Raw genomic sequence first — 1,055,782 nt, 5'->3', positions numbered from 1 at the left:
TGGCCCTTTACACATATGTTGCACATTATTAATGCATTTTTACATGACACACATAATGCTCCTTACACATATTCTGAACACTACTGCACAACCAACCCACTCACATGCACACATCACTCACACTTCCACTAACACTGTGACCTCTGCCTCTGCTTGGATACAGATGTGTCCTCGCAAATCTTGCATCAATGCTAACGTCGGGCACCTTTTTTTAATGAAAATGCATCCTATTTGCATTGCTATGCGGCTAGGATGCACAAGCAGCTTCTGCTGATTAAACTGATATGCAGCATGCCTATATTCTGTGTGTGACTGTGGCTGTATCTGCATATGAAATGCTACATACAGAATATAGGCATGCCGCATATCATTTTAATCAGCAGAAGCTGCTGATGCCCCTAGGCATATCAAATGCCCCAGGCAATTGCCTAGTATGCCTATGCCTATGACTGGCTCTGGATCCACGTAGATACTTAAGGCACGGACTATGTCCAACGATGCATCTCCCACAGAAAGGTCCGGCCCCTGGAAGGCCGGGACTACAATTTCTTCGTTAAGGTGGAATTTAGACACCACTTTAGGAAGATACCCAGATTTGGTTCTGAGAACCACACTATCTGGATATAAAATCTGAAATTGAGGGTGACATAACAATGCCCCTAAATCTGAAACTCTTCTAGCTGAAGCAATAGCTAGCAGAAAGAGAACTTTAGCTGTTAACTATTTAAGATCCACTCTTTTAGTGGTTCAAATGGGACAACTTGAAGGGCCTTTATGACTAGCCTTAAGTCCCAAGGCACTGTAGGAGGAACAAAAGGAGGTTGAATCTGCAGCATTCCCTGGAAAAAAAAGTGCGCACATCCCATAGGTTAGCAATTTTCCTTTTAGAACCATACAGTCAATGCTGACACTTGTACTCACAAGGAGCCATCCGCATACCTTAGCCTAAAGAAATGCTAAGACTCTGAAAATTTTGAAACCTAAGATCAAATTTCCAGTTACTGCACCATTGAATATAGGTTTGCTATATTCGGTGATAATGCGAATTAAGGAAGACTTCCTTACTCTTGAGCATTTTTTTTAATTACCTGTTGTGAGATCCTCTTGCTTTCAGGATGGAAGTCTCAAGAGCCGTGCCATCAAAGACAGTTGATCCAAGTGCTAGTAATAGCAAGGACCCCGAGCCAGTAGATCTGAATGTTGAGGGAGTATGAATGGAGCATCCATCGACATCCTCTGCAGATATGTGTAACACTGCCTTCTGGACCAAACCGGAGTTATTAGTATCACGGCACCCTAACCTTGTCTTACCTTTCGCATCACCCTGGTTTACAGGGCGATTGGTGGAAACACATGAGCCAGATGAAAGTTCCATCTCATTGATAGGTCATCCACAAAGGTGATCCTTTGTTCTTGACCTGTATCCGGAAACTTTTTTTTTCTGACGGGACGCCATGAGATCCATCTCCGGTAACCCCCATTGTCTACCAGAGTTTGAAAGACTTTGGAGTATAAAGCCTATTCGTGCATGAATGGCGTGTCTACTGAGAAACTCCGCTTCCCAGTTTAGGACTCCCGGAATGAATACTGCGGACAAGGCTGGATAATGAGGTTCTGCCCACCTTAACGTGTGACTTACCTTCTTCATTGTGTTTTTGCTGTGAGTTCCTCCCTGATAGTTGAGGTACGCTACTGCCATTGCAATGTCCGAGCGGATTTTAACTGGTTTTCCCCTGAAGGATGTTCTTTGCCTGAATAAATGCCATATATATATTTCTGATATCATACAGCTTAGCATATAATAAACAGTGGAGTTTAGTAATGTATTGATCAATGCATGTAGCCACAGCCCCACAGCAAGGGACTCCACTCTGCTGCGTACCGCACTAAAGGGGTTCAAACCTAGGGCACGGGACCCCCCAAACCACCACAGCCAAGCGACCCCAGGGCATCACAAGGAATGATTATGTGTAGTGAGAAGGATTAAGGAATAGATGAGAAAAAAGGTGTTATGGGGTGAATTAATATACGTGAAAGCATTACATTTAATTTGGCACTTTCACTGTTTGTTTATTATACATGTCACACCTTTTTCACGTATATTAATTCACCCCAAATGATAGAGACAGTGCACCTACAACACCCCCTTTTTTCGTAGAATTATAGTAAAGTCAGCATTCACACTAGAAATCGGTCACAGGTTATACATTAGAATAATTAGCAATATGAGCACATAATCAACTACAAATACATTTCAAGTATATAGGAGAAACATATTACTGCATTACCTTATATAGGAGTTAACCGTATTCAGTCGCACAGTGAAAGAAAACAACAGCAATAGTTATCAGACTCATATGCATCAGGCACTTTTCCAACTATTCGTACTCAAAGGTAGATAGAGACTTAGGCCCTCATTCCGAGTTGATCGTACGTAGCAACTTTTTGCTGCTCGTGCGATCAACTTGACGCAGCCTATGGGGGAGTGTATTTTAGCATAGCAGGGCTGCGATCGCTTGTGCAACCCTGCTATGCCTAAAAAGTTTCCTGCAAAACAGGACCAGGGTAAGAGTTACTTACCCTGTGCGACGGATCCAGCGACGAAGGTCCCAGGATTGACGTCAGACATCTGCCCTCCAAATGCCTGTATCCGCCTGTGTTCGCCTCACCACGCCTGGAAAACGGTCAGTTGATGCCCCGGAATGCCTCCCGCCTGTCAAGTCTTCATGCGATCGCCGCTGCGATCACTTTCTGTGTCAGCGGTGTCGCTGTCACAACTGAGGGCTGGTGTTGACCTGGAAGGGCTTCAGTTGTAGGGGCTGGTGTAAATGTAAATCTGGGTGGTAGAACAGGACTCCTAGACATATAACTTGTACCACCAATGCCCGAAGGTGTGACCACGACAACAAGGATAAAATGAATGTTTGTTTATTGAACACAGTTCTAATGGTACATCAGCAGTTGCAAAGATATGATATGAGAAATGATTAAAAACAGTACACAGTTCCACAAAAAATGGCAAAAGCTGATATTCCCTTAGGTGTGGTATCCGCACAAGGTTACCTTGGGAGATTAGGAGATGAGGAGTCCTTTTACCATCACCCAGGTGCTGTATGGTAGATGAAAGCTGGAACTGGTCAGCAGATGTTGTACAGAGGCTGAACGTGCTGTAGAGTGAGTAATACACAGAGACTGCTGGTTTTGCCGGATGGAACCGGTAAAACAAAGAACTGTGGATGAAGTGCAGATGAACCAGTGTTAGCAAAGGAGTTGAATGACACTGGTGACGCTAGAGATCGATGAATTTGAAGAACAGATGACTTGAGCACTGATGACATCAGGAATCTGAACACCGCTGGGAGCCAAATGCTGGAAGCCGGTGTTTTAGAGCACTGCCAATAGCAGAAGGCAATGAGTATACTATGGAGTCAGGCAGGCACCGCAGGGTGGTGATTGGTGCGGGTCTCTGAAGAACTGAAGACACAGGAGCTGGTATACCTGGAAACAGTTAGTAATCACAGAGAGCAGAGACAGGATACACTGGTAATGATAACAAAAGCACTGACAACTTCCTGGTTCAGGATCAGTCCTTTTATACCCTTGTAGTAATGGCGGCTGCGGCCGCAGGGGACAGTGGACGCCAAGCTGCACAGCAAACCCACAGAGCCGGCGGCAGAGGCCACAGCGGGCGAGAGGCACCGTACAGACCTGTAGTGCTTTGAACTTGTAATAATAGCGGCAAAGGCCGCAGCTGACAGTGGACGCTATGCAGATCCATCCAGGCGCTGAGAGCGCAGCAATGGCGGCGGAAGCCCCGACTGACAGGAGACGCTATGCAGAGCCGTCCAAGTGATGAGAGTGCAGTAATGGCGGCGGAGGCCGCGATCGACTAGAAACGCCATTCCACTTATAAGAGTTCCTTGTGACAGCATCTGCGGCCTGGCAGAGAGGAGATATGAAGTAAAGATGTTTAGCAGCATGATTGAGACCTGGCCCTGGAACGCTGAGCCAGCCTCAGGAGACACCTGAAAGGTAAATAATGGTGTCCTATAACCCGGATCGTGACAGTTGCCGCCCACTGGGGAGTGTATTTTCGCTTTGCAGAAGTGCGAACGCCTGTGCAGCAGAGCGCCTGCAAAAACATTTTGTGCAAAACAAGACCAGCCCTGGACTTACTCTTCGTGTGTGTTGATTCTAACGTTGGAGGGATGGCTTTTGACATCACACACCCGCCCAGCGTTCGCCCAGTCACGCCTGCGTTTTCCCCGGCACGCCTGCATTTTTCAAAACTCCCTGAAAACGGTCAGTTGCCACCCAGAAACGCCCCCTTCCTGTCAATCTTCTTGCGTTGTGCCGTGTGATTGAAAGCTTAGCTAGAACCTGTGCAAAACCACAAAAGACTTTGTACTCGTACGTTGCGTGTGTGCATTGCGGTGCATACGCATGCGCAGAAATGCCGATTTTTAGCCTGATCGCTGCGCTGCAAACAACGACAGTTAGCAATCAACTTCGAAATGACCCCCCATGGGCCTAACTCAGAGTTGATCGAAGCAGCAAATTTGTTAGCAGTTGGGCAAAACCAAGGGGGTCATTCCGAGTTGTTCGCTCGTTGCCGATTTTCGCAACGGAGCGATTAAGGCAAAAATGCGCATGCGCATGGTACGCAGCGCGCATGCGCTAAGTATTTTAGCACAAAACTTAGTAGATTTACTCACGCCCGAACTAAGAATTTTCATCGTTGAAGTGATCGGAGAGTGATTGTCAGGAAGTGGGTGTTTCTGGGCGGAAACTGACCGTTTTCTGGGAGTGTGCGGAAAAACGCAGGCGTGCCAGGATAAAACGAGGGAGTGTCTGGAGAAACGGGGGAGTGGCTGGCCGAACGCTGGGTGTGTTTGTGACGTCAAACCAGGAACGAAACGGGCTGAGCTGATCGCAGTGTAGGAGTAAGTCTCGAGCTACTCAGAAACTGCTAAGAATTATTTATTCGCAATTCTGCTACTCTTTCGTTCGCAATTCTGCTAAGCTAAGATACACTCCCAGAGGGCGGCGGCCTAGCGTGCGCAATGCTGCTAAAATCAGCTAGAGAGCGAACAACTCGGAATGAGGGCCCATGTGCACTGCAGGGGGGGGCAGATATAACATGTGCAGAGAGAGTTAGATTTGGGTGGGGTGTGTTCAATCTGCAATCTAATTTGCAGTGTAAAAATAAAGCAGCCAGTATTTACCCCTGCACAGAAATAAAATAACCCACCCAAATCTAACTCTTTCTGCACATGTTATATCTGCCTCCCCTGCAGTGCACATGGTTTTGCCCAATTGCTATCAAAAATCCTGCTGCGATCAACTCGGAATTACCCCCATAGTTTTGCCCAACTGCTAACAAATTTGCTGCTGCGATCAACTCTGATTAACCCCTGAGTGCTGTATTACCTGGCTCAGTCGAGTGGGATACAGGGAGACTCACCCCGCTTCCAGGACCGATCAATACGTTTGCGAACGCTGAGTGGATCCAGATGCTAATAGTGTACACACTTGCCCTGTGAACCTACAGTGAACACAGACGCCTAAATGAACACTGACGCACCAGTCACACAGCCGCCTATGCTGCGACTGGGTCCCTTAGATACACAGCGTCTCAGACGGAAGCGGGAAATCAGATCATGGCGGGAGATTCGGAGGAAACTGGTCATGAACTGGGGGGAGGGACGACCAAGGGAGCGTCTAACTCCCCACTGCTGACATCAAACCTAGGGATTACGGCCTCATACTACCCCTGGAGTCTATAGAGTTGATCGTAGCAGCAAATTTGTTAGCAGTTCGGCAAAACCATGTGCACTGCAGGTGTGGCAGATATAACATTTGCAGAGAGAGTTAGATTTGGGTGGGTTATTTTGTTTCTCTGCAGGGTAAATACTGGCTGCTTTATTTTTACACTGCAATTTAGATTTCAGTTTGAACACACACCACCCAAATCTAACTCTCTCTGCACATGTTATATCTGCCCCCCTGCAGTGCACATGGTTTTGCCCAACTGCTAACAAAATTCCTGCTGCGATCAACTTGGAATTACCCCCATGGTTTTACCCAACTGCTAACAAATTTGCTGTTGCGGTCAGCTCTGAATTAGGTCCTATGATCACTAGGGCCTAGCGCTGGTGCACCCTAGGTGGCATCCGCGTTTGCGAACGTTTGTTAGTCGCCTCCCAAAACAGTGTGGCTGTGTCGGTGTTCCCCCTCTAAGCGGAACCAATGCCTTCCCTTCTCCCCATGCTCCGGCCACAGCCTGGTAACGTCTGCTGGACTTGCTAGTACATCCGACACAGACGCCTGCCGAAACAGCACTGTTCTCATGGGTAAGCGTTCTCGCGACCCGGCGGGGAGTTGTTGGAGCGACTCTTTCTAAGGTACGTATGACACTTTTTAGAAAGATCGCTCAAAAAAATAGTAAGACTATAAAAATAAAATAAAAAAGCTTATGGCTGCTAGAAAACCAGCAGCCCTATTGACCATGGTCCGGCTCCTATATGGATGGGCCCATTGCATGCTGGGAGGCTGAAAGCTTTGACCGATTGGTGCAAATCCGCTGTTGCGTCATCATATCCCAATGTTATCCTGTGATAAACAAAATTAAATTGTAACAGAACACATTCTCAGAACATTAATGATAGAATCTGATTCCAGGGATTTAATAATATGTGAGTGAAAGTTGTTCTGTTATGAGTCCCTTCTTTTGGCAGCTTTCAGTTATAAGTTATGTGATCTGCCCATGGTAGCTTGTTCTCATATTAGACTGTAGGTGTTATGAGCCACAGCAGTGGCTCATTCCTGTCTTGCATTTGCATTTTGGTTATGTATTTTATGTTATACTTCTGTTTCTGTTCCCCTTGGCTTTTATGGGGTGTCCGGAGTCCACCCTTAAGGAGGGGGTACTGTTATGAACCACAAACAGTGGTTCATTCCTGTTTGCTTTCTGTTTATTAATTTCATGTTATAGTTCTGTTTGCATGCCAGGATTTCTATGGTACTGGTTTAGAAGACTCTTGTTGGCCGCCGGTGGTGAGTCTGTGTAACTGCAGCCTGTTTCTATGTGTTAAGCCTCACCTGTCAGATATTTGGTCATTATGTGGTGAGTCTCTGTACTGCAGTCTGGCTCTTGTCTGTGTTACTCTCACCTGCAGATATTTGGGCATTACCTGGTGCCTGTCTTCCAGCCATCCTGATTGGGGCGTGTTCTCTTATTACCCAGCTAGCTCTGCAGTCTAGGGCTGGTGATAGAAATTTGTTAGGATACCTGTATGTTCCTGTGAGAATCTGTCAAGCTTCTTGTGGAGCTGCTTCCTGCCCTGGAGTGTCTTTATCCTGTGATCCAGTAGTCCTGAGTCCTGGTGTCCGGAGCCTGTTCATTGGAATCTGTCCAGCTTTCCAGTCCTGTGTGCCAGTGTCTGCGGCCTTGGGGTTCCTGTTCGCCTGCGTGCACCTTTACCGGTGTTGTGAGTAGCGGCTTTGCCGCACTGTTTGGCTGAGGCCGTATCATTCTCTTTGTTTTGCTTTGGTGTTTTCTGCAGAAGTTTCCGCTATAGCTGTCCTCGCCGAAATACGACGGTGTCGTATTTGGCGTCTGGACAGCATTGCTTTTGTTACCCTTTGTCTTGGCGGCTGCGCCGCACATACTTTTGTTGGTGGTGTTCAGTAGCTGCCCCTAGCTCTGTGTTTCTGTTTTAGTTAGAGGTTTCCCTTGTTCTCGCCCCGTCTCGGTTTACGCCTTGTCTCCAACTAAGTTCGGGGGGCATCGGAGTTGGGCAGACCTAATCCGCCCTGCAAACGCGGCTGCCATGGGCCCAAGCAAACATAGTCTTGCAGGCGTAGACTGACCATGTGGGTGAGACAACGGAGTCAGGTTTTCCATAGGGGTTGTTGCTGAACTCCGTTCCAACTGCAGCATTACGTTCCTGTACTCAGAGCTTGTCCACCCTGTTCCTTGAGTACCGAGTACAGTGAACATAACATTATCACCAGCAATACAATAAAAAAGAAACAAGGCTAAAGTAGTTGTTTTTTTTTTCTTTGTTGGTTCTGTCCAGAGTCCAGTGGCGTAACTACTGCCCCCGCAGTCCTCGCGGTGGCTTGGGGGCGATGGGCTGCGGGGGCGCCACTGACGAGCGTCCGCATGTCAGTCTGCAGTCTCCTTCCCTCCGTCGCTTTTTGGAGGGACACGGAGGGCACACAGCGCGCCTCCCTGTGTCCCTCCTGCTGCATCATCTCCGGCGGCCGCGGGTCTAATAGGGGGAAGTGCCGTCCGTGAGCTCTAATTGGCTCACGAACCGGCACTTCTCCCTATTAGACCCGCGGCTGCCGGAGATGATGCAGCAGGAGGGACACAGGAGAGACGAGCTGTGCCCTCCGTGTCCCTCCAAAAAGCGACCGGGGGGGGGGGTAAATATCTGGCACTGGGGGCATATATGGCATGGGGGGAGGGAGGAATATCTGGCACTGGGGCATTTCTGGCACTGGGGGGGGAATATCTGGCACTGGGGGGGGATATCTGGCACTGGGGCATATATGGCACTGGGGGGGAATATCTGGCACTGGGGGCATATATGGCACTGGGGGGGGGGATATCTGGCACTGGGGGCATATATGGCACTGGGGGGAATATCTGGCACTGGGGGGGATATCTGGCACTGGGGGGGATATCTGGCACTGGGGCATATATGGCACTGGGGGGAATATCTGGCACTGGGGGGAATATCTGGCACTGGGGGGGGGGGATATCTGGCACTGGGGCATATAGGCACTGGGGGGGAATATCTGGCACTGGGGGCATATATGGCACTGGGGGGGAATATCTGGCACTGGGGGGGAATATCTGGCACTGGGGGGGAATATCTGGCACTGGGGGAATATCTGGTACTGGGGGGGGGATATCTGGCACTGGGGCATATATGGCACTGGGGGGGAATATCTGGCACTGGGGGCATATATGGCACTGGGGGGGGATATCTGGCACTGGGGGGGCATATATGGCACTGGGGGGGAATATCTGGCACTGGGGGCATATATGGCACTGGGGGGGGGATATCTGGCACTGGGGCATATATGGCACTGGGGGGAATATCTGGCACTGGGGGGAATATCTGGCGCTGGGGGGGGATATCTGGCACTGGGGCATATCTGGCACTGGGGGGGAATATCTGGCACTGGGGGGGAATATCTGGCACTGGGGGCATATCTGGCACTGGGGGCATATCTGGCACTGGGGGCATATATGGCACGGGGGGAATATCTGGCACTGGGGGGGAATATCTGGCACTGGGGGCATATATGGCACGGGGGGAATATCTGGCACTGGGGGGAATATCTGGCACGGGGGGCATATATGGCACTGGGGGCATATTTGGCACTGGGGGGGAATATATGGCACTGGGGGCATATCTGGCACTGGGGGCATATGTGGCACTGGGGGGGAATATCTGGCACTGGGGGCATATGTGGCACTGGGGGGGTATATGTGTACCTGGCACATGGGGGACGACGACTATATTTGGCACTGGGGCATGTAAGTACCTGGCACCGTGGGGGAATATCTGGCACTGGGGACATATGTGGCACTGGGAGCACAGCCCTAGCAACAAGGACTACCTCCTAGCAACGAGCATGACACCCAGTGCATGAAACACCTGGCAACGAGCATGACACCCAGTGCATGAAACACCTGGCAACGAGCATGACAGCCAGTGCATGAAACCCCTGGCAACGAGCATGACACCCTGAGCATGAAAACCCCTGGCACCGTGCATGGAACCAAGAGCATGAAACCCCTGGCAACGAGCATGACACCCTGAGCATGAAAACCCCTGGCACCGTGCATGGAACCAAGAGCATGAAACCCCTGGCAACGAGCATGACACCCAGTGCATGAAACCCCTGACAACGAGCAGGTAATTGAAAAGTAATTAGAAGCCTTACTGTAGGACTTAATGTGTAATGGGCATTACGGTGTGTGGCATAATGTATCACGGACATTGCGGTGTGTGTCATAATGTGTCAGGCATTACGGTGTATGGTATACTATATCGCGGGCATTGTGATATGTGGTATAATGTCTCAGGGTCATTGCAGTGTGTGGCATAATGTATCACGGACATTGCGGTGTGTGTCATAATGTGTCAGGCATTACGGTGTGTGGTATACTATATCACGGGCATTGTGGTGTGTGGTATAATGTCTCAGGGTCATTGCAGTGTGGCATAATACATAACGGGCATTGCGATGTGTGGCATAGGGTATAACGGGCAGGGCATTGCGGTATGTGTCACAGGCATTACGGTGTATGGTATACTATATCACGGGCATTGTGGTATAATGTCTCAAGGTCATTGAAGTTTGTGGCATAATGTGTCACAGGCATTGTATGTGCTATAATGTATCGGGCATTGCAGTGTGTGGCATAATGTATCACGGACATTGCGGTGTGTGTCATAATGTGTCACAGACATTGTATGTGCTATAATGTATCAGGGGCATTGCAGTGTGTAGCATAATGTATAACGGGCATTGCGATTCCTGTCATAATGTCACAGGCATTACGGTGTGTGGCATAATGTGTCACAGACATTACGGTGTGTGGCATAATGTGTCGGGGGCATTACAGTGTGTGCATATTGTGTTGTGCATTATTGTGTGCGGCATAATGTCTAAGGGCCATTGCAGTATGTGGCATAATGTATACTGGGCATTACTATAAGGAGGAAAAATGACAAATAATGTAAGGGGCATGAATCAGGATTATTTTTCTTTCCTGTGGTGGCCAACGTATGGGCGTGCAGGTTGCAAAACTGGGGTATAAGGTAGTCTTTTCCTGCAATGCCACGCCCCTTTATGCGAAACCACGCCCACTCCAACAAAACCACGCACCTTTTTTGGCGCGCACGCCTTCGGCGCGCGCATATTTATCCCTTTCTTGCTCCCAATTATGGAGCATGAAGGGGGGGGGGTGGGGGGCGCCAAAGAATTTTTTGGCTTGGGCGAGAAAAATTTCTAGTTACGCCACTGCCAGAGTCCAGTCTTGTCCAGTCTGGAATCCTTCTGTGCCTACTATGCAAGCCCTGCAGGCGTCTCTCTCAGCCCTGAACTCTGCTTTCAGTGCCTTGAAACCTGAGCGGATGGACGTTTTGCAGCAATCCTTAAAGCAACTGCAAAACCTTCTGAACAAAATTTTGCTTATCTTGCCTGAATTTGTTGAGAGTTCTATCTCTGAAGAGACTCTTGCTCACAGTGTTGTGATAAGAGAATCTTCAGATTTGGTTATAGAGAAAAGGTTTAAAAGTTTCCTGCGGCCCAGGCTCTCAGAGGAGGAGCATCAGCGGCGCAGAAACTTGAATTTGTGCCTATATTGTGGGGGTTTAGGCCACTACCTGCAGACCTGTGAGTTGCGCAAGCCAAAATGTGGTGACAAGTCCTGTCCTCTGGCCAAGTTGAATCAGGATTCAAGACCTACTCCTGTCTCTACTGTGGCAGAGGTACTTGTCACAAAACCCACACTAAAAAGCACTCTGTCCTATAATTGGAGCCCTTGGGCTAGGGAGCCCCATTATAGATTCAGGAACCAAAGGAGAATTTCTCTCATCTCTTGACTTTCCTGTTGAATCAGAGTTGCAAACCCCGGTAGTGGAATCTCTGAGTCCTGGAGCGGTACCCGATGCCCAGGGTCCTGGAGCGATGCCCGGGGTCCTGGAGCGATGCCCGGGGTCCTGGAGCGGTGCCCGATGCCCGGGGTCCTGGAGCAGTGCCCGATGCCCGGGGTCCTGGAGCAGTGCCCGATGCCCGGGGTCCTGGAGCAGTGCCCGATGCCCCTGGTCCTGGAGCGGTGCCCGATGCTCAGGGTCTAGGAGCGGTGACCGATGCTCAGGGTTGAAAAGGGGCAACGGATATAATAGCTCAGGTGTCAATCCCAGAAGGGGTCTCTGAAGCTGTTACCCCAGGTAGGGACTCGAAGGGCACAATCCTTGATTGGGTATCTGAAATCATGGCTCATAGAGGGTATTCGAGAAGCACAGCCCCAGAAGGGATCTTTGAAGCAGTGTCCCCTGGTGGGGTCTCAAGAGGCACAGCCCCAGAGAAGGGTCTAGAAGTCGCTTCCCCAGGAAAGGTCTCAAGAGGCATAGCTTTAGTGGAGGTTCTGAAGGTCATAGCTTCAGCAAAAGTCCCGGAGTTTATAATCCCGGGAGAAGTCTCGATAATTATTGACTCAGAGAGGGAGTCCGATGGTCCGGTCCCAGAGAGGGAGTCCGATGGTCCGGTCCCAGAGAGGGAGTCCGATGGTCCGGTCCCAGAGAGGGAGTCCGATGGTCCGGTCCCAGAGAGGGAGTCCGATGGTCCGGTCCCAGAGAGGGAGTCCAAGGTACCGACCCCACTGAGAGACTCTAAGGCCACTGCCCCAGAGGGGGTTCCGAAGGCCACTGCCCCTGGTGGGGTTCAGAAAGTCACAGCCTCGAGTAAGGTCTTTAGTGACTTTGTCACAGTGAAGCACTCCAGCCAGTCAGCACAAAAATCACAGCCTATTGCCATTGCTCCTGGATGTGCTTTTCTGCCTTCTCCCTACAGGAAATCTCCTTAAGTTTCATTACCTAGGGGAATGGAACCAATCTATGGTCTGTTCTCAGATTCTGAAACTGATGAGGTTTCTTATATGCCTGGGCACTCTAGTAGGAAAGGGAAGAATCAGCTGAGTGCTCGACCTATATATCTTGAAGACTTTTTTGAGTCAGAGATGTCTTCTTTTCCTGGTGTCTCCAAGCAAGCACAGGGGAAAAAGAATAAAAGTAAAAATAAATATTGCTGACTCTTGCCTTGTTCAAAAAAATAAAAAAAAATCTTGTCTTGTGTACAGTTGCCACCGTCAAGGGAGGGGGAGGGGGGGGGGGGGGGGCACTGTTACAAGCTGTTGCCACAGCTTGTTTCTGCTTTCTTGCTATTGTCTGTTTTTTTTCCAGTGTCAGGTTTTTTTTAGTGTATCCCTTGTTTTGGGAAACCTGTATTCCTGTCTTGCATTTTGGTTATGTATTTTATGTTATACTTCTGTTATACTTCTGTTTCTGTTCCCCTTGGCTTTTATGGGGTGTCCGGAGTCCACCCTTAAGGAGTAGGTACTGTTATGAACCACAAGCAGTGGTTCATTCCTGTTTGCTTTCTGTTTATTAATTTCATGTTATAGTTCTGTTTACATGCCAGGATTTCTATGGTACTGGTTTAGAAGACTCTTGTTGGCCACCGGTGGTGAGTCTGTGTAACTGCAGCCTGTTTCTATGTGTTAAGCCTCACCTGTCAGATATTTGGTCATTATTGTCACGATCTGGGTACTGAGACATCGTTTTCTACCTGTCAGATGTCTCCTGAGGTTGGCTCAGCGAGCCAGGGCAGGGCTTTAACTATGGTTATGGTTACTGCCTACAGCGCTGGTATCAGCGGCCTCCTCAGTAAGTGTACTCATGGTGGTGTGGCGCTCTCAGCCCTGTCGCGGACGTCATTGCCGCGCCTGTGGTCCTCTGCGGAATGCGCGTCCTTGGTGTGTCCCAGCCGCCACTTCCATCTCTGTGGCCGCAGTGTGCGTCTGGGCGCGTGGAGTCCGGCTGCTGCGGCCTCCGCAGCCATTGTTGTTTGTATCCATGCTTCACAGTACTTAGTTCCCCTTCTAGTTCCGTTAATGGGTGCAGCCATCTTGGACTTTAACACATGATATCCATTTACCTATCCTCAGTGCTACTGGAGCCGTGTCATCATTGCTAGACCAATCCCTGTCCCAGCTCCCAGAAGATTGTCAGTGCTTCAGTTGTCTCCTGTGATTCCAGTGTGCAGTTCTCTGTGGACTCTCTCTGCATTAGCCTGACTCCCTGGTGGATTTCCTCTCCGGTGATATTCCAGCTCCCTGTGTTCCTGCCCTGTGGTGCACCCTGTCACTATTGCTCCTGCAACCAGTGCTAACAGCGTTTCATGCTCCGGCTTCCCAGTAGCCACTTCCCAGTGTTTTCCAGTTTTCCAGTGAACCCCAGCTTCACTTATAGTTTTCCAGCGAACCCCAGCTCCATCTACAGTTTCCCTGCGACCCCCAACTCCATTTATAATTTATTCACGAACTCTAGTTTTATTTACAGCTTCACCTACTTTTCCCAGCATCACATTATTGCCTCACGTGGGTCCCCAGGCTTTATACTAAACTCTCCTTCACATCCCGGATTACTGGTCCCAACCAGTTGTGCTTTAAGTAACCACTTGTGATGTTTGATGTTCTTTTTTCACCTTATATGACTTTTTATTTAATAAAATCCCTGAAAGATAACTTCAGTTGTCGTGGTCATGCCTTCAGGCATTCATTGCTACTGTCTTAGTGCACGTCTAGGAGTCTACTCACACCACCCAAATTCCGGTATCCATCAGCCCCTACAACTGAGGCTTCCAGATACCTTCATCAGCCCTCAGTTGTGACAATTATGTGGTGAGTCTCTGTACTGCAGTCTGGCTCTTGTCTGTGTTACTCTCACCTGCAGATATTTGGCCATTACCTGGTGCCTGGCTTCCAGCCATCCTGATTGGGGCATGTTCCCTTATTACCCAGCTAGCTCTGCAGTCTAGGGCTGGTGATAGAAGTTTGTTAGGATACCTGTATGTTCCTGTGAGAATCTGTCAAGCTTCTTGTGGAGCTGCTTCTTGCTCTGGAGTGTCTTTATCCTGTGATCCAGGAGTCCTGAGTCCTGGTGTCCGGAGCCTGTTCATTGGAATCTGTCCAGCTTTCCAGTCCTGTGTGCCAGTGTCTGCGGCCTTGGGGTTCCTGTTTGCCTGCGTGCACCTTTACCGGTGTTGTGAGTAGCGGCTTTGCCGCACTGTTTGGCTGAGGCTGTATCATTCTCTTTGTTTTGCTTTGGTGTTTTCTGCGGAGGTTTCTGCTATAGCTGTCCTTGCCGAAATACGACGGTGTCGTGTTTGGCGTCTGGACAGCGTTGCTTTTGTTACCCTTTGTCTTGGCAACCGCACTTACTTTTGTTGTTAGTGTTCAGTAGCTGCCCCTAGCTCTGTGTTTCTGTTTTAGTTAGAGGTTTCCCTTGTTCTCGCCCGTCTCGGTTTATGACTTGTCTCCAACTAAGACCGGGGGCATCGGAGTTGGGCAGACCTAATCCGCCCTTCAAACGCGGCTGCCGTGGGCCCAAGCAAACATAGTCTCGCAGGCGTAGACTGACCATGTGGGTGAGACAACGTAGTCAGGTTTTCCATAGGTGTTGCTGCTGGACTCAGTTCTAACTGCAGAATCACGTTCCTGTACTCGGAGCTTGTCCACCCTGTTCCTTGAGTACCGAGTACAGTGAACATAACAGTAGGTGCACGTGAGGATTACAGTGCGGCATAAATAGGAGATTTATGGTAGACTTACCATTGTTAAATCTATTTCTGCGCAGTACATTGGTTCCACAGGGAAACATCGGGGTGTAGAGATGGATCTTGATCCAGGCACCAACAGACTAAAGCTTTAGACTGTCCTAGGATGCATTGGGGACTCCTCTATAACCCCGCCTCCAGGCACTGTGAGCTCAGATTCGTTAACCAGTCCAATGCAGGAGCAGGTAAAAGAGAAACTAGATGTTAGTCACATAGAACCACATTCTCATGACAGGAGAAGGAACTAGCGGCTAATGCCATACAAATCCATAGAATCTAGGTGCGTCACGGTGGGCGCCCTGTGGAACCAATGTACCTCACAGAAATAGATTTAACAATGGTAAGTCTACCATAAATCTTTTCTGCAGTGGGTTACATTGGTTTCCACAGGGAAACATCGGGGATGTCCTAAGCAGTTCCTCATGGGAGGTTCACGCCGTAGCAGGTATGAGAGCCCGGTGTCAAAAGGAAGCATCCTGGGAGGCAGAAGTATTGAAGGCATAAAACCTAATGAACATGTTCACTGAAGACCACGTAGCTGCCTTGCACAATTGTTCTGCGGACGCGCCTCGGCGGGCCACCCGAGAAAGTCCGACAGACCGAGTAGAATGGACTTTAATAGCAGCAGGAGCTGGGAGTCCAGCCTGTGCATAGGCTTGTGCAATCACAATTCTAATCCATCTGGCCAAGGTTTGCTTATTTGCAGGCCAGCCACGTTTGTGAAAACCAAAAAGTACGAAAAGTGTATCTGAGCTCCTGATAGAGGCAGTCCTCTCCACGTATATACGGAGAGCCCGTACCACATCCAAAGACTGCTCTTTGCAGGACAAACCAGAAGAGATGAAAGCCAGAACCACATGTCTCTTGGTTAAGGTGAAAAGATGACACCACCTTAGGTAAATAATCTGGGCGAGTTCTAAGAACTGCCCGGTCACGGTGAAATATCAGGAAGGGTTGACGACAGGATAAAGTGCCTAAGTCTGACACCCTCGTAGCAGAGGCGATAGCCAGTAGGAACAGGACTTTGATCATAAGCCATTTAAGGTCCACTGACTCAAGAGGTTCAAATGGAGACTCTTACAGAGCATTCAGGACAACAGACAGATCCCATGGATCCACAGGAGGGACATAGGGAGGCTGAATCCGTAACACACCCTGAGTGAAAGTATGAAAGTCAGGAATAGACGCAATTTTCCTCTGAAACCACACCTACAAGGCAGAAATATGAACTTTGAGGGAGGCCAGACAAAGGCCTAAGTCCAGGCCTTTCTGCAGAAAAGCCAGAAGTCTGGAAGGTCTGAATGTGTATGCATCATAATTCTTAGCAGCACACCAGGTAAAGTAAGAGTGCCAGACCCTATAATAAATCGGCGCAGATGCCGGTTTGCAGGCCTTCAGCATAGTTTGCATAACCACCTCGGAGAATCCTTTTGCCCTCAGGAGTATTGCTTCAAGAGCCACGCCGTCAAAGCCAGTCTGGCCAGGTCTGGGTAGACACAAGGGCCCTGAACTAAGAGGTCTGAGCGTTGTGGAAGTAGAATGTCACGATCCGGGTATCTGGACGCCATTTCTTACCCATCAGATGCCTCCTAAGGCTGGCTCAGCGCTCCAGGACCGGATCCCATCTGTTATCCTAATGTTCACATTCCTGCATCCTCTCCTGTCTCTCTGAGACGCTGTCACAGTAACGCCTTATTACATCTGGCATGGCGTCTCCCGCGGCCTCCGCCGCCGTCCCTGAGCTTCTGCATGCAGAGTGTCAGAGTGGCGATTACGTCAGCCGCGGCCTCCGCTGTGTCCGCGTGGTTGGATGTGCACTTGTCAGCCTGGCGTCTCCTGTCTCCAGTGGCCGGCGCCGCCATTACTGTTTTCATTACCACATGGATTACAAACCAAACTTCCCTCCAAGTGTCTGCATGGGCGCAGCCATCTTGGATTCTGTCAGCTGATCATTTCCTCCAATCTGTTGTCCGTATTGTTAATCTGCATAATTGCCTAGCCAATCCCTTCCTTGCTGCAGGTATAAATACACTGTGCCTGAGCAAGGAAGACGTCAGTGCTTTGGTTGTCAAACCTAGTTCCTGTTTGTCTCTCTCCTGTGATTGTCTTCCAGGTTCCAGCTCCTGTCTCAAGACTTCCACCATAGAGATCCGCACCAGCATTCCACCTGCGGTGTAGCCTGACTCTCCAATCCATTGTGGATTCATCTGTTTCCAGCTACAACATTACCTGCTTCCAGCTCAGCTTCCAGCAGAGTACAGCTTCCCTTAAAGGGCCGGTGTCCTTTCTACACTTTACCACTCTCCACCGGTATTATTATTTCTCCGCTCTCAAGTTCTACATTTCAGTTCATATTTCATCGCTCCCAAGTTCATTTATTATTTAACTGGTTCCAGCCAGTATCCACTCCGTGCTAACAACAGTCTGGTTCCAGCCAGTATCCACAGCAGCTGTTTTATCTTCAGCAACCCAGCTTTTCCTGGAACACCAGCTGGCACAATCCTGGGTTATCTCCATTGCTACAGTCGGGCCTGGTAAGGACTTTCCATCTAGAAGATCATAAGAACTATCTCACACTACCAGTGCCCTGTGTCTCCTGCCATCCTGTAGTACCCAGGAACTGTATTTATTCTTTGCTGACTTTTTACGTTTTCTTTTACTGCTGCTGTGTTGCGGAGTTGTCATAATAAACATCATTGACTTTTATCCAAGTTGTCGTGGTCACGCCTTTGGGCAGTTATTATTCATGTTACTTACATGTCCAGGGGTCTGATACAACCTCCCAGGTTCCGGTACATATCAGCCCCTACAACTGAGGCTGCCTCCCGTCAGCTCAGGCCCTCAGTTGTGACATAGAAGAAGATGCTCTATCGATAGACCCTGCAGGTCTGAGAACCAATGCCTTCTGGGCCACGCTGGAGCGACTAGTAGTAGAATTCCTTCTTGTTTGAACTTCCGCAGTACCCTGGGCTGAAGTGACACTGGAGGGAACATGTAGGGTAGCCGAAAGTTCCATGGAATTGCTAGTGCATCCACGAACGCTGCTTGAGGATCCCTGGTTCTTGATCCGAAGACCGGAACTTTGTGATTGTGTCGAGACGCCATCAGGTCTACATCTGATAGGCCCCACTTGTCCACTAGGAGTTGAAAGACTTCCTGATGAAGACTCCACTCTCTGGCATGCATGTAATGACGACTGAGGAAATCTGCTTCCCAGTTGAGAACTCCCAGAATGAACATTGCTGATATTGCTGGCAGGTGGCGTTCCACCCAACAAATAATTTTTGATGCTCCCATCATTGCCATGCTGCTTCAAGTGCCTCCTTGATGATTTATGTATGGCACTGTGGTGGCATTTTCTGACTGTACTTGAACAGCATCTGTTCTGTAACAGAGGCAGGGTGAGAGACAAAGCATTGAACACCGCCCACAATTCCAGAATGTTTATCGGGAGGAGCGACTCCTCCTTGGTCCACCGACCCTGGAAGGAGTGTTGCTCCAACACCGCGCCCCAACCCATCAGGCTGGCATCCGTCGTCAGTAGGACCCAGTTGGGGATGGCCCATGCAAAACTGCTCGTCCTGTAGCCAACAGGTCAGTGACAGACGAACCTCCGGAATTAAGGAGATCATATGAGACCTGATCCGATGAGGTATGCTGTCCCACTTGGAAAGGATTAACCTCTGCAGTACGCGGGAATGAAATTGAGCATACTCCACCATGTTGAAAGCCGACACCATAAGGACTCCGCCTACAACACCGCTAACAGGCTCAGATGAACCATCTCAGATACCAGCCCCACCGTGTCTATACCACCGCTCAAGCCGCCCAAGCATTGCACGGGAGACGGGAGGCAAATTCCCCCTCCAGCTTATACATCTGATGGCAAGAACTTGGTCCATTCCTGGGTGAGCATCTCATACAAGTGCTGCGCTGTGGAAATACAGCATACAGACCGCTACAGGTATACGGGAGGACGGAGAGATAGCTTCCCGTCAAATTGCACCCAGGACTACAAATCTTTCAATCACTACGGGACCTGCGCTACACTGACACATTCAGCGGCCTTATCCATCTGATAGCAGGTACAGTCCCTACATGGTTTGGATCAGCGGCACTGAACCTCTGAGTCGGCTGTCTGTAGCACAACATGGGCCCTCATTCTGAGTTGTTCGCTCGCAAGGCGATTTTAGCAGTATTGCACACGCTAAGCCGCCGCCTACTGGGAGTGAATCTTAGCTTCTTAAAATTGCGAACGAAAGATTCGCAATATTGCGATTACACATCTCGTAGCAGTTTTAGAGTAGCTTCAGACTTACTCGGCATCTGCGATCAGATCAGTGCTAATCATTCCTGGTTTGACGTCACAAACACACCCAGCGTTCGCCCAGACACTCCTCCGTTTCTCCAGCCACTCCCGCGTTTTTTCCGGAAACTGTAGCGTTTTTTCCCACACGCCCATAAAACGGCCTGTTTCCGCCCAGTAACACCCATTTCCTGTCAATCACATTACGATCGCCTGAGCGATGAAAAAGCCGTGAGTAAAAATACTATCTTCATAGCAAATTTACTTGGCGCAGTCGCAGTGCGGACATTGCGCATGCGCACTAAGCGGAAAATTGCTGCGATGCGAAGAAATTTACAGAGCGAACAACTCGGAATGAGGGCCATTGTTCTCACCTGTAGGGAGCCTTAGATCAAGCTGACTACGGCCCTACAAATAACATAACAAATGGTCTAACATCTACAGCACAATGCCGGCATCCACCTGAATCCAGTAATTTTAAACCACTAATGACAGAGAACAATAACAATTGTTTTATCACTAGCAGCTAACAAAGCCAAACAGAATAAAACTCTGGGGACGCCCGGTAAGGTTTAATAGTCCTATTGTTATTGAACAATATATTGACATATGGACTTGGTTTTTTAGCTGTTTTTTATTTCTTTTGGTATATATATCATTTAATTAAATTGAGTGTTGAAGTTTACAATATCATATATTCATATAAAAACTTTGATATATACAGAGTTTAATTAAAACAAGCAAGAGCTTGGTATAATAAAGCATATTTTAATTAATAATCAGACTCCTTGGCTGTTGTGTCTGAGATACAGTACATATGATTGCAGAGCGCCTCTATTCTCTTCGTTTAGACACCATGAGGCCTAGTACTTGCATCGCTGAGTGTATCGACACTCTTGGGAGAGAGAGGAAGTATCTGATTTTGTCCTGAAGTTTCAGGACCTTCTCTGGAGACAGAAACAGCAGTTGACTGTGTGTGTCCAGAAGTGCCCCCAGGTGAACCATGCTCCGAGCAGGGGCTAGCAAGGACTTCTTCTAGTTGATTAGCCACCCGTGGGCTTGTAGGAAGTTTATCATCAGTTGTAGATGACTGAAGAGGACATCTTGGGAGTTTGCCAGGATCAGCAAGTCGTCCAGATATGGCAGGATTCTGACTCCCTGGCGGACGACGTGATGACGGCTCATCTCCCTGGCGACGGAGATGAGCCGTTATCACGGCCATAACATTGGTGAAGATCCGAGGGGCCATTGGCAGTCCAAACGGCAGAGCCTGCAATTGATAGTGGAGATTGCCAATAGCACACCGCAGATATTGCTGATGCGATATAGAAATAGGAATATGCAGGTAAGCATCTTGTATATCCAGGGATACCATATAGTCTCCGGGTTCCATGGCCAGAACAATTGAGCTCAGTGTTTCCATACGGTACTTGAACACTCTCACAAATTTGTTCAGTGATTTCAGGTTGAGTATAGGCTGGAAAGACCCATTGGGTTTCGGGACTAGAAACAGGGTCAAGTAGTATCCTCTGCCTCTCTGGGACAGAGGTACCGGCACTACCACTCTTGTATCCAGGAGGGAACGCACAACCAGTTGTAGAGCTTGCGCCTTTAACAGATCTGATGGGATAACTGTTGTGCAGAAGTGGTGAGGGGGATGTCTCTTTAAAGAGACTGCGTACCCGTGAGAGACAACTTCTCGCACCCATGCGTCTGAAGTGGTCTTTAACCAGACCCGGGTGAATCGCAGAAGTCTGCCTCCCACCCTGGGGTCCCCCAGGGGGAGGCCCCCCTGTCATGCAGCAGGCTTGTCGTGTTTAGAAGCAGGCTGACGGGCGGCCCAGAATTGTTTTGCCTTGGGCTTGGTGGTTTTGGGAGCACGAGATTGTCTCGGGAATGCCTGACCTTTTGCTTTCCCTTGAGGCCAAAAGGAGCGAAAAGTGGTACCTTTTGCCTTCGGTGCAGAAGGATTAGTATTCGAGAGAAATGCAGTCTTAGCAGCCGCTAAGTCAGTCACAATCGTATTAAGATCTTTCCCAAATAGGATGTCTCCCTTAAAAGGGAGTACCTCCAAGGTATTTTTGGAGTCAAAGTCCACCTTCCACGACCTCAACCACAGAATACGGCGAGTCAGGATGGACGTAGTCGATGCCTTGGTCGCCAACACTCTTGCCTCAGAGGACGCCTCCTGAATGTAATAGGCGGCAGTGGTAATGTGAGACAGGTACTGTCTGGCAATGTCAGATATATCCAGAGGCCTCTAATGCCTGAACCCATGATTAAATTCCTTTTGCAGCGGCTGCTATAGTGGGTCTATGTACAGCACTTGTAAGAGAGTAAATAGAATTCAGGCATCCCTCCACACGCTTATCTGTCGGTTCCTTCAGTGAGGTGACAGCGGTAACAGGCAGAGTAGATGACACCATGAGACGGGTGACATGGGAATCCACAGGTGGTCAATTTTCCCACTTGTTACACAATTTAGAAGGGAGAGGAGAACGAGGTACCATCTTGTTAGATAGGGAGATGTCACGATCCGGGTATCTGGACGCCATTACTTACCCTTCAGATGCCTCCTAAGGCTGGCTCAGCGTTCCAGGACCGGATCCCGCTGTTCCTGAGTTTCCACATGCAGAATGTCAGAGTGGTGATTTCATCAGCCGCGGCCTCCGCTGTGCCCGCGTGGTTAAATGTGCGCTTGTCAGTCTGGCGTCTCCTGTCTCCTGTGGCCGGCGTCGCCATTACTGTTTCAATTCTCACATGGATTACAAACCAAACTTCCCTCCAAGTGTCTGCATGGGCGCAGCCATCTTGGATTTTGTCATCTGAGCATTTCCACCAATCTGCTGTCTGTATTGTTGATTTGCATAATTGCCTAGCCAACCCCTTCCTTGCTGCAGGTATAAGTAAGCTGTGCCTGAGCAAGGAAGGCGTCAGTGCTTTGGTTGTCTAACCTAGTTCCAGTTTGTCTCTCTCCTGTGGTTGTCTTCCAGGTTCCAGCTCCTGTCTCCAGACTTCTGCTATAGAGACCCGCACCAGCATTCCATCTGCGGTGTAGCCTGACTCTCCGATCCATTCTGGACTCACCTGTTTCCAGTTACAACAATCACCTGCTTCCAGCCCAGCTTCCAGCAGTGTACAGCTTCTCTTAAAGGGCCGGTGTCCTTTCTGCAGTTTACCACTCTCCACCGGTATTATTATTTCACCGCTCTAAAACTCCAAACTTCATTATTATTTCATCGCTCTCAAGTTCGTTTATTATTTAACTGGTTCCAGCCAGTATCCACTCCGTACCAACAACAGTCTGGTTCCAGCCAGTATCCACAGCAGCCGTTTTATCTTCAGCAACCCAGCCTTTCCTGGAACACCAGCTGGTACGATCCTGGGTTCTCTCCATTGCTACAGTCAGGTCTGGTAAGGACTTTCCAACTAGAAGATTATAAGAACTGTCTCACCCTACCAGTGCCTGTGGCCCTTGCCACCCTGTAGTACCCAGGAATTGTATTTATCCTCTGTTGACTTTTATGTTTCCTTTACTGCTGCTGTGTTACGGAGTTTGTCATAATAAACATCATTGACTTTTATCCTGGTTGTCGTGGTCACGCCTTCGGGCAGTTATTCTACATGTTACTTACATGTCTAGGGGTCTGATACAACCTCCCAGGTTCCGTTACATCTCAGCCCCTACAACTGAGGCTGCCTCCCGTCAGCTCAGGCCCTCAGTTGTGACAGTAAGCACTGAAAAAATGAATCCAGCCGGAGACCAGGATCAAGCGGCCAGGCCAATGCAAGAACTGGCAGCCCGACTTGAACATCAGGAGGCTGCACAGGGCCACATCATCCGCTGTCTCCAGGATCTCTCTACACGGCTGGATGGGATTCAAACGACCCTCCGTGGACCTGGCACGTCCGGTGCGTCCACTACAGTGACACCAGCTGTAACCCCACCCACCTTACCCATTTCCAGTCCACATCTTCATCTTCCAACGCCAGCAAAATTTGATGGATCTCCAAGGTTCTGCAGGGGATTTCTCAATCAATGTGAAATCCACTTTGAGCTTCTACCTGGCAATTTCTTCAGTGACCGTACCAAAATTGCCTATATCATCTCCCTTCTCAGTGGCTCAGCCCTTGACTGGGCATCACCTTTATGGGAGAAGTCTGATCCCCTGCTATCCTCCTATACTGACTTTGTAGCTAAATTCAGGCGCATCTTCGACGAGCCAGGCCGGATAACATCTGCTTCATCTGAGATTCTCCGTTTACGCCAGGGAACACGTACTGTGGGACAGTATCTTATACAGTTTAAAATCCTGGCATCCGAACTGGCATGGAACGACGAGGCCCTGTATGCTGCATTCTGGCATGGCTTATCAGAACGCATCAAGGATGAGTTAGCTACCAGAGACTTGCCCTCTAAGTTGGATGAGCTAATTTCTCTTTGCACGAAGGTTGATCTACGTTTCAGAGAGAGAGCAACTGAGCGAGGAAGATCATCTACTCCTAAATCTTCTGCTCCTCCTCCTCGTCAGCCATCTCCATCCAAGGATGAGCCTATGCAAATTAGTCGTTCTCGTCTATCTCCCGCTGAGCGCCGAAGACGTCTCTCTGAGTCTCTCTGTCTCTACTGTGCAGCTCCGTCGCACACTATCAATGCCTGTCGTTTGGGACACTCCAGATCCTAGCTCGCCAAGGAGAGGGCCGGCTAGGAGTAATGATCTCCTCTCCATCTCCTCATGAGTGTAACCTCCCAGTGTCGCTCCAAATTGCTCAACGTTACAGGAACGTCATTGCCCTCCTTGATTCCGGAGCAGCTGGGAATTTCATAACCGAAGCTTATGTTAAACGGTGGTCCCTACCCACCGAGAGACTGTCCTCGTCCATCTCTTTGACTGCCGTGGATGGCAGCAAGATTTTTGACGCAGTCATTTCCTTAAGGACTCTTCCAGTTCGTCTGAGAGTGGGAGTTCTTCATTCTGAGTATATTTCTTTTTTAGTGATTCCAAGAGCCACACATCCAGTGGTTTTAGGCCTTCCATGGCTCCGTCTCCACAACCCATCAATTGACTGGACGACTACGCAAATACTGGCATGGGGTCCCTCCTGTGCTGAGACTTGTTTAGCCAAAGTTCTTCCTGTTTGTTCTTCCTTCCCCAGGTCATCTGATGTTCCGCCTCCTCCATATCAAGACTTCACGGACGTGTTCAGTAAAGCCTCTGCTGATATCCTTCCTCCTCATAGAGAATGGGACTGCCCAATCGACCTCATTCCAGGGAAGGTTCCACCGCGAGGCCGAACTTATCCGTTGTCTCTGCCTGAGACACACTCCATGGAAGAGTACATCAAAGAGAACCTGGCGAAGGGTTTCATCCGACCATCTTCTTCTCCAGCCGGCGCAGGCTTCTTCTTCGTTAAGAAGAAAGACGGTGGTCTGCGTCCGTGCATCGACTACAGAGGTCTGAACGACATTACCGTCAAGAACCGATACCCTTTACCCCTGATTACCGAGCTCTTTGATAGAGTTAGTGGTGCAACTATTTTCACAAAGCTGGACTTGAGGGGTGCCTACAATCTCATCCGAATCCGTGAGGGTGACGAGTGGAAGACCGCCTTTAACACCCGTGACGGACATTATGAGTACCTCGTCATGCCCTTCGGATTGAGCAATGCTCCAGCAGTCTTCCAGCACTTCGTGAATGAGATTTTCAGGGACATCTTGTACCGCCATGTCGTGGTTTATCTAGACGACATCCTCATCTTTGCTAATAATCTCGAAGATCATCGTTTCTGGGTAAAAGAGGTTCTTTCCCGTCTCCGTGTCAATCACCTCTATTGTAAATTGGAGAAGTGTGTGTTTGAAGTTAAAACCATTCCGTTTCTAGGTTACATTGTGTCCGGTTCCGGACTAGAGATGGATCCTGAGAAACTCCAAGCAATCCAGAATTGGCCTATACCCTTAAGCCTCAAAGGGGTCCAGAGGTTCTTAGGGTTCGCCAATTATTATAGAAAATTTATACGAGACTTTTCCACCATTGTGGCGCCTATCACTGCATTAACCAAGAAAGGTGCTAATCCGTCCAAGTGGTCCGAGGAAGCTACACAGGCCTTTCACCTTCTGAAGCAACGGTTCATCTCTGCACCAGTTCTGAAACAGCCCGACACCGACTCTCCTTTTATCTTAGAGGTAGATGCCTCCTCCGTTGGAGTAGGAGCAGTGTTATCCCAGAGGGCCAAAGATGGACATCTACATCCTTGCAGTTTCTTCTCCCGGAAGTTCTCCCCAGCTGAGCGCAACTATGCCATTGGCGATCAGGAGTTGCTAGCCATCAAGCTCGCTCTGGAGGAGTGGAGATACCTGTTGGAGGGAGCTTCCCACTCAATCACCATACTTACCGACCACAAAAATCTTTTATATCTCAAAGGCGCACAATGTCTGAATCCTCGTCAGGACAGATGGGCACTTTTCTTCTCTAGGTTTGACTTTAAACTCCAGTTCTGTCCGGGTTCTCAGAATCGTAAGGCCGATGCCCTTTCCCGCTCATGGGAGCAAGAAAATGAGTCCGAGTCTGCAGACAAGCATCCTATTATTAATCCGTTGGCATTCTCCACGGTAGGGATGGACTCTACGCCTCCACCAGGGAAAAGTTTTGTTAAGCCAGTTCTAAGGAAGAAGCTCATGCATTGGGCCCATGCTTCCCGTTTTTCTGGACATACAGGCATTCAGAAAACCCTTGAATTTATTTCTAGGTCCTACTGGTGGCCAACTCTGAAGAAGGATGTTATGGAATTTATTGCCTCCTGCCCAAAGTGTGCCCAACACAAAGTCTCCCGCCAGTCGCCTGCGGGGCAACTGGTTCCATTATCTGTTCCCCGTCGACCTTGGACCCATTTGTCGATGGACTTTGTTTCCGATCTACCTATCTGCAACAAGTTTAATACCATCTGGGTGGTAGTTGACCGGTTCACCAAGATGGCACATTTCATCCCTCTCACCGGTCTTCCGTCAGCTTCCAAGTTGGCTCAAGTGTTTATACAAGAGATCTTCCGACTTCACGGTCTTCCTGAAGAGATCATCTCGGATCGTGGAGTACAATTTGTAGCCAAATTTTGGCGAAGTTTGTGTCAAGCCCTCCAAGTCAAGTTAAAGTTTTCCACGGCTTACCATCCTCAGACCAATGGTCAAACCGAGAGGGTGAATCAGGACTTGGAGGCCTTCCTCCGTATATATGTGTCTTCCTCTCAAGATGACTGGGTTCAACTCCTTCGAGTTCAGCCACAACAATCAATACCATTCCTCATCTTCTTCTACACCATTCTTCATTAATTATGGATTCCACCCTAAAGTCCCAGAATTCCAACCGCTTCCCGCAACTTCTGTTCCAGCAGTGGATGTCACCTTGCGTCAGTTTTCAAATAACTGGAGGAACGTCCGCGCAGCCCTGCTTAAAGCCTCATTCAGGTATAAGAAGTTTGCCGATAGAAAGCGTAGAGCGGTACCTGCCCTCAAGGTGGGTGATCGTGTGTGGCTGTCCACGAAGAATTTGAGGTTGAGAGTTCCCAGCATGAAATTTGCACCTCGCTACATCGGACCCTTCAAGATTGAACAAGTCATCAATCCTGTTGCCTACAGGTTACAGTTACCATCCTTCTTGAAAATACCCAGGACATTTCATGTTTCTTTGTTGAAACCGCTGATCCTGAATCGGTTTCATTCCGCACTTCCTCCAGCTCCCAAAGTTCAGACTCAACGGGGAGTCGAGTACGAGGTGGCCAAGATTTTGGACTCACGTTTCCGTTACGGTCAGTTACAATACCTCATTGACTGGAAGGGCTATGGTCCTGAAGAACGCTCTTGGACCAATGCCTCAGACGTCCATGCTCCTGCCTTGGTCCGAAATTTCTACGCAAAGTTTCCTTTAAAGCCTAAGAAGTGTCCTGGAGCCACTCCTAAAGGGGGGGGTGCTGTCACGATCCGGGTATCTGGACGCCATTACTTACCCTTCAGATGCCTCCTAAGGCTGGCTCAGCGTTCCAGGACCGGATCCCGCTGTTCCTGAGTTTCCACATGCAGAATGTCAGAGTGGTGATTTCATCAGCCGCGGCCTCCGCTGTGCCCGCGTGGTTAAATGTGCGCTTGTCAGTCTGGCGTCTCCTGTCTCCTGTGGCCGGCGTCGCCATTACTGTTTCAATTCTCACATGGATTACAAACCAAACTTCCCTCCAAGTGTCTGCATGGGCGCAGCCATCTTGGATTTTGTCATCTGAGCATTTCCACCAATCTGCTGTCTGTATTGTTGATTTGCATAATTGCCTAGCCAACCCCTTCCTTGCTGCAGGTATAAGTAAGCTGTGCCTGAGCAAGGAAGGCGTCAGTGCTTTGGTTGTCTAACCTAGTTCCAGTTTGTCTCTCTCCTGTGGTTGTCTTCCAGGTTCCAGCTCCTGTCTCCAGACTTCTGCTATAGAGACCTGCACCAGCATTCCATCTGCGGTGTAGCCTGACTCTCCGATCCATTCTGGACTCACCTGTTTCCAGTTACAACAATCACCTGCTTCCAGCCCAGCTTCCAGCAGTGTACAGCTTCTCTTAAAGGGCCGGTGTCCTTTCTGCAGTTTACCACTCTCCACCGGTATTATTATTTCACCGCTCTCAAACTCCAAACTTCATCAATCACCTGCTTCCAGCCCAGCTTCCAGCAGTGTACAGCTTCTCTTAAAGGGCCGGTGTCCTTTCTGCAGTTTACCACTCTCCACCGGTATTATTATTTCACCGCTCTCAAACTCCAAACTTCATTATTATTTCATCGCTCTCAAGTTCGTTTATTTAACTGGTTCCAGCCAGTATCCACTCCGTACCAACAACAGTCTGGTTCCAGCCAGTATCCACAGCAGCCGTTTTATCTTCAGCAACCCAGCCTTTCCTGGAACACCAGCTGGTACGATCCTGGGTTCTCTCCATTGCTACAGTCAGGTCTGGTAAGGACTTTCCAACTAGAAGATTATAAGAACTGTCTCACCCTACCAGTGCCTGTGGCCCTTGCCACCCTGTAGTACCCAGGAATTGTATTTATCCTCTGTTGACTTTTATGTTTCCTTTACTGCTGCTGTGTTACGGAGTTTGTCATAATAAACATCATTGACTTTTATCCTGGTTGTCGTGGTCACGCCTTCGGGCAGTTATTCTACATGTTACTTACATGTCTAGGGGTCTGATACAACCTCCCAGGTTCCGTTACATCTCAGCCCCTACAACTGAGGCTGCCTCCCGTCAGCTCAGGCCCTCAGTTGTGACAGGAGAATTTCTTTCCTGGCGAAGACCAGGGTTCTTGACATATGTCTACTAAATGGTCAGAATGCAGTAATAATGTTTTAGATACCTTCTGATGTTTAAACTTATCAGGTTTCTTAGAAACTGTAGTGGAATCCTCCTCATCATAAGTGATCTGTAGGATCTGCTTAATAGCAACAACTAAATCGTGGACATTAACTTGAATAGTAGATTCCTCGTCAGAAGCAGCTGTATTAGTGTCTGATGGGTCAGTATACTCCCCATCCTCATCAGAAGAATCTTCCGAGAGATTAGTGGATTGCAAGGAGGAAGTGGCCCGCTTAGATGACCCCTTGACACGAGAGTGAGTTGGGGTAGGTTTATGTCTAACCAAAGATTGATTCAATTGCTGCAACTGGGTAGACAAATTATCCGCCCAAGGTGGATTTACCATAGAGACAACATGTGGTTGCAATGGCACAGGAGGTCCCATAGGGAGCGTAAGGCGTGTCACAAGCGTATTGTGCATAGTGCACAATAGGTGGCTCCTGGTTGGTTACAGGAGCTGCGGACTGACTGGGAGATGTATGGCACACAGTACACAGACCGTCATACAAAGCTTCCCCCCTCAAGCAAATCCCTTGCGCATGCGCTGCATAATACAGGAGCGTCCGTGGCTTTCCCACCCTTTGTGTTAAACATTTTAGTGAATGTAACTGCAGAGCGTATGAGTATGATACAGCCAGAGTACAATACCAGCGAATAAATCCCCTAGTATGTGATAGCGTACACACTACACAACACCAGCGTCTAAATCCGGCACTATGTGATTGCGTACACAGCACACAACACCAGCAAATAAATCTGGTATTATGTGACTGAGTACACAGTAGAATACACTTGATGGTAAATACTGTGAAGTACTATATATGTGACCCAGACGCACCTAGTCCCTTAGGGTACAGAATACAGCAGGCATGTCAAACTCGTGGTCCTCCAGCTGTTGTGAAACTACAAGTCCCAGCATGCTTTGCCAGCATACCTCACACTGATCAGCTGATAAGGCATGCTGGGACTTGTAGTTTCACAACAGCTGGATGACCATGAGTTTGACATGCCTGGAATACAGTGATAGCTAAAGCTGGGATACACTGAAAGTGAAATCCACACAGCAGATACAGGCACACAGTCACAGTGACAATGCAGATAATTATTTTAGTAAGACAATAGGGCTAGGGAGCACAATATGCACTTGGGTCAGTAATTGGTTAGAATAGATAATAGGGAGCAGCGCGTTGTGGTCAATGGATCATTTTCAAATTGGACTAAAGTACTAAGTGGTGTGCCACAAGGGTCTGTACTTGGACCACTTTTGTTCAATATTTTCATCAATGACCTAACAGTAGGTCTAGAGAGCATGGTGTCAATTTTCGCAGACGATACCAAAAATGTGTAAGGTTATAAATACGGAGGGGGATGCTGAGTCTCTTCAGAACAACTTAATAAAACTGGAAGCATGGGCAGCAAAATGGAGAATGAGATACAACACAGACAAGTGTAAGGTAATACACTATGGGGGCAAGACCAGAAATTACACCTACATACTAAATGGGGTAATACTAGGGGATTCTGTACTGGAAAAAGACAAATTAAGCAGCAGTACCCAAAGTAGGAGTGCAGCAAAGAAGGCTAATAAGATATTAGCATGCATAAAACGGGGAATTGGTGCAAGGGACGAGAGTATTATACTCCCATTATATAAATCACTAGTGAGGCCACATCTTGAATACTGTGTGCAATTTTGGTCACCATATTACAAAAAGGATATCCTGGAGCTAGAAAAGGTTCAGAGGTGGGCGACCAAACTAATCAAGGGCATGGAGACGCTGGAATACAAGGAAAGGCTTGCAAGGCTAGACATGTTTACATTGGAAAAGAGGAGACTTACAGGGCACATGATCAACATCTACAAATATATAAGGGGTCAATACACAGAGCTCGGGAGGGACCTGTTTTCTGTAAGATCAGCACAGAGGACACCTTTCCCGCACATTAAGGCAAAAAGGTTTTTTCACAGTAAGGACAGTACGTGTTTGGAATTCCCTGCCTGAGAGAGTAGTAACAGCGGACTCAGTCAACACCTTTAAGAATGGGTTAGATAAATTCCTATTGGATAAAGATATTCAAGGTTATGGTGCGTAGGCACGCATTATAGTTAATATAACTAGTCCTAACATAAAAATAACTAGTCCTATAATAAGACTGCATAGGAGACCACAAATAGGTTGAACTCGATGGACAATTGTCTTTTTTCAACCTTAGTTACTATGTTACTATAGTTACTATGTTACTATAGAAATAAAACTACACTGGACTAGTATATTAATATATATAACAATGGGTGTGATTCCGAGTTGTTCGCTCACTAGCAGATTTTAGCAGCATTGCACACGCTAAGCCGCCGCCCTCTGGGAGTGTATCTTAGCTTAGCAGAATTGCGAACGAAAGATTAGCAGAATTGTGAATAGAAATTTCTTAGCAGTTTCTGAGTAGCTCCAGACCTACTCACAGATTGCGATCAGCTCAGGCCGTTTCGTTCCTGGTTTGACGTCACACACATGCCCAGCGTTCGGCCAGCCACTCCCCCGTTTCTCCAGACTCTCTCGCGTTTTTCCCTGACACACCTGCGTTTTTCCGCACACTCCCAGAAAACGGACAGTTTCCGCCCAGAAACACCCACTTCCTGTCAATCACACTACGATCACTTCAACGATGAAATTTCTTTGTTCGGACGTGAGTAAATCTACTAAGTTTTGTGCTAAAATACTTACCGCATGCGCACTGCGAACCATGCGCATGCGCATTTTTGCCTTAATCGCTCCGTTGCGAAAATCAGCAACGAGCAAACGACTCAGAATCACCCCCAATGCGCGGTCCGAGACCAGATGTATATATCAGAATACTCATACAATATATTCTGGCACAGGTACATTTGTTCTTAACTAACGCTGTCTTAATAATGACATGTAGAATACTTTAGTGTCTGTAAAATCACGGCGCTGATGTACAGGCGGATTTACAGAGGAGACCATGCCCTGCAGTCCCGGAGACCAGTCACAGCTAATCATAAAAGATGGCACCCAGCGTCTCAGTCAGTGAGTGAGGGAGAGTATGAGGCAGCTCCAGGGCGGGAATACCAGCAGTAGATGGCACCTTGTGCTGGGGGAGGGGCTACAGGTCAAGCATCTTCTCCCCTATGCTGGTCCTCACCACCTGATACTATGGAGTCTTAATAAAGAGCATATTTATATATCCAACCTGTACTCCTATGCCCTGGTGGATATAGTGGGGTCCCTGCTCTGTTACAGTGTCCACACCAGCATCACAGTCCATCTCCTTAGACTGCAACCGGAACGCGATTTAATGACGGATCCCGCCTGGGGATCCTCTTACCTCCTCCATTCAGTAGTAGCCACATGAACCAGGAGAGCATTTGCGACTGTGTGCCTAGAGCTGGAGCATCTCCGCCGCAAGTACCCGGGAACAGAGCCAGCGGGAGTATGCGACGCCGCTGGGGAGGTGACGGAGCCGCAGCACAGAATGTCACCCTGATATGTAAGTGCTGTGGCCCTTGAAGTCTTCTAAAAGCTTTTTCAGGGCTGCCCAGTGAAGCCCCCCTGTTAAGTGACCTGCTTCTGCAGGCACCAACTCGAAATTGAGCTCACAGTGCCTGGAGGCGGGGTTATAGAGGAGGCCCCAATGCATCCTGGGACAGTCTAAAGCTTTAGCCTGTTGGTGCCTGGATCAAGATCCATCTCTACACCCTGATGTTTCCCTGTGGAAACCAAAGTACCCCGCTGCAGAAATATAAAAACTTCTGCATACCTCCCAAGCTGTCTCTCTCCAGGAGGGACATAATGCTCAGCTCCTGGCCTTCCCTCATAATTTGTGATTGCTGGAACCTGTTTTGAACAGGTTAATGGAAAAGAAAGGTGTTTCAGCACAGGTGCTGGCAATCATACATTAAGAGGGAAGTCCAGAGCATTGTGTCCCTCCTGGAGAGGGTCATGTTGGGAGGTATGCTTCTGGCAATAACCTTGTGACTATGGGCCTTATTCAGCTGCGGCAGCATTCGCATGCTGATGGCCAGTGCAGAATGTCACAACTGAGGGCCTGAGCTGACGGGAGGCAGCCTCAGTTGTAGGGGCTGAGATGTACCGGAACCTGGGAGGTTGTATCAGACCCCTGGACATGTAAGTAACATGAATAATAACTGCCCGAAGGCGTGACCACGACAACTTGGATAAAAGTCAATGATGTTTATTATGACAACTCCGCAACACAGCAGCAGTAAAAGAAAACATAAAAGTCAGCAAAGAATAAATACAGTTCCTGGGTACTACAGGGTGGCAGGAGCCACAGGGCACTGGTAGTGTGAGATAGTTCTTATAATCTTCTAGATGGAAAGTCCTTACCAGGCCCGACTGTAGCAATGGAGATAACCCAGGATTGTACCAGCTGGTGTTCCAGGAAAAGCTGGGTTGCTGAAGATAAAACGGCTGCTGTGGATACTGGCTGGAACCAGACTGTTAGCACGGAGTGGATACTGGCTGGAACCAGTTAAATAATAAATGAAGCTTGAGAGCGATGCAATATGAATGAAATGTAGAACTTGAGAGCGGAGAAATAATAATACCGGTGGAGAGTGGTAAAGTGTAGAAAGGACACCGGCCCTTTAAGAGAAGCTGTACTCTGCTGGAAGCTGGGCTGGAAGCAGGTAATGTTGTAGCTGGAAACAGATGAATCCACAATGGATCGGAGAGTCAGGCTACACCGCAGGTGGAATGCTGGTGCGGGTCTCTATGGTGGAAGTCTTGAGACAGGAGCTGGAACCTGGAAGACAATCACAGGAGAGAGACAAACAGGAACTAGGTTTGACAACCAAAGCACTGACGCCTTCCTTGCTCAGGCACAGTGTATTTATACCTGCAGCAAGGAAGGGATTGGCTAGGCAATTATGCAGATTAACAATACTGACAACAGATTGGAGTAAATGATCAGCTGACAGAATCCAAGATGGCTGCGCCCATGCAGACACTTGGAGGGAAGTTTGGTTTGTAATCCATGTGGTAATGAAAACGGTAATGGCGGCGCCGGCCACTGGAGACAGGAGGCGCCAGGCTGACAGATGCACATCCAACCACGCGGACACAGCGGAGGCCGCGGCCGACGCAATCGCCACTCAGACACTCTGCATGCAGAAGTTCAGGGACGGCGGCGGAGGCCGCGGGAGACGCCATGCCAGGTGTAATATGGCGTTCACTGTGGCAGCGTCCCAGAGTGACAGGAGAGGATACAGGAATGTACACATCAGGATAACAGATGGGATCCGGTCCTGGAGCGCTGAGCCAGCCTTAGGAGGCATCTGATGGGTAAGAAATGGCGTCCAGATACCCGGATCGTGACACAGAAGCCACACTGCACGTGGGCACACAGTGAGATGCGATGGCATCTCATGTGCGAACGCCTCAGCCTAATTGACAGGTAGAGGTGTTTTAGGGGCATCGTGTCGGAATTGGGGGCGCGGTCCGGACAATGCATGTGTGTCCAGACCATTTGCCTGGTGGGCCGCGGCAGCTGTGTGACACAGCCGCTGCGACCCAAAAGAAGGCCGGTTTCTGTCTGCCTTAGCAGCTAGGCTGCATAGGCAGAGGGCAACCCTATACATGCAAAAACATCACCGTTGTGTGATGCTTTCGCATTTTTGCGGGGGGCGGGGTATCAAAGTCAAAATATTACATTCACACAACATGTAAACTCCAAACACTGGCCTCTGTGCGTGCGCATTACCGCCGTGCATATGCATACACGCAAGTTACGTACACAGGTTCGCCATGCATTTTAACGCATGGCAAGAGTATATACGGTAGCATACGCATTCGCACAGAAAAGCCACAAAGACATATTCAATACTCTATTCACATAGTGCATAATTTACACATAGGGGTATATTTACTAAGATTCGTATTTTTCAGAATCATGTTCAAGTTCAATCACGACTGACATCGACAGTGTAAATCTGCAACTTTTTGAATTGATTACGACTCATTTACTAAGCAGTCGTATTCGTATTTTCCGTATCTTCCGATGTCGATGTCATTCGTGTTTTTTTGCTGCTGAATGCGGCCGCGTTTGCTATTTTGCGGCCGCGTTGTTGCGTTTTTTTTACGACTGCGTCACAAGTCTGTTACGGCAGTGATTTGGAATTTGCGGCCGCGTTTTTACTCCTAAGTTTCGTTTACGTCACGCGGCCGTGATTGGTTGTATTCGTGAAGGAGGAGTGTCTGTGCATGTTACTATAAAAACGCCCCAAACACTCCGCACCTCGTGGGTTTAGCTAGTGGAGAGGAGAGAGGAAGGTGTATTTGGAGTTGGTGAGTTTGGTGGAGTTTTTGGTGGATTTGGAGAGGAGTTTGGTGATTGTTGAGTGCTGTACTGTGTGTGTTAGTAGTCTTGTGATCTTTGTAGTATTGTTTTTTCCCAGTTTGTAAACTTTTTTGTCCTTGTTTTTTTTTTTCAGTCTTTTGTCATTGTTTGTGAGTGAGTGAGCGTGTGTGTTGGCTGTGTGGTGTGTAGTAGGAGTAGTGGAGGAGTGTGTTTTGTGTTTTCATTTTTGTGTGTTTTATGTTGTTTGTCATGTCCGACTCAGAGGTCAGTGTGGTGGCGGAGGTTAGTGAGGTGGAGGCTGGTAGTGAGGTGGAGGCTGGTAGTGAGGTGGAGGCTGGTAGTGAGGTGGAGGGGGGTAGTGAGAGGGAGGAGGTTAGTGAGGAGGAGGAGGAGGGGGTGCCTGTTGCTGGATTTTCCAGTGATAGTGATGGTGTTGTGGCACCGCAGCCACGCACCACTACCAAGACTGGTAGGAACATAAAGTTCAGCTATGCTGAAAACATGGCGTTGGTGCGTGAGCTGATGAAGCACCATCGCCAATTGTTTGGTCAGGATGCTGCCAGGGTGTCCTCCCGCAGGAAGTCTGCCCTGTGGGGGCAAGTCATACTTGCTGTGAATAGTGAGGGTGTGGTGAGGCGGACAGAGGACACGTGCCGCAAGCGATTCTATGATATTAAGCGGCGTGTCAAGGCCAAGATGGCCAAAGAGTCCAAATCTGCACGGAGAACCGGAGGTGGGCCACCTTTACGTGTAAGCTATCGGGACTGGGAGGAGCCTGTGCGGGCATTGATTCCTGGCGAAGTGGTGTCTGCTACTCATGTCCGGGATTCGGACCGACCCACGCAGGATGGTAAGTTTGTTTTGTAATATTGTTCTTAAAATGTCTGTAAAATTTAGTTATTTTCATTTTTAAAGTTTAAAGGATGATTTTTTTCTCACAAAACAGATTGCATGCCTATGCTCCCTTAAGGTGTGTTTGTGTTTTGAATGTTTTTTTTTCTTTTTTTGTTGCAATTTTTGGCGATAATGCTTGAACATGTGTGTTTGTTTAAAATCCACAAAAGGTTTTTGTTTTTTTAACAAACAGAAAAGCGGGGAAATTTTTAAAACATTACATTTTAAAAATATTTGCAAGTACTCAATCTCTGCAATATCTGAGACCAAAAACTTATTTTAAATAAATTTATTGTGTGCCACATCAAGTACATTTTGATATTCAACTCAAAATCATGAATGTAGAAGCTCTTAAGCTTAAAAATTTGTTTTAAACAAAACCATATAGATGCTTACAGTACATTAATGGTTTTCAGTGGGTCATTTTTCCAAAAACATGGTAATAATGTTGGGGTCACTTTTTCCACAGTCACACAGACCAGCCGCCCAGACAGGCCTCACACAAGTCAGGATGATGCCGGTATTGCAGGTAAGTCTTCACTGTAGTCACATATTCTGAAAACACATAGAAGTACAAAATATTAAGTTTAAATTTTGCACCTAGGTTCTGCTTCTGGAAGCCGACCTCCTGTAAGCCGCCCATCACAGGGCTTGGGCCACTTACCCAGGAGGCCAACTAAGACACGGCGTCTTGGCTCTGATTCCGCACCTCCATCATCCCCACCCAGGCGAAGACTTTCGGCAGTGTCACCCCAGCCACCACTGGCACTATTGTCGAGTTCGCAGAGTGATGAGGCCAGATCACCTCAGTTATCTGGTGAGTAAAAACATAAATTAAACACATAAGCAATAATATACACAGTACACTTAAGATGTTGTTAGTTGGTTTGGAGTTTACATGTTTTCCTCAACAATCAATGTGATGTAACGTCTTCAATTGCTCAAGGTGCTTTAATAAAATTAGATAAGGTCTTAGTGGATGGTCTAGACAACCTATTTGTATGAAAACAACAGATTTGAGGATACATTAAGCACACACACGTTCACATTTTTAAAAAAATATGAATAAAATTAAATGTTGGACCGAAATAAAAAAACCATTAGAGTGTTCACACATCGCCCCTGTCCAGTATGTAGATGGCTTACTTGCTCCGCTCCTCTGGACTATACAGGTAAGTAGTCTATATCGTGGTGAGGGGAGGGAATCTAACAGTGTAATGGTGTGGAGGGAAGTTAGTTAAGTGAGGAATATGCAAATTTGGCAATGTTTGCGCCTGTGTTGGTTTTTTAAAATATAAAAATTATAAATTGGTAACGTTGAGAAAAACAAGTGCTAATAATGCAAAAATGTAGTATTAGGAATGTATTAATGTGTTGCATTAGCCAGGCCAAATTAAAAAAAATTACAACATTGCATGTTGCCTACCCCATACAGAGCACAACTTGATGTCCGCCGAGGACCAGCAGGGACCAGAACAAGAGCCATCCTTCACACTGCAACTTACAGCTGTTGATCCAAGCATGCCAATACAGTTGCAGGATATACCCCAACCATCCATCAGTCCCCAACTGGCACAAGCTCCGCCCCCAAGCCAAATTCCTGGCGATTTTTGGGCCAGTTGGACAAGCCAACAGGCCCAAAGCAATGCCACCCTGACCCAACATACACAACACCTTGCCAGTCTGCCCCATCATCTACCGCGTATTAGTCGCAACTCGGGCAGACTGATAGTACAAGTAGGGAGAATGGCTACCTCAATGGAGCAAATTAGGGCTGAAAACAGCCAAATGAATGCACATTTATCCCGCATTATAGATGAGCAACAGCGACATCAGCAGGCACTCGTTCAGATCATTCAACACAATCAAGTGGTGAATGAGGCCTTATCCAGGATTGTAGCCAGCCACACTGCTACAAACACTCAGCTGATTGCCAGTTTAAATAATTTGAGCAGCAATATTGCTATGATGGGAGCTCAGCAAGTTACCTCCAGCTCGGGGACCACGACCCCTGTTCAAACGCCAGTAACCTCCCCTGTCCGGCGTTCCTCAAGAGCACGTGCCAGTGAGCCAGCACCCAGCACACACAAGCGAAAAAAATAACACCAATCTTTTTGTGCAAATAAATACAAAAATTTGTTTAAAAAAAACATTCCTGTGTCCGTCTCCAAAATTTTTTAAGCTGGTCTGTATGTATGTAGTTATGTTTTTCAAGGGTAATGACTGTAAATGTTTTGTTAGCATCAACTAAGCACAATGGACACACCACTATAAACAACAAACAGTAAGTAACAGAACACACAATAGAAAGTAGAGCAAAGTGTTTAGTGAAGGATAATTACAGCATAATAAAACTTACCTGTAAAATATCGCAGGATCACTTCTTGACGTACCTGCCTCCCTACAATTGTACTCACACTGTCACCAGATGTATCTAACTCCTCTGCTTGCTGACTGCTTTCTCCCTCACCATGTGCCAGATGTTGACTTAAACACAGATTATGGAGAAAACAGCAGCAGAACACAATCCGAGTCACCTTTGAGGGACTATACAACAAAAGGCCACCAGATTTATCCAGACACCGAAAACGTGACTTCAGCACCCCAAAACATCTTTCTATCACATTCCGCGTAGCCTTATGTGCATGATTATAACTGTGTTCAGCAGGAGAATCAGGTTGGGACAATGGAGTAAGGAGCCAAGAGTAGCAGCCGTAACCCCCATCACCTGAAAAACATATATAGTCAACATTAGGACATATGTTAGATTATTCTATCACCTCCTCCAAAATCTAGGCTGTGGTTAAAAGACATACACACATAACATTTTCAACATACCCAACAGCCAGCCATCAGGCATTTGTCCCTCCTCAAATTTATCGAAGAGCGATGACTGACTGAGGATGAAGGAGTCATGGCAGGCACCAGGGTAACCTGCAACAACACTCATAATTTTAAAATTTGCATCACAGACCACCTGGACATTAGTTGATTGATCCATATGCCTATTAGTATATATATACTGGCGGCCCTTAGGTGATCTCAGCTGAACGTGTGTGCAATCTATGGCCCCCAGCACATTGGGCATGCCTGCAAGCTCATAGAAAGCTACCCTGACAGCACTCCACTCCGACTCCTCAGTAGGGAAGCAGATTGAGGCTTTAATGTGTGGCTCCAACACATCCAAAACCTGAGTGGACATTAAATAAGCTAAGGTGAGTGTCATGTTAGGTATTCTCTACAATACTGTGGTGTTTCAACTTACACAAGCAACACTTAGCCATAACCGCATATGTATTTTTAGACTCACCTGCATCAAAAATCTTGAAAAGGTGGGCTGTGAGATCCCAATGACGTCGCCTGCCACAGCCTGGAAGCTCCCAGTAGCCATAAAGTGTAACACAGCCAGGAGTTTGTGTAGGCCTGAGACAGAGCGAGAGCGTGCTGTCTCAGGGTCTATGCCCAGTTTGACAAGGTCATACAGGTGGAAAATGTTGTTTCTATTTAGGCGGAACATCTGTATGACCCTATCATCGGACAATGCATTTAAGTTTAAACGCCCTCTAAAAAAACGAGGCTGGCGCAGCCTCCGCGGTACCTGGACAACCTGTTGGCCATGTTCACTTACCTGGTCCTGATTCCTGGAAGCCTCATGGAGCAGTCTAACGTATCCCACAGCCAACAAAAAACCATTGCCACACACTACAGCCGCCATTTCAGAGTGAGAGTAGTTCAGAATGTGCCTGAAACACTTTTATAGGCCCAAAAAAACAGGTGTGAGTAATGGATAATTAAGTTCACATGTAAACGCGGTTTTCAAAGGCTGGCGCGTTTTTTTTTAGGAAAAAAATGCGAATCGTAATTTTTCGCGGCCGCGAAATCATTTTCGCGGCAGCAAATGCAATTACGAATGGTTAGTAAATGACCGAGATTCATATCTAAACAGGCGTAATTTGACCGATGGTGTATTCATTCGTAATTTTGAACTTGGACTAGCAAAAAAATACGAATGACCTCATCACTGCCGTGATTAGTGTTTAGTAAATGACCGAGATGACACTTTGAAGAAAAAACGCCATCTCGGTCAAAATCGGGAGCTTAGTAAATATACCCCATAGTCTCCATACACTTTGTCAGCAACTTGCATACACTTAAAAGGTAAAACAACAGAGATATTCAGCTTTACATGATGTGAGGGGATGGAGCAATGTTAGGACTTAAGGGCCCTACTCACTGGCCGACCCGCCGCCGAGCTGCCCGACGGCGGATACGGCCGACGAGCGACCCGGGGGCAGGGGGGCAGTGACGGGGGGAGTGAAGTTTCTTCACTCCCCCCGTCACGCGGCTGCATTGAAGTGCAGGCAAATATGGACGAGATCGTCCATATTGGCCTGCATGCACAGCCGACGGGAGACCAGCGATGAACGAGCGCGGGACCGCGCATCGTTCATCGCTGGAGCCTCCACACTGAACGAGATCGTTCATATCTTTCAAAAAATCGGCCAGTGTGTAGGGCCTATTAGTGTTTGGTATCCAGATGTGCAGTATTTTGAGATCTACATTCTGGTTGCTATTTACAGTTTATCCCATGTTTCTGCATGTAGATATTCGCAGAATTGTAATATTCGCACACTGCTATGATACTGTACTCAGGATATTCGGCGGGAAACCAGAGGCGAACACCTGCAAGTGCACCCTGGACCAAGCATCGCCCACTGGTTCAAACCAGCCTATGACCCCTCATGTACTGTAAATAACTTGCCCTCTGACTTATGAAAGAAGAGCTTACATTTCCCATTGTACTGTATTTGGACACTTTGTATAAAAGAGGTCTCCTGATCCAGGCTTCAGTCCCTATTTCTCTGAGGTCATCTTGCCAAGACTGAGACTTTGATCCAGGAGCACTCGCATTTAAATGTATGTATTATTGGTTGTAGCTCTTCTCTGTATATTGTTGTACCCTTTTTACCTGTGTGTGTGTGTGTGTGTGTGTGTGTTTGTGTGTATGTATGTATGTGTATATATGTATGTATGTCTATGTATATATATATATATATATATATTCAAGTAAATACTGTTGATGCGTTGGACCACAACATTACATTTAACTACTGGTATTGCATTCCATTCTTGGGTAAGGTGTATTCAGCCACACGTGTTGCTATATTGTGCACATAACGTGTTGGCGTGTATATGCAACGTATATACACATTTTAGCGGTTATATTTATATGCAGCGGCTCAAACCACAGTGTAATAATGTACTGCTTTTCCTTGTAATTTAATCAAACTTAACAGTTGGGGGCTCTGTCCGGTTCACCTCACACTCGCGGACATGCAGGGCCTTTTCAGACTTTGGTCTAACAACAAAGGGTGGAGGACGCGTCTAAAGTAAAACAATTTTTTTGTTGTTGTTAAAACTACCTAATGTTATTAAACCATGTCTGTCTTGTATAGTCTCAGAGGTGCTGGTGCGAACCGAGGGACAACAAAGAAAAAAACATTTTTTCTTTGTGTCTGTTGGTGCGAAAATAAACGCACAAGAGTACAGATAAATTGTGTACGTTCTCATACATTGTTGCCATAGGTTGTAATAGTCATTATAGATCTGCATAGAATCAAATAAATTATTTGTTATACATTTGTTATATTTGTTTAGTGGTTACTTGTACAGCACATACAAGACTCGGTTCACACCCAAAAGTTTGGGCAGCACTCAACGGAAGTTATCCACGTGGGTGACTTTCAGTGAGTGCGGGGAACAAAGGAAGTATTGTGTATTAATCAAAAGCAATTGAAGCACAAAGTTTTGTTCTATTGCTTACAGTGATTGAGATAAGTGTGGTTGCTGCGCATATTTATACGCAGGAATACGTACTTGTGAACGCATGGTACACACGTGGCACAATACACAGGTACGTAAAGCGTGCATACGGGAATGTGCACGTGTGCACGATTACGCGTACGGGTGCGTAATTACGCAAACTTGCGTAAACTAGCGAGAGCAAATTTGCCACAATAGAAGTTAATTATAAAGTGGGATAAAAGACTTATAGTTTTACCTTAACAAATAACTATCCGATTTTAGACAAATTACTGAAAATCTTATTATAAGTGTACTACCTCTGGGGCAAGTTATCAGTCAAAGGGAGTGATTTTTATTCTGTACAGAAATTATAAGTGAGCAATAATCTTGATCAAGGAAAAGCAGTGGATGTGGTCTTCCTAGATTTTGCAAAAGCCTTCGATACAGTTCCTCACAGGAGACTGATGATTAAATTAAAGGAGATTGGCCTAGGAAAAACTATTTGCACATGGATAAGCAACTGGTTGGATAGCAGGGTACAGCGAGTAGTGGTCAAGGGGAAGTCCTCAACCTGGTCCCCAGTAGTCAGCAGAAAACCACAAGGGTCCGTACTCGGACCACTACTGTTCAACATATTTATCAATGACCTAGAAATAGGCCTGGAAAGCACAGTGTCAATCTTTGCAGATGATACTAAACTGTGTAAGGTAATTAATTCAGAATTGGATGTGGAGTCCTTGCAGAATGATCTATCTAAACTTGAACTCTGGGCGTCTAAATGGAAAATGAGGTTCAATACAGACAAATGCGAGGTTATGCATTTTGGGACTAAAAACAAACTTGCATCCTACATATTAAACGGGGAACGCCTCGGGGAAACAGAGTTGGATAAAGATTTGGGGGTATTCATTGATAATAGGCTTAATAACCGTACACAATGTCAAAACACAGTAAAGAAGGCAAGTAAGGTGCTAGCGTGCATAAAAAGGGGAATTGAGACAAAGGACTCGAATGTAATCATGCCGCTGTATAAGGCATTGGTACGTCCGCACCTGGAATATTGTGTTCAGGTTTGGGCACCATTGTATAAAAAAGACATCAGTGAACTCGAAAGTGTTCAAAGGCGAGCTACTAAATTGATTAAAGGCCTAGAAGGACTGGACTATAAGGAAAGACTTACTAGGCTGAATATGTATACACTAGAAAAGAGGCGCCAAAGAGGAGATATTATTAATATCTTCAAATATGTAAAGGGACATCACAAAGAGTTATCAGAGGAATTATTTATTAAAAGAACACAGTTTAGGACACGAGGGCACTCGCTGTGACTGGAGGAGAGAAAGTTCCGAACGCAACGGGGGAAAGGGTTCTTCACTGTTAGGGCAACCAGGATGTGGATTTTCCTGCCAGGGAAGGTGGTGTAATTGGATTTAAAAAAGGAATGGATACATTTCTGAATGAAAAAGCTATACAAGGTTATAATACTTAAAATATCAACGTGGTTAGTCCGGGGGTAACATGAGTTATAGTAGCTAACTAGTCATAAAACATTATTTAGCAAGTATGTAGAATCATCACAACTTAAAACAGGTTGAACACGATGGGCAATTTGCCTCTATTTAACCTCAAATACTATGTTACTATAAAAGTGTGGGTTGTTGAAAAGGAAGTGTGAGTGGATTGAACCCCGGAATTCGGGATCCCGTAGGTTGACACTCAGCTGGGAGACGCTGCGGTGGCATGGTGGCTCGCAACCACACGTTAGTATAGACAGGTGTGGAGTTAGCCCATTTATAAAACACTCCAGGTGACGGAGACATAGGGGGTCATTCCGAGTTGATCGCTAGCTGAAAATGTTCGCTAAGCTGCGATTAGGTAAAAAACGGCACTTCTGCGCATGCAGCACAGTGCGCACGCGCAAAGTACTTTCACAATGGCCGATGTATTTTCACACAAGGTCTAGTGAAGATTTTCAGTCGCAATGGCCGCCGCAGAGTGATTGACATGAAGTGGGCGTTTCTGGGTGTCAACTGACCATTTTCAGGGAGTACTCAAAAAAAATGCAGGTGTGGTTGGCCGAACGCAGGGCGTGCTTGTGACATCAAATCCGGATCTGAATGGTCTGAAGTGATCGCAAGCGCTGAGTAGGTCTGAAGTAGGGAGGCCAATCCCGGGATTTGGGCCCAAAAATGCCGGGATTTGAATCCTGGGATTGGAGCATCCAATCCCGGGATTCACAGGATTATACTGCGCATGCGCGGGAGGGTGGGCGTAAGTAATATTACTTACTATTATTAGGCGGGCGGCAGCCATGAACAAGTTGAATGCAGCGGCACTTCAAATGTAGCGCTGGCCGCCAGCCAATCAGAGCTGGCGGACCGGCAGCCAATCAGGGAAGCTGCCACAGCAGCGGCAGCCAATCAGGAGAGACTGCTGCGGCCCCTTCCCTGATTGGCTGCCGGTCCGCCAGCTCTGGTTGGCTGGCGGCCGGCGCTTCATTTGAAATGCCGCTGCGTTCAGTGTGTCTATGGTTGCCGCCCGCCTAATAGTAAGTAGTTACTTACACCCACCCTCTCTCCCTCCGTGCAGTCAGTGGTGCTCCTTCAGCCTCCCTCCCTCCCGTGCCGCTACCAACCCTCCCTGCCGCGACCTACACCCTCCCTCCTGAGTCCCGCACCGCTACCAAAACTATTCCTTCCTCCAGCACCGCTACCTACCCCTCCCTACCTCCCGCACCGCTACCTACACCCTCCCTACCTCCCGCACCGCTACCTACACTCTCCCTCCAGCACTGCTCCCTACAACTTTCACTGATCCCTACTGCAATCCTGGGATCCCGGGAATCCCGGGATTGACCGTTTTTCAATCCCGAATTCCGGGATTGAAAAAACGGCCCGGGATTGGCCTCCCTAGTCTGAAGCTACTCAGAAACTGCACAATTCTTTTTTTGTAACCGTTCTGCGATGCAATCATTCACACTTCTTCTAAGCTAATATACACTCCCAGAGGGCGGCGGCTTAGTGTTTGCACGGCTGCTAAAAACTGCTAGCGAGCGATCAACTCGGAATGACCCCCATAGCCTACTGTAAAAAGTCAAATTGTCTTCATAATCGTAAGGCACACAAATAACAAGTATTTGTGAGTCGTGCGATTTGACCGCATCTCTGCTTATGTGATACGCATCGCAACGTGATACTGTTTTTGCATCATTTTGCGCAAATAGCGTCATCATACGCGCTGTGTTAGCATACGCAGAGGTGATTGAGTAAAGAGTTAAGAACTTCACTGTTCTCCAAGGAAGATTCTTGGTGGACATTCACTGGGTGGGGTGATCGATAAGTTGTTTCTCATCCAGAATTCCAGTGGATAGAAACCCAAAAGTAGCAGGTCTGTAACCTCCACTGGAAAGGCGTGGTATTACTCTGTTAATACATTTCGTTCTCCCAGTGCCTGAGGGGTCTGATAGGGTCCTCTCTGATATACGCGTGTCGTCAGTTGGTGGGGCGTTGTATACTCGGTTGAGAAGGAGTTGGTGAAAGAACTCGGAGGACTTTCACCATCTGCTCATTTTGTCCATTTAGTGATCGTGTTAAAAGGCCCACGATGGGAGCTAAATGCACAAGTGAGAGACGTTCGGCAGCTAGGGTTCAGGCTGAAGATAAGGGACCGAAAGGGTCTGCTGGTTATATTATGTGTAGGAAGTATGGACCTTACACAGAGGCTTTTTGTGATGAATGGGTACGTATGACTGTTGAAGATAGGCCATCATTTCCTAGGGTTGGTAGTTTCGACCCAGAGGTGCTGCAAAATGTTAGAAATAGAATATGTCTGATCAAATCCAGGAAACGGAGGATCAGACTTAACGACTGTTTAAACATATGGCAACAGGAAGTAGAAACGCAAAGGGAACTTGCTCGCGCAGCGAGGTCAAAACCAGACAGGAATGTGAATGCGAGCGCACCACCACCGCCATATGTCAATGGAGAGAAGGCCGCTACAACCAATAACATACCAGGAAATGATAGAAATGCACTTATAAAATGTATTAACCCTAACCCTTGCAACTTGTACCCTGTCCTAAGTTCTTTCAAGGATCATAGTTCAGAGGAGGATGACGAACCTAGCCTTATCTCAGCCCTCTCTCAGGCAGTAACCATGCAGGAAACCCAGGTGGGGCAAGCCCAACCGGTAAGAGCAACAACTGCTTCTTCTTCAGGTGAGACGGCCGGGATCAGAGCTACCGGTAAGTATGGGACCATCCATTATGAAGAGACAGTGTATCCCCATGTTAATTCAGAAAGGAGTGATATAGCTGGGCTACACCCCGTCCGCATAATAGCTGTCCCCAGTGGGAGAACTGAAAGGGACTGGGTCACCCCCATGAGGAATGTTGCAATGTATTGCCCGTGGACCAGGTCTGAACTGCTGTTAATCATTACAGAATTCCCTGATCCCAGAAAGGACTTAGCCAAATGTCAAAAATTCATTAGGGATCTGGGTAATGCCCATGAACCCACAAACAAAGATTGGTGAACTGTGTTGCAAGTGTGCCTTCCCTCAAATATTGACCACCAAAAATGTATAAATGATGGCAAAATAGAAAAAGACGAACCACTAACTGATGAATATAACCAAGAGAACGCTAAACAAATTAACGTTCAATTGGGATTATATTTTCTAGTAGTGATGAATTGGGGTAAAATATTTACCATCAAACAAAAGGAGAGTGAAGTGGCAGCAGACTATTTCCACAGGGCAATAGCAGAAATTGCTAAGTACACTGGGATCAAGAATATCAAAAAACGAGGTGAATCATAGGGAGGTGGCTGTCTCGGTGTTAATGCCCTTAGGGAATCCGCAGTGGAACATAACAAAAACACTCTGAGACGGAAGGAGGCACAGGGGGAGATGATGGTGGTGAGTATACAGGCACTCGAAGGGATGACCAACCAACCGAAACCCCAGACATTTTAAGAAAACAGGAGAAGGTCAATGAAATGTTATATTTGCCAGATGGAGGGACATTTTGCTAGACAGTGTAGGAACACAGGGACACATAGTAAGTATAGACACCCTAGACAATAACACGAGCCATCAGAGGCATAACTAAGGGGGGTCGAGCAGGGCACATGCCCTGGGTGCCGTAGCAGGTCCAGCAGAGGGGGGGCTGCCGGCCAGGGCATCATGCCCGCCTGCCCCCGCTATTGCCGCCCGTTACCATTGCGCCGCACTGCAGTATGCAGCTCCCTGCCTCCCTCCTACATGTTGCTGCTGGGAGCCGGGAGCGTGACCGCAGTGACAGCATCACGCTCCCTGAGCTGGACAGGCAAGGGGGCTCGGCTCCTCTTCACTTCACGGGGATAGGCAGAGTCTGGGCCATTTCTAGGGCAGTGCGAGCCATGCAGCTGCACGGGCCGCCTGCAGACTCGGCCAGTGTGGGTTCATTGAGCTGCTGAAACAGCGTTAAGCCACACCCTCTTGTGACGATCCCGGAAGTTCCCCCAGGAACAATGACTGAATCTGCACAGGAGCCTGGGTGTCCACAGGGAGCTACAAGCATGCCATAAGTGCCAGGAAACCCTGAAAAAAAAAAGGAATGAGTGGTTTAAGGTCAGGTCACTCTCCTCTGTTATCTCCCTGCCAGTATATCATCCCAGCACCAGGGTACAGTGTGAGTACAAATGCTGACAGCAGACACTGTTAACTGTTTCCTGCCTTACTGCAATCCATATTGGCAGGTCACTCCACACTACTGTATTTCCCGTGCTTAAAGTGGTCCTAGAGAGCTGGCTGAACTCACCTCCCCATGGATGCCACACCCCTAGCCACTCCCACCTAACGTGCACTGATATCATTTGTCCCGCATAATCTTACATCTACCCCCATCTCTCCCTATCTACCCCTCTCCATGTCCTGTCTCTCTCCCCCTTCTGTTTCTCCCCATGCCCCCCTCTCACTCATGCCTCTTACTCTCTCTATCCCCATGCCCCCCCCTCGCTATCCCTTCCCATGCCCTCCCTCTCTCTCTCCATTCCTCTCTTTCTCTCTCTGTCCCTATCCATGTTTTCAACAGCTCTGTATGTGGCTCTCACACGGGGATATATATATATATATGTATATATATCTCATACGTCCTAGAGGATGCTGGGGACACTTCAAGAACCATGGGGTATAGACGGGATCCGCAGGAGACATGGGCACTTTAAGACTTTCAAAGTGGTGTGACCTGGCTCCTCCCTCTATGCCCCTCCTCCAGACTCCAGTTTAGATTCTGTGCCCAGTGAGACTGGGTGCACTCTGAGGAGCTCTACTGAGTTTCTCTGAAAAGACTTTGTTAGGTTTATTATTTTCAGGGAGAACTGCTGGCAACAGTCTCCCTGCTTCGTGGGACTTAGGGGAGAGAAGCAGACCTACTTCTGTGAGTTTCAAGGCTCTGCTTCTTTGGCTACAGGACACCGTTAGCTCCTGAGGGTGTGATCGCTAGGTACGCCTAGATGCTCGTTCCCAGAGCCCGCCGCCACCCCCCTTGCAGAGCCAGAACTCAGAAGACAGGTGAGTAGAAGAAGATCAGAAGACTTCAGTGACGGCTTTGAGGTACCGCACAGCGGCCGTGCTGCGCGCCATTCTCCCACACACACAGGCACTGTAGGGTGCAGGGCGTGGGGCGGGGGGGGGGGGCGCCCTGGGCAGCATATAAATCCTCAATAGAGACTGGCAAAAGATAATATAAGTGCCTAGGCACTATATCCAACCCCCGCCAGTATAAATATATTGAAGAAATAGCGGGGCTGAAGCGCGCCATTAAGGGGGCGGGGCTTACCCCTCACAGCTCACATCAGCTCCATTTTCTCTTCACAGAGACGCTGGCCCTTCCAAAAGCACACTACTGTACAGAACAGAGTGAAATACGAGGGGGGGGCACTGTTGATGGGTGCAATATATGTTAATAAAAAGCACAATAAATAATGAGCGCTGGGCGATGAGCTGGAAAATTCCTTCTGTGTTTCCCTGACAGGATGTACGGGGGTCTATCCCTTATAGCCAGTGTAATGTCGGTGGGTGTTTGGTACACATGTGTCAGCATGTCTGAGGCTGAATGCTCTGCCACAAACGACTGTGGGAATGACCCTGTCGGCACCGCCGACTCCTGTTGGTACTTGGTACATGTGAAAATTGTGTCAATATGTCGATAGATGTATGTTTTTCCTAAGAGAAAACTATATGGGAGACACAGACGTGTGTGGGTGACCCTGTCGGCACCAACAATATCTAACTGGGTAAAAATGTGATGCATACCAGAAGGGACTATACCTATATGTATATATGTCTAGTAGGGTTGCATAATTCTGTGACACAGATGTAGTAATGTTTATGGAGTGTGTCATATTCATAGAATATACTTCCCTCGGACCCCTCGGGGTCACAAAAATGGTTTGTATGCCCAGTTACTACTCCCTGACGTCAACGCGAATACTGTTTCTTATGTCGACCGTAATGTTTCCTGATTAGATCCACAAAATATTATTCAGCATTCAGTACATGTTTCATACACATTAAAAACGTATTAACATCTCTAGGGACCCTGCTGTTCCTGACAAAAGGATATATATATGAGATTGGTATATATGTGTCTATATGTGTATTTAGATATATGTATTTATATATATTTATTATGAATGCCGAGGCAAAGTTCCTCCTTCTCATGTGCTGACCGCTCTGTTGAAAAAACTGTGTGAAAAGACTTTATGTTAGGTTTATTATTTTCAGGGAGAACTGCTGGCAACAGTCTCCCTGCTTCGTGGGACTTAGGGGAGAGAAGCAGACCTACTTCTGTGAGTTTCAAGGCTCTGCTTCTTTGGCTAATTCCGCAAGAGGATTCCGAGTGTTTATTTTTTTCCTGCCGCGGAGAGGATAAAGTGAGAGTTACCCCCTGTTCTGCACGGGGCCCTGTCACAAAGGATCGTATGCAGGAAGCTACATTATGTTCTAGTTATGTGTCCACGTGTGCGTTGATTATACTAACCATTACATGCGCATGGGGGAGTAGTAGTACTCAGACATGGTCGGTTACCTTGTCATCCGATTATAGTTACCCTGGGGAGAGATGGGATACTCCTTAACTAGGGTTGTATCTAGGAATTTGCAGCATACTGCCGTGCGACTAGTACAAGGGATATAGGACTCTTGGGTTCGCGGGCCTATTCCATAGTGGATTCACCAATGGAACGCTGATGCTGTCTCCGAGAAGAAATGGAGTCTCTTCCCTATGAAGGTGAAGCCTGGTTTGGGGACGGCCTTGTTAATTTGTTCTCGTCAGATGCAGCTGGTAAGTCTACCTTCTTGCCCTATGTTCCCTCATAACGGATGATGACGCATTATTGTCGGATGCAGTCATTTCAACCGAATAGATACGAATTCCCCTTTTCTAGGTAGAGGAAGGTGAAAAGGGAAGAGGTCAGCAGCCTTTTCAAGTTCACGGGAGCAGATATCATCCTCTGTTCTGCCACATCCACCGCATGACGCTGGGTCTATCTTGCGGGAGCCCACATCGGTGGGACCTCGTCTAAAACTCTTCAGTCAGTCCTGATACGGACATGTACCAGGGGGTTTTAAGAATAGGGTCCCAAGGGGGACATACTGGAGTTTCCAGGCGTTTCCCCTCACCGATTGTTCAAATCGACCTTACCGATTCGCCTCCGGACGGAGGGGTGGTATGAGAAACAATACAAGAGTTGTGTCAGGATCAGGTCATTGTCCTGGTGTCCAGATCACACACAAAAAAAAAGAAAAAAAAGAAAGCTGATATTCAGGCTTCCAAGGCCGGACGGCTCGGTCAAACCAATCCTATATCTGAAATCCCTAAATTTCTACTTAAAGAAATTAAAAAACAAGATGGAATCTCTAATGGCAGGGATCTCCAATCTGAAAAAGGAGAAAGAAGGTCTAATTACGGTTTTCTTCCGCATTAAGCTTACCTGAGGTTTGCAATTCAGGATTGTCATTACCATTTTCATGAAGGCGGTACGATGTTTCTCCCTCGATAGTAAGGAGTCATAATTATTCTGTACTGGGATGCTCTCCTGATTACGGCGAGGTCAAGTAACCAAGTCGTGCAAAACGTTGCATTCTCCCTGACAGTTCTTCAACAACATGGTTGGATCTTGAGGTTACCAGAATCACTGTTGGTCCCAACGACGCGGTGGTCGGCTTTGGGAATAATACTAGATACAGAACTGATAAGAGTTTATTTTCTCCCAGTGGAAAGGGATCTGAAGATCCAGAGTCTGGTCAAACCTGCAACAGTGTCATTCCATCAATACATTCAGTTGCTGAAAAAGATGGTTGCGGCCTACAAGGCCATTCAGTGGGTAGGTTACATGCCAGGGTGTTTTTAGCAGGACCAGTTAGACAAGTGGTCCGGGTTCCACCTGGGTTAATCCGGTCTTTCGAGACCAGAATCTCACTCCTGTGGTGGCTGCGCAGTTCTCATTTCCTAAAGGGGCGCAGGTTCGGTTTCCAGGACTGGATCCTGGTGACCACGGATGCATGCCTCCGAGGCAGGGGAGCTGTCACACAGGAGGAAAAATTTTCAAGGCAGAGGGTCAAGTTAGGATACTTGTCACCACATTAATGGTCTAGAGTTAAGGGCCGTTTACAACGGTTTTCTACAAACGAAAAATGGAACAGAAATGGCAGAAGCCAGAAAGATTTTCCGCTGGGCGATGAAACATATAAGCGCTCTGTCAGCAATGTTCGTTCCAAGAGTGGTCAATTGGGTAGCAGACTTCCTTGGCAGTCACGTTCTCCATCCAGGAGAGAGGAGACTTCCTCAAAAGATCTTCACAGAGTTGACAAATCTTTGGGGAATTCCTCAAATAGACATGTTGGCGTCTCGCCTCAACAAGAAACGTCAGAGATATGGTTCCAGGTCAAGGGACCCTCAAGCAATATTAGTGGAAACGCCAGGGGTGTTTCAGTCGGTTCTTTCAGCTCCCACTCTGTCCGAAGATGCTGAAGATCATAAGAAGAACAAAGGTTCAGGTGATCCTCATTGTTCCAGACTGGCCATAGAGGGCTGGGTATCCAGATATTCCGGAATTACTCATGGCAGATCCCGGGCCTCTTCAGCTGCGAGAGGATCGGTTACAGCAGGGGCTGTGCGTGTATCAAGATTCACCGCGGCTACGTTGGAAGGCTTGGCGGCTAAATGCCGGAGCATAATCCGAAAGGGTTTTTCCCAGTGAAGTCATCCCCACACGTCTTCAGACTAGGAAAAGAGTAATGTCTAAACATTTCCGCCGTGTTTGGAGGAAATATGTGTCTGGGTGTGAATCCAAGAAGACTTCTACGGAAGAATTTCAGTTAAGACGTTTTCTCCAATTTTCTACAAGCTGGTGTGGATGCGGGCTGAAAGTTGGTCTACATTAAAGTACAAGTTTCAGCCTTATCGGTTTTTCTTCAAAAACAATTGGCCTCCCTTACAGAAGTTCAGACTTTCGTGAAGGGCGAATTGCACATCCAACCTCCATTTGTGTCCCCAGTGGCACCATGGGATATTAAAGTGGTGTTGCAGTTCCTTCAATCACGTTGGTTTGAACCTTTCAGAAGGTGGAGTTGACATTCATCACTTGGAAAGTGGTCATCAGGTTGTCCTTGACAGATGCAAGGTGAGTGTCTGACTTAGCGACCTGGGCTCACAGCAGACCTTGTTTGATCTTCCGTGAAGATGGAGCAGAGTTGGTAACTCATCAACAATTCCTACGAAGGTGTTCTTTCTTGCAGATGTACCAACCGGTGGTGGTGCCGGTGGCTACTAACGCCTTCGCTGAGTCAAAAGCCTCTGCATGTGGTCAGAGTTTTGGAAATTTATGTCGCCAGGATGGCTCCGTTTTAGAACGCAGGCTCTGTGGGCCTGTTTGCTCCTAACATAATTGGGTGTCCTGCTTACGAGCAGACCATTGCGTGCTGGATCTATGGTATGATTTAGCATACTTATCCACGGCAAGATTGCCGTTATCGAATTATGTGAAGGCCCATTTTACTAGAAATGTGGGCTCATTCGGACCGGTGGACCGGGGGATATCGGCATTGCAACTTTGCCAAGCAGTTTCTAAAAAACTGTTTGCATAAATTTTTGATACGGTTTTGATACCGTGGCCGATATGGACCTCAAGTTGGTCATTAGGTGCTGCAGAGTCGTCCGCACTCTCCCGCCCGGTTTTAGAGCTTTGGTATAACCCCATGGTTCTTGAAGTGTCCCCAGCATCCTCTAGGACGTATGAGAAAATAGGATTTTAATACCTACGGGTAAATCCTTTTCTCTTAGTCCGTAGAGGATGCTGGGTGCCCGTCCCAGTGCGTACTGTATCTGCAGTTATTGGTTGTAGTTACACACAGGTTGTGTTACGGTTTCTGTCAGCATATTGCTGCATATTCTTCTTGCCGTTGGCTGGTGTTCTATGGAATGCCACGTTCGGCGGCATGTTTGAGGTGTGAGCTGGTAAGATGCTCACCGTGATTTAACATTAAATTCTTTCCTCGAAATGTCCGTCTCCCTGGGCACAGTTCCCTAAACTGGAGTCTGGAGGAGGGCATAGAGGGAGGAGCCAGGTCACACCACTTTGAAAGTCTTAAAGTGCCCATGTCTCCTGCGGGATGTCTATACCCCATGGTTCTTGAAGTGTCCCCAGCATCCTCTACGGACTAAGAGAAAAGGATTTACCGGTAGGTATTAAAATCCTATTTTATAGCATACCGACACTTCTTCCACTGACCTGGGAGTCTTTTTTTTTTTTTTTTTATTAAATGAAAGAGTGTCCTAGAATACTGTGTCCTAGAATGTGAATTTCGGCTCATACCGTGTGCTATAATGTGGATTTCGGCTCATACTGTGTGCAGGGCCGGTTCTGTCGCTCTGTGCGCCCCGGGTGGCAATAGGGGGCGTGGCTTCGTACAGGGGGCGTGGTCATTTACGTCCCCTGTACAGACTGAAATGATGTGCGGTGCGCGATGACTTCATCGCGCACCGCACAGTAAAGGTCCTCTCCACGAAGGGAAACTAGACGCGTAGTGTCTAGTTCCCTTCGTGGAGAGGACCTTTGCTGTGCGGTGCGCGATGACGTCATCACGCACCGTACAGTAAAGGACCTCTCCACGAAGGGAAACTAGACGCGTATGCGTCTAGTTTCCCTTCACAGCGGCAGCGGGGGGGGGGGGGCAGCGGCCAGCGGCAGCAGGGGGGCAGTGGGGGGCACACAGCAGCAATGGATCTTGCCCTGGTGCGGCGCCCTCTGGATGGCGCCCTGCGCCCTCCGGAAGGCGGTGCCCCGGGCAAAAGTCCTGCTTGCCCGTGGCAAGATCCGCTACTGACTGTGTGCTATAATGTGAATTTTGGCTCATTCAGTATACTATAATGTGAATTTCGGCTCATTCAGTTTGCTATAATGTGCATTTTGCCTCATACTGTGTGCTATAATGTGCATTTTGGCTCATACCAGTGGTCATTCCGAGTTGTTCGCTCGCTAGCTACTTTTAGCAGAAATGCAAACACAAAGCCCCGTCAGTGGCGCGCAGTCTTCCCGCTTTTTTTATACTGGCTGAGGTAACAGGGCCGAAACTAGGATTTTTGTCACCCGGGGCAAGGTAGTCATTTGACACCCCCTCCCACCCCCTCCCCCCCGCAAAAAAATAAATAAATATTTTACAATAAATAAATAAAAATAATAAAAAAAAACCAATTTAAAATAAATAAATAAATGAATAAAAATATTATTTATATATATATATATATATATATATCTCTTTCAGAACTTTTTTACCTGAAAAATTGCCTTTTCTAACATACATTTCATATCCAGGAAAAAGTGTCCCCATTTTACACAGTACGACAGGCAAGTGTCCCCATTCCCCATTTTACACATTGCGGCAGACAGGTGTCCCCATTTTACACATTGCGGCAGGAAAAAGTGTCCCCATTTTACACATTGCGGCAGGAAAGTGTCCCCATTTTACACATTGCGGCAGACACGTGTCCCCATTTTACACAGTACGCTGGCAAGTGTCCCCATTTTACACATTGCGGCAGGAAAAAGTGTCCCCATTTTACACATTGCGGCAGGAAAAAGTGTCCCCATTTTACACATTGCGGCAGGCACAGGTCGCCATTTTACACAGTACGCTGGCAAGTGTCCCCATTTTACACATTGCGGCAGGAAACAGTGTCCCCATTTTACACGTTGCGGCAGGAAAAAGTGTCCCCATTTTACACATTGCGGCAGGCACAGGTCGCCATTTTACACAGTACGATGGCAAGTGTCCCCATTTTACACATTGTGGCAGGAAACAGTGTCCCCATTTTACACATTGCGGCAGGAAAAAGTGTCCCCATTTTACACATTGCGGCAGGCACAGGTCGCCATTTTACACAGTACGCTGGCAAGTGTCCCCATTTTACACATTGCGGCAGGAAAAAGTGTCCCCATTTTACACATTGCGGCAGGCACAGGTCCCCATTTTACACAGTACGCTGGCAAGTGTCCCCATTTTACACACTGCGGCAGGAAAAAGTGTCCCCATTTTACAGATTGCGGCAGGTGTTTGTGTAATACATCTGAAACAGCAGGCACAGGTCCCCATTTTACACATTGCGGCAGGTGGTGGAGGGAGGGAGAGAGAGAGAGAGAGAGAGAGAGAGGAAGGGAGAGGGGCTGACTTACATTTGAAGCGGTTCTCGCCGCTCTTCAGCCGCCTCTCCTTCCTTGTCTGCGCGGCTCCCCCTTCTCCCTCCTCCGGCGGGGTTTCGTGGAATGACGCGTTTGCGCCGTGATGTCACGACGCAATCGCGTCATTCCGCGAAACCCCGCCCCCCGAGCTGGGCACTCGGGAGAAGGGGGTTTCAAGGTCTAAAAGTGCCGCGGCGGGTGTTAGGGGGTCTCGGCGCCCCCTCCAATCCGGCGCCCAGGTCGCCTGTCCCCCTAGCCCCCCCCTAGTTTCGGCCCTGGAGGTAATTTTGTGCTTAAAATGGAGACAGATCCGTTTTAAGGCTTTGATTGCCAGTCTGGGTACTGTGTACAGTGTACTGAGACGCAGTTGTGTACTGAATCTGGAGACGCAATCCGCCCCGGTTAGAAGCTGTGCATCTCCCATACCCTCATGCAACCATAATGGCCGGCGATCCGCTAACTGGTACACCAGCTTAGTACTCACCACTCTTCTTTCTTCTGGCTCTATTAGGGGTGGCGGCGTGCTGCGGGAATGTACGCTCGCCGTGGTGGTGCTTGCAAATAGTTCCGTCAGGAGCTAGTGTCCTGTCAGCAGGGAACGGGACCATTAACCCTTGAAGAGGTTGGGCCGTTTCCCCCCCATGTCCCCTAAGTCCCACGAAGCAGGCAGGCTGGTGCCATCCAGTCCTGCCTGAAAATAACAAACAAAAAAATAAATGCAGAAAACTCTTCAGGAGCTACCATAAGCGTGACCGGCTCCTTCGGGCACATTTTCTAAACTGAGTCTGGTAGGAGGGGTATAGAGGGAGGAGTCATCCCACACTATTAAATTCTTAAAATGCTCATGGCTCCTAGTGGACCCGTCAATACCCCCATGGTACTAATTGAATCCCCAGTATCCTCTAGGACGTTAGAGGAACAAGATGTTTGAACTCTAAGGGGATGATTCAATTGTTATTATCGCAGCCGCAATTAGAGGGAGCACAATGGCAGCAATTCAATTGTTCTGCCATTTGGGCGCCCAGTGGCCGCGGACGACACATTTTTTCTCATAGCCTCCTGAGGTGCGAGAAAAAATGTGTTGAAACTGGGCACTGTGGGCTTCCAAACAGGAGTTTGGACGCCCAAAAGCAGGGAGTTTAGATGGGTTTAGCTGCTTTAGATGGTTACACCCAGTCTATTTGGGCACGACAGTTGAATTGTGACAAATGTTTGGTCATCTAAAAAGTCCCATTCGCACTGGATTTTTAGCCGCCCAAAACAATTGATTCATCCCCCATATGTCTATATATTGCACTGAAACCTGTTCTTACACTCACCTGCTCTAGGCTCTGGAATATTACTGTCACAACTGAGGGCCTGAGCTGACGGGAGGCAGCCTCAGTTGTAGGGGCTGAGATGTAACGGAACCTGGGAGGTTGTATCAGACCCCTAGACATGTAAGTAACATGTAGAATAACTGCCCGAAGGCGTGACCACGACAACCAGGATAAAAGTCAATGATGTTTATTATGACAAACTCCGTAACACAGCAGCAGTAAAGGAAACATAAAAGTCAACAGAGGATAAATACAATTCCTGGGTACTACAGGGTGGCAAGGGCCACAGGCACTGGTAGTGTGAGACAGTTCTTATAATCTTCTAGTTGGAAAGTCCTTACCAGGCCTGACTGTAGCAATGGAGAGAACCCAGGATCGTACCAGCTGGTGTTCCAGGAAAGGCTGGGCTGCTGAAGATAAAACGGCTGCTGTGGATACTGGCTGGAACCAGACTGTTGTTGGTACGGAGTGGATACTGGCTGGAACCAGTTAAATAATAAACAAACTTGAGAGCGATGAAATAATAATGAAGTTTGGAGTTTGAGAGCGGTGAAATAATAATACCGGTGGAGAGTGGTAAACTGCAGAAAGGACACCGGCCCTTTAAGAGAAGCTGTACACTGCTGGAAGCTGGGCTGGAAGCAGGTGATTGTTGTAACTGGAAACAGGTGAGTCCAGAATGGATCGGAGAGTCAGGCTACACCGCAGATGGAATGCTGGTGCGGGTCTCTATAGCAGAAGTCTGGAGACAGGAGCTGGAACCTGGAAGACAACCACAGGAGAGAGACAAACTGGAACTAGGTTAGACAACCAAAGCACTGACGCCTTCCTTGCTCAGGCACAGCTTACTTATACCTGCAGCAAGGAAGGGGTTGGCTAGGCAATTATGCAAATCAACAATACAGACAGCAGATTGGTGGAAATGATCAGATGACAAAATCCAAGATGGCTGCGCCCATGCAGACACTTGGAGGGAAGTTTGGTTTGTAATCCATGTGAGAATTGAAACAGTAATGGCGACGCCGGCCACAGGAGACAGGAGACGCCAGACTGACAAGCGCACATTTAACCACGCGGGCACAGCGGAGGCCGCGGCTGATGAAATCACCACTCTGACATTCTGCAGGTGGAAACTCAGGAACAGCGGGATCCGGTCCTGGAACGCTGAGCCAGCCTTAGGAGGCATCTGAAGGGTAAGTAATGGCGTCCAGATACCCGGATCGTGACAATTACATAGTCACAAGGTTATAGCCTATAAGTATTTATATTTCATGCCACACTGTAATCCTCACATGCACCTACAGTCTAATTTACAATATAATTTTGTGTATATAAAGAAATTCTTCGGGACATGCTGACTGTATGTTGAATGATAACTATTTGTATCAACCTGCCTAACGTGCTCAGCCAGAAATCAAAGGACACGTGAAACACATAGTATCCTATGTGTACTAATTATTATTAAGTTACATTTTTGACAAGCAGCAGTAAGCAATACAGAGCACTTGATAGTTATAATTATTAACAGATGTGGCATTTTTTTAGTGTATCACCATACATATAGCAGATATATAAGGATAATTAGGCATTATATGTCCTAGTCTATATAGTATGATATGAAGGGTAAGCAGTTACAATACCGACTAGCGATGAAATGCTGACTCCGGAATCCCATCGACACAGGCTGTTCTCTCTCTATGGGTGTCCACGACACCCATAGAGAGAGAATATAACCTGTGGCGAGCATAGAGAGCCCGCAATGGGTTTGCTAGCGCTCGCTCCGCTGCCGGCATCACTGACGCACGGGATCCCGGCTGCCGGCATCACTGCCCGATATGAAGGTACTTAAAAATAGGATTTTGGTACTTACCAGGTAAATCCTTTTCTTTGAATCCATAGGGGTCACTGGAGTACTCTTGAGATATTGACGGTGCATTAGCAGGGATAGGCACATTTAAATATTTAAATGTGTAACCTCCTTCCCCCTCCATACTCCAAAGTACCTCAGTGTTTTTTACTGAGCCGAATAGGAGCGACAGAGATGATGAACAATGGAGAATTACATATAACATTATAACATTATAACATAATGGACAACAATAAAGTTGACACATAACATAACGGACAACTAGAAAGTTGACACGACAATAGGTAACAATCACCTTAACATCAGAATTAGTTGGTGATAACGTGTTACCATAAGGTTTACTGAACTTACCACAAGCTAGTGAAAAACTGCTCTGGGTGGGCGTCCAGCAGGGATGTGCGGTGAGGTAAATGGCTCAGGAAGCACTGTCTAGCCCCAAAGCCAGATTTACATGCAATATATGAGCCAAAGGGTACATCTGAGCATTATACATAGGTGCAGCAGTATAAACTCCTGGAAATTCAGTGAGTTTTGATCAGAGATGTGCTGAAAAGATAGACAGGTGAGGCACTGCCTCACCTGCCATAGACTTTTTACTCCAGAGTTTTGGCTATGAAAATGATTAGAATAATGCAAGGAGATATTTCAAACAAATTATTTGTATTTTTCATATACTTTATACAGTCAAATCTCTGGCACAAACGTTAGTATGACAGGAAAGGCTCTGCCTCACCTGCCTCACCCCACCGCATGTCACTGGCGTCCAGTGACCCCTATGGATTCAAAGAAAAGGATTTACCTGGTAAGTACCAAAATCTTATTTTCTTTTTCATCCACTAGGGGTCACTGGAGTACTCTTGGGACGTACCAATGGGACAGTTTGTGCAGGTGTGGATCATCAAAACGACTGTGTCTAGGTCGACAATGTTTAGGTCAACCACTATAGGTCGACAGTTACTAGGTCGACAGGGTTTCTAGGTCGACATGTGCTAGGTCGACAGGTCAAAAGGTCGACATGAGTTTTTTTTTGGGGTGTCGTTTTCTGCGTACAGTGACCGAGAAGCCGAATTAGTGCACTGTGTCCCCTCGCATGGCTCGCTTCACTCGCCGTGCTTCGGGAAAGGTGCCTCGCTCCGCTACCGCTTCGCTCGGCACAGATTACCGTTCCAATCGTAGTCCACATGGATCGTTAAGTATGAAAAAGTTAAAAAAAGGAAAAAAAGTGAAAAACTCATGTCGACCTTTTGACATGTCGACCTAGCACATGTCGACCTAGAAACCCTGTCGGCCTTCCAAACCTGTCGACCTAGTGACTGTCGGCCTATAGTGGTTGACCTAAACATTGTCGACCTAGACAGTGTCGATCTTCAGACCGGATCCCAGTTTGTGCATATACCATATTGCTAAGTAGAAGCACATTAAAGAATGAACATCTACAGCACGTATAAATGACAGCATGCAGCAATTGATTTTAATATTCTTTATTCACCTTTTCTGACTCTGTATATCTCACTTTACTATCCTTTTGATAAACTTTGTTTCTATATTTTGCTTTATATAGCCCTATTATAGGGCGCATGTTTATTAGAATAAAGGATCGACACATGCTTTATATAACCTTTACTATTTGAGATATATTTTATAGAATAAGATAATAAAATATATACTTTTTACTCATTTCATTTTGTGGAAGGGAGGAGTGCACCCTTTTTCTATCCGATTCCTTTTCTCTTCTTTATACAGTAGTTCATTAGGCTCCCACACCACCGGAGACCTTACCGGATACTATGGCACCAGGCACCGCAGCTCCCGTCAGCAAGCAATAACTTCACTAATTTACCTTTCCTTACTCTCATACCTACAGCAAATTTCTACCCTCCTTTACCCTCCCTTTTCTTTACCTATAGTGTTCCAAAGCAAATCCCAATAATTGCACCCCAAGGAAAAACATTATGGTGCAAGATTTTTTTGTTCCCAAATGAATATGCCCGATAGTGTATTCACCAACGCAGATCAACACTTCAACCGTGGCATTCCAAATTCACCAGATATCTAAAAAAAAAAGAAGTTCCAGTACCGCCAAGAGACTGTAGAGGGATCAAGCTCTAGAGCAGATTTTCTCCATTTCAAATTTATGCTTTTGCTACAGTGCTGAATAAAAATAAACCAAGCAGCGCTCAACAATTAGAAAATAGAAACATTTATTTAAAAAATTACAGCAACAAACCTCCCAGGGGTATGATACATAAACATGCAATTAAAACTATTGAATACATTGTTGCCAAGCATCCAATGTAAGCTTTTAGCACCATGTAAAGCAAATGCTAGGTGGGAGATCTTAGTGCATGAAAGAGTCACTCACTTAATAGATGCAGATCTGGGGCAATCCTTAGTCCATTTAAAAGTGTGTCGGGTCCGGTACTCCTATAGGAAAAAGATCCCTTATGGTCTGCAATGCTGTATTCAAATGTACCTAAATAAAAACGTTACGAGTCAAGGTAGCCAATGCTCTATTCCTAGCCACTAGATGTTTAGTGCACATCCCCTCTTCCCTTCACTTTTTCACAATGTTTATTTGTCAGCACATCACACCTTATTCATGTTCATTCTTCATTTATTTAATCCTTCAATTCACACTCACAATCCGCATCTATCTCCCACTCTCTCTCTTTTTTTCTTTTTCTTTTTCTCTTTTTTCCCTTCTCCCTCTTTTTCTTAATTTTTCCATTTCTCAGTGCACCGCATGCTAATCCATCCACACACTTAATCATCACCCCCACCCATTGCCATTTTCTCCCTCTTTTCTCTGACGTCCTAGTGGATGCTGGGAACTCCGTAAGGACCATGGGGAATAGACGGGCTCCGCAGGAGACTGGGCACTCTAAGAAAGAATTAGGACTACTGGTGTGCACTGGCTCCTCCCTCTATGACCCTCCTCCAGACCTCAGTTAGAATCTGTACCCGGCTCGAGCTGGTTGCACACTAGGGGCTCTCCTGAGCTTCTAGTAAAGAAAGTATTTATTAGGTTTTTTATTTTCAGTGAGATCTGCTGGCAACAGACTCACTGCTACGAGGGCCTTAGGGGAGAGAAGCGAACCTACCTGCTTGCAGCTAGCTTGGGCTTCTAGTAGTGATGAGCGAGGTTCGGTTTTACTCGGTTTTACTCGGTTCTCAAAACGGCATCTTATTGGCTATCCAAAACATGTGACATCCGTGAGCCAATAAGATGCCGTTTTGAGAACCGAGTAAAACCGAGTAAAACCGAGTAAAACCGAATCCGCTCATCACTAGCTTCTAGGCTACTGGACACCATTAGCTCCAGAGGGATCGAACACAGGCCCAGCCTCAGTCGTCCGGTCCCGAAGCCGCGCCGCCGTCCCCCTTGCAGAGCCAGAAGCAAGAAGAACGTCCAGGAAATCGGCGGCTGAAGACTCCGGTCTTCATTAAGGTAGCGCACAGCACTGCAGCTGTGCGCCATTGCTCCCTATGCACACCACATACTCCGGTCACTGATAAGTGCAGGGCGCTGGGGGGGGGGGCGCCCTGGGCTGCAATTAGAGTACCTTAAAATGGCAAAAACACACATAATATAGTCTAATAAACTATATATGTGTAAAAATCCCCTGCCATAATATTAATAAAAGAGCGGGAGAAGCCCGCCAAAAAAGGGGCGGGGCTATCTCCCTCAGCACACTGGCGCCATTTCCTCTTCACAGCTCCGCTGGAAGGACGCTCCCCAGGCTCTCCTCTGCAGTTTCCAGGCTCAATAGGGTAAAAAAGAGAGGGGGGGCACTAAATTTAGGCGCAAAACTGTATATTATAGCTGCTATAGGGAAAATCACTCTGTGTAGTGTAAATCCCTGTTTATATAGCGCTGTGGTGTGTGCTGGCATACTCTCTCTCTGTCTCCCCAAAGGACTTTGTGGGGTCCTGTCCTCAGTAAGAGCATTCCCTGTGTGTGTGCGGTGTGTCGGTACGGCTGTGTCGACATGTTTGATGAGGAGGCTTATGTGGAGGCGGAGCAGGTGCCGATAAATGTGATGTCACCCCCTGCGGGGTCGACACCAGAGTGGATGGATATGTGGAAGGTATTAACCGACAGTGTCAACTCCTTACATAAAAGGTTCGATGACATAACAGCTGTAGGACAGCCGGCTTCTCAGCCAGTGCCTGCCCAGGCGTCTCAAAGGCCATCAGGGGCTCAAAAACGCCCGCTACCTCAGATGGCAGACACAGATGTCGACACGGAGTCTGACTCCATTGTCGACGACGACGAGACTAATGTACATTCCACTAGGGCCATCCGTTGCATGTTTACGGCAATGAAAAATGTGTTGCACATTTCTGACATTAACCCAGGTACCACTAAAAAGGGTATTATGTTTGGGGAGAAAAAGCAACCAGTGGTTTTTCCCCCTTCAGATGAGTTAGATGAAGTGTGTGAAGAAGCGTGGGCTTCCCCTGATAAAAAACTAGTGATTTCTAAAAAGTTACTAATGGCGTACCCTTTCCCGCCAGAGGACAGGGTACGTTGGGAGACTTCCCCGAGGGTGGATAAAGTGCTCACACGCTTGTCAAAAAAGGTGGCACTACCGTCTCAGGATACGGCCGCCTTAAAGGAGCCTGCGGATAGAAAGCAGGAGGCTATCCTGAAGTCTGTATATACATTGCTTCAGCATGGATGTGCAGTGCTGCAGCAGCGTGGTCTGATTCCCTGTCTGATAACATTGATTGACAGGGACACTATATTGCTAACCATAGAGCATATTAAAGACGTAGTCTTATACATGAGAGATGCACAGAGGGATATTTGCCGGCTGGCATCTAGAATAAATGCAATGTCCATTTCTGCCAGGAGAGTATTATGGACTCGGCAGTGGACAGGTGATGCGGATTCTAAAAGGCACATGGAGGTTTTGCCTTACAAGGGTGAGGAATTGTTTGGGGATGGTCTCTCGGACCTCGTTTCCACAGCGACAGCTGGGAAGTCGACATTTTTACCCCAGGTTCCCTCACAGCCAAAGAAAGCACCGTATTATCAGGTACAGTCCTTTCGGCCCCAGAAAGGCAAGCGGGTTAAAGGCGCGTCCTTTCTGCCCAGAGGCAGGGGTAGAGGGAAAAAGCTGCACCATACAGCCAGTTCCCAAGAACAGAAATCCTCCCCTGCTTCCACTAAATCCACCGCATGACGCTGGGGCTCCACTGGTGGAGCCAGGTGCGGTGGGGGCCCGTCTCCGTAACTTCAGCGACCGGTGGGTTCGCTCACAGGTGGATCCCTGGGTTCTACAAGTGGTATCTCAGGGATACAAGCTGGAATTCGAGACGTCTCCCCCTCGCCGTTACCTCAAATTAGCCTTGCCAGCTACTCCCCCGGACAGGGAGGTAGTGCTGGCGGCAATTCACAAGCTGTACCTCCAGCAGGTGATAATAAAAGTTCCCCTCCTTCAACAGGGACGGGGTTACTATTCCACAATGTTTGTGGTACCGAAACCAGACGGTTCGGTGAGACCCATTCTAAATTTGAAATCCTTGAACACTTATATAAGAAGGTTCAAGTTCAAAATGGAATCGCTCAGGGCGGTTATTGCAAGCCTGGAAGAAGGGGATTACATGGTATCACTGGACATCAAGGATGCTTACCTGCATGTCCCCATTTACCCACCTCACCAGGTGTACCTCCATTTTGTGGTACAAGACTGCCATTACCAATTCCAGACGTTGCCGTTTGGTCTGTCCACGGCACCGAGGGTATTTACCAAGGTAATGGCCGAAATGATGATACTCCTTCGAAAAAAGGGAGTTATAATTATCCCATACTTGGACGATCTCCTTATAAAGGCGAGGTCCAGGGAGCAGTTGTTGGTCGGAGTAGCACTATCTCAGGAAGTGCTACAACAGCACGGCTGGATTCTGAATATTCCAAAGTCGCAGCTGGTTCCTACGATGCGTCTGCTGTTCCTGGGTATGATTCTGGACACAGAACAGAAGAAGGTGTTTCTCCCGGAGGAGAAGGCCAAGGAGTTGTTATCTCTGGTCAGAGACCTCCTGAAACCAAAACAGGTGTCGGTGCATCACTGCACGCGAGTCCTGGGAAAGATGGTAGCTTCTTACAAAGCAATTCCATTCGGCAGGTTCCATGCAAGGATCTTTCAGTGGGATCTGTTAGACAAGTGGTCCGGATCGCATCTTCAGATGCATCGGCTGATCACCCTGTCCCCGAGGGCCAGAGTGTCTCTGCTGTGGTGGCTGCAGAGTGCTCATCTTCTGGAGGGCCGCAGATTCGGCATACAGGACTGGGTCCTGGTGACCACGGATGCAAGCCTCCGAGGTTGGGGGGCAGTCACGCAGGGAAGAAACTTCCAAGGACAATGGTCGAGTCAGGAGGCTTCCCTACACATAAATATTCTGGAACTAAGGGCCATTTACAATGCCCTAAGTCAGGCAAGACCCCTGCTTCAAAACCAGCCGGTGCTGATTCAGTCAGACAACATCACGGCGGTCGCCCATGTAAACCGACAGGGCGGCACAAGAAGCAGGATGGCGATGGCAGAAGCCACAAGGATTCTCCGATGGGCGGAAAATCACGTGATAGCACTGTCAGCAGTGTTCATTCCGGGAGTGGACAACTGGGAAGCAGACTTCCTCAGCAGGCACGACTTCCACCCGGGAGAGTGGGGACTTCATCCAGAAGTCTTCCAACTGATTGTAAACCGTTGGGAAAGGCCACAGGTGGACATGATGGCGTCCCGCCTAAACAAAAAGCTAAAAAGATATTGCGCCAGGTCAAGGGACCCTCAGGCGATAGCTGTGGACGCTCTAGTGACACCGTAGGTGTACCAGTCGGTTTATGTGTTCCCTCCTCTTCCTCTCATACCAAAGGTGCTGAGGATAATAAGAAAGAGAGGAGTAAGAACTATACTCATCGTTCCGGATTGGCCAAGAAGGACTTGGTACCCGGAACTACAAGAAATGATCTCAGAGGACCCTTGGCCTCTGCCTCACAGACTGGACCTGCTACAGCAGGGGCCCTGTCTGTTCCAAGACTTACCGCGGCTGCGTTTGACGGCATGGCGGTTGAACGCCGGATCCTGATGGAAAAGGGCATTCTGGTTGAAGTAATTCCTACGCTGATAAAAGCTAGGAAAGTTGTGACAGCAAAGCATTATCACCACATATGGCGAAAATATGTTGCTTGGTGTGAGGCTATGAAGGCCCCCACAGAAGAATTTCAGCTGGGTCGATTTCTGCACTTCCTACAGTCAGGAGTGACTATGGGCCTAAAATTGGGATCCATTAAAGTCCAGATTTCAGCCCTGTCTATTTTCTTTCAGAAAGAACTGGCTTCACTGCCTGAAGTTCAGACGTTTGTTAAGGGAGTGCTGCATATTCAGCCCCCTTTTGTGCCCCCAGTGGCACCTTGGGATCTCAACGTTGTGTTGGATTTCCTAAAATCACATTGGTTTTGTCACGATCCAGGTAATTCTTTATCAGTATTTACCTTCCAAATGTCTCCTGAGACTGTCCCAGTGTTCCAAGCCTGGATTCCATCTGCACTGTCTGTGTGCATCTCATTGCCTCTAATCTCCTTACTGTGATTCTGGCAGCATCAGGGTTAAGTTTCACATGCAAGTTACAAACAATCTTTCCCTCCAAAAGCTAACATGGGCGCAGCCATGTTTTCCTAATCACATGATACCTTTCAGCCTATCAGCTGCACTCTGCTCTCAGCCTGATTACCCAGCAGCTGCACTCTGGTCTCTGGTTAATCAGCCAGCCAATCCCTGTTTCCCAGCTGGTATAAATATCTTGTTCCTGGGCTGGAAAGATTTGTCAGTGCTTCAATTGTCTACAGTGATTCCAGTGTGCAGTTCTTCCATGGACTTTCTCTGCAGTACAGCCTGACTCTGCAGTGTCTACATTGCTCCCTGTGACTGGCAGTTACCTGAGACCGGCTTCCAGCTTCTAGCTTCCAGCGGTGCTCTGCCCTGCCAGTAACCATCGGTGTTCCGCCATCGATCCCAAATCTCCATCGGTGTTCCGCCATCGATCCCAAGTCTCCATCGGTGTTCCGCCATCGATCCCAAGTCTCCATCGGTGTTCCGCCATCGATCCCAAGTCTCCATCGGTGTTCCACCATCGATCCCAAGTCTCCATCGGTGTTCCGCCATCGATCCCAAGTCTCCATCGGTGTTCCGCCATCGATCCCCAGTAACCATCTGTGTTCCGCCATCGATCCCCAGTAACCATCGGTGTTCCATCATCGATTCAAAGTCACCATCGGTGTTCCGTCATCGATCCCAAGTATTTCTCTGAACTGTGTTTCCTATTACCGGTACCAAGTCATCAGTATTTCTCTGAACTGTGTTTAATAAAACCTTTGAACTTTCCCTTGTTGTCGTGGTCACGCCTTCGGGCATTTGTTCTAAAGGTTCCCTGCATGTCCAAGAACCCTGTACTGCCTCCCAAGTACACATATACCTCAGCCCCTACAACTGAGGCTTCCCCCTGGTCAGCACCAGCCCTCGGTTGTGACAGTAAGCACTGACCACATGGATCCGTCCGGAGACCAGGTCCAAGCGACCAAGCCGATGCAAGAACTTGCAGCCTGCCTTGAACGTCAGGAGACTGCACAGGGCCATGTGATTCACTGTCTCCAGGACCTCTCCTCTCGGCTGGATGGAATACAAGTAACCCTCCGTGGTTCAGGGGCGTCCAGTGTGCCGACTGCAGTACCTTTGGTGGTATCCCCACCCACCATTCCTGTTTCTGCTCCTTGTCTCCATTTACCGACACCTGCCAAGTTTGATGGTTCCCCAAAAGCCTGTCGGGGTTTCCTAAAGCAGTGTGAGATATATTTCGAGTTACAACCTGGCTGTTTCCCAACTGACCGCACCAAGGTTGCTTACATCATCTCCCTCCTCAGTGGCTCCGTCCTCGATTGGGCATCACCTCTATGGGAGAAGTCTGATGCCCTGCTCTCTTCATATGCAGACTTCGTGGCAACCTTCAGGTGCATCTTTGATGAACCAGGTCGTGTGACCTCAGCCTCCTCTGATATCCTCCGGCTACGTCAGGGGACACAAACAGTCGGTAAATATCTGGTACAGTACCAGATCCTAGTGTCCGAACTTTCCTCAGCCCAAGGAAGGGCGTCTGTGTCTACAGCCCAAGGAAGGGCGTCTGTGTCTACAGCCCAAGGAAGGGCGTCTGTGTCTACAGCCCAAGAAGGGGCGTCTGTGTCTACAGCCCAAGAAGGGGCGTCTGTGTCTACAACCCCAGGAGGGGTATCCAATGTTCAAGCTCTAGTAGGGGCATATGAGTCTTCTCAAAAAGGAGTTTCTGATCTGTCAACCCCAGGAGGGGTGCTGGAGAAAACAACCCTGAGAGAGGTGTCTGATTCGTCAACCCCAGGAGGGGTCACCAAAGTTTCAGCCCCAAGGGAAGTATCCAGAGCCAAGTTCCCAGATGGAAATTTTTGTGCTACAGATGCAGTTATGAACTCATGTTTGCCGTCTTCAGAGAGCACCACCCTGTTGGCATCCAGCATGGACCATGTCCAGGATGGTCTAACTGAACACTCAGATACCACTCATTCCGGTTCTAACCGGATTCAGACTTCTTCAGTTCCAGCTGATTCGAATGTCAATCCAAAGACTCCTCCGGTCCCAGCCGGTTCAAGCTTTTCTGGACCCAATCCGGTTCCATCCGTAGGTCCAAAGACTACTTCAGTTCCAGCTGATTCAACGCTCTCCAAACTCAATCCTGTCCTATCCGTCGGCCCAAAGTCTCCGCCGGTCTCAGCCGGTTCAAGTTTGTCTGGACTCAATCTGGTCTCGTCCATAGGTCCAGTACAGTCTCATCTGGTTCCAGCCAGTTCAAGTTCATCAGGATTCAATCTAGATCCTTCCGTTTGTTCAGGTAAAGAATTTATAAGAAGTGTCCTGGGGCCACTCCTAAAGGAGGGGGTGCTGTCACGATCCAGGTAATTCTTTATCAGTATTTACCTTCCAAATGTCTCCTGAGACTGTCCCAGTGTTCCAAGCCTGGATTCCATCTGCACTGTCTGTGTGCAGGACGCTGCATCTCATTGTCTCTAATCTCCTTACTGTGATTCTGGCAGCATCAGGGTTAAGTTTCACATGCAAGTTACAAACAATCTTTCCCTCCAAAAGCTAACATGGGCGCAGCCATGTTTTCCTAATCACATGATACCTTTCAGCCTATCAGCTGCACTCTGCTCTCAGACTGATTACCCAGCAGCTGCACTCTGGTCTCTGGTTAATCAGCCAGCCAATCCCTGTTTCCCAGCTGGTATAAATATCTTGTTCCTGGGCTGGAAAGATTTGTCAGTGCTTCAATTGTCTACAGTGATTCCAGTGTGCAGTTCTTCCATGGACTTTCTCTGCAGTACAGCCTGACTCTGCAGTGTCTACATTGCTCCCTGTGACTGGCAGTTACCTGAGACCGGCTTCCAGCTTCTAGCTTCCAGCGGTGCTCTGCCCTGCCAGTAACCATCGGTGTTCCGCCATCGATCCCAAATCTCCATCGGTGTTCCGCCATCGATCCCAAGTCTCCATCGGTGTTCCGCCATCGATCCCAAGTCTCCATCGGTGTTCCGCCATCGATCCCAAGTCTCCATCGGTGTTCCGCCATCGATCCCAAGTCTCCATCGGTGTTCCGCCATCGATCCCAAGTCTCCATCGGTGTTCCGCCATCGATCCCAAGTCTCCATCGGTGTTCCGCCATCGATCCCCAGTAACCATCTGTGTTCCGCCATCGATCCCCAGTAACCATCGGTGTTCCATCATCGATTCAAAGTCACCATCGGTGTTCCGTCATCGATCCCAAGTATTTATCTGAACTGTGTTTCCTATTACCGGTACCAAGTCATCAGTATTTCTCTGAACTGTGTTTAATAAAACCTTTGAACTTTCCCTTGTTGTCGTGGTCACGCCTTCGGGCATTTGTTCTAAAGGTTCCCTGCATGTCCAAGAACCCTGTACTGCCTCCCAAGTACACATATACCTCAGCCCCTACAACTGAGGCTTCCCCCTGGTCAGCACCAGCCCTCAGTTTGTGACAGGTTTGAGCCACTTCAGACCGTGGAATTAAAATATCTCACGTGGAAAGTGGTCATGCTTTTGGCCTTGGCTTCGGCTAGGCGTGTGTCAGAATTGGCGGCTTTGTCCTGTAAAAGCCCCTATCTGATCTTCCATATGGACAGAGCAGAATTGAGGACGCGTCCCCAATTCCTCCCTAAGGTGGTATCAGCGTTTCATTTGAACCAACCTATTGTGGTGCCTGCGGCTACTCGGGACTTGGAGGCTTCCAAGTTGCTGGACGTAGTCCGGGCCCTGAAAATCTATGTTTCCAGGACGGCTAGAGTCAGAAAGACTGACTCACTGTTTATCCTGCATGCACCCAACAAGTTGGGTGCTCCTGCTTCTAAGCAGACTATTGCTCGCTGGATCTGCTCCACGATTCAACTTGCACATTCTGCGGCTGGACTGCCGCATCCTAAATCAGTAAAAGCCCATTCCACAAGGTGGGCTCTTCTTGGGCGGCTGCCCGAGGGGTCTCGGCTTTACAACTTTGCCGAGCTGCTACCTGGTCGGGATCAAACACGTTTGCAAAATTCTACAAGTTTGATACCCTGGCTGAGGAAGACCTTGAGTTTGCTCATTCGGTGCTGCAGAGTCATCCGCACTCTCCCGCCCGTTTGGGAGCTTTGGTATAATCCCCATGGTCCTTACGGAGTTCCCAGCATCCACTAGGACGTCAGAGAAAATAAGACTTTACTCACCGGTAATTCTATTTCTCGTAGTCCGTAGTGGATGCTGGGCGCCAATCCCAAGTGTGGATTGTCTGCAATACTTGTATATAGTTATTGCCTAACTAAAGGGTTATTGTTATGAGCCATCTGTTCGTGAGGCTCAGTTGTTATTCATACTGTTAACTGGGTATAGTATCACGAGTTGTACGGTGTGATTGGTGTGGCTGGTATGAGTCTTACCCGGGATTCCAAATCCTTTCCTTATTGTGTCAGCTCTTCCGGGCACAGTTTCCCTAACTGAGGTCTGGAGGAGGGGCATAGAGGGAGGAGCCAGTGCACACCAGTAGTCCTAATTCTTTCTTAGAGTGCCCAGTCTCCTGCGGAGCCCGTCTATTCCCCATGGTCCTTACGGAGTTCCCAGCATCCACTACGGACTACGAGAAATAGAATTACCGGTGAGTAAATTCTTATTTTTTCACATCTCCGTAAACACATCGATTCATCTGCCTTTCCATTCTTGTCATATGTCATTAACCCATATTTTCATAGAATCACGTTTTCACTATGTATCCAATGGTATCATTATTCTTCATAGGGTTTTTTTATGTTTCTGTTTTTTTGTCTCCCCTTTTCTTCTCATGTCCGTTTTCACCCCACATACTTAGGTTCTAATGTATTATTCCAAAGGTCTCTACTCAGTTCCAGGATAATGCTGATTTGATTACCTTATAACCTTCACAATAATGGGTAAGAGACACAGTACGCAATTGGCGTATGGGGTACCGTAAGGGTACGCACTTAGCGTAGCATACACTCGGCCGTGATCGAGACGCACATGCGGCACGCTCGCTCACAGCTTAATGCGTGGTGTCGAGCACGCTATAGGCGAGCGAATACCGTAATGCTACGCTACCAGCGTAGCGGACGCTCGAGACCACGAGGAGATCACGAGCGGCTCAGACGCTTACAAGATGACAATCAGTAAACCTTGAATGTAACACACAGAAAGGATACTCTTATACTATAAACCTTTGTACTGAAACACTGTAGCGATATAACGCTGCTTAACCTGATTAACACTAAAGCTGTTTGAGCGATCGAGACGCTCCTATTACCCTCTGCAATGTAATGAACACACGATACCGTGCTAAGGTTCCAACACCTTTACTAACAAGCTTTTAGTTATATCGAAAAAGGTAAACAGTTCACAAGTCATACACTACAGACTAACATATAATTCTAACAGAATATCTAGACAGAAAATATACAATAGCGTCACAAACTTATACTATAACAGAGAGAAAGGGAATGGCCAATACACACAGAGAATAATTTGGTTTGCAGAGAATTACTTACACACACTGGGAATGATCGCTGCGCAGCCTGGTACCAGCTCCGAGTTAGTCAATATGAAAACCGTTTTTGGAGTGAGAGCGAGCTGCCCAGGCTGGCTGATCTTATATACACTGAGTACAGTATACTACAAAGGGACCTATAATCTCATTGTTCATTGGACACAGGAATGTCTCCTCGCATCATAACAAAAGGTCATAGGTTAGTTTGAACAGGTGGGCTGTGACTATATCAAACTGCTCAGGTGGGAGGGAATCTGAAGATTCCCGCCGCATGGGTAATGAATCGCAAATATATGAAATGTCCAGAATCTACTAATGGCCATAACTATACGCAGGAGCGATTAATCTTTACCTAACCAACACCGGATTGTTGCTATTAAAATGTTCTTTAGTTAGGTACCAGACACAGCTGATCAAACCCTGTCTGACCCTTCGTACCATACAAAGAGGAATTCCTCTGTCCAGCGACCATTTACATTAACCAAACTTACAGTCATTATTAAGAGGAACATTATCTATAAAACATACTATTTGGTTTTATTATTAAACGATTGAGTCGCCCGCTAGACGCACACAAACTCTACTGTAAATGCACATACCACGCGCTCGAGCGCATGGCCGAGGCGCCATCACGCGGCTGCGTATATCCGCACGCACGGGAGAGAATGTGCATGTGCAGCAGGCACGTGCATGAGGTGAATATATGGCAACGTGTAGCATGATATTTTTCTGACTTTGACAGTCCACCCTTTGGCAGTCATCAATAACTGCCACTTCCTAAAACAGTTCAAAAAGAGAAAAATATATGTCATGTATAAATACATTTCTATGATTGGGTAAGGGAGAAGAGAGGAAGGTGGGAAAAAGGTATGACCTAGTGAGATAGTAGAAGCATGTGTGTATGAGTCCATGTTTGAGATGTCATGTATCATCGTGCCGTACGTGTTTTAAATCAAGCTTCGAGGTATTGCGAAGTATACATTTGAATTCCTTCTTATCCCGTATTACGGGCCTGTGGATGGGCTGTCAAACTTTACCGAGCTCGTTTCGGCTTTTGGTTGCAACAAAATGGGGGAGCACATTTTAGTTGATGATACATGAATGGGGGGATATGTGAGTGCTGATATCTGTGCCTATATTCCCTATCGACTATGTGTGTCATTACCTGAAGGTTGTAGAAATGAAGATAAGAAGCAATTATGGTAAATGCAGTCATAAACTATGTGAGTTTAATATACATTTGTTGATTGAGGTCTTGTCTTGTGTCTTGTCTCGATGTACATGTTGACTGTAGTCTCTTTGGGCTTTTGCTATAATGCGAGCAAAGCCGTTTCAATGTCCATAAAATTTTAAATCACTAAAGTTCTGGGCTAGCGTTTTCATTACAGTCACTAGGGATATTGGGGCCCGGCAACATAGTCCATAAAAAAATCTTTGTATAAATGTGGTCTTCAAATCCTTCTTCCAAGCGAGTCTTTGTACCTTGGAGAAAAACGAAGGGGAAACAGGTGAAAGAAACGGACCGTGGAATCACATTTTCATCACAACATTGTCTCTATCGTTGGGTCATACATCAAATTTGTTGTTGTTAGTACAGTGTCCTCGTTCCTTAGACTCATCACCCTGGTATTACTTTTACACTTCGCTAAAACCCGAACGCATCTAAATATCAGACCGACCATTATGATGACACCCAGAATACACAAGAGAAATTTCCCTACATCAATAATAATACCTTGGGCCCATTCTCCTAAACCAGAGAACCAATTTCGTGGGTTCAACCAAGACACCCAACTGGTCAGCTCATTACCCACAGCAGCGAGTGTGAGATTGTGCTTCCTTCGAAACTCCCACTTTAATTGTAAAATGTCATCCATCTTTTGGTCTATGACCTCGGCTGGGTCCTCCGTGCTGTTTGTAATGTACGTTCAGCACTTGATTCCATATTGAGTTGCCAGGGTAACACAATACCCGCCTGTCACAGCTGTGAGGTAATTGAGAGTCATCCTATGCTGAACCAGTTCTGTTTTGTAGGCTTGTAACTCTTTCCCAGTGTACCTGAAGGTGTCGTCATACATTTCGGTGATATTGTCTAATAAATTTGCAAGCGCAGATATATATTTGTAATTTATCACTCCTCTGGCGGTACGAGTGATATCTAACGCGATTAGGAATTGAATCCCGGTGGATTCATGGATCAGGTCAGAGGCCGGATGCTCTGTTCTCTCTATCAGGTGCCGTTTAACGATGTGCTCGTAATGAGTGTGAGTATAAGGAGCTTGGGCACTGCGGTGAATATCTTTCATTTTAGTGTGGGATACAGTCATTACCTCAGGCAGTACTTTTCCAATATAACATAACCCTTCTGAGTTTGGGGCAAGCCACTTATACGTCTTCCTCCCGCATATGAAATATGCATCATCGGGGAGAACATATGGGACGGAGTGTGACATAACCATATTACAAATTTTCCATGTGAACTCTCCTAACCCTAATTCTCCCATCTGTTTAGTACACATATCAGTTTGTACGATCTGTGCACAGTATCCTGGTGACACTTCTCCAACTCGCATGATCCTACTTCCTAAGGTGTACCTATACCGAAAGAATTTCCTATGGTCGGCTATCTGGCGTATAAGTTCTGTGTCTATGGGCAATCTGTCGGCTCTATGTGAGAATGTCATGGTTTGATTACTCCATGACACTTTTTCCCGGCTTTCGGGGATTGGAAATGTTAAAGCACACTAAGGACCTATCCACATGATATTGGTGGAGCTTCAAACTAAGAGGACTAGAAATATTAAACTTCTTGTCCACCGGCCTCCCACCACTTAGCTCAAGTACCTCTCCTACAGTTAAAGGGAATGGTACTAATCCTGATTTACTATGGCCTTGAGGTACTTGAGAGCATACCCAACAGTCTGTCTGATTTAACACTTTACCCACTAAGGAGTGATAGTCACTCAATGGATGCCGGTCCATGTGGACATTAAAACTGGACTGACATTTCTTTATGCACCCATCCTCAACTATATTGTCACAATGCCTACAGATGCAGTTCTCTTCAGCTAACAATCCTTCACAATTCCTTCTATTGTCAATGCTACCAGATCATTTTCTGATACTCGCCTTTACTCGGAGATTGTGTTGTTCTTGGAAATCTACGCCTGCATCCTGGTCATCAGAACCCATTCCCGATCCTTTCTCGACCTCCATGGTACTCTCACCGAAACAGACTGCTCTGGTCAACATCATGGTCAACAGGAAAATCCGGATCACAGTCTCTTGGGGCAAGTCCATCTTAGAGGAGTAAAAGGAGAAAACTAAGAAGGGGGAAAGGAAATAGGAGGGAGGTGGGAGCTGGAGAAAATAACAAATGGGAAAAAGAAATCTGGCTCGACAAGCTTCCGGTCTTGTTATTCTCAGCGCTCAGGTGTTGTCTCAATCCTCCCTGAACAGACACTCTAGTGATACAACCTCTACCGTCTGTTCTTTATCACGGGACCTCTCTGGGTCAGTGACCTTTTTACAATGAGACGAATGGACCCAAGTCTCTCTCTCGGCAACCTTCAAAGCAGTTGTGCTGGTCAATAAGACTTGATATGGTCCTTCCCATCTGTCAATAAGGCAACCTGAGCGTAGAAAATTCCGTATCATTACATAATCCCCAGGTTCAATGTCATGACAATTACTGTCTGGCAAATCAGGAATCATCAACTTTAAATTATCATTCTGATTCCTCAATTGCTTAATCATCTTAACCAAGTACTTTACGGTTACTTCATTGTTACATTTCAAATCATCCTGGGGGTTAATCATAACATGGGGTTGTCGACCAAACAGAATTTCAAAAGGAGACAGATTAAGAGGGGACCTGGGGGTGGTTCTGATGCTGTATAGTACAATTGGCAAAGCTTCAGGCCATAACAGTCCTGTTTCAGTCATTACCTTGCTCAATTTATTTTTAATAGTGCTGTTTACTCTTTCCACCTTCGCGCTCGCCTGGGGGCGGTACGGAGTATGCAGCTTATTATTAATTCCCATCAACTTACACATTGTTTGAAAGACTTCACCTGTGAAATGGGTACCCCTATCACTTTCAATTATTCTAGGGATACCGTACCTACACACAAATTCCTGCACAATTTTCTTTGCAGTAAATACAGCGGTATTTGTGGCCGCAGGAAATGCTTCAACCCAATTTGAAAACACATCTATACAGACCAAAACATACTTTAAATTTCTACAAGGTGGCAATTGTATGAAATCAATCTGTATTACCTGGAAAGGACCATCTGTCGGAGGGACATGGGATGGCTCTGTCGGTATTGCCTAGCTTACACATCCCTTCTTTGCCTAGATGAGTCAGCCCGTGTGCTGCTTCCGCTAGACTTGGAAGGTATGCTCTGGGTGCCACTGGTTTACCATGTCCATCTGTTCAGAGTCCTGAGGACTCCTGGCCATATCCTTTTGACCTCCAGACTGCCTTTTCCTGTGGGGAACACAAATTTTGCATTTCACACAATTTCTGTGTGTTTACAGTATTAAATACCATCAGTCGTGTACTATCTGTTTGTATGGGGTTACCAGCTGCTGATTTAGCAGCTTCGTCTGCTCGGCTGTTACCAAGTGATACCGGGTCTTGGCTATATGTGTGAGCTTTACACTTGATAACAGCCACTCTGTCGGGTTCCTGTATCGCTGTTAGAAGTCTTTTGATGTGGGCTGCATGCGCTACGGGTGTGCCAGCTGCCGTCATGAAATTTCTGAGGCGCCATAGGGCTCCGAAATCATGGACTACTCCGAATGCGTACCTAGAATCTGTGTAAATATTGGCTGACTTGCCCTTAGCCAATTCACATGCTCTGGTTAGGGCAACCAGTTCAGCAACTTGTGCTGAGTGAGGTGGGCCTAGCGGTTCTGCTTCTATGGTACCTTGGTCATCTACGACTGCGTATCCAGTACACAAGTCTCCCGAGTCCGTCTGTCTGTGACAACTACCGTCAGTGTAGAAAGTAAAATCTACATCTTCCAGTGGGTTGTCACTGATGTCAGGCCTTGCCGTGAAATTTTGGGTCAAATATTCCATACAATCATGCATGTCATCTGTCAAAGTCAGAAAAATATCATGCTACACATTGCCATATTTGCACCTCATGCGTGTCCCCGCTGCGAGTGCATGGGCTCTCCCGTGCGTGCGCATACTCGCTGTTGCGTGCACCCGCAGGCGCACGGTATGCGCATTTACGGTAAAGTTTATGTGCGTCTAGCGGGCGACTCAACCGTTACATATTTTAACCATATAATGTATTTTGTAGATTATGGTCCCTTTGATAGAATCTGAAAGTTTAGTTAATGTAGCATGTTCATAGACAAAGAGATCCCTCTTTGTTTGATACGAAGGGTCAGACAGGGGTTATACAGTGGTGTTTAGTATCCATCGGAAGAGTATTTAATTAGCAATATTCCGGTGTTGGTTTGAAGCAGATTAATCGCTCGTGCGAATAGTTATGGACATAAGAAGTTTATGGACATTTACTAATATTTGCACTTTATTATCCATGCGGCGGGAAACCTAGTTTCCCACCCACCTGAGCAGTTGGAAATAGTCACAGCCCACCTGTATGAATCAACCTATGACCTTTTGTTATAATGCGAAGACGAATTCCTGTGTCCAATGAACAATAAGAATATAGGGACCATTGTACTGTATTGTGTGTAGTGTATAAAAGGACAAGCCGATCTGGGCCAGCTCTCTATTCTCTTCAACGGTTCTCATCACTGATAATCGGGAGCTGGATATCCAGAAGGCGCATGCGATTGTTTCCCTTTGTGCGTAAGTTTCTCTGCAACCATATTGCCTTTATTGTTATTGTGAGCCATATCTCTCTCTCTCTCTTCTCCTCTTTCTCTCTCTTTCTCTTAAGTGTTATTGTACTGCTATTGTATTTCATGTGTAGTTTTCTGGTTAGGTAGTCAATGTTATTTTGGTAGTGTATGACTTGTATTGTATTATTCTTTTGCAAATAGAACGTTCATATAAGGTGTTAGAACCTAATACCGGTATCTGTGTATTTATTATATTTCTAAGTATTCTCAGAGCAAGGTTTATTGCATAAATACATTGTTTATGGTATAATTATAAAGGTTTAACATTGTGAACATCAGCGCCGCTTGTGATCTCCTCGTGGTCCCAAGCGTCCGCTACGCTAGTAGCATATCATTACGTTAGTCGGCAGCCTATAGCGTGCCTGCCTGTGATCTCTTGGCCGTGAGCGAACGTGACGCTCGAGCGTCTCGACTACGGCTAAGCAATTGTTACGCAACGTGCGTACCCTTACGGTATACCATACGCCAATAGCGTACTGTGGTCTTTCACCTTTTAGAGGGTTTTAAGTAAGATAAAAATTAGGTTTTATCAATTGGTGGCTCGTCCGTCCTTCACATATCTGCACTAGGTAATTTCAGCAGACATTATCCATCAGCAAAGGGCGGGAGGTAATATTCCTCGTCGTGCTGACCGGATAAGTGTCTGCTTCGCTTAGTAAAGGGTGCTGAAGGAATCCGGAACCGGAGGTAAGAACAATACGCTAGTGTCTTTTAAAACTGTTTATTTCTGTCTTGCGTACGCACGCACGCATATATCTGCATTTTTTTTCATTCGTGTATTTTCACATATCACTCTCCTGTTTGCCATTTCACAATTGATAACGTGCTAAGAAAGATTTGTTGCTATTAGTAGTTAAAGAGTAAAAGTAATACATTAAGGGGTAATTTGTAAAGCACGCACACAGCTTTGCCTAAGATACAAGGAGAGATCTGTGTGGTGCTCGGTAGATGATTGAAGACCATCTACATTGATAAACGTGTTAATTGTATTTCTGTGGACATATCTGGCTGGCATACACGTGTTTCTAACAAAAGGGTTAGACTAGTGTACGCAACGTAAAGGCCGACGCACGCAGCGTATATTACGCAACGGAGCGTCTGGGTACGCCCACGTAACTCAAATCACACTATAGTATTATTTTAACAGGCGAAAAGGTGGCAACGCGATAAATAGCGCAAGTCAATTTTAGTGTCCGAAATTTAAACTAATAGATCCTTCTCTAAATTTACGACTCATCTGGTCTAAAGGAAAGAAATTTCTGCGCAGAAATAGAAACAAAAGTAAAGTGTACATGTGGTGAGTGAGTGTTTGTATATATATGTTTTTACAATTTTTGGGTTGAACCACAAGAAGTCGAGTTCTCGTGAGGTACATACGTGTAAGTGACGTGCATGGTGGCTGGGGAGGCATCCCTTGTTAAACATAAATTTGAGCATTAGAGTATAGCAGAACAGGAGGTCTACTGTAACACAGACCAGGAGGTCCGGAACAGACCAGGAGGTCCAGGTACAGCAGACTAAGAAGTCCGCTATAGAGAAAAGAGCACAACCCAGGGGGTTGGTGCAGAACCCATATAGGCCATTAAAGCTCTGGCTGAAGGAATTCGCAGCCGCAATTTTCGATTCCACTGGTCGCTCCGCACATAAGATTAGTTGCTTATGTGCCGAACGATTGTACCGCACGTAATTGTGTGCATTAGTTAGTAATTTGACCCAGTACCATTTGCGTACGAGAGGGGTCATAAACGCTATTTGTACATTTTAACGTGATTTGTGAAAAATTTTTTATTTTAAGGGAGGTTCGCTGGTCACTCGGGAACTATCCAACAACCGATACTTGCTGGGGACTGGTAGGTCCAACACGCCCCAGTAAGTAAAGGTTCATAGGGGCCCTAGGTTGGGTACAACAGCTCTGGATACAGTGATTGCAGTACTGGCCAACGTGGGCGAGGAGTGAGTGGAGTACTCGGTAAACTTCGCCGCCGGCCTGCCCCGGACATCTTGGTTTTTGTAAGGGTTCGCTGAAGACCCTGATTTGAAGGTCAGAGGTAGTGAAAGCAACACCTGCAAGTTATGGGGGCCAGTTGTTCAGGTAGGGGGCGATCAACCTCGGTTCGGGTTGACTCAGTAAACCGGCCAATCGGGTCGGCAAGGTACGGTTCACACACACAGGTTTTATGTGATGAATGGGAAAGAATGACTGTGCATGACGGGGAGAAGTTTCCCCGGGTAGGTAGCTTTAGCCCAGATGTGTTACAAAATCTAAGGAGAAGGATAGGTCTCATTAAATCAGCAAAGAGACGGATCAAACATTGACTATTTAAAATTGTGGCAACAGGAAAGTGAAATGCAAAGAAGTTTAACTGACATATCTGACTCTCATCTTGGGAGGAGAGACATGGCAATGGAGAGGATTATGGTTGCGGAGAAAGGCACAATGTTGTACGATAAAAATGCACTTAGTAACTGTATTAAGAATGAAAGTGTAAAATGTAATAATGTTTATGAAAATGAAAGTGTAAAAATTACAAATGTTAACCCGTGCAAGTCGCACCCCATGTCAAACTTCCCTCAGGACTACAAGCAAGAACGTGAGCCCAGCACGATGTCGGCACCTCTTCCAGCAGCCATCACACAAGACATCCAGGTGTACGCGACCAAATCGGTAAAGGCAATAATCAAACCCCCTAACGGAGGGTCAGGTGAGGTCGTGTCCACAGGTACGTACAATGTTTTATGTCACGCACAAACAAATGTACCCCATATTGTAAGACCAACACAAGATGATGTAGTTGAATTTGATCCTGTCAGGGTGATCACAGTCCCCAATGGGAAGACTGACGATCAGGGAATCATTCCCGTCGGGGACAGTGCAATGCGCTGTCTCTGGTCCCGGACCAAATTGAGATCAATTATGTCTGAATTTCCTGATCCTAGGAAAAATCTAGTCGCATGTCAAAGGTTTATTAAAGAACTAGGAAACGCCACAGAACCCACCAACAAAGATTGGCGGACAGTGCTGAGGGCATGTTTGCCCTCCAGTGTTGACCTTGCGAAATTTATTACTGATTGTCAATTAGACACAGAAGTACCTCAAACGGAGGAACACAATCAGGAATGTATTAAGCAGATTAACCGACAGTTAGAAGTATATTTCCCTGCCGTTGTCAAGTGGAATGAAATTTTCTCCATAAGACAAAACGAAGGGGAAAGTATTTCTAATTATTTCAATCGAGCACTGCAAGTAATGGCTAGAAACACTGGGATCACAGACATCAAAACTAATGCACAGCATAGAGAAATAGCGGTTAAGGTATTAATGAATGGTTTAAAGGAGGTATTGAGAACTAGGATACAGACCACCAACCCAAACTGGAGAAATATCTCGGTGGCCGCATTAAGAGAGGCCGCTATTGATCATGATCAGAATATCACCAGATACAGGGAGTCACAAAGTGATAAGTTAATGGCCGCAAGTATACAGGCCCTAACCACAAGACCACTCCAGCATAAGCCCCACACCACTGCGAGAAATTCAAATGTGGAAGTCTGTTACAATTGTCATAAAGAGGGACACTTTGCAAGAGATTGTAGATCAAGAAAAATACAAAAATCATATCAACCCCCTAGACAACAACATAACCATGATATCCAAGGAATCAGGGAGGTACAGGGAAAGCGGTTGATGGTGATGAGCATCCAAGCGTTTGAGGAGGCATCAAATCAACCAAAACCTCAGGTCACTGACACTTGGAAGAAGCCCAGCGTTTGTTATCTTTGTAAAAGAGAAGGGCATTATGCCAGTAACTGTAACAGCCCACATAAAGTCAGACCCCCTAGACAAGAACATGAGCAGAGTTATGATACACAAAATCGTAATCAGATACCACATATGTAAAAAAAAATTTTTTTTGAGTTACACCTATAAGTTGCAATCAGGAAAGGTGATCATTAAGACTGATGGTAAGCCTGAGGTTATTGTTAACAAGTTGGGAGGTCATTCCCTAAAGACACAGGAATGACCGGGAAAAATTTGTAATGTATCTGTGAAATGTTTTCTTTTTCCCCATCTCTGACGGTCATCAGCAGGACTCAAACATTGCATAGCTACTTGGTCTTTGCAGAAGTCTACCAAACCCCAGCATGACCTACCCACATCAATGTATCCTGGCCAGATACAAAGGGTGGTGTATGGAGGTGCTGGTGGGAGGGACTGCGCAAGGATACCATTGGACATGTAGATATGACAGCCTGATGAACAATGTTTTAAAATGTTTGAAAAATGTTTTTTTTTCTGTTGTTGTTTATTGTTGGTTTATGTAATATATATGTATATGAATTGTTCTCTCTCTCTCTTGGTTTTTTCTTGTTTTCTCTCTTCTCACTCATGTTTTCATGTTTTAAAGATGGTATGTCACACATCAGTTAGACAAATGGTAATGCAAGATTTTTGCTCCTTACAGAGAGATCGCTGATTTGGAAGGAATATTGCATCACCGGAGTGATCGTTTGGAAGACTGAGAGACAGCACCTTTGAGATGACAGCAGAACAAGAAGAACGACAAGACTAGAGAACTAATTATCGTAACAAGTTTCTCTCCCCCTCAAACTGTTTTCCTGTACCCCCATTACAAATTTCTCCTTTCTCCTCCTGTAAGATGGACTCGCCTCGAGAGACTGTGAGCCGTGTTTTCATGTTGACCCTGATGTTGACCAGAGCAGTCTGTTTCGGTGAGAGTACCAGTGAGGTCGAGAAAGGATCCAGAATGGATTTCTGATGACTGAGACGGAGGTGTAAATTTCCAATAGCAACACAACCACCGAGAAAAGGCGAGTACCGGAAACGATCTAGCAGCCATGTTATTTGTAACCATTGTGAAAACCTGTTAGCTGAAGAAAATTGTATCTGTAGGCATTGTGACAATGTAGTTGAGGATGGGTGCATCAAGAAATGCCAATCCAGTTTTAATAGCCACATGGACCGGCATCCATTGAGTGAATATCACTCCTTAGTGGGTAAAGTGTTAAATCAGACAGATTGTTGGGTATGCTCTCAAGTACCTCAAGGCCATAGCAAATCAGGATTAGTGCCCTTCCCTTTAACTATAGGGGAGGTACTTGAGCTAAGTGGTGGGAGGCCGGTGGACAGGAGGTTTAATATCTCCAGTCCTCCTAGTTTGAAGCTCCACCAATATCATGTGGATAGATCCCTAGTATGTTTTAACATTTCCAATCCCCGAAAGCCGGGAAATTGGGAAGTGTCATGGAATAACCAAACCATGACCTTTTCATACAGAGCCGATGGAATGCCAACAGATACAGAACTTATACGCCACATAGCTGGTAGTGGAAAATATTTCCGATATAGGTATACCCTAGGAAGTAGGACCATGAGAGTTGGAGAGGTATCACCAGGATACTGTGCACACATCGTACAAACCAATACGTGTACTAAACAGATGGGAGAATTAGGGTTAGGAAATTTCATATGGAAAATGTGTAATATGGTTATGTCCTACTCCGTCCCATATGTTCTCCCCGATGATGCATATTTCATATGCGGGAGGAAGGCGTATAAGTGGCTTGCCCCAAACTCAGAAGGGTTATGTTATATTGGAAAAGTATTGCCTGAAGTAATGACTGTATCACATACTAAAATGAAAGATATTCACCGCAGTGCCCAAGCTCCTTATACTCACACTCATTACGAGCACATCGTTAAACGGCACCTGATAGAGAGAACAGAGCATCCGGCCTCTGACCTGATCAGTGAATCCACCGGGATTCAATTCCTAATCGCGTTAGATATCACCCGTACCGCCAGAGGAGTGATAAATTATAAATATATATCTGCGCTTGCAAATTTATTAGACAATATCACTGAAATGTATGATGACACATTCAGGTATACTGGAAGGGAGCTCCAAGCTTATAAAACAGAACTGGTTCAGCATAGCATGATTCTCAATTATCTCACAGCTGTGACGGGTGGGTATTGTGTCACCCTAGCAACTCAGTACGGCGTAAAGTGCTGCACGTATATCACAAACAGCACCGAGGACCCGGTCGAGGTCATAGACAAAAATATGGACGACATTCTCCAATTAAAATGGGAGTTCCGAAGGAAACACAATCTCACCCTTGCCGCTGTGGGTAATGAGCTGACCAGTTGGGTGTCATGGTTGAACCCGCGAAATTGGTTCTCTGGTTTAGGAGAATGGGCTCAAGGAATTATCATGGATGTAGGAAAATTCCTTTTGTGTGTTCTGGGTGTCATCATATTGGTCGGTCTGATATTTAGATGCGTTCGGGTTTTAACAAAGTGTAAACGTAGCGCCTGAGTGATGAGTTTAAGGAGTGAAGATACTGTAATAACAACGACTGATGTGATTTATGACCCATCGATAGAGACAATGTTGTGGTGAAAATGTGATTCCACGGTCCGTTTCTTTCACCCGTTTCTCCTTTGTTTTTCTCCAAGGTAAAAAGACCCGCTTGGAAGAGGATTTTGACGACCTTGTATGCAGACAACAGATGGACTAAAGAAGAATTTGACAACCTTTTACACAGACAACTGATGGACTATGCCATAGACCCCCATATCCCTAGTACTTTTAATTTTACGCTAGCCCAACACTTTTTGTAAGTCTATGGACATTGATAAAGCTTTGCTTACGTTTATTAGCAAAAGCACAAAGAGACTACAGTCAACATGTACATCAAGACAAGACAAGACAAGACAAGACCTCAATCGGCAAATGTATATTAAACTCACATAGTTTATCAATGCATTTACCATAAGTGTTCTTTATCTTCATCTCTACAACCTTCAGGTAATAACACACATAGTCGATAGGGAATACAGGCACAGATATCAGCATTCACATATTCCCCCATTCATGTATCATCAACTAAAATATGCTCCCCCATTTTGTTGCAACCAAAAGCCGAAGAGAGCTCGGTAAAGTTTGACAGCCCATCCACAGACCCGTACCACGGGATAAGAAGAATTCAAATGTATACTTCGCAATACCTCGAAGCTTGATTTAAAACACGTACAAAAAAACATGATACATGACCCTCCAAACATGGATTCATACACACATGCTTCTGCTATCTCACTAGGTCATACCCGTTTCCTACCTTCTCCTCTCCTCCCCTACCCAATCATAGAAATGTATTTACACATGACATATATTTTTCTCTTTTTGAAATGTTTTAGAAAGTGGCAGTTATTGGTGACTGCCAAAGGGTGGACTGTCAAAGTCAGAAAAATATCATGCTACACATTGCCATATTTGCACCTCATGCGTGTCCCCGCTGCGAGTGCATGGGCTCTCCCGTGCGTGCGCATACTCGCTGTTGCGTGCACCCGCAGGCGCACGGTATGCGCATTTACGGTAAAGTTTATGTGCGTCTAGCGGGCGACTCAACCGTTACATATTTTAACCATATAATGTATTTTGTAGATTATGGTCCCTTTGATAGAATCTGAAAGTTTAGTTAATGTAGCATGTTCATAGACAAAGAGATCCCTCTTTGTTTGATACGAAGGGTCAGACAGGGGTTATACAGTGGTGTTTAGTATCCATCGGAAGAGTATTTAATTAGCAATATTCCGGTGTTGGTTTGAAGCAGATTAATCGCTCGTGCGAATAGTTATGGACATAAGAAGTTTATGGACATTTACTATTATTTGCACTTTATTATCCATGCGGCGGGAAACCTAGTTTCCCACCCACCTGAGCAGTTGGAAATAGTCACAGCCCACCTGTATGAATCAACCTATGACCTTTTGTTATAATGCGAAGACGAATTCCTGTGTCCAATGAACAATAAGAATATAGGGACCATTGTACTGTATTGTGTGTAGTGTATAAAAGGACAAGCCGATCTGGGCCAGCTCTCTATTCTCTTCAACGGTTCTCATCACTGATAATCGGGAGCTGGATATCCAGAAGGCGCATGCGATTGTTTCCCTTTGTGCGTAAGTTTCTCTGCAACCATATTGCCTTTATTGTTATTGTGAGCCATATCTCTCTCTCTCTCTTCTCCTCTTTCTCTCTCTTTCTCTTAAGTGTTATTGTACTGCTATTGTATTTCATGTGTAGTTTTCTGGTTAGGTAGTCAATGTTATTTTGGTAGTGTATGACTTGTATTGTATTATTCTTTTGCAAATAGAACGTTCATATAAGGTGTTAGAACCTAATACCGGTATCTGTGTATTTATTATATTTCTAAGTATTCTCAGAGCGTCGGAGACGCTCGTACAGCTTTCAAGTTAATAAGGTTACACTGTGTTACATTTACACCCTATCACTGCACCAAGGTTTATTGCATAAATACATTGTTTATGGTATAATTATAAAGGTTTAACATTGTGAGCATCAGCGCTGATTGTGATCTCCTCGTGGTCCCAAGCGTCCGCTACGCTAGTAGCATATCATTACGTTAGTCGGCAGCCTATAGCGTGCCTGCCTGTGATCTCTTGGCCGTGAGCGAATGTGACGCTCGAGCGTCTCGACTACGGCTAAGCGATTGTTACGCAACGTGCGTACCCTTACGGTATACCATACGCCAATAGCGTACTGTGTTCTTTCACCTTTTAGAGGGTTTCAAGTAAGATAAAAATTAGGCTTTATCACATCCCCTGTATTAAATCCTCCTTCACCATCACTCTCATCCTCCACCCTTTGTGCCTGTCTAGGCACACCTAGGAGATACGTTGCAGGATTTAATGCGCTGCATCTCCTTATGATGATGTTTACGGGGGCCATCAATGCCAATTCCCATCTTGTAAACCGCGCTGATGAGACGTGTCTGGTTTGGGCAGAATTCAGTAAGGCTGACACTGCATGTGGTGTATGAATTGTGAGGTTGTGTCCTAGCACTACATCTTCGCTTTTTGTGACTAGCAATGCTATTGCTGCAACACTTTGCAAGCATGTGGGGAGGGATCGCGCTACCGTATCTAGCTGAGCGCTGTAGTAAGCTACCGGCCTGCTGGCATCACCATGCTTCTGGGTTAAGACACCTGCTGCGCACCCAGCACTCTCTGTTCCATACAGCTCAAAGGGTTTCCCATAGTCTGGCATACCTAATGCTGGTGCCTGCGTTAGGCACTGTTTAAGTCTCTCAAATGCCATCTCAGATTCGTCTGTGTGCGAAATCCGATCAGGTTTGCTTGATGAGACCATCTCCTGCAAAGGTAAGGCCAGTATGGAAAAACCTGGGATCCAGTTACGGCAATACCCACACATTCCTAAGAACGTTCTAATCTGTTGCTGGGTTTGTGGCAGGGTCATGTCACGAATTGCTTGAATTCTATCAGCGGTAAGGTGTCTCAGTCCTTGTGTTAGACAGTGTCCCAAATACTTCACACGGGTCTGGCATAATTGTAACTTGTCTTTGGAAACCTTGTGTCCTGTGTCTGAAAGATGAAACAGGAGCTGTTTCGTATCTCTCAGGGACGCTTCCAGTGAATCTGAACACAGTAGTAAATCATCCACGTACTGGATCAATACTGATCCACTCTCTGGTTGGAAAGACTGTAAACAATCATGCAGAGCTTGTGAGAAAATACTTGGACTGTCTATGAAACCTTGTGGTAGGCGAGTCCATGTATATTGAACTCCTCTGTATGTGAATGCAAATAAGTATTGACTGTCAGGGTGCAGAGGTACAGAGAAGAAAGCGGAGCAGAGGTCAATCACAGTGAAAAATTTGGCAGTGGGAGGGATTTGCATAAGAATGACAGCTGGATTTGGCACTACGGGGAATTGACTCTCAATTATTTTGTTGATCCCTCTTAGATCCTGCACTAATCGGTAACCCCTCCCCCCACTTTTTTTAACAGGGAAGATGGGACTATTTGTAGTGCTGAACGTCCTTACCAGAATGCCCTGTTGTAGCAAGCGCTCTATTACAGGGAAAACTCCTAACTCCACCTCTGGCTTCAGAGGATATTGTGGGATTTTTGGAGCTATCCTACTATCTTTTACTTGCACAACTACTGGGGCTACGTTTGCCATCAATCCAGTGTCTTGTCCATCCTTGGTCCAAAGTGATTCCGGTATCTGGGAAATCATTTCCTCTACCTTGGACGGACACCTATTTACAACAACAGTGTGTGACATTAATCTTGTTGTGGAGTCTAGCATATCCTGCGCTTCCTGAGCGTGGTTTTCAGGTATATCCAAGAACACACCTTCAGGAGTACAGTATATGACGCATCCCATTTTGCACAGTAAATCTCTCCCTAAGAGATTAGTCGGAGCCGATGCAGCCAGCAGGAAAGAATGCTTGGTATGCAAAGGCCCTATCGTAATCTCTGCAGGTTTGCTTAAAGGGTAGTGCTGTACTACTACTGTTACTCCCATGGCTGGAATTGTTTTACCAGTGGTTCTCATGCCCACGGTCGAATTTATCACTGACTTGGCCGCCCCCGTATCTACAAGGAAATTTAGAGATTTACCAGCTACATCAATTGTGACCTCGGGTTCACTTCCAAGGTTCGCAATTAATTTCACTGGCTGCAGATTACAGGTGTGGCCTCGCCCCTATGGTGCGTGGTGGCCTCCCTGCATTGCGCTGGCAGCTATTACCTGTGAAGGGGGTAAATGGGATCTATCAGTGACTTGCCAGTCTCTTTTTGGGGGATACCTTTTTGTTTCCCCTGCGTGTGGCTCATAACTCTGCGGTCCTTGATCCCAATTTCGTGTGTCATGTCGTTGTCTAGGGGGTTGATATGATTTTTGTGCATTCTTTGATCTACAGTCTCGTGCATAGTGTCCCTCTTTATGACAGTAATAACAAGTTACCACATTTGACTTACCCACAGGGGTCGGAGATTTATACAGAGGTTGCCTGGTAGTCAGGGCCTGTATATTTACGGCCATTAACTTATCACTCTGCAACTCCCTGTGTCTGGTGATATTACGATCATGATCAAGAGCGGCCTCTCTCAAAGTAGCCACCGACAGACCTCGCCAACATGGTTGGGTGGTCTGTACCCTTGTCCTCAATACTTCCTTTAAACCATCCATTAACACAGATACTGCTACTTCTCTATGATTCACATTTGTCTTAATGTCTTCTATGCCTGTATACTTAGCCATATCCTGTAGTGCCCGATGAAAATAATCAGCTGCTGTTTCTCCCTCTTTCTGTTTGATGGAGAAAATTTTGTTCCATCTGACAACAGCTGGAAAAATACTCTTTTAACTGTAAATTTATTCTCTTTACATTATCTTGGTTGTACACATCCGTAAGGGGTACGTCCTCATCTAATTTACAGTCAGCTAAAAATTTTGCTGAGTCGACATTGGAGGGTAAACATGCCCTCAGCAATATCTGCCAGTCTTTGTTATTGGGCTCTACAGTATTTCCTAGCTCTCTAATGTATTCCTGGCTTGCAACTAGATCTTTCCTAGGATCAGGGAATTCAGACACCATTGTTCTTAATTCCATTCGGGTAAAGGGGCAGTGCATGGCAATGTGTCTGAGAGGAGTGACTCCTGAAGTGTCAGTTTTCCCATTTGCCACTGCAATTACCCTAACGGGATTAAGTCCAATAACATCATTCTGAGTAGATTCTACAGCATGTGGTGAAATGGTTTCAGTATATTGTATGGTGCCGTACTTACCAGCTGATACGATCTCACCTGTCCCTCCACTAGGGGCCTTTGATACTAATCTTACGGGTTGGGCCGTGCCCACTGTTGTTTCTGCTATGGTGGCTGCTAGAGAGAGTGCCGATATTGTTGTTGGTTCATCCTCTTGGTCACAATCCTGGGGAAAGTTTAAAACAGGGTACAGCTTGCACGGGTTAACATTAGCATCAACAATCTTGGTTACATTAGGCTTAACATTTATACAATTACTAAGTGCATGTTTATCATTCACCAGTGTGCCATTCTCAGCCACCGCGCCACCACCACCATACATAACGGGAGAGAGGGTGGTTGCAATCAGTTTTCTGATAGGCTTAGATCCACCCGCTTGAGCCAATCCTCTTTGTATTTCACCTTCCTGTTGCCATAACTGTAAATAATCATAATGTTTGATCCGTCTCTTTGCAGATTTAATGAGACATATCCTTCTCCTTAGATTCTGTAACACCTCGGGACTAAAACTGCCTACCCGTGGGAACTTTTCCCCATCGTGCACAGTCATTCTTTCCCATTCATCGCACAAAACTTCTGTGTGTGAACCGTATTTCTCACACATTACATACCTTGCCGACCCGATTGGTCGGTTTACTGAATCAACCCGAACCGAGGTTGATCGCCCCCTACCTGAACAACTGGCCTCCATCTTTGCAGGTGTTGCTTTCACTACCTCTGACCTTCAAATCAGGGTCTTCAGCGAACCCTTACAAAAACCAAGATGTCCGGGGTAGGCCGGCGGTGGCAGTTTACCGAGTACTCCACTCACTCGCCCACGTCGACCAATACGCCCACACACTGCACTAGCGCTGGCGTACTCGACCTAGGGCCCCTGCGACCTGAACCTCTATTTACTGGAACATGTGGGTGCGATCCGAAGAGCACTTAACCCTTACCAGTAACTATTGGTTGTTGGATAGTTCCCAAGTGACTAGCGAACTTCCCTTAAAATAAAAAAAATTACACAAATTACGTTAGAATGTACAAATAGCGTTTATGACCCCTCTCGTACGCAAATGGTACTGGGTGAAGTTACTAACTAATGCACACAATTACGTGCGGTACAATCGTTCTGCACATAAGCAACTAATCTTATGTGCGGAGCGACCAGTGGAATCGAAAATTGTGGCTGCGAATTCCTTCAGCCTGAGCTTAATGGCCTAGATGGGTACAGCACCAACCCTTCCTGGTGTTGTGCTCCTTTACTTTTTATCTATAGCGGACTTCTTAGTCTGCTGTACCTGGACCTCCTGGTCTGTCTGGACCTCCTGGTCTGTGCTACAGTAGACCTCCTGGTCTGCTATACTCTAATGCTCTTTTTTAAATGTTTAACAAGGGATGCCTCCCAAGCCACCATGCAGTCACTTACACGTATGTACCTTCACGAGAACTCGATGATTTCCTTGGTTCAAACCCCAAAAATTAGAAACTTATATATATGTATACACACTCTTTCACCTCATATACTCTTTACTTTCGTTTCTGCGCAGAAATCCCTTTCATTCAGTATCGCAGGCTAATCCCGAGGAGTTACAACTAGAGAAGGATCTATTAGCTTAAAATTTTGGACACTGAGATCGATTTGCGCTATTTTCGCGTTGCCTCCTTATCGCCTAATTAAAACAATACTATCGTGTGATTTGTATTATGTGGGCGTACCCAGACGCTCCGTTGCGTAATATACGCTCCATGCGTCGGCCCTTGCGTCGCGTACCCTAGTCCCGCCCTTTGTTAGAGACACGTGTACGCCAGCCAGGTATATCCACAGAAATACAATTTAACACGTTTATATCAATGTAGATGATCTTTAACTGTAATCATCTACTGAACACCACACCAAACTTCCTTGTATCTTAGGCAAGCCGTGCGCGTGTATTACAAATTACTCCTTAACGTATTATTTTTACTCTTTAATTACCAATAGCAACAAATCTTTCTCAGCACGTATTCAATTGTGAAATGGCAACCAGGAAAGTGATATGTGAAAATACACAAGTGAAAAGAAATACAGGTGTGTGCGTGCGTGTGTACGCAAAACAGAAATAAACAGTTTTAAAAGACACTAGCGTATTGTTCTTACCTCCGGTTCCGGATTCCACCAGCACTCCTTCACGTAGCGAAACAGACGCTTATCTAGCCAGCACTACTGTATCCCGATACGAAGGGATACTGCCTTCCCACCCTTGCTGACAGATAATGTTTGTTTTCGGTAGTGCGGATATGTGGAGGACGGACGAGCCGCCAATTGATAATGCTGATTTGATTACCTTATAACCTTCACAATAATGGGTAAGAGACACAGTACGCAATTGGCGTATGGGGTACCGTAAGGGTACGCACTTAGCGTAGCATACGCTCGGCCGTGATCGAGACGCACATGCGGCACGCTCGCTCACAGCTTAATGCGTGGTGTCGAGCACGCTATAGGCGAGCGACTACCGTAATGCTACGCTACCAGCGTAGCGGACGCTCGAGACCACGAGGAGATCACGAGCGGCTCAGACGCTTACAAGCAGACAATCAGTAAACCTTGAATGTAACACACAGAAAGGATACTCTTATACTATAAACCTTTGTACTGAAACACTGTAGCGATATAACGCTGCTTAACCTGATTAACACTAAAGCTGTTTGAGCGATCGAGACGCTCCTATTACCCTCTGCAATGTAATGAACACACAATACCGTGCTAAGGTTCCAACACCTTTACTAACAAGCTTTTAGTTATATCGAAAAAGGTAAACAGTTCACAAGTCATACACTACAGACTAACATATAATTCTAACAGAATATCTAGACAGAAAATATACAATAGCGTCACAAACTTATACTATAACAGAGAGAAAGGGAATGGCCAATACACACAGAGAATAAGTTGGTTTGCAGAGAATTACTTACACACACTGGGAATGATCGCTGCGCAGCCTGGTACCAGCTCCGAGTTAGTCAATATGAAAACCGTTTTTGGAGTGAGAGCGAGCTGCCCAGGCTGGCTGATCTTATATACACTGAGTACAGTATACTACAAAGGGACCTATAATCTCATTGTTCATTGGACACAGGAATGTCTCCTCGCATCATAACAAAAGGTCATAGGTTAGTTTGAACAGGTGGGCTGTGACTATATCAAACTGCTCAGGTGGGAGGGAATCTGAAGATTCCCGCCGCATGGGTAATGAATCGCAAATATATGAAATGTCCAGAATCTACTAATGGCCATAACTATACGCAGGAGCGATTAATCTTTACCTAACCAACACCGGATTGTTGCTATTAAAATGTTCTTTAGTTAGGTACCAAACACCACTGCTCAAACCCTGTCTGACCCTTCGTACCATACAAAGAGGAATTCCTCTGTCCAGCGACCATTTACATTAACCAAACTTACAGTCATTATTAAGGGGAACATTATCTATAAAACATACTATTTGGTTTTATTATTAAACGATTGAGTCGCCCGCTAGACGCACACAAACTCTACCGTAAATGCACATACCACGCACTCGAGCGCATGGCCGAGGCGCCATCACGCGACTGCGTATATCCGCACGCACGGGAGAGAATGTGCACGTGCAGCAGGCACGTGCATGAGGTGAATATATGGCAACGTGTAGCATGATATTTTTCTGACTTTGACATCCCCATTCTAGTCCATCCACTCTTCATTACGATTAAACTGGGCAAACTTGCCCTTTACCAATATGGCCCCTTCTAATCCGTGCATATTATACTCCCATTCTCCGCACTCAAGCCTGGTCTCTCAATAAGCCGTTGGGTACAGCGGCCGGATCATTGTCACCCCTAGTCTGTGTACTAAGGGGCATAGACCCAGATATGCTATATTTATCCAGTCACGCTCGCTGCCATTCTGTAATAAGGGCAAATTGCCCCTCTCTAACATGGCCACTCCACCTCCAGCGTCACTTTACCTAATGGTCCCGCCTGAGTACACTCCCACCCTATAGCCGCTCAGATCAGCGGCCCAATTACGGAGTTGACAGCCGCGGATGCATGCGGCCGGGACCTATTGGCGGCACCGTTATGAACGTCCTCCCCGCCCCTATCATAGACGCGCCGGCGCTGATTGGCATGCGGCTGGGACCTATCGGCGGCGCCATTACGCACGTCCTCCCCGCCCCTAATCGTGACGCGCCGGCGCTGATTGGCCAGCGCCGCACTGCTAGACACATTTATACTACCCGGATTCTCCTACCCGCACCTCCAGGAAGTGAACAAGCCCTGCGGGGTGAAACGCGTTTTCCGAGCCAGCGGGTCCACCAGCACCAACCACGCCACCTGAGGGCATTTTTGCTACGGTCCCAACACAGGTCATGTACACAGGCAGCGCCTGTGTTGGTAATTTTGAGCATATATCACTTGTTGATTAGTATATGCACCAGTGTTCCATTTCCACTGGTGTATTCCTTTTTACTGACAAATGTGATAAGATATGTTTAATTAATTGGTATATATATGCCATTCACTGCTCCTCCTGTGTCAGCAGCATCACCTTGTATGCATATAATTAATTAGGGATATCTCAACCAGCTCTCTTGGTTATCATTATTATTGTTATATAATTTAGGACCATGGTATAATCCTTTATCATTTTTATTTTTTGAGTTACATTGAGTCATTTCATTTGTCCGACATCTAAGCCGTATTATCAATGCTTCTTTTCAACATGCATTATTCTGTGCTTCTATTTTTGATGTCAGTAAATGGTTGCTAGCAGGGTACCTTGCATATAATTACCGTTGCCCTCTGCTTCCATCCTTGACTCTTTTTCTTCTTTCCGTGGACTCTCATCTATGATCCTGGATGCGTAATACCACCTAGTGGGACCTACTGCATCCAGCCTAACGTAGAAAGCAGATCCACACCTTTGTGTGACCGTTTGTCACATCTTCCTTTTATATAGGTGCACTCTCATTGGCGTCTAACCCACCCATCTGTCTACTACCATACCACACTGCCAGTGCCCGATCTCGTCCGATCTTGGAAGCTATACAGTGTTGGGCTGGGTCAGTACCTGAGGAGGAGACTCACAGGGAATACCCAGTGTAGTAGACTTTTTATCCTTGTGATGTGCGTTATCTGACACCAACAGCAGTATCACCACTTGTTTTCATTCTTCTCTAAAATATCCCTACCCTTTGTATGCATACTCTGTGTATACCAGTATCAATCACCAACATGGCCTCAAAGCAGTCAAATACTTCTTGGACCAGGGAGGGGAGAGTGAGTTTTCAACTTTTCTATTGAATCTGCTCAATTTTGTTCTTGCAAAAAATTATTTTGTCTTTCAGGATCATTTTTTTTTCTGCAAGTCAGGGGGACAGCAATGGGGGCAGCTTGCGCGCCCACATACGCAAATCTGTTTCCAGGATGGTGGGAGCATTTCTTTGTCTTCAATACCACCAATTAAAAGTATACCACACATGTTACCCTGTGGCTCAGATATATCGACGATATATTTATCATTTGGAACGGGAACAAAGAACTCCTTCTGGACTTTATCAGGATTCTGAATACCAATGATCTTAATATCTTGCTCACCCATACCATCGGTTCAGAAAAAGTTCCCTTTCTTGATCTCAACATCTACAAATCAGACACAGGGTATTTGGCTACCGAACTGTACCGTAAGGAGACAGCGACGAATAGTGTCCTTTTCCAGACTTGCTCACACTTCCCACCAACCATCGAAAACATCCCAAAAGGGGAATATTTAAGGTTGAGAAGAAACTGCTCTGAAGACCACATTTTCAACAAGAAGAGTTGGGAATTGACCAATCGTCTCCAAGCGAGGGGGTACAGCAAACGCTCATTGAAACGAGCCTATGCAGCAACTAAAGTGGTCCCAAGGGACAAACTAATTTTTGGAAAGAAAAAGGCTACTTCCAAACAGGAGGACAGCATCAGATTTATTGGCACCTTCTGCCCAGAATGGAAATTGTTGAAGGACGCTATATCCAAACATTTACCGATATTACAACTTGATCCTGATCTACTTCCATTCGTCAATACCCCTGTTCAGATGAGTTGGCGCAGATCTAAAAATATTAAAGATCAATTGGTCCGTAGCCATCTCTTGACCTCACCTCCGAAGAAACCCTTGACAACCGGCTCTTTCCCATGTGGCCACTGTAAGTCATGCCCACAGATGGTACAAAACCAGATGGTTATCGACAGATATGGACAAACGATAAGAATACAACATTTTTTCAATTGCAACACACAGGCAGTTATTTACTGCATAACCTGTAGCTGCGAGTTGAAATACATTGGCATGACCACTTGTAAATTGAAGGAAAGAGTTCTGGAACACATGGGCAATATTCGGAATGCCCAGCAAGATCTTTTGTGAATGAAACAACTTACCTCAGTTGCCAGACACTTTCATCTTGCCCATAAAGGATCAACAAAGGAACTAAAAGTGTTTGGTATTGATCGTATCCATCTGGGGGTTCGAGGTGGTGATATCACCAAAGAATTGTTGAAAAGGGAGAGTGAGTGGATCTTCCGACTGGGTAGCCTCAAACCATCCGGACTCAACGAAAACATCAACTATGGTGTATTTTTATGAGCTTGCCTTATTTGCCTACTACATGCATTGTAACTTTACTTCAATTTAACTTTTTTTTTCTCCCCTTGCTCCCGATCCCCCATTATCTTTTCATTTCTTCCACACTTTTCTCTTTCACCCCCCATTCCCTCACCCCCTTTCTCTCCCCACTGCCCTTTCTTCCTCCCCTTTTTTCTTTCTCCTTCTCTCTCTCTCTCTCTTTTCCCTTTCCCCCTTCCTTCCCCCCCCCCTTTACCCCCCCTCACTCAATATCATAATCATGCCTCATTTCCTCCTCTCTATCCTTCACCCTAGTTACGTGCTATACACTGTCTTCTGTCACCTTTATCAGCATCTGTCCCATCATTAGTTCATCACCCTCACCCACTATTCACACTTTTCCCCACCCTTTTTTCTTTTCCCATTTTAACACAATCAATCTTTCCTAGTCCATCTCCCATACATGGATCCAGGGTTACACTCATGCGGTTTAAGTGCAGGTGTGTGTACATGGATTCAGTATAACTACACACTGCTGCAGGCGATTACATTGTAACGCATGCACATCCCCTCTTCCCTTCACTTTTTCACAATGTTTATTTGTCAGCACATCACACCTTATTCATGTTCATTCGTCATTTATTTAATCCTTCAATTCACACTCACAATCCGCATCTATCTCCCACTCTCTCTCTCTTTTTTTTCTTTTTCTTTTTCTCTTTTTTCCCTTCTCCCTCTTTTTCTTCATTTTTCCATTTCTCAGTGCACCGCATGCTAATCCATCCACACACTTAACCATCACCCCCACCCATTGCCATTTTCTCCCTCTTTTTTCACATCTCCATAAACACATCGATTCATCTGCCTTTCCATTCTTGTCATATGTCATTAACCCATATTTTCATAGAATCACGTTTTCACTATGTATCCAATGGTATCATTATTCTTCATAGGGTTTTTTTATGTTTTCGTTTTTTTATGTCTCCCCTTTTCTTCTCATGTCCGTTTTCACCCCACATACTTAGGTTCTAATGTCTTATTCCAAAGGTCTCTACTCAGTTCCCCATTCCAGTCCATCCCCTCTTCATTACGATTAAACTGGGCAAACTTGCCCTTTACAAATATGGCCCCTTCTAATCCATGCATATTATACTCCCATTCTCCACACTCCAGACTGGTCTCTCAATAAGCCGTTGGGTACAGCGGCCGGGTCATTGTCACCCCTAGTCTGTGTACTAAGGGGCATAGACCCAGATATGCTATATTTATCCAGTCACGCTCGCTGCCATTCTGTAATAAGGGCAAATTGCCCCTCTCTAACATGGCCACTCCACCTCCAGCGTCACTTTACCTAATGGTCCCGCCTGAGTACACTCCCACCCTATAGCCGCTCAGATCAGCGGCCCAATTACGGAGTTGACAGCCGCGGATGCATGCGGCCGGGACCTATTGGCGGCACCGTTATGAACGTCCTCTCCGCCCCTATCATAGACGCGCCGGCGCTGTTTGGCATGCGGCTGGGACCTATCGGTAGCGCTGTTACGCACGTCCTCCCCGCCCCTAATCGTGACGCGCCGGCGCTGATTGACCAGCGCCGCACTGCTAGACACATTTATACTACCCGGATTCTCCTACCCGCACCTCCAGGAAGTGAACAAGCCCTGCGGGGTGAAACGCGTTTTCCGAGCCAGCGGGTCCACCAGCACCAACCACGCCACCTGAGGGCATTTTTGCTATGGTCCCAACACAGGTCATGTACACAGGCAGCGCCTGTGTTGGTAATTTTGAGCATATATCACTTGTTGATTAGTATATGCACCAGTGTTCCATTTCCACTGGTGTATTCCTTTTTACTGACAAATGTGATAAGATATGTTTAATTAATTGGTATATATATGCCATTCACTGCTCCTCCTGTGTCAGCAGCATCACCTTGTATGCATATAATTATTTAGGGATATCTCAACCAGCTCTCTTGGTTATCATTATTATTGTTATATAATTTAGGACCATGGTATAATCCTTTATCATTTTTATTTTTTGAGTTACATTGAGTCATTTCATTTGTCCGACATCTAAGCCGTATTATCAATGCTTCTTTTCAACATGCATTATTCTGTGCTTCTATTTTTGATGTCAGTAAATGGTTGCTGTGCTTCTATTTTTGATGTCAGTAAATGGTTGCTTGCATATAATTACCGTTGCCCTCTGCTTCCATCCTTGACTCTTTTTTTCTTCTTTCCGTGGACTCTCATCTATGATCCTGGATGCGTAATACCACCTAGTGGGACCTACTGCATCCAGCCTAACGTAGAAAGCAGATCCACACCTTTGTGTGACCGTTTATCACATCTTCCTTTTATATAGGTGCACTCTCATTGGCGTCTAACCCACCCATCTGTCTACTACCATACCACACTGCCAGTGCCCGATCTCGTCCGATCTTGGAAGCTATACAGTGTTGGGCTGGGTCAGTACCTGAGGGGGAGACTCACAGGGAATACCCAGTGTAGTAGACTTTTTATCCTTGTGATGTGCGTTATCTGACACCAACAGCAGTATCACCACTTGTTTTCATTCTTCTCTAAAATATCCCTACCCTTTGTATGCATACTCTGTTTATACAAGTACTCAAGACCCTCTGAGCAATAAATTATACAGTACATTTGGTTGGTGACTGGTGGGAAGTGGGTAATGTCTCACTATACATTACCGGACTTGTCCAGCTCTCTCATATTTGACAATTGACCATATTTGGGTCCTAACAATACAGATTTTCTGTACTGGTCGGGCTGAAATGGATGTAGAACAGCAAAGTATCTACAGCCTTTCTCATCACATCCTGTGAGACAGGACCAGAACATTCCATTATTTTATAAAACAATTTAAAAAAAAAAAATTAAATTTAATATTCATTTTAAATCACATTTATTTTTTGGATCCTATGTTGCTTAATGGGTAATCATTAGATATTCTTTATAATGTATATCCATTAAAAGTTACATTTCACTAACTATCATGTACAACTAAAACTTTATTTCAATTATTTAAGAATGTGCCCACACAAGAGCCTTCCTTTTCTCTCCCTTTGCTGACATATGTTCCTTCTGGCTCTGGGCGCACCACCATACTGGACAGAGACTTGATAATCTTGTAATTATATCTTAATTGTCCTATTTTTGGTTTATTTATCATCTGTTATTTCATTTACATTGAGACCAGTGCCGGGTCGCCCCTTTTCTTTTCTGTATTATATAGCACCAATTTACTGTGCCCCCCCCCCCCCCCCCCGTTTTGCTCCCAGTACTTGTAAGGAGAGTGGAGGTCCGGGCCAGCATCTCTGCATGCACTGTGAAGAGAGAAAATGGCGCTGGTAAGCTGTGCGGATAAGCCCCGCCTCTTCCCGGCGCTGTAGTCCCGCTTAAATTTAAAATTTTATACTGGCGGGGGTTCATACATAGTGCCCAGGCACCTCTAATATGCTGTTTTGCCAGTTAAAAAACCTCAGTAACTTGCTGCCAGGGCACTCTTCCCCCAGCGCCCTGCACCCTGTGAGTGCCGTTGGTGTGTGGGAGCATGGAGCACAGCGCGACCGCTGCGCTGTACCTCCGTTACTGAAGTCTTCTGCCGTCACTGAAGTCTTCTGCCTTCTGCATACTCACCCGGCTTCTCTCTTCTGGCTTCTGTGAGGGGGTTGACGGCGCAGCTCCGGGAACAAGCAGCTAGGCGCACCAAGTGATCGAAGCCTCTGGAGCTAATGGTGTCCAGTAGCCTAAGAAGCAAAGCCCTTAACTCAGCAGAAGTAGGTCTGACTTCTCTCCCCTCAGTCCCCCGACGCAGAGAGCCTGTAGCCAGCAGGACTCTCTGAAAATAAAAAAACCTAACATAAAGTCTTTTCCAGAGAAACTTGGTAGAGCTCCCCTAGTGTGTGTCCAGTCTCTCCTGGGCACATAATCTAACTAAGGTCTGAAGGAGGGGCATAGAGGGAGGAGCCAGTTCACACCCAGTAAAAGTCTTATAGTGTGCCCATGTCTCCTGCGGATCCCGTCTATACCCCATGGTCCTTTTGGAGTCCCCAGCATCCTCTAGGACGTAAGAGAAAATCAGATGCAAGTCCCATGGCGCTGTAGGTGGTATAAATGGAGGTTGTACTCTGAGGACACCATGTAGAAAGGTGTGTACTGTAGGCAAAAGAGCCAAACGTCTTTGAAAGTAAATTGACAAGGCCGAGAGCTACAACTTTAGTGTAGATAAACGTAGTCCTCCATATAATCCAGTCTGTAAAAATAGCAAAAGACGGGATAACTTGAAAGATGATGTTGGAAACTTCTGAGCTTCACACCAACCTATATAGGCACGCCAAATCCTGTGATAATGAGCTGCCGTAACTGACTTCCTAGCATGTAACATGGTTGGTATAACAGAATCCGGAATGCCCTCTCTTCTTAAGAGGGCGATTTCAACAGCCACCCCGTCAAATGCAGCCGTGCTAAATCGGGGTAAAGGAACGGACCCTGTTGTAACAGGTCCGGACGTAGCGGGAGCGGCCAAGGATCGTCTGCGTGTAGTCCACGGAGATCGGAGAACCATGCTCTCTGAGGCCAGTGAGGCGCCACTAGTATGACTGTGGTTGACTCTCGTTTGATCCACTTAAGCAACAGAGGAAACAGCAGAAACGGTGGAAACAGATACACGAGATTGTCCGGCCACGCGATCGCGAGAGCATCCACTGCCACTGCCTTTGGATCTCGTGTTCTGGACACATACTGGGGTGTTTGATGATTTTGTCGAGATGCCATCAGATCCACTTGTGGGTAACCCACTGCTGGACCAACATGTGAAACACTTCTGGATTTAATGCCCATTCTCCTGGATGAAAATCCTGACGGCTGAGATAATCAGCTTCCCAGTTGTCCACTCCCGGAATGAACACTGCCGACAATATCAACTAGTGATACTCGGCCGAATTGAGGATTCAAGCAACTTTCCGCATGGCCATGCGGCTTCGAGTTCCTCCTTGTTTGTTGGAACTCAGGGGGTGATTCCGAGTTGATCGCTATTTTTTAGTTCGCACAACATATTCACAATATTGCGAACACGTTGCACAATAGCGAATAATCGCCCCAATGTATTTTTGCTATTTCGTACGCAGTATTACACAAAGTAGGCGTATGCCAAATGACATCGCACTAATGCAAACCCATCGCATTTCCACAAACCTCATCGTAAAAATCCTAACTTCTCGTAGATTTACACATTCCTCTTAAAATTGCACACACTTTTGCTAAAATCCGCACAGCGGGGGTCATTCCGAGTTGTTCGCTCGCAAGCTGCTTTTAGCAGCTTTGCGCACGCTAAGCCGCCGCCTACTGGGAGTGAATCTTAGCTTATCAAAATTGCGAACGAAAGATTCGCAATATTGCGAAAAGACTTCTCTGTGCAGTTTCTGAGTAGCTCGAGACTTACTCTGCCAGTGCGATCAGTTCAGTGCTTGTCGTTCCTGGTTTGACGTCACAAACGCACCCAGCGTTCGCCCAGACACTCCTCCGTTTCTCCAGCCACTCCCGTTTTTCCCAGAAACGGTAGCGTTTTTTCACACACTCCCATAAAACAGCCAGTTTCCGCCCAGAAACACCCACTTCCTGTCAATCACACTCCGATCACCAGAACAAAGAAAAATCCTCGTAATGCCGTGAGTAAAATACCAAACTTCTTAGCAAATTTACTTGGCGCAGCCGCAGTGTGAACATTGCGCATGCGCAGTTTGCGGAAAATCGCTGCGATGCGATGAAAAATAACGAGCGAACAACTCGGAATGAGGGCCCTTACCTATTATACAAGCAAGGCACAAAGCACACTGTAATGCAGGCATGTCCAAACTGCGGCCCTCCAGCTGTTGTGAAACTACATATACCAGCATGCCTTGACCCAGTTTTGCCGACAGAGAATGCTAAAGCTGTGTCAGGGTATGCTGGGATGTGTAGTTTCTCAACAGCTGGAGGGCCGCAGTTTGGACATGCCTGCTTTAATGGCAAAGTGACTACATCATGGATGTTTTAATGAGAAAACAGTAGCAGAACAACACACAAGCCTGCTCAGCAATGTTTGTTATTGTTTTTTTTTTTTAAAGTGTACCACACCATGGGGTACATTTACTAATATGGACGTTCTCTTTAAGATGGGTCGTTGCCCATAGCAACCAATCAGATTCCACATATTATCTTGTAGAAGGTGCAACATAAATGTGAATTAGAATCAGATTGGTTGCTATGGGCAACATCCCATCTTAAATAGAACTACCATCTTAGTAAATGTAACACCATGCTGGGATTCATTCACATCTGGAGTGAAGCAGAGTTATCTTTTTTTGGGTTGGCCCTGCATCATCACACTGCATATCAACATCTTCAGAAGGACAACATATCCTAGCATGCCCACACTCCCTGAAAGCCTGCCAAACTACATAAGGTCAAACGTATTTTATTTTGAAATATTTTTTTTGGGGAGTGTAACTTTCACAACACAAATCACTGTGTCCTTAGCCTGCCTAACAAAGTCAAAACAATATTACAGGAATTTACACCTGGCGCTGTCACCTTACAAGGTGAAAGCAGCTAGTCTCGGGGGACTGATCCCAGTTCTCCCAAAGATATATAGAAAGGAATCAAAGAAATGAGACAGCGCTATTCACTTTGTATAGAACCTTTTTGTTCACTTTTTTATATATATATGTAAAAATACAACATAAAAATATATACAATATCTAAATCTATAGTGCAAATTTTATGCAATAGCACCGGCCGGTACTGGTATTAATATATTCAAAAATTAGTAATTATTAAAAACATCTGCTATACCAAAGCTAGATATTTCCACAATGAAGCAGCTTTTTTAACACCTGTGATAAAGGACTCTGTCCCTTTAAAGAGAATTCTTTTATAGAGTCTCTGTATCACAGTGGCTAATCAAAAGAACAGATAAATCAATTTCTCAATCTAATATCAACACGATATCAATCCGCTATAGCAATTTATCAGTATTGTTGCCGTAGCAATAAACATTGATTAATCCTAGCAGGCAATATGTTAAACCATTTAAAAATATAATCAACGACACAATGTTAATTTGTAGTCAGCTGTTTTGCGATCTATCCAGCAAGATGTAATTATCAAATGTGTCACCTCCTTTATAATAGTTAGAGTCCGTATAATTCAACACAGTCACCTGTTATAGATTAATATGGTTAAACCCACTTGATGGATATCTTTTATGATGATTACCGTCCATACATATTAATCAATTTTGGTTGTTACAATCTGTAAGGTGGTTGATAATTCCGTTGTTAAATATTTGATTAAATGAAAAAATTTAAAAAACGGCTCCTTGATATATAAATGAAAGTTAATACTTGATCAGTATTGGTTAGAGATTCAGCTGCTATTTTGGATATAATTACAGCTATTTATATTCAGAGGGTCCCAAATTTCACCTAGAGTGCCGTGTATTGAGCACTCAGATATGTACCTTTCCTCAAAATGCTGTAGGCATGGCAGCCGCTCCAACGAGGATTAGTGGTGATAGGGATCCACGCAGCACTCTCCGGTATTATGCTTCTCTCCTTAGTACTACTACTAAGGTTCTATACAAAGTGAATAGCGCTGTCTCATTTCTTTGATGCCTAACAAAGTGAAGCATGCGAGTTCAATGTGCCAATATTGGAATACCCAGGCACAAGTGTAAAAGTCCAACAACATACTAAACTCCACTCAGGTCTAACTGATTTGCAGATAATGTCGCACATATAAACCCTGTTGTGCAGGCAACCCTGTAGACATAATGAGTGTCGATATAGAGTGGGCAGCCTAAACATTGCAGACGTAGACACTGTACATCTAATGATCCTCACACAAATGTAAATGCAACATCCATACTATGATGAAGAAGACAAACATTTTACCTTGGCACAAGATTGGCCCCAGTACAACACTGCATTTATTAGAATGTGAAGTTAAATTAGGTAACAAATTAAATATCAAATGTTAAATGTCAATGTGTGTGAACTTACTATCCTCTGGCACTTGATCACCTCCCTCAAGTGCCTCCGGGGAGGCAGATATAACATGTGCAGAGAGAGTTAGATTTGGAGGGTTATATTGTTTCTGTGTAGGGTAAACACTGGCTGCTTTATTTTTACACTGCAATTTAGATTGCAGATTGAACACATCACGACCAAATCTAACTCTCTCTGCACATGTTATATCTGCCTCCCCTGCAGTGCACATGGTTTTTCCCAACTGCTAACAAAGTTCCTGCTGCGATCAACTCAGAATTACCCCCATTGTACGTTAGTAAGGCATTTTGCAGGAATAAGTGTTGAGACGGAGCTTTGATGAGCAGATCCCCAAAGTACGTAACTGTTATCACTCCCAGGGATCTGATATGAGCTATCATGACAGACATTACTTTGTGACTACCTGAGGAGCCGATAAGAAGCCAAATGGTAGCGCTTGAAATTGATGTTTTTTACTGCAAAACATAAGTAGGCCTGATGCGTCTAAGTACGCATTCTTGAGATCCATCGAAATTCTGAATTACTGTGGATCCCAACCTGCAGTCACTAACTGCAGGGATTCCATCTTGAATCTGTAGTAAGCGACTTACTGATTAAGCTCCTTTAGGGTCAATATCGGACTGACAGAATCATCCTGCTTTGGAACTACCAAAAACTAGAATAATAACCGTGACTCGGTTGGTGACTGGAACCAAACTGCTGAATCTACTAGAGACTGTATCGCGGTCTGCAGAACCGCCGTTCTGTCTTCTGACCCAGGCAGACCTGTCTTGCCAAATCGCAATGGTGGAATACAATTGAACCGTATCCTTGAACACAAAATTGTGGATCCACCCGTCTGTTGATGGCAACTGATGATCCGAGATGGGCTGGAACCCCCTAATGCCACTGGCTTGTCAGTGGTCTTAGCCTCCTGTAAAGGCCACTGAAAAACTTGGTTAGAAATGCCACTAAGTAGGTGGCAGTGCCTTAACGGTATATGTGTTGACAACAATTAGTGGTTGGCTTGCTGACGCTATTGAAACCACGTCCTCTACCACATCTCCTGTGTGTGGTTGTGCCTCGAAAGGACTGAGGTGTAAAGGTTATGAACTCTGTCCTGAGTATTTCCGTTTAGGAATTTGTGTAGGCAATAGTAGGAAACCAGATTTTCCCCCCTCGTGGCCTGCGAAATGCATTTGTCCAATTCAGGACCAAACCTCTTAGCCAGCGTAAGGTAACACTTCTATTCGACGTTTAGACACTGACTCCGCCTGTTAAGAACGTAGGCAAAGTGCACGTCGTGCCACAACTAGTGAAGCTGAAAGGCAAGAACTAAACTGGCCGACGCCCATAGAAGCCGTACCTAGATATTGAGCAGATTCACAAATGTGATCAGCGAGAAGTCCTCTTGTAGGCCAAACTGGAACTGTATTGCCCCTGCAACTACAGCCTTGTTAACCCAAACTCCCACCAAAGCAGGTCTAAGCAACACCCCTACTGCTGTATACTCTAGGGTATGCTCCGACGGCTATTTAAACGTCGTAGCAGCTGGAGTCTTGATATGCATTAGCTGGTTATGAAGGAAACACACCGGAGATCCCTGTTTAGCAACAATACTTCATCACTGAAAAAAAATGTTTGTCAGTCTTCGTAAACTTTAGAACCTGACATACTGCCCTGATGAGATTATCAATGGCCGGGCTATCAGTAACCTCACTAGCTGACTCCTGGCCCAATGCCCTCTCCTCATGTTCCTTTTGTGATACGAGGTCTGGCATTGAATCGTCAGAAAGCATCGTATAAGAAGGTTCAGGGAAGGGTCCGAATTTGTAATCGTATTTGCCAGACATACTGCCTGACAGACATTGCAGCGAAGCCGCTTGTTTTGCATTAGGCTACTCTTATGTACACAGACACAGGGCCGGATTAACAATGGGGCGGATGGAGCTGCAGCTCCAGGCCCACACTTCAAATAGGCCTACAGCATCTCTTCTGCTTTATGCTGCTGTAGACAGGAAAACAATTTTTTCCTTCTACTGCAGCATTCTAACATCACGCTGCCCGCCCCCTCCTACCTATCATCCGCCACCGAGTTTATTTAAATGCTGCCAAAGGAATACAGGTTTTCAATACAATGGCGGTGCAGTGAAAGGCTTTCCAAGCCCTCACTGCACCGCGTTCTTACAGAGACCCGGCGCCTCCTCCACGTCGGAACGTCACGACGCGTGACGTCACAAAGGCACCGCCCCGCCGCCGCCGCACCCAGTCTCCAGTCCAGCTACGCAGCGCACAGGCAGAGCGCTCACACTGTGACTGGCCATGACCGCCTGACTGGAAGCCCCTGGCCGTGATGGAAGCCCTGGCTGCCTGCAGTTCTGTGCTGCATTAGTGCCTGTCTGACGCCGTCGATCCTCACGGTGAGATGGCAGATGTTTCATGGGCAGCCTGTAATTTTACTGTACAATGTGCGTATACAGACAGTGGAACCCAGCACACCACCGGTGGCCAGACATTTTGCGAACTGTGGTCACAAAATAAGGGACTTTAAATTCATGCCTCTTGATCATGTGCCGCCACTCAGGAGAGGTGGTGATCGCAATAAGCAGTTATTAAAGCAAGAAAGTCGGTGGATATATTTACTTAATGCTATGGCCCCATCTGGGCTCAATGAGGAATTAGTCCTGTCTTGTTTTCTATAGTAGGTTTTGAGGCCAGGTCTGCTGTTCACAATTTAGTGTAGTCTTTTAGCGGATACCTTCTCCAGACAGATACTCCCGTTCGTGTTTAATGTTATCTGTATGTGATTTTTTTGTTTTAGATTGGTTTATATGTGTATACATTTATTGCACGTGAGACTTGCTAGCAAATGGCAGCATTTCGATATATGGCTAGCCCTGACGTTATGTCTATCTTGATTAAAACTAGTAGTATAAGTGAAGTGACTAATATAGTTAGGGGGATGCTATGGGCAATAATGGCCATTCAGACAAGTAGGATTAACAAGTCCCTAATTTGTATTGTGCTGCAATGCATATGCATAGATGTCAGTAAATGTTAATGCGGTTAGTGTTATTTTGGTTTGTGTTCAACAGTTTGATACACGTTTTGTTGTCCCGATTGTTCCGTTATAGGTGAGTGGGGTGACGCGGCCGGGTTGCTAGGATACAGGGAGGCCACTGGCTGTACGTCATGTTAGGAGGGCGGTTCGCTAGGACGAGTAGGCCAATGGGTGAACCGCTGTATGCCTGAAGGATGTGTGACACGTTCACACGTCGCGGTCACGTGACGTGAGTGGGTGGAACAGACGCTGCCATGGCAGCGGACGGGACACCGGGAGACGCTTGTGTAGAGTGTGGCGCGACCGGATGACGTCACAGGCTGGCGTCCAGGTATCCTGGGAGCCCCCGCACAACACCTGGCGGTACTCGGGAAAACGATGAGGACAGGTGAGCACAGTTTGTTCATTTAGTGGGTATAAATAGAAGGTGCTTGGTGTAACAGTCTGAATTACTCCCCTGAAGACGGCGGTAGCCGAAACAGCTGTAGGGAGACCCAGCTGGGTCCGATGTGTATCCCCAGCATGACTCAGGATATGTAAGACATGTACTATTGATGGAACTGTATTTCCAAGTTGCTGCTTTGCATCAAAAGTTTGTCATATCATTTGAAATGGCATAAAAACGTCTTTTGGATATTGAAGGAGTGCTGGTTTCTTCTACAACATAAGCCCCAGTTGGAGCCTCATGGTGTGGTAGTATCTAATTTGAATGACCCCAAACCGGGCACCCTGCATGAGATGTGGACAGTGTTGTGCGGACCATGACATACACTACTATATATATATATATATATATATATATATATATATATATCCTGTGCAGAATATATATATATATATATATATATTAAAAAATGAAGTAGAAAAAGTGCCTAATAGTGTCGGTGAATCACTCTTCGTGAATATAAACGTGGTGGTAAAACAGACAAAGTATTGCAACTTAGCTGCGGATATTTCTGGTAGATGACTCTTAGAAGCCGGACATGTAAAAGAGAGATTAATTCGACATAGTGTGTACTGTTTTAAAATTTTTACAAGTGTTTAAAAAACCAATTTAGGAACTGTGCTGGTTCCAAATTTTTGGTAAGAAAACTATATTAGTTAAAAACAGTAACAATTTATTAAACACACTCCTGCCATACATGCAGGTTACATATATAGACAAAAAACAGTAAAAAAGGGCATAAGGACGTATATAGCAGCTCGTTCAGTTATAAATGTAGGTATTAACCGTACAAGATTATGAAGTATAGCAGGCTTATCTGTCCACATATAGAAATTTTGGGATAAAATTAATCCGTAAATGCAAGTATCAAACGTACAAGATATAATATAAAAACATGGCTTATCTGTCCACGAATGGGAAGTCGGAGGGGTGAGCATCCAGTCCCTGTCCCAACGCGTTTCGTCCTGATGTGAGGACTTCTTCAAGGGGATAACACACTGTGAGAGTTGCAGGATTTTTATACTAAAATAGATGGTCACATGTAAGGAAGTGACCTCACTTCCTGTGCAACCTTCTGAATATAACTAGAGTATAGAAAATTGTAACTATGTATCTATATTATCTGTATTGTACACATAGCGAGGATATAGTGAAAGTAACTCATATATCTTTAAAATAAGTTCATAGAGAGAACAAGTATTAGGAAGTAGTGTAAAACGATGTTGGAACGCAAAAGACGTCACTTCCGTTTACCGCGGTGGAACGCATTGCGTCACTTCCGCCAGCGGCAAAAACCAGTTCAAGCATAAAGGCAGGGGAAACGACACATTTTTTGGTAGGGGCGGGTGAGGCATTCATCGCGGCTCAATGTTCAGTATGATTGTAAGTGTATTCTCCCACAAATGCCGCCGTGGCGCGACGTCATTTCCGGCCTGGATAATGAATGGAAAACGAACAGTCCATTTCCGCCGACATCATATCCGGTTATTGGAACGCACGGCCATCTTGGCCCAATAAGTTTAGTCTGTGAATGTTGGAACGCAAAAGTCTTATGTTCATAGACACTTAATATAACATATAAAATTTATAAAATGTATATATATTAAATGATTATTAGTAAAAAGGTGAAAGTACCTTAAAGTGACTAGTGATAAAGTGAATCGGAAACAGTGTTATGTGTACAGTAATAAGTGTTATCTTTAATAATTTAAGCTTATAAAAGTGAGCACTGAGAGCATACAAGGTGATATAATTCGGAATAATAAATTGTGCCAATATTTATTTTAAAGAAGGGGGGGGGGGGGGGGGAAGGAGGAAGAGATCATAAAAAAGGAGCAATTTCAAATCCCTCGTTGAATCCTAGGGGTGCCATAGTTCTCAGCTCAAAAATCCAGAACATTTCTCTTTGCGACAATTTGTTCAAAATATCTCCGCCCCTTTCGCCCAAGGTCACACTTTCTATACCTTTGAAGGTGAGGTTTTCGGGGTTGGAGTTGTGTACTTCATGAAAGTGTCTGTAAATTACGTGCGTTTAAATTTTATTTTTTATATTTCTTACGTGTTCTTGAATGCGTATTTTTAGACATTTCTTGGTCTTTCCGACATATTTTTGGCCGCACGTACATTCCAACAGATAAATCACCATGGTGGAGTTGCAATTGATGAAAGTTTTGATGGTGTATTCTCGTGAATTGTCGTTATTAGAGAACGTTTTTCGGTTCCTATGAACTAGTTTACAAATTATGCAGTTACCACATTTGTAGCTTCCTTGACATTTCAATGTTGAAGTAGGTGTTTTGGATTTCAGTAGGCTTGGTGCTAGGATTTATTTCAGGTTATTGCTTTTTCTATATACAATCTGTGGTTGAGGAGGGAGAATGTCCTTAAGGATAGGGTCCATCATAAGGATATTCCAATGTTTATTTAGTGATTGTTTGATGATGGTTTCATGGCAACTATAGGTTGTGACAAAAGGGATGGAGAACCGTGAAGGAGCCCGGGTATTAGTGGTTTGTTCGTTTTGTGATGAGTTGTTCCTAATTTTCTCCAGAGCTTTTGAAATAGTCTCTTCCGGATAGTCCCTTTCCTTAAATCTACTGGCATACATCTGTAGTTGGCGATCCTGGTCTTCTTTTAGGCTGCAATTTCTTTTTATCCGATGGAATTGTGAATATGGGATGTTTTGCTTCCAATTCTTTTGATGACAGCTTTTATAGTGCAGGTAGCTGTTTGTGTCGACCTTTTTCACAAAATTGCAAGTGATGATTTCCGTTTCTTTTGATGAAAGTACTAGATCCAGAAATTCAATCCTGTCTTTGTTATGCTTCTCTGTGAATTTCAGATTGTATTCGTTTGTGGATATCTTCTGAAAGAAGTCAAGGAATGAGGATTCTGTCCCTTCCCAAATGATCAGTATATCATCAGTATACCTTTTATAAATAACCAATTGGTCGGCAAATGTATTGTTAGAAAAAATATTTTCTTCTTCCCAACTACCCATTAAAAGGTTAGCAAAGCTAGGGGCAAAGATAGTCCCCATAGTTGTTCCGCATGTCTGTAGATAAAAAGACTCTTTGAATTTAAAATAATTGTGACTCAGAATGAATCTGATAAAGTCACAGATAGCTTTTTTATGTACAACAGTTAGACCAGTGTCCCCATCAAGGAATTTTTTACAGGCAGTAATTCCAGTTTCGTGTATAATGCACGTGTACAGACTTTCTACATCGATAGTGACCCATAGATAGGTTTCTTTCCAGGTTGTATTTCTCACAATTTCCAGTACACTGTTTGTGTCCTTCAGGTAGGATGGTAATTCCGTCACATACTTTCTCAAGAAGAGGTCGATGTATTCAGATAGATGTGAGGTTAGGGAATCGATACCCGCAATGATTGGTCTACCTGGGGGGTTTGTCATATTTTTATGTATCTTTGGGAGAAAATAAAAAATTGGTCGAATTTATCTCTCTTTTACATGTCCGGCTTCTAAGAGTCATCTACCAGAAATATCCGCAGCTAAGTTGCAATACTTTGTCTGTTTTACCACCACGTTTATATTCACGAAGAGTGATTCACCGACACTATTAGGCGCTTTTTCTACTTCATTTTTTAATATTTATCTTTATATTGTTTAAGAGCTGCCACTCACTTACTTGTGAGGAGTGTTAGGTCTGGCTAAAGAGTCATTATTTATCCTCTATCCTAAGGGGTCTTATTGAATTTACCTAGGCGCTATTCTCTATTGTTTTATTTAAATCTCCTATTACTGTATAGCTGCCGGTTATTCTCTAGACGCTCCCTGCCATGTTGAAACACAGAGGCCTAGATAAAAGAAAGGACTTGTGTCAAAGAGTCTTCAATGAAGATAATCAGACAGCCCAACAGACGGCTTCACAAGTAGATGACATAGACGAATTATTTTGGGAAACAGAGAGACTACTAACAAAAGAAATTAAAACCTGGTGGGAAATCAAAGGACTGGAACACTATATTGCAGCCAACAGAGTCCCTAGGGGTCTCCGGATACTAAAAAACCCCACCTTCGGTATTGAAGATCAGGATTTTATATCCAGTTGGGATAAAATCCTACATGAGTGTTCTACCAACTTAATGAAATTAATCATTATTGAAAAATCTAAGACACTCCAGAAATTGGAAGAAGAATTACTACTGAAAGAAACACTCTTGGTACCCCATAAAGATAAAAAAATCTTCAAGGCTAATGATCTGACCCTCACCAATAAACTTTAAAGAATTGAAGAAGTAGTCATAAAAGGGAAAGAGAAAAAGTTCCAACGAGATAAACAGGATTATTTAAATAATAGAGTAAAAAATTGGAGTAGATTTAATATTAATAGAACGGAAAAAATTCCGATTTACCAAGATCCAAGAAAACGAGGCTGGAAAATTACACCCCGCCAACCCAGAATGAGACACAATCTGGGAATACAGAGAACATATACACCACAACAAAGGAAACTCACCATGACTAACAGATTCACTGCACTCCGACGACAGGACTCAAACAGTGACTCGGATTTTTTATCCCCCGATCCGCACACCACCAACCTAGTGTCACGATCCGGGTATCTGGACGCCATTTCTTACCCATCAGATGCCTCCTAAGGCTGGCTCAGCGCTCCAGGACCGGATCCCATCTGTTATCCTGAAGTTTACATTCCTGTATCCTCTCCTGTCACTCTGAGACGTTGTCACAGTAAACGCCATATTACACCTGGCATGGCGTCTCCCGCGGCCTCCGCCGCCGTCCCTGAACTTCTGCATGCAGAGTGTCTGAGTGGCGATTACGTCAGCCGCGGCCTCCGCTGTGTCCGCGTGGTTGGATGTGCATCTGTCAGCCTGGCGCCTCCTGTCTCCGGTGGCCGGCGTCGCCATTACTGTTTTCATTACCACATGGATTACAAACCAAACTTCCCTCCAAGTGTCTGCATGGGCGCAGCCATCTTGGATTCTGTCAGCTGATCATTTACTCCAATCTGTTGTCAGTATTGTTAATCTGCATAATTGCCTAGCCAATCCCTTCCTTGCTGCAGGTATAAATACACTGTGCCTGAGCAAGGAAGGCGTCAGTGCTTTGGTTGTCAAACCTAGTTCCTGTTTGTCCCTCTCCTGTGATTGTCTTCCAGGTTCCAGCTCCTGTCTCAAGACTTCCACCATAGAGACCCGCACCAGCATTCCACCTGCGGTGTAGCCTGACTCTCCAATCCATTGTGGATTCATCTGTTTCCAGCTACAACATTACCTGCTTCCAGCTCAGCTTCCAGCAGAGTACAGCTTCCCTTAAAGGGCCGGTGTCCTTTCTACACTTTACCACTCTCCACCGGTATTATTATTTCTCCGCTCTCAAGTTCTACATTTCAGTTCATATTTCATCGCTCCCAAGTTCATTTATTATTTAACTGGTTCCAGCCAGTATCCACTCCGTGCTAACAACAATCTGGTTCCAGCCAGTATCCACAGCAGCTGTTTTATCTTCAGCAACCCAGCTTTTCCTGGAACACCAGCTGGCACAATCCTGGGTTATCTCCATTGCTACAGTCGGGCCTGGTAAGGACTTTCCATCTAGAAGATCATAAGAACTATCTCACACTACCAGTGCCCTGTGGCTCCTGCCATCCTGTAGTACCCAGGAACTGTATTTATTCTTTGCTGACTTTTACGTTTTCTTTTACTGCTGCTGTGTTGCGGAGTTGTCATAATAAACATCATTGACTTTTATCCAAGTTGTCGTGGTCACGCCTTCGGGCAGTTATTATTCATGTTACTTACATGTCCAGGGGTCTGATACAAACCTCCCAGGTTCCGGTACATCTCAGCCCCTACAACTGAGGCTGCCTCCCGTCAGCTCAGGCCCTCAGTTGTGACAGTAAGCACTGACCTAATGAATCCAGCCGGAGACCAGGATCAAGCGGCCAGGCCGATGCAAGAACTGGCAGCCCGACTAGAACATCAGGAGGCTGCACAGGGCCACATCATCCGCTGTCTCCAGAATCTCTCTACTCGGCTGGATGGGATTCAGACAACTCTCCGTGGATCAGGCGCGTCTGGTGCGTCAACCACAGTGACTCCAGCTATAACCCCACCCACCTTACCCATTTCTGCTCCACGTCTTCATCTTCCAACGCCAGCAAAATTTGACGGATCTCCAATATTCTGCAGGGGATTTCTCAACCAGTGTGAGATTCAGTTTGAGCTACAACCTGGCAATTTTCCCAGTGACCGTACAAAAATTGCCTACATTATTTCTCTTCTCAGTGGCTCAGCCCTTGATTGGGCATCACCGTTATGGGAGAGGTCCGACACCCTGCTATCTTCCTACACTGCCTTCGTGTCAACATTCAGGCGCATCTTCGACGAGCCAGGCCGGGTAACCTCAGCTTCATCCGAGATTCTCCGTTTACGCCAGGGGTCACGTACTGTAGGACAATATCTGATACAGTTCCAGATCCTGGCATCCGAACTGGCATGGAACGACGAGGCCCTGTATGCTGCATTCTGGCATGGCTTATCTGAGCGTATTAAAGATGAGTTAGCTACCAGAGACTTACCTTCTAAGTTAGATGAGCTAATCTCACTCTGCACGAAAGTTGATTTACGTTTCAGAGAGAGAGCAACTGAGCGTGGAAGATCATCTGCTCCAAAATCTTCTGCTCCTCCTCCTCGTCAACTGTCACCATCTAAAGATGAGCCCATGCAACTTGGCCGTTCCCGTTTAACTCCTGCTGAGCGCCGAAGACGTCTCTCCGAGTTTCTCTGTCTCTATTGTGCAGCTCCGTCTCACACCATTAATGCCTGTCCCAAACGTCCGGGAAACTCCAAATCCTAGCTCGCCAAGGAGAGGGCCGGCTAGGAGTAATGATCTCCTCTCCATCTCCTCAAGATTGTAATCTCCCAGTCTCGCTTCAAGTTGCTCAACGTTATCGGAACGTCATTGCCCTCCTTGATTCCGGAGCAGCTGGGAACTTTATTACCGAAGCCTATGTTAAACGGTGGTCCCTACCCACCGAGAGACTTCCTTCGTCCATTTCTTTAACTGCCGTGGATGGCAGCAAAATTTTTGATGCAGTTATTTCTTTAAGGACTCTACCAGTTCGTCTGAGAGTGGGAGTTCTTCATTCCGAACTTATTTCTTTTTTAGTGATTCCAAGAGCCACACATCCTGTGGTCCTGGGCCTTCCATGGCTCCGTCTTCACAATCCTACAATTGATTGGACGACTACGCAAATCCTGGCATGGGGTTCCTCCTGTGCTGAGACATGTTTGTTTAAAGTATTGCCTGTCTGTTCTTCCTCCCCCAGGTCGTCTGATGTTCCACCTCCTCCATATCAAGATTTCACGGATGTGTTCAGTAAAGCTTCTGCTGATATCCTTCCTCCTCATAGAGAATGGGACTGTCCGATTGATCTCGTTCCAGGGAAGGTTCCACCTCGAGGCCGAACTTATCCGTTGTCTCTGCCTGAGACGCATTCTATGGAGGAATATATTAAAGAGAACCTAGCAAAGGGGTTCATTCGACCTTCTTCTTCTCCAGCCGGCGCAGGCTTCTTTTTTGTAAAAAAGAAAGATGGTGGTCTGCGGCCGTGCATCGACTACAGAGGTTTGAACGACATTACCATCAAGAACCGTTATCCTTTACCCCTGATTACTGAGCTCTTTGACAGAGTTAGCGGAGCTACCATCTTTACAAAGCTGGACTTGCGAGGTGCATACAATCTCATCCGGATCCGTGAGGGTGACGAGTGGAAGACCGCCTTTAACACCCGTGACGGACATTATGAGTACCTCGTCATGCCCTTCGGATTGAGCAATGCTCCAGCTGTCTTCCAGCATTTTGTCAATGAGATCTTCAGAGACATTCTATACCGTCATGTCGTGGTCTATCTAGACGATATCCTCATTTTTGCCAACGATTTAGAGGAACATCGTTTTTGGGTTAAAGAGGTTCTGTCCCGTCTCCGTGTCAATCATCTCTATTGCAAATTAGAAAAATGCGTCTTTGAAGTCAAGTCCATTCCGTTTCTAGGGTACATTGTGTCCGGTTCCGGACTAGAGATGGATCCTGAGAAACTACAAGCAATCCAAAATTGGCCGGTACCCTTAACCCTCAAAGGGGTCCAGAGGTTCTTAGGGTTCGCCAACTATTACCGAAAGTTTATACGAGACTTTTCCACCATTGTGGCGCCTATTACTGCTTTCACTAAGAAGGGTGCTAACCCGTCCAAGTGGTCTGAAGAAGCCATGCAAGCATTTCATCTTTTAAAACAAAGGTTCATCTCTGCGCCTGTTCTGAAACAGCCTGACATCGACTCTCCTTTCATCTTAGAGGTGGATGCCTCCTCCGTTGGAGTAGGAGCGGTGTTATCTCAGAGGGCTAAAGATGGCCATTTACACCCTTGCAGTTTCTTCTCCCGGAAGTTCTCCCCAGCTGAGCGCAACTATGCCATTGGCGACCAGGAGTTGCTAGCCATCAAGCTCGCTCTAGAAGAGTGGAGGTATCTGTTGGAGGGAGCTTCTCATTCAATCACCATACTTACAGACCACAAGAACCTTTTATACCTGAAGGGCGCACAATGTCTCAACCCTCGTCAGGCCAGATGGGCACTTTTCTTTTCCAGGTTCGACTTTAAACTCCAGTTCTGTCCGGGCTCTCAAAATCGCAAGGCAGATGCCCTTTCCCGCTCATGGGAGCAAGAAAATGAGTCAGAGTCTTCAGACAAGCATCCTATTATAAATCCGTTGGCATTCTCCACGGTAGGGATGGACTCTACGCCCCCATCAGGGAAAAGTTTTGTGAAGCCGATGCTAAGGAAGAAGCTCATGCATTGGGCCCATGCTTCCCGTTTTGCCGGACATACAGGTATCCAAAAAACCCTGGAGTTTATCTCTAGGTCCTATTGGTGGCCAACTCTGAAAAAGGACGTCTTGGAGTTTATTGCATCTTGCCCAAAGTGTGCCCAACATAAAGTATCCCGCCAGTCGCCTGCGGGGCAACTGGTTCCACTATCTGTTCCCCGTCGACCATGGACCCACTTGTCGATGGATTTCATTACAGACTTACCCATGTGCAACAAGTTCAATACCATCTGGGTGGTAGTTGACCGGTTCACCAAGATGGCACACTTCATTCCTCTCACCGGTCTTCCGTCAGCTTCCAAGTTGGCTCAAGTATTCATACAAGAGATCTTCCGACTCCACGGTCTTCCTGAAGAAATTATCTCAGATCGAGGAGTTCAATTCACAGCCAAATTCTGGTGAAGTTTATGTCAAGTCCTCCAAGTCAAGCTAAAGTTTTCCACGGCTTACCATCCTCAGACCAATGGTCAAACCGAGAGGGTGAATCAGGACTTGGAGGCCTTCCTCCACATCTATGTGTCCTCCTCTCAAGATGACTGGGTTCAATTACTTCCCTGGGCCGAATTCTGTCATAACAACCAGTATCATTCTTCATCTGCTTCAACACCATTCTTCACTAACTTTGGATTCCACCCTAAAGTCCCTGAGTTCCAACCGCTTCCAGCAACTTCTGTTCCCGCAGTGGATATCACCTTGCATCAGTTTGCCAATATCTGGAAGAGCGTACGATCAGCTCTGCTCAAGGCATCGTTCAGGTACAAGAAGTTTGCGGATAAGAAGCGTCGAGCAGTTCCTGCTCTCAAGGTGGGTGATCGGGTATGGTTATCCACGAAGAATTTGAGGTTAAGAGTTCCCAGTATGAAGTTTGCACCTCGCTATATCGGTCCTTTCAAGATTGAACAAGTCATCAATCCTGTTGCTTACAGACTCCAGTTGCCTCCCTTCTTAAAAAAACCCAGGACATTCCATGTTTCCCTGTTGAAACCGCTGATCTTGAATCGGTTTCATTCCTCACTTCCTCCAACTCTGAAAGTCCAAACTCAACGAGGCGTTGAGTATGAAGTGGCCAAGATCCTGGACTCACGTCACCGTTACGGTCAACTACAATATCTTATTGACTGGAAGGGTTATGGTCCTGAGGAACGTTCATGGACCAATGCTTCTGATGTCCATGCTCCTGCCTTGGTCCGGAGATTCCATTCCAAGTTTCCTCAAAAGCCAAAGAAGTGTCCTGGGGCCACTCCTAAAGGGGGGGGTGCTGTCACGATCCGGGTATCTGGACGCCATTTCTTACCCATCAGATGCCTCCTAAGGCTGGCTCAGCGCTCCAGGACCGGATCCCATCTGTTATCCTGAAGTTTACATTCCTGTATCCTCTCCTGTCACTCTGAGACGTTGTCACAGTAAACGCCATATTACACCTGGCATGGCGTCTCCCGCGGCCTCCGCCGCCGTCCCTGAACTTCTGCATGCAGAGTGTCTGAGTGGCGATTACGTCAGCCGCGGCCTCCGCTGTGTCCGCGTGGTTGGATGTGCATCTGTCAGCCTGGCGCCTCCTGTCTCCGGTGGCCGGCGTCGCCATTACTGTTTTCATTACCACATGGATTACAAACCAAACTTCCCTCCAAGTGTCTGCATGGGCGCAGCCATCTTGGATTCTGTCAGCTGATCATTTACTCCAATCTGTTGTCAGTATTGTTAATCTGCATAATTGCCTAGCCAACCCCTTCCTTGCTGCAGGTATAAATACACTGTGCCTGAGCAAGGAAGGCGTCAGTGCTTTGGTTGTCAAACCTAGTTCCTGTTTGTCTCTCTCCTGTGATTGTCTTCCAGGTTCCAGCTCCTGTCTCAAGACTTCCACCACAGAGACCCGCACCAGCATTCCACCTGCGGTGTAGCCTGACTCTCCAATCCATTGTGGATTCATCTGTTTCCAGCTACAACATTACCTGCTTCCAGCTCAGCTTCCAGCAGAGTACAGCTTCCCTTAAAGGGCCGGTGTCCTTTCTACACTTTACCACTCTCCACCGGTATTATTATTTCTCCGCTCTCAAGTTCTACATTTCAGTTCATATTTCATCGCTCCCAAGTTCATTTATTATTTAACTGGTTCCAGCCAGTATCCACTCCGTGCTAACAACAATCTGGTTCCAGCCAGTATCCACAGCAGCTGTTTTATCTTCAGCAACCCAGCTTTTCCTGGAACACCAGCTGGCACAATCCTGGGTTATCTCCATTGCTACAGTCGGGCCTGGTAAGGACTTTCCATCTAGAAGATCATAAGAACTATCTCACACTACCAGTGCCCTGTGGCTCCTGCCATCCTGTAGTACCCAGGAACTGTATTTATTCTTTGCTGACTTTTACGTTTTCTTTTACTGCTGCTGTGTTGCAGAGTTGTCATAATAAACATCATTGACTTTTATCCAAGTTGTCGTGGTCACGCCTTCGGGCAGTTATTATTCATGTTACTTACATGTCCAGGGGTCTGATACAAACCTCCCAGGTTCCGGTACATCTCAGCCCCTACAACTGAGGCTGCCTCCCGTCAGCTCAGGCCCTCAGTTGTGACACCTAGAGTCACAGAAGAAAACGTTCTTCAGGGAACGGTTCAAGAAACCATTACCAATAAAAAGGACCTTCTAAGAAGAAGAGGTACCCGAGGCAGCGGGCGGACAAAACGCGAAAAGGAAATACCAACAGACCTAGAAAATACGTCTAATGGTATCTTCAACCTTTCGCAATACAAACTCAACGAATCCGAAATTTCACTACTGAGCAAAGGACTAAAATTCGCACCATCAAATCAGATGAACAAGTTCAACACCTTCATAGACCTTCATAAATTCACTAGGAACCTCACATTGAAAAGACATTTCGCGAAAAAGGAAACTGATAAGAACCCTATTCCTGAATCGAAATCAGGCTTAAAAAGAAAATCGAAATATTATCCGTTGGAATCTAAAGGACACTATATCACCATATTCCAAGACTTAGTTAAGAAAGATCTGTGTGAACAAGACCTTCCACCCATAAAGCAGAACAACTTGAAGAACCATGAAAAGCAAGCTCTTAAAAACCTCAAGACCAACCCTGAAATTGTAATTAAGCAGGCCGATAAAGTAGGAGGAGTAGTTATTCTAGACAGATCAGCTTATGAGAAAGAAGCTACCCGCCTCCTAAGCGACATTAATTCCTATAAAAAATTGTCTCAAGATCCCACACAACAATACACTGAAGACCTGAGAACCTTGCTGATACATTACCTACACAGTTATGTCCTGGAGAAAGAAGAATACCAGTTCCTGATGACAACATCTCCAATTATTCCAATGTTTTATTTTCTCCCAGAGATACATAAAAATATGACAAACGCCCCAGGTAGACCAATCATTGCGGGTATCGATTCCCTAACCTCACATCTATCTGAATACATCGACCTCTTCTTGAGAAAGTATGTGACGGAATTACCATCCTACCTGAAGGACACAAACAGTGTACTGGAAATTGTGAGAAATACAACCTGGAAAGAAACCTATCTATGGGTCACTATCGATGTAGAAAGTCTGTACACGTGCATTATACACGAAACTGGAATTACTGCCTGTAAAAAATTCCTTGATAGGGATACTGGTCTAACTGTTGTACATAAAAAAGCTATCTGTGACTTTATCAGATTCATTCTGAGTCACAATTATTTTAAATTCAAAGAGTCTTTTTATCTACAGACATGCGGAACAACTATGGGGACTATCTTTGCCCCTAGCTTTGCTAACCTTTTAATGGGTAGTTGGGAAGAAGAAAATATTTTTTCTAACAATACATTTGCCGACCAATTGGTTATTTATAAAAGATATATTGATGATATACTGATCATTTGGGAAGGGACAGAATCCTCATTCCTTGACTTCTTTCAGAAGATATCCACAAACGAATACAATCTGAAATTCACAGAGAAGCATAACAAAGACAGGATTGAATTTCTGGATCTAGTACTTTCATCAAAAGAAACGGAAATCATCACTTGCAATTTTGTGAAAAAGGTCGACACAAACAGCTACCTGCACTATAAAAGCTGTCATCAAAAGAATTGGAAGCAAAACATCCCATATTCACAATTCCATCGGATAAAAAGAAATTGCAGCCTAAAAGAAGACCAGGATCGCCAACTACAGATGTATGCCAGTAGATTTAAGGAAAGGGACTATCCGGAAGATACTATTTCAAAAGCTCTGGAGAAAATTAGGAACAACTCATCACAAAACGAACAAACCACTAATACCCGGGCTCCTTCACGGTTCTCCATCCCTTTTGTCACAACCTATAGTTGCCATGAAACCATCATCAAACAATCACTAAATAAACATTGGAATATCCTTATGATGGACCCTATCCTTAAGGACATTCTCCCTCCTCAACCACAGATTGTATATAGAAAAAGCAATAACCTGAAAGAAATCCTAGCACCAAGCCTACTGAAATCCAAAACACCTACTTCAACATTGAAATGTCAAGGAAGCTACAAATGCGGTAACTGCATAATTTGTAAACTAGTTCATAGGAACCGAAAAACGTTCTCTAATAACGACAATTCACGAGAATACACCATCAAAACTTTCATCAATTGCAACTCGACCATGGTGATTTATCTGTTGGAATGTACGTGCGGCCAAAAATATGTCGGAAAGACCAAGAGATGTCTAAAAATACGCATTCAAGAACACGTAAGAAATATAAAAAATAAAATTTCAACGCACGTAATTTACAGACACTTTCATGAAGTACACAACTCCAACCCCGAAAACCTCACCTTCAAAGGTATAGAAAGTGTGACCTTGGGCGAAAGGGGCGGAGATATTTTGAACAAATTGTCGCAAAGAGAAATGTTCTGGATTTTTGAGCTGAGAACTATGGCACCCCTAGGATTCAACTAGGGATTTGAAATTGCTCCTTTTTTATGATCTCTTCCTCCTCCCCCCCCCTTCTTTAAAATAAATATTGGCACAATTTATTATTCCGAATTATATCACCTTGTATGCTCTCAGTGCTCACTTTTATAAGCTTAAATTATTAAAGATAACACTTATTACTGTACACATAACACTGTTTCCGATTCACTTTATCACTAGTCACTTTAAGGTACTTTCACCTTTTTACTAATAATCATTTAATATATATAAATTTTATAAATTTTATATGTTATATTAAGTGTCTACGAACATAAGACTTTTGCGTTCCAACATTCACAGACTAAACTTATTGGGCAAAGATGGCCGTGCGTTCCAATAACCGGATATGATGTCGGCGGAAATGGACTGTTCGTTTTCCATTTAATATCCAGGCCGGAAATGACGTCGCGCCACGGCGGCATTTGTGGGAGAATACACTTACAATCATACTGAACATTGAGCCGCGATGAATGCCTCACCCGCCCCTACCAAAAAATGTGTCGTTTCCCCTGCCTTTATGCTTGAACTGGTTTTTGCCGCTGGCGGAAGTGACGCAATGCGTTCCACCGCGGTAAACGGAAGTGATGTCTTTTGCGTTCCAACATCGTTTTACACTACTTCCTAATACTTGTTCTCTCTATGAACTTATTTTAAAGATATATGAGTTACTTTCACTATATCCTCGCTATGTGTACAATACAGATAATATAGATACATAGTTACAATTTTCTATACTCTAGTTATATTCAGAAGGTTGCACAGGAAGTGAGGTCACTTCCTTACATGTGACCATCTATTTTAGTATAAAAATCCTGCAACTCTCACAGTGTGTTATCCCCTTGAAGAAGTCCTCACAGGACGAAACGCGTTGGGACAGGGACTGGATGCTCACCCCTCCGACTTCCCATTCGTGGACAGATAAGCCATGTTTTTATATTATATCTTGTACGTTTGATACTTGCATTTACGGATTAATTTTATCCCAAAATTTCTATATGTGGACAGATAAGCCTGCTATACTTCATAATCTTGTACGGTTAATACCTACATTTATAACTGAACGAGCTGCTATATACGTCCTTATGCCCTTTTTTACTGATTTTTGTCTATATATGTAACCTGCATGTATGGCAGGAGTGTGTTTAATAAATTGTTACTGTTTTTAACTAATATAGTTTTCTTACCAAAAATTTGGAACCAGCACAGTTCCTAAATTGGTTTTTTAAACACTTGTAAAAATTTTAAAACAGTACACACTATGGGGTAAATTTACTAACATTCGTAATTTTCGGAAAAAGGTCAAAGTTCAATCACGAATGACATCGAAAGTGTAAAACTGCAACTTTTTGAATTGATTACGACTAATTTACTAAGCTGTCGCATTCGGGTTTTTCTTTTGTTCCGATGTCGATGTCATTCGTGTGTTTTTTTCTATTTTTACGGCAGTGATTAGCAAAACACTGCCGACTTTTTAAAAATGAATCTCGGCCGGATCTGTGTGATCCGTGCTGGGGTTCATTTTTTTTTTTTTTAAATTAAACAGTGTAAAATAAAATAAAAAATTGCGTGGGGTCCCCCCTCCTAAGCATAACCAGCCTCGGGCTCTTTGAGCCGATCCTGGTTGCAGAAATATGGGGAAAAAAATGACAGGGGTTCCCCCATATTTAAGCAACCAGCATCGGGCTCTGCGCCTGGTCCTGGTTCCAAAAATACGGGGGACAAAAAGAGTAGGGGTCCCCCGTATTTTTAAAACCAGCACCGGGCTCCACTAGCTGGACAGATAATGCCACAGCCGGGGGTCACTTTTATATAGTGCCCTGCGGCCGTGGCATCAAAAATCCAACTAGTCACCCCTGGCCGGGGTACCCTGGGGGAGTGGGGACCCCTTCAATCAAGGGGTCCCCCCCCCCCCAGCCACCCAAGGGCCAGGGGTGAAGCCCGAGGCTGTCCGCCCCCATCCAATGGGCTGCGGATGGGGGGGCTGATAGCCTTTGTTGTAAATGAAAAGATATTGTTTTTAGTAGCAGTACTACAAGTCCCAGCAAGCCTCCCCCGCATGCTGGTACTTGGAAAACCACAAGTACCAGCATGCGGCGGAAAAACGGGCCCGCTGGTACCTGTAGTACTATTACTAAAAAAATACCCAAATAAACACAAGACACACACACCTTGAAAGTAAAGATTTATTACATACATGCACACAAACATACATACATACTTACCTTATGTTCACACGCAGGTCGGTCCTCTTGTCCAGTAGAATCCATGGGGTACCTGTAGAAAAAATTATACTCACAAAATCCAGTGTAGATCGGTCCTCTTCAAATCCATTTGTAATCCAGGTACTTGATTAAAATAAAAAAACGGACACACGAGCCACGAACTGAAAGGGACCCCATGTTTTCACATGGGACTCCTTTCCCCGAATGCCAGAAACCCACTCTGACTTCTGTCTAAGTGGGTTTCCTCAGCCAATCAGGGAGCGCCACGTTGTAGCACTCTCCTGATCGGCTGTGTGCTCCTGTCCTGAATGACAGGCGGCACACGGCAGTGTTACAATGTAGCGCCTATGCGCTCCATTGTAACCAATGCTGGTAACTTTCTGCTCAGCGGTGACGTCACTTTAGGTCAACCGCAGGGCAGAAAGTTCCCACCATTGGTTACAATGGAGCGCATAGGCGCTACATTGTAACACAGCCGTGTGCCGTCTGTCACTCAGTACAGGAGCACACAGCCGATCAGGAGAGTGCTACAACGTGGCGCTCCCTGATTGGCTGAGGAAACCCACTTAGACAGAAGTCAGAGTGGGTTTCTGGCATTCGGGGAAAGGAGTCCCATGTGAAAACATGGGGCCCCTTTCAGTTCGTGGCTCGTGTGTCCGTTTTTTTATTTTAATCAAGTACCTGGATTACAAATGGATTTGAAGAGGACCGATCTACACTGGATTTTGTGAGTATAATTTTTTCTACAGGTACCCCATGGATTCTACTGGACAAGAGGACCGACCTGCGTGTGAACATAAGGTAAGTATGTATGTATGTTTGTGTGCATGTATGTAATAAATCTTTACTTTCAAGGTGTGTGTGTCTTGTGTTTATTTGGGTATTTTTTTAGTAATAGTACTACAGGTACCAGCGGGCCCATTTTTCCGCCGCATGCTGGTACTTGTGGTTCTCCAAGTACCAGCATGCGGGGGAGGCTTGCTGGGACTTGTAGTACTGCTACTAAAAACAATATTTTTTCATTTACAACAAAGGCTATCAGCCCCCCCATCCGCAGCCCATTGGATGGGGGGGGACAGCCTCGGGCTTCACCCCTGGCCCTTGGGTGGCTGGGGGGGGGACCCCTTGATTGAAGGGGTCCCCACTCCCCCAGGGTACCCCGGCCAGGGGTGACTAGTTGGATTTTTGATGCCACGGCCGCAGGGCACTATATAAAAGTGACCCCCGGCTGTGGCATTATCTGTCCAGCTAGTGGAGCCCGGTGCTGGTTTTAAAAATACGGGGGACCCCTACTATTTTTGTCCCCCGTATTTTTGGAACCAGGACCAGGCGCAGAGCCCGATGCTGGTTGCTTAAATATGGGGGAACCCCTGTCATTTTTCCCCCCATATTTCTGCAACCAGGATCGGCTCAAAGAGCCCGAGGCTGGTTATGCTTAGGAGGGGGGACCCCACGCAATTTTTTTTTTGGAAAAAAACCACTTTCCCACCCCTTCCCACTGATAGACATGCACGGATCTCATGGATCCCTGCATGCCTATGCAATCACGAATATAAAAAGCAGGTCTGCTTTTTTTTAGCACTTTTTTGCGATTTGTAATTTTTCACGGCAGTGTTTTCCTCTTTGGAGATTTGCACTTTTTAGTAAATGACCGAGTTCTACTAATTTGCTGGTGTATTTTGACCGATGGTGTATTCATTCGTATTTTTTTACAACTACTTCCAAAAAAATACGAATGCCCTCATCTCTGCCGTGATTTGAGTTTAGTAAATTACCGAGATGACACTTTGAAGAAAAAACGGCATCTCGGTCAAAATCGGGACCTTAGTAAATTTACCCCAATGTCGAATTTATCTCTCTTTTACATGTCCGGCTTCTAAGAGTCATCTACCAGAAATATCCGCAGCTAAGTTGCAATACTTTGTCTGTTTTACCACCACGTTTATATTCACGAAGAGTGATTCACCGACACTATTAGGCGCTTTTTCTACTTCATTTTTTAATATTTATCTTTATATTGTTTAAGAGCTGCCACTCACTTACTTGTGAGGAGTGTTAGGTCTGGCTAAAGAGTCATTATTTATTCTCTATCCTAAGAGGTCTTATTGAATTTACCTAGGCGCTATTCTCTATTGTTATATATATATATATATATATATATATATATATATATATATATATATATGTGTGGGAAAAAAAATATTATATGTGTGAAAAAATATAATACATATATATATATATATAAACATACCTATATATATATATATATATATATATATATATATATAGTATCTATATGGTCATACTGTATTTTATATATATATATATATATATATATAAAACGGTGGCGGCGGCACTCGAACAGTAATGCAGACAGAATGCAGGTAATAAGCAACTTACCTTATTACCTGCATTCTGTCTGCATTACTGTTCGAGTGCCGCCGCTACCGTTGTTTATATTGGACCTAGGAGGGCACCGGCAAAGTTATGGTATTATTGGGAGTGCTGCCATTAGCATCTTTATATATATATATATATATTACTGCGACTCGGCGCTCAATTCCTCTATGGTGAATGCCCGAGTGCCCGCCCAACCTTGCGGTATTTGTATAGAGGATAATTGGCGGCACTCACATGGGACTTTACATTAATAACGAATAAACAGCTGCCTGTCTCTATTCGTTATTAATGTAAAGTCCTGTGTGAGTGCCGCCAATTATCCTCTCTCTATATATATATCTCCACAACAGTTGCACTCAAGGGCTAAAGTCCACAGTACACTAGGCAGTGTTATGCTATCTTTTCAAAGCAATAGGGATACAGAGTAAAACTCCACCTGTCGCTTCCGCATCCCCTCCTCTGGACCTGTCACTACCCCATCTCATCCTCCTTCCCCCGACCTGTTACTACCCCACCTCCTTCTCCTCCAGACCTGTCGCTTTCCCCATCTCCTCCTCTGGACCTGTCGCTTCTATATCTTCTCCACCCCACCTGTCGCTTCCCCATCTCCTCCTCTGGACTTGTCGCTTTAATATCTCCTCCCCACCTGTCGCTTTCCCATCTCCTGCTCCTCCCGACCTGTCACTACCCCATCTCCTCCACCTCCTCCTGACCTCTCGCTTCCCCATCTCCTCCTCCTCCCCACCTGATACTTCATCATCTCCCTCTCCTTCCGGCCTCTCGCTATCCAATTTCCCCCTCTTCCCGACCTGTCGCTACCTTATCTCCTCTCGCTTCCCCATAATTTCCTCCAAACTTCATTACACACACACACACACACACACACACACACACACACACACACACACACACACACACACACACACACCTAGTTACGGCCCTGCGTTGCTAGAAGGATGATGACCCATTTATTTATCTCATTAGTCCTAGTGCTGCTAGTGCCGCTTGCTGACTATATATCTTGCATACTCGTTCTTAAGATGGCACTGGGCAGTTAGGGGACCCTATCGCTGTCCCAGAGCCTAGAGCACATGCTCAGATCTCTGGAAAAATGGTGCGGCAGCCATTTTCCCAGTGATTTTCCTACTGTGCATGCGTGAAACACCTTCCACGGGACTCTGGAGGGCAAGTATTAAAAATAATGAGTGCAGGGTGTGCTATGTGGCCCCTCCTGGACACCCTCACAACATCAACCACATCCACCACATCACTAGTCACACCCCACATAATTTTTCCCCTACAGTGGCATAAAATAGGCCCTTCATAAATTTCAGCTCCAGGCCCATGTGGAACTTAATCTGGCACTGCACAGACAAGTAGAGAAGGACAGGTCAGTACAGTGACTTATTACCCTGTAAGTAAAGTGTATAAATCCACAGTGCAGTGCACGTGGGTTAAACTTCAAAAGTGAAACCTGTGCTGTACAAGAAAAAAATCCTAATAACACCCCTGCTCCTCTTGTTGCTGAGTGATGTAGGGCAGCAAACTTCCTGGGAGAAGAACCAGGAAGTAATGTTAAAATTGCATCCAGCCATGTGCTTGCTATTGCAAGATAAGACTGTACAATGGTAGCTGATACACGATTATATATATGTATACATATATACAGACCCACATACATTCATATATCCATACATATATAAATACAGATATACACACACACACACATATATATATATATACACACACACACACACACACACACACACACACACACACACACACACACACACACACACACACATGTACACCCACATCACAGGCTTAAGAGCCCTATAGTGCCCAGCAGTCAATTAAAAACCTGGACCCCCTTCAACAGGCTTAATAACCTGAACTGTTGCTGCATTAAAACACAGCTTAGTTATGGGGCCTCTCTGCGGGCATCCCCCCCCCTCTCCCCTCTCCCCGTGATCTTCCTTCTCTCTGACGGACCGTGGCAGCAGTGAGAGCTGTCCGCGGTCAGCCTCCCACATCTCCCCCCTCTGCAGACAAAGCCGCTGGAGCCGCCGTTTGCGGCTCCAGAGCTCTCGAGGGTAGCGGCTAGCATAAGCTAACCGCGGGAGGGAGGAGGGAAGTGGTGGCACACGGAGCCAGGGACTGGGGTGCGCGGCTAGGGGAGCAGGCGGCCGGGGAGGGGCGGCGGCTGCTGCAGTCCGTGGCTGGGCAGGCAGGAGGGGGACAATAATAATACATGCAGTCCCCACCAATCACCCCCACAATACAGCCAGTGAGCGGAGGCTTGGCGCCCAGCGGCGGCTGCAGTGCAGTCCGCGGCTGGGAAGGGCAGGATGGAGCAGTAACAAATAAAACATGCAGTCCCCCCACATGTCCCTCAATAGCCAGAGAACGGTGTTGGCGCCCAGCGGCAGCCGCTGTGCAGTCCGTGGCTGAGCAGGGCGACATTATAAAAATTAAAACAAACAGTCCCCACCTAGCACTCCTCACCCCCAGCAATATAAAGCAAGGGAGCGGCGGCAGTGTGAGCTGCCTAACCGCTCATTACCTGACCATCCATGGAGGCTATTACAGGGCTTCTCTCCTAAGCTATGTCCAGCTCCCTTGTGCAGTCTGAGGCTGCCCTGATCAGCTCTGCTGCTTGTGGTCTATGGTGGGGCTCCTCTCATGAGCACCGACAAGCCATCTGCTGCACTTCTGCAGCACCAACATCCCGGACCCAAGCTTCTTTTATAAGCTGGGAAGGGATTGAGGAGAAAAAATTTAAAATAAAATCTTAAAATTTAAGATCTGTGGAACTCTCGTCCACTGTACCTTCCTGACTGAGGCACAGAAAAAAATAGTCTTTTAATTACCTGAAACGGTAAATCCTTTTCATATTATTATTATTAGTACCATGGGGTATAGACGGGTCCACCAGGAGCCATTGGCACTTTAAGAGTTTAATAGTGTGGTCTGGCTCCTCCCTTTATGCCCCTCCTACCAGACTCAGTCTAGAAACTGTGCCCAAGGAGACGACATACTTCGAGAGAAGGAATTACACAGATAGTGGCGAGATTCATACCAGCTCACACAAACATGAAAATCCGGCCAACATGCTGGAACAACTCAGCAACAGCTGAAACAGTAAATAATGCAGAACTTACCTAGGAACCAGGTAACACTGAACCATAACCAATGCAGGAAAACAAAGCGCTGGGCGAGCGACCAGCATCCTCTACGGACTACGAGAAAAGGATTTACCATTTCAGGTAATTAAAATCCTATTTTCTCTTATGTCCTAGAGGATGCTTGGGCCCATATTAGTACCATGGGGATGTACCAAAGCTCCCAGTACGGGAGGGAGAGCGCGGAGGCTCCTGCAACACTGCTTGACCAAACTGGAGGTCATCAGAGGCCAAAGTATCGAACTTGTAAAACTTGGCAAACGTGTTCGACCCAGACCAAGTAGCTGCTCGGCAGAGTTGTATCGCCGAGACACCCTGGGCAGCCGCCCAGGAAGAGCCCACTTTACGGATTTCGGACATGGCAATTCTGCCGTGGAATAAGCATGCTGGATCGTGAACCTGATCCACCATAAAATCGACTGCTTAGAAGCAGGACATCCAATTTTATTTGGATCATAGAGGACAGAGAGTCACTTTTCCTATGACGAGCCGTCCTCTTCAGGTAAATATTAAAAGTCCTCACTACATCCAAGGCCTTTGAAGTAATTGAGGAGTCAGTAGCCACTGGCACCACAATAGGTTGGTTGATGTGGAAAGCCAACACAACCTTAGGTAGGAACTGTGGACGAGTCCTAAATTCCGCCCTGTCTTCATGGAAGATCAGATAGGGGCTTTTACAAGATAAAGCCCCCAATTCCGACACGCGTCGTGCAGAAGCCAAGGCCAACAAGGTGACCGCCTTCCACGTGAAAAACTTGAGATCAGCCTCCTATAGATGCTCAAACCAAGCAGATTGCAGGAACTGCAACACCACATCAAGATCCCATGGAGCCGTAGGCGCCACAAAGGGAGGATGGATGTGCAGAACCCCTTTCAAAAAGGTCTGAACCTCAGGAAGAACAGCCAATTATTTTTGGAAGAAGATGGACAAAGCAGAGATCTGGACCTTGATGGAGCCCAGTCTCAGTCCCATATCCACCCCTTCTTGCAGGAAAAGGAGAAAACGGCTAAGTTGAAACTCCACCGCTAGAAACTTCTTGGCCTTACACCAAGAAACATATTTCTTCCAAATGCAATGGTAATGCTTAGACGTTACCCCTTTCCTGGCTTGTATCAAGGTAGGAATGACCTCACTTGGGATACCCTTCCGAGCTAAGATCTGGTGTTCAACCGCCATGCCGTCAAACGAAGCCGCGGTAAGTCTTGATAAGCGAACGGCCCCTGCAGAAGCAGATCCTGCCGAAGAGGCAAAGGCCGTGGATCTTCCAGAAGATCCAGCAGATCCGCGTACCAAGCCCTCCTTGGCCAGTCCGGAGCAATGAGGATTGCCAGAACCTTTGTTCTTCTCACGAGTTGAAGAACCTTTGGTATCAGAGGAAGTAGAGGGAACACATACACTGACTTGAACACCCAAGGTGTTACCAGTGCGTCCACCGCCACTGCCTGTGGGTCTCTTGACCTGGAACAGTACCTCCGTAGCTTCTTGTTGAGGCGGGAGGCCATCATGTCTATGTGAGGAACCCCCCCCAACCAGTTACCTCCTCGAACACCTCCGGATGGAGACCCCACTCCCCTGGATGGAGATCGTGTCTGCTGAGGAAGTCTGCTTCCCAGTTGTCTACGCCCGGAATGAAGATCGCCGACATCGCCACCGCATGCCTTTCTGCCCAGATGAGGATTTTTGACACCTCTGCCATGGCAGCTCTGCTCTTCGTTCCGCCTTGTCGGTTTATGTAGGCCACTGTGGTCACGTTGTCCGACTGCACTTGAACAGCCCGCTCCTGTAGAAGGTGTGCTGCTTGCAGGAGGGCGTTGTAAATGGCCCTGAGTTCCAGGATGTTTATTGGGAGAAGTGACTCTTGATCCAACCATTGTCCTTGAAAGGTTTCCCCCAGAGCGACCGCTCCCCAACCTCGTAGACTTGCATCTGTGGTCAGAAGGATCCAGTCTTGTATTCCGAACCTTCGCCCTTCCAGAAGGTGTGGAAGTTGCAGCCACCAGAGGAGTGAAATCCTGGCTTTTGGAGACAGGCGTATCCTCTTGTGCATGTGTAGGTGAGAGCCCGACCACTGGTTTAAGAGGTCCAGTTGAAAAGGTCGAGCATGAAACCTGCCGTACTGCAGAGCCTCATAGGCGGCAACCATCTTCCCCAGAAGGCGTATGCATTGATGAACCGATACCCGGGTAGGCCATAGGACATCCCGGACCATTGTTTGAATCACCAACGCTTTCTCTGCCGGGAGAAATACCCTCTGCACTTCCGTGTCGAGGATAATTCCTAGGAAAGACAGCCGCCTTGTCGGCTCCAGATGAGACTTCGGAAGGTTCAGGATCCAACCGTGCTTCCTGAGCAGCTGTGTCGTGAGCGCGATGGACTGCAACAACCTCTCCCTGGATGACGCCTTGATCAGGAGATCATCCAGATATGGAATTATGTTTACCCCATGTTTGCGGAGGAGAACCATCATCACCTTGGTAAAGATCCTTGGTGCTGTTGAGAGGCCAAACGGCAGCGCCTGGAACTGATAGTGATCGTCCATCAGCGCAAACCTGAGAGAAGCTTGATGCGGCGCCCAAATAGGAATGTGGAAGTAAGCATCCTTGATGTCTAGGGACACCAGGAACTCCCCCTCTGACAGCCCTGAAATGACAGCTCTCGGAGATTCCATCTTGAATTTGAACTCCTTGAGATAAAGGTTCAAAGACTTTAAATTTAGAATAGGCCTTACCGAACCATTCGGTTTCGGTACCACAAAAAGGTTCGAATAATACCCCTTGTTCCATTACTGAAGAGGGACCTGAACAATGACCTCTGACACCAATTTCCTGATGGCTTCCAGAAGAATTGTCCTGTCCGCCAGCAGCGCTTGTAAGCCTGACTTGAAGAAACGGTGAGGCAGGGGCTCTTCAAACTCCAGTCTGTACCCCCTGGACACTATATCCAGAACCCAGGGGTCCAGACCCGACGACACCCAGACGTGGCTGAACTGCTGGAGTCTCGCCCCCACCTGACCTTCCTCCAGGCCTAGCTGTCCACCGTCATGCGGAGGACTTAGGGGTATCAGAAGCGGGCTTCTGAGTCTGGGAACCTGCGGGAGTGGGTTTCTTTCTTTTGGCACGACCACCTCTGAAGAAGGTGTTCGAAGGCTTATTCTTTCTAGGCCTTGCGGGCCGAAAGGACTGTGATGTGGTAGAGGAAAAAGGCTTCTTCGTAGCCGGTGCAGCTGAGGGGAGAAAAGGAGACTTACGGCGGTAGCCGTGGCAATCCACGCATCCAGTGCCTCTCCAAATAGAGCCTGACCTTTGTACGGAAGGCCCTCCACACACTTCCTGAATTCTGCATCCGCAGACCAGTTGCGCAGCCAGAGACCTCTTCGAACCGAGACAGACATGGAGGAGATTCCCGCAGCCATGGAACCCAGGTTCTTCATGGAATCCACCAGGAACCCTGCAGAATCCTGAATATTACGCAAAAACAAATCGTCACCTTTGTCCAGCGTAGACTATTCCTCCTGCAGAGTGATCGACCACCTGGCAATAGCTTTAGCAATCCAAGCACAGGCTATAGTGGGCCGCAATATAGCCCCCGAAGCCGTGTAAATGGATTTCAGCGTAGCATCCACCTTGCGATCTGCCGGGTCCTTTAACGCGGTAGATCCCAGGACCGGTAAAACTACCTGCTTGGACAGCCTGGATACAGAGGCGTCGACTATTGGCGGGGATTCCCACCTCTTCCTATCTTCTAGGGAAAAGCAACCAAGACTCTCTTGGGAATCTGGAATTTCTTTTCCGGAGTTTCCCATGCCTTTTCAAAGATAGCATTCAATTCCTTGGATGCTGGGAAAGTGAGGAAGGGCTTCTTATTATCTGTGAAGAAGGCCTCCTCCACCTGTTCCGGAGCCGTGTCTGAAATGTGTAAAACATCCCTAACAGCCTCAATCATCAACTGCACCCCTCTGGCAAGCGATGCCGTCCCCTGCAACACATCCCCATCACCGTCTGCAGTGTCAGTGCCCGTGTCATCCTGCATAATTGCAAGTGCACACTTATTAGAAAGTACCGCAGGGGACTCCGAGGAGGCAGGATCAGAACATACCACCATAGAGGACTGGAGGACCTGAGTGGCATGCTCAGTCCTAGCCACCTTATCAGAAATCTGAGAAATAGTCCCCCTCAGAGAGACTAACCATTCTGGCACTCTAGCTGGGATCTGGGCTAAAACAGTGCAATCCTGATTACATGGAATGGAGTCTTCCTGGGAAGACAAATCCTCAGCAGCATATGAAAGCATCCCTAGACATGTTGCACACACACACACAAACACACAGGGTATTTTGAGGACAGTTTCCCCCCCCAAGAATGGCAGAGAGACACAGAGATTGGAGCCAACCCACACACAGCGCTTTTCAGGCAAAGGGAGTCCCTTCCCAGCGCTGACTGTGTCCCTTAATAGGTGACACAGCCTTTAAGCAGCCTCACCCCCCCCCCCCACCTTCTACAGCCCCCTGGTACCGCACAGACTGCTGGAGAAAGACTAGAGGCACCTGGATCCAGTGAACCGTGGCTGCAGGCAGGAAAAATGGCGCTGAACGCTGCTGGGTCCGCCGAAGCTCCACCCCCTTCAATGGCGCTGTCTTCTCGCTCACAAGATGATTATACTGGCCGAAGGAATATGCTGATCTGGGTCCGCAGACCCAGAAACGCTGAAGAAAAGCAGTGCAGGGTCCGGAGCTGGCCCAGGGCGCTCCCTCCCAAGCGCAGCACCAAGGTACCGCTGAGCCTTCCAGGAGCGCGGGAACAACCGCGCTCCTGACCCGTAGCCACCCTCTTCACACTGTCCCCCCGCTTGCAAAGGGGGACAGTGACTGACTCGCCACACTTCAGCTTCTGAGGGGGTGGCGGCCTGCTGCCGGGGCGAGCGTTCCCCTGCGGTGGGGTGCAATCAGACCCCTCTGGAGCCACCACCCAGTCAGCAGGAGCAGTGGCTCAAGACCCCGCGGGGCGGACACTGCTCCCCCCTCCCCCAGTCCCACGCTGCAGGGAGGCTGTCGCCAACAGGCTCCCTGTAAAATAAAAAGACCTGAAAGAAAAAATGACTCTTTACCAGAAGAACTCTGTAGAGCTCCCCTAGCTGTGACCGGCTACTCCGGGCACATTTTCTAAACTGAGTCTGGTAGGAGGGGCATAGAGGGAGGAGCCAGCCCACAATGGCTCCTGGTGGACCCATCTATGCCCCATGGTACTAATATGGACCCCAGCATCCTCTAGGACGCAAGAGAAATACTGAAGTCTCTATGAGAGTATAGCGGGGGTGGAGAGTTACTAATTTAAATATTTAAATATGTGCCTATCCATATCCCAAGAGTACTCCAGTGAACCCTAGTGGATGAAAAAGAAATCTTGTTTATTAATGAACGAGATCGTTCAAACTACCGCCCTATCTCTCAGCTCCCTTATCTCTCTAAGCTACTTGAGGGAATTGCCTACACTCGACTCACACTTTATTGAGCCCACTTCCGCCAGGCTTCCGTTCCCAACACTCCACAGAGACAGCACTGACTAAAGTGGTTAATGATTTGGTCACTATGAAGTCTACAGGCCATTATTCATTATTCTAGATCTATTTGCTGCCTTTGACACTGTTGACCACTCTCTTCTCATACAAACACTACAATCCCTAAGTCTTAAAGACACAGGGGTAAATTTACTAACATTCGTATTTTCCCGTTTCAGGTCAAAGTTCAATCACGAATGACATTGAAAGTGTAAAACTGCAACTTTTTGAATTTATTACGACTAATTTACTAAGCTGTCGTATTCGGGTTTTTCTTTTGTTCCGATGTCGATGTCATTCGTGTTTTTTTTTTTTTTTTTTTTTTAACGGCAGTGATTAGCAAAACACTGCCGACTTTTTAAAAATGAATCTCGGCCGGATCTGTGTGATCCGTGCTGGGGTTCATTTTTTTTTTTATTATTTTAAATTAAACAGTGTAAAATTAAAAAAAAAATTGCGTGGGGTCCCCCCTCCTAAGCATAACCAGCCTCGGGCTCTTTGAGCCGATCCTGGTTGCAGAAATATGGGGAAAAAAATGACAGGGGTTCCCCCATATTTAAGCAACCAGCATCGGGCTCTGCGCCTGGTCCTGGTTCCAAAAATACGGGGGACAAAAAGAGTAGGGGTCCCCCGTATTTTTAAAACCAGCACCGGGCTCCACTAGCTGGACAGATAATGCCACAGCCGGAGGTCACTTTTATATAGTGCCCTGCGGCCGTGGCATCAAAAATCCAACTAGTCACCCCTGGCCGGGGTACCCTGGGGGAGCGGGGACCCCTTCAATCAAGGGGTCCCCCCCCCCAGCCACCCAAGGGCCAGGGGTGAAGCCCGAGGCTGTCCCCCCCCATCCAATGGGCTGCGGATGGGGGGGCTGATAGCCTTTTGTGATAATGAAAAGATATTGTTTTTAGTAGCAGTACTACAAGGCCCAGCAAGCCTCCCCCGCATGCTGGTACTTGGAGAACCACAAGTACCAGCATGCGGCGGAAGAACGGGCCCGCTGGTACCTGTAGTACTATTACTAAAAAAATACCCAAAAAAAGACAAGACACACACACCGTGAAAGTAAAGATTTATTACATACATGCACACAAACATACATACATACTTACCTTATGTTCACACGCAGGTCGGTCCTCTTCTCCAGTAGAATCCAAGGGGTACCTGTTGAATAAATTACACTCACCAGATCCAGGGTCCCAGGCTCCTCGTCGCATCCATGTGTAATCCACGTACTTGAATAAAATAACAAAACGGATACCCGAGCCACGAACTGAAAGGGGCCCCATGTTTTCACATGGGACTCCTTTCCCCGAATGCCAGAAACCCACTCTGACTTCTGTCTAAGTGGGCTTCTTCAGCCAATCAGGGAGCGCCACGTTGTAGCACTCTCCTGATCGGCTGTGTGCTCCTGTCCTGACTGACAGGCGGCACACGGCAGTGTTACAATGTAGCGCCTATGCGCTCCATTGTAACCAATGGTGGGAACTTTCTGCCCTGCGGTTGACCTAAAGTGACGTCACCGCTGAGCAGAAAGTTGGGGGGGGACAGCCTCGGGCTTCACCCCTGGCCCTTGGGTGGCTGGGGGGGGGGACCCCTTGATTGAAGGGGTCCCCACTCCCCCAGGGTACCCCGGCCAGGGGTGACTAGTTGGATTTTTGATGCCACGGCCGCAGGGCACTATATAAAAGTGACCCCCGGCTGTGGCATTATCTGTCCAGCTAGTGGAGCCCGGTGCTGGTTTTAAAAATACGGGGGACCCCTACTCTTTTTGTCCCCCGTATATTTGGAACCAGGACCAGGCGCAGAGCCCGATGCTGGTTGCTTAAATATGGGGGAACCCCTGTCAATTTCCCCCCCCATATTTCTGCAACCAGGATCGGCTCAAAGAGCCCGAGGCTGGTTATGCTTAGGAGGGGGGACCCCACGCAATTTTTAAAAAAAAAATAATCACTTTCCCACCCCTTCCCACTGATATACATGTACGGATCTCATGGATCCGTGCATGCCTATCCAATCACGAATAAAAAAAGCAGGTCTGTTTTTTTTAAGCACTTTTTTCCGAGTTGTAATTTTTCACGGCAGTGTTTTTTTTTTTTTTGCTTTGCATTTCTTAGTAAATGACAGAGATTCATACTTAAACAGCCGCGTTTTGACCGATGGTGTATTCATTCGTGATTTTTTTCCTAGGACTTCCAAATATTACGAATGCCCTCATCACTGCCGTGATTTGAGTTTAGTAAATTACCGAGATGACACTTTGATGAAAAAACGGCATCTCGGTCAAAATCGGGACCTTAGTAAATTTACCCCACAGTGTCACGGGGACTGGGTTTTTTGAATCCGGAATTGTGGCGTGCGGTTTGGTATCGGTGACTTTAGGCAGGATTAGCCGAGCAGGTTGAATGAAAGTCTTTTCATAGAGCTTTAAAGGAGGTTCCACAGGTGCCCTAGCTGTTTACTTGTTAGAGCGGTTGCGTCGGCAGGACCTGTACGTCTGTGGACGAACGTCTGGCGGAAACCCGGATAGGAAGACTGTAGACTGGGGTAACTGAGACTCGCTGAGAGGGATGGTGACTCGGAGAGGTCAGCATACGAGGAGAAATAACCGGGTGTAGATCCAGCAATCCAGGTGAGAACTCAGGGAACAGGGTGCTTTAGAAGCAATGCTGTGGAGCACAGGGAACTAGCACACACAAGGCTGTGTGAGAGACGTTGCACTGGCAATTTGCTTACCCAGAAATCCCTAGATTTATACCTGCAGACTGTTTCCCATTGGTTTTGCAAACCTTGCAGGTGACTGAGTGTTTTAGATTAGCTGACCCTTCCAAGGCGGCGCCGCCCATCCCGGACCTCTGCAGCTCGAAGCTGCACAAATGTTTGCTGCTGCCTCTGAGCCCTCTCCTCCCAGACATGCCTGCAAGTTGTGCCCCTAGCCAGCAGCCCGCACCCCCACCGGAGGGACCGCGCCAGAGCATCCGGACAGGTAAGTACCGCTGGTCCCGGAACCCGATCCGCCGGACCGTGACATTACCCCTCCTTTTAGGGATGGCCACTGGACAGCCACCAGGTTTGCTGGGATTTTCTTCATGTAACTTGTGAAGTAAAGCGGGAGCATGAACATCCAAAGAATCCTCCCAGGAACGCTCCTCAGGACCGTAGCCCTTCCAATCCAGAAGATATTGTAGACGTCCATGTCTTACTCGGGAGTCCAGGATCTTCTTGATCTCGAATTCAATACCACGATCCGTGACAACCTTTGGAGAGCGAGGAAGGATCTTACAAAACTTGTAATAACACTAAAGGCTTCAAAAGAGAAACATGAAAGGCTGGGAAGACTTTCAGGTACGGGGTGTCACGATCCGGGTATCTGGACGCCATTTCTTACCCATCAGATGCCTCCTAAGGCTGGCTCAGCGCTCCAGGACCGGATCCCATCTGTTATCCTGATGTTTACATTCCTGTATCCTCTCCTGTCACTCTGAGACGCGGTCACAGTAAACGCCATATTACACCTGGCATGGCGTCTCCGGCGGCCTCCGCCGCCGTCCCTGAGCTTCTGCATGCAGAGTGTCTGAGTGGCGATTACGTCAGCCGCGGCCTCCGCTGTGTCCGCGTGGTTGGATGTGCACCTGTCAGCTTGGCGCCTCCTGTCTCCGGTGGCCGGCGCCACCATTACTGTTTTCATTACCACATGGATTACAAACCAAACTTCCCTCCAAGTGTCTGCATGGGCGCAGCCATCTTGGATTTTGTCAGCTGATCATTTTCACCAATCTGTTCTCAGTATTGATAATCTGCATAATTGCCTAGCCAATCCCTTCCTTGCTGCAGGTATAAATACACTGTGCCTGAGCAAGGAAGGCGTCAGTGCTTTGGTTGTCAAACCTAGTTCCTGTTTGTCTCTCTCCTGTGATTGTCTTCCAGGTTCCAGCTCCTGTCTCAAGACTTCCACCATAGAGACCCGCACCAGCATTCCACCTGCGGTGTAGCCTGACTCTCCGATCCATTGTGGATTCATCTGTTTCCAGCTACAACATTACCTGCTTCCAGCCCAGCTTCCAGCAGAGTACAGCTTCTCTTAAAGGGCCGGTGTCCTTTCTACACTTTACCACTCTCCACCGGTATTATTATTTCTCCGCTCTCAAGTTCTACATTTCATTCATATTGCATCGCTCTCAAGCTTCATTTATTATTTAACTGGTTCCAGCCAGTATCCACTCCGTGCTAACAACAGTCTGGTTCCAGCCAGTATCCACAGCAGCCGTTTTATCTTCAGCAACCCAGCTTTTCCTGGAACACCAGCTGGTACAATCCTGGGTTATCTCCATTGCTACAGTCGGGCCTGGTAAGGACTTTCCATCTAGAAGATAAGAACTATCTCACACTACCAGTGCCCTGTGGCTCCTGCCACCCTGTAGTACCCAGGAACTGTATTTATTCTTTGCTGACTTTTATGTTTTCTTTTACTGCTGCTGTGTTGCGGAGTTGTCATAATAAACATCATTGACTTTTATCCAAGTTGTCGTGGTCACGCCTTCGGGCAGTTATTATTCATGTTACTTACATGTCCAGGGGTCTGATACAACCTCCCAGGTTCCGGTACATCTCAGCCCCTACAACTGAGGCTGCCTCCCGTCAGCTCAGGCCCTCAGTTGTGACAGTAAGCACTGACCTAATGAATCCAGCCGGAGACCAGGATCAAGCGGCCAGGCCGATGCAAGAACTGGCAGCCCGACTAGAACATCAGGAGGCTGCACAGGGCCACATCATCCGCTGTCTCCAGGATTTCTCTACTCGGCTGGATGGGATTCAGACAACTCTCCGTGGATCAGGCGCGTCTGGTGCGTCAACCACAGTGACTCCAGCTATAACCCCACCCACCTTACCCATTTCTGCTCCACGTCTTCATCTTCCAACGCCAGCAAAATTTGACGGATCTCCAAGATTCTGCAGGGGATTTCTCAACCAGTGTGAGATTCAGTTTGAGCTACAACCTGGCAATTTTCCCAGTGACCGTACAAAAATTGCCTACATTATTTCTCTTCTCAGTGGCTCAGCCCTTGATTGGGCATCACCGTTATGGGAGAGGTCCGACACCCTGCTATCTTCCTACACTGCCTTCGTGTCAACATTCAGGCGCATCTTCGACGAGCCAGGCCGGGTAACCTCAGCTTCATCCGAGATTCTCCGTTTACGCCAGGGGTCACGTACTGTAGGACAATATCTGATACAGTTCCAGATCCTGGCATCCGAACTGGCATGGAACGACGAGGCCCTGTATGCTGCATTCTGGCATGGCTTATCTGAGCGTATTAAAGATGAGTTAGCTACCAGAGACTTACCCTCTAAGTTAGATGAGCTAATCTCACTCTGCACGAAAGTTGATTTACGTTTCAGAGAGAGAGCAACTGAGCGTGGAAGATCATCTGCTCCAAAATCTTCTGCTCCTCCTCCTCGCCAACTGTCACCAACTAAAGATGAGCCCATGCAAATTGGCCGTTCCCGTTTAACTCCTGCTGAGCGCCGAAGACGTCTCTCCGAGTCTCTCTGTCTTTATTGTGCAGCTCCGTCTCACACCATTAATGCCTGTCCCAAACGTCCGGGAAACTCCAAATCCTAGCTCGCCAAGGAGAGGGCCGGCTAGGAGTAATGATCTCCTCAAGATTGTAATCTCCCAGTCTCGCTTCAAGTTGCTCAACGTTATCGGAACGTCATTGCCCTCCTTGATTCCGGAGCAGCTGGGAACTTTATTACCGAAGCCTATGTTAAACGGTGGTCCCTACCCACCGAGAGACTTCCTTCGTCCATTTCTTTAACTGCCGTGGATGGCAGCAAAATTTTTGATGCAGTTATTTCTTTAAGGACTCTACCAGTTCGTCTGAGAGTGGGAGTTCTTCATTCCGAACTTATTTCTTTTTTAGTGATTCCAAGAGCCACACATCCTGTGGTCCTGGGCCTTCCATGGCTCCGTCTTCACAATCCTACAATTGATTGGACGACTACGCAAATCCTGGCATGGGGTTCCTCCTGTGCTGAGACATGTTTGTTTAAAGTATTGCCTGTCTGTTCTTCCTCCCCCAGGTCGTCTGATGTTCCACCTCCTCCATATCAAGATTTCACGGATGTGTTCAGTAAAGCTTCTGCTGATATCCTTCCTCCTCATAGAGAATGGGACTGCCCGATTGATCTCGTTCCAGGGAAGGTTCCACCTCGAGGCCGAACTTATCCGTTGTCTCTGCCTGAGACGCATTCTATGGAGGAATACATTAAAGAGAACCTAGCAAAGGGGTTCATTCGACCTTCTTCTTCCCCAGTCGGCGCAGGCTTCTTTTTTGTAAAAAAGAAAGATGGTGGTCTGCGGCCGTGCATCGACTACAGAGGTTTGAACGACATTACCATCAAGAACCGTTATCCTTTACCCCTGATTACTGAGCTCTTTGACAGAGTTAGCGGAGCTACCATCTTTACAAAGCTGGACTTGAGAGGTGCATACAATCTCATCCGGATCCGTGAGGGTGACGAGTGGAAAACCGCCTTTAACACCCGTGACGGACATTATGAGTACCTCGTCATGCCCTTCGGATTGAGCAATGCTCCAGCTGTCTTCCAGCATTTTGTCAATGAGATCTTCAGAGACATTCTATACCGTCATGTCGTGGTCTATCTAGACGATATCCTCATTTTTGCCAACGATTTAGAGGAACATCGTTTTTGGGTTAAAGAGGTTCTGTCCCGTCTCCGTGTCAATCATCTCTATTGCAAATTAGAGAAATGCGTCTTTGAAGTCAAGTCCATTCCGTTTCTAGGGTACATTGTGTCCGGTTCCGGACTAGAGATGGCTCCTGAGAAACTACAAGCAATCCAAAATTGGCCGGTACCCTTAACCCTCAAAGGGGTCCAGAGGTTCTTAGGGTTCGCCAACTATTACCGAAAGTTTATACGAGACTTTTCCACCATTGTGGCGCCTATTACTGCTTTCACTAAGAAGGGTGCTAACCCGTCCAAGTGGTCTGAAGAAGCCATGCAAGCATTTCATCTTTTAAAACAAAGGTTCATCTCTGCGCCTGTTCTGAAACAGCCTGACATCGACTCTCCTTTCATCTTAGAGGTGGATGCCTCCTCCGTTGGAGTAGGAGCGGTGTTATCTCAGAGGGCTAAAGATGGCCATTTACACCCTTGCAGTTTCTTCTCCCGGAAGTTCTCCCCAGCTGAGCGCAACTATGCCATTGGCGACCAGGAGTTGCTAGCCATCAAGCTCGCTCTAGAAGAGTGGAGGTATCTGTTGGAGGGAGCTTCTCATTCAATCACCATACTTACAGACCACAAGAACCTTTTATATCTGAAAGGCGCACAATGTCTCAACCCTCGTCAGGCCAGATGGGCACTTTTCTTTTCCAGGTTCGACTTTAAACTCCAGTTCTGTCCGGGCTCTCAGAATCGCAAGGCCGATGCCCTTTCCCGCTCATGGGAGCAAGAAAATGAGTCAGAGTCTTCAGACAAGCATCCTATTATAAATCCGTTGGCATTCTCCACGGTAGGAATGGACTCTACGCCCCCATCAGGGAAAAGTTTTGTGAAACCGATGCTAAGGAAGAAGCTCATGCATTGGGCCCATGCTTCCCGTTTTGCCGGACATACAGGTATCCAAAAAACCCTGGAGTTTATCTCTAGGTCCTATTGGTGGCCAACTCTGAAAAAGGACGTCTTGGAGTTTATTGCATCTTGCCCAAAGTGTGCTCAACATAAGGTATCCCGCCAGTCGCCTGCGGGGCAACTGGTTCCACTATCTGTTCCCCGTCGACCTTGGACCCATTTGTCGATGGATTTTATTACAGATTTACCCATGTGCAACAAGTTCAATACCATCTGGGTGGTAGTTGACCGGTTCACCAAGATGGCACACTTCATTCCTCTCACCGGTCTTCCGTCAGCTTCCAAGTTGGCTCAAGTATTCATACAAGAGATCTTCCGACTCCACGGTCTTCCTGAAGAAATTATCTCAGATCGAGGAGTTCAATTCACAGCCAAATTCTGGCGAAGTTTATGTCAAGTCCTCCAAGTCAAGCTAAAGTTTTCCACGGCTTACCATCCTCAGACCAATGGTCAAACCGAGAGGGTGAATCAGGACTTGGAGGCCTTCCTCCGCATCTATGTGTCCTCCTCTCAAGATGACTGGGTTCAATTACTTCCCTGGGCCGAGTTCTGTCATAACAACCAGTATCATTCTTCATCTGCTTCAACACCATTCTTCACTAACTTTGGATTCCACCCTAAAGTCCCTGAGTTCCAAACGCTTCCAGCAACTTCTGTTCCCGCAGTGGATATCACCTTGCATCAGTTTGCCAATATCTGGAAGAGCGTACGATCAGCTCTGCTCAAGGCATCGTTCAGGTACAAGAAGTTTGCGGATAAGAAGCGTCGAGCAGTTCCTGCTCTCAAGGTGGGTGATCGGGTATGGTTATCCACGAAGAATTTGAGGTTAAGAGTTCCCAGTATGAAGTTTGCACCTCGCTATATCGGTCCTTTCAAGATTGAACAAGTCATCAATCCTGTTGCTTACAGACTCCAGTTGCCTCCCTTCTTAAAAATACCCAGGACATTCCATGTTTCCCTGTTGAAACCGCTGATCTTGAATCGGTTTCATTCCTCACTTCCTCCAACTCCGAAAGTCCAAACTCAACGAGGCGTTGAGTATGAAGTAGCCAAGATCCTGGACTCACGTCACCGTTACGGTCAACTACAATATCTTATTGACTGGAAGGGTTATGGCCCTGAGGAACGTTCATGGACCAATGCTTCTGATGTCCATGCTCCTGCCTTGGCCCGGAGATTCCATTCCAAGTTTCCTCAAAAGCCAAAGAAGTGTCCTGGGGCCACTCCTAAAGGGGGGGGGGGGGTGCTGTCACGATCCGGGTATCTGGACGCCATTTCTTACCCATCAGATGCCTCCTAAGGCTGGCTCAGCGCTCCAGGACCGGATCCCATCTGTTATCCTGATGTTTACATTCCTGTATCCTCTCCTGTCACTCTGAGACGCGGTCACAGTAAACGCCATATTACACCTGGCATGGCGTCTCCCGCGGCCTCCGCCGCCGTCCCTGAGCTTCTGCATGCAGAGTGTCTGAGTGGCGATTACGTCAGCCGCGGCCTCCGCTGTGTCCGCGTGGTTGGATGTGCACCTGTCAGCTTGGCGCCTCCTGTCTCCGGTGGCCGGCGCCGCCATTACTGTTTTCATTACCACATGGATTACAAACCAAACTTCCCTCCAAGTGTCTGCATGGGCGCAGCCATCTTGGATTTTGTCAGCTGATCATTTTCACCAATCTGTTCTCAGTATTGATAATCTGCATAATTGCCTAGCCAATCCCTTCCTTGCTGCAGGTATAAATACACTGTGCCTGAGCAAGGAAGGCGTCAGTGCTTTGGTTGTCAAACCTAGTTCCTGTTTGTCTCTCTCCTGTGATTGTCTTCCAGGTTCCAGCTCCTGTCTCAAGACTTCCACCATAGAGACCCGCACCAGCATTCCACCTGCGGTGTAGCCTGACTCTCCGATCCATTGTGGATTCATCTGTTTCCAGCTACAACATTACCTGCTTCCAGCCCAGCTTCCAGCAGAGTACAGCTTCTCTTAAAGGGCCGGTGTCCTTTCTACACTTTACCACTCTCCACCGGTATTATTATTTCTCCGCTCTCAAGTTCTACATTTCATTCATATTGCATCGCTCTCAAGCTTCATTTATTATTTAACTGGTTCCAGCCAGTATCCACTCCGTGCTAACAACAGTCTGGTTCCAGCCAGTATCCACAGCAGCCGTTTTATCTTCAGCAACCCAGCTTTTCCTGGAACACCAGCTGGTACAATCCTGGGTTATCTCCATTGCTACAGTCGGGCCTGGTAAGGACTTTCCATCTAGAAGATTATAAGAACTATCTCACACTACCAGTGCCCTGTGGCTCCTGCCACCCTGTAGTACCCAGGAACTGTATTTATTCTTTGCTGACTTTTATGTTTTCTTTTACTGCTGCTGTGTTGCGGAGTTGTCATAATAAACATCATTGACTTTTATCCAAGTTGTCGTGGTCACGCCTTCAGGCAGTTATTATTCATGTTACTTACATGTCCAGGGGTCTGATACAACCTCCCAGGTTCCGGTACATCTCAGCCCCTACAACTGAGGCTGCCTCCCGTCAGCTCAGGCCCTCAGTTGTGACACGGGGGTAACTTAAGCCTATAAGTTACGGAATTGATGATTTGTTCCACTGGGAAGGGCCCAATGTAGCGAGGAGCAAACTTCATAGATGGAACACGTAACCTTAAATTGCGCGTAGAGAGCCAGACCTGATCTCCAACTACCAATTTAGGTACCACCCTTCTCTTCTTATCAGCCCAGAACTTATAGCGAGCGGAGGCTTTTTGTAGATTTTGGTGAACTTTTCGCCAAACTCCAGAAATTCTCTTGAGAGATTCCTGAACCGCAGGAAGATCTAGAGCTGGTAAAGCCATGAACTGAGGAACTCGAGGATGGAAGCCATATACTGTATAGAAAGGGGTATGACCTGTAGAAGAGTGGTAGGAGTTGTTGTGAGCAAACTCTGCCCATGGTAGTAGTTCTAGCCAGTCGTCTTGAGAAGAAGAGACATGAATTCTGAGGAACATCTCCAAGTCTTGATTGACTCTCTCTGTACTTCCATTGGTTTGAGGATGATATGCCGTTGAGAATTTTAACTGTACCCATAGGGCGGCACAGAGAGCCCTCCAGAATCTAGCCACGAAATGGACTTCCCGGTCAGAAACAATTTCGGTCGGAAGACCGTGGGACTTGAAGATCTCTGCAATGAAAAGCTGAGCTAACTCGGGTGCGGTGGGAAGACCCTTAAGAGGTACGAAATGAGCCATCTTAGAGTAGCGGTCTATGATTACCCAAATAGTAGTAAATCCTTTACAAGAGGGTAAATCCGTGATGAAGTCCATAGAAAGGTGGGTCCATGGCATCTTAGGAATAGTTAGGGGTATTAGCTCTCCCGCTGGCCGAAGACGAGGGATCTTATGCTGTGCACACTTGGTGCAGGAGGCGATATAAGAGGAAACATCAGACTTCAGTGCAGGCCACCAATACGAGCGTTGGATAAGGTCGGTTGTCTTATGGACTCCAGCATGACCGGAAAACCGAGAGGTATGGGCCCAGGTCAGTAATTTCTTCCGAAGGTGAGGAGGTACGAACACTTTTCCCAATGGAGGCTGTAGTTTAGTGGAGGTGAAGTTCCGAGACTCCAATACAGGCTGAGGAGAAGGAGAGTCGTTGGAATCCTCAGAGGAGTAGGATCGGGAGAGAGCATTTGCCTTCTGGTTTTGAGAACCAGGTCGAAAGGTTAGGGAGAAATTAAATCTTGAGAAGAACATTGCCCATCGGGCTAGACGAGGATTCAAACACTGAATATTCCTGAGAAAGATTAAATTCTTGTGATCAGTGAAAATAGTGATAGGAAACTTAGCCCCCTCCAAGAGATACCGCCACTCTTCCAATGCTAACTTAACAGCCAGTAGTTCTTGCTCTCCTATCGTATAGTTCCTTTCTGCTGGTAAGAACTTCTTGGAAAAGAACCCGCAAGGATGAAGTTTGTTGTCATTCAGACGTTGAGAGAGAACTGCTCCCACAGCATCGGCCGAAGCATCTACTTCTAAAACAAAGGCTTTATTGACATCGGGTTGCCTCAACACTGGAGCTGTAGTAAAAGCCTGTTTTAATCGTTGGAAAGCTTCGTCTGCAGATGTTGACCATTCTCTGGGATTAGCCTCCTTTCGAGTGAGAGCGGTGATAGGTGCCACTATAGAGGAGAATCCTTTGATAAATCTCCGGTAGAAATTTGCAAAACCCAAAAAGCGTTGGATTGCTTTAAGGGTGGTGGGTTTGGACCAATTTAGAACCGCTTGTACCTTGGCTGGATCCATCTCTAATCCTGAACCAGATATTATGTAGCCCAGGAAGGGCATGGAGGATTGTTCGAAAAGACATTTTTCCAATTTGCAGTACAAATGATGTTGGTGAAGCCTCTGCAGCACCTCTTGGACTTGAGAACGGTGATCTTTCAGGTTGGTCGAGAAAATTAGTATGCCATCTAAATAGACTACTACAGAACTATAGAGTAAATCACTGAAAATTTCATTTACAAAATTTTGGAAAACTGCTGGTGCATTGCTAAGCCCGAAGGGCATGACTAAATACTCAAAGTGCCCATCACGAGTGTTGAACGCCGTTTTCCATTCGTCACCCGCTCTGATCCGGATCAGGTTGTATGCTCCCCTGAGGTCCAACTTGATGAAGACAGAGGCACCCTTAACCCGGTCAAATAGCTCTGAGATCAAGGGCAACGGGTAACGATTTTTCATTATGTCGTTCAGACCCCGGTAGTCGATGCAGGGACGAAGACCACCATCCTTCTTTTGGATGAAAAAGAACCCTGCACCGGCTGGAGAGGTAGAAGGCCGAATAAATCCTCTAGCTATATTTTCCTTGATGTATTGCGACATGGAGTCGGTCTCAGGGGCCGATAGAGGATATATTCGCCCTCTAGGAGGAATCTTTCCCGGAATCAGGTCAATAGGGCAGTCCCAGGGTCTGTGGGGTGGTAAGACTTCTGCTGCCTGTTTGCTGAAGACATCAGAAAAGGAGGAATACTGAGACGGAATTTGTATATTCACCCAATCGATTCTTGGGTTGTGCTTCTGGAGCCAAGGAAGTCCCAAAACAATTTCATGAGTAGCTATTGGAATGACTAAGAAATTAAGTAACTCCTTATGGAGAGCTCCTACACATAGCTGAAGGGGAAGAGTTTGGTGGGTAACTACTCCACTGCAGATTCGACTTCCATCTACAGCGGAAATGGCAATTGGTCGGGAAAGCTCAACTGTAGGAATCCGTAGTCGCTGTACCACATCTGCCATGATAAAGTTTTCAGCAGCTCCCGAATCTAGGAGATAGAAAAACCCTTTAGAACCCTGCGGCAGGCCCAAAGAAACCTCTAGGACAGGCTCAGAACGAGATGGGGACAATGTCACCACTCCTAACCTAATGTCTCCTCTTCTGGTTAGGAGCGCTAGTTTTCCGGACGCTGGGTGCAAGAGGCTACCAAATGTCCTGAACCTCCGCAGTATAGGCACAAGTTCTCCCTGCGCCTTCTCTGACGCTCCTCTGGCGAGAGACGAACCCTATTGATCTGCATAGACTCATCCTGGGACGCTTCAGCTGACACACTCGAGGAAGAAGGCGGAGGACGACGGAACCTTGGGCGCTCCCCACGATTCCTCTCTAACTGGCGCTCTCTAAAACGAAGGTCAATCTTGGTACAAAGGGAAATCAAGTCGTCTAATTTGGGCGGAAGGTCCCGGGTAGCCAACTCGTCCTTGATTTTGTCAGACAGACCTTTCCAGAAGGCCGATACTAGTGCCTCCTCATTCCACCGTAATTCTGAAGCATAGGTCTGGAATTGTACTACATACTGTCCCACAGACCGGTCTCCCTGCCGGAGGCGCATTATCTCGATTGATGCCGACGTGGTTCTTCCGGGCTCATTGAAAATTTTTCGGAAGGTAGCGATGAATTCATCATATTTGTTAAGTAGAGAATCAGCTCTCTCCCACAGGGGTGACACCCAATCCAGGGCTGGACCGGCCAGGAGGGAGACGATATATGCTACCTTTGCCTTCTGTGATGGGAAGTTAAAGGGCTGTAAAGAGAAATTAATCTCACACTGGTTTAAGAACCCGCGGCACATCTTCGGGTTCCCGTCGAATTTGGTGGGCGTCGGTAGTCACAGGGATGAAGGGGAAGCTACCATAGGAACTGGGGCGGTCGGCACTTGCGGAGTCTCCGGGCGTCGACCAGTGGCGACATGAGCAATGTCGGCTTGCAAGGAATCTAAATTGAGCTAATTGGCGCTGGGATTCCTCTAGACTCTCCAGACGAGCTGCTATGCCCTGCAGAAGATCCATACCGGAACCATGAGCACCCTCCGGATCCATATGGCCAGTGCAAACTGTCACGGGGACTGGGTTTTGTGAATCCGGAATTGTGGCATGCGGTTTGGTATCGGTGACTTTAGGCAGGATTAGCCGAGCAGGTTGAATGAGTCTTTTCATAGAGCTTTAAAGGAGGTTCCACAGGTGCCCTAGCTTCTCCCTCAGCACTCACCAGCGCCATTTTTTCTCCACAGAACCGCTGAGAGGAAGCTCCCCGGACTCTCCCCTGCTTGACACGGTGAAAGAGGGTTTTAAAGTAAAGGGGAAGGGGGGGGGCACATAATTGGCACGCATATATATACTATAACAGCGCTACTGGGTAAACATTCTGTGTTTTTCTGGGTCATATAGCGCTGGGATGTGTGCTGGCATACTCTCTCTCTCTCCAAAAGGGCCTAAAAGGGGAAACTGTCTTCAGAAAAGAGATTCCCTGTGTGTGTGGAGTGTGTCGGTAGGCGTGTGTCGACATGTTTGACGATGAAGGCTCACCTGAGGAGGGGGGGTGCATGATTGTCAGGTCGCCGTCGGCAACGCCGACACCGAACTGGATGGATATGTGGAATGTCTTGAATGCTAATGTAAATTTATTACATAAGAAATAAGACAAAGCTGAGGCTAGGGAACAGTCAGGTAGTCAGACCGTGGCACCGGGACCTTCCGGGTCTCAAAAGCGCACATTATCCCAGATCACTGACACAGATACCGACACGGATTCAGATTCCAGTGTCGACTATGAGGATGCAAAGTTACAGCCAAAAGTGGCTAAGGGTATTCGTTACATGATTATTGCTATTAAAGAGGTTTTGCATATCACGGAGGAACCCCCTGTCCCTGACACGAGGGTACACATGTATAAAGAGAAAAAACCTGAGGTCACCTTTCCGTCCTCATATGAGCTAAGCGAATTGTGCGAAAAGGCTTGGGAATCTCCAGACAGGAGATTACAAGTTTCCAAGAGGATTCTTATGGCGTATCCCTTCCCACAAAAGGACAGGATACGATGGGAATCTTCGCCTAAAGTAGACAAGGCGTTGACACACTTATGAAAGAAGGTAGCACTGCCATCCCAGGATACGGCTACCCTCAAGGATCCTGCTGATCATAAGCAGGAAGTTACCATGAAGTACATTTACACACATTCTGGTACTATTATTAGACCGGCTATGGCATCGGCATGGGTTTGTAGTGCTGTCGCAGCATGGACAGATTCCTTATCTACGGAGATTGAGACCCTAGATAAGGATACCATTTTAATGACCCTAGGGCATATCAAGGATGCTGCGTTATATATGAGGGATGCTCAGAGACATTTGTTTACTAAGCTCCAGAATAAATGCTATGTCTATTTCTGCTAGGCGACTCTTGTGGACCCGCCAGTGGACGGGGGATGCCGACTCAAAGCGGCATATGGAGTCGTTGCCTTACAAGGGGGAGGAGTTGTTTGGTGAAGGCCTCTCGGACCTTGTCTCTACTGCTACAGCAGGTAAATCGAATTTTTTTGCCTTATGTTCCCCCGGAACCTAAGGTGCCGCATTACCAAATGCAGTCCTTTCGTTCCCCCCCCCAAAAAAAGGTACGGGGTTCGTCCTTTCTTGCCAGAGGTAAAGGCAGGGGGAAAAAAGCTGCACACAGCTAGTTCCCAGGGGCAGAAGTCCTCCCCTGCGTCTGCAAAATCCACCGCATGACGCTTGGGCTTCCCTGGGTGAGTCAGCTCAAGTGGGGGCACGTCTTCGATTTTTCAGCCACATCTGGGTCCACTCACAGGTGGATCCCTGGGCAATAGAGATTGTTTCCCGGGGATACAACCTGGAATTCGAAGAGGTGCCTCCTCGCCGGTTTTTCAAATCGGCCCTACCAGCTTCTCCTTCAGAGAGGGAGTTAGTGTTAAATGCAATTCAAAAATTGTGTCTTCAGCAGGTGATAATCAAGGTTCCCCTTCTTCAACAAGGGAAGGGGTATTACTCAACCCTGTTTGTGGTCCCGAAACCGGACGGTTCGGTCAGACCCATTTTGAATTTAAAATCCCTGAACCTGTACTTAAAAAGGTTCAAGTCAAGATGGAATCGCTCAGAGCGGTCATCGCCAGCCTGGAGGGGGGGGGGGATTGGATGGTTTCCCTGGACATAAAGGATGCATACCTTCATGTTCCGATATTCCCTCCTCATCAGGCGTTCCTGAGATTTGCGGTACAGGACTGTCATTACCAATTTCAGACATTGCCGTTTGGTCTTTCCATGGCCCCGAGGATTTTTACCAAGGTAATGGCGGAGATGATGGTGCTCCTACGCAAGCAGGGTGTCACAATTATCCCATACTTGGACGATCTCCTCATAAAGACGAGATCTCGAGAGAAGTTACTGGACAGCGTTTCACTGTCTGTGAGGACGTTACAGCAACACGGCTGGATTCTAAATATTCCGAAGTCGCAGCTGGTTCCTACAACGCGTCTGACCTTTTTGGGCCTGATTCTGGACACAGACCAGAAAAAGGTTATTCTTCCGGTGGAAAAGGCTCAGGAGCTCATGGCTCTGGTCAAGAACCTATTAAAGCCAAAGATGGTTTCAGTGCATCACTGTACACGTGTCCTGGGGAAGATGGTGGCGTCTTACGAGGCCATCCCCTTCGGCAGGTTCCATGCGAGGACGTTTCAATGGGACCTACTGGACAAGTGGTCCGGGTCTCATCTACAAATGCATCAAAGGATCGTTCTGTCTCCCAGAGCCAGGGTATCTCTCCTGTGGTGGCTGCACAGTGCTCACCTCCTAGAGGGCCGCAGGTTCGGCATTCAGGACTGGATCCTGGTGACCACGGACGCAAGCCTCCGAGGTTGGGGAGCAGTCACACTGGGAAGACATTTTCAAGGTCTCTGGTCAAGTCTAGAGACTTGTCTTCACATCAACGTCCTGGAATTGAGGGCCATATACAACGCCCTACGTCAAGCAGAGGCATTGCTTCGCGACAAGCCAGTCCTGATTCAGTCGGACAATGTCACAGCAGTAGCTCATGTAAACTGCCAAGGCGGCACAAGGAGCAGGGTGGCAATGGCAGAAGCCACCAGAATTCTTCGCTGGGCGGAAGGTCATGTAAGCGCACTGTCAGCAGTGTTCATTCGGGAGTGGACAACAGGGAAGCGGATTTCCTCAGCAGACACGACCTGCATCCGGGAGAGTGGGGACTTCATCAGGAAGTCTTCGCACAGATCGTGGGTCAGTGGGGACTGCCCCAAATAGACATTATGGCGTCCCGTCTCAACAAAAAGTTAAAGCGGTATTGCGCCAGATCAAGAGACCCTCAGGCGGTAGCGGTAGACACCCTGGTGACACCTTGGGTGTTCAGGTCGGTCTATGTGTTTCCTCCTCTTCCTCTCATACCCAAGGTGTTGAGAATAATAAGACAAAGAGGAGTGAAAGCAATCTCCTCGTGGCTCCGGATTGGCCACGAAGGACTTGGTATCCAGATCTGCAGGAGTTGCTCACAGAAGATCCGTAGCCTCTTCCTCTACGGCAGGACCTGCTGCAACAGGGGCCCTGTCTGTTCCAAGACTTACCGCGGCTACGTTTGACGGCATGGCGGTTGAACGCCGGATCCTAGCGGAAAAAACTATTCCGGATGAGGTCATTCCTACCCTGATCAAGGCTAGGAAGGACGTGACATCGAAACATTATCACCGCATATGGAGAAAATATGTTTCTTGGTGTGAGGCCAGGAATTCTCCTACGGAGGAGTTCCATTTGGGCCGTCTCCTTCACTTCCTTCAGACTGGAGTGAATTTGGGCCTAAAATTAGGGTCCATAGGGGTTCAAATTTCGGCCTTATCCATTTTCTTTCAAAAAGAATTGGCTTCTCTTCCTGAAGTACAGACTTTTGTGAAGGGAGTACTGCATATTCAGCCCCCGTTTGTGCCTCCGGTGGCGCCTTGGGACCTTAATGTGGTGTTAAGTTTCCTTAAGTCACATTGGTTTGAACTTCTCAACACGGTGGAGTTGAAGTACCTCACTTGGAAGGTGGTCATGTTGTTAGCCTTAGCTTCAGCAAGGCGAGTTTCGGCACTAGCGGCTTTGTCACATAAAAGCCCCCATCTGGTTTTTCATGTGGATAGGGCGGAATTGAGGACTCGTCCTCAGTTCCTTCCTAAGGTGGTCTCATCTTTTCATATGAACCAACCTATTGTTGTGCCTGTGGCTACGCGTGACTTGGAGGATTCAGAGTCCTTGGATGTGGTCAGGGCTTTGAAGATTTATGTGGCCAGAACAGCTAGGGTCAGGAAGACAGAAGCACTGTTTGTCCTGTATGCAACCAACAAGGTTGGCGCTCCGGCTTCTAAGCAGACTATTGCTCCCTGGATCTGTAACACGATTCAGCAGGCGCATTCTACGGCAGGATTGCCGTTACCAAAATCGGTTAAGGCCCATTCCACTAGGCAGGTGGGCTCTTCTTGGGCGGCTGCCCGAGGGGTCTCGGCTTAACAGTTGTGCCGAGCAGCGACTTGGTCGATTTCAAACACCTTTGCAAAGTTCTATAAGTTTGATACCCTGACGGAGGAGGACCTCCTGTTTGCTCAATCAGTGCTGCAGAGTCATCTGCACTCTGCCGCCCGTTTGGGAGCTTTGGTATAATCCCCATGGTCCTTACGGAGTCCCAGCATCCTCTAGGACATTAGAGAAAATAAGATTTTACACCTACCGGTAAATCTATTTCTCGTAGTCCGTAGAGGATGCTGGGCGCCCATCCCAAGTGCAGACTTCTCCTGCAAGACTTGTATATAGTTATTGCTTTAATAAGGGTTATGTTATAGTTTCATCGGTTTGGACTGGGACTATGTTGTTTGTTCATACTGTTAACTGGGTAGTTTATCACAAGTTATACGGTGTGATTGGTGTGGCTGGTATGAATCTTGCCCTTGGATTAACTAGAATCCTTTCCTCGTACTGTCCATCTCCTCTGGGCACAGTTTCTCTGAGGTCTGGAGGAGGGGCATAGAGGGAGGAGCCAGGGCACACCCAGAGTTAAAGTCTTTCTTAAAGTGCCCATGTCTCCTGCGGAGCCAGTCTATACCCCATGGTCCTTACGGAGTCCGAGCATCCTCTACGGCAGGCATTCCCAACCACGGTCCTCAAGGCACACCAACAGTGCAGGTTTTAGTGATATCCAGGCTTCAGCACAGGTGACTTAATTAGTAGCTCTGTTATTTTGATTTAACCATCTGTGCTGCAGCCTGGATATCACTAAAACCTGCACTGTTGGTGTGCCTTGAGGACCGTGGTTGGGAATGCCTGCTCTACGGACTACGAGAAATAGATTTACTGGTAGGTGTAAAATCTTATTTACTCTATCTAATTTACCAAGAGATGAGGTATAATCAGCTCTTTTGGATTTCAGTATTATCTGTACGCAGATGATACTCAAATCTACCTATCCTCCCCTGATTTTTCCCTATCCGTACTGGGCCGTGTAACTGAATGCCTATCTGCCATTTCATCTTGGATGACATCTCGCCACCTCAAACTTAATATTTCAGAGTTAATTATATTTCCACCGGCCAATAGTAGGTACCAACCTGATATCTCTCACTGTTGAAAACTCAACAATCTACCCTACCCCACAACTATGCAATAGATAGCACCTATACTTGTGTATCCATGCCTATTTCCCTATAGATTGTAAGCTTGCGAGCAGGGCCTTCTACCTCTATGACTTTATTACCCAGTTTTGTTATATCATTGTTATTTCCAATTGTAAAGTGCAACGGAATTTGCTGCACTATATAAGAAACTGTTAATAAATAAATAAAAAGAATTTACTTACCGATAATTCTATTTCTCGTAGTCCGTAGTGGATGCTGGGAACTCCGTAAGGACCATGGGGGATAGCGGCTCCGCAGGAGACTGGGCACAAAAGTAAAAGCTTTCCGACTAGCTGGTGTGCACTGGCTCCTCCCCCTATGACCCTCCTCCAAGCCTCAGTTAGGATACTGTGCCCGGACGAGCGTACATAATAAGGAAGGATCTTGAATCCCGGGTAAGACTCATACCAGCCACACCAATCACACCGTACAACTTGTGATCTGAACCCAGTTAACAGTATGATAAACGTAGGAGCCTCTGAACAGATGGCTCACAACAATAACAACCCGATTTTTTTGTAACAATAACTATATACAAGTATTGCAGACAATCCGCACTTGGGATGGGCGCCCAGCATCCACTACGGACTACGAGAAATAGAATTATCGGTAAGTAAATTCTTATTTTCTCTGACGTCCGAGTGGATGCTGGGAACTCCGTAAGGACCATGGGGATTATACCAAAGCTCCCAAACGGGCGGGAGAGTGCAGATGACTCTGCAGCACCGAATGAGAGAACTCCAGGTCCTCCTCAGCCAGGGTATCAAATTTGTAGAATTTAGCAAACGTGTTTGCCCCTGACCAAGTAGCTGCTCGGCAAAGTTGTAAAGCCGAGACACCTCGGGCAGCCGCCCAAGATGAGCCCACTTTCCTTGTGGAATGGGCTTTAACAGATTTTGGCTGTGGCAGGCCTGCCACAGAATGTGCAAGCTGAATTGTACTACAAATCCAACGAGCAATCGTCTGCTTAGAAGCAGGAGCACCCAGCTTGTTGGGTGCATACAGGATAAACAGCGAGTCAGATTTTCTGACTCCAGCCGTCCTGGAAACATATATTTTCAGGGCCCTGACTACGTCAAGCAACTTGGAGTCCTCCAAGTCCCTAGTAGCCGCAGGTACCACAATAGGCTGGTTCATGTGAAAAGCTGAAACCACCTTAGGGAGAAATTGAGGACGAGTCCTCAATTCTGCCCTGTCTGAATGAAAAATTAGGTAAGGGCTTTTATATGATAAAGCCGCCAATTCTGAGACACGCCTGGCTGAAGCCAGGGCTAACAGCATGACCACCTTCCATGTGAGATATCTTAATTCCACAGTGGTGAGTGGTTCAAACCAATGTGATTTTAGGAACCCCAAAACTACATTGAGATCCCAAGGTGCCACTGGAGGCACAAAAGGAGGCTGTATATGCAGTACCCCTTTGACAAACGTCTGAACTTCAGGCACTGAAGCCAGTTCTTTCTGGAAGAAGATCGACAGGGCCGAAATTTGAACCTTAATGGACCCTAATTTTAGGCCCATAGACAGTCCTGTTTGCAGGAAATGCAGGAAACGACCCAGTTGAAATTCCTCTGTAGGGGCCTTCTTGGCCTCACACCACGCAACATATTTCCGCCAAATGCGGTGATAATGTTTTGCGGTTACATCCTTCCTGGCCTTGATCAGGGTAGGGATGACTTCATCTGGAATGCCTTTTTCCTTCAGGATCCGGCGTTCAACCGCCATGCCGTCAAACGCAGCCGCGGTAAGTCTTGGAACAGACAAGGTCCCTGCTGGAGCAGGTCCTTTCTTAGAGGTAGAGGCCACGGGTCCTCCGTGAGCATCTCTTGAAGTTCCGGGTACCAAGTCCTTCTTGGCCAATCCGGAGCCACGAGTATAGTTCTTACGCCTCTCCTTCTTATGATTCTCAGTACCTTGGGTATGAAAGGCAGAGGAGGGAACACATACACCGACTGGTACACCCACGGTGTTACCAGAGCGTCCACCGCTATTGCCTGAGGGTCCCTTGACCTGGTACAATATCTGTCTAGTTTTTTGTTGAGACGGGACGCCATCATGTCCACCTTTGGTTTTTCCCAACGGTTTACAATCACGTGGAAGACTTCTGGGTGAAGTCCCCACTCCCCCGGGTGGAGGTCGTGTCTGCTGAGGAAGTCTGCTTCCCAGTTGTCCACTCCCGGAATGAACACTGCTGACAGTGCTATCACATGATTTTCCGCCCAGCGAAGAATCCTTGCAGCTTCTGCCATTGCCCTCCTGCTTCTTGTGCCGCCCTGTCTGTTTACGTGGGCGACTGCCGTGATGTTGTCCGATTGGATCAATACCGACTGACCCTGAAGCAGAGGCCTTGCTTGACTTAGGGCATTGTAAATTGCCCTTAGTTCCAGGATATTTATGTGAAGAGACGTTTCCATGCTTGACCACAAGCCCTGGAAATTTCCTCCCTGTGTGACTGCTCCCCAGCCTCTCAGGCTGGCATCCGTGGTCACCAGAATCCAGTCCTGAATGCCGAATCTGCGGCCCTCTAGAAGATGAGCACTCTGCAACCACCACAGGAGAGACACCCTTGTCCTTGGAGATAGGGTTATCCGCTGATGCATCTGAAGATGCGATCCGGACCATTTGTCCAGCAGATCCCACTGAAAAGTTGTTGGAATCAGCTGCGATTTTGGAATATTTAGAATCCACCCGTGCTGACGTAGCACTACCTGAGATAGTGCTACTCCGACTTCTAACTGTTCCCTGGACCTTGCCCTTATCAGGAGATCGTCCAAGTAAGGGATAATTAAGACGCCTTTTCTTCGAAGAAGAATCATCATTTCGGCCATTACCTTGGTAAAGACCCGTGGTGCCGTGGACAATCCAAACGGCAGCGTCTGAAACTGATAATGACAGTTCTGTACCACAAACCTGAGGTACCCTTGGTGAGAAGGGTAGATTGGGACATGGAGATAGGCATCTTTGATGTCCAGAGACACCATATAGTCCCCTTCTTCCAGGTTCGCTATCACTGCTCTGAGTGATTCCATCTTGAATTTGAACCTTTTTATGTAAGTGTTCAAGGATTTTAGATTTAAAATTGGTCTCACCGAACCGTCCGGCTTCGGTACCACAAACAGCGTGGAATAATACCCCTTTCCCTGTTGTAGGAGGGGTACCTTGATTATCACCTGCTGGGAATACAGCTTGTGAATAGCTTCCAATACTGCCTCCCTGTCGGAGGGAGACGTTGGTAGAGCAGACTTCAGGAACCGGCGAGGGGGAGACGTCTCGAATTCCCATTTGTACCCCTGTGATACTACCTGCAGGATCCAGGGGTCCACTTGCGAGTGAGCCCACTGCGCGTTGAAATTTTTGAGACGGGCCCCCACCGTGCCTGAGTCCGCTTGTAAAGCCCCAGCGTCATGCTGAAGACTTGGCAGAAGCGGGGGAGGGCTTCTGTTCCTGGGAAGAGGCTGCCTGGTGCAGTCTTTTTCCTCTTCCTCTGCCCCGGGGCAGAAATGAGTGGCCTTTTGCCCGCTTGTTCTTATGGGAACGAAAGGACTGAGTTTGAAAAGACGGTGTCTTTTTCTGCTGAGAGGTGACCTGGGGTAAAAAAGGTTGACTTTCCAGCCGTTGCCACCAGGTCCGATAGACCGACCCCAAATAACTCCTCCCCTTTATACGGCAATACTTCCATATGTCGTTTGGAATCCGCATCACCTGACCACTGTCGCGTTCATAACACCCTTCTGGCAGAAATGGACATCGCACTCACTCTTGATGCCAGGGTGCAAATATCCCTCTGTGCATCTCGCATATATAGTAATGCATCCTTTAAATGCTCTATAGTTAATAATATACTGTCCCTATCCAGGGTATCAATATTTTCAGTCAGGGAATCCGACCAAGCCACTCCAGCGCTGCACATCCAGGCTGAGGCGATTGCTGGTCGCAGTATAACACCAGTATGTGTGTATATACCTTTTAGGATATTTTCCAGCCTTCTATCAGCTGGTTCCTTGAGGGCGGCCGTATCAGGAGACGGTAACGCCACTTGTTTTGATAAGCGTGTGAGCGCCTTATCTACCCTAGGGGGTGTTTCCCAACGTGCCCTAACCTCTGGCGGGAAAGGGTATAGTGCCAATAATTTATTAGAAATCAGCAGTTTTTTATCGGGGGAAACCCACGCTTTATCACACACCTCATTTAATTCATCTGATTCAGGAAAAACTACTGGTAGTTTTTTCACACCCCACATAATACCCTTTTTTGTGGTACTTGTAGTGTCAGAAATGTTCAATGCCTCCTTCATTGCCGTGATCATGTAACGTGTGGCCCTACTGGACATTACGTTTGTCTCCTCACCGTCGACACTGGATTCAGTATCCGTGTCTGGGTCGACCATCTGAGGTAACGGGCGTTTTAGCGCCCCTGACGGTGTCTGAGACGCCTGAACAGGCACTAATTGATTTGCCGGCTGTCTCATGTCGTCAACAGTTTTTTGCAAAGTGCTGACATTGTCACGTAATTCTTTAAATACGACCATCCAGTCAGGTGTCGACTCCCTAGGGGGTGACATCACTAACACAGGCAATTGCTCTGCTTCCACATCATTTTCCTCCTCATACATGTCGACACAATCGTACCGACACCCAGTACACACACAGGGAATGCTCTGATAGAGGACAGGACCCCACTAGCCCTTTGGGGAGACAGAAGGAGAGTTTGCCAGCACACACCAGAGCGCTATATATGTATAGGGATAACCTTATATAAGTGTTTCTCCCTTTTATAGCTGCTGTTATATATTAGCTGCCAATAGTGCCCCCCCTCTCTTGCTTTACCCTGTTTCTGTAGTGCAGGACTGCAGGGGAGAGTCAGGGAGCCGTCCTTCCAGCGGAGCTGTGAGGGAAAATGGCGCTTGTGTGCTGAGGAGATAGGCTCCGCCCCCTTCACGGCGGCCTTTTCTCCCGCTTTTTTTCGGAAAACTGGCAGGGGTTAAATGCATTCATATAGCCCAGGAGCTATATGTGATGCATTTCTTTAGCCATATAAGGTGTAAACAGTGTTTTATTGCGTCTCAGGGCGCTCCCCCCCAGCGCCCTGCACCCTCAGTGACCGGAGTGTGAAGTGTGCTGAGAGCAATGGCGCACAGCTGCGGTGCTGTGCGCTACCTTATTTGAAGACAGGAACGTCTTCTGCCGCCGCTTTCTCCGGACCTCTTCGCTCTTCTGGCTCTGTAAGGGGGCCGGCGGCGCGGCTCCGGGACCCATCCAGGCTGAACCTGTGATCGTCCCTCTGGAGCTAATGTCCAGTAGCCAAGAAGCCCAATCCACTCTGCATGCAGGTGAGTTCGCTTCTTCTCCCCTTAGTCCCACGATGCAGTGAGCCTGTTGCCAGCAGGTCTCACTGAAAATAAAAAACCTATTTAAAACTTTTACTCTAAGCAGCTCTGGAGAGCTACCTAGCATGCACCCTTCTCGGCCGGGCACAAAAATCTAACTGAGGCTTGGAGGAGGGTCATAGGGGGAGGAGCCAGTGCACACCAGCTAGTCAGAAAGCTTTTACTTTTGTGCCCAGTCTCCTGCGGAGCCGCTATCCCCCATGGTCCTTACGGAGTTCCCAGCATCCACTAGGACGTCAGAGAAATAAACAATATCTTTCAGTGTTATCGGCCAGTGTGTAGGACCCATTAGTTACAGGCACAAATAATTCAAATCTATTTGCACGTGTGCCTGCTGTGCTAGTGTCATGAAAGGTCACATCAGTTATAAGTGGACAGAAACAAATGTGGCAACAATATGTTCTAGTTGTATTTGTTTATTCTACAACACTCTGCTTTTTGCTTGGCCACAGAGTCAAATATACAAGCAATAAATGCATGGACAATAACCCTGTACAATTACTGACAATGCACCTTAGCCAACCAGATTTGTTAACTTAACCAAATTAACGTTATCACAAATAAGAGGTTATAAAGGATGTAGTTTTTTATAAAAAGACCACAACTGATATGAAGCATTTTTGTTTTTCTTCTAAGTTTACAGTGTTTAGAACAAACAAAAGTATATTCAAACATTTATGTGCTATTTGACAAGAAATCTAAACAAAAACGTAAACTTACCTAAAATACATTAACAAACATTTTATGAACATCCGATACTGGAGCAATTTTTGTTTGTGGCAAATGTAACATTTTTAGGTTTAGCAATGATATCAGACCTGCTTAATTAGGTATGACCAGAAGTTTTGATGAACACATATCAGTGCTCATTTATATGTCCAAATATAAACTTTAAAAACTAAAACAGCTTGTATTGTCATTTATTGAAAATTTACATAATCTGATAAACATCACTAACACCAGTATCACTGATATATTTACAAAATGATTTTGTTTTAATAAGTTAAAGTCAATGCAACATCCATGCAAGCTAGAACTCTAGCTTTTTGGTTACAAGAACATGAAGTATTGACAAGTTCCAAGTGGTAGAATTGAATGCTCCCCTTCCTTATTTTTCAGACCATGTCCATTCCTCGCATTGATGATGTAAAACCCAAGCCCATTCCTCTTTGGGTATGGGTCTGTGATCTTGCCATTTCATATTGAGCATCTAGGTTTCTGAAAACCTCTTCTTGCTGCTTTAGGGTTCTGAAACTTTCAGCATCTACTGCACTAGTTCCTGCTTCTTCCTCATTCTAAAACAAGAAAATATTATCAAGACATAGCAAAGAAACAACTCCATCCCCGTTTTACAAGGACATATAGTACCTCCCCATGCTGCAGTCATACTGTAGTTCCTATGAGAAAGCCAACAGTACATATCAGCTACACCAAGCACGGTTGGACCTGGAGTGGGGGATGGAGTGTAGCATATTACCCAGTCATGTCCTTGTTTATTAAATGATTGCACAACATTACACATAATACCTACGCACAAAGCTGATAACCTGCCTTTAATCAGGTCTCATTTATGTCCAGTGCTTAAAGAGTACCGTATTATACTGCCCAATGTTATTTTGGAGTGTGTTAATAATGGGACAACTGTTCAGAACTTGTACTTCTGATTATCCACTTGCCTGGCTTAGTTGCAGGTGATGTTACTGCAGCAAGGAGTACGTTACCAGGCCAGGTCACATCACATGTGACGCGTTGCTCGCTGTATCCACCGTTGTGGATTTTTTTTTAATAATATATATATATATATATATATATATATATATATATATATATATATATATATATATATAAAAGTTTTTTTTTATATTGCAGGTTTTTTTTTTGCTAAGGGGGTACTACAGTATCAGATTTTAAGACCACTGGGGGTCTATTGCCAATGGGGAGGGGTCGGGGTGAGAAGTTATTTTATAAGGGGGGCCTATGGACACAGGGGTGGGTGCAAAACACCAATATTTTGTTAAAAAAAAATATTTTATTAAGAATACTTTGTAAAATTAATTAAAAAAACCTATTGCTGAGCAGTTAGGTGAGGGAAAGATAGTTAATTGGTTAAACGTAGTAAGAACCGATAATCATATTTTAGCTAATAGCTAGCATAATACCCCTTTTTGCACCACCAGCTTTGAACACGGGTTATTGAACATCAGCGCAGATAGCCAGTGTTGCTGTGCGGTGTAAAAGGGCTTAGTTGTAATAAATCGGGTTGAGCAACCCAGTATTCCAACTCGGGTAACAAGCAGGCTTGCTGCGCTTTGTAAACAGAAAGCCGGGTCGATGCAACCCGTTTCTAGTTCTCTGCCTGAAGAACGGGCGGTACTTGGAGATTACTTGACCTCTAAGTGCCCCCCCCCCCCCGCCGCGTCACCAACCCAGCAATATGCCGGGTTGGAAAAAGCGTCGGCGAGGGGCCTAAGGTGAGTAGCAGGGGTATTAGTGACTTGGGCCAGACTAATACCCCTTTCATATTGCCAAAATAACTAGAGTTATTGCCGGGTCGAGGTGAAGTGTGAAAGCGCAAAAGTGAATAACCTGGGTCAAATGAAGGGTTAAACACAGGACGGACCCAGGTTGTTGTGCAGTGTGAAAGCCTCTGACCCGGGATATTAAATTCTGGTCTCAAAAAAAGCTGCTGATTGGCTGTTTGTGTCTGCTCAGTCCCCAGCCCCTCCTTTTTTTAAAAAATTTCCTTTGAAACCTCAAAGTGAGCCAGAAAAGTCTATTTTAAATCACATCACAGTGTTTAACATGGGTGACCCCGGTTAAGGCATCAACCCGGGCATAACCTGAGTCGAAACTGCAATGTGAAAGGGTTCAAAAGCCGGGTCCGGCCTGGGTTTGCGGTCTAAATGGAATTAGGAATTAATACACAGCCAAAGATGCAGCTGTACTTTTGACACAAAACAATGAAATAGCTGTTAAAACTCAAAAAATATATTTTAGAAATCAATGTTGATAATAAAAATGAGTTTATTCGTGAATATTTTGGTCAATTGTGTATGCCCAAATACCACGAGAAAGGTGATGTATTTGGAAATGAAGGTGTGCAGGTTATGCTGCTTAAAATAACGAAGAAGAAATTATAGACCCCTCAGCTGAAAGTACACCATAACATGCATTTAAAGGTGAAGTGTACTATTGGGGCTAACAATTTTTTTTTTTTTTTTTACAATTAAGTAAAAAACAGTAATGTGTTACACCCAACCACTGTACAAACAATGCAACTCACCTTTATACCCATCAATTTCCTAAATTTGACGTTTTGATCCTTGTTCCCAAAATTGAGTTTTTCCCATATTTCTGCAGATTGAGATTTATCCTAAAATGACAGAATTAACGATTTCATAAAGCAATGTTTTTGCTTTTAAAATACTTCTAGTATTGTTCATCATATATTGTCATAGGTACAGTGTAGACTGTTCACACAATTTTCTTTACACAATAGAAATAGGCAGCGGTCCAGTTAACAAATTAGTCAGTGAAAGTTTAATAAGGTGTTGCATATTTGTAGAAAGCAATAATCGAGATGAAAAAGTAAAAAGTAACCCAGGTGAGCAGCCCCTCTCAAGTGGTGCCTGCTTCTGCCGACACCAAAGAGACGGGCCCAGGCCGGGGTGGGTGGGGTATGTAAGGTCGACAATGTTTAGGTCGACCATTATTGGTCGACAGTAAGTAGGTCAACAGGGATGCTAGGTCGACATGAGTTTGTTTTGTGTGTCGTTTTCTCCATACAGTGACTAGGAACCCCAATCAGGGCACCATGTCCCCTTGCATTGGGCAGGTTATTATTCCCAATCGTAGTCCACGTGCATCATTAAGAAAAAAAGAAAACAAATGTGAAAAACTCATGTCGACCTAAAGACCCTGTCGACCAATAGTGGTCGACCTACTTACTGTCGTCCTAGAGACAGGATCCAGCCGAGGTATAGGGGAGAGGCCGAGCAAGCTGGGAACAAAAAATAAGATTTTACTCACCGGTAAATTATTTCTCGTAGTCCGTAGTGGATGCTGGGAACTCCGTAAGGACCATGGGGAATAGACGGGCTCCGCAGGAGACATGGCACTCTAAAAGAAAGATTAGGTACTATCTGGTGTGCATTGGCTCCTCCCTCTATGCCCCTCCTCCAGACCTCAGTTAGGATACTGTGCCCGGAAGAGCTGACACAATAAGGAAGGATTTTGAATCCCGGGTAAGACTCATACCAGCCACACCAATCACACCGTTTCTCTGACGTCCTAGTGGATGCTGGGAACTCCGTAAGGACCATGGGGATTATACCAAAGCTCCCAAACGGGCGGGAGAGTGCGGATGACTCTGCAGCACCGAATGAGAGAACTCAAGGTCCTCTTCAGCCAGGGTATCAAATTTGTAGAATTTAGCAAACGTATTTGCCCCTGACCAAGTTGCAGCTCAGCAAAGTTGTAAAGCCGAGACCCCTCGGGCAGCCGCCCAAGATGAGCCCCTTTCCTTGTGGAATGGGCTTTTACTGATTTAGGATGCGGCAATCCAGCCGCAGAATGCGCCAGCTGAATTGTGCTACAAATCCAGCGAGCAATAGTCTGCTCAGAAGCAGGAGTACCTAGTTTGTTGGGTGCATACAGGATAAAAAGCGAGTCAGTTTTCCTGACTACAGCCGTCCTGGAACATAAATTTTCAAGGCCCTGACTACGTCCAGTAACTTGGAATCTTCCAAGCCCCTAGTAGCCACAGGCACTACAATAGGTTGGTTCAAGTGAAAAGCTGATACCACCTTAGGGAGAAACTAGGTCCTCAATTCTGCCCTATCCATATGGAAAATCAGATAAGGCTTTTACATGACAAAGCCGCCAATTCTGACACACGCCTGGCCGAAGCCAAGGCCAATAACATGACCACTTTCCACGTGAGATATTTCAGATCCACAGTTTTAAGTGGCTCAAACCAATGTGATTTCAGGAAACTCAACACCACGTTGAGATCCCACGGTGCCACAGGAGGCACAAAAAGGGTCTGAATATGTAGCACTCCCTTTACAAAATGTCTGAACTTCAGGCAGTGAAGCCAGTTCTTTCTGAAAGAAAATCGACAGAGCCGAAATCTGGACCTTAATGGAACCCAATTTTAGGCCCATAGTCACTCCCGACCGTAGGAAATGCAGAAAACGACCCACCCTCTGTAGGGGCCTTCCTGGCCTCACACCACGCAACATATTTTCGCCAAATACGGTGATAATGGTTTGCGGTTACTTCTTTCCTGGCTTTTATCAGCGTAGGAATGACTTCCTCCGGAATGCCCTTTTCCTTTAGGATCCGGAATTTAACCGCCATGTCGTCAAACGCAGCCGCGGTAAGTCTTGGAACAGACAGGGCCCCTGCTGTAGCAGATCCTGTCTGAGCGGTAGAGGCCATGGGTCCTCTGATATCATTTCTTGAAGTTCTGGGTACCAAGCTCTTCTTGGCCAATCCGGAACCACGAGTATCGTTCTTACTCCTCGCCTTCTTATTATTCTCAGTACCTTTGGTATGAGAGGCAGAGGAGGGAACACATAAACCGACTGGTACACCCACGGTGTCACTAGAGCGTCCACAGCTATCGCCTGAGGGTCCCTTGACCTGGCGCAATATCTCTTTAGCTTTTTGTTGAGGCGGGACGCCATCATGTCCACCTGTGGCCTTTCCCAACGGTTTACCAACAGTTTGAAGACTTCTGGATGAAGTCCCCACTCTCCCGGGTGTAGGTCGTGTCTGCTGAGGAAGTCTGCTTCCCAGTTGTCCACTCCCGGAATGAACACTGCTGACAGTGCTAAGACGTGATTTTCCGCCCATCGGAGAATCCTTGTGGCTTCTGCCACGCCATCCTGCTTCTTGTGCCGCCCTGTCTGTTTACATGGGCGACTGCCGTGATGTTGTCTGATTGGATCAGTACCGGCTGGTTTTGAAGCAGGGGTCTTGCCTGACTTAGGGCATTGTAAATGGCCCTCAGTTCCAGAATATTTATGTGTAGGGACGACTCCTGACTTGACCAAAGTCCTTGGAAATTTCTTCCCTGTGTGACTGCCCCCCAGCCTCGAAGGCTGGCATCCGTGGTCACCAGGACCCAGTCCTGTATGCCGAATCTGCGCCACCACAGCAGAGACACCCTGGTCCTTGGAGACAGGGTTATCAGCCGATGCATCTGAAGATGCGATCCCGACCCCTTGTCCAAGAGGTCCCACTGAAAAGTTCTTGTATGGAACCTGCCGAATGGAATTGCTTCATAGGAAGCTACCATTTTTCCCAGGACTCGCGTGCAGTGATGCACCGACACCTGTTTTGGTTTCAGGAGGCCTCTGACTAGAGATGACAGCTCCTTGGCTTTCTCCTGCGGGAGAAACCCTTTTTTCTGTTCTGTGTCCAGAACCATCCCCAGGAACAGTAGATGCGTCGTAGGAACCAGCTGCGACTTTGGAATATTCAGAATCCAGCCGTGCTGTTGTAGCACTTCCCGAGATAGTGCTACTCTGACAAACAACTGCTCCCTGGACCTCGCCTTTATAAGGAGATTGTCCAAGTACTGGATAATTCTTTCGGCCATTACCTTGGTAAATACCCTCGGTGCCGGGGACAGACCAACGGCAACGTTTGGAATTGGTAATGACAATCCTGTACCACAATTTTGAGGTACTCCTGGTAAGGGGGGTAAATAGGGACATGCAGGTAAGCATCCTTGATGTCCAGTGATACCCTGAAATTCTCCAGGCTTGCAATAATCGCCCTGAGCGATTCCATTTTGAACTTGAACCTTCGTATATAAGTGTTCAAGGATTTCAATTTTAGAATGGGTCTCACCGAACAGTCTGGTTTTGGTACCACAACATTTTTGGAATAGTAACCCCGGCCTTGTTGAAGGAGGGGTACCTTGATTTCACCTGCTGGAAGTACAGCTTGTGAATTGCCGCCATTACTAACTCCCTATCTCCGAGGGCAGCAGGCAAGGCTGATGTGAGGTAACGGCGAGGGGGAGTCGCCTCGAACTTCAGCTTGTATCCCTGTGATACTACTTGCAGAACCCAGTGATTCACCTGTGGGCAAGCCCACTGGTCCCTGAAGTTCCCGAGACGCGCCCCCACCGCACCTGTCTGTGGAGCCCCAGCGTCATGCGGTGGACTCAGAGGAAGCGGGGGAAGATTTTTGATCCTGGGAACTGGCTGTCTGTGCAGCTTTTTCCTTCTTCCCTTGTGCAGTAAGGAAGCGCCTTTGGCCCCCTTGCTTTTCTGAAGCCGAAAGGACTGTACCTGATAATACAGTGCTTTCTTAGGGTGTGAGGAAACCTGAGGTAGAAATTTTTCTTCCCAGCTGTTGCTGTGGATACGAGGTCCCAGAGACCATCCCCAAACAATTCCTCACCCTTATATCCATGTGCCTTTTAAAGTCAGCATCACCTGTCCACTGCCGGGTCTCTAATACCCTCCTGGCAGAATGGACCTTGCATTAATTCTGGACGCCAGCCGGCAAATATCCCTCTGTGCATCCCTCATATATAAGACGACGTCTTTAATATGCTCTATGTTAGCACAATATTCTCCCTGTCTAGGGTATTAATATTATCTGACAGGGTATCAGACCCTGCTGCAGCAGCACTATTCATGCTGAGGCAATTGCAGGTCTCAGTATAATACCTGAGTGTGTATATACAGACTTCAGGATAGCCTCCTGCTTTTTATCAGCAGGCTCCTTCAAAGTGGCCGTATCCTAAGACGGCAGTGCCACCTTTTATGACAAACGTGTGAGCGCCTTATCCACCCTAGGGGATATCTCCCAACGTGACCTATCCTCTGGCGGGAAAAGGTACGCCAGCAGTAATTTTTTTTAGAAATTACCAGTTTCTTATCAGGGGAACCCACGCTTCTTCACACACTTCATTCACTCATCTGATGGGGGAACAAAACACCGGCTGCTTTTTCTCCCCAAACATAAAACCCCTTTTATGTGGTACTTGGGTTAATGTCAGAAATGTGTAACACATTTTTTATTGCCGAGATCAAGCAACGGATGTTCCTAGTGGATTGTGTATATGTCTCAACCTCGTCGACACTGGAGCCAGACTCCGTGTCGACATCTGTGTCTGCCATCTGAGGTAACGGGCGTTTTTTGAGCCCCTGATGGCCTTTGAGACGCCTGGGCAGGCGCGGGCTGAGAAGCCGGCTGTCCCACAGCTGTTACGTCATCCAGCCTTTTATGTAAGGAGTTGACACTGTCGGTTAATACCTTCCACCTATCCATCCACTCTGGTGTCGGCCCCACAGGGGGCGACATCACATTTATCGGCATCTGCTCCGCCTCCACATAAGCCTCCTCATCAAACATGTCGACACAGCCGTACCGACACACCGCACACACACAGGGAATGCTCTGACTGAGGACAGGACCCCACAAAAGCCCTTTGGGGAGACAGAGAGAGAGTATGCCAGCACACACCAGAGCGCTATATAATGTAGGGATTAACACTATCACTGAGTGAATTTTCCCCAATAGCTGCTTGTATAAACAATATTGCGCCTAAATTTAGTGCCCCCCCCTCTCTTTTTAACCATTTGAGCCTGAAAACTACAGGGGAGAGCCTGGGGAGCTGTCTTCCAGCTGCACTGTGAAGAGAAAATGGCGCCAGTGTGCCGAGGGAGATAGCTCCGCCCCTTTTTCGCAGACTTTTCTCCAGCTTTTTTATGGATTCTGGCAGGGGTATTTATCACATATATATAGCCTCTGGGGCTATATATTGTGATTATTTTGCCAGCCAAGGTCTTAATATTGCTGCTCAGGGCGCCCCCCCCCAGCGCCCTGCACCCATCAGTGACCGGAGTGTGAGGTGTACATGAGGAGCAATGGCGAACAGCTGCAGTGCTGTGCGCTACCGTGGTGAAGACTGAAGTCTTCTGCCGCCGATTTTTCCGGACCTCTTCTAGCTTCTGGCTCTGTAAGGGGGACGGCAGCGCGGCTCCGGGAACGAACACCAAGGACGGGTCCTGCGGTCGATCCCTCTGGAGCTAATGGTGTCCAGTAGCCTAAGAAGCCCAAGCTAGCTGCAAGCAGGTAGGTTCGCTTCTTCTCCCCTTAGTCCCTCGGGTCTCACTGTAAAATAAAAAATCTAAAATATACTTTTTCTAGGAGCTCAGGAGAGCCCCTAGTGTGCATCCAGCTCGGCCGGGCACAGATTCTAACTGAGGTCTGGAGGAGGGGCATAGAGGGAGGAGCCAGTGCACACCAGATAGTACCTAATCTTTCTTTTAGAGTGCCCAGTCTCCTGCGGAGCCCGTCTATTCCCCATGGTCCTTACAGAGTTCCCAGCATCCACTAGGACGTCAGAGAAATAGGATTTTGGTACTTACCAGATAAATCCTCTCTCTAACGTCCTAGAGGATGCTGGGGACTCCGTAAGGACCATAGGGATAGACAGGCTCCGCAGGAGACATGGGCACTTTAAGAAAGACTTTAGATCTGGTGTGCACTGGCTCCTCCCTCTACGCCCCTCCTCTAGACCTCAGTTTGATACTGTGCCCAGAGGAGATGGGTGCATTCCAGGGAGCTCTCCTGAGCTTCCTGACAGAAAGTATATTTGTTAGGTTTTTTATTTTCAGGGAGCCTGCTGGCAACAGACTCCCTGCATCGAGGGACTGAGGGAAGAGAAGCAGACCTACTTCTGTGAGTTTCAAGGCTCTGCTTCTAAGGCAACTGGACACCATTCGCTCCAGAGGGATCGGTACGCAGGTCTCACCCTCGCCGTCCGTCCCAGAGCCGCGCAGCCGTCCCCCTCGCAGAGCCGGAAGATAGAAGCCGGGTGAGTATGAGAAGTAAAGAAGACTTCAGAGGCGGCAGAAGACTTCATGATCTTCACTGAGGTAACGCACAGCAGTAAAGCTGTGTGCCATTGCTCCCATACACCTCACACACGGCAGTCACTGTAAGGGGCTGTAAGAGCCCCCGCCAAATTTTGATGTTTTAAGCGGGACAGAAGCCTGCCGCCGAGGGGGCGGGGCTTCTCCCTCAGCACTCACCAGCGCCATTTTTCTCCACAGCACCGCTGAGAGGAAGCTCCCCAGACTCTCCCCTGCTTATACCACGGTAGACAGAGGGTTTTAAAGAAGAGGGGGGGCACAAAATTAAGCCCACATTGTATATGTAAACAGCGCTATCTGGGTAAACATAAAATTATTGTGTTTTTTTTCCTGGGTCATATAGCGCTGGGGTGTGTGCTGGCATACTCTCTCTCTGTCTCTCCAAAGGGCCTGGTGGGGAAACTGTATTCAGATAAGAGGTTCCCTGTGTGTGTGGTGTGTCGGTACGCGTGTGTCAACATGTCTGAGGTAGAAGGCTCAACTAGGGAGGAGGGGGAGCGTATGAATGTGAGGTCTTCGTCGGCGGTGCCGACACCTGACTGGATGGATATGTGGAATGTTTTAAGTGCTAGTGTGAACTTATTGCACAAGAGATTAGACAAAGCTGAAGCTAAGGAACAGTCAGGGAGTGAACCCACGTCTGTCCCTATGTCGCCGGGACCTTCAGGGTCTCAGAAGCGCCCACTATCCCAAATAGCAGACACTGATACCGACACGGATTCGGACTCCAGTGTCGACTACGATGATGCAAAGTTACAGCCAAAAGTGGTTAAATGTATTCGATATATGATTATTGCATTAAAAGTGTTGCATATCACAGAGGAACCCCCTGTCCCTGACACGAGGGTACACATGTATAAGGGAAAGAAGCCTGAGGTAACTTTTCCCTCCTCACGAGTTGAACGAATTATGTGAAAAAGCGTGGGAATCTCCAGACAAAAAACTGCAGATTCCCAAAAGAATTCTTATGGCGTATCCTTTCCCGCCAACGGACAGGATACGGTGGGAACCCTCCCCTAAGGTGGACAAAGCGTTGACACGCTTGTCAAAAAAGATAGTGCTGCCATCACAAGATACGGCTACCCTCAAGGATCCTGCTGACCGTAAGCAGGAGATGACCTTGAAATCCATTTACACACATTCTGGTACATTACTCAGACCGGCAATTGCGTCGGCCTGGGTTTGTAGCGCGGTAGCAGCATGGACAGATTCCTTATCGGCGGGGATTGAGACCCTAGATAAGGATACCATTTTATTGACCCTAGGCCATATAAAGGATGCTGTCTTATATATGAGAAATGGTCAAAGAGACATTAGTTTACTGGGTTCCAGAATAAACGCTATGTCAATCTCTGCTAGACGAGTCCTCTGGACCCGGCAGCGGGCAGGTGATGCCGACTCAAAAAGACATATCGAGGTTTTACCTTACAAGGGTGAGGAATTGTTTGGGGAAGGTCTCTCGGACCTGGTCTCCACAGCTACGGCAGGTAAATCGAATTTTTTGCCTTAGGTTCCCTCACAACCTAAGAAAGCGCCACATTATCAAATGCAGTCCTTTCGTTCAAATAAAAGCAAAAGAGTGCGTGGATCGTCCTTTCTTGCCAGAGGTAAGGGCAGAGGTAAAAAGCTGCACAGCTCAGCTAGTTCCCAGGAACAGAAATCCTCCCCGGCCTCTGCAAAATCCACCGCATGATGCTGGGGCTCCGCTGAGGGAGTCCGCCCCAGTGGCGGCACGTCTTCGACTTTTCAGCCACATCTGGGTTCACTCACAGGTGGATCCCTGGGCAATAGAAATTGTTTCTCAGGGATACAAGCTGGAATTCGAAGAGGTGCCTCCTCGACGGTTTTTCAAATCGGCTCTACCGACTTCTCCCCTAAAAAGGGAGATTGTGTTAAATGCTATTCACAAATTGTGTCTTCAACAAGTGGTGGTCGAAGTTCCCCTGTTTCAGAGAGGGAAGGGATACTACTCCACTCTGTCTGTAGTTCCGAAACCGGGTGGTTCGGTCAGACCCATATTGAATTTAAAATCCCTGAACCTATACTTAAAACGGTTCAAGTTCAAGATGGAATCGCTCAGAGCGGTCATCGCCAGCCTGGAAGGGGGGGATTTTACGGTATCCCTAGACATAAAGGATGCATACCTTTATGTTCCCATATATACACCTCATCAGGCGTACCTGAGATTTGCGGTACAGGATTGTCATTACCAATTTCAGACGTTGCCGTTTGGGCTTTCCACGGCCCCGAGGATTTTCACCAAGGTAATGGCGGAAATGATGGTGCTCCTGCGCAAGCAGGGTGTCACAATTATCCCGTACTTGGACGATCTCCTCATAAAAGCGAGATCACGAGAGAAGTTACTGGGCAGCGTGTCACTTTCATTGAAGGTGTTACAGCAACACGGCTGGATTCTCAATATCCCGAAGTCACAGCTGGTTCCTACGACTCGTCTGACCTTCTTGGGCATGATTCTGGACACAGACCAGAAAAAGGTTTTTCTCCCGATAGAAAAAGCTCAGGAACTCATGACTCTAGTCAAGAACCTATTGAAGCCAAAACAAGTGTCTGTGCATCATTGCACTCAAGTCCTGGGAAAAATGGTGGCAACATACGAGGCCATTCCCTTCGGCAGGTTCCATGCAAGGACTTTCCAATGGGACCTATTGGACAAGTGATCCAGGTCACATCTACAAATTCATCAGCGGATCACCCTGTCCCCCAGGGCCAGGGTATCTCTCCTGTGGTGGCTGCAGAGTGCTCACCTTTTGGAAGGACGCAGGTTCGGCATTCAGGATTGGATCCTGGTGACAACGGACGCGAGCCTCAGAGGGTGGGGAGCAGTCACACTGGGAAGAAACTTCCAAGGGCTTTGGACAAGTCAAGAGACTTGTCTTTACATCAACATCCTGGAACTAAGGGCTATATACAACGCCCTACGTCAAGCGGAGAACTTGCTTCGCAACCAACCAGTTCGGATCCAGTCAGACAACATCACCCCAGTGGCTCATGTAAACCGCCAAGGCGGCACAAGGAGCAGGGTGGCAATGGCGGAAGCCACCAAGATTCTTCGCTGGGCGGAAAATCATGTAAGCGCACTATCAGCAGTGTTCATTCCGGGAGTGGACAACTGGGAAGCAGACTTCCTCAGCAGGCACGACCTGCATCCAGGAGAGTGGGGACTTCATCGGGAAGTCTTCGCACAGATTGCAAGTCAGTGGGGACTGCCCCAGACAGACATGATGGTATCCCGCCTCAACAAAAAGCTACAGAGGTATTGCGCCAGATCAAAAGATCCTCAGGCGGTAGCAGTAGACGCCCTAGTGACACCGTGGGTGTTCCAGTCGGTCTATGTGTTTCCTCCTCTTCCTCTCATATCCAAGGTGTTGAGAATAATAAGAAAAAGAGGAGTGAGAACAATTCTCATTGTTCCAGATTGGCCACGAAGGACCTGGTATCCGGATCTGCTGGAAATGCTCACAGAAGATCCGTGGCCACTTCCTCTACGACAGGACCTGTTACAACAGGGGCCATGTCTGTTCCAAGACTTACCGCGGCTGCGTTTGACGGCATGGCGGTTGAACGCCGGATCCTAGTGGAAAAGGGAATTCCGGATGAGGTCATTCCTACTCTGATAAAGGCTAGGAAGGACGTGACGGCTAAACATTACCACCGTATATGGCGAAAATATGTTTGTTTCTTGGTGTGAGGTCAGGAATGCTCCTACGGAAGAATTCCATCTGGGCAGTTTCCTTCACTTCCTACAGACTGGAGTGAATTTGGGCCTAAAGTTAGGATCCATTAAGGTTCAGATTTTGGCCTTATCCATTTTCTGTCAAAAAGAATTGGCTTCTCTCTGCATATTCAGCCTCCTTTTATACCTCCGGTGGCGCCTTGGGACCATAACGTGGTGTTAAGTTTCCTTAAGTCGCACTGGTTTGAACCACTTCAAACGGTGGAGTTAAAATATCTCACTTGGAAGGTGGTCATGTTATTAGCCTGGGCTTCGGCTAGGCGAGTGTCGGAATTGGTGGCGTTGTCTCAAAAGCCTTTATCTGGTTTTCCATATGGATAGGGCGGAATTGCGGACTCGCCCTCAATTCTTGCATAAGGTGGTGTCATCTTTTCATATGAACCATCCTATTGTGGTGCCTGTGGCTACACGAGATTTGGAGGATTCTGAGTCCCTTGATGTAGTCAGGGCTTTAAAAATTTATGTGGCCAGAACGGCTCGAGTCAGGAAAACGGAAGCACTGTTTGTCCTATATGCAGCCAACAAGGTTGGCGCCCCTGCTTCGAAGCAGACTATTGCTCGCTGGATCTGTAATAGGATTCAGCAGGCGCATTCTACGGCTGGATTGCCGTTACCAAAATCGGTCAAGGCCCATTCCACTAGGAAGGTGGGCTCGTCTTGGGCAGCTGCCCGAGGGGTCTCGGCACTACAACTGTGCCGAGCTGCTACTTGGTCGGGTTCAAACACCTTTGCAAAGTTCCATAAGTTTGATACCCTGGCTGAGGAGGACCTAATGTTTGCTCATTCGGTGCTGCAGAGTCATCCGCACTCTCCCGCCCGTTTGGGAGCTTTGGTATAATCCCCATGGTCCTTACGGAGTCCCCAGCATCCTCTAGGACGTTAGAGAGGATTTATCTGGTAAGTACCAAACTCCTATTTTTGTTCCCAGCTTGCTCGGCCCCCCTATACCTAGGCTGGATCCTGTCTCTAGGACGACAGTAAGTAGGTCGACCACTATTGGTCGACAGGGTCTTTAGGTCGACATGAGTTTTTCACATTTGTTTTCTTTTTTTCTTAATGATGCACGCGGACTACGATTGGGAATAATAACCTGCCCAATGCAAGGGGACATGGTGCACTAATTGGGGTTCCTAGTCACTGTATGGAGAAAACGACACACACAAAACAAACTCATGTCGACCTAGCATCCCTGTTGACCTACTTACTGTCGACCAATAGTGGTCGACCTAAACATTGTCGACCTTACATACCCCACCCACCCCGGCCTGGGCCCGTCTGTCTTTGGTGCCGGCAGAAGCGGGCACCACTTGAGAGGGGCTGCTCACCTGGGTTACTTTTTCCCAGCATCCTCTAGGACGTTAGAGAAAATAAGATTTTAAACCTACCGGTAAATCTTTTTCTCGTAGTCCGTAGAGGATGCTGGGCGCCCGTCCCAAGTGCGGACAACTTCTGCGAGACTTGTATATAGTTTTGCTTACACAAGGGTTATGTTATATTTCCATCAGGTTGGACTGATGCTACGTTATTTTTTCATACTGTTAACTGTTTAATTGATACACAAGTTATACGGTGTGATTGGTGTGGCTGGTATGAATCTTGCCCTTGGATTAACAAAAATCCTTTCCTCGTACTGTCCATCTCCTCTGGGCACAGTTTCTCTAACTGAGGTCTAGAGGAGGGGCATAGAGGGAGGAGCCAGTGCACACCCAGACCTAAAGTCTTTCTTAAAGTGCCCAAGTCTCCTGCGGAGCCCGTCTATCCCCATGGTCCTTACGGAGTCCCCAGCATCCTCTACGGACTACGAGAAAAAGATTTATCGGTAGGTTTAAAATCTTATTTTTCTTTGAATCCATAGGGGGCACTGGAGTACTCTTGGGATATGGACCGGGCGTAGCCGGGAATGGCACATTTAAATATTTAAATTAGTAACTTGTCACCCCTCCATACTCCCATAGAGCCTTCAGTATTTTTACGGAGCCGAACAGGAGCGATAGAGAGGAGGAACCATAGAGAATTACATATAACATAATAACGGTCAACAGTAAAGTTGACACATAACGTAACAACTAAGCAGTTGACACCGTAATAGATATCACCGTAACACCATATATACATCGGTGATAATGTGTTACCGTAAAATCCACTGAACTTACCACAAGCCAGGTAAACTACTCTGAGTGGGCGTCCAGTGCCCCCTACGGATTCAAAGAAAAGGATTCATCTGGTAAGTACCAAAATCCTATTTTCTTTTTCATCCACTAGGGGTCACTGGAGTACTCTTGGGACGTACCAAAGTTTCCCCCTTGGGCGGGAGAGCTGTTTGGCACCTGTAACACTAGACGGCCAAAGCTAAATGCTGATGCCGTAAACGTAGCAAACTTGTAAAAGCGCACCAACATGTGCACTGATGGTCATGCAATGATGACCATGTAGCAGCTCGTCTAAGTTGTTTCTTAGAAGGTCCATGACCTGCTGTCCATGACGTTCCCAAAGAACGTGTAGAATGGTCTGACACTGATGTAGGCGGTTGTAGCCTATGATGAAGCTAAGCCTGAAGTATGGTATAAGATCTGGTTGGAAGCTGGCCAAGCCATCTTAACTACATTATAGAGAACAAACAATGTGTCTGTTTTACTTAATTGATGTTTGGGCTACATAAACGCGTAGTGCGCGTACCATATCTAAAGTAACAGAAGTTCCTGAACCTACTGATAACACAGGAACTACGATTAAGTGATGCGTAACATCTTTGGTAAGAAAAAGGAATTCGTGCGAAGTTCCGCTCTATGAGCATAAAACACCAGATACGGTGGCTTGCATGACAAGGCACCAAATGTTAAAACACGCCTTGCTGAGGCTAAGAGAAACTGTTTTTCAAGTGAGAAACTTAACATCCACTTGTTGTAAGGGTTCAAAATATGAAGACTAAAAAAAAAATAAAAAAAATAAGATTTTACTTACCGATAAATCTATTTCTCGTAGTCCGTAGTGGATGCTGGGGACTCCGTCAGGACCATGGGGAATAGCGGCTCCGCAGGAGACAGGGCACAAAAGTAAAAGCTTTAGGAACAGGTGGTGTGCACTGGCTCCTCCCCCTATGACCCTCCTCCAAGCCTCAGTTAGGATACAGTGCCCGGACGAGCGTACACAATAAGGAAGGATTTTGAATCCCGGGTAAGACTCCTACCAGCCACACCAATCACACTGTAAACCTGTGATCTGAACCCAGTTAACAGCATGATAACAGCGGAGCCTCTGAAAAGATGGCTCACAACAATAATAACCCGATTTTTGTAACAATAACTATGTACAAGTATTGCAGACAATCCGCACTTGGGATGGGCGCCCAGCATCCACTACGGACTACGAGAAATAGATTTATCGGTAAGTAAAATCTTATTTTCTCTGACGTCCTAGTGGATGCTGGGGACTCCGTCAGGACCATGGGGATTATACCAAAGCTCCCAAACGGGCGGGAGAGTGCGGATGACTCTGCAGCACCGAATGAGAGAACTCCAGGTCCTCTTTAGCCAGGGTATCAAATTTGTAGAATTTTACAAACGTGTTCTCCCCCGACCACGTAGCTGCTCGGCAGAGTTGTAATGCCGAGACCCCTCGGGCAGCCGCCCAGGATGAGCCCACCTTCCTTGTGGTGGAATGGGCCTTGACAGATTTAGGCTGTGGCAGGCCTGCCACAGAATGTGCAAGTTGAAATGTGCTACAAATCCAACGAGCAATCGTCTGCTTAGAAGCAAGAGCACCCAGTTTGTTGGGTGCATACAGGATAACAGCGAGTCAGTTTTCCTGACTCCAGCCGTCCTGGAAACCTATATTTTCAGGGCCCTGACAACATCTAGCAACTTGGAGTCCTCCAAGTCCCTAGTAGCCGCAGGTACCACAATAAGCTGGTTCAGGTGAAACGCTGACACCACCTTAGGAAGAAACTGGGGACGAGTCCGCAGTTCTGCCCTGTCCGAATGGACAATCAGATATGGCTTTTGTGAGACAAAGCCGCCAATTCTGACACTCGCCTGGCCGAGGCCAGGGCCAACAGCATGGTCACTTTCCATGTGAGATATTTCAAATCCACAGATTTGAGCGGTTTAAAATGTGATTTGAGGAATCCCAGAACTACGTTGAGATCCCACAGTGCCACTGGAGGCACAAAAAGGGGGTTGTATATGCAATACTCCCTTGACAAACTTCTGGACTTCAGGAACTGAAGCCAATTCTTTCTGGAAGAAAATTTACAGGGCCGAAATTTGAACCTTAATGGACCCCAATTTGAGGCCCATAGACACTCCTGTTTGCAGGAAATGCAGGATTCGTCCGAGTTGAAATTTCTTCGTGGGGCCTTCCTGGCCTCACACCACGCAACATATATTCGCCACATGTGGTGATAATGTTTTGCGGTCACCTCCTTCCTGGCTTTGACCAGGGTAGGAATGACCTCTTCCGGAATGCCTTTTTCCCTTAGGATCTGGCGTTCCACCGCCATGCCGTCAAACGCAGCCGCGGTAAGTCTTGGAACAGACCTGGTACTTGCTGAAGCAAGTCCCTTCTTAGCGGCAGAGGCCATGAGTCCTCTGTGAGCATTTCTTGAAGTTCCGGGTGCCACGTCCTTCTTGGCCAATCCGGAGCCACGAGTATAGTTCTTACTCCTCTACGTCTTATAATTCTCAGTACCTTGGTTATGAGAAGCAGAGGAGGGAACACATACACCGACTGGTACACCCACGGTGTTACCAGAACGTCCACAGATATTGCTTGAGGGTCTCTTGACCTGGCGCAATACCTGTCCAGTTTTTTGTTCAGGCGGGACGCCATCATGTCCACCTTTGGTCTTTCCCAACGGTTCACAATCATGTGGAATACTTCCCGATGAAGTCCCCACTCTCCCGGGTGGAGGTCGTGCCTGCTGAGGAAGTCTGCTTCCCAGTTGTCCACTCCCGGAATGAACACTGCTGACAGTGCTATCACATGATTTTTCGCCCAGCGAAGAATCCTTGCAGTTTCTGCCATTGCCCTCCTGCTTCTTGTGCCGCCCTGTCTGTTTACGTGGGCGACTGCCGTGATGTTGTCCCACTGGATCAATACCGGCTGACCTTGAAGCAGAGGTCTTGCTAAGCTTAGAACATTGTAAATTGCCCTTAGCTCCAGTATATTTATGTGGAGAGAAGTCTCCAGACTTGATCACACTCCCTGGAAATTTTTTCCCTGTGTGACTGCTCCCCAGCCTCTCAGGCTGGCATCCGTGGTCACCAGGACCCAGTCCTGAATGCCGAGTCTGCGGCCCTTTAGTAGATGAGCTCTCTGCAGCCACCGCAGAAGAAACACCCTTGTCCTTGGAGACAGGGTTATCCGCTGATGCATCTGAAGATGCGATCCGGACCATTTTTCCAGCAGATCCCACTGAAAAGTTCTTGCGTGAAATCTACCGAATGGAATCGCTTCGTAAGAAGCCACCATTTTTCCCAGGACCCTTGTGCAATGATGCACTGACACTTTTCCTGGTTTTAGGAGGTTCCTGACTAGCTCGGATAACTCCCTGGCTTTCTTCTCCGGGAGAAACACCTTTTTCTGGACTGTGTCCAGAATCATCCCTAGGAACAGCAGACGTGTCGTCGGAAACAGCTGCGGTTTTGGAATATTTAGAATCCACCCGTGCTGTCGTAGAACTACTTGAGATAGTGCTACTCCGACCTCCAACTGTTCTCTGGACCTTGCCCCTATCAGGAGATCGTCCATTTTCTTTGAAGAAGAATCATCATTTCGGCCATTACCTTGGTAAGGACCCGGGGTGCCGTGGACAATCCAACCGGCAGCGTCTGAAACTGATAGTGACAGTTCTGTACCACGAACCTGAGGTACCCTTGGTGAGAAGGGCAAATTGGGACATGGAGGTAAGCATCCCTGATGTCCCGGGACACCATATAGTCCCCTTCTTCCCGGTTCGCTATCACTGCTCTGAGTGACTCCATCTTGATTTGAACCTTTGTATGTAAGTGTTCAACTATTTCAGATTTAGAATAGGTCTCACCGAGCCGTCTGGCTTCAGTACCACAATATAGTGTGGAATAATACCCCTTTCCTTGTTGTAGGAGGGGTACTTTGATTATCACCTGCTGGGAATACAGCTTGTGAATTGTTTCCACTACTGCCTCCCTGTCGGAGGGAGACGTTGGTAAAGCAGACTTCAGGAACCTGCGAGGGGGAGACGTCTCGAATTTCCAATCTGTACCCCCTGGGATACTACTTGTAGGATCCAGGGGTCCACTTGCGAGTGAGCCCACTGCGTGCTGAAACTCTTGAGACGACCCCCCCCACCGCACCCGAGTCCGCTTGTACGGCCCCAGCGTCATGCTGAGGACTTGGCAGAAGCGGTGGAGGGCTTCTGTTTCTGGGAATGGGCTGCCTGCAGCAGTCTTCTTCCCTTTCCTCTATCCCATGGCAGATATGACTGGCCTTTTGCCCGCTTGCCCTTATGGGGACGAAAGGACTGAGGCTGAAAAGACGTTGTCTTTTTCTCCTTTATACGGCAATACTTCCATGTGCCGTTTGGAATCTGCATCACCTGACCACTGTCGTGTCCATAAACAACTTCTGGCAGATATGGACATCGCACTTACTCTTGATGCCAGAGTGCAAATATCCCTCTGTGCATCTCGCATATATAGAAATGCATCCTTTAAATGCTCTATAGTCAATAAAATACTGTCCCTGTCAAGGGTATCAATATTTTCAGTCAGGGAATCCGACCAAGCCACCCCAGCGCTGCACATCCAGGCTGAGGCGATCGCTGGTCGCAGTATAACACCAGTATGTGTGTATATACTTTTTAGGATATTTTCCAGCCTCCTATCAGCTGGCTCCTTGAGTGCGGCCCTATCTGGAGACGGTACCGCCACTTGTTTTGATAAGCGTGTGAGCGCCTTATCCACCCTAAGGGGTGTTTCCCAACGCGCCCTAACTTCTGGCGGGAAAGGGTATACCGCCAATAATTTTCTATCGGGGGAAACCCACGCATCATCACACACTTCATTTAATTTATCTGATTCAGGAAAAACTACAGGTAGTTTTTTCACACTCCACATAATACCCTTTTTTGTGGTACATGTAGTATCAGAAATATGTAACACCTCCTTCATTGCCCTTAACAAGTAACGTGTGGCCCTAAAGGAAAATACGTTTGTTTCTTCACCGTCGACACTGGAGTCAGTGTCCGTGTCTGTGTCGACCGACTGAGGTAAAAGGACGTTTTAATGCCCCTGACAGTGTTTGAGACGCCTGGACAGGTACTAATTGGTTTGCCGGCCGTCTCATGTCGTCAACCGACCTTGCAGCGTGTTGACATTATCACGTAATTCCTTAAATAAGCCATCCATTCCGGTGTCGACTCCCTAGAGAGTGACATCACCATTACAGGCAATTGCTCCGCCTCCTCACCAACATCGTCCTCATACATGTCGACACACACGTACCGACACACAGCACACACACAGGGAATGCTCTGATAGAGGACAGGACCCCACTAGCCCTTTGGGGAGACAGAGGGAGAGTTTGCCAGCACACACCAAAAACGCTATAATTATACAGGGACAACCTTTATATAAGTGTTTTTCCCTTATAGCATTTTAATATATATAGTCATATCGCCAAATAAGTGCCCCCCCTCTCTGTTTTAACCCTGTTTCTGTAGTGCAGTGCAGGGGAGAGCCTGGGAGCCTTCCCACCAGCATTTCTGTGAGGGAAAATGGCGCTGTGTGCTGAGGAGAATAGGCCCCGCCCCCTTTTCGGCGGGCTTCTTCTCCCGTTTTTCTGAGACCTGGCAGGGGTTAAATACATCCATATAGCCCCCAGGGGCTATATGTGATGTATTTTTAGCCAGAATAAGGTACTATCATTGCTGCCCAGGGCGCCCCCCCCCCAGCGCCCTGCACCCTCAGTGACCGCTGCTATGAAGTGTGCTAACAATGGCGCACAGCTGCAGTGCTGTGCGCTACCTTATGAAGACTGAAAAGTCTTCTGCCGCCGGTTTCTGGACCTCTTCACTTTTCGGCATCTGCAAGGGGGTCGGCGGCGCGGCTCCGGGACGAACCCCAGGGTGAGACCTGTGTTCCGACTCCCTCTGGAGCTAATGGTGTCCAGTAGCCTAAGAAGCCAATCCATCCTGCACGCAGGTGAGTTCACTTCTCTCCCCTAAGTCCCTCGATGCAGTGAGCCTGTTGCCAGCAGGACTCACTGAAAATAAAAAACCTAACAAAACTTTTACTCTAAGCAGCTCTTTAGGAGAGCCACCTAGATTGCACCCTTCTCGGCCGGGCACAAAAATCTGAGGCTTGGAGGAGGGTCATAGGGGGAGGAGCCAGTGCACACCACCTGATCCTAAAGCTTTTACTTTTGTGCCCTGTCTCCTGCGGAGCCGCTATTCCCCATGGTCCTGACGGAGTCCCCAGCATCCACTAGGACGTCAGAGAAATAAAAAATTAAAATCTAAACCCAGATTCAAGTCCCATGGCGCTGTAGGTGGTATAAATGGAGGTTGTACTCTGAGGACCCCTTGCAGGAAGGAGTGTACAGTCGGCAAAAGAGCCAAACGCCTTTGAAGATAAATTGACAAGGCAAAGCCCTGCACCTCGAGTGTAGAAACGTAGTCCTCCACCTTACCCAGTCTGTAAAAATATTAAAAGACGGGATAACTTGAAAGATGATGTTGGAAACTTCCGAGCTTCCCACCAACCTATATAGGCACGCTATATAAATAATGTGATACCGAGCTGCCGTAACTGGCTTCCTAGCACGTAACATGGTTGGTAGAACAGATTCTGGAACGCCCTCCCTTCTATAGAGGGCAGTTTCAACAGCCACCCCGTCAAACGCAGTTGCGCTAAATCGGGGTAAAGGAACGGACCCTGTTGTAACAGGTCCGGACTTGGCGGAAGCGTTCAAGGATCGGCTGCGAGTAGATTGCGGGGATCCAAAAACCATGCTCTCTGAGGCCGCTTTAGCAACCGAGGGAGCAACGGAAATAGATTCAAAGCTGTACGGCCACGCGATCGTGAGAGAATCCACTGCCTTTGGAGCTCTTGCTCTGGACACATACTGGGATGTTTGATGATTTTTGGTGAGATGCCACTAGATCCCCCTGTGGGTAACCCCACCTCTGGACCAACATCTGGAACGTTTCTGAATGCAATGCCCAGTTTCCTGGATGAAAATCCTGACAGCTGGGATAATCTGCCTCCCAGTTGTCCACTCCAGAACAAACACTGCCGACAATATCACCTGGTGACGCTCGGCCCAACTGAGGATTCAAGCAACTTCCCGCATGCCATGCGACCTCGAATTCCTCCTTGTTCTGTATGCGACCGCCGTGGCGTTGTTTGACTGCACCTGGACAGTCTGAGACCGGAGCATGTGCACTGGTTGTTGCAGCGCGTCGGAAATTGCCCTGAGTTCCAGGTCATTTAATTGACAGCAATCTTCCGTGATCTGACCAGAGACCCTGAAGTTGACAATTTTGGACCACAGCTCCCCAACCTCTGAGACTCGCGTCCGTTGTAAGAATTATCCAATTCCAGACGCCGAACATTCTCCCTGCGGTGAGATTGTGTACTTAAGAGCCACCAGGGTAGTGATACTCTGGCCCTTGGAGACAACCGCAATTCCTGATGAATGCGCAATAACATTCAGGTGAAAATGACCTGAGTGAACTCCTGCAACCTGGAGTACGTCAAAAGACGCCACCCTCCTTCCTAATAGTCGAATGCCCAAAAGCACCGAGACAGTCCGTGGATTGCGTACTAACTGTACGCGATGACGAACACTTTGTGTTGTGTTCAGGCAGGGAACTCCGTTTATCCACGGAATCATTCCTATGTGACGGAATGAGGGTTGATTTCTTGAGGTTGACAATCCAACCGCATTGAACGATGCCATTGTACGTTAGTAAGGCACGTTGCAGGAATAAGCGTTGATGAGCAGATCTTTAAAGTACGGAACGGTTATCACTCTCAGGGATCTGAGATGAACTATCATGACAGCCTTTACTTGTGACTACCCGAAGCGCCGATAAGAAGCCAAACGGAAGCATTTGAACGTAAGAATGGATTTTATAGCAAACCATAAGTAGGCCCGATTCGTCGAAATACGAGATCCATCGTAATCCGGTATTACTGCGGATCCCACCTGCAGTCACCGACTCAAAGTATTCCATGTTGAATCTATAGCAAGCGACGTACTGTCTGCAGGATCAGTATCGGACTGACAGAGTCATCCAGTTTTGGAACTATCCCAAACCGAAATATAACCGCGACTCGGGTGTTGCCTGCGGTATCAAACTACTGAGACTCATGTGTCACTGTCTGCAGAACCGCCGTCTTGTCCTCTGGCCCAGGCAGACCTGTCTTGCAAATAGCAATGATGGGAAAACATCGACTGTATTTTCATAATCTGTGAATCCAAATTTGCGGATCCACCCAACTGTGGATGTCCACAACTGATGAGCAGAGATGCTGGAAACCCATTATGGCACTGGCTGGTCAGTGGGCTTAGGTGTAAAGGCCACTGAAACTTATAGATATCTCGAAGTAGGTGGCAATACCAGAACCATAGTCTACCACATGTTCTGTGTATGTCTGCTCCTGTAGCATGGCGCCGAATGGACTGAAGCGTAAAGACAATATCCTGAGTAGTTCCCTTCAGGAATTCGCGTAGACAATGGTAGGAAATCAGATTTTCCCCCTCGTGGTCTGCGAAAGGCAGGTGTCCAAGACAGGTGGAATCAGACTCCGCCTGTTAAGAACGTAGCCAAAGTGGACGTCGTGCCGCAACTAGCGAAGCTGAAAGGCGAGAACAAAACTGGCTGAAGTCCATAGAAGTTGTATCAGTGAGAAGTGTAAAAAGTGTTCTTCTTGTAGGGCAAACATGAACTGGAGTGCCATGCCACTACAGCCTTGTTAACCCAAAACCCCCACCAAAGCAGGGGGATGCAACACCCCTACTGCTGTATACTGTAGGGTACGCTCCGACGGTAGTTAAACGTCGTCGGCTGAAACGGACAAGGGATAACAGCAATAATTCCAATTGTCTCTCATTAGAAATTGTTCAGCCTTCGTTAAGAACCTGACGTACTGGCCTATTACTATGAGGGCTGGCGGCGAATCGACTGCAAACAATCTAACTGAAACAGTCAATTTATAAGACAAATAAACACAATTTGTCCCCCCTGGGCAGTACATGTGCCCGCATTCCCCCCAAAGAGGATCGGCACGGGTCCGTCTGTGCAGTCGTATTTGTCCAACATACTGTCTGACCGACTCTGCAGCGAAGCTGCTTGTTTGACTTTGCATTAGACTTACTGATTATGTACACAGACAAGCCAGTACACCACAGAAGTAAAGTGTGTATAAATCCGCATTACAGTGCACACGTTTAACTGCAATAGCGAAAAATGTGCTGTACAAAAACAAATAAAATAAAATTCCTAACACCCCGGCTCCTCTAGTGGCTGAGTGTTGTAGGGCAGAAACTTCCTGGGAAGAACCAGGAAGTAATGTTAAAGTGGTGTCCAGCCATGTGCTAGCTTATTGCAAGAATAGACTTTTAATGTTAGCTGATACACCAATCTCTCTCTCATATATATGTGTATTATATATATATATATATATGTATGTATATATATATATATATATATATACATACATATATACATAGAGATAGACATATATATATATATATATATATATATATATATATATATATATATATATATATATATATATATATATATAAAAAAGCAGTCAAGCGGCACTCCTTCCCAAGTGAAATAAGCATTAACAGCCGGTGCCTTCCATAAAGAACCTGCACGGTTCTTCTCAGTTGCCCGTGTGGTTTGCACTACGTGGGCAAAACTGAGAGTACATTTAAGGAACGCATGGCGAACCACCGTTCATCGATAAGGGCCGCATTATTGTCAGGGAAAAGTGATCTACCGGTCCCCAGACACTTTGTTGAAGCCCGCCATTCTCTAGCGACTTTACGCCACCGTATAATAGATCACATCCCCCCGCCAAAACGGGGGGGGGGTGTGTGTGTGTGTGTGTGTGTGTGTGTGTGTGTGTGTGTGTGAGACCGGGGTCTTCGTTTATTACAAGCAGAATCCAAGTGGATTTTTCTACTGGATACACTGTCCCCCCGTGGGTTAAACGATCAGTTAGGATTATCATGCTTTCTATAAAAAATTAGGATCATGCCTATGATGCTAAGGGATATGTATTTTGGCGTTATTTGTATCAATTGGACATCGTTTTTATGACACAATCTCGATTGTGCAATTATGTATGAAAGCTCTTTTGATAGTATGCACATATTATGTCAGTGTTATAATATAGCATAGGCAGGCTGCTACAGTGTAACTTGGTGAATGTGTGTAATATTACTGTTTGTCTTGTTTGTGTTTTTTCATTCAGCACTTTGCACTCTGTATAATTATGGTGCTCTGGTCCCTCCGTACCACTTGGTGTCCGGGCGCACCGTGATGACGTCATTTTATCGAGCGTGGCGCGCGGACGGCGGGAGGAATGGACGGATCAGAGGAGGTATAAAGGTATGTGATGTCTGTTATTGTATTATGCCCTGAGGAAAATGTTGAACAAATAACATTGAAACGTTGGCTGATTGGAGCTGCCTTTTGTCTTTATTGCCGTGAGTGCCGCCAGACTATTCCTATACATGTGTTGGGAACCGTGCAGGTTCTTTATGGAAGGCACCGGCTGTTAATGTTTATTTCACTTGGGAAGGAGTGCCGCTTGACTGCTTTACTATTTTAACGATTGATCTTTGGATGAACCGTTTTTTGAAGGCACCCTCCGCGGTATTTTACCTGCATCAGGTTGTATTGGGTGCTTGCTGCAGCATCTATTTTCACACACTGGGATAACATATTGGGTGTGCACGTGTGTCTTCTGTCACATATTCCAGTACTGTGGGTTGCTTTGCTCCTGTCAGGAATGTCGACAGCTGCCGACACCGATGCAGATGCACTATTGGCAAGGTTTAACTTGACCCCGGGAGAGACTTTCAGCTATTCGGATAATGATGCTATCAATATTCGTTTTAAAGATAATTTATCAGCAACTGGGGGTAACATTGAGAATATAAATTTATACAGAGAGCTATTGAAGCTCAAAAAGCGTGAACAAGATTATTATTATCATGGGGTGACATTGTCTGATTACCACCGGGAGGGTAAAATACCACGTGGTTTCAGGATAAGGAACATTCCAACTATTGGCAGGCTTAATGCCACTTTCTGTAAGAAATGGATAGCCATTTTAAATAAGTGTTCCTATGATCTCATCTTGTTGGTGATAGAGGAGGTTACGAAGGAGTTAATGACTATCAGGTCCCAAATAGATGAGTTTGAAACCACCCATAAACCAACGTTATTGGCTGATACTACCTCCAATTGGCTAGAACAGTTATCGACACAGGTCGACAAATATCGTAAAGACCTAGTGCAATACAAACGCCTGAAATTGGAGAAAGTCAATCAAGATTATGCCAAGAAACAGGTATATCCCTGGATATCAGGCACCACCCCTTATTCAAGAGCCCCAAGGAAACGGATGTCCAATCGGTATAATAGGGGCCAATTTGATACAGATACATCTACAGATGGTACAGCTTCGGCCAGTGAAAATGAGCGTGGCAATATCTCTGGTCGTCACCCTTTAGAGGGGTTCGGACAAGAGCCCAAATTTCCGACCCAAACGGAGGTACACGAGGAGGGGGGGGGGGGGCGCAAAACCAAAGGTCGTGGCGGAGGACGTCCTCCAGTACAGAAGAGAAGCTGATCATTAACATTTCGGATCGAGTTCTCACTCCTAATGAAAACAAGGTACTGTCTAGAGGTTTGAACTTTGTCCCTACACAGCGGTTTGAACCGTTTGAATGGAAGATTGAACGTTATAAATTAAGTAGACAATTGCGTCTCAAAGAATATTTCAATTCACCTGAAAAAGTGACTGACTAGTGACCCATTACCCAGCTTCTTGCATAAGAAATCAGTTTTTGATCCATGTTCAACGAATGCAGCCATTAAGTCCTTCTGTCGCACGATTGACATGAGTATTGCTAGCATGTCGACTTCTCCTAAGGATCAGTTTAGTAATTTATCCAAGGAGGAATGGCAGGCATTAATGTCTCTCAGCAAATATGATGACGTGGTGTTCAGACCGGCGGACAAGGGCGGAGCCATAGTCGTGCAAAATACAGCAGACTATGTATCTGAACTGAATCGTCAACTTAGCGACCGCTCCACCTATGTTGTCTTGAAGTCTGATCCCACGTCATCATATAAGAAAGAGTTAGATACTATTCTGCATAAAGCTGTTCTTGATGGTGATATTTTGGTTGATGTGTGTGATGCTCTAATGGTTACTTATCCGATTGTACCACTATTGTACTCAATTCCCAAGATTCATAAAGATAGATATGCTCCTCCAGCACGTCCCATCATATCTGCGAGGGGATCATTATTTCAAAAAATCTCTATGTATCTTGACTTTTTCCTACAACCATGTGTTCAGACTCATGATTACTATTTAAAGGATACTACTTCACTCTTGACTAGATTGGCAGAGATTCAGACAGTTCCTCTGGGTTGTTTTTTTAGTGACCATAGATGTTAAGAGCCTCTACACGTGTATTCCCCATGGTGCTGGCCTGACTGCTGTACAAACGGTGATTGACAATCATCCCCTATATAAAGGGCCTTGTGTTGAACCGATTATTCGGTTATTGCGTCTCACGTTAGAACGCAATTACTTCATGTTCAACAATGCGTATTATGTGCAGCGACAGGGCTGCGCCATGGGGAGTAATGTGTCTCCATCTCTGGCCAACTGTTTTATGTTTGGCGTAAAGGAAGAATTATTTTTTTCAAAAGATGAGGTTAAGTCGAATGTATTGCTGTATCTTAGATACATTGATGACTTGTTGCTCTTGTGGACGGGTCCAGGGGAGCAACTAGAGTCTTTGATTAAAACACATAATGAAACTGATTCGCCAGTGAAATTCACTTATACCATGAGTACATCTAGTGTGAATTTTTTAGATGTTAATATCAGCCTCATTGATAATAAAATTCAAACTCAGCTATTTTGTAAACCTACAGATAGGAATAATATACTGTTAGCCAGTAGTCATCATCCAGAACCCCTAAAGAGAGGTCTCCCTTTTTCCCAGATGCTCCGAGTTCGTAGAATTATCAATGATGAGACACAGCTTGAAAGGGCTCTGGATGAGATGCTCAATAAGTTTAAGAACAGGGGATACTGTCCTAGAGAGTTGGCACGCACCAAGAATCGGGTCCTTAATATTTCTAGATCTGACTCTCTGATCAGGGCCGAAACTAGGGGGGGGGCTAGGGGGGCAGGTGACCTGGGCGCCGGATTGGAGGGGGCGCCGAGACCCCCAAACACCGCCGCGGCACTTTTAAACCCCCTTCTCCCGAGTGCCCAGCTCGGGGGCGGGGTTTCGCGGAATGACGCGATTGCGTCGTGACGTCACGGCGCAAACGCGTCATTCAACGAAACCCCGCCGGAGGAGGGAGAACTGAAGGGGGAGCCCGGAGCCGCGCAAACGAGGAGGGAGAGGCGGCTGAAGAGCGGCGAGAACCGCTTCAAATGTAAGTCAGCCCCTCTCCCTTCCTCTCTCTCTCTCTCCCTCCCTCCCTCTCCCCACCACCTGCCGTAATGTTTAAAATGGGGACCTGTGCCTGCGTACTGTGTAAAATGGGGACCTGTGCCTGCGTACTGTGTAAAATGGGGACCTGTGCCAGCGTACTGTGTAAAATGGGGACCTGTGCCAGCGTACTGTGTAAAATGGGGACCTGTGCCAGCGTACTGTGTAAAATGGGGACCTGTGCCAGCGTACTGTGTAAAATGGGGACCTGTGCCAGCATACTGTGTAAAATGGGGACCTGTGCCAGCGTACTGTGTAAAATGGGGACCTGTGCCTGCCGCAATGTGTAAAATGGGGACACTTGCCAGCGTACTGTGTAAAAATAGGATTTTGGTACTTACCAGGTAAATCCTTTTCTTTGAATCCATAGGGGGCACTGGAGTACTCTTGGGATATGGACGGGCGTAGCCGAACAAAGGCACTGAATATTCAAATTTAGGACTCTCCCCCCCTCCATATCCCCAAGTACCTCAGTGTACTGTAGAAAAAAACCTAAGCGCTTGGGTGAAAAACACTGCACTGAGATTGTCAGCAGCCTCCTGATAAAGGGAATTGCCAATCCCTTGCATTAACCACTGACCAACAGAATAACAGGTGGCGCTTGACAATCAAATGAATTTAAAAAACATTTATTTATATACAATAATTAAAGTTACAACACACTCCCGGGAGAAATAAAATAATAAGACAATTTCACAATAATAAAAACTTCACAATAGTAAAAAACTGTGCACTGTAAAGAAGCTTCTTGTTCAATTCCTCAGGGAGCTATTTATGATCTATGAGCTTAAATGCACGTGTTTATAAAAATATATAACTGTACCTGAAGGATTAACACTATGTTTGATACACTGTAATACAAAACACATTTAAAGTATAGAATTTATATCTGTGAATGATATGTGTATTAATATGGTATCATATCATAAGTCACTCACGTCTTGGTGTGCCATAAGGTGCTGAATACGTCACAGATCCATAAAAAATGGATAATTTCTTATGAAGGTGAATAGGTATGTTTCCTCCGCTGGGCAGGAGCCTGTGATTTCCTTGCTCCCTGGTGTCGTCCCGCTATACTGACAGAGACCCACACCAGTGCCACAGCGTGTGAGGTGATGCTGCGCCGTTGAGTGTGCCTGGACAGGCCGTGCAGGTAGATCTGTAAACCTCCGGTACCTCCGCCCTTGCAGACAGGAGGCTGTGGTTCTGGTTTTTCCGGAGTGCACCGGTCTGCACTGGGCAGGAGCCTGTATTGACCTTGTTCCCTGGTGTCGTCTCGCTGTTCTATTAGAGACGCGTACCAGAGCCTAGGCAGGTGTGATGATGCTGCACCGTGGTGTGTGCCTGAAATGGCCGTGCAGGTGGATTGTACTGCCTCCGATACCTCCGCACTTGCAGATAGGAGGCTGTGTAAGCTGGTTTTCCGGAGGTCACCGGTCTGCGCCGGACTGCAAGGGAACAACACCCGTCAATACTTCTTCCCCAGATGGCGTGGTCAGCCGTGGCAACGGGGATTTGAGAAGGGGTGCAGATGCAAATGCTCCCGATAATGGCACTGTGAATGTGAGCTTCTCTGCACAAGTGTTGCGTGGGTGCAGCAGCTGATGAAAATGTGGGTCCTTGTAAGAACAACATGTATCCTAACGCGTTTCAACGCCAGCAGGGCGTCTTTTTCTTACCTTACCAGGTAAATCCTTTTCTTTGAATCCATAGGGGGCACTGGAGTACTCTTGGGATATGGACGGGCGTAGCCGAACAAAGGCACTGAATATTCAAATTTAGGACTCTCCCCCCCTCCATATCCCCAAGTACCTCAGTGTACTGTGCCAGTGTTTTTTACTGAGCGAACAGGATATAGAGAGGATTGACAATGGAGAATTCCTATAACATAACAGACAACCACAAAGTTGACCTGTAACCTTATTGTCAACTAAACAGTTGACACCTTAACCGATAGAACTTTATAATTTGAACCAATCGGTGAAAATGTGTTACCATAAGCTCCTTTGAGCTTAACACCACCCAAGTAAAATTTGTTTACTAAGCTCCCTTGAGCTTAAAACAACCCAGGTAAAACTGCTCTGGGTGGGCGTCCAGTGCCCCCTATGGATTCAAAGAAAAGGATTTACCTGGTAAGTACCAAAATCCTATTTTCTTTATCATCCACTAGGGGTCACTGGAGTACTCTTGGGACGTACCAAAGCTTCCCTCGTGGGCGGGAGAGCTGTTTGATACTTGTAACAGTAGGCAGGCCAAAGCTGAATGCTGATGGCGCCACCATTCATAACGTGTAAACGTGCACAAACGTGGTGCACTGAAGGCTATGTATCCGCGTCATAGACGCTCCACGACCCGCTGGGTCTGACATTCCCACAGAACCTGTGGGATGAACTATTACTGACGTAGGCGATTGTAACTTAGCCTTAAAGTAAGCCTGACTTGTAGTCATTATTATCCAACTGGATAATGTCTGCTGAGAAACTGGCTAACCCCAGTTTGCAGTATTATATAGAACAAACAACGTATTTATATCACGTAATGTAGACGTTCGGAACATATATAAACGCGTAATGCGTGTACCACATTCAGAATTCTAGAATGTGCTGTCCCCACAGGAACCACTATTGGTATATTGATGTGAAGAATACGAAAGCGGATTTCGTCCGAAGATCTGCTTTGTCATGAGAAAACTTAAATACGGTGGCTTGGAATACAAGGCACCCAAATATGAAAACAAAACCCTTGCCGAAGCACCCTTGCCGAAGGCAAGGCTAGAAGAAAAATGTTTTCCAAAGTAAGAAACTTAATTCTCATTTGTTGTAAAGGTTCAAAAAATATGAAACTTAATTCCCCTTTGTTGAAAGGGTTCCAAAATATGAAAACTGTAATAAATCTGAACCCAACCTCAAATCGCCTGGCGCTGTAGGTGGGATAAATAGAGTCTGAACTTTGGTGACACCTTGTAGAAAGATGTTTACAGACGCAAATAGAGGCAAACGTCTTTGAAAATACGTTTACCACACAGATACCTGCACTGTTAGTGCAGATGAACGCAGTTTTCCATCCCATCCCGTTTAACCGAATACGGGTACTTGAAGTATGATGTTGGAAACTTCCGAGGTTTACAACCTATGTAAGCACACGAAATTTTTTTAATAATGAGCTGCCTTAAGCGGCTTACTATTTCGTTACATGGTTGGTATAACCGATACTGTAATGCTCTATTTTCTAAGAGGGCGGTTTGAACCCTCACCCCGTCAACCGCAGCTGCGGTACACAGATAATAGGTATACAGATAATAGGTATATAGGTAACTATGGATAAAAGAACGTTCCCTGATGTAACAGGTTGGACGTATTATGAGAGGGCTAAGATCGTGTGCAAGTATTCCTTGAAAATTCGAGAAGCAAACTTCTCCGAAACCCATGAGCTACCACCAGTATGACTGTGACGAACTGTCTTCTGATCCGTTTTGGCAACGGAGAGAGAAGCGGAAAATGGTGGAGCCAGATACACGATGCTGAATGACCCCATGAATGTGAGAGATTTCACCGCCACTGCCCTTGTGAACTGTTTTGTACACCTACTGAGCTTTTGTAATTGTGGCGAGATGCCATCATGTATACTTGAGGACAACCCCCTTCTGTGGACTCACATATGAAACACCTCTGGATTTAATGTCCAGTTTTCAAGATCCAAATCCTGACGGGTGAGATCATCTGTCTAACAGATGTCCACTCACTGATTGATCTCTTGACATTTTCACCTAATGGCGTTCTGAGCCATTGAAGATTTGAGTGACCTGCTGCATTGCCATGCGGCTTCTTGGTTCTCACTGGTTGTTGTGTATACAACTGGCGTTGCTTTGTTTGACTGCTTAAGGCCAGCGTGATCTAGGCATGAAAAAACAAAATTACATGAAACTCACGGTTGTTTCTCTCCACGGAAATCTTTAGTAAAAAGCGAAAGATGTATTCGTTCTGAAGAGAAACCAGAGTCTATGCCTGGTCAGACTGAAAGCGAATCATTTATTGCATTGTAAAATGCACAGAGTTCTAGGACATTTATCGACCGCAATCTGTCGTGTTTTAGAACCTTTGAGTTGATTTTAACTACAAATCCTGACTCTCTGTGACTGTCGTCCAGAGTATAAGCACCCTTGTCCCTCTGTGGAAAACGCGAGTGAATGGTGGCGAACTAAATTGAAAACACATCTTTATTCTTAATAGATGAATACACCAATGTACCGCTAGAGTGCGTGTACTTTTGTTCTTGCTGGTGTAGTAGGTAAAAGTCTTTGACTTACCATATTTATAATCTTACCTAGGAATTGACATCGTTTAGACAGACTTAGATGCGATTGTTTTCGAACTTGATCTGCTACCGCAGTATACTTTAGTAGCGCAAGTTAGAAGAACTTTGTTGATACATAGTTCTTATGTGAGATGAGCTATGATCCCAACATCACTTTGGTAAATACCGGAAGCGATAAGCAACGGTAGAAATGAAATGGGTAATGGTTGTGGCGATTTGCAAACGCTAGAACCTGTGATGAAGAAACCGGACTGGGTAAATACGCATTGTGAATTTCAAATGCAATTATGCAATTTTGTGGCTGCAAAAAGCAAATACTAACTACAGAAAATCCATTTTCTAACTGTAGTAAATGACTTGCTGATTGATACTGCAACGGAGCTGTTTGGTTTTGCTCAAACAGAGGGGAATAAGTAACTCTGACTCTGTTGGCGTACTATTGGCTGGTTTATAAACCAGCAAAGACTAAATGACATATTGCCAAACCGTTCGACAGAATCAGTTTTGTACTTTAAGCTGTAAATAGGGATTTTTGTTTACTTACCGTAAAATCTCTTTCTCTGATTCCATCTGGGGGACGCTGCGCCATTACTTGTGGGTTAGAGGTGTGTGGTTGTGGAGTTTGGCACAGAACTATTAAAACCTGACTCCTCCCCCCTCTAACCCCTCCCATCTCCTTCCTGCCTAGCCAGCACCTCAGTTAACGTTTAGCCAAGCCAAAGGAGATAGACCGAAAACAATTAACTGGTTAAACCAGACAACATATGGGAGGGATCGCAGCGTCCCCCAGATGGAATCAGAGAAAGAGATTTTACGGTAAGTAAACAAAAATCCCTATTTCTCTTTCATCCATCTGGGGGACGCTGCGCCATTACTTGTGGGATTTCCCAAAGCAAGCAAATGAGAGGAGGGAGACATAGACGGCATAGCCGTCCGCCAAATTTGACGCCCAACAGGGGCAGTCTCCAAACCGAAAGTGTGAGAACGGTAAAACCTTTTTAAAACGTATGCACAGACGACCAGGTCGCCGCCCTACACGACTGCTCAATAGACGCAGCCCCGCGAACATCTCAAGAAGCTCCAATAGCTGGAGTCGAAGGAGCTTGAATCGAGTCAGGAACTGAAACATTAGAAGACTCTGTGATGGTCGTAGTTACCCAACGAGTCACTGTGTACTTGGAATCCGGCCAATCTCATTTGGACGCAGCCATTAAAAACCAACAATGCATTCGTACGACGGATAGAATTCGTACGAGATAAATAAATCCGTAAGGCCCTAAGCACATCTAAGAGAGCCAATGGGAATCCTCCCCGGAAGGAGGAGGAGTAAACGCTGGAAGGACAATGTCCTAATTTAGATGAAACGCTGACACAACCTTCGGAGGAAGGAAGGTTTTGTTCGCAGAACCACCCGATCATCATGAAAATCCAACAAGGGTGGTCTGCAAGAAAGAGCTGCCAATTTAGATGCTCATCTTTTGGAGGAAATTGTCAATCGGAAGACATTGAACGTTATATACCGCAATTGTACAGATTCCAAAGGTTGAAATGGAGGTTTCTAAAAAAAAACCGTAAGGACTAAGTTAAAGTCCCAGGGAGGAACAAAAAAAGGTGACTGAATCCGAAGAACTCCCTGAAGGAACGTCTGAACTTCTGGAGTGATAGCCAGTCTCCTATGAAGAAGAGTCGACCAAGTAGAAACTTGACCCCATTAGTGAAGAAGTCTGAGATCCTCATTGAGATCCTCCTGAATGCAGGATAACAGACGAGGAAACTCTAAACACATCCGGTGTTAAACCACGCTTTTCACACCAAGCAATGTAAATTCCAGAAGCCACCGGTTATCTTTACTCAACAGGACGAGAAAAAAACCTTTTTCCCCTTAAAATATTGGATTCAAGAACCAAGCCGTCAAAGTCAGCCGACCAAACCTGTGTGGTGACATGGTCCTTGAATCATAAGATCTAGAGCAGAGAGGGTCGGGATGGTTCCTCGACGACCCTATTGTGCAGAAGAGTGTACCACTGTCATCGTGGCCAATCTGGGTCCACCAGAATGATTGGAAGACCTTCTCTCTGAACGCGTTGAAGCCGACGTGGAATCGGTGGAAATGGTGGAAACACATATCCCAGTTGAAAGTGCCACAGCGCCGTCAGTTCATTGATTAGAATTGCTTAAGGGTCCTGAGTACGCGACCCTTAGAGAGGAGGTTTATTGTTGAGACAAGACGCCGTTAGATCTACATCGGGCATCCCCCACCGGGCTACTAGAGTCAGAAACACCTCCTGGTGAAGCCCCCTCTCTCCCTTATGCACCGTGTGACGGCTTAAGAAAACCGCTTCCCAGGTCTCGACTCCTGGAATGTGAATCACGGGTATAATCTGAACCCAATGTTTTGCCTAAGTGAGAATCTGAGCGACTGCCTTCCTGGCGGTCCAGTTTTGAGTTCCTTTATTTAAGTAACTGCCGTGGCGTCGTCGGGTTGAACCCGTACTGGATTACCCTTTACCATGGTTTGAATCCGAAGGATGCCTACCGGACTGCCCTCAACTCCAAGATGTTGATCTGTAACTTAGACTCGACTGTTTCAGAACGTCTGAAAGTAAGGAGTCTGAAACACCGCCCCTCAACCTCTGAGGCTTGCGTCTGTGGTGACCATCCCTCAAGAGCAAATCGTGAACGGTACCCTTTTTGGTCAAATTGGGCTGTGAAGCCACCAGCGAAGCGACCGACGAGTCTTTACAGACAAGCGGATTAGCTGTAATTCGAGATGAGGTCCTGTCCGTGAGGAAGAAACGCTTTCTGGTTGGTAGCGTCGAATAAGAATCCCAGAAATATCATTTTCTGGGAAGGAAGTAAAGATGACTGTGGAAAAGTTATTATCCATCTGAATGACTATAGAGTCTCTATCGTGAGACGCAAGTTCTGGTGAAGGATTCACTCTGACAGTCCTGATGAAAAGATCATCTAAAAACGGAGTAATGCTGACACCCTGTGAATACCTGAGGAGCCGTGGATAGACCAAAGGGAAGAGAAACTGAAAATGGCAAGGACCGACTGCGTATCTCAGACAAGATTGACGACCTGTCCAAATAGGAACATGCAGGTAGACGTCCTCTACGTCCACTGAAGCCAAATATTCCCCTGGTTTTATGTAGCGATAATCGAATGGATGGATTCCATTCTGAACTTTTGGGTTGAGAGATATGGATTCAAACCCTTTTGGCCGAAACGGTTTGTCCACAAGAAAAAGACCTGAGTAAAATCCCGACCTCTCTACTGAGAGGGAACTAGAAGAATCACTCCATTTAGTAAGAGAGTGGCTGTTGCATAAAGAAGAGCTCAACGTCTGGAGGGAGCGTTTTTGGAGAGGAGTGACGAACACACGATATGGGATTGGTTCCTCGAGATGTAACATATAATCTCTGGATATGACCTCCGTCACCCACAGATCTGGTTTTGACAGGAGCCACACTTCCTTGAACTGCCGTAACCGAGCCCGAATCGTCATTGATCCCTCCAGAGATCGTTAACCGTCATGCAGTAGGTATGTCGGCAGGTTTACTGGCTGGTCTAAGAGCCGCCTGTGTTCCTCTACCTCTGAATGCCTCTCTTCGTGGGAACCTGGAGAAAGAACGAAAGGGATGGAAACTACCTCTGTCCTGTGTACGAAAGGACCGAAACCTCGTGGTCTTCGGTCTCTGAGGAGCAAATGGAAGAAAAGGGCTCTTGCCCCCTGTAGTCTCTTCTGTAATTCCGACCCAAAAAGAACTCACCTTCAAAGGGTATCGCCGTCAAGCTCTGTTCCGAGTCAGAAACGGCATTCCCAAACCCGAAATCAAAGAGACCGTCTTGCTGTCATGGTCAAGGCAGAAATACAGGATTGTAGCGCAGTAGACTCTAACAAGGTCTCATTTTTCTAATTGAATGACTTCCGATGGATCGTGGGACTGCATTCAAGATACAACCTGTGCCAGCCAGTCATCCGCGGCCATGAAGACCCAAGTGCTAGCTAGAATTGGGAGTAGAAAATTCCTGATAAAGATAACATAGATTTAATCATTGTTTCAATCTTCCTATCTGTAGGATCTTTCAACTAAAACGTACAAACCTCACAGTTTGGGCCATGGTGGGAATTGAACCCACGACCTCAGCGCCCTAAGGCAGCAATGCCAAGCATCACACCAGCAGCACTGCCCATGTACAAAAAGAATAACCGTAGCTTTTGTTAAATGTGAATAGGAGCGTCTACCTTTTGGGTCTGTTTCTCAACATCTTGTATCCCCCTTATATAAATTAAAATTTATTTTGGGGCTGGGACAGGAGAATCCGACTTAAGTCAGGGCTCTTTCAAATATCCGCAAAGTGTGAATAAGGGGGAAAGACAGTAACTTGTCTTTTTTTTTTTTTTTTTTTTGTGTTTTGAAAAAGGCAGAGGAAGAACCCGCCACCTCCGAACTCTGAATATTAAGAGTTTGACGGATGGCTTATATCAGAATCTAACACCTGAGCTAGTAGAAAAACTCCTCATCCTATTATCCCACTCTGGGTCTACTTCCCCATCCTCCAGTGGGAATGTTTCCAACTACTCCTCCGGAAAAGTTATAGCGGGCAACGGCTGCGGCCGTTTTGTAGCAGAAGAACTGCCGGCAGAGTTAACAAATTTGTTTAGAGACTGAGCCCATATTTCGAGCCCATAGAGCTTCCACTGTAGCCATAGAGGCATAGACTGATCCGCGGAACTTTCCTGCTGGTCCGCCACAGATGCCCCAGAGCATGAAACACAGAGTACCTGCGTCCGGGCTTCCCTTTGCTAGCTATGATCCCCATAGTGAGCAGGAAAAAATAAACCACCGAGGCGGTCTTACCCTTTGTAGATTTCATAAGTAATTAATTCATTTATTCTCTTTTCCAATACTTTGACATATTGTTGTATATTGTAATATACTATGAATCATACTGTGTTCAATGCATATTATATATTGCAAAAATTACCTCCCCTAAAAGTATAGCATGACACAATGTAAATCTACAGTGAATTTATACTGTGTCCCAAAATATACTTGCTGTTAGGTGATCAGCCTTTGTTGTGAGCGCTGCACAGTGTCCCCCGTACTGCCTCTGGAGAAGATGGCGGCCGGAGCCCTGCATACCTGGACGAGAGTGCGCGCGTGGTAGTGGAGGGCGGGAGTCCGCCCCTTCTTGAACAATGAAGCGCCTGTCAGCTTCAGTAGGCGCGCTGCAGCCGAAAGTCTGCGGCTCTCGCGTGCCGCCACCCCAAGTTGTTCTGTTCAGGTAGCGAGCACAGCGTCCCCCTGTCACTGTAGATGGTATCATGACGTGCGCGCGGGCAGAACAGAGCGGGAAGCCGTCCCTGCTCTCCTCTCGCGACCAACCGGAAGTTCGGGCCGCCGCGCGTTGCTAAGTATAGCGACTGTTGCGGCGGCTTCTCCGGGATCCCCGTCCCGTCCCCACAGCCCTTCAGACAGTACTGCGGCTGTATGGGTACAGGTCTCCGGCACAGCTCCCGCTGGCGGGCTTGCGCCGGGGGTGGGGGGGGGGGGGGGGGGGGGGGATGTGGGGAAGGGAGATAAAGTAAAAATAATACTAAAATTAGTAAAATAAATAAATATTAATAAATAATAAATAATAAAAACCGTTAGGGACAGCCCAATACTGCCAGTGACAGATTGTGGCTGTCCAGTACCTCTTTGATCTGTCGTGTGAATCAAAAGGCCCCAGTGACCAAGGTATGGTGGCCCTTTCTGACAGCATCCTTGTTCCATTTATACCTGTCACCTGTAAACAGGGACTAGGTATAGAAAAATAAAGAAAAATAAAGAAAAAATAAAGAAAAATTAGGAGAAATAAAAACTGTGTCTGTACTCCACAGGCACAAAACTAAAACTGAGGTGCTGGCTAGGCAGGAAGGAGATGGGAGGGGTTAGAGGGGGGAGGAGTCAGGTTTTAATAGTTCTGTGCCAAACTCCACAACCACACACCTCTAACCCACAAGTAATGGCGCAGCGTCCCCCAGATGGATGAAAGAGAAATAGCTGAGACATATATGAGTTGAAGTCATGAAATCTCGCAAAAGTAACATGTAAAGACGCGCTTCCACAATTATAAAAGAGGTCATCAAACCACTGGCTTGCTGACTGTGACGTCCCTTCGTTACAAAGCGTGACTGTTTGTTATAAAGGGTTAAAATGCCGTTACAAGTATATTATTTTAGGAGCAAACAAGCTCTGGCCTTGTCGCGCTTAACTAGCGACAATGAAAATAACCGGCGTTAGCAGAAGCTTAACAGATATACTCTGCAGCTTCTTTTAACAGTGATCGTCATGGTTTCATACATAGATTCTAGTGACCCAACTGTATCTTGGGTTTTTGTAATGTTTGACAGAAACGCATCTTCCAATGGTGGATCGCGTCCTTTTGGAAACGATTATGTATGGTTGTCCAAAACCCCGCACTATTCGGTGTGAGATTTGACATAGAATCGTGCATTAAATTATAAGACCAGTGACATAAACCCTTTGGTATCCAAAGGGAAATTGGCCCTTTGTAAAGACTGTCTTTTGTTAGAGCTGGCAGAGTCATTTCGAGACTCCGATTACCGCTCTTTTAATTTGAAATGCCAATGTTAACATAGCTTTCTTAAAAAAAAAAATTAAATATTTTTAGTCTGCACTAGAGCCTTATTCGCTATGTAGACAGACATCATAATCGGCAACAGACAGACACTTGCACGACTTAATGAAGTTATTATATGGCATATATATATATATATATATATATATATATATATATATATATATATATATATATATATATATATATATATATATATAAATAAATATGTTATTGCTGAACAGCATATTTATCTCTACGGAAATCTTTAGGAAACTAAAGTGTTCTTTATGTGAAAAGTAGTTCACATGGCATATGAAACCCGAACCAAATTCCTACTAACACCCCAGCGCCTTCTGGTGGCTTAAAGATGTAGGGCAGGAATGTTCTAGCATTATCCTGAACTAAAAATTCCCACTAACACCCCTGCGCCTCCTTGTGGAGTAGAGGTGTATGGCCGGAATGTTCTGGAATTATAACTGGAAACACAGCAATGATTAAAATGGCCGCCATGCCATGTTTTCACATAAAATCACCGTACAGGTTATTTGCTGCAGTTTTAATATATAGGCTTAATAGCCTATTATACAGATTATACAATGATAACACAGGTGTAGGATACAGTAAAAATACATGAATTTAGTTATCCATTACACTGCCTGCAGTTAATGTTATTATCTTGCAGCCTTAACAGAAAATAACAGAAAACATGGTTAAACGTGGAATAGATTATGCCACTGATAGCCTATTGCAAACCAAAGCCTCATATATATATTATATATATAAATTGCTTAAACATATAATCACAGTTTATACTGATATCAGACACAGTTCTGGCAGCAAAAATCTTCATTATATATTATATATATAACATGTATAATCACAGTTCTGTGATATTATAGCCCCTGACACTGTATAAAAATCGCTTTGCTGCTTGTGTCTATTTTTAACCCATGCAGCCTTTGCTGCTGCTATGGGCATTACTTCCCCTCCCCCATCCCCATGTTACCTGCAGCGTACGGGTATCGGGTGCAGGGAGAGGAGGAGAACGCTGTATATAGCGCCGGGGAGCCGTCCGGAAGAGCGGGCGGCGGCGGGCCTTCCAACAATAGTACCCAGTTTCTGTGTCCGGCATCAGCATGCGGTGACTGGAAGAGCGGCCGGCGTCCGTGAGTGACGTGCGGCCGCTCGTTAACACACGGGAGACTCTCGGCGGCGCCTCTGTATTGGTGCCGGTCCATCAGCGCAGTGAGAGCGGCCGGCGTCTGAGTGACGTGCGGCCGCTCTTTAGCACACGGTAAAGTCTCGGCAGCGTGCACAGTGAGAGCGGCCGGCGTCTGAGTGACGTGCGGCCGCTCTGTAGGGTAGTTAAGCAGGAACCCTTCAGCGGCGTGCTTAGCGGCGGGTACAGTGAGAGCGGCCGGCGGCTGAGTGACGTGCGGCCGCTCTGTAGGGTAGTTAAGCAGGAACCCTTCAGCGGCGTGCTTAGCGGCGGGTACAGTGAGAGCGGCCGGCGGCTGAGTGACGTGCGGCCGCTCTGTAGGGTAGTTAAGCAGGACCCCTTCAGCGGCGTTACAGTATAACATCACACACAGTAGGGCGGCAGCGTGCGCTGACCGCCCTGACACCCATACCTTGTGCCGTTTTCATCCTGGCTGTGACGAGCTTCTCTCTGCAAGCTCTGTTTTAGCCTCCAGCTTCTCTTGTGACGGGCTTTCTGTAAGCTCCTTGCAGCTGTAGCTCTTCCAGCTCTTTGTCTCATCCTGGCTGTGCCGGAGCTTCTTTCTGTAAGCTCCGTTCAGCTTGCAGGAGACAGTGGCTGCCTGTGGCTGTGAGGGTGCTCTTTGTGAGGACCGACACGCCATGCGCTCCTCTTATAGCGCCTGTGGCTGTGAGGGTGCTCTTTGTGAGGACCGACACGCCATTCGCTGCCCGTGCAGCGGCACTATCCCGGACCCATGTTTTTCCAGAAACTGGGAAGGGATGTGCTAAGTGTAAAAATAAAAATTAAAAATAAAAATTAAAAAATAAAAATAGGATTTTGGTACTTACCAGGTAAATCCTTTTCTTTGAATCCATAGGGGGCACTGGAGTACTCTTGGGATATGGACGGGCGTAGCCGAACAAAGGCACTGAATATTCAAATTTAGGACTCTCCCCCCCTCCATATCCCCAAGTACCTCAGTGTACTTTGCCAGTGTTTTTTACTGAGCGAACAGGATATAAAGAGGTTGACAATGGAGAATACCTATAACATAACGGACAACAACAATGTTGACCCATAACCATATTGTCAACTAAACAGTTGACACCATAACCGATAGCCCTTTATAATTTGAACCCATCGGTGAAAATGTGTTACCATAAGCTCCTCTGAGCTTAATATCAATTACGTAAAATTTGTTACCCTAAGCTCCCTTGAGCTTAAAACAACCCAGGTAAAACTGCTCTGGGTGGGCGTCCAGTGCCCCCTATGGATTCAAAGAAAAGGATTTACCTGGTAAGTACCAAAATCCTATTTTCTTTATCATCCACTAGGGGTCACTGGAGTACTCTTGGGACGTACCAAAGCTTCCCTCGTGGCGGGAGAGCTGTTTGATACTTGTAACAGTAGGCAGCCAAAGCTAGATGCTGATGGCTTCACCATTCATATGTAAAAGTGCACAAACGTGGTGCACTGAAGGCTATGTAGCCGCGTAGTAGACGCTCCACGACCCGCTGGGTCTGACATTCCCACAGAACCTGTGGGATGAACTATTACTGACGTAGGCGATTGTAACTTAGCCGTAACGTAAGCCTGACTTGTAGTCATTATTATTATCCAACTGGATAATGTCTGCTGAGAAACTGGCTAACCCCAGTTTGCAGTATCATATAGAACAAACAACGTATTCATATCACGTACTGTAGTCGTTTGGTACATATATAAACGCGTAACGCTTGTACCACATTCAGAATTTTAGAATGTGCTGTCCCCACAGGAACCACTATTGGTATATTGATGTGAAGAATACGAAAGCGGTTTTCGTCCGAAGATCTGCTTTGTCATGAGAAAACTCAAATACGGTGGCTTGGAATACAAGGCACCCAAATATGAAAACAAAATCCTTGCCGAAGCACCCTTGCCGAAGCCAAGGCTAGAAGAAAAATGTTTTCCAAAGTGAGAAACTTAATCCCCATTTGTTGAAAGGGTTCCAAAATATGAAACTGTAAGAAAATCTGAACCCAACCTGAAATCGCCTGGCGCTGTAGGTGGGATAAATAGAGTCTGAGCTTTGGTGACACCTTGTAGAAAGATGTTTACAGACGCAACTAGAGGCAAACGCTTTGAAAATAAGTTTACCACACAGATACCTGCACTCTTAGTGCAGATGAACGCAGTTTTCCATCCCATCCCGTTTAACAGAATACGGGTAACTTGAAGGATGATGTTGGAAACTTCCAAAGTTTACAACTTATGTAAGCACACGAAAAATTTTAAAATTTTTAATAATGAGCTGCCTTAAGCGGCTTACTATTTCGTAACATGGTTGGTATAACCGATACTGTAATGCTCTATTTTTTTTTTTTTTTTTTTTTTTTTTTTAAGAGGGCGGTCTGAACCCTCACCCCGTCAACCGCAGCTGCGGTACATAGATAATAGGTACCTAGGTAACTATGGGTAAAAGAACGTTCCCTGATGTAACAGGTTGGACGTATTATGAGCGGGCCAAGATCGTGTGCAAGTATTCCTTGAAAATTCGAGAAGCAAACTTCTCTGAAACCCATGAGATACCACCAGTATGACTGTGACGAACTGTCTTCTGATCCGTTTTGGCAACGAAGAAAGAAGCGGAAAATGGTGGAGCCAAATACACGATGCTGAATAACCCCATGAATGTGATGTACACATACTGAGCTTTTGTAATTGTGGCGAGATGCCCTCATGTATACTTGAGGGTAACCCCCTTCTGTGGACTTACATCTGAAACACCTGTGGATTTAATGTCCAGTTTTTAAGATCCAAACCCTGACGGGTGAGATCGTCTGTCTAACAGATGTCCACTCACGGATTGATCTTTTGACATTTTCACATAATGGCGTTCTGAGCCATTGAAGATTTGAGTTACCTACCGCCTTGCCATGCGGCTTATTGGTTCTCACTGGTTGTTGAGTATGCAACTGCCGTTGCTTTGTTTGACTGCTTAAGGGCAGCGTGAGCCAGGCATGAAAAAACAAAAACAAAATTAAATTACATGAAACTTACGGTTGTTCCTCTCCACGGAAATCTTTAGTAAAAAGTGAAAGATTTATTCGTTCTGAAGAGAAAACCAGAGTCTATCCTTGGTCAGACTGAAAGCGAATTATTTATTGCATTGTAAAATGTTCTAGGACATTTATCTCTTGCATTGTAAAATGCACAGAGTTCTAGTACATTTATCGACAGCAATCTGTCGTGTTTTAGAACCTTTGCGTTGATTTTAACTACAAATCCTGACTCTCTGTGACTGTCGTCTAGAGTATACGCACCCTTGTCCCTCTGTGGGACACGCGAGTGAAGGGTGGCGAACTAAATTGAAAACACATCTTATTCTTAATAAGTAAATACACTAATGTACCGCTAGTGTGCGTGTACTTTTGTTCTTGCTGGTGTAGTAGGTAAAAGTCGTTGATTTACCGTATTTATAATCTTACCTAGGAATTGACATCGTTTAGACAGACTTAGATGTGATTGTTTTCAAACTTAATCTGCTACTGTAGTATACCTTAGTAGCGCAAGTTAGAGGAACTTTGTTAATACATAGTTCTTATGTGAGATGAGCTATCATTCCAACATCACTGTAGCAAATACCGGAAGCGATAAGCAACGGTAGAAATGAAATGTTAATGGTTGTGGCGATTTGCAAACGCTAGAACCTGTGATGAAGAAACCGGACTGGGTAAATACGCATTGTGAAGATCAAATGCAATTATACAATTTTGTGGCTTCAATAAGCAAAAACTAACTGCAGAAAATCCATTTTCTAACTGTAGTAAATGACTTGCTGATTGATATTGCAACGGAGCTGTTTGATTTTGCTCAAACAGAGGGGAATAAGTAACTGTGACTCTGTTGGCGTACTATTGCCTGGTTTATAAACCAGCAAAGACTAAATGACAACCTGCCAAACCGTTCAACAGAGGCAGTTTTGTCTTTAAGCTGTAAACAGCTGAGACATATATAAGTTGAAGTCATGAAACCTCGCAAATGTAACATGTAAAGACGCGCTTCCACAATTGTAAAAGAGGTCATCAAACCACTGGCTTGCTGACTGTAACGTCCTGTCGTTACAAGGCGTGACTGTTTTTGTATAAAGGGATAAAACGCCGTAACAAGTATACTGTATGCGGTAATGGCTGAATATCATAAAGGAATAAAAATGCCGTTACAAGTATATCAAATTTAGGAGCAAACAAGCTCTGGCCTTGTCGCGCTTAACTAGCGACAATGAAAATAACCGGCGTTATCAGAAGCTTTTCAGCTATACTCTGCCGCTTCTTTTAACAGTGATCGGCATGGTTTCATACATAGATTCTAGTGACCAAAATATATCCTGGGTTTTTATAATGTTTGACAGAAACTCATCAACCCATGACGGATCGCGTCCTTTTGGCAACGAATATGTATGGTTATCCAAAACCCCGCACTATCTGAGTGCTGGACTACTGTACCGTTCTCACTCGTATTTATCGGTGTGAGATTGACATAGAATCGTGCATTAAATTATAAGACCAGTGAAATAAACACTCTGGTAGCCAAAGGAAAATTAGCCCTTTGGAAAGACTGTCTTTTGTTAGAGCTGGCGGAGTAATTCCGAGACTCCGATTACTGCTCTTTTAATTTGAATTGCCAATTTTATAAAAGTATTTTTAGTCTGCACTACAGCCTTACTTGCTATGTAGACAGACACCATAATAGGCAACAGACAGACACTTGCACGACTTAATGAAATTATTATATGGCATATATATATATATATATATATATATATATATATATATATGTTATTGCTGAACTGCATATTTATATGAATGTACGGAAATCCTTAGGAACCTAAAGTATTCTTTATGTGAAAAACAGTTCATATTGGCATATGAAACCCGAAGCAAATTCCTACTAACACCCCTGCGCCTTCTGGTGGCTTAGAGATGTAGGGCAGGAATGTTCTAGAATTATCTTGAACTAAAAATTCCCACCAACACCCCTGCGCCTCCTTGTGGAGTAAAGGTGTATGGCCGGAATGTTCAGGAATTATAAGCTGGAAAAACAGCAATAATTAAAATGGCCGTTTTGCTTTCACTGAAATTCACAGTACAGGCAATTTATAGCCTTAATAGCCTTTTATACCGTTAATATATATAGCGTATATGTTATTACAGATCTATTATACAGTAAACACATACACTTAGTTAACCATACACTTAGTTAACCTCCAGTTACTATAAATCCAGCCTGCAGTGAATGTATTATATTGCAGTCTTAACAGAAACCCTTAGGTTATGATAGGCTATTAACTGCTTAACAAACTTTTGTTAACTCCTTGCAGCCTTTCATATCTGCTGCTATGGCCATATACTCCCCCCTCACCCCCCCTTGCAGCTGCGCTGCTTGTAAGGTAACTTCCACCCCATGTTACCTGCAGCGGTGCCGGGAGAGCAGGAGAGCGCAGAGTATAGCTGCGGCGACTTCAGACCTCAGTGACCGGATATGATACGGCGTCGCTGGCTGTCTGCCGAGTAGCTGGCTCGGGCGGCGCTGTGTACAGCGGTGGCCGGGTACCAGCGTTGGGAGAGCGGCCGGCGTCTGATTGACGTGCGGCCGCTCTGAGCTGTGCTCCGGAGTAGCTGGCTCGGCCGGCGCTGTGTACAGGAGAGCGGCCGGCGTCTGTGATTGACGTGCGGCCGCTCTGAGCTGTGCTTCCGGTCTTAGCGATGGGAGAGCGGCCGCCGTCTGTGATTGACGTGCGGCCGCTCTGAGCAGTGCTCCGGAGTTCTGCCGAGTAGCTGGCTCGGGCGGCGCTGTGTACAGCGGTGGCCGGGTTGGGAGAGCGGCCGGCGTCTGATTGACGTGCGGCCGCTCTGAGCTGTATTAGTGCTGGGAGAGCGGCCGGCGTCTGTGATTGACGTGCGGCCGCTCTGCTGCTAGGTAGTGCGGCGGCTGGAGCGGGTGCAGGGAGATATTCAGCGGTATGAGCGGCGGCTGTAATCGCTGTGGCCAACATAAAATAAACACTTTCCCCACACTGCAGGGCGGCAGCGTGAGCTGACCGCCCTGACCCACCATACCTTGTGCTGCAAGCTCCGTCCAGCTTGTGACGACTTCTCATGCTGGCTGTGACGGGGCTTCTGTATGTAAGCTCTGTCCAGTTTGTCAGTCATCTTGGCTGTGACGGAGCTTCTTTCTGTAAGCTCCGTCCAGTTGTTTTCCGTGCAGCTTGCATTAACCAGCTGCCTGTGGCTGTGAGGGTGCTCTTTGTGAGGACCGACACGCCATGCGCTGCCTTATAGCGCCTGTGGCTGTGAGGGTGCTCTTTGTGAGGACCGACACGCCATACGCTGCCTTGCAGCGGCACCATCCCGGACCCAAGTTTTTCCAGAAACTGGGACGGGAAGTGTAAAAATAAAAAATAAAAATAAAAATCTTCTGAAAAGTGGCCATTGCCACAAGCCGATGATCATGCTGTGAGCACCGAAAAAACACTGGCAAAGTACACTGAGGTACTTGGGGATATGGAGGGGGGGGAGTCCTAAATTTGAATATTCAGTGCCTTTGTTCGGCTACGCCCGTCCATATCCCAAGAGTACTCCAGTGACCCCTAGTGGATGATAAAGAAAATCCAAGTGTGGTTATACCACAAGCCTATGTTCGTGCTGTGAGCACCGAAAAAACACTGGCACAGTACACTGAGGTACTTGGGGATATGGAGGGGGGGAGAGTCCTAAATTTGAATATTCAGTGCCTTTGTTCGGCTACGCCCGTCCATATCCCAAGAGTACTCCAGTGACCCCTAGTGGATGATAAAGAAATGGGGACACTTGCCAGCTTACTGTGTAAAATGGGGACACTTTTTCCTGCCGCAATGTGTAAAATGGGGACACTTTTTCCTGCCGCAATGTGTAAAATGGGGACACTTTTTCCTGGATATGAAATTTATGTTAGAAAAGGCAGTTTTTCAGGTTAAAAAGTTCTGAAAGAGATATAAATATATATATATATATATATATATATATATATAGATATAATATTTTTATTTATTTATTTATTTATTATGTTATTATTTTTATTCATTTATTGTAAAAATTTTTTTTTTTTTTTTGCGGGGGGGGGGGGGGGTGTCAAATGACTACCTTGCCCCGGGTGACAGAAATCCTAGTTTCGCCCCTGCTCTGATGCCTGTGGCTAGGGAAAGTCATTCGAAGTTTGTTTGGGTTAACAAATTTAACACTGCAAGTATCAAAATCAATAGGGTGACTAAAGCATTCTGGCCGGTCATTCAATCTGACCCCGCTCTTTCCAATTTACGTGATCAAAGAGTAATGCCAGCCTATAAGAGGGGTAGAAATATTCGTGATTATGTGGTAAAATAGGACATTCAATTTCCATCTCCTGTAGATACACAAAACAAGTCATTTTTGAATCAGCAGCGTAAAGGCTGCTTCAAATGCCTGGGCTGCACTACGTGCAGCCATATGATAGCAGGCGATTCATTCCATCACCCCTATACCGGAAAAAAGTTTAACATTCGACACTTGTAGTACGAAGTTTGTCATTTATCTTCTCAGTTGCCCGTGTGGTTTGCACTACGTGGGCAAAACTGAGAGTACATTTAAGGAACGCATGGCAAACCACCGTTCATCGATAAGGGCCGCATTATTGTCAAGGAAAAGTGATCTACCGGTCCCCAGACACTTTGTTGAAGCCCGCCATTCTCTAGCGACTTTACGCCACCGTATAATAGATCACATCCCCCTGCTAAAACGGGGGGGTGACCGGGGTCTTCGTTTATTACAAGCAGAATCCAAGTGGATTTTTCTACTGGATACACTGTCCCCCCGTGGGTTAAATGAACAGTTAGGATTATCATGCTTTCTATAAAAAATTATGATCATGCCTATGATGCTAAGGGATATGTATTTTGGCGTTATTTGTATCAATTGGACATTGTTTTTATGACACAATTGTGCAATTATGTATGAAAGCTCTTTTGATAGTATGCACATATTATGTCAGTGTTATAATATACCATAAGCAGGCTGCTACAGTGTAACTTGGTGAATATGTGTAATATTACTGTTTTTGTATAATTATGGTGCTCTGGTCCCTCCGTACCACTTGGTGTCCGGGCGCACCGTGATGACGTCATTTTATCGAGCGTGGCGCGCGGACGGCAGGAGGAATGGACGGATCAGAGGAGGTATAAAGGTATGTGATGTCTGTTATTGTATTATGCCCTGAGGAAAATGTTGAACAAATAACATTGAAACGTTGGCTGATTGGAGCTGCCTTTTGTCTTTATTGCCGTGAGTGCCGCCGGAATATATATATATATATATATATATATATTATATATATATTAATATATATATATATATATATATATATTAATATATATATATATATATTTATATTAATATATATATATTTATATTAATATATATATATATTAATATATATATATATTAATATATATATATATATTAATATATATATATATATTAATATATATATATATATTAATATATATATATATATATATATATTAATATATATATATATATATATATATTAATATATATATATATATATATATATATATATTAATATATATATATATATATTAATATATATATATATATATTAATATATATATATATATATTAATATATATATATATATATATATATATATATATATATATATATATATATATATATATATATATATATATTCCGTAGTGGATGCTGGGACTCCGTAAGGACCGTGGGGATTAGTGGCTCCGCAGGAGACTGGGCACAACTAAAGAAAGCTTTAGGACTACCTGGTGTGCACTGGCTCCTCCCACTAAGACCCTCCTCCAGACCTCAGTTAGGATACTGTGCCCGGAAGAGCTGACACAATAAGGAAGGATTTTGAATCCCGGGTAAGACTCATACCAACCACACCAATCACACCGTATAACTCGTGATACTATACCCAGTTAACAGTATGATAACAACTGAGCCTCTCAACAGATGGCTCAACAATAACCCTTTAGTTAGGCAATAACTATATACAAGTATTGCAGACAATCCGCACTTGGGATGGGCGCCCAGCATCCATTACGGACTACGAGAAATAGATTTACCGGTGAGCAAAAACTTATTTTCTCTAACGTCCTAAGTGGATGCTGGGACTCCGTAAGGACCATGGGGATTATACCAAAGCTCCCAAACGGGCGGGAGAGTGCGGATGACTCTGCAGCACCGAATGAGCAAACTCTAGGTCCTCCTCAGCCAGGGTATCAAACTTGTAGACTCTTGCAAGAGTGTTTTAACCCGACCAAGTAACAGCTCGGCAAATTTGTAAAGCCGAGACCCCTCGGGCAGCCGCCCAAGAAGAGCCCACCTTCCTCGTGGAATGGGCTTTCACAGATTTAGGGTGCGGCATTCCAGCCGCAGAATGTGCAAGTTGAATCGTGCTACAGATCCAGCGAGCAATAGTCTGCTTAGAAGCAGGAGCACCCAGCTTGTTGGGTGCATACAGGATAAATAGCGAGTCAGTTTTCCTGACTCCAGCCGTCCTGGAAACATACTTTTCAGGGCCCTGACTACGTCCAGAAAACTTGGAATCCTCCAAGTCCCAAGTAGCCGCAGGCACCACCATAGGTTGGTTCACATGAAAAACTGATACCACCTTAGGAAGGAATTGGGAACGAGTCCTCAATTCCGCCTTATCCATATAGAATACAGATAAGGGCATTTGTATGACAAAGCCGCCAATTCTGATACACGCCTGGCCGACGCCACGGCCCACAGCATGACCACTTTCCACGTGAGGTATTGTAGCTCCACGGATTTAAGTGGCTCAACTCAATGCGACTTCAGGAAATCCAACACCACGTTGAGATCCCACGGTGCCACTGGAGGCACAAACGGGGGTTGACTATGCAGCACTCCCGTAACAAAAGTCTGAACTTCAGGCAGTGAAGCCAGTTCTATTTTGGAAGAAAATCGATAGAGCCGAAATCTGGACCTTAATGGAACCCAATTTTAGGCCCATAGTCACCTCTGACTTGTAGGAAGTGCAGAAAACGACCTAGCTGAAATTCCTCCTTTGGGGCCTTACTGGCCTCACAGCACGCAACATATTTCCGCCATATGCGGTGATAATGGTTTGCGTTCACTTCTTTCCTAGCTTTAAATAGCGTAGGGATAACTTCCTCCGGAATGCCCTTTTCCTTCAGGATCCGGCGTTCAACCGCCATGCCGTCAAACGCAGCCGCGGTACGTCTTGGAACAGACAGGCCCCCTGCTGCAGCAGGTCCTGTCAGTCTGAGATCATTTCTTGGAGTTCTGGGTACCAAGCTCTTCTTGGCCACCCGGAACAATGAGTATAGTTCTTACTCCTCTCCTTCTTATTACTCTCATTACCCTGGGTATGAGAGGCAGAGAAGGAACACATACACCGACTGGTACACCCACGGTGTTACCAGAGCGTCCACAGCTATCGCCTGAGGGTCCCTTGACCTGGCGCAATATCTTTGTAGCTTTTTGTTGAGGCGGGACGCCATCCTGTCCACCTGTGGCCTTTCCCCACGGTGTACAATCATTTGGAAGACTTCTGGATGAAGTCCCCACTCTCTCGGGTGGAGGTCGTGTCTGCTGAGAAAGTCTGCTTCTCAGTTGTCCACTCCGGGAATGAACACTGCTGACAGTGCTAACACATGATTTTCAGCCCATCGGAGAATCCTTGTGGCTTCTGCCATCGCCATCCTGCTTCTTGTGCCGCCCTGTCGGTTTACATGAGCGACCGCCGTGATGTTGTCTGACTGGATCAGCACCGGCCGGTGTTGAAGCAGGGGTCTAGCCTGACTTAGGGCATTGTAAATGGCCCAAAGTTCCAGAACATTTATGTGTAGGGAAGTCTCCTGACTTTTCCATAGGCCTTGGAAGTTTCTTCCCTGTGTGACTGCCCCCCAGCCTTGAAGGCTGGCATCCGTGGTCACCAGGACCCAGTCCTGTATGCCGAATCTGCGGCCCCCTAGAAGATGTGCAGTCACCACCACAGCGACACCCTGGCCCTTGGAGACAGGGTTATCCGCCGATGCATCTGAGAATGCGACCCGGACCACTTGTCCAACAGATCCCACTGGGAGATCCTTGCATGGGACTTGGCGAATGGAAATTCTTCGTAAGAAGCTACCAGCTTTCCCAAGGCTCGCGTGCATAGATGCACAGATACCTGTATTTGTATTAGGAGGTCTCCGTCTAGAGACGCCAACTCCTTGGACTTCTCCTCCGGGAGAAACCCTTTTTATCCTGTTCTGTGTCCAGAACCATACCCAGGAACAGTAGACGCGTCGTAGGAACCAGCTGTGACTTTGGAATATTCAGAATCCAGCCGTGCTGTTGTAGCACTTCCCGAGATAGTGCTACTCCGACGAACAACTGCTCCCTGGACCTCGCCTTTATAAGGAGATCGTCCAAGTACGGGATAAGTACTTCGGCCATTACCTTGTTAAATACCCTCGGTGCCGGGGACAGACCAACGGCAACGTCTGGAATTGGTAATGACAATCCTGTACCACAATTTTGAGGTACACCTGGTAAGGAGGGTAAATAGGGACATGCAGGTAAGTATCCTTGATGTCCAGTGATACCCTGAAATTTTCCAGGCTTGCAATAATCGCCCTGAGCGATTCCATTTTGAGCTTGAACCTTCGTATATAAGTGTTCAAGGATTTCAATTTTAGAATGGGTCTCACCGAACCGTCTGGTTTCGGTACCACAACATTTTGGAATAGTAACCCCGGCCTTGTTGAAAGAGGGGTACCTTGATTTCACCTGCTGGAAGTACAGCTTGTGAATTGCCGCCAGTACTACCTTTCTCCGAGGGCAGCAGGCAAGGCTGATGTGAGGCAACGGCGAGGGGGAGTCGTCTCGAACTCCAGCCTCTATCCCTGTGATACTACTTGCAGAACCTAGGGATCCACCTGTGGGCAAGCCCACTGATCCCTGCAGTTCCCGAGACGCGCCCCCACCGCACCTGTCTCCACCTGTGGAGCCCCAGCGTCATGCGGTGGACTCAGAGGAAGCGAGGGAAGATATTTGATCCTGGAACTGGCTGACTGGTGCAGCTTTTTCCTTCTTCCCTTGTCTCTGTGCAGAAAGGAAGCGACTTTGACCCGCTTGCTTTTCTGAAGCCGAAAGGACTGTACCTGAATATACGGTGCTTTCTTTTAGGCTTTTGTGAGGAAACCTGAGGTAAAAATTTTTCTTCCCAGCTGTTGCTGTGGATACGAGGTCCCAGAGACCATCCCCAAACAATTCCTCACCCTTATAAGGCAGAATCTCCATGTGCCTTTTAATGCAGCATCACCTGTCCACTGCCGGGTTTCTACTACCCTCCTGGCAGAATGGACATTGCATTAATTCTGGATGCCAGCCGGCAAATATCCCTCTGTGCATCCATTATATATAAGACAACGTCTTAAATATGCTCAATGTTAGCAAATATTATTATCCCTGTCTTAGCGTATTAATATTATCTGACAGGGTGTTTCAGACCACGCTGCAGCAGCACTATTTATGCTGAGGCAATTGCAGGTTTCAGTATATAACCTGAGTGTGTAAATACAGACTTCTGGATCGCCTCCTGCTTTTTATCAGCAGGTTCCTTCAAGGTGGCCGTATCCTAAGACGGCAGTGCCACCTTTTGACAAACGTGTGAGCGCCTTATCCACCCTAAGGGATATCTCCCAACGTGACCTATCCTCTGGCGGGAAAGGGTACGCCATCATTAACTTTTTAGAAATAACCAGTTTCTTATCGGGGGAGACCACGCTTCTTTACACACTTCATTCATTCATCTGATGGGGGAACCAAACAGTGGCTGTTTTTTCTCCCCAAAAATAAAAGCCCTTTTATGTGGTACTGGGGTTTATGTCAGAAAATGCGTAACACATTTTTTATTGCCGAGATCATGTAACGGATGTTCCTAGTGGATTGTGTATATGTCTCAACCTCGTCGACACTGGAGTCAGACTCCGTGTCGACATCTGTGTCTGCCATCTGAGGTAACGGGCGTTTTTTGAGCCCCTGATGGCCTTTGAGACGCCTGGGCAGACGCGGGCTGAGAAGCCGGCTGTCCCACAGCTGTTACGTCATCCAGCCTTTTATGTAAGGAGTTGACACTGTCGGTTAATACCTTCCACCTATCCATCCACTCTGGTGTCGGCCCCACAGGGGGCGACATCCGATTTATCGGCCTCTGCTCCGCCTCCACGTAACCTTCCTCATCCAACATGTCGACACAGCCGTACCGACACACCGCACACACACAGGGAATGCTCTGACTGAGGACAGGACCCCACAAAGTCCTTTGGGGAGACCGAGAGAGAGTATGCCAGCACACACCAGAGCGCTATATAATGCAGGGATTAACACTATAACTGAGTGATTTTTCCCCAAATAGCTGCTTGTATACATATATTGCGCCTAAATTTAGTGCCCCCCCCTCTCTTTTTAACCCTTTGAGCCTGAAAACTACAGGGGAGAGCCTGGGGAGCAGTCTTCCAGCTGCACTGTGAAGAGAAAATGGCGCCAGTGTGCTGAGGGAGAAGCCCCGCCCCCTTTTCGGCGGACTTTCTCCCGCTTTTTCTGTGATACTGGCAGGGGTAATTTTACATCTATATAGCCTCTGGGACTATATATGATGTATATTTTGCCAGCCAAGGTGTTATTTATTGCCCTCAGGGCGCCTCCCCCCAGCGCCCTGCACCCATCAGTGACCGAAGTGTGAGGTGTACATGAGGAGCAATGGCGCACAGCTGCAGTGCTGTGCGCTACCTTGGTGAAGACCGAAGTCTTCTGCCGCCGATTTTCCGGACCTTCTTAGTGCTTCTGGCTCTGTAAGGGGGACGGCGGCGCGGCTCCGGGAACGAACACCAAGGTCGGGTCCTGCGGTCGATCCCTCTGGAGCTAATGGTGTCCAGTAGCCTAAGAAGCCCAAACTACCACCTGTTAGTTAGGTTCGCTTCTTCTCCCCTTAGTCCCTCGCTGCAGTGAGTCTGTTGCCAGCAGATCTCACTGAAAATAAAAAACCTAAATATACTTTCTTTCTAGGAGCTCAGGAGAGCCCCTAGTGTGCATCCAGCTCAGCCGGGCACAGAAATCTAACTGAGGTCTGGAGGAGGGTCTTAGTGGGAGGAGCCAGTGCACACCAGGTAGTCCTAAAGCTTTCTTTAGTTGTGCCCAGTCTCCTGCGGAGCCGCTAATCCCCATGGTCCTTACGGAGTCCCAGCATCCACTTAGGACGTTAGAGAAATAGAGATCGATAGAGATAGATAGATATATTAGATAGATAGATAGATATATATATATATATATCTATATTATATATAAAAAAAAAAAACTATATAAAACTATATACATAAATCTATAGGTAACTGAGGCTCTTATATTGCCCAGCAGTCATGAAACTGACCCCCTCACAGGCTTAAAAGCCTGAGCTGTTTGCTGCCTAACCGCAGCTTAGTCATGGGGCCTCCCTGCGGGCATTCTTCCCCCCCTCTCTCTCCTGTAGCGCGGACCGCGGCAGCAATGAGAGCTGTCCGCGGTCATCTAATCGACAGACTACCCCCCGAGCTCCGTCGGAGCCGCGAAGAGCCGGGGCGCCGATTGGCGGGAGCAGGGACCGGCGGGTGCACGGAGGGGCTCGGCGCCGTTCTTACAGTGGCCGGGCTAGGGAGCGTCCTCCCCCCTGCAAGCCGGAGACTGGGGAGCGGATTAAAGAGTTTGCCGCGGCAGCAGGGAGAGCTGTCCGTGGCTAGCTCTCCCCTCCAGAGCCGCTTGTGCCCAGTGAACCGTGGGAGGGCAGCATGCGGCCACCGGAGAGGCGGGGAGCGGCAGTGCCAGGGACTGCTCGCTGGCTCCCCCTGCAAGCGCCCAGCGGCGCTATGTTACAGTGGCCGGCGGCAGGGAGCGGACGGTTCTCACCCCCTGGGGATGTGGCAGGCAGCATAAATCTATACATACATATTGTTAATAAATAAAGACATACATCTTCACATTGTGGCTGACCGTCCAAAAAATATTAGTAAAGTAAGTGAGTGAGCGGTGGCAGTGAGAGCTGCCTAACCACTCAGTACCTGCACCACCCGTGGAGGCCATGACGGGCTTCTCTGCTAAGCTCCATTCTGCTTCCTTGTGCAGCCGGAGGCTGCAATCAGCTCGGCTGATTGTGGTCAATGGCGGGGCTCCTCTTATGAGCACCGACAGCCCAACTGCTGCACCAACATATTGTGGAGAAAACCCCCTTAAAAACCTTGAAGTTTCTGTGGACTTCGTCCACTGTACGTTCCCGACTGGAGGCACAGAAAAATACTGAAGGCTCTATTGGAGTATGGAGGGGGTGACCAGTTACTAATTTAAATGTGCCATTCCCGGATATGCCCCCTCCATATCCCAAGAGTACTCCAGTGACCCCTAGTGGATGAAAAAGAACCCTTTAGTGCCTACTCGTTCCCTCACCACCTATTAACCCAGTGTAAGCTCTACTGTGCCCGTAAGTGGATGGTAAGGAAAGATACATTTTTATACACCAATGATATCACAAAATTTGTTCTACCATACATACAGTGAATTCCATAGTCATACAAATAATCATTCTTATGAAATAATGAATGAAAACACCCTAAGCTACTTACATTAGAAGAGCCCTTTCTTACCCCTTCCTTCTTCCCTTGCCAAAGCATCTTCCGCTTCTTCTCTTGCTCTGCAAACCGCATTGGGTTAACGGCTGCTGGATTATAATAGCTAGGAACGGATATGCCGGTCTCTGCTAATGCCTTGGCCTGTAAAGCAGCCATCTGTGCGGCCATTGCAATCTGAGGAGTCACTTGCGTCCCTGACGCCAACAAAGCCGCTACATTGATCACAGATCCACCACCGCCTGCAGCAACTAAGAAAATGAACAAGATACAACCTTTACATAATATCCAAAGCATTAAAGACAGTCTACATTATTTACTGTATACCCATAGCATTTTTATTCCTAGCATAGATCAAGGTTGCTTAAATAGGGATCGTTATTAGTGTTCACGCTAGGCTGTTTTAGCAGGGAGCCATGCCCAATTCTTTCCAAGGGCAAAATGTGCCCTTCCACTTTCATATGGCCCTGCTAAAACAATCTTCCTGCTGCCACCGCATGAACAGATTCCGTGTGCACAGCATCTATTCACCTTAAATGGAGAGCATGGGGGAAGCCAAGCACCTCAGTAAGTGCTGGGCACGCCCCCTTTAATGACGCAGACAGCTGGGCACGGCTCCATTAGTGATGTTGACTGGGCTGCACTGCCTCCAATAGTGACGCCGGCAGGGCCGCACCCCTCCTCCGGCCCTGCCCGAAACCTAGCTGGAACACTAGTGAATAGGTTTTCTTTTAAAATTTAAATAGTGCATTATAAATATATTTATTACATCAACCAGCACATAACAGCCATGTGTAGTACTTATAAATTTTAACACGACAAACAGATCGGTAAACACGAAGAAGCCACCAGATTGGACAGAAATATTTAGACCTATAACCCAGCATACAGTCTCTCCTGTGCCCACTAGTGGACGACTAGGAAAGACTTTCTATCCAGGTGGTAACACTTTCGGATGAGCGCATTAGAAAGTACATATGGCTCAAATTACCGTCTTTATTCATATAGAAGAATATAGGAGTTTAAGTCTGATATTTAGGACTGGACTGAAACTAGATATTGCGACTTATGTCTTGTACATTGTTAAGTCTAAAAACATTTACAATGTCAAATCAACAGGGCAACAATATTTCATCTTACCTGCCACTATTTCTTGCTGCTTCTGCTTTTCAACCATTTCTTTTTCACGCTGCTCCTGCAGCTTTTTTGCTCTTTCCAACCTGAAAGACAAGATACCTGGCTGTATTACAACGTTAACATCACATTTTTCATAAAGAAAGAAATCCGCAAACAGGGAAGATGAAAAATGAATGATCATTTATTACATTACACTAGCAATAATGTCCTGCAGAACCAGAATACAGTCTATAAACCTACCCTAACTATGCCTGTTAGGTACAGCGTTCTCACTACATCCAAAGAAGGTGTCCCAGAATCCTCCTGCAAGGACGGTATCACAATAGGCTGATTGATATGAAAAGCCGACATGAACTTGGGAAGAAAAGCAGCATGTGTTCTCAACTCTGCCCTATCAGGATGGAAAATCAAGTAGGGAGGCTTACAAGACAAGGCACTTAATTCAGATATTCTCCGGGCTGAAGCTATGGCCAGTAGAACAACAGTCGGTCTTCCAAGATATTTAAGGTCTGCTTCTTCCAAGGGTTCAAAACAGGCTGACTGTAGATAATCAAACACTAGATTTAAATCCCGAGGAGTTGGAGGAGGAACAAATGGGGGTTGTACACGTAAGACTCCTTGTAGGAAAGTCTGCACATTCGGTAGGAGCGCAAGGCGTCTCTGAAGAAAATAAAATAAAAATGACCACCAGATGAGATGGTAATGAGCTGCCGTAACATGTTTTCGTGCCAGCAACATCGTGGGAATCACACCTTCCGGAATCCCTTTGCGTTTTAGGATGTCTGCCTCAAAAGTAGCCGTGGTAAACCTGGATGCACAAAGGGCCCTTGTTGGAGTAGCTCCGGACGCAGAGGGAGAGGCCAAGGATCGTCCGCTAGCAGAAGGCATAGGTCTGAAAACCAAGCTCTCCGAGGCCAATCTGGTGCCACCAAAATCACAGTGATTGACTCCCATTTGATTTTCTTGAGAATACGAGACAATAGAGGAAATGGAGTAAACATGTATACTAAGTCGTACAGCCAAGGCACAGCCGGAGTGTCTACAGCTTCTGCTTGAGGATCCTGAGTTCTGAAGATGTATTGAGAAAGCTGATGATTGAGGCGGGACACCATGAGATCCACCTCTGGACACCCCAACCGTTGTGTTAGGGAGCGTCGAACACCGCTGGGTGAAGTGATCATTCTCCCGGATGTAGATCCTGACAGCTGAAGTAGTCAGCTTCCCAATTGTCCACACCTGTAATGAATACCGCCGAGAAAATAAGAATTTACTTACCGATAATTCTATTTCTCGGAGTCCGTAGTGGATGCTGGGGTTCCTGAAAGGACCATGGGGAATAGCGGCTCCGCAGGAGACAGGGCACAAAAAGTAAAGCTTTACGATCAGGTGGTGTGTACTGGCTCCTCCCCCTATGACCCTCCTCCAAGCCTCAGTTAGGTACTGTGCCCGGACGAGCGTACACAATAAGGAAGGATTTATGAATCCCGGGTAAGACTCATACCAGCCACACCAATCACACCGTACAACCTGTGATCTAAACCCAGTTAACAGTATGATAACAGCGGAGCCTCTGAAAAGATGGCTCACAACAATAATAACCCGATTTTTGTAACTATGTACAAGTAATGCAGATAATCCGCACTTGGGATGGGCGCCCAGCATCCACTACGGACTCCGAGAAATAGAATTATCGGTAAGTAAATTCTTATTTTCTCTATCGTCCTAGTGGATGCTGGGGTTCCTGAAAGGACCATGGGGATTATACCAAAGCTCCCAAACGGGCGGGAGAGTGCGGATGACTCTGCAGCACCGAATGAGAGAACTCCAGGTCCTCCTTAGCCAGGGTATCAAATTTGTAGAATTTTACAAACGTGTTCTCCCCCGACCACGTAGCCGCTCGGCAGAGTTGTAATGCCGAGACCCCTCGGGCAGCCGCCCAAGAAGAACCCACCTTCCTTGTGGAGTGGGCTTTTACCGATTTTGGCTGTGGCAGGCCTGCCACAGAATGTGCAAGCTGAATCGTACTACAAATCCAGCGAGCAATAGTCTGCTTAGACGCAGGAGCGCCCAACTTGTTGGGAGCATATAGTATAAACAGCGAGTCAGATTTCCTGACTCCAGCTGTCCTTGAAATGTATATTTTTAAAGCTCTGACAACGTCCAACAACTTGGAGTCCTCCAAGTCGCTTGTAGCCGCAGGCACTACAATAGGTTGGTTCAGATGAAATGCTGACACCACCTTAGGGAGAAAATGCGGACGAGTCCGCAGTTCTGCCCTGTCCGAATGGAAAATCAGATATGGGCTTTTGTAAGATAAAGCTGCCAGTTCTGACACTCTCCTGGCCGAAGCCAGGGCTAGTAGCATGGTCACTTTCCATGTGAGATATTTCAAATCCACAGTTTTTAGTGGTTCAAACCAATGAGATTTGAGAAAGTCCAAAACAACATTGAGATCCCACGGTGCCACTGGAGGCACCACAGGGGGCTGTATATGCAGCACTCCCTTAACAAAAGTCTGGACTTCAGGAACTGAAGCCAATTCTTTTTGGAAGAAAATCGACAGGGCCGAAATTTGAACCTTAATAGATCCCAATTTGAGACCCATAGACAATCCTGATTGCAGGAAATGTAGGAATCGACCCAGTTGAAATTCCTCCGTCGGAGCACTCCGATCCTCGCACCACGCAACATATTTTCGCCAAATGCGGTGATAATGTTGCGCGGTTACTTCCTTCCTTGCTTTAATCAAAGTAGGAATGACTTCTTCCGGCATGCCTTTTTCCTTTAGGATCCGGCGTTCAACCGCCATGCCGTCAAACGTAGCCGCGGTAAGTCTTGAAACAGACAGGGACCCTGCTGAAGCAAGTCCCTTCTCAGAGGTAGAGGCCACGGATCTTCCGTGATCATCTCTTGAAGTTCCGGGTACCAAGTCCTTCTTGGCCAATCCGGAACCACTAGTATCGTTCTTACGCCTCTTTGCCGTATAATTCTCAATACTTTTGGTATGAGAGGCAGAGGAGGAAACACATACACCGACTGGTACACCCAAGGTGTTACCAGCGCGTCCACAGCTATTGCCTGCGGATCTCTTGACCTGGCGCAATACCTGTCCAGTTTTTTGTTGAGGCGAGACGCCATCATGTCCACCATTGGTCTTTCCCAACGGGTTACCAGCATGTGGAAAACTTCTGGATGAAGTCCCCACTCTCCCGGGTGAAGGTCGTGTCTGCTGAGGAAGTCTGCTTCCCAGTTGTCCACTCCCGGGATGAACACTGTTGACAGTGCTATCACATGATTCTCTGCCCAGCGAAGAATCCTTGCAGCTTCTGCCATTGCACTCCTGCTTCTTGTGCCGCCCTGTCTGTTCACATGGGCGACTGCCGTGATGTTGTCCGACTGGATCAACACCGGTTTTCCTTGAAGCAGAGGTTCTGCCTGGCTTAGAGCATTGTAGATTGCTCTTAGTTCCAGAATGTTTATGTGAAGAGACGTTTCCAGGCTCGACCACACGCCCTGGAAGTTTCTTCCTTGTGTGACTGCTCCCCAGCCTCTCAGGCTGGCGTCCGTGGTCACCAGGATCCAATCCTGTATGCCGAATCTGCGGCCCTCCAATAGATGAGCACTCTGCAACCACCACAGAAGAGATACCCTTGTCCTTGGAGACAGGGTTATCCGCTGGTGCATCTGAAGATGCGACCCTGACCATTTGTCCAACAGATCCCTCTGGAAAATTCTTGCGTGGAATCTGCCGAATGGAATTGCTTCGTAAGAAGCCACCATTTTTCCCAGGACTCTTGTGCATTGATGTACAGACACCTTTCCTGGTTTTAGGAGGTTCCTGACAAGCTCGGATAACTCCTTGGCTTTTTCCTCCGGGAGAAAAACCTTTTTCTGAACCGTGTCCAGAATCATCCCTAGGAACAGCAGACGTGTTGTCGGAATTAACTGGGATTTTGGAATATTCAGAATCCACCCGTGCTGTTTTAGCACTTCTTGAGACAGTGCTAATCCCATCTCTAGCTGTTCTCTGGACCTTGCCCTTATTAGGAGATCGTCCAAGTATGGGATAATTAATACGCCTTTTCTTCGAAGAAGAATCATCATCTCGGCCATTACCTTGGTAAAGACCCGAGGTGCCGTGGACAATCCGAACGGCAGCGTCTGAAACTGATAGTGACAGTTCTGTACGACGAACCTGAGGTACCCCTGGTGTGAGGGGTAAATTGGAACGTGGAGATACGCATCCTTGATGTCCAAGGATACCATAAAATCCCCTTCTTCCAGGTTCGCTATCACTGCTCTGAGTGACTCCATCTTGAACTTGAACTTCTTTATGTACAGGTTCAAGGATTTCAGATTTAGAATAGGTCTTACCGAGCCATCCGGCTTCGGTACCACAAATAGAGTGGAATAATACCCCTTTCCTTGTTGTAAAAGGGGTACCTTGACTATCGCCTGCTGAGAGTACAGCTTGTGAATGGCTTCCAAGACCGTCACCCTGTCGGAGGGGGACGTTGGTAAAGCAGACTTCAGGAAACGGCGAGGTGGATCCGTCTCTAGTTCCAACCTGTACCCCTGAGATATTATCTGCAGGATCCAGGGATCTACCTGCGAGTGAGCCCACTGCGCGCTGAAATTCTTGAGACGACCCCCCACCGCCCCCGAGTCCGCTTGAGAAGCCCCAGCGTCATGCTGAGGCTTTTGTAGAAGCGGGGGAGGGCTTCTGTTCCTGGGAAGGAGCTGCCTGTTGCTGTCTCTTCCCCCTTCCTCTGCCTCGTGGCAGATATGAATATCCCTTTGCTCTCTTGTTTTTAAAGGAACGAAAGGGCTGCGGTTGAAAAGTCGGTGTCTTTTTCTGTTGGGGAGTGACTTGAGGTAAAAAGGTGGATTTCCCGGCTGTAGCCGTGGCCACCAAATCAGATAGACCGACACCAAATAACTCCTCCCCTTTATACGGCAAAACTTCCATATGCCGTTTTGAGTCCGCATCGCCTGACCACTGTCGCGTCCATAAACTTCTTCTGGCCGAAATGGACATAGCACTTACCCGTGATGCCAGTGTGCAGATATCCCTCTGTGCATCACGCATATAAAGAAATGCATCCTTTATTTGCTCTAAAGACAGTAAAACATTGTCCCTATCCAGGGTATCAATATTTTCAATCAGGGACTCTGACCAAGCTACCCCAGCACTGCACATCCAGGCTGTCGCTATAGCTGGTCGTAGTATAACACCTGTATGTGTGTATATACTTTTTTGGATATTTTCCATCCTCCTATCTGCTGGATCTTTAAGTGCGGCCGTCTCAGGAGAGGGTAACGCCACTTGTTTTGATAAGCGTGTGAGCGCCTTGTCCACCCTAGGAGGTGTTTCCCAGCGCGCCCTAACCTCTGGCGGGAAAGGGTATAAAGCCAATAACTTCTTTGAAATTAGCATTTTTTTTATCGGGGGCAACCCACGCTTCATCACACACCTCATTTAATTCATCTGATTCAGGAAAAACTATAGGTAGTTTTTTCACACCCCACATGATACCCTGTTTTGTGGTACCTGTAGTATCAGCAATATGTAACGCCTCCTTCATTGCCAAAATCATATAACGTGTGGCCCTACTAGAAAATACGGTTGATTCGTCACCGTCGCCACTGGAATCAGTGCCTGTGTCTGGGTCTGTGTCGACCGACTGAGGCAAGGGGCGTTTTACAGCCCCTGACGGTGTTTGAGGCGCCTGGACAGGCACTAATTGATTGTCCGGCCGTCTCATGTCGTCAAACGACTGCTTTAGCGTGTTGACACTATCCCGTAATTCCATAAATAAAGGCATCCATTCTGGTGTCGACCCCCTAGGAGGTGACATCCCCATATTTGGCAATTGCTCCGCCTCCACACCAATATCGTCCTCATACATGTCGACACACACGTACCGACACACAGCAGACACACAGGGAATGCTCTTAACGAAGACAGGACCCCACTAGCCCTTTGGGGAGACAGAGGGAGAGTTTGCCAGCACACACCAAAAGCGCTATATATGACAGGGATAGCCTTATAATAAGTGCTCCCTGTATAGCTGCTTTAATAATATAGTTTTGCCACAATTTTGCCCCCCCTCTCTTGTTTTACCCTGTTTCTGTAGTGCAGTGCAGGGGAGAGCCTGGGAGCCTTCCTGACCAGCGGAGCTGTGTGAGGAAAATGGCGCTGTGTGCTGAGGAGATAGGCCCCGCCCCTTTTTCGGCGGGCTCGTCTCCCGCTCTTTAGTGGATTCTGGCAGGGGTTAAATATCTCCATATAGCCCCCGGAGGCTATATGTGAGGTATTTTTAGCCAAAAAAGGTTTTCATTTGCCTCCCAGGGCGCCCCCCTCCCAGCGCCCTGCACCCTCAGTGACTGCCGTGTGAAGTGTGCTGAGAGGAAAATGGCGCACAGCTGCAGTGCTGTGCGCTACCTTAAGAAGACTGAGGAGTCTTCTGCCGCCGATTCTGGACCTCTTCTCGTTTCAGCATCTGCAAGGGGGCCGGCGGCGAGGCTCCGGTGACCATCCAGGCTGTACCTGTGATCGTCCCTCTGGAGCTAATGTCCAGTAGCCAAGAAGCCAATCCATCCTGCACGCAGGTGAGTTCACTTCTTCTCCCCTAAGTCCCTCGTTGCAGTGATCCTGTTGCCAGCAGGACTCACTGTAAAATAAAAAACCTAAGCTAAACTTTTCTAAGCAGCTCTTTAGGAGAGCCACCTAGATTGCACCCTTCTCGGCCGGGCACAAAAATCTAACTGAGGCTTGGAGGAGGGTCATAGGGGGAGGAGCCAGTACACACCACCTGATCGTAAAGCTTTACTTTTTGTGCCCTGTCTCCTGCGGAGCCGCTATTCCCCATGGTCCTTTCAGGAACCCCAGCATCCACTAGGACGATAGAGAAAATAAGAATTTACTCACCGGTAATTCTATTTCTCGTAGTCCGTAGTGGATGCTGGGGACTCCGTAAGGACCATGGGGAATTGACGGGCTCCGCAGGAGACTGGGCACTCTAAAGAAAGATTCAGGACTATCTGGTGTGCACTGGCTCCTCCCCCTATGACCCTCCTCCAAGCCTCAGTTAGGAACTATGCCCGGAAGAGCTGACACAATAAGGAAGGATTTTTTTGAATCCCGGGTAAGACTCATACCAGCCACACCATATAACTCGTGATAGGAACCCCGGTTAACAGTATGATAACAATGGAGCCTCTGAACAGATGGCTCGCAATAACAACCCGATTATAGTAACAATAACTATTTACAAGTATTGCAGACAATCCGCACTTGGGATGGGCGCCCAGCATCCACTACGGACTACGAGAAATAGAATTACCGGTGAGTAAATTCTTATTTTCTCTGACGTCCTAGTGGATGCTGGGGACTCCGTAAGGACCATGGGGATTATACCAAAGCTTCCAAACGGGCGGGAGAGTGCGGATGACTCTGCAGCACCGAATGAGAGAACTCCAGGTCCTCCTCAGCCAGGGTATCAAATTTGTAGAATTTTGCAAACGTGTTTGCCCCTGACCAAGTAGCAGCTCGGCAAAGTTGTAAAGCAGAGACCCCTCGGGCAGCCGCCCAAGATGAGCCCACCTTCCTTGTGGAATGGGGCTTTTACTGATTTAGGCTGCGGTAATCCCACCGCAGAATGCGCCAGCTGAATAGTGCTACAAATCCAGCGCGCGATAGACTGCTTAGAAGCAGGAGCACCCAGCTTGTTGGGTGCATACAGGATAAACAGCGAGTCAGTCTTCCTGACTCCAGCCGTCCTGGAAACATACATTTTCAGGGCCCTGACTAAGTCCAGTAACTTGGAATCCTCCAAGTCCCTAGTAGCCGCAGGCACCACAATAGGTTGGTTTAAATGAAAAGCTGAGACCACCTTCGGGAGAAACTGAGGACGAGTCCTCAACTCTGCCCTATCCATATGGAAAATCAGATAAGGACTTTTACAAGACAAAGCCGCCAATTCTGATACTCGCCTGGCCGAAGCCAGGGCCAACAACATGACCACTTTCCACGTGAGATATTTCAAATCCACAGTCTTAAGTGGCTCGAACCAATGTGATTTCAGGAATTCCAAAACCACATTGAGATCCCAAGGTGCCACTGAGGGCACAAAAGGAGGCTGAATATGCAGAACTCCTTTGACAAACGTCTGAACTTCAGGCAGTGAAGCCAGTTATTTTTGGAAGAAAATCGACAGAGCTGAAATCTGTACCTTAATGGACCCCAATTTGAGGCCCAACGTCACCCCTGCTTGCAGGAAATGCAGGAATCGACCCAGCTGAAATTCCTCCGTCGGGGCCTTCCTGGCCTCACACCACGCAACATATTTTCGCCAAATGCGGTGATAATGTTTTGCGGTGACATCCTTCCTGGCTTTGATCAGGGTAGGGATGACTTCCTCCAGAATGCCCTTTTCCTTTAGGATCCGGTGTTCAACCGCCATGCCGTCAAACGTAGCCGCGGTAAGTCTTGGAACAGACAGGGTCCCTGCTGCAGCAGGTCTTGTCTGAGCGGCAGAGGCCAAGGGTCCTCTGCAAGCATCTCTTGAAGTTCCGGGTACCAAGCTCTTCTTGGCCAATCCGGAACCACGAGTATAGTTTTCACTCCTCGCTTTCTTATTATTCTCAGTACCTTGGGAATGAGAGGCAGAGGAGGAAACACAAACCGACTGGTACACCCACGGTGTCACTAGAGCGTCCACAGCGATCGCCTGAGGGTCCCTTGACCAGGCGCAATATCTTTTCAACTTTTTGTTGAGGCGGGACGCCATCATGTCCACCTGTGGTCTTTCCCAACGGTCTACCAGCATTTGGAAGACTTCTGGATGAAGTCCCCATTCTCCCGGGTGGAGGTCGTGCCTGCTGAGGAAGTCTGCTTCCCAGTTGTCCACTCCCGGAATGAACACTGCTGTCAGTGCCAACACATGATTCTCTGCCCATCGGAGAATCCTTGTGGCTTCTGCCATCGCCATCCTGCTTCTAGTGCCGCCCTGTCTGTTTACATGGGCGACCGCCGTGATGTTGTCTCATTGGATCAGTACCGGCTGGTTCTGAAGCAGGGGCCTTGCTTGGCTTAGGGCATTGTAAATGGCCCTTAGCTCCAGAATTATTATGTGAAGCGAAATCTCCTTGGAAATTTCTTCCCTGTGTGACTGCACCCCAGGTCCGAAGGCTGGCCTCCGTGGTCACCAGGACCCAGTCCTGTATTCCGAATCTGCGGCCCTCTAGTAGATGAGCCCTCTGCAGCCACCACAGCAGCGACACCCTGGTCCTTGCCGACAGGGTTATCCGCTGTTGCATCTGGAGATGGGACCCGGACCATTTGTCCAACAGGTCCCACTGGAACGTCCTTGCGTGGAACCTTCCGAATGGGATTGCTTCGTACGAAGCTACCATTTTTCCCAGGACTCGTGTGCATTGATGTACCGACACCTGTCCTGGTTTTAGGATGTCTCTGACTAGAGATGACAACTCCTCGGCTTTTTCCACTGGAAGAAACCCTATTTTCTGGTCTGTGTCCAGAATCATTCCCAGGAACAGAAGACGTGTCGTTGGGACCAGCTGTGACTTTGGAATATTGAGAATCCAGCCGTGCTGTTGTAGCACTTCCCGAGAAAGTGCTACCCCCACTACCAACTGTTCTTTGGACCTCGCCTTTATCAGGAGATCGTGGGATAATTAAAACGCCCTTCTTGCGAAGGAGTATCATCATTTTGGCCATTACCTTGGTAAAGACCCTCGGTGCCGTGGATAACCCAAACGGCAGCGTCTGGAACTGATATTGACAGTCCTGTACCACAAATCTGAGGTACTCCTGGTGCGGAGGGTAAATAGGGACATGCAGGTACGCATCCTTGATGTCCAGGGAGACCATGTAATCCCCCTCGTCGAGGCTCGCAATAACCGCCCTGAGCGATTCCATCTTGAACCTTTTGATATAAGTGTTCAAGGCTTTTAAATTTAAGATGGGTCTCACCGAACCGTCCGGTTTCGGTACCACAAACATTGTGGAATAGTAACCCTTTCCCTGTTGAAGGAGGGGTACCTTGACAATCACTTGCTGTGAATATAGTTTTTGAATAGCCACCAACACGGCCTCCCTGGCAGAGGGAGTTGCCGGCAAGGCAGATTTTAGGAAACGGCAGGGGGGAAGACGTCTCGAATTCCAGCCTGTACCATGGAGACACTACTTGAAGGACCAGGGATCCACCTGTGAGAGAGCCCACTGTGTGCTGAAATTCCTGAGACGGGCCCCCACCGTACCCGGGTCCGCCTGAGCAGCGGCAGCGTCATGCTGTGGACTTACCGGACGCAGGGGAGGACTTCTGCTCTTGGGAACTAGCTGTGTGCTGCAGCTTTTTCCCCCTACCTCTGCCCCTCGGCAGAAAGGATGAGCCTCTAGCCCTCTTATTTTTCTGGGGCCGAAAGGACTGTACCTGATAATACGGTGCTTTCTTTTGCTGTGGGGTAGCCTGTGGCAAAAAGGTCGATTTCCCAGCAGTAGCTGTGGAAACGAGGTCTGACAGACCATCCCCAAAAAGTTCCACCCCTCTATAGGGCAAAACTTCCATGTGCCGCTTCGAGTCGGCATCGCCTGACCATTGCAGAGTCCATAACCCCCTTCTGGCGGCAATGGACATAGCGCTTATTTTTGATGCCAGCCGGCAAATATCCCTCTGTGCATCACGCATGTATAAGACGGCGTCTTTTATATGCTCTATCGTCAGCAAAATATTGTCGCTATCCATGGTATCAATGTTAACCGACAGGGAATCTGACCACGCAGCTGCAGTACTGCACATCCAAGCCGATGCAATAGCGGGTCTCAATATAATGCCGGTGTGTGTGTATATAGCTTTAAGGGTATTTTCCTGCTTTCTATCAGCAGGTTCCTTTAGGGCGGCCGTATCCGGAGACGTTAGTGCCACCTTTTTTGATAAGCGTGTCAGCGCTTTATCTACCCTAGGGGGTGTTTCCCAACGTGACCTATCCTCTGGCGGGAAAGGGTACGCTGCCAATAACCGTTTAGAAACTATTAATTTCTTATCTGGGGAAGACCACGCTTCCTCACACACCTCATTTAATTCCTCAGATGCAGGAAAAAATAAGAATTAACTTACCGATAATTCTATTTCTCATAGTCCATAGTGGATGCTGGGGACTCCGAAAGGACCATGGGGAATAGCGGCTCCGCAGGAGACTGGGCACAAAAGTAAAAAGCTTTAGGACTACCTGGTGTGCACTGGCTCCTCCCCCTATGACCCTCCTCCAAGCCTCAGTTAGGATACTGTGCCCGGACGAGCGTACACAATAAGGAAGGATTTTGAATCCCGGGTAAGACTCTTACCAGCCACACCAATCACACCGTACAACTTGTGATCTAAACCCAGTTAACAGCATGATAACAGAAGGAGCCTCTGAAAAGATGGCTCACAACAACAATTACCCGATTTTTGTTACAATAACTATGTACAAGTAATGCAGACAATCCGCACTTGGGATGGGCGCCCAGCATCCACTACGGACTATGAGAAATAGAATTATCGGTAAGTAAATTCTTATTTTCTCTAACGTCCTAGTGGATGCTGGGGACTCCGAAAGGACCATGGGGATTATACCAAAGCTCCCAAACGGGCGGGAGAGTGCGGATGACTCTGCAGCACCGAATGAGAGAACTCCAGGTCCTCCTCAGCCAGGGTATCAAATTTGTAGAATTTAGCAAACGTGTTTGCCCCTGATCAAGTAGCTGCTCGGCAAAGTTGTAAAGCCGAGACCCCTCGGGCAGCCGCCCAAGATGAGCCCACTTTCCTTGTGGAATGGGCTTTTACAGATTTTGGCTGTGGCAGGCCTGCCACAGAATGTGCAAGCTGAATTGTACTACAAATCCAACGAGCAATAGTCTGCTTAGAAGCAGGAGCACCCAGCTTGTTGGGTGCATACAGGATAAACAGCGATTCAGATTTTCTGACTCCAGCCGTCCTGGAAACATATTTTCAGGGCCCTGACTACGTCCAGTAACTTGGAATCCTCCAAGTCCCTAGTAGCCGCAGGCACCACAATAGGCTGGTTTAAGTGAAATGCTGAAACCACCTTAGGGAGAAATTGAGGACGAGTCCTCAATTCTGCCCTGTCCGTATGAAAAATTAGGTAAGGGCTTTTATAGGATAAAGCCGCCAATTCTGAAAACACGCCTGGCTGAAGCCAGGGCTAACAGCATTACCACTTTCCATGTGAGATATTTTAAGTCCACAGTGGTGAGTGGTTCAAACCAATGTGATTTTAGGAACCCCAAAACTACATTGAGATCCCAAGGTGCCACTGGAGGCACAAAAGGAGGCTGTATATGCAGTACTCCCTTGACAAACGTCTGAACTTCAGGAACAGAAGCTAGTTCTTTTTGGAAGAATATTGACAGGGCCGAAATTTGAACCTTAATGGACCCTAATTTTAGGCCCATAGACAGTCCTGTTTGCAGGAAATGCAGGAATCGACCCAGTTGAAATTCCTCTGTAGGGGCCTTCCTGGCCTCGCACCACGCAACATATTTTCGCCAATACGGTGATAATGTTGTACGGTCACATCCTTCCTGGCTTTGATCAGGGTAGGGATGACTTCATCCGGAATGCCTTTTTCCTTCAGGATCCGGCGTTCAACCGCCATGCCATCAAACGCAGCCGCGGTAAGTCTTGGAACAGACATGGTCCCTGCTGGAGCAGGTCCTTTCTTAGAGGTAGAGGCCACGGGTCTTCCGTGAGCATCTCTTGAATTTCCGGGTACCAAGTCCTTCTTGGCCAATCCGGAGCCACGAGTATAGTCTTTACTCCTCTCCTTCTTATGATTCTCAGTACTTTTGGTATGAGAGGAAGAGGAGGGAACACATACACTGACTGGTACACCCACGGTGTTACCAGAGCGTCCACAGCTATTGCCTGAGGGTCCCTTGACCTGGCGCAATATCTGTCCAGTTTTTTGTTGAGGCGGGACGCCATCATGTCCACCTTTGGTTTTTCCCAACGGTTCACAATCATGTGGAAGACTTCTGGGTGAAGTCCCCACTCCCCCGGGTGAAGATCGTGTCTGCTGAGGAAGTCTGCTTCCCAGTTGTCCACTCCCGGAATGAACACTGCTGACAGTGCTATCACATGATTTTCCGCCCAGCGAAGAATCCTTGCCACTTCCGTCATTGCCCTCCTGCTTCTTGTGCCGCCCTGTCTGTTTACGTGGGCGACTGCCGTGATGTTGTCCGACTGGATCAACACCGGCTGACCCTGAAGCAGAGGTCTTGCCTGACTTAGGGCATTGTAAATGGCCCTGAGTTCCAGGATATTTATGTGAAGTGACGTTTCCATGCTTGACCACAAGCCCTGGAAATATCTTCCCTGTGTGACTGCTCCCCAGCCCCTCAGGCTGGCATCCGTGGTCACCAGGACCCAATCCTGAATGCCGAATCTGCGGCCCTCTAGGAGATGAGCACTCTGTAACCACCACAGGAGAGACACCCTTGTCCTTGGAGACAGGGTTATCCGCTGATGCATTTGAAGATGCGATCCGGACCATTTGTCCAGCAGATCCCACTGAAAAGTTCTTGCGTGGAATCTGCCGAATGGAATCGCTTCGTAAGAAGCCACCATCTTTCCCAGGACCCTTGTGCATTGATGTACTGACACTTGGCCTGGTCTTAGGAGGTTCCTGACTAGGTCGGATAACTCCCTGGATTTCTCTTCCGGGAGAAACACCTTTTTCTGTACTGTGTCCAGAATCATTCCTAGGAACAGCAGACGTGTCGTCGGAATCAGCTGCGATTTTGGAATATTTAGAATCCATCCGTGCTGTCGTAGTACTACTTGAGATAATGCTACTCCGACCTCTAACTGTTCTCTGGACCTTGCCCTTATCAGGAGATCGTCCAAGTAAGGGATAATTAAGACGCCTTTTCTTCGAAGAAGAATCATCATTTCGGCCATTACCTTGGTAAAGACCCGGGGTGCCGTGGACAATCCAAACGGCAGCGTCTGAAACTGATAGTGACAGTTCTGTACCACAAACCTGAGGTACCCTTGGTGAGAAGGGCAAATTGGGACATGGAGGTAAGCATCCTTGATGTCCAGAGACACCATATAGTCCCCTTCTTCCAGGTTCGCTATCAGTGCTCTGAGTGACTCCATCTTGAACTTGAACCTTTTTATGTAAGTGTTCAAGGATTTCAGATTTAAAATGGGTCTCACCGAGCCGTCCGGCTTCGGTACCACAAACAGCGTGGAATAATACCCCTTTCCCTGTTGTAGGAGGGGTACCTTGATTATCACTTGCTGGGAATACAGCTTGTGAATGGCTTCCAATACCGCCTCCCTGTCGGGGGGAGATGTTGGTAAAGCAGACTTCAGGAACCGGCGAGGGGGAGACGTCTCGAATTCCAATTTGTACCCCTGAGATACTACCTGCAGGATCCAGGGGTCCACTTGCGAGTGAGCCCACTGCGCGCTGAAATTCTTGAGACGGGCCCCCACCGTCTTGCCTGAGTCCGCTTGTAAGGCCCCAGCGTCATGCTGAGGACTTGGCAGAAGCGGGGGAGGGTTTCTGTTCGTGGGAAGAGGCTGTCTGCTGCAGTCTTTTTCCCCTTCCTCTGCCCCAAGGCAGATATGAGTGGCCTTTTGCCCGCTTGCCCTTATGGGGACGAAAGGACTGAGCCTGAAAAGACGGTATCTTTTTCTGCTGTGAGGTGACTTGGGGTAAGAAGGTGGATTTCCCAGCCGTTGCCGTGGCCACCAGGTCCGATAGACCGACCCCAAATAACTCCTCCCCTTTATACGGCAATACTTCCATATGCCGTTTGGAATCCGCATCACCTGACCACTGTCGCGTCCATAACCCTCTTCTGGCAGAAATGGACAGCGCACTTACTCTTGATGCCAGAGTGCAAATATCCCTCTGTGCATCACGCATATATAGAAATGCATCCTTTAAATGCTCTATAGTCAATAATATATTGTCCCTGTCCAGGGTATCAATATTTTCAGTCAGGGAATCCGACCAAGCCACCCCAGCACTGCACATCCAGGCTGAGGCGATTGCTGGTCGCAGTATAATACCAGTATGTGTGTATATACTTTTTAGGATATTTTCCAGCTTCCTATCAGCTGGTTCCTTGAGGGCGGCCGTATCAGGAGACGGTAACGCCACTTGTTTTGATAAGCGTGTGAGCGCCTTATCCACTCTAGGGGGTGTTTCCCAACGCGCCCTAACCTCTGGCGGGAAAGGGTATAATGCCAATAAGTTTTTAGAAATTAGCAGTTTTTTATCGGGGGAAACCCACGCTTCATCACACACCTCATTTAATTCATCCGATTCAGGAAAAACTACGGGTAGTTTTTTCACACCCCATATAATACCCTTTTTTGTGGTACTTGTAGTATCAGAAATGTTCAAAACCTCCTTCATTGCCGTGATCATGTAACGTGTGGCCCTACTGGAAAATACGTTTGTTTCCTCACCGTCGACACTGGAGTCAGTGTCCGTGTCTGTGTCTGTATCGACCTGAGGTAACGGGCGTTTTATAGCCCCTGACGGTGTTTGAGACGCCTGTACAGGTATTAACTGATTTGCCGGCTGTCTCATGTCGTCAACAGTCTTTTGTAAAGTGCCGACACTATCACGTAATTCTTTCCATAAGACCATCCAGTCATGGGTCGACTCCCTAGGGGGTGACATCACTAACACAGGCAATTGCTCCGCCTCCACACCATTTTCCTCCTCATACATGTCGACACAGCGTACCGACACACAGCACACACACAGGGAATGCTCTGATAGAGGACAGGACCCCACTAGCCCTTTGGGGAGACAGAGGGAGAGTTTGCCAGCACACACCAGAGCGCTATATATATACAGGGATAACCTTATATAAGTGTTTTTCCCTAATATAGCTGCTGTATATATTAATATGCCAATTTAGTGCCCCCCCTCTCTTGTTTTACCGTTTCTGTAGTGCAGGACTGCAGGGGAGAGTCAGGGAGCCTTCCTCCAACGGAGCTGTGAGGAAAAAATGGCGCCAGTGTGCTGAGGAGATAGGCTCCGCCCCCTTCACGGCGGCCTTTCTCCCGCTTTTTAATGGAAAAATTGGCAGGGGTTAAATGCATCCATATAGCCCAGGAGCTATATGTGATGTATTTTTTGCAAAAAAAAAAAGGTTTTTTTATTGCGTCTCAGGGCGCCCCCCCCCAGCGCCCTGCACCCTCAGTGACCGGAGTGTGAAGTGTGCTGAGAGCAATGGCGCACAGCTGCGGTGCTGTGCGCTACCTTATTGAAGACAGGACGTCTTCTGCCGCCGATTTACCGGACCTCTTCACTCTTCTGGCTCTGTAAGGGGGCCGGCGGCGCGGCTCCGGGACCCATCCATGGCTGGGCCTGTGATCGTCCCTCTGGAGCTAATGTCCAGTAGCCTAAGAAGCCCAATCCACTCTGCACGCAGGTGAGTTCGCTTCTTCTCCCCTTAGTCCCTCGGTGCAGTGAGCCTGTTGCCAGCAGGTCTCACTGAAAATAAAAAACCTACTTTAAACTTTTACACTAAGCAGCTCAGGAGAGCCCCTTAGCCTGCACCCGTCTCGTTCGGGCACAAAAATCTAACTGAGGCTTGGAGGAGGGTCATAGGGGGAGGAGCCAGTGCACACCAGATAGTCCTGAATCTTTCTTTAGAGTGCCCAGTCTCCTGCGGAGCCCGTCTATTCCCCATGGTCTTTACGGAGTCCCCAGCATCCACTAGGACGTCAGAGAAAATTACAGCGCTGCGTTCTGCCCACTGGAGGACGCGTGTCAACTCACATCGCCTGGAGACTGCGAGTTCCTCCCTGTGTGTTTACGTACACTACAGCAGTCACGTTGTCCAATTAAACCTTTATCGCCTTGGATCGAAGAATGTGGGCAGCTTGTACCAACACACTGTAGATCGCTCTCAGTTCCAACACATTTATTGGCAACAGTAATACCTGTGGAGACCAATGGACCTGAAGATGGAAGTCTAACACAACAGCGCCACATCTCCTGAGTCTGTCATACATCATTAGGAGCATCCAGTTCCTTATTCTGAAGACACCTGCCCACAGTGGATTGTGCAGCTGGAGCCACCAAAGAAGCGAAATTCGTGTGTCTGGAGTCAGACGAACCAACTGCTGAAGGTGTAGATTGCGACCCTGACCATTGATGTAACAGGTCCAGCTGGAAAGGACGTGAATGAAAACAGCCGAATTCCAGAGTTTAAAGGCAGCTACCATTATTCAAAGCAAACGAATGCATAACTGGACAGACACCAGTCGTGGTTTGAGAACAGCTTCGGACCAGTTTCCTTTTACTCAGAGCTTTGTCTTGTGGCAGAAAAACTTAGTGTGTTGATGTCCAAGATCACACCAAGAAACTGGATACGTTGTGACAGTTGAAGGTTGAAATGTCAAAAATTGATTATCCATCCGTGTTCCACTAACACATTGTATGTTAATAGAGCATGCTCCTGGAGAATGAGATCGGATGGAGCTTGGAGGAGGTCGTCTAGGTATGGTATTATTGTGAGGTGAGCAATCACCACTGACATGACCTTGGTAAACACCCTGGGTGCAGTGGGCAGTCCGAATGACAAGGCTCTGAACTGAAAATGATCCTGTTGAATAGCGAATCTGAGAAACACTTGGTAAGGTTCCCAGATAGAGATGTGGAGATACACATCCTTGATATCATAAACTCCTTGGGTTCCAGGCTCGAAATCACAGATTTTAGGTTCAGGATAGGTCTTACAGTTCCATCCGGTTTTGGAACTACAAAAAGATTGGATATCTCTAGCCGCTTCCACTAAATATACGGCCGACTACTTAATGTGTTCCGCTAGGGTAACTACTACTTCAATCGGAACTCCATTTTGTAAATCCGTAATTAACTTAGTGACCCAATGCTCCACTGCTTTGTTCACCCAAGAGCTCACCAAGGTTGGTCGAAGGGGTACACCTGCGGCCGAATAAATGGATTTCGGCATGGTGTCCAGTTTCCGTTCAGACGGGTCTTTCAAAAAAGTTGCGGAGAGAGAAGAGAGAGAGAGAGAGAGAGAGAGAGAGAGAGAGAGAGAGAGAGAGAGAGAGAGAGAGAGAGAGAGAGAGAGAGAGAGAGAGAGAGAGAGAGAGAGAGAGAGAGAGACGAACAAACTGCCTGGCTGAGAAAAGGTCCTTTTTGTGAATGACAGGTTCAAACCACCCTCCCCAGGCATCCATCTCAACCAGGTCTAACGCCATTTTGAATGGGTGCCTGACCAAATTAACAGGTCTTTGTTGCAGTTAAATAGGATTTTAAATACCTACTGGTAAATCCTTTTCTCGTAGTCCATAGGTAAAAATGTGCCCGAAGGAGAAAGAATATATATGAGAGAAGGAAATAGGATAACAGAGTGGTGAGATTTACAAAGTAGCACACCACTAACATACAACAAGCAACGGCTGGCAACAGCTGAACAGGTAACTACATAACAAGAACCTGCAGAAAAGTTAACACACTGAGGCGGGCACCCAAAATCCCTTATGGACTACGAGAAAAGGATTTGCCGGTAAATATTAAAATATTTTCTCTAGCATCCATAAGGGATATTGTGTTAATCTAGTATGATGGGGACGTCCCAAAGCTTCCAGAATGGGCAGGAATGTGTGGAGACTGCTGCAGCACCGCCTGCCCAAACTGGGTATCCTCTTGGGCCAGGGTATCAAATTTGTAGAACTTTGCAAAAAAAAAAAAAAAAAAAAAAAAAAAAAAAAAAAAGTGTTCTTCCCCGACCAGGCAGCAGCTTGGCAAAGTTGAAAGGCCGAGACTCCCTGGGCAGCCGCCCAGGAAGAACCCAACGATCTCGTAGAGTGGGCCTTCAGAGACTTAGGAACAGTCAACAGACACACAGGCCTGTTGAATGGTAAGCCTAATCAAACGTGCAATGGACTGCTTTGAAGCAGGACAATCCTTTTTCTGTGCATTACAGAGCACGAACAAATCAGTCTTTCTGATCCAAGCAGTTCTCTTGACATAAATTTTCAAGGCTCGCACATCATCCAATGCCTCCGGAGGAGTAGAAGCACCAGAACTGGACGGAATCAAAACAGGCAGATTCAAGTGAAACGCAGAGACAAACTTCGTCAGGAACGGTTGTCTAGTCCAGAGCTCTGCTCTGTCCTCGCAAAGACCAAGTATGGACTTTTAAACGACAAGGCCCCCAATTCTGAGACACGGCGAGCAGAAGCCAGGGCCAGTAACATCACCGCCTTTCACGTGAGGTACTTGTCTTCTACAGTCAGAGGTTCAAACCAAGAGGACTGCAGGAAAGCCAATACCACATTCATATCCCAGGGTGCCAAAGGCTGCACAAAACAGAGGTTGGATGTGGAGCACCCCTTGCAAGAAGGTCTGAACTTCAGGCAACAGCGCCAATGTCTTCTGGAAGAAAATGGAGGGCTGAAATCTGGATCTTAGTGGAACCCACAAGTGAAACTCAGCAGGCGGATACGTGCGTTCCTCGCACCAAGAGACCTATCTCCTGAAGATAGGATAGTGTTTTGACGTCACAGGTTTCCTGGCCTGAACCATGGTAGCAATAACCTTTTTGGACAGGCCCTTGTGAGCTATGATGTTCCGCTCAACCTCCACGCCGTCAAACGAAGACGCAGTAAGTCCAGGTAGACGAACGGTCCTTGTTGAAGAAGATCCCTTCTGAAAAGTAGAGGCCAAGGGTCTTGGACGGACGTGTCCAGAAGATCCGCGTACCACGCCCTCTGAGGCCAAACCGGGGTAATCAGAATTGCCTGGACTCTGATTACTTATTTGCTTGAGCACCCTTGGGAGCAATGGAATCGGAGGAAACAGGTAGACCAGCCTGTAAGGCCAAGGCGACACCAGTGCACCCACTGCCCTCGACCGTGGGTCCCTGGTCTGTGAGCAATACCAGGGAAGTTTCTTGTTGAGACGAGAAACCATCATGTCTATTTGTGAACCACCCCACCAATCGATGATATGCTGAAACACCAGATGGTGGAGTCCCCACTCCCCCGGGTGGAGATCGTGACTACTCCGGAAGTCCGCTTCCCAGTTGCCCACACCTGGAATGAAGATTGCTGACATTGCTTTTGCATTTCTTTCCACCCAGAGGAGTATTTTTGACACCTCTCGCATGCAGGCTCTGCTTTTGGTCCCTCCTTGACTATTGATATACGCCACCACCGTGGCGTTGTCCGACTGTACCTGGATCGCATGATATCTGTGAGCAGAGGAGAGGCCTGAAGTAGAGCATCGTAGATCGCCCAAAGTTCCAGAATGTTAATTGGAAGGAGGGCTTCGTGGGCTGACCACCTGCCCTTATCCCCGTAGACCCGCATCCGTCGTGAGGAGGGTTCAATCCTGAATCCCGAAACTCTGGCCTTCCAGTAGTTTGGAGGACTGTAACCACTATAGGAGAGAAATCCTGGCCTGATGTGACAGCCAAATTATCCAGTGCATCTGTAGATGTGATCCGGACCACTTGCTCAAGAGATCCAACAGAAATGTTCTGGCATGGGTCTTTCCCAACAATCTTATGCAAAGATGGACGGACACTCGAGTAGGTCAGGGCACCATGATGACCATCTCCTGAAGTGTTTTTGTCTTGTTCTCTGGTAGAAACACATTATGTGCCACAGTGTCGAGCAACATCCCCAGGAACAGGAGCCTCTGAGTTGGCTCCAGGTGGGACTTCTGTAAGTTGAGGATCCACCCATGATCTGACAGAAGATGGATAGTGCGATCGATATGGAGCAACAAAAGCTCCCTGGATCATGCCTTAATCAGAAGATCGTCCAAGTAAGGGACCACATTGACCCCCTGGACCCGGAATTGGATCATCATCTTCGCCATCACCTTTGTGAATACCCTCGGGGCTGTGGACATACCGAAGGGTAGTGCCTGGAATTGGAAGAGATTGTCCAGTAGGGCAAACCGCAGGTACATCTGATGAGGCGGCCAAATCGGAATATAGCAATAGGCATCCTCGATATCCAAGGAGACCATAAATTCCCGTTCTTCCATGCTCACAATCCCTGCTCGCAGGGATTCCATCTGGAACACCTTCAAGTAAGGGTTCAAGGATTTGAGATTCAACATGGGTCTGACCGAACAGTCCGGTTTGGGCACCACAAACAGGTTTGAGTAAAACTCCTTGCCGCGTTGCGGTAGTGGTACTGGAACAAAGAGGCGGGACTGTACCAACTTTCGGATTGCCTGTTTCAACGCAACTTGCATATCCTCCAAAGCTGGCATGGGGTGCGTACTGTAGAACTCCAGCTTGTAGCCCTGATAGACGAGATCTCTAACCCAGGTATCCTGGCAGGAAGTCTCCTAGCCGCGGCTGAAAAATCCCCTCGGGGTGGGTGGGCACAGTCATGCTGAGGCCTTAGTGGAAGCAGAACCGGTGGACTGTTCCTAAGAACTGGTGCTTGCAGGTCTTCTGGACTTACCTCTGGTGCCTCTAGTTGCATTGGAATCACCTCTGGCCTTAGATCGAAATCTGGACAGATGGCCCCTGATACGAGCATCGCGCCGGCGGGGCACCCAGAGGGGAGAAACGTGGATTTCTCAGCCGTAACTTTGGAAATCCAGGTATCCAATTCAACCCCAAAAACCCATTCCCCAGAAAAGGGGAGGGATTCCACACTACGTTCAGATTCTGCGTCCGCAATCCACTGACATAACCACAAGGCCCTGTGCGACGACACTGCCTTCGCAGAAGTCCGAGCATTAATGTTCTCCATCTCCTTAAGTGAAATCACAAAGAACACATGTAATGTCCTGAATGTGTTTTAGGAGAGTCAACATAGTAACTAAGAGCATATCTCCCGAGAGGCCCCCCTGAATCTGAATGGCCCAGGAATGAATGGCATGGGTCATTCAGCAACCCGCAATGACCGGTCTTAGTGATATACCGGCTGCCGTGTATACAGACTTTAGGGTAGTTTCTATCTTCCTATCCCCAGGATCCTTCATGGTAAAGGAGCCCGGGGTAGGCAGAACCGCCTTTTTAGACAGACGAGAGACAGATAATCCACCCCAGGGGGTTCCTCACAAAATTTTCTACCTTCAGGAGCAAATGAGAAAGTGCACAAAAACTTTTTTTGACTGGATATTTCCAGGCTTGTTTGACTAGATCATCTAACTCTGTAGAGTCAACGAAAGTGACATCAGGCTTGTTTTGTATAAAGAAAAACGACTGCTGTGACGCAGCGTCCTCTAGAGGGAGCTTTAACACGTCCCGTATAGCCAGAATTAGGGGTTCAATACCCTGAGCAGAATCAGGATCCCCACTAACGGGATCCAGGTCATCCCCATCCTCCTGTATATTATCATCTGTATCAGAGAGTAGAGCAGGTAAACCACATGAGAGGGAGGGGGTGGGGGGGTGGGGGGTGGGGGGAGGGGGTTTGCACCGGGGATACCTAATAGTACTATACTGGCAAAGTCTCAGTTGTTGCTCATAACCTCACAAGTGCTTAATCAAGCATTTTTGCCAGTTTCCACACGGGGGATCTTAGGGGTGCCCCCCCTCCACCCGGGAAGGGTCCCGAACGCCGCGCCCATGGTCAGCCGCACTGTGAACCAGGGGACCCCCCTAGCGGGGCACCCGAATTGTACTCACCACCGATGTCACCTTCAGGCAGCATTAGGGGTGTGTGGTGTGCTGCGGCTGTGACAGCTAAGGCGCAGTGCCCCGCTGAAAAACCACTGTCCTGCAGCGGGGGAAGCGGCTCTGCACCACGGAAGGCCAGTGAACGCCCCCCCCCCCCTCCCCACGGTGCAGGTAAGCTGCTGCCCAAACAGCATACAGACAAAAACAAAAGAAATTGAAGAAACTCTGGAGCTCAGAGATGTGTATCCTCTACTGAGGGCACTTTTTTCTAAACCGCCTGTGGGAGGGGTCATAGAGGGGAGGAGCCAGCACACCCCAGTTGTGCTCTGTTATGAACCCTGGTGTCACACCGCAGTATTCTGGCTGCAAGTCCCCAATTCCCTGCAGTGCATATCTAGTGGGCAAGTTTGCACGCTGTAGCTAGATCACGCTGCCACGTTGTGTGCGGTCAGCGCATCAGTGAAGTGGAAACCTCGCCGCTACCTGTGATGCCAGGAAACTTGTCTCCGTTAGCGCTGTGAAGGAGGAGAAAGGTTACCTCTAACTCCAGGGACCTTGCGCTGGTGGAGGATGCGGCCGCAGCATATCTGTATAGGGAGGATGTACTCAACAGACCGTTTCAGCCTCAGGCTGGTGAGGCTTTTGTTTTAGGGACAACAGTGCTTCTCAGTTAAGCTCTGTTCTCCCTTGTGCAGCTAGTGTCTTGCCCGGACCCCACTTCTGTAGTTAAGTGGCGACGGGTTCCTGAGGCCAAGGGACTAAGTCCCAAGAACTATAAGATTAAAAATAAAATATGATATAACAGAGCAGGAGCTCAGTCAGCAGTGACCGGCTCCCTCGGCACAAACTTAAAACTGAGGGATGGTGGGGGATAGACGGGGAGGCACCTGTTTTATTTCTTAGATTTAAAATGCCAGCTCCCTGTAAGCCACCATCATCACCCCCCCACAGTCTTGAAGTTGTGCCAGTGTCCCCTAGTGGCTGACAGAAAAACGTGAATTAGAATAATGAGGTTAGTACAAGAGTCTACCTTCGAGCCAAAGCCTCTTGTGCATCCATAGCGGTATTTCTCCCCCGAAAAGCTGGAGGACTTGGTGGGGTCCGACTCGGGCTCCTACTGTGTCTTCTAGGTTTTTCAATTCTCTTCTTTTTTTCACTAGACAGAAAGAGGATATCACTTGAGTTTCTTACTATAAAGTGTAACTATGAAGGTGAAAGATTTTCATGAATTATGGTTCTTACCGACTCCTGCTTCTGCTCTTACTCCTATGCCGGTGCCTGGATCTGGAACGGGGGCGCCTTTTTCTCTCTCTGCTCTTGGAGCGGGATTTTTTCCTGTCACGGCTTTTACTACGATGACGTCTGTAACATTGGACAACCCTTAAAACTAGAATTCTAAACTTTGGGGGAGGATAAACCAATATTTGCTAGTTTAGTGGTGTCATCAGGTACGACATCATATTAGGCTTAATGCAGAGGTATAACAATGTTAAAAAAAACCTTAAAACAAAGTTTGCTTTACAAATTTTAGTCTTATTCTTCACCACGACACATTCTCTGTATAGAGAAACTTCAGATTTATTCTAGCTTGGTTGACTTCAGAAGGCAGATGTGGAGCAAACAGGAAAACAATCTCAATTTACAACCAAATCCTCCGAGGATTGCTCTTACCTACTTCCCCAGGGACTACACAACTTTACTACTTTGGACATGCACATGTCACACCAAACAAAATCGTTAGAAAAACAGTTTTGCAACATCTACAAAGCAAAACACAAAATACACACAACTTACCTTTCACGTGACCGAGACCTGGAATGACTCCTCCCTCTAGATGACCTCCGTTCTTTCCGCCGATGTCTTTCCTCCCCATTTTCTGATGAACTAAGTCTCTCTCTCACTTTGTCAGAATGATCTTTGTCAATATTATCATGTAAATGGTATTTCTTTGAGGATTTGTCTTTGGACTCATGTCTTCTTACCTGTTTTAAGAAGAAGTTGGTTCTTTCAGGAAAATAGTGCAACAAAGAGAGTTAGTATGAGTGTCAAATGATTGACATATGTTGTGATGTAATTTTTGCAACCTTAGTAAACTTAAACTAAGGTTTCAAAATTTGGAACTGCTAAGTAGCACCTACTCCGTATGTTTGTCTGGTATTAAGAAATATCATGTACATATGCCAGAAGCACTGAAATATCATAAGGGACCATAGGTTTTTTTGTGTTGAGTATGGGATCCCGGCGGTTAGAATGCCGTGGGGGAAGGGGGAGCGCAACAAAGCCCCTTGCGGGCTAGCTGCGCTCGATGCGCTGCGGGCTCAGTCTCTCGCTGCGCTCGCCATTGGTTCTATTCCCGCTCTATGGGGTTAGCCGGGATTTCGGCTGGCGGCATTGTCAGTGGTCGGGATTCCGGCTTTGGTATCCACACCGCCTGGATTCCGACTGCCAGCAGTGTAACTACATCAGGCAAAACACATGAATAGATTTTAGAAATTTAAATTAAGCATTATGATCCTAAAACTTAAAGGGCGGTATTTGAATGATATATCACGCCCAATCTTTCTAAAATGATCCCAGTTATCGTGCATACTGCGCCCATAGTAATCAGGTTCAGCCGTGTAAACGGTTGGGTGCCTCGCTACTCCGGGGGTATCGAGCTTAAATAATGCTACCACGTCCCCGAGGGCAGAAACAGAGCGGGTGTGGAAAGGGGTGTAAAGAATTAAATACCGCCCATAGTGTTACTACACAACTGCTTTAGGAATGAGAGATTTAAAATCAGAGCACCATTGGTCTGTGGATCCGACCATTTCAATGTAATGCAAAATATTCAGCTTTCAAAATATTAGGAGTAATAAGAATTTACTTACCGATAATTCTATTTCTCATAGTCCGTAGTGGATGCTGGGACTTCCGTAAGGACCATGGGGAATAGTGGCTCCGCAGGAGACTGGGCACAAAAAGTAAAAGCTTTAGACTAGCTGGTGTGCACTGGCTCCTCCCCCTATGACCCTCCTCCAAGCCTCAGTTAGGATACTGTGCCCGGACGAGCGTAGATAATAAGGAAGGATTTTGAATCCCGGGTAAGACTCATACCAGCCACACCAATCACACTGTACAACCTGTGATCTGAACCCAGTTAACAGTATGATAAACGTAGGAGCCTCTGAAAAGATGGCTCACAACAATAAACAACCCGATTTTTTTGTAACAATAACTATATACAAGTATTGCAGACAATCCGCACTTGGGATGGGCGCCCAGCATCCACTACGGACTATGAGAAATAGAATTATCGGTAAGTAAATTCTTATTTTCTCTGACGTCCTAGTGGATGCTGGGACTTCCGTAAGGACCATGGGGATTATACCAAAGCTCCCAAACGGGCGGGAGAGTGCGGATGACTCTGCAGCACCGAATGAGAGAACTCCAGGTCCTCCTCAGCCAGGGTATCGAATTTGTAAAAATTTGCAAACGTGTTTGCCCCTGACCAAGTAGCTGCTCGGCAACGTTGTAAAGCCGAGACCCCTCGGGCAGCCGCCCAAGATGAGCCCACTTTTCTTGTGGAATGGGCTTTAACAGATTTTGGCTGTGGCAGTCCTGCCACAGAATGTGCAAGCTGAATTGTACTACAAATCCAACGAGCAATCGTCTGCTTAGAAGCAGGAGCACCCAGCTTGTTGGGTGCATACAGGATAAACAGCGAGTCAGATTTTCTGACTCCAGCCGTCCTGGAAACATATTTTCAGGGCCCTGACTACGTCCAACAACTTGGAGTCCTCCAAGTCCCTAGTAGCCGCAGGCACCACAATAGGTTGGTTTATGTGAAACGCTGAAACCACCTTAGGGAGAAATTGAGGACGAGTCCTCAATTCTGCCCTGTCTGAATGAAAAATTAGGTAAGGGCTTTTATATGACAAAGCCGCCATTTCTGAGACACGCCTGGCTGACAGCCAGAGCTAACAGCATGACCACCTTCCATGTGAGATATTTTAATTCCACAGTGGTGAGTGGTTCAAACCAATGTGATTTTAGGAACCCTAAAACTACATTGAGATCCCAAGGTGCCACTGGTGGCACAAAAGGAGGTTGTATATGCAGTACCCCCCTTGACAAACGTCTGAACTTCAGGCAATGAAGCCAGTTCTTTCTGGAAGAAGATCGACAGGGACGAAATTTGAACCTTAATGGATCCTAATTTTAGGCCCATAGACAGTCCTGCTTGCAGGAAATGCAGGAAACGACCCAGTTGAAATTCCTCTGTGGGGGCCTTCTTAGCCTCACACCAGGAAACATTTTCGCCAAATGCGGTGATAATGTTTCGCAGTTACATCCTTCCTGGCTTTGATCAGGGTAGGGATGACTTCATCTGGAATGCCTTTTTCCATCAGGATCCGGCGTTCAACCGCCATGCCGTCAAACGCAGCCGCGGTAAGTCTTGGAACAGACAAGGTCCCTGCTGGAGCAGGTCCTTTCTGAGAGGTAGAGGCCACGGGTCCTCCGTGAGCATCTCTGGAAGTTCCGGGTACCAAGTCCTTCTTGGCCAATCCGGAGCCACGAGTATAGTTCTTACTCCTCTCCTTCTTATGATTCTCAGTACTTTGGGTATGAGAGGCAGAGGAGGGAACACATACACTGACTGGTACACCCACGGTGTTACCAGAGCGTCCACCGCTATTGCCTGAGGGTCCCTTGACCTGGCGCAATATCTGTCCAGTTTTTTGTTGAGACGGGACGCCATCATGTCCACCTTTGGTTTTTCCCAACGGTTTACAATCACTTGAAAGACTTCTGGGTGAAGTCCCCACTCCGCCGGGTGGAGGTCGTGTCTGCTGAGGAAGTCTGCTTCCCAGTTGTCCACTCCCGGAATGAACACTGCTGACAGTGCCACCACATGATTTTCCACCCAGCGAAGAATCCTTGCAGCTTCTGCCATTGCCCTCCTGCTTCTTGTGCCGCCCTGTCTGTTGACGTGGGCAACTGCCGTGATGTTGTCCGATTGGATCAATACCGACTGACCCTGAAGCAGAGGCCTTGCTTGACTTAGGGCATTGTAAATGGCCCTCAGTTCCAGGATATTTATGTGAAGAGACGTTTCCATGCTTGACCACAAGCCCTGGAAATTTCTTCCCTGTGTGACTGCTCCCCAGCCTCTCAGGCTGGCATCGGTGGTCACCAGCATCCAATCCTGAATGCCGAATCTGCGGCCCTCTAGAAGATGAGCACTCTGTAACCACCACAGGAGAGACACCCTTGTCCTTGGAGATAGGGTTATCCGCTGATGCATCTGAAGATGCGATCCGGACCATTTGTCCAGCAGATCCCACTGAAAAGTTCTTGCATGGAATCTTCCGAATGGAATCGCTTCGTAAGAAGCCACCATTTTTTCCAGGACTCTCGTGCATTGATGCACTGACACTTGGCCTGGTTTTAGGAGTTTCCTGACTAGCTCGGATAACTCCCTGGCCTTCTCCTCCGGGAGAAACACCTTTTTCTGGACTGTGTCCAGAATCATCCCCAGGAACAGTAGACGTGTTGTTGGAATCAGCTGTGATTTTGGGATATTTAGGATCCACCCGTGCTGACGTAGCACTACCTGAGATAGTGCTACTCCGACCTCTAACTGTTCCCTGGACCTTGCCCTTATCAGGAGATCGTCCAAGTAAGGGATAATTAAGACGCCTTTTCTTCGAAGAAGAATCATCATTTCGGCCATTACCTTGGTAAAGACCCGTGGTGCCGTGGACAAACCAAACGGCAGCGTCTGAAACTGATAATGACAGTTTTGTTCCACAAACCTGAGGTACCCTTGGTGAGAAGGGTAGATTGGGACATGGAGATAAGCATCTTTGATGTCCAGAGACACCATATAGTCCCCTTCTTCCAGGTTCGCTATCACTGCTCTGAGTGACTCCATCTTGAATTTGAACCTTTTTATGTAAGTGTTCAAGGATTTTAGATTTAAAATTGGTCTCACCGAGCCGTCCGGCTTCGGTACCACAAACAGCGTGGAATAATACCCCTTTCCCTGTTGTAGGAGGGGTACCTTGATTATCACCTGCTGGGAATACAGCTTGTGAATAGCTTCCACTACCGCCTCCCTGTCGGAGGGAGACGTTGGTAGAGCAGACTTCAGGAACCGGCGAGGGGGAGACGTCTCGAATTCCAATTTGTACCCCTGTGATACTACCTGCAGGATCCAGGGGTCCACTTGCGAGTGAGTCCACTGCGCGCTGAAATTCTTGAGACGGCCCCCCACCGTGCCTGAGTCCGCTTGTAAGGCCCCAGCGTCATGCTGAAGACTTGGCAGAAGCGGGGGAGGGCTTCTGCTCCTGGGAAGAGGCTGCCTGGTGCAGTCTTTTTCCCCTTCCTCTGCCCCGGGGCAGAAATGAGTGGCCTTTTGCCCGCTTGCCCTTATGGGAACGAAAGGACTGAGTTTGAAAAGACGGTGTCTTTTTCTGCCGAGAGGTGACCTGGGGTAAAAAGGTGGATTTTCCAGCCGTTGCTGTGGCCACCAGGTCCGATAGACCGACCCCAAATAACTCCTCCCCTTTATACGGCAATACTTCCATATGTCGTTTGGAATCCGCATCACCTGACCACTGTCGCGTCCATAACGCTCTTCTGGCAGAAATGGACATCGCACTCACTCTAGATGCCAGGGTGCAAATATCCCTCTGTGCATCTCGCATATATAGTAATGCATCCTTTAAATGCTCTATAGTTAATAATATACTGTCCCTATCCAGGGTATCAATATTTTCAGTCAGGGAATCCAACCAAGCCACTCCAGCACTGCACATCCAGGCTGAGGCGATTGCTGGTCGCAGTATAACACCAGTATGTGTGTATATACCTTTTAGGATATTTTCCAGCCTTCTAACAGCTGGTTCCTTAAGGGCGGCCGTATCGGGAGACGGTAACGCCACTTGTTTTGATAAGCGTGTGAGCGCCTTATCTACCCTAGGGGGTGTTTCCCAACGCGCCCTAACCTCTGGCGGGAAAGGGTATAGTGCCAATAATTTATTAGAAATCAGCAGTTTTTTATCGGGGGAAAACCACGCTTTATCACACACCTCATTTAATTCATCTGATTCAGGAAAAACTACTGGTAGTTTTTTCACACCCCACATAATACCCTTTTTTGTGGTACTTGTAGTGTCAGAAATATTCAATGCCTCCTTCATTGCCGTGATCATGTAACGCGTGGCCCTACTGGACATTACGGTTTGTCTCCTCACCGTCGACACTGGATTCAGTATCCGTGTCGACCATCTGAGGTAACGGGCGTTTTAGCGCCCCCGACGGTGTCTGAGACGCCTGAACAGGCACTAATTGATTTGCCGGCTGTCTCATGTCGTCAACAGTTTTTTGCAAAGTGCTGACACGGTCACGTAATTCTTTAAATACGACCATCCAGTCAGGTGTCGACTCCCTAGGGGGTGACATCACTAACACAGGCAATTGCTCTGCTTCCACATCATTTTCCTCCTCATACATGTCGACACAATCGTACCGACACCCAGCACACACACAGGGAATGCTCTGAAAGAGGACAGGACCCCACGAGCCCTTTGGGGAGACAGAGGGAGAGTTTGCCAGCACACACCAGAGCGCTATATATATACAGGGATAACCTTATGTAAGTGTTACTCCCTTTATAGCTGCTGTTTTATATTAGCTGCCAATAGTGCCCCCCCTCTCTTGTTTTACCCTGATTCTGTAGCAGGACTGCAGAGGAGAGTCTGGGAGCCTTCCTTCCAGCGGAACTGTTAGGGAAAATGGCGCTTGTGTGCTGAGGAGATAGGCTCCGCCCCCTTCACGGCGGCCTTTTCTCCAGCTTTTTTTAGGAAAACTGGCAGGGGTGAAATGCATCCATATAGCCCAGGAGCTATATGTGATGTATTTCTTTAGCCATATAAGGTTTAAACAGGTTTTATTGCGTCTCAGGGCGCTCCCCCCCAGCGCCCTGCACCCTCAGTGACCGGAGTGTGAAGTGTGCTGAGAGCAATGGCGCACAGCTGCAGTGCTGTGCGCTACCTTATCTGAAGACAGGAACGTCTTCTGCTGCCGATTTCTCCGGACCTCTTCGCTCTTCTGGCTCTGTAAGGGGGCCGGCGGCGCGGCTCCGGGACCCATCCAGGCTGAACCTGTGATCGTCCCTCTGGAGCTAATGTCCAGTAGCCAAGAAGCCCAATCCACTCTGCACGCAGGTGAGTTCACTTCTTCTCCCCTTAGTCCCACGATGCAGTGAGCCTGTTGCCAGCAGGACTCACTGAAAATAAAAAACCTATTTAAACTTTTACTTCTAAGCAGCTCAGGAGAGCCACCTAGCATGCACCCTTCTCGTTCGGGCACAAAAATCTAACTGAGGCTTGGAGGAGGGTCACAGGGGGAGGAGCTAGTGCACACCAGCTAGTCTAAAGCTTTTACTTTTTGTGCCCAGTCTCCTGCGGAGCCGCTATTCCCCATGGTCCTTACGGAAGTCCCAGCATCCACTAGGACGTCAGAGAAAGATAAGCGCAGTAATTGCATGTCAACATTTAGAGAACTATAACCAGATTGTTACAGGGCCACTAAACCAAACAGTTTGTGTAAGTACATTGTGAAAGTTTCATAAAGATACATGTCAAAGTGCTCCTGCAAGTGATCACTTGTATTTACACTTGCAGTAAAATTAACATTGTATGACAGACCAGTGATTGGCACTACTAGTTTGCAATACTAGAGCTATGGGTTACATTAAGAACAGGGAGCTGTGATCATTTTGTATTTTTTCCTCCTTGTTTGTATGGGTGTCATTCCACAAGCCAAAATCACACCGGTTGCTTAAATAGTTAGTGAAAAAAATAATAATAATAATAGAAAAAAAAAAAATATATATAATATATATATATATATATATATATATATATATATATATATATATATATATATATATATATATATATATATATATATATATATCTCTCTCTCTCTCTCCGTGTGGGTATAATAGAAAAAGTAAACTATTCACTCATGTGGACTAATGCTAAATAAATGATAATGTGGATATAGATTTGTGCTTCCGCACAGAATATGCTGACTGGGCAGGAAGCAAGAGAAGAAACACTGCACAGTGTGCACCACAGAACAAATCTCTGCGTGTTGCGCTTATTCTCTGGTGTGCAAATAGACCCCAAATCAGATATTTTTGCTTAATAACGTAAAAGACTAAAAAGCTCCAAAACAGCTTTTTCCCCACAGATTTGTGAAGGCAATTTTAATCATTGTTGTTATTTGAAGCAGCTTTTATAAGCTACTTTTATGTTAAATTTACAGTAGAGGACAAGACAATTTTAATAGATTTCCTGTAAAAACCCAAATACAACTTTTTACTGTATTCTGGAACTATGCTATTGGATAAGAAACCATACTACCCAACTAAAGACTTCTAGCTCTCAAAGTACAACTCATGTCACAATAAATCAAGCAGCAGCAGCAATAACCAGAGTTCTACAGACCCTACACACCTAAAGGCATGAAAAATCATTCTTCCATAGCAACAGCATATTACTGTGTAGTTCTAAAACAAAACATCAAATGTGCATTCAGGTGCTTTAGGTTTTAAGTGGTTCTACAAAGCAAACTATGTAGGGTGAACACGAATATAGATTTCATGCGCAAAGCTTTTCTACAGAAACGGATATCTAAAAAGGACATGTACGTAAGAAATATTTTTCAGCTCTTCAAAATCTTAAGAAAAAAACCCCACAATTATAATATTGATAAGTTTCCCTCATTCAAAAAAAAAAAAAAAAAAAAAAAAACAACTTGACCAAGATCAATACTTTCTAAAATAAAATACCGCACATTCAGTCGTTTTCCCCATTAAATAAGAGGATATAGGAGTTTTTTTTTTTTAGGTAATTGGAAAAAACAAAAAGTCAGTAATTAAGACAATAAAGGGGAAGTATCACTTTGTACCAATATATTGTTGATTTAAAGACATTTTACTGAAAATATATTGGATTACCCTTTTCTCCGATGATAGGCTCTCAGTTCTAGAGTTACTTTAACTGGTTATCCACTTTTAACAACCCCTTATTAACCAAACCATGTTTTTAAAGAAATACCTCTCCGAAATGGAGAATTGGCTCTTAGTGCTGGATTGATGCAATTTGAATATATTGCTTCAAACAGAGCCATAGCTATAGACACCCGTTGAGGTGTGCAAATAGTGTGTTGGCTCTTGATTTCAGGCAAGTGTGGCAATACAAAGCCATATTTGCCTTATGTACTGGAAAGCCCACTTAAGGGGATTTGCAAAGGTGGAAAAGGATTCTAAATTAATGCAAGAATTCTTCATTTTAATATAATACAGGTTGAGTATCCCATATCCAAATATTCCGAAATACGGAATATTCCGAAATACGGACTTTTTTGAGTGAGACTGAGATAGTGAAACCTTTGTTTTTTGATGGCTCAATGTACACAAACTTTGTTTAATACACAAAGTTATTAAAAAAATAAGATTTTACTCACCGGTAAATCTATTTCTCGTAGTCCGTAGTGGATGCTGGGCACTCCGAAAGGACCATGGGGAATAGCGGCTCCGCAGGAGACTGGGCACAACTAAAGAAAGCTTTTAGGTCACCTGGTGTGCACTGGCTCCTCCCACTATGACCCTCCTCCAAGCCTCAGTTAGGACACTGTGCCCGGACGAGCTGACATAATAAGGAAGGATTTTGAATCCCGGGTAAGACTCTTACCAGCCACACCAATCACACCGTATAACTCGTGATACTATACCCAGTTTAACAGTATGAAAACAACTGAGCCTCTCAACAGATGGCCCAACAATAACCCTTTAGTCAACAATAACTATGTACAAGTATTGCAGACAATCCGCACTTGGGATGGGCGCCCAGCATCCACTACGGACTACGAGAAATAGATTTACCGGTGAGTAAAATCTTATTTTCTCTGACGTCCTAGTGGATGCTGGGAACTCCGAAAGGACCATGGGGATTATACCAAAGCTCCCAAACGGGCGGGAGAGTGCGGATGACTCTGCAGCACCGAATGAGAGAACTCCAGGTCCTCCTCAGCCAGGGTATCAAATTTGTAGAATTTTGCAAACGTGTTTGCCCCTGACCAAGTAGCAGCTCGGCAAAGTTGTAAAGCCGAGACCCCTCGGGCAGCCGCCCAAGATGAGCCCACCTTCCTTGTGGAATGGGCTTTTACTGATTTAGGATGCGGCAGTCCAGCTGCAGAATGCGCCAGCTGAATTGTGCTACAAATCCAGCGAGCAATAGTCTGCTCAGAAGCAGGAGCACCCAGTTTGTTGGGTGCATACAGGATAAATAGCGAGTCAGTTTTCCTGACTCTAGCCGTCCTGGAAACATAAATTTTCAAGGCCCTGACTACGTCCAGTAACTTGGAATCCTCCAAGTCCCTAGTAGCCGCAGGCACCACAATAGGCTGGTTCAAGTGAAAAGCTGATACCACCTTAGGGAGAAACTGGGGACGAGTCCTCAATTCCGCCCTATCCATATGGAAAATCAGATAAGGGCTTTTACATGACAAAGCTGCCAATTCTGACACACGCCTGGCTGAAGCCAAGGCCAATAACATGACCACTTTCCACGTGAGATATTTTAGATCCACGGTTTTAAGTGGTTCAAACCAATGTGATTTTAAGAAACTCAACACCACGTTGAGATCCCAAGGTGCCACTGGAGGCACAAACGGGGGCTGAATATGCAGCACTCCTTTCACAAACGTCTGAACTTCAGGTAGTGAAGCTAGTTCTTTCTGGAAGAAAATCGACAGAGCCGAGATCTGTACCTTAATGGAGCCTAATTTCAGGCCCATAGTCACTCCTGCTTGTAGGAAATGCAGAAATCGACCCAGTTGAAATTCCTCTGTTGGGGCCCTTTTGGCCTCACACCAAGCAACATATTTCCGCCATATGCGGTGATAATGCTTTGCAGTTACATCTTTCCTGGCTTTAATCAGCGTAGGAATGACTTCCTCCGGAATGCCCTTTTCCTTCAGGATCCGGCGTTCAACCGCCATGCCGTCAAACGCAGCCGCGGTAAGTCTTGGAACAGACAGGGCCCCTGCTGCAGCAGGTCCTGTGAGCGGCAGAGGCCATGGGTCCTCTGAGATCATCTCTTGAAGTTCCGGGTACCACGCTCGTCTTGGCCAATCCGGAACCACGAGTATTGTTCTTACTCCTCGTTTTCTTATTATTCTCAGTACCCTTGGTATGAGAGGCAGAGGAGGGAACACATAAACTGACTGGTACACCGACGGTGTCACTAGAGCGTCCACAGCTATCGCCTGAGGGTCCCTTGACCTGGCGCAATATCTCTCTAGTTTTTTGTTTAGGCGGGACGCCATCATGTCCACCTGTGGCCGTTCCCATCGATTTACAATCAGCGTGAAGACTTCTGGATGAAGTCCCCACTCTCCCGGGTGGAGGTCGTGCCTGCTGAGAAAGTCTGCTTCCCAGTTGTCCACTCCCGGAATGAACACTGCTGACAGTGCTAGTACGTGATTTTCCGCCCATCGGAGAATCCTTGTGGCTTCTGCCATTGCCATCCTGCCTCTCGTGCCGCCCTGTCGATTTACATGGGCGACTGCCGTGATGTTGTCTGACTGGATCAGTACCGGCTGGTGTAGAAGCAGTGATTTTGCCTGACTTAGGGCATTGTAAATGGCCCTTAGTTCCAGAATATTTATGTGTAGGGAAGTCTCCTGACTCGACCATAGTCCTTGGAAGTTTCTTCCCTGTGTGACTGCCCCCCAGCCTCGAAGCCTGGCATCCGTGGTCACTAGGACCCAGTCCTGTATGCCGAATCTGCGGCCCTCTACAAGATGAGCACTCTGCAGCCACCACAGCAGAGACACCCTGGTTCTTGGAGACAGGGTTATTAGGCGATGCATCTGAAGATGCGATCCGGACCATTGGTCCAACAGGTCCCACTGAAAGATTCTGGCATGGAACCTGTTCAGAATCCAACCGTGCTGGTGTAGCACCTCCTGAGATAGTGCTACTCCCACCAACAACTGCTCCTTGGACCTCGCCTTTATTAGGAGATCGTCCAAGTACGGGATAATTAAAACTCCCTTTCTTCGAAGGAGTATCATCATTTCCGCCATTACCTTGGTAAACACCCTCGGTGCCGTGGAGAGTCCAAACGGCAGCGTCTGGAATTGGTAATGGCAATCCTGTACCACAAATCTGAGGTACTCCTGGTGAGGATAGTAAATGGGGACATGCAGGTAAGCATCCTTGATGTCCAGGGATACCATGTAATCCCCCTCGTCCAGGCTTGCAATAACCGCCCTGAGCGATTCCATCTTGAACTTGAATCTTTTTATGTATGTGTTCAAGGATTTCAAATTTAAAATGGGTCTCACAGAACCGTCCGGTTTCGGTACCACAAACAGTGTGGAATAGTAACCCCGTCCTTGTTGAAGTAGGGGCACCTTGATTATCACCTGCTGGGAATACAGCTTGTGAATTGCCGCTAGCACAGCCTCCCTGACTGAAGGAGTAATCGGCAAGGCAGATTTTAGGAACCGGTGGGGTGGAGACGCCTCGAATTCCAGTTTGTACCCTTGAGATACTATTTGCAGGATCCAGGGATCCACCTGTGAGCGAGCCTACTGATCGCTGAAATTTTTGAGGCGGCCCCCCACCGTACCTGGCTCCGCCTGTGGAGCCCCACCGTCATGCGGCGGACTTGGAAGAAGCGGGGGAGGACTTTTGCTCCTGGGAACCTGCTGTTTATTGCAGCCTTTTTCCCCTACCTCTGCCTCTGGACAGAAAGGACCCGCCTTTTCCACGCCTGTTTTTCTGAGTCCGAAAGCACTGTACCTGATAAAACGGCGCCTTTTTAGGCTGTGAGGGAACATGGGGTAAAAATGCTGACTTCCCAGCAGTTGCTGTGGAAACTAGGTCCGAGAGACCATCCCCAAATAACTCCTCACCCTTATAAGGCAAAACTTCCATGTGCCTTTTTGAATCTGCATCCCCTGTCCACTGGCGAGTCCATAAGCCTCTCCTAGCAGAAATGGACAATGCACTTATTTTAGATGCCAGCCGGCAGATCTCCCTCTGTGCATCTCTCATGTATAAGACTGAGTCTTTTATATGCTCTATGGTTAGCAGAATAGTGTCCCTGTCTAGGGTGTCAATATTTTCTGACAGGGAATCTGACCACGCAGCGGCAGCACTGCACATCCATGCTGACGCAATAGCTGGTCTAAGTATAATGCCTGAGTGTGTATATACAGACTTCAGGATCGCCTCCTGCTTTCTATCAGCAGGTTCCTTGAGGGCGGCCGTATCCGGAGACGGTAGTGCCACCTTTTTAGACAAACGTGTGAGCGCTTTATCCACCCTAGGGGGTGTCTCCCCTACGTGACCTATCCTCTGGCGGGAAAGGGAACGCCATTAGTAACTTCTTAGAGATTACCAATCTTTTATCAGGGAAAGCCCACGCTTCATCACACACTTCATTTAATTCTTCTGATGGGGGAAAAACTACGGGTAGTTTTTTCTCCCCAAACATAAAACCCTTTTTAGTGGTACCTGGGTTTATATCAGAAATTTGTAACACCTCTTTCATTGCTTCAATCATGCAACGAATGGCCTTAGTGGACATTAGACTAGACTCATCGTCGTCGACACTGGTGTCAGTATCCGTGTCGACATCCGCGTCTGCCATCTGAGGTAGCGGGCGTTTTAGAGCCCCCGATGGCCTTTGAGACGCCTGGACAGGCACGAGCTGAGAAGCCGGCTGTCCCGCATTTGGCATGACGTCAAATTTTTTGTGTAAGGAGTCGACACGTGCACGCAATTCCTTCCATAAGTCCATCCACTCAGGTGTCTGCCCCGCAGGGGGTGACATCCCTTCTATAGGCAGCTGCTCCGCCTCCACATCATTATCCTCAAACATGTCGACACAGCCATACCGACACACTGCACACACACAGGGAATGCTCTAACAGAGGACAGGACCCACAAAAGCCCTTTGGGGAGACAGAGTGAGAGTATGCCAGCACACACCAGAGCGCTATATAATGCAGGGACTAACTGAATTATGTCTCCTATAGCTGCTGTTATATATACTGCGCCTAAATTTAGTGCCCCCCCTCTCTTTTTTACCCTTTTCTGTAGTGTAGACTGCAGGGGAGAGCCAGGGAGCTTCCTTCCAGCGGAGCTGTGAGGGAGAAATGGCGCCAGTGTGCTGAGGGAGATAGCCCCGCCCCTTTTTCGCGGACTTTTCTCCCGCTTTTTTATGGATTCTGGCAGGGGTAATTATCACATATATAGCCTCTGGGGCTATATATTGTGGTATTTTTGCCAGCCAAGGTGTTTTTATTGCTGCTCAGGGCGCCCCCCCCCTAGCGCCCTGCACCCTCAGTGACCGGAGTGTGAAGTGTGTATGAGGAGCAATGGCGCACAGCTGCAGTGCTGTGCGCTACCTTGGTGAAGACTGATGTCTTCTGCCGCCGATTTTCCGGACCTCTTCTTGCTTCTGGCTCTGTAAGGGGGACGGCGGCGCGGCTCCGGGACCGAACACCAAGGCCAGTTCCATGCGGTCGATCCCTCTGGAGCTAATGGTGTCCAGTAGCCTAAGAAGCCCAAGCTAGCTGCAAGCAGGTAGGTTCGCTTCTTCTCCCCTTAGTCCCTCGCTGCAGTGAGCCTGTTGCCAGCAGGTCTCACTGTAAAATAAAAAACCTAATTATATACTTTCTTTTTAGAAGCTCAGGAGAGCCCCTAGTGTGCATCCAACCTCGGCCGGGCACAAAATCTAACTGAGGCTTGGAGGAGGGTCATAGTGGGAGGAGCCAGTGCACACCAGGTGACCTAAAAGCTTTCTTTAGTTGTGCCCAGGCTCCTGCGGAGCCGCTATTTCCCATGGTCCTTTCGGAGTTCCCAGCATCCACTAGGACGTCAGAGAAATATTGTATTAAATGACCTTCAGGCTGTGTGTATAAGGTGTTTATGAAACATAAATGAATTGTGTGAATGTAGACACGCTTTGTTTAATGCACAAAGTTATAAAAAATATTGGCTAAAATTACCTTCAGGCAGTGTGTATAAGGTGTATATGAAACATAAATGTATTCTGTGCTTAGATTTAGGTCCCATCACCATGATCTCTCATTATGGTATGCAATTATTCCAAAATACGGAAAAATCCCATATCCAAAATACCTCTGGTCCCAAGCATTTTGGATAAGGGATACTCAACCTGTAATAACTTATGCAATAATTCTATTCATGTAAATTGAAGTTCCTGTTCTAAAATTTGCTCAGACAGAATACTTGAATTGATATTCTAGAGATTTTGAGCATGTATTACAAGTATTAAACAAAATATAATGCAATGGAGGATTAATTTCATAGTTTGTGAAGGCTTTCCCCATATAAGATGGTTTAAAAACATTGTATAATGGATCACGTTTACAGATCAGCATGCATTGTATTAAGATTCTTAATTATAATGCTGTGTGGTGATACTTACTGAATCGAGGGGTGTGCAATAAGTTTCTGGATGTAAAGAGCATAGGTAGGGTAGACACAATCCGGCACTCTGTTTGTGAACTGTAATCTCAGACTAAAGATTGTGAAATGTCAATGCACAGAACCATAAGCATCACTGCACAACGAAGTCAGCATGTTAATTTCCTTCATGAACTCATTATGGAGCTTAACAGAGGCCACTGGGGAGCCATGATCTTCCACAATTACAAGAGTGGTCTGCGACAGGAGAGATTTGACCAAACGCAAGCTACTTTGTGGGAGGAAGCACCGTCCTGAAACATGTTTGAGTAGTTTGTAGAATTTTGAGTGTTGGGGACTGTCTTGGTATCCGGATGATAGCTTGACATGCAATAGGCTGAAACAAAATGATCGACGTTGCCAAAAAGTCAATACATGAATTTTCGGGAATTTTTTTAGTTATTTTTTAACAGTTTCTTTTATTGCGCATCAAATTTCGTTGCGCTTTACAATTGGAAACAATGATAACAATAGTGGGTAATAACAGTCACAGAGTTATGAGGGCCAGGCTCGCAAGCTCACAATCTATATGAAAATAGGCAATGATACAAAAGAATAGGTGCTATCTATTGCATAGCTGTCAACCAGATTGCAAAAGTTTCAACGGTGGGCTGCATGATATGGTCACACAGCAATGATGAACAGAGGTCAGGAGGAATGGAAAGTGAAGATATGAGAGTATGTGTGGACTGTACAGCGGTGATATAATTAGATAGAAATGCTTATGTAAGTGGTTCTGGAATTTGATAAGCCTGCCTGAATAGGCGAGTTTTCGGGAAATGCTTGAAGACTATAGGAGAGTCTTATTGTGCGTGGTAGGGCATTCCACAGAGTGGGTGCAGCCCGAAAAAAGTCCTGCAATCAGGCATGGGAGTGAGTAATGAGTGTGGATGAGTCTGGATTTTTATTTTTAATTTTAAAGGACTTTTTACCATCCGGTGGACTATAATTGGTAATAGTAACCTGTGCCGAGCTAAGCAATGCACCTTGCCCAAAGCATGGTGAGCGAAGTAGTGCACTAATTGGGGGTCCAGGTGCTGAAAGGAACATTTTGACACATTAAAAACCCAAGTCTACCATTTCCATGTCGACCCATTGAGCCATAGCCCACTATCCCTGTAAGACGAGGAGCACTGCAGCCGAATTGTGTCTGCCATCAATGAGGACAACTTTGCGTCATTGCGGGCCATAGCAGAGGTGAATGCCAGGGTGACTGTGGGCCAGATAGGCATCTCATCGGGATCAATCCGCTTAATACTCCACGAAAAACTTGGCCTGAGCAAGATTCCTGCACACTGGGTGCCCCATCAGCTGACTTGAGAGAAGGAGGCTCAGTTGACTTGGTGCCAAAACATGCTAGCCAGGTTTTGATGGCGTCAGCTCAAACTGTCAATGAATACCGGATCTACAGTTCAGATCCAGAAACCAAACAGTAAGCCCAATGGATACCAGTTGGAGGTGCACCAAGACAGCACATGCCGAGTGGCCAAGCAGATGGTGGCTGTTTATGAGACCAAGACTGGTCATGTAGCTATCGTGCCACACGTGCAGCAGCAGCACACTTCACTGGGTACTGGTACGCGAACCGGCGCCTGCTGCAAGAGCTGGAAGACATTTTCAGGCGCCGTCCAAGAACTAGTGCTCATGGTGCTCTTCTACATCACAACAATGCACCTGCCCACAAGTGATGGATTCTCTGGCCCATGAGCACATCCAGTAGCTTTGTCGTATGCCGCACAGTCCAGACCTGGCTCCCAGCGACTTCTGTGTGTTCCCACAAACCAAGTGCAAGATGCGTGGGATTAATTTTGAGTCACCAAAAGCTGGAGTGAAAACCTTCATCTTGAATGTATAAGACCTCTCTGCTTAGGGATGGTCCAGCTGCAGTTTGAGCAACTTTGTACAGACTCCTCTGGTGACTACTTTGAAAAAACTTAATGTTCACTTGGTTTGTAAATAAAATGCATTTTGTGCATCCAGAAACTTATTGCACACCTTTTGTATATATGAAATAAAATGATGAAATGTAGCCCTAGGGTGAAAATGATCTCTAAATTCATATTTTTTTTAAATAAAATCTCTGGAATATCACAGCATCATTTTGGCACTGTCCGTTACAAAAAAATATCTGGGGAAAATAAAGTGATACTTCCTCTTCATGTGTAACCAATAATGAAATTCTCACACATTGTATACATATATACCAAAGCAAATATAATACAGGATAGACCTTACTGGAAATATTTGTTTTAAAAGAGAACTCCCCCTTCAGGCAAGGTTATCAACAAGTAAGATTTGCTTATGTTCATTGTCCTTGGACACAACAGATAAATGAACCTATTTACATACATCTGTTACATCCAGGCAAAAGACACATTTCTGCTAGGAGACAGTTTTGTCTAAAGGTGGAGTTCCCCTTTCAACAGTTCACTTGAGTTATTTTATAAGGCAAGTAGGAGGTTGAATGACTGATAGTTACCTTATCATGAAGTAGGCTTATTATTTTGCTATCTGAGTCTGCAGCGTCTTCAGTTCAGTCTCTTCGTGCTTTAGCACGCTGAGTATGATTTATTATAGAAATGTTATCATGTGGTCGAAGCACAATCATCATTTTATATAAACGCTTCCTATTACAAGCGATCACATAAGTTCTATTATTCCAGCTTGCAGTATCATCCTTCCACCACTGTCCAGAAATATATTTGTTATAGGGAGAGGAGCATCCACGTTACAAATGGGGAAATATAAAAATGGCGTGAGCTTGCAACCCAGCTACCATCAAATGTTCTGTACCTAGTTTTTTGCCTTCTACTCAAACTGAGGAAAAGGTAAAATGTTTACCAAATATCAGATCTGCAGCTAGATGAAGATAAAAATTAATTACTCATTCATCTGCTGCTTACGAAATTGATGTTCTACCAACAGCACACAGTTCAAAATTAACATTTAGATACTGCTCAAGCTGTGAAATGCAATAGTAGCATTTTGAATAATAAGAGTGCACCATATATATGGTGAAGTGTCAAGTAAACTTCATACATTTTAGCCATGTACTTACCATTAGTAAAAATAATTCCTATAACATACACAAAAACAGTTATGTTACACTACAAAATATTAATTACCTCTTTGCTTCTGCTCCTACTCTTGTGTTTCTTTCCATCATTATCTGTGGAAATATAATGAACATAGTAAGTTACAAACTCTAGATCATAGGTTCTCATACTTGTTCCTCAGGACCTCAAACAGGTCATTCAAATTGTAAAGCGCAACGGAATTTGCTGCGCTGTATAAGAAACTGTTAATAAATAAATAAAATAAATAATGTTTCAAGGTCTGCTCACAGAATCAAAAGTTAAATAATTACCTCCAACTGTGGAAACTTAAAGTGTGTCAGTAATCAATGAATACACCTGCTAGGTGACCTGGAAAACGTGAACTGTTTGGGGTACAGAGTTTGAGAACCACTACTCTAGATGTATGACGTCGCAAGTTATATTAGCCATTTTTAAGGCCCATACACACTCAGATTTTGAGCTGAAAACAGCTCACTTTTGGTGTTTTGACCTGCTTTCAGCTGAAAACCGCCCAGTGTGTATGCTCCGGCGATAATGCGCGCTCCTGCTTCATCGCCGGTGGCCGCCGTTCATCTGCTATCACCAGCAGATGAACGGCTTTCCATAATGTCCTGCTATGGAAAGCCATTCACCACCGCTGACACCGCTGGGCAGGGGGGGAAACAGCTCAGAGTGTATGCACTGAGTGATTTTCAGCCCAGCGATGTCAACAATCATCGCTGTGTATACACACTGGGCAAAACGCCCACTGTGTATGCACCTTTACAGTTTTGTGATTAAATAATAAAAAAAATAACTACAGCAAAGAAAACAGCTGAAGATAAATATTATGAAAAATTAATTGCAAAACCACCACAGTGGACCACCATACCAGCTTTCCGTTTATGCTCCCTTGAACGTGAACGGGATCGTGAATAATGCTTATAAGTCCTTGGGGACTTTGAAGGGTCACACTGTTCCATTCGCTTTTCTAGGGTTGGTGATAAACTCTCAGGAGAGCCTCCATCTCGCTCTGGATCACTAGACTAAAGACATAAAAAATAAAGTTATTGTCACATACAATGCCCTCTCAGTATCCGATCCCTTGTTTAATGCCATATATGCAAGGTTGTAGCGTTATGGTCATACTAATACATAAAAGGGGCAATATTCAATTGTGTGACGGGTGATTTTTGGTGGAGGAACGGAGGACGGGGGAGAGGTGGCTGCGGCCAGAGAAGTGCCTAAAATGCTGGCAGCTGATCGCGCCCGAACGGAGCTACAATTGAATGGCTCCGTTTGGCGCCATCTACTGGTTGCCACTTCAAATATTTGAATACAAAACTTGGCATTAATTGCATGGATATTTTGGATCTATTTGATCTATTCTGGGGAAGTGTTTTTATTGTGCACGGAGATGAAACCAAAGACATGTTCCTATTTATTAACCTGAGCAGAGGGCTTGCCTTTTTTTTTTTTTTTATTGCTTTGCTTGGGAAATTCTAGAGCTACACTGAAGATCTGCATTTTATTTATATACTGATTAGCTGATATACTGTATCTTGTGTGTCTACCCTTTTCAAACCATTTAAACACAATGGGGGAGATTCAAATGTTTGAAAAGTCAGTTGGTTGTCTGTTTTTCTCTTTCATCCACTAGGGGACACTGGAGTCCTATACAGTAGGGATGTGAAGCTTGCAACCGGAGGTGTGGCAAAATCTAAAATTAGCACTGTCTGCACAGCCGGCTCCTCCCCCTTCTCACATCCCTCATCCTCCAGTTTGAAAAATTGTGCTGGAGGTACAGCACGTGGAGCACTTAGCTCCCGACTGAAATTTCAGGATCGCATCGCGCATCTCCTAGACGGATTCTATGGCTCAGAGATTGGCAAGGAGACTCCGACACCAAGAAGGCGGTAGAATCCACCCCCTTTGGGGGAGAGATGCTTTTCGGTCCTGAGTTGGATAAGTGGATTGCGCAAGCTACGGCAGGGAAGTCTACCTTTCTGCCTACTCCTTATACGAGAGCCACTCCACAGAGTAGGAGATGTTATTCAGGACCAGCTTTTAATTTGTTCAGATCACAGTCCTTTTGAGCCCGAGGAAGAGGTTTCGGTACACAAGTACGTGGGGGCAGAGGTAGAGGCCGCTCACAGGCAGCAACCAGAAAGCAGAATAAACCTGCTGACAAAACCGTGGCATGACGGCATACCAAACTCACCTGGGGTCCCCCTTGGTGGGCGCATGGCTGGAAGGTGTTCGGGACATCTGGGCCAAAACCTCACCAAAACTTTGGATAAACAACTTAATCTCCCAGGGGTACAAATTGGATTTTCAACAGAGGCCTCACAGTCAATTTTCTACAACATGTTTGCCTCGGTGCCCTCAGAAAGCAAAAGCACTACTGACAGCAATTCAAAAATTGCTACGGTCAGAGGTCATTATTCCAGTTCCCGCCTCTCAGAGAGGAACGGGTTTCTATTCCAGTCTTTTTGTCGTGCCAAAGCCAGACGGGACGATCAGACCGATACTCAATTTAAAAACTTTAAACCAGTTTCTAAGGGTCTACAAATTCAAGATGGAATCAATCCAGTCGGTCACTGCAGGCATAGAACAAGGCGAGTTCATGGTATCCATGGACATAAAGGATGCGTATCTGCATATCCCAATCTGGACTCACCAGGCTTACTTAAGGTTCGCACTGGTGACAGATCACTACCAATTCAGGGCCTTGCCATACTGTCTATCATCAGCCCCAAGAATCTTTACGAAGATCATGGCAATAATGGTTGCAGAATTGAGACTGTTGAGGGTTACGATTATACCTTATCTAGACGATCTCCTGATCAAGGCATCCTCTTGGGAACAGTTGATCAAAGATGTTCAGAAATCTCATCAATTTCTCATTCAACATGGGTGGATTGTAAATTTCCAGAAATCCAACCTCATGCTGACTCAACGGATTCAATTCCTCGGTCTCATCTTGGACACGGTACAATTGAGAGTATTCCTACCAGAGAACAAGGTCCAGGACCTACAGAGATTAGTGGCTCAGTTACTGAGGACACAAACGGTTTCTCTGCACCTCTGGGTGCAGCTTCTTGGGAAGATGGTGGCATCGTTCGAAGCTCTCCAATACAGCAGACTTCATTCCCGACCATTCCAGATGAACCTCATTGCTCAGGGTCATACTGGCTCCTGCATCGAAGAATCGGACTTCCATCAGAGATACGGATCTCCTTAATTTGGTGGTCGCTACACAAAAACCTTGCAGCAGGAAAGAGATTCGGTATTTGGGATTGGAGGATCCTGACAACGGATGCCAGTCTCAGAGGTTGGGGCATCGTCTTAGAGGAACATCAGTTTCAGGGCAGATGGACGTTACTGAGCAGCCTACCAATAAACATTCTCGAACAGAGCAGTTTACAATGCGCTGCTCTCAGCCAAAGACCTAGTCATGGATCAACACGTAAAGATACAGTCGGAACAATGTCACGACGACGGTTTACATAAACCGTCAAGGAGGAACAAAGAGCAGGATGGCATTAAAGGAAGCCACAAAGATCTTGTTGTGGGCAGAAAGGCGAAACATCATCCTCTCGGCAGTGTTCATTCCAGGTGTGGAGAACTGGGAAGCACAGGACAAGAGATCCAGCAGCAGAAGGAGTGGACGCATTAACACTTCCTTGGAGTTACAGGAGGGTTTACATCTTCCCACCTTTCCCACTCATACCCAGGGTTCTGAAAAGGTTGAAACGAGAATGAGTGTGGGCAATTCTAATCGCACCAGATTGGCCCCGCAGGAGTTGGTACTCAGACCTGCGAGGGTTACTAGCAGAAGATCCTTGGCGGTTACCTCAGAGAGAGGACCTGCTATCTCAGGGACCGTTTCTACACCCAGATCAGAACAGGCTGCGTTTAACGGCATTTCTATTGAAACCCGGATCTTAAGAAACAGAGGGATACCAAGAATGGCCATTCCTACGATGATTGCCGGTAGGAAGCCGGTCACAGCCATACACTACTACAGGATTTGGAAGAGGTACATGGACTGGTGTCAAGAACGTGGGTGGAACTGGATGAACTTCCACTTATCCAGACTTCTACTTTTCCTTCAGGCCGATCTAGAAGTAGGACTGAGGCTGGGCTCTTTCTAAGTTCAAATTTCGGCTCTCTCCATCCTATTTCAACAGCGGTTGGCATTCTTGCCAGAGGTCTGAACCTTTTTACAGGGGGTTCTGAGGATACAACCCCCTTTTCTTCCTCCCACTGCATGGGACTTAAATTTGGTGTTGGAATTTTTGAGATCACCAACTTTTGAGTCGTTAACAAGATCATACCTGAAATATCTCTCTTGGAAGTTCACATTATTGCTTGCCTTGGCTTTGGCCAGGCGGGTTTCTGAGCTGGGAGCCTTATCGTGTAAGAGTCCTTTTTACATTTTTCAGGACGATAGGGCAAAACTCCATACAAGAGCATATTTCCTTCCTAAGGTTGTTTCGGGGTTTCACGTAAACCAGCCAATTGTGATCCCATCTTTCCAGGGACTCGCAGATGGGGACGTGTCCTTGGATGTTGTCCGAGCTTTATGGGTATACGTACACGTTACGTCGTACTTCAGGAAGTCGGACCATTTGTTTGTTCTTTATGATGGACCAAAGAAGGGTTGGCCAGCATCTAAGCAGTCTTTGTCTCGATGGATTAGACTTGCCATTCGGCAAGCTTATATTTCCTGTGGCAAGCAGGTTTCGGTTCTGACGGGTGCTCATACCACCAGATCAGTGGGTGACTATGGGCGGCTGCCAGAGGTGCTTCCACTACTCAACTTTGCAGAGCGGAGACGTGGTCCTCCACGTTCGCAAAATTTTACAAGTTTGATACCTTTGTGTCCGGAGACTAAGTTTGGACGTTTAGTTTTGCAGGCCACCGACAGCACTCCATCCCTGGGGGATAACTTTGGGACGCCCCCTACTGTATAGGACTCCAGTGTCCCCTAGTGGATGAAAAAGAGAGGAGAGGATTTTGGTACTTACCGATAAATCCATTTCTCTGAATCCTCTAGGGGACACTGGACGCTGTCAACCTGCTGTGTTCAAAGTTCCTGTTCAAACAGTTCGTACAAACAGCATTAGTTTTGGTTAAGAGTTTCTTGGATGATGTTTGATATGTTGTACGGTTCGGTTCCTCGCCATGTGCTATAGTATCATGTCCTATTCTCTCAGTCAAATTTTCCAAACTGGAGGATGAGGGATGTGAAGGGGGAGGAGCCAGCTGTGCAGACAATGCTAATTTTAGATTGTGCCACACCTCCGGTTGCAAGCTTCACACCCCTACTGTATAGGACTCCAGTGTCCCCTAGAGGATTCAGAGAAATTGACTTATCGGTATGTAACAAAATCCTCTTTTTCCTGTCTATTAGATAGGGGAAAAAAAAAAAACAGACTCCCAACTGACTTTTCAAACATTTGAATCTCCCCCAATGAATGCAAGAAATGAAAGTCATACGATTCTATACAAGCAAGTGCACATCAATCAACACTCAGGACAAAAGCAGGTTATTAAACTCCATTAAAAAATAAATAAATAACAAACCTGAAGCTGGGTACACAAGAAACGATATGTAGTCCGATCCAGCGAATCGGACCGACATATTGGGTACAGGCTAGTCTGTACCCACTATGTTGCTGACGATGAGCAGGCCGACGGAAGATATCATTAGTGATGGACATGCTACCGAATGCAGCATGGCCGCCACCATCAGCAGGTGTTTATGCAGATGCTGGCCTGTAGCCTGTGATGTCGCCAAGTACACACATTGGACGAGATTCAGTTCTTTTTGCGGGTCCCCGCACCTATTCAAATGCTGCTGCCGACGAGTGCGTGAACTTCATTTCAGCTCGCTACGCTTGGGAAACACACGAAGTGACCCGTTTCAGTACTCAAACAGGACATTTCGCGCCACGCCCATTCCTTTAGTCGGGCTTTGTGCGGCTAAACCCGACTTATTTGGATGTGATCAGTGTGAAAACAGGGGACAACTGAATATCACCCCATGGGAGATTGGGCGTGATTAAACAATTGAATTTCCCCCATTGTGTAGTGTGTAAATTTAAAATAAAGATTTGTGCAACAAATACACCAAACAGCATAATTTATCCATATAGCTCAATAAAAATGTTTATAAAGTACCTAGTCTGTCTGAAATGGTGAGGTTTTGTCTGCAACAAGGCTTAGAGGGGCACAATTATTATTAGATCTTGTACCCGCTAAATTTTAAGTTTCTTATCACCACTATTCACTGCAATAAGTCTACCGGCATTAAAGAACACATGCAGGAGCACTGATATGAGCCCATTTCTGCTATGTGTAAAAGTAAAGCGATTGCACCAGCGACCACTTTTTGCACTGCTGTGCACGTGCAGTATTCTGCCTGTGAGAGGAGAGTCCCAGTAGACTTTACGCTATTGGCTACAATAAGTAACATCATCTTCACATCGCGTTAGCTATCAGGGCCAAGCTCTTAGTAAATTTGGCAAGTAAGCAGCCCCCATAGGTTTCAATAGCGGCTGCTTCTGAGGTTAAAAGCAGGTCCCTTTAAAAACATATTTGCTTGTACCCCTCACCTAAAACTGGTGTTCTTTGGGGGTATATTCCACAAATATGAATGAATAAATAGGGTCCACTGACAATTCAAACTCAGGAAATTTTTACTTTTAGATACAACTTGACCTGCACAGTAGCCTGTTATATCGCCTTATAATCAACATGGTTCAGATGCTTATATAGGGCAGATTCGTTAAAAACAGATGTACACTTAAGACAACCATTAGTCTGGCACCACAGTAGTCCCGTGTGGTCATCCTCAAATATATCAGGTTGGTTTGTGACCACAGTACAGACAAGTCAGAAGTTTGTTTCAGCATCATGTTTTTAAAGGACAGCTCACTGCATCTGGAACAACTGCAGTTACCGAAGCTGCTGCCAAAACTGGATTTGTAGCATTTAAAGTGAGGAGAAGCTATTATATAATTTTAATCTTAACTAAAACTCTATAATGCCAAATATCTACATCCTATTAGGGTTACTCTATAAACCGAGGATGCACTTGTTCCGCTGTTGTTGCTCATAAGCAGCGATGACAGGCCCAGTGTATGCTCGGCACTGTTTAGTCAGTGGCTGCCCCCGCTGTACAGCTACAGGCAGGAAGGGAGCAGCCAGACTAGTAGGGGCAAAGGCCGCACCCGTACACACACAGGCCGCGGTTACACGCTAGCCGCTGCGGGATCCTGGGGGAAAGCCGATGGGCTGCAGGACACCGCAACAACTCGCAATGCGGGATACAGAGACACAGGCCGCAGGACACACACCTATATACACACACAGGCCGCAGCGGTCATGGCGGGGACGCGGCGCCATTTTTTCCGTATCCGGAGGCAGCCGCTGGTGGTGTCCTTTTTCTCTGCCTCTATGTACTTACCGCCATCTCCGCGGCGAAGACGACGCGTCCGGCTTGACTCCCCCGATTGGCTATATAACGCAGGGCCCGACCGACACTCAGCAATGGCCGACTACTAACAACAAGACAGGCGGGGCTCAGATACCCGTATGAGGAGACACAAAGAAAGTAGCCGAAGCGCATGCCGGGAAAACAACATGACGTCAGGAAGCATCCACGGTGACGACAGCACGTCACTGCTCCCGTCCCGCCAAATTCAAGTGCAACGCGATCTGTCTTCCTTGCTACGAACTGTTGCTGGGGTGACCCGGGTGAGTAGGGAGGAAGACAAGGGCGGGTGTGTGGCGGTGGCAGCAGCTGATCTCTGTGGTTTCTTATCTGTGTGATGCTTCTTGTTACATGTATTATCCGGTACTATATGTACTAACAGCTTATCACTGGAGAATACCGGCCAGCGGCGGGCACCGTACTGCCTGTGTGCTAATACCCGGGGGCGGAGGTGTGGGGCATGAGACAGTAGATAAGTGTCACTTGCGCTGGGTTCCATGGCTCATGTCATGTGTTTCAAGCCGTATGATAGCAGTCACTCACTGATTGAAACAATTTCTTCTGTCACTGTGGTCTGTGCCTACACTGCTGTCACCATACAGCCACAGTATTGAAAGCAAAAACAAAAAAAACCTAATAAGCGTCGTTTGTAGTTATTTCTTTCATATGGACAGGATTACCTGCTGGTATATGTAGTGTGTCTAGCAGCGGCTGGGTTGGAAGGCAGACTGTTACACATGAGTTTAAGTGAAATCTGCATGGTATTGGGGCCAGCAAGGAGGTAAGACGAAGCTGAGCTGGATTGGTCTAGGGGGTACTATGGGGGTGCCCAGGGTACTAAAGACAAGGGAGGGCCTACAGAGTAACGCAGGGATTGAGTTCTTGTGGCTGTCCCCTGCGTTGTGCGCGCATAGCAGACGAGCATATACAAGGGCCGGGTCCAGACCTGCTGGCACCCTGTGCAAGCATTTAGAGTGCTCCCTCATCACACCCCCCCATTATGTGTCTGTAGATGGAGGGGTGGGTCCTGAACAATATGACAGGGGGGTGTAACCTTGACCGGGGTTGTGTCTGTTTTCCCTTGTCGGACAGAACCATGATGTGACAGCACGAGAGGGCAGAAGAGAACTTCGCCCTTACAGCACGTTAATATTTTATCCGTTCTGCGTTTGTTTTAGGGAATTTATTTTTTTGCAGCGGGGTACACTGGTATTCCACAGGTAATAACATCGGGGGTGTAGAGTTGGATCTTGATCCGAGGCACCAACAGGCTAAAGCTTTTGGTGTGTACACACGGTGAGATATTTTCTTACGGTTTTGACTATATAGTCAAAATCGTAAGAAAAGTTAATGCAGATCGCAAGGTGAAAGTCACCTTGCGATCCCGTTTTGATGCCGATGCGCGGTCGGCATCGCAAGGCTAGATAGTCAAAATTGACTTGCCTGCACAGTCTATCTCTATAGAAGAGATAGTCAAAATTGACACTTATTGGAAAAGATATAATAGTTTTCTGCGCTTGTGGTGAGCTGCTCAGTTTATGGATCGAGAGATCAATATTTGAAAAAAGTGTAACTGAGCGCTGTGTTCATGTGTGCAATATGAAGGAAAAAAGGGAGGAAATATAGTAGAAGTGAAGAGAGAAGCTGGAGAGTGCAGTGGGTGCAGTAAAAGAAATGAGAAAGGGTTAAGAATGGACACTAGAAATGGTTGAATTTAAAAAAACAAAAAACATTTGAAACACATGTATGACATAAAAAGACATTGGCCTAGTGACCCAATGTTTACAGCCCCTTCTGGGTGTTTGGTGTGGAGCTGGTTGGAGAAACAAATAGTCATGCTTCAAGTGCTGTCACTGGCTTACTCTAAGACAGGTCCCGCTGTGTGCGCTATGCGCTCTGGCCGGAAGTTCGGGTCTTTGGCTTCCGGTGACGTCAGACGCTGGTGGCGGTGCTTTCTCCTTCTCTTGTGTCAGCTCCCACACTGTAACCAACGCGTTTCGAATCCTGTTGGATTCTTTCTCAGGGATGAAGTGTGATTGTCTGTTTAGCTTCTTTTATTGATAAAACTTTAATTAAAAAACCCCGGAAGTAGCCGGAACCGGTAGTGACGTTTCCGGCGGTGGCCGGGACCGGAAGTGACGTTTCCGGCGGCAACCATATGGTAAAAAACTACTCCTAAGTTGTCCTTATAGATGGGAAATAGAAAAAGGAAGAATAAGAAAGGAGTAAGTTTGAGTAATATATGTGGTGAGAAAAAATAATAATAAATGAAAATAAACTAAATTAATATAAAAATAAATAAATAAAAATAAATATAAATAGTAAAATAGTAATAGAGTAAAATAAAAATGAAAATGAATGAAATTAAAAAAATATTAAAATAAAAATAAATATAAAATTGAATAATAAAACAAAAAAATGCATAATGTGATGAAGTGTTTGTGATGGTAATTTTTTAGAGGAACACCTTAAGTTCAATATCAATGTTCAGACAATGAGGTTCCAATGTGTTTATCTTGTAGATGCATTCTGTTTCTTTTTTCTTTAAGGAATCAACTATGTTTTCGCCCCTCCAGTGGGCACTGATGTTCTGAATGCCAATAAATTTTAGGCCTGTGGGGTCTTTGTGTTTGGTCAAGAAATGTGCAGATACGCTGTGTTTTCATGCCTCGTTTTATATTGTAGATGTGCTCTGCAATTCTGGTTTTTATTTCTCTTACGTCCTAGAGGATGCTGGGGACTCCGTAAGGACCATGGGGATAGACGGGCTCCGCAGGAGACATGGGCACTTTTAGAAAGACTTTAGATCTGGTGTGCACTGGCTCCTCCCTCTATGCCCCTCCTCCAGACCTCAGTTTGATACTGTGCCCAGAGGAGATGGGTGCACTTCAGGGAGCTCTCCTGAGATTCCTGACAGAAAGTATATTTGTTAGGTTTTTTTATTTTCAGGGAGCCTGCTGGCAACAGACTCCCTGCATCGAGGGACTGAGGGGAGAGAAGCAGACCTACTTCTGTGAGTTTCAAGGCTCTCCTTCTTAGGCTACTGGACACCATTAGCTCCAGAGGGAGTCAGAACACAGGTCTCACCCTAGAGTTCGTCCCGGAGCCGCGCCGCCGTCCTCCTCACAGAGCCGGAAGATAGAAGCCGTGTGAGTATGAGAAGAAAAGAAGACTTCAGAGGCGGCAGAAGACTTCATGATCTTCACTGAGGTAACGCACAGCAGTGCAGCTGTGCGCCATTGCTCCCACACACCTCACACACGGCAGTCACTGTAAGGGTGCAGGGCGCAGGGGGGGCGCCCTGGGCAGCAATATAAACCTCATTTCTGGCAAAAGAGATGTATATACAGCTAGGCACTGTATATATAAAGAGCCCCCGCCAGTTTTTATTATATTTAAGCAGGACAGAAGCCCGCCGTTGAGGGGGCGGGGCTTCTCCCTCAGCACTCACCAGCGCCATTTTCTCCACCGCACAGCTGAGAGGAAGTTCCCCGGACTCTCCCCTGCTTATCCACGGTGAAAGGGGGTTTCAGAGAAGAGGGGGGGGGGGGCACATAATTGGCCGCAAATAATAGTATTACAGTGCTACTGGGTAAACACATTGTTTTTTTTTCTGGGGTATTAGCGCTGGGTGTGTGCTGGCATACTCTCTCTCTGTCTCTCCAAAGGGCCTTGTGGGGGAACTGTCTAAAGATAAGAGGATTCCCTGAGTGTGTGGTGTATCGGTACGTGTGTGTCGACATGTCTGAGGTAAAAGGCTCTTCTAAGGAGGAGATGGAGCAAATGTGTGTGTGTGTGGTGTCTCCGTCGACAACGCCGACACCTGTTTGGATATGTGTAATTAAGTGCTGAGGTAAATTTATTGCACAAAAGATTAGAGAACAGACAGGGAATCTACCCATGTCTGTCCCTATGTCGCAGGGACCTTCAGAGTCTCAAAACGCCCACTATCCAAAATAATAGACACTGATACCGACACGGAGTCCGACTCCAGTGTCGACTACGTTAATGCAAAGTACAACCAAGACTGGCAGAAAAGTATTCAATATGAGTATTGTAATAAAAGATGATTTGCATATCACTGATGACCCATCTGTCCCTGACACGAGGGTACACATGTTTAAGGGGAAGAAAGCTGAGATAACATTTCCCCCCTCTCATGAACCAAATGAATTGTGTGAAAAAGAGCGGGAGTCTCCAGACAAGAAACTGCAGTTTCCCGAAAGAATTCTCCTGGCATACCCTTTCCCTGCTAGGGCCAGGATACGATGGGAATCTTCCCCTAGGGTGGACAAGGCGTTGACACGTTTACCCAAAAGGTAGCGCTGACATACCAAGATACAGCTACCCTCAGGGATCCTGCAGATAGCATGCAGAAAAGTACTTTGAAGTCCATTTACACACATTCTGGTACACTACTCAGACCGGCGATTGTGTCGGCAGGGGTTTATAGCGATGTAGCAGCGTGGACAGATACCTTATCAGCGGTGATTGAAACCCTAGATAAGGATACCATGTTATTGACCCTAGGATATATAAAAGATGCTGTCTTATATATAAGACATGCTCAAAGAGACATTGGTCTACTGGGTTCTAGAGTCAACGCAATGTTGATTTCTGCTAGACGTGTCCTGTGGAACATGCAATGGACAGGTGATGCCGACTAAAAGGCATATGGAGGTTTTACCTTACAAGGGTGAGGATTTGTGTGGAGAAGGGCTCTCGGACCTGGTGTCCACAGCTATAGCTGGTAAATCTAATCTTTTGCCTTATATTCCCTCACAGCCTAAGAAAGCACGACATTATCAAATGCAGTCCTTTCGGTCGCAGAAAAACAAGAACGTACGAGGAGCGTCCTTTCTTACCAGAGGTAAGGGCGCAGGGTACAGCTAGTTCCCAGGAACAGAAGTCCTCCCCGGCCTCTATTAAATTCACTGCATGACGCTGGGGCTCCGCTAAGGGAGTCCGTCCCAGTGGGAGCACGTCTTCGACTCTTCAGCCACATCTGAGTTCACTCACAGGTTGATCCCTGGGCAATAGAAATTGTTTCTCAGGGTTAGAAGCTGGAATTCGAAGAGGTGCCTCCTCGCCGGTTTTCCTTATCGGCCCTACCGGCTTCTCCCCCAGAAAGGGAGATAATATTAAATACAATTCACACATTGTATCTCCAACAGGTGGTGCTCAAGGTTCCCCTCCTTCAACATGGAAGGGGATATTACTCAACCTTGGCTGTAGTCCCGAAACCGGATGGTTCGGTCAGACCTATTTTAAAATTAAAATCTCTTAACCTATACTTGAAAAGGTTCAAATTCAAGGTGGAATCGCTCAGAGCGATCATTGCCAGCCTGGAAGGGGGGGATTTTGTGGTGTATCTAGACATAAAGGCTGCATACCTTTATGTTCCCATTTATCCACCTCATCAGGCGTACCTGAGAATTACGGTACAGTATTGTCATTACCAATTTCAGGGTAATTGGCAGAAATGATGGTGCTCCTACGCAAGCAAGGAGTCACAATTATCCCATACTTGGACGATCTCCTAATAAGGGCGAGATCAAAAGAGCAGTTGTTGAACAGCGTGTCACTTTCGCTGAAGGTGTAACAGCAACTCGGCTGGATTCTCAATATCCCGAAGTCACAGTTGGTTCCTATGACTCATCTGCCCTTCTTGGGTATGATTCTGAATACGGACCAGAAATGGGTTTATCTTCCGATAGAGAAGGCCCAGGAACTAATGACTCTGGTAAAAAACCTATTAAAGCCAAAACAGGTGTCAGTGCATCACTGCACTCGGGTCCTGGGAAAGATGGTGGCATCTTACGGGGCCATTCCCTTTGGCAGGTTCCATGCGAGGACTTTCCAATGGGATCTACGGAACAAGTGGTCCGGATCACATCTACAGATGCATCAGTTAATCACCCTGTCCCCTAGGGCCAGGGTGTCTCTCCTATGGTGGCTGCAGAGTGCTCACCTTCTGCAGGGTCGCAGGTTCGCCATCCAGGACTGGATTCTGGTAGCCACGGACGCGAGCCTCCGAGGTGGGGGAGCAGTCACACAGGGAAGAAACTTCAAAGGTCTTTGGGTCAAGTCAAAAAACTTGTATTCAAATCAACATCCTGGAGCTGAGGGCCATATACAACGCCCTTCGGCAAGCGGAAACATTGTTTCGCGACCTACCGGTTCTATTCCAGTCAGACAACATCACCGCAGTGGCTCATGTAAACCGCCAAGGCGGCACAAGGAGCAGAGTGGAAATGGCAGAAGTCACCAGGATTCTCCGCTGGGCGGAAATCATGTAAGCGCATTTTCAGCAGTTCATTCCGGGAGTGGACAACTGAGAAGCAGACTTCCTCAGCAAACACGACCTGCATCCAAGAGAGGACTTCTTTAGGAAGCCTTCGCACAGATTGCAAGTCAGTGGGAACTGCCACAGATAGACATGATGGCGTACCGCCTCAACAAGAAGCTACAGAGGTATTGCACCAGGTCAAGAGACCCTCAGGCAGTAGCTGTAGATGCCCTAGTGACACCGTGGGTGTTCCAGTCGGTCTATGTATTTCCCCCTCTTCCTCTCATACCCAAGGTGTGGAGAATTGTTCCAGATTGGCCACGAAGGACCTGGTATCCGGATCTGCAGGAAACGCTCAAAGAAGATCCGTGGCCTCTTCCTCTAAGACAGGACTGGTTGCAACAGGGGCCATGTCTATTCCAAGACTTACTGCGGCTGCGTTGGACGGCATGGCGGTTGAATGCCGGATCCTAGCGGATAAGGGTATTCCGGATGAGATCATTCCTACGCTAATAAAGGCTAGGAAGGACATGACATCTAAACATTATCACCGTATATGGCGAAAATATGTTTCTTGGTGTGAGGCCAGGAATGCTCCTACGGAAGAATTCCATCTGGGCCGTTTCCTTCACTTCCTGCAAACTGGAGTGAATTTCGGCCTAAAATTAGGATCTATTAAGGTTCAGATTTCGGCCTTATCCATTTTTTTCAAAAGGAATTGGCCTCTCTTCCTGAAGTACAAACTTTTGTGAAGGGAGTACTTCATATTCAGCCTCCTTGTGTACCTCCGGTGACGCCTTGGGACCTTAACGTGGTGTTAAGTTTCATTAAGTCACACTGGTTTGAACCACTTAAAATGGTGGAGTTGAAAAATCTCACTTGGAAGGTGGTCGAGTCCCTTGATGTGGTCAGGGCTTTGAAAATTTACGTGGCCAGATCGGCTACAGTCAGAAAAACAGAAGCACTGTTTGTCATGTATGCAACCAACAAGATTGGTGCCCCTGCTTCAAAGTAGACTATTGCTCGCTGGATCTGTAACACGATTCAGCAGGCGCATTCTACGGCGGGATTGCTGTTACCTAAATCGGTCAAGGCCCATTCCACTAGGAAGGTGGGCTCTTCTTGGGCGGCTGCCAGAGGGGTCTCGGCGCTACAGCTGTGCTGAGCTACTACTTGGTCGGGTTCAAACTCCTTAGCAAAGTTCTATAAGTTTGATACCCTGGCTGAGGAGGACCTCCTGTTTGCTAAATCGGTGCTGCAGAGTCATCCGCACTCTCCCGCCCGTTTGGGAGCTTTGGTATAATCCCCATGGTCCTTACGGAGTCCCCAGCATCCTCTAGGACGTAAGAGAAAATAAGATTTTAAACCTACCGGTAAATCTTTTTCTCGTAGTCCGTGGAGGATGCTGGGCGCCCGTCCCAAGTGCGGACTACTTCTGCAAGACTTGTATATAGTTATTGCTTAAATAAGGGTTATGTTATAGTCTCATCGGTCTTGGACTGATGTTATGTCGTTTTCATACTGTTAACTTGATAGTATATGACAAGTTATACGGTGTGATTGGTGTGGCTGGTATGAATCTTGCCCTTGGATTAACAAAAATCCTTTCCTCGTACTGTCCGTCTCCTCTGGGCACAGTTTCTCTAACTGAGGTCTGGAGGAGGGGCATAGAGGGAGGAGCCAGTGCACACCCAGACCTAAAGTCTTTCTTAAAGTGCCCATGTCTCCTGCGGAGCCCGTCTATCCCCATGGTCCTTACAGAGTCCCCAGCATCCTCTACGGACTACGAGAAAAAGATTTACCGGTAGGTTTAAAATCTTATTTTTCACATCCAACCTCCATTTTTGCACCCAGTGGCACCATGGGATCTTAATGTGGTGTTGCAGTTCCTTCTATCTCATTGGTTTGAACCTTTACAGAAGGTAGAGTTGAAATTTCTCATTGGAAAGGGGTCATGTTATTGGCCTTAGCTTCCGCAAGACAAGTGTCCTAGATGGCGCCTTTGTCTCACAAGAGTCCGTATTTATTCTTCCATGAAGATAGAGCAGGGTCAACAATTTCTGGCGAAGGTGGTTTCATCGTTTCACATGAACCAGCCTATTGTGGTGCCAGTGACTACTGACGTTTTTACTGAATCAAAATCTCTCGATGTGGTCAGGGCTTTAAAGATTTATGTCACCAGAACGGCTCCACTTAAGAAAACTGAAGCTTTGTTTGTCCTATATGCTGCCAACAAGATTGGAAATCCTGCTTCTAAGCAGACTATTGCGCGCTGGATCTGTAATATGATTCAGCATGCTCATTCTACGGCTGGATTGCCGTTACCGAAATCAGTGAAGGCCCATTCTACCAGAAAGGTGGGCTCATCCTGGGCGGCTGCCCGAGGGGTCTTTGCTTTGCAACTCTGCCGAGCAGCTACGTGGTCGGGTTCAAACACTTTTGCGAAATTTTACAAGTTTGATACCCTGGCTGAGGAGGACCTCATGTTTGGTCAATCGGTGCTGCAGAGTCATCCGCACTCTCCCACCCATTCTAGAGCTTTGGTATAAACCCCATGGTTCTTGAAGTGTCCCCAGCATCCTCTAGGACGTATGAGAAAATAGGATTTTAATACCTACCGGTAAATCCTTTTCTCTTAGTCCGTAGAGGATGCTGGGCGCCCGTCCCAGTGCGGACTCTATCTGCAGTTCTTACTTACTAAGTTTTGGTTATGTTACACACAGGTTGTGTTTCTGTTGTAGTCAGCCTATTGCTGACATTTGTTCATGCCGTTGACTGGATTTCTGTTAAATGCCATGTTGTATGGCGTGTTTGTGGTGTGAGCTGGTATGTATCCCACCTCAGTTTAACAATAAATCCTTTTCCTTGAAATGTCCGTCTCCCTGGGCACAGTTCCTATAACTGGAGTCTGGAGGAGGGGCATAGAGGGAGGAGCCAGTTCACGCCCATTCAAAGTCTTAAAGTGCCCATGTCTCCTGCGGATCCCGTCTATACCCCATGGTTCTTGAAGTATCCCCAGCATCCTCTACGGACTAAGAGAAAAGGATTTACCGGTAGGTATTAAAATCCTATTTCTCTAACGTCCTAAGTGGATGCTGGGGACTCCGTCAGGACCATGGGGAATAGCGGCTCCGCAGGAGACAGGGCACAAAAATAAAGCTTTAGGATTAGGTGGTGTGTACTGGCTCCTCCCCCCATGACCCTCCTCCAAGCCTCAGTTAGGTTTTTGTGCCCGTCCGAGCAGGGTGCAATCTAGGTGGCTCTCCTAAAGAGCTGCTTAGAAAAAGTTTTTAGGTTTTTTATTTTCAGTGAGTCCTGCTGGCAACAGGCTCACTGCATCGAGGGACTTAGGGGAGAGAATTTCAACTCACTTGCGTGCAGGATGGATTGGATTCTTAGGCTACTGGACACCATTAGCTCCAGAGGGAGTCGGAACACAGGTCTCACCCTGGGGTTCGTCCCGGAGCCGCGCCGCCGACCCCCCTTACAGATGCTGAAGATTGAAGGTCCGGAAACAGGCGGCAGAAGGCTCTTAAGTCTTCATGAAGGTAGCGCACAGCACTGCAGCTGTGCGCCATTGTTGTCACACACTTCACACCAAGCGGTCACGGAGGGTGCAGGGCGCTGCTGGGGGCGCCCTGGGCAGCAATATTTAATACCTTTATGGCAAAATAATACATCACATATAGCCATTGAGGCTATATGTATGTATTTAACCCATGCCAGATATCTAAAACTCCGGGAGAAAAGCCCGCCGAAATAGGGGGCGGGGCTTATTCTCCTCAGCACACAGCGCCATTTTCCTGCTCAGCTCCGCTGTGAGGAAGGCTCCCAGGACTCTCCCCTGCACTGCACTACAGAAACGGGGTAAAACAGAGAGGGGGGGCATTTTTTGGCGATATTTTGATATATTTAAGCTGCTATAAGGAACAACACTTATATAAGGTTGTTCCCATATATATTATAGCGCTTGGGTGTGTGCTGGCAAACTCTCCCTCTCTCTCCCCAAAGGGCTAGTGGGGTCCTGTCTTCGATAAGAGCATTCCCTGTGTGTCTGCTGTGTGTCGGTACGTGTGTGTCGACATGTATGAGGACGATGTTGGTGTGGAGGCAGAGCAATTGCCGATAATGGTGATGTCACCCCCCAGGGAGTCGACACCGGAATGGATGGCTTTGTTTATGGAATTACGTGATAATGTCAGCACATTACAAAAATCAGTTGACGACATGAGACGGCCGGCAAACCAGTTAGTACCTGCCCAGGCGTCTCAGACACCGTCAGGGGCTGTAAAGCGCCCTTTACCTCAGTCGGTCGACACAGACCCAGACACAGACACTGAATCTAGTGTCGACGGTGATGAAACAAACGTATTTTCAAGTAGGGCCACACGTTATATGATCACGGCAATGAAGGAGGCTTTGCATATCTCTGATACTGCAAGTACCACAAAAAGGGGTATTATGTGGGGGGTGAAAAAACTACCTGTAGTTTTTCCTGAATCAGAGGAATTAAATGATGTATGTGATGAAGCGTGGGTTAACCCAGATAGAAAAGTGCTAATTTCAAAAAAGTTATTAGCATTATACCCTTTCCCGCCAGAGCTTAGGGCGCGCTGGGAAACACCCCCTAGGGTGGATAAGGCGCTCACTTGCTTATCAAAACAAGTGGCGTTACCGTCTCCTGATACGGCCGCCCTCAGGGATCCAGCTGATAGGAGACTGGAAACTACCCTAAAAAGTATATACACACATACTGGTGTTATGCTGCGACCAGCCATCGCCTCAGCCTGGATGTGCAGTGCTGGGGTCGTCTGGTTGGATTCCCTGACTGAAAATATTGATACCCTGGATAGGGACAGTATTTTATTGACTATAGAGCAATTAAAGGATGCTTTCCTTTATATGCGAGATGCTCAGAGAGATATTTGCACTCTGGCATCGAGAGTAAATGCGATGTCCATATCTGCCAGAAGGAGTTTATGGACGCGACAGTGGTCAGGTGATGCGGATTCCAAACGACATATGGAAGTATTGCCGTATAAAGGGGAGGAATTATTTGGCGTCGGTCTATCGGATCTGGTGGCCACGGCAACTGCCGGAAAATCCACCTTTTTACCTCAGACCCCCTCCCAACAGAAAAAGACACCGTCTTTTCAGCCGCAGTCCTTTCGGTCCTATAAGAACAAGCGGACAAAAGGACAGTCATATCTGCCTCGGGGCAGAGGAAGGGGTAAGAGAGGGCAGCAAGCAGCCCCTGCCCAGGAACAGAAGCCCTCTCAGGGTTCTGCAAAGCCCTCAGCATGACGCTGGGGCCTTACAAGCGGACTCAGGAGCGGTGGGGGGTCGACTCAAGAATTTCAGCGCACAGTGGGCTTGCTCACAGGTGGACCCCTGGATCCTGCAGGTAGTATCTCAGGGTTACAGGTTGGAATTCGAGAAGTCTCCCCCTCGCAGGTTCCTAAAGTCTGCTTTGCCAACGTCTCCCTCAGACAGGGCGACGGTATTGGAAGCCATTCACAAGCTGTTTTCTCAGCAGGTGATAGTCAAGGTACCCCTCCTACAACAGGGAAAGGGGTATTACTCCACGCTATTTGTGGTACCGAAGCCGGACGGCTCAGTAAGACCTATTCTAAATCTGAAATCTTTGAACCTGTACATACAAAAATTCAAGTTCAAGATGGAGTCACTCAGAGCAGTGATAGCGAATCTGGAAGAAGGGGACTTTATGGTGTCCCTGGACATAAAGGATGCTTACCTGCATGTCCCAATTTGCCCTTCACATCAAGGGTACCTCAGGTTCGTGGTGCAAAACTGTCATTATCAGTTTCAGACGCTGCCGTTTGGATTGTCCACGGCACCTCGGGTCTTTACCAAGGTAATGGCCGAAATGATGATTCTTCTGCGAAGAAGAGGCGTATTAATTATCCCTTACTTGGACGATCTCCTGATAAGGGCAAGGTCCAGAGAACAGCTGGAGGACGGAGTAGCACTAACCCGACTAGTGCTGCAACAACACGGGTGGATTCTGAATTTTCCAAAATCTCAGTTGACCCCGACGACACGTCTGCTGTTCCTGGGAATGATTCTGGACACGGTTCAGAAAAAGGTGTTTCTTCCGGAGGAGAAAGCCAGGGAGTTATCCGAACTTGTCAGGAACCTCCTAAAACCAGGGAAAGTGTCTGTGCATCAATGCACGAGTCCTGGGAAAGATGGTGGCTTCTTACGAAGCGATTCCATTCGGCAGATTCCACGCACGAACTTTTCAGTGGGATCTGCTGGACAAATGGTCCGGATCACATCTGCAGATGCATCAGCGGATAACCTTATCGCCACGGACAAGGGTGTCTCTTCTGTGGTGGTTGCAGAGTGCTCATCTGTTAGAGGGCCGCAGATTCGGCATACAGGACTGGGTCCTGGTGACCACGGATGCCAGTCTGAGAGGCTGGGGAGCGGTCACACAGGGAAGAAACTTCCAGGGAGTATGGTCAAGCCTGGAGATGTCTCTTCACATAAATATACTGGAGCTAAGAGCGATTTACAATGCTCTAAGCCTGGCAAAACCCCTGCTTCAGGGTCAGCCGGTGTTGATCCAGTCGGACAACATCACGGCAGTCGCCCACGTAAACAGGGCGGCACAAGAAGCAGGACAGCAATGGCAGAAGCCGCAAGGATTCTTCGCTGGGCGGAAGATCATGTGATAGCACTGTCAGCAGTATTCATTCCGGGAGTGGACAACTGGGAAGCAGACTTCCTCAGCAGACACGATCTACACCCGGGAGAGTGAGGACTTCATCCAGAAGTCTTCCACATGATTGTGAACCGTTGGGAAAAACCAATGGTGGATATGATGGCGTCCCGCCTCAACAAGAAACTGGACAGGTATTGCGCCAGGTCAAGAGACCCTCAGGCAATAGCTGTGGACGCTCTGGTAACACCGTGGGTGTTCCAGTCAGTGTATGTGTTCCCTCCTCTGCCTCTCATACCAAAAGTACTGAGAATTATACGGCAAAAGGGAGTAAGAACGATACTAGTGGCTCCGGATTGGCCAAGAAGAACTTGGTACCCGGAACTTCAAGAGATGCTCACGGAGGATCCGTGGCTTCTACCTCTAAGACGGGACCTGCTTCAGCAGGGACCGTGTCTATTCCAAGACTTACCGCGGCTGCGTTTGACGGCATGGCGGTTGAACGCCGAATTCTAAGGGAAAAAGGCATTCCGGAAGAGGTCATTCCTACACTGGTAAAAGCCAGGAAGGAGGTGACTGCACAACATTATCACCGCATTTGGAGGAAATATGTTGCGTGGTGTGAGGCCAGGAAGGCCCCACGGAGGAATTTCAACTGGGTCGATTCCTACATTTCCTGCAAACAGGATTATCTATGGGCCTCAAATTGGGGTCCATTAAGGTTCAAATTTCGGCCCTGTCGATTTTCTTCCAGAAAGAATTGGCTTCAGTTCCTGAAGTCCAGACTTTTGTAAAAGGAGTACTACATATACAGCCCCCGGTTGTGCCCCCAGTGGCACCGTGGGATCTTAATGTAGTCTTGGATTTTCTCAAATCCCATTGGTTTGAGCCGCTCAAATCGGTGGAGTTGAAGTATCTTACATGGAAAGTAACCATGCTACTGGCCCTGGCTTCAGCCAGGAGAGTATCAGAATTGGCGGCTTTATCATATAAGAGCCCATATCTGATTTTCCATACGGACAGGGCAGAACTGCGGACGCGTCCTCATTTTCTGCCTAAGGTGGTGTCAGCGTTTCACCTGAACCAGCCTATTGTGGTGCCTGCGGCTACTAACGATTTGGAGGATTCCAAGTTGTTGGACGTGGTCCGGGCATTGAAAATATATATTTCAAGAACGGCGGGAGTCAGAAAGTCTGACTCACTGTTTTTATATTGTATGCACCCAACAAGATGGGTGCTCCTGCTTCTAAGCAGACGATTGCTCGTTGGATTTGTAGCACAATTCAACTTGCACATTCTGTGGCAGGCTTGCCACAACCTAAATCTGTCAAGGCCCATTCCACAAGGAAAGTGGGCTCATCCTGGGCGGCTGCCCGGGGGGTCTCGGCATTACAACTCTGCCGAGCTGCTACTTGGTCAAGGGCAAACACGTTTGCAAAATTCTACAAATTTGATACCCTGGCTGAGGAGGACCTGGAGTTCTCTCATTCGGTGCTGCAGAGTCATCCGCTCTCTCCCGCCCGTTTGGGAGCTTTGGTATAATCCCCATGGTCCTGACGGAGTCCCCAGCATCCACTTAGGACGTTAGAGAAAATAAGAATTTACTTACCGATAATTCTATTTCTCGTAGTCCGTAGTGGATGCTGGGCGCCCATCCCAAGTGCGGATTGTCTGCAATACTTGTACATAGTTATTGTTACAAACAAATTCGGGTTGTTATTGTTGTGAGCCGTCTGTTCAGAGGCTCCTACGTTTGTCATACTGTTAACTGGGTTCAGATCACAAGTTATACGGTGTGATTGGTGTGGCTGGTATGAGTCTTACCCGGGATTCAATATCCTTCCTTATTGTGTACGCTCGTCCGGGCACAGTATCCTAACTGAGGCTTGGAGGAGGGTCATAGGGGGAGGAGCCAGTACACACCACCTAATCCTAAAGCTTTATTTTTGTGCCCTGTCTCCTGCGGAGCCGCTATTCCCCATGGTCCTGACGGAGTCCCCAGCATCCACTACGGACTACGAGAAATAGAATTATCGGTAAGTAAATTCTTATTTTTTTTCTGACACTGCCAGACAATATCTACTGTATATTACCACAGCCTCTCACTATATTCATAAGGCGGCCTCAGATGCAGGCGTATTGGCTTCCAATACGTCTATCCTGGCTCGCCGGATTTTTTGGTTATGGTCCTGGAAAGTGGACCTGGACTTCAAAAAGACCTTGGAGGTACTAGAGACATACTATTTGGGGAGGATCTGAACAAGATCGTGACTGACTTGGCAACAGCTAAGACTGCATTTCTCCCAAGTACTAATCCTGCTCCGAAGGCTAAGAGTACCACTTTTCGTTCATTTTGACCTCCAGGTAAAGCAAAGGGTCAGGCGTACCCGAGACAGGCTAGTACTTCCAAAACCACCAAGCCCAAGTCTAAACAATCTTGGGCCACCCGTCAGCCTGCTTCCAATCAGGACAAGCCTGCTGCATGATGGGGCGGGCCTCCTCCTGGGGGACCCCAGGATGGAAGGCCGACTTCTGCAGTTCGCCCAAGCCTGGTTAAAGACCACTTCAGACGCCTGGGTGCGGGAAGTTGTCTCTCACGGGTACGCAACCTCCTTAAAGAGACGTCCCCCTCACCAGTTCTGCTCGACGGTTATCCCTTCGGATCCGCTGAAAGCACAGACTTTACACTTGGTTGTACAATCTCTCCTAGATACTGGAGTGATTGTGCTGGTACCTCTGTCTCAAAGAGGCAGGGGCTACTATTCGACCCTGTTTCTAGTCCCAAAACCAAATGGGTCCTCCTGACCTATACGCAGTCTCAAATCTTTGAACAAATTTGTGAGGGTATCCAAATTCCGTATGGAAATTCTGCGTTCCATTGTGCTGGCCATGGAACTCAAGGACTGACTATATGGTATCCCTGGACATTCAGGATGCTTACCTGCATTTTCTTATTGCCATGTCGCATCAGCAATATCTGCGGTTTGCTATTGGCAACCTACATTATCAATTCCAGGCCTTGCCTTTTGGACTGCCACGGCTCCGCAAATCTTCACCAAGGTCATGACGGCCCTTCTACGCCGTCAGGGTATCGGGATCATGCCGTATCTGGACGACTTGTTGATCCTGGCGAACTCCCCAGAGGTTCTCCTCCGTCATCTGGAACTGACGGTCCAATTCCTGCAAACCAACGGGTGGCTCATCAACTGGAAGAAATTCCTTGCTGGTCTCTGCTCAGAGCATGGTGCACCTGAGGGCGTTACTGGACATACACACAACGAACGGTTGTTTTTGTCTCTGGAGAAGGTCCTGAAACTTCAGGACAGGATAAGATGCTTCCTCTCTTGCCCACATGTGTCGATACACTCGGCGATGCAAGTACTATGCCTCATGGTGTCTACTTTCGACATGGTAGAGTATTCTCAATTTAATTTGCGCCCTGTGCAGCAGTTGATCCTTTCCAAGTGGAACGACCTACCTCACCGGATCAGGTCTCACATGATTTCCTTGACTCCGGAAGTTCGTCTGTCTCTGAGCTGGTGGCTACAGGACCAACGATTGAGCAGGGGTCGTCCCTTCTGGATCTCCAACTGAGTCCTCCTAACGACGGATGCCAGTCTGCGGGGTTGGGGTGCGGTGTTGGAGAATGCCTATAACATGTTCCTGCCACACATAAACCTGCAGCACCAGCAATCTAATGATGCTCAGCAAGACACCCCCAAAAGGTTTTATTATAGTAAAAATATTTGTGGAATTTAGATCAATGCTTTCAATACACCTACTTGGTCATGCCATGGCAGCTAGATTAGTGTGGGTGAGGGAAGTATTTACTAAAACTATGCTGCCATAACTGGGGCTTCAAGTGCGCTGGTAACAATTGCTACTGTCTGTCTAAGGAACAGCTTACATTATTAAACATTTTTATTAATTGGCAAGGGCTGTACAGAGGAATCTATTTAAATGTTATGTGACAATTATAATAAACAAATGTCTCCCCCTTCACGAAATATTACTATCACACTATAAACACCCCAATATCACAATTCCCTCTACCCCAGTTACACTATATACACCCAAATATCACAGTACTCCATACCCCAAATATTACTCACACTATATACACCCAAATAATAAGAATTTACTCACCGGTAATTCTATTTCTCTGACGTCCTAGTGGATGCTGGGACTCCGTCAGGACCATGGGGAATAGCGGCTCCGCAGGAGACAGGGCACAAAATTTAAAAGTTTGACCACTAGGTGGTGTGTACTGGCTCCTCCCCCTATGACCCTCCTCCAAGCCTCAGTTAGGTTTTTGTGCCCGTCCGAGCAGGGTGCAATCTAGGTGGCTCTCCTAAAGAGCTGCTTAGAAAAAGTTTGTTAGGTTTTTTATTTTCAGTGAGTCCTGCTGGCAACAGGCTCACTGCAACGAGGGACTTAGGGGAGAAGAAGTGAACTCACCTGCGTGCAGGATGGATTTGCTTCTTAGGCTACTGGACACTAGCTCCAGAGAGACGATCACAGGTACAGCCTGGATGGGTCACCGGAGCCGCGCCGCCGACCCCCTTGCAGATGCCGAATAGAGAAGAGGTCCAGAAACCGGCGGCAGAAGACGTCTCAGTCTTCATGAGGTAGCGCACAGCACTGCAGCTGTGCGCCATTGCTCTCCGCACACTTCACACCAGCGGTCACTGAGGGTGCAGGGCGCTGGGGGGGGGCTGGGCAGCAATGTAATATACCTATTCTGGCTAAAATATATCACATATAGCCCCTGGGGCATTATGGATGTATTTAACCCCTGCCAGGTTCCAAAAAAACCGGTAGAAGAAGCCCGCCAAAAAGGGGGCGGGGCCTATTCTCCTCAGCACACAGCGCCATTTTCCTGCCCAGCTCCGCTGCGAGGAAGGCTCCCAGGACTCTCCCCTGCACTGCACTACAGAAACAGGGTAAAAACAGAGAGGGGGGGGCACTTATTGGCGATATTTATAATATTTGAGCTGCTATAAAGGGAACACACTTATTAAGGTTGTCCCTATATATATTTATAGCGCTTGGGTGTGTGCTGGCAAACTCTCCCTCTGTCTCCCCGAAGGGCTAGTGGGGTCCTGTCTTCTATCAGAGCATTCCCTGTGTGTCTGCTGTGTGTCGGTACGTGTGTGTCGACATGTATGAGGACGATGTTGGCGTGGAGGCGGAGCAATTGCCTGTAATGGTGATGTCACCCCCTAGGGAGTCGACACCAGAATGGATGGCTTTGTTTATGGAATTACGGGATAGTGTCAGCACGCTACAAAAGTCGGTTGACGACATGAGACAGCCGGCAAACCAGTTAGTACCTGTCCAGGCGTCTCAGACACCGTCAGGGGCTGTAAAACGCCCTTTACCTCAGTCGGTCGACACAGACACTGACACTGAATCCAGTGTCGACGGTGAAGAAACAAACGTATTTTCCAGTAGGGCCACACGTTATATGATCACGGCAATGAAGGAGGCTTTGCATATCTCTGATACTGCAAGTACCACAAAAAGGGGTATTATGTGGGGTGTGAAAAAACTACCGATAGTTTTTCCTGAATCAGAGGAACTGAATGAAGTGTGTGATGAGGCGTGGGTTACCCCAGATAGAAAACTGCTAATTTCAAAGAAGTTATTGGCATTATACCCTTTCCCGCCAGAGGTTAGGGCGCGCTGGGAAACACCTCCTAGGGTGGATAAGGCGCTCACACGCTTATCAAGTTAAAGGATGCATTTCTTTATATGCGAGATGCACAGAGAGATATTTGCACTCTGGCATCAAGAGCAAGTGCGATGTCCATATCTGCCAGAAGAAGTTTATGGACGCGCCAGTGGTCAGGTGATGCGGATTCCAAACGACATATGGAAGTATTGCCGTATAAGGGGGAGGAATTATTTGGGGTCGGTCTATCGGATCTGGTGGCCATGGCAACGGCCGGAAAATCCACCTTTTTACCCCAGGTCACCTCCCAGCAGAAAAAGCCGCAGGCTTTTCAGCCGCAGTCCTTTCGTTCCTATAAGAACAAACGAGCAAAAGGACATTCCTATTTGCCCCGAGGCAAAGGAAAGGGTAAGAGACTGCAACAAGCAGCTCCTTCCCAGGAGCAGAAGCCCTCCCCGGCTTCTACAAAGGCGTCAGCATGACGCTGGGACCTTACAAGCAGACTCAGGGGCGGTGGGGGGTCGCCTCAAACATTTCAGCGCACAGTGGGCTCACTCGCAGGTGGACCCCTGGATCCTGCAGGTAGTATCTCAGGGTTACAGGTTGGAATTCGAGAAGTCCCCTCCTCGCCGTTTCCTAAAGTCTGCTTTGCCAACGTCTCCCTCCGACAGGGCGACGGTATTGGAGGCCATTCACAAGCTGTATTCTCAGCAGGTGATAGTCAAGGTACCCCTCCTACAACAGGGACAGGGGTATTACTCCACGCTATTTGTGGTACCAAAGCCGGACGGCTCGGTAAGACCGATTCTAAATCTAAAATCTCTGAACCTGTACATACAAAAATTCAAGTTCAAGATGGAGTCACTCAGAGCAGTGATAGCGAATCTGGAAGAAGGGGATTTTATGGTGTCCTTGGACATCAAGGATGCTTACCTTCATGTTCCAATTTGTCCTTCACACCAAGGGTACCTCAGGTTTGTGGTCCAAAACTGTCATTATCAGTTTCAGACGCTGCCGTTTGGATTGTCCACGGCACCCCGGGTCTTTACCAAGGTAATGGCCGAAATGATGATCCTTCTTCGAAGAGAAGGTGTCTTAATTATCCCTTACTTGGACGATCTCCTGATAAGGGCAAGATCCAGAGAACAGCTGGAGGTCGGAGTAGCACTAACCCAAGTAGTGCTCCAACAACACGGGTGGATTCTGAATTTTCCAAAATCCCAACTGATCCCGACGACACGTCTGTTGTTCCTAGGGATGATTCTGGACACTGTTCAGAAAAAGGTATTTCTTCCGGAGGAAAAAGCCAGGGAGTTATCCGATCTAGTCAGGAACCTCCTAAAACCAGGAAAAGTATCTGTGCATCAATGCACAAGAGTCCTGGGAAAAATGGTAGCTTCTTACGAAGCGATTCCATTCGGCAGATTCCATGCACGAACTTTTCAGTGGGATCTGCTGGACAAATGGTCCGGATCGCATCTGCAGATGCATCAGCGGATAAAATTGTCCACAAGGACAAGAGTGTCTCTGCTATGGTGGTTGCAGAGTGCTCATCTGTTAGAGGGCCGCAGATTCGGCATACAGAACTGGGTCCTAGTGACCACGGATGCCAGCCTGAGAGGCTGGGGAGCGGTCACACAGGGAAGAAACTTCCAGGGCGTGTGGTCAAGCCTGGAGACGTCTCTTCACATAAATATACTGGAGCTAAGAGCAATCTACAATGCTCTAAGCCTGGCAAAACCTCTGCTTCAGGGTCAGCCGGTGTTGATTCAGTCGGACAACATCACGGCAGTCGCCCACGTAAACAGACAGGGCGGCACAAGAAGCAGGAGGGCAATGGCAGAAGCTGCAAGGATTCTCCGCTGGGCAGAAAATCATGTGTTAGCACTGTCAGCTGTGTTCATCCCGGGAGTGGACAACTGGGAAGCAGACTTCCTCAGCAGACACGATCTGCACCCGGGAGAGTGGGGACTTCATCCAGAAGTCTTCCACATGATTGTGGTCCATTGGGAAAGACCAATGGTGGACATGATGGCGTCCCGCCTCAACAAAAAACTGGACAGGTATTGCGCCAGGTCAAGAGACCCTCAGGCAATAGCTGTAGACTCTCTGGTAACACCATGGGTGTACCAGTCAGTGTATGTGTTTCCTCCTCTGCCTCTCATACCAAAAGTACTGAGAATTATACGGCAAAGGGGAGTAAGAACGATACTCGTGGCTCCGGATTGGCCAAGAAGAACTTGGTACCCGGAACTTCAGGAGATGCTCACGGAAGATCCGTGGCCTCTACCTCTAAGACGGGACCTGCTTCAGCAGGGACCGTGTCTATTCCAAGACTTACCGCGGCTGCGTTTGACGGCATGGCGGTTGAACGCCGAATCCTAAGGGAAAAAGGCATTCCGGAAGAGGTCATCCCTACCCTGGTAAAAGCCAGGAAGGAGGTGACTGCACAACATTATCACCGCATTTGGAGAAAATATGTTGCGTGGTGTGAGGCCAGGAAGGCCCCGACGGAGGAATTTCAACTGGGTCGATTCCTACATTTCCTGCAAACAGGATTGTCTATGGGCCTCAAATTAGGGTCCATTAAGGTTCAAATTTCGGCCCTGTCGATTTTCTTCCAGAAAGAATTGGCTTCAGTTCCTGAAGTCCAGACTTTTGTAAAAGGAGTACTACATATACAGCCCCCGGTTGTGCCCCCAGTGGCACCGTGGGATCTTAATGTAGTTTTGGATTTTCTCAAATCCCATTGGTTTGAGCCACTCAAATCGGTGGATTTGAAATATCTTACATGGAAAGTAACCATGCTACTGGCCCTGGCTTCAGCCAGGAGAGTGTCAGAATTGGCAGGTTTATCGTATAGAAGCCCATATCTGATTTTCCATTCGGACAGGGCAGAACTGCGGACACGTCCTCACTTTCTGCCTAAGGTGGTTTCAGCGTTTCACCTGAACCAGCCTATTGTGGTGCCTGCGGCTACTAGCGATTTGGAGGATTCCAAGTTGCTGGACGTTGTCAGAGCATTGAAAATATATATTTCAAGGACGGCTGGAGTCAGAAAATCTGACTCGCTGTTTATACTGTATGCACCCAACAAGCTGGGTGCTCCTGCTTCTAAGCAGACGATTGCTCGTTGGATTTGTAGCACAATTCAACTTGCACATTCTGTGGCAGGCCTGCCACAGCCTAAATCTGTCAAGGCCCATTCCACAAGGAAGGTGGGCTCATCTTGGGCGGCTGCCCGAGGGGTCTCGGCATTACAACTCTGCCGAGCAGCTACGTGGTCAGGGGAGAACACGTTTGTAAAATTCTACAAATTTGATACCCTGGCTAAGGAGGACCTGGAGTTCTCTCATTCGGTGCTGCAGAGTCATCCGCACTCTCCCGCCCGTTTGGGAGCTTTGGTATAATCCCCATGGTCCTGACGGAGTCCCAGCATCCACTAGGACGTCAGAGAAAATAAGATTTTACTTACCGATAAATCTATTTCTCGTAGTCCGTAGTGGATGCTGGGCGCCCATCCCAAGTGCGGATGGTCTGCAATACTTGTATATAGTTATTGCTTAACTAAAGGGTTATTGTTGAGCCATCTGTTGAGAGGCTCAGTTGTTATCATACTGTTAACTGGGTATTGTACCTCTTGGGGGTCCACGACCTCCCTAGAGGGAGAATAGATAGCGTGGCGCGTGTAGCGTGCCACCATGCCCGCAGCGTGGCGAGCGCAGCGTTCCCGCAAGGGGCTCATTTGCGATTGCCCAGCTGTCGGTATGTCGGCGGTCGGGATTCCAGTGCCGGTATGCTGACCGCCAGGAGCCCGACCGCCGGCATAACATACTATGCCCCTGAATTAGGCCCTATGGCTATTAGGGCCCCCAGGCCTGAATTAGGCTGGGCAGAGTCGATCACTTTTGCTGCTCATGTGCCCGCATCTTTTTTGTAATTTTTGTGGTTGGATCGCGTTCTGCGATCCAACCTCAATCAGCCCATATATCCACACCAAATTTACACAAAACCACCTGTATCCACACTAAGCAAATATCATAACCCGAATCCTTACTAGACTTCCCCAAATGCCTGATCCACACTAAATACACACACATTGATTTAGCTGAACTTTTACTAAAATCAGGAAAAAAGCAATAGCTATTCCTCTCTATTCTGTTCCAGTTTGCCTTTTATTCATGAGGCCATGTACGTGCATAAAACTTCATTATGGGAGGAAAGGGAGACAATGAAGAAGGTATTTTAAGAGCTGCTCCCATAAGCAAAACAGTGTCATTTTTGGATGATATTTGAGACTAGTTCCAAATAGCTGAGCTTATTAAGTGGCACCCTTTTGACATCCCATCCCTCTGGGTAGGAGAGGGAAAGACTTTGTGGCTGCAGTGCTTGCTTCCAGTGCTAGTTGGGCCAGGGACCAAGGCAGAGTGTAGGAAGAGCCCCTCCCACATGGGATTCTTCTTCCGGTGGTGGTGGCGGCTCTGGGCAATGAGCACTTTTGATGCTCAAGGTGCCCTCTGCTGGCTGATGCTCTATACCCCAGAGCATTCTTGTTAAGGCTGGTCTACATGTGATGCTGTGACTTCTCAGGCACTTTGGAATGGAATGACAGCTTGGCAGTTTGGGAAAATTGCTGGGTGGTGAGCCCATGATAAATGGGGGGAACATTACAAGTCCTCTAAGCTTCCTTGCATCATAATGTGTTATGTAGTAACTTAATACGTGCTCCCATAGGACTCCATTGTATTCTGCTGAGTGTTAACCCTTACAAACATTACATGAATTATTGCGGTTGACTCAAATGTTTGGCAGAATTTTTGTGTATATACAAAGGTCCCTTAGGTTGCATTATTTGTATTGTCTGTCAGCCTAAAACACATCTTATATACGCTTCAAGAATGTATTTAACCCATAGAATTGCCACCTGTGTGTATGAGGCCTCTTGTTTTTTTTGTTTTTTTTTGTTCTACGTACAGTATTATTGATACATAAATATATATTAATTATAACTTTACAGATCAACAGTCCATCAACATGTGGAATGATATTGAGCTCTTAGCAAATGATGATACCGGGAGTTGCCGTTTGAACATTGATTCGCGGCAGGAAAGTGGGACAGCCTTATACCAAGTGGACACACTACTTAAAATCTCCTCAACTGAAAAAGTAAGACTTCTCTTGCAGTCATCTCGATAGAAAATGTGATAGACTAAACAATGTCTTTTTTTTTTTTTTTGGTGGGAGGAGGAATAGACGATAATAAATATAGTGGAATATACTGTAATAATGTAGACACTAATATTTGAATGTCAAGAAGATAACACAGGTATCTCTGCAATGCTGTACGCTTTTACAGGATTTAACAAACGGGCATTGATTCAATGACCTGCCAACAATGGCGCATTAACTTGCCTCATTGCGTGCTGATTTCGCTCAAGTAGTGCAGATTTATGTATGCAGCCCTATGGGGCTGTTAATGAAAATCTACAATCTCAGGGCTACCTTAAGTACGCCATATGCAAACTTACCTGAGGTGTGAGCTGGCTCCCTGCTAATTGAATTAACCCCATGGAGTATTAATTGAAAGTTTCAGTTGATACAATACTTTGTAGGGTGGATTACAAATGCTTGAGGCTCCCTACACCCGACAGACCAATTCAATGTTTGCTCCGTTCGAGAGTGAATATTGCAGATAACCATTATTTCTGCTCAGCTCTCTCCTGAAGCAGAGAGCGTAAATTTGCAAAAAGTACAGCTTTTCACACATTTTCCTTGTTGCGCCCAATCCTATAGACAGGTTTACCCACTTTACTTAGCTAAGCTCTGTTTATTTGGTCACAGTCAGCACCAGATCAACAATTGAACATCGCCCCATCCAAAGTGACGGGCACACTAAAACAATAAAATTACCCCCATTTACTGGTCAAGTCCTGTGAATACTGCCAATGTTCCATTATTATTATTATTATTATTATTTTTTTTGCATGTTATATTATGTGTGATGGAGAATTAGTAAACTGATGGTTTTGGTGTTTCTGCAGCTAAAATTGACTCAGCTGCATAAACTTTTGTTCTACGGCTTCATCAGGGGTAGACGCCAGGACGATGCATCTGATATAGACTGAACAGCTAATGTTATGTAGATAAGCAAAATTTTAATTTTGTTTTATTTAATAAGTAGGATTGCTGTGCCCAAGGGGATTAAGTGTAGGCACTGTGTGCAAGTTGTGGATATATAGTTTTAAGGTATTGATATATAAGGTTTTATCAATTGATTACTACATTGTTTGTGACATTGGGGGTTATTCCAAGTTGATCGCAGCAGGAATTTTGTTAGCAGTTGGGCAAAACCATGTGCACTGCAGGGCAGGCAGATTTAACATGTGCAGAGAGAGTTAGATTTGGGTGTGGTGTGTTCAATCTGCAATCTAATTTGCAGTGTAAAATAAAGCAGCCAGTATTTACCCTGCACAGAAACAAAATAACCCACCCAAATCTAACTCTTTATGCACATATTATATCTGCCTCCTCTGCAGTGCACATGGTTTTGCCCAACTGCTAACAAAATTCCTGCTGCGATCGACTTGGAATTACCCCCATTGTCATGGGAAGTCAAATGTTAATTACCCTGCCTTCTGCAAAAGACTTTTAGGGTAGTATATAATAGTCTGTGATGCGCAGGCTGTGCGAGAAGTTCTGTGAGTCTGCCCATACTTATAAAGTGGCAATCATTTACAAGGTAAAACCAGTTTGCTTTTGCCTTGTAAATGATTGCTGCTTTAAAAATACGGGCATACTTGCAGAACTTTCCGCCCAGCCTTATTTGACCAGACACATTTCTTAGCTTTAATGCTCACTAGATGGTATCTTGTGTGACTACGTTAAAGTGGAAATATCCCATTGATGAAGTTACTTATTCCTTTCACACATTATTTGCTTCTGCATACACAAGTGTTTTAACACGTTCGTTTGCGTCTGAATAAACTTTTTTTTTTTTTTTTACTCTCTGACCATTGGTCACCATCTGTGTGTACACTATGCAGTACAGGACTGTATATTAACATTACAGTCGTCACTGACCATTTGCCAGAGCTTGTACTGTAGATCAATCCGCCGCTATTCAAACTAAAGTATTGGATTAGTGGAGCATTAGCCACCCAGTGGTGGAGATGTGTATTGCATGCTGAGTATCTACTCACGCCTCAACGCGCCTGTGCGTGATTAAACTCAGCAGCCTAAGCTATCACCTAGGCGTGACTAAACCTCCGTCAAGGTGCAGAAACAGTCAAGATAACGGAGGACCCATCCGTATTCTAATGATATGAAATTTAGTAAAAAAAAAAAAAGATAATTTGACTCTGGAACTATTGAGGAAAAACTCAGTTGACTGGGTCAACTGACGTTATATTTAATTTTTGTAGAAAAAAAAAAGCTAAATTAGCAGTGGCTAATCCAGAAAGTATTTCCTATTTGGGGCCCTTTTAAAAATGATCCGTTAAATGTAATGATTGTAACGTTAAAACTTATGCTTTATTTCATATTCATTAAAATAAGAGTGTCATTGACTTAAGGTGCATACACACTGTGAGATTCGGGCTAACCCCGATTCTCACTATGCGAAAGGGGCTAGGTAGACATCGCAAGCATATAATGATTGTGCTTGCGATACTGACTAAAGGTGCATACACACGGAGAGATTTTGACTGAGAGATTTTGACTGAGAGATTTCCCTTGAACTGGCAGTAGGAGATTTTGACTAACTTTTCCAGTGATTTTGACTATGAGCGATTTTGGCTAACTCATTTAAGCAAAGGGATGCTTTTTCTTTTCCAGCGACCTAGCCAAAATTGACTTGCCTGCACATGTCTATTTTTTTAGCAGCGATAGCGATCTGGCGGGGACGCGCATCGCTATCGCTGGCTGTGTACACATGGAGAGAGATGCACTAACTTTCTGAGCAATTTTGACTATATAGTCAAAATCGCTCAGTTATATCGCTCCGTCTGTATGCACCTTTAGTGCGATTTTGGCTAAGTGTCAATTTTGACTATCTTTTCTACGAGATAGTCAAAATTGACTTGCCTGCACAGTCTATCTAGGCTTGCGATACCGACCGCGCACCGGCATCGCATCAGGATCGCAAGGTGACTTTCACCTTGCGATCTGCACTAACTTTTCTTATGATTTTATAGTCAAAATCGTAAGAAAATATCTCGGTGTGTACACACTAATAGTCATCCATTTGTTATACCCTCTAAAGCTTAAAAAACCCATCTGAACAACCATTTTTGTTAGTTTATTTTACAGATAATTGTGTAGTGCACCTATCTTTAGTCTGCTGGTGACAATAATTGAAGTCCTAATATTTTGACACTTCTATAATGGTATCCGTAATTGGAGAGACAATATCTAAAACTATCAACATATAATCACTAATAAATATCCCTTTACGGGGTGTGCACTGACTTTACCCATAATAAACGTGTAGTGACTTGCATACAACTGAATAGAGTACAATGCTTTATTGCTACTGGCTGAGGAACAGAGGTCTTAAACATGTAATAGGGTGGGTATGCACCTCTGAAGGAGATCAACAATATTGACAGGTTATCAAGCCCACGTTGGTGAAACGATCATTCTGTCCACTCCCAGGGGCTTTACTTACTGGTGTAGTACTGCCTGCTGGCAACAGCGACCTCACTGATCTACAGTACAGTAGGTATAATTTCCTTCCTTTCAGAAGGCAGTACAGGTCGAGTATCCCATATCCAAATATTCCGAAATACGGACTTTTTTGATTGAGAGTGAGCTAGTGAAACCTTTGTTTTTTGATGGCTCAATGTACACAAACTTTGTTTCTCTGACGTCCTAGTGGATGATGGGAACTCCGTAAGGACCATGGGAATAGACGGGCTCCGCAGGAGACTGGGCACTCTAAGAAAGAATTAGGACTACTGGTGTGCACTGGCTCCTCCCTCTATGCCCCTCCTCCAGACCTCAGTTAGAATCTGTGCCCGGCTCGAGCTGGTTGCACACTAGGGGCTCTCCTGAGCTTCTAGTAAAGAAAGTATTTATTAGGTTTTTTATTTTCAGTGAGATCTGCTGGCAACAGACTCACTGCTACGAGGGACTTAGGGGAGAGAAGCGAACCTACCTGCTTGCAGCTAGCTTGGGCTTCTAGGCTACTGGACACCATTAGCTCCAGAGGGATCGAACACAGGCCCAGCCTCGGTCGTCCGGTCCCGGAGCCGCGCCGCCGTCCCCCTTGCAGAGCCAGAAGCAAGAAGAACGTCCTGGAAATCGGCGGCTGAAGACTCCGGTCTTCATTAAGGTAGCGCACAGCACTGCAGCTGTGCGCCATTGCTCCCTATGCACACCACATACTCCAGTCACTGATGGGTGCAGGGCGCTGGGGGGGCGCCCTGGGCTGCAATTAGAGTACCTTAAAATGGCAAAAAAACACATAATATAGTCTAATAAACTATATATGTGTAAAAATCCCCTGCCATAATATTAATAAAAGAGCGGGAGAAGCCCGATGAAAAAGGGGCGGGGCTATCTCCCTCAGCACACTGGCGCCATTTCCTCTTCACAGCTCCGCTGGAAGGACGCTCCCCAGGCTCTCCCCTGCAGTTTCCAGGCTCAATAGGGTAAAAAAGAGAGGGGGGGCACTAAATTTAGGCACAAAACTGTATATTATAGCTGCTATAGGGAAAATCACTTTGTGTAGTGTAAATCCCTGTTTATATAGCGCTGTGGTGTGTGCTTGCATACTCTCTCTCTGTCTCCCCAAAGGACTTTGTGGGGTCCTGTCCTCAGTCAGAGCATTCCCTGTGTGTGTGCGGTGTGTCGGTACGGCTGTGTCGACATGTTTGATGAGGAGGCTTATGTGGAGGCGGAGCAGGTGCCGATAAATGTGATGTCACCCCCTTCGGGGTCGACACCAGAGTGGATGGATATGTGGAAGGTATTAACCGACAGTGTCAACTCCTTACATAAAAGGTTCGATGACATAACAGCTGTGGGACAGCCGGCTTCTCAGCCAGTGCCTGCCCAGGCGTCTCAAAGGCCATCAGGGGCTCAAAAACGCCCGCTACCTCAGATGGCAGACACAGATGTCGACACGGAGTCCGACTCCAGTGTCGACGACGACGAGACTAATGTGCATTCCACTAGGGCCATCCGTTGCATGATTACGGCAATGAAAAATGTGTTGCACATTTCTGACATTAACCCAGGTACCACTAAAAAGGGTATTATGTTTGGGGAGAAAAAGCAACCAGTGGTTTTTCCCCCTTCAGATGAGTTAAATGAAGTGTGTGAAGAAGCGTGGGCTTCCCCTGATAAAAAACTAGTGATTTCGAAAAAGTTACTAATGGCGTACCCTTTCCCGCCAGAGGACAGGGTACGTTGGGAGACATCCCCGAGGGTGGATAAAGCGCTCACACGCTTGTCAAAAAAGGTGGCACTACCGTCTCAGGTTACGGCCGCCTTAAAGGAGCCTGCGGATAGAAAGCAGGAGGCTATCCTGAAGTCTGTATATACACACTCAGGTACTATACTGAGACCTGCTATTGCTTCAGCATGGATGTGCAGTGCTGCAGCAGCGTGGTCTGATTCCCTGTCTGATAACATTAATTCACTTGACAGGGACACTATATTGCTAACCATAGAGCATATTAAAGACGTAGTCTTATACATGAGAGATGCACAGAGGGATATTTGCCGGCTGGCATCTAGAATAAATGCAATGTCCATTTCTGCCAGGAGAGTATTATGGACTCGGCAGTGGACAGGTGATGCGGATTCTAAAAGGCATATGGAGGTTTTGCCTTACAAGGGTGAGGAATTGTTTCCACAGCGACAGCTGGGAAGTCGACATTTTTACCCCAGGTTCCCTCACAGCCAAAGAAAGCACCGTATTATCAGGTACAGTCCTTTCGGCCCCAGAAAGGCAAGCGAGTTAAAGGCGCGTCCTTTCTGCCCAGAGGCAGGGGTAGAGGGAAAAAGCTGCACCATACAGCCAGTTCCCAAGAACAGAAATCCTCCCCTGCTTCCACTAAATCCACCGCATGACGCTGGGGCTCCAGGGCTGGAGCCAGGTGCGGTGGGGGCCCGTCTCCGGAACTTCAGCGACCGGTGGGTTCGCTCACAGGTGGATCCCTGGGTTCTACAAGTGGTATCTCAGGGATACAAGCTGGAATTCGAGACGTCTCCCCCTCGCCGTTACCTCAAATCAGCCTTGCCAGCTACTCCCCCGGACAGGGAGGTAGTGCTGGCGGCAATTCACAAGCTGTACCTCCAGCAGGTGATAATAAAAGTTCCCCTCCTTCAACAGGGACGGGGTTACTATTCCACAATGTTTGTGGTACCGAAACCAGACGGTTCGGTGAGACCCATTCTAAATTTGAAATCCTTGAACACTTATATAAGAAGGTTCAAGTTCAAAATGGAATCGCTCAGGGCGGTTATTGCAAGCCTGGAAGAAGGGGATTACATGGTATCACTGGACATCAAGGATGCTTACCTGCATGTCCCCATTTACCCACCTCACCAGGTGTACCTCCGTTTTGTGGTACAAGACTGCCATTACCAATTCCAGACGTTGCCGTTTGGTCTGTCCACGGCACCGAGGGTATTTACCAAGGTAATGGCCGAAATGATGATACTCCTTCGAAAGAAGGGAGTTATAATTATCCCATACTTGGACGATCTCCTTATAAAGGCGAGGTCCAGGGAGCAGTTGTTGGTCGGAGTAGCACTATCTCAGGAAGTGCTACAACAGCACGGCTGGATTCTGAATATTCCAAAGTCGCAGCTGGTTCCTACGACGCGTCTGCTGTTCCTGGGTATGATTCTGGACACAGAACAGAAGAAGGTGTTTCTCCCGGAGGAGAAGGCCAAGGAGTTGTCATCTCTGGTCAGAGACCTCCTGAAACCAAAACAGGTGTCGGTGCATCACTGCACGCGAGTCCTGGGAAAGATGGTAGCTTCTTACGAAGCAATTCCATTCGGCAGGTTCCATGCAAGGATCTTTCAGTGGGATCTGTTAGACAAGTGGTCCGGATCGCATCTTCAGATGCATCGGCTGATCACCCTGTCCCCGAGGGCCAGGGTGTCTCTGCTGTGGTGGCTAGAGAGTGCTCATCTTCTGGAGGGCCGCAGATTCGGCATACAGGACTGGGTTCTGGTGACCACGGATGCAAGCCTCCGAGGTTGGGGGGCAGTCACGCAGGGAAGAAACTTCCAAGGACAATGGTCGAGTCAGGAGGCTTCCCTACACATAAATATTCTGGAACTAAGGGCCATTTACAATGCCCTAAGTCAGGCAAGACCCCTGCTTCAAAACCAGCCGGTGCTGATTCAGTCAGACAACATCACGGCGGTCGCCCATGTAAACCGACAGGGCGGCACAAGAAGCGCGATGGCAGAAGCCACAAGGATTCTCCGATGGGCGGAAAATCACGTGATAGCACTGTCAGCAGTGTTCATTCCGGGAGTGGACAACTGGGAAACAGACTTCCTCAGCAGGCACGACCTCCACCCGGGAGAGTGGGGACTTCATCCAGAAGTCTTCCAACTGATTGTAAACCGTTGGGAAAGGCCACAGGTGGACATGATGGCGTCCCGCCTAAACAAAAAGCTAAAAAGATATTGCGCCAGGTCAAGGGACCCTCAGGCGATAGCTGTGGACGTTCTAGTGACACCGTGGGTGTACCAGTCGGTTTATGTGTTCCCTCCTCTTCCTCTCATACCAAAGGTGCTGAGGATAATAAGAAAGAGAGGAGTAAGAACTATACTCATCGTTCCGGATTGGCCAAGAAGGACTTGGTACCCGGAACTACAAGAAATGATCTCAGAGGACCCTTGGCCTCTGCCTCTCAGACTGGACCTGCTACAGCAGGGGCCCTGTCTGTTCCAAGACTTACCGCGGCTGCGTTTGACGGCATGGCGGTTGAACGCCGGATCCTGAAGGAAAAGGGCATTCCGGTTGAAGTCATTCCTACGCTGATAAAAGCTAGGAAAGATGTGACAGCAAAGCATTATCACCGCATATGGCGAAAATATGTTGCTTGGTGTGAGGCTATGAAGGCCCCCACAGAAGAATTTCAGCTGGGTCGATTTCTGCACTTCCTACAGTCAGGAGTGACTATGGGCCTAAAATTGGGATCCATTAAAGTCCAGATTTCAGCCCTGTCTATTTTCTTTCAAAAAGAACTGGCTTCACTGCCTGAAGTTCAGACGTTTGTTAAGGGAGTGCTGCATATTCAGCCCCCTTTTGTGCCCCCAGTGGCACCTTGGGATCTCAACGTTGTGTTGAATTTCTTAAAATCACATTGGTTTGAGCCACTTCAGACCGTGGAATTAAAATATCTCACGTGGAAAGTGGTCATGCTTTTGGCTTCGGCTAGGCGGGTGTCAGAATTGGCGGCTTTGTCCTGTAAAAGCCCCTATCTGATCTTCCATATGGACAGAGCAGAATTGAGGACGCGTCCCCAATTCCTCCCTAAGGTGGTATCAGCGTTTCATTTGAACCAACCTATTGTGGTGCCTACGGCTACTCGGGACTTGGAGGCTTCCAAGTTGCTGGACGTAGTCCGGGCCCTGAAAATCTATGTTTCCAGGGCGGCTAGAGTCAGAAAGACTGACTCGCTGTTTATCCTGCATGCACCCAACAAGTTGGGTGCTCCTGCTTCTAAGCAGACTATTGCTCGCTGGATCTGCTCCACGATTCAACTTGCACATTCTGCGGCTGGACTGCCGCATCCTAAATCGGTCAAAGCCCATTCCACGAGGAAGGTGGGCTCTTCTTGGGCGGCTGCCCGAGGGGTCTCGGCTTTACAACTTTGCCGAGCTGTTACCTGGTCGGGATCAAACACGTTTGCAAAATTCTACAAGTTTGATACCCTGGCTGAGGAGGACCTTGAGTTTGCTCATTCGGTGCTGCAGAGTCATCCGCACTCTCCCGCCCGTTTGGGAGCTTTGGTATAATCCCCATGGTCCTTACGGAGTTCCCAGCATCCACTAGGACGTCAGAGAAAATAAGAATTTACTCACCGGTAATTCTATTTCTCGTAGTCCGTAGTGGATGCTGGGCGCCCATCCCAAGTGCGGCTTGTCTGCAATGCTTGTATATAGTTATTGCCTATCTAAAGGGTTATTGATATGAGCCATCTGTTCGTGAGGCTCAGTTGTTATTCATACTGTTAACTGGGTATAGTATCACGAGTTGTACGGTGTGATTGGTGTGGCTGGTATGAGTCTTACCCGGGATTCCAAATCCTTTCCTTATTGTCAGCTCTTTCGGGCACAGTTTCCCTAACTGAGGTCTGGAGGAGGGGCATAGAGGGATGAGACAGTGCACACCAGTAGTCCTAATTCTTTCTTAGAGTGCCCAGTCTCCTGCGGAGCCCGTCTATTCCCATGGTCCTTACGGAGTTCCCAGCATCCACTACGGACTACGAGAAATAGAATTACCGGTGAGTAAATTCTTATTTTAATACACAAAGTTATTAAAAATATTGTATTAAATGACCTTCAGTCTGTGTGTATAATGTGTATATGAAACATAAATGAATTGTGTGAATGTAGGCACACTTTGTTTAATGCACAAAGTTATAAAAAATATTGGCTAAAATTACCTTCAGTAATAAGTAATAAGTTGTATATGAAACATAAATGTATTCTGTGCTTAGACTTGGGTCCCATCACCATGATATCTCATTATGGTATGCAATTATTCCAAAATACGGAAAAATCCCATATCCAAAATACCTCTGCTCCCAAGCATTTTGGATAAGGGATACTCAACCTGTATTTCAAGGCGGGTCTGGGACTCCAGGTCGACACACCTTAGGTCGACGCCAATTGGTCGACACACCTTAGGTTGACATGGACAAAAGGTCGACAGGAACAAGGTCGACATGAGTTTTTTAATGTTTTTTTTTGGTGTCGTTTTCTTTCCTAGAGTGACCGGGAATCCCAATTAGTGCACCGCATCCCCTCGCATGGCTCGCTTCGCTCGCCATGCTTCAGCATGGTGCCTTCGCTCCGCTCCGCTTCGCTCGGCACAGATTACCGTTCCAATCGTAGTCCACGTGGATCGTTAAGTATGAAAAGGTTCCAAAAAAAGAAAAAAATTGTGAAAAACTCATGTCGACATTTGTCCATGTCGACCTTGTTCCTGTCGACCTTTTGTCCATGTCGACCTTGTTCCTGTCGACCTTTTGTCCATGTCGACCTAAGGTGTGTCGACCTTTTTGTTGTCGACCTGGAGTCCGGATACCTTTCAAGGCGCACCTTTTCCCTTGCACTGCACCGCTTCATTGCAACGGTCTGCTTTGAAGCATTAATTATGATATCCTAATGCAAGATGTTTTTTTAGTAGTTTTCAGGGCCTATAAAATAGACACAAAATCTATCTCTAATACATTTTAAACTATGAAACTAATATGGCTCTGTGCTTCAAAGGAGGTGGTGTCTCGCTTGGTCTTCCTCTGCGACGTTTCTCCATAGAGCCGGTATTGATCAATACTTGATCAATGGATGCTTTGAAATCCAACTGATATGAGGAAAATACTTAGATCAGACATACATGCCAGGATAAGCCTTGCGTACAGTATGGATCCTAGTATTGCATAATGTAAGTTGTGACAAAATAAATAGTGTTTGATCAAAACATCTACCATATTATGCCTAAACGTTAATTTTCTTGAACCTTGCTTTTTTTTTTTTTGTCCTGCTCTGCTGACTGAGTAAAAATATTTTACAGAAATCCCTTAAGTGCTCGCTGCTGGTGAAACTTTCTCAACTATTTTATTTTAAGCTTTTTGTAGGAATTAAAAGCAGCCACTAGGTGGCATACCTTGTAAGTTTGGTAGAGGTCCAGAGAAGAGGACACAATGTATTAGTGATGTCAAAAGAGAGTTTCTATAGGAGATAATGACTTAAGCCTGCATGAAAGGGTTAAATCAAAATCTTCAACCAGATATTATTTTGGAATCATCAAAGTATGCATATATTTCTTACAAGAGTCTCCTCTCCTGTTCCATGGATGCTTTACATTACTGCGCGTACACAGCAGATGCCAAAGCAACCCCAATCTCACACCCACATTTGGGGCAGACCATGCTGTTGTTTCTCTCAGACTCATGTAAATTGAGGGATTGTGAGGTATACTCTGCAAATTGTGCAGCTGTATTTGCTGTTTCCTATCACGGGTGATAGCATGCATATCCCAACATATATTCCCAACCAATCATCCCTCATTTAATATCACTGCATTGCTTCAAGGCCCTCTAGTGATATCTGAAATAGGGATGTGTTTAGCATCTCGACAGACTGGATGCTGGCGGTCATGTGACACCACTCGGGAGACCAGCGCCAGAACACGACAGCTGACATACCGAAGGTAAGTATTGCAGTAACTGTTAGGACTAGGGCCCAGGGGTTAGGGTTAGGCAATAGGGGTGGTGGTGGGCAGGTGTTAGCCCTAGAGGCCAACCCCCCCTCCCCCCCCAAAGGGTGAGGGTGGGGGGGGGTAAAAATACTTAACCCCACTGACGTTGGTATCTTCAATGTCGTGATGCCGGTGTCGGTCATGTGGCCTCCTGTATCCCAACAAACAGGATTTCATACCAAACCCCTGAAATATTATGTGAGCATGTAGGGTGGAACTAATTTCTTCAGTCCTTGTTACTGAAGGATATTTGCAATAGGGCATTGTTAAGCACTAGTACTTCACACCCAAAGCAAGGCACAAATAATGGAGAAACGTTCGAACCCTAATTGTTGCATGGTGCATCTGGGAGCGCTATTGGACACTCACAACCAGAGGTTGTTCTTGTGTCAGGAGAAAGTTCTGAAGCTTCAGGACAGAATTCGTTGCTTCCTTTCTCGTCCGCAAGTGTCGATACATTCGGCGATGCAGGTGCTGGGCCTCATGGTATCAGCATTCGACATGGTGGAGTATGCTCAATTCCATTCTCGCCCCCTCCAGAGGCTGATTCTAGCCAAATGGGACGGCCTGCCTCACCGGATCAGGTCTCAAATGATCTCATTGACTCCGGAGGTCCGTCTGTCGCTGCTCTGGTGGCTCCAGGACCAACAATTGTCCAGAGGCCGTCCCTTCTGGATATCCAACTGGGTCCTGTTGACGACAGATGCCAGTCTAAGAGGTTGGGGCGTGGTGCTGGAGCAACACTCCCTTCAGGGTCGGTGGACCAAGGAGGAGTCCCTCCTCTCAATCAGCATTCTGGAATTGCGGGCGGTCTTCAATGCACTAGCCCAGCCTTTAATTCAGAACCGTCCTGTTCAAGTGCAGTCAGGCAACGCCACCACAGTGGCTTACATAAATCATCAAGGCGGCACTCGAAGCCGTCTGGCAATCAAGGAAGTCTCACGGATTCTACATTGCGCAGAACGCCATCTACCGGCCATATCGGCAAGCTTCATTCCGGGAGTCCTGAATTGGGAAGCGGACTTTCTCAGTCGTCAGGACGTACATGCCGGCGAGTGGGGCCTCCATCCAGAAGTTTCAAAACTCCTAGTGGAAAAGTGGGGCCTTCCAGACGTAGATCTGATGGCGTCTCGACACAATCACAAGGTTCCGGTCTTCGGAGCAAGGACAAGGGATCCTCAAGCAGCATTCGTGGATGCGCTGGCGGTGCCGTGGAGGTTTCGGCTGCCGTACGTGTTCCCTCCGGTGTCACTCCTGCCCAGGGTAATTCGGAAGTTCAAGCAAGAAAAAGGAATTCTGCTCCAGCGTGGCCCAGACGGCACTGGTTCGCAGACCTGCAAGGCCTATCGTCAGAGCGTCCAATTCTACTTCCACAACGCCCAGACTTCCTCGTTCAGGGCCCCTGTGTCTACCAGGACCTAGCCCTTTTGTCTTTGACGGTGTGGCTCTTGAAGCTTCCGTCTTAAGCGCTAAAGGGTTTTCTGAGGCGGTCATTCAAACTATGTTGCGGGCCCGGAAACCGGCTTCTGCTCGGATTTACTATAGGGTCTGGCATTCTTACTTTGTTTGGTGCGCATCTAACGATTATGATTCTTCCAAGTTTAGTATAGCCAAGTTGTTGGCTTTTTTTCAGCAGGGCCTGGACTTAGGCCTGCGTCTGGCCTCCCTCAAGGTTCATATTTCTGCCTCGTCTGTGTGGTTTCAGAGAAAAATTGCGACCTTACCTGATGTGCATACCTTTACTCAGGGTGTGTTGCGTATCCAACCTCCCTATGTCCCGCCTGTGGCTCCTTGGGACTTGTCGGTGGTTTTGGAGGCGTTACAAGGGTCTCCGTTTGAACCTCTTGGTTCAGCTGATCTTAAGTGTCTTTCCCTTAAGGTGGTGTTTCTGCTGGCTATTGATTCAGCTAGAAGAGTGTCGGATTCCAGTGCCTTGTCCTGTAGCTCCCCATATCTGATATTTCACCGTGACCGGGCGGTTCTTAGGACTCGTCCCAGATATTTACCTAAGGTGGTTTCCTCGTTCCACCTTAACCAGGAGATTGTGGTTCCGGCACTTGTTTCTCCTGATCGGTCTCCCAAAGAGATGTCTTTGGATGTGGTACGGGCTCTCCGTATCTATGTGAAGAGAACTGATTCAATTAGGAAATCTGATTCTCTCTTTGTACTTTTTGGATTTCACAAACGGGGCTGGCTTGCTCACAAGCAAACTTTGGCCAGATGGATTAGAATGGTGATTGCACATGCTTATGTGAGGGCTGGTCTGTCGGCTCCTGCTCACATTACGGCCCATTCTTTCGGTCTGTTGGACCTTCTTGGGCGGCCCGCTGTGGTGCGACCCTTGAACAATTGTGCAAGGCGACTACGTGGTCCTCAGTGAACACGTTGATAAGGTTCTATGCCTTCAATACTGCCGCTTCCCAGGTTCTTGTGTCCGCTACAGTGCGTCCCCTCCCATAAGGAACTGCTTTAGGACATGCCCTATGTCTATCCTTGTGGAGCCCAGTGTACCCCGCAGCAGAAAATGAGATTTATGGTAAGAACTTACCTTTGTTAAATCTCTTTCTGCGAGGTACACTGGGCTCCACAAGGTGCCTACCCTGACGCACTTAGCTTCTTTGGGTTGGTATGGCATTAGCCGCTGACACTTCTCTTGTCGTGAGAGTTTGGTGTATGTGGCTACTAACCGTTGTCGTCTCTTTTCCTGCTACTGCATTGGGCTGGTTAACTAAAAACTGAGCTCCTGTGCAGGGAGGCGGGGTTATAGAGGAGGCGGCGCTGTGCATTCTGGGAACGGTCAAAGCTTTGAGCCTGTTGGTGCCTCGGATCAAGATCCTACTCTACACCCCAATGTCGATCCTTGTGGAGCCCAGTGTGCCTCGCAGAAAGAGATTTAACAAAGGTAAGTTCTTACCATAAATCTCATTTTCTGCAGCGGGGTACACGGTATTCCACAGGGAATAACACTGGGTGTAGAGTTGGATCTTGAGCCGAGGCACCAACAGGCTAAAGCTTGGACTGTTACCAGGATGCATTGCACCGCCTCTTTAACCCAGCCTCCAGGCACTGGAGCTCAGTATGTAAGTTGGTGCCTGCAGAGCAGGCAGCTAACAGGTGGGGCTGCGCTAGGCAGCCCCGAAAAGAGCTTTTTTTAGAAGACTTCAAGTGCCGCAGCACTGTTTGTCAGTCTGACATTCTGTGCTGTGGCTCCATCACCTCCCCCAGCGTCGCTGCATACTCCAGCGGCCTGGTTCCCGGGTACTTGCAGCAGAGGCGCATCGGACTTCAGGCACACACCGCTGACGCTCTCCTGGATCGCGTGGCTGCACATCAGGGAGGAGGTAAGAGGGTCCCCCCGGTGGGCCCCGCCGGTAAATCGCGGTCCCAGGAGACGGACCGCGCTGCTGGTGTGGACACTGTACTGCACAGGGACCCCACTATATCCACCAGGACAGGGAGCACAGGTCGGATTTACTAAAATTCGTTTACAATAGGTTCCGTAGTACCCAGTGGTGAAGTCCAGCAGAGGGGATAAAGGGCTGACCTGTAGCCCCACTCCCAGCTCCAGGCGCCAACTACTGCTGGTGTTCCCGCCCTGGAGCTGCATCTCTCTGTCCCTCACTCCCTGACGGAGATTTTGGCGCCATCTTCACTACTAGCTGGGCTGATCTTCGGGACTGCTGGGCAAAGTCTCCTCTGTAAAGCCGCCTGTCTCATCAGGGCTGTGCTTTTACAGACACTTAAGTATTCTACATGTTGTCACGCTCGGCGTAAGTTGGGGTTCAGACAACCGAGTTTTGGCTGAAGGGACAGCTACCTGTGAGGAGAGTAAACGAGGTGGCTGAATGTAATTCCTCCTCATGGGGTGGAAGCCAGACTAAGTGTTAACGTTGGCCGGAGGGCGTAAAGAAAAGGAGGACTTCGTAGGAAGATAACTGTAGTTTTAATGAATAATTAGGCTGTACATGAATATTGGAGAAATAGAAGAAACTGGAAGAATTAGAGGCTATGGTTAAATGACTTGAAGAGTGAAGCTGAATAACTCCGGTAAAGAAGAACTGAAGACTGTGTTTTATGATTAAAAGACGAGGCTGAAGTACTTGGACTTTGAAGAAATGAAAACTGTGGTTTGTGATTGAAAGACGAGGCTGAAGAACTTGTACTTTGAAGAAATGAAGACGTCTGCAGGAACCGCTGTTAGCACCTGGAGCTCCTCTACGACCTGGGACCCCGTGAGCACTTCCACGAGTGGCAACGGACTTAGACAGCAGGACTGCAGCAGCGTTTATTTAACCGATGGATGAGAGCAACCAGGACCAGGGAACCAGAAGTAACCTGGGAGCACAGAGCTGGAGAACCTTTCACAAGGAGGTAACTTGAAGCACTGGCACTCTCTCTCTGAGCCAGCCCCCTTTTGTAAGGGGAGAACACGCAGGATTGGCTGGACACAGATTGGGAACTTCATTGGTAATACTCTAGTCTCCAACATGGCTGCCCCCAGCACAGGAGGCATACTTAGCTGTTAGCACACAGCTTTAGCCAGCTTCTGTCTCTGACACACTATACTGTGTCACCACTAGAGTACCTTACCGCAGCGATCCCTGCCGCAGTGCCCGGCTCTCCAGGCCCCTGGCCGTTGGCAGCCGCACATCCGTCCAAGAGGACCCGCCGCCAGCAGCTCCCTGCAGCCGCGCCAACCAACAGGACGGTATCCCGCGGGAGCACTTGCCGGAGATAAGGCTCCGGAGCCTGACACATGTCATTTTAGGCAGTGTTAGTTAAGAACAAAGTGTACTGCTAGCTGAATATTTGGTACAATTATTCTGTGACATACATCCAGTATCTACTGTGCATTGTTATATCTATGACCATACATAGTTATATGTAATTTACTAGTCCAGTGCAGTATTATTGTTTATATGTAATAACTTCTGCATTGTACCTGTGACTGAGTGTGCCTGTAGGTGATGTGTGGGATTCCATTCTCCTATATCACACAATGGGGGTCATTCCGAGTTGTTCGCTTGCTAGCAGATTTTAGCAGCATTGCACATTCTAGGCCGCCGCCCTCTGGGAGTGTATCTTAGCAGAATTGCGAACGAAAGATTAGCAGAATTGCGATTAGAAAATTCGTAGCAGTTTCTGAGTAGCTCGAGACTTACTCCTACACTGCGATCAGCTCAGCCCGTTTCGTTCCTGGTTTGACGTCACAAACACGCCCTGCGTTCGGCCAGCTACTCCCCCGTTTCTCCAGACACTCCCGCGTTTATCCTGGCACGCCTGCGTTTTTCCGCACACTCCCAGAAAACGGCCAGTTTCCGCCCAGAAACACCCACTTCCTGTCGATCACACTCCGATCACTTCAACGATGGAAATTCTTCGGTCGGACGTGAGTAAATCTACTAAGTTTTGAGCTAAAATACTTAGCACATGCTGTCAAAGTCAGAAAAATGTCTCTATGCACGTTGCCATATTTGCACCGCACACTGGTCCGTGCTGCGCATGCGTACGCTCTCCCGTGAAGGCGCATACCCGCAATAGCGTGCACTCGCAGGCGCGGTATGCGTATTTACGGTAGAGTTTATGTAGTCGTAGCGTGCGACTCATTCGTTACATATTTTCACAATTAATGTAATTTATAGATCATGGTCCCTTTGATAGTTTCTGAAAGTTTGGTTAATATAGAAGGTCCCTGAGCTAAGGAATCCCTCTTTGTATCGTACGAAGGGTCTAACAGGAATCATACAGCAGTGTTTGGTACCCATCGGAAGAGTATTTAATTAGCAATATTCCGGTGTTGGTTTGGAGCGTATTAATCGCTCGTGCGAATAGTTATGGACATAAGAAGTTTATGTCCATTTCTACTATTTACTCATACTCAGGTATGCGGCGGGAAACCTAGTTCCCCACCCACCTGAGCTGTTTGAAATCGTCACAGCCCACCTGTATGAATCAACCTATGACCTTTTGTTGTGATACAGGGTCGAATTCCTTCATCCAATAGACAATGGGATTGTAGGGACTATGAGATTGCATTGTGTGTGGGGCATAAATAGGCAGGCCGACCACATCCAGCTCTCACTCTTCAACGGTTCTCATTGCTGAAAATCGGGTGCTGGATGTCCAGGCGCATGCGATCGTTTACCCTTGTGCGTAAGTTTCTCTCCGTTATCATTGTCTTTCTGTGAGCCAATTTCTCTCATCTCTCTCCGTCTCTCTCTCTCTCTTTCCCTTCTCTTTCTCTCGTATCTCCCCTAGACTAGTATTGTATTGTATTAGATAGTATTGTATTTTGGTTAGGAAGTCTTTGTTATATTGTAGTGTATCATTTGTACTGTTATCCCCTTTTTACAAGTATACTAGATATAATACAGTTAATAGGCTTTGGACCCTAAACCAGTATCTGTGTATTTCCTATAGTGTTAAGTGTTCACTTGAGCGTCGGTGACGCTCAAGCAGCTTTGTAGTTAGTCAGGTTACACAAGGTTGCACTTACACCCTGTATTCACATTAAGGTATTCCGTGTATTTCATTGGTATAAGGTTTAGACATAAAGGTATAGCGTTGTGAGCGTCTGCGCCGCTGGTGATCTCCTCGTGGTCTCGAGCGTCCGCTACGCCATAGCGAATCATTACTCTAGTCATAGCCAATAACGTGTCCTGTGATCGCTGGGCCGTGAGCGAACGTGACGCTTGAGCGTCTCGCCTACGGCTGAGCGATCGTTACGCAACTAGCGTACCATTACGGTACTTCTTAAGTAAACAGCGTACAGTGTTCTTAGCTTCATAAAGGGTTGTTTATACGACAAGGGAATTTAGCATTGTCAATTGGGGACTCGTCCTATCCTTCTCATATCTGCACTAGGTAGATCAGCAGACATTATCCCCCCAGCAAAGGGTGGGAGGTTGTCTCGCAGTGCTGACGGGATAAGCGTCTGCTTCGCTTAGATAAAGAGTGCTGAAGGAATCCGGGAACCGGAAGTAAGAACAAAACGCTTGTGTCTTTTAAAACTGTTTTATTTCTCTTCTGTCTTGCGTATACACGCACGCATACATTTATCTGCATTTCTTTTTCAAATTTCGTATATCACTATTCCTGTTTGCCAAGTTTTATAGTTGATTAGAAAGTGCAAAAAGAGATTTGCTGTTATTTCATAGTAGAGGTAATAGTTAAAGTATAGACCAACACACGGCTTGTCTGGGAGATAAGACAGTCAGTGTGGTGTGCGGTAGATGATCAGGGATCACCTACATTGATAAAGGTAGAAATTGTGTTACGGTGGATCTTTGTTTTGCGTACACGTGTCCCTAACAAAAGACTTGCGTACGCAATCCAAACGGCAGACGCACGCAGCGTACATTACGCAACGTAGCGTCTGGTTACGCCCACGTAGCTCAAGTCACGAAAAGTTGAATTAGCGCAAAGCGATAATTAGCGCAAAGGCGGTAAGTAACGCGACGCGGTAAATAACGCGACGCGGTAAATAACGCAAATCTATTTTTGGAAAATCTGAAATTTAGTTTAACAGATCCTGCTCCTAATTAGTAACACTGTTGGACTGAAGACAATTTCTGCGCAGAAATAGATATAGAAACAAAAGTGTACATGTGTTGAGTGAGTGTGGTTTTGTATACAAAAGTTTATATAACTTTAAGGTGGAACCAAAAGGAAAGTCGGGTACTCGTCAAGGGACACACGTGTAAGTGACATATACGGTGGCTAGGGAGGCATCCCTGGTTAAATAATATTTGAGCATTAGAGTATAGCGGACCATAAGGTAACAGACCAGGAGGTCATTAACAGAAGGTAACAAGACCAGGAGGTCGTAAGGTACTAAGAGGTCCGCTATAAAAGTCCAGTGGCACAACGCCTGGGGTGTTGGTGCAGAACCCATATAGGCCATAAGCTCTTGCTGAAGGAATCGCGGCCGGAAACATCGATTCCATTGATCTTTCAGTACATGACAAGTAGTGCTTGTGTACTGAACGATTGGACCACACGTAATTGTGTGCAGTAGTTAGTAATCTGACCTAATACCATTAGAGTAAAGTGGTCACAAACGCTATCTGTACATTCTGACGTGATTTGTGTAATTTTTTATTTTTGGAAGGGAAGTTCGCTGGTCACTCAGGAACTATCTAACAACCCCACCTTTACTGGAAAGAGTAAGTGTCCTGCGGGTAACCCTCATATGTTCCAGTAAACTGAAGGTTCCATAGGGGCCCTGTATCGAGTACGCCAGCACCATATCGGTGTGATCAGGTCGTATTGGTCGAGGTGGGCGAGTGAGTGGGGTACTCGGTAAACCGCCACCGCCGGCCTACTGTGGAGTAATTTGGTTGTCTGTAAAGGCTTGCTGAAAACCTTGATACAGAAATCCAAGGAGGACTAAGCAACACCTGCAGACTATGGGGGCCAGTTGCTCAGGTAGGGGGCGATCAACCCTGGTTCAGGTTGATTCTGTGAACCGACCAGTTGGGTCGGCACGATATGTAATGTGTGAAAAATACGGAAGTCACACAGAATCTTTATGTGATGAATGGGAGAGAATGACTGTACAAGACAGGGACAAATTCCCAAGAATAGGTAGCTTCAGTCCAGACGTGTTACAAAATTTAAGGAGGAGGATATGTCTCGTAAAATCATCAAAGAGACGAATTCAGCATCATGATTACTTACAGTTATGGCACCAGGAAGGTGAGATACAGAGAGGTTTGGCTCTGGCGGCGGGATCTGGGGCAGTCAGGAAGCTGATAGCCACAGCTCCACCTCCACCATACATTGCAGGAGAGAAGTTGATTACGGAGAGAAACGCACTGGGTTGTAAAACACAAACTCTTAGTAACCCTGTAAATGTTAATGATGTTAACCAAATAACTCATGCAAGTATTAACCCGTGCAAGATGTACCCTGTTTTGAACCTTCCTCAGGAGTGTGATCAAGAAGAAGATTCGGCAACAATTTCAGCGCTCTCTCTAGCGGCCACCATATCAGAAACCACAGTAGGAACTGCACCACCCACGAGATTAGTTAAGGCCCCTAGCGGAGGGATAGGTGAGGTCGTGTCAACGGGTAAGTACGGCACCATGCACTACACTGAAACAATTGTACCACAAGTTGTAGAATCTACGCAGAATGAGGCTGTTAGAATTGCTCCTGTAAAGGTGATAGTAGTACCCAATGGGAAAACAGATGCATCAGGAGCCACACCCGTCAGGAACATTGCCATGTATTGCCCGTTCACTAGAATGGAATTGAGGACCATAGTGTCTGAATTCCCAGACCCCAGAAAAGATTTAGTGGCAAGCCAAAAATACATCAGGGATCTAGGAAACACTTTAGAGCCCAATAATAAGGATTGGCAGATAGTGCTAAGAGCTTGCTTACCTTCCAATGTCGACTCAGTTAAATTCTTGGCTGATTGTGGACTAGATAAAGATGTACCGCTTACAGATGTGTACGACCAGGATAATGTAAAAAGGATAAATTTACAGCTAAAGGAGTATTTCCCAGCCGTTGTTAAATGGAATAAAATATTTTCCATTAAGCAAAAGGAGTCCGAAACGGCAGCAGAATATTTCCACCGGGCACTATCAGAAATGGCAAAATACACTGGTATAGAAGACATTAAGACCAACCCAAACCATCGAGAAGTAGCAGTATCTGTACTGATGGATGGTTTGAAAGAAACATTAAAAGCTAGGGTACAGACCACACAACCATGTTGGCGAGGTCTGTCAGTGTCCACCTTGAGAGAGGCTGCTGTTGATCACGACAAAAACATCACTAGACACAGGGAGTCGCAAAGTGATAAGTTGATGTCCGTAAGTATACAGGCGCTGACCACAAGGCAGCCTGCGTATGTACCACCGAATCCTGTGGGTAAGGCAAGTGTAATAACATGTTTTTCTTGTAACAGACCGGGACACTTTGCACGAGAATGTAGAACAAAGAATGTACAAAGATCTTTTCAACCCCCTAGACAACAACACAACACACGACATTGGGAGCAGGGTCCACAGAGGCGGAGTTTTGAGCCACATACAGGGGAAACAAAAAGATATCCCCCGAACAGAGACTGGCAGGCCTCTGGTAGTTCCCAGCTAACTCCCCCACAAGTAGTTGCTGCCAATGGGATTCAGGGAGGTCAGCATACCCAATAGGGGTGTGGCCACACCTGTAATCTGCAGCCAGTTAAATTGATTGCCAGTCTTGGAAGCGAACCAGAGATTGCAATCAATGTAGCTGGTAAAACTTTAAACTTTCTTGTAGACACAGGGGCGGCCAAGTCAGTGATAAATTCGACAGTGGGCATGAGAACCACTGGTAGGACAATTCCAGCCATGGGAGTAACAGGAGTAGTCCAGCACTACCCTGTTAGCAAACCAGCCGAGATTACAATAGGGCCTTTGCATACCAAGCATTCCTTTTTGCTGGCTGCATCGGCACCAACTAATCTCCTGGGGAGAGACCTACTATGTAAAATGGGTTGCGTCATTTATTGTACTCCTGAAGGTGTATTCTTGGACATTCCTGAGAATCACGCTCAGGAGGTACGAGACATGTTAGACTCCCCATCAAAATTAATGTCACATTCCATTATGACAAATAGGAACCCATCCCAAGTAGAAGAGATGACATCTCAGATACCAGAGTCACTTTGGACAAAAGATGGACAGGACACTGGATTAATGGCAAACGTAGCTCCAGTAGTTGTACAAGTAAAAGATGGTAGGATAGCTCCAAAAATCCCACAGTATCCTCTGAAGCCAGAGGTGGAGTTAGGAGTTTTCCCAGTAATAGAACGCTTGCTGCAACAGGGCATTCTGGTAAGAACGTCCAGCACAGCCAATAGTCCCATCTTCCCTGTTAAAAAGAGTGGGGGGAGGGGTTACAGGCTAGTGCAGGATCTAAGGGGGATTAACAAAATAGTTGAGAGTCAGTTCCCCGTAGTGCCTAATCCAGCTGTCATCCTAATGCAAATTCCTCCCACTGCCAAATTTTTCACTGTTATTGACCTCTGCTCCGCTTTCTTTTCGGTACCTCTGCACCCTGACAGCCAATATTTGTTTGCATTCACATACAGAGGAGTCCAATACACGTGGACTCGGTTACCCCAAGGTTTCATAGATAGTCCAAGTATATTTTCTCAGGCTTTGCATGATTGTTTACAGTCTTTCCAACCAGACAGTGGATCAGTATTGATACAGTATGTGGACGATTTATTACTGTGTTCAGATTCACTGGAAGCATCTCTGAAGGATACGAAACAGCTCCTGTTTCATCTTTCAGACACAGGTCACAAGGTTTCCAAAGACAAGTTACAATTATGCCAAACTAAGGTAAAATATTTGGGACACTGTCTAACACAAGGACTGAGACACCTGACCGCTGATAGAATCCAAGCCATTAGAGACATGACACTGCCACAAACCCAGCAACAGATCAGGACGTTTTTAGGAATGTGTGGGTATTGCCGTAATTGGATCCCAGGGTTTTCCATATTGGCGTTACCTTTGCAGGAAATGGTCTCCTCAAACAAACCTGATCGGATTTCGCATACAGACGAATCCGAAACAGCATTTGAGAGACTCAAACAGTGCCTAACGCAGGCACCAGCACTAGGTATGCCAGACTATGGGAAACCCTTTGAACTATACGGAACAGAAAGTGCTGGGTGCGCAGCAGGTGTACTAACCCAAAAACACGGTGACGCCAGCAGGCCAGTCGCATACTACAGCGCCCAGCTAGACACGGTAGCGCGATCCCTCCCCACATGCTTGCGTAGCGTTGCGGCGATAGCATTGCTAGTGACGAAAAGCGAAGATGTCGTGCTAGGCCACAACCTCACAATCCATACACCGCATGCGGTATCTGCCTTATTGAATTCTGCCCAAACCAGACACGTCTCATCAGCAAGGTTTACAAGATGGGAATTGGCATTAATGGCCCCAGTAAACATCACCATAAGGAGATGCAGCGCATTAAATCCTGCAACATTTCTCCCAGGTGTGCCTGGTCAGACACAAAGGGTGGAAGGTGAGAGTGATGGGGAAGGAGGATTTAATGCAAAGGGGGATACACATGATTGTATGGAATATTTGACCCAAAATTTTACCGCAAGGCCTGACATCAGTGACAACCCACTGGAAGATGCAGAACTCACGTTCTACACGGACGGTAGTTGTCATAGACAGTCAGACTCGGGAGACTTGTGTACTGGATACGCAGTCGTAGATGACCAAGACACCATAGAAGCGGAACCGCTAGGCCCACCTCACTCAGCCCAGGTTGCTGAACTGGTCGCCCTAACCAGAGCATGTGAATTGGCTAAGGGTAAGTCAGCCAATATCTACACCGATTCTAGATACGCCTTCGGGGTAGTCCATGATTTCGGAGCCCTATGGCGGCTCAGAAATTTCATGACGGCGGCTGGTACACCGATAGCGCATGCAGCTCACATAAAAAGGCTTCTAACAGCGATACAGGAACCCGACAGAGTGGCTGTTATCAAATGTAAAGCACATACATATAGCCAAGACCCAGTATCCCTTGGTAACAGCCGAGCAGACGAAGCCGCAAAGCTTGCAGCTGCTACCCCCATACAGACAGACACCACACAACTGATGGTATTTAATACCATCAACACACAAAAGTTGTGTGAGATGCAGAATTTGTGTTCCACACAGGAAAGAGCAGTCTGGAAGGCAAAGGGATATGGCCAGGAGTCCTCAGGGCTCTGGACGGATGGACATGGTAAACCAGTGGCCCCCAGGGCATACCTTCCATGTCTGGCTGAAGCAGCTCACGGGCTGACTCATCTAGGCAAGGAGGGGATGTGCAAATTGGTAAGAGCATACTGGTGCGCCCCAGGATTCTCCTCTCATGCGAGTAAGAGAGCAATGTCATGCCTTACCTGTCTGAGAAAGAATATTGGAAAAGCAATACCTACAGAACCATCCCATATCCCACCTGCCGGCGGCCCTTTCCAGGTAATACAAATCGACTTCATTCAATTACCCCCATGTCGAAATTTGAAATATGTACTTGTTTGTATAGATGTTTTCTCGAATTGGGTCGAAGCTTTCCCAGCAGCTACAAATACCGCTATGTTTACCGCTAAGAAAATTGTGCAGGAATTTGTATGTAGATATGGTATCCCTAGAATCATTGAAAGTGATAGGGGTACCCATTTTACAGGTGATGTCTTTCAAGGAATGTGTAAGTTGATGGGAATTGATAGCAAGCTGCACACTCCGTACCGTCCACAGGCGAGCGCGAAGGTCGAAAGAGTGAACAGCACTATTAAAAATAAATTGAGTAAAGTAATGGCAGAGACAGGATTGACGTGGCCAGAAGCTTTACCCATTGTTTTGTATAGCATCAGAACCACTCCCAGGTCCCCTCTTAATCTGTCTCCTTTTGAAATCTTGTTTGGTCGACAACCGCATGTCATGATTAACCCTCAGGATGATTTGAAATGTAACAATGAAGTAACTGTAAAGTACTTGATTAACATGAGTAAGCAGTTGAGGAATCAAAATGATAATCTGAAGTTGATGATTCCTGATCTACCAGATAGTAATTGTCATGACATTGAACCTGGGGATTATGTAATGATACGAAATTTTCTACGCTCAGTTTGTCTTATTGATAGATGGGAAGGACCATACCAGGTCTTATTGACTAGCACCACAGCATTGAAGGTGGCTGAGAGAGAGACTTGGGTCCATTCATCCCACTGCAAAAAGGTTGCTGATCCAGAGAAGTCCCGTGATAAGGAACAGACGGTAGAGGTTGTATCACTGGAGTGTCTGTTCCAGGAGGACTGAGGCGGCACCTGAGCCTTGAAGACCGAAAGCAGTTGTCGACTCCCTTCTCCCTTTTATTGTTTTTCTCCACTTCCCATCCCCTCTTCCTTGAAATTTCTTTTTTCCCCCTTCTCATTCTTCTCTATTTCCTCCTCAAAGATGGACTTGCCCCAAGAGACTGTGATCCAGATTTTGATGTTGACCAGAGCAGTCTGTTCCGGCGAGAGTACCATAGAGGTCGAGAGAGGTTCTGGAATGGGTTCCGACTATGATGATGGAGGCGTAGTTTTCCAAGATCAACCAAACCAACAAGCAAAGGCGAGTATCAGAAAACGATCCGATAGAAGAAATTGTGATGGATTGTTAGCTGAAGAAAATTGTATCTGTAGGCTCTGTGATAATCTGGTTGAAGATGGATGCATAAAGAAATGCCAATCCAGTTTTAATATCCATATAGACCGGCATCCATTTAATGACTATCACTCTTTAGTGGGTAATGTGTTAAACCAAACAGATTGTTGGGTATGCTCTCAAGTACCTCAGGGTCACAGCAAATCAGGGCTAGTACCATTTCCTTTAACGTTAGGGGAGGTACTTGAGCTAAATGGTGGGAGACCGGTGGACCGGAGGTTTAATATCTCCAGCCCTCCTAGTTTGAAGCTCCACCAATACCATGTGGATAGGTCCCTCTTATGTTTCAACATCTCCAATCCCAGAAAACCGGGAAATTGGGAAGTGTCATGGAGCAACCATACCATGACCTTTTCACACAGAGCAGATAGAATGCCTACAGATACAGAGCTGGTACGCCACATAGCCAGTAGAGGAAAATCTTTCCGGTATCGATATACCTTAGGAAATAGGATTACTAGAGTTGGAGAGGTATCACCAGGATACTGTGCACATATCGTACAAACTGATACGTGCATTAGGCAGATGGAAGAATTAGGGTCAGGAGATTTCACCTGGAAGGTTTGTAACATGGTCATGTCCTTCTCCGTCCCATATGTTCTCCCCGATGATGCATATTTCATATGCGGGAGAAAGGCGTACAAGTGGCTTGCCCCAAACTCTGAAGGATTGTGTTATATTGGAAAAGTATTGCCTGAAGTGATGACTGTTACACATGACAAAATGAAGGACATACACCGTGGTGCCCAAGCTCCTTATACTCACACTCATTACGAGCACCGAGTTAAAAGACAACTGTCAGAAAGGTTAGAGCATCCGGCCTCTGATCTTATCCATGAATCCACCGGGATTCAGGTCCTGGTCGCGTTAGATTTCACTCGCACCGCTCGGGGAGTGATGAATTATAGATACATTTCCGCACTCGCCAATTTGTTAGATAATATCACTGAAATGTATGATGACACGTTTAGATACACTGGAAGAGAACTTCAAGCGTACAAAACAGAACTAGTTCAGCATAGGATGGTTCTTAATTATCTTACAGCAGTAACAGGCGGATATTGTGTTACATTGGCAACACAGTACGGCATAAAGTGTTGCACGTATATCACCAATAGCACCGAGGATCCGGTAGAGGTCATAGACCAAAAGATGGACGATATTCTCCAATTAAAGTGGGAATTTCGTCGAAAACACAATCTCACCCTTGCTGCTGTAGGTAATGAGCTGACTGGTTGGGTGTCATGGTTGAACCCGCGAAATTGGTTCTCCGGTTTGGGGGACTGGGCTCAAGGAGTCATAATGGATGTTGGAAAGTTTCTACTATGTATCTTGGGTGTCGTTATATCGATTGGATTGATATTTAGATGCGGGCAGGCTTTAATGAGGTGCAAACAAAGTACAAGAGTGATGAGCTTGAGGAGTGAGGAAACCGTAATTAACCTGGATTTGATTTATGACCCAATGATAGAAACCAGGATGTGATGAAAATGCGATTATACGGTCCGTTTCTTTCACCTGTTTTTCTGCTTTTCTCCAAGATACAAAGACCCCCTTGGACGAGGAAGTTGACGAGACGCTATACAGACAACAGACAAGCACCAAAGATGAAGTTTTGACCACTTGAGAAATGGACACTTGATGAACTTTGCCATGGATCCCCAGTTTCCCTAGTACTTTTAAACTCACGCTAGCCCAACATTTTTTGTAAATCTGATGGCTCAGACAAAGCTATTTGCTCATGCCCAAGGAGCAATACAGCGCAAAGAAGACGACTCTCAACAGATACCGAACACAACTTCGACGACAGATGTACATTTCCCTGACATAGAATATCATTGCATTTTCCATAAGTGTTCTTTATCTTCATCTCTACAACCCTCAGGTAATGACACACATAGACGATAGGGAATACAGGCACAGATATCAGCAACCACATACCTCCCCCATTCATGTATCATCAACTAAAATGTGCTCCCCATTTTGTTCAAAATCCGAAAAGAGCTCGGTAAAGTTTGACAGCCCATCCACAGACCTGTACCACAGGATAAGAAGGAATTCAAATGTATACTTCGCAATACCTCGAAGCTTGATTTACAACACGTACGGCACGATGATACATGACCCTCCAAACATGGACTCATACACACATGCTTCTACTTTCTCACTAGGTCATACCCTCTTCACACCTACTCCTCTCTTCTTCCTTACCCCACCATGGAAATCAACTAACCCCTGACTTGCATTTTTCTCCTTAAATGTTTTGTGGCAGTTATTATTGACTGCCAAAGGGTGGACTGTCAAAGTCAGAAAAATGTCTCTATGCACGTTGCCATATTTGCACCGCACACTGGTCCGTGCTGCGCATGCGTACGCTCTCCCGTGAAGGCGCATACCCGCAATAGCGTGCACTCGCAGGCGCGGTATGCGTATTTACGGTAGAGTTTATGTAGTCGTAGCGTGCGACTCATTCGTTACATATTTTCACAATTAATGTAGTTTATAGATCATGGTCCCTTTGATAGTTTCTGAAAGTTTGGTTAATATAGAAGGTCCCTGAGCTAAGGAATCCCTCTTTGTATCGTACGAAGGGTCTAACAGGAATCATACAGCAGTGTTTGGTACCCATCGGAAGAGTATTTAATTAGCAATATTCCGGTGTTGGTTTGGAGCGTATTAATCGCTCGTGCGAATAGTTATGGACATAAGAAGTTTATGTCCATTTCTACTATTTACTCATACTCAGGTATGCGGCGGGAAACCTAGTTCCCCACCCACCTGAGCTGTTTGAAATCGTCACAGCCCACCTGTATGAATCAACCTATGACCTTTTGTTGTGATACAGGGTCGAATTCCTTCATCCAATAGACAATGGGATTGTAGGGACTATGAGATTGCATTGTGTGTGGGGCATAAATAGGCAGGCCGACCACATCCAGCTCTCACTCTTCAACGGTTCTCATTGCTGAAAATCGGGTGCTGGATGTCCAGGCGCATGCGATCGTTTACCCTTGTGCGTAAGTTTCTCTCCGTTATCATTGTCTTTCTGTGAGCCAATTTCTCTCATCTCTCTCCGTCTCTCTCTCTCTCTTTCCCTTCTCTTTCTCTCGTATCTCCCCTAGACTAGTATTGTATTGTATTAGATAGTATTGTATTTTGGTTAGGAAGTCTTTGTTATATTGTAGTGTATCATTTGTACTGTTATCCCCTTTTTACAAGTATACTAGATATAATACAGTTAATAGGCTTTGGACCCTAAACCAGTATCTGTGTATTTCCTATAGTGTTAAGTGTTCACTTGAGCGTCGGTGACGCTCAAGCAGCTTTGTAGTTAGTCAGGTTACACAAGGTTGCACTTACACCCTGTATTCACATTAAGGTATTCCGTGTATTTCATTGGTATAAGGTTTAGACATAAAGGTATAGCGTTGTGAGCGTCTGCGCCGCTGGTGATCTCCTCGTGGTCTCGAGCGTCCGCTACGCCATAGCGAATCATTACTCTAGTCATAGCCAATAACGTGTCCTGTGATCGCTGGGCCGTGAGCGAACGTGACGCTTGAGCGTCTCGCCTACGGCTGAGCGATCGTTACGCAACTAGCGTACCATTACGGTACTTCTTAAGTAAACAGCGTACAGTGTTCTTAGCTTCATAAAGGGTTGTTTATACGACAAGGGAATTTAGCATTGTCAATGCGCACTGCGTACCATGCGCATGCGCTTTTTCGCCTTAATCGCTCCGTTGCCAAAATCGGCAACGAGCGAACAACTCAGAATGACCCCCCATTGCGATCACTATATTCTGACCCTGAGGAGCTAGGTGCGCCATGGATATATATATATAATATATGTATTTTTTTTTAATTATAATTAATAAATATATATATAAACAAAGTCCAAAACCCGGCACTCACCCAGGGCAGCGCAATCCCACAATTTGATCTTGCTGGTGTGCCTTCCTACGGACTTGCAAATCCCATAAATACCATGTAACAAAAGAGGCGGCACTACCAGATTCATAAAGTGCAGAAATCTTTATCAACGTTTCGGGGGTCTCACCCCGTCATCAGGAGATAGAGATATATCAGACTATTAACCGGCATTCTCAATTCATAATGTCATGCCGCGGTGCACATTGAAGAGTGTATGCAGATTATCCAAGGTACGGCACTAAGCGGTCTTTTCATAAAAATTACAATTACAGCAACAGCTTGCAGAGCAACGTTTCGGCTTTATTCAGCCTTTTTCAAGCAGCATAATCATAATGAAATCGTGATACATCTAAATGTTAAATACCCTTACCTCCACACATCGCGTCTCAGACTCCCTCCTGCATCCGGCACGCGTCATTTCCGGCTTCCGGGTGCATCGCTATTCTCCTACCGCCCACCGATCACCGTGCGTTACCATAGCAACCTGCAGTTGTTTAAAACAGCTCAGGTCGCCCTGTCCTCTCAACAGTGATCGCATGTAGGGATCCTAGCAAATCCCCGGAGGCAGTGTACACAACAGCCTGCTGTCAGCGGGATCAGGAGTATTTGGACACCTATTGTGGAGATCAAAACACCATGTGAGAAAACAGTACATTTATAAACAAACATAAACATTAAAAACAAATTGAGTACAAGCTGAGTATCTATCATAGAGGTAAGACAGATTATGAAGATGAACCATAATGTACACTGGCAATCACTCAGACTACATCATCATGAAAACTAATCTTGTGTATGACCATTTATAGAAATATACTCAAATTCAAATGATCATTCAACCCTTTAGGTTTCACTGTATCCAACAAGTGGATCCACTTTGCTTCACATTGTAGAAGCTTCTTGTGTCGATCTCCCTGTCTGCCGTCATCAGGAATATGATCAATAATCATGACGTAAATTGGCCATATTATGTCTGGCCTCTTTGAAATGTCTGGCAATAGGTTGATCAGACCCTTTGCCACTCAGTGCTGCTCTAATTGCGGATCTGTGTAGGGCCATCCGTTCCCGACAGGTACGGATGGTTTTTCCCACATAGCAGAGTCCACACGGGCATTTTATCAAGTAAACGATGTAAGAGCTGGTACACGTTACAGAATGTCTAATTTCATATCTGCGGCCTGTGGGAGGATGGAAAAAATATTTACCAGTTGTCATATGGCTGCAGGTAGTGCACCCTGTACATTTATGGCAGCCATTGCTGCGTCTGGTTATACCGTCCCTAGATTGTATTTGTTTGGTGATGTCAGCATGTACGATCCAGTCCCGAATATTTTTTCCTCTCTGGTAGCAATGTCTAATTTTGGTGTGTTTCAAACTTTTGATGTCATTCTGTATCATGGGCCATAAATTAGCACTACACTCTCTGATTATTTTTTTGTTCTACAGTGTATCTGTGAACCCAATTTAAAGCATTGGCAGCATCATCCCTCTTGCTTTTTAAGAGGGTACTCTGTCTAGATCCTAAGGAGACTTTGTTTCTAGCAGCCTTTATTGTCCCGTCCTTTATAACCTCGTGCTCTAAATTTATTGGACATGATATCAAGGTTGCTTTCCAGCGTGTTCATCACTAGTGATCCTCTTGACTCTCAAAAATTGAGAGTACGGAAGGCTATTAATGGTTGCCTGGGGGTGAAAGCTGTCTGCCCTCAAAGTATTTCTATCTGTATTTTTTGAAAAGATACTGATGTGAATTTTATTTTCTCCCATCAAGTTTAATTTTTACATCTAGATATGTAATTTCCTCTCGACTGATGGTATGTGTAAATTTAATTGGACAGTCTAGACCATTGATCTGCTCAATAAGGTTCACTAATTCCAAATATGTCCCATTCCAAAACAGTATGACATCTATATAGCGTTTATAAAACACTATATAGTCTCGCACATCCCGGTTAAAGAAGAGTTGTTTTTCTAACACTGACATGTAAGTATTGGCATATACAGGTGCCACGGGAGAACCTATGGCACAACCAGAGCACTGTTTGTAATATCTGCCATTAAATTAGAAATAATTAAGTTTTAAGACCAGTTCAAGTAACACCAATAAGAATTTCAAATCAGGACCATTTATATAAAGGATGATCACTAAGGGTTATCTTAACCGCCTCTAATCCCTCATCATGTGGGATATTGGTATATAAACTACCAATATCCAAGGTGCACATCCACGTGTTTTGAGGTAACTCCCCTAAATCCTCCAACTTTAGTAACAAATCAGTGGTATCCTTTAAGTATGTGCTTCCCGCCTGTAAATAATCCAGAAACTGAGATATGTTGTTATATAAGGAATCTCTGACTGAAACAATAGGGTGTCCAGGCGGGTTGCACATACTTTTGTGGATCTTAGGAAGAGTGTACAACAGGGGCACCCTTGGTGCATCAACCTTCAGAAAATTATGTACATCAACATTGATAATGCGCTCTTTCATGGCTTCATCTAGAATCATATCTATTTCAGCTTTATATGAATCCGTCGGATCACTAGGCAACAGATCATAAACATTTCTCACTGATAGTTGTCTGTAGATCTCAGCACAATACACGTATGTGTGTGTGTGTGTGTATATATGTGTGTGTGTATATATGTGTGTGTGTGTATGTATATATATATATATATATATATATATATATATATATATATATATATATATATACACACACACACACACACAATTTGGGATTTTTACTGTGTGTTTCAGTCACCTCATACCTGTTAAATCCTCTATTTTGTGTCCTGTGTTTACTGTCACATAACATAGTTTTTTTTTTTTTTGCAGATATTGTGTTTGTCTGGTTATATTGTACCGTTACGCCTTACGGCTACATTCCCTATGTCTGCTACACAGGGCGGGATATCCGCGGACGCTTCTGCATCCTGCAGTACTGACGCCACGTATTTACCTCAGGGGGAAGTTTTAGCTGCTGGTTCAGGCGCTTAGTGCCATACACCCAGTCTCCCCGTGGTACCTGTGGCCAACCAAGACCCACCTTGGGCAGCGTTCTCAAGTATGTTGAGTACACTTATGACACGTCTTGCGCCCCCTGTGGGACCTCTTGTGCCATTGCAGCCACATATTGTCCCTGTGGTTAATTTGCCCTGGGCGGATACTCTGTCTACCCAGTTACAACAATTAAATCAAACCTTGGTTAGACAAAAGTCTACCCCCTGCCCATCTGGGGCCAAGGGATTATCTAAAAGGGCCATTTCTTCCTCACAATCCACTAATATTTCGGATAATTCTTCTTATGAGGACGGGGAATACACTGATCCGTCAGACACTGATATAGTTGCTTCTGATGAGGAATCTACAACCCAGGTTGATGTTCCTGACCTAGTGGAGGCTATTAAGTTAATTCTTCAAATAGATGATGACATTGAGCCTACTACTGTGTCTAAGAAACCTGACGAGTTCAAATGTCAGAAGGTTGCTAAGGTAGTCTTACCACATTCTGACCACTTAATTGACATACGTCAGGACTCCTGGGCGTTGCCAGGAAATACATTTTCCCTGTCTAAAAGGATGCTAGCTCTTTATACTATCTCTGCGGAGTTCAGTAACAAGTGGGAAACTCCACCGCCGGTGTACTCTCATGTCACCCGTCTTGTGGTGTCATCTACTCTGCCTGTCATCACTGTCACCTCACTGAAGGAACCGACAGATAAGCGTGTGGAGGGATGCCTGAAGTCTATTTTCTCTGACGTCCTAGTGGATGCTGGGACTCCGTAAGGACCATGGGGAATAGCGGCTCCGCAGGAGACAGGGCACAAGAATAAAAGCTTTAGGATCAGGTGGTGTGCACTGGCTCCTCCCCCTATGACCCTCCTCCAAGCCTCAGTTAGATTTTTGTGCCCGAACGAGAAGGGTGCAGGCTAGGTGGCTCTCCTGAGCTGCTTAGAATAAAAGTTTATTTTAGGTTTTTTATTTTCAGTGAGTCCTGCTGGCAACAGGCTCACTGCATCGTGGGACTAAGGGGAGAAGAAACGAACTCACCTGCGTGCAGAGTGGATTGGGTTTCTTAGGCTACTGGACATTAGCTCCAGAGGGATGATCACAGGTTCAGCCTGGATGGGTCCCGGAGCCGCGCCGCCGGCCCCCTTACAGAGCCAGAAGAGCGAAGAGGTCCGGTGAAATCGGCGGCAGAAGACGGTCCTGTCTTCAACTAAGGTAGCGCACAGCACTGCAGCTGTGCGCCATTGCTCTCAGCACACTTCACACTCCGGTCACTGAGGGTGCAGGGCGCTGGGGGGGGGAGCGCCCTGAGACGCAATATAACAGATATACCTTAGGTTGGCAAAAAGAAATACATCACATATAGCTCCTGGGCTATATGGATGTATTTAACCCCTGCCATTTTTCCAGAAAAGAGCGGGAGATAAGGACGTCGTGAAGGGGCGGAGCCTATCTCCTCAGCACACAAGCGCCATTTTCCCTCACAGCTTCGCTGGACGGACGGCTCCCTGACTCTCCCCTGCAGACCTGCTACAGAATCAGGGTAAAAAAGAGAAGGGGGGGCACTATTGGCAGCTAATAATAAAAACAGCAGCTATAAAAGGGAGTAACACTTATATAAGGTTATCCCTGTGTGTGTGTGTGTATATATATATATATATATATATATATATATATATATATATATATATAGCGCTTGGTGTGTGCTGGCAAACTCTCCCTCTGTCTCTACAAAGGGCTGGTGGGGTCCTGTCCTCTATCAGAGCATTCCCGGTGTGTGTGCTGTGTGTCGGTACGTGTGTGTCGACATGTATGAGGAGGAAAATGATGTGGAGGCGGAGCAATTGCCTGGGTTAGTGATGTCACCCCCTAGGGAGTCGACACCTGACTGGATGATCGTATTTAAAGAATTACGTGACAATGTCAGCACTTTGCAAAAAACTGTTGACGACATGAGACAGCCGGCAAATCAATTAGTGCCTGTCCAGGCGTCTCAGACACCGTCAGGGGCCCTAAAACGCCCGTTACCTCAGTGGGTCGACACAGACCCAGACACAGATACTGAGTCTAGTGTCGACGGTGAGGAGACAAACGTAATGTCCAGTAGAGCCACACGTTACATGATCACGGCAATGAAGGAGGCATTGAACATTTCTGACACTACAAGTACCACAAAGAAGGGTATTATGTGGGGTGTGAAAAAACTACCAATAGTTTTTCCTGAGTCAGATGAATTAAATGGGAAACACCCCCTAGGGTAGATAAAGCGCTCACACGTTTATCTAAACAAGTAGCGTTACCGTCTCCTGATACGGCCACCCTCAAAGAACCAGCTGATAGAAGGCTGGAAAATATCCTAAAAAGTATATAAACACATACTGGTGTTATACTGCGACCAGCTATCGCTTCAGCCTGGATGTGCAGTGCTGGAGTCGCGTGGTCGGATTCCCTGACTGAAAATATTGATACCCTGGACAGGGACAATATATTGTTAACTATAGAGCATTTGAAGGATGCATTACTATATATGCGTGATGCACAGAGGGATATTTGCACCCTGGCATCAAGAGTAAGTGCTGTGTCCATTTCTGCCAGAAGAGCATTATGGACGCGACAGTGGTCAGGGGATGCGGATTCCAAACGACATATGGAAGTATTGCCGTATAAAGGGGAGGAGTTATTTGGGGCTGGTCTATCGGACCTGGTGGCCACGGCAACGGCTGGAAAGTCCACCTTTTTACCCCAGGTCACCTCACATCAGCAGAAAAAGACACCGTCTTTTCAAACTCAGTCCTTTCGTTCCCATAAGTACAAGCGAGCAAAAGGCCACTCATTTCTGCCCCGGGGCAGAGGAAGAGGAAAAAGACTGCACCATGCAGCCGCTTCCCAGGAGCAGAAGCCCTCCCCTGCTTCTGCCAAGTCTTCAGCATGACGCTGGGGCTTTACAAGCAGACTCAGAGACGGTGGGGGCCCGTCTCAAGAATTTCAACGCGCAGTGGGCTCACTCGCAAGTGGACCCCTGGATTCTACAGGTAGTATCTGTCAAAGTCAGAAAAATATCCCCATACACACTGCCATATTTGCACCGCACACTGGTCCGCGCTACGCATGCGTACGCTCTCCCGTGAAGGCGCATACCCGCAATAGCGTGCACCCGCGGGCGCACGGTATGCGTATTTACGGTAGAGTTTATGTAGTCGTAGCGTGCGACTCATTCGTTACATATTTTCACAATTAATGTAGTTTGTAGATCATGATCCCTTTGATAGTTTCTGAAAGTTTGGTTAATATAGAATGTCCCTGAGCTGAGGAATCCCTCTTTGTATCGTAGGAAGGGTCTAACAGGAGTCATGCAGTAGTGTTTGGTACCCATCGGAAGAGTATTTAAATAGCAATATTCCGGTGTTGGTTTGGAGCGTATTAATCGCTCGTGCGAATAGTTATGGACATAAGAAGTTTATGTCCATTTCTACTATTTACTCATACTCAGGTATGCGGCGGGAAACCTAGTTCCCCACCCACCTGAGCTGTTTGAAATCGTCACAGCCCACCTGTATGAATCAACCTATGACCTTTTGTTATGATGCAGGGCCGAATTCCGACGTCCAATGGACAATGGGATTGTAGGGACTGTAGGATTGCATTGTGTGTGGGGCATAAATAGGCAGGCCGACCACATCCAGCTCTCACTCTTCAACGGTTCTCATTGCTGAAAATCGGGTGCTGGATGTCCAGGCGCATGCGATCGTTTCCCCTTGTGCGTAAGTTTTCTCTCCGTAATCATTGTCTTACTGTGAGCCAATTTCTCTCATCTCTCTCCATTTCTCTCTCTCTCTCTCTCCTTTCTCTTTTCTCTCACATCTCCCCTAGACTAGTATCGTATTGTATTAGATAGTATTGTATTTTGGTTAGGAAGTCTCTGTTATATTGTAGTGTATCATTTGTACTGTTATCCCCTTTTACAAGTATATTAGATATAATACAGTTAATAGGCTTTGGACCCTAAACCAGTATCTGTGTATTTTCTATAGTGTTAAGTGTTCACTTGAGCGTCGGTGACGCTCAAGCAGCTTTGTAGTTAGTTAGGTTACACAAGGTTGCACTTACACCCTGTACTCACATTAAGGTATTCTGTGCATTTCATTGGTATAAGGTTTAGACATAAAGGTATAGCGTTGTGAGCGTCTCCGCCGCTGGTGATCTCCTCGTGGTCTCGAGCGTCCGCTACGCCATAGCGAATCATTACTCTAGTCATAACCAATAACGTGCTGTCCTGTGATCGCTGGGCCGTGAGCGAACGTGACGCTTGAGCGTCTCGCCTACGGCGGAGCGATCGTTACGCAACCAGCGTACCCGTACGGTACTTCTTAAGTAAACAGCGTACAGTGTTCTTAGACTTCATAAAGGGTTGTTTATACGACAAAAGGAATTTAGCATTGTCATATCGCAGGGGTACAAACTGGAATTCGAGGCGTTTCCCCCTCGCCGGTTCCTGAAGTCTGCTCTACCAAAGTCTCCCTCCGACAGGGAGGCAGTTTTGGAAGCCATTCACAAGCTGTATTCCCAGCAGGTGATAATCAAGGTACCCCTCCTACAACAAGGAAAGGGGTATTATTCCACGCTGTTTGTGGTACCGAAGCCGGACGGCTCGGTGAGACCAATTTTAAATCTGAAATCCTTGAACACTTACATAAAAAGGTTCAAATTCAAGATGGAGTCACTCAGAGCAGTGATAGCGAACCTGGAAGAAGGGGACTATATGGTGTCTCTGGACATCAAAGATGCTTATCTCCACGTCCCAATCTACCCTTCTCACCAAGGGTACCTCAGGTTTGTAGTACAAAACTGTCATTATCAGTTTCAGACGCTGCCGTTTGGGTTGTCCACGGCACCTCGGGTCTTTACCAGGGTAATGGCCGAAATGATGATTCTTCTTCGAAGAAAAGGCATCTTAATTATCCCTTACTTGGACGATCTCCTGATAAGGGCAAGGTCCAGTGAACAGTTAGAAGTCGGAGTAGCACTATCTCAGGTAGTGTTACGTCAGCACGGGTGGATCCTAAATATTCCAAAATCGCAGCTGATTCCAACGACACGTCTACTGTTCCTAGGAATGATTCTGGAAACAGTCCAGAAGAAGGTGTTTCTCCCGGAGGAGAAGGCCAGGGAGTTATCCGAGCTAGTCAGGAACCTCCTAAAACCAGGCCAGGTGTCAGTGCATCAGTGCACGAGGGTCCTGGGAAAAATGGTGGCTTCTTACGAAGCGATTCCATTCGGAAGATTCCATGCAAGAACGTTTCAGTGGGATCTACTGGACAAATGGTCCGGATCGCATCTTCAGATGCATCAGCGGATAACCCTGTCGCCAAGGACAAGGGTGTCTCTTCTGTGGTGGCTGCAGAGTGCTCATCTACTAGAGGGCCGCAGATTTGGCATTCAGGAATGGATCCTGGTGACCACGGATGCCAGCCTGAGAGGCTGGGGAGCAGTCACACAGGGAAGAAATTTCCAGGGCTTGTGGTCAAGCATGGAAACATCTCTTCATATAAACATTCTGGAACTAAGGGCCATTTACAATGCCCTAAGTCAAGCGAAACCCCTGCTTCAGGGTCAGGCGGTATTGATCCAATCGGACAACATCACGTCAGTCGCCCACGTAAACAGACAGGGCGACACGAGAAGCAGGAGGGCAATGGCAGAAGCTGCAAGGATTCTTCGCTGGGCGGAAAATCATGTGATAGCACTGTCAGCAGTGTTCATGTTGGCGTCCCGTCTAAACAAAAAACTAGACCGGTATTGCGCCAGGTCAAGGGACCCTCAGGCAATAGCGGTGGACGCTCTGGTAACACCGTGGGTGTACCAGTCAGTGTATGTGTTCCCTCCTCTGCCTCTCATACCAAAAGTACTGAGAATCATAAGAAGGAGAGGAGTAAGAACTATACTCGTGGTTCCGGATTGGCCAAGAAGGACTTGGTACCCGGAACTTCAAGAGATGCTCTCGGAAGACCCGTGGCCTCTACCTCTAAGAAAGGACCTGCTCCAGCAGGGGCCTTGTCTGTTCCAAGACTTACCGCGGCTGCGTTTGACGGCATGGCGGTTGAACGCCGGATCCTGAAGGAAAAAGGCATTCCAGATGAAGTCATCCCTACCCTGATCAAAGCCAGGAAGGATGTAACCGCAAAACATTATCACCGCATTTGGCGAAAATATGTTGCGTGGTGTGAGGCCAAGAAGGCCCCTACAGAGGAATTTCAACTGGGTCGTTACCTCCATTTCCTGCAAACAGGACTGTCTATGGGCCTAAAATTAGGGTCCATTAAGGTTCAAATTTCGGCCCTGTCGATTTTCTTCCAGAAAGAACTGGCTTCCGTGCCTGAAGTTCAGACATTTGTAAAAGGGGTACTGCATATACAGCCTCCTTTTGTGCCTCCAGTGGCACCTTGGGATCTCAATGTTGTTTTGAGTTTCCTAAAGTCACATTGGTTTGAACCACTCACCACTGTGGACTTAAAATATCTCACATGGAAGGTGTCGATGCTGTTAGCCCTGGCTTCAGCCAGGCGTGTCTCAGAATTGGCGGCTTTATCATATAAAAGCCCTTACTTAATTTTTCATTCTGACAGGGCAGAATTGAGGACTCGTCCTCAATTTCTCCCTAAGGTGGTTTCTGCATTTCACATGAACCAACCTATGGTGGTACCTGCGGCTACTAGGGACTTGGAGGACTCCAAGTTGCTTGACGTTGTCAGGGCCCTGAAAATATATGTTTCCAGGACGGCTGGAGTCAGAAAATCTGACTCGCTGTTTATCCTGTATGCACCCAACAAGCTGGGTGCTCCTGCTTCTAAGCAGACGATTGCTCGTTGGATTTGTAGTACAATTCAGCTTGCACATTCTGTGGCAGGCCTGCCACAGCCAAAATCTGTAAAAGCCCATTCCACAAGGAAAGTGGGCTCATCTTGGGCGGCTGCCCGAGGGGTCTCGGCTTTACAACTTTGCCGAGCAGCTACTTGGTCAGGGGCAAACACGTTTGCTAAATTCTACAAATTTGATACCCTGGCTGAGGAGGACCTTGAGTTCTCTCATTCGGTGCTGCAGAGTCATCCGCACTCTCCCGCCCGTTTGGGAGCTTTGGTATAATCCCCATGGTCCTTACGGAGTCCCAGCATCCACTAGGACGTCAGAGAAAATAAGATTTTACTCACCGATAAATCTATTTCTCGTAGTCCGTAGTGGATGCTGGGCGCCCATCCCAAGTGCGGATTGTCTGCAATACTTGTATATAGTTATTGTTACAAAATTCGGGTTATTATTGTTGTGAGCCATCTTTTCAGAGGCTCCTTTCGTTTATCATACTGTTAACTGGGTTCAGATCACGAGTTGTACGGTGTGATTGGTGTGGCTGGTATGAGTCTTACCCGGGATTCAATATCCTTCCTTATTATGTACGCTCGTCCGGGCACAGTATCCTAACTGAGGCTTGGAGGAGGGTCATAGGGGGAGGAGCCAGTGCACACCACCTGATCCTTAAGCTTTTATTCTTGTGCCCTGTCTCCTGCGGAGCCGCTATTCCTCATGGTCCTTACGGAGTCCCAGCATCCACTACGGACTACGAGAAATAGATTTATCGGTGAGTAAAATCTTATTTACTCCCTCACTGGCGCTATACATAGACCCACTATGGCATTCTCCTGGGCTTCAAAAGCTATTGAAGCATGGGTTCAGGCAATTGAGGATGAGCTGCCTCATGATTTTTCTTACACTGCCAGACAATATCTGTATTTTATATTACCACAGCCTTCCACTATATTCCGGAGGCGGCCTCTGATCCAGGTGTAATGGCGGCCAAGGCATCTACTACGTCCATCCTGGCTTGTCGAATTATGTGGTTGAGGTCCTGAAAGGTGGACCTGGACTCCAAAAAGACCTTGGAGGTGCTCCCTTTTAATGGCGACATCCTATTTGGGGAGGATCTGAACAAGATCGTAACTGACTTGGCTACTGCCAAGACTGCGTGTCTCCCAAATACTAATGCTTCTGTTCCGAAGGCTAAGAATACCACCTTTCGTTCCTTTCGACCTCCAGGAAAAGCAAAGGGTCAGGCTTATCCGCGACAGGCTCGTGCTTCCAAAACCACTAAACCTAAATCTAAACAATCCTGGGCCGCCCATCACCCTGCTTCCAAACAAGACAAGCCTGCTGCATGACGAGGCGGGCCTCCCCCTGGGGGACCCCAGGGTGGGAGGCAGACTTCTGCAGTTCGCCCTGGCATGGTTAGAGACCACTTTGGACGCCTGGGTGCGGGAAGTTGTCTCTCACGGGTACGTAATCTCTTTCAAGAGACGTCCCCCTCGCCAGTTTTGCACAACGGTTACCCCTGAGGATCCGTTAAGATCGCAAGCTCTATACTTTGTACAATCCCTCCTGGATACAGGAGTGGTAGTGCCGGTACCTCTGTCTCAGAGCGGTAATTCGACCCTGTTTCTAGTTCCGAAGCCGAATGGGTCCTTCCGGCCTATACTCAACCTCAAATCATTGAACAAATTTGTGAGTGTCCAAATTTCGTATGGAAACTCTTCAATCTATTTTACTGTCCATTTAACCCGAAGACTATATGGTATCCCTGGACATACAGGATGCTTATCTGCACATTCCTATTGCCATGTCGCATCAGAAATATCTGCGGTTTGCTATTAGCAACCTACATTATCAATTCCAGGGACTGCCTTTTGGATTGGCCACGGCCCCGCTGATCTTCACCAAGGTAATGGCCATGATGACGGCTCTTCTCCGCCGTCAGGGAATCGGGATCCTGCCGTATCTGGACGACTTGCTGATCCTGGCGAACTATCAAGATGTTCTCCTCCGTCATCTGTAACGGACAGTCCAATTCCTACAAGCCCACGGGTGGCTCATCAACTGGAGAAAGTCCTCGCTGGTCCCTGCTTGGAGCATAGTGCACCTGGGGGCACTACTGGACACACACAACCAACGATTGTTTTTGTCTCCAGAGAAAGTCCTGAAACTTCAGGACAGGATCAGATATTTCCTCTCTCGCCCAAGAGTGTCGATACACTCAGCGATGCAAGTACTAGACCTCATGGTGTCTGCGTTCGACATGGTACAGTACGCTCAATTTCATTCCCGCCCTCTGCAGAGGTTAATCCTTTCCAAATGGGACAGTCTGCCTCATCGGATCAGGTCTCAAATGATCTCTCTGACTCTGAAGGTTCGTCTGTCACTGAGCTGGTGGCTACAGGACCAACAGTTGAGCAGGGGCCGTCCCTTCTGGATCTCCAACTGGGTTCTTCTAACGACAGATGCCAGTCTGAGGGGTTGGGGCGCGGTGTTGGAGCAACACTCTCTTCATGGTCGGTGTACCAGGGACGAGTCTCTCCTCCCGATAACCATTCTAGAATTGCGGGCAGTGTTCAATGCTCTGAAACTGGCCCGGCATCTGGTACAGAACAGATCTGTTAAAGTACAGACAGACAAAGCCACCACGGTGGCGTACATAAATCATCAAGGCGACACTAGAATTCGAATGGCAATGATGGACGTGTCAAAGATTCTTCAATGGGCGGAACGCCATCTGACAGCCATATTGGCAGTGTTCATTCTGGGGGTCTCCAACTGGGAAGCGGACTTCCTCAGTTGTCTGGACGTACACGCCGGAGAGTGGAGCCTTCATCCAGAAGTATTTCAACTCCTAGTGGACAAGTGAGGCCTACCAGATGTAGACCGGATGGCGTCTCGGCACATTCACAAAGTTCCGGTCTTCGGAGCAAGAACAAGGGATCCTCAAGCGGCGTTCGTGGATGCACTGGCAATTCCATGGAACTTTTGGCTGCTGTTCGTGTTCCCTTCGGTGTCACTCCTGCCCAGAGTAGTGAAGAAGTTCAATCAAGAATGAAGAATCCTTCTTCCAATAGCTCCAGCGTGGCCCAGACGGCATTGGTTCTCAGACCTACAGGGTTTCTCGCTAGAGCATCCTCTTCTGCTTCCGCAACGACCAGACCTCCTCGTTCAGGGCCCTTGTGTTTACCAGGATTTGGCCCAACTGGCTTTGAAGGCGTGGCTCTTGAAGCTTTCGTACTGAGGGCCAAAGGATTTTCTTAGGCGGTCATTCAAATTATGTTGAAAGCCCGTAAGCCGGCTTCTGCTCGGATTACTATAGGGTCAGGAATTCTTACTTTGCTTGGTGTGCATCCAACAATCATGACGTTTATAAGTTTAGTACGGCCAAACTTTTGGCCTTCCTATAACAGGGCCTGGACTTGGGCCTTCGGCTGGCCTCCCTCAAGGTTCATATTTCTGCCTTTTCTGTATGGTTTCAGAGAAAAATTGCGACTCTGCCTGATGTTCATATATTCACTCAGGGGGTGTTACGGATTCAACCTGCCTATGTCCTTCCTGTGGCTCCTTGGGATTTGTTGGTGGTTCTGGAGGCTTTGTAAGAGTCCCCGTTTGAACCTCATGAATCTGCGGACCTTAAGTGGCTTTCCCTCAAGGTCTTTCTGCTGGCTATTGCCTCTGCTAGACGGGTATCCGATTTGGGTGCCTTGTCTTGTAGGTCCCCTTATCTGTTTTTTCACCGTTCTTTGAACGCGCCCTGGTTATCTACCTAAGGTGCTTTCTTCTTTCCACCTTAAACAGGAGATTGTGGTTCCGGCCTTTGTCTCTCTGGATTTATCCTCCAAAGAGCGGTCTTTGGATGTGGTACGGGCTCTCCGTATCTATGTAAGAGGACAGCCTCCGTTATTAAGTCTGATTCTCTCTTTGTACTGTTTGGTTTTCACAAACGTGGCTGGCCTGCTAACAAGCAGACCTTGGCCAGATGGATTAGAATGGTGATTGCACATGCTTATGTACAGGCTGGCCTTCCAGCTCCTTCTACATCAAAGCCCATTCTACTCGGTCTATTGGACCTTCTTGGGCAGCCCATCATGGTGCAACCCTTGAACAATTGTGCAAGGCGGCTACGTGGTCCTCCAGTGAACACGTTCATAAGGTTCTATGCTTTCGATACTTCTGCCTCCCAGGATGCTTCCTTTGGACGCCGGGTTCTTGTGCCCGCTACAGTGCGTCCCCTCCAATAAGGAACTTCTTTAGGACATCCCCGATGTCATTCCCTGTGGAATACCAGTGTACCCCGCCGCAGAAAAGGAGGTTTATGGTAAGAACTTACCTTTGTTAAATCTCTTTCTGCGAGGTACACTGGATTCCACAGGGCGCCCACCCTGATGCACTTAGCTTCTTTGGGTTTGTATGGCATTAGCCATTGATACCTTCTCCTTTCGCGAGAATGTGGTGTCTATGGCTACTAACTGTTGTCGTCTTTTACCTGCTACTGCATTGAACTGGTTAACAAAACTAAGTTCCTGTGCACGGAGGCGGCGTTATAGAGGAGGCGGCTCTGAGCATCTTGGGAACAGTTAAAGCTTTTAGCCTGTTGGTGCTTCAGATCAAGATCCTACTCTACACCCCGATGTTATTCCCTGTGTAATCCAGTGTACCTCGCAGAAAAAGATTTAACAAAGGTAAGTTCTTACCATAAATCTCCTTTTTACTGCAAATTGTGAAAGACCCCTATTCAATTAGCCGCAATAATTTATCATCAATAATTTAACCAGGAATTTCACTTCACCTACTCTGAGCAGGTGCAAAGTTGTTGAAAATCTCTATTTTAAGGTAAAAATGCCAGGATTTGGCTCACAAGCTCTTGGTACGCAACCCTCTATCCCCCTAATGATTAAGTATGCACTTTGAATTTTTAACTGGCCAACAATGTAATTTTTGAGATGAAAAGTGCAAAGTGATAGAATTTGGGGTTCAAGGTATGGGACTGATTATATTGGGGTGTTTTATGAGTGGGACAAATGTTTTTAGGCTTGCAGGTTGGAGTAGTCAGTCTTTTTCCCCTTTTTGCTTTCTTTTTCTTTTTTTTTTTTCCCCCCCACGTTCCTGAAGTGACTCAAATATATACTTATACCCATTTTTATGTACCCCTAATTTAATGAGAGCACATTTCTCTTACGTCTTAGAGGATACTTGGGTCCACATTAGTACCATGGGGTATAGACTGGTCCACTAGGAGCCTTGGGCACTTTAAGAAATCAATAGTGTGCACTGACTCCTCCCTCTATACCCCTCCTACCAGACTCAGTTCGAAAATGTGCCCGGAGGAACCGGTCACGCTTAGGGAAGCTCCTGAAGAGTTTTCAACATTTATTTCTCTGACGTCCTAGTGGATGCTGGGAACTCCGTAAGGACCATGGGGAATAGCGGCTCCGCAGGAGACTGGGCACAAAAGTAAAGCTTTAGGACTACCTGGTGTGCACTGGCTCCTCCCCCTATGACCCTCCTCCAAGCCTCAGTTAGATTTTTGTGCCCGGCCGAGAAGGGTGCACACTAGGGGCTCTCCTGAGCTTCTTAGTGAAAGTTTAGTTTTAGGTTTTTTATTTTCAGTGAGACCTGCTGGCAACAGGCTCACTGCATCGAGGGACTAAGGGGAGAAGAAGCGAACCTGCCTGCTTGCAGCCAGCTTGGGCTTCTTGGCTACTTGACACCATTAGCTCCAGAGGGACCGAACACAGGCCCAGCCTCGGAGTCCGGTCCCAGAGCCGCGCCGCCGGCCCCCTTACAGAGCCAGAAGCAAGAAGAGGTCCGGAAAATCGGCATCAGAAGACATTAGTCTTCACCAAGGTAGCGCACAGCACTGCAGCTGTGCGCCATTGCTCCTCATACACACCTCACACTGCGGTCACTGAGGGTGCAGGGCGCTGGGGGGGGGGTGCCCTGAGCAGCAATAAAAACACCTTGGCTGGCAAACATACATCACATATAACCCCCAGGGCTATATGGATGTATTTTAACCCCTGCCAGAATCCATAAAAATGAGGGAGAAAAGTCCGCGAAAAAGGGGCGGAGCCTATCTCCTCAGCACACTGGCGCCATTTTCTCTCACAGCTCCGTTGGAGGGAAGCTCCCTGGCTCTCCCCTGCAGTTACTACACTACAGAAAGGGGTTAAAAAAGAGAGGGGGGCACTAATTAGGCGCAGTATTAATAAAACAGCAGCTATAAGGGGAAAAACACTTCTATAAGGTTATCCCTGTGTATGTGTATGTATATATATGTATATATATATATATATATATATATATATATATATATATATATATATATATATAGTGCTCTGGTGTGTGCTGGCATACTCTCCCTCTGTCTCCCCAAAGGGCTAGTGGGGTCCTGTCCTCTATCAGAGCATTCCCTGTGTGTGTGCTGTGTGTCGGTACGATTGTGTCGACATGTATGAGGAGGAAAATGGTGTGGAGGCGGAGCAATTGCCTGTAATGGAGATGTCACCCCCTAGGGAGTCGACACCTGAGTGGCTGAGCTTATGGAAGGATTTACGTGACAGTGTCAGCTCTTTACAAAAGATTGATGACATGAGACAGCCGGCTACTCAGCCTGTGCCTGTCCAGGTGTCTCAAAAGCCATCAGGGGCTCTAAAACGCCCGTTACCTCAGATGGCAGATACAGACGCCGACACGGATACTGACTCCAGTGTCGACGATTAAGAGACGAATGTGACTTCCAGTAGGGCCACACGTTACATGATTGAGGCTATGGAAAATGTTTTACATATTTCTGATAATACCAGTACCACTAAAAAGGGTATTATGTTGGGTGAGAAAAAACTGCCTGTAGTTTTTCCTGCATCTGAGGAATTAAAGGATAGGGCACGTTGGGAAACACCCCCTAGGGTGGATAAAGCTCTCACACGCTTGTCTAAACAGGTGGCACTACCGTCCCCGGATACGGCCGCCCTTAAGGAACCAGCTGACAGAAAGCAGGAAAATATCCTAAAATGTATATACACTCAGACGGGTGTGATACTGCGACCAGCAATCACCTCAGCCTGGATGTGCAGTGCTGGGGTGGCTTGGTCGGATTCCCTGACTGACAATATTGATACCCTAGATAGGGACAGTATATTACTGACTATAGAGCATTTAAAAGATGCATTTCTATATATGCGTGATGCACAGAGGGATATTTGCCGACTGGCATCAAGAGTAAGTGTGCTGTCCATTTCTGCCAGAAGAGGGTTATGGACAAGACAGTGGTCAGGTGATGCTGATTCCAAAAGGCATATGGAAGTATCGCCTTATAAAAGGGAGGAGTTATTTGGGGTAGGTCTAACAGACCTGGTGGCCACGGCAACGGCTGGGAAATCCACATTTTTACCCCAGGTAGCCTCTCAACATAAGAAGACGCCGTATTATCAGGCGCAATCCTTTAGGCCCCATAAGGGCAAGCGGTCAAAAGGCTCCTCATTTCTGCCCCGTGGCAGAGGGAGAGGAAAAAGGCTGCAGCAAACAGTCAGTTCCCAGGAACAGAAGCCCTCTCCCGTTTCTGCCAAGTCCTCAGCATGACGCTGGGGCTTTACAAGCGGACCCAGGCACGGTGGGGGTCCGTCTCAAAAATTTCAGCGTGCAGTGGGCTCACTCACAGGTGGACCCCTGGATCCTTCAGGTGGTATCTCAGGGGTACAAATTGGAATTCGAGACGTCTCCCCCTCGCCGTTTCCTAAAGTCTGCTTTACCGACGTCTCCCTTCGACAGGGAGGCGGTATTGGAAGCCATTCACAAGCTGTATTCCCAGCAGGTGATAATCAAGGTACCCCTCCTACAACAGGGAAAGGGGTTTATTCCACGCTGTTTGTGGTACCGAAGCCGGACGGCTCGGTGAGACCTATTTTAAATCTGAAATCCTTGAACACTTACATACAAAGGTTCAAATTCAAGATGGAGTCACTAAGAGCGGTGATTGCGAACCTGGAAGAAGGGGATTATATGGTGTCTCGGGACATCAAGGATGCTTATCTCCATGTCCCAATTTACCCTTTTCACCAAGGGTACCTCAGGTTTGTGGTACAGAACTGTCACTATCCGTTTCAGACGCTGCCGTTTGGTTTGTCCACGGCACCCCGGGTCTTTACCAAAGTAATGGCCGAAATGATGATACTCCTTCGAAGGAAGGGAGTTTTAGTTATCCCTTACTTGGACGATCTCCTGATAAGGGCAAGATCCAGGGAACAGTTGGTAGTCGGGGTAGCACTATCTCCAGTAGTATTGCGGCAGCATGGTTGGATTCTCAATATTCCAAAATCGCAGCTGATCCCGACGACACATCTTCTATTCCTAGGGATGATCCTGGACACAGTCCAGAAAAAGGTGTTTCTCCCGGAGGAGAAAGCCAGGGAGTTATCCGAACTAGTCAGAAACCTCCTAAAACCAGGCCAAGTGTCAGTGCATCAGTGCACAAGGGTCCTGGGAAAAATGGTGGCTTCCTACGAAGCAATTCCATTCGGCAGATTCCACGCAAGAACTTTCCAGTGGGACCTGCTGGACAAATGGTCCGGATCGCATCTTCAGATGCATCAGCGGATAACCCTGTCACCAAAGACAAGGGTGTCTCTCCTGTGGTGGTTGCAGAGTGCTCATCTTCTAGAGGGCCGCAGATTCGGCATTCAGGACTGGGTCCTGGTGACCACGGATGCCAGCCTGCGAGGCTGGGGAGCAGTCACACAGGGAAGAAATTTCCAGGGCTTGTGGTCAAGCCTGGAGACATCACTTCACATAAATATTTTGGAGCTAAGGGCCATTTACAATGCCCTAAGCCAAGCAAGACCTCTGCTTCAAGGTCAGCCGGTGCTGATCCAGTCGGACAACATCACGGCAGTCGCCCACGTAAACAGACAGGGCGGCACAAGAAGCAGGAGGGCAATGGCAGAAGCTGCAAGGATTTTTCGCTGGGCGGAAAATCATGTGATAGCATTGTCAGCAGTGTTCATTCCGGGAGTGGACAACTGGGAAGCAGACTTCCTCAGCAGGCACGACCTCCACCCGGGAGAGTGGGGACTTCACCCAGAAGTCTTCCACATGATTGTAAACCGTTGGGAAAAACCAAAGGTGGACAGGATGGCGTCCCGCCTAAACAAAAAATTGGACAGGTATTGCGCCAGGTCAAGGGACCCTCAGGCAATAGTTGTGGACGCTCTGGTAACACCGTGGGTGTACCAGTCAGTGTATGTGTTCCCTCCTCTTCCTCTCATACCAAAAGTACTGAGAATTATAAGACGGAGGGGAGTAAGAACTATACTCGTGGCTCCGGATTGGCCAAGAAGGACTTGGTACCCGGAACTTCAAGAGATGCTCACGGACAACCCGTGGCCTCTACCTCTAAGAAGGGACCTGCTCCAGCAAGGACCCTGTCTATTCCAAGACTTACCGCGGCTGCGTTTGACGGCAGGGCGGTTGAACGCCGGATCCTTAAGGAAAAAGGCATTCCGGATGAAGTCATCTCTACCCTGATCAAAGCCATGAAGGATGTAACCGCAAAGCATTATCACCGCATTTGGCGAAAATATGTTGCGTGGTGCGAGGCCAGTAAGGCCCCGATGGAGGAATTTCAACTAGGTCGATTCCGGCATTTCCTGTAAACAGGACTGCAAATTATTCCTCTGCACTGGGACGCCAGTAGCAAGAGGATCTGAGACACTATACACAAACTAGTAGGCTCCAGCAGCTGCAATAAATTGATGAGACACGCTTGTGTAGCACTCATACGATACATTGTAGCCGTCCACTTGTTACAACCTATGGACACTATTATTTAATCTGTGTTCTAGACAGTTTAAGCGCATTCCCTCAGTGTGTTTTAGTTTATTGATTTTAAACTATCCTATATTGGTATATACCATTTATGTATATGAAATGTTATTAAAATACTTTTGTTATTTTTGTAAGCAAGTTCCATGTGTGTTAATTTGAAGTAAAACAGACACACAACTATAGAGTGTTATTTATTATTTTATTATATTTTTTTTTATTAAGTAAAATCAGAGCACCTAGCGCAATACATTAGTTTTCCTTTTTCCCTTGTGCTTATCTGAGGATATTGCTAATCCTCTAATGTGTGCAGCTGGTGTACTGAATAAATTACATACTTAAAATATTTGCGCCAGGAGCTGGGGTGTTAATCACTCCTAAATTCTGTTTTTAGGAGTGTCTATGGGCCTAAAATTGGGGTCCATTAAGGTTCAAATTTCGGCCCTGTCAATTTTCTTCCAGAAAGAACTAGCTTCAGTTCCTGAAGTTCAGACGTTTGTAAAAGGGGTACTGCATATACAGCCTCCTTTTGTGCCTCCAGTGGCACCTTGGGATCTCAATGTAGTTTTGGGGTTCCTAAAGTCACATTGGTTTGAACCACTTGAATCTGTGGAGTTAAAATATCTCACATGGAAAGTGGTCATGTTGTTGGCCCTGGCCTCGGCCAGGCGCGTGTCAGAATTGGCGGCTTTATCCTGTAAAAGCCCTTATCTGATCTTCCATTCAGACAGGGCGGAATTGAGGACTCGTCCTCATTTTCTCCCTAAGGTGTTTTCAGTGTTTCATCTGAACCAACCTATTGTGGTACCTGCGGCTACTAGTGACTTGGAGGACTCCAAGTTGTTGGACGTAGTCAGGGCCCTGAAAATATGTTTCCAGGACGGCTGGAGTCAGAAAATCTGACTCGCTGTTTATCCTGTATGCACCCAACAAGCTGGGTGCTCCTGCTTCTAAGCAGACTATTGCTCGTTGGATTTGTAATACAATTCAGCTTGCACATTCTGTGGCAGGCCTGCCACAGCCAATCTGTAAAAGCCCATTCCACAAGGAAGGTGGGCTCATCTTGGGCGGCTGCCCGAGGGGTCTCGGCTACTTGGTCAGGGGCAAACACGTTTGCTAAATTCTACAAATTTGATACCCTGGCTGAGGAGGACCTGGAGTTCTCTCATTCGGTGCTGCAGAGTCATCCGCACTCTCCCGCCCGTTTGGGAGCTTTGGTATAATCCCCATGGTCCTTACGGAGTTCCCAGCATCCACTAGGACGTCAGAGAAAATAAGAATTTACTTACCGATAATTCTATTTCTCGTAGTCCGTAGTGGATGCTGGGCGCCCATCCCAAGTGCGGATTGTCTACAATACTTGTACATAGTTATTGTTAACTAAATCGGGTTATTGTTGTTGTGAGCCATCTATCCAGAGGCTCCTCTGTTATCATGCTGTTAACTGGGTTCAGATCACAAGTTGTACGGTGTGATTGGTGTGGCTGGTATGAGTCTTACCCGGGATTCATAAATCCTTCCTTATTGTGTACGCTCGTCCGGGCACAGTATCCTAACTGAGGCTTGGAGGAGGGTCATAGGGGGAGGAGCCAGTGCACACCAGGTAGTCCTAAAGCTTTACTTTTGTGCCCAGTCTCCTGCGGAGCCGCTATTCCCCATGGTCCTTATGGAGTTCCCAGCATCCACTACGGACTACGAGAAATAGAATTATCGGTAAGTAAATTCTTATTTTTTCTTTGTTATTTTCAGACAGTGCTGTTTGGCAACAGCCTGTCTGCTTTGTGGGACTTAATGGGAGGAATGGCCCAACCTCCTCCAGGGTTAATGGTCCCATTCCCCACTGACAGGACCCTGAGCTCCTGAGGGTCCTATTCTCAAGCCACTATTGCTTGTACTTGGATCACTAGGGCCATTGCAAAATGGTCAGGTAACCCAATTGAGGGGTTAAATTCCTTACCAAGAGGTGAGATGATTTTACTCCTGCAATATATATAGGACACTGCAAATTTTATGGTAGAAGTCATAAAATAAATTGGATTGCTCAATGCACGCTCCACGGCCATGGCAGTGTCAGCACGCAGGGGCCTATGGCTACGTCAGTGGACGGCCGATGCGAATTCCAGAAACGGTGTGGAAAGCCTACCTTTCACAGACGAAGCCCTGTTTGGTGACTAACTGGATACGTGGATATCCAAGGCTGCGGCGAGTAAGTCTACATATCTTCCTTATGCAGTCCCACCAGCTAGGAAGACCTACTGTGCTCCGACTCTGCAGTCCTTTCGGACAGCAAAATTTAAACATAAAGCCAAGGGTTCTTCTACAACCTTCAAAGGCAATGGAGGTAAACCCAGAAAACAAGCAATTGCAAGTTCACAGGAGCAGAACTCTGCTACCTCAAAGCCTTCAGCATGACGGTGGACCTCTCTGCCTGGTAGACAGGCAGGTGGGAGCCCAATTAAGTGATTTCAGTCACATACAGTATGTGCGACGTCATGCCAGGATCCCTGGGTCAAAGAGGTCATCGCCCAGGGGTACGGACTGGAGTTTCAGGAACTCCCACCTCACAGATTCTTCGAGTCAGGCTTACCAGCTTCTCAGGAGGAAAGTATAAATTTACAGGATGCAATTCAAAAACTGGTACAGACTCACTTCATTGTTCCAGTTTCACCTCAGCTACGGACCAGGGGTTATTATTCCAACCTGTTTGTGGTACCGAAACCGGACGGTTTGGTGAGACCCATTTTAAACCTCAAGTCGTTGAACCCGTACTTATGGGTGTTCAAATTCAAGATGGAGTCTCTGAGAGTGGTGATCTCGAGTCTGGAGGAAGGGGAATTCTTGGTGTTTCTGGATATTAAGGATGCATACTTTCATATCCCGATCTGGCCGCCTCATCAGGCTTATCTCAGGTTTGCCTTACAGGACTGTCACTATCAGTTCCAGGCCCTGCCCTTTGGCCTCTCCACGGTTCCGAAGGTGTTCACCAAGGTAATGGCGGAGATGATGTTTCTCCTCCGCAAACGGGGAGTGAACATTATTCTGTACCTGGACGATCTGCTCTCTCAACTCGACTACTTCGGGATCACGGGTGGATTCTGAACCTACCAAAATCTCACCTGGAACCAACTCGGAGACTTCCGTTCCTGGGGATGATACTGGATACGGAGGTACAGAAGGTGTTCCTTCCATTGGAAAAGGAAGTGGTGATCCAGTCAATGGTGCGGGATGTTCTAAAACATACCTGGATATCGGTGCATCTCTGCATTCGCCTTCTGGGAAAGATGGTACCCGCTTACGAGGCACTGCAATACGGGCGGTCTCATGCAAGGCTGGACCTGTTGGACAATTGGTCCGGATCGCATTAACATGTGCACCAGAGGATTCGTCTGTCGCCAAAAGGCAGGATTTCTCTTCAGTGGTGGCTCCAGACTTCTCACCAGACCGAGGGCCGAAGGTTCGGGTTTCAAAATTTGGATTCTGCTAACCACAGGCGCAAGCCTCAGAGGTTGGGGAGCAGTCCACTCAAGGAGCACACTTTCAAGGAAAATGGTCAAATCAGGAAACCATTCTTCCAATCAACATTCTGAAACTAAGGGCCATATACAACGCCCTTCTGCAGGCAGACCATTTTCTTCAAGATTAGGCAATTCAGGTTCAGTCGGACAATGTGACGGCAGTAACTTACATAAACCGACAGGGTGGAACGAAGAGCAGAGCAGCAATGTCAGGTAACACGGATTCTCCTCTGGACAGAAAGACACGCTGTGGCGTTGTCTGCGGTCTTCATTCCGTTAGTAGACAACTAGGAAGCAGACTTCCTCAGCAGACACGACCTCCACCCAGGAGAGTGGGGCCTTCTCCCGGAGGTGTTCTGGTGCGTGACACGTCCGTGGGGAATTCCACAAATTGACATGATGGCCTCTCGTCTCCACAAGAAACTCAGGCGGTATTGTTCCAGGTCGAGAGACCCACAGGCAGTGGCGGTGGACGCTCTGGGGACTCCATGGGTTTACCAGATGGTGTATGCGTTTCCACCACTTCCACTGATCCCAAGAATTCTCAAAAGAATAAAGAGAGACAAGGTTCAGGCAATTCTCATTGCTCCAGATTTGCCAAGAAGGTACGCAGATCTTGGTACGCAGATCTCCTGGACATGCTGCTGAAGGATCCATGGTCTCTACCTTTTCGAGCAGATCTTCTGCAACAAGAGCCATTCATCTATCAAGACTTACAGCGGCTGAGCGTCAAATTTTAGCGCTGAAAGGCATTCCGGACAGGGTAATTCCTACCCTGATCCAAGCCAGAAAAGGGATAACGTCTAAACATTACCACCGAATTTGGAAGATGTATGTGTCTTGGTGTGAATACAGGAAATTTCCTACTGTGGAATTTCAGTTGGGTCGTTTTCTGCTTTTTCTGCAGTCAGGAGTGGATGTGGGTCTATACCTGGGTTCCTTAAAGGTCCAGATCTCTGCCTTGTCCATTTTCTTCCAAAGACAGGTGGCGTCCCTCCCTGAGGTTCAAACGGATTGCCTAGTCACGCCGGGAGTACTTGTTTGCGATGGAGCCGCCTCAGATCAGCATGGCTCCATCTGTATCTCAAAAACTATGGCCTAGAGCAGAAAAATTTGACATGGGTTAGTAGCTCTGTGGTAGTATCAAGTGTACAAAGTATCATGAAAATCCGAGTCGTGGGTGTCATGCCTGGGTGAACTGGCATGGAATGACCACTTATTCTCTAGCTCGGTGCAGAGTTTGGCTGCTTCCTTTGCTGCATTTCAGCATTCAGTACAGGGACAAGTGGCAGTGCCAGCACCTACTGCAAAAGGACATGTGTTGTGCCTTCCTCACAGTCTACACCACTATCTGATTCAGAAGAATCCTCTACTCCTGCAGATCACGATTCTGATGCAGAATGCCCCTTAGTGGATGAGGAGGTAAACCCCAAATTTCATGTGGCTGTATTATTTAGGGTGGTTACATTTTCACTTCAAATAGAAGATGCTGAACCAGCCTCTCTGTCTTAAGGATCCTCTGCGCAAGTGGTAGAAGGTAGTGTTAGCAGAGTTTCAACATTCGGATCACTTCTCAGATGCAAGAGTTTCACGTTTGAGCCTACCACGGAATTGCCTCTTATTGCCAATATCAAAGATGCGGCCTATTACATTGGTGTAGCTGCTTCGTATTCTGTTCTGTTATCCTCCAAAGATTCCGCAGTTTCCATTGTGGCACGCTTCATGGAAGGTGGATTAGAACGCCAAAAAGTCCCTGGAAGCTCTGCTATACATGAGCGATTTCCTATTTGGACTGGAACTGGACAAAATTGTCTAGAAACTGGCAACCTCCAAGACAGTTTGCCTACCTTCGACTTCTTCAGTGCTGCCTAAGCCTTCGTCATTTCAGTCCTTTTTGTCCACAGGGCAAGGCCAAGGGTCAGACCTTTCCACGTCTATCTCAGACAACCAAGACCTCCAAACCCTAAACGAGCCTGGGCTTTTAACTACCAAGCCAGATGATAAACTTCCCGGCTGACGGGAAGTGCCTCCCCCTGGGGGACCCAAGGGTGGGAGGCTAACTGCTGCAGTTCGCCCACGGATGGCTTCAGATCATGACACACGCCTTGGTCCAAGAAGTGGTCTCTCACGGGTACGCTTTATCCTTCCTGATGCACCATACTAGAAAACACTTTCCAACCACTCTACCGACAGATCCTGCCAATGCTCTGGCACTCAAGGGTGTAGTTCACTCCTTGACAGTCCCACTTACTCCACAGCGTAGGGTTCTACACTGTTTTTCGTTCAAACACCAAATGGATCCTATCGTCCCATTCTAAATTTAAAGTTGCTGAACAAATACCTCGAGAGTCCCAAGTTTCGCATGGAAACTACGCTCCATTGTCGTGGCTATGCAGCCTGGGGATTATATGGTCTCCCTGGTACCTACTGCACCCTGCCATCAGCAATATCTCCGATTTGCTGTCCTGCGTCAGCATTTCCAGTTCCAGGCCTTACCCTTCGGACTGTTCACAGTTCCCCCAGGGTGTTCAGCAAGCTCATGGCAGTGATGGCGGGCCACCTCTGGCGACAGGGTATTCGAATATTTCCTTATCTAGACGACCTTCTTCTTCTGGTGCAATCCCCGGAGATTCTGTACCGTCACTTACAAGTGGTAATGTTGTTCCTGCAGAATCACTGATGGCTGATCAATTGGGCCAAATCCTCACTCATCCCATTTCAAAGGATGCTCCACCTCTGTTCACTACTGGACATCCTCATTCACATATCTTATTTCCTCGGGACAAGGTGGCAGCAGTACAGTTGGGTATCCGCAATCTACTTCACCAGCAACTGGTCTCACTCCATTCGACAATACAGACTCTAGGTTTCATGGTATCCACCTTCAACATAGTGAAATACGACCAGTTTCACTCCGGGCCTCTACAGCGCCTGATACTCTTCAGATGGAATGCTCTACCACAACAGATCAAATCTCAAACATTGATATTGTCGCGGGATGTTCGGGCGTCCCTTTCATGGTGGTTTCACACATCCAACCTGGACAAGGGACGTCCATTCTGGACCCCTCACTTGTTGATTCTCACCACGGACGCCAGTCTTCGATGGTGGGGAGCGATCACAGGCCGTCACTCCTTTCAGGGGTGCTGATCTCTGGCAGAAAAGGACTTTCTCAGTCGACGGGACGTTCATGCCGGAGAGTGATCTCTACATACAGAAGATTTTCAGCTTCTGTTACACAAGTGGGATCTTCCAGACGTGGATCTCATGGCCTCCAAACCCAACCACAAAGTCCCAGTGTACGGTGCCAGGACACGAGATCCGGAAGCAAGCTTCGTGGATGCTCTCACAGTCCCATAGACCTTTTGTCTGGTCTATCGCTTCACTCCGGTGTGTCTCCTTCCCAGAGTACTTTGTAAGTTCAAGGAAGACGGTGGTACTCCTCAGCCTCGTGGCTCCGCCATGGCCCAGATGCCGCTGGTTCACGGATCTTCATGGTCTCTCCGTAGACGAGCCCTTCCCTCTGCCTCTTCGTCCAGACCAGCTCTCTCAGGGGCCCTGCCTACATCCTGACATGCCTCGCCTGTCTTTGACGGCTTGGATCTTGAGACATCCCTCCTAACGGAAGAAGATTTTTCTGAGGCGGTAGTTCACACTATACTTCAAGCTCGGAAACCTGCCTCAGCACGTATCTATTACTGTATCTGACACTCCTACTTTTAGTAGTTTGCTCATTGTAGCTACAATTCTAAAGTTCTCAGGCTCTCTCGACTATTAGCCTTGTTACTGATGGACCTTAACATGGGTCTTCGCCTGGCTTCTCTGAAGGTCCAGGTCGCATCCTTGAAAGACTGTCTCCCTTACCAGATGTGCGTACCTTCCTCCAGGGCTCCGTGGGTTTTCTCCTTGGCTCTTCAGACCTTACAACGAACGCCTTTTGAACCATTGGAAACGGTGGACCCCAAGTGGTTAACTGCTAAGACACTCTCTTTTTTTTTTTTTCTGGCTATAGCTTCAACCCGAAGAGTCCCCTGACTTAGGAGCTCTCTCCTGTCGCTCCCCCTTCATGATTTTTCACCAAGACCTAAATAGGAATACCTACCTAAGGTAGTGTCAACCCATTGTAGTACCGGCCTTCCAGGAACCTGGTCTTTCACAGGAGGAAGCTTCGTTGGATGTAGTCCGTGCTCTCAGGATCTACGTGGACTGTACTAGTTCTGTCCAGAAACCGGATTCCTTGTTTATCCTCTATAGATTTCACAAGCGGGGCTGGCCCGCCAATAAGTAGACGTTGACCCGTTGCTTCGCATGACCATCTCACAGGCTTACATGCAGGTTGATCTTCTGCTCACTCTATTTGCTCTGTTCGTCCTTCAAGGGCAGCGCGTCTTGGAGCATCTGCTGAACAGTTATGCAGGGCCTGGTACGTGGTCTTCTGCCCACACATTTCTTAAGTTCTATGCCTTTGATACATTTGCCTCTCAGGAAAATGTCCTCCTTTCAGCTTTGGAGCATTCCCTCCCTATTACAGCTGCTTTGGGACATCCCAAGGTTAACCCTGTGGAGACCATGGACCCAGAAGAAGAATTGAGAGTTTTATGGTAAAACTTACCTTCGTTATCTTCAAGGTCCATGGATCCACACAGCACCTACCTTTATTGGGTTGCCTTTACAGTCACCAGTTTCCTTCTCTTCTCATTGAGTGTGATTTCCTGTGTGTACCATTCTATCTTCTTTCCTCTCTCCAACTCCTGCTTTGGGCTTTTAACTAAAACTGAAGTGTCTGAGCATGGGGGTGTGGGGAATGAGGGGAGAGGATCCCAGTGCATCCTGGGAGGCTCACAAGCGTAGCTGTTCGGTGCCAGCATACCCAAGGTTAACCCTGTGGAGACCGTTGACCTCCAATAAAAAGAGTTAACAAAGGTTTTACCATAACTCCCTTTTTTTTTCTTCTCCCTAATTCGTCCATATTTGCAGCAAATTGCTTACTAATACCCCTTTTACACTGAGCTAAGAACCTGCGGGTAAATGTATTATCCTCTGTTATGGGGGAGAATTGGTATCGGCAAACGCTATGTGCACTGATACTGCTTCTCCCCATAAATGACACTGGCAGTTAGGGCAACGCCCTCGTCACTGAGCCCGATCTAAAAGATAGCATGCCAATATCCAGTGTAATGTAGGATACCTGCACCATCAATATCAACAGAGCTGTCCCTGGCTGTGTAGGCCTCCGGACTCAGCGTGGTTTACGAGATCTCGCACATACACAGTGGAGCTTGCCCGGCTTGGTGACACAGCACATCAGCACTGAGCTGATGTGCTGCATGCTCTTCGGGGATCGCCGGAGAGAGAGTTTACACTCTGCTTCGGCAGACAAGATGTTAGTACATCTTGTCGGCGTGGATAATGAGGCAAAGTCGGAAGTGTTCATAGCAGCAAGATCTGTGCCGCTCCAATACGTTTAACCCTTGATTTGTTGCTGGAGCGACCGGGGTCCTGGCTAGGTGTAAAAGGGTTGACTGTGGTTGTGCTTCCCTAGTCTGCAACCCAGGTTGCAACCAGGGTCATTTCTTAAAGTCTGCTGCTGATGTTATCTCCAGCTGTCCTGTGTGACTGTCAAAGACCCAGGATCATCCTGCAGTGTGAAAGGGTTAGGTATATCTGAAGCATCGGCTCTGACCCATGTTCAGTATCCGGGGTTGGACATGGGTGTTACCCAGGGCATCGGTGTGAAAGGGGTGTAACTAATATGTATTGCATCAGCACTACCTTGATGTGATACAGAGGATCAGTGATTGCTGGAGTCGTGAGTTACTTTACTATCTCTCTGGGACTCTCTCTATCATACATTGTAGCATTAAGCCATCCTGCAGGATGTCTGCTCTGAGAAAAGGGACCTCTTCATAAATCTCCCCCTTAATTAGATGTTGCCCAGTCCATTGAGTTTTATCCAATCCAAAGCTATTACAATGTAGAAAAAAAATGGCTTAAATGATTAGGTACATGTATTTAATCAAATCATATTGGGAAAGATATTTATTAGTATGTAGCAAAATAAAATGTTCTAGAAATCAAAACATTTAAGTGTAACTTGCCCTGTAAAATATTTTGTTTTTCAAATAATGAATAAATTGCAATTTTTTTATTTTAAAGGTATCATTTAATCCAAAACTCTTTGCCTGCAATTCAGCGGAGGGATGTATTATTGTTGCAGACAAATCTGTATGTCTTCTTGACAGCATTTGCCAGTCTATTCAGCTTCAGCTACAGTTTGGTAAGTTTACATTTTGGAGCAATGTTACCAGTTTGTGTATCTCTATAATTTAAAGGTTTTTTTTCGATGCTAGGCTATATCTAGATGTTATATAACAAAACTACTGTAACTAACGTAAAAATTTTCGATGTGTATTACAGTGTACACTTCTCCCAATTATTTATGCTAAATACACATACCATGAGACCAACAAATTGTTCATAGTATAAAAATAATGGGCAAAATCAATTGGCTATGTATGTCAAGTCAACATATAAATAGAACTTTTCGGGTGTGGAATATGGCCAGTATGGATGGGTAGTGGTGGCGGGGTGGGGGTATTGTGGTAACCGACATTAGTTTAGCTTTAAGCCTTAAATATTTCCAAAGCACTAAACTTTGTTTGGTTATGGGCTGTTCGTGTCATGTTGAGCTATTAAATAGGTTTTTGTCCAATCAATAAAGAGTGCGAGTACACACTGGCTACGAGACTTTTTCTGCCCTGTAGTAGTTTTTTATACATTTTCTTTATGTACTTTAGGGACTATCCACCTTTTGTGTTAGTAGATTTATATTTGTGGAACTTGATATTGTATAATAGAAAAATGCTCTAGTGTCTGTTGTTTATGTCAGAGATGTTTATGTCAGAGATCAGGATTAATGAAAAATGGTGTCTACCCATTGTTGCACATTTCTCAAGATTGTGTTAGACTCCCAGGCAAGCAATTTTTTGAATGACCGTATGGTGGTAGTTCTAATGATTCCTGGGTAAAGTACATTGTTTTCTATCATGTGTACAAACAAAATTGGTAGTATAATCAGATTCTACATAGCTTGATTTGTGTTTCACCTTAGAATTTCTGAGTTTTAAAATGTACCATAATTCAGGAGATGTCTCCAAATTCTCACAGGGAGAACATCAGTTTAGAGAGGGAGGTCATCAATGAAGAGAGTATGTTTATATTACTAGTCACTGAGGGGTAGATGTACTAAGCCTTGGGAATGATACAGTAGAGAGAAATAAAGTACCAGCCAATCAGCTCCTGTCTTGTTTCAGGCTGTGTTTGAAAAGGGACAGGAACGGATTGGCTGAGTCTTTATCTCTCTTCACTTTATCATACTCCAAGGTTTAGTACATCTGCCCCTCAGACTGACCCAAGCTACAGTTTATTTAATTACATTTAGGAGGCTAGTAGTGCAAATTCCTGTAGCTATGGCATAATTCACATTCTCTGTCAAGTAATACCACATACTGCACCCACCCACCACATTGTATCAGTTGAACAAATTGTCTGTTTGATATTGAATTAATGTTATCAAAGGGATGGCTAGCATTGGCTAGTCACACTGCATAACAAAGCTGCACTGACCAGTCTGGGACTGAAGTTAGTGTTTAATTACATATTAAGCATCATCAACATCTGTATTCTTTCATATAGAAGCAATATGTCTAATTATACGATGAGTGTGCAGTAAGTATTTGGATGTGCAGTAGAGTGGACACAATCTGACTGTCTGGTTGTGAACTGTAATCTCTGACTAAAGTTCTTGTGAAATATAAAGGCACAGAACCATATATAAGTCGAACTGCACACTGAAGAAGTTGGCATGTTCATTTCCTTCTCAAACTTGTTATGGAGCTCAACAGAGGCCACTGGAGATCCATGATCTTCTACGACTGCAAGAGTGGTCTGCGACAGCAGTAGGGTTTTGACTGACTGCGAGCTGCTTTTGTGGAGGAAGCACTGTCCTGAACCTCTTTGAGTGGTTTGCCTAATATTGGCGTGGGAGACTGTTAACGGAAGACGAGGAGCTCTGCGGCTGCCCTGTATCCGCCATCTTCGAGGACAATGTTTAGGCTGGGTCGCACAGTTAGAGAAGGAGATAGGCATCTCATCGGGATCCGTCGGCTTTGATACTCCACTAAAAGTTTGGCCTGAGCAAGGTTTCTGCATGTTGGGTGCCCCATCGGCTGACTCGAGAGCAGAAGGAGGCTCAGGTGACTTAGTGCCGCAACGTGTTGTCAAGGTTTGATGGGGTTCACTCAAACGCTGTCTGGGATATCATCAGTGGTGATGAATCCTGGATCCACAGTCAGAACCCGAGACCAAACCGCACTCGGCCCAGTGGACCACAATGGGAGGTTCACTGCCTCAGTAGTTCCGACGTGAATTCAGCATGGCCAAGCAGATGGTGAGTGTTTTTGTGGCCAAAACTGTTTATGTAGCGACCATACCATTCGTGCAGCAGCACACCGTCACTGGGACTGGTATGCCAACCAATGCCTGACACAAGTACTGGAAGCCATTTTCAGGCGCCATCCAAGAACTCACTCTCTTCAGTGATTATGTTGAACTAAAGAATTTGTGGGTCCATGGGACTCCTCACTTTAAAAAAAACTGAGTTTCTACTCCCCTATTTCTGGTCCCCATCACATATTATGGGGGATGAGGACCGGCAGCAGTTGGGACAGGGCTGGGCGACAAGGAGAGGGTTAGGGGCAGGCAGTGCTGGGGGTAGGATGGAGGTTAGGGTAAATAGCACCTGGGGCAGTACTGGGGGAAAGGAGGGGGTTACGGGCAGGCAGTACTGGGGATATGGAGGGGTTAAGGGTTGATAACAGTTGGGGCAGTGCAGGGACAAGGGGGATTATGGGTAGGTAGTACTGGGGGCAATGCTAGAGGTATGGAAGGGGTAAGGGTAGATTGCAGTTGAGGCAGTGCTGGTGGCAAGGAGGGGGTTAGGGCCATGCAGTTATGGGGGGAGTGATGGGGGTGGAAAGGTGGTATGGGTAGATAGTAGTTAGGGCAGTACTCGGGCAAGGAGGGGTTTGCACTCACGGGGGCTGGTATTCAATATATGTTACTGTGTGTGCGTATGTATGTGACTGACCTACCCAGGTTCTTTTGTGGTGGTATATACAGAGTCTGTCCGGAAAGTAATGAGACTAAATACGGGAAAATTTTTATTTCTGCAGCGGGGTACACTGTCTTTCCACAGGGAATTACATTGGGGTGTAGAGTTGGATCTTGATCCGAGGCACCAACAGGCTAAAAGCTTTGACTGTTCCCAGGATGCATAGCGCCGCCTCCTCTATATTCCCACCTCCAGGCACTGGAGCTCTGTTTGTAAGTTGGTGCCTGCAGTGCAGGCAGCTAACAGGGAGTTCTGCGCTAGGCAGCCCTGAAAAGAGCTTTTTGAAGTAAAGAAGACTTCAAGGGCCGCAGCACAGGCACTTTGAAGTGTTATATGTCAGTCTGACATATATATCGCGCTGCGGCTTCCTCGCCTCCCCCAGTGGCGCTGTATACTCCCGCGCCCTGGTTGCCGGGTACTTACAGCGGAGGGCTCCGGTCACTTCAGGCACACACCCGCCGCTGCTCTCCTGGATCGCGTGGCCGCATCTTCAGGAGGATGTAAGAGGGTCCCCCAGGTGGGACCCGCTGAAATCGTGATCCGACGCGTTCTCTGAAGACGGACCGCGCGCGCTGGTGTGGACACACAGGGACCTCACTAGACCACCAGGACAAGGGGCACAGTTTGGATTTACTAAAATTCATTTCAAATAGGCCCCGCAGTACCAGTGGTGAAGTCCAGCAAGGGGATACGGCTCTGACCTGTAGCCCCTCCCCCAGCCCCAGGCACCATTTACTGCAAATGTTCCCTTCCTGGAGCTGCATCTCTGTCTATCTCCCTCACTCCCTGTCCGCGTTTGGGCGCCATTACACACAAGCTGAGCTGATTCTGGCTCTGCTGGGCAATGTCTCCTCTGTAAATCCGCCCTGCCTCATCAGCGCTGTGCATTTACAGGACACTTAAGTATTCTACATGTCATTTAGACAGTGTTATTTAAGAACAAGTGCATAACTTCAGGGATATTTAGTAAAGTACCCTGTGATATACATCCAGTCTTTACTGTGCATTGTTATATCTGTATATATACATAGCTTTACTTAGTAGTCCAGTTACTTAGTATTGCTAGTCCAGTGCAGTTTTATTGTTTGTAATAATTTCTACATTGTACATGTGACTGTGTGTGCCAATAGCTGCTGTGTGGTCTCTATTCCGTGTATCTCACACATATATTGCTATCCCTATAGTCTGTATCCTGAGGGGGCTAAGTGCATCAGGGTTCTCATATGATTTAGTGTCTCACAGGATATACTACTTTGGTATTTTTCTGTGTGTGTTTCAGTCACCATATACCTCTTAAATTCTGTGTGTGCTTTGCTTTGCAGTCACACTATACAGGGTTTTTTTGTCAGTTACTTTGTCTGCTTTCATTGTACTATTACGCCCTAAGGTTGCGCTTCCAAATAATGTCTGCTAAACAGGGTGGTAGAGGAAAACATTGCAGCTCAGGGTTCAGGTACCGGGGGTTCTATACCCCTCAGTCAGTCTACAGCATCGGGGGCACACCAAGACCCACCTTGGGCTGCCTTTTCTAATTTACGGACTACGCTAGTAACTAGACTTGCGCCTCCTGTGGGACCTCCTGTGCCATTACAGCCACATATTGTCCCTGCAGTTAATCCGCCATGGGCAGATAATCTGTCCACTCAGTTACAGCAATTAAATCAGTCTTAGGTTAAACAAAAACCTAACCCTCGCCCGCTTAGGACCAAGGGGTCCTCTAAGCGTGCCATTACCTCCTCACAATCCACACATGTTTCGGATACTTCATCCGATAAAGATGGCGCATATTCTGACCTCTCAGACACTGATGCAGATGCTTCTGAGGGGGGATCTTTTACACAGGTGGCTGTTCCTGACCTCTTGGAGGCTATCAGACTGATTCTTCAAATTGATGATGATGCAGAACCTCCAGATACCTCTAAGAAACCTGATAAGTTCAAGTGTCAGAAGTTTACTAAGTTAGTTTCTCTTACATCCTAGAGGATGCTGGGGGCCACATTAGTACCATGGGGGTATAGATGGGTCCACCAGGAGCCATTGGCACTTTAAGAGTTTAAGAGTGTGGGCTGGCTCCTCCCTCTATGCCCCTCCTACCAGACTCAGTTTAGAAAATGTGCCCGGGGGAGCCGGTCACAGCTAGAGGAGCTCTACAGATCTTTTCTCAGTTTAATTTTAGAGTTTTTTTATTTTACAGGGAGGCTGCTGGCAACAGCCTCCCTGTAGCGAGGGACTAAGGGGGGAAGCAGTGTCCGCCCTGCGGGGTCTGAGCCACTGTCCCCGCTGACTGGACACTGAGCACCAGAGGGGTCGGATCGCTCCCCGCCACAGGGGATCGCTCACCCCAGCAGCATGCCGCCAACCCCTTACAGAGCTGAAGAAGTGGCGAGTGACACACGACCCCCCTAGCAAGCGGGGTGCTGGTGTGAAGATGGTGGCAGCGGGGAGGGAGCGCAGTATTAACTGCGCTCCTGGGAAGGCTCAGCGGTACATGGTGCGGCGCTGTGAGGAGCGCCCTGGGCCAGCGCTTACTGGTCCAGAAGCCTGTCGGGGTCCTCGGATCTCAGCCAGCACTAATTCTTCAGGCCAGTATAATCCATGAAGAGCGGGAAGACAGCGCCATTAAGGGGGTGGAGCTTCTCCCCAGAGCAGACCCAGCAGCGTTTCAGCGCCATTTTCCTGCCTGCACATCGCTGAGAAGGAGAACAGGTCCCTCCACAGCAACTCCGGCTATCTCTACACGGTACCAGGGGGTTGTAGAAGGGGGTGGGGGGTGGTGGGAGCTGTAATACGACTAGGTGTCCTATTAAGGTACACAGTCAGCGCTGACAAGGGGTCTCCCTTTGGTAAAAGCGCTGTGTGTGGGTTGGCTCCAATCTCTGTGTCTCTCTTGCCATTCTTGGGGGGGGACGGGGGGACGGACTCTGTCTACCCTCACCTGTGTGTGTGTGTGTGTGTGTATATATAGAGTGTTTGGTGGTCTCCTTTAGCTATGTCCAGGGACACCGTGTCATATGCTGCAGAGGATTTATCCTCCCAGGATGATCCCATTCCATGTAATCAGGATTGCACTGGTTTAGCACAGATACCAGGAAAGGAGCCTGAGTGGTTTTCCTCTGTCAAATCTTGGATTTCTCAGATTTCTGACAGGGTTGCAAGTAATGAATCTGCAACCCAGGTATTACAGAGCTCTATGGCAGTATGGCCGGTTTCTGGTACCTCAGGACGTTCTGCTATATACCCCCATAAGCGTGCGCTTGTGCATGTCACACAAGACGACACTGATACCGATTCTGACACCACAGACAGTGATGGGGATGTGTTGCGGGGGTCCGCATCTCTTGCAAAGGGGGTGCAATTGTTGATAGAGGCTATCAGGGATGTGTTGAATGTTAATGATACCACACCTGAGCAGGTTGAGGAGGCTTTTTTTCACAGAAAATAAAAAAGCCTTGCTAACCTTCCCTGCGTCAAAGGAATTGAATGCTATATTGAGAAAGCATGGGTAAACCCAGAGAAAAATTCCATGTCCCTAAAAGGGTACTGGTGGCGTATCCTTTCCCTGAGGAGGATAGGAAAAAATGGGAAAACCCGACGATTGTTGACGCATCTGTGTCCAGACTTTCAAAGAAGGTGGTTTTGCCTTTTCCATGATCTACCGCCTTAAAGGATCCGGCTGATAGAAAAATTGATAACACGCTTAAATCAATGTACACTGCTTCAGGGGCCATATTACGTCCCACTATTGCTAGTGCATGGATTGCAAAGGCAATAGTAAAGTGGTTGGCTACCTTACTTGAGAGTTTGGATACGATGGATAGGGATGATGTTATATTGTTATAATGTATGATTATATTTATGCAACATGCATGATTCAGCAGGTTTTATGGTAGAATACATGAAAGACCTGGGTTCCATGGCTGCGGGATTCTCTTCCATGTCTGTTTCAGCTCATCAGGGACTGTGGCTGCGCCAGTGGTCGGCCGACGCGGAATCCAGGAAAGTGTGGAGTCCCTAACCTATACAGGTCTGGCTCTCTTTGGGGAAGCTCTAGACTCGTGGATATCCACTGCGACAGCGGGTAAGTCTCCGTTTCTTCCTTCAGCAGCACCTGCTTCGAATAAATCTTTCTCCTCATCTGCAACACTGCCCTTTCGGCCTAACAAGCCTAGAAAGGCCAGACCGTCCAATATCTTCTTTAGGGGAGGTCGAGTTAAGTCCAAGAAACTTGCCGTTGCAGGTTCCCAGGAACAAAAGCCTGCATCAGGTACGCCAAAGTCCTTCGCATGACGGTGGACCGCGCAGCCTGGAGGTGGGGCCAGTGGGAGCGAGACTCAGACAATTCAGTCATGTCTGGGTATCGTCCGGCCTGGATTCCTGGGTGATAGATATTGTATCCCAGGGATACAGGCTGGAATTTCAAAGTCTCCCTTCTCATCGTTTTTTCAAATCAGGCTTACCAACTCAGTTGGCAGACAGCACCGTACTACAAGAAGCTGTCCACAAGCTGGTGTAGGCACAGGTCATTGTGCAAGTTCCTCCCCCTGCGCAGGCCACAGGTTACTATTCGAACCTTTTCGTGGTACCTAAACCGGATTGTTCGGTCAGGCCCAGTCTGAACCTAAAGTCATTGAACCCCTTTCTAAAGGAGTTCAAGTTCAAGATGGAGTCTCTCAGGGCGGTGATATCCGGTCTGGAAGAGGGGGAATTCCTGGTATCCCTGGATATCAAGGATGCGTACCTCCACATTCCGATCTGGCTGCCGCATCAGGCTGATCTCCATTTCACATTGCTGGACTGTCATTTCCAGTTCCAGGCCCTGCCATTCGGCCTCTCCACAGCACCAAGGGTCTTTACCAAGGTGATGGCAGAAATTATAGGATTTACCGGTAGTTAACCAAAATCCTATTTTTCTCTTACGTCCTAGAGGATGCTGGGGACTCCGTAAGGACCATGGGGTATAGACGGGCTCCGCAGGAGACATGGGCACTATAAAGAACTTTAGTATGGGTGTGCACTGGCTCCTCCCTCTATGCCCCTCCTCCAGACCTCAGTTACATTTTGTGCCCAGAGGAGATGGGGTGCATTACAGAGGAGCTCTCCAGAGTTTCTCTGAAAAAGAATTTTGTTAGGTTTTTTATTTTCAGGGAGCACTGCTGGCAACAGGCTCCCGGCATCGTGGGACTGAGGAGAGAGAAGCAGACCTACTTAAATGATAGGCTCTGCTTCTTAGGCTACTGGACACCATTAGCTCCAGAGGGAGTCGGAACGCAGGTCTCACCCAGCCGTTCGTCCCAGAGCCGCGCTGCCGTCCTCCTCGCAGAGCCGGAAGATAGAAGCCGGGTGCGTATAAGAAGAAAAGAAGACTTCAGGACGGCAGAAGACTTCAGATCTTCACTGAGGTAAACGCGCAGCGTTGCTCCCACACGCTGCACACACAGAACGGGCACTGATGGGTGCAGGGCGCAGGGGGGGCGTCCTGTGCAGCAATAAACCTCTGGTCGGGCAAAAAAGGATTCATTAGGCTGCGTAGGCAGTAAATGAAGAGATCCCCCGCCATTTTTTGAATATTGAAGCGGGACCGAAGCCCGCCGCTGGAGGGGACGCAGCTTGATCCCTCAGCACTAACAGCGCCATTTTCTCCACAGAACGCTGCAGGGAAGCAGGCTCCCTGGACTCTCCCCTGCTGAACTCGGTGACAGAGGGCTAAAAAGAGGGGGGGGGGGGCATGTTTAAGGCGCAGTGAGTTTATAACATTGATTATATATATAAAAAGCGCTGTCTGGGTTATTCCAGTGTCAGTTTGGCGCTGGGTGTGTGCTGGCATACTCTCTCTCTGTCTCTCCAAAGGGCCTTATTGGGGAATTGTCCCCTTATAGATATATCCCTGTGTGTGTGGGGGTGTCGGTACGTGCATGTCGGCATGTCTGAAGCGGAAGGCTCGTCCAAGGAGGAGGTGGAGCAGATGTGTGGTGTGTCTCCGTCGGCAATGCCGACTCATGATTGGATGGACATGTGGCATATGTTAAATGCGAGTGTGGCCTCATTACATAAAAGACTGGACAAAGCAGAGTCCAGGGAGAAAGCAGGGAGTCAATCCATGGATTGGACTGGGTCACAGGGCCCTTCTGGGTCTCAAAAACGTCCCCTATCCCAAATAGTGGACACTGGTACCGACACGGATTCTGACTCCAGTGTCGACTACGATGATGCAAAATTACACCCAAGGGTGGCAAAAAGTATTCAGTGTAGGATTATTGCAATAAAAGATGTTTTGCATATCACTGATGACCCCTCTGTCCCTGATACGAGTGTGCGCATGTATAAGGAAAAGAAACCTGAGGTAACCTTTCCCCCATCTCATGAGCTTAACAAGTTATTTGAAAAAGCTTGGGAAACTCCAGATAAACTGCAAATTCCCAAAAGTGTTCTTATGGCGTATCCTTTCCCTGCACAGGACAGGGTACGTTGGGAATCCTCTACCAGGGTGGACAAGGCTTTAACGCGCCTGTCCAAGAAGGTGGCGCTGCCGTCTCCGGACACGGCAGCCCTCAAGGATCCTGCTGATCGCAGACAGGAGAATACTTTAAAGTCTATTTATGCGCATACGGGTGCTTTGCTCAGACCGGCAATAGCATCGGCATGGGTATGTAGCGCAGTTGCAGCATGGACAGATACCTTGTCAGCTGACCTTGATACCCTAGACAGGGATACCATTTTATTAACCTTAGCCCACATTAAAGACGCAGTCTTGTATATGAGGGACGCACAAAGACGTTGGGCTGCTGGGTTCCAGAGCCAATGCCCTGGCTATTTCTGCGAGACGAGCTCTATGGACCCGCCAATGGACGGGTGATGCAGACTCGAAGAAGCATATGGAGGTTTTACCTTACGAGGGTGAAGTGTTGTTTGTGGAGGGGCTCGCAGACCTGGTTGCCACAGCTACCGCGGGTAAATTTACCTTTTGTTCCCCAACAGCAAAAGAAAACTTCACAGTATCAGATGCAGTCCTTTCGGTCGCATAAATCCAGAAGAGGTCGGGGCTCCTCCTTCCTTGCCAGAGGTAAGGGTAGAGGAAAGAGAACACCTGCTTCGGCTAGTTCCCAGGAGCAGAAGTCCTCCCCGGCTTCTACAAAATCCACCGCATGACGCTGGGGCTCCCCTAAGGGAGTCCGCACCAGTGGGGGCGCGCCTTCGACTTTTCAGTCAGATCTGGATTCTTTCAGACATGGATCCTTGGGTGATGGAAATTGTTTCCCAAGGCTACAAGCTGGAATTCGAAGAGGTGCCCCCTCGCCGATTTTTCAAGTCTGCATTGCCAGCTTCACCCCCGGAGACGGAAGTAGTGTTAGCTGCAATTCAAAAGCTGTGTCAACAGCAAGTGGTGGTCAAGGTTCCCCTGGTCCAACAGGTAAAAGGGTTTTATTCAACCCTGTTTGTAGTCCCGAAGCCGGATGGTTCGGTCAGACCCATTTTAAATCTAAAATCCCTAAACCTGTACTTGAGAAAGTTCAAATTCAAGATGGAATCGCTCCGAGCTGTAATATCCAGCCTGGAAGGGGGGGGATTTGATGGTGTCACTGGACATAAAGGATGCATACCTTCATGTCCCCATATACCCCCCTCATCAGGAGTACCTGAGATTCGCTGTACAGGACTGTCATTACCAGTTTCAGACGTTGCCGTTTGAGCTTTCCACGGCCCCGAGGATTTTCACCAAGGTATTGGCAGAGATGATGGTGCTCCTGCGCAGGCAGTGAGTCACAATTATCCCATACTTGGACGATCTCCTGATAAAGGCGAGATCGAGAGACCAGTTGCTGAAGAGCGTGTCACTCTCCCTAAAAGTGCTGCAACAGCACGGTTGGATTCTGAATCTGCCAAAGTCACAATTGGTTCATTCCTAGGCATGATTCTGGACTCGGAACAAAAGAGGGTTTTTCTCCCATTGGAAAAAGCCCAGGATCTCCAGAACATGGTCAGAGACTTGCGAAAACCAAAAAAAAGTCTGTTCATCAATGCACTTGAGTTCTGGGGAAAATGGTGGCAGCCTACGAGGCCATCCCCTTCGGCAGGTTTCATGCGAGGACTTTTCAGTGGGACCTTCTGGACAAATGGTCCGGGTACCATCTACAAATACATCAGAAAATAACCTTGTCCCCCAGGGCCAGGGTGTCTCTGCTGTGGTGGCTACAGAGTGCTCACCTTCTAGAGGGTCGCAGATTCGGCATTCAAGACTGGGTTCTGGTGACCACGGACGCGAGCCTCCGAGGATGGGGAGCAGTCACACAAGGAAGAAATTTTCAGGGACTATGGTCAAGCCAGGAGGCTTGTCTACACATCAACATACTGGAATTGAGGGCCATATAAACTGGCCTACGACAAGCGGAGAATCTTCTTCGCGCCCTCCCGTTCTGATTCAATCAGACAACGTCACAGCCGTGGCTCATGTAAACCGCCAGGGCGGGACAAGGAGCAGAGTGGCGATGGCGGAAGCCGCCAGGATTCTTCGCTGGGCGGAAAATCACGTAAGCGCTCTGTCAGCTGTCTTCATTCCGGGAGTGGACAACTGGGAAGCAGACTTCCTCAGCAGACACGATCTCCATCCGGGAGAGTGGGGACTTCACCAAGAAGTTTTTGCAGAGATAACAAGTCTTTGGGGAATTCCTCAAATAGACATGATGGCGTCACGCCTCAACAAAAAGCTTCGGAGGTATTGTGCCAGGTCTCGGGACCCTCAGGCAGTAGCAGTAGACGCCCTGGTGACACCATGGGTGTTTCAGTCGGTCTATGTATTTCCTCCTCTTCCTCTCCTCTCAAAAATATTGAGAATCATAAGACAAAGAAGAGTGCAGACAATACTCATTGTCCCAGATTGGCCTCGAAGGGCCTGGTTCTCAGATCTTCAGGAAATGCTCACAGAAGATCCGTGGCCTCTTCCTCTCAGGGAGGACCTATTACAGCAGGGGCCATGTGTGTTCCAAGACTTACCGCGGTTACGTTTGACGGCATGGCGGTTGAACACCGAATCCTAGCTGGGAAAAGTATTCCGGAGGAGGTTATCCCTACTCTGATAAAGGCTAGGAAGGAGGTGACTGCAAAGTATTATCACCGTATCTGGAGGAAATATGTATCTTGGTGTGAAGCCAAGAATGCTCCTACGGAAGATTTCCATCTGGGCCGGTTTCTCCACTTTCTACAGACAAGAGTGGATATGGGCCTGAAGTTAAGCTCCATTAAGGTACAGATTTCGTCACTATCTATATTCTTTCAGAGGGAATTGGCTTCTCTCCCAGAAGTCCAGACGTTTGTGAAGGGAGTGCTGCACATCCAGTCCCCAGTGGCAGCATGGGACCTTAACGTGGTGTTAAGTTTCCTGAAATCTCACTGGTTTGAACCTCTTAAAACAGTGGAATTAAAATTTCTCACGTGGAAGGTGGTCATGTTATTGGCCTTGGAATCTGCAAGGTGGGTGTCCGAATTGGCGGCCTTGTCCCACAAGAGCCCCTATTTGATTTTCCATGTGGATAGAGCAGAGTTGAGGACACGTCCTCAATTTTTGCCTAAGGTGGTTTCTTCATTTCATATGAACCAACCTATTGTGTTGCCTGTGGCTACGGGGGACTGGGAGGACTCCAAGTCCCTGGATGTAGTCAGGGCCTTAAAGATTTATGTAGCCAGGACGGCTAGGGTTAGGAAAACAGAGGCTCTGTTTGTCCTGTATGCAGCCAACAAGGTTGGTGCTCCTGCTTCTAAGCAGACTATTGCTCGCTGGATCTGTAACACGATTCAGCAAGCTCATTCGACTGCTGGATTGCTGTTACCAGATTCGGTAAGGCCCATTCCACTAGGAAGGTGGGCTCTTCTTGGGCGGCTGCCCGAGGCGTCTCGTCATTACAGCTTTGCCGAGCAGCTACTTGGTCGAGTTCAAACACTTTTGCTAAATTCTACAAGTTTGATACCCTGGCTGATGAGGACCTTGCGTTTGCTCAGTCGGTGCTGCAGAGTCATCCACACTCTCCTGCCCGGTTGGGAGTTTTGGTATAATCCCCATGGTCCTTACGGAGTCCCCAGCATCCTCTAGGACGTTGGAGAAAATAAGATTTTAAACCTACCGGTAAATCTTTTTCTCCTAGTCCGTAGAGGATGCTGGGTGCCCGTCCCAGTGCGGACTAAATTCTGCAAGACTTGTATATAGTTTTTGCTTACATAAGGGTTATGTTACAGTTGGAATCGGTCTTTGACTGATACTGTTTTCTGTTCATACTGTTAACTGGTTGCGTGTATTCCAAGTTATATGGTATGATTGGTGTGGGCTGGTATGAATCTTGCCCTTAGATTAACAAAATCCTTTCCTCATATTGTCCATCTCCTCTGGGCACAGATCTCTAACTGAGGTCTGGAGGAGGGGCATAGAGGGAGGAGCCAGTGCACACCCATACTAAAAGTTCTTTATAATGCCCATGTCTCCTGCGGAGCCCGGAGGTCCTTACGGAGTCCCCAGCATCCTCTACGGACTAGGAGAAAAAGATTTACCGGTAAGTTTAAAATCTTATTTTACCCCATTCTGACCATTTGGTTGACATACGTCTGGAATCCTGGGAGTATCCAGGAAATACATTTTCCCTGTCTAAGAAGATGCTAGCTCGTTATTCCCTTGCTGCAGAGTTAAATAAAAGGTGGGAAACGCCACCGCCGGTGGACTCACAGGTCGCGTGTCTGGTGGTGTCATCTGCTCTGCCTCTCACTACCTTCACCTCTCTGACGGAACCGACGGATAAGCGTGTGGAGGGTTGTTTGAAGTCTATTTACACTCTTGCAGGAGGTGTGCATAAGCCTACTATTGCGGCTTCTTGGGTAGCAAAAGCTTTTGAAGCTTGGGTTCAGGAAGTTGAAGCGGAATTACAGTCTGATTTTCCTGATAATGCTAGACAGTGTCTTTCATATATTGTTACAGCCTCTCATTATACAGAAGGCGGCATCTGATGCTGGTGTCCTGGCGTCCAAAGCGTCTACTACGTCCATTCTGGCTCGCCGGATTATCTGGTTGCGGTCCTGGTCTGTAGAGCATTACTCTAAAAAGACCTTGGAGGTGATCCCATTTAAGGTAAACATCCTTTTTGGGGAAGATCTCAACAAGATTGTTGTTGACTTAGCATCCGCTAAGACTGCCTGTCTGCCTAGTACTAATCCTTCGGCTCCGAAGGCTAAAAGTACTTCCTTTCGCTCCTTTCGACCTCCAAGTAAAGCTAGTAAAATGTTTACAGCCCTTTTAGGACTTTTTAAGGATCGGGTTCCAATAAAGCCAAAAGATACGGATTAGTATAATTCCTCTCTAACCCTATCTAAATACCGGTCAGTCCGTTTTTGTAATAGCAGAGCTTCCACACCAGTGTGTGGTGGAATTCCTTGCTCCTGTGTTCTTGCAGAACAATGATTACGGCACCTGTAGCTTGATGAAAGATACGGTGCCCTCTCTCCAATATTGAACTGTATTAGCGGCTGACGGCTATAATTAGCGGCTGGCGGCTGTGATTAGCAGGTATTTAGATAGGGTTAGACATTAATTATACTAATCCGTATCTTTTGGCTTTATTGGAACCCGATCCTTAAAAAGTCCTAAAAAGGCTGTAAACATTTTGCTAACTTTTTTTATTTTTCCACAGGTTTTGCGCATATACACATATATACATATCAAGCCCTCATTACTTCTATTTCACATTGTATAATTTTTAATAGAGCTGCTCTTAAACCCCATTTTAGCGCGATTACGTATTTTATGTATACTAGGCCTCATGATGTCTGCTTTCGACATGGTGGAGTATGCTCAATTTCATTCCCGCCCTCTGCAGATGTTGATACTCTCCAAGTTAGACAGCCTGCCTCACCAGATCAGGACTCACATGGTCCGTCTGTCACTGAGCTGGTGGCTGCAGGACCAGCAATTGAGCAGGGGTCGTCCCTTCTGGATCTCCAACTGGGTCCTTCTGACGACGAATGCCAGTCTGCGGGGTTGAGGCGCGGTGTTGGAGCAACACCCTCTTCAGGGTCGATGGACCAGGGAGGAATCTCTCCCGATAAACATTCTAGAGTAGCGGGCAGTGTTCAATGCTTTGAAACTGGCCATTCCTCTGGTACAGAACAGTCCTGTTCAAATACAGTCGGACAACACCACCACGGTGGCGTACATAAATCATCAAGGTGGCACTTGAAACCGCATGGCAATGATGGAAGTGTCAAAGATTCTTCTATGGGCGGAACGCTATCTGCCAGCCATATCGGCAGTGTTCATTCCGGGGGTTTTCAACTGGGAAGCGGACTTCCTCAGTCGTCTGGACGTACATGCCGGTGAGTGGAGCCTTCATCCAGATTTATTTAAATTCGTAGTGGACAAGTGGGGCTTACCAGATGTAGACCTGATGGCGTCTTGACACAATCACAAGGTTCCGGTCTTCGGAGCAAGGACAAGGGATCCTCAAGCAGCGTTCGTGGACGCCCTGGCAATTCCATGGAACTTTCGGCTGCCATACGTTTTCCCTCTGGTGTCACTCTTGTCCAGTGTAATAGGGAAGTTCAAGCAGGAAGGAGAATCACTACTTCTAATCACTCCAGCGTGGCCCAGACAGCATTGGTTCTCAGACCTGCAGGGTCTCTCGCTAGAGCGTCCTCTTCTACTTCCGCAACGCCCAGACCTCCTCGTTCAGGGCCCTTGTGTCTACCAGGATCTGGCCCAACTGGCTTTGACGGCGTGGCTCTTGAAGTTTCAGTTCTGAGGGTCAAGGGATTTTCTGAGGCGGTTATTTAGACTATGTTGAAAGCACGTAAACTGGCTTCGGCTCGGATTTATTATTTATTCTAGGAAAGGTTATTGAGAAACTGGTTGCAAATCAACTGGAAACCCGCCTGACAACCCATGAAATCTATGATCCATTCCAATCAGGATTAAGGAGAACAGCCCTGGTGTGTGTGTGTGTGTGTGTGTGTGTGTGTGTGTGTGTGTGTTAAATGATCTTTTGATGGCAAGAGGTGACTGTTCAATATTAATCCTTTTGGATCTCTCTTCAGCATTTGATACCGTGGACCATGGGCTTCTGATTGAGCGACTGATACATTTTTGTGGACTGGATAGCACAGTTTTAAGCTGGTTCAAATAATTTGTCACAGGCAGTTCACAGAGAGTATCGTCTGGTTTATACTCATCACCACCAGTGCTATTGCCATGTGGTGTCCCACAAGGTTCTATATTATCTCCCATGCTTTTTGCAGTATACATGCTCCCGCTGGGTGAAATAATCAGGCGCCATGGGCTAGTCTACCACTGCTATGCAGATGATGCACAACTGTACTTGTCCTTTGCTCCGGTCACTGATAACCCAATAGCAACCCTCAATGGCTGTCTAGCTGAACTCCAGGAGTGGATTGGTGCCAGTTGGCTGCGACTGAACCCGGATAAAACAGAGGTCCTTATGATAGGACCGCAACATCAAAGGACAAGACTGCAGCATAGCCAACCAACTGGACTTACACTCGGGGATTCAGAATTACAAACCACTGATCGTGTGCGGAATCTTGGCGTTGTCCTGGATGGTGGCTTGACACTTAAACATCAGATATCAGCCACAATCAAATCCTCATTCTTTCACCCGAGGAACATAGCCAGAATCAAGCACTTAATTCCCTCAGATGATCTGCCAAAAGTCATCCAAACATTTGTATCATCTCTATTAGACTACTGTAATGCCCTCTACCTTGGTCTCCCAGCAAAAGAATTGCACCGCTTACAGCTGGTGCCAAACACAGCTGCCAGGCTGTTAACCGACCAGCCCATTCTAGCCACATAACACCCATACTCTACTCCCTTCACTGGCTGCCTGTAAGATGGCGAATCATCTTCAAGATTTGGCTTACTGAGTTTCAAAGCACTACATGACCAGGGCCCAAGGTACCTGAAGCAGCTACTGACCCCAAATTGCCCCTCTCGATTACTGCAATCTGTAGATGAACGACTTTTAGCAGTACCTAGAATCTCCCGTAATTCATCTGGGGGTCGAGCATTTAGTCATGCGGCTCTGACTCTATGGAACTCACTTCCCGACACAGTGCGAGAAGTCCCAACTATAGAATCCTTCATAAGTAGACTCAAGACTTTCCTTTTTACTCAAGTATTCCCATAATTGTCCCTTTAGTATCTCCATGCTTCTGTATTTTATGAAAAGCTGTTCTGTACTTCATAATTTTCTGTACTATATTATACTATGTATCTGTTAAGCGCCTTGAGTCCTATTGGAGAAAGAGCGCTATATAAATAAAATTATTATTATTATTAGGTCTGGAATTCTTACTTCACCTGGTGTGCGGCTAAGAATTATGATGCGTACAAGTTCAGTACTGCCAAACTTTTGGCTTTTCTGCAACAGGGCCTGGACTTGGCCTTCGTCTGGCCTCCCTCAAGGTTCATATTTCGGCCTTGTCGGTGCGGTTTCAGAGAAAGATTGCGACTCTGCCTGACGTTCATACTTTTTCTCAGTGTGTTTTATGGATTCAACCTCCCTATGTTTCTCCTGTGGCTCCTTGGGATTTGTCGGTTGTTCTGGATGCCCTACAAGAGTCTCCGTTTGAATATCTTGAGTCTGTGTACCTTAAGTGGCTTACTCTTAAGGTCTTGTTTTTGCTGGCTATTGCCTCTGCTAGACGAGTTTTAGACTTGGGTGCCTTGTGCCGTCGGTCCCCCTTTCTGATTTTTCACCGTGACTGGGCGGTTCTTAGAACTTGCCCTGGTTATCTGCCTAAGGTTGTGTCGTCTTTACACCTTAATCAAGAGATTGTGGTTCCGGCCTTTACCTCTCCTCGTTTATTCTCCAAAGAGCGGTCTTTGGATATGGTACTGTCTTTCCATCTTTATGTGAAGAGCACAGCTTCGCTTCGGAGATCTGATTCTCTCTTTGTCCTTTTTTGGTTTGCGAATAAGCAGACCCTGGCCAGATGGATTAGAATGGTGATTGCACATGCTTACTTACAGGCTGGCCTTCCAGCTCCTGCTACCATCAAAGCCCATTCTATTCGCTCTGTTGGACCTTCTTGTGCGGCCCGTAGTGGTGCGACCCTTGAACAATTGTGCAAGGCGGCTACGTGGTCCTCAGTGAACACGTTCATAAGGTTCTGTGCCTGCGATACTTCCGCCTCCCAGGATGCTTCCTTTGGACGCCGGGTTCTTGTGCCCGCTACAGTACGTCCCCTCCCACGAGGAACTGCTTTAATACATCCCCAATGTTATTCCCTGTGGAACCCAGTGTACCCCGCTGCAGAAAAGGAGATTTATGGTAAGAACCGTTGTTAAATCTTTCGGTGTGGTACACTGGATTCCACAGGGCGCCCACCCTGACGCACTTAGCTTCTTTGGGTTTGTATGGCATTAACCGCTGATACTTTCTACTAACGGTTGTCGTCTCTTTTGCCTGCTACTGCATTGGACTGTTTAACAAAACTGAGCTCCTGTGCACTGAGGTGGGGTTATAGAGGAGGCTGCGCTGAGCATCTTTGGAACAGTCAAAGTTTTAACCTGTTGGTGCCTCGGATCAATATCCTACTCTACACCCCCAATGTTATTCCCTGTGGAACCCAGTGTACTTTGCAGAAAGAGATTTAATCTCCATCTCCATCTCCATCATAAGCCCTCACACCTCTTATATACATAAATCCTATCACCCCCACCCGTAAGATCATAATGCCATGAATGTGTAACCTTTTTGGACTGATTGTGAGGTTCCATGGCAGGCTGCGGCTCTCCTCTCTGCATTCTGAGTTCCTTTCTTCAGGAGCAGGAGGCGGAGCTGGCCAAGTCAGCCACATGAAAGGGAACCGGGAAACTGCATGGGCTGGGTGCACTGGTAGCATTTCATGGTAGTGTGTGCCCATCAAGTTGGCTTGTTGCAGCGTGTTGGGAGCAGCGACCACACTGTCTGCATGCGGCACTGAAAGGAGCTGCAGAGCCCAGTCAGCCTGGCTGCAGCTGCTTTTAGCATCTAGGAGCTTGGTCATCCGCCATACTGTCCAGACCTGGCCCTCTGCCGTTTCTTTGTCTTCCCAAAAATAAAGCGCAAGATGCGTGGGATTCATTTTGAGTCACCAAAAGCAGAATGTAGAAGACGCAATTGCTTTGACTGGTCCTGCTGCTTCACCAAATGGTTTTAGCGCATACAACTTTGCAAAGACTCCTCTGCTGAATACTTTGAAAAAATAATGAACAAAATGTACACTTTGTTTGTAAATATTACTTTTTGTGATCCGGAAATTTATTGCATATTCCTCGTACTATTCTCCTTTTTTGCGTTATCCATTATTTCAACTTTTATAGATACTGAAGTAGATGTTGTTGGCCTGTGCCATGAAGGTCAGTTTATGCTGGTTGGAGAAAAAAATGGCAATGTTCACCTCATTCATGTGCTGACTAAGCAGATCCTTATGACCAAGGTAAGTGTATTTCATTATGTAACTAATTGCACTTGAATAGTAACTTATATCGTGATACTTACTTCTACTGATGTACTTATCATGTTTTCTAAATGCTGTATGCTTTTTTATTTTTCAAAACCTTCCATCGATGGGTTCCACAAAAAATCCGTGTCTTGCATGACCTATAAAGTGAAGCCTACGTGGAAATTGATGGTGTGGTTTTTGGTTTATTTTTATTTTTTTTGTTAAGAAGAATTTAGTTGTTGCCATTGAGCAAATTGTTTTAATATTTATTTGAGAAGCACCAGGAGGAAGGGAACAAGCAAATATGGGCTTTTTTCCCAGTAAAGTAAGCTCAAAAAATATTTTCTTCCCAAGAGAGGGTTTTAACCTTGTTTCCCTAGGTCTTCCATTCACTTGGCCTCCTGTATACCTCATTACGTAATGCAGTTTTCTAAATGTTACCAATTTGCATTCTTAATTTCTGGGCATATTGAAATATGTAACATTCCAGATTTATTTGCATAATGTTTTCCTATTTACTTATTTGCTAAATTTTATTTCTTGAGTCGCTTCTCCAAAACTAGCTTTGGCCTTCCTGTGGATGGAGTTGTAGGAGCAGCTGATCTGGAGATGAGGTGGTTGATTGTAAATTTATCTTGACACCTATGTTGGCGTATGTGTTTTATAAGAGCAGCAGTTAGTTTCCCGGCTGTCGGGATCCTGGCGCCGGAATCCCGGTGGTTGGAATCCCGACCGGTGCCCGGAATTCCCACTCGGGGGTGGTCCATGCCACCCCCTGAGGGGGAATAAATTAGTGTGGCGAGCGAAGCTTGCCACCGGGCCCGAAGCATGATGAGCGCAGCGAGCCTGCGAGGGGACACGCTGTGCTTGCCGTCGGGATTCTAACCGTCAGGATCTCCAACTAAATCCTTTTCTAATTTGTATAAAAGATGGAGGATACTTTTCTGTTTCAGGAGCTTAATATGTAGCTTCATCTGACCAGAGAGTTAGACATTGCACTGACCAAGTAAATTAGTTGTGACTCAAGGCATCTCCTTTCCCAAGACTTAAATAGTTTGCCTCTGGCTCTTGGTTATTGCTGTCATGTGCTTTGGTTTTCACCCAGTGCTAAAGGGTTTAGATTTTTGTCATTTACATTCCTGATTCAACAAAATTTGGAAAAGTGGGCTAGGACTTTATTTGGAGTATCATTTTTGGCATGAAAAATCTATAATTGACATGGGTGTCTTAAGAGCCCTATACACTACAACGATATGTCTGAGGTTGAAGTCGGATGCGATTTCCCTTGAGCTCCACCCGGACCCTCCCGGGAGTGATTCCATACGATTTTGTACTTTTGTGCTGTTTTTGCATAAGATATATCGCATGCAATATATCGTATGGCATACAATTGTACCATAAGATATATCTGACTGGATTAGAGGGCGAGTGGGGCTGGGAGTGTCCTGAAGAATGCCAGTCAAACTTTTGCGATATATCGCATGTACAAAAAACACAATTTTTCATCTGATTCCGATAAATCAGTCGTGCAGCACTAGCGATCTAGGGGATCCGATCCGACACTCACGGGGCCGCGCATCGGATTTGATTGAAAACACATACGATTTGACACTTTTCATACGATATATTGGCCTAAAAGGTCGGAATCGCATGAAATCGTGCAAAATCGTTGTAGTGTATGGGGCCCTTTTTAGTTTTACATTTTTTTTTCTTATTTCCAATTGAAGAAAGAAACAAAGGAGTTGTTTTCACATGCAGAGGATGGTAGCGCAAATAATAATAAAAAAAATGTTTTAGCAATATCAAACTTCAGTATACTCTGTAGGTAGAAATGTAGTGTGATTAATAGTGAATAAAACAATCTTCCAATTGTACAATTAGGTGTAAATGTGACATTTGCAGTATGAAAGCAAGCTAATGGCATTTGACAACATCCATCTATTTAGAAGTAAAAATAGGCAATGAACAGCTTAGGCTTTGTCAGTCTGTATGTACAGTGTTCTTAATGTCACAATAAAGTAGCGTTATTAAGTTATGTGTCTAGTCTGCCATCTATGGCTAGTATGTCAAGGAAGGGTGGTCGAATATCCTCCCAATATATGGGATATGATGGTACAGATGCTGAATCTTTTCATCCAGATTGTTCGAGTAGGTGAGGGTATTTGTCATTTACTAACCTGTCTGTATGGTCACCACTCAGTAACAGCCTCCTTCCTCTGAGCTGTTGCTTATAACTTACTAATGGAATATCTTTCTGCTTAACTACATGGATGTTAACATTAGAGAGGGCAGGTATAATTAACAATTAAATTTTTCTAGGAACCTTCTCCATTAGAACAGTGCATGTTTGGCCTCCCTAGGCTGGACCCATTATCCCCTCTTTTGCTGGATGCTCTCTCTCTCTCTCCCTCTCCCTCTCCCTCTCCCTCTCCCTCTCCCTCTCCCTCTCTCTCTCTCGTTTCTCTATCAATCTTATTGTCACAAAACAGAGGCATTTAGTACTCCCCAGCCGTGCTCTTTCTTACCTGTGCCGCACTCAGAGGCACTGTCCGTCATGCGCTGGTCCATCAAGTGTCCTGTGCTGTCTGCCGCTGTGCTTCCATTGCCAGCGCTCACAAGTTCAGTGTCCATTGCTAGTTTCTACTGCACACATCACAAGTTCAGTGTCCATTGCTAGTTTCTACTGCACACACCATGCCGGCAGTTCCCTCCAAAACCAGTCATGGACGGAGCCATGATAGTTCTGATCAGCTGTCCTTCCAAAGACTAATAAGAAATCGCTTCCTTGCCCTGTGATCCTCTCCACCAATCAGCAGCAAGCCAGGGGTATAAATCCTGAATCCCAGCACAGGCAAATAGTCGGTGCTTTGTTGTCTATCAGTCTGCTGTGAGCTCCTGATTCTCCTGCTGAATATAGACAGAGTGCAGTTTCCATCTACAGCACTACCTGGTGATCCTTAAGGACTGCTCCTGAAATACCATGGTAGCATATCATAGCCAATCCCAGTGTTCCTGAAAACCTGCCTTCCTGATCCAATCCCAGCATTCCTGAAAACCTGCTTCACTGGTAAAGCCAATCCCAGTGTTCCTGGAAAACTGCTTCGATGGTAAATCCAAACCCAGCATTCCTGAAAACCTACCTCGCTGGTAATCCAACCCCAGCGTTCCTGAAATCCTGCTTAGCTGGTAAAGCCAATCCCAGCGTTACTGAAAACCTTCTTCGCTGGTAAAGCCAATCCCAGTGATTCGGAAACCTGCTCCTGAGTACTCATTCTACGTTTCCAGTCGCTGGTTACTCATATCGCAGTGACATTCCGACACAGGTGACATCCCAGCTATCCATTGCACTGGTGATCCAATTCATCAGTGTTTCCGTTCGTACATAGCCGGATCTCCATCACCAATCGTATTTATCTACAAAATCTTTAGGCAAACTGCCTTGTCTGTATGAGAAGATCATATATTAAGCCTGCCCAATTCAGTCCTGAGTTCTCAAGTCAGAACCCAGTAGCTCAACCTAGACCGGCTTATCAAACAACCTCAGCCGTGACACTTATGCTCTTATTCACCCCCCTCTTATTTGTTTTCTTTCTATTCTTGCTTTCTCCATCCTTTCCAAATACTGCAATCACTGGTTCTAATATATATTCTATTTTGTGATATTTCCTTTATTTTGTAATGTCATGTCACATACTGTGTATACCTATATTATAGTTTCTATCGATTTAGTGTAAATTTTTTTTTTTTTTTTTCTCTTTTAGGCTTTGGTACAGAGTGTTGTAAAAAGTAATGACCAAACGTTTAATAAGCTGCTTCTAGAAAAGGATGTTTCAGATGAAGGTTGGTGTTATTTTCTTCTAAAAAAGTATTTTTTTGCAAATAATGTTTTAATGTGAGCCTCGCCGGTAGTGTGCTTCCTGTGTAAAGTGCTGCAGAATATAATACAAATATTTATATAAATAAATATTATGACAGGAGGGACTTAAGGTGTGTACACACGGGGCGATATGGCTCAGCGATGTTTACTATATAGTCAAAATCGCTAAGAAACTTAGTGCATATTGCTCTGTGTGTACACAGCGAGCGATAGCGATGCGCGTCCCCGCCAGGTCGCTATCGCTATGAAAAATAGACTCTGCAGGCAAGTCAATTTCGACTGTCGCTGTAAAAGTGAAAACATCCCCGTTTAAATGAGTTACTCAAAATGACCCATAGCCAAAATTGCTTGAACACTTAGTCAAAATCGCTGGTAAAGTTAATCAAAATTTCCTACTGCCAGTTCAAGGGAAATCGCTAGGTCAAATTCTCTCCATGTGTATGCCCTTTTAATCTTCTACCCTGTCTTTTCTTTATTTTTCTATAGCTGTCACTTCCTGAACATGTAGTTACTGTAGGTTTAGGTCAGCAGGGTAGCATGCGGGATGCTGGGTTCAGCATAGAATAGTAAAGGATTACATTAGTCATGGAATATATTGTAGGAAGAGAGTAGTGTTTACTGCTCATACAGTTTTTAGTTTTTACTAAGGACTGTTGCACATCACTGTGGTAGTAATGAACACCCAGGAGAATATAACAATATGGGCTGTTGATGTAGAGCCCAATCCAGTCTCCTTCTGTGCTATAAATTCAAATCGGAACTTGAAATGCTGAATTAATCCTGGTGTATTGTGGAGCATTTACGGCCTATCTGGGCTAGGGGTTAGATTAGGGGTGGGCAAAATACGGCCCGCGGGCCGGATGCGGCCCGCAAACCGATCCTACCCGGCCCACTGCTTCCCCCCAGTGCGCAATGACAAGCGGCCCGACAGGCTGAGCTGCTTGTCATTGCTCTGCAGTACCTACAAGCCGCCGGCGCCTGTCTCCCCTGCTGCTGCTGCACGGCGCCTGCCACACTTATCTTCTTGCCTTGTAGCCTCCCCCTCCCGCCTCCAGTGACAACGGCAGTGTTCATGGTCAGCCAAAAAGGGGGTGGAGCTATGCGAGGACGAGGGGCGGGGCTACACGGACCTAAGGGGGCGGAGCTACACGGGACAAGAGCAACTGCTACAGATCCATCCTTCCTGCCACTGCCAGCCAGATAAGTTAATGGAAAAAGTGAGTAAGAGAAAGAAAGTGTATTTGTGTGTGTATATATATATATGTGAGAGTGTGTGTGTATATGTTTGTGTGTGCAGGCAGTGGCGTCAGACTGTTTTTAGGTTAGGGGGGAGATCTTTAACGCTCGAAGTACCACCCCTAACTCCCCCCCCCCCCCCCCGTGTTCTGTCACTGACTTAACCCCACATGTTCTGTCACAGCGTCACACCCCCGTGTTCTGTCACAGCGTCACACCCCCGTGTTCTGTCACAGCGTCACACCCCCGTGTTCTGTCACCGCGTCACCCCCCCGTGTTCTGTCACCTCGTCACACCCCCCATGTTCTGTCACCGCGTCACACCCCGCATGTTCTGTCACCGTGTCACCCTCAGTGTTCTGTCACTGACTTAACCCCCCGTGTTCTGTCACCGCGTCACACCCCCGTGTTCTGTCACCGCGTCACACCCCCGTGTTCTGTCACCGTGTCACACCCCGCATGTTCTGTCACCGTGTCACCCCCCCCGTGTTCTGTCACTGACTCAACCCCACATGTTCTGTCACTGAGTCACACCCCCCGTGTTCTGTCACTGTGTCACACCCCCTGTGTTCTGTCACTGTCACACCCCGCGTGTTCTGTCACTGTGTCACACCCCGCGTGTTCTGTCACTGTGTCACACCCCGCGTGTTCTGTCACTGTGTCACACCCCGCGTGTTCTGTCACTGTGTCACACCCCGCGTGTTCTGTCACTGTGTCACACCCCGCGTGTTCTGTCACTGTGTCACACCCCGCGTGTTCTGTCACTGTGTCACACCCCGCATGTTCTGTCACTGACTCAACTCCACATGTTCTGTCACCGTGTCACCCCCCGTGTTCTGTCACCGCGTCACACCACCCGTGTTCTGTCACTGTGTCACACCTTTCCCCAGGGGCCATAAGACACTGGATAATTTGCTTGCTGTGCAATGATTATCCCAAATAAAATGTTAATGTGTAAAAGGGGGCTCTACCTTCCGTACTGTGTAAAAGAGAGCTCTACCTGCCGTAATGTGTAAAAGAGGACTTTACCTGGCGTAATGTGTGACAGGGGCTCTACCTGGCGTAATGTGTGTAAGTGGCGCTACTGTGTGGCATAATTTGAATAATGGAGACTATTGTGCAGCCTAATATGTATCTATTTTATTTTTGGGCCACACCCCTTCCCTATGAAGCCACGTCCCTATATTTTTGGCATGTGGGGAAGCTGCTATTTTGTGTGCGGCCCTCGGATACTGACAGGAAAGTGTCAAGTGGCCCTTCAGCTGAAATAATTGCCCACCCCTGGGTTAGATTGTACTATGCAAACCAGTCGACAGTAGATTTCCTTGAAATTAGAGCCAAGTACAGGAAGCAAGTATAAAGTTGAAAAGTTGGCTTTAAACATAACTTACCTTTAATACCTAACTTGGTTCATCTTTGCATCAGGTTTCCTATAATCACAAACATACACGAGCACCACACAATACACTGTACCTCATAAATCAATATCCAAATGCTGGGATTAAACCAGCTATTCAGGAACTGGCCCCTTGAGCAGACGCTGTTGTTGAACCAACTTTTTAGGAACCAGCAATCACTCAGGAGCCACGGAGTGCTGGAGATGGACACTGCACTGATGGTCTTTAGGCTGGATAATATCTGGACACAGGTATTGCTCACAGCAGATATAAAGACCGCAAAGCACTGGCATTTTATCAGTGTCCAGGAATTTCCAAATATACCCCTGTCTGACTGTGGATTGGCTGCTGCACCCCTACAGGACAACCTCCTGCTTCTCATTGGTGGTACAGCAGTCATGTGAGGAAAACCAAAGGATGCTCACAGTCATTGGCATCATGTGAAACACCGCGGTAGCCGGCTGTAATTACTGCCCGGACTGGTATACTACAAGCAACCTGGAGTGCGTCCGGGTCGGGAGAAAGCCATCGTAGAAGGATTGCAGCAAGCGCCGGAAACTTGGCACAGTGGGAGAGATGAGACAGTGTGCAGCAGGGGGGACCCGGCCACCGCAGCTTTGTGACACTTGCATTCTAAGGGGGATATTACATTCCAATGTGTATACATTAAGGGAAATTCTATTGTGCCACGCATCCCCCTGCTGGCAGTCCATAGTAATGGGCATCTCAGAGCAATTAAACTGTTGCTCTAATCAGAAGCCCATTATCTGCGGCTGTCACAATTTTTCTCGCAGCCTCCGGGGGTGTGAGAAGAAAAAGTGTGCAAAGTCCCTAGTTTGGGCATACAAAGCAAACTCGGGGGTAAATTTACTAAGATGGGAGTTCTGTTTAAGAAGTGATGTTGCCCATAGCAAGCAATCAGATTTCAGGTACAGGTTGAGTATCCCATATCCAAATATTCCGAAATACGGAATATTCCGAATTACGGAATTTTTTTCGTGAGAGTGAGATAGTGAAACCTTTGTTTTCTGAAGCTTAATGTCCACAAACTTTGTTTAATACACAAAGTTATTAAAAATATTGTATTAAATGACCTTCAGGCTGTGTGTACAAGGTGTATATGAAACATAAATGAATTGTGTGAATGTACACACACTTTGTTTAATGCACAAAGTTATTAAAAATATTGGCTAGAATTACCCTCAGGCTGTGTGTATAAGGTGTATATGAAACATAAATGCATTCTGTGCTTAGACTTAGGTCCCATCACCATGATATCTCATTATGGTATGCAATTATTCCAAAATACGGAAAAATCCGATATCCAAAATTCTTCCGGTCCCAAGCGTTTTGGATAAGGGATACTCAACCTGTATTATATTTTAGAAGGTGCTAGATAAATGAGAAGTAGAATCTGATTGGTTGCTATGGGCAACATCCCATCTTAAATAGAACTCCCATCTTAGTAAATTTACCCATCAGACTTTAGATGCCCAATAGAGACTTATAGACAGGTTTAGTCGCTTTGCGTGGCTAAACCCGGTGCTTTCAGCCGCGTTAAATGCCAATGGGCGTCTGATCAGAGCAACAATTGAATTGCTCTGATGGACACCCATTATTATACAAAGCCAGCAGGGGTGCACAGCACAATTGAATTTCCCCCATTGTGGTATAGATGGTGTGAAACTACCCTCTTTTCCATTTTTCTCTGTGCATAGGTGTTCAGTATTGCATTTTGTGTTATATACTGTATAACTAAATACATACATTTAATAACACAAAACTGCAATACTGAACACTTATGCACAGAGAAACATATGGTTGCTGCCCGAATAGATCACATGGTTCGTCAGAGAACTTCCGCTTTTAACAAAGTAACAGTAAAGGTTTTTTTTTCCTATAAATATGGATCCATCAGAGGTTCAAACATCCTTGACTAAGTGAAAAAATACATAAAAAACGGCTGCGCTGTATATCAGAAATAAAATATAAAAGAGAGAGCCAACATATAAAATTAGAATGTTTAATAACAATGATATTAAGATTATTCCAATATGGTAATACCAATAAGCAACACAATGTGAATAAAAAACCACACAACACTTGTCACAGAGTGTCAGAGAGAACTTGAAACCTTCCAATAGGTAATGACTGAGATGAAGACTGCAGTCTCTATCCACAGCTGCCGATGCTAGCTGCTGATCAGACACTGGGAGATCAGTAGAACAAATGGAGTTCCAGAGCTGAATGTCTGTGCAACACCCGTACAATGCAGTAGTTAATACCTCTCCGATGGGCTGGTTAGTAAACCGGGGAGTCCCCGGTCAGATGTCCTGCGTTGCCCACGTAAGCTGTGCAGCGGAGTGGAGATGTACTGTTTAGCTGGCTGAAGCGCTGTGATCCGTAGCGGCTGCTACTGGCATAAAGGCATCAGAGGTGTAACCATCAGGGTGTATGGGAGATGCAGTAGTGGAGACACCTGTGCAAGGTGTGTGGAAAGGCAGGTCCAAACGCGTTTCGTCACGCACCACGTTGCTTGTCCACAGTCACCCCCCACTGTGGACAAGGCCCTCTCACGTTTGTCTAAAAAGGTGGCTCTCCCGACACGTGACACGGTGGCTCTTAAGGATCCTGCGGATCGTAAACAAGAAACTATGCTAAAGTCCATTTATGCGACCACGGTTACGCTACTCAGACCTGTCATTGCGTCTGCGTGGGTAAGTAGTGCTATCAAAAAGTGGGCAGATAACTTGTCATCTGATATAGATACCCTAGATAGGGATAGCATCCTCTTGACGCTGGGTTATATCAAGGACGCTGCAGCATACCTTAAGGAAGCTGCGAGAGATATTGGTCTTTTGGGATCAAAGGCCAATGCCATGGCAGTCTCAGCTAGGCGTGCGTTGTGGATTCACCAATGGAATGCTGATGCTGATTCCAAGAAAAGTATGGAATCTCTACCATATAACGGTAAGGCCTTATTTGGCGACGGCCTTGATGATTTGGTATCTACAGCTACCGCGGTTTAAGTCATCCTTTTTACCTTAGGCTCCTCCACAACAAAAGAAAACGCACCACTATCAGATGCAGTCCTTTCGGGCCAATAAATACAGAAAGGGCCGAGGTTCTTCCTTCCTTACTACTAGAGGAAGGGGAAGAGGTAAACGATTACCAGCCTTGTCAGGCGCCCAGGAGCAGAAGTCCTCCCAGGCTTCTGCCAATTCCACTGCATGACGTTGGGGCTCCTATGCGGGAGTCCGCAGCGGTGGGGGCACGTCTTAAACTCTTCAGTCAATTTTGGGTTTGTTCGGACCTAGACCCATGGATTTTACAAATAATATCCCAGGGGTACAAGTTGGAGTTTCAAGACTTTCCCCCTCGTCGTTTTTTTCAAATCGGCCGTACCAGCTTCTCTTCCGGACAGGGAGATAGTTTGCGACACAATACAAAAGTTGTGTCAAAATCAAGTTATCGTCAGGATTCCCCAGTCACAACAGGGAGAAGGTTTTTATTCGAGCCTGTTTGTGGTCCCGAAGCCGCACGGCTCGGTCAGACCAATCCTAAACCTGAAATCACTAAATTTCTACTTAAAGAAATTCAAATTCAAGATGGAGTCTACCCGAGCAGTGATCTCCAGTCGGAAGGAAGGGGATTTTATGGTGTGGGTGGACATAAAGGATGCCTACTTACATGTTCCCATTTATCCTCCACATCAGGCTTACCTGAGGTTTCCAATTCAGGTTTGTCATTACCAATTTCAAACGTTGCCGTTTGGTCTATCCACGGCTCCGAGGATTTTCACCAAAGTGATGGCGGAGATGATTGTTCTCCCTCGCAAGCAAGGAGTCACAATTATCCCATACTTGGACGATCTCCTGATAAAGGTGAGATCCAGGGACCAGTTGGTGCGAAACGTTGCACTCTCCCTGACCGTTCTTCAACAACATGGTTGGCTCCTAAACTTGCCAAAATCACAGTTGATTCCGACGACACGGTTGTTGTTTTTGGAAATGATATTGGACACAGAACTACAGAGAGTCTTTCTTCCAGTGGAAAAGGCTCTGGAACTTCAGAGTCTGATCAAACAAATTCTGAAACCAGCAAGAGTGTCAATCCATCAATGCATTCGGTTGCTGGGGGAAGATGGTTGCGGCCTACGAGGCCATTCAGTTTGGCAGGTTCCATGCCAGATTGTTCCAGTTGGACAAGTGGTCCGGGTTACACCTACACATGCACTGGAGGATAATCCTGTCTTCCAAGACCAGGGTATCACTCCTGTGGTGGCTGCACAGCTCTCACCTCCTAGAGTGGCGCAGGTTCGGGATACAGGACTGGATCCTAGTGACCACGGATGCAAGCCTCCGAGGCTGGGGGACAGTCACAATGGGAGAAAAATTTCCAAGGAAGATGGTCAAGTCAGGAGACTTGTCTCCACATAAATGTTCTGGAGTTAAGGGCCATTTACAACGGCCTTCTGCAAGCGGAACATCTTCTTCGAGATCTGCCTGTACTGATCCAGTCGGACAATGTAACAGCAGTAGCGTACATAAACCGTCATGGCGGAACGAAAAGCAGAGCGGCAATGGCAGAAGGCACAAGGATTTTCCGCTGGGCGGGAAAGCATACAAGCGCTCTGTCAGCGATCTTCATTCCAGGAGTGGACAACTGGGAAGCAGACTTCCTCAGCAGACACGATCTCCATCCAGGAGAGTAGGGCCTCCACCAAGAAGTCTTCGCAGAGGTGACAGGTCGTTGGGGAGTTCCTCAAGTAGACATGATTGCTTCTCGTCGTAACAAGAAGCTTCAGAGATATTGTTCCAGGTCAAGGGACCCTCAAGCAATTGCAGTGGATGCTCTGGTGACACCGTGGCTGTTTCAGTTGGTGTATGTATTCCCTCCACTTCCTCTCATTCCAAATGTTCTAAAGATCATAAGAAGAACAAAGATCTGGGCAATCCTCATTGTCCCAGACTGGCCAAGGAGGGCTTGGTATCCAGATCTTCAGGAATTACTCATAGGAGATCCCTGGCCTCTTCCTCTGCACAAGGCCCTGTTACAACAGGGGCCGTGCGTGTATCAGGACTTACCGCGGCTACGTTTGACGGTATGGCAGTTGAGCGCAAAATCCTAGCCCGTAAGGGTATTCCCAGTGAAGTCATTCCCACACTTATTCAGGCCAGAAAAGGGGTAACGTCTAAACATTACCACCGTATTTGGAGAAAATATGTTTCTTGGTGTGAATCCAAGAAGGCTCCTAAGGAAGAGTTTCAGCTAGGACGTTTTCTCCATTTTCTACAAGCAGGTGTGGATGCGGGCCTATAATTGGGCTCAATTAAGGTACAGATTTCAGCCTTACGGTTTTCTTTCAGAAACAATTGGCCTCCCTTCCAGAAGTTCAGACTTTCGTGAAAGGCTTGTTGCACATCCAACCTCCATTTGTGCATCTAGTGGCACCATGGGACCTTAATTTGGTGTTGCAGTTCCTTCAATCACATTGGTTTGAACCTTTACGGAAGGTGGAGTTGAAATTCCTCACTTGGAAAGTGGTCATCCTGTTGGCCTTGGCATCTGCAAGGCGGGTGTCTGAGTTAGCGGCCTTGTCTCACAAGAGCCCTTTTTGATCTTCCATGAAGATAGAGCTGAGGAGGAAGGAGCCAGTTCACACCCTTTCAAAGTCTTAAAGTGCCCATGTCTCCTGTGGATCCCGTCTATACCCCATGGTTCTAATGGTGACCCCAGCATCCTCTACGGACTAAGAGACAAGGATTTACCGGTAGGTATTAAAAACCTATTTTTGTATGTTTAGATTTAGGAGGCTATATCTCTCCATGGGAGGATATATTGCTCCATTGTAAGCTACCCCAGTAATTTATACTTGAAGGCGATAGTGTGGACAATTGATTTACCCCCTGTTAATCCCCAAAGCTGTGAAATTTGCACATTTCCTTTGAAGAACATTTCAGATCAAACTTGTACAGAAATGTAACAAGTCTCACAATCATTTCACCAGCAAATTAATCAGATTGCCTCCAAGGATGCAACACTTGCTCATTTTGGTGTTTCATAGTAAACAACCTGAACAAAAACTTGTCCCTTTGCTATTTTGTGTTTCCTGCTGTCTTACTTTATCCCTTTTAGCTGCTAAGTGTTTTCTAAGTCCTGTGCTGATCACATATTTTGATGTTTGCGCAAGTCACATTCAGAACATTAATATCACAATATTTTTTTGCAGTACTCAGTTTATTACTTGCTTTGTTTTTTGTTTTTCATTAGACAGTGCATTTTCAGGAAATACCATTAGTCTTTTTGCTTCTTCTAACATGGTAAATAAAATGTAACCAAATTTTTTAAGCATCAAAAAGAATTTTTTTTTTTAGCACCAAACAGCACAGAATTTTACATGTATATTTTCATAGTAAGATCTGAAAAAAAATGTTTTGGATGGTTTTCTTTGTATATTTTAAATGTTTACAATCTGTAGGAATAATCCCAACAACTGCTTTTTAAAAGTAGAAAACCTATTGCATTGAATGAATGTCTTTATTTGACATTATAACTCTCTGCATGTGTTTTATCTGCCTCACCTGCAGTGCAACATGGTTTTCTCCATTTGCGCAAGGTTATGTATTGTCTGGTGATCACCAGGTAATAGCTTCTTCTCAACATCGGTTAAGAAATTGCATGTTTTGCTTTTAATAGCATAGCTGTTTTACACTTTGGGATAAGCAAGCCGCCACTTATTAAATTGACCCTCTCATCTTTACTGTCTCTGTTTCAGACATGGTTGGCACTTAAAGTGTAAACTTTCTTGCACCTCATTATACTCTGAAGTTATTCTTGGTGTTATTACAGATCTCCAGTAATTTATGGGATACGGTCATTAGGTCGAGCAAACTTAGGTCGACAGTCATTAGGTCAACCACTGTTGGTCGACATGCATTAGGTCGACATGGAAAAAGGTCGACATGCATTTTTCTAATTTTTTTTTCTTCGTTTTTTTTTTTTTTACTTTTTCATACTTTACGATCCACATGGACTATGATTGGGAATAGTAACCTGTGCCGAGAGCAGTGGTAGCGGAGCGAGGCATCTTACCCAAAGCATGGCGAGCGAAGTGAGTCATGTGAGGGGACACGGTGCACTAATTGGGGTTCTCCGCCACTTTACGAAGAAAACAACACCAGAAAAAGTTTAAAAACTCTTGTCGACCTAATGCATAGTGACCAATAGTGGTCGACCTAATGACCCATACCCCTAATTTATCAGTAGGATAAAGCTTTTTGTCAGACAAATCCAGGTTTTCTGCCTAACATAGTGTCTAGGTTGCCAAGGTCAGTAGGATGTTCTCACTCTGTCAGAGCTGTGAAGTTTTATGTTACTATGAATTGAGTTTCAAACTAATGGTCTGGTTCTCATGACTCCCACAAGAAAGTTTTAACTGTGTTGAAGCAAACAATTGCTAGATGGATTACATCAGTGATCTGAAAGGCTCACATTGGGGCAGTAAACCTGTTCCTCAAAGCCTAACAACTGCAAGTGTCTTCTGTGCAGCACATCATGAAGTCACCCACTTGTTACTCTGTTCAGACGTTCACTTAGTTTTAGAAGTTCAATGTTTTTTTGCAATATAAATTCTAGTTTTGAATGTAATATGCTGAGAATTGCAATGCTTGAGCATAAACACCCGTATTGGCTGCTTTGGGAAGTTAAATTTTTTTTTTAAATCTTTTTGTGGAATCCTGTGTTTATCTTTCTCAGTAGGCAGAAAAAAAACTAGAGTTTCCACCAGGGAGGGCATATGGAAAGGTAGAGAGATCATGCTTACTGAAGACCATTTAAAGTGCCAGGCTCTACCCCAGCATCATTGGCCCCCAGCTGATTAAAAGAAAAGGATTTAACTGAAGTTCTAAAATCTTGTTTTTGTATGGGGGAATGTAAATTCAGCTGGTTTTTGTTTTCAGTTTCATATGAATTTGCCAGGTGTCATATTTTTGTAACAGTTCTGTAATGTCCTAGGGCAGGGGTGGCCGGACGTTTGGGATCTACTTTTTGTTCACTTACTTATTGGTGATCTACCAGTGTCAAATAACATCAATAATAACGCTCACATTTAAAAATAGCATTAATAATGACATAAAATAACCCCCTTCTGTTCAAACTGCCCCCCTCTGCAGATCCCCCCCCCCCTTTGTGCAGATACCATCTTCCACTCCACTGCATTATAGCCCCCATAATAGCCCCTGTACAAAAATCCACTCTGTGCAGATCCTCCACCCTTTGCAGATCCCCCATTGTGTAAAAAAAAACCTTTGTAAAGATACCACGCCCTGTGCAGATCCCTCCCCGCCTTTGCAGATCATCCCTCCCCTTGTGAAGAAACCTGCCTTTGCATAACTTACTTGACAAGTTGTCACGCTGCCTAGCTTCAGTCCTCCCTCTCCCCGCAGCCATGGCTCCCGCTTTCATGCTGCATGGCCTCCCGCTGGCTGCTTCTCCTGTTGTCACCACCGCCGGCTGGATTAAACTGGATCCAATTAGCGCCCAGGCTCCTCACATCGCGGGTGACGCAAGGTCATCACCTGCGCACCCGCACACTGCATCCCTGGGAACTGTGAAAAGAAGCGGCGGCAGGCTCCTTACAGTTATTTTCTGTTAAGTCTTGCAATCTACCGGCGTATGCTCCGCGAGCTACGGGTAGATCACGATCTACCTTTTGGCCACCTCTGTCCTAGGGGATGCTAGGATGGTCTTGGTACCATGGGGTATAGATGGGTCCTATTGGAGCCTTGGCACTTTAAATCTTTAGAGTGCGTGCTGGCTCCGCCCCCCCCATGCTCCTACAATAGGAGCCAGTCACATCCTCTGGAGCGCCAGAGAGTTTTCTGCATTTATTTTAATGTTTGTTATTTTCAGGCAGGACTGGTTGACACCAGGCTGCCTGCATCGTTAGACTTGGGAGGTGGGGGTGTTAATTGTCCTGATCCCCGCTGGTAGGACATGGCTCCTGGGGGAACTATTCGCAAGCCGCTGAAGGTGAGCGAACGTTTCCGCACCACCCCTAACATAGTTGAAGAGTGGTGAGTACAGGGCTGGCGTCCCGGGTAGCGGGTTGCCGGCTCCATTGGCGGTTTAGGGTGAAGAGTCGTATGGCTCCACAATGGGGTGGCTGTGTCTCCTGTCAATACACACACTGGCGCTGGTGTTGAAGAGGGGGGTCTAACCCCGTTTTCATATGTAACAGACATGCCAGTATAAAAAAAGTGGGAAGACTGCGCATCATTGAAGGGGCCGGCTTCAGGTCAGAGCGGAACCAGATGTGCCATTTCTCACTGTATTCAGACGCTGGCTGCAGGGAGGCGCTGCTCTCCCAAGACGCTCTACAGCACCTCAGCGGTACCAAGTGGGTTATAGTAGGTTGGAGCTACATATATGTACTAAGTCCTCTAATTGTGTACTTTGTCCACTGCCCAGAGAAGCATTGCTTTTAGGCATGTGTGCTGGTTCTCTCTCCCTCTGTCTCTGCTAGCAGGCTGGTTGGGTTAATTGTGCTTTACCCTTTTTTTCCTGTGTGTGTGTATTCTACTGTACAGTATGTCTAGCAAAACGTCTGTCAGTCATGTAACACTAAGTTTTTCCCTTCACCGGAATGATCATTGATATGTACACAATGTAGGGTCCCTTCTCAGGGAAGCAGTCTGCAGGAGCCAGCATGGCTAGACTCCACTAAAGGGATGATTGCTAACATCTCCACTGAGCTGGCTTTGGCCAAGCAAGAGACGCAGGATTTGATTAAGTCTATGGCTGATTTTATAATTAAGCATTCAGACCACAGACCAGTGTCTCAGTCCCATGTACTTATTCTACCAAAGCGTACAATAGCCCAAGTACTCCCACTCTGATTCTGATAATGACAATTCAGATCTGGAGGAAGGGGAGGTGGATGTAGAGGTGGGGGTTGGTACTCTGTCTCAGGGAATAGAAGCTCTCATACACTTTTTTTTTTTTTTTTTTATATATGGAGAGGTCCTGAATATCCCTGATAAAGAGAGACACAGCAGAGGAAACGTTTTTCACTGTAAAACCAAAATCTGCTGCTACTTTTTCTGTTTTCAATGGAATTGAATATGCTCTTTAAAGAGACATGGGTTAATCCTGACAAGAAATTTCAAAGAGGTTGATGGATGCTTCGGTATCCAGGTTGTCACGTAAGACTGTACTACCTGTACCTGGTGTTTTCTCTGTAAAGGACTCAGCGGATAGTAAAATTGAGACTACTCTCAAATCCCTGTATACTGCAGTGGGAGTTGCTCAGAGACCCACTATAGCGTGTGGTTGGATTACACGAGCCATTGCCAAATGGTCAGGGAATTTAACAGAAAACTTCGAGACAGGACTCTGCAAATTTTATGTATGAGGCGATCAAGGAAATAGGCTTGATCAGTGCATGCGCTTCAGTGATGGTGTCAGCACGCAGAGGGTTATGGCTGCAGCAGTGGGCAGCGGATGCTGACTCTAAAAAGGGAGTGGAGAACTTGCTGTTTACAGGTAAGGCCCTGTTTGACGAAGAGCTGACCAAATGGATTTCTCAGGCTACTGCCGGTAAGTCTACCTATTTACCATCTGCACCTTCGCCAGCAAGACTAACTTACTCGTGAGCCAATCTGCAGTCCTTTCGGATTGCCAGATTTAGGGGCAAGGCCAGGGGTGCCTCAAACTCCTCCAGAGGTAACAGAGGTAAACATCGTAGACCATCTACAGGCCTCATATCTCCTTCAGAATCCGGTCATTCAAGTACAGTCAGACAACACAACGGCGGTGGCGTACATAAACTGACAAGGAGGAACAAAAAACAGAGCCGCCATGAGAGAGGTATCCAGGATACTCCTCTGGGCGGAACAAAATGCCAAAGCCATATCGGCCATCTACATTCTGGTAGTAGACATCTGGGAAGCAGACTTCCTCAGCAGGCACGACCTGCACCCGGGAGAATGGGGCCTTCATCCTCAGGTGTTTCAGCAGATAACACAGTGGTGGGGATGTCCGCAAATCGACATGATGGCTTCTCGACTCAACAAGAACCTGTATTATTGTTCCAGGACAAGGTATCCGCAGGCGACTGCTGTGGACGCTCTGACGTCGCATGGTCTTACCAGATAGTGTACTTGTTTCCTCCAAATCCTCTACTTCCCAGAGTTGTCAAAAAAAAAAGAAGGGAAAGAGTTCGGGTATTTCGGATTGACTGTGATTGGCCTTGGAGAATCTGTTATGCAGACCTCCTGGCCATTTTCATCACAGATCCTTGGCCTCTGCCGCCTCGGAAGGATCTTCTTCAGCAAGGGGAGTTCATCTTTCTGGACTTACCATGGCTACGTTTGGCGGATTGGCTGTTGAAAGGGAGATTCTAGCCAGAAAGGGTATCCCTTCCAATGTTATCTCGACTATGATCCAAGCCAGAAAGGGGGTCATTGGAGGGTCACAGTGGGGTGGAGCCAGCACACACTCTAAAGATTTAAAGTGCCAAGGCTCCAATAGGACCCATCTATATCCCATGGTACGAAGACCATCCCAGTATCCCCTACGGACTACGAGAAAAGGAATTACAGGTAGGTTTCAAATTCCTATTTTATGTACAGTCTCTCAACAGGCCTTTTAAGTATATTCAGTGTGACAATCGGCAATTTACGCCCGAACCCCAGAAAACAGACAAAAACGTGTTCAGACAAGATGTTTAAATCAGGCTTTATAAAACTTTATACTTTGTAAGCTGCTTTTGTGTACTGTTTATGCTATTAATTACTAGTTGTTATTATATAAGAACTGTCATGGAGCCAGTACAGCAGGTGCAACACTTCACATAAAATTACATATAACATAGCATCTGAATTTAAAGTGACAGCATTGTACAGTTTATTGTTGTCTGCATATTATTGTATACACCACATGTGACGGTAATGTGCACTGAGTACATCTGTCTATACAAATTTCTCCAAAATTAAGGCAACAGAATGATATACAAAATGATTGCTGGTGGTTTTACTCAACAGTTTCCAGCATCTACAAGCAGTGTCCAACACTCTTATGAGGTAATTCGGTTCGCCATCATTGACACTATAGGGGAGATTCAAATGTTTGAAAAGTCCGTTGGCAGTCTGGTTTTTCCTATCTAATAGGAAAAAAAACAGACACCCAACCGACTTTTCAAACATTTGAATCTCCCCCAATGCGTCTTTCTGTAACCGCACATCACATCCACTGAAAGCGCAAGTTTTCTTTTGCAGCCCGACATTGTGCATTATTGAATCCCCCCCCCCTCCTTAGTGTAGTAGCAGTGCATACATTTACAAGACATATCTGAGAGTAACCCAGCATAGGCAGTTATGTGTGCATAGTACACAGGAAAATTACCCACTTTGAACAGCATATATTTTCTTGTTGACATGATGACCATGTGACCAGTTTTTGTTGAGTACAGGAATATATGACCATTAAATGATCTTGTTGTACTAAACGTTTTTCCACAAAATCATGTTTTTATGGTATATTATGTTGTACTTCTTGCTTCGCCCATTTGATTTCTGGAACGCACTTGTCTTTAGTGATGCATTTACCACCTACTATCAAGAGGTTTAATTAATTTATTGTTTTCTTTAGGTGTTTACCATATGTTCCTTTTGACAAATGGAGGACTTCACTGTATCATGTATTTTCTTCTTGCAAGGATAAATGATGGTATGCCTACTTCTTATTTCTCAAACTTAACGTTCTCTGCTAACATATCGCTTGTGACTCATATATGCTGATTTTGTTCTCCTCTGTTTCTTATACCCCTTTCACATCACAATGCTGGGTCGCACCCGGGAATTGGAAATAGGTCCTTCCTGGGTGCGACCCGGCATTGGACCCTTTCACATTGCTTCCTGACCCGGCATTATGAGATGGCTACAAAGTCAGCCACAAGGGAGTCCTCTAATATAGAGGGCTGCATGAATGCATAATATTTAAAATAATTGAATTAGGCATGGTTTAGAAGAAGAACTTCGGGTATTTAACAATATTATCTAGGGAAAGTTAATCGAGATGGCGTGCTTGATAAAGACGCTATTCCCGAACTATTACATTGTACTAGGCTTAAATCTATGGGCAGTATCCAGTTATTCACCTGCAGGTGAAACAAAATCCCTGGTAAACCATGGCTTTTCTGGGACAATAGAATATCCTGGAGCGAATCCATTAGTTTATTGGTTACCCCTTATGTCCTGTTGTGCTAGGGCTTAGTGTAACAGAACAATGGGTAGAATGTTACGGTGATCTCTGTGGCAATAAATAGACATGTAACTTTCTATTCCGGCTTAGAATTAAAAGTACTGTAACTTGCCTCGATTATAACCTAGCACAAAGATATTAGTGGGAAAAATGACGGACAGTGCGCCCATGAAAACGGCCGTGGGGAGAATACAGTAAAAGCATTTTACAACATACAGGTTGAGTATCCCATATCCAAATATTCCGAAATACGGAATTTGAGTTAGAGTGAGATAGTAAAACCTTTGTTTTTTGATGGCTCAATGTACACAAACTTTGTTTAATACACAAAGTTATTAATAATATTGTATTAAATGACCTTCAGGCTGTGTGTATAAGGTGTATATGAAACATAAATGAATTGTGTGAATGTACACACACTTTGTTTAATGCACAAAGTTATAAAAAATATTGGCTAAAATTACCTTCAGGCTGTGTGTATAAGGTGTATATGTAACATAAATGCATTCTGTGCTTAGACTTAGGTCCCATCACCATGATATCTCTTTATGGTATCTAATTATTCCAAAATACGGAAAAATCCGCTATCCAAAATACCTCTGGTCCCAAGCATTTTGGATAACGGATACTCAACCTGTAGTAGATTTTGAGATACCACAATTGCAGTACAGTATGCTTTGATATTGTTCCATGCATTAGAAATTTCCTTTTATCTACTATGGGAATAGCTACTGGTGGAGAATATAGGATTTGCTCTAAATTCCAACTTAAAAACTTAATTTTGATCCTTTTACATTATACACATATATCTAATTTACTCTGTAATTGTCCTTTAGTACTCTTTAACCTGGAAACCTATATTGAGTAATTGCTATGAACAGAATTACTGCACTATGGTTTGTACATTTCTTGTTTCATGAAACAAAACTGAAATTTATGGCTCTAGTAGTATTTTGGAAACCCAGATAGTTCAGAATATTATATGATGTATATTTTCAGTATTGCTGTAGAGACTTTGTGAAATAATTTTCACAATACATGTGCTGCATGTGATGGAACTTTCTTTACCAAGAGAATTTAGAATTTTGTGCAAACACCAACCCACAGCAATAGGAAATAAGGCAGCTTCTACGGTATACATCTAATGGCATAGATGAAGCATGCTTTTGTTACCAGATCATGTCGGTGATCTGACATAATTTATAATAAAGAAATTGGATAATACTTTCTAGGCACAGCAAGGAAATTGGAATACCTATATAAGTACATATGATGGATTGCTGTTTCCAATTATGGGTCCTCATCTTGTTATCCTTTTGTTGGAAAAGCTCTTATATGGTGATAATGGAGAAAAAGAAAATAATATAGTTGTCACAACTGAGGGCTGGTGTTAACCTGGAACAGCCTCAGTTGTAGGGGCTGGTGTAAATGTAAATCTGGGCGGTAGAATAGGACTCCTAGACATACAGATGACTTGTACCACCAGTGCCCGAAGGTGTGACCACGACAACAAAGATAAAATGAATGTTTGTTTATTGAACACAGTTCTGATGGTACATCGGCAGTTGCAAAGATATGATATGAGAAATGATTAAAAACAGTACACAGTTCCACAAGAAATAGGCAAAAGCTGGTATTCCCTTAGGTGTGGTATCCGCACAAGGCTAGCTTGGGAGATTAGGAGATTGAGAGTCCTTTTACCATCGGGTGGTCTTCTGTATACCGGCGCTCGGGCTCCCGGCGCTCAGTATACCGGCGCCGGGAGTCCGACAGCCGGCATACCGACACTTATTTTCCCTCGTGGGGGTCCACGACCCCCATAGAGGGAGAATAAAATAGTGTGGCGCGCGTAGTGCGCCACCGGGCCCGTAGCGTGGCGAGCGCAGCGAGCCCGCAAGGGGCTCATTTGCCCTCGCCACACTGTCGGTAAGCCGGCGGTCGGGCTCCCGGCGCCGGTATGCTGGTCGCCGGGAGCCCGACCGCCGGCCAGCCGTAGTGAACCCTTACCATCACCCAGGTGCTGTATAGTAGATGAAAGCTGGAACTGGTCAGCAGATGTTATACAGAGGCTGAATGTGCTGTAGAGTGAGTAGTACACATAGACTGCCGGGTTTGCCGGATGGAACCGGTAACAAAGAACTGGATGAAGTGCAGGTGAACCAGTGTTAGCAGAGGAGTTGAATGACACTGGTGACGCTAGAGATCAATTAATTTAAAGAACAGATGACTTGAGCACTGAAGATGTTAGGGAAACCGATGGCGGAGCACCGATGACATCAGGAAGCTGAACACCGCTGGGAGCCAAATGCTGGAAGCCGGTGTTTTAGAGCACTGCCAATAGCAGAAGGCAATGAGGATACTATGGAGTCAGGCAGGCACCGCAGGGTGGTGATTGGTGCGGGTCACTGAAGACACAGGAGCTGGAATACCTGGAACACTGTAATCACAGAGAGCAGAGACAGGATACACTGGTAATGACAACCAAAGCACTGACAACTTCCTGATTCAGGATCAGTCCTTTTATACCCTCAGCAGTGCAGGGATTGGGTCAGCAATCAGGCAGAAGTCAGCGATGCAGTAGATTGGAAGAAATAGTGTCATGTGATCAGAACCAAGATGGCTGCGCCCATACTGGTCTTTGGAGGGAAACCTGGTTTGTAATTCCATATGGAAATTTTACAGTAATGGCGGCTGCGGCCGCAGGGGACATTGGACGCCAAGCTGCACAGCAAACCCACAGAGCCGGCGAGAGGCACCGCACAGACCTGTTAGTGATTCGAACTGTAATAATAGCGGCAAAGGCCGCAGCTGACATAGATGCCACACTGATCCATCCAGGCACTGAGAGCGCAGCAATGGCGGTTGAGGCCGCGGCTGACAGGGGACGCTATGCAGAGCCGTCCAAGTGCTGGGAGTGCAGTAATGGCGGCGGAGGCCGCGATGGGCTAGAAACGCCATTCAACTTGTAAGAGTTTTTTGTGACCGCATCTGCGGACTAGCAGAGAGGAGATATGAAGTAAAGATGTTTAGCAGCATGATTGAGACCAGGCCCTGGAACGCTGAGCCAGCCTCAGGAGACACCTGAAAGGTAAATAATGGTGTCCTATAACCCGGATCGTGACAATAGTGCAGTATGTGGGTCAATAAATTGGCTATTAACCAATGCAGGCAAAAAAAAAAAAATCCCTGATAATCAACCCTGCTTTCGCAGGTGTTATTGCGAAAACGCAAAGCTTTGTGAACTTATAACAGATCCTATGTGTTTTTTCGCGAAAAAAGGGGTTGATTGAACTGAGCAGAAAATTTAATAAAAAATAGAAATTCAAGACTGATTGAATTTCCTCCCTATATGCTCTTACTGGAATACAGTGTTGTTGCAGGTACATCACAAAAGTCTTAAACTCTCTTTGGGCGGTATCCTATTACAGGAGCTAAAACATCGGATGCAAAAAGTCAGTTTTTTGCACTTTTTTTGCCAATGTTTCACCAATGTCTTTTTACAGGCTATCTAATTATGATAACCCGTGGGAAAAAAAAGCAGCATTCGTCCCAAAAACACACAGGTTCAACAGTTTTCCTCCCGAAAACGCACAGGTTCAGTGAAACATGTGTGTTTTTGTGAGAAACAACCTCGTTTTCGCTTGAAACAGCGGCGATATGCAGTGTCCCATGCACGCTGCAGCAGGCTGGACTGCACGCCGGTAAGTGGTCTCTACACCTAGCCATCTTTTGGCTTCTGGTGAACAAATTGGGGCTTCCAGACGTGGACCTCAGACCTCCAGACACAACCACAGGGTACCCATCTACGGGGTTGGGACATGAGATTCGGACGCAACCTTCATGGACGCACTAACAGTCCCTTGGACCTTTCATATGGCTTATCTCTTTTCTCTAGTATCTCTCCTTCCCAGAGTACTGCGCATATTCAAAAGAGGAAAGTACAACACGATCATCCTAGTGACTCCGGCATGGCCCAGACGCCATAGGTTCACGAATCTTTGGTGTCTCTCCATAGACGAGCCCTTTCCACTTCCTCTTCGACCAAATCTTGTATCACAAGGTCTCTGTGTACACCTGGGCCTAGCTCGCTTGTCTTTGACGGCGTCTTCTCTTGAGTCATCCATCCTAAGGGATAAAGGGTTTTCCAGTGCGGGTATTTACACTATACTTCATGCTTGCAAACCGACATCAGTTATTACCGTGTCTGGCACTCTTACTTTCAGTGGTGTGTTCATCGCTCCTCGTATGCTCATATGCTCCTCTGGTATTTTGGAATCCTAGACTTACGGCATTTCTACAGGCGGGCCCTACCATGGGTTTCCGCTTTGCAGCTCTTAAAATTCAGATCTGTGCTCTGTCTGTCTGGTTCCAGAAGAAACTTGTTCCCTTTGCCAGATGTTCGTACCTTCCTACAGGGGTTACTGCGGATATAACCTCTTTGTTCCTCCAGTGGCTCCTTGGGATTTGTCCTCCTGTTCTTCGGGCCTTTCAACAGCCTGCCTTTGATCCATTGGATACGATTGACCTCAAATGATTGACCACCGAAGACTCTCTTCCTCTTGGTCATTGCCTCAGCCCGCAGAGTAATTTGGCTTTGGGGCACTATCCTGCAGTCCCCCCTTTTTTATTTTTCATCACAACAGGGCTGTCCTTCGGACTAAGCAGAAATACTTCCCTAAGGTAGTCTCCAAGTTCCATATCAACAATCCAATTGTGGTAAAGGCCTTCCATGACCTTTCACAGGCGGAAGCTTTATTGGACGTGGTCCCTGCTCTGAAGAGCTTTAATTTCCAATGGGTTACAGTTCTCGGTCACCAGTTCCCTTCTCCTACATGTGAAAGTGTTTCTTTTGTGTACCATCCTCCCGTCTCTCCAGCTCCAGCTTTGGGCTTATTAACTAAAACTGAAGAGTCTGTGCTGTGGGCGAGATATGAGGGGAGAGTGACTCCTGGGAGTCTCAAACGCTTTGCTGTTAGGTGCCTGAATCCTGGTCTCCCCCAAGCATACGCCAAGTTTAACCCTGTGTATACCATGGACCTCGAAGAAAAAGTTAACGAGGGTAGGTTTTACCATAACTCTTATTTTATAACCGGTGTGTCTTTAAAACCAGCCCCCTCTGCAGCTTCGGTCAACAAAGCCATTGAACATTGAGTTCTTATACAATGGTCTTCATAACAGTACACCATGTTCTGAGCAGTTAACCTTAATTGAGAACATCAATTTGCAAGCAGGTATTTAGACGAGTTGGCTATTGGATCTGGTGTTTTGATTTCTAGAGCTACGACTTCAGGCATTGCAGCCCAACGAGCCCTTTGGCTACGAATGTAGCAGGCATTTGCAGAATGTAAGAAGGCCTTAGAGTCCCTTCCCTGTACAGGGGATGTCCTGTTTGCCCGGAGTATGAGAAGTTTATTGAAGCGGCGGTAGCATCTAAAACTGCTTCTTTGTCCTCCTCTTTTCCAAAACCTAAACCTTCTTCCTTTCAGCTGCAAGGGAGGCCAAGATTTGTTCCCCTTTCATTGGACCATGAAGTCTCCGTTCACAAAAAAAAATAAAAAATGCAACGTGACCGCCTCCTCCCCAGGGGGGTTCAGCGGTGGGGACCCGTCTTTGGTTCAGCAAACGTTGGCTTCTTTTCACACCAGAGAGTTGGGTTTGAAACATTGTTACCAGATGATACGCCATTGAACTTCAGGATCCTCCTCCTTCTTTGCCACTCCTTCTTGGATCCTACCAAGGCAGAAGCTCTAAGGTTGTCTATTAATTCCATTTTGGTTTCAGAAGTCATCCTTTCTGTACCTCCTCACCTGCGAGGGAAAGTGTTCTGCTCCAAACTGTTCCTCGCACCAAAAGAAGACAAATCGTTCTGCCCCATTTTGAATCTAAAATTGCTCAACATCCACTTCAGAGTTCCCAGATTTAAAATAGAATCTCTCTGATCAGTTGTCCAATCATTCTAACTGTGACTTCATGGCGTCCTTGGATATCAGTGACTCTTATCTACATATACCAATTAGGCAAGAGCACCAGTCCCTTCTGTGGTACTCTATGAGCATTTTTAATTCCAAGCTCTTTCGTTTAGTCTCTTCATGGTGCCTCAGGTATTTACCAAAGTGACATCTGTAATGGCCGTAGCCCTTCATCAGCAGGGTATAAAAGTATTTTCTTAACCTCTTACTCACTGCTCGAACACCATACATTCTAGAGAATCATCTCCAGGTATCGGTCTGCCTATTCCAGTTGGATTTTGAACTTGTAGAAGTCGTCCCAAACTCCTACTCAGCAAATGCTTCATTTGGGAGCTGTCCTAGACACACAGTTGCAGAGGGTCTTTCTGCTAGCAGACAAGATCTGTGAAGTTAATTTCCGTCATTTGATTGATTGTTTCTTAGATAGAGGATCTCCACCTTTGAATAAGGGTCATAGGCAAGATGGTGTCAACGATCGACAGGAGAAGTTTGCTCAATTTCACAATTGGATTTTTTAGCGGGATCTCTAATTCAATTGAACAGATCTCCAATCCAGATCCATTAATAAGTGATCCATCCGTCTCTCCGAGCAACGCTGTCCCTGCAGTGGCGGCTGTATGTTCCTCACTTGGACAGGAGACTTCTGTTTCGAATAGAGCCATGGACTTTCCTCACAACAGATGCTTGCCTCCGGGGTGGGGGGCAGTAACTCCTGCACATGACTTTTCAGGGTCCATGGTTGACACAGGAAGCATGTCTTCCCTTCAAATCTTCAAGCTTTGATTGGTCTACATAGCTCTGGTGCAGGCTCTTCATTTCATGCAGGGACTCCCAGTCAAGGTTCAGTCGGTCAATATATGTTGAAAGAACTGAGCATAGTCCTGGTTAGGAGCAAATACAGAAACAAAGGTGAATGTGTCCGAGCACAAGGAGCCAATTACCACAATGTTTCGCCCTTCTGGGTCTGCTATCGTCTTAGTGTGAGTAAAAGGGACCCGGCAGTGAAATAAGATCGCAACTCCCCGCTTTTTACAATCAGCTGAGGCAAAGAATGTCTGGGAGAATTGCTTACCTTTTAGCTGGGTATGCGAGCCGGTAAGGTGAGTCTCCTGGAGGATACCAACATCTGCCCTCTCCCGGTTGCAGACACCAAGGACTATAGAATGTTTCTTAGGGGAGTTAAGCCCATTAACAGAGAGTAGTTTCAAAGCCATAACGGGAGGAGGGGTGGAATATTACCTACAGACAAGATGAATCGCCAGAAAATAAAATGAAAAAGAAAAATATTCAACATGATCCACACCAGAACCACAGGGAAAAAAGAAAAGAGGGGAGAGAGAGACCAAATGCGAATATGATGCGAGAAGAGAAGACAGAAAGCGCCCAAAGGGGCAACAACCCTGAAGAGGTTGGTCCCAATCTAGGACCGCTACATAAAAAATATATATTAACAGCAATTGTTAGTGGTAGAGGGTGCATGGGGGTGGCAAAATTTAGAACTAATATTACCAGAACATCCTTGTCCCAAATTCGCCGGGAGTCCATCAGAAACGGTCCCTACTCGTAGGTAGAGAGAAAATGAAACATGCTACCTGTACAGGCGAAGAGGAGAGGGATGGGAAAATAGGGGAAGGGAGAGTGGTAAGGGGAAGGAGTGCACAAGGGGGGAGAGAGGTGGAGGGAAAAAAAGGGGGTGGGGGGGGGGGAAATAATATAGGAGAATGCAATATATCAAACACATGTAGACCTAAGCAATATCAATACAGTAACACATAAAAAATTGTGAGTTAGCAAGAACAAATATGTAGAAATAGGCTAGTATTATACACTTCTCAAATAAATAAAGGGAACACTAAAATAACACATCCTAGATCTGAATGAATGAAATATTCTTATGAAATACTTTGTTCTTTACATAGTTGAATGTGCTGACAACAAAATCACACAAAAATCATCAATGGAAATCAAATTTATTAACCCATGGAGGTCTGGATTTGGAGTCACCCCCAAAATTAAAGTGGAAAAACACACTACAGGCTGATCCAACTTTGATGTAATGTCCTTAAAACAAGTCAAAATGAGCCTCTGTAGTGTGTGCGGCCTCCACGTGCCTGTATGACCTCCCTACAACCCACACAAGTGGCTCAGGTAGTGCAGCTCATCCAGGATGGCACATCAATGCGAGCTGTGGCAAGAAGGTTTGCTGTGTCTGTCAGCGTAGTGTCCAGAGCATGGAGGCGCTACCAGGAGACAGGCCAGTACATCAGGAGACGTGGAGGAGGCCGTAGGAGGGCAACAACCCAGCAGCCGGACCGCTACCTCCGCCTTTGTGCAAGGAGGAACAGGAGGAGCACTGCCAGAGTCTACTCAAACGATCAGAAACCGACTCCATGAGGATGGTATGAGGGCCCGACGTCCACAGGTGGGGGTTGTGCTTACAGCCCAACACCGTGCAGGACGTTTGGCATTTGCCAGAGAACATGAAGATTCGCAAATTCGCCACTGGCGCCCTGTGCTCTTCACAGATGAAAGCAGGTTCTCACTGAGCACATGTGACAGACGTGACAGAGTCTGGAGACGCCAAGGAGAACGTTCTGCTGCCTGCAACATCCTCCAGCATGACCGGTTTGGCAGTGGGTCAGTAATGGTGTAGGGTGGCATTTCTTTGGGGGCCGTACAGCCCTTCATGTGCTCGCCAGAGGTAGACTGACTTCCATTAGGTACCGAGATGAGATCCTCAGACCCCTTGTGAGACCATATGCTGGTGAGGTTGGCCCTGGGTTCCTCCTAATGCAAGACAATGCTAGACCTCATGTGGCTGGAGTGTGTCAGCAGTTCCTGCAAGAGGAATTGATGCTATGGACTGGCCCGCCCGTTCCCCAGACCTGAATCCGGGACATCATGTCTAACTCCATCCACCAATGCCACGTTGCACCACAGACTGTCCAGGAGTTGGCGGATGCTTTAGTCCAGGTCTGGGAGGAGATCCCTCAGGAGACCATCCGCCACCTCATCAGGAGCATGCCCAGGCGTTGTAGGGAGGTCATACACGCACGAGGAGGCCACAGACACTACTGAGCCTCATTTTGACTTGTTTTAAGGACATTACATCAAAGTTGGATCAGCCTGTAGTGTGTTTTTCCACTTAAATTTTGAGGGTGACTCCAAATCCAGACCTCCATGGGTTAATAAATTTTATTTCCATTGATAATTTTTGTGTGATTTTGTTGTCGGCACATTCAACTATGTAAAGAACAAAGTATTTACTAAGAATATTTCATTCATTCAGATCCAGGATATGTTATTTTAGTGTTCCCTTTATTTTTTTGAGCAGTGTATATACGTAACTGAACAAAATACAGCTAAGTGGCCCAGTACCGGGTCACCCAAGATTAGAGAGAGAGCATGGTAGGAATCTGGTGGACAAGGGCCATGGCCAAATCAGTCACAGAAGCAGGACACTGCCTGAGAACTGCAGTGAGGGGGCGGGGGGGGGGGGGGGTGCTCCGTATCCCTCGAATGCTGACTGCCCGCTCTTGACCATTCAGCCGTCGGCGACTTCACAAGCTGAGGTGTAGGAGAGGATGAGGAGGAGTGAGGAGAGGCTGGACGCAGATCCAATTTGGCGAGCAAGTCCTGACTCTGAGTCAAAGTCTTCGCTGAGTACATGGTGTTGCAAAGTCCTGGAGAAGAAAGCGGAATCCCCATCTGTAGCGAATACTATGTTGACGATGGATCTTTGTGATAGGCTGAAGTTCCCTTTGTTTTTGAATGGTGGAGGGAGCCAAATCTTGGAATATTTGCAATTGCATGCCTCGGTATAATACAGTGGGAGAATTTCGAGTGGAGAACAGGATTTGTTTCTCGGATTTGTAGTAGTGTAGGCGTACAGTAACATCTCTGGGAGATTGAATAGGCGAAGGTTTGCCTGTTAAAGTTCTGTGAGCCCTGTCGCACAGGCAATCATCAGAGAGGTCCGGCACCCAGTGTTGAAATAAATCTTTAAGAAAGGACTGTAGAGAAGCACCAGACACAGATTCCGCGACATGTTGATTACGGAGATTATTGTGCTAGAGCGATTTTCTTGATCTTCCGGTTTCTCCTTAAGGAGTTCGAGCTCATCATGAAGCTGAGTGAGTTCCGAGTCCAGACGCACATATAAGTTGGTATAAGGCTGCTTTCAGCAGGAGCTAACAGGAGACCAGTCTCTTCCTCTTGCCAGCCAGGCCACGCTCCCTCGAACAACAAAGCTTTTTAAAACGTTTTGTGTATGTATATGTGTGTGTGTGTGTATGTATGTAGGATAGGATGACACCGGGGCACATACACTAAAGGTGCATACACACTGGGCGTTTTTGCCCAGCGTGTATGCACAGTGATGATGTGAACATCGCTGGCAGGAAAATAGCTCGGTGCATACGCACTGAGCTATGTTCCCTGTGTTCAGCGATGTTCATGGGGGGTGATGCACTTTCCACAGTAGGAGACTGTGGAAAGTGCTTCACTCGGCTGTTCAAACAGCCCGAAGGACGGCGGCGGCCAGCGATGATGCGGGAGCGTGCATCAAGGCTTACCGCCTGGCCATACACACCGGCCGAGTTTGAGCTCAAAGTAGCTCAATATGCCAACAGTGAGCTACTTTGAGCTCAAAATCGACTAGTGTGTATGGGTCTTAACTTGGACGTACATGAGTGCTGGACTCTTTGAGACACACACACACACACACACACACACACACACACACACACACACACACACACGTACGTACGTACGTACGTACGTACGTTGAGTATCCCATATCCAAATATTCCTAAATACGGAATTTTTTGAGAGAGACTGAGATAGTGAAACCTTTGTTTTCTGATGGCTCAATGAACACAAACTTTGTTTAATAAACAAAGTTATTACAAATTTCTCTGACGTCCTAAGTGGATGCTGGGACTCCGTAAGGGCTCTCCTGAGCTCCTAGAAAAAGAGTTTATTTTAGGTTTTTTATTTTCAGTGAGATCTGCTGGCAACAGACTCACTGCTACGAGGGACTAAGGGGAGAAGAAGCGAACCTACCTGCTTGCAGCTGGCTTGGGCTTCTTAGGCTACTGGACACCATTAGCTCCAGAGGGATCGAACACAGGGCCCGACCTCGATCGTCCGGTCCCGGAGCCGCGCCGCCGTCCCCCTTACAGAGCCAGAAGCAAGTAGACGGTCCTGGAAATCGGCGGCAGAAGACTCCGGTCTTCATTAAGGTAGCGCACAGCACTGCAGCTGTGCGCCATGCTCCCTGTGCACACCACATACTCCGGTCACTGATGGGTGCAGGGCGCTGGGGGGGGGCGCCCTGGGCAGCAATTAGAGTACCTTAAAAGTGGCAAATCACACATAATATAGCCTAATAAGCTATATATGTGTAAAATACCCCTGCCACATCATGATTATAAGAGCGGGAGAAGTCCGCCGAAAAAGGGGCAGGGCTATCTCCCTCAGCACACTGGCGCCATTTTCTCTTCACAGTGCAGTTGGAAGACAGCTCCCCAGGCTCTCCCCTGTAGTTTTCAGGCCCAAAGGGTTAAAAAGAGAGGGGGGGCACTAAATTTAGGCGCAAATCTGTGTATTATAGCAGCTATAAGGGAAAAATCACTGTGGGTAGTGTGAATCCCTGCATTATATAGCGCTCTGGTGTGTGCTGGCATACTCTCTCTCTGTCTCCCCAAAGGACTTTGTGGGGTCCTGTCCTCAGTCAGAGCTTTCCCTGTGTGTGTGCGGTGTGTCGGTACGGCTGTGTCGACATGGTTGACGAGGAGGCTTATGTGGAGGCGGGGCAGATGCCGATAAATGTGATGTCGCCCCCTGTGGGGCCGACACCAGAGTGGATGGATAGGTGGAAGGTATTAACCGACAGTGTCAACTCCTTACATAAAAGGCTGGATTATGTAACAGCTGTGGGCCAGCCGGCTTCTCAGCCCGTGCCTGCCCAGGCGTCTCAAAGGCCATCAGGGGCTCAAAAAACGCCCGCTACCTCAGATGGCAGACACAGATGTCGACACGGAGTCTGACTCCAGTGTCGACGAGGTTGAGACATATACACAATCCACTAGGAACATCCGTTGCATGATCTCGGCAATGAAAAATGTGTTACACATTTCTGACGTTAACCCAGGTACCACAAAAAAGGGGTTTTATGTTTGGGGAGAAAAAGCAGCCAGTGTTTTGTTCCCCCATCAGATGCGTGAATGAAGTGTGTGAAGAAGCGTGGGTTCCCCCGATAAGAAACTGGTAATTTCTAAAAAGTTACTGATGGCGTACCCTTTCCCGCCAGAGGATAGGTCACGTTGGGAGATATCCCCTAGGGTGGATAAGGCGCTCACACGTTTGTCAAAAAAGGTGGCACTGCCGTCTTAGGATACGGCCACTTTGAAGGAGCCTGCTGATAAAAAGCAGGAGGCTATCCTGAAGTCTGTATATACACACTCAGGTACTATACTGAGACCTGCAATTGCCTCAGCATGGATAGTGCTGCTGCAAGCGTAGTCTATTACCCTGTCAGGATAGGGATACTATTTTGCTAACATAGAGCATATTAAAGACGTCGTCTTATATATGAGGGATGCACAGAGGGATATTTGCCGGCTGGCATCCAGAATTAATGCAATGTCCATTCTGCCAGGAGGGTATTAGGGACCCGGCAGTGGACAGGCGATGCTGACTTTAGAAGGCACATGAAGATTCTGCCTTATAAGGGTGAGGAATTGTTTGGGGATGGTCTCTGGGACCTCGTATCCACAACAACAGCTGGGAAGGAAAAAACTTTACCTCAAGTTTCCTCACAGCCTAAGAAAGCACCGTATTATAAGATACAGTCCTTTCGGCTTCAGAAAAGCAAGCGGGTCAAAGGCGCTTCCTTTCTGCACAGAGACAAGGGAAGAGGGAATAAGCTGCACCAGACAGCCAGTTCCCAGGACCAAAAATCTTCCCCCGCTTCCTCTGAGTCCACCGCATGACGCTGGGGCTCCACAGGTGGAGCCAGGTGCGGTGGGGGCGCGTCTCGGGAACTTCAGCGACCAGTGGGCTCGCTCACAGGTGGATCCCTGGGTTCTGCAAGTAGTATCACAGGGATACAAGCTGGAGTTCGAGGCGACTCCCCCTCGCCGATACCTCAAATCAGCCTTGCCTGCTGCCCTCGAGGGGAGGTAGTACTGGCGGCAATTCACAAGCTGTACTTCCAGCAGGTGATAATCAAGGTACCCCTCCTTCAACAAGGCCGGGGTTACTATTCCACAATGTTTGTGGTACCGAAACCAGACGGTTCGGTGAGACCCATTCTAAAATTGAAATCATTGAACACTTATATACGAAGGTTCAAGTTCAAAATGGAATCGCTCAGGGCGGTTATTGCAAGCCTGGACGAAGGGGATTACATGGTATCACTGGACATCAAGGATGCTTACCTGCATGTCCCCATTTACCCTCCTCACCAGGAGTACCTCAAAATTGTGGTACAGGACTGTCATTACCAATTCCAGACGTTGCCGTTGGTCTGTCCCCGGCACCGAGGGTATTTACCAAGGTAATGGCCGAAATGATGATACTCCTTCGAAAAAGGGAGTTATAATTGTCCCGTACTTGGACGATCTCCTTATAAAGGCGAGGTCCAGGGAGCAGTTGTTCGTCGGAGTAGCTCTATCTCGGGAAGTGCTACAACAGCACGGCTGGTTCCTACGATGCGTCTACTGTTCCTGGGTATGGTTCTGGACACAGAACAGGAAAAAGGGTTTCTCCCGGAGGAGAAGGCCAAGGAGTTGTCATCTCTAGTCAGAAACCTCCTAATACAAATACAGGTGTCGGTGCATCAATGCACGCGAGTCCTGGGAAAGATGGTAGCTTCTTACGAAGAAATTCCATTCGGCAGGTTCCATGCAAGGATCTTCCAGTGGGATCTGTTGGACAAGTGGTCCGGGTCGCATCTTCAGATGCATCGGCTGATAACCCTGTTTCCAAGGGCCAGGGTGTCGCTGTTGTGGTGGCTGCAGAGTGCTCATCTTCTAGAGGGCCGCAAATTTCGGCATACAGGACTGGGTCCTGGTGACCACGGATGCCAGCCTTCGAGGCTGGGGGGCAGTCACACAGGGAAGAAACTTCCAAGGACTATGGTCAAGACAGGAGAGTTCCCTACACATAAATATTCTGGGACTAAGGGCCATTCACAATGCCCTAAGTCAGGCTAGACCCCTGCTTCAACACCAGCCGGTGCTGATCCAGTCAGACAACATCACGGCGGTCGCCCATGTAAACCAGCAGGGCGGCACAAGAAGCAGGATGGCGATGGCAGAAGCCACAAGGATTCTCCGATGGGCGGAAAATCATATGTTAGCACTGTCAGCAGTGTTCATTCCCGGAGTGGACTACTGGGAAGCAGACTTTCTCAGCAGACACGACCTCCACCCGGGAGAGTGGGGACTTCATCCAGAAGTCTTCCAAATGATTGTACACCGTTGGGAAAGGCCACAGGTGGACATGATGGCGTCTCGCCTCAACAAAAAGCTAAAAATATATTGCGCCAGGTCAAGGGACCCTCAGGCGATAGCTGTGGACGCTCTGGTAACACCGTGGGTGTACCGGTCGGTGTATGTGTTCCCTCCTCTGCCTCTCATACCCAAGGTACTGAGACTAATAAGAAGGAGAGGAGTAAGAACTATACTCATTGTTCCGGATTGGCCAAGAAGAGCTTGGTACCCAGAACTTCAAGAAATGATCTCAGAGGACCCATGGCCTCTGCCGCTCAGACAGGACCTGCTGCAGCAGGGGCCCTGTCTGTTCCAAGACTTACCGCGGCTGCGTTTGACGGCATGGCGGTTGAACGCCGGATCCTGATGGAAAAGGGCATTCCGGTTGAAGTCATTCCTACGCTGATAAAAGCTAGGAAGGATGTGACAGCAAAACATTATCACCGCATATGGTGAAAATATGTTGCTTGGTGTGAGGCTATGAAGGCCCCAACAGAAGAATTTCAGCTGGGTCGATTTCTGCACTTCCTACAGTCAGGAGTGACTATGGGCCTACAATTGGGATCCATTAAAGTCCAGATTTCGGCCCTGTCTATTTTCTTTCAAAAAGAACTGGCTTCACTACCTGAAGTTCAGACGTTTGTTAAGGGAGTGCTGCATATTCAGCCCCCTTTTGTGCCTCCAGTGGCACCTTGGGATCTCAACGTGGTGTTGGATTTCCTAAAGTCACATTGGTTTGAGCCACTTAAAACCGTGGAATTAAAATATCTCACGTGGAAAGTGGTCATGCTGTTGGCCTTGGCTTCGGCCAGGCGTGTGTCAGAATTGGCGGCTTTGTCATGTAAAAGCCCTTATCTGATTTTCCATATGGATAGGGCAGAATTGAGGACTCGTCCCCAGTTTCTCCCTAAGGTGGTATCAGCCTTTCATTCGAACCAACCTATCGTGGTGCCTGCGGCTACTAAAGACTTGGAGGCTTCCAAGTTGTTGGACGTAGTCAGGGCCCTGAAAATTTGTTTCCAGGACAGCTAGTGTCAGGGAAAACTGACTCGTTGTTTATCCTGTATGCACCCAACAAGCTGGGTGCTCCTGCTTCAAAGCAGACTATTGCTCGCTGGATCTGTAGTACGATTCAGCTTGCACATTCTGCGGCTGGACTGCCGCATCCTAAATCAGTGAAAGCCCATTCCACGAGGAAGGTGGGCTCTTCTTGGGCGGCTGCCCGAGGGGTCTCGGCTCTACAACTTTGCCGAGCAGCTACTTGGTCGGGGTCAAACACATTTGCTAAATTCTACAAGTTTGACACCCTGGCTGAGGAGGAACTAGAGTTTGCCCATTCGGTGCTGCAGAGTCATCCGCACTCTCCCGCCCGTTTGGGAGCTTTGGTATAATCCCCATGGTCCTTACGGAGTCCCAGCATCCACTTAGGACGTCAGAGAAAATAAGATTTTACTCACCAGTAAATCTATTTCTCGTAGTCCGTAGTGGATGCTGGGCGCCCATCCCAAGTGCGGATTGTCTGCAATACTTGTATATAGTTATTGTTTAACTAAAGGGTTATTGTTGAGCCATCTGTTGAGAGGCTCAGTTATTGTTCATACTGTTAACTGGGTATAGTATCACGAGTTATACGGTGTGATTGGTGTGGCTGGTATGAGTCTTACCCGGGATTCAAAATCCTTCCTTATTGTGTCAGCTCTTTCCGGGCACAGTATCCTAACTGAGGTCTGGAGGAGGGTCATAGAGGGAGGAGCCAGTGCACACCAGGTAGTTCTAAAGCTTTCTTTAGTTGTGCCCAGTCTCCTGCGGAGCCGCTATTCCCTATGGTCCTTACAGAGTCCCAGCATCCACTACGGACTACGAGAAATAGATTTACCGGTGAGTAAAATCTTATTATTGTATTAAATTACCTTCAGGCTGTGTGTATAAGGTGTATATGAAACATAAATGCATTCTATGCTTAGACTTGGGTCCCATCGCCATGATATCTCATTATGGTATGCAGTTATTCCAAAATACGGAAAAATCTGATTTTTTCGGAAGGGTCCACAGGTTATCCACAGGATAACAATGGGATATGATGGAGTGACAGCGGATTTGCACCAATCAGTCAAAGCTTTCCGGCCTCCCAGCAGGCAACGGGCCAGTTCATATATACACATCGGACAAGCAGCCCCACTCAGAGGCTGTATGATAGTTGATGTAAAAAAATGTGTATTTAAATCATCACAGCAATTCCAACGTTTCGGGGCCATAACACCCCTTTGTCAAGGTGATATAAAATAAGTGAGAAAACATACCTTTAAATAGAAGGAAACCCGCGAACGGGAAGTAGTTTGCTCCGGGAGTGGGAACGACTTCCGTCCTGGCATGCAGCGTGTTGTGTCATGACGTATGTGCCCACGGCGCACGCGGCGTCCGGGATCACCTAGCAACCAGGCCCCACGGAAACAGTCAATGTGTCCTGGTGGTCATTGAAAAGGTGTTTCCTCAGCAACCAAACTCTGTGCTGTCGCGGCTTCACTACTCACGAACACTAAATAAACAATAAGTGCAATGACATTGTAAGTGAAATTGTAATGATATGAATAAACAAAATTGAGTGCAAGTAATCAAACTGATTAGAGTGGTTCCTCGTGAATGACGGAATTAAATGCAAGTGTTGCATCTGACCTGCCCAGGTTTTTCCATAATAGTATGCATATATCATTACACTGTCACAGTATGTCTAAATATATACATAAAAAAATTCTAATGGCATAATGGCCCGTATGTAAAGATAGTGAAAAAAGCATCAGTTATGGTCATTTCTGTAAATAAATATTTGTATATATAAAGGAATCAGACTTTTAAACTAAACCTCCAATACTAAAGGAGCCTAAGATGGCATCTGTATAAAGCAGATGGCCCAAATTATATGTAAGGCATTAGTTGGAAAACGGGGATAATAAATATCCCGTAAGGATAACTCAGGGGGACATTTACTAAGCAGTGATAAGAGCGGAGAAGTGAGCTAGTGGAGAAGTTGCCCATGGCAACCAATCAGCACTGAAGTAACATCTATAATTTTCATACTTTAAAATTATACAGAGCTGCTGATTGGTTGATGGGGTAACTTCTCCACTGGCTCACTTCTCCGCTCTTATCACTGCTTCGTTATTGTCCCCCTTAGGGTCATGCTATTTTTCTTATGTGTAATTTGAAAACGGGAATGATATGCGGGTCATGCTATTTTTTTTATGTGTAGTATTCATTAAATTAATGCTCAAACTATTGCAATAGCAACGAACCATGGGTTAAAAAAATTCACACAATGGATTAGGATCCCGAGCAACCTGTGAGAATAAACAAGGTACCATGAATAAAATAAGTGTCAGTTGAATAAGTTTGCCAAGTAAAATTAAAAAATGTTCCACTGAATCTGGTCATTGAGGCCTTTCGGTTTCATAGTGTCCGAGGTGAACATCCACTTGGTTTCCATGCATAATAGTTTACGTGAGCGATCACCACCTCTGGTACTTGGCAAACGATAAAAAAAAAAAAATTAATATCATCCTGATTTAGATGCCTTCATCTTAGGGTTCTGATGGAGATAAATGCTGAAATAGCAAGGCCTCAGTATCTGATTTTCACTGAGTTACTAAGATCAGGCATGGTACCAAAGGACTGGCGTATAGCGGATGTAGTCCCAATATTTAAAAAGGGTATTAAACCTCAACTTGGTAACTATAGACCAGTTAGTCTGACATCAGTAGTGGGGAAACTATTGAAAAGTATACTAAGGGACAGCATACAGGACTACTTGGAGAACTCCCATTCTATTAATAAGAACCAGCATGATTTTGTGAGATATAGGTCATGCCAAACTAATTTGATTAGCTTCTATTAGATAATAAGCTACAATCTCGACCAGGGTGACGCAATAGATGTGGCTTATTTGGAATTTGCAAAAGCTTTTGACACAATACCTCACAGGAGGCTGGCACTATTAGCAGACACTATTTGTACATGGGGGAATAATTGGCTTGATAACAGGGAACAGCGAGTGGTGATTAATGGGATGTTTTCCACCTGGGCTAAGGTAATTAGTGAAATACTGCAAGGTTCTCTGCTGGGGTCACTATTATTTAATATATTTTATTAATGATTTAGCAGCAGGACTAGAAAGCACAGTGTCAATATTTGCAGACGATACTAAAATATGTGGGGTCATCAAGTGAGATGTGGATGTGTAGTCTCTTCAGAGTGATTTATTTAAACTGGACGTTTGGGCAATGAAATGGTGTATGAAGTTTAATGTGGAAAAATGTAATGTTATGCACTTGGGGACTAAGAATAAACATGCAACCTACCAATTAAATGGGGGGAGGGGGAAAAGGGGAAACTATTAGAAAAGTATTTGGGGGTGTTCATTTATAGTAGATTTAGCAGCAACACACAATGTGAAAGTGCAGCAACAAAAGCAAATAAGCTGTTAGCATGCATTAAGAGGGGAATTGAGACAAGGGATGAGATCCTTCCACTGTACAAATCATTGGTGCAGCCGCATCTTGAGTATTGTGTACAGTTCTTGCCACCACACTATATAAAAACATATTAGAACTTGAAAAGGTTCAGAGTCGAGCTACCAAATTGATTAAGGCAGGGGTGGGGAACCTTTTTTCTACCAAGGGCCATTTGGATATTTATAAAATCCTTCGGGGGCCATACAAAAATTCTCAACTTAAAAAATGACCCTGCCCCACAGTAGGTCTGCCCCTTAGAGGTACTGTGTGTGCGCGCCAGAGGCGCACGCGCCAAAAAAATGAATGTGGCCTGTTAAAATGGGACGTGATAAACATATGCCCCCAATAGTGCAGTGCCAGATCCACAATTGCCCCCACAGTGCCAGGTATACAAATGCCCACACAGTGCCAGGTATACAAATGCCCCTCACAGTGCCAGGTATACAAATGCCCCTCACAGTGCCAGGTATACAGATGTCCCTCACAGTGCCAGGTATACAGATGTCCCCACAGTGCCAGGTATACAGATGTCCCCACAGTGCCAGGTATACAGATGCTCCCACAGTGCAAGGTATACAGATGCCCCCACAGTGCCAGGTATACAGATGCCCCTCACAGTGCCAGGTATACAGATGCCCCCACAGTGCCAGGTATACAGATGTCCCCACAGTGCCAAGTATACAGATGTCCCCACAGTGCCAGGTATACAGATGCCCCCCCATCCCCCCCCCCCCCCCCTCCCGTGTTGCTTACCGCTCCTTTCGGCGGGACACGGAGGAGTGCGCGGCTATGTTGGGCGGCGGCGTGTAGGAATTGAAACCAGCCGCCGGTTCGAGAGCCAATCAGAGCTCGTGGACCGGCAGCCGCGGCTCCTGAATGGCTGCCGGTCCGCGAGCTCTGATTGGCTCACGAACCGGCGGCTGGTTTCAAGTCCTACACGCCGCTGCTCCCACCCGACAGCCGCGCTCTCCTCCCTGTTCTGACAGCTGAGACACGCTGCCGCCAGGCTGAGCGGCGGCGTGTCTCACTGAGAGAAGCGGGTGGGCCAGAGCAAACGGCTTCGCGGGCCTTATACGGCCCGCGGGCCGGAAGTTCCCCACCACTGGATTAAGGGGTTGGAGACACTGGGCTATGAGGAGAGGCTTTCTAGATTAGATATGTTTACACTAGAAATGAGACTAAGAGGAGATATGATTAATATTTACAAATATATAAAGGATCAATATGCGGAGCTATCATGTGAGTGGTTTACTAAGAGACCTCTACACAAAACCCGCGGACACCCGCTAAGGCTTGAGGGGAGGAAATTTCGTACTCAGCGCAGGAACGATTCTTCACTGTAAGGGCAATATGAATATGGAATACACTGCTAGAGAAGTTTATAATGGCGGACTCTGTTAATGCGTTTAAAAATGAGTTAGACAAATTTCTAACTGAAAAATATATACGAGAATGTAGCCTTTGAACCTAAATAGTATAGGGAATGCAATATAATTCTGGTTGATCTCAATGGACTACTAGTCTGTTTTTCAACCTCACCGACTATTATTATTATTTACAGTTTCTGATATAGCGCAGCATATTCCGTTGCGCTTTACAATTAGAACAACAGTAATAGAACAAAACTGGGTAAAAACAGACAGACATAGAGGTAAGAATGCCCTGCTCGCAATCTTACAATCTATAGGGAAATAGGCATTGATACACGAGGATACTGTAGATGCTATCTATCGCATAGTGGTCCACCAGATTGCTAGGTTCTTAATGGATTGTAGGATACGATCACCCAGCAATTTTGACAAAGGGTCAGGAGGGTGTGAGAGTAAAGAAATGTTTATATTTATATATATATATATATATATATATATATATATATATATATGTGTATGTTATATCTCTAATGCTTTTGTAAAATCAAAAATTGTTTACTGACTTCACTCATTGCATTTTTTCAGCAATTGAGAATATGGACATCAGTTCTGCAAAAGAGGTAAAGACTTTCGTCATTTTCCATAGACTATTTCTCTATCGTCCTAGTGGATGCTGGGGTACCTGAAAGGACCATGGGGAATAGCGGCTCCGCAGGAGACAGGGCACAAAAGTAAAGCTTTCCGATCAGGTGGTGTGCACTGGCTCCTCCCCCCATGACCCTCCTCCAAGCCAGTTAGATTTTTGTGCCCGGCCGAGAAGGGTGCAATCTAGGTGGCTCTCCTAAAGAGCTGCTTAGAAAAGTTTAGCTTAGGTTTTTTATTTTACAGTGAGTCCTGCTGGCAACAGGATCACTGCAACGAGGGACTTAGGGGAGAAGAAGTGAACTCACCTGCGTGCAGGATGGATTGGCTTCTTGGCTACTGGACATCAGCTCCAGAGGGACGATCACAGGTACAGCCTGGATGGTCACCGGAGCCTTGCCGCCGGCCCCCTTGCAGATGCTGAAGTAAGAAGAGGTCCAGAATCGGCGGCAGAAGACTCCTCAGTCTTCTAAAGGTAGCGCACAGCACTGCAGCTGTGCGCCATTTTCCTCTCAGCACACTTCACACGGCAGTCACTGAGGGTGCAGGGCGCTGGGAGGGGGGCGCCCTGGGAGGCAAAATGAATACCTATTTTGGCTAAAAATACCTCACATATAGCCTCCGGAGGCTATATGGAGATATTTAACCCCTGCCAGAATCCGTTAAGAGCGGGAGACGAGGCCGCCGAAAAAGGGGCGGGGCCTATCTCCTCAGCACACAGCGCCATTTTCCCTCACAGAAAGGCTGGAGGGAAGGCTCCCAGGCTCTCCCCTGCACTGCACTACAGAAACAGGGTTAAAACAGAGAGGGGGGGCACTAATTTGGCGTTAGAAATATATAAAAAAGATGCTATAAGGGAAAACACTTATATAAGGTTGTCCCTATATAATTATAGCGTTTTTGGTGTGTGCTGGCAAACTCTCCCTCTGTCTCTCCAAAGGGCTAGTGGGTCCTGTCCTCTATCAGAGCATTCCCTGTGTGTGTGCTGTGTGTCGGTACGTGTGTGTCGACATGTAGGAGGACGATGTTGGTGAGGAGGCGGAGCAATTGCCTGTAATGGTGATGTCACTCTCTAGGGAGTCGACACCGGAATGGATGGCTTATTTAGGGAATTACGTGATAATGTCAACACGCTGCAAGGTCGGTTGACGACATGAGACGGCCGACAAACAATTAGTACCGGTCCAGACGTCTCAAAAACACCGTCAGGGGTTTTAAAACGCCCGTTTACTTTAGTCGGTCGACACAGACACAGACAGGGACACTGAATCCAGTGTCGACGGTGAATAAACAAACGTATTCCTTATTAGGGCCACACGTTAAAGGCAATGAAGGAGGTGTTACATATTTCTGATACTACAAGTACCACAAAAGAGGGTATTATGTGGGATGTGAAAAAACTACCATAGTTTTTCCTGAATCAGATAAATTAAATAAAGTGTGTGATGATGCGTGGGTTCCCCCCGATAGAAAATTATGGGCGGTATACCCTTTCCCGCCAGAAGTTAGGGCGCGTTGGGAAACACCCCTTAGGGTGGATAAGGCGCTCACACGCTTATCAAAACAAGTGGCGGTACCGTCTATAGATAGGGCCGTCCTCAAGGACCAGCTGACAGGAGGCTGGAAAATATCATAAAAAGTATATACACACATACTGGTGTTATACTGCGACCAGCGATCGCCTCAGCCTGGATGTGCAGAGCTGGGGTGGCTTGGTCGGATTCCCTGACTAAAAATATTGATACCCTTGACAGGGACAGTATTTTATTGACTATAGAGCATTTAAAGGATGCATTTCTATATATGCGAGATGCACAGAGGGATATTTGCACTCTGGCATCAAGAGTAAATGCGATGTCCATAACTGCCAGAAGATGTTATGGACACGACAGTGGTCAGGTGATGCAGATTCCAAACGGCACAAAGGTGTATTGCCGTATAAAGGAAGAGGAGTTATTTGGGGTCGGTCCATCGGACCTGGTGGCCACGGCAACTGCTGGAAAATCCACCGTTTTTACCCTAAGTCACATCTCTGCAGAAAAAGACACCGTCTTTTCAGCCTCAGTCCTTTCGTCCCTATAAGATCATATCTGCCCAGGGATAGAGGAAAGGGAAGAAGACTGCAGCAGGCAGCCCATTCCCAGGAACAGAAGCGTTCCACCGCTTCTGACAAGTTCTCAGCATGGCGCTGAGACCGTACAGGACCCCTGGATCCTACAAGTAGTATCCCAGGGGTACAGATTGGAATGTCGAGACGTTTCCCCTTCGCAGGCTCCTGAAGTCTGCTTTACCAAGGTCTCCCTCCGACAAGGAGGCAGTATGGGAAAAAATTCACAAGCTGTATTCCCAGCAGGTGATAATTAAATTACCCCTCCTACTACAAGAAAAGGGGTATTATTCCACACTATATTGTGGTACTGAAGCCAGAAGGCTAGGTGAGACTTATTCTAAAAAATTTTTTTGAACACTTACAAAGGTTCAAATCAAGATGGAGTCACTCAGAGCAGTGATAACGAACCAGGAAGAAGGGGACTATATAGTGTCCCGGGACATCAGGGATGCTTACCTCTATGTCCCAAATTTGCCCTTCTCACTAAGGGTACCTCAGGTTCGTGGTGCAGAACTGTCACTATCAGTTTCAGACGCTGCCGTTTGGATTGTCCACGGCACCCCGGGTCTTTACCAAGGTAATGGCCGAAATGATGATTCTTCTTCGAAGAAAAGGCGTCTTAATTATCCCTTACTTGGACGATCTCCTGATAAGGGCATAGTCCAGGGAACAGTTGGAGGTCGGAGTAGCACTATCTAGGATACTGCTACAACAGCACGGGTGGATTCTAAATATTCCAAAATCGCAGCTGATCCCGACGACACGTCTGCTGTGCCTAGGGATGATTCTGGACACAGTCCAGAAAAAGGTGTTTCTCCCGGAAGAGAAAGCCAGGGAGTTATCCGAGCTAGTCAGGAACCTCCTAAAAACAGTGCATCATTGCACAAGGGTCCTGGTAAATAATGGTGGCTTCCTACGAAGCAATTCCATTCGGCAGATTTCACGCAAGAACTTTTCAGTGGGATCTGCTGGACAAATGGTCCGGATCGCATCTTCAGATGCATCAGCGGATAACCCTATATCCAAGGACAAGGGTGTCTCTCCTGTGGTGGTTATAGAGTGCTCATCTTCTAGAGGGCCGCAGATTCGGCATTCAGGATTGGATGCTGGTGACCACGGAGCCCAGCCCGAGAGGCTGGGGAGCAGTCACACAAGGAAAAAATTTCCAGGGAGTGTGATCAAGTCTGGAGACTTTTCTCCACATAAATATACTGGAGCTAAGGGTAAATTTATAATGCTCTAAGCTTAGCAAGACCTCTGCTTCAAGGTCAGCCGGTATTGATCCAGTGGGAAAAACATCACGGCAGTCGCCCACGTAAACAGACAGGGCGACACAAGAAGCAGGAGGGCAATGGCAAAAACTGCAAGGACTTTTCGCTGGGCGGAAAATCATGTGATAGCACTGTCAACAGTGTTTCATCCCGGGAATGGAAACTGGGAAGCAGACTTCCTCAGCAGGCACGACCTCCACCCGGGAGAGTGGAAACTTCATCGGGAGGTTTTTTTCCACATGATTGTAAACCGTTGGGAAATACCAAAGGTGGACATGATGGCGTCCCGTCTGAACAAAAAACGGGACAGGTATTGCGCCAGGTCAAGAGACCCTCAGGCAATAGCTGTGGACGTTCTGGTAACACCGTGGGTGTACCAGTCGGTGTATGTGTTCCCTCCTCTGCTTCTCATACCTAAGGTGCTGAGAATTATAAGACGTAGAGGAGTAAGAACTATACTCATGGCTCCGGATTGGCCAAGAAGGACTTGGTACCCGGAACTTCAAGAGATGCTTACAGAGGTCTTATGGCCTCTGCCGCTAAGAAGGGACTTGCTTCAGCAAGTACCATGTCTGTTCCAAGACTTACCGCAGCTGCGTTTGTCGGCATGGCGGTGGAAAGCCGGATCCTAAGGGAAAAAGGCATTCCGGAAGAGGTCATTCCTACCCTGGTCAAAGCCAGAAAGGAGGTGACCGCACAACATTATCACCACATGTGGCGAAAATATGTTGCGTGGTGTGAGGCCAGGAAGGCCCCACAAAGAAATTTCAACTCGGTCGTTTCCTGCATTTCCTGCAAACAGGAGTGTCTATGGGCCTCAAATTGGGGTCCATTAAGGTTCAAATTTCGGCCCTGTCGATTTTCTTCCAGAAAGAATTGGCTTCAGTTCCTGAAGTCCAGAAGTTTGTCAAGGGAGTATTGCATATACAACCCCCTTTTGTGCCTCCAGTGGCACTGTGGGATCTCAACGTAGTTCTGGGATTCCTCTAATCACATTGGTTTAAAACCAGTCAAATCTGTGGATTTGAAACATCTCACATGAAAAGTGACCATGCTCTTGGCCCTGGCCTGGACCAGGCGAGTGTCAAATTGGTGGTTTTTTCTCAAAAAAGCCCATATCTGTTTGTCCATTCGGACAGGGCAGAGCTGCGGACTCGTCCCCAGTTCTCTCCCTAAGGTGGTGTCAGTGTTTCACCTGAACCAGCTTATTGTGGTGCCTTGCACCTACTAGGGACTTGGAGGACTCCAAGTTGCTAGATGTTGTCAGGGCCCTGAAAATATGTTCCAGGACGGCTGGAGTCAGGAAAACTGACTTGCTGTTATCCTGTATGCACCCAACAAACTGGGTGCTCTTGCTTCTAAGCAGACTATTGCTAGTTGGATGTGTAATACAATTCAGCTTGCACATTCTGTGGCAGGCCTGCCACAGCCAAAATATGTAAATGCCCATTCCACAAGGAAGGTGGGCTCATCTTGGGCGGCTGCCCGAGGGGTCTCGGCTTTACAACTTTGCCGAGCAGCTACTTGGTCAGGGGCAAACACGTTTGCTAAATTCTACAAATTTGATACCCTGGCTAAGGAGGACCTGGAGTTCTCTCATTCGGTGCTGCAGAGTCATCCGCACTCTCCCGCCCGTTTGGGAGCTTTGGTATAATCCCCATGGTCCTTTCAGGTACCCCAGCATCCACTAGGACGATAGAGAAAATAAGAATTTACTTACCGATAATTCTATTTCTCGGAGTCCGTAGTGGATGCTGGGCGCCCATCCCAAGTGCGGATTATCTGCAATACTTGTACATAGTTACAAAAATCGGGTTATTATTGTTGTGAGCCATCTTTTCAGAGGCTCCGCTGTTATCATACTGTTAACTGGGTTTAGATCACAAGTTGTACGGTGTGATTGGTGTGGCTGGTATGAGTCTTACCCGGGATTCAAAATTCCTCCCTTATTGTGTACGCTCGTCCGGGCACAGTACCTAACTGGCTTGGAGGAGGGTCATGGGGGGAGGAGCCAGTGCACACCACCTGATCGGAAAGCTTTACTTTTGTGCCCTGTCTCCTGCGGAGCCGCTATTCCCCATGGTCCTTTCAGGTACCCCAGCATCCACTACGGACTCCGAGAAATAGAATTATCGGTAAGTAAATTCTTATTTTTTCCATTTCAGTTACTGTATATTCTTGAGTAATATTCTGTATTTTTCGGCAGTTGGAAGGAAAACTTAAGACCTGCTTTATTTCAACGGAAGAGTATCACACAAATGGTTGTTTGAACTTGGTGATTGGGGATCTGACAAGCGACATACATATGATTATAGGGGTAAGCAAGTTCTTTTAACGAGATGTAAGCTTAATATGATCGTAAAAATGTAGAAGTTAGTCACAATCAGTATTTCTCTTACGTCCTAGAGGATGCCGGGGTCCACATTAGTACCATGGGGTATAGACGGGTCCACTAGGAGCCACTGGCACTTTAAGAGTTTGAGAGTGTGGACTGGCTCCTCCCTCTATGCCCCTCCTACCAGACTCCGTTTAGAAAATGTCCGGAGGAGCCGGTCACAGCTAGGGGGGTTCTCTAGAGTTTCTCCTAGTAAAGTTTTTTTCTCTTGCGTCCTAGAGGATGCTGGGGACTCCGTAAGGACCATGGGGTATAGACGGGCTCCGCAGGAGACATGGGCACTATAAAGAACTTTAGAATGGGTGTGCACTGGCTCCTCCCTCTATGCCCCTCCTCCAGACCTCAGTTAGATCCTGTGCCCAGAGGAGATTGGGTGCACTACAGGGGAGCTCTCCTGAGTTTCTCTGATAAAGAATTTTGTTAGGTTTTTTATTTTCAGGGAGCACTGCTGGCAACAGGCTCCCGGCATCGTGGGACTGAGGAGAGAGAAGCAGACCTACTTAAGTGATAGGCTCTGCTTCTTAGGTTACTGGACACCATTATCTCCAGAGGGAGTCGGAACGCAGGTCTCCCCTCGCTGTTCGTCCCGGAGCCGCGCCGCCATCCTCCTCGCAGACCCGGAAGATAGAAGCCGGGTGAGTATAAGAAAAAAAGAAGACTTCAAAGGCGGCAGAAGACTTCAGATCTTCACTGAGGTAAGCGCGCAGCGCTCCCACACACACACACACACACACATTAACGGGCACAGATGGGTGCAGGGCGCAAGGTAGGGCGCCCTGGGCAGCAATAAAACCTATATCTGGCATTGATACTGCGGAGGCAGTAATTCTTTAAATCCCCCGCCAGTTTGAGATAAATTGAGCGGGACCGAAGCCCGCCGCTGGAGGGGGCGGAGCTTGGTCCCTCCGCACTAACCAGTGCCATTTTCTCCACAGAGATCTGCAGAGAAGCTGGCTCCCCGGTCTCTCCCCTGCTGAACATGGTGACACAGGGCTGACAAGAGGGAAGGGGGGGCACTTGTAACGCGCAGTGAGTGTATTACACAGTAATTTAATATAAAAGCGCTATTATCTGGGACATTATTTTCCAGTGTCAGTTGGCGCTGGGTGTGTGCTGGCATACTCTCTGTCTCTCCAAAGGGCCTTACTGGGGAACTGTTTCCTTATAACTATATCCCTGTGTGTGTGGGGGTGTCGGTACGAGTGTGTCGGCATGTCTGATGCGGAAGGCTCAGGTAAGGAGGAGGTGGAGCAGATGATTGTGATGTCGCCGTCAGCAACGCCGACTCATGATTGGGTGGACATGTGGAATGTTTTAAATGCAAATGTGAACAAAAAATGGCTGCTAAGCCTAAACAGCGCTCACCCCTACAGTAGTGTCTGCTTATACAAATATTGTGCAACACAAATAATGATGAAAAAATATGAATATTTATTGGATGGTAATAATCCTAACAAAGTAAAGCTACTGTGGGCAAATAAAGAAAGAAAATAATATCATTGATGTAGGGAAAAAAAGAAGAAAGAAAAATCTTTGAAAAACAATACTTGAAAAGTGCAACTCTGCACTATTGTAATGAACAGTAACAATGAATTCGAAGAGGTGTCCCCTTGCCGATTTTTCAAGTCGACCTTGCCAGCTTCTTCCCCAGAGAGGTAAGTAGTGTTGGCTGCAATTCAAAAGCTGTATCAACAGCAAGTGATTGTCAAGGTTCCCCTAGTTCAACAGGGGAAAGGGTACTATTCGACCCTGTTCGTGGTCCCGAAGCCGGATGGTTCGGTCAGACCTATTTTAAATCTAAAATCCCTAAACCTGTACTTAAAAAAGTTAAAATTCAAGATGGAATCGCTCCGGGCTGTGATCTCCAGTCTGGAAGGGGGGGATTTTATGGTGTCACTCGACATAAAGGATGCATACCTTCATGTCCCCATATAGCCTCCTCATTAGGCGTACCTGAGATTCGCTGTACGGGACTGTCATTACCAGTTTCAGACGTTGCCGTTTGGGCTTTCCACGGCCCCGAGGATTTTCACCAAGGTGATGGCGGAGATGATGGTGCTCCTGTGCAGGCAGGGAGTCACAATTGTCCCATATTTGGACGATCTCCTGATAAAAGCAAGATCGAGAGATCAATTGCAGAAGAGCGTGTCGCTCTCTCTGAGAGTGCTACAACAACACGGTTGGATTCTCAATCTGCCAAAGTCACAATTGATTCCAACGACTCGACTATCATTCCTAGGCATGATTCTGGACACGGAACAGAAGAGGGTTTTTCTCCCGGTGAAAAAAGCCCAGGACCTCCAGAACATGGTCAGAGACTTGCGAAAACCAAAAAGAGTGTCTGTTCATCAATGCACTCGAGTTATGGGGAAAATGGTGGCAGCCTACGAGGCCATCCCCTTCGGCAGGTTTCATGCAAGGACTTTTCAGTGGGACCTCCTGGACTAGTGGTCAGGGTCCCATCTACTAATACATCAGAAAATAAGCCTGTCCCCCCGGGCCAGGGTGTCTCTCCTGTGGTGGCTGCAGAGTGCTCACCTTCTAGAGGGTCGCAGGTTCGGCATTCAAGACTGGGTTCTGGTGACCACGGACGCGAGCCTCCAAAGATGGGGAGCAGTCACACAAGGAAGAAATTTTCAGGGGCTATGGTCAAGCCAGGAGGCTTGTCTACACATCAACGTACTGGAATTGAGGGCCATATTCAACGACCTACGACAAGCGGAGAATCTTCTTCGCGACCTACCGGTTCTGATCCAATCAGACAACGTCACAGACGTGGCTCATGTAAACCGCCAAGGCGGGACAAGGAGCAGAGTGGCAATGGCGGAAGCCACCAGGATTCTTCGCTGGGCGGAAAATCACGTAAGCGCTCTGTCAGCGGTCTTCATTCTGGGAGTGGACAGCTGGGAAGCAGACTTCCTCAGCAGACACGATCTCCATCCGGGAGAGTGGGGACTTCATCAAGACGTTTTTACAGAGATAACAAGTTTTTGGGGAATTCTTCACATAGACAGGATGGCGTCACGCCTCAACAAGAAACTTCGGAGGTATTGTGCCAGGTCATGGGACCCTTATGCAGTAGCGGTGGACGCCCTGGTGACACCTTGGGTGTTTCAGTCGGTCTATGTGTTCCCCCCTCTTCCTCTCATCTCAAAAATATTGAGAATCATAAGACAAAGAAGAGTGAGAACAATCCTCTTTGTTCCAGATTGGCCTCGAAGGGCCTGGTATTCAGATCTTCAGGAGATGCTCACAGAAGATCCATGGCTTCTTCCTCTCAGGGAGGATCTGTTACAACAGGGGCCCTGCATGTTCCAAGACTTACCGCGGTTACGTTTGACGGCATGGCGGTTGGACACCGCATCCTAGCTGGGAAAGGTATTCCGGAGGAGGTCATCCCTACTCTGATAAAAGCTAGGAAGGAGGTGACGGCAAAACATTATCACCGTATCTGGAGGAAATATGTTTCTTGGTGTGAAGCCAAGAATGCTCCTACAGAAGATTTCCATCTGGGCCGTTTTCTCCACTTTCTACAGACAGAAGTGGATATGGGCCTAAAATTGGGCTCCATTAAGGTACAGATTTCGGCCCTATCTATTTTCTTTCAGAAGGAATTGGCTTCTCTCCCAGAAGTCCAGACTTTTGTAAAGGGAGTGCTGCACATCTTGCCTCCTTTTGTGCCCCCTGTGGCACCCTGGGAACTTAACGTGGTGTTACGGTTCCTGAAGTCTCACTGGTTTGAACCTCTTCAAACGGTTGAATTGAAATTTCTCACTTGGAAGGTGGTCATGTTGTTGGCCTTGGCATCTGCAAGGCGGGTGTCTGAATTGGCGGCCTTGTCTCACAAAAGCCCCTATTTGATTTTCCATGTGGATAGGGCTGCGTTGAGGACTCGTCCTCAATTTTTGCCTAAGGTGGTTTCATCGTTTCATATGAACCAACCTATTGTGGTGCCTGTGGCTACGGATGACTTGGAGGACTCCACGTCTCTGGATGTAGTCAGGGCCTTAAAAATCTATGTAGCCAGGACGGCTAGTGTTAGGAAAACAGAAGCACTGTTTGTCCTGTATGCAGCCAACAAAGTTGGCGCTCCTGCTTCGAAGCAGACTACTGCTCGCTGGATCTGTAGCACGATTCAGCAGGCTCATTCTACGGCTGGATTGCCGTTACCAAATTCGATAAAGGCCCTTTCCACTCGGAAGGTGGGCTCTTCTTGGGCGGCTGCCCGAGGCGTCTCAGCTTTACAGCTTTGCCGAGCAGATACCTGGTCGGGTTCAAACACGTTTGCAAAGTTCTATAAGTTTGATACCCTGGCTGATGAGGACCTTGATTTTGCTTAGTCGGTGCTGCAGAGTCGTCCGCACTCTCCCGCCCGGTCTGGAGCTTTGGTATAAACCCCATGGTCCTTACGGAGTCCCCAGCATCCTCTAGGACGTAAGAGAAAATAAGATTTTAAACCTACCGGTAAATCTTTTTCTCCTAGTCCGTAGAGGATGCTGGGCGCCCGCCCCAGTGCGGTCAAAATCTGCAAGGCTTGTATATAGTTGTAGCTTACATAAGGGTTATGGTTTTTTTCATACTGTTAACTGGTTGCGTATAGTCCAGGTTATACGGTGTGGGCTGGTATGAATCTTGCCCTTAGATCAACAAAATCCTTTCCTCATATTGTCCATCTCCTCTGGGCACAGTTTCTCTAACTGAGGTCTGGAGGAGGGGCATAGAGGGAGGAGCCAGTGCACACCCATTCTAAAGTTCTTTATAGTGCCCATGTCTCCTGCAGAGCTTGTCCATACCCCATGGTCCTTACGGAGTCCCCAGCATCCTCTACGGACTAGGAGAAAAAGATTTACCGGTAGGTTTAAAATCTTATTATTTATTTTTTATTTTTTAGAGTTTATTATTTTACAGGGAGGCTGCCGGCAACAGCCTCCCTGCTTCGGGGGGGGGGGGGGGGGGGGGGGTAGGGTAGTGTAGTGTAGTGTCTGCCCTGCAGGGTCTGAGCCACTATCTCCGCGCCTGACAGGACACTGAGCTCCTGAGGGGGATGATCGTTTGCCACCACAGGGGATTGCTCACCCCTGCAGCATGCCACCACTCCCTTACAGAGCCAGAAGACTGAAGTGGCGAGTGAGTCACTGGCCCACCTAGCAAGTGGGGAGCCGGTGTGAAGATGGCGGCAACAGGGTGTGGGAGTGCTGTACTAACTGCGCACCGGAGGCTTAGCGATACTTTGTGTGGCGCTGTGATGGGCGCCCTGAGCCAGCGCCATACCCTACACTGTAGAAAAGGGGGTATACAACGCTTAAGACACAGAATAATGTTAAATACACATTTTATTACTACATCAGAGAAATAATTTTCTCTGATTTTAGTAATAAAATGTGTATTTAACATTATTCTGTGTCTTAAGCGTTGTATACCCCCCTTTTCTACAGTTGTCTACTTCTAAAGGGTCTGACTACCCCTTATCTACTACAGCTGCTAGGCGAGACCACTCATCACAGCACCTTACTATATACTTGTTAAATACTGTGCTTGCCATACCCTACACTGGTTGTAAAGTCTGTCAGGGACCAGATTTCACTGCCAGCATTTTGCTCAGGCCAGTATAAAGAACGGTGGAGCGGGAAGCAACTCCATGAACGGGGTGGAGCTTCTCAGAGCGGACCCAGCAGCGTTCCACACCATTTTCCCTGCCTGCATATCAATGTGGAGATGCTGACAGGGAGAGCTGTCCCTCCATCTCAACTCCAGCTATCTCGTATGGTACCAGGGGATTATAGAAGGGGGGTGAGGCTGTGTGAATACTGTGTTACCAGTTAAGGTGCACAGTAAGCGCTAGATAGGGGCTTCTCTCTATCTGAAAAGCGCTGTGTGTGGTTTGGCTCCAATCTCTGTGTCTCTCTTGACATTCTTGGAGGGGAAACTGTGTCTGTCATTTCCCTGTGTGTGTGTGTGTCGACTGTTTGCTGTTTCTAAACGCCATGTCTAGGGACTCTGTGTCATACACTGCAGAGGATAATTCCTCTCAGGACGATCCCATTCCATGTACTCAGGATTGTACTATTTTATCACAGATCCCTGCAAAAGAGCCGGAGTGGTTGGCCTCTCAAGATTATGATTGCTCAGATTTCTACTAGGGTAGCACAGACTGAGACTGCAACTCAGGTTTTACAGAACTATATGGGGGTATGGTCTGGTGCTGTCCCTTCAGGCCCCCCTAGCGTACACCCTCAAAAACGTGCTCTTGCCCAGATTATGCAAGATGACACGGATACCGACTCTGACACGGCAGACGGTGATGGGGATGTGCTGCGGGGGGCGGCATCTCTTGCAAAAGGGGTGCAGTTGATGATTGAGGCCATTAGAGATGTGTTGAATATTGCTGACACAACACCCGAACAGGTTGAGGAGGCTCATTCACGGATAATAAGAAAGCCTCGCTAACCTTCCCTACATCTAAAGAATTTACCGCTATATTTGAAAAATCCTGGGAAAACCTGGAGAAAAAATTTCCAGATTCCCAGGAATGTTCTTGTTGCTTTTCCCTTCCCTGAGGAGGATAGAAAGAAATGGGAAAACCCACCCATAGTTGACTCATCTGTTTCCAGACTGTCAAAGAAGGTGGTTTTACCTGTCCCGGAATCTACTGCGTTAAAAGAACCGGCTGATCACAAAATTGACACTACGCTTAAATCCATATACACGACTTCAGGGGCGATACTGCGACCTACTATTGCCAGTGCATGGATCTGTCAGGCACGTTACTTGAGGAATTGGATACAATGGATAAAAGTGACGTTGATTTGTTTTTATGTAACATACAGGATTCTGCAAGATTTATGGTGGAATTAATGAAAGACCTGGGTTCGATGGCTGCAAGGATATCTTCCATGTCTGTCTCTGCTTGTAGAGGACTCTGGCTACGCCAATGGTCTGCCGATGCAGAATCCAGGAGAGGTGTGGAGAACCTACCCTGCACAGGTCAAGCTTTATTTGGGGAAGCATTGGATGCATGGATTTCCACAGCAACCGCGGATAAGTCTCCTTTTCTTCACTCAGCTGCGCCTGCTATGAAGAAACCCTTTTCTTCAGCTACGTCACAGTCCTTTCGGACTGCTAAAACAAGAAGTACCAAGCCGTCTAACACCTTCTTTAGAGGAGGTTGGCCAAAATCCAAGAAACCTGCTGCTGCAGTTTCCCAGGACCAGAAGACTGCTTCTGGTACATCAAAAGCCTCAGCATGACTGTGGACCGCATGGCCTGGAGGAAGTGCTGCTGGGGGCGAGGCTCAGACGGTACAGCCACGTGTGAGTGTCGTCCGGCCTGGACCCCTGGGTGCAGGATATTGTGTCCCTTTCTTCAGATCAGGCTTTCCAGCTTTGCTGGCAGACAGGGCTGTCCTTCAGGAAGCTATCCAAAGATTGGAAAAGTCACAGGTCATTATACCAGTTCCATCTCAGATGCAAAACAAGGGTTACTATTCGGACCTTTTCATGGTACTGAAGCCGGATGGTTCGGTCAGGCCAATTTTGAATTTGAAAATGTTGAACCCCTATCTGAGGGAGTTCAAATTTAAAATGGAGTCTCTGAGAGCGGTGATCTCAGGTCTGGAGGTGGGGGAGTTCCTGGTATCCCTAGATATCAAGGATGCGTACCTCCACATTACGATTTAGCCGCCGCATCAGGCTTATCTCCGATTCGCACTGTTAGACTGTCACTATCCGTTCCAGGCACTGCCATACGGCCTCTCAACGGCATCGAGGGTGTTCACCAAGGTGATGGCAGAGATGATGGTTCTCCTCCGCAGGCAGGGAGTGAACTTAATTCAATACCTGGACGATCTGCTAATAAGGGCAGTATCCAGGGAGTGGTTGTTGCAATCCATTGCTCTCACGACTCATCTGCTCAAGGAACACTGTTGGATCCTGAACCTTCCAAAGTCACATTTGGAGCCGACAAGGAGATTCTTTCCTGGGGATGATCCTCGACACGGAAGTGCAGAGGGTGTTTCTACCGGAGGAGAAAGCGTTGGTGATTAAAACAAAGATCCGGGATGTCCTGAAGCCAACCCGGGTACCTGTTCATCAGTGCATTCGCCTTCTGGGGAAGATGGTGGCCTCCTATGAGGCTCTACATTACCGAAGGTTTCATGCTCTGTTCTTCCAACTGGATCTCCTAGACAAATCGTTGGGTTCTCACCTACACATGCACCAGTGGATACGTCTGTCGCCAAAAGCAAGGATTTCACTACTTTGGTGGCTGCAAATGCCTCACCTTCTGGAGGGCCGCAGGTTTGGGATTCAGGACTGAGTCCTTCTTACCACGGATGCAAGTCTCCAGGGCTGGGGCGCAGTTACTCAGGGGGAAACCTTCCAAGGAAGGTGGTCAAGCCTGGAATCCAGTCTTCAAATAAACATTCTGGAACTAGAAGCAGTCTACAACGGTCTTCTCCAAGCGGCTCATCATCTGCGAGATCGAGACATTCAAGTGCAGTCTGACAATGTAACGACGGTTACCTACATAAACCGACAGGGCGGAACGAAGAGCAGAGCTGCAATGTTAGAGGTAACAAGAATCATCCTCTGGGCAGAAAAGCACGTGTTGGCGCTATCTGCAATCTTCATTCCGGGAGTAGACAACTGGGAAGCGGACTTCCTCAGCAGACACGATCTCCATCCAGGAGAGTGGGGCCTCCATCCGGAGGTGTTCACGGAGATAACAGATCTTTGGAGTGTACCTCAAATAGACATGATGGACTCTCGTCTCAACAAAAAGGGACCTGCAAGCAGTGGCGGTGGACGCCCTAGTGACTCCGTGGGTGGTCCAGTCGGTGTACGTGTTTCCTCCACTTCCACTCATTCCAAGAGTTCTAAAACTCATAAGGAGAACAAGAGATCAGGCAATCCACATTGCTCCAGACTGGCCAAGAAGAGCTTGGTACGCAGATCTTCTGGATCTACTGCTGGAAGAGCCAAGGCCTCTTCCTCTTCGGGAGGACCTGCTGCAGCAGGGGCCGTTCGCTTATCATGACTTACCGTAGCTACGTTTGACGGCATGGAGGTTGAATGCCAGGTATTAGCTCGGAAGGGCATTCTGAACAAAGTTATTCCTACCCTGATACAGGCCTAGGAAAGGAGTAACGTCTAAACATTACCATCGTATTTGGAAAAAATGTGTCTTGGTGTGAGTCCAGGAAGTTTCCTATGGTGAAGTTTCAACTGGGATGGTTTCTCTTCCTGCAAGCAGGTGTGGATATGGGCCTGAGGTTGGGATCCAAAAAGGTCCAGATTTCGGCCTATCCATTTTTCTTCCAGAAACAATTGGCTGCCCTACCGGAGGTTCAGACTTTCTTGAAAGAGGTTCTGCACATCCAGCCTCCCTTTGTGCCGCCTACGGCGCCCTGGGATCTCAACGTGTTGTTACAGTTCCTCCAATCTAATTGGTTAGAGCCTCTACCGGAGGTTGAGGTCAAGTTTCTCACGTTGAAGGCTGTCACTTTGTTGGCCTTAGCTTCTGCTAGATGTGTGTCGGAGTCGGGGGCTTTGTCTTATAAGAGCCCCTACTTGATCTTCCATGAAGATAGAGCTGAGCTCCGTACACGTCAGCAGCTCCTTCCGAAGGTTGTGTCGGCATTTCATATTAACCAACCTATTGTGGTGCCAGTTGCTACTGACTCCTCATTTTCATCTAAGTCCTTGGATGTTGTAAGGGCTCTTAAAATCTATGTGAAGAGGACTGCTCGTCACAGAAAATCGGACGCTGTCCTGTATGATCCCAAGAAAATTCGGTGTCCTACTTCTAAGCAGACTGTCTCGCTGGATCAGGTTCACTATCCAGCATGCGTATTCTATGGCAGGATTGCCGTGTCCTACGTCTCTTAAGGCCCACTCTACTCGTAAGGTGGGTTCTTCCTGGGCGGCTGCCCAGGGTGTCTTGGCTTTACAGCTTTGCCGAGCGGCTTCTTGGTCTGGGTCGAACATGTTTGCAAAGTTCTACAAGTTCGATACTTTGGCATCTGAAGACCTGGAGTTTGGTCAATCAGTTCTACAGGAGCCTCCGCGCTCTCCCTCCCGTTCTATGAGCTTTGGTACATCCCCATGGTACTAATGTGGACCCCAGCATCCTCTAGGACGTCAGAGAAAATAGGATTTTAATTGCCTACCGGCAAATCCTTTTCTTGTAGTCCGTAGAGGATTCTGGGCGCCCGCCCAGCGCTTCGTGATCCTGCTGTCGTTACTTAGTTCAGTACTGCTTAGTTCTTGGTTAAGTACTGTTTTATTACTTGGTTAAGTAATATTGTTCAGCCGTTGCTGATTTTTTTTTAAGCTAGTTAGCTTGGCTTGCCTTGTGTTTGAGCTGTTTGAGCTGGTGTGAATCTCGCCACTATCTGTGTAATAGCCTTCTCTCGAAGTTGTCTGTCTCCTCGGGCACAGTTTCTAGACTGAGGGGGATATTCAATTTGGCCCGAAGAGACATCTGGAGTAAAAACTCCCGATGTTTCTTCGGGTGCTGCGGTCGGGCTATTTAATTTGACCGGTAACAAGTTTTCTTACACCCGAAAACACACGGGTTCAGTGAAACCTGTGTGTTTTCGGGATGAAATAGCCCCGTTTTCGGTTTAAAACGGGGCTGTTATCGGGTATTTTGCAAAACCCCCGATAAGCCGCGGCATGCGCCGGCTTATTGGGGCCAATTAAATAGCCTCCGCCAGCCGATACTCATCACCTGGCACCCCGGGCCAAATTGAATATCCCTGCGAGTCTGGTAGGAGGGGCATAGAAGGAGGAGCCAGCCCACACTCTCAAACTCTTAAAGTGCCAGTGGCTCCTAGTGGACTCGTCTATACCCTATGGTACTAATGTGGACCCCAGCATCCTCTACGGAGTATGAGAAAAGGATTTACCGGTAGGTAATAAAAATCCTTTTTTTTTTCATTTGATAATTTGAGAGTAATGTTCATTAAACTAAAGTAGTTTGAATGAGTATAGGTGTTTTACCCTCTTTGAAGTGTGTGTGCATTATATTGTGAAACACATAAACATATAGCACCCCTATAGTTCTAGAGTCTGTATGTCAAATAAAAATGTATAACTGAAACGCATACAATAGGATTTTAGTACTGTGTATTATTTGGAGACTGTTAGAGGCACTAAGGGGCATATTAGAACTGCAGTCTGCCACAAAAAATAAAGATTGCATATTGCGGATATAAGGGTTCTCTTTTTCAATTAAATACATTTAGCTACAGTCACTGCAACACATATCCGTTTACTTCCTGGTTTATAGCTGGCACTGCTACTGTATGTTTTTTGGAAGACCATTAGGAACACTACGGAGTATATAATAAACTGCAGTCTACCCACGAAAATTGAGATTCCCTATTGCCTCAATTCATGACAATAAGGTATCGTTCTTCAACGTATTAAGCTGCAGTATTCAGGATACATGTTCCAATAAGAAGTAAAGTTATTAGACACAGCGCAGTTACTGTGCATGTGCAGTCGTCTATTTATAAGTTATTAAAAAGAGTTCCTTTGGTTTTAAAGTTCAGAAAATTGTGTGTTGGTACTGTAAGAAATCATAACTTACCTGCATAAGTTTGGTCTAAAGGGGGGTAACCACGGTCAGATCCGTGTTTATAATCTAAGCAATCTGACTGTGAAGTGAGCGGCCCCCGTCAGTCCGTCCCCTCGCTCAGCACATTGCACTGTGCTGAGCGGGGGGAGAGATGTGTGCTGAGCGGTCTGTGTTAAGATCGCTCAGCACACATCTCCCCCGTCAGTACCCCCCTTTAGATGGTTTGTGTTTCTCTATTGTCTGGCAACAATGGACTTTATCTTAGCAGACAAACAGTATCTATTGAGCATAAAAAGGGCTGCATAGATAGTATTAAGTGTCTCACAGTAAAAAAGGCATCTCATTGATGGTATGATATAGCTTACAAAATATGCATGGGCGCAGAAGTTTGTGCACAGTGTGGCTATTCCATTTAGTCTGTGGGTCACATCACAAATAATTATGGGGCACATACATCAGGCAGCTATCAGGGCAATTCCCAGTTCTGCCAATGCTTAGGTCAGGGGTTTGGAGAAATCCAACATGTTGGAAATTCTCGAGTCGAGGATTCCTCTTTCAGCAAGGCTGGTGAGACTCTGTACATACAAGGAGGGCTGCATAGTAGCCTTCTAAATCGTGCCCTATCTCCTGAGGCACCTAAAAGAAACTGGCATTGTAGGGTAGCAGTGGGGAGGAGCTTAGAATTAAAGTTACAGTTGGTTAGAGGCCACAATCCAGCCATCCTGCAATCCCATAGTCCAGTGTCCCATGCCTGCTTCAGAGAAAAGGATTCAACCTCAATTGACCTAAAATCCAATATTTTAACTTGTTGTCTCTTGCATGATTCCCCATTGGATAGCTGTTCATCGATGTCCACCAGTCATTGTTTTTTATCGGTGGATCTAATCTACAGAACGGGGAATCATGGCTCAGATGTATGGCTAGCATTGTCCATACCCTTAAAGTGTAATGTATTTAAATTAGCATGTTTCTTCCCTGTCACATCAGCTTTCCTCTGTGATAGAATTGAGCATGCAGAGACCAAAATTATGAGGGTTCTGGATCATCATTTTAAATATTTTGAGTCCTACGATACTATTTCTGGGTCCAATTATAATTTATGCTTCAGACCTCCCCAGATGCCACTCCAGATACCTCCCCCAGCGTGCCCATCTGCTAGTCCCACATTACCTCAGACCACCCCACATGCCCTTGAATGCATATTGAATACTTCCATAATCCTATGTGAAATATGACTTGACTATACACAAAACCCATCGCGAACAAGGCATTAGTAACTAAGAGGCATATTCATCAAAATATATTTACAGTATATACCCGAAAACAATCATTTTCGGGGGTGGTACAAAAATATTAACCTGCTAACCAGTAGGATGTATGTACGGGAGTCCGCAGCAGATATTGGAGATATCTGTTGCAGTCATCCATTTTCAGTGTGAAAAACATCTCCTATAGGTTTATTCAGATGGTGTTAGCCATTGTAGCCTGAGGGTTACACTAACAATAGGTTTCCATAGGATCCCTCTCCTGCGCTGACTGCGAACACATATGCAGTCTGCTGACCGCGCATGTGCAGTTAGCATGGGCGGGTCCTGAACCTGGTAATAGTTGTTGCGTTAGCAATCACTTTACTGTTACACATAGCAGGGATGGGCTCCTACCAGAGCCCCTCTCCTGGATGTGAATAATTATACATCCCAGCAAACTCAGGGGGAGATGTACTAAGCAGTGATAAGAGTGGAAAAATTAGTCAGTGGAGAAGTTGCCCATGGTAACCAATCAGCTTATCTCTATACTTTTATAGTATGCAAATTGTAAATGTTACATCAATGCTGATTGGTTGCCATGGGCAACCTCTCCACTGTTTTCCCTGCTTAGTATATCGCCCCCTTCATATCATATTGCCACAATAAGCTGCGCTATAAAATTAACATTATGGAGACTTAGTCCTAATAATTCTTTTATGTGCACCACAGCGTAGAATGTTGTCTCAGGTATAACCAGCATTCTGTTTAGCTGTGAAATGTATTAGTTTTGTGGCATAACTAGGATAATGTGTTAATGCTCCATACCATAATACAGCAGTTGGTACCTGATCCTCCTCCCCCCTCGACATCCCTTAAATGCGGTTGGGATCTGATTCCCCACTACTCCCGGCTTGTGTCAGACTCAGAAGATGGTCTCCTCTTGGGCGGTCTCGAGTGTCCTGGCTGTCGCTCAGGCCAGACTCGTACATCCACAAGTACTCTTTACGGAGGCAGTGCTGCAGTCATGAATGATTCTAAGAAAACAATGGGTAACCCAAATGCTGACCTGGGTGTCTTGATATAGGTGGTTATTAGCCAGTGTGTTAAGGGGGGTACTCACGGAGCGATATTCTAAGCAATCTGACTAGATTGCTTAGAATATCAGCCTGATTGCTCCGTGAGTACCCCTTACAGCGATAGCGATGCGCAGCCCCGCGCATCGCTATCGCTGCTGCTAGATTGGCCTGCATGCAGGCCAATCTAGCGGGTCGCTCACTTCACCCGCAGGGTGAAGTGAGCGGCCCCCCCGTCTTTTCCCGCACGCTCAGCACAGATCGCGCTGTGCTGAGCGGCGGGAGAGATGTGTGCTGAGCGGTTTGCTCAGCACACATCTCTCATGCATCGGCCCGTGGGTACTGGGCTTTAGAAACTCTATTTATGCAAAACAAAACTCCAAGTCACAGATTGTAACAGAAAACAGGTAGGTTTATTTTATGGTGGTGAAGCATGCAGGAGAACAAAAATGATGTCAGGAACAGCAAACTGAAAGAAATATTTCCAGGGTATCGCAGAAACGTGAAAAACTTAATTTGGTGGTGCGAGTGAACTAGAATCCAAACGTATACCAGAGAACACCGTTTGCGGGCTAGACTTAAAAGGTAACAGAGGGCTGGAACACAAGAAACCAAGACTGGCAGGCTTTTCTGGAAAACTGACGTTTAAATAGGAATACAGGATACCAAGACTGGCAGGTTTGACAGGCAAACAACATTAATGATCCAGCAATGCATGCTGGTTCTTTGGGCAATTATATAGCACAGGCAACAGGTGTACCAAGCTGGAATAGAATCCTAATAAGGGTGGCACTCGATATACCGGCTGTCGGGATCCCGACGCTCAGCATACCGACGCCGGGATCCCAACTGCCGGGATCCCGACCACTGTTATCTTTCTTGGGGTATCACCGACATGTGCCACCGAGCCCGCAAGAGGCTCTTTTGCTCTCGCCCCGCTGGCATTCCGGTGCCGGTAGACTGGGCGCCGGAATCCTGACAGCCGGCCAAACATACTACACTCCTAATTAATACACCTGACCACAAAACAGAACAAAACCCAAGGTATGGTGACCCCTAGTGGTAAAGAACATATTACCAGAAAATACACAGCAACACATAATATAACAGTGGTGGTGTGTAGTGTATTAAACACAGTGAAGAAGAATGTAAAGCATATAGAATTTATTTATACTTATTACACTGTTAATAAGTACAACCAGGAAATTCTTTTGTGTTACTTGTAGCACTATGTTTCTAAAACCACAACAATCACAATACTATACATAGGCTTTCATAATTAAATTGTCAAATGAAAAAGAATTAGCATTTTTTTTTCTTGCTAGTTTTCATTGTACTAAACGAAGTGCGGAAAATGCTGCATAGTAATAATGCTTTCAAAAATAGAAGTGTTAATAGTTTAGCTTTATCAGCTAATAAACTAAAAAAATGAATGAACAGAAGAGAAATCTAAATCAAATCATTATTTGGTAGGACCACCCTTTGCCTTCAAAACAGCATCAGTTCTTCTAGGTACACTTGCACACAGTTTTTGAAGGAACTCAGCAGGAAGTTTGTTCCAAACATTTTGGAGAACTAACCACAGATTTTATGTGGATGTAGGTTTGCCAATATCATTTTGTCTCCTCATGTAATCTCAGCAGACTCGGTGTTGAGATCAGCGCTCTCTGGAGTGCTGATGCTAGTTCTTAATGACATTGGCTGTATGTTTGAGTTCGTTGTCCTGCTGCAGAATTAATTTGCAGCCAATCAGACATAGTATTGCATGATTGATAAGTACCTGCCTGTATTTCTCAGCATTGAGGACACCATTAATCCTGACAAAATCCCCAATTCATTTGCTAAAATGCAGCCCCAAACTTACAAGGAACCTCCACCATACTCCACTGTTTAATGCGGACACTTATTATTGTACCGCTCTCCAGCCCTTCGGTGAACAAGATGCCTTCTGTTACAGACCTATATTTTTTTTTCTTGTATAGAGTATTTTTATTCAACAAGAATGAAATCAATACAGACATTTCAGTGTATACTGGGAACTTCAATGATTGTTATACAATATATGCATGGACATATCCTTCTCAACAATATATGTACATGCGTGGTACAACAAGTAGTAGCGGGTCCATATAGTGTCAACCCACAGATACCAGATTCTCTGAAGTCTGCTAACAAGATTCAAAACACATACTAACATTTCTTGTTTTCTCCCCGAGATATTACGATAAACTCCCCCAACTATGAGGCCTAATACAGCCTACAAAACACCTGAGAGAAAAAACAAAAGAAAAAAAAAAGGAAAAAAAGGTAGCATAAACCATAAACAAAACAACTCCGTCAAGCCTAGATTCCTGCAGTTATGCGAGGTGAGGTGCATTGTCCCTATAGTGTAGAATACGGGAGAAGAGCCTGGCTCGTTCCCACGAGTCCCAGACAACCGGGCCGTTGTAAAAGGGCGTACGGTAATTTAGGTTAAATTATAAATCTTTAAATTCTAAGGGCAGGGGAGGAATAAATAGAGTTAATCCAAGAGGACCATATCTTTTCGTGTTTAGAGAGGGCGTTAGATTTCATATAAATGTACCTATCCTTCAATACTGTGTCATTCACCAGGGCCTTAAATGCAGACATCGTAGGGGAATGTGGAGCCATCCATGTCCGAGCAATGCACACCTTGGCGAGGGCGCAGATACTACGTGCATACAAGTCCTCACACTTAGGCCCCGAGTCAGTTCCCCCCACTCCCAGAATGCAAAATCTTGGAGTCAGCATACCTCTCGGTATTCCCGTATGTTCCAGAAACGACCCGACCCCAGCCCAAAACACCTGCAAAGAAGGACACTCCCACACCAGGTGCCAGAATGATCCGCCAGCGGCCCCGCACTTAGGACAAGCGGCAGTGCCACCAGCCCCAAATTTAGCCAGCCTGTTCGGTGTCATATATGATCTATGCAATAAAAAGATTTGGATTTGTTGGAACCGTAGTGATTTGGTGACCTGGCTCGAATTTCCCAGTGCCACCTCCCAGTCCTCCGCATCCATGGGGCCCAGATCACGCTCCCAGCGAACCCGAAGGTTCGAGAGCGGGTCTGCATGAATTGTTTTTATAAGGTACGAGTAAGTGAAGGAGATCACCTTGACCCGACCCAATGAGCATAGAGAGGTCTTTATGGGGAAGGGGAGGAGCACCGGGGGAGAATCCCCGAACTGTGATTGTAAAGCGTGCCTGAGCTGTAAAAATCTATAAAAGTAAGAGTTTGGGAGACCAAACTCTTCCTTTAGTTGCTGAAAGGACTTCATTGTACCATTGTTATACAACTGGAATATGGAAGTTACAGAATATACCCCCCCCCCCCCCCCCTCCAGAGACCCCAATTCATGGAATGATGCAGAGTGCCAAAGGGGAGTATCCGGGTCCATGCTATCGTACCCAAGCATACGCATCAAAGCTAGCCAAATCTTCCTGGCTTGAAAAATAATAGGAGGGGACAGCCGAGAAGCGCTCCCCCCCACTAGAATCTGCGCCGGAGAAAGGTCCGGGTAGTAACATCGGAGAAACGCCCAGCACAGACCGGCCTCCTCTCCTCCCCGCTCCAGATACTGATGTGTGCCAGCTGGGCCGCATAGTAATATAGTTGGAAGTGAGGCAAGGCCAATCCGCCATCAACTTTTTGTCTAGTGAGGGTATTTAACTTTCTCTAACGTCCTAGTGGATACTGGGAACTCCGTAAGGACCATGGGGAATAGCGGGCTCCAAAGGAGGCTGGGCACTCTAGAAAGATTTAGGACTACCTGGTGTGCACTGGCTCCTCCCACTATGACCCTCCTCCAAGCCTCAGTTAGATTTCGTGCCCGGCCGAGGTTGGATGCACACTAGGGGCTCTCCTGAGCCCTTAGAAAGAAAGTATAATTTTAGGTTTTTTATTTTCAGTGAGACCTGCTGGCAACAGGCTCACTGCAGCGAGGGACTAAGGGGAGAAGAAGCGAACTCGCCTGCTTGCAGCCGGATTGGGCTTCTTAGGCTACTGGATACCATTAGCTCCAGAGGGATCGACCACAGGCCCAGTCCTTGGTGTTCGGTCCCGGAGCCGCGCCGCCGTCCCCCTTACAGAGCCAGAAGCAAGAATAGGTCCGGAAAATCGGCGGCAGAAGACATCAGTCTTCACCAAGGTAGCGCACAGCACTGCAGCTGTGCGCCATTGCTCCTCATGCACACTTTACACTCCGGTCACTGAGGGTGCAGGGCGCTTGGGGAGGGGCGCCCTGAGCTGCAATAAAAACACCTTGGCTGGCAAAAATACCACAATATATAGCCCTAGAGGCTATATATGTGGTAAATTCCCCTGCCAGAATCCAGAAAAAAGCGGGAGAATAGGCTGCGGAAAAGGGGCGGAGCTATCTCCCTCAGACACACTGGCGCCATTTCTCCTTCACAGATCCGCTGGAAGGAAGCTCCCTGGCTCTCCCCTGCAGTCTACACTTCAGAACAGGGTAAAAACAGAGAGGGGGGGGCACTAAATTTGGGCGCAATACATATATAATATAAAAAGCAGCTATAGGGGACATAACTTAGTTAGTCCCTGCATTATATAGCGCTCTGGTGTGTGCTGGCATACTCTCACTCTGTCCCCCCAAAGGGCTTTTGTGGGTCCTGTCCTCATTCGGAGCATTCCTTGTGTGTGTGCGGTGTGTCGGTACGGCTGTGTCGACATGTTTGATGAGGATAATGATGTGGAGGCGGAGCAGATGCCTTTAGAAGGGATGTCACCCCCTGCGGGGCAGACACCTGAGTGGATGGGCTTATGGAAAGTAATGAGTGCACGTATAGACTCCTTATATAAGAAAATCGACGACATGCCAAATGTGGGACAGCCGACTTGTCAGCTCGTGCCTGCCCAGGCGTCGCATGGGTCGTCAGGGGCTCTAAAACGCCCGCTACCTCAAGCAGACCCAGATGTCGACACGGATACTGACACCAGTGTCGACGACGATGAGTCAAACCTGATGCCCACTAAGGCCATTCACTGTATGATTGAGGCAATAAAAGAGGTGTTAAAAATTTCTGATATAACTACTGGTACCACTAAAAAGGGTATTATGTTTGGAGAGAAAAAACTACCCGTAGTTTTTCCCCCATCAGATGAATTAAATGAAGTGTGTGAAGAAGCGTGGGCTTTCCCTGATAAAAAATTGGTAATTCCTAAGAAGGTACTAATGGCGTTCCCTTTCCCGCCAGAGGGTAGGTCACGTTGAGAAACACCCCCTAGAGTGGATAAAGCGCTCACACGTTTGTCTAAAAAGGTGGCACTACCGTCTCCGGATACGGCCGCCCTCAAGGAACCTGCTGATAGAAAGCAGGAGGCGATCCTGAAGTCTGTATATACACACACAGGCATTATACTTAGGCCAGCTATTGCGTCAGCTTGGATGTGCAGTGCTGCCGCTGCGTGGTCAGATAAACTGTCAGAAAATATTGACACATTAGACAGAGACACGATCCTGTTAACCATAGACCATATAAAAGACTCAGTCTTATATATGAGAGATGCACAAAGGGAAATCTGCCGATTGGCATCTAAAGTAAGTGCATTGTCCATTTCTGCTAGGAGAGGCTTATGGACTCGCCAGTGGACAGGAGATGCAGATTCAAAAAAGCACATGGAAGTGTTACCATATAAGGGTGAGGAATTATTTGGGGATGGTCTCTCGGACCTAGTTTCCACAGCAACGTCTGGGAAGTCAGCATTTTTACCCCATGTCCCCTCACAGCCTAAGAAGGCGCCTTTTTATCAGGTTCAGTCCTTTCGGACCCAGAAAAGGCGTGGAAAAGGCGGGTCCTTTCTGTCCAGAGGTAGGGGAAAAAGACTGCAACAAACAGCAGGTTCCCAGGAGCAAAAGTCCTCCCCCGCTTCTTCTTCCAAGTCCGCCGCATGACGGTGGGGCTCCACAGGCGGAGCCAGGTACGGTGGGGGGCCGCCTCAAGAATTTCAGCGATCAGTGGGCTCGCTCACAGGTGGATCCCTGGATCCTTCAAATAGTATCTCAGGGGTACAAACTGGAATTCGAGGCGTCTCCACCCCACCGGTTCCTAAAATCTGCCTTGCCGATTGCTCCCTCAGACATGGAGGCGGTGCTAGCGGCAATTCACAAGCTGTATTCCCAGCAGGTGATAATCAAGGTACCCCTACTTCAACAGGGCCAGGGTTACTATTCCACACTATTTGTGGTACCGAAACCGGACGGTTCGGTGAGACCCATTTTAAATTTGAAATCCTTGAACACATACATAAAAAAATTCAAGTTCAAGATGGAATCGCTCAGGGCGGTTATTGCGAGCCTGGACGAGGGGGATTACATGGTATCCCTGGACATCAAGGATGCTTACTTGCATGTCCCCATTTACCATCCTCACCAGGAGTACCTCAGATTTGGGGTACAGGATTGCCATTACCAATTCCAGACGCTGCCGTTTGGACTGTCCACGGCACCGAGGGTATTTACCAAGGTGATGGCGGAAATGATGATACTCCTTCGAAAAAAGGGAGTTTTAATTATCCCGTACTTTGTACGATCTCCTAATAAAAGCGAGGTCCAAGGAACAGTTGTTGGTGGGAGTAGCACTATCTCAGGAGGTGCTGCACCAGCACGGCTGGATTCTGAATATCCCAAAGTCACAGCTGGTTCCGACGACACGACTACTGTTCCTGGGTATGATTCTGGATACAGTCCAGAAAAAAGTGTTTCTCCCGGAGGAGAAAGCCAGGGAGTTGTCATCTCTAGTCAGAGACCTCCTGAAACCAAAACAGGTATCAGTGTATCGCTGCACGCGGGTCCTGGGAAAGACGGTGGCTTCTTACGAAGCAATTCCCTTCGGCAGGTTCCATGCCAGAATCTTTCAGTGGGACCTGTTGGACCAGTGGTCCGGATCGCATCTTCAGATGCATCGCTTGATAACCTTGTCTCCAAGAACCAGGGTGTCGCTACTGTGGTGGCTGCAGAGTGCCCATCTTCTAGAGGGCCGCAGGTTCGGCATACAGGACTGGGTCCTGGTGACCACGGATGCCAGCCTTCGAGGCTGGGGGGCAGTCACACAGGGAAGAAACTTCCAAGGACTATGGTCGAGTCAGGAGACTTCCCTTCACATAAATATTCTGGAACTAAGGGCCATCTACAATGCCCTAAGTCAAGCAAAATCCCTGCTCCTACACCAGCCGGTGCTGATCCAGTCAGACAACATCACGACAGTCGCCCATGTAAATCGACAGGGCGGCACAAGAAGCAGGATGGCGATGGCGGAAGCCACAAGAATTCTCCGATGGGCGGAGAATCATGTACTAGCACTGTCAGCAGTGTTCATTCCGGGAGTGGACAACTGGGAAGCAGACTTCCTCAGCAGACACGACCTCCACCCGGGAGAGTGGGGACTTCATCCAGAAGTCTTCCAGATGCTGGTAAACCGTTGGGAAAAACCACAGGTGGACATGATGGCGTCCCGCCTCAACAAAAAGTTAAAAAGATATTGCGCCAGGTCAAGGGACCCTCAGGCGATAGCTGTGGACGCTCTAGTGACACCGTGGGTGTACCAGTCGGTTTATGTGTTCCCTCCTCTGCCTCTCATACCAAAGGTATTGAGAATAATAAGAAAGCGAGGAGTAAACACCATTCTCGTGGTTCCGGATTGGCCAAGAAGAGCGTGGTACCCGGAACTTCAAGAGATGCTCTCAGAGGACCCGTGGCCTCTACCGCTCAGACAGGACCTGCTACAACAGGGGCCCTGTCTGTTCCAAGACTTACCGCGGCTGCGTTTGACGGCATGGCGGTTGAACACCGGATCCTAAAGGAAAAGGGTATTCCGGAAGAAGTCATTCCTACGCTTATTAAGGCCAGGAAAGAAGTTACGGCAAAGCATTATCACCGCATATGGCGGAAATATGTTGCATGGTGCGAGGCCAAAAAGGCCCCAACAGAGGAATTTCAACTAGGTCGATTTCTGCATTTCCTGCAAGCAGGAGTGAATATGGGCCTAAAACTAGGCTCCATTAAAGTACAGATCTCGGCTCTGTCGATTTTCTTTCAAAAAGAACTAGCTTCAGTACCTGAAGTTCAGACATTTGTGAAAGGAGTGCTGCATATTCAGCCCCCATTTGTGCCTCCTGTGGCACCTTGGGATCTCAACGTGATGTTGAGTTTCTTAAAATCACATTGGTTTGAGCCACTAAAAACCGTGGATCTGAAATATCTCACGTGGAAAGTGGTCATGTTATTGGCCTTGGCTTCAGCCAGGCGAGTTTCAGAATTGGCGGCTTTATCATGTAAAAGCCCTTATCTGATTTTCCATATGGATAGGGCAGAATGGAGGACTCGTCCCCAGTTTCTCCCTAAGGTGGTGTCAGCGTTTCACCTGAACCAGCCTATTGTGGTGCCTGCGGCTACTAAGGATTTGGAGGACTCCAAGTTGCTAGACGTTGTCAGGGCCCTGAAAATATGTTTCCAGGACGGCTGGAGTCAGAAAATCTGACTCGCTGTTTATCCTGTATGCACCCAACAAGCTGGGTGCTCCTGCTTCTAAGCAGTCTATTGCTCGCTGGATTTGTAGTACAATTCAACTTGCACATTCTGTGGCAGGCATGCCACAGCCAAAATCTGTAAATGCCCATTCCACAAGGAAGGTGGGCTCATCTTGGGCGGCTGCCCGAGGCGTCTCGGCTTTACAACTTTGCCGAGCAGCTACTTGGTCAGGGGCAAACACATTTGCAAAATTCTACAAATTTGATACCCTGGCTGAGGAGGACCTGGAGTTCTCTCATTCGGTGCTACAGAGTCATCCGCACTCTCCCGCCCGTTTGGGAGCTTTGGTATAATCCCCATGGTCCTGACGGAGTTCCCAGCATCCACTAGGACGTTAGAGAAAATAAGAATTTACTCACCGGTAATTCTATTACTCGTAGTCCGTAGTGGATGCTGGGCGCCCATCCCAAGTGCGGATTGTCTGCAATACTTGTAAATAGTTATTGTTAACTAAAGGGTTATTGTTGAGCCATCTGTTGAGAGGCTCAGTTGTTTTTCATACTGTCAAACTGGATATAGTATCACGAGTTGTACGGTGTGATTGGTGTGGCTGGTAAGAGTCTTACCCGGGATTCTAAATCCTTCCTTATTATGTCTGCTCGTCCGGGCACGGTGTCCTAACTGAGGCTTGGAGGAGGGTCATAGTGGGAGGAGCTAGTGCACACCAGGTAGTCCTAAATCTTTCTAGAGTGCCCAGCCTCCTTCGGAGCCCGCTATTCCCCATGGTCCTTACGGAGTTCCCAGCATCCACTACGGACTACGAGAAATAGAATTACCGGTGAGTAAATTCTTATTTTATTTGAGTCCTTTTATTGGCCCATATCAGAGATGTTCGTATACTGTTTAATTTCTTGAAGAAGGCCGAGAATATGTATACAGGGGATTGCGAAAGAACATACAGTAATTTGGGCAGAACTATCATCTTAATAAGGCTATCCCTATTTGTCATTGTCAGCGGGAGTTTACACCAAGTCCTCGACCTGCGTACAATCATCTGTACAAGTGGGTCAAGGTTCAAGGATATAAAGTCCGAAGGGTCATTAGTAACCTGGATCCCAAGGTATTTAAACTGGCCTGTCCAGCTCAGCGGCAGGGAAATCCTCGGAGCCCGGGGAGGAGAGCCCATAATGGTCATTATAGATGATTTGGACCAGTTTATGCGGAGACCAGAAAAGTCGCCAAAGGTCTCTATGACCTGCAACACTACAGGCATATCCACACTGTAGTCGTGTAAGAAAAGTAACAGGTCGTCTGCGTAAAGGGCTTTCTCTAACGTCCTAGTGGATGCTGGGGACTCCGTCAGGACCATGGGGAATAGCGGGCTCCGCAGGAGACAGGGCACATCTAAAAAGCTTTTTAGGTCACATGGTGTGTACTGGCTCCTCCCCCTATGACCCTCCTCCAAGCCTCAGTTAGGTTTTTGTGCCCGTCCGAGAAGGGTGCAAACTGGATGGCTCTCTTAAGGAGCTATTTAGTAAAGTTTTTTTTTTTAGGTTTCTAATCAGTGATTCCTGCTGGCGACAGGATCACTGCAACGAGGGACTTAGGGGAGAGACTGGCAACTCACCTGCGTGCAGGAGGATTGAAGTCTTAGGCTACTGGACACTGAGCTCCAGAGGGAGTCGGAACACAGGTCAGCCTGGGGTTCGTCCCGGAGCCGCGCCGCCGATCCCCCTTACAGACGCTGAAGAAAGACGGCGGAACGGAGGTCCGGAAACAGGCGGCAGAAGACTTCACAGTCTTCAGAGAGGTAGCGCACAGCACTGCAGCTGTGCGCCATTGTTGTCACACGGCTCACTGACACGGTCACGGAGGGTGCAGGGCGCTGCTGGGGGCGCCCTGGGCAGCAATATAAATACCTATTTGGCAAATAAATACATCACATATAGCCATTAAGGCTATATGTATGTATTTTAACCCAGGCCAGTTATTAAAAAACCGGGAGGAAAAGCCCGCCGAAAAGGGGGCGGAGCTTATTCTCCTCAGCACTCAGCGCCATTTTCCTGATCAGCTCCGCTGGTGAGGAAGGCTCCCACTCTCCCCTGCACTGCACTACAGAAACAGGGTTAAAAGAGAAGGGGGGCATAAATTGGCGATATAATGATATATTAAGAGCGCATATATAGAAACAACACCTTCTAGGGTTGTTATATACATTATAGCGCTTTTGGTGTGTGCTGGCAAACTCTCCCTCTGTCTCCCCAAAGGGCTAGTGGGTCCTGTCCTCTATCAGAGCATTCCCTGTGTGTGTGCTGTATGTCGGTACGTGTGTGTCGACATGTATGAGGAAAATGTTGGTGAGGAGGCGGAGCAAATTGCCTGTAATGTTGATGTCACTCTCTAGGGAGTCGACACCGGAATGGATGGTCTACTTATGGAATTACGTGATAATGTCAACACGCTGCAAGACGGTTGACGACATGAGATGGCCGGCGGACAAATTAGTACCGGTCCAGGCGTCTCAGACACCGTCAGGGGCTTGTAAAAACGCCCATTTACCTCAGTCGGTCGACAGACACAGACATGGACACTGACCCCAGTGTCGACGGTGAAGAAACATACGTAATTTTCCTTTAGGGCCACGAGTTACATGTTAAGGGCAATGAAGGAGCTGTTACATATTTCTGATACTACAAGTACCACAAATAAGGGTATTTTGTAAGGTGTGAATAAACTACTTGTAGTTTTGCCTGAATCAGATAAATTAAATGAAGTGTGTGATGATACGTGGGGTTCCTCCGATAGAAAGTTATGGGCGGTATACCCTTTCCCGCCAGAAGTAAGGGCGAGTTGGGAAACACACCTTAGGGTGGATAAGGCGCTCACACGCTTATAAAAACATGGCGTTACCGTCTCTAGATACGGCCGCCCTCAAGAAGCCAGCTGATAGGAAGCTGAAAAATATCATGACAGTATATACACACATACTGGTGTTATACTACGACCAGCAATCGCCTCAGCCTGGATGTGCAGCGCTGAGGGGGCTTGGTCGGATTTCCTGACTGAAAATTTTGATACCCTTGACAGGGACAAGATTTTATTGACTATAGAGCATTTTAAGGATGCATTTCTATATATGCGTGATGCGCAGAGGGATATTTGCATTCTGGCATCAAGAGTAAATGTGATTTACATATCTGCCAGACGAAGACACGACAGTGGTCAGGTGAGGCAGATTCCAGACGGCATGTGGAAGTATTGCCGTATAAAGGGGCGGTCCATCGGACCTGGTGGCCATGGCAACAGCTGAAAAATCCACTTTTGTTACCCCGAATCACATATCGGCAAAAAAGGACACAGTCTTTTCAGTCTCAGTCCTTTCGTCCCCATAGGGGCAGGCGGGCAAAGGCCAGTCATATCTGCCCAGGGGTAGAGGAAAGGGAAGAAGACTGCAGCAAGCAGCCCATTCCCAGGAACAGAAGCCCCTCACAGCTTCTGCCAAGTCCGCAGCATAACGCTGGGGCCGTACAAGCGGACTCAGGTGCGGTAGGGGGTCATCTCAAGAGTTTCAGTACGCAGGGGGCTCACTCGCAAGGGAACTCCGGGATCCTACATGTAGTATCCCAGGTGTACATTGGAAATTCGAGACATCTCCCCCTCACACAATTCACAGGCTGTATTCCCAGCAGGTGATAATCAAAGTACCCCTCTTACAACATGGAAGGGGGTAGTATTCCACACTATATTGTGGTACTGAAGCCAACCGGCTCGGTGAGATCTGAAATATTTGAACACTTACATACAAGCGTTCAAATCAAGATGGAGTCACTCAGAGCAGTGATAGCGAACCAGGAAGAAGGGGACGATATGGTGTCACTGGATATCAGGGACGCTTACCTACAGGTCCAAATTTGCCCTTCTCACCAAGGGTACTTCAGGTTCCTGGTACAGAACTGTCACTATCAGTTCAGACGCTGCCGTTTGGGTTGTCCACAGCGCCCCGGGTCTTTACCAAGGTAATGGCCGGAATGATGATTTTTCTTAAAAGGAAACATGGACGCTTTCCTGATAAGGGCAAGGTCCAGAGAACAGTTGGAGGTCGGAGTAGCACTATCTTAAGTAGTTCTACGTCAGCACGAGTGGATTCTAAATATTCCAAAATCGCAGCTTTTTCCGATGACACGTCTACTGTTCATAGGGATGATTCTGGACACAGTCCAGAAAAACGTGTTTCTCCCAGTGGAGAAAGCCAGGGAGTTATCCGAGCTAATCGGGATCCTCCTAAAACCAGGAAAAGTGTCAGTGCATCATTGCACAAGAGTCCTGGTAAAAATGGTGGCTTATTACGAAGCAATTCCATTCGGCAGATTTCCCGCAAGAACTCTTCGGTGGGATCTGCTGGACAAATGGTCCGGATCGCATCCTCAGATGCATCAGCGGATAACCCTATATCCAAGGACAAGGGTGTCTCTCCTGTGGTGATTACAGAGTGCTCATCTTCTAGAGGGCCGCAGATTTGGCATTCAGGATTGGATGCCGGTGACCACGGAGGCCAGCCTGAGAGGCTGGAGAACAGTCACACAGGGAAAAAATTTCCAGGGAAGTGTGATTAAGTCTGGAGAATTCTCTCTGCATAAATAAGCTTAGAGCAAATTTATAAGGCTCTAAACTTAGCAAGACCTCTGCTTCAAGGTCAGCCGGTATTGATCCAGTGGGATAACATCACGGCAGTCGCCCACGTAAACAGAAAGGGCGGCACAAGAAGCAGGAGGGCAGTGACAAAACTGCAAGGATTTTTCGCTAGGCGGAAAATCATGTGATAGCACTGTCAGCAGTGTTCTTTCCGGGAGTGGACGACTGGGAAGCAGACTTCCTCAGCAGGCATGACCTCCACCCGGGAGAGTGGAAACTTCATAGGGAAGTTTTTCAGCATGATTGTGGACCGTTGGCAAAGACCAAAGGTGGACATGATAGCGTCCCGCCCGAAAAACGGGACAGGTATTCCGCCAGGTCATGAGACCTTCAGGCGATAGCTGTGGATGTTCTGGTAACACCGTGGGTGTACCAGTCAGTGTATGGGTTCCCTCCTCTGTTTCTCATAACCAAGGTATTGAGAATTATAAGACATAGAGGAGTATGAACTATACTAGTGGCTCCGGATGGGCCAAGAGGGACTTGGTACCCGGAGCTTCAAGAGATGCTCACAGAGGACTAGGGGCCTGGGGAGCTAAGAAGGGACTTGCTTCAGCAAGTACCATGTCTTTTCCAAGAATTACCGCGGCTGCGTTTGACGGCATGGCGGTTGAATACCGGATTCTGAAGGGAAAAAGGCATTCCATAAGAGGTCATACCTACCTTGGTCAAAGCCAGGAAGGAGGTGACCGCACAACGTCATCACCACATGTGGTGAAAATATGTTGCGTGGGTAAGGCCAGGAAGGCTCCACGAAGGAAATTCAACTAGGTCGATTCTGCACTTCCTGAAAACAGGAGTGTTTTGAGCCTCAAATTGGGGTTCATTAAGATTTAAATTTCGGCCCTGTAGATTTTCTTCCAGAAAAAATTGACTTCAGTTCCTGAAGTCCAGATTGTAAAGGGTGTATTCCATATACAGTTCTTTTGTGCCTCTAGGGGCACCGTGAGATCTCAACATAGTGTTGGGATTCCTTAAAATCATATTGGTTTGAACCGCTCAAATCTGTGGATTTGAAATATCTCACATGGAAAGTGACCATGCTGTTGACCAATATCTCACATGGAAAGTGACCATGTTGTTAGTCCTGGCCTCGGCCAGGCGATTGTCAAAAAGAATGGGCGGTTTTGTTTTACAAAAGCCCATATTAGAATTTTCCATTTGAACAGGGCAGAACTGGGACTCGTCTCCAGTTTCTTCCTAAAGGGGTGTCAGCGTTGTCACCTGAAACAACCTATTGTGGTGCCTGCGGCTACTGGGGACTTGGAGGACTCCAAGTTACTAGACGTTGTCAGGGCCCTAAAAATATATATATATATATATATATATATATAGTTAGGACGGCTGGAGTCAGAAAGTCTGACTTGCTGTTTATATTGTATGCACCCAACAAGCTGGGTGCTCCTGCTTCTAAGCAGTCTATTGCACGCTAGATTTGTAGTACAATTCAGCTTGCACATTCTGTGGCAGGCCTGCCACAGCCGAAATATGTAGATGCCCATTCCACAAGGAAGGTGGCCTCATCCTGGGCGGCTGCCCGAGGAGTCTCGGCATTATAACTTTGCCGAGCAGCTACGTGGTCAGGGGAGAACACGTTTGTAAAATTTTACAAATTTGATACTCTGGCTAAAGAGGACCTGGAGTTCTCTCATTCGGTGCTGCAGAGTCATCCGCACTCTCCCGCCCGTTTGGGAGCTTTGGTATAATCCCCATGGTCCTGACGGAGTCCCCAGCATCCACTAGGACGTTAGAGAAAATAAGAATTTACTTACCGATAATTCTATTTCTCGTAGTCCGTAGTGGATGCTGGGCGCCCATCCCAAGTGCGGATTGTCTGCAATGCTTGTACATAGTTATTGTTACAAAAATCGGGTTATTACTATTGTTGTGAGCCATTTTTTCAGAGGCTACTTCGTTTTGTTATCATACTGTTAACTGGGTTCAGATCACAAGTTGTACGGTGTGATTGGTGTGGCTGGTATGAGTCTTACCCGGGATTCAAGATCCTTCCTTATTGTGTACGCTCGTCCGGGCACAGTACCTAACTGAGGCTTGGAGGAGGGTCATAGGGGGAGGAGCCAGTACACACCATGTGACCTAAAAAGCTTTTTAGATGTGCCCTGTCTCCTGCGGAGCCCGCTATTCCCCATGGTCCTGACGGAGTCCCCAGCATCCACTACGGACTACGAGAAATAGAATTATCGGTAAGTAAATTCTTATTATTTTGTCAGTACATGGACCCGTGTCAACTCCCCCAATGTCCGGGTGCGATCTAACCAAGCAAGCCAAGGGCTCGTTGGCTATGGCAAACAAGGCTGGGGAGAGGGGGCATCCCTGTCTGGTGCCCCGAGTCAAAGTAAAGGAGGAAGAAACATAGCCATTAACCAAGATCCTAGCGCGTGGGCTTTGATACAGCAATTTGATCCATCGTATAAAATTAGGGCCGAAGCCCATACATGTCATGACCCCCCATAGATATGGCCATTCGTCACTGTCGAATGCCTAAGCCACATCCAGTGAAACCACAACCGCGTCCGAGGGGAAGTCATGGGGAGCCTGCAAGATAGTGTATAGCCTGCGCAAATTAATGGACGTGGATTTCCCTGGCATGAAGCCAGACTGATCCTGGTGTATTAAAGTTGTAATGAACAAGTTAAGCCGAACCGCAAGGATTTTTGCCAGGATCTTGGCATCGGTAGGGATAAGGGAGATCGGCCTATAGGACTCTACTAGTTTGGGTTCCTTACCGGGCTTTGGCAGTACTATAATTACGGCCTCAGACATTGAGGGAGGAAGTTGATCAGTGGCAAATATGTCTGTATACATCTCATGCAGCCTGGAGCCAAAGAACTGTATGTATTGTTTATACAGCTCAGTGGGGATGCCATGGCTTCCCGGAGATTTGCCACTGGGAGACATTCCCACCGCCGCCGTCACCTCCTCCAAAGTCAAGGGCGCGTCTAGAATATCCCTAGCCTCGGGGGAAAGTCTGGGAAAGGGTATATTGGACAGGTACAGGTCTAAGTCTTCCACGGAGCACGTCGACTGAGAGTCATAAACCTCTTTAAAGTATGAAAGGAACATCTGCTCTATGTCGGGGGTATTATCTACTATGGAGCAGTCAGGGCCAGACATCTGCACTATCGTGGACCCAGGACGGTCGTAATGCACCAAATGGGCCAATAAACTACCTGGCCTGTCCGCCTGCATATAGATATTGGTGGCCCTAAACAAAAGGGAGCGTGCATTTTTATCCGAAAGGTGAGCCAGCCAGGCCTCCTGAGCTAACAGCCACCTTGTCTTTAGCGCAGAGGTTCCCTGAGTCAAATAGCGGGTCTCTAGATCCCTATATTCAGATTCAAGCTGTCTCCCCGTCGCTCTGTACTCTATCTTGCGGGCAGCTATTTTGCCTATCAGTGTACCACGTAGATAAGCTTTGAACGCATCCCATACAACCGGTGTGGGGGCCGAGCCCGCGATATCTGCAAAGAAACCTTCCCATCTAGAAGGTAAATCCGGGCACTCTCCCAGCTGAACAAGCCAGGACGGGTGCAACTTCCAATATGACTGTCCCCTCCGGCACTCCACATCGAGAGACAGCAACAGGGGCGAATGATCGGACACCCCCAGTGCCTCATAATGAACATCCGTTATGCTAGGTAGGAGCTTGGGCGAGACCAGGGCCAGGTCGATTCTGGAGAAGGAGCCGTACGTACTGGAAAAACATGAGTACTGCCTAAGCGAAGGGTAGCGAGCCCTCCAGACATTCACCCATTGCATGCTATCTATAAAATCCGCAAACTTAGACTTGGATATAGATTGGCCACCCCCCGCCCCTGAATCCCGAGAAGACCTCCATCTATCCCAGAGTGCAACTAAACTTATCATCCACTCACTGGTCATCTCACGACTCGACTACTGCAATGTGCTCCTCACTGGCCTCACTTGCTCCCACATCGCTCCCCTCCAATCTGTCCTCAACTCCGCAGCTAGGCTCATCTTCCTCTCCCGCCGCTCCACTTCTGCCACTCCCCTTCGACAAAATCTACACTGGCTCCCATTCCCCTACAGAATCCTCTTCAAACTCCTCACCCTCACATACAAGGCAATCTCTAATTCCACTGCTCCCTACATCTCCAACCTCCTCTCCCTTCATACTCCCTCCCGCCCACTACGGTCGGCTGATGACCGTCGCCTCTCCTCTGCCTTGGTCACTGCTTCCCATGCACGAGTTCAGGATTTTGCCCGTGCTGCACCCCTTCAGTGGAATGCGCTCCCCCGCTCCATTAGACTCTCCCCGACCTTGCAAATCTTCAAACGGGCACTGAAAATCCACCTATTTATCAAAGCGTACCCCTCCAATGCATAACCTAGTCCTTAGGCTGCTCCTCCATTCCCCTGCCCCATGCCTTGGGCATCTCTGCTTTGCTCGCATACCACCATCAGGCTTCTACCTGCTTGCTTGCACCTCATGTCATCTGTCTGTTGCCCCTCCCCACTAGATTGTTAGCTCTTCAGAGCAGGGCCCTCTTTCCTCTTGTCTAAGCCCTCTTCTTGACACATTTCACTCATCTTTACCTGCTTTTTCTCCTGCTGGTAAATGGCCCCTCTCTATCTATGGCTGCCAGCCCCAAGTAGTACAATGATTACTCCTTCGCTACTTACATCTAAGCTGTATTATGCTTTGAGAATTGTGGAGCTTTGTTACCTGCACTCCATTTTTGTTATTTATTTACTGTTATGCTAAGTTTTGTCTCCCTGTACTGTCCTTTGTACGGCGCTGCGAAACACTTGTGGCGCCCTATAAATAAAATGTAGTAATAATAATAATATCCAGAGAGGCGTCCAACACATTGTTAAAATCCCCTAAACAAAGAACAGGAGTATGTGGAGAGGAAGCAATAAATGAGGCTGCCTTCTGCAGGACATCATACGAGAACGGGGGAGGAACATAAACAGACAAAATAAAGAAATTACGGGAGTTCAGCTTGCATTCCAGAAACACGAACCTACCATTTGGATCCGTGTTTACCGTAATTAATTCAAACTCTTTATCATGACCGACACCCCCCTGGAAGAGGAGGAGTTGGAGGAGTGATACGCCCAGCCTACCCAAGGCCTGCGGAGCGACAATAGTCTATTTCCCTCCAGGTGAGTTTCACTCAGACAGATGATATCCGGGCCATATTTCTTAATCATTTGGAATACTAAGGATCGCTTCACTTTATTATTAATGCCCCGGACATTCCATGCCAAAATCTTTAGGACACACATGTCGTCCTTTTTGTCATCTGAGACACAGCATTCAGAGACCCCACAGGGTGAGAAAGGAACCCCCCCATCACCATTATCCAAGTATCTGCCCGTATTTAGTACCATCCCTGGATCCATATCGTCCGCAGGCCCCAAGTCCCGAGCCAGACCCCCTTAAATAGCACCTCGTCACCTCACAATTTTGGTAAATAGCCATATGGAAAACGAAAAACTGAGAAAAAAAGGAATAGAAAAACAAACCTCATCCCAACAACATCCCCCCTCCCCGTATACCCCCCCGAATTGTGGCATACACATATCCCAAACAGAACTCTAACCTTGGTGATCTGAAAGCCTACGGCAGTGCTATGCGTAGCATACAGATTCAAACAAAACCCCACAATACAAAACCTGATGCGTAAAAGTCACTACCCAGCAAAGTCCAGAACAACTAATTCAAAGGGAAGCTCCCCGGACTTATACTTGCATATTGTAGGCCGATGTAGAAAGGACACTGGATGTCAGTCCGGAGCCATCTGGCGGGCACCCGGAGCTTATCTGTCCAGCCAGGCCGCCGCCTCCCTCGGAGAACTGAAGAACTTAGTTTCCCCGTCCGCCACCACACGCAGCCTGGAGGGAAACAGCATCGAGTAGGGAAGACTCAGGTCACGAAGACGCCGCTTGATGGGCAGAAACTGGGCCCGATCCTTTTGGACATCCGCTGCAAAATCTGGAAACGCCGACACCCGGACATCATTTCGAAGCAGAGGGCCCTTCACTCGGCCCAGGCGCAGGACGGAGTCCCGGTCTTTATAGTGCAGAAACTTGGCAAAAAATGTTCGCGGAGGTGCACCCGGGGGCAGAGGCCGGAATGGCACCCAGTGCGCCCGTTCCACCGCAAACTGGGGCGTAAAGGATTCAGCGCCATACGCCTCTTTCAGCCAGGACTCCAGGAAATCCTCGGGATGTGCCCCTTCCTCCTTTTCAGGCAAGCCCACGAATCTCACATTGTTTCTGCGAAGGCGTCCCTCCATATCCAGGAGTTTAGATTGCATAGCCGAAACTTGTTGGGAGACAGCAGACACAGACCGCTGCAAGGGGCCAGTGAGGTCCTCTAGGTTGGAGACCCGCGTCTCTGTTTCGCCCACTCTCTCTCGGACGCGCTGGACATCCTGGCGTAACAGTGATAAATCGCACTGCACCTTCTCCATTTTGTCCGACAGGCGTTGTTCGCTAGCCGCTATGGCCTCCAGGACTTGTTGAATGGAAGGGGCAGATGGCTGCATGTCCGCACCCGAATCGGCCCCGGCCGGGGGAACGGGTCGGGTAGAAGGGGAGGTTTTAGGAGAGGACTGCGTCGGCTGGGTGGGAGGCTGGCTGACGAACTTCTCCAATTTAGCCGCCGCCGCGCTTTGACCACCCCTCACCATAATATCAAAGTACAAGCAGCACTCACAGCCCAGATATTCAGTGTCAGGAAGTTCAGCAATGGACAGTAATTGCAGTGTCAGCAAAGCACCAGGGCCCCAGGCATCCTGTAATGAATCAGAGAGGGGAGGGGGGCCAGGGGGATCCAAGGGGAAATGTTATATTGTAATATAGGCTGGGCAATGAGAAACAGGGCAGCGTGTCCTGAATCACTCCATCCAGCCCTGCAGCCCCTTGAGAGTCCCAGAGCAGGGCAGTGCAGGAGGATTAGTGCAGGGAGGTACTTTCAAGATGGTCGCCGGGCCCACAGCCTCAACTCCTCCACTCAGTCACACTGATCCCGGGCGCCAGGGGACAGGAGCAGCCAGGTATGGGATCCAGGGGGTGCAAGGGGAGGGCGCCGCTCACCCCACACCGCTGATAGCGGCAGTCTTCTCCGCGGGTCCGCGTTCGCGCGGCCGTGTCCTGCAGATCGAGGCCGGGGATGTGCTGGCGGCCTAGGCCTGAAGTCCGGGCGGCAGACGGCGCTGGCCGGAGACGCAGGCAGAGGTCTTTCAGTGATGCCCGCCGCTTTCCCAGAGAGGTTTGGAGTAGTAGGCGCCGGAATGCAGTCTTAGGGGAGCCCAATGAGAGGATCAGGATTAATGATTCGGGGAGCTCCTATGTCCTGCTTCCTACCCGCTTGCCGCCGTGGCCACGCCCCACAGACCTATATTTTAACATTTGACTCCTCAGTCCAGAACACCTACTGCCATTTTTCTGCACCCCAGTTCCTATGTCTTGAGTCACTTGGCCTTGTATCCACGTCAACGATGGGGCTTTTTGGCCACAAGACTACTTCTGGCCAGACTTCTCAGAAAAGTAGATGGGTGTACCTGGGTCCCTCTGGTTTCTGACAGTTCGGATATGATGGTACTTCTGGACATCTTCTGATTTCAAAAGGAAGGAAGCATGATGTGTCTTTCATCTGATGCCCTAAGTTTCCTTGTCTGACCACTGTGTCTGTGGTCCTCAACGTTTCCCTTTTCTTTGTGCTTCTTCAAAAGAGCTTGAACAGCACATCTTAAAACCCTGGTCTGCTTTGAAATCTTTGCCTGGGAGAGACCTTGCTGATGCAATATAACTACCTTGTGTCTTTTTCTGTGCTCAGTCTTGCCATGGTGTATGACCTGTGACACCTTTGTAGCAGAGTTTCGCTGTTCCTCATCCAGTTGTAAGCCTCCTACACTGCTGTTTCTGTTTCATTTAATGACTGTTTCAACCTACATATGAAAATGATGATCATTATCACCTTTTTGGTGTGATTGGTTAATCATAATACACCTGACTATAATCCTACAAAATCCCTGGCCCTGGCTTTGTGTATGTGTACCTAGAAGAATTAACGTTGTTTTATAGGCAAAATGTGGTCACACCAATTGTTTATTTGATTTAGATTTATTTTCTGTTTATTCACTTCGCTTTTTGTTGATAATAATAGACTATTAATACAAATTTTGATACACATCACCCCCCACCCCACGCTATAGCTTGTAATCGCGGTCCCTGTTATCCTCTACAGCAGTGATTTTCAACCTTTTTAAACTCGTGGCACACTGATCAAGATTTTAAAATTGCCAAGGCACACCATCAGTTTTTTTTCCACACATAGCCTGCTCCCCCCAGTGATGCCACACACAGCCTGCCCCCCCAGTAATTCCATACATAGCCTGCCCCCCAGTAATGCCACACACAGCCTGCCCCCCCAGTAATTCCATACAAAGCCTGTCCCCCAGTAATGCCACACACAGCCTGCCCCCCCCAGTAATTCCCCACATAGCCTGCCCCCCCAGTAATGCCATACACAGCCTGCCCCCCCAGTAATTCCCCACATAGCCTGCCCCCCCAGTAATGCCACACACAGCCTGCCCCCCAGTAATGCCACACACAGCCTGCCCCCCCAGTAATGCCAAACACAGCCTGCCCCCCCAGTAATTCCCCACATAGCCTGCCCCCCCAGTAATGCCACACACAGCCTGCCCCCCCAGTAATGCCACACACAGCCTGCCCCCCAGTAATGCCACACACAGCCTGCCCCCCCAGTAATGCCACACACAGCCTGCCCCCCCAGTAATGCCACACAAAGCCTGCCCCCCCAGTAATTCCCCACACAGCCTGCCCCCTCAGTAATGCCACACACAGCCTGCCCCCCCAGTAATGCCACACACAGCCTGCCCTCCCCAGTAATTCCATACAAAGCCTGCCCCCCCAGTAATTCCCCACATAGCCTGCCCCCCCAGTAATGCCACACACAGCCTGCCCCCCCAGTAATGCCACACACAGCCTGCCCTCCCCAGTAATTCCATACAAAGCCTGCCCCCCCAGTAATTCCCCACATAGCCTGCCACCCCCAGTAATTCCATACATAAATAAAAACATGATTATTTGAATTTGACCTGTGGCTGTATAAAAGCTCTCCCGCTCAGCCTGTGGTGCGAGCAGTGAGGACTGAGGAGCGCTGAGAAGGAATGGAGACTCCGGAGTCCTGCAGCACGGAGCAGCAGTGGGCGGGCGGCAAGGCTACGTGGCGTGTGAGACCTATGAGTCACGCACGTCACCATAGGTCATGGGCCGGCTTGCGGAAGAGGACAGCGCTGCCCGAGACAGCTAGTGACAGCGGCGGTAGCCGGCAGGTACCTCTGACAGGCGACGGCATCTCTGGTGAGTGGTGGCAGCGGGCATGTCTGGTGGGCAGCGGCACACTTGGCAACCGCTCACGGCACACTAGTATGCCGCGGCACAGCGGTTGAAAAACACTGCTCTACACCTTAGCAATCCTCTGAAACCCATTCCCATTCTTCACCTCTACATGTATTTTGAATTCTGTTAGAGATGTTTGCATATACCTATTTTCAAGTAACCCCGTTTGGTGTGATTTGACTGCACCATGCAACTTTTTACTTTTAAATATGCATCTTAGTTTGCGATGCTAGTGCTGAATATTTAGGGGGTAATACAATTAGGCGTGAGGTTCAGCCAGGTTAAAAACCTTTTGGACCTTGCGTTGCATTTTGGATTATCACAGGTATGTGCGCTTCCGATATCCACGGTATCCTATTGAAAAAAAATATCCGGTGATTTACTCTTCATCTTTACACTTAGGACGGGGCTGTTGGGAGATGTAGTTCTCCCTGTCGCTGCCTCAGCGGCGATGACGACACTTTTTTTTCTTTTTCTTTTTCCCCCCCTGAATTGAATTATTTTAGGAAAAGTCTGACTTGCTCTATAGTATTCACCACATCTCATTTTCAGTCCTGCAAATGAATTACAAAACCCAGCGGCTGCTGGAAAAAACCCTGTGCCGTTGGGGTTTTTTTTTTGTTTTTGTTTTTAGATTTCAATCTGGCAATTGAATTCCCTCCTTAGTACACTATTAGTGACTTATCATGCAGAATTCACTGAAAGTATGCAATCTGGGTAAAAAGGCAAGACTGCTCTCACAGGATGGAGCCATCAACAGTACCACACGGGGTGCATTCAATATCCCGCCTCTCAGCATTCCGGCGCCGGGGTATCGACACCTATTCTCCCTCTTGGGGTGTCCATTACACCGCTGGAGGGAGAATACATATTGTGCGCCACCGTGCCCGAAGTGTAGCGAGCCCGCAAGAAGCTCTTTTGCGCTCGTCCCACTGCTGGCATTCTGGCGCCCAGCATCCCGCGGTCAGGATTCTGACTGCCAGGATGACAGTGTGGCGCCGGTTTATCGATACCAACCGGTGCCACACTCTTCCACCACCTGAATTGTAACCACTAACCTTCAGTGACGTTAAACACCTGTCATCCTGAGCAGCATAAATCTTCAGTCTGTACACTGTTAATAAGTACAACCAGGAAATACTTTTGCTTTACTTGTTTCAATGTATGCCATGTTTCCAAAACCAGAACAATCACAATTCTATACATAGGTTTTCATAATTAAGTTGTCAAATGAAAAAGAATTAGCATTTTTTTTTCTTTTGCTAGTTTTCGTTTTACTAAACTACATGCGTAAAATGTGTTGGAATATTATGGTAGCTTATCAAGTAATATTTCATCAAATGTGGGGGACATCTTATTTTGTATTTTATTTTTTTACCCAGGATCAGTGAGATTTGGTATCACTAATCATAAGACAATTACTTCCATAAGATTAAGTACTTTGAAAGAGTGCGTGATCCCCTTTTTCAAACAAAGGTTCCATAAAGTCTCTAGGTGACTGGATACAAAAAAGGACCTCACCTTCCTCTTTTTTTCCACGGGTCGCTGCGTTGAGAACATAGTATTGAGGGCTCACCACTAGTAATTACTACTGTAAGGATCTGGAGAGAAGTCCTCATTGTTATGGTGTTATGTTTTTGGTTATTTACAGCCCTGCAGTGCTGAAAATGTTTGGCATTCATCCTTGGCATTCAGGGTGTTGAGGGCCATACACACTGGGCAATTTTGAACTGAAAGCAGCTCACTTTTGGTGTGTTGAGCTGCTTTCAGCTCAAAACCGCCCAGTGTGTATGCCCCAGCGATGAGCGCTGATGCGCGCTCCCGCTTCATCGCCTGCAGCCGTTGTTCATCTGCTGGTATTACCAGTACATGAACGGCAGGGTGAACAGCTTTCCATAGCGTCCTGCTATGAAAAGCCGTTCACGCCCGATGACTTCGCTGGGCAGGAGTGAAAAGCGCTCAGTTTGTGTGCACGTAGCGATTTTTAGCCCAGCGAGATGTCAGCCATCATCGCTGTGCATACACGCTGGGCAAAAACGCCCAGTGTGTATGCACCTTTAAAGTGTATTCAGATTTCCTGTTTTTCTTCATGGATGTACCTCTTGGTGGCAAAACTTTCCAAAAGAAATTCTCTAATACTTACATCTTTAGTCATAAAGAAGGTCCACAACAAATTATGAATAAAAGTGTACTACTTCTTTAAGAGAAAAAGTTCACGTTCTCTGGAAAGTAATATATTTATTTGGTTACTTACTGCTTTGCATTTCACAACAGTTTATTTACCAAAATGTTAAATCTCCCACTTTCTGTCCCAGAAACTGTTCATCTGAATACTAAGAGGCATAGCTAGATCTTATGTTGGGAAACAATGCTTCAAGAAAACAAATTTTCTTACTTTGCTTGTGCTTACTAGGGAAGAGGTGACTATGTTCTCTCAAAATGGAAGATGGATCCTGTAAAAAAGCATATTGCTATTCAAAATCTTGCTGATTCCAGTATGATTCAAGGTAAGCAAGAAATCTAACATCAAATCCCATGTGGCTGGTTTACCTCCACCTTTATGGGTGTGTTTGCTCAGCACGCCTTCGTTATTGGTGTTTCTGTAGGCATTATTATGTATATTAATATCAATGTTCCATTTTCTTTTTTCTAAGGAGCAAGAAAACTTCAGATTCTGGACAACTTGCTATTTATTCTGGATGAAGATGTAAGTTCTTGTTTTGTTTTATTGTGTTTAAAATGGAACATGCAAAAGTGTACTTGGTTACTATTTTTCTCCTTCACCCTTCTGGTCTGCTAGTTCACAATCAGAAGGTTGACAGGTTCTAAACGTATACAGAATGTTGGCATGGACGTTAGGTTGACATGGTTACCATACAATGATGTCATACATTTACACCACCCCTCCCCCTCCATTTTTAATGCTAGGCTAAATTAATAACAAAAATTGTCACGCATGATTGATTGAGTCTCGGGCTTTAATGAAATCTGAGACTATTGACATTTTAGCTGGATGGTCTTAGAATATTCCATTCAAGGACACAAGGAAAATGTGTAGTGCTCAGAAGTTGCATTCGACTTTGCTGGGCAATTCCCCATACCAGGTTTTTTCTAGGGGTATTCCGAGAGATGCATCAATTTGGATTTATTTTTTTTGCGATTGCTGTTATTGTCCCTGTACGTAAGGACCAAATAAAGTTGGGTTTTTTAGAAAATATTTTCTATTTCAAAGGCCACTTGGCTCTTTCATGCCTGTTCCAAATCTAAAGTTGTTTTGAACTTGTTTCTTTGGGTGGGCAGATTTAAAAATGGAGTCCCTGAGGTCAGTAACTCACAGTATGGAGAAGAGAGTTTTTGGTGATCATTTGAGAAAGTCATCAGTCGCTGCTTAGGTTCACAGTGGGGTCTAGGGGATCACACTGATTACCTTATTTGTATAACTTGTTAATAAAAGTGTGATGATCTGGTATTCTCTTAGATCATGTGAAACGGACTGCACAGGTTTTGATTAGAAATCACACAAAATCCTATCTGGCCCATCTTCAATGGAGGCTCTTTTTAGGGATGGTGTTCGACACCAGTTTCTTACTAATTATCACGTTTTTTCACTTCAAAGTCTGTGCAGATTTTTGCTTACGGCAAATAGTGAGGATTCAACTTCCAGGGAAGGTGACAGGGAGAGGTAGTGGCTCTCCCATAACTTGCAGGATTTTTGAGCTTTATTCAACACTCTCATTGCAGCTCTGCTTTAGGTAAAAGGGCGAACTGTAATAGTTCTGAATGCCGGTTGTGGCTTATCTGAACCAATAGGGATATACAGATGTGTCCTCTTACATCCTTGCTGCAGTCACGCTAAACAGCACTTGAAGTCGTGCCATGCCCTGAAGTCCGAAATGCCACGTTACAGTGATTTTCTGTGAAAACACTAGCATAGCATTTTGTATGCAAAGACAGTCGCAGTCACATATAGAATATAGACATGCTGCATATCCTGCTTGTACATCCTATTACATTACTTTGCTTCTAAGATGCATGTTCGCGTTAAAAAGCAAACAAAAGACGCTCTGCACTGCTGAGTCTCCCGGCACTCACGAGTTGTGTGATGCGACTTGTAGCAGACGGAGCAAAGATGTAAGAGGACAGATCTGTACCAGGAGTGGACAAGCTATGGGGGAGACCAGATCGTTCTTTCACTGGGTAAAGAAAAATATTCTAGCTCCATCCACTGTCTTTATTCCAGGGGTCCACAATTGGGATGCTGAACTTGAATCCAGGGAATGCTCCCTTGATCCGAGATTGGGCATCTGGTCAAAAGATGGTGCCAGGTGAATGTATCCATGATTCATCCAGTATGTACATCACAAAAAAAATCTGTTTTTCCAGGATCAGAAACCCAGCAGCCATGCTGGTAGATGCGTTAATAGTTTCTTCAAGTTTGCCTCATTTAGCTGTTCCTTCCAACAGCTATGTATCAAGGGTTCTAAAGAAGGTAAAAGGGAATGGGCATGGATGATTCAGGTAGTTCCACACTGGCCCAGAGTGTCGTGGTATTCGGATCTGCTATGTTTTCTAGACATTTTCCTCAATGTCTGTACCTGTTCACGCAGAGACCTTTCCAGTATCTAGCCTTAAGTTTTCTGGCGTTAATGTCATTGCTGTTGAAGCTGCGTTGTTGACGTCCAAGGGGTTTAAGGTGTGGTGCAGACTATATTAAAATCAAGGAAGCCAATGTCTTCTAGAATTGTACTACTTCTAGAATAACATATGGAGCCTAGTGCTAACAGAAAGGTTTTCATATTTCTTTTACGTTTGCAACATTGCTCCTATTTTTATAGAATGAGCTTGAAGCATTTTCTTTGAAGGTTCCAGTTTCATCTTTCAGTCTTTTCTATTTTGATTGATGGTTGGCTTTGATCCTGGAGATCCAGGTGTTTTTGCAGGGTGTCCTTATGTGCATCAGCTGACTTTGCAGGGTAATCCGTTTAAACCTTTGGAGTCAGTGGAGTGTAAGATGTTAACCTGGAAAAGTGGTATTACTGTTGGCCATTTCATCAGCTTGTAGGGTACCTGAGTTAGCATCAGTCACCTTTCCTGTTTTTCCATAACTATAGTGCTGTTGTATGGACTAGGTCTTTCTTTTAGCCCAAAGTTTCATGTGAATCAGGAGGTGTGTGGTCATCGCCTTTTCTGGACTTTCTCAGGATGAAGGGCAATTTTGTTCATCCTTTCAGTGTAGTTAGGGCTTTAAAAAATAATTTTTGAAAAATGGACTGTTCAGCCTCTTAACAGACATATTGCTCAGTGGATTTCAGATGTGAAGGTCCACAGGTGGAGTTAATTATTTCACTTGTGATTCTGTGAGGAGACCTGCAAAACATGTGCTGTGTGAGGTCTTGAGGACCTGTGCACTAGTTAATTTGGTGCCTCATGGGCCTTGGGCATAGGGCCACTGTTGAGCAATTGTGCATTGTAATGATTTGGATGTTTGTGTGCATCGTCACTCAGTTTTATAAATATGATAATTTCACTTTAGGGGATGCTAGCTTTGGGCATAAGGTGCTCCTCACTTCCCACAAGTTTTCCTTACCTTAAGGACTGCTTTGTGACGTTCGCAGTGTCTCCCAATGGATGGCGAAATCAGATTTTTATTTTTTTACTTATCGTAGAAAAAAGCCTTTCTCCGTTTTCATGGTGGACACTGGACACTTCCTTTGCCGTACTAGATTGGTTGTTGTAAGTTTATTGTGAAGACAAGCATTCTTCTCCTCCCCCTGTTATGCTTTTGTTTTTTGAGCTCCGTTAGTAAGACTCTGACTGCTATTCACGGTCTTGAGTTGCAGGAGCATAAGTTTCAGCGCCAGTTATGAATGTGCCAAGGTTTCTCACTCCACTCAACCACAGCATCATCACTGTCCCCATTGAATTGTAGAAATGGGGTTCATGGTAAGTAAAGAAATCCTGATTTTCTGCTGCGGGGTACATAGGTTTCCACAGGGAAACATTGGGGTGTAGAGATGGAGCTCAATCCAGGCACCAACATGTAAAGCTTTAGCTGTCCCAGGATGCATTGGGTCCTTCCTGTATAACCCCGCCTCCATGCACTGTGAGCTCAGTTTTGAAGTTGGTGCCTGCAGTAGTAGGTCACTAAACAGGGGGGGGGGGGGGGGGGAATGCGCAGGCAGCCCTGAAAGCTTTTACTTTTTGACTGAAAACTTTTTTTTTCCAGGCTTGCAGCGCTGTAAGTCAGAGTGACTTCAGCGCTGCAGCTCCATCACCCCCCCATGTATGCACTACCGCTGGCTTTCCCAGGTACTTGTGGTGGGGATGTCCATGGCAATAAGTCAGTAGTGTGAGACGCTTCCTTGGATCGTGTGGCTGTAACCGGGGGACAGGTAAGAGGGTTTCCTAGCGGGACCCACTGAGGAGACGGACCGCGGCGCTGGCGTGGACACTGTCACCAAGCAGGGACCCCCGCTAGACCACCAGGGCAATAGGAGCACAGGTCAGGTGGATTAACACCTATTTAAATAAGACTCCATAGTATATGTGGTGGAAGACCAGCACAGGGGAGGAGGTGATTGACTTGTAGCCCCTCCCCCAGCCCTGGGCGCCATCTACAGCAGATTTCCCGCTGTTGAACTGCCTCTCTCTCTTCCCTCACAAGAGACCGGGTGGCCATCTTAAAGCACAGCAGCAGCAGGTTTTCAGGAAATCCCTATAAAAACGCCTCAACAGGACTGCTTTTTACAAATCACTTGTGTATCCTACCTGCTTTATAAGGCAGCGATAGTTGATGTAAGTGTTCCCTGCAGTTAATTTGTACGAGTTTTCTGCATTATCCTCCAGCCTCAGGGCTGTGTTGTGATATACTGTAAGGGTCCTTTGCAGCATTATTTACTGTATTGTGTGTGACAGAGTGCCTTTATCTGCTGTCTGGTTTCACTTTTAGTGTATCCCAGATATCTCTCCCTGATGTTTTATACCCTGGTCTGTGTTGCGTTTGGTTTAGAATAGCAGCCGACACAGATTTTATCTATATGCATATATAAGTATATTATATCTGTGTTACAGTCACATTATACCCTGTACTGTTTATTTGCATTTATCGTTCTGTGTAAGTCCACTTTGTTTTCATTATTATAATGTCTAACAAAAAGGGCTGCAAACAGGCTGATGCCCCTGTACTAATGTCATGCAGTGTGCGCTCAGCCGGTTTGTCTGAGGAGGACATGTTACATGAAGGTCTCTGTGCTGTTTGTTATTCACCTCCCAGTCAGTTGCTGTTCCTGTCCCTGCTCAGGAGCCTCCATGGGCAGCATTCTCATCATTATTGGGTACCCTAGTAGAGCGCCTTGCACCCCCTATGGGTCTGCTTGTGACACTACCCCCTCAAATGGTCCCTATGGTGAACCTGCCGTGGGTGGATAATTTGTCTAATCAACTGCAGCAACTAAATCAGTCTCTGGCTAGACATAAGGCTCCCTCAGGGCACAAACGTGTTCCTAGTCTCTCTAAGCGGGCTACTTCTTGTCCACAATCCTCTCTGATGTCTCATCTGAAGAGGAGGGGGAGCGTACAGCTCAGTCTGACAAAGACTCCTGTGCTGCAGATGAAGAACATCCTATGTTAGTTGATAGATGCTATTAGGCATATTCTCCAATTCACTGAAGAGGAGGAATCCACTGTAGTGGCAAAGAGTACTGATAAGTTCAAAAAGCAGAAGGTGGTTAAAACGGAGAAACCCCATTTTGATAATTTATTGGACATTGGACATCGACGGTAACCCTGGACTACTCCAGGCAAGAAATTCCCCGTCTCCAAAAGGGCTTTGGCTCGTTATCCTCTACCTGCGGAGATTTGTAACAAATGGGAAAATCCGCCACCGGTGGATTCTCATGTCACCCGCCTCGTGGTGTCCTCCACTCTACCCGTTACTACTGTCACCTCTCTGAGGGATCCGACATATAAACATATTGAAGGCTGCCTGAAGTCTATTTACTCCCTTACAGGGGCCATCCATAGACCTACTATAGCTGCCTCTTTGGCGGCAAAGGCAACTGAAGCTTGGGTTTAGGCACTAGAGGATGAGCTGCCCGAGGATATCTCTGAGGAAGGCAGACAATACTTGACTCGTATTAAAACTGCTTCTTATTACATTCAGGAAGCATCGTCTGAGGCTGGAGTATTTGCCGTAAAGGCATCTGCTAGGTAAATTCTGGCGCGCCGTTTACTGTGGTTGAGGTTGTGGAAAGTGGACCTGGATTCTAAGAAAACCTTTGACGCCCTACCCTTCACTGGGGATATTCTCTTTGGCTAAAAATTAAATAAGATAGTATCTGCATTGGCGGCTGCAAAGACAGCCTTTCCACCCTTCTATTCTCAACCTCAAGTCGTTGAACAAGTTTGTGATAGTATCCAAGTTTCGCATGGAATCTTTGCGCTCAATAGTTCTGGCTATGGAACCTGGAGACTACTTGGTATCCCTGGATATACAGGATGCGTGTCTGCATATTCTTATTGCCAAGTCGTATCAATAGTTCGTGCAGTTTGCCGTTGGCAACCTTTATTACCAATTCCAGGCTCTGCCATTTGGACTGGTTACAGCTCCTCGTATATTTACCAAGGTCATGGGCGTTATGACGGTATCCCCAGACAAAGTCCTGAAAATTCAGGACAGGTTACGTCACTTCCTTCATCGCTCCATGGTCTAAATACATTCGGTGATGCACATACTCTGTCTGATGGCGTCATCCTTAGACATAATAGAGTATGCTCAATTTCATTCCCGCTCTCTGCAAAGATTGATTCTTTCCAAATGGAGCGGCCTACCTCATCGGATCAGATCTCGAATGATCTCCTTGACTCCGGACCAGCAATTGAGCATGGGTCATGCCTTCTGGATTCCCAACTGGGTCCTTCTAACAACGGACTCCAGTGTTTGGGGTTGGGGAGTGGTGACCGAGCAACACTCTTTTCAGGGACATTGGACCAGGAAAGAATCTCCTCTGCTTCCAATCAATATGCTGGAGTTGAGACAGTGTTCAGTGCACTGTTCTGGCTCATCCTATCCTACAGAATAGGCCCATTCAAGTACAATAAGACAATTCCACCACGGTGGATTCCACCACTTGGAGCCACATTGCAACGATGGAAGTGTCCAAAATTATCCACTGGGCGGAGCGCCATCTACCGGCCATATCGGAGGTATTCATTCCGGGTGTTCTCAACTGGGAAGCAGACTTCCTCAGTCGCCAGGATGTTCACTCCGGAGAGTGGGCTCTACATCCCAAAGTCTTTCAATTCCTGGTGGACCGATGGGGTCTACCAGACGTGGATCTCATGGCGTCTTGACACAATCACAAGGTTCATGTCTTTGTATCACGAACCGTGGACCCTCAGACTGCGTTCGTGGATGCATTGGCAGTCTCGTGGAACTTTTGCCTGCCTTACATATTCCCTCCAGTGTTGCTTCTGCCCAGGGTTCTTCGGAAGTTCTAACAAGAAAGAGGAGTTCTCATTCCTGTCGCTTCAGCATGGCCCAGATATCACTGGTTCTCAAATCTCTAGGGACTCTCGGCAGAGAGTCCCCTTCTACTTCCTCAGTGACAGGACCTCCTACAGCAGGTCCCTTGTCTTCATACAGACCTGTCCATACTAGCTTTGACGGCGTGGCACTTGAAGCTTCACTCCTGAGGACCAAAGGCTTCTCCAAGGCTGTCATTTAGGCTATGCTGAATCCCCAGAAACTGGCTTCTGCCCAGATATATCACAGAATGTGGCATGCTTACTTCACTTGGTGTGCTGCTGTTTCAAGGTACACATTTTTGCCTTGTTGGTATGGTTCCAATGCAAAATTGCCTCCATTCCTGATGTACACATGTTCATTCAGGGAGTTATACGTAGTCAGTCTTCCTATGTCCCTCCAATGGTTCCATGGGATCTGTCTGTTGTCTTGGAAACTCTTCAAGATGCCCCATTCGAGCCTCTGGAATCTGTGGACCTCAAATGGCTCACGACCAAGGTCCTTTTCTTGCTGGCTATTGCCTGCGCAAGGTGGGTTTCGGACTTGGGTGCATTATCCATCTGTCCACCCTTTTTTATATTCCACCGTGACAGGGCTGTTCTCCGAACTGGGCCTGATTACCTACTTAAGATGGTTTCATCTTTCCACCTTAACCAAGAGATTGTAGTTCTGGATTCTATCTCTACAGTCTTGTTGGCTGAAGAGCATTCTATGGACGTGGTTAGAGCTCTACGTGTCTATGTGGACCGTACCGCTTCCACTAGACTGACTTTGTCCTTTTTGGATTTCACAAACTAGGCTGGCCTGATAATAAATGGACGCTGGCCAAATTAATTAGAATGGTGATTGCACATGCTTATTCTTGAGCCGGTCTTCCAGTTCCAGCTACGATTAGTGTCCATTCTACTCCGTCTGTAGGACCTTCTTGGGCAGCACGCTCTGGGGCGTCCTCCGAACAATTGTGCAAGGCGGCTACGTGGTATTCAGTGAACACGTTTCTTAGATTCTATGCCATTGATACCTTCGCCTCTCAGGATGCTTCCTTTGGACGCCGGATTCTCATATCCGCTCCGGCGCGCCCCCTACCTTGAGGTACTGTTTTAGGACATCCCTGATGTTTCCCTGTGGAAACCTATGTACCCTGCTGCAGAAATTAAGAGTTATGGTAGACTTACCATTGTTAACTCCCTTTCTGCAAAGTACATAGGTTTCACAGGGCGCCCACCCTGATGCACCTGTCTTCTTTGAGTTTGTATGGTATTGGCCTCTGGTTTCTTGCTCTTCTTCTGAGAATGTGTTCTTGTGTGCCTAACATCTTACTTCTCTCTTGCCTGCTTCCTGCATTGGACTGGTTAGCAAGTGCCTTGAGGCGGGGTTATAGAGGAGGGACCCGATGCATCCTAGGACAGCTAAAGCTTTACCTGTTGGTGCCTGGATCCAGATCCATCTCTACACCCCGATGTTTCCCTGTGGAACCTATGTACTTCGCAGAATGGGAGTTAACAATGGTAAGTCTACCATAACTCTTACGTTCTACCCTCCGAAATAAATCTCAGAGGTGAAATAGTGAGGAAGGGACAAATTGTCTTTTCATGGCACCATAGTTACACAATTTTTTAAGAATTATGTCAGCACCTTGCATCCTCTTTTTGTTGCCATGCCTATTTCATTAGGAAGTGGGCGGGATGCTACAGGGTGACCTGCACTCACGGCAGTCTGTGGTTCTTTTTTTAAATCCGAGAATCTCCCAGTCATTCTGGGAGAGTAGGCAAGAATATGCAAAGGTCTTTTTCTTGTGCTTTAATGATAGCTAATGTAATTATTAATCCTTGTTACCTCCAAAATGGTTTGTGTATCGATATTTAATAGGGATTTAAGGTTCTATATATGCAGTAATTGAATTAAAAAAAAAAAAAAAAAAAAAAAAGATTGTGTGTGTCTAATGACTTTCACTTTAAATAATATATTACATTTTTTAATTCATGGTGATCCTTGTTTACAGATTAAGCTTTATCAGTTGATTATTACTGAATCTCATGCTGATTCTATTTAGTCTATTTCAAAATCTGTTTTTAGGGCATTTTGAGTGTATGGGATGTGTACACTCTTATTTTGGTGTGGGATTGGCCTTCTTGTCACATATCTGACTTCGTGTTGACAACTGAAGGGGATTCCTCATCTTCCGTTACACGGTATAGTACTGAATGTTTTAGCCTGCTATTATTGCAACCAATTATGTTTCTCCAGTTATAAAAGTGAATACTGTGGCATTATTATTTATTTTTATTATTTTAGGCAGCGAGATATTAACCTTAAGCTTATAGCTTTGACATTTCCTAATGATAAACAAGTAAGTGTTTCATTTTCAGTACAATTTAATGTGGTTAGCGTCATAAAGCTGATGTAATTAACAATATATATATATTGTTCTTCAGATGAGAAGCCTTGCAGTTTATTCTTTACCCACCATGAATCACCTATATTCAATTGAAGTGTCTGATGTATCCACTCTTGTACATAGTGGCATCACAATGGTATGTTCAGAAAATCATATTTCTCTTTATGTACTGTATGTAGAGGCCCTGATATTACCAAATCACCGTTATATGTAGCCTTAGATTTTATTTTATTTATCTGTGAAAGCATAGTGTTTTTGAACTTTTTCAACTTTTACAGTAAGTTGCCATTAAAGTTGATGTAATGATGGGCTTATCACTAATATAATAACTTCTTATATTGTTTCCAACAGAAAAGTACAGATTATACCAGCGTTTCCCACACATTGTGCTGCCACAGCACACTTACAGCTGGGTACCGCTGCCTGATGGTCTAGTCTGGTCCCGATTCCCATATTAAATGATCTGTGCCAGCAAGTTATTAGGCTGTCCGCACACAGTGTGCGCCCATTTACGCAGAGAGGGCTGCAAGCTCTAGCTCCACCCCTTTATTTTCCTCCTCCTCCACATGCTTCTCCTTCCCAGACTTCCACAGAGACAGAGGGCATAATTCATGTTTGTACGCTCTTGCTTGCGCAGATGATAATTTTTAAGATATGGAATTGCTAGTTGTTGCAAGTATAGCTGACACCCAGAAAAGAGGATAAACGCCCACAGGAGCCATTTCACAATAACCAGGAATATTAACTGCTAAGGTAGCCCTATGGCTACACAGACTGGCCACAGCAGTAGAGACGCAGGAGCCATGTTTTTGTATGTATATGATCGCAACTGATGGCAGATACAACCCCGAAATTGTCCTGTCAATCACTCTGCAATGAAATCCTCACTGCGAGCAGCATCGGAGATGTACCTTGGTGCATGTGCACTGCAATTGCAGCAGATTTGCAGTCTGCTGATCGTTCAGTTGCGTGAACATCGTCCCAGAGTCCAGAGTATCTGGTCCTGGCAGTTAAGGGCGGAACTAGCTGTTGTGCAGCGACCTTAAAGCAGAATCAGCCACGCAGTTCTAATGTTTTGACAGGCGCCCCTGGCATCTCCATCATCTCCCCTTCCTCTGGGCAAAGAGACAAATTTTAATTAATTCAACACATAGGCATGCTACCAGCACTAGGAATCTACCCCTAGGCCTAGGGAGGCCCCAAAATATTTTCATGCAATAAGGGTGCAATGAACCGAGAAAGTTTGGGAACTACTGGTATATCCATTCAGTTTGATGCTATGGAGGCTACGTTTTGTTGTCAATTTATAAAATTATACTGTAGAAAATCATTTGTATGTTTTTAGCTATGTACCTTTTAGACATGCTGATTTACATGTGTAACATAGTATGTGTCTGTTTTGCATTAGGATACAATATACCTTCTTGAAGGAATATATGACAACAATGAAAGGTATATTCTCACAGTTCGATTAGGTATTACTTTTGGTGACTCAAATGTTCTAATGCTTACACTAATAACTTTTCTCTGACGTCCTAAGTGGATGCTGGGACTCCGTAAGGACCATGGGGAATAGCGGCTCCGCAGGAGACAGGGCACAAAAGTAAAGCTTTAGGATCAGGTGGTGTGCACTGGCTCCTCCCCCTATGACCCTCCTCCAAGCCTCAGTTAGATTTTTGTGCCCGAACGAGAAGGGTGCAGGCTAGGTGGCTCTCCTGAGCTGCTTAGAAGTAAAGTTTAAATAGGTTTTTTATTTTCAGTGAGACCTGCTGGCAACAGGCTCACTGCATCGAGGGACTAAGGGGAGAAGAAGCGAACTCACCTGCGTGCAGAGTGGATTGGGCTTCTTGGCTACTGGACATTAGCTCCAGAGGGACGATCACAGGTACAGCCTGGATGGGTCCCGGAGCCGCGCCGCCGGCCCCCTTACAGATGCTGAAGAGTGAAGAGGTCCAGAAATCGGCGGCAGAAGACGTTCCTGTCTTCATTAAGGTAGCGCACAGCACTGCAGCTGTGCGCCATTGCTCCCAGCACACTTCACACTGCGGTCACTGAGGGTGCAGGGCGCCCTGGGCAGCAATGTAAATACCTCCTATGGCAAAAAATACATCACATATAGCCCCTGGGCTATATGGATGTATTTAACCCCTGCCAGTTTTCCAGATAAAAGCGGGAGAAGAGCCCGCCGAGAAGGAGGCGGGGCCTATCTCCTCAGCACACGGCGCCATTTTCCCACACAGCTCCGCTGGTAGGAAGGCTCCCAGACTCTCCCCTGCACTGCACTACAGAAACAGGGTACAACAGAGAGGGGGGGCACTTATTTGGCTAAAAATATATATAAGCAGCTATAAGGGATAGACACTTATTATAAGGTTGTCCCTATACAGTTTATAGCGCTTTGGTGTGTGCTGGCAAACTCTCCCTCTGTCTCCCCAAAGGGCTAGTGGGGTCCTGTCCTCTATCAGAGCATTCCCTGTGTGTGTGCTGTGTGTCGGTACGTTTGTGTCGACATGTATGAGGAGAAAAATGATGTGGAGACGGAGCAGATTGTCTGTAATAGTGATGTCACCCCCTAGGGGGTCGACACCTGAGTGGATGTACTGTTGAAAATTACGTGACAGTGTCAGCTCGGTATAAAGACAGTGGTTGACATGAGACAGCCGGCTACTCAGCTTGTGCCTGTCCAAACGTCTCATAGGCCGTCAGGGGCTCTAAAGCGCCCGTTACCTCAGATGGCAGATACAGACGCCGACACGGATACTGACTCCTGTGTCGACGGTGAAGAGACAACCGTGATTTCCAATAGGGCCACACGTTACATGATTGAGGCAAGGGAAAATGTTTACACATTTCTGATAATATGAGTACCACCAAAAAGGGGTACAGGTTGAGTCTCCCTTATCCAAAATGCTTGGGACCAGAGGTATTTTGGATATGGGATTTTTCCGTATTTTGGAATAATTGCCTACCATAATGAGATATCATGGCAATGGGACCTAAATCTAAGCACAGAATGCATTTATGTTTTATATACACCTTATACACACAGCCTGAAGATAATTTTAGCCAATATTTTTTATAACCTTGTGCATTAAACAAAGTGTGTCTACATTCATACAATTCATTTATGTTTCATATACACCTTACATACACAGTCTGAAGGTCATTTAATACAATATTTTTAATAACTGTGTGTATTAAACAAAGTTTGTGTACATTGAGCCATCAGAAAACAAAAGTTTCACTATCTCACTCTCGCTCAAAAAAGTCTGTATTTCGGAATATTCCGTATTTCGGATATTTGGATATGGGATACTCAACCTGTATTATGTTTGGTGAGGAAAAACTACCTGTAGTTTTCCTGAATCTGAGAAATAAAATGAGGTGTGTGATGATGCGTGGGTTTCCCCCCGATAACAATTGATAATTTCTAAAAAGTTATTGGCAGTATACCTTTTCCCGCCAGAGGTTAGGGTGCGTTGGGAAACACCCCCTAGGGGGGATAAGGCGCTCACACGCTTGTAAGAACAAGGGCTCTACCCTCTCCTGAGATGGCCGCCCTTAAGGATCCTGCTGATAGAATGCAGGAGGGTATCCTAAAATGTATTTACACACATACTGGTGTTATACTGCGACCAGCAATCGCCTCAGCCTGGATGTGCAGTGCTGGGTTGGCGTGGTCGGATTCCCTGACTGGAAATATTGATATCCTAGATAAGGACAGTATATTATTGCCTATAGAGCATTTAAAATATATGCGAGATGCACAGCGGAATATTGCCGACTGGCATCAAGTATAAGTGCGTTGTCCAATTCTACCAGTAAAGTGGTCAGGTGAGGCGGATTCCAAACGGCATTTGGAAGTATTGCCTTAAAAAAGGCATTTGGGGTCGGTCTTTCAGACCTGGTGGCCACGGCAACAGCTGGGATATCCACGTTTGTACCCCAGGTCGCCTCTCAAAATAAGACGCGGTATTATCAGGCGCAGTCCTTTGTTGGCAAGCGGACAAAAGGTTCCTCTTTTCTGCTCGTGACAGAGGGAGAGGAAAAAGGCTACAGAGATGAGCCAGTTCCCAGGAACAGAAACCCTTTCCCGCCTCTGCCAAGCCCTCAGTATGATGCTAGGGCTTTACAAGCTCAGGCACGGTGGGGGCCCGTTCTCAATGAATTTCAGTGCGCAGTGGGCTCACTCGCAAGTAGACCCCTGGATCTTTCAGGTAATATTTCAGGGGTACAAATTGGAATTCGAGACGTCTCCCCCTCGCCGTTTCCAAAAGTCGGTTTTACCGACGTCTCCCTCTGACAGGGAGGCAGTTTTGGAAGCCATTCACAAGCTGTATTCCCAGCAGGTGATACTCAAGGTACCCCTCCTGCAAAAGGAAACGGGGTATTATTCCACACTATTGTGGTACCGAAGCCAGACGGCTCGGTGAGACCGATTCTAAATCTAAAATCTTTGAATACAGAGGTTCAAATTCAAGATTGAGTCACTCAGAGCAGTGATTGCGAACCTGGAAGAAGGGGACTACATGATGTCTCGGGACATCAAGGATGCTTACCTTCATGTCAAAAAATTTACCCTTCTCACCAAGGGTACCTCAGGTTATGGTACAGAACTGTCACTATCAGTTCAGACGCTGCCGTAGGGATGGTCCACGGCACCCCGGGTCTTTACTAAAGTAAGGACCGAAATGATGATATTCCTTCGAAGGAAGGGAATTTTAGTTATTCTTTACTTGGACGATTCCCTGATTAAGGGTAAGATCCAGGGAACAGTTGGAGGTCAGTGTAGCACTATCTCAGGTAGTGTTGCGGCAGCACGATTGGATTCTCAATATTCCAAAATCGCAGCTGGTTCCGACGACTTGTCTTCTGTTCCTAGGGATGATCCTGGACACAGTCCAGAAAGAAGGTGTTTCTCCCGGAGGAGAAAGCCAGGGAGTTATCCGAGCTAGTCAGGAACCTCCTAAAACCGAGCCAAGTCTCAGTGCATCAATGCACAAGGGTTCTGTGTAAAAATGGTGGCTTCCTACGAAGCAATCCCATTTGGCAGATTCCACGCAAGGACTTTCCAGTGGGACCTACTGGAAAAATGGTCCGGGTCGCATCTTTAGATGCATCAGCGGATAACCCTGTCACCAAGGACAGGGGTATCCCTCCTGTGGTGGTTGCAGAGTGTTCATCTTCTAGAGGGCCGCAGATTCTGCATTCAGGACTGGGTCCTGGTGACCACGGATGCCAGCCTGCGAGGCTGGGGAGCAGTCACACAGGGAAGGAATATCCAGGGCTTATGGTCAAGCCTGGAGACATCACTTCACATAAATATCTGAAGCTAAGGGCCATTTACAATGCTCTAAGCTTAGCAAGACCTCTGCTTCAAGGTCAGCCGGTGTTGATCCAGTCGGACAACATTACGGCAGTCACCCACGTAAACAGACAGGGTGCCACAAGAAGCAGGAGGGCAATGGCAGAAGCTGCAAGGATTCTTCGCTGGGCGGAAAACCATGTGATAGCACTGTCAGCAGTATTCATTCCGGGAGTGGACAACTGGGAAGCAGATTTCCTCAGCACGACCTCCACCCGGGAGAGTGGGAACTTCACCCAGAAGTCCTCCACATGATTATAAACCGTTGGGAAAAACTCGACAGGTATTGCGCCAGGTCAAGGGACCCTCAGTCAATAGCTGTAAAGGCTCTGGTAACACCGTGGGTGTACCAATCAGTGTATGGGTTCCCTCCTCTGCCTCTCATACCCAAGGTACTGAGATTGATAAGATGGAGAGGAGTAAGCACTATATTCGTGGCTCCGGATTGGCCAATAAGGACTTGGTAACCGGAACTTCAAGAGATGCTCACGGAGGATCCGTAGCCTCTACCTCTAAGAAGGGACCTGCTCCAGCAAGGACCCTGTCTGTTCCAAGACTTACCGCGGCTGCGTTTGACGGCATGGCGGTTGAACGCCGGATCCTGAAGGAAAAAGGCATTCCGGATGAAGTCATCCCTATCCTGATCAAAGCCAGGAAGGATGTAACCGCAAAACATTATCACCGCATTTGGCGAAAATATGTTGCGTGGTGCGAGGCCAGTAAGGCCCGACGGAGGAAATTCCTACATTTCCTGCAAACAGGAGTGTCTATGGGCCTGAAATTGGGGTCCATTAAGGTTCAAATTTCGGCTCTGTCAATTTTCTTCCAAAAAGAACTAGCTTCAGTCCCTGAAGTTCAGACGTTTGTAAAAGGGGTACTGCATATACAGTCTCCTTTGGTGCCTTCAGTGGCACCTTGGGATCTCAATGTAGTTTTTGGGTCCCAAAAGTCACATTGGTTTGACCCACTTAAATCTATGGAGTTAAAATATCTCACAGGAAAAGTGGTCATGCTGTTGGCTCTGGCCTGGGCCAGGCGCGTGTCAAAATTGGCGGCTTTATCCTGTAAAAGCCCTTATCTGATTTTCCATTCGGACAGGGCGGAATTGAGGACTCGTCCTCAGTTTCTCCCTAAGGTGGTTTCAGCGTCCACCTGAACCAACCTATTGTGGTGCCTGCGGCTACTAGGGACTTGGAGGACTCCAAGTTGCTAGACGTTGTCAAGGCCGGAAAATATATGTTTCCAGGACGGCTGGAGTCAGAAAATCTGACTCGCTGTTCATCCTGTATGCACCCAACAAGCTGGGTGCTCCTGCTTCTAAGCAGACGATTGCTCGTTGGATTTGTAGTACAATTCAGCTTGCACACTCTGTGGCAGGCCTCCCACAGCCAAAATCTGTTAAAGCCCATTCCACAAGGAAAGTGGGCTCATCTTGGGCTGCTGCCCGAGGGGTCTCGGCTTTACAACTTTGCCGAGCAGCTACTTGGTCAGGGGCAAACACGTTTGCTAAATTCTACAAATTTGATACCCTGGCTGAGGAGGACCTGGAGTTCTCTCATTCGGTGCTGCAGAGTGATCCGCACTCTCCCGCCCGTTTGGGAGCTTTGGTATAATCCCCATGGTCCTTACGGAGTCCCAGCATCCACTTAGGACGTCAGAGAAAATAAGAATTTACTTACCGATAATTCTATTTCTCGTAGTCCGTAGTGGATGCTGGGCGCCCATCCCAAGTGCGGATTGTCTGCAATACTTGTATATAGTTATTGTTACAATAACATCGGGTTGTTTATTGTTGTGAGCCATCTTTCAGAGGCTCCTACGTTTTATCATACTGTTAACTGGGTTCAGATCACAAGTTGTATGGTGTGATTGGTGTGGCTGGTATGAGTCTTACCCGGGATTCAAAATCCTTCCTTATTATGTACGCTCGTCCGGGCACAGTATCCTAACTGAGGCTTGGAGGAGGGTCATAGGGGGAGGAGCCAGTGCACACCACCTGATCCTAAAGCTTTACTTTTGTGCCCTGTCTCCTGCGGAGCCGCTATTCCCCATGGTCCTTACGGAGTCCCAGCATCCACTACGGACTACGAGAAATAGAATTATCGGTAAGTAAATTCTTATTTTTCCAGGTCTCCTGAGTGTTCAGTCACTGTTCTTGCAATGAGATGTTTAACAGAGGCTTTACCAGAAAACAGGTATATCAATATAAATGGCAAACTAAAGAAAACTGTACATGACTTTGTTATATATGTTTTACTGGTGAGTTACTTTCTGCAGGTTAAGTCGATTACTACACAAGCATAAGTTTGAAGAAGCTGAGAAGTTCGCTATTCAGTTTGGCCTGGATGTTGAGGTAAAGTTTTAATGGCTCACTGCTATTGTGATATCAGAAATCAGTTGTGTAATGTTTCTTAACTTCAATAATGTGTACATATTAATAGATAGACTGTAAGTATGATAGTTTGAATGTGGTTCTAAAATGTTCTTTTTGACAGCTGGTCTATAAAGTAAAGCTTAATATTGTACTGGAGAAATTGGCATCCACATCCAGTGGGAGTTTTGACAAAGTCTTCTGGCAGGAACTTGTCGATGAAGCTAAAAGCAATCTGCATAAAATAAAGGTATGTTTGTGTCTATGCTTTATCTATTTAGCACCAAAATATTTTACAGCGCTGTACATTGAGATCATAACATAAACACCTGATATAAAATATTGTGAAACATGAATTAAAAATGGCCCTGTCCAAATTAGATTATAAACAAGAGGAATGGGGAACAATTAATATACATAGTGCATTGTTGCTGGTGGTGTATGAAGTATGTGTTTGTTTTATTGGGTATCTTTTTTTTTTTTTAACAGCCTGTCACTGACTCCTCCCACTGCATTGTGGGTGGATAACTTAATGCCCCCACCAGGTTCCTACACCAACACCTGAAAACACTTAATTATGGGTTTGTGTCTTCACGATGCTGCCATACCTTCTGGTTGCTGTTAGTTAATTCCCCACTGGTCAGTCACTATGAACCAGTCTTTACTTGGTAGCTGGCAGAGGGATTGAACTTGGAGACAATGGGCTCAAAACAGAACAGTTGGAGAACATAGTGTTTTGTACTTTTCTGGACGTCACGGGATACAAGGTGGTATTTTCTTAAAAGCAGAAAGATGTTTATTGCTCTATGGGATGTCTTTAAAAGCACTGCTACTCCACAGCACGCAAGATGATCTAATAGTATACTCCTCTCTATGGTTAAAGGATGCACCTTTTCAGATCTCAGAGTCAATTTTTATTAATTTCCAAAATACAATACCAGAGGGTTATTCCTGGCCTGGTCTCTGTAACAAATCAAGCATTGTGTATGTGCACGTAACGTTGACATTCAACAAAGTCCCTAATGGACATTGGGTAGTAGTTGCTCCCATTGGCGTTTCTGTAATGGGTGCAATGTACTGTATGTGGTACACACGGGCCCCTTGGTCCAGGGGGGTCCACGCCGAACACATTGCACCCATATTTTACCTCTCCGGAGTCCAGTGTCGGGCGCTGCAGCCGCTGTCAATATTTTTCACAAAATGGACTCAGCACATGCGCAGTAGTGAATTTGGTCTCCGGTACATGGCGGACGCCATGATTCAAAAGACCTGTGCATGCGCAATAGACTCCAGCAAGATACCAGAGACTACTGCCCTCCCGGAGTCTGCACAGGGACCCCTTCCTCTGTTAAAGTGCCTCTTGTTGCTCCTCTGTATACGAGAGCACCTATGCATATGGCCACTTCTGTGGTCCCTGAAAGTCTAGAGAGAGGGAATGATTTCCCTACAATACTTCTTGGATTCTGGTGGGGGACTTGATCACCTCATCTGTCCGAATTTGAGCTCCAGAGGCATGTTTACCAGATCCCCAGACAGTAGTCTCCCTGATACCAAGGTGGAGACTTTTAGGGATCCAGTGTAACAATAAGCTGACTGATGGCCATCTCTCCTTTCTCCTTCTAAAGTCACTCAGACTCAAGAGGCTGCATTCATTCAGGTTCCCTCTGATGGGGACTGGTGGAAAATGTAAGTGCAATGTACTTTTCTCTAGCATCCTTAAGGGATATTGGGTACAAAATTAGTACGATGGGTATAGATAGGTCGAAAGGAGCCAGTGCACTTTAAATTTCTTCATCTGGGTGTGTTGGCTCCTCCCCTCTATGCCCCCTCCCACAGGCAGTTATAGTTTAGAAAAAAGTGCCCTCAGGAGAAAATGCACACTCAGCAGCTCCAGAGTTTTTCTTCAATTTCTTTTAAACTTTTGCTTGTTTCGGTATGTTATTTGGGCAACAGCATACCTGCGCCGTGGGAGTTAGGGGGGGAGACGGTCACCGGCCTCATGAGGTGCAGAGCCGCTTCTCCGCTGCAGGACCACCGTCCTGTGGGGTTGTTTGTTCAGCGGAGCAATGCACCTTAGCTTTCGCAGCCACTGCTTGCCGCACACCCCTAACCAAGCCTGAAGGTGATCGTCGTGGTGAGTACATACCGGAGGCCCCGCTAGGTGGGCCCCCCGGATTCAGTGTGCGCCAGCCGCATGATTGAGGCGTACAGGTCCCCCCCTGTGGGACACTGGTGGGAGGTGTGCTGTACCAAGCATTTATGTGAGGCTACACAGCCTGTGGAGACATAGCCAGTATAAAAATCTTATTAGTAGCTCTGGTGCCATAGCGGGGGGCGGAGCTACATCAGAACGGGCTCAGCTGCATTTTGGCGCCTTCCTCTGCCTAAGCAACAGCAGCCTCATACAGCTCCTCAAAACTGTCACAGGAACACTGGTACCGGGTGTAGAGAGGGAGAGCCGCTATTAATGTACAGTTTACATTCCTGGGGAATTATCTGTACTGCAGTATCGCTGTTTTATAGTACTACATAATACGCTGACAGTCTCAGTGGGGCTGTACAGCGTTGGGTGTGCTGGTGTCCTCTCTTCTGTGTCTCCTCTCACATGCAATAGGACAGGCTTGTTTTGTATTCAGTCTGTGTTCTATGTGTATTGTTTCTGTGTTTCCTTATGGTGAAACAGAAATCATGCAATGTATGTAATGCCAGATTCTCCCCTAGTTCATCGGGCTCCATTTCATGTGAGCAGTGTAGTCAGTCATCACAAAATGCTGATAACATGGGGGAGAGTCCAGAGCCTTTCTGTCTGGGGGCTATAAAATCTGTGATGTCGGATATGTCATCTCCGCTCACTGCCAATGCCAATAAAACACAAGAACTGCAACAAGCTGTGGCTATCCTGACTGCCAAGGCTGATGCTTCCCATCCCCCGCTGTCTACTACAGGTGCACAAAAACGTGCTTTTCTTGCAATCCTATCAGATTCTGATGATGTACAGGTGGATGGGGATGATGGGGACCCCATTAGTTGGGATTCCATTCCTACACAGGGTATAGAACCCCTCATATTGGCTATATGGGATGTGTTAAAGCACCCCCTGGATGACGCTATTAATTAGCAGTCCTCCCACAAGACAAACTGACAGTCACTTTTCCTGATTCCAAAGAATTGGATGATTTATTTAAATTAGCCTGGAAAAATCCAATAAAAAAATATCCGGTATCTAACCGGTTTTTAAATTTGCCCCTGAAGGCAGGAAATTCTGGGAAGTATCTCCAGCTGTAGACGTCTCAGTCTCGCACCTTTCTAAAAATGCGGTGCTCCCTTGTCCGGGCTCTTTTACTCTAAAGGACCCGGGGGATAGGAAAATAGAGACCACACTAAAATCTATGTACACTGCTGCAGGTGTAGCTCAAAGGCCGGTCTTTGCTGGTTGCTGGATGACGCATGCCATTCATACATGGGCTACTCAGATTCAAGAGGGTCTTTCGGGTGATATGCCCTTAGTTACTACTGTAACTTTCCTAAAACACATTAAGGACACGGCAATAGTGTTCTGTGACTCCCTTAAGGAAATTGGCAATATAAGTGCTAGAACCACAGCTATGGCTGCACAGAGGCATATGGTTGCGTCGATGGATTGCAGACGCTGATTCCAAACGTAATGTGGATTCTCTTCCCTTCACAGGTGAATGGCTCTTCGGAGGTGAATTGGACGCATGGATTTCAAAGGCTACTTCTGGGAAATCCATGTTTCTCTCTTCGGGGGCTCTGCCTGCTAGGCGTACCCATCCGGGACCGTCTACTCAGTCCTTTCGGTCGTCCAGATTTCGATCTAGGGCCCACGGTGCTTCCAATGCAGCTAGAGGCTCCAGAGGTAACCCTAAGAAACAAGCCGTTGCCGGCTCTCAGGAACAGTGCACCAGTTCAGCATGATGGTGCCCACCCATCCCGAAGGGATCTTGTGGTGGGAGCTCTGTTATGTCACTACACCCACATCTGGGATGGTTCCTGTCAAGATGCCTGGGTAAGGGACTTTATCTCTCAAGGTTGCAAGCTGGAGTACGACGGTGCTCCTCCCCAACAGTTTTTCAAATCAGCCTTGCCAGTTTTGGAAAATATGCGTGTTACGCTACTACCGGCCATCGACAAGTTGGTCCAGTCCCAGGTCATTGTTCTAGTACCTCTGCTACAGCAAGGACAAGGTTACTACTCCAGTCTGTTTGTGGTGCCAAAACCAGATGGGTCTGTGAGACCTATTTTGAATCTGAAGTCCTTGAATCCTTACCTAAAGGTATTCAAATTCAATATGGAATCTGTGACCCAAAATTGATATTACTATTAAAGCAAAATCAATACAGGCGCTAGAATGGACAATGGATTATGACTTTCTAGGGGGGTTAATTTAATGAATTCAGCAGAACCTATGTTCTATATTTTTATTTTGTTTTTTATTAATAAAAATAAAGAATAAAATAATAATAATTAATTACAGTTGTCTTTGTGGTGGTATTTGAACCCGGGTCTGTGCGGTTGGGGGCTCGGGGGATTAGTGTGGTGTGCCACACGGACCTATGCCAACCAGTGTTTCTAATAGTTATATTTCACTAATATATAAGAATTATGTATGCTATTTATCTCTCCGTGCTGCCTGCTAGATTTAATTATCTAATTAATGTTTAGACAGTTACATTTGTCTAGTCCGAAAGTATAAGATATTATCTAATAATTGTTCATGGTTTTACCATATGTTTGAAAGTACAATTGTTATGGTCTGTATATTGGATTATATATGTATTAAGGTTCACATTAGGTTCACACTGGTATTAATTGATACAGGTGCTTTTAATAGAAAGTAAGTGCTTAGGAGGCGTTTTCATTGGATAATGATCCCTTTAAATATCAGCTACTCCTAAAGCACAGGAACTTATTCTGATGAAACCGACTGCCCTTAAGTCGGAGAAACGCGTTAATAAGGGCTGGAGCTACAACTTTATGGTCCTGACCACCTCCACATTTGCTACTGGGCTGACTGTCGACCATCTCCGCCACCTACTGCCGCGTCTGCTTCCCCCCCCCAGGACCTGCCAACGTCCGCTTATTGCCACACCTGAGACCTGCCATCGTCTCCACACCGCCGCTCCCGCATCGCCTTGCCTCCTGAGTGCTACAGGATACGGCTTCTGTCTATCATCACACTTGCGGTGTTGCAGACACCTGAGACCTGCCATCGTCTCTACACCTGCGGTGTTACATACACCTGTGGCCTGCCATCGTCTCTACACCTGCGGTGTTACATACACCTGTGGCCTGCCATCGTCTCCACACCTGCGGTGTTACATACACCTGAGACCTGCCATCGTCTCCACACCGCTGCTCCCGCACTGCCTGGCCTCCTGAGTGCTACAGGACACGGCTTCTGTTCATCATCACATCTGCGGTGAGCTTCTGGTCGTATATGTGTGGGGGTTTAAAAGTGAAGCAGTACGCAGGCTAGGAGATATCAATATCATTCTCATCATAGGCGGCGTCTAAATTCTATTTCAAAACATACCTTTTCCAGTACAACATATACGGAGGTATTTGCAATCCACGGTGGACTTTGTTCTTTAAACAGAGTTTGAAGCGAGACATCTCTTCATCAATACTCTGCATTGGTTCCATAAATATTAATTGGATACTCCATGCTTTACAAAATATGGGACATTGTTACTAGTTATTAGCGATGGTCAGTCGATCTTATGCTCTATTTTCAGCAATCACCTTGTTTAATTAATTATGTGTATTTTTTAAACATTTTAATAAATGGTATTTATCTATTCAGCACCTTGCGCTCTCTTATATAGTTATGTAATTATAATTATATTTACAAAATCATCCAGGGAAAGGCTGCTCCAATCCATTGTTCTCACAACACGGCTGCTTCAGAGTCACGGGCGGATTCTGAATTTTCCAAAGTCACATTTGGAACCGACCCGGAGATTGTCGTTTCTGGGAATGATCCTGGATATGGAAGTACAGCGGGTGTTCCTTCTGCAGGACAAGGCGTTGGTGATCCAATCCATGGTCCGGGATGTCTTGAAGCCACCCTGGGTGTATGTTCATCAATGCATTCGCCTATTGGGAAAAATGGTGGCCTCCTACGAGGCTCTCCAGTATGAGAGGTTTCATGCTTGGACCTTCCAACTGGACCTCCTGGACAAGTGGTCGGGATCTCACCTCCACATGCATCAGAGAATTCGTCTGTCACCAAGTGCGAGGATTTCACTCCTATGGTGGCTCCAATTGCCTCACCTGCTGGAGGGCCGCAGGTTCGGGATTCTTGACTGGGTCCTGCTAACGACGGATGCGAGCCTTCAGGGCTGCGGAGCAGTCACTCAAGGGGTGACCTTCCAGGGAGGATGGTCAAGCCTGGAAGCCGGCCTGCCCATCAACATTCTGGAACTAAGAGCCGTCTACAGCGGTCTTCTTTAGGCGGCCCCTCTTCTAAGAAACAGGGCCATTCAAGTACAGTCGGACAACGTAACAACAGTGGCTTACATAAACCGACAGGGCGAAACGAAGAGCAGAGCGGCGATGTCAGAAGTCACAAGAATACTCCTATGGACGAAAAAGCACTCGTTGGCGCTGTCAGCTATCTACATTCCAGGAGTATACAACTTCGAAGCAGACTTCCTCAGCAGACACGATCTCCATCCGGGAGAGTGGGGCCTCCATCCGGGAGGTGTTCAGGGAGGTAACAGATCTTTGGGGTTTACCCCAAATAGACATGATGGCCTCTTGTCTCAACAAGAAGCTTTGGCGTTATTGTTCCAGGTCGAGGGACCCTCAGGCAGTGGCGGTGGACGCCCTGGTGTCTCCGTGGGTGTTCCAGTCAGTTACAAGTTTCCACCACTCCCACTCATTCCAAGAATACTAAAGCTCATAAGGAGAACAAGGGTTCAAGCAATCCTCATTGCCCCAGACTGGCCAAGACGGGCTTGGTACGCAGCCCTCTGTAATTACTGCAAGAAGAACCGAGGCCTCTTTCTCTTCGGGAGGACCTGCTGCAGCAGGGTCTGTTCGCCTATCAAGACTTACCACAGCTGCATTTGACGGCATGGAAGTTGAGCGCCTGATTGCTCGGAAGGGTATTCTGAAAGAAGTGATTCCTACCCTCATACAGGCTAGGAAAGGGGTAACGTCTTAACATTACCATCGTATTTGGAAGAAATATGTCTCTTGGTGTGAGTACAAGAAGTTTCCTGCGGTGGAATTTACACTGGGACGTTTCCTCCTCTTCCTGCAGGCAGGAGTGGATATGGGGCTGAGATTGGGATCTGTGAAGGTCCAGATTTCAGCCCTGTCCATTTTCTTTCAGAAACAATTGGCTGCCCTCCCGGAGATTCAGACCTTTTTGAAGGGAGTTCTGCATATTCAACCTCCCTTTGTACCTACGGCGCCTTGGGACCGTAACGTGGTGTTGCAGGTTTCCAGTCTGATTGGTTTGAGCCTCTACAGGATTTGGAGCTCAAATTTCTTACATGGAAGTTGCTCACTTTGTTGGCTTTAGCTTCTGCTAGGCGTGTCTCTGAGTTGGAAGCTTTGTCATGCAAAAGCCCTTACTTGATCTTTCATGAGGATAGGGCTGAGCTCCGGACTCGTCAGCAGTTCCTTCCAAAGGTTGTATCGGCATTTCATATCAACCAACCTGTTGTGGTGCCAGTGGCTACTGACCCCTCGATTACTTCAAAGTCCTTGGATGTCGTGAGGGCTCTGAAGATTTATGTGAAGAGAAGTTCTCATCACAGGAAATCGTACTCTTTGTTTGTCCTATATGATCCCAAGAAAATTAGGTGTCCTGCTTCTAAGCAGCCTGTTTCTCGCTGGATTAGGTTCAGTATCCAGCATGCCTATTCTACGGCAGGACTGCCGTGTCCAAAATCTGTTAAGGCCCACTCTACTCGTAAGGTGGGGTTTTCCTGGGCGGCTGCCCGGGTTGTGTCGGCAACGCAGCTTTGCCGAGCGGCAACTTGGTCTGTGTTGAACACGTTTGCAAGGTTCTACAAGTTCGATACTTTGGCCTCTGATGATATGAAGTTCGGTCAATCTGTTCTGCAGGAGCCTCCGCGCTCTCCCTCCCGTTCTGGGAGCTTTGGCACATCCCCATGGTACTAATGTGGACCCCAGCATCTAGAACGTTAGAGAAAATAGGATTTTGGTACCTACCGGTAAATCCTTTTCTCGTAGTCCGTAGAGGATGCTGGGCGCCCGCCCAGCGCTTCGTTTTCCTGCTTATGTTATTCGGTTCAGTACCACTTTGTTTAGTTGCATACTGCATAGTTACTGGGTAAGTAAGGTTTCATCCGTTGCTGATTTAGTTCAAGCAAGTTGACTTGACGTGCCTATTTTGTGTGAGCTGGTATGAATCTCACCACTATCTGTGTTAAGTCCTTTTCTCGAAGTATGTCGTCTCCTCGGGCACAGTTTCTAGACTGAGTCTGGTAGGAGGGGCATAGAGGGAGGAGCCAGCCCACACTCTTAAACTCTTAAAGTGCCAGTGGCTTCTGGTGGACCCGTCTATACCCATGGTACTAATGTGGACCCCAGCTTCCTCTACGGACTACGAGAAAAGGATTTACCGGTAGGTACCAATATCCTATTTTCAAATAAAATATAAACAAATAGGGAAATAAACAGAACAAACCAATCCAGTCTCTTTGGATTCAATAGTTATGGGATGAGGTATCCAGTTGATGACTTTTGGAGCATCTGTATCCTTCGATAGCCTCATGCAGAATGAACACCTTCCAGCCAGTGTATCATATATTTAAAACCCAGGCTGCATTGAGTACATACCATTGTAATGACAGTGATAGTGGATGGAAGAGCAAATTACCATTAATTCCATTTCCTTGAAATATTCCATTCCAGATTTCTCAGCCATATTGTTCGGGATGATATATTTCTCAGATACTTAAAGAAAGAGGAGGTTCTGCATTATATACCATCTGGGGACATGTTTATTTTATTTTTTTATATGTTATTTATCATGTAATTATCTAACTTATATGAGAAGCTAACCATTGTAATGGCTGTCATTTGAGTATTTCAATTAAAGTGAACTATGGATTTTAATCTTTTTGCCAATATATGGCTAATGCCTTTTTTATGTGCAGGATGATAATTTTGTGGTTGAATACTGCGTCAATGCACCATGGCCAACCTATGAAACTACCTTTGATATGCTGACTTATGCAAAGACCAGAGTAAGTAATTGTTTGCACGTTTTTTGTTTAGCATTTATTACTGATAAGCCTGCTGACGTTTTTATAGGATACCAATTTAATCTGTTATAAATTGAAATATTTTTTTTTCCGTCCGCAAGGACTAAAAGTCGCTTTACAGGGGATCTGTATGGGATCCCGCGGCCAGGATCCCGGAGGGCAGGAGACTGACGCCGGGGACTCAACAGCCAGAATCCTGTCGGCGAGCTCAGCTTGTCCTCTCGCTGGCTCGCTGTGCTCTCCACGCTTTGGGCCCAGTGGTGACATTTGGTTGCCACACTATTATATTCCCCCTCGGGTGGTTGTGTGGACCACCACCCAAGTGGAAATACTGAGCTTAGGTCAGGATTACGTCCGCCAGAATTTTCCCGGCTGTCTTGATTCCGGTGTCTGTATTCTGACCGCCGGGATCCCGACGTCTGTATTCTGACCGCCGGGATCCCGACGTCTGTATTCTGGCCTCCGGGATACCTACGTACGTTAATTTAACCGCAAATATCGCACTGTGGGGGTCATTCCGAGTTGATCGTAGCTGTGCTAGCACAGCTACGATCATTCACACTCACATGGGGGGGGGGGCTAGTTCGCCCCGCATGTCAGTGCCAGCTCCTTCCCCCTGCAGAAGTGCAAAGGCATCGCACAGTAGAGATGCCTTTGCACTTCAAGAGTGCTGGCTGGGAGCTACTCGTCCCACCCCGGGCCACAGCGGCTGCGTGTGAAGTCACGCAGCCGCCGCAGCCCGCTCCCCCCTAAACAGCGGCTTGACGCCACCATCCAGCCCCCACCCGCCCAGCGACCGCCTCTGCCTCAGAGGCGATCGCTAGGCAACGACGGCTGGCATGTGCCGGCGCATGCGCAGTTATGACCAGATCGCTGCACTGCGAGAAACTGCAGCAAGCGATCGGGTAGGAATGACCCCCTTAGTACAATGGATTTAGTATTACAGCATGTTAAAAAAACATAGAGAGCAAGGTAAGCATAATGCAAAGTTGAAGCAGTCATATTGAGTAATAACTTCCGGGCGATATATATTCCACCCATGAAAGGTACCAGACGATGCCGTCATCTTGGGCGCACTACCTATGGTTACCCTTAGTGGAATAGGTCACTCCTAGAAGAGATGACACAAAATGGGGTGGTTGCAATGTCATAATGTTTGGAGTAGGGTAATAACATAAGCGTCAGCTCCTTGTATTTTTCATCACATGCAAGAGTGCACCAGGGTCCTAATTCAGATCTGATCTGATAGTTAGCACATCTACGATCATTACTCTGAATTGCGGGGGGATGTAGTTTTGGAAGGAAAAAGAAAGACTTTGTGTTGGGGCACACTTTGGAAATATGAAATATGTTAAAACTTACATTTATTAAAGTTAATCATAAGAAAAAGGGATCGACATAGACTTTAGTATAAAAACAAACACCTATAGGATACTTAAATTATGTAAATATTAGGGTTAAAATACCATCTATCGACACTAATCATATTCCATAGTGGACAGTGTCAATTTGACATTTACGCCTATGGTGAAAAATATTTCAAAACAGAGATATATATGATATCTAAGTGTATGAGCAGTACATTTACTACTGTAATAAAATTAAATGAGTAACGTTTAAACTCCTTGATAATTGCTCCCTTGGTGCTGTGGGTAATCAGCTAAGCAAAGTTTAATTTTTAGGTGTTTGAATATGTGTCATTAGATTTCTATTCCTAACAAGAGGATGTAGATATAGGGGTATATGCAATTGCGGTCGAATTCCCGAAAATGTCGAAAAACGGGACATTTTCGCCCCAAAAAAATTTTTGACAATGCAATTCAGTACTTTTCGCCAAAAAAACGGACTTTCCAAATTCGACTTTTTGAAATTCGACATTTGTCAAATTCGACATTTCTGCAATGGTACAAATCGGCAATTCGACAAAAGTATATTCAGTTGAAGATTGTAAATTCGACAACAGTGCTTTTAGACAGTAAATTCGTCATTTTCAATCTGCCACACTTTGCTGGCGGAATCTAATAAAATGTTTTAAAAACATGAGAAAGATTCTCAGGTTGATACACTATGTGCATGTAAATACTTGTCATAATACAGACATACCATAAATTAGAGTCATCGTACTCATAATATGCAGATGAAAGGTTATGTCTAGAATATTATTATTGATTTTATTGTAATATTTTATGGTTTTTTTTGTGTATTGCCGGCCGGCATTGAATACATATAATGTGCTTTTAGTAAAAATTGATAACTAATGAAAAATAAAATCCACATCAGATGTGAATAGCGCTTTCTCATTTTTTTGGTCTTCCTGTTTTAAAAACATGTTTTTTTTTTTTGTGTTTTTTTAATTGGTAATAGCATATCTATCTATATTAGAAGGGATTAGGTACTTGGTTTGTCTGTTTTGGAGGCACAAGTATTTATATATTTTTAAAAATATTATTATTATTATTATTATTATTATTATTTTTAAATGGAATTGTAAAAATCTGGAAAAAAAAATGCGTGGGGTCCCCCCTCTTAAGCATAACCAGCCTCGGGCTCTTCGAGCCGGTCCTGGTTCTAAAAATCTGGGGGGAAAACTGACATGGGATCCCCCGTATTTTTAAAACCAGCACCGGGCTCTGCGCCTGGTGCAAAAAATACGGGGGACAAAAAGCGTAGGGGTCCCCCGTATTTTTTACACCAGCATCGGGCTCCACTAGCTGGGTAGATAATGCCACAGCCGGGGGTCACTTTTATACAGCGCCCTGCGGCCGTGGCATTAAATACGTAACTAGTCACCCCTGACCGAGGTACCCTGGAGGAGTGGGGACCCGCAGAGCCAATCAGGTGAGTGCCACGAAGTGGCGCTTCCTGATTGGCTGAAGGGACCTTTCTGTGACAGGAGTCACGGGGGGTCTTTGCATTCGGGGAAAGGGGTCCCATGTGTGAACATGGGACCCCTTTCAGTCCGCCTGGTCCGGTGTTCGTTTTTTTTTTTGCCAAGTACGTGGATTATAATAAAAGACCACAGGACACTGGATCAGGTGAGTATAATTTTATTCACAGGTACCCCGGATCGTCGGCGACATTGGAGACGTGGCAGTCGGCAGGTCAACATAGGCAAGTATGTGTGTCGGCATGTCTGAAATAAACTTTTACTTTCACAGTGTCTGTGTCCTGTTTTTATTTGGGTATTTTATTTCTAGTAGAACTACAGGTACCAGCGGGCCCGTTTTTCTCCCGCATGCTGGTACTTGTGGTTCTCCAAGTACCTGCTTGCTGGGAGGCTTGCTGGGACTTGTAGTAGTACTACTGGAAAAAACAATATTCTTTCATTTTTCCAAGGCTATCAGCCCCCCATCCGCAGCCCTTGGATGGGGGGGACAGCCTCAGGCTTCACCCCTGGCCCTTGGGTGGCTGGAGGGGGGGGGACCCCTTGATTGAAGGGGACCCACTCCTCCAGGGTACCCCGGCCAGGGGTGACTAGTTGCGTATTTAATGCCACGGCCGCAGGGCGCTGTATAAAAGTGACCCCCGGCTGTGGCATTATCTACCCAGCTAGTGGAGCCCGATGCTGGTGTAAAAAATACGGGGGACCCCTACTCTTTTTGTACCCCGTATTTTTTGCACCAGCACCAGGCGCAGAGCCCGGTGCTGGTTTTAAATATACGGGGGATCCCCTGTCAGTTTTCCCCCCGGATTTTTAGAACCAGGACCGGCTCGAAGAGCCCGAGGCTGGTTATGCTTAGGAGGGGGGACCACGCAATTTTTTTCCGGGTTTTTCCCCGGTTTTTTTAACATTTTTTAAAATCTAATCAAAATCCGTCAAATCGGCCGTTTTTTGACAGCGGGGCTGTCTAATCCGTTTTTTATTGAATATGTTGAATTCCGGCACCCACCTGCCGGAATTCGACGGTCGAATTTTGTCGGATTAAAAAATGGGCGAAAAATTGCCGCGATTCGCCGGCAATTGCATATACCCCATAGAGGTAAAGCCAATGTTTCCTCCACCACTTCTGCTGTTTGCTGGGAAATAGGGCTACTGCACCTGATATTCCAAGGTAGTCACCTATCCTTGTACTTATCTGTCACGTCTTTACTTCCAAGATCAGACTGATTTGGGTGTGGCCAGTGAAGTGTGGCAGTAGTATTGTGATCCAACAAATGTGTATGGTTTTGGCATGTATACCAAAAGTGAGAACTTCTGCTGTCCTGCTAGCCTGCCCCAAGTCCCTGTTACAGTGTGCATTGCAGGGAACTTGATGTCTGGCAATTGAGAGAGAGTTCTCGAATAAGTAGGGATAGAGAGGGTGCACCCCTACTTCTGCTGTCTAATGTCATATACGGTTATAGAGGACATTGGGTGAGAGAGATGGGGTGCTGAGAGAATTTTTTCTTTTATTAGAAATGCATGACAGATGGTCTACCAGGTGGTTTGTAAACATCATAACCTTTTTTGCCAGAAATGTGTGGTAAAACTTAGGCACAGAACATAGGCACAGAAAATTAAAGCCCAAAAAAGCTATATAACCTTTTTTGCCAGAAATATGTAGTAAAACTTTCACCTTTTCCAGACCATGGTTTTTATTAGGTATTGGTGGACAGTCTAACCTCCTTTGTCAGAAATGCATGACAGGTACTTAGTAGAAATAAGCACAACTTTAATCAGTAGCAATGGGTTACCATGTCAGTAATTTGTATATTCAAAATGTGCCCTCAAATTCCTATGGCTTTTTAAAAAAAAAAAAAAACAAGTCCAAAGCATATGTTGGTACATCAAATTGGGAAAAACAATAATGACCCCCTTATAAGAAAAAGGGATTGATCACAGGCACATGTAAACTGACTGTTTACAATAGGTTCTATGTAAAGGTCCATACACATACACTTGCCGATAAAATGAGCGTCGTCGCTTATTTTCCCCCTCCTTGAGCGACGTCGCTCATTTTATCGGCAAGTGTGTATGCCGCCAGCGACAACCGATGCGCGGACCCGCGGGTCGGAAACTATCGTCGCCAGTGCATGCATGCAGGATCTGGACTGTCGTCCACGACCTGCATGCAGGGCTGGCGGAGGCGTGACGTTACTGAGCGATATGAGCGGTCATATCGCTTAGTGTGTACAGTCGACCGCCGGCCCGCGAGGGGAAACATTAGATGACGTCGCTCACAGAGCGATATCGTCTCATGTGTACGGACCTTAAGCTTATTCAGAAAATAATTACAAATATCATATACATTTATCAGTTAACAAAACATGAACATAGATAATTAAAGGCCCAAATGGGCTATACGATACCAAGGGAGGACGGAGTGGACCAGACCATGCACTGTCTGGTTCCACTGGTTCACATTCACAGACGAACCGTTTCACCAATGTGTGCCCAGCATGTCAGGCCCTACCCCACCCCCCGTTCTAACGCCGTTGGTACGCCACCTCCCGCCCCACAACCGCCTCTGCCTGTCAATCAGGCAGAGGCGATCGCAGCCCTGAGATGCTTTATTCATCTCACTGGGCTCCCAGGGTGCGCACTCCAATAAAAAATTCAGACTGCGATCTCTGCCCCTGGTGAGGCAGCCATGTTGGGTACAACGGTTACACTGTAGCAGATAAGCCATACAAGGACCCAAGGTGGGATGCGGTCAACATCCCGCTGGACGGGATCCCGGCGGTCGAGATACCGACGCCGGAATCCCGACCGCCACAATCCCGACATATTCTCCCTCTGTGGGTATCCACGACACCCATTGAGGGAGAATATAATAGTGTGCCAAGCGTAGCGAGGCACCGTGTCGCAGCGTGGCGAGCGAAGCGAGCCCGCAAGGGGCTGCGTTCCGCTCGCCACCCCTGTCGGGATTGTGTGGTCGGGATTCCGGCGGCGGTATTTCGCCCGCCGGGATCCCGTCCAGCGGGATTACGTACTGATCCCCCCAAGGTATATATTGAAAAACTGACACGTGTGAAATATGGTATATACTATATGAATAGATCAACATGTAGTACATCCTGCCCATGGAAAACCATCCGAGGCATCCATCTAGGGCGCAATGCGTAGGTTGCTGCTGGCAGGAGGTGCAAATAAGAGGTAAAGCATACAGCGGGGGTTACAAGAAGAAAATAGAAGAGCAAAACACAGTGGCATGAAAGGTAGTAGGTGAGATCAATATAAAAGTAATGGCATGAGATTTCACAAGTTTCAGGGAGCACAAGATGACATTTGCAGCAGTAAGGGAGCAAGGTGGTCCAGTCGCGTGGGTGGAGGATGCAATCAGGAGGGGGTCCGGAGTACTGTGGCATCGGAGGTCGAGGTCTAGAAGCGTGGACACAGTCCGGAGTCATTAGGAGCCAGGCTACAGATAGTGGAATAGTGTGGCAGGATTGCTAGCAATGAAGAGGTCGTGAATAACGGTCACTTAGTTACGAATGAATCTATATGTTTTCACAGCTAGGCTATAGAAATACTGTACAAGGCACTAGTATCTGTTGAGTGCTGTAGTTGATTACTTATGTTTTTAGTAATTTATGTACCAATTGACATTATTTGTGTAGGATAAGGGATGTTAGCTATTCTGCAAAATTTAAAAGATAATTTGTATGTTATAATGACAAACAAATACAGAATGTTTTATGTGGTTAATGTATGTGTTGTGAAGATTTGCTGTACAAGAATTGTGCTCTGTTTTCTTGTGTTTATAGTGAGATGGGTTTAAATAACTGATGGCTCACTGTTATCGAATACTTTGCACTTTTTTGGACCCTGTATGATGTTGATCTTTAGATATGGCTTTTTGTATCCTAGAACTAGACAGCACTCTTTTTGGAAATATTTTTTGTTGTGTTGCGCCTGTCACCAATACATGTATTACTGGTAATAAAGGTAGCTTCCTCATGCTTGTAGATTGCCTACATCTCCAACCTCATCTCCTTACATACTCCGTACCATCCTCTCCTGTCGGCCAATGACCGTTGCCTCTACTCTACCCTGGTCACTGCATCCCGTGCGCGAATCCAAGAATTTGCCTGCGCTGCCCCCTAAACTGGAACGTGCTCCCTTGTTCTATTAGACTCTCCCCGGACTTGCAAAGCTTCAAACGGGCACTGAAAACTTACCTGTTCAAAGCACACCCTACCGCATAACCTTGTCTCTAGGCCGCTCCCCCAACCCACTGCCTCATACATCTCTGCCTTGCTTATTTCCTTCCACCAGGGCACCTTCCGCTTGCTTGTGCCTCATGTCACCTGTCTGTCTCCCCCTTCCCCATAGATTGTAAGCTCCTTGGAGCAGGGCCCCCTTCCCTCCCATTCTCACAGCCCTCTTCTCTTGCACTTCAATTACAGCTCTCTCCTCAGTTATATCTGCATCTCCTCTCGCTCATGAACATTCCTATTTCTCATACGTCCTAGAGGATGCTGGGGTCCACTTCAGTACCATGGGGTATAGATGGTTCCGCAGGAGCCATGGGCACTCTTAGACTTTTCAAAGGGTGTGAACTGGCTCCTCCGTCTATGCCCCTCCTCCAGACCTCAGTTTTAGAAATGTGCCCAGGCAGTCTGGATGCACTCCAGGGGAGCTCTACTGAGTTTCTCTGAAAAGACTTATGTTAGGTTTTTTATTTTCAGGGAGGACTGCTGGCAACAGTCTCCCTGCTTCGTGGGACTGAGGGGGCAGAAGTAGGAAGCAACTTCCTGAATAGTTTCATGGCTCTGCTTCTGGCTGACAGGACACCATTAGCTCTTGAAGGGTACTGAACGCTAGCTGTGTGTAGATGCTCACTCCCACAGCACACCGTCACCCCCCTTGCAGAGGCAGATGTCAGGAGAGTGTTAGAAGAGAGATCTTCAATCAAGGTGACTGCTAAAGGTACCGCGCGGCTGGCGGGAGCGCAGCACGCCATACTGCCCACACAACACAGGCACTGCAGGGCGCGGGGAGGGGGGGCAGCATGAAACCTTATAAAACTGGTAGAAAAGGGGCATAAGATGTCGAGGCACAGCCCTACCCCCACCAGTATAAATATAGTTATCACAATCTCTGAGGAGAAACGTGCCATTGCGGGGCGGAGCTTCCTACTCAGCCAGCACACTGCTCAGCGCCATTTTCTCTCCTCAGGCAGCAGAGACAACGCTGGTCCACCCCCGCTACTGAATAAAAGTATCAGGGTGCAAAACGGGGGGGGGGGCGGGGGGGGGGGGGGCACAGTGTAATTGGTGCTTTATATTGTGTATTTACATTATAAAAAAGTGCTGCATGTCAGTGGGCATTTTATGTTTCACAGGCATTGTGTTACTGGCGCTGGGTTAGTGAACTGGCTGCTCCTATCTGTGTCCTTCTGACAGATTTTACTGTGGGTCTGTCCCCTATAAGTCCCGGAGTGTCCGTGGTGTGTTTGTGCACGTGTGTGACATGTCTGAGGCAGGGAGTTCTTCCCCTGAGGGAGCCATTTTAGGGAGACAGAGTTGTAATGTGGTGGCGCTGCCGGCACACCACGAGCCTGAATGGGTGAAAGAAATACGTGGTAGTGTAAATCACATCAGTAGGAGATTAGATAAGTCTGAGTCTCATGCAGAATGCTGGAGAAAATCAGTGGAAGATGTGATTTTTCAGGGTTCTGCTTTCTCATCCGCAGGCGACCCCTCTTGGTCACATAAGAGACCGTTTGCAAACATTGTACATACTGATACCGACACAGACTCTGATTCCTGTTTCGACAATAGTGATTCCAGGGGGATAGATCCCAAATTGGCAAAAAGCATTCAATATATGATTGTTGCTATAAAGGAGGTCTTAGAAGTTACGGAAGCCCCTACTGTACCTCAGGAGAAGGCTTATTTCTATAAGGAAAAGAAATGTAAGGTAACTTTCCCTCCTTCCCACGAGCTAAATACTCTTTTTGAGGGAGTTTGGGTGAACCCTGAAAAGAAGTTTCATATTCCCAAAAGGAGTCAGATTGCTTATCCTTTCTCATTAGAGGACAGGAAAAGATGGTAGTCACCCCCGGTGTTAGACAGTGCACTGTCAAGGTTAACAAAAAAGGTGATTCTCCCTGCACCTGGGACGGCTTCGCTAAAGGAGCCGGCAGACCGCAAAATGGAGACTACGTTAAAATCTATTTATGTGGCCAATGGTACGCTGCTCAGACCCACCATTGCTTGCGCGTGGGTGAGTCGTGCTATCGAAAAATGGTCCGATAACTTGTCATCGGGAAATGACACGGTTGCTAGAGACGAGAATCTCCTAACGTTAGGTCATATCAAAGACGCTGCCGCATACATGCTGGAAGCTATGAAGGATATTGGACTCTTGGGTTTAAAAGCCGCTACCATGGCAGTATCGGTGCGGAGGGCGTTGTGGATTCGCCAGTGGAATGCTGATGCAGATTCCAAAAGAAATATGGAGGCTCTCCCGTATAAAGGTGAGGCCTTGTTTGGTGATGGTCTGGATGCGTTAGTCTCGGCGGCTACCGCAGGTAAGTCGACATTCTTGCCTTATGCTCCTACACCAGCGAAAAAGACACATCACTCTCACATGCAGTCCTCTCGGCCCAACAAATACAAAAAAGCCAAAGGTTCCCCCTTTTTTGCAGGTAGGGGAAGGGGAAAAGGAAAGAAATCCGCAGCGTCTCACGGATCGCATGAGCAGAAGTCCACCCCTGCTTGCCATTACCAGTTCCAGACGTTGCCTTTCGGACTCTCCACGGCACCGAGATGATGGGCCGCCTTCGTCAAAAAGGAGTCAATATAATTCCTTATCTGGATGATGATCTGATAAAAGCGAGATCCAGGGAACAGTTGGTGCAGAACATCGCACTCTCCTGTCAATACTCCAACAACACGGTTGGATCATAAATTTTCCAAAGTCGCAGTTGGAACTGACGAAGCGTGTCGATCCATCAATGCATTCGGTTGTTGGGGAAAATGGTAGCGGCCTACGAGGCCACACAGTTTGGCCGATTTCATGCCAGAGTATTCCAGTGGGACCTGTTGGACAAGTGGTCCGGATCCCACCTACACATGCACCGGAAAATAATCCTGTCCCCCAAAGCCAGGATTTCGCTCCTGTGGTGGCTACACAGATCTCACCTACTAGAGGGACGCAGGTTCGGGATTCACGACTGGGTCCTAATAACCACGGATGCAAGTTCCGAGTCTGGGGAGCTGTCACACAGGGGGAAAGCTTCCAAGGAAAATGGTCAAGTCAGGAAGCCTGTCTTCACATAAACGTTCTGGAATTGGGAGCCATTTACAACGGCCTTCTACAAGCGGTACATCTTCTTCAAGATCATCCCGTGCAGATCCAGTCGGACAATGTAACAGCAGTCGCGTACATAAACAGGCAAGGCGGAACGAAAAGCAGAGCGGCAATGGCAGAGGTGACAAGGATTCTCCTCTGGGCAGAAAGACATGTAAGAGCTCTGTCAGCAATTTTCATTCCGGGAGTGGACAACTGGGAAGCAGACTTCCTCAGCAGACACTATCTCCATCCAGGAGAGTGGGGCCTCCACCAAGAAGTCTTCGCAATGGCGACAAGTCTTTGGGGAGTTCCTCAAGTAGACATGATGGCATCTCGTCTAAACAAGAAGCTTCAGAGATATTGTTCCAGGTCGAGAGACCCTCAAGCAATAGCAGTGGATGCACTGGTGACCCAGTGGGTGTTTCTGTCTGTATATGTTTCCCCTGCACTTCCACTGATTCCAAAAGTTCTCAAAATTATAAGAACAACAAGAGTTCGAGCAATCTTCATTGCCCCAAACTGGCCAAGGAGGGCTTGGTATCCAGATCTTCAGGAGTTGCTCATAGAAGATCCTGGGCCCCTTCCTCCTCGAGAGGACCTACTACAGCAAGGGCCGTGTGTGGATCAAGACTTACCACGGCTTGACGGTATGGCTGTTGAGCACCGGATCGTAGCCCGAAAGGGTATTCCCAAGGAAGTCATCCCCACTCTATTTTAGGCCAGGAAAGGAGTAACGTCTAAACTTTACCACCGTATTTGAAGAAAATGTGTCTTGGTGTGAATCCAGGAAGGCTCCTACGGAAGAGTTTGAGTTGGGACGTTTTCTCCATTTTCTGCAGGCTGGTGTGGATGCGGGCCTTAGATTGGGGTCAATCAAGGTCCAGATTTCGGCCTTATCAGTTTTCTTTCAAAAACAATTGGCCTCCTTTCCAGAAGTTCAGACATTCGTGAAAGGGGGTTCTGCACATCCAGCCTCCATTTGTGCCTCCAGTGGCACCATGGGACCTTAATGTGGTGTTGCAGTTCCTTCAGTCAGATTGGTTTGAACCTCTGCAGGAGATAGAATTGAAGTTTCTCACTTGGAAGGTGGTGATGCTTTTGGCCTTAGCATCCGCAAGGCGGGTGTCTGAGTTGGGGGCCTATCTCACAAGAGCCCTTACCTGATCTTCCATGAAGATAGGGCAGAGTTAAGAACTCGTCAACAATTTCTTCCAGAGGTGGTTTCGTCCTTCCACATAAACTAACCTATTGTGGTGCCAGTAGCTACTGACACTTTTACTGAGTCACAGTCTCTAGATGTGGTTAGAGCTTTGAAGATTTATGTCGCAAGAACAGCTCGGTTACGGAAAACAGAGGCTTCCAGCAAGATTGGGTGTCCTGCTTCTAAGCATACTATTGTACGTTGGATCAGAGGGACAATTCAGCACGCTCATTCTACAGCAGGCTTGCCGGTACCAAAGTCGGTGAAGGCCCATTCTTCTAGGAAAGTGGGCTCATCCTGGGCGGCTGCCCGGGGCGTCTCTGCTTTACAACTTTGCTGAGCGGCTACTTGGTCAGGGTTATAAGTTTGACACTTTGGCCGATGAGGATCTAAAGTTTGGTCAATTGGTGCTGCAGGGTCATGCGCGCTCTCCCGCCCGTACTGGAGCTTTAGTATAACCCCATGGTACTGAAGTAAACCCCAGCATCCTCTAGGACGTATGAGAAACAGGATTTTAATACCTACCGGTAAATCCTTTTCTCCTAGTCCGTAGAGGATGCGTACTTTACCTGCAGTTTGTTCATTATAGTTACACAAGTTGTGTTACATTTGTTTTCAGCATGTTGCTGCAAATGGTTTATTCATGTTGGCGTGTGTTATGTTGAATGCCATGTTGTGTGGCATGGTTGAGATGTGAGCTGGTATGAATCTCACCATTAGTATAAAAGTAAATACTTTCCTCGAAATGTCTGTCTCCCTGGGCACAGTTCCTATAACTGAGGTCTGGAGGAAGGGCATAGAGGGAGGAGCCAGTTCACATCCTTTGAAAAGTCTTAGAGTGCCATTGGCTCCTGCGGAACCGTCTATACCCCATGGTACTGAAGTGGACCCCAGCATCCTCTGCTGACTAGGAGAAAAGGATTTACAGGTAGGTATTAAAATCCTGTTTTCTCTTACGTCCTAGAGGATGCTGGGGACTCCGTAAGGACCATGGGGTATAGACGGCTCCGCAGGAGACATGGGCACTGTAAGACTTTAGAATGGGTGTGCACTGGCTCCTCCCTCTATGCCCCTCCTCCAGACCTCAGTTAGATCCTGTGCCCAGAGGAGACTGGATGCACTGCAGGGGAGCTCTACTGAGTTTCTCTGAAAATACTTTTGTCAGGTTTTTTATTTTCAGGGAGCACTGCTGGCAACCGGCTCCCTGCATCGTGGGACTGAGGGGAGAGAAGCAGACCTACTTAACTGATAGGCTCTGCTTCTTAGGCTACTGGACACCATTAGCTCCAGAGGGTCGGAACACAGGTGTCGTCCTCGCTGTTCGTCCCGGAGCTGCGCCGCCGTCCTCCTCACAGAGCCGGAAGATAGAAGCCGGGTGAGTATAAGAAGAAAGAAGACTTCACAGGCGGCAGAAGACTTCAGATCTTCAGTGAGGTACCGCGCAGCGGTCACGCTGTGCGCTATTACACACACACACACACACACACACACACACACACACACACACACACACACACACACACACATGGCTCAGCAAGGGTGTAGGGCGCAGGGGGGGCGCCCTGGGCAGCAATAATTACCTCAAATTACACTGGCACAAGTATCAGATACTGCGGAGGCAGTATATTTATAAAACCCTGACCAGTTTAAAAAAATTGAGCGGGACCGAAGCCCGCCGTCGAGTGGGCGGGGCTTGATCCTCCAGCACTAACCAGCGCCATTTTCTCCACAGCATGCTGCAGAGAAGCTGCTCCCAGACTCTCCCCTGCTGAACACAGTGACAGGGTGCAATAACGAGGGGGGGGCACATTATTTCGTGCAAAATTGTATATTTATAAAGCGCTGGGACTTTTGGTTTCAGTATATTGTGGCGCTGGGTGTGTGCTGGTATACTCTCTCTCTGTCTCTCCAAAGGGCCTTATTGTGGGTCAGTCCCCATATTTCAGTTATCCCAGTGTGTGTGGGGGTGTCAGTACGTGTGTGTCGACTTGTCTGAAGCGGAAGGCTCATCTAGGGAGGAAGCAGAGCAGATGGTGGTGGTGTCTCCGTCGGCACAGCCGACACCTGATTGGGTGGACATGTGGAATGGTTTGAATGCTAATGTGGCTTTATTACATAAAAGATTGGACAAAGGAGTCCAAAGACAATGCTGGGAATCGACCCATGGCTTTTACTGTGTCACAGGACCCCTCAGGGTCCCATAAATGTCCCTTTACCCAGATAGCAGACACTGATACCGACACGGATTCTGAGTCCAGTGTCGACTATGATGAGGCGAGGTGGCACCCAAGAGTCGCCAAAAGTATTCAATATATGATTATTGCAATAAAAGATGTTTTGCATATCACAGAGGACCCCTATGTCCCTGACACGAGGGTCTGCAGGTTTAATGAAAAGAAACCTGAGGTAACTTTTCCTCCATCTCATGAGCTGGACGCTTTATTTGAATAAGCTTGGCAGACTCCTGACATGAGACTGCAGGTTCCCAAGGGAATTATTATGGCGTATCCTTTTCCCTCAAAGGACAGGTTACGGTGGGAATCCTCGTCCACAGTGGACAAGGCCTTAACGCGCTTGTCCAAAAAAGGTAGCACTACCGTCCCCGGATAGCAGCTTGGGCTGATAACTTGTCATCTGACATTGACACCCTAGACAAAGTTAGTATTGTGTTGACCTTAGGTCACATCAAGGATGCAGCATTATATATGAGAGAGGCTGCGAGAGATATTGGGCTTTTGGGTTCAAGAGCTAATGCCATGGCAGTTTCTGCTAGAAGGTCCCTGTGGACCCGTCAATGGACAGGGGATGCTGACTCAGAGGCATATGGAGGCTTTACCTCACAAAGGTGAACTTTTGACTTGGGGATGGCCTCGCGGACCTGGTTTCCACAGCTACCGCGGGTAAGTCTTCTTTTTTGCCTTGCGTTCCCCCTCAGCAAAAGAAAACACCTCATTACCAGATGCAGTCCTTTCGGACGCATAAGTTCGAAAGGAGGGGCGTGGCTCTTCTTTCCATGCCAGAGGAAGAGGTAGAGGGAAAAGAACACCGGCTACGGCTAATTCATAGGAACAAAAATCCTCCCCGGCCTCTACCAAATCCACCGCATTACGCTGGGGCTACGCTACGGGAGTCCGCACCAGTGGGGGCACGTCTTCAACTCTTCAGCCAAGTCTGGGTTCAGTTGGATTTGGATCCTTAGGTGGTTGAAATTGTATACCAAGGCTACAAACTGGAGTTCGAAGATGTGCCTCCAAACCGATTTTTCAAATCGGCCTTGCCAACTTCTTCCCCAGAGAGGGAAATAGTTTCAGCTGCCATACTAAAGCTGTGTCAACAGCAAGTGATTATCAAGGTTCCCCTAGTGCAACAAGGGAAAGGGTTTTATTCAACCCTATTTGTGGTCCGGATGGCTCGGTCAGACCAATTCTGAATCTAAAATCCCTAAACCTCTATTTGAGGAGGTTCAAACTTAAGATGGAATCTCTCAGGGCAATGATCTCCAGCCTGGAAGGGGGGATTTTATGGTGTCACTAGACATAAAGTATGTGTACCTTCATGTTCCCATATATACTACTCATCAGGCGTACCGGAGATTCGCTGTACAGGTTTGTCATTACCAGTTTCAGAAGTTGCCGTTTGGGTTTTCCACAGGCCCGAGGATTTTCACCAGGGTAATGGCGGAAATGATGGTGCTCCTGCGCAAGCAAGGCATCACAATTATCCCATACTGGGATTATCTCCTGATAAAAGCGAGTTCAAGGGAACAGTTATTAAAAAGCGTGTCTCTCTCCCTGAGAGTACTACAACAGCACGGCTGGATTCTAAATCTACCAAAGTCGCAGTTGGTTCCGACAACTCGACTGTCATTTTTGAACATGATTCTGGACACGGAATAACAAGGGGTTTTTCTCCCAATGGAAAAAGCCCAGGAACTCCAGAACATGGTCAAGGACCTGTTAAAGCCAAAAAGAGTGTCAGTTCATCACTGCACTCGAGTATTAGGAAAGATGGTGGCGGCCTACGAGGCCATTCCATTCGGCAGGTTCCATGCAGGGACTTTTCAGTGGGACCTTCTGGACAAGTGGTCAGGGTCCCATCTGCAGATGCTTCGGAAGATAACCCTGTCCCCCAGGGCCAGGGTCTCTCTCCTGTGGTGGCTGCAGAGTACTCGCCTTCTAGAGACCACGGACGCGAACCTCAGAGGATGGGGAGCAGTCACACAGGAAAAGATTTTCAGGGAATATGGTCAAGCCAGGAGGCTTGTTTAAACATCAATGTGCTGGAATTAAGGGCCATATACAACGGCCTGCGACAGGCGGAGAATCTTCTTCGCAACCTACCTGTTCTGATACAGTCAGACAACATCACAGCTGTGTGCATGTAAACCGCCAGGGTGGGACAAGAAGCAGAGCAGCAATGGCAGCAGCCACCAGGATTCTTTGCTGGGCGGAAAATCATGTAAGCGCTTTGTCAGCGGTCTTCATTCTGGGAGTAGACAACTGGGAAGCAGACTTCCTCAGCAGACACGATCTCCATCCAGGAGAGTGGGGACTTCATCAAGAAGTCTTTGCAGAGGTGATAGGTCGTTGGGGACTTCCTCAAATAGACATGATGGCGTCACGCCTCAACAGACAGCTACGGACGTATTGTTCCAGGTCAAGGGACCCTCAGGCAGTGGACGCCCTGGTGACACCGTGGATATTTTCAGTCGGTCTATGTGTTCCCTCCACTTCCTGTCATCTCGAAGATATTGAGAATCATAAGACGAACAAGAGTGCAGACAGTACTCATTGTTCCAGATTGGCCTCGAAGGGCCTGGTATTCAGATATTCAGGAAATGCCCTCAGAAGATCCGTGGCCTCTTCCTCTCAGGGAGCGCCTGTGTGTTCCAAGACTTACCGCAGTTACGTTTGACGGCATGGCGGTGGAACACCAAATCCTAGCTAGGAAAGGTATTCTGGGTGAAGTCATCCCTACTATAATTAAAGCTAGGAAGGAGGTAACGGCGAAACACTATCACCGCATCTGGAGGAAATATGTGTCTTGGTGTGAAGCCAAGAATGCTCCTACTGAAGATTTTCAGCTGGGTCGTTTTCTCCATTTGCTGCAGTCAGGTGTGGATATGGGCCTGAAGTTAGGCTCCATTAAGGTGCAGATTTCGGCCTTGTCTATATTCTTTCAGAAGGAATTGGCTTCTCTCCCAGAAGTCCAGACTTTTGTAAAGGGAGTGTTGCACATCAAACCTCCTTTTTTGTGCCTCTGGGGGCACCGTGGGACCTTAACGTGGTTACAGTAACTTAAATCACACTGGTTTGAACCTCTTCAAACGGTTGCATTGAAGTTTGGAAATTGGTCGTGTTATTGGCCTTGGCATCTGCAAGGCGGGTGTCCGAATTGGCGGCTTTGTCTCACAAGAGCCCCTATCTGATTTTCCATGCGGATCGAGCAGAGTTGAGGACTCGTCCTCATTTTCTGCCTAAGGTGGTTTCGTCATTTCATATGAACCAACCTATTGTGGTGCCTGTGGTTACGGGTGCTTTGGAGGATTCCAAGTCCCTTGATGTAGTCAGGGCCTTAAAGATTTATGTGGCCAGAACGGCTAGGGTTCGGAAAACAGAAGCACTGTTTGTCCGGTATGCGGCCAACAAGGTTAGCGCTCCTGCGTATAAGCAGACTATTGCTCGCTGGATCTGTAACGCGATTCAGCAGGCTCATTCTACGGCTGGACTGCCGGTTCCAAATTCAGTTAAGGCCCATTCCACTAGGAAGGTGGGCTCTTCTTGGACGGCTGCCCGGGGCGTCTCGGCATTACAGCTTTGCTGAGCAGCTACTTGGTCGGGTTCGAACACTTTTGCAAAATTCTACAAGTTTGATACCCAGGCTGATGAGGACCTCATGTTTGCTCAATCGGTGCTGCAGAGTCATCCGCACTCTCCTGCCCGGTCTGGAGCTTTGGTATAATACCCATGGTCCTTACGGAGTCCCCAGCATCCTCTAGGACGTAAGAGAAAATAAGATTTGAAACCTACCGGTAAATCTTTTTCTCTTAGTCTGTAGAGTATGCTGGGCGCCCGTCCCAGTGCGGACTACATCTGCAAGGCTTGTATATAGTTATTGCATACATAAGGGTTATGTTACAGTAGTGTTAAGTCTCTGGCTGATACTGTTTTGTTCATGCTGTTTACTGGTTTATTATATACCATGTTGTACGGTATGTATGGTGTGGGCTGGTATGTATCTCGCCCTTAGATTAACAAAAATCCTTTCCTCGTACTGTCCGTCTCCTCTGGGCACAGTCATAACTGAGGTCTGGAGGAGGGGCATAGAGGGAGGAGCCAGTGCACACCCATTCTACAGTCTTACAGTGCCCATGTCTCCTGCGGAGCCGTCTATACCCCATGGTCCTTACGGAGTCCCCAGCATCCTCTACGGACTAGGAGAAAAAGATTTACCGGTAGGTTTAAAATCTTATTTTTTCCACAGATGCCCTCCCCTATTATTATACTGATTACTTTTTTGATTCCTTACATGTCATCTTTATTGTGTGCTGAGAAATGTGATGCTAACAGTTACCTATGCTCTGTTTTAGGTTTTCTGTTTCTGTAATGTTAGGTTCTGTGTACTCTGTGCTGTTTTGATGTGTGTGTGTGTGTGTGTGTGTGTGTATGTATGTGTGTGTATGTATGTATATATATATATATATATATATATATATATATATATATATTTCTCTGACGTCCTAATGGATGCTGGGAACTCCGTAAGGACCATGGGGAATAGACTGGCTCCGCAAGAGACTGGGCACTCTAATGAAAAGATTAGGTACTATCTGGTGTGCACTGGCTCCTCCCTCTATGCCCCTCCTCCAGACGTCAGTTAGAATCTGTGCCCGGCCAGAGCTGGGTGCTCCTAGTGGGCTCTCCTGAGCTTACTAGTAAAGAAAGTATTTATTAGGTTTTTTATTTTCAGTGAGCTTCTGCTGGCAACAGACTCACTGCTACATGGGACTAAGGGGAGAGAAGCAAACCTACCTGCTTGCAGCTAGTTTGTGCTTCTTAGTCTACTGGACACCATTAGCTCCAGAGGGTTCGAACACAGGCGCCTGTCCTAGATCGTCCGTTCCCGGAGCCGCGCCGCCGTCCCCCTTGCAGAGCCAGAAGAACAGAAGCTTGAAGACAACGAAATCGGCGGCTGAAGACTCCTGTCTTCATTAAGGTAGCGCACAGCACCGCAGCTGTGCGCCATTGCTCCCAGCACACTTACACACTCCGGTCACTGTAGGGGGGGGGCGCCCTGGGCTGCAATTGAAGTACCTTTGGCATAAAAACATACATATATACAGTCTAGCACTGTATATATGTAAAAACTCCCGCCATTTTTTTACATGGAAAGCGGGACAGAAGCCCGCCACTGAGGGGGCGGGGCCTTCTTCCTCAGCACACCAGCGCCATTTTCTCTTCACAGCTCCGCTGGAAGCAGCTCCCCAGGCTCTCCCCTGCAGTATCCAGGTACAAGATGGGTTAAAAAGAGAGGGGTGGCACATAAATTTAGGCGCAAATAATACAAAAAAAGCAGCTATTGGGTAAATTACTTATTAGCAGTGAAAATCCCTGTGTTATATAGCGCTGTGGTATGCTGGCATACTCTCTCTCTGTCTCCCCAAAGGACTTTGTGGGGTCCTGTCCTCAGTCTGAGCATTCCCTGTGTGTGTGCGGTGTGTCGGTACGGCTGTGTCGACATGTTTGATGAGGAAGGTTACGTGGAGGCGGAGCAAGGGCAGATAAGTGTGGTGTCGCCCCCGTCGGGGCCGACACCTGATTGGATGGATATGTGGAAGGTCTTAAATGACAAAGTTATCTCCTTACATAAAAGGTTTGATGACGCTGCAGCCTTGGGACAGCCGGGGTCTCAGCCCGCGCCTGCCCAGGCGACTCAGAAACCGTTAGGGGCTCATAAACGCCCTCTATCTCAGATGGTTGACACAGATGCCGACACGGAGTCCGACTCCAGTGTCGACGTTGATGAGGCACATTTACAGTCTAAAATGACCAAGGCCATCCGATACATGATTATTGCAATGAAAGATGTATTACACATTTCTGAGAGTAACCCTGTTAATACCAAGAGGGTTTATATGTTTGGGGAGAAAAAGCAACCAGTGACTTTTCCCCCATCTGATGAATTAAATGAATTGTGTGAAGAAGCGTGGAGTTCCCCTGATAAGAAATTAGTGATTTCTAAGAGGTTACTGATGGCATACCCTTTCCCGCCAACGGACAGGTTACGTTGGGAAACATCCCCTAGGGTGGACAAGGCGCTGACACGCTTATCTAAAAAGATGGCCCTGCCGTCTCCGGATACGGCCGCCCTTAAGGAGCCTGCGGATAGAAAGCAGGAAGCTATCCTGAAGTCAGTGTATACACACTCTGGTACTCTACTGAGACCTGCTATTGCTTCAGCCTGGATGTGTAGTGCTGTAGCAGCGTGGACAGATACTCTGTTAGACGACATAGATTTCCTCGACAGAGATACTGTTTTGCTAACCCTGGGCCATATCAAAGATGTCGTCTTATATATGCAAGCTGCTCAGAGGGACATTTGCCTGCTGGGCTCTAGAATTAATGCTATGTCCATCTCTGCCAGGAGGGTCTTATGGACTCGGCAATGGGCAGGAGATGCTGATTCTAAAAAACACATGGAGGTTTTGCCTTATAAGGGTGAGGAATTGTTTGGGGACGGTCTGTCGGACTTCGTGTCTACAGCGACAGCTGGAAAGTCGACTTTCTTGCCTCTGGTTTCCTCACAGCCTAAGAAAGCACCGTATTATCAAATGCAGTCCTTTCGTTCCCAAAAAGGCAAGAGGGTCAGGGGCGCATCCTTTCTTGCCAGAGGCAGGGGTAGAGGTAAGAAGCTGCACCATGCAGCCAGTTCTCAGGAACAAAAGTCCTCCCCTGCTTCCACTAAGTCCACCGCATGACGTTGGGGCTCCACAGGCGGAGCCAGGTGCGGTGGGGGCCCGTCTCCGAAACTTCTGCAGCCAGTGGGTTCGCTCACAGGTGGATCTCTGGGCTATACAAATTGTATCTCAGGGATACAAGCTGGAATTCGAAGCGACTCCCCCTCGCCGTTACCTCAAATCAGACTTGCCAGCTTCCCCCATGGAAAGGGAGGTAGTGCTGGCGGCAATTCACAAGCTGTACCTCCAGCAAGTGATTGTCAGGGTCCCCCTCCTTCAACAGGGAAGGAGTTACTATTCCACAATGTTTGTGGTACCGAAACCGGACGGTTCGATGAGACCCATTCTGAATTTAAAGTCCTTCAACACTTTATATAAAGAAATTCAAGTTCAAAATGGAATCGCTCAGAGCGGTTATTGCAAGCCTGGAAGAGGGGGATTTTATGGTATCGCTGGACATCAAAGATGCTTACTTGCATGTCCCCATTTACCCACCTCACCAGGAATACCTCAGATTTGTGGTACAGGACTGTCATTACCAATTCCAGACGTTGCCGTTTGGCCTGTCCACGGCACAGAGAATATTTACCAAGGTAATGGCCGAAATGATGATACTCCTTCGGCAGAAGGGAGTTATAATTATCCCGTACTTGGACGATCTCCTCATAAAGGCGAGGTCCAGGGAGCAGTTGTTGATCAGCGTAGCACTCTCTCAGGAAGTGTTACTACAGCACGGCTGGATTCTGAATGTTCCAAAGTCGCAGCTGATTCCTACGACGCGTCTGCTTTTCCTGGGCATGATTCTGGACACAGAACAGAAGAAGGTGTTTCTCCCGGTGGAGAAAGCCCAGGAATTAGCATCTCTGGCCAGGGACCTCCTGAAACCAAAATAGGTATCGGTGCATCACTGCATGCGAGTCCTGGGAAAGATGGTGGCTTCATACGAAGCCATTCCCTTCGGCAGGTTCCATGCGAGGATTTTTCAGTGGGATCTGTTGGACAAGTGGTCCGGATCGCATCTTCAGATGCATCGGCTGATCACCCTGTCCCCGAGGGCCAGGGTGTCTATTCTGTGGTGGCTGCAGAGTGCTCACCTTCTCGAGGGCCGCAGATTCGGCATTCAGGACTGGGTCCTGGTGACCACGGATGCAAGCCTCCGAGGATGGGGGGCAGTCACTCAGGGAAGAAACTTCCAAGGGCTGTGGTCAAGTCTGGAGACTTCTCTACACATACATATACTGGAATTAAGGGCCATTTACAACGCCCTGAGTCAAGCAGAGCCCGTGCTTCAAAACCGGCCAGTGCTGATTCAGTCAGACAACATCACGGCAGTCGCTCATGTAAACCACCAGGGCGGCACAAGAAGCAGGAAGGAAATGGCGGAAGCCACAAAGATTCTGCGATGGGCGGAGAATCACGTGCAAGCACTGTCAGCAGTGTTCATTCCGGGAGTGGACAACTGGGAAGCAGACTTCCTCAGCTGACACGACCTCCACCCGGGAGAATGGGGACTTCATCAAGAAGTCTTCCAACTGATTGCAAACCGATGGGAACTGCCACAGGTGGACATGATGGCGTCCCGCCTCAACAAAAAGCTAAAAAGATATTGCACCAGGTCAAGGGACCCTCAGGCGGTAGCTGTGGACGCCCTAGTGACACCGTGGGTGTACCAGTCGGTATATGTGTTTCCTCCTCTTCCTCTCATACCAAAAGTACTGAGAATAGTAAGAAAGAGAGGAATAAGAACAATACTCATTGTTCCGGACTGGCCAAGAAGGACTTGGTACCCGGAACTGCAAGAAATGTTCACAGAGGACCCATGGCCTCTGCCTTTCAGACAGGACCTGCTGCAACAAGGGCCCTGTCTGTTCCAAGACTTATTGCGGCTGCGTTTGACGGCATGGCGGTTGAACGCCGGATGCTAGCGGAAAAAGGCATTCCGGATGAAGTTATTCCTACACTGATAAAGGCTAGGAAAGACGTGACAGCAAAGCATTATCACCGTATATGGCGGAAGTATGTTGCTTGGTGTGAGGCCAGGAAGGCCCCTACAGAGGAATTCCAACTGGGTCGGTTCCTGCACTTTCTACAGTCAGGGGTGACTATGGGCCTAAAATTGGGGTCCATAAAGGTCCAGATTTCGGCCCTATCCATTTTATTTCAAAGAGAACTGGCTTCACTGCCTGAGGTTCAGACATTTGTTAAGGGAGTGCTGCATATTCAGCCCCCTTTTGTGCCACCAGTGGCACCCTGGGATCTTAACGTTGTGTTGGATTTCCTGAAATCCCACTGGTTTGAGCCACTTAAGACCGTGGAACTAAAGTATCTCACGTGGAAATTGGTCATGCTGTTGGCCTTAGAATCGGCTAGGCGTGTGTCGGAGTTGGCGGCTTTGTCATGTAAAAGCCCATATCTGATCTTCCATATGGACGGCTACTCGGGATTTGGAGGACTCCAAGTTGCTGGACGTAGTCAGGGCTTTGAAAATATATGTTTCCAGAACGGCTGGAGTCAGGAAGACTGACTCGCTGTTTATCTTGCATGCACCCAACAAGCTGGGTGCTCCTGCTTCAAAGCAAACTAGCTCGCTGGATCTGTAGCACGATTCAGCAGGCTCATTCTGCGGCTGGATTGCCGCATCCAAAATCGGTGAAAGCCCATTCCACAAGGAAGGTGGGCTCTTCTTGGGCGGTTGCCCGAGGGGTCTCGGCTTTACAGCTTTGCCGAGCGGCTACTTGGTCGGGTTCAAACACATTTGCAAAGTTCTACAAGTTTGATACCCTGGCTGAGGAGGACCTTGTGTTTGCTCATTCGGTGGTGCAGAGTCATCTGCACTCTCCCGCCCGTTTGGGAGCTTTGGTATAATCCCCATGGTCCTTACGGAGTTCCCAGCATCCACTAGGACGTCAGAGAAAATAAGAATTTACTCACCGGTAATTCTATTTCTCGTAGTCCGTAGTAGATGCTGGGCGCCCGTCCCAAGTGCGGACTTTCTGCAATACGTGTATATAGTTATTGCTTAACTAACGGTTATTGTTATGAGCCATCCGTTGAGTGAGGCTCAGTTGTTGTTCATACTGTTAACTGGGTAAGGTTATCACAAGTTGTACGGTGTGATTGGTGTGGCTGGTATGAGTCTTACCCTGGATTAAAAATTTCCTTTCCTTTCCTTGTAATGTCAGCTCTTCCGGGCACAGTTTCCCTAACTGAGGTCTGGAGGAGGGGCATAGAGGGAGGAGCCAGTGCACACCAGATTGTACCTAATCTTTTCTTTAGAGTGCCCAGTCTCCTGCGGAGCCAGTCTATTCCCCATGGTCCTTACGGAGTTCCCAGCATCCACTACGGACTACGAGAAATAGAATTACCGGTGAGTAAATTCATAGATAGATAGATAGATATATATATATATATATATATATATATATATATATATATATATCTATAAAGTGTGTGTATTCAGTATTCAATAAGTATCAGTATTCATAATTGGAGTGATGATATGGGGATACATCATGACGGCGAGCATGTGACGGGGACCAGAGCGGGGACGGGTGAGTAGTCGGGCGGGCTGGGTGAGGGGAGAAAACAGCAGAAGCACGGCATGTGACTGGAACTGGAGCGGGCCGGGTGAGGAGAGGAAACAGCAGCAGCTGAACGGACAGACACCAGCACTCAGCATAGAGTACCCGACCGCTGGCTGTGACAGCACGGGGTTTGAGCGTCATCTGCTACCCCAGGTACTAGTTGTGACAGTTCTCGGGAGCGGGCAAATCCTTCAGTTGGATTTGGCCTCTCATTGAATACTGACCTAGTGTTCAGGCTAGCCTTCTTTTGCGGGGCGCTGCGCTCTGCCCCTTTTCTGAGTGACAGAATGCGCCCTGCCCGTTTGTGCCCGCCCTAATTACCAAAGGACTGCCTTACTCACTGCCGTGCCGTGCCGCGCTGTCACTCCTCTCCGCCGCTGCCTTAGGGTTGTTGTGCTGATGCTCTGACAGCTATCGGCTGAAGGCAAATACTGTAGGCTGCTGGGGATCTGGTGAGATGAGGATGGCTGGGTTTGCCTCTCCTGCCGAGGCAAACCCAGCCCCCCTCTGTGTACATTACCCTTTATAAGAGGACGCCAGGGAGGATCATTGTGACGGCCATTTTCATCCAGCTCCGCGGTGTGAGGGGGGACCAGCGCGCGCGCTTATGCTGCATCAGCCTCCAGTAAGTTGAATTGACACATAAACATCATCTAAGAATAGTGCTGCCAGACTAAGCTATTTATCCTGTGTAGATCGCCTGGTGCCCCTTTAGTTTTAAACTGGCAGCACACAATTCTAATCTTATTGTGACACATTACCTATGAATTAGAAATGAATGTGTAAGAGAGCTAAACCCGGAACCCAGTCCTAACAAACTTTTGCTTTCTTCCATTGGAGACAATGGTGACTGTTTTTTTTTTCCCCCTCCCTAATGGTCATACAGTTTTTGGCAATGTATTTGTAGCTGCAGAAAACATTATGATAGCATTGGGAAATCCTACATACTGTATACAATCTAATAACTGATGTATGAAGGAGAGAGAGAAAGGGTTCGAAATGCTCTAGAGTGGTGCACACAAAGTTTAATTAAAATATAACTTTTAATGTAATATATGGTAAAACCAGCGAATATTAAAAGGAAAAGTAAAGTAGTGTGAATAAGAAAGAAATCGTGATTAAAATTAAAAGAGCTGCGCACCAGATGTCACCCAAATGACTTTTATATTGTTTATAAGGTTATAGATTAATGAAGAGTGTATCAGGAGTATGTAATTCCTGTATAGCTGTGTTTCTGCTAGCTATAGAGGAACTCCTTCAAAAAGTGTCTCAACATTTTTTAATCCCTCCCAGGATTCATGAGATGAGACTATTGTGAAAACAGGACTCCAGTTTTCATAGTGTGTGCTATAATAGGATGATAGTAATATTCTAATAGTTTACTGTGTTTCAGAAATAGCAGTAATAAACTTAATCTCCCAAAGCTGTGAGCTATGTTTTTAATGTATCACAAAAATGGTAACAGAAATCTGGTTAGACTTTGAATGTATGTCAAAAGTATCTGAGTGCCCTCATGCACTTCATAAATGTTGTTACATCCTCTAGAGAAAAGCCAATAAACATATGATACATTTGTATCGTATAAGAGAGAAACAGCTGCTGTCAGTTCACAAATTGAGCTCTGGCAGCCTGATGTCTTTTAGCTGTTAATACGTGATGATCTTGTCTTGTTTAGTTGTAACAAGGTGAAGAGTTTGTTTGTTTATAGCTGCCGTCGCTGCTGACAGAAATAAATCAGCAGTTCCTAGTCACAAAGTAATACCCCTTTTCCACTAGCTGTTTTTACCCGTGTTTTTGCACGGGGGCGCGCATCAACACGGATTTTTAGTAGGTGGAAACGGGTCAACACGGGTTGAGTGACCCGGGAATCCAACCCGGCTATTTACCTGGGTAGAACACGGTAATGACACGGATAGCGGTGCAGTGGAAACGGTCATTACACGTGTTTTCAGACCCGAGTAACGCTCTGAGACGCTGATTGGTGCTTCTGGGGCACTGGAAGATGATGTCATCCCTGGGAGACACGCTGGGCACATGCAGGCATTGAGGCAGCAAACAAAACACTCTGAAGTCGCGCTGGGTACATACAGATCTTTTTATTGCAGCAGCTTCCAAACAAACAGACAATATACAGCAGCAGAAGCTCCAGCACAGCAACATGGCTAGCCATATCTGGTCAGACACAGAGATCAAGGAGCTGCTTAATATTCGGGGAGAGGAAGAAATAAGAAGGCAGGTGACTGGAACAGTTAAGGATGCTATCGTCTACAAGAACATATCCCTTATGCTGGCAGAAAGGGGCATCCAAAAAACCCAGCAACAAGTCGTTAACAAATTGAAGGCACTACGCAGACAATTCACCAAAGTACACGACCATAACCGCAAGAAAAGTGGTGCTGCATGAAGGAGAGAGAGAAAGGGTTCGAAATGCCCTAGAGTGGTGCACACAAAGTTTAATTAAAATATAACTTTTAATGTAATATATGGTAAAAAGAAAGAAGGGACCCAAAGATTGGAAGGAAGATTACAGGGACTCCAGGAGGTAAATACTGGAGATGCCCTTAGGATTATTAATCTGACTGAAAGAATACTTACTCCTCCACAGATAGAAGTACTTAATAAGGGTCTCTCATTCTCCCCTACCCAATCATTTGATAGATTCAATATGAAGAAGGACCTCAATCTTTTTGCCCGCAAATTACTTCTAAAAAAATTCTTTCTGAAAAAATTAGAACATAGAGAATTGGGAACTTTCTCTCATGATTTGACTCATGAAGATTTTGAAGCATTGTCCATTCTAGAGGAACTTGAAGGAAATGGATCTGATGCAGCAGCATCAATACAACATATTTTTGAAATAGAACCTGTACCGAGTAAGCCAGGAATCATTCTCAAGAAAAAATCTACTTTTTCTCCAGACTTTCACATCTGTCCACCTGTGAAGGTTTTTGTGGACCTGGTGAGCCAGGATCTAGATAGATTAGAAATATCCAAAGGAAAGAGAAAGTACCAGCAAAATCTTAACATCAAACAGAGGAAGGCTCTTAATGAAATACAACAATGGAAAGACACAATCATAAAGCCTTTTGATAAAGGGGGCAATGTTGTACTCTGGCCTCGGGAGAAATATACACAAGAAATCAAGAGACAATTAGGGGATAAACACTGTTATAAAAAACTCACCTTTAACCCTACCCAGGATTATCAAGAGTGTTACAACAAAATGATTCAGAGAGCTAAAGATAATGGTATCATTCCCAAGAGAGATTTTGACTTTCTGTATTCCGAAAACCCCAAGATTCCTACCCTATACTTACTTCCTAAAATTCATAAAGATGAAGTCAACCCACCAGGTAGACCCATCGTGTCAGGGATAGGTAGTCTGACGGAGAAGGCGAGTGAATACCTGGATCTATACCTGAGGGAATACGTCATAGGACTACCTTCATATACAAGTGACACTCTCGACGTCCTCGGCAAGATCCAAGATGTAATATTCAATCCTGGCACATGGTTAATAACATGTGATGTTGAAAGCTTGTACACAAGCATTAAGCATGAATTTGGGATCCAGGCGGTTCAATACTTTTTGAACATGGATCAGATAAGTGACTTCAACAACTTTTGATTACACTCTTACGTTTTGTCCTGACTAGGAATTACTTCATCTGTGACGGTGACTTCTACCTCCAGGTACAGGGGACTGCGATGGGGAGTACATGTGCCCCCACGTATGCTAACCTGTACCTGGGGTGGTGGGAGAGGGACGTCGTGTTCTGTGAGGAGAATGATCCCTATACTACCCACATTTACATGTGGATGAGATATATAGATGATCTCATTATCTGGGGAGGTGACGCCTACATTTGAGAAATTCATACAGAAGCTCAACTCAAACAAATTTAATTTGAAGTTGACATATGAGATGGATGAGAAAAAGGTTAATTTCCTTGATGTCACGCTGACCCTGGAAGAAGATGGTCACATCTCCTCAGATTTGTTCCGTAAAAAAACGGCGACAAATAGTATACTACACCATGAGAGCTCCCACCACCCGTCAGTAATAAAGGGACTGCCGAAAGGGGAGTTCCTACGTATGAAGCGGAACTGCTCCGAGAAAGGCACCTTTCAACTGAGGGCGCGACAGTTGAGTAACAGACTGGAGTCCCGTGGATACAGTAGGAGATCAGTTAAGCAAGCCTATCAGGAAACAAGAACGTATACCAGAGATCAACTACTTATTCCGAAGACAAAAAAGAAGGAAGAGGAGAAAGTGAGATTTATTGGTACCTTCTGCCAGGAGTGGCAGGATGTTCGAGGGATTCTACAAAAACACTATCAAATCCTGCGCACTGATCCGGATTTGGAAACAATCTTGGGGGAAGATATCACAGTCAATTGGAGAAGATCCAAGAATCTCAGGGACATGTTAGTCCAAAGTCATCTGGAAACTACTAAGAAACCTCTATACAATAAAAAGGGATCCAACAGATGTGGCACATGCAAAGCATGTTCGATTATGATTCATACAACAGAATACACGGACAAATTTAATAGGGTCTGGCAGATTGGAGAGTACATCAATTGTGAAACCCCTGCCGTGATATATAATTTAAGATGTCCATGCAACAAAATTTATATAGGAAAAACCAAAAGACCTCTAAAGAAAAGACTACTTGAACATCTTGGAAATATAAGAAATGCCAAGAGGGACAAAGAACTGATGAAGACACTCACACCAGTGGCCCGGCATTTCTTGAAATATCATCAAGGCAACTCCAGGGGCCTGACAGCCTTTGGCATGAAGAGAATTATTTTGAATATTAGAGGAGGTGATATTGACCGGGAGCTTCTGAAACAAGAGACTAGGTTGATTTTCTTGATGGATACCCTCACACCCAAAGGATTAAATTAGGAAAACAACTATACATCCTTCCTGTAACCTAGGGATGACTACGTAATCCTTATGTAATAGAAGAACTGCAAGCAACTACACCTAAAGGCAGTGACGTGCGGTGAGGTCACTGGTTGGGGAGGCACTGGCAGCTAACATGCCCTCCAAATCTCCCCCCCCCCCCCCCCCCCGAAAAAAAAAAAAAGTGTGGTCCCCGACACATCAGTAAAACCAGCACTAGGCAGAACCAGCCAGGGGGAGTAATGCCATAGCAGGGGAGACAGTGTGGGGTCCCCCTGCCACAACATTTATCTGCCCCCCAGCCAGTCAGCCCAGGGTTGGAATTCCTCGGAAAGTGGGAACCCCAAAAAATAAAAATGGGGTCCCCCCTCCCGAGCAATAACCAGCACTGGGCTGATAGCCCAGTGCTATGCCCCGCACCCCTGGTGGCGGTGGGTGCGGGGTTCATTGTGTTAATATTGTTCTTTACAGGTGGCCCACAGGTCCCAGCAAGCCTGCCCCAGCATGCTGACACTTTGAGAACCACAAGTGCCAGCATGCCCGGACATAAAGGGCCTGCTGGCACCTGTAGTCCACCTGCAAAGAATAGTAATATTGTTCTTTACAGGTAGCCTACAGGTCCCAGCAAGCCTGCCCCAGCATGCTGGCACTTGGAGAACCACAAGTGCCAGCATGCCCGGACATAAAGGGCCGGCTGGCACCTGTAGTCCACCTGTAAAGAAAATATTAAAATAAAAACACCACACGTCTTGAAAAAAACCTTTATTAAACCGGACCTTCACCTGGGGGCGGCGGCCTTTAAGCTCTTTTGCGTGGCCGCCGCCTTCTCAGGGCTTCCGGCGTCTTCACCTGGGGGGCGCCACCCCCCCAGGGCTTCCAGCGTCTTCACCTGGTGGGCGGCGGCTGCTAAGCTCTTTTGCTTAGCCGCCGCCCAGCCAGGACTTCCGGCGTCTTCTCTCTTCAGGAGCTCTTCACTGCTCCTCCTCCGCCGTCGGACTGACTCTCCTCTGCCTCTCGCTGACTTATATAAGTCAGCCGGAGGGGGCGGGGCGATGACGCGGCGAGCCGTGATTGGCTCGCGGCGGCCATCTTGAATTTAAAAAATGACGCTGAGGCGCCATTTTTGAAACTGGAACCGCTCCGCTGCCAAACTCTGCTGGATAAAGGTACATTCCGCCGCCACCGCAACCCGCACCGCCGCCGCCCGCACCACCGCTGCATCCCGCCGTCCGCACCATCGCCGCATCCAGCCGCCCGCACCTCCTCCGCCAGCGTCGCCCACACAGTGATTGACAGCGGATCCAGTGACGGATCCGCTGGCCAATCACTGTGGCCTCACTGACAGGGACGTGCTTTCATAGGTTGAAAGCACGTCCCTGTATGAAAGCGGCACCACTAATGGTGCCGCTTTCCCATATATTTTCAATTGGCTTTTACAGCCCAAGGCTAGTCCCCGCCCGTGCCCGCCCCCCGCTCCACATACTTTCCCCAGTGACAACGGGAGGTACCACGATCGGTGCCTCCCAAACACATACAGAGGGGAGCAATGTAAAGTATAATATTAAGAAGATACATATGACACAGAATATGTGTCATATGCATCTTCTTTGTATTATCTTAATCATAAATGACAGGGGAGGCCCTGCCTCCCCTGACTGCATGTCCCTGCCTAAAGGACCCCCTATAATTCACTGTACATGGACCTATACAAATCTTTTTCTGAAAAAATTTTTGGGGAGTGCTCTCCTATCTACATGTAATCATTGGATGGTGTTCCCAGGTCATAATATACTAGAAGGGTTTTATATACTATTAGAAAGGAGTACCCATATATAATAATAAAAATACCTTTATGAAAAATGTTTTCAATATTTTGAGTTTGTCACTGCACATTTTTTTCTTTTTCTTTTTCTTTTACTCTTTGTGTGATCACATTTTTTATAATCGCCTGTTTGTTCTTTAACCAATAAGACTAACTCTCCCAATACTGTCACCAATGTACAACTAAGAATCAGTATTCTATAATTATTCCAGAGATATGAGAGATTACTCTCGATCATACACGTTTTTGGGAGCAATTATTTGCTCCTTAATAAGGAGCATTCATTTCACATTTATTTTATTATACATAAAAAATACTTTCTTACACAATTTTTTTCACATTTAATATTTTTTATCTATGATGGATTCCTACCACACATATATTTATTCACAGATATCGAAAACAAGAGATCGAGTATCCCGATCTAATAGTTCACATATTCACAATGATCACTAGTAGGGATCCATATAATCCAACAGGCTAGAAATTATCTGTTGGTCATATTCTATTATTTTTTTATTACACATTTTTCCCCTTTTTTGGATTAATTCACTGCACATCAATTATCTAGTAATTAGGTTATTATATATTAATTGGATTCATTATTATTTTTGAATTATAATTTATTTGGAAATCTCAGTCTATATAATGATATATACCCTAAGGATATCAAAGAGCACTCCAGTTTTACTGAGGTCACTATGAATTATTATCTGCTCCAGAATGGCAGCATTTATTTAATATTATCTTTATAGATATTTATTCATTAACATCTTCAGCATAATACAATTATGGACTGATTTACATATATGCAAACATCTGTTTGTAAATGATCTTTATTTATGTATTAAAAATCGAAATTATCATAAGGACCACTTGTTACAATACAATAAAAATGAAATATTGAATCAATTATTTATTATGTGTAACTATAAGTCTATGAGTTGCACAGTACATTTAGTGGGTAAAAAACCTAGTATGTGCATGGTCTAATACTAGGGCTCCTCTGGGGGTATACTCTGCTATATGGACCTGACACTTTGATTAGGAATACAGGTTATTTTGAGCCTGACGTCTCCCCACGTAGATAGGCACTCGTAGCATTTAGTCTGAACATCTGACCTAGCCTGTCTCACTACGATCGATTGAGACTCCCTGGGATGACGGAGCAGGGAAACTTAGTGAAGGCAAATCACGTGATCTGCACAACGATAGACGAGCTCCCATTACGTCACGGGATACTTCATTAAGATAAGTAATTTCTATTGGCGGATCGCGGCAACCGCCGGCATTTAAGGGCGAACCTGGAGGCAATCTGGTTTTGCCTCTGATGAAGCGAACAGCGAAGCGTGCGTCAGGCTAGCTGCGCACTGCAGATAGTCACCAGACACTATGTTAGATTAGATAGTATTGATCAAATGAAGAGTGAATATCCCATGCAAATTGCGGGGATAGTTAGAGAAAACAGTTAGAAATGTTAGACTCCTTTGTGCATATTGAAATATACTGTGTGCAGCAAATGTGAAAGGTGTTCTTGTAGATTGTAGTACTCAGTCCTTATATAAGCAACATCAAACATCTGATATACACGTGCATATATTGAAAATTACTGAATAAAGGACTAGATATACGTTGTAACACAGTGACACAGTTCACATTTATAATAATCTCTCAGCTATTATAGACCTATTGAAAACACATGTTAATGAAACTCTTTCCATGAACATCACAATAAATGTTTAAAAACTGTGACTTTGTGGGCGTATAATATATCAAAGTATCAGAATTTAATTATGAAGGTTTAACCACTAGTGCACTTCTTTGAATTATTTAAATAAAGGAATAAACAATGCACAGAATATTCTAAGTATAGAGTGAGCCCTCACTATCTTCTGTTACAATAGGAGATATTAAAATATTCTAAGTATAGAGTGAGCCCTCACTATCTTCTGTTACAATATTAATTAATAAGAATTAAACCTGTGCGACCAGTACTACAGTTACTAATAACTGATGTAACCTATTAGGCTTTAGATGCAAGAGTATATCCCCTGCTTGTTTACCTTGGAGAGCCCCCAGTTTCTAAACTGCCCTGATATATTCTGAATTGTCTCAATAGGATTTATATAGCAACATGTGCTGCCAGTTTAATTCTGTAGTGTCTCAATAGGGTTTATATAGTTTAATAAACTATATAAACTCTATTGAGACACTTCAGAAATAAACTGGCAGCACATGAATGCTATGTAAACCATTCTGGGACATCTTCGCTTCAATCTGACAGCACATTTAAAATGTGCTGTCAGATTTAATCGAAAGGTGTCCCAGTATGGTATATAAAATACAGTGTGCTCCCAGTTTAAGACACCAGCAAACATATTACAGTATGTACATCATTTTGCCCTACTACATTAAAATGGGCCCTCCCAAATCAAAAATGTGCCCACCCCAAGGTCAGCACCCTGCCCTAAAAAAATCCTAGAGTGAACAACACCCCACATACTGTATGTGTGTGTGTGTATGTATATATATATATATATATATATAATATGTGTGTGTGTGTATTTCGGGGCGCACAGCCCCATCGTCAGGACTACAAAACAATGGAGGTTTTGTAGTCCTGACGACTGGCTGTGTGTCTTGAAACGCTGACCTGGATATTATATCCTTTTTTTTTTATTACCTCGTCGTCTCAGAGTGCCGTTCATCTAGGGACCTGTATGCAGTTATCGACTCTGGCACCTGAGCAAGCTGTGATTGTATGTGAGTGCCGGCTGCTGCTGTGTGTGTATGTGTATATATGTGTGTAGATAGATAGATAGATAAAGATAGTGTTGTTTCCTGATGAAGGGCGTTCAGGCCCAAAACATTTAAAGTTTTGATTCAACACATCTTGGTTTGATTTAACCTCCATGTTGAAGTCTCCATGTGCCGCTGTCTCACCTGCACTATTTTGGGACTGCACACTCCTAAGGCGGGCACCGGAGCAAATACCCTGGTCGTACAGAGGAGTGCCGGACTGTACTTTGAAATTATATATATATATATATATATATATATATATATATATATATAATAAAATATGAAAGTAAACGGCAGCACTCAGGAGACAGATAAGTGGTGAAGCAAACAGGTGCTTTATCTACGTTTCGGGGTACGCAGCCCCGTCATCAGGACACACAAAAGTGTCCTGATGACGGGGCTGCGTACCCCGAAACGTAGATAAAGCACCTGTTTGCTTCTCCATTTATCTGTCTCCTGAGTGCCGCCGTTTACTTTCTTCAATATACACACGGACTGCAGTGTCTGGGAGGAGGGCACCAGAGCACATAAACCAAAAGCTGTATTCCCTTGAGCGCGTATGTGTATATAATATTTTGTTTTAAATAACTAAAATGTTTTATGCTAGAATTGTGACAAGTATGTGTATTAATATTTTCCATTTGTCAGTTTAAATGGAAATACTTCTCATTATAAAATGAATTAAGCATTTCTCATTATAAAATGAATTAAGCATTTAAGACTTAGCAGTTTAATAACTTTATGTTCTATCTTTCAGATTCAGAAAAAGGAGGACAAGGCTTTACCAGCATTATCAGATGAAATATCAGTCTCCATTACAGATGTACTAAATCATTTTTTTATCTTATGCTATATCTTTTTCTCTGATATAAATAATATTTTTTTGTGTATGTATTTATCTGTATATAGCTATATATCTCTCCAAATGCCAGGAACTTGCCGCCAGTATATAGTAGAAATCTGACAAGGCGCAATTCAAATAAACTGCTGACACTTAAGGGCTGTATATTCTTAATAAATCCCCAAAGAAATATGTTCCAGTTTTATAGCATACCTCATGAATGTTTCATATAGTGACATAAATTTAAAATTTTGTGACATACTGTATTTCTTTGATGTTTTTCTGAGAAGATACTGCCCTTTAGTGCTTTATCTAATAACCTTGTGGTAATCTGCAAACAGATCTCCAGTTTCCAATTTGTATCCAAATTTCACAAAAGATAAAATCACAAGAAAGGTAATCACAAACTCTGGTACTATAAAAAATAACACATTTATTACTCTAAACCTGTAATAAATATTGCTAAATGTTTAATATTATGGAGCTTATCTGTAGTCGCCACATCTACAGTAACTAGTGATGTTGGTGCGGCCAATCATTGCTTACTGGATCAGCAGAAGGACATCTTATGAACTTGGAAAGATTAAATGGTTTGAGTGGCTACCCACTAGTTGTCCTTACTGCTGTTTGTGGAAGATTCTGGAAAGTAAGATTGGTCTGTGTCTGCACCTGTTGATTCTGAAAGTAGACGATTGTTTGTACCAACATCTCCATTTGCCTTTATGATATTGATTTTTCTTTATATACAGAATAAACATTTATATTTCAGGTGTTACGAGCCCAAGCTAGACTGACTACATTCTATGGCGCCTTTGGACCTGACAAATTTAGGTCAGTGTTCATTTTTTTTTTTTTAGATCTTTAATTTACATCTAAGCATAGGGAGCAGTTTCTAAACCATTGTATTCCTTGTTTTCTCCAACATTAGTGGCATTGAATGGATACAGTTCTTAAAAAACAATGATGTGCTAAAAGACATCTTTTTTCAACTTGAAGAGATGAATTTATCTTGTGCACAATATCTGTGGCTAAGACATCAGGTAATTATAATAATAATAATAATAATTTATTTATATAGCGCTCATTCTCCAACAGGACTCAAAGTGCTTTACAGACATCAAAAACAATGCAAATAATACAGAGATTTAAGTAAAACAGCAATTGGCAAGCCACACAGGCAAAAAAAAGGAAAACTTTGATCACACAGTAAGCTTAATGCAGGATTTGTGTAGGCATTTTTGGTAACAACTTCCAAGGATTATGTATTCCCTCCTCACAAGGTACCATTTGAGGCAGTCATCTTGGACGCACTTTTTAGGATTACCCTGGGTGGAATAGTCTACCCGTAGAAGAGATGACACAAAATGGGGTGATTGTAACATCTTAACGTTCAGAGTAGGGTCCCAACAAAACCAACAGGTCCATGTATTTTTCATCCCATCAACAAGCATACCAGATGAGGCAGCCATGTTGGGTGCACTACGAAGATTACACTGTAGGAGGTGAGCCATACAAGGGTCCAATGCATGCATGGGAAACCTACCGAGGCCACCATCTAGGGTGCACTGTGAAGGTCACACTGGCACGGTGTGCAAACAGTGGAGTTACATATTACAGGAATAGCACACAGTGGGGTGGAAGAGAGAAAAAAAAAACATATGGTAAGAGAACATTTGCAGGTAACCAATGGACGGGGAAAATTAGGATAACATTATTCTGATAAAATTAAAAATGTCCTGGTCTCATGGGAGCAGAACGGGTGGGTATGGGAATATTGGGAGCACACTCAAGTCCGATGGAAATGTCGCTGCTGAGCCTGCTCCTGGTGCTCTTCTCCCATTGCTCCCAGCTTATCTTAAGGTTTAGGGCTGGAGGCCGACCTGATGTTCTCAGCTTGAAGGGTGGTAAACCTGGTCCTGGAGTTCTCAGTGCAGAGGTGGGGAGAAGCCACATAATGACTGAGCTTTGTGGACGTAACTCAGTCCTTCTGTAGTAATGTTGGTTTGTTGTTTGTTTGCCTTTTGTTTTCCTTCGGTTGAGAGATAACGCTGCTATTGATTTTATTTTATAACTAGCCACTTCATATACTAGGCACTGTAGCGTCTTAAAGGACTGGCGTCCTAACCTATACTGAACAAATAGGACTAATGAAACGTGTTGTTATCCTGGTTACACCCCCCACACCTTAACCCTCCACCTCCGGCAAAAGGTGTTAATCAAATCTAACAAATGTAAGGTCAGTAAACCACACTCAATCATGTTCGGCGGGATTTAATGCCGCCCGAGTCCGGCTGCTGTGCGGGATGCCGGCCGAACTCGGACATTTATTTAAAGGGACAATCACTTACAAGGCATGGTTTTGCTTTGTAAGTAATTGCCCCTTTAAATAAAAAAAAAGGTCAGAGTTCTGGTGGCATTACATCCCGCAGTATAAGTTCTTAACATAGGCCCTCATTCCGAGTTGTTCGCTCGGTAAATTTCATCGCATCGCAGCGATTTTTCGCTTAGTGCGCATGCGCAATGTCCGCACTGCGACTGCGCCAAGTAAATTTGCTATGAAGTTAGGATTTTTACTCACGGCTTTTTCTTCGCTCAGGCGATCGTAGTGTGATTGACAGGAAATGGGTGTTTCTGGGCGGAAACAGGCCGTTTTATGGGCGTGTGGGAAAAAAACGCTACCGTTTCCAGGAAAAACGCAGGAGTGGCTGGAGAAACGGGGGAGTGTCTGGGCGAACGCTGGGTGTGTTTGTGACGTCAAACCAGGAACGACAAGCACTGAACTGATCGCAGATGCCGAGTAAGTCTGAAGCTACTCTGAAACTGCTAAGAAGTTTGTAATCGCAAAATTGCGAATACGTCGTTCGCAATTTTAAGGTGCTAAGATTCACTCCCAGTAGGCGGCGGCTTAGCGTGAGCAACTCTGCTAAAATCGCCTTGCGAGCGAACAACTCGGAATGACCTCCATAGTACAGATATAAATCCACTTATAACAGCTTTCTAAAGTTTTAACTATGCAATGTAATCGCTGCTATGATATAAAAACACATGTCACTTAAATCAAATGTAAGTACTAGTTTATTAACTACCTACATGTAGTATTACTCCCTTAACAGCAGTTGAAATGCTCTGCAATAGTGATCTGAATAGGCTTACCTGTTAATGAGAAGAGGAGAGGAGGAGTCAATCGCAATTAATATCAGTTGAAGATGTAACTAATGACACTCTGGTATAATGCTGCTCTTGATTTATAGACTGCCACTCTATAACTAGCCACTTCATATACAGTACTAGGCACTAGAGTCCTAAAGGACTGGTGTCCTAACCTATACTCTGCATAATTATGAAAATAAAAATGAAATGCATTGCCACGTTACGTTGCACCCTATTTGCACATTATTATTATTATTATTATTATTATTATATTGAGTAGTTGTCTCTTATATTAATCTTGTTCTATTATAGGCAGAGTTTGAAAGCAAGTTTGATGAGAAGATGCTAGAGAATCTCCTGAGCACAATTCCTGCAACTATCCCTTCACATGAGTTGTCTCTTTGGTTTAAAAACATATTGATTCCTTTTGTAAGAAGAATTGTGCCAAAAGGACAGGTAAAAATCCATTTTGCTTCTTTTATACTATGTTCACCCCTTTATAAAAATAGGTAAATGTTTTCTTGTTTTTCTCTTACGTCCTAGATGATGCAGGGGTCCACATTAGTACCATGGGGTTTAGACGTGTCCACCAGGAGCCATTGGCACTTTAAGAGTTCGAGCGTGTGGGCTGGCTCCTTCATCTATGCCACCTCCCACCAGACTCGGTTTAGAAAATGTGCCCGGAGGAGCCGGTCACAGCTAGGGAAGCTCTACAGAGCTTCTTTAGAAAAAGTTTTTTTTTTAGAGTTTGTTATTTTACAGGGAGGCTGCTGACAACAGCCTCCCTGCTTCATGGGACTAAGGAAGGGGAGTAGTGTCCGCCCTGCGGGGTCTGAGCCACTGTCTCCGCTGACTATCTCCGCTGACAGGACACGTCTGAGCCACTATCTCCGCTGACAGGAACGTTCCCTGCCACAGGGGATCGCTCACCCCAGCAGCATGCCGCCACCCCCTTACAGAGCCAGAATATTGGTGGCAAGTGAGTCACCGACCCCCCTAGCAAGCGAGGGGGTCGGTGTGAAGATGGCGGCAACAGGGTATGGAGCGCAGTACTAACTGCGCTCTGGGGCTCAGCGGTACATAGTGGGGCGCCCTGAGTCAGCGCCTACACCCTACACTGGTCACACAGCCTGTCGGGGTCCCGGGATCTCTGCCCGCATAATTCCTCAGGCCAGTATAATCCTATGAAGGCGAGAAGACAGCGCCATTTTGGGTGCTGAGCTTCTCAGAGCGGACCCAGCAGCGTTCAGCGCCATTTTCCTGCCTGCACAATGCTGTCAGTGTAGAGCAAGTCCCTCCAGAACAACTCCAGCTATCTCTAACGGTACCAGTGGGTTGTAGAAGGGAGGGGGGGGAAGCTGTATATAGGCTGTGTAACCTATTAAGGTGCACAGTCAACGCTGGTTGGGGGTCTCCCTTTACCTAAAAAGTGGTGTGTGTGGGTTGGCTCCAATCTCTGTCTCTCTCTTGCCATTCTTGGGGGTGAAACTCTGTCTGCCCTCCTGTGTGTGTGTGGAGTGTCTGTGGTCTCAATTAAGATATGTCCAGGGACTCGGTGTCATATGCTGCAGAGGATATGTCCTCTCAGGATGATCCCATTCCATGTAATCAGGATTGCACTGTTTTAGCATAGATACCAGCAATGGAGCCTTAGTGGTTATCCTCTCAGATTTCTACTAGGGTTGCACAGAATGAGTCTGCAACTCAGGCTTTGCAGAACTCTGTGGCAGTCTGGCCCAGTTTTGTTACCTCAGGGCACCCCGCTGTATATTCCCAAAAAAGTGCTCTTGCACAGATTATGCAAGATAACACGGATACCGATTCTGACACTGAGGACGGTGATAGGGATGTGTTGAGGGTGGCAGCATCTCTTGCAAAAGGGGTGCAGTTGATGATAAGGCCATTAGGGATGTGTTGAATATTACTGAATACAACACCTGTGCAGGTTGAGGAGGCTTACTTTACTGAAAATAAGAAAGCCTCGATAACCTTTCCTGCGTCAATAGAATTAAATGCTATTTTCTCTGACGTCCTAGTGGATGCTGGGAACTCCATAAGGACCATGGGGAATAGCGGCTCCGCAGGAGACTGGGCACAAAAGTAAAGCTTTAGGACTACCTGGTGTGCACTGGCTCCTCCCCCTATGACCCTCCTCCAAGCCTCAGTTAGATTTTTGTGCCCGACCGAGAAGGGTGCACACTAGGGGCTCTCCTGAGCTTCTTAGTGAAAGTTTAGTTTTAGGTTTTTTATTTTCAGTGAGACCTGCTGGCAACAGGCTCACTGCATCGAGGGACTAAGGGGAGAAGAAGCGAACTCACCTGCGTGCAGAGTGGATTGGGCTTCTTAGGCTACTGGACACCATTAGCTCCAGAAGGACCGAACACAGGCCCAGCCTCGGAGTCCGTTCCCAGAGCCGCGCCGCCGGCCCCCTTACAGAGCCAGAAGCAAGAAGAGGTCCGGAAAATCGGCGGCAGAAGACATCCGGTCTTCACCAAGGTAGCGCACAGCACTGCAGCTGTGCGCCATTGCTCCTCAGCACACTTCACACTTTGGTCACTGAGGGTGCAGGGCGCTAGGGGGGGGCGCCCTGAGCAGCAATAAAAACACCTTGGCTGGCGAAAATACATCACATATAGCCCCCAGGGCTATATGGATGAATTTTAACCCCTGCCAGATTCCACAGAAAAACCGGAGAAAAGGCCGCCGAGAAGGGGGCGGAGCCTATCTCCTCAGCACACTGGCGCCATTTTCTCTCACAGCTCCGTTGGAGGGAAGCTCCCTGGCTCTCCCCTGCAGTTACTACACTACAGAAAGGGGTTAAAAAAGAGAGGGGGGCACTAATTAGGCGCAGTATAACAATACAGCAGCTATAAGGGGAAAAACACTTATATAAGGTTATCCCTGTATATATATAGCGCTCTGGTGTGTGCTGGCATACTCTCCCTCTGTCTCCCCAAAGGGCTAGTGGGGTCCTGTCCTCTATCAGAGCATTCCCTGTGTGTATGCTGTGTGTCGGTACGTTGTGTCGACATGTATGAGGAGAAAAATGATGTGGAGGCGGAGAAATTGCCTGTAACAGAGATGTCACCCCCTAGGGAGTCGACACCTGAGTGGATGAGCTTATGGAAGGAATATGTGACAGTGTCAGCTCTTTACAAAAGATTGATGACATGAGACAGCCGGCGACTCAGCCTGTGCCTGTCCAGGTGTCTCAAAAGCCATCAGGGGCTCTAAAACGCCCGTTACCGCAGATGGCAGATACAGACGCCGACACGGATACTGACTCCAGTGTCGACGATTAAGAGACGAATGTGACTTCCAGTAGGGCCACACGTTACATGATTGAGGCTATGGAAAATGTTTTTACACATTTCTGATAATACCAGTACCACTAAAAAGGGTATTATGTTGGGTGAGAAAAAACTGCCTGTAGTTTTTCCTGCATCTGAGGAATTAAATGAAGTGTGTGATGATGCGTGGGTTTCCCCCGATAAAAACTGTTAATTCCTAAAAAGTTATTAGCATCATACCCCTTCCCGCCAGAGGATAGGGCACGTTGGGAAACACCCCCTAGGGTGAATAAAGCGCTCACACGCTTGTCTAAACAGGTGGCACTACCGTCCCCGGATACGGCCGCCCTTAAGGAACCTGCTGACAGAAAGCAGTAAAATGTATATACACTCACACGGGTGTGATACTGCGACCAGCAATCGCCTCAGCCTGGATGTGCAGTGCTGGGGTGGCTTGGTCGGATTCCCTGACTGACAATATTGATACCCTAGATAGGGACAGTATATTACTGACTATAGAGCATTTAAAAGATGCATTTCTATATATGCGTGATGCACAGAGGGATATTTGCCGACTGGCATCAAGAGTAAGTGCGCTGTCCATTTCTGCCAGAAGAGGGTTATGGACAAGACAGTGGTCAGGTGATGCTGATTCCAAAAGGCATATGGAAGTAACGCCTTATAAATGGGAGGAGTTATTGGGGGTAGGTCTAACAGACCTGGTGGCCACGGCAACGGCTGGGAAATCCACATTTTTACCCCAGGTAGCCTCTCAACATAAGAAGACGCCGTATTATCAGGCGCAGTCATTTGGGCCCCATAAGGGCAAGCGGGCAAAAGGCTCCTCATTTCTGCCCCGTGGCAGAGGGAGAGGAAAAAGGCTGCAGCAAACAGCCAGTTCCCAGGAACAGAAGCCCTCTCCCGTTTTCTGCCAAGTCCTCAGCATGACGTTGGGGCTTTACAAGCGGACTCAGGCACGGTGGGGGCCCGTCTCAAAAATTTCAGCGTGCAGTGGGCTCACTCACAGGTGGACCCCTGGATCCTTCAGGTGGTATCTCAGGGGTACAAATTGGAATTCGAGACGTCTCCCCTTCGCCGTTTCCTAAAGTCTGCTTTACCGACGTCTCCCTCCGACAGGGAGGCGGTATGGGAAGCCATTCACAAGCTGTATTCCCAGCAGGTGATAATCAAGGTACCCCTCCTACAACAGGGAAAGGGGTATTATTCCACGCTGTTTGTGGTACCGAAGCCGGACGGCTCGGTGAGACCTAATTTAAATCTGAAATCCTTGAACACTTACATACAAAGGTTCAAATTCAAGATGGAATCACTCAGAGCGGTGATTGCAAACCTGGAAGAAGGGGATTATATGGTGTCTCTGGACATCAAGGATGCTTATCTCCATGTCCCAATTTACCCTTCTCACCAAGGGTACCTCAGGTTTGTGGTACAAAACTGTCACTATCAGTTTCAGACGCTGCCGTTTGGTTTGTCCACGGCACCCCGGGTCTTTACCAAAGTAATGGCCGAAATGATGATACTCCTTCGAAGGAAGGGAGTTTTAATTATCCCTTACTTGGACGATCTCCGGATAAGGGCAAGATCCAGGGAACAGTTGGTAGTCGGGGTAGCACTATCTCAAGTAGTGTTGCGGCAGCACGGTTGGATTCATAATATTCCAAAATCGCAGCTGATCCCGACGACACGTCTTCTATTCCTAAGGATGATCCTGGACACAGTCCAGAAAAAGGTGTTTCTCCAGGAGGAGAAAGCCAGGGAGTTATCCGAACTAGTCAGAAACCTCCTAAAACCAGGCCAAGTGTCAGTGCATCAGTGCACAAGGGTCCTGGGAAAAATGGTGGCTTCCTACGAAGCAATTCCATTCGGCAGATTCCACGCAAGAACTTTCCAGTGGGACCTGCTGGAAAAATAGTCCGGATCGCATCTTCAGATGCATCAGCGGATAACCCTGTCACCAAAGACAAGGGTGTCTCTCCTGTGGTGGTTGCAGAGTGCTCATCTTCTAGAGGGCGCAGATTCGGCATTCAGGACTGGGTCCTGGTGACCACGGATGCCAGCCTGCGAGGCTGGGGAGCAGTCACATAGGGAAGAAATTTCCAGAGCTTGTGGTCAAGCCTGGAGACATCACTTCACATAAATATTTTGGAGCTAAGGGCCATTTACAATGCCCTAAGCCAAGCAAGACCTCTGCTTCAAGGTCAGCCGGTGCTGATCCAGTCGGACAACATCACGGCAGTCGCCCACGTAGACAGACAGGGCGGCACAAGAAGCAGGAGGGCAATGGCAGAAGCTGCAAGGATTTTTCGCTGGGCGGAAAATCATGTGATAACATTGTAAGCAGTGTTCATTCCGGGAGTGGACAACTGGGAAACAGACTTCCTCAGCAGAAGTCTTCCACATGATTGTAAACCGTTGGGAAAAACCAAAGGTGGACATGATGGCGTCCCGCCTAAACAAAAAATTGGACCGGTATTGCGCCAGGTCAAGGGACCCTCGGGCAATAGCTGTGGACGCTCTGGTAACACCGTGGGTGTACCAGTCAGTGTATGTGTTCCCTCCTCTTCCTCTCTTACCAAAAGTACTGAGAATTATAAGACGGAGGGGAGTAAGAACTATACTCGTGGCTCCGGATTGGCCAAGAAGGACTTGTTACCCGGAACTTCAAGAGATGCTCACGGAGGACCCGTGGCCTCTACCTAGAAGGGACCTGCTCCATCAAGGACCCTGTCTATTCCAAGATTTACCGCGGCTGCGTTTGACGGCAGGGCGGTTGAGCGCCGGATCCTGAAGGAAAAAGGCATTCCGGATGAAGTCATCCCTACCCTGATCAAAGCCAGGAAGGATGTAACCGCAAAGCATTATCACCGCATTTGGCGAAAATATGTTGCGTGGTGCGAGGCCAGTAAGGCCCCGATGGAGGAATTTCAACTAGGTCGATTCCTGCATTTCCTGCAAACAGGAGTGTCTATGGGCCTAAAATTGGGGTCCATTAAGGTTCAAATTTCGGCCCTGTCAATTTTCTTCCAGAAAGAACTAGCTTCAGTTCCTGAAGTTCAGACGTTTGTAAAAGGGGTACTGCATATACAGCCTCCTTTTTGTGCCTCCAGTGGCACCTTGGGATCTCAATGTAGTTTTGGGGTTCCTAAAGTCACAATGGTTTGAACCACTTGAATCTGTGGAGTTAAAATATCTCACATGGAAAGTGGTCATGCTGTTGGCCCTGGCCTCGGCCAGGCGCGTGTCAGAATTGGCGGCTTTCTCCTGTAAAAGCCCTTATCTGATCTTCCATTCAGACAGGGCGGAATTGAGGACTCGTCCTCATTTTCTCCCTAAGGTGGTTTCAGCGTTCATCTGAACCAACCTATTGTGGTACCTGCGGCTACTAGTGACTTGGAGGACTCCAAGTTGTTGGACATAGTCAGGGCCCTGAAAATATATGTTTCCAGGACGGCTGGAGTCAGAAAATCTGACTCGCTGTTTATCCTGTATGCACCCAACAAGTTGGGTGCTCCTGCTTCTAAGCAGACTATTGCTCGTTGGATTTGTAATACAATTCAGCTTGCACATTCTGTGGCAGGCCTGCCACAGCTAAAATCTGTAAAAGCCCATTCCACAAGGAAGGTGGGCTCATCTTGGGCGGCTGCCCGAGGGGTCTCGGCTTTACAACTTTGCCGAGCAGCTACTTGGTCAGGGGCAAACACGTTTGCAAAATTCTACAAATTTGATACCCTGGCTGAGGAGGACCTGGAGTTCTCTCATTCGGTGCTGCAGAGTCATCCGCACTCTCCCGCCCGTTTGGGAGCTTTGGTATAATCCCCATGGTCCTTACGGAGTTCCCAGCATCCACTAGGACGTCAGAGAAAATAAGAATTTACTTACCGATAATTCTATTTCTCGTAGTCCGTAGTGGATGCTGGGCGCCCATCCCAAGTGCGGATTGTCTGCAATACTTGTACATAGTTATTGTTAACTAAATCGGGTTATTGTTGTTGTGAGCCATCTATCCAGAGGCTCCTCTGTTATCATGCTGTTAACTGGGTTCAGATCACAGGTTGTACGGTGTGATTGGTGTGGCTGGTATGAGTCTTTATCGGGATTCATAAATCCTTCCTTATTGTGTACGCTCGTCCGGGCACAGTATCCTAATTGAGGCTTGGAGGAGGGTCATAGGGGGAGGAGCCAGTGCACACCAGGTAGTCCTAAAGCTTTACTTTTGTGCCCAGTCTCCTGCGGAGCCGCTATTCCCCATGGTCCTTACGGAGTTCCCAGCATCCACTACGGACTACGAGAAATAGAATTATCGGTAAGTAAATTCTTATTTTTGAAAAAGCATGGGAAACCCTGAGAAAAAATTCCAGATCCCTAAAAGGGTCCTGGTGGCGTTTCCTTTCCCTGTGGAGGATAGAAAAAAATGGGAAAACCCGTCCATTGTTGACGCGTCTGTATCTAGACTAAAAAAAAAAAAAAAAAAAAAGGTGGGTTTACCTGTTCCAGGATCTACCGCCTTGAAAGAGCTGGCTGATCGTAAAATTGATAATACGCTCAAATCCATGTACACAGCTTCTGGGGTTATATTACGTCCCACTATTGCCAGTGCTTGGATTGCCAAAGCTATAGTAAAGTGGTCAGGTACATTACTTGAAGATTTGTTTACTATGGATAAATCTGATGTTGAATTGTTTTTGCGTAACATTCAGGATTTGGCAGGATTTCAGTTAGAATCCATGAAAGAAGAGAGATGCAGATGCACACTCTTAGCACTAAGAACACTGATAGTAAAAATAATTTAAATAAACCCTCACAATTAACATGGAGTATAATTGAAGTTCTTAGCACACATTTGCACAAATATGCGTGCCCATGTACCGCGGCCAGGTGACTACATCACATGGGTCCCTAACATTCCTAATACTATCACATTCTATACATTTATTCAGGACTTACCTCTGAATAGGGTCTTATCAATGTGTGATCTGAAATGCAGGAACCCAGCTAATTAAAACACCTGAGGGTGAATGGGAGAAGTGCCAATACCAGAGGAAGGAAGCCTTGCCTTCAAGTGTACAATATATACACAAATATAGTGGAAATGGGGGTGGGGGGGGGGGGGTGGGCATGGATTGCACAACCTATTACTAAAGATATCAAGAGATCCTATCATGCTGAGGCTTCTAATACTATGCTGGAGGAAGAGAGATGCAGATGCTCACTCTTATAGTACTAAGAACACTGATAGTAAAAATAATTTAAATAAACCCTCACAATTAACATGGAGTATAATTGAAGTTCTTAGCACACATTTGCACAAATATGCGTGCCCATGTACCGCGGCCAGGTGACTTCATCACATGGGTCCCTAACATTCCTAATACTATCACATTCTATACATTTATTCAGGACTTACCTCTAAATAGGGTCTTATCAATGTGTGATCTGAAATGCAGGAACCCAGCCAATTAAAACACCTGAGGGTGAATGGGAGAAGTGCCAATACCAGAGGAAGGAAGCCTTGCCTTCCAGTGTAGAATATATACACAAATATAGTGGGGGGGAAATGGGGAGCAGGGGGGAGGTCTGGATTGCACATCCTAATACTAAAGATATCAAGAGATGCTAGATGGCATTCAAGTGCAGTCGGACAATATATCGACAGTGGCTTACATCAACCGACAGGGCGGAATGAAGAGCAGAGCTGCAAGGTAACAAGAATCATCCTCTGGGCAGAAAAACACGCGTTGGCGCTGTCAGCAAACTTCATTCCGGGAGTAGACAACTGGGAAGCGGACTTCCTCAGCAGAAACGATCTCCATCCAGGAGAGTGGGGACTCCATCCGTAGGTGTTCACGGATTTAACAGATCTTTGGGGTGTACCTCAAATCAACATGATGGCCTCTCGTCTCAACAAGAATCTTCAGCAATATTGTTCCAGGTCGAGTGACCCGCAAGCAGTGGCGGTGGACGCCCTGGTGACTCCTTGGGTTTTCCAGTCGGTGTACGTGTTTCCACCACTCCCACTCATTCCAAGAGTGCTGGAGCTCCTAAGGAGAACAAGGGTTCAAGCGACGCTCATTGCTCCAGTCTGGCCAAGAAGGTCTTGGTACGCAGATCTTCTGGATCTACTGCTAGAAGAGCCAAGGCCTCTTCGGGAGTACCTGCTGCAGCACGGGTCGTTCGCCTATCAAGACTTACCGCTGCTGCGTTTGACAGCATGGAGGTTGAACGCCAGATACTAGCTCGGAAGGGCATTCCGAGCAAGGTTATTCCTACCCTGATACAGGCTAGGAAGGGAGTTACGTCGAAACATTACCATTGTATTTGGAAAAAATATGTATCTTGGTGTGAGTCCAAGAAGTTTCCTACGGTGTAGTTTCAACTGGGATGTTTTATCCTCAAGCAGGTGTGGATATGGGCCTGAGGTTGGGATCCATAAAGGTCCAAATTTCGTCCTTATCCAGGTTCAGACTTTTTTTTTAAGGAATTCTGCACATCAAACCTCCCTTTGTGCCACCTACGGCGCCCTGGGATTTTAATGTGGTGTTGCAGTTCCTCCAGTCGGACTGGTTTGAGCCTTTACAGGAGGTTGAGGTCAAGTTTCTCACGTGGAAGGCTGTCACTTTGTTGGCCTTAGCTTCTGCTCGACGTGTGTCGGAGTTGGGGGCTTTGTCCTGTAGAAGCCCGTTCTTTATCTTCCATGAAGATAGGGATGAGCTTTGGACACGTCAGCAGTTTCTTCCGAAGGTTGTGTCGGCATTTCTTATCAACCAACCTATTGTGGTGCCAGGTGCTACTGACTCCTCAATTTCATCAAAGTCCTTGGATGTTGTAAGGGCTCTGAAAATCTATGTGAAGAGGACTGCTCGTCACAGAAAATCGTACTCTGTTTGTCCTGTATGATCCCAAGAAACTTGGGTGTACTGCTTCTAAGCAGACAATCTCTTGCTGGATCAGGTTGTCCCGTTCTGGGAGCTTTGGTACATCCCCATGGTGCTAATGTGGACCCCAGCATCCTCTAGGACGTAAGAGAAAATAGGATTTTGGTTACCTACCGGTAAATCTTTTTCTCGTAGTTCGTAGAGGATGCTGGGTGCCCACCCAGCGCTTCGTTTTCCTGCTATCGTTATTTGGTTCAGTACAACTTCGTTTTAGTTGAGTACTGCATTGTTACTTGGTACGTAATGTTTCAGTGGTTGCTGCGTTTCAAGCTAGTTATCTTGATGTGCCTTGTATGTGTGAGCTGGTGTGAATATCGCCACTATCTGTAAAATCCTTTTCTCGAAGATGTCTGTCTCCTCGGGCACAGTTTCTAGACTGAATCTGGTAGGAGGGGCATAGAGGGAGGAGCCAGCCCACACTTTCAAACTCTTAAAGTGCCAATGGCTCCTGGTGGACCAGTCTATACCCCATGGCACTAATGTGGACCCCAGCATCCTCTACGGACCACGAGAAAAGTATTTACCGGTAGGTAACCAAAATCTTATTTTTTTTTTCTAATATGTAAAAATCCAAGCAAGGTTAATTAAATATAAATGGAAGTTTCGCTTTTATCCATGGGGATACTGGAACATTTGGATATAAAGGACCTGATTCAGTGTTTAATTCAAACCATATGCAATGCTGATATTCATGTAGGTGGGTGATTATTTGCTATTGTGTATGCTTGAAAAATTCAGAAAACCCCTGCCCTGAGTATATGCACAAAGGTGCTCTTGCGTATTGCTAAGATGTTATGAGAAATGGAGCAGGAAAGCGATGAGTGTTCCTGTGAGGTGTTTTGAGGTAAACACAAAAAAATTCTATCTCATTGGTGTGTTACAAGAGTGGCACAGGCTTATCAGTGAAAACAATGGTGTTCTTAGATGCACAGCTGATTCCACAGATGCACCTGCCCTGTGTGTCTCCGTCTGAACATTGCAAGTGTCAATGGTACGCCAGTGGTGACTTGTCCAGAATCACCAGTGGTGTTACGGCGTGCAGAGACCCAGAAAGTGAGCGTCTCCATGCTTGCATATTCAAGTGCATGCTAGCGGACAAGGTGATTAATGAAGCTAGCATTAGCATATTATAACTTCCGCGAATCCACAATCTAACGCAAGAGCCGATGCAATAGCGCCCACCTCTGAATTATGCCCAGAGTACAGTTACAAGAGCTTTTTGTTAATTGCTCCTTGTCTTCCTTATTTTGTTTATTGCTCCATGTCCCCCCTTATAGAAGTAGTGGCTGATTTCAGGACCAGGTATGGAACAACTTTATTTTATAGTAAGTTTCAGTTTATTTTTATTTCTCTTATGTCCTAGAGGATGCTGGGGGCTCCGTAAGGACCATGGGGAATAGACGGACTCCGCAGGAGACATGGGCACTAAATAGAACTTTAGATATGGGTGTGCACTGGCTCCTCCCTCTATGCCCCTCCTCCAGACCTCAGTTTGTTACTGTGCCCAGATGAGACTGGGTGCATTACAGGGAGCTCTCCTGAGTTCCCTCAGGGAGCCTGCTGGCAACAGGCTCCCTGCATCGTGGGACTGAGGGGAGAGAAGCAGACCTACTTAAATGCTAGTCTCTGCTTCTTAGGCTACTGGACACCATTAGCTCCAGAGGGAGTCGGAACGCAGGTCTCTCCTTGCAGTGTGTCCCGGAGCCGCGCCGCCGTTCTCCTCACAGAGTCGGAAGATAGAAGCCGGGTGAGTATATGAAGAAAGAAGACTTCAAAGGCGGCAGAAGACTTCGGATCTTCACTGAGGTAACGCGCAGCGGTAACACTGTGCGCCATTGTTCCCAGAGAACACACACACGGCAGGCACTGTAAGGGTGGGGGGGGGGGGGGGCGGCGGCGGCGCCCTGGGCAGCAATTAAACCTCTTCTCTGGCATATTAGGATATATATATGGGCTTTGCTCAGTATATATGAGAGCCCCCGCCAGTTTTTCAAAACAATCGAGCGGGACCGAAGCCCGCCGCTGAGGTGGCGGGGCTTGATCCTCAGCACTCACCAGCGCCATTTTCTCCACAGCACACGCTGAGAAGCTGGCTCCCCGGACTCTCCCCTGCTGAACACGGTGACAGAGGGTTTGAAAGAGGGGTAGGGGGGTGCACATAATTTGGCGCAGTGTTATAGATATAATTATAAAAAGCGCTATCTGGGTAATTTGTCTCCCTGGGTCATTGGCGCTGGGTGTGTGCTGGCATACTCTCTTTCTGTCTCTCCAAAGGGGTACTGTCTCCAGATAGATAATTCCCTGAGTGTGTGGTGTGTCGGTACGCGTGTGTCGGCATGTATGAAGCGGAAGGCTCTTCTAGGGAGGAGGTGGAGCAAATGAGTGTGGTGTCTCCGTCGGCAACGCCGACACCTGACTGGTTGGATATGTGGAATGTTTTAAATGCAAATGTGAATTTATTGCACAAAAGGTTGGACAAAGCTGAGTCCAGGGAAGGTACAGGGAGTTTAGCCCTGCCTTTCACTATGTCACAGGGACCTCCTGGGTCTCAAAAGCGCCCACTATCCCAAATAGTAGACACGGATACCGACACGGATTCTGATTCCAGTGTCGACTATGATGATGCAAAGTTGCAGCCAAAATTGGCTAAAAGTATACATTATATGATTATTGCTATAAAAGAGGTGTTGCATATCACGGATAAACCCTCTGTCCCTGACACGAGGGTCCACATGTTTAAAGAAAAGAAACCTGAGGTAACCTTTCCTCCATCTCATGAGCTGAACGAATTATTTGAAAAGGCTTGGGAATCTCCAGATAAAAAACTGCAGATTCCCAAAAGGATTCTTATGGCGTATCCTTTCCCGACTAAGGACAGGATACGGTGGGAATCCTCCCCAAGGGTGGACAAAGCGTTGACATGCTTATCCAAAAAGGTAGCGCTGCCATCTCAGGATACGGCATCCCTCAAGGATCCTGCTGATCGCAGGCAGGAGACTACCTTGAAGTCTATTTATACACATACTGGTACCTTACTCAGACCGGTGATAGCGTCGGCTTGGGTTTGTAGCGCTGTAGCGGCGTGGACAGATACCTTATCTGCTGATATAGATTCGCTGGATAAGGAAACCATTTTATTGACCCTGGGTCATATTAAAGATGCTGTCCTATATATGAGAGATGCTCAGAGAGACATTGGCCTACTGGGTTCCAGGGCCAACGCTATGGCGATTTCGGCTAGGCGAGCCCTATGGACCCGACAATGGACGGGCGATGCCGACTCGAAGAGGCATATGGAGGTTTTACCTTACAAGGGTGAGGAATTATTTGGGGAAGGTCTCACGGACCTAGTTTCCACGGCTGCCGCAGGTAAATCAACTTTTTTGCTTTGTTTCCTCACAGCCTAAGAAAACGCCACATTATCAGATGCAGTCCTTTCGTTCGCATAAAACCAAGAGAGTGCGGGGATCTTCCTTTCTTGCCAGAGGTAAGGGCAAGGGGAAAAAGCTGCCAGCCACAGCTAGTTCCCAGGAGCATAAGTCCTCCCCGGCATCTACAAAATCTACCGCATGACGCTGGGGCTCCGCTGAGGGAGTCCGCCCCAGTGGGGGCACGTCTTCGACTTTTCAGCCACATCTGGGTTCAATCACAGGTGGATCCCTGGGCAATAGAAATTGTTTCCCAGGGTTACAAGCTGGAATTCGAAGAGGTGCCTCCTCACCGATTTTTCTAAACGGTCCTGTCAGCTTCTCCCCAGAGAGGGAGATAGTGTTAAAAGCTATTCAAAAATAGTGTCTACAACAAGTGGTGGTCAAAGTCCCCCTGCTGCAGCAGGGGATGGGGTATTACTCAACCCTGTTTGTAGTCCCAATTTAAAATCCTTAAACCTATACTTAAAAAGGTTCAAGTTCAAGATGGAGTCGCTCAGAGCGGTCATCGCCAGCCTGGAAGGGGGGGATTATATGGTGTCCCTGGACATAAAGGATGCATACCTTCATGTCCCCATTTCTCTGACGTCCTAGTGGATGCTGGGAACTCCGTAAGGACCATGGGGAATAGCGGCTCCGCAGGAGACTGGGCACAAAAAGAAAGCTTTAGGACTACCTGATGTGCACTGGCTCCTCCCCCTATGACCCTCCTCCAAGCCTCAGTTAGATTTTTGTGCCCGACCGAGCAGGGTGCAATCTTGGGGGCTCTCCTGAGCTTCTTAGATCAAAGTTAGTTTTAGGTTTTTTATTTTCAGTGAGACCTGCTGGCAACAGGCTCACTGCATCGAGGGACTAAGGGGAGAAGAAGCGAACCTGCCTGCTTGCAGCCAGCTTGGGCTTCTTAGGCTACTGGACACCATTAGCTCCAGAGGGATCGAACACAGGCCCAGCCTCGGAGTCCGGTCCCAGAGCCGCGCCGCCGGCCCCCTTACAGAGCCAGAAGCAAGAAGAAGGCCGGAAAATCGGCGGCAGAAGACATCAGTCTTCATCAAGGTAGCGCACAGCACTGCAGCTGTGCACCATTGCTCCTCATGCACACCTCACACTGCGGTCACTGATGGGTGCAGGGCGCTGGGGGGGGCGCCCTGAGCAGCAATATTAACACCGTGGCTGGCAAAAATACATCACATATAACCCCCAGGGCTATATGGATGTACATTAACCCCTGCCAGAATCCATAAAAATGCTGGAGAAAAGTCCGCGAAAAAGGGGCGGAGCTATCTCCTTCAGCACACTGGCGCCATTTTTCCCTGGCTCTCCCCTGAATTTAATACACTACAGAAAGGGTTAAAAAGAGAGGGGGGGCACAATTTAGGCGCAGTATACATATATATATGCAGCTATAAGGGAAAACACTTTTTATAGGTGCTATCCCTGTGATATATAGCGCCCTGGTGTGTGCTGGCATACTCTCCCTCTGTCTCCCCAAAGGGCTTTGTGGGGTCCTGTCCTCTATCAGAGCATTCCCTGTGTGTGTGCTGTGTGTCGGTACGGCTGTGTCGACAGGTATGTGGAAGATAATGAGGTGGAGGCGGAGCGAATGCCTGTAAATATGTTGTCACCCCCTGCGGGGTCGACACCGGTGTGGTTGAACTTATGGAAGGATTACGTGAAAGTGTCAACTCCTTACATAAAAGGTCGACGACACAGAACAGCCAGCTACTCAGCTTGTGCCTGTTCCAGCGTCTCAAATGTCATGTGGGGCTCTAAAATCGCCCGCTACCTCAGATAACAGATACAGATGTCGACACGGATACTGACTCCAGTGTCGACGTCGATGAGGCTGGTGTACCCTCCAAATAGGTCCACCCGTTACAGGATTGAGGCAATGAAAAATGTATTACACATTTATGATTATACCCCAGGTACCACATAAAAGGGTATTGTGTTTGGTGAGAGAAAACTATTGGTAGTTTCTCTGACGTCCTAGTGGATGCTGGGACTTCCGTAAGGACCATGGGGAATAGCGGCTCCGCAGGAGACTGGGCACAAAAAGTAAAAGCTTTAGACTAGCTAGTGTGCACTGGCTCCTCCCCCTATGACCCTCCTCCAAGCCTCAGTTAGATTTTTGTGCCCGAACGAGAAGGGTGCATGCTAGGTGGCTCTCCTGAGCTGCTTAGAAGTAAAAGTTTAAATAGGTTTTTTATTTTCAGTGAGTCCTGCTGGCAACAGGCTCACTGCATCGTGGGACTAAGGGGAGAAGAAGCGAACTCACCTGCGTGCAGAGTGGATTGGGCTTCTTGGCTACTGGACATTAGCTCCAGAGGGACGATCACAGGTTCAGCCTGGATGGGTCCCGGAGCCGCGCCGCCGGCCCCCTTACAGAGCCAGAAGAGCGAAGAGGTCCGGAGAAATCGGCGGCAGAAGACGTTCCTGTCTTCAGATAAGGTAGCGCACAGCACTGCAGCTGTGCGCCATTGCTCTCAGCACACTTAACACTCCGGTCACTGAGGGTGCAGGGCGCTGGGGGGGAGCGCCCTGAGACGCAATAAAACATGTTTAAACCTTATATGGCTAAAGAAATACATCACATATAGCTCCTGGGCTATATGGATGCATTTCACCCCTGCCAGTTTTCCTAAAAAAAGCGGGCGAAAAGGCCGCCGTGAAGGGGGCGGAGCCTATCTCCTCAGCACACAAGCGCCATTTTCCCTCACAGTTCCGCTGGAAGGAAGGCTCCCAGACTCTCCCCTGCAGTCCTGCTACAGAATCAGGGTAAAACAAGAGAGGGGGGGGCACTATTGGCAGCTAATATAAAACAGCAGCTATAAAGGGAGTAACACTTACATAAGGTTATCCCTGTATGTATATATATATATATATATAGCGCTCTGGTGTGTGCTGGCAAACTCTCCCTCTGTCTCCCCAAAGGGCTCGTGGGGTCCTGTCCTCTTTCAGAGCATTCCCTGTGTGTGTGCTGGGTGTCGGTACGATTGTGTCGACATGTATGAGGAGGAAAATGATGTGGAAGCAGAGCAATTGCCTGTGTTAGTGATGTCACCCCCTAGGGAGTCGACACCTGACTGGATGGTCGTATTTAAAGAATTACGTGACAGTGTCAGCACTTTGCAAAAAACCGTTGACGACATGAGACAGCCGGCAAATCAATTAGTGCCTGTTCAGGCGTCTCAGACACCGTCGGGGGCGCTAAAACGCCCGTTACCTCAGATGGTCGACACAGACCCAGACACGGATACTGAATCCAGTGTCAACGGTGAGGAGACAAACGTAATGTCCAGTAGGGCCACACCTTATATGATCACGGCAATGAAGGAGGCATTGAATATTTCTGACACTACAAGTACCACAAAAAAGGGTATTATGTGGGGTGTGAAAAAACTACCAGTAGTTTTTCCTGAATCAGATGAATTAAATGAGATGGGAAACACCCCCTAGGGTAGATAAGGCGCTCACACGCTTATCAAAACAAGTGGCGTTACCGTCTCCCGATACGGCCGCCCTTAAGGAACCAGCTGATAGAAGGCTGGAAAATATCCTAAAAGGTATATACACACATACTGGTGTTATACTGCGACCAGCAATCGCCTCAGCCTGGATGTGCAGCGCTGGAGTGGCTTGGTCGGATTCCCTGACTGAAAATATTGATACCCTGGATAGGGACAGTATATTATTAACTATAGAGCATTTAAAGGATGCATTACTATATATGCGAGATGCACAGAGGGATATTTGCACCCTGGCATCTAGAGTGAGTGCGATGTCCATTTCTGCCAGAAGAGCGTTATGGACGCGACAGTGGTCAGGTGATGCGGATTCCAAACGACATATGGAAGTATTGCCGTATAAAGGGGAGGAGTTATTTGGGGTCGGTCTATCGGACCTGGTGGCCACAGCAACGGCTGGAAAATCCACCTTTTTTACCCCAGGTCACCTCTCAGCAGAAAAAGACACCGTCTTTTCAAACTCAGTCCTTTCGTTCCCATAAGGGCAAGCGGGCAAAAGGCCACTCATTTCTGCCCCGGGGCAGAGGAAGGGGAAAAAGACTGCACCAGGCAGCCTCTTCCCAGGAGCAGAAGCCCTCCCCCGCTTCTACCAAGTCTTCAGCATGACGCTGGGGCCTTACAAGCGGACTCAGGCACGGTGGGGGGCCGTCTCAAGAATTTCAGCGCGCAGTGGGCTCACTCGCAAGTGGACCCCTGGATCCTGCAGGTAGTATCACAGGGGTACAAATTGGAATTCGAGACGTCTCCCCCTCGCCGGTTCCTGAAGTCTGCTCTACCAACGTCTCCCTCCGACAGGGAGGCAGTAGTGGAAGCTATTCACAAGCTGTATTCCCAGCAGGTGATAATCAAGGTACCCCTCCTACAACAGGGAAAGGGGTATTATTCCACGCTGTTTGTGGTACCGAAGCCGGACGGCTCGGTGAGACCAATTTTAAATCTAAAATCCTTGAACACTTACATAAAAAGGTTCAAATTCAAGATGGAGTCACTCAGAGCAGTGATAGCGAACCTGGAAGAAGGGGACTATATGGTGTCTCTGGACATCAAAGATGCTTATCTCCATGTCCCAATCTACCCTTCTCACCAAGGGTACCTCAGGTTTGTGGTACAAAACTGTCATTATCAGTTTCAGACGCTGCCGTTTGGATTGTCCACGGCACCACGGGTCTTTACCAAGGTAATGGCCGAAATGATGATTCTTCTTCGAAGAAAAGGCGTCTTAATTATCCCTTACTTGGACGATCTCCTGATAAGGGCAAGGTCCAGGGAACAGTTAGAGGTCGGAGTAGCACTATCTCAGGTAGTGCTACGTCAGCACGGGTGGATCCTAAATATCCCAAAATCACAGCTGATTCCAACAACACGTCTACTGTTCCTGGGGATGATTCTGGACACAGTCCAGAAAAAGGTGTTTCTCCCGGAGGAGAAGGCCAGGGAGTTATCCGAGCTAGTCAGGAAACTCCTAAAACCAGGCCAAGTGTCAGTGCATCAATGCACGAGAGTCCTGGGAAAAATGGTGGCTTCTTACGAAGCGATTCCATTCAGAAGATTCCATGCAAGAACTTTTCAGTGGGATCTGCTGGACAAATGGTCCGGATCGCATCTTCAGATGCATCAGCGGATAACCCTATCTCCAAGGACAAGGGTGTCTCTCCTGTGGTGGTTACAGAGTGCTCATCTTCTAGAGGGCCGCAGATTCGGCATTCAGGATTGGATGCTGGTGACCACCGATGCCAGCCTGAGAGGCTGGGGAGCAGTCACACAGGGAAGAAATTTCCAGAGCTTGTGGTCAAGCATGGAAACGTCTCTTCACATAAATATCCTGGAACTAAGGGCCATTTACAATGCCCTAAGTCAAGCAAGGCCTCTGCTTCAGGGTCAGTCGGTATTGATCCAATCGGACAACATCACGGCAGTCGCCCACGTCAACAGACAGGGCGGCACAAGAAGCAGGAGGGCAATGGCAGAAGCTGCAAGGATTCTTCGCTGGGCGGAAAATCATGTGGTGGCACTGTCAGCAGTGTTCATTCCGGGAGTGGACAACTGGGAAGCAGACTTCCTCAGCAGACACGACCTCCACCCGGGGGAGTGGGGACTTCACCCAGAAGTCTTTCAAGTGATTGTAAACCGTTGGGAAAAACCAAAGGTGGACATGATGGCGTCCCGTCTCAACAAAAAACTGGACAGATATTGCGCCAGGTCAAGGGACCCTCAGGCAATAGCGGTGGACGCTCTGGTAACACCGTGGGTGTACCAGTCGGTGTATGTGTTCCCTCCTCTGCCTCTCATTCCAAAAGTACTGAGAATCATAAGAAGGAGAGGAGTGAAGACTATACTCGTGGCTCCGGATTGGCCAAGAAGAACTTGGTACCCGGAACTGCAAGAGATGCTCACGGAGGACCCGTGGCCTCTACCTCTAAGAAAGGACCTGCTCCAGCAGGGTCCTTGTCTGTTCCAAGACTTACCGCGGCTGCGTTTGACGGCATGGCAGTTGAACGCCGGATCCTGATGGAAAAAGGCATTCCAGATGAAGTCATCCCTACCCCGATCAAAGCCGGGAAGGATGTAACTGCGAAACATTATCACCGCATTTGGCGAAAATATGTTTCCTGGTGTGAGGCTAAGAAGGCCCCCACAGAGGAATTTCAACTGGGTCGTTTCCTGCATTTCCTGCAAGCAGGACGGTCTATGGGCCTAAAATTAGGATCCATTAAGGTTCAAATTTCGGCCCTGTCGATCTTCTTCCAGAAAGAACTGGCTTCATTGCCTGAAGTTCAGACGTTTGTCAAGGGGGTACTGCATATACAACCTCCTTTTGTGCCACCAGTGGCACCTTGGGATCTCAATGTAGTTTTAGGGTTCCTAAAATCACATTGGTTTGAACCACTCACCACTGTGGAATTAAAATATCTCACATGGAAGGTGGTCATGTTGTTAGCTCTGGCGTCAGCCAGGCGTGTCTCAGAAATGGCGGCTTTGTCATATAAAAGCCCTTACCTAATTTTTCATTCAGACAGGGCAGAATTGAGGACTCGTCCTCAATTTCTCCCTAAGGTGGTTTCAGCGTTTCACATAAACCAACCTATTGTGGTGCCTGCGGCTACTAGGGACTTGGAGGACTCCAAGTTGTTGGACGTAGAGTCAGGGCCCTGAAAATATGTTTCCAGGACGGCTGGAGTCAGAAAATCTGACTCGCTGTTTATCCTGTATGCACCCAACAAGCTGGGTGCTCCTGCTTCTAAGCAGACGATTGCTCGTTGGATTTGTAGTACAATTCAGCTTGCACATTCTGTGGCAGGCCTGCCACAGCCAAAATCTGTAAAAGCCCATTCCACAAGGAAAGTGGGCTCATCTTGGGCGGCTGCCCGAGGGGTCTCGGCTTTACAACTTTGCCGAGCAGCTACTTGGTCAGGGGCAAACACGTTTGCAAAATTTTACAAATTCGATACCCTGGCTGAGGAGGACCTGGAGTTCTCTCATTCGGTGCTGCAGAGTCATCCGCACTCTCCCGCCTGTTTGGGAGCTTTGGTATAATCCCCATGGTCCTTACGGAAGTCCCAGCATCCACTAGGACGTCAGAGAAAATAAGAATTTACTTACCGATAATTCTATTTCTCATAGTCCGTAGTGGATGCTGGGCGCCCATCCCAAGTGCGGATTGTCTGCAATACTTGTATATAGTTATTGTTACAAAAAAATCGGGTTGTTTATTGTTGTGAGCCATCTTTTCAGAGGCTCCTACGTTTATCATACTGTTAACTGGGTTCAGATCACAGGTTGTACAGTGTGATTGGTGTGGCTGGTATGAGTCTTACCCGGGATTCAAAATCCTTCCTTATTATGTACGCTCGTCCGGGCACAGTATCCTAACTGAGGCTTGGAGGAGGGTCATAGGGGGAGGAGCCAGTGCACACCAGCTAGTCTAAAGCTTTTACTTTTTGTGCCCAGTCTCCTGCGGAGCCGCTATTCCCCATGGTCCTTACGGAAGTCCCAGCATCCACTACGGACTATGAGAAATAGAATTATCGGTAAGTAAATTCTTATTTTTTCCTGCATCTGAGAAATTAAATGAGGTGTGTGAGGAAGAGTGGTCTTCCCCCGGTAAGAAATTGATAATTTCTAAAACGGTTATTGGCAGCGTACCCTTTCCCGCCAGAGGATAGGTCACGCGGGGAAACACCCCATAGGGTAGATACAGCGCTTACACGCTTATCAGAAAAGGTGGCACTACTGTCTCCGGTTACGGCCGCCCTGAAGGGACCTGCTGATAGAAAGCAGGAGGTTACCCTATAAGATATAGTCACACACTAGGGCATTATATTGCGACCAGCCGTTGCTTCGGCATGGATGTGCAGTGCTCCCGCTGCGTGGTCAGATTCCCTGTCGGAAAATAACTATGGATAGGGACAATATTTTGCTGAAAATAGAGCATATAAAAGACGTGGTCTTATACATGCGTGATGCACAGAGGGATATTTGCCGGCTGGCATCAAAAATAAGCGCTAGGTCCATTGCCGCCAGACGGGGGTTATGGACTTGGCAATGGTCAGGCGATGCCGACTCGAATCGGCACATGGAAGTTGCCCTATAAGGGGGTAAAACTGTTTGGGGATGGTTTTTCAGACCTCGTTTCCACAGCTACTGTTGGGAAATCAATTTTTTTTGCCACAGGCTACCCCACAACAAAAGAAAGCACCGTATCATCAAGTACAGTCCTTTCGGCCCCAGAAAAGCAAGAGGGCTAGAGGCTCATCCTTTCTGCCGAGAGGCAAAGGTAGAGGAAAAAGCTGCAACACACAGCTAGTTCCCAAGAGCAGAAGTCCTCCCTGCGTCCGGTAGGTCCACAGCATGGTGCGGGGGCTGCTCAGGCGGACCTGGGTACGGTGGGGGCCCGTCTCAGAAATTTCAGCGGACAGTGGGCTCTCTCACATGGATCCCTGGGTCCTTCAAGTAGTATCTCAGGGGTACAGGCTGGAGTTCGAGACGTTCTTCCCCCCGCCGTTTCCTAAAATCTGCCTTACCGGCACCTCCCTCTGCCAGGGAGACGGTGTTGGTGGATATTCAACACTATAATCACAACAAGTGATTGTCAAGGTGCCCCTCCTTCAGCAAGGAAGGGGTTACTATTCCATAGTGGTTGTGGTACCGAAACGTTTCGGTGAGACCCATCTTGAAATTAAAATACTTGAACTTTTATATCAGAAGATTCAAGTTCAAGATGGAATCGCTCAGGGCGGATATTACGAGCCTGGACGAGGGGGATTACAGGGTCTCCCTGGACATCAAGGATGCGTATCTGCATGTCCCCATTTACCCTCCTCACCAGGAGTACCTCAGATATGTGGTACAGGACTGTCACTATCAGTTCCAGACGCGGCCGGTGGAGTTGTCCACGGCACCGAAGGTCTTTACCTAGGTAATGGCAGATGTGATGATACTCCTTCGCAAGAAGGAAGTTTTTATTATCCCGTACTTGGACGATCTCCTGATAAAGGCGAGGCCCAAAGAACAATTGGTAGTAGGGGTAGCACTCTCTCGGGAAGTGCTACAACAGCACGACTGGATTCTCAATATTCCAAAGTCACAGCTGGTCCCGACGACACGTCTTCTGTTCCTGGGAATGTTTCTGAACGCAGACCAGAAAAGAGTGTTTCTTCCAGTAGAAAAAGCCGAGGAGTTGTCATCTCTAGTCAGAGACATCCTAAAACCAGGACAGGTGTCGGTACATCAATGCACACGAGTCCTGGGAAAAATGGTAGCTTCGTACGAAGCATAATTCCATTCGGAAGACTCCACGCAAGGACGTTCCAGTGGGACCTGTGGGACTAATGGTCCGGGTCCCATCTACAGATACAACAGCGGATAACCCTGTCAGCAAGAAACAGGGTGTCGCTGCTGTGGTGGCTGCAGAGGGCTCATCTACTAGAGGGCCGCAGATTCGGAATACAGGACTGGGTCCTGGTGACCACGGATGCCAGCCTTCGGGGCTGGGGTGCAGTCACACAGGGAAGAAATTTCCAAGGAGATTTCGCTTCACATAAATATTCTGCAGCGAAGGTCCATTTACAATGCCCTAAGCCAAGCAAGGCCCCTGCTTCAGAACCAGCCGGTACTGATCCAATCAGACGACATCACGGCGGTCGCCCATGTAAACAGACAGGGCGGCACAAGAAGCAGGATGGCGATGGCAGAAGCCACAAGGATTCTCCGATGGGCGACCTACACCTAGGAGAATGGGGACTTCATTCAGAAGTTTTCCAAATGCGGGTAAACCGTTGGGAATGACCACGGGTGGACATGATGGCGTCCCGCCTCAACAAGAAGTTGAAAAGATATTGCGCCAGGTCAAGGGACCCTCAGGCGATCGCTGGGGACGCTCTAGTGACACCGTGGGTGTACCAGTCGGTTTATGTGTCTCCTCCTCTACCTCTCATACCCAAGGTACTGAGAATAATAAGAAGGCGAGGAGTGAAAACCATACTCTGGGTTCCGGATTGGCCATGAAGAGCTTGGTACCCGGAACTTCAAGAGATGCTGGCAGAGGACCCTTGGCCTCTGCCGCTTAGACAAGATCTGCTGCAGCAGGGACCCTGTCTGTTCCAAGACTTACCGCGGCTGCGTTTGACGGCATGGCGGTAGAACACCGGATCCTAAAGGAAAAGGGTATTCCGAAGGAAGTCATCCCTACCCTGATCATAGCCAGGAAGGATGTCACCGCAAGACATTATCGCCGCGTTTGGCAAAAATTTGTTGCTTGATGGGAGGCCATGAAGGCCCCGACGGAGGAATTTCAACTATGTCGATTCCTGCACTTCCTGCAAGCAGGGGTGACGTTTGGGCCTCAAATTGGGGTCCATCAAGGTCCAGATTTCGGCTCTGTCGATTTTCTTCCAGAAAGAACTGGCTTCACTGCCTGAAGTTCAGACTTTGGTTAAAGGAGTACTACATATTCAGCCTCCTTTTGTGCCTCCTGTGGCACTTTTTGGATCTCAACGTGGTGTTGGATTTCCTAAAGTCGCATTGGTTGAGCCACTTAAAACCATGGAGCTAAAGTATCTCGCGTGGAAAGTGGTCATGCTGTTGGCCTTGGCCTTGGCCAGACGTGTGTCAGAATTGGCGGCTTTGTCATGTAAAAGCCCTTATCTGATTTTCTATATGGATAGGGCAGAGTTGAGGACTCGTCCTCAGTTTCTCCCAAAGGTGGTCTCAGGTTTTCACTTGAACCAACCTATTGTGGTGCCTGCGGCTACTAGGGACTTGGAGGATTCCAAGTTGCTGGACGTAGTCAGGGCCCTGAAAATTTTATTTTTCCAGGACGGCTGGAGTCAGGAAAACTGACTCGCTGTTTATCCTGATGGCACCCAACAAGCTGGGTGCTCCTGCTTCTAAGCAGTCTATTGCGCGCTGGATTTGTAGCACTATTCAGCTGGCGCATTCTGCGGTAGGATGACCGCAGCCTAAATCAATAAAAGCCCATTCCACAAGGACGGTGGGCTCATCTTGGGCGGCTGCCCGAGGGGTCTCGGCTTTACAACTTTGCCGAGCAGCTACTTGGTCAGGGGCAAACACGTTTGCAAAATTCTATGTATTTGATACCCTGGCTGAGGAGGACCTGGAGTTCTCTCATTCGGTGCTGCAGAGTCATCCGCACTCTCCCGCCCTTTTGGGAGCTTTGGTATAATCCCCATGGTCCTTACGGAGTTCCCAGCATCCACTAGGACGTCAGAGAAAATAAGAATTTACTTACCGATAATTCTATTTCTCGTAGTCCGTAGTGGATGCTGGGCGCCCATCCCAAGTGCGGATTGTCTGCAGTACTTGTTTATAGTTATTGTTTAACTAAAGGGTTATTGTTGTGAGCCATCTATTCAGAGGCTCCTCTGTTATCATGCTGTTAACTGGGTATAGTATCACGAGTTATACGGTGTGATTGGTGTGGCTGGTATGAGTCTTACCCGGGATTCAAAATCCTTCCTTATTGTGTACGCTCGTCCGGGCACAGTATCCTAGCTGAGGCTTGGAGGAGGGTCATAGGGGGAGGAGCCAGTGCACACCAGGTAGTCCTAAAGCTTTCTTTTTGTGCCCAGTCTCCTGCGGAGCCGCTATTCCCCATGGTCCTTACGGAGTTCCCAGCATCCACTACGGACTACGAGAAATAGAATTATCGGTAAGTAAATTCTTATTATATCCGCCTCATCAGGCGTTCCTGAGATTTGCTGTACAGGATTGTCAGTACCAATTTCAGACGTTGCCGAGGATTTTCACCAAGGTAATGGCGGAAATTATGGTGCTCCTGCACAAGCAGGGTGTCACAATTATCCCGTACTTGGACTATCTCCTAATAAAAGCGAGATCGAGCGAACAGTTGCTGGACAGCGTATCACTCTCCCTGAGGGTGTTGCAACAGCACGGCTGGATTCTCAATATCCCGAAGTCACAGTTGATTCCAACGACTCGTTTGCCCTTCTTAGGCATGATTCTGGATACAGACCAGAAAAGGGTTTATCTTTCGATGGAAAAGGCCCAAGAACTCATGTCTTTGGTCAGGGAACTATTGAAGCCAACAAGGGTGTCGGTGCATCACTGCACTCAAGTTCTGGGAAAGATGGTGGCGACTTACGAGGCCATTCCATTCGGCAGGTTCCATGCGAGAACTTTTCAGTAGGACCTTCTGGACAAGTGGTCCGGGTCACATCTACAGATTCATCACATGATCAACCTGTCCCCCAGGGCCAGGGTATCTCTCCTGTGGTGGCTGCAAAGTGCTCACCTTCTGGAGGGTCGCAGGTTCGGCATTCAGGACAGGGTTCTGGTAACCGCGGACGTGAGCCTCCGAGTTTGGGGTGCACTCACACAGGGAAGAAACTTCAAGGGTCTCTGGTCAAACCAGGAGGCTTGTCTTCACATCAATGTACTGGAGTTGAGGGCCATATACAACGCCCTTTGACAAGCGGAAAATTTGCTTTGCGACCTACCGGTTCTGATCCAGTCAGACAACATCACTGCAGTGGTGCATGTAAACCGCCAAGGCGGAACAAAGAGCAGAGTGGCAATGGCGGAAGCCACCAGGATTCTTCGCTGGGCGGAAAATCATGTAAGCGCCCTGACAGCAGTCTTCATTCTGGGAGGGGACAACTGGGAAGCAGACTTCCTCAGCAGACACGATCTACATCCAGGAGAGTGGGGCCTTCATCAGGAAGTCTTCGCAGAGATTGCAAGTCGGTGGGGACTGCCCAAGATAGACATGATGTCGTCACGCCTCAACAAGAATCTACCTAAGTATTGCACCAGGTCGAGGGACCCTCAGGCAGTGGCGGTGGACGCCCTGGTGACACCATGGGTGTTTCAGTCGGTCTATGTGTTCCCTCCTCTTCCGCTCATCTCAAAGATATTGAGAATCATAAGACGAAGAGGAGTACAGGCAATTCTCATTGTTCCAGATTGACCGTGAAGGGCCTGGTATCCGGATCTGCAGGAAATGCACACAGAAGATCCGTGGCCTCTTCCTCTCAGAGAGGACCTGTTACAGCAGGGGCCCTGTCTGTTCCAAGACTTACCGCGGCTACGTATGACGACATGACGGTTGAAGAGTTCCATTTGGGCCGTTTCCTTCACTTCCTACAAACGGGAGTGAATTTGGGCCTAAAATTAGGCTCCGTTAAGGTTCAGATTTCGGCCCTATCCATTTTCTTTCAGAAGGAATTTGCTACTCTCCCAGAAGTCCAGACTTTTGTGAAGGGAGTGCTGCATATCCAGCCTCTTTTTGTACCTCCAGTGGCACCCTGGGACCTTAACGTGGTGTTGAGGTTCCTTAAGTCTCACTGGTTTGAGCCACTTAAAACGGTGGAATTAAAATATCTCACTTGAAAAGGGGTCATGTTGTTGGCCTTGGCATCGGCAAGGCGAGTGTCCGAGTTGGCTGCTTTATCTCACAAAAGCACCTATCTGATTTTCCATGTGGATAGAGCAGAGTTGCGGACTCGTCCTCAATTTTTGCCCAAAGTGGTTTCTTCTTTTCATATGAACCAACCTATTGTGGTACCTGTGGCTACACGGGACTTGGAGGCTTCCGAGTCCCTTGATGTGGTCAGGGCATTGAAAATTTACGTGGCCAGAACGGCCCGGGTTAGGAAAACAGGCACTGTTTGTCCTGTATGCAGCTGACAAGGTTGGCGCTCCTTCTTCGAAGCAGACTATTGCTCGATGGATCTGTAACACGATTCAGCAGGCTCATTCTACGGCTGGATTGCCGTTACCAAATTCTGTAAAGGCCCATTCCACTAAGAAGGTGGGCTCTTCTTGGGCGGCTGCCCGAGGTGTCTCGGCTTTACAGCTGTGCCGAGCTGCTACTTGGTCGGGTTTAAACACCTTTGCGAAGTTCTACAAGTTTGATACCCTGGCTGATGAGGACCTCATGTTTGCTCAATCGGTGCTGCAGAGTCATCCGCACTCGCCCGCCTGTTTTGGAGCTTTGGTATAATCCCCATGGTCCTTACGGAGTCCCCAGCATCCTCTAGGACGTAAGAGAAAACAAGATTTTAAACCTACCGGTAAATCTTTTTCTCCTAGTCCGTAGAGGATGCTGGGCGCCCGTCCCAGTGCGCACTACATCTGCAAGACTTGTATATAGTTTTTGCTTGCTTAAGGGTTATGTTACAGTTTTGATCAGTCTCGGACTGATGCTGTTTGGTTTCATGCTGTTAACTGGTTCGTATATTCCATGTTATATGGTGTGGGCTGGTATGAATCTTGCCCTTAAATTAACAAAAATCCTTTCCTCGTACTGTCCGTCTCCTCTGGGCACAGTTTCTCTAACTGAGGTCTGGAGGAGGGGCATAGAGAGAGGAGCCAGTGCACACCCATATCTAAAGTTCTTTTTAGTGCCCATGTCTCCTGCGGATCCCGTCTATTCCCCATGGTCCTTACGGAGTCCCCAGCATCCTCTACGGACTAGGAGAAAAAGATTTACCGGTAGGTTTAAAATCTTATTTTTTTTAAAGTAATTTGAATGGCATGATTTGTATGGGGAAGCCCAGGCTGTAGAAGTGCAGCAGTGAACTTCTCTTCCTGCCATCTGCCACCACACAGTGCTGGATCACTAACTTATGTAGGACCCAGACACAGCTGCCACACATAGCGACAGTGTACCCCATGCCTCCAGTACCAGTGGGGCGATACACAATTGTACATTACTCTTCTCAAAATTATAGTTATAGTCCCACACTAGCCCAGTTCCAAAATCTGCAAAATTGTAGTGTGTGTGTGTAGGGTCACTGAATCCTTAGGGGGGTACAGTAAGAGATTTCAAGTGGGGGCTACTTGTCTTTGCAGTGCTGCACTAGGCAAAGGATGGCTATGGATACACACCCTGCCTTTATATGGTGCCCAGTTGGAGAGTCCTGTCTTCCTCTTGAGCATCTCTACATGGGCATTTCGATCACCCCCTACACTACAGAAGTCACAATTAAGTGCTGGCACGAGGGATTATCTCAGAGATGCACTCTTTTTAAAGAATGTAGTCCCCCCATTTCAAGTTGTGAACTCCTAATGGTTTCTTTGCGGTGATCACCAGACAGTTTCACGCTGCACTTGCAGAGTCAGAGGATGGGGCAAGGCATAAATGTGCCTGATATTTGCCATTCTGGCTCCTACTCACTAAACGCAAGGGTTTCCTCTTTCAAATGACATCCTCACTTATGCTAGCCATACATCAGACCAACTTCCTCCAACTCTCCCGGGCAGCATTTGGAACCTCTTTTGGCAAAAGTTAAACATATATACAGCTGGGCACTGTATATATGCATGAGCCCCCGCCAAAAATTGCATATTTAAGCGGGACAGAAGCCCGCCGCCGAGGGGGCGGGGCTTCTTCCTCAGCACTAACCAGCGCCATTTTTTCTCCACAGTTCCGCTGAAAGGAAGCTCCCCAGGCTCTCCCCTGCAGGTGCACGGTAGAAGAGGGAAAAAAAAAAGGGGGGGGGGGGGCACATAATTAGGCGCAAAACACAATATAAGCAGCAGCTACTGGGTTAACATTAAGTTACTGTGTTATTCCTGGGTTTATAGCGCTGGGGTGTGTGCTGGCATACTCTCTCTCTGTATCTCCAAAGGGCCTTGTGGGGGATCTGTCTTCAAAAAGGGCATTCCTTGTGTGTGTGGTGTGTCGGTACGCTTGTGTCGACATGTCTGATGAGGAAGGCTGTGTGGAAGCAGAGCGGGAGCAAATGAATGTGGTGTCTCCGCCGACGGCGCCGACACCTGATTGGATGGATATGTGGAAGGTTTTAAATGATAATGTTAATTCCTTGCATAAAAGGTTAAAAAAAAGCTGAAGCCTCGGGACAGTCAGGGTCCCAACCCGTGCCTGATCCTATGTCGCAGAGGCCGTCAGGGTCTCAGAAGCGCCCACTATCCCAAATTGTTGACACAGATACCGACATGGACTCTGACTCCAGTGTCGATTACGATGATGCAAAGTTACAGCCAAAATTGGCTAAATCCATCCGTTATATGATTATAGCAATTAAGGATGTGTTGCACATCACAGAGGAAACCCCAGTCCCTGACCAGAGGGTACATATGTATGGGGAAAAGAAGCCGGAGGTAACCTTTCCCCCCTCACATGAGCTAAATGCGTTATGTGAAAAGGTTTGGGAATCTCCAGATAAAAAACTGCAGATTTCCAAAAGGATTCTTATGGCGTATCCTTTCCCGCCAACGGACAGGTTACGCTGGGAATCCTCCCCTAAGGTGGACAAAGCTTTAACACGCTTATCCAAGAAGGTAGCCCTGCCGTCACAGGATACGGCTACCCTCAAAGATGCTGCGGATCGCAAACAGGAGGTTACCCTGAAGTCCATTTATACACATTCAGGTACCTTACTGAGGCCGGCGATCGCGTCGGCCTGGGTGTGTAGTGCTGTAGCAGCATGGACGCATACCTTTTCTGAGGAAATTGATACCTTAGACAAGGATACTATATTGTTGACCCTGGGGCATATTAAAGACGCTGCCCTTTATATGAGAGATGCTCAAAGAGACATTAGTCTACTGGGTTCTAGAATAAATGCTATGTCGATTTCTGCCAGAAGGGTCCTGTGGATTCGGCAATGGACAGGTGATGCCGACTCAAAAAGGCATATGGAGGTTTTACTTTACAAGGGTGAGGAATTGTTTGGGGAGGGTCTCTCGGACCTGGTCTCCACAGCTACTGCTGGAAAGTCAAATTTTTTGCCATATATTTCCTCACAGCCTAAGAGAGTACCGTATTATCAAATGCAGTCCTTTCGATCACAGAAAAAAAAGAAAGTCCGAGTTGCGTCCTTTTTTGCCAGAGGCAGGGGTAGAGGAAAGAAGCTGCACCACACAGCTAGTTCCCAGGAACAGAAGTCCTCCCCGGCCTCTACAAAATCCACCGCATGACGCTGGGGCTCCACAGGCGGAGCTAGGCCCGGTGGGGGCACGTCTTCGAAATTTCAGCCACAAGTGGGTTCACTCCCAGTTGGATCCCTGGGCAATAGATATTGTGTCTCAGGGATACAAGCTGGAATTCGAATAGATGCCCCCTCACCGATATCTCAAATCGGCCCTGCCAGCTTCCCCCCACTAGAGGGAAGTAGTGTTAACTGCAATTCACAAATTGTATCTTCAACAGGTGGTGGTCAAGGTTCCCCTCCTTCAACAAGGAAGGGGTTATTATTCGACCATGTTTGTAGTCCCGAAACCGTACGGTTCGGTCAGACACATATTGAATTTAAAATCCCTGAACCATATACCTGAAAAGGTTCAAGTTCAAGATGGAATCGCTGAGAGCGGTCATCGCAAGCCTGGAAGGGGGGGATTTTAGGGTGTCTCTGGACATAAAGGATGCATACCTTCATGTCCCCATTTATCCACCTCATCAGGCGTACCTCAGATTTGTGGTACAGGATTGTCATTACCAATTTCAGACGTTGCCATTTGGTCTCTCCACGGCACCGAGAATATTTACCAAGGTAATGGCGGAAATGATGGAACTCCTGCGGAAGCAAAGGGTCACAATTATCCCATACTTGGACGATCTCCTCATAAATGCGAGATCAAGAGAGCAGTTGCTGATCAGCGTAGCACTTTCTCTGGAAGTGTTACGGCAACACGGCTGGATTCTTTGTATTCCAAAGTCGCAGTTGGTGCCTTCGACTCGTCTGCCTTTCCTGGCATGATTCTAGACACAGACCAGAAAAGGGTTTATCTCCCGATAGAGAGAGCTCAGGAACTCATGACACTGGTCAGGAACCTATTAAAACCAAAACAGGTGTCAGTGCATCACTGCACTCGAGTGCTGGGAAAGATGGTGGCATCATACGATGCCATTCCCTTCGGCAGGTTCCTTGCGAGGACCTTTCAATGGGACTTACTGGACAAGTGGTCCGGATCACATCTTCAGATGCATCGGTTAATCACCCTATCCCCCAGGGCCAGGGTGTCACTCCTGTGGTGGCTGCAGAGTGCTCACCTTCTCGAGGGCCGCAGATTTGGCATTCCGGACTGGGTCCTGGTGACCACGGATGCAAGCCTCCGAGGGTGGGGAGCAGTCACACAGGGAAGAAATTTCCAAGGTCTGTGGTCAAGTCATGAGACCTGCCTTCACATCAACATCCTGGAACTAAGGGCCATATACAACGCCCTACGTCAAGCGGAGACCCTGCTTCGCGACCAACCGGTTCTGATTCAGTCAGACAACATCACCGCAGTGGCTCATGTAAACCGACAACGCGGCACAAGGAGCAGGGTGGCGATGGCGGAAGCCACCAGAATTCTTCGCTGGGCGGAAAATCACGTAAGCGCACTGTCAGCAGTGTTCATCCTGGGAGTGGACAACTGGGAAGCAGACTTCCTCAGCAGACACGACTTCCACTCGGGAGAGTGGGGACTACATCAGGAAGTCTTCGCACAGATTACAAGTCGGTGGGAACTGCCACAGGTGGACATGATTGACATCCCGCCTCAACAAAAAGCTACAGAGGTATTGCGCCAGGTCAAGAGACCCTCAGGCGGTAGCTGTGGACGCCCTGGTGACACCGTGGGTGTTCCAGTCGGTCTATGTATTTCCTCCTCTTCCTCTCATACCAAAGGTGCTGAGGATAATAAGAAAAAGAGGAGTGAGAACAATCCTCATTGTTCCAGATTGGCCACGATGGACTTGGTATCCAGATCTGCAAGAAATGCTCACAGAGGACCCGTGGCCTCTTCCTCTAAGACAGGACCTGTAGCAACAGGGGCCCTGTCTGTTCCAAGACTTACTGCGGCTGCGTTTGACGGCATGGCGGTTGAACGCCGGATCCTAGCAGAGAAAAGCATTCCGGATGAGGTCATTCCTACGCTGATCAAGGCTAGGAAGGACGTGACAGCTCAACATTATCACCGTATATGGCGAAAATGTTTCTTGGTGTGAGGCCAGGAATGCTCCTACGGAGGAATTCCAGCTGGGCCGTTTCCTTCACTTCCTACAGTCTGGAGTGAATTTGGGCCTAAAATTGGGTTCCATTAAGGTCCAGATTTCGGCCCTATCCATTTTCTTTCAAAAGGAGCTGGCTTCTCTACCTGAAGTTCAGACGTTTGTAAAGGGAGTGCTGCATATTCAGCCTCCTTTTGTGCCTCCAGTGGCACCTTGGGATCTTAACGTGGTGTTAAGTTTCCTGAAATCCCACTGGTTTGAACCACTTAAAACGGTGGAGTTGAAATATCTCACCTGGAAGGTGGTCATGCTATTAGCCTTGGCTTCGGCTAGGCGGCTTTGTCACATAAAAGCCCCTATCTGGTTTTCCATGTGGATAGAGCAGAATTGCGGACCCGTCCACAATTTCTGCTGAAAGTGGTTTCATCTTTTCATATAAACCAACCTATTGTGGTGCCTGTGGCTACTCGTGACTTGGAGGATTCCGAGTTGCTTGATGTGGTCAGGGTTTTGAAGGTTTATGTAGCCAGAACGGCTAGGGTCAGGAAAACAGAGTCGTTGTTTATCCTGTATGCATCCAGCAAGCTGGGTGCTCCTGCTTCAAAGCAAACTATTGCTCGCTGGATCTGTAACACGATTCAGCAGGCTCATTCTGCGGCTGGATTGCCGCTGCCAAAATCAGTTAAGGCCCATTCCACTAGGAAGGTGGGCTCTTCTTGGGCGGCTGCCCGAGAGGTCTCGGCATTACAGCTTTGCCGAGCGGCTACATGGTCAGGTTCAAACACTTTTGCAAAGTTCTACAAGTTTGATACCCTGGCTGAGGAGGACCTCTTATTTGCTCGATCAGTGCTGCAGAGTCATCCGCACTCTCCCACCCATTTGGGAGCTTTGGTATAATCCCCATGGTCCTTACGGAGTCCCCAGCATCCACTAGGACGTTAGAGAAAATAAGATTTTACTTACCGGTAAATCTATTTCTCGTAGTCCGTAGTGGATGCTGGGCGCCCGTCCCAAGTGCGGACTACTTCTGCAATGCTTGTATATAGTTATTGCTTCAATAAGGGTTATGTTATGGTTGCATCGGGTTTGACCTGATGCTCTGTTGTTTGTCATACTGTTGACTTGTTGTTATAAACTCATGTTATACGGTGTGATTGGTGTGGCTGGTATGAGTCTTGCCCTGGATTACCAAAATCCTTTCCTTGTACTGTCAGCTCTTCTGGGCACAGTTTCTCTAACTGAGGTCTGGAGGAGGGACATAGAGGGAGGAGCCAGTGCACACCAGAACCTAAATTCTTTCTTAAAGTGCCCATGTCTCCTGCGGAGCCCGTCTATCCCCATGGTCCTTACGGAGTCCCCAGCATCCATTACGGACTACGAGAAATAGATTTACCGTTAAGTAAAATCTTATTTTTGTCAACGTTTCAGAAGTCGTTTACTACAGTTTTGTCAGGATCCTGACGAAAGAAATTGAGTAAACAACTTTTGAAATGTTGATAGTTCAACGCTGACTTTGTCTTATTTGAAAGTCATTTGGAGTGCCGCCTTTACAGATCTTAACACACACACACATATATGACTACCAAGTTCATTATGTAGTGATCCCTGAGTGCCGCCGTTCCATATATATATATATATATATATATATATATATATACACACACACACACACACACACACACACACACACACACACACACACTACTAACAAGTTCATTATGTATTATATAAGAACACGGGTGGGGGATATAGTTATATAGTTATCAGGTGGGCATGTGGGGGGATTTTCTTCACTTGCCCTGATCTTCCTCCTGGCTCCTGCTGACCTCCGCCGCTGACAGGGGTCCCGGTGTGACAGGGGAAGCAGTGAAGTACTGTCATTGCTGCCCCTTGTCCTCCCGCTCCGTCACCACCGCTGAGGGTCCCGGTGTGACAGTGGCATCTCGGCAGCAGTGATGAACTGCCGCAGCTGCCCCTGAACCTCCTCCCGGCTCCTGCTCCACAGTGCTGCCCAGCCGGCAGTGATGATGACAGAAGTAGGTGGACACTGCTGGTCAGTGTCCGCCTGCTTATCGTTCAGTTGGGGGGAAAGTTCCCCCTACACCTGAACGATTAGTTGGGAAAATCAAACAAGTTTGATTTTCCCAACTAGTTGGACCAACCGTTTTTGCCCGTTTTTTACAGTGTGTGAGCAAACGGCTGATAATCGTTTGCTCCCACACACTGCCAGATTATCTTTCCAACCAGCCAACTAGGTTGGAAAGATATCGTTCTGATGTATGGCTAGCATTAGTTATAGTAAAGTAATCACTGAACATTAACACCCCATACTGACTTGTTTACGAGGTGTTGGGTTATCTGTTTTTCATAATGGTATGCATGGTATTCCTCCACACTTTATGATCATTCAAACTAGTTAAAGAAAAACTGCACAGAATTCAGCTTTTTGCGGTTTTGGTTAGGTCGATTAATGCTGAACTACTTAATTCCAGTGACCAAACCCCCTGGATCTGAAACGCCAGAGTCACTGCGTTCAATTCCTGAGACTGGCGTCTGTCGTGACTAGTTTCCATTTCCAAGAGGAAAACTGACAACCTCTGCATAGATTGGGAGTGCAGAGACACCAATCCAAGATTTGTTGTGTCTGTACAGACGGGGGGGGGGGGGAAATAGTGTTTGTTGTGTCTGTACAGACAGGGGGGGGAAAAATAGTAGAGGGATCCCACCTCTTCCAACACTGAAGGAAGAATTTCTGAAGGGGCTTGGAGTCAAAACGTGCGAAAGGAACTGCCTTGAATGTGGCTACCATCTTTCCCAGAAGCTGCGTGCATTGTAGTATGGACACCCTAAGAGGACACAAACGGATTCTTACCAGTAGCTGCAAATTTATGATCCTGGAGGTCTTCCCGACCCGTTCGCACGCTGCGGTTCATCGCTGCGTTGCGAACGAGTCGGAAATGCGCATGTGCGGTGCCGGGTACCGACCAGAAGAAAGTGATCGCTGGCGCGATCGCAAGAGGTTTGACCGCGGGGAGGCGTTCCGGGGCGGATACTCACCGTTTTCTGGGCGTGGAGATCCGAACGCAGGCGTGTGCAGGCGTTTGGAGGTTGGATGTCTGACGTCAATTCCGGGACCTTCATCGCTGCAGGGCTAGTCTTGTTCTGCACAAAACTTTTTCAGCATAGCAGGGCTGCACAAACGATCGCAGCCCTGCTATGCTAAAATACACTCCCCCATAGGCGGCGTCTAGTTGATTGCACGAGCAGCAAAAAGTTGCTACTTGCGATCAACTCGGAATGACCCCCCTTGTCCTCTGGCACATGCTGACACCAGGTGTCGACATGCAGTCCCAGAAAAAATATTCTCTGTGCTGGGATCAAACTGGGCTTGGGCAGGTTGAGGACCCAACCGTGGAATTCCAGAGTTGACATGACCACCTGCAAGTGAGCACTGAGTAGCTCTGCTGATAGTGCTTTGATGAGCAGAATGTCTAGGTAGGGAATTACAATAACGTCCCGATGATGCACTATAGCTACCATAGGTGCCATGATTTTGGTAAATACCCTTGGCGTTATAGAAAACCAGAAGGTCAAAGCATGCAATTGAAAATAAAGAGGACTTACTGCAAAACGTAGTAACTCGTGCTCTGGTTCCCAGATCTTTCTCCTTCATCCACTAGGGGCCACTGGAGTGCAGATACAATGGGGAAATAGTAGGCAGTAACTGGGAGCTGGCACTTTAAATTTATAACCATGTGACTATTTCCCACCTCCAAGCCAGTCTTATTTTGGTGCCCAAGGGAGCCGGTCACTTGGGTCTTCTCTAACGTCCTATAGGATGCTGGGACTCCGTAAGGACCATGGGGAATAGACGGGCTCCACAGGAGACATGGGCACTTTAAGAAAGAACTGAACTCTGGGTGTGCACTGGCTCCTCCCTCTATGCCCCTCCTCCAGACCTCAGTTTTAGACTGTGCCCAGAGGAAGATGGGTGCACTGCAGGGAGCTCTCCTGAGTTTCCTGCTAAGAAAGCATTTTGTTAGTTTTTTTTTTTCTTTTCTTTTTCTTCTTATTTTCAGGGAGCTCTGCTGGCAACAGACTCCCTGCATCGAGGGACTGAGGAGAGAGGAGCAGACCTACTTAAATGATAGGCTCTGCTTCTCGGCTACTGGACACCATTAGCTCCAGAGGGACTGGAACACAGGTTCGTCCTGGGCGTTCATCCCAGAGCCGCACCGCCGTTCTCCTCACAGAGCCGGTAGAAACGTAGAAAGAAGTCTACTGAGGCGGCAGAAGCCTTTGGGTGCTTCACTGAGGTAACGCACAGCACTACAGCTGTGCGTCATTGCTCCCATACACCTCACACACTCCGGTCACTGTAAGGGTGCAGGGCACAGGGGGGGGGGGCGGCGGCGCCGCCGCCCTGGGCAGCAATAGAATACCTTTACTATGGCAAATGACTATATACATGTACAGGTGGGCACTGTGCATGTATATAAAAGAGCCCCTGCCATATTTTATTAAGTTTGAGTGGGACAGAAGCCCGCCACCGAGGGGGCGGGGCTTCTCCCTCAGCACTCACCAGCGCCATTTTCTCTCCACAGCACCGCTGAGAGGAAGCTCCCCGGACTCTCCCCTGCTTGACACACGGTGAAAGAGGGTTTTAAAGTAGAGGGGGGGGGCACATATTTGGCGATTATACATTACAGTAGCGCTACTGGGTAAACATACTTTGTTTTTTCCTGGGTCATATAGCGCTGGGGTGTGTGCTGGCATACTCTCTGTCTCTCCAAAGGGCCTAGGGGGGAACCTGTCTTCAGATAAGAGATTCCCTGTGTGTTTGGAGTGTGTCGGTACGTGTATGTCGACATGTTTGACGATGAAGGCTCACCTAAGGAGGAGGGGGAGTGCATGGTTGTCAGGTCGCCGTCGGCAACGCCGACACCGGACTGGGTGGATATGTGGAATGTCTTGAATGCAAATGTAAATTTATTGCATAAGAGGTTAGACCAGGCTGAGGCTAGGGAGCAGTCAGGTAGTCAGACCATGCCTGCCCCAGTGGCACCGGGACCTTCTGGTCTCCAAGATTACTGACACCGATACCGACACGGACTCAGATTCTAGTGTCGACTATGAGGATGCAAAATTACAGCCAAAGGTGGCAAAAAGTATTCGTTACATGATTATTGCCATTAAAGAGGTTTTGCATATCACTGAAGAACCTTGACACGAGGGTACACATGTATAAAGGGAAAAAGCCTGAGGTCGCTTTTCTGTCCTCATTTGAGCTAAGCAAATTGTGCGGAAAGGCTTGGGAATCTCCCGATAGGAGACTACAAGTTCCCAAAAGGATTCTTATGGCGTATCCCTTTCCACAAAAGGACAGGATACGATGGGAATCTTCGCCTAAAGTAGACAAGGCGCTGACACGCTTGTCCAAGACGGTGGCACTGCCTTCCCAGGATACAGCTACGCTCAAGGATCCTGCTGATCGTAAGCAGGAGGTTACCATGAAGTACATTTACACACATTCCGGTACTATTGTTAGACCGGCTATGGCATCGGCCTGGGTTTGTAGTGCTGTCGCAGCATGGACAGATTCGTTATCTACGGAGACTGACACCCTAGAGAAGGATACCATTCTAATGACACTAGAGCATATCAAAGATGCTGCTTTATATATGCGGGATGCTCAAAGAGACATTTGCTTACTAAGCTCCAGAATAAATGCTATGTCTATTTCTGCTAGGCGACTCTTGTGGACCCGACAGTGGACGGGGGATGCCGACTCAAAGCGGCATATGGAGTCGTTGCCTTACAAGGGGGAGGAGTTGTTTTGGAGAAGGCCTCTCGGACCTTGTCTCTACTGCTACGGCCGGTAAATCGAATTTTTTACCTTATGTTCCCCCGCAACATACTAAGAAGACACCTCATTATCAAATGCAGTCCTTTCGTTCAAATAAAAGCAAGAAGGTACGGGGATCGTCATTTCTTGCAAGAGGTAGAGGCAAGGGAAAAAAGCTAGTTCCCAGGAGCAGAAGTCCTCCCCTACGTCTGCAAAATCCACCGCATGACGCTGGGGCTTCCCTGGGGGAGTCAGCTCAAGTGGGGGCACGTCTTCGACTTTTCAGCCAAGTCTGGGTTCACTCACAGGTGGATCCCTGGGCAATAGAGATGGTTTCTCAGGGATACAGGCTGGAATTCGAAGAGGTGCCTCCTCGCCGGTTTTTAAAATCGGCTCTACCAGCTTCTCCGTCAGAGAGGGAGTTAGTGTTGACTGCAATTTAAAAATTGTATCTTCAACAGGTGATAGTCAAAGTTCCTCTTCTCCAGCAAGGGCAGGGGTATTACTCAACCCTGTTTGTGGTCCCGAAACCGGACGGTTCGGTCAGACCCATTTTGAATCTAAATTCCCTAAACCTGTACTTGAAGAAGTTCAAGTTCAAAATGGAATCGCTCAGAGCGGTCATCGCCAGCCTGGAGGGGGGGGGGGGGGGGGGGGAGATTGGATGATGTCCCTGGACATAAAGGATGCATACCTTCATGTTCCGATTTTCCCTCCTCACCAGGCGTTCCTGAGATTTGCAGTACAGGACTGTCATTACCAATTTCAGACGTTGCCGTTTGGGCTTTCCACGGCCCCGAGAATTTTCACCAAGGTAATGGCGGAAATGATGGTGCTCCTGCGCAAGCTGGGTGTCACAATTATCCCATACTTGGACAATCTCCTCATAAAGGCGAGATCTCGGGAGGAGTTACTGGACAGCGTGTCACTGTCTGTATAGGCGTTACAGCAGCACGGTTGGATTCTCAATATCCCGAAGTCCCAACTGGTTCCTACAACGCGTCTGACCTTTTTGGGCCTGATTCTGGACACAGACCAGAAAAAGGTTTTTCTTCCGATGGAAAAGGCTCAGGAGCTCATGGCTCTGGTCAGGAACTTATTAAAGCCAAAAAAGGTTTCGGTGCATCACTGCACACGTGTCCTGGGGAAGATGGTGGCATCTTACGAGGCCATCCCCTTCGGCAGGTTCTGTGCGAGGACTTTTCAATGGGACCTACTGGACAAATGGTCCGGGTCTCATCTACACATGCATCAAAGGTTCACCCTATCTCCCAGAGCCAGGGTATCTCTCCTGTGGTGGCTGCACAGTGCTCACCTTCTAGAGGGCCGCAGGTACGGCATTCAGGACTGGATCCTGGTGACCACGGACGCGAGCCTCTGAGGTTGGGGAGCGGTCACACTGGGAAGGAGTTTCCAAGGTCTCTGGTCAAGTCTAGAGACTTGTCTCCACATCAACGTCCTGGAGTTGAGGGCCATATGCAACGCCCTGCGTCAAGCGGAAGAATTACTTCGCAACAAGCCGGTTCTGATTCAGTCGGAGAATGCCACAGCAGTGGCGCATGTAAACCGCCAAGGCGGCACAAGGAGCAGAGTGGCAATGGCAGAAGCCACCAGGATTCTTCGCTGGGCGGAAGGTCATGTAAGCGCACTGTCAGCAGTGTTCATTCCGGGAGTGGACAACTGGGAAGCGGACTTCCTCAGCAGACATGACCTGCATCCGGGAGAGTTGGGGACTTCATCAGGAAGTCTTCGCACAGATCGTGGGTCAGTGGGGACTGCCCCAAATAGACATGATGGCGTCCCGTCTCAACAAAAAGTTAAAGCGGTATTGCGCCAGATCAAGAGACCCTCAGGCGGTAGCGGTGGACGCCCTGGTGACACCTTGGGTTTTCAGGTCTGTCTATGTGTTTCCTCCTCTTCCTCTCATACCCAAGGTGTTGAGAATAATAAGACAAAGAGGAGTGAAAGCAATCCTCGTGGCTCCGGATTGGCCACGAAGGACTTGGTATCCAGATCTGCAGGAGTTGCTCACAGAAGATCCGTGGCCTCTTCCTCTACGGCAGGACCTGCTGCAACAGGGGCCCTATCTGTTCCAAGGCTTACCGCGGCTGCGTTTGACGGCATGGCGGTTGAACGCCGGATCCTAGCTGAAAAAGGTATTCCGGATTAGGTCATTCCTACCCTGATCAAGGCTAGGAAGGACGTGACATCGAAACATTATCACCGCATATGGAGAAAATATGTTTCTTGGTGTGAGGCCAGGAATTCTCCTACGGATGAGTTCCATTTGGGCCGTCTCCTTCACTTCCTTCAGACTGGAGTGAATTTGGGCCTAAAATTAGGGTCCATAAGGGTTCAAATTTCGGCCTTATCCATTTTCTTTCAAAAAGAATTGGCTTCTCTTCCTGAAGTACAGACGTTTGTGAAGGGAGTACTGCATATTCAGCCTCCTTTTGTACCTCCGGTGGCGCCTTGGGACCTTAACGTGGTGTTTCGGTTCCTTAAGTCACCTTGGTTTGAACCACTCAAAACGGTGGAATTGAATACCTCACTTGGAAAGTGGTCATGCTGTTAGCCTTATCTTCTGCAAGGCGAGTTTCGGAATTCACGGCTTTGTCACATAAAAGCCCCTATCTGGTTTTTCATGTGGATAGGGCGGAGTTGAGAACTCGTCCCCAATTCCTTCCTAAGGTGGTTTCATCTTTTCATATGAACCAACCTATTGTCGTGCCTGTGGCTACGCGTGACTTGGAGGATTCAGAGTCCCTTGATGTGGTCAGGGCTTTGAAGATTTATGTGGCCAGAACAGAAAGGGTCAGGAAGACAGAAGCATTGTTTGTTCTATATGCTGCCAACAAGGTTGGCGCTCCTGCTTCAAAGCAGACTATTGCTCGCTGGATCTGCAACACGATTCAGCAGGCGCATTCTTCGGCAGGATTGCCGTTGCCAAAATTGGTTAGGGCCCATTCCACTAGGAAAGTGGGCTCTTCTTGGGCGGCTGCCTGAGGGGTCTCGGCATTACAGTTGTGCCGAGCAGCTACTTGGTCGGGATCAAACACCTTTGCAAAGTTCTATAAGTTTGATACCCTGGCTGAGGAGGACCTCATGTTTGCTCAATCGGTGCTGCAGAGTCATCCGCACTCTCCGGCCCATTTGGGAGCTTTGGTATAATCCCCATGGTCCTTACGGACTCGCAGCATCCTCTAGGACGTTAGAGAAAATAAGATTTTACACCTACCGGTAAATCTATTTCTCGTAGTCCGTAGCGGATGCTGGGCGCCCGTCCCAAGTGCGGACTTCTTCTGCAAGACTTGTATATAGTTATTGCGTGCATAAGGGTTATGTTGTAGTTTCATCGGTTTGGACCGAGACTATATTGTTTGTTCATACTGTTTACTGGGTAGTTTCTCACAAGTTATACGGTGTGATTGGTGTGGCTGGTATGAATCTTGCCCTTGGATTATCAAAATCCTTTCCTCGTAGTGTCCATCTCCTCTGGGCACAGTTTCTCTAACTGAGGTCTGGAGGAGGGGCATAGAGGGTGGAGCCAGTGCACACCCAGAGTTCAGTTCTTTCTTAAAGTGCCCATGTCTCCTGCGGAGCCCGTCTATTCCCCATGGTCCTTACGGAGTCCCAGCATCCTCTACGGACTACGAGAAATAGATTTACCGGTAGGTGTAAAATCTTATTTTTTTCTTTATTATTTTTCTTTTTCTTTCTTATACTCACAGACTGGCAGCTCTGCCTCTGCCAGTTTGCACCGCGGGAAGCTGGCAGCGAGGTCTCATCGCAGCTGCGTGCAGCTCGGGATGGGCCTCGGCTGAAGGAGACACTAGCTCTCCGGAGACTGGCCGGACACCGCTGCGTGCGGTGCGTGTCGGGGTCGCTCCGTCAGCAGAAGTTCCTGGCAGCATGGCAGCGGTAGGTATAAGTGGCCGGACACCGCTGCGTGCGGCGCGTGTCGCGGTCACTCCATCTACAAAGCAAGGACAGCTGTGTGGATAAGCAACCGAGTTGCAATGTGAAGCAGCAGCGGTGAGTAGAAACTTAACTTTTTTCTAATGCTGAGCCATGAGACAGCCGCCAGAAGAGCTCTTATAGCTCACACAGCTAAACTCTGCATTCCTGAACACAGGGTCACAGGTTCAAGTCTCCAGTTCTCCAGTTAACTATTTAAGAGTCTGACCCATTCCTGGTCTCCGGCGGCACACCGCTCCCCGCTCTCAGTTTCCTTGCACGGCGCAGAGAGCCGTTGGCGCTGGCATCGGCTCTGCAGTCGGGGTTTTGGGTCTTGCATTCTGGAGCTTCTATACCCTAATGGTTGGAGCTCCCGTTCAGAAACTCAGCACTACCCCCCTCCCCGCCCGCCCCCCATACCGCTGCTCGCACGCTCCCCCTGCACACTGATTCCCGCTCTGCACGGCTCACAGAGTTTTTTGCCTGTAAAACTTATTTGGTGGAGTTAAATTTCTCCCCTACAATGCTGTCTCCACAGCTTGGAGAGTTTCGGAGCTGTGGTCTTGGCTTGCATGTCTCCTGTCCTTATCTTTTATGAATACAGGTGGGGTTTTGTGTGTGTGTGTGTGTGTGTGTATATAGATAGATAGATAGATAATTTCACGGAAAATTGGAGAACAGCGCCTTAGATTATCCTAATAAGACACACTAATTAGTGATTTAAGAATGATTTCGCAAGACTTTTGTTAAAAACACATAACACACCTCAAAATATAGAGGAGTGGCAGCTCTTGCACAGTACGTGAGTGGATATATAACAAAGTGGAGTGAATAAGAGCGCCTACATTCAAATTAGTGAAAACACCCTGTGAATTGTGTAGATACATTGGTATTAAGAGCAGCAACTTAACTTAAAGCAACATCTTCAGGCTGCTGACTCTTAGTTGAGAAAACATGTAAATAGAGAAACAAATCGGCGTAGTGTGTACTGTTTTCAAACTGTTTTCATGAAAGCTCATAATTAGGAACACTGCTGGTCCCAGTAAACATTCAAAGAGCAAGTTAAATAAAAACCACAGTTTTAATATACACAGTCCAGTCGCAAAGGTAGGTATCAAATGTACAAGATTAAAATATAAAAACAGCCTTTATTTACTATTGCAACAGTGACAGACTTTGGTTATTGTTCAGTGTTACATTTTGCCATGGTAACATGTCCCTGAAAATGTAATTGCACACTGTATTTTCAAATTGGCGAGTGCATCTTTGTAACATAGTATCTAAGGTTGAAAAAAGACAATTGTCCATCGGATTCAACCTATTTGTGGTCTCCTATGCACGATTATTTTGTATAAAATTTTGACTGAAGTTGCTGACTGCCGTTCCGATTAACCCCTCTTTTTTTATAATAACCATAGTGCGTTACTATGCCCCGTAACCCTGGATATCCTTATCCATTAGGAATTTATCTAACCAATTCTTAAAGGTGTTGACTGAGTTGGTCATTACAACTCCCTCAGGCAGAGAATTCCAAACACGTATCGTCCTTACCGTAAAAAAGCCTTTACGCCGTATTGTGCGGAATCTCCTCTAACCTGAGCGAGTGTCCACGAGTTCTCTGTGTTGATCTAACCAAAAACAGGTCCTGCGCAAGATCTGTATAATGTCCCCTTATATATTTGTAAATGTTGATCATGTCCCCTCTTAATCTCCTCTTTTCCAGTGTAAACATGCCTAGTCTTGCAAGCCTTTCCTCGTATTCCAGCGTCTCCATACCCTTAATTAGTTTGGTCGCCCGCCTTTGAACCTTTTCTAGCTCCAGGATATCCTTTTTGTAGTAAGGTGCCCAGAATTGTACACCGTATTCAAGGTGTGGCCTCACAAGTGATTTATATAACGGGAGTATAATACTCTCGTCCCTAGCATCAATTCCCCGTTTTATGCATGCTAATATCTTATTAGCCTTCTTTGCTGCAGTCCTACTTTGGGTACTACTGCTTAGTTTGCTATCTATGAGGACACCTAAGTCCTTTTCCAGTACAGAATCCCCTAATTTTACCCCATTTAGTAGGTAGGTGTTATTTTTGTTCTTGTTACCACAGTGCATTACCTTACACTTGTCTGTATTGAAGCGCATTCTCCATTTCGCTGCCCAAGCTTCTAATTTAACTAAGTCATTCTGAAGCGACTCCGCATCCCCCTACGCATTTATAACTTTACACAATTTGGTATCATCTGCAAAAATTGACACCATGCTCTCTAGACCTTCTGTTAGGTCGTTAATGAAAATATTGAACAATAGCTGTCCTAATACTGAGCCTTGCGGCACACCACTTAGCACTTCAGTCCAAGTTAAAAAAGATCCATTAACCACAACGCGCTGCTCCCTATTATCTAACCAGTTTTTGACCCAAGTGCATATTGTGCTTCCTAGCCCTGATTCTTGTAGCTTGTAGATAAGTCTCATGTGTGGTACAATATCGAACGCTTTGGCAAAATCTAAAAAGATTACATCCACCTCTTTACCCTGATCTAGGTTTGCGCTTACTGTTTCATAAAAGCCAAGTAAGTTGGTTTGACAGGATCTGTCCTTTATAAACCCATGTTGATTCCTTTTAATGACCTTATTGACTTCAAGGAACTTCTGAATACTATCTCTTAGAATACCTTCCAATACTTTCCCCACTATAGATGTAAGACTAACTGGTCTATAATTACCTGGTTCAGCTTTACTTCCCTTTTTGAATATAGGCACTACTTCCGCTATACGCCAGTCTTTGGGAACCATACCTGATATTACTGAATCCTTAAAGATCAAAAATAACGGTTTTGCAAGTTCAGAATGAAGCTCCATTAGAACCCTTGGGTGAATACCATCGGGACCTGGTGACTTATTAATCTTTAAATGTTTTAATCGGTCACAGACTACTTCATCGCTTAAATAAGTACCTATCAGTGTGATATTGTCATTATTGAGATTGTGTGTCAGTCCCTGAATTGGGTCCTCTCTAGTAAATACTGTTGAAAAAAACTCATTTAGTGTGTCCGCTATGTCATTATCATTTTTGCTTAAGACTCCCAACTTGTCTTTTAAAGGGCCTATACTCTCCTTCTTTAATCTCTTGCTATTAATGTATTTAAAGAATTTTTTGGGATTCGCTTTGCTTTCCTTTGCTACTAGTTTTTCAGTTTCTACTTTAGCCGCTCTTATTTCCTTTTTGCATATTTTGTTACATTCCTTATAGTGCTGAAATGACTCTGCTTCCCCGTCAGATTTGTATTTTTTAAATGCTCGCCTTTTCTTGCCCATAAATTCCTTAATCTTTTTGTTAAGCCACATCTGTTTATGATTTTTATTCCTTTTTTTGCTGCTCGTAGGAATAAATTTGAGTGTATTTTTAGCTAGCAGGAATTTTAGTACCTCCTATTTCTCTGTAGTATTTTTTCCTAAAAACAAACCTTCCCATTCAATATCCCTGAAAAATACCCTCATCTTATCAAAGTTTGCTTTGCTAAAGTTTAGAGTCCTAGTTGATCCAGTATAGGGTTGTTTATGGAAACTGATATTGAATGTGACCATATTGTGGTCGCTGTTTCCTATGGGTTCCCCTACTATAATACCTGATACCAAATCCCCATTGTTTGTTAATACCAGGTCTAAGATTGCATTGTACCTAGTTGGTTCCTCAATTAGTTGAACTAAGTAGTTATCATTAAGTGTGTTTAAAAACATATTGCCCCTAGCAGTATCACATGAATCGTTTTTCCAGTTTATCTCTGGATAGTTAAAATCTCCCATCACTACTATGTCTCCTACTCCTGCTGCTCTTTCAATTTGTTTTAGTAACAATTCCTCATCAGATACGTTGATACCAGGCGGCCTATAGCATACACCCAATACTAACTTTTTTATTCCTTTTTCCCCGCATGCAATTTCTACCCATAATGTCTCGACAGTGTCTACAGTCCCCTCCTGAATATCTTCCCGTATATCAGGTTTTAAAAACGGCGTTACGTAAAGACACACCCCTCCACCCTTTTTATTTAGTCTGTCTCTCCTAAACAGTGTATAGCCCTCTAGATTGACTGTTCAATCATGAGAATCGTCCCACCAAGTTTCAGTAATGCCTATAATATCGTACTGTTTGCTGTAATGCGCGAGTATGCTATCCGGAGCATCTGTGTCAGGCATCCATCTGGTCTTTGGTACATGCCTTTGCATAATTTTACAGGTTCTACTCATGTCCCTTTTGGATGTAAAGTGCTGCCTATGGCTACTGCTGAGTGACTAGCTATTGAATATTCCCAGCGCTTTAGTGTCACCCATGGATAAAAGAATATTTGATTTTTTTACTTGTGTCAAACCCTTTTCTCCGAGTCTAATTAGTAACTCGGATTGGAAGACACTGTAAGTGTGTGTTTGGTTTTTCTGTTAGGTGTACACACTATTCAAATAATGTGTACACTTAAAACCGTGGGAGGAGCCATTAATAACACAGGAATAATACGATGAAAAGTAATGGTTTTCTGCTATCCTTCTTTAATTACACTATTATATTTTCATACCACTATAGTTACCAAATTATTTATATAAGTTCTGTTTCTTTCCATAGAAACTTGTTGCAAAATGGCTGGAACACAGAGCAAGAGCTCTAGAACTAACAGATAAGGTAAGTAATTATAGTCTATTTAAGTTTAAGTATCTGGGACACTGTTCTAGATATTGCTAGACTTTTAATCAACACATGTGACTGCGGCCCAGGCAGATTACACTGTTTACTGATACCAGCTAAAGCTCTTGTGTTACAGTCAGGATGGTAAAGGGACACCTTTGTTGTGGTTGCACAATACTCTTGAGCTTATGGGGAAAGATCTTACTGGATAGTTACTCAATGATCTGGGTGTTGATGCATTATAAGTAAAATAATATAATGCGTGATAACCAAAGATGGTTTTAATCTCCATACTTCCAGACACAAAATCGGTCATCAAAAAGTATCTGCTTTGTAATTTCCTGGATGCTGTAATTCCAAGACCTTTGTGATCTACATTACGGTCACTCTACCCATGAGTTAATTTGAAAGATGTAGTATTTAGTGTGCATGGTAGAGCTCTAGCAAACAGCAGGTTCCAAATTTTTTTAACTTTGTACAGTTGTGTTAAGTTATTGGATACTGATACTTTCAAATCTCTCTCTTGGATGTCTAAGATGGTTATATGGTTTTCCCAGTTTGGGAACGTAGTGTTCACTCTAAGATTTGTGTGCTGGGTGCTGACCACTGAAGACGGTACACTTCAATTTGGAGGGCGTGTATGTATATGTGTGTGTGTATGTATGTATGTATATATATATATATATATATATATGTGTGTGTGTATATATATATATGTGTGTATATATATATATATATATATATATATATGTGTAATTCCCCCGTAGATTGAAAGATATGACGTCTGATAAATACTTGTTGCATTTAACATTATTAAGAATATCATCACATGGTTGGGTTTGCATTTTGTTGCTGTAGTCAAACTGATAATGCACCAAATTACTTGCGCAGTACTTCACTGGAAATTTGTGAGGCAGCTCACCTCTCCATTTCATGCCCAGTGGGTTGCAGTGTTTGTGAGCCTGCGTGGTCCCCAGAGGGCTTGTGTGGAATTAGGGTTATTGGGTCACCAGTACATTTCTGTTCTTTGAAAGGTGGTCACCTTCTGGGTGTTGGGCTATTGCTGGGCACCTGGCCCTTTGCTCGACCCATCTCTTCTATCAGTGACTCTGGTGTCTATCTGGTGTGCTCCAGTGAAGTGCAGGCCGCAAGTCAGCAGTCACAAAAGGGCAGTATGAATCTCAATATTTACTAAACGGGCAGGGCGCGGCACACTGTCAAAAGAGCCTAGCGTGGACACTAGATGCAGATTTCTGAGGTGTGTTCAGAAATCTGCGTTGAGCGTGCCCTTTGGACATACCGTTTTAAGTACAGCAGCAATTTTAATATACTCCTTATTAACAAATACACATAAAATTAGTAAACAAAAATATTTAATGGTTCCCAGTCAATAAGGTATAGTTATCATTTGAATAATGCAGTACAGGGCAAATGTATATTTTTCATGCATCCCATCCAGACTACAATTTAAACCCAAGGTTAATTCATTCTGTGTAATACATTATTTAATAAAGGTTCAAATAGTAGTTTGGCATGACAGAGTATAAGAATACATGTCAACTAGCAGGATGGGTTAATTATATAATAATGTAATGTGTGACAGACTGGTATTTATAGCAGTACAGTGGGTTACTGCAGCATGAGGCAATTATTGCTGTCAAGCCTTGGATAATGTCAACAGTATGGGGTAATTGCAATGGAGTAACATATTTTGCCAAACTACTCTTTGGATTGAAATAAAAATAAACATTTTTGCGCATATAGACTAATATAATTACATAAATGCTATACATGATTTCACTGTCATGTGTTCTCCATTTGCAAATGCACAATGCTGCTAATCCTCACCCCTGCTCAAGAGCGTTTTAAGGGATGAGGGGGATTTTATACCTTCAGTTGGTAGGAAGTGGGCTTTGTTCTGCAGGCAACCAATCAGAGGTGGGAGTTGAGCCTCCCTCTAGCTCTCTACTTTACTTGTGCTAGTGGTAGAGTTAAATAGCTGTTTTGAAGTAATGAAAACTATATATAATAAGGTTTTACTCACCGGTAAATCTATTTCTCGTAGTCCGTAGTGGATGCTGGGAACTCCGAAAGGACCATGGGGAATAGCGGCTCCGCAGGAGACTGGGCACAACTAAAGAAAGCTTTTAGGTCACCTGGTGTGCACTGGCTCCTCCCACTATGACCCTCCTCCAAGCCTCAGTTAGGACACTGTGCCCGGACGAGCTGACATAATAAGGAAGGATTTTGAATCCCAGGTAAGACTCTTACCAGCCACACCAATCACACCGTACAACTCGTGATACTATACCCAGTTTAACAGTATGAAAACAACTGAGCCTCTCAACAGATGGCTCAACAATAACCCTTTAGTTAACAGTAACTATGTACAAGTTTTGCAGACAATCCGCACTTGGGACGGGCGCCCAGCATCCACTACGGACTACGAGAAATAGATTTACCGGTGAGTAAAATCTTATTTTCTCTGACATCCTAGTGGATGCTGGGAACTCCGAAAGGACCATGGGGATTATACCAAAGCTCCCAAACGGGCGGGAGAGTGCGGATGACTCTGCAGCACCGAATGAGAGAACTCCAGGTCCTCCTCAGCCAGGGTATCAAATCTGTAGAATTTTGCAAACGTGTTTGCCCCTGACCAAGTAGCAGCTCGGCAAAGTTGTAAAGCCGAGACCCCTCGGGCAGCCGCCCAAGATGAGCCCACCTTCCTTGTGGAATGGGCTTTTACTGATTTAGGATGCGGCAGTCCAGCCGCAGAATGCGCCTGCTGAATTGTGCTACAAATCCAGCGAGCAATAGTCTGCTTAGAAGCAGGAGCACCCAGCTTGTTGGGTGCATACAGGATAAATAGCGAGTCAGTTTTCCTGACTCCAGCCGTCCTGGAAACATACATTTTCAAGGCCCTGACTACGTCCAGCAACTTGGAATCCTCCAAGTCCCTAGTAGCCGCAGGCACCACAATAGGTTGGTTCAAGTGAAAAGCTGATACCACCTCAGGGAGAAACTGAGGACGAGTCCTCAATTCTGCCCTATCCATATGGAAAATCAGATAAGGGCTTTTACAAGACAAAGCTGCCAATTCTGACACACGCCTGGCCAAGGCCAATAACATGACCACTTTCCACGTGAGATATTTTAGATCCACTGTTTTAAGTGGCTCAAACCAATGTGATTTTAAGAAACTCAACACCACGTTGAGATCCCAAGGTGCCACTGGAGGCACAAACGGGGGCTGAATATGCAGCACTCCCTTCACAAACGTCTGAACTTCAGGTAGTGAAGCCAGTTCTTTCTGGAAGAAAATCGACAGAGCCGAGATCTGTACCTTAATGGAGCCTAATTTCAGGCCCATAGTCACTCCTGCTTGTAGGAAATGCAGAAATCGACCTAGTTGAAATTCCTCTGTTGGTGCCTTTTTGGCCTCACACCAAACAACATATTTCCGCCATATGCGGTGATAATGCTTTGCAGTTACATCTTTCCTGGCTTTAATCAGCGTAGGAATGACCTCCTCCGGAATGCCCTTTTCCTTCAGGATCCGGCATTCAACCGCCATGCCGTCAAACGCAGCCGCGGTAAGTCTTGGAACAGACAGGGCCCCTGCTGCAGCAGGTCCTGTCTGAGTGGCAGAGGCCCTGGGTCCTCTGAGATCATCTCTTGAAGTTCCGGGTACCACGCTCGTCTTGGCCAATCCGGAACCACGAGTATTGTTCTTACTCCTCGGTTTCTTATTATTCTCAGTACCCTTGGTATGAGAGGCAGAGGAGGGAACACATAAACTGACTGGTACACCCACGGTGTCACCAGAGCGTCCACAGCTATCGCCTGAGGGTCCTTGACCTGGCGCAATATCTCTCTAGTTTTTTGTTTAGGCGGGACGCCATCATGTCCACTTGTGGACGTTCCCATCGATTTACAATCAGCGTGAAGACTTCTGGATGAAGTCCCCACTCTCCCGGGTGGAGGTCGTGCCTGCTGAGAGAGTCTGCTTCCCAGTTGTCCACTCCCGGAATGAACACTGCTGACAGTGCTAGTACGTGATTTTCCGCCCATCGGAGAATCCTTGTGGCTTCTGCCATTGCCATCCTGCTGCTTGTGCCGCCCTGTCGATTTTACATGGGCGACTGCCGTGATGTTGTCTGACTGGATCAGTACTGGCTGGTGTAGAAGCAGGGATTTTGCCTGACTTAGGGCGTTGTAAATGGCCCTTAGTTCCAGAATATTTATGTGTAGGTAAGTCTCCTTACTCGACCATAGTCCTTGGAAGTTTCTTCCCTGTGTGACTGCCCCCCAGCCCCGAAGGCTGGCATCCGTGGTCACCAGGACCCAGTCCTGTATGCCGAATCTGCGGCCCTCTAGAAGATGAGCACTCTGCAGCCACCACAGCAGAGACACCCTTGTTCTTGGAGACAGGGTTATTAGGCGATGCATCTGAAGATGCGATCTGGACCATTGGTCCAACAGGTCCCACTGAAAGATTCTGGCATGGAACCTGTCGAAAGGAATTGCTTCGTAAGAAGCCACCATCTTTCCCAGGACCCGCGTGCAGTGATGCACCGATACCTGTTTCGGTTTCAGGAGGTCTCTGACTAGAGATGACAGCTCCTTGGCTTTCTCCTCCGGGAGAAACACTTTTTTCTGGACTGTGTCCAGGATCATACCCAGGAACAGTAGACGTGTCGTCGGAACCAGCTGTGATTTTGGAATATTCAGAATCCTACCGTGCTGGTGTAGCACCTCCTGAGATAGTGCTACTCCCACCAACAACTGCTCCTTGGACCTCGCCTTTATTAGGAGATCGTCCAAGTACGGGATAATTAAAACTCCCTTTCTTCGAAGGAGTATCATCATTTCCGCCATTACTTTGGTAAACACCCTCGGTGCCGTGGAGAGTCCAAACGGCAGCGTCTGGAATTGGTAATGGCAATCCTGTACCACAAATCTGAGGTACTCCTGGTGAGGATAGTAAATGGGGACATGCAGGTAAGCATCCTTGATGTCCAGGGATACCATGTAATCCCCCTCGTCCAGGCTTGCAATAACCGCCCTGAGCGATTCCATCTTGAACTTGAATTTTTTTATGTACGTGTTCAAGGATTTCAAATTTCAAATGGGTCTCACCGAACCGGCCAGTTTCGGTACCACAAACAGTGTGGAATAGTAACCCCGTCCTTGTTGAAGTAGGGGCACCTTGACTATCACCTGCTGGGAATACAGCTTGTGAATTGCCTCTAGCACAGCCTCCCTGCCTGAGGGAGTTGTCGGCAAGGCAGATTTTAGGAACCGGTGGGGTGGAGACGCCTCGAATTCCAGTTTGTACCCTTGAGATACTATTTGCAGGATCCAGGGATCCACCTGTGAGCGAGCCCACTGATCGCTGAAATTTTTGAGGCGGCCCCCCACTGTACCTGGCTCCGCCTGTGGAGCCCCACCGTCATGCGGCGGACTTGGAAGAAGCGGGGGAGGACTTTTGCTCCTGGCAACCTGCTGTTTGTTGCAGCCTTTTCCCCCTACCTCTGCCTCTGGACAGAAAGGACCCGCCTTTTCCACGCCTGTTTTTCTGAGTCCGAAAGGACTGTACCTGATAAAACGGCGCCTTTTTAGGCTGTGAGGGAACATGGGGTAAAAATGCTGACTTCCCAGCAGTTGCTGTGGAAACTAGGTCCGAGAGACCATCCCCGAATAACTCCTCACCCTTATAAGGCAAAACTTCCATGTGCCTTTTTGAATCTGCATCCCCTGTCCACTGGCGAGTCCATAAGCCTCTCCTAGCAGAAATGGACAGTGCACTTATTTTAGATGCCAGCCGGCAGATCTCCCTCTGTGCATCTCTCATGTATAAGACTGAGTCTTTTATATGCTCTATGGTTAGCAGAATAGTGTCCCTGTCTAGGGTGTCAATATTTTCTGACAGGGAATCTGACCACGCAGCGGCAGCACTGCACATCCATGCTGACGCAATAGCAGGTCTAAGTATAATGCCTGAGTGTGTATATACAGACTTCAGGATAGCCTCTTGCTTTCTATTAGCAGGTTCCTTGAGGGCGGTCGTATCCGGAGACGGTAGTGCCACCTTTTTAGACAAACGTGTGAGCGCTTTATCCACCCTAGGTGGTGTCTCCCAACGTGACCTATCCTCTGGCGGGAAAGGGAACGCCATTAGTAACTTCTTAGAGATTACCACTCTTTTATCAGGGAAAGCCCACGCTTCTTCACACACTTCATTTAATTCTTCTGATGGGGGAAAGACTACGGGTAGTTTTTTCTCCCCAAACATAATACCCTTTTTAGTGGTACCTGGGTTTATATCAGAAATTTGTAACACCTCTTTCATTGCTTCAATCATGCACCGAATGGCCTTAGTGGACATTAGACTAGACTCATCGTCGTCGACACTGGTGTCAGTATCCGTGTCGACATCCGCGTCTGCCATCTGAGGTAGCGGGCGTTTTAGAGCCCCCGATGGCCTTTGAGACGCCTGGACAGGCACGAGCTGAGAAGCCGGCTGTCCCGCATTTGGCATGTCGTCAAATTTTTTGTGTAAGGTGTCGACACGTGCACGCAATTCCTTCCATAAGTCCATCCACTCAGGTGTCTGCCCCTCATTGGGTGACATCCCTTCTATAGGCATCTGCTCCGCCTCCACATCATTATCCTCATCAAACATGTCGACACAGCCGTACCGACACACCGCACACACACAGGGAATGCTCTAACAGAGGACAGGACCCACAAAAGCCCTTTGGGGAGACAGAGTGAGAGTATGCCAGCACACACCAGAGCGCTATATAATGCAGGGACTAACTGAATTATGTCCCCTATAGCTGCTGTTATATATACTGCGCCTAAATTTAGTGCCCCCCCTCTCTTTTTTACCCTTTTCTGTAGTGTAGACTGCAGGGGAGAGCCAGGGAGCTTCCTTCCAGCGGAGCTGTGAGGGAGAAATGGCGCCAGTGTGCTGAAGGAGATAGCTCCGCCCCTTTTTCGCGGACTATTCTCCCGCTTTTTTATGGATTCTGGCAGGGGTAATTATCACATATATAGCCTCTGGGGCTATATATTGTGGTATTTTTTGCCAGCCAAGGTTTTTTTATTGCTGCTCAGGGCGCCCCCCCCCCTAGCGCCCTGCACCCTCAGTGACCGGAGTGTGAAGTGTGTATGAGGAGCAATGGCGCACAGCTGCCGTGCTGTGCGCTACCTTGGTGAAGACTGATGTCTTCTGCCGCCGATTTTCCGTACCTCCTCTTACTTCTGGCTCTGTAAGGGGGACGGCGGCGCGGCTCCGGGACCGAACACCAAGGCCAGTTCCATGCGGTCGGTCCCTCTGGAGCTAATGGTGTCCAGTAGCCTAAGAAGCCCAAGCTAGCTGCAAGCAGGTAGGTTCGCTTCTTCTCCCCTTAGTCCCTCGCTGCAGTGAGCCTGTTGCCAGCAGGTCTCACTGTAAAATAAAAAACCTAATTATATACTTTCTTTCTAGAAGCTCCGGAGAGCCCCTAGTGTGCATCCAACCTCGGCCGGGCACAAAATCTAACTGGAGGAGGGTCATAGTGGGAGGAGCCAGTGCACACCAGGTGACCTAAAAGCCTTCTTTAGTTGTGCCCAGTCTCCTGCGGAGCCGCTATTCCCCATGGTCCTTTCGGAGTTCCCAGCATCCACTAGGACGTCCGAGAAATATATATATATATATATATATATATATATATAATTAATTTATACATACACTCACTTTGGGGGGTATCCAATTAGTGGTGAAAATTCATTGGGTGTGAAAAAATGAGGTTTTTGGGGATTTTTCCCGATGTTTTACCAATATTTTTTTTTACAGTCTATCCTGTCGCCCTTTAAAAGTTCTTCACATTAAAACACCCAGATTCAGTGACACCTGTGTGCTATCGTGTTTGCATCCCCGAAAAGCTGGTGCTTATCAGGGATTTTGTTTCCAAGATAAGCCGCAGCTCACAACCGCTTTTCGGGACAATAGGATAGCCCCTGGCAATACCGTTACCCGCCGTAAATGACAGCAGGTGATTGGATACCCCACGTCAGCTGTATCGGGTAATCAGGAATATTAAACATGTCTAAAAATCACTATTCCCCAATCCCGAGCGGAATTGGGCATTTTTACTAGGTTGTTTTAATAATAATAATAATAATAATAATAATATTATTATTATTATTATTATTATTATTAATATTATGTTTATATTTATATTCCCTGACAAAACATCGATAATCACTGGCTGTTGATCAGTGGTGCCGGCAGATTGTGGAATCGCATACGCTGATGTATGATTGTCATTTGTTGTTATATATTGGGGGTTTTTTTGTTTGATTTTTTTCTATGTACTTTACTGTGCTTGTGCATTAGTTAATTAAATTTTTTTTGGTTGGTTGGTTTAACATAGAAATATAGAATTAGACTGCAGATAAGAATCTAGTCTACCCATATACATTTACAGACTATGGTTCATTTGTTTTGTTTGGAGCCAATTAACCAACCAGAATATTTTGGGATTGTGTGACAGCTAGAGTACTCGGAGGAAACCCACATAAGCACATGGAGAATATACAAACTCCACAAAGTTAGGGCATGGTGGTAATTGAACCCACGTACTCATTGCTGTGAAGCAATACTGCTAACCATTATCCATCCGTACTGTATAAATACAATGAAAAGATTTATGATTTAAGAGATTTTTCTGGTATTCACTTTAAGATCATTACATGGCCGTACATTATTTCACCCCTCCTCCCCAGAGTCCATAGTTTAGCTCACAATTCAGTGGAAATAGATTATCCTACCTCCAGTTGCTATAGATTATTATTCTCCCTCCACCACCCCCGACTGTAAATTGTCCCCTCCTCCCCACCATTTGTAGAATGTCCCCCCACTGGCCAGGTATTGTCCTCCTATACCCCATTTGCCATAGATTCCCCCCTGTCCCCCACCACAGTGGCCATAGTTGCCTACCTCCCTTCCCAGTGGCGATAGATTTCTTCTCCCCTCATGCATAGTGCAGCGTTGCGAGCCCCTGGGTCGACTGTCTGGAAAAGCCCATCTGACAGTGGTTGCAGTTAAGTAGTTGCAGTGGCTGAATTGCTTTCTATATGTGCTGGTATAGCATTGTTAGTTTGTTTTTCACTTTCATCCACTAGGAGACACGAACTTCAGAGTTCTGGGATGTGAAGTATGCAGACCGGAGGTGACACAATCTAAATAAAAAACTTTATGCACAGCTGACTCCTCCCCCTTCACGCCCCCCAATCCCTCAGTTTGAAAAATTGTGCTGAGGGGCAGCACACAAGGAGCTCCATCTCCACTGAAATATAATTTTTCTTATAATAATCTATTATCTTGGATTGAGCCAACCTATTGGAATGGGGGGCAAAAGTTCCAAAATATGGTAGAGACAAAGATCCTGTTTGAAAGGATCTACATCTCTTTCAGGAGGTCGATCAGCAAAGAGCAGAGTAAGTATTAAATATCAGGAGGGGATACAGCGGTTAGGGCTGGGCAGCAGAGCGACTGCACCCCTTCCCCCTTTTCAGCTATTCCAGACAGCAGACGCGCAGTACTGGTGGGAGCCGCATTAGTAAGTGCTCAAGTCCGACAGATAGCTGGGAGCTGCTGGGGTCGCTGCCGTAGAGCTGAGACTCGTCGGCCTGGCAGAGCAAGGAAGACACTGCTGGAGCTGTAGTGACCGCTGATAGGAAGCAAAATCCAGCCCCGAGGGGACCGGAAGCTGGAGTGGGGGTAGGAGTGTTAAAACCGCTGATAAGATCACGGGTGCGGGAGGCAGTAGCTAAGCGGTAAGTGTCTCCATGCTGACAGAGGGCGGCAGGCGTGTCTGAGGGGAGATGATGTGCTCACAAAATTTTAGAAGCGGCCATGTTGGTTTGAGGCTGCGCATTTAAAGTCAGTCCTCAGGAGGCGGGCTTTCCTCTCTGAGGAGGCAGAGTACAGTCACAGTAGGGGAAACCCCTAGTGATTAGAATATAGGATAGGATCAGCGCTGAGTCTCCATTACAAGAAGCTCTATGTTTTTATTTTCCAGAAGACACTGCTAACAGGTCCTGCGGAGATGGAGCAACAGAAATACCAACCCAGTCAACTCAAAGCTGTAGTATCAGTTGGTGGTGTGAGGGGGGTTTACTTTATAATTCCAGCTGTGTGACTCTGAGTTCTTTTTGCTCCCTATATCCTTGCAGTCTTTCTCTTCCTACTCAAACAGGGTGAAAGCACTGCTGAGTGGTCTGTGTGTGTGTGTGTTCCAACATGTCAAAAGCACCAACCAAGACCACAAAAACATGCTATGTATGCTCAAAATGTGGTAAAAAGAGCACGAATGTGGCACCTCTGGGGTGTGCGACACATGTTTGGGAATGGACGCTCAGCCTGGGAGCAGTGGCCCGTTGGGGTCATGGGAAAGTGCCCTGTCAGATATTTGTAAGGAAATGGCGGAATCCCGGAAGCAACATTTAGAATGAGCAGCTGGGTTTTCCAAAACTATGGAGGAATTACTAATTAGAATTACACTGCCCGCACAAGCAGAAAAGAATGTGCGTAAAGCAGTAAAGAGACCACTCCCTCTCCTGCGGGAAGGGCCTGAGGAGAAGGAGGGTCTCATTGAAGACTTGAGGGAGGGAGAGTCAGTAGACCAAATCATGGATGTCAGTCCTCGGGAGAAGGATGCTGAGGACAAGGGATTAGAGTCCCTTGTTGAAGCGGTAAAACATCTCCTTAACTTCAAAGAAGAAGAGGTTAAGGAACCTGAGGTGTTTGATTTATCTGAGTCTCAGAAACTGCAGACAGTGGTTTTTCCGATTCTTCAGACTCTCCAAGATCAAATGGGAGAAGCATGGAAGCAGCCTGATGAACACTTCCATATTCCAAGGAAATTCACGGCTAATTAGCCACTACCCAAGGGTGTCATGTCCAAGTGGCAGGTTCCGCTGATTGTGGACGCCTCCCTGGCTAGCCTGTCAAAAAAGACAATCTTGCTGATACCAAACGTGACTACGTTAAAAGATGTGTCAGATCGTAAGTTAGACACAGCACTGAAATCTATTTTTGTGGCGGCTGGAACATCGCACAGACCTACAATTATTAGTTCTTGGGTGTCCAAAGATATTATAGCATGGGCTGGCCATATTGTTCAGGCTGTAGAGGAAGATAACAGCCAAGAGGAAATAGTTAGACTAGCGGATCATATCCGTGTTTTGTCTACATACATTTGCCAAGCCACGACGTATGCTAGCACAGTAGCATCACGCACCTCGGCTTCAGCTATGTCGGCCAGAAGGACTCTGTGGCTCAGAGAATGGCAAGTAGATTATGATTCCAAGAAGGCAGTGGAGGCGGTCCCCTTTGTAGGGTAGGCTTTATTCGGTCCGGAATTAGGTAAGTGGATTTCTCAAGCTACAGCAGGAAAACCTATTTTCTACCTACCAAGTATCCTAGAACCACGCCACCGGTCATACGTTATTCTGGTACAGTGTTCATTTCTTTTAGGTCTCAATCCTTTCAAGCTAGAGGAAGAGGTTTTGACGGTCAAACTCGTTGAAGCAGTAGTAGAGGCTGTTCCAGTCCACATCCAGAAAGCAGGACCCTAAACCTGCTGACAAGACCGTTGCATGACGGTTACCCAGCTCACCTTGGGTCTCCTATGGTGGGCGCACGGTTGGAAAGGTTTCGGGCCACCTGGACCGAAACCTCACCAGAAGTCTGGATCAACAATATTGTCTCCCAGGAAAACCAAATGGATTTTTTAAACCGTCCTTACACTCCATTCTTTACAACAGACCTTCCTTGATGTCCTCAGAAAACGAGGGCATTAGATATGGCTATTCAAAGATTTCTTCTGACGGAAGTAATAATTTCTGTCCGGGCTTCTCAAAGAGGAATGGGATTTTATTAAAATCTTTTTGTAGTACCAAAACCGGATGGGTATGTTAGGCCAATCCTCAATTTAAAAGTTTTGAATCCTTTACTAAAGGTTTACAGGTTCAAGAAGCAGTCAATTCAGTCGGTTATTGCGGGACTGGAACAGGAGAGTTCATGGTGTCCATGGACATAAAGGATGCTTACCTTCATGTTCCAATTTGACCCCACACCAAACCTTCTTACGGTTTGCAGTGGGTAAGAATCACTACCAGTTCAGAACCCTACCATTCGGCCTATCATCAGTCCCGAGAATCTTTACAAAGATCATGATTGCGAAATTGCGATTGTTAGGGTTAACGATCATCCTATACTTGGATGACCTTCTGATCAAGGCTCCCTCTCAGGACCAGTTGTTCTGGGATGCCCAGACCACTCATCCATTTCTAATTCGACATGGCTGGATCATAAATTTAAAAAAAATCCAATCTGCAGCTGACACAGAGGTTCCAATTCCTAGGTCTAATTTTATATACGATACATCTGAAACTGTTTCTTCCAGAAGACTAGATACGAGACTTCAAGGAAATCGTACGCCAGGTTCTGCAGAACCAGACGGTCTCTCTGCATCTTTGTGTAAAGCTTCTTGGAAAGATGGTGGCATCCTTCGAAGTGATCCAATACGGCAGACTTCATTCCAGATCTTTTCATATGAAACTGATTACTCAGGAGGCAGGCATGCACTGGCTTCTCCACCGAAGAATTTGCTTGTCGCCCCATGCCAGAACCTCGTTAATTTGGTTGTCAGTCCACATCAACCTAGCAGCAGGAAAGAATTTGGAATCTGGGATTGGAAGATCCTGACTACAGATGCCAGTCTCAGAGGATGGGGAGCAGTGCTAGAAGACCATCAGTTTCAGGGAAGATGGTCACTGCAAGAGAACAGTCTCCCAATAAATATTCTGGAACGAAGAGCCATTTACAATGCTCTTCTTCTGGCGGAGGACCTGGTGAGGGCTCAACACGTAAGAATGCAGTCGGACAATGTGACGGCAGCGGCGGACATAAACCGTCAGGGAGGAACAAAGAGCCGTATGGCTTTGAGAGGCCACAAGGATCCTGTCTTGGACAGAAAGACGCAACATAATCCTGTCAGCAGTCTTCATACCGGGAGTAGAAAATTGTGAAGCAGACTATCCAAGTCGTCGGGATATGCATCCAGTGAAGTGGTGTCTACACCCACAGACATTCGAGACAATAGTACGAAAGTGGGGTCTACTGCAAATGAACGTAATGGCCTTTCGGAACACCCATCAGCTACTGAGGTATGTACCTAGGACAAGGGATCCATCAGCAGAGGCGGTGGATATGCTGACGATCCCCTGGCCATACGATCTGGTGTACATCTTTCCGCCGTTTCCCCGGTTGCCGAGAGTGTTAAAGAAGGTGAAAAGGGAAAGAGCGTGGGTAATTTTAATAGCACCAGACTGGCACCGCAGAAGTTGGGACCTGAGGGGGTTCCTGGCGGAGTACTCTTGGAGGCTGCCGCAGGGGGAGGACCTCTTGGCACAAGGCCCATTCCTTCACCCAGACCTGAACCGGCTACGTTTTTGACGGTGTGGTTCTTGAGACCAGGATTCTGAGAGACACTGGAATTCTGAAATCCGCTATCCCTACCATGTTTGCAGCTAGAAAGCTAGTTCCGCCTCTAGACTTTTTTGAGATTTCTTCAAAATGGTTTAGATGGAGGTTTGAGGCTAGTATCTTGGAAGGTGCAAGTCTCGTCCCCCTCTATTCTTTTCCAACAAAGTCTGGCATCCTTACAAGAGGTCCAAACATTTTTACAAGGTGTATTGAGAAAACACCCGCCCTTTCGTCCTCCCGTGGTCTTGTGGGATCTAAATTTAGTATTTGAATTTTTTAAATCTGCAGATTTCGAGCCTTTGGAGAAGGCAGATCTAAAATGCATATCCTGGAAGGTTACCCTGCTCCTAGCTTTGGCGTCAGCAAGAAGGGTCTCAGAGTTAGGGGCTCTGTCGTGTAAGAGTGCCTTCCTCGTTTTTTATGAGGACAGAGCGGAGCTCCGTACAAAGGTGGAATTCCTCTCTAAGGTGGTTTCAGGTTTCCACATTAAACAGCCCATTGTGATCCCCTCCTTACAGGGAGTTGTGGAAGGGGACTTGTCTGTGGATGTAGTCAGAGCCTTAAGAATCTACGTACAGGCTACAACCTCTATTAGAAAGTCTGACACTTTGTTTGTTCTATATGCTGGACCCAAGCAGACTCTAGCCAGATGGATACGATTTACCATCAAGCAGGCTTATATTTCTAGTGGTAAGAACATCCCTTTTCGGTTAGGTGCTCATACCACCAGATCAGTGTGGGGGGGGGGGCTTCATGGACTGCAGCTAGAGGTGCCTCTACTGCCCAACTTTGCAGAGCTGCAACATGGTCATCGGCGCGCACGTTCACTCGATTCTACAGGTTAGATACACTTGCATCTAGGAATACCAGGTTTGGAAGTTTTGTTCTACAGGCTTCGGACAGCACTCCAGCCCATGGGATTACCTTTGGGACGTCCCCAGCTGTCTGAAGTGTTCCAGTGTCCCCTAGTGGATGAAAGAGAAAAAAGGATTTTGGTACTTACCGATAAATCCATTTCTCTGTATCCACTTGTGGACACTGGACGCCCACCTCCTTGCTGTCAGCCTGCGTGTTCTGGTTAAATTTAGTTCAAACGGTTTTCATTATTGTGTTAATGGTTCTTGGTTGCTGTTTGACTTGTTACTACGTTTGGTTCCTCTCCGTAGGGTTTTTGTTTTTCATGTTCCCTCTTCTCTCCGTAAAATTTTTCAAAATGAGGGATTAGGGGCCTAAATGGGGAGGATCCGGCTGTGCATACATTTTTTTATTTATATTGTGCCTCCTCCTGTCTGCGTACTTCACACCCCAGCTGTTTGAAGTGTCCTCGAGTAGATTCAGAAAATGGATTTATCGGTAAGTACCAAAATCCTCTTTTACCTTCTGCAGAATGTCATGTTAAAATTATTTTTCTGAGAAAAGTTTGGGCAATGTATTAACGGTTTTCAACATTGTTGATAGGTCAACTGGCCTGAAAATGGATATGAGATGGCAGAAGTATATTTTATATCTAAGGATCCAGCAGACCTTGGCATTGCTGCCTCTTGGCTTTGGATACCGCTTGTGAGTGAGGACTGATATTTTGATGTTGTTTACTGTTACTTTTCCTATTCCATTTATTTCCTATCTGTAGTTATAGTTGAACATTTGCGCCATTTTTCCATACCTTTTTTATTTTCTGAAATTAATAGGAAGAAGATCGTGATTGTGAGGAAGTACAACAGCTAATGAAGCTTGTCAGTAGTCTACAGGAGTTGGTTGATCTGTACAGGAAGTATAATTGTAGACTCGCCCTTTCCGAATTTGAAAAAGTAAATTTATTAGGCTGTGGTATCAAAGTCTCTTTATCATTATTACAGTTCTGTACTTTCTACTCAGCTTTGATACTACTGTGGTAATTTTAGGAAACTACTACTACGATTGTGTTCCGTATGTTGGATAAAGTATTGGCCCCTGAACTTATTCCATCAACTTTAGAAAAAGTTATTAGACCTTATATGCATCAACATGGCCTCCAGGAAGAAGAACTTTTACTTCAGTACATTAAGGTAAATCAAATCACAGGACAATAAAAACATGTTGAGAGCCTAAAATATTTAACAACGGTGTCTATTAATGCTCACATTGGATTTTAACTGTGGATGCACGTTGATTTCCCCAGTCTTATGTAGCATTGTGGGATGCAGACTATTTGCTACTTTATTATAAATCTCCTGATTTTCTTTCTTTCTTCATGGTGTTTACACATTAGGTTGTTATACAGCTGTGTCAATAAAATAATCCCCAATATTTCAACATGTATATGTGAGTGTGTTTTTATAGGTTACACAGGCCTGCAATGAAAAAATCGTCTGAAAACAGATTCTGTAGCTGATTTTTGTAGGTTTTTAGGGGCTATTTTCAGAAAACATACTAAAAAGTTTCATCACATACCATTTTTCCGCAAACTCAAATTTTTGTTATCCGAGTTTCCAGAATTACTTTATTAAGGTTTAAAATAGAAATTTCGTTATAGCACTTTGAGACCTTTTTTATATTATCATTTAATCGGGATTTGAAATAGTGTTCTAATAACAAAGGGGCAATTGGGGAATGGATTGGGGGTAGCTGTTCAGTGATTGTAATAGGTGCCTGTAATAGATGACTATTTCCCCGAAACTTTTGGCACTGTAAGTGCAGAGCAGGTGGAAGGATTTCATCAAGATATCAAGAAAATGGAACGTCAATATTATTTCAGACTACTGTTGGATGCTACTCAGAGCAGAGCCGCAAGCTGTCTACAAGACAAAAGTACCAAAAGGAGCTTTGAGGTTAAAAGGAATAGGCAGTATAAGGAATTGTAAAAAAACATAGTTTTATGCACGTTTACATCAGAATGGATTTCTATCATATTTTGTGCAGAAAACTATTATTAAGGGTATTTTTATTACAAATAGGTTTCAAACAGAATAAGTATTATGTTATTTCCCCATTCACTTTGTGGAAATTTGGTGGCCATATTTGAAATCAGCATGCCAAAAACCATAAGAATCAGTCCTCAAATTGACAATTTTCAATGACCCCAATTTTGCAGGCCTGTTTTATGTTACTACAGCTTTTTTTCAGTTTGTCATATTTTGCTATAACCTTCTGTGAACCAGGGGGAAAATAATCAACATGGCATATTGGAGAATCTCATGCCATATGTTAATATTCTACATAAGTATTCTAATTTAGTACGACAGGCAACGTTGCAACTCCAACTACATGAAATGGCACCTTGCGCAGTATGTTTTGAAATTTATAGGAGTTTAAACCTTGCTGGGTTATGTCACACCCCACCTTGTGCACCTAGGGTTAAAGGATCACTATCAAATTAAATTCACATTTGTTTATATAATGTTTGTTTTTTGCATTTTTTTGATATATCTTCTGTTAGGATTTGTTGGAGCGCTGCAGTTCTCGCTCTGCATCATTGTTTGAAACGGCTTGGGAAGCAAAGTCTATGGCTGTGATTGGCTGCATGTCGGATACAGATGTACGTAAATCCACATTTAGCCTTGCCTGACAAGATTGCCTGTCAACATTTTTTAACATTTTTCATACATAATTTATTTGTAACTTATTTTGCAGCTAATATTTGATGCCGTACTTCAAATAATGTATGGTGCTGTGTTGCCATGGAGTGATGCAGTGGAGCAGCTTGTTAAGCAACATTTGGAGATGGCTCATCCCAAGTAAGGAAAACAAATGACAACTTCTGTCATATTTTTTGGGGGTTGTAATATGTGGTTAAATAAAAATGATATTGTTTTTCCCCCCCCTCTTTCTCTTAGGTCCTAGAGGATGCTGGGGTCCACATTAGTACCATGGGGTATAGACGGGTCCACCAGGAGCCATTAGCACTTTAAGAGTTTGAGAGTGTGGGCTGGCTCCTCCCTCTATGCGCCTCCTACGAGACTCAGTTTAGAAAATATGCCCGGAGGAGCCGGTCACAGCTAGGGGAGCTCTACAGAGCTTTTCTAGTTAAAGTTATTTTTAGAGTTTATTTTTTTACAGGAGGCTGTTGGCAACAGCCTGCCTGCAACGAGGGACTAAGGGGGGAGCAGTGTCCGCCCTGCGGGGTCTGAGCCACTGTCTCCGCTGACTGGACACTGAGCTCCAGAGGGGTCTGATCGTTCTCAGCCACAGTGGGCCGCTCGCCCCAGCAGCATGCCGCCAACCCCTTACAGTGCTGTAGAGTGGTAAGTGAGACACCGACCCCCCTAGCAAACAGTGGGCCGGTGTGAAGATGGCGGCAACGGGGTGGGAGCGCAGTATTAACTGCGCTCCTGTGAAGGTTCAGAAGCATATGGTGTGGCGTGTGAGGGGTGCCCTGGGCCAGCGCTTACCCCCACATTGGTCCACAAGTCTGTCGGGGTCCGTGGATCTCAGCCAGCAGAAGTCCTCAGGCCAGTATAAGAATCTGAAGAGCGGGAAGACAGCGCCATTAAGGTGGCGGAGCTTCTCCTCAGAGTGGACCCAGCAGTGTTCCAGTTCCATTTTCCTGCCTGCACAGCGCTGGGAGGATGAACAGGTCCCTCCACAGCAACTCCAGCTTACTGTACACGGTACCAGGGGGTTGTAGAAGGGAGGGGAGGCTGTAATTAGACTGTGTGTCCTATTAAGGCACACATTCTGCGCTGACAAGGGGTCTCCCTTTGCTAAAAGCGCTGTGTGTGGGTTGGCTCAGATCTCTGTGTCTCTCTTGCCATTCTTGGGGGGGGAACTCTGTCTGCCCCCACCTGTGTGTGTGTGTGTGTGTGTGTGGAGTATGTGGTGGTCTCCTTTAGCTATGTCCAGGGACACTGTGTCATATGCTGCAGAGGATTTATCCTCCCAGGATGATCCCATTCCATGTAATCAGGATAGCACTGGTTTAGCACAGATACCAGCAAGGGAACCAGAGTGGTTTTCCTCTATCAAATCTTGGATTTCTCAGATTTCTGACAGGGTTGCAAGTACTGAATTAGCAACCCAAGTATTACAGAGCTCTATGGCAATATGGCCTGGTTCTGGTACCTCAGGACGCCCCGCTATATACCCTCACAAACGTACGCTTGTGCATGTCACACAAGACGACATGGATACTGATTCTGACACTACAGATGGTGATGGGGATGTGTTGCAGGGGTCCGCATCTCTTGCAAAAGGGGTGCAATTGTTGATAGAGGGATGTGTTAATTGTAAATGATACCACACCTGAGCAGGTTGAGGAGGCTTTTTTCACTGAAAATAAAAAAAAAGCCTGGCTAACCTTCCCTGCATCAAAGGAATTGAATGCTATATTTGAAGAAGCATGGGAAAAAATTCCAGATCCCTAAAAGGGTCCAGGTGGCATTTCCTTTGCCTGAGGAGGATAGGAAAAAATGGGAAAACCCGCCGATTGTTGACACCTCTGTGTCCAGACTCTCAAAGAAGGTGGTTTTACCTGTTCCAGGATCTACTGCCTTAAAGGAGCCGGCTGATAGGAAAATTGATAACACGCTTAAATCAATGTATATTGCTTCAGGGGCCATATTACGTCCCACTATTGCTATTTCATGGATTGCAAAGGCAATAGTAAAGTGGTCGGTTACCTTACTTGAGGATTTGGATACGATGGATAGGGATTACGTTGCATTGTATTTACGCAACATACATGATTCAGCAGGTTTTATGGTAGAATACATGAAAGACCTGGGTTCCATGGCTGCGGGAATGTCTTCCATGTCTGTTTCAGCTCGTCGTGGACTGTGGCTGCGCCAGTGGACGGCCGACGCGGAATCCAGAAGAAGTGTGGAGTCCCTACCTTATACAGGTCAGGCTCTCTTTGGGGAAGCTCTAGACGTGTGGATATCCACGGCTACAGCGGGTAAGTCTCAATTTCTTCCCTCAGCAGCACCTGCTCCGAAGAAATCTTTCTCTTCATCTGCAACGCAGTCCTTTCGGCCTAACAAGACAAGAAAGGCCAGAACTTCCAATACCTTCTTTAAGGGAAGGCGGTTTAAGTCCAAGAAACCTGCCGCTGCAGGTTCCCAGGAACAAAAGCCTGCTTCAGGTACGCCAAAGTCCTCTGGGTATCATCGGGCCTGGATCCCTTGGTGGTAGATGTTGTGTCTCAGGGATACAGGCTGGAATTTCAAAGTCTCCCTCCTCATCGCTTTTTCAAGTCAGGCTTGCCAATTCTGTTGGGGACAGCACCGTACTACAAGACGCTGTCCAAAAGCTGGTAGAGGCACAGGTCATTGTGCCAGTACCACCTCACGTGCTGAACAAAGGTTACTATTCAAACCTTCTCGTGGTACTGAAACCGGATGGTTCGGTCAGGCCTATTCTGAACCTAAAATCATTGAACCCCTTTCTAAAGGAGTTCAAGTTCAAGATGGAGTCTCTCAGGGAGGTGATATCCGGTCTGGAAGAAGGGGAATTCCTGGTATCCCTGGATATAAAGGATGCGTACCTCCACATTCCGATCTGGCTGCCGCATCAGGCCTATCTCCGCTTCGCATTGCTGGACTGTCATTTCCAGTTCCAGGCCCTGCCATTCGGCCTCTCCACAGCACCGAGGGTGTTTACCAAGGTGATTGTGGAAATGATGATTCTCCTCTGCAAGCAGGGTGTGAACATCATTCCATATCTGGACGACCTGCTGATAAAAGCATCGTCCAAAGAGAGGCTGCTGCAGTCCATTGTTTTCACAACGTGACTGCTTCAGAGTCACGGTTGGATTCTGAACCTTCCAAACTCACATTTGGAGCCAACCCTGAGGTTGTCATTTCTGGGAATGATCCTGGATACGGAAGTGCAGAGGGCGTTTCTTCCGCAGGAAAAGGCGTTGGTGATACAAGCCATGGTCCGGGATGTCCTGAAACCACCCGGGTGTCGGTTCATCAATGCATTCGCCTATTTGGAAAGATGGTGGCCTCTTACGAGGTTCTCCAGTACGGGAGGTTCCATGCTCGGACCTTCCAACTGGATCTCCTGGACAAGTGGTTGGGATCTCACCTCCACATGCAACAGAGAATTCGTCTGTCGCCAAAGGCCAGGTTTTCACTCCTCTGGTGGCTCCAATTGCCTCACCTTCTGGAGGGACGCAGGTTCGGGATTCAGGACTGGGTTCTTCTAACCATGGATGCGAGCCTTCGGGGCTGGGGAGCAGTCACTCAAGGAGTAACCTTCCAAGGACGGTGGTCAAGCCTGGAAGTCGGCCTGCCCATCAACATCCTGGAACTAAGAGCCGTCTACAACGGTCTTCTTCAGGCGGCCCCTCTTCTGAGAAATCGGGTCATTCAAGTGCAGTCAGACAACGTAACAACAGTGGCTTACATAAGCCGACAAGACGGAACGAAGAGCAAAGCGGCAATGTGAGAGGTGACAAGAATACTCCTCTGGACAGAAAAGCAAGCGTTAGCGCTGTCAGCCATCTTCATTCTGGGAGTATACAACTGGGAAGCAGACTTCCTCAGCAGACACTATCTCAATCCAGGAGAGTGGGGACTCTATCCAGAGGTGTTCAAGGAAATAACTGAGCTTTTGGGGTTTACCCCAAATAGACATGATGGCCTCTCGTCTCAACAATTAGCTTTGGTGTTATTGTTCCAGGTCGAGGGTCCCAGTGGCAGTGGACGCCCTGGTGTCGCCGTGGGTGTTCCAGTCAGTATACTTGTTTCCACCACTCCCACTCATCCCAAGAAATCCTAGAGCTCATAAGGAAAACAAGGGTTCAGGCGATCCTCATTGCCCCAGACTGGCCAAGACGGGCTTGGTACGCGGACCTTCTGAATCTACTGCAAGAAGACACGAGGCCTCTTCCTCTTCGGGAGGACCTGCTGTAGCAGGGGCTGTTCGCCTATCAAGACTTACCGTGGCTGCGTTTGACGGCATGGAAGTTGAGCGCCTGATTCTTGCTCGGAAGTGCATTCCGAAGAATGTCATTCCTACTCATACAGGCTAGGAAAGGGGTAACGTCTATACATTACCATCGTATTTTGAAGAAATATGTCTCTTGGTGTGAGTCCAAGAAGTTTCCTACGGTGGAGTTTCAACTGGGACGTTTCCTCCTTTTCCTGCAAGCAGGAGTGGATATGGGCCTTAGGCTGGGTTCTGTGAAGGTCTAGATTTCAGCCCTATTTTTTTTTTTTCAGAAACAATTGGCTGCCCTCCCCTGAGGTTCAGACCTTTTTGAAGGGAGTTCTGCATATCCAACCTCCCTTTGTACCGCCTGCGGCGCTTTGGGCCCTTAACGTGGTGTTGCAGTTCCTCCAGTCGGATTGGTTTGAACCTCTACAGGAGGTTGAGGTCAAATTTCTTACATGGAAGGCGGCCACTTTGTTGGCCTTAGCTTCTGATAGACGTGTATCCTGTAAAAGCCCTTAGTTGATCTTCCACGAAGATAGAGCTGAGCTCCGCACTCGTCAGCAGTTTCTTCCGAAAGTTATGTCGGCATTTCATATCAACTAACCTATTGAGGTGCCAGTGGCTACTGACTCCTCAATTACATCAGGGTCCTTAGATGTCGTAAGGGCTCTGAAGATATATGTGAAGACTATTTCTCGCTGGATTAGGTTCACTATTCAGCATGATTATTCTACGGCAGGACTGCCGTGTCCAAAATCTGTTAAGGCCCACTCTACTCGTAAGGTGGGGTCTTCCTGGGCGGCTGCCCGGGGTGTCTCGGCAGTGCAACTTTGCCGAGCTGCAACTTGGTCTGGGGCGAACACGTTTGCAAAGTTTTACAAGTTCGATACTTTGGCCTCTGATGTTCTGAAGCTCAGTCAGTCAGTTCTGCAGGAGCCTCAGCGCTCTCCCTCCCGTTTTGGGAGCTTTGGTACATCCCCATGGTACTAATGTGGTCCCCAGCATCCTCTAGGACGTAAGAGAAAATAGTATTTTGGTACCTACCGGTAAATCCTTTTCTCGTAGTCCGTAGAGGGTGCTGGGTGCCCGCCCAGCGCTTCGTTCTCCTGCAAATGTTATTTGGTTCAGTACAACTTCGTTTTAGTTGAGTACTGCATTGTTACTTGGTAAGTAATGTTTCAGCTGTTGCTGAGTAGTTCAAGCTCGTCGGCTTGACGTGCCTTGTATGTGTGAGCTGGAATGAATCTCGCCACTATCTGTGTATAATCCTTCTCTCGAAGTATGTCATCTCCTCGGGCATAGTTTCTAGACCGAGTCTGGTAGGAGGGGCATAGAGGGAGGAGCCAGCCCACACTCTCAAACCCTTAAAGTGCCAATGGCTCCTTGTGGACCCGTCTATGCCCCATGGTACTAATGTGGACCCCAGTATCCTCTACAGACTATGAGAAAAGGCTTTACCGGTAGTTACCAAAATCCTTTTTTTCCTGACTCTGCTCCTTTTCTACCCCTCAGTGTATATGCGTCCTTTGTATGTTTTTGAAGGTATTATCCTAGTCTACTCACACAAACCATGGTTTACAGCAATTTCATAAACAAATGTGGGTGTGGAACAGAATTTCATGATACTATGTTAATACAAGCAAGTAATATAACAATGCAATCAGTAATTTGAGTAGTGATATGTAGTTGCTAAAATGCATCAAAATAAATAAATCTGTTACGAATAGCACCGAAGTGTCATGTAACTGACAAAGGGGGTAATTCCAAGTTGATCGCATGTAGCAACTTTTTGCTGCCAGTGCAATCAATTCGACAACGCCTATTTGGAAGGGCTTTTTTGCATAGCAAGGCATGCGAACGCTTGTGCAGCCCTGCTATGCAAAAAAAGATGTGTAGAACTAGTCTAGGGTAATGGTTACTTACCCTGTGCGATTGAGCCAGCGATGCAGGTCCCGTAATTGACGTCAGACATCCGCCCTCTAAATGCCTGGACACGCCTGCGTTCGCCGAAGCACTCACAGAAAACGGTCAGTTGACGCCCTGGAATGCCTTCCTTCTTTCAGTCTTCTTGCGGTCACTGCTGCGAACGCTTTCTTCGTTTGTGGCGTTGCTGCCCGTTCGTAGAGTCGCCTGCGAAATGAGGCCGCCGCGCATGCGCAGTTCCGACCCGATCGCACGGCTGCGAAGAAGTGCGATCGGGTCGGAGTGACCCCCAAAGTTCACAAAAATAACCAGAAACTAAAGAATAGTCTTTTTTTTTTTTTTATTAAATCCATAATAAAAACCCATATAAATATATACATTTAATCTTAATAAATAGCAGTTAGCTATTACTGCTCTCTATCAATAGTGTCAACTTTAGCTATAAAAGAACACAGGATTTGTTTTACAAATTAAGAAAAATAATTAGGTATGAAGAAAGTTATACAATAATGGATGCTCTTGGGAGTAGCAACTGCTGAGTTTCTACTAGAGATGAGCGGGTTCGGTTTCTCTGAATCCGAACCCGCCAGAACTTCATGGTTTTTTATACGGGTCCGAGCAGACTCGGATCTTCCCGCCTTGCTCGGTTAACCCGAGCGCGCCCGAACGTCATCATGACGCTGTCGGATTCTCGCGAGGCTCGGATTCTATCGCGAGACTCGGATTCTATATAAGGAGCCGCGCGTCGCCGCCATTTTCACACGTGCATTGAGATTGATAGGGAGAGGACGTGGCTGGCGTCCTCTCCATTTAGATTATAAGAGACTGAGAGAGATTTACTGGAGCTGACTAGGAGGAGTACTGTTACTGTAGAAGTGTAGAGACTGAGTGGAGAGAGTTTACTAGTGAGGACAGTGCAGTTTACTTTATAATCCGTTCTCTGCCTGAAAAAAGCGATACACAGCACACAGTGACTCAGTCACATACCATATCTGTGTGCACTGCTCAGGCTCAGGCCAGTGTGCTGCATCATCTATTATCTATATATAATATTATATATATCTGTCTGACTGCTCAGCTCACACAGCTTATAATTGTGGGGGAGACTGGGGAGCACTACTGCAGTGCCAGTTATAGGTTATAGCAGGAGCCAGGAGTACATAATATATTATATAGTGAGTGACCACCAGACACACAGTGCAGTTTATTTAATATATCCGTTCTCTGCCTGAAAAAAGCGATACACACAGTGACTCAGTCAGTCACATACCATATCTGTGTGCACTGCTCAGGCTCAGGCCAGTGTGCTGCATCATCTATTATCTATATATAATATTATATATATCTGTCTGACTGCTCAGCTCACACAGCTTATAATTGTGGGGGAGACTGGGGAGCACTACTGCAGTGCCAGTTATAGGTTATAGCAGGAGCCAGGAGTACATAATATATTATATAGTGAGTGACCACCAGACACACAGTGCAGTTTATTTAATATATCCGTTCTCTGCCTGAAAAAAGCGATACACACAGTGACTCAGTCAGTCACATACCATATCTGTGTGCACTGCTCAGGCTCAGGCCAGTGTGCTGCATCATCTATATATATTATATATCTGTCTGACTGCTCAGCTCACACAGCTTATAATTGTGGGGGAGACTGGGGAGCACTACTGCAGTGCCAGTTATAGGTTATAGCAGGAGCCAGGAGTACATATTATATTAAAATTAAACAGTGCACACTTTTGCTGCAGGAGTGCCACTGCCAGTGTGACTGACCAGTGACCTGACCACACTGACCACCAGTATAGTTAGTAGTATACTTATATTGTGATTGCCTGAAAAAGTTAAACACTCGTCGTGTGACTTCACTTGTGTGTTTTTTTTTTTTTTATTCTATAAAAATAAAACTCATTCTGCTGACAGACAGTGTCCAGCAGGTCCGTCATTATATAATATATAATATATACCTGTCCGGCTGCAGTAGTGATATATATATATTTTTTATATCGTTTATCATCCAGTCGCAGCAGACACAGTACGGTAGTTCACGGCTGTGGCTACCTCTGTGTCCCTGCACTCGGCAGGCAGTCCGTCCATAATTGTAATACCACCTAACCGTGGATTTTTTTCATTCTTCTTTATACATACATAGTTACATAGACATCTTCTCTTTATCAACCAGTCTATATTAGCTGCAGACACAGTACAGTACGGTAGTTCACGGCTGTGGCTACCTCTGTGTCTGCACTCGGCAGGCAGTCCGTCCATAATTGTATACCACCTAACCGTGGTTTTTTTTCATTCTTCTTTATACATACATAGTTACATAGACATCTTCTCTTTATCAACCAGTCTATATTAGCTGCAGACACAGTACAGTACGGTAGTTCACGGCTGTGGCTACCTCTGTGTCTGCACTCGGCAGGCAGTCCGTCCATAATTGTATACCACCTAACCGTGGATTTTTTTCAGTCTTCTTTATACATACATAGTTACATAGACATCTTCTCTTTATCAACCAGTCTATATTAGCTGCAGACACAGTACAGTACGGTAGTTCACGGCTGTGGCTACCTCTGTGTCTGCAGTCGGCAGGCAGTCCATAATTGTATACTAGTATCCATCTCCATTGTTTACCTGAGGTGCCTTTTAGTTGTGCCTATTAAAATATGGAGAACAAAAATGTTGAGGTTCCAAAATTAGGGAAAGATCAAGATCCACTTCCACCTCGTGCTGAAGCTGCTGCCACTAGTCATGGCCGAGACGATGAAATGCCAGCAACGTCGTCTGCCAAGGCCGATGCCCAATGTCATAGTACAGAGCATGTCAAATCCAAAACACCAAATATCAGAAAAAAAAGGACTCCAAAACCTAAAATAAAATTGTCGGAGGAGAAGCGTAAACTTGCCAATATGCCATTTACCACACGGAGTGGCAAGGAACGGCTGAGGCCCTGGCCTATGTTCATGGCTAGTGGTTCAGCTTCACATGAGGATGGAAGCACTCAGCCTCTCGCTAGAAAAATGAAAAGACTCAAGCTGGCAAAAGCAGCACAGCAAAGAACTGTGCATTCTTCGAAATCCCAAATCCACAAGGAGAGTCCAATTGTGTCGGTTGCGATGCCTGACCTTCCCAACACTGGACGTGAAGAGCATGCGCCTTCCACCATTTGCACGCCCCCTGCAAGTGCTGGAAGGAGCACCCGCAGTCCAGTTCCTGATAGTCAGATTGAAGATGTCAGTGTTGAAGTACACCAGGATGAGGAGGATATGGGTGTTGCTGGCGCTGGGGAGGAAATTGACCAGGAGGATTCTGATGGTGAGGTGGTTTGTTTAAGTCAGGCACCCGGGGAGACACCTGTTGTCCGTGGGAGGAATATGGCCGTTGACATGCCAGGTGAAAATACCAAAAAAATCAGCTCTTCGGTGTGGAGGTATTTCACCTGAAATGCAGACAACAGGTGTCAAGCCGTGTGTTCCCTTTGTCAAGCTGTAATAAGTAGGGGTAAGGACGTTAACCACCTCGGAACATCCTCCCTTATACGTCACCTGCAGCGCATTCATAATAAGTCAGTGACAAGTTCAAAAACTTTGGGTGACAGCGGAAGCAGTCCACTGACCAGTAAATCCCTTCCTCTTGTAACCAAGCTCACGCAAACCACCCCACCAACTCCCTCAGTGTCAATTTCCTCCTTCCCCAGGAATGCCAATAGTCCTGCAGGCCATGTCACTGGCAATTCTGACGAGTCCTCTCCTGCCTGGGATTCCTCCGATGCATCCTTGCGTGTAACGCCTACTGCTGCTGGCGCTGCTGTTGTTGCCGCTGGGAGTCGATGGTCATCCCAGAGGGGAAGTCGTAAGCACACTTGTACTACTTCCAGTAAGCAATTGACTGTTCAACAGTCCTTTGCGAGGAAGATGAAATATCACAGCAGTCATCCTACTGCAAAGCGGATAACTGAGGCCTTGACAACTATGTTGGTGTTAGACGTGCGTCCGGTATCCGCCGTTAGTTCACAGGGAACTAGACAATTTATTGAGGCAGTGTGCCCCCGTTACCAAATACCATCTAGGTTCCACTTCTCTAGGCAGGCGATACCGAGAATGTACACGGACGTCAGAAAAAGACTCACCAGTGTCCTAAAAAATGCAGTTGTACCCAATGTCCACTTAACCACGGACATGTGGACAAGTGGAGCAGGGCAGGGTCAGGACTATATGACTGTGACAGCCCACTGGGTAGATGTATGGACTCCCGCCGCAAGAACAGCAGCGGCGGCACCAGTAGCAGCATCTCGCAAACGCCAACTCTTTCCTAGGCAGGCTACGCTTTGTATCACCGCTTTCCAGAATACGCACACAGCTGAAAACCTCTTACGGCAACTGAGGAAGATCATCGCGGAATGGCTTACCCCAATTGGACTCTCCTGTGGATTTGTGGCATCGGACAACGCCAGCAATATTGTGTGTGCATTAAATATGGGCAAATTCCAGCACGTCCCATGTTTTGCACATACCTTGAATTTGGTGGTGCAGAATTTTTTAAAAAACGTCAGGGGCGTGCAAGAGATGCTGTCGGTGGCCAGAAGAATTGCGGGACACTTTCGGCGTACAGGCACCACGTACAGAAGACTGGAGCACCACCAAAAACTACTGAACCTGCCCTGCCATCATCTGAAGCAAGAAGTGGTAACGAGGTGGAATTCAACCCTCTATATGCTTCAGAGGTTGGAGGAGCAGCAAAAGGCCATTCAAGCCTATACAATTGAGCACGATATAGTAGGTGGAATGCACCTGTCTCAAGCGCAGTGGAGAATGATTTCAACGTTGTGCAAGGTTCTGATGCCCTTTGAACTTGCCACACGTGAAGTCAGTTCAGACACTGCCAGCCTGAGTCAGGTCATTCCCCTCATCAGGCTTTTGCAGAAGAAGCTGGAGACATTGAAGGAGGAGCTAACACAGAGCGATTCCGCTAGGCATGTGGGACTTGTGGATGGAGCCCTTAATTCGCTTAACAAGGATTCACGGGTGGTCAATCTGTTGAAATCAGAGCACTACATTTTGGCCACCGTGCTCGATCCTAGATTTAAAGCCTACCTTGGATCTCTCTTTCCGGCAGACACAAGTCTGCTGGGGTTGAAAGACCTGCTGGTGACAAAATTGTCAAGTCAAGCGGAACGCGACCTGTCAACATCTCCTCCTTCACATTCTCCCGCAACTGGGGGTGCGAGGAAAAGGCTCAGAATTCCGAGCCCACCCGCTGGCGGTGATGCAGGGCAGTCTGGAGCGACTGCTGATGCTGACATCTGGTCCGGACTGAAGGACCTGACAACGATTACGGACATGTCGTCTACTGTCACTGCATATGATTCTCTCAACATTGATAGAATGGTGGAGGATTATATGAGTGACCGCATCCAAGTAGGCACGTCACACAGTCCGTACTTATACTGGCAGGAAAAAGAGGCAATTTGGAGGCCCTTGCACAAACTGGCTTTATTCTACCTAAGTTGCCCTCCCACAAGTGTGTACTCCGAAAGAGTGTTTAGTGCCGCCGCTCACCTTGTCAGCAATCGGCGTACGAGGTTACATCCAGAAAATGTGGAGAAGATGATGTTCATTAAAATGAATTATAATCAATTCCTCCGCGGAGACATTGACCAGCAGCAATTGCCTCCACAAAGTACACAGGGAGCTGAGATGGTGGATTCCAGTGGGGACGAATTGATAATCTGTGAGGAGGGGGATGTACACGGTGATATATCGGAGGGTGAAGATGAGGTGGACATCTTGCCTCTGTAGAGCCAGTTTGTGCAAGGAGAGATTAATTGCTTCTTTTTTGGGGGGGGTCCAAACCAACCCGTCATATCAGTCACAGTCGTGTGGCAGACCCTGTCACTGAAATGATGGGTTGGTTAAAGTGTGCATGTCCTGTTTTGTTTATACAACATAAGGGTGGGTGGGAGGGCCCAAGGACAATTCCATCTTGCACCTCTTTTTTCTTTTCTTTTTCTTTGCATCATGTGCTGATTGGGGAGGGTTTTTTGGAAGGGACATCCTGCGTGACACTGCAGTGCCACTCCTAGATGGGCCCGGTGTTTGTGTCGGCCACTAGGGTCGCTAATCTTACTCACACAGTCAGCTACCTCATTGCGCCTCTTTTTTTCTTTGCGTCATGTGCTGTTTGGGGAGGGTTTTTTGGAAGGGCCATCCTGCGTGACACTGCAGTGCCACTCCTAGATGGGCCCGGTGTTTGTGTCGGCCACTAGGGTCGCTAATCTTACTCACACAGCTACCTCATTGCGCCTCTTTTTTTCTTTGCGTCATGTGCTGTTTGGGGAGGGTTTTTTGGAAGGGCCATCCTGCGTGACACTGCAGTGCCACTCCTAGATGGGCCCGGTGTTTGTGTCGGCCACTAGGGTCGCTAATCTTACTCACACAGCTACCTCATTGCGCCTCTTTTTTTCTTTGCGTCATGTGCTGTTTGGGGAGGGTTTTTTGGAAGGGACATCCTGCGTGACACTGCAGTGCCACTCCTAGATGGGCCCGGTGTTTGTGTCGGCCACTAGGGTCGCTAATCTTACTCACACAGCTACCTCATTGCGCCTCTTTTTTTCTTTGCGTCATGTGCTGTTTGGGGAGGGTTTTTTGGAAGGGACATTCTGCGTGACACTGCAGTGCCACTCCTAGATGGGCCCGGTGTTTGTGTCGGCCACTAGGGTCGCTTATCTTACTCACACAGCGACCTCGGTGCAAATTTTAGGACTAAAAATAATATTGTGAGGTGTGAGGTATTCAGAATAGACTGAAAATGAGTGTAAATTATGGTTTTTGAGGTTAATAATACTTTGGGATCAAAATGACCCCCAAATTCTATGATTTAAGCTGTTTTTTTAGTGTTTTTTGAAAAAAACACCCGAATCCAAAACACACCCGAATCCGACAAAAAAAATTCGGTGAGGTTTTGCCAAAACGCGTTCGAACCCAAAACACGGCCGCGGAACCGAACCCAAAACCAAAACACAAAACCCGAAAAATTTCAGGCGCTCATCTCTAGTTTCTACCCATGGTGGCCTTGGATGCTACCCTGATGAGAGGACTTGCTACTAATACTGAATTGCACCGGTGTGTCTCGAGGATGTCTATAACGCAATCTCCAGTGCCAGCTGCAGGATTCTCAAAGTGAGGAAACTCGGAAGAGAGGATGTGTGTTTCACCTCGTGTGCTTGATCACGTGTCAGAAATCACGATAATTTCATAAGAACACTAAGTTAGGCTGGCCATACATTTGTGCGATGCCCCGCGACATTGCGGGGCATCGCACCGGCAGTTCAGGTGCGATCAAATCGCACCTGAACTGCCAAAGTGGTAACCATACGGTCATGAGATAGATCGCATGGTAATCACGTGATGGGCACGTCACCACCGAGTGGGAGCCGCCTCTGTCCGCTCCTGGCGGGTGCCCATCGCCCTGCGATGCGAGAAATATGTGCAGCACATAATATCTTGAGACGCGATATTCGACCAGCGTGCCCGCGCATCACGTCGAAAGGTACCATAAATGTGCATACAATCCTTCGATTTCTCTCACAGATGTTGTCGAAATCGAAGGATAGCACCAATTATCTCATAAGTGTATGGGCACCATTAGTCTAATTGTTTAGTGAAAAACATTTACAGGGATGCCAAGAGGATTAATGACAGTATTTGTTCTTGTATTTCACTATGTACAATGACATTTATGTTTTAAGAGCCTTCTTTGTTAAGGTGTGATAATTTAAAGTTAATTTTACATGTATAACCATTCCTCTGTTTAAAGTGTGTCCCATAACGAAGTTCCTTTCTTTTTGCAATCACTACAAAATCCCCAATTTTTTTTTTATTTACATATTAAAAGTAGAGAATTTCCCAAGGGGACCCCTGTTTTTATGTCAGGATGGGGATATAAAGGCTTTAGAACTTCCCGATCTCTAGTCTTTCTATAGTATAGATGTTATTGTCTGGTAATCACCAAAAAATTATACTGCCAAGAGGGCACATATTTTTTAAGTAGGATCTCCCCTTTCTCAAACAATGATGCCCCTACGAGTTTAAGGGTCAGGATTGAGAAATTTAAGCACGCAGATGTAGCCATGCTCATCTTGCTGCAATGCGGCATGCTGCATCGCGTACCTGACTGCGACTTTTCACAGCCAACAATTGCTTCATTAATTCCTAATGAAATCAATGTAGCGATCATCGGCTGTGAATAGCTGCAGCATTCCGCATCGCAGCAAAGTTGGGCATGACTACATCTGTAAGTGCTTTCTCACATCCACCAACTCTACTAGTATTTTTGCAGTTTCTGTTTATGATATACAGACAGGGCCAGCAACAGAACTTGGGGCCTGTTACAGTGATCTCTCTGGGGACCCCCTTATATCTAGATTTTGCTGCACTATATAAGAAACTGTGTGTGTGTGTGTGTGTGTGTGTGTGTGTGTGTGTGTGTGTGTGTGTATATATATATATATATGTGTGTATATACAGTGGTGGCCAAAATTGCGGACACTTTTTGAAATTTGAATGTTTTTAAACTTTGAATGCTTATTAAAATCGTTTGACTGCATGCAGTGCAATGATTGATATATCAAATGAAAGGAAATTTAATGCTGAATTGAACACAATAAACAGAGGCCAAATTTTTGCATTTCAAGGGATGTTATGCTACTTTTAGTCAGACAAAGAAGCACAGATGCGTGAGATTCAAGAAGCGGATTGTAGTAAAAGCTACTTCCAGCCAATTGGAATTGTCTTTCTGAGGACCAATCAGCTGTCATTTATGAGCAGGTGCAAGGTCATGTTCAAAGGTGGGAAATGTCAGTTTGGCTGATTCATTTTGCAGAATTAAGTGAGTTACTGAAGTGCAATTACGATTGGAAGTTTGTGTGTATTGTTTAGTGCTATTGACGGTGTAAAAAATAAATACAACAATGTCATCCAAGCAAAGTGGTGACTGGTCACCCAGGATGAGATCCAGGGTTGTGGTGTTACGTGAAAATGGTCTTTTGTATGCAGCAATTGCGAGAGAACTTGGTGGGAATGTGACAACATCAGGAGTACGAAAGTTTTGTTTACACTATTAGGAAACACAATCTATTAAAAAAAACAAGGAAAAGGCCGGAAAAAGTGCACAACAGCTGTTGATGATAGGAGAATAAAACTAATTTGCGTCATGGACAGATGGATGTCCTCTGCGGCCATTAGCAGTGAACTGAGTGCAACTGGTGTTTTTGTCAGTGCAAGAATGGTACGGAGAAGACGGAGGTTGGCCTAAAAGGTAGGATTCCCTGAAAAAAGCCATTCCTGAATAAAAAGCAGTGGCAGAAACGAATACAGTGGGCAAAAGAACACATTGCGTGGACAGAAGGTCAGTGGACACAAGTGATATAGAGTGACGAAACTAAGATATCGATATTTGGTAGTTATTGGAGAAAATATGTGAGACGTTGCATCGGGGAAGAGGTACATCCAGATTGCATTCAAGCGACAACAAAGAATCCTATAAGTGTTATGATCTGGGCATGTATGACAGCAGATGCTTAGGGCTGCCTTCATGTCATAGATGGCACACTGAACAGCAGAAAGTACATTGACACCATTCTACAACGAAAACTTCTACCTTCTATCAGGGATCTTTTTCCAGATAATGCCCCCATTTTTTTTCCAGCAGTATTCAGCTCCCTGCCACACTGCACGGATATGCAAACAGTGGTTCACAGAGAATGACATACAGGTGCTGGGATGGCCAGGAAATAGCTCAGACCTGAACCCCATAGAACATTTGTGGTTCTGTTTGAAAAAACTGGTACATCTGAGGCGTCCATCCAATAAAAGAGAATTAATTGAGGCTATAATTGTCTCATGGCACTACATAATAAAGAAGGAAGAGCTCCAAACATTGGTTGGCTCAATGCCACGTCGCTCTGCTGCTGTCTTGAAAAATAAAGGATACCCAACGAAATACTGATAGGACAGTGACATCATAAGTACACAGGGATTTTCACCCTAAGTGTTGTTTTCACTGCATAACTTCCCTTGTAATGCAAATATTTGACATTTGTTTATAGTGTCGAATTCAGCATTACATTTCCTTTAATTTGATATATGAATCATTGCACTGCATGAAGTGTAACAGTTTTTCTCTGACGTCCTAGTGGATGCTGGGGACTCCGTAAGGACCATGGGGAATAGACGGCTCCGCAGGAGACTGGGCACATCTAAAGAAAGATTTAGGACTATCTGGTGTGCACTGGCTCCTCCCCCTATGACCCTCCTCCAAGCCTCAGTTAGATTTCTGTGCCCGGCTGAGCTGGATGCACACTAGGGGCTCTCCTGAGCTCCTAGGAAGAAAGTGTTTGTTAGGTTTTTTATTTTCAGTGAGACCTGCTGGCAACAGGCTCACTGCATCGAGGGACTAAGGGGAGAAGAAGCGAACCTACCTAAGTGGTGGTAGCTTGGGCTTCTTAGGCTACTGGACACCATTAGCTCCAGAGGGATCGAACACAGGACCCGACCTCGTCGTCCGTTCCCGGAGCCGCGCCGCCGTCCCCCTTACAGAGCCAGAAGCAAGAAGGTGGTCCGGAAAATCGGCGGCTGAAGACTTCGGTCTTCTCCAAGGTAGCGCACAGCACTGCAGCTGTGCGCCATTGCTCCTCATGCACACCACACACTTCGGTCACTGATGGGTGCAGGGCGCTGGGGGGGGGGGGGGGCGGCGCCCTGAGCAGCGATACTGACACCTTGGCTGGCAAACTGGCACCATATATAGCCCCAGAGGCTATATAGGTGCTTTTTAACCCCTGCCAGAATCCATAAAAATGCGGGAGAAAGTCAGCGAAAAAGGGGCGGAGCTATCTCCTTCAGCACACTGGCGCCATTTTTCCCTCACAGCTCCGTTGGAGGGAAGCTCCCTGGCTCTCCCCTGCAGTCAATACACTACAGAAAGGGTTAAAAAGAGAGGGGGGGCACAATTTAGGCGCAGTATACAATATATATAGGCAGCTATAAGGGAAAACACTCTTATATGTGATATCCTTGTGATATATAGCGCCCTGGTGTGTGCTGGCATACTCTCCCTCTGTCTCCCCAAAGGGCTTTGTGGGGTCCTGTCCTCTGTCAGAGCATTCCCTGTGTGTGTGCTGTGTGTCGGTACGGCTGTGTCGACATGTATGAGGAGGATAATGATGTGGAGGCGGAGCGAATGCCTGTAAATGTGATGTCACCCCCTGCGGGATCGACACCGGTGTGGTTGGACTTATGGAAGGATTACGTGAAAGTGTCAACTCCTTACACAAAGGGTCGACGACACAGAACAGCCGGCTACTCAGCTTGTGCCTGTTCCAGCGTCTCAAATGTCATGGGGGGCTCTAAAAACGCCCGCTACCTCAGATGGCAGAAACAGATGTCTACACGGATACCGACTCCAGTGTCGACGACGATGAGACTAGTGTACCCTCCAAATAGGTCCATCCGTTACATGATTGAGGCAATGAAAAATGTATTACACATTTATGATAATACCCCAGGTACCACATAAAAGGGTATTATGTTTGGTGAGAGAAAACTACCAGTAGTTTTTCCTGCATCTGAGAAATTAAATGAGGTGTGTGAGGAAGCGTGGTCTTCCCCCGGTAAGAAATTGATAATTTCTCTGACGTCCTAGTGGATGCTGGGACTCCGTCAGGACCATGGGGAATAGCGGCTCCGCAGGAGACAGGGCACAAAATTTAAAAGTTTGACCACTAGGTGGTGTGTACTGGCTCCTCTCCCTATGACCCACCTCCAAGCCTCAGTTAGGTTTTTGTGCCCGTCCGAGCAGGGTGCAATCTAGGTGGCTCTCCTAAAGAGCTGCTTAGAAAAAGTTTGTTAGGTTTTTTATTTTCAGTGAGTCCTGCTGGCAACAGGCTCACTGCAACGAGGGACTTAGGGGAGAAGAAGTGAACTCACCTGCGTGCAGGATGGATTTGCTTCTTAGGCTACTGGACACTAGCTCCAGAGGGACGATCACAGGTACAGCCTGGATGGGTCACCGGAGCCGCGCCGCCGACCCCCTTGCAGATGCCGAATAGAGAAGAGGTCCAGAAACCGGCGGCAGAAGACGTCTGTCTTCATGAGGTAGCGCACAGCACTGCAGCTGTGCGCCATTGCTCTCCGCGCTGGGGGGGGCGCCCTGGGCAGCAATGTAATATACCTATTCTGGCTAAAATATATCACATATAGCCCCTGGGGCTATATGGATGTATTTAACCCCTGCCAGGTTCCAAAAAAACCGGGAGAAGAAGCCCGCCGAAAAGGGGGCGGGGCCTATTCTCCTCAGCACACAGCGCCATTTTCCTGCCCAGCTCCGCTGCGAGGAAGGCTCCCAGGACTCTCCCCTGCACTGCACTACAGAAACAGGGTAAAAACAGAGAGGGGGGGCACTTATTGGCGATATTTATAATATTTGAGCTGCTATAAAGGGAACACACTTATTAAGGTTGTCCCTATATATATTTATAGCGCTTGGGTGTGTGCTGGCAAACTCTCCCTCTGTCTCCCCAAAGGGCTAGTGGGGTCCTGTCTTCTATCAGAGCATTCCCTGTGTGTCTGCTGTGTGTCGGTACGTGTGTGTCGACATGTATGAGGACGATGTTGGCGTGGAGGCGGAGCAATTGCCTGTAATAGTGATGTCACCCCCTAGGGAGTCGACACCGGAATGGATGGCTTTGTTTATGGAATTACGGGATAGTGTCAGCACGCTACAAAAGTCGGTTGACGACATGAGACAGCCGGCAAACCAGTTAGTACCTGTCCAGGCGTCTCAGACACCGTCAGGGGCTGTAAAACGCCCTTTACCTCAGTCGGTCGACACAGACCCAGACACTGACACTGAATCCAGTGTCGACGGTGAAGAAACAAACGTATTTTCCAGTAGGGCCACACGTTATATGATCACGGCAATGAAGGAGGCTTTGCATATCTCTGATACTGCAAGTACCACAAAAAGGGGTATTATGTGGGGTGTGAAAAAACTACCGATAGTTTTTCCTGAATCAGAGGAACTGAATGAAGTGTGTGATGAAGCGTGGGTTACCCCAGATAGAAAACTGCTAATTTCAAAGAAGTTATTGGCATTATACCCTTTCCCGCCAGAGGTTAGGGCGCGCTGGGAAACACCTCCTAGGGTGGATAAGGCGCTCACACGCTTATCAAAGCAAGTGGCGTTACCGTCTCCTGATACGGCCGCCCTCAAGGATCCAGCTGATAGGAGGCTGGAGAATAGATTAAAAAGTATATACACACATACGGGTGTTATACTGAGACCAGCAATCGCCTCAGCCTGGATGTGCAGTGCTGGCGTGGCTTGGTCGGAGTCACTGTCTGAAAATATTGATACCCTGGATAGGGACAGTATTTTACTGACTATAGAGCAGTTAAAGGATGCATTTCTTTATATGCGAGATGCACAGAGAGATATTTGCACTCTGGCATCAAGAGTAAGTGCGATGTCCATATCTGCCAGAAGAAGTTTATGGACGCGCCAGTGGTCAGGTGATGCGGATTCCAAACGACATATGGAAGTATTGCCGTATAAGGGGGAGGAATTATTTGGGGTCGGTCTATCGGATCTGGTGGCCACGGCAACGGCCGGAAAATCCACCTTTTTACCCCAGGTCACCTCCCAGCAGAAAAAGCCGCAGGCTTTTCAGCCGCAGTCCTTTCGTTCCTATAAGAACAAACGAGCAAAAGGACATTCCTATTTGCCCCGAGGCAAAGGAAAGGGTAAGAGACTGCAACAAGCAGCTCCTTCCCAGGAGCAGAAGCCCTCCCCGGCTTCTACAAAGGCGTCAGCATGACGCTGGGACCTTACAAGCAGACTCAGGGGCGGTGGGGGGTCGCCTCAAACATTTCAGCGCACAGTGGGCTCACTCGCAGGTGGACCCCTGGATCCTGCAGGTAGTATCTCAGGGTTACAGGTTGGAATTCGAGAAGTCCCCTCCTCGCCGTTTCCTAAAGTCTGCTTTGCCAACGCCTCCCTCCGACAGGGCGACGGTATTGGAGGCCATTCACAAGCTGTATTCTCAGCAGGTGATAGTCAAGGTACCCCTCCTACAACAGGGACAGGGGTATTACTCCACGCTATTTGTGGTACCGAAGCCGGACGGCTCAGTAAGACCGATTCTAAATCTAAAATCTCTGAACCTGTACATACAAAAATTCAAGTTCAAGATGGAGTCACTCAGAGCAGTGATAGCGAATCTGGAAGAAGGGGATTTTATGGTGTCCTTGGACATCAAGGATGCTTACCTTCATGTTCCAATTTGTCCTTCACACCAAGGGTACCTCAGGTTCGTGGTCCAAAACTGTCATTATCAGTTTCAGACGCTGCCGTTTGGATTGTCCACGGCACCCCGGGTCTTTACCAAGGTAATGGCCGAAATGATGATCCTTCTGCGAAGAGAAGGCGTCTTAATTATCCCTTACTTGGACGATCTCCTGATAAGGGCAAGATCCAGAGAACAGCTGGAGGTCGGAGTAGCACTAACCCAAGTAGTGCTCCAACAACACGGGTGGATTCTGAATTTTCCAAAATCCCAACTGATCCCGACGACACGTCTGTTGTTCCTAGGGATGATTCTGGACACTGTTCAGAAAAAGGTATTTCTTCCGGAGGAGAAAGCCAGGGAGTTATCCGATCTAGTCAGGAACCTCCTAAAACCAGGAAAAGTATCTGTGCATCAATGCACAAGAGTCCTGGGAAAAATGGTAGCTTCTTACGAAGCGATTCCATTCGGCAGATTCCATGCACGAACTTTTCAGTGGGATCTGCTGGACAAATGGTCCGGATCGCATCTGCAGATGCATCAGCGGATAAAATTGTCCACAAGGACAAGAGTGTCTCTGCTATGGTGGTTGCAGAGTGCTCATCTGTTAGAGGGCCGCAGATTCGGCATACAGAACTGGGTCCTAGTGACCACGGATGCCAGCCTGAGAGGCTGGGGAGCGGTCACACAGGGAAGAAACTTCCAGGGCGTGTGGTCAAGCCTGGAGACGTCTCTTCACATAAATATACTGGAGCTAAGAGCAATCTACAATGCTCTAAGCCTGGCAAAACCTCTGCTTCAGGGTCAGCCGGTGTTGATTCAGTCGGACAACATCACGGCAGTCGCCCACGTAAACAGACAGGGCGGCACAAGAAGCAGAAGGGCAATGGCAGAAGCTGCAAGGATTCTCCGCTGGGCAGAAAATAATGTGTTAGCACTGTCAGCTGTGTTCATCCCGGGAGTGGACAACTGGGAAGCAGACTTCCTCAGCAGACACGATCTGCACCCGGGAGAGTGGGGACTTCATCCAGAAGTCTTCCACATGATTGTGGTCCATTGGGAAAGACCAATGGTGGACATGATGGCGTCCCGCCTCAACAAAAAACTGGACAGGTATTGCGCCAGGTCAAGAGACCCTCAGGCAATAGCTGTAGACGCTCTGGTAACACCATGGGTGTACCAGTCAGTGTATGTGTTTCCTCCTCTGCCTCTCATACCAAAAGTACTGAGAATTATACGGCAAAGGGGAGTAAGAACGATACTCGTGGCTCCGGATTGGCCAAGAAGAACTTGGTACCCGGAACTTCAGGAGATGCTCACGGAAGATCCGTGGCCTCTACCTCTAAGACGGGACCTGCTTCAGCAGGGACCGTGTCTATTCCAAGACTTACCGCGGCTGCGTTTGACGGCATGGCGGTTGAACGCCGAATCCTAAGGGAAAAAGGCATTCCGAAAGAGGTCATCCCTACCCTGGTAAAAGCCAGGAAGGAGGTGACTGCACAACATTATCACCGCATTTGGAGAAAATATGTTGCGTGGTGTGAGGCCAGGAAGGCCCCGACGGAGGAATTTCAACTGGGTCGATTCCTACATTTCCTGCAAACAGGATTGTCTATGGGCCTCAAATTAGGGTCCATTAAGGTTCAAATTTCGGCCCTGTCGATTTTCTTCCAGAAAGAATTGGCTTCAGTTCCTGAAGTCCAGACTTTTGTAAAATAAGCAGACGATTGCTCGTTGGATTTGTAACACAATTCAACTTGCACATTCTGTGGCAGGCCTGCCACAGCCTAAATCTGTCAAGGCCCATTCCACAAGGAAGGTGGGCTCATCTTGGGCGGCTGCCCGAGGGGTCTCGGCATTACAACTCTGCCGAGCAGCTACGTGGTCAGGGGAGAACACGTTTGTAAAATTCTACAAATTTGATACCCTGGCTAAGGAGGACCTGGAGTTCTCTCATTCGGTGCTGCAGAGTCATCCGCACTCTCCCGCCCGTTTGGGAGCTTTGGTATAATCCCCATGGTCCTGACGGAGTCCCAGCATCCACTAGGACGTCAGAGAAAATAAGATTTTACTTACCGATAAATCTATTTCTCGTAGTCCGTAGTGGATGCTGGGCGCCCATCCCAAGTGCGGATTGTCTGCAATACTTGTACATAGTTATTGTTACAAAAAAATCGGGTTGTTATTGTTGTGAGCCGTCTGTTCAGAGGCTCCTACGTTTGTCATACTGTTAACTGGGTTCAGATCACAAGTTGTACGGTGTGATTGGTGTGGCTGGTATGAGTCTTACCCGGGATTCAAAATCCTTCCTTATTGTGTACGCTCGTCCGGGCACAGTATCCTAACTGAGGCTTGGTGGAGGGTCATAGGGGGAGGAGCCAGTACACACCACCTAGTGGTCAAACTTTTAAATTTTGTGCCCTGTCTCCTGCGGAGCCGCTATTCCCCATGGTCCTGACGGAGTCCCAGCATCCACTACGGACTACGAGAAATAGATTTATCGGTAAGTAAAATCTTATTTTCTAAACGGTAATTGGCAGCGTACCCTTTCCCGCCAGAGGATAGGTCACGTTGGGAAACACCCCATAGGGTAGATACAGCGCTTACACGCTTATCAGAAAAGGTGGCACTACCGTCTCCGGATACGGCCGCCCTGAAGGAACCTGCTGATAAAAAGCAGGGGGTTACCCTAAAAGATATAGTCACACACTCGGGCATTATATTGCGACCAGCCGTTGCTTCGGCATGGATGTGCAGTGCTCCCGCTGCGTGGTCAGATTCCCTGTCGGAAAATTACTATGGATAGGGACAATATTTTGCTGACAATAGAGCATATAAAAGACGTGGTCTTATACATGCGTGATGCACAGAGGGATATTTGCCGGCTGGCATCAAAAATAAGCGCTAGGTCCATTGCCGCCAGACGGGGGTTATGGACTCGGCAATGGTCAGGCGATGCCGACTTGAATCGGCACATGGAAGTTTTGCCCTATAAGGGGGTAAAACTGTTGGGGGATGGTCTTTCAGACCTCGTTTCCACAGCTACTGCTGGGAAATCGACTTTTTTGCCACAGGCTACCCCACAACAAAAGAAAGCACCATATCATCAAGTACAGTCCTTTCGGCCCCAGAAAAGCAAGAGGGCTAGAGGCTCATCCTTTCTGCCGAGAGGCAAAGGTAGAGGAAAAAGCTGCAGCACACAGCTAGTTCCCAAGAGCAGAAGTCCTCCCTGCGTCCGGTAAGTCCACAGCATAACGCTGGGGCTGCTCAGGCGGACCCGGGTACGGTGGGGGCCCGTCTCAGAAATTTCAGCGCCCAGTGTGCTCTCTCACATGGATCCCTGGGTCCTTCAAGTAGTATCTCAGGGGTACAGGCTGGAGTTCGAGACGTTCTTCCCCCCGCCGTTTCCAAAAATCTGCCTTACCGGCACCTCCCTCTGCCAGGGAGGCGGTGTTGGTGGCTATTCAACACTATAATCACAACAAGTGATTGTCAAGGTGCCCCTCCTTCAGCAAGGAAGGGGTTACTATTCCACAATGGTTGTGGTACCGAAACAGAACGGTTCGGTGAGACCCATCTTAAAATTAAAATACTTGAACTTTTATATCAGAAGATTCAAGTTCGAGATGGAATCGCTCAGGGCGGTTATTACGAGCCTGGACGAGGGGGATTACAGGGTCTCCCTGGACATCAAGGATGCGTACCTGCATGTCCCCATTTACCCTCCTCACCAGGAGTACCTCAGATGTGTGGTACATGACTGTCACTATCAGTTCCAGACGCGGCCGTTGGAGTTGTCCACGGCACCGAAGGTCTTTACCAAGGTAATGGCCGAAATGATGATACTGTGAAGTTTTTATTGTCCCGTACTTGGACGATCTCCTGATAAAGGCGAGGTCCAAAGAACAGTTGGTAGTGGGGGTAGCACTCTCTCGGGAAGTGCTACAACAGCACGACTGGATTCTCAATATTCCAAAGTCACAGCTGGTCCCGACGACACATCTTCTGTTCCTGGGAATGATTCTGGACACAGACCAGAAAAGAGTGTTTCTTCCAGTGGAAGCACACGAGTCCTGAAAAAAAATAAAAAAAAAATGGTAGCTTCGTACGAAGCATAATTCCATTCGGAAGGTTCCACGCAAGGACGTTCCAGTGTGACCTGTGGGACAAATGGTGCGGGTCCCATCTACAGATACAACAGCGGATAACCCTGTCGGCAAGAAACAGGGTGTCGCTGCTGTGGTGGCTGCAGAGGGCTCATCTACTAGAGGGCCGCAGATTCGGAATACAGGACTGGGTCCTGGTGACCACGGAGGCCAGCCGTCGGGGCTGGAGTGCAGTCACACAGGGAAGAAATTTCCAAGGAGATTTCGCTTCGCATAATTATTCTGGAGCTAAGGGCAATTTACAATGCCCTAAGCCAAGCAAGGCCCCTGCTTCAGAACCAGCCGGTACTGATCCAATCAGACAACATCACGGCGGTCGCCCATGTAAACAGACAGGGCGGCACAAGAAGCAGGATGGCGATGGCAGAAGCCACAAGGATTCTCCGATGGGCGACCTACACCCGGGAGAATGGGGACTTCTTCCAGAAGTTTTCCAAATGCGGGTAAACCGTTGGGAATGACCACGGGTGGACATGATGGCGTCCCGCCTCAACAAAAAGTTGAAAAGATATTGCGCCAGGTCAAGGGACCCTCAGGCGATCGCTGTGGACGCTCTAGTGACACCGTGGGTGTACCAGTCGGTTTATGCGTTTCCTCCTCTACCTCTCATACCCAGGGTACTGAGAATAATAAGAATGCGAGGAGTGAAAACCATACTCGTGGTTCTGGATTGGCCAAGAAGAGCTTGGTACCCGGAACTTCAAGAGATGCGGGCAGAGGACCTTTGGCCTCTGCCTCTCAGACAAGACCTGCTGCAGCAGGGACCCTGTCTGTTCCAAGACTTACCGCGGCTGCGTTTGACGGCATGGCGGTTGAACACCGGATCCTAAAGGAAAAGGGTATTCCGGAGGAAGTCATCCCTACCCTGATCAAAGCCAGGAAGGATGTCACCGCAAGACGTTATTACCGCATTTGGCGTAAATATGTTGCTTGGTGTGAGGCCATGAAGGCCCCGAAGGAGGAATTTCAACTGGGTCGATTCCAACACTTCCTGCAAGCAGGGGTGACGTTGGGCCTCAAATTGGGGTCCATCAAGGTCCAGATTTCGGCTCTGTCGATTTTCTTCCAGAAAGAACTGGCTTCACTGCCTGAAGTTCAGACTTTTGTCAAAGGAGTTCTGCATATTCAGCCTCCTTTTGTGCCCCCAGTGGCACCTTGGGATCTCAATGTGGTTTTGGCATTCCTGAAATCACATTGGTTCGAACCACTTAAGACTGTGGAATTAAAATATCTCACGTGGAAAGTGGTCATAAGATGGATAGGGCAGAATTGAGGACTCGTCCTCAGTTTCTCCCGAAGGTGGTCTCAGCTTTTCACTTGAACCAACCTATTGTGGTGCCTGCGGCTACTAGGGACTTGGAGGATTCCAAGTTGCTGGACGTAGTCAGGGCCCTGAAAATTTATGTTTCCAGGACGGCTGGAGTCAGAAAAACTGACTCGCTGTTTATCTTGTATGCACCCAACAAGCTGGGTGCTCCTGCTTCTAAGCAGTCTATTGCGCACTGGATTTGTAGCACTATTCAGCTGGCGCATTCTGCGGTAGGATTACCGCAGCCTAAATCAATAAAAGCCCATTCCACAAGAAAGGTGGGCTCATCTTGGGCGGCTGCGCGAGGGGTCTCGGCTTTACAACTTTGCCGAGCAGCTACTTGGTCAGGGGAAAACACGTTTGCTAAATTCTACAAATTTGATTCCCTGGCTGAGGAGGACCTGGAGTTCTCTCATTCGGTGCTGCAGAGTCATCCGCACTCTCCCGCCCGTTTGGGAGCTTTGGTATAATCCCCATGGTCCTTACGGAGTCCCCAGCATCCACTAGGACGTCAGAGAAAATAAGATTTTACTCACCGGTAAATCTATTTCTCGTAGTCCGTAGTGGATGCTGGGCGCCCATCCCAAGTGCGGATTGTCTGCAATACTTGTACATAGTTATTGTTACAAAAATCGGGTTTTGTTGTGAGCCATCTCTTCAGAGGCTCCAATTGTTATCATACTGTTAACCGGGGTTCCTATCACGTGTTATATAGTGTGATTGGTGTGGCTGGTATGAGTCTTACCCGGGATTCAAAATCCTTCCTTATTGTGTCAGCTCTTCCGGGCACAGTTCCTAACTGAGGCTTGGAGGAGGGTCATAGCGGGAGGAGCCAGTGCACACCAGATAGTCCTAAATCTTTCTTTAGATGTGCCCAGTCTCCTGCGGAGCCGTCTATTCCCCATGGTCCTTACGGAGTCCCCAGCATCCACTACGGACTACGAGAAATAGATTTACCGGTGAGTAAAATCTTATTTTATAAACATTCGAAGTTGAAAAACATTCAAATTTCAAAAAGTGTTGCAATTTTGGCCACCGCTGTGTGTGTATGTATATGTATGTGTGTGTGTGTGTGTGTGTGTGTGTATGTATATATGTGTATGTGTATATATATATATATATATATATATATATATGTGTGTGTGTGTGTGTGTGTGTGTGTGTGTGTGTGTGTGTGTGTGTGTGTGTATGTATGTGTATATATATATATATATATATATATATATATGTACCTGGCAACCTCATTAAAATTTTGTGCACATATAGAAGCTACCTGGGAATATTACTATCTGGGGCATGCGCAGCAGAATCTCCAATTGTTTGGGCAAGACTCCAAGCGCTATTATTTCCTTGGTAGCACGATTTCGCAAAGATACCTCTGCCAACTATTTACAGAAACAGAGACTACTCTCGGATTCTTATGAGAGTTATAAAAATACTCTGTTACAGACTACGAAAATGGCATACAGTATATCCAGGCTAAAACTGATTTTGATACTGTGCTGTCTCAAATTGGTGATAGCTTTGCTTCCCAGTGGTCTTATAAATTCCACCGTCTGGGGAACAAGGTAGGTTGTTTACTCACTAATTTAGTTAGTCACAGCCGACTACTTTGGTCCCCTCATTAATTACACAGGAAGGTGATCAAGTGTCCTCTGGAAGGCAAATCTCCTGAAGTATTTTCTGCCTTTTATTCTAATTTATATGCTACTGACAAGGTAGATCTCAGAAAGAAGCTTTTTGGCCCACGGTTGCTCTACCACAGATTACTGCAGATCAAGCTCACATGTTGACCGCCCCCATCACTCTTACAGAGATTTCCACGGTTATCAAATCCTTGAAAGCACCAGGCCCCGATGGGTTTTCGGGGGAATACTATAAAATACTTTTACCACGTATCGGTGATTCCCTAGCATTATTGTACAATGATATTCTTGAAAAGAAGGCAGTCCCTCAGTACTTTAATTCAGCAACGCTTAAAGTCTTACCCAAACCTGGTAGATATTTGGAGCATCCGGGTTCCTATAGACCTATCTCTCTTCTGAACCTAGATTAAAAAATACTTACTTAGATAATGGCTGACAGTCTAAAACTGATTATTCCATCGGTGGTTCATGAGGATCAGACGGGGTTCGTATTAGGACTACACTCAGTAGTAGATTTGAGGACGGTTTTCTCGGTCCAGCAGTGGTTTGAGTCGTCTGGGGGCCAGGCTGGCTCAGCGCTTCTGTCTCTTGATGCTGAAAAAGCATTTGACATGGTCTCTTGGAATCATTTTATTTGAGGTGCTGGGCCGGTTTGGTTTCCTGGACGACTTCATACACATACTGCAAGCTTTTTATTACAAACCCCAGACTTAGCCTGTAATGAGTATTTATCGTCCCTCTTCCAAGTTGAACGTGGCACTCGACAAGGGTGCTCTTTATCTCCCCTACTGTTTGCACTGGCTTTGGAGCCCTTAGCGATAGCACTTCAGCAAAATATCTCCTTCAGGGGTATCTGTGTTGGGTCTCAGGAAGTCAAGTTGGCGCTTTTTGCCAATGATATGCTATTATTCCTTGGAGATCAATCACGCTCAGCCCCTGAGGTAATTGACACAGTATCTCCATTTGGTTCGTTTGCTGGTTATAGGATTAATTTCCACCAATCGGAATTTCTGCCGTTGTTTTCTCATGAACCTTTCGATGCTTCACCCTTTGCCACAGCAAATTTACCTAAAGCATCAGCTTCTTTGAAATACTTAGGCATTAATATAACAACCCGTCTTTTGCAGCTGTATGCTGCCAATTTAACTTTTATTTTATCCAAAAGTAAACTTCTTTTGGAGGGATGACAGAACTTACCGCTTTTTCTTTGCTTGGTAGGGTGGCGGTATTAAAAAGTAAAATCTTTCCCAAACTCTCGTATTTTATTCAAATGCTACCCCTTAGTCTTAATACAAAGGATCAGAAATACTGTCATTCCCTATTTTCCACGTCCCTCTGGCGAGGTAAAAAACCACGTGCGGCTATGGCCAAACTCCAGTTACCCAGATCACGAGGAGTTCTTGGGATACCTAATGTTAGCCACTTTACTAAAGCGGTACTTTTCCGCTACAACCTGGATTGGCTGCACTACCGAGCCATTTATACGAATTTACAATTGGAATTGAATATGTTTGCTCCTTTCTCACCAGGCACACTTCTACATATGCCCAAAACCTCTATACCGCCTGCAATATTGTAGAAGATTCTTTTTTATGATACATACTGTGTGTGGTGGACGACCAATAAACCTTTACATCCCAACCCACTCCAATCCAAATGTATTACTTTCTGGGGAAACCCCCTGTTCACCCCAGGTCTGGAAAATGCCATTTATCACTCCTGGCGTCAAGCGGGAATAGCTGCAATACGAGATGTATTTGACCCTGGGGGTTCTCTACCTTTGCCTTCCTTTCAAGGTCTTGCAAGAGAAGTATGATATCCCTAACACCACCTTCTAGATGTTTCTTCAGATTCGGCACTACATTGCTCAACTCCCACCTTCTATGTTTTCAGCTGAGCTTTCTGATGACCTATCTAGTCTTCTATCCAGGCACGCCACTTTATCATATAGGACTAAAGATTTAACTTCCTTGCTCACTGACAATGTTAAAAAAAAAAAAATCGATGTGGTAATCTGTGAACCCGTCCCTTCAAGACCAGTCCCCATTGTTTAAATACTACGATAATACCGTGACATACTTGTCATCAGCCTCCCTACAGGAGACCCATGTAAAGATTATATATAGAATTTATTTATCACAAGCCCAACGTAAACACATGGTCGCAGATGTGACAGGAAGATGTCTTAAATGTGGACATGTTTAAGGTACTTTGTTCCATAATATATGGGAGTGTGGAAAAATTCGCAAATTTTGGTATAAAGTCTCATCCTTTATTAATGCTATTTTCTCCTTACGTCTGCAGCCCGACCCATTGGCTTTATTATGTATAAATTTTGATTGCTGGGATCTTGGCACGGAAAAAAAATAAGAATTTACTTACCGATAATTCTATTTCTCATAGTCCGTAGTGGATGCTGGGGACTCCGTAAGGACCATGGGGAATAGCGGCTCCGCAGGAGACTGGGCACATCTAAAGAAAGCTTTAGGACTATCTGGTGTGCACTGGCTCCTCCCCCTATGACCCTCCTCCAAGCCTCAGTTAGGATACTGTGCCCGGACGAGCGTACACAACAAGGAAGGATTTTGAATCCCGGGTAAGACTCATACCAGCCACACCAATCACACCGTATAACCTGTGATCTGAACCCAGTTAACAGCATGATAACAGAGGAGCCTCTGAAAGATGGCTCACAACAATAATAACCCGATTTTTGTAACAATAACTATGTACAAGTATTGCAGACAATCCGCACTTGGGATGGGCGCCCAGCATCCACTACGGACTATGAGAAATAGAATTATCGGTAAGTAAATTCTTATTTTCTCTAACGTCCTAAGTGGATGCTGGGGACTCCGTCAGGACCATGGGGATTATACCAAAGCTCCCAAACGGGCGGGAGAGTGCGGATGACTCTGCAGCACCAAATGAGAGAACTCCAGGTCCTCCTCAGCCAGGATATCAATTTTGTAGAATTTTACAAACGTATTTGCTCCTGACCAAGTAGCTGCTCGGCAAAGTTGTAAAGCCGAGACCCCTCGGGCAGCCGCCCAAGATGAGCCCACCTTCCTTGTGGAGTGGGCATTTACAGATTTTTGGCTGTGGCAGGCCTGCCACAGAATGTGCAAGCTGAATTGTACTACAAATCCAACGAGCAATAGTCTGCTGAGAAGCAGGAGCACCCAGCTTGTTGGGTGCACACAGGATAAACAGCGAGTCAGATTCCCTGACTCCAGCCGTCCTGGAAACATATATTTTCAGGGCACTGACAACGTCTAGCAATTTGGAGGCCTCCAAGTCCCTAGTAGCCGCAGGCACCACCAATAGGTTGGTTCAGGTGAAACGCTGAAACCACCTTGGGGAGAAACTGAGGACGAGTCCTCAATTCCGCCCTGTCAGAATGGAAAATCAGGTAAGGGCTTTTTCAGGATAAAGCCGCCAATTCTGACACGCGCCTGGCCCAGGCCAGGGCCAACAGCATGACCACTTTCCATGTGAGATATTTTAACTCCACAGATTTAAGTGGTTCAAACCAATGTGACTTTTGGAACCCAAAACTACATTGAGATCCCAAAGTGCCACTGGAGGCACAAAAGGAGGCTGTATATGCAGTACCCCTTTTACAAACGTCTGAACTTCAGGGACTGAAGCTAGTTCTTTTTGGAAGAAAATTGACAGGGCCGAAATTTGAACCTTAATGGACCCCAATTTCAGGCCCATAGACACTCCTGTTTGCAGGAAATGTAGGAATCGACCCAGTTGAATTTCCTCCGTCGGGCCTTACTGGCCTCGCACCACGCAACATATTTTCGCCAATTGCGGTGATAATGTTTTTGCCGTTACATCCTTCCTGGCTTTGATCAGGATAGGGATGACTTCATCCGGAATGCCTTTTTTCCTTCAGGATCCGGCGTTCAACCGCCATGCCGTCAAACGCAGCCGCGGTAAGTCTTGGAACAGACAGGGTCCTTGCTGGAGCAGGTCCCTTCTTAGAGGTAGAGGCCACGGATCCTCCGTGAGCATCTCTTGAAGTTCCGGTTACCAAGTCCTTCTTGGCCAATCCGGAACCACGAATATTGTGCTTACTCCTCTCCATCTTATCAATCTCAGTACCTTGGGTATGAGAGGCAGAGGAGGGAACACATACCCTGACTGGTACACCCACGGTGTTACCAGAGCGTCTACAGCTTATTGCCTGAGGGTCCCTGGACCTGGCGCAATACCTGTCGAGTTTTTAATCATGTGGAAGACTTCTGGGTGAAGTCCCCACTCTCCCGGGAGGAGGTCGTGCTGAGGAAGTCTGCTTCCCAGTTGTCCACTCCCGGAATGAATACTGCTGACAGTGCTATCACATGATTTTCCGCCCAGCGAAGAATCCTTGCAGCTTCTGCCATTGCCCTCCTGCTTCTTGTGCCACCCTGTCTGTTTACGTGGGTGACTGCCGTGATGTTGTCCGACTGGATCAACACCGGCTGACCTTGAAGCAGAGCTCTTGCTAAGCTTAGAGCATTGTAAATGTCCCTTAGCTTCAGGATATTTATGTGAAGTGATGTCTCCAGGCTTGACCATAAGCCCTGGATATTCCTTCCCTGTGTGACTGCTCCCCAGCCTCGCAGGCTGGCATCCGTGGTCACCAGGACCCAGTCCTGAATGCCTAATCTGTGGCCCTCTAGAAGATGAGCACTCTGCAACCACCACAGGAGGGACACCCTTGTCCTTGGTGACAGGGTTATCCGCTGATGCATCTGAAGATGCGATCCGGACCATTTGTCCAGCAGGTCCCACTGGAAAGTTCTTGCGTGGAATCTGCCGAATGGGATTGCTTCGTAGGAAGCCACCATTTTACCCAGAACCCTTGTGCATTGATGCACTGAGACTTGGCTCGGTTTTAGGAGGTTCCTGACTAGCTCGGATAACTCCCTGGCTTTCTCCTCCGGGAGAAACACCTTTTTCTGGACTGTGTCCAGGATCATCCCTAGGAACAGAAGACACGTCGTCGGAACCAGGTGCGATTTTGGAATATTGAGAATCCAATTGTGCTGCCGCAACACTACCTGAGATAGTGCTACACCGACCTCCAACTGTTCCCTGGATCTTACCCTTATCAGGGAATTGTCCAAGGAAGGGATAACTAAAATTCACTTCCTTCGAAGGAATATCATCATTTCGGCCATTACCTTGGTAAAGACCCGGGGTGCCGTGTACCATCCATACGGCAGCGTCTGAACTGATAGTGACAGTTCTGTACCATAAACCTGAGGTACCCTTGGTGAGAAGGGTAAATTTTGACATGAAGGTAAGCATCCTTGATGTCCCGAGACATCATGTAGTCCCCTTCTTCCAGGTTCGCAATCACTGCTCTGAGTGACTCAATCTTGAATTTGAACCTCTGTACGTAAGTGTTCAAAGATTTTAGATTTAGAAACTGTCTCACCGAGCCGTCCGGCTTCGGTACCACAACAGTGTGGAATAATACCCCGTTCCCTGTTGCAGGAGGGGTATCTTGATTATCACCTGCTGGGAATACAGCTTGTGAATGGCTTCCAAAACTGTCTCCCTGTCAGAAGGAGACATCGGTAAAGCCGACTTTAGGAAACGGCGAGGGGGAGACGTCTCGAATTCTAATTTGTACCCCTGAGATATCACCTGAAGGATCCAGGGGTCTACTTGCGAGTGAGCCCACTGCGCGCTGAAATTCATTGAGACGGGCCCCCCACCGTGCCTGATTCTGCTTGTAAAGCCCCAGCGTATACTGAGGGCTTGGCAGAGGCGGGAGAGGGTTTCTGTTCCTGGGAACTGGCTGATTTCTGCAGCCTTTTTCCTCTCCCTCTGTCACGGGGCAGAAATGAGGAACCTTTTGCCCGCTTGTCCACGAAAAGACTGCGCCTGATAATACGGCGTCTTCTCATGTTGAGAGGCGACCTGGGGTACAAACGTGGAATTCCCAGCTGTTGCCGTGGCCACCAGGTCTGAAAGACCGACCCCAAATAACTCCTCCCTTAATAAAGCAATACTTCCAAATGCCGTTTGGAATACGCATCACCTGACCACTGACGTGTCCATAACCCTCTACTGGTAGAAATGGACAACGCGCTTAGACTTGATGCCAGTCGGCAAATATTCCTCTGTGCATCACGCATATATAAAAATGCATCTTTTAAATGCTCTATAGGCAAAAATATACTGTCCCTATCTAGGGTATCAATATTTTCAGTCAGGGAATCCGACCACGCCAACCCAGCACTGCACATCCAGGCTGAGGCGATTGCTGGTCGCAGTATAACACCAGTATGTGTGTAAATACCTTTTAGGATACCCTCCTGCTTTCTATCAGCAGGATCCTTAAGGGCGGCCATCTCAGGCGAAGGTAGAGCCCTTACAAGCGTGTGAGCGCTTTATCCCCCCTAGGGGGTGTTTCCCAACGCACCCTAACCTCTGGCGGGAAAGGATATAATGCCAATAACATTTTAGAAATTATCCGTTGTTATCGGGGGAAACCCACGCATCATCACACACCTCATTTAATTTCTCAGATTCAGGAAAACTACCCAGGTAGTTTTTCCTCACCGAACATAATACCCCTTTTTTGGTGGTACTCGTATTATCAGAAATGTGTAAAACATTTTTCATTGCCTCAATCATGTAACGTGTGGCCCTACTGGAAGTCACATTCGTCTCTTCACCGTCGACACTGGAGTCAGTATCCGTGTCGGCGTCTATATCTGCCATCTGAGGTAACGGGCGCTTTAGAGCCCCTGAAGGCCTATGAGACGTCTGGACAGGCACAAGCTGAGTAGCCGGCTGTCTCATGTCAACCACTGTCTTTTATACAGAGCTGACACTGTCACGTAATTCCTTCCAACAGTTCATCCACTCAGGTGTCGACCCCCTAGGGGGTGACATCACTATTACAGGCAATCTGCTCCGTCTCCACATCATTTTTCTCCTCATACATGTCGACACAAAAGTACCGACATACAGCACACACACAGGGAATGCTCTGATAGAGGACAGGATCCCACTAGCCCTTTGGGGAGACAGAGGGAGAGTTTGCCAGCACACACCAGAGCGCTATATATATACAGGGATAACCTTATATAAGTGTTTTTCCCCTTATAGCTGCTGTATAGTTAATACTGCGCCTAATTAGTGCCCCCCTCTCCCCAGCGCCCTGCACCCTCAGTGACCGAAGTGTGAAGTGTGCTGAGAGCAATGGCGCACAGCTGCAGTGCTGTGCGCTACCTTGTTGTAGACAGGACGTCTTCTGCCGCCGATTTTCCGGACCTCTTCTGCCTTCTGGCTCTGTAAGGGGGCCGGCGGCGCGGCTCTGGGACCCATCCAAGCTGGGCCTGTGATCGTCCCTCTGGAGCTAATGTCCAGTAGCCTAAGAAGCCCAATCCACTCTGCACGCAGGTGAGTTCGCTTCTTCTCCCCTTAGTCCCTCGATGCAGTGAGCCTGTTGCCAGCAGGTCTCACTGAAAATAAAAAACCTAAACTAAAACTTTCACTAAGAAGCTCAGGAGAGCCCCTAGTGTGCACCCTTCTCGTTCGGGCACAGAGATCTAACTGAGGCTTGGAGGAGGGTCATAGGGGGAGGAGCCAGTGCACACCAGATAGTCCTAAAGCTTTCTTTAGATGTGCCCAGTCTCCTGCGGAGCCGCTATTCCCCATGGTCCTTACGGAGTCCCCAGCATCCACTTAGGACGTTAGAGAAAGAGCTATTATTCCTCTACTAACCACGATTATTACTATGGCAAAGAACGTCATTATGCAGAATTGGACAGTTTAAACTCCTCCGTTCCTATCCACAGTGAAATAGACTTTGTTTCAATTATTATATTTCGATAGATGCTCCACACTCCTAGATACCGAACAGGGTGTAATTAAATTCCATAGGAAATGGGACCCACTTAGTGATTCCTTGGAACCTCATCGAGATCATGTATTTAAGCTTTTTGAGTCGACATCATGGTTTCTGTGTCGACAGTTAGAATTAGAAAGTGCCAAGCTGTGATGGGAACTCTATTATTTTTCTAGATGTACTGTTAAGTTCTGATTATTTATAATATTTATAATGCCAGCGTTAATATATGCTGTGGACGCAAGGCGCATCCTATTACCATATACGATAAAAGTGCGCTGTACGTCACAAACACTACATCCCTTAAGAGAAAACAAGCACTCGCACATATTGAGTTCCAACGCTCAGTGATGTATATATTTGATATTAAAAGGATATGCATACAATATAACACATGTACAGTATATATATATATATATAGTTACAGATTTACAATTACACAGGAAGCAGTTGTTACAAAAGAATGCATACAGTTACAGCCAGCATACATACATTACCCTTTCCCATAGAACATTTCCTCCATCTCTCCCCCTCTCTCAATGCTCAGTGAACAGTCGTCTCCATCTTTAGCTCTCCCTCAACAGCAAACAGCAACTGCCACAGCAGAAAAAAAACTGCAAAACAGAACTTCTTGTGTGACTGGAATCACCTATATCCTGTGTATTTTGGGGAGTACATGTCTGGGACTGAGACTTTTGTTATTGGTCCAGGGGAGGGAACTTTCTCATTCATGATGTGTTATTGGTCAGTTCATATGCAAGCAACGTCCATCCTTGAAGAAGACGACATAGGGGTTGGCCACTGGTTTCCTGCCCACATGCTTTCCTTTGTTCTCATTAGAATTGTGGCTTCATATTCATACATTCAATCATAACTACTCATTGCAGTGTGCTACAATCTAACCACAAATTAACACACTCATTCCCCTGATTATTTTGACACCAAGCATGACATGTTTATCTTGTTCCGTTCCATTAATACATATACATGATGTTATACTCCATTATATAATTTAAAACATTATAATGTCTGGTGCTTGACATGTTTAATTTATGTGTGGTATGAAATATGTGTTGAATATATCTTTGTGGCTTCTCTGTGTGAATTCATATGCTACCATATATCGCTGTGCACGCTGCGTGTATTCGCACGCACAGCGACTCATCTGTGTGGAGTTTGTATGTTTTCTGTATGTAAAATTTTTTGATTACGACAGTACTAAGTGTATAGTGTCTTTCTATGACTTACCTACTACAGTATTGCTGGTATGTTATATCCATTTCTATATATTGCTGCATATCCTTCTACTCCACCCCCACCCCCCTGCACACACACACACACACTGTTTCCCTACACTTTTCATTGTTTTCCCTGTATGTGTTTATTTTTGTCTCATTGTTTTCTGTTTATTCACTGATTTTGTGGTTTTTCAAATACCGCTTGGATCAGATGTTGAATACTTCAAATAACCTGTCATGTGTATTTTCTATTGACCATGATCGGTCGGGTTTTTTAAGGGCTTGAAGCCTCTTTCTATGGTCATTATTCTAAATGGTCATGTACACGTACTGTTCTTATTTCTGTGCTATTTTTGCTCTATTTTTCTGTACTTTCATATATCGTGTATTGTCTATGTGAATCATCTGTTGGTTCTTGTGTGATCTGTGATATTTGAAAATTAAATAAAAATGTTTTTCAAAATTGAGGCGCTTGCCATTTGGGATGTAGGGGGTGATGAAGCAGCCTTCAAACAACTTTAAGTTTGCACTTTGTGTTTTCTCCTTAAACAGCTCTCCCTATTATGGTATCCGACGAGAATTCAGAAATCAAATTTTTTTCATTATTTTGTCTTTGTTAAATGTATGCTGTAAATCATAATCCTAATTGCATGTAAAAAGTATACACTGTAACATTTTTAATTTTTTTTTTTTTTTTACATTTAGCAATCTCTATAAACATGAAAAGTAGTTTCAATATTCCAGAAATCTGTGAATGAGCAGACTCCTCTTTAAAGAACAAATTACTTGGCGCTATCTTCCTTTGTGTAAGCTAATATTTTGTTTTCTCATTAGAGTAAAATTACTGCAGGAGAGCTACAGACTCATGGAGATGAACAAACTTCTGCGAGACTACGGAATCAGGGGCTTTAATTTTTCAAATGATAAACAAATCATGGTGAGATACTCATTATGTATGTACAGAGCTGTATTTTTTCTGGTATTCTGTGATGTAACTAGCTGCATAATGTTGTTTTTTTAGGGTTTGATAAAATACATCCTAAAACAAGATTCCCCATCGTCTTTGGAGGATGTATTAAAAATTGCCCAAGCATATAGGTTGCCTACAGTAGAGGTCTACATCTTCAGGATTGTGCAGCTAATTTACATGAACAGGGTAGGTTTTTGTAGTGTGCTTCCACTTCCCCTGTTGTAATGTGTCTTGTCATTATACAGTGTCAATATAACAACCACTTATCAAACAAAAAAAAAATTGCATAACTGGGATGCAACTGTTTGTGATGCAGAACATTATTAATCCTTTTTTTTTATTTTTTTTCCATTTTATTTTGAGATGACAAGTACAGAGAAGAAATGTTCACCATAATATGAGTAACACTGTAGTAGATAAAAATGACACCCAGATGAGGAATACATCAACAGCATGTTATTTTGAGTATTTTTGTTTTGAAAAGTAAAATGTAGGAATAGGGAGGAAGGTAAAGGAGGTGTTGGGGTTAGAAAGAGAATAGAGCGCATGTCATCGGGAAAGCAAAAACCAAAGAAAGAACCATAGGTCAATCAGGTAATAGTAATGGATAGAGGTAACAGAAGTATTTACACCAACCTCTGTATATTGAGAGGGCAGTCCAGTACCAAGGAGCTGTTACACTGTAGGAGTGGGATAGTTAAACATATACCAGGGTTCCCAAATGGGATCATATTTAGCCACCGTACCCTGGAGAAGATAAGTGATGATCTCCAGGGAGGCAATGAACCTAATTTTGTTCTTCACAAGCTGGAAGGTAGGTGGGGCAAGGGGACTTCCGTAATTTAGATATGGAGGATTTGGCAGCTTTAAGACAGAGGCCTAATTCAGACGTGATCGTAGCAGCAAATTTGTTAGCAGTTTAGCAGTTGGGCAAAACCACGTGCACTGCAGGGTGGGCAGATATAACGGGCATAGAGAGTTGGATTTGGGTGGGGTGTGTTAAAACTGAAATCAAAATTGTAATAATAAAGCAGCCAGTATTTACCCTGCGCAGAAACATAACTCACCCAAATCTAACTCTCTTCACATGTTATATCTCCTCCCCCCCCCCCCCCCCCCCTTGCCCCCCTTCCCCCCCCTCCTGCAGTGCACGTGGTTTTGGCCATCCGCTAATTGCTGGTACGATCAAGTCTGAATTAGGCCAAAAGTGAAATAAGACTTTTAGTCTTCGATCCCAGGGCTGGAATAAGAAGGCATAGTAAGATACTCCAAGGTAACATCTAGGATCTGCTCAATAAGGGCATGAACATCTCTCCAATATTCTATGATCACTAGACTTTTCCACCAAATGTCGATAAAATACCCCATGTGCCCGCATCTCCTTCAGTACAAAGGCGATATGATAGGGAACATCTTGGATAGCCTTGTAGTCACCATCTATACCCCCCCGCATGTCTGAGTGCCTGATCGTAGCCGTTCTAAATTTAGCACAGCTATGATCAACTCGGAATGACCCCCATTGGGCGATAACTACTACAAAGACTGGGGTCTTGCAAAGAAAAATGCATACCTAAAAGAACCTAATTGAAACATTGTTTGTAGGTGGAGGAGTAAAACATGCTTGAAAAATTTATAGTAGGCTGCAGAAAAGCTATCCTTTGCCTGGTCCTTTACTGGATTTGGGAGATGTTCTATATAGTAATTGATCGCCCTAACTGGACAGCCGTGGTAGACAACATGAGGAATAGAGGATTTTGGTACTTAACGATAAATCCCTTTTTCGGAAGCCATAGGGGACACTGGCACAACTTCAAGACAGTGGGGTGATGATGGTGGCTTACAGGGAGCTGGCACTTTAAATAATCTAAGACGTAAAACAGGCTCTTCCCCCTCTACTCCCATCATCTCTCGGTTATGAATTAGCCAAGAGGATACAGGTACAAGAGAACAGAACTATACGAGGCAAGAGAGCACATAATCAAACAGAACAACAATGAAGCCAAGAGAACAGCGATGGGTGGGCGGCCAGTGTACCCTATGGCTTCCAAAAAAGGGATTTATCGGTAAGTACCAAAACCCTCCTCTTTCTGTCAGCCACTAGGGTACACTGGCACGACTTCAAGACACTGGGGCCGTCCCAAAGTTTCCCCCCTGGGCGGGAGATCGCAGAGGAACTTGCAAAACAAAACTGCCAAACCATGAAGATGAAGCCGCAAAAGTATCAAACTTGTAGAACTTGGCAAACTTATGAATACTGGACCAAGTGGCTTCTCTACACAGTTGAGACGTGGTAGCCCCCCCTACTAGGGGCCCAGGAAGACCCAACTGAGCGTGTAGAGTGGGCTGCAATGGATAATGGAGGTCGCGTAGATTGGTGTAGGTAGGCTTGACGAATAGTCAACCGAATCCAGCGGGCCAAGGTCTGCTTAGTAGCAGGCCACCCTCGCAGCGGGAGATCATGAAGCACGATTAAAGCATCAGTGTTTCGTAACTGTGCTGTCCGTTCCACGTAGATCTTCAACGTTCTTACTACATCCAAAGAAGAAGGTCCTCCTGTAAGGACGATACCACAATCGGCTGATTGATATGAAAAGCCGACACGACCTTGGGAAGAAAGGAAGCATGTGTTCTCAACTCAGCCCTGTCAGGATGAAAAATCAAGTAGGGAGGCATACAAGACAAGGCACTTAATTCAGATACCCTCCAGATACCTGAAGCTATGGCTAATAGAAAAACAGTCTTCCAAGTAAGATAGTTAATATCTGCGTCTGCCAAGGGTTCAAAACAGGGTGACTGCAGATAATCGAGCACCAGATTCAAGTCCCAAGGAGCTGTAGGGGGAATAAACGGATGGCTGTACCCGAAGGACCCTTTGTAGGAATGTTTGCACATACGGTAGGAACGCTAGACATCTGTGAAAGAAAATCGATAAAGCAGATATCTGAACTTTAAGGGATCCTAGACGAAGTCCGGAATCTAAACCAGCCTGAAGAAAGAGCAAGAACCATGAGAGACTAAAAGAATCTGATTGAAACCCTTTTCGGTCACACCAAGAGATATAAGAATGCCAGATGCGATGGTAATGGGCTGCCACAACAGGTTTTCGTGCACGCAACATCGTGGAATTCACACATTCCGGTATCCCTTTGCGTTTTAGGATGTATGCCTCAAGAGCCATCCCGTTAAACATAGTCACAGTAAATCTGGATGCATGAAGGGCCCTTGTTGAAGTAGATCCGTTTGCAGAGGTAGAGGACAAGGATCGTCCGCTAGCAGAACGCACAGGTCTGAAAACCAAGCTCTCCGAAGCCAATCTGGTGCCACCAAGATCACCATGATTGACACCCGTTTGATTCTCTTGAGAATTCGAGACAATAGAGGAAACGCGTATACTAGGTCATGCTGCCAGGTCACCTACAACTTCCGCCTGAGGATCCTGTGTTCTGGAGATGTATTGAGGAAGCTGATAATTTGTGACGGTACACCATGTGATCCACCTCTGGACACCCCCAGCGCTGTGTCAGAGCGTCGAACAGCTCTGGGTGAAGTGCCCGTTCTCCCGGATGTAGATCCTGATGGCTGAGGTAGTCTGCTTCCCAATTGTCCACTCCTGGAATGAATACTGCTGAGAGGACTATAGTGTTGCGTTCGGCCCTCTGGAGAATCCGTGTCACCTCTCGCATCGCTTGGTGACTGCGAGTTCATCCCTGCTTGTTTACATACACTACAGCAGTCGTGCTGTCCTATTGAACCTTTACCGCCTTGGATCGAAGAACTTAGGCAGCTTTTACCAGCACAATGTAGATCGCTCTCAGTTCCAACACATTTATTGGCAACCGTGATTCCTGTTGAGACCAATGGCCCTGAAGATGGAAGTCCAACACAACCGCGTTCCATCCCCTGAGGCTGTCATCCGTCGTTAGGAGCGTCCAGTCCCATACACCGAACCGCCTGCCCGCAGTGAGATTGTGCCGTTGGAGCCACCAAAGAAGCGAAAGTCGCGTCTCTGGAGTTAGTCCAACTAACTTGAAGGTGTAGATGCGACCCCAACCATTGATGTAACAGATTCAGCTGAAAAGGATGTGAATGAAAACAGTCGAACTCCAGAGTTTCAAAAGCTGCCACCATATTCCCAAGCAAACTAATGCATAAATGGACTTGCGGACAGCTTGGAGTAGTTTCTGTATACCTAGATCTTTGTCTTGAGGCATAAAAACTTTTCTGGACTTTGGTTTCCAGGATCACACCGAGAAACTGGATACGCTGTAACAGCTGAAGGTCGGATTTCTGAAAATGTATTCTCTATCCGTGTTCCACCAACACATTTTATGTTACTAGAGCATGCTCCTGGAGATTGAGATCTGATGGAGCTTTTGAGGAGGATGTCGTCTAGGTATGGCATCATTGTGACTCGAATGATCTGAGATGAGCAATCATCACCGACATGACCTTGGTAAAGACCCTGGTGGCGGTGGACAGAACGAATGGTAAGGCTCTGAACTGAAAATGATTCTGTTGAAACGCGAACCTGAGAAACGCTTGGTGTGGTTCCCTTATCAGAATGTGGAGATATGCATCCTTGATGTCCAGAGATATCATAAATTCCTTGGGATCCAGGCTCGAGATCACTGAGTTGAGCAACTCCACCTTGAACCGGTAATAAGACAGAAACTGATTTAACGATTTCAGATTCAGAATTGGTCGCACAGTACCGTCTGATTTTGGTACTACGAAAAGATTGGAATCGTAACCCTTCTTTCGTTGAATCAGTGGTACTGGCATTAACACAGCCGATTCTACCAAGGACTGTAATGCACCCTGAAGGGCCAAATGTTTGTCCAGAAGAAGTGGAAGACTTGTAAAATATTTATTTGGCGGCAAAACTTTGAAATCTAACTTGTACCCTTGCGACATGATATTGTGAATCCACACATTGTCTGATACCTTGAAAAAAGGCATCCTGAAAATTTCCCTCCGTACTTGGGCCCTGGTGAGAGGGGAGACTGTCATGCCACGGTCTTTTCTGCAGGCTTTTGATCTTGACGATGAGCAGAGACTAGTGCTTGCCGTGACCTCTAACGCGCAAAGGTATAGTTCTTCCACATCCTCTAAAAGGCTGAGGGGAACAAAAGGACCAAAAGGAAATTCCAGTATAAGAGCGCCTAGGTGGTGGCGGAAGGGTTGGTAAAAAGGTAGATTTACCACCCGTAGCCTAAGAACTTAACAAGTCTAGTTCTTTTCCAAAAAGAATGTCACCTGTAAATGGAAGTGCTCCCGATGCTCTTTTTGACTCCGCTTCAACTTGCCATCACCGAAGCCAAAGTATTCCTTCTGGCTGCAATAGTTGCTGCTGAGATCCTTGAGTTAACTTGTTCGATACCTTTAGCCACTTCCCCTAGGTATATAGCGGATTCCTTAATATGTTCCGCTAAGATCAATACTTCTTCTAACGGAACTCACTCTTGTAAGTCCTTTATCAATTTATTGGCCCAATGCGCCACTGCCTTGTTCACCCAGGAACTTACCAAGGTTGTTCTAAGTGAGACCCCTGCGGTCGAATAGATGGACTTCAACATGGTGTCCAGCTTCTGGTTAGATGGGTCTTTCAACGAAGTTGCTCCTAGAACAGGTAATGCAGTCTTTTTGGACAACCTGCATAGAGAGGAGTCCACTCGGGGTAACATCTCCCATTTAGCCGTCATAGCTGATGGAAATGGATATATACTTTTAGGCATCTGAAACCACTTGTCCGGGTGTTTCCAAGCCTCTGTCAGCTGATTATCCAGTTTCTTGGAAAAAGGATAAGTGACTGTTGAATGCTGCTTTCTACCAAATAAAGCAGTATATGGTGAATCCGGTGTCATAGTCTCAAAAGTATTCAAAACTTCTCTTATAGCAAAAATAAGAGGTTCAACCTCCTGAGAAGGTTCCTGCGGAACTTCTTCGTCTGGGTCAGTAATTTCGCCCAACTCACGATCGTCCTCTTCAAGTTTGTTCTGAGAGAGAAGACCTGCCACCCAGGGTGGTTCTCTAGCAATAGAGAGTACTTCATTTTGAGGAATCTCCTTAACCGTCTTTCGTAAAGCAGACACCTCACTATGTAATTGTGAGATGGTTCCTGTGAGTGCTACCGCCCGGGGGGAAAATTAGCGTCTTGGGACGTATTTACTACCGTAACCTCTGAAGCACATGCTTCACACAGGGAGGAATCGTCTGTGTGAGGTGTTTTTTGTTTTTGTTTTTTTTATACACTTAGCACAGATAAATAGTTTTTGTGATGCTTTATTAGCTGGTCCCTTGTCTACCATTGTGATGGACAGAGTGGAGACACATACAATTCACACCAGCACCTTCAATAATACAGAGAGAGGGAGGAATATCAGAAGGATAGAGTGAGGTATTATAATTGTACTAGGAGGTATAATATTTGTACTACCCTATTCTAAAGGTGGGTACACACTGGCTGATATATCGGCCGTTCCATTGAACAGCCAATATATTGCGGGTCTTTCGGCCAGTGTGTATGGGCGATATGTCTGTGAACTCCGTCGTTCACAGACCTATCGTGTCGGCCCCGCAGCACAGCCGACGCCAATATATCTACCGATATATTTGGCGCATCGCTGTGTGTGTACGGGCGACCAGCCGGCCGCCCGTACACAAGCTGTGGCGGCAGCTGGCGGGGATTAACAGCTGAACCGCCCAGTTCATGACGTCAGTCCCCGATACACAGCACACTGCCCGATCCGTCCATAAATATATCTGCAGATCAATTGATCTGCAGATATATCTATCAGTGTGTACCCACCTTAACTCCTTCTGCCACCAGCCTGTATTTTATGTGCAGGCTTTCAGGTTTCTGGCAGTCTGAAGGAAAGTGCACCTGTCTCTGCTAACAGTGCTGATTGCTGAGGAGAGAAGAAACATTGTTGCCATTCATGAGCTGCCTAGCTCAGGAAGGCACGTTTTTCTGTGATTGACAGTTTGAAAACCTGCCAACTCCGTCCCCTGTGCACAGGCACCCATCTCAACCAGGTCTCTAAGCGCCATTTTGAGTGGGTGCCTTACACAATTAAAATCAGTCTTTTGCTGCACCCAACTCACAAGGTGCTCCAGATGTTGTCTGTCTTCTAGTTAAAGACTTAGCCCCCAGATCCGCTGCTTACCGCGGATCCGCTCCACTAACCTCCGCTGTAAACTCCCCCTCTCCTGCACTGAGTGAGCTATGCTGCCGCGCTCTGTACTGTCAGCGCGGTGGTGCAGAGGAGACCACGCCGCGGCCACTCGCGCACAGTGCCCCACACTGGAAGGCTCACTCACACACACTGCCGCGCTGTGTACCATCAGCACGGCAGTGTAGTGTAGACTGCGCCGCTGCCGCGGCTAGTCATAGCCAGCGGGGAGAGGAGGGGAGTTAATGTGGAGGACGCCGCTGTGCTGGACGCAGGCACCGCACAGTACCTCACACAAGGAGGCTTACCCACCCAACCGGAGCCTCAGGATGCGGCTGTCTCAGGAGAAACAGTTCTTCTCAGATTAAGCGCTGTTCTCCTTGCTGTCTCGGGAGGAACAGTGCCTCTCAGGTTAAGTGCTGTTCTCCTTGTGCAGCTTGATGCTGCTAGTGTGTAACCCTGACCCCATTACTTTCATACAAGTGGTGAAGGGTTCCTGAGGCTGAGGAAACTAAGTACCATGAATAAAAAAACTAAAAAAAATTAAATAAATGAAAGTAAATATAGACTGAGCTGGAGCTCAGTCAGCAGTGACCGGCTCCCTCGGCACAAATTCAAAAACTGAGGGATGATTGGGTATAGAGGGGAGGAGCCTGTTTTTAGATTATTTAATGTGCCAGCTCCCTGTAAGCCACCATCATCACCAAACCACAGTCTTGAAGTTGTGCCAGTGTCACCTAGTGGCTGACAGAAAAAGAAAATCATTAATAATAGTAGATAATTCAGGACTGGAAACAGACTTAGTAGTAATATTGTTCAATTTGGAATAGAATTTTCAAACTCACTCATATTTTTACAGGAGTCATTAAGAATGGTCCCACAGGTATCCTTAATAGTCAAAATACTATGTTGGATAAATCTAGACCACAGTTTGTGAGCCAAATATCGATCAGCCTTGTTTCTTTTGGTTCAGTCTCCTCAGAGTCCGCTTAGTTTGTGCTGACATAAGGACTGTTTCAGTTCTCCCCTTATTTCTAAATAGGAAAGTATTTGCTGAGATTGGGTGGATTTATGGAGGAGTTCAAGTTTTTAAGCTACATGGGGAGGTCATTAATCTTCTTGGTATATTCATGTTTACGTCTAGACGGTCAATGAATGTGATGGCTTCTAATGATGACCTTATGGGCATCTGTTAGGATCTTGCCTTTTAACCCCCTCGATGTGATGACCTCTTAGGTACCCGTGAGAGCAACTCTTAACACAAAGAATAAACACGCAGCTGTTGGTTAAGAATCACTCTGTATATATAGGAATTACGGCTTACTATGTAGATAAGACACATGGGTGTATACAATACGTGCAAGAACATAATTGGTTAAGGAAGTTAACTTACGACACTACATGCAGGATATCATACAGCGGAAACATGAAATGCACGAGGGCACCACGAGCTCTATGTCCTTATAAGGACTTCCGTACACGGACAGGGGTACGTGTCGAAACTAAGGCACAGTTAGTACATAGTTTCAGTGTGTGGCGTGGGAGTAGCTTCATATGGTTATAAATTTTATATGGGAACCTTGAGACGTCTTTGTCTCTGTAGCAATAACAGTGAGTAAAGAACATGGACCCTTTAACCCTTCAACCCCCTCTTAGAATCATAAATTCATATGATATGATTCTTCCGAGGAGGTTTCCCTGAACGGTATTTGGCCAGATATTGTTTATAGCCTGCAGGTGAGTTGTCATGTGGTGGGGCTATAGACTCATACATGAGATTATTCTCGATGGTCTTAGTTGTGAGCCGTCGGCAACATGGTAGGATGCAGAACACAATAACACATATAAGAATGAGAGTAATCAATATAAAGATTCCCAATTGTACAAGTGCTTGTTTCCAGTTCTCAAACCACCCGAAGTATTGGCTCCAGGGGTTATCAATGCCGGAATTCTTTTTCAATTCTACAGATAAATCCTCTAGTTTTTTTATGGCCAAGGTGACCTTACCATTGGGGCCAGTGTTGTCAGGTATGTAGGTACAACATCCCTCTACCTTTCCAATATAGACACAGGTGCCCCCTTTTTCTGCCAATATCATGTCAAGGGCCATACGATTTAGAAATGTCATTTGGGAAGTAGCTTCTAGTTGCTCGGCTATACCTTTAAGGGCATCTTTTGTGTCATTAACAAATCTCTGCTGATTATAGTAGATATAATTAATCCAGGCCAGATTTTTATTTACGGATATTATGGGAATGAGAGATTCAAAACCAGCAGCAACCTGATCTCTCGCCTTGAATTCATCAGGGACCCCTTGAGGGACTCCTATAGCATCAATATACACATGTGGGTCAAAACTACCTCCTGGGCTTTCCCTTTTCCTTCTCCTGGAGGCTGTGATGGTAGAAGGAGGCTGCTCCTCCTCTGGGAGAATGTGGAGGGGCATGATTACCTTAGCCAGGGCACATTCTCCTTTCCATGGGGTATCTAATTTTGTTCTTAATTTCATATCTCCACAGATATAGTAGATATCACCTAGAGATTTGGTCTGATTGGTCAGGACAGTAGTCCTTCTAGATGCGCAGTAACCTTGAGGGAAGGTTTTTAAGTTCTTACCATGGGTATCGTTTGACACATAGCAGGTATAATTTCCTGGATATATAGTTATGGTATTACCTGGATTGGGATTTTTCGATAGTATGGGGTATTCCTTTTTCCACATTTCACACTCACTGTCGTTGGTCTTGGTGCCATTGTAGAGGCTGAAAAAACAACCCTCCTGGTATGGGGGTATATTCAGAGGCACTGTACCTTAGTGGGGTCTAGACTTGCCACAAACATAGCAGTTACTTTTATTATGTTTGATGGCACTGTATTTCATTCATTCTAACCAAAAATTTATGTCAGAGAACCCGGTCTCAATAGCCAGGGTGTCTTCGAAGGTGGGGTTATCTATGGCTATTATGTCGTTGAATGTGGTTATATGGGGTTTGAGGGGGTTATTTTGGGTACTAGCTTTAGGCTGATATTCTGAGTTCTTAAACATATCTTTTAATAGAAATTGTCTCCGAGGTGATAGATATTCTCCGTATTTACCTAGAACATAGGTGCTAGCGTCAGTGGGTTGAGGATGCCGTATACTTAGTATAAAGTGACTATCACACTTATTTTTCCTATAAAGGGTGAGTCGAGAAAGCAATGATTCCCCGTTTTTATCACGTCTGGTAGCTGCCTCAGGGGGCTGATATCCCCAATTAATTCCTGAATTCCACCCCACAGCCCCCCAAGAGTTACACTCCCCCCCCCCCCCCCTCCCCAACTAGGGCTGGTAACACAAATGTAGGCCTGATTAGAAGAATGTGGTGTCCCATATTGGTCACATTGCCAGGACCACCGTTTGGACTTACAGGGGACGATGGTACAATAGTCTATTATGTAGGTGGCTACCTCGGTACTAGAGGAATTATACCAAAAGGTATATATGCCTGCCTTCTCAGTTATGGCCACCTCAGTTCTACAGAGGAGTGGCAGGACTGCGATAAAAGTCAGGGAAACACAAGCCCAGCATGGTCCGTGGTTCACCATCATCTTCTCCATGTATGAAGTCATCATTTTGGTTAAGTTGGAGGTCAGGGCTGTCTGCCCCCGTTAGTACCTCTTCCTGCTGGAGGTCAGGGCTGTCTGCCCCCGTTAGTACCTCTTCCTGCTGTTGGGGGTCAGAGTTGTCTACTCCCGTTAGTACCCCTTCTGGTCTTCCTTCCCGGTCTGGTCTAGGTATGTTCTTCACTCGGGACGCATGTATCCAGGTAGGGCCTTCTTTGGTAAGGATCGCTGTTCTGGTAACTGCAACAACCTCTGTTTCGGGACCGTACGCGAAGTCTCCTGGTTCCTTGTTTCTGGGGAGAACCTTAACAACCACTCTGTCTCCCACCTGGAAGGGGTGAGTTGGTTCCTGTGGATTAGAGGGATTTTTCCGAACAACATTATGCTCAACTTCAGTCAGTTTGGTTATGAGAGACCTGACATATTCTTCCCTGATCTGATCGAGATCCCCCTCTTGCACTATCATGGGTTTCTTTGCCCAGGGCGTGGGAAAGGGTCTTCCCATGAGTATCTCAAAGGGGGAGTATCCCAAAGTCTTCTGTGGGGTCATCCTGATTTCTGCTAGAATGATAGGGAGGACTTGTTTCCATTTGTGAAAGGTACCTCCCGTGGCCTTCCTTAACTTGTCCTTAATAGTCCTATTCATCCTCTCTACGACCCCTGAACTTTGGGGGTGATACGGAATGTGAAACTTCCATTCTATCTGTAGGGCCTTTACCAAAGCCTGTGTGATCTTGGCCGTGAAAGCTGAACCTTTGTCACTATTTATTTGTAATGGGCAGCCCCACCTGGGTATAACTTCCTGTGTGAGTATTCTAGCAACAGTCTTGGCATCCTCCACCTTGGTAGGGAATGCTTCGGGCCACCTTGAAAACATGTCTACTATAACTAAGGCATACTCCTGTTTAGCCCCTTTGTTTGGGATATGAGTAAAATCAATTTGCAAATGAGTAAAGGGCGTGGTTGGATATGCCAGGTGTTGGTGAGCTGCCTTCATAGGATTGTTAGGGTTGTTTCTTAAGCATGTAATGCATCTGCTAACATACTGGTCAACTAGTAATCTCGCGTCTGTGATGTAAAAATCTTTGTCTAGTAATGTATGTGTTGTATGTTTGCTGTTGTGACCAATCCCATGATAGTGCGATATGAACAAAGGAGCGCTTGCTTGAGGTATACATGGTTTCCCCTCTTTGCAGATTAATCCTGTTTTAGGATTCTTCTGCATTATTGGAAACAACCAATCAGCTAAATCTTTGGGGGAGGCAGAAACTTGGAGTTCAGTAAGTAGATACTGATCATCTATCATGGGTGGGGTCATGACGGCCATGGCTTGGTGTATGGTAGGGAGCTGAGCTGCCTGACGGGCGGAGCTATCTGCGAGAGCATTACCCCTGGAAATTTCATCAGCCCCACCAGTGTGGGCTCTACAATGTAAGATGGCAATGTCACTAGGCAGGAGTATTGCATGAAGTAAGTCTGTGATAAGTTGGGCATGTGAAATGTTCTTACCGTCAGCTCCGATGAAACCCCGGCGGGACCAGATAACTCCATGGTCATGCACAACGCCGTAGGCGTATTTTGAGTCTGTGTAGATGGTGACAGGTTTATCCTGGTACAGAATACATGCCCTGGTTAGGGCTAGGAGTTCAGCAGCCTGTGCAGATTGATAAGGTATGGGCTTTGCCTCAAGAACGTCATTTGGCAGGCGCACAACGGCATAACCTGCTTGGTATGTGGAGTCATTTGGTCTAGTGCAAGAGCCGTCCACAAAGACATGGTCAGAATCAGGTACCGGTATGGGGGACATGTCCAGTCTGGGAGATGTCTCAGTCTCTATAGTCATACCGCAATCATGGTCATCGGGTAAGTCGTCTTGGGGACCTTTGAGACCAAGAAGAGCATTTAGTATAGGGGCAGGGCCTGAAGTTGCATTGGCATACTTAATAGTAAGGGAGGGATTTCCCAGCAATTGTACTTCGTAGCCACTAAGGCGTTGGGCAGACATATGTTGTGTGTGGAGGCCTTTAAGTAGGGTAACTACATTATGTGTGGTATGTAGTACAGTAAGGTGACCTAGGGTGAGAGTCATGGCCATCTCAGCCACCATTGCGCAGGCTGCCAGGGCTCGAAGACAAGCAGGCATTCCCTGGACTGACACGGGCATTATTTTAGAAAAAAATGCCACGGGGCGCAGCTTACCTCCATGTTCTTGAGTTAGTACCCCCGCCATGGTTTTACAGTTGTCCCTTGCAAAGAGATGAAAAGGTAATACATAGTTGGGGAGGCCAAGTGCCGGACTTTTAATCAACAAACATTTCAAATTCTCGTATGCATCCAACATTTCTTGTGACCATTGTATGTCTCTGGGTTTGTCAGCTAGTGTGGCTTGTCTCAGAATATTGTCATAATAGGAACAATCAGATATCCACTGTCTGCAGTAGTTTATCATACCCAGAAAGGACAGCATTTCCTTCTGAGTGGCTGGGCGGACCAGACCCAGTACAGACTGAATGCGTTGTGGACTGACCTTCCTCTCTCCCTCTGTGAGGACAAAACCCAGATAATCAACTTGCTTTTTACACCATTGCATTTTAGTTTTTGACACTTTGTGTCCACATTGACAGAGCCATTGTAGCAGTGATAAACCATCCTCTCGGCAGGCCTCCTCCGTTTGACTACAGAGAAGCAGATCATCTGCATACTGTAGCAGGACAGAACCTTGGGGGGGGTGCCATGATTTTAAAGTGGCTTGGAGGACAATGGTGTAAACAACAGGAGCGTCTATGAACCCCTGGGGTAACCTACACCAAGTTAATTGCTGGCCCCCAAAAGAAAATGCAAACAGTAATTGTGTCTGTGGGTCAACAGGTATGCTAAAAAAGGCATTTTTCAAGTCAATGACGGTAAAATGCACAGCGTTCGCAGGGATGGCTGAGAGGAGGGAGTTAGTGTCTGGGACTATGGGAGCAATGGGGACAATTAGCTGGTTAATTGCCCTTAAGTCCTGTACAAATCTAGTTGAGCCATCTGATTTAGCAACAGGGTTGACAGGAGTACAGTAAGGAGAAACTACAGGTCTGAGTATGCCTTGCTGCAGGAATTGCTCTACCATGGGCTTAAGGCCATCCATTTTTTCTTTAGACAATGGATATTGTTTCTGGTAAACGGGGTGTACATCAGGTTTCAGTGTGGCCTTGTAGGGGGTACAAGATATCAGGCCTGTGTCGAGGGGCCCTTCTGCCCATACGTGGGGGTCTATGGTGTCTAGTTCAGAGGTTTCAGTAATCACGGGGAAATGTGGTGAGATTATGTCCATACCCTTACCAGTAGGGGTAATGGTTATCTGTAGTTCAGTAAGGAGGTCTCTTCCCAACAGGTTAACTGGGCAGTCAGGTATGACAGTGAATGAGTGAGTACCTATGTAATGTCCCCGTGGTGTGTCAATAGGGATAGGTACAGTGGAGTAAGCTTTTGTGGGTATCCCATTGATTCCCATTGAAGGAGCGGACTTTCTCAAGGGTCCATGGTAATGGTCCCTACACAGGACACTGGTGGTGGCTCCACTGTCAATCAGGAATGGAACACTTGTTCCATTTATGCCTAGATTGACCATTGGGGGCTCCTTCCAGTGACCAGTGAGCTGCATGAAAGTTGGGACACTCTCCTCCGGGCCCCGTCAGCGGGGCTGTCCCTGCCAGTCAATTTGGAACCTTGGGGCGTCTCTGGGAGTATTGTTAGTGGGGACAGGTTCAGTCAATGGTTGTTTAGTTTTATTAAAGGGGTAAGGACAGTCCCTAGCCCAATGTCCATCTTTTCCACAATTAAAGCAGGATGTGTGTCGTCTGTTTGGAGGTGCAGGGGGACCCCTATTCTGTGGGATGTCCCGATGGGGGCGAGGGTTCCTGTGTTGCCCCCGGGGGTTCTGAAAACTGTGGGTCGGTACGTTTTGAGTAATCTTTTTAATGTCAAAGCAGCCTGCTGCTTCCTTCTCATATAAGTGTTTACTAAATACCTCAATGTTGTCTGAGGTCCAACTAGAAACACTTTGTTTTACAGTTAATGTCACGGATGGCAACAAGTTGTTTATAAATGTAGAAATGAGTAAGTTGTCGGTATTAACTAGGGTGAGACCTGCCTCCTCTGACCAACACTTTTTAAATCTCTTCCAGAATTCAGTCACATTCTCACTAGGTTTCTGTTTGCAAGCTACTGCTACTGGGAGAGACGAGCGGGTTTTAAACACTGCGTCCATATGTTCACTCAGTTCATCCCACATTTTCTTTATGCCGTCCTGTGTATTGAGGGGGTAATTAGTGGCAGTCTGATTAGCCGTTGCTATAGGGGCACTGATTGTGGGCACCTTGCTCCAATCCCACCCGTTGTAATGATCTATGACTCCGTCTATGATAAGTTTCATGTCTTCCTGTGTGAAACTGCGCCCATTACAAGCCTTTTTTAAGTAAGCGATGCAGCCCTTGGGTGCTACCGTAGGTTTGGGACAGTTCTTAATAATTCTGTCTAAATCTTCAACCTCAATAGGTTTTTTTAATAGTTGATCACCCACTGTCATGAAAGGCATGTGTGTCTCCGTCCCCTGTGCACCGCCGTCCGCCCCTGAAATGAGTCTACCGGACCGGGTATGTCCAGGACTAGTGATTTCATTAGTGACAATTGTGGAGTCCGCTGACTGACGAGTGGTTGCAGAGGCGGAGCGAGGGGGTGAGAGTGAGATGGAGATGGATGATGACTGAGGTGGCGGGGGTGTAGGGGCAGATGGCGGGGCTGGAATAACTGCAGAGGACAGGGCTAAGATGTCCTCGTCTGTTAAAGATGGGTAAAGGCGGTTGTAGGGTGGGGGACAGATGTTGTTAGTTAACTTTTGAAATCTGTCTTTTTCTTTTGCATGGAGTTGGGACTGAGTATTGGATCTGTTCTTAGTTCTGACTTTTCTTGGTCTATCCTGCCAATGAGGGGCTATGGTAAGCCACTGCTCTCCCCCCGCCCGCATATATGTTATATCCCATTGAGGATCGTGGTCATACCACGGCCAAGCTTCCTTGTCCTCAAGGCATAAGCCCTTCACCATATCCATATAAAATGGCAAGTTTGACCCGTCTCTGGGAAAGGGATCGGGACTTTTCATGGCTTCTGTCCAGCCAGCTAGGTTGTCTAGCCAGGGATTAACAAGGTAGTAATTTGTAGGGGAGACACGAGCAACATATTCCTTGCAGGTCTCTCCCGGGAGGGGAGGGGGGTATTCAGTCTCTTTACTCTGGTCTGATCCCATATTACCAACAAGTAACTAACGTGTTTAAAGTGAAGTTGCAACAATCTTATCATAAAAACATAGACTGTTCCGAACACAATGTCATGTAATGCGCGTACACTTACCACCCGCGCAATATATTTCTAAAAGAATTCACAAATAACAGGGAAGGGGAACAATAGTCTATGTATGCATTCAGCTGATCTGATCATAGATCATTGGTAACATGTGGGAGTGCATATTCCCTACACAAACTACCGGGAACAGAAAACAACAACAGTACAACAATATGTGACACCAAATGTCCGTACACTTACCACCCGTACAATTAATGTCCTTATAGCTCTAATGATATCAGTTTGTCATGACAAGAAATAGTAGGTGATCATATCGAGGAGGCATTTTTACGGACCCCTGGTCCTCTATAGGTATCCCTGATACCTGTTATTGGCGCCTAAATTTTCCTTTTCTTATGCTATGAGTACTATCGAGTCCTTGACTCAGATATTACCATACGTGTTCCCAGAACACGCTACGGGTTCAGATCCAGTAGATGGTCGCAATCCCTTAGTGAGCAAGACAGACAACAAAATTCTCTATCTTACCGGTCAGGGGACGATCGTCTGGATCCCGGCTCCGAGCCCCCAGATTGTTAGGATCTTGCCTTTTAACCCCCTCGATGTGATGACCTCTTAGGTACCCGTGAGAGCAACTCTTAACACAAAGAATAAACACGCAGCTGTTGGTTAAGAATCACTCTGTTTATTATAGGAATTACGGCTTACTATGTAGATAAGACACATGGGTGTATACAATACGTGCAAGAACATAATTGGTTAAGGAAGTTAACTTACGACACTACATGCAGGATATCATACAGCGGAAACATGAAATGCACGAGGGCACCACGAGCTCTATGTCCTTATAAGGACTTCCGTACACGGACAGGGGTACGTGTCGAAACTAAGGCACAGTTAGTACATAGTTTCAGTGTGTGGCGTGGGAGTAGCTTCATATGGTTATAAATTTTATATGGGAACCTTGAGACGTCTTTGTCTCTGTAGCAATAACAGTGAGTAAAGAACATGGACCCTTTAACCCTTCAGCATCCCAAAGGGTCATAATATAAATTTGAGGGTCCTGGTTAATTAAGAAGTACTTGTTTAAAAGATGGGCAATTTGAGTTTTAATAGGTCTTGCAGAAGGGATTTATTAAGTCACCAGAATGAAGGGAGGTTTAGGAGTATCGAAACAAGTGATTTCAAAAGTCATGGGGGTATGATCAGACCTGGTAAACGGATATATACAAGTATTCAGTATATTACAGCAAAAACGTTGACCTAGAAATAGCATACAGATTCTGGTATATGGGTCATTAAAATGGGAGTAAAAAGTATACTGCTCGAGGAGATGTATAGAGAGTGAGTTTTCAATAAAGACTGCAAGGCCATGGAAGCCTTGTCCTGAGCCTGCGAGTTGCTGTAACTGGTGCATTTATGGCAAATTAGTTGCTAGATTGAAAGCAGCAATAAATTAGTGATGAGCGGGTTCGGTTCCTCGGAATCCGAACCCCCCCGAACTTCACCCATTTTACACGGGTCCGAGGTAGACTCTGATTCTCCCGTATGGCTCGGTTAACCCGAGCGCGCCCGAACGTCATCATCCCGCTGTCGGATTCTCGCGAGATTCGGATTCTATATAAGGAGCCGTGTGTCGCCGCCATTTTTCACTCGTGCATTGAAAATGATAGTGAGAGGACGTGGCTGGCGTCCTCTCACTTTGTTTCAGGGGGCTGCAGTGCAAACATCTTTATTCTGGGGACCAGAAGTATTATAGGAGGAGTACAGTGCAGAGTTTTGCTGACCAGTGACCACCGGTATTATACATTGTCTGCCTGAAAAACGCTCCATATCTGTGCTCAGTGTGCTGCATATACCTGTGCTCACACTGCTTTATTGTGGGGACTGGGGACCAGCAGTATTATATAGGAGGAGTACAGTGCAGAGTTTTGCTGACCAGTGACCATCAGTATTATACGTTCTCTGCCTGAAAAACGCTCCATATCTGTGCTCAGTGTACTGCATATATCTGTGCTCACACTGCTTTATTGTGAGGACTGGGGACCCGCAGTATTATATAGGAGGAGTACAGTGCAGAGTTTTGCTGACCAGTGACCACCAGTATTATACGTTCTCTGCCTGAAAAACGCTCCATATCTGTGCTGCATTGTAGTATATAGTAGGAGTACAGTGCATAATTTTGCTGACCACCAGTATATAATATATAGGAGTACGGTACAGAAGGCCACTGCTCTACCTACCTCTGTGTCGTCAAGTATACTATCCATCCATACCTGTGGTGCATTTCAGTTGTGCGCAGTATATATAGTAGTAGGCCATTGCTATTGATACTGGCATATAATTCCACACATTAAAAAATGGAGAACAAAATTGTGGAAGGTAAAATAGGGAAAGATCAAGATCCACTTCCACCTCGTGCTGAAGCTGCTGCCACTAGTCATAGCCAAGACAATGAAATGCCATCAACGTCGTCTGCCAAGGCCCGATGCCCAATGTCATAGTAGAGAGCATGTAAAATCCAAAACACAAAAGTTCAGTAAAATGACCCAAAAATCAAAATTAAAAGCGTCTGAGGAGAAGCGTAAACTTGCCAATATGCCATTTACGACACGGAGTGGTAAGGAACGGCTGAGGCCCTGGCCTATGTTCATGGCTAGTGGTTCAGCTTCACATGAGGATGGAAGCACTCATCCTCTCGCTAGAAAAATGAAAAGACTTAAGCTGGCAAAAGCACAGCAAAGAACTGTGCGTTCTTCTAAATCACAAATCCGCAAGGAGAGGCCAATTGTGTCGGGTGCGATGCCTGACCTTCCCAACACTGGACGGGAAGAGGTGGCGCCTTCCACCATTTGCACGCCCCCTGCAAGTGCTGGAAGGAGCACCCGCAGTCCAGTTCCTGATAGTCAAATTGAAGATGTCACTGTTGAAGTACTCCAGGATGAGGATATGGGTGTTGCTGGCGCTGAGGAGGAAATTGACAAGGAGGATTCTGATGGTGAGGTGGTTTGTTTAAGTCAGGCACCCGGGGAGACACCTGTTGTCCGTGGGACGAATATGGCCATTGACATGCCTGGTCAAATTACAAAAAAAATCACCTCTTCGGTGTGGAATTATTTTAACACAAATGCGGACAACAGGTTTCAAGCCGTGTGTTGCCTTTGTCAAGCTGTAATAAGTAGGGGTAAGGACGTTAACCACCTCGGAACATCCTCCCTTATACGTCACCTGCAGCGCATTCATCATAAGTCAGTGACAAGTTCAAAAACTTTGGATGACAGCGGAAGCAGTCCACTGACCACTAAATCCCTTCCTCTTGTAACCAAGCTCCTGCAAACCACACCACCAACTCCCTCAGTATCAATTTCCTCCTTACACAGGAAAGCCAATAGTCCTGCAGGCCATGTCACTGTCAAGTCTGACGAGTCCTCTCCTGCCTGGGATTCCTGCGATGCATCCTTGAGTGTAACGCCTCCTGCTGCTGCTGGTGCTGCTGCTGGGAGTCGATCGTCATCCCAGAGGGGAAGTCGGAAGACCACTTGTACTACTTCCAGTAAGCAATTGACTGTCCAACAGTCCTTTGCGAGCAAGATGAAATATCACAGCAGTCATCCTGCTGCAAAGCGGATAACTCAGGCCTTGGCAGCCTGGGCGATGAGAAACGTGTTTCCGTTATCCACCGTTAATTCACAGGCAACTACAGACTTGATTGAGGTACTGTGTCCCCGGTACCAAATACCATCTAGGTTCCATTTCTCTAGGCAGGCGATACCGAAAATGTACACAGACATCAGAAAAAGAGTCACCAGTGTCCTAAAAAATGCAGTTGTACCCAATGTCCACTTAACCACGGACATGTGGACAAGTGGAGCAGGGCAGACTCAGGACTATATGACTGTGACAGCCCACTGGGTAGATGTATTGCCTCCCGCAGCAAGAACAGCAGCGGTGGCACCAGTAGCAGCATCTCGCAAACGCCAACTCGTTCCTAGGCAGGCTACGCTTTGTATCACCGCTTTCCAGAAGAGGCGCACAGCTGACAACCTCTTACGGAAACTGAGAAACATCATCGCAGAATGGCTTACCCCAAATGGACTCTCCTGGGGATTTGTGACATCGGACAATGCCAGCAATATTGTGCGTGCATTACATCTGGGCAAATTCCAGCACGTCCCATGTTTTGCACATACATTGAATTTGGTGGTGCAGAATTATTTAAAAAACGACAGAGGCGTGCAAGAGATGCTGTTGGTGGCCCGAAGAATTGCGGGCCACTTTCGGCATTCAGCCACCGCGTGCCGAAGACTCGAGCACCAGCAAACAGTCCTGAACCTGCCCTGTCATCATCTGAAGCAAGAGGTGGTAACGAGGTGGAATTCAACCCTCTATATGCTTCAGAGGATGGAGGAGCAGCAAAAGGCCATACAAGCCTATACATCTGCCCACGATATAGGCAAAGGAGGGGGAATGCACCTGACTCAAGCGCAGTGGAGAATGATTTCAACGTTGTGCAAGGTTCTGCAACCCTTTGAACTTGCCACACGTGAAGTCAGTTCAGACACTGCCAGCCTGAGTCAGGTCATTCCCCTCATCAGGCTTTTGCAGAAGAAGCTGGAGACATTGAAGGAGGAGCTAAAACAGAGCGATTCCGCTAGGCATGTGGGACTTGTGGATGGAGCACTTAATTCGCTTAACCAGGATTCACGGGTGGTTAATCTGTTGAAATCAGAGCACTACATTTTGGCCACCGTGCTCGATCCTAGATTTAAAACCTACGTTGTATCTCTCTTTCCGGCAGACACAAGTCTGCAGAGGTTCAAAGACCTGCTGTTGAGTAAATTGTCAAGTCAAGCGGAACGTGACCCGTCAACAGCTGCTCCTTCACATTCTCCCGCAACTGGGGGTGTGAGGAAAAGGCTAAGAATTCCGAGCCCACCCGCTGGCGGTGATGCAGGGCAGTCTGGAGCGAGTGCCGACATCTGGTCCGGACTGAAGGACCTGCCAACGATTACTGACATGTCGTCTACTGTCACTGCATATGATTCTCTCACCATTGAAAGAATGGTGGAGGATTATATGAGTGACCGCATCCAAGTAGGCACGTCAGACAGTCCGTACGTATACTGGCAGGAAAAAGAGGCAATTTGGAGGCCCTTGCAGAAACTGGCTTTATTTTACCTAAGATGCCCCCCCTCCAGTGTGTACTCCGAAAGAGTGTTTAGTGCAGCCGCTCACCTTGTCAGCAATCGGCGTACGAGGTTACTTCCAGAAAATGTGGAGAAGATGATGTTCATCAAAATGAATTATAATCAATTCCTCCGTGGAGACATTCACCAGCAATTGCCTCCAGAAAGTACACAGGGACCTGAGATGGTGGATTCCAGTGGGGACGAATTAATAATCTGTGAGGAGGGGGATGTACACAGTGAAAGGGGTGAGGAATCGGACGATGAGGAGGAGGTGGACATCTTGCTTCTGTAGAGCCAGTTTGTGCAAGGAGAGATTGATTGCTTCTTTTTTGGTGGGGGCCCAAACCAACCAGTCATTTCAGTCACAGTTGTGTGGCAGACCCTGTCGCTGAAATGATGGGTTTGTAAAAGTGTGCATGTCCTGTTTATACAACATAAGGGTGGGTGGGAGGGCCTAAGGACAATTCCATCTTGCACCTCTTTTTTTCTTTCATTTTTCTTTGCATCATGTGCTGTTTGGGGACTATTTTTTTGAAGTGCCATCCTGCCTGACACTGCAGTGCCACTCCTAGATGGGCCAGGTGTTTGTGTCGGCCACTTGTGTCGCTTAGCTTAGCCATCCAGCGACCACAGTGCACCTCTTTTTTTCTTTGCATCATGTGCTGTTTGGGGACTATTTTTTAAATCGACCATCCTGTCTGACACTGCAGTGCCACTCCTAGATGGGCCAGGTGTTTGTGTCGGCCACTTGGTTCGTTTAGCTTAGTCATCCAACGACCTCGATGCAAATTTTAGGACTAAAAATAATATTGTGAGGTGTTCAGAATAGACTGGAAATGAGTGGAAATTATGGTTATTGAGGTTAATAATACTATGGGATCAAAATGACCCCCAAATTCTATGATTTAAGCTGTTTTTGAGGGTTTTTTGTAAAAAACACCCGAATCCAAAACACACCCGAATCCGACAAAAAATTTTCAGGGAGGTTTTGCCAAAACGCGTCCGAATCCAAAACACGGCCGCAGAACCGAATCCAAAACCAAAACACAAAACCCGAAAAATGTCCGGTGCACATCACTAGTAATTACAGTGATATTGCCGTATAGTTCTCGGGATACTGGCGTATAATTCCTGTGATATTGCCGTATAATTACAGTGATATTGGCGTATAATTCTCGGGATACTGGCGTATAATTCCTGTGATATTGCTGTATAATTACAGTGATATTGCCATATAATTCCCATGATACTGGCGTGTAATTACAGTGATATTTCCGTATAATTCTCGGGGTACTGGCGTATAATTCCTGTGATATTGCCATATAATTCCTGTGATACTGGCATATAATTCCAGTGATATTGCCGTATAATTCCAGTGGTACTGGTGTATAAGTACAGTCCAGTGGTACTGCCGTATAAGTCCAGTGATCCTGCCATATAATTCCAGTGATCCTGCCATATAATTCCAGTGGTACTGGCATATAATTCCAGTGATACTGCCGTATATGTATGTGTGTATATGTATATATATATATATATATATATATATATATATATATATATATATATATATACACACAAGGAAGAAGAAGCGGCACTCAGCGTCTTAATCAAAAATGGAAAAGTGTATTCACAACACCATCTTAAACCAACGTTTCGGGACACACAGGTCCCTTTGTCAAGGTGTACAGCAATGTGTGAAAAGTAACAACATACCTTTATGTAGGAGAAGCCCCAGAGTAAATGTGTGAAGCGCGGCGTCCGTCCTCGAGGTCCGGCGCTGACGTCATCGGCAGGCGGCCGCCCGGTGTCATGGAAAGCAGGCATGACACCGGGCTTCCGCCTGCCAATGACGTCAGCAGTCAGCGCTGGACCTCGAGGACGGACGCCGCGCTTCACACATTCACTCTGGGGCTTCTCCTACTATAAAGGTATGTTGTCACTTTTCACACAGTGCTGTACACCTTGACAAAGGGACCTGTGTGTCCCGAAACGTTGGTTTAAGATGGTGTTGTGAATACACTTTTCCATTTTTGATTAAGACGCTGAGTGCCGCTTCTTCTTCCTTGTTTGTTTATCCACTGCTGCTGAGAGGGCACCGGCGCATTTTTGAATATTGAAAACGGAGTGCCGATCCACGTCCATTCCCTGTGTGTGTGTGTGTGTGTGTGTGTGTATGTATGTATATATATATATATTTCTCTGACGTCCTAGTGGATGCTGGGAACTCCGTAAGGACCATGGGGAATAGCGGCTCCGCAAGAGACTGGGCGCAAAAGTAAAAGCTTTAGGACTACCTGGTGTGCACTGGCTCCTCCCCCTATGACCCTCCTCCAAGCCTCAGTTAGATTTTTGTGCCCGGCCGAGAAGGGTGCACACTAGGGGCTCTCCTGAGCTTCTTAATGAAAAGTTTAGTTTTAGGTTTTTTATTTTCAGTGAGACCTGCTGGCAACAGGCTCACTGCATCGAGGGACTAAGGGGAGAAGAAGCGAACTCACCTGCGTGCAGAGTGGATTGGGCTTCTTAGGCTACTGGACACCATTAGCTCCAGAGGGACCGAACACAGGCCCAGCCTCGGAGCTCGGTCCCGGAGCCGCGCCGCCGGCCCCCTTACAGAGCCAGAAGCAAGAAAAGGTCCGGAAAAATCGTCGGCAGAAGACATCAGTCTTCAACAAGGTAGCGCACAGCACTGCAGCTGTGCGCCATTGTTACTCAGGCACACTTCACACTCCGGTCACTGAGGGTGCAGGGCGCTAGGGGGGGGCGCCCTGAGCAGCAATGTAAAACACCTTGGCTGGCATAAATACACCACATATAACCCCCAGGGCTATATGGGTGTATTTTAACCCCTGCCAGAACTCACCTAAAAAGCGGGAGAAAAGGCCACCGAGAAGGGGGCGGAGCCTATCTCCTCAGCACACGGGCGCCATTTTCCATCACAGCTCCGCTGGAAGGACGTCTCCCTGACTCTCCCCTGCAGTCCTGCACTACAGAAAAGGGTAAAAAAGAGAGGGGGGGCACTAATTTGGCGCAGTTTTATACTAACAGCAGCTATAAAGGGAAAAGCACATTTTATAGTGGTATTCCTGTATATACAGTATATAGCGCTCTGGTGTGTGCTGGCATACTCTCCCTCTGTCTCCCCAAAGGGCTAGTGGGGTCCTGTCCTCTATCAGAGCATTCCCTGTGTGTGTGCGGTGTGTCGGTACGATTGTGTCGACATGTTTGATGAGGAAAATGAGATGGAGGCGGAGCAATTGCCTATTATACAGTTGTCACCCCCTAGGGAGTCGACACCTGAGTGGATGAGCTTGTGGAAGGAATTGCGTGACAGTGTCAGCTCCTTACGACAGACAGTTGACGACATGAGACAGCCGGCTACTCAGCTTGTGCCTGTCCAGGGGTCTCAAACTAGTGATGAGCGGATTCGGTTTTACTCGGTTTTACTCGGTTCTCAAAACGGCATCTTATTGGCTCACGGATGTCACGTGTTTTGGATAGCCAATAAGATGCCGTTTTGAGAACCGAGTAAAACCGAGTAAAACCGAACCTCGCTCATCACTATCTCAAACGCCATCAGGGGTTTAAAACGCCCGTTACCTCAAATGGCAGACACAGACACGGATTCTGACTCCAGTGTCGATGATGAGGAGACAAACGTGACTTCCGCTAGGGCCACACGTTACATGATTGAAGCAATAAAAAATGTATTGCATATATCTGATAATACAAGTACCACTAAAAAGGGTATTATGTTTGGTGAGAAAAAACTGCCTGTAGTTTTTCCTGTATCCGAGGAATTAAATGAAGTGTGTGATGAGGCGTGGGTTTCCCCCGATAAAAAACTAATAATTCCTAAAAGGTTATTGGCATCGTACCCTTTCCCGCCAGAGGATAGGGCACGTTGGGAAACACCCCCTAGGGTGGATAAAGCGCTCACACGCTTGTCTAAACAGGTAGCACTACCCTCTCCTGATACGGCCGCCCTAAAGGAACCTGCCGATAGAAAACTGGAGAATATCCTAAAATGTATATACTCTCACACGGGTGTTATACTGCGACCAGCTATCGCCTCAGCCTGGATGTGCAGTGCGGGCCTGGCGTGGTCGGATTCCCTGACTGAAAATATTGATACCCTAGATAGGGACCGTATATTACTGACTATAGAGCATTTGAAGGATGCATTTCTATATATGCGTGATGCACAGAGGGATATTTGCCGACTGGCATCAAGAGTTAACGCGCTGTCCATTTCTGCAAGAAGAGGTTTATGGATGCGGCAGTGGTCAGGTGATGCGGATTCTAAAAGGCACATGGAAGTATTGCCTTATAAGGGGGAGGAGTTATTTGGGGTAGGTCTATCTGACCTGGTAGCCACGGCAACTGCTGGAAAATCCACATTTTTACCCCAGGTAGCTTCTCAACCAAAGAAGACGCCATATTATCAGGCGCAGTCCTTTTGGCCCCATAAAGGCAAGCGGGCAAAAGGCGCCTCATTTCTGCCCCGTGGCAGAGGGAGAAGAAAAAAGGCTGCAACAAACAGCCAGTTCCCAGGAACAAAAGCCCTCTCCCGCCTCCGCAAAGTCCTCAGCATGACGCTGGGGCTTTACAAGCGGACTCAGGCACGGTGGGGGCCCGTCTCAAGAAGTTCAGTGCGCAGTGGGCTCACTCGCAAGTGGACCCCTGGATCCTTCAGGTGGTATCTCAGGGGTACAAATTGGAATTCGAGACGTCTCCCCCTCGCCGTTTTCTAAAGCCTGCTTTACCGACGTCTCCCTCAGACAGGGAGGCAGTATTGGAAGCCATTCACAAGCTGTATTCCCAGCAGGTGATAATCAAGGTACCCCTCCTACAACAGGGAAAGGGGTACTATTCCACACTATTTGTGGTACCGAAGCCGGACGGCTCGGTGAGACCAATTTTAAACCTAAAATCCTTGAACACTTACATACAAAGGTTCAAATTCAAGATGGAGTCACTCAGAGCAGTGATTGCAAACCTGGAAGAAGGGGACTATATGGTGTCTCTGGACATCAAGGATGCTTACCTACATGTCCCAATTTACCCTTCTCACCAAGGGTACCTCAGGTTTGTGGTACAGAACTGTCACTATCAGTTTCAGATGCTGCCGTTTGGATTGTCCACGGCACCCCGGGTCTTTACCAAGGTAATGGCCGAAATGATGATACTCCTTCGAAGGAAGGGAGTTTTAGTTATCCCTTACTTGGACGATCTCCTGATAAGGGCAAGATCCAGGGAACAGTTGGAAGTCGGAGTAGCACTATCTCAGATAGTGCTGCGCCAGCACGGTTGGATTCTCAATATTCCAAAATCGCAGCTGATCCCGACGACACGACTTCTATTCCTAGGGATGATCCTGGACACAGTCCAGAAAAAGGTGTTTCTCCCGGAGGAGAAAGCCAGGGAGTTATCCGAACTAGTCAGAAATCTCCTAAAGCCAGGCCAAGTCTCAGTGCATCAATGCACAAGGGTCCTGGGAAAGATGGTGGTTTCTTACGAAGCAATCCCATTCGGCAGATTCCACGCAAGAACCTTCCAGTGGGATCTGCTAGACAAATGGTCCGGGTCGCATCTTCAGATGCATCAGCGGATAATCTTGTCACCAAGGACAAGGGTGTCTCTCCTGTGGTGGTTACAGAGTGCTCATCTTCTAGAGGGCCGCAGATTCGGCATTCAGGACTGGGTCCTGGTGACCACGGATGCCAGCCTGAGAGGCTGGGGAGCAGTCACACAGGGAAGAAATTTCCAGGGTTTGTGGTCAAGCCTGGAGACATCACTTCACATAAATATCCTGGAGCTAAGGGCCATCTACAATGCTCTAAGCCTAGCAAGACCTCTGCTTCAAGGTCAGCCGGTGCTGATCCAGTCGGACAACATCACGGCAGTCGCCCACGTAAACAGACAGGGCGGCACAAGAAGCAGGAGGGCAATGACAGAAGTTGCAAGGATTCTTCGCTGGGCGGAAAATCATGTGATAGCACTGTCAGCAGTGTTCATTCCGGGAGTGGACAACTGGGAAGCAGACTTCCTCAGCAGACACGACCTCCACCCGGGGGAGTGGGGACTTCACCCAGAAGTCTTCCACATGATTGTGAACCGTTGGGAAAAACCAAAGGTGGACATGATGGCGTCCCGCCTCAACAAAAAAACTAGACCGGTATTGCGCCATGTCAAGGGACCCTCAGGCAATAGCTGTGGACGCTCTGGTAACACCGTGGGTGTACCAGTCAGTGTATGTGTTCCCTCCTCTGCCTCTCATACCCAAGGTACTGAGAATCATAAGGAGGAGAGGAGTGAGGACTATACTCGTGGCTCCGGATTGGCCAAGAAGGACTTGGTACCCGGAACTTCAAGAGATGCTCACAGAGGACCCGTGGCCTCTACCTCTAAGAAAGGACCTGCTCCAGCAGGGACCCTGTCTGTTCCAAGACTTACCGCGGCTGCGTTTGACGGCATGGCGGTTGAACGCCGGATCCTGAAGGAAAAAGGCATTCCGGATGAAGTCATCCCTACCCTGATCAAAGCCAGGAAGGATGTAACCGTACAACATTATCACCGTATTTGGCGTAAATATGTTGCGTGGTGCGAGGCCAGGAAGGCCCCTACAGAGGAATTTCAACTGGGTCGTTTCCTGCATTTCCTGCAAACAGGACTGTCTATGGGCCTAAAATTAGGGTCCATTAAGGTTCAAATTTCGGCCCTGTCGATTTTCTTCCAAAAAGAACTGGCTTCAGTTCCTGAAGTTCAGACGTTTGTCAAGGGGGGGTACTGCATATACAGCCTCCTTTTGTGCCTCCAGTGGCACCTTGGGATCTCAATGTAGTTTTGGGGTTCCTAAAATCACATTGGTTTAAACCACTCTCCACTGTGGACTTAAAATATCTCACATGGAAAGTGGTAATGCTGTTAGCCCTGGCTTCAGCCAGGCGTGTCCGAGGGGTCTCGGCTTTACAACTTTGCCGAGCAGCTACTTGGTCAGGGGCAAACACGTTTGCTAAATTCTACAAATTTGATACCCTGGCTGAGGAGGACCTGGAGTTCTCTCATTCGGTGCTGCAGAGTCATCCGCACTCTCCCGCCCATTTGGGAGCTTTGGTATAATCCCCATGGTCCTTACGGAGTTCCCAGCATCCACTAGGACGTCAGAGAAAATAAGAATTTACTTACCGATAATTCTATTTCTCGTAGTCCGTAGTGGTTGCTGGGCGCCCATCCCAAGTGCGGATTGTCTGCAATACTTGTACATAGTTATTGTTACAAAAATCGGGTTATTATTGTTGTGAGCCATCTTTTCAGAGGCTCCTCTGTTATCATGCTGTTAACTGGGTTCAGATCACAGGTTGTACGGTGTGATTGGTGTGGCTGGTATGAGTCTTACCCGGGATTCAAAATCCTGTACGCTCGTCCGGGCACAGTATCCTAACTGAGGCTTGGAGGAGGGTCATAGGGGGAGGAGCCAGTGCACACCAGGTAGTCCTAAAGCTTTTACTTTTGTGCCCAGTCTCCTGCTGAGCCGCTATTCCCCATGGTCCTTACGGAGTTCCCAGCATCCACTACGGACTACGAGAAATAGAATTATCGGTAAGTAAATTCTTATTTTATATATATATATATATATATATATATATATATATATATATATATATATATATATATATATATATATATATATATATACACACACACACCCTGTTGCAAAGCGGATTACTGGGGCCATAACAACTATGCTGGTGTTAGACGTGCGTCCGGTAGCAGACATTAGTGCAGTGGGACTGCAGTGCCAACCCTAGACGGGCCAGGTGTTTGTGCCGCACACTTGTGTCGCTTAGCTTAGTCATACAGCTACCTCATTGCACCTCTTTTTCTCTAACGTCCTAAGTGGATGCTGGGGACTCCGTCAGGACCATGGGGAATAGCGGCTCCGCAGGAGACAGGGCACAAAAATAAAGCTTTAGGATTAGGTGGTGTACTGGCTCCTCCCCCTATGACCCTCCTCCAAGCCTCAGTTAGGTTTTTGTGCCCGTCCGAGCAGGGTGCAATCTAGGTGGCTCTCCTAAAGAGCTGCTTAGAAAAAGTTTTTAGGTTTTTTATTTTCAGTGAGTCCTGCTGGCAACAGGCTCACTGCATCGAGGGACTTAGGGGAGAGAATTTCAACTCACTTGCGTGCAGGATGGATTGGATTCTTAGGCTACTGGACACCATTAGCTCCAGAGGGAGTCGGAACACAGGTCTCACCCTGGGGTTCGTCCCGGAGCCGCGCCGCCGACCCCCCTTACAGACGCTGAAGATTGAGGTCCGGAAACAGGCGGCAGAAGGCTCTTCAGTCTTCATGAAGGTAGCGCACAGCACTGCAGCTGTGCGCCATTGTTGTCACACACTTCACACCAAGCGGTCACGGAGGGTGCAGGGCGCTGCTGGGGGCGCCCTGGGCAGCAATATTTAATACCTTTATGGCAAAAGAATACATCACATATAGCCATTGAGGCTATATGTATGTATTTAACCCATGCCAGATATCTAAAACTCCGGGAGAAAAGCCCGCCGAAATAGGGGGCGGGGCTTATTCTCCTCAGCACACAGCGCCATTTTCCTGCTCAGCTCCGCTGTGAGGAAGGCTCCCAGGACTCTCCCCTGCACTGCACTACAGAAACAGGGTAAAACAGAGAGGGGGGGCATTTTTTGGCGATATTTTGATATATTTAAGCTGCTATAAGGAACAACACTTATATAAGGTTGTTCCCATATATATTATAGCGCTTGGGTGTGTGCTGGCAAACTCTCCCTCTGTCTCCCCAAAGGGCTAGTGGGGTCCTGTCTTTGATAAGAGCATTCCCTGTGTGTCTGCTGTGTGTCGGTACGTGTGTGTCGACATGTATGAGGACGATGTTGGTGTGGAGGCAGAGCAATTGCCGATAATGGTGATGTCACCCCCCAGGGAGTCGACACCGGAATGGATGGCTTTGTTTATGGAATTACGTGATAATGTCAGCACATTACAAAAATCAGTTGACGACATGAGACGGCCGGCAAACCAGTTAGTACCTGCCCAGGCGTCTCAGACACCGTCAGGGGCTGTAAAGCGCCCTTTACCTCAGTCGGTCGACACAGACACAGACACTGAATCTAGTGTCGACGGTGATGAAACAAACGTATTTTCAAGTAGGGCCACACGTTATATGATCACGGCAATGAAGGAGGCTTTGCATATCTCTGATACTGCAAGTACCACAAAAAGGGGTATTATGTGGGGGGTGAAAAAACTACCTGTAGTTTTTCCTGAATCAGAGGAATTAAATGATGTATGTGATGAAGCGTGGGTTAACCCAGATAGAAAAGTGCTAATTTCAAAAAAGTTATTAGCATTATACCCTTTCCCGCCAGAGGTTAGGGCGCGCTGGGAAACACCCCCTAGGGTGGATGAGGCGCTCACACGCTTATCAAAACAAGTGGCGTTACCGTCTCCTGATACGGCCGCCCTCAGGGATCCAGCTGATAGGAGACTGGAAACTACCCTAAAAAGTATATACACACATACTGGTGTTATACTGCGACCAGCCATCGCCTCAGCCTGGATGTGCAGTGCTGGGGTCGTCTGGTTGGATTCCCTGACTGAAAATATTGATACCCTGGATAGGGACAGTATTTTATTGACTATAGAGCAATTAAAGGATGCTTTCCTTTATATGCGAGATGCTCAGAGAGATATTTGCACTCTGGCATCGAGAGTAAATGCGATGTCCATATCTGCCAGAAGGAGTTTATGGACGCGACAGTGGTCAGGTGATGCGGATTCCAAACGACATATGGAAGTATTGCCGTATAAAGGGGAGGAATTATTTGGCGTCGGTCTATCGGATCTGGTGGCCACGGCAACGGCCGGAAAATCCACCTTTTTACCTCAGACCCCCTCCCAACAGAAAGACACCGTCTTTTCAGCCGCAGTCCTTTCGGTCCTATAAGAACAAGCGGACAAAAGGACAGTCATATCTGCCCCGAGGCAGAGGAAAGGGTAAGCGAGGGCAGCAAGCAGCTCCTTCCCAGGAACAGAAGCCCTCCCCGGGTTCTGCAAAGCCCTCAGCATGACGCTGGGGCTTTACAAGCGGACTCAGGAGCGGTGGGGGGTCGACTCAAGAATTTCAGCGCACAGTGGGCTTGCTCACAGGTGGACCCCTGGATCCTGCAGGTAGTATCTCAGGGTTACAGGTTGGAATTCGAGAAGTCTCCCCCTCGCAGGTTCCTAAAGTCTGCTATGCCATCGTCTCCCTCAGACAGGGCGACGGTATTGGAAGCCATTCACAAGCTGTTTTTTCAGCAGGTGATAGTCAAGGTACCCCTCCTACAACAGGGAAAGGGGTATTACTCCACGCTATTTGTGGTACCGAAGCCGGACGGCTCGGTAAGACCTATTCTAAATCTGAAATCTTTGAACCTGTACATACAAAAATTCAAGTTCAAGATGGAGTCACTCAGAGCAGTGATAGCGAATCTGGAAGAAGGGGACTTTATGGTGTCGCTGGACATAAAGGATGCTTACCTGCATGTCCCAATTTGCCCTTCACATCAAGGGTACCTCAGGTTCGTGGTGCAAAACTGTCATCAGTTTCAGACGCTGCCATTTGGATTGTCCACGGCACCTCGGGTCTTTACCAAGGTAATGGCCGAAATGATGATTCTTCTGCGAAGAAGAGGCGTATTAATTATCCCTTACTTGGACGATCTCCTGATAAGGGCAAGGTCCAGAGAACAGCTGGAGGACGGAGTAGCACTAACCCGACTAGTGCTGCAACAACACGGGTGGATTCTGAATTTTCCAAAATCTCAGTTGACCCCGACGACACGTCTGCTGTTCCTGGGAATGATTCTGGACACGGTTCAGAAAAAGGTGTTTCTTCCGGAGGAGAAAGCCAGGGAGTTATCCGAACTTGTCAGGAACCTCCTAAAACCAGGGAAAGTGTCTGTGCATCAATGCACAAGAGTCCTGGGAAAGATGGTGGCTTCTTACGAAGCGATTCCATTCGGCAGATTCCACGCACGAACTTTTCAGTGGGATCTGCTGGACAAATGGTCCGGATCACATCTGCAGATGCATCAGCGGATAACCTTATCGCCACGGACAAGGGTGTCTCTTCTGTGGTGGTTGCAGAGTGCTCATCTGTTAGAGGGCCGCAGATTCGGCATACAGGACTGGGTCCTGGTGACCACGGATGCCAGTCTGAGAGGCTGGGGAGCGGTCACACAGGGAAGAAACTTCCAGGGAGTATGGTCAAGCCTGGAGATGTCTCTTCACATAAATATACTGGAGCTAAGAGCGATTTACAATGCTCTAAGTCTGGCAAAACCCCTGCTTCAGGGTCAGCCGGTGTTGATCCAGTCGGACAACATCACGGCAGTCGCCCACGTAAACAAACAGGGCGGCACAAGAAGCAGGACAGCAATGGCAGAAGCTGCAAGGATTCTTCGCTGGGCGGAAGATCATGTGATAGCACTGTCAGCAGTATTCATTCCGGGAGTGGACAACTGGGAAGCAGACTTCCTCAGCAGACACGATCTACACCCGGGAGAGTGGGGACTTCATCCAGAAGTCTTCCACATGATTGTGAACCGTTGGGAAAAACCAATGGTGGATATGATGGCGTCCCGCCTCAACAAAAAACTGGACAGGTATTGCGCCAGGTCAAGAGACCCTCAGGCAATAGCTGTGGACGCTCTGGTAACACCGTGGGTGTTCCAGTCAGTGTATGTGTTCCCTCCTCTGCCTCTCATACCAAAAGTACTGAGAATTATACGGCAAAAGGGAGTAAGAACGATACTAGTGGCTCCGGATTGGCCAAGAAGAACTTGGTACCCGGAACTTCAAGAGATGCTCACGGAGGATCCGTGGCCTCTACCTCTTAAGACGGGACCTGCTTCAGCAGGGACCGTGTCTATTCCAAGACTTACCGCGGCTGCGTTTGACGGCATGGCGGTTGAACGCCGAATTCTAAGGGAAAAAGGCATTACGGAAGAGGTCATTCCTACACTGGTAAAAGCTAGGAAGGAGGTGACTGCACAACATTATCACCGCATTTGGAGAAAATATGTTGCGTGGTGTGAGGCCAGGAAGGCCCCCACGGAGGAATTTCAACTGGGTCGATTCCTACATTTCCTGCAAACAGGATTGTCTATGGGCCTCAAATTGGGGTCCATTAAGGTTCAAATTTCGGCCCTGTCGTTTTTCTTCCAGAAAGAATTGGCTTCAGTTCCTGAAGTCCAGACTTTTGTAAAAGGAGTACTACATATACAGCCCCCGGTTGTGCCCCCAGTGGCACCGTGGGATCTTAATGTAGTCTTGGATTTTCTCAAATCCCATTGGTTTGAGCCGCTCAAATCGGTGGAGTTGAAGTATCTTACATGGAAAGTAACCATGCTACATGCCCTGGCTTCAGCCAGGAGAGTATCAGAATTGGCGGCTTTATCATATAAGAGCCCATATCTGATTTTCCATACGGACAGGGCAGAACTGCGGACGCGTCCTCATTTTCTGCCTAAGGTGGTGTCAGCGTTTCACCTGAACCAGCCTATTGTGGTGCCTGCGGCTACTAATGATTTGGAGGATTCCAAGTTGTTGGACGTGGTCCGGGCATTGAAAATATATATTTCAAGAACGGCGGGAGTCAGAAAGTCTGACTCACTGTTTATATTGTATGCACCCAACAAGATGGGTGCTCCTGCTTCTAAGCAGACGATTGCTCGTTGGATTTGTAGCACAATTCAACTTGCACATTCTGTGGCAGGCTTGCCACAACCTAAATCTGTCAAGGCCCATTCCACAAGGAAAGTGGGCTCATCCTGGGCGGCTGCCCGGGGGGTCTCGGCATTACAACTCTGCCGAGCTGCTACTTGGTCAGGGGCAAACACGTTTGCAAAATTCTACAAATTTGATACCCTGGCTGAGGAGGACCTTGAGTTCTCTCATTCGGTGCTGCAGAGTCATCCGCGCACTCCCGCCCGTTTGGGAGCTTTGGTATAATCCCCATGGTCCTGACGGAGTCCCCAGCATCCACTTAGGACGTTAGAGAAAATAAGAATTTACTTACCGATAATTCTATTTCTCGTAGTCCGTAGTGGATGCTGGGCGCCCATCCCAAGTGCGGATTGTCTGCAATACTTGTACATAGTTATTGTTACAAACAAATTCGGGTTGTTATTGTTGTGAGCCGTCTGTTCAGAGGCTCCTACGTTTGTCATACTGTTAACTGGGTTCAGATCACAAGTTATACGGTGTGATTGGTGTGGCTGGTATGAGTCTTACCCGGGATTCAATATCCTTCCTTATTGTGTACGCTCGTCCGGGCACAGTATCCTAACTGAGGCTTGGAGGAGGGTCATAGGGGGAGGAGCCAGTACACACCACCTAATCCTAAAGCTTTATTTTTGTGCCCTGTCTCCTGCGGAGCCGCTATTCCCCATGGTCCTGACGGAGTCCCCAGCATCCACTACGGACTACGAGAAATAGAATTATCGGTAAGTAAATTCTTATTTTTTATCTTTGCATGATGTGCTGTTTGGGGCCTTTTTTTTATATATCTGCCCTCCTGTCTGACACTGCAGTGCCGCTCCTAGATGGGCCAGGTGTTTGTGCCGCACACTTGTGTTGCTTAGCTTAGTCATACTGCAACCTTGGTGCACCTCTTTTTCATCTGCATCATGTGCTGTTTGGGGCATGGTTTTTTAAAGTGCCATCCTGTCTGACACTGCCGTATAAGTCCACCAATTGCAGAATTTTTGAAAAATGACAGGGGCATGTAGGAGATGCTGTAAGTGGACTGAAAAATTGCGGGCCACTTTCGACTTTCAGCCACTGCAAGCCACTACTAGATTGGCCAGGTGTTTGTGTCGCTTAGCTTAGTCATACAGCAACCTCGGTGCACTTCTTTTTCTTGTTTGCATCATGTGCTGTTTGGGGACTAGTTTTTTAAAGAGCCATCCTGTCTGCAACTGCAGTGCTGCTCCTAGATGGGGTAGGTGTTTGTGCCGCACACTTGTGTTGCTCAAGTTTTAGGCCTAAAAACAATATTGTGAGGTGTAAGGTGTTCAGAATAGACTGGTAATGAGTGGAAATGAATGTTATTGACGTTAATAATACCGTAGGATCAAAATTACCCCCAAATTCTGTGATTTTAGCTGTTTTTATGTTTTTCCCCAAAAAAATCATCCAGATCCAAAACCGAAACCAAAACTCGAAAGGGTGGTTTTGGCAAAACCAAGCCAAAACCAAAACACGAGCGGGGAATTAGAACCAAAACACAAAACACGAAAAGTGCCCGCCGCACATCTCTACAATTAATTAAAAGCTAAGAACTGGTTGGTCTTTCCTTTTAATCTATTGGCTAATATGCCGGAATCGCGCCTGTTACTGCAACTCACTATTACGTAAAGGCCTCAGTGTACATGCCATCATGTTGGAACAGAAGCTTCCTAAATTCTAAGCACAGAATGGATTTTTATAAGGAAGACTCTTGAGTCTTATAATAAACATGTAAATATCTAAATTAGAGAAATTTATGTTGAGCAAATAATTTTACTGAAATCATCCTTTGCTAAAGTCTGACAGTCTAAGCAAGTTACATGATTAGTACTGTACATCAACTAAAACATAATCATTTATGAACAGCTAAAGATGCAGTTGATTTTGGAGTCCTATAGGCCAATCTCCCTTATCCCTACCGATGCCAAGATCCTGGCAAAAATTCTTGCGGTCCGGCTTAACTCGGTTATTAAATCGATAATACACCAGGATCAGTCTGTCTTCATGCCAGGTAAATCCACGTCCATTAATTTGCGCAGGCTTTACACTATTTTGCAGGCTCCTCACGACTTTCCCTCAGACACAGTTGTAGTTTCACTGGATGCGGCTAAGGCATTCGACAGCGTCGAATGGCCATATCTGTGGGGAGTCATGACATATATGGGCTTCGGCCCTAAGTTTATACGATGGATCAAATTGCTATATCAAAGTCCACGCGCCAGGATCTTGGTTAACGGCTATATTTCTTCCTCCTTTACTTTGACTCAGGGCACCAGACAGGGATGCCCCCTCCGGCCTTGTTTGCCATAGCCATCGAACCCTTGGCTTGCTTGGTTAGATCACACCCGGACATTGGGGGAGTTGAAACGGGCCCCTGCACTGACAAAATAGCCCTTTATGCGGATGACCTGTTGCTCTTCTTACATGACTACACTGTGGATATGCCTATAGTGCTGCAGGTCATAGAGACCATTGACGGCTTTTTCGGTCTCCGCATAAACTGGTCCAAATAATTTATAATGCCCATTATGGGCTCTCCTCCCCGGGCTCCGAGGATTTCCCTGCCGCTGAGCTGGACAGGCCAGTTTAAATACCTTGGGATCCAGGTTACTAATGACCCTTCGGACTTAATATCCTTGAACCTTGACCCACTTGTACAGCTGATTGTACGCAAGTCGAGGGCTTGGTGTAAACTCCCGCTGACAATGACAGGTAGGGTTAGCCTTATTAAAATGATAGTTTTGCCCAAACTACTGTATGTTCTTTCGCAATCCCCTGTGTACATTTTTCCGGCCTTCTTTAATAAATGAAACAGTATATTAACATCTCTGATATGGGCCAATAAAAGGCCTAGAATAAAGTTAAATACCCTCACTAGACAAAAAGTTGATGGTGGCTTGGCCTTGCCTCACTTCCAACTATATTACTATGCGGCCCAGTTGGCACACGTTGGTATTTGGTTGCGGGGAGGTGAGGAGGCTGGTCTATGTTGGGCGTTTCTCAGATATTACTACCCGGACCTTTCTCCGGCGCAGATTCTGGTGGGAGGCAGCGCTTCTCGACTGTCCCCTCCTATTGTTTTTCAGGCCATGAAGATCTGGCTGGCTTTGACGCGTATGCTTGGGTACAAATGTTTGGACCCGGATACTCCCCTCAGGCACTCTGCATCGCTCCATGAACTGGAGGGGGGAGGGGGGGGGGGTGTTATGGGCTCCGTACTCAGTAATTTCTATATCCCAGTTGTATAGTACTGGTGCACTGAAATCCTTTCAGCAACTAAAGGAGGAGTTTGGTCTCCCGAACTCTTACTTTTATAGATTTTTACAGCTCCGGCATGCCTTGCAATCACAGTTCGGGGATTCTCCCCCGGTGCTCCTCCCCTTCCCCATAAAGACCTTTTTATGTTCACTGGGTCAGGTCAAGGTTATCTCCTTCACTTACTCGTACCTTCTTAAAACAGTTCATGCATACCCGCTCTCGAACCTTCGGGAGCGCTGGGAGCGTAATTTGGGCCCCATAGATGAAGAGGATTGGGAGGTTGCGCTGGGGAACCGAGCCAGGTCACCAAATCACTACGGTTCCAACAGATTCAATTTTTTATATTGCATACGTCCTATATGACTCCGGATGTGCTGGCCAGATTTGGGGCTGGTGGCGCTGCAGCCTGCCTTAAGTGCGGGGCCGCTGGCGGATCATTCTGGCACCTGGTCTGGGAGTGTCCATCCTTGCAGGTGTTCTGGGCTGGGGTCGGGTCGATTCTGAAACATACGGGGATACTGAGAGGTATGCTGACTCCGGGATTTCGCATTTTAGGGGTGGGAGGACCTGACTGGGTCTCGGTGGGAGGACATGTATGCTCGTAGTATTTGCTCCCTTGCGAAGGTGTGCATTGCGCGGACCTGGATGGCTCTGCGCTCCCCCACGATGTCTGCCTTTAATGCTCTGGTGAATGATACGGTATTGAAGGATCGTTATGTCTATATGAAAACCGATGCCCTTTCTAAACATGAGAAGATATGGTCCTTTTGGATTAACTCTATATACTCCTCCCCTGCCTTTAGAATTTAAAATTTAAATTTTGAGATGCATTGAGCCTTTACGATAGTCCGGTTATTTGGGACTTGTGGAAACAAGCCGGACTCTTCTCCCTTATTCTACACTATATTGATATTGCACCTCACCTCGCACAACTTTGTGTATTTAGGCTTGATGGATTTGTTTTGTTTGTGTTTTATGTTCTTTTTTTTTTTTGCTTTGTTCATGTGTGGGTTTTTTTTGTTTTGTTTTGTTTTCTCTTCTATCTCGGGGAGAAAGTAGAAAATGTCAATATGTGTTTTGGTATTTGCTTACAGACTTCAGAAAATCCGTCTTGCGGGTTGACACTAGGTGTACCTGTGACTAGCTGATACACGTATTATATACATCTATTGTATGGGGAAAATGTGTGGCTGAATACATTGTATTACACCAACTGAAGTTCTCAGTGTACACTGTAATGTCTGTATTGATTTCATTCGTGTTGAATAAAAATACTCTATTAAAAAAAAAAAAGATGCAGTTGATTATATGTAGTGCTGAAATTTTTTTATTTTAAAGGGATGTGTCTAAATTTAAAATGAGTGCCCTCTAGAATTGGTGGGGTAGACACAATCAGTCCACTTAGACTTTGTGGGAGTCAACTTGAGATGAGTACATGGATGACTTTCTTTGGTTTGTCATTGTGTCACTTCATGTTGATGTTTAAGGTCCCGATCTGATTGGGATAACTGCTGGAAACTTTGTTGTCATAGTTGACCAAATAGCTTATTGGTAACCATAAAGGTGAATAGTCTAAAGGACTGCCTTTACATACAGATTTATTTACATACACCTATCTTCAGTCGCACCAAATAGTCCTGTTTAGCGTGCCACAGACTTTGTGAATAAGCATCGCCATGCAGGGAAGCAGATGGGCTGGGAGGTCCCTCTGTAATTGTCGGCTGCTAGAAGAACATCTTCCAGCAGCTGGCCACTCTGTGTTTCTTACTGGATACATTGTTTGCGACCAGGTCATATAACACACAGCTTGGTGTGGTTGCAAGCGATGCGACTATGCCAGGCAAGGGGTCAAGGAGTACATTAATAGTACTGTAAATATAATATTGTATGGTCTTTCCAGAGCTTTCCACAACTTAAACATCTGGGTAATTTTACAGGCAGTTATAATAGCCATTGATGGAAAATCCATAACACTTTTGTTGATAAAGTATAACGTCTCCAACTTCTGGCATGCCTCTTAAATTCTTACTTTGCTAATGGGCGAATCAGTCAGCATATTTTCTTTTTGTCTTAGTGTATAAAAATTACACTGGTAGTGTCCTATTTGTTAGTATTTTAATTTTAACATGACATACGGACTCCGCTCTAAAAATCAGTTTATTTTCTCTTCCGTCCTAGAGGATACTGGGGTCCTTGTTAGTGCCATGGGGTATAGACGGGTCCACTAGGAGCCATGGGCACTTTAAGAATGTGATAGTGTGGGCTAGCTCCTCCCTCTATGCCCCTCCTACCAGACTCCGTTTAGAAAATGTGCCCGGAGGAGCCAGTCACGCTTATGGAAGTTCCTGAAGAGTTTTTTCTGCATTTATTTTCTGTTTGTTGTTTTCAGGCATGGCTGTTTGGCACCAGCCTGCCTGCTTTGTGGGACTTAGGGGGGGAACGGCCCAACCTCTTGAAGGGTTAATGGTCCCGTTTCCCGATGACAGGACACTAAGCTCCTGAGGGAACTATTCGCAAGCCCCACCACAGAGAGCGTACATTCCCACAGCACGCCGCCACCCCTGACAGAGCCAGAGGATAGAAGAGTGGTGAGTACAGTGCCGGTGTCTTGGTTAGCTGGTCGCCGGCGGGAATGGCGGCACAAGGGTGGGAGCGCAGCTCTGGCTGCAGTCTGCAGGGGGCTCAGAAACATACACAGCTATGTGTGTCCCGCTGTGAGAGGCGCGCTGAGCCACCAATGTACACCACCACTGGCGGACATACCTAAAAAAAACGGGAAGCCGAGCGCCATTAAGGGGGCGGGGCTTCACTATGAGGGGATCCAGCATCTCACCAGAGCCATTTTCTTTCTGCCGCTCACACTAACAGCGCTGGTAGGTTAGTGCAGCCCCTCTACAAAGGGGGAGGGAGCAGTATTATAAGTACTAATACCCTATTAAGGGTACTTAATCTGCGCACAGTTGTTGTTATTATTATTAGTTAAAGGAGCGCTGTGTGGCTGGTGTCCTCATAACTCCGTGTCCTCCTAAGGGGCTCTGTTGTTTAATTGTGCTTGACCTGTATTCTCCTGTGGGTGTGTGCGTGGGGGCGGGTGGGGGAACTTCCACATTACAATGTGTAAGGAGTGTGTTTCCTACACAGCAGAGTGCTTCTCTTCCCTTGGGGGATCGTTACACTCTACTCAGTACACATTCTCAAGCTAGTGGGTCTGACCCAGCATGGTTGCATTCCATAAGGGTATAATAAAATATATTCAATAAATTATCCCATACTGAGAGACACAATGCTTAAGAAAGTCTGTGGATGACCTGATGAATAGAGATTCAGCTCCCACACCAGCACCTCAAACCCCTACCATTTGTCTATAAAAGGTACACTGGCCCAGATCTTACAGGCTGACACTGATGACGATACCTCAGATGCAGGGGGCGGTGAGGTGGATATGAGAAAGGGGGGGGGGGGGGGTGCAGCTCTGGCTCAGGGAGTGCAAACGCTGATAGAAGAAGTTAGATTGCAGTTTCCTGATAAGGTGACAGTAGACGGGGATGAATTTTTCTCTTTTATGTAAAGAAGAACTCCTCAGCTACTTTTCCAGCATCAAAAGAGTAAATTCTCTGTTTGAGGTGTCTTCGGTAAATACAAAAGAAAAGTTTTTGATACGATTGTGGATGCATCTGCATCTAGATTGTCACGTAAGGTTATTTTACCTGTCCCAGGCGCAGCCTTCTTAAAGGACACAGCTGACCACAAGAGACCTCTCTCAAATCTCTATACACAGCTGCGGAGATGGCCCAGGGATCCACTCTTGCTTGTGTATGGATCACTAGGGCCGTTGCAAAATAGTCAGGTTACCTAATTGATGGTTTGGATTCTCTACATAGGGGAGAGATCGGTTTGTTCCTGCAACATATACAGGACTCTGCGTATTATATGGCGAAGGCCATGAAAGAAATAGGCCTGCTCGACGCAGGCATCGCTGCCATGGCAGTGTCAGCACGCAGAGGCTTATGGATATGCGGACGAGGATTCCAGGAAAGGTGTGGAGAGCCTACTGTTCGCAGGTGAGGCCTTGTTTGCAGATGGACTGGATAAGTAGATATCCAAGGCTACGGTGAGTAAGTCTACATACCTTCCCTCCGCAGCACCCCCAGCTAGGAATACCTACTCTGCTCCAACTCTGCAGTCCTTTTGGACAGCGAAATTTAAAAGCAAACCCAAATGTTCTTCTATGGCCTTCAAGGGCAATACAAGTAAACCCAGAAAACCGGCAGCTGCAGGTTCTCTGGAACAGACCTCCGGATCTGCTCCTCAAAGCATTCAGCATGACGTTGACCGCACTGCCTTAAAGACAGGCAGGTGGGAGCCCCATTACGTTATCCCAGTCACATTTGGGCCACATCTGGCCAGGAACCCTGGGTAAAAGACTTATCACCCAGGGATACAGACTGGAGTTTCAGGAACGCCCACCTCACAGATTCTTCAAATCAGGCTTACCAGCTTCTCCAGAAGCAAGTATGACTTTACAGGCAGCCATTCAAAAACTGGTACAGACTCGGGTCTTTGTTCCAATACCACCTCAACTACAAAACAAGGGTTATTATTCCAACCTATTTGTGGTTCTGAATCCAGAGAGTTCGGTAAGGTACATTTTAAATCACTGAACCCATACTTGCGGGTGTTCGAGTTCGCGTTGGAGTATCTGAGAGCGGTGTTCTCAGTTCTAGAGGAAGGGGAATTTCTGGTGTCTCTGGATATCAAGGATGCGTTCCTTTATATTCCGATTTGGCCGTCTCATCAGGCTAATCTAAGGTTTGCAGTGCAGGACTGTCACTACCAGTTCCAGCCCCTGCCATTTGGCCTCTCCACGGCACCAAGGGTATTTACGAAGGTGATGGCAGAGATGATATTTCTGCTACGCAAGCAGGGAGTGATCATAATACCGTACCTGGACGACCTGCTGATACAAGCACCATCCAGGGTGAGGTTGTTGGACAGCAATGTTCTCTGTACCTGACAACTTCAGGATCACGGGTGAATTCTGATGCTACCAAAATCCCACCTGGACCCAACACGGAGACTTCCGTGCCTGGGGATAATATGGAGGAACAGAAGGTATTCCTTCCATTGGAAAAGGCATTGGTAATCCAGTCGATGGGCGGGATGTTCTAAGACCAGCCCGGATATCGGTGCATCTGTGTATTCGCCTTCCGTGGAAGATGGTCGCCTCTTAAGAGGCTCTGCAAAACGGAAGGTTTTCACGCAAGGTCCTTCCAATTGGATCTATTAGACAAATCATTATCATGTGGTTCCTTGCTGGTTAATCATAGACCCAGATTGGGGGAATGGAGGTGTGAGGTGTGGTGCCTCTGGACTGACTGAACTGGATGGCTTAAGTATGGCATACCTTTACTTTCTATTAACAACACCTTTCACACACTAATTTCTTTAACACTATTTGTCCATTTTAATTACATCTAATTTTTGTATCACCCTCTTTATAGCTTCGACTTCCTAATACTAATTTATTAACACTATAGTTTTTTCACCGGTATGCTGCCCTGGGCTTTCTGGCTTATGCTGGTGTTTTGGGGTTCCACACCCTGCACCTAGATATAGTGCTAGGGACCCCAAATATACAGAGACGCCTTGATGCGGCTTTGGGGCTAATTCATACATTTGCGCAAATATATGTAACCGAGATCTCTGAATTCTAATATTGTGTGGGATTTACATCTGGTTACTGTTATCATTCAGTGTGCTGGGGAAAACAAAATGCCTTTTTTTCTGACTCCACAGATCTCTACCAGATGGTTTACATGTTCCCACCTCTTCCATTAATCCCAAGAACTCTCAAAAGAATAAAAGGCAAAAGGTTCAAGCAATTCTCATTGCTCTGGATTGGCCAAGAAAGGCCTGGTACGCGGATCTACTGGTGATGCTACTAGAGGACCTGTGGCCTCTGCCTCTTCGAGAGGGTCTTCTACAACAGCGGCCGTTTGTCTATAAAGAGCGGGTACGTTTGTCGGCATGGAAGTTGAGCGTCAAATTCTAGCATGGAAGGGTATTCCGGACAGGGTTATTCCAACCCTGATCCAAGCCAGGAGAGAGGTAACGTCTAAACATTACCACCGTATTTAAAAAAAATGTCTCGTGATGTGAAAACAGGGAATTTCCTGCAGTGGAATTCATACTGGTACGTTTTCTCCTTTTTTCTACAGTCTGGTGTGGATGTGGGCCTACGTTTGGGCTCCGTGCAAGTCCAAATTTGGGCCTTGTCCATTTTTATTCCAGAAATACTTGTCTTCCCTCCCTGAGGTTCAGACGTTTTTGAAGGGGGTTCTGCACATCCAACCGCCTGTTGTGCCTCCCACGGCACCGTGAGATCTGAACGTGGTGGTGCAGTTCCTACAATCGGAATGGTTTGAGCATTTACAGGAGGTTGACATAAAGTTTCTTACATGGAAGACTGTTACACTTTTGGCCTTAGCTTCTGCAAGGCGTGTGTCCGAACTAGGGGTGTTGTCTCACGAAAGCCCCTATTTGATTTTGTCACGAAGATCGAGCTGAACTCAGAACTCGTCAGCAATTTCTTCCTAAGGTGGTGTCTGCATTTCATATCAACCAACTTATTGTGGTTCTGGTGCTTACTGACACCTCTCGTACCTTTAAAGTCCTCGGATGTTGTGAGGGCTTTGAAGATCTACGTGAAGGGGACAGCTCATCATTGGAAATCTGACTCGCTGTTTGTTCTCTATGATCCCAATAAAATAGGGTGTCCTGCTTCAAAGATGTTTATTGCTTGCTGGGTCAGGCTTACTATCCAGCATGCTTATTCATCGGCAGGATTGCCGATTCCTAAAGTACAGGGCCACTCTACTACGATGGGCTCTTCCTGGGTGGCTGTCCAGGGTGTCTCGGCTTTGCAACTTTCCCGAGCAGCTACTTGGTCTGGTTCGAACATGTTTGCTCAGTTCTACAAGTTCGATACTTTGGCCTCTGAGGACCTTCAGTTTGGTCAATCAGTTCTGCAGGAACCTCAGCACTCTCCCACCCGGTTTGGGAGCTTTAATACATCCCCATTGTACTAATGTGGACCCCAGTATCCTCTAGGACATAAGAGAAAATAGGATTTTAATTACCTCCCGGTAAATCCTTTTCTCTTAGTCCGTAGAGGATACTGGGTGCCCGCCCAGTGCTTCGTGTTTCCTGCAATGTTACTTGGTTAAGTATTGTTGGTTCAGCTGTTGCTGTTTCCTCGTTTGTGTGTGCTGGTTCAAATCTCACCACTATTCTGTTACATCCTTCCTCAGGATATCTCCGTCACCTCAGGCACAGTTTCTAGACTCAGTCTGGTAGGAGGTGCATAGAGGGAGGAGCCAGTGCACACTATTGATTTCTTAAAGTGCCCATGGCTCCTAGTGGACCCGTCTATACCCCGTGATACTAATGTGGAACCCAGTATCCTCTAGGGACTACGAGAAAAGGATTTACCGGTAGGTAATTAAAATCATATTTCTCTTACGTCCTAGAGGATGCTGGGGACTCCGTAAGGACCATGGGGATAGACGGGCTCCACAGGAGACATGGGCACTTTAAGAAGGACTTTAGGTATGGGTGTGCACTGGCTCCTCCCTCTATGCCCCTCCTCCAGACCTCAGTTTGATACTGTGCCCAGTGGAGACTGGGTGCATTACAGGGAGCTCTCCTGAGTTTCCTGTTAGAAAGAATTTTAGTTAGGTTTTTTATTTTCAGGGAGCCTGCTGGCAACAGACTCCCTGCATCGAGGGACTGAGGAGAGAGAAACAGACCTACTTCTGTGAGTTTCAAGGCTCTGTATCTTAGGCTACTGGACACCATTAGCTCCAGAGGGATTGGTACGCAGGTCTCACCCTCGCCGTCCGTCCCAGAGCCGCGCCGCCGTCCTCCTCGCAGAGCCGGAAGATAGAAGCCGGGTGAGTATGAGAAGAAAAGAAGACTTCAGAGGCGGCAGAAGACTTCTTGATCTTCACAGAGGTAACGCACAGCAGTAACGCTGTACGCCATTGCTCCCATTCACCTCACACACGGCAGTCACTGTAAGGGTGCAGGGCGCAGGGGGGGCGCCCTGGGCAGCATATAAACCTCACTTGGCAAAATTACATATATACATGTACAGCTGGGCACTGTACATGTGTATAAAGAGCCCCCGACAGTTTTTTAAGAATTTTGAGCAGGACAGAAGCCCGCCGCCGAGGGGGCGGGGCTTCTCCCTCAGCACTCACCAGCGCCATTTTCTCCACAGCACAGCGCTGAGAGGAAGCTCCCCGGACTCTCCCCTGCTTACTCACGGTGACAGAGGGTTTTCAAGATGGGTGGGGGGGGCACATAATTGGCGCATATACATATAAAAAGGCGCTACTGGGTAAACATTTGGTGTTTTCTCTAACGTCCTAAGTGGATGCTGGGACTCCGTAAGGACCATGGGGAATAGCGGCTCTGCAGGAGACTGGGCACAAAAGTAAAAGCTTGAACTAGCTGGTGTGCACTGGCTCCTCCCCCTATGACCCCCCTCCAAGCCTCAGTTAGATTTTTGTGCCCGAACGAGAAGGGTGCATGCTAGGTGGCTCTCCTGAGCTGCTTAGAGTAAAAGTTTATTTTAGGTTTTTTATTTTCAGTGAGTCCTGCTGGCAACAGGCTCACTGCATCGTGGGACTAAGGGGAGAAGAAACGAACTCACCTGCGTGCAGAGTGGATTGGGTTTCTTAGGCTACTGGACATTAGCTCCAGAGGGACGATCACAGGTTCAGCCTGGATGGGTCCCGGAGCCGCGCCGCCGGCCCCCTTACAGAGCCAGAAGAACGAAGAGGTCCGGTGAAATCGGCGGCAGAAGACGTTCCTGTCTTCAACTAAGGTAGCGCACAGCACTGCAGCTGTGCGCCATTGCTCTCAGCACACTTCACACTCCGGTCACTGAGGGTGCAGGGCGCTGGGGGGGAGCGCCCTGAGACGCAATAAAAACAGAAATACCTTAGGATGGCAAAAGAAATACATCACATATAGCTCCTGGGCTATATGGATGTATTTAACCCCTGACAGTTTTCCAGAAAAAAGCGGGAGATAAGGCCGTTGTGAAGGGGCGGAGCCTATCTCCTCAGCACACAAGCGCCATTTTCCCTCACAGTTCCGCTGGAAGGACGGCTCCCTGACTCTCCCCGGCAGTCCCTACAGAATCAGGGTAAAAACGAGAGAGGGGGGGCACTATTGGCAGCTAAATTATAAACAGCAGCTATAAAAGGGAGTAACACTTATATAAGGTTATCCCTATATATATATATATATATATATATATATATATATATATATAGCGCTCTGGTGTGTGCTGGCAAACTCTCCCTCTGTCTCCCCAAAGGGCTAGTGGGGTCCTGTCCTCTATCAGAGCATTCCCTGTGTGTGTGCTGGGTGTCGGTACGATTGTGTCGACATGTATGAGGAGGAAAATGATGTGGAAGCAGAGCAATTGCCTGTATTAGTGATGTCACCCCCTAGGGAGTCGACACCTGACTGGATGGTTGTATTTAAAGAACTACGTGACAATGTCAGCACTTTACAAAAAACTGTTGACGACATGAGACAGCCGACAAATCAATTAGTGCCTGTCCAGGCGTCTCAGACACCGTCAGGGGCGAGAAAACGCCCGTTACCTCAGTGGGTCGACACAGACCCAGACACGGATACTGAGTCCAGTGTCGACGGTGAGGAGACAAACGTAATGTCCAGTAGGGCCACACGTTACATGATCACGGCAATGAAGGAGGCATTGAACATTTCTGACACTACAAGTACCACAAAGAAGGGTATTATGTGGGGAGTGAAAAAACTACCAGTAGCTTTTCCTGAGTCAGATGAATTAAATGAGGTGTGTGATAAAGCGTGGGTTTCCCCCGATAAAAAAGTGCTAATTTCTAATAAATTATTGGCACTATACCCTTTCCCGCAGAGGTTAGGGCGCGTTGGGAAACACCCCCTAGAGTAGATAAAGCGCTCACACGTTTATCTAAACAAGTAGCGTTACCGTCTCCTGATACGGCCGCCCTCAAAGAACCAGCGGATAGAAGGCTGGAAAATATCCTGAAGGGTATATACACACATACTGGTGTTATACTGCGACCAGCAATCGCATCAGCCTGGATGTGCAGTGCTGGAGTGGCGTGGTCGGATTCCCTGACTGAAAATATTGATACCCTGGATAGGGACAGTATATTACTAACTATAGAGCATTTGAAGGATGCATTACTATATATGCGTGATGCACAGAGGGATATTTGCACCCTGGCATCAAGAGTGAGTGCTATGTCCATTTCTGCCAGAAGAGCGTTATGGACGCGACAGTGGTCAGGGGATGTGGATTCCAAACGACATATGGAAGTATTGCCGGTTAAAGGGGAGGAGTAATTTGGGGCCGGTCTATCGGACCTGGTGGCCACGGCAACGGCCGGAAAGTCCACCTTTTTACCCCAGGTCACCTCTCAGCAGAAAAAGACACCGTCTTTTCAAACTCAGTCCTTTCGTTCCCATAAGTACAGGCGGGCAAAAGGCCACTCATTTCTGCCCCGGGGCAGAGGAAGAGGAAAAAGACTGCACCAGGCAGCCTCTTCCCAGGAGCAGAAGCCCTCCTCTGCTTCTGCCAAGTCTTCAGCATGACGCTGGGGCTTTACAAGCGGACTCTGACACGGTGGGGGCCCGTCTCAAAAATTTCAACGCGCAGTGGGCTCACTCGCAAGTGGACCCCTGGATTCTGCAGGTAGTATCACAGGGGTACAAACTGGAATTCGAGACGTCTCCCCCTCGCCGGTTCCTGAAGTCTGCTCTACCAAAGTCTCCCTCTGACAGGGAGGCAGTTTTGGAAGCCATTCACAAGCTGTATTCCCAGCAGGTGATAATCAAGGTACCTCTCCTACAACAGGGAAAGGGGTATTATTCCACGCTGTTTGTGGTACCGAAGCCAGACGGCTCGGTGAGACCAATTTTAATTCTAAAATCCTTGAATACTTACATAAAGAGGTTCAAATTCAAGATGGAGTCACTCAGAGCAGTGATAGCAAACCTGGAAGAAGGGGACTATATGGTGTCTCTGGACATCAAAGATGCTTATCTCCACGTCCCAATCTACCCTTCTCACCAAGGGTACCTCAGGTTTGTAGTACAAAACTGTCATTATCAGTTTCAGACGCTGCCGTTTGGATTGTCCACGGCACCTCGGGTCTTTACCAAGGTAATGGCCGAAATGATGATTCTTCTTCGAAGAAAAGGCGTTTTAATTATCCCTTACTTGGACGATCTCCTGATAAGGGCAAGGTCCAGGGAACAGTTAGAAGTCGGAGTAGCACTATCTCAGTTAGTGTTACGTCAGCACGGGTGGATTCTAAATATTCCAAAATCGCAGCTGATTCCAACGACACGTCTCCTGTTCCTAGGAATGATTCTGGACACAGTCCAGAAAAAGGTGTTTCTCCCAGAAGAGAAGGCCAGGGAGTTATCCGAGCTAGTCAGGAATCTCCTAAAACCAGGCTAGGTGTCAGTGCATCAGTGCACGAGGGTCCTGGGAAAAATGGTGGCTTCTTACGAAGCGATTCCATTCGGAAGATTCCATGCAAGAACGTTTCAGTGGGATCTTCTGGACAAATGGTCCGGATCGCATCTTCAGATGCGCCAAGGACAAGGGTGTCTCTTCTGTGGTGGCTGCAGAGTGCTCATCTACTAGAGGGCTGCAGATTCGGCATTCAGGATTGGATCCTGTTGACCACAGATGCCAGCCTGAGAGGCTGGGGAGCAGTCACACAGGGACAAAATTTCCAGGGCTTGTGGTCAAGCATGGAAACATCTCTTCATATAAACATTCTGGAACTAAGGGCCATTTACAATGCCCTAAGTCAAGCAAAACCCCTGCTTCAGGGTCAGGCGGTATTGCTCCAATCGGACAACATCACGTCAGTCGCCCACGTAAACAGACAGGGCGGCACGAGAAGCAGGAGGGCGATGGCAGAAGCTGCAAGGATTCTTCGCTGGGCGGAGAATCATGTGATAGCACTGTCAGCAGTGTTCATTCCGGGAGTGGACAACTGGGAAGCGGACTTCCTCAGCAGACACGACCTTCACCCGGGGGAGTGGGGACTTCATCCAGAAGTCTTCCAAGAGATGGTAAACCGTTGGGAAAAACCAAAGGTGGACATGATGGCGTCCCGTCTCAACAAAAAACTAGACAGATATTGCGCCAGGTCAAGGGACCCTCAGGCAATAGCGGTGGACGCTCTGGTAACACCATGGGTGTACCAGTCAGTGTATGTGTTCCCTCCTCTGCCTCTCATACCAAAAGTACTGAGAATCATAAAAAGGAGAGGAGTAAGAACTATACTCGTGGTTCCGGATTGGCCAAGAAGGACTTGGTACCCGGAACTTCAAGAGATGCTCACGGAGGACCCGTGGCCTCTACCTCTAAGAAAGGACCTGCTCCAGCAGGGACCTTGTCTGTTCCAAGACTTACCGCGGCTGCGTTTGACGGCATGGCGGTTGAACGCCGGATCCTGAAGGAAAAAGGCATTCCAGAAGAAGTCATCCCTACCCTGATAAAGGCCAGGAAGGATGTAACCGCGAAACATTATCACCGCATTTGGCGAAAATATGTTGCGTGGTGTGAGGCCAAAGAGGCCCCTACAGAGGAATTTCAACTGGGTCGCTTCCTACATTTCCTGCAAACAGGACTGTCTATGGGCCTAAAATTAGGGTCCATTAAGGTTCAAATTTCGTCCCTGTCGATTTTCTTCCAAAAAGAACTGGCTTCAGTGCCTGAAGTCCAGACGTTTGTCAAAGGGGTACTGCATATACAGCCTCCTTTTGTGCCCCCGGTGGCACCTTGGGATCTCAATGTGGTTTTGGGGTTCCTAAAATCACATTGGTTTGAACCACTCACCACTGTGGAATTAAAATATCTCACATGGAAGGTGGTAATGCTGTTAGCCCTGGCTTCAGCCAGGCGTGTCTCAGAATTGGCGGCTTTATCTTATAAAAGCCCTTACCTGATTTTTCACACGGATAGGGCAGAATTGAGGACTCGTCCTCAATTTCTCCCAAAGGTGGTTTCAGCGTTTCACGTGAACCAGCCTATTGTGGTGCCTGCGGCTACTAGGGACTTGGAGGACTCCAAGTTACTGGACGTAGTCAGTGCCCTGAAAATATATATTTCCAGGACGGCTGGAGTCAGGAAATCTGACTCGCTGTTTATCCTGTATGCACCCAACAAGCTGGGTGCTCCGGCTTCTAAGCAGACGGTTGCTCGTTGGATTTGTAGTACAATTCAGCTTGCACATTCTGTGGCAGGCCTGCCACAGCCAAAATCTGTAAAAGCCCATTCCACAAGGAAGGTGGGCTCATCTTGGGCGGCTGCCCGAGGGGTCTCGGCTTTACAACTTTGCCGAGCAGCTACTTGGTCAGGGGCAAACACGTTTGCTAAATTCTACAAATTTGATACCCTGGCTGAGGAGGACCTGGAGTTCTCTCATTCGGTGCTGCAGAGTCATTCGCACTCTCCCGCCCGTTTGGGAGCTTTGGTATAATCCCCATGGTCCTTACGGAGTCCCAGCATCCACTTAGGACGTTAGAGAAAATAAGAATTTACTTACCGATAATTCTATTTCTCATAGTCCGTAGTGGATGCTGGGCGCCCATCCCAAGTGCGGATTGTCTGCAATACTTGTATATAGTTATTGTTACAAAATTCGGGTTATTATTGTTGTGAGCCATCTTTTCAGAGGCTCCTTCGTTTATCATACTGTTAACTGGGTTCAGATCACAGGTTGTACGGTGTGATTGGTGTGGCTGGTTTGAGTCTTACCCGGGATTCAATATCCTTCCTTATTATGTACGCTCGTCCGGGCACAGTATCCTAACTGAGGCTTGGAGGAGGGTCATAGGGGGAGGAGCCAGTGCACACCAGCTAGTTCAAGCTTTTACTTTTGTGCCCAGTCTCCTGTGGAGCTGCTATTCCCCATGGTCCTTACGGAGTCCCAGCATCCACTACGGACTATGAAAAATAGAATTATCGGTAAGTAAATTCTTATTTTTTCCTGGGTCATATAGCGCTGTGGTGTGTGCTGGCATACTCTCTCTCTGTCTCTCCAAAGGGCCTGGTGGGGAAACTGTCTTCAGATAAGAGTTTCCCTGTGTGTGTGGTGGGTAGGTACGCGTGTGTCGACATGTCTGAGGTGGAAGGCTCGCCTAGGGAGGAGGGGGAGCGTATGAATGTGAGGTCTCCGTCGGCAGCGCCGACACCTGACTGGATGGATATGTGAAATGTTTTAAGTGCTAATGTCAATTTATTACACAAAAGATTAGACAAAGCTGAAGCTAGGGAACAGTCAGGGAGTCAACCCATGTCTGTCCCTATGTCGCTAGGACCTTCGGGGTCTCAAAAGCGCCCACTATCCCAAATAGGAGACACAGATACCGACACGGATTCTGACTCCAGTGTCGACTACAATGATGCAAAGTTACAGCCAAAAGTGGCTAAATGTATTCGTTATATGATTATTGCAATAAAAGATATTTTGCATATCACGGAGGAACCCCCTGTCCCTGACACGAGGGTACACATGTATAAGGGAAAGAAACCTGAGGTAACTTTTCCCTCCTCACATGAGTTGAACGAGTTGTGTGAAAAAGCGTGGGAATCTCCAGACAAAAAACTGCAGATTCCCAAAAGGATTCTCATGGCGTATCCTTTCCCGCCAACTGACAGGATACGGTGGGAATCCTCCCCTAGGGTAGACAAAGCATTGACACGCTTATTAAAAAAGATAGCGCTGCCATCCCAAGATACGGCTACCCTCAAGGATCCTGCTGACCGCAAGCAGGAGGTAACCTTGAAGTCCATTTACACATTTTCTGGTACTTTACTCAGACCGGCGATTGCGTCTGCCTGGGTTTGTAGTGCTGTAGCAGCATGGACAGATTCATTATCAGCTGATATTGAGACCCTAGATAAGGATACCATTTTATTGACCCTAGGGCATATAAAAGATGATGTCTTATATATGAGAGATGCTCAAAGAGACATTAGTCTACTGGGTTCCAGAATAAACGCTATGTCTATTTCTGCTAGGCGAGTCTTATGGACTCGGCAGTGGACAGGTGATGCTGACTCGAAGAGGCATATGGAGGTTTTGCCTTACAAGGGTGAGGAATTGATTGGGGAAGGTCTCTCGGACCTCGTCTCCACAGCTACGGCAGGTAAATCAAATTTTTTGCCTTATGTTCCCTCACAGACTAAGAAAGCGACAGATTATCAAATGCAGTCCTTTCGTTCAAATAGAAGCAAAAGAGTACGTGGATCGTCCTTTCTTGCCAGAGGTATGGGCAGAGGAAAAAAGCTGCACAACACAGCTAGTTCTCAGGAACAGAAGTCCTCCCCGGCCTCTGCAAAATCCACCGCATGGCGCTGGGGCTCCGCTGGGGGAATCCGCCCCAGTGGGGGCACGTCTTCGACTTTTCAGCCACATCTGGGTTCACTCACAGGTGGATCCCTGGGCAATAGAAATTGTTTCTCAGGGATACAAGCTGGAATTCGAAGAGGTGCCTCCTCGCCGGTTTTTCAAATCGGCTCTACCGACTTCTACCCTAGAAAGGGAGTTAGTGTTAAATGCGATTCGCAAATTGTGTCTTCAACAAGTGGTGGCCGAGGTTCCCCTGCTTCAAAGAGGGAAGGGTTACTACTCAACTCTGTTTGTAGTCCCGAAACTGGACGGTTCGGTCAGACCCATTTTGAATTTAAAATCCCTAAACCTATATTTAAAACGGTTCAAGTTCAAGATGGAATCGCTCAAAGCGGTCATCGCCAGCCTAGAAGGGGGGGATTTTATGGTATATCTGGACATAAAGGATGCATAACTTCATGTTCCCATTTATCCGCCCCACCAGGCGTACCTGAGATTTGTGGTACAGGATTGTCATTACCAATTTCAGATGTTGCCGTTTGGCCTTTCCACGGCCCCGAGGATTTTCACCAAGGTAATGGCGGAAATGATGGTGCTCCTGCGCAAGCAGGGTGTCACAATTATCCCATATTTGGACGATCTCCTCATAAAAGCGAGATCACGAGAGAAGTTACTGAACAGGGTGTCACTTTCCCTGAGGGTGTTACAGCAACACGGCTGGATTCTCAACATCCCGAAGTCGCAGCTGGTTCCTACGACCCGTCTGACCTTCTTGGGCATGATTCTGGACACAGACCAGAAAAGGGTTTTTCTTCCGATAGATAAAGCTCAGGAACTCATGACTCTAGTCAAGAACCTATTGAAACCAAAACAAGTGTCAGTGCATCATTGCACTCAAGTCCTGGGAAAGATGGTGGCAACATACGAAGCCATTCCCTTCGGCAGATTCCATGCAAGGACTTTCCAGTGGGACCTATTGGACAAGTTGTCTGGGTGACATCTACAAATTCATCAGCGGATCATCCTGTCCCCCAGAGCCAGGGTGTCTCTCCTGTGGTGGCTGCATAGTGCTCACCTTTTAGAAGGCCGCAGGTTCGGCATTCAGGACTGGATCCTGGTGACCACGGACGCGAGCCTCAGAGGGTGGGGAGCAGTCACACAGGGAAGAAACTTCCAAGGACTTTGGACGAGTCAAGAGACTTGTCTTCACATCAACATCCTGGAACTGAGGGCCATATACAACGCCCTACGTCAAGCGGAGACCTTACTTCGCGACTAACCAGTTCTTATCCAGTCAGACAACATCACCGCAGTGGCTCATGTAAACCACCAAGGCGGCACAAGGAGCAGAGTGGCAATGGCGGAAGCCACCAGGATTCTTCGCTGGGCGGAAAATCATGTAAGCGCACTGTCAGCAGTGTTCATTCCGGGAGTGGACAACTGGGAAGCAGACTTCCTCAGCAGACACGACCTGCATCCAGGAGAGTGGGGACTTCATCAGGAAGTCTTCGCACAGATTGCAAGTCAGTGGGGACTGCCCCAGATAGACATGATGGCGTCTTGCCTCAACAAAAAGCTACAGAGGTATTGCGCCAGATCAAAAGACCCTCAGGCGGTAGCTGTGGACGCCCTAGTAACACCGTGGGTGTTCCAGTCGGTCTATGTGTTTCCTCCTCTTCCTCTCATACACAAGGTGTTGAGAATAATAAGAAAAAGAGGAGTGAGAACAATTCTCATTGTTCCAGATTGGCCACAAAGGACCTGGTATCCGGATCTGCTGGAAATGCTCACAGAAGATCCGTGGCCTCTTCCTCTACGACAGGACCTGTTGCAACAGGGGCCCTGTCTGTTCCAAGACTTACCGTGGCTGCGTTTGACGGCATGGCGGTTGAACGCAGGATCCTAGCGGAAAAAGGCATTCCGGATGAGGTCATTCCTACGCTGATAAAGGCTAGGAAGGACGTGACAGCAAAACATTATCACTGTATATGGTGAAAATAAGTTTCTTGGTGTGAGGCCAGGAATGCTCCTACGGAAGAATTCCATCTGGGCCATTTCCTTCACTTCCTACAGACTGGAGTGGATTTGGGCCTAAAATCAGGCTCCATTAAAGTTCAGATTTCGGCCTTATCCATTTTCTTTCAAAAAGAATTGGCTTCTCTCCCAGAAGTACAGACTTTTGTGAAAGGAGTGCTGCATATTCAGCCTCCTTTTATACCTCTGGTGGCGCCTTGGGACCTTGTTGAGTTTCCTTAAGTCGCACTGGTTTGAACCACTTCAAACGGTGGAGTTAAAATATCTCACTTGGAAAGTGGTCATGTTATTAGCCTTGGCTTCGGCTAGGCGAGTTTCGGAATTGGCGGCTTTGTCTCATAAAAGCCCCTATCTGGTTTTCCATATGGATAGAGCGGAATTGCGGACCCATCCTCAATTCTTGCCTAAGGTGGTGTCATCTTTTCATATGAACCAACCTATTGTGGTGCCTGTGGCTACGAGAGACTTGGAGGATTCCGAGTCCCTGAATGTAGTCAGGGCTTTGAAAATTTACGTGGCCAGAACGGCTAGAGTCAAAAAAACAGAAGCACTGTTTGTCCTATATGCAGCCAACAAGGTTGGAGCCCCTGCTTCAAAGCAGACTATTGCTCGCTGGATCTGTAACACGATTCAGCAGGCGCATTTTACGGCTTGATTGCCGTTACCAAAATCGGTCAAGGCCCATTCCACTAGGAAGGTGGGCTCGTCTTGGGCGGCTGCCCGAGGGGTCTCGGCACTACAACTAAGCCGAGCTGCTACTTGGTCGGGTTCAAACACCTTTGCAAAGTTCTATAAGTTTGATACCTTGGCTGAGGAGCACCTCCTGTTTGCTCAATCGGTGCTGCAGAGTCATCCGCACTCTCCCGCCCGTTTGGGAGCTTTGGTATAATCCCCATGGTCCTTACAGAGTCCCCAGCATCTTCTAGGACGTAAGAGAAAATAAGATTTTAAACCTACCGGTAAATCTTTTTCTCGTAGTCCGTAGAGGATGCTGGGCGCCCGTCCCTAGTGCGGACTACTTCTGCGAGACTTGTATATAGTTTTGCTTACATAAGGGTTATGTTATAGTTTCATCGGTTTTGGACTGATGCTACGTTGTTTTTCATACCATTAACTGTTTAATAAATACACAAGTTATACGGTGTGATTGGTGTGGCTGGTATGAATCTTGCCCTTGGATTAACGAAAATCCTTTCCTCGTACTGTCCGTCTCCTCTGGGCACAGTTTCTCTAACTGCGGTCTGGAGGAGGGGCATAGAGGGAGGAGCCAGTGCACACCCATACCTAAAGTCTTTCCTAAAGTGCCCATGTCTCCTGCGGAGCCCGTCTATCCCCATGGTCCTTACGAAGTCCCCAGCATCCTCTACGGACTATGAGAAAAAGATTTACCGGTAGGTTTAAAATCTTATTTTTTTCCTCCTACATGACAGCAATGGTTGGTCAATTATCCTTCTTCAAAGATAGTATAGGAAAGGAAGACACACCTGAAGGGTATAGAAGGCCGCTGTTTTCTGTTTCTGCTTTTGCTCTCCTTACTAGTCTTTTCTTTTCTAGATTGCAGCAGATAGTTTGTTATTTTTAGATTGGTGCTTAACTGTGTTTATGCAGCTGCAAAAAAATAAAATAAAGCACATCACGTCATGGCACATCTGCACCCAAGTCCATGCTTTCTTCTGGAGTTCTACTATCCGCGAAAAATGTAGTGGTAATTAAAGAAATAATATTGAACTAAATGACAGTGGTGATTAAAGAATTTAAAGAAGAGCATCAGGAGGTGCCCACACTGATCACCTGGCTATGCATTTCGTACGGTTACAGATGATAAATCAGAAATCCAATCACAATTAGACTTTCGTAAAGATAATCTTGAGGATATTGAGGTCTGCACACAAAAGAACATTCTATGGATTATAATGCTCTTAGAGCCACACTCCTAAGTGGGAAATGATTTAATAGAACCCGGCTAGTCTGCAAGGCTATATGTGTATGTATGTGTGTATATATATATATATATATATATATATATATATATATATATAGTAGGGTTTCTATATTTTTGTAGGGTTTTTTTTTTCTTTCTCTTAACAGATATGTTTTAAAATGCTGATCACTAAATATTCTGTTTTCAGGGGGATGACTGCCTACATCTTCTGAAATCTGTTTCTCCCGCTGAAACAGCAATAGCAGTGGAGCGCCTGTCATTGTGGGCAAGAATAGCATTGGAGGAGAGTCCATGCACGGAACAAGTAATCTGTATAAGAATGCTTTACTAAATCTTATTCTGAGTTAAAGTAGTTTTGTATAATCCTAATTGCCTACATTTGTCTGCTATACACACACACAATAGATATAGACATAACATTTTAACATATCTTTTTGTTTTAGTGTAAAGATGATCAGAAAATGATAGCAAGAACACTTGTGGATATTCTAAAGTTTCAATTGTGTGCTCTAAAAGGTGGGTAGCTATAATGCAGAGTTTCTTGGAGCTAGGCAGTATTTTCATGATATTAGATAACATAGTTGCTGTTTTGAGTCCAGCAGACTTTTTTGTTGTAGAATTATGAATAATATTTGTATTTCTCTTGCGTCCTAGAGGATGCTGGGGACTTCAAAAGGACCATGGGGTATAGATGGATCCGCAGGAGCTCGGGCACACTATAAAGACTTAAACTGGGTGTGAACTGGCTCCTCCCTCTATGCCCCTCAGGGAGACCTGCTGGCTACAGGCTCCCTGCATCATGGGACTGAGGGGGAGAGAAGCAGGACCCTACTTCTTCTTAGTTTAAGGGCTCTGCTTCTCAGGCTACTGGACACCATTAGCTCCAGAGGGTTCGATCACTTGGTGCGCCTAGCTGCTTGTTCCCGGAGCCGCGCCGTCACCCCCCTCACAGAAGACAGAAGCCGGGTGAGTATGAGAAGAACAGAAGACTTCAGTGACGGCAGAAGACTTCAGTAACGGAGGTAACAGGCAGCGGTAGCGCTGCGCTCCATGCTACCACACACAAACGCACTCGCAGGGTGCTGGGGGGGGAGCGCCCTGGGCAGCAATGTTACTGAGGCTCTTTTCAACAAAATAGGCTGGCTTGACGTGGTATTCGGTGCCCGGGCACCGTGTCCGCTACCCCCGCCAGCTTGTCGCAGCGCTCCCGCTGCGCGCCGATGCTCCCACACACCAACAGCTGGTATCGGGTGCAGGGCGCAGGGGGGGGGGGGGGGGCGCCCTGGGCAGAATGTTTTACATTGTTTTTACACTCCCAGAGAACATATACAGTGGGTAGCCACTGTATATGGTCCCCTGCCTGCAATAAACTTTATTAATATAGTGGGCTACCGCGCGCCGATAAGGGGCGGGGCTTAGCCCTCACAGCAAGAGACAGCGCCATTTTTATTCAATGTCCCCGCCAAAACATGTGTATAGCACAAACAAGGGAGGGCACATTTTGTTAGTGTTATGTAGGAATGTATAACACTATTTAATTGGAAATGGGCATGTACTCATGGTTGTGTATACTCTCTGTGTCCTCCCTGTCAGATATACACTTGTGTCGACATGTGTGAATGTTCTGTCACTAACACCTCTGGGGTTCTTTGTCGGCATAGCCGACGCCTGTTTGGTACTTGATACAGAGTCAACAGATCGGTTGTGTTATACTTGTTCATAGTAAACACGGTATGGGAGACCCAGTAGTAGGTGGGTGACCCTGTCTGCACCAACTGTTATTACCGGGTGTAAATTGACATGCTGTAACTAACTCATACCTGTATATATATTTATATGTATTTATATGGTTCGGTTCAGGGAGTCTGGGCCTCGGGCACAGACATCATTATATTTGTGGGGGAATGTTATTAAAATTATTTATGTATGATTCCCTCGGACCCCTCGGGGTCGCAAGTATGTTATTTTGCCTGGTTACTACTCCCTGCTGTCGACGATTACTAGGTTTTCTGTCGACTATAATGTTTCCTGGTAGAGCCACAACTTTCGGATTCAGTACATGGTCATACACATTCGGAACACATTAATGTCACTTGGGTCCCAAAGGTTCCGGGCAATCCGCTTATATGTATATTATATGTATATATAGGTAGGATATGTGTGTTTATGTGTATTACGATATGTATATTCATCTTATGATTATAATGAATGCTAAAGTAATAGTATTCTTTCTCATGTGCTGGTCGCTTTGTTGATAAAGCTCTAGGTTGGCCGTGACGAGTGGGTCTCCCGTCCTCTCAAGGAGTCCGAATGTTTATTCTTTTCCTGCGGCGGCGAAGATACTGTGAAAGTCAACTCCTGGTCGACACGGCGTCCTGTCACAAAGGATCGGCTACAGGAAGCTAAGTGATAATTTATTTCTATTCTTTGGATTTATTTGCATTACATGCACATGAGGGAGTGTTTATATTCGGAAGGACATCCAATGAAATTATCCTGCAGAGATAGGGTATTTTCCTTATGTTGGGTTTTCTCTATATATCGCGGCAGACTACAGTGCGTATACAGGAGGCGGCCGGGGAAATACTGTGGCTGACTCCGAGAGATACTGGAGCTTTTTCCCTGGGTCGGTGTACCGCTGTTTGGGGATGCCTTAGTTCAGTCAATCTCAGCGAATGCTGCTGATAAATCTAACTTGGTGAGTTAGATTCCCTCACAACGGTTGGTGACGCATTCTTTTGTGGGATGCAGTCGATTTAACTAGTTTGATGCCGTTCTTTTTTCCTTTCTGTGCAGATGTTGTGTGAAAAGGTAAGTGTTCTGCAGCCTTGTTAGGTTCGCAGAAGCGGAGGTCGTTTTCTGTTTCTCACACATCCACCACATGGTGCTGAGTCTACCTGCCTGGACCCCACTCTGGTGGGGACTTGTCTACTACCTTTCAGTTGGTCCGGGAAGAGACCAGGACCCGTGAGTTAATTGTGGAATCCAGAGGGGGAATATCTGGAGTTACAGATGTTTCCCCTCACTGTTTCCTAATAGATTTACCGTTTCCTTTCTGGAAGGGGAGGTAATTTGCGACGCCATATCAGAGGTGCGTCGCATTCAAGGTCTTGTCCTCCTGTCCCGGTTAAAAAATAAAATAAAATTTACGTGCGTTATTTTACGCATTCAGATTACCTGGAGGGATAGCCAGGATAGGCTTTGCCATTTCACTGGAGTGATGGTAGTATGATGGTTTTCTTTAAATAGTAAGATCCATTGTTATTCTGTAATGAGATGCTCGCCTGATTGAGGCGAGGTCTAGTAACAAGTGGCGCAAATCGTTGTTTATCTCTGACTGTTCTTCAACACAGGGAAGGGCTGTTGTTCCCAACGACACAGATATCGGAGGTGGTATCAGAGTAGATACTGAACGGTTAAGGTTCTGTGCTTTCCTGTGGAAAGAGCTCTGAGGATCCTGAGTCGGATCAGATTTGCAGTAACAATCCATCTGTATCTTCCATTGATGAAGAAGTTGGGCGCGGCCTGAGAGGCCTTTCGGTGAGCAGGTCAAATGCCAGAGTGGTTTTCACGGGACCTGTTGGGAATGTGGTCCGGGTCTCGCCGGCACATGCACCGGAATATAGTTCTAATGGCCGGGATTTTGATTCTGTGCTGTCTGCTCAGTTCTCCCCCTCCTAGAGGGATGAAGGTTCGGGATTCACGATTAGATCCTGGTGTACATGGGTGCAGATCTCCGAGACTGGGGAGCGGTCTTTGCATGGGAATTATTTCCAGAGGAAAAGGTCAACTTGCGCAGCTTGTTTACAATAAGCTTTCTTGAAGTAAGAGCTATTTTCAACTAACATATTCTTCGTGATCTGCCCGTGTTATTTCTGTCGGACGGCTTGGCAGCAGTGGCGTAAGTAAGCCGCTAGGGCGGAACAAGGAGCAAAGCGGCAATGGCAGAAGCTGAAATAGTTTTCCGCTGGGTGATAAGACTGGTAACCGTTATATTAGTAGTCTTCGTTCTGGACGTAAACGACGGAGAAATAGATTTCCTCTGCAGACGCGCTCTCCCCTCGGGAGAAATACTGTCGTCATAGAGACAGTTTGCAGAAGTGACTAGTCTTTGTGGAGTGCCTCAATTGGGCATGTGGGCGTCTCGCCTCGATGAGAGACTTCAGGAATATGGTTCCAGGTCAAGGGATACTCAAGCTATAGCAGTGGACGCCCTCGTGACACCTTAGGGGTTTTCAGTCGGTCTATGTGTCCCCTTCGCTTTCACTCCGCTGAAGGTGATAAAAGTAGAGGAACAGAGGTTCCGGCGATACTCATTGTTCCGGTCTAGCCAAGGAGGACTTGGTATCCAGTTCTTCAAGATTTATTCATAGAAGACCCCTGGACTCTTCCGCTACGGGAGGAACTGTTACAGGAAGATCCGAGCGTGTATCAGGACTTATCGCGGCTGCGTTTGACGGCGTAGCGGTTGAACGCCATATCCTAGTCCGATCGGGTATTCCCAGTGGGGTCATTTCCACACTTCTTCGGGATAAAAAAGAAGTTACGGCGAAGCCTTAACACCGTTTTTGGCGTGAATATGTGTCTTGGGGTAATTCTAAGAAGCTTCCTACGGCAGATTTTCAGCTGAGTCGTCGTTCTCCGTTCTTTGCGAGCAGGTGTGGATGCAGGCCTACAGTTAGGCTACGTTTCAGGGCAGTTTTGACCTTGTAAATTTTCTGTTAAAAAAAAAAAAAAAGAATTGCCCACCTTTTCCGGAAGTTCAGACTTTCGTGAAAGGAGTACTGCGCATCCAACCTCCATTTGTGCCCCACTGGTACAGTGGGCTCTTGACGTGGTGTTGTGTTCTTGTGTCTCACTGATTGGAACCTTTATTAAAGGTTGTGTTAAACTTTCTCTCTTGGAGAGTGGTCATGTTTTTGATTTTTAGGCGTCCGCAAGGCGGTTGTCGGAAGTAGCGGCTTTGTCTCACAAGAGCCCCTGTTTGATTTTCCAAGTGGATAGAATTGAGAACTCGGATAGTAGTTCTACCGAAAAGGGTTTTCGGGGGTTATCAAAGACCTGCCTTTTTCGATGCCTGTGGTAGCTTCAGCATTGGCTGATTTAATCTCTCTAGATGTAGTCAGGGCTGTGCAGTCTATGTTGCCAATTTGGGCTCAGTTTTGGGGAAACAGAGTCTCTGTTTGTCCGGTATGCTCCCAGCGTGCTTTGGCGCCTGCGTCTCTGCGGTCTGTTACACGCTGGATCTGTGATACGATTCCGTGGTGGAGACCCATTCTACTAGGAAGATGGGTTATTGTTGGGCAGATACCCAAGTTGTCTCGGCGGGTTAACTTTGCTGAGCGGTTACTTGGTCGGGTTTCAAACACCTTTGCTAAGCTCTACAAGGTTAATACCTGGATGATGGGGACCTCATGTTTGCTCAATCGGTGCTGCAGAGTCGTCCGCACTCTCCCGCCCGTTCTGGAGCTTTGGTATAGACCCCATGGTCCTTTTGGAGTCCCCAGCATCCTCTAGGACGTAAGAGAAAATAGGATTTTAGTACCTACCGGTAAATCCTTTTCTCCTAGTCCGTAGAGGATGCTGGGCGCCCGTCCCAGTGCGTACTGTGTCTGCAGTTATTGATTTTGATTGCACTTTGTGGTGTTTCTTCTCTGTCAGGCTGTCGCTGACGTTGTTCATGCCATGGCATGTGGTTTTTTATTGTTGGTAGGCTGACGCACAGGTTGTGTTACATATTCTCTCAGCATATGGCTGTATGGTTTTCATTCCGTGGGCTGGTATTCTGTTGAAGGCCATGTTTTGCGGTATGTTTGTGGTGTGAGCTGGTATAACACTCACTGTGTTTAAATTATAAATTCTTTCCTCGAAATGTCCGTCCCTCCTGGGCACAGTTTTCTAACTGAGGTCTGGAGGAGGGCCATAGAGGGAGGAGCCAGTTCACACCCAGTTTAAGTCTTTATAGTGTGCCCGAGCTCCTGCGGATCCGTCTATACCCCATGGTCCTTTTGGAGTCCCCAGCATCCTCTACGGACTAGGAGAAAAGGATTTACCGGTAGGTACTAAAATCTTATTTTTGCCATGGTGTATTTTCCTTCACCCCTTGGACAAGGACAATATGTAGCACTTGCATTTGTTTGTCCCCTTAAGGCCCATACACACTTAACAAGAAAATGAGCGACTTTGCTCATTTTCTCGGCATGTGTGTATGCCGCCAGCGACTGTCGATGCGCGGCCCCGCGGGTCGGCAACGATCGTCGCGGTCAGCATACACACTCTATCTGGACTGCCGACCAGGAGTTGCATGCACTGCTGGCAGCCGCATGACGTCACTGGGCAATATGAGCGGTCATATCGCTCAGTGTGTACGGGCGACCTCCCGGCCCAGGAGGGGAAACACTATAGCGACGTTGTCTAGTGTCCATGGAACTTTAGAGTATAGATTCCCCTTTCAAAAGCGTTTGCTTTGTTAGAAGTGGTTGTAGCAGAGTAGGGGTCGTTGCCAGTTTCACTGCCTATTTCTCTATCGTCCTAAGTGGATGCTGGGGTTCCTGAAAGGACCATGGGGAATAGCGGCTCCGCAGGAGACAGGGCACAAAAGTAAAGCTTTTACAGGTCAGGTGGTGTGTACTGGCTCCTCCCCCTATGACCCTCCTCCAAACTCCAGTTAGATTTTTGTGCCCGGACGAGAAGGGTGCAATTCTAGGTGGCTCTCATAAAGAGCTGCTTAGAGAGTTTAGCTTAGGTTTTTTATTTTACAGTGATTCCTGCTGGCAACAGGATCACTGCAACGAGGGACAGAGGGGAGAAGAAGTGAACTCACCTGCGTGCAGGATGGATTGGCTTCTTGGCTACTGGACATGAAGCTCCAGAGGGACGATCACAGGTACAGCCTGGATGGTCACCGGAGCCACGCCGCCGGCCCCCTCACAGATGCTGAAGCAAGAAGAGGTCCAGAATCGGCGGCTGAAGACTCCTGCAGTCTTCTTAAGGTAGCGCACAGCACTGCAGCTGTGCGCCATTTTCCTCTCAGCACACTTCACACGGCAGTCACTGAGGGTGCAGGGCGCTGGGGGGGGGCGCCCTGGGAGGCAAATGTAAACCTTTAAAAAGGCTAAAAATACCTCACATATAGCCCCAGAGGCTATATGGAGATATTTACCCCTGCCTAAATGTACTAAATAGCGGGAGACGAGCCAGCCGGAAAAGGGGCGGGGCCTATCTCCTCAGCACACGGCGCCATTTTCTGTCACAGCTCCGCTGGTCAGGAAGGCTCCCAGGTCTCTCCCCTGCACTGCACTACAGAAACAGGGTATAACAGAGAGGGGGGCAAAATAAATGGCAATATATTAATATAAAAGCAGCTATAAGGGAGCACTTAATCATAAGGCTATCCCTGTCATATATAGCGCTTTTTGGTGTGTGCTGGCAGACTCTCCCTCTGTCTCCCCAAAGGGCTAGTGGGTCCTGTCTTCGTATAGAGCATTCCCTGTGTGTCTGCTGTGTGTCGGTACGTGTGTGTCGACATGTATGAGGACGTTATTGGTGTGGAGGCGGAGCAATTGCCAAATATGAGGATGTCACCTTCTAGGGGGTCGACACCAGAATGGATGCCTTTATTTGTGGAATTACGGGATAGCGTCAACTCGCTTAAGCTGTTGTTTGCCGACATGAGGCGGCCGGACACTCACTTAGTGCCTGTCCAGGCGCCTCAAACACCGTCAGGGGCTGTAAAACGCCCCTTGCCTCAGTCGGTCGACACAGACCCAGACACAGGCACTGATTCCGGTAGTGAAGGTGACGAATCAACCGTATTTTCCAAAAGGGCCACACGTTATATGATTTTGGCAATAAAGGAGATGTTACATTTAGCTGATACTACAGGTACCACTAAACAGGGTATTATGTGGGGTGTGAAAAAACTACCAGTAGTTTTTACCGAATCAGAAGAATTAAATGACGTGTGTGATGAAGCGTGGGGTGCCCCGATAAAAAACTGCTAATTTCAAAGAAGTTATTGGCTTTATACCCTTTCCCGCCAGAGGTTAGGGAGCGCTGGGAAACACCTCCTAGGGTGGACAAAGCGCTAACACGCTTATCAAAACAAGTGGCGTTACCCTCTCCTGAGACGGCCGCACTTAAAGATCCATCAGATAGGAGGATGGAAAATATCCAAAAAGGTATATACACACATGCAGGTGTTATACTACGACCAGCTATTGCGACTGCCTGGATGTGCAGTGCTGGGGTAGTTTGGTCAGAGTCCCTGATCGAAAATATTGATACCCTGGACAGGGACAATATTTTACTGTCGTTAGAACAAATAAAGGATGCATTTCTTTATATGCGTGATGCACAGAGAGATATCTGCACACTGGCATCACGGGTAAGTGCTATGTCCATTTCGGCCAGAAGAGCTTTATGGACACGACAGTGGACAGGCGATGCGTAGAGGAGTTATTTGGGGTCGGTCTATCGGATTTGGTGGCCACGGCTACGGCCGGGAAATCCACCTTTTCTACCTCAAGTCACTCCCCAACAGAAAAAGGCACCGACCTTTCAACCGCAGCCTTTTCGTTCCTTTAAAAATAAGAGAGCAAAGGGCTATTCATATCTGCCACGAGGCAGAGGACGAGGGAAGAGACAGCAACAGGCAGCTCCTTCCCAGGAACAGAAGCACTCCCCGGCTTCTACAAAAGCCTCAGCATGACGCTGGGGCTTCGCAAGCGGACTCGGGGGCGGTAGGCGGTCGTCTCAAGAATTACAGCGCGCAGTGGGCTCACTCGCAGGTAAATCCCTGGATCCTGCAGATAATATCTCAGGGGTACAGTTTGAAATTAGAGACAGAGCCACCTCGCCGTTTCCTGAAGTCTGCTTTACCAACGTCCCCCTCAGAAAGGGAGACGGTTTTGGAAGCCATTCACAAGCTGTATTCTCAGCAGGTGATAGTCAAGGTACCTCTTCTACAACAAGGGAAGGGGTATTATTCCACTCTTTTTGTGGTACCGAAGCCGGATGGCTCGGTAAGGCCTATTCTAAATCTGAAGTCCTTGAACCTGTACATAAAGAAGTTCAAGTTCAAGATGGAGTCACTCAGAGCAGTGATAGCGAACCTGGAAGAAGGGGACTTTATGGTATCCTTGGACATCAAGGATGCGTATCTCCACGTTCCAATTACCCCTCACACCAGGGGTACCTCAGGTTCGTTGTACAAAACTGTCACTATCAGTTTCAGACGCTGCCGTTTGGTTTGTCCACGGCACCTCGGGTCTTTACAAAGGTAATGGCCGAGATAATATTTCTTCTTCGAAGAAAAGGCGTATTAATTATCCCATACTTGGACGATTTCCTAATAAGGGCAAGGTCCAGAGAACAGCTAGAGATGGGTTTAGCACTATCTCAAGAGGTGCTAAAGCAGCACGGATGGATTCTGAATATTCCAAAATCCCAATTAATGCCGACAACTCGTCTGCTGTTCCTGGGGATGATTCTGGACACAGTTCAGAAAAGGTTTTTCTTCCCGAAGAAAAAGCCAAGGAGTTATCTGACCTGGTCAGGAACCTCCTAAAACCAGGAAAGGTGTCTGTACATCAATGCACAAGAGTCCTGAAAAAAAAAAAATGGTAGCTTCTTACGAAGCAATCCCTTTCGGCAGATTCCATGCAAAGGGATCTGTTGGACAAATGGTCAGGGTCGCATCTTCAGATGCACCTGCGGATAACCCTGTCGCCGAGGACAAGGGTATCCCTTCTGTGGTGGTTGCAGGAGGCTCATCTATTGGAGGGCCGCAGATTCGGCATGCAGGATTGGATCCTGGTGACCACGGGTGCCAGCCAGAGAGGCTGGGGAGCAGTCACACAGGGAAGAAATTTCCAGGGAGTGTGGTCGAGCCTGAAAAAGTCTCTTCACATAAGCATTCTGGAACTAAGAGCAATCTACAATGCTCTAAGCCAGGCGGAACCTCTGCTTCAAGGAAGACCGGTGTTGATCCAGTCGGACAACATCACGGCAGTCGCCCATGTAAACAGACAGGGCGGCACAAGAAGCAGGAGGGCAATGGCAGAAGCTGCCAGGATCCTTCGCTGGGCGGAGAATCACGTGATAGCACTGTCAGCAGTATTCATCCCGGGCGTGGACAACTGGGAAGCAGACTTCCTCAGCAGACACGACCTTCACCCGGGAGAGTGGAGACTTCATCCAGAAGTTTTCCACATGCTATTAAACCGTTGGGTAAAACCAATGGTGGACATGATGGCGTCTCGCCTCAACAAAACACTGGACAGGTATTGCGCCAGGTCAAGAGATCCGCAGGCAATAGTTGTGGACGCGCTGGTAACACCTTGGGTGTACCAGTCGGTATATGTGTTTCCTCCTCTGCCTCTCATACCAAAGGTATTGAGGATTATACGGCAAAGTGGAGTAAGACTAGTGGCTCCGGATTGGCCAAGAAGGACTTGGTACCCGGAACTTCAAGAGATGGTCACGGACGATCCGTGGCCTCTACTTCTGAGAAGGGACCTGCTTCAGCAGGGTACTTGTCTTTTTCAAGACTTACCGCGGCTGCGTTTGACGGCATGGCGTTTGAATGCCAGATCCTAAAAGGAAAAGGCATTCCAGAAGAAGTCATTCCTACCTTGATAAAGGCAAGGAAGGAAGTCACCGCGAAGCATTATCGCCGTATTTGGCAAAAATATGTTGCGTGGTGCGAGCAGCGGAGTGCTCCGATGGAGGAATTTCAACTGGGTCGTTTTTCTACATTTCCTGCAATCAGGATTGTCTATGGGTCTCAAATTGGGATCTATTAAGGTTCAAATTTCGGCCCTATCAATATTCTTCCAAAAAGAATTGGCCTCAGTCCCTGAGGTCCAGAGTTTTATCAAAGGAGTACTGCATATACAGCCTCCTGTGGTGCCTAAGGTGGCACCGTGGGATCTAAATGTAGTTTTAGATTTCCTCAAATCAAATTGGTTTGAACCACTAAAGAAGGTGGATTTGAAATATCTCACATGGAAAGTGACTATGTTACTGGCCCTGGCTTCGGCCGGGAGAGTATCTGAACTGGCGGCTTTGTTTTATAAAAGCCTTATTTAATTTTCCATTCGACATAGGGCAGAGCTGCGGACGCGTCCGCATTTTCTCCCTAAGGTGGTATCAGCGTTTCACCTGAACCAGCCTATTGTAGTGCCTGCGGCTACAGACGACTTGAAGGACTCCAAGTTGTTGGACGTTGTCAGAGCCTTAAAAATATACATTTAAAGGACGGCTGGAGTCAGAAAATCTGACTCGCTGTTTATACTGTATGCACCCAACAAGTTGGGTGCACCTGCTTCTAAGCAGTCGATTGCTCGTTGGATTTGTAACAAAATTCAACTTGTACATTCTGTGGCAGGCCTGCCACAGCCTAAATCTGTTAAGGCCCATTCCGCAAGGAAGGTGGGCTCATCTTGGGCGGCTGCCCGAGGGGTCTCGGCATTACTACTCTGCCGAGCAGCTACGTGGTCAGGGGAGAACACGTTTGTAAATTTTTACAAATTTGATACCCTGGCAAAGGAGGACCTGGAGTTCTCTCATTCGGTGCTGCAGAGTCATCCGCACTCTCCCGCCCGTTTGGGAGCTTTGGTATAATCCCCATGGTCCTTTCAGGAACCCCAGCATCCACTTAGGACGATAGAGAAAATAAGAATTTACTTACCGATAATTCTATTTCTCGGAGTCCGTAGTGGATGCTGGGCGCCCATCCCAAGTGCGGATTATCTGCAATACTTGTACATAGTTATTGTTAACTAATTCGGGTTATTGTTTAGGAAGCCATCTTTCAGAGGCTCCTCTGTTATCATACTGTTAACTTGGTTTAGATCACAAGTTGTACGGTGTGATTGGTGTGGCTGGTATGAGTCTTACCCGGGATTCAAAATCCTCCCTTATTGTGTACGCTCGTCCGGGCACAGTACCTAACTGGAGTCTGGAGGAGGGTCATAGGGGGAGGAGCCAGTACACACCACCTGACCTGTAAAAGCTTTACTTTTGTGCCCTGTCTCCTGCGGAGCCGCTATTCCCCATGGTCCTTTCAGGAACCCCAGCATCCACTACGGACTCCGAGAAATAGAATTATCGGTAAGTAAATTCTTATTTTTGCTAGTTTTTCATTACTTAGGTTACTTTTATTTTACTTTCTATGTACTGTAAGGGAACATGTTACAGCTATTCTTCCTCTTCCAGAATAGTTTATTACAGGTCAGTTGGTTAAGCCCACTAGTCAACCGCCTTGCTCAAAATTGAGCAAAAAAAATAAAATGTATGTATGTATGTGTATATATATATATATATAGCGTGTTCTACAATGAGTTCATCTAAATTTTACTGTATCCCTAAAAGTTTACTGTATCCTGAAAGTGTTAGAAAGAATACATTATGTCAACGGAATTTAGATCTGAAAAAAGGGCTTCGCTGCAATTTACAACCCCAAGGGGAAAAAAAAAATCACAACTTTGATGCGTTTTTCCTCAACATCCTGACCAATTATCAAAATTCTGTGACCTTATTACACGCCTATATTACACCCCCTATTGAATGACACCTGAGCCATCACAATTGGTGTTGTCATTACTGAGTAGTTGCTCTTACAAAAAATTGCTTAGCCAATTAAATGTATTTCTCTATCATCCATAGGGGATTTTGGGGAGACTTAGTACGACGGGGTATAGGCAAGGTCCAAAGGAGCCGATGCACTACAAATTTCCTCACTGGGTGTGCTGGCTCCTCCCCTCTATGCCCCCTCCTATAGGCAGTTTATGAAAAAGTGCCCTCAGCAGAGGATGCACATCTCTGCAGCTCCAGAGAGTTTTCTTCAGTTTATTTAAAATCCTTGTTCTTTTCGGTATGCTGTTTGGGCAACAGCATACCTGCACCGTGGGAGTTAGGGGAAGGGGGGGTCACTGGCCTTGCGAGGTGTCAGAGCCGCTTCCCTACTGCAGGGCCACCGTCCTGGAGAGCTTGTTTGTTCAGCAGGGCACTGCGCCTTAGCTGTCGCATTTGCAGCATGCTGCACACCCCTAACACTAGCCTGAAGGTGACTACAGTGGTGAGTACAAATCGGGGGGCCCGATGGGGGGGTCCCCTGGTACAAGGTGTGGCTGACACGCAGGGGAGACATACGGGACCCTCCTGGGGGGGACCCGCTATAGCCCCCTGTGTAAACTGGCTAGCGGTGGCTTAAACTAGCACTTGTTTGATGTTTTTAAGCACTTTATTAGACATTGCCAGTATAAAAAAACTCTGTAGCTCCTGCACCATTGGGGGAAGCGTCGCTACCTCAAAGCGGGAGCAGCTGCATTTTGGCACTTTCTTCTGATTACTGCAACAGCAGGCTCACACAGCTTCTCCTGACACTCAAGACACGCTGGAAAGCTGGTACAGGGTGTAGCAAAGGTGGAGAGCCGCTATTGTACACAATCTGTCCTCTGCAGGACAGAAATCATAGGTTTTCACTGTGATATAATAAGCTGACAGCCTCACTGGGCTGTGTAGCTGGAGAGTGCTTGTCTCCTCTCTCTATATATCTCCCTCTCACATACAATAAGGGCAGGCTTGATAAGTATTACTGTCTGTGTGTATGTCATTGTGATTTACTGTGAACATGGTTAAACACAAACTATGCAGTGTATGCCACACCAGATTCTCTCCCTTATCATCTGATTCTGTTTCATGTGAACAATGCAGCCAATCTTCACAGCTCAGAGAGGGGGCTGGGGGAGAGGGTCAAGAGCCTTCCTGGCTAGGGGCCCTTAAAAATACGATGTCTGATATGTCATCACATCTCACTGCTAATGTACAAAAGACTCAGCTACTACAACAGGCTGTTGCAGACTTAGCTACCAGGGCATATGTTACACAGCCTCCCCCCCCCCTTCCCCTCTCACTCAGGACCACGAAAGCGTGGTTTACCTGCTCTACTCTCTGATTCAGATGAAGATGTACAGGAGGATGGGGAGGACTTGGATCCCGTTAGTGGGGATTTCACTTCTGCTCAGGGTATTGAACCCCTCATTCTGGCTATATGGGACGTGTTAAAACTCCCTCTATAGGGCGCTGCGTCACAGCAGTAGTTTTTCTTTGCACAGAACAAGCCTAATGTCACTTTCCCTGATACTGCAGAGATAGATGACCTGTTAGCCTGGAAAAATCCAGACAAAAACTACCAAGTGTCAAAAAGATTTTTGCACACTTTCCCATTTGCTCCTGAAGGTAGGAAATTCTGGGAATAACCTCCGTGAGTTGACGTATCAGTCCCTCGACTGTCAAAAAAGGCGGTGCTGCCTGCCCCATGCTCCTTTACCATAAAGGACCTTGGGGACAGAAAAATAGAGACTACACTAAAGTCTATCTACACAGCAGCAGGTGTATCGCAAAGGCTGGTCATAACGGGTTGCTGGACACTGCACTCGTCCTGTGTGACTCACTCAAGGAGATGAGCAATGTTAATGCTAGGACCTCTGCCATGGCAGTGTCAGCACGCAGTGTCTTGTGGTTGCGTCAATGGATAGCGGATGCAGAGTCCAGCGCAGTGTGGATTCTCTCCCCTTTTCTGGGGAATGGCTCTTTGGGGTTGAGTTGGATACGTGAATTTCTAAAGTTACTGCGGGTAAATCCACGTTTCTCCCCTCAGGGACCCTCTGGCTAGGCGTTCTTACCCAGGGCAGTCTGTTCAGTACTTTTGGTCTAACAGATTTCGATCTAGGGCCAGAGATGCATCCAATGGGCTAGAGGCACCACAGGTAAGACAAGAAGATCTGCGAACACCGGTTCTCAGGAACAGAGCACCAGTTCTGCTTCCACTAAGTTCTTAGCATGACTGTGCCCACCCACCCCGAGGGGATCTCGAGGTGGGAGCTCGGCTGCGTCACTTCAGCTGCATAGGGAAAGTTCCTGCCAGGATACCTGGGTCAGGGACTTCATTTCTCAGGGCTACAAGCTGGAGTTTGACGGTGCTTTTCCCCAACGATTTTTTAAATCAAGCTTACCGGCTTTGGAGGATACGCAGGTTACGTTACAACAGGCCATCTGAAAGCTGGTCCAGTCCCACGTCATTGTTCCAGTACCAATAAAACAACGAGGCAGGGGTTATTACTCCAACCTGTTTAGGGTACCAAAGCCGGACAGCTTGGTGTGGCTGTGGCCCATTTTAAATCTAAAATCCTTGAATCCTTACCTGAAGGTTTTCAAGTTCAAAATGGAATCCCTGAGGGCAGTGATAGTGGGCCATGAAGGGGTGGTAGTCATGTGACCGCCGGTCAGCTGACCGACAGTCACATGACCTCCTCCGTGAGCCCGACGGCTCACTATCCCGATGGTCGGCATGCCGACCAACAGGGACTATTTCCACTCGTGGGTGTCCACGACACCCATAGAGTGGGAATAGAACCGGTGGCGACCGCAGGTCGCCACCGAGCCCGCAAGGGGCTTGCTGCACTCGCCCCTCCCCGCCGGGATCCCGGCGTCGGTATGCTGCCGGGATCCCGGCGTCGGTATGCTGCCGGGATCCCGGCGTCGGTATGCTGTTTGGATCCCGGCGTCGGTAAGGTGACCGGCGGTCAGGAGACCGCCGGTCACCAGTACTACACCCCCATGAAGAACAGGAATTTTTGGTTTCCTTGGATATCAAGGACGCCTACCTTCATATTCCAATTTGGCCGCTACATCAGGTGTATCTGAGGTTTGCCCTTCTGGACGATCATTACCAGTTCCAGGCACTACCGTTTGGCCTGTCCATGGCTCGGAGGGTGTTCACGAAGGTGATGGCGGAGATGATGCTCCAACTCTAGGTACAGGGAGTCAATGTTGTCCCTTACCTGGACGATCTGATAAAAGTAAGATCTAGGGAGCTTTTTTTGCTCCATATCGACCAGACTATCCAACTTCTGTCACACCATGGGTGGATTCTCAATCTACAGAAGTCCCACCTGGAGCCGACCCAACGGCTACTGTTCCTAGGGATGTTGCTGGATACAGTGGCCAATAGAGTGTTTCTCCCGGAGGACAAAGCGAGACAACTTCAGGAGTTCATCCTCATGATGCTCCGACCTACTCTAGTATCGATCCATCTTTGCATAAGATTGTTGGGGAAGATGGTTGCCTCATATGAGGCGATCTAATATGGGAGTTTCCATGCCAGAACATTTTAATTGGATCTCCGTAGCAAGTGGTCCGGATCACATCTACAGATGTACCGGATGATTCGGCTGTCACCTCAGGCCGGGATTTCTCTCCTGTGGTGGCTACAGTCCTCCAACCTACTGGAAGGCCGCAGTTTCGGGATTCAGGATTGGACCCTCCTCACGACGGATGCGAGTCTGCGAGGATGGGAGTGGTCACCCAAGGTGCATAGTTCCAGGGCAAGTGGTCAGCCCACGAAGCCCTCCTTCTGATCAAGATTCTGGAACTTTGGGCGATTTACAATACTCAGACCTCTCTGATCACGGATCACGTGATTCAAGTTCAGTTGGACAACTCCACAGCAGTGGCATACATCAGTCGATGCAAAAAGCAGAGCCTGCATGCGAGAGGTGTCAAAAATACTCCTCTGGGTCGGAAAGAAATGCAGGAGCACTATCGGCAATCTTCATTCTGAGTGTGGACATCTGGGAAGCGAACTTCCTGATTTGTCATAATCTCCACCCGGGGGAGTGGGGTCTCCACCATCAGGTGTTCCAACAGATCATCCACCGTTGGTGCTCCCTGCAGATAGACATGATGGCTTCTCATCTTAACAAGAAGCTTCACTGGTATTGCTCACGAACCAGGGACCCTCAGGCGAGGACAGTGGATGCACTGACGTTGCCTTGGCCTTACCAGCTGGTCTACCTGTTTCCACTGATTCTGTTGCTCTCAAGGGTGCTCAAGCAAATTCTGATTGCCTCGGAGGGCATGGTACGCGGATCTTCTGGATAAGTCCGTCGAAGACCCTTGGCCTCTGCCACTAAGAAGCGATCTTCTTCAACAAGGACCGTTCGTCTACCTGGACTTTACGGCGACTTCGTTTGACGGCATGGAGGTTGAGCGGAACATCCTAGCTCATAAAGGCCTTTTCAAAAAGGTTATTGCTACCATGGTTCAGGCCAGGAAACCTGTGACGTCCAAACACTGTCATGATATCTGAAGAAGATATGTCTCTTGGTGCGAGGAACGCACGTATCCGCCTGCAGAGTTCCACTTGGGACGCTTCTTGCGTTTCCTGCAGGCTGGTGTGGATTATGGTGGCCAATCTCTGGATCGGCGGGATCCCGGGATTTAGGGCCCGCTGATCCAGAGAAGCTCCAATCCCGGGGATTGAGGGATCAGCGTTGAGCGTCCACAGGACGCTCAGATGCTGCCCAGCTTCTTCCTTCCGGCTCCCCAGCGCAGCGTGAGAGGTCACGCTGCGCTGTCAGCTGCTGCTGGGAGCCACCAGCAGTGATCAGAGGATATTCCCCTCCCTCCCGATACCCGGGATTGAATAAATGGCCCAGGATTGGCTTCCCTAGTGTGGATAAAGGCTTGCTTCTGGGTTCCATTAAGGTCCAGATTTCAGCTCTCCATTTTCTTCCAGAGAAAATTGGCACTGTTGCCATAAATTCAGACCTTCTTGCAAGGGGTGCTCCACATCCAACCTTCTTTTGCGCCACCTACGGCACCCTGGGATTTGATTGTGGTGGTGGAATTTCTGCAGTCCTCCTGGTTTGAGCCTCTGATGATGGTAGAAGGCGAGTACCTCACGTGGAAGACAGTGATGTTACTTGCCCTGGCTTCTGATAGACGTGTCTCAGAATTGGGTGCTTGATCGTGTAAGAGCCCATACTTTGGTCTTTTACGAGGACAGAGCAGAGCTCAGGACTAGACAGCAGTACCTGCCGAAGGTTCTCTGTGTGTCACCTGAATAAACCTATTGTGGTTCCGTCCAGTTCTAATACTTCTGCTCCTCTAGAGGCATTGGATGCTGTGCGAGTCTTGAAGATCTATGTCAGGGGAACGGCTCGGATCAGAAAGACTGATTCCTTGTTCGTGCTCTATGAAGGAAAAAAAAAGGATGGTCCTGCTTCAAAGCAGTCCATTGCTCGTTGGCTTAGGCTTACTATCCAACAGGCCTATGTGTCGGAAGCCTTACCTGTTCTTACATCTCTGAATGCCCAATCTACAAGATAGGTGGGCTCTTCCTGGGCGGCTGCCCGTGGAGTCTCGGCCTTACAAGTATGCCGAGCTGCTTTGATACCTTGGCTAAAGAGGATACCCAGTTTGGGCAGGCGGTGCTGCAGAAGTCTCTGCACATTCGTGCCCATTCTGGAAGCTTTGGGACGTCCCCATCGTACTAAGTCTCCCCAATATCCCTTATGGATGCTAGAGAAAATAGGATTTTAATTACCTACCAGTAAATCCTTTTCTCATAGTCCATAAGGGATATTGGGCGTCCGCCTCAGTGCGTTGACTTTTCTGCAGGTTCTCTGTTATGTGGTTACCTGTTAAGCTGTTGCTGTTATTGTTTCCAGACGTTGCTGGTTGTTATATGTTCGTGGTGTGCTGGTATTAAATCTCACCACTCTGTTATCATGTTCCTTCTCTCATATATGTCCTTTCTCTTACGTCCTAGAGGATGCTGGGGTCCATTTTAGTACCATGGGGGTATAGACGGTTCCGCAGGAGCCTTCGGCACTTTAAGACTTTTCAACAGTGTGAACTGGCTCCTCCCTCTATGCCCCTCCTCCAGACCTCAGTTTAGAAAATGTGCCCGGGAGACTGGCTGCACATCAGTGAAGCTCTGCTGAGTTTTGCTGAAAAAGACTTTGTTGCCAGCAGCTTCCCTGTAAAATAAAAGACATAACAGTTTCCCTGCTTCGTGGGACTTAGGGGGGAAGTAGGAACCAACTTCTTAGTTAAATGGCTCTGCTTCCGCTGACAGGACACCATTAGCTCCTGAAGGGTACTGAACACAGCCCTTGCCTGGCTGCTGCTCACTCCCACAGCACTGCCGCCACCCTTTAACAGAGCCAGAAGTTAGAAGGCTGGTGAGTATTAACTGGAGACCTGCAGAGAGGGGCCCTCTGGTCATCATGGCGGCACAAAGGTACCAGCGCAGCGCGGGACGCTGCGCCGCAACGTCTCTCAGCACAGGGTGGGGGGGGGGGGGCGCTCTGAGGGACATGATAAATCCTTACTCTCACTGGCAAAATGTATATACATGTGAGACGCTGATGTACACTACCCCCGCCAGTATAAATATTACTGTGGCTGAACCGCGCCATTTCAGGGGGTGGGACTTCACCTCAGAATTGCTTGTAACACTCATTTGGCGCCATTTTCTCCTCACAGAGACGCTGGAGCGCTGATCCTACAGGCTGCTTCTCCTCACACATCGCTGATACAAGTGCCAGGGTGTTATAGAAGGGGAGGGAGCACATAAATGATTGAAGTCTGCGGGCTTCACATTGGATGTAAAGCGCTGTTTTGGTATATATGTATATTCAATGTATGTAATACATATGGGGCGCGTGGTGTCTGGACTGGCAATTCCCTCTGGGTCCCTCTGACAGACATAAGTGTAGGTCTGTCCCCATTAGCTCCCGTGTGTGTGAGTGGTGTGACTCTACACGCGTATATCATGTCTAGAGAAAGTAGTTCCCCAGAGGAACCCATTTTGGAGGCACAAGAGTGTTCTGAGCCTGTGTGGGTGAGAAAGCTGCAGAGTAATATGGCTAAACTAGCAAGGAAATTCTGAGTCTGAAGAACAGACAAAGCATTGGAGACAGTCTGTGGAAGATGCTTTATTTGCTGATTCACCTACAACGTCCACTCGGGACCCCTCCAGTTCCCAGAAAAGGGCCACTGACACAGATTCCGACACTGACGTCGACACTGGAGATTTGAGGAGGGTAGATCCCAAACTGGCTAAGAGCATTCAATGTATGATAGTCGCTATAAAAGAGGTGTTGGAATTTCCTGACACAACACCCCCACCTGAGGAAAAAGATTATTTTAAATTAAATAAAAAACAGGTGGTGACTTTTCCTCCGTCAAAGGACTTAAATGCCTTTTTTGAGGAATCCTGGGCTAACCCGGAAAAGAAATTTGCTATCCCTAAAAGGTTGCGGGTAGCGTACCCTTTCCCCGAAGAGGATAGGCGTAAGTGGGAGTCACCCCCAATGATAGACACCTCAGTCTCTAGGTTGTCAAAGAAAACCATTTTACCTGCCCCAGGGTCAGCTTCATTAAAAGAACCTGCTGACCGCAAATTAGAGACGACTTTAAAGTCCATCTATGTTGCTACAGGTACATTACTCAGGCCCACAATTGCTTTTGCGTGGGTAGGTAACGCAGTTGAAAAGTGGGCAGATAACTTGATTGTTAATATTGACACAGTCGATAAAGATGACATGCTGCAAATTCTAGTTCATATCAAAGACTCTGCAGGTTATTTGATTGAGGCTATGAAGGACGTAGGCTTACTGGACTCACGGGCCTCTGCTATGGCAATTTCAGCCCGCAGGGCGCTCTGGATCCGTCAATGGAATGCTGACGCAGAATCTAAAAGAAATATTGAGGCGCTCCCTTACAATGGTGAGGCCCTCTTTGGAGAGAAACTAGATGCCATGATATCAACTACTACATCTGGCAAGTCAGCATTTCTGCCGTCGGCAGCTGCACTGGCTGAAAAAAGCATATCATTCTAATACTATGCAGTCCTTTCGGCCCAACAAGTACAAAAAGGCTAAAACGACCCCTTTTTTCACAGGAAAGGGAGGAGGAAAAGGTACAAAACCTACAACACCCTCAGGCTCCCAGAAGCAGAAGTCAGCAACTACTTCTGCAAAAGCCACAGCATGAAGCTGGGTCTCCTCTGCGGTGGTGCGATCGGGTGGGGGCAAGTCTACTATTTTTCAGCCAGGTCTGGCTTCGCTCAGACCTGGATCCTTGGATTTTACAGATAATAAACCAAGATTACAAGTTGGAATTTCAAGAACTTCCCCCATGCCGATTTTTCAAATCAGCCTTGCCAGTTTCCGCTCAAGACAGCACAAATGTTGTGAACGCAACACACAAATTGTATCAAGACAAAGTGATTGCCTTGGTTCCTGCCGAACAAAGGAACCAAGGCTTTTATTCAAGCCTGTTTATGGTACCGAAGCCGGATGGCTCGGTCAGAACGATTTTAAACCTAAAATCTGTGAATCTCTATTTGAAAATATTCAAATTCAAGATGGAATCCTTGAGAGCAGTTATTTCCAGCTTGGAAGAAAAGGAATTTCTGGTGTCAGTGGACATCAAGGATGCTTACTTGCATGTCCCCATTTACCCGCCACATCAAGCATACCTGAGGTTTGCGGTTCAGTATTGCCACTACCAATTCCAGACATTACCGTTCTGGCTCTCCACGGCTCTGAGAATATTCACCAAGGTGATGGCGGAGATGATGGTTCTCCTTCACAAACAAGGAGTCAACATAATTCCATACTTGGACGATCTCATAAAAGCGCGATCCAGGGACAAGCTACTCCAGAACATAGCATTATCCCTGAAGGTGCTTCAACAGCACGGTTGGATCATCAACTTTCCAAAATCCCAGTTGGAACCGACAATGAGATTATAATTTTTTGGGACTGATACTGGACACCGAGGTACAGAGAATATTTCTACCGGTGGAAAAGGCTCAGGAGATCCAGAGCATGGTCAAACAACTTTTGAGACCAAGAACAGTATCAATTCATCAGTGCATTAGCCTGTTGGGGAAAATGGTAGTGGCTTACGAGGCACTACAATATGGCCGTTTCCATGCCAGGGTCTTCCAGTGGGACCTACTGGACAAGTGGTCAGGGTCGCATCTCCACATGCATCAAAGGATAATCTTGTCAGCGAAAGCCAGAATTTCGCTCCTGTGGTGGCTACAAATTTCTCACCTCCTGGAGGGACGCAGGGTCGGGATTCAGGCCTGGATCCTGGTGACCACGGATGCAAGTCTCCGAGGATGGGGAGCAGTCACGCAAGGAGAAAGCTTCCAAGGAAAATGGTCAAGTCAAGAAACTCGCCTTCACATAAACATTCTGGAGTTGAGAGCTGTGTACAACAGCCTTCATCAAGCGGCACACCTTCTTCAAGGTCGTCCCATACAGATCCAGTCAGACAATGTAGTGGCAGTAGCTTTCATAAACTGTCAAGGCGGAACAAAAAGCAGGGCGGCAATGGCAGAGGTGACAAAGATACTCCTCTGGGCAGAAAGACATGCAAAAGCTCTGTCTGCAATTTTCATTCGGGAGTGGACAACTGGGAAGCAGACTTCCTCAGCAGACACGATCTCCATCCAGGAGAATGGGGCCTCCACCCAGAAGTCTTTGCGGAGGTAACAAGTCGTTGGGGCGTTCCTCAAGTGGACATGATGGCATCTCGTCTAAATAAGAAGCTTCCGACATATTGTTCCAGGTCGAGAGACCCACAAGCAATAGCAGTGGATGCACTGGTGACCCAGTGGGTGTTTCAGTCGGTGTATCTGTTCCCTCCACTTCCACTTGTTCCAAAGGTTTTCAAGATCATCAGAAGAACAAGAATTCGAGCAATTCTCCTTGCTCCAGACTGGCCAAGGAGGGCCTGGTATCCAGATCTTCAGGAGTTATTACTGGAAGATCCTCGGCCTCTTCCTCTTCGTGAGGACCTGCTTCAGCAGGGGCCATTAGTTTATCAGGACTTACCGCGGCTGCGTTTGACGGCATGGCTCTAGAGGGCCAGATCCTAGCCCGTAAGGGTATTCCCAATGAAGTCACTCCCACACTTATTCTGGCCAGGAAAGGGATAACGTCCAAACATTACCATCGTATTTGGAGAAAATATGTATCTTTGTGTGAATCCAAGAAGTCTCCTGCGGTGGAGTTTCAATTAGGACGACTTTTCCTATTTCTACAAGCAGGTGTGGATGCTGGATTGAGTTTAGGATTTATCAAGGTTCAGATTTCAGCCTTGTCAGTTTTCTTTCAGAAACAATTGGCTTCTCTTCCTGAGGTCCACACGTTCGTAAAGGGGGTTCTGCGCATCCAGCCTCCCTTTGTGCCTCCTGCGGTGCCATGGGATCTTAATGTGGTGCTGCAGTTTCTGAAATCGGACTGGTTTGAACCTCTACAAGACGTAGAGTTGAAGTTTCTCACTTGGAAAGTGGTCATGCTATTGGCCTTGGCCTCAGGCAGACGGGTGTCTGAGTTAGGAGCTCTCTCACACAAGAGTCCTTACTTAATATTTCATGAAGATAGGGCTGAACTAAGAACACGTCAGCATTTTCTTCCGAAGGTTGTGTCGTCTTTTCATATCAACCAACTAGTGGTGGTGCCAGTGGCTTCTGACACCTCAGCCGTCTCAAAATCCTTGGATGTCGTCAGGGCCCTGAGGACTTATGTGACAAGAACGGCTCAGTTAAGGAAAACAGAGGCCTTGTTTGTCCTTTATGACCCCAATAAGATAGGGTGTCCTGCTTCTAAGCAGACTATTGCTCGCTGGATCAGAGTTACGATTCAGCATGCTCATTTCAAGGCAGGATTACCGATACCGACTTCGGTAAAGGCCCACTCTACGAGGAAAGTGGGTTCTTCCTGGGCGGCTACCCAGGGTGTTTCGGCGTTGCAGATTTGCCGAGCAGCTACTTGGTCAGGTATAAACACGTTTGCTAAGTTTTACAAGTTTGACACCTTGGCGGCTGACGACCTTCAATTTGGTCAGTCAGTGTTGCACTTTCCCGCCCGTACTGGGAGCTTTGGTACATCCCCATGGTACTAAAATAGACCCCAGCATCCTCTAGGACGTAAGAGAAAATAGGATTTTAATTACCTGCCGGTAAATCCTTTTCTCGTAGTACGTAAAGGATGCTGCCCCCCCCCCCCCCCCAATGCTCATTTTTTTCTGCTGATTACGTTTATCTTTTTGCACATTTTTTCATGTGTTCAGTTGTTAACAGCTGTTGTGTTATTCATGCTGGTTGGCATGACTTATGTTAAAGGCCATGTTAGCTGACATGTTGTTTATGGATGGTGTGAGCTGGTGTGAATCTCTCGCCACAAGTTTAATAGTAATTCCTCTCTCGAGAATGTCCGTCTCCTCGGGCACAGTTCCTATACTGAGGTCTGGAGGAGGGGCATAGAGGGAGGAGCCAGTTCACACTGTTGAAAAGTCTTAAAGTGCCGAAGGCTCCTGCGGAACCATCTATACCCCATGGTACTAAAATGGACCCCCAGCATCCTCTACGGACTACGAGAAAAGGATTTACCGGCAGGTAATTAAAATCCTATTTTCTCCTTCGGCCACTGTTTTACCTATGTCTGCCTGTGGAAGGGGGCATAGAGGGGAGGAGCCAGCACACCCAGTTAAGAAATTTTAAGTGCACCAGCTCCTTTGGACCCCATCTCTACCCCCATTGTACTAAGTCTCCCCAATATCCCTTATGGACTACGAGAAAAGGATTTACTGGTAGGTAATTAAAATCCTATTTATTAGTGCATATACCTTACAAAAACAGTATGCAATTCAATAGAATGGTAATTATACAAGAATCAATTAAAAGTGATACTCTGCTTTTAAATGTGACACTAATTATTTATGTCCTTCATATCTTCATTTCATCTGAGAGGAACCCTTCATCATATTGTTCAGAAAGTCAGTGGTTACCAACACAGACCTAAGCACAGATACACATTATCGCACTGTCTTCGTCGAATTCCATCGAACACAGGGAAGAAGTCCTTATAATACACTGTACTTTCTGCTTACAAAGTTACTCACATGGTATCTGGCTCTAACAGCTATTATAATTTGGCCACTATGTTTTGCATGTGCTCAATCTGTTACAGACATACAGTGACAAATAATGAAAGAATATTATTAATTCAGATCTCCAAAGAAAATGCAGCTTGTGACCAAGGTGTGAACATGTCTCACCTCCCTGGTACTGTATAGAAATAAAAATGGATGGTCCGATGCAATTCTATTCAGGGTAGTTTCAAAATGTGACCTTGCAACTCAAGTTCTTCGGTAGTCAGTCCTGGTAAATTCAATTTACCACTCCATGTAAACAGTCAGAAATAAATACATAAGCAAATTCTCTTATCTTTCTGTCATTCTTTCTATAAATAGCCCAGCAGAAATCACACTGCTCTTTTGGATTACGGTAGTTCTAGATGAGTCTTAGTCCCCTTTTCTTATCTTAGTCTCATCCACTCATTATCCAATCCACCAAGTTCATATAGGTAGACAAGAATAGGGCAATAGTGTAATACCGTTTGTTCAAAAGAATTAAAAGAGAGACAGATTTCTGGCAGCGTACCATATTCATAGGTGTATAATGCATACCAATTCAAGCATTTACAGGAAGCTGTCTTGGGTACCGAAGCTACAGTGGTGGTAGCCACTAACAATCAGGTGTCCAGCAGGTCTGTCTGCAATTTTGATATATATATCTCCTGGACACTAGCTGAGGGAAGTCTCCACTTTTTATTTCTTTGGCCTATCTTACCCCTCTTCATTGTAATGGTGGTGGCGGTGAGTGCTTCTGCACCTAGAGGGTTTAATTTTCTGGTCACATCCTCTATCTCTGGGCCAATTCTTCATCCATTAGGATACAGCCCAAGAGAGTCATGTTTTTCCCAACCTGACAGTACCATTATTCTAGTTCTTTTGGTGATTAGCTCCTTTCTCCAAGTCTAGGGAATCCTACATGGTTTGATATGTCTGAGCTTTAGCATGGGGAACGTTCTGTCTTGCATTCCCCAAAGTGGTCCTTAGTCCTCTGTGTGAGGTCTTAGTATAACATTGAGATTGCAGGTATTTTCTGTATGTACTGTAGACCATCTTATTAGCCGGATTTGCCCATGCAGGGCAATCCCTTCTGTTCGATTCTGAATTCTCAGGTTTGGCTACCTGCCTTACTGTATATCTGTTTACTATACGGTTTTTCACTGTGTCCCTGTGGTTGTGTTCATACAGTAGGTGTCGACTCCACATGCAAATGGTCGGGGACACTTACCCATTGGATGTCTCCTACTCTTCCGTTTTCTTCTGACAAACTCGTGCAAAGCTCAAGAGTGTGGGAATTTCCATTATTTTTTTCTAGGGCTTCTCTTCTATCTGGGATTTTAGGTTGCACGTTGGCAATATAGTGGTAAGACGTCAGGGTCATTTTCTGTTGGACATCTTGGTTGGTTGGCGGCATTGATCCTGCAGTTCCTTTGGGGTTTTTCTTTAGGCTGGTGGGCTCCTATTACTTGAGGTATGCTCTTTCAGACCACTCCATTTTTTTGGGGGGGAGACTTGTTTCTTGGGGCTTTTTGTCAGCCCCTTGTCTGGGTAGCTACATGTTCATAGTTCCTAGGCTTTTCTGTTAATATAGAGTGCTTTGCTTAGCTTTGTGGTCAATTTGTGTTTGCTTTGTTTCAGTTTTGTGTGGGCATTTCCGCTTTACTTCTGTTGTCTCAAAGAGCAGAGTTTGCACCAGGAGTGTCTTGATAGTTACTATAATGATGCTGGCCAGGTAGTCTTTCCTACGGTTTAGTTTTATTCTCTCCGCTTTCTTTTTGTCTGCCAGTTTGACCCAGGTTCTCTGGCTTTCTTCTTTGATGAGTTACATGTCTTCCTTGATTGGTCCTGATTAAGAAGCATCTGGCCTTGGGCATTGTTGGGTATGGCGTATTTTTGGTCTTTTGTGCACATTTCACATGCTTTTATGGGATCTACATGTTTGTGGCTACAACTGCAAGTTCTGGACATCATGTTTGTGCACAGCTTGGCCTGTGTGTGTCCTCCTCGTTGTTGAGGCTTGGGAAATCCCACAGTCTGCAGTGTCAACCAAATACTGTAGGATGAAAGGGGATTTTTTTGTATACACCATAAAATCAATTCCTCGAAGCCTATATGGGGGACTCCGCGTTATCTCCTTGGTTGTTTTGTTGTGCTTGTTGCATGTTCTGTTCTCGTGTCAGCTTTGATAGATAGATAGATAGATAGGTAGATAGATAGATAGATAGATAGATAGATAGATAGATAGATAGATAGATAGATAACTGACTAGCTGGAGGAGGTGGCAGGGCTCAGAGGTGAGGGAAAGAGTTTAAACAGTGTCCTCTAGATGGATTCATAAGATATGTTTTTACGTTGAGTTGAAAAAATCTTTTTTTTTTTTTTTTTTTTTGCCCAGTACTAGAAATGTAATAAAGTGAACACTGAATGAAAATATGCACATCCAGTGCATCCGGAAAGTATTCACAGCACTTTACTTTTTCCACATTTTGTTATGTTACAGCCTTATTCCAAAATGGAATAAACTAATTTTTCCCCTCAAAATTCTACAAACAATACCCCATAATGACAATGTGAAAAAAGTTTTGTTTTTTTTTAGAAATTTTTGCAAATTTATAAAAAATAATAATAAGAAATCGCATGTACATAAGTATTCACAGCCTTTGCTCAATACTTTGTTGATGCACCTTTGGCAGCAATTACACCCTAAAGTCTTTTTGAATATTATGCCACAAGCTTGGCACACCTATCTTTGGCCATTTTCGACCATTCCTCTTTGCAGCACCTCTGAAGCGCCATCAGGTTGGTTGGGAAGCGTCGGTGCACTGCCATTTTCATATCTCTCCAGAGATGTTCAATCGGGTTCAAGTCTGGCCTCTGGCTGGGCCACTTAAGGACACTCACAGAGTTGTCCTGATTTCACTCCTGTGATATCTTGGCTGTGTGCTTAGGGTCATTGTCTTTCTGAAAGATCGCCCCAGTGTGAGGTCAAGAGTGCTCTGGAGCATTCATCCAGGATGTCTCTGTACATTGCTGCATTCATCTTTCCCTCTAACCTGACTAGTCTCCCAGTTTCTGCCTCTGAAAAATATCCTCAAGCTTCAATGTAGGGTGGTATTGGCCTGTTAAGTGGTGCCTGGTTTCCTCCAAACCATATGACACCTGGCATTCATGCCAAAGAGTTCAATCTTTGTCTCATCAGGCCAGGGAATTTTGTTTCTCATGGTCAGAGAGTCCTTCATGTGCATTTTGGTAAACTCCAGATGGGCTGCCATGTGCTTTTTACTATGGAGTGGCTTCCCTCTGGTTACTCTACCATACAGGCCTGATTGGTGGATTTCTGCAGAGATGGTTGTCCTTCTGGAAGCTTCTCTCCACAGACGAATGCTGTAGCTCTGACAGAGTGACTATCTGGTTCTTGGCCACCTCGCTGACTAGGGCCCTTATCCCCCAATCACTCAGTTTAGACGGCCGGCCAGCTCTAGGAAGAGTCCTGGTGGTTCCAGACTAATTCCATTTACGGATGATGGAGGCCACTGTGCTCATTGGGACCTTGAAAGCAGCAGATATTTTTCTGTACCCATCTCCAGATTTGTGGCTCGAGACAATCCTGTCTTGGAGGTCTACAGACAATTCCTTTGACTTCATGCTTGGTTTGTGCTCATACATGCACTGTCAAGTGTGGAACCTTATATAGACAGGTGTGTGCCTCTCCAAATCATGTCCAATCAACTGAATTTACAAAAGGTGGACTCTAAGCTGTAGGAACATCTCAAGGATGATCAGTGGAAACAGGATGCACCTGAACTGAATTTGGAGTTTCATGCCAAAGGCTGTGAATACTTATGTACATGTGATTTCTTAGTGTTTTATGTTTAATAAATTAGCAAAAATCTAAAAAAAAACTTTTTTCAAGTTGTTGTCATGGGGTATTGTGTGTAGATTTTTGAGAACAAAAATGAATTTATTCCATTTTGGAATAAGGTTGTAACATACACAAGGTTAGGTATTTGTGGTGAGCGCTGTTCCTTCCCAAGGACGTGTGCAAAAATGATTTACTCAATGTCCAATTTCTTAAAAAAACATTTTTATTTTTATACTCATGATAATTTGGTGACACAATGCACATTGTGCACTTGAGAAAGGATGTACCATCCGAAACGCGTTGTGCCGTACTACTAATGGGACTGTGACCTTCTTGGACTCTCACCGGGAACCTGTGATATCCATCTACATTGGCAAAGTGTGTGGTGTGTTGCTGGGCTGCCAGCTGGAACCCTATTTACATCAAAGGCACACACCACATGCCTCCTACGGTATGAGCCAGAAGTTCCACTCCATATGATTTGTACATAGACTGTTTTGTCATTTGTTTACAATCAAGGGTCTGTGCAATAATTTGTCAATTTTATTCAAACGATTTCATGTTTTATGTATGTCCAATCCATGTATAATGTGCATTGTGTCACCAAATTATATTGGGTATAAAAATAAAAATGTTTTTTTAAGAAATTGGACATTGAGTAAATAATTTTTGCACACGTCCTTGGGAAGGAACAGCGCTCACCACAAATACCTAACCTTGTGTATGCCATAATCCTTGACATCTGATGTTAGTGTCTTTTTGGTATTTTAATGGTCTGCGGCATATTCCTCTCCCAAAGTGCGCAATAATCCACCTAAACTTCCTCTTTTTTTCGCATAAGGTTGTAACATAACAAAATGTGAACAACGTGAAGCGCTGTGAATACTTTCCGGATGCACATTATGTATAACAAAACTGTATCCTTTAACATTTAAGGTGGATGTTTTTGTTAAATATATGGGTTTTTTTAACAGATAATCTGAGAAGGGAGATTTGTGAAAGAAATTTGAAAATGTTTGAAGCAATCTCTAATTTACAGGTAAGGTCTCATATTACATTTTTGCATAAATATTTTCTACTAAAGATAATGAAACACCTTTTGTTATTTTCCCTTTGTGACTACTTAAAATAATTGTGTGATAGTTTACCTAATTTCTATGCTTGTATTGATTAGTTTCGTTCACTATTCAGTTAATTTTCTATTGGTTGACTTCTCTTACCACAGTCCTCTTACCTCATTTTCTGCAGCGGGGTACACTGAGTTCCACAGGGAATAACATTGGAGTGTAGAGTAGGATCTTGATCCGAGGCACCAACAGGTTCCCAGAATGCATAGCTCCGCCTCCGATAACCCCGCCTCCGTGCACAGGAGCTTAGTTTTGTAGTTGGTGTCATGCAGTGTAGGCATACAACAGGTAGGGCTGCTCCAGCAGCCCTCAGAAGAGCTTTTTTAAGTGAAATCTGAAGACTTCAAGGGCTGCAGCAGAGACACTGTGTGTGTTAGATGTCAGTCAGACATCTCCTGCTGCAGCTCCATCACCTCCCCCAGCGGCGCTGTATACTCCTGCGCCCTGGTTGCCGGGTACTTACAGCGGAGGCTCCAGTTTGCTTCAGTCAGTCACACACCCCGCCGCAGCTCTCCAGGATGGCGTGGCCGCACTTTGGGAGGAGGTTAGTGGGTCCCTCAGGCGGCACCTGCTGGAAACCGCAATCCGACGTGGGAGGCGGGCTGCGCGCGCTGGCGTGGACACTGTGGTAGTACAGGGACCCCACTAGACCACCAGGGCAAGGGCACAGGTCGGTTTTACTAAAAAACTTTGTTACATAGCCCACAGTACTCGGTGATGAAGCCCAGCAAGGGGATAAGGCTTTGACCTGTAGCCCCTCCCCCAGCCTCAGGGTGCCATTTAGAGTAAATGTTCCCGCCCTGGAGCTGCTTCTCTCTCTCTCCCTCACTCCCTGTCAGTATTTGAGCGCCATTACCACAAGCTGAGCTGATCCTGGGACTGTTTGGGCAAATCCTCCTCTGTAAAGCCGCCTGCATGTCAGCGCTGTGCATTTTCCAGGACACTTAAGTATTCTACATGTCTGCTGACAGTGTTAGTTAAGAAACAGTGCATTTAGTCAGGGTTATTTAATACAAGTACCCTGTGATATACATCCAGTATTTACTGTGCATTGATATTTCTCTAACGTCCTAGTGGATGCTGGGGACTCCGTAAGGACCATGGGGAATAGACGGGCTCCGCAGGAGACTGGGCACTCTATAAGAAAGATTTGGTACTATCTAGTGTGCACTGGCTCCTCCCTCTATGCCCCTCCTCCAGACCTCAGTTAGATTTCTGTGCCCGGCCCGAGCTGGTTGCACACTAGGAGCTCTCCTGAGCTGCTAGAAAGAAAGTTTAAATTAGTTTCTCTGACGTCCTAGTGGATGCTGGGAACTCCGTAAGGACCATGGGGAATAGCGGGCTCCGAAGGAGGCTGGGCACTCTAGAAAGATTTATGACTACCTGGTGTGCACTGGCTCCTCCCACTATGACCCTCCTCCAAGCCTCAGTTAGATTTTGTGCCCGGCCGAGGTTGGATGCACACTAGGGGCTCTCCTGAGGGACTAAGGGGAGAAGAAGCGAACCTGCCTGCTTGCAGCCAGCTTGGGCTTCTTAGGCTACTGGACACCATTAGCTCCAGAGGGATCGACCACAGGCCCAGCCTTGGTGTTCGGTCCCGGAGCCGCGCCGCCGTCCCCCTTACAGAGCCAGAAGCAAGAAGAGGTCCGGAAAATCGGCGGCAGAAGACATCAGTCTTCACCAAGGTAGCGCACAGCACTGCAGCTGTGTGCCATTGCTCCTCACACACACTTCACACTCCGGTCACTGAGGGTGCAGGGCGCTGGGGGGGGGGGGGCGCCCTGAGAAGCAATAATAACACCTTGGCTGGCAAAAATACCACAATATATAGCCCCAGAGGCTATATATGTGAAAAATACCCCTGCCAGAATATAGGAAAAAGCGGGAGAATAGTCAGCGGAAAAGGGGCGGAGCTATCTCCCTCAGCACACTGGCGCCATTTTTCCCTCACAGCTCCGCTGGAAGGAAGCTCCCTGGCTCTCCCCTGCAGTCTACACTACAGAAAAGGGTAAAAAAGAGAGGGGGGGCACTAAATTTAGGCGCAGTATACATTTATATAAAAAAAGCAGCTATAGGGGACATAACTCAGTTAGTCCCTGCATTATATAGCGCTCTGGTGTGTGCTGGCATACTCTCACTCTGTCCCCCCAAAGGGCTTTTGTGGGTCCTGTCCTCTGTTGCAGCATTCCCTGTGTGTGTGCGGTGTGTCGGTACGGCTGTGTCGACATGTTTGATGAGGATAATGATGTGGAGACGGAGCAGATGCCTTTAGAAGGGATGTCACCCCCTGCGGAGCAGACACCTGAGTGGATGAGCTTATGGAAATAAATGAGTGCACGTATAGACTCCTTACATAAGAAATTTGACGACATGCCAAATGTGGGACAGCCGACTTCTCAGCTCGTGCCTGTCCAGGCGTCTCACAGGTCATCAGGGGCTCTAAAACGCCCGCGACCGCAGACCCAGATGTCGACACTGATACTGACACCAGTGTCGACAACGATGAGTCTAACCTGATGCCCACTAAGGCCATTCACTGCATGATTGAGGCAATGAAAGAGGTGGTACACATTTCTGATATAAATACAGGTACCACTAAAAAGGGTATTATGTTTGGGGAGAAAAAACTACCCGTAGTTTTTCCACCATCAGATGAATTAAATGAAGTGTGTGAAGAAGCGTGGGCTTTCCCTGATAAAAAATTGGTAATTCCTAAGAAGGTACTAATGGCGTTCCCTTTCCCGCCAGAGGATAGGTCACGTTGGGAAACACCTCCTAGGGTGGATAAAGCGCTCACACGTTTGTCTAAAAAGGTGGCACTACCGTGTCCGGATACGGCCGCCCTCAAGGAACCTGCTGATAGAAAGCAGGAGGCGATCCTGAAGTCTGTATACACACACTCAGGCATTATACTTAGGCCAGCTATTGCGTCAGCATGGATGTGCAGTGCTGCCGCTGCGTGGTCAGATAAACTGTCAGAAAATATTGACACATTAGACAGAGACACGATCCTGCTAACAATAGACCATATCAAAGACTCAGTCTTATATATGAGAGATGCACAGAGGGAAATCTGCCGGCTGGCATCTAAAGTAAGTGCATTGTCCATTTCTGCTAGGAGAGGCTTATGGACTCGCCAGTGGACAGGAGATGCAGATTCTAAAAGGCACATGGAAGTTTTGCCGTATAAGGGTGAGGAATTATTTGGTGATGGTCTCTCGGACCTAGTTTCCACAGCAACGTCTGGGAAGTCAGCATTTTTACCCCATGTCCCCTCACAGCCTAAGAAGGTGCCGTTTTATCAGGTTCAGTCCTTTCGGACCCAGAAAAACAAGCGTGGAAAAGGCGGGTCTTTTCTGTCCAGAGGCAGAGGTAGGGGAAAAAGGCTGCAACAAACAGCAGGTTCCCAGGAGCAAAAGTCCTCCCCCGCTGCTTCTTCCAAGTCCGCCGCATGACGGTGGGGCTCCACAGGCGGAGCCAGGTACGGTGGGGGGCCGCCTCAAGAATTTCAGCGATCAGTGGGCTCGCTCACAGGTGGATGCCTGGATCCTTCAAATAGTATCTCAGGGGTACAAACTGGAATTCGAGGCGTCTCCACCCCACCGGTTCCTAAAATCTGCCTTGCCGATTGCTCCCTCAGACAGGGAGGCGGTGCTAGCGGCAATTCACAAGCTGTATTCCCAGCAGGTGATAATCGAGGTACCCCTACTTCAACAAGGCCGGGGTTACTATTCCACACTATTTGTGGTGCCGAAACCGGACGGTTCGGTGAGACCCATTTTAAATTTGAAATCCTTGAACACATACATAAAAAAAAAATAATTAAAGTTCAAGATGGAATCGCTCAGGGCGGTTATTGCAAGCCTGGACGAGGGGGATTACATGGTATCCCTGGACATCAAGGATGCTTACTTGCATGTCCCCATTTACCATCCTCACCAGGAGTACCTCAGATTTGTGGTACAGGATTGCCATTACCAATTCCAGACGCTGCCGTTTGGACTGTCCACGGCACCGAGGGTATTTACCAAGGTTATGGCGGAAATGATGATACTCCTTCGAAAAAAGGGAGTTTTAATTATCCCGTACTTGGACGATCTCCTACTAAAGGCGAGGTCCAAGGAACAGTAGTTGGTGGGAGTAGCACTATCTCAGGAAGTGCTGCACCAGCACGGCTGGATTCTGAATATCCCAAAGTCACAGCTGGTTCCGACGACACGGCTACTGTTCCTGGGTATGATTCTGGATACAGTCCAGAAAAAAGTGTTTCTCCCGGAGGAGAAAGCCAGGGAGTTGTCATCTCTAGTCAGAGGCCTCCTGAAACCAAAAACAGGTATCGGTGCATCACTGCACGCGGGTCCTGGGAAAGATGGTAGCTTCTTACGAAGCAATTCCCTACGGCAGGTTCCATGCCAGAATCTTTCAGTGGGACCTGTTGGACCAATGGTCCGGATCGCATCTTCAGATGCATCGCTTAATAACCCTGTCTCCAAGAACCAGGGTGTCTCTACTGTGGTGGCTGCAGAGTGCCCATCTTCTAGAGGGCCGCAGGTTCGGCATACAGGACTGGGTCCTGGTGACCACGGATGCCAGCCTTCGAGGCTGGGGGGCAGTCACACGGGGAAGAAACTTCCAAGGACTATGGTCGAGTCAGGAGACTTCCCTTCACATAAATATTCTGGAACTAAGGGCCATTTACAATGCCCTAAGTCAAGCAAAATCCCTGCTCCTACACCAGCCGGTGCTGATCCAGTCAGACAACATCACGGCAGTCGCCCATGTAAATCGACAGGGAGGCACAAGAAGCAGGATGGCGATGGCAGAAGCCACAAGAATTCTCTGATGGGCGGAGAATCATGTACTAGCACTGTCAGCAGTGTTCATTCCGGGAGTGGACAACTGGGAAGCAGACTTCCTCAGCAGACACGACCTCCACCCGGGAGAGTGGGGACTTCATCCAGAAGTTTTCCAGATGCTGGTAAACCGTTGGGAAAAACCACAGGTGGACATGATGGCGTCCCGCCTCAACAAAAAGTTAAAAAGATACTGCGCCAGGTCAAGGGACCCTCAGGCGATAGCTGTGGACGCTCTAGTGACACCGTGGGTGTACCAGTCGGTTTATGTGTTCCCTCCTCTGCCTCTCATACCAAAGGTATTGAGAATAATAAGAAAGCGAGGAGTAAACACAATTCTCGTGGTTCCGGATTGGCCAAGACGAGCGTGGTACCCGGAACTTCAAGAGATGCTCTCAGAGGACCCGTGGCCTCTACCGCTCAGACAGGACCTGCTACAGCAGGGGCCCTGTCTGTTCCAAGACTTACCGCGGCTGCGTTTGACGGCATGGCGGTTGAACGCCGGATCCTGAAGGAAATGGGTATTCCGGAAGAAGTCATTCCTACGCTTATTAAAGCCAGGAAAGATGTTACGGCAAAGCATTATCACCGCATATGGCGGAAATATGTTGCATGGTGCGAGGCCAAAAAGGCCCCAACAGAGGAATTTCAGCTAGGTCGATTTCTGCATTTCCTGCAAGCAGGAGTGAATATGGGCCTAAAACTAGGCTCCATTAAAGTACAGATCTCAGCTCTGTCGATTTTCTTTCAAAAAGAACTAGCTTCAGTACCTGAAGTTCAGACATTTGTGAAAGGAGTGCTGCATATTCAGCCCCCGTTTGTGCCTCCTGTGGCACCTTGGGATCTCAACGTGGTGTTGAGTTTCTTAAAATCACATTGGTTTGAGCCACTAAAAACCGTGGATCTAAAATATCTCACGTGGAAAGTGGTCATGTTATTGGCCTTGGCTTCAGCCAGGCGAGTGTCAGAACTGGCGGCTTTATCATGTAAAAGCCCTTATCTGATTTTCCATATGGATAGGGCAGAATTGAGGACTCGTCCCCAGTTTCTCCCTAAGGTGGTGTCAGCGTTTCACCTGAACCAGCCTATTGTGGTGCCTGCGGCTACTAGGGATTTGGAGGACTCCAAGTTGCTAGACGTTGTCAGGGCCCTGAAAATATATGTTTCCAGGACGGCTGGAGTCAGAAAATCTGACTCGCTGTTTATCCTGTATGCACCCAACAAGCTGGGTGCTCCTGCTTCTAAGCAGACTATTGCTCGCTGGATTTGTAGTACAATTCAGCTTGCACATTCTGTGGCAGGCCTGCCACAGCCAAAATCTGTAAATGCCCATTCCACAAGGAAGGTGGGCTCATCTTGTGCGGCTGCCCGAGGGGTCTCGGCTTTACAACTTTGCCGAGCAGCTACTTGGTCAGGGGCAAACACGTTTGCAAAATTCTACAAATTTGATACCCTGGCTGAGGAGGACCTAGAGTTCTCTCATTCGGTGCTGCAGAGTCATCCGCACTCTCCCGCCCGTTTGGGAGCTTTGCTATAATCCCCATGGTCCTTACGGAGTTCCCAGCATCCACTAGGACGTCAGAGAAAATAAGAATTTACTCACCGGTAATTCTATTTCTCGTAGTCCGTAGTGGATGCTGGGCGCCTATCCCAAGTGCGGATTGTCTGCAATACTTGTAAATAGTTATTGCTAACTAAAGGGTTATTGTTGAGCCATCTGTTGAGAGGCTCAGTTGTTTTCATACTGTCAAACTGGATATAGTCTCACGAGTTGTACGATGTGATTGGTGTGGCTGGTATGAGTCTTACCCGGGATTCAAAATCCTTCCTTATTATGTCAGCTCGTCCGGGCACAGTGTCCTAACTGAGGCTTGGAGGAGGGTCATAGTGGGAGGAGCCAGTGAACACCAGGTTGTCATAAATCTTTCTAGTGTGCCCAGCCTCCTTCGGAGCCCGATATTCCCCATGGTCCTTACAGAGTTCCCAGCATCCACTACGGACTACGAGAAATAGAATTACCGGTGAGTAAATTCTTATTTTTTTTATTTTACAGTGAGACCTGCTGGCAACAGGCTCACTGCATCGAGGGACTAAGGGGAGAAGAAGCGAACCTACCTGCTTGCAGCTAGCTTGGGCTTCTTAGGCTACTGGACACCATTAGCTCCAGAGGGATCGACCGCAGGACTCGTCCCTGGTGTTCGTTCCCGGAGCCGCGCCGCCGTCCCCCTTACAGAGCCAGAAGCATGAAGATGGTCCGGAAAATCGGCGGCAGAAGACTTCAGTCTTCACCAAGGTAGCGCACAGCACTGCAGCTGTGCGCCATTGCTCCTCATACACACTTCACACTCCGGTCACTGAGGGTGCAGGGCCCTGGGGGGGGGCGCCCTGAGCAGCAATAATATCACCTTGGCTGGCAAAATAACCACAATATATAGCCCCAGAGGCTATATATGTGGTAATTACCCCTGCCAGAATCCATAAAAAAGCGGGAGAAAAGGCCGCCGAAAAAGGGGCGGAGCCATCTCCCTCAGCACACTGGCGCCATTATTCCCTCACAGTTCCGCTGGAAGGAAGCTCCCTGACTCTCCCCTGCAGTCTACACTACAGAAAGGGTAAAAAAGAGAGGGGGGCACTAAATTTGGGCGCAGTTTAATACAATAAGCAGCTATAAAGGGTCATAATTCAGTTAGTCCCTGTATTATTATAGCGCTCTGGTGTGTGCTGGCATACTCTCTCTCTGTCTCCCCAAAGGGCTTTTGTGGGGTCCTGTCTCCTTTAAGAGCATTCCCTGTGTGTGTGCGGTGTGTCGGTACGGCTGTGTCGACATGTTTGATGAGGAGACTTATGTGGAGGCGGAGCAGATGCCTATAAATGTGATGTCACACCCTGCGGGGCAGACACCTGAGTGGATGGATTTATGGAAGGAATTACGTGGAAGTGTCGACTCCTTACATTAAAAATTTGACGACATGCCAAATGCGGGACAGCCGGCTTCTCAGCTCGTGCCTGCCCAGACGATTCAAAGGCCGTCAGGGGCCCTGAAACGACCACTACCTCAGATGGCAGACACAGATGTCGACACGGATACTGATGCAAGTGTCGACGACGATGAGTCAAATTTAATGTCCACTAGGGCCATTTGTGGCATGATTGAGGCAATGAAAGAGGTATTACACCTTGCTGATATAAACCCAGGTACCTCAAAAAAGGGTATTATGTTTGGGGAGAAAAAACTACCTATAGTTTTTCCCCCATCTGAGGAATTGAATGAGGTGTGTGAAGAAGCGTGGGCTTTCCCCGATAAAAAATTGGTGATTTCAAAAAAATTACTAATGGCGTTCCCTTTCTCGCCAGAGGATAGGTCACGTTGGGAAACTCCCCCTAGGGTGGATAAAGCACTCACACGTTTGTCTAAAAAGGTGGCACTACCGTCTCCGGATACGGCCGCCCTAAAGGAACCTGCTGATAGAAAGGCTATTTTAAAATCTATATACACACACACTGGTGTTATACTGAGACCAGCTATTGCTTCAGCCTGGATGTGCAGTGCTGCTGCTGCTTGGTCAGATTCCCTGTCGGAAAATATTGACACCCTAGACAGAGACACTATATTGCTAACCATAGAGCATATAAAAGACTCGGTCTTATACATGAGAGATGCACAGAAGGAGATCTGCCGGCTGGCATCTAGAATAAGTGTTTTGTCCATTTCTGCTAGGAGAGGCTTATGGACTCGGCAGTGGACAGGAGATGCAGATTCTAAAAGGCACATGGAAGTTTTGCCTTATAAGGGTGAGGAGTTATTCGGGGACGGTCTCTCAGACCTTGTTTCCACAGCAACAGCTGGGAAGTCTGCATTTTTGCCCCATGTCCCCTCACAGCCTAAGAAAGCACCGTATTACCAAGTACAGTCCTTTCGACCCCAGAAAAACAGGCGGGGAAAAGGCGGGTCCTTTCTGTCTAGAGGAAGGGGGAAAAGGCTGCAACACACAGCAGGTTCCCAGGACCAAAAGTCCTCCCCCGCTTCTTCCAAATCCGCCGCATGACGGTGGGGCTCCACAGGCGGAGCCAGGTACGGTGGGGGGCCGCCTCAAGAATTTCAGCGATCAGTGGGCTCGCTCACGGGTGGATCCCTGGATCCTTCAAGTAGTATCTCAGGGGTACAAGCTGGAATTCGAGGCGCCTCCCCCCCGCCGTTTCCTCAAATCAGCCTTACCGACGACTCCATCGGGCAGGGAGGCTGTGCTAGAGGCCATTCACAAGCTGTATTCCCAGCAGGTGATAGTCAAGGTACCCCTACTTCAACAAGGCCGGGGCTACTATTCCACACTGTTTGTGGTACCGAAACCAGACAGTTCGGTGAGACCCATTTTAAATTTGAAATCCTTGAACACTTACATAACAAAATTCAAGTTCAAGATGGAATCGCTCAGGGCGGTTATTGCAAGCCTGGACGAGGGGGATTACATGGTATCCCTGGACATCAAGGATGCTTACCTGCATGTCCCTATTTACCTTCCTCACCAGGAGTACCTCAGATTTGTGGTACAGGATTGCCATTACCAATTCCAGACACTACCGTTTGGACTGTCCACGGCACCGAGGGTGTTTACCAAAGTAATGGCAGAAATGATGATACTCCTTCGAAAAAAGGGAGTTTTAATTATCCCGTACTTGGACGATCTCCTTATAAAGGCGAGGTCCAGGGAGCAGTTACTGGTCGGAGTAGCACTATCTCGGGAAGTGCTACAACAGCATGGCTGGATTCTGAATATTCCAAAGTCACAACTGGTTCCTTCCACTCGCTTACTGTTCCTGGGGATGATTTTGGATACAGAACTGAAAAAAGTGTTTCTCCCGCAGGAGAAAGCCAAGGAGCTGTCATCTCTAGTCAGAGACCTCCTAAAACCAAAACGGGTATCGGTGCATCGCTGCACACGAGTCCTGGGAAAAATGGTGGCTTCATACGAAGCAATTCCATTCGGCAGGTTCCATGCGAGGACCTTCCAGTGGGACCTCTTGGACAAGTAGTCGGGATCGCATCTTCAGATGCATCAACTGATAACCCTGTCTCCAAGGACCAGGGTGTCTCTACTGTGGTGGCTGCAGAGTGCTCATCTTCTAGAGGGCCGCAGATTCGGCATAAAGGACTGGGTCCTGGTGACCACGGATGCCAGCCTTTGAGGCTGGGGAGCAGTCACACAGGGAAGAAACTTCCAAGGACTATGGTCAAGTCAGGAGACTTCCCTACACATAAATATTCTGGAACTGAGGGCCATTTACAATGCCCTAAGTCAGGCAAGACCCCTGCTTCAAAACCAGCCGGTACTGATCCAGTCAGACAACATCACGGCAGTCGCCCATGTGAACCGACAGGGCGGCACAAGAAGCAGGATGGCAATGGCAGAAGCCACAAGGATTCTCCGATGGGCGGAAAATCACGTACTAGCACTGTCAGCAGTGTTCATTCCAGGAGTGGACAACTGGGAAGCAGACTTCCTCAGCAGACACGACCTACACCCGGGAGAGTGGGGACTTCATCCAGAAGTCTTCCTACTGTTGGTAAACCGTTGGGAAATGCCACAGGTGGACATGATGGCTTCCCGCCTCAACAAAAAGCTAAAGAGATATTGCGCCAGGTCAAGGGACCCTCAGGCGATAGCTGTGGACGCTCTAGTGACACCGTGGGTGTACCAGTCGGTTTATGTGTTCCCTCCTCTGCCTCTCATACCAAAGGTACTGAGAATAATAAGAAGGCGAGGAGTAAGAACGATACTCGTGGTTCCGGATTGGCCAAGAAGGGCTTGGTAACCGGAACTTCAAGAAATTATATCAGAGGACCCATGGCCTCTACCGCTCAGACAGGATCTGCTGCAGCAGGGGCCCTGTCTGTTCCAAGACTTACCGCGGCTGCGTTTGACGGCATGGCGGTTGAATTCCGGATCCTAAAGGAAAGGGCATTCCGGAGGAAGTCATTCCTACGCTGATAAAAGCCAGGAAAGAAGTAACCGCGAACCATTATCACCGTATTTAGCGAAAATATGTTGCGTGGTGTGAGGCCAGGAAGGCCCCAACAGAGGAATTTCAGCTGGGTCGCTTTCTACACTTCCTACAGTCGGGAGTGACTATGGGCCTAAAATTGGGTTCCATTAAGGTCCAGATTTCGGCCCTGTCGATTTTCTTCCAGAAAGAACTGGCTTCACTGCCTATAGTTCAGACTTTTGTAAAGGGAGTGCTTCATATTCAGCCCCCTTTTGTGCCTCCCGTGGCACCTTGGGATCTCAATGTGGTGTTGAGTTTCCTAAAATCACATTGGTTTGAACCACTTAAAACTGTGGATCTGAAATATCTCACGTGGAAAGTGGTCATGTTATTGGCCTTGGCTTCGGCCAGGCATGTGTCAGAATTGGCGGCTTTGTCTTGTAAAAGCCCTTATCTGATTTTTCATATGGATAGGGCAGAATTGAGGACTCGTCCCCAGTTTCTCCCTAAGGTGGTATCTGCTTTTCACTTGAACCAACCTATTGTGGTGCCTGCGGCTACTAGGGACTTGGAGGATTCCAAGTTACTGGATGTAGTCAGGGCCTTGAAACTTTGTTTCCAGGACGGCTGGAGTCAGGAAGACTGACTCGCTTTTTGTCCTGTATGCACCCAACAAGATAGGTGCTCCTGCTTCTAAGCAGACTATATTGCTCGCTGGATTTGTAGCACAATTCAGCTGGCGCATTCTGCGGCTGGATTGCCGCATCCTAAATCAGTGAAAGCCCATTCCACGAGGAAAGTGGGCTCATCTTGGGCGGCTGCCCGAGGGGTCTCGGCTTTACAACTTTGCCGAGCTGCAACTTGGTCAGGGGCAAACACGTTTGCTAAATTTTACAAATTTGATACCCTGGCTGAGGAGGACCTTGAGTTCTCTCATTCGGTGCTGCAGAGTCATCCGCACTCTCCCGCCCGTTTGGGAGCTTTGGTATAATCCCCATGGTCCTTACGGAGTCCCCAGCATCCACTAGGACGTTAGAGAAAATAAGATTTTACTCACCGGTAAATCTATTTCTCGTAGTCCGTAGTGGATGCTGGGCGCCCATCCCAAGTGCGGATTGTCTGCAATACTTGTATATAGTTATTGCCTAACTAAAGGGTTATTGTTGAGCCATCTGTTGAGAGGCTCAGTTATATTTCATACTGTTAACTGGGTATAGTATCACGAGTTATACGGTGTGATTGGTGTGGCTGGTATGAGTCTTACCCGGGATTCAAAATCCTTCCTTATTGTGTCAGCTCTTCCGGGCACAGTATCCTAACTGAGGTCTGGAGGAGGGGCATAGAGGGAGGAGCCAGTGCACACCAGATAGTACCAAATCTTTCTTATAGAGTGCCCAGTCTCCTGCGGTGCCCGTCTATTCCCCATGGTCCTTACGGAGTCCCCAGCATCCACTACGGACTACGAGAAATAGATTTACAGGTGAGTAAAATCTTATTATCTATTAATTATATATCTGTACTTAGTATTTCTTTGTATTGCTAGTCCAGTGCAGTTTTATTGCATGTTATAATTTCTGCATTGTACATGTGACTCTGTGTGTGTGCATATAGCTGCTGCGTGACTTCCATTTCATGTATCTCATTCAGATTGCTATCCCTATATTCTGTACCCTGAGGGGGCTAAGTGCGTCAGGGTTATTGTTTAATATAGGTGTTTCACAGGATATACTTAGTGTGTATTTTTCTCTGTAATTTTCAGTCACTATATACCTCTTGAATTCTCTGTTTGTGCTCGTATGCTGCACAGGGGGTTCTTGTTAAGGTATTAGGCTGCTGATATTGTGCTGGGTTGCCCGTGAATTGAGCTTTCAGACATGTCCGCTACAAGGGGCGATGGAGCTGGGGTTGATCCCACATTGCGTCGTGGTGACGCTGCAGACATATTAGAGGAAAACATAGCAGCAGAGGGTTCAGGTTCTGAGGGTTCCCTACCCCCCAGTGGAACTGTAGCAACGGGGGTTCATAACGACCCACCTTGGGCTACTTTCTCCACGTTATTAAGTATGCTGGTAACTAGACTTACGCCCCCAATAGGACCTCCTGTGCTAGTACAACCGCTTATGGTCCCTGCAGTTAATCCGCCATGGGCAGATCAACTGTACGCTCAGTTGCAGCAATTGAACCACTCACTGACTAACCAAACGTCTAACCCTCGCCCGCCTAAGACCAAGGGGTCTTCTAAGCGGGCCATTACTTCCTCACAATTCACCCACGTCCCAGACACCTCGTCTGATGAAGAAGGCGTATATACTGACCCCACAGACACCAATCCAGATAATTCTGATGGGGAATCGGTCTCTCAGGTGGATGTTCCTGACTTATTGGAGGCTATCAGGCTAATTCTTCAAATTACTGATGACCCAGAGCCTGATGCTACCTCTAAGAAACCGGACAGATTTAAAAGTCAGAAGGTTGTTAAACAAGTTTTACTTCATTCTGACCATTTAGTTGACATACGTCAGGAATCCTAGGAAAATCCAGGAAAGAAATTCACACCTCACAAGAAGATGCTGGCTCGCTATTCCCTCGCTGTGGAGCCAAGTAAAAATTGGGAAACACTCCCGCCAGTGGATTTGCAAGGGGCACGGCTGGTGGTGTCCTCAGCTCTGCCTGTAACTACCGTCACTTCTCTGAAAGAACCGACAGATAAGCGTGTGGAGGGTTGTTTAAAAGCATTTTACACCATAGAAGGTGCTGTGCATCGGCCCACTATTGCAGCGACATGGGCTGCAGAGGCTATTGAAGCGTGGGCTCAGGAGGTGCAAGCGTGTTCTCAGGAGGTTGCATGGACGCTCTGGCAATTACATGGAACTTTCGGCTGCCATACGTGTACCCTCCGGTGTCACTTCTGCCCAGAGTAATAAGGAAGTTCAAGCAAGAAGGAGGAATCCGCTTTTGATCGCTCCAGCGTGGCCCAAACAGCATTGGTTCTCAAACCTTCAGGGTCTATCGTTAGTGTCCTCTCCTGCTTCCACAACGACCAGACCTCCTTGTACAGGGCCCTTGTGCTTTAGGACATCCCCGATGTTATTCCCTGTGGAATATCAGTGTACCCCGCTGCAAAAAAGGAGATTTATGGTAAGACTTACCATTGTTAAATCTCTTTCTGTGAGGTACACTGGATTCCACAGGTTGCCCACCCTGACGCACTTTGCTTCTTTGGGTTTGTATGGCATTAGCCGCTGGCCCCTTCTCCTGATGTGAGAACGTGGTTCTGTGTGACTAACTACTACCGTCTCTATACCTGCTACTGCATTGGACTGATTAACAACACTGAGCTCCTGTGCACGGAGGAGGAGTTATATAGAGGAGGTGGTACAGTGCATCCTTGGAACAGTCAAAGCTTTTAGCCTGTTGGTGCCTCGGATCAAGATCCAACTCTACACCCCGATGTTATTCCCTGTGGAATCCAGTGTACCCCGCAGAAAGAGATTTAATAATGGTAAGTCTTACCTTTTTTGTCACTGTATATTTGAAAGACTTTAATTTTTCTGTAACTATAATTTGCTGTTTTCGCTAGTTAATTGACATTAAGCTGTTAATTTTACTTTCTGATTTATTTTTGTTTCCTATTTTTACTTTTATTGCAGGAAGATTTTGATCTATTCCTTTCACTAGAGGAATATGAGAATCACTCGTTTGTTTCACAGCTCAGAGAAGAGCACATTATAGCCTATGAGACTACCCTTTCCATGCCTAAATCTGAAAAGGCACCTAAACAGAATCCAAACCTTGACGAGAGTTCCAAAGTGCCATCAACCGAGTCCAAGTTGTACAGACTTGCATTGCTTTTGCGGCTGACTGAGCAGGAGCTTAGTGCAGAACTGGCCTTAATGGCTTTAGCTTCTGGGAAGGTTGAAAAAACACTGCAGATTTGCAGGTAAACTCAGCATATGATCACACTAGTTTTAATATTACACTTAGTCAAGACTTTATTTTGTAACTAGTTAGGATTTTTAGTTCTGCTGCAAAGCTTTGTGTCATATTTTTATGTGCATCTCTTGTTGCTTCTTTCTTCATAAAAACAAAAAATGGAACAGGTCTTCGTCTGTGTTATGTTTTTTCTTTGTTGCTTATTTCTCTAACGTTCCTTGAGGATGCTGGGACTCCGTAAGGACCATGGGGAATTGACGGGCTCCGCAGGAGATAGGGCACTTTAAGAAAGCTTTGGACTCTGTGTGTGCACTGGCTCCTCCCACTATGCCCCTCCTCCAGACCTCAGTTTTACACTGTACCCAGAGCAGGATAGGTGCACTGCAGAGACCTCTCCTGAGTTCTCTGCCTAGAAGCATTTTTGTTTGGATTTTTTTCTACTTTTTTACAGGGAGCACTGCTGGCAACAGGCTCCCTGCATCGAGGGACTGAGGAGAGAGGGGGCAGACTTTCTTGTCTAAGATAGGCTCTGCTTCCTCGGCTACTGGACACCATTAGCTCCAGAGGGGGTGAACACAGGTTCTTACTGGGCGTCCACCCCCAGAGCCGCGCCGCCGTTCTCCTCACGGAGCCAGAAGAATCGAAGTCAGAAGACGTCAGGCGGCAGAAGCCTTCAGCTTCACTGAGGTAACGCACAGCACTGCAGCTGTGCGTCATTGCTCCCATACACCTCACATACTCCGGTCACTGTAAGGGTGCAGGGCGCAGGGGGAAGGCGCCCTGGGCAGCAATATAACACCTCTATTATGGCAAAAGACAATATACATGTACAGGTGGGCACTGTACATGTATATATAAGAGTCCCCGCCATATTTTAGTAAGTTTGAGCGGGACAGAAGCCCGCCGCCGAGGGGGCGGGGCTTCTCCCTCAGCACTCGCCAGCGCCATTTTCTCTCCACAGCACCGCTGAGAGGAAGCTCCCCGGACTCTCCCCTGCTTACACACGGTGAAGGGGTGTTTAAAAGAGAGGGGGGGGCACATAATTGGCGGATAACCTATTATACAGCGCTACTGGGGGAAAAACATTTTGTGTTGGTCTCCAGGGTCATTGCGCTGGGGTGTGTGCTGGCATACTCTCTCTCTGTCTCTCCAAAGGGCCTTGAAGGGGATACTGTCTTCAGAAAAGAGGTTCCCTGTGTGTGTGTGTGTGTGTGTGTGAAGTGTGTCGACATGTTTGACGAGGAAGGCTCGCTTAATGTGGAGGGGGAGTGCTTGAATGTCATGTCGCCGTCGGCAAGATCGACACCGGAATGGGTGGATATGCTGAATGTCTTGAATGCAAATGTAAATCTATTGCATAAAAGGTTAGACAAGGCTGAAGCTAGGGATCAGTCAGGTAGCCAGTCCATACCTGTCCCTGTGGCGCCAGGCCCTTCGGGGTCTCAGAAGCGCACCATATCCCAGATCGATATCACAGATACCGACATGGATACTGACTCTAGTGTCGACTATGAGGATGCAAAATGACAGCCGAGGGTGGCAAAAGGTATTCGGTACATGATTATTGCCATTAAAGAGGTTTTGCATATTACTGAGGAACCCCCTGTCCCTGACACGAGGGTACACATGTATAAAGGGAAAAAGCCTGAAGTCATCTTTCCGTCCTCATTTGAACTGAGTGAATTGTGCGAAAAGGCTTGGGAATCTCCGGATAGGAGACCACAAGTTCCCAAAAGCATTCTTATGGCGTATCCTTTTCCACAAACGGATAGGATACGATGGGAATCTTAGCCTAAAGTAGACAAGGCGCTGACACGCTTGTCCAAAAAGGTGGCATTGCCTTCTCAGGATACGGCTTCCCTCAAGGATCCTGCTGATCGCAGGCAGGAAATTACCATGAAGCACATTTACACTCATTCAGGTACTATTGTTAGACCGGCTATGGCGTCGGCCTGGGTTTGTAGTGCGGTTGTGGCATGGGCAGATTCCTTATCTACGGAGATTGACACCTTAGATAGGGATACCATTCAAATGACCATAGAGCATATCAGAGATGCTGCCTTGTATATATGAGATGCTCAGAGAGACATTTGTTTATTAAGCTCCAGAATAAATGCTATGTCTATTTCTACTAGGCGGCTCTTGTGGACCCAACAGTGGACGGGAGACGCCGATTTAAAGCGGCATATGGAGTCCTTGCCTTACAAAGGGGCGGAGTTGTTTGGAGATGGCCTCTCGGACCTTGTCTCTACTGCTACGGCTGGTAAGTCGAATTTCTTACCTTATGTCCCCCCGCAGCATACAAAAAAGGCACCTCATTATCAAATGCAGTCCTTTCGTTCCAATAAAAACAAAAAGGTACGGGGATCGTCCTTTGTTGCCAGGGGGAAAGGCAGGGGAAAGAAGCTGCACACAGCTAGTTCCCAAGAGCAGAAGTTCTCCCCTGCGTCTGCAAAGTCCACCGCATGACGCTGGGGCTTCCCGAGGGGAGGCAGACCTAGTGGGGGCTCGTCTTCGGTTTTTCAGCCACGTCTGGGTTCACTCGCAGGTGGATCCCTGGGCATTAGAGATTGTTTCTCAAGGATACAGGCTGGAATTCGAAGACTTGCCTCCTCGCCGGTTTTTCAAGTCGGCTCTGCCGGCTTCTCCATCAGAGAGGGAGCTAGTGTTGGCAACAATCCAAAAATTGTATATTCAACAGGTGATTGGCACAGTTCCTCATCTCCAGCAAGGAGAAGGATATTACTCAACCCTGTTTGTGGTCCCGAAACCGGACGGTTCGGTCACACCCATTTTAAACCTAAAATCCCTGAACCTGTACTTGAAGAGGTTCAAGTTCAAAATTGAATCACTCACGGCGGTCATCACCAGCCTGAAGGGGGGGGATTGGATGGTGTCCCTGGACATAAAGGATGCTTACCTTCATGTTCCGGTATTCCCCCCTCATAGGGCGTTCCTGCGATTTGCATTGCAGGACTGTCACTACCAATTTCAGACGTTGCCATTTGTGCTTTCCACGGCCCCGAGAATTTTCACCAAGGTAATGGCGGAAATGATGGTGCTCCTGCGCAGGCAGGGGGTCACAATTATCCCATACTTGGACGATCTCCTCATAAAGGTGAGATCTCGGGAGAAGTTGCTGGACAGCGTGTCTCTGTCCATGAAGACGTTGCAGTTACACGGCTGGATTCTCAATATACCGAAGTCCCAGCTAGTCCCTACAACGCGTCTAACTTTTTTGGGCCTGATTCTAGACACAGACCAGAAAAAGGTTTTTCTTCCGGTCGAAAAGGTTCAGGAGCTCATAGCCCTGGTCAGGAACCTATTAAAACCAAAACAGGTTTCAGTGCATCATTGCACGCGGGTCCTGGGGAAGATGGTGGCTTCATACGAGGCCATCCCTTTCGGCAGGTTCCATGCGAGGACTTTTCAATGGGACCTCTTGGACAAGTGGTCCGGGTCCCATTTACAAATGCATCGATGGATCACCCTGTCTCCCAGGACCAGGGTATCTCTCCTGTGGTGGCTGCACAGTGCTCACCTACTAGAGGGTCGCAGGTTCGGCATTCAGGACTGGGTCCTGGTGACCACGGACGCAAGCCTCCGAGGCTGGGGAGCAGTCACACTGGGAAGAAATTTCCATGGTCTCTGGTAAAATCTAGAGACTTGTCTCCACATCAACGTCCTGGATTTGAGGGCCATATACAACGCCCTGCGTCAAGCGGAGGAATTGCTTCGGGAAAAACCGGTTCTGATTCAGTCATACAATGTCACGGCAGTGGCTCATATAAACCGCCAAGGCGGAACAAGGAGCAGAGTGGCCATGGCAGAAGCGACCAGGATTCTACGCTGGGCGGAAGGCCATGTAAGCGCGCTCAGCAGTTTTCATCCCGGGGGTGGACAACTGGGAGGCGGACTTCCTCAGCAGGCACGACCTGCATCCGGGAGAGTGGGGACTTCATCAAGAAGTCTTCGCACAGATCACGGGTCGGTGGGGACTGCCTCAAATAGACATGATGGCATCCCGTCTCAACAAAAAGCTAAAGCGGTATTGCGCCAGGTCAAGGGACCCTCAGGCGGTAGCGGTAGACGCTCTGGTGACACCTTGGGTGTTCAGATCGGTTTATGTGTTTCCTCCTCTTCCTCTCATACCCAAAGTGTTGAGAATAATAAGAATAAGCAGGGTCAGAACAATCCTCATTGTTCCAGATTGGCCACGGAGGACTTGGTATCCGGAGCTGCAAGAGTTGCTCACAGAAGATCCGTGGCCTCTTCCTCTAAGGCAGGACCTGCTGCGGCAGGGGCCCTGTCTGTTCCAAGACTTACCGCGGCTGCGTTTGACGGCATGGTGGTTGAACGCCGGATCCTAGCGGAAAAAGGGATTCCGGAGGAGGTCATTCCTACCCTGATCAAGGCTAGAAAAGACGTGACGTTAAAACATTATCACCGTATATGGCGAAAATATGTTTCTTGGTGTGAGGCCAGAGCTGCTCCTACGGAGGAGTTCCATTTGGGCCGTCTACTTCACTTCCTTCAAACAGGAGTGACTTTGGGCCTAAAACTAGGGTCCATAAAGGTCCAAATTTCGGCCTTATCCATTTTCATTCAAAGAGAATTAGCCTCTCTTCCCGAATTACAGACTTTTGTGAAGGGTGTGCTGCATATTCAGCCTCCCTTTGCGCCTCCGGTGGCGCCTTGGGATCTTAACGTGGTGTTACGTTTCCTCAAGTCACCTTGGTTTGAACCACTCAAAACTGTGGAGTTGAAATACCTCTTGTGGAAAGTGGTCATGTTGTTGGCATTGGCTTCGGCAGACGTGTTTCAGAATTGGCGGCTTTATCACATAAAAGCCCATACTTGGTTTTTCACGTGGATAGGGCAGAGTTGAGGACTCGTCCTCACTTTCTGCCAAAAGTGGTCTCGTCTTTTCATGTGAACCAACCTATTGTCGTGCCTGTGGCTACACGGGACTTGGAGGATTCCGAGTCCCTGGATGTGGTCAGGGCTTTGAAGATTTATGTGACCAGAACGGCTAGAATCAGGAAGACTGAAGCTCTGTTTGTTCTGTATGCGGCCAACAAGGTTGGCGCTCCTGCTTCAAAGCAGACTATTGCTCGCTGGATCTGTAATACGATTCAGCAGGCGCATTCTACGGCAGGTTTGCCATTGCCTAAATCGGTTAAGGCCCATTCCACTAGGAAAGTGGGCTCTTCTTGGGCGGCTGCCCGAGGGGTCTCGGCTTTACAGTTGTGCCGAGCAGCTACTTGGTCGGGTTCAAACACCTTTGCAAAGTTCTATAAGTTTGATACCCTGGCTGAGGAGGACCTCCTGTTTGCTCAATCGGTGCTGCAGAGTCATCCGCACTCTCCCGCCCGTTTGGGAGCTTTGGTATAATCCCCATGGTCCTTACGGAGTCCCAGCATCCTCAAGGACGTTAGAGAAAATAAGATTTTACTTACCGGTAAATCTATTTCTCGTAGTCCGTAGAGGATGCTGGGCGCCCGTCCCAAGTGCGGACTTCTTCTGCAAGACTTGTATATAGTTGTTGCTTACATAAGGGTTATGTTATAGTTTATCGGTTGAACGAGGCTATGTTGTTGTTCATACTGTTGACTGGGTAGTGTATCACAAGTTATACTGTGTGATTGGTGTGGCTGGTATGGATATCGCCCTTAGATTTACAAAAATCCTTCCTCGTACTGTCCATCCTCTCTGGGCACAGTTTCCCTAACTGAGGTCTGGAGGAGGGACATAGAGGGAGGAGCCAGTGCACACCCAGAGTCCAAAGCTTTCTTAAAGTGCCCTATCTCCTGCGGAGCCAGTCTATTCCCCATGGTCCTTACGGAGTCCCAGCATCCTCTACGGACTACGAGAAATAGATTTACCGGTAAGTAAAATCTTATTTTTATTAGTTTGAACTATTAATGTAAAATAAACACTTATTGAACGTTGTTTTCTTCTGTTAAATTTGCAATAACAAAACCATTAGGACTGTCATAGGTACAGATTTAGTTAGTGACTGTTATTACCGCGCAGCTGCAGCTCTCTGGTTTAACACCCGGATTTATTCAATTACTTGCCAGTTTCCAAACGCTGTATGCACGCAGCTAACATATGTTAACTCGTATATCCAGGTGAAGTGCCCAGAGCTATGGAATTACCCAGTGCGGTTAGATCTAGACGGTGCATTAAATGTAGATTTTATTTTTCTCCTCACAGTTCCTGAATAAATTGCATCAAGTGTACCCTCTGTGCTAACCACCTGGGGTAGCAGCAATGATTGAATAGCTAAGGGCCGAGCTGCAATATAATCTGCCCCATAATGTCTTGGATAATACTACGTTAATGCTACTGTAGGTTTTTTTTTTTTCATTGGAATCTCCTTAACACAATGTATTCCTTAAAACTCACCATGAGTGACACTTCTATTTATAACCATGATCTAATTTGTTTTTAGGGACTTATATGAACATCACTGCAATAGTCAAACTGCACATTTACTTTTTCTGGTTTCCCAAAAACTATGTCAGATGTTGGCAGCAAATACTCCAATGATAATTCCTTCAGGAATGAACCTCACTGTTGTCACTTATCAGTTAGCTTGTCAAGCATCCACAATATGCAGTCCAGGTAATATACAGCACTGTGAGCTTCTATAAGTCGCACATATTTTAGGAATGGCTTTTTGTTTTACTCTTCCTTTGTTTTCATTGATTTAAAAAAAAATGTATTTAATTAGTCTAGTGTACCATATATCCACTAAATTGAAAGCTAACAAAAGGAAAGGACTTCATACAGGTAAGGTAGCATCTAGTTTCCCTTCGTGGAGATGACCTTTACCATAAACCCCTGGGTCCATGTCACAAACTATTTGAAATAGTAACCAGTGGCAAGTGAAGCGGAGCGAGACACCGAGCCCGATGCATGGCCAGCAAAGCGAGCCCGTGAGGGTCCAATGGTGTATAGAAAAACAAAATAACCTCAAACGAACGGAGAATGGAGAAAACATTTAAGTGCTATAAGGGCGGAAGTTATCTACTGCCCTCATGTGCTGTCTCTTCCAGGTCCTGATCACGAAGGTAACATAGACACAGCCTACAAGTAAAGATGCATCATGTGCAAGATTTTGTTTGGGATGCAGTTAGTTACTAGTTGCTTTTATCATTCTTGTTAAGATGAGTCCTTGTAATTCAGACAACCAAGTCTTCACTTATTGTGATTTATTGTGGCCCACAGACACTGGTATAGCCACATGTGTCACCTTCTCTACCTATAATTGATTAAAACAAAATTATTGTATTATCAACAATGTTATTAATTCCAGTCAGAAGATGACTCTTACCCAAATGACACCTAAAGTGATTTGGCTATTATCCAACAAGACACACAGATTTTCCAATTTGTTCACATAATTGCGCTGAACACTTTTTTCTGTAGCTCCTCTATTAGCCCATGTAGTAATAGTGCTATACATGTTACCATCTGTAGCGTAGAATAAGCTAACTTGTCCCCTACTAAAGTTAAAATTAGAAAAATTAGATTATATATATTACATATGTTTCTTTTTTATTATTCAATTGATGGTTTAAATTAGTTTAAGGCTTTAACAGAGCCTTTAGTAACGATTATGGTATTCAGCTGAACGCTGTGTGCCTTTTAGTGAAAATCAAAGGTTTATTTCACCAAGGCCTAGCATGACTTAAGAGGAAAAAGCAGAAATAAGTCAAAGCAGTAAATAGATGTTATTCAAATGATATATCACGCCCAATCTCCTTTCTAAAGTGATCCCCGTTATCGCGCATATTGCACCCATAGTAATCCGATTTAGCTGTTTAAAGGGTTGGGCACCCTCGCTAACCCAGGGGGAGGTAAGCTAAAATGATTATACCACGCTTGTCAGCAGAAACGGAACGGGTGTGGAAGGGGGTGAAAATAATTGAATACCACCCAATGTGTCTATTTAACCCAAATTTCTGCTAACATTAATTCTTAGTTTGAGAACTGGCACTGCTGTTATTTCCTGCCTTATTTCAAACTGCAATCAAAACATAATGTAATCGCTAATACTGTAATCCATACATATCCTTGAATAAATTTAGTTTTATAGAAAACCAAGCATATCTGGTATATGAGTTTAAGAATGAACTAACACAAAGACAGAACATTAGTAAATGGAGTTAAATATTCAAAAATGGCATAATGTTTATGACGTAAAAATGGCAATAACAAATTGATTGCAAATAATATATATGCAGTTTTTTGTAAAAGCAAACAAAGTTTACTTGAATACAACTGGATTAAAAACAGAGGCATCTTCATTTTATCTCACAAATAATTCTGCCTGAGTAGTGCTACAATGAGTGGGGACGATTCATTAGAAGAACTGACAGTTGACCGTTTCTAACATAGGGGGTATCAAATTAGCTGCGGTAATATACTGAGGTTAATTGGTCCGCTAGGGGCTATCCTATTAGCCCCGAGAGCTAGCTCTTATGCGGCAAATTGGTTCCCCAGGGACTATCCTATTAGCCCTGATAGCCGGTGCTTTTCCCCTGATGCCAGCACTTATAGGGTATTGGTTTCGCCTGCCTCATGCAGGTGAAGCCAAATCCCCTATAAGTGACTTTTTTTTCTTCTGCGATAAGTGGTGCTAAAATACATCCGTGAATTTTCGTAAACCCTATGTATTTTTGCAAGAAAACCAGGATTTTCTCACAATGTAATTGGATATCAGTGATGATAAAATCTGTGGGTTTTCGCGGCTATGGCATTATTGCGGCTATTTGGATACCACCCATAATTTCAAAATTTTTTAATCAGTTTCCTGTTTACCCAAATTTCCTTTACCTTATGACATAACGGCAAATGTATGAGGTTTGCTTCTTTTCTAACTTATTTAATTTTTGATGTAAACATTTCCAGAAAAAGGTTTTAATATTTATGGAACTTATTATTAGAACATAGGACTATAATATTAGCCCTGGCTATCTCTATATCTTCCTTATGGGCAGAACTAGTTTTAGGGTTAGAGTTAATAGGCTGCAATGTGGTGGTCGCACAGGAAGGTCCATTTGCTGTTGCATGCTGATATTACATAATTGGCCTAGCAGGCAGGCAAGTAATGTAATGTAATATTATATGCATACATATGCTGTACGTATGAATCATACAAATGAGTACTAAATACCTACTGTAGAAATGTGTACATTGAAAGGACTTAAAACCATGGGGGACATGTACTAAGCCGTAATAAAAGTGGAGAAGTGAGCCAGAGGAGAAGTTGCCCTTGGCAACAAATCAGCTACTCACGAGACCACTTTTATCACTGCTTATTACATGTCCCCCTAAATCTCAAAACCAATATTTTCTGTTTTTGTCAATTCCAACTGGATTTTAGTTGTCATGATAATGTATATCAAGTTTTTAAGTTATTGCGGTGTCAGTTACATGGGATCAATGTTCTGTATCAAATTACATTATGCTTATTACTTTTGCAGATCTGTTGCTGGATACTTTGGAATTATGTAAATATACCCAAATAGCTATGGAACTTTATAGACAATGCCAAATTGAAAACTACGGTTTTTTAACTAAAGTAAGTTTCACCTTATGACTTAATCATAATGTTTTAACTAATTGTGCATGTTTTTAAGGGATGAGTGTTTATGTATGTATTTATAGAATGCTATTCCTAATATACAGTTTCACTTGCTGCTATCACAAGTAAAATACATATGTAACTAGAATGTAAAACATTTTGGTGGTGTTTCAAATGTTTTATCGCACCCTGCCATGGAATATCTCAGTCACTTTACCCAGAGGAGGGTAAGTAAGTGATTACACCATTGGCTCCCTAACTGGGTACCGTGGGATCCTTGCAGGGGTGTCCACGTCTTGGTGGTCCAGGACCATATCAAATTACTTATGGTCCATATGATAGGCAAAACCAGTGCTGTTGGCTGCCAATCATAAATTTTTTGGACAAAAAGAATCGTAACCCTGTCAACCACAACGAAACTGAACCGAAAGGGCCCCATACACTACAACGATAATGCCCGATTTCTCCGGTAGGGTCCACAGGTTATCCACAGGATAACAATGGGATATGATGAAGCGACAGCGGATTTGCACCAATTGGTCAAAGCTTTTCCGGCCTCCCAGCATGCAACGGGCCCGTTTATATATCCCCGCCTCCCAGCTCAGGCAAATCAGTTTTTTGTTTGGTGCGGCAGGAGCCGGACCATAGTCAGAGGGCTGCTGGTTTTTAGCAGCCCTAAGCTTTCTTATTATTTCTCTGACGTCCTAGTGGATGCTGGGAACTCCGTAAGGACCATGGGGAATAGCGGGCTCCGAAGGAGGCTGGGCACTCTAGAAAGATCTTAGACTACCTGGTGTGCACTGGCTCCTCCCACTATGACCCTCCTCCAAGCCTCAGTTAGATTTCGTGCCCGGCCGAGGTTGGATGCACACTAGGGGCTCTCCTGAGCTCTTAGAAAGAAATAGACTTAGGTTTTTTTATTTTCAGTGAGACCTGCTGGCAACAGGCTCACTGCAACGAGGGACTAAGGGGAGAAGAAGCGAACTCGCCTGCTTGCAGCCGGATTGGGCTTCTTAGGCTACTGGACACCATTAGCTCCAGAGGGATCGACCGCAGGCCCAGTCCTTGGTGTTCGGTCCCGGAGCCGCGCCGCCGTCCCCCTTACAGAGCCAGAAGCAAGAAGATGGTCCGGAAAATCGGCGGCATGAAGACTCAGTCTTCACCAAGGTAGCGCACAGCACTGCAGCTGTGCGCCATTGCTCCTCTCACACACTTCACACTCCGGTCACTGAGGGTGCAGGGCGCTGGGGGGGGGCGCCCTGAGGCAGCAATAAAAACACCTTGGCTGGCAAAAATACCTCAATATATAGCCCCAGGGGCTATATATGAGGTAAATACCCCTGCCAGATTCCATAAAAAAGCGGGAGAATAGGCCGCGGAAAAGAGGCGGAGCTATCTCCCTCAAGCACACTGGCGCCATTTTCCCTCACAGCTCAGATGGAGGGAAGCTCCCTAGCTCTCCCCTGCAGTTTACAACACAGAAAAGGGTTAAAAAAGAGAAGGGGGGGGCATTTAATTTAGGCGCAGTATACATATATAAAAAAAGCAGCTATAGGGGACATAACTCAGTTAGTCCCTGCATTATATAGCGCTCTGGTGTGTGCTGGCATACTCTCACTCTGTCCCCCCAAAGGGCTTTTGTGGGTCCTGTCCTCGTTTAGAGCATTCCCTGTGTGTCTGCGGTGTGTCGGTACGGCTGTGTCGACATGTTGAATGAGGAGGCTTATATGGTGACGGAGCAGAGGCCGATATATGTGATGTAGCCCCCTGTGGGGCCGACACCAGAGTGGATGGATAGGTGAAAGGTATTAACCGACAGTGTCAACTCCTTACATAAAAGGGTGGATGACGTGACAGCTGTGGGACAGCCGGCTTCTCAGCCCGCACCTGCCCAGGCGTCTCAAAGGCCATCAGGGGCTCAAAAACGCACGCTCTCTCAGATGGCAGACACAGATGTCGACACGGAGTCTGACTCCAGTGTCGACAAGGTTGAGACATATACACAATCCACTAGGAACATCCGTGACTTGATCCCGGCAATAAAAACCTGTTGATAAAAGACAGGAGGATATCCTGAAGTCTGTATTTACACACTCAGGTACTAGACGGAGACCTGCAGATCGTGCTGCTGCAGCGTGGTCGGTGACCTTGTCAAACATGAGAACATATTAAAGACGTCGTCTTATATATGAGGGATGCACAGAGGGATATTTTGCCGGCTGGCATCCAAAATGAATGTAATGTCCATTCTGTCAGGAGGGTATTAGAGACCTGTCACGGGACAGGTGATGCTGACTTTAAAAAGATTCTGCCTTATAAGGGTGAGGAATTATTTGGGGATGGTCTCTGGGACCTCGTATCCACAGCCACAGCTGGGAAGAAATATTTTTACCTCAGGTTTCCTCACAGACTAAGAAAGCACTGTATCAGGTACAGTCCTTTCGGCTTCAGAAAAGCAAGCGGGTCAAAGGTGTTTCCCTTCTGTACAGAGACAAGGGAAGAGGGAAAAAGCTGCACCAGTCAGCCTGCTCCCAGATTCAAAATTCTTCTCTCGCTTCCTCTGAGCCCACAGCATGACGCGGGGGCTCCACAGGTGTAGCCAGGTACGGTGGGGGGCCGTCTAAAAAAATTTTCAGCGATAAGTGGGCTCGCTCAAAGGTGGATCCCTGTTTCTTTCAAGAAGTATGTCAGGGATACAAGCTGGAATTCGAGATATCTCCCCCCAGCCGTTTCCTAGATTATGGCTTGCCGACAACTCCCTCAGGCAGGGAGGCTGTACTAAAGGCAATTAATAAGCAGTATTCCCAACAGGTAATACTCAAGTGCCCCTACTTCAACAAGGACGGGGTTACTATTCTACACGGGTGGGGGTACCGAAACCGCATGGTTCGGTGTGACCCATTTATATTAAAATCCTTGAACACATACATAAAAGAAAAAAAAAAAAATTTAAGTTCAAGATGGAATCGCTCGGGGCGGTTATTGCAAGCCTGGACGAGGGGGATTACATGGTATCCCAGGACATCAAGGATGCTTACCTGCATGTCCCCATTTACCATCCTCGCCAGAAGTACCTCAGATTTGTGGTACATGATTACCATTACCAAGTCCAGACAGGACTGTACAAGGCACCGAGGGTGTTTACCGGGGTAATGGCCGAAATGATGATACTCCTTCGAAAAAAGGGAGTTTTTAATTATCCCGTACTTGGACAATCTCCTTATAAGGGCGAGGTCCAAGGAGCAGTTGCTAGTCGGGGTAGCACTATTTTGGAAAGTGCTACAACAGCAGAGTTGGATTCTAAACAGTCCAAAGTCACAGCTGGTTCCTATGACACGTCTACTGTTCCTGGGGATGGTTCTGGACACAGACCAGAAATAAGTGTTTCTCCGGGAGGAGAAAGCCAAGGAGCTGTCATCTCTAGTCAGAGACCTCCTGAAGCCAAAACAGGTATCGGTGCATCATTGCACGCGAATCCTGGGAAAAAGGGTAGCTTCCTACGAAGCAATCCCATTCGGCAGGTTCCATGCAAGAACTTTTCAGTGGGACCTGTTGGACAAGTGGTCCGGATCGCATCTTCAAATGCATCGGCTGATAACCCTGTCTCCAAGGACCAGGGTATCTCTAAAATGGTGGCTGCAGAGTGCCCATCTTAAGGAGGGCCGCAGGTTCGACATACTGGACTAGGTCCTAGTGACCATGGAGGCCAGCCTTTGAGGCTGGGGGCAGTCACACAGGGAAGAAAATTCCAAGGACTTTGGTCAAGTCAGGTGACTTCTCTACACAGGCAAGGCCTCTGCTTCAAAACCAGCCGGTACTGATCCAATCAGACAACATCACGGCGGTCGCCCATGTAAACCGACAGGGCGACACAAGAAGCAGGATGGCGATGGCAAAAGCCACAAGGATTCTCCGATGGACGGAAAATCATGTGTTAGCACTGTCAACGGTGTTCATTCCCGGAGTGGACAACTGGGAAGCTGATCTTCTCAGCAGACACGACCTCCACCCGGGAGAGTGGGGACTTCATCCAGAAGTCTTCCAAAGGATTGTACACCTTTGGGAAAGGCCACAGGTGGACATGATGGCGTCCCGCCTCAACAAAAAGCTATAAAAGATATTGCGCCAGGTCAAGGGACCCTCAGGCGATAGTTGTGGACGCTCTGGTAACACCGTGGGTGTACCAGTCGTTTTATGTGTTCCCTCCTCTGCCCCTCATACCAAAGGTATTGAGAATAATAAGAAGAAGGCGAGGAGTAAGAACGATACTCGTGGTTCCGGATTGGCCACGAAGAGCTTGGTACCCAGAACTTCAAAAAATTATATCAGAGGACCCATGGCCTCTGCCGCTCAGACAGGACCTGCGGCAGCAGGGGCCCTGTCTGTTCCAAAACTTACCGCGGCTGCGTTTGACGGCATGGCGGTTGAACGCCGGATCCTGAAGGAAAAGGGAATTCCGGAGGAAGTCATTCCTACGCTTATTAAAGCTAGGAAAGAGGTTACAGCAAATCATTATCACCGCATATGGCGGAAGTATGTTGCATGGTGTGAGGCCGAAAAGGCCCCAACAGAGGAATTTCAACTAGGTCGATTTCTGCATTTCCTGCAAGCAGGAGTGAATATGGGCCTAAAACTGGGCTCCATTAAGGTACAGATCTCGGCTCTGTCGATTTTCTTTCAAAAAGAACTAGCTTCAGTACCTGAAGTTCAGACTTTTGTAAAGGGAGTGCTGCATATTCAGCCCCCGTTTGTGCCCCCTGTGGCACCTTGGGATCTCAACGTGGTGTTGAGTTTCTTAAAATCACATTGGTTTGTACCACTAAAAACCGTGGATCTAAAATATCTCACGTGGAAGGTGGTCATGTTATTGGCCTTGGCTTCGGCCAGGCGAGTATCAAAATTGGCGGCTTTGTCCTGTAAAAGCCCTTATCTGATTTTCCATATGGATAGGGCAGAATTGAGGACTCGTCCCCAGTTTCTCCCTAAGGTGGTGTCAGCGTTTCACCTGAACCAGCCTATTGTGGTGCCTGCGGCTACTAGGGACTTGGAGGACTCCAAGTTGTTAGACGTGGTCAGGGCCCTGAAAATATATGTTTCCAGGACGGCTGGAGTCAGAAAATCTGACTCGCTGTTTATCCTATATGCACCCAACAAGCTGGGTGCTCCTGCTTCTAAGCAGACTATTGCTCGTTGGATTTGTAGTACAATTCAGCTTGCACATTCTGTGGCAGGCCTGCCACAGCCAAAATCTGTCAATGCCCATTCCACGAGGAAGGTGGGCTCATCTTGGGCGGCTGCCCGAGGGGTCTCGGCTTTACAGCTTTGCCGAGCTGCTACTTGGTCAGGGGCAAACACTTTTGCAAAATTCTATAAATTTGATACCCTGGCTGAGGAGGACCTGGAGTTCTCTCATTCGGTGTTGCAGAGTCATCCGCACTCTCCCGCCCGTTTGGGAGCTTTGGTATAATCCCCATGGCCTTACGGAGTTCCCAGCATCCACTAGGACGTCAGAGAAAATAAGAATTTACTCACCGGTAAATCTATTTCTCGTAGTCCGTAGTGGATGCTAGGCGCCCGTCCCAAGTGCGGTGTATCTGCAATACTTGTACGTAGTTATTGTTAACTAAATCGGGTTATTGTTGAGCCATCTGTTGAGAGGCTCGGTTGTTTCATACTGTTAACTGGGTTTCATATCACGAGTTATACGGTGTGATTGGTGTGGCTGGTATGAGTCTTACCCGGGATTCAAAATCCTTCCTTATTGTGTACGCTCGTCCGGGCACGGTGTCCTAACTGAGGCTTGGAGGAGGGTTATAGTGGGAGGAGCCAGTGCACACCAGGTAGTCTAAGATCTTTCTAGAGTGCCCAGCCTCCTTCAGAGCCCGCTATTCCCCATGGTCCTTACGGAGTTCCCAGCATCCACTACGGACTACGAGAAATAGAATTACTGGTGAGTAAATTCTTATTATTTTTATAGTCTTACTATTTTTCTTGAGTGATCTTTCTAAAAAGCGTCTTATACGTACCTTACAAAGAGTCGCTCCAACAACTCTCCGCCGGATTGCGACAATGCTTACCCACGAGTACAGTGCTGTTTCGGCGGGAGTCTGTGTCAGATATACTAGCAGATCCAGCAGACGTTACCAGGCTGTGGCCGGAGCACGGGGAGAAGGTAAGGCATTGGTTCCGCGTAGTAGGGGAATACGGACACAGCCGTACTGTTTTGGGAGGAGACTACCAAACAGTCGCTGACGCGGCTGCCACCCCGGGTGCACCAACGCTAGACCTTAGGGATCAGAGGCTCCAGGAATAGTATGAGGCCGCGATCCCTAGGATTGATGTCAGCAGTGGGCAGTCGGATGCTCTCCTGGTCGCCCCTCCCACCGGTTCATGACCAGTTTCCTCAGAGTCTCCCGTCATGAACTGTTTCCCGCTTCCGTCTCAGACGCTGTACATGAAAAGGACCCAGTCGCAGCATAGGTGGCTGTGTGACTGGTGCGTCTGTGTTCACTGAGCAACTGTGTTCACTATAGGTTCATGGAGCGGCAGTGTAGTAGCATCTGGATCCACTCACCGTTCGTTAATGTATTGATTGGTCCTGGAAGCGAGGTGAGTCTCCCTGTATCCCACTCTGAGTACGCGTAATACAGCACTAAGTCTCTTTCTACCCTTTTGAGTACGAATAGTTAGATAAGTGCCTATTGCATATGAGTCTATTTACATTTACTTGTTTCTTTCGCAATGCGTCTGAATACGTTAGATCTCTTTAAACATGATGCAGTAATATGTTCTCCTACATACTTAAAATGTAGTTGTAGTTGATGTGCTCATATTGCTTATTATACTAATGTATAACATGTGACTGACTGCTAGTGTGATTGCTGACTTTACTATATTTCTGTCAGTTTTGCTGTATTCCAATCCTCAATGATGGTGCATTGGTAGGGTTGGATTGTATGTCACTTTAAGAAGCTTAAAGTGATTACATTCATAAATTGTGTAGTACACTGTGGAAGTGTTGATTATTTATCATGTCTAAGAGTGGCAAAGGTGAGGAAGGTACACTCACAGCAACACCAACACTCATATCATATTTGTCTTGCAAAGCTGTGTTATCCTCTCAGGAACTGGTTCAGGATGGTTTGTGTGCAAATTGTTTTAGCTTTCACCATGGGTTATTGAAAAATACAAAGCAGATTCAGGTGCAGATGGATCCACCTTGGGCTATGTTTGCACAGACTTTATCCAGTATAGCTGAACGGATAATTCCTCCAACTCCTGTACCAGGGATAGGTTACACTATTAACCCTTACATGCTCTCAAAAAAAACAGGCTGATAAGCTGGTGGTAAGTAAATCTTCACCCTCACAGGCTACACATGATTCAGATGAGGATTCATCGGAATATGAAAGCTCAATTAATTCTACTTCGTCATACGAAGAGAAGGAGGAAGGTCTCAGCTCGGTGGATATAGCTGAGTTAATTAAAGCTATGAAAACCGGGGCTTCTGGTTCCGGCTGCTATGAGAACGGCAGCGTGAGGGGAGAGCTCCGTGCTGCCCGCTAACTACAGCATCTTTTATAAGGCTTATAGCCTCCAATTACCCTGCAAAAGCCGCTCCCGTCAGAGCCGAGCGCCGGGACCGCTGTATGGAGCGGTATTTCACGTCAGCCATGCCCAGCAAAAAGAAGGAGAAGCGCCGCTCTGAGCCCAAGATGGCGCCGGACGCCGGAGCTCCACTGTCTGCTCTCCCTCCCTCACCAGATGCAGACTCACAGGCCTTGCCAGAGGCTCCAATGTGTCATGCACAGCAGGTCAGTGTCTCTCCAGACATGCCCCCAGGAGATCAGATTCTTTTCACCCCAGCAGCGCCTGTCACATATAGTGACATGGTAGGGGCGATCCGCATTGCAATAGGCCCCCTCCTGCAGGCCCAGACAGCAGATATCAGCAAGCAGATAGCACATTTATCACATAGTTCTTCAAACTGAACAACGTGCAGGGGAATTATTTCATGATGTATCTGTGGTTAAGCAGGAAGTGCAGCATGTTACTAAATCACATCACCAGATTTGCAATAAACTCGATGACCTTGAAAATCGATCTCGTAGATCGAATCTCCGTGTAATTGGTCTCCCTGAAACCCTTAAAGGCACCGAGCTGTACACTTTTCTACGTGTTACCCTGCCAGAAATACTCGGCATCGCTGCTGCGTGTCATGATATGGTAATCGAACGTGCACACAGGATAGGGGCTCAGAAGACACACGACGGAGCCAGAAACCCGGGTAGTGCTTTTTAAATGTCTCAACTTTCTACACAAGGAAGTGATCTGGAGAACCTCTCGCAAAATACGCAATATTGCCTGGAACTCTCACAAGATTCTGATATTTCAGGATTATTCCGCGGAGCTTTCTAGAGCGAGGAAAGCGTTTTCTCCTCTCTGTTCCCATCTCATACAACGTAATAGAAAGTTTTCTCTACTGTATCCGGCACGGTTACGCATATACTCTGGCACGTCCTTTACTGACTTTCTCTCTGTGGCGGATGCCGAGGCCTTTCTGAAAGAAGAAGTTGATGCTGCTGCTGTGTCTGATGACAATGATGAAAATTGACACTGTTTGTCCTCCGACTCCTCTTATTGTTCCTTATTCAGCTGCACATCTCAAGCTGGCGCTACCTTTCCATTGCAGGGACATCCACTCCTCCCGTTACTAGTTGTTGGCGGGATCGGCGAGGTCCCGCTCTGTCCTCAATATGGACGCTGACTGTGAGCAAATGCACCCCGGATGTCATGTTGATGTCTCTTTGTTTTGTTTTTGTTCTATGTTGTTTGTCTTATATCTCCCAAGTACCCTGCCGCTAGCCGGAGGGTTACTTTTATCTTGCCTCCAATGCTGTCTGTATGGTGCAGATAATTCAAACTGTACCACATTACTCCCCCTTTCATCTCTTTCTCCTTTCTTTTTCCCCTCTTTACCTTTCCCAGTTTACCCCCCTCCTAATAGATCGATGCCACCGAACTATGTGTTTAGGATGTACCGAATGCATATTTATCTTGCCTCCTATATCCAATGTCGACGGTCAAATTAGGTTCCTGGAACATTGGTGGGATTAACTCACCACAGAAAAGGAAAAAAATACTATTATATTTGGATAGAATGAAACTTGATATTGTCTATTTGCAGGAAACACACTTAGTGGCCGCTGAAATGCTAAAGCTTAACGCCTTGAAGTGGAAGGTCCTCGCATCCTCCCCTTTTACTTCCAAGGCCAGAGGGGTGGCGATATTAGTCAGAACTACTGTCCCAATTACACTCACATCTGTGATTAATGACCCTGAAGGTAGATTCATAATTTGCAAAGTGATGCTAGATCGATGTCCATATATATTATGTAATGTATACGCACCCAATACTAAAATACCACTCTTTTTACGCAAATTAACACACATTCTTACACCACTTCATGATACCCCACTTTTGTTAGGTGGTGATTTTAACATGGTCACCTCCCTTCACCTGGATAAACAAACGCCATGCCCTAGAGGCGTATCCCTACCAAAACATGGTATATCCTGGTTTGCACAATCCTTACAACTGTTAGACGTCTGGAGATCCTTGAACCCCATAGAAATAGATTATACATGTCTTTCTGCAGCACACGGAACCTTATCCAGAATAGATTATGTGTTCGCCTCTGAGTCCTTATTACCCCGGGTGCTTAGAGTTATGATCGAACCCATTGTACTCTCTGACCATGCAGTGGTATGGGTGGAGTTGAAACTGCGCACTGAGAGGAGCACATTTTGGTCCTGGAGATTCCCTTCATCCCTGTCCCATTCCCTCACCTTTAGGAACAAAATAGAATCCGTTTGGGATTCTTATAGCGACACCAACTCGGAGACCCTTTCGAGCTCGCCTCAAATTTCTGGCAAGCCTCGAAAGCAGTTCTTAGAGGGGAGATTATCTCCCATACATCCCAAACGTATAAAGCTTTAAACTCTGAATATTTGCAAGCACAATCCACACTAACGGAATCTTTCCAAACCTATAAATCTGCTCCGACCCCTGCTCATAAAATTCTATACAACACAGCCAAACAGGCCTTTGATAGTCTACTCCTTAAAATGGAATCTAGATACTCCTTTAAGAAGGATACCAGATTCCACCGATTTGGTAATAAATCGGGTAAATTGCGCTCACATTTACTGCAGGGCCAACGTCCCCCGATGCTAATACACCCTCTCCGGACTCCGGAAGGTTCACTTACTTCTACTAACGCCCAGATTGCTCAGGTCATGCACACCTATTATACTTCTCTGTATTCCAAGCCAACCACCTCTCTATCCCCTTCCCAATCACAAAATTTTTGGAAGGACTTGCCTATCCCTCAACTGGCAACTAATCTTGGTGCTACATTGACGGCAGCTATTACTGAAACGGAGGTCTCTAGGACCATAGCTCATCTGAAGAATGGGAAAGCACCAGGACCGGATGGCCTTTCCTTAGAATTTTATAAATTATTAGCCCCAAAATTGACACCTGTACTGACTAGAGTCTTTAATGATATTCTCTCCACTGGAGAATTGCCCTTATATTTCAACTCTGCCACAATCACCATTTTACCTAAACCTGGTAGAGACCTATCTGACCCAGGCTCTTACCGACCTATGCTCAATTTAGATTACAAGATGTTGACGAAAATCCTTGCTCAATTTAGATTACAAGATGTTGACGAAAATCCTTGCAGAGAAACTCAAATTGGTCTTGCCTTCTATTATCCATTGTGACCAGACGGGCTTCATTATGGGCCGATCCTCAACGGTGAACGTTCGGAAGGTCTTGTCAGCAATCCTTACATCCCAGAGTGCCAAGTCTACCATTCCTACTGCTATACTATCCTTGGATGCAGAGAAAGCATTTGATATGGTGCTCTGGGATCATCTATTTGACACAATGTCTAGATTTGGCTTTCCCCCCGTTTTGTGAATTACATAAGAATATTGTATAGCAATCCTGATTCGAGAATCCTCTGCAATGGTTTCCTGTCGCAACCTATCATTATCCAAAGGGGCACCCGTCAGGGATGTCCCCTCTCCCCACTTCTGTTTGCAGTGGCTCTGGAACCATTGGCCATATCAATTAGGGAATCCCCCTTGTATCATGGCATTCGTATAGGTGAGCTTGACCTCCGTCTCTCACTATTTGCAGACGATATGCTGCTACTTATGTCACGGCCTGATGTAACATTGCCAGCTGCCTTTGACCTAATTAATGCCTTTGGCTCATTTTCTGGATACTCTATAAATGTACACAAGTCTGAATTGTTACCAGTGACCAGCCCACCCGTTTATTTAGACACACAAGGTCCGTATAGCCATATTAGAGTTGTTACTACAGCTATAAAATATTTGGGGGTTCAGATACCGATGAATCTTCGAGATGTTTATAATCTAAACTTTACCCCAATTATTAAATCTATCACTAAAAAGCTCGACACTTGGATGACTTTGCCTCTGTCTGTATTAGGCAGAAATGCACTGATTAAGTCTGTGCTTTTCCCCCAATTATCCTACATGATACAAATGCTCCCTTTGCGACTGTCAAAGTCAGACATTCAAAAGGTTGAAACTACATTCAGTAAATTCTTTTGGAAAGGTGGTAAACCACGGATATCTAGTAGATCTATAAAGTTGCCTAAAGATAAGGGGGGTATAGGATTCCCTGACATATTAAATTTCTCCCAGTCAGTCCTATTCAGATACGTTCTAGACTGGCTCTATGAACGCAGCAGGTTTACCTGGTATGAACTAGATTGTGCTGTTTGCCCCTTTCTCTCTTAGCACTCTTCTACATACACCCAACTCCATGATCCCTGACTATATACGTTCCCACCCACTGTTTAGTGATATTTATCAGTCCTGGTGGGCAATCAGCAGGAAATTAGCCAGGAACCCATTATACTCCCAATACATTCCTCTATGGGGCAACCCACTTTTCACTCCAGGCATTGATGATGCAGTTTTTCGACGCTTGCAGTTGAAAGGCATTAGGAAAATTGCAGATGTCTGTGACCCAGATGGTATCCTGCTACCATTCACCACATTGAAAGAAAAATTTGGCCTACACACCTCCCACCTCTATGCATATTTCCAAATCAGACATTACATAGACTCATTGCGGCCGATGGTGGCAGATTCTAATTTAAATGACCCTCTTTTTTTTCGTTAATGAACCTTTCTTGCTCCCGTCCATATAAAACTAGGTATTTGTACAATGACTTGCTTGGTGTCTCCTGTGATAGACTTCATAATCGGGTTGTTCAATCATGGAACAAATACATTCCGAGTCTTACAAACTCAGATTCCATATTCCACCACTATGACAAAACATTGCGGACGTTGAAAGCGTCATCATTACAGGAGGTACATGTGAAGACCATGTATAGGGCCTATATATCACAGGCACAGAGGAAACATTTTGTGGTTGAGGAGACTGGACGCTGCCTGAAGTGCTTCCACTCTTCGGCAACGTTCTTCCATAACTTTTGGGAGTGTGGAACCATCAAACGGTTCTGGAACAAATTAGTACAATACATCACTAGTAGCCTTGGGATTAAAGTGTCACTGCACCCACAAGCGTTACTATTAGCAGACTTTTCGGTTTGGAATTTGGGCATTACTCAATAACACCTCTACCCACTCCTGACGTTGATAGTTACTATAGCTAAGAAAACCATTCTCCAGAAATGGATATCTAAACAGGCCCCAACTCTATCAGCAGTTCATGCCTCACTTCTTAAGACTATGTATATAGACCGCTTTTCTACCATGGCTGATTCGGAAAGTAGTGTAGTAAAATTCTACAAAAAATGGAACCCTTATATAAGCACTCTCCCACAGATATCTCAGACCCAGATCTTTGCTCGATTTGATACCACGGACTGGTTCTTACATAGGAAAATGATACTTGCAGCGTGACACACCAATAACTTTCTAAACCTCAAACTTACACCCCACTTTACAAGATTCCATTGTACAAAACTTCCACCATCTCCATTTGGGTTTATCAATGTGTATTCTCCGTGTTTGGTAATATTCCCCATCGACTGTCTGTTCTGAAATATTTCAGCTCAATATATATCAGGTACTTGTATAGTTAGGCATAGGTCACCCTTCCCCCGTCCTCCCCTACTCCCCTCTATCTCCCATTTCTTCTCTTTTTCCAATTCTGTTAAACATTGTTACCTATATGCGGTTTATAGACTTGTGATACCCCGTCCATATACTTGGACACAATATGGCATATTTGTTATTCTCCTTGGTTCCCTATTGTCTATATCGCCATTGCTACTAACACATTTGACTATGCAAGTCTGTATGCTGTTATTGCATCTGAATGTTACATATTTCTGAAAACTCAATAAATATTATTGGAAAAAAAAAAAGCTACGAAAACCATTCTGTCCTTAGAGGATTCAGCAGAGCCTGTGTTAAAAATCAAGGCAACTGTGTTTAAATGTCCCAAAACAGTTAAGACTGAGTTTCCAGGGTCAGAGCAGCTGACGAAAATCATGGAAGATGATTGGGCTACGCCCAATAAGAAGTTTAGAATTCCTAAGAAATGGAATTCCAATTATCCTCTTCCAGCTGGGGATTGTTTAAAAAAGAGAGGTGGCTCCTAAAGTAGATATGCATGTAATTTGATTAGTGCGAAAATCTGCATTACTTTTTCCTTCAACATCATTAAATGATGTCACGGATAGGAGAGTGGATGGTTTTCTAAAAAACATTTTTTCCCCTGTCTGGGGCAGTCATAAGGCCAGCCATGGCTTCAGCTTGGATAACAAAGGCAGTGGCTGCCTGGGTTGATACATTGGAGGAGGATTTTTCAATAGCTTCTAGAGAGCAAAAATCCCATATAGCACATATAAAACAGGCTGCAATGTTCTTGGAAGAAGCAGCATTAGATATGGGTACTATTGCCTCTAGGGCATCAGCTTCAACAATAGCTGCTCGCAGAGCAGTTTGGCTACATACATGGAAAGCTGATTCAGAATCTAAGAAGGTTTTGGAATCTCTGTGCTTTTCTGGAGATATTCTTTTTGGTAAAGAATTGACAAATATTCTGGAGTCAGAAGCAAACTCCAAGAAGGTCGTTTCCTTCCACATACAATTTCAAACCTAAAGTTCCGGCGTTTCGGTCTCAAGGAAAAGCTAAAGGAAAAAGTGTGATGGCAAGCAGCCCCAATACAACAAGTCTGGTAAGACTAAAAAGCATTGGGCTACCAGAGGACCGGTTGGTAAAACAGATAATAAGCCATCAGCCTGATGGTGTGGGCCTCCACCTGGGGACCCCAGGGTGGGGGGCCGACTTCTTCAGTTTGCACAGATCTGGCAGCAGTCTACAACAGATGCCTGGATGCAGGAAGCGGTATCTCTAGGTTATGCATTTGCCTTCATGAGGCACCCTCCTCGAAGGTTTTTTTTTTTTTGTATCAGCCTGTCTCGGGTAGAGACAAAGGCCAGGGCTTTGTTAGAGGCAGTCCAGAAATTGCTTCAGTCAGAAGTAGTCATTCCAGTTCCTCCTGCACAACAAGACAGGGTTTTTACTCAAACCTGTTTTTAGTTCAGAAGCCAAATGGGTCATTTTGGCCTATTCTCAATCTCAAAGTACTGAACAAATACATTTGGGTACCTCGGTTTCACATGGAAACCGCATTTTCCAACAGCATTTTCAGTTCCAGGCCCTACCTTTTGGGTTAGCCACAGCCCCCAAAGTATTTACCAAGATTATGGTGGTAATGGCATCTTATCTCCGCAAGCAGGGGATAAGAATTTTTCCATACCTCGATGATCTTTTAATCCTGGCACAGACGCAGGAATTTCTCTTATGTCCTCTGCAACAGACAATAACGTGTCTGCAGATCCACGGGTGGCTCATAAATTGGGCAAAATCTTCTTTGGTTCTGTCACAACGGATGACTCACTTGGGGGCTGTACTGGATTCAAGGCTTCAGAGAGTAATTTTACCTCTGAACAAGATATCCAAGGTTCAGTCAAGGATTCCGGACTTGTTACAAAGTCAAAAGGTATCCATTTACGCAGCAATGCCCGTGATGGGTTTGATGGTGTCAACATTCGACATGTAGGAGTATGCACAATTCCACTCGAGGCCTCTGCAGCATCTGATTCTTGCCAAATGGAATGAGTTGCATCAGACGATAAAAGCACAGACTATGGTTCTTACGTTAGAAGTAAGAAGGTCATTAGCCTGGTGGCTACAGACATACCATGTAGACCAGGGGAGACCCTTTTGAATATCAGATTGGGAAATTCTGACGACAGATGCCAGTCTCCAGGGCTGGGGAGCAGTGTCAGGAAGGTTTTGTGTTTTCAGGGGCAATGGACCAAGGAAGAAAGTTGCCTGCCAAAAAATATAAATGGAACTTTGGGCCATATATATGGCACTGATTAAGGCAAAGGACATTCTTCGGGGATAACCAGTCCAGATCCACTCGGACAATGCGATGGCAGTAGTGTACCTCAACCATCAGGGAGGAACTCGCAGCTGAAAAGCGATGAAGAAGGTAAGTCACATACTAAAGTGGGCAGAACTTCATTATCCAGCCTTGTCCGCAGTGTTCGTTCCGGGAGTCCTAAACTGGGAAGAGGACTTTCTCAGTCGAAACGCCATTCAGGCAAGCGAATGGGCTCTACATCCGGAGGTCTTCCAGACTCTAGTAGACAAGTGGAGGTTGCCAGAGATAGATCTCATGGCGTACCATCTGAACAGCAAAATGCTCGCTTACGGGTCAAGAACAAAGTATCCCAGAGCGATCTTTGTTCATGCCCTGTCTGTGAGATGGGATTTTCATCTGGTTTATGTATTTCCTCCCATCACCCTATTACGCAGGGTGGTGAGAAAGATAAAGCAAGGAAAAGGTACCGTGATACTAATAGCTCCGGCTTGTCCCAGAAGGCATTGGTACACAGATCTGCAGAGGATGTCGATGGATGTTCCACTTCTGCTCCCTCAACATCCAGATCTACTGCTGCAGAGTCCTTGTTATCACAGACATCTGGATCAACTGTCTTTGACGGCGTGGCTCTTGAAACCTCTATCCTGAAGTCAAGAGGATTTTCACAACAGGTAATTCAAACTATGCTCAGAGCAAGGAAACCTTCCTCAGCTCGCATTTATCACCAAATATGGCAAACGTATATTCATTGGTGCAGTCAACGGAAAATGGACCCTAAGTCTTTCAGTTTTCCAGGGTCGTAGCATTCCTTCAGGCAGGAATGGATAAAGGTTTGAAGGTGGCTTCCTTGAGAGTGCAAGTGTCGGCATTGACTGTATGGTTCCAAAAGAAAATTGCAAATTTACAGGATGTGCGTATTTTTTTTTTCCAGGGAATGCTGCGCATTCAACCTCCTTTTGTTCCTCCTACAGTGCTTTGGGACTTAAGTCTAGTCCTGAAAGCCCTTCAAGTTGCCCCGTTTGAGCCACTTAATAAAGTGGATCTTAAATGGTTAACAGCTAAAGTTCTCTTTCTACTGGCTATGGCGTCAGCTTGAAGAGTATCAGATTTAAGGGCATTATCATATCATTCCCTATTTCTGATTTTTTATCCAGATAAAGCAGTTTGCAGAACTATATTTGGGTATCTTCCAAAGGTGGTGTCTAATTTCCACCTTAATGAAGAAATTGTAGCCCCGGCTTTCCAGGTACCGTGCCTTTCTGCGGGAGATGCATTGCTGGACGTGGTCAGTGCATTAAGGATCTACGTGGATCGTACCAGTGCCATCAGGAAAACAGATTCTCTCTTCATTCTCTACGGATTTCACAAGAGAGTATGGCCTGCTGATAAGCAGACACTGGCAAGAGGGCTTTGGATGACGATTTCAGAAACATATTCTCAGGCTGATCTCCCTGTTCCGGCTAATGTCTCTGCTCATTCTACTCGTAGGGTAGGTCCTTCATGAGCAGCACAACGTGGTGCTTCAGCAGAACAGATATGTAAGGCGGTCACATGGTCTTCCATTAACACATTCATTAGACATTATGCCTTGGATACCTTTGCCTCTCATGACACTGAATTCAGGCGAACGATTCTCCTGTCTAATCAGGAGCGTCCCCACCAGTAAATTGCTTTGGGAAATCCCATTGTTATCCTGTGGATAACCTGTGGACCCTGCCGGAGAATGATACGTTATGGTAAGAACTTACCCTTGATAACGGTATTTCTCCTAAGTCCACAGGGATCCCACCCTGACGCACCTGATTTGAGGCTCCTTTTACTCACAAACCTCTTCCTTCTGGTACGGAAGGGTGTGCATGTGTGTTCTTATCGCTTGATTAGTGCTATCTATGATGTTCCTGCCTTGAGCTTTGGAATACAACTGATTTGCCTGAGCCGGGAGGCGGGGGTATATGGACGGGCCCGTTGCATGCTGGGAGGCCGGAAAAGCTTTGACAGATACGTGCAAATCCGCTGTCACTTCATCATATCCCATTGTTATCCTGTAGACTTAGGAGAAATACCGTTTTCTCTAACGTCCTAGTGGATGCTGGGGTCTCCGTAAGGACCATGGGGATAGACGGGCTCCGCAGGAGACATGGGCACTTTAAGAAAGAATTTAGATTCTGGTGTGCTCTGGCTCCTCCCTCTATGCCCCTCCTCCAGACCTCAGTTTGATACTGTGCCCGGACGAGCTGGGTGCTTTTCAGTGAGCTCTCCTGAGCTTGCTGTGAGAAAGTATTTTGTTAGGTTTTTTATTTTCAGGGAGCTCTGCTGGCAACAGACTCCCTGCATTGTGGGACAGAGGGGAGAGAAGCAGCCCTACTCTCTGAAGCTAGGTCCTGCTTCTTAGGCTACTGGACACCATTAGCTCCAGAGGGATCGTACGCAGGATCTCACCCTCGTCGTCCGATCCCAGAGCCGCGCCGCCGTCCCCCTCGTCGTCCGATCCCAGAGCCGCGCCGCCGTCCCCCTCGTCGTCCGATCACAGAGCCGCGCCGCCGCCCCCCTCGCAGAGCCGGAAGACAGAAGCCGGGTGAGTGTGAGAAGCAAGAAGACTTCGAAATCGGCGGCAGAAGACTCCGTTCTTCACTGAGGTAACGCACAGCACTGCAGCGGTGCGCCATTGCTCCCACACACCTCACATACTCCGGTCACTGTAAGGGTGCAGGGCGCAGGGGGGGGGGGGGGGGGCGCCATGGGCAGCATATGGACCTCTTTTGGCAAAATTACACATATATACAGTTGGGCACTGTATATATGTATGAGCCCCCGCCAAGAAAATGTATATTTGAGCGGGACAGAAGCCCGCCGTCGAGAGGGCGGGGCTTCTTCCTCAGCACTCACCAGCGCCATTTTTTTCTCCACAGCTCCGCTTAGAAGAAGCTCCCCAGGCTCTCCCCTGCAGATCACGGTAGAAGAGGGTAAAAAGAGAGGGGGGGCGCAAAAACACTATGTAAACAGCAGCTACTGGGTTAACATTAAGTTACTGTGTTATTCCTGGGTTATAGCGCTGGGGTGTGTGCTGGCATACTCTCTCTCTGTCTCTCCAAGGGGCCTTGTGGGGGAACTGTCTTCAAAAAGGGCATTCCCTGTGTGTGTGTGTGTGTGTGTGTGTGTGTGTGTGTGTGTGGTGTGTCGGTACGCTTGTGTCGACATGTCTGATGAGGAAGGCTATGTGGAAGCAGAGCGGGAGCAAATGAATGTGGTGTCTCCGCCGATGGCGCCGACACCTGATTGGATGGATATGTGGAAGGTTTTAAATGATAATGTTAATTCCTTACATAAAAGGTTAGAAAAAGCTGAAGCCTTAGGATAGTCAGGGTCCCAACCCATGCCTGATCCTATGTCGCAGAGGCCGACAGGGTCTCAGAAGCGCCCACTATCCCAAATTATTAACACGGATACCGACATGGATTCTGACTCCAGTGTCGATTACGATGATGCAAAGTTACAGCCAAAATTGGCTAAATCCATCCATTATATGATTATAGCAATTAAGGATGTGTTGCACATCACAGAGGAAAACCCAGTCCCTGACAGGAGGGTACATATGTATGGGGAAAAGAAGCCGCAGGTAACTTTTCCCCCCTCACACGAGCTCAATGAGTTATGTGAAAAGGCTTGGGAATCTCCAGATAAAAAACTGCAGATTTCCAAAAGGATTCTTATGGCGTATCCTTTCCCGCCAACGGACAGGTTACGCTGGGAATCCTCCCCTAGGGTGGACAAAGCTTTAACACGCTTATCCAAGAGGGTAGCCCTGCCGTCACAGGATACGGCCACCCTCAAAGATGCTGCGGATAGAAAACAGGAGGGTACCCTGAAGTCCATTTATACACATTCAGGTACCTTACTGAGGCCAGCAATCGCGTCGGCCTGGGTGTGTAGTGCTGTAGCAGCATGGACGGATACCTTATCTGAGGAAATTGATGCCTTAGACAAGGATACTATATTATTGACCCTGGGGCATATTAAAGACGCTGTCCTTTATATGAGAGATGCTCGAAGAGACATTAGCCTACTGGGTTCTAGAATAAATGCTATGTCGATTTCTGCCAGAAGGGTCCTGTGGACTCGGCAATGGACAGGTGATGCCGACTCAAAAAGGCACATGGAGGTTTTACCTTACAAGGGTGAGGAATTATTTGGGGAGGGTCTCTCGGACCTGGTCTCCACAGCTACTGCTGGAAAGTCAAATTTTTTGCCATATGTTTCCTCACAGCCTAAGGAAGCACCGTATTACCAAATGCAGTCCTTTCGATCACAGAAAAACAAGAAAGTCCGAGGTGTGTCCTTTCTTGCCAGGGGCAGGGGCAGAGGAAAGAAGCTGCACAACACAGCTAGTTCCCAGGAACAGAAGTCCTCCCCGGCTTCCACAAAATCCACCGCATGACGCTGGGGCTCCACAGGCGGAGCTAGGCCCGGTGGGGGCGCGTCTCTGAAATTTCAGCCACAAGTGGGTTCACTCCCAGTTGGGCAATAGATATTGTGTCTCAGGGATACAAGCTGGAATTCGAAGAGATGCCCTCTCACCGATACCTCAAATCGGCCCTGCCAGCTTCCCCCCTCGAGAGGGAAATAGTGTTAACTGCAATTCACAAATTGTATCTTCAGCAGGTGGTGGTCAAGGTTCCCCCACTTCAACAAGGAAGGGGTTATTATTCGACCATGTTTGTGGTACCGAAAGCGGACGGTTCGGTCAGACCCATATTGAATTTAAATTCCCTGAACATGTACCTGAAAAGGTTCCAGTTCAAGATGGAATCGCTGAGAGCGGTCATCGCAAGCCTGGAAGGGGGGGATTTTATGGTGTCTCTGGACATAAAGGATGCATACCTTCACGTCCCCATTTATCCACCTCATCAGGCGTACCTCAGATTTGTGATACAGGATTGTCATTACCAATTTCAGACGTTGCCGTTTGGTCTTTCCACGGCTCCGAGAATATTTACCAAGGTAATGGCGGAAATGATGGTACTCCTGCGGAAGCAAGGGGTCAAAATTATCCCATACTTGGACGATCTCATAAAAGCGAGATCAAGAGAGCAGTTGCTGATCAGCGTAGCACGTTCTCTGGAAGTGTTACGGCAACACGGCTGGATTCTAAATATTCCAAAGTCGCAGTTGGTTCCTACGACTCGTATGCCTTTCCTGGGCATGATTCTGGACACAAACCAGAAAAGGGTTTATCTCCCGATAGAGAAAGCTCAGGAACTCATGACACTGGTCAGGAACCTATTAAAACCAAAACAGGTGTCAGTGCATCACTGCACTCGAGTCCTGGGAAACATGGTGGCATCATACGAGGCCATTCCCTTCGGCAGGTTCCGTGCGAGGACCTTTCAATGGGATTTACTGGACAAATGGTCTGGATCACATCTTCAGATGCATCGGTTAATCACCCTATCCCCCAGGGCCAGGGTGTCTCTCCTGTGGTGGCTGCAGAGTGCTCACCTTCTCGAGGGCCGCAGATTCGGCATTCAGGACTGGGTCCTGGTGACCACGGATGCAAGCCTCCGAGGGTGGGGAGCAGTCACACAGTCACACAGGGAAGAAATTTCCAAGGTCTGTGGTCAAGTCAGGAGACTTGCCTTCACATCAACATCCTGGAACTAAGGGCCATATACAACGCCCTACGTCAAGCGGAGACCCTGCTTCGCGACCAACCGGTTCTGATTCAGTCAGACAACATCACCGCTGTGGCTCATGTAAACCGACAAGGCGGCACAAGGAGCAGGGTGGCGATGGCGGAAGCCACCAGAATTCTTTGCACGTAAGCGCACTGTCATCAGTGTTCATCCTGGGAGTGGACAACTGGGAAGCAGACTTCCTCAGCAGGCACGACCTCCACCCGGGAGAGTGGGGACTTCATCAGGAAGTCTTCGCACAGATTGCAAGTCGGTGGGAACTGCCACAGGTGGACATGATGGCATCCCGCCTCAACAAAGAACTACAGAGGTATTGCGCCAGGTCAAGAGACCCTCAGGCGATAGCTGTAGACGCCCTGGTGGCACCGTGGGTGTTCCAGTCGGTCTATGTATTTCCTCCTCTTCCTCTCATACCCAAGGTGCTGAGAATCATAAGAAAAAGAGGAGTGAGAACAATACTCATTGTTCCTGATTGGCCACGAAGGACTTGGTATCCAGATCTGCAAGAAATGCTCACAGAGGACCCGTGGCCTCTTCCTCTAAGACAGGACTTGTTGCAACAGGGGCTCTGTCTGTTCCAAGACTTACCGCGGCTGCGTTTGACGGCATGGCGGTTGAACGCCGGATCCTAGCAGAAAACGGCATTCCGGATGAGGTCATTCCTACGCTGATAAAGGCTAGGAAGGATGTGACAGCTCAACATTATCACCGTATATGGCGAAAATATGTTGCTTGGTGTGAGGCCAGGAATGCCCCTACGGAGGAATTCCAGCTGGGCCGTTTCCTTCACTTCCTACAGTCGGGAGTGACTTTGGGCCTAAAATTGGGTTCCATTAAGGTCCAGATTTCGGCCCTATCCATTTTCTTTCAAAAAGAGCTGGCTTCTTTTCCATGAAGTTCAGACGTTTGTAAAGGGAGTGCTGCATATTCAGCCCCCTTTTGTGCCTCTAGTGGCACCTTGGGATCTTAACGTGGTGTTGAGTTACCTGAAATCCCACTGGTTTGAACCACTCAAAACGGTGGAATTGAAATATCTCACGTGGAAGGTGGTCATGCTACTAGCCTTGGCTTCGGCTAGGCGTGTGTCAGAATTGGCGGCTTTGTCACATAAAAGCCCCTATCTGGTTTTCCATGCGGATAGAGCAGAATTGCGGACCCGTCCACAATTCCTGCCGAAAGTGGTTTCATCCTTTCATATAAACCAACCTATTGTGGTGCCTGTGGCTACTACTGACTTGGAGGAGTCCGAGTTGCTTGATGTGGTCAGGGCTTTGAAGGTTTATGTAGCCAGAACGGCTAGGGTCAGGAAAACAGAGGCTTTGTTTATCCTGTATGCTTCCAACAAGCTTGGTGCTCCTGCTTCAAAGCAGACTATTGCTCGCTGGATCTGTAACATGATTCAGCAGGCTCATTCTGCGGCTGGCTTGCCGCTGCCAAAATCAGTTAAGGCCCATTCCACTAGGAAGGTGGGTTCTTCTTGGGCGGCTGCCCGAGGGGTCTCGGCATTACAGCTATGCCGAGCGGCTACTTGGTCAGGTTCAAACACTTTTGCAAAGTTCTACAAGTTTGATACCCTGGCTGAGTAGGACCTTGCGTTTTCTCAATCGGTGCTGCAGAGTCATCTGCACTCTCCCGCCCGTTTGGGAGCTTTGGTATAATCCCCATGGTCCTTACGGAGTCCCCAGCATCCACCAGGACGTTAGAGAAAATAAGATTTTACTTACCGGTAAATCTATTTCTCGTAGTCCGTAGTGGATGCTGGGCGCCCGTCCCAAGTGCGGACTTCTTCTGCAATACTAGTATATAGTTATTGCTGCAATAAGGGTTATGTTATGGTTGCATCAGGGTTGAACTGATGCTCTGTTGTTGTTCATACTGTTGACTGGGTAAGTTTATCACAAGTTATACGGTGTGATTGGTGTGGCTGGTATGAATCTTGCCCTGGATTACCAAAATCCTTTCCTTGTACTGTCAGCTCTTCCGGGCACAGTTTCTCTAACTGAGGTCCGGAGGAGGGACATAGAGGGAGGAGCCAGAGCACACCAGTATCCAAATTCTTTCGTAAAGTGCCCATGTCTCCTGCGGAGCCCGTCTATCCCCATGGTCCTTACGGAGTCCCCAGCATCCACTACGGACTACGAGAAATAGATTTACCGGTAAGTAAAATCTTATTATAAGTGGTAAGTTCTTATCATAACGTATATTTCGACCTTTCAGGCCGATAAAAAGGATGAAAATCCGATCCGATGCCCGGTCCCGTTAGCATCAGATCGGAGCCCCTAGATCATTAATGCTGCACTCGTGATATGTTAGTTCCCACAGGCATGGATGGGATCGCATGAGATACATCGTATGCAAAAGGACCACATACGATGTATCTTATGCGACATGAGGGTCAGACATGTCGCTGTAGTGTATGGGGCCCTTTAGAATGATATAAGCACAATTTACGTAATTTAATTTATTCAGAATAAGAAACTTTTGTCCTAACGATGCTGTGAAAAAAATCTTATACTCTTTGGCGAGTGTATCAAAAAAGTTTGGCAAAACGAATTTAAACAGATCTCCTGCTATCTGCAGCAGGTGATGGGAGGGAGCGCGCCGCTCAGTGACACTGGACGCACCCCCGGCGGCTGACAGTGAGTCGGGAGAGGGAAGACTGGAAGCCACGGTGGCAGCAGCGGGATGCGGCCTCCTCCTGTGGCCGGGCTAAGCTGCCCTCCTAACCGCAGCACAGGAGCCGTGAAGTGGGAGGAGGAGAACGCGGTGGCTGACAGTGAGTCAGTAGCCGCGGTGGCTGCAGCAACGGCGGGAGGTGGCCTCATCCTGTGGCCGGGCTCAGCCGCTCTCCTAACCGCAGCACGGGAGCCATGAACCGGGAGGACGAGGACACGTCCGGCGGGGAATATGGCGGCGAGGTGTTTGGCCTGATCTGTGACTCCGCCCAGCCTTAGCCACACAGTCACAGAGTTACAGATCTGGGCAGTTATGTAGGAGATTGTGCACATTAATTACAAAATTTCTTTGTAAACAATATTTGCAGTTTTTCCTTCATGGATTAACACAAAGGATTGCTTGGGGCTACTAACTCGTGAGCAAGCCACGTAATGCTACCCATGGAGATGCAGCTGGTCCTGATATCTACTCCTGCAACCTTTGAGCGTTTGTCCTTGTGACTTGTTGATCAGCATAGCAAGCAGAAATTGTTGGGGATAAGGGGTATATGTGGCATAAACATAATCTCACCTTCACCACACCCCATTAGAATCTCTGCCCCAATTATGTTCCTCTCCAGAGCAGTCACTTTAAGTCGTGTTCCATTGCATAACTTGGGCAGAGTCAAGTCCTATAGAAGCATAGTCGGAACACCAACTTTCAGTGCGCAGAGTTTTAAGTGTCTGTTTTTTTCCTGTTCTGCTCCCCTCCATGATGTCACATCAGGATCATACATAGTTTTTACTTCTAGACCACTAAGCTTTACAAAAAGGAGATCCACACTCATCCAGTAGTTTGTGTGATGCCAGAACGAACAGACATACAAAAATTCTGAATTTCTCATACGTCCTAGAGGATGCTGGGGTCCACATTAGTACCATGGGGTATAGACGGGTCCACTAGGAGCCACTGGCACTTTAAGAGTTTAATAGTTTGGGCTGGCTCCTCCCTCTATGCCCCTCCTACCAGACTCCATTTAGAAAATGTGCCCGGAGGAGCCGGTCATAGCTAGGGGAGCTCCATAGAAGTTTTTCTAGTTTTATTGTTAACCACAGGGAGGCTACTGGCAACAGCCTCCTTGCTTCGTGGGACTTAGGGGGGGGAGTAGTGTCCAACCTTGATAGGTTTATGGCCACTATCTCCGCTGACAGGACACTGAGCTCCTGAGGGTGATGATCGTTAGCCGCCCCAGGCAACCGCTCACTCCCGCAGCATGCCGCCAGAATATTCCGGTGGCGAGTGAGTTACCGGCGCCCCGGCAATCGTGGAGCCGGTGTGAAAATGGCGGCAACAGGGTGAAAGCGCAGTACTAACCGCTCCGGGGGATCAGCGGTACACAGTGCAGCGCTATGAGGGGCACCTATACCCTACACTGGTCACTCAGGCTGTCAGGACCCTCGGTAACGCTGCCAGCACCATACCTCAGGCCAGTATAAAGATGTAAAATGCGGGAAGCAGCGCCATGTTTCAGGGGGCGGAGCTTCTCAGAGCGGACCCAGCAGCGGTCATCGCCATTTTCCTCCATGTAGATCCAGCTACAGAGACGCTGACAGGGAGAGCTGTCCCTCCACACGACTCCAGCTATTCTGTGCGGTACCAGGGGTTGTAGAAGGGGGAGAAGGCTGTATAATTACTGTGTAGTCTATTAAGGTACACAGTCAGCGCCCGGTATTTGTATTATTTATACCTAGGGAAGCGCTGGCTCCAAGCTCTGTGTTTCTCTGAAGGTACTTGGGGGAAACTGTGTCTGACATTTTCCTGTGTGTGGGTGTATGTTTTCTCACATAGTCATGTCCAGGGAAGCTGTGTCTTATGCTGCAGAGGACGTTTCATCCCCAGAAGAATCCATTCCATGTACCCAGGAATGTAATGTATTGTCTCAGATTCCTATTAAAGAGCCAGAATCTCTACTAGGGTAGCTCATATTGAGATGGAAACTCAGATTTTAAAGAATTTTATGGCTGTTTGGTTAGGTTCTGTTCCTATTCCTTCTCAATCCCCTAGCATATTCCCAAAGAAACGTGCACTTGCCCAGATTATGTAAGACATGAATACCGACTCTGACACGGCAGACAGTGATGGGGATGTGCTGAGGGGGGACGGCATCTCTGGCTAAGGGGGTGCAGCTCATGATTGAGGCCATTAGAGATGTGTTAAACATTACTGACACACCACCTGAGCAGGTTGAGGAGTCTTACTTCACAGACAATAAGAAAGCCTCGCTAACCATTCCTGCGTCTAGAGCACAGGTTCTCAAACTCGGTCCTCAGGACCCCACACGGTGCATGTTTTGCAGGTCTCCTCACAGAATCACAAGTGAAATAATTAGCTCCACCTGTGGACCTTTTAAAATGTGTCAGTGAGTAATTAATACACCTGTGCACTTGCTGGGTTACCTGCAAAACATGCACTGTGTGGGGTCCTGAGGACCGAGTTTGAGAACCACTGGTCTAAAGAATTAAATGCTTTATTTGAAAAATCCTGGGAATTCCGGAGAAAAAATTCCAGATCCCCAAGAGGGTTCTGGTTGCTCTTCCCTTCCCTGAGGTGGATAGAAAAATATGGGAAAACCCACACATAGTTGACGCATCTGTTTCCAGACTGTCAAAAAAGGTGGTTTTACCTGTCCCTAGATCTACTGCGTTAAAAGAACCGGCTGATCGTAAGATTGACACTACGCTCAAATCCATATACACGGCTTCAGGAGTGGCGTTAAGGTCTACTATTGCCTGTGCATGGATCCCAAAAGCTATAGTAAAGTGGTCAGGCTTGTTACTAGAAGACTTAGATACAATGGATAGAAATGACATTGAACTGTTTTTATGTAACATACAGGATTCTGCAGGGTTCATGGTGGAATCCATGAAGGACCTGGGTACGCTGACTGCAAGGATATCTTCCATGTCTGTCTCAGCTCGCAGGGGACTCTGGCTACGCCAATGGTCGGCAGTTGCGGAATCCAGGAGAAGTGTGAAGAACCTACCCGACACAGGTCAGGCTATATTTGGGGAAGTGTTGGATGCGTGGATTTCCACGGCAACCGCGGGTAAGTCACCTTTTCTTCTCTCAGCTATGCCATCTACGAAGAAACCATTTTGTTCATCTGCATCGCAGTCCTTTGGGACCGCTAAGACAAAAAAGTCCAAGCCCCTTACCACTTTCTTTAGAGGTGGGCATGCAAAATCCAAAAAGCCTGCACCTGCAGGCTCCCAGGACCAGAAGCTTGCTTCTGGTTCCTCAAAATTCTCAGCATGATGGTGGACCGCACAGCATGGAGGACGGTCTGGTGGGTGCGAGGATCAGACGTTTCAGCAATGTCTGGGTGTCGTCCGGCCTGGACCCCTGGGTACAGGATATTGTATCCCAGAGGTACAGACTAGAGCAGAGGTTCTCAAACTCGGTCCTCGGGGGCACACACAGTGCATGTTTTGCAGGTAACCCAGCAGGTGCACAGGTGTATTAATTACTCACTGACACATTTTAAAAGGTCCACAGGTGGAGCTAATTATTTCACTTGCGATTCTGTGAGGAGGCCTGCAAAACATGCACTGTGTGTGCCCCCGAGGACCGAGTTTGAGAACCTCTGGACTAGAGTTTCAAGAACTCCCACCTCACCGATTCTTCAAATCAGGCTTGCCAGATTTACTGACAGACAGGGCTGCCCTACAGGAAGCCATTCAAAAATTGGAAAGGTCAGCGGTCATTGTTACAGTTCCACCGCATATGCAAAACAAGGGTTACTATTCAAACCTATTCATGGTACCGAAACCGGATGGTTCGGTCAGACCGATTTTGAACTTGAAATCATTAAACCCTTGTCTGAGGTAGTTCAAGTTCAAAATGGAATCTCTGAGAGCTGTGATCTCAGGTCTAGAGAAATGAGAATTTCTGGTATCCCTGGATATCAAGGATGCGAACCTCCACATTCCGATTTGGCCGCCGCACCAGGCTTATCTCAGGTTTGCACTGTTAGACAGTCACTATCCGTTTCAGGCACTGCCATTTGGTCTCTCCACGGCACCGAGGGTGTTCACCAAGGTGATGACAGAAATGATGGTTCTCCTACACAGACGGGGAGTGAACATGGGGGGTAATTCCAAGTTGATTGCAGCAGGATTTTTGATAGCAATTGGGCAAAACCATGTGCACTGCAGGGGAGGCAGATATAACATGTGCAGAGAGAGATAGATTTGGGTGTGGTGAGTTCAATCTGCAATCTAAATTGCAGTGTAAAAATAAAGCAGCCAGTATTACCCTGCACAGAAACAAAATAACCCACCTAAATCTAACTGCACCTAAATCCCACCTAAATCTTATATCTGCCCCCCCCCCCCCCCCCTGCAGTGCACATGGTTTTGCCCAACTGCTAACAAATTTGCTGCTGCAATCAACTCTGAATTACCCCCATAATTCCATATCTGGACGATCTGCTAATAAAGGCATCGACCAGGAAGACCTTGTTGCAGTCCATTGCCCTCACGAATCGTCTGCTCAGGGAACATGGTTGGATCCTGAACCTTCCGAAGTCACATTTGGAGCCGACAAGGAGATTGTCTTTCCTGGGGATGATCCTCGACACGGAAGTGCAGAGGGTGTTTCTACCGGAGGAAAAAGCGTTGGTGATTCAAACAATGGTCCGGGATGTCCTGAAGCCAGCCCGGGTATCGGTTCATCAGTGCATTCCGCCTTTGGGGAAGATGGTTGCCTCCTCCAAGGAAGGTGGTCAAGTCTGGAATCCAGTCTTCCAATAAACATTCTGGAACTAAGGGCCGTGTACAACGGTCTTCTCCAAGCGGCACATCTTCTGTGAGATTGTGCCATTCAAGTACAGTCGGACAATGTAACGATGGTGACCTACATCAACCGTCGGGGCGGAACGAAGAGCAGAGCTGCAATGTCAGAGGTAACAAGTATCATCCTCTGGGCAGAAAAACACGCGTTGGCACAGTCAGCAATTTTCATTCCAGGAGTGGACAACTGGGAAGCGGACCTCCATCCAGAGGTGTTCAAGGAAGTGACACATCTTTGGGGGGTTCCTTAGATAGACATGATGGCCTCTCGTCTCAACAAGAAGCTTCGGAGGTATTGTTCCAGGTCGAGAGACCCGCAAGCAGTGGCAGTGCATGCTCTGGTGTCTCCGTGGGTGTCCCAATCGGTGTACATGTTTCCTCCACTTCGACTCATTCCAAGGATTCTAAAGCTCATAAGGAGTACAAGAGTTCAGGCAATCCTCATTGCTCCCGACTTGCCAAGAAGGGCTTGGTACGCAGATCTTCTGGGTTTCCTGCTGGAAGATCCGAGGCCTCTTCCTCTTTGGAGGACCTGTTACAACAGGGGCCGTTCGCTTATCAAGTCTTACCGCGGCTATGTTTGGCGGCATGGAGTTTGAACGCCAGATATTTGGTCGGAAAGTCATTCCGAACAAGGTTATTCCTACCCTGATACAGGCTAGGAAAGGAGTAACGTCTTAACATTACTATCACATTTGGAAAAAGTATGTATCTTGGTGTGAATCCAAGAAGTTTCCTACGGTGGACTTTCAACTGGGATGGTTTCTCCTATTCCTGCAAGCAGGTGTGGATATGGGCCTGAGGTTGGGATCCGTAAAGGTCCCGATTTCAGCCTTATCCATTTTCTTCCAGAAACAGCTGGCTTCCATCCCTGAGGTTCAGACTTTTTTGAAAGGGGTTCTGCACATCCAGCCTCCCTTTGTGCCGCCTATGGCACCCTGGGATCTTAACGTGGTGTTGCAGTTCCTCCAATCAAATTGGTTCGAGCCTCTACAGGAGGCTGAAATCAAGTTTCTCACGTGGAAGGCTGTCACTTTGTTGGCCTTAGCTTCTGCTCGACGTGTGTCGGAGTTGGGGGCTTTGTCTTGTAAAAACCCCTATTTGATCTTCCATGAAGATACAGCTGAGCTCCGGACTCGTCAGCAGTTCCTCCCAAAGGTTGTGTCGGCTTTTCATATCAACCAACCCAGGGCCGCCATCAAGGGGGTACCCTGGGTACACTTGTCCCAGGCCTGGCCACTCTCACAGAGAATGGAGGGCCCGGGCTGCTCATACCGCCGGCTGCTGTTGCCGTCGCTGCCTGTTCTCCCTCCCACGCTGTGCCGCAGACTGCCAGAGAAGAATCACCCCCAGCTCATTTCCTGCTCTCCTTTCCTGTACATAAAATTTATTCTTCTACAGTGCGGTGTGACATCATACTGTCACGTCGCGCCATTGAAGGGGAGAGGAGCTTCCACTCGCCGGAGTAAGGAGCAGAGGAGTGGTGGACTGGTACACGGGCCGCGGCCTGATGGACAGGGAGGAGAAGAGGAGGCTGGAGTCGGCCCGCAGGACTGAGGTCAGAGCCACGCCAGTGAAGAGGAGAGGAGCTGCCGTCTGCCGAACTAAGGAGCAGAGGAGTATCCTGGGGCACGTACCGCAGCATGACAGACAGGGAGGAGAAGAGGAAGCTGGAACCAGCCTGCCGGTCAGAGGACAGAGCAGAAGAGTGGGACACGGACCGCAAGACGGATGGACGGACGGATAGAAGACACAGGTAGACCAGGTTTGGTAAATTGCAATGCATCAAACATGTGCTGTGTTACCACATATGCCTCTTGCAGGCTGCCACACCTAGCCCCCAAGGGGATTATTATCATACTAATTTGCAATAACTGCAGCATCAGACATGGGGTGAGATGTGCAGTCTCTCTGCGACGATAAATTTATATAAAACAGTCTCTGCAGGGCACATCATTCATAAACCTTTGTTTTAGAGAGAAGCAGTTACCTTACTGACACACGGGATCCCGGCGGGCATTATACCGACGCCGGGTTCCCGAGGGGGAACGCAATGCCAGCATCCCGAACGTCCTTACAGCGGGACGCACTGCTGTCCTGCCGCGGTGTGATAGCTAGATCACAATAGCATGTGACAAGAAATCATGTAACACATACCACAGGTTGCGATAGGATCCATCTCCATTTTATAACAGCTTTTCTTGTCACCTGATATTGTAAACTAGCTAAAACAAAGATTTTTGAATTATGTGTCACCCTGCAGAGACTGTTTAATATTAATGTATCCTCACCGAGAGACTGCACATCTCACCCCATGTTTTATTGATTTGCCTGCTTTATACCATTGTTTTATGCCATTGTTTTATTTAATAATATTGAAGTTTATATTTAAAATGGTCTATTTTTAGTACATAACTTGTGCTCATTTATGAATGGGATGGGGAGGGGGGGCCCTGCCTATTTTGTCTGTCCCGGGCCCCACAATTTCTGATGGCAGCCCTGAACCAACCTATTGTGGTGCCAGTTGCTAATGACTCCTCAATTCCGTCAAAATCCTTGGATGTTGTAAGGGCTCTGAAAATCTATGTGAAGAGGACTGCTCGTCACAGAAAATTGGATTCTCTGTCTGTCCTGTATGATCCCAAGAAACTTGGGTGCCCTGCTTTTAAGCAGACGATCTCTCGCTGGATCAGATTCACTATCCAGCATGCGTATTCTGCAGCAGGACTGCCGTGTCTAAATTCTGTTAAGGCCCACTCTACTCGTAAGGTGGGTTCTTCCTGGGTGGCTGCCTGGGGTGTCTCAACTTTACAGCTTTGCCGAGCGGCTTCGTGGTCTGCGTCTAACACGTTTGCTAAGTTCTACAAGTTTGATACCTTGGCCGCTGAGGACCTGAAGTTGGGTCAATCAGTTCTGCAGGAGCCTCCGCGCTCTCCCTCCCGTTCTGGGAGCTTTGGTACATCCCCATGGTACTAATGTGGACCCCAGCATCCTCTAGGACGTATGAGAAAATAGGATTTTACTTACCTACTGGTAAATCCTTTTCTCGTAGTCCGTAGAGGATGCTGGGCGCCCGCCCAACACTTCGTTGTCCTGCAGTGGTTACTTGGTTCAGTACTGCTTGGTTCTTAGTTAAGTACTGTGTTATTACTTGGTTCAGTTATGTTATTCAGCTGTTGCTGAGTTTTCAGGCTAGTTAGCTTGGTTTGCCTTGTTTGTGTGAGCTGGTGTGAATCTCGCCACTATCTGTAAAATCCTTCTCTCGAAGTTGTCTGTCTTCTCGGGCACAGTTTCTAGACTGAATCTGGTAGGAGGGGCATAGAGGGAGGAGGCAGGCCACACTATTAAACTCTTAAAGTGCCAGTGGCTCCTAATGGACCCGTCTATACCCCATGGTACTAATGTGGACCCCAGCATCCTCTACGGACTACGAGAAAAGGATTTACCAGTAGGTAATTAAAATCCTATTTTTTTTTATTTCATCTCTGCAGTTCATAAACAGTCCCTAGAAGTAGATTTGTAAAATAATAAATTTGCTATGTACAGTTTTATCATATGTACAGTATAGATATTCTGTTAAAGTGAATTATGTTCAGTTTTAAGTATTATAACTTTGATCCTCGTTTTCTATTATAGAATACAAGCTTTGGAGGTGAAAAAGATCATTTTGAAGAGTGGACTTACGAAGATTTCTTCAGTGAAGATGGAATTGTCCTTGATCCATTGGTGGTTCTACCAGTTGCCTATGACTTAACTACTGCTTTTGTGCCAAGTACAGCTGGTAATTACACCTGCATCAATGAGTCATTGTTTTCTAGTCACCATATTAATAGCATTTATTGAACCCTATATTTATGTAGTCATTAGAATGTTTATGCATATTTGGTTCTTGATTTATGGTGATAGAACTCCCAAAATTTAAGGATGGACCTCTTCATTAAATGTTTGAGCTTGCTGTATATTTTTTTATTTGTTTGTTGCTGTTTTTAAAGTGTTTTTACCTATTTACTTCACAGGCAAAAAGATGTATCCTTTGGATTGTTCAAATCTGGCAAGCTGTCCATATATAAAAGGTAATATGGACCTAAATATATAAAAGCAACTGTATTTTCAAATTCCCACAATTGATGGGTTTGACTTTTTTTTGTTTGTTTCATTTCTCTAAACTGTGTTGTATTCATTTTTTGTTATGCAATATCCTGGCTCTCTTGCAAGTCTGTTATAACTATGGGATTATTCAGTTTATTTACAAAGACATGTTGGTAAAGTTTTGTTTGTAGTTAGCGGTACATTTTACATCACAACGTAAACCGTATTCGGTTGTGTCCTCTTTTTGTGAACTAACAGGAGAAAAGGCTCTACTTCCTGCTGAAACGCCTATTGTTGCATTGTTGGACAATTTGCAAGAGTGCAGTCAGTGCGAACTCACCTTGCAGCTCATGCTCCTGGCATTTGGTACGTGCTTGCAACATGGAATTTCAAATAATATGGATCCTCAACTGAGTGTAAAGGTATAATCAATTATATAGCAGCTATTCTATTTATTTTCTTAAATTTTTTTTAAATGTTCTTATTGTTCATTGTCTATTATTATAACTCTCCTGTCAGTGGTCACCTACACCACTGCACTGACTTCAATCCAGTGACCCCCTCTTCTATTCTGGAGGGCAGAAGTGGCTGGACTGGAGGTGAACTGACCGGAGCTCCAGAGGAATGTTAGGATGGAATGCATTTGGCTATCCCTGCTGTAGAATGTAAATTTTCTCTTACGTCCTAGAGGATGCTGGGGTCAATATTAGTACCATGGGGTATAGACTGGTCCACTAGGAGCCATTTGCACTTTGAGAGTTTGAGAGTGTGGGCTGGCTCCTCCCTCTATGCCCCTCCTACCAGACTCAGTTTAGAAAATGTGCCCGGAGGAGCCGGTCACAGCTAGGGGAGCTCTACAGAGCTTCTTTAGATACAGTAAGTTAATTTTAGAGTTTGTTTTTTTACAGGAGGCTGCTGGCAACAGCCTCCCTGCATCGAGGGACTGAAAGGGGGAGCAGTGTTCGCCCTGCGGGGTCTGAGTGACTGACTGGACACTGAGCTCCAGAGGGGATAGATCGCTCCCCGCCGCAGGGGAACGCTCACCCCAGCAGCATGCCGCCACCCCCTTACAGAGCTGACGTGTGGCGAGTGAGTCATCGGCTCCCTAACCAGCGGGGAGCTGATGTGAAGATGGCGGCTACATGGTAGGAGCGCAGTACTAACTGCGCTCCAGGTAGCTCAGCAGTACTTAGGGGGGGCGCCCTGAGCCGGCACCTTAACCCTACACTGACCAGAAAGCCTGTCGGGGTCCGCGGATCTCAGCCAGCACAAAATCCTCAGGCCAGTATAATCTAGGAAGAGCGGGAAGACAGCGCCATTAAGGGGGCGGAGCTTCTCCTCAGATTGGACCCAGCAGCGTTCAGCGCCATTTTCCTGCCTGCAGACACGCTGCCAGTGGAAGAACAGTACTTCCAGAGCAACTCCAGCTATCTGTACGGTACCAGGGGGTTGTAGAAGGGAGGGGAGGCTGTGTAAAGATTGTGTCACCTATTAAGGGACACAGCACTGGTTAAGGGTCTTCCTATACCTATATAGCGCGATGTGTGGGTTGGCTCCAGTCTCTGTGTCTCTCTGCCATTCTTGGGGGGGAAACTCTGCCCTGTACCCTGTGTGTATGTGGGGTGTACAAGCAAACATGTCTAGAGACTCTGTTTCATATGCTGCAGAGGATTTGTCTTCTCAGGAAGATCCCATCCCATATAATCAGGATTGCATTGTTGTAGCGCAGATCCCAGCTAGGTTGACCTCTCTTAGGGGGGCTATTTCTCAGATTTCTGATAGGGTTGCAAGGACTGAGCATGCTACTCAGGTGTTGCAGTTCTCTATGGCAGTATGGTCAGATACTGCTCCCTCGGGGGCCCCCTACGGTACATTCTCACAAACGTGCTCTTGCCCAGATTATGCAGGATGACACGGATACCGATTCTGACACAGCAGACGGTGATGGAGATGTGTCGAGGGGATCGGCATCACTTGCTACGGGGGTGCAGTTGATGATTGAGGCCATGCGGGATGTGTTACATATTTCTGACACTCCTCCTGAGCAGGTTGAGGAGGCCTTTTTCACAGACAGTAAGAAAGCCCCTCTCACCTTTCCGGCATCTAAGGAATTAAATGCTATATTTGAAAAAGCCTGGGAAAACCCGGAGAAAAAATTCCAGATCCCTAAAAGGGTTCTGGTTGCTTTTCCCTTCCTGGAAGATGATAGAAAAAAATGAGAGTCCCCGCCTATAGTTGACGCCTCTGTCTCTAGGCTGTCAAATACAGGTCAGGCTCTGTTTGGGGAGGCGCTGGATGCGTGGATTGCCACGGCTACCGCGGGTAAGTCTCCTTTTCTCCCCTCAGCTGCATCGGCTACGAAGAAGCCTTTTACTCCCAACACGTCACAGTCCTTTCGGCCCGCTAGACCTAGAAAGAACAAGGCCTCTCGCACCATCTTTAGAGGTGGTCGTGCCAAATCCAAAAAGCCTGCTTCCGCAGGTTCCCAGGACCAGAAGCCTGCTTCTGGTACCTCACAGTCCTCAGCATGATGGTGGACCGCAAAGCCTGGAGGAAGGTAGGATGGGAGCGAGACTCCGGCATTTCAGCCACGTCTGGGTGTCATCTGGCCTCGACCCCTGGATACAGGATATTGTGTCCCGGGGGTACAGGTTGGGGTTTCAAACTCTCCCACCGCACCGATTCTTCAAATCAGGCTTGTCGGCAGACAGAGCTATTCTACTGGACGCTATCCAAAAATTGATAGTGTCCGAGGTAATTGTTCCAGTTCCACCTCATCAGTTGAGCAAGGGTTACTATTCGAACCTTTTTGTGGTACCAAAGCAGGATGGTTCAGTAAGGCCAATTCTGAACTTGAAATCTTTTAACCCTTATCTCAGGGACTTCAAATTCAAGATGGAGTCTCTGAGGGCGGTTATCTCAGGACTGACTGAGGGGGAGTTCCTGGTGTCCCTGGACATCAAGGATGCGTACCTCCACATTCCCATTTGGTCGCCGCATCAGGCTTATCTCAGGTTTGCACTGTTAGACGATCACTATCAGTTTCAGGCACTGCCGTTCGTTCTCTCCACGGCACCGAGGGTATTCACCAAGGTGATGGCAGAGATGGTGGTTCTCCTCCGCAATCAGGGGGTGAACATAATTCCATATCTGGACGATCTGCTGATCAAGGCATCGTCCAAGGAGAAGTTGTTAAGATCCATTGCTCTCACGACGCATCTGCTCAAGGAGCACGGTTGGATTCTGAACCTTCCAAAGTCTCATCTGGAGCCAACAAGGAGGCTGTCTTTCCTGGGGATGATCCTCGACATGGAGGTGCAGAGGGTGTTTCTACCGGTGGGGAAAGCGTTGGTGATTCAAACCATGGTCCGGGATGTCTTGAAGCCTACCAGGGTGTCTGTTCATCAGTGCATCCGCCTTCTGGGGAAGATGGTTGCCTCCTACGAGGCTCTGCAGTACGGAAGGTTTCATGCTCGATCTTTCAACTGGATCTCTTGGACCAGTGGTCGGGATCTCACCTACACATGCACCAGAGGATACGTCTGTCTCCGAAATCCAGGATGTCGCTCCTCTGGTGACTACAACTACCACACCTTCTGGAGGGCCGAAGGTTCGGCGTCCAGGACTGGATCCTTCTAACCACGGATGCAAGTCTAAGTGGTTCGGGAGCAGTCGCTCAAGGGAAGACATTCCAAGGAAGATGGTCGAGTCAGGAGTCCCTTCTTCCGATAAACATCCTGGAGCTAAGTGCCGTATACAATGGCCTTCTTCAAGCAGCACACCTTCTACAGGATCAGGCTGTTCAGGTGCAGTCGGACATCGTGACCACAGTGGCCTACATAAACCGTCAAGGCAGAACGAAGAGCAGGGCTGCAATGTCAGAGGAGACAAAAATCCTCATCTGGGCAGAAAGGCATGCTGTAGCGATGTCAGCAATCTTAATTCCGGGAGTAGACAACTGGGAAGCAGACTTCCTCAGCAGACATGATCTCCATCCAGGAGAATGGGGCATCCACCCTGAGGTGTTCGAGGAGGTAACCGATTGGTGGGGGGTTCCTCACATAGACATGATGGCCTCCGCCTCAACAAGAAGCTACGGAGGTATTGTTCCAGGTTGAGGGACCCACAGGCAGTGGCGGAGGACGCACTAGTAACTCCAGGGGTGATCACGTCCGTGTATGTATTCCCTCCACTTTCTCTAATTCCAAGAGATCTACAACTTGTAAAAAGAACAAAGGTTCTGGCAAACCTCATTGCTCCAGACTGGCTAAGGAGGGCTTGGTACGCGGATCTGCTGGATCTACTGCTGGAAGATCCAAGGCCCCTACCTCTTCGGGAGGATCTTCTACTGCAGGGGCTGTTCGCTTATCAAGACTTACCACAGCTACGTTTGACGGCATGGCGGTTGAGCGCCAGATCTTAGCTCGGAAGGGTATTCCGAGCGAGGTTATTCCTTCCCTGATACAGGCTAGGAAGGGAGTAACGTCTAAACATTACCATCAAATTTGGAAAAAATATGTGTCTTGGTGTGAATCCAAGAAATTTCCTGCGGTGGAGTTTCAACTTGGACGTTTTCTCCTTTTCCTGTAAGCAGGTGTGGATATGGGCCTGAGATTGGGTTCCATCTAGGTCCAGATCTCTGCTTTGTCCATTTTCTTCCAGAAACAGTTGGCTGTCCTCCCCAAGGTTCAGACCTTTTTGAAAGGGGTTCTGCACATTCAGCCTCCCTTTGTGGCGCCAACGGCACCCTGGGATCTTGATGTGGTGTTGCAGTTCCTGCAATCAGATTGGTTTGAGCCTCTACAGGAGGCTGAAATCAAGTTTCTCACGTGGAAGGCGGTAACTTTGTTGGCCTTGGCTTCGGTTCGACGTGTGTCGGAATTGGGGGCTTTGTCCTGTAAAAGTCCTTATCTGGTCTTCCATGAAGATAGGGCGTAACTCAGGACTCGTCAACAGTTCCTTCCTAAGGTTATGTCAGCATTTCATATCAACCAACCTATTGTAGTGCCAGTTGCGACTGACTCCTCAATTGCTTCAAAGGCCTTGGACGTTGTGAGGGCTTTGAAGATTTATGTGAAGAGGACGGCACGTCACAGGAAATCTGACTCTCTGTTTGTCCTCTATGATCCCCTAGAAAATTGGGTGTCCTGCTTCTAAGCAGTCGATTTCCCGCTGGATCAGGATTGCCGTGTCCAAGATCTGTTAAGGCTCACTCTGCTCATAAGGTGGGTTCTACCCGGGCGGCTGCCCGGGGTGTCTCGGCTGTACAGCTTTGCCAAGCAGCTACTTGGTCTGAATCAAACACGTTGGCTAAGTTTTACAAGTTCGATACTTTGGCCTCTGATTACCTCAAGTTTAGTCAAACAGTTCTGCAGGAGCCTGCGCGTTCTCCCTCCCATTCTGGGAGCTTTGGTACATCCCCATGGTACTAATATGGACCCCAGCATCCTCTAGGATGTAAGAGAAAATAGGATTTTTGTTACCTACCGGTAAATTCTTTTCTCGTAGTCCGTAGAGGATGCTGGGCCCCCACCCAGCGCTTCTTTGTCCTGCAGTGGTTCTTTGGTTCAGTATTGCCTGGTTTCTAGGTAAGTTCTGCGTTCTTTACTGTTTCAGTACTGTTCAGCTGTTGCTGAGTTTTCCAGCGTGTTGGTCGGACTTGCCTTGTTGTGTGGGCTGGTATGAATCTCGCCACTATCTGTGTATTTACTTCTCTCGAAGTATGTCTTCTTCTCTGGCACAGTTTCTAGACTGAGGGGCAGATGTATTAAGCCTGGAGAAGTGATAAAGCAGTGATAAGAGGAAGGTGATAACGCACCAGCCAATCAGCTCCTGTTATTTTTCAAATCCATAATGATTGGCTAGTGCGTTATCACCTACCACTTATCACTACTTTATCACTTCTCCAGGTTCATACATCTGCCCCTGAGTCTGGTAGGAGGGGCATAGAGGTAGGAGCCAGCCCACACACTCAAACTCTTGAAGTGCCAATGGCTCCTTGTGGACCCGTCTATACCCCATGGTACTAATATGGACCCCAGTATCCCCTACGGATTACAAGAAAAGGATGTACAAAAATCCTATTTTTGCGCAGTGCTCTCTTCCCCATAGTTTTTTACTTGCACTATGAGAACGCCCATTTACAACCCAGTTTTTACCTGCTCAACCACAAGTGGAAACGCAGAGGAAATACTTTCAAATAGATATTTGAATCTAGGGTATTTTTTCCTACACCACTGCTGTTTATAAGAGGGATAGTCAGTCCCAATACATTTGGTAAAATACAATTAGTTAAAAAACAGTGTTACAATGATCATGTAGATTGGTCAATAATCATATCATATGAATATGGTAACTAGATAAAAATATCTTACAGTATTTGATCGTATAGACTGAAAATTAAAATAATGTATTCGGTGAATACTACAAAGTATATTTCAATAAATATATAAAACACATAACCGTTCAAATTAGTTTTCGAATACTTTTAAAAAAAAAATACGTTTTGGAGCAAAAACCAGCCAGTTCTATTGCAGTAATGAATTAATAGGTGCACAGTCCTTAGTAACGCCCATCCACTGTCCACAATGTGAATCACACGTATGCGTGGCACTTTAATGTAATAAATCCAGCATGTGGTAAATAATTACTGGTTCTGCATTAGCGATGATGGCAACGCACAAGTAGTCCGGTACTTTAGGTACATGTTTATTGCAGCTGGTGATCCGGGATGGGGATGTGGCACCAAAATTAATACCGCTGGCATCTGAGAGTATGTGGTGGCAGGTTACTGACACATTTTGCTGTATTGGTTAACAGCTTTGTCAAAGGTCAAAGACCTGCTTGTGCACAGATGGTATAATCAAACTGACTAAGGTACTAATTAAGTCACCTGTACCTAAGCATGGATATCCCTAAAAGCTGTACTGACTGGGGGAGTTCCTTCGCTGGTTTTCCTGCGCACCTCCTGGGTGTGAAGAAAAATTTGTAATGCTATTGAGTGCCTACGTCTGGGTGTTCTGGAGGCACTCCATGCATATCGCAGTGTATTTCCCCTTCAGCAGCTTTTAAGCAGTATTTGTTCTTGTTCATTTATAATTTTGTTGTCAATTTTTAAGAGCTGTCCTCTTTAATTTTACTTCTGCTTTCCTATGATATTTATTTTTTTCAAATGATGCACAACATTTTTTATTCCTTAGTTACATGGCGAAAATGTTACGTCAGAAGTCAAAGCAATCATTTTAACATTGGGAGAGAAAACTATAAAATTAATTAAAGACACTGCTGTTGCATTATTACACAAGGTGAGAAATTAGATTAATCTTGAGGTGCATATTTTGGAATGAAAAGAGCATAATGGCATAACTTTCACATTAAAGCGCTTAAATTAAGAGCTGCAAATTGTTTTATCAGTAATTTAAAAAATTAACTTTTTTTTTATTTTTTATCTTACTTCACAACAGGTTTTTAATTGCCGTGCAGTGGATTGCAACCTTGCACTAGCCTATTGCACGCTTCTCCCCAAAAAAGAAGTGTTTGTAAAGCTCTGGGATGTCATAAATAACACATGGCAAAATTACAGCAAGGTTCTGGTATGTTAAGGATATTTTCTGATACTCTCGACCAGTGTTTTGTTTTTTTACTGTGGTCCTCGCATCCCCCAACAGTATTCCTTTAATAATTCACGGGTGGTCTTCAGTATGCCGACTGACGGGATCCCGGCGCACAGTATACTGGCGCCGGGATCCCGACAGCCGGCATACCGACACTTATTCACCCTCGTGGGGGTCCACGACCCCCCTGGAGGGAGAATAAAATAGTGTGGCGCGCCACCGTGCCCGTAGCGTAGCGAGCCCGCAAGGGGCTCATTTGCGCTCGCCACACTGTCGGTAAGCCGGCGGTCGGGCTCCCGGCGCCGGTATGCTGGTCGCCGGGAGCCCGACCGCCGGCATATCGTAGTGAACCCATAATTCACAGGTGACGTAAGCTAAGTACACATGATATTATGTAACAAACGATGCAATGGTTTCTCCAATTTCACTAATCCCATAACACAGGATATACAGCGTACACATTATGCTACCTTCTGATCAATGGTACAATCTATTGTATCAGAGGATTGTATCCAGTTTATCATTTCTCCTGTACACCCTATGCATTCATCGTGTGCTAAACTTCAGCAGCCAACATTTCGTGTGGTTTTGTGGCCCTGCCTATGCACTACACGATACCACATCATACATCACCCCATCTGACGTGCAGCAAATCAGATGCAATGACCGACGGGCAAAAACTTGGGTGTACACACTATAAGATGGACGCTCCTATCCACCTTGGGGCGATTTATATTTGCAGATAGATCGTATAATGTGTACCCGGCTTGACTCTGCCTAGCTGGGCCCAGTAATTAACACTACTATGTCTGTTTTCCTAGACATACAGTAAATCCTGAAAGCGTTAGGTGCAGGAGGTACATGAGGGCTGGAGTTGAGAAACACTGGTTCTAGACTAGGTCATATTTTTCCTACTAAATTAGCTATTGTGATTTTTATCTCCTGCATAGGCCGTGGCTGTGGTTGGAGCTCAGCTTGCACTTGTATATAATGAAAATGAAGAGAGATTGAAATTTCAGGAGCTCATTACTGATGCCGAGTGGGGTATCCAACTTGGACATTTTGGAGTAAGTGTAATATATTAGTACGGTAGTTGGAAAGTAAATAGTTTGTTGGTTATCCCGTAGTTGACAATTCTAAGAGGAAACACCTTCTTTGATGGAGCCAATCAAATTCACTTTTCTTCTTTTTTTTCTTTTGGGGGGGGGGGGGGGGCGTATCCCTTTAGCTTAATCTGTTAATTACCTGTGAGGACTTTTGGCACAAGATATTTTCCCCATACAGGGCATGTGGGAAGGACCCATGCTTTGACTACTACCACTATCTTAATTAAGACTTTTGGGAATCTCCCAAAATAATAGTTGCTGTAAACATCCGGTTTCGTAAGTGGTACATTACCTCCTTTTTTTTTTGGAGATTCCTAATCCCTTTTGTTCCAGGCTTTGTTTTATTTTCTTCCACGAATGAAAGTTGCCCAGTAACTTGTGGGGATCACAACAGTTTTATTATGGTAGTAGCAAGGGACCAATTAAAGTGCCTTCTCTTGAATACTGCCTGTTGGCAAATAGTGATTATGTAGATACAATCTTCCAGCGATGAAGTGCCGCTTTATTTCCTGACATTAGCGGTTGTGTTTATCTTGACACTCAAGGAAAACCGTTCAAATTTGACATTTTAAAGAGTCGTCATAGTGCAACAAATTATAACATTATATAATAGCACCTTGTGTTGTTATTGAAATGAAGATAGTACTGTAGTGCACACGCTGACGTAACCTTGGGCATTACTTTCTTTAAATCTGCCTATTTATTTCACAGATTTCCTTCCAGTCTGCTTTCAGGCAGGGGTCACAACAGAAGAAAGAACTGATTACTACATTAGTTCAGAATTCAAATGTGGATACGTCACTAATCTTGAAATATTGCAGGTAAATGTTTGCTCATTATACACAAACTGCTTAAATGGATCACTATAGAAGTTAGAAAATGCAGGAACAAGCATAAAATATATATTTATGCTTGTTTTTATACATTTTCTGCAGCGTGTTCAGTTTGGACTGTGATGCTGCTCTCCAGCATTATATAGAAACCTTACTGCTGTCTGGCACAAGTTGGAGACCAAATCATGGGGACTGCACTGTGGACTGTAAACAACATTCTCAGCTGGTTTCTAAAGCAAAAGAGATCATCCCTCTCTTAAGTAGCACTGAGGACCTTGTGGTTAGTCTCAGTGGTATTCTTCTCAAGGTAAGCATTATACATCATTGTAAACTTGCAGCTGTATATCTAAATTACTGCACCAGCACGGTGTGCTAATTACAGCCATAGGGTATATATTATATCAATCTGTCTAAAATTAATTAAACAAAAGAGAGCGCATAGATAATATATACCAATTTATTATTGGATAAAACACTTAAAATGTATTTATACTGATAATTTAAAACATGAATGAATGAAACCGCACAAAGGGAAACCACTGAACTAACGATGATATATGCTTGTATTCCCAAATAATTGTGGGAAAGAGAACGTTCTCAATGTAGCTGAGAGAGGTAATGTTCAATGTCCCACCAAGCAGGTGATAACTAATGAGCAAAGCAATAGAACCGTAGCAGGTCCACTTGATCCTCTTGAAAAATAAGTAACATTGGTAGCAATGCAGTATAAATGTGAACGATTCCTCCCACAGCAAGTGGGTAGGCTACAACCCCCCGCCGCAATCCGACAGTGTGGTATCTCACCGCTGCAGATGAAGAGAGTGGTAGTCCGCTTCCAGAGCTCCTGGGCGATGCGGTAACACAGGCGCGGCGGTCAGATGCGGACAACGTCCCAGCAAGGGAGAAGGGGGGGAACCCACACCACGGCTGGAGCTGGTAACTGGAGGTGCTGGATCAGCGCTGCGGCTGTAAGGTGCAGTAGTCAGGGCTCACAATGATGCGGTTAACGTCCCTTATCCTTAACGCGTTTCTCCGACGTAGGGCAAGTCGGTTTCATCAGAAGGTAATTTTGAGGCACAAGAGTTGCACTATTTAAGGTGATTGGTAACCTATCAGCATTTTTCCTCACCATAATTGCAATTGAAGTAACAGGTGTTTCTAATCATTATGGTTTCCAACAGTTTCAAGCATACTTAAATTTATGCATACAAAAGAAAACAACAATGTAATAAAAACCTTATAACAGACTAATTAGGTCTGATTTAAACGCACAAAACATGTAACAATCTTTTTGAAAAGATAATTATAATAATGTGGCATCACGGAGAGAACATGATAAGCCTAAATGCATGTAAAATATATCATCCAGCGCATTCGCAGTATCATTAATCCGTGTGGCTTACCACACTAATGCTTTAAGACGGAAAACAATACTAGACTATAGAGACCCAGGTTCGAATCCCCCTTCTCAATCAATTATTTTGCCATGAATTAATCATCAATATAGAGAGTATTCACAACGTATATAATACGTACATAATCCCAATTTTTAAAAAGCATACTTAATCATGAATAGTAACCATAATACACATGGTAAATGGTATAGATGGTATAAGACAGAATAATGGAATAGATAAATAGAGATGAATAAATAATCCCACTTATATATTATTCATCTCTATACAGTCATTAAGACCTTTGGGGAATAGGGTACCCAAAGTATAGATCCAAAAAGCTTCCCGTTTACATAATACATTGAATCTATCCCCTCCTCTGATGGTGGGTTTAATGTGTTCTACCCCCTGCACTTTTAAACATTTGATGTCCCCATCATGTTCCTGTAACACATGCCTCACCAGACTGTGTTGACTAGTACCCCTCCGTATATTGCCCCTATGCTCTAAAAAACGTATGTGTAGCATACGTGTGGTGCGACCCACATATTGTGCGCCACACGTATGCTACACATACGTTGTGAATTCTCTCTATATTTATGATTAATTCATGGCAAAATAATTGATTGAGAAGGGGGATTCGAACCTGGGTCTCTATAGTCTAGTATTGTTTTCCGTCTTAAAGCATTAGTGTGGTGAGCCACACGGATTAATGATACTGCGAATGCGCTGGATGATATATTTTACATGCATTTAGGCTTATCATGTTCTCTCCGTGATGCCACATTATTATAATTATCTTTTCAAAAAGATTGTTACATGTTTTGTGCATTTAAATCAGACCTAATTAGTCTGTTATAAGGTTTTTATTACATTGTTGTTTTCTTTTGTATGCATAAATTTAAGTATGCTTGAAACTGTTGGAAACCATAATGATTAGAAACACCTGTTATGCACCTGTTACTTCAATTGCAATTATGGTGAGGAAAAATGCTGATAGGCTACCAGTCACCTTAAATAGTGCAACTCTTGTGCCTCAAAATTACCTTCTGATGAAACAGACTTGCCCTACGTCGGAGAAAGGCGTTAAGGATAAGGGACGTTAACCGCATCATTGTGAGCCCTGACTACTGCACCTTACAGCCGCAGCGCTGATCCAGCACCTCCAGTTACCAGCTCCAGCCGTGGTGTGGGTTCCCCCCCTTCTCCCTTGCTGGGACGTTGTCCGCATCTGACCGCCGCGCCTGTGTTACCGCATCGCCCAGGAGCTCTGGAAGCGGACTACCACTCTCTTCATCTGCAGCGGTGAGATACCACACTGTCGGATTGCGGCGGGGGGTTGTAGCCTACCCACTTGCTGTGGGAGGAATCGTTCACATTTATACTGCATTGCTACCAATGTTGCTTATTTTTCAAGAGGATCAAGTGGACCTGCTACGGTTCTATTGCTTTGCTCATTAGTTATCACCTGCTTGGTGGGACATTGAACATTACCTCTCTCAGCTACAGTACATTGAGAACGTTCTCTTTCCCACAATTATTTGGGAATACAAGAATATATCATTGTTAGTTCAGTGGTTTCCCTTTGTGCGGTTTCATTCATTCATGTTTTAAATTATCAGTATAAATACATTTTAAGTGTTTTATCCAATAATAAATTGGTATATATTATCTATGCGCTCTCTTTTGTTTAATTAATTTTAGACAGATTGGTTTGTATATTAGGTGTTCAGAGCACCTCTTGAGAGCAGCTATTGTGCTTTTACAGGTGTATGTGTATTTGCATTGTTTAAATATTATTACTTAACTACAAGCGCCTGATATATCCCTTTTCAGTAAGGATTTCTCTTTTGTTATATATTATATCAATCTTCCAGATATTCCCATGATCAGTGTTATGGGAATTTCTGGAAGCATAACATGTATTCTAATAGTCATATGTTGTTTTTGTTTATTACTCTCTCCTATTACTGCAAAATGTAAGCAAAATACAACTTTCTTTACCATCCATAAGGGATATTGGGGACATATTTAGTACGATGGGGTATAGCCAGGTCCAACGGAGCCAGTGCACTTTAAATTTCTTCAACTGGGTGTGCTGGCTCTTCCCCTCTATGCCTCCTCCTGCAGGACAGTTTAGAAAAAAGTGCCCTCAGGAGAGGATGCACACTCTGCAAGCTCCAGAGTTTTTTCTTCAATTTATTTTAAACTTTTATTTCTTTCGGTATGCTGTTTGGGCAACAGCATACCTGTACCATGGGAGTTAGGGGGGGGGGGGACGGTCTCCGGCCTCTTGAGGTGCAGAGCCGCTTCCCCGCTGCAGGACCATCGTCCTGAGGACTGTTTGTTCAGCGGGGCATGGCGCCTTGGTTGTCGCAGCCTGCAGCATACCGCACACCCCTAACACTACCTGAAGGTGGGAGGGGACCCCCGGTTCACTGTGTGGCAGAAGCAGGGGTGAGGCGTAAGGGTCCCTCCTGGGGGGGGACCGCTGTGGCCCCTGCGTGAGACTGGCTTAATACATAGTACCAAGCATTTATGTGAGGCTACGAACACTTAGGAGACATGGCCAGTATAAAGATTACACAGTAGCTCAGGTGCCATGGGGGGGGCGGAGCTACATCAGAGCAGGCTCAGCAGCATTTTGCCACCTTCCTCTGCATAAGCAGCAGCAGCAGCCTCACACAGCTCCTCCATAACGGTTACACGCTGGATCACTGGTACCTGGTGTGGGGGGGGGGGGGGGGGGGGGGGGGGGGGGGGGGGGGGGGGGGGGGAGACGCTATCTTGTGCACAAATATCAACCCTTTGAGGGATTTTTCATTAGACAGTCTCACTGTTTTATGTATATGTGAAACGCTGACAGCCTCACTGGGGCTGTACAGCACTGGGTGCGCTGGTGTCCTCTCTCCTGGGTCTCCTCTCACATGCAATTAGGTAGGCATGTATTATATTTCAGGCTGTGTTGTATGTGTATATTACCTGTTTTTCTTCTTCACAATGTTAAAACAGAAGTTATGCAGTGTGTGTAATGCTAGATTTTCCCCTAGCTCATCTGGCTCAATATCATGTGAGCAGTGTAGTCAGTCATCACAAAATGCTGATAACAGTGTGGGGGAGAGTCCAGAGCCCTCCTGGCTGAAGGCTATCAATACTATGATGTCGGATATGTCATCTCAACTCACTGTAAATGCCAATAAAACTCAGGAACTGCAACAAGCAGTGGCAAATCTAGCTGCTAAACATCCCCCCCCTGTCCACTGCAGGTGCACAAAAATGCGCTTTTCCTGCACTTCTATCAGATACTGATGATATACAGGATGATGTGGACCCCATAAGCGGGGACTCCACCACTACACAGGGTATTGAACCCCTTATATACTGCTATACGGGGTATTTTAAAGCTCCCCCTGGAGAGTGCTACTAAACAGCAGTCATTTTTCCTCCCACAAGACAAACTTTACTGTCACCTTCCCTGATTCTAAAGAAATGGATGATTTATTTAAATTAGCCTGGAAAAATCCAGATAAAAAAATATCAGATGTCCTAAAGGTTTTTAAATACTTTCCAATTTGCCCCTGAAGGCAGGAAATCCTGGGAAGAATCTCCAGCAGTAGACATCTCAGTGCTCCCTGCTCCGTGTTCTTTTACAGTGAAAGACCAGGGGAATAGAAAAATAGAGACCACTCTAAAATCTATCTACACTGCTGCAGTGGTAGATCAAAGTCCGGTCATTGCTGGTTGCTGGATGGCACATGCCATTCATACATGGGCTACTCAGATTCAAGGGGGTCTTTCAGGGGATATGCCCTTAGTTACTACTGTAAATTTCCTAAAACACATTCAGTGACTCCCTTAAAGAGATTGGCAATATACAGGCTAGAACAACTGCTATGGCTGTGTCCGCTCGCAGAGCCGTATGGTTGCGTCAGTGGATTGCAGACGCTGACTCCAAATGTAATGTGGAGTCTCTTCCCTTCACTGGCGAATGGCTCTTCAGAGGGGAATTGGACACATGGATCTCCAAAGCTACTGCTGGAAAATCCATGGTTCTCCCTTCAGTGGCTCCGCCTGCTAGACGTACCTACCCGGGACCGTCTACTCAGTCCTTTCGGTCCTCCAGATTTCGATCTAGGGCCCGGGTTGCCTCCAATGCAGCTAGAGGCTCCTGAGGTAAGCCTAAGAAACCAGCTGTTGCCGGCTCTCAGGACCAGAGCACCAGTTCAGCTTCCACTAAGACTTCAGCATGACGGTGCCCGCCCTGAGGGGATCTCGCGGTGGGAGCTCGATTACGTCACTACAGCCTCATCTGGGACGGTTCCTGCCAAGATGCCTGGGTAAGGGACCTCCTCTCTCAGGGTTACAAGCTGGAGTTCGACGGTGCTCCTCCCCAACGATTTTTCAAAACAGCCTTGCCAGCTTTGTAAAATAGGAGTTTTACGCTACTACTGGCCATCGACAAGTTGGTCCAGTCCCAGGTCATTGTTCCAGTACCCCTGCTTCAACAAGGACAAGGTTACTACTCCAGTCTGTTTGTTGTGCCAAAAGCAGACGGGTCTGTGAGACCCATTTTAAATCTGAAGTCCTTGAATCCTTACCTGAAGGTTTTCAAATTCAAGATGGAATCTTTGAGAGCGGTGATCGCGGGCCTGGAACAACAGGAATTTCTTGTGTCCCTGGATATCAAGGACGCCTACCTGCATATCCCGATTTGGCCTCATCAGGCCTATCTATGGTTCGCCCTACTGAACAATCACTACCAGTTTCAGGCGTTGCCCTTCGGCCTGTCTACAGCTCCGAGGGTGTACACGAAGGTAATGGCGGAAATTATGTTCCAGCTCAGAGTCCAGGGGGTCAACATTGTCCCTTACCTGGACGATCTCCTGATAAAAGCAAGTTCCAGGGAGCTTCTATTGCATCATATAGATCGCACTATCCAACTTGTTTCTCACCACGGGTGGATCCTCAATCTACAGAAGTCTCAACTGGAACCGTCTCAAAGGCTCCTGTTTCTGGGTATGATACTGGATACTGTAGCTTAGAGTGTTTCTCCCAGAAGACAAGGTGAGAACACTTCAAGAGATGGTTTGCATGGTTCTCCGTCCTGCTCGAGTTTCTATTCATCTTTGCATAAAGTTGACGGGAAAAATGGTGGCCGCGTACGAGGCGATACAGTTTGGCAGGTTCCATGCCATACCATTCACATCTCCAGATGCACCGTATGATTCAGCTGTCACCCCAGGCCAGGATTTCGCTCCTGTGGTGGTTGCAGTCTTCCAAACTGCTGGAAGATCGACATTTCGGGATTCAGGATTGGATACTCCTCACGACGGAGCTGTCACCCAGGGGGCGCAGTTCCAGTGCAGGTGGTCTGCCCAAGAGGCCCTACTCCCGATCAACATTCTGGAACTATGGGCGATATACAATGCACTGCTTCAGGACTCCTCTCTGCTCAAGTATCGGGCGATCCAGGTTCAGTCGGACAACGCCACGTACATCATTCGACAAGGAGGGACGAAAAGCAAGGCCTGCATGCTAGAAGTGTCAAAAATACTTCTCTGGGTGGAAAGAAATGCAAGAGCACTGTCCGCAATTTTCATTCCGGGAGTGGACGGACAACTGGGTAGCAGACTTCCCGAGTCGCCACGACCTCCACCCGGGGGAGTGGGGATTACATCCTCAGGTGTTTCAACAGATTGTTGAGAGGTGGGGATACCCGCAGATCGACATGATGGCGTCTCGCCTCAACAAGAAGCTTTGTTGCTACAGCTCATGAGCCAGGGACCCTCAGGTGAGTGCAGTGGATGCACTGACGTCACCTTGGCCTTACCGGCTGGTCTACCAATTTCCTCCGATCCGGTTGATCCCAAGGGTGCTGCAACGGATCAGAAAACAGAGTCCAAACAATCCTGATTGGGCCGGATTGGCCCCGAAGGGCATGGTACGCAACTCTTCTGGACATGTCCATAGCAGACCCTTGGCCTCTGCCACTAAGAAATAAAGAATCTTCTTCAGCAAGGACCTTTTGTCTACCCAGACTTACGGCGTCTTCGTTTGACGGCATGGAAGTTGAGCGGAATATCCTAGCTCACAAAGGGTTTTCCAAAAAGGTAATTTCCACTATGGTGCAAGCCAGAATACCTGTGACGTCAAAACATTATCATCATATCTGGAGCAGATATGTTTCTTGTTGCGAGGAACGCATGTATCCGCCTGCGGAGTTTCACTTGGGACGTTTCCTGCAGGCTGGTGTGGATAAAGGCTTACGTCTCGGTTCCGTTAAGGTCCAGATATCAGCTCTTTCAATTTTCTTTCAGAAGAAATTGGCTATGTTGTCAGAAGTTCAGACCTTATTACAAGAGTGCTCCACATAAAGCCTTCCTTTGTGCCGCCTACGGCAACCTGGGCTTTGGATGTAGTGTTGCAATTTCTACAGTCCTCCTGGTTTGAGCCTCTGCTGACCGTAGAGACAAGTACCTCACGTGGAAGACAGTGATGTTGTTGGCCCTGGCTTTTGCTAGACGTGTTTCAGAATTGGGGGCCTTATCGTGTAAAAGTCCCTACTTGGTCTCTTACGAGGACAGAGCGGAGCTCCGGACTAGACAGCAGTTCCTGCCGAAGGTTGTCTCCGCTTTCGATCTGAATCAACCTATTGTGGTTCCGTCTTGTTCTGACGCTTCGGCTCCTCTGGAGTCTTTGGATGTGGTGCGCGCTTTGAGGATCTATCTCAAACGCACAGCTCGGGTTAGAAAGACGGATTCCTTGCTCGTGCTCTATGATGCGCAGAAAAAGGGTTGTTCTGCTTCAATCAAAGCAGTCCATTGCTCGTTGGATTAGGCATACTATCCAACAGTCAAAATACTAATACTGGTGTCTGGCGCTATTAATAATAATTATGTTAAAACAGTTGTGGATGGGTGTCTAGATCTATACTCACACCCAATCCACACAAGACAATCTAAACTTGCTCACGCAACTCATGCAATCTGAATAGCCGCAAACAGGGTATAGTGGCCTGTGGATGTGGCCAACACAATCTCACCTGATTGAAACCAGGTGTACCAAAAGCAAAATTGAATAACCCCTTGCGCTAATTAATAAAAGGCAACATGACATGAAAACACACAAGTTAATTAATTAAGATAATTTTAATGTCTATAAAATCAATCATATATGATTTAACTAGACACAATCATAAAAAATTGAGTTAATTAGTATGCGCATACAAATAAAAAAGCTAAATACTAGACCTACTATTTGAGCATAAGAGGTGGATCATATAGCTACTTGTGACCACAGAGGACTGATTCAATAATCATAGGTTGACAGTGTCCTAAATTTTCTTCTCAAGATAGGACAGTCCCATTAGATGTGCTCATATAAATTTGTTTAGGTAAATACCAGATGTTAGGTTGAACCAAATAATCAAATGTGGATGGTTCTTTTACATGTGATAAAGCTATCCAGACAACATGGAGGAAATTTGTATATCACCCGGGGCTTGGTGCACGGCAAGCACCTGTAGAAGAAAGCTCCCGTCTGCCACAGTCCGTGAGTGGCGTACTCCGTCTCCCACTGTGTCAGGTTCTCATGCACACACCTTATATCACTTTGAGAGATAGAGGTTGGTCCGGCTCCCGGAGCTCTGCGCACTGCAGGCGCTGATCAGATGGTTTTGCTCCCGTCTTTAAGCCGCCGCATATAGCGTCCTCCCGTCTCCCGTTTAACAGTCTCGAGCAGCGTTGCACATCAATAAGGACCTAGATGCAATGTCCACTGGGTCACAAAAGGGCACCTTCTCTGACGCGTTTCGCTTCTAATTGAAGCTTCCTCATAGAGTAAAAACTTTATGACAATAAAGCCCTTTTTAAATGACAGCCTCATACTCGATTGGTGCAATCATCCACCTAAAAAAGTAACACCTGTCTAAGATCCACCTCCTGATCCACCTCCTTGCTCACCTATTCCTTAATTAGAAAATACACATTAACCTTTCATATGCCCGTCTGTCTATATACACATCTTACAGAGATAAAAAATGATGGTAATATGTACAAATACATGAATAAATATATTATATTATATATAAGAGTGATGGAGCATCCTATTTTTGTCCAATAATTCATCATAAACCATAATAATGGTAATTACAAAATATATTTAAAAAATATGGTGTAATCCTTTCACATCACATTAAGTCATAGACCATCCGGGAATCGAACTAGTTACTCTAGCTGTGGTAAACTGATACTCTACCTTGAAGCTATTTGACTTTTTGATATATCTCAGCGTTTTTAATAGAGATGATAATAAAATGGTAAGTATGATAAACAAATGAGGAAACTCATGTATTTGCTATGTTCAAAAAACAATTCGTTATATACTCAAGGGCAATCTATACGGCATATACTCTCAAAGTGCACATATATATACATGCATGCGCACCAATTCAATCCACATGTAAATACATGCGCACAGTAAAGATAGGCCCATCTACATAATTCCTCTATTCCTTAGATGCCATTAGCTATCAGCAGTACACGATCCTGTGACCTCAAATCTATGAGAGCATTCCTATACCTCTACTCTATACGTTCGTGCCTAGATAACGAACCCAAGATGTATTTTGATTTATTAAAGGCTAACCACTCTAATTTGTGTAGTGTTTTTTTTTTTTTTTTGAAAAATAACTCCCAATAAAAATATCTTTCAACCAGTATATATGAGTTTGTTGGTCCCCTCCTAAACGCGCAACCTGGGAATGGCCTGTAACTGCTGGACCGCCACTCCCTCCCCACTTCCAGGAGGATTCCACCAGCCTCTAATTGGCGAATGATTCAAAATCTATGCACTCATTCAGCCCTGCAGGAGCCAATGTTCTTAATTGAAATATCCACAGGGCTTCTTTCTCGCACAACTTGCGGTACCTGTCACCCCCTCGGATTGTGGTCTTAACATGTTGAACCCCTATCACAGCTAACCCATCAATCTTACCTTGATGGACATTAGAAAAATGTTGGGACACACTGTGATTGGGAAATTGTTTGAGAATGTTTAGTCTATGCTCTCTAAACCTAGTTTTAAGCGAACGGGTAGTGCGACCCACGTACTGTAGGCCACAAGGGCACTGCAGCACGTAGATGCAATACGTGGTATCACAGTTAATAAATTCACGTATCTCGAATCTCTCTTTTGTAGTGCTGGATTCGATATTCTGGACCCTATTAGCTATAAAACCGCATGTAATACAGCGTTTTTTCCCACATTTAAAACAACCTACTATAGGGGTTGTCAACCATGAGTTACCAGCGGGGGCTACTACTTTATTTTCCTTTTTTCTCTTCAAAATGCTTGGCGCTAATATATTTTTTAAACTCTTATTTTTCTTAAATATAATTCTGGGGGTCTCTGTAATTGTTGATTGTAATACGGCATCCTGTTGTAAAATTTTGAAGTTACTTTTTAATACTTTTTTGATTTCATGCGATTGACTGTTATATTTAGACACATAACACATTTTAATCAAATCACCTTTATTCTTAGTATCAAATTTATGTGATTTCTCCTTTATACTTATTAATTGTTTCCTATCTGTCATCTCTACTTTTGTATGAGCTGTCTTCACTAGGGCTTCAGGATAACCTCTATCCATAAAGTCCTTGGCCATATTATCAGCTTGAGTTCTATAATCCCCTACAGTAGAACAATTCCTACGAAGTCGACTGAATTGACTAAACGGCACATTTTTTAACCAAGGTTTATAATGATTACTAGAGTAATGTAAAAAATTATTTGTATCAATAGGTTTTTTATAGTTTTTTGTAATAATCTGTCCGCCCTCAGAGGAGATAGTGAGATCCAAAAAATTAATAGTGTCTCTACTATATGAGTGTGTAAACTTCAAATTATAATCATTATCATTAAGGTGAGTGACAAAATTACGTGCAGAAATCTCATCCCCATCCCAAATAAAAAATAAATCATCGATATAACGGCCATAGAATACTAGGCCTATGTGTCGTCAGCCTTACCTATTCCTAAGTCTCTGAAGGCCCACTCTACAAGATCAGTGGGCTCTTCCTGGTGCGGCTGCCCGTGGAGTCTTGGCCTTGCAACTATGGCGAGCTGCTACCTGGTCGGGGAAGAACACATTTGTGAAATTCTACAAATTTGATACCCTGGCCAAAGAGGATACCCAGTTTGGGCAGGCGGTGCTGCAGCAGTTTCCCACGTTCCCACCCGTTCTGGAAGCTTTGGGACATCCCCATTGTACTAAATCTGTCCCCAATATCCCTTATGGATGCTAGAGAAAATAGGATTTTAAATACCTACCGGTAAATCCTTTTCTCATAGTCCATAAGGGTGCCTGCCTCTGTGCGGTTACTTTCTGCAGGTTCTCTGTTCTGTGTTACCTGTTCATCTGTTGCCAGACGTTGCTGGCCAGGTTATGTTTTGGTGTGCTGGTGTATAATTCTCACCACCATTATTGTTTTTATGTTCCTTCTCTCAAGTATGTCATTCACCTTTGGGCACTGTTTTACCTATAACTGATATGTAGGAGGAGGCATAGAGGAGAGGAGCCAGCACACCCAGTTGAAGAAATTTAAAGTGCACTGGCTCCTTTGGACCCGTCTATACCCGATTGTACTAAATCTATCCCCAATATCCCTTATGGACTACGAGAAAAGGATTTACCGGTAGGTATTTAAAATCCTGTTTATTAATTTTTTTATAGCTGGATCCATACGATTATGAAACCATTGAGGGCGTCTTGCAGGTTATACTGGCAGCTGATGAGAAGAATACCAATATCCAACTGAGCCAGGTAAAAATATTTTTTTATTATTATTATTATTATTATTATTATTATTTGTTGTTGTAAAATATATTGTATTTCATATGTTCTGGATTCCATGACATTGTTTATGAATGTCAGGGCTGTTCTTTTTTTACTATTAGACAATGTTTTCCTTTTACTTAATCGACAAAAGGGCCTAATTTAGATCTGATTGCAGCAGCAAATTGACAAAACCATGTGAACTGCAGGGGGGACAGATATAACATGTGCAGAGAGACTTATAGGCCCTACACACATGCCGATTTGTTTGAAAGATATGAACGATCTCGTTCATAAATGAACGAGAACTCGTTCATATCTTTCAGTGTGGAGGCTCCAGCGATGAACGATGCGCGGCCCCGAGATGCGCGAGAAGGATAAATGCTTATGACATTCACAGTTTTCTGTTTTCTGACATTCCTTTCAGTAAGGTGACCAATCAAAAAGAATATATGGGGCGCTAAATGTTGCAGCCTTCTCTGGGGTCTTTTTGTTTGGTATTTGTTGCGTCTAAACCAGAGGTTCTCAAACTCGGTCCTCGGGGGCCCACACAGTGCATGTTTTGCAGGTCTCCTCACAAAATCGCAAGTGAAATAATTAGCTCCACCTGTGGACCTTTTAAAATGTGTCAGTGAGTAATTAATACACCTGTGCACCTGCTGGGTTACCTGCAAAACATGCACTGTGTGGGCTCCCGAGGACCGAGTTTGAGAACCTCTGGTCTAAACTGTTCAAAAACGAAAAAAATGTATTTGCACAAAAGATGCCTTAAGTGTGTTTCTTTTTCCCTGTGTCCTGTGTTTCATGTCCTTCTTAGCAAAACTTCTTACGAAGGACATTTTAAAACTCTATTAACCTTATCCTGACATACATGGTCTGCCTCTAGTTCCTCTTTTAGACACTCAGATGTGAAAGTAAAGATTTTAAAATAACAAAGAAAAAGGCTTTGGTTCAATGTATGCCTTCTCTCCATTTCTGGAGCAGGTTACATTGGTTTCCACAGGGAAACATCGGGGTAGAGTGGATCTTGATCCAGAGGCACCAACAGGCTAAAGCTACAGGCTGTCCCAGGATGCATTGGGTACTCCTCTATAACCCCGCCTCCAGGCATTGTGTGCTCAGTTTCAGTTGGTGTCTGCAGCAGCAGGTCACTTAACAGGTGGGCTGCACTGAGCAGCCCTGAAAAAGCTTTTTCTGACAGCAAACTTCTTCAAAACTGGGCTGTCAGCGCTGTAGGTCTGTGTGACATTCAGCGCTGCAGCTCCATCACCTCCCAAGCAGCGTCGCATACTCCCGCGGCCTGTTCCCGGGTACTTGTGGCGGAGATGCTCCGGCTTTAGGCACACGGTCGTAGTCGCTCTCCTGGTTCGCGTGGCTGCTACAAGGACGAGGTAAGAGGGTCCCCCAGACGGGACCCACCATTAAATCGCGTTCCGTCTACAGCGTAGCGCTGGCGTGGACACGATCACCGAGCAGTGACCAAACTAGACCAACAGGGCAATAGAGCACATGTCGGGTGTACTACTGCCCCATTTAATAAGGCTTGCTGCTACCTGGGCTGGAAGTCCAGCATAGGGGAGCCGGCGCTTGACCTTTAGCCTCTCCCCGGCCCAGGGTGACATCTACTGCAGATTTTCCTGCCCTGGAGCTGCCTCACACTCTCCCTCACTGAGACGCTGGGCACCATTTACTAAGCATAGTTGCGGCTGGTCTCCGGGACTGCAGGGCAAGGTCTCTCTTGTAAAGCCACCTGTATACAGCGCTGTGTCTTTACAAACACTTCAGTATTCTACATGTCTTTGGGGGTAATTCTGAGTTGATCGCAGCAGGAACTTTGTTAGCAGTTGGGCAAAACCATGTGCACTGCAGGGGAGGCAGATATAACATGTGCAGAGAGAGTTAGATTTGGGTGGGTTATTTTGTTTCTGTGCAGGGTAAATACTGGCTGCTTTATTTTTACACTGCAATTTAGATATCAGTTTGAACACACCCCACCCAAATCTAACTCTCTCTGCACATGTTATATCTGCCCCCCCCCCCTGCAGTGCACATGGTTTTGCCCAAAGTTCCTGCTGCGATCAACTCAGAATTACCCCCCTTATACAGACAGCGTTAGTTAAGAAAAACTGTACCTGTTACAGTATATATTGTTCGAGTATTCTGATATATGCCTCAGGTCTAGGACCGTGCTTATGTTAGGGATATCTATCTATCTATCTATCTATCTATCTATCTATCTATCCATATACTAGTCCAGTGCAGTTTTATTGTCATAATAACTATCTGCATTGCCTGTTACTGTGTGTGCCTGATTCTGCTGTGTGATTTCACTTTTCAGTGTTTCCCAGATATACCCATCACTATATTCTGTACCCTAAGGGACAAGGTGCGTCAGGGTCATATATATGACCCTGACGCACTCCCGAGAGCCAAAGGATTCTCCGAGGCGGTCATCCAAACTCTTAGTGGCAATCTCCACTGTACGATCCAGTCTCTGCCATTTGGACTGACTACGGCTCCTCGGATCTTCACCAAGGTCATGGCTGTAATGACGGCCCGTCGCCAGGGAGCCAGTATCCTGCCGTATCTGGACGACTTGCTGATTCTGGCAAACTCCCACGATGTCCTCCTCAGTCATCTGCAACTGACGGTAAGATTCCTACAAGCCCGCGGGTGGCTCATCAATTGGAAGAAATCCTTGCTGGGCCCAGCTCAGAGCATTGTACACCTGGGGGCACTCCTGGACACACACAGTCAATGACTGTTTCTGTCTCCAGAAAAAGTCCTGAGACTTCAAGACTGGATAAGATGCTTCCTTTGTCGCCCCAGAGTGTCGATACACTCTGCGATTCAAGTACTTGGCCTGATGGTGTCAGCATTCGACATGGTAGAGTACGCTCAATTTCATTCTCGTCCTCTGAAGAGGTTAATCCACCTCATCGGATCAGATCTCACATGATCACTTTGACTCCGGAGGTTCGTCTGTCGCTGACCTGGTGGCTACAGGACCAGCAATTGAGCAGGGGCTGTCCCTTCTGGATACCTGACTGGGTCCTGTGACAACAGAAACCAGTCTGAGGGGATGGGATGCGGTGTTAGATCAACACTCTTTTCAGGGTCGCTGGACCAAGGAGGAATCACTCCTCCCAATAAACATTCTGGATTTGAAGGCGATGTTCAATGCGTTACCTCTCTCACTGCCTCTGGTACAGAACAGGGCTGCTTAAGTACGGTCAGACGACGCCACCACAGTGACATACATAAACCATCAAGTCGGCACTCGAAGCTGCATGGCTATGATGGAAGTGTCAAAAATCCTTTGTTGGGCGGAACGCCATCTGACAGCAGTATTGGCAGTGTTCATTCCGGTTGTCCTGGACTGGGAAGCGGACTTCCACAGTCGCCAGGACGTGCACGCCGGTGAGTGGAGTCTTCATCAAGAAATCTTTCAACTCCTAGTGGACAGTTGGGGCCTACCAGACGTAGACCTGATGGCATCTCGACACAACCACAACGTTCCGGTCTCCGGATCAGGAATCCTCAAGCAGCGTTCGTGGACGCACTGGCAATTCCATGGAACTTTTGGCTGCCTTATGTGTTCCCTCCAGTGTCACTCCTGCCCGGGGTCCTGCGAAGTTCAAACAGGAAGGAGGATTTCTACTTCTAGTCGCTCCAGTGTGTCCCAGGCGGCATTGGTTCTCAGACCTGCAGGGTCTATTGATAGAGCGTCCTCTTCTACTTCCTCAGTGCCCAAACCTCGTACAGGGCTCTTGTGTTTATCTGGACCTGGTCAGGCTGGCTTTGATGGCGTGGTTCCTGAATCAGCACTCCTGGGAGCCAAAGAATTCTCCGAGGCAGTCATCCAAACTATGTTAAAAGCCCATAAACCGGCTTCAGCTCGGATTTATCGCAGGGTCTGGAATTCTTACTTCACCTGGTGTGCTGATGAGAATTATGGCTTTTCTGCAAAGAGGCCTCGACTTAGGCCTTCGTCTTGCCTCCCTCAAAGTTCACATATCTGCCTTGTAGGTATGGTTTCAGAGAAAAATTGCTCGTGTTTTACGGATTCAGCCTCCCTATGTTCCTCCTGTGGCTCCATGGGGTCTGTCTGTTGTCCTGAATGCCCTGCAAGAGTCTCCGTTTGAAGCTTTTGAGATGGTGGACCTTAAAAGCTCACGGCCAAGGTCTTGTTTTTACTGGCTGTTGCCTCTGCTAGAAGGGTGTCGGACTTAGGCTCATTGTCCTGTCGTCCACCCTTTCTAATATTTCATTGTGACCGGGCAGTTCTTAGAACTCGCCCAGGTTATTTACCTAAGTTGGTGTCATCTTTTCACCTTAACCAAAAGATTGTGGTTCCGGCCTTTTTCTCTTCTGATTTGTCCTCCAGAGAGTGGTCTTTGGATGTGGTACGGGCTCTCCATATATACAGTATGTGGAGAGGAGTGCCTCAATCAGGAGGTCAGACTCCCTTTTTGTCTTGTTTGGTTTTCACAAACGTGGCTGGCCAGCAAATAAGAAAACCTTTGCCAGATGGATTAGAATGGTGATTGCACAAGCTTATGCGCAGGCTGATTTTCCAGCTCCTGCTGCTATTAGTGCCCATTCTACTCTGTCTGTTGAACCTTCTTGGGCGGCTCGCCGTGGCACGTTTGCAGAACAATTGTGCAAGGTGGCTACGTGGTCCTCTGTGAACACATTTCTTAGGTTCTATGCCTTTGATATTTCCGCCTACCAGGATGCTTCCTTTGGACGCAGGGTTCTCATACCCGCTAAGGCGCTTCCCCTCCCTTGAGTAACTGCTTTAGGACATCCCCGATGTTTCCTTGTGGAAACCAATGTAACCAGCTGCAGAAAAGAGTTATGGTAGACTTACCATTGTTAACTCTTTGTGCAAAGTACATTGGGTTCCACAGGGCGCCCGCCCTGACGCACCTAGCTTCCATGGGTTTGTATGGCATTAGCCGCTGGTCCCTTTTCCTGTCGTGAGAATGTTGTTCTATGTGACTAACATCTACCTTCTCTCTTACCTGTTCCTGCATTGGACTGGTTATCGAAACTGTGCCTGGATGCGGGGTTATAGAGGAGGCCCGAATGCATCCTGGGACAGCGTAAAGCTTTAGCCTGTTGGTTCCTCTGGATCAAGATCCACTCTACCCCGATATTTCCCTGTGGAACCCAATGTACCTCGCAGAAAGAGATTTAACAATGGTAAGTCTACCATAACTCTCCTTTTCTTCAGTCAAAGAAAGCGCAAACAAGATCCCAGTTTATGGCGTCCTCACAGCTGGATAGGATCTATTCAAATTCTGCTTTCTCTGCTTGCTTTAGAGCAAGGATCTGTTACCTCTGGCACGCAGAAAAGTTTTTAGTTAGCTAGGACCAATATGTAAATTCAAGACTTAAATTTAAGCCTCAATATTTTGGAATATTTAGATAGCAATCAGTAACTATAAGCCTAAACATACATGTACATTTAATATAAACTCACGAATACTCAACAAGCTGGGTGCTTCCTCCATGATCTGGAAGTCGTGTTGGTTCCTAGTTCTCATATACAGGTTCAGTATCCCTTATCCAAAATGCTTGGGACCAGAAGTATTTTGGATATCGGATTTTTCCGTATTTTGGAATAATTGCATACCATAATGAGATATCATGGCAATGGGACCCAAGTCTAAGCACAGAATGCATTTATGTTACATACACACCTTATACACACAGCCTGAAGGTCATTTTAGCTAATATTTTTAATAAATTTGTGCATTAAACAAAGTGTGTGTACATTAACACAATTCATTTATGTTTCATATACACCTTATACACACAGTCTGAAGGTCATTTAATACAATATTTTTAATAACTTTGTGTATTAAATAAAGTCTGTGTACATTGAGCCATCAGAAAACAAAGGTTTCACTATCTCAGTCTCACTCAAAAAAGTCCGTATTTCGGAATATTCCGTATTTCGGAATATTTGGATATGGGATACTCAACCTGTATTTAAATAAAAAGGCTGATAATGATTGAGGTTACAATAAAGAGAATTTATATTTGTTGAACAATAATAAGTGACCTCTTCTAAGAGTCACAAGATTTGTCTGTATTACAAATGACAGACAGTGGTCTTATTACTAATCAGTAGGCTCTTTAAGTACATTTTATACCTGCAGATTTAAAAAAAATAATATATAGAAACTGGAAAATTTTGTTTGTATATGTAATCTTCAAGTTTACATGCATGAAAGTTATTTCCGTAAGAACTGGCTTCACATTAGTCTGTGTGAATGATTAAAATATATATATCAAAGTCAGCATTAAAACAAGAATGAAAGAAGAAGACTTGTGAGGGAAGCCCCAGTGAGGCTAACAATCACTTTGAAGGAGCTACAGAATTCAGTGACTGAGACTGGAGTAAAGGTTCAGCAGTCAATCATATCAAGATATCTGCCTGTGTGGGAAAGAATCCATTACTAGAGGGAAAAGCACAACAAGGCATGTCTTGAGCTTACCATAGTACATTAGAGTGAACCAGCTAAAGTTTGGTATAAGGATTTGTTGTCAAATAAGACAAAATATGTAGCCTTATGCCTCTTTATTACAAACTCGGTGTGCGAAACAACATAGCACTACGCATTCCTCAGCAGATGCCATCCAAAACTAAAGCTTTGGAGAAAGTTCATCTTTCAGCAGGAGATGATCCCAAGCACATGGCCAAACACCGGCCTGGTTGAGCAACAAAACGGTGAATGTTCTACAATGGCCAAGTCAAAGTACAGATTTCTCTGTGCCACTATTTGAAAACTGGAGTACATAAGAATCCTCTAACCAACCTGCAGCATATCTGAAAGGAAGAATGAGCAAAAATCGCTCCAAACAGTGTACAATCCTGTAGAAACTTCCGACAGACATGAAGGTGTTTTTGCCACAATAAGTGGTTTCACATTAAATGATGTCTGGAACAATCTTTCAGAGAGTCTTTTTTTGATGTTTCAGATGAGGCAGTTTTGTGTACTTAGGACTCTTCTTCTTTTATAGACCAAACTAGGGAACATACTTGTCGAATGTTGTGGTCATCACACCACACTGTCAGACAATTCCTTTTACCTAATAGGTTTTTAGGAGCAGCATTCATCAAGTCTGCTGTTAATAGAGAAGGATTGAGTGGGGGTAATGCTTGTAGTCAAGTGCATGGACTCTTCAGACTCCTTGTGAAAAATGTAATGGTAATAGAAAAGCCCTTCACTTTGATTTGCATTCATATTGTTTTTACTCAGCAACATCATGCAGACAAAACAATTAAGGAGAAGCAATGACACTTTACAAATTTTTATTCTGACAAGGTTTCATTTTTTCAAAATGGAATATTGAGGGATGTAGGCATTACTAAGAATTTTGGCCTGTTACTACTACGTATTTGGTCTAGATCAGTGGTTCTCAAACTCGGTCCTCAGGACCCCACACAGTGCATGTTTTGCAGGTAACCCAGCAGGTGCACAGGTGTATTAATTACTCACTGAGACATTTTAAAAGGTCCACAGGTGGAGCTCATTATTTCACTAGTGATTCTGTGAGAAGACCTACAAAACATGCACCGTGTGGGGTCCTGAGGACCGAGTTTGAGAACCTGTGGTCTAGATACCTGCTAGCATATTTAAGTGCACTACAGATGGAGCCTTCCTTATCTTGGCTCCCTGAGGCGCAGGCATGCACTCCCGGCGTGACTAGGTGATCCGTCCGCCTAGTTACGCTGGGAGTGCACAAGCCGCTTCTCATTGTAAGCGTCTGTCTGTGCGTGTGCCCGCCCGGACTGAGATGCTCTCCATTCAATTGAATAGGGAGCGTCTCCGTCTGGGGGCGCGCCCGTCCAGACGGAGACGCTCACAGTGACTAGGTGCGCCCAGGCTAGCGCGCCTTGTCACAGATGGAGCCTGAATAACTCCATCTGTATGTCAGTATCTGTCCTGTCAGGATCAGGTTGGAATTTGTATTTTTCTGTGTGCACAGGAATTGGAACCACTGGGCTTTATAGATGAAGTGGTTATTAGATTAGCGAAGTATTTTAATAATGCAACTACTGCAGAAGACTCTATGGCTGTGGGAATTTAGGTAACCGGGCTTAGAGAGGTGATGCTTGAGATTGGCCTGGAACCGGTTATGTTATGACCGTGCTGGGACTGGTGTACGCTGAAGAAAAGACTGGTACTGGTGGGCTCTGGATACTGGATCAGAGACCAGGCTGTAACCAGTAGAACGGAATATCAGACTGGGGCTTGAACTGAACACTCAGCTGATAATAGTGATACTGAACTCTGGAACGGAACCAGTGGGACGAAAGCTAAACACTGTGCTGGAAGCCAGTGGCACTGGACACTGGGCTGGGACCAGTGGTTCAGTAGCTGGACACTGCGCTGGAATCAGGAACACTGAACACCGGGCTTGTACCAGTGGCACTGAATACCAGACTAGTATCGGTGATGCTTGACGCTGGAGCTGAGCTGGTTTCAGTAATGCTGGGAGCCTGGCTAGGACCGATAACATATTAGAGCCTCAGTTACTTATAGAATGTGTCTGTATATATAATGCTTGTACTGTGGTAAGAATCTGAGGAAGTGAACACACTATTATATGCTTGTGGCAGGGAATGCTTGAGATATCAGGAGAACAATGTGCTAGCAGCAAAGAACTGAGAAGATCATGTCCATTTGACTGAGCATTCAGTAGTATATTGGAACTTGTGCACGAAGCATATAGCTTTCTCTAACGTCCTAGTGGATGCTGGGGACTCCGTAAGGACCATGGGGAATAGACGGGCTACGCAGGAGACAGGGCACTCTATGAAAGAATTTGGATACTGGTGTGCTCTGGCTCCTCCCTCTATGTCCCTCCTTCAGACCTCAGTTTGAATCTGTGCCCGGACGAGCTGGGTGCTACTTAATGAGCTCTCCTGAGCTTACTAGAAAGAAAGTATTTTGTTAGGTTTTTTTTATTTTCAGAGAGATCTGCTGGCAACAGACTCTCTGCTACGTGGGACTGAGAGGAGAGAAGCAGCCTTACTCACCGTGGATAGGTCCTGCTTCTTAGGCTACTGAACACCATTAGCTCCAGAGGGATCGTACACAGGATCGCACCCTTGGTCGTCCGATCCCGGAGCCGCGCCGCCATCCCTCTCGCAGAGCCAGAAGTCAGAAGCCGGTGTCTGAAGCAAGAAGACGTCAAAATCGTCGGCAGAAGACTCCAATCTTCATATGAGGTAGCGCACAGCACTGCAGCTGTGCGCCATTGCTCCCACACTAACCCACACACTCCGGTCACTGTAGGGTGCAGGGCGCAGGGGGGGGCGCCCTGGGCAGCAATTAAGAACCTCTTGGCAAAAAAGCAGCATATATACAGTTGGGCACTGTATATATGCATGGGCCCCCGCCATATTTTTACACATAAATGCGGGACAGAAGCCCGCCGCTGAGGGGGCGGGGCTTCTTCCTCAGCACTCACCAGCGCCATTTTCTCTCTACAGCTCCGCTGAGAGGAAGCTCCCCAGGCTCTCCCCTGCAGAATCACGCTAGAAGAGGGTAAAAAGAGAGGGGGGGGCACATAAATTTGGCGCAAAAACAATATATACAGCAGCTACTGGGTTAACACTAAGTTACTGTGTGACTCCTGGGACATATAGCGCTGGGGTGTGTGCTGGCATACTCTCTCTCTGTCTCTCCAAAGGGCCTTGTGGGGGAACTGTCTTCAAAAAGAGCATCCCCTGTGTGTGTGGTGTGTTGGTACGCTTGTGTCGACATGTTTGACGAGGAAGGCTATGTGGAAGCAGAGCGGTAGCAAATGAATGTGGGGTCGGCGCCGACACCCGATTGGATGGATATGTGGAAGGTTTTAAATGATAATGTTACTTCCTTGCATAAAAGGTTGGATAAAGCAGAAGCCTTGGGACAGCCGGGGTCTCAGCCCATGCCTGATCCTATGTCGCAGAGGCCGTCAGGGTCTCCGAAGCGCCCACTATCCCAAAATGTTGACACAGATGTCGACACGGATTCTGACTCCAGTGTCGATGGCGATGATGCAAAGTTACAGCCTAAAATGGCTAAAGCCATCCGTTACATGATTATAGCAATGAAGGATGTGTTGCACATCACAGAGGAAACCCCAGTCCTTGACAAGAGGGTTTATATGTATGGGGGAAAAAGGCAAGAGGTGACCTTTCCCCCTTCACATGAGTAAAATGAGTTATGTGAAAAGGCTTGGGAATCTCCAGATAGAAAACTGCAGATTTCCAAACGGATGCTTATGGCGTATCCTTTCCCGCCAACGGACAGGTTACGCTGGGAATCCTCCCCTAGGGTAGACAAAGCTTTAACACGCTTATCCAAGAGGGTAGCCCTGCCGTCACAGGATACGGCCACCCTAAAAGATGCTGCGGATAGAAAGCAGGAGGGTATCCTGATGTCCATTTATACACATTCAGGTACCCTACTAAGGCCGGCGATTGCGTCGGCCTGGATGTGTAGTGCGGTAGCAGCATGGACAGATACCTTATCTGAGGAACTTGATACTACACTATAGTACTGACCCTGGGGCATATAAAAGACGCTGTCCTATATATGAGAGATGCCCAAAGAGACATTCGCCTACTGGGCTCTAGAATAAATGCAATGTCGATTTCTGCCAGAAGGGTCCTGTGGACTCGGCAATGGACAGGCGATGCAGACTCAAAAAGGCACATGGAGGTTTTACCTTACAAGGGTGAGGAATTGTTTGGGGACGGTCTCTCAGACCTGGTCTCCACAGCTACGGCTGGAAAGTCAATTTCTCTGACGTCCTAGTGGATGCTGGGGACTCCGAAAGGACCATGGGGAATAGCGGCTCCGCAGGAGACTGGGCACAAAAGTAAAAGCTTTAGGACTACCTGGTGTGCACTGGCTCCTCCCCCTATGACCCTCCTCCAAGCCTCAGTTAGATTTTTGTGCCCGAACGAGAAGGGTGCATACTAAGGGGCTCTCCTGAGCTGCTTAGAGTAAAAGTTTAAAGTAGGTTTTTTATTTTCAGTGAGACCTGCTGGCAACAGGCTCACTGCACCAAGGGACTAAGGGGAGAAGAAGCGAACTCACCTGCGTGCAGAGTGGATTGGGCTTCTTAGGCTACTGGACATTAGCTCCAGAGGGACGATCACAGGCCCAGCCATGGATGGGTCCCAGAGCCGCGCCTCCGGCCCCCTTACAGAGCCAGAAGACTGAAGAGGTCCGGAAAATCGGCGGCAGAAGACGTCCTGTCTTCAATAAGGTAGCGCACAGCACCGCAGCTGTGCGCCATTGCTCTCAGCACACTTCACACTCCGGTCACTGAGGGTGCAGGGCGCTGGGGGGGGGCGCCCTGAGACGCAATAAAAACACCTTATATGGCAAAAAATACATCACATATAGCTCCTGGGCTATATGGATGCATTTAACCCCTGCCAATTTTTCCATAAAACGGGAGAAAGGCCGCCGAGAAGGGGGCGGAGCCTATCTCCTCAGCACACTGGCGCCATTTTTTCCTCACAGCTCCGTTGGAGGGAAGCTCCCTGACTCTCCCCTGCAGTCCTGCACTACAGAAAAAGGGTAAAACAAGAGAGGGGGGCACTAATTTGGCAGATAAATATATACAGCAGCTATATCAGGGAGAAACACTTATATAAGGTTATCCCTGTATATATATATATATAGCGCTCTGGTGTGTGCTGGCAAACTCTCCCTCTGTCTCCCCAAAGGGCTAGTGGGGTCCTGTCCTCTATCAGAGCATTACCTGTGTGTGTGCTGTGTGTCGGTACGTTGTGTCGACATGTATGAGGAGGAAAATGGTATGGAGGCGGAGCAATTGCCTGTATTAGTGATGTCACCCCCTAGGGAGTCGACACCTGACTGGATGGTCTTATGGAAGGAATTACGTGATAGTGTCAGCACTTTACAAAAGACTGTTGACGACATGAGACAGCCGGCAAATCAGTTAATACCTGTACAGGCGTCTCAAACACCGTCAGGGGCTCTAAAGCGCCCGTTACCTCAGATGGTCGACACAGACACTGACTCCAGTGTCGACGGTGAGGAAACAAACGTATTTTCCAGTAGGGCCACACGTTACATGATCACGACAATGAAGGAGGTTTTGAACATTTCTGATACTACAAGTACCACAAAAAAGGGTATTATGTGGGGTGTGAAAAAACTACCCGTAGTTTTTCCTGAATCAGATGAATTAAATGAGGTGTGTGATGAAGCGTGGGTTTCCCCCGATAAAAAACTGCTAATTTCTAAAAAATTATTGGCATTATACCCTTTCCCGCCAGAGGTTAGGGCGCGTTGGGAAACACCCCCTAGGGTAGATAAGGCGCTCACACGCTTATCAAAACAAGTGGCGTTACCGTCTCCTGATACGGCCGCCCTCAAGGAACCAGCTGATAGGAAGCTGGAAAATATCCTAAAAAGTATATACACACATACTGGTATTATACTGCGACCAGCTATCGCCTCAGCCTGGATGTGCAGTGCTGGGGTGGCTTGGTCGGATTCCCTGACTGAAAATATTGATACCCTGGACAGGGACAATATATTATTGACTATAGAGCATTTAAAGGATGCATTTCTATATATGCGAGATGCACAGAGGGATATTTGCACTCTGGCATCAAGAGTAAGTGCGCTGTCCATTTCTGCCAGAAGAGGGTTATGGACGCGACAGTGGTCAGGTGATGCGGATTCCAAACGGCATATGGAAGTATTGCCGTATAAAGGGGAGGAGTTATTTGGGGTCGGTCTATCGGACCTGGTGGCCACGGCAACGGCTGGGAAATCCACCTTTTTACCCCAGGTCACCTCTCAGCAGAAAAAGACACCGTCTTTTCAGGCTCAGTCCTTTCGTCCCCATAAGGGCAAGCGGGCAAAAGGCCACTCATATCTGCCCCGGGGCAGAGGAAGGGGAAAAAGACTGCAACAGACAGCCTCTTCCCACGAACAGAAGCCCTCCCCCGCTTCTGCCAAGTCCTCAGCATGACGCTGGGGCCTTACAAGCGGACTCAGGCACGGTGGGGGCCCGTCTCAAGAATTTCAGCGCGCAGTGGGCTCACTCGCAAGTGGACCCCTGGATCCTGCAGGTAGTATCTCAGGGGTACAAATTGGAATTCGAGACGTCTCCCCCTCGCCGGTTCCTGAAGTCTGCTTTACCAACGTCTCCCCCCGACAGGGAGGCAGTATTGGAAGCCATTCACAAGCTGTATTCCCAGCAGGTGATAATCAAGGTACCCCTCCTACAACAGGGAAAGGGGTATTATTCCACGCTGTTTGTGGTACCGAAGCCGGACGGCTCGGCGAGACCTATTTTAAATCTGAAATCCTTGAACACTTACATACAAAGGTTCAAATTCAAGATGGAATCACTCAGAGCAGTGATAGCGAACCTGGAAGAAGGGGACTATATGGTGTCTCTGGACATCAAGGATGCTTACCTCCATGTCCCAATTTGCCCTTCTCACCAAGGGTACCTCAGGTTTGTGGTACAGAACTGTCACTATCAGTTTCAGACGCTGCCGTTTGGATTGTCCACGGCACCCCGGGTCTTTACCAAGGTAATGGCCGAAATGATGATTCTTCTTCGAAGAAAAGGCGTCTTAATTATCCCTTACTTGGACGATCTCCTGATAAGGGCAAGGTCCAGAGAACAGTTAGAGGTCGGAGTAGCACTATCTCAAGTAGTACTACGACAGCACGGATGGATTCTAAATATTCCAAAATCGCAGCTGATTCCGACGACACGTCTGCTGTTCCTAGGGATGATTCTGGACACAGTACAGAAAAAGGTGTTTCTCCCGGAGGAGAAAGCCAGGGAGTTATCCGACCTAGTCAGGAACCTCCTAAAACCAGGCCAAGTGTCAGTGCATCAATGCACAAGGGTCCTGGGAAAAATGGTGGTTTCTTACGAAGCGATTCCATTCGGCAGATTCCACGCAAGAACTTTTCAGTGGGATCTGCTGGACAAATGGTCCGGATCGCATCTTCAAATGCATCAGCGGATAACCCTGTCTCCAAGGACAAGGGTGTCTCTCCTGTGGTGGTTACAGAGTGCTCATCTTCTAGAGGGCCGCAGATTCGGCATTCAGGACTGGGTCCTGGTGACCACGGATGCCAGCCTGAGAGGCTGGGGAGCAGTCACACAGGGAAGAAATTTCCAGGGCTTGTGGTCAAGCATGGAAACGTCACTTCACATAAATATCCTGGAACTAAGGGCCATTTACAATGCCCTAAGTCAGGCAAGGCCTCTGCTTCAGGGTCAGCCGGTGTTGATCCAGTCGGACAACATCACGGCAGTCGCCCACGTAAACAGACAGGGCGGCACAAGAAGCAGGAGGGCAATGACGGAAGTTGCAAGGATTCTTCGCTGGGCGGAAAATCATGTGATAGCACTGTCAGCAGTGTTCATTCCGGGAGTGGACAACTGGGAAGCAGACTTCCTCAGCAGACACGACCTCCACCCGGGGGAGTGGGGACTTCACCCAGAAGTCTTCCACATGATTGTGAACCGTTGGGAAAAACCAAAGGTGGACATGATGGCGTCCCGCCTCAACAAAAAACTGGACAGATATTGCGCCAGGTCAAGGGACCCTCAGGCAATAGCTGTGGACGCTCTGGTAACACCGTGGGTGTACCAGTCAGTGTATGTGTTCCCTCCTCTGCCTCTCATACCCAAGGTACTGAGAATCATAGGAAAGGAGAGGAGTAAGGACTATACTCGTGGCTCCGGATTGGCCAAGAAGGACTTGGTACCCGGAACTTCAAGAGATGCTCACGGAAGACCCGTCGCCTCTACCTCTAAGAAAGGACCTGCTCCAGCAGGGACCATGTCTGTTCCAAGACTTACCGCGGCTGCGTTTGACGGCATGGCGGTTGAACGCCGGATCCTGAAGGAAAAAGGCATTCCGGATGAAGTCATCCATACCCTGATCAAAGCCAGGAAGGATGTAACTGTGCAACATTATCACCGTATTTGGCGTAAATATGTTGCGTGGTGCGAGGCCAGGAAGGCCCCTACAGAGGAATTTCAACTGGGTCGTTTCCTGCATTTCCTGCAAACAGGACTGTCTATGGGCCAAAAATTAGGGTCCATTAAGGTTCAAATTTCGGCCCTGTCAATATTCTTCCAAAAAGAACTAGCTTCAGTTCCTGAAGTTCAGACGTTTGTCAAGGGAGTACTGCATATACAGCCTCCTTTTGTGCCTCCAGTGGCACCTTGGGATCTCAATGTAGTTTTGGGGTTCCTAAAATCACATTGGTTTGAACCACTCACCACTGTGGACTTAAAATATCTCACATGGAAAGTGGTAATGCTGTTAGCCCTGGCTTCAGCCAGGCGTGTTTCAGAATTGGCGGCTTTATCCTATAAAAGCCCTTACCTAATTTTTCATACGGACAGGGCAGAATTGAGGACTCGTCCTCAATTTCTCCCTAAGGTGGTTTCAGCATTTCACTTAAACCAGCCTATTGTGGTGCCTGCGGCTACTAGGGACTTGGAGGATTCCAAGTTGCTGGACGTAGTCAGGGCCCTGAAAATATATGTTTCCAGGACGGCTGGAGTCAGAAAATCTGACTCGCTGTTTATCCTGTATGCACCCAACAAGCTGGGTGCTCCTGCTTCTAAGCAGACTATTGCTCGTTGGATTTGTAGTACAATTCAGCTTGCACATTCTGTGGCAGGCCTGCCACAGCCAAAATCTGTAAAAGCCCATTCCACAAGGAAAGTGGGCTCATCTTGGGCGGCTGCCCGAGGGGTCTCGGCTTTACAACTTTGCCGAGCAGCTACTTGGTCAGGGGCAAACACGTTTGCTAAATTCTACAAATTTGATACCCTGGCTGAGGAGGACCTGGAGTTCTCTCATTCGGTGCTGCAGAGTCATCCGCACTCTCCCGCCCGTTTGGGAGCTTTGGTATAATCCCCATGGTCCTTTCGGAGTCCCCAGCATCCACTAGGACGTCAGAGAAAATAAGAATTTACTTACCGATAATTCTATTTCTCATAGTCCGTAGTGGATGCTGGGCGCCCATCCCAAGTGCGGATTGTCTGCAATACTTGTACATAATTATTGTTACAAAAATCGGGTTATTATTGTTGTGAGCCATCTTTTCAGAGGCTCCTCTGTTATCATGCTGTTAACTGGGTTCAGATCACAAGTTGTACGGTGTGATTGGTGTGGCTGGTATGAGTCTTACCCGGGATTCAAAATCCTTCCTTATTGTGTACGCTCGTCCGGGCACAGTATCCTAACTGAGGCTTGGAGGAGGGTCATAGGGGGAGGAGCCAGTGCACACCAGGCAGTCCTAAAGCTTTTACTTTTGTGCCCAGTCTCCTGCGGAGCCGCTATTCCCCATGGTCCTTTCGGAGTCCCCAGCATCCACTACGGACTATGAGAAATAGAATTATCGGTAAGTAAATTCTTATTTTTTTTGCCATATATTCCCTCACAACCTAAGAAAGCACCGTATTACCAAATGCAGTCCTTTCGATCACAAAGAGGCAAGAAAGTACGAGGTGCGTCCTTTCTTGCCAGAGGCAGGGGTAGAGGAAAGAAGCTGCACAATACAGCTGGTTCCCAGGAACAGAAGTCCTCCCCGGCTTCCACTAAATCCACTGCATGACGCTGGGGCTCCACAGGCGGAGCTAGGCCCGGTGGGGGCGCGTCTCCGAATTTTCAGCCACATGTGGGTTCACTCCCAGGTGGATCCCTGGGCTATAGAGATTGTGTCTCAGGGATACAAGCTGGAATTCGAAGAGATGCCCCCTCACCGTTACCTCAAATCGGCCCTGCCAGCTTCCCCCTTAGAGAGGGAAATAGTGTTAGCAGCAATTCACAAATTGTATCTTCAGCAGGTGGTGGTAAAGGTTCCCCTCCTTCAACAGGGAAGGGGTTACTATTCAACCATGTTTGTGGTACCGAAACCGGACGGTTCGGTCAGACCCATATTGAATTTAAAATCCCTGAACATATACCTGAAAAGGTTCAAGTTTAAGATGGAATCGCTCAGAGCGGTCATCGCAAGCCTGGAAGGGGGGGATTTTATGGTGTCTCTGGACATAAAGGATGCTTACCTTCATGTCCCCATTTATCCACCTCATCAGGCGTACCTCAGATTTGTGGTACAGGATTGTCATTACCAATTCCAGACGTTGCCGTTTGGTCTCTCCACGGCACCGAGAATATTTACCAAGGTAATGGCGGAGATGATGGTGCTCCTGCGAAAGCAAGGGGTCACAATTATCCCATACTTGGACGATCTCTTTATAAAGGCGAGGTCCAGAGAGCAGTTGCTGATCAGCGTAGCACGCTCTCGGGAAGTGTTACAGCAGCACGGCTGGATTCTAAATATTCCAAAGTCGCAGTTGATTCCTACGACTCTTCTGCCATTCCTGGGCATGATTCTGGACACAGACCAGAAGAGGGTCTATCTCCCGATGGAGAAGGCTCAGGAGCTCATGACACTGGTCAGAGACCTATTAAAACCAAAACAGGTGTCGGTGCATCACTGCACGCGAGTCCTGGGAAAGATGGTGGCATCATACGAGGCCATTCCCTTCGGCAGGTTCCATGCGAGGACCTGTCAGTGGGATCTGTTGGACAAGTGGTCCGGATCACATCTACTGATGCATCGGCTGATCACCCTGTCCCCCAGGGCCAGGGTGTCTCTCCTGTGGTGGCTGCAGAGTGCTCACCTTCTCGAGGGCCGCAGATTCGGCATTCAGGACTGGGTCCTGGTGACCACGGACGCAAGCCTCCGAGGGTGGGGAGCAGTCACACAGGGACGAAATTTCCAAGGTCTGTGGTCAAGTCAGGAGACTTGTCTTCACATAAACATCCTGGAACTGAGGGCAATATACAACGCCCTACGACAAGCGGAGACCCTGCTTCGCGACCAACCGGTGCTGATTCAGTCAGACAACATCACCGCAGTGGCTCATGTAAACCGCCAAGGCGGCACAAGGAGCAGGGTGGCGATGGCGGAAGCCACCAGAATTCTTAGCTGGGCGGAGAATCACGTAACTGCGTTGTCAGCAGTGTTCATTCCGGGAGTGGACAACTGGGAAGCAGACTTCCTCAGCAGGCACGACCTCCACCCGGGGGAGTGGGGACTTCATCAAGAAGTCTTCACGCAGATTGCAAGTCGGTGGGAACTGCCACAAGTAGACATGATGGCATCCCGCCTCAACAAAAAGCTACAGAGGTATTGCGTCAGGTCAAGAGACCCTCAGGCGATAGCTGTAGACGCTCTAGTGACACCATGGGTGTTCCAGTCGGTCTATGTATTTCCTCCTCTTCCTCTCATACCCAAGGTGCTGAGAATCATAAGAAAAAGAGGAGTGAGAACAATACTCATTGTTCCGGATTGGCCAAGAAGGACTTGGTATCCAGATCTGCAAGAAATGCTCACAGAGGACCCATGGCCTCTGCCTCTAAGACAGGACTTGTTGCAACAGGGGCCCTGTCTGTTCAAAGACTTACAGCGGCTGCGTTTGACGGCATGGCGGTTGAACGCCGGATCCTAGCAGAAAAAGGCATTCCGGAGGAGGTTATTCCTACGCTGATAAAGGCTAGGAAGGACGTGACGGCTAAACATTATCACCGTATATGGCGAAAATATGTCGCTTGGTGTGAGGCCAGGAATGCCCCTACGGAGGAATTCCAGCTGGCCCGTTTCCTTCACTTCCTACAGTCGGGAGTGACTTTGGGCCTAAAATTGGGTTCCATTAAGGTCCAGATTTCGGCCCTATCAATTTTCTTTCAAAAAGAACTGGCTTCTCTTCCTCAAGTTCAGACGTTTGTGAAGGGAGTACTGCATATTTAGCCTCCTTTTGTGCCTCCAGTGGCGCCTTGGGATCTTAACGTGGTGTTGAGTTTCCTGAAGTCACACTGGTTTGAGCCACTCAAAACGGTGGAGTTAGCATGACCACCTTCCACGTGAGATATTTTAATAGCCTTGGCTTCGGCTAGGCGTGTGTCAGAATTAGCGGCTTTGTCACATAAAAGCCCCTATCTGGTTTTCCATATGGACAGGGCAGAATTGCGGACCCGTCCACAATTTCTGCCAAAAGTGGTGTCATCTTTTCATATGAACCAACCTATTGTGGTGCCTGTGGCTACTCGTGACTTGGAGGATTCCGAGTTACTAGATGTGGTCAGGGCTTTGAAGGTTTATGTAGCCAGAATGGCTAGAGTCAGGAAAACTGAGTCGCTGTTTATCCTGTATGCACCCAACAAGCTGGGTGCTCCTGCTTCAAAGCAAACTATTGCTCGCTGGATCTGTAACACGATTCAGCAGGCTCATTCTGCGGCTGGATTGCCGCTTCCAAAATCAGTAAAAGCCCACTCCACGAGGAAGGTGGGCTCTTCTTGGGCGGCTGCCCGAGGGGTCTCGGCATTACAGCTTTGCCGAGCGGCTACTTGGTCAGGTTCAAACACTTTTGCAAAGTTCTACAAGTTTGATACCTTGGCTGAGGAGGACCTTGTGTTTGCTCATTCGGTGCTGCAGAGTCATCCGCACTCTCCCGCCCGTTTGGGAGCTTTGGTATAATCCCCATGGTCCTTACGGTGTCCCCAGCATCCACTAGGACTTTAGAGAAAATAAGATTTTACTTACCGGTAAATCTATTTCTCGTAGTCCGTAGTGGATGCTGGGCGCCCGTCCCAAGTGCGGACTTTTTTCTGCAGTGCTTGTATATAGTTATTGCTTAAATAAGGGTTATGTTGGTTGCATCAGGGTTGATCTGATGCTCCGTTGTTCATACTGTTAACTGGGTAAGTTTATCACAAGTTGTATGGTGTGATTGGTGTGACTGGTATGAGTCTTGCCCTGGATTCCAAAATCCTTTCCTTGTACTGTCAGCTCTTCCGGGCACAGTTTCTTTAACTGAGGTCTGGAGGAGGGACATAGAGGGAGGAGCCAGAGCACACCAGTATCCAAATTCTTTCTTAGAGTGCCCTGTCTCCTGCGGAGCCCGTCTATTCCCCATGGTCCTTACGGAGTCCCCAGCATCCACTACGGACTACGAGAAATAGATTTACCGGTAAGTAAAATCTTATTTTCTTGCAGGAATATTAGAGGTTAACTGAACACTAACTTTCAGGAATTCTGCATGAGTGCAAAGGATGCACTATTCCAAATGATAGCATGCAACTGGTTATTAACAGGTATAAACTGAACTCTGCAGTAGTTGAAAACAGCAGGCAGGATAAGGTGAAGCTCGTAGGTAGAAGTACAAGTGTAGAATTCAGGAAAAGATTCCAGCAGGCTGAAAACTTGAGCACACTAGAAAGTCTTGTAACCAGTGAAGTGTATCTGGGGGCTAAACTGAGCTTGAAAGACAGGTAAGAACTGTAGCTAGGAACGCAAAGGCTTTAGCTGAATAGATGTACTTGAATCGCATGAATAATATGTAGCTTGGAAAGTTCAGCAGTGCTGAGACCGAGAGGAAACCCAGTAAAACTGAGGCACTGTAATCACACTTGGAATTGCAGACTTGCTGCTAAGCAGGAGCCAGGATTTCAGCAATGGGATTTATTGCTCTGCAGTGAGCCGTTGAATAGGAAGGGTTTACATAGGTGCTGTAGGTCTCAGATTGGCTGTCTTGAGTCAGCTGAGTTAAGGAACCAAAATGCACAAAGAAAATAAAACAGATGAGCGCTAGTAAAATGGCTATGAGACAAATATACAAATACTTATCACTGACTGCAGCTTCACAAATTGAGGTGCTGAGCCTCAAAAAATATCATGAAAAAATGGTAAAGAACACAGAGAACCGCTGTCGTTGAAAGTATTATACAATTTATTAAAAAAGTAATTATCACAATTTAGTGAATAAAACCAGGTATCCTGTGGCTTGAAAACACAGCAAATATTATGTACCAAACATCAATAGCTTAAATTTACGGTAGCAGCAAATAAATGGCACATTCAAAAGCTCCCCTAAAACAATGTAACCACCTGTGCTTCAGATGGTAATATAGCACTTGTAATTATAGGAAGCTCCTTGCTGAAAGCTCCACATGTGGGCTATGTGGACATATGAGCTCGTTAGATGTTTTGAAGATTTGAAAGTCCATCCGTAGTGTAAATATAGTAAGCAGTTCACGTTTGTAATGTCCACTTAACAACTATCTGCTCCCAATAATCTCATTCAATATTTAAGAGGCTTTTATCGGGTAGCTTTAATAAGCGCAGGATACCGGGCGGAGGAATGCTTAAGCATTCCTCCTAGCATCCCGCCCGGTATCCTGCTGATTGCTATCACCAGAGACTGACCGTATCTAAAAGCACGTCTTTGGCGGCTGCCGCTACATCACCGCAAGTGAGCGGTATATGGTTTGGATCCATACGCCTCTGATTGCCATCTCGAGTGTCTAGTCCACTATTATACTCTGCTCTTTTCAACTTCCTCGGTGCCGCAGCTTAGCGGTGTGGGCAGCCGGCGCCCACCACTTGAAAGGAATTACCGATCAACTGTATTTCAGCAGAGGCTGGGGTAAGCACAACACTAGACTGTCAAAATAGCGGTTTAAGCTTAAATGTCACCGTGCTGTGCATTGAACTGCGCTTATTAAAGCTACCCGATAAAAGCCTCTCAAATATTGAATGAGATTATTGGGAGCAGATAGTTGTTAAGTGGACAATACAAACGTGAACTGCTTACTATATTTACACTACGGATGGACTTTCAAATCTTCAAAATATCTAACGAGCTCATATGTCCAAATAGCCCACATGTGGAGCTTTCAGCAAGGAGCTTCCTATAATTACAAGTGCTATATTACCATCTGAAGCACAGGTGGTTACATTGTTTTAGGGGTGCTTTTGAATGTGCCATTTATTTGCTGCTACCGTAAATTTAAGCTATTGATGTTTGGTACATAATATTTGTTGTGTTTTCAAGCCACAGTATACCTGGTTTTATTCACTAAATTGAGTTAAGGAACCATTCTGACTGGAGGAGATGCAGTCAGCTGACAAGATCCAAAATAGCGACGTCCATGCATCAGCTCACAATACAAGTACAACTAGGAAACCTGACCTTAAGTGATGAATTGCTAATGCATGAAACAGGTTTCATAGTCCGATTTTATCACTCACTACTTATAATTACCATTTCCAGTCAAACAGTGGGAAAAGGGTAAAAGGAGCAGCTAGGGAAGCCAATCCCGGGCCATTTTTTCAATCCCGGGTATCGGGATTGAAAAATGGCCAATCCCGGGATTGGCTTTTTGCTATGTGGCCGCCCCCTCGCTTCGCCCGCCCCGCACACATAACTAACCATATACCGGGGGCGGGCGGGTGGGGAACATCCTCTAATCGCTGCTGGCGGCTCCCTGAAGCAGCTAACGGCACAGCGTGACCTCTCACACTGCGCTGGGGAGCCGGAACAAGGAAGCTGGGCAGCGTCTGAGCGTCCTGTGAACGCTCAACGCTGATCCCTCAATCCCCGGGACTGGAGCTTCCAATCCCGTGATTGAATCCCGGCCATTTTTGGCCCTAAATCACGGGATCCCACCGATCCCGGGATTGGCCACCATAGGAGCAGCCTATATTTAATTATAAATTCAATTAAAATATGTCTTCGATGAGTAGACCTAAACATAGTACCTGTCTGACCTGTGTGCCCATGTTACTCTGGATTTCATATCTAATTTGTGATATGAACATTGCCAATTTTACTGTATACACTGAAATATTTTTTTTCCTGGTATAATGTTGGTCTTGACTTTTTTTTTTATTTTTTTTTAGGCTTTAAATTTAGTTAATCTTCTTACATCTTACAAGAGGATTGCACCTCCTGCTGATTTGGAGCACCAATACATTTTGGAGCAAGGCATTGCAATGTCTAGTGTTTCAGATACAAGACTGCCCTTTCATTTACTCTTCTTCAAAACTTCAACAAGTTTTTGGGGCATCATATGTAAGTCATTTCTTCTAGTTTTATATATCTGTATAGATTTTTACTTTCAATTTGTATTCACTGTAAAAATATTCTAAAAATATTAATTTTTGTTTGTTCTATTTGGAAATCTAGATACCATTATATTTTGGGCTTCCAACACAAAGTTTCACTTTAATATAATTAGGACTTTTGACATCAGCAATTGGTACAGTATGTCAATATCTAGCATTGTCCATTTGGAGGGTGGAGAAAGTTAATTCTTTACCAAAGTGGTTAAGAGCCTTGAGTAGTTTTCTGTGATTTTTTTATAAATTGAAAAGGCTTCATTATTGATTCCATGTTTCTGTAGCTACTAACTCCCTCACTGCTAGTGGAATGAATTAACTTTTATTATGTTTTGCGAGAGGAGATGCAGGTATAGATATTCGCTACGTAGGAGGGAGCTGTCATTCAGGTGTGAGAGAAGAGGGTTGTGAGATCAGGAGAAAAGAGGGCCCTGCTCCTAGGAGCTCACAATCAAAGGGGTGGAGGGAGGGAGACGCGAGCAAGCTGAAGGCGGCCTGATGCCTGGAAGTAAGCAAGACATAGGTCAAGGCATGAGGCCGTGGGTTGGGAGAGTGGTCTTGAGACTAGGTTATGCGTAAGGATACGCTTTGATGAACAGGTGGATTTTCAGTGCCTGTTTGAAGCTTTACAAGGTTTCCATAGACGCTTGGTTTTGGCAATTGGCACAAAGCTGTGTCTGAACGTATCCTCCCCCGCAGTCCAACTTTGAGACATTCTCAAAGTTTAGTAATGTCTCTTAAATAGGATGTAGCTGTGTACTCACAGCTAAATTAATTTCTCTTAATACATTTCAAAGACACTTTATGCTCTGTTCTTCTGTTCTTTTCATTTTTTTTTCGATTGGTTGCATAGTTCTGTTCTGCCTCATGGGGATAGATGTAATGACGCCCGGGATTGCCGGAGGTGCGAGATGCCGGCGATCTCGGACGTTTATTTAAAGGTTCAATCACTTACAAGGCAAAACCATGTCTTCTAAATGTTTGCCCTTTAAAAAAAACATCTGAGATCGGCCGACAACTCGCACCTCTGGCGTCATTATGTCCGGCCCATGGTCTTTGTTGGTTAAAAAAAACTTTGTACTTAATGGTGGAGGGGTCATAAATAAAGAAACATTTCTGGTTTTGTGTCACAGGTTTTCTCTAACGTCCTAGTGGATGCTGGGAACTCCGAAAGGACCATGGGGAATAGCGGGCTCCGAAGGAGGCTGGGCACTCTAGAAAGATTTAGGACTACCTGGTGTGCACTGGCTCCTCCCACTATGACCCTCCTCCAAGCCCCAGTTAGATTTTGTGCCCGGCCGAGGTTGGATGCACACTAGGGGCTCTCCTGAGCTCTTAGAAGAAAGATAGTCTTAGGTTTATTATTTTCAGTGAGACCTGCTGGCAACAGGCTCACTGCAGCGAGGGACTAAGGGGAGAAGAAGCGAACTCGCCTGCTTGCAGCCGGATTGGGCTTCTTAGGCTACTGCACACCATTAGCTCCAGAGGGATCGACCGCAGGCCCAGCCTTGATGTTCAGTCCCGGAGCCGCGCCGCCGTCCCCCTTACAGAGCCAGAAGCAAGAAGATGGTCCGGAAAATCGGCGGCATGAAGACATCAGTCTTCACCAAGGTAGTGCACAGCACTGCAGCTGTGCGCCATTGCTCCTCATACACACTTCACACTCCGGTCACTGAGGGTGCAGGGCGCTGGGGGGGGGGGGCGCCCTGAGGCAGCAATAAAAACACCTTGGCTGGCAAAAATACCTCAATATATAGCCCCAGGGGCTATATATGAGGTAAATACCCCTGCCAGATTCCATAAAAAAGCGGGAGAATAGGCCGCGGAAAAGGGGCGGAGCTATCTCCCTCAGCACACTGGGCGCCATTCTCCCTCACAGTTCCGCTGGAAGGAAGCTCCCTGGCTCTCCCCTGCAGACTACTCTACAGAAAAGGGTAAAAAAGAGAGGGGGGGGCATTTAATTTGGCGCAGTATATAGTTATATTAAAAAGCAGCTATAAGGGACATAACTCAGTTAGTCCCTGCCTTATATAGCGCTCTGGTGTGTGCTGGCATACTCTCACTCTGTCCCCCCCAAAGGGCTTTTGTGGGTCCTGTCCTCTATATAGAGCATTCCCTGTGTGTGTGGAGTGTGTCGGTACGGCTGTGTCGACATGTTTGATGAGGATAATGAGGTGGAGGCGGAGCAGATGCCTTTAGAAGGGATGTCACCCCCTGGGGGGCAGACATCTGAGTGGATGTGCCTATGGAAAGAAATGAGTGCACGTATAGACTCATTACATAAGAAATTTGACGACATGCCGACTGCGGGACAGCCGAGTTCTCAGCTCGTGCCTGTCCAGGTGTCTCAAAAGTCATCAGGGGCTCTGAAACGCCCGCTATCTCAGATGGCACAAGTAGATGTCGACACGGATACTGACACCAGTGTCGACGACGATGAGTCAAATTTAATGCCCATTAAGGCCATTCACTGCATGATTGAGGCAATGAAAGAGGTGTTAAATATCTCTGATTTACATCCAGGTACCACAAAAAAGGGTATTATGTTTGGGGAGAAAAAACTACCTGTAGTTTTTCCCCCGTCAGATGAATTAAATGAAGTGTGTGAAGAAGCGTGGGCTTCCCCTGATAAGAAATTGGTAATTCCTAAGAAGGTACTAATGGCGTTCCCTTTCCCGCCAGAGGATAGGTTACGTTGGGAAACACCTCCTAGGGTGGATAAAGCGCTCACACGTTTGTCTAAAAAGGTGGCACTACCGTCTCAGGATACGGCCGCCCTTAAGGAACCTGCTGATAGAAAGCAGGAGGCGATCCTGAAGTCTGTATATACACACTCAGGCATTATACTTAGACCAGCTATTGCGTCAGCATGGATGTGCAGTGCTGCCGCTGCGTGGTCGGATAAACTGTCAGAAAATATTGACACACTAGACAGAGACACGATTCTGCTAACAATTGACCATATCAAAGACTCAGTCTTATATATGAGAGATGCACAGAGGGAAGTCTGCCGGCTGGCATCTAAAATAAGTGCATTGTCCATCGCTGCTAGGAGATGCTTATGGACTCGCCAGTGGACTGGAGATGCAGATTCCAAAAGGCACATGGAAGTTTTGCCTTATAAGGGGGAGGAATTATTTGGGGATGGTCTCTCCGACCTAGTTTCCACAGCAACGTCTGGGAAGTCAGCATTTTTACCCCATGTCCCCTCACAGCCTAAGAAGGCGCCATTTTATCAGGTTCCGTTTTTTCGGACCCAGAAAAACAAGCGGGGAAAAGGAGGGTCTTTTCTCTCTAGAGGCAGAGGTAGGGGAAAAAGGCTGCAATAAACAGCAGGTTCCCAGGAGCAAAAGTCCTCCCCCGCTTCCTCTTCCAAGTCCGCCGCATGACGGTGGGGCTCCACAGGCGGAGCCAGGTACGGTGGGGGCCCGCCTCATGAATTTCAGCGATCAGTGGGCTCGCTCACAGGTGGATCCCTGGATCCTTCAAATAGTATCTCAGGGGTACAAGCTGGAATTCGAGGCGGCTCCACCCCACCGGTTCCTAAAATCTGCCTTGCCGATTGCTCCCTCAGGCAGGGAGGCGGTGCTAGCTGCGATTCACAAGCTGTATTCCCAGCAGGTGATAATCAAGGTACCCCTACTTCAACGAGGCCGGGGTTACTATTCCACACTATTTGTGGTGCCGAAACCGGACGGTTCGGTGAGACCCATTTTAAATTTTAAATCCTTTAACACATACATAAAAAAATTCAAGTTCAAGATGGAATCGCTCAGGGCGGTTATTGCAAGCCTGGACGAGGGGGATTACATGGTATCCCTGGACATCAAGGATGCTTACCTGCATGTCCCCATTTACCATCCTCACCAGGAGTACCTCAGATTTGTGGTACAGGATTGCCATTACCAATTCCAGACGCTGCCGTTTGGACTCTCCACGGCACCGAGGGTATTTACCAAGGTTATGGCGGAAATGATGATGCTCCTTCGAAAAAAGGGAGTTTTAATTATCCCATACTTGGACGATCTCCTAATAAAGGCACGATCCAAGGAACAGTTGTTTAGTGGGAGTGGCACTATCTCAGGAAGTGCTGCGCCAGCACGGCTGGATTCTGAATATCCCAAAGTCACAGCTGGTCCCGACGACACGTCTAATGTTCCTGGGAATGATTCTGGACACAGTCCAGAAAAAAGTGTTTCTCCCGGAGGAGAAAGCCAAGGAGTTGTCTTCTCTAGTCAGAGACCTCCTAAAACCAAAACAGGTATCGGTGCATCACTGCACGCGGGTCCTGGGAAAGATGGTAGCTTCTTACGAAGCAATTCTATTCGGCAGATTCCATGCCAGGATTTTTCAGTGGGACCTGTTGGACAAGTGGTCCGGATCGCATCTTCAGATGCATCGCTTGATAACCCTGTCCCCAAGAACCAGGGTGTCTCTTCTGTGGTGGCTGCAGAGTGCTCATCTTTTGGAGGGCCGCAGATTCGGCATACAGGACTGGGTCCTGGTGACCACGGATGCCAGCCTACGAGGCTGGGGGGCAGTCACAAAGGGAAGAAACTTCCAAGGACTATGGTCAAGTCAGGAGACTTCCCTTCACATAAATATTCTGGAACTAAGGGCCATTTACAATGCCCTAAGTCAAGCAAAATCCCTGCTCCTACACCAGCCGGTGCTGATCCAGTCAGACAACATCACGGCAGTCGCCCATGTGAATCGACAGGGCGGCACAAGAAGCAGGATGGCAATGGCAGAAGCCACAAGGATTCTCCGATGGGCGGAAAATCATGTACTAGCACTGTCAGCAGTGTTCATCCCGGGAGTGGACAACTGGGAAGCAGACTTTCTCAGCAGGCACGACCTCCACCCGGAGAGTGGGGACTTCATCAAGAAGTCTTCCAAATGATTGTAAATCAGTGGGGTCGTCCACAGGTGGACATGATGGCGTCCCGCCTAAACAAAAAACTAGAGAGGTATTGCGCCAGGTCAAGAGACCCTCAGGCGATAGCTGTGGACGCTCTAGTGACACCGTGGGTGTACCAGTCAGTTTATGTGTTCCCTCCTCTTCCTCTCATACCAAAGGTATTGAGAATAATAAGAAAGCGAGGTGTAAACACAATTCTCGTGGTTCCGGATTGGCCAAGAAGAGCGTGGTACCCGGAACTTCAAGAGATGATCTCAGAGGACCCGTGGTCTCTGCCGCTCAGACAAGACCTGCTACAGCAGGGGCCCTGTCTGTTCCAAGACTTACCGCGGCTGCGTTTGTTGGCATGGCGGTTGAACGCCGGATCCTGAAGGAAAAAGGCATTCCGGAGGAAGTCATTCCTACGCTTATTAAAGCTAGGAAAGAGGTTACAGCAAATCATTATCACCGCATATGGCGGAAGTATGTTGCATGGTGTGAGGCCGAAAAGGCCCCAACAGAGGAATTTCAACTAGGTCGTTTTCTGCATTTCCTGCAAGCAGGAGTTAATATGGTTTTATATATATACAGTATCCAAACAAAGATGGATTTAATTATAGTGTTTTACACCTTCTAATTGGAGATATAGATACCATTTATATATACCAAGAAAACCAAAGCTTGTTCCCCACACAATAAGTGTCTGGAGTGGGCAAATTATTTCTTTAATTCCCCCTATACTCTTTTGCCCACAATATATATGTGTAATATTAAAAGTATAAAAATGTTGGAGTGTTCTTCCAAACCAGATAAGCACTTGAATTACTGCTTAAACTTGATTTCTTTTTTTCTCTTTGTGATTTAACATATGGGCAGACACTTACTTTAGTGTTCTCACCCGCAGTCATAAAAAGGTATCTTTTTCCACAGCACCGGATTTCTCAATAACGGTATATGTAAAAGCAAACGAGACTTACATTTAAATTCTGTCCCGCGTGCACCAAAAGGTTTCTTTAAAACTCCTCTCCTCCCGAGCAATACAGGAAACCCATGGGTCCAACGATAAAACGATTTATTAGACAGACATGTAAAAAAAATCCTGGTTTGCTGTGCAAGTTACTGATAGAATGGTGAATGGGGCGCGCTTCACCCGATCTCCGTACGTGCTGCAGATCACGATCGGTGTCGGTGGAATCCTGATGTTAGATGTCACTCACGCTCTCCCCGCAGTGATTTCCACAGCTTCCAGGGACGACGGCCTCAACGCGTTTCAGATAATTCTTTATCCTTTTTCAAGAGTTGCCGTCCTAGCCATCCTTTCTGGTATATATTCTATAGAGTCCCTGGTCATCTGACTCAGATTGTCCAATGATGAAAGACCTACACCCGGCTTCTTCAATCATTAATCAAGCACGCTAGTTTAACATAAGGGCATCTATACTGATGGCTATAAAAACCTTCATACAATGATTTATACAATACTTAAAAAATGTTAAAATTAATTGTATACAATATTCATAAAATTTATCTAACTGGATTATCCAACAATACATGAAACAATTAATTAATTAAAGCTGATTACACCCACAAAAACCCTTCTAAGTTGTCAGAAGCCGGGGTTTTTTTGCGAACAGACAAGAAAAGAAAACAAAAAAAACAAGTATCAGATATTTCATCATAGACAACATCCCTTCCCCAATAATACCATTAATTTAAAGGAACCATTTAGATTCAAATTCGATATTTAATCCATTCGGTGTTAAAGTTCTCATGTCATAAATAGTGCGCATTTCAAGTTTTGCTAACGCTGCTTCTACATCTTTAGTGCGCCAGTTACATTTCCCTATTTTTATACCACAAAATGATTTTAGTTCTTTAATTTCACATCTATGTTTTTCCTTGAAATGTACCGACACACTATGATTCTCAAACCCTTTTCTAATATTTCTAACATGTTCCGACAAGCGTTCCTTTAACATTCTACCTGTGCGTCCAATATATTGAATTCCACAGTTACTCTCCAAAAGGTATATAATATTTTTACTATTACATGAAATAAAGTCCCTAATTGGGTATTCAATATTTGTAATATTGGATTTGTAACTGATCACCTTGTTTGGGGTTTTACAATTTTTGCACATTTGGCATTGCCCACATCTGTAGAAGCCCTTAGAGGTAATTCTAGTGGTCATTTTTTGTATAGGCAGGGCACTTTTCACCAATTTTGACCGTAGATTTTCTGCCCTTTTATATATAAATTTCGGGCGGTCTGTAATATATTTTTTCAGAAGGGGGTCTCTCATGAGGATCCCCCAGTGTTTTTTTATAATTTTTTCCACTTGATGGTACTGTGAAGAGTAGGATGTAATAAATAAAACCTCTTTATTTTGGCTACAATTATTTTTCCTTTTATTAGGGCCATTTAATAAACTATGCCTATTCATCTTAGAGCATTTTTGTCTGGCCTCTCTGATTGTCTCCAATTCAAAACCTTTACTACGGAATTGTTCTTCCATAATATTAGCCTGTTCTTCATAGGTTTCCAAATTAGAGCAATTCCTTCTGAGTCTCTGAAATTGACTGCTAGGTATACTTCTAATCCAATTAGCATGATGATTGCTATTGGAATCAATATATGAGTTACAGTCAGTCGGTTTAGAGTAATTCTTAGTGCCCAATTTGTCACCTTCCGGAAAGACTGTTAGGTCCAAAAAATTTATTTCTGTTTTACTTATAACAAATGTTAATTCAATATGTCTATCGTTAAAATTCAAAAACGAACAGAACTCTTGTAGGGCTGTCTCCGTACCCCCCCATATGAACATGATGTCATCCACATACTGGAACCAGGACACAAGGCTGGCACCCCATTGGTGTCCTGCCCACACACATAGGTCCTCCCAATGTGCCATAAAAAGATTAGCATAGCTGGGTGCCAGCCTTGTGCCCATCGCAGTTCCGGAGGTCTGTAAGAAAAAATCTCCCTCATACCAAAAAAAAATTATTATTCAAAATGAAGGAGATACCTTCCATAATGAATTCTTGTTCCTTATTATTAACCTGATGTTTATTTAAATGATATTTTATTGCCTCCAATCCTAATGTGTGCTGAATAGCCGTGTATAATGAGGTGACGTCAGCCGTCACCAATATATAGTGTGGTAACCATGTTATTTCCTCCAATTTTTTAATTACAGTAATGGTATCTTTAATGTAAGATTTTGTAAGATGTACCATAGGTTGAATTTTATGGTCAAGGTAACAGGAAAGGTTCGATGTAATTGAATTAACTCCTGCCACAATTGGGCGGCCTGGTGGGTTATCCTTATTTTTATGTATTTTGGGCAACATATATATCACTGGGACAGCTGGTTTGTCCAGTAATATAAAGCCTGATTCCTCCTCTGTGAGAACTTCCACAGTGGTATATAATGCCAAAAAAACTTCAAGTTTCTTCTGGATATTATTTGTGGGATCTCCCCGTAATTTCTTATAGGTGTCCTTATTAGCTAACTGTCTTAGGACCTCTTGATGGTAATCATCCCGATTAAGGATAACCACTCCCCCCCCCCTTATCGGCCGGTTTAATGATGATTTCAGTATTCTTTTTAAGGGTATTGATAGCCATTCTTTCCCCTCTTGTTAAATTAGGGGTTCTTTTTGAAGTAAATTTAGTGCGGCAAAGATCTTCTTTCACTAAGGATTCGAATGCTTCCACGAAGCATCCTTTTTTATGTTTGGGGAAAAATTTGGATTTTTTACGAAATACTTTTATATTTAAATCCGGTTGTGGGATATCAGAGTGGTCTTAATCTTCAAAAAAACGTTTAAGAGATAATTTTCTGATGAATCTTTCTAAATCAATAAATGTTTCAAATTCATCCGTTTTATTTGATGGGGCGAATTTTAAGCCCTTCTCCAATAAAGACTGTTCATCCTTAGTGAGTATATATTTACTCAGATTGAAGATTCGGGTTTTACCAGAATCTTCCTGATTAATACTGTATGTACTTCCTTATGATCTTGAATACCCAAATCTTTTACTGTGGGGGATTCGTTTAGTTTTTTTAAACGTGACTTTGTATGTTTACCTGCTCTACAACCTCTCTTCTTTCTTTGACTTTTCTGGGATTTTATGTGTGCTGTTTTTTTCTCCGATCCCTGTCTAAAAAAGATCCCGTGGGTTGTGGTGATCCCTTTCTATATCTCGATGTCCTGTCCCTGTCTTGATAGTTCCTTTCTCTATCTTCACTGATATTACCTCCTATATTAGAATCTTCTGGGTAATTTTGTATCTTTCTATACCTGGATCTATTATCATAATCTCTCTTTTGGTATTGTTCTTTTACTGGGATTCTTAGGCTATTCCTAGTTTGATATGGAGACCTTTCTTGGTATATATAAATGGTATCTATATCTCCAATTAGAAGGTGTAAAACACTATAATTAAATCCATCTTTGTTTGGATACTGTATATATATAAAACCATTTGGTATAGCGCAGGTAACCTGAACTGTTCCTATTTCATATGTTTGTACCGGGTATGGTGTAACCCGATCAGGTAACCAGCTGCACTAATTGGGAGTGCAGATCAGCACAACTTTCTTGTATAGAGGAGTTAATATGGGCCTAAAACTAGGCTCCATTAAAGTACAGATCTCGGCTCTGTCGATTTTCTTTCAAAAAGAACTAGCTTCAGTACCTGAAGTTAAAACATTTGTGAAAGGAGTGCTGCATATTCAGCCCCCATTTGTGCCTCCTGTGGCACCTTGGGATCTCAACGTGATGTTGAGTTTCTTAAAATCACATTGGTTTGAGCCACTAAAAACCGTGGATCTGAAATATCTCACGTGGAAAGTGGTCATGTTATTGGCTTTGGCTTCAGCCAGGCGTGTATCAGAATTGGTGGCTTTATCATGTAAAAGCCCTTATATGATTTTCCATATGGATAGGGCAGAATTGAGGACTCGTCCCCAATTTCTCCCAAAGGTGGTGTCAGCGTTTCACCTGAACCAGCCTATTGTGGTGCCTGCGGCTACTAGGAACTTGGACGACTCCAAGTTGCTAGACGTTGTCAGGGCCCTGAAAATATATGTTTCCAGGACGGCTGGAGTCAGAAAATCTGACTCGCTGTTTATCCTGTATGCACCCAACAAGCTGGGTGCTCCTGCTTCTAAGCAGACTATTGCTCGCTGTTTGTAGTACAATTCAGCTTGCTCATTCTGTGGCAGGCCTGCCACAGCCAAAATCTGTAAATGCCCATTCCACTAGGAAGGTGGGCTCATCTTGGGGGCGGCTGCCCGAGGGGTCTCGGCTTTACAACTTTGCCGAGCAGCTACTTGGTCAGGGGCAAACACGTTTGCAAAATTCTACAAATTTGATACCCTGGCTGAGGAGGACCTGGAGTTCTCTCATTCGGTGCTGCAGAGTCATCCGCACTCTCCCGCCCGTTTGGGAGCTTTGGTATAATCCCCATGGTCCTTTCGGAGTTCCCAGCATCCACTAGGACGTTAGAGAAAATAAGAATTTACTCACCGGTAATTCTATTTCTCGTAGTCCGTAGTGGATGCTGGGCGCCCATCCCAAGTGCGGTTTATCTGCAATACTTGTACATAGTTATTGTTAACTAAATCGGGTTATTGTTGAGCCTTCTGTTGAGAGGCTCAGTTGTTTCATACTGTTAACTGGGATTCATATCACGAGTTGTACGGTGTGATTGGTGTGGCTGGTATGAGTCTTACCCGGGATTCAAAATCCTTCCTTATTGTGTACGCTCGTCCGGGCACAGTGTCCTAACTGAGGCTTGGAGGAGGGTCATAGTGGGAGGAGCCAGTGCACACCAGGTAGTCCTAAATCTTTCTAGAATGCCCAGCCTCCTTCGGAGCCCGCTATTCCCCATGGTCCTTTTGGAGTTCCCAGCATCCACTACGGACTACGAGAAATAGAATTACCGGTGAGTAAATTCTTATTTTCTCAATCGGACCTGCATTGTAGGTTTTGTTCAATGTGCCATCTGGTGGCAAAGACAAATATTGTATTTTAAAAACCAAACTTCATAAAATACATTTCCTGAACGGCCCAGAAAGAGAAATTAATAATGTAATCATCTGGTGTTAGACGATAATTCTGTGCATGCTTTCACAGTATCGGCTATTGATCATTTTGATCACATATGTTCTCATCCTGCAATGTATTTCAGCTGCTGAACTGAGTCAGGAGTCCTTTCCAACACTGCTTCTCATTTCCAAACTCATGAAGGTGACAGACGTTTATTATTTTCTCTGTTTAGATCAAATTTAATGTGCTATAAATCTGATCTTATATATGTACGGATGCATGTTATCTTTGAGTGCGCTAGATGTTCTTTGTGCTCCCTGTGACTTGTAGACTTATATATATTAAAAAAAAAAAAAAAAAGTCTGTGTCAGATCACGCTAGGGGGAACAGTTTTTACTGTGCTTCCTTGTATGTATCATATTAGAACAAGTAAAATATTCAGCCTTTGAGGCTTAAAGCATGTTTTTCAGATTGAGTATCTATAGTACAGATTTAAAAGCATTCACGGGTCTCTCTTTTTGTTTAAAGTGTTAGTCTCCGAGTGCCTTCTTATTTTCTGTATGTAGCACCTGCAGCAAGTTACCAGCTTTACTATATTGAGTGCTGGATTATTGGATTGCTCTCTCTCTCTTTCGCTCTCTCTGTCTAATGTTTGTGTGTGACATGTCTAAAACCGTTATTATCCATACTTAGGTTTCACTGGACACTTTATATATGACTGCAGTGAAGCATGTTTTTGAAAAAAGTTTACGACCCAAAGTGCTGAAAATGAAAACCAATGACTGCTCATCTCTCAATAACAAGGAAACTGCTAAGACTGTGCTCTCTATTCAGTCATACCTTCAGTCTATCAGTAACCCAGAGTGGGCAGCAGCCATTGCTCACAGGATTGCACAAGAGCTTCCAACAGGTAACTTAGCCTTTGGTAGCTTTGTTTGGCTAGGTCCTTCTGAGATTTTACTATTCTTTGTTTATATTACTTCTCTCTTCATGATGATTTTTGATGAAAATATAAAACTATCATTGATTTCTTCTAGGACCTGATAAAATTCATGCACTAAGGTTTTGTCTTCATTTGGCTGAAAAGTGGAAAAAGAACATATCTCCAAAGGTAAATATGACCGGATCTCGTGTATGTATGCTAATAGGAATAAGTATTTAATTCCGTAACTATGGCTACACAAAGTTTTTAACATCCCCGAAAATGTGAAGATGTGTTTGGTACCCACTGAAATCATAATATTCATGAATTCCTTAAATACAGCTCTCGAGGTGCTGTTTGTTAAATGTCAATGTGCTGTGCAATTCTACATTTGTAACAGGTAAGTCCCTGTTCCTTTACAGAGATTTCCATACAAGGTCTGAAAGGCAAAGTTAAATGCAATATAAGCCATTATTTACATGGATAAATAGCTAGATATACAGTAGATGTGTCCTCATTCACGCCAAACAGCCCCTCTTGGCTCTCCATGTGAGAGTCTTCTAGCGCTGGGCGTCTTGTTTGCTTACATTTTGCTGAAAATGCGTTGAAGTTGCAATGCAAATCGACTAGAACGCACTAGGAGGCTGCGGATTAAATTGATATGACACATATATGATATATGTAGCAGCCGCAGCTATTTTCCAATACAAGTTTAGTTCTGCTCCGTATACAGTCACACACAATATACAAGTTTCATATATCAAATTGATCAGCAGTGTCTCCTTGTGCGTCCTAGTCACATTGCGTCACGTCTAAGACTCCTTTTCGGCACAAAATGATGCACGACATTAAGAGTAGCACAGAAAGCATTTCCAGTGAGTGAGTAAATAAATGCTATACGGTCAGCATAAATTGAAACGAAACAACAAACAGCCTGGCCCCTATTCATGGCAACTATCTCACTTACTTGCTGACTGGATCACTGCTCATCTTGAACGTCTGTCCTGTTGTTATTAAAGGCAAATTGTTATTAAAGCCAAACTTGTGTCGGTGACGTGACATTCTCACCGTACACCTCAACAAGATGGCAATTAATTTCAGCTGCTGATGTGCCCTTTAGACGCAGAAATCTGATCACACTACGCCACTCACTGATGTTGGGACAGTATGACAGATATGAGGCGTAGTCTAATGGGTGCGAGGGGAAGCAGTGGTCTACCTGCTCTGGCCTGGTGGGAAATTAGCATGAAATAGAACACATTACACACGTGAGAGGTCTTGAATGAAACCACAACATCCATGCCTTCCCTTCCCTTTTTGAGGAGTGCAGTCGTAAAAAATTGATGGTACATAAGGTGGTCAAAGATTTAATCGATAATGAAATGGACACTGGTATAACAAAATTAGACTAATCCTATTAGAATAGAACTGGGCTACTTCTATATTGAAGACCTTGTGCAAGGGGGAAAAAATCATTTTTTGTTTAGGCACCTCTGTAAGCTATCTGCTGCTTCATATTAGATTTGGCGCTCTTGCTATCTCAGGCCCTCACTGCAGGCTTCTTCTGACAGAATTGGGTTTAAGTCATGGCTAGCACATCTGCAGTGTACAGCCCGTGGGGAACACTATCCAATTGTGGCTGGAAGATAGAAACCCAAAAATGTAATAAAATTATATTGTCCTTCATATCCCTGACATATATTATGCAGCACTTTACAGGAACTGTGTTTCATTCACATTGATTCCTGCATTAGTGTCACTCTAAACTCTATACCGCACACATATACATAGTAGTATCAATGCTGTCCAAAGTCAGTTAACCTAATAGAATGTTTTTGTTTTATTGGGAGAAAATGGATCATGTCCTCAGTGGTGTGTACAGTATGTCAGGAGTGTACAATTTTTTTTCCTAAAATCTAGAAGCCAGTTTAAAAGTTTTGGGAGCCTGACCATCGGCATCAAGGAAAAATACATGAAAACTTGTATAGTAAAAGCAGACTTGCAAAAGAAAAAGAAAAACACGACACATACATTCTAACCAGTTTGTGGTGATTGCGCACACAAGCTTGCCTTCATTTGGGGATGACAAACCATTTGTGTACAGTTATATTGGGATCAAAATCATCAATAAATGGACCATTAATTTTGTCATCAGATAACCTTAAGCCTTCCTCTTGCAATGATGATTTGAGCTTCTGTGTGTTTTTTCTATGATTCATCAAACTGAATTACCGCTCACAAGTCACTGTTGAGGCTGGAAACACTGACTCAGTTTACAGTAATCTTTGCAAAGCTGGAAATTTTGTTACAGGTATTAGTGCTAACTTGAGAAGTTCACTTGGTATCATTCCCTTGCCAAGAAATGTAAGAAGAGGCGCAGAAACCACCTCTATCTGCTTTTCAGTTTAGTTTTTGGTTGTTTTTTTTTCAAAATGCTGCACTGGTTTTCATATATCTGAATAGCCATAACGTGTCCAGATACTTTTGTTGTCCTTGTGAGTGTAGTGAAAGCTGTACACCTTTTAATGTCTTGCATGCTCAGAAATCTATTTTAAGTACTTACCTGTATTTTCAAATACGTTTTTGTTTGGACAGATGATGCTGCAGCACTACTCATATGGTGCAACTGCACATATTGATGGTTTTTCTTTCTGAGAAATGTATCTTCTTATATCCCATGTGAAGATTTATGTAATTCCAGTAATGTGATGGTGTGTGTTTCATATGCATCTCGATCTTGCTCAGGAATTGCTCTTCCCTCTGAAACAAAACTAAAATATATTTGAGTAAGACGAGGCAGTTCCAGAGAGAGTGCAGCACGTGAACAAACTTGAGGGCTGGTTTGGGGAACGGGTCACTATTCTATGTAGACAAGCAAGATTGAGGAATTTGGGTGACAGTGGAAAGATGGTAAGCTGGAGCCCAAGATAGACGTGTGCTATCATAATTGTTGGCGCTCCACTATACTTGCGCGAAGCTGCAATGCAGCTGCTGAGAATTTTTTCCTGCCACCAATTTTGGAAGATATGTATGTGTACTATGGCCCTCATTCCGAGTTGATCGGTCGCAAGGCGAATTTAGCAGAGTTACACACGCTAAGCCGCCGCCTACTGGGAGTGAATCTTAGCTTCTTAAAATTGCGACCGATGTATTCGCAATATTGCGATTACTAACTACTTAGCAGTTTCAGAGTAGCTTCAGACTTACTCTGCCTGTGCGATCAGTTCAGTGCTTGTCGTTCCTGGTTGACGTCACAAACACACCCAGCGTTCGCCCAGGCACTCCCACCGTTTCTCCGGCCACTCCTGCGTTTTTTCCGGAAACGGTAGCGTTTTCAGCCACACGCCCCTGAAACGCCGTGTTTCCGCCCAGTAACACCCATTTCCTGTCAATCACATTACGATCGCCGGAGCGAAGAAAAAGCCGTGAGTAAAATTACTTTCTACATAGCAAAGTTACTTGGCGCAGTCGCAGTGCGAACATTGCGCATGCGTACTAAGCGGATTTTCATTGCGATGCGATGAAAAATACCGAGCGAACAACTCGGAATGAGGGCCTATATACAGACATGCCAAATTTGTTGGTATTCTTCCATGAAAAACAAAAGAACCCATGTTACTCACTAAAACAGGCCTCGCCAACCTCTTGCTCTCCAGCTGTTGTAAAACCCCAGCTTGCCGTGCCAAAGTTTGGCTGTTATGGAATGCTAGAACTCTTGCAGGGCATGCCGGGATGTGTAGTTTCACAACAGCTGGAGAGCCAGGCCTGCACTAAAATAACGTGGAAGTAGCTAAAGAATTTGTCATCGAGCATTGATCATTTAATATTTAATAGGGGATCAAGTCAAGATCTCTGCTTTCGGGATCCCGGCAGTCAAAATACCAACGCCGGTATCCCGACACTACTCAAAATGCCGACATCGGCGTCCCGAATTGGGTGACAAGACTTGCGCCGAAATCCCGAATGATCGTGCCCCTGCCGCTAGTAGAGGTAAACAGCGTGGGTGGTGAGGTTGGGGGTAGGAAGGAGGGGTTCAGTCCCAGAACCATTGTGTCAATATGCATTTTAGACAATTCAAGTTTGGTCTTTTTTATGTTTTTGCAAAAGTGGAATCCTCGGCTGTACTGCAGGGTGGACGCAATATGTCTGTGAACGACCTCATTCACGGACATTACAGGCTAGCAGTATATCAGCCGTTCAATTCAATGCAGTGTATACCCAGCTTTAGGAAAAAAGTGGAGCTGATAACATGCCTACTGTAAAACCAATTAAAATGTAAGGTTTTGGAATAGTCTTCACAGTCCCCAAACTTCAATGTTTAAGAAAATCGGTGAGGAGATATCAAACATTCACAATTTTTCTTTTTTTGTCTTGTCTTTATTTATTTTTCAATGTCCTTTTAATATGTGCAGAAATATTCTTAGGTTTTTACCACAGTGATCTACCGGTTGATCTTGGACACTCATAAGATAAATCGCAGTCAGCTGCTGTCTTCTGCAGAAGGTGTTGTGCAGCAGCCAATAAGAATTAGGGTGATTCTTGCTAGCTTGCTGTACTGAAGCTGTGGTGGTTTGTGTTGGTTGCCATGTGTGACAAGACTAGCCACTATGAATCTGGCTGATTCTTACTGTCTGAGACTGTCACATATAACAGCCTCTATTATGCCAGCATTACTGCTCGTTATTAGCTAGTAACATTGGTAGAGAGTGGATGCATTGTGATGGGCCCTACACACTTATAGATCTAACTGAACGATATGAAAGTTCTCCTTCATTAATGAACGAGAACTCGTTCATATCATTCAGTGTGTAGGCACCAACGATGAAGGATACGCGGGCCCGCGCTCGTTCATCGTTGGTGCCAGGTCGCTTATACTTGCATGCCAATATGTACAATCGTGTCCGTATTAGCATGCAGGGCTATGGGGCCGTGTGACGGGCGAGTGAAGAAACTTCACTCCCCCTGTCACTCTGAATCACTCCCCCACCCCCATCCCGCCGGATCGGCTGCCGGGCACCTCAGCAGCCAATCGCTAATGTGTAGGGCTCATTAGAGATAAAGCTCCAGAAGTTTTTTGTGCCATTTGGACATATATTGATACTTTATTACCATTAGGATGCCATTCAACTACCTGGTGGTTCCGGGGGCCATAAGTAAGCAGAACTGTATTGGTGTATTTTGGCATGTTATAGTACATTATCCAGCTACATAACAGCATGTAATGTGCCTTTACTGATTCTACAAATCGGCTATCTAAACCAATGAGCATTTTACAATACTGCTCTCAGATGTGGCTAACTAAATTGTGAACAGTCTTAGTAAGTTAAAGCAAGACATGCAGACTCATGCATCAACTTCACATTACCAGTAATGAGAAAAACACCCTTTAATTATGTTAAAATTGATGTAGTATGATTTGTTTATTATTTGACATTGTTGTTCATTTCATGCCCATACAGTCTGATAGTGTCACTTTGCTCTAAAATAGATGTCTACACTTCTTTTGAACAACTTCATGTTTTTTTTTAAATATTGTTATTTTATTTCTCTTACGTCCTAGAGGATGCTGTTAGGTTTTTTATTTTCAGGGAGCACTGCTGGCAACAGGCTCCCTGCATCGTGGGACTGTGGAGAGAGAAGCAGACCTACTTAAATGATAGGCTCTGCTTCTTAGGCTACTGGACACCATTAGCTCCAGAGGGAGTCGGAACGCAGGTCTCACCCCGCCGTTCGTCCCAGAGCCGCGCCGCCGTCCTCCTCGCAGAGCCGGAAGATAGAAGCCAGGTGGGTATAAGAAGAAAAGAAAAGAAGACTTCAAGGCGGCAGAAGACTTCAGATCTTCACTGAGGTAAGCGCGCATGTTTAAGGCGCAGTGAGTGTATACACATAGATTATATATATATATATATATATATATATATATATATATATAAAAAGCGCTATCTGGGTTTTATTCCAGTGTCAGTTGGCGCTGGGTGTGTGCTGGCATACTCTCTCTCTGTCTCTCCAAAGGGCCTTGTTGGGGAGATGTCCCCTTAAAGTTATATCCCTGTGTGTGTGGGGGTGTCGGTACGTGCGTGTCGGCATGTCTGAAGCGGAAGGCTCGTCCAAGGAGGAGGTGGAGCAGATGTGTGGTGTCTCCGTCGGCAACGCCAACTCATGATTGGATGGACATGTGGCATATGTTAAATGCAAGTGTGGCCTCATTACATAAGAGACTGGACAAAGCAGAGTCCAGGGAGAAAGCAGGGAGTCAATCCACAGATTGGACTGGGTCACAGGGCCCTTCTGGGTCTCAAAAACGTCCCCTATCCCAAATAGTAGACACTGGTACCGACACGGATTCTGACTCCAGTGTCGATTACGATGATGCAAAATTACACCCAAGGGTGGCAAAAAGTATTCAGTGTATGATTGTTACAATAAAAGATGTTTTGCATACCACTGATGACTCCTCTGTCCCTGACACGAGGGTGCGCATGTATAAGGAAAAGAAACCTGAGGTAACCTTTCCCCCATCCCATGAGCTTAACGAGTTATTTGAAAAAGCTTGGGAAACTCCAGATAAAAAACTGCAGATTCCCAAAAGGGTTCTTATGGCGTATCCTTTCCTTGCACAGGACAGGGTACGTTGGGAATCCTCTCCCAGGGTGGACAAGGCTTTAACACGCCTGTCCAAGAAGGTGGCGCTACCGTCTCCGGACACGGCAGCCCTCAAGGATCCTGCTGACCGCAGACAGGAGACTACTTTAAAGTCTATTTATGCGCATACAGGTGCTTTGCTCAGACCGGCAATAGCATCGGCATGGGTATGTAGCGCAGTTGCAGCATGGACAGATACCTTGTCAGCTGACCTTGATACCCTAGACAGGGATACCATTTTATTAACCTTAGCCCACATTAAAGACGCAGTCTTATATATGACGGACGCTAAAAGAGACGTTGGGCTGCTGGGTTCCAGAGCCAATGCCATGGCTATTTCTGCGAGGCGAGCTCTATGGACCTGCCAATGGACGGGTGATGCAGACTCAAAGAAGCATATGGAGGTTTTACCTTACAAGGGTGAAGTGTTTGGGGAGGGGCTTGCGGACCTGGTTTCCACAGCTACCGCGGGTAAATCTACCTTTTTACCTTTTGTTCCCCAGCAGCAAAAGAAAATTCCACAGTATCAGATGCCGTTCTTTCGGTCGCATAAGTCCAGAAGAGGGCGGGGCTCCTCCTTCCTTGCCAGAGGTAAGGGTAGAGGAAAGAGAACACCTGCTTTGGCTAGTTCCCAGGAGCAGAAGTCCTCCCCGGCTTCTACAAAATCCACCGCATGACGCTGGGGCTCCACTAAGGGAGTCCGCACCAGTGGGGTCACGCCTTCGACTTTTCAGCCAGATCTGAGTTCTTTCAGACGTGGATCCTTGGGTGATGGAGATTGTTTCCCAAGGCTACAAGCTGGAATTCGAAGAGGTGCCCCCTCGCCGATTTTTCAAGTCGGCCTTGCCAGCTTCACCCCCGGAGAGGGAAGTGGTGTTAGCTGCAATTCAAAAGCTGTGTCAACAGCAAGTGGTGGTCAAGGTTCCCCTGGTCCAACAGGGAAAAGGGTATTATTCAACCCTGTTTGTGGTCCCGAAGCCGGATGGTTCGGTCAGACCCTTTTTAAATCTAAAATCCCTAAACCTGTACTTGAAAAAGTTCAAATTCAAGATGGAATCGCTCCGAGCTGTAATATCCAGCCTGGAAGGGAGGGATTTTATGGTGTCACTAGACATAAAGGATGCCTACATTCATGTCCCCATATACCCCCCTCATCAGGAGTACCTGAGATTCGCTGTACAGGACTGTCATTACCAGTTTCAGACGTTGCCGTTTGGGCTTTCCACGGCCCCGAGGATTTTCACCAAGGTAATGGCGGAGATGATGGTGCTCCTGCGCAGGCAGGGAGTCACAATTATCCCATACTTGGACGATCTCCTGATAAAGGCGAGATCGAGAGATCAATTGCTGAAGAACGTGTCGCTCTCCCTGAAAGTGCTACAACAGCACGGTTGGATTCTCAATCTGCCAAAGTCACAATTGGTTCCAACGACTCGGCTATCATTTCTAGGCATGATTCTGGACACGGAACAAAAGAGGGTTTTTCTCCCATTGGAAAAAGCCCAGGATCTCCAGAACATGGTCAGAGACCTGCTAAAACCAAAAAGAGTGTCTGTTCATCAATGCACTCGAGTTCTGGGAAAAATGGTGGCAGCCTACGAGGCCATCCCCTTCGGCAGGTTTCATGCAAGGACTTTTCAGTGGGACCTTCTGGACAAGTGGTCCGGATCCCATCTACAAATACATCAGAAAATAACCCTGTACCCCAGGGCCAGGGTGTCTCTCCTGTGGTGGCTGCAGAGTGCTCACCTTCTAGAGGGTCGCAGGTTCGGCATTCAATACTGGGTTCTGGTGACCACGGACGCGAGCCTCCAAGGATGGGGAGCAGTCACACAAGGAAGAAATTTTCAGGGACTATGGTCAAGCCAGGAGGCTTGTCTACACATCAACATACTGGAATTGAGGGCCATATAAACCGGCCTACGACAAGCGGAGAATCTTCTTCGCGACCTACCGGTTCTGATTCAATCAGACAACGTCACAGCCGTGGCTCATGTAAACCGCCAAGGCGGGACAAGGAGCAGAGTGGCGATGGCGGAAGCCACCAGGATTCTTCGCTGGGCGGAAAATCACGTAAGCGCGCTGTCAGCTGTCTTCATTCCGGGAGTGGACAACTGGGAAGCAGACTTCCTCAGCAGACGCGATCTCCATCCAGGAGAGTGGGGGCTTCATCAAGAAGTTTTTGCAGAGATAACAAGTCTTTGGGAATTCCTCAAATAGACATGATGGCGTCATGCCTCAACAAGAAGCTTCGAAGGTATTGTGCCAGGTCACGGGACCCTCAGGCAGTAGCAGTAGACGCCCTAGCGTCACCATGGGTGTTTCAGTCGGTCTGTGATTTTCCTCCTCTTCCTCTCATCTCAAAAATATTGAGAATCATAAGACTAAGAAGAGTGCAGACAATACTCATTGTTCCAGATTGGCCTCGAAGCGCCTGGTACTCAGATCTTCAGAAAATGCTCACAGAAGATCCGTGGCCTCTTTCTCTCAGGGAGGACCTGTTACAGCAGGGGCCCTGTGTGTTCCAAGACTTACCGCGGTTACGTTTGACGGCATGGCGGTTGAACACCGAATCCTAGCTGGGAAAGGTATTCCGGAGGAAGTCATCCCTACTCTGATAAAGGCTAGGAAGGAGGTGACGGCGAAACATCATCACCGTATCTGGAGGAAGTATGTATCTTGGTGTGAAGCCAAGAATGCTCCTACGGAAGATTTCCATCTGGGCCGGTTTCTCCACTTTCTACAGACAGGAGTGGATATGGGCCTGATGTTAGGGCCAAAATCTGTACCTTAATGAGCCTATCTAAATTCTTTCAGAAGGAATTGGCTTCTCTCCCAGAAATTCAGACGTTTGTGAAGGGAGTGCTGCACATCCAGCCCCCCTTTGTGCCCCCAGTGCCACCGTGGGACCTTAACGTGGTGTTAAGTTTCCTGAAATCTCAATGGTTTGAGCCTCTTCAAACAGTTGGATTAAAATTTCTCACGTGGAAGGTGGTCATGTTATTGGCCATGGCATCTGCAAGGCGGGTGTCCGAATTGGCGGCCTTGTCCCACAAGAGCTCCTATTTGATTTTCCATGTGGATAGAGCGGAGTTGAGGACTCGTCCTCAATTTTTGCGTAAGGTGGTTTCTTTATTTCATATGAACCAACCTATTGTGGTGCCTGTGGCTACAGAGGACTGGGAGGACTCCAAGTCCCTGGATGTAGTCAGGGCCTTAAAGATTTATGTAGCCAGGACGGCTAGGGTTAGGAAAACAGAGGCTCTGTTTGTCCTGTATGCAGCCAACAAGATTGGCGCTCCTGCTTCTAAGCAGACTATTGCTCGCTGGATCTGTAACACGATTCAGCAGGCTCATTCTACGGCTGGTTTGCCGTTACCAAATTCAGAAAAGGCCAATTCCACTAGGAAGGTGGGCTCTTCTTGGGCGGCTGCCCGAGGCGTCTCTGCATTACAGCTTTGCCGAGCAGCTACTTGGTTGGGTTCAAACACTTTTGCAAAATTCTACAAGTTTGATACCCTGGCTGATGAGGACCTTGCATTTGCTCAGTCGGTGCTGCAGAGTCATCTGCACTCTCCCGCCCGGTTGGGAGCTTTGGTATCAACCCCATGGTCCTTACGGAGTCCCCAGCATCCTCTAGGACGTAAGAGAAAATAAGATTTTAAACCTACCGGTAAATCTTTTTCTCCAAGTCCGTAGAGGATGCTGGGCGCCCGTCCCAGTGCGGACTACATCTGCAAGACTTGTATATAGTTGTTTTCATAAGGGTTATGTTACAGTTAGAATCGGTCTTTGACTGATACTGTTTTTTGTTCATACTGTTAACTGGTTGCGTAAATTCCAGGTTATATGGTATGATTGGTGTGGGCTGGTATGAATCTTGCCCTTAGATTAATAAAATCCTTTCCTCATATTGTCCATCTCCTCTGGGCACAGTTCTCTAACTGAGGTCTGGAGGAGGGGCATAGAGGGAGGAGCCAGTGCACACCCATACTAAAAGTTCTTTATAGTGCCCATGTCTCCTGCGGAGCCCGTCTATACCCCATGGTCCTTACGGAGTCCCCAGCATCCTCTACGGACTAGGAGAAAAAGATTTACCGGTAGTTTTAAAATCTTATTTTTTCTTGTGTTTTATTGATATTTTTGTTTCTCTTAACATTTCAGGAAGATGCTCATGAAAGAGCTGAAGTACTAATCAAGAAGCTAAGTGTGCAGTACCAGCGGTCGGCCACAGAAAATGTGCTGATAACACACAAATTAAACACTCCAGAATTTTTGAAACAAATTGGTAAACCAGCTACTTTAATTGTGTCACTCTATGAACATAGCAGTGTGAAGCAAAGAATACAAAATCCAACAGGCAGAGATTATCCAGGTCTGTACAAAAAGTAAAGCGATTTATCTTCTCAAACCTTTCAAATAGACAAATGTCAAGAAGAAATATTGCAAAGGGTTATTTATTGTGATAATTGCAGCTACTGAAAAAGTGTCAATTTTTTTTTTACCTGTATATTTCTGTACCACAACTTTATTTGATCTATCACTTTGGATCCATGAAATAGAGCTATCCTGACAAGTTTTACAGATTGGCAGCACATACTTTCTGCATTACATGCCTTGACAGGACAATTCCTTACAAGCAAGAAAATTCCATTAAATCTATTAGGTATATACAGTACATACCTATTTGCAAGTGCAACATGGTGCTGCAGTTTTTAGTCTTACTTACCCACCCTGACCTCTGCAGTATAATCATTGGGTAACTGACTACATGCTAATCCCATGACAGCCAGCACCTCCTTGTGGCACTTTTCCCTCACAGAAGGAAGCCTGACAAAATCTACATTATTAATTGTAGCATGTGAGGCTGGCAGTCATCTGGCACATGCCTGCAGGTGGTGCAGTTGATTTGGCAGAACTAGCCTAGCCTAAATTTTTCATCTGAGGCTGTTTGGCCACAGGTCTTAGGGCCTCGTAGTAATGCCACTGGAGGAGCCATCTTGAGCACAAAGCTTTGCAAATTCAGTGTGAGTCCTACTAAAGTTTTTGTTTGTCCTTTGTTAGGATTTTAAAGTCCACCTGTACAGTTACTGTAGGCCTGATGTGTCAGACTATGCTGTGGGTCAGTCCTGGGAGTTTTCTTCTCAAATGGAAGGCAGAGTGGAAGAGCATCCCAGCTTTGAGGATTCCTCGTCTTTTAGGTGGCAAGATGTAGACTATTTATGCCGCTTTCACATCGCAATGCCAGATTGCACCCAGGAATTGGAAACGGGTCCTTCCTGGGCGCGACCCAGCATTGGACACTTTCACATTGGCTTCCCAACCCGGCAATATGCCTGGTCTGGTAGAGAGAGGTGATAGCTGCAAATTCAAGGGTCCTAGCCTATAGAGAAAACAGCCTGTAAGTACTAAGCTGATGCGCTGTGCTCTCTATCCAACAGATGCCTTACCTCAGCAAATTACGTCCTATAGGATACTGGGGTCCACATTAGTACCATGGGGTATAGACGGGTCCACTAGGAGCCTTGGGCACTTTAAGAAATCAATAGTGTGCGCTGGCTCCTCCCTCTATGCCCCTCCTTCCAGACTCAGTTTAGACAATGTGCCCAGAGGAGCCGGTCACGCTTAGGGAAGTTCCTGAAGAGTTTTCTGCATTTATTTTCTGTTTGTTGTTTTCAGACATGGCTGGTTGGCACCAGCCTGTCTGCTTCGTGGGACTTAGGAGTGGGGGGACGGCCCAGGGTTAATGGTCCCGTTCCCCACTGGCAGGACACTGAGCTCCTGAGAGTCCTATTCGCAAGCCCCACCACGGCGTTCGTACAGTCCCGCAGCACACCGCCACCCCTAACAGAGCCAGAAGTAAGAAGGGTGGTGAGCAGGTGGATGGCGTCCCGGTTAGCAGGTCGCCGGCTGTAATGGGGCATTAGGATATGGAGTGCAGCACTGACATGCAGGCTGCGTCTCCAGGCTCAGTACAACATGCTGTGTGTGTGTGTTTCCGCTGTGAGGGGCGAGCTGAGCTTTTTTAACATTACCCTACACTGACAAAGCTTACAGGGGTTCTAACCCACTGTTAAGCTTCTCAGACACCTCAGCCAGTATAATATAACCGGGAAGACCGCGCGCCATTACGGGGGCGGGGCTTCACTATGAGCGGATCCAGCAGCTCACCAGCACCATTTTCCCTCTGCAGCTCACACTGACAGTACTTGGAGGGAAGCGCAGCTCCTCCACAAAGACTCCACGTTTCCTCAGCGGTACCAGGGGGTCATAGTAAGAGGGGGAGCGGTGTTAGAATACTAAGCCCTATTAAGGAGCTTAGTTTGCAACCCAGCTGAGCTTGGCTTTAGCATAAAGGGCGCGGTGTTACTGTGTGTGTGTGTGTGTGTGTGTGTGTGTGTGTGTGTGTGTGTGTGTGTGTGTCTTCACATTACCATGTCAAGGGAGTGTGTTTCCTGCACAGCAGAGTGTTTGTCTTTCCCGGGGGATTCAATACAGTGTACCCAGGATAGTACACATTCTCAGGCTAGTGGGTCTGAACCCGCATGGATGGATTCCCTTAAAGGTATGATCTCACATATTTCTAATAGATTATCCCATAATGAGAAAGAGACGCAATACCTAAAACAGTCTGTTTAGGACCTTATGACTAGAGATTCAGTTCCCATACCAGTGTCTCAGACCCCTGCCATTTGTCCACAAAAGCATACTCTGGCCCAAATTCTGCAGGCTGACAATGATGATGATGTATCAGACGCGGAGGAGGGTGAAGTGGACTCGTGTGGGGGGGATGCAGCCCTGTCACAAGGAATACAGGCCCTGATAGAAGCTAGTAGAGAAGTCCTGCACACTCCTGACAAGGTGGCGGGGGTGGATGAGGAACCTTATTTTAATGTAAAAAAGAAATCCTCTGCTACTTTCCCTGCTTCAAAGGAGTTAAATTCTCTGTTTGAAGAAACTTGGGTTAATCCAGACAAGAAGTTTCAGATCCTTAAAAGGTTACTCACATCCTTCCCGTTTCCTCAGGATGATAGGAAAAAGTGGGAAAATCCACCGATTGTTGACGCATCGGTATCTAGGTTGTCACGTAAGATAGTCTTACCTGTCCCTGGGGCAGCCTTCTTAAAGGACACGGCTGACCGCAAATTTGAGACCACTCTCAAATCCCTGTACACAGCTGCTGGGGTGGCCCAGAGACCCACTATTGCTTGTGCATGGATCACTAGGGCCATTGCAAAATGGTCTGGTAATCTAACTGACGGGTTAGATTCCTTATCCAGGGGGGAGATAATTTTACTCCTACAGCATATACAGGACTCTGCTAATTTTATGGTGGAGGCCATAAAGGAAATTGGTTTGCTCAAAGCACGCACCACTGCCATGGCAGAGTCAGCACGCAGGGGCTTATGGCTACGCCAGTGGACTGCGGATGCAAGGAAAGGCGTGGAAAGCCTACCATTCACAGGTGAAGCTCTTTTTGGAGATGAACTGGATACGTGGATATCCAAGGCTACGGCGGGTAAGTCTACATACCTTCCTTCCGCAGCACCCCCAGCTAGGAAAACCTACTCTGCTCCAACTCTGCAGTCCTTTCGGACAGCAAAATTTAAAAGTAAATCCAAAGGGTCTTCTACAGCTTTCAAAGGCAATAGAGGTAAACCCAGAAAACCTGCAACTGCAGTTTCACAGGAACAGACCTCCAGTTCTGCTTCCTCAAAGCCTTTAGCATGACGGTGGACGACACTGCCTGAAAACAGGCAGGTGGGAGCCTGATTTAAGATATTTCAGTCACATATGGGCAACATCATGCCTGGATCCATGGGTCAAAGATCTTATCGCCCAGGTCTACAGACTGGAGTTTCAGGAACTCCCACCTCACAGATTTTTCAAATCAGGCTTACCAGCTTCTCCAGACGCAAGCAGGACTTTACAGACAGCAATTCAAAAACTAGTACAGACTCAGGTCATTGTTCCAGTTCCACTTCAACTGCAAAACAAGGCTTATTATTCCAACCTGTTTGTGGTACCGAAACTGGACGCTTCGGTAAGGCCCATTTTAAACCTCAAGTCACTGAACCCGTACTTACGGGTGTTCAGATTGAAGATGGAGTCTCTGTGAGCGGTTATCTCCGTTCTGGAGGAGGAGGAATTCCTGGTGTCTCTGGATATCAAGGATGCGTACCTTCATATTCCGATATGGCCGCCTCATCAGGCTTATCTATGGTTTGCATTACAGGACTGTCATTACCAGTTCCAGGCCCTGCCATTTGGCCTCTCCACGGCACCGAGGGTGTTCACCAAGGTAATGGCAGAGATGATGTTTTTCCTCCGCAAGCAAGGAGTGAACATATTACCGTACCTGGACGATCTGCTGATAAAAGCACCATCCTTGGAGAGGTTAGACAACATTGCCGTCTCCACACGACTTCTCCAGGGTCACGGGTGGATTCTGAACCTGCCAAAATCTCACCTGGAACCAACACGGGGATTCCGTTCCTGGGGCTGATACTGGAAACGGAGGCACAGAAGGAATTCCTTCCATTGGAAAAGGCATTGGTAATTCAGTCAATGGTGCGGGACTTCTAAGACCGACTCAGATATCGGTGCATCTATGCATTCGCCTCCTGGGGAAGATGGTCGCATCTTACAAGGCACTGCAGTATGGAAGGTTTCACGCAAGGCCCTTCCAGCTGGGTTTGTTGGACAAATGGCCCGGATTGCATCTTTACATGCACCAGAGGATACGTCGGTCGCCAAAAGCCAGGATTTCTCTTCTGTGGTGGCTTCAGACTTCTCACCTAACGAAGGTTCGGAATTCAAAATTGGATTCTGCTAACTACAGACGCAAGCCTCAGAGGTTGAGGAGCAGTCACCCAAGGGGAACAGTTCCAAGGAAAATGGGCAAGTCAGGAATCCATTCTTCCGATCTACATTCTGGAAATAAGGGCCATATACAACGCCCTTCTACAGGCATCACATCTTCTTCAGGATCACGCCATTCAGGTTCAGTCGGACAATGTGACGGTGGTAGCGTACATAAACAGACAGGGCAGAACGAAGAGCAGAGCAGCAATGTCAGAGGTAACAAGTATCCTATGGGCAGAACGTCACACTGTGACGTTGTCCGCAGTCTTCATTCCGGGAGTGGACAACTGGGAAGCAGACTTCCTCAGCAGACACGACCTCCGCCCAGGGGCCTTCACTTGGGGGTTTCCGGGTGATTGACACGTTGGTGGGGAATTCCACAAATCGACATGATGGCCTCTCGTCTCAACAAGAAGCTCAAGCGGTATTGTTCCAGGTCGAGAGACCCACAAGCAGTGGCGGTGGACGCTCTGGTGACTCCATGGGACTACCAGGTGGTGTACGTGTTTCCACCACTTCCATTGATCCCAAGAATTCTCAAAAGAATAAAAAGGGAAAAGGTTCAAGCTTTTCTCATTGCTCCGGACTGGCCAAGAAGGGCCTGGTACGCAGATCTTACTGGAGATGCTCCTAGAGGACCCTTGATTTCTACCTCTTCGCGAGGATCTTCTACAACAGGGGCCGTTCGTCTATCACGGCTTACCACGGCTACGTTTGACGGCATGGAGGTTGTGTGTCAAATTCTAGCCCAGAAAGGGATCCCGGACAGGGTTATTCCAACCTCGATTCAAGCCAGAAAGGGGGTAACATCTAAACATTACCACCGTATTTGGAAAAACTACATCTCTTGGTGTGCGAACAGGAAATTTCCAGAGGTGGAAATTCAACTCGGACGTTTTCTCCTTTTTCTGCAGTCAAGAGTGGATGTGGGCCTACGTTTGGGCTCCTTTAAAAGTCCAGATTTCTGCCTTATCCATTTTCTTCCAGAAACAATTGGCTTCTCTTCCGGAGGTTTAGACACTTTTGAAGTTTGTTCTGCACATCCAACCGCCCTTTGTGTCTCCTACGGCACCTCGGGATCTCAACATGGTGTTGCAGTTCCTGCAGTCGGATTGGTTTGAGCCTTTACAGGACGTTGAAGTCCAGTTTCTTACGTGGAAGGCCGTCACACTGATGGCCTTGACTTCAGCAAGACGTGTGTCGGAGCTGGGTACGTTGTCTCACAAAAGCCCTTTTTTTGTTTTTCATGAAGATCGTGCTAAACTCAGAACTCAACAGCAATTTCTTCCAAAGGTGGTGTCTGCGTTTAATATCAACCAACTTATTGTGGTTACCGACACCTCTGCTACTTCAAAGTCCTTGGATGTTGTGAGGGCTTTGAAGATCTATGTGAAGCGGAAAGCTTGTCACAGAAATGCGGACTCGCTGTTTGTTCTCTATGATCCCAATAAAATTGGGTGTCCTGCTTCAAAGCCGTCTGTTGCTCGCTGGATCAGGCTTACTATCCAGCATGCTTATTCTACGGCAGGTTTGCCGGTTCCAAGATCTGTACAGGCCCACTCTACTAGGTCAGTGGGCTGTCCGGGGTGTCTCAGCTTTACAACTCTGCCGAGCAGCTACTTGGTCAGGTTCGAACACGTTTGCGAAGTTCTGCAAGTTCGATACTTTGGCATCTGAGGACCTTCAGTTTGGTATATCTGTTCTGCAGGAACCTCAGCACTCTCCCACCCGGTTTGGGAGCTTTGATACGTCCCCATGGTACTAATGTGGACCACAGTTTCCTCCCGGACGTAAGAGAAAATAGGATTTTAATTACCTACTGGTAAATCCTTTTCTCGTAGTCCGTAGAGTATATTGGGCGCCCGCTCAGTGCTTCGTGTTTTTACTGCACTGTTACTTGGTTCAGTATTGTTGTTGGTTCAGCTGTTGCTGTTCCTGTTCAAGTTTGGTTAGCATGGCTTTCCTCTTGTTTGTGTGTGCTGGTTTGAATCTCACCACTGTTATTTAAAATCCTTCTCTCAAAGTATGTCCGTCTCCTCGGGCACAGTTTCTAGACTGAGTCTGGTAGGAGGGGCATAGAGGGAGGAGCCAGCTCACACTATTGATTTCTTAAAGTACCCAAGGCTTCTAGTGGACCCGTTTATACGCCATGGTACTGATGTGGACCCCAGTATCCTCTACGGACTACGAGAAAAGGATTTAGCGGTAGGTAATTAAAATCCTATTTTTGAGTGTATTTACCATTTCACTAGGGTGAGAGAGGAGTCCTTTGCCATTTATCCAGCCCCCCATACACACCACACACACCCGCTTCCTTGGACAGGGTTGTTTAGAGTGGTTCTAGTTCCTAGTTGTTGCTGACGTCATCTGTAACAGTCACCACCGACTTCTGAGAGTGCACCTGTCTCCAGCCAGCTTCCATTCCAGCATGCTGCAAAGAAAAGCCAGTGGACGCTTTCCTGCACTGCATGACACCGCCAACACCCCTTTGCCAGAGCCAGATGATGTCTTAAATAGGCAAGGAGAGGGTTTCTGAGTTGCATCTTTTTTTTTTTCTCCAATATATATTTTATTGAGGTTCACAACGTACAATAAGTATTAGCAGGAGAAAACATATGACCCTGCCATTATACAAAACAGATTGAGTCATATAGCAACGAATCATATGGGTGGTGGGGCATGAAGGAGGACCTCATATTTTCCATTTTTTAACAATAAACATCATAATTATTACAAACAATGGATTTACATAAGTCAAGCGAAAACTCTTCTTACAATAATATCAAACATAAATCCGGTATACAAAGAGACCAAAACCCTAAACAGTGTAACATACTAATGTGTTCGTCCCGTCGGGGAACACAGAAACCAAAACAATAAACTAATATATAAAAAGAAAAAAAAATCTAATACTACCTGCCTAGACTAGGGGACCACCGACCCATCCATGGAGACATCATCAGAGCTGAAGGAATTGCATAGTAGACGGAGAGCCATAGAAATGAGATAGAACAGATAGAAGAGGGAGGCACGGAAAGCTAAGGCTGGCTTCAGAGATTAGTGCAATAAGGAAGAGAGGGAGGGAGAAGATACAGAAGAAATGAGGGGAGAAGGATCAGGCGGTAGTAGGAGAGAGAGGAATTGGAGGATTGTCAGCTAGGAGCTGTGGTGCAAGAAAAACTCTGTTGAATGGCAAGTTTTGTTATATTGGGCAATCTGTGGATAAATCATTCCCAACATTGAAACAATGCAGGGGTGAGTATTTCCTTATTGAGAGATGTTTCCAGCCAGTCCATTGTGAATAGAAAGAGTAACCTGGAGGTCACCAGTGGCAATGTGGGGGGAGTATCAGAGATCCACTGCTGGAGTATGGCTTTCCTGCCTACCGCCGATAGACTCATCACTATTTTCGTGTCTTGTGAGGGAATATCGGGTTGATCAAGGATATGGCCGAAGAGAGCCCAAGAGACAGTGCATTGAAAGTGCAAACCCAACTCGGAGATACCATAGCCCCTCACCTCAGCCCAAAAAGTTTGAACGGAGGGGCAATGCCAAAAGCAATGCATAAGATCAGCTAAAGGTGCAGAGCACTTTTTACAATCAGCCGAGTCAGATAAGCCCATCAAGGAGCTCCTCTTTGGAGAGATATAGGCTCTATGTAGAATTTTATAAGACATTTCCTGATATAGGCTAGCCGGAATAAGTTTCAATGAGGCATGGAAACTGTTCATTACGGCCTCAGGGGACATTGAGGGAATTTGAGAGGACCATGTCTGAACTTGAGCAAGATCAGTAGTGGGTATATGTTCTGTGCGTATGCGGGCATAAATGGTCGAAATAGAATACGTCCCAGAACGCAGGAGCGTATCTAGAGAGTTAATAAAATCTGATGGATGAAGATAAGAGAGGACCGATTGTACATAGTGTGAGGCTTGAAAGAATTGAAATGTGTGGTGGGGATTAATATTATATTTGGTGAGCACTTCAGCAAAGGAGAGTGTTTTTTTCCTAGAATCAATAAGATCACCAACTTGTCTAATCCCTGCCGTATGCCAATCAATGAAAGGAAAGGAGGCCTGACCTCTCTGGAATTGCAGGTTACCGACCAGAGGGAGAAATAAAGAGTATGTGTGCTTTAGAGACTTTCTAGATAGTCGCCACGCCGCAATGGTAGGGGTTAAAAGTAAATTGTCAAGATGAGGGGGCAACAATTCGGATCTATTTGCATGGAGGAGAAAGCTGAGGGATAAGGGGGCACAAAGCTGGGAATCAATCAACGAGTCGGTAAAGACTGACGTGCCTCTAAGCCAGTCCATGGCAAAGCAGAGAAGACATGCTCTATTGTATTGCTCTATGCCTTGCAGATTCATTCCCCCATTCTGTATCGTCTGGGATAACTTGAAGAAGCTTATTCTAGGTCGTTTATCGCCCCAGATAAATTTAGAAATAGATGAGTTAAGGGAGGATAAATCAGATTTTGAGAGCAGGACTGGAACCATCTGAAGGACATAGAGCAATTTGGGGAAACTAGCCATCTTAACTAGGTTGCAATGTCCCATTAAATTAAGGGGCAATTTTTGCCAGAGCGCTAATGCAGTCTGAATTTTAGCGAGGATGGGGCGTATATTATCTGAATAAATACGAGTAGGGTCGGAGGGGAGAAGGACTCCAAGATAAGTGATATGAGTGGGGGCCCAGCGAAATGGGAAAGGGGTATCCTAGCCCGCGGTGACCTGAGCAGATAAGGCCAAAGCCTCTGATTTGTCCTAATTAATGGAAAAACCGGCAAAGGAGGAGAAATTTTCAATAATGCTCTGTAGTGCAGGAATAGATTTTCTCGGGTTAGAAGTAAAAAGGAGAACATCGTCCGCAAATGCCATCAGTTTCACCTCCCTGTTGCCTATCCCAATACCCCGGAAGGTGGAGACATTAAGGATATATCGTAAGAAGGGTTCCAGAGCCAAATTGAAAAGAAGGGGGAGAGAGGGCAGCCCTGCCTAGTGCATCTTTCAAGAATAAAAGGGGACGAGGGAATATTATTGACTACTACCTGTGCAGAGGGATTGTTATAAAGGGAGTTGACAAGACCGCGGAAGTTCTCACCAAAGTGCTGATGAATCAAAACCCTTGTTAAGTGAGGCCAAGCGATCTTGTCAAAGGCCTTTTCTGCATCAAGGTTTATCAGGACATTATCCGTGACGTTGTGAGAGCGTGAGTGAATGATGGCCGCTAAGGTGGTTCTAATACCCTGTACAGATTGACGGTTTTTAATAAAGCCCATCTGCGCAGGCGATATAATGCGGGAAAGGCAGGGTTGTAATCTGTTGGCCATCAATTTCGTGAGAATTTTGAAGTCCTGATTAAGCAGGGAAATCGACCATTAAGAGCTGGTCAGGGAAGGGTCTTTGCCAGGTTTCGCCAAAACTACTATAGTTGCTTCGTTGAATCTAAGTGGCGTGGTCTTGGAGGTGAGAATGTGGTTGTAAAGAGATGTAAGAGTGGGAGCTAATTCGTCTCGGAGCATCTTATAAAATTCCGCGCCAAAGCCATCAGGCCCCGGGCTTTTATTATTAGGTAAAATCTTGATGATTTCAACAACCTCTTCAACCGTGACCGGACACTCCAGAGAGTCTCTCTCCTCCCGGGTCAGGGCTGGGAGGGCAGCCGCTTCCAGAAAGGAGCGATTAGCTTCCGGGTCATCAGGGCTCCTGGCGTATAGAGATTGATAAAAGCTCCTGAATTCGGTACATATAGTTTCAGGGTCAGTAGTCAATGTGCCCGAGCTATTAATGGCATTAACCCATGTGCGGGATTTAGGGCCTTTGGTGAGATTAGCTAGCAGTTGCTTATTACCCCACCTGTGAAATCTGTTACGTTGATAGTCGTAGGACAATTGGGCTCGTTCCGTGAGGAATGTGTCATATAGAAGTTTAGCAGAAAGATAAGCTTCTTTATGTGCGGGGGTGTTATGTTGGGTGTATCGTCTGTATGCGGAGGTGAGAGTAGTGCTTAAAATGTGTAAATGGGAAGAAAACTTCTTCCGTTTAGAATGAGTGTAGGACATGATATGGCCTCGAAGAACGGCCTTTGCCGCGCCCCCAAAAATTGGCGAATCTAGAGTCTGATCGCCATTATCCAGAACGTAATTGAGCCAGGACTGTTAAAGGTGGAGAAGAAAGTCAGCAGACTGGCGTAGATATGCAGGGAAACGCCACCTAGGCACACTACGGGGGGGTAGGGTTAGACAGATGTGGAGAGAAACCGGGGCATGGTCGGATATAATAATATTCTCAATGGAGGTGTGAGAAACCTTGGGGAGGAGGTCTGTGATCGTAAAAATATAGTCTATTCGAGAGTGAGAGGAGTGAGGGTGGGAAAAGAAAGAGAAATCTTTCTGGGTAGGGTGAAGGATACGCCAGGGATCTAAAAGGTCCAATTGAGTGCAGGAGGAAAGTAGCTGAGCAGAGGATGTATGAGTAGTGGAGCTTACCCCGGATCTGTCCATGGATGGGTCGATTACCAAATTGAAATCCCCACCGACAACCAGGTTTTGGCTATCCCAATTAACAAGAGTCGTTAAAAGATCTGCAAAGAAGGAGTCAGGTGAAACATTAGGTGTATAAACAATAAGAAGGGTATAGACACTGTTGTTAATATTTACGTCCAGTAGCAGAAATCTACCCTCGGGGTCACAAAGTTTCCTGATTACAGAATATTGGAGATTGGCGTGAAATAGTACCGCTACCCCCCTATGTAGAGTGATATGGGGATGAGATACATTCTCCAATCCAAGGGGCACGCAAGGTGTGTTTAGGGTCATCTAGCCAGTGCGTCTCTTGGAGAAAGACAATATGTGGAGACATACGCTTCAGGTGGGATATCACCTTTTTCCTTTTGACCGGGTGATTAAGACCCTCCACATTCCAAGAGATAATGTGGAGTGACGGAATATTTTGGTTACCGTCTACATGAGATGGAGGGTGGGTGTCAGAAGACATAAGACATATCAACCCACCCCTACTGGGAAAAATATAAACGACTAAATGTAGAGAATAAGATAGGGTCCCAGCGAGGGGGGGGACTCCCCCAATGGAGGGAAGGGGTCCCAGCCCAGGCAGACACAACCAACAAAATACAAAAACTGTAACAAAAACATCAAGAGAACACAAAAAAAATAAAAGGGAGAAACAGATCGAGTGTGCGATAGCCACACTCAGGGCAATTTGTATGTGAGACCCAAGCGTAGGCTTGGATGGCAAAGAGTCACCAGCTGGTAAAGTCAAATCTCGCTCAAGTGTTGGCTACAGTGAAATGCCGTCGGGCCTCCTCGGGATCATCAAAAAAAACGCAGCCTGCCATCTTCAAAGACTCTAAGACGAGCTGGGTAGAGTAAGGAGAATCTGATCTTTGCCTCAAAGAGATGCTTGCAGACGGGGGCAAACTCCCTGCGCTTCGCGGCCACCACAGCGGAGAAGTCCTGGAAAATGAGGAGACGGTCACCGTTGACTGAGAGACTAGCAGACTTGCGGTAATGATCAAGGAGTCTTGACTTATCAGCATAGTTCAGGATTCTCATTATGACTGGGCGAGGGCGCCCAGAGGAAGTTTTGTGTTCAGGCCCTAGCCTATGGGCTCTTTCAATGACAAGAGGGACTCCTTTCAAATCCATGGATAGTTGTTCCGGAATGCCTGTCGAAAGGAGATCTAGGAGCTCATGGCCTTTTATCGACTCTGGTATGCCTATGACCCTCAGATTTTTACGCCTACTGCGATTTTCGAGGTCATCTACTTCTCCGAGAGGTCAGAGACCTCTACTTGCTTAGCTTGTAAGGAAAGTTGCGCTTCCTCTAAGTTGTCTTCCAGAGTCGATATCGTTTGCTCCGCTTCATCAAGGCGGGTGGAGTGTTGGTTGAGCAGTGTCGAGGAGGACTCTGTCTTCTTTGATGCCCGCCAACTTCTCATCGAGAAGTGGACCCAAGACCGCTAACAAATCCTTATGTTTCATTTTAGGTTGCTTCACAAGTGGTCGTGATTTGTGGGAACGCTGAGATAGTGAGCGTGTATTCAAGTGATCAGAATTAGAGGAGTCGCCACAGGGAGTGTCCTCTCGAGATTGCAGAGTAGTGCCTGCGGACATTATGGGCAGGGGTATCAGGAACTTTTCCATGCAGGGGTGTCTTACAGAAAGGAGCGGCCCCAAAGCGCAGAGGGCCTGAGTAGTAAAGGGTGTAGCGGGTCTCACATACTAGATACTGAGAATTAGAACAGCCACATTTCGGTCACAGCACTCAGAAAATGGAGGAAGTGCGGAAGTCCCTCAGCCAGAGACGATATCCGGAGCAGGAACGTGGTCCAGGGTAGGGATGCGTACCAGTCCTCCGTACTATCTCTCCGGAATCACCAATGCGGACAGCCGTTTAGAGGAATGCAATGATTAAAACGTGTAGCGGGGGGCCAGCGGGAGCCGAGGCCCACCCCTAGGCCAAACTGGTGTGGAGTAGATGGAGCACAATCCGGGGGGCCAGTAATACAGATGTGTTGGTATTCCACTGTGTAACAGGCAGGCCCAGTCGTATAAAACAGCGGTTTCTTCTCTTTCCCCTGTGCTACTGTGCAAATCAGTAATAAAATGGCTGCCACGCTGGGCAGCAAGTGAGGTGAAAGAACTGTGAGAGGCAACAGCAGCAGGGCTCCAACTCCAAACAGGGCTTGAGATAGGCTGGATGGAGCAATCTCTCTAAGGGGGTGAAAGGAGCACTGATCCCTGTGCCCCAATCCGCCCAGCGGCTTAGCGTCTCGGCATCCTGCTCCGGCAGCAGCGCACGTGATCCGGCCGTCTCCGCGCCGCTCCCCGGCCAGACCGCCGCACGGCTCCAGGCGGTGAGAGGGAGTTAGGTAAGAGGAGGCAGTGTGGGGTCACTCACGGGGGGTGTCCGGAGATGGAGGGATGGCCCGCTATATGTATTCGCGGCACGTCCGGAAGTCCGGGGCCGCTTCCAAATCGAGGTCCCGACTTCAGTAGGAGGGCCAGGCCGCAATCCGCAGGAGCCTCCACGGCGCTCCTCGATTCCGCGGACCCGATCAGGCAGCAGCAGGGGGATGCAGAGGGGACTTGGGGGAAGTATATGTGGCGGAGGAGCGGGCCCAAGCAGGCCAGGAGGGCAGGACTTGCGATGTTAAAGCAGGAGCTCAGGATAGCTGCAACTGCTCTCCTCCCGTGCCAGGCCACGCCCTCCTCCTGAGTTGCATCTTAATAAGACCTGAGCCATAGAGTTAAGCCTGGGAGCACAGAGAGGGAAGGCAAAAAAAAAAAAACATACCAATCTATTTAGTGCTGATCTACTCATTTCAGCACTTAATAAAAACTGAGGAGGTGTTGGAGGGAAGGAGCCTATATACTGCTGAAAGTTAGCTCATTAAGTGTTGACGCCTGTATCCCTCCTAACATGGTTATAAAGTGTTCTCACAGATGAAAGAAAAATAAATCTAGGGGACATGGCTCTTGATGCTGGTTTCATTGGGGACATATGTTCTCGCTGGAAAATCAAGTAGTCCAACTAATAGAATGCAATCCTTACTTCTCATAGAGGATAACAACGGGAAACAAAATTGTTCAGCTAAGCAGCCAAACACTCATACTCATACATAAATATTCCAGTCCTTGGAATAAAGCATGTAGCTAAATTTTAAGGAACTATCCGTATTTATTATGTTATGACCTTTTGTTCAACACACTATAGTATACATATGTTATTCATATTATGACAGCTATGCAGTCTATAGTGTCCTCTGCTTTCCATGTCAAGTATACAGTGCAGTACTGAATTTACTAGTTTGCAGTTTCATTTCCCATTTGCTGACCATCCCAGAAAGCAGCACCCCTCATTCTAGACCACCATAGAAAGCAGCACCAGCATCAATATTCCAGCCCTTGGAATAAAGCATGAAGCTAAATTTTAAGGAAATATCCGTATTTATTATGTTATGACCTTTTGTTCAACATACTATTATATACATGTGTTCATATTGTGACAGCTATGCAGTGTACAGTCTCTGCTTTCCATGTCAAATATTCATTGTAGTACTGAATTTACTAGTATGCAGTACCTTTTCCCATTTGCTGACCATCCTAGAAAGCAGCACCCCTTATTCTATTGCTGACCCTGCTCTAGATGCTTAACATTGGTGTTCCTTAACTAGTATTTTGGAAATAACAGTTTTCTAGCTGAACATAGTATCCAAGGCTATAGTATTTAATATATTGGCATCAATATCTGGGAGTGGTACAAAATATAGTTGTCAATTGGTACTAAACCATTACTTCAGCTAGTGCATTATAATGTGCACAGCTTAATACAGAATACAGGTTGAATCCGATGGGCATTTTGCCTCTTTTCAACCTCATTAACTATGGGGGTCATTCAGACCCGATCGCACGCTAGCTTTTTTTGCAGCGGTGCGATCGTGTCGTAACTGCGTATGCTCCGCAATGCGCAGGCGCGTCAGGCGACAGGGATCGCCGGACAGCAACGGATGTAACGAAGAAAGCGATCGCAAGAAGATTGACAGGAAGAGGCCTTTTGTGGGTGTCAACTGACCGTTTCTAGGGAGTGTCCAGAAAAACGCAGGCGTGCCCAGCCATTTGGAGGGAGAATTCCTAACATCATCTCCTGCCCAGATCATTGCAGCAGCTGAGTAAGTCCTGGGCTGTGCAGAGACTGCACAAACTTTTGTTTGTGCAGCTCTCTGCACAAGCGATCGCACCCCTGCACAGCGATTATCCCCTCCCCCTGTAGGCGGCAACTACCTGATCGCAGCACTGCAAAAAACTGCCTGCGTGCGATCAGGTCTGAATCACCCCCTCTGTTACTATGTAACTAATAATGGCTCTAGTGCCACAATCTAGTTCAACACACCATTATGAGGCTATTATAAAAAAAAAAGTAAAAAAACAAAAATAAATTCCTGTACTGCATTCCAGTTTAAAAAGTTTATTTGCATAAAATCATTTTTACATCCAGTGATCAAGACATTTCTACTGTATAAATGTTGTAACCACAAATGATAGTGCTGCTTTCTCTTAACGTCCTAGAGGATGCTGGGGTCCACATTAGTACCATGGGGTATAGACGGGTCCACCAGGAGCCATTGGCACTTTAAGAGTTTGAGAGTGTGGGCTGGCTCCTTCCTCTATGCCCCTCCCACCAGACTCAGTTTAGACAATGTGCCCGGAGGAGCCGGTCACAGCTAAGGGAGCTCTCCAGAGTTTCCTTAGTAAAGTTTAGTTTTAGAGTTTATTATTTTACAGGGAGGCTGCTGGCAACAGCCTCCCTGCATCGAGGGACTGATGGGGGGAGCAGTTTCCGCCCTGCGGGGTCTGAGCCACTGTCTCTGCTGACCGGACACTGAGCTCCAGAGGGGATAGATCGTTCCCCGCCGCAGGGGATCGCTCACCCCAGCAGCATGCCGCCACCACCTTACAGAGCTGAAGATTGTGGCGAGTGAGTCACCGACCCACCCTAGCAAACGGGGGGCCAGTGTGAAGATGGCTTCATCAGGATAGGAGCGCAGTATTAACTGCGCTCCGGAGGCTCAGCGGTACATAGTGCGGCGCTGTGAGCTGCGCCCTGAGTCAGCGCCTATACCCTACACTGGTCACACAGCCTGTCGGGGTCCCCGGATCTCAGCGAGCATCAATCCTCAGGCCAGTATAATCCTGTGAAGAGCTGGACCACAGCACCATTTTGGGGGTGGAGCTTCTTCTCAGAGCGGACCCAGCGTTTCCGCGCCATTTTCCTGCCTACACAGCGCTGTAAGTGAAGAGCAAGTCTCTCCACAGCAACTCCAGCTATCTATCACGGTACCAGGGGGTTGTAGAAGGGTGGGGGGGGAGGCTGCAAAACTACTGTGTAACCTATTAAGGTGCGCAGTCAGCGCTGATAGGGGGTCTCCCTTTATATTAAAAGCGCTGTGTGTGGGTTGGCTCCAATCTGTGTCTCTCTTGCCATTTTTGGGGATGAAACTCTGTCTGCCCTCCCCTGTGTGTTTGGAGTGTCTGTGGTCTCCATTAAGCAATGTCCAGGGTCTCTGTGTCGTATGCTGCAGAGAATATGTCCTCTCAGGATGAGCCCATTCCATGTAATCGGGATTGCACTGGTTTAGCACAGATTCCAGCAAGGGTGCCGGAGTGGTTATCCTCTATCAAATCTATAATTTCTCAGATTTCAAATAGGGTTGCACAAAATGAATCTGCAACTCAGGCTTTACAGAACTCTATGGCAGTCTGGCCCAGTTCTGGTATATCAGGACTCCCCGCTGTATATTCACATAAACGTGCTCTTGCTCAGATCATGCAGGATAATACCGATTCTTTTACTGCAGACGGTGACGGGGATGTGTTGCGGGGGGCTGCATCTCTTGCAAAAGGGGTGCAGTTGATGATAGAGGCTATTAGGGATGTATTGAATATTGCTGATACAACACCCGAGCAATAAAGGAAGGTATATACAGCGCTTTAAAACTGGATATGAAAGACCAAGTGTATTTTATTACATAAAAGATTGTAACAAATAAACAATTTTAAAATTGCATATAAAATTGTGTCAAAAAGGGCGAGCACAGCATTATATTTGGTATACCACCACATAGGAAGCCGGACAAGATCCACTGTATAGAATCCAAGGAAATTGAGCCACAGTCCTGGGTGCAGTTTTCAATGCTAACAGGTATCAGTCCACATGGATTATGGAAACAGACCTTTGCTTGATTCCGGACAGAAGGTCAGTCCTATTTAAAGCTGGGTCTCTTGTACCTTTGTGGACATCTGCCAATTCCCCATGAAAGCTTGTTAGATGGACTTCTAGGCGTATTCCAAGTTTGGGTAGTAGAATCTGTGGTGCCCGGCTCCTGTAAATCAACGCGTTTCGCTGTATCCACAGCTTTATCATACCTTGATAAAGCTGTGGATACAGCGAAACGCGTTGGACTGTGGTTGCGCCAGTGGTCTGCCGACGCGGAATCCAGGAGAAGTGTGGAGACCCCACGCAGGTCTGGCTATCTTTGGGGATGCGTTAGATGCGTGGATCTCCACGGCTACGGCTGGTAAGTCACCCTTTCTTCCCTCAGCTACACCTGTTCCGAAGAAACCCTTTTCTTCAGTTACATCACAGCCCTTTCGGTCTAACAAGCCCAGAAAGACCAAGCCGTCCAACACCTTCTTTCGGGGAGGTCGGCCAAAGTTCAAGAAACCTGCGGCTTCAGGTTCCCAGGAACAGAAACCTGCTTCAGGTACACCAAAGTCCTCCGCATGACAGTGTACTGCACGCCCCGGAGATGGGGCCGGTGGGAGCGAGACTCAGACATTTCAGTCATATCTGGGTGTCCTCTGGCCTGGACCCCTGGGTGCAAGAGATTGTGTCCCAGGGGTACAGGCTGGAATTTCAAAATCTCCCTCCTCACCGATTTTTCAGATCAGGCTTGCCAGCTCTGCTGGCAGACAGGACTGTTCTGCAAGAAGCCGTCCAGAAGTTGGTGGAGGCACAGGTTATTGTGCCAGTACCTCCTCATATGCAAAACAAAGGTTACTATTCGAACCTTTTTGTGGTACCGAAACTGGATGGTTCGGTCAGGCCCATTCTGTACTTAAAATCACTAAACCTCTTTCTGAGGGAGTTCAAGTCCAAAATGGAGTCTCTAAAGGCAGTGATATCAGGTCTGGAGGAGGGGGAATTCCTAGTATCCCTGGATATCAAGGATGCGTACCTCCACATTCCGATTGGGCTGCCGCATCAAGCTTATCTTCGATTCGCATTGTTGGACTGTCACTTTCAGTTCCAGGCCCTCCCTTTCAGGCTCTCCACAGCACCGAGGGTATTCACCAAGGTGATGGCGGAAATGATGATTCTCCTCCGCAGACAGGGGGTGAACATAATTCCGTATCTGGACAATCTGCTGATGAAGGCAAGGAGAATCTGTTACGGTCCATAACACTCACGACCCAACTTCTCAGGGAACATGGTTGGATCCTGAATCTTCCAAAATCACAATTGGAACCAACCAGGAGGTTGTCCTTTCTGGGAATGATCCTCGACACGGAGGTGCTAAGGGTGTTTCTCCCAGAGGAAAAGGCATTGGTGATTCAAACGATGGTCCGGGATGTCCTGAAGCCAGTCAGTTCATCAGTGCATTCGCCTTCTGGGGAAGATGGTGGCCTCTTACGAGGCTCTGCAGTACGGGAGGTTTCACGCTCGGTCCTTCCAACTGGATCTCCTGGACAAGTGGTCTGGTTCCCATCTACACATGCACCAGAGAAGACGTCTGTCGCCAAAGGCCAGGATTTCACTCCTCTGGTGGCTGCAATTACCTCACCTTCTGGAGGGTCGCAGGTTCGGGAATCAGGACTGGATCCTTCTAACCACGGATGCAAGTCTCTGGGGTCACTCAAGGGGAAACCTTCCAAGGAATGTGGTCAAGTCTGAAAGCCGGCCTGCCGATAAACATTCTGGAACTAAGAGCCGTCTACAACGGTCTTCTCCAAGTGGCCCATCTTCTGAGAAATCGGGCCATTCAAGTGCAGTTGGACAATGTGACAACGGTGGCTTACATAAACCGACAGGGCGGAACGAAGAGCAGAGCTGCAATGGCAGAGGTAACCAGAATCATCCTCTGGGCAGAAAAGCACGCGTTCATTCTGGGAGTAGACAACTAGGAAGCGGACTTCCTCAGCAGACACGATCTCCATCCAGGGGAGTGGGACCTCCATCCGGAGGTGTTCAAGGAAGTAACAGATCTTTGGGGCGTACCCCAGATCGACATGATGGCCTCTCGTCTCAACAAGAAGCTTCAACGGTATTGTTCCAGGTCGAGGGACCCGCAAGCAGTGGCGGTGGACGCCCTAGTGTCTCAGTGGGTGTTCCAGTCGGTGTACGTGTTTCCTCCACTACCACTCAGTTCTAAAACTCATAGGAGAACAAGGGTTCAAGCGATCCTCATTGCTCCAGACTGGCCAAGAAGGTCTTGGTACGCGGATCTTCTGGATCTACTGCAAGAAGAGCCGAGGCATCTTCCTCTTCGGGAGGACCTGCTGCAGCAGGGGCCGTTCGCCTATCAAGACTTACCGCGGCTAAGTTTGACAGCATGGAGGTTGAACGCATGATACTAGCTCGGAAGGGCATTCCGAACAAGGTTATTCCTACCCTTATACAGGCTAGGAAAGGAGTAATGTCTAAACATTACCATCGAATTTGGAAAAAATATGTATCTTGGTGTGAGTCCAAGAAATTTCCTGCGGTGTAGTTTCAACTGGGACGGTTTCTCCTCTTCCTACAAGCTGGTGTGGATATGGGCCTGAGGTTGGGATCTGTAAAGGTCCAGATTTTGGCCCTATCCATTTTCTTCCAAAGACAATTGGCTGCCCTCCCTGAGGTTCAGACCTTTTTGAAGGGAGTTATGCACATCCAACCTCCCTTTGTACCGCCTACAGCGCCTTGTGACCTTAACGTGGTGTTGCAGTTCCTCCAATCTGACTGGTTCGAGCCTCTACAGGAGGTTGAGGCCAAGTTTCTAATGTGGAAGGCTGTCACGTTGGCTTTAGCTTCTGCTAGACGTGTCGGAGTTGGGGGCTTTGTCCTGTAAAAGCCCATACTTGATCTTCCACGAAGATAGAACTGAGCTCCGTCAGCAGTTTCTTCCGAAGGTTGTGTCGGCATTTCATATCAACCAACCTGTTGTGGTACCAGTGGCTACTGACTCCTCAATTTCATCAAAGTCCTTGGATGTTGTAAGGGCTCTGAAAATCTATGTGAAGTGGACTGCTCTTCACAGGAAATCGGACTCTGTTTGTCCTGTATGATCCCAAGAAAATTGGGTGTCCTGCTTCTAAGCAGACTATGCGTATTCTACGGCTGGCTTGCCGTGTCCTACATCTGTCAAGGCCCACTCTACTCGTAAGGTGGGGTCTTCCTGGGCGGCTGCCCGGGGTGTCTCGGCGTTCCAACTTTGCCGAGCTACAACTTGGTCTGGGTCGAACACGTTTACAAGTTCGGTACTTTGGCCTCTGATGATCTGAAGTTCAGTCAATCAGTTTTGCAGGAGCCTCTGCGCTCTCCCTCCCGTTCTGGGAGCTTTGGTACATCTCCATAGTACTAATGTGGACCCCAGCATGCTCTAGGACGTAAGAGAAAATGGGATTTTGGTTACCTACCGGTAAATACTTTTCTTGTAGTCCGTAGAGGATGCTGGGCGCCCTTCCAGCGTTTTGTTTTCCTGCAATTGTTATCTGGCTCAGTACATCTTTGTTTTTAGTTAAGTACTGCATTGTTACTTGGTAATGTTTTCAGCGGTTGCTGAGTTTTCAGGCTAAGGGGTATATCGTCTGTCGAAAAGACTGCAGTTTTCGACCTTTTTAAGGTCGAATCGTAATTCGACCTATTCAATCCCTGCAGTTTTTATTCGACAAGTCGTGGAATTCGACTTGTCAAATAGTACGTGAATCTGCATCATAGCTGCTGATTCACGTACTTTTGGGTGAAACGGGGCCACATTTGACAGGATTTGGCCCCGTTTCCGACCATCTCAGTCTGACATCAAAAAATGTCGGACTGAGATGTGGGACCTAGAGGAGGAGAGGAAGAGGGGGGGGGGGCGGGGAGATGGGGGACAGCCGCGGGCATACAGGGGAGATCAGCTCTACAGCACTGCACTGCAGCAGGATGTCTCACAGCCGCGCGCCCACAGCAGCGTCCACCCGGATCCAGCAAGTTAGGTCACGCTTGCTGGAGCCGGGTGGACACTGCCGTGAGGTCTGGCGGCTGTGTGACATCCTCCTGTAGCGCTGCTCTTCTCCGTCTGCCCCCTCTCCTCCTCTGGGTGCCTCATCTCAATTCGACACTTGAAAAGTCAAAATGAGATGAGATTTGAATAGGGGTTGTCGGATCCATTCCAACAAATGCATGTCGGAATGGATCCGACCCTAATTGAATATACCCCATAGTTAGCCTGATGTGCTTTGTATGCGTGAGCCGGTATGAATCTCGCCACTATCTGTGTTAAATCCTTCTCTCGAAGATGTCCGTCTCCTCGGGCACAGTTTCTAGACTGAGTCTGGTAGGAGGGGCATAGAGGGAGGAGCCAGCCCACACACTCAAACTCTTAAAGTGCCAATGGCTCCTGGTGGACCCGTCTATACCCCATGGTACTAATGTGGACCCCAGCATCCTCTACGGACTACGAGAAAAGGATTTACCGGTAGGTGACCAAATCCTATATTTGAAACCCACTGAAAACGCAGTTCAAATAAGAGCAGTAAGCCCTGTCTTGTCTAGCATGACAGCCTTATAATTACTTTTATGCACATGGTCCATGCAGTGGGTTTTACGCTTAATGTAGCACTAAAAGTGGAAACTAGTTAATATTTTTTAATGTTTTGTGTTTGTTAAAATTTCACTGCTGTTTCTTTATTGAATTATTTTTCATTCAGAATACAAACCTAATTTTCCATACTTGGCAATTAATTTTTCTCTTATGTCCTAGAGCAGAGGTTCTCAAACTCTGTCCTCGGGGGCACACACGGTGCATGTTTTGCAGGTCTCCACACAGAATCGCAAGTGAAATAATTAGCTCCACCTGTGGACCTTTTAAAATGTCAGTGAGTAATTAATACACCTGTGCACCTGCTGAGTTACCTGCAAAACATGCACTGTGTGTGCCCCCGAGGACCAAGTTTGAGAACCTCTGTCCTAGAGGATGCTGAGGACTCCGTAAGGACCATGGGGTATAGACGGGCTCTGCAGGAGACATGGGCACTATAAAGAACTTTAGAATGGGTGTGCACTAGCTCCTCCCTCTATGCCCCTCCTCCAGACCTCAGTTAGATCCTGTGCCCAGAGGAGACTGGGTGCATTACAGGGGAGCTCTCCTGAGTTTCTCTGCAAAAGAATTTTGTTAAGTTTTTTATTTTCAGGGAGCACTGCTGGCAACAGGCTCCCTGCGTCGTGGGATTGAGGAGAGAGAAGCAGACCTACTTAAATGATAGGCTCTGCTTCGTAGGCTACTGGACACCATTAGCTCCAGAGGGAGTCGGAACGCAGGTCTCACCCTCGCCGTTCGTCCCGGAGCCGCGCCGCCGTCCTCGCAGAGCCGGAAGATAGAAGCCAGGTGAGTATACGAAGAAAGAAGACTTCAAAAGGCGGCTGAAGACTTCAGATCTTCTATGAGGCCATTGCTCCCACACACTACACACACTGCAGGCATTGATGGGTGCAGGGCGCAGGGGGGGCGCCCTGGGCAGCAATAAACCTCTAGGACTGGCTCACAGGAATATATAGGCTGTGGAGGCAATATATTTTGTAATCCCCCGCCACTATAAATTTGAGCGGGAACGAAGCCTGCCGCTGAGGGGGCGGAGCTTGATCTCACAGCACTAACCAGCGCCATTTTCTTCCACAGCACACTGCAGAAGCTGGCTCCCCGGACTCTCCCCTGCTGAACACGGTGACAGAGGGCAAAAAAGAGGGGGGGGGGGGGCACTTGTAAGGCGCAGTGAGTGTATAGATTTATCTATATGATTATATAAAAGCACTGTTTATCTGGGAATTTTGTTTCCAGTGTTATTGGCGCTGAGTGTGTGCTGGCATACTCTCTCTCTGTCTCTCCAAAGGGCTTTATTGGGGGAACTGTCTCTCTCTCTATATATATATATATATATATATATATATACATATACATACATACATACATACAATCCCTGTGTGTGTGTGTGGGGGGGGTGTCGGCATGTCTGAGGCGGAAGGCTCTTCTAGAGAGGTGGTGGAGCAGATCATTATGGTGTCTCCGTCGGCAACGCCGACACCTGATTGGTTGGACATGTGGAATGTTTTAAATGCAAATGTGATCTTGTTACATAAGAGATTGGACAAAGCAGAGTCCAGGGATAATACGGGGAGTCAATCAATGGCGTTGACGGTGTCACAGGGCCCTTCTGGGTCTCAAAAACGTCCCCTATCCCAATTAGCAGACACTGATACCGACACGGATTCTTACTCCAGTGTCGACTACGATGATGCAAGGCTACACCCAAGGGTGACCAAAAGTATTCATTATATGATTATTGCAATAAAAGATGTTTTGCATATATCTGATGACCCCTCTGTCCCTGACACGAGGGTACACATGTTTAAGGAAAAGAAACCTGAGGTAACATTTCCCCCATCTCATGAGCTTAATGCGTTATTTGAAAAAGCTTGGGAAACTCCAGACAAAAAACTGCAGATTCCCAAAGGGTTCTTATGGCGTATCCTTTCCCGGCACAGGACAGGGTACGGTGGGAATCCTCGCCCAGGGTGGACAAAGCTTTGACGCGCTTATCCAAAAAGGTGGCGCTACCGTCCCCAGACACGGCAGCTCTTAAAGATCCTGCTGATCGCAGACAGGAAACTACTTTAAAATCAATTTATACACATACCTGTGCGTTACTCAGACCGGCTATAGCATCGGCTTGGGTCTGTAGCGCGGTAGCAGCTTGGACAGATACCTTGTCAGCTGATCTTGGCACCCTAGATAGGGATACCATTTTGTTGACCTTAGGTCACATCAAGGACGCAGTCTTATATATGAGAGACGCTCAGAGAGACGTCTGACTACTAGGGTCAAGGGCCAACGCGAAGGCGGGCTAGGCGAGCACTGTGGACCCGCCAATGTACGGGTGATGCCGACTCAAAGAGGCATATGGAAGTTTTACCTTACGAGGGTGAGGTTTTATTTGGGGAAGGTCTCGCGGACCTAGTTTCCACAGCTACCGCGGGTAAATCTACCTTTTTGCCTTATGTTCCCCTACAACAAAAGATGACTCCTCAGTATCATATGCAGTCCTTTCGGTCGCATAAGTCCAGAAGAGGTCGGGGCTCTTCCTTCCTCGCCAGAGGTAAGGGTAGAGGGAAAAGAATGCCTGCTACGGCCAGTTCCCAGGAACAGAAGTCCCCCCTGGCTTCTACTAAATCCACCGCATGACGCTGGGTCTCCACTGAGGGAGGCCGCACCGGTGGGAGTACGTCTTCGACTCTTCAGCCACGTCTGGGTTCAGTCGGACGTGGATCCTTGGGCGATGGAAATTGTATCCCAGGGCTACAAGCTGGAATTCGAAGACGTGTCTCCTCGTCGATTCTTCAAATCGGCTTTACCAGCTTCTCCCCCAGAGAGGGAGATAATTTTAGCTGCAATTCAAAAGCTGTGTCAACAGCAAGTGATTATCAAGGTTCCCCTAACACAACAGGGGAAAGGGTACTATTCAACCCTATTTGTGGTCCCGAAACCGGATGGCTCGGTCAGACCCATTCTAAATCTAAAATCCCTGAACCTGTTCTTAATAAGGTTCAAGTTCAAGATGGAATCGCTCAGGGCAGTCATCTCCAGCCTGGCAGGAGGGGATTTTTATGGTGTCATTGGACATAAAGGATGCATACCTTCACTTCCCCATATATCCTCCTCATCAGGCATACCTGAAATTCGCTGTACAGGACTGTCATTACCAGTTTCAGACGTTGCCGTTTGGGCTTTCCACGGCCCCGAGGGTGTTCACCAAGGTAATGGCGGAAGTGATGGTGCTCCTACGCAGGCAAGGAGTCACAATTATCCCGTACTTGGACGATCTCCTGATAAAAGCGAGATCAAAGGAACAGCTGCAGAAAAGCGTGTCGCTCTCCCTGGGAGTGCTACAGCAACATGGATGGATTCTAAATCTACCAAAGTCGTAGTAGTTCCCAACGACTCGGCTTTCTTTCTTAGGCATGATTCTGGACACAGAACAAAAGAGGGTTTTTCTCCCGAGGGAAAAAGCCCAGGAACTCCAGAACATGGTAAGAGACTTGTTGAAACCGAAAAGAGTGTCAGTCCATCAGTGCACTCGAGTACTTGGGAAATGGTGGCAACCAACGAGGCCATTCCCTTCGGCAGGTTTCATGCGAGGACTTTTCAGTGGGACCTTCTGGACAAGTGGTCCGGGTCACACCTTCAAATACATCAGAAAATAACTCTGTCCCCCAGGGCCAGGGTGTCTCTCCTGTGGTGGCTCCAGAGTGCTCACCTTCTAGAGGGTCGCAGGTTCGGCATTCAGGACTGGGTTCTGATTACCACGGACGCAAGCCTCCGAGGTTGGGGAGCAGTCACACAAGGAAGAAATTTTCAGGGACTGTAGTCAAGCCAGGAGGCTTGTCTGCACATCAACATACTGGAATTGAGGGCCATATACAACGGCCTACGACAAGCGGAGAATATTCTTCGCGACCTACCGTTTCTGATTCAATCAGACAACGTCACAGCCGTGGCTCATGTATACCGCCAAGGCGGGACAAGGAGCAGAGTGGCAATGGCGGAAGTCACCAGGATTCTGCGCTGGGCAGAAAATCACGTAAACGCTCTGTCAGCGGTATTCATTCCGGGAGTGGACAACTGGGAAGCAGACTTCCTCAGCAGACACGATCTCCATCCAGGAGAGTGGGGACTTCATCAAGAAGTTTTTGCAGAGATGAGTCTTTGGGGACTTCCTGAAATAGACATGATGACGTCACGCCACAACAAGAAGCTTCGGAGGTATTGTGCCAGGTCAAGGGACCCTCAGGCAGTAGCGGTGGACGCTCTCGTGACACCATGGGTGTTTCAGTCGGTCTATGTGTTCCCTCTTCTTCCTCTCATCTTATAGATACTGAGAATCATAAGGCGAAAAAGAGTGCAGACAATACTCATTGTTCCAGATTAGCCTCGAAAGGCCTGGTATTCAGATCTTCAGGAGCTTCTCACAGAAGATCCATGGCCTCTTTCTCTCAGAGAGGACATGTTACAGCAGGGGCCCTGCGTGTTCCAAGACTTACCGCGGTTACGTTTGACGGCATGGCGGTTGAACGCCAAATCCTAGCTGGGAAGGGTATTCCGGAGGAAGTCATCCCTACTCTGATAAAAGCTAGGAAGGAGGTGACGGTGAAACATTATCACCGTATCTGGAGGAAGTATGTTTCTTGGAGTGAAGCCAAGAATGCTCCTACGGAAGACTTCCACTTGGCCCGGTTTCTCCACTTTCGACAGACTTGAGTGGATATGGGCCTAAAGTTGGGCTCCATTAAGGTACAGATTTCGACCCTTTCTATATTCTTCCAGAAAGAATTGGCTTATCTCCCAGAAGTCCAGACTTTTGTAAAGGGAGTGCTACACATTCAGCCTTCATTTGTGCCCACAGTGGCACCATGGGACCTTAACGTGGTGTTACAGTTCCTAAAATCTCACTGGTTTGAGCCTCTTCAAACAATTGTTAAAATTTCTCACTTGGAAGGTGGTCATGTTGTTGGCCTTGGCATCTGCAAGGCGGGTGTCCGAATTGGCAGCCTTGTCTCATAAGAGCCCCTATCTCATTTTCCATGTGGATAGAGCAGAGTTGCGGACTCGTCCTCAATTTTTGCTTAAGGTGGTGTCATCGTTTCATATGAACCAACCTATTGTGGTGCCTGTGGCTACGGGAGATTTGGAGGATTCCAAATCCCTTGATGGTAGTCAGGGCCTTAAAGATTTAAGTAGCCAGGACGGCTCGAATTAGGAAAACAGAAGCTCTGTTTATCCTCTATGCAGCCAACAAGGTTGGCGCTCCTGCTTCTAAGCAGACTATTGCTCGCTGGATCTGCAACACGATTCAGCAGGCTCATTCTACGGCTGGATTGCCGGTACCAAATTCGGTAATGGCCCATTCCACTAGGAAGGTGGGCTCTTCTTGGGCGGCTGCCCGAGGCGTCTCGGCTTTACAGCTTTGCTGAGCAGCTACTTGGTCGGGTTCAAACACTTTTGCTAAATTCTACAAGTTTGATACCCTGGCTGATGAGGACCTCATGCTCAATCGGTGCTGCAGAGTCATCCACACTCTCCCGCCCGGTTTGGAGCTTTGGTATAATCCCCATGGTCATTACGGAGTCCCCAGCATCCTCTAGGACGTAAGAGAAAATAAGATTTTAAACCTACCGGTAAATCTTTTTCTCCTAGTCCGTAGAGGATGCTGGGCGCCCGTCCCAGTGCGGACATATTTCTGCATGACTTGTATATAATGCTTACATAAGGGTTATGTTACAGTTAAGATCAGTCGCTGACTGATACTGTTTGTTCATACTGTTAACTGGTTGCGTATATTCCAGGTTATATGGTGTGGGCTGGTATGAATCTTGCCCTTAGGTTACCAAAATCCTTTCCTCGTACTGTCCGTCTCCTCTGGGCACAGTTTCTCTAACTGAGGTCTGGAGGAGGGGCATAGAGGGAGGAGCCAGTGCACACCCATTCTAAAGTTATTTATAATGCCCATGTCTCCTGCGGAGCCCGTCTATACCCCATGGTCCTTACGGAGTCCCCAGCATCCTCTACGGACTAGGAGAAAAAGATTTACCGGTAGGTTTAAAATCTTATTATTTCTATGCTCTTTGGTTTTATATAATTATTATTATTATTTTTTTTTTTTTTTCCCCCCTAGACATACACACAGTAGCAAAGCAGATATCAGACGTGAACAACCTGAAGGTGAGCAAGACCCGGGATCTTCTTCTTGACAAGTGGCTCTGTCCAGCTACACTACCCCAAGCAGCTGTAAGTACAGACTTCCTGTAAATAAGTTAAATTACATTTACAGTATCTCATAGTATTACATTTTTGCCTAGAAGTTGCACCACCACTTTGTCACAATGGGGCAGATGTATTAAGCCTGGAAACAGCATAAGGAAGTGATAAACCAGTGATAAGTGCAAGGTGATAAACACACCAGCCAATCGGCTCCTAACTGTTCATTTACATATTGGAGCTGATTGGCTGGTGTATTTATCACCTTGCATTTACCACTGGTTTATTAGTTCCTTATGCCTTCTCAGGTTAATGCATCTGCCCCATAATCTTATATGACACAGACTAAATTGTAGTTAATCAATGCAATTTGTTATGTCCCATATATACAAAGTAACGTTTCTCTCCACACTTTTCTTGCTCTAGAAATGTAATTTTGAAATTATTGTAATTTAATAAATAACAGCAGTGAACAGTGAATGTGGTCATTTTTTACGACACAATTCTTAAGCTATAAACTATAGAAATAAACATTGAACGTTGTGCTGTAAATAAGGGCTTAATATTTACTAGTGGTTGTCTGCATTTTTTGCAAATGTGAACAATTATGCTGCACTAATGACTGATTAGCGTGTTTTTCTCTAGCGCCCAAAAGGGATATTGGGGACAACTTAGTACGATGGGGTATAGATGGGGTCCAAAGGAGCTGGTGCACTTTAAATTTCTTCAACTGAGTGTGTTGACTCCTCCCCTCTATGCCCCCTCCCATAGACAGTTTAAAAAAAGTGCCCTCAGGAGAGGATGCACACTCTGGAGCTCCAGAGAGTTTTCTTCAGTTTCTTTTAAAACTTTATTATTTTCGGTATGCTGTTTGGACAACAGCATACCTGCACCGTGGGAGTTAGGGGTGGGGACGGTCACCGGCTTCTGTAAGGTGTCAGAACCGTTTCCCCGCTGCAGTACCACCGCCCTGAGAGGTTCTTGTACAGCAGGGCACTGCGCCTTAGCGGTCACAATAGCAGCACACCCCTAACAGTAGCATGAAGGTGACGACAGTGATAAGTACAAACCAGGGGCCCTGCTAGGGGAGTCCCCATGTTCTTGGTACGTCAAAAACGCAGGGGCGGTGTACGGGACCCTCCTGGGGGGGACCCGCTATAGCCCCCTGTGTACACTGGCAGCAGTAGTGAAAACTAGCACTTGCTGTGATGTTTTACAATTCTAGGGAGACTTTGCCAGTATAAATATAACTGAAGCTCCGGCGCCATCACAGGGGGCAAAGCTTACTCAGAGTTGGACTTGCGGCGTTTTGGTGCCTTCCTCTGCTTACAGCTGCAGCAGCAGGCGCACACACAGCTCCTCCAGACACTTAGGATACGCAGGAAAACTGGTACAGAGGTGTAGCAAAGGGGTAAGCCGCAATTTACCATAGTATATCTGAGTGTAGCTTCAACCATGCACAGCTGTGCGTGTCAGCTGTGCGTTCCAATATTCAAAACGTTCCTATGTCTAGGCATTTAGAAAATTAACAGTTAAAAAAACAGTTATCCTGCATTGGTCTGGACTTAACCATCTCCCTTTTCTTCTCATCCTCAGGTATGTTCATATTTTACCATGTAATCTCCTTATTGCAATCTGAAGCTCTGCAACCCATTTCTATACTAAATGTATGTTCATATCTTACTCTGTAATCTTTTTACTGCAATCTGAGGGGGGGTACTCATGGAGAGATCCATGCTTAAAATCTAAGCAATCTGACTTGAATATTATGTTTACTCACCAAACCTCTGCAGTGAAATCAGCAGGACCATGCCCACTAACCCTCTGGCAGAGAACATCAGTAGTGCCTTACAGGCCTACCCCTCAAGGTGAGCAGAGAGCACTAGGGGGGGGGGCGGGGGGGCACCAAGGTCACTCCCAGCAGGGTTGTTTTCATTGGATTTTGGTGTGCTCCCCACATTCTCATCCCCCCCCCCCCCTCTTTTCGTTGTTTACCGGCAAAGGTGATCTCACCATGTACTTTCTTTAAAATAAAAACTTCTGCATACTTCCACCCCACCGTATGGCATTCTTGTGAGGTGTACCTCCACTGATTGCACACCCTGCCAGCAGCATCTAACACAGTGCACCCCAGTGGGCCTCTGATGGTTCCTCTGCGGGCAGGATGTGCCTCACGTGGATTGTTCATACAGGTTATATCATACGACTACACTAGTGCCCGTTCTCCCATGTATGCTTTGGGCCCATGTATGGCTTACCTCCCAGTGTAACCTCCGTAGTGCGCCCAACATGGCTGCCTCATCTAGTACGCTTGTGGATGGGATGAAAATACATAGACCTGATAGTTTTGTTGGTACCCTACTCTGTACGTTAGGACGCTGCAATCACCCCCATTTTGTGTCATCTCTTCTAGGGGTGGACTATTCCACCCAGGGTAATCCTACGCAGTGCGCCCAAGATGGCTGCCGCACCTGGTACACACAGCCCATGGAAGTTATTACCCAAAATGCCTACACCAATCCTGCATTATGATTACTCTATGCATTCTAGGTTTTCATTTTTATGTCTGTGGCCTGTGTATTGCTGTATTAATCTTCTGTATTATGTTTATTGTTTTGATGTCTGTAAAGCGCCTTGAGTCCTGTTTGGAGAAAGAGCGCTATATAAATAAAATTATTATTATTGTACACAATCTGTGGACAAATACTCCGATGTTACACAGTGATATATCAGCTTGCAGCCTCACTGGGGCTGTTTAGCTTGGTTGTGCTGTTCCCTTCTCTCTGTCTACCTCTCACATACAATAAGTCAGGCTTGCTATTGTATTACTTGTCTGTGTGTAGTGTATATAAGTGTTGTTTACTGTAAACATGGTAAAACACCAATTATGCAGTGTATGTCACACCAGTTTCTCTCCCTCTACATCTGGTTCCATACCATGTGAACAATGCAGCTAGTCTCACAACACAGTGAGGGGAGGGAGGGGGGGGGTGTTATAGAGCCTTCCTGGCTAGGTGCCACAAAATCCATGATGTCAGATATGTCATCTCGGCTCACTGCTAATACTCAGAAAACTCAACAACTGCAGCAGGCTCATGGGCAGATGCTCCACAGCCCCTCCTCTCTAGATCAGGACCACAAAAGCGTGGGTTACCTGCTTTACTCTCAGACTCTGATGATGATTCCCCTTCTGCTCAGGGTATTGACCCCTCATTCTGGCTATACGGGACGTGCTAAAACTCCCTCTAGAGGACGCTGCGTCACAGCAGACAGTTTTCTTAACACGGAACAAACTCATACCGTTTTTACATTGCAAACCTGGTAAGGACACTGCTTTTGAACACGCGTCCGACCCGGGTCTGAACAAGCTATACCCCTTTCACATCGCATTTTGGAACCGGGTTATTACCAGGTTATTCCCGGGTTGGTGCCTTTTACACTGAACCGGTTCACCCATTTAAAACTGTGATGTCACTTTAAATGGACTTTTCTGTCTCACATATGACGTTTCATAATGAAAGGAGAGGCTGGGGAGTGCTCTGAGCAGTGCAGCAATAATGGCTGACAGAGCACATGTCTGTAGAGACTTTGTGAGAGTCTCAGCTGTGTTTTTATAGGTTATTGCATCCTTTACAGTGCCTGTATTTTGCTTGGCAATTTCAGCCTCCCCTCTAATCATCAACAACTCCCTAACTTCGTTATCACGCCAGGTTGCCATATTTTAAAAGCACTTGAATGCTGTATAAAAGCTCACCCACTGTTTACAAAGTGCTGCCTGTTGTTTCCGGGTTCAGGCTGGTGACATCATGCGGGGAGACGGCCTATCACCTCCTTTTTTCAGATTCCAGTGTTGAATATACCGGGTCTGAGGCTTTCACACTGCCAAATGATTTGGAAAAGAGTTTTTTTGGGGCCGCACTAGTCTCATAATAAGCTATTAATGTCCTCTGAAAAACTGATTTATGACGCTAAATTGCTTCTAGATATAGCAACCTTGTGCATTGTGCACTGAGGAGTCTTCTGCCGCCGATTCTGGACCTTCTTCTCTTTTCAGCATCTGCAAGGGGGCCGGCGGCGAGGCTCCGGTGACCATCCAGGCTGTACCTGTGATCGTCCCTCTGGAGCTAATGTCCAGTAGCCAAAGAAGCCAATCCATCCTGCACGCAGGTGAGTTCACTTCTTCTCCCCTAAGTCCCTCGTTGCAGTGATCCTGTTGCCAGCAGGACTCACTGTAAAATAAAAAACCTAAGCTAAACTTTTCTAAGCAGCTCTTTAGGAGAGCCACCTAGATTGCACCCTTCTCGGCCGGGCACAAAAATCTAACTGAGGCTTGGAGGAGGGTCATAGGGGGAGGAGCCAGTGCACACCACCTGATCCTAAAGCTTTACTTTTTGTGCCCTGTCTCCTGCGGAGCCGCTATTCCCCATGGTCCTTTCAGGAACCCCAGCATCCACTAGGACGATAGAGAAAATAAGAATTTACTTACCGATAATTCTATTTCTCGGAGTCCGTAGTGGATGCTTGGCGCCCATCCCAAGTGCGGATTATCTGCATTACTTGTACATAGTTACAAAAATCGGGTTATTATTGTTGTGAGCCATCTTTTCAGAGGCTCCGCTGTTATCATACTGTTAACTGGGTTCAGATCACAGGTTGTACAGTGTGATTGGTGTGGCTGGTATGAGTCTTACCCGGGATTCAAAATCCTTCCTTATTGTGTACGCTCGTCCGGGCACAGTATCCTAACTGAGGCTTGGAGGGGGGTCATAGGGGGAGGAGCCAGTGCACACCACCTGATCCTAAAGCTTTACTTTTTGTGCCCTGTCTCCTGCGGAGCCGCTATTCCCCATGGTCCTTTCAGGAACCCCAGCATCCACTACGGACTCCGAGAAATAGAATTATCGGTAAGTAAATTCTTATTTTTTTTGGGGCCGCACTAGTCTCATAATAAGCTATTAATGTCCTCTGAAAAACTGATTTATGACGCTAAATTGCTTCTAGATATAGCAACCTTGTGCATGTGGATTGATAATCCTTTTGCATATATGTGTTGCTATCAGTGGTACTCCCTAGAGTCAAAAAATATCAAGCAAGAAAAGCCAACACTAAAAAGTTGGGAACTAGACTCTTGTGTGGGAGCACTCTAATTCAGAGGATTAGGTATATAGTAATCAATACTGATAAAACATAACTTTATTAACTCATTATTAAAAAGTAATTATAGAAGTAAATTATACGTGAATAGTATAGCTACGCGAAAATATAATACTGAATTAAGTATAATTCTTGTGGTTTTAAATACCACAGTAAATGCCGAAAATCCAAATCTATGGGCAGTTAAGTTTACTATCACATGATCACAATAACTTCTTTGTGTAGTATATGACCATCATTTGTTCTGCAGATATCCATTGAGGATTATTTTAATGCAGAAAATTAAATCATAGGCCATACAGAACCGAATGCCAAATGGTATTTTTTGAGGGTGACTCTAGATCGGGCAGAAGAATTTTTTGCAGTACCAGGGTGTTCCAAGGTGGTCTCCCATCCAAGTACTGACCCGGCCCTCCACTGCTTGGCTTCCAAGATCAGATGAGATTGGGCATCTCCAGTGGGGTATGTCCGCAATTATTTGATTTGCCCGTTCAGTCAATCCTAATACCTATGCTGCAACCAACGTATATTCAGATTGATATAGATCAATTGTGTATTGAGTATCAAAATTATATACAGTGATCTAATTGATAAGTGATAATAAGGCAGTTATCCACATGCCATATGCAATTATCCCATACAAGGGCGCCTGCCTGTATAGCCGGGATAGAGTGGTGATATATAATGAGGCAGCAATTATAGCAATATCATTGCTGTTTACTAGTTTGTATGTTCAACATCAACAGTGAAATACATGTTATGTAGCCTCTGAGAAATTAGATCACACACCCAAATCCAACTCTCATATATAAGCCTCTGAAGTCTAGACATGCATTTTGCAATAGAAGGTAAAATCTTTACAAGATGTCAGAGAGGCAGAGGCTATAATGAAAAAAAGCAGATAAACAGCTGGTGAAGGTTTAAATAACCAGGGCAGATAATGGTGTACATGAGGATAGTTACTAGCAGTCTTCTGCAAAATTAAAGCTGAAACATAGCTTGAACCTTCTATGTACAATAATCTGCCATAGGGTCATTAATGCCACTATTAAATTACTATAAAATTACCAAAATTACTCCCAACACCTGTTGGATAACACACAGCTCCAGCACCTCTTGGAGCAATCAAGGTATATACATGCACTGTGAAAGAAACCAGATGGCTGTTGTAGGCCCTACACACATGCCGATTTGTTTGAAAGATATTGATAATGTCTGTATTATCTTAGACCGCAAAGCTATACCCCTTTGTACACAATTACCGTTGAGCCGCTATGGCTGCTAGACCACGTGCACGTGCTACGCACTTTGTACGCTATTTGCGTAGAGTCCTGCACGTGGTACGCACTTGGCGTACACACGCTGCGCTGAGTGTACGGAGTACACACAGTGGGCGCACACACAGTTGATAACCTTTAAACCTTGTTAATGATACAATGTAATGATATGCTTATACTTTAAACCTTTGGCAGCAATGTACTGTAACGATGTTAATACCTTTAAACCTTAAGTAGCGCTGGCGATACAAAGTATCCGCAGTGCATACACCTTAACAATGCTTATACACTTTATACAGAAAAATCTACTCTAAAGGCCCAGGCAGGAAAGTGAAAACACAACACCGTTTGTAGTTTAAACCACAGGGTTCTAAGGCCTCCGTGGATTGATTCCAAAAGGTAAAACAATACAAGTTATACACTACAGACTAACAGGTAAATCTAAACAGAATAATGGCTGCAGAGAATGTACGTACGTGAGAATATTCGCAAGCGCAGCCCGAACTCGGTCCTCCGCTCGTCATGCAGATAGCGTTTAGAGTCATCTGACCGGCCAGGCAACAATGGTCCTTATATACACAACATGCATAGACAATACAATGGTCACTGTAATCTCATTGTTCATTGGACACAGAGATATGTCTCCACATTACAGCAAAGGTCATAGGTGGATTTGAAAAGGTGGGCAATGTCATTCTCAACTACTCTTGTGGGTGGTATCCTTTGGATACCCGCCGCATATGTAATTTACAGTAAATACAGTTAATGTTCATAATCTACTTTTGTACATAACTATACGCAGGAGCAAGCGATCTTTCTCTAACACCGGAATGTTACCCTCAAAATACCCTACAGCTGGATACTAGACATCACCTTCCAACCTTTATCTGACCCTTCCTATCATGCAAAGGCGAATCTCTCTGCCCAGGAACTGTTTAAACTAATAATACTCGCTGTCATGGTCTAGGGGAACTGTATCTTCAATATGCACTATTTGGGTTAAATATGCTATGTTCTAATAACACGCTACACGCTCACAAACTCCGCCGTAAATACCCATATCATGCGCACGATCGCCGGAGCGATCTTACGCAACTTGCGGATATGTGCACGTACGGCGGACTGAGTGCACGAGCAGCGGGCATGTGCATGGGGTTAGTACAAGACATGCATTATGATATTTTTCGACTTTGACAGTCCACCCTTTGGCAGTCAACAATAACTGCCACTATCTGAACATTTAAACAGAAAAATATACACTACAATATCTATAAATGATTGGGTGGTAGGAGGAGAGGAGTAGGCGGGAAATGTATGACCTAGTGGGATAGTAAAAGCATGTATGTATGAAATTCATGTCTGAGGGGCATGTATCATCGTGCCGTACATGTTCTAGATAAGCTTCGAGGTATTGCGAAGTATACATTAAATCCTTCTTATCCCGTATTAAGGGTCTGTAAGTGGGCCAACAAACACTACCGAGCTCTTTTCGGCTTCTTGTTCCAACAAATGGGGTGCACATTTAGTTGATGATACATGCGGGGGGGGGGGGGGGAACATGTGAGTGCTAATATATGTATCTATATCACCTGTCGACTATGTGTGTCACTACCTGAAGGTTGTAGAGATGAAGATAAGACACGTGTCACAAATACATTCACATAATAATGTGTGCAATCATCCTTGGGTGTTGGTTGAAGTCTTGTCCGGATGGGTGTATCCTTGCTGTGGGTGGTAATCAAAGTCTTTCAAGTGTCCATAAAAAGTCTTTAAAGTTTTTAAAGTGTCTATCAAAGTCTTTAGAAATGTCCATCAAAGTCTGTAGAAATGTCCATCAAAGTCTGTAGTCTTCTTCCGAATGGATGTATTTTTGCTTGGGAGAAAAACAAAGGAGAAACGGGTGAAAGAAACGGACCGTGGAATCACGTTTTATCACAACATTGTCTCAATTGATGGGTCATAAATTAAACCAGTTTGTGTAACAATGCCTCCACTCCTCAAACTCATCACTTTGGTACTGCGCTTGCACTGCATTGAAATCCGAACACATCTAAATATCAAACCAATCATTATGACAACTCCCAGGATACAAAGGAGAAACTTTCCTACATTCACGATAACATTTTGAGCCCATTCTCCTAAACCTGAGAACCAATTGCGTGGGTTCAACCATGAGACCCAGCCGGTCAGTTCATTACTCACAGCAGTAAGGGTAAGGTTGTGTCTCCTTCGGAACTCCCATTTCAACTGCAAGATATCTTCCATCTTTTGATCTATGACCTCGGTGGGGTCATCAGTGCTGTTTGTAATATACGTGCAGCACTTCACACCATACTGAGTTGCTAGGGTGACACAATACCCGCCTGTCACCACTGTGATGTAATTGAGAACCATCCTGTGCTGGATCAGTTCCGTTTTGTAAGCTTGCAATTCCCTCCCAGTATACCTGAAGGTGTCATCATACATCTCGATGATATTGTCTATCAGGTTCACTAGCGCATGAATATACCTAAAATTTATAATTCCTCTGGCGGTATGGGTGATATCTAACGCGAGTAGGAATTGAATCCCGGTGGATTCGTGGATCAAATCAGAGGCTGCGTGCTCTGTCCTATCTATAAGGTGTCTCTTAACGATGTGTTCATAATGAGTGTGAGTGTAAGGAGCTTGAGCATTGCGGTGAACGCCTTTCATCTTATTATGGGTTATGGTCATTACTTCTGGCAACACTCTTCCAATGTAACACAATCCCTCTGAGTTTGGGGCAAGCCACTTATACGCCTTCCTCCCACATATGAAATATGCATCATCGGGGAGAACATATGGGACAGAATATGACATTACCATATTGCAAACCTTCCAGGTGAAAAATCCTACCCCTAACTCTCTCATCTGTTCAGTACACGTATCAGGCTGTATGATATGCGCACAGTACCCTGGAGATACTTCTCCAACCCGCATGGTCCTACTTCCTAGCGTATACCTGTACCGAAAATATCTCCCACCGTCGGCTATTTGGCGTATAAGTTCTGAGTCTACGGGCATTCTGTCGGCTCTGTGTGAAAATGCCATGGTTTGGTTATTCCATGTCACTTCCCAATTTCCCGACTTTCGGGGATTGGAAATGTTGAAACTTACTAAGGACCTATCCACATGATATTGGTGGAGCTTCAAACTAGGGGGCCTAGAAATATTAAATTTCTTGTCCACCGGTCTCCCACCCCTTAATTCAAGTACCTCATCTATTGTTAATGGATACGGTACTAGTCCTGACTTGCTCTGACCTTGAGGTACTTGTGAGCACACCCAGCATTCTGTTTGGTTTAAAACCTTACCCACTAATGAGTGATAGTCACTCAATGGATGACGGTCCATGTTGATATTAAGGCTGGACTGACATCTCTGGATGCACCCGTCCTCAACTATGTTTTCACAGTTTCTACAAATACAATTTTCCTCAGCCAACAACCCTTCACAGTGCCTCCTAGTTTCATGATTATCATATCGTTTTCTGATACTCGCCTTTGCTCGGTGAATGTGTTGCTCTTGGAATTCTATCAATCCGTCCTTGCCATCAGAACCCATTCCAGATACTTTCTCGACCTCTCTGGTACTCTCACCGAAACAGACTGCTCTGGTCAACAACAGGGTCAACAGGAAAACCCGGAATGCAGTCTCTTGGGGTAAGTCCATCTTGCTAGGGGGGGAGAAAAAGGAGCAAGGAAGGGGGAAAGGAGGGTAATGGGCGATGGAGAAAATAATAAAAAGGAAAAAGAAATTTGGTGCGACAACCGCCTCTGGTCTTGTAGTTCTCTGTGCTCAGGTGCCGTGACAACAGTCCTGCCTCTCAACCTTCCCGGAACAGGCACTCCAGTGATACGATTTCCTCCACACTCTGCTCTTTGTCACGGGCTTTCTCTGGGTCAGCGACCTTCTTACAGTGGGACGAGTGGACCCAAGTCTCTCTCTCGGCAACCTTCAATGCTGTCGTGCTGGTCAGTAAGACTTGGTACGGTCCTTCCCACCGGTCAATAAGGCAACCTGAGCGTAGAAAATTTCGAATCATTACATAATCCCCAGGTTCAATGTCATGACAATTACTGTCTGGCAGGTCAGGAATCACCAGCTTTAGATTGCTGTTTTGACTCCTCAACTGCTTGCTCATCTTAACCAGGTATTTCACAGTCACTTCATTATTGCATTTCAAATCATCCTGGGGGTCAATCATTACATGGGGTTGTCGACCAAAAAGAATTTCAAAGGGTGATAGGTTAAGAGGGGACCTGGGAGTGGTTCTGATGCTGTACAGTACAAGTGGCAAAGCTTCTGGCCACAACAATCCAGTTTCAGCCATCACTTTGCTCAACTTGTTCATAATAGTGCTGTTTACTCTTTCCACTTTCGCACTCGCCTGTGGGCGGTACGGAGTATGCAGCTTACTATTAATTCCCATTAATTTGCACATAACCTGGAAGACTTCACCTGTAAAATGGGTACCCCTATCACTTTCAATTATCCTAGGGATACCATATCTGCACACAAATTCCTGCACGATCTTCTTTGCAGTAAATGTAGCAGTATTTGTGTCAGCGGGGAATGCTTATACCCAATTTGAAAACACATCAATACAAACCAACACATACTTTAAATTTCTGCAGGGTGGCAATTGTATGAAATCAATTTGTATTACCTGAAAAGGGCCGTCTGTTGGCGGGATATGGGATGGTTCTGTTGGTATTGACTTTCCAATATTCTTCCTCAAGCAGGTAAGGCATGTCATTGCTCTCTTACCCGCATGAGAAGAGAATCCTGGCGCGCACCAGTAGGCTCTTACCAACTTGCACATACCCTCTTTGCCCAGATGAGTCAGACCATGTGCCGCCTCAGCTAAACTTGGAAGGTATGCTCTCGGAGCTACTGGCTTACCCTGTCCACCTGTCCAGAGTCCTGAGGACTCCTTGCCATACCCTTTTGACCTCCAGACTGCCTTTTCCTGTGGAGAACACAAATTTTGCATTTCACTCAATTTTTGTGTGTTGACGGTATTGAATACCATCAGTTGTGTGATGTCTGTCTGTATGGGGGTGCTGGCTGCTGATTTAGCAGCTTCGTCTGCCCGGCTGTTACCAAGTGACACTGGGTCTTGGCTGTAAGTGTGGGCTTTGCACTTGATAACAGCCACTCTGTCAGGTTCCTGTATCGCTGCTAGAAGTCTTTTGATGTGGGTCGCATGCGCCACGGGTGTGCCAGCTGCCGTCATGAAATTTCTGAGACGCCATAGGGCCCCGAAATCATGCACTACTCCAAAGGCATACCTAGAATCCGTGTAGATATTGGCTGACTTACCCTTAGCCAATTCACACGCTCTGGTTAGGGCGACCAGCTCAACAACTTGTGCTGAGTGAGGTGGGCCCAGGGGTTCCGCTTCTATGGTACCTTTGTCATCTACGACTGCGTATCCAGTACACAAGTCTCCAGAGTTCGTCTGTCTGTGGCAACTACCGTCAGTGTAAAAAGTAAAATCTACGCCTTCCAGTGGGTTGTCACTAATGTCGGGCCTTGCAGTGAAAGTTTGGTTCAAATATTCCATACAATCATGTGTGTCAGTGTCTGTACTAAATCCTCCTTCACCATCACTCTCATCCCCCACCCTTTGTGCCTGTCCAGGCACACCTGGGAGATACGTTGCAGGATTTAGTGCGCTGCATCTCCTTATGGTGATGTTTACAGGGGCCATTAGTGGGAAGAAACATTTGTGATGATCCGCAACAAGATACCCCCTTGTTTGTGCCTGGATGACACAGTTACACACAAAATGAACACACGAGGGGGGTTAATTCTTTAAAGAAAACCAAATACCTATGATTACTCGGGTAGATTCACCATAATACAGGGTTGGTGTTGCTCCCCAGAGTCCGAAAACCAAATATTCTAGAAAGAGAAAAGAAGACTCTATCTTGGGGGCACTCTTTGAAATATAAATAGGGCCAGATATACCCTTAGGTATCATTAAAATATAACCTTTAATTGTATCTTTAAAATTAATAGGAATTTGAAAAGGAAAAATATATAAACACACACACAGGTTTATTCATATACACCTTGGGATCACTTGTCTATCACAAGGAGTTCAAAGAACACTGATTGCTCACTATGGAGCTTATTGGCTCAGAGAACACTGATTGCTCACCGAGGAGCTTGTTTTAATTATTTTTATTCAGATTTTTTTATAACCAGTTATGATCTCTCACTGTTTAAACAACCATATCATGAATAGGTATTGATTTACCGAACGTCAGCTCCTATATTCTCAAACACATGTATAATTATAAAAATTCAAAATTTGCCCAAATGGTATATACACAGTGTTGAGAGAAGCAGAATGCCCATCATATTTATATGGTATCTTATGCGCTCATTAGTAGCCCGACATTTATAGTTGGTATGGAGAGAAAAAAGGAAAGAGTAAAAAAGATTAAAAAAGATGATCAGTATGCCATGGTACATTGCTTCTACTGTCTCACCGTCATGAGCTCAAGGTTTTTGTTAGCTCAGCGGCCGGTGGATGAGAGGGCAGCGACCTTGAAATTTCTGACCAGAAAGAGGATAAGTGGCCGTACTGCTTTCCCTGTTAGAGCGGATGGAATGTCTCGATATCCTAGGACATTGCAGGACACTGCACCGCAATCCAGGGATGAGTGTTAACCGAAATTGAGTACAATTCCTGCCTGTTTAATTTTCAGGTAATTGCAGGGAGATGATAGGGAGTGGTTCAATGTTAAACCAGTGCCGTGCACATTCTCACATAGAAATGCATTTATCAAAAAAGCCGTTCTCCACACAGGCTATTAGCAAAGTACTTTCCCAAATTTATTTTCAGGTATACTTTATCGGTATACTAATATTGTTAGGCTCACTTAACATAATTCATTATTTTCTCTAACATTTGACCATAGGTCACTGAACAATATGTGTTGGGCTAAAAAGTAGCAGCAAACCCAGCTAGAATGAAAAGTTTTTATGACCGCAAACCCAGTCCAGCCGCTGAGATCTCTTTTCGTCATGTACTCTGGTCACTAGGACCGGTGCAGCGGACGGCAAATATGAAAACAGCAGCGCTTCGGGTATTACTGGCCGGAAAAAAGATTAGTAGCTGTGCTGCTTTCCACGTTAGAGCGGTTGCAGCGCCTTGATATCATAGTACAGAGCAAGGACGCTGCACCACAATCCGTGGATGAGAGCTAGCTGAAAATAGGAAGATTACCGTTCTAAAGGCAGCAGGACTTCTGGACGGAGCAGCGTATGTTGGTTGTAGGACCAGTGATTCTAACTTTCACAAGGCGACATTGCCAGACTGCGTATCCAGTACACAAGTCTCCAGAGTTCGTCTGTCTGTGGCAACTACCGTCAGTGTAAAAAGTAAAATCTACGCCTTCCAGTGGGTTGTCACTAATGTCGGGCCTTGCAGTGAAAGTTTGGTTCAAATATTCCATACAATCATGTGTGTCAGTGTCTGTACTAAATCCTCCTTCACCATCACTCTCATCCCCCACCCTTTGTGCCTGTCCAGGCACACCTGGGAGATACGTTGCAGGATTTAGTGCGCTGCATCTCCTTATGGTGATGTTTACAGGGGCCATTAGTGCTAATTCCCACCTTGTAAACCGTGCTGATGAGACGTGTCTGGTTTGGGCGGAATTCAGTAAGGCTGACACTGCATGAGGTGTATGGATGGTCAGGTTGTGTCCTAACACTACATCTTCGCTTTTACTCACTAGCAATGCTATCGCTGCAACACTTCGCAAGCATGTGGGGAGAGACCGTGCCACGGTGTCCAATTGTGCACTGTAGTAAGCTACCGGCCTGCTGGCATCATCATGTCTCTGGGTTAGAACACCTGCCGCACACCCAGCACTCTCTGTACCGTATAATTCAAAGGGTTTCTCATAATCTGGCATACCTAATGCAGGTGCCTGTGATAGGCACTGTTTGAGTCTCTCAAATGCCAGTTCGGACTCATCTGTGTGCGAAATCCGATCTGGTTTGTTTGACGAGACCATCTCTTGCAAAGGTAAGGCTAGTATGGAGAACCCTGGGATCCAGTTTCGGCAGTACCCGCACATTCCAAGGAAAGTGCGGATCTCTTGCTGGGTTTGTGGCAGAGTCATGTCGCGAATTGCCTGTATTCTATCAGCGGTGAGGTGTCTCAGTCCTTGTGTTAAGCAATGTCCCAAGTATTTCACTTTGGTCTGGCACAACTGCAACTTATCCTTTGAAACCTTGTGTCCCGTATTAGAAAGGTGAAACAGAAGCTGTTTCGTATCTTTCAAGGACGATTCGAGTGAATCAGAACAAAGCAGTAAGTCATCTACATACTGTATTAATACTGATCCGCTCTCAGGTTGAAAGGATTGTAAACAGTCATGCAAAGCCTGGGAGAAAATACTTGGGCTGTCAATGAAACCTTGGGGTAAGCGAGTCCAGGTGTACTGTACTCCTCTGTATGTAAATGCAAACAAGTATTGGCTGTCAGGGTGCAGAGGGACTGAAAAGAAAGCGGAGCAGAGGTCAATGAAAGTGAAAAACTTTGCAGTAGGAGGAATTTGCATGAGGATTTGGCACTACGGGGAATTGGCTCTCAACTATCTTGTTTATCCCCCTTAGATCCTGCACTAGCCTGTAACCCCTCCCCCCACTCTTTCACAGGGAAGATGGGACTATTGGCAGTGCTGGACGTCCTAACTAGGATGCCCTGTTGTAGCAAGCGCTCTATGACTGGGTACACTCCTAATTCCACCTCTGGCTTCAGAGGATACTGTGGGATTTTTAGAGCTATCCTACCATCTTTTACTTGCACCTCTACAGGAGCTACATTTGCCATCAATCCAGTGTCTTGTCCATCTTTGGTCCAGAGGGACTCCGGTATCTGGGAGATCATTTCCTCTACCTTGTATGGACACCTGTCTATAACAGCAGAGTGTGACATTAACCTTTGTGGAGTGTCTAACATATCCTGCACTTCCTGAACGTGATTCTCGGGTATATCTAAGAAGACACCCTCAGGAGTACAATATATGACACACCCCATCTTGCACAATAAATCTCTCCCAAGTAGATTAGTCGGAGCCGATGCAGCCAGCAAAAAGGAGTGCTTAGTCTGCAAAGGCCCTATCGTAATATCTGCTGGTTTACTTAAAGGATAGTGTTGCTCTACTCCTGTTACCCCCATTGCTGAAATTTTTACCCGTGATCTTCATACCTACCGTTGAATTTAACACTGACCTGGCCGCCCCTGTATCTACAAGGAAAGGTAGTGATCTACCAGCTACATCAACTGTAACCTCGGGTTCATTTCCAAGGCTAGCAATTAACCTCACTGGCTGCAAACTACAGGTGTGGCCTGACCCCTATTGTAAGTTGTGACCCTCCCGCAGCGCGGTGGCAGCTACAATATTTAAGGGGGGTAGCTGAAAATTTCCAGAGGTCTGCCAGTCCTTCCTAGGTGGGTACCTCCTTGTTTCCCCTGCATGTGGCTCATAATTCCTCCTATGCGGTCCCTGATCCCAATTACGCGTGTCATACTGTGAGCCATGTTCTGGTCTAGGGGGTCGATATGCCTTATGTGGGTCTTTAAAATTACAGTTTCGTGCGTAATGTCCTTCTCTCTGACATTTAAAACATTTTACCACATACGACTTACCATCAGGGGTCTGGGGTTTAGGCTGATGTGGCTTCGTTGTCAGGGCTTTTATACTTACTGTCATCAGCTTATCCCCCTGTGACTCCCTGTGCCTAATGATGTTCCGATCATGCTCAATAGCGGACTCTCTTAATGCAGCCACCGAGATACCTCTCCAACTTGGTTGAGTGGTTTGTACCCTTGTTCTCAACGTTTCCTTTAAACCGTCCATTAATACGGACACCGCTACCTCCCTATGATGCACATTTTCCTTAATGTCCGCAACCCCAGTATATCTAGCCATTTCCTGCAGTGTCGATGGAAATAGTCAGAAGCAGTTTCACCTTTTTGTCTAATGGAGAAGATTTTATTCCACTTGACAACAGTTGGGAAATATACTCCTAATTGCAGATTGATCTGTTTTACGTTCTCCTGATTGTATTCATCAGTGAGAGGTGCCTCTGTATCTAATTTACAGTCAGCAATGAATTTCACAGGGTCAATATTAGAGGGCAAACATGCCCGTAGCACTGTCCGCCAATCTTTGTTATTGGGTTCGGTGGCGTTACCTAGTTCTCTAATAAACCTCTGACATGCGGCTAGATCTTTCCTGGGATCGGGAAATTCAAACATAATTGTCCTCAATTCTGTCCGGGACCAGGGGCAATGCATAGCAATGTTCCTGACGGGAGTGATTCCCAGAGCGTCAGTCTTCCCATTGGGGACTGCGATCACCCTGACAGGATTCAGTTCAATTATATCATTCTGGGTTGCTTCTACAATGTGAGGTGCAATTGACTCTGCATAATGTACTGTACCGTACTTACCTGTGGACACGACCTCACCTGTCCCTCCGCTAGGGGCCTTTGCTACTGCTCTTACTGGTTGGGCAGTGCCCACTTGTGTGTCTTGTATGGTGGCTGCTAGAGAGAGTGCCGATATCGTGGTGGGCTCATCTTCTTGGTCGCAGTCCTGAGGGAAGTTTAAGATGGGATACAACTTGCACGGGTTAGTATTAATATATTTATTAAGTTCACTCATCATATATTAGTACGCCATTCTCTGTAGCCATTTTCTCTCCTGTAATGTACGGTGGTGGTGGTGCAGTTGCTATCAGTTTCCTGCTAGGGTTGGAACCAGCTGCTTGAGCTAATCCCCGTTGTATATCACCCTCCTGTTGCCATAACTGTAAACAATCATAATGTCTAATCCTTTGTTTTCCGGATTTTATCAGACATATCCTTCTCCTTAAATTTTGCAACACCTCAGGACTAAAACTGCCTACCTTAGGGAACGGTTCCCTATCTTCCACAGTCATACGTTCCCATTCATTGCATAAGACCTCTGCGTGTGATCCATATTTCTCACACATTATGTACCTCGCCGACCCTTTGGGCCGCGGAATATCAACCTGAACCCTGGTTGATCGTCCCTTACTTGAGCAACTGGCCCCCATTCTTTGCAGGTATTGCCTTCTCAGCTAATTCCTACAAAAACCAAATTACTCAGAGGTTAAGGCAACGGTGAAAGTTCTCCGAGCGCTCTCACCCACTCACGCCCACGTTGGCCAATACACCTACACACTGTCCTCAGCGCTGGTCGTACCCAACCTAGGGCCCTGCGTAACCTCTATTTACTGAGAGTGTGTGGGAGTGACTTACCCTTCCCAGTAAATATCAGTCGTTGGAGATTTCCTGAGTGACCAGCGAAACTCCCTTAAAATAAAAAAAACTATTACACAAATCACGTTGCGTGTACAATTAGCGTCTATGATCCCGCGATTTTACGCAAATGGTGTAATGGGTATCAAGTTGAACTAACTAATGCACACACTAACGCGCGGTACAATCGCACGGCGTATAAGTAACGGTTTCTTATTCGCTATACGACCAATAGAATCGTTTTTCAGGCTGCGAAACCTCAGCCGGAGCGTATCTGAACGGGCCTATATGGGTACTACGCAAACCCCCGGGGCTGCGCTCTCACCGCTGACCTTTCTCAGGCCACGGTTTTCAGAGCTTCGCTTGACTTAGTCAGCGGATTTCTGACTTCGCTGACCTCTTGGTCTGCTGTTATACTACTTGCTCCTTTGTACTCTAAACAATGTTAACGTGAGAAAGCCACTCCCACGCCACCAAGTGTCCACTCACCTGATGTGGTCTCCTACGGGATCCCGAATTCTGGGTTCACAAAACCTTTATTTGCATACACACGCTCGTTCACTCAAATACACTTTGATTTTTTTCTGTACAGAAAATTAACTTTCATTCAGATAAAACAGCTTAGTCCAAGAGGTGACACAATAAGAGAAGGTTCTTTTAAACTAAATATTGGAAACTGGACAAATTTGTGCTATTATCGCGTGGCTACCGTCTCGCCTAAACTGAAACAATGCTATCGTGTGATTTGTATTTAGTGGGCATATCTGTACGCACGTTGCGTAAACACGCCACGTGTAGGCCTTTACGTTGCGTACGCAGTCCCGAACGTTGTCCGAGACACGTGTACACAGGCCTTACGTCCGCAGTACTACAAATCCCACACTTCTATAAATGTAAGCGATATTTAACTATAATCACTTACTTAACACACACACAGTTTCTACTGTATCAACCTTTACAACTAGGCCAGGCTGCGTGTGCGTTTTACACTTACTCCCTTAAATATTAACTCTATATGTTAACTAAATAGCAACAAATTTTCCAGTACAGGTCAAAATAAACCTAGTAATCACTAATTACGGCAACAGTGTGAGCAGATATGCAAAGTACAAAATACAGGTGTTTGCGTGTGATGCGTGCGCATTTGGCGCCAAAACAGAAATTTACAGATTTTAAAAAGAAAAATAGCTTTTGCGTTCTTACCTTACGGATCCCTCCAGCATCCCTTCAAACCATGCAGGGCAGACGCCTATCTAATCAGCACTTATTATATCCCTGACCATGAAAAGGCTACAGGGGATACTCCGCCCTTTGCTGATAGATAAAGTCTGCGAAAACTCTGCTAGGCTGCGGGTATGAGAAAGAACCGGACGAGCCCTCAATTGATAATGTCGGTATTATCTTAGACCGCAAAGCTATACCCCTTTGTACACTATTACCGTTGAGCCGCTATGGCTGCTAGACCACGTGCACGTGCTACGCACTTTGTACGCTATTTGCGTACAGAGTCCTGCACGTGGTACGCACTTGGCGTACACACGCTGCGCTGAGTGTACGGAGTACACACAGCGGGCGCACACACAGTTGATAACCTTTAAACCTTGTTAATGATACAATGTAATGATATGCTTATACTTTAAACCTTTGGCAGCAATGTACTGTAACGATGTTAATACCTTTAAACCTTAAGTAGCGCTGGCGATACAAAGTATCCGCAGTGCATACACCTTAACAATGCTTATACACTTTATACAGAAAAATCTACTCTAAAGGCCCAGGCAGGAAAGTGAAAACACAACACCATTTGTAGTTTAAACCACAGGGTTCTAAGGCCTCCGTGGATTGATTCCAAAAGGTAAAACAATACAAGTTATACACTACAGGCTAACAGGTAAATCTAAACAGAATAATGGCTGCAGAGAATGTACGTACGTGAGAATATTCGCAAGCGCAACCCGAACTCGGTCCTCCGCTCGTCATGCAGATAGCGTTTAGAGTCATCTGACCGGCCAGGCAACAATGGTCCTTATATACACAACATGCATAGACAATACAATGGTCACTGTAATCTCATTGTTCATTGGACACAGAGATATGTCTCCACATTACAGCAAAGGTCATAGGTGGATTTGTAAAGGTGGGCGATGTCATTCTCAACTGCTCTTGTGGGTGGTATCCTTTGGATTCCCGCCGCATATGTAATTTACAGTAAATACAGTTAATGTTCATAATCTACTTTTGTACATAACTATACGCAGGAGCAAGCGATCTTTCTCTAACTAACACCGGAATGTTATCCTCAAAATACCCTACAGCTGGATACTAGACATCACCTTCCAACCTTTATCTGACCCTTCCTATCATGCAAAGGCAAATCTCTCTGCCCAGGAACTGTTTAAACTAATAATACTCGCTGTCATGGTCTAGGGGAACTGTATCTTCAATATGCACTATTTGGGTTAAATCTGCTATGTTCTAATAACACGCTACACGCTCACAAACTCCGCCGTAAATACCCATATCATGCGCACGATCGCCGGAGCAATCTTACGCAACTTGCGGATATGTGCACGTACGGCGGACTGAGTGCACGAGCAGCGGGCATGTGCATGGGGTTAGTACAAGACACATGTATTATGATATTTTTCGACTTTGACAATATGAACGATCTCGTTCATGAATGAGAACTCGTTCATATCTTTCAGTGTGGAGGCTCCAGCGATGAATGATGCGCGGCCCCGCGCTCGTTCATCGCTGGTCCCCCGTCGGCTGTGCATGCAGGCCAATATGGACGATCTTGTCCATATTTGCCTGCACTTCAATGGAGCCGCGTGACGGGGGGAGTGAAGAACCTTCACTCCCCCCGTCACTGCCCCCCCCGCCCCCCGCCGCCGGGTCGCTCATCGGCCGTATCCGCCGTCGGGCAGCTCGGCGGCGGATCGGCCAGTGTGTAGGGCCCTTAAGACTTAATCTATCCACAATATTTCACAATAAGCATATAGAAACATTGTGTTGAAAAATGAACCACATAGTATCAATTTCTCCAGCAGGTAATCCTGTGTATCTATATATACATACACATAGGCAGTATCTCAAAATATTAATATGCAGCAGGTTAATACCCTAATGTGGCTACAATAAATTTGCTAAATATAACTGGTATATAGGGTATGTGTTCATACGATACCAATACCGAATGAGCCCACTTCAGTTTAAAAAAAAAGGGGGTTCCTGTCTGCTGTATCTATATATGGATACTGTCTGAGGCAGAGTGCCGCTGGTAATTTCTGCAGTGGCTCCGGAGGTGCAGTAATATGAAGCCGTGATCTGACTCCAGTATAGTGGGGAGATACTGAAAAAAGGGAGAGAAAGAAGGCTCTTGTGTGGGCGCACTCTTTAGAAAAGAAGGGAAATTCCTATAACATATGAAAGGAAATTCTTAAAACATAACTTTTAATGTTGACGTTTAAAAACGAAATTACCCATATAGCTGATCCATATAGAAAAAAGATATAATCATAAAGATTTTAAAATGTTCTGGTCTTTTTAATCACAATGTGTGATTGGAATGGTTGTAGACATTTAATCGTCTTACCCCCATTTCCCCTGACCAGTACAGAATATCTGTATTGATGGGACCGAGGAGTGGTCATAAAGGATTATTTGATAAGTGCGTCCCAATAGGGCTACTTAAATTCAAGGATTGATAGTCTCCTGCATTCAAAAAGGACCTGACGTTCTGACGTGAGCCACAATGTTTGGTCGTAAGCCTCAAATATGAGAAAATCTAGTAGAAGTAAGAATTAGTGGTGATACTGCTGTTGGCGTCGCAACTCACATAGAAAGGGAAATAGTCCCCGCTCTACAACACCAGGTATTCGCAGGAAGTCTCCTCTCCCGGTACTAACCCGGCCCAACGCTGTTTGGCTTCCAAGATCGGACGAGATCAGGCATTGGCAGCGTGGTATGATAGTAGAGACTTTATATGAGAGTACACCAATGAGAGTGCACCTATATACGAAAATAGGAGAAAGAGAAATAGAGAGAAAAAAAGAATGAGGACAGTTGACAAGGCCAAGAATAGAGATGAATTAGTAAAATACAAATAGGTGGATCTGCTTTCTGCGTTAGGCACGGCTCATCAAATCCCACGTCTGTGGTATTGTGCTCCGTGGATCGCAGATGATAGTCCACGAAAAAATAGTAATGTGTAACTGAGAAGTACAAAATCTATGATTTTGGTTCAATTGTCTGTTGACAGATAGCACAAAAAAACAGTAAGGATTTAGATTAGGGTCAGATGGAAATTACATTAATTGTCTATGTCATCAGAGAAATAAGCCCCAAATATTAAGTGCTGGTATTGGCACACAGGGAAAAGAAAAAATCACTTTCCAAAATTTGAATCCATAATATGTTACTCAGGCTAGGCAAGTAGTGCAAACATGATATTTTAAGCATCAATTGGAGAAATCTCATTAATGATCATAATGCATCCTGAACTGAGTGTGGAAATTCATTTGAATTTGGAAAATCAAGTGTAGTGAATCCTACAGACTGAGCCAGGAAAGCAAATGGTATTGATAATAACAAAAGAAGGTACTGAGGATCACAGTGAATGCAAATATTATAGCAGTATACTGGCCTCTGCTGGTAGAAAATCAGCCAACCATTGTAAAGTCTCTACCAGGTGTGTAATAACAAATCAAAAAGAGATGAACAAAGATGAAAAAGATGAGAAAAAGATTTAGGCAAAAAAAAGGATTATTATATATGTGTGTATACAGCTGCTGTTGGGAAATAGAGCTTGTAGCAAAGGTCTGTATGTATAGTACACAGATCTACTAGGATATATAATCAAATGCAAAATATTATTGAGCACACATATAGTGTTGCTGTCTGTGTATAATGTACACAGAACAGCAGTGGGCTTACGATCACCAAGATAGAAAAGATCAGGGTGGGCAGGTCAGGGCATCGTCGGGTACCAGTGCAGGAGCCAAAGGTTCACTCCATGTGCAGCTCCGGACCACCGTGCACGAATCATCCAGTAATTGGTCAGTACTAACTCATTAGCTGCTTTAAAACTCCATTCCCCACTCACCCCTCTAAACCCAGAAGTGAACAAGCCCGCCAGGGCGAAACGCGTCTTCCACGGGGGGGACCGCACATGGAGTGAACCTTTGGCTCCAGATCTACTAGGATATATAATCAGTTTTTACTTCTACTAGATTTTCTCATATTTGAGGCTTACGACCAAACATTGTGGCTCACGTCAGAAAGTCAGGTCCTTTTTGAATGCAGGAGACTATCAATCCTTGAATTTAAGTAGCCCTATTGGGACGCACTTATCAAATAATCCTTTATGACCACTCCTCGGTCCCATCAATACAGATATTCTGTACTGGTCAGGGGAAATGGGGGTAAGACGATCAAATGTCTACAACCATTCCAATCACACATTGTGATTAAAAAGACCAGAACATTTTAAAATCTTTATGATTATATCTTTTTTCTATATGGATCAGCTATATGGGTAATTGCGTTTTTAAACGTCAACATTAAAAGTTATGTTTTAAGTATTTCCTTTCATATGTTATAGGAATTTTCCTTCTTTTCTAAAGAGTGCGCCCACACAAGAGCCTTCTTTCTCTCCCTTTTTTCAGTACGTGTACTCTCTGGCTCTGGGCGCACCACCAACTAGGACAACGCCATCTATTTAAGTAAAAAACAGGTGTTTTTTTCTTGTCTTTCCAATTTTGGAATGCCTATTTGTTCGATTTTTGGTTCTCTCGTATCAATATTGTATCAATTTGACTGGTGCCCGATCGCCCCCTGTCTAGTCATAGTGGGGAGATATGCAGCTGTTTAGCTGGTGCCGCTGTCTCTATCCCGCATGCGGCCGCTGCTTTCCGGGATACACCAGCGTGCGGTCGTGGTGTGTCTCCCGGCTCTCAGTAGCCTGTTGCCTGGGTAACTGTCCCTGGGTTCCGGCTAGTGCGGTCACGTGTGCGCACCACGTGATCGCAAGTCCTTGACGTACGTTTCGCAATGTAAGCTTGATCACAGAACGTAATGTGATCAGTAAGAGTTTCTAATTTTAAGATGGTGCTGGATGGCTTCATATTACTGCACCTCCGGAGCCACTGCACGATTGGAAGCAGAAATTACCAGCGGCACTCTGCCTCAGACAGTATCCATATAGATACAGCAGACAGGAACCCCTTTTTTCAAACTGAAGTGGGCTCATTCGGTAATGGTATCGTATGAACACATACCCTATATACCTGTTATATTAATGGCCCTATGGCAGATTGTACATAGAAGGTTCAAGCTATGTTTCAGCTTTAATTTTGCAGAAGACTGCTAGTAACTATCCTCATGTACACCATTATCTGCCCTGGTTATTTAAACCTTCGCCAGCTGTTTATCTGCTTTTTTTCATTATAGCCTCTGCCTCTCTGACATCTTGTAAAGATTTTACCTTCTATTGCAAAATGCATGTCTAGACTTCAGAGGCTTATATATAATGAGAGTTGGATTTGGGTGTGTGATCTAATTTCTCAGAGGCTACATAACATGTATTTCACTGTTGATGTTGAACATACAAACTAGTAAACAGCAATGATATTGCTATAATTGCTGCCTCATTATATATCGCCACTCTATCCCGGCTATACAGGCAGGCGCCCTTGTATGGGATAATTGCATATGGCATGTGGATAACTGCCTTATTATCACTTATCAATTAGATCACTGTATATAATTTTGATACTCAATACACAATTGATCTATATCAATCTGGATATACGTTGGTTGCGGCATAGGTATTAGGATTGACTGAACGGGCAAATCAAATAATTGCGGACATACCCCATTGGAGATGCCCAATCTCATCTGATCTTGGAAGCAAAGCAGTGGAGGGCCGGGTCAGTACTTGGATGGGAGACCACCTTGGAACACCCTGGTACTGCAAAAAATTCTTCTGCCCGATCTAGAGTCACCCTCAAAAAATACCATTTGGCATTCGGTTCTGTATGGCCTATGATTTAATTTTCTGCGTTAAAATAATCCTCAATGGATATCTGCAGAACAAATGATGGTCATATACTACACAAAGAAGTTACTGTGATCATGTGATAGTAAACTTAACTGCCCATAGATTTGGATCTCCGGCATTTACTGTGGTATTTAAAACCACAAGAATTATACTTAATTCAGTATTATATTTTCGCGTAGCTATACTATTCACGTATAATTTACTCCTATAATTACTTTTTTTTTTTTTTTAATAAAGTATTTTTATTTCGAAGGAGATTAGTTTGCACATAGACATTGCATATAAGGAACATACCATACACATAATGACATGACAACATCGGGTAACATCATTCATTTTCGGCTTATTATGATAATATGTCATACGTTCATAGGTGCCTAGGTATGTGCAATTATTTATACTAATATCTTATCTAATCCGTGTGCTCTAGTGTTCAAGAACTCTCATTATACTTAGTTTTGGTTTTTCTCCCCATTTAAAACTCTTACGGACAACTTGTAAGTCTCCTCAGAAAAAAAAAAAAAAGGGATATCAAACAGAAACCAAACACCGAAAGCTCCAAAAAAGGAAGAAACGAGAAAACAAAACAAAAAAATAACTAGGTGGAAGAAGACACATTGGGGGATATTAGCACTCTAAATCCTACCCTGTCTAGCTAAGCGTTGAGCCATCCTCTCATACACTACCCATTGGGTAAGAGGGAAGCTTGTAGCCCTATAGAAATCATATATTAGCAATTCCAGGACTCGTTAGCAACCCCGGTGCCACTAAGTTATAGGGTCTGGCAAGGAGTATGTGGATTCCAGCCATGGAGACCAAATTCTATCAAATTTAGCGGAAGCATTCTGTTTCATGTAAATGTATCGTTCCTTGAAGACTGTGTCGTTTATTAGTGCCTTAAAAGCGGGGAGTGTAGGGCCCTTGGGGGCCATCCATAGCCTCGCGATGCTCACCTTCGCCATTGCACACATGTTGCGAGCATAGAGGCCCTGTGGACTAGATACACAATCAGATCCTCCCATTCCCAGGATACAAAATTGCGGGGTAAGCATGGCCTCGTCCACCCCCGTGTTCACCAGAATCGACCCGACCCCCGACCAGAAAGCCCGCAACTTCGGGCAGTCCCAAATAAGATGCCAAAAAGTACCTGCAGTCATCCCACATTTAGGGCAGTCACCCGCACGGCCCGTCCCGAGTCTAGCCAGTCTTGCCGGGGTCATATATATTCTGTGCAAAAGGAAGTATTGTATTTGTTGAAACCTGATGGATTTGGTAACCCTGCTCGGAGTTTCCAAAGCTAGGGCCCAGTTTTCCTCATCTATGGGGCCCAAATCCTCTTCCCATTTGACACGGAGACGCGTCAAAGGGTCAGTATGCAGTTTGGCGAGTAGATAGCCATAAGCATGGGAAATCATCTTAACCCGACCCAGCATACTTATAAAGGTCTTAATGGGAAATGGTATGATCTTAGGGGGGGAAGTGGCGAATTGGGACTGCAAAGCATGCCTGAGTTGGAGGTATCTAAAAAAAATAGGAGTTAGGTAGATCAAACTCGTCTTTTAGTTGTTGGAAGGATTTAAGTGTATTATCCGTATAGAGATGATTTATGGAAACTACTAATTTAGGGGCCCAAACCTCCCGTCCCTCGAGCGCATATAGTTCAGGGAGCCACTTAGAGTACCAGAGGGGGGTGTCCGGGTCCAATCCATCGAATTTCAAAAGAGTTCTTAGTGCCTGCCACACCTTCATGGCCTGATATAGAAGAGGGGGGAGGAACCGGGCCAGGCTCCCACTCAGTAACACCTGCAGGGGAGATAAACCGGGGAAGTAGCATTGTATAAATACCCAATGGAGAGAAGTGACGCCAGTATCCTGCACCCATGCACTAATATGTGTCAGCTGAGCGGCATAGTAGTACATCTGAAAGTCTGGCAAAGCCAGACCTCCGTCGTAGCGCAACCTGGTGAGCGTGTTCAGCTGTATTCTAGGACGTTTGTTAGCCCAAATTAAAGAGGAGAGGACACTATTCAGTTTTCTAAAGAAGGATGGATGAATATATACAGGGGATTGAAGAATCACATATAGAATCTTAGGTAGTAATATCATTTTCACGAGGCTGACCCTGCCAGATACAGTCAATGGAAGCTTACACCAAGTCTTAGATTTACGAGCAGCCTGTTGCATGATCGGATCAAGGTTCAAAGGTGTAAAGTCAGAGGGATCATTGGTTACCTGAATCCCAAGATATTTAAATTTCGCCGTCCAACATAGCGGTAGGGAGACTTTAGGAACAGCAGGGGGAGGGCCAATCACAGGCATAATGGAGGATTTAGACCAGTTAATATGAAGGCCTGAGTATTCACCGAACTCCTCAATCAATTGCAACAATATAGGCATAGACTTGGTGTAATCCTGCAAGAACAGCAGCATGTCGTCAGCGTAGAGGGCAATCCTGTCCTCCCGAGGGCCAGTATGAATGCCCACTATACCCGGATGGGACCTTATTAGACAGGCTAAAGGCTCGATGGCCAGGGCAAACAGGGTTGGGGACAGAGGGCATCCCTGTCTGGTCCCGCGATACAAGCGGAACGAGGGAGATACATAGCCGTTCACCGAGATCCTGGCGGTCGGGTGTTGATAAAGTAATTTAACCCATCTTATAAAATTAGGTCCGAATCCCATACATGTCATGACTTCCCATAGATAGGACCACTCAATACTGTCAAATGCCTTAGCGGCATCCAGTGAGACCACTACCGAGTCGGAGGGAAAGTCATGCGGGACTTGTAAAATGGTATATAATCTACGTAGGTTAATAGAAGTGGACATCCCTGGCATAAAGCCAGTCTGGTCGGAGTGGATAATGGAGGTGATTACTGTGTTAAGTCGAACAGCTAAAATCTTGGCCAGAATCTTAGCGTCGGTGGGAATCAATGATATCGGTCTATAGGATTCTGGGGATTTAGGGTCCTTTCCGGGCTTCGGGATTACTATAATAACCGCCTCCGCCATAGAGGGGGGAAGTTGATCATTAACAAAAATATCTGAATATAGGGCGTGAAGCCGAGGACCAAAGAAATCAATGTGGGTCTTGTATACCTCTGAGGGGATGCCATCATAGCCCGGTGCCTTGCCGTTGGGAGACAAGCCAATAGCTGCCGTTACCTCATCCAGAGTCAGGGGTGCCTCCAACACCTCAGAGGCCTCCGAGGAGAGTGTGGGTAGGGGAATATTTCTTAAATAAGCGGAGATGTCTGATGCCGAGTCTACCAGTTGTGAACTGTAGACCTCAGCATAGTAAGAGCGGAATAGCTGCGCAATGTCCGGCGTGGTGTTCACAAGGGAGCCATCGCTACCGGTCATCTGGGCAATGGTAGATCCTGGGCGGTCACTGTGCACCAAGCGGGCCAGCAGGCCACCTGGCCTATCGCCCTGCATATAAATATTAGTAGCCTGGAATAGAAGCGAGCGCGAGTTTTTATCAGACAGATGAGCCACCCAAGCCGACTGGGCCGCCAGCCAGCGTATCTTCAGTGCAGGGGTGCCATCTACCAAGTATCTAGATTCCAAATTTCTGGCGTCACTCTCAAGGGTTCGCTCTCTTTCCCTGCAGGACGTTTTAAGGGCAGAAATGCGTCTAATATACGTACCCCTCAGGAAGGCCTTAAACGAATCCCAGACCACTGTTCCCGAGGCCGAGCCCACATTGTCATTAAAATAGCCCTCCCACTGAGTCGCCTGGTCAGAGCAGTCACCCATTTGTAACAGCCAGGAAGGATGAAGTTTCCAATATGAATGTCCCCTCTGTCTCTCCACAGCGAGAGTCAACACCATAGGGGAGTGATCAGATATACCCCGGGCCTCATACTGGACGTCAACCACCCTGGGGAGAAGAACGGGGGACAGCAGGGTCAGGTCGATTCTGGAGAACGAACCATGCGTGCCAGAAAAGCATGAAAACTGGCTAGTAGTAGGGTGTCGAACTCTCCACACATCCACCCACTGCAAATTATTCAGAAAATCAGCAAATTTAGTAGGACTAGAGCGCACCCCAGCAGCCTGCGGAGAGCGCCATCTGTCTAAAGCTAAATTAGTAACATTGTTAAAGTCACCCAAGCAGACCACCGGGGTGTCCGGGGAGGAGGCTATGAATGAAGCAGCCTGCTGTAGCACATCGTACGAGAAGGGGGGGGGGGGATATAAACCGCCAGTATGTAGTAGGGTTGGGAACTTAATCTACAGTCAAGGAACACAAAACGACCGTACTGATCAGTTTTGACCGACACCAGCTCAAATTGGACCGATTTCCTTATCAGGATTGACACTCCCCTGGAGGAAGAGGAGTGAGAAGCGTGATAGGCCCAGCCCACCCAGGGTCTTCTAAGTGACAGTAACCTATTCCCTTCCAAGTGAGTCTCGCAGAGACACGCAATATCCGGGCCATATTTCCGAAGTGTAGTCAAAACTAAGGAACGTTTTATCTTATTATTTAAACCTCGAACATTCCATGTCAGAAATTTCAAATTAGCCATAGACCTGGTAGTATGCTATGTAGTAACCTAGAGGAACAACCCAGGGAGTGTTCCTGGAAATCGCTAATACGAGCAGGAACAGTGCTATAATACTCAAACCCTGAAACTTATACGACAGTGTCCAATGCATCAAACATGCTTCCCACAACAAAAAAAACATACTCAAAAACAAATTGAAGCATGAGAAAAATAACAAACTATAGAAAGAAAAAAACTTGCAGAAGGAACAGCAACAAGCTGTTCGTTGATCTCCCCCTCCCTCCCCGTATACCACCCCTAACTTCGGCATACTTAAATCCCAAACAATCAATTCCAACTCTCAAATGCTAATTTCAGGCAAAGCCCTTAACCAGATCAAGCGAGCAAGAATAAGAAAGAAAAAGAAAAAAAATCCTGAGCCACCTACGCCAAGGGGGGGCTCCCTGGACAATGGGGTAGAGGCCTCCGGTGATCCCACCCAAACATTATACTATGCAGGGCCTCAGTCCGGGGCTAGCTGGCGCGCTCCCGGTGCATATCCGTCCAGCCATTGGGCCGCCTCTCTGGGGGAATTGAAGAATTTGGTTTCCCCGTCCGCTACCACCCTAAGGCGGGAAGGAAACAGCATAGAGTAGGAGAGGTTCAGGTCTCTGAGGCGCCTCTTGATAGGCATAAACTGGGCTCGATCCTTCTGGACGTCCGCGGCAAAATCAGGAAAAGCTGACACGGTAACTCCATTCCTGACAAGAGGGCCTTTTGTGCGTCCCAAACGGAGGACCGAGTCACGATCCCTATAATGCAGAAATTTGGCGATGAAGGTGCGCGGAGGGGCGCCAGGAGGTAGAGGACGAGATGGTATCCGATGTGCACGCTCCACCGTAAACTGTGCCGTGAAGGATTCAACGCCGTACAATTCCTTAAGCCATGACTCTAGGAAGGCCTCAGGCTGGGAGCCCTCCTCCTTCTCCGGCAGGCCAACAAAACGCACATTATTTCTACGCAGCCTTCCCTCCATGTCTAGTATCTTGGATTGAAGGGATGTTACTTGCTGGGTTACCGTGAAAATGCACTGTTTCATAGGACCGCACATATCCTCCAGATTCGAGACACGGGTTTCTGCCTCTCCCACTCTCTCTCGTATGCGTTGGACGTCCTGCCGAAGCAGTGAGAGATCACACTGCACTTTCTCCATCTTATCTGAAAGACGCTGCTCCGACCCTGCTATTGCCTCCAGCACTTGTTGAAGGGATGGAGCTGTTGGTGTGTTAGGGGATTCAGCAGCTGATGCAGATGGGGAGTAGGAGTGGGACGGAGAGGCCCCGTGCGTAGCAGCCTGCGAGGCCCGTATGTTAGGTGGATTAGGTTGTCTGACAAATTTCTCCAGCTTCGCCGCCGCCGCCGCGCGCTGGCCGTCCCGAACCATGGCGGGCAATAGGTAGTAACAAACACTCCGGTATATTTTTAGGTCAGAAATATAGAAGGAGACGGCAATAATAAATTTTTAAGGTTGTAATAAGCAGAAATACATCCACAGCTGGTCGTCTGAGTAATAGGTAAGTATAAAATAAGGTATTGGCAGCGTCTCAGAGTATAGGGGAGATCAGGAGCGATGCAGTCTTTTAGTATGTAAAATGAGATAGCAGATGCAGGCAAAATATAAATTGATCCCAGGAGGTAAAAGTCACTCACCAGTTGCAGATCAGGCAGCCTTTAAATGAGAATAATAGCCCCTTTATGTCCTGGAGTAGCAGTCCAGAGCACTGGGGCCATGCAGCTGATCATGAAATGGCTGCCACATACAGAGCCCTCTTCCCCCTTCCAGGAGCTGCTGGGTGTGCTCCGGTGTTCGGGGCCACAGATTACAGCCCACAATCAAGAGGGGGACCAGCCGCTGCTTCCACACCTCTCCGCGGCGTCCAGCGGTGACAGCAGGCCGCCTCCAAGGCTCCGGACACAGCGCGGCCGGGAGACGCCAAAATTGAGGCCGGGGATCCGGAGGAGGTATAGGCCTCGGATCCGGAAGTGTGCCGCCGCGGCCGTACAGACCTCAGGGGGAGCGGGGAAGTCGCCTGCCGGTGCCCTGCAGCACAGTGAAGGGAAACAGGGTGGTTTGGCACACCAGAGGGTATCAGGATGGTATATAAGGATGTTTTATCCAGGGAGCTCCCGGGATCTGCTTCCTACTCCTGAGCTGCCGTGGCCACGCCCCCCTATAATTACTTTTTAATAATGAGTTAATAAAGTTATGTTTTATCAGTATTGATTACTATATACCTAATCCTCTGAATTAGAGTGCTCCCACACAAGAGTCTACTTTTTAGTGTTGGCTTTTCTTGCTTCACACTGCCAAATGAACCAGGTTCGAACCGTGTAGGATCCTTCTTTTAACACAGGTTCAAATACCGGGTTGTTGGACCCGGTAAATTCACTATGGCGCTTTCACATTGCAGCTCGACCCGGGTTGACACAGCTAAAACTCGGCAATATACCGGGTTTTTGATTAGAGATGAGCGGGTTCGGTTCCTCGGAATCCGAACCCCCCCGAACTTCAGCCTTTTTACACGGGTCCGAGGCAGACTCGGATCTTCCCGCCTTGCTCGGCTAACCCGAGCGCGCCCGAACGTCATCATCCCGCTGTCGGATTCTCGCGAGGCTCGTATTCTATCGCGAGACTCGGATTCTATATAAGGAGCCGCGCGTCGCCGCCATTTTCACACGTGCATTGAGATTGATAGGGAGAGGACGTGGCTGGCGTCCTCTCCGTTTAGACTGTAGACTAGAGAGAGAGTAGAGAGTGACACTTGATTTACTAATTTTGGGGAGCATATTAGGACGGAGTACTACTTGCTGATAGTGTGACCAGTGACCACCAGTTTAATCCGTTCTCTGCCTGAAAAAAAACGATACACAGTGTGACACAGTCACATACCATATCTGTGCTCAGCCTCAGTGTGCCCTCAGTGTGCTGCATCATCTATGTAATACTGTATATCTGACTGTGCTGAGTGCTCACTGCTCACACAGCTTAATTGTGGGGGAGACTGGGGAGCAGTTATAGCAGGAGTACATATTTTTAACAGTGCACACTTTTGCTGCCAGAGTGCCACTGCCAGTGCCAGTGTGACTGACCAGTGACCACTACTACTTGCTGATAGTGTGACCAGTGACCACCAGTTTAATTAATCCGTTCTCTGCCTGAAAAAAAACGATACACAGTGTGACACAGTCACATACCATATCTGTGCTCAGCCTCAGTGTGCCCTCAGTGTGCTGCATCATCTATGTAATACTGTATATCTGACTGTGCTGAGTGCTCACTGCTCACACAGCTTAATTGTGGGGGAGACTGGGGTGCAGTTATAGCAGGAGTACATATTTTAACAGTGCACACTTTTGCTGCCAGAGTGCCACTGCCAGTGCCAGTGTGACTGACCAGTGACCACTGACCACCAGTATATTGTGATTGTCTGCCTGAAAAAGTTAAACACTCGTCGTGTGGTGTTTTTATTCTATAAACGCATTCTGCTGACAGTGTCCAGCAGGTCCGTCATTATATAATATATACCTGTCTGGCTGCAGTAGTGATATATATATATATATATTTTATATCATTATCATCCAGTCTATATTAGCAGCAGATGCAGTACGGTAGTCCACGGCTGTAGCTACCTCTGTGTCGGCAGTCGCTAGTCCATCCATAATTGTATACCACCTACCTGTGGTGTTTGTTTTTTTTTTCTATCTTCTTGATACTACTAGTAGCTTACTTTAGGAGTCTGCAGTGCTGAGCTGACAGTGTCCAGCAGGTCCGTCATTATATAATATATACCTGTCCGGCTGCAGTAGTGATATATATATATATTTTTTATATCATTATCATCCAGTCTATATTAGCAGCAGACGCAGTACGGTAGTCCACGGCTGTAGCTACCTCTGTGTCGGCAGTCGCTCGTCAATCCATAAGTATACTAGTATCCATCCATCTCCATTGTTTACCTGAGGTGCCTTTTAGTTGTGCCTATTAAAATATGGAGAACAAAAATGTTGAGGTTCCAAAAATAGGGAAAGATCAAGATCGACTTCCACCTCGTGCTGAAGCTGCTGCCACTAGTCATGGCCGAGACGATGAAATGCCAGCAACGTCGATGCCCAATGTCATAGTACAGAGCATGTAAAATCCAAAACACCAAATATCAGTAAAAAAAGGACTCAAAAATCTAAAATAAAATTGTCGTCGGAGAAGCGTAAACTTGCCAATATGCCATTTACCACACGGAGTGGCAAGGAACGGCTGAGGCCCTGGCCTATGTTCATGGCTAGTGGTTCAGCTTCACATGAGAATGGAAGCACTCAGCCTCTCGCTAGAAAAATGAAAAGACTCAAGCTGGCAAAAGCACAGCAAAGAACTGTGCGTTCTTCGAAATCACAAATCCACAAGGAGAGTCCAATTGTGTCGTTTGCGATGCCTGGCCTTCCCAACACTGGACGTGAAGAGCTTGCGCCTTCCACCATTTGCACGCCCCCTGCAAGTGCTGGAAGGAGCTCCCGCAGTCCAGTTCCTGATAGTCAGATTGAAGATGTCAGTGTTGAAGTACACCAGGATGAGGAGGATATGGGTGTTGCTGGCGCTGGGGAGGAAATTGACCAGGAGGATTCTGATGGTGAGGTGGTTTGTTTAAGTCAGGCACCCGGGGAGACACCTGTTGTCCGTGGGAGGAATAGGGCCATTGACATGCCTGGTGAAAATACCAAAAAAATCAGCTCTTCGGTGTTGAAGTATTTCAACAGAAATGCGGACAACATTTGTCAAGCCGTGTGTTGCCTTTGTCAAGCTGTAATAAGTAGGGGTAAGGACGTTAACCACCTCGGAACATCCTCCCTTATACGTCACCTGCAGCGCATTCATCATGTCAGTGACAAGTTCAAAAACTTTGGGCGACAGCGGAAGCAGTCCACTGACCAGTAAATCCCTTCCTCTTGTAACCAAGCTCACGCAAACCACCCCACCAACTCCCTCAGTGTCAATTTCCTCCTTCCCCAGGAATGCCAATAGTCCTGCAGGCCATGTCACTGGCAATTCTGACGAGTCCTCTCCTGCCTGGGATTCCTCCGATGCATCCTTGCGTGTAACGCCTACTGCTGCTGGCGCTGCTGCTGTTGCTGCTGGGAGTCGATGGTCATCCCAGAGGGGAAGTCGTACTCGTAAGCCCACTTTTACTACTTCCACCAAGCAATTGACTGTCCAACAGTCCTTTGCGAGGAAGATGAAATATCACAGCAGTCATCCTGCTGCAAAGCGGATAACTGAGGCCTTGGCATCCTGGGCGGTGAGAAACGTGATTCCGGTATCCATCATTACTGCAGAGGCAACTAGGGACTTGTTGGAGGTACTGTGTCCCCGGTACCAAATACCATCTAGGTTCCATTTCTCTAGGCAGGCGATACCGAAAATGTACACAGACCTCAGAAAAAGACTCACCAGTGTCCTAAAAAATGCAGTTGTACCCAATGTCCACTTAACCACGGACATGTGGACAAGTGGAGCAGGGAAGGCTCAGGACTATATGACTGTGACAGCCCACTGGGTAGATGTATGGACTCCCGCCGCAAGAACAGCAGCGGCGGCACCAGTAGCAGCATCTCGCAAACGCCAACTCTTTCCTAGGCAGGCTACGCTTTGTATCACCGCTTTCCAGAATACGCACACAGCTAAAAACCTCTTACGGCAACTGAGGAAGATCATCGCAGAATGGCTTACCCCAATTGGACTCTCCTGTGGATTTGTGGCATCGGACAACGCCAGCAATATTTTGTGTGCTTAAATATGGGCAAATTCCAGCACGTCCCATGTTTTGCACATACCTTGAATTTGGTGGTGCAGAATTATTTAAAAAACGAGAGGGGCGTGCAAGAGATGCTGTCGGTGGCCAGAAGAATTGCGGGACACTTTCGGCGTACAGGCACCACGTACAGAAGACTGGAGCACCACCAAAAACGCCTGAACCTGCCCTGCCATCATCTGAAGCAAGAAGTGGTAACGAGGTGGAATTCAACCCTCTATATGCTTGAGGTTGGAGGAGCAGCAAAAGGCCATTCAAGCCTATACAACTGAGCACGATATAGGAGGTGGAATGCACCTGTCTTAAGCGCAGTGGAGAATGATTTCAACGTTGTGCAAGGTTCTGCAACCTTTTGAACTTGCCACACGTGAAGTCAGTTCAGACACTGCCAGCCTGAGTCAGGTCATTCCCCTCATCAGGCTTTTGCAGAAGAAGCTGGAGACATTGAAGGAGGAGCTAACACAGAGCGATTCCGCTAGGCATGTGGGACTTGTGGATGGAGCCCTTAATTCGCTTAACAAGGATTCACGGGTGGTCAATCTGTTGAAATCAGAGCACTACATTTTGGCCACCGTGCTCGATCCTAGATTTAAAACCTACCTTGGATCTCTCTTTCCGGCAGACACAAGTCTGCAGGGGTTCAAAGAACTGCTGGTGAGAAAATTGTCAAGTCAAGCGGAACGCGACCTGTCAACATCTCCTCCTTCACATTCTCCCGCAACTGGGGGTGCGAGGAAAAGGCTCAGAATTCCGAGACCACCCGCTGGCGGTGATGCAGGGCAGTCTGGAGCGACTGCTGATGCTGACATCTGGTCCGGACTGAAGGACCTGACAACGATTACGGACATGTCGTCTACTGTCACTGCATATGATTCTCTCCCCATTGAAAGAATGGTGGAGGATTATCTGAGTGACCGCATCCAAGTAGGCACGTCCGACAGTCCGTACGTATACTGGCAGGAAAAAGAGGCAATTTGGAGGCCCTTGCACAAACTGGCTTTATTCTACCTAAGTTGCCCTCCCACAAGTGTGTACTCCGAAAGAGTGTTTAGTGCCGCCGCTCACCTTGTCAGCAATCGGCGTACGAGGTTACATCCAGAAAATGTGGAGAAGATGATGTTCATTAAAATTAATTCTAATCAATTCCTCCGTGGAGACATTGACCAGCAGCAATTGCCTCCACAAAGTAGTACACAGGGAGCTGTGATGGTGGATTCCAGTGGGGACGAATTGATAATCTGTGAGGAGGAGGATGTACACGGTGATATATCGGAGGATGATGATGAGGTGGACATCTTGCCTCTGTAGAGCCAGTTTGTGCAAGGAGAGATTAATTGCTTCTTTTTTGGTGGGGGTCCAAACCAACCCGTCATTTCAGTCACAGTCGTGTGGCAGACCCTGTCACTGAAATGATGGGTTGGTTAAAGTGTGCATGTCCTGTTTATACAACATAAGGGTGGGTGGGAGGGCCCAAGGACAATTCCATCTTGCACCTCTTTTTTCTTTCATTTTTCTTTGCGTCATGTGCTGTTTGGGAGGTGTTTTTTGGAAGGGCCATCCTGCGTGACACTGCAGTGACACTCCTAGATGGGCCAGGTGTTTGTGTCGGCCACTAGGGTCGCTTAGCTTACTCACACAGCTACCTCATTGCGCCTCTTTTTTTCTTTGCGTCATGTGCTGTTTGGGGAGTGTTTTTTGGAAGGGCCATCCTGCGTGACACTGCAGTGCCACTCCTAGATGGGCCAGGTGTTTGTGTCGGCCACTTGGGTCGCTGAGCTTAGCCATCCAGCGACCTCGGTGCAAATTTTAGGACTAAAAATAATATTGTGAGGTGTTCAGAATAGACTGAAAATGAGTGGAAATTATGGTTATTGAGGTTAATAATACTTTGGGATCAAAATGACCCCCAAATTCTATGATTTAAGCTGTTTTTTAGGGTTTTTTGAAAAAAACACCCGAATCCAACACACACCCGAATCCGACAAAAAAAAATCGGTGAGGTTTTGCCAAAACGCGTTCGAACCCAAAACACGGCCGCGGAACCGAACCCAAAACCAAAACACAAAACCCGAAAAATTTCCGGTGCTCATCACTATTTTTGATGCGATGTGAAAGGGGTATCGGTGTCACTTTACCTGATTCTGCAGAGTTAGATGTCCTGTTTAAGTTAGCCTGGAAAAATCCAGATAAAAAATACCGAATGTCAAGACTGTTTATGCACACTCTCCCATTTGCTCCTGAAGGCAGAGAAATCTGTGAAGAACCCCCGGCTGTTGACGTATCAGTTTCTCGCCTATCTAAAAAGACTGTACTGCCAGCTCCTGGCACCTTTCCCATAAAGGACCCTGGGGATAGAAAAAATAGAGACTACACTGAAGTCTTTCTACACTGCAGCAGGTATATCACAAAGACCGGTCATAGCAAGTTGCCGGATGACTCATGCCATTCATACGTGGGCTACTCAAATTCAGGAGGGCCTCTCAGGGGATATGTCCCTGATCACTACAGTGACTCCTAAAGCACATTCAGGACACTGCACGCGTCCTGTGTGATTCTCTCGAGGAGATAGGCAATATTAATGCTAGGACCACTGCTATGGCAGTGTCAGCGCGCAGAGCTTTGTGGTTGCGTCAGTGGATAGCGGACGCAGAATCCAAGCGCAGTGTAGAGTCTCTCCCTTTTTCAGGGTATTGGCTCTTCGGGTGGAATTGGATACGTGGATTCCTAAAGTTATTGCGGGGAAATCCACGTTTCTCCCCTCTGGGGCCCCACCGGCTAGATGTTCCTACCCGGGGCTGTCTACCCAGTCCTTTCGGCCTAACAGATTTAGATCTAGGGCCAGAGGTGCCTCCAATGTGGCTAGAGGCACCAGAGGTAAGACAAGAAAACCAGCAATCACAGGAGAACACCAGTTCTGCTTCCACTAAGACCTCAGCATGACTGTGCCCACCCCGAGGGTATCTCAAGGTGGGAGCTCGACTGTCACTTCATCCGCATCTGGGAAAGATCCTGCCAATATACCTGGGTAAAGGACCTCATATCTCAGGGCTACAAGCTGGAGTTCGACGGCGCTCCTCCCCAACGATTTTTCAAATCAAGCTTACCAGCTTTGAAGGGTAAGCGTGTTACGCTATAACAGGCCATCCAAAAATTGGTCCAGTCCCAAGTCATTGTTCCAGTGCCACTGCAACAACAGGGAGAGGTTTACTACTCCAACCTGTTAATGGTACCGAAAGCGGACGGTTCGGTAAGGCCCATTTTGAATCTAAAATCCTTGAACCCTTACCTAAAGGTTTTCAAATTCAAGATGGAATCCTTGCGAGCAGTGATTGCGGGCCTGGAACAACGGGAGTTTATGGTCTCCCTGGATATAAAGGACGCCTCTCTCCATATCCCGATTTGGCCACCTCACCCGGTTTACCTGAGGTTTGCCCTGCTGAACGATCACTACCAGTTCCAGGCGCAACCCGTCTGCTTGTCCACAGCTCCGAGAGTGTTCACGAAGGTGATGGCAGAGAAGATTTTCCAACTCCGGGTCCAGGGGATCAATATTGTTCCTTATCTGGACGATCTCTTAATAAAAGCGAGATCCAGGGAGCTTTTATTGCTCTATATAAACCGCACTATTATTATTATTACTATCCTTTATTTATATGGCGCCACAAGGGTTCCGCAGCACCCAATTACAGAGTACATATGCACATAATCAAAACAGGAAAACAGTGACTTACAGTTGAAGACAATATAGGACAAGTACAGGGTAACTAAGCATATCTACACCAGTAGACAACATAGAGATAAGTTCCAGGTGGCCAAAAAACTGCAGGATCTGGGCAGTTGAGGATTATTAAAGTAAGAAAAGTATAAGCACATGAGGGAGGAGGGCCCTACTCGTGAGAGCTTACATTCTAAGGGGAGGGGTAGACAGATAGGGGTGACACAGATGGGGTACATAGAGAGCGTGGAACAGAGGGTTAGGATGAGATTTGGCTGGGTTTGGTAAAGAAATGGGTCTTAAGAGCCCATTTGAAGTTTTGTAGAGAGGTGGAGAGTCTGAGGGGGAGAGGTAAAGAATTCCAGAGAAAGGGAGCAGCACGTGAAAAATCTTGGAGGTAGGAGTGGGAGGAAGTAATCAGAAGACAGGAGAGTCGGCATGCATTAACAGAGCGAAGAGGAAGGGTGGGAGAGTAAAGGGAGATAAGGTCAGAGATGTAAATGGGAGAGGAGTGGGTGAGTGCTTTGTAAGTGAGTGTGAGAAGTTTGAATTGGATCCTGAAAGGGAAGGGAAGCCAGTGAAGGGCCTGTAGGAGAGGGGAGGTGGACGTAGTGCGTTTAGTGAGGAATATGAGCCGGGCAGCAGCATTGAGGATAGATTGGGGTGGAGAGGTAATTGCCAGGGAGGCCAGTTAGGAGGAGATTACAGTAGTCCTGTCTTGAAATAATCAGTGAGTGAATAGTGATCTTAGTGGCATCCTGGGTGAGAAAAGGTCTGATTCTGGAAATGTTTTTGAGATGAAAATGACAGGTTTGTGAGATGTGCTGAATGTGTCGTTTGAAGGGAGAGGGAGGAATCAAGGATTACGCCAAGACAGCGTACTTGGGGGCTAGGGGAGATTGTCGTGCCATCAATGGATAATGAGATTGTGGGAGGTGAGGCTGTGCGGGAGGGTGGGAAGATGATCAGCTCAGACATGTTGAGTTTAAGAAAGCGCTGGGACATCCAGGAAGAGATAGCAGAAAGACAGTTTGAGGTACGAGTGAGGAGAGCCGTGGAGAGATCAGGGGAGGAGAGGTATCCAACTTCTCTCACGCCATGAGTGGATCCTCAATTTACAGAAGTCCCACCTGGAGCCAACTCAGCGGCTCCTGTTCCAAGGAATGTTTCTGGATACTGTGGCCCAGAAAGTGTTCCTCCCAGAGGACAAAGCAAAAACACTTCAGGAGATGGTCCGCATGGTTCTCCGACCTACTCGAATATCCATCCATCTTTGCATAAGATTGTTGGGGAAGAGGGCTGCCTCATACGAGGCGATGCAGTATGGAAGGTTCCATACCAGAACATTTCAATTGGATCTCTTGAGCAAGTGGTCCGGATCACATCTTCAGATACACCGGATAATTCGGCTGTCACCTCAGGCCAGGATTTCTCTCCTGTGGTGACTGCAGTCCTCCAACCTACTGGAAGGTCACAGTTTCGGGATTCAGGATTGGATCGTCCTCACAACGGATGCGAGTTTGAAAGGATGGGGAGCTGTCCCCCAGGGGGCTCAGTTCCAGGGCAGGTGGTCAGCCCACAAAGCTCTCCTTCCGATCAACATTCTGGAACTTCGGGCGCTCTACAATGCTCTGATTCATGCCTCTCCTCTACTCAGGGAAGCGATCCAAGTTCAGTCGGACAACGCCACGGCAGTGGCATACATCAGTTGAGAAGGAGGGACAAAAAGAAGGGCCTGCATGCGAGAGGTGTCAAAGATACTCCTCTGGGCAGAAGGAAATGCAAGAGCAATGTCCGCAATCTTCATTCCGTGAGTGGACAATTGGGAAGCGGACTTCCTGAGTCATCACGAGGGAGAGTGGGAGCTTCACCATCAGGTGTTTCAGCAGATTATCGACCGATGGGGTTGCCCACAAATATACATGATGGCTTCTTGACACAACAAGAAGCTTCGTTGCTACTGCTCACGAACCAGGGACCCTAAAGCGAGGGCAGTAGATGCACTGACGTCGCCTTTGCCTTACCGGCTGGTCTACCTGTTTCCTCAGATTCCGTTGCTCCCAAGGGTGCTAAAGCGAATCAGGAATCAAGGAGTCCAGGCAATTCTGATTGCCACGGAGGGCGTGGTACGCGGATCTTTTGGACATTTCCATCGAAGACCCTTGGCTGCTGCCACTGAGAAGAGATCTTCAACAAGGACCGTTAGTCTACACGGACTTACGGCGACTTCGTTTGATGGCATGGAGGTTGAGCGGAAATTACTAGCTCACAAAGGCCTTTCCAAAAAGGTTATTGCGACCATAGTTCAGGCCAGGAAACCTGTGACGTCAAAACACTATCATCATATCTGGAGAAGATGTGTCTCTTGGTGCGAGGAACGCACATGTCCGCCATGTGGAGTTCCACTTGGGACGTTTCCTGCAGGCTGGTGTGGATAAGGGCTTATGTCTGGGTTCCATTAAGATCCAGATTTCCGCTCTCTCAATTTTCTTCCAAAAGAAATTGGCAGTGTTGCCAGACGTTCAGACCTTCTTGCAAAGGGTACTTCACATACAACCTCCTTTTGTGTCGCCCACAGCACCCTGTGATTTGAATATAGTGTTGGAATTTCTACAGTCCTCCTGGTTTGAACCTCTGATGACTGTAGAATACATGTACCTCATGTGGAAGACTGTGATGTTATTGGCCTTGGCTTCTGCTAGGCGTGTTTCAGAATTGGGGGCCTTATCGTGTAAAAGTCCTTACCTGGTCTTTGATGGGGACAGAGCGGAGCTCAGGACTAGGCAGCAGTTCCTGCCGAAGGTCGTCTCTGCGTTCCACTTGAATCAACCTATTGTGGTTCCATCAAGTTCTGGCGCTTATGCTCCTCCGGAGGCATTGGTTGCTGTGCGAGCCTTGAAGATCTATATCAAGAGTACGTCTCGGATCAGAAAGACGGATTCCTTGTTTGTGCTATATGATGCGCAGAAAAAGGGTTGCCCTGCGTCTAAGGAGTCCATTGCTTGTTGGCTTAAGCTTACTATCCAACAGGCTTATGTGTCGGCAGCCTTACCTGTTCCACAGTCTCCGAAGGCCCACTCTACAAGATCGATGGGGTCTTCCGGGGCGGCTGCCTGTGGAGTCTTGGCCTTACAACTATGCCGAGCTGCTACCTGGTCGGGGAAGAACACCTTTGTGAAGTTCTACAGATTTGATACCCTGGCCACAGAGGATTCCCAGTTTGGGCAGGCGGTGCTGCAGCCGTCTCCGCACATTCCTGCCCGTTCTGGAAGCTTTGGGATGTCCCCGTCGTACTAAATTTGTCCCCAATATCCCTTATGGATGCTAGAGAAAATAGGATTTTAATCACCTACCGGTAAATCCTTTTTTTCGTAGTCCATAAGGGATAATGGGCGCCCACCTCAGTGCGTTGACTTTTCTGCAGGTTATCTTTTCTATGATTGCCTGTTCAGCTGTTGCTGTTTTGTTACCAGCCGTTGCTGGTCATTTTATGTTAGTGGTGTGTAAATCTCACCACTCGTTGTTATGTTCCTTCTCTCAAGTATGTCCTTTCTCCTTCGGTCACTTTTTTACCTATACATGCCTGTGGGAGGGGGCATAGAGGGGAGGAGCCATCATACCCAGTTGAAGAAATTTAAAGTGCACTGGCTCCTTTGGATCCCATCTATACCCCATTGTACTAAGTTGTCCCTAATATCCCTTATGGACTTTGAGAAAAAGATTTACCGGTAGGTAATTAAAATCTATATCATATACTATACCTCTATACCTATTTTCAGCTTTGGAATAAGAACCTAATGCTTGCAGCATTATTTATGTGCACATAGCGCATCTTCTCTACTGGAATGCAGAATGTTTCATTGACATTCATACCCTAGCTTAGAAGTATATAAAGCATTATTTTTATTCCACACCGTTAAAGTGCTTGATTTTTATTTTTACAGAAAGACAAAGATGTATTTGGGGACATTCAAAATGATGAGGACCTCAGTAGGTATGCGTTAACCCGGTGTGCAGTGTGTTTATGTTCATGTGTATGTACAAGTGCACTTCTTCCTCAAGTTATAAAACCTGACCGTAAGTATACCCGCGTTCTTGGGCTTAGAGCCGGGAGAGGGGGGTTAGATTTAGACGTCAGATGCGGGAAAAGGGGGGTGTGGAGGAGGTTAGGCTGTGGGGAGGGTGGGTCAGGGTTAGCCAACCCTGGGGAGAGTTAGGCTGCGGGAGAGGGAGGGTTAGGTTTAGGCAGCGGGGACGGGAGTTAGGGTTAGGCACTAAGGGTGGAGGTTAGGGTTAGGCTGTGGGCGGGAGGGTTAGGGGGTAGAGAGGGGAAAACACCCCTTACCCCTGTCGGTTTTTCTTATGAGGGATCCCGGCGTCTGTATTAATACCGCTAGGATACCATGTGTCAGGGTTGTAATACTGATTCCCTGTATACAGACTCAGTCACATACAATATCCATATCGAATGTTCCATATCACATTAATCAGCACAGTCTTCTTGTACGTCCTAGTCGCATCACAAAAGAGATGCCCAATGCTAGTAGGGTTGCACAAGACCTGTCAGCTTACTCGTTCCTTGCTTCTCTCGCTGCGTGGGGTATTGAAGCTAGATGTATGAGGACACAGACAATTGAAGTTAAGCCAGGTTTATAGGGCATGAAAATTTGCACAGTTACTGTTAAGCATCTCTCACTAAAGAGCTGAGAAGAGGGGTAATTTTATATAAATGCTATATATTGCAAATTGGTCCAGTGTAGAAAGAGAACATAGGTAAGCTTTGTATGAACTGTATAGAGGAGAGTTAAGGGTGTAGAATACCTCATGGAGGATATATGTGTGGTTCAGGAACTTCATAAGCTTGAAGATTTGGAAGCTAGAAGGTCTTGATGTGTGAAGGCATTCCACATAGTGGGTGCACTGCGTAAAAAAATCCTATAATCATCAATGGAAGAAGGTAATAAGTGTGGATGAGATTCTTATCTGTGAACCACATAAAAGTGCAACGGAATTTGCTGCGCTATATAAGAAATTGTTAATAAATAAAATCCCCCCTCTTCTTCCAGTACTGCTACTGATTGTTTGTATGGTTTAATGTGGGTCTGTTATGTACTGTATTTAGCTTACTGCCATAACCACTTGTCTGACAAAAACATATGGGATACGACCGCAGCCAGGAGTGCACTACCTGACCAGGTCATATCACATACATACAGCACTGCCCGCTGCTTCTCTCTCTGTTATGGAGGAAGTCCATTCTGCACAAGTGCTGCTGTGACCCCCTAGGAGTGATGTTGCAGTCTGTGACCACTAACATCACTCCGTTGAGGGGGGGGGAATCATTGTGTGGCCTCTGTGTCTTGGCCCCCCTCCCCCCTTTCCCTCTCCAGCACAACTACGCTGATCTCTGCGTGTGTGGAGATCAGCTGCAGCGGGGGGGACAGCTGATTATTCCCCCTGACCTATGGTCCACTGCACTTTGCTATAAGGTGTATAGGGCCGGGCAATGTGGGGAGGGTCATCTTTTCTTCTGGCACTGCAGTTGGGTGGGCGTGGGATTGCTGCCCCCCAAAAAAGGTATTTTTGAATGGGGGTGGAGGTGGATATATTTAAAATAATATATGGCATGTATAGTTAAAGATGCGGGAGCAACTAAACAGTGAGGGCCCATTGACACTGGGGGGTGAGGGTGGGGGGCTCTTCCACAGGGGTCTATTACGACTAGGGGTGTAGGGCTTTATTATGCTGGGGATCTTTTTCCACTGGGGAGGGGGGGCTATTTTTGATGGTGGGTGGGAAGTAATTTTACAATGGGGCCCTATGGACATGAGATGGGGGGTGCAAAATTATAAACATATATATATTTTTTTTAATATACCTATGGAGTCTAGGCATATATTTTTTAAATAAAATATTTAAATAAATTATTAAAAATACTTTTTAAACTTGGATATGGAATTGTGATTTTCAGTGCGCAATAAAAAGCTGCCTAGGGATCCACACTTGTGATATCCCAATCACAGAACCATAAGATACAGTATATGAAATTGTGTGGTTTCCCCTGGACACACTATATAGTCACACTATGGAAAATCCTATATTGTCAATCATATCGCTATATACTGTACGAGTAGTAAATGCATATGAAAATGTATTATCTGGGCTCTAGGTTAACAATGTAAAGGTCAACCACTAATGGTCAACATGCAGTAGGTCGACATGGTCAAAAGGTCCACATGGAGAATAGGTCGACATGTAAAATGTCAACAGTGCTTATGGTCGACAGGTACAAATGGCCGTCTCACATGGTCGACACTGATTTTTTTTTTTAGAATTCTAGCATCATTCACCTTCATACTTTACCATCCACATGGACTACGATTGGGAATAGTAACCTGTGCCGAGCGCAGAGGTAGCGTAGCACCTTGCCCGAAGCATGACGAGTGAACGCAATACATTTATTGCGGTTCCACGTGCTTTGACAGCAAAAACTACACCAAAAATACTTTACAAATGTTGTATTGACCCTTTTTTTTTGTGTCAACCTTTTCGCATGTGGCCCTAATGCATGTCAACTATTAGTGGTCGACCTAAAGATTGTAGACTTTTGTCATATAGATCTCTTGATCCATACCCAACACAGACTAGGAGAAATGGAGAACACGTGAAATGGGTATTAGCGGCTAAGGCAAAAAATATGACCTTAAAATATAAATTCCAACATTGATGGACACACAAAGTACAATAAAAGGCAGGGTGGTGAGGCGGATAAGTTCCAGATACTTTCCTCCTCTTAATACTCGCATTAAAGGTCCTTAGTATTGTCACAGGTCAGTATAGAGGTGGGACAGCATGTATCACTGCCTCACTGATATATCTGCATCCAAAATACTATTTTAGTGTTTTCCTAGAAAACACTGTAACATAACATTACATTTTGTATGCAGATACAGCTGTAGTCCACAAAGAATATAGTCATACCGCATATCGTTTTAATCAGCAATGTCTGCTTGAGCGTCTTATTTGCAAATTCAATTTCAGAGAGAAAAAGATGCTCCGAGCACGGGAGCTGGTGTGTCTCATGCGCCATGTGTGCCGTGACTCATTACTTTCTAAGGCTAGATGAGGAAGAACGCATGTATACTTAACGTAGATTACTTGACCTTTATTGTAAGGAACTAGTTAAAATAACTGTAATTTCTCCCACTTACATTCTTGTATTTTGATATTTGGACTCACTGATAAATGCATGGACACTGTAAAACACTAATAAATAAGGTAACAACACTGATTCTTTATTTTCAGAGTTATATATCTCCTCCAGCCATACCCTGTGGATTTCAGTTCAAGGATTCTTTATGCAATAGCAACTTCAACTACATCTGTAAGTATTTTGTGAGGGTTTAAATTTTGTATTGTTTTGTCTTGACTGATATTTTTAAATTAAACTTCTACAAATTGTAATTATGCATAGACATTGGATTTGGAAGGTAATGGGGCTCCATACATCAATCATTCAAATCCCCAATGGCTGATCCAGTTTGGCGATCGGCAAAATACAACATGTTAAAAATTCCTGACTCACCAATTCTGATAATTTTGGGGTCCGAATCAGTGCATCGAGGATTTCCAATTTTGACTATTTCTTAACACAATCATCAGCACAACACAGAATTGTCCCGATTGTTAATGTATGAGCCCCTTCAGTCATTGGGGGTCATTCCAAGTTGATCGCAGCAGGATTTTTGTTAGCAGTTGGGCAAAACCATGTGCACTGCAGGGGGGGCAGATATAGCATGTGCAGAGAGAGTTAGATTTGGGTGGGTTATTTTGTTTCTGTGCAGGGTAAATACTGGCTGCTTTATTTTTACACTGCAATTTAGATTGCAGATTGAACTCAGCACACCCAAATCTAAGTCTCTCTGCACATGTTATATCTGCCTCCCCTGCAGTGCACATGGTTTTGTCCAACTGCTAACAAAGTTCCTGCTGCGATCAACTCAGAATTACCCCCATTGTTGTGCAACATTTTACTCCTGCATCACCTTACTTATTACTTGAATTTTATTTTTATTTTTTTGTGTGTGTATTGTCTCTATATAAATAAGAAAATAATGTAAACGTTCGTGCAACAGTTCTATTTCAGTACAGGGAGGATGATAAATGATAAGTAAAACGATATAGATACATTTACTGCTAGGAACATTCGGGGATTTTGTGTTTGTTTGTTTTTTAAATCAAGTAGAATACCAAAGGGTACAAAAGAGAAAAAGCACACCTTAGGAGAATTAGGTACAATGGAGCAGATGTATTAAGCCTGGAGAAGTGATAAGTGGAAGGTGATAACGCACCAGCCAATCATTACGGATTTGAAAAATGACATGAGCTGATTGGCTGGTGCGTTATCACCTTCCACTTATCACTCACTGCTTTATCACTTCTCTAGGCTTAATATATCTGCCCCAAAACCTGAGTCTATACTTGCTGAATGTGATGCCTTATAAATTACAGATAATAATAATAATAATAATAATAAAGTCTTTATACCCTCATGCCATTTGTGAGCTGCAAGATATGTCATACCACCTGTTAATACAATGTTTTTTAGAGCAGCAGAGCTTTGAGAATCTAATGATTATATGATACACAGATTCAGCATTTTGTTTACAGCTTGTTCCTTCTATGGCACCACTACATCGTGTCGACACTGATGAAATGTAGACATCGTCACAATGTCCACAATCTAGTTTTTAGGTTTGCCTAACCATAACCGTTAAACCTAACGCCAATGTTGACATTTGCCAGATATCGTCTTTTTCACAGTGTCAACCTTTTTTCCAGATGTTGACTTAGTAAAAGCGTCTCCTAGTCTTCAGACTTCAGTAACCCAGAGATAGCTAGGCCATGGGGTGACTGTAACCATATGTCATTTCAGTTTTGTGACAGGGTGATTTCCCACTATTTTTATTGGACCAATCTCACTCCTGCAGATTCGATCAAGTGGCTGTCAGGAGTAGGGTGTAGCCAAATCCAAGACAGCACTTTCATTTGTAGGTTTGTCCATGCCCTTCACTTCTAAATGTCCTGGGTCTGTGGCTCACATCTCCCAGTACCTCACCCGGGATTAGATTTTCATAGCCCTTTCCCAGTCAATCCTTCCTGTTTTTTTCCTTTCTGACCTTTTCCCCCTTCTTGACATTGGGTTGACTGTTTGTCTCCAACTCCCAGGGAGCAGTCTTGTCCGCGTAGAGACCTTTTGGTCTACAGTAACTGTACTGTGGGCCAGTGCTGTAAGCCAAGTTTACCAATCCGTGGTTATCCCTCCAATTCAGTTCTGTTTTCTTGGGAGAGCGCAGGCTTGGCCCCACCATGGATGCTGGAGAGCCTTCCACATCCATTATTGCTGGGTGGTTGCGCTCCTAGGTGCTGATTTTCAGTTGTAGAGTTAACTGTGTTACCATTTTCTCTAACGTCCTAGTGGATGCTGGGGACTCCGTAAGGACCATGGGGAATAGACGGGCTCCGCAGGAGACAGGGCACTTTAAGAAAGAATTTGGATTCTGGTGTGCTCTGGCTCCTCCCTCTATGTCCCTCCTCCAGACCTCAGTTTGAATCTGTGCCCGGACGAGCTGGGTGCTGTTTAGTGAGCTCTCCTGAGCTTGCTATAAGAAAGTATTTTGTTAGGTTTTTTATTTTCAGGGAGATCTGCTGGCAACAGGCTTCCTGCATCGTGGGACTGAGGGGAGAGAAGCAGCCCTACTCTCTGAAGATAGGTCCTGCTTCTTAGTCTACTGGACACCATTAGCTCCAGAGGGATCGTACACAGGATCTCACCCTTTGTCGTCCGATCCCGGAGCCGCGCCGCCGCCCCCCTCGCAGAAGCCGGGTGAAAGAAGCAAGAAGACTTCAAAATCGGCGGCAGAAGACTCCAGTCTTAACTGAGGTAGCGCACAGCACTGCAGCTGTGCGCCATTGCTCCCACACTACACCCACATACTCCGGTCACTGAGGGTGCAGGGCGCAGGGGGGGGCGCCCTGGGCAGCAATTAGGACCTCTTGGCAAAAGTTAGACATATATACAGTTGGGCACTGTATATATGTATGAGCCCCCGCCATAATATTATACAGAAACGCGGGACAGAAGCCCGCCGCTGAGGGGCGGGGCTTCTTCCTCAGCACTCACCAGCGCCATTTTTTCTCCACAGCTCTGCTGAGCGGAAGCTCCCCAGGCTCTCCCCTGCAGATTCACGGTAGAAGAGGGTAAATAGAGAGGGGGGGCACATAAATTAGGCGCAAAAACATAATATTCAGCAGCTACTGGGTTAACACTAAGTTACTGTGTGATTCCTGGGACATATAGCGCTGGGGTGTGTGCTGGCATGCTCTCTCTCTGTCTCTCCAAAAGGCCTTGTGGGGGGAACTGTCTTCAAATAGAGCATCCCCTGTGTGTGTGGTGTGTCGGTACGCTTGTGTCGGCATGTTTGACGAGGAAGGCTATGTGGAAACAGAGCGGGAACAAATGAATGTGGGGTCGCCGCCGATGGCGCCGACACCCGATTGGATGGATATGTGGAAGGTTTTAAATGATAATGTTACTTCCTTGCATAAAAGGTTGGATAAAGCTGATGCCGTGGGACAGCCGGGGTCTCAGCCCATGCCTGATCCTATGTCGCAGAGGCCGTCAGGGTCTCAGAAGCGCCCACTATCCCAAATTGTTGACACAGATACCGACATGGATTTTGACTCCAGTGTCGATTACGATGATGCAAAGTTACAGCCTAAATTGGCTAAAGCCATCCGTTATATGATTATAGAAATGAAGGATGTGTTGCACATCACAGAGGAAACCCCAGTCCCTGACAAGAGAGTTCATATGTATGGGGAAAAAAGGCAGGAGGTGACCTTTCCCCCTTCACATGAGCTAAATGAGTTATGTGAAAAGGCTTGGGAATCTTCAGATAAAAAACTGCAGATTTCCAAATGGATGCTTATGGCGTATCCTTTCCCGCCAACGGACAGGTTACGCTGGGAATCCTCCCCTAGGGTGGACAAAGCTCTAACACGCTTATCCAAGAGGGTAGCCCTGCCGTCACAGGATACGGCCACCCTAAAAGATGCTGCGGATAGAAAGCAAGAGGGTACCCTGAAGTCCATTTATACACATTCAGGTACCTTACTAAGGCCGGCAGTTGCGTCGGCCTGGGTGTGTAGTGCTGTAGCAGCGTGGACGGATACCTTATCTGAGGAACTTGATACCTTAGACAAGGATACTATATTAATGACCCTGGGGCATATAAAAGACGATGTCCTATATATGAGAGATGCTCAAAGAGACATTAGCCTACTGGGCTCTAGAATAAATGCAATGTCGATTTCTGCCAGAAGGGTCCTGTGGACTCTGCAATGGACAGGCGATGCCGACTCAAAAAGGCATATGGAGGTTTTACCTTACAAGGGTGAGGAATTGTTTGGGCAGGGTCTCTCGGACCTGGTCTCCACAGCTACTGCTGGAAAGTCAAATTTTTTGCCATATGTTCCCTCACAACCTAAAAAAGCACCGTATTACCAAATGCAGTCCTTTCGATCACAAAAAGGCAAGAAAGTCCGAGGTGCGTCCTTTCTTGACAGAGGCAGGGGCAGAGGAAGGAAGCTGCTCAACACAGCTAGTTCCCAGGAACAGAAGTCCTCCCTGGCTTCTACTAAATCCACCGCATGACGCTGGGGCTCCACAGGCGGAGCTAGGCCCGGTGGGGGCGCGTCTCCGAAATTTCAGCCACAAGTGGGTTCACTCCCAGGTGGATCCCTGGGCAATAGAGATTGTGTCTCAGGGATACAAGCTGGAATTCGAAGAGATGCCCCCTCACTGATACCTCAAATCGGCCCTGCCAGCTTCCCCCTTAGAGAGGGAAATAGTGTTAGCTGCAATTCACAAATTGTATCTTCAGCAGGTGGTGGTCAAGGTTCCCCTCCTTGGGTTATTATTCGACCATGTTTGTGGTACCGAAACCGGACGGTTCGGTCAGACCCATATTGAATTTAAAATCCCTGAACATATCCCTGAAAAGGTTCAAGTTCAAGATGGAATCGCTCAGAGCGGTCATCGCAAGCCTGGAAGGGGGGGATTTTATGGTGTCTCTGGACATAAAGGATGCATACCTTCATGTCCCCATTTATCCACCTCATCAGGCGTACCTCAGATTTGTGGTACAGGATTGTCATTACCAATTCCAGACGTTGCCGTTTGGTCTCTCCACGGCACCGAGAGTATTTACCAAGGTAATGGCGGAAATGATGGTGCTCCTGCGAAAGCAAGTGGTCACAATTATCCCATACTTGGACGATCTCCTCATAAAGGCGAGGTCCAGAGAGCAGTTGCTGATCAGCGTAGCACGCTCTCGGGAAGTGTTACAACAGCACGGCTGGATTCTAAATATTCCAAAGTCGCAGTTGATTCCTACGACTCGTCTGCCCTTCCTGGGCATGATTCTGGACACAGACCAGAGGAGGTTTTATCTCCCGATGGAGAAGGCTCAGGAGCTCATGACACTGGTCAGAGACCTATTAAAACCAAAACAGGTGTCGGTGCATCACTGCACGCGAGTCCTGGGAAAGATGGTGGCATCCTACGAGGCCATTCCCTTCGGCAGGTTCCATGCGAGGACCTTTCAATGGGATCTGTTGGACAAGTGGTCCGGATCACATCTACAGATGCATCGGCTGATCACCCTATCCCCCAGGGCCAGGGTGTCTCTCCTGTGGTGGCTGCAGAGTGCTCACCTCCTCGAGGGCCGCAGATTCGGCATTCAGGACTGGGTCCTGGTGACCACGAATGCAAGCCTCCGAGGGTGGGGGGCAGTCACACAGGGAAGAAATTTCCAAGGTCTGTGGTCAAGTCAGGAGGCTTGCCTTCACATCAACATCCTGGAACTAAGGGCCATATACAACGCCCTACGTCAAGCAGAGACCCTGCTTCGCGACCAATCGGTTCTGATTCAGTCAGACAACATCACCGCAGTGGCTCATGTAAACCGCCAAGGCGGCACAAGGAGCAGGGTGGCGATGGCGGAAGCCACCAGAATTCTTCGCTGGGCGGTGAATCACGTAAGCGCACTGTCAGCAGTGTTCATTCCGGGAGTGGACAACTGGGAAGCAGACTTCCTCAGCAGACACAGCCTCCACCCGGGAGAGTGGGGACTTCATCAAGAAGTCTTCACGCAGATTGCAAGTCGGTGGGAACTGCCACAAATGGACATGATGGCATCCCGCCTCAACAAAAAGCTACAGAGGTATTGCGCCAGGTCAAGAGACCCTCAGGCGATAGCTGTAGATGCACTAGTGACACTGTGGGTGTTCCAGTCGGTTTATGTATTTCCTCCTCTTCCTCTCATACCCAAGGTGCTGAGAATCATAAGAAAAAGAGGAGTGAGAACAATACTCATTGTTCCGGATTGGCCAAGAAGGACTTGGTATCCAGATCTGCAAGAAATGCTCACAGAGGACCCATGGCCTCTGCCTCTAAGACAGGACTTGTTGCAACAGGGGCCCTGTCTGTTCCAAGACTTACCGCGGCTGCGTTTGACGGCATGGCGGTTGAACGCCGGATCCTAGCAGAAAAAGGCATTCCGGATGAGGTTATTCCTACGCCGATAAAGGCTAGGAAGGACGTGACGGCTAAACATGATCAACGTATATGGCGAAAATATGGTGCTTGGTGTGAGGCCAGGAATGCCCCCACGGAGGAATTTCAGCTGGGCCGTTTCCTTCACTTCCTACAGTCGGGAGTGACTTTGGGCCTAAAATTGGGTTCCATTAAGGTCCAGATTTCGGCCCTGTCTATTTTCTTTCAAAAAGAACTGGCTTCTCTGCCTGAAGTTCAGACGTTTGTAAAGGGAGTGCTGCATATTCAGCCCCCTTTTGTGCTTCCAGTGGCACCTTGGGTTCTTAACGTGGTGTTGAGTTTCCTGAAGTCACACTGGTTTGAGCGACTTCAAACCGTGGAGTTAAAATATCTCACGGGGAAGGTGGTCATGCTGTTAGCCTTGGCTTCGGCTAGGCGTGTGTCAGAATTAGCGGCTTTGTCACATAAAAGCCCCTATCTGGTTTTCCATATGGACAGGGCAGAATTGCGGACCCGTCCACAATTTCTGCCAAAAGTGGTGTCATCTTTTCATATGAACCAACCTATTGTGGTGCCTGTGGCTACTCGTGACTTGGAGGATTCCGAGTTACTAGATGTGGTCAGGGCTTTGAAGGTTTATGTAACCAGAACGGCTAGAGTCAGGAAAACTGAGTCGCTGTTTATCCTGTATGCATCCAACAAGCTGGGTGCTCCTGCTTCAAAGCAAACTATTGCTCGCTGGATCTGTAACACGATTCAGCAGGCTCATTCTGCGGCTGGATTGCCGCTGCCAAAATCAGTAAAAGCCCACTCCACAAGGAAGGTGGGCTCTTCTTGGGCGGCTGCCCGAGGGGTCTCGGCATTACAGCTTTGCCGAGCAGCTACTTGGTCAGGTTCGAACACTTTTGCAAAGTTCTACAAGTTTGATACCCTGGCTGAGGAGGAACTTGTGTTTGCTCATTCGGTGCTGCAGTCATCCGCACTCTCCTGCCCGTTTGAGAGCTTTGGTATAATCCCCATGGACCTTACGGAGTCCCCAGCATCCACTAGGACGTTAGAGAAAATAAGATTTTACTTACCGGTAAATCTATTTCTCGTAGTCCGTAGTGGATGCTGGGCGCCCATCCCTAGTGCGGACTTCTGCAATACTTGTATATAGTTATTGCTTAAATAAGGGTTATGTTATAGTTGCATCAGGATTGATCTGATGCTTTGTTGTTGTTCATACTGTTAACTGGGTAAGCTTATCACAAGTTGTACGGTGTGATTGGTGTGGCTGGTATGAGTCTTGCCCTGGATTCCCAAAATCCTTTCCTTGTACTGTCAGCTCTTCCGGGCACAGTTTCTCTAACTGAGGTCTGGAGGAGGGACATAGAGGGAGGAGCCAGAGCACACCAGAATCCAAATTCTTTCTTAAAGTGCCCTGTCTCCTGCGGAGCCCGTCTATTCCCCATGGTCCTTACGGAGTCCCCAGCATCCACTACGGACTACGAGAAATAGATTTACCGGTAAGTAAAATCTTATTTTCAGATATTCAGGTTCCTGACTTTCCAGGTTCTGCTAGAACTCTGGTGCACTGTTCAGGATTATTGGGATTCTGTTTAAATCCTGTAGTTTCCATTCTGTCAGTGATTCTAGTTTGCAGTATGGTAGTAAGGACATAAGGATCAATTATTAGATGACCTTTTTAAGTCTGTTGTGTTGGTATCTTCTGACACTCTGATACTTTGAGGTTTGCTTATGATTTTGGGCTTACAAATTGAGGGTTTTCCTTTTCTTTTTATGTGTGGCTAACGGTCTCTCTACATTTTCTTAGTTCAGTCACTGGGCTGTGCTATTGGAACTGCGCTTGTTGTTTAGCAGTGTGGGCCGTTTGTTTGTGTCCCATGTGGCTTCACTGGTTTTTATCTTTGCCTGAGTTTTGCTTTGTACAACGCCGTCTTCCCAACCAGATTTGGTTTCCCGATTTTCTCATAATCTTGGAGGTCGTGTTCCATACTCTTTCGTCCTGCTGTACCTGTTAGTCTCTATGCATGTTGCCAGGGCATTGTGGCTTATGTGACTCGAAGCAGGTTGTTTTGGTAGCCTCTTGGTCTTTTCTACAGTTCATCGACGCTGTATGCCTACCTCCTAGTAGCCTGTAGCTCACTACAGTACATCGCTTCTGGTCTAACTGTATGTAGGTTTTGATAAAGAAAAGTATCGTTTATTGTCATCAGCCAAACATGTTGACAGACAAAATTACTTATGTACACGAGCACCCAGCATCCACACTTTAAACAGCAAGGGTCATAACATTCATAAAATAGTACACTCACATATTGAGCATATGCACTTCAGATGAAAGAAAGCTAGGGTACGTTCTCCGGCTGTGAGTACTTCAGGGACTTTATGGCAGGGGCCCTCGTTGTGCAGCTCTGCTGGAAGGCTCATTGGACTTCCAAAGACATTTCTCCATTACTTTGCTAGTTTCACACATTGTGGTTGCGATTCCTCATGGTTGTCTGGTATTGTGCGTGGCTTGGCCAGTGAATTCCCTCTAGACACCACTCCCTCCCCCCTTCCCCACCCTTCTCTACTATGAGACTTGCTTTGGGACCTCCAAGCTTAAACAACGCAGTGTTTCCCAGATTGCATGAAAGAAAGAATTGGATTTTTTGTTTTACTCACTGTAAAATCCTTTTCTCTTAATCCGTCTGGGGGACCCTGCAATTCCTCCATAATTATTCTTGTTGGTTGTGCTGTATCATACTTAGTTCTTCTTTTGGCTTTGTTAGTTAAATAACTTGGAGGGGTTAGAGAGGTTGGGGAGGGGGGGGATAGTTTCAGCTCAGCAATAGTTTTAACTATTTAGTTAAAACTATTGTATTTTGTGTACAAAATAGGAGTTTGGTGAGTACATAAAAAATATAAAATTTCTTCTGCGTAATTACACAAAGAAACGTAACTATATGATGATACAGTATTTCCAGCATCTACTGCACTGAAGGATGTTGCCTGGTAACTATTTAAACACCAAGGTCTATATTTCAATCTTTTTCTATCGAATGGTATTAAACTAGTAATGAGTTCTATACTATGAAGTTTTGCATGCATTTTGTTCACATATCATGGGATTTCTTTGGCCAAAGAAAAATAGGAACAGCTAGTGTAAATAAATTCCAAACAGCAAGTTATGTGCATCCTGCCAATGTCACGCATTAACACTGTGAACTATGAACTATGTGGAGTGTATAAAAAGGAAGGGGAACCTATCCTGAACTCCAAAAAAGTGATAAACAATATAGCAGGACAGCGTAGAAGTATATAAACAGTGTTGGGGACTTTTCTTAAAGGTGTCAAATGATTACTCCTTCCAATTTTTAAATATAAAGGAAACATTATAGCCGTTACTTGTATGTTAACAAATAACTGTGGTTAGAGCATTTGGGGTACATTATAGTGCATCAACTGTGATTTTAAGTGTTTATATCCAAGTTTACAAAACACTGGGGGGGGGGGGGGGGGGACTAGTTCTCTAATCTGCAGATTTAAATCCTCATGTCCCAAAGGTGCAACACCTCAACCTATTTTTCTGCTTTTTAGAGAAAATTACTTGAAACATGACCATAATTGGCCATATTCTCTTATTTGAACACCTGTAAATATATTATTATTCATTAGGCGTAGTGTACCAGATGTACTGCATTAGGACCAGACATTTTTTCATTCAAATAAGGATTTTCTTAGTTTTCCCCTAGTCTGGAGGGGTTGGGTATGGGTGAACAGCATTTGGGATCTGACAGCTGGTCACATAACTTCATCCCGTCTGGAGTTGTGAACTAGTAGCCGTGAAACCTGTGTTTCTAAGTGAATAGTAAAAAGTTGCATCTAATTGAATCTTTCCCTATTTCCCTAAAAGCTGTTGCTAAAATGTTGCTCCTGGAATCTGAGATACTAGGATCTGAAGCTCTAAGGTTATCTGCCTGGACAACAAGATATGTAACAGCTAAATGTGTATCTGTCAGATCTGGAGGGTGTTGTGTTCTCAGGGTCGATATTAGGGCTGCAACAGAGGCGTGCACTGTATGTAGGAAACTGGGCGGTCTGATGTAGTCAGAGACTTGCGGAAGCGAGGGTGATCTAGGCCAGAAATGCAGTACAGTAGGTTGCAGATAATGGACCTAGGCTGAATTGCAGCCAACTAGACTAAGGGCCTAAGGGGGTAATTCCAAGTTGATCGCAGCAGGAAATTTTTTAGCAGTTGGGCAAAACCATGTGCACTGCAGGGGGAGCAGATATAACATGTGCAGAGAGAGATAGATTTGGGTGTGGTGAGTTAAATCTGCAATCTTAATTGCAGTGTAAAAATAAAGCAGCCAGTATTTACCCTGCACAGAAACAAAATAACCCACCCAAATCTAACTCTCTCTGCACATGTTATATCTGCCCCCCCTGCAGTGCACATGGTTTTGCCCAACTGCTAAAAAATGTCCTGCTGCGATCAACTTGGAATTACCCCCAAAGTCAGAACTGATCGCAGCAGCAAGTTTGCTCTCTAATGGGCAAAACCATGTGCACTGCAGGGGGGCAGATATAACGTGTGCAGAGAGGGTTAGATTTGGGTGGGGTGTGTTCAAACTGAAATCTAAATGGCAGTGTAAAAATAAAGCAGCCAGTATTAACCCTGCACAAAAACAATATAACCCACCCAAATCTAACTCTCTCTGCACATGTTATATCTGCTACACCTGCAGTGCACATGGTTGTGCCCATTAGAGAACAAATTTGCTGCTGCGATATGGTCTGAATTAGGCCCTAATAGCCGTACTGGCTCTCAGCAGCAGCAGAAAGAAAGAAGTAATAATGCCACTGTATAAGTCATTGGTATGGCCTCATCTAGAATACTCTGTTCAATTCTGGAGGCCGTATCTTCAGAAGGTTATTAATACAAAGAATGGCAACCAAAATGGTGCATGACCTACATCACAAAACTTATCTGGAAAGCCTAAAAGATCTTAACATGTATAGTTTGGAGAAGAAAGGGGGGACATGATAGAAAGTCCAGGAGGGACACATTCTTCAAAGGAACAGTAGTATTATAACACGAGGACATACACTGAAACTGGAAGAAGGTAGGTTAAGGGGAAATTTGAGGAAGAATTACTTCACAGAAAGGGTCGTGGAGAAGTGGAATAGCCTCCCAGCAGAGGTGGTAGAGGCTAAGACTGTAGAGGAATTTAAACATGCATGGTATAGACATAAGGATATCATTACAAAGAAATAAGACTCAGATAGGATTTGCGGTAACAATATGGTTAGAAAAGGGGCAGACGATCGGCCAACGGCCAAGTGGTTCTGATCTGCCGTCAAATTCTATGGAAGCGGTAAGTGGGATGCCATGCTGGGGCTGGTTATACCAGTTACTTTACTGGGACCAGCTAAGCTATATGTCGGGCAGGGACTGGCTGTGCTGGTTGCCATGCTGAGATTGGCTATGCTGGATGCCGTGCTAGGACCAGCTGGAACCAGTTACAGATGAGGCAGCACCCATCTATAGTGCGGCTATTCACACTCGCGTCTAGATTGCCGCAGGTAGTGTGCACATTTACAGGCCCCTGTGGCCTATAGATAATACATTACCTAGTCACTGGTGCAAATTGTCGCATCTGGGTGCAGCTACTCATTTCCGCGATACTTGTGTGCATATTGCGGCAACAATGAGTGTGGCTATATCTGTATATCGCAGACTGTGTTGGAGCCACTAGCAGAGAACTGAGACCAGTAGTGCTGAGGTCCGGGTTGGTAACAGTATCGGGAAGAATCATGCTGGAACTAGAATTACTGAAAACTGAGCTGGGATCTGTAGTACCATGGACCGAGTTGGTACTGATAACAGGAGCAACATGGCAGGAATTGGAGTCACTGATGAATGAACTGGAACCTGAGTACTGCAGACCGGATCAGAACTGATATCAAGCGACAATAAAATACAGTCTGAACGCTGAATGCAGGAAATCTGGAGCCAAAGTATGCTGGTAATTCACAACTTTGCACTGGGCATTTGCCAGTGCACCTGGAAAGCCTTTATACCCCTTGCTGTGGTAGGATTGGTGATCCAGGTCACGACTGGGATCTGCTACTTTGGTGATTAGCTAAGCAGCATGCAGCCACCAGAGAGCCGCAGGTGCGCAGCGATCCCTGCCGTTAGAGAGGTGCCCATATGAAAGGAAAATGACGGGAAGCTGACTGCCAGATCCTGACAGTACCGAAACAAAGTTAAACAATCTTTACTGCTTTATTAACAATTGAGGGGTTCAGTGGAAAAGAGGCACATACCACAAAAGTACACTTTTCATTAGATACAGTATATCTTCAAATATAGGGGGTAATTCAGTGTTGATCGTAGATGTGCTAAATTTAGCACATCTACGATCAGTTACTCTGACATGCGGGGAAATGCCCAGCACAGGGATAGTCTGAACTGTTGGCACGCCCCTTCCCGCCTCTGCCTGTCAATAAGGCAGAGTCGATCGCAGCCCAGAGATGCTCATAGCATCCTACTGGGCTCCTGGGGTGCGCACGCGCAGTGTGGCCGCTGCGCATGCACACTCTAAAAAAAGATTCAGACTGCGATCGCTGCCGCTGTAGCGATCCAGTCTGAGTTAGCCCCATAATATCAGGGATTTGTATTTTGCTGCTGGCGAGATATAGGCACATGCCACTATGTTAGAAGTCAGCAGAGTAGACACTAGATGGCAGAAGCTACTTTACTGCAAAAATTTGAAATCCATGTAGATGTAAATATTTGCACTGAAACGGACTGTATATGTTCAACTTTTCATGTACTAATGCTAACATATTCACATGCAATTACTACTGTTTTACACAAATATGTATGTCTGACTAATTAGTCTTTATATCCTGTACAGCCACCAGCTCTAACATTACTGTTATGATGTTCCGTCATTTTGACAGGCTAGTAACTAGTCGTTTTATATTTGATGTCTTTTAAAGTGTATTATGTCATCAGAAGCTGTGTATTTTGTATAGCTACAGTTCTGTTTCTAACAACCTTGCTTAGTGTGTGCCTATGAGTATACACTGACTGCTTAGGAGTGATAATAAATTGGGGACTATTAATTGTATGATCTGTTAATTATTTGAGTGTGCACAAAATTATTAAAAATATTGTATAAAATTACCTTTAGGCTCTGTGTATATAAGGTGTATATGAATCATAAATGCATTCTGTGTTAAGCCTTGGGTCCCATCCACAAGATATCTTATTATGGTATGCAATTATTCCAAAATATGTAAAATCCCAGTATCTAAAATACTTCTGGTCCCAAGCATTTTGGATATGGGAGACTCAACCTGTATCAATAACAACAAAATTATTATTATTATTTTTGAGAGCTTATATAATTTACAATAGATTTACTAGTAAATATAACTAGAGGTTATATGATTTACTAGTAAATATAAATATAGGGCTCTATTCAATAAGAGTCGGAAACTGCCGTCATGTCGGAAAGATGGCAGTTTCCGACTGGAATAGGTCGGAAGGGGTTCCGACCTATTCAATAGGGGCACATTTTTTTTCGACAAGTCGGGAAACCTGACTTGTCGGCATGCTGTCGGAAAGCAGGTGGATCGGCGGAATACCAGCCAATCCACCTGCTGCTGTCGGAAACGGGGCCAAATCCGACAGGTTTTGGCCCCCTTTCCGACAAACTCAATCTGACTTGAGCTGAGGAGAAGGGAGTGATGCGAAGGGCTACGGGGATGAGACTAGTACCTGTAGTGCCTCCACCGCAGACATCACTCCCGCTGACAGCTCCGGCCGCCGCTGGAAGCTACCCCGCCGGCCCGCCTCACGCTGCTCCCCCCGCCGGCCGCCTCACGCTGCTCCCCCCGCCGGCCGCCTCACGCTGCTCCCCCCGCCGGCCGCCTCACGCTGCTCCCCCCGCCGGCCGCCTCACGCTGCTCCCCCCGCCGGCCGCCTCACGCTGCTCCCCCCGCCGGCCGCCTCACGCTGCTCCCCCGCCGGCCGCCTCACGCTGCTCCCCCCGCCGTCACGCTGCTCCCCCCGCCGGCCGCCTCACGATGCTCACCCGCCGGCCGCCTCACGATGCTCCTCCCGCCGCTGCTGTCAGCGCACCCGGCAGCCGCTGCCAGCAGCGGCAGGACAGGACTCGGGGAACGGCCAAATCAGACGGTCGGATTTGGCCGCTCTTTGAATAGGGGTTGTCTGGTCCACTCCGACAACTGCATGATTGAATACAACAACTCTTATTGAATGTACCCCATAATTTACAATAGATTTACTAGTAAAAGGAGCTTTGTAAAGCTGCATGGCTCTTTGTTTTGATAAATACTTTCTGAACACATAGAGATGTATAGTTTTACTAGTGTGTGTGTGTGTGTGTGTGTGTGTGTGTGTGTGTGTGTATATATATATATATTTCTCTGACGTCCTAAGTGGATGCTGGGACTCCGTAAGGACCATGGGGATTAGCGGCTCCGCAGGAGACTGGGCACAACTAAAGAAAGCTTTAGGACTACCTGGTGTGCACTGGCTCCTCCCACTAAGACCCTCCTCCAGACCTCAGTTAGATTCTTGTGCCCGGCTGAGCTGGATGCACACTAGGGGCTCTCCTGAGCTCCTAGAAAGAAAGTATATTTAGGTTTTTTATTTTACAGTGAGATCTGCTGGCAACAGACTCACTGCAGCGAGGGACTAAGGGGAGAAGAAGCGAACCTACCTAACAGGTGGTAGTTTGGGCTTCTTAGGCTACTGGACACCATTAGCTCCAGAGGGATCGACCGCAGGACCCGACCTTGGTGTTCGTTCCCGGAGCCGCGCCGCCGTCCCCCTTACAGAGCCAGAAGCATGAAGAGTCCGGAAAATCGGCGGCAGAAGACTTCGGTCTTCACCAAGGTAGCGCACAGCACTGCAGCTGTGCGCCATTGCTCCTCATGTACACCTCACACTCCAGTCACTGATGGGTGCAGGGCGCTGGGGGGGGGGGCGCCCTGAGGGCAATATATGACACCTTGGCTGGCAAATCTACATCATATATAGTCCTAGAGGCTATATAGATGTAAAATTACCCCTGCCAGTATTCCAGAAAAAGCGGGAGAAAGTCAGTTGAAAAAGGGGCGGGGCTTCTCCCTCAGCACACTGGCGCCATTTTCTCTTCACAGTGCAGCTGGAAGACAGCTCCCCAGGCTCTCCCCTGTAGTTTTCAGGCTCAAAGGGTTAAAAAGAGAGGGGGGGCACTAAATTTAGGCGCAATATATGTATACAAGCAGCTATTTGGGGAAAAATCACTCAGTTATAGTGTTAATCCCTGCATTATATAGCGCTCTGGTGTGTGCTGGCATACTCTCTCTCTGTCTCCCCAAAGGACTTTGTGGGGTCCTGTCCTCAGTCAGAGCATTCCCTGTGTGTGTGCGATGTGTCGGTACGGCTGTGTCGACATGTTGGATGAGGAAGGTTACGTGGAGGCGGAGCAGAGGCCGATCAATGGGATGTCTCCCCCTGTGGGGCCGACACCAGAGTGGATGGATAGGTGGAAGGTATTAACCGACAGTGTCAACTCCTTACATAAAAGGCTGGATGACGTAACAGCTGTGGGACAGCCGGCTTCTCAGCCCGCGCCTGCCCAGGCGTCTCAAAGGCCATCAGGGGCTCAAAAAACGCCCGTTACCTCAGATGGCAGACACAGATGTCGACACGGAGTCTGACTCCAGTGGCGACGAGGTTGAGACATATACACAATCCACTAGGAACATCCGATACATGATCTCGGCAATGAAAAATGTGTTACGCATTTTCTGACATGAACCCAAGTACCACATAAAAGGGGTTTTATATTTGGGGAGAAAAAGCAGCCAGTGTTTTGTTCCCCCATCAGATGAATGAATGAAGTGTGTAAAGAAGCGTGGTTTCCCCCGATAAGAAACTGGTAATTTCTAAAAAGTTACTGATGGCGTACCCTTTCCCGCCAGAGGATAGGTCACGTTGGGAGATATCCCTTAGGGTGGATAAGGCGCTCACACGTTTGTCAAAAGGTGGCACTGCCGTCTTAGGATACGGCCACCTTGAAGGAACCTGCTGATAAAAAGCAGGAGGCGATCCTGAAGTCTGTATTTACACACTCAGGTTATATACTGAGACCTGCAATTGCCTCAGCATAAATAGGGCTGCTGCAGCGTGGTCTGATACCCTGTCAGATAATATTAATACGCTTAGACAGGGATAATATTTTGCTAACATTGAGCATATTTAAGACGTTGTCTTATATATAAAGGATGCACAGAGGGATATTTGCCGGCTGGCATCCAGAATGAATGCAATGTCCATTCTGCCAGGAGGGTATTAGAAACCCGGCAGTGGACAGGTGATGCTGCCTGTAAAAGGCACATGGAGATTCTGCCTTATAAGGGTGAGGAATTGTTTGGGGATGGTCTCTGGGACCTCGTATCCACAGCAACAGCTGGGAAGAAAAAATTTTACCTCGGGTTTCCTCACAGCCTAAGAAAGCACCGTATTTTCAGGTACAGTCCTTTCGGCTTCAGAAAATCAAGCGGGTCAAAGGCGCTTCCTTTCTGCACAGAGACAAGGGAAGAAGGAAAAAAGCTGCACCAGCAGCCAGTTCCCAGGATCAAAAATCTTCCCCCGCTTCCTCTGAGTCCACCGCATGACGCTGGGGCTCCACAGGTGGAGACAGGTGCGGTAGGGGCGCGTCTCGGGAACTTCAGGGACCAGTGGGCTTGCCCACAGGTGGATCTCTAGGTTCTGCAAATAGTATCACAGGGATACAGGCTGGAGTTCGAGGTGACTCCCCCTCGCTGTTACCTCACATCAGCCTTGCCGGCTGCCCTCGGAGAAAGGTAGTACTGGCGGCAATTCACAAGCTGTACTTCCAGCAGGTGAAAGCAAGGTACCCCTCCTTCAACAAGGCCGGGGTTACTATTCCAAAATGTTGTGGTACCGAAACCAGACGGTTCGGTGAGACCCATTCTAAAATTGAAAGCCTTGAACACTTATATACGAAGGTTCAAGTTCAAAATGGAATCGCTCAGGGCGATTATTGCAAGCCTGGAGAATTTCATGATATCACAAACTGGACATCAAGGATGATTACCTGCATGTCCCTATTTACCCTCTTCACCAGGAGTACCTCAATATTGTGGTACAGGATTGTCATTACCAATTCCAGACGTTGCCGTTGGTCTGTCCCCGGCACCGAGGTATTTACCAAGGTAATGGCCAAAATAATTATCCCGTACTTGGACGATCTCCTTATAAAGGCGAGGTCCAGGGAGCAGTTGTTCGTCGGAGTAGCACTATCTCGGGAAGTGCTACAACAGCACGGCTGGATTCTGAATATTCCAAAGTCGCAGCTGGTTCCTACGATGCGTCTACTGTTCCTGGGTATGGTTTTGGACACAGAACAGGATAAAAAGGGTTTCTCCCGGAGGAGAAGTCCAAGGAGTTGTTGTCTCTAGACAGAGACCTCCTAATACGTATACAGGTGTCGGTGCATCAATGCACGCGAGCCCTGGGAAAGATGGTAGCTTCTTACGAAGAAATTCCATTCGCCAGGTCCCATGCAAGGATTTTCCAGTGGGATCTGTTGGACAAGTGGTCCGGGTCGCATCTTCAGATGCATCGGCGGATAACCCTGTCTCCAAGGGTCAGGGTGTCGCTGTTGTGGTGGCTGCAGAGTGCTCATCTTCTAGGGGGCCGCAGATTCGGCATACAGGACTGGGTCCTGGTGACCACGGATGCCAGCCTTCGAGGCTGGGGGGCAGTCACACAGGGAAGGAACTTCCAATGCTATGGAAAAGTCAGGAGACTTCCCTACACATAAATATTCTGGAACTGAGGGCCATTTACAATGCCCTAAGTCAGGCTAGACCCCTGCTTCAACACCGGCCGGTGCTGATCCAGTCAGACAACATCACGGCGGTCGCTCATGTAAACCGACACGGCGGCACAAGAAGCAGGATGGCGATGGCAGAAGCCACAAGGATTCTCCGATGGGCGGAAAATCATGTGTTAGCAATGTCAGCAGTGTTCATTCCCGGAGTGGACATCTAAGAAACCTCCACCCGGGAGAGTGATGACTTCATCCAGAAGTCTTCCAAATGATTGTACACCGTTGGGAAAGGCCACAGGTGGACATGATGGCGTCCCGCCTCAACTAAAAGTTACAAAGATATTGCACCAGGTCAAGGACGCTCTGGTAACACCGTGGGTGTACCAGTCGGTGTATGTGTTCCCTTCTCTGCCTCTCTTACCCAGGGTAATGAGAATAATAAGAAGGAGAGGAGTAAGAACTATACTCATTGTTCCGGGTTGGCCAAGAAGAGCTTGGTAACCAGAACTCCAAGAAATGATCTCAGAGGACCCATGGCCTCTGCCGCTCAGACAGGACCTGCTGCAGCAGGGGGCCTGTCTGTTCCAAGACGTACCGCGGCTGCGTTGACGGCATGGCGGTTGAACGCCGGATCCTGAAGGAAAAGGGAATTCCGGAGGAAGTTATCCCTACGCTATTTGAAGCTAGGAAAGAAGTGAACGCAAACCATTATCACCGCATATGGCGGAAATATGTTGCGTACTGTGAGGCCAGGAAGGCCCCAAAGGAGAAATTTCAGCTAGGTCGATTTCTGCACTTCCTACAGTCAGAGATGACTATGGGCCTAAAATTGGGTTCCATTAAGGTCCAGATTTCGGCTCTATCGATTTTCTACCAAAATGTAACTGGCTTCACTGCCTGAAGTTCAGACTTTTGTTAAGGGAGTGCTGCATAGTCAGCCCCCGTTTGTGCCTCCAGTGGCACCGTGGGATCTCAACGTGGTGTTGGATTTCCTGAAGTCGCATTGGGTTGAGCCACTTAAATCCGTGGAGCTATAATACCTCACGTGGAAAGTGGTCATTCTGTGGGCCTTGGCGTCGGCCAGACGTGTATCAGAATTGGCGGCTTTGTCATACAAAAGCCCTTATATGTATTTTATATGGATAAGGCGGAATTGAGGACTCGTTCCCAATTCCTTCCTAAGGTGGAATTATTTTTTAATGTGAACCAACCTATTGTGGTGCCTGCGGCTACTTGGGACTTGGAGGATTCCAAGTTACTGGATGTAGTCAGGGCCCTGAAAAGTATATGTTTCCAGGACAGCTGGAGTCAGGAAAACTGACTCGCTATTTCTCCTGTATGCACCCAACAAGCTGGGTGCTCCTGCTTCTAAGCAGACGATTGCTCGCTGGATCTGTAGCACGATTCAACTTGCACATTCTGCGGCTGGACTGCCGCACCCTAATTCTGTAAAAGCCCATTCCACGAGAAAAGTGGGCTCTTCTTGGGCGGCTGCCCGAGGGGTCTCGGCTTTACAACTTTGCCGAGCTGTTACTTGGTCGGGTTAAAACATTTTTGTAAGAGTCTACAAGTTTGATACCCTGGCTGAGGAGGACCTAGGTTTTGCTCATTCGGTGCTGCAGAGTCATCCGCACTCTCCCGCCCGTTTGGGAGCTTTGGTATAATCCCCATGGTCCTTACGGAGTCCCAGCATCCACTTAGGACGTCAGAGAAAATAAGATTTTACTCACCGGTAATTCTATTTCTCGTAGTCCGTAGTGGATGCTGGGCGCCCATCCCAAGTGCGGATTGTCTGCAATACTTGTTTATAGTTATTGCCTAACTAAAGGGTTATTGTTGAGCCATCTGTTGAGAGGCTCAGTTATATTTCATACTGTTAACTGGGTATAGTATCACGAGTTATACGGTGTGATTGGTGTGGCTGGTATGAGTCTTACCCGGGATTCAAAATCCTTCCTTATTGTGTCAGCTCTTCCGGGCACAGTATCCTAACTGAGGTCTGGAGGAGGGTCTTAGTGGGAGGAGCCAGTGCACACCAGGTAGTCCTAAAGCTTTCTTTAGTTGTGCCCAGTCTCCTGCGGAGCCGCTAATCCCCATGGTCCTTACGGAGTCCCAGCATCCACTACGGACTACGAGAAATAGATTTACCGGTGAGTAAAATCTTATTATATAAATCTTATTATATATATATATAATTTTACTTGTGAAAAACTAAAAGAAATTATTTTTTATAAAAAAAAATTCTTTCATCTTTTTACAGCCTATTGGGGACACTAAGTTGACCTTTGCACATAGAAGTCGTGCTCTTCAGTGCTTAATCTATTTAGCTGACACAGCGACTGTGGTATCACTCGTCAAAAAACCTATTAACCAAGTAAAGTAAGCAGAACATTTGTTAACAATGATTATTGCTTGCTAGTGTTGTATATTTTTGTATCTATGCTTTCAGTATACGCTGCCCTTCCTGTCGACCCTTTTCAGTGCACTGGATCATTGATTGCTTTTGTTATTAACTGTATTCACTAGTTGTATAATAATTGTACATTTAGATTTTTCCCTGTGTACTGTCTGTTTGAACCTTTTAATAGTATATTATTTCTCTATACCATTTAATTTTCCCTGTACACCAATGGGCGATGGGGCCCAGAGACTTAGGGAGCACTGGACCGAGGGTATATAGTTACAGTACATATCATTTTCCTCAATTTGCCAGGTAAGCAATTGGGTCTGACCCATTCAGTAAGAGGTGCATAGTGGATGGTAATGTGGCATAAACTGAAATGGAGGGCACTATAACGTGGCATAATCTCACTTGCTCATTGTATTGTGGTATAATATAAACTGGAGGGTACTGTAATGTGTCACAATGTGAACTGTAGGCACTATAGTGTGGCATAATATAAACGGGGCAGTGTAATTTGTTATAATATGAACTGAACACTACTGTATTTCATTATGTGAATTGAAGGTACTGTGTTTCAAAATGTGTACTGGCAGCCCCATAATGTGATCTAGGACACTACTATTGTTCATAAAATAAACTAGGGCACTACTATGGGGCATAACATTAACAAAGGCACTACTATGGTTCAGCTACTAATATGGGGCATAAAATTAACAACTACAGCAGAGATGTGTCTCTTGAAGCATTGGGCCATAAAGTTTTGGCTACGTCCCTGTGTACACCTTTTGAATAAAATATATTAGTAATAAAATAATGTTATGCATACCATCCAATTAACTAAAGTTGAGATGGAAAACTAACCATACAGTATGTCACTTTTCCTTTTTTGTATGAATAATCTGACATTGAAATTTATGGGGCCCATACACTTATGAGATAATCGGTGCTATCCTTCGATTTCAACCACATCTGTGAGAGAATTTGAAGGATTGTATGCACATTTTAGGTACCTTGAGAAGCGATGCGCGGGCACGCCGGTCGAATATCGCGTCTCAAGATATAATCGTACCTGAACTGCTGGTGCGATGCCCCGCGATGTCGCGTCGCGGGGCATCGCACAAGTGTATGGCCAGCATTACAGTTAATCGCATTAAAATTTGAAGTTCTGCTTTAACAGATTTTTTTTTCTTCTACATAAGACATTACCTGAAGTGCTGCATCTATCTGTCAGAGTTTGAAATCTTGAACATCCCATACACTCTTGAATCATTCCAAAGCAGTCCCAAAGAGGGGATGATTAAAGGCCTATGGAAAAACCACAGTCATGAAGCAAGGGTGAGATTGAAGACCAGTGTAACACTATTGCACTTGAAAAGCCATGGTTGCTTTTATTGTAAATTATTATTTTTATTTTTTTTATTTATTTATTTTATTTTTATTTTTTGTTACTGCTAATTCCTTTTTAAGGTATATTTTACAAGCGCTTGAGTACCTTATTACAGTGGGTCCCAAACTGTGTGCCTAAGTGCTTCAAGGCTCATGCAGGGGTCTCTCGGGTTGGTGGTCCAGGACCAAATCAAATTGTTTATGGTCAAAGTGATAGGCAAAACCAGTTCTAGTGTCTGCCTATCATAAAACGTGGATGATTGCAAGCACGGCTGTACACCACCACATAACTAAAATTAAGAATGACAGGCACAATGTACCTAGTATATCAGTAATAAACTTTTATCCTAGGGTCTGTAAAAAACTGCTGATACTCTAGGGCGCCGTGGTTCAAGTTTGGGTACTACTGGCCTATTGTATTTAATCTACAATTCATTTAAGATGTCCCTATTTATTTATTTATTAACAGTTTCTTATATAGCGCAGCAAATTCCGTTGCGCTTTACAATTTGAAATAACAATAACAAACTGGGTGATAACAGTCATAGAAGTAGGAAGGCCCTGCTCGCAAGCTTACAATCTATAGGGAAATAGGCATATGTACACAAGGAAAGGTGCTATCTATTGCATAGAATGAGAAGACGTGAGGATATGTGTGGACTGTACAGAGTGGATGTAATTTGATAGGAAGGTTTATGAAAGTTATGTGGGTGGTTCAGGAATTTGATACGCTTGCCTAAAGAGGTGATTTTTGAGGGAACGCTTGAAGGTTTGGAGACTAGGGGAGAGTCTTATTGTGCGTGGTAGGGCATTCCACAGAGTGGGTGCAGCCCGATGAAAGTCCTGCAGTCGTGAGTGGGAGCGAGTAATGAGTGGATGAGAGACCGCAGGTCTTGTGAAGAGCGAAGAGGTCGGGTTGGGAGATATTTTGTGATAAGCGAAGTGATGTACGTTGGTGTAGTTTGGTTAATGGCCTTGTGTGTGAGTAAAAGTATTTTATATTGAATGCGGTAGAGTACAGGTAACCAATGGAGGGACTGACAGAGTGGATCTGCAGACGATGAACGTCTAGCAAGGAAGATAAGCCTCGCCGCTGCATTCAGAATGGATTGTAGTGGTGAGAGTCTCGTTTTGGGAAGACCAGTTAGGAGACTATTGCAATAATCAATGCGGGAGATAATGAGAGCGTGGATTAGAGTTTTAGCAGTGTCTTGTGTAAGGTATGGTCGTATTTTGGATATGTTTTTTAGATGCATGTAACATGATCTTGAGACAGATTGAATGTGGGGAACAAAGGACAGATCAGAGTCAAGGATGACACCTAGGCAGCGAGCTTGTGGGGTAGGGTAGATAGTCGAGTTTTCAACAGTGATAGAGATATCAGGTTGGTACCTACTATTGGCCGGTGGAAATATAATTAACTCCGTCTTAGATGTCCCTAGATTTGAAGTGGGCATAGTTGGATCATCCTGCATCCAGTCAGATTATCGGAATGTTCATAGCAATAGGAGATGTTTAATGACATATTAAATTCAGTATAAATCAGGTTGGCGTGGTTAAAGATATGGAAATGGCTCATACAGTAGATCAAGATGTTTATTAAACAATAAATGTAATATGGCCATTTCATATAGATGGTGACAGTAGCATTTATAGGCAGGCTAACCATAGAGTTCAACAGCTTGCACATTTTCTACTATACTATGTCACCATCTATATGTTAGTGCCGGTGTTGCTTGATAATTCAACAAGAGCATTACAATGTTAATGTCGGCACCATAATCCCAGTAACATGATGTTGTCATTGTTAAACTATAATTAAAGAATCTTAACGCTGTTTGTAGTAAAACTGTAAATATGCTGTTAAAGGAATATGTTTAGAGGTATACTGCTGACATTGTAAAGATGCTTTAATTAGAGTCTTAACTAGGTTGACGACATGGTGACGGCATGCATATTGTCTGCAATGTTCTTGTCGACATTATGACCACCTACCTGTAAGTGCAGTTTTAATTGCTAATACAACAGCTCTATGTGTGGTTTCCTTATCTTTAATAGCACCTTCCATATTTATATTTCTCTGACGTCCTAGTGGATGCTGGGGACTCCGTAAGGACCACGGGGAATAGCGGCTCCGCAGGAGACTGGGCACAAAAGTAAAGCTTTAGAACTACCTGGTGTGCACTGGCTCCTCCCCCTATGACCCTCCTCCAAGCCTCAGTTAGAAGTTAGATTTTTGTGCCCGAACGAGAAGGGTGCACACTAGGTGGCTCTCCTGAGCTGCTTAGTGAAAAGTTTAGTTTTAGGTTTTTTATGTTCAGTGAGACCTGCTGGCAACAGGCTCACTGCATCGAGGGACTAAGGGGAGAAGAAGCGAACTCACCTGCGTGCAGAGTGGATTGGGCTTCTTAGGCTACTGGACATTAGCTCCAGAGGGACGATCACAGGCCCAGCCATGGATGGGTCCCAGAGCCGCGCCGCCGGCCCCCTTACAGAGCCAGAAGACAGAAGAGGTCCGGGAAATCGGCGGCAGAAGACGTCCTGTCTTCAATAAGGTAGCGCACAGCACCGCAGCTGTGCGCCATTGCTCTCAGCACACTTCACACTCCGATCACTGAGGGCGCTGGGGGGGGGCGCCCTGAGACGCAATAAAAACACCTTAGATGGCGAAAAATACATCACATATAGCTCCTGGGCTATATGGATGCATTTAACCCCTGCCAGAATACACAGAAAAACGGGAGATAAGGCCGCCGAGAAGGGGGCGGAGCCTATCTCCTCAGCACACTGGCGCCATTTTCCCTCACAGCTCCGTTGGAGGGAAGCTCCCTGGCTCTCCCCTGCAGTCACTACACTACAGAAAGGGTTAAAAAAGAGAGGGGGGCACTAAATACGCGCAGTATTAAAAATACAGCAGCTATAAGGGGAAAAACACTTATATAAGGTTATCCCTGTATATATATAGCGCTCTGGTGTGTGCTGACAAACTCTCCCTCTGTCTCCCCAAAGGGCTAGTGGGGTCCTGTCCTCTATCAGAGCATTCCCTGTGTGTGTGCTGTGTGTCGGTACGTTTGTGTCAACATGTTTGAGGAGAAAAATGATGTGGAGACGGAGCAGATTGCCTGTAATAGTGATGTCACCCCCTAGGGGGTCGACACCTGAGTGGATGAACTGTTGGAAGGAATTACGTGACAGTGTCAGCTCTGTATAAAAGACAGTGGTTGACATGAGACAGCCGGCTACTCAGCTTGTGCCTGTCCAGACGTCTCATAGGCCGTCAGGGGCTCTAAAGCGCCCGTTACCTCAGATGGCAGATATAGACGCCGACACGGATACTGACTCCAGTGTCGACGTCGAAGAGACAAATGTGACTTCCAGTAGGGCCACACGTTACATGATTGAGGCAATGAAAAATGTTTTACACATTTCTGATAATACGAGTACCACCAAAAAGGGGTATTATGTTCGGTGAGGAAAAACTACCTGTAGTTTTCCTGAATCTGAGAAATTAAATGAGGTGTGTGATAATGCGTGGGTTTCCCCCGATAACAACTGGTAATTTCTAAAATGTTATTGGCATTATATCCTTTCCCGCCAGAGGTTAGGGTGCGTTGGGAAACACCCCCTAGGGTGGATAAAGCGCTCACACGCTTGTAAGAACAAGGGCTCTACCCTCTCCTGAGATGGCCGCCCTTAAGGATCCTGCTGATAGAAAGCAGGAGGGTATCCTAAAATGTATTTACACACATACTGGTGTTATACTGCGACCAGCAATCGCCTCAGCCTGGATGTGCAGTGCTGGGTTGGCGTGGTCGGATTCCCTGACTGAAAATATTGATACCCTAGATAGGGACAGTATATTATTGCCTATAGAGCATTTAAAAGATGCATTTCTATATATGCGTGATGCACAGCGGAATATTTGCCGACTGGCATCAAGTCTAAGTGCGTTGTCCATTTCTGCCAGTAGAGGGTTATGGACACGACAGTGGTCAGGTGATGCGGATTCCAAACGGCATTTGGAAATATTGCCTTATTAAGGGGAGGAGTTATTTGGGGTCGGTCTTTCAGACCTGGTGGCCACGGCAACAGCTGGGAAATCCACGTTTGTACCCCAGGTCGCCTCTCAACATAAGAAGACGCCGTATTATCAGGCGCAGTCTTTTCGTGGGCAAGCGGGCAAAAGGTTCCTCATTTCTGCCCCGTGACAGAGGGAGAGGAAAAAGGCTGCAGAAATCAGCCAGTTCCCAGGAACAGAAGCCCTCTCCCGCCTCTGCCAAGCCCTCAGTATGACGCTGGGGCTTTACAAGCAGAATCAGGCACGGTGGGGGCCCGTCTCAATGAATTTCAGCGCGCAGTGGGCTCACTCGCAAGTAGACCCCTGGATCCTTCAGGTGATATCTCAGGGGTACAAATTGGAATTCGAGACGTCTCCCCCTCGCCGTTTCCTAAAGTCGGCTTTACCGATGTCTCCTTCTGACAGGGAGGCAGTTTTGGAAGCCATTCACAAGCTGTATTCCCAGCAGGTGATAATCAAGGTACCCCTCCTGCAACAGGGAACGGGGTATTATTCCACACTGTTGTGGTACCGAAGCCGGACGGCTCGGTGAGACCGATTCTAAATCTAAAATCTTGAACACTTACATACAGAGGTTCAAATTCAAGATTGAGTCACTCAGAGCAGTGATTGCGAACCTGGAAGAAGGGGACTACATGATGTCTCGGGACATCAAGGATGCTTACCTTCATGTCCCAATTTACCCTTCTCACCAAGTGTACCTCAGGTTTATGGTACAGAACTGTCACTATCAGTTTCAGACGCTGCCGTATGGATGGTCCACGGCACCCCGGGTCTTTACCAAGGTAATGGCCGAAATGATGATACACCTTCGAAGGAAGGGAATTTTAGTTATCCCTTACTTGGACGATTCCCTGATAAGGGTAAGATCCAGGGAACAGTTGGAGGTCGGTGTAGCACTACCTCAGGTAGTGTTGCGGCAGCACGATTGGATTCTCAATATTCCAAAATCGCAGCTGATTCCGACGACTCGTCGTCTGTTCCTAGGGATGATCCTGGACACAGTCCAGAAAAAGGTGTTTCTCCCGGAGGAGAAAGTCAGGGAGTTATCCGAGCTAGTCGGGAACCTCCTATAACCGAGCCAAGTCTCAGTACATCAATGAAAGGGTTCTGGGGAAAATGGTGGCTTCCTACGAAGCAATCCCATTCGGCAGATTCCACGCAAGAACTTTCCAGTGGGACCTGCTGGACAAATGGTCCGGGTCGCATCTTCAGATGCATCAGCGGATAACCCTGTCACCAAGCACAAGGGTGTCTCTCCTGTGGTGGTTGCAGAGTGCTCATCTTCTAGAGGGCCGCAGATTCGACATTCAGGACTGGGTCCTGGTAACCACGGATGCCAGCCTGCGAGGCTGGGGAGCAGTCACACAGGGAAGGAATTTCCAGAGCTTATGGTCAAGCCTGGAGACATCACTTCACATAAATATCCTGAAGCTAAGGGCCATTTACAATGCTCTAAGCTCAGCAAGACCTCTGCTTCAAGGTCACCCGGAGTTGATCCATTCGGACAACATCACGGCAGTCACCCACGTAAACAGACAGGGTGACACAAGAAGCAGGAGGGCAATGGCAGAAGCTGCAAGGATTTTTCGCTGGGCGGAAAATCATGTGATAGCACTGTCAGCAAGTGGGAACTTCACCCAGAAGTCTTCCACATGTTTATAAAACTCGACAAGTATTGCGCCGGGTCAAGGGACCCTCCGGCAATAGCTGTAGACGCTCTGGTAACACAGTGGGTGTACCAGTCAGTGTATGTGTTCCCTCCTCTGCCTCTCATACCCAAGGTACTGAGAATTATAAGATGGAGAGGAGTAAGCACTATATTCGGGCTCCGGATTGGCCAAGAAGGTCTTGGTACCCGGAACTTCAAGAGATGCTCACGGAAGGATCCGTGGCCTCTACCTCTAAGAAGGGACCTGCTCCAGCAAGGACCCTGTCTGTTCCAAGACTTACCGCGACTGCGTTTGACGGCATGGCGGTTGAACGCCGGATCCTGAAGGAGAAAGGCATTCCGGATGAAGTCATTCCTATCCTGATCAAAGCCAGGAAAGATATAACCGCAAAACATTATCACCGCATTTGGCGAAAATATGTTGCGTGGTGCGAGGCCAGTAAGGCCCCGACGGAGGAATTTTTAACTAGGTCGATTCCTACATTTCCTGCAAACAGGAGTGTCTATGGGCCTGAAATGGGGGTCCATTAAGGTTCAAATTTCGGCCCTGTCAATTTTCTTCCAAAAAGAACTAGCTTCAGTCCCTGAAGTTCAGACGTTTGTGAAAGGGGTACTGTATATACAGCCTCCTTTTGTGCCTCCAGTGGCACCTTGGGATCTAAATGTAGTTTTTGGGTTCCAAAAGTCACATTGGTTTGAACCACTTAAATATGTGGAGTTAAAATATCTCACATGGAAAGTGGTCATGCTGTTGGCCCTGGCCTGGGCCAGGTGCGTGTCAGAATTGGCGGCTTTATCCTGTAAAAGCCCTCATCTGATTTTCCATTCGGACAGGGCGGAATTGAGGACTTGTCCTCAGTTTCTCCCTAAGGTGGTTTTCAGCGTTTCACCTGAATCAACCTATTGTGGTGCCTGCGGCTACTAGGGACTTGGAGGACTCCAAGTTGCTAGACGTTGTCAGGGCCCTGGAAATATAGGTTTCCAGGACGGCTGGAGTCAGAAAATCTGACTCGTTTATTCTGTATGCACCCAACAAGCTGGGTGCTCCTGCTTCTAAGCAGACTATTGCTCGTTGGATTTGTAGTACAATTCAGCTTGCACATTCTGTGGCAGGCCTGCCACAGACAAAATCTGTAAAAGCCCATTGCACAAGGAAGGTGGGCTCATCTTGGGCGGCTGCCCGAGGGGTCTCGGCTTTACAACTTTGCCAAGCAGCTACTTGGTCAGGAGCAAATACGTTTGTAAAATTCTACAAATTTGATACCCTGGCTGAGGAGGACCTGGAGTTCTCTCATTTGGTGCTGCAGAGTCATCCGCACTCTCCCGCCCGTTTGGGAGCTTTGGTATAATCCCCATGGTCCTTACGGAGTCCCCAGCATCCACTAGGACGTCAGAGAAAATAAGAATTTACTTACCGATAATTCTATTTCTCGTAGTCCGTAGTGGATGCTGGGCGCCCATCCCAAGTGCGGATTGTCTGCAATACTGGTACATAGTTATTATTACCAAAAAAATCGGGTTATTGCTGTAGTGAGCCATCTTTTCTAGAGGCTCCTCTGTTATCATGCTGTTAACTGGGTTTAGATCACAAGTTATATGGTGTGATTGGTGTGGCTGGTATGAGTCTTACCCGGGATTCAAAATCCTTCCTTATTGTGTACGCTCGTCCGGGCACAGTATCCTAACTGAGGCTTGGAGGAGGGTCATAGGGGGAGGAGCCAGTGCACACCAGGTAGTTCTAAAGCTTTACTTTTGTGACCAGTCTCCTGCGGAGCCGCTATTCCCCATGGTCCTTACGGAGTCCCCAGCATCCACTACGGACTACGAGAAATAGAATTATCGGTAAGTAAATTCTTATTTTCATTTAGCGCTTTAATTTCCAGATGTGTCCTAATACATCTAGTTTAAAAACTCCATGCAGCGTGAGATGCCTAGCAACAGTGAGCCGCCAGGTAACTTGCAACTCAGCGTCGGCAGGTATCTTCTTCTTCTTCTCTTTTTATTAACCTGAAATGCGTCTTAGTCTTAATGCAATGTGACTGATGCATCAGGAGACTGTGCTGATTAATGTGATATGCAACACTTTATATCTGCATGCGACTGTGTTTATGGAGCACAACGTAACTTGTATTTCAATTAAGCTGCGGCTGCTACATTGTAGCACTTCGAATACAATTCAGAGATTGTGTCCACACAGATATACAAGTGTTGAATGTCAAATTAATCAGCACAGGCTCCTGGTTCTTCCTAGCTGTGTTGCAACTGATGCATTTTCTGCAAGAAAGATGCTCAACGCTAGAAATGTCTCACTGGACCTGTGTGCCAGAGGGGCTGTTTGGTGTGACTGCAGCAATGATGTTTGAGGACACATCTGTATATGGTAGTGCAAGTAGACTATCCGTGATTTCACTACTATTTTCTCTTACGTCCTAGAGGATGCTGGGGTCCATTTATTACCATGGGGTATAAACGGGTCCTTTGGTAGCCACTGGCACTTTAAGAGTTTAATAGTGTGGACTGGCTCCTCCCTCTATGCCCCTCCTACCATACTCCGTTTAGAAAATGTGCCTGGAAGAGCCGGTCACAGCTAGGGGAGCTCCTAGGAGTTTTTCTAGTTTTATTGTTTTTCTAAGAGTTGCTAGGTACAGGCAGGCTGCTGGCAACAGCTTACCTGCTTCTTTGGACTTAGGGGGGGAGTAGGAACCAACTCTTGAAGTTAATGGTTCTCTGTCTCTGCTGACAGGACACTGAGCTCCTGAGGGTGCTGATCGCAAGCCCACGAGACGACCGCTCACTCCCGCAGCACGGCCGCTGCCCCCTAACAGAGCCAGAAGAAAGAAGAGTGGTGAGTTCAGCGCCGGCGGCCCGTTTAGCGGGTCGCCGGCGGGAATGGTGGCACAAGGGTGGGAGCGCAGCTCTGTCAGGCTGCGCTCCATGAAGGCTCAGCAACAGGTTACTGTAGATGCGGCTGAGGGGCGTCCTGGGCCAGCGCGATCACCCTGACACTGGTAATGTAGCTAACAGGGGCTAATCCCGCTGTTAGCATTAAAAACCTCAGGCCAGTATAAACATAATGTGCGGGAAGCCGCGCGCCATTTCAGGGGGTGGGGCTTCTCCTCAGAGCGGATCCAGCACTCACCAGCGCCATTTTCTCCCTGCAGAACTCTGAGACACGCTGACAGGGAGCGCTGACCCTCCACATAACTCCAGTTATTGCGGTACCAGGGTGTTATAGACAGTGGGGGGAGAGTGTAGTTTGTACAATTTAACCTACTAAGGTTATTTAGTCTGCGCCGGGCTGTTATCATAATAACTGCTCACTGGGGCACTGTGGGGCTGGCTCCTTATACTCTGTGACTCTCTGAAGGTACTCTGGGGAAACTGTGCCTGACATTTTCCTGTGTGTATGTGTATTTATCCACATTACCATGTCTAAGGGCTCTGTATCCTGTGCTGCAGAGTGTGTATCTTCTCCTGAAGATTCTATCCCATGTACTCAGGACTGCAATGTGCTTTCCCAACCTGTCGAATCCAAACCCCCATGGGTGGATTCTTTAAGGGGAATGATATCACAGATTTCATCAAGGATGTCACATAATGAGAAAGAGATGCAGTTTTTGAGAGAGTCTGTAGAGGGGTTGCAGCATTCAGGTCCTACTCCCTCAAATAACCCACCTACATACCCTAAAAAACATGCACTTGCCCAAATAATGCAAGTTGACACTGATACCGACGCTGATACAGGGGACGGTGATGGGGATATGCGGGGGATGCATCCCTTGCTAAGGGGGTGCAGTTGATGATTGAAGCCATTAGGGATGTTTTGCATATTACTGAGAAGTTACCTGAGCTGGATGAGGAATCTTATTTTACAGAAAATAAGAAATCCTCCCTCACCTTCCCTACTTCTAAAGAGCTGAACTCTTTATTTGAAAAATCCTGGGAAAACCCAGAGAAAATATTACAGAATCCCTAAAAGAATTCTCATTGCTTTTCCTTTCCCTGAAGAGGATAGAAAGAAATGGTAAAACCCACCTATAGTAGACGCTTCTGTATCTAGGTTGTCTAAAAAGGTGGTTTTACCTGTCCCTGGTTCAATCGCCCTAAAGGAGCCAGCTGACCGCAAGATTGAGACTACGCTCAAATCTCTATACACTGCTACAGGTGTGGCTTTAAGGCCCACTATTGCTTTTGCGTGGATTTTTAAAGCCATAGTAAAGTGGTCAGGCACATTACTAGAGGACTTAGATACTATGGATAGGTGTGATATTGATTTGTTTTTGCGTCGCATACAAGATTCTGCTGGGTTCATGGTGGAGGCCATGAAGGACCTTGGAGTGCTGAATGCAAGGGCTACTTCCATGGCGGTATCAGCACGCAGAGGACTCTGGCTACGCCAATGGACTGCGAAGGCAGAATCCAAGAAAAGTGTGGAGAACCTACCCTTCACAGGTCAGGCTCTGTTTGGGGATGCATTGGATGCGTGGATTTCCACGGCAACTTGCGGGTAAGTCAACCTTTCTCCCCTCAGCAGCTCCACCGACTAGGAAATCTTATCCTACGTCCACACTGCAGTCCTTTCGGACCACACAATTTTAAAAATCCACATCCCCTTCCAACTTCTTTAGGGGTGGTCAGGGAAAATCCAAAACACCTGCACCAACGGGTTCTCAGGAACAGAAACCAGGTTCTGTTTTCTCGAAATCTTCAGCATGACGGTGGACCTTCCAGCCTGGAGATCGGGCAGGTGGGAGCAAGACCAAAAAAATTTCAGTCACATCTGGGCTTCATCAGGCCTGGACCCCTGAGTGACAGACATTGTTACCCAGGGCTACAGACTGGAGTTTCAGGAACTCCCACCTCACATATTCTTCAAATCAAGCTTACCAGTTTCGTTGACAGAAAGTGCTATCCTACAGGAAGCCATTCAAAAATTGGTAAAAGCAGAGTTATTACAAGGGTTATTACTCAAACCTGTTTGTGGTGCCAAAACTAGATGGTTTGGTAAGGCCGATTCTCAATCTAAAGTCATTGAACCCCTACTTAAGGGAATTCAAATTCAAGATGGAGTCTCTGAGAGCGGTGATCTTAGGTCTGGAGGAGGGGGAATTCCTAGTATCCCTGGATATCAAGGATGCGTACCTTCATATTCCGATCTGGCCACCTCACCAGGCGGTGGAGGCACTGGTAACTCCGTGGGTGTTCCAGTCAGTGTATGTGTTCCCTCCACTTCCACTCATCCCAAGGATTCTCAAACTGATAAAAAGAACAAGAGTTCAGGCGATCCTCATTGCTCCGGACTGGGCAAGGAGGGCCTGGATCATGGACGATCTTCGCGAGGACCTTCTTCAACAGGGGCCATTCGTTTATTAAGACTTAACGTGGCTACGTTTGACGGCATGGAGGTTGAACGCCAGATCTTAGCTCGGAAGGGCATTCCGAAGAAGGTCATTCCTACCTTACTTCAGGCTAGGAAGGGAGTTACGTCTAAACATTACCATCGAATTTGGAAAAAAACATATGTGTCTTGGTGTGAATCCTAGAAGCTTCCAACGGTGGAGTTTCAACTGGGACGGTTTTTCCTCTTTCTGCAGGCAGGTGTGGATGTGGGCTTATGCTTGGCCTCCATAAAAGTCCAGATTTCGGTCTTGTCTATTTTCTTCCAGAAACAATTGGCTACCCTCCCTGAGGTTCAGATATTCTTGAAAGGGGTTGTGCACATCCAACCACCCTTTGTGCCTCCTACGGCACCTTGGGATCTTAATGTGGTGCTGCAGTTCCTGCAATCGGATTGGTTCGAACCTTTGCAGGAGGTGAACGTCAAGTTTCTTACTTGGAAGGCGGTCACACTGTTGGCATTGGCATCTGCTAGACGTGTGTCAGAATTAGGGGTATTGTCGTGGAAGAGCCCCTATTTGATTTTCCATGAAGATAGGGCTGAGCTCAGAACGCGTCAGCAGTTTCTTCCAAAGGTTGTGTCAACTTTTCATATCAACCAACCTATTGTGGTGCCAGTGGCTACTGACTCCTCAATTATCTGAAAGTCCTTGGATGTGGTGAGGGCTTTGAAAATTTATGTGAAGAGAACTTCTCGTCACAGGAAGTCGGACGCTTTGTTCGGCCTTTATGATCCCAACAAGGTTGGGTGTCCTGCTTCTAAGCAGACGATTTCTCATTGGATCAGGTTTACTATCCAGCATGCTTATTCTATAGCAGGCTTGCCGTATCCAAAATCAGTTCAGGCCCACTCTACTCGGGGTGTCTCGGCTTTACAGCTTTGCTGAGCAGCTACTTGGTCTGGGTCGAACACGTTTGCTAAGTTCTACAAGTTCGATACTTTGGCCTCTGAGGACCTAAAGTTTGGTCAATCTCTTCTGCAGGAACCTCAGCACTCTCCCTCCCGTACTGGGAGCTTTGGTACATCCCCATGGTACTAAATGGACCCCAGCATCCTCTAGGACGTAAGAGAAAATAGGATTTTAATTACCTACCGGTAAATCTTTTCCTCGTAGTCCGTAGAGGATGCTGGGCGCCCGCCCAGTGCTTCGTGTTCCTGCATTGTTACTTGGTTCTGTATTGTTGTTTCAGCCGTTGCTGAATGGTTCCAAGTTGATTAGCTTGGCTTTCCTTTTTTGTTATGTGTGAGCTGGTGTGAATCTCACCACTATCTGTGTATTTCCTTCTCTCGAAGTATGTCCGTCTCATCGGGCACAGTTTCTAGACGAGTCTGGTAGGAGGGTCAAAGAGGGAGGAGCCAGCCCGCACTATTAAACTCTTAAAGTGCCAGTGGCTCCCAAAGAACCCGTCTATACCCCATGGTACTAAAAGGACCCCAGCATCCTCTACGGACTACGAGAAAAGGATTTACCGGTAGGTAATTTAAAATCCTATTTTCTGGATGTGTAGATGTATACATATATGGCCTACTGATGCCCAGATAGCATCTACCTATTGTAAAAACTATTTTAAAATCTTTTTCGGCAAAATTTTAAATATGAAGTTTTTGTGTTTGGTGTTGTGGTGGTATGGAATTGTACTTTACTATCGACCGATATTGTTTTTTATTTATGTTTTGGGAATGCTTTGGGAATTTCCATTGTCTTTGTTTTGTAATATGCATTGTAGCAGCTGTATATTTTTACAGTGATTCTTGATAGATTCACGCTTTAAAAACCGTACACCACTGATATGTATAACATTTCTCTCATCCAATGTGGACACTGGAGCAACTATGGGGTACAGCAAGTGCAGAGAGAGTGTGGGCACTAAACAGTTAAGAGAAACTTCTAAACACAGGCTCTTCCCCTCTATACCCCACCCCCTGCCTCCCGACAGCCAGTTTTTCTATAGTGTCTCTAGAGTGTGGGCACGTTTTTGTGAGCTGCACTGCAGCTAGGGTGGCCAATCCCGGGATCAGGATCGGCGGGATCCCTGCCTAAAATTGTCCGGAATTCAATCCCAAGATTGAAGCTTCCAAACCCAGGGATTTTGGGATTGGCCAGCAATTTAGTTGTTTATAATGCCGGGCAGCATTGAGCGTCCTCAGGAGGCTCAGACGCTGCCCAGGTTCCTCTGCTCACCTCCCGCTGGCACCGGCTGGGCACACTGCGTGACGTGAAGTCAGAGGTCATGCTGCGCAGCCAGCCGCCTGCCCACCCGTCGGACCTCACCGCCGCCCTGCCCACCCGTCGGACCTCACCTCCGCCTGCCAGATCTCACAGGAAGTGTCCTACCCTCCCTCCCGTCCAGATTGCAGTGAGTTATCTGGGCTGGTCAGGGCAGGGGGGGTTGGACACATTGAAAAGCAGCCAATCCCGGGATTGATCATTTTTCAATCTCATTATACATACTCTGTGCATCTCTAACGTGTCCCTTTTTTGTGGACATCCCATTCATAATAATTTATGCGATACAGGTTGAGTATCCCTTATCTAAAATGCTTGGGACCAGAGGTATTTTGGATATCGGATTTTTCCGTATTTTGGAATAATTGCATACCATAATGAAATATCATGGCGATGGGACCCAAGTCTAAGCACAGAATGTATATATGTTTCATATACACCTTATACACACAGCCTGAAGGTCATTTTAGTCAATATTTTTAATAAATTTGTGCATTAAACAATGTGTGTCTACATTCACACAATTAATTTATGTTTCATATACACCTTATACACACAGCCTGAAGGTCATTTAATACAATATTTTTAATAACTCTGTGTATTAAACAAAGTTTGTGTACATTGAGCCATCAAAAAACAAAGGTTTCACTATCTCACTCTCACTCAATAAAGTCCGTATTTCGGAATATTCCGTATTTCGGAATATTTGGATATGGGATACTCAACCTGTATTACTTTTCTGCATCTACTGAGCTTATGGTGTTACAATGTGTCAAATATGATAAGCGCAACGGTATATGCTGCGCTATATAAGAAACTGTTAATAAATAAATAAATTGCTGTGAGACTGATGCAGAATTCAACACCGGTCTGTTGTGATTGCTCCCACATTGCGTACAAGGTACTAAACTTGTATATTCAAGATTTGTATGCATCTTTGCAGATTGCTTATGTGTGTGGGCTTAGGGGGTTTTTCAAAGTTGGTAGCAAACCAAGAAGCCAAGCAACTGGGCGAAACCATGTTGAACTGCAGGTGGGGCAGATGTAACGTGCAGAGAGCTCTAGATTTGGGTGGGATGAAATCTAAAATACAGTGTAAAAATTAAGCAGCTGGCATTTATCATGCACAGAAACCGTATAAGCCACTCAAATGTATATCTCTCTGCACATGTTACATCTGCCCTTTCTGCACTGCACATGGTTTTGCCCATTAGTGTGCTTTTCTGGCTTGCTAACAAACCTGAATAACCTCCTTAGTTTGATATTCATGGCTTGCACCAAGCTATAAGGTGCAAAATATACCTCTGATAACAGGTTATTTACACTCCTGGCCAGTTCTGCCTAGCTCGCCATTCCGTTGACACACCTGCACTGGACGTTGCTTATGTTAGAACACCCCGTTACTACCGATATATAGCTGGAGTAAGTGAAGAAGTGACTGAAATGTGTACGAGACTACATCACGTGTCCTTCCTTGCTCTCTGTTCCAGAGCATACACAGTGCTAAAACATTTACATCAGTTCCTGTGTGTGTACTTACTGTACATGTTTCTATTTTTTCAATATTCTGTGGATGTGCCACATAGTATATGGTTTCTGAAGTACAATTTCAAACAGAATTCATTATGTGAATGTGTCTATTCTTTCACAAATATAACTGCAGTTGTGCACACTGCTTTGCAGTGGCTAATTGCAGATCAAATTGTAAATCTTATTAGTAAGCGTGCTGACCATGCTTTCTATTGATATTTATTTTCTGTTTAATAATGCCCATAAATATAGTACATAGATTTTTCTCTACAGTCTGACTGCACCACCATTATAGTTCTGCCTGGTATACAATGGGCTTCTACATATAGGAGCAGACTGCCTTCACCAAGGGGTCTATTTATTAACACAATTTAAAAAAATTACCAACCTCCCCAACTTATCAATAAAATGTCACTGTTAAGTTATTTAGAAAGGGGTACTTTACCAATTACCTTGGCCACTCTGTGGTGAAATGAGCATGCAAGACCTGGCTAGCTGGTGTACCTCCGTGCAACAGAGCTGAAAGCCCAGACTTGGATTTTCAGATATCCATTATACTACCATTTACTCATGTGTTCATATGACTGCTTTCTTTCACCTGCACACTACTGTTATGTTTGCGTTTCCATGTCAGACATTTAGATGTTAGTACTAGTAGCCTACTTACTATTCAATAAAATTTATGTTGCTGCGTAATCTTCCCTCCACTGTTATGTTATTCCTTTGGCTGGGGCCATCAATCCGCTAGTTCCAGTCTGGCTTAAGAACAGCACTAATATGATCGATTAGAGTAGAATACCACAATAATGAATTTAGGACTTGATGAGTAAGTTTTATAGTAATTTAATGCATTCTTATAAGGTACATACTATGAAGCTATTGAACAGTTTCTGTGGGGTGTTACAGATCGTTTGTTAGTTGGGAATCATGAGTTACCGTAGGAACATTCTGCCTGCCACATGAGCAATTTACTTAATGGGTTTTTTTACGTATTTGTTGTTTCCTAATGTATTTCAGGCTGTGAGATTAGTAACAGAGTTAAGTTTAGAATACCAAGTTTATGATCTTAACCTCTGGAGTGGATTATTGCAAAAACTGCTTGGATTTAACATGGTAAGCAGTATGTTGAATGTGCTAATGTTATGGTTGATAGATATGCTATAACTAATAATATAATTACCATTCCTTCAGTTACTACAAACTGTTGTAAAAGCAATCTTATCCTTCCACAGAATAATCCTTAGCATTCTGCACTATTTCTGCCATGGATGTGTACTTTCTTGTATCATGGTAATAGATTTAAGCTCACAACTTACTCCCTCATCAGGCTCAATATATTTTTTTGGACATTCAGGATATCGACATTGACCATATCCACACTGATTATATGTCGACATGGCTACACAGAGAGAAAGAAAAAGTAGACTCTTTTGTTTGGGAGTACTCTTCTCAACATATACAGTATTTGTTAAAACTTAGCTTTTATTATTTCTATTGTGAAAAAACACAAAATAAGCTTTCTCACGAAGAGCGCAATATTCTGTAAGACTGTATTAAATCAGTGAGTGATAAATATCCCATTGACACACCAGTCTATAGATGCTGCAGCGAGTAGCAATATCACGTGACAACCAGTATAACATAAATTGGATAGCCTCTGTTACAGATTCCTACTCTGAAGTCATTATTTCAGTGTTAGTAAGATATGGATCCTAAGTTACAGTATATGCCATTGACTTCACACATACCATGTATTTGACAGTATGTAGCATCTGTTTTACTTTATCTCCAGTGATATATTGAGGAGTATCAAATGGAGCAGAGCAGGTTTCCCTCCATTAAACCAGCTCATAAAAATATCTACATAAACAGCATTATGCTCATATAACAATGCATTATAAACATACAAGAGTCTACTTTTTTTCTTTTCTCTGTGTAGCTGTAGCTTTGACTCTTGGGGAGCACCACCAGATTCATAAGTACTTTACCCTTGTCTTAGAGGTATCTAATCATAAGGCAACAGAAGTATTAAAAATGATTACCAGTTAGATTACCACCACATCTGCTTTTTGTGGCTATACCTGTGCACAGACAACCCCATACGTTTGCCAATATATGTCGACATGGTCAGAATATTGACAGTGTGTGTTTACTGTTAGTCTAACCCTAACAGTAATTCTAGCGCTAATGCAAATGTCTGCATTTCGTAAGTCAGCGTTCTTTCATAGTTGATATTTCAGAGGTGTCGGCATTTTAACCGACATTCTAGTTTAATGTCATTGTTGACTTCATTACAGCATCCCCTCTCATCATACAGTATGCTGCTTCATTATGTGGTCTGTATGTATAACGTTAGGTATCATTTATACAAAACCTTATTTATCTATGGATCTATCTTTATAAAATAAAAATATGCATTGGTGTTGTATGGCAATCCCCCATGTACATAGCCCCCCACCACCACCCACCCACCTGTGGCCATAGGTCTCCACTGTGGCACTACTCCCCTCTCCATACCTTGCACCAGTACTTATCTATAGTACACACAACCCCCACCCCCAGTGCCATTAAGTAATAGATCAAGCAAATATTCTAATTCTTGTTTGCTATTTGTTTAGAAACATCACTAAAACTTTTACAATTTTCCCCCACAGATGACTTACCTGAGAAAGGTGTTGGTAGCTATTACTGGCATACATTGTCTGTGGGAGGTATGTTTATTATTCATAGTAAAACATTATAAGAATTAATCTATGGTGCTGCTTTCCTTAAATGTGTTTCTGTTCAATGTTTTCATAGATTTGCTTCTGAATAATGGTCTTTTCTTATTTTCTACAGGTGCCAAACTTTACGAGAGCATGGCGCAGTGTTATACTGGCGCCATTTGTATGTGGTATGTTTTTCAGAACATTTTAAAAATATAATGAATTTCATACTGTCCATTATTGCAGTCTGAGTGACTGTCTTCTTTTGTAGCGTCCTGTCCCCCAAGTCCCTCACAGCTGGAAGAATGCTATCAGTCTTTTCTGGTGCTCTTAAAGTGAGTAGGAAATATATTATGTGACATTAAAACTTAGCAATTAAAGTTTTAAGTCTTGAATCTTCTTCTCTTTTTTTTTTTTTGTTTTCCTAAAGATATTTTATAGTTCAGCAAAAAAAAAATCTTCATATCCTTTTATATTATATATATATATCTCATATGTAGTGCTTTATTTCTACTAGTCACAAAGAAAACAGCATGATTTTTCTCATACGTCCTAGAGGATGCTGGGGTCCACTTCAGTACCATGGGCTATAGACGGTTCCGCAGGAGCCATGGGCACTCCAAGACTTTTCAAAGGGTCTAAACTGGCTCCTCCCTCTATGCCACTCCTCCAGACCTCTGTTTTAGAAATGTGCCCAGGCAGACTGGATGCACTCCAGGGGAGCTCTACTGAGTTTCTCTGAAAAGACTTATGTTAGGTTTTTTATTTTCAGGGAGGACTGCTGGCAACAGTCTCCCTGCTTCGTGGGACAGAAGGGGCAGAAGTAGGAACCAACTTCCTAAAGAGTTTCATGGCTCTGCTTCTGGCTGACAGGACACCATTAGCTCCTGAAGGGTACTGAACGCTAGCTGTGCCTAGATGCTCACTCCCACAGCACGCCGTCACCCCCCTTGCAGAGCCAGAAGTTAGAAGATAGGTGAGTGTTAGAAGAGAGATCTTCAATCAAGGTGACGGCTAAAGGTACCGCGCGGCTGGCGGGAGCGCATCGCGCCATACTGCCCACACATCACAGGCACTGCAGGGTGTGGGGGGGGGGGGCGCCCAGGGCAGCATGAAACCTTATAAAACTGGTAGAAAAGGGTCATAAGATGCAGAGGCACAGCCCTACCCCTGCCAGTATAAATATTATTAGAATTTCTGAGGAGAAACGCGCCATTGCGGAGGCGGAGCTTCCTCCTCAGTCAGCCAGCACACTACTCAGCGCCATTTTCTCTATCTCCTCAGGCTGCAGAGACAACGCTGGCCCTCCTCCACTACTGAATACAAGTATCAGGGTGCAAAACAGGGGGGGCACAGTGAAATTGGTGCTTTACATTGTGTATTTACATTATAAAAAAGCGCTGTATGTCAGTGGCCATATTATGTTTCACAGGCATTGTGTTACTGGCGCTTGGTTTGTGAACTGGCTGCTCCTATCTGTGTCCTTCTGACAGATTTTACTGTGGGTCTGTCCCCTATAAGTCCCAGAGTGTCTGTGGTGTGTTTGTGCACGTGTGTGACATGTCTGAGGCAGGGAGTTCTAATGTGGTGGCGCTGCCGACACACCACGAGCCTGAATAGGTGAAAGAAATACGTGATAGTGTGAATCATATCAGTGGGAGATTAGATAAGTCTGAGTCTCATGCAGAAAGCTGGAGAAAATCAGTTGAAGACTTTTCAGGGTTCTGCTTTCTCATCCGCAGGCGACCCCTCTTGGTCACAAAAGAAACCGTTTGTAAACATTGTGCATACTGATACCGACACGGACTCTGATTCTTGTGTCGACGATAGTGATTCCAGGGGGATAGATCCTAAATTGGCAAAAAACATACAATATATGATTGTTGCTATAAAGGAGGTCTTAGAAGTTACGGAAGCCCCTACTGTACCTCAGGAGAAGGCTTATTTTTATAAGGAAAATAAATGTAAGGTAACTTTCCCTCCTTCCCACGAGCTAAATACTCTTTTTGAGAGAGTTTGGGTGAATCCTGAAAAGAAATTTCATATTCCCAAAAGGATTCAGATTGCTTATCCTTTTCTATTAGAGTACAGGAAAAGATGGGAGTCACCCTCGGTATTAGACAGTGCACTGTCAAGGTTAACAAAAAAGGTGATTCTCCCTGCACCTGGGACGGCTTCACTAATGGAGCCGGCAGACCGCAAAATGGAGACTACGTTAAAATCTATTAATGTGGCCAATGGTACGCTGCTCAGACCCACCATTGCTTGCGCGTGGGCGAGACGTGCTATTGAAAAATGGTCAGATAACTTGTCATTGGAAATTGACACGATTGATAGAGACGAGATACTCCTAACGTTAGGTAATATCAAAGACGCTGCTGCATACATGCTGGAAGCTATGAAGGATATTGGACTCTTGAGTTCAACAGCCGCTACCATGGCAGTAGCGGCTCGGAGGGCGTTGTGGATTCGCCAGTGGAATGCTGATGCAGATTCCAAAAGAAATATGGAGGCTCTCCCGTATAAAGGTGAGGCCTTATTTGGTGATGGGCTGGATGCGTTAGTCTCCACGGCTACCACAGGTAAGTCGACATTCTTGCCTTATGCTTCTGCACCGGCGAAAAAGACACATCACTCTTACATGCAGTCCTTTCGGACCAACAATTACAAAAAGGCCAAAGGTTCCCCCTTCTTTGCAGGTAGGGGAAGGGGAAAAGGAAAGAAATCCGCAGCGTCTCCAGGATCCCAGGAGTAGAAGTCAACCCCTACTTCTGCCAAATCTGCAGCATAACGCTGGGGCTCCCTTGCGGGAGTGCGCTCGGGTGGGAGCACGTCCAAAACTTTTCAGTCAAATTTGGATTCAATCTGGCCTGGACCCATGGGTCTTACAAATAGTGTCCCATGGGTACAAACTGGAGTTTCAAGATGTCCCCCCATGCCGATTTTTCAAATCGACCTTGCCAGCTTCTCTTCCAGAAAGAGAGGCAGTAACAACAGCAATTCAAAAATTATGTCAGGATCACGTCATTGTCCTGGTACCCTTGTCACAGCAAGGAGAAGGGTTTTATTCAAGCCTCTTCGTAGTTCCGAAGCCGGACGGCTCGGTCAGACCGATTTTAAACCTGAAAAATCTGAATCTCTACCTGAAAAGGTTCAAGTTCAAGATGGAATCCCTGAGGGCAGTGATTTCCAGTCTGGATGAGGGGAACTTCATGGTGTCAGTAGACATAAAGGATGCTTATTTGCATTTATCCTCCTCACCAAGCTTATCTAAAATTCGCAGTACAGGATTGCCATTACCAGTTCCAGACGTTGCCGTTCGGGTTCTCCACGGCACCGAGGGTATTCACCTAGGTCAGAGGTTCTCAAACTCGGTCCTCGGGAGCCCACACAGTGCATGTTTTGCAGGTAACCCAGCAGGTGCACAGGTGTATTAATTACTCACTGACACATTTTAAAAGGTCCACAGGTGGAGCTAATTATTTCACTTGCGATTCTGTGAGGAGACCTGCAAGACATGCACTGTGTGGGCCCCCGAGGACCGAGTTTGAGAACCTCTGACCTAGGTGATGGCGGAGATGATGGTCCTCCTGCATCAAAAAGGAGTCAATATAATTCCTTATCTGGACGTTCTCCTGATAAAAGCGAGATCCAGGGAACAGTTGGTGCAGGACATTGCACTCTCCCTGTCAATGCTCCAACAACACGGTTGGATCATTCATTTTCCAAAGTCGCAGTTGGAACCAACGACAAGATTGTCCTTTTTAGGGATGATTCTGGACACAGAAGTACAGAGAGTATTTCTCATACGTCCTAGAGGATGCTGGGGACTCCGTAAGAACCATGGGTTATAGACGGGATCCGCAGGAGCTTGGGCACACTAAAAAGACTTTGACTGGGTGTGAACTGGCTCCTCCCTCTATGCCTCTCCCCCAGACCTCAGTTAGACTTTGTGCCCAGGAGTGACTGGACACACACTGGGGGAGCTCTACTGAGTTTCTCTAAAAGACTTTGTTAGGTTTTTTATTTTCAGGAAGACCTGCTGGCTTTAGGCTCCCTGCATCGTGGGACTGAGGGGAGAGAAGTCAGACCTACTTCTTCTTAGTTAAGGGCTCTGCTTCTTAGGCTATTGGACACCATTAGCTCCAGAGGGTTCGATCACTTGGTGCGCCTAGCTGCTTGTTCCCGGAGCCGCGCCGTCACCCCCCTCCCAGAAGAAAGAAGCCGAGTGAGTATTGGAAGAAAAGAAGACTTCAGTGACGGCAGAAGACTTCAGCAATGGAGGTAACCGCAGCGGTAGCGCTGCGCTCCATGCTCCCACACACCAACGGCACTCTCAGGGTGCAGGGCGCTGGGGGGAGCGCCCTGGGCGGCATGTTATTGAGGGTCAGGATCGCTGGCAAGGGAACATACTAGGTGCCCGGGCACCGGGTATGATACCCCCGCCAGTGTAACGCAGCGGTCGCGCTGCGCGCCATTGCTCCCACACACCAACGGCTTACGGGGGTGCAGGGGGGGCGCCCTGGGCAGCGATATTTATATATGTATATATATATAGGGGGTTAACTGCTGTATATAGACCCCCCCAGCTCAATATATATATTTATTTTAGCGGGTTTAAGCGTGCCGGGAAGGGGTGGAGCTTAGCCCTCACAACGGAGTCAGCGCCATTTTCTTCCATGTCCCCGCCAAGGCTAGGTTTATAGTACAAAGGAGGGGGGGCACAGTGTTTTTAGTGCTGTATGGTGAAAATATAGCACTATGTTCAATAATGGGCGCATAATCCTTGTTGTGGTGCATGAATCTGTGTTTTCCTGTCAGATTACCCACTATAGGTGTAGTCGACATATGTCGACATGTGTGAGGGCTCTGTCACAAGCTGCTGTGGGGATCACTGTCGGTACTTGATTCGGAAGATTTAGTATCAGCAGGTTGGTGGTTGTATGCTTGTAAAAGTAAACACGGTATGGGAGACACAGTCGTATGTGGGTGCCCTGTCGGCATCAACTGTATTTACTGGGTGAAAATTAACATGCTGTAACTGAATTATACCTGTATATATGTTTATAGGTATATGTGGGGGGAGTATGTATGCTTCCCTCAGACCCCTCGGGGTTCCAAGAATGTTAATTTTGCCTGCTTACTATTCCCTGCTGTCGACTACTACTAGGTTTTCTGTCGACCATAACGTTCCTGGTAGATCCACAACTGGGGCGTGTCAGTACATGATTATACACATTCAGAACATATTACTGTCACTAGGGGCCTGTTGGGTCCGGACGATTCACTTATGTATATATGTTATACAGGTTGAGTATCCCTTATCCAAAATGCTTGGGACCAGAGGTATTTTGGATATCGGATTTTTCCGTATTTTGGAATAATTAGATACCATAATGAGATATCATGGTGATGGGACCTAAATCTAAGCACAGAATGCATTCATGTATCATATACACCTTATACAAACAGCCTGAAGGTGATTTTAGCCAATATTTTTTATAACTTTGTGCATTAAACAAAGTGTGTGTACATACACACAATTCATTTATGTGTCATATACACCTTATATACACAGCCTGAAGGTCATTTAATACAATATTATTCATAACTTTGTGTATTAAACAAAGTTTGTGTACATTGAGCCATCAAAAAACAATGGTTTCACTATCTCACTCAAAAAAGTCCGTATTTCGGAATATTCCGTATTTCGGAATATATGGATATGGGATACTCAACCTGTGTGTGTGTGTGTGTGTGTGTGTGTGTGTGTGTGTGTGTGTATATATATATATATATATATATATATATATATATGTATATATATGTATATGTGTATATATATATATATATATATATTGTGTATTATATTATGTATATTCATGAATGCTGAAGTAATAGTATTCTTTCTCTATCGTCCTAGTGGATGCTGGGGTTCCTGAAAGGACCATGGGGAATAGCGGCTCCGCAGGAGACAGGGCACAAAAAGTAAAGCTTTAGGATCAGGTGGTGTGCACTGGCTCCTCCCCCTATGACCCTCCTCCAAGCCAGTTAGATTTTGTGCCCGGCCGAGAAGGGTGCAATTCTAGGTGGCTCTCATAAAGAGCTGCTTAGAGAGTTTAGCTTAGGTTTTTTATTTTACAGTGATTCCTGCTGGCAACAGGATCACTGCAACGAGGGACAGAGGGGAGAAGAAGTGAACTCACCTGCGTGCAGGATGGATTGGCTTCTTGGCTACTGGACATGAAGCTCCAGAGGGACGATCACAGGTACAGCCTGGATGGTCACCGGAGCCACGCCGCCGGCCCCCTCACAGATGCTGAAGCAAGAAGAGGTCCAGAATCGGCGGCTGAAGACTCCTGCAGTCTTCTTAAGGTAGCGCACAGCACTGCAGCTGTGCGCCATTTTCCTCTCAGCACACTTCACACGGCAGTCACTGAGGGTGCAGGGCGCTGGGGGGGGGCGCCCTGGGAGGCAAATGAAAACCTTTAAAAAGGCTAAAAATACCTCACATATAGCCCCAGAGGCTATATGGAGATATTTACCCCTGCCTAAATGTACTAAATAGCGGGAGACGAGCCCGCCGGAAAAGGGGCGGGGCCTATCTCCTCAGCACACGGCGCCATTTTCTGTCACAGCTCCGCTGGTCAGGAAGGCTCCCAGGTCTCTCCCCTGCACTGCACTACAGAAACAGGGTATAACAGAGAGGGGGGGCAAAATAAATGGCTATATATATATTAATATAAAAGCAGCTATAAGGGAGCACTTAATCATAAGGCTATCCCTGTCATATATAGCGCTTTTTGGTGTGTGCTGGCAGACTCTCCCTCTGTCTCCCCAAAGGGCTAGTGGGTCCTGTCTTCGTATAGAGCATTCCCTGTGTGTCTGCTGTGTGTCGGTACGTGTGTGTCGACATGTATGAGGACGATATTGGCGTGGAGGCGGAGCAATTGCCTGTAATGGTGATGTCACTCTCTAGGGAGTCGACACCGGAATGGATGGCTTATTTAGGAAATTACGTGATAATGTCAACACGCTGCAAAGTCGGTTGACGACATGAGACGGCCGACAAACAATTAGTACGGTCCAGACGTCTCAAAAACACCGTCAAGGGTTTTTTTAAACGCCCGTTTACTTTAGTCGGTCGACACAGACACAGACAGGGACACTGAATCCAGTGTCGACGGTGAATAAACAAACGTATTCCTTATTAGGGCCACACGTTAAAGGCAATGAAGGAGGTGTTACGTATTTCTGATACTACAAGTACCACAAAAGAGGGTATTATGTGGGATGTGAAAAAACTACCATAGTTTTTCCTGAATCAGATAAATTAAATAAAGTGTGTGATGATGCGTGGGTTCCCCCCGATAGAAAATTATGGGCGGTATACCCTTTCCCGCCAGAAGTTAGGGCGCGTTGGGAAACACCCCTTAAGGTGGATAAGGCGCTCACACGCTTATCAAAACAAGTGGCGGTACCGTCTATAGATAGGGCCGTCCTCAAGGACCAGCTGACAAGGCTGGAAAATATAATAAAAAGTATATACACACATACTGGTGTTATACTGCGGCCAGCGATCGCCTCAGCCTGGATGTGCAGAGCTAGGGTGGCTTGGTCGGATTCCCTGACTAAAAATATTGATACCCTTGACAGGGACAGTATTTTATTGACTATAGAGCATTTCTATATATGCGAGATGCACAGAGGGATATTTGCACTCTGGCATCATGAATAAACGCGATGTCCATAACTGCCAGAAGATGTTATGGACACGACAGTGGTCAGGTGATGCAGATTCCAAACGGCACAGTATGGCCGTATAAAGGAAGAGGACTTGTTTGGGGTCGGTCCATCGGACCTGGTGGTCACGGCAACTGCTGGAAAATCCACCGTTTTTTACCCTAAGTCACATCTCTGCAGAAAAAGACACCGTCTTTTCAGCCTCAGTCCTCTCGTCCCTATAAGATCATATCTGCCCAGGGATAGAGGAAAGGGAAGAAGACTGCAGCAGGCAGCCCATTCCCAGGAACAGAAGCGTTCCACCGCGTCTGACAAGTTCTCAGCATGGCGCTGAGACCGTACAGGACCCCTGGATCCTACAAGTAGTATCCCGGGGGTACAGATGGGAATGTCGAGACGTTTCCCCTTCGCAGGCTCCTGAAGTCTGCTTTACCAAGTCTCCCTCCGACAAGGAGGTAGTATGGGAAAAAATTCACAAGCTGTATTCCCAGCAGGTGATAATTAAATTACCCCTCCTACTACAGAAAAGGGGTATTATTCCACACTATATTGTGGTACTGAAGCCAGAAGGCTAGGTGAGACTTATTCTAAAAATTTTTTTTTGAACACTTACAAAGGTTCAAATTAAGATGAAGTCACTCAGAGCAGTGATAACGAACCAGGAAGAAGGGGACTATATAGTGTCCCGGGACATCAGGGATGCTTACCTCTATGTCCCAAATTTGCCCTTCTCACTAAGGGTACCTCAGGTTCGTGGTGCAGAACTGTCACTATCAGTTTCAGACGCTGCCGTTTGGATTGTCCACGGCACCCCGGGGTCTTTACCAAGGTAATGGCCGAAATGATGATTCTTCTTCGAAGAAAAGGCGTCTTAATTATCCCTTACTTGGACGATCTCCTGATAGGGGCATAGTCCAGGGAACAGTTGGAGGTCGGAGTAGCACTATCTCGGATACTGCTACAATCAGCACGGGTGGATTCTAAATATTCCAAAATCGCAGCTGATCCCGACGACACGTCTGCTGTGCCTAGGGATGATTCTGGACACAGTCCAGAAAAAGGTGTTTCTCCCGGAAGAGAAAGCCAGGGAGTTATCCGAGCAAGTCAGGAACCTCCTAAAAACAGTGCATCATTGCACAAGGGTCCTGGTAAAAATGGTGGCTTCCTACGAAGAAATTCCATTCGGCAGATTTCACGTAAGAACTTTTCAGTGGGATCTGCTGGACAAATGGTCCGGATCGCATCTTCAGATGCATCAGCGGATAACCCAATATCCAAGGACAAGGGTGTCTCTCCTGTGGTGGTTATAGAGTGCTCATCTTCTAGAGGGCCGCAGATTCGGCATTCAGGATTGGATGCTGGTAACCACGGAGCCCAGCCTGAGAGGCTGGGGAGCAGTCACACAAGGGAAAAATTTCCAGGGAGTGTGATCAAGTATGGAGACTTTTCTCCACATAAATATACTGGAGCTAAGGGTAAATTTATAATGCTCTAAGCTTAGCAAGACCTCTGCTTCAAGGTCAGCCGGTATTGATCCAGTGGGAAAAACATCACGGCAGTCGCCCACGTAAACAGACAGGGCGACACAAGAAGCAGGAGGGCAATGGCAGAAACTGCAAGGACTTTTCGCTGGGCGGAAAATCATGTGATAACACTGTCAGCAGTTTTTCATCCCGGGAATGGAAACTGGGAAGCAGACTTCCTCAGCACGACCTCCACCCGGGAGAGTGGAAACTTCATTGAGAAGTTTTTTCCACATGATTGTAAACCGTTGGGAAATACCAAAGGTGGACATGATGGCGTCCCGTCTGAACAAAAAACGGGACAGGTATTGCGCCAGGTCAAGAGACTCTCAGGCAATAGATGTGGACGTTCTGGTAACACCGTGGGTGTACCAGTCGGTGTATGTGTTCCCTCCTCTGCTTCTCATACCTAAGGTGCTGAGAATTATAAGACGTAGAGGAGTAAGAACTATACTCATGGCTCCGGATTGGCCAAGAAGGACTTGGTACCCGGAACTTCAAGAGATGCTTACAGAGGTCTTATGGCCTCTGCCGCTAAGAAGGGACTTGCTTCAGCAAGTACCATGTCTGTTCCAAGACTTACCGCAGCTGCGTTTGTCGGCATGGCGATGGAAAGCCGGATCCTAAGGAAAAAAAGGCATTCCGGAAGAGGTCATTCCTACCCTGGTCAAAGCCAGAAAGGAGGTGACCGCACAACATTATCACCACGTGTGGCGAAAATATGTTGCGTGGTGTGAGGCCAGGAAGGCCCCACAAAGAAATTTCAACTCGGTCGTTTCCTGCATTTCCTGCAAACAGGAGTGTCTATGGGCCTCAAATTGGGGTCCATTAAGGTTCAAATTCGGCCCTGTAAATTTTCTTCCAGAAAGAATTGGCTTCAGTTCCTGAAGTCCAGAAGTTTGTCAAGGGAGTATTGCATATACAAACCCCTTTTTTGTGCCTCCAGTGGCACTGTGGGATCTCAACGTTGTTCTGGGATTCCTCAAATCACATTGGTTTAAAACCAGTCAAATATGTGGATTTGAAGCATCTCACATAAAAAGTGACCATGCTCTTGGCCCTGGCTTGGACCAGGCGAGTGTCAAATTGGTGGTTTTTTCTCAAAAAAGCCCATATCTGTTTGTCCATTCGGACAGGGCAGAGCTGCGGACTCGTCCCCAGTTCTCTCCCTAAGGTGGTGTCAGTGTTTCACCTGAACCAGCTTATTGTGGTGCCTTGCACCTACTAGGGACTTGGAGGACTCCAGGTTGCTAGAAGTTGTCAGGGCCCTGAAAATATGTTCCAGGACAGCTGGAGTCAGAAAATCTGACTCGCTGTTTATACTGTATGCACCCAACAAGTTGGGTGCGCCTGCTTCTAAGCAGTCGATTGCTCGTTGGTTTTGTAACACAATTCAACTTGCACATTCTGAGGCAGGCCTGCCACAGTCTAAATCGGTTAAGGCCCATTCCACAAGGAAGGTGGGCTCATCTTGGGCGGCTGCCCGAGAGGTCTCGGCATTACAACTCTGCCGAGCAGATACGTGGTCAGGGGAGAACACGTTTGTAAAATTCTACAAATTTGATATCCTGGCAAAAGAGGACCTGGAGTTCTCTCATTCGGTGCTGCAGAGTCATCCGCACTCTCCCGCCCGTTTGGGAGCTTTGGTATAATCCCCATGGTCCTTTCAGGAACCCCAGCATCCACTAGGACGATAGAGAAAATAAGAATTTACTTACCGATAATTCTATTTCTCGGAGTCCGTAGTGGATGCTGGGCGCCCATCCCAAGTGCGGATTATCTGCAATACTTGTACATAGTTACAAAAATCGGGTTATTATTGTTGTGAGCCATCTTTTCAGAGGCTCCGCTGTTATCATACTGTTAACTGGGTTTAGATCACAAGTTGTACGGTGTGATTGGTGTGGCTGGTATGAGTCTTACCCGGGATTCAAAATTCCTCCCTTATTGTGTACGCTCGTCCGGGCACAGTACCTAACTGGCTTGGAGGAGGGTCATAGGGGGAGGAGCCAGTGCACACCACCTGATCCTAAAGCTTTACTTTTTGTGCCCTGTCTCCTGCGGAGCCGCTATTCCCCATGGTCCTTTCAGGAACCCCAGCATCCACTACGGACTCCGAGAAATAGAATTATCGGTAAGTAAATTCTTATTTTTTCATGTGCTAGTCGCTCTGTTGATTAAGCTCTACGTCGGCAGTAACGAGTTGGTCTTCAATCCTCTCGAGGAATCCGAAGGTTTATTCTCTTCCCGTGCGGAGAGAATACTGTGGAAGTCAACTCCTGGTCGACACGGGGCCCTGTCACAAAGGATCGTATACAGGAAGCTAAGTGATATTTTCTTTCTATGCTTTGAGCTTGTTTACATTACCTGCACATGAGGAAGTGTTTATATTCGGAAGGGCATCCGATAGAATTAACCTAAAGTGTGTAAGGTTTGTTCCTCCTGTTGGTTCTTCTTTATACCATTGCGGCGGCTGCTGTGCGTATTCAGGAGGTGTGGCCGGGGAAATGCTGAGGCTGTCTCCGAGAGATACTGGAGTTTTTCCCTGGGACAGTGTACCACTGTTTGGGGATACCTCAGTTCAGTCAATCCCGGGGGATACTGCTGGTGATTCTAACTTCGTGAGTTAGTCTCCTTCACAAGGATTGGTGACGCATTCTTTGGTGGGATGTAGTCGTTTTAACCAGTTCGATACTGTTCTTTCTCTAACGTCCTAGTGGATGCTGGGAACTCCGTAAGGACCATGGGGAATAGCGGGCTCCGAAGGAGGCTGGGCACTCTAGAAAGATCTTAGACTACCTGGTGTGCACTGGCTCCTCCCACTATGACCCTCCTCCAAGCCTCAGTTAGTTAGATTTCGTGCCCGGCCGAGGTTGGATGCACACTAGGGGCTCTCCTGAGCTCTTAGAAAGTTATAGTCTTAGAATTTGTTCTTTTCAGTGAGACCTGCTGGCAACAGGCTCACTGCAGCGAGGGACTAAGGGGAGAAGAAGCGAACTCGCCTGCTTGCAGCCGGATTGGGCTTCTTAGGCTACTGGACACCATTAGCTCCAGAGGGATCGACCGCAGGCCCAGCCTTGATGTTCGGTCCCGGAGCCGCGCCGCCGTCCCCCTTACAGAGCCAGAAGCAAGAATATGGTCCGGAAAATCGGCGGCATGAAGACTCAGTCTTCACCAAGGTAGCGCACAGCACTGCAGCTGTGCGCCATTGCTCCTCATACACACTTCACACTCCGGTCACTGAGGGTGCAGAGCGCTGGGGGGGGGCGCTCTGAGGCAGCAATAAAAACACCTTGGCTGGCAAAAATACCTCAATATATAGCCCCAGGGGCTATATATGAGGTAAATACCCCTGCCAGAAGTCCATAAAAAACGGGAGAATAGGCCGCGAAAAAGGGGCGGAGCCTATCTCCTCAGCACACTGGCGCCATTTTCCCTCACAGCTCCGTTGGAGGGAAGCTCCCTGGCTCTCCCCTGCAGTCTACAAGGGCTAAAAAAAGAGAGAGGGGGCACTAAATTTAGGCGCAGTATACATTATATATATATATATATAGATATAAAGCTATAGGGGACATAACTCAGTTAGTCCCTGCAGTATATAGCGCTCTGGTGTGTGCTGGCATACTCTCACTCTGTCCCCCCAAAGGGCTTTTGTGGGTCCTGTCCTCGTTTAGAGCATTCCCTGTGTGTCTGCGGTGTGTCGGTACGGCTGTGTCGACATGTTGAATGAGGAGGCTTATATGGTGACGGAACAGAGGCCGATATATGTGATGGCGCCCCCTGTGGGGCCGACACCAGAGTGGATAGAGAGGTAAAAGGTATTAACCGACAGTGTCAACTCCTTACATAAAAGGGTGGATGACGTAACAGCTGTGGGACAGCCGGCTTCGCAGCCCGCGCCTGCCCAGGCGTCTCAAAGGCCATCAGGGGCTCAAAAACGCCCGCTCTCTCAGATGGCAGACACAGATGTCGACACGGAGTCTGACTCCAGTGTCGACAAGGTGGAGACATATACACAATCTAATCCGTGACTTGATCCCGGCAATAAAAAATGTGTTATACATTTCTGACTTTAACCTCTATAAATGGGTTTTAGGTTTGGGGAGAAAAAACAGGCAGTGTTTTGTTCCCCCATCAGATGAATAAATGAAGTGTGTGAAAACCGTGGGTTCCCCCGTTAAGAAACTGGTAATTTATAAAAAGTTACTGATGGCGTACCCTTTCCCGCCAGGAGGATAAGTTACGCTGGGAGATATCCCCTAGGGTGGATAAGGCGCTCACACGTTTGTCAAAAAAGGTGGCACTGCCGTCTTAGGATACGGCCACTTTAATAGGTACCTGTTGATAAAAAACAGGAGGCTATCCTGAAGTCTGTATTTACACACTCAGGTACTAGACTGAGACCTGCAGATAGTGCTGCTGCAGCGTGGTTGGTGACCCTGTCAAACAGGGATAATAGTTGGCAAACATAAAAACATATTAAAGACGTTGTCTTATATATGGGGGATGCACAGAGGGATATTTTGCCGGCTGGCATCCAAAATAAATGTAATGTCCATTCTGTCAGGAGGGTATTAGAGACCTGTCACTGGACAGGTGATGCTGACTTAAAAAGCGCATAGAGAGCCTTATAAGGGTGAGGAATTATTTGGGGATGGTCTCTGGGACCTCGTATCCACAGCAACTGCTGGGAAGAAATAATTTTACCTCAGGTTTCCTCACAGAAAAAGGTACAGTCCTTTCGGCTTCAGAAAAGCAAGCGGGTCAAATGGCGCTTCCTTTCTGTACAGAGACAAGGGTAGAGGGAAAAAGCTGCACCAGTCAGCCTGTTCCCAGAATCAAGATTCTTCCCCCGCCTCCTGTGAGTACACACCATGACGCGGGTGCTCCACAGGTGTAGCCAGGTACGGTGGGGGGCCGCCTCAAAAATTTCAGCAATTAGTGGGCTCGCTCACAGGTGGATCCCTGTTTCTTCCAAGTAGTATTTCAGGGGTACAAGCTGGAATTAGAGATGTCTCCCCCCAGCCGTTTCCTAAAATATGCCTTGCTGACAACTCCCTCAGGCAGGGAGGCTGTGCTAGAGGCAATTAATAAGCGGTATTCCCAGCAGGTAATACTCAAGGTGCCCCTACTTCAACAAGGACGGGGTTACTATTCCACACGGGTTGGGGTACCGAAACCGCATGGTTCGGTGTGACCCATTTTATATTAAAATCCTTGAACATAAAAAAATTCAAGTTCAAGATGGAATCGCTCAGGGCGGTTATTGCAAGCCTGGACGAGGGGGATTACATGGTATCCCGGGACATCAAGGATGCTTACCTGCATGTCCCCATTTACCATCCTCGCCAGGAGTACCTCAGATTTGTGGTACAGGATTACCATTACCAAGTCCAGACACTGCCGTTTGGACTGTACATGGCACCGAGGGTGTTTTATCAAGGTAATGGCCGAAATGATGATACTCCTTAAAAAAAAAAAAGGGAGTTGTAATTATCCCGTATTTGGACAATCTCGTTATAAGGGCGAGGTCCAAGGAGCAGTTGGTAGTCGGGGTAGCACTATTTTGGAAAGTGCTACAACAGCATAGGTGGATTCTAAACAGTCCAAAGTCACAGCTGGTTCCTATGACACGTCTACTGTTCCTGGGGATGGTTCTGGACATAAACCAGAAATAGTGTTTCTCCCGGAGGAGAAAGCCAAGGAGTTGTCATCTCTAGTCAGAGACCTCCTGAAACCAAAATAGGTAGTGGTGCATCATTGCACGCGAGTCCTGGGAAAAATGGTAGCTTCTTACGAAGCAATCCCATTAGGCAGGTTCCATACAAGAACTTTTCAGAGGGACCTGTTGGACAAGTGGTCCGGATCGCATCTTCCGATGCATAGGCTGATAACCCTGTCTTCAAGGACCAGGGTATCTCTACTGTGGTGGCTGCAGAGTGCCCATCTTCAAGAGGGCCGCAGGTTCGGCATACAGGACTAGGTCCTAGTGACCATGGATTCCAGCCTTTGAGGCTGGGGGGCAGTCACATAGGGAAGAAACTTCCAGGGACTTTGGTCAAGTCAGGTTATTTCCCTACACATAAATATTCTGGATCTGAGGGCCATTTACAATGCCCTGAGGCCAGCAAGGCCTCTGCTTCAAAACCAGCCGGTACTGATCCAATCAGACAACATCACGGCAGTCGCCCATGTAATCAACAGGGCGGCACAAAAAGCAGGATGGCGATGGCAGAAGCCACAAGGATTCTCCGATAGGCGGAAAATCATGTGTTAGCACTGTCAGCAGTGTTCATTCCCGGAGTGGACAACTGGGAAGCAGATCTTCTCAACAGACACGACCTCCACCCGGGAGAATGGGGACTTCCTCCAGAAGTCTTCCAATAGGATTGTACACCATTGGGAAAGGCCACAGGTGGACATGATGGCGTCCCGCCTTAACAAAAAGCTATAAAAGATATTGCTCCAGGTCAAGGGACCCTCAGGCGATAGCTATGGACGCTCTGGTAACACCGTGGGTGTACCAGTCGGTTTAGGTGTTCTCCCCTCTGCCTCTCATACCAAAGGTACTGAGAATAATAAGAAGGCGAGGAGTAAGAACAATACTCGTGGATGGCCAAGAAGAGCTTGGTACCCAGAACTTCAAGAATTTATATCAGAGGACCCATGGCCTCTGCCACTCAGTCAGGACCTGCGGCAGCAGGGGCCCTGTCTGTTCCAAGACTTACCGCGGCTGCGTTTGACGGCATGGCGGTTGAACGCCGGATCCTGAAGGAAAAGGGCATTCCGGAGGAAGTAATTCCTACGCTTACTAAAGCCAGGAAAGAGGTTACAGCAACTCATTATCACCGCATATGGCGAAAATATGTTGCATGGTGTGAGGCCGAAAGGGCCCCAACAGAGGAATTTCAACTAGGTCGATTTCTGCATTTCCTGCAAGCAGGAGTGACTATGGGCCTTAAATTGGGTTCCATTAAGGTACAGATCTCGGCTCTGTCGATTTTCTTTCAAAAAAGAACTCGCTTCAGTACCTGAAGTTCAGACATTTATAAAAGGAGTGCTGCATAGTCAGCCCCCGTTTGTGCCTCCTGTGGCACCTTGGGATCTCAACGTGGTGTTGAGTTTTCTTAAAATCACATTGGTTTGAACCACTAAAAACCGTGGATCTGAAATATCTCACATGGAAGGTGGTTATGTTATTGGCCTTGGCTTCTGCCAGGCGAGTATCAGAATTGGCGGCTTTGTCTTGTAAAAGCCCTTATTTGATTTTCCATATGGATAGGGCAGAATTGAGGACTCGTCCCCAGTTTCTCCCTAAGGTGGTGTCAGCGTTTCACCTGAACCAGCCTATTTGGTGCCTGCGGCTACTAAGGATTTGGAGGACTCCAAGTTGCTAGACGTTGTCAGGGCCCTGAAAATATATGTTTCCAGGACGGCTGGAGTCAGAAAATCTGACTCGCTGTTTATCCTATATGCACCCAACAAGCTGGGTGCTCCTGCTTCTAAGCAGACTATTGCTCGTTGGATTTGTAGTACAATTCAGCTTGCACATACTGTGGCAGGCCTGCCACAGCCAAAATCTGTCAATGCCCATTCCACAAGGAAGGTGGGCTCATCTTGGGCGGCTGCCCGAGGGGTCTCGGCTTTACAACTTTGCCGAGCAGCTACTTGGTTTGCAAAATTCTACAAATTTGATACCCTGGCTGAGGAGGACCTGGAGTTCTCTCATTCGGTGCTGCAGAGTCATCCGCACTCTCCCGCCCGTTTGGGAGCTTTGGTATAATCCCCATGGTCCTTACGGAGTTCCCAGCATCCACTAGGACGTTAGAGAAAATAAGAATTTACTCACCGGTAATTCTATTTCTCGTAGTCCGTAGTGGATGCTGGGCGCCCATCCCAAGTGCGGTTTATCTGCATTACTTGTACATAGTTATTGTTAACTAAATCGGGTTATTGTTGAGCCATCTGTTGAGAGGCTCTATTGTTTCATACTGTTAACTGTGTTTCATATCACGAGTTGTACGGTGTGATTGGTGTGGCTGGTATGAGTCTTACCCGGGATTCAAAATCCTTCCTTATTGTGTACGCTCGTCCGGGCACAGTACCTAACTGAGGCTTGGAGGAGGGTCATAGTGGGAGGAGCCAGTGCACACCAGGTAGTCTAAGATCTTTCTAGAGTGCCCAGCCTCCTTCGGAGCCCGCTATTCCCCATGGTCCTTACGGAGTTCCCAGCATCCACTACGGACTACGAGAAATAGAATTACCGGTGAGTAAATTCTTATTTTTTCCTTTTCTGTGCTGACAGTGGAAGGTGAAAAAGGTAAGGGTTCTGCAGCCTTGTTCGGTTCGCAGAAGGGGATGACGTTGTCTGTTTCTACCACATACATCACATGTCGCGGAGACTACCTGGCTGGAGGCCACCCTGGTGGGACCTCGTCTACTACTTTTCAGTCAGTCCGGGAATAGACTAGGACCTGTGAGTTAATTATAGAATCCTAAGGGGGACTTTCTGGTGTTACAGATGTTTCCCCTCACTGATTTTCTAATAGATCTCGCCGTTCCCCTCTGGATGGGGAGGTGGTACGCGACGCCATACCAGAGGTGCGTAAGGTTCAGGGCATTGTCCTGCTGTCCCTGGTTAAAAAAAAAAAAAATTAATAAAAAGAAAGACAAAGATTTCTCCTTACGACGTTGGACTACAGGATGGAATCTCTCAGACCAGGGAGCTCCAGCACGTCAAGATAGTAAGGGGTTTAAAGGCGTTTTTCTCCGCATTCAGCTTACCTGAGTGGATATCCAGGAATGTCTTTGCCATTTCACCGGAGTGATGGCAGTAGGATGGTTTTCTTTCCATAGTAAGAGCCATCGTTATTCTGTAGGGGGGCACTCTCCTGATTAAGGCGAGGTCAAGTGGTGCAAATCGTCGTTTTCTCTCTGACTGTTCTTCGACACAGGGGAAGCCTGTTATTCCCAACGACGCAAACGTCGGAGGTGGGTATCAGAGTAGATACGGAACGGTTGAAGTTCTGGGTGTTCCTGTGGAGAGAGGGCTGAGGATCCGGAGTCGGATCAGATTTGTAGTGACAATCCATCAATATGTTCCGTTGATGAAGAAGATGGGTGCGGCCTAAGAGGCCTTTTTCGGTGAGCTGGTCAAATGCCAGAGTGGTTTTCACAGGGCCAGTTAGAAAGGTGGCCCGGGTCTCCCCTGCACATGCGCCAGCATATAATCCTAATAGCCAGGATATCGCTCCTGTGGTGTCTGCTCTGTTCTCACCTCCTAGAGGGACGAAGGTTCGGAATCCAGGACGAGATCCTGGTGTCCATGCATGCAGATTTCCGAGACTGGGGAACAGTCCTTGCAAGGAAAGTATTTCCACAGGAAAAGGTCAAGCCGGGAAGCTTGTCTGCCATAAGCTTTCTTGAATTAAGAGCTATTTTCAATGAACATATGCTTCATGATCTGCCCGTGTTAATTCTGTCGGACGATTTGACAGCAGTCGTGTAGGTAAACCGCTAGGGTGGAACAAGGAGCAAAGCGGCAATGGCTGAAGCCGAAAAAGGTTTTCCGCTGGGTGAAAAGACTGGTAAATGCTATGTTAGCAGTCTTCGTTCCGGATGTGGACGATGGAGAAATAGATTCCTCTGCAGACGCGATCTCCATCCGAGAGAAATACAGTCGTCATTGAGAAGTTTTCACTGAAGTGACAAGTCTTTGAGGAGTGCCTCAGGTCGACATGCTGGCGTCTCACCTCAACGAGAGATCTCAGGGATATTGTTCCGGGTCAGGGGACACTCAAGCTATAGCAATGGACATCCTCCGGACACCTTGGGTGTTTTCAGTTGGTCTATGTGCCCCCTCCGTTTTCACTCTTCTGAAGATGATAAACGTAAGAAGAACAAAGGTTCAGGTGATCCTCATTGTTCCGGTCTAAACGAGGAGGGCTTGGTATCCAGTTTCTTCAGGATTTACTCGTAGAAGATCCCTGGCCTCTTCCTCTACGTGAGGAACTGTTACAACAAGATCCGGGCGTGTATCAAGTCTTACCGCTGCTGCGTTTGACGGCGTGGCGGTTGAACGCCATATCCTAATCAGAAAGGCTATTCCTAGTGAAGTCATTTCCACACTTCTTCAGGCTAGAAAAGAAGTAACGGCAGAGCCTTACCACCGTGTTTGGAGACAGTATGTGTCTTGTTGTGAATCCAGGAAGCCTACTACGGAAGACTTTTGGATGGGTCGTTCTTCTCCATTCTTTGTAAGCAGGTGTGGGTGCAGGCCTAAACTTAGGCTCCATTTAAGTGAGGTTTTTGACCTTATACACTTTCTTTTAAGAAAGTATTGGCAACCTTTCCGGAAGTTCGGACCTTCGTGAAAGGAGTACCGTGCATCCATCCTCCATTTGTGCCCCCGTTGGCACTGTGGGACCTTGACGTGGTGTTGCGTTTTCTTGTGTCACACTGTTTGGAACCTTTGTGTAAGGCTGTGTTAAACATTCTCTCTTGGAAAGTGATCCTGTTTGATCTTCCATGTGGATAGAGAGGATTTGAGAACTCGGTTAATAGTTCTGCCAAATGTGGTTTCTGGGTTTCGCAGAAATCAGCCTATTTTGATGCCGGTGGTTACTTAAGCTGATTCAAGGTCTCTCAATGTAGTCAGAGCTTTGAATATTATGTCGCCAATTTGGCTCAGGTTGCGGAAACAGAGGTTCTGTTTGTCCGGTATGCTCCCAGCGTGATTGGGGCGCCTGCCTCTCTGCAGTCGGTTACACGCTAGAGCTGTGATCCGATTCGGCGTGCTCGTTCTACGGCTGGATTGCAGTTACCGAATTTGGTGGTGACCCATTCTACTGGGTAGGTGGGCTTTTCTTGGGCGGATGCCCGAGGAGTCTCGGCGATTCAACTTTGCCGAGCGGATACTTGGTCAGGTTCAAACACTTTGCTAAGCTCTACAAGTTTGGTACCCTGATGGGGATCTCATGTTGCTCATTCAGTGCTGCAGAGTCGTTCGCACTCTCCCGCCCGGTCTGGAGCTTTGGTATAAACCCCATAGTCCATACGGAGTCCCCAGCATCCTCTAGGACGTATGAGAAAATAGGATTTTAATACCTACCGGTAAATCCTTTTCTCTTAGTCCGTAGAGGATGCTGGGCGCCCTTCCCAGTGCGTACTGTGTCTGCAGTAATTGGTTATGGTTACACTCTGGTAGTGTTTCTTTCTGTCAGCTTGTTGCTGACGTCGTTCATGCCATGGCATGCAGTGTTTTCTTACTGGTTGTGTTAACACACAGGTTGTGTTACATATTCTCTCAGCATGTGGCTGTATATTTTTCATACCGTGGGCTGGTATTCTATTGAATGCCACGTTTTGCGGTATGTTCGTGGTGTGAGCTGGTATGACACTCACCGTGTTTAAATTATAAATTCTTTCCTCGAAATGTCCGTCTCTCCTGGGCACAGTTTCTATAACTGAGGTCTGGGGGAGGGGCATAGAGGGAGGAGCAAGTTCACACCCAGTCAAAGTCTTTTTAGTGTGCCCAAGCTCCTGCGGATCCCGTCTATACCCCATGGTCCTTACGGAGTCCCCAGCATCCTCTACGGACTAAGAGAAAAGGATTTACTGGTAGGTATTAAAATCCTATTTTCTTCCAGTGGAAAAGGCTCTGAAAATCCAGAAAATGGTCAAACAAATATTGAAACCAACAAGCGTGTCGATCCATCAATGCATTCGGTTGTTGGGGAAAATGGTAGCGGCCTACGAGGCCATACAGTTTGGCCGATTTCATGCCAGAGTATTCCAGTGGGACCTGTTGGACAAGTGGTCCGGATCCCACCTACACAGGTACAGGATAATAATCCTGTCCCCCCAAAGCCAGGATTTCGCTCCTGTGGTGGCTACACAGTTCTCACCTACTAGAGGGACGCAGGTTCGGGATTCAGGACTGGGTCCTGGTAACCACGGATGCAAGTCTCTGAGGCTGGGGAGCTGTCACACAGGGGGAAAGCTTCCAAGGAAAATGGTCAAGTCAGGAAGCCTGCCTTCACATAAACGTTCTGGAATTGAGAGCCATTTACATCGGCCTTCTACAAGCGGTACATCTTCTTCAAGATCATCCTGTGCAGATCCAGTCGGACAATGTAACAGCAGTCGCGTACATAAACAGGCAAGGCGGAACGAAAAGCAGAGCGGCAATGGCAGAGGTGACAAGGATTCTCCTCTGGGCAGAAAGACATGTTAGAGCTCTGTCAGCAATTTTCATTCGGGGAGTGGACAACTGGGAAGCAGACTACCTCAGCAGACACGATCTCCATCCAGGAGAGTGGGGTCTCCACCAAGAAGTCTTCGCAGAGGTGGCAAGTCTTTGGGGAGTTCCTCAAGTAGACATGATGGCATCTCGTCTAAACAAGAAGCTTCAGAGATAGTGGGGTATATTTACTAAGGTCCCGAATTTGACCGAGATGCCGGTTTTTTTTTCAAAGTGTAATTTCGGTAATTTACTAAGCAAAAATCTCGGCAGTGATGAGGGCATTCGTAATATTTTGGAAGTCTTAGGAAAAAATCACGAATCAATACACCATCGGTCAAATACGCCTGCAATTTGGTAGAAATCGGTAATTTACTAAAAAGTGCAAATCACAAACACTGCCGACAATAGCCAAACACTGCCGTGCAGAAATACAATTCGTGAAAAAGTGCTAAAAAAAAAACAGACCTGCTTTTTTATCCCGTGTTTGGATAGGCATGCACGGATCCATGAGATCCGTGCATGTTTATCAGTGGGAAGGGGATGGGAAAGTGTTTATTTTTTGAAAAAAAATTGCGTGGGTCCCCCCTCCTAAGCAAAACCAGCCTCGGGCTCTTTGAGCCGGTCCTGGTTGCAAAAATATGGGGGGGGGAATTATAGAGGTCCCCCCATATTTAAACAACCAGCACCGGGCTCTGCGCCTGGTCCTGGTTCCAAAAATACGGGGGACAAAAAGCGTAGGGGTCCCCCGTAAACTGAAACCAGCACCGGGCTCCACTAGCCAGATACATAATGCCACAGCCGGGGGACACTTTTATATAGCTCCCGGCGGTCCTGGCATTACATAACCAACTAGTCACCCCTGGCCGGGGTACCCTGGAGGAGTGGGGACCCCTTCAATCAAGGGGTCCCCCCCCCTCCAGCCACCCAAGGACCAGGGGTGAAGCCCGAGGCTGTCCCCCCATCCAAGGGCTGCGGATGGGAGGCTGATAGCCATTGTGTAAAAAAATGAATATTGTTTTTAGTAGCAGTACTACAAGTCCCAGCAAGCCTCCCCCGCAAGCTGGTACTTGGAGAACCACAAGTACCAGCATGCGGAGGAAAACCGGGCCCGCTGGTACCTGTAGTACTACTACTAAAAAAATACCCCAATAAAAACATAAGACACACACCTTGAAAGTATAACTTTAATGCATACATACACACCTCCATATACACATACTTACCTATGTTCACACGAGGGTCGGTCCTCTTCTCCATGTAGAATCCATGGTGTACCTGTGGAAAAAATTATACTCACAAAATCCAGGGTAGAAGCCTCTTCTTCTTGTAATCCATTTGTAATCCAGGTACTTGTCAAAATAAAAAAACGGACACCCGACCTCGCACTGAAAGGGGCCCCACGTTTTCACATGGGACCCCTTTCCCCGAATGCCAGAAACCCCCTCTGACTTATGTCTAAGAGGGTTCCTTCAGCCAATCAGGGAGCGCCACGTTGTGGCACCCTCCTGATTGGCTGTGTGCTCCTGTACTGTATGACAGGCAGCACACGGCAGTGTTACAATGTAGCGCCTATGCGCTCCATTATAACCAATGGTGGGAACTTTGTGGTCAGCGGTTGACCGAAAGTAACCTCACCGCTGACCACAAAGTTCCCACCATTGGTTACAATGGAGCGCATAGGCGCTACATTGTAACACTGCCGTGTGCCGCCTGTCATACAGTACAGGAGCACACAGCCGATCAGGAGGATGCCACAACGTGGCGTTCCCTGATTGGCTGATGGAACCCTCTTAGACATAAGTCAGAGGGGGTTTCGGGGAAAGGGGTCCCCTACGCTTTTTGTCCCCCCTATTTTTGGAACCAGGACCAGGCGCAGAGCCCGGTGCTGGTTGTTTAAATATGGGGGAACCTCTATCATTTTTTTCCCCATATTTTTGCAACCAGGATCGGCTCAAAGAGCCCGAGGCTGGTTTTGCTTAGGAGGGGGGACCACACGCATTTTTTTTTTTTTTTTAACACTGTTTTTTTTTTTTTTTTACAAGGTGCACAATGAAGCCCAGCAGGGATCTCTCAGATCCGGCCGAGATTCATTGTATTAAAGTCGGCAGTGTTTTACAAGTCACTCACGTAAAACACTGCCTAAAAAACATCGACATCTGTAAAACCGAAAATGCAGAATACGGCAGCTTAGTAAATTAGTCGTAATCAATTCAAAAAGTTGCATATTTACACTTTCGATGACATTCGTGATTGAACTTTGACCTCAAACGTGAAAATACGATTTTTAGTAAATATACCCCATTGTTCCAAGTCGAGAGACCCTCAAGCAATAGCAGTGGATGCACTGGTGACCCAGTGGGTGTTTCGGTCGGTATATGTTTTCCCTCCACTTCCACTCATTCCGAAAGTTCTCAAGATAATAAGAAGAACAAGAGTTCGAGCAATCTTCATTGCTCCAGACTGGCCAAGGAGGGCTTGGTATCCAGATCTTCAGGAGTTTCTCATAGAAGATCCTCTGCCTCTTCCTCCTCGAGAGGACCTACTACAGCAGGGGCAGTGTGTGTATCAAGACTTACCGCGGCTACGTTTGACGGCATGGCTGTTGAGCGCCGGATCCTAGCCCGAAAGGGTATTCCCAAGGAAGTCATCCCCACTCTTATTCAGGCCAGGAAAGGAGTAATGTCTAAACATTACCACCGTATTTGGAGAAAATATGTGTCTTGGTGTGTATCCAAGAAGGCTCCTAAGGAAGAGTTTGAGTTGGGACATTTTCTCCGTTTTCTGCAGGCTGGTATGGATGCGGGCCTTAGATTGGGGTCAGTCAAGGTCCAGATTTCGGCCTTATCAGTTTTCTTTCAAAAACAATTGGCCTCCTTTCCAGAAGTTCAGACGTTCGTGAAAGGGGTTCTGCACATCCAGGCTCCGTTTGTGCCTCCAGTGGCACCATGGGACCTTAATGTGGTGTTGCAGTTCCTTCAATCAGATTGGTTTGAACCTCTGCAGGAGATAGAATTGAAGTTTCTCACTTGGAAAGTGGTGATGCTTTTGGCCTTGGCATCCGGAAGGCGCGTGTCTGAGTTGGGGGCCTTGTCTCACAAGAGCCCTTACCTGATCTTCCATGAAGAAAGTGCAGATTTGAGAACTCGCCAACATTTTCTTCCAAAGGTGGTTTCATCTTTGCCCACATAAACCAACCTATTGTGGTGCCAGTGGCTACTGACACTTTCACTGAGTCAAAGTGTCTAGATGTGGTTAGAGCTTTGAAGATTTATGTCGCAAGAACAGCTCGGATACGGAAAACAGGGGCTTTGTTTGTCCTGTATGCTCCCAACAAGATTGGGTGTCCTGCTTCTAAGCAGACTATTGCGCGCTGGATCAGAGGTACGACTCAGCACGCTCATTCTGCGGCAGGATTGCCGATACCGTAGTCGGTGAAGGCCCATTCTACTAGGAAAGTGGGCTCATCCTGGGCGGCTGCCCGGGGAATCTCGGCTTTACAACTTTGCTGAGCGGTTACTTGGTCAAGGTCAAACACATTTGCTAAATTTTATTTTTTGACACTTTGGCCCTTGAGGACCTCAAGTTTGGTCAATCGGTGCTGCAGGGTCATCCGCACTCTCCCGTCCGTACTGGAGCTTTGGTATAACCCCATGGTACTGAAGTGGACCCCAGCATCCTCTACGGACTAGGAGAAAAGGATTTACCGGTAGGTATTAAAATCCTATTTTTTTCAGAAGGTTATGGATCCTTTATTTCCTGTGCCTCCTGTGATTCTCCTTTACAGTCAGTGACCATTATTATTACTGACTTTGCTAGCAATAAACATAATACACAATAACAACCTTCTAGATGTGTAAAGTATCTTATAAAAATAAGAAATGGAAAGTAAAGTCAACAGTTTCTTATATTTTGAGGCTAAGCCTTAGAACCAACAACTAGAGAAAGCATAAATAAATATTAATTACCATACACTTTTGGGTTGTGTTTTGTCCAAAGTCATATCTTTCAAAAGTGATCTGCATCTCTTAATAATCTATAAATATGCTATTGATGATGTGGATTGAGAAGCTGATTTGATCTCTACTCCATTCACATAAACTTCTTACATACCTGTTTTATGGGGTTTTTTACTAAATTTACCGTAATGACCTTCCATTGCGTTCTCTTGATTACATTGTTACTGTATCTCAATATCTCAGCATCCTGGACCTTAATGAAACAGAGATACATTACGGTATGATAGCATTTTAGCAATTCGCAATTATGTGTTGGTTGGAAAAATAGACTTTGACGTCAGATCAGAACCATTTGCCCATCTAGTCTGCCCTACCTAAACACATGTACTTTCCAACACTTACACACTAGGGTTAATTGGTTTTGGCCAGGAGTCAATTAACCCTATCAATATATTTTTACGTTTGTGGGAGGGAACCTTCGCAAGCATGGTGAGAATATACAAATTCCACACAAGAGGAGCCATGGTGGCCCATGACATCAATGCTGTGAGGCAGTAATGCTAACCATTACGCCAACTGTATTGCCCACTATACTCTTGTCTATATTTACATTTATTTAATTTATTTTTTTGAAGCCTTAAAATGGAACTAACCATGCAGCAGGCAGTGGCTTGGAATATGTGTATACTATATATATGTTGTGTTTTTCTGTTTACGAAGGTGCCCTGTTCTAGCTGATCTGGATCTTGTAGGAATTGCTAAACAGTATGCGCAGATTGATCTGCCGGCATTTACTTTGGGGTGTCTCCTTTTGATTCCACGTGTTGAAAAAAGGGAAAAACAAATTCAGGTAATCTGTTTAACCTTGTGTAGTGGTATCAAAAAACAAACAGAAACCACAGTGATCAGTAATGGACATACTCTGACTTAAAGAGCAATCACAAAAATAATCATTGTTTTACACCGTTCTATTTAATCATTGCATCATTTTATACAGCTGTTAATTTTTATTAAACTTCCGTTTGATCTATTCCCCTGGTTATAGCATTCCATGGGATACCTGTTCTATTCACAGTTTAAGTATTTTCTTTCAGGAAATTCTGTTAACAATTATTTGGACTATATTTAAGTGTATATTCTCACAGTAACATAGACATCATGGTGAGATAATCTAAAGGAACCTTCCTGAAAATGAAATGACCTAAACCTGCATAGTTAATAGTCAACATGAAAGTCTTTGCAAACTATGAAACTTATTAAGAGACTCCTATGGTCCGGCGTCAGTAGTATTACACAATATATCTGCAACACTGTGATGCAGATATAGGGATTTATTTACAAAGATTGCCACTTTCCAGCGGGTTAAGGTGGCACTCACATTCAGTGTAAAGCACACTGGGCTTTACACTGACTGTGCTGCTGTAAAGTTTCACCGCCAAGCTGCTGCTTCGTAAGTATAACCCATAGGGTGGAATTCAATTACCCGCAATCCGTTTTCACAGATTTTCGGGGAGGTGATACAAAATCCCTGATAGTGATGGCTATTAGGGATCAATTAGCCACGGTAATTTACCACGGCTATTTGAATTCCCCCCATAGTATGCAGTATGACACAAAGTTTAGATTATCTTCACTCAAACACGAGCATGTAGTAGTTTGAAAATAATGTAGTTTACTTTATTGGTGGTACAGAATATACAAATGAAAAGTAAGAAAATACACAGTAGGTGCAATATGGATACTGTACATGCTATGTTCATTGAATATGTATTCTGTCTCAGGTTTCATCATTACACTGTCCTGGCATAAGTAGTACAATTATAAGTATATGCAATTATGTGATTTAGCATACCCAGGTGGAAAATGATTGAGAAGCACTGATCTATTCAGTTTACAGGATATTAAACTATCTAAATGGTTGGTGTTGCATTGTATTGAATGTCTGTAAATGTGGAGGGATGACCATTAAAACATCTTATGACCATTAAAACAACAGCTCATAATGAAGTCCCAAATACTAGTTTTCTAGAAAGTTTCTGCTGAATTTATAACCTAATAGATGATCTTGCAGTATAGTTGGGCTTGAATAAAGAGCAGAATCTTCCTCCTTCCTGTAACCTTTAATCCTTTTTTTCTTTTTTTTATCATGTATTTAATCATGTAATCGAAGAGATTTTCAATAACAACACAAAAAGAGTGACATCAAAAGAGAACACAAGCATATTTAGATTAATGATCCACAATTTTTATTTCCCAATGGCCTGCATAGTAGGAGGGCACAGGGCTTAACTCTTTTATTTTCGGTTTATTTTTTTACAGGGTTTTCTAGGTGGCTGCAATCCAGAAACTGTGTTACTACAGGTAGTGAATTGTATGAACACTGGAGAAGTGGCAGGTGTTGCTTCACAGGTCGGTAACTTTGCTTATTATTAGTAACACCTGATATGTTTGTTTACATATTTCTCTGACGTCCTAAGTGGATGCTGGGGACTCCGTCAGGACCATGGGGATTAGCGGCTCCGCAGGAGACAGGGCACAAAAGTAAAAGCTTTAGGATCAGGTGGTGTGCACTGGCTCCTCCCCCTATGACCCTCCTCCAAGCCTCAGTTAGATTTTTGTGCCCGGCCGAGAAGGGTGCAATCTAGGTGGCTCTCCTAAAGAGCTGCTTAGAGTAAAAGTTTGTTAGGTTTTTTATTTTCAGTGAGTCCTGCTGGCAACAGGCTCACTGCTACGAGGGACTTAGGGGAGAGAAGTGAACTCACCTGCGTGCAGGATGGATTGGCTTCTTAGGCTACTGGACACCATTAGCTCCAGAGGGAGTCGGAACACAGGTCTTACCCTGGGGTTCGTCCCGGAGCCGCGCCGCCGACCCCCCTTGCAGATGCCGAAAAGTGAAGGTCCAGAAACGGCGGCAGAAGACTCTTCAGTCTTCATAAGGTAGCGCACAGCACTGCAGCTGTGCGCCATTGTTGTCAGCACACTTCATAGCAGCGGTCACTGAGGGTGCAGGGCGCTGGGGGGGGGCGCCCTGGGCAGCAATGATAGTACCTTATTCTGGCTAAAAATACATCACATATAGCCCCTGGGGGCTATATGGATGTATTTAACCCCTGCCAGGTCTCAGAAAAACGGGAGAAGAAGCCCGCCGAAAAGGGGGCGGGGCCTATTCTCCTCAGCACACAGCGCCATTTTCCCTCACAGAAATGCTGGTGTGAAGGCTCCCAGGCTCTCCCCTGCACTGCACTACAGAAACAGGGTTAAAACAGAGAGGGGGGGCACTTATTTGGCGATATGTATATATATATATTAAAATGCTATAAGGGAAAAACACTTATATAAAGGTTGTCCCTGTATAATTATAGCGTTTTTGGTGTGTGCTGGCAAACTCTCCCTCTGTCTCCCCAAAGGGCTAGTGGGGTCCTGTCCTCTATCAGAGCATTCCCTGTGTGTGTGCTGTGTGTCGGTACGTGTGTGTCGACATGTATGAGGATGATGTTGGTGAGGAGGCGGAGCAATTGCCTGAAATGGTGATGTCACTCTCTAGGGAGTCGACACCGGAATGGATGGCTTATTTAAGGAATTACGTGATAATGTCAACACGCTGCAAGGTCGGTTGACGACATGAGACTGCCGGCAAACAAATTAGTACCTGTCCAGGCGTCTCAAACACCGTCAGGGGCTGTAAAACGCTCATTTACCTCAGTCGGTCGACACAGACACGGACACTGACTCCAGTGTCGACGGTGAAGGAGGTGTTACATATTTCTGATACTACAAGTACCACAAGAAGGGTATTATGTGGGGTGTGAAAAAACTACCTGTAGTTTTTCCTGAATCAGATAAATTAAATGAAGTGTGTGATGATGCGTGGGTTTCCCCCGATAGAAAATTATTGGCGGTATACCCTTTCCCGCCAGAAGTTAGGGCGCGTTGGGAAACACCCTTTAGGGTGGATAAGGCGCTCACACGCTTATCAAAACAAGTGGCGGTACCGTCTCCAGATAGGGCCGCCCTCAAGGAGCCAGCTGAGAGGCTGGAAAATATCCTAAAAAGGTATATACACACATACTGGTGTTATACTGCGACCAGCGATCGCCTCAGCCTGGATGTGCAGCGCTGGGGTGGCTTGGTCGGATTCCCTGACTGAAAATATTGATACCCTTGACAGGGACAGTATTTTATTGACTATAGAGCATTTAAAGGATGCATTTCTATATATGCGAGATGCACAGAGGGATATTTGCACTCTGGCATCAAGAGTAAGTGCGATGTCCATATCTGCCAGAAGATGTTTATGGACACGACAGTGGTCAGGTGATGCAAATTCCAAACGGCACATGGAAGTATTGCCGTATAAAGGGGAGGAGTTATTTGGGGTCGGTCCATCGGACCTGGTGGCCTCGGCAACAGCTGGAAAATCCACCTTTTTTACCCCAAATCACATCTCAGCAGAAAAAGACACCGTCTTTTCAGCCTCAGTCCTTCCGTCCCCATAAGGGCAAGCGGGCAAAAGGCCAGTCATATCTGCCCAGGGATAGAGGAAAGGGAAGAAGACTGCAGCAGGCAGCCCATTCCCAGGAACAGAAGCCCTCCACAGCTTCTGCCAAGTCCTCAGCATGACGCTGGGGCCGTACAAGCGGACTCAAGTGCGGTGGGGGGTCGTCTCAAGAGTTTCAGCGCGTAGTGGGCTCACTCGCAAGTGGACCCCCGGATCCTACAAGTAGTATCCCAGGGGTACAGACTGGAGATTCGAGACGTCTCCCCCTCGCAGGCTCCTGATGTCTGCTTTACCAACGTCTTCCTCCGACAGGGAGGCAGTATTGGAAACAATTCACAAGCTGTATTCCCAGCAGGTGATAATCAAAGTACCCCTCCTACAACAAGGAAAGGGGTATTATTCCACACTATATTGTGGTACTGAAGACAGACGGCTCGGTGAGACCTATTCTAAATGGGAAATCTTTGAACACTTACATACAAAGGTTCAAATCAAGATGGAGTCACTCAGAGCAGTGTTAGCGAACCAGGAAGAAGGGGACTATATGGTGTCCCTGGACATCAAGGATGCTTACCTCCATGTCCCAAATTGCCCTTCTCACCAAGGGTACCTCAGGTTCGTGGTACGGAACTGTCACTATCAGTTTCAGACGCTGCCGTTTGGATTGTCCACGGCACCCCGGGTCTTTACCAAAGTAATGGCCGAAATGATGATTCTTCTTCAAAGAAAAGGCGTCTTAATTATCCCTTACTTGGACGATCTCCTGATAAGGGCAAGGTCCAGAGAACAGTTGGAAGTCGGAGTAGCACTATCTCAAGTAGTTCTACGACAGCACGGGTGGATTCTAAATATCCAAAATCGCAGCCGTTTCCGACGACACGTCTGCTGTTCCTAGGGATGGTTCTGGACACAGTCCAGAAAAAGGTGTTTCTCCCGGAGGAGAAAGCCAGGGAGTTATCCGAGCTAGTCAGGAACCTCCTAAAACCAGGAAAAGTGTCAGTGCATCATTGCACAAGAGTCCTGGGAAAAATGGTGGCTTATTACGAAGCGATTCCATTCGGCAGATTCCACGCAAGAACTTTTCAGTGGGATCTGCTGGACAAATGGTCCGGATCGCATTTTCAGATGCATCAGCGGATAACCCTGTCTCCAGGGACAGGGGTGTCTCTCCTGTGGTGGTTACAGAGTGCTCATCTTCTAGAGGGCCGCAGATTCGGCATTCAGGATTGGATGCTGGTGACCACGGAGGCCAGCCTGAGAGGCTGGGGAGCAGTCACACAGGGAAAAAATTTCCAGGGAGTGTGATCAAGTCTGGAGATTTTTCTCCACATAAATATACTGGAGCTAAGGGCAATTTACAATGCTCTAAGCTTAGCAAGACCTCTGCTTCAAGGTCAGCCGGTATTGATCCAGTGGGACAACATCACGGCAGTCGCCCACGTAAACAGACAGGGCGGCACAAGAAGCAGGAGGGCAATGGCAGAAACTGCAAGGATTTTTCGCTGGGCGGAAAATCATGTGATAGCACTGTCAGCAGTGTTCATTCCGGGAGTGGACAACTACCACCCGGGAGAGTGGGGACTTCATCTGGAAGTCTTCCACATGATTGTGAACCGTTGGAAAAGACCAAAGGTGGACATGATGGCGTCCCGCCTGAACAAAAAACTGGACAAGTATTGCGCCAGGTAAAAAGACCCTCAGGCAATAGCTGTGGACGTTCTGGTAACACCGTGGGTGTACCAGTCGGTGTATGTCTTCCCTCCTCTGCTTCTCATACCCAAGGTATTGAGAATTATAAGACGTAGAGGAGTAAGAACTATACTCGTGGCTCCGGATTGGCCAAGAAGGACTTGGTACCCGGAACTTCAAGAGATGCTCACAGAGGACTCATGGCCTCTGCCGCTAAGAAGGGACTTGCTTCAGCAAGTACCATGTCTGTTCCAAGACTTACCGCGGCTGCGTTTGATGGCATGGCGGTTGAACGCCGGATCCTAAAGGAAAAAGGCATTCCGGAAGAGGTCATTCCTACCCTGGTCAAAGCCAGGAAGGAGGTGACCGCACAACATTATCACCACATGTGGCGAAAATATGTTGCGTGGTGTGAGGCCAGGAAGGCCCCATGAAGAAATTTCAACTCGGTCGTTTCCTGCATTTCCTGCAAACAGGAGTGTCTATGGGCCTCAAATTGGGGTCCATTAAGGTTCAAATTTCGGCCCTGTCGATTTTCTTCCAGAAAGAATTGGCTTCAGTTCCTGAAGTCCAGAAGTTTTGTCAAGGGAGTACTGCATATACAACCCCCTTTTTGTGCCTCCAGTGGCACTGTGGGATCTCAACGTAGTTCTGGGATTCCTAAAATCACATTGGTTTAAACCGCTCAAATCTGTGGATTTGAAATATCTCACAGGGAAAGTGACCATGCTGTTGGCCCTGGCCTCGGCCAGGCGAGTGTCAGAATTGGCGGCGTTTGTCTCAAAAAGCCCATATCTGATTGTCCATTCGGACAGGGCAGAGCTGCGGACTCATCCCCAGTTTCTCCCTAAGGTGGTGTCAGTGTTTCACCCGAACCAGCTTATTGTGGTACCTGCGGCTACTAGGGACTCGGAGGACTCCAAGTTGCTGGATGTTGTCAGGGCCCTGAAAATATAGTTTCCAGGACGGCTGGAGTCAGGAAGACTGACTTGCTGTTATCCTGTATGCACCCAACAAACTGGGTGCTCTTGCTTCTAAGCAGACGATTGCTAGTTGGATGTGTAGTACAATTCAGCTTGCACATTCTGTGGCAGGGCCTGCCACAGCCAAAATATGTAAATGCCCATTCCACAAGGAAGGTGGGCTCATCTTGGGCGGCTGCCCGAGGGGTCTCGGCGTTACAACTTTGCCGAGCTGATACTTGGTCAGGGGCACACCCTGACTGAGGAGGACCTGGAGTTCTCTCGTTCGGTGCTGCAGAGTCATCCGCACTCTCCCGCCCGTTTGGGAGCTTTGGTATAATCCCCATGGTCCTGACGGAGTCCCCAGCATCCACTTAGGACGTCAGAGAAAATAAGAATTTACTTACCGATAATTCTATTTCTCGTAGTCCGTAGTGGATGCTGGGCGCCCATCCCAAGTGCGGATTGTCTGCAATACTTGTACATAGTTATTGTTACAAAAATCGGGTTATTATTGTTGTGAGCCATCTTTTCAGAGGCTCCGCTGTTATCATGCTGTTAACTGGGTTCAGATCACAGGTTGTACAGTGTGATTGGTGTGGCTGGTATGAGTCTTACCCGGGATTCAAAATCCTTCCTTATTGTGTACGCTCGTCCGGGCACAGTATCCTAACTGAGGCTTGGAGGAGGGTCATAGGGGGAGGAGCCAGTGCACACCACCTGATCCTAAAGCTTTTACTTTTGTGCCCTGTCTCCTGCGGAGCCGCTAATCCCCATGGTCCTGACGGAGTCCCCAGCATCCACTACGGACTACGAGAAATAGAATTATCGGTAAGTAAATTCTTATTTTTTGTTGTCAAGACAATTACACATTTGTTCTTTTGGTTTTTGTTTTTTTGTACAAATGCATTTATCATCATTGCAATCTCAGGTCAACCCTGATGAGTAACATTTTCACTAAAGACAATGGGACTTATCTTATATGAACATACAGTACCTTTACAGTCTTCTATAGTTCTCAGTCAGTAGTGGATCTTGCTACGGGCAAGCAGGATTTTTGCCCAGGGCGCCGTCTTCCGGAGGGCGCCGCCGCCGTGGCAAGATCCGCTACTGGTGCCGCCCGGTGCTGTGCTGTACGCGAAGTCAACGCGTACTGCATTGTGGGAGCGGGACAGACGCTAGAGGTCATAATTGACCTCTAGTGTCTATGCGGTGCTATGGGAGAGACTTCATGACGTCTCTCCCATAGATCGGTGGAGCGGCGCCGGAGACAGAGGGCAGCAGGGGTCAGGAAGCAGGTGCGGGTATTGTGAGTATTTATCTTTATTTCTCTAACGTCCTAGTGGATGCTGGGGACTCCGTAAGGACCATGGGGAATAGACGGGCTCCGCAGGAGACTGGGCACTCTAAAGAAAGATTTAGTACTATCTGGTGTGCACTGGCTCCTCCCTCTATGCCCCTCCTCCAGACCTCAGTTAGAATCTGTGCCCGGACAGAGCTGGGTGCTTTTAGTGAGCTCTCCTGAGCTTGCTAATAAGAAAGTATTTTAGTTAGGTTTTTTTTTTTTTTTTCCAGAGAGCTTCTGCTGGCAACAGACTCTCTGCTACGTGGGACTGAGGGGAGAGAAGCAAACCTACTAACTGCGGCTAGGTTGCGCTTCTTAGGCTACTGGACACCATTAGCTCCAGAGGGATCGAACACAGGACCTGACCTTGTCGTCCGTTCCCGGATCCGCGCCACCGTCCCCCTCGCAGAGCCAGAAGACAGAAGCCGGCAGAATCGGAGAAGACATCGAAATCGGCGGCAGAAGACTCCTGTCTTCACATGAGGTAGCGCACAGCACTGCAGCTGTGCGCCATTGCGCCCACTCTAACCCGCACACTCCGGTCACTGTAGGGCGCAGGGGGGGGGCGCCCTGGGCAGCAATTGATACCTCCTGGCGAAAGCTGCATATAGACAGTGGGACACTGTTATATGTATGAGCCCCCGCCATTTATTTTACAAAAAAATGCGGGACAGAAGCCCGCCGCTGAGGGGGCGGGGCCTTCTTCCTCAGCGCTCACCAGCGCCATTTTCCTTCCACAGCTCCGCTGAGAGGAAGCTCCCCAGGCTCTCCCCTGCAGAATCACGGTAGAAGTGTAAAAAAGAGAGGGGGGGCACATAAATTTAGGCGCATTAATCATAATACAGCAGCTACTGGGTAAACACTAAGTTACTGTGTAATCCCTGGGTTATATAGCGCTGGGGTGTGTGCTGGCATACTCTCTCTCTGTCTCTCCAAAAGGCCTTGTGGGGGTCCTGTCCTCATTTAGAGCTTCCCCTGTGTGTGGTGTGTCGGTACGCGTGTGTCGACATGTTTGACGAAGAGGGCTATGTGGAGGCAGAGCAAGTGCAGTTGACTGACGTGTCGCCACAGACGGTGCCGACACCTGATTGGATGGATATGTGGAAGGTATTAAATGATAATGTAAACTCCTTATATAAAAGGTTGGATAAAGCTGATACCTCGGGCCAGTCAGGGTCTCAACCCATGCCTGATCCTACAGCGCAGAGGCCCTCAGGGTCTCAAAAGCGCCCACTATCCAAAATGGTTCACACGGATTCTGACTCCAGTGTCGACGACGACGATGATGCAAAATTGCAACCGAAAATGACAAAAGCTATACGTTACATGATTATAGCGATGAAGGATGTTTTACACATATCAGAGGTAAACCCTGTCCCTGACAAGAGGGTTTATATGTATGGGGAGAAAAAGCAAGAGGTGACTTTTCCCCCTTCACATGAGTTAAATGAGTTATGTGAAAGAGCGTGGGATTCCCCAGGTAAGAAAGTCCTGATTTCCAAAAGGTTACTTATGGCGTACCCTTTCCCGCCAGAGGACAGGGTGCGCTGGGAATCCTCCCCTAGGGTAGATAAAGCTCTCACACGCTTATCTAAGAAGGTGGCCCTGCCGTCGCAGGATACGGCCACCCTAAAGGGTCCTGCAGATAGAAAGCAGGAAAGTATCCTGAAATCTGTTTATACACATTCAGGGACTCTACTGAGGCCGGCAATTGCGTCGGCGTGGATGTGTAGTGCTGTAGCAGCGTGGACAGATAATCTGTCTGAGGAAAGGAACAGAAGTCCTTCCCGGCTTCCACTAAATCCACCGCATACCTTGGACGGACAGGGATACCATTATGCTGACCCTGGGGCATATAAAAGACACTGTCCTATATATGAGGGATGCCCAGTGGGACATTTGCCTACTGGGCTCTAGAATTAATGCAATGTCAATTTCTGCCAGGAGGGTCCTGTGGACTCGGCAGTGGACAGGTGATGTCGACTCCAAAAAACACATGGAGGTGTTACCTTACAAGGGTGAGGAATTGTTTGGGGACGGTCTCTCGGACCTGGTTTCCACAGCTACTGCTGGGAAGTCAAACTTTTTGCCATATATTCCCTCACAACCTAAGAAAGCACCGTATTACCAAATGCAGTCCTTTCGCGCACAAAGAAGCAAGAAGGTCAGAGGTGCTTCCTTTCTTGCTAGAGGCAGGGGTAGAGGAAAAAAGCTGCACCTTACAGCTAGTTCCCATGAAGCTGGGGCTCCACGGGTGGAGCCAGGAGCGGTGGGGCGCGTCTCCGACATTTCAGCCACCAGTGGGTTCGCTCACAGGTGGATCCCTGGGCCATACAGATTGTGTCTCAGGGATACAAGCTGGAATTCGAGGTGATGCCCCCTCAACGTTACCTAAAATCGGCCCTGCCAGCTTCCCCCATAGAAAGGGAAGTAGTGGTAGCGGCAATTCACAAGCTATTTCTCCAGCAGGTGGTGGTAAAGGTTCCCCTTCTTCAACAGGGAAAGGGATACTATTCCACAATGTTTGTGGTACCGAAACCGGACGGTTCGGTCAGACCTATATTAAATTTAAAGTCCCTGAACATTTATCTGAAAAGATTCAAGTTCAAAATGGAATCGCTCAAAACGGTCATTGCAAGCCTGGAAGAGGGGGATTTTATGGTGTCTCTGGACATCAAGGATGCTTACTTGCATGTCCCCATTTATCCGCCTCATCAGGAGTACCTCAGATTTGTGGTACAGGACTGTCATTACCAATTCCAGACGTTGCCGTTTGGGCTCTCCACGGCACCGAAAATATTTACCAAGGTAATGGCAGAAATGATGGTGATCCTGAGAAAGCAAGGAGTCACAGTTATCCCATACTTGGACGATCTCCTCGTAAAGGCGAGGTCAAGGGAGCAGTTGCAGATCAGCGTAGCGCACTCTCAGGAAGTGTTGCAACAGCATGGCTGGATTCTGAATATCCCAAAGTCGCAGCTGATTCCTACGACGCGTCTGCCCTTTCTGGGCATGATTCTGGACACAGACCAGAAGAAGGTGTTTCTCCCGACGGAGAAGGCTCAAGAGCTTGTGACTCTAGTCAGAGAACTCTTAAAACCGAAACAGGTGTCGGTGCATCACTGCACGCGAGTCCTGGGAAAGATGGTGGCATCGTACGAAGCCATTCCCTTCGGCAGGTTCCATGCGAGGATCTTTCAATGGGATCTGTTGGACAAATGGTCCGGATCGCATCTTCAGATGCATCGGCTGATCACCCTGCCCCCCAGGGCCAGGGTGTCTCTTCTGTGGTGGCTACAGAGTGCTCACCTTCTCGAGGGCCGCAGGTTCGGCATACGGGACTGGGTCCTGGTGACCACGGATGCGAGCCTCCGAGGGTGGGGGGCAGTCACTCAGGGAAGAAACTTCCAAGGGTTGTGGTCAAGTCAGGAGGCTTGTCTGCACATAAATATCCTGGAACTAAGGGCCATATTCAACGCCCTGAGTCAAGCGGAGCCCCTGCTTCGCAACAAACCGGTGCTGATTCAGTCAGACAACATCACCGCGGTGGCTCATGTAAACCGCCAGGGCGGCACAAGAAGCAGAGTCGCGATGGCGGAAGCCACCAGGATTCTTCGGTGGGTGGAGAATCACGTGCAAGCACTGTCAGCAGTGTTCATTCCGGGGGTGGACAACTGGGAAGCAGACTTCCTCAGCAGGCACGACCTTCACCCGGGAGAGTGGGGACTTCATCCCGTCTCAACAAAAAGCTACAACGGTATTGCGCCAGGTCAAGAGACCCTCAGGCGATAGCTGTGGACGCCCTGGTAACACCGTGGGTGTTCCAGTCGGTCTACGTATTTCCTCCTCTTCCTCTCATACCCAAGGTGCTGAGAATCGTAAGAAGAAGAGGAGTGAGAACAATACTCATTGTTCCGGATTGGCCAAGAAGGTCTTGGTACCCGGAACTGCAAGAAATGCTCACAGAGGACCCATGGCCTCTGCCTCTCAGACAGGACCTGTTGCAACAGGGGCCCTGCCTGTTCCAAGACTTACCGCGGCTGCGTTTGACGGCATGGCGGTTGAACGCCGGATCCTATCGGAAAAAGGCATTCCGGAGGAAGTTATTCCTACGCTGATAAAGGCTTTGACTAACTGCGCAGCGATCATTCCCACATGTGTAAGTTCTCTGCAGACATTTTACCTCCTATTTGTTGTAAGCCATTCTCTCTCTCCTTCCCCTTAAATGTAATTGTGCCACTATTGTATATTAACGTGTAGTTCTTCTGTTAGGTATTTATGTTAGCATGGTAGTGTATAAACTGTATTGTATATTCTTTTGCAATTGAACGTTCATTCTCTCCCTAAAAGGTGTTAGAACCTTAGACCGGTATTTGAGTGTTTATTATATTGCTAAGGGTTCTCTGAGCGTCTCAGTCGCTCATACAGCTTTTAAACTAACAAGGTTACACTGCATTGCATCTACACATTATCACTGCACAAAGGTTTACAGTATAAGTACATTCGTTAAGGTATCGTTATTAAGGTTTAATTCTGTGAGCGTCCGTGCCGCATGTGTTCGTTTCCTGTTCACAAGCGTCCGTTACGCTATTAGCGTAACATTACGGTGATCAACCGCATATAGTGTGCCCGATATCAACAGCGTATTCTCGCGAGTGTTTGTGTCGCTCGAGCGGCTCGCTCCCGATACAGCGTCCGCTACGCTAAGGGCGTACCCTTACGGTACCTCGTGCGCCAATTGCGTACTGTGTCTCTTAACCTTTTAGAGTGTTTAATATAGGATATATATTAGGCTTTATCAATATATACTGAGTATTACTTTGTATTGCTCGTCCAGTGCAGTCTTATTGTGTTATAGAACTTCCTCATTGTATATTGTGACTTTGTGTGTGTGCATGTAGCTGCTGCGTGGTTGCCATTTCGTGTATTTCACTCAGCCCGCTACACCTATATTCTGTAAACTGAGGGGGCTAATTGCATCAGGTTTATTAACTTAATATAGGTGTTTCACAAGATATTCTTACTGTGTATTTTTCTATGTGATTTATAGTCACCATATACCTCTTGTTTTCCCGGTTTGTGCTGATACACTACACTGGGACTTCTTGCTAGATATAGTGCTGCTAATATTGTACTTGGTTGCCTGATATTGAGCTTATTATGTCAGCTACAAGGGGCAACGGAACTGGGGCTGATCCCACATTGCGTGGAGGTAACGCTGCAGACACTTTTGAGGAAAACATGGCAGCAGAGAGTTCAGGGGGTTCCTTACCCCACAGTGGAGTTGTGGCTGCGGGGGTACACAATGACCCACCATGGGCTGCCTTCTCCGTGTTATTAAATACGCTGGTAACTAAGCTTACACCCCATATGGGACCTCCTATGCCAGTGCAGCAGTTTATGGTCCCTACAGTTAATCCGCCATGGGCAGATCAGATATCATCTCAGTTACAGCACTTGAACCAATCACTGTCTAAAAAAGAAGTCTCACTCTCGCCCTCCTAAGATTAAGACTTCTTCCAAACGGGCCGCTACCTCCTCACAATCCACCAATGTTCCTGACACCTCTTCTGATGAGGATGGCGCCATATACTGATCCCACGGACACTGACTCGGATGTTTTAGATGGGGAAGGACGGTCACAGGTGGATGTCCCTGATTTGATTGAGGCTATTAGGCTGATTCTTAAAGTTTCTGATGAACCCGAGGCGGAGGTTGTTTTAAAAAATCCGGACAGATTTAAACGTAAGAAAGTGGTTAAACAAGTTTTACCTCATTCTCAACACCTGGCTGACATACGTCAGGAATCCTGGGAAAATCCAGGAACAAAGTTCACACCGCATAAGAGACTGTTGGCTCGCTATCATCTCTCTGCGGAGGTATGTTAAAATTGGGAAACTCCTCCACCTGTGGATTCTCAGGTGGCGAGGCTAGTGGTTTCCTCAGCTCTGCCAGTGACTACTGTCACCTCTCTGAAGGAACCGACGGATAGACGTGTGGAGGGTTGTTTAATGGCGATTTACACCCTAACAGGGGCTGTACATAGGCCAACCATTGCAGCAACATGGGCTGAAGCTGTTGAAGTATGGGCTCAGGAGCTGGAGGCGGAGCTACCTTCTAATGCTTCTGATCATGCTAGACAATGTGTCTCATATATTGCCACAGCTTCTCATTACCTTAAGGAGGTGGCTTCTGATGCCGGGGTGCTGGCGGCCAAGGCTGCTACTACGTCCATCTTGGCTCTGCGTATCATTTGGTTGAGATCCTGGTCTGTGGATCTGGACTCTAAGAAACCCCTGGAGGTGCTCCCTTTTAAGGGAGACATTCTTTTCGGAGAAGACCTCAATAAGATTGTGGCTGACTTGGCATCTGCTAAAACAGCTTGCCTACCAAGTACGGCACCTTCTGCGCCGAAGGTTAAAAGTACTTTCCCTCTGCCCTTTCGTCCTCCAGGAAAAGCAAAAGGTCAGGCGTACCCGAAACAAGCTCATGCTTTCAAACCTGCCAAGCCCAGACCTAAGAGGGCCTGGGCTGCCCGTCAGCCTGCTTCCAACACAGACATGCCTGCCGTATGACGGGGCGGGCCTCCCTCTGGGGGATCCCAGGGTGGGGGGCCAACTTCTAGGGTTTGCCCAGGAATGGTTTAAGACCACTTCAGATGCCTGGGTGCGGGAAGTCGTCACTCGAGGTTACGCCGTATCCTTCAAGAATCGTCCCCTTCATCGATTTTGCCTGACAGACGTCCCTTCGGATCTGGTGAAGGCAACAACGCTTCATACAGTGGTACAGTCCCTCCTGGACACAGGAGTTGTAGTACAGGTGCCTCTAGCTCAGATAGGCAAGGGGTATTATTCACCGCTGTCTCTAGTCCCGAAACTGAACGGGTCCTCGCGGCCTATTCTCAGTTTCAAGTCCTTGAACAAGTATGTGCGGGTCTCCAAGTTTCGTATGGAAACTCTACGCGCTCTTGTTCTGGCCTTGGAGCCTGGGGACTATATGGTCTCCCTAGACATACAGGATGCCTACCTGCATATTCCTATTGCAACGTCACATCAGCAGTATCTGAGGTTTGCAGTGGGCAACCTTCATTACCAATTTCGGGCGTTACCTTTTGGTTTGACAACGTCTCTGAGTTTTCACCAAGGTTATGGCGGTAATGACGGCTGTACTCTGCCGTCAAGGGGTCAGGATCCTACCGTACCTGGACGATTTGCTGATCCTGGCGAATTCCCCATATATTCTCCTGCGACATCCGGATCTGAGTATCCAGTTTCTGTAAGCCCACGGGTGGCTAGTCAACTGGAAGAAATCTTCCCTGGTCCCTGCTCGGAGCATGCTGCACCTGGGAGCGTTGTTGGACACACTCACTCCCAGAGGTTGTTCTTGTCTCAGGAGAAAATCCTGAAACTTCAGGACAGGATTCGATGCTTCCTATCTCGTCTGCGTGTGTCGATTCATACGGCGATGCAAGTGCTAGGTCTCATGGTATCGGCTTTCGACATGGTGGAGTACGCTCAATTCCATTTTTGCCCTCTACAGAAGCTAGTTCTGGCCAAATGGGACAGCCTGCCTCACCAGATCAGATCTCAAATGGTCTCCTTTTCTCCGGAGGTCCGACTGTCACTGAGCTGGTGGCTTCAGGACCAACATTTGAGCAGTGGTCGTCCTTTCTGGATCTCCAACTGTGTCCTGCTGACGACGGATGCCAGTCTGAGAGGTTGGGGTGCGGTGTTGGAGCAACACTCCCTTCAGGGTCGGTGGACCAAGGAGGAGTCTCTCCTCCCGATAAATATTCTGGAATTGCAGGCGGTGTTCAATGCACTGAACTTGGCCCAGCGTTTGATACAGAACAGACCTGTTCAAGTACAATCGGGCAACGCCACCACGGTGGCTTACATAAATCATCAAGGCGGCACTCGAAGCCGCATGGCAATGAGGGAAGTATCACGAATTCTTCAGTGGGCAGAACACCATCTTCCAGCCATATCGGCAGTATTCATTCCGGTGGTCCTAAACTGGGAAGCGGACTTTCTCAGTCTTCAGGACGTACACGCCGGAGAATGGAACCTCCATCCAGAGGTGTTTCCACTTCTCGTGGACAAGTGGGGCCTTCCAGATGTGGACCTGATGGCGTCTCGACACAGTCCCAAGATTCCGGTCTTCGGAGCAACGACAAGGGATCCTCAAGCAGCGTTCGTGGATGCACTGGCAATTCCATGGGTCTTTCGGCTGCCGTACGTGTTCCCTCCGGTGTCACTCCTGCCCAGGGTAATATGGAAGTTCAAGCAGGAAGGAGGAATCCTACTTCTGATCGCTCCCGCGTGGCCCAGACGGCACTGGTTCTCCGATCTACAGGGCCTCTCGCTGGTTCATCCCCTTCTACTTCCATAACGACCAGACCTCCTCATTGAGGGTCCTTGTGTTTACCAGGACTTGGCCCATCTGGCTTTGACGGCGTGGCTCTCGAAGATTCTGTCTTTTTTCTGAGGCGGTCATTCAAACTATGTTGAAGGCCCGTAAGCCGGCTTCTACTCGGATTTACTATAGGGTCTGGAATTCTTACTTTACTTGGTGTGCGTCTCATAATCATGATGTTTTCAAGTTTAGTACGCTTAAACTTTTGGCCTTCCTACAGCAGGGCCTGGACTTAGGCCTTCATCTGGCCTCCCTCAAGGTTCACATTTCTGCCTTGTCGGTTTGGTTTCAGAGAAAGATTGCTACCCTACCTGATGTTCATACTTTCACTCAGGGTGTGTTGCGGATTCAGCCTCCTTATGTACCGCCTGTGGCCCCTTGGGATTTGTCTGTAGTTCTGGAGGCCTTGCAAGAGTATCCGTTTGAACCTCTTGCGTGGCTTTCCCTTAAGGTTTTGTTTTTGCTGGCCATTGCCTCGGCTAGAAGGGTCTCGGACTTGGGTGCCTTATCCTGTAAGTCCCCCTACCTGATTTTTCACCGTGACCGGGCGGTTCTTAGAACGCGCCCGGGTTATTTACCCAAGGTGGTGTCTTCCTTCCACCTTAACCAGAAGATTGTGGTACCAGCCTTTAATTCTCCTGAGTTGTCCTCCAAAGAGCGTTCATTGGATGTGGTACGGGCTCTCCGTATCTATGTAAAGAGAACTGCCTCCGTTAGGAAGTCTGATTCTCTCTTTGTACTGTTTGGATTTCACAAGCAGACCTTGGCCAGATGGATTAGAATGGTGATTGCACATGCTTATGTACAGGCTGGACTTCCAGCTCCTGCTACCATCAAAGCCCATTTTACTCGGTCGGTTGGAACTTCTTGGGTGGCCCGTCGTGGTGCGGCCCTTGAACTATTGTGAAGGCGGCTATGTGGTCCTCAGGAAACACGTTCATAAGATTCTATGCCTTCGATACTTCCGCCTCCCAGGATGCTTCCTTTGGACGCCGGGTTCTTGTGCCCGCTACACTGCGTCCCCTCTCAAAAGGAACTGCTTTAGGACGTCCCCGATGTTATTCCTTGTGGAGCCCAGTGTACCCCGCAGCAGAAAATTAGATTTATGGTAAGAACTTACCGTTGTTAAATCTCTTTCTGCGAGGTACACTGGGCTCCACAAGGCGCCCACCCTGAACCACTTAGCTTCTTTGGGTTGGTATGGCATTAGCCGCTGACACCCTCTCCTGTAGTGAGTGTGTGGTGTGTGTGGCTACTAACGATTGTCGTCTCTGTTACCTGCTACTGCATTGGACTGGTTAACTAAACTGAGCTACTGTGCATGTTGGGAACATTCAAAGCTTTGAGCCTGTTGGTGCCTTGGATCAAGATCCTACTCTACACACCGATGTTATTCCTTGTGGAGCCCAGTGTACCTCGCAGAGAGAGATTTAACAACGGTAAGTTCTTACCATAAATCTCGTTATATACATACTCACACACCTGCTATATGTGTACTTTTATATGTGTACATTTATTTTTCCATTATAGCTTCTGTTTGTTTTTTTTGTAGATCAAGGATTTAATTTTGGACAGTATGATTGAGAAGAAACAGCTGGAAAAGTTTGTGAAAAGCAGTTGTTATAATGTATTGACACTGCAAGCTATTAACTCTAATCGAGTGAAAGAGCTGGCAAATTACCTGGTAAACAGGAACTGGTAAGATGCTGAAAATAATGTCTGATAATGTAGCTGTGACAGCAACACAACTGTAAAGAAAAGATGGTAAAGCACTTGAGTAATTTTTCTGCTTATATACAGATGTGCCCTCCTACACTACTGCCGTATTTGTGCCAGACAGTCCTTTTTGGCACTCAGCCTACCCAGGTGGCTTTTTCGCTCTAGTGTGTGTTTTATTTGCAATGCCATACTACTAAACCACTTAATGAGACTACACTGTTTAACCACTTGCCTGGCGTGGTCGATCTGATGCGACCGCTCCAAACTGGGTTTTCCCTGACATTGTCGCATGCCATGCGACTAGCCAGAAACTCCCATCCACGGCTGCCTGAATAGAATCTTTGCCAGCCAGCAGGATCACAGAGTTCAGTATGCCTCCCTGCAGCTCTGGCTCCACCCCTAGATGACTGACTGCTCCTGTCCCCAGCAGGCCAGTCACAGCCACAGTGACATTGTGTAGTGCTCACTAATGATGGGATATGAAGTTCGCTTTGAGGAATAGTTGAATTTGATGTAGTTCATTGAAAAGATTAGTTCAAATGATTAGTTAAATTAGTTAATTGTTAGCCATTGAACTCATTAGTTCAATTGTTCTGGAACCCTGCTGAGAGAAGTGATTGGAAACATAGATCTAGTCTATTACACATACAGTAGTCTCTACCACTATTAACTTATTGCACAGGTTCTCAAACTCGGTCCTCAGGACCCCACACAGTGCATGTTTTGCAGGTCTCCTCACAGAATAGCAAGTGAAATCATTTGCTCCACCTGTGGACCTTTTAAAATGTGTAGGTGAATAATGAATACACCTGTGCACTTGCTGGGTTACCTGCAAAACATGCACTGTGTGGGGTCCTGAGGACCGAGTTTGAGAACCACTGACTTATTGGATGTGTTACTAAGCCCTGTTAAATTGTCACGGTATTTTAAAAGTGTAATCACACTCTTTATAATAAATGCATGGCTACCTTGGTGCCCTTGCTGTGAAAACTCATTATCTAATACTGTAAGTAATACTCTTCTGAAAGTAACAAACTGGGCTCGGCACTCTTTTATAGCAAGAAGCAGGGATTCTATGCTTCTTGCTATTTTATAACAACTTTTTCAAATTATACTGAAGTACTGTATTGTGCCTAGTTATTTAAACTTGTTTTTGCATTTTTGTTTAAAAACGTATCATGAATATATTATGTACCTAATTTGATCATGGAAAAAAAAATACATTTTTGGGGATATTTTATTGAAAATATGTTATTTAAATAGATGTTCTTTACCTAATTCCATCATTAAAAAAAGTTACGTGGTTATGCTGATGTGCGACACTTGTACATCTGTGTGCTACTAAGTCTGAAATCTGTATACGAAGTGCTACAATGCAGCGGCTGCAGGGTTTTGTTTTTCACACCATGTTGTTTTGTGCTTCATCTTCGACTTTGTACATGTTTAAAACAAAGGCTGGGCACACACTTGCAAAATATGTTATTTCCGTGCAAATCGTAACTTCATATTGTGAAGTTTGTACAGTGTGCAGTCAATTGCGCTCCTCCACAGATCCTATACGATATCTTCTGTTTTGTTCTGCTGCACAGCCAGTCAGAAGAATCGTATACGATATGCTGCGGTTAAATAGGATATCATGTTCCGTTGTTCATATAATTGCACATTGTACTGTATATGGTCAATCTCGCTTGGTACCCACACACACACCACGAATGACAAGCGATGGCAATATCGCCGGTCGGACATGCATGCACATGCGACATAGTGCAAACGCACTGGACGATATTGTGAAAGATGTGTCTGTATCGGCCATATCGTCCACTTTAGCGTCTAGATTTTACCCAGCATTATTTTAGATTGAAGAGTAGAAAAGTGTACTAGGAGAATTCAGCCTACATGGGCAGAAGGTCTTGAAAGTTGTATGAGATATATTAAATTACTATGGATTAAAATGACTATTTACTTTTAACTTTTACTTTTTGTTTTGTTGTTTTTTAGAAGTAGTTTACACTTGACACCAGAAACCATCTGTAAATAATATAGACCTAGTTTATGCATGTATAAAGTTTTTATTATATTATGTTAAGAGAAACATTTCTTTTATCATGAAATCTGGTTGCCATGTTTGTAGTTTGGATGATGCTGCTGAACTTGTAACGGAATATCTGAAGCGTCGTGGAAAACCATTCCCAAGAAACCTAACACCTCTGGACATTATGAAGGTTGGTATAGAGGGCAAATTAGCAATGTGTTTTTTGCACTTACTCTGTGTTTGTCATGTCATTCCTGCTTTAAAAAGGCAAATTAATCAATAAGAAACTAAATTTACTAATGGTGAGAATTTTCTATTCTTTTGTGGGAGGTTTTCCCGATTTGTTTGCCCTCGAGATACCTACTTGTGTCACATGCATCTATCACTGAAGACCTTCAACATAAATCAATGAAGGGAAATCATGTCTTGTTGCCTTAACACCCATGTATGTCATACCACTGCAGATCTCTGCGAGTCTCTGGGCCGGTGCTGCAAAGGGGGGCATATCGGGCAATAAATGGCCATAAATTAATGTAAGGGGCACTACTACGGTGGGCATAATGTGTAAGAGGCACTACAACTCGGCTTTTTCCATTAGATCATGCCATCTTCATTTTGTACTTTGGGGGGTAGTATTTATTCGCTTACAAAAACATTTAGCCTCGGACTGACCCTGCATACTGTACACACATTAATTTATGTTAATGTGTTTTATTCCTGAAAAGATAGATGTCAAACCTTATATTTATGCAGGGCCACTTGGTCCTTGTTTATTATATGAGCGCTGCTATTGATTTCATAGGTTGTTGCTCTTATTGCAGAGGGTAAATATTGCAGGATCCTGCCCTGTGATCTCTACTGCTCTTCAATATAATTTTTTTGTCTGCATAAATGAAGTGGATAGATAATTTTTGTATTAACATATGGGCAAAGCTCATGTCAGAGTGGCTCCTACGTTTCAAGTGTGGGGTCTATATAATTTAAAACTTCATGTATCCACAGCTTTATACTTTACTTTTAAGCAAGTGATAGCAATGTGATTTACATTTTTGATGCTTGGTCTTGTAATTCTACAATAGCCTATAGACATGTATGGTTCACTCAAACTAGACACATGCGCACACAGAGTGTGATTCTCAGTCCAAGGGCCAAGTATTGTGATCACTGTACTTTATAACAACACACCCTCTCTGCTTCTTGGATGTTGCTGTAAGCGGTTACATATGTCATTGTGATCGTATAACCTATTCATCCAAATAAAGTGTCCCGATACATCAGAAGGGATTGTTATATCTACATCCTTTGAAGTGTCTGTGCTGCAGTTAGTACTGTCTTGCAGAGAATCTGGTCCTACAAAGCATGGTACTGTATAAGTTTAATGATGTGGCACTTTTTTAAAACTTTATGGTTTCTAACCTATACGGACTACAGAACCAGTTAGAACCAGGCCTGAATGCATGCTTTTTTGCATTAATGGACAGTTTAAAAGTGTACTGAATAAATGCTATAACTGACTACTTGACTGACATGACTAATATATTTATTTTTCTCTGACGTCCTAGTGGATGCTGGGAACTCCGTAAGGACCATGGGGAATAGGGGCTCCGCAGGAGAGTGGGCACAAAAAGTAAAAGCTTTAGACTAGCTGGTGTGCACTGGCTCCTCCCCCTATGACCCTCCTCCAAGCCTCAGTTAGATTTTTGTGCCCGAACGAGAAGGGTGCAAGCTAGGTGGCTCTCCTGAGCTGCTTAGAAGTAAAAGTTTAAATAGGTTTTTTATTTTCAGTGAGTCCTGCTGGCAACAGGCTCACTGCATCGTGGGACTAAGGGGAGAAGAAGCGAACTCACCTGACTGCAGAGTGGATTGGGCTTCTTGGCTACTGGACATTAGCTCCAGAGGGACGATCACAGGTTCAGCCTGGATGGGTCCCGGAGCCGCGCCGCCGGCCCCCTTACAGAGCCAGAAGAGCGAAGAGGTCCGGAGAAAGCGGCGGCAGAAGACGTTCCTGTCTTCAAATAAGGTAGCGCACAGCACTGCAGCTGTGCGCCATTGCTCTCAGCACACTTCACACTCCGGTCCCTGAGGGTGCAGGGCGCTGGGGGGGAGCGCCCTGAGACGCAATAAAAACGATATAAAAACCTTATATGGCTAAAAAAAATGCATCACATATAGCTCCTGGGCTATATGGATGCATTTATCCCCTGCCAGTTTCCTGAAAAAAGCGGGAGAAAAGGCCGCCGTGAAGGGGGCGGAGCCTTTCTCCTCAGCACACAAGCGCCATTTTCTTTCACAGCTCCGCTGGAAGGACGGCTCCCTGACTCTCCCCTGCAGTCCTGCACTACAGAAACAGGGTAAAACAGAGAGGGGGGCACTATTGGCAGCTAATATATAAATACAGCAGCTATAACAGGGAGTAACACTTATATAAGGTTATCCCTGTATATATATATAGCGCTCTGGTGTGTGCTGGCAAACTCTCCCTCTGTCTCCCCAAAGGGCTAGTGGGGTCCTGTCCTCTATCAGAGCATTCCCTGTGTGTGTGCTGGGTGTCGGTACAGGTGTCGGTATGATTGTGTCGACATGTATGAGGAGGAAAATGATGTGGAAGCAGAGCAATTGCCTGTGTTAGTGATGTCACCCCCTAGGGAGTCGACACCTGACTGGATGGTAGTAATTAAAGAATTACGTGACAATGTCAGCACTTTGCAAAAAACTGCTGATGACATGAGACAGCCGACAAATCAATTAGTGCCTGTTCAGGCGTCTCAGACACCGTCAGGGGCGCTAAAACGCCGTTACCTCAGATGGTCGACACAGACCCTGACACGGATACTGAATCCAGTGTCGACGGTGACGAGACAAACGTAATGTCCAGTAGGGCCACACGTTACATGATCACGGCAATGAAGGAGGCATTGAACATTTCTGACACTACAAGTACCACAAAAAAGGGTATTATGTGGGGTGTGAAAAAACTACCAGTGGTTTTTCCTGAGTCAGATGAATTAAATGAGGTGTGTGATAAAGCGTGGGTTTCCCCCGATGATAAACTGCTGATTTCTAATAAATTATTGGCACTATACCCTTTCCCGCCAGAGGTTAGGGCACGTTGGGAAACACCCCCTAGGGTAGATAAGGCGCTCACACGCTTATCAAAACAAGTGGCGTTACCGTCTCCTGATACGGCCGCTCTCAAGGAACCAGCTGATAGAAGGCTGGAAAATATCTTAAAAGGTATATACACACATACCGGTGTTATACTGCGACCAGCGATCGCCTCAGCCTGGATGTGCAGCGCTGGAGTGGCTTGGTCGGATTCCCTGACTGAAAATATTGATACCCTGGATAGGGACAGTATATTATTAACTATAGAGCATTTAAAGGATGCATTACTATATATGCGAGCTGCACAGAGGGATATTTGCACCCTGGCATCTAGAGTAAGTGCGATGTCCATTTCTGCCAGAAGAACGTTATGGACGCGACAGTGGTCAGGTGATGCGGATTCCAAACGACATATGGAAGTATTGCCGTATAAAGGGGAGGAGTTATTTGGGGTCGGTCCCAGGAGCAGAAGCCCTCCCCCGCTTCTGCCAAGTCCTCAGCATGACGCTGGGGCTCTGCAAGCAGACTCGGGCACGGTGGGGGGCCGTCTCAAGAATTTCAGCGCGCAGTGGGCTCACTCGCAAGTGGACCCTTGGATCCTGCAGGTAGTATCACAGGGTACAAATTGGAATTCGAGACGTCTCCCCCTCGCCGGTTCCTGAAGTCTGCTCTACCAACGTCTCCCTCCGACAGGGAGGCAGTATTGGAAGCTATTCACAAGCTGTATTCCCAGCAGGTGATAATCAAGGTACCCCTCCTACAACAGGGAAAGGGGTATTATTCCACGCTGTTTGTGGTACCGAAGCCGGACGGCTCGGTGAGACCAATTTTAAATCTAAAATCTTTGAACACTTACATAAAAAGGTTCAAATTCAAGATGGAGTCACTCAGAGCAGTGATAGCGAACCTGGAAGAAGGGGACTATATGGTATCTCTAGACATCAAGGATGCTTATCTCCATGTCCCAATCTACCCTTCTCACCAAGGGTACCTCAGGTTTGTGATACAAAACTGTCATTATCAGTTTCAGACGCTGCCGTTTGGATTGTCCACGGCACCACGGGTCTTTACCAAGGTAATGGCCGAAATGATGATTCTTCTTCGAAGAAAAGGCGTATTAATTATCCCTTACTTGGACGATCTCCTGATAAGGGCAAGGTCCAGGGAACAGTTAGAGGTCGGAGTAGCACTATCTCAGGTAGTGCTACGTCAGCACGGGTGGATTCTAAATATCCCAAAATCACAGCTGATTCCAACAACACGTCTACTGTTCCTAGGGATGATTCTGGACACAGTCCAGAAAAAGGTGTTTCTCCCGGAGGAGAAGGCCAGGGAGTTATCCGAGCTAGTCAGGAACCTCCTAAAACCAGGACAAGTGTCAGTGCATCAGTGCACGAGAGTCCTGGGAAAAATGGTGGCTTCTTACGAAGCGATTCCATTCGGAAGATTCCATGCAAGAACTTTTCAGTGGGATCTGCTGGACAAATGGTCCGGATCGCATCTTCAGATGCATCAGCGGATAACCCTATCTCCAAGGACAAGGGTATCTCTCCTGTGGTGGTTACAGAAGGCTCATCTTCTAGAGGGCCGCAGATTCGGCATTCAGGATTGGATGCTGGTAACCACGGATGCCAGCCTGAGAGGCTGGGGAGCAGTCACACAGGGAAGAAATTTCCAGGGCTTGTGGTCAAGCATGGAAACGTCTCTTCACATAAATATCCTAGAGCTAAGGGCCATTTACAATGCCCTAAGTCAAGCAAGGCCTCTGCTTCAGGGTCAACCGGTATTGATCCAGTCGGACAACATCACGGCTGTCGCCCACGTAAACAGACGTAAACAGACAGGGTGGCACAAGAAGCAGGAGGGCAATGGCAGAAGCTGCAAGGATTCTCCGCTGGGCGGAAAATCATGTAATAGCACTGTCAGCAGTGTTCATTCCGGGAGTGGACAACTGGGAAGCAGACTTCCTCAGCAGACACGACCTCCACCCGGGGGAGTGGGGACTTCATCCAGAAGTCTTCCAAGTGATTGTAAACCGTTGGGAAAAACCAAAGGTGGACATGATGGCGTCCCGTCTCAACAAGAAACTGGACAGATATTGCGCCAGGTCAAGGGACCCTCAGGCAATAGCGGTGGACGCTCTGGTAACTCCGTGGGTGTTCCAGTCGGTATATGTGTTCCCTCCTCTTCCTCTCATACCAAAAGTACTGAGAATCATAAGAAGGAGAGGAGTAAGAACGATACTCGTGGCTCCGGATTGGCCAAGAAGAACTTGGTACCCGGAGCTGCAAGAGATGCTCACGGAGGACCCGTGGCCTCTACCTCTAAGGAAGGACCTGCTCCAGCAGGGACCTTGTCTGTTCCAAGACTTACCGCGGCTGCGTTTGACGGCATGGCGGTTGAACGCCGGATCCTGAAGGAAAAAGGCATTCCAGATGAAGTCATCCCTACCCTGATCAAGGCCAGGAAGGATGTAACTGCAAAACATTATCATCGCATTTGGCGAAAATATGTTGCGTGGTGTGAGGCCAAGAAGGCCCCTACGGAGGAATTTCAACTGGGTCGTTTCCTACATTTTCTGCAAGCAGGATTGTCTATGGGCCTAAAATTAGGATCCATTAAGGTTCAAATTTCGGCCCTGTCGATCTTCTTCCAGAAAGAACTGGCTTCAGTGCCTGAAGTTCAGACGTTTGTCAAAGGGGTACTGCATATACAGCCTCCTTTTGTGCCTCCAGTGGCACCTTGGGATCTCAATGTAGTTTTAGGGTTCCTAAAATCACATTGGTTTGGACCACTTGCCACAGTGAATTTGAAATATCTCACATGGAAAGTGGTAATGCTGTTGGCCCTGGCTTCAGCCAGGCGCGTATCAGAATTGGCGGCTTTATCCTATAAAAGCCCTTACCTGATATTTCATTCGGATAGGGCGGAATTGAGGACTCGTCCTCAATTTCTCCCTAAGGTGGTTTCAGCGTTTCACATGAATCAACCTATTGTGGTACCTGTGGCTACTAGGGACTTGGAGGACTCCAAGTTGCTGGACGTAGTCAGGGCCCTGAAAATATATGTTTCCAGGACGGCTGGAGTCAGAAAATCTGACTCGCTGTTTATACTGTATGCACCCAACAAGCTGGGTGCTCCTGCTTCTAAGCAGACGATTGCTCGTTGGATTTGTAGTACAATTCAACTTGCACATTCTGTGGCAGGCCTGCCACAGCCAAAATCTGTAAAAGCCCATTCCACAAGGAAGGTGGGCTCATCTTGGGCGGCTGCCCGAGGGGTCTCGGCTTTACAACTTTGCCGAGCAGCTACTTGGTCAGGGGCAAACACGTTTGCTAAATTCTACAAATTTGATACCCTGGCTGAGGAGGACCTGGAGTTCTCTCATTCGGTGCTGCAGAGTCATCCGCACTCTCCCGCCCGTTTGGGAGCTTTGGTATAATCCCCATGGTCCTTACGGAGTTCCCAGCATCCACTAGGACGTTAGAGAAAATAAGAATTTACTTACCGATAATTCTATTTCTCATAGTCCGTAGTGGATGCTGGGCGCCCATCCCAAGTGCGGATTGTCTGCAATACTTGTATATAGTTATTGTTACAAACAAATCGGGTTGTTTATTGTTGGAAGCCATCTTTTCAGAGGCTCCTACGGTTATCATACTGTTAACTGGGTTCAGATCACGAGTTGTACGGTGTGATTGGTGTGGCTGGTATGAGTCTTACCCGGGATTCAAGATCCTTCCTTATTATGTACGCTCGTCCGGGCACAGTATCTTAACTGAGGCTTGGAGGAGGGTCATAGGGGGAGGAGCCAGTGCACACCAGCTAGTCTAAAGCTTTTACTTTTTGTGCCCAGTCTCCTGCGGAGCCGCTATTCCCCATGGTCCTTACGGAGTTCCCAGCATCCACTACGGACTATGAGAAATAGAATTATCGGTAAGTAAATTCTTATTATTTATTTCATTAAAGCCCAAGGTTGGTATCCAATTACTAGTGCTGTCACAGGACAGGTTACGGTGGGAATCCTCACCCACGGTGGACAAGGCCCTTACGCGCTTGTCCAAAAAGGTGGCCCTACCGTCCCCGGACACGGCGACCTTAAAAGATCCTGCGGATCGCAGGCAGGAAACTACCTTAAAATAAATTTATGCGACTATGGGAGCCCTGCTCAGACCGGCGGTAGCGTCGGCATGGGTGGGGAGCGCAATTGCAGCACGGGCAGATAACTTGTCATCTGACATGGACACCCTCGATAAAGACAGTGTTTTGTTGACATTAGGTCACATAAAGGACGCAGCGTTATATATATGAGGGAGGCTGCGAGAGATATTGGGCTCTTGGGTTCAAGAGCAAATGCCATGGCAATTTCAGCTAGGAGGTCACTGTGGACCCGCCAATGGACTGGGGATGCTGACTCCAAGAGACTTATGGAGGCTTTGCCTTACAAGGGTGAAGTTCTGTTTGGGGAAGGCCTTGCGAACCTGGTTTCCACAGCTACCGCGGGTAAGTCGTCTTTTCTGCCTTACATTCCCCCACAGCAAAAGAAAACACCTCAATCCCAGATGCAGTCCTTTCGGTCTCATAAATTCAGAAAGGGGCGCGGTTCATCCTTCCTCGGTAGAGGTAGGGGAAAAAGAACACCAGTTTTGGCTAGTTCCCAGGAACAAAAGTCCTCCCTGACCTCTACCAAATCCACCGCATGACGCTGGGGCCCCGCTGCGGGAGTCCGCACCAGTGGGGGCACGTCTTCAGCTCTTCAGCCAGGTCTGGGTTCATTCGGACTTGGGTCCTTGGGTGATAGGAATTGTGTCCCAAGGCTACAAACTGGAGTTCGAAGAGGTGCCTCCACGCCGATTTTTCAAATCGGCCTTGCCAGCTTCTCTCCCAGGGAGAGCAATAGTTTCGGTGGCTATACAAAAGCTGTGTCAACAGCAAGTGATTATCCAGGTTCCCCAGTTGCAACAGGGAAAGGGGTTCTATTCAACCCTGTTTGTGGTCCCGAAGCCGGACGGTTCGGTCAGACCGATTCTGCACCTAAAATCCTTAAATCTATATTTGAAGAGATTCAAATTCAAAATGGAATCTCTCCGGGCAGTGATCTCCAGCCTGGAAGGGGGGGATTTTATGGTGTCACTAGACATAAAGGATGCATACCTTCATGTCCCTATATATCCTCCTCATCAGGCGTTCCTGAGATTCGCTGTACAGGATTGTCATTACCAGTTTCAGACGTTGCCGTTTGGGCTTTCCACGGCCCCGAGAATTTTCACCAAGGTAATGGCAGAAATGATGGTACTCCTGCGCAAGCAGGGTGTCAAACTTATACCGTACTTGGACGATCTCCTGATAAAAGCGAGATCAAGAGAACAATTACTGAAGAGCGTGGCGCTCTCTCTGAGGGTGCTACAACAACACGGCTGGCTTCTAAATTTGCCAAAGTCGCAGTTGGTCCCGACAACTCGGCTGTCGTTTTTGGGCATGATTCTGGACACGGAACGGCAGAGGGTTTTTCTCCCAGTGGAAAAAGCTCTGGAGCTCCAGAACATGGTCAGGGTTCTGCTGAAACCAAAAAGAGTGTCGATTCATCAATACACTCGAGTGTTGGGAAAGATGGTGGTGGCCTACGAGGCCATTCCGTTTGGCAGGTTCCATGCAAGAACTTTTCAGTGGGACCTACTGAGCAAGTGGTCAGGGTCCCATCTCCAAATGCATCAGATGATAAGCCTGTCCCTCCAGGGCCAGGATTTCTCTCCTGTGGTGGCTCCAGAGTGCTCACCTTCTAGAGGGTCGCAGGTTTGGAATTCAAGATTGGGTTCTCGTGACCACGGACGCGAGCCTCCGGGGTTGGGGAGCAGTCACACAGGGAAAAAAACTTTCAGGGAATATGGTCAAGTCAGGAGGCTTGTCTGCACATAAACGTGCTGGAATTAAGGGCCATATACAACGGCCTGAGACAGGCGGAGCATCTCCTTCGCAACCTACCCGTTCTGATCCAGTCAGACAATATCACAGCCGTGGCGCATGTAAACCGCCAGGGCGGAACAAGGAGCAGAGCAGCAATGGTGAAGGCCACCAGGATTCTTTGCTGGGCGTAAAATCATGTAAGCGCTCTGTCCGCGGTATTCATTCCGGGAGTGGACAACTGGGAAGCAGACTTCCTCAGCAGACACGATCTCTATCCAGGAGAGAGTGGGGACTTCATCAAGAGGTCTTTGCAGAAGTGACAAGTTGTTGGGGACTCCCTCAAATAGACATGATGGTGTCACGCCTCAACAAGATGCTTCGGACATATTGTTCCAGGGCAAGGGACCCTCAGGCAATAGCAGTAGACGCGCTAGTAACACCGTGGGTGTATCTAGCGGTCTATGTGTTCCCTCGGCTTCCGCTCATCTCAAAAATATTGAGAATCATAAGAAGAACAAAAGTTCAGATGATACTCATTGTCCCAGATTGGCCTCGAAGGGCCTGGTATCCAGATCTTCAGGAAATTATCACAGAAGATCCTTGGCCGCTTCCTCTCAGAGAGGACCTGTTACAACAGGGGCCGTGTGTGTTCCAAGACTTACCACGGTTACGTTTGACGGCATGGCGGTTGAACACCAGATCCTAGCTAGGAAAGGTATTCCAGGGGAAGTCATCCCTACTCTACTTAAAGCTAGGAAGGAAGTAACGGCGAAGCACTATCACCGTATCTGGAGGAAGTATGTGTCTTGTTGTGAATCCAAGAATGCTCCTACGGAAGAATTCCAGCTGGGTTGTTTTCTCCATTTTCTACAGACAGGAGTGGATATGGGCCTAAAGTTAGGTTCCATTAAGGTGCAGATTTCGGCCTTATCAATATTCTTTCAGAAGGAATTGGCCTCTCTTCCAGAAGTACAGACTTTTGTGAAAGGAGTACTGCACATCCAACCTCCTTTTGTGCCCCCTGTGGCACCGTGGGACCTGAACGTGGTGTTGCAGTTCCTTAAATCACATTGGTTTGAACCACTTTACACTGTTGAGTTAAAATTTCTCACTTGGAAAGTGGTCATGTTATTGGCCTTGGCATCTGCAAGGCGAATGTCAGAATTGGCGGCCTTGTCCCACAAGAGCCCCTATCTGATTTTCCATGTGGATAGAGCGGAATTGAGAACACGTCCACAATTTCTACCTGGTTTCGTCGTTTCACATGAACCAACCTATTGTAGTGCCGGTGGCTACGGATGTCTTGGAGGAGTCCAAGTCCCTTGATGTAGTCAGGGCTTTAAAAATCTATGTAGCCAGAACGGCTCGTATTAGGAAAACAGAGGCTCTGTTTGTCCTATATGCGGCCAACAAGGTTGGCGCTCCTACTTCCAAGCAGACTATTGCACGCTGGATCTGTAACACGATTCAGCAGGCTCATTCTACGGCAAGATTGCCGTTACCAAAATCGGTGAAGGCCCATTCCACTAGGAAGGTGGGCTCTTCTTGGGCGGCTGCCCGAGGTATATCGGCATTACAGCTTTGCCGAGCAGCTACTTGGTCGGGTTCAAACACTTTTGCAAAATTCTATAAGTTTGATACCCTGGGTGATGAGGACCTCCTGTTTGCTCAATCGGTGCTGCAGAGTCATCCCCACTCTCCCGCCCGGTCTGGAGCTTTGGTGTAAACCCCATGGTCCTTACGAAGTCCCCAGCATCCTCTAGGACGTAAGAGAAAATAAGATTTTAAACCTACCGGTAAATCTTTTTCTCCTAGTCCGTAGAGGATGCTGGGCGCCCGTCCCAGTGCGGAATAAATCTGCAGTACTTGTACATAGTTACTGATGTCGTTACACGAGAGTTGTGTACGGTTGAGATCAGACTGTTGCTGATTTCTGTTGATCATGCTGTTAACTGGTTTAGTTATATACCATGTTATTCGGTGTGTTTGTGGTGTGGGCTGGTATGTATCGCACCCTTTATTAACAAAATCCTTTTCCTCGAAATGTCCGTCTCCTCTGGGCACAGTTCTATAACTGAGGTCTGGAGGAGGGGCATAGAGGGAGGAGCCAGCTCACGCCCATTAAAAGGTCTTAGAGTGCCCATGTCTCCTGCGGAGCCCGTCTATACCCCATGGTCCTTACGGAGTCCCCAGCATCCTCTACGGACTAGGAGAAAATGATTTACCGGTAGGTTTAAAATCTTATTTTTGAGTCCACAGACTGACCCATTTTTGGCCGAAAACGCATATGATCTGGGTTAAGTTCCCGGACCCATGTGTTTTCACACAAAAAACGGGCTTTGAGAGCACGCAAAACATAATCCCTGATAAGTGCTGGATATCGGGGCTAATTGAATAGCCCCCAGGGGATCCATGAGCCGCTGTAATTTACAGTGGCTAATTGGATACCACCCCAAGTCTGCTGCACACTGTCCAAGAAAATTCTTTTTACCACACGATGTTACAGTTGCTTTGTACCAGTATTAATGTTTGTATTTAATTATTATTTATTGTTTTTAAAACAGGGATTTCTAAGTGAACAAACATCATAAACAAAGATGAAATAACCCATGTTGGTAAAGACTGTGTATTTATTAAAGAAGAAACAAGAAGTCACTGACTAAGAGGTTACTTAACCTGTGGTTATTTTGGTGTTTGGTGCTCCAAGAAGAATAGAAAATTAAAATCAGCAGTTCTGTTTTGTTGGCACAAATATCTTGTTTGCAGTCACAGTAGGGTTAGTTTAAAATGTGGATTTTGCAAAAGTAATATGGTCTGTACCCATTTATTTTTTTCTTTAATTTTATTGTAATTAAAAAAAAATGTCAATTCGGCTCACTATTTTCACTGTATTAACTAATTTTGTGCTAATGAAAATAGTATCCTGTATTATTCCATTGTTTAAAATAAAATATATTAAAATTTGTCATACGTGTGTGTTTTGCCTATCCAGGAATTTGGCATTGGTAGACTTTTGGTGAAAAGTTCAAATGTCATCATTTTTTTTTTTTTTTGTGTGTGATGATCAGTTTAAACCGTTAATGAAATTGCATGTTTAATTACAAAATAATAACACATGATACATTCCCTTTAGATCAAAATAAAGTTCCAAAGCTCATGTTTGTACAAAAAAGCATCCCTAGTAGGTTTTAGGGTTTGTTTGTGTGTTTTTTTTTTTTTTTAAGTTTCTTAAGTATATATGACTAGGGAAGGGACATGCATATTACTTTTTCCTTTTATATTATTTTGTCATGCATTTTAGTAGAGGAAAAACTAAACTTAATTTAGAACTGACAATTAATTTGATGCAGTACACTGCAACCCTGTTTTATCAGTTGCAGAATAACCTATGCTTTATATGATTTCTATTCAAGTCCAGATCCATTTTCATGATAAGTTGAATCGTTCAGTGAATGAACAGTTAAGGGAATTCTCTCATTTAAGAAGGTGGTGTATGTAGAAAATACAAAGTCATTATCACTATGTCTACTTTTAAAATGTTGTTTAACTACTTAGCTGACTATTATTTTGTTTTTTTTTAAACTACCCCTACCCACCCTTCCTCTTCCCAAGATATTACCAATGTGTGAACATAGAAAGGGGCACATCCAATTAGGTACAAGGTTTTGCTCACCTAAAAACTTGCAGACCTTGCACCCAAATTTTGGTTACCGCAGATATGCGTACTCCCGATATCTGCGGTATCCAATAAAAAAAAAAATTTGGTTGCAGGTTTTTTTTGTTAGTAAAATCCCGCGGAGAGAAAAAAAATGCGACTGGATACTTACTTGTGTGTTCTGGACTCACCAGTGGTCTCCAGGGCTCCCTGTCAGCTCCCCCTCCATCCACTGTATAGGAAAATGCTTGGAGGGGAGAAGGATGCTGGGAGATGTAGCTCTCCCTGCTGCTGTTCCCAGACACACATGGCACATAGGAGGGTCACAGGGGTCTCACGCATACTCGCACACACCGCTGCTGCAGCCTGTCAGGATCTGGAGGAAAAAGACAGTGCTGCAGAAGGAGAGTAATTAAGGACTAATTAAGCTAATTAGAAACTTCCAATTGCTTAATTAGTCATTTGGGGGTGAAACAAATTCTGCTTATTTTTCCTAAAAATAAAGATTTTAGGAAAAATTAGTTGTGTTCAGAAGGTGCCATCCCCCCCTTCCCCAAATAAAGACAATCAAAACCCTGCACCCAATTGAATACCAAAAATATTGCATCTGTTGAAAAACCCCTATTGGGTGCCATATTTTTTTTTGTAAACTTGCACCTTATTGGATATGCCCCATAGTCAGTGAATGAATACAAATGTCTAAATCCATCTAACACAAAAAAAAGACTTCAAAGCTTAAAATGAGCCTCTTGTTATTATTGGCTGAGAAGTTTAAAACTTATGGTAATGCATTAAATGTGAAAATGATCATTCACTGACTGATTCATCCTACTTTGATGTGCTTAACACTGGTGCTTGTTTTTATTGTGCTTTGGTTTTTTGCAAAAATTGCATGTGCAGTTTACTACCGCTTGAAAAGCAGTACTTGAAATATAAATTGCTAAAGGATTAAGAACACTGTTAAAATAAGTAAGTGTCAGAGAGGCTGCAAATGCTAGACTTGACAGGTTAAATAATTTGCACATCGTTAAATGTTTGGAAATGACAACTAATATCGTGCACACTGTACAGGGAAAAAAGCAGAAGATAAAAACAAATGCCACAAATATCATGGATTTAATAGTCCTCTCAATCTTTCCACGCTTGTCCTTGTGTCGTTTGAGCTGTCTTACAATGCCTATTGTACAGAGAAAAATAATAAATAGAGGAACTATGAGCTGAAGAACAAAAAAAACATAATGCCAAATTATAATACCACTACCATTCCAATTCATGTCAAAACTCTCGCAAAGCGTTTTGTTGGTTATCTCGCCTGTTAGTAAATGCGATGTTGATAAAACGTAGACATTCAGTAATATGACAATACCCCATAGTGAGACTGTGATGACCAGACCCCAAGGGATAGTCTTCATCATGTTAATCCTGTGATGAGGGTGGACAATCATGAAATACCTGTTTACCACCACCAATGTTAAGAAGAAAATGCTTCCGGTTCTATTGAGAGAGAACATGAAGAGCATAATCCTGCAGGGTATGTCACCAAATGTCCACTCTTTACCACGCAGTAAGTATTCCCCTCGAAAAGGAAGACCGGCAATGAGCAGCAAATCTGCAAGCGATACATTGAAGAGATATAAGGTGCTGGTGTTCCAAAAACGGATGCAGAAACAGAAGACCCATAGGACTACACAGTTACCAATGAATCCAGGAATGAACTCCACGAACAGCACTATTCCCAGGACTGGTGACCATTCAGGTTCTTTAAAGAAGCACAATGATGATGTGTTCATAGTTACTAAAAGAGAGGGAGAAATGTGCTGTGCTTAATAAATGTTTAGCTTGTGAGCAAACAAATACAGGAAATGCTATTTCTGCTCTAATAGCACTGATGATCTAAGAGAGTGGCAGATATGCTAATGACCACTTAGTACACTTATTGCTGATATAATTAACCGCTCTCAAAGGTTTATTCCAATTTGATCCAAGGTTATCTGCTCTAAATTCATAAGACCAATAATACTTATTAACTTACTGTATATGAAGACAGACTTACATATATAAAAATAATAGCACATATGGTATAATGCATTCTATTCTTTGTTACTATTTTTTTATACTACGCTTGCCAATCTCATCACTGCGCTCACTATCAACCCAGCTCATTAATAAAAAGTGGCTTTATCAATTAAAGAACACACTTATCATTGCTGTAGTTTTCAATCAACCTGACACCTCTAAACCATTTAATGTGGAAGTGGATGCTTCAGGAGTAGGGGTGGTGCTGTGTCAACAAGGAGATGATGGTCAACTTCATCCATGTGGATTTTTCTCATGAAAATTCCTTCCTGTACAGATGAATTATGCCAGAAGTGAAAAATCTTTTAGATATGAAACTATCCCTTCAAGAATGGACGCAGCTATTGGAGGGGAATGATTTCCTGTCACCATTTTAACTAATCACAAAAATCTTCTGTATCTAAAGTCAGCACAATGTCTAAATCCTCGTAAAACTCGTTAGTCCCTCTTTTCTAGATTTGAATTCCAGGTGATATTTCGTCAAGGGGACTGTTATCAAAAAGCCAAAGCCTTGTCTTGCTCCATGGATTATTATTGTTCCATGTCAACTGAAGATCCTATTATCAGCCCACTTTCTATTTTGTTCACTGCCACCAGTGCTACTCCTCCCAGGGGTAGACTTTTGTCACTAAGAGTCTTCACAAGAAACTTCTGCACTTTTCTCATGCATCTCGATTTGCCGGCCACGGTGACATGCCCAAGACCCAAGAATTACTTTAGCAAACTTACTGGTGGCCCAAATGACATAAAGATGTAAAAAAGTATGTGTCCGCATGTCCTACATGTGCTCAACATAATTCTTCCTGACAAGCTCCAGAAGTCTTCTTGATTCCCCTATCTGTGTGACTTGTCCCCTGGACCCATATATCCATGGACTTTGGTGTCTACTTACTAAGCCATGGGTAGTCATTCCGAGTTGTTCGCTCGCTAGCTGCTTTTAGCAGCATTGCAAACGCTAGGCCGCCGCCCTCTGGGAGTGTATCTCCGCTTACCAGAATAGCGAACGAAAGATTAGCAGAATTGCTACTAAATAATTCCTTGCAGTTTCTGAGTAGCTCCAGACCTACTCCTAGATTACGTCACAAACACGCCCTGCGTTCGGCCAGCCACTCCCCCGTTTCTCCAGCCACTCCTGCGTTTTTACCTGGCACGCCTGCGTTTTTTTAGCATACTCCCTGAAAACGGCCAGTTTCCGCCCAGAAACACCCACTTCCTGTCAATCGCACTATGATCACTTGAGCGATGAAAAAACGTCGCTCGAGCTTGTGCAAATCTCCAAAGTTTTGTGTTAAATTACTGAACGCATGCGAGCTGCGTACCATGCGCATGCGCATTTTCCACCTAATCGCTCCGTTGCGGAAAAACCGCAACGAGCGAACAACTCGGAATTACCACCATGGAGAGAGAGAGAAAGTGTAGGGAGATAAATACCACCCAATCAGCTCCTAACTGCCATGTTACAGGTTGTGTTTGAAAAAATGAGAGCAGCTGATTGCATGGTGCTTGATCTCTCTCCAATTACTAAATAAACCCCTTTATCACAGATTTGCCACCTCCCACTCATTGCACCATTTGTGCCATAGTTGACCACTGTTCCAAAATGTCCCACTTTGGCCCTTTACAAGGACTTCCTTCAGCTCTTCTTCTAGCTTAACTGTTTACTGAAAAGAAAATGTTTGCCTACATGGATTTCCAGAGTAGATTATTTCAGATCATTAAGTTTTGTATGTGGCAAAAGTCCGGCCTACACTTTATAATGCGTTGAAAGTCAAACTCAAGTCCGCAAACGAACAGAGGGTAAATCAAGATTTAGAAGCTTTCCTACGAGCTATGCATCCTACTCTCAAGACAAATGGTCCAAATTCAAACCCTGGCCTGAGTTTGCCTACAACAATCTTTACTATACTTAGGGGGTGATTCAGAGCTGATCGTAGATGTGCTAAAATTATAACATTTACGAGCAGATTCTCTGATATGCAGGGGGATGCCCAGCACAGGGCTAATCCGCCCCACATGTCAAGCCCTACCCACCCCCCACACCAACAGCGTTCTAACGCTGTTGGCACGTCCCCTCCCACCCCGCAACTGCCTCTGCCTGTCAATCAAGCAGAGGCGATCGCACCAGTGAGATGCTTCATTTTTGGATTAGGCCCTTAGTCTCCTCCATTCTACACAGTTTAGAGACACCATCCCCGAGTTCATTTATTTTCTCCACTTCTGAAATCTCCCAATCTGGATTCTGATTCTTCACATTGTCAGTTTACTGAAAATTGGAAGAACATTCGCAATCCTCTGTTTCAGACTTCTAAGCGTTACACATTGTTCGCAAGAAATTGTGGCAAGAAAAGAAACTATTTATTTGTTAAAATACCTGCGTATAGAATCTGAGATTAAAGGTTCCTTCAATGAAGTTTGCAACTTGATTCATTGATCTCTCCAAATTTTTAAAGTCATTAATCCCATAGCATACAAGTTAGTTTCCACTGGGTTCTCATTGCGTTACACATTTCTCTACTCAAGTCTCTAATCAATAGGTTCCATTCCGGCATTTCCAAGTCTCCCTGTGTACAAACGTTGTGTAGAGTACGAGGTCAAGAGGATTGTGGATACTCGTCCTCTTCAATATTAAATTGACTGGAATGGCTATAGTCCTGAACAGAGGACCTGGATCAATGACACTGGTGTTCAAGCTACAGCTCTCATCCGCAACTTTCATCAGAATTTTCCTTCCAAACTGCTGTGATGTCCACTGGCGACCCAAAGGGGGGGTGGGTACTGTCATGTGATGGTCTCTGGCTCCCTCTTACCAGACCCAGCACTGTGGCTTCATCTCGTGGGATACGCCCACAGGCCACTGCAGTAAGGAAACCTAATGAACTCCATTAGCTGTTGGTGATTTGGTGCCCATTCCATGCTTCTGCACTACGTGGACGCCACAATGTTGGATTTATCAGCTGACTTTGGTTTCTCCCAATATCGGGGGTCATTACGAGTTCGTTCGCTAGCAGAATTTAGCAGCATTGCACACGCTAGGCCGCCGCCCTCTGGGAGTGTATCTTAGCTTAGCAGAATTGCGAACGAAAGATTAGCAGAATTGCGAATAGAAAATTCTTAGCAGTTTCTGAGTAGCTCGAGACTTACTCCTACACTGTGATCAGCTCAGCCCGTTTCGTTCCTGGTTTGACGTCACAAACACGCCCTGCGTTCGGCCAGCCACTCCCCCGTTTCTCCAGACACTCCCGCGTTTTATCCTGGCACGCCTGCGTTTTTCCGCACACTCCCAGAAAACGGTCAGTTTCCGCCCAGAAACACCCACTTCCTGTCAATCACACTCCGATCACTTCAACGATGAAAATTCTTCGTTCGGACGTGAGTAAATCTACTAAGTTTTGTGCTAAAATACTTGGCGCATGCGCACTGCGTACCATGCGCATGCGCATTTTTGCCTTAATCGCTCCGTTGCGAAAATCGGCAACGACCGAACAACTCGGAATGACCCCCATCTGGAGGACTAGCTTCAATCTATTCAGAGGCACCAATGACTTATCACGGACCTTTTTAAACCACTGACTTGCAACTGCTCATTGGCAGTACAACTTGTATCTTACCAGTTCCTGGCTCCTGTATCAGCAATGCTGATTCCTGTTTGGATTACTGAATCAGCTGTCTGGTGCACCTTCTGTGGTGCATGCTCAAGGTCCGATCAGTTTGCTGTTCTCTGCTTCAGTATCTCCTAGCTTATTTTTGCCTGCAATCCAGAGCAGTCCCCAAACTGCCAATCAGCTCCAGCTTGCAGATGCTGTGCAATTAACCACTGCTGTTCTGTTCCAGTCTTCTAATCATTTTCTCAGCCAGTACCTGCATGCGTTATCATTCAGTCTGCACAGTGTACATCTATTACCTATGTCCACCATTGTTAATCTACAGACTGCACAACGTTTACCAGTGTGTGAATACCATTCATTTCCTGCAGAGCCTACTCCTGTACGCCTGATTGCAAGTGCCTGCTTCCATTGCAGGGTAGGATATCCGTTAATGTCGGCTTAGTGTTTCATTCTGACTTCCATTTTTGTTCAGTTCTGATACTCTAAGATTAGCTACTGTGATTTTCTGAATGATCAAGAGAGTCCTAAAACCACCTAATTTCATTCACTCCAGCCCCAACCAGTCTTGCCCAGTGGTCCAACTCCACAGTCCAGACAAAACACAGATCCTGACAGTATGAAGTCTGAGTGATACACTTGCCACCCAGCAGTTGAACTATGTATTGCAACTTAAAAATATATAAGCAAATACAGTTGGAGAAGAATCGCAAACTGTATGAATCTGGCGCTGAGCAAAACAGCTGGCTAGGCTGAAATACAGATTGAGAAACAAACAGAGAGAATGCTCTGCGCTCCAGAAATCACTCAAGATTAATTAATTAATCAATTAAATGCAGTCTATGCATTGCAACTTGTCAGGATTCTGTTAGCATGTCATGAGAATGTATCAGCCTCTGTCTCGTGAAATTTTCTATACGCTAGAAAGACATTAATGTAAGTACTTTTTGAAAAGACATAGGGCCTAATTCAGACCTGATCACCGCAGCAAGATTTTTCTGTAATCGGCAAAACCATGTGCTCTGCAGGTGGGGCAGATATAACGTGCAGAGAGTTAGATTTGGATAGGGTGTGCGTTTTCGCACATCAGCCGATCAGGTCTGAACTGCACATGCCAGACAGGCGACAGCTGTCTCAGCCCTGCGATCGCCTCTGCCTGATTGACAGGCAGAGGCGGTCGCTGGGCGAGCCGGCGGCATTTGGGCGCCGTTTAGGGGGGTGCGGTCCGGGCAACTCAGGAGTGCCCGGACCATTGGGGGGGGGGGCGGCGGCTGAATGACGTCACATGCAGCCACTGCGAACCTCACAGCGACGAGTAGCTCTCCTGCCAGAGCGCAGGAGCTTCGCTGGCAGGGAGCTACTCTTCCAGTACAAAAGCCTCACTGCTGTGCAATGCTTTTGTAATTGTGCGGGGAGGTCGGGCCTGACATGCGGGGCGGGCGTCCCCCAGCATGTCTGTATGACTGATCGTAGATGTACTAAATGTAGCACATCTACGATCAGGTCTGAATTAGGCCTATAGTTCCCTTTGTTTACTGCACATGATACTTGCGTATAACACTTCCTTATATCAGAAACCCCCCTCTTATGAAATGAATACTTGTTGCATACACTTTGAATATTTTACCCTAACCCAATACCACTATGCTTAACATTTATAATGACCCCATTCTTCCCTTAACCGAAGTAAAACTATTGTCTTATAAAGCTGAGCCTTTCAACCTTGCTTGACTTTGTAAAAAAAAAAAAATCAGCTGTAATTGACTATCACATGATATATGGTTCCTGATCTAATGATTAATGGAAAAAGACTTTAAGCTTTAGGCTTGCTCAAACTTTACATTTTTGCACATTCCAGTTATGATGCGCCACTGGACATCATTCAGCAGCGGGCATTTGGAGAAAAATGTTATATCCTATTCACTGGCAGCCTCCAATTAGCCAATTTATAAAATGGTATGAGCCATGAGTGACTGTATGACTGATACCAAAAATATTCTGGTAGGTCAATTGGATCCCAACACAAATGGAAAAAGACCGGATTTAGGTTGAAACGCATTGGTGTTCTGACTGCTTGTACTACTTGGGACCTGAAGGAGGTACAGCTCAGTAGGGGGAGCTTCTTTAAAAAGACCCCTATATGCTTTGTTATGTGCCTACCCTAGAAGGTTGCTTTTGGTACGCATGTCTTTGGCTTTTATATATTTTAAAAAATAAATGTGAAACGGTACACACTATGGTCTTTCCACCTTTCTGTTTTGTATAAATTCACCCAAAGAGGTCGTTAGAACAAAGGTGTGGGTCTTTGGCCAAGAGGATGTATCATTAGGATTGAAGGAACCAGAGAATCCCTGTGGATGAAGTGACTGCTATTATCGAGTGACTGAATCATTTGATGGACACAACCAACAGGTTTTTGGAACTATGCACTAACGGTAACCTATTGCTCAATTAGTTCAACTATTTCATAACTGTATTTAAAATTATTCTGGATTCTAATAGACTACGTTTAAATTCACCTTTGAAAAGTGTGCAGGAATCATTAAGAATTATTGTGTTGTCCTTTTTTGTGGATTGGTGAGATCCACATTTGTTTCCAGCAGCCTTTTCATCAGCAAGGCACGCTAAGTATATTGTTCTTTATCTAGGGCATATAAATTGTGTAAACGCTGATTTACATACAGAACTAAAAGCAACACTTTAAAAAGACATTTCATACACTTTAAATGAAGCCGCTGCTGCCGCTATACTTAATCCACAACCTACGTACTTATTACACCATTAGCGTACAGAGTCCCGTACCGTGTACGGACTTTGCGTACAAACGCCGCGCTGACTGTACAAAGTACACGCAGCGCGTACACACCCAAAGATACACCGTGAATCCTTAACAGCTATGCATGCGATAGTAATACACTTTAAACCTTAGCAGGGAAAGGAAAACACGACACCAGATTGTATTTAAACTGCTGGGTTCCGACACCACAGCATATTATTACTGAAAGGGGGATACAATAACAAAGCAATACATTACAAGAGAATAATGGCTACAGTCAATGGTACAAACTTGTTTGGATTTCTCCGCGCTACCCAGTCTGGTCCTCGGTCATCTAGATAGATAACTTTGAGAGTCTTGTGTGACCAGGCCTGCAGCTGGCTCCTTTTATACAATCTTCCAAAACTTAACACAATGGATACTGTAATCTCTTTGTCCATTGGACACAGGGATTGTCATTTACAGTACAGGAGAGGTCATAGGTTGGTTTGAATAGGTGGGCGATGTCTGTTCAAGATGCACTTGTGGGTGGTCTCCTCTGGGTTCCTGCCGCATACCTAATGTACAGTAAATACAGTTTATATCTATATTCTGCTCCTGCACATAACTATTCGCAGGAACGTGCGATCTTCTGCAAACCAACACCGGAATATTACCCTTAAAATACCCTACAGTTGGTTACCAAACACCACCTTATAACCTTGTTCTGTCCCCTCCTATCCTGTAAAGGTGAATCCCTTTGTTCTGATACCATTTAAACTGTTGTAACTTGCTGGTGTGATGCGAGGAGACTGTACATTGTGCACTATTTGGATCAAATATGTCATGTGTTTTGATAGCTTTTCCATGCGTCCACAAACTCTACCGTAAATACCCATACCACGTGCTAATGCGCAGGACCGCGGGAGCGACCATACGCAAATTGAGAATATGCGCACGCACAGCAGAACAAGTACACGCACGGAGGCCATCTGTGTGTAGTTTGTACGTGATGTGTGTACTGCAATATTTTTCGACTTTCACAGTCCACCCTTTGGCAGTCACCAATAACTGCCACTACCTAATCAATAAACAGAAAAATATCTACACAATATCTACAAAAGTTTGGATGGTCGGGAGAGAGTTGTAGGTGGGAAATATGACCTAGTGGGATAGTAAAAGCATGTATGTATGAATCCATGTCTGAGGGGCATGTATCATCGTGCCGTATATGTTCTACATAAGCTTTGAGGTATTGTGAAATATACATTAAATCCTTCTCATCCCATATTAAGGGTCTGTAAATGGGCCAACAAACACTACCGAGCTCTTTTCGGCTTCTTGTTCCAACAAATTTAGTTGATGATACATGGATGGGGAAACATATGTGAGTGCTAGTATATGTGGATATCACCTGTCGACTATGTGTGCCATTAGCTGGAGGTTGCAGAGATGAAGATAAGACACACATATATAAAAATACATTCACATTAACATTTTGGGTAGGGCTGATGTCTTTTCCGGATGGATGTATCTGGGCAGAGGGGAGACAAAAGAAAAACGGGTGAAAGAAACAGGCCATGAAATTCATTTGCAATCCTTATCATAACACTGTCTCTATGGATGGGTCATAATTTAAATCTGCTGCTATAACAGCGCCCTCGCTCCTTAGACTCATCAAATTTGTGCCGATTTGAACACACCTAAATATCGAACCAATAAATATGACGACTCCGAGGATACAAAAGAGAAACTTCCCCACACTCATAATGACATTCTGAGCCCACTCTCCTAAACCTGAGAACCATTTGTGTGGGTTCAACCATGAGACCCAGCCGGTCAGTTCATTACTCACAGTCGCTAAGGTAAGGTTGTGCTTCCTCCTGAACTCCCACTTCAACTGCAAGATATCGTCCATCTTTTGATCGATAATCTCCGTTGGGTCGTCAGTGCTGTTTGTAATATAAGTACAGCACTTCACGCCATATTGAGTTGCCAGGGTAACACAGTACCCACCTGTCACGGCTGTGACATAATTAAGGACCATTCTGTGCTGAATCAGTTCCTTCTTGTAAGCTTGTAACTCCCTTCCCGTATACCTGAAGGTGTCGTCATACATCTCAGTAATATTATCTATCAAGTTCGCTAGCGCATGGATATAGCTATAATTTATAGTTCCTCTGGCAGTACGGGTTATGTCTAATGCGAGAAGGAACTGAATCCCGGTGGATTCGTGGATCAAATCAGAGGCTGCGTGCTCTGCCCTATCTATGAGGTGTCTCTTGATGATGTGTTCGTAGTGAGTATGAGTATAAGGAGCCTGAGCACTGCGGTGAACGTCTTTCATTTTATCATGGGTTATGGTCATGACCTCTGGTAGTACTCTCCTAAATATAACACAATCCCTCTGAGCTCAGGGCAAGCCACTTGTACGCCTTCCTCCCACATATGAAATAGGCATCATCTGGGAGAACATAGGGGACAAAATATAACATCACCATATTACAAATTTTCCAAGTAAAGAAACCGATCCCTAGTTCTCCCATCTGCTCAGTACAAGTATCTGGCTGGATGATATGAGCACAATACCCTGACGATACTTTTCCAACCCACATGGTCTTGCTTCCACGAGTATACCTATACCGGAAATACCTCCCACTGTTGGCTATTTGGCGTGCAAGTTCAGAGTCTATGGGTATCCTATCAGCTCTGTATGAAAAGGTCATTGTCTGGTTATTCCACGTCACTTCGCAATTTCCTGGTTTTCGGTAATTGGAAATATTAAAACTAGAGATGAGCGGGTTCGGTTTCTTTGAATCCGAACCCGCACGAACTTCACTTTTTTTTTCACGGGTCCGAGCGACTCGGATCTTCGGCCTTGCTCGGTTAACCCGAGCGCGCCCGAACGTCATCATGACGCTGTCGGATTCTCGCGAGACTCGGATTCTATATAAGGAGCCGCGCGTCGCCGCCATTTTCACACGTGCATTGAGATTGATAGGGAGAGGACGTGGCTGGCGTCCTCTCCATTTAGATTAGATTTAGAAGAGAGAGAGAGAGAGAGATTGCTGTGATACTGTAGATTAGAAGAGAGTGCAGACAGAGTTTAGTGACTGACGACCACAGTGACCAGTGACCACCAGAGACAGTGCAGTTGTTTGTTTTATTTAATATATCCGTTCTCTGCCTGAAAAAAACGATACACAGTCACACAGTGACTCAGTCTGTGTGCACTGCTCAGCCCAGTGTGCTGCACATCAATGTATTGTATATAAAGCTTATAATTGTGGGGGAGACTGGGGAGCACTGCAGGTTGTTATAGCAGGAGCCAGGAGTACATGATAAATAATATTATATTAAAATTAAACAGTGCACACTTTTGCTGCAGGAGTGCCACTGCCAGTGTGACTAGTGGTGACCAGTGCCTGACCACCAGTATATTAGTAGTATTGTATACTATCTCTTTATCAACCAGTCTATATTAGCAGCAGACACAGTACAGTGCGGTAGTTCACGGCTGTGGCTACCTCTGTGTCGGCACTCGGCAGGCAGTCCGTCCATCCATAATTGTATTATAATATATACCACCTAACCGTGGTTTTTTTTTCATTCTTTATACCGTCGTCATACTAGTTGTTACGAGTATACTACTATCTCTTTATCAACCAGTGTACAGTGCGGTAGTTCACGGCTGTGGCTACCTCTGTGTCTGCACTCGGCAGGCAGTCCGTCCAACCATAATTGTATTATATACCACCTAACCGTGGTTTTTTTTTCATTCTTTATACCGTCGTCATACTAGTTGTTACGAGTATACTACTATCTCTTTATCAACCAGTGTACAGTGCGGTAGTTCACGGCTGTGGCTACCTCTGTGTCGGCACTCGGCAGGCAGTCCGTCCATCCATAATTGTATTATAATATATACCACCTAACCGTGGTTTTTTTTTCATTCTTTATACCGTCGTCATACTAGTTGTTACGAGTATACTACTATCTCTTTATCAACCAGTGTACAGTGCGGTAGTTCACGGCTGTGGCTACCTCTGTGTCGGCACTCGGCAGGCAGTCCGTCCAACCATAATTGTATTATAATATATACCACCTAACCGTGGTTTTTTTTTCATTCTTTATACCGTCGTCATACTAGTTGTTACGAGTATACTACTATCTCTTTATCAACCAGTGTACAGTGCGGTAGTTCACGGCTGTGGCTACCTCTGTGTCGGCACTCGGCAGGCAGTCCGTCCAACCATAATTGTATTATATACCACCTAACCGTGGTTTTTTTTTCATTCTTTATACCGTCGTCATACTAGTTGTTACGAGTATACTACTATCTCTCTATCAACCAGTGTACAGTGCGGTAGTTCACGGCTGTGGCTACCTCTGTGTCGGCACTCGGCAGGCAGTCCGTCCAACCATAATTGTATTATAATATATACCACCTAACCGTGGTTTTTTTTTCATTCTTTATACCGTCGTCATACTAGTTGTTACGAGTATACTACTATCTCTTTATCAACCAGTGTACAGTGCGGTAGTTCACGGCTGTGGCTACCTCTGTGTCGGCACTCGGCAGGCAGTCCGTCCAACCATAATTGTATTATAATATATACCACCTAACCGTGGTTTTTTTTTCATTCTTTATACCGTCGTCATACAAGTTGTTACGAGTATACTACTATCTCTTTATCAACCAGTGTACAGTGCGGTAGTTCACGGCTGTGGCTACCTCTGTGTCGGCACTCGGCAGGCAGTCCGTCCAACCATAATTGTATTATAATATATACCACCTAACCGTGGTTTTTTTTTCATTCTTTATACCGTCGTCATACTAGTTGTTACGAGTATACTACTATCTCTTTATCAACCAGTGTACAGTGCGGTAGTTCACGGCTGTGGCTACCTCTGTGTCGGCACTCGGCAGGCAGTCCGTCCATCCATAATTGTATTATATACCACCTAACCGTGGTTTTTTTATACCACCTAACCGTGGCAGTCCGTCCATAATTGTATACTAGTATCCAATCCATCCATCTCCATTGTTTACCTGAGGTGCCTTTTAGTTCTGCCTATAAAATATGGAGAACAAAAAAGTTGAGGTTCCAAAATTAGGGAAAGATCAAGATCCACTTCCACCTCGTGCTGAAGCTGCTGCCACTAGTCATGGCCGAGACGATGAAATGCCAGCAACGTCGTCTGCCAAGGCCGATGCCCAATGTCATAGTACAGAGCATGTCAAATCCAAAACACCAAATATCAGTAAAAAGCCTCTTTTTTTCTTTGCGTCATGTGCTGTTTGGGGAGGGTTTTTTGGAAGGGACATCCTGCGTGACACTGCAGTGCCACTCCTAGATGGGCCCGGTGTTTGTGTCGGCCACTAGGGTCGCTAATCTTACTCACACAGCTACCTCATTGCGCCTCTTTTTTTCTTTGCGTCATGTGCTGTTTGGGGAGGGTTTTTTGGAAGGGACATCCTGCGTGACACTGCAGTGCCACTCCTAGATGTGCCCGGTGTTTGTGTCGGCCACTAGGGTCGCTAATCTTACTCACACAGCTACCTCATTGCGCCTCTTTTTTTCTTTGCGTCATGTGCTGTTTGGGGAGGGTTTTTTGGAAGGGACATCCTGCGTGACACTGCAGTGCCACTCCTAGATGTGCCCGGTGTTTGTGTCGGCCACTAGGGTCGCTAATCTTACTCACACAGTCAGCTACCTCATTGCGCCTCTTTTTTTCTTTGCGTCATGTGCTGTTTGGGGAGGGTTTATTGGAAGGGCCATCCTGCGTGACACTGCAGTGCCACTCCTAGATGGGCCCGGTGTTTGTGTCGGCCACTAGGGTCGCTAATCTTACTCACACAGCTACCTCATTGCGCCTCTTTTTTTCTTTGCGTCATGTGCTGTTTGGGGAGGGTTTTTTGGAAGGGACATCCTGCGTGACACTGCAGTGCCACTCCTAGATGGGCCCGGTGTTTGTGTCGGCCACTAGGGTCGCTTATCTTACTCACACAGCGACCTCGGTGCAAATTTTAGGACTACAAATAATATTGTGAGGTGTGAGGTATTCAGAATAGACTGAAAATGAGTGGAAATTATGGTTTTTGAGGTTAATAATACTTTGGGATCAAAATGACCCCCAAATTCTATGATTTAAGCTGTTTTTTAGTGTTTTTGGAAAAAAACACCCGAATCCAAAACACACCCGAATCCGACAAAAATAATTCGGTGAGGTTTTGCCAAAACGCGTTCGAACCCAAAACACGGCCGCGGAACCGAACCCAAAACCAAAACACAAAACCCGAAAAATTTCAGGCGCTCATCTCTAATTAAAACACAATAAGGACCTGTCTACATGATACTGGTGGAGCTTCAAACTAGGGGGCCTAGAGATATTGAATTTCTTGTCCACCGGTCTCCCACCCCGCAATTTGAGTACCTCATCTATTGCTAAAGGGTATGGTACTAATTCTGACTTGCTCTGACCTTGAGGTACTTGTGAGCACACCCAGCATTCTGTCTTGTTTAAGACCTTACCCACTAGTGAGTGGTAATCACTCAACGGATGACGCTCCATGTTGATATTAAGGTTGGACTGGCATCTCTGGATGCTCCCATCCTCTACTATATTCTCACAATTCCTACAAATACAATATTCCTCAGACAATAACCCCTCACAGTGCCTCCGAGCTCCCTGACTACCAGAGCGCTTACTGATGCCAGCCTTTACTAAAATGATGTGCTGCTCCTGAGATCCTACAAATTCATACTCGCCATCAGAACCCATTCCAGATCCCTGCTCGATCTCTCTGGGACCCTCACCAAAACAAACTGTCCTAAACAAAACCAGAATTACTAACAGGAACCCTAAATGCAGTCTCTTGTGATCGATCCATTTCGTTAGGGGAAAGGAGGAAAATAAGGAGAAAAAGAAAGGAAAATGCAGGGGGAGGTGAAAAAAGAAAAATGGTGCGACAACCGTTCTAGATCTTGTTACTCTCTGTGCTCAGATGCCCTTCAACAGTCCTGCTTCTCAACTTTCCCGGAACAGACACTCCAGTGATACGAGATTCTCTACACTCTGCTCTTTGTCACGAGTTCTCTCCGGGTCAGCGACCTTCTTGCAGTGGGACGAGTGGACCCAAGTCTCTCTTTCGGCGACCTTCAATGCTGTCGTGCTGGTTAACAAGACTTGGTATTGTCCTTCCCACCTGTCTATGAGGCAACCTGAACGTAAGAAATTTTGAATCATCACATAATCCCCAGGCTCAATGTCATGATAATTACTGTTCGGTAGGTCAGGTATCACCAGCTTTAAATTTCTTTGTTGATTTCTCAGCTGCTGGCTCATCCCAACCAAATATTTCACAGTCACTTCATTATTACATTTCAAATCATCTTGGGGGTCTATCATTACGTGAGGTTGTCGACCAAAAAGAATTTCAAAGGGTGATAAGTTAAGGGGAGACCTGGGAGTGGTTCTGATGCTGTACAACACTAGTGGCAAGGCTTCTGGCCACGACAATCCAGTTTCAGCCATTAATTTGCTCAACTTGTTCTTAATAGTGCTGTTCACTCTCTCTACCTTTGCACTTGCCTGTGGACGGTACGGAGTATGCAGCTTGCTATTAATTCCCATCAGTTTGCACATGACCTGAAAGACTTCACCTGTAAAATGGGTACCCCTGTCACTTTCAATTATTCTAGGGATACCATATCTACACACAAATTCCTGCACAATTTTCTTTGCAGTGAACGTGGCAGTACTTGTGGCAGCAGGGAACGCTTCTCCCCAGTTGGAAAATACATCAATACAAACTAACACATTTTAAATTCCTACAGGGTGGTAACTGTATGAAGTCGATTTGTATTACCTGAAAAGGTCCGTCTGTAGGAGGGATATGGGATGGCTCTGTTGGTATTGTCTTTCCAATATTCTTCCTCAAGCAAATAAAGCATGTCATTGCTCTCTTACCTGCATGAGAAGAGAATCCTGGTGCACACCAGTAGGTTCTTACCAATTTGCCCAGATGAGTCAGACCGTGTGCCGCCTCAGCTAGGCTTGGAAGATATGCTCTGGGGGCCACCGGCTTACCTTGTCCACCTGTCCACAGTCCTGAGGACTCCTGGCCATACCCCTTTGCCCTCCAGACTGCCTTATCCTGTAGGGAACACAAATTTTGCATTTCGATTAATTGTTGTGTGTTGATCGTGTTAAATGTCATCAGTGATGTGATGTGCATTTGTATGGGGGTGCTTGCTGCTGATTTAGCAGCTTCATTTGCCCGGCTGTTACCAAGTGAAATTGGGTCTTGGTTGTAAGTGTGTGCTTTGCACTTGATAACAGCCACTCTGTCTGGTTCCTGTATTGCTGTCAAAAGCCTTTTGATGTGGGATGCATGTGCTACAGGTGTGCCAGTTGCCGTCATGAAATTTCTGAGGCGCCATAGGGCCGCGAAATCATGCACTACTCCAAAGGCGTACCTAGAATCTGTGTATATATTAGCTGACTTACCCTTGGCCAAATCACACGCTCTGGTTAGGGGCGACCAGCTCAGCAACTTGTGCTGAGTGCGGTGGGCCCAGGGGTTCAGCTTCTATGATACCTTCGTCATCTACAACTGCATATCCAGTGCACAAGTCTCCCGATTCTGTCTGTCTGTGGCAACTACCGTCAGTGTAGAAGGTAAAGTCTACTCCTTCCAGTGGGTTGTCACTGATGTCAGGTCTCGCTGTGAAAGTCTGATTCAGGCATTCCATACAATCATGCGTATCAGTGTCTGCACTAAATCCTCCTTCACCAACATTCTCATCCTCCACCCTTTGTGCCTGTCCAGGCACATTTGGCAAGTAAATTGCAGGATTTAGTGAGCTGCATCTCTTAATGGTGATGTTTACCGGGGCCATCAGTGATAATTCCCACTTTGTAAACCGAGCAGATGAGACATGTCTGGTTTGGGCTGAGTTTAGTAAGGCTGATACTGCATGAGGTGTATGAATGGTCAGGTCATGTCCTAACAATTCGTCCTCGCTTTTACTTACCAGCAAAGCTATCGCTGCAACACTTCGCAAGCAAGTGGGGAGAGACCGCGCTACAGTGTCCAACTGTGCACTGTAGTAAGCTACCGGTCTGCTGGCATCACCATGTCTCTGAGTTAAAACCCCTGCCGCGCACCCTGCACTTTCTGTACCGTACAATTCAAAGGGCTTCTCATAATCTGGCATACCTAATGCAGGTGCCTGTGATAGGCACTGTTTGAGTCTCTCAAATGCAAGTTCGTACTCATCTGTGTGCGAGATCCGTTCTGGTTTGTTCGAAGAGACCATTTCTTGCAAAGGTAAAGCCAGTATAGAGAACCCTGGAATCCAGTTTCGACAGTACCCACACATTCCAAGGAAAGTGCGGATCTGTTGCTGCGTTTGTGGCAGAGTCATGTCGCGAATCGCCTGTATTCTATCAGCAGTGAGGTGTCTAAGTCCTTGAGTCAAGCAATGTCCCAAATATTTGACCCTGGTCCGGCACAACTGCAACTTATCCTTTGAAACCTTGTGTCCCGTTTGGGAAAGATGAAACAGAAGCTGTTTCGTGTCTTTCAAGGACGATTCGAGTGAGTCAGAACACAACAATAAGTCATCGACATACTGTATTAGTACTGATCCACTCTCAGGTTGAAAGGATTGTAAACAGTCATGCAAAGCCTGGGAGAAAATACTTGGGCTGTCAATGAAACCTTGGGGGAAACGAGTCCATGTGTACTGTACTCCCCTATAGGTAAAAGCAAAAAGGTACTGGCTGTCAGGGTGAAGAGGGACAGAAAAGAAAGCAGAACAGAGGTCAATGACAGTGAAGAATTTTGCAGAAGAGGGAATTTGCATGAGGATGACAGCTGGATTGGGCACTACGGGGAATTGGCTCTCAACTATCTTGTTTATGCCCCTTAGATCCTGCACTAGTCTATAACCCCTCCCCCCACTCTTTTTCACATGGAAGATGGGACTATTTGCGGTGCTGGACGTCCTGACTAGGATGCCCTGCTGTAGCAGCCGCTCTATGACAGGGTACACTCCTTATTCTACCTCTGGCCATCTTTGGTCCAAAGGGAACCCGATATTTGTGAGATCATTTGCTCTACCTTTGATGGACACTTGTCTATAAAAGTAGAATGCGACATTAGCCTTTGAGGGGTGTCTAATATATCTTGCACTTCTTGAGCGTGGTTCTCAGGTATATCCAAGAAGACACCCTCAGGAGTACAGTATATGACACACCGCATTTTACACAATAAATCTTTGCCGAGTAGATTAGTCGGAGCCGATGCAGCCAGCAGAAAATAATGTTTGGTTTGCAAGGGCCCTATCGTAATCTCTGCAGGTCTACTCAAAGGGTATTGTTGCACCGTTCCTGTTACTCCCATTGCTCAAATCATTTTTCCCGTGGTTTTTATACCTGAAGTGGAATTCAACACTGACCTGGCCGCCCCTGTATCTACAAGAAATGGTAATGGTACACCAGCTACATCAACCGTGACCTCAGGTTCACTACCAAGGCTAGCAATCAATTTCACTGGCTGCAGACTACAAGTGTGGCCCAACCCCTATTGTGTATGGGTACCCTCTCGCAGCGCATTGGCAGCTACAATATGTGAGGGGGGTAGCTGTGGTTTTTTCGGAGGACTGCCAGTCCCTCCTTGGTGGGTACCTCCTTGTTTCCCCTCTATGTGGCTCATAATCTCTTCTATATGGTCCCTGATCCCAATTATGTGAATTGTAGTGTGGTTCGTATTCTGGTCTAGGGGGTCGGTATACGTTGTGTGTACTTTTATTCCTACAATCCTTTGCAAAATGTCCTTCCTTCTGACAATTATAACATTTTACTACACGTGGCTTACCATCAGGGGTCTGGGGTTTTGGCTGATGTGGTTTTGTTGTAAGAGCATTTATACTCACTGTCATCAGCTTATCCCCCTGAGACTCCCTGTGCTTACTGATGTTCCGGTCGTGCTCGATAGCGGACTCTCTCAATGCAGCCACCGAGATACCTCTCCAGTTAGGTAGAGAGGTTTGTACCCTTGTTCTTAATGCCTCCTTCAACCCGTCCATTGATACAGTAACAGCTTCCTCCCTGTGATTTGCATTATCTTTAATGTCCTCGATCCCAGTGTATCTAGCCATTTCCTCCAGTGCTCGATGGAAATATTCGGATGCCATTTCACCTTCCTTTTGTCTTATGGAGAAAATTTTATTCCATTTGACAACAGTAGGGAAATACACTCCTAGTTGAAGATTGATTTGCTTTACGTTCTCCTGATTGTATTCATCAGTGAGAGGTACGTCTGCATCTAACTTACTGTCTGCTATGAATTTCGTGGTGTCAATATTTGAGGGTAAATACACTCGTAGCACTGTTTGCCAATCTTTATTTGTAGGCTCATGGGCGTTACCTAACTCTTTAATGAATCTCTGGCATCCGACTAGATCTTTCCTGGGATCGGGAAATTCAGACATAATTGACCTTAACTCTGCCCGGGACCAGGGACAATGCATGGCAATGTTCCTGATGGGAGTTACTCCCTGAGCGTCGGTTCTCCCGTTGGGAACTGCAATCACCCTGACAGGATTTAATTCAATTACGTCCTTCTGGTTTGATTCTACAATGTGGGGAGCTATTGTTTCTGCATAGTGAAAACAAAAACAAATGGTTGAAAGCGCTGTCCACAATAAAAGAGTTTTTTTTATTAAAAAGTTATAGAATCACTAATTCACATATAATTAATTAATCAATATCTCTAATCTAAAAATTGGACATCAAAGCATATCAAAGGACCATAACTGCTTTTCTGTGGTACCTAATAATAACACAGCTATGCACAGTGGATACACTTTCATTAAATTGACACACCCTATTCCAAGTGAAACAATTGTATCATTCCAAGATATCATACATATTACTCCACTTTATGCATTTAATTCTAGCAATTATCACTCCTTTCAGGCAGCCTCCTAAAAGTAAAATGATTGAATACACTAAATGTTCACAGTCCCAGACATATCTGGAGAACTAAAGTCACTATGTATCAGGATTGTAATCGCAGGTTATTTTTATATCCTCCCACTGGGACAATGATTAGTCTGTGTTGATATCAGAAACACGGATTTGAAGCACGCAGTCTTTGAATTATAGCAAATACAAACTATTCATAATACAGTCTCTTATCCGGAGACTACTGGAGCCAAATTGATATAAAAAGTTCTGACGGGCGTCCCCGTCTGATATTTAGATTTTAGATAATTGCAATAGAACTCCTATTAGATAATGAGCATGCTCCACAGTTCATTCATAATATCTCATTCTATATTTGGAGGCCGCATACACGGCTGGTCTCACCACTATTAACCACGGCTGCAACTCCCGCCGGGCGTCCGTCAGTGTCCTATGCAGCACACAGCTGCTCCACTTGCACCAGGGATCTCGCGGCCCGCCTCTCCTGTGTCAATACCGCAAATGGCTTGTAATGTTACAGTCCCTCGGGCTGATTTACTCCGGCGGTATCTGTCAGCGACTACGCGCTGTTCTCACTTCACGAGATTGACCAGGTGCTTTACCGGCATGGGGAGACCCATAGGCTGCTTTGATAATTATGTCCACATACGCAAGGAGCACTCTTGACGCGTTTCTCAGCCGTATGTCTATGGCTGTTTCCTCAGAAGAATGCCCTCCCCTTCCCACTCACTGCTTTTATCCTCAGTGGGGTATCAATCAACATCTTAATAGGGTCATTATGTTCATTATACTCTGGAATGTTTAATGTCTAATTTTGTATAGCCTGTTCACGATAATATGGGTAGTTAATAGATATAAAAATCAGGATGGTCGATCTAGTGAAAAATATTTGAAAATATTTGATTTCAAATGATTTTAGCAGTTCTTTATTTTTATATGTATTCATATTTATATAAAATGATTTAGAAGATGTCTTATAGTATGTGTCAGCTGTGAAAAATCAGTTCTTATATAGTTTTATAATAGAGATGTTTATAGGTTTTAAATATCAATACTTTAAAGTTGCTATGAGTAACTATATGTCTAGTAATGAATTCCAAAGGTGAAAGGGTTAATGAACATAAGGACCCTATTAAGATGTTGATTGATACCCCACTGAGGATAAAAGCAGTGAGTGGGAAGGGGAGGGCATTCTTCTGAGGAAACAGCCATAGACATACGGCTGAGAAACGCGTCAAGAGTGCTCCTTGCGTATGTGGACATAATTATCAAAGCAGCCTATGGGTCTCCCCATGCCGGTAAAGCACCTGGTCAATCTCGTGAAGTGAGAACAGCGCGCAGTCGCTGACAGATACCGCCGGAGTAAATCAGCCCGAGGGGCTGTAACATTGTAAGAGGTGCGGCTGCGCGTGTGGTGGTGCCTGCTGCCGTGCAGGTGTAGTTTCGGTACTCACCAGGCGCCGCTCTCTCTCACCTTCAGGTACCGGAACCTTCAACGGACCTGGCAAATCTTCCGTCGGATCCGTACACGATGACCTAAGAGGAAGGAGATTGCTGAGTGCCGTCCTCCTGACTGTGGACCGAATTGCCCTCCGGAACCGAGGAAAATAGTGCTTTCGGGCTAGGTGAGGGTCATCCCAGGCGTCCGCCTCAGAGCCCGAATTTCACCTATTGGCACTCTCGCACCAGGTGGAAATTCTACCTTGCACCGGCGTGCAAGGCTCACCGTACGCCCTGAAGGAAGGGAGACAGATAGGGACACACTCAGAAGGAACACACAGACCGATGTTACTCACCGTCCTACGTCTTGTACTCCGATCTTCTCCACTTACAGGTCCCTGTAAGGAGGCAAAGAGAGAAACAGCCGTGCAGGGCCTAGAACTACCCTAGTGTGCATCCGCTACACTAGCTACATAAACAGAGCCCTCAAACTAGCTCGTGTGAGTGGTGCAACACAACTATGCACAAACTTAAAACAACATACACTTTGCCCTGCACGGTAACAACATACATCACAATATCGGAATACAAGATCACACTGTGCTGTCCCCTTAAATCCCTACCTGCCGCTGGAAGGGGGTGGGCGCCACACAGCCTGCCCACCTTCTGTACACTTCCCTTATGTGGGCCTCAGGCCAAGCGACCTACCTACCTAAACACCTTAGGGTGGCCTAGTGCCCAGTGCCACCTTTATTCACCTCGGGGGCACTTATCCACTGGGCCTAGCGCCCCCTGGCTGCACACAGGCCGGAGGCCTGATTTCACCCACTGGCCTAGCGCCCGCCTAACTTGTCACTCGTGGGGTGACCTGGGCCTAGTACCCAGCATCACCTTTATATATCCTAATTGGCCAAAGTACACTAGGGCCTAATGCCCTCTAATGCCCCCACAGGCCTATTGCCTGGATTGCCCCCGGGCCTAGTGCCCGCCTACTGCGCCGCTTAGGTGGCTTGGGCCTAACGCCCAAACCACCGACTATGATGATGACCCCCAACCTCCTATCTGCGCAACATGCCTAGTGCCTGAATTGTGCCCCCGGGCCTAATGCCCGTCCCTGGTGGTCGAGGGAGCAAAAGGGAGGGGGTGAAAGTTGCCTCACTGAGGCCTCACCTGCTCCAGGGATCTCCAGCGCCCTCTTCTTCCGCTGACCCGTCCTGGCCAGCGGCGTCGCCTCCGCTCCTCCGCGTCCAGCCGCCGCTGGACATCTTCTTGCAGGAGCCAGACGTCTTCCGGCCTCTTCAGCGGCCACCGGAGCTCCTCTTTCCACGGCCGTCGTCTTCTTCTCCTCGCGGCGTCTCCTCCGCTCACCCGCATGGTCTTCTCGCTCCGGGTCCCGGCCGCTTCTCTGCCGCTCTTCGGCGCGCGCGGTCTCTTCGGCTCCCGCCCGGCGTCTGACGTCAGACGCCGGGGGCAGGGCCTATGATGCGGCGAGCGCCGATTGGCTCGCCGCGCCCGCCTCTGATTGGCCGCCGCTCCGGGAGCCGCGATTGGCTCTTGGAGAGCGCCAATATTTGAATCTCTCCGCAGCCTCCGGTCCGGTGCAGGGAAAAGGGTAATCCCTGCACCGGACACCCACTGCCGCCACGCACCCAGCGCTGGGGACAGACAAGCTGCCCCAGCGCTGTCCCCAGCCAGGGACAGCACCACTGATGTGCCCACAGGGCACATCTCTACATTTCCCCCCCCCTTTTTCCTTTGTAGTCCCTACAAAGTTCCTCACGGTGTCCCTTGTCCGCGGGTCAGGGAATTCCGAGGTCCCTCCGGCGAGGTTATGTTCGAGGGCCCAGCCCGGATGGGCTGTGACCCCACATCCTTCCACCTCCAGCTCCGGGTTCCTCTTCTTACCTCCTGACCTCCATCGGTGGATCCTCTGGGGGAGTGGCATCTCCTCACGGTCGCTCGACGTTGGCCACCAAGGGGACTCTTCCTCCACGGGGACAACAGTCACCCACTCCTGGCCTTTCAGATCGTCTGTGGCATCGTCCCTGTCTTCAGGGGGTGGTACAGATCACCACCCAACAGTGGAATTCTCCGGGGCATCCGTTTCCTCCCGGGCAACAACCACCATCTGTCGCATCTCCTCGTGGGGCATCTCCAAAGGTCCCATGTCTTCCTCTGGAACGGATCCTCCCACGGCATCACGATCCTCTCCCCGTACGTCCGTCCATTTCGGCACTCCCGGCAGGTATTCTTGCTCCAGGACTATCTCCTCCTCTTCACGGAGGGCATTCAACTGGAAGCACGACTCCACCCGATCCTGCCAGTCACTCTCGTCGGCGCTTCCGATGCCAGAGTCGTCCTCCATCTGTTCTTGGAGGGATTCGTCGGCGGACAGCTCACCGTAGTCCGAGTCCTCCTCCGATATCTGGACTGGGGTATTATTTTCCTCCTCAGCGTACTTAGTCTCTTCCGCTGGTACCTCTGCTTCCTCAGCGTACTCCTTCGCTTCCGCTGGCATCGTTACTTCCTCAGCGTACTCCTCTTCCGCTGGCATCTCTAGGTACCCAGGACACACCTGTTCCGCACGTCCTGGGCGTGGACGGTTCCATCACGGGGAGATTCCGGACGTCTCCGTCACTGGGTCTTCACCTCCCAGTCGTCCACCTCCGCCTTATGCGGGAAAGGATTCTGCCTTACTGGGGTCACTTTCTTGGGACAGAGTAGGTCCGCGGCATCTTCCCAGGGGCACTCACTGGCCGCATGTCCTGGTCGCCGACACTTCCAACAAGGGAGGGCCACTGCCACCTTCTCCAAGACGGGTTCCTGGTCCACCTCCTTCACTGGGGAATCTTCACCCGTTGGTTCCGGCTCAGAGGAAATGGGCACCTGCGAACTAACTTCAAGCAGGGTCTTCCGCTCCACTTCCCTGGTTTCCTCCTCCCAACACTGGGCGCGACCATCCGCAATCATCCGGTCTTCATTCCACGGACAATCGGGAAGCGCATGTCCTCTCGCCTCGCAGAGCGCACACACGGGCTCTGCAGCCACCCGGTCCCAAAGCTGCTGACGAGATTTCGTCAGCTGCTTCACTGTGGCCTCGTAGTCCGTCCTGTCTTCAGTCCATGGACATTCCAGGAGCCGATGTCGGGGATCTCCACAGCTTTCACACCAGGAATCAACCTCGTCTTGGCTCAACTCTTCGTCCCAGGGACAACTGTTATGCTCATGCCCGTAGTTTCCGCAGAGCAAACACCAGGACTCCTTCTTCGCTTGGCCCTTCTGACGTCTTCGGTCCGCTTCCTGGACCACCTTCTTTGGGGACGTCTCTCGCCAAGTACACTCGTCGGCAAAGTGCCCCGTTTGCCGACATTTCTTGCAGGGCGTCACAGCGGCCTTCTTGCGCCCCTTCTCCCGGAGCTCCTCCTTCTCACGCCGGACCGACCGCTGCACCATCTTCAGGAGGTCTGCCCCAGACACCGTCACCCAGTCGCTCTGGTCCGCACACGTCCGGGGGTGAGTCTGTTCCGGAGCCGTCCGCAGGGAGGTCTTCTTGGTGGCGTTCCACATCGTGTCCGTGATCCGATATCCTTTATCCTGCCGACTACGCCAAAATGTAAGAGGTGCGGCTGCGCGTGTGGTGGTGCCTGCTGCCGTGTAGGTGTAGTTTCGGTACTCACCAGGCGCCGCTCTCTCTCACCTTCAGGTACTGGAACCTTCAACGGACCTGGCAAATCTTCCGTCGGATCCGTACACGAATACCTAGGAGGAAGGAGATTGCTGAGTGCCGTCCTCCTGACTGTGGACCGAAACGCCCTCCGGAACCGAGGAAAATAGTGCTTTCGGGCTAGGTGAGGGTCATCCCAGGTGTCCGCCTCAGAGCCCGAATTTCACCTATTGGCACTCTCGCACCAGGTGGAAATTCTACCTTGCACCGGCGTGCAAGGCTCACCGTACGCCCTGAAGGAAGGGAGACAGATAGGGACACACACAGAAGGAACACACAGACCGATGTTACTCACCGTCCTACGTCTTGTACTCCGATCTTCTCCACTTACAGGTCCCTGTAAGGAGGCAAAGAGAGAAACAGCCGTGCAGGGCCTAGAACTACCCTAGTGTGCGTCCGCTACACTAGCTACATAAACAGAGCCCTCAAACTAGCTCGTGTGAGTGGTGCAACACAACTATGGACAAACTTAAAACAACATACACTTTGCCCTGCACGGTAACAACATACATCACAATATCGGAATACAAGATCACACGGTGCTGTCCCCTTAAATCCCTACCTGCCGCTGGAAGGGGGTGGGCGCCACACAGCCTGCCCACCTTCTGTACACTTCCCTTATGTGGGCCTCAGGCCAAGCGACCTACCTACCTAAACACCTCAGGGTGGCCTGGGCCTAGTGCCCAGTGCCACCCTTATTCACCTCGGGGGCACTTATCCACTGGGCCTAGCGCCCCCTGACTTCACACAGGCCGGAGGCCTGATTTCACCCACGGGCCTAGCGCCCGCCTAACTTGTCACTCGTGGGGTGACCTGGGCCTAGTACCCAGCATCACCTTTATATATCCTAATTGGCCAAAGTACACTAGGGCCTAATGCCCTCTAATGTCCCCACAGGCCTATTGCCTGGATTGCCCCCGGGCCTAGTGCCCGCCTACTGCGCTGCTTAGGTGGCTTGGGCCTAACACCCAAACCACCGACTATGATGATGACCCCCAACCTCCTATCTGCGCAACAGGCCTAGTGCCTGAATTGTGGCCCCGGGCCTAATGCCCGTCCCTGGTGGTCGAGGGAGGAAAAGGGAGGGGGTGAAAGTTGCCTCACTGAGGCCTCACTTGCTCCAGGGATCTCCAGCGCCCTCTTCTTCCGCTGACCCGTCCTGGCCAGCGTCGCCTCCGCGTCCAGCCGCCGCTGAACATCTTCTTGCAAGAGCCCGACGTCTTCCGGCCTCTTCAGCGGCCACCGGAGCTCCTCTTTCCACGGCCGTCTTCTTCTTCTCCTCGCGGCGTCTCCTCCGCTCACCTGCGCGGTCTTCTCGCTCCGGGTCCCGGCCGCTTCTCTGCCGCTCTTCGGCGCGCGCGGTCTCTTCGGCTCCCGCCCGGCGTCTGACGTCAGACGCCAAGGGCAGGGCCTATGACGCGGCGAGCGCCGATTGGCTCGCCGCGCCCGCCTTTGATTGGCTGCCGCTCCGGGAGCCGCGATTGGCTCCCGGAGAGCGCCAATATTTGAATCTCTCCGCAGCCTCCGGTCCGGTGCAGGGAAAAGGGTAATCCCTGCACCGGACACCCGCCGCCGCCACGCACCCAGCGCTGGGGACAGACGAGCTGCCCCAGCGCTGTCCCCAGCCAGGGACAGCACCACTGATGTGCCCACAGGGCACATCTCTACATTTCCCCCCCCCCCTTTTTTCTTTGTAGTCCCTACAAAGTTCCTCACGATGTCCCTTGTCCGCGGGTCAGGGAATTCCGAGGTCCCTCCGGCGAGGTTGTGTTCGAGGGCCCAGCCCGGACAGGCTGTGACCCCACATCCTTCCACCTCCAGCTCCGGATTCCTCTTCTGACCTCCATCGGCGGATCCTCTGGGGGAGTGGCATCTCCTCACGGTCGCTCGACGTTGGCCACCAAGGGGACTCTTCCTCCACGGGGACAACAGTCACCCACTCCTGGCCTTTCAGATCGTCTGTGGCATCGTCCCTGTCTTCAGGGGGTGGTACCGACCACCACCCAACAGTGGAATCCTCCGGGGCATCCGTTTCCTCCCGGGCAACAACCACCATCTGTCGCATCTCCTCGTGGGGCATCTCCAAAGGTCCCATGTCTTCCTCTGGAACGGGTCCTTCCACGGCATCACGATCCTCTCCCCGTACGTCCGTCCATTTCGGCACTCCCGGCAGGTATTCTTGCTCCAGGACTATCTCCTCCTCTTCACGGAGGGCATTCAACTGGAAGCACGACTCCACCCGATCCTGCCAGTCACTCTCGTCTGCGCTTCCGATGCCAGAGTCATCCTCCATCTGTTCTTGGAGGGATTCGTCGGCGGACAGCTCACCGTAGTCCGAGTCCTCCTCCGATATCTGGACTGGGGTATTATTTTCCTCCTCAGCGTACTTAGTCTCTTCCGCTGGTACATCTGCTTCCTCAGCGTACTCCTTCGCTTCCGCTGGCATCGTTACTTCCTCAGCGTACTCCTTCGCTTCCGCTGGCATCTTTACTTACTCAGCGTACTGAGTACTCCTCTTCTGCTGGCATCTCTAGGTACCCAGGACACACCTGTTCCGCACGTCCTGGGCGTGGACGGTTCCATCACGGGGAGATTCCGGACGTCTCCGTCACTGGGTCTTCACGCTTTTCTTCGCAGCGTGGTCTCTTCACCTCCCAGTCGTCCACCTCCGCCTTATGCGGGAAAGGATTCTGCCTTACTGGGGTCACTTTCTTGGGACAGAGTAGGTCCGCGGCATCTTCCCAGGGGCACTCACTGGCCGCATGTCATGGTCGCCGACACTTCCAACAAGGGAGGGCTACTGCCACCTTCTCCAAGACTGGTTCCTGGTCCACCTCCTTCACTGGGGAATCTTCTTGCAGGAGCCCGACGTCTTCCGGCCTCTTCAGCGGCCACCGGAGCTCCTCTTTCCACGGCCGTCTTCTTCTTCTCCTCACGGCGTCTCCTCCGCTCACCCGCGCGGTCTTCTCGCTCCGGGTCCCGGCCGCTTCTCTGCCGCTCTTCGGCGCGCGCGGTCTCTTCGGCTCCTGCCCGGCGTCTGACGTCAGACTGGTTGGCCGCCGCTCCGGGAGCCGCGATTGGCTCCCGGAGAGCGCCAATATTTGAATCTCTCCGCAGCCTCCGGTCCGGTGCAGGGAGAAGGGTAATCCCTGCACTGGACACCCGCCGCCGCCACGCACCCAGCGCTGGGGACAGACAAGCTGCCCCAGCGCTGTCCCCAGCCAGGGGCAGCACCACTGATGTGCCCACAGGGCACATCTCTACAACATTACAAGCCATTTGCGGCACTGACACAGGAGAGGCGGGCCGCGAGATCCCTGGTGCAAGTGGAGCAGCTGTGTGCTGCATAGGACACTGACGGACGCCCAGCGGGAGTTGCAGCCGTGGTTAATAGTGGCGAGACCAGCTGTGTATGCGGCCTCCAAATATAGAATGAGATATTATGAATGAACTGTGGAGCATGCTCATTATCTAATAGGAGTTGTATTGCATTTATCTAAAATCTAAATATCAGACGGGGACGCCCGTCAGAACTTTTTATATCAATTTGGCTCCAGTAGTCTCCGGATAAGAGACTGTATTATGAATAGTTTGTATTTGCTATAATTCAAAGACTGCGTGCTTCAAATCCGTGTTTCTGATATCAACACAGACTAATCATTGTCCCAGCGGGAGGATATAAAAATAACCTGCGAATACAATCCTGATATATAGTGACTTTAGTTCTCCAGATATGTCTGGGACTGTGAACATTTAGTGTATTCAATAATTGTACTTTTAGGAGGCTGCCTAAAGGAGTGATAATTGCTAGAATTAAATGCATAAAGTGGAGTAATATATATGATATCTTGGAATGATACAATTGTTTCACTTGGAATAGGGTGTGTCAATTTAATGAAAGTGTATCCACTGTGCATAGCGGTGTTATTATTAGGTACCACAGAAAAGCAGTTATGGTCCTTTGATATGCTTTGATGTCCAATTTTTAGATTAGAGGTATTAATTAATTATATGTGAATTAGTGATTCTATAACTTTTTAATTAAAAAACTCTTTTATTGTGGACAGCGCTTTCAACCATTTGTTTTTGTTTTTATATAATCATTATTTGGGACTCAACTACCCAATATTTGAAAGCAGCAGTGCACAATTGGGAATAGGTGTTTACGTATATCTATTAACATTTGGGAGCTGTACAGCTGACACACATAATAGCTTAGCGCTTTCTAAGTTTTAGGTTGTTTCTGTTTCTGCATAGTGTATGGTACCGTACTTACCTGTGGACACGACCTCACTTATTCCTCCGCTAGGGGGCCTTGCTACAACTCTTGATGGTTGGGCCGTGCCCACCTGAGTATCTTGTATGGTGGCTGCTAGAGAGAGTGCCGATATCGTGCTGGGATCATCTTCCTGTTCATAATCCTGTGGAAAATTAAAAATGGGATACAGCTGGCAAGGGTTAGCGTTAGTACATTTATCAATCACATTCCTATCCTGTACCAATGCACCATTGCTTGTAGCCACTTTCTCCCCAACAATATATGGTGGTGGTGGTACGGTCGCCATTGTTTTCCCGCTAGTTTTGGAACCTGCTGCGTGAGCTAATTCCCTTTGCACATCCCCCTCTTGCTGCTATAAATTTAAACAATCTGTATGTCTAATCCTTTGTTTTCTGGATTTTATCAAACATATTCTTATCCTTAAGTTCTGTAATACCTTCGGTTCAAAGCTGCCCACCCTAGGGAATGGTACCCTATCTTTGTCAGTCATACGTAACCATTCATTGCAAAAAGCCTCCGTGTGTGAACCATACTTTTCACACATAATAAACCTTGCTGACCCTCTCGGTCGCAGTTCTGAACTTCTCGGTCCCTAGTCTGACCTTCTCGGTCCCAACTCTTCTTCAGCCTGAACCCTAGCTACCAAACGCCCACTGCGTGTGCAATTGGATCCCATCGCGGACCTTTTGCCAATAAACGCAATCCCCAATGCACACCGCAGATAGACGTTGAAAGACACCTAGCGCTTTCACTCGCTCCTTCTCCGCTGAGTACCACGACTCACTCCAATAGTGAACACCGCGTACCCAGTGAGGCCCTATTGGTTTCTATTTACTGGAAGTGTTAGGAGTAACTTACCTTTTCCAGTAAATATCTGCCGCTGGAGATTTTCCTGGGAGAGACCAGCGAAAACTCCCTATACACTTTTTATACACAAATCACGCTTGCGTATGCTCTATACAGCGCTAATTATACCGCGATTTTACGCAAAAGCTCGTAAAAGGAGTATCAAGTTGCGCTATGTATCACACCCAGAAACGCGCGGTCCAATCGCACAGCGTATAGGTACTTGTTACCTATCTGCCATACAACCATGGGTCAATGTACAAACTGTGACCCTCAGCTCGGAGCGTAACAAAAAAACTTTTTACTTCAATACTACACAATGCACAATTCCCTATTACGCTCCTCTGCAAATCTCCTCACGATTTGCGTATTTAAACCTTATATTACCGTGAGTCAGCCGCCTCACGCCACCAAGCCTCCACTTACTTGATGTACCACACTACGGGATCCCGAATTCCCTGGGTTCAATATCCACTCACTCCTACGTTCGCTCACTCAAATACACTTTGTTTTTTTCTGTACAGAAAATTTCTATTCATTCAGATAGGCAGCTTTACCCCAGAGGCAATACAGCTTAAACAAAAGTTTTTAGTCTAATGGCAACAATGTGAGAGGGTATGCAAAGTATGGGTGTCTTTTGTGTACGCTTTTTGGCGCTAAAAAAATTTCACAGATTTTTAAATAGCTTTTTTCCTGTTGTTTTACGGGTTCTACCAGCACCTCTGCAAATCATACAGAGCAGACGTCATCTAATCAACACACAAGTAGGGTTTTCAGTGTATCCATCGACCACGAAAAGGTTACGTAGGATACTTTCTGTCCACCCTTTTGCTGATGGATTAAGTCTGCTATGACCTGTTAGGCTGTAAGTATGTGGAAATCGGATGAGCCCTCAATTGTAAATGCTGATTTACATACAGGACTAAAAGCAACACTTTAAAAAGACATTTCATACACTTTAAATGAAGCCGCTGCTGCCGCTATACTTAATCCACAACCTACGTACTTATTACACCATTAGCGTACAGAGTCCCGTACCGTGTACGGACTTTGCGTACAAACGCCGCACTGACTGTACAAAGTACACGCAGCGCCTACACACCCAAAGATACACTGTGAACCCTTAACAGCTATGCATGCGATAGTGATACACATTAAACCTTAGCAGGGAAAGGAAAACACGACACCAGATTGTATTTAAACTGCTGGGTTCCGACACCACAGCATATTATTACTGAAAGGGGGATACAATAACAAAGCAATACATTACAAGAGAATAATGGCTACAGTCAATGGTACATACTTGTTTGGATTTCGCCGCGCTACCCAGTCTGGTCCTCGGTCATCTAGATAGATAACTTTGAGAGTCTTGTGTGACCAGGCCTGCAGCTGGCTCCTTTTATACAATCTTCCAAAACTTAACACAATGGATACTGTAATCTCTTTGTCCATTGGACACAGGGGTTGTCATTTACAGTACAGGAGAGGTCATAGGTTGGTTTGAATAGGTGGGCGATGTCTGTTCAAGATGCACTTGTGGGTGGTCTCCTCTGGGTTCCCGCCGCATACCTAATGTACAGTAAATACAGTTTATATCTATATTCTGCTCCTGCACATAACTATTCGCCGGAACGTGCGATCTTCTGCAAACCAACACCAGAATATTACCCTTAAAATACCCTACAGCTGGATACCAAACACCACCTTATAACCTTGTTCTGTCCCCTCCTATCCTGTAAAGGTGAATCCCTTTGTTCTGATACAATTTAAACTGTTGTAACTTGCTGGTGTGATGCGAGGGGACTATGTGTACATTGTGCACTATTTCGATCAAATATGTAATGTGTTTTGATAGCTTTTCCATGCATCCACAAACTCTACCGTAAATACCCATACCATGCGCTAATGCGCAGGACCGCGGGAGCGACCATACGCAAATTGCGAATATGCGCACGCACAGCAGAACAAGTGATGTGTGTACTGCAATATTTTTCGACTTTCACAATTGTAAGCTCCACTGGGGCAGGGACCGATGTGAATGGGCAAATAGTCTCTGTAAAGCGCTGCGGAATATGTGTGCGCTATATAAATAACTGGTAATGAATAAGTATCTTCAATGCCGTTGAATGACTGTAAACTTGCCTACTTTTCTCAGGCTCTGTTTATGAATCTGGGAATGCTTATCTCCTGTTGTCACTTGTTTCAAATTATTGAGTGTTGGGCTTTTGGCTAATTGTCTGAAAATATGTCATGGATTATATAGTTTAATGGGCAATTTTGGGGATCAAACCTCATAGAATACCCAGGGCAGGAAAATCATTTATGAAACAAGAAATAGTTTGCAATTATTCAGCGTTGTACAGTGGGGAACATTATTCTAGTGTTTAAATATTTATAGATGAGCAGGCTCATAAGTACTGTATATAAACTTACCAAAGTGATATATTAAATATAAATTATTCTAGATGAGAGATATACTGTAACACATTTATTTCAATCTTAGTCAAATGATTGTTTAAGGTTTTTATTAAGCAGATATTTATATATAATGTATGTTAAGCAGTGTTCCCATGCCTTAAGATAAGTATTGCACCTTAGAAAAATACATCTAGTTATTCTAATTTTATATTTTGTCTGTTTTCCTTGTTAATTGGACTGATAGAATATTTGTTTCTGTAACTTTATAAGCAAATTAAATATATAGTTTAATTGAAACTGTAGTTCAGAAAAAAAGGACTAAAACATAAAAAAATTGCAAACACATTTATGTTCATTTCTATTGATTCTATTCTAATTTTTTTTGTTTTTGTTTAAGTGGTTTCCACTTTTGTTGCTGCGGTACTATAATATTGAGAGTTTTCTTAAGTACTATACAATAGAGATACAATAGTTATTAGTTATCTTACCGCATCTTAGAACCTGTCTGTGAAAATGCGTGTCCACTACTTGAGTGCCCATCCCTTTATCAAGGGATCGGGTTCCAGATGGTGCACTTGAATTATGCATCATATATATATATATATATATATATATATATATATATATGTTACATGTTTACTGCACGGGACTATGGTGTATTTTCTTTAGTGCATTACTGCTATTAATTTGGTGCATTTTTATGCATGTACTGTATTTATCAACTGGCCCAGACCATGGACTCTCTCTCTCCAAGCCTCTGAGTTGGTTGTCCATACCTTCTTAGCATTCCCACGGTGGGCCTTTCATGTCCAACAGTGGGTTCTGGCAGGGGTTACTCTGATCACCTGGTGATTTGTGGCAGTGCATTACACTAGCTGAGCAATTCTAATATACTCTGTGTTTCATGATGACTTGTATGACTGTAATGCAGAATAGATTACTACTTTGACTCACCAAGACATAGAAACAGAATTTGACAGCAGATAAGAACCACTTGTCCGTCTACTCTGCCCTAAACACATGTATATGTATACACTTACACACGAGGGTTACCTTTTTTGTCAGAAGCCGATTAACCTACCAGTATATTTTAGGAGTGTTGTAGGAAACAGGAGGAACCACACACATGAGGAGAATATACAAACTCCACACAGGGCCATAGTGGAATTTGAACACATGACTTCAGTGAGGCAGTAATGCTAACCATTACACAATGCCTACTACCCATGATCACTATACATGGATGGTCATCATACAGTTCTACAACAAATAGGTGCATATAATACTACATCTTCAAAGGGACCTGATGCTTAGAAATAATCATAATACCATTCTATTAAAGTCTGTAGAGACAGACAGACTGCTATACCTATTCAGTATTACTTGACCAGCAGATTACAGTACAGACTTGTACACACAGCTTAGCACTTTTACAGACACGCTGAATTGAATACCAATTGGAAGGCAAATTAGTAAAACCATGGTGCAATGTTGCCGGCATCAGGATCACTGACCTGCATGCAAACCTGTACAGTATGTAATGTACAAAAGTGTAGCATTGATAAAATGCAGCACACATTGTAAGTGGTGCACACTAATTCCACTTTCACTTCCCAAGCTGTACATTACATATTCCATGAACTGCATCCAACACCAGGTTTTGTATGCTGAGATCCCCCATATTAACAATTGTTCAAGCAGTTTGAACATAATGTGTACAACATACACAAACTGCAGCAAGTACTGTATCAAGAGGTACAGACCTGTTAAATTCACCAAGGCCCAGTAGTATGACCAGAAACATGACATAAGTGCATGTTTACTTGCATTAATTTTCTGGATTGTAACTTATTTAGTCTCCTTCATTGTTACAAAAGTGCTTTATTCTCTCCATATGCCTTTGGCAATAAATAATTGTTGCACTCACCTTGTTAGCTATGCAGACACCTCTAGCTTATACAACCTGCAATATGGCTCTTTCACTCCTTTAGCTGAAGCAACGGAAGTTCATATTTATTATGCTATATATTGTAAATCAAAAGAGTGTTTTGTTTTTTTCTATGGCATTTGTCTATAAACCCATTACTATTCTATACAAATCTATATTTCTCAACCTAGTTAGAGGTAATTACACAGACAAGTTTTCATTTAAACAGCTGTTCAGTAAAAAAAATCTAACAGTATAGTATTCTTTACTGAAAGCACAGTAACCATAAAATATCTAAATGGTCTTTTTATGGTATGTGCTTAGTGCGGTAAACATTATCCTAGAGAGATGATAGGGAAACTTAGAGGCATATATGCTCTATAAATCATATACAAAAAAGATTTTTATGTCGCTGTGTAGATGTACTGTAATTACATTCATGTTTACAGTAGACTAACAGCATGTTAATATTTCCCTTACAAAAGCACTGTCCGGCCATCAGCTGAAATATACGTATTGATTTCTTTTTTTGCTTTGATTAACACATAAAGGGACTGATTCTGAGGTTGGAGTAAAACCAAAGGAAAAAATAAATTTACTACACCTATGCAAAACCATGTTGCAGTGCAAGAGGAGCAGATTTCAAATGTGCAGAGATATATACGTAGATTTTAGAGGGACTTGTCCAAACTGAAATCTAAATTACTGTGTAAAAATAGTAATCCAGCATTTGTTAGCTTGTGCAAAAGCAGACCGCATTTACTCTGCATGTATATATGTATCTACACCCAGTGGAGTAAATTCGTCACAGTCGCCCGGAGGCAAGATAAATAGTGGTGCCCCCCTATTTCCTATAATAAGATAAATGTGTGTGTGTGTGTGTGTGTGTGTGTGTGTGTGTGTGTGTGTGTGTGTGTGTGTGTGTGTGTATGTATGGAGTGTTCTGGAAAAAAATTATATACTGTATTTATACATTTAATTGCCTTTTATTTTAAATCACACATTTCTTAGCAGTCATACCCAGGACTAGAACCCATGACCTGTTACACTGATGGCAGATTTGTAAAGTGCAGGGACCAGTGAGGAAGTTGGCCACTGAAAAGACAGCAACAGCTATCAATTAACTTAATTCAATGGTGTCACAGAATGGGAGGAGAGGTGCCCCCCTTCAGAGCAGAAGAACCGGCGGCAGATGACTCCGTTGCCTCCCAGAGTTCTGCCTCTGTCTACACCCCTTGCACTGCAACATGGTTTGTCCAGGTACACTGTTATTTGCTCTTCCGTGCTTTACTCCTCAGTATCAGACCCTAACTGTTATTTGTAATTGTGCTATTGTAATGTTGATGTGCATATTCTTAATCTGGTACAGTAGGAAAAATGTTATTCTGTCAATATTTTGTCCTATTGAATTGGATGAAATCTGCAGTCTCAGCGTTGAATGTAATTGCCTCCAAATTGTCATAACTTAAGTAATACCTGGAGTTTGCAAAACCAAGCTTCCAGTAGTGTATGGTAGGTTTAAAAGTCCCACATCGGTGGGTTGTGCTAGTGTGGTGTTTTCTTTGTTGTGGGGTTTTTCTTTTTTTTTTTTCTTTTTTTTGGGGGGGGGGGGGTGGATTTTCATACTCCCCCTTTTCTTATAGGTCCATAGTATCCAACACAGGTCTGGTCCCCTAAGAGGGGGAGGGTAAATTAATATACAGCCCCCTATTTACAGATAATCAGCCCATGTTAATGCAAGGGTAGTAACAGGGGCGGATTGGGAACAAAAAGCGGCCCTGGAAAAATTTGTACTAGTGGCCCCACATGGGCAGCACCAGAGGTGTAAGGTCTAGCCATGGGCCATGGCAGCAGCACCCTCCCCCCAAGACTTTCCAGATAGTGGCCATGTCCAGCATCAAGGGGGAAGTTAAAAGGAAATAAAATTAAATATTATGAGCACATTATATGATACAACTTTAGAATTTAGGAAACTATATAATTCTTTAGAAAGATATATTTTCTTGTTTATTACACCAACCGCGTATCCCAATCACTATTCACTCAATCTTATATGTCAGCCAAGCAGGCAGACAGAGCATACACTAGATCATCTGCAATCACAGGCTAAGTAGCAAAGAAATTTTTATATATGCAAATTATTTTGCAACTTATTCATTATGTCTATAAATAGGACCACATGTCCTCAAACAAAACAGGCCCCGCGGGTGCGCCGGCCCACCGGAGATCTTCCCTGTAAGCCCTATGGCTGATCCACCTCTGGGTAGTAATACTTATCATGTCTTACCTGTCTCCAACACTGCATTTATGGGGGACTTTTTTCTTTGTCTGGCGTGTTTGTGGAACTTTTCATACTTGATGGGTATTAGATGAAGTGATTTGTATACTGTATGTAACATTTGAGAAATTGGGATGGTGAGCTGAGGAAACTCGTGTTTTAAAATAGCTTTTTGTTAGCAATTTTTCAAAGATTTTGTCACTATTATGGTAGTATGCAAATCACCATTAAATTACAGTTTTTGCTAAATCATAAGCTATTACAATCTGTCCTATGTCTGCATATCTCTAAAAGTCATTCCAACTAACATTACCTAGATTATAAGCAGTATTGGCCATTGACTATTGGTCATGGTATTCAAGCATGTCATAGCATGCTCATGTAGTGAAAGCACTGTCCTCACCATGCCAATGAAACTGAGCCCAGGGGCGGATTTAGGGGGCAGGGCCCCCTTAGACACATTAATGACCACCGCACCCTCTCCCCAAACACATCATTGCCCCCTTCATTTTGCGTGCCAATCCGGATGCCTTGAGACTACCAAAGCAGCCCCAGCCTCACAGTACTACCAGCTCCTGAACCACAATTTGCTTGCTGTCCATTGTGCCACCCCCGTCATTTACTAAATAAAATCTACAAAAATAAGTCATAATGACGGGGGGGGGGGGGGGCGGTGGAGAGAATCACCTGGTCCTTATCAGTGTGATGGTCCCTGTTGTTAATAAATAGTTCTACGCAAGATGTAGGGTGAAACAGATACAGAATAGGAGATAAAAAATTGTCTCTGCGACAAAAGGATCACCATGCCTTTAGATTTCCCTTCAGGAGTATTGCAAGAAAAGGCAGTAAGGTAATGATGATCATGAAGGGAAGGAGCTTGTGGGCCAGATTTAAAATGGGTCTCCTGGATCATAGCCACATCCACCCTACCAACCCACAAGGAGTGTGGCAGTTTGGACCTTTTTTCAATGGCAATGACCTCTGGCTTTAATGGAGGAACCTGTAAGTTTAGTAATTGGATACATTGGTTTCCACAGGAAAACATTGGGGTGTAGTGTGGGTCTTGAGCCAGAGGCACAACAGGCTAAAGCTTTAGGCATTGAAGCCTCCTCTATAAACCCTGTCTCCAGGCACTGGAGCTCAGCTTCGAGTTTGTGCCTGCAGCAGCAGGTCACCTCACAGGAGGGCTGCACTGGGTGACACTTCAGCGCTGCAGCTCCAACACCTCCCAAGTGGCGTCGCATACTACCGCAGCTCAGTTTCCGGGTACTTGGAGCGGAGACGCTCCGGCTTAGGCACACGGTCGCAGACGCTCTCCTGGTTCACATGGCTGCTACGGGGTGGAGGTAAGAGGGTTAACCAGGCAGGACCCGCCATTAAATCATGTTCCATCCGCTAACTAGGGAGACGGGTCGCGACACTGGTGTGGACACTTCTCCGAGCAGGGATCCCACTAAACCACGGGGGCATCTGAGTACAGGTCAGGTGTACTAACACCCTATTTAATAAGACTCTCAGTACCCGGGGTGGAAGTCCAGCATAGGGGTGCTGGTGCTTGACCTGTACCCCCTCCCCCGGCCCAGGGTGCCATCTTTGAACAGATTTTCCCTCCATAGTGCTGCCTCACACTATCTCTCACTCCCTGACTGAGACGTTGAGCGCCATCTTGTAAAGCAGCCTGTATACAGCGCTGTGACTTTACAAACACTTGAGTATTCTACATGTCTTTATACCGACAGCGCTAGTTAAGAAAAAGTGTACCTGTTATAGAATATATTGTACGAGTATTCTAATATATACCTCCGGTCTAGGACCGCGCTGTGTGTGTGTGTGTGTGTGTGTGTGTGTGTGTGTGTGTGTGTGTGTATATATATATATATATATATATATAGTTCCAAGAAAAAATTCAGTATAAAAAACAAACAAGTGAAACATTTAAACCATTTAAAAAAAGGGTTAACGAGCAATGTCATAGATAGCTCTCAAATCCCTTCATGTTAAATTCGATTACATGAAAATACGTACTTACAATGCCTATAAGGCTCATATTTGCCACTATGTGCAAAAAAAAGTTAGAAAAACAACAAAAACAAGAAAACCAGTCACATTTCTACAAAAAGCATTGTAAGCCCAAATTCTCGTTTAGGCCCTTAGGGGAAATAGTACCTAAAGAAAAGATCCATCTGGATTCTTTCTGCATCAGGATCCTATTCCTATCACCCCCCCTGTGAGATTTAGGTACATGATCGATTAGAATGGCCCTAATGGATGCAACATTATGTTTGGCCTCAAGACAATGTCGGGCAAAAGGCTGTTCACTGTGGCCCTTCTCGTAAGCCTTCTTAATGGCACTACGATGGAGGGCCATGCGTTACCTAATTGGCGAATAGTTTTACCTATATAGGCTAGACCACAGGGACAAGTTAGAAGGTAAACTACGTGTGTGGTGGTGCACGTGAGCCTGTGTTGTATTTTTATTTTGCGACCAGTATGAGGGTGATTAAAGGTAACCCCAGGCATCGATAACAGCCTAATTTCTGTCTCAAAAAATGAGACTCCCTAAGCTTAGTAAGATTGGTAACATCAAGCTTCATAACCATGTCCCCCAGGTTCTTGCCTCAAATGTAACAGGGCATAATACGTGTCTCCGCTAAAGATGACATGGCCTGGTCTGCCTGAATTATAGGCCACATTTGTTTGGCCTTATGCACCACCCTTTTACTAGCTGTAGTGTGGGTGTTGACCCAGGCTAGTCTTTTAGGGTCACTTTTAACCTTGGCTGGGTGTAGGGTATGTTCACGTGGTATGTTTAAGACCTTAGTTTTGGCTGCCTGTAACCTTCTCAAGGGGTAACCTCGATGTGCAAATTTAGTCAGCATATTGTCTAGTGCCACCACGGTTTCTTGAGGATCAGAAGTAATCCGTCTAACTCGCAGAAATTGCGAGTACGGTAATCCCCTTTTAAGCGCTAGTGGATGGAAGCTTTGGTAACTAAGGAGCATATTACGGTCCGTGGGTTTAATATAAATAGCGGTGGATACCCTTTGATTGGAACAAGTGATGGAGACATCTAGGTAATTAATAATAACCTCATCTATAACATATGTGAATTTGACTACATGTGATGTCAAATTATGTTTATCCCAAAGATCCGCAAGTTCCTCCTTGGGACCCCCCCAGAAGACTAGTAGGTCATCTATATATCGCTTATAATATATGACATGCTGCATAACCGTAGTATTCAGGTAGAACATCTGTTTTTCCACCTGATACATGAAGGCATTGGCGTACGATGGGGCCACTGCGGACCCCATCGCACAGCCAGCCAACTGTAAGAAAAATACCCCATTAAAGATGAAATAATTACGGCTCAATACCAGGTACAGTAATTTAAAAAACACTCCTAATTCCGGACCCATGTACAATTCGTTGTCCTGCAGTAACAGACGTACTGCCTCGACGCCCGCATCATGCGGAATGCAGGTGTAAAGGCTAGTAACGTCTGCACTGCAGAGCTGAGTATGTGGGGGCAAATCTCCCAGGTCCTGCATCTGTATAAGGAGTGAAGTAGTGTCCTTGAGATAGGACGAAATGGCTTGAACACACGGATTCAGAAATGCATCCAAATATACTGATACCGGATGGTACAAAGAACCACGTGCCGACACTATAGGTCGACCCGGGGGGTCGACTAGCGACTTGTGTATCTTCGGGACCGTATAAAACAGTGGACTGCGCTGTGTGTGTGTGTGTGTATATATATATATATATATATATATATACAAACATACATACAATTTTCCAAGGTATAGGCACTGACCACTTTAGATCCAGCAAAAATTGTTTTATTCAATCACAGAAGCATCAGAATAGCCAGACAGCTAGTACAGTGTCAACGTTTCGGTTAACCACTTAACTGGCATGGTCAGATTTCATGAAACTGCGCCGTCCCACCCTGTCGTCCCCCCCCCCCCCCCCCCCGTTTTTGACGAGGAGATCCGTTCTGCAGATGTGCATAATATAATGTTTAAATATTTGAAAAAATACTTTTTCAACTTGATTAACTAAAATACATTTAAAAAAAACAATGTTTTAACGCTTTTGAAGGGAAAAATCGTCAGTTAAGTGGTTTTAATGGACCTTTGTCAAGAACAGCAACAGTGCAGCAGTGTATGAATTCATACTTTTTAGCCTAAATGTGACATGTATGTTTATATTGTAACCCCTTCTCTCTAAGCTGATAGTTATCTGGGGGTTACCGTTAAGTGAAAATAACTATGAATATCTTGTGCCTCCACCCAAACCAATTTGTAAACCCGGGCTTGTTTGGGTAAGCCCTGCCGTTAGCTAGTGTATGTATGTATGATCAGTATGTTGTGCTATTTATATACACTAGCATACCTTATACCTTTCTCTCCTTTTCCCTCTAGGTTCTTTTGATCCTTCTTTCACTTCGACTCAGTGATGGTAAGTATAACAGGTTTTATTATGTTGCAAATGAATAGCATATGACCAATAACTCTTATGAAACACTCAATAACATGCAGTAGGGTTTTCCCCGCTAATCCCTCTCTATGGGCCTATACAAACAGATTTGCATGCAATACAAAAAAACCAAAATAATAATAATACCATATAAATGAGTGACCCGGGTACTCAGAGTTATTTAGTGCACTGGTGGGGCCCTGGTAAATTAGTTCACACTCTAACAGTGTTCTGGTTTACCTGGTAGTCTTGGTTTATTTGTATTATCCATCAGTCTTCTGCTCAACTTAACTATCTCCAGTAGTATAGCTGTGATATTTCCTCTGCGGTACACTAGTAAGCAAAACGATCACCTCTTGTAGTCAGCAGACTGATGATGTAAATGATTACTTTGTCGCTAAGGCCAATTAAGGACACTCTTTCAGGGAGTACTTCACCACTGGGCTTCCAAGGTCATATAGTTCAAATTGTCTTAGTCAAATGACTACTTGGTGGGTCAGGGGTATAGTGGCGTCTATTCGCTAGAAGGGGGTATCAATATAGGTGCGTTGTGTTTCTACCTCACGCGGCTTGGAGAGTGGTTTTGCTAAAGTGGCACACCCCTCGTCCATCCATACAATTTCTGGCAGGGGGGGAGGAGATCCTTGCACCCTGAGGGGTTGGTTTCACTGACACTGAGCATTAATGTCCATCATACTCCCTTTCCTATCGACCTGTGAACAGTCAAGAGGAAGTAGTGCTCTCTTTCTACTCTGAGTAGTCAACAACTTATTAACATCTGTATATTTAGGCTGCAGCTCATAAATGACTTAGTCCTCTTCCTCCTGATATGACTTCCAGTAATGCATGTGTGTATACCGCTCAGTCTCCCTGTACTAATGGTATCACATTCAATATGTAAATGTTCAGAGTGCCATATCCAAATACGAGGCAAAACTACTTCTCCACTGCTATCACCGTTAGCAGCCTGTCCCCGTGCATAGAGGGCTATGAATTGGGCTACCAGGTATTAACTATAATCTAGTCCCCTATTGATGTACTTTATCCTTTGATCCTCCACTCTTCTCCGCCTCTCTCTTTAGTGTCAGTCAATGTGTATATGTAAGTACTCCCCCGACTCTCTTCCTCCACACTAATCCTGACTTATCTGACGTGTAGTTCAGGGACACGGGCACTGAGCACAATCACCTCACCGACCTCCTCTGCAGGTGCGTTGCTACGGGTACCTGTCAGATACCTGACCTCACTGTACCGCCGCTGCCGTTCTCTTCTCCTTCAATACCACCACCGCCGGTGGTGTCTCCACGTATCCCTCTTTCTCTATCCCCCTGATCTGCTGCTGCTGCTGCTGCTGTGCTCTCTCTCAGCACTGCCGCTCGCACCAATTGTCTTTTTCAGCCGTTACTTCGGGTCCCGTATGTAGTCCGTTTCTGCTGGCTCACGCTCCCTTCCCAGCAGGGAAAAGTCCCATTCCTCGAGACACCCCCGCTCTAGAAAGTTCTCCTGTTCCCTGCGTTGCATATCCATACTTTCTTGTTCAATATATCTATGCATGCATGTACATTATAACAATATCATATAGCACACTATCATTAAAGTTATATACATATTTGTATTTATAAGTCACACTTGTCTCTATATTTTAATATTGTTTTATTTATCTGGGCTACAATATAATTTTGAATTAAGTTTTTCTTTTATTAAATTGCTCAATTACAGAAATTCAAATTGCTCTTTGACACTGTTCATTTTACTATAGTCTTGTAGCGCAGCCTCCTTTTTCTTGTTATATATCTGTTTATCTAGGGATTGACTTTCCCTGTTTTTTGAGGCAGCTGTTAAGTAGAGCATCTCACGTCCCAAGCGCCTACTATACCTTGGTATTATTTTCTTTGCGAAGTCATCCTAGAACCCACACCACCGGTCTGTCCCTCTGCCCCTTATATAGCACACCTAATCAGCCAGTACCTCTTCCACTGCCACTGTACAGGAAGTAAACTTTTTTGTGTAACAACGTGCTACAAGCCATCAAGAAGAGCCAAAGAGAGGCACACTCAGCACAAAACAATACTTCTCAAAGCAGAAATAGTCAGAACCGCTGTGTTTGGAAACTTAAAAAAGTATTAAAACACTGTTATACTGCTTTATCACCGTAGGACCGGAAATGCCGTGCGCTCCACCACTCATGGAACACACGCCACGTCCCGGAACCGGAAGTGACATCAAGCGCCAAAATGACGCTGGTGTTGTGCATAAATAAATTTGCATAAGACTGTTCCAAAGTTGATTTGGTTGGGCACTGATGCAGAATTCCATGATATTGTATGGTTTTTGAACAACCTAGACAGTCCTATACGTTTCACCTATCACAGTGATAGAGATGCAGGTAATTTTTGGGATGTTAGTCTTTCGACATAGTGGGATGTTGGCATCGACCTTTTACAAGAAGGATAAGGATCATAACACTTTTACACTTAGCCAGCCATCATTCCACACATCTCAAAGAAAATTTACCTATATCGCAGTTTATGCATGTCTTGAGTAATAACACTCTAACAGAGAAAGCTGAGGAACAGATTGTGCTGATGAAAGAGAGGTTTCTGGAGCGTGGCTATAAGAAACGTACAATAGACAGATGTTTGAAGAAGGCAAGGTATAGGCATTTACGACTCAGCGAGCACACAAGGTTGATACTAAGCTTTTGATATGTGCTACCACCTACGATGTATCTTCCGCTCGTTCGCAGAGCATTACGCATCAAAATTGGCCCATTATAGCAATGGACCAGGTCTTCAAGGAACTAGGTCAGGAACTGCCTTTATGCGCATATTGATATGGGAAGAATCTTTGGGAACTGCTCATGTGACCAACATTACAACCATCTGAACATAATGCATCCTGGTTGCCCAAAGCCAAGAATGGTTGCTACAGGTGCCCAGATTGCACCACTTGTAGGTCTATGATGGTTGGACAATACTTTACGCATCCGCACAGCGGACAGAAAATTAAGATCCACCAGAAGCTACATTGCCGAATGGAGTATGTAATTATATTATAGTATGTTGTGGATATTATTACGTCAGCATGATGACACACTGCTTTCGGGATCGGATGGCGTACCACAGGACATCCATTCATGCTGCTCTGGCAACAAAAACATCAGATAAACCAGTGGCTGAGCACTTTGCACGCCATGGACATGCAATATCAAGCCTTAAGTGTATGTTAATTGATCACATACCTAAGTTGGCACGTGTAGGAGACCGGGAGAAGATTGAGGCAACGTCAGGTTAAATGGATCTACGAGTTGGATACTTTGGCGCCCCGGGAACTCAATGAAAACAATTCCTACAATATTTGTTTGAAGTAGGGCAGAGCTTGGCATTATATATATATATATATATATATATATATATATATACATATATATATGTGTGTGTGTGTGTGCTTTTGTGGTCAGGTAATCTGGATGCGGATTTGCCTGACTAAATTTTTAATCACGTATTGTCTATTTGTCTTCGTAATATTTCTTCTTTGTTGGTTTTCTACTGCCCTCTTTATGGCGACACTATTAGCTGTTTAGTGTTATTCCCCCTAGCTATGAGGTGCTTGTTGCATATCTATAGACTGGAACACAAGGTGTAATTGTTTACTTCCATGTTCCACGGCCATGTTTGATTATATTACATGTTTCTGACCAGTGCGCTATGTCACTTCCGCCTTCAGTGTTGTCTACGATTGCACATACACAGCTCTGACACCAGAGTCATTTTGGCGCTGGGCGCTTGATGTCACTTCCGGTTCTGGGATGTGGCGTGCATTCCACGAGTTAATATTTTTTTTGTTTCTAAACATAGCGCTTCTGACTATTTCTGCTTTGAGAAGTATTGTTTTGTGCTGAGTGTGCCTCTCTTTGGCTCTTCTTGATGACTTATAGCACTTTGTTACACAAAAAGTTTACTTCCTGTACATTGGCAGTGGGGGAGGTACTGGCTGATTAGGTGTGCTATATAAGGGGCAGAGGGACAGACCGGTGGTGTGGGCTCTAGGATGACTTTGTTGCACTGTTGTTGTTGTTCTTGACAAAGTTCAATTAAGGACTGAAACGTCGACACTGTACTAGCCGTCTGGCTATTCTGATGCTTCTGTGATTGAATAAAACTATTTTCGTTGGATCTAAAGTGGTGAGTGCCTATACCTTGGAAAATTTTATTGATTGGCCATTATGGACCACCGCCTGATGCTGTATTGAAGCTGTGAGTGTGGTTTGAAACTACTATATATATTCTAGTCCAGTGCAGCTTTATTGTTTAATAATTTCTGCATTGCCTGTTACTTTGTGTCCCTGTATCTGCTGTGTGGTTTCACTTTCAGTGTTTCCCATATGTAACTGTCTCTATATTCTGTACCCTAAGAGGCTAGGGCCCTCATTCCGAGTTGTTCACTCGCTAGCTGCTTTTAGCAGCCGTGCAAACGCTAAGCCGCCGTCCTCTGGGAGTGTATCTTAGCTTAGCAGAAGTGCAAAACGAAAGGATCGCAGCGCTGCTACAAAAAATGATTGTGCGGTTTCTGAGCAGCTCCAGACCTACTCCTAGCCTGCGATCACTTCAGACTGTTTAGTTCCTGTTTTGACATCACGAACACGCCCTGCGTTCGGCCAGCCATGCCTGCGTTTCCCCGGGCACGCCTGTGTTTGTATGTGACACGCCTGCATTTTTACACACACTCCCCGAAAACGGTCAGTTACCTCCCAGAAACACCCACTTCCGGTCAATCACTCTGCGGCCAGCAGTGCAATTGAAATGCGTCGCTAGACCTTGTATGAAACTGCATTGGCTGTTGTGAAAGTACGTCGCGCGTGCGCATTGAGCCACATACGCATGCGCAGAATTGCCGATTTTTGCCTGATTGCTGCACAGCGACCAACTCGGAATGACCCCCTAGGTGCGTCTGGTTCTGCTAACATAGTGCGTTAGTATTTATCCAAAATGCATATTCTACTGTGTACTTCGTCACATAATGCCGGATTTATTCGCAAGTATTGTACTTTGTCTGGCTTTATCGTACTAAGTCGCTCTGTTGTTGCATATTTACATTATGTCTAACAGAAAGGGCACTAAATCAGTGGAAGCTCCTGCATCATGCAGAACATGCTCCAGGGATTTACCAGATGGGGAAGTTTTGTCTGATCGTTTATGTACTATGTCATACACCTCTTAGTCAGTCCGCAGCTCCTGGGTCTACTCAGGAGCCACCCTGGGCTGCGTTCACTTACCTACTGGGTACTCTGGTAGAATGCCTTACGCCTATGGGACCACCTGTACCACTACAGCCACATATTGTCTCTATGGTTAATCCGCCTTGGGCGGAAAATTTATCTAAACAGCTGCAATAATTAAATCCGTCCTCGGTTAGACAGATATCCACCCCAGGTCACTCCCGTGCTTCTGGGTCATCTAAGCGGGCTACTTCTTCCTCACAGTCCACATACCTCTCTGATGTTTCATCTGAAGAGGAGGCAGAGCATACGTTCCTGTCAGACACTGAATCTGATGTTACTTACAGGTTGATGTCACTGCCTTAGTGGTTGCTATTAAATCCTACAAATCTCTGATGGTGAGGATTTCACTACTGTGGCAAAAAAAACTGATATGTTTGAACGGCAGAAAGTGGTTAAAATGCTGTTACCCCATTCTGACCATTTAGTGGACATCAGACGGGAATCCTGGTCTACTCCAGGGAAGAAATTCCCTCTGCTTAAACGGTCCTTGGCTCGCTATCTTCTCCCTGCAGAGTTATGTAGCAAGTGGGAAAATCCACCACCGGTGGATTCTCAATGTCACCAGCCTTGTGGTGTCATCCACTCTGCCTGTCACCTCACTGAAGTAACAGACAGATAAGTGTGTGGAGGGATGCCTGAAATCTATTTACTCCCTTACAAGAGCTATTCATAGGCCCACTATTGCTGCCTCCTGGGCTGCAAAAGGTATTGAAGTGTGGGTTCAGGCTTTAGAGTATGAGCTGCCCAAGGATATTTCTGACAAGGCCAGACAATACCTGTCTTACATTACCACCGCCGCCTATTACATTCAGGAGTCGTCCTCTGAGACGGGTGAGTTGGCGGCCAAGGCGTCGACTACGTCTGTCCTGGCTCACCGTATTCTGTTGTTAAGGTCATGGAAAGTGGACCTAGACTCCAGAAAGACCTTGGAGGTACTCCCCTGTACTGAGGACATTTTGTTTGGGGAAGACCTGAATAAAATTGTGTCTGAGTTAGCAGCTGCTAAGACTGCTTTTCTCCCAAATATGAATCTTTCTGCACAGAAGGCAAAAGGTACCACTTTTCGTTCCTTTTGGCCTCAAGGGAAAGCAAAAGGTCAGGCATACCAGAGACAGTATCGTGATCCCAAAACCACAAAGCCCAAGACCAAACAATCCTGGGCAACCAGGACAAGCCTGCTGCATGACGGGGCGGGCCTCCCCTGGGGGACCGAATTCTACAGTTCACCCAGGTCTGGTTAAAGACCACTTCAGACGCATGGGCGCTGGAAGTTCTCTCACAGGTATGCTGTCTCTTTCAAGAGACGTCCCCCTTGCCAGTTTTGCACTACAGTTCTACCTTTGGATCCGTTAAAGGTGCAAGCTTTGCAAACAAGTGTCAGTTCTCTCCTGAGTACAGGAGTGGTTGTGTCAGTACCTCAGTCCCAGAGAGGAAGAGGTTATTACTCTATCCTGTTTCTAGTTCCGAAACCGAATGGGTCATACCGGCCTATACTCAACCTCAAATCCCTGAATAAGTTTGTGAGAGTGCCCTGGTTCCGTATGGAAACACTGCGCTCAATTGCACTGGCTGTAGAACCCGGAGACTATATGGTACCCCTGTATATACAGGATGCATACCTGCATATACCTATTGCCATGTATCCTCAGTCATATGCAAATGATGGTAAACTTCCTGCAAGCCCACGGGTGGCTTATCAATTGAAAAAGTCCTCACTGGTCCCAGCTCAGAGCATGGTGCACCTGGGGGCACTTCTGGACGCACACAGTCAAAGGATGTTTCTGTCTCCAGAAAAGGTCCTGAAGCTTCAGGACAGGATAAGATGCTTCTTTTGTCGCCCCACACTTCCTTTGTCGATACACTCGGCAATGCAAGTACTTGGCCTGATGGTGTCGGTATTCAACATGGTAGAGTATGTTCAATATCATCACCGCCCATTACAGAGGTTAATCCTTTCCAAATGGGTCGGCCAACCTCATCGGATCAGATCTCAGATGGTCACTTTAACTTGGAGGTTCATCTGTCGCTGACCTGGTGGCTACAGGACCAGTGATTATACAGGGGCTATCCCTTCTGGATCCCCGACTGGGTCCTGCTGACAACGGACGCCAGTCTGAGGGGATGGGGTGCGGTGTTGGAGCAACACTCATTTCTCTAACGCCCTAGTGGATACTGGGGAACTGCACTTTAGTACCATGGGGTATAGATCGGGTCCACTGGAGCCTGGCACTTTAAAAACCTTTAGTGTGTGTGTGTGTGTGTGCTGGCTCCTCCCCTCTATGCCCCTCCTACCAGACTCAGTTCAGAAAAATGTGCCCATGGAACCGGGTGCATTTCTCTGGAGCTCCAGAGAGTTTCCTTTATTTTTTATTTTAGTTATTTATTTTCAGGTAGTACTGGTTGGCAACCAGTCTGCCTGCTTCGTGGAACTTAGAGAGGGGATCGAAACAACCTCCTGAGGGTTAATGGTTCGTAATCCCAGCTGACAGGACACTGAGCTCCTGAGGTGCTGTTTCACACACCAATACTGTGCCCACATGTCACGATCCGGGTATCTGGACGCCATTACTTACCCTTCAGATGCCTCCTAAGGCGGGCTCAGCGTTCCAGGACCGGATTCCGCTGTTCCTGAGTTTCCACATACAGAGTGGTCTTTTCATCAGCCGCGGCCTCCGCTGTGCCCGCGTGGTTAAATGTGCATCTATCAGCCTGGCGTCTCCTGTCTCCGGTGGCCGGCGCCGCCATTACTGTTTCCCAGACCACATGGATTACAAACCAAACT

The 1,055,782-nt window shown here is 46.8% G+C and overlaps 2 protein-coding genes, 1 long non-coding RNA gene, 2 other non-coding genes and 6 pseudogenes across 9 annotated transcripts; 5 read left to right on the top strand and 6 right to left on the bottom strand.

Moving 5' to 3' along the window:
• Positions 1-36,804: 36,804 nt before the first annotated feature.
• On the top strand, positions 36,805-37,912 carry LOC135061501 (uncharacterized). Its single transcript, XR_010247932.1, has 3 exons — positions 36,805-36,867; positions 36,943-37,155; positions 37,774-37,912. It is a non-coding gene; the product is annotated as an uncharacterized LOC135061501 (long non-coding RNA).
• Positions 37,913-94,687: 56,775 nt separating this feature from the next.
• LOC134939558 (5S ribosomal RNA) lies at positions 94,688-94,806 on the top strand (annotated as a pseudogene).
• Positions 94,807-98,701: 3,895 nt separating this feature from the next.
• Positions 98,702-98,820, top strand: LOC134941671 (5S ribosomal RNA; annotated as a pseudogene).
• Positions 98,821-105,300: 6,480 nt separating this feature from the next.
• Positions 105,301-105,374, bottom strand: LOC134932870 (U6atac minor spliceosomal RNA; annotated as a pseudogene).
• A 55,093-nt stretch (positions 105,375-160,467) lies between these two features.
• Positions 160,468-268,431, bottom strand: RSRC2 (arginine and serine rich coiled-coil 2). 3 transcript variants are annotated; one of them, XM_063964447.1, is made up of 10 exons: positions 268,270-268,431; positions 261,685-261,838; positions 260,862-260,905; positions 242,964-243,151; positions 242,412-242,531; positions 242,200-242,325; positions 218,489-218,568; positions 217,346-217,599; positions 163,351-163,440; positions 160,468-161,362 (listed from the first exon to the last, which is right to left on the bottom strand). In XM_063964447.1, exons 1-10 carry the CDS (start codon positions 268,429-268,431, stop codon positions 161,183-161,185), a joined length of 1,398 nt encoding a protein of 465 aa, XP_063820517.1. In that variant the 3' UTR covers positions 160,468-161,182. The 3 variants fall into 3 exon arrangements, with proteins under 3 accessions (XP_063820517.1, XP_063820518.1, XP_063820519.1); XM_063964448.1 differs by having other exon boundaries at positions 217,367-217,599; XM_063964449.1 differs by lacking the exon at positions 268,270-268,431 and adding an exon at positions 268,160-268,254.
• On the bottom strand, positions 193,354-193,473 carry LOC134961576 (U5 spliceosomal RNA). The gene has a single exon (XR_010187931.1). It is a non-coding gene; the product is annotated as a U5 spliceosomal RNA (small nuclear RNA).
• LOC134932286 (U5 spliceosomal RNA) lies at positions 204,622-204,739 on the bottom strand. The gene has a single exon (XR_010179295.1). It is a non-coding gene; the product is annotated as a U5 spliceosomal RNA (small nuclear RNA).
• A 19-nt stretch (positions 268,432-268,450) lies between the features above and the next one.
• On the top strand, positions 268,451-1,005,200 carry KNTC1 (kinetochore associated 1). Of its 3 annotated transcripts, none has more exons than XM_063964444.1 (64): positions 268,452-268,559; positions 291,962-292,110; positions 350,914-351,034; positions 370,281-370,396; positions 374,164-374,242; positions 389,563-389,640; positions 411,102-411,136; positions 416,746-416,856; positions 455,868-455,961; positions 456,109-456,161; positions 465,054-465,169; positions 465,273-465,327; positions 465,413-465,511; positions 466,784-466,827; positions 472,870-472,935; positions 473,018-473,093; positions 473,236-473,361; positions 482,270-482,359; positions 516,637-516,702; positions 517,490-517,551; positions 517,649-517,760; positions 520,183-520,326; positions 566,917-566,973; positions 581,978-582,079; positions 582,208-582,327; positions 582,421-582,564; positions 583,935-584,033; positions 584,129-584,232; positions 621,698-621,800; positions 621,885-622,019; positions 678,834-678,950; positions 679,090-679,162; positions 708,272-708,336; positions 722,910-723,199; positions 729,650-729,822; positions 732,690-732,787; positions 765,104-765,248; positions 765,484-765,540; positions 765,815-765,978; positions 772,756-772,860; positions 773,020-773,148; positions 774,120-774,236; positions 774,987-775,096; positions 775,211-775,415; positions 787,238-787,327; positions 810,133-810,304; positions 821,451-821,509; positions 822,002-822,218; positions 822,346-822,419; positions 833,037-833,247; positions 861,229-861,341; positions 904,153-904,202; positions 907,514-907,592; positions 927,960-928,078; positions 929,303-929,438; positions 945,412-945,507; positions 947,049-947,105; positions 947,233-947,287; positions 947,371-947,434; positions 973,286-973,415; positions 974,885-974,974; positions 991,027-991,172; positions 993,325-993,415; positions 1,004,799-1,005,200. In XM_063964444.1, exons 2-64 carry the CDS (start codon positions 291,979-291,981, stop codon positions 1,004,823-1,004,825), a joined length of 6,663 nt encoding a protein of 2,220 aa, XP_063820514.1. In that variant the 5' UTR covers positions 268,452-268,559; positions 291,962-291,978; the 3' UTR covers positions 1,004,826-1,005,200. The 3 variants fall into 3 exon arrangements, with proteins under 3 accessions (XP_063820516.1, XP_063820514.1, XP_063820515.1); XM_063964445.1 differs by lacking the exon at positions 268,452-268,559 and adding an exon at positions 268,573-268,585; XM_063964446.1 differs by lacking the exon at positions 773,020-773,148 and having other exon boundaries at positions 268,451-268,559.
• Positions 866,822-866,941, bottom strand: LOC134936408 (5S ribosomal RNA; annotated as a pseudogene).
• LOC134933732 (5S ribosomal RNA) lies at positions 882,942-883,060 on the bottom strand (annotated as a pseudogene).
• LOC134939392 (5S ribosomal RNA) lies at positions 885,942-886,061 on the top strand (annotated as a pseudogene).
• Positions 1,005,201-1,055,782: the final 50,582 nt, after the last annotated feature.

This window comes from Pseudophryne corroboree, chromosome 1 (assembly GCF_028390025.1).
Source record: "Pseudophryne corroboree isolate aPseCor3 chromosome 1, aPseCor3.hap2, whole genome shotgun sequence".
NCBI lineage: Eukaryota > Metazoa > Chordata > Amphibia > Anura > Myobatrachidae > Pseudophryne > Pseudophryne corroboree.
Note: the sequence above shows the minus strand (reverse complement) of the source record. Positions and strands in the feature narration are given on the sequence as shown.

What these genes read in the sequence shown, in the direction of transcription:
- RSRC2 (XM_063964447.1), bottom strand. Translation starts at nt 268,431, where the DNA reads ATGCGCTTCGGCTACTTTCTTTGTGTCTCCTCATACGGGTATCTGAGC. An exon ending in AAGAGCAGAAGCAGGAGTCG is followed by an intron (nt 242,326 to 242,411) that starts GTAAGAACCATA and finishes CTTTCTGTCTAG; the next exon opens with TGAAAAAAAGAAGAGAATTG. An exon ending in GCAGCAAGAAATAGTGGCAG is followed by an intron (nt 217,600 to 218,488) that starts GTAAGATGAAAT and finishes TCATTTTCTTAG; the next exon opens with TTGCTGCAGGCGGTGGTGGA.
- KNTC1 (XM_063964444.1), top strand. Translation starts at nt 291,979, where the DNA reads ATGTGGAATGATATTGAGCTCTTAGCAAATGATGATACCGGGAGTTGC. An exon ending in CATTTCCTAATGATAAACAA is followed by an intron (nt 465,328 to 465,412) that starts GTAAGTGTTTCA and finishes ATTGTTCTTCAG; the next exon opens with ATGAGAAGCCTTGCAGTTTA. An exon ending in CTACACTACCCCAAGCAGCT is followed by an intron (nt 861,342 to 904,152) that starts GTAAGTACAGAC and finishes TTATTTTTACAG; the next exon opens with AAAGACAAAGATGTATTTGG.